At 43.4% G+C, this 877,500-nt stretch overlaps 10 protein-coding genes and 1 long non-coding RNA gene across 15 annotated transcripts; 10 read left to right on the forward strand and 1 right to left on the reverse strand.

Moving 5' to 3' along the window:
* Positions 1–463: 463 nt before the first annotated feature.
* igsf10 (immunoglobulin superfamily, member 10) lies at positions 464–40,216 on the forward strand. Its single transcript, XM_059992720.1, has 8 exons — positions 464–558; positions 647–752; positions 3,072–3,371; positions 3,460–3,589; positions 7,179–7,569; positions 13,299–17,423; positions 21,056–21,959; positions 37,239–40,216. Exons 3-8 carry the CDS (start codon positions 3,160–3,162, stop codon positions 39,145–39,147), a joined length of 7,671 nt encoding a protein of 2,556 aa, XP_059848703.1. The 5' UTR covers positions 464–558; positions 647–752; positions 3,072–3,159; the 3' UTR covers positions 39,148–40,216.
* An 11,255-nt stretch (positions 40,217–51,471) lies between these two features.
* On the reverse strand, positions 51,472–741,462 carry LOC132406765 (mediator of RNA polymerase II transcription subunit 12-like protein). Its single transcript, XM_059992729.1, has 46 exons — positions 741,361–741,462; positions 737,248–737,413; positions 696,090–696,194; positions 678,411–678,602; positions 676,852–677,011; positions 634,301–634,473; positions 611,715–611,825; positions 608,938–609,210; positions 577,267–577,416; positions 575,307–575,406; positions 566,651–566,787; positions 551,391–551,525; positions 545,501–545,627; positions 542,553–542,785; positions 529,778–529,882; positions 524,470–524,652; positions 248,239–248,383; positions 246,071–246,073; positions 245,579–245,697; positions 230,624–230,767; positions 225,345–225,508; positions 222,032–222,163; positions 216,038–216,265; positions 211,103–211,244; positions 206,775–206,895; positions 199,543–199,644; positions 192,403–192,516; positions 189,608–189,825; positions 174,510–174,698; positions 173,703–173,777; positions 170,617–170,792; positions 168,509–168,670; positions 163,763–163,874; positions 162,382–162,471; positions 154,722–154,831; positions 152,412–152,547; positions 128,173–128,334; positions 121,604–121,966; positions 119,299–119,458; positions 113,539–113,759; positions 82,547–82,633; positions 74,829–75,046; positions 72,330–72,483; positions 66,393–66,458; positions 54,492–54,573; positions 51,472–52,445 (listed from the first exon to the last, which is right to left on the reverse strand). The coding sequence occupies exons 1-46, from the start codon at positions 741,390–741,392 to the stop codon at positions 52,393–52,395; spliced, it is 6,630 nt and encodes a 2,209-aa protein (XP_059848712.1). The 5' UTR covers positions 741,393–741,462; the 3' UTR covers positions 51,472–52,392.
* LOC132406814 (P2Y purinoceptor 12-like) lies at positions 261,832–279,494 on the forward strand. Of its 2 annotated transcripts, none has more exons than XM_059992831.1 (2): positions 261,832–261,910; positions 275,720–279,494. In XM_059992831.1, the coding sequence occupies exon 2, from the start codon at positions 275,722–275,724 to the stop codon at positions 276,739–276,741; it is 1,020 nt and encodes a 339-aa protein (XP_059848814.1). In that variant the 5' UTR covers positions 261,832–261,910; positions 275,720–275,721; the 3' UTR covers positions 276,742–279,494. The 2 variants fall into 2 exon arrangements, with proteins under 2 accessions (XP_059848814.1, XP_059848806.1); XM_059992823.1 differs by lacking the exon at positions 261,832–261,910 and adding an exon at positions 268,704–268,799.
* On the forward strand, positions 268,771–306,032 carry LOC132406801 (P2Y purinoceptor 13-like). 3 transcript variants are annotated; one of them, XM_059992808.1, is made up of 2 exons: positions 268,771–268,799; positions 304,675–306,032. In XM_059992808.1, exon 2 carries the CDS (start codon positions 304,682–304,684, stop codon positions 305,711–305,713), a length of 1,032 nt encoding a protein of 343 aa, XP_059848791.1. In that variant the 5' UTR covers positions 268,771–268,799; positions 304,675–304,681; the 3' UTR covers positions 305,714–306,032. The 3 variants fall into 3 exon arrangements, with proteins under 3 accessions (XP_059848791.1, XP_059848782.1, XP_059848799.1); XM_059992799.1 differs by lacking the exon at positions 268,771–268,799 and adding an exon at positions 294,648–294,679; XM_059992816.1 differs by lacking the exon at positions 268,771–268,799 and adding an exon at positions 297,712–297,736.
* LOC132406782 (P2Y purinoceptor 14-like) lies at positions 324,109–341,720 on the forward strand. 2 transcript variants are annotated; one of them, XM_059992759.1, is made up of 3 exons: positions 324,109–324,274; positions 329,735–329,854; positions 339,044–341,720. In XM_059992759.1, the coding sequence occupies exon 3, from the start codon at positions 339,046–339,048 to the stop codon at positions 340,162–340,164; it is 1,119 nt and encodes a 372-aa protein (XP_059848742.1). In that variant the 5' UTR covers positions 324,109–324,274; positions 329,735–329,854; positions 339,044–339,045; the 3' UTR covers positions 340,165–341,720. The 2 variants fall into 2 exon arrangements, with proteins under 2 accessions (XP_059848742.1, XP_059848733.1); XM_059992750.1 differs by lacking the exon at positions 329,735–329,854.
* On the forward strand, positions 345,142–350,849 carry LOC132406774 (P2Y purinoceptor 14-like). The gene is made up of 2 exons (XM_059992737.1): positions 345,142–345,476; positions 348,741–350,849. Exon 2 carries the CDS (start codon positions 348,743–348,745, stop codon positions 349,892–349,894), a length of 1,152 nt encoding a protein of 383 aa, XP_059848720.1. The 5' UTR covers positions 345,142–345,476; positions 348,741–348,742; the 3' UTR covers positions 349,895–350,849.
* On the forward strand, positions 394,113–395,456 carry LOC132406790 (P2Y purinoceptor 14-like). Its single transcript, XM_059992772.1, has one exon. It carries the CDS (start codon positions 394,113–394,115, stop codon positions 395,205–395,207), a length of 1,095 nt encoding a protein of 364 aa, XP_059848755.1. The 3' UTR covers positions 395,208–395,456.
* LOC132406794 (P2Y purinoceptor 14-like) lies at positions 434,045–437,902 on the forward strand. The gene is made up of 2 exons (XM_059992786.1): positions 434,045–434,117; positions 436,789–437,902. The coding sequence occupies exon 2, from the start codon at positions 436,800–436,802 to the stop codon at positions 437,832–437,834; it is 1,035 nt and encodes a 344-aa protein (XP_059848769.1). The 5' UTR covers positions 434,045–434,117; positions 436,789–436,799; the 3' UTR covers positions 437,835–437,902.
* Positions 461,505–467,752, forward strand: LOC132406824 (uncharacterized). Its single transcript, XR_009516260.1, has 3 exons — positions 461,505–461,603; positions 466,202–466,281; positions 467,696–467,752. It is a non-coding gene; the product is annotated as an uncharacterized LOC132406824 (long non-coding RNA).
* On the forward strand, positions 494,376–500,871 carry gpr171 (G protein-coupled receptor 171). The gene is made up of 2 exons (XM_059992845.1): positions 494,376–494,563; positions 499,041–500,871. The coding sequence occupies exon 2, from the start codon at positions 499,082–499,084 to the stop codon at positions 500,063–500,065; it is 984 nt and encodes a 327-aa protein (XP_059848828.1). The 5' UTR covers positions 494,376–494,563; positions 499,041–499,081; the 3' UTR covers positions 500,066–500,871.
* A 53,078-nt stretch (positions 741,463–794,540) lies between the features above and the next one.
* On the forward strand, positions 794,541–841,335 carry clrn1 (clarin 1). The gene is made up of 3 exons (XM_059988537.1): positions 794,541–794,793; positions 832,356–832,535; positions 841,070–841,335. The coding sequence occupies exons 1-3, from the start codon at positions 794,541–794,543 to the stop codon at positions 841,333–841,335; spliced, it is 699 nt and encodes a 232-aa protein (XP_059844520.1).
* Positions 841,336–877,500: the final 36,165 nt, after the last annotated feature.

Genomic DNA, 877,500 nt, shown 5'->3' on the forward strand with positions numbered 1-877,500 from the left:
TGAACCGGTTGAGTGGCTGAAATAGCAAGAGAGATTCGGTGGCCCGCTTTATAAAGCGGGGGCTTTACTGCGTGCTCGCAGGAGCTGGAGAATACCCACCCCTTCTCCCTGTCTCCCTCGCCGCAGACTCTTCGCTGCACTGAGGGAGGGGTTCTGCTGGCTATGGAAGCCTGCGCTGCACCAAACGTCCTGTAATAAAGCACTAAAGGAAGTCTCACCGACCTACTGAAATATGAAAGTACTTTCGACCAACAGGTGCCCGTGGAATCCGCGCTAAACACTGGTCCTTGCGGATCCTGGCTACCAGGAAGCTGTAAGTGCCTTAAACCTTACCTGTTGCCATTATCCCTTCTGCATTTGAGTGCACGTTTATTTTAAGTAGGGAATTAATGCGCAGCCTTCTTCTCGGGAGAAGCTGGAGGCAGTCTGACAACACATCAGCTTGAAGCAATTGACGAAAAGAGCCAAATTAAAAGGCACACACTCGCTTTATGTTAATGAAGAGCTGTCCTCCAAGTACAACGGAAAAATGACTTGGGCTATTGGCGGTAACTGCAGGTTAAAATTGTTTACTGCGCGCAGATCGAATTCTTAGATGTTGGTATACAGTCATGATCTGTAACGCTTTGTAACGAACTGTCCTCAGGAGAGCGCACAACCTCGTCCAGGGAAGACTTCTAGATTGTACCCGGTAATCCACGTGCATCTTGCCGGAACGCTTCACCCAGCGGAGGCACAATTAATGCAACAAGGTAAGTCGCGCTGTCAGCCTTTGTGCGCTGTCTTTCATCGATCCGGTTGTGTTTCTTTTTATTTACTGTGAATGGCCGCAAGGGAACGAATCTCAGGGTAGTATATGGTGGCATACAGTGTACGTAACTTGATAATAAATGATAAGAACTTGATAAGAACTTTTGAACTTCGTAGTCAATAAAATACCGTTGTTTTAAGGGAGTTCTCATTTTGACCATCTAATTTTCCGAGTATCTGTGTAGAGAGCAGAGTTGCATTTGAGGGATGTGCAACTTTCTTTCGTGATAGTGTTTGATTTGTTTAAAGTCATTTTCTCTCAGTTAGAATAGGCAAAGTTTTAATAAGACTTTTCAAAGTTCTGGATGTTTGACGGCAGCCGCGGGATCTCCTCGGCTTGAATAGAGTCGGACGCGGGACCTGGCAGGGACCCGCAAGCGTGGACGTCCAGACCGAGCACCAAGTCGGTAGTTGACAGATTCAGCACCCAGCGCCTTCAGTTATTGGCGGGACGGCTCTGGACTCTGTGTAAAATAACGTCGCGAGCAGTCTTCCTTCTAATTGGGCTGCTGAGCACTTCTAAGCCCAGTCAACCTTAAAGCAGAATTCACAGTGGGGGGGGGGATGTGTCTCATCTACACACTACGTAATGTAAACACATATACATGACTTAGAATACAATGTATAGATTATTGATATATGCTGTGAAACACTGCCATACCTGCCCGATGTAAATAGTTCTATGGACACTATGCATGTCTTTTGATGGAAGATTAAGTGTGCCTGGGCTTTTCTCAACGGAGCGAAGGAGGCTGAGAGGGTTAGGGTTGATAAAGGTGTACAAGATAATACAAGGTACAGATAGCCGAAGACTATTTTCCCAAAGACATTAATGTCTAATGCAAGGGGGTATGATTTTAAGGTGACTGGAGGGAAGTGTAAATGAGATGGTTCTTTACACAGAGAGTGGTGGGTGCGTGGAACTGCCTGCTGCGGGTAGTGATTGAGGCAGGTACATTAAGAGCATTTAAAAATCTCTTATATATGCACATGGGTGATAGAAAATGGAGGGCTATACAGGAGGGAATGGTTAGAAGTTGAAAGTTCAGCACAGCATCATGGGCCAAGGGGTCTTCACTGTGCTAAAATGTTCTAAACTCAGTAGCCACTTTATTAAGTACCTGTGTACATTTGTTTATTCGTTAAGTGCTGTGTGGTATGGCATGGGAACAATGGTCTTTCCATAACCATGAATGATCTTGGCAAATGTTTCTATAGAGGTGGTTTGCCATCGCCTTCTTCTGGGCAGAATATTTATGAGATGAGTGATCCCAGCCATTATCAAAACTCCTCAGAGATTGCCTGGAGTCAGAGATCACATAACCAGGACTTGTGATACAAACCAGCTGCTCATAAATGCCAATATCTAATCAGCCAATCATAAGGTAGCAACTCAATGCATAAAAGCATGTGGACGAGGTCAAGAGGTTTAGTTGTTGTTCGGACCAAACATCTGAATGGGGAAGAAATGTGATCTAAGTGACTTTGATCATGGAATGATTATTGGTGCCAGACAGGGTGGGGGTTTGAGTATCTCAGAAACTGCTGATCTCCGGGGATTTTCGCGCACTACAGTCTCTAAAGCTAACAGAGCGGCGAGAAAAACAAAAAAGCATCCAGTGAGCAGCGGCTCTGAGGGTGAAAACACCTTGTTATTGAGAGAGGTCAGAGGAAAATGGCCGGATTAGCTCAAGCTGACAGGAAGGCAACGGTAAATTAAATAACCACATGTTACGACAGTGACGTGCAGAAGAGCTTCTCTGAATGCTCAACATGTCAATCCTTGAAGTGGATGGACTTCAGCAGCAGAAGATCACAAACATACACTCAGTGGCCACTTTGTTAGGTTCAGGAGGTATATAATACAGTGGCCACTAAGGGTATTAATACAAAATGAGGTCTTCTTGCAATGAACAGAACAACTCTGCAGACAAGAGGGAATGTGAGTATTGGAATGCGGCCCAACAAACAAGATGCTGGAAGAATTTGACATGCTGGTCTCCATCCATGGAGAGGGGACAGCAATGGACAGTCAAGTTCTCTGTTTGAGGCTCTTCATCTGCACTGAAAAATAGAGTGGATGCAGCTCGTATAAAGAGGGACAGGAAGAGCTGGTGAGTGATAGGTGGATCCAGCTGAGGAGGGGGTGATAGGGAGATGGAGGAGGGGAGAGTGGAGGTAGTGATAGATGCTGACAGATGATATATTCAGTAAAACATCTTAGCTGTCAAAAACAAAAATTACATGTTTGCATTTTTCAGATTGCTCTCGGAATCTGGTCCATTGACAGAAAACTTGAGGCATGTAACTGCTTTTTGTAGGGCGATTCTTCCAAGCTGCTGAGAGAGGATGAAGCCAGTCCATGGGCGATGCCTCCTGCCTGCCTCTTGGCATGGGAGACTGCTGGTGATCCTGGCAGCTTTCGCCTGGTGTTGGCGCATCTGCCTGTCTTGTCCTAAGCCATGTGCCTGTTATGTACCCACCGAGATCCACTGTACCTTCAGATATCTCAACGCCATCCCAGCAAACATCCAACCTCAGGTGGAACGCATCAATTTGGGGTTAGTTCCTAGTTCCTATCATGTTGCCTTTGGTAATGTTTGTTTGGATGATGATAGGCGGGCACTAAGATACCTGTTTTTCTCGCAGTTACAATAACCTGGTGAAATTAACAAGTGGCAGCTTCACTGGCTTGAGAAGTCTTGAATTGTTGATGCTTCACAGTAACAAGATTGAAGAGATACCGGACAATACATTCAAAGATCTGCAGTCCCTGCAGGTAGGCTTTCCCAGTGTCAGAAATTTCTTTTCCTTCTTGGCATGTTGGCGAGGCTGACACCCTTCCTAACTTAGCTATAACAAGAGGTTGGACAGACTTTGTCTGTTTTCTCTGGAGTGTGGGAGACTGAGAGAAGATTCATTAAAGACCACGCTTGGAATATTGTGAGCAGTTTTGGGCCCCTTGTCTAAGAAAGGATGTGCTGGCATTGGAGAGGGTCCAGAGGAGGTTTACAAGAATAACCCTGGGAATGAAAGGGTTTACGTATGAGCAGTGTTTGATGGCTCTGGAACTGTGCTGACTGGAGTTTAGAAGAACGAAGGGAGGTCCCAATGAAAACTATCGAATATTGAAAATAATATTGATGTTATCTCTCATGCAAAGTGGACCAGAGGGCACAGCCTCAGATTAACCACTACTGCACTATAAAAACGGTAAATTTTTATTGCATAATTCTTTTTTAAAGTAGAGAAGTGAATTCAGAATCAAAGTCTACTGTTCTGGCAAATTAGATTTTCTTTCCACATGCCACAGTTCTTGTCCATGCTCACTGCCCTCTGTACTTCTCATTGAATCAGTGAAACAGCCAGCAGAATCAAAGACCCCACCAACCCCCAGACATTCTCTTCTCTTTCCCACCCACCCCCCATCACGAGCCACAAGATATTAAAAAAAACCAAAAGAATGTACCTCAGGCTCAGCTACAGCTTCTATCCCGTGGTTATAAGACTATTCAACAGTCCCCTTATATGATAAGGTGGACTTCTGATCTCACAATCTACCTACCACAAGACCTTGCTCCTTACTGTCTACCTGAACTGTACTTGCTCTGTACCTATTGCACTTTATTCTACATTACCATAGCCTTGTTCCTTATTGTCTGCCTGCACCACACTTTCCCTGTAACTATAACACTTTTATTCTGCACTCCGTTATTGTTTTACATAGTTCTTCTTCTTCTTAGGCCCTTAGCTCCCAGTAGAGCATAGGCCATTGTTGACCTCCCATCTCCATTGTCCAAAGTCGGTGGCCTGGTTGCAGTTCATCAATGTTTCTGTAACCCAGTGTATCCACTGTACAGAGGATCAGCCTCTACAGCTTCACCAGCGACCTGTTGTCCAACCTCTCATGATGGGGATATAGGGTTGGACTTTGAGAGGCATTACATAATACCGGATCAATGAATATTAACACTAAGCAAGACAAGTTTTTAATGTACCTTGGTACATGTGATTAAATAATTTACTAATTCATCAACTTGGACTGAAAGGTTTACTGAATTATCAGAGAGCCTGAAGTCAATTATCAGCTCATCTGCATAAGAGTATTGAACACGAGGGGCTAGATAGGAAGCTATGTACTCTGGTATTGTGGTTCTCATTACTGAATCTAGTTTTCATGCAAGATGTACTTAATTAACCACATCTATATTCCACAGCTGATGCTCTAAAATTTGAAGTTTATTTCTTCCGTTATTTGATTCTAGTCTTTGATTCCTAGTCACTATTCCTAGCAAAATGTTTTATCAGTATTCCATAAGAATGATAGATGAAAATTTAGAATTTAGATTTCATAGACATACCTGGACCTCATGGAAACCTAATGAACATTGAAAAGCCTAGACAGAGTGGAAATGGATAGAATGGTTCCTTATAGTGAGTGGGGGAGTCTAGAACCAGAGAGCACAGCTTCAAAATAAAAGGACATCCCTTTAGAACAGAGATGAGAAGGAATTTCTCTAGTCAGAGTTTGGTGAATGTGTGGAATTCATTGCCTTAGGCAGCTGTGGAGGCCAAGTCATTGGGTATTTTTAAAGCAGAAGTTGATAGATTTTTGATGAGAAAGGGCGTCAAGGGTTACGTGGAGAAGGCTGGAGAACAGGGTTGAGAGAAAAAATAAATCAGTCGTGATGGAAGGGTGGAGAAAACATGATGGACCAGCTGGCCAAATTCTGCTCCTATGACTTACGCATTTGGTTCACTGCTTATTTATTACCTGCATACTTTTTACAGACATGAGGTTGACAAATCCATTGCTGGTTGTCATTGATGCACATAACAAGATATGTGAAGAACTTAAAGGGCCAGTTGTAACTGTGATACTCAGGTTGTTTGGGGTCACAGCGCAGAAGCAGGCCCTTTGGCCCAACTGGCCCCTGCTAACCACATTTTCCATCTCAGCCAGACTCATCTGCCGGAAATTGGCCCATGAACCTTTCCTGCCCACGTACCTATTAAAGTACTTTATTAATATTGTAAAAGTATCTACCTAAATCACTCCCTCTGGCAAATATATAACTTCTGAGTGTTGCTATTTAGCAAACAATCATAGGTTAATGCTATTCCTCAGATGGAAACAGAGTAGCTAATTACTCATCAATTCCCTGCAAGTAAGTCACCATTATTTACATCATACCTCCGTCACCCATTCACCCAGCTGTTATATCACCATCATTAACATTATACCTCCGTCACCCATTCACCCAGCTGTTATATCACCATCATTAACATTATACCTCATTCACCCATTCACCCAGCTGTTATAACTTAGCACAGAAACTCAGAATGTCAGAGGCCTTGAAGTATTTTATTGCCCTGTGCTCTCAAGCTATTCCATCTGATTACAATAGGAGGAACAAAAACACAACCACAATGACAGTCCTTGATTGACTAAATAGAGTATATGTCACCACTGCTCTGTCATCAGTAGATACCATAGAACATAGAACAGCACAGTACAGGCTTTTCAGCCCATAATGTTGTCCCAGCCCTTTAACCTACTCCAAGATCAACCTAACCCTACACTCCCGCATAGCCATCCGTTTTCCTTTCATCTAAGAGGTCCTTAAATGTCCCTAATGAGTCTGGTGTCAGCACCACCCATGGCAGCACAGTCCATGCACCCACCACTCTCTGTGTGAAAAAAAACTACATCTGATATCACCCCAATACTTTCCTCCCAACGCCTTATAGTTATCCTTTTTATATCTCCATCCTGGGGGGAAAAGGTCTCTGCTGTCTACTCGCTCTACTCCTCTATCAAGTCACCTCTCATCCTCTCTTGCTCCAAAGAGAAAAGACCTAGCTTACTCAACCTATCCTCACAAGACATGTCTCTAATCCAGCCGGAATCCTGGTGAATTCTAGCCATACAAAAAAGCTGGATGAACTCAGCAGGTCGGGCAGCATCCTAGCACCTGCTCTAAAACTTCCACCTTCTTCCTATAATGAGACAACGCAGAACTAAGCACAATGCTCCAAGTGTGGTCTAACCTGAATTATATAGAGCTGCAACCTTATCTCATGGCTCTTGAACTCAATCCTCTCATTTATTGAAGGCCAACACACCACTCTCCTGTCCAGCTGAAGGGTTTTGGGTCAAAATGTTGACTGTACTCTTTTCCATATATGCTGCTGGCCTGCTGAGTTCCTCCAGCATTTTGTGTGTGTGGCCAACACACCATACGCCTTCTTAACCACCTTATGAACTTGAGCTACAACCTAGAGGGATCTATGCATGTGCACCCCAAGATTGCTCCTCACTGCTAAGAATGACAAGACTATAACAACTTTATCTGTTGCCTTTAAAGGTCCTGAAGATGAGCTACAACAGGGTGAAAGCATTGAATCGTGAGACTTTTCATGGTCTTCGCAATATAGTACGGTTACACATGGACCACAACAAAATTGAATTCATAAACCCTGAGGCATTCTATGGGCTCACTTCATTGAAACTGCTCCAATTGGAAGGAAACATGCTTCAGGAACTGCACCGAGATACATTTGTTACATTTCGCTTCAGCCAGATCTTCAAAGCTTCTTCAATTAAGCACCTTTACCTGTCAGACAACGCGTTAACATCCATTCCAAGTGACCTCCTGTCTTACATCTCAGAAATTGAAAGTATCTACCTAAATGGCAACAAATGGTTTTGTGACTGTAAATTGAAGTGGTTAGCTGAACTCAATGAAAAACAACCAGGTATAGTCATGCATTAATCTAAGCTATTGGTATTTAGTTAAAGATAAGCACTTTGCTGCACTGCATATTCAGGTGATACATAAATCCATATACAAAATGACTCCGGTTTCACTTTTGAAGTGGCCGTGAGTCTATTTTGTTTATCAATAAGAAATAATCAAAATTCACTGAACCGCAACTCCACATTACTTATTTATTTAATCATTCATTTAGTTATTCAGAGATACAGCACAGAGCCTGCTCTCCCAGCTCAATGAGCCAAGCCGCCCAGCAACCCATCTATTTAACACTAGCCTAGTCACAGGACTATTTACAATGACCAATTAATGTACCAACTAGTATGCCTTTGGAAGGTGTGAGGGAACTGGACCACCCAGAGGAAACCCACACAGTTCGTGGGGAGAATGTACTAACTCCTTACAAACAGCACTGGAATTGAACTCCAAACTCTGGGACCATCCAAGCAGTGAAAATGTCACCCTAACCGCTATGCTACCATGGCACCCCAATTTATAGCATCAGAAGCACATGTGACTGATAAGAAAGCTAAAAATAGGGTAAGAGAGCCTTTTGTAGGATCAAATCTTTGCACAGGTATATTTGAATTTAATGATATGGAATTTGTTTGTATGCCCAGAATTCAGACCTTCGTATTCTACTTTGCCTCTAACTTTCACCCTGCCCTCAAATTCACTTGGTCCATCTCGGACACTTCTCTCCCCTTTCTCGATCTCTCGGTCTCCATCTCTGGAGATAGACTGTCCACTGACATCTTCTATAAACCCACTGACTCCCATAACTACCTTGATTATACTTCTTCCCACCCTGCCAAATGCAAACATTCTATTCCCTATTCCCAGTTCCTCCATCTCCATCGCATTTGCTCCAAGGATAAGGTTTTTCGTTCCAGGACATCCCAAATGTCCTCTTTCTTTAAGAATCGTAGTTTCCCTTCTGCCGTCATCAATAATGCCCTCACCCACATCTCCTCCATTTCCCACACTTCAGTCCTCACCCCATCCTCCCGTCACCACAACAGGGACCGTGTCCCCCTTGTCCTCACCTATCACCTCACCAGCCTCCGGATCCAGCATATTATCCTCCGAAACTTCCGCCACCTTCAACAGGACCCCACCACTAAGGACCCTCTCTACCCCTCTCTGCTTTTCGCAGGGATCGTTCCCTCTGTGACTGCCTGGTCCTCACGTCCCTCCCCACAGATCTCCCACCTGGCACTTATCCCTGCAAGCGTAAGTGCTACACCTGTCCCTACACCTCCTCTCAGGGCCCCAAACAGTCCTTCCAGGTGAGGCAACACTTCACTTGTGAGTCTGTTGGGGTAATCTATTGCATCTGGTGCTCCCGGTGCGGCCTCCTCTACATCGGCAAGACCCGACACAGATTGGGGGACTGCTTTGTCGAACACCTACACTCCGTCCGCCACAATAGACAGGATCTCCCGGTTGCTGCTCACTTCAACTCTGCTTCACATTCCCATTCGGCTATGTCCATCCATGGTCTCCTGTACTGCCATGATGAGGCCAAACTCAGGTTGGAGGAACAACATCTCATATACCATCTGGGTAGTCTCCAGCCCCTTGGTATGGACATCAAATTCTCCAACTTCCGGTAATTCCCTCCCTCTCCCCTCCCTATCCCAGCTCTACTCTGTCTCTTCTTCTAGCTGCCTATCACCTCTCATGACTCTGCCTTCTACTACCCAAAGTGCTTTCCCCTTAGATTCCTTCTTCACCTCTCCTGCCTATCACCTCCCTGCTTCCCCTCCCCCACCCCTTGATCTTTCCTCTGATTGGTTTTCCACCCTCCCCCCACCTTCTTTATAGGGCCCCTGCCCCCTCCTTCTTTAGTCCCGATGAAGGGTCTCGACCCGAAACGTTGACTGCTTCGTTCGACGGATGCTGCCCGACCTGCTGAGTTCACCCAGCTTTTTTGTACGTCTTGATTTGACCACAACATCTGCAGTGCACTTTGTGTTTCATATTCTAGGGATAGCTTGTACAATTTTAGACCTTACTTACAAACTGCCCATTACACCGCTGGTGTCTAGGGCAGCAATGAAGGTCCTCCATCTCTGTCTGTATAGAAAAATTCTTCATTGCTGTTTCCGTAACAATTTTTTTGAGCAGTCAGGGTTGTCAGCCCTGAGCTGAACCCCGAAACCTGGAGGACCAGTGGACCACTCTTACTTTAGCCTCTACCCTTTGCCCTGTTTGACATGGATGACCCTTCCAGCCAAAGCACTGGCACTGATTCCAGCCAACATAGCTCTCAGGGTCACTGGGACACACAAGCCTCCAAACTCTATGACAAGGTTGTGGTGCTCTTGGAGGCTATTAGACCTAGTGGAAAGGAATTCAACTTGGAAGCTAGCAACAATGAGAAAGATCAGTTTGACCACTGTCATGCAGCCTACTTAAGACCTATTCCCACCCAGTTAAAATGGAATAATCCTATACCTTACATCTTACATTAGGTCATTCAGAATCAGGTTTAATATCACTGGCGTATGTTGTAAAATTTGTTGTTTCAGATTGTAACTCAGCTAATTCAACAACATTCAACAACTATGATAATATCTTTGATAATACATTTGTTTTTTGATAATAAATTTACTTTGAACTTTTATCTAACCTAATGTTCTGCCCTCTCTCCCACTGTCTTAAGACTTTTTAGACCTTCAAAGTTTAACTGCTATCTATACAGACAAGCTAAAGTTATTTGGATGGTTTCAAAATTAGTTACTTTACAACATGAAATCTCAGGAAAATTGCCCAGAAAACTGTAATATAAGCAATACCCACTGAAAAATTAGTTTAAATTCACCTCTGGAAGTCGGGCTTTCCAGCAATGTCAGGTTGTGATGATGACGCTCTCTTGAACCAGCAACTCAATGCATAAAAGCATGTAGACAGGGTCAAGAGATTCAGTTGCTGTTCAAACTGTACATCAGAATAGGGAAGAAATGTGATCTAAGTGGCTTTGACCATGGAAAGATTACTGGTGCCAGGTGGGGCAGTTTGAGTATCTCAGGAACTGCTGATACCCTAGGATTCTCACATACAGTAATCTGCGTTCACAGAGAATGATGTGAGAAACAAAAAAATCAGTGAGGAACAGTCTTGTAGACAAAAATGCCCTGTTAATGAGAAAGGACAGAGGAGAATGGCCTCTCATTCTGACAGTAACTTAAATAGCCATATGTTATAACAGTAGTGTGCAGAAGAGCATCTCTGAATGCACAGGACGTCAAACTTTGAAGTGGACGGGCTCCTGCAGCAGAAGACCATGAGCATACACTCAGTGGCCAGTTTTTTTTTTAGGTATAGCAGATACCTAATAAAGTGATCACTGAGTGTACAGTGCTTGTTCTGTTGTGGTGCTGGCCAAAAACAAAATGATGTCTCTCTTGTAACAGAGTGGCAGACTGGAAAGTAAAATAAGGACTATCTTTTATAGTTCATAATAATAAGTTGAATTACTACATGTGTTTGGCAATACACCAACAAATAGCTGTCTGGATAGATAGAGTAACTAAAATGTCATTAAGCTCTTAAGTGACAGACAGTGAAATGAACGGAGCAGACAAACAATAATCTGCAATCCACTGGCAGGAAAAGAAGTCAGCAATGACTTCAGGCTTATAGTTCTATGCAAAAGTCTTAGGTGTATACATATATGCATATACACACACATATATATAGATATAGCAAGACTTTTGCACAGTACTGTAGTAATTTTCAGTATTGCACTGTACTGCTGTTGCAAAACAATAAATTTCATGACATGTGAGTGATGATAAACCTGATTCTGATATGGGTCTCCATTGTGGACTGAGAGTGGGAAGGGGGCAGGAAGAGGGGAATCACGATTGGGAAAGGGGGAAGAGAGAGGGGATGGAGCAGGAAGTACCAGAGAGATATTCTGTAATCAATAAACCTATTGCTTAGAATCAGATTACCTCGCTTGATGCCTCAGGGCTGGGTGTGTCTGCACACACAACACCCCATGCTCCTGGCTCACCTTCTGTGCCACCGGTCCCACACTCCTCCTAGAGTGCTGCACCCTTGCAATTCCCAACATCCTTTGCTCCCACCAAACTTGCTCTCTGCTCCTCTTTGACAAATGAGAGAGAGTGTGTGTGTGTAAGACTCAGTACTGTACATCCATGCAAAGAGGGTGAATGAGGTGGAGTTGGAGAGTTGGTGAGAGTTTTGGAGGGGAATTAAACTCTTCCAAACCATAAATAAGCAGAGTGAAATAAGAAGAAAACTAGCTCAGAAATCTGCAACTTGTCACCCCAGATCACAAAGGAATGATGTCAGAGAAGATACAGTCATAAACATATAGGGATTATAAACAGCAACATGTTAAATTGAAGGTATGGCAGTCATTTCAGGACATACCCTTCCTGTAAATGTACATAAAATGGTTACTTTTCATAGTTAGGTCTTGAAGCTTAATTCACCATTAACTGTGTGCAAATATCAAGTGACAATAATTTATGCCTTCCTTTAAAAAGTTGCTTCTTTTCTAAAGCAACATACACAAGATGCTGGAGGAACTCAGCAGGTCAAGCAGCACCAAAGGCCACCCTCAGGAGGGAGGAGCAACACCTTATATTCAGTCTGGATAGCCTCCAACCCGATGACCTGAATGTCAATTTCTGCCTCCAGTAAAAATATCCCCTATTTCTGGTCCCCATTCTGACTTTTTATCTTTTCTTACTGGCTATCACCTCCCCCTGGGTCCTCTCCTACTTCCCTTTCTCCTATAGTCCACTCTCCTCTCCTAAATCCTTCCTCTCCAGCCCTTTACCTTTCCCACCCGTCTGGCTTCACCTATCACCTTCTAGCTATCCTCCTTTCCCTCCCCCCACCTTCTTATTTAGCTGCCTTCCCCCTTCCTTTCCAGTGCTGAACAAGGTTCTCAGCCTGAAATCGTGATTTCCCAAGGCGCTGCCCGACCTGCTGAGTTCCTCCAGAATCATGTGCGTGTTGCTTTGGATTTCCAGCATCTGCAGAATTTCACATGTTTACTAATTCTTTCCTAATTTTGCCTTTGAGTTTTCAGAAAGATGAAAGGACTGCTCAGGTCACATGGGTGTAATCGGGCAGCTGGGGGGGGGGGGGTCATTGGAAGGGAAGGAATTGTCACCGTGCTGTATTTCTAAACAACAAATAAAAAAGTCCACCCTCTGGATACCAATCTAGTAACTTAAAAGCACAATGCTACCATAGCCCCAAAGGATTAATTTCATGGTTAGTTATACTACAATTTCAAATTTTATTATACGTAGTATAAGGGCACACAGAACAAATTTAACTGTAAAAGCAACCAAAATGATATCAAAACTCCTCAGGTTGTGTGAAAGGTTGTAGAATTTCAGATTAAGATGCACCTTACTCATTAAAACAATTGATTAAATAAATTCCTGCAAGGCAATTTTGGCAAACAATAAAGTACTCAAAAATCTTTTGAAAATAGGATGAGAACAATATAAAATTCCCTCCATTGTCATGAATCTCATAAATTTGGTTTCTACATCAGAATACTCGAGAGGCAACATTGAATTATTAATTTTAATTTTGAATTATTTGCTTAACAGCGAAATTGTAAAAAAGCTTATGGCAATGGTTCATTATGAGTTGCTTGTTAAATGTACTAAGCCTAACTTTCCCAGGATAACACTTGGTGGCATCTTTTTGCAGGAATACTTAAGTGCAAACGAGACCGCAACGACCCTAGTGGTCAGATATGTCCCCTGTGTGTGAACCCAAGTATCTTCAAGGGCAAGGATATATTACAGTTGCCATCCTCAGCGTTTGTTTGCACACCCCCAAAGATCCAGTCTCCACTGAAGATCAGAAAGAGCGTCTTGGAAGAAGAGGGGGACTATGCTGTCGTTCATGCTCAGGACTTTGTGGCTCCACTGGGTCAAATGAGTTTGAACATGAGTGACCAGTCGGGGAACGGGTGTGAAATAATTTGCAATGTTCACAGACCTTTAAGAACCCCAGGGGTGACCCTGGATCCAAAAGAAGACCACGTGCTGCTAAACACATCCTTATCAACCTTCCTAGTTTGTTACATTGATTACGAGATGATCCAACGTCTATGGGGCATCCTGGCAATGTATACGGACTCACCACTGAAGCTCGAGAGGGACAGGCTGCTGAGGAAGACACCTTCCATGAGCTACCTTTACAGGCAAGCCTCAGACGTGGATATGCACATTTACACCGGTGTCCAGGCAGAGATCAGAGCTGACCACGCATGGCTATTGCAAAGCGAGATCTCTCTGCAGATGGATAGGAGCAGGACGACTCTCAATGTCTTGCAGGTCAGTTATCAGGCGAGCATCCAGGTGACGTTGCAGGACTTGGAAGCTAAGCCGGGGAAAGGCAGCTGGGTGATGATCAAGAGAGCGAGCAGTGTGAGGACGGAACATTTCATAGTGATGGGTGGGACCGTGGAGTTGGAGTGCCAGGCATTTGGTGAGCCCAAGCCTATCAATGAATGGATACTTCCAGATGGCAGCAAAGTCCGAGCCCCCTACAGCAGTGAGGACAGCCGGATTTCAGTCACTGTGGATGGCCAGTTCAGATTGAGGCTTGCCGACCTCTATGACACCGGCATCTATCACTGCATAGGAACTAATTACCAGGATGCAGACGTGATGAGCTTTAGGGTTACAATTCTGGACCCCAATGTTGCAGAAAAGGACCTAAATGGACCTTCCCTTTCTAAATCCACTGGTGAGTCGATACATTTGCCATGCAAAGCCTCTGGAATCCCAAATGCATCTGTACGATGGGTTCTTCCCGACCACAGAGTTTTAGATCATGCCACTGCGAGTGGGGTGATCATGCCGAATGGGACGCTAAGCTTAAGGAAGGTCAGGGTTAGGGACAGCGGCTTTTACAGGTGTGTGGCTTCAAACCGTTACGGTGTGGATGTTCTAGCACTGCAGATGACGGTAACTGGCCCCTCCATTTCCCCCGGGAAAGAGAGTTCTGGAAGTTATGACTCATTAGAGGAGGGCAGAGGGTCAGGGGAGAGTGAGGAAGAGCTCTTGGGGTCTGAAGAGGTGGACTGGTTAACCACCAAGAGCACGCCAGAGCCCGAACCGGATCACTCTGGCACACCGGAGGCTAGAACACATGCACCAACCACCGTGCCACCAGTCGTCAAACCCAGGAGAAGGATGGGTGGCTTCAGAACTCGCTGGGGGGCGAACCACAGGATCCTGAAGCAGCCCAGAAGGAGGGTGGACCCCCAGCGCTGGGCGGAGTACCTAGCAAAAGTCAGGAAGAGCGTTCTGGCTAAGGCAGTCACGCAAAGATGGATGACCGCTACACCTCGGGGGACTACCCCGGCCACTCGAGAGGAGAGCGGAGCATCGGGAGATGAGGCGGGGACCCCAGAGGAGGAGGAGTTCATAATAGTCAGCACCCTCCGGCCGCGGGAGGCTGTAATCACTGGGGTATCTCCTGGATTAAGAGCAAAGGTTGCCCACACAGACGAAGCTCCAGCGGGTGCACAATCTCCAATGCAGGTTCAACATATCGAGCCGGAAGAAAAGGTTACAATATCCCCTGAGCAAAAGGTTCTTACGGACCCCAGTCTGCATTCCATGGCGATAGATTCACTCTACATAGGAAAACCCACTCAATCAGTCGATGCAGAAGAGCAGCTGACATTTCCAAATGATCTACCGGGCTCCCATATCGTGGCAGCACCAACACCAACTACATTGGTGACTGATGCACCAGAGAAAGTAGACCACAATGTCTTTAACGGCGGGGCTCTGACTACACAAAGTTCTCGTGCTCACACTACGACCATCACCACAGATTCCGATCGATTCCTTCTCAAGAGCACCCAGACGACCACCATCTCTCCAAACCTCCTGCTCCCCTCAATGGTTACACAGAAGATCCACATTCTAAAGGAATCCACCACTGACACCTTAGCTTCCAAACCGAGGAGGATGGGCAGGAGAAGGAAGTTGTCCTTTAGGAGGCGATTCAGCCGACCAGGGGCAAGGAGACACAGAGTGAGACCTGGGCAGCGGGGAACCTCGAATTCTGCACTGACACAGTCACAATGCACATCCTCTGTCACTGAGGCCCCAGAGAGACCCCCGCTTCCATTGCCTGTTCCAACACAGACCAAGGTTGGATTAGCATGGTTTCAACAACCTGGAGATCTGGTGGATCCGCCTTTTGAGAAAAACTCCCAAAAAGTAAGCACTCAGGAAGTGACACTGACCTACAGGGAGGATCGTTGGCTCCAGATGACCAGTCCTGACAGCAGAACAAGAACCCTTGCTTCTAAAATCACAACACAACCCCCTCAGAGCACCCCAAGTGCTAGACTGACTCCAACCATGCTTGTCAGCAAGCGACCGACAGAAAGACCATCCCAAGCTAGCTTCTCTTCAAATGCCCTAGCCACTGTTCATCCCACTAGCAAACGTCCTGTGGTAGTCCATGGGAGATTTCCATGGGGTCAGCTTTTTGGGGCAAACAGGCAAAAGGTCAATCTCGGAAGTCGTGGTAAGGTCTTGCAAAGTGCCTGGAGTACAATTGCTACTCATGGGGCAGTTGCTCTTACAAAGCCCACTCTCTGGAGTGTGGGAACCTCTGTGCCAACAACAGACCCAATTCGACTTCTCCCCTCCACCACACCTGACCCAGTTACTACCACCGAGCCAACCAGGCTGCCCTCCATTACCTCCACAAGTGATGTTGTAAGCCCCACCCTCCCAACCATGGTTGAAACTGTGCCAGTCACGACCCAGACTCTCCCTACCACATCGACCACCACCCAGCCAACTCCAACTACAAGAAGAATTTTCTTCCGACGCAGGAGGCCGGGAAGACCCTTTGGCAGAACAAGGAACCGTGTGAACTCGTCGCGGCCTGGAATGGGTCGGACCCGGACAATGGAGAGCAGGAATAGCCGACCGACACAAAACAGGATGACACTGCCTCCAACCGTCACTGTGACCAGTAAAGTGTCTCTCCCAGTTGCTGTTGAGATGACTGGGAATCCTGTGCCAAGTCCAACTACATCCAGGAGTCAGTATGATTCAAAGCTGTTGGCTCCAGCCAGCAGTAAGTCTCCCAGTCAGCCCACTGCAACCATCCCTGGCACCTTTCCATCACACACCACCACCCCCCAGAGGTTCACAACCACAGTGAGCATACCAGCCACCACCACAAAGGCAATTAGCCTGCCTAGTATCCGAAATAGGAATCCCCCTCTGCTGATGGCAACCACCATCCCTGCCGGCATTTCCACAGCCATCACCCCAAATCCCGAACCAAGCATTCACCCCACAACTGTGATTGTAACCTCTGCGCACTCCCTCACCACCCTCCAACCAACCTCCAGGACTAACCCTAGATTCCAAATCACCTTGCACAAGTTTGAGAGGCAGCGGCCTCCCTCACGCCCCAAGTTCAGGGCGAACGGGCCACGCCGGGAAAAATCCCGCAGCTGGCTCTTTGGGGCGGGTGAAGCGGTCACCCCGCTGAGTTTGACAGAAGCGTCTGTGGAGTACGGAGCCGCCACGCCTAACCCTAAAGCAGAGCTTAAAAACACCATAGAGGACAAAGACAACAGGGAGGATCTGTCCAGCGAATCCGACCCTTCGTCACCCAACTTCATCCCCGTGGACCCGGCGCTTGGAAAGCGGCCCTCAAAACCAAGTATAAGCAGCGAGATGGCAGTCAGTCTCACAGTGTTGGCTGATTCTGAGGCATTCATACGGTGTGAAGCAACTGGAGATCCGCTCCCCACCATCCGATGGACGAAAATCTCCACTGGTAAGCTTTTAAAGGCTTCATGGCATATAGTAGGTTAGAGGTGAATTGTTCTGAGAAGCTTGTATAACATTCTGAGTGATTGAATGAATGAACAGAGAAGCATGTGAATGATGGAAAAAAGACAGTGACTGATTGCTTTTGAATTGTTGGGGTTAGTCCATTGGAAGCATTCAATAGAGGGTGCTGTGGTCGTGGAGCAGTTAGCGCAATGCTACTACAGCTCAGGGCATTTGAGCTCAAAGTTCAATTCCAGCATCGTCTGATAGGAGTTTTTTATGTTCTCCCCATGAATCACGTGAGCTTCCTCCAGGTGCTCCGGTTTCCTCCCACAGTCCAAAGACGAACCAGTTCATAGGTTAATTGGTCATTGTAAATTGCCCCGTGGACATGAGGCCCTCCGTCAGTCGGGGTCAACCATGGATATTGCGTCCTGGCTATCTACGTGATATGCAACCTGGTATGCAAGCCAAAGCAGTACAATATGGAGAGCAAGGTGTTGTCGAGGTGGCAAACTCCCCACTCTCCAAGCTGCTGATGAATCCAAATGGACAGCAGAGACTGAGGCGGTCTGGCACCGGGGGCTTCGCAGGAGTTGCCAGTCAGCATTCAACTCAATGTTGGACTGTCTTAGGGACTCCAGCTCTGGATTTTTCCCTTGGGGTTTATTCCTGAAGCCTGGGTATAGCTGCAAGACAATAGTGGTTTGAGATCAGAGTTTTCTTTCTCCTGAATGAGCTGTCAACCATGGCTGTCAAGCCCCATCTGCCCAAAGCAACAGGTTTAAAGGTGCAGGTAACCTGCCCTTTCCCCTTCTCCTGTCCGTAGAAATGGTTCTATTGGGCTTAGCAGCTAAGTCACATGTGAAGGCCAGGAGCTGGACCTGGTTAGAGGCTACTTGAGGCGTACGTCATTGGGAGCATTTAATAGGTAGTAGGAGCTTATCCCCTCTACCTCCCCCAACCAGAACAACCTTGGGGAACCTGTTCTGTGATTAGGCTTGTGTTAAATTGGTGTGTTACAGGGCAGTGTGGCTCACCGGGCTGTAAGAGCCTGTCCGCACAACATCTCTAAATAAATAAACTTTATGTAGAAGGCACTCACTCAATCAGACTAACTCATTTAATCGACCGCACATTTCCATCATTTGTATCACTCATATCACCTCACTCACTGATTGTTTGATTCACACATTGGTCCAATTGTTCGCCCTTTATTGAGTCACTCACTCATTCATTCTCTTCCTCACTCATTCATATGTTTACTGAGTTATGCATGCATTACCTCACTTATTCATTCACTTCCTAACTCATCCTTCTATTACTGCACTCATTCCTCCATGTCTTCTCTTACTTCTTTCTCATACACTTCCACACTCATTCTTTCACTTGTCCATTCATGTTCTAGAACATAAGACAGTACAACACAGGAACACAATGTTGTACCGCACCAACTAAATCAGTAATTAAATGGCCAACTAACCTAATTATTTCTGTCTGCACAATGTCCTCACTCATTTACTCATCTGTGAACATTCTTTCATCATTGTCTCAGTTCATTCAACCATTTATTCAGCCATTCATTCATGCATTTATTTACACATTCACACCATTTCACTCATTCCATTTACTCACTCACTTATTTGTTTACCTACTGGCTTATTCACTCATATTCACATTTTAATCTATTCAGCCAGTCACAGTCAGATTTTTCAACAAATAGATGTATTCATTCACTCTGAAGCACTTTGTGAAACATCGCTTTGGTTTGAATTCTACTACGCAGAATGACATTGACATTTGTGAGAAGTTATCGAAATGTAACAGATACAAGCAATTCATTCAGAAGTCACTTGAAATCCAATGCTGTGAAATGCCACTCCGGGAAAGCCTTATCATCTTCCCTAGGGCTGGTCTCACATTGCAGACAGCTTTAGTGAATCTGCTGAGCTCAGTTGAAAGGTTCACTATGGTCCCAATGTTTATTCTAATCCACTGAACCTTCCTATGTGCATTGAGACTTTCAATAGTACTTTCTCTTATGATATTAAGACCAGTGGAAGAGTTGATTTACATTAGCCATAGATTTCTTACGCAGAACATAGAAGACTACAGCACACTTCAAGTGCCTCAGCCCTCAATAAGCCTAGTCTGAGATCAATATAACCCTTCCCTTTTGTTAACGTTTCATTTTTAAAAATATCATCCATGTGCCTATCTAAGAGTTTCCTAAATTTCCCAAATGTATCTGCCTCTACCACCACACCTGGCAGGATGTTCCATCCTCTCATCACTCTATGTAAAAGCAAAGTCAACATCTCCCCTATACTTTCCTCCTATTTCTTGTTACCACTGGATTGCAGTCCAGGCCTTCGCTCTCCCAGCTCTGAATTACTTTCTCCATTTATGATAGGTAAGGCATAGGTCATTTACACTGGGGGACTACAAGCTCTCTGTAGCAATGAACTGACTTCCTTTATCAAACTTCTTCACTAATTTCTTTTTGAGGATTATGACTCACAAACAATCTGCTGGAGGAACTCAGTGACTCGAGTGGCATCTGTGGAGGGAAAGTAATAGTTACAGTGTCTGTCAGTCCTGATGCAGGATTTCGACCGAAAACAACAGTTCCTCCCCCAACCCCAGATTTAGTTTATTATTATCTAAAGATCCAGTGCAGAATAGGCCCTTCTGACCCTACAAGCCACACCACCCAGCAGCCCAGCTATTTAATACTAGCCTAATCATGAAACAAGTTACAATGACCAATTAAACTATTAACTGGCATTTGGACTCTGGGGGAAAAACGAAGAACCTATTCTCATGGAAGGACTTGCATACTTCTTACAGACAGCATCAGAATTGAACTCCTAACTCTGATGCATTGAGCTGTAATAACATCGCACTAACTGCTCCACAACTATGGCATCCAGATACTATTTGATCCACTGAGTTCTTCAGGTAGATTGTTTGTTGTTCCAGATTCCACTATCTACAGTCCCCTGTATCTCTAAGACTCACCATATCTAGACTGATTACTTGTAATGAATTCTGTACTCTATCAGAGGTTGCATTTATCAAATAGGGACTTCCCTGAAACTTTAATAGGGACTTCCTTGGAACTTTAATATGTCCTTCCCTGTAACTTTGATAGGTCATTAATTATGGGATTCTTGATTCATTTTGATGTCTAGCAGCTTTTAATGCACACACATTAGTTTTTTTTTACTGTAATATATATTTAAACCTTTGAGTCACTGAACATTTTTCCTGATTACATGCTTTCTACCTATTTGAAAATCACAAGAACACAGATGTTCCCCAAGGGTTCCTGAAACTTATGTTAGTCAAAACACAGTACCCATATAGTGCAGTATGTAGTTACATCATTGTAAAAACTTGCCCATTTTCTATATAGTTATAATTAATACCATTTATAAACATAGTATTACAAAAGTTGGTCCATTAAATAGCACGGGTAATCAGCTGTGCTGTTTTTTTTTATAATGCATTGTAAGATGTACATATTGTATAGTATTAAGTTGTACCATATATGTAACATTACTCAGAATTTATGTAGTGTAAATTTCATGTTGAACATTAATTTGTTTGAAGTACGTCTTTGATTTGTTGTAGGGGCAACTGTCACAGCTGCCACCAAACGAAGCAATAAATTTGAGGTGTTTCCAAACGGTACTCTGTCCATTCGAAAGATCAAAGTTCAGGACCGCGGACAGTACCTCTGCACAGCGGAGAACCAGCATGGCTCTGATCAGCTCTTGGTTACTCTCTCTGTGCTGGCTCACCCATCCAAGATATTAGAGCCTCGGGTAAAGAACATCATGGTCCACTCGGGATACCCGGTGAAGATGAAGTGCAGATCTCAGGGACGCCCCTCTCCAACCATCTCCTGGATTCTGTCCAACAGGACCATGGTGAGAAACAGCAGCCCATTCAACGGGAGAGTCTCGGTGTCAGTGGATGGCACACTCCACATCAAAGCGGTGACCGTGTACGACCGAGGCAACTACAGATGTGTGGCCAGCAACCCAGCCGGGATTGACACGGTCACGGTGCGGATGCAAGTGGTGGCTGAGCCTCCTGCCATCCTGGAGGAGAACTACCAGCATCTGGATGCATACGTGGGGGAAAACATCAGACTGCCTTGCACTGCTTTGGGCACACCTCAGCCCACCGTCCACTGGCTGGTCTTTGATGGTACTGAAATCAAGCCCTTGCAATTTATCAGCACAAAGCTTTTTGTCTTTACCAACGGCACTCTTTATATCAAATCCTTGACCCTGACTGACAGTGGGAATTACGAATGCGTGGCCACCAGCTCCAGTGGCTCGGAGAAGAGGACTGTTAGACTCCTGGTTCAGCGCAAGCAGGAGATGCCAAAGATCATGGCAGCTTCACCCAGTAGGAACAAGCTGAACTACGGAGATAAACTTCGACTCCACTGCTCAGCTACAGGATACCCAAAACCCCAGATCCTCTGGAGGTTACCTTCCAAGATAATAGTGGATCAGTGGCACAGGTAAGGGTCTTGTGTCCTAGAGTCATAGACTACCACAACACTGAATCAGGCCTTGTAGCCCATCTAGTCTGAGGCTAGCCCAACTAACTGCACCCAGACCATCGCCCTCCAAATGTCTCTCAACCGTTGACCTATCCAAACATCTCTTAAATGTTACACTTGAACCAACACTTATCACTTCCGCTTGTCTATCTCTCTGTGGGCTCAGGTCTAGGCAGTTTTGTTGGTGGTATTTTAACCTAATGCACTTGAAAGTTAAAGTTGCCTGCTCAGTTTTTAACTCTCCAGCAGCACTGCACAAAGTTATTGACATTGACATTGGTGTATTATCGTCCTGTGTATTGAGATACAGTGAGAAAATTTTGCTTGCATGCTTTCCAAACAGATCAATTCAAACATAGCAAACACACTGTGGCTGCTTTATGAGATACACCTGTACACCTACTGATCAATGCAACTATCTAATCAGCCCACCATGTGGCAGCAACTCAACGCATAAAGGCATGCAACCATTGCAAGAGGTTAAATTGTTGTTCAGACCAAACATCAGAATAGGAAACAAATGTGTTGTTAGTGACTTTGACCATGGAATGATTGCTGGTGCTGTCAGGGGTGATTTCAGTATCTCAGAAACTGCTGATTTCCTGGGATTTTCACACACAACAGTCTCTAGAGTTTACAGAGAATGGTGCGGTAAACAAAATATATCCAGTGCATGGCAGTTGTGCGCAAAATTGTCTTGTTACTGAGAGAGGGCAGAGGAGAATGGATGGACTGGTTCAAGCTGACAGGACGCCAACAGTAACTCAAGTAACCACACATTACAAAAGTGGAGTGCTGAGGAGCATCTCGAAATGCACTGAACCCTGAAGTGAATGGTAGAAGACCACAAACATACACTCAGTGGCCAGTTTATTCGGCATTAGAGATAAACTATAAAGTGGCCACTTTGTGTAAACGAGGTAGTAAAATAAAAACAAAATGCAGAATATAATGTAGCAATTACAGTAAAACTCCATTGCAGGTAGACAAATAAAATTCAAGGACCACAATAAAGTAGAGTAAAAGATTAAGAATTTACCTTTAGTGTATGAGAAATCAATTTAAAAGTCCAGTAACTGCCAACACAGTACCTGATCCTATTGGTCTCCCAAAGGGTATCAGGGAATCAGAATCAGATTTAACATTACTGGCATATGACATGAAATTCATTGTTCTGCAGCAGCACTACATTGCAATACATAGTAATAAAAGAAAAACTATAAATTACTATAAAAAATTAAAAATGTAGTGCAAAAAGAGAGCTAAAAGAGTGAGGTCGTGTACGTGGGTTTATTGTCCATTGAAGACCAGGTGACAGCCCAAAATTGATGGCCAACAGTGAGCTTCTAACACAAAGGTTAACATGTACCTGGATTGTTTCTCAAGGCCAGAATTTACTGAGTCACAGTGGTTTAGGAATCACGCAGCATAGGAACAGGTCTTTCGGCCGAACTGGTCCACCATGACCAAGATTCCCATCGAAACTAGTCCTTGTTTGGCCCAGGTCCCTGTAAACAGTTCCTATCCTTGTACCTGACAAAGTACCTTATAAATATTGTTAATGTACCTGCCTCTGACTGCATATTCCATATATCAAGCAAAGTTCAAAGTAACTTTTATTATCAACATACATATATGTCACCACATACAACCCTGAGATTCATCTTTCTATGGGCATACTCAGTAAATCCATAGAACACTAACTACAACAGGATCAATGAAAGATCAGACAGACTGCAGAAGACAACAAACTGTGCAAATGCAAATATAAATAAATAGCAATAAATAACAAGAACATGAGATAACAAAATGAAGAGTCCTTAAAGTGAGATCATTGGAAGCAGGAACATCTCAATGGATAGACAAATTGGTGCAGTTATCCCCTTTTGTTCAAGAGCCTGATGATTAAAGGGTAGTAACTGTTCTTGAACCTTGTGGTGCAAGTCCTGAGGCTCTTGTACTTTCTAGCTGATGGCAGCAGTGAGAAAAGAGCATGGCCTGGATATCTCTGATGATGGATACCACCTTTCTACAACAGCATATCATGTAGGTGTGCTCGATGAGTGTAAAGGTTGCCACTCCAACTCCTATTAAGTCTCTTCCCTCTCACCTCAAACATATTAACACCACTCAGAAACTTGAGATTCGTCTGAGTTGGTGATAAAAGTGAGTGATTCAGACAGCACAGGAACAAGCCGTTGACCAACTGGCTCAAGTTCAAGATTATCATCATCTGACTATACATATATCAACCAAGCAAAGTAAAACTACTCTGGACCACAGTGCACCCAGAAAACATATATCACATAGAGCTCATAAAACAGAATATTATCACAAATAAATTAACGAAATATAACACAAAATGCATGTTGGCTAGGCTCAAAGCTGAAAGTAAATTTATTGTCCAGGTATGTCACTATAGACTACCCTGAGATTCATTTTCTTATAGGCATTCACAGTAAGTACACAGAAATACAATGGAATCAATGAAAAACTGCACACAGATAAAAATGGTCAAACAACCAATGATCAAAACATAGAAACATAGAAAGCCAACTGCTCAATACAGGCCCTTCGGCCCACAATGCTGTGCCTCACATGTCCTTACTTTAGAAATTACCAAGGGCTACCCACAGAGGACTGTAATAAGCTCCATGTACCTATCCAGGAGGCTCTAAAAAGACCCTATCGTATCCACCTCCATCACCATCGCTGGCATCTCATTCCATGCACTCACCACTCTCCAAGTTAAAACTTACCCCTGATGTCTCGTCTGTACCTAGTTCCAAGCACCTTAAAACTGAGCCCTCTCGTGTTAGCCATTTCAGCCCTGGGAAAAAGCCTTTGACTATCCACACGATCAATGGTCTCAAAGAAGACCAAATGTGCAGTACCAAAAAACAAATAATTATAATAAATAAATAAGGAATAAATAATATAGTTTTCCATCTAATCTATTCTCATTTGTCCACATTTGACCCATATCTTTCTAATCCTTTCCTATTCATGTATCTGTCCTTTTTAATGTTGTTAAGCATTTCTTGTCTGGCAGCATATTCCATGTACTCACTACCCTCTGGGTGTAAATTTGCCCCTCAGCTTCCTATTAAATCTCTCCCTTCTCAACATAAACCTGGGGCATCTAGTTCTTGATTCTTGAATGCAAGGAAGAAAACTGTGCACATTACTCTGTCTATGTGTCAAATGATTTTTAAAATCTGGCCTATTCTCCTACATTCCAATAAAAATGTTCAAACCAAATCAAGATCTCCAATTGATAAGTCTGGGCATGAAGGGATATGGAGAAATGGATCAGCCTTGATGAAATAGACATTAAGAAAGAGGATGTGCTGGAGCTTTTGAAAAGCATCAAGTTGTATAACTCTCCAGGACCAGGCAAGATATACCCCAGGCTACTGTGGGGAGCAAGAGAAGAGATTGCTGAGCCTCTGGCAATGATCTTTGCATCATCAATGGGGATGGGGGAGGTTCCGGAGGATTGAAGGGTTGCAGATGTTGTTCCGTGATTCAAGGAATGGAGTAGAGGTAGCCCAGGAAATTATAGACCAGTGAATCTTACTTCTGTGGTTGGTAAGTTGATGGAAAAATCCCGAGAGGCAGGATTTCTGAACATTTGGAGAGGCATAATATGATTAGGAATAGTCAGCATGGCTTTGTCAAGGGCAGGTCATGCCTTACGAGCCTGATTGAATTTCTTGAGGATGTGCCTAAATATGTTGATGAAGGTAGAGTAGTAGATGCGGTGTATATGAATTTCAGCAAGGCATTTGATAAGGTACCCCATGCAAAGCTTATTGAGAAAGTAAGGAGGCATGGGATCCAATGGAACATTGCTTTGTGGATCCAGAACTGGCTTGCCCACAGAAGGCAAAGAGTGGTTGTAGACGGGTCATATTCTGCATGGAGATCAGTCCTCAGGGATCTGCTCTGGGACCCCTTCGCTTTGTGATTTTTATAAATGATCTGGATGAGGAAGTGGAGGGAATGTTAGTAAATTTGATGATGACACAAAGCGTGGGTGTGTTGTGGATAGTGTGGAGGGCTGTCAGAGTTTATTGCGGGACATCGATAGGATGCAAAAGTGGGCTGAGAAGTGGCAGATGGAGTTAAACCCAGATAAGTGTGAAGTGGGTCACTTTGGTAGGTTAAATATGATGGCAAAATATAGTATAAATGGTAAGACTCTTGGCAGTGTGGAGGATCAAAGGGATCTTGGGGTCCGAGACCATAGGACACTAAAGACTGCTGCTCAGGTTAACTCTGTGGTTAAGAAGGCATATGGTGCATTGTCCTTCATCGACCATGGGATTGAGTCTATGAGCCGAGAGGTAATGTTGCAGCTATATAGGACTCTAGTCAGACCTCATTTAGAGTGCTGTGCTCAGTTCAGGTCACCTCACTACAGGAAGGATGTGGAAACCATAGAAAGAGTACAAAGGAGATTTACAAGGATGTTTCCTGGATTGGGGGGCATGCCTTATGAGAATAGGTTGAGTGAACTCAGCCTTTTCTCCTTGGAGCGACGGAGGATGAGAGGTGACCTGATAGAGGTGTATAAGATGATGAGAGGCATTGATCATGTGGATAGTCAGAGGCTTTTATCCTGGACTGAAAAGGCTATCACTAGAGGGCACAGTTTTAAGGTGCTTGAAAGTGGGTACAGAAGAGATGTCAGGGGTAAGTTGAGAGTGGTGAGTGCGTGGAATGGGCTGCCAGCAATGGTGGTGGAGGTGGAAACAATAGGGTCTTTTAAGAGACTCTGGGATAGGTACATGGAGCTAAGAAAAATAGAGGGCCATGGTTAACCTCGGTTAATTTCGAAAGTAAGTGCATGTTTGGCACAGTGTTGTGGGCCTAAGAGCTTGCATTGTGCCGTAGGTTTTCTATGTTTCTATGTTTCTAAATTGTGGTGCGGACTCAACGTGTCAAATAGCCTAATTCTGCTCCTATATCTTATGATCTTATGGTCTCATTATTCGTTCCTCGAGCCCCAGAAACATCCCCATAAACCTCTTTTGCATTGCTTCGAGCTTAACATCTTTCCTAAGGGTTTCCAAAACAGAAGAAAGTATCCCAAATGCGGCTTCAACAATGTCTCGCACAGCTGCAACATAACATCCCAGCTTCTGTCTTCATTACCCTGACTGGCAAGAGAAGCTATTTTAGTCTTCAGTGGTGAAGCCTTGTCCAGTGACAGGGCCTCCTGGCAGCAAAGCCGTCAGCGGGAAGCATTAATCTTCCCCAGTCATCTGAAATATACTCAATAGCTAGTCAAACCAGCTGACTAAATCATTCAATATTGCAAACATTAAAAAATATGAAGAAAATAAGAAACTCAGACAGCTGAAATGTCTTGAACTGCTGACTAATTAATTCCCGTCCTTCAGACTTGCTGGGTTCCAACACGCAGATCCATAAGTCATAGGAGCAGAATAAGACCATTTGGCCCATCGAGTCTTCTCCACCATTCCATCATGGCTGATTTATTATGTCTCCTGCCTTGTCCTTATAACTTTTGACACCCTGATGAATCAAAAACCTATTAACCTACGCTTGAAATGTACCCAATGACTTGGCCTCTATAGCCATCTGTGCTAATGAATTCCACAGATTCACCACCCTCTGGCTAAAGAAATCTGCCTTCAACTCTGCTGTAAAGAGATACCATTCTATTGTGAGGCTCTGCCCTCTGGTCCTAGGTTCACTCACTACAGGAAACATCTGCTCCATGTCCACTCTATCAAGGCCATTACGTGATAGGTTTCAATGGGATCTCCAAAGTCCAACAAATACAGGTCCAGAGCCATCAAATGCTTCTCATATGTTAACCCTTTTATTCCCAGGATCATTCTCATAAACTTCCTCTGGACTCTCTCCAATCCCAGCCCATCCTTCATTGGAAAAGGACCCCAAAACTGCACACAATACTCTGAGTGCTATCTGACCAATGCTTTATAAAGTCTCAGCATTGCATCCTTGCTTTTATATTCTAGTCCTCTCGAAATGAACGCTAACATTGCTTTTGCCTTCCTCACCACCAACTCAACATACAAGATTACTTTGAGGGAATCCTGCAAGAGGACACCCAAGTCCCTTTGTACCTCTGATTTCAGAATTTTCTTCCCATTTAGAGAACAGTCTGCACTTTAATTCTTTCTACCAAGGTGCATGACTATACATTTCCCTACATTATATTCCACTGACAACTTCCTTGCCCATTTCCCCAATCTGTCTAAGTCCTTAAAAAGACTGCCTGTTTTCTCAACACCACTCACCTCTCCATATATTGTCCACAAACTTGGCCATGAAGCCATCAACTCTGTCAGAATCAGGTTTAATATCACCGGTATATGTTGTGAAACTTGTAAACCATACAGCAGCAGTACAATGCAATACATGATAAATAACAAAACTGAGTTACATTAAGCGACATTTATTAAATAGTTAGATTAAAATAAGTAGTCCAAAAACAGAAATATAAAAGTAGTGTGGTTGTGTTTATAGGTCCAAAGTTCATTTAGAAATTGGATGGATGAATTCCGTCATCCAAATCATTAACATACAAAGTGAAAAGAAGCGGTCACTATACTGAACCCTGCAGAACATAACTGGTCACCCGCAACCATCCAGGAAAGGTCCCCTTTATTCCTGCACTTTTTTCTCCTGCCAGTCCACCAATCTTCTCTCTATGCTAGTATTGTTCCTGGAATACCATGAGCTTTTATCTTGTTAAGCAGTCTCATGTGTGGCATCTTGTCAAAAGCCTTCTGAAAATCCAAGTAAACAACATCCACTGACTCTCCCTAGTCTATACTGTCTGTTATTTCCTCAATGAATTCTAACAGCATTGTCAGCCAAGATTTTCCCTGAAGGAAACCACGCTGACTTTGGCCCACTTTATCGTGTACTTCCAAATAACCCAGAAACTCATCCTTATTAATGGATTTCAACATCTTACAAACCACTGAAGTCAGGCTAACTCGCCTATAAATTCCTTTCTTCTGCCTCTCTCCATTCTTGACGAGTGAAATGACATTTGCAATTTTCCAGTCCCTCAGAACCATTCCAGAATCCAGTCACTCTTGAAAGGTCATTACGAGTGCCTGCACAATCTCACAAGCTACCCCTTTTGGTGTAGGTTTAATGTACTTGGCAACAAATGATAAAATAGTCTGTAGGTCAGCATGGTTTCCGGAAGGGAAAATCTTCTCTGGAAAAATTTGTTGGAATTCTTTGAAGAAATAACAAGCAGGATAGACAAAGTAGAATCGATGGTTGTTGTGTACTTGTATTTTCAGAAGGCCTTTGACAATGTGCCACATGAGGCTAGTTAAGAGGACAGGAAGAATACTAGCATGGATGAAGCATTAACTGATTGGCGGGAGGACTGGGATATAAAAGCCAGTATGTAATATTGGTGCTATATAAAGTGCTGGTGAGGTGTCACTTGGAATATTGTCAGCAGTTTTGTTTCCCTTATCTAAGAAAGGATGTGCTGATATTGGAGAGGGTTCAAGGGAGGTTTGTGGAAATAATTCCAGGATTGAGAGGTTTGTCATATGAGGAGCGTTTGATGGCTCTGGGCATCTAACTACTGGAATTCAGAAGAATGAGGGGTGACCTCATTGAAATCTATTGAATGTTGAAAGAACTCAATAGAACCGATGGTTCTATGGTGGGGGAGTCTAAGACCAGAGGACACAGCCACAGAATATAGGGGCATCCTTCTAGAATGGAGATGAGGAACAATTTCTTTAGCCAGAAGGTGGTGAATCTGTAGAATTCTTTGCCACAGACAGCTCTGGAGTTCAAGTCAAGACAAAGGGTGATAGATCCTTGATTAGTTAGGGCATGAAGGGTTACGGGGTGAAGGCGGGAGATTTGGACTTAGGGAAAGTGGATCAGCCATGAAGAAATTGCAGAGTAGACACGATGAGCCAAACGGCATAATTCTGCTCCTGTACCTAATGGTCTTATGGTCTCCTTCAGGACCCTGCGGTTTAGTCCATGTGATCCAAGTGACTCATCTACCTTCAGAACTTTCAGCTTCCCAAGCATCTTCTCCTTAGTAATAGAAACTGCACTTACTTCTGCTCCTTGACACTCTCCTATTTCCGGCATACTGCTAGTGTCTTCCACAGTGAGGACTAATGCAAAATATTATTTAGGTTCATCCATCATTTCTCTGTCCAGCAGTCCAATATCCATTCTCACCTCTCTTCTACACATTAAATATCTGAAAAAACAGTTCTGGTATCCTCTTTTATATTAATGGGTAGCTTACGTTCATGTTTCATCTTTTATTTCCTTATTGCTTTTTCAGATTTTTGGTTTTTAAAAGCTTCCCCAATTTCCAACTAATTTTTGCCATATTATATATTGAAAAATAGTCATTCTTTTGAAAAGTATTTTCACTTACAGATTAAAGCAGACATTAATAGAAAATATTTAGGAATAAGAGTTGACACCCTAGCTGACATATTGCAGAATCCTTTGCTCTAAAATGGTCTCATTGAGTCACAGGATCATACAACATGAACACTTTACCCAACTTAGCCATGACAAACAAGATGCCTTCTTCATCTCATCCCATTTGCATCTATATTGCCTATATCCCTTTGAACATTTTCCATCCATGCACCTATGAAAATGTCTTTGAAATGTAATTATACCTGCCTCTACCACTTTATTTGCAGCTATTTCCATATATTTTACATCCTTTGCATGAAAATCCCCAACAAAATCTTTCGCCTTTCCCCTTCAACATACCCTTTAGTTTTATGCTCTCTTGGAAAGACAGTGATAATCCACCGTCTCTATGACCCTTCTCCTGTCTCCAACCCTCCTCGTCTTCTTGGACCCACTCTGCACCAATGACCCTTTCTCCTATCTCCAATCTGCTCCTCTTCTTTGTCAGCCCACTCTGGTTCTCTGCCTGCTCTGCCTGATCTTTTCATCTCTAAATGGTGATGAGACACCTACTGGCTTCACTTCAGCACTCTGCTCTCCTCTTTGAAACTTTCTCCCTCTGAATGGATTGCCCTCCACTCTCTCCACACCGATTCGCAACTCCCCATCAAAACCCGCAGACAAAAGGGATGATGTTGATGGGTGGTGGACTGACCTCTACCTTGCTCACAAATCTCGCACACACTTCATCTTACTGACCACTTGAAAAACACCTCACTAAAGACCATCAGGAAACTGTCTCCAACTCCATCAACTACCTTAACAAATCTGGAGAACTCCCATCCACAACCACCAACCTCATTGTCCCCTTACCCTTCACTGCTCCTTTCTGCCTCCTACCCAAGATCTACAAACCTAATGATGTACCTAATAAGGTGGCTACTGAGAGTATGCATGTGGTCTTCTGCTGCTGTAGTCCATCTGCTTAAAAGAGTCAATGTGTTGTGCATTCAGAGATGCTCTTCTGCACACTACACATGGCTACTTGAGCTACTGTAACCTTCTTGGCAGCTTGAACCCATTTGGTTATTTTCTTCTGATCTCTCTCATTAACAAGGCGTTTTTGCCCACAACACTGCTGCTCACTGGATGTTTCTTGTTTTTTTTTTGCAAACTCCGGAGGTTGTTGAGCACAAAAATAAATCGCAGGAATTCAGCAGTTTCTGAGATACTCAAACAAACCTGACTGCCTCCCACAGTTATTCTGTGGTCAGTCAATTAGATCACATGTCTTCTCCATTCTGATGTTTGGTCTGAAATACAGCTGAAGCTCTTGACCATGTCTGCATGCTTTTATGCATTGAGTTGCTGCCACATGATTGGTATTAGATATCTGCATTGACACACAGGTGTACAGGTGTACCTAATAAACTGGCCACTGAATATATATATATATATATGAAGAAACAGCTCCTTCCCCTGAACAATCCATGCATCCATGAATGCTAACTTGCTATTCCATATTTTGCACTTTGTATTCACACCAGTACAGCACAGTACATGCTCTTCGTAGTTTCTGGAAATGTTATGTCTTTGCTGCCACAAAACAGGTTTTGAGCCATATAAGTCAGTGATAAATCTGGTTCTGACAAACCACAGGCATCCCAACATCAATTCTTCTGGCACACCACTGCTCACAGGCATCGAAATTGAGAAACAACCATCCTACAGCTGCCACTTACCTCCTTCCACCTAGTCACTTTTGTGTCTGCTCTTCTTGGGTTCCATGGATTCTGTACCAGACTGCCACACAGTTTGCAAATGCCCTCCTGAAATTTTTGTTCCTTTGTAAATATCTCTGCCAATAATTATATTAATTTCTTTTATTTTATTATCTCTCTAAAACAACTTATGATGTTGTCATCTGTAATGTGCCCAGGACTTTGCCTTTTTAAGTGAGAATTATTTTACCCTGCTTAAATGTGTAGGCATGTAAAACCCATCTGCAAGACAAACTGCATTTTTTCCTCTATCTTCCTTCTCCTTGGTGCCCTGAAAACCCAAACTAAAATGGAAGGAAGAAGGGAAGATAGAGGGATGAAGGGAGGGAGGAAGGTGAGAGGGGAGAAGAGAAGGAAAGATAGATATTTGAAAAGACAAGAGGAAGAAAACTTGAAGAGTAAAGAGAGAGAAATATGAGAAAGAAAAAGAAGATAAAACAAAAGAAAGAACAGAAAGAGAATGGAAGCAGAAAAGAAAGAAAGAAAGAAAGAAAGAAAGAAAGAAAGAAAGAAAGAAAGAAAGAAAGAAAGAAAGAAAGAAAGAAAGAAAGAAAGAAAGAAGGAAAGAAAGAAAGAAAGAAAGAAAGAAAGAAAGAAAGAAAGAAAGAAAGAAAGAAAGAAAGAAAGAAAGAAAGAAAGAAAGAGAGGGAAGTAAGTAAGAGAAGGCAAAATGTGAATGAAATAAAAAAAAGTGAACAAATTAGAAGAATGTAAGGAAGGAAGGAAGAAATTAAGGGACAGAGAGGCATATTTATACAGTTTTCTTTTTCAGTACATTGGAACCATTCATGGTCTTTATAACCTATGGGGTTCTTTTCAAGTTCTATCAACTTTTTAGCTTGTGTAACATATTATTTTGTGAAAACGTATTCCTGTAAGCACCAATAAGAAATCAATCTATTTTAGTCATGTTGTTTGGGAGTTAAGTATGGGTGAGGAATCTAGGGACAATTCATCTGTTAAGACCATAAGACTATAAAGACTACTCGGCTTATTAAGACAGCTCTGCCATTCCATCATGGCTTATTTATTACTCATCTTATACAGGACTGGTTCTGAAATGGGGAAGGGCACTGCAACTACATACACCTGTGAGCAGGGATGGTGGTGCAGGAGTAACACAGCAGAAAAAGATCTGAAAGGTCTCAGCTTGAAGCATCAACGGTTTAGTCCTTTGAATAGATGCTTCCTGGCCTGCTGAGTTCCTCCATCATTTTATGTTGCCTTGGATTTTCAGCATCAGCAGACTTTCTCTTTTTTGTCACCTTATTACTACTTGCTAATAACTTGCATACTTCACTGAAAACCTGTTTTTTCTTTCAGTTGCAGTTAGAGCTCTAGGGAACTCTTTTCAATACCGTTTATGTGTTCTTAGGCCAGGAAACTTCCTCTTCAGATCCATGGAACTTCCTTATGTCATGTGTGGTAAAGACCTCCCAGAACTAATCATTCATACAGTGAATGTCAAAATGATTGAAGGAGTTAGCTGCAGTGTAAACTTTCAGGCAATTAACTGGTAACAGCAGAAAAGAATTCTTTGTTATATGTATAAGGCTCAGTTAGGCACTTATTGAAATATGCAGAATCCTGAATTAGTCAGCTGGTTAGTTACTAAATAAACAGATTTGGATGACTTGAATTGCCATAAAATGATGTGGATTAAATTTAGCATTTTAGTTTCTCCTGGCAACTGAAAGTCGATCTTGGCAAGCAATTAAAGTTCCCTGACTTCATTTCATCACCATCATCCCCGAGGCTTGACATGGTCATTCTGTCAGAAACCTCAAAGCAGCTGGTCATGGTAGAACTGACAGTTCCTTGGGAAGGCTGGATTCAGAAGGTGTTTGAATGTCAGAAAGCCAAATACCTGGAGCTAGTAGAGCAAAGCCAGAGACAGGGGTGGAGGGCATGATGCAAACCTATAGATGGGCCGCTTGCTGTGTATAACCTACTCTCTTCTTGGCATTATGGGTCGGCAAAGAAAAGGGCCGTCAGGACCATCACTGAGGCTGCTGAGCAAGTCTCCAGACGGCTGTGGCTCAAGAGGTGTGAGCCAGTGCTGCTGGGGCCTGATCATCCCTTGCTGGTAGTGTCTGATGTCGAAAGACCCGAAACAGCCGATGACCCCAGGTCACATCACTGACGATGCATCTCGGCACATCGAAGGACATATCTCAGTATCAAGTCAAGCTGTTGTAGTAGGTTGAGTGCCTTACTGAACGACCGGTGCAGTGGCCCACAGATGCTCAGAGACATGCAGATCTTTGGCATTTGGTGACTTAAATTTGTTAATTTATTACTGACAGCCTGTCGTCAAAACCTCTCTCCTTCACTGCCATCATTTGGGACGATGGTTCCTCACCACCTGGCATATGTCAGTTGAGATACAGACTGCACAGCCAGATTTCAGGCCCTCCGATTCAAAAGAATGAGCATGAAGGTCCCGTAGAGGATAGAGAAACAGCACAGGAGCAGGCCATCTGGCCTACAGTGTTGTGCCAGACCAATTAAATTAATATTCAAACAGTCAACTAAACTAATCTCTTCTACCTGCACAATGTCCATTTCCTTCCATTTCCCTCACGTATAAAAATATCTCTGAAAAATCTCCAATGTATCTGTCTCTACCACCACCACAGGCACCATGGTAGTTGGATCTTTAAAGTCAAGCATCTAAGAGCATCTGTTTTGTTTAAAAAATGAGCCTCAGTTCAGGACACAGTCAAAACTACTGAATTAACATTATAACTCATTTAGTTTATTCAGTTTTCCATATGAAGGAGATAGACTGTCCTTTGTCTAGGCTGTAATCACTTTTGACCCACTGTGTTCAAGTCTTAGCTGCCTTGTTCAAGAACAATATGAACAGTAAGAGGCAGTGATGGGGAACTTATCTGATATGCACGTCAACCGTTTATTCCTCTCCATAGACGCTGCCTGACCTGTTGAGTTCCTTCAGCATTTTGAATGTGTTGCTCTATATTTCCAGCATCTGCAGAATCTCTTGGGTTTTTGATCTTAATTTATAATTTTATTTAAAACACTTCATATTCATAATTATGACATGATCAGTTATTTTAAATAATTAGTTTACTAATACGTATTTGGAGAAACTTCCATGTTGACATATGACCTTCATCACAAGACCATGTGGTCAACCCTAAAATGACCACTCATATTTTGAAGGGAACCAGAATGGGCAATAATAAAGCATTGCTTAGCAATGTCACTACACTGTGAGTGAATAGGTTCTGGATGGTGTCAGTTACTAACTCATCAACCAGGACTTTCATTGTCACATGTTCCAACAGTGTTTCCCTGTGAAATTGTATCAGCCTGACGGAAAGAGGAAGAATACATTTGGCACACTGGCTTTCGTCAGTCAGGGTATAACAACTGGGGTTATGTTGCAGCTGCCCTTCATCAGTCAGGGTATAACAACTGGGGGTTGTGTTATAGTCGGCCTTTGTCGGGGTATAACAACTGGGGGGTTGTTATGTTGTAGTCGACCTTTGTCGGGGTATAACAACTGGGGGTTGTGTTGTAGTCGGCCTTTGTCGGGGTATAACAACTGGGGGGTTGTTATGTTGTAGTCGACCTTTGTCGGGGTATAACAACTGGGGGGTTGTTATGTTGTAGTCGGCCTTTGTCAGTTAGGGGGTTATGTTGCAGTTGTACAAGATGCTGGCAAGAATACACATCGAGTATTGCATATAGCTTTGGTCACTCTGCAATAGGAAGGATATCATTAAACTGGAAAGGATGCGGCAGATTTACAAATATGTTGCAGGAATTCTCAGGACTGAATTACGGGGGAGATAGAACAAGCTCAGTCTTTAATCACTGAAGCTTAGGAGACTGAAAGGAGTTGCTGTAGAGGTGTATAAAATCATGAGGGGTATAAATGGAACATAGAATAGTATAGCAGAATACTGCCCATGATTCTATGTTGACCTATATAAATCTACTACTTGATCAATGTAATCCCTCCCTCCTACACAGCTCATAACCTTACATTTTTCTTACATTTGTAACTGTCTAAGAGTATCTTAAGATTTCTTATTGTATCAACCTGTACTACCACAGTCTATTAAAAAAAAACATACCTTTGACATGTCCCCTAAACTTTCTTGTGTTCACCATTGAAGGATGTCCTCTGGTATCAGCCATAGCTGTAGTAGGACAAAGGTGCTAGTTGTCCATTCAGCCTACACCTCTATGAAGTTCAAAGTAAATTTATTATCAAAGTACATATACGTCACCATACACAACCCTGAGATTCATTTTCTTGAGGGCATACTAAATGAATCCACGATAGAATAATAACCATAACAGAATCAATGTAAGACCGCCATTCTTCTTCTCTGCAAAGAGAAAAGCCCTTTCCTCACCCTTTCCTCATAAGACATGCTCTCTAATCCTGACACCTGAGAGGGTAAATATATCCAACATTTTTCCCAGGGTTGGGGGATCAAGAACTAAAAGGTATAGGTTGAAACTGAGATAGGAGAGATTTAATAGAAACTTGAATGAAGGGTCTTGGCTCGAAGTGTCAACTGTGTTTTCCATCTCCATAGATGCTGCCTTGTCTACGGAGTTCTCCCAGCATTTTGTGTGTGTTGCTTTGGATTTCCAGCATCTGCAGATTTTCTTGTACAGTACTTGAAAGACAATGTTAGTAGACAGAGAGAGTGGTACTTATGTGGAATAAACTGCTGCAAGAAGTGGTTGAGGCAGGTACAATAACAACTTTTAATAAACAGACAGATCTACAGATAGGAAATTTTTAGGTCAGTAAATTGAACTGGCTTGGATGGTCAACTTGGTTTGCATAGACCTCAAAGCTCATTTCTTTGCTGCATGGTTCTATGAAGGTGCTAAGGTGAAGTATCTGGAATTTGTTGAAGATGCAATGTGAGCAGCTATGGGTGTCCAGATATTGGCTGAAATCTGGTTTTCTTACCTCAGTTCTTCCCTGACTTCCATTTCAACCGCTCACAGATGTGTCCTCTACTTTATTTTCCAGGAGGGGAGGCCGTGTGATGGTGTTGCTCAATGGGACCTTATCAATCGACTCCATCACTGAGAATGATGCAGGGAACTACCTCTGCATTGCCCGCAACAAGCTCGGGGATGACCTGATGTCGGTGAAGATTGACGTGTCCATGAAGCCGGCACTGATTGAACACAACCAGTCCATCCACAAGCATGTGTCATATGGGGGAGATCTCCAAGTGGACTGTAAGGCTTCTGGGGCCCCCAAACCCGAGATCTCCTGGAGTTTGCCGGATGGGACCATGATCAACAATGTCCTGCAGGCTGATGACAGTGGTAGGCGGACTCGTAGGTATGTCGTGTTTGGCAACGGGACCCTCTACTATAATAAAGTGGGGATGGCGGAAGAGGGGGATTACACGTGTTATGCACAAAATACTCTTGGCAAGGATGAGATGAAAGTTCACGTGACTGTAGTGCCTGCACCGCCTCAGATTAAGAAGTCCTATAAGCCCCTCCGCAAGGCAAGGTTTGGCGAAGCTGCAATGTTTGACTGCCAGGCAATAGGAAAACCACTGCCAAAGATATTATGGATGTTGCCAACGAACGAAATCATCTCGTTCTCCAAGAACAGATACCAACTACATTCCAATGGCTCCCTGCTCATCAGAAACGTCCGGCTGTCCGATGCTGGGAAGTACTTGTGTATTGCCCGCAACCCCGGTGGTGACGATACTGAACTCATGCATCTCAGTGTGGTCCTAACCCCACCAGTCATCAACGGTTTCCACGGGAACAGGACCGTCGTTAAGGACATTGCGGTGAGGCACTCGAGGAAGCAGATACACTGCAAGGCAGAGGGCTTTCCCCTGCCCCAGGTCACTTGGATCATGCCGGGCAACATTCTGCTGAGTGCTCCTTACTACGGCAGCAGAATTGTCGTCCACTTCAATGGCACCTTGGAAATCCGCAACGTCCGGGCCTCAGACGAAGACCAGTTCACTTGCTTGGCTCGCAATGAAGCGGGCGAGGCCGCATTGGTGGTCCACCTGGACGTCACCCAGATGCTCAGGAGGCCCATGTTCAAGAATCCATTTAACAGGAAGGTCATCGCCAGCACGGAATCCACCGCCGTCCTCAACTGCTCAGCAGATGGCTACCCACCTCCGGAGATTATCTGGATCCTACCCAACGGGACGAGATTCACCAGTAGACACAAGGCTGCCCGCTTCCAGGTGGGGAGCAATGGCACCTTCTTTATTCACAGTCCCACTGCGGCAGACGCGGGCAAATACCGCTGTGCAGCCAGGAATGAGATCGGATACATAGAGAAACTCATTGTCTTTGAGGTTGCCCAGAAACCCACCATCCACACTCAGCCACCAGGATTAATACGAAGCATAAGCGGAGATGCCTTAAGTCTCAATTGTTCTGCAAGTGGGAGTCCAGTACCAACTATTGCATGGACTACACCAAGCGGTCTTGTCCTTAATAGGCCACAGATCAATGCAAAATATATCCTGTTTGAAAATGGGACTTTGACTATTAGGGAGATAAGCACACATGACCGGGGTAATTATATGTGCAAAGCCCGTAATAACGCTGGTGTCTCCTCCTTGGTTACACCTGTCCTGGTCATGGCCTACGCACCTCGGATAACCAACGGTCCCCCCACATCCATCCATCCGAGGGTTGGATCACCCATTCAACTCAACTGCATGGCGATTGGAATTCCCAAGCCCGAAATAGTCTGGGAGTTACCCAATCACATGGTGCTTTCAACGTTCGGTAAGGTGCGCCCCACTGGGAGGGAGTACCTGCATCCACAAGGAACATTAGTGATCCATAGGGTGTCCATTACCGATTCAGGGACTTACAAATGTACAGCCAGAAGTCGTCTCGGCATTGACTCCAGAGTAACGTTCATTCAGGTCGTCTGAAGCGACTGCTCTTCATAAAATGAAGTCTTCCTCCCAGATATTCTTATATTCATTTTTGAATAATGTTTACAGACATTAATATTAACCAGTGCCAAACACACAAACCAATGGACTGGCTCTTTTCAGCCATGGAAGGAATATTTTATTTTCTTATTTTCAAAAAATCTGATTACGTAGGGCGTAATTTCAAACAAACACCACCTGTGACCAGTTTCAGAACAAACAGAATGAAGAGTAATATCAGATGACGATCCACCCAAAAAGGTGCTGTTCCTCTGTGTAGAGTTTGGGTCACCACGGTAGTAAAGTGGTTAGCTGAACGCTATTACAGCTCGCGGCATCAGTGTTCAGAGTTCGGATCTGACACTGCCTGTGAGAAGTTCCTACATCCTTCCCGTGAGTGCCTTTGGTTCCATCTGGGTGCTCCATTTGCTTCCGTGTTCCGAAGGTTAGTTAGTTATTGTAAATCATCCTATGATTAGGCCAGGGTTAAATAGATGGGTTGCTGAACGGCGAGGTTCATTGGGCTGGAACCACCTGTTCCAAACTGTATCTCTAAACAATTATCTCATCAAGACTGCACGGAGAGGCAACTTGTCATATTATCTATCGTCATGAAAACTTTTCTGAAAAATTGGCAGAGCTGCAGGACTAATGGAAGGGAACCTTGAATTACTTTCTCATTCCATTGATGTTACAATCTGTCACAAATAAAAAACAGATTTCTAAATTGTAGAGAATGGTGAAATCACAGACTAGACTCCATTATACGATAATTTATTCTTTGCTTCTTTAACATTTGATGACGTTCTTTCAACATTGTAAAAGATATTGCAATCAAACAGCAGAAATCAACATCATTAGAAATTGAGAAATATTTAGATATACCTTTCATCTTTTACGTGCAAGTCAAAAGAATTCCCAACATGACCACCCATTGCATTACTTACAGCTTTTATTTCTGCATTACACTTGCAATCATTTAACATGTAACAGTATGAATCCAGGTGTAACTAAAAGTCAGGTGTAATATAATTGATCTTTACTTTGGAAAACTCTATAATAAAAGATTTTTATTAAATTGGTGATGAAATATTATCCTGTGTTGTGACTAAATGCATTGCATATCCTGCATTGATTGGGACTATTGTTGATGTAAGACCATAAGAGCACAGACATTCTTCTATTTTGAGATGAAAGACACGTGGATGAGGGTCATTAAATTGTGGGCACCCAGTGCCTTGCAACACTTGCACGTTTGTGACACAAATGACACACTTTGCTGTATGTTTCAATGTTTCAATATTCATGTTCAAAGTTTTTTATTAAGTTGGTGATGAGATATTATCTTGTGTGGAACTTTTACCCAGTGAGAATGTATCCATGGAGTTAAAGAACATGGTCTTTACCTTAAAATATTTAACACAGGCAGCTGGGGAACCAATTAGAAAATGGAACATGTGTCACACCATGGGTTTTGTGGAGGGTCAAATGCCCTTATGAAGTTGTGGACATTAATGATCAGGTGACAGGCTGCGATAGCATATTCAGTGCCAAAGTGTTTGTGTGCCAGAGGTGAAAAAACTTCTAGAAAAAGTGCAAAAATATTTACAGTGCAAAAAAATGGCAAAATAAAAAAGAGAAAATACAGATATATATCATCAGACCTTTAAGACTCCAAAATATCATCCTGAAGCAATACACCTCTCCTTACCACACATTCTCTCCTTTTTCCCTACTTTCAGCAAGCAAGGATCTCCTTACTCGAGGAGAAAAGGGACCAGCCATTCTTTGGAATGCATAGGAGTTGTTAACATGAGCCTGACCAATTACATATAAACCAAAACACATGAATTCCCATCCTTCTTCACAATCGCAAATGTCCACAATTATATTCATCACAATATGATCACAATGGCATCGCTTAGAAAACAATCAATAACTAACCATTTTCCAGGAGGCAGTACTCTTCCCCATTTGCCTAAAATGAACTCCCCCACTGAGCCAGCTCCGAACACGTGCTACCTTAAACAGGCACCTTTTTTAAGACACCCCACCCATCATTCAGGTCCCCTCCCTGAACCAGGAAGCATTAAAGAATGCCACTGCCCTGGAGTGTGCAAACACTCTCATTTATGGCTAACACAAGAGGGCACAGTTTTAAGGTTCTTGGAAGTAGGTACAGAGGAGATGTCAGGGGTGAGTTTTTTACTCAGAGAATGACGAGTGCATGGAATGGGCTGCCAGCAGCAGTGGTGGAAGCAGATACGATAGGGTCTTTTAAGAGACACCTGGACAGGTACATGGAGCTCAGAAAAACAGAGGGCTATGAGTAACCCCAGTTAATTTCTATAGTAAGGGCGTATTTGGCACAGCTTTGTATGTTTCTATGTTTACAAACAAAAGCATCCATGCTGTGCATTAGCCTAGCATGTACATCCTGGCATGTACCCAAGTAGCATAATGTCAGCACTGCCAGACAGGGATAAGGAGAATTACGGGGCTACTGGTGTGGGGGGGGGGGGTGAGGAGTTATTGTGGCAGACCCACTCTGTCACAACTTGGCACACTGCCCTTCATCAACCAGGGCACTGAGTTCAGGAGTTGGTAAGTTATGTCACAGCTTCTATACAAATCTACCCCATCTGGCTAATTTAATTGTCAGCTTTTGCAACAACTGTACAATGAGGTATCCCTTATAACTCAATGATATAAGGGATATCTGGGAATGATATAAGGGAAATTACCACAGAAAGCAAATGCTTTGGAAAACACCATTGCATCTGATCCAGCTAGTCTATTAATGTGGTATAATGGACTACTAATGTTGTTACCATTTAGATAATTATATACAGACTGGTTTATTATAAACAAAACCCAACCAAAGCAACACAGAAAGTCTTCTCAATAATCCTGCAGATTTTTATTTCTAAGCTACTTCTTTTAGAAAGTTATCATAGAACCCACTGCACCTCATAACGTCGGTGCCTCTGTCTCATTGGTTGCTCTGTAAAATGTTTTCTTCTCATTGTCTCATGCTTTCGACAAACATTTTACACCTGTTTCCTCTGTTGAATAGTTCTTGGAAATATGTTATCCGGATTCACATAATCAAAGGCTTTCATGATTTTGAACACTGCTGTCAAACTGGTTGCACAAGTTGATAGGGTGTTTTAAAACAGCATAAGGCATGTTTGCCTTTATTAGCCAAGGCATTAAGATCAAGAAGCAAGAAATAATCTTGTAGCTTTATAAAACTCTGGTTAGGCCACATCTGGAGTTTTGCATTTAATCCTGGTCACCATGATAGTGGGAGGGTGTGGAGCGTAGGCCCTTCTGGCCATTTGAGACACACTGCCCAGCAACCCCTGACTTTACCTGGGCCTAATCATGGGACAATTAACCTATCAGTTGGCAGGTTTTTGGACATGGAGGAAACTTGAGGAAACCCATGGAGTCACGGGGAGAACATACAAAATCCTTACAGGCAGCAGTGGGGATTGAACCCAGGTTGCTGGTATCATAAAGCATTGTGCTAACCGCTACACTATTGTGCCGCCTTAATTGCAGGGAAAATATTAGTGAAAGCTAATAACTAGTAAATAGGGATGTGGGTTGTGCCAATGTGGTAACAGGGAATCACAGAGAAAGCTGGGAAGTAGAGACATGGAATGCAGTTGTGCTGAAACCTAAGTTTCAGGATCTTCATTAATCACGTTATAGTGTGCTCCCATTGTTGTAAGAGAAAATTGGATTTACTGTTAGACCTGTGGATAATCAATTTATAATCAGGGCCTAGTCTGTTGTTTAATTAAGGCTTTCTGTAATTACCATTCTGTTATAAAAATGTACAGTAGTATTATCAAACTGTTACTGTGGCACAGTAGTGCAGCCGTCAGCCCAATCGCCAGTTGGACTTCATTTCCCACTGCCGTCTGTAAGGAGTCTGGGCATTCTCCCCTCGCCTGTGCGAGGTTCCTCTGGGCACAGCAGTTTCCGACCACATTACCAGGACGTACGGGCTAGGGTTAGTAAACTGCTCACATGCTATGTTGGTACTGGAAGCGTGGTGACCCTTGAGGGCTGCCCCTATTCTGCAAGATTGCCTTTGAGTTATAGAACATAGCACAGCACAGGAACAGGCTGCTCAGCCCACACAGTTCCACCAATTAAATTAGTAATCAAGTTGCTAACTAAAGTTTCAATGTGCATATGATAAATAAAGCTGATCTCTGTAGTTAACTGAGAATATTAAATGTGGCCGGCACAATACCTTACAGTACCAATGACCAGGGTTCAATTTCCACAGTTGCCTGAGAGAAATTTATACTTTCTCAGGGTGTTCCAGTTTCCCCCCACAGTCCAAAGATGTTCTGTTTGGTAGGTTAATTGGCTGTTGAAAATTGTTCCATGATTAGGCTGGGTTAAATTGGGGCGGTGGGGGGGGTCTGGGTGGTGCGACTCAAAGGGGTTCCTGGTACACAACTAGTTAAAAAGCAAATCACCATCATTTCAAACAGCAACTGCTTGCGGCTTTTCAGTATGCTCCTTCGGTGCCGAAGAGGTTCCCCAGGATGCTGCCCGGATTAGAGAGCATGTGCCATATACGGAGAGGTTGAACAAACTCGGGTTCTTTTCTCAGGGACTGCAGAGACTGAGGGAAGACCTAACAGAAATTTATAAGGTAGGTATAGCAGCCAGTATCTATCCCCCAGGTTTGAAATGCATAATACCAGAGGGCACGTGTTTAAGGTGAGAAGAGTGTGGTAAGTATTTTTTACATAGGGGTGGCAAGTGCCTGGTAGGTACACAGTGGTGGTGGTGGAGGCAGTTACTGTATGGCAGAGGCATTCAAGGGTCTCATTGATAAGAATCAGAATCATATGTCATGAAACTGCAGTACAGTGCAATACGTAAAATATGCCATATATTATAATAAGAAATGTATTAAAAAGTAAATAAATAGTGCTAATAAAGAACAAAGTAGTGAGGTAGTGTTTATGGGTTCATGGTCCATTCAGAAATCCGATGGTGGAGGGAAAGTAGCTGTTCCTAAAATGTTATGTCTACAGGTTCCTGCAGCTCCTCTCCAATGGTAATAATGAAAAGATGCTATGTCAAGGGTAATACACATGATGGAACTGGCTGAGTTCACAATCCTCTGTCACTTCATCTTCTGGCCAGTATTGAAGACAACAATAGCTGTACTCCCCGAGCAGTCCCATGGCTGATGTTCTGCCTCTGACAGCCCAAGACTGGATGAAGTCATTATTGGCAGGGAGAGCATTTGAAGAAGTCAGTTGCTCTCCCTTCAGTCAGCTCAGTAATGGTGCCTTGTACCCAGTGACCCTCATACCACTGAGGAAAGGAATAAACAGTCAATGTTTTGGGCCAAGACCCTTCATCAGGACTGGGACGGAAGGGGGCGGAGGCCAGAATAAATGTGGGAGGGGAAGGAGTACAAGCTAGAAGGTGACAGGTGAAGCCACATGGGTGTGAGGGGGGGATGGGGAATGAAGTGAGAAGCTAGGAGGTGATAGGTGGAAAGGGTAAACGGGTGAAGAAGAAGGAATCTGATAGGGGAGGAGAGTGAATCATGGGAAAAAGGGAAGAAGCAGAGGCTGCAAGGAGAGGTGATAAGCAGCTGAGGAAAGAAGATTTATGCGGGGCCCCAGAGTGAGGAATGGGAAAAAAAAGAGAAGGGGAAGGGGGAGAAATTATCAAGAGTTACAGAAATCAACGTTCATCCCATCAGGTTGGATGCTTCCCATTTGGAATATGAGGTATTGCTCCTCCAATCTGAGAGTCTCCTCATCAAGGCAGTATAGGAGACCATGATGAAGGGTCTTGGCCCAAAACGTTGACTGTTTATTCTCTTCCGTAGATGTTAACTGACTCCCTGAGTTCCTCCAGCATTTTGTGTGTGTTGCTATATTTGTAAGGCAGGTTGGATGTAAACATGCAAAAGCAAAATTAAACCAAAATATCTGTATATAAGAGTACATCATTACTTTTATAAAGATAAATAAAAAGCTCTTGATTAAATGGGAGTTTGAAACACTAATATTTAACTGTTTTAGAAATCGGTCAAAATCTACTGTAAGGTTGGAGTTCCAATGAATGACCTAGGAGTTTACATTGATTTATTGTGCTGCAACTAAGACTGGGTGGAAAGAGGTTCACTACCCACTGGCGTTCATCACAGTGAGGTGCAGAGCGACTGAGGAATGTGGGGCGTGGGTAACAAGCAGTGCAATGTTATTGTGGCTTCTGTGACAACAGATGCTAAAAATCACTTACAGATCGTTTCAGTGTTGTCTGTAAGATGCAACTTACAGACCCAATTTCGAATGGAATACTAGGCCACTACTGTCAAGCAGGTGATAGCAGCGCCCAATTATACACCAAGTGGCCACTTCATTAGTACACCTGCTCATTAAAGCAAGAATTAAATCAGCCAAACATGTCACAACAACTCGATGCATTAAAGCACGCAGACATGGTCAAGAGGTTCAGTTGTTGTTCGGACCACACATCAGAATGGGGAAGAAATGCGATCTTTGACCATGGAAAGGTTGTTGGTGCCAGACAGGTTGGTTCGAGTATCTCAGAAACTGATGATCTCTTGGGATTTTCATGCACAGCAATTTGCATTTTTGTTTGCAAAGAACTGAAAAAAAACATCCAGTGAGCAGCAGTTCTGTGAGTGAAAATGTGTACTTAATGAGCGAGGTCAGAGGAGAATAGTCAGACTGGTTCAAGCTGACAGTAACTCAAGTAACCCCCCATTACAACAGTGGTGTGCAGAAGAGCATCTCTGAGCGCACAACATGTTGAACATTGAAGTGGTTGGGCTATGGGAGCGAAGACATCAAACATACACTCAGTGGCTACTTTAGTAGCTACAGGAGGTAACAAATAAAATGGTCACTGTGTATTTTCCCATCCACATTCAATCACCCTTCCTTCTTAAGGGAATGCAATGTTACGTCCAAGTTAGAAAAGGAATAAAGGAATTAACCTACACCATGAGCTAAACTGACTCGATCTGAATTCTAACACCTACTGTAGGTATGCAAGTATGATGGAAGAAGTCTCTCTGGATGGATATAAAACACAGTTCAGGACATAAGAGATTCTGTAGATGATGAAAATCTTAATCAACATACATACAAAGGCATTGCAATGTATTCCTACAGCAAACCAACAAATTTCACTAAGTATGCCAGTGATAGTAAACCTGATTCTGATTGAGATTAAGTGCTGGAGGACCCGCCGGGGTCGGTCTTACACGGTGAGTAGTGAGAAGGGAGCTGAGGAGTGCGGTAGAACAGAGGGATCTGGGAATACAGATTCATACTTCCTTGAAAGTGGAGTCATAAAGAAAGCTTTTGGCACATTGGCCCTCATCTATCAATGGTGGGGCCTAATTTGGAGTGTTGTGTCCAGTTCTGGTCACCTACCTTCAGGAAAGATGTGAAGAATGAAAGAGTGCAGAGAAAATTTACAAGGAAGTTGTCAGGATTTGAGGTTCTGAATTACAGGAAAAAGTTGAATAGGTTAGTATTTTAATCCCTAGAATGTAGAGAATGAGGGGAGATTTAGTAGAAGTAAACTAACTTATGAAGGGCATAGATAGGCTAAATGCATGCAGACTTTTTACACTGAGGTTGGGTGGGACTAGAACTAGAGGTCATGGGTTGAGGATGAAAGGTGAGAAGTTTAAGGGGAACATGAGGGGAAATTTCTTCACTCTTAAAGATGGTGAGATTATGGAATGAGCTGCCAGTACAAGTGAAGCATGCAGGGTCGATTACAACAATTAAGGGAAATTTGGATAGGCAAATGGATGGGAGAGGTACGGAGGACTATGGTCTAGATGCAGGTCAATGGCACTAGGAAAATTAATGTTTCAGCATGGACTAGATGGGTCAAAGAGCCTGTCTCTGTGCTGTAGTCTTCTATGACTCTAATAACTGTCCCTGAACTTGGTGTATGGGACATAAGGCTCCTGTATGTCCTTCCTGATAGCCTCCCTGCAATGTTTTTTATACCATTGCTCATGCATAGGTTACCAACAACAGAAATCAAGTTTTTCACTTTTGCAGTAAGTTAATCAAAATTTCCATTTTGTTTTACAAAATTCTGTGTTAAAATTTTCAGTTTAAGTTAATTTACGGTAACATCACCTCATTATGTGGCACTGCATGCCAAGCCTGTTTCACACTGAATTCTTCCTTCCTCCGACCATATGCTCAGCTGCTGGTGTGTGAGGCTGCTCTTCCGTGTATCGAAAACATCTGTGCTGCAAACTGTAGGCAAAGATGCCAAACCAATTCTATTGTTTTACTCCAGTTGCAGAGGGGAGAAGGGAGTTATGTACAAGGAATGGAGAGTGCGATCTTTGTTTAAAAAATAAACGTTAGCTTTATTTGTCAACATGTACATTGAAAGCTTGGAACATGCGTGGAATGCGTCTATGGCCAACACAGTCCAAAGATGTGCTGGAGTGGCCTGCAAGTTTTGCTTCGCTTCTGGCGCCAACGTAACACGCCCGCAACTTCCTACCTTACATCTTTGGAACCTATGTGAGAGAAAACTGTAGAACCCAGAGAAAACGCTCACAGTCACAAGGAGGACGTACAAACTCCTGATAGACAGCAGTGGCAGTTGAACTCCAATTGCTGACACTGTAAAGCGTTATCTAACCGCTGCCCTACTGTGCTGGCCTAGACTGAACAAATGCTATAATATTAAAAGCACGTTTACATGTAAGATTTGCTGTTTTATTTGAAGCATTTACCTGGCTAACCCTGTGGTGCCTAGTTTCCCTTCAGAAGCTCCATGTTTCCTCCCTATTCTAAAGACATGCTAACTGACTGGCTACGGTAACTTGCTCCTAGTGTGAGTGGAGTGAAGAAGGATGAAAGTTGACTTGATAGAGGTGTATAAGATGATTAAGAGGCATAGAAAGAATAGTCAGCCATCACCTATTTTCCCAATACCAGAGGACAGTCTTCAAGGCAGGGGCTCCCAACCTGGGATCCACAGAGTCCTTGGTAGAGATCGTTGCAGCTTTATAAAACTCCAATTAGACTGCACCTGGAGCTTTTCATACAGTTCCGGTCACCTCATTATAGAAAGGATATTGTGACTTTGGGGAGCGTGCAGAAGAGGTTTGCCAGGATGCTACCTAGCATGTGCTATTAGAAGAGTTTGGGCAAACTTGGGTTGTTTTCTGTGGAGTGGCAGAGGCTTAGGGGAGACCTGACAGAGGTTTATAAGATTATGAGAGGCATAGATAGAGTAGACTGACAGTATCTTCTTCCCAGGGTTGAAATGCCTAATACCAGAGGGCATGCATTTAAGGTGAGAGGGGGTAATTTCAAAGGAGGTGTGACGGACACTTTTTTTTTTACATAGGGAGTGGTGGGTGCCAGGAATACCTGCTATGGTGGAGAGGAAAATACATTTGGGACTTTTATGAGATGTTCAGATAGCTACATGAATATGAGGAAACTGGAAGGCTGTGGACATTGTTCTGCACAACATTCTGGGCCGAAGGGCCTGTTCCTGTTCCATGCTGTTGTTCTGTGTTCTAAATCAGCCATGATGGAATAATGAAGCAGGCTTGATGGCCTAATTCTGCTCCTTAAATAAGTCACAGGAAAGATAAATAATGAAGTGGTGTTCACGCGTTCATGCTTTGGCCAATTGTTTGCGATCCCATGAGGATTCCTACAGCATTTCATTGTGCTAACGATGTCATATTGCTTCAAGTTGTTGGAACAGATGTCAAAGAAACCTCTATCACCACCATTTGAAAACATATCTTGACAACACTGGCACTGGATATAAAGGATTGGGAAGTGGCCAAGCTGCGTGGAATGAGATAGGTAAAAAATAGTTGTCTGAAGTTCATCCGGTGAAATGCATTGTTTATGTTGACCAGCACAGTCTGAAGGTTGTGCTGTTCCATGCCACAATCATCGCCAGGCTTCTGGTACCAACGCAGCATGCCCACCACTCAATCACCCTAACTGTGTGCCTTAGGAATGTGGGAAGAAACTGGAGCACCTGGAGGGAAACCATATGGTCATGGGGAGCAGTGGGAATCAAACCCTGATTAGTGAATGCTGGATTGTAACGCATCATAATAGACTAATTTACAACGAATTGGTTATTGTGGTGTATCGGCAAATGCCAATTGTCACATTAAAGATCTATCGCAGGATGTCTAAACATATTCTGAACATCCAGATGGTATTGCGATGTAGTTATAACACTGGATAGTGGCACAGTTTTGTAAAATTTGTCAAAACTCACCTTTGCCATCAGGAAGAAGATACAGGAGCCTCAGGCCTCACACCACCAGGTTCAGGAACAGTTACTACCTCCAACCATCAGGCTCTTGAATGTAAGGGGATAACTTCATTCAACTTCACTTGTCCCATCACTGAAACTTTCCCACAACCAATGGACTCACTTGCAAGGACTCATCTCATTCTTAAAGTATTGTTTGTTTGTTTGTTTATTTATTTTTGTATTTGCACAGTTTGTTGCCTTCTGCACTCTGGTTGAACGCTCAAGTTGGGCAAACTTTCACTGATTTTGTTTTGGTTATTATTCTGAAGATTTATTGAGAATGACCACAAAGAAATGTTTCCCATATGATGACACATATATACTTTGATAATAAATTTACTTTGAACTTTGTTAAAAGAGCATAGACTCATGGAGTACTATGTGCATGCATTTGGAAAGGATCTGTCGTACTGAAGCACAGCCCCGAGTGAGATTTTAACCTGTATTGCAGTTGGCCTATATACGGCAGAAACTGCTAGTCAACTTCAAAGTTCAAAGTAAAAGTACATACATGTCACCACATACAACCGAGATTCTTTTTCCTGCAGGCATACTCAGCAAATCTATAGAATAGTAACCGTAAACAGGATCATTGAAAGAGCAAGAGTATAGAAGGTGACAAACTATGCAAATGCAATTATAAATAACAAGAGCATGAAATAACAAGATGAAGAGTTCTTAAAGTGAGATCTTTGGTTCTGGGAACATCTCAACAGATGGGTGTAGTTCAATCACAAACAAGAGAAAGCCTGCAGTTTCTGGAAGTCTAAGCAACACATCCAAGAGGAGTGGAGTTATTCTCTTTAGTTCAAGAGCCTGATGGTTGAGGGGTAGTATCTGTTCTTGAACCTGGTGGTGAGAGTTCTGAGGCTCTTGTGCCTTTTACCTAATAGCAGCATCAAGAAAAGAGCATGGCCTGGGTGGTGAGGATCTCTGATGAAGGATATAGCTTTCCTATGACAGCTTTTCATGTAGTAGTGCTCAGTGATTGGGAGGGCTTTACCTGCGATGTACTGGGCTGAATCCACTACCGTTTGTACAATTTTACGCTCAAAGGCATTGGTGTTCTCATACCAGGCTATAATGCAGCCACTCCTTAGGAAGACTCCCGAGACTCTGCAGACTCCGAAGGAAGTAGAGGTGCTGTTGTGCTTTCTTTGCAATTACATTTATATGATGGATCCAGAACAGGTACTCTGAGATAGTGACACCCAGGAATTTAAATAGAATTGAGCAGCACAGTAGCCAAGCAGTAAGTGTAACACTTTATAGCATCAACTTTAAGAGGGCTCTATCTCCACCGCCTTCTGTAAGGAGTTTCGTAAATTCACCCTGTGACCTCCGGGTGCTCCAGTTCCTCCCACTTCTAAAGACGTACAAGTTAGGTTAGTAAGTTGTGGGCATGCTATGTTGGCACTGGAAGCACGAGGACACTTGTGGGCTTTCGCCAACACAAGCCTCAGACTGCATGAGTTGTTGTTATAAAACAACGCACTTCCCTGTATGTTTTGATGTACTTGTGGCAAATAAAGCTAATCTTTCTTTCCTTTGAATGCGAGTTCAGGCAACAGCATCTCATCTTCCCTCCAAGCACACTGCAAAGTGCACCACTCAGTACTGAAATCAACAATTTCAGACAGCCCGTCTTTCCAGTTTAACTCTTAGCTGGTCAAATCTGATGAAAAGCCATTAACCTGCAAAGTAAACTTCACTTGACTTTCTCCATGGAAGGTGCCTGAACTGCTAAGTATTTCCAGTACTTTGTTTTATTTTAGGTTTCTACCATCTGCAGGTTTTTTTTGTATCTTACCATAATACTGTAAGACATAGGAACAGAATTAATCTACTCAACCCATTGAGCTTGCTCCATTCTTTGTAGCTTGGCTGATTTATTATTAGCATACCATTGATGCAAACAATACAGTTCACTGTACATTTCAATATACCAGTGACCACTAAAGCAAATCTTCATCTGGGCAAATGTTCTCATGGGAGGCAAATGTTTAATAAGTGATTCACACGTGAACTTGAACTCTTCCAAACTGGACAAGCACACCAAGCACAGAGTCATGACCCATTTTCTCCAGTGTTAGTTGATGGTTTATTAGATTTCAACTTGTAACCAGTACCCATATCCTTCATCATACCCTCTTGACCAGAACGTGACATATAAATTACCAAACTCAACCACACACAACAGAGCTGTTCAGAGATGCTGTACAATAATATCATTACTCTGAGGGAAAAATAGCTTTATTATCTTAACAAACTTCATTTCTTCCTCTTAAAAAGTGCTTTTGTAAAATTATAAATCTAGGCAAAATTAAATAAACAGTTTTGCCACGTCCTTAAGAGGCTCAAGCCACTGACGAGACCATGTCATCTGTGGCCATAATTCTGCAGATGCACCTACCTCGTTACAGTCAAGTTCATTCATATAAACCATTATTGTGTTGCAGTGCATCAGAAGGGAGACTTTGCCAGCAAATAAATAAATTCCATTTATATCTATGTTCTTTTTTCTCTCTTAATGTAGATCTGCTAAAAGCACAAAATGACTTTTAGCAAAAAAAAACAGCTTTCCAGAGGACCTAAATGATCCAAGAAAAACATTTTGCATTGTAAAACTTCAAGTTCCTTTCAAAATAAAATAATCTAATCTCACTTTACATTATTTGTTCACAGCGGCTACGTCACAGGGGTAAATGTCAAAATAATATTTAAAGTGAACTGAAGTAAAACTGAAGATAAAAAAGCAAATCACGATGAACAATCAATGGTGCCGCTGTCTCTACCAACCCAGCAACGATCCCGAGGAGAGTTGGTCGTGTGCGCTAATCTCCAGTATTTTCCAAGACTTTGTGCTTTTCTTTCCGAGGTTCAGTAATGGGGAGGGTGGCTGTACGGGTTCGATGGCTGCTGTGGCTGATTACCTGGCAGAGAACAAACAACGAGCAAGCTTCACAGTTAGGTAACATTTGGAATCCGGCTTAATTCTGAATAAAGAGATTGACTGATAAGGGGGTTACACAAGAGGATGGAAGTGCAAAAATCAACAGCCATAATTGAATAGTGGAGCTGATTCAGTATGCTAAATGGCTGAATAATGCTCTGATATAGAGACATAGAATCACGGAAGAGTACAGCACAGAAGCAGGCCCTTCTGCCATCTAGTCCATGCCGAACCATTTAAACTGCCTAGTCCCATCGACCTGCACCCAGACCATAGCCCTCCCATCCATGTACCTATCCACACATCTCTTAAACATTGAAATCGAGCTCACATGCACCACTTGCACTGGCAGCTTGTTCTGCACTCTCACAACCCTCTGAGGAAAGTGGTATTCACTCAAGTTCCTCTTAAACATTTCACCTTTCACACATGACCTCCAGATGTAGTTCCGCCCAACTTCAGTGGATAAAGATTATTTTTTGTATAACACTATCAAATCTCCCCTCCATCTTATGGTCTTATGGTTCTTGGAAGCAACCTAGGGGTAGTCCATAGGTTAAATATTGGCAACACCCACAGATTGCTGGTGGAACGCAGCAGGCCAGGCAGCATCTATAGAAAGAAGTACAGTCGACGTTTCGGGCTGAGACCCTTTGTCAGGACTAACTGAAAGAAAACACAGTAAGAGATTTGAAAGTGGAAGCAGGAGGGGAAGATCCGAAATGACAGGAGAAGACAGGATGGGGAGGGATAAAGCTAAGAGCTGGAAAGTTGTTTGGCAAAAGGGATACAGAGCTGGAGATGGGGGAGATCATGGGACCCTCCCCCGCCTGTCTTTTTTTTTACAGTCAATCATAAGTGGTTTTCTATAAATCAGAAATGCATAGAGTCACTTGACTCAGAAGCCATACCTCCAGAGCAATTAACTATGTTTATTAACACCAACTAACACAAATATTTATTATTGTCTTCTGCTGTTTAGTTACAATGGATGACGGAGATGACTGGCAAAGAAGACTGTGGGATATAGATCAGTCGTTGACGCGGGTGAAGAAATGGGAGAATGAGTTTAGCCCAGGTAGATGGGAGGTGCTGCATCTTGGTAGGTTAAACGTAAACAGACAGTACACTGTTCAGGGCAAGACCCTTTAAAAGTGTTGATAATAAGAGGAATTTTGGGGTTCAAGTTCATAGCTCCCTGCAAGTGGCTGCATATATTGATGGGGGAGCTGAGAGGGCATATGGCATGCTTACCTTCATTAGCTGAGGCAGGAAGTTATGTTGCAGCTTTATAAAACTCTAGTTAGGCCGCATCTGCAGTATTGCATACAGTTCTGGTCACTCCATTATAGGAAGGATGTCAAGGCTTTGGAGAGGGTGCAGAATGGTAATACCAGCATGCTGCCCAGATTAGAGGGCATATGCTATAATGAGAGGCTGGAAGTAGATCAGGCAGCATCTACGGAAAAGCTAACGTTTCAGGCCAAGCCCCTTCATCAAGACTGCAACCTGGCTGTAGCCAAGTGAAGGAGAAAGTGGGTGGGTAGGTGAGGGGAATGAAGTAAGATATCTGGCAAGTGATAGGTGAAGAAGTAAAAGGCTGAAGAAGAAGGAATCTGATAAGATTGGCCAGTAGATCGTGGAAGAAAGAGAAGGAGGAAAAACACCAGAGGGAAGTGATGGGTGCATGAAGAGAAGATATAACAGGGGAACCAGAATGGAGAATGGAAAAGCAGAGAGTAGGGGGAAGAGGGGAGAAATTACCATTAACTAAAGATATCCGTCAGGTTAGAGTCTACCCAGATGGAATATGAGGTGTCACTCCTCCAATCTAAGAGGGGCCTCATTATGACAGTAGAAGAGGCCATGTTGGAATGGGAGATCAGCATTGATGTCGACAGATATACTGTACACAGTTCTTGTTCCATATTGCTACATTCACTTCGTTATGAAGAAGTGCACGAGTCGGCTTTGTATTAAGCAAAATCATCAAGCATTTAAGTTCAAATCTGAATGCAGTACTTACTGGAGAGTTGCTTCTGCAGCTGTCTAACCAATGCTGCTGTCTGCTGTTGTTGCTGGGTCTGTTGCATGCCCTGTCTTGAAAACTTGGGGGAGAAAGAAACATAATTAATACTTATTGTTCCAGGTACCTGCATTGTTATGTCTTCAGGATGTAAGTTCTGCCTATATATGAGAAAAAGTAAAAAAAGTTCATTGTCCAAAGCAGATAACCCATAATACCATGTTTTTCCCCCTAAAGTTCTTTCATAAAGTAGCACATGACTGTTCTCAGTGACCTCCAGTACCTAATAAAGTGGCAACTGAGTGTATGTCTGTGGTCTTTTGCTGATGTAGCCCATCCACTTCATGGTTCGATGTGCTGTATGTTCAGAGATGCACACCACCATTGTAATATGTGGTTATTTGAGTGACTGTCACCTTCCTGTCAGCTTGAACCGGCCTGCCCATTCTCCCTTGACCTCCTTCATTAACAAGGCATTTTTGCCCACAGAACTGACACTCACTGCATGTTTTATTTGTTGTTTTTCCACAACCATTCACAAAAACTCTAGAGACCATTGTAAATGAAAATCCCAGAAGAGCAGCATTTTTTGAAATACTCGAATCACCCCGTCTGGCACCAACAATCGTTCAACTGTCAAAGTCACTTAGACCACATTTCTTTCCCATTCTGATGTTTGCTCTGAACAACAACTGAACCCTTTGACCATGTCTAAATGCTTTTATGCATTGAGTTGCTGCCACATGATTGTCTGATTAGATACTTGCTTTAATGAGCCGGTGTGCAGGTGTACCTAATAAAGTGGCCACTGAGTGTAGAATCATAGAAATACACAGTATAGAAACAGACCCCTGTGACCAACCTCAACCATGCTGCCCCCTATGCCTATTCCTGTTAATCTCATTTGCCTGTCCATCTCTTTCCTTCTCTTTCCTATCTCAGTATCTGTCCAAAAGGCTGTCAGTGGATCTGCCTCTACCATCTCCCATTGAAGCTTTTTCTAGATATTCACCATCCCCTGTGTGAAACCTTACTCTTCAGATCTTGCCAACTTTCTCCCATCTCACATTAAACTGTGCCCTCCAGTTCTAGAATGTTAATTCATGGGAATACCCTATCCATGCCCTCATAGTATTAAAATCTTTCTAAGACACCCCTCAGCTTTCTCCAGCAAGAATAAACCCAGCCTATTCTTGTTAGTTAGTCCCGATGAAGGGTCTCGGCCCGAAACGTCAACAGCACTTCTCCATATAGATGCTGCCTGACCTGCTGCGGTCCACCAGCATTTTGTGTGTGTTGCTTGAATTTCCAGCATCTGCAGATTTCTTCGTGCCAGCCTATTCAATCTCTCCTCCAATCCTCCATTCAGGGCAACAACCTGGTGAATTCCCTCTTCTTGTTCTTTTTAAACCTGTCACCACTGGGACACAGGCCACCAACAGTAGCTTGCCAGAATCCTCTGGCCTAGGCCAGTCTTTCAAACCAAGGTGTAGCCTATCTATATTGATTCTAGGCAAAGATCTGTCCTTTCCCTGAGATGAGGTCTTTGGATCTTCTTTTGGTGTTTCTTTGGCAGTAGGATTTTACGGGATGGGGTTGCTAGTCCCATGCCCAAACCTCCTATTGCATCTGGCCTTGGGACCATCCATGGTGGAGTTTTAATTTCCTCTATACTCTCATTATTGCTGTGACCTCCTTCTTGTAGGGTGATGACCAGACAGGCCCACAGTAAACCAAGTGTGATTGAACTATGCTATGTAAAACTGCACAATTCTTATGCTCAACATCCTGGCCTATTAACATACTCAATGCCTTTTCCACTACCCTTTCCACCTGCCCTTCCACTTCCAGCAAGTTATGGACATGCATACCAATGTCTCTCTACATATCAATGCTCTTAAGGGCACTGCCATTTACTCTATATGTCCCACCAGAACTAAACTTCCTAAATTGCTTTACCTTATACTAACAATTCTTCCATAAGACTACAGACCATAAGACACAGAACTAGAATTAGGCCATTCAGCCCATTGAGTCTGCATTGCCATTCCATCATGGCTGATTTATTATTCCTCTCAAACCAGTTCTCCTGCCTTCCTGTACCTTTTGATGACCTGACTAATCAAGAATCTATCAGCCTCACTTCAAATATAGCCAATGACTTGTCCTCCACAGTCAGGGTTGGCAATGAACTCCACAGGTTCACTACAATCTGGCTAAAGAAATTAATCCTCATCTCTGCTCTAAAACATTTTCCTTCAAAGACCTTGGGGGAAGTTGGTGTAGAAATAGCAGGGGCTCTGACAGAAGTATTTCAAATGTCATTAGAAATGGGGGTGGTGCCGGAGGATTGGCGTATTGCTCATGTGGTTCCATTGTTTAAAAAGGGTTCTAAGAGTAAACCTAGCAATTATTGGCCCGTAAGTTTGACGTCAGTAGTGGGTAAATTAATGGAAAGTATTCTTAGAGATGGTATATATAATTATCTGGATAGACAAGGTCTGATTAGGAACAGTCAACATGGATTTGTGTGTGGAAGGTCATATTTAACAAATCCTATTGAAATTTTTGAAGAGGTTACTATGAAAGTTAATGAGGGTAAAGCAGTGGATGTTGTCTATATGGACTTCAGTAAGGCCTTTGACAAGGTTCCACATGGAAGGTTAGTGAGGAAGGATCAATCGATAGGTATTAATATTGAAGTAGTAAAATGGATTCAACAGTGGCTGGATCAGAGAGTAGTGGTGGATAACTGTCAGGTTGGAGACTGGTGACTAGTGGTGTGCCTCAGGGATCCGTACTGGGTCCAATGTTGTTTGTCATATACATTAATGGTCTGGATGATGGGCTGGTAAATTGGAGCAGTAAGTATGCAGATGATACTAAGATAGGTGGCGTTGTGGATAATGAAGTAAGTTTTCAAAGCTTGCAGAGAGATTTAGGCCAGTTAGAAGAGTAGGCTGAAAGATGGCAGATGGAGTTTAATGCTGATAAGTGTGAGGTGCTACATTTTAGTAGGAATAATCAAAATAGGACATACATGGTAAATTGTAGGGCATTGAAGAATGCAGTAGAAAAGAGTGATCTAGGAATAATGGTGCATAGTTCCCTGAAGGTGGAATCTCATGCAGATAGGGTGGTGAAGAAAGCTTTTGGTATGCTGGCCTTTATAAATCAGAGCATTGAGTATAGGAGTTGAGATGTAATGTTAAAATTGTACAAGGCATTGATGAGGCCAAATTTGGAGAATTGTGTACTTATAGGAAGGATGTCAACAAAATAGAGAGAGTACAGAGGAGATTTACTAGAATGTTACCTGGGTTTCAGCATCTAGGTTACAGAGAAAGGTTGAACAAGTTAGGACTTTATTCTTTGGAGTGTAGAAGGTTGAGGGGGGACTTGATAGAGGTATTTAAAATTATGAGGGGGATAGATAAAGTTGACATGGATAGGCTTTTTCCATTGAGAATAGGGGAGATTCAAACAAGAGGACCTGAGTTGAGAGTTAAGGAGCAAAAATTTAGGGGTAACATGAGGGGAACTTCTTTACTCAGAGAGTGTTAGCTGTGTGAAATGAGCTTCCAGTAGAAGTGGTAGAGGCAGGTTCGATGTTGTCATTTTAAAAAAAAATTGGATAGGTGTCTGGACAGGAAAGGAATGGAGAGTTATGGGCTGAGTGCAGGTAGGTGGGACTAGGTGAGAGTAAGCGTTTGGCATGGACTAGAAGTGCTGAGATGGCCTGTTTCTGGGCTGTAATTGTTATATGGTTATATTCTGAGTCTATGCCTTCTAACCTGGACTTGTCCACTATAGGAAACATCCTCTCCATCTTGGCTGTTCAATTTCCAATAGGTTTTGATAAGATTCTCACTCATTCTTCTAAACTCCAGTGGCAGATCCATCAAATTCTGCTCATATGTCAACCCTTTCATTCCTGGGATAATTCTTGTGAAACTCCTCTGGACCCTTTCCAATGCCAGCACATACTTTCTTAGATAAGGGGCCCAAAACTACTCACAATACTGACTAATGCCTTATAAAACTATAGCACGACATACTTGTTTTTATATTCTGGTCCTCTGAAAGTGAATACCAACATTATATTTGACTTCCTTAACACCGACTCAACCTGCAAGCTAATCTTTACGGAATCCTGCTCAATGACTCGCCAGATCATCTGTACCTCTGATTTCTGAATTTGCTGTCCATTTAGAAAATAGTCAACAATTTATTCCTTTATCAAAGTGCATGAGCATATACCTCATCACACAGTATTCCATCTGCCACTACTTTGCCCATTTTCCTAATGCATCTAAGTGCTTTTGCGGATTTCCTGGTTCCTCATTACCTGCCCCTCCACCTCTTCTTGTATCATCTGCAAACTTGGCCATGAAACTAATTCCGTCATCCATCTCCACTATATTTGTTTCCATGATGAGGTTTTCCATTCCTGAACATCTAGAACACCTGTCCTCACTCCATCGCTCCAGCATCCACCCCCCCCCCCAACCTGATACAGGGATAATGTTCCTAATGCCCTCACCTAGCGCACCACAAGCCTCCCCATCCAACATATAATTTTCTGCAACTTCAACCCCTCTGAAACGGGATTCAAACACCAGGCACTCTCCTCTCCCATGCGTGCTCTGTAGGGATTGCTCTCTCTGTTAGTCCCTTGTCCTCTTGCTATCCCCACTGATTCCCACCCCTCCACACACTTATCCCTGCACCAGTCTCATATGTTATACATCTCCTGCCTCACTGCAATTCAGTGCCATAAAACCTCCTTGCAGCTGAGAGGCCACTTCGCTTATGAGTCCAGAAGACTATAAGAGCATACGACATAGGAGCAGACTTAGGCCATTTGGCCTATTGAGTTTGATCTGCCATTCTATCATGCCTTATTTATTATCCCTCTCAACCCCATTCCCCTGCTTCTTCCAATAACTTTGACACTCTTATTACTTAATTGATTACAGCTCAGCATTCAACACAATCATATCATCAGTTCTGATCAACAAGCTCTAAAAACTGGGCCTCTGTACCTCCCTCTGCAATTGGATCCTTGACTTCCTCACTGGGAGATCACAGTCTGTGTGGATTGGAAATAACATCTCCTCACTGTCTATAAGCAATGATACACCCCAAGGATGCATGCTGAGTCCACTGCTCTACTCTCCCTATACCCATGACTGCATGGTTAGGCACAGCTCAAATGCCATGTATAAATTTGTTGATGCCCTAACTACTACTGGTAGAATTTCCATTGGAGACAAGGAGTGCATAGGAGCAAGATAGATCAGCCAGGGATCGCCCACATCTACAACCTTGCACTCAACGTCAGTAAGACCATGGAATTTAATTTGGATTTCAGGAAGGGGAAGTTGAGAGAACTCACACCAGTATCCATCAAGGAATCAACAGTGGAAAGGGAGACATGTTTCAAGTTCCTGGGTGTCAACATCTCTAAGGTTCTATCCGGGGCCCAACATATTGATGGGATTACAAAGAAAGCACGACAGGAACTATACTTCATTAGCAAATTGAGGAGAATTGTAATGTCACCAAAGACACTTCCAAATTTTCTACAGATGTACTGTGGACCAGTTGCATCACCTTCTGGAACCCTCTCCAATGCCAGCAAATCCTATCTTAGATAAGTGACCCAAAACTGCTCACAATATTTCAAGTGGGCAATAAAACACCAGCACTGCATCCTTGCATTGTTCTAGTCCTTTCAAAATGAATGGAACTCAGTGCATAAAAGCTTGCAGACATGGTCAAGAGGTTCAGTTGTTGCTTAAACCAGGCATCAGAACGGGGGAGAAATCTATGTCAGCCACTTTGATTATGGAATGATTGGTGCCAGATGGGGTGATTTGAGTAGCTTAGAAACTACTGATCTCCTGGGATTTTCATGCACAAAGGTCTCTAGAGAACTGTGCGAAAAAATATCCAGTTAGCAGCAGTTTGGTGGGTGAAAACACCTTGTTAATGAGAAAGGTCAGAGGAGACTGGCCAGACTGGTTCAAGCTGACAGGGAAGTGACAGTATCTCAAATAACCACTTGTTACAACAGTGGTGTGCAGAACAGCATCTCTAAACACACAACATTCTTAACGTGTTTAGCGTTAGGAGGGATGATGCCGCCTAACGGCGACTCCTTTGCTTGCATCATAGGAAACAACTCTATTTCTACCTTTAATATCTTTATTTTTACCTTTCAGGGTTCTTTTGAAGACCCTGACCTGGAGATAAACACGAACTTCAGTTATTTGCGGGAATGGGGCCCGTTCTCGAGGTTCCATGACTGGGTGCTATTCGATATGCTAAGGGTTTGGCCTGAAAATGTCGATCATGTTCGGAAGCCTCAGATCTCGGGGCTCTGGAGATGGGTGGATCGAGGGTCGGTGTCACGGCAAGAGACCCGTGTCGTCGGGGAGCCTGGAAAACCTTTTGCTTTGGGCTCGAACACCTGAGGTCTTTGCGATCGTTGGACACAGAGTTCAAAAAAAGCGATGAATCGGATTTTTAAGATCATAAAACAGCAGGTTTTTGCTAAGCCTCCCGCTTGCTGTGAAAATGGGGGACATCTCCCTCTGCCTTACCAGTGAGAGAGAGAACCAATGATTTGTCGAATTTCGGATGAAATGTGAAGCTTTTGGGGTAACTTTGGTCTGTGTCTTTGCTATCACTTAGCTTGTGCTTGTGCTCGGTGATGGTACCGATGAGTGTTTTTTTGCTGGTGGGAGGAGGGGGGATCATTGCTTGCTGCAACTTACGCACGGGGGGGAGCTGGGGGGACTTTGGGTTCTCATGTTTAACCGTCATTCATTCTTTGGGGCACTCCTCTGTTTTTGTGGATGTTTGTGAAGAAAAAGCATTTCAGGATGTATATTGTATACATTTCTCTGACATTGAATTTGATCTTTGAACCTTAAAGTGGATGGACTACAGCCATGGAAGACTATGAACATACACTCAGTAGCCACATTATTAGGCACAGTGGGGTACATTCTAAGATATATTGACCACTGACTGTATTTTATTATTTCTGAGAATAATTGACAATATGCAGGGATAAGAACCTGTCTACTCAACTGTGCTCCGTTAAACAGGAAGTTAGTTAGCAATACAAAGACAAAAGCAATATTAACAGAGTTGTGTTGCAGCTGTCAATTCTGGCAGCGAGTTTAATGAGTAACTATATCGCAACCAGGAGTTGTTTTTACAAAATATTGTTTTGTCAAGTTACTGTGTGGTTTGTATTTGCTCAATGTCAACATGTGGATATAAGCTTATCTTTTGTGTCTAATTGCTTGTCTTTGCACTGGCTCTGGTTTTTCACTTTGTGTTGCAAGTGTCTCATTTGGGATCATGGGGATTGTTAAGCTCTCTTTTTGTATTTATCACTTTTATTCAATTTGGAATAATTTAATTGGCATTTTATTTTCAGTGTCTGGAATTCCTATGCACTCGGGGGGCAAGCCAATCTCTTTCTGTGAGGTCGTTGTGGTTCCTCGTCGGGTGAAACTCGTTCAGTGTATCGTCAGTGATTTCTGTTATTAAGATTTTGTAGTTTACCTGGGCTGCTGTTAGTTTCCCTAGTTAATTTACATAATAAATGTTTAGTTTGTTTGAATTGCCAAAGTCTCTGTGATTCCTGCACTGGAGTTTGCTAGTGATTCTCACAAACTAATCCATACATGAAGCAGTGTTCTGAGACACAAGGTGAGGGTGAACATTTGGATTTTATGGAACAGAATCACTGACTTGATATGACATTACTTTGTTGTACTGAACAGTGCAAGGACATTAACTACTATAAAATAAATAAACAGTAGAATGTAAAAAGTCGGGGACCATTCAGAAATCTGGTGCAGGCTGGGAGGAATCTGTTTCTGAATCTTTGAACACAATTCTTCAGGCTCCTGTACCTCCCATGCTGAGGGTGGTAATGCAAATGTCCTGGATGGTGAGGGTCCTTGGTGATGGATGCCACCTTCTCGTGGCATCACCTCTTGAAGATGTCCTCGATGGTGGCGATGTTTGTGCCTGTGATGGAGCTGGCTGAGTCTACAACTCCCTGCAGCCTCTTGAGATCCTGAACACTGGAGTCTCTATACCTGGCTGTGATGCAGCCACTCAGAATGCCCTTCACTGTGCATCTGCAGAAACCTGTAAGAATCCCCTATCAGCTTGCAGTGACTCTAAACACAAAGGCAATCACTGCTTTGCTCCATGGATTTGCAGAATAATAACCGTGGAGGAAGTTAGATTCTGCCAGAAGATTCTGGCTCCACTTTTCCTAACAGAACTTTGTCCAAATGCACAAAATCCACATTACTGTATTAAATATACTATGCTGAAGGGAACATTGATGTCATCAGCAGGATAAGCCCTTACATGCCAAAGGCCAAAAACACTGCACTGCCAAAGAGGATCTGATTGTCGGATATTTCTCGCAACCTCAATCCTTGCTCTGACACTGAACAGCTTGTCAAACTTTTACACTGGAAACCTTGCATGTTACAGATGTCACATGATTGTTTTAGTTCAGGTTAGAGATAACTAAGTACAATTTTGACTCACGTTTACAAACACAAGAGACAGGAATTGGAATTGGAATTGGTTTATCGTTCTCACACGTACCAAGCTCTGTCGTGGACACAACCCTCCCCACCATCCAGGCCGCCTTTAGAGACGATGCCTCAAGAAAAAAAGCATCCATCACAGAGGATCGTCATCAACTGAGACACGCCCTTTTCTTGTACTGCCATCAGGGAGGAGATACAGCATCTTCAGTAATTCAGAAACAGCTCTTTCCCCTTACCATCAGATTTCCCAGCTCATGAAAAATGCTTCATTATTCCTTTGTTTTGAAATGTTTATTTATTCTGTAATTTATAGTCACTTTTAAGTCTTTGCTCTGTACTGCTGCTGTACAACAACAAATATCACAACAGGTAAGACAGGGACAGTAAACTTAATCCTGAGTACTTCAAGATAATAGAATAGAATATAGTGTTGTTGTGACAGAGAAACTACAGGCTGGCAAATAAAACACAAGGGGTCACGATGAGGTAGATTGGGAGATTAAGGGTTCAGAACAGAATCACTATCAGAATCAGGTCTTTTATCACTGACAAATGTCATGAAATTTATTGTTTTGTAGCACCAGTACAGTGCAACAATTTGCAATACAAAATGCATAAGATAAATACATAAGCAGTGCCAAAAAAGGGCAACATAGTGAGCCACACACACAAAATGCCGGATGAGCTCAGCAGGTCAGGCAGCAAATATGAAAATCAATAAATAGTCCAAGTTTTGGGGCAAGACCTGACGAGCTCCCCCAGCATTTGAGTGTGTTGCTTTGGATTTTCGGCATCTGCGGAATCCCTTGTGTTTACAACATAGTGAGGTCATGTTCATGGACCATTCAGAAATTTGAAATCAGTCAAAACTGTTCCTAAAACACTGAGTAAGGGTCTTCAGGCTCCTCAGTGCATTGATATGAGGAAATGATCTGTATGGATAGTGAGCAAAACACAGTTTTTAACTGTACGTTAGTACTTGTGACAATAATAGACCAACTTACCAATCTGTGTGCAGCTGAATGACTCGGCCTCCACAGCCAAATGTGGCAATGAATTCCACAGATTCACCACTCTCTGGCTAAAAATATTCCTCCTCATCTCTGTTCTAATCTGAGTCTGTGCTCTCTGGTGTTAGAGTCTCTCACAAAGGGAAAATTCTTTCCACATCCGTTCTATCTAGGGTTTTCAATGTTCATTCAATTTCAACGAGATTCCCATTCATTCTTCTAAACTCCAGTGGGTACAGGCCCAGAGCCATCAAGTGCTCCTCATAAATAAAATCTTTCATTCCTGGAATCATTCTCGTAAAACTCCACTGGGCCCTCTCCAAAGACAGCATATCCTTTCTTAGATATGGGTCCCAAAACTGCTGACAATCAGAATCAGATTTAATATCACCGGCATATGTCATGAAATTTGCTATATGGTAGCAGTACATTGTAACACATAATAATAAAACTGTGAATTACAGTAAGTAATAAAATATTAATTACAATATTACAATAAACATAAAATTAAACAAGTAGTGAGGTAGTGTTCATGGGTTCAAAGTCTATTCAGAAATTGGATGGCAGAGGGGAAGAAGCTGTTCCTGAATCATTGAGTGTGTGCCGTTAGGCTCTTAAGCTTTCTTCTTGATGGTAGCAATGAGAAGAGGGCATGTCCTGGGTGATGGGGCTCCTTAATGATGGATGCTGCCTTTTTGAGGCATCACTCCTTGAAGATCCTCCAGAAGCAGTCTGACCAATGCCTGATAAACCCTCAGCATGGGAGCACAGTGATTAGTGTAACACATTACATTGCAAGCTATAAGATTGACGTTCAGTTCCTACCACCGTCCACAAGGAGGTTGTATATTGATGAATTTCACTGTATGTTTCCATGTAACAAATAAATATTAATATTAATCTTTAATCTTTAACATTTATATTCTAGTCCTCTAGAAATGATTGCTAACCACCAACTCAGCTTGTATGTTGAAACACTGTATGTTTCAATGTCCATGTAACAAATAGATATTAATATTAATATTATTCTTTAATTTTTAACATTTATATTCTAGTCCTCTAGAAATGAATGCTAACCACCAACTCAGCCTGTGAGTATACAGTAAGTTAATCAACATGATGAGCAGTGAAGGGTGGGGAAACCAGACACAAATTATAAATATTTGTGCCATGTTCCTCAATACCATTGATATTTCACATCACGCTATTAAAGGTAACACCTCATTTGTGTAGAATTTACTGACATACAATAGAATACATTCATCGAGTGCAATTCCCTCAAAGATATTTGCACAGGAAAATGCACAACAGGGAAACAAATATACATTGTGTAGTATTAGCTGTCAATACGATCTCTCACCTTTGTCATAAAAATTTAGTCAGGTCAAGGTTTAGTAAAAAAGACTTAAAGACAGAACACAGAATATTACAGCACAGTACAGGCTCTTTGAACTACGATGTTATGCTGACATGTTAACCTACTCCAAGATTCATCTACCTCTTCCCTCCAACAAAAATCTCCATTTTTCTATTATCCATGCACCTCTCTAAGAGCCTCTTAAATTCCCCTAATTTATCTGCCTCTACCATCACCTCTGCCATGGCATTCCATGCACTCACCACTGTCTGTGTGAAGAACATTCCTCTAACATCTCCCCCTATACTTTCCTTCAATCATCTTAAACTTATGACACCTTGTCTGCCTCTGGCTATCCACAGTCTATGTCTCTTATCATCTTGCACACCTCTGTCAATCTTTCATCCTCCTTTGCTTCAGATAGAAAAGCTCCAGAGCCTCTGCTCACTCAACCAAAACCCATGAGACATGGTGTTTCATACAGACAGAACCCTGGTAAATCTCCTTTGCACCCTCTCTAAAGCTTCTACATCCTTCCTATAGTGAAGTGACCAGAAATGGACACAATATTCCAAGTATGGTCTGTCCAGAGTTTAATTGGAGCTGTAACATTACCTCATAGCTCTTGAACTCAATCACCCAACTAATAAAGGCCAACACACCATGTACCTTGTGATCTACCCTATCAACTTATGAAATCTATGGATGTCGATCCCAAGATCCCTCTGTTCTTCCACACTGCTAAAAATCCTGCATTAACCCTGTATTTTGCATTCAAGTTTGACGTTCCAGCAAATTATAAGCTCCTCCCTCCCAAAAAAGTCTTATTAAAATATTTCTGCCCTCAAATCTGTAAATTGTACTGAAAAGAAGAACTATTTTGAGAACAGGAATTAGAGATTTCTTTGTAGAAATATTTAATTATCTGCTTGCTTACCAGTGCTTGCTGTGTCTGCACGGCTTGTATTCCTAGTGCCTGCTGACTCTGTTGTTGCTGCTGCATCTGTGAAACAGGCATGACCAGTTACTGTTGAATTCCAATGCCAGAGAGTCATAGAAGAACTAAACTCAGTGGTCACTTGATTAGATGTATCTGTACATCTGCTTGTTAATGCAATCTATCTAATCAGTTAATCATGAGGCTGCAACTCCATGCATAAAAGCATTCAGACATGGTCAAGAGGTTCCATTGTCATTTGGAGCAAAATCAGAATGGAGAAAAATGTGATCTAAGCGATTGTGATTGTGGAATATTTGTTGGTGCCAGATGGGGTGGTTTGAGGATCTCAGAAACTATTGATCTCCTGGGATTTTCACGTATAATAGTCTTGGGGGTTTTACAGAGAATGGTGCAAAAAGCAAAAAATATATATTCAGTGAGTGGCAGTTTTCTGTGGATGCCTTGTTATTGAGAGAGGTCAGAGAGAATGACCAAACTGGTTCAAGCTGACAGGAAGGCAACAATAATTCAAATAACCATGTGTTACAACCTTGAAGTGGATGGACTACAGCAGCAGAAGACCATGAATATACACCCAGTGGCCACTTTATAAGTATCATTTGCATTCTGTTCCTTCCTAAAAATGTCTGAAAATATGAGGACCAACATGTCATATTCTGTCTGGGCAGCCTCCAAACATTGATATTTCTACAGTCCAGTAATCTCCCCACTCCCCTCATTGTTTCTTTTCCTTCCTTCTCTCTTTTCCATTCCCCATTGTCTTCCTCTTCTGCATCCTCATTACCTGTCCATCACCTCCCTCTGGTGCTCCTCCTCCTATCCCCTTCTCTCATGCTCCACTGTCTTCAGCCCTTTATCTCTTCCACCTATCACCTTCCAGCTTCTTATGTCATCCCCATCTTCCCACTCACCTGCCAGCTTGTACTCCTCTCCCTTCTTCCCCCTTCATATTCTGGTTTCTGCCCCGTCCTTTCTGGTCCTGATGAAGGGTCTTGGCCCAAAACACGGACTCTTTATTTCTGTCCATACATGTTGCCTGACCTGCTGAGTTCCTCCAGCATTTTGAGTGTGATCTGCATTTTATCATCACTTTTTGCATGTTTTTCCACTAAGTACTTATGTTTTGAAATCATTATCTATGAATGTTCAAAGCTCAAAGTTCAAAATAAATTTATTTTCAAAGTACATATACAGTATGCCACTCTACACAGAATGTCACCATATACCATACATCATATATCTACCCAAGATCCATCTTCTTGCAAGCATTCAAAGTAAAACTATGAACTACATTAGAATCAATGAAAAACTACACACAGCCAAAAACTGACAATTAACCATGGTCCAAAAGAAGGCAAGTTGTACAAATACAAAAAAAAAACAAACATTCGTGGTCTTCTGCTGTGACCAATCAATGAGAGGCAGTGCGTAAATACAGCCACCTTTTCAATCAGCTCTGCAGTCAAAATTTAAAAGGCAGAGCTTCGCCATACTTTCTCAGAGTTAGGCTGTGACCAATCAAAGAGAAGGATTCATTAGAAAGGGCAAATAAAAATAATGTAAATGCAAAGGATTTAGAGTTACTATGGCTCACCAGGCTTTGGCGAGATCAGGTTTGGGTGAGATAAAGTATCCCCTAAGTTGCTTCCTCTTTGTTCATTTCTCATCTGTTAGGGCATACGAGTGTAGTGAGAATGGCTCCAGGTGAAGTGTTTTGTACAGTATGTGGGATATGACCAGAAGTCTATAAGACATAGGAGCAGAATTAGGCCATTTGGCCCATCGAGTCTTCTCCGCTTTTTTATCAAGGCTGATCAATTTTTCCTTTCAGCCCCAGTATCTTGCCCTCTCTCCAGATTCCTCCATATCCTGACCAATCAAATATACACAGAGACTTGGCCTCCATAGCAAAGAATTCCACAGATTCATGACTCTCTGGCTAAATAAATCCTTCCTTATCTCTATTCTAAAAGGATGACCCTCTATTCTGAGGCTGTGTCCCCTCATCTTAGACTCTCCCACCATAGGAAACATCCCCTCACCTTCTACCCTATCAAGGCCTTTTTTCAGAAACCTCCTGTGAACCCTCTACAATGTCAGCACATCCCTTTTAAGATAAGGGACCCAAAACTGCTCAAAATACTCCTGGTGAAGCCTCACCAGTGCTTTATAAAGTCTCAAGTTACATTTTTGCTTTTATATTCTAGTCCTCTTGAAATGAATGCTAAAATCGTATTTACTTTCCTCACCACAGACTTAATCTACAAATGAACCTTTATGGAATCCTGCACAAGCACTCCAAGTTCCATTTGTGGCTCAGATTTTTGTATTTTCTCTTCATTTAGAAAATAATCAACCCTTCATTTCTTCTGCCAAAGAGCATGACCACACACTTCCCGAAACTGTAATCCATCTCCCATTTCTTTGCAGACTCTCCTAATCTATCCAAGTTCTTCTGTAGCCTCTCCACTTCCTCAAAACTTCCTGCCCCTCCACCTATCTTTGTCTTCTCCACACACTTTGCAACAAGCCATCAATCCCATCATTCATATCATTAACATATAATGTAAAAAGAATTGGTCCCAACGCAAAGCCCTGTCGAACCACCACTATTCTCCAGTATCATTTTCCACTGGTCCGATATCTACTCTTTCCTCTCTTTTACACTTTATGTATCTGAAGAAACTTTTGGTAACCTCTTTAATATTATTGGCTAGCTTACTTTTGTATTCCATCTGTACCTTCTGAATTACTTTTTTAGTTGCCCTCTACTAGTTTTTAAAGGCTTCCAAACCTTTAACTTCCCACTAAACATTGCTCTCTCTTTGGGTTTTATGTTGGGATTGACCTCTTGTTAGTCATGGACGTGTCATCTTTCCTCTGTTCCTCTTTAAGAACAGATATGAGGAAGAATTTCTTTAGCAAGAGAGTGTTGAATCTGTGGATTGGAGCAGCAAAATGAATGGGCTAGATAATCCAATTCTGATCCTACTTCTACTGGTCTTATGGTCTTATAATATTGAATAAATAATACTGAGAATATGAGTTGTAGAGTCCCTAAAAGTGAATCCATAAGTTGTGTTCAGTGATCAGTTCAGTGTTGAGGTGAGTGAAATTTACAATGTCTCATTGCATGTAATAATAATAAACCAATATCTATAAAGAAAACACTGTTCTTGTATGTACATTTACCCTTGCTCTGTAATACTAAATGGTCATCATGTCCTTTGGCCATTCCCTATGGCCTTCATTGGCATCTGTCCCTTTTGCTTTAGAGGACTGCACTCTGCAAATCCTCTCTCCTTAAATTTTTCCTTAATGTCATCTTTTTCCAGCTTCATCATTTGTCAAAGTTTTCTGGTCAGTTGATATTTTTATGGCTCTATGTATCATTTTTACTGAGTGGGGGTACATGCAATCCTTGATGGATTGCACCAGTTGGATATCATAGGGACGCTAAGAATTGTAAACTGAAGTGTTCTGCTGGCAAATGAAAATGATGAACGCCCAACATAACTCAATGAATGGCCATCTTCCTCTCACAGAAGAAGTTTGCACACTTGTTGTGCCAGGAAAAGTTGAACTTCAGCAAGAAGAATTCCAAGGAGTTGTTTTTGCAGCAAGTGGAAAAATAAGAGAAATTTACATTGGAACTTTTCCTTTTCCAAATATTATCCCAGAGTAAGAAGGGAAACGTGGAGGTTTAATCCTCTTTGGAATTGGTGAAAGTGCAAGAAATTTGTTATTCCAATCTCACGGACTTCTTTGCTCTTGATTAGGGTAAAAGCTAACTACCAACAGTCACTTCGAAGGCAACTTAGCCCAGCTAATGTGTTAGGTTGTTGGACAGGTTCCTGCTTTAAACCCTTCCTAATTCTGCAATAGTTATGCAATGGGTATAACTAGCAATAGCTTAAAACAAATGGTAAAAATACATCAGCTAGTTGAAGTAAAATCTGAAATATGGGATCCAACAGCAGTAACTCTGGGACTGCCAACCACGCATAGAAACTCACTGAGTATCACATTGTGGAAACTTGTGTGCCAGATCTTCCTGGTTAGCAAAAGTTCCCTGGAATGGAAAGCTTATGGAAAATCAGCATGACTGTACAACTGTCAACTGCCCCAACATGAATATCACATCAGCAATCATGCTCAAGCAACCTTTCACTTTTCTGAATCTGTGATGTTATCAATCACACTTGGTGGTGGGGTGGATATACGTCCCTACCAAAGGAAGTGTAAGGTGCTCCTTCCCTCCGTTAGCCTGCAGGTCACCCTTGGGCAAAGTGTAGAGCCTATTTAGCGACACTTCCCCCATCCCCCATCAATCAGGTTCACGTGACGCTAAGGGAGGAGGTGGTGGACGGTAGTGTGTGGAGCTGGTGCATATCACAAGTCCTGGTTATGCAACCACTGACACCAGAAAATCTCTGAAGAGTATTGATAATGGCTGGGGTCACCCATCTTGTAAAGGCACTGCCCAGAAGAAGGCATAGCAAACCAGTTCTGTAGAAAAATTTCCCCAGAACAATCATGCTCACGGAAAGGCCATGATTGACCATGTCTTTAGACATGGCTCATAATGAATGAAAGAAAGCAGATAATATTAATATTCTTCATAATAGTTATAAACAATCCTAACAACAAACAATTTATGGTTACTTGACTGTTATTTTTAAGAATGCTGTAGAATGTATTCAAATTTCCAATCATATGGAGGAGTCATTATGATATGAATGATCAGTTCAAAGTTTAACCAACAAGAGTGAAATTCCCATTAATCCCCATTTAATTTTTATTTTATTTATTTAGAGATACAGTGTGGAACAGGCACTTCTGACACAAATGAGCCTCATCACCCAGTAACGCACCTATTTAACCCTAGCCTAATGACAGGACAATTTACAATGAGCAACCAGTACATCTCTGGACTGTGGGAGGAAACTGGAGAACCCGGAGGAAAAACACGGGTTCATGGGAAGGATGAACAGACTTCTTACAGAGGAGACTGGAATTGAACTCTGATGCCACAGATGTCATAGCATCTCGCTAACTGCGAGGCTACCATGGCGGTCACCGTGGGAGCACAGTACAGAAATGCTGAAGGCCTGTTTTTATTCACAATGAGGAGCATCTCGTCAATCCACAATGAAATGAAAGGTTTCTCTGTGTGGAATGCAAGCGGGAAATTTTCTATTAAATTTTAGTTGATGCACAGAACAAGCAGACAATGGTGAATATTCACCATTGACTTTTCATGAACATATAGCTTTTTTTCATAATATTAAAGTGTATTCTGCAGGTGGGGGAGTGTGAAAAGGGAAAATATTGCATGTATTTCACGTTTTTAATGCTGTTGTTTAAAATTCAACGAAAAGTGTCATGTGACTAATGAAGGAAAGGGGCGGATGAGTGGTAAATCTGTGGAATTCATGGCCACAGACGGCTGTGGAGGCCAAACCATCGGGTATGTCTGAAATGGAGGTGTTTAGGTACTTGATTAGTCAGGTGTCAAAGGGAGAAGTAGGAGAATAGGGATGAGAGGGAGAAACAAATCAGCTATGATTGAATAGCAGTGCAGGCTTGATAGATTGATTGGCCTAACTCTGCTCCTATGCCTTATAGCCCACTGGGTTTAGTGCAATTTTGTTATTTCAGTTATGTAGAGAGACAAATGTTACAGCTTTGAAGACGTGTTGGGAGCTTTCAGTGAATTTATGGAGGCTATGGTCCAGGTTGATGGGACTGGGCAGAAAAACAGTTCAGTATTGACTGGATGCGCCAAATGGCCTATCTCTATGATGTTCTGTCCTATAACTCTATGACTAAGATTTGTTTTCCAGTTAAAAAATAAAGGGACAGCATTGTTCAACACCACACAATTATGCAGGGTACAATACCAAATCCCACCTGCAGGAGGCGCTGCTGTCGTAGCTGTTGCTGCCTTTGTCGCATCTGTTCTTGAGAGAGTTGCACTGTGCCGAGGTTTGCATGGGGGCCTGATGTCACATGTTCAAGGCCAGCAGCCATCAAAGCGCTCTGCTGCAGTGGTTGATGGGTAAGCCTGTGCCAGAGAACATGGGCAGATATTACTTAATCCAACCAATACACTGGATCACAGAAACACCTAGTAACAGTGCTGAACTGACCAGATATATTATTAGTCACACCCATGATTATTGAAGCTGGTTACCACTTCAGCATAACCTACACCAACGAGATCACTGTAAACTCATTTCTTGGACAAGAAAGGGTGAGAAGAATTCAATCACAAGCAAGAGAAACTCTGCAGATGCTGGAGATCCAAGCAACACATGAAAGCTAGTTTCACTCCCTGCCTGATACCTTTCTTTGCCGATTTCCATGGGAATTATAATCAGATATGTCACAAAACAAAAATTGCACCAAAGTTGATTTGCCAGTGCTTGGACTGGGTGGATTTTTACTGAACTGCCTTTAGCCTGCTGAATAAGTTGAGGTACTGCTGCGCTTCCTTGGCCATGGTGTCAACATGGTTGGACCAGGACAGGCTATTGGTGATGTTCACTCCTAGGAATGTGAAGCTTGATCTCTAACATAAAAGATGATGTGGGGAGAGTGTTTGGGGAAATCCAGAAGACTTGCAGATGCTGGAAATATAGCATGTTCACTTCTACCCTCACTAACTCTTACAGATGCACCATGCAAAACAGCCACTCTGGATGCATCACAGCTCAGTATGGCAACCACTCCGCCCGTGACCGTAAGAAACTACAGGGAGATGTGGGCACATCACAGGAACCAACCTCCTTGCTACGGACTCTGTCTACATTTCTCGTTGCCTCGGTAAAGGAACCAACAGAAATGAAGGAGCCACCTACCCCAGACATTCTCTGTTCTCCCTCCTCCCTTCGGGCAGAAGATACAGAAGCCTGAAAGCCCATACCACCTGACACAGGGTGAGCATCTATCCTACTCCCATAGGATTATTCCAGTCTCCTGGTACAAACAGATGGATTGTTGGTCTCATAATCTTCCTTTTTGTGGCCTTACACTTTGCTGTCTGCATGCACTGCACCTTCTTTGTAACCATAACGCTTTATTTTGCAATCTGCTATTGTTCTGCCTTGTATTGCCTGAACGTACTATTGTTCAAAGTACCGTTCATTTACTATCGAAGTATTTATGGAACATACATCCGAGACTCATCTTCTCCAAATAGTCACAAAACAAAGAAAACCACAGAAGTCATTCAAAGAAAAATATCAACCCCTCCCTGCACAAAAAAACCCACAAATCTCACAAATGGCAACACAATCATGAAGCCCCTATGTGAAAAAAAATCACGTAAATAGCAACAAGAGCATCAACCCCTCCCAACGTAAAAACAAACTGTGCAAACAGCAAGGACGTCAAACCCCCAACCCCCTTGCACAAAAAAAACTAACAAATCACGCCAAACAATCTGAAATTATCTGAATGGATGGCATGCAAACATGTCTTTCACTGTGTCTCTGTACATGTGACAATAATAAACCAATTCCAATTCCTTACACGTACCATTTTATCAGATATAAACGATTATGGAACTGGGATGGTGGAAACGATTGGGTAACAGAGCAGTCACAGAATAGGGAACAGGTCTGTAGCTCAGAATAGCTCCATCCTAACCCTGCTTCTTCTGTGTAGCTTGTTAAAGAAGAGCACTAGCCGAGGACTGGAAGATAGATGTGAAATCTGCTTCATAAAAAAATTGCCAGAGGACAAATTGTTGATTGTAAAATCATGCAGTAATTCTCAATGTACTGGTTCACTTACTCTGGGTGTATGAAGTGTCCAGGTCTGGTGAAGGGGCTTTCTGTGCCCATTCTGGGGCAGCCCGCTCACCTTCGGTCCCCACCGGACGCCCAGCTCTCACTTAGCTCCAAGTACCTGCTTGCATGTGCCAGCAGCCACATTTCCTGGTACACCACTTTGACAGGCAGGCTGTACCATATGAGGGTAGCCAGTGACCTTATACCTGGTGATACAGGGGCACGCCTGTCCTAGCATGCAAAGTCAGCGGACTGGGCAGATGAGACCTACAGTAAGATCCAACGGCCAGGAAGGCGGTACTGCAATGCTCCGTGGAGAGCGAAGGGCATGACGAGGCACAGAAGATGTCACAGTCATCCATTGCAAACCAGGGAAGACCCCAGTTTGTGAAGTTTGTTCGTACCACTGGACTTGGACTTCTGAGGGCGAGAGAGTGGAATTGTCCCAGTGCAACAACTTTTCCACACAGGTTTCCTGCCATCGTCGGTTATGATGGAAAATCGCCTTTAGTTCATTCCAGAAATACATACAGTAGGATGTTTTCCTACCTGTATTGAGGGGTGATAAGATTTACCTAAACCAGTAACGTGAAGCAACAAGCTAGACGGTACTTACCGCTGAGTGCCCTGAGGATTGGCTGGGTAGGGGGAGGCGTGCTGGTGGATGTAGCCACTGGGCTGTTGCTGTATTTGCCTGATGCGATCCATAAGGGCTGGGTTCGAGTGGGCAGCCTGGTACGATCTGGCGCTGTAGCCCGGTGACAGCACGCTGGTGCCAGCCTGCTGCTGCAGCGGCATCGGAGTACTGTAGGCCGTGTATCCATGGGGCAGGGCCTACACAGAAGGAGATGATCAAAATCAGAAACTGACACTAAAAAAAAAGACTCAGCAGACCAGGCGTAGAACACAGAACAGTAGAGGCCCTTCTCCGTGAGATTTTGTGCTGACCTTTTCAGGAGCAGTATAGGCCTCAACCATCAGGCTTTTGAAACAGTGTGGATAACTTCTCTCACCCCCAACACTGAACTGATTCGACAACCTGTGGACTCACTTTCAAGGGTTCTTTAATACATGTTCTAAATAATATTACTTATTTATCTGTTACTACTACTTTGTTTTTTTTATTTTTGTATTGACAATTTGTTGTCTTTTGCTCATTGGTTATTTCTCTGCCTTTACGTGTAATATTGTGTTTTGTATTTATTGTGGATGCCCACAAAAATTAATCTCAGAGAAGTATGTGGTGACATATATGCACTTTGATAATAAATTTACTTTGAACTTTAACCTACTCCAAGATCAATAGACCTATTCCCTCCCACATAACCCTCCGGTTTTCTTTCATCTAGGTGCCTATCAAAGAGTTTCTTAAATGTCTCAACGCATTTGCCTGTGCCTCCGCCCCTGACAGGGTGTCCCACACACCCACCTCTCCCTGTGTGAAATAAATCTATCTCTTGAAAACCTTCCAAGCATCTGTGGGATGAGAAACAGTTAATATTTTGTTTCTGCAACACTTTGGAAGGGAATAACAAAGTCACTTGCGCCAAGCAGAATGCAGAAAACGTTATTTCGAGATAAGGAAGGTCAGTTTCACATCCAGGCAGACTGCTTTTTTTTTAATGCTTCTTTTTTACCCTACCAAATATTTCAGATTTGTTTAATTCCACCTCAGAGACTTTTAATTAGGTACCTCACCAAAATATCCATTTGCATCAATTCAGAAGGTTGAAGAGTCTCAGTCACAGGGTGATAGAGCACAACAGCACAGAAACAGGCTAGTCTAGCTTATGCCAAACTGCTACTCTGCCTAGTCCCATTGATCACCATACACCTGCGAACCCTTTCCATTTATGTGCTTCCCCTAATGTCTCATAAATGTCAAAATCAACTCCGCATCCACCTCTTCCACTGGGAGCTTGTTCCTTACTCATACCATCCTTTGAGTGAAGAAGTTCCCCCTCAGGTTCCCCTCAAATATCTTGCCTTTCAACCCTAACTTAAGACCTCTCATCTCTGCCCTGGTGCTAGTTGTCCTCCCCTTTTTTCCATGGTTCTCCTCCCCTTTCTGATTCCTTCTTCTTCAGCCCTTTACCTTTTCCACTTATCACCTCCCAGTTTCTCACTTCATCTTCCCTCCCCCACATCCCCCCCTCACCTGACTGCACCTATCACCTTCCAGCTTGTATTCCTTCCCTTCCCCTCCCTCCACCTTCTTACTCTGGCTTCTTCCCTTTCCCTTTTCAATCACGATGAAGTTTCTCGCCTGAAATACCGGCTGTTTGTTCCCCTCCACAGATGCTGCCTGACCTGCTGAGTTCCTCCAGCATTTGTGTGTGTTACCCTGGTCCCACCCAACCTCAGTGGAGAAAGTCTACCTGCATTTACCCTATCTATATCCCTCATAATTTTGTATACTATCAAATCTTGCCTCACTTCCTATGCTCCAGGAAATAAAGTGCTAACCTATTCAATATTTTCCTAAGCTGAAGCTTCAGTTAAGACTGCATTCAATTATGTGTTATTCTGGATTTCTAGCATCTGCAGAATCTCTTGTGTTTATTCATTACCCATCCCTGACTGCCTGTGAGAAAATGGAGATGAGTATAAGACAAAAGAGGCAAATTAGCCCTTTTCCTTGCTCATCAGTTCAACAAGATGATGGCTTATTGTTTCTCATGGTCTTCTTCACAACATCATCATCATTATATGCCAAGTTGTTTGAAGTGGGTGATCATGCTCTTTCATCTGTCTTTAATCTGGAAAGTTCTAATCATCTCTTCAAACTCTTGCTCGTCCATCCCTTGATGTAACTCATGAATGTCATGCACTATCAAACACGACTTTTTCTTCCATCAATCTTTCCCGTCACTGAAAGATGTTCGAGCTTCTGTTTCCTCGGTACATATCCCAGCAATTCCAGCTGCCATTTCCTGATGGATGATATCAGCTCTCTTCTTTTTTCTGACTTCTTACAACAGCCACTCATTTGTTACTCTATCCTTCCACAATATTTTTGTCACTCTTCTTAAAAACCACATTTCTGAAGATTCATTTTGCTTTGATATTGTTTAACATTCACTTCCATATGTTAGTGTAGAATGAATGTACCACTGCAACACTCAGTTTCAGAAATTATGCTATTCTTTAGTATCTTGCTCAAATGCTTGAACGTGCCATTTAGTAATCCCAATTTTCAATATCATCCCAACCATCAGCTGTTATCATGCTTCCATGTTTGTTTAATTGTTTTGTTGCCCACTTTCAGTCCACATTTCAATATTTCTTTCTTCTTTATGACAATCATACATTTGGTCTTCTTGTAGTTGATGGTCAATCCTCCCTTGACACTTTTTTCAACGACTTTATCCAGGTTTTCTTGGAACTTTTCTTTAGAAGTAGCTATCAGCACTGTGTCATCTGTGTATTGTAGATTGTTGAAAAAGTATCCACCAATTATCAAGCCTAGAATATTGCTAAGTTCTCCTAGAATCTTCTTGCTATAAAGGTTGATTAGACAGGCTGAGAGAACAGAACTCTGCCTGACTCCCCTCTTAATCTGGATAAGATCACTTGTCTCATTTTCAATTCTTATTCCTGCTCTTTGTTCCCACTGAAACTGGCTCTTTTCAACCCTGAAGAGAGGTGGGGACAACAACAGAAATTTAACTACATATTTAATGGGATTTCAAAAAGAAGGCATCCAGGGGTATGAAAGAAAAGCACAGCAGGAATTCTGTGTAACAGTGGACGTGCATCCCCATCGCTTGCCATATCTTATTGCTATAGTTGGAAAGAATAGCAGGCTCTGTTATCAGGTTCTCCCGTGGTCTTCATTGGGACACTTAAGCATTCCCAAGAGTTTCCACTTCCATTGATTAAAAGTTCGTGCTGAAAGTTACTGTAAAACAATATCCCCAGCAGGACAGGAATCATGATTTGTGTGCGGTCACAGGAATAAAGAAATTTTTAAATTAATTTAAGGTTGATCTGCCGCCACTTTTGTTACGCAGGCTGTGAAATAAAACTTGAGAACGCTTGCTTAATGTGGTTGGTGAGACACCCGAATAATGGTTACTGTACTGTAGTGCTGCTGGAACAAAGAACTTGTCTTTGACAAGTGCACTTTGTCAAAGGCCTTCTAAAAACCCAAGTAAACAACAGTCACTGACTCTCCTTTGTCTATCTTGCCTGTTATTTCCTCAAAATATTTGAGCAGATTTGTCAGGCAAGAAATCCCCTTCAGGAAACCATGCTGACATGTTGACCTATTTTATCAAGTGCCTCCAAATACCCAAAAACCTCATTCTTAATAATGGACTCCAACATCTTCCCATCCACTGATGTCAGGATAACTGGCCATAATTTCTTTTCTTCTGCCTCCCAGCCTTCAAGTGATTCTTGAAAAATCATTACTAATGTGTCCACTATCTTTTCAGCTACCTCTTTCAGAACCCTGGGGTTTAGTCCATCTGGTCCAGATAAATAACCTGCTTTCAGACTTCTCAGCTACCCAAGCACCTTCTCCTTAGTAATGGCAACTCTACCCATTTCAGCCCCCTGATATTCTTGAATTCCTGGGATTCTGCTAGTGTCTTCCACTCTGAAGAATGACACAAAATACTTATTAAGTTCACCTGTTATTTCTTTGTCCCCATTAATATATATTAATAGAGGTAATAACACCCCCATTAATAAAGTTGGTGGCCTGGTAACCTGGTTACGTACATAAATAAAGATGTATATATAGAAGAGATTTAAAAGAGACATGTGCTTTTAAAAGGAATGGATGTTTGTCTCAATTTTCTGCCAGTAATGATTGATCGGGTTTCAGATCCCACTGTTCTCTGTTAAGGAGTTTGTATGATTGTGTGGGTTTCCTCCAGGTGCTCCAGTTTCTTCCCACAGTCCAAAGACTTAGGCTTAGTAGGTTGCGGACATGCTACGCTGGCTGAAAGCATGGCACACTTGCGGGTTGCTCTCAGTACATATTTGGACCGTGTTGGTCATTGACGCAAACAAGGCGTTTCACTGTATGTTTAGCGTGACTACAAGAGATTCTGCAGATGCTGGAAATCCACAGCAATACACAAAGTGCTGGAATAACTCAGCAGATCAGGCAGCCTCTATCGACGAAGAACAGTTGATGATTCAGACCAAGATCTGTTGTCGGGACTGGAAAGGAAGCCATACTAAGAAAATGGCGGAGGGGGAAGGTGGGTGGTGGAGGGGGTTTAAGTGGGAGGTGAAAGTGTTTAGGGTAAAGGAAGCTGATAAGAGAGGAGAGTGATCCCTGGGAGGATGGGAAGGATGAGGGGCACCAGAGTGTGGTGGTGGGCAGGTGAGGAGGAGGGAAAAGGCAACAGTGGAGCCAGAATTGTGAATGGAATAGGAGAGAAGAAGGAGTGGAGAGAAATGAACCGAGAGTCAGAAGCCACCAAATCAGAATCTGAGGTGTTGCTCCTCCAGCCTGAGTGTGGCCTCATTGTGATGGTAGAAGAGGCCATGGACTGACTTGTTGGAATGGGAATGAGAAGTAGAATTAAGATGAATTCTTAATTCATCTGGGAAATCGTGCCTCTTGTCAAGGACAGAGCAAAGGTGCTCTATGAAGCAGTCCCCAGTCTATATCATGACCCACTGTTGTAGAGCAGGCTACATGAAACTAGCCTCTTCATCTTTTGAAGGGTTTCAGGCTTGGTGAATGTGGACCGACGACTTACAACCTTTGAAAGGATGCTTTGCTTTGAATTCACAAACAAGAGGAAATCTGCAGATGCTGGAAATCCAAGCAACACACACAAAATGCTGGAGGAACTCAGCAGGCCAGGCAGCATCTGTGGAAAAGAGTACAGTCCACGTTTCTGCCTGAGACCCTTCAGCAGGATCCCAGCATTTTGTGTAATGCTGCTTTGCTATTTATTGTTTACTTTTGGGATCTGGTTATAATGGGCAGGGCTAGCTTGTACTTGAGAAGCAGTGGTGGCCTGCTCTTCTACACACTACTTTTGAAACACATCTTTATTTGAGTTACTATCTCAAAAAATAATGAGGTGGCCTACAGGGAAGAAGTCATCTCTCTGACACAGTGGTGTCAAGAAAACAACCTCTCCCTCAATGTCACAAAAGCAAAGGCGCTAGTTGTGGATTACAGGAGGAATGGAGTCGGGCTAACCCCTATTGACATCAATGGATCTGGAGTTGAGAGGGTGAACAGCTTTAAGTTCCTCGGCGTCCACATCACCGAGGACCTCACGTGGTCTGTACACTAGAGCTGTGTGGTGCGAAAGGTACAACAGCACCTCTTCCACCTCAGACAGTTGATGAAGTTTGGTATGGGCCCCCAAATCCAAATAACTTTCTACAGGGGCGCAAAAGAGAGCATCCTGACTGGCTGCATCACTGCCTGGTATGGGAACAGTAACTCCCTTACTCGCAGGACTCTGCAGAGAGTGGTGCAGACAGCCCAGCTGATCTGTAGTTGTGTACTTCTCATGATTCAGGAATTGGGGACCCGAGTCACCCCAACCACAATCTATTCCAGCTGCTACCATCCGGGAAACGGTACCGCAACATAAAAGCCAGGATCAACAGGCTCCGGGACAGCTTCTTCCAACAGGCCATCAGACTGATTAACTCACGCTGATTTGAGTATATTTCTATGTTACGTTGACTGCTCTATTTATTATAAATTACTATGATAGCACATTGCACATTTAGACAGATGTAACATAAAGATCTTTACTGCTCGCATATGTGAAGGATATCAGAAATAATGTCAATTCAATTCAATTCTTGTTAGCTTGAACCAGTCCAGCCATTCTCCTCTGTCCTCTCTCATTGAAAAGATATTTTTACCCACAGAACTGCAACTTACTAGATAGTTTTTTTGCAGCATTCTCTGTAAACCCTTGACGCGGGAGTTCCCAACCTGGGATCTACTGACCGCTCAGTTAATGGTAGGGGTCCATAGCTTAAAAAAGGTTGAGAACCCTTACTCTAGAGAATGTTGTGTGTGAAAATCCCAGGAGATCAGCAGTTTCTGAGATACTCAAACCACCCTGTCTGGCACTAACAACTATTCCACGGTCAAAGTCACTTAGTTAACATTTCTTCCCCATTCTGATGCTGGGTCTGAACAACAACTGAATTTCTTGACCATGTCTGCATAATTTTATGCACTGAGTTGCTGCTACATGATTGGCTGATTATACCTTTGCATTAACAAGCAAATGTACTAGTGCACTTTAAAACAAACTGGCCACTGAGTGAATGTGCAAGTCAGGAGGGTATGCAATTTGGAGGGGATCCTTGAGGTGCTAAGTGTCCTGTGCCTTTTATGCCCTTGTTTTTCTGGACGGCAGAGATCATGGTGTTGGGAGATGCTGTCAGTGCAGCCTATGAGAGTAACCATTGTGCGTTGTACAAGTGGCACGTGCCATGGCAATACAGCATTAAAGGCAGGGAGTGAATGTTTAGGATAATAAACCATTTGGCCAACTATGACCTAACTGATAAATGAAAGGCCTTAAATTATTCCAGCAAGTAATATTTTCCCAAAATTATCATATTTAATTTGGGCTAACATTTATCACAAGAGATTGGCAATAAATCCTGGCTTTGCCATATATGAAATATGAATAAATGAGTGATTTATGCTAAAGAATACAGAATTAATCCGACAACAAAGGTAGCCATCAGCTCATTAAATCCATGCCAGCCGTCTGAATGAAAATTATCTAGGTAATCCTATTCCATTCCTAATCCAGATAATCCTAATCCTATTCCATTCCCAACATCCCTGCCAATGCATCCATTTCCAATACTTAACCAATTACATTTAGAAAACATGTGGCTTTTGCTGTCTGATTGACCTCCCTGAAGCTCCCAAGGATGATGTCAATTCCAGCCAGCTTTAGATATCAGCTTTCTTTGCTCAATGTGCACTTTGAGGACTGGCGTTTCTCCGGCAGGGCCAGAATTTCATATCGATCTTCAGCCTGCTCTTCAAAAGTGGTGGTGAGGAGTCTTCCTGAACTGCTGCATTTTTTTTTAGGGTGTCTTCGCTTCAACGATAACTCCAGCCATTTTGGTACTGAAATAGGGTAACAGCGGGTGAAATCCACTAGCCCTTTGGCAAGCTTCAAAGCTCTCCAAATCAGAAGGGCACGGAATCTTTTTCCACTTAGTTTTAATAGAAGGGGTTTTGAAGGGTTTGCATACTGGGCTTTTAGTACTTCAAATAGTTTAGCAAAAGAAATTCAGGAGTAATGATGAGATAGTAATTTGCTAGTTCTACCATTCTACAGGCAACTACTCAAATCAATTGCCTACCTGTGCCTGCTGCATACCAGGGTACTGCGAGAGCTGAACAGATCGAACCTGTTGGGCGTACGATCCGCTTTGATCAACTGCTTGGCCCTGAAAGGAATCAAATCAGAATGCTTTCAGATTTCTTGCACAAATCACGCCACTGTGCCATCTGCTGGCTATTAAGCTGCACAGCTCACAGAGCCAGACAACAGAGAAAGGAAGACACGCAGCTGGAAACCTAACTTACGCCAGTATTTTCACTGAAGCAAGAGATTCTATAGATGCTGGAAATTCAGGGCAACTCAGCAGGTTAGGCAGCATCCGCAGAAAGGAATAAACAGCTGATGTTTCTGGCCAAGATCCTTCATTGGGACTTCATCTAAAGTAAGGCTGTGCATTAATGGACACAGGTTCTGCAACATCACAAGGTTCAATAGATGGAAAAAATGTCCAAATACATAAGCAAAAAAAAAAATACTCCTTTGACCTATTCATCAGCCTGCCAGCTTGGATTCCTTCCCCTCCTTCCACTTTCATATTCTGGCTTCCTCCTACTTCCTTTCCAGTCCTGATGAAGGGCCTCGGCCCAAAACATCAACAGTTTATTCCTCTCCACAGATGCTGCCGGACCTGATGAGTCCCTCCAACATTTTGTGTATGTTACTCAAATAGGATATGTTAGAATGAATCTTTCTTTCTAGTGAATGCAAGCTCAAATAACAGCATCTCACCATCCCTGTAAGCATATTGCCGTGCACACAACTGAATACTGAAATCAGTAATTTCAGATAACCTGGCTTTCCAGTTTATCTCTGAGTTGGTCAAATCTGATGAAATATCGGAACCTGCAAAGTAAACTTTACTTTCTCCATAGAAGTTGCTTGAACTCTTTCCAGAGTATTTCCAGCACTCTATTTTATTTGAGATTTCTAACATCTACAGTATGTTTTTATATCTTATCATAAGACATAGGAGCAGAATTAGAGGGATATGGGAGAAACAGAGGCAAATTGGATGAGCTCACGTGGATAACCTGGTCAGTATGGATCAGTTGTGCCAGATGGCCAGTTTCTGTGCTGTGTAACTCTGTGGCAAATATCTGAAACTTAAGCAGAAAATGCTGGGAAGGAAGCTCATTGAGGCAGTGCCTCGAGAAGGAAGCGCCCATCATTAAGGGCCCTCACTACCCAGGACATTGCTACCATCAGGAAACCCATACTCAGTGATTTAGGAACCGCTTCTTTCCCTCTGCCATTAGATTTCTGAAAAGTCCATGAACCTATAAACACAGATTCCCTATTCCTCGTTTGCGTAACGTACTTTTTAAATTTCTTATTGTAACTAAAAGGAATTTTTAATGTATTGCTCTGCACTGCTGCCATAAAACAAAACATTTCATGACATATGGCAGAGCGAAGTGATGATGGTGCTAAATGGCGACTCCTTCGCTTGCATCTTCCGAAACAGCACTATTTCTATCTTTGATTTCACTTATTTTTTCCTTACCAAGGTTCAAAACCCTTGAACTGGAGTTACTTCTCTGCCTTTGGTTCTTTGAGGGAATGGGGCCCACTCCCAGGGCCTCATGACTGGCCGTTTTTTGATATCTCAAGTACAGCTTGGAAGACTAGCGTGCCTTCAGGGTGCCAGATTTTTGTGGTTCCGGGGACGGGCTGATTCCAAGGCCGGTGCCTCTGACTGAGGTGTCACGGAGAACACAGAACATCGGGACCAGCTGGTTAGCTGCCATGGACCGTGTGTCCAGAGACCTGAGCCTTGGGGCCAACTCCTTTTAACATCATAAGTCAGTGAGTTGCTTGTTATGTCTTCCTTCTTGCTGTGAAATGGGGACACCTCCTTAATGGAGAGGGAGAGAGAGAGAGATATTGTGGTATGTCAGATTGCTAGTTGAATGAGTAGTCTTTGGGGTACTGCAAGTCTGTGTCTTTATCGATGTTTTGCTGCACACTTGAGTGCTCGGTGGGGGGCGTCGATGCTGTTTTGCTGGTGGGGGAAGGGGGGGATTGTTGCTTTGCTGCTTCTTGCGCATGGAAAGGGGGAGATGGGAGGGGCTTTGCGGTTCTAACATTTAACTGTCATTCATTCTTTGGGGCACTTCTCTGTTTTTATGGATGTTTGCGAAGAAAAAGATTTTCAGGATGTATATTGTACACATTTCCCTGACAATAAATGTACCTATTGAAACCTATTGATATGTCAGTAATTATAAACTGATTCTGAATAAAAGACATCACAGCATAGAACAAGCCTTAGAGCCCATGATGTTGCGCTGGCCTTTTAACCTACTCTAAGATCTAAGATCTTCTTCCCAATTCCTTTCTAGTCCTGATGAAAGCTCTTGGCCCAGAACATCAACTGTTTATTCCTCTCCATAGATGCTGCCAAACCTGCTGAGTTCCTCCAGCGTAACGTGTGTGTTATTCTGTATTCCCAGCATTTGCGGAATCTCTGGTGTGTATAAATTCAATCTAACTCTCCTTCCTTCATAGCCCTCCATTTCTGTCAACCATGTGGCTATCTATGAGTCCCTAATGGATCTGCCTCTTCCACCACCTACGGCTGCGTGTTCCATGCACTAACCATGCTCTGTGTAAAACAAAATCTAATTCAGATTCTTTCTCATTTTTGCCTGCAGTTATGAAAATAATATAGCTACTGGCATTGCTCTGGTGTTAATTCACTTGTGTACTTGTTAATACCAAACTAATGATTGTCCCCAACCGTAAGACATAAGAGCAAGGTTATACCATCTGGCCCATTGAGTTTGGTACATCATGCCATTATGGCTGATCTGAGCCTGTACACGTCGGAGTTTAGAAGAATGAAGGGATCTCACTGAAACCTATCGACATTGAAAGACCCCGATAGAGTTGATCTGGACAGAATGTTTCCTATAGGGCACAGCCTCAGAATAGAGGGCCATCCCTTTAGAACAGAGATGGGGAGGAATTTCATTAGGCAGACTGGTGAATCTGCAAAATTCATTACCACAGATGGATGTGCAGGCCAAGTCACTGGGTATATTTAAAGTGGAGGTTAATAGATTTGTGCATAGTAAGGGCATCAAGGGCTATGGGGGGGGGGGGAGGCAGGAGAATGGATTTGAGAGGTATAATAAATCAGCTATGATGAAATGATGGAGCAGACTCAATGGGCCAAATGGCTTAATTTGGCTCCTATGTCTTAAGGTAACTTGAAAACAAGTACAGGATCGACTTCAATGTACAGGATTAGGCAAGATTATAGGTCTACAATCAATACCTGCAGATTGGTATAAATTCAGCTCTTTTCATTCATGTCCAATAAATGGAGTAAAGTAACAACTGACAGATTGGTACAAGAAGAATTTACTCTTTCTACAATGAGTGTGTGATAACTAATGTCCTGGGAATCTTGTGGCTTTTTTTTTGGAATTGATCAGTTGTTATCACAAACAAGCAGCAAGATTAGGCATCAAGAGAAACTTCAAATAAAATTAAAAGTTGCAGTTGTACAATAAGTTAAGACCACAGGCTCCAAGCACATGGCTGGTGATCTGCAGTTTATCTCATGTGGTAGGGTTTAGTCAGAATTGCCTTCTCAAGGAACCTTTATGCTTAAAGCTCGATGCAGCCAGCAGGGAGAAAAAATGGCAATATATGCATGCTTCAAGCAATTATTACATTAAATAATACAACACTGTTTATTATTCTAACTAAGGTTTATTTGCTGTCTTATAACATTGTGGCATTTAAATTAAAGAAAAATTTAAAAAGCAGGCAGGAATTGTAAAACAAAAATCATTAATTTGCTGTTTAAAGAAAAAAAATCACCTGGTTGTGCTGTGAAGTACTACTTTATTTTGGTATTTCTCAGGTGTGACACCATCTATATCGGAGATCAACTGCCGGGAATGCTAATTAATCACTTCATTCAGAAAGGTCACGTGGTTATCAAAGTTAGCTTCAGTTCTATTGTTACTTAACATTTATTCTCAGGATTCCTAAATTCAGAACTGTTTATTGGGTCTTCCCATTTCTTTCAAAACTATTTTTAAATGGCTTAATTAGCTAAGTTTTATTAAATATAACAGATTCAAGCATGAAGTGCTTTTACATAATACCCAAAGGGTAGGTGAGGTGAATTGTACACAACAGCCCAACCAATGAGAAACTAAACAGCCAATGACTTAGTTTTACAATGGACAAAGTGCTTAACAAGACCTCTAGAACAAGAGGGCACAGTCTCAGGACAGAAGGGCGCCCTTTCAAAACAGAGATGCGGAGAAATTTCTTAAGCTAAGGGGTGATGAATTTGTGGAGTTTGTTGCCACATGCAGCTGTGGAGGCCTGGTCGTTGGGTGTATTTAAGGCAGAGGTGGATAGGTTCTTGATTTGACATGGCATCCAAGATTACAGGGAGAAGGCTGGGAACTGGGGTTGAGAAGGAAATAGAGAAAAAAAATGATCAGCCATGGTTGAATGGTGGAGTAGACTCGATGGGCCAGATGGCCTAATTTTGCTCCTATGTCTTTTGGTCCATAGTTTTATAAAATATAGGAGCAGAATTAGGCCATTCAGCCCATCAAACCTGCTCTGCCATTCCATCAAGTCTGACTTATTATCCCTCTCAACCCCATTCTCCTGTCCTCTCCCCATAACCTTTGACACCCTTACTAATTATAAAACTATCAAATACTGTTTTAAGTATACCCAATGACTTGGCCAACACAGCCAACTGTGGCATTGAATTCCACAGATTCACCACCCTAATGCAAAAGAAACTCCTCCCCAGCTCTGTTCTGAAGGGATATCCTTCTATTCTGACCCTGTGCCCTCTGGTCCAAGACTCCCCCACTAAAGGAAACATCCTCTTCACGCCCACTTTATCTAAGCCTTTCAACAGGTTTCAATGAGATCCCCTCTCATTCTTCGATACTCCAGCATGTACAGGCCAAGAGCCATGAGATCTTCTCCTACATTAACCCTGTCATTTCAAGGATTGTTTTCTTTATATCTCATTCTCATCCTTAACTCCTGAAGGACCCTCACTACTCATGACATGCCTTTTTCTAATTACTGCCATCAGGGAGGAGGTGCAGGAGCTGGAAGACCCACATTCAGCAGCTTAGGAACAGCTTCTTCCCCTGCATGATCAGATTTGTTAATGGTTCGTGATTCATGAACACTCTCACTATTTTGCACACTTTTTGCACTAATTATCTTCATATCTCTTACTGAAACTTGCAGCAGTTTTTGAGGTATTGTTCTGTACTGCAGCCACAAAACAACAAATTTTATGACATATGTCAGTCATAATAAACTCGATTCTGATTTGGCATTGAAATTGATTACAGAGTCTGAAAGTGCTGGAAACACTCAGTGCGTCAGGCAGCATCTGAGGGAACAGAGTCATATTGTGTTTCATATTGGGGACCCTTCATCATAACTGTAAAGGGGATGAAAGATCTGCAACCTGGTCGCCTCAATATAGGAAGGATGTCAAGGCTTTGGAGAGGGTGTAGCAGAGGTTTACCAGCATGCTGCCTGGATAAGAAGACATGCTATAACAAGAGGTTGAACAAATTTGGGTTGTTTCTCTGGAGTGGCAGAGGCTGAGGGGAGATCTGATAGAGGTCTGGTCAAATTATGACAGGTACGGATAGGATTGACTGACAGTATCTTTCTCCATGGTTGAAACGTGCAATACCAGAGGGCATGCATTTAAGATGAGAGAGGATAATTTCAAAGGGATGTGAGGGGCAAGTGTTTTACACAGAGAGTGGTGGGTGCCTCAGCATTTTCTAAAAGGTGTTTAGATAGGGACATGGATGTGAAGAAAAGGGAAGGATATGGGCACTGTGTAGGCAGCAGAGATCAGTTTAGTTGACCATCTGATTACTAATTTAATTGATCAGGCCTGTTCCTCCGCTGTACTGTTCTTTGCTGTATGGGGCAATACTGTAACTCTCTCTTTTCACAGAAATATCCTGACACGGTGGATATTACTAGCATGTGGATAAAAGAAACGGTAGATGTCATACACAGGTTGGTGCAGGAGCTTGGCAGATCAGACAGCATCTACTGCAGGGAAACAGACAACTGACTTTTCAGGTTGAGACCCTTCATCTGGACTCGGCCATTTTTTTTATTTTCAACTTCCAGTATCTCCAGGCTTCTTTAAAATGCTGAATATAAACTCCTTTTACCAGCTTTTACAGTCTGATAATGTTCCACATGAACAATTCTTTCCTTTGCAGCATCTTCCAGTTACTAAATCACCTTTATTGATATAGATTTAAATTCTAATATTTACATAAGCAGACTTTAATTCTCACTGTATTGGAAAGGGGTTAAGCTACAATGGTATGACTTATCAAGTCTTCAGGCTAAGCTGGAGCTAAGTTCTCTTTCTTAAAATACACTCAGTGGCCTCTTTATTAGGTACATCTGTTGTCCTGCTCGTTAATTCAAATATCCCATCAGCAAATCAATGCATAAAAGCATGCAATCATAGTCCAGAGGTTCAGTTGTTTTTCAAACCAAACATTAGAATGCGGAGAAATGTGATTCAAGTGACTTTGACCATGGAATGATTATTGGTGCCAGAGAAGGTGGTTTGAGAAACTGCCGATCTCCTGGGATTTTCACACACAATTGTCTCGAGAGTTTACCGAGAATGGTGTGAGAAATAAAACACGTCCAGTCAGTAGAAATTCTGTGGGCAAAAATACTTTGTTTATGAGAGAGTTTAGAGGATAATGGCCAGACTGGTTCAAGCTGACAGTAATGCAAATAATCACTCATTACAACAGTGGTGTGCAGAACAGCATTTCTGAACACACACTGAAATGGATGGGCTATGGCAGCAGACAGCCAAACTGGGTTCCACTCCCGTACCTCATAAATTAGCCACTGAGTGTAGATTTGTTTTCATCCTCCTCGAAACCTGGCTGAAAACTCCATAAAGAATGGATTAAGTTTAAACCTTCGTCAGTGTTTTTTAAGAAAATGGGATCTTTAGTTGCAGCTTTTGGTTTGAAGTTAGAAAAGCAAGAGGCAATTTAAAAATAATGAAGCACAAAGCAGAAAATGGTAGAAGTTGTGAGGTTACCATGATGCTGAAATTGTTGTAGCCATCCTGGAGGGAGACAGCAGGATTACAGGAGTCCTGGAGAGAAAAGGAAAAGGGCAAGAAAACAGCAGAGAGAATCAGTGGGAGGGTTTAACAGAGGGAAATTATTTGTTTATATGACTAGTTAACATCAAACACCTGGTCTTCATTCACACTTACAAATACTGACCAACCTACAGAAGGAGACACAAACATGTTTAACTCATAACCTTTAAAAAGTAGCATGTTAATTTTATTGTGCTGACAATTCTTTAAGAAAATCTCACTTGGACCATTTAATTCTCACTCTTTTGTAACAACTCTAAACTCTCAGAAGAAATTCAACAATCAAATGTAATTAATAAAGTTGTTCCCCTTATTATTCATTCTCTGAATTGAGTTTCTGATGGATACTCGTTCAGAATTGGCAACACAGGAGCTGATCAGTTAGTGTAACATGATTACAACGCCAGGCTGTCATAGCTGGGGGGTGAAGTGGGATTAAGCTCCCAATATCTATTAAATGCTCCCAATGACATGCGACTCAAATAGCTTCTGACAGCAAAGTCCAGCACCTGGCCTTCATGTGTGGCTTAGCTAGTACGCCTGGTGGAACCGTTTCTACTGGCAGAAGAGGCAAAGGTGGGTTACTGGCTCCTTAAAACCAGTCACTTTAGGCAAATGAGGCTTATCAGCTGTGGTTGGCAGTCCATCTAGAGGAAGGAAAACTCTGATCCCATCGTTGAGAACATCTACCATAATCGCTGCCTGGGCAGGGCAAGAAGCGTTATCAAGGATGCATCTCATCCTAACCATGGACTTTTTACTCTCCTCCCTTCCGGTAGGTGCAACAGGAACCTCCGCTCCCACACAACAAGCTTCTTCCCTGAGGCTGCGACCCTGTTGAACCTCACATCACAGCACGAAGCAATATTGCACCATATTTTTCTGTCTCAGTACTTCTATATTTGTGCGCTGTGGCACTTACTTTTTATTCGCAGTTATTTTGTAAATAACACTACTCTTTGCATTTCTGGTTAGATGCGAACTGCATTTCATTTGGCTTTGGATCAGTATTTGGCACAATGACAATAAAGTTGAATCTAATCTAATCTCAAACCTCCACTGCCTTGTGGCTATACCCACTCATGGGGAAGACTTTGGGAGTAAAACCTGAGGAAAAACCCGTAGCTGGAATCTCTAAGGCAGTCCTACATTAAGCTCAACACTGACTGGCAACTTTAGCGATGCTGCTGTTGCCAAACTGTATCGGTCTCTCCTGTTCCTTTGGATTCATCAGCTGTGCGGAGAGGGGAAGCTTCCTGCATGAACAACAGCTTGATCTCCATCCTGGCTTGCATATGGTATCCAGGACGCGACATCCATGGTCAGCCCCGACCAGCAGAGGGCCTCTATTAGAATGCCTGCAATTGTAATCGAAGTTCCAATCCCACCACTGTTTGTAGGGAGTTTGTATCCCTGTGATCGCGTGGGATTCCTCCAGGTGCCCTGGTTTCCTGCAACATTCGAAAGACCTACAGGTTAGAGTTAATGAGTTGTGGGCATCATATGTTGGCGCCGGAAGTGTAGCACCACTTGCAGGCTGCCCCCAGCACATCCTCAGACTGTGGTGGTCTTTGACATAAATGGTGCATTTCACTGTATGTTTCCACCTTTTGATGCACAGTACGAGTGACAAGCGAAGCTAATCTTTAACCTTCCAGTACATTATGTCTATGATAACAGCTGTGTAGTTGTGTGTCTGATTCCAGACAAAAGGCTGACCAGAATTGTATCAATAATGCCACAAATTTACAACGATGTTGAGAATCTAAGTTGGAGGGAAACATTGACTTTACTCACAAAAGTGCAGGAAAGTGAGAAGCGATTTGATAGAGGTACATAAAATTATGAAAGGTATAGATAGGTTAAATTCAAGCAAGCGTTTTCCACTGAGGTTGGGTGATTCTAGAACCGGAGGTCATGGGTTAAAGGTGGCAGGTGAAATGTTTAAGGAGAACACGAGGAGGAGCTTCTTCATTTCAGAGGATGGCCCGAGTGTGGAATGAGATGCCAGCAAAAGTGGCAGATGTGGGTTTGATTTCAATATTTAAGAGAAGTTTGGGTAAGTACATGGATGTGAGGGGAATGGAGGGCTACAGCCTAGGCTCAGGCCAGAGGGACTAGACTAATAGCTTGGCACAGACTAGATGGGCTGAAGGGTCTGTTTCTATGCTGTAGTGCTCTATGACTCTATAACTCACATGTCAGTTAATATAACAGTTTATTTCTGGCAGCAGGAACATTCCCCCTCATCCTCTATCTATTAGTTATGCCTAAGGTGACTTGATGGAGCCTCCACAGTAAATCAGCCTTCAACCTCTGATGTGTATAACTCAATCGCACACTGGTACATTTACCTTCAATATTATTTGAGACCCAATGCCAGCTCGATTTGATCTTGTACAGTTTAGTGGAGCATCCTGAAGCTGTGATCATGACAGTCACAGAATGCAGTAGCGTTCTCATATAAATATTAGTGGGCATTGAAATATCCGAGCCTGTTTTATTGAGTAATTGCTGATGCTCATCCACACTGGATCCCTCCAGTGATACTGCTGGTAGATAAAAATCAATTTACCACTCGTTCACAAACAAGAGAAAATCTGCAGGTGCTGGGAATCCAAGCTACACACACTAAATGCTGAAAGGAAGTCTTCAGGCCAGGCAGCATCTATGGAAAAGTTGACTGTTTACTCTTTTCCATAGATGCTGCTTGGTTTGCTGAGTTCCTCCAGCATTTTGTGTGTGTTATCACACATTCAGTTATTTATTTAGAGATACTACATCAAACAGGCCCTTCTGGCCAAATGAACCCGAAACCCAACTATTTAACCCTAGCCTCATCTCAGGACAATTTACAATGACCAACTGACCTACTAACGTATGACTCGGGATTGTGGGAGGACACGGGAGCACCCGGAGGAAGCCCACGCACTCATGGGAAGTACGTACAAACTTACAGAGTTGAACTCCAAACTCCCACGCCCTAAGCTGTAATAATATCGAGCTAACTGCTATGCTTTTGTGGAGTCCACAGGCTTGAATTTAACCAGGATAGATTTTTTGAGTAAACAGATCAATATTCCTATCACCATATAAATGAAGAAACCTTCCCTGATTACACTCTAGAACAGCCTAGCACATTTTCATTTTAAAGATAAAACTATTAGCTTTATTTGTACATTGAAGCACACAGTGAAATGAGCCATTTGTGTTGCATCAAATGAGGGCGGATTGTGCTGGGGTCAGCTCACGAGTGTAGCCATGCTTCTGGCACCAACATAGCATGCCCGTAACTCAGTAACCCTAACCCGAACCAGACGTCTTTGGAATGCAGGAGGAAACTGGACCGTCCACTGGAAACACACGTGATCACAGGGAGAAGGTACAAGCTCCTTACAGCCAGTGGTGGAACGGAAGCACAATCAGTGATTGCTGGTGATGTAAATCGATTGTGCTAACCGCCACACATTGTTTTGCAGTCCTTCACTACATCACACATTTAATGTATTTGCACTAACAAATTCTTTGATCTCTCTCGGCAATTTAATTAGACCATAGCGTGTTCTTGGAAGGAATACAAATCTATTTTATGGACCCATTAACAAATTTATCTGCTGATTTGTCCATGCATTCTCATGGATTCTTTGTTTCACTCAGCAACTTTTTATAAAATCAAAGTTTATAGTGAGGTCAATTCTAGTAGGTGAAGCAGCCAAGAACAGACTTTCGGAGAGTCCAGCCTGTGTTCACCATTACTTCTGTCTTCCAATTACTTGAATAAGATATTGCATACCTCTGCCTTTCCCCAGTAGGGATCCCAGGTATTTTTCACATCAAATACAGTGCAAAAGATATGCATAAAGGGCAAAAGAAGACAGATCATACACCAGTCACAACCCAAAGGCATGCTCTTGATTGATTGCTTCAGAGAGGCCATTCTGAAAAATGGGAGCTCGGAAGTGTCCCGGCATTCTGACCAACATTCCAACTGATTTCCAAAAATGTAGTCAAGTAGATGGAAAGGAAAGAGTTAATGGGCCGAATGTGCAGAAATAGGGTTTGGTCAATAGACAAGTTGCCAGCATGCACAACTTGGGCCACGGGGCCTTTTTTCCTTCCTGTATGACTCAACCGCACTGTAAGGGTTTGATCATTGTCGGAGACAGACGGCCCCATTTACTGGCTGCTCATGGCTGCTTGGCCAAAAATAATTAAATGGGGATGTGTCGTTAACCATGTAATATTTGAAGTGAAAAAATTAGAACACAGAACACTGCAACAGGAACTTCGGCCCACAATGCTCTGCCAACCTTATAACCTTCTCTAAGATCAATCTAACCCTTCCCTCCTACATAGTCCTCCATTTTCAAGTTCAAGTTCACTTTATTGTCATTCAACCGTACACATGGGTACCACCAAACAAAACAACATTCCTTCAGACCAAGGTGCACAACACAGTACATATAATTCACACATAAAGTAATACTACCACAAACAAATTAACAAATAATGAAATAGATTTACGATACAAATTAAAAGATAAACAATATAATGCTCCTGGTGCTTCATACACGATGAGACCTGGGTGGTGGTAGGGAGTTCAGGTGTCTCACAGTCTAGGGGAAGAGACTGTTTCCCATTCTAACAGTTCATAATCCACTTAATGTATACCTTTTATCATCTCGTACAACTCTTTCAAGTTACCTCTCCTATAGAGGGGCAGTCTGGGACCACAGGGCACGGCCTTAGAATACAAGTACGTCCCTTTAGAACAGAGATGAGCAAGAATTTCTTTAGCCAGATGGTGGTGAACCTTTGGAATTCATTGCCACAGGCAGCTGTGGAGGGCAAGACATTCACCTTCACTACAGAGCAGGTGAGAAGGGCTCTGGGGAAAATCAGACAGAGCAAAGCAGGAAACGGATAGTCCTGAAGGAGTGCGTTGAGCAGTCATGTGGAGTTCTCAAGCACATGGTCAATCACAGTCTCAGCCTGGAAAGGGTCCCGACATTGGGGAAAACATCATGTGAGGTCCCAGTACCCAAGAAGGGCCAACCAAAAGTCTTGAATTACTACCGTCCAGTGGATGTGCCCTCATACATCATGAACACCCTAGAGAGGCTGGCCCTGGCTCACCTCCAAACCCTCGTCAGATCAGCCCTTGATCCCCAGCAGTTTACCTACCAGGAGCATAACTGGCGTCAGAGTGTTAAGCATCTACCTGCTTAACAGAGCCTACTCTCATTTGGATAAGCTGGGCAGCACTGTGAGGATCATGTTTTTTGATTTCTCCAGTGCCTTCAATACGATACAGCCCTCATTGCCTGGGGGAAACGCTCCTGGATAATGGACTCCCTGACTGGCAGACCACAGTTTGTGCAACTTGTGTATCAGACATGGCTATAAGCAGCAGTGGGGACCCACAGGGGACAGTATTGGCTCCCTTCCTGTTTACCATTTATACCTCGGACTTTATATACAACATGGAGACGTGTCATCTGCAGGAATTTTCCAATGACTCAGTAATGATTGGATTTATAAAGGGAGGACAGGAGGATGAGTACAGGGCCCTTAACCAGTCTCCACAGAACACTCCCCTTCACCAACCTCCAGGCAGAAAACATTCCATCTCCTTCCGTGTGCAGGCCAATTCTGAATCTGCACAGCCATGTTTTCCTGGATCCCATGCCTCCTGACTTTCTGAATGAGCTTACGACAGGGAACCTCATTGAATGCCTTATTAAAATCCGTTTAGACAATATATGCTGTTCTACCTTCATTGATCTGGTTTGTCACATCCAGAAAGAATTCAATCAGGCTCGTGAGACATGACCTAGCCCTCCACAAAGCCATGCTGACTATTCCTAATCAAACTATGTTTCTGTAAATGCTTGTAAATCCTGTCTCTAATGATCTTCTCCAATAACTTACATACCACTGAAGAAAGACTCACTGGTCTATAAATCCTAGGCTTATCCCTCCCATCTTTCTTGAACAAAGGAATAACATTTGCCACCCTCCAGTCATTGGTATTACTCCTGTGGCCAGTGAAAATGCAAAGGTCATTTCCAGAGGTACAGCAATCTCCTCCCTCACTTCCTATAGTATTTTTTAAGCTAATGGGTATGGTATTTTCTACACCAGAGAGAGATGCATGCTCAGCTGTTCGGTAAATTCAAGATCAGTAGATTCTTAACACAGAACGGTAGAGCACAGAAACAGCCTTTCAGTCCATAGTATCTACATCAAACATGGTGCAAATTAGGCTAAATTTATCTGCTTGCACTTGATTCATATGCCTACGTATTCAAGTGTAACAGTCTCTTAAACACTATTATTGCATCTGTTTGTACCTTTACCCCTGGCAGTGCCTTCCAAGCACTCACCATTCTGTGTGTACGAAAACTTGCACCACTCCTCTCTTTTCAACTGCTCCCCTCTCACCTTAAATGAATGTCTGGTACTCAACATTTCCACTCAGGGAAAAATATTCTCACTGTCTACCTCACCTATGCCTCCCATTATTTTATAGACTTCTATTGGGTCTCCCCACAGCTTCCAACACCAAGTTTGTTCAGAGCATCACACACACAGAATGCTGGAGGAACTCAGCAGGCTAGGCAGCATCTATGGAAATGAATTTCAGGCCATAACCCTCATTAGGGCAGGATAGGAAGGGGGAAGAAGCCAGAATAAGATGGGGGGGTAGGAAAAGGTGTACAATAGAGAAAGTGACAGGTGAAACCAGGTGATAGTGGAGGGGAGATGAAGTAAGAAGCAGGGAAGTGATAGGTAGAAAAGGTAAAGGTCTGGAGAAGAAGGAATCTGATAAGGGAGAAGACTAGACCATGGAACAAAGGGAATGAGGAGGAGCACCAGAGGGAGGTGATAGGCAAGTGAGGAGAAGAGGACAGGCAAAAGAGGAGCCAGAATGGAAAAGGAAAGTTAGAGAAATCAAGCTCATGCCATCAGGTTGGAGGCTACACTGATGGAACATGAGCTCTTTCTCCTCCAACCTGAAGCAAATTTGTCCAGCCACTCTTTATAGCTCATACTCTCTAATTCAGGCAGCATCCAGGTGAACCTCATCTGCACCCCCTCCAAAGACTCCACCTCCTTCCAGTAGTGGGATGACCAGAATTTTCACACAATATCCAGATGTCTTACAGTATATGCAGACATCAAGAAACATGGTGAAGGCATAAGGAAAGCTTCCCAGGATATGCCACCATCTCATTTGATGGTGAGGTTTGATATTGCTCCTGTTCCTTATATTTTGGGGCTGTAAAGCACTTAAAGGCTGTTAAGACTTGCAGAAATGTTTTATGAAAATGTCCCTAATGGAGTGACCACTGAGTGCACGTTCATGGCCTTCTGCTACTGTAGCCTAGCAATTTCAAGTCTGACATGTTCTGTATCCGTAGATGCTCTTCTGCACACCATTGTTGTAATGCATGGTCATTTGAGTTACTGTCGTCGTCCTGTCAGCTTGAACCTCTCTGGCCATTCTCCTCTGACCTCTCTCGTAAACAAGGTGCTTTCGCTTACAGAACTACCGTTCACTGGATATATTTTGTTTCTCACACTATTCTCTCTGAACTCTAGAGAGTACTGTGTGTGAAAATCCCAGAAGATCCGCAGTTTCTGAAATACTCAAACCACCCCATCTGGTATCAACAATTATTCCACAGTCAAAGTCACTTAGATCACATTTCTTGCCCAATCTGATATTTGGTCTGAACAACAACTGAACTTTTTGATCAGGTCTGCATGCTCTTATGCACTGAGTTTCTGAGACATGATCGGTTAATTAGATATTTGCATTAGTGGGCAGGTGTACGGATGTACCTAATAAAGTGGCCACTGAGCTTATAATGCATGTTGAATATTTGTGTTAAATAGATGGAAGACTTCCTCTGGAGTGTTATAATGTGATATGACTTGGAGAGAATGCTGGCATATTAGCATAATTTCATTACAGAGAGAGGCGTAATTGAAATTAAGGAGCTACTGTATGACACATGTATCTACACCCTGCAGTCTTATTGAGTATTAGTTTTGAAGATGATCCTTTATTGTACGGCTGTCGAAATAATCTGCAGAACTTCGTACATGTTTCCCAGCTTCATTTTTCTAGACTATTTGTTTGATGATGCTCACTTGCTCTAACGAACTTGGATAAATCTTTGGTCTCCTGCTGACATTTGGCCAGAGTTGCTGGCATTGTCTGTGAAAACATACACAGTGTGGGAAGGTTGTTCTGAGTGGGCTCTGCCACGTTGAGTCTGATGTAACTGAGATGACAGGAATTTTGCCAACTCAAATCTAGTACAAATGTAAACTGACGCGGCTGGGTGTGTCACAGTTATTATTAACACGTGACAACTGATGTCCAGCTTTGAACTTGCCACAAACTTTTCTTCAAGTCCCCAAATAGATGGTTCCAATCAAAAGTTCTACAACATGATTGTAGTAGAGTTGCAAAAAAAAAAAGCTTTGCCTGAATGACCCATCTGTTGCTGTTTTTATATCGTGACACGTTGTTTCTGTATTATGGAAAAATCTTTGCAAGCATGCAAAATGCAGTAACATTTCATTGGGCTAGGATGGTGAGGATGAACTTTGTTTAGATGTGCAGGATGATGAGTGGTGCTCCCACCCAGCTTTCCTTTGATGAGTCATTTTATTGATTTTATTTCAAATTAATCCATACTATACGCATTGCCAACACCCATTTTGCACAGACTGCAGTAGCACTGCAGTCTCATTGTCTTGAGCAATGTCAAAAACTTTCCATTCTATTCTGTATTTGCAGACATTTTGCTTTTGTCCCTCTGAGATGGCACGGTAGTGTAGCGGTTAGCACAATGCCTTACAGTGCAGGGGACCCAGGTTCAATTCCCACCGCTGCCTGTAAGGGGTTTGTACATTCTCCATGTGACTACGTTGGTTTCCTCCTGGTGCTCCAGTTTCCTTCCACAGTCCAAAAAGATGTAGTGGTCGGTAGGTTAATTGGTCATTGTGAATTGTCCTGTGATTAGGCTTGGGATAAATCAGGGGTTCTGGATGATGACAAAGAGCCACGGTATCCCAATAAATGAATAGTTAGATTAAACTACAGTCAAAGTTCACCAGATGGAGATGTGATTATGATATGACTTCATACTGGGTGCATCACAGGCTGGTAGGGAGACTCCAATGCAGAGGGTTCTTGACTCAGCCAGTTCCATCCCATCAGAGTGAGTGGCCTCCTGACAGGTTGCATCACTGTCTGGTATAAAGGCTCCATTGCGCAGGATTGAAAGTGGCTGCAGAGGGTTGTAGACCCAAGGCTGATTTGTACTTGTGTGTTGCATCTATGCCGTAGGTATCGCACACCCTACGCCGTAGGGTGATGTGCACCTCCCCAAAAAATTCACTCATGCATTGTGGCGACGCAGATCGCAACAACTGTGATTGGTCCGCTTGGTAGCATCGCATTTCCTCCTTCACACTTCCAGTTGTTTCTTCTCCGTCATGTCTGTAGGCTGTGCGTACACCGATGCGAAACAGATCCAAATCATCAAATCTACCTGCCGACATGCGAAAATGTTTGAAATGCATTTCCTCGTTCATGTCTCTCACGAAGAAACTCAACACAGTGGCATAGAAACCCCGCCGCCAACTAGCATTTTGGCGCACACCAGTGCATGCTCGCTACGGCGCAGAGCATCGCAGAAGTGAAAATCAGGGCTACGGCGTAGTCCATACACACAAGTATAAATCAGCCTGCAGGCAGCTCCATCATGGGCAAATGCCTCACCACCAATGAGGACATCTTCAAGAGGCAGCATCCATCGCTAAGAACCCTCTCCAACTAGAACCTGCCCTCTTCATGTTACTACCATCAGGTTTCAGGGACCTATTAACTCCTTTCACAATTTACTCTTTGTACTTAATCAGAATCAGGTTTATTATCACCGGCATGTGATGTGTAATTAGTTAACTTAGCAGAGCAGTTCAATGGAGTACATAATATAGAAGGAAAAAAACAAAATAAAATAAGAATAATAAATAAATAACTAAATCTATCACAGTATACATATATTGAATAGATTAAACATTATGCAAAAAAACAGAGATACTATATATTAAAAATCTGAGGTAGCGTTCATGGGTTCAATACCCATTTAGGAATTGGATGGCAGAGGGGAAGAAGCTGTTCCTGAATTGCTGAGTGTGTGCCTTCAGGCTTCTGTAGCTCCTAGCCAATGACAACAGCGAGAAAAGGGCATGCCCTGGGTGCTGGAGGTCCTTAATAATGGACTCTGCCTTTCTGAGACAGCTTGAAGATGTCCTGGGTACTTTGTAGGCTAGTATCCAAGATGGAACAGACTAAATTTACAATCCTTTGCGGCTTCTATAGATCCTGTGCAGTAGCCCCCCCTCCCCATACCAGACCACGATGTAGCCTGTCAGAATGCTCTTCATGGTTCAACTATTGAAGTTTTTGAGTGTATTTGTTGACATACCAAATCTCTTCAAACTCCTAATGCAGTTTAGCTACTGTCTTGCTTTCTTTATAACTGCATTGATAGGTTGGGGCCAGGTTAGATCCTTAGAGATCTTGACACCCAGGAACTTGAAGCTGCTCACTCTCTCCACTTCTGATCCCTCTATGAGGATTGGTATGTGTTCCTTCATTTTACCCTTCCTGAAGTCCACAGTCAGCTCTTTCGTCTTACTGACATTGTGTGCCAGGTTGTTGCTGCGTCACTACTCCACTAGTTGGCATATTTCACTCCTGTACACCCTCTCGTCACCACCTGAGATTCTACCAACAATGCTTGTATCATCAGCAAGTTTATAGATGGTATTTTTTTTTAAACTTTTTTTATTGAGTTTTCAAATTATTACAGAAATAAAAGAAAATATATGAATTGAGCTATGCCTAGCCATGCAGTCATGGGTATATTGAGAGTAGAGCAGTGGGCTAAGCACACATCCCTGAGATGCCCCAGTGTTGATCATCAGCGAGGAAGAGATGTTATCGCCAATCCCCGCAGACTGTGGTCTTCCAGTTAAGAAGTGCAGAGGAAGGTACAGAGGACCAGGTTCTGCAACTTCTCAGTCAGGGTTGTGAGAATGACGGTATTAAATGCTGAGCTATACTCGATGAACAGCATCCTGACATTGGTGTTTATCTTGTCCAGGTGGTCTAAAGCCATGTAAAGAGCCATTGAGATTGCACCTGCTGTTGACCTGTTGTGGCGATAGGCAAATTGCAATGGGTCCAGGTCCTTGCTGAGGCAGGAGTTCAGTTTAGTCATAACCAACCTCTCAAAGCATTTCATCACTGTAGATGTGAGTGCTATCGGGTGATAGTCATTAAGGCAGCTCACATTATTCTTCTTAGGCACTGGTATAATTGTTGCCTTTTTGAAGCAAGTGGGAGCTTCTGCCTGTAGCAGTGAGAGGTTGTAAACGTCCTTGAATATTCCCTGTAGTTGGTTGGCACCGGTTTTCAGAGCCTTACCAAGTACTCCATCAGAACCTTCCACCTTGCGAGGTGGTTCACTTTCTTTAAAGACAGTCAAACATCGGTCTCTGAGATGGAGGTCACAGGGTCATCAGGTGCAGCAGGGATCTTCACAGCTGTAGTTGTGTTCTCCCTTTCAAAGTGGGCATGGAAGGTGTTGAATTCACCTGGTAGTGAAGCATCACTGCCATTCACACTATTGGTTTTCGCTCTGTATGAAGTAATGTCTTGCAAACCCTGCCAGAGTTGTCGTGCATCGGATGTAGTTTCCGACCTCCTTCGAAATTATCTCTTCGCTCTTGAAATAGCCCTCTGCAAATCATACCTGGTTTTCTGGTACAGTACTGGGTCGCCAGACTTGAATGCCACAGATCTAGCCCTCAGCAGATGACGTACCTCCTGGTTCATCCACGGCTCTTGGTTTGGGAATGTACAGTAAGTCTTTGTAGGCACACACTCATCCACACAGGTTTTAATGAAGTCAGTAACAACTGCAGCGTACTCATCCAGATTCAAAGATGAATCCCTGAATACAGTCCAGTTCACCGATTCAAAGCAGTCCTGTAGGCGCTCCTGTGCTTCCCTTGTCCATACCTTCTTGGTCCTCACTGCTGGTGCTGCAGACTTCAGTCTCTGCCTGTACTCAGGGAGTAGAAGTACAGCCGGGTGATCAGACTTCCCGAAGTGAGGGCATGGAATAGCACGGTAGGCATTCTTGATGGTGGTGTAACAATGGTCCAGTGTATTGCTTTGTCACAACATCTGTTGATGGTAATTGCTTAGTGATATTTTTCAGACTGGCCTGGTTAAAATCACTCAAAACGATGGTAAAGACATTAGGGTGCACTGTTTCGTGCATGTTGATCCCACTGCTCAGATCATCTAAAGCCTGCATGACATTGGCCTGAGGTGGAAAGTAAACTGCTACCAGGATGACCCCATAGAACTTTCATGGTAGGTAAAAAGGACAGCACTTAACTGCTAGATATTCCCAGTATGGTGAGAAGAATTGGGACTGCACTGATATATTTGTGCACCAAGAAGAGTTGATCATGAGGCATACTCCTCCACCTCTGCTTTTGAGAGACTCTATAGATCTATCCTGACGGTGTATAGTAAACCCGTCAATCTGAATCGTTGTATCCAGTACGGAAGGGGTTAACCAGGATTCCGTGAACCAAAGGACACACGCGGAACTGGTGTCCCTCTGAATCAGCAAGCTGGCTCTGAGATCATCGATTTTATTCACTAGAGACTGCACATTTGTCAACAAAATACTCGGTGTTGGGAGTTTAAATCCCTGTTCCCTTAAATGCACTTGTATCCTTGACCTGCAGCCACGCATCCTCCATGGAATCCGATATAGAGCTTCTGTCCACATTGAGCCTTGTTTCCATCAGTTTTAAGCAGTGTTAGTTCATTTAAATGCAATAAGGCATCTTTGTTGACTGTACTGACCTTGAAAGCCGTTGTGTTTTTTAGCTGTATCAGGCTGAAACGAGAATATTTAATTGTACCCATTGAGAATACTGCTGCTACTTGAGTCGCCCCCAGGCGCCCAGGAAGTATTACTTTAAAGTCATTTAATGTCTCTGCACATTACTGCTCCTGATAAACAAAAAATTCCACATGATAACAAACCTGATGCTGATTTTGACTCACTTGTAAGGCACAATTCTCCAAAGAAATAGACTAAAAATACATGTGTCACTTGCTATATATTTGAGGGGGATACAGGGGTGGAATCCAACAATGAGACAAATTATACCAGACAGGTGCATTAAAAGATCCAATTCATTCTAAGAATGAGAGTAAAAATAGAGCTAGATATACTCAGTGGCCACTTTATTAGGTATACCTGCTCATTAATGCAAAACGTTTACGTGGCAGTAACTCAATACATCAAAGCATGCCGGCATAGTCAAGAGGTTCAGTTGTTGCTCAGACCAAATATTAGAATGGGGAAGAAATGTGATCTAAGTGACTTGGACTGTGGAATGATTGTTGGTACCAGATGGGACGGTTCAAGTATCTTAGAAACTGATCTTCAGGGACTTTCATGAACAACTATCTCTGGAGTTCACATAGAATGGATGTTAACTTTTTATGGCACCATCTTTTGAATACAACCCCAATAATATGAATGGTTGTGCCCGTGATGGAGCTGGCTAAGTCTACAACCTTCTGCATTGGAGCTTCCAACTAGGCAGTGAAGCAACCAGTCAGATGGCTCTCCACCATATGGTTATAGAGTATTTGATGATATACCAAATCTTCTCAAACTTCTAATGAAGTATAGTTGCTGGCCTGCCTTCTTTGTGATTGTATCAATGTGTGGGGCCCAGGATAGATACTCTTTGGGATGCTGGTGCCCAGGAACTTGAAGCTACTCACCCTTCGCATCATTAACCTCTCAATGAAGATTGGTGTGTGTTCTCCTGACTGTTCCTTTCTTGAATTCCCCAATAGACGCCTTGGTCTTGATGACGTTGAGTGTGACACCACTCAACAAGCCGATCTACCTTACTCCAGTGCACCTCCTATTTGTCATCTAAAACTATGTCATTAACAGTGCTGTAACTGGTGAATTTATAAATGGTGTTTGATCTGTGTCTAGCCACACAGTCATGAGTGCAGAGAGAGTAGAGCAGTGGGCTAAGCACACATCCTTGAGGTACATTTGTATTGAATGTACACACAAATGCGCAAGTTAGCAGCAGGAGTAGGTCATTTTATTCCCTCATGCCTGCTTAACCCAATTAGATCATCGCTATTCCAACTGTCACCTCAAATCTCCACTCCTCTCTAAACTTCAGAACTGTCCACCCCATAGTTTATCAAGAAATTATCCATCTTACTCTTAAAAATATTCCCTGGCTCTGTTTCCACCACCCTTTCATGAAGCGAGTTCCAAAGTGTTACATCATTGGGAGAAGAGTTTTGGCATTATTTGTCTTAAATGGGTTGTTCTTTGTTTTTTTTCCTCCAAACAGCAACTCCTAGTTCTAAATACTGTAGGAGAAAGCATCCTCTCAATCCACAAAACGTGAAAATCTATCAAGATGAGAGACCCTTACCCACTCATTCTGCATGGATGCCCGGTGATCTTCTATCTCAAGTCTGTTGCATTGAGCATTAAGTTACAAGCAAAACCTCAAACCGGTGACAGCTCTGCGGAAAATGACTCTTCAATGAGACGAGGACAACTGCGTTGATCATCATTGAACTATCTGCAGCTGTCGCTTGAGTAAACAGCTCATTATAATGAGGTATTTTGGGAAAGTTGTCTCTTGGTTTTATTATAATTGTGAGCATAATGGCATGACATGCACAGACAGATGAGTAACAGTGCTGGTTTTCTTCTTGGACTATTTTGCTTTTGCAATAAGTAGCAGATGCCCTTTATTGTTACTGCATTATAACCTACTGTAAATGTTCAAATGCTATCATATGCTATATCAAGTTTACCATCCCCCTATTGCACTTAAAATTACAAATCAAGTTAATTTTATCAAGTGTGTTTGTGAAAGGGTAATTAAAAGCAGATTGGCTGCTTGTCGGACTTTGCTTCTGTATAGTTTTTGTCATTCTATTGTATTTCCTTTTTTTCTTGTAATTGCCTGCAAGAAAATGAATGTGAGGGTAGTATATGGTACCATATACTTTGATCATAAGTTTACTTTGAACTTTGAATTTTTATCATAATTTATTTAAGATCAGGACCTGACTGGATTCAGATCCTAATCATGAAAATATGCCATTTCATTATTAGGTACATCTGCGCATTAATGCAAATATCTGATCAGGCAGTCATATGGCAAACTCTGCCATGGACAGTCCCAAGCCTGGCTGCAAAAGGAGGAGGGCTGGAAATGGGGCTAGCAACCCCACCCTGTAAAAACCCGGAGCTACAGAAACAGCTGGTCATTGACCTCATCGAAGGTGTTGAGGTTGAGAGGATTGAGAGCTACAAGTTCCTTGGTGTGAACATTACCATTGATCTCTCCTGTTGAAGCAAAGAAAACTCCCTGATGCCTCATTGAGAACATCCTACCCTGATTTATAATGGCTTGGTCTGGCATAAGAAACTGCAGGGACCTGCGGACACATCTTAGCACATCTCCCTCATTAAGAGCTTCAACCTGATTTTTATATTACCTTCATTGCACTTCCTCTGCTTTCTGCATCATTATTGTTTTACTCCATTCTATCTCAATGCACCATGTAATGATTTGATCTTTATGAACAGTATGCAAGACAAGCTTCTCACTGTTTAACAGTGCACTTGGCAAAAAGCAAACCAGCCCTAATTTCTCATTAAAAAGTCGGAACCATAAACCAGCAAAGCATACTGACTTGATGTTTTTGCAAGGGTCTTGTACTGGAAATTATAGTGTATGAGGGCCAAAGGATAATGCCTTACATGCTTAAAATGGAAGGATATCACATAAATCCAGGAATCCCAAGTCTCCAGATGCAGGAAGGGTGTGCTGTGGAGGTAGGTGTCACAGTTAAAAAGGAGTTTCCACAACTTCTCGGTCATTTACCCTGCATTCTTTCAATTGAGATGAAGGGCTTTAACCCAAAATATCAGCTATCCGTTCCTCCTTCCCTTCCCAGTTCCCCCTCCACCCCAGCACAGATGCTGCTCAACCTATTGAGTTTCTCAAGCAGTTTGTTCGTCGTTTCAGATTCCAGGATCTGTAGTTTGTTGTGTCCCCTCTAGTTTGTAGGGAACGAGGAAAATTCAAGAGCTGGGCCAGTGAGGGGGGAGAGTGAAAAGCAATCATAATATTGTTTGACAGGGTTGCATTGGGTTCCTAAAGGTGACCAAAACCCTGCTGGCCTCAGATTCGGATAAGCGAAGCGTCTAATTGAAAAATGTGACTGATAGTCTACCGCAGGCATTGGTGCTAGGACCTTGGCTGATTGTGATATATGCTCAAAGTTCAAAGAATATACAAGTTCAGATTTCTGTCGCAGTTTTACAAAACTCAACAGAGGTTGCCCTCGAAGTTTTGCATGAAGTTCTGGTATAGGAAGAATGGGGTATTTCTGCAGAGGGTTTAAAGGAGGTTCATCAGGATATTGCCCGGATTGGAGGGCTTCGGTGATGGAGGAGGGGGTGGGACTGGCTGGAACAAAAGAGGCTGATGGGTGACTATATAGAGATATAAAATTATAATGGCATAGGTGGTTCTAATCTTTTCTCTCCAGGGCAATGGTGTCAAACTGTCATTAAGATTTATTTACCTATTTATTTATTTAATAATAGAACATGGTAACAGGTCCTTTCGGCTCACCTAGCCCATACTGCCCAATTACAAACATGACTAATGAACCTACCAAGCAGTACATCTTTGGAATGGGGGAGGAAGCCCTTGCAGTGGTGGTGGTGGCATCCGTCGGTCTCGAGAGACCATGGATCCGCGCCTGGAGTTTACTAGTCTGATGCCTTGCCCACTAGGCCACGCGTCATGCGGTCACAGGGAGAATATACCCCTACCGACAGCAGAAGGAATTGGCCCTGAGCTGGGAGGAGGTTTAAAGGGGACTTGAGTGGAATGCTTTTATTTTACACACTGCATGGTTGATATATCACAAATATGTTGTCAGATGAGCTGAGGGAGTCATTGACAACCATTATGTTTAAGAAACATTTAGACAGGCACTTGCATGGGGAAGGCATGGAAGGATTTGGCATTAATGCAAGCAAACTGGATTAATGGGGAAAATGCCAGGACGTACAAGATGGGCCCAATGGCCTGTTTCTGTACTTCATATCTCTGAATCCATGATTGAGCACTCATAGTCTTCACTAGTCAGAAAGTCAGAAGATTTATATGCCCCTGAATGAAGAAATTGCACTTTTTCTTGGTCCAAAGTCTGATAACAAACTAGAATTTGGCCCCTCATTTGCTGAAGTACATGTGCATTACACTCTAGCAGAACAAACTCCATATTCAATCAGAACCAGGTAACTTGCGAGTGACAGGAGAGCAAACCTGGGTATCACCTTTTTACAAGAGCCAAACTAGGATGATAAATCCCAGATGATTCTCAATGAGGAGTTGTCCAGTCCCTTGACATATGTATGGCTGAATATCAAAATCCAAAGGCTTTACAATTATTTCATCCTGAAAATATCCAGTTATTAAACATTTCATGCTGTAATTTCATTAGGGTTTTGAGAAGTGAGTGCATAAATGTGAACACACTGAGGGTGAGCCAGAAATGAAATGCATCGAAGTCACTGACCAAATATTTGTCATGAAAGCCAGTATGCTGTGTACTATTGATTAAAAACAGCAGAGTGGGCAATTAAAATATGTCAGCTAATCATCTACACTACATACACTTCTTCCATAATACAACTTGTTCTGGTAACTATCTCCAGAGATTATTTCACACGTCAGGAAAATGGGATTGTACAGCAAAGGAACAGGCCCTTCGGCCCAAGACGTTGTGTCAAACTCATTATGCTACTGAGACTGAATACCTATGATGACATGGTACGTACCCCTCCATCCTCTGCAAATCCATGAGTCTAAGAGCTTCTGAAATGCCTCTGTAATATCTGCCTCCATCACCATCCCAAGAAGCACATACCAGGCAACCACCACTCGGTGTAAAGAAAGGCCCTGCCCTGCACATCTCATAGAACAGTGCAGGTCCTTCAGACTATGAGGTTATGTGGACCTTAACCTACTCTAAAATCAATTCCTCCATCCCACACAGTCCTTCATTTTCCCTTCATCCATTTGCCTAGTGCGCCTTCAGGGTGCCGGATTTTCATGGCTCTGGAGGCGGGCTGGTACCGCTAACTGATGTGTCGCGGGAGAACAAGGAAGATCGGAAGCATTGGGCTTACTGTTGGCTGTGCACCCAGAGGCAGAGTGCTCAGAAAAAGTGATGCAACAGACTTTTAACACCATAAATCAGCAAGTTGTTTTGTTCTGTCTCCCCTCTCGCTGTGAAACGGGGACGTCTCTTTTTCCCTTATTAGGGAGAGAGAGAGAGAGAGAGAGAGCCTGTGGTATGTCGAATACTGGATGGAGGGTCATTGCCTTGCTGCTTATGCATGGGAGGGGGGAGCTGGGGGAACATTGGGGTTCTAACATTCAACTGTCATTCATTCTTTGGGGCACTCTTCTGCTTTAATGGCTGTGAAGAAAAAGAATTTCAGGAAGTATATTGTATACATTTCTCTGACATTAAATGTACCTATTGGAACCTATCTATAAGTCTCATGAAATTTCCTAAATGTATCTGCCTCTACCACCAGCCTTGCCACCTGCCACACCTCTGACTTCCCCCTGTACTTTCCTCCAATCAGCTTAAAATTTTGAACCCATCCCCTGCACCTCCCCACCACCATATCAGCCATGTCTGCCCTGGAAAAAGGCTCTGGTAATCCACATTACCTGCATCTCTTAACATCTTAAACACATCACCTCTCATTCCCTTACACTGCAAAAAGAAAAACCCCTGTTCGTTCAATCATTGCTCATAACACATCTCATTTGAACTTTTCCCTGTTCACCTTAAATGCGTCCCCCATGGTATTAGACATTTGAAGCCTGGGTAAAAGATATGTGACTCTCTACCCATGGCTCTAGGTTAGGAAGAACAGGAAGATAACACTGCTGGTGTCACAGAAAAGAACAATAACTGAGTAAGCACTCATATCTGATTAATTTTATAAGTCTCATTCAAAAATATTTATCTATATATATATATATAAAACATTTCATTGGGCTGGCCGAATGAAGTCCTAATGAAAGGTGTTGGCCTGTAACATTGACTATTCACTCCTTTCCATAGATGCTGAGTTTGTCCAGCACTTTGTACGTGTTTCATTAAGCTGGCAGCCAGATAGGGGTGCATCCAATAAGGGAAGTAAGCAGTTAGTGCAGGGTTGCTTTATGGCCATTCCCCTCAGCAACAAATAAAGCACCTTTGCATACTGCTGGGGGGATAACCTATTGGGGCAAGGCAGCATCTGACAGGCCAGTGGCCCTGCGGCCAGCCCAGAGGTTCAGTAGGAAAGGGTAAAGTGAAGCAGAGTGGTAATGATAGGAGGCTCGATAGTGAGGGGGACAGACAGCAGATTCAGTGGCCATGAAAGAGAAGTCAAGATGGTGTATTGCCTCCCAGGTGCTAGGGGCCAGGATGTTGCAGAGCAGTTGACGAACATTCTCGAGGGAGAGTGAGCAGCCAGAGGTTGTGGGTGCACATTGGCCCCAATGACAGGGGTAGAGTGGGGTAAGAGGTCCTGCACAGTGAATATAGGGAGCTAGAGAAGATGTTGAAGAGGGGGATCTCCAAAGCAGTAATCCTTGGATTACCCCCAGTACCATATACTAGTTGAGGCTAGAATATGATGATAGTACAGATGAAGGAGTAGCTGAAGAACTGGTACAGGGGGCAGGGTTTCAGATTTCTGGATCATTGGAATCTCTTCTGGGGAAGGTATGACTTGTACAAAAGGGATGGGCTGCACTTGAACCTGAGGGGCACCAATCTCCTGGTGGGAAGGTTTGCTCAAGCTGTTGGGCAGGGCTTAAGCTGTTAGCACGGGGCTGGGAACTGGAGTGATAGGGCTGAGGGTGTGACAATTGGTGCATAACTTGACGCAGTGTGAAGTGAGACTGTGAGGAAGGACAGTTCAGTCTGTGGGATGAGGTGAAGTGTAACATAGGGGCAAAATTGAAAGGAGTGATGAATACAGGACTGAAGTACTATAATTGAATACATGCAGGTAGATGATCTTGTGGTGTAGTTAGAGATTGGCAGGATTAACGTTATGGGCATCCGTGAGTTGCGGCTGAAAGATCATAGTTGGGATCATAGCTTAACATCCAAGGATACCCATTATGTCGAAAGGACAGGCAGGTAGGTAGAGGGAGTGAGGTGGCTCTGTTGGTAAAAAATAAAGTTAAATCCTTAGAAGGAGGTGACATAGGATCAGAAGATGTAGAATCCATGTGGCTAGAGTTAAGAAGCTGCAAGACCCAAATGGTAGTTATACACAGGCCCCTGGACAGTAGCCAGGCTGCTGGATATAAATTACAAAAGGAAATAGAAAAGGTACGTAAAAAGGACAATTTATAATAGTCACGGGTGTGCAGGTAGTTTGAGAAAATCAGGTTGGTGCTGAATCCCAACAAAGAGAATTTGTAGAATGCCTACAAGATGGCTTTTTAGAGGAAGTGGTGGTTGAACCGACTAGGAGAAAGGCAATTCCGGATTGACTGTTGCATAATGAAGCAGATTTGATAAGAGAGCTTAAGGTTAAGTAACTCTTAGGAGGCAATGGAGGACAAGGAAAGGGCGGACAAATTTAATAAATATTTTTCATCATTCTTCACTATGGAAGACACTAGCAGTATGCCAGAAATTCGACAATGTTAGGGGGCAGAAGTGAGTGCAGTTGCTATCATTAAGGAGAAGTCCCTGAAGGTTCATAAAGTCACCTGGATCTGATAAACTACACCTCAGGGTTCAAAGAGAAGTAGCTGAAGAATTTGTGGAGTCATGAGTGATGAGCTTTCAAGGATCATAGATTTTGGATTGGTTCTGGTGGACTAGAAAATAGCAGATTTTCTGAAGAAAGGAGATTATAGGCCAGTTAGTCTGCCTTCAGTGGTTGGAAGATATTGGAGTCCATTATTAAGAATGAGATTTCAGGGTACTTGGAGACACATGATAAAATAGGCCAAAGTCAGCATGATGTCCTTAAGGGGAAATCATGCCTGACTCTTCTGTTGGAATTACTTGAAAAAATAAAAGCAAGCCAAACAAAAGAGAATTTGTGGTGGTTGTGTTCTCAAATTTTCAGAAGGCCTTTGACAAGGTGCCATACATGAACCTGCTTAACAAGATAAAAGTCCATGGTATTACAGGAAAGACACTAGCATAGACAGAAAATCGGCTGATTGGCAGGAGGCAATGAGTTGGAATATCGGGAAACTATTATGGTTTGCTGCTGGTGACTAGTGGTGTTCCACAGGGGTTGGTATTGGGACCACTTCTTTTAACATTATATGCCAATGATTAGGATGATGGAATTAATGGATTTGTGGTGAAATGTGCAGATGATATGAAGCAAGGTGGAGAGGCAGGTAATGCTGAGGCAGCAGGGAGTCTGCAGAAAGACTTGGACAGATTGGAAGTATGGGCAAAGAAGTGGAAGATAGACTATAGTGTAGGGAAGTGTATGATCACCTTTGGAGAAGGAATAAAGGTGTAGTCTGATTTCGAACTGGGAGAAAATTCAAAGATCAGAAGTACAAAGAATCTGTGTGTGACTGTTGGTCCTGTGTTTTGCTACTTGGCTCTACAGTAACGCTGTTTCACTTGGGTGTGTTCATGAGTATTAATATATGGTTGAATGACAAGTAAACTTAAACTGAATTTTATTTATTTATGTATTTATTTTATTTATTGAGATACAGCGTAGAATAGGCCCTTCCAACCCTTTGAGTTTCGGCACCCAGAAATCCGCTGATTTATTCCTAGTCTAATCATGGGCAATTTAAAGGCATGTATTTGGTCTGTGGGAGAAAACTGAAGCACCCAGAGGAAACCCACATGGGGAGAATGTTAAAACTGCTTACAGGCAGCGGCAGGAATTGAACCCGGTTTGCTGGGACTGTAAGGCTTTGTGCTAACCACTACACTACCATACACTATGAATCTGAAAGGCAACGGTTTCACACAGAGAGTGGGGCATAAATGGAAGAAACTGCCAGAGGGACTGGTTGAGGCAGGTACATTAATAACATTTAAAAGACATTCAGACAGATACATGGATAGATAAGGTTTAAAGGGATATGGGTCAAACACAGGTAAACAGAATAAGGTTAGATGAGAAGCCCGGTCTTGACCAGTTCGACAAAATTCAAGATTCAAGATTGGTTACTGTCATTCTTCAGTACACAAGTGTATAGGAGAATGAAATGATTTTTACTTCAGATGCAATGCAGGATTAAAAATCACAATAACATAAAGAACACAATAATAAATAAATGAATATAAATATAAAAGCATCCTATTGAACACAATGTAGGAGTGACTGAGTGTGGCCATATATACAGTAATTAAGATTTGTTTAATACAGAGACTGATTGTATGTGCGTAAAGAGACACTAGGTATAGAACAGCTGATGTGGATGTAGGCTGAATGACTTCCTGATACTAAACTGCACTGTCATGTGGTTACATCTGAAGTTAAACTCTTATCTGTCTGTTGTAATTTTGTCACCATTAAATCCATTAGGCAATAGAAAGACAGCAGCTTCCCTGCTGAAATCAGCAGTGGATCCACCCCACACTAGTGTGGCCACATGAACACAAAATATAGAAGCAGAATCAGGCCATTCAGCCCATCGAGTCTGCTCTGCCATTCCATCATGGCTGATTTATTATCCCTCTTAACCACCTTCTCCTGCTTTCTTCCCATAACCTTTGATGCACTTTGATCAAGAACCTATAAACCTCTGCTTTAAATGTACCCAGTGACTTGACCTCCACAGCAGTCTGTGGCAATGAATTCAATGGATTCCCCACCCTCTGGTTAAAGAAATTCCTTCTCATCTCTATTTTAAATAGACATCTCTCTATTCTGAGGCTGTGCACTCTGGTCCTAGATTCCCCCACTGTGGGAAACACCCTCTCCACATCCACTCTATCTAATCCATTCAATGTTTGATAGGTTTGAATGAGATCTCCCCTCATTCTTCTAAACTTCAGTGACTCAGGCCCAAAACCATCAAATTACCCTTATGTTAACCCTTTCATTCTTGGAATGATACTCATGGACCTTGGCCTCAGCATGGCCTTTCTTTGATAAGGGGCTGAAAAGTGCTCACAATACTCCTGGTGCAGTCTGATCAATGCGTTATAAGGCCACAGCATTACATTTTTGTTTTAATATTCTAGTCCTCTCCACACGAATGCTAACGTTGCTGTTGCCTTCCTACCACAGACTCAATTTGCAAGTTAAACTTTGGGAACCCTGCACGAGGACTCCCAATTCCCTTTGCACCTCTGACTTCTGAATTTTATCCCCATTTAGAAAATAGTCTTGCTCTTGTTTTTTCTACCAAAGTGCACGAGCACCCATTTCACTACATTGTATTCCATCTGCCACTTCTCTGTCCATTCTCCTGATCTGTGTGAAGTGTTCCCTGATGCTGGGCAAGGTCCCCCTTGTGGCGACCATACTGGGAATAGGAACTTGTTTACTGTGTACCCAAAGCAGAAACATTATTGGATTGACACGCCTGGTTGGACCACCCCGGTGGAAACGCACCTGCTGGAAGCTCCTGGACTGTGCCTGTTGCCGGAATAGTCGCTGTTGATGCTGTTGCTGTTGCTGCAGCAGCTTCATCTGTAAAAGCTGCTGCTGGGGAGAGATGCTGGGCACTGAGGGAGGCTGCATCATGGACCCTGAGCGACGCTGAAGCATGTTGGTGAGGGCTTGCTTGGTGCTCGTGGGGTTGAACTGACCCGGAGGGTCCAACCTGGGTCCCCCTGCAAACAAAGAAGCGAACAATCATTCGACCCCAGAGAGGATACTTTCTATAGTGCGGGGGTGGAGGCCTCTGACCACAGCGCACAGCCTCAGAAGGGATAGATGACCCTTTAGAACAGAGACGGAGAGGAATTTCTTTAGCCAGAGGGTGGTAAATCTGTGGAATTCATTCCCTCAGACAGTTGTGGAGGCCAAGTCATTGTGTGTATTTAAAGCAGAGGTTGATAGGCTCCTAATTAGTACGAGTGTCAAAGGTTATGGACAGCAGGGGATTGGGTTTAAGCAGGATAATAAATAAATCAGCCATGATTGAGTAGCAGTGCAGACTTGATGGGCCGAGAGGCCCAATACTGCTTGTATGTCTTATGGTCTATTTACGATTTGCCTATAGGCTCTAGCCTGCAAAATCTGGTAGGCACTGAGTATGGAGAGATTAGGAGAATGGGTATAGCAATGGTAAATGGAGTACAGTGTACAGAGTATATAGTCATGCACTTCATTAGAAGGAATAAAGATGTAGACTATTTTCTAAATAGGGAGCAGATTCAGAAATCAGAGGTGCAAAATGATTTGGCAGACCTTGCTTAGGATTCCCTAAGGGTTAACTTGCAGGTTGAGCTGACAATATTGAAGGTAAATGCAGTATTAGCATTCATTTTGAGAGAATATATTTAATATATGAAAGTAAGAAGAAATGCTGAGGCGTTGGTCACACTACTCGTGGAACATTGTGATTGGTCGGGGACCCCATATCTAAGAAAGGACATGCCAGCACTGGAGAGGGTCCAAAGGGGGTTCACTCGAATCATCCTGGGAATAAAAAAGTTAACATATGAGGACAGTTTTATGGCCTTGAGCCTGTAATTGTAGAAGTTTAGAAGAATGAGGAGGGAACTCATTGAAACTAATCAAATACTGAAAGGCCTAGATAAAGTGGCAGAGGAAAGTATTTTTCCCATAATGGGGAAGCTTGGGCCGGAGGGCACAAAGTCAGAATAGAGAGACATCACTTTAGAACAGAGATGAGGAGGAATTTCTTTAGCTAGGATGTGGTGAATCTGAGGAATTCATTGCCTGAGATGGCTTTGGAAGCCAAGTTATTGGGTATATTTAAAGTAGAGGCTGATAGGTTCTTGTTTAGTAAGGGCATCAAAGGTTACCGGAGATGGCCGGGGAATGGGGTTGAGAGAGGTAAAATGAATCAGCCATAATGGAATGGCAGAACAGACTCAATGGTCTGTACGCCTACTTCTGCTCTTATGTCTTAAGATCTAATAAACCAATTTCAATGCCTTATTCATTGCAATAAATAAAGATTCCAGAAGTGACTAGTATTAAGGGCAGCTCCTGGGAGCCGTCATATGAGGACCAGCAAAGTCTTCAGGACTGAATGGTCTATTCCTGTTCCCGTACAATCTCACTTGCTCTGGGCATAAAATCATATCAAGGTAAGTTCCTGATTTCGAAACCTGCATGGCCACTGAAGGTTAAATTGGTATTTAGAGATTAATTTTCTGATGTCTTTCAGGCCACCTTTCCTGATTTCGATTGTTCTACCAGTGTCATTTAAACGTTCAGCTGGAATTCCCTCACCAAAGCTTCCTTGCCTTGTTTCCATATTTTAAAATCCTCTTTAAAATCTGCGCTCAACATTTTTTATCATTTTATTTCATTTTCATAGAGATGATGAAGTATGGTAACAGGCCCTTCCCGTCTATTGAAACCAGGCCACCCGATTACCCCCATGTGACCAATTAACCTACAAACCTATACGTCTTTGGAGAGCAGGAGGAAACAGGAACACCAGGAATAAACCCAACCATTGACAGCTAATGTAACGTATGGTGCACTGGGAGGAGACCACAAGCGTCACCACGCTTCTGGCAGCAACGTAGCACACCCACAACTCACTAGGCCAAACCAGTGTGCCTTTGGAACGTGGGGAATCTGGGGCTCCCAAAGGAAACCCACGCAGTCATGGGGAGAATGTTTGTACGAGTTCCTGACTGAGAGGAGCAGGACTGAGACTGGGACACTGTCACTGTTACAGTGTTATACTAACCACTACGCTATCACACTGCCCATGTTGAAATCTGTAAGATTATCTAGCTAACCGTCACACTTCATCCCTGTAGCAATCTTATTCTGTTACAGGTGATGAAACAATGGAGCAACAATCTCCAGGCGGAGCTCAGTGGGTCAAGCAGCATCTATGGAGGGCAACAAAGTGTTGATGTTTTGGGCCGAGACCCCTCACCAGGATGAGCCGACTGCTTGGCTTGCTGAGTTCTTCCTACAGATTGCTTTTTGCTCCAGTATTCTCATGTGTGCTCTCTCTACTATAGAACTGGAACTTGTCTTTCTGGCATTAGGGTTTACAGTGCCTTAAATGCAGTCACCAGCATCATCATCATTATATGCCATGTTGTATAAAGTAGGCAAGCACAGGACCATGAGAGTTCTTGGCAAATTTTCCTGCAGAAGTGCTGCTGAGGATGACTAGAAGAATTGGATCAGCTCATTATTGAATGGCGGAGCAGACTCGATGGGCTGAATGGCCTCCTCCTGCTCCTATATCTTATGGACTGGTAGATTTTCTGGATTATTGGATGATACTTCTGTTAACATACTGCCACACCTTTAATTTTAAAATGTTATACAAAGAGTAGCCACTTTATCAGTTATCTCCTGTACCTAATAAAGTGGCCATTGAGTGTGTGTTCATGGTCTTTTGCTGCTGTAGCCCATCCTCTTCAAGGTTCAACGTTTTGTGTATTCAGAAATGCTCTTCTGCACAACTGTTGGTAACATATGGTTATTTGAGTTACTGTCAGCCTGAACTAGTCTCCACTAACCTCTCTCACTAACAGGGTGTTTTTGCACTTTAAAATTTCTGCTCACTGAATGTCTTTTTTGTTTTCAAACCATTCTCTGTAAACTGGTTGTAGATGGGTCATATTCTGCATGGAGGTCGGTGACCAGTGGAGTGCCTCAGGGATCTGTTCTGGGACCCTACTCTGTGATTTTTATAAGTGACCTGGATGAGGAAGTGGAGAGGTGGATTAGTAAATTTGCTGATTACACAAAGGTTGGAGGTGTTCTGGATAGTGTGGAGGGTTGTCAGAGGTTACAGCAGGACATTGATAGGATGCAAAACTGGGCTGAGAAGTGGCAGATGGAGTTCAACCCAGGTAAGTGTGAAGTGGTTCATTTTGGTAGGTCAAATATGATGACAGAATATAGCATTAATGATAAGACTCTTGGCAGTGTGGAGGATCGGAGGGATCTTGGGGTCTGAGTCCATAGGACACTCAAAGCAGCTGTGCAGGTTGACTCTGTGGTTAAGAAGGCATATGGTGTATTGGCCTTCATAGGTTGACTCTGTGGTTAAGAAGGCGTATGGTGTATTGGCCTTCATCAATCATGGAATTGAATTTAGGAGCCAAGAGGTAATGTTGCAGCTATATAGGACCCTGGTCAGACCCCACTTGGAGTACTGTGCTCAGTTCTGGTCGCCTCACTACTGGAAGGAGGTGGAAACCATAGAAAGGTGCAGAGGAGATTTACAAGGATGTTGCCTGGATTGGGGAGCATGCATTATGAGAACAAGTTGAGTGAACTCGGCTTTTTCTCCTTGGAGTGATGGAGGATGAGATGTGACCTGATGGAGGTGTACAAGATGATGAGAGGCAATGATTGTGTGGATAGTCAGAGGCTTTTTCCCAGGGCTGAAATGGCTAGCACAAGAGGGCACAGTTTTAAGGTGCTTAGAAGTAGGTACAGAGGAGATGTCAGGTGTAAATTTTTTACGCAGAGAGTGGTGAGTGCGTGGAATGAGCTGCCACCAACGGTGGTGGAGGTGGATACGATAGGGTCTTTTAAGAGACTCCTGGATAGGTACATGGAGCTTAGAAAAATAGAGGGCTAGGGGTAACCCGAGGTAATTTCTAAGGGAAGGACAGGTTTGGCACAGCTTTGTAGGCCAATGGGCCTGTATTGTGCTGTAGGTTTTCTATGTTTCTATGTAAACTCTAGAGCCTGTTGTGTATGAAAATCCCTGGAGATCAGCAGTTTCTGAGATCATCAATCCATCTTGTCTGGCACCAACAATAATTCCATGGTCACTTAGATCACATTTCTTCTCCATTTTGATGTTTGGTCTGAACAGCAACTGAACCTTTTGAACATGTCTGCATGCTTTTATGCCTTGAGTTGCTGCCATATGATTGGCTGATAAGATACTTGCATTAACAAGTTGTACAGTTGTACCTGTTAAACTGGCTACTAAGTGAATAGTACTACAACAAATTATCCAGTGAACATGGTCGATTTAAAAAGAGCATAGGAAAGACTGCCCCCAAAGAAATCAAGGGGAGCACAAGAAATTTGGCCCCAGTGCCTTTAAAAGACCAGATGAAATGGGATCCAGTGTGATTAAAGAGAGCAAGACAGACCTTGGTGAGTTTCAAGGTAAAGTGGGGACTGGGACCCAGGTTAATGTCAAGGGTATGTGGAGATATCACCCGTGCCAGATACTGAGCCACTGGAATTTCTGAATAGTCAGATAGTGGACTATTGGAGTCTTAGTGCATTTGGTTTGTGACAATTACGTTAATGAGCTCTTCATTTCCCTAACAATAATAATAACAGATTAAACGATCACAATCTTCATGCACTCAACATAATGTACAAACACCAATGTTCTCGGAACAGAATGCTGACATATTGAAACACAAGAAGCTGCAGATGCCGGAATCCTGGAGCAACACACCAAGAGCTGAAGAAACTCAGCAGGTTGAGCAGCATCAATGGAGCAAAATGGACAGTCGACATTGTTTATTGAGACACTTCAACTGGGCTGACATATTGCAGAGTGCTTTTGAGAGAACGTTCCCCTTTCCCAGCTTTCAAATATTTTCCTAGTTTCTGTGCTGTAGTGTTGAATAACTTTCATAATCTAATTCTCTTATTCAAAACGTTCAAAGGTGAGGGGCTATCAACCTGGAAGGAATCACATTGCAAGTTTATTTTTAATATATAATTCATTTCCAAGGTTTCTGTTCAATGCCCATCACTAAATCAGATTTAATGTTTGGGTTTTATCGTCAAGGTACTGTTTTTTCCCCCCTCGGATAGTAAAGTCCAAAACTAAAAGGCATGGGTTTAAGGTCAGAGCAAAAAAAAGATTAAAAGGGACATGGGGGCAACTTTTTCCACACAGAGGGTGGTGGGTGTTCAGAAGGTGTGCTCAGAGGAAGCTGTAGAGGTGGACACAATTACAACAATTAAGAGTTATTTAGCCAGATACATGAGGTATGGGTCAAACGGGATTAGCTTGAATAGATAACTTTGTTGGCATGAACAAGTTGGTCCGAAGAGCCTGCTTCTATGCTGTAGAACTCCATGATTCCAATGCCTATTGCACACGGAAACAAGGCATTATTTCTACAGTACTGCTACTGAACCTATCACCAGGAATAGTCATGCAGTACCTACATAGATTCCAAACACACAACAACGGCTTATCTCTGTACATACCTGGTGGGAGCGGCTGGTTCTGGAAGTAGAAACCAGATTGTTGCAGCTGACCCATAAGGTTGTAACCCCAAGAGGGTGCTGCCTGGGGATGGTGTATCAACTGTGAAGACATTGGCATGTAATTCGGAGGCACTCGGTATACATTGTTTTGTTGGTAGTCCTGCAATGGATACGATGAAGGTTAATGAGAATAACTATTAATATTGGCATGACTTAGCACGTGAATGTTTCCGTATGGTCTATGACGGGGGTCGGCAACCCGCGGCTCCGGAGCCACATGTGGCTCTTTTAGGTCTGTGCTGCGGCTCCCTGTTGCTTTGGGAAATAATTGGTTGTGGCGACCCTTTTCCTGGCACATCCGAACCGACTCACAATAAGATAGCCTACGGGGGTTTGCGAGCACAGAGCTTTGGAGCCTCTGCGCCATGGGGGGGGGGGGGCAGGTTGAGGGAGGCTTAAAAGTGAGGCTGAAGATTTCGAATAAAGTTTTTTTCCTTCGACTGCAGTTACCGACTCCGTGTCGTAATTTTAGCGTGGCGTGTAGCACACCGCTACATGGTCAGTATTTAATTAATATGTATTTTATGTTAGTTTGTTAGTTTTTGAAATGTAAATCTAAATTTGAAGATTATGGTGATCTTGTACAATCTAAATAAGACGTTGTGGCGGGCGACCCATTTCCTGACACATCCGAACCGGCTCACAATTAGCCAGCATTCAGGCTAAGGGAGATAGCCTACGGGGGTTTGTGAGTACGTGTCTTTTGCAGCATCCGCGCCCATGGGGGGCGGGTTGAGGGAGGCTTAAAAGCAAGGCTGTTTAGTTCGAATAAAGCTATCTTTGACTGCAGTTTACTGACTGCGTGTAGCAACCGCTACGACGTGTTTTTATCGCTGGCTGTCCAGAGGGGAGGTGCTGAAACGCTTTGTCGCGCGTCTGGAAGAAGTGAAAACTTTCCTGGGCAGCAAAGGGCTCAACTTTCCTGAGCTGGAACAGCCAGAGTGGCTGGAAAAGCTACACTTCATGGTAGACATGACAGCGCACCTGAACACGCTGAACACAGCTCTTCAACGGGGTAAGGACGTACAGCCCTGCACATGTTGGGGGATGTTTTGCATTCGAGCGCAAGTTGACGTTGCTTGCCAGAGATTTACAGAAAGGCACATTGTCTCACTTCCCCAATTTGAGAGAGTTCAAACAATGTCACGACATGATAAATTCGGAGTATTTACATTCTGCAATCATCGCAATGCAAACATCGTTTGGGAAACGCTTCTGTGAGTTCAGAGAGGAAAAAAACACATTATCCTTCCCGGTCACTCCCCTAAGCATCGATCCATCCCTACTGAATACGACTGCATTGTCAGGTGTGAGTCAACCTGAAGAAGTATGATAAATATTTTAATTGCGTATTATTTTACGTATATTCATATGTTTTCATTGTTCAGTGAAATAGTCCTTTTATTTTTCAGGTTGACAGCTGGCTGACGTTATTTTTGGTTTGCTGCTGGCGGCAAATTTAAGTTTGGCGTTTTTCATAAATACAAGAAGGACTCAAATAGACGTTGAGTATTTTACTTAAAAGTAACCTTCAACCCAACGTCTTTTTTTCGGAGTTCAAAATGTTTTTGTTGCATGCAGAAATGTAATTTCGTTTTCTCTGCAGGAGTTCATCAATTTCATAAATGCAACACATTATAGTTTATTTATACATAGCATAAAGGCAAAACAAAACGTTGTATGCAGTGTTATTTCATTTTAAATGTCAAACGGGTTTTGCGGCTCCCAGTGTTTTCTTTTCTGTGGGAAACGGGTCCAAGTGGCTCTTTCAGTGGTAAAGGTTGCTGACCCCTGGTCTATGAAATGAGAGGGAAAATACAAGAATTGGGGTTAAAAAAAACCTCTGGAGGAGATCAGTTCATTGAGAAGTATCTCAAGAACAAAACTGATGGTTGACATGTTGGGTCAAGACCCTTCATCTGCACTGAAAAATAGAAGCGGGTGGAGACAGCAAGTACCAAGTGCCTTCAGGGGTTAAATTTGTTCTTCCACATTACTCTTGGCCATAATATACGGCAGGAAGGAGATAGAAATGGACATCAAAAACAAAAAGGCCATTTGCGCCCTCTAGATCATGTTTGAAGTCTCCTTAATTTGATTCCTAAACTTTGTCTTGTGAAAATCTATCAACTAATTGACACAACATAAAAAGTATTGGGACACTGAGTTGCAATTCAACTTTAACCATAGGACAAATAGATCATAAAGGTATGGAAATGGCAACATGTTACCAGTTGGTCCTTACATCTATTCTCGACGCTGATGATTTTGGCTTCTTTTTCCTGTTCCTGCTCTTCTTCTCATCATCCTGAGTGCTTTTGTTCTGGTCCGCGACATCCACTGGCTTCTTCTCTAAATCCAGCGATACTGGAGTCGGGGGCTCATCCTCGTCCTCGGGGGGGAGTGGTAAAGGCTCCAGGTAGTAACTCCGTGGCTTTGGCTTGGGGTGAGTGTGATACAGGAGGAGGTGATGCTGATCTTCATACTTGATAACCTTGCGATCGACGCGCACGGTGCCAAACCAAGCCCAGGAGAGTGGAGCTGGATTCTTGTGTCCCTCAAATAAATCCCAAGGGTTAACCTTCTGCTTTGTTGACACTTGTAGACCCTATAGAGGAGAACATGCATCACAAATCAGACTAAAGCATTAAGTCGTAAAACAGCAGAAGCTGTAAATGACCAAAGTGACACTGTGACATTATTTCATTAGGAGTTTGCTGGAGACTTTGGTGACATACCAAATCTCCTCAAATTCCTACAGATGCACCGCGAACAACATTCAGACTGGTTGGATCACCTCCTGGCATGGAGGCACCTATGCAGAGGATCGGAAAACAACTGCAGAGGCTTGTCAACTCAGCCAGCTGTATCATGGTGATGGGTCTGCAGGGCATTTTGAAAAGGTGACGCCTTAAGGAGGAGACATCCACTACGAAGGATGCTTATCATTCGGGACATGACCTGTTCTTATTACCACCGTCAGGGAGGAGATACAGGAACCTGAAGATCCACACTCATTGTTTTAGGAATAGCTTGTTTCCTTCTGCCATCAAATTTCTGAATGGTCCGTGAACCCATGAACACTATCTCGCTATTTTGCTCTGCTTTTGCACTGTTTATTTACTTTGTATATTCCTTATTGTAACTTATAGTATTTTTAATGTATTGCACTGCACTGCTGCCACAAAGCAACAGATTCCACAAAATATGTCAGTGATAATAAATCTTATTCTGATTCTGAATCAACTCGACACTACCTTAGCGTCTGAATCAGAATGTTTCAGGTTATAATTCCACCCGGGATATCTGAATGTAAAAACCTGTGTCACAATGCCTTCATAGGTAGGGGGCTCATAAAGTGAGCTTTTAGCCTTTATAAATCACAGAATTAAGTACAGGAGTTCAGATTTTATGTTGAAGTTGTATAAGATGTTGGTGAGGTTGAATTAGGAGTATTGCGTGCAGTTCTGGTTACCTAGCTACAGGAAGGATATCAATTAGCCTAAAAGAGTGCAGAAAAAAATTACAAGCATTTTTGCTGGGGAAAAAAGGACTTGAATAATAATGAAAGACTGAATAGATCAGGGCTTTATTCCCCAGAGCAGAGGGGAGATCTAATTGGGGTATACAAAATTATGAGGGGCATAGCTAGGATGAATACATGTAGACTTTTCCCTCCTCAGATTGGGTGAGACAACTAGAGGTCATAGGGTGAAAGGTGAAATATTTAAGGGGAATCTGAGGGGGAAATTATTTCGCATAGAAAGCTGTCGCATAGTTGCGGCAAGTATATTATCACCATTTAACATGCATTTAGAAAGTTTAGAGCAGAGGTTCTCAACTTGGTATCTGCAGAACCCTTGCTTAATAGTATTGGTCCATGGCATAAAAAAGGGTTTGGAGCTCCTGGTTTAGAGGCATTTGGGTCAAATACAGGGAACTGGCGCTGGCTTATATGGGAATCATGGTCAGTGTGGGCCAAAGGCCATCACCTTGCCGAGTGACTCTCTGATGCTAACCTGTGCCGCTCAGAAGCTGGAGTGACTGGAATGAGCTGTCAGAGGAAGTGGTTCATGCAAATTCAGTGCTAACATTTAAGTGAAGTTTGGATGGGTTCACGGATGAGAGGGGTATTGAGGACTCTGGGTTGGATGCAGGTGGATGAGACAAGGCACAAGACCAGGGTGGCACGGACTAGATGGGCCAAGGATTTGTTTCTGTGCTACAGTGCCCCATGATACTATTCTAGTACAGTAAAGACCACGTTGTGGATAATGACTTTCACAGATACTAAATCGAGACTCAAAACAGAATTCACAGCTCCAGGGATTCCGCCTTAGTCCTAACCTTCAAGTGCTGCCTGTGTGTCGTTTGCATGGTTTTCCCTGCGGCATTGTGTATTTGCTCTGTTTTGGTCTCATTTTATTGGATTTTATTTTATCGTGCTGCAGCACAGAATAGGCCTTTCTAGCCCTTCGAGTCGTGCCACCCAGTAAACCCCCGACTTAACCCTTGTCCAATCACAGGGCAATTTGCAATGACTAATTAACCTACCAACCAGTGTGTCCTTGGACTGTGGGTGGAAACCATTACACAGAGAGAACGTACAGGCAGTGGCTGCAATTGAACCGGGGCTACTGGTCCTGTAGAGTGTTGTGCTGACCACTATGCTACCATGCCACCTTCAAAGACATGCAATGTGGATTAATTATGCATTGTAAATTGTTGCTGGTCCATAGCGGTGTGGTAGCATCTGGGATGATCTGATTGGAGTATGGCTGCATATAATATTTGGGATTGGAATAGGATTAGAGGCAGTATAGAGTCAATGAGCTGAAAGACCTATTTCAAAGCTAGATTCTTATTCCAAAGAAGTGAAGGGACACTATTACAACTGCCCTGGCCACTAGCACCTTACTAATTTTATTTAAACTGGTCACAATTGCATGACTATTTGTCAGAGCTGTTTAGCAAGCAAACAAGTGGCAAAGCTCTGACACCACTGCAGTAACCGCACTGAAAATTACTTGTACAAAAACGGGCATGCTGAAAATACTCTATTGGTCAGACCACATCTATGGAAAGAGAAAGAGCCCTCAAGTGTCATCTCTGCTTCTCTTCTCATAGATGTGCCGTGACCTGCTGAGTATTTCCTGTATTTTCCCTTTTTGTTTTAGATTTCCAATATCTTTTCTTATTGACTGGTTATAAAGTTCTTTGGGACTTCCTGAAAGAGAAGTGAAAAGTGTTTTCTAATTGGAAATCACTATTTTGAAATGAGGACAAATCTCTTTGATTTAGATTTATGCTCGCAGCCACTGACATGAAGTTCAATCCTGACACTTCATTATCCACACCATTCCTTCCCGCATTTGTAAAGAAATGAAGTATACCAGATATCCCCTCACTCTATGTAGTGCTTGTAATAACAGTTGTGAACAGTGATAGATACTCTAAGCCCATCACCATTTTAAGGATTCTGTCATGTGCTTATTCTGCATTTTTGTTCAAAGCTACAGAGAGTAATTTGTTAAGAACCCTAGCACAAATTTACACACACTTCAAGCGTCTTGTGTCTCCTGTGTATAAAGTTGTATAGTCCAGAAAGGACCGTTTAGGAGATTAGACATGCAGCTGACGCATATAAACTAAAGTGTTTATAGAGGGATAAAAATTTGACTTTTTGTAACACCGAATCAAAATTGAAAAGGATGAAGAATACAAGACTGAAGGTGTTATACATGAATGCACACTGTATACTGAATAAAGAAGATCTTTTCACACAGTTAGAAATTGGCAGGCATGACATAGAGGGCATCACTGAATCATGGCTGAAAGATCACAACAGTTGGGAGCTTAAGATCCAAGGACTCTCACTCTGTTGAAAGGACAGGAAGGTAAGCTGAAGAGTGCGATGGCTCTGATGGCAAAAATAATGAAGTTAATCCTTAGAAAGAGGTGTAGAATCCTTGTATGTAGAGTTAAGAAACTACCAGGATATAAGATCCTGATGGGAGTTCAACATGAACCTCTGAACAGTAGCCAGGAGGTGGAGTACAAATTACAATGGGAGATAGAAAAGGCAATTAAAAACAGCAATGATAGTCATGGGAAAATTCAACATGCAGGTAGATTAGGAAAATCAGGCTGGTGCTGGATCCCAAAAGAAGGAAATTGTAGAACGTCTGTGAGACAGCTTTTTAGAGCAGCTTGTGGTTTAGCCCACTAGATAAAAGGCAATCCTGGACTGGGTAATGTGTGATGAAACAGATTTGATTAATGAGCTTAAGGTAGAGGAACCCTCAGGAGACAGTGATTTAAACATGACAGAATTCACCATGCATTTTGAAAGGAAGAAGCTAAAAATGACACGTCAGTATTACAGTGAAGTAAAGGGAATTGCAGAGGCATGAGAGACGAGCTGCCCAAAGTTGATTGGAAGGATCCTCCAGCAGTAATGACGCCAAAGCAGCAATGCTGATGTTTCTGGGAGCAATTCAAAATGCCGAGGCCACTAATTCTGCTCCTGCATATAGTCTTTACACCAACAAAAAGTGATCTGGAAAAGGTATTTATCTATTTATTAAGTGTGGAATAGGTCCTTCCAGCCCTTTGAGCTGCACCACCCAACATTCCCCGATTTAACCCTAGCCTAATCACAGGACAATTTACATTGACCGATTAACCTACCATCTGCTACATCTTTAGACAGTGCACCCCACTGTTGTAATGTGTGGTTATTTGAGTTACTGTTGCCTTCCTGTCAGCGTGAAGCAGTCTGGCCATTCTCCTCTGACCCCACTCATGAAAAAGGCGTTTTCACCCACAGAACTTCTGCTTACCGGATGATTTTCATTTTTTTCACCATCCTTTGTAAACTCTAGAAACAGTTGTGTGTGAAAATCCTAGATCAGCAGTTACTGAGATACTCAGACTACCCCATCTGGCACCAATGTTCATTCCACAAAGTCACTTAGATGACGGTTCTTCCTTACTCTGAAGTTTGGTCTGAGATAGATAAAACTTTTGGGTCAAAGCAGAGTTTAAAGTCAAGTGACGCAGAAGTCAGGCAGGGGAATGGAGTTGAGATCTGATCAGCTGATTTTATTGACCTTCTCTCTTGTTCTCCTTCCTGTACTTCACTGATACACATCAAGAAAAGCCCAGCCTCGTGGTGAAGGAGTGGATTGTGACATGGGTGTCAGGTGTTGACCTTGTCTAGACGTTTAAGAAAGTTGAATTGTTTAAAAACTTTAACAGAATTGTTTCTATAGACTTTGACTGAAGCATCCTTGAAAATCTAAGAATATCCCATGAATTATGCTGAAGTTGCATACTATATATCTGCGCTTCAGATAACTGTAAGGCAATCGTGATGCTCCTATTGTCAAATAGCCCAAGGTTACAAAGTGTTGATATTAACTAACTTATAATTAACCAGTGACACGCCTATAATTTAAAGAGTGGTTAGTGGAATAACATAAATGCAAAAGATTCCGCAGGTGTTGGAAATCCAGAGTAAAACACAAACTCAACAGCTCAAGCAGCATTTATTCAAGAGAATAAACAGATGATGTTTCTGGCTGAGACCCTTCATCAGCACTGGACAGGGTGGGGGGAGGTGGTTAGAAGCCAGAATAAAAAAGGTGGGTGAGGGGAAGCAGTCAAGCTAGAAGTTGAAAGGTGAATCCAGGGGAGGGAGAAGGCATGTGGGCGGGAGAGGGGGATGAAGTGCGAAGCTAGGAGGTATTAGGTGGAAAAGGTAAAGGGCTGAAGATGAAGGAATATGATACAGAGGAGGGTGGACTGTGGGAGAAAGGGAAGGGGGAAAGGCTCCAGAGGGAGTTGCAGGGCAAGTGCAGGATAGGTGAGCGGAAGAGAAGAGATAAAATTAGAGTCAGAATGGGAAATGGAAAAAGAGAGAAGAGGGAGGGTCAGGAAAATTACTAGAAGTTAGAGAAATTCATGTTCACGCTGTCAGGTTAGAGGGTACCCAAACAGAACATGAAATGTTACACCTCCAATCAGAGAGTGACCTCATTGTGGCAGTAGAGGAGGCAATGGGAGTGCAAACTCAAATGAAAATGGGTACTAGTTTCAGAATGTTATCACCTGACTGAGTAAATAAACCAAGCTAAGGAATAGATTTTCTACTAAATAGCATCTTTCACAAAAACTTTTCATGCTAGATCATAGGTTGTGGGAACAGTCCAGTGATGGGGTGAGTGAAGCTGAGTGAAATTATCGCCTCTAGCTTAAGTGCCTAATAGTTGAGGGGTAATAACTATTCCTGAACCTGTCCTGAGACTCCTGTACCTTCTTCCTGGTGGCATCAGTGAGAAGAGAGCGTGGCCCGGGTGGTGGGGTCCTTGATGATGGATGTTGCTTTTCTGCATCAGAGCTCCATGCTGGACTCAGGACAGATCCATTTTGGATGGAACCATCTTGCTCCCCCAATCTGGGAGACCTCTGAACTCTCTGCTACCTCTCAGGTCTCACTGCCAGTAGCCTTATGATGTTTACTTGTTAAATATGTCATAAATGCACCTTGTTAATTTATTTGTGCTAATATCACTTTATAAGCTATGTGTTAGTTATATGTACTCTGTTCTGCACTTTGATCCACAGGAACATTTGGCAGTATACATGTGTATGGAGGAATGACAATAGACAAACTTAATAACTATCCAAAAAGGAAAGGCTGTTCAAAATAAGATATACTAATAATCTAGTACCTTTTCTTAAATGTTATTAGAAATAAAGATAAAATACGAGTTGAGGGTTACTAACGTGATCTTGTCACACAATACCTGCCTGTTTTTTATCAATGGAGTCAAATCCTGCAATTTTGTTGCCCTTTGTGTCGATCAAAGATCCCATTGGCTCACAGGTAATCACGTCACAGGTTTGCTTTGGCAATGGCAGCAGCTGGCGCACCTTGTCGATGCTTTCTGAGTGTTTGTCGCCTAGCTCTTTCTGGCAGGGAAGGGAAAGTAGAAAAGGACATGTCAAACACTGTAACTGGGACATGGTGTGAAACACAAGAGATTCTGCACATGCTGGAAATCCAAAGCAACACGCAAAATGACAGAGGAACTCAGCCAGTCGGGCAGCATTACGGAGAGGAATAAATAGCTGACTCCTCGGGCCAAGACCCTTCATCAGGACTGGAAAGGAAAGGGTAAGGGATGTGAAAGTTGGGCAACAGAGGAAGTACAACTAGACTGCATGGTCTCCAAACTTTTGCTTGCTCTACTCAGTTGACTCTTCCATTGCAACAGAAGTTTTTAAGCTTCAGGGGTGGCGCAGTAGTGTTGCAGTTCGTGTAACACTATCACAGTCCCAGCAATTCCACCATCTACAAGGAGACAGTACATTTTCACGATGACTGTGTGAGTTTCCTCTGGGTGGCCCCGTTTCCTCCCACATTTCAAAAGCATGTCAGGTTAGTAAGTCAATTGGATAAATGGGCAGCACAGGCTTGTTGGACTGAAATGGTCTTTCCCCTTGCTGCATTTCTAAATAAATAACTGATCTTCCCTGAGAATCTGATCATCTTCAAAACATCAGATCTCCCTAATCTACAACCACCCACCAGTAAAACATGCACAGAAAAGCAGCCCTTTCCTCCAAGTTTCCTAACAGCTAAACAAGGTTTCTCCTTCACTGTTACGGGCTAGAGACTTGGAACTTCCTCCTGTGGAGGGAAAGGGGTGGCAGCTTACCATTTAAAACAACACTTGGGGTGGGTACTACATCCTAGTCATTCAAACCAGGTCCACTGCAGGTTTAGAAATCACCTGCTTTAGATGCGATTTGACTTTCGCAAATCTATGATGGCTTTCCTGGAATGACCCAGGCTTTACCGAGTGGCAGTTTAACTTGTTCCTAACAACAGGTTCTTAGACTTTTCCAGTCCTTGTTAACATGCCTGAATGTCCTCATTTATCAGCCCCTTTACTTCAACAGTGGAATAAAGTCAGCAACCCACCAGCTCTCAGGTGCTTCTGCAGTGAGACCCGAAAGACTGCACCTCAGCCACTTATATCAAGATTCAGATTTATTTATCACATGTAAATTGAAACATACAATGAAATGTGTCATTGGCATTAACCATCAACATGCTCAGTCACATTCTGACGACAACATGGCACAATCACAATGGCCAACAGAACTGCACACAACAAGCAACAAAACAACAACAGTAAAACAAGCCTTATCCCTCCCCCCCACCCACACACGCAGACAGTCCTCCAACCCCAGGGCAGGTTGTTTTCTTCCGCGTCCAGCGGCCTTGGACTCACAGACATTGGGCTTTGAATTCCCCCGCCTGCTTCCAGCGATCCATTGACTCGGGGCTCTGGCCAACTGGTCTTGAATTCTGGACTTACAATTCTACCTTGATCCTTGACATAAGACCATAAGATATAGGAGCGGAAATAGGCCACTTGGCCCATTGAGTATGCTCCATCATTTCATCATGGCTGATCCATTTCCCTCACAGCCCAATCTCCTGCTTTCTCCCTGTATCCCTCCATACCCTGACTATTCAATAATCCTCTGCCTTAAATATACCCAATGACCTGGCCTCCACAGCTACCCGTGGCAATGAATTCCACAGATTCACCAACCTCTGGCTAAAGAAATTCCTCCTCATCTCCATTCTAGAAGGATGACCCTCTATTCTGAGGCTGTGTCCTCTGGTCTTAGATTCCTCTGCCATGGGAAACATTCTCTCCACATCCATGCTATCAAGGCCTTTCAACATTCAATAGGTTTCAATGAGGTCACCTTTCATTCTTCTGAATTCCAGTGAGTAGAGGCCCAGAACCATCAAATGCTCCTTAGATGACAAGCCTTTCAATCCTGGAATTATTTTCCCTCTCCAATGTCAGCACATCCTTCCTTAGATAAGAGCTCCAAAACTGCTCACAATACTCCACGTGAGTCCTCACCAGTGCTTTGTAAAGCCTCAAAATCACATCTCAGCTTTTATTTAACATCAACCCCAAGAACATACTGAACAACAAACACTAGGTTTCGAACTCCAGACTCACCGATGACAGGACCCTGAACACTTCATTCCTTTCAGAAACCTTCATTGGGATCCTTGTGAACTAGTTGGTTCACCAATTTCTGTAAAACCTGTAGTGTCGAATTAACCTTCTCCTTAGCCAGGGGACTACCTGGAGAGACCTAGACAACATGGACTCAAGTTGGACTCAGAAAGAGGATGGACCTGAACAAAGAATCTTTACTTGTGGATAGGTCAGCAGAAAACATTGGCGATGACTTGAGAATCACTACACACAGGGCAGGGAAACTGAAGACTGAGCAAAGACTAACCAAACTGAAGGAACTAAAATAGACAAGCAAAACAAAGGTGGCACAGGTACACTGAAAAATACAACAAGGCACAAATGAAAATAACCAACAAATAATCAGGGAAGGAGTTGCTTAGAGCTCGAAGCCTGGAACACTCCAGCACCTCCAGGTGGTCAGACCAAGGCATAACATCTCCATATTTTTATCCAGTCCATACTTTACCTTTCTTGTTCAACCAACCATGTAGAGATATGACTAATACATGACTGTGTCATTAGTCAAAACAGAACCAGTTCTCTGGATGTGATAAAGGAACGATGTTTCAGTTATCATGTCACTAGGAATGAACAGCAGGTACTGTTGAACTAATGACACACATTCAATTACTTCATTCTTTCTTTGGCTGAAGGTAATTAATGACATCTAACCTACATCATATATTTTTGTAAATCTGACATTTCTTTTTCTTTTTCCATTGAAGCTTAAAATGGGAAACTGACAGCTGAGACTGGGAATTCATAGGATGTAACAGATTAAACAGAAGTACACTTACAGATCAAAATTCATTCATCACACGGAAGACATTAATCACCAGCATTATGCAATGTTTTCCCTTTGTTCCAATGAGTGCAGCTCCAATGACAACCATGAACTCAGCACCATCCAGCAGAACACAGCACCCCATCTACCATCACAGATGTTCATTTCCTTCAGTACAAATGCAGTTGCGCTTCATCTCTATGTTAGAATCTTAGGCAGAGACACTACAGCACAGAAGCAGACCCTTAGGCCCATCTACTCCATGCTGGGCATAGTCACCTCGTCGAGCTGAATCACAGCCTTCCATACCCCTCTCATGCACATATCTATCCAAACTTCTCTGAAATCAAACCCATATCCACTGCTTCCGCTGGCAATTTGTTCCACACTTGCATCTCCCTCTGGGTGAAGTCCCCATAACCCCCCCAACTTCCCCTTAAGCATTTCACCTTTCACCCTTAACCCATGACCTTGTGGTCTAGTCTTGCCCACCCTCAGTGGAAAAACACCTGCTTGAATTTACCCTATCTACATACCTTATAATATTCCATTGCTCTATCAAATCCTCCCTCGTTCTCCTACCTTTATACAAATTTGCACTGGAGGAGCTCTCCCAAACCCATGATGCCTACTACCAACGGTGTCACAGTTCAGGCAATTGCTTCACACTGCTCGCAATCACTGACGATTCCCACCACTGATGAGTTTGCCTGTTCTCCTTGTGATCATTAGGACTTCCTCTGGGCGCTGCAGTTTCCTCCCTCATTCCAAAGGTGTACAGACTAGCGTTAGGGTTAATAAGCTGTGAGACATCCTATTTTGGCGACAGTAGCTGGGCAACACTTGTGGACTTGCCCCAAGCACAATCCTTGCTGATTTGATTGGACATGACACAAACAACACATTTCACTGTATGTTTTAAGTACATGTGACAAATAATACTAATCTTTAAATCTTTCTTTGAATCAAGAACAAGGGCACGAGCAGCACCAGCATTACTCCTTCAACCGGATCTGGAAATACACTCAATGGCCACTTTCTTAGTACACCACAAACCTGCTCGTTAATGCAAATATGTCTAATCAGCCAATCATTTGGCAGCAACTCAATGCATAAAAACATACAGACGTGGCCAACAGGCTCAGTTGGTGTCCAGACCAAACATAAGAATGAGGGGGAAATGTGATCTAAGTGACTTTGACAGTGGAATTTTTGGCACCAGATGGGGTGGTTTGTGTTTATCAAAAATTGCTGATCTCTTGGAATTGTCATTGCACACCAGTCTCTAGAATTTACAGCGAACAGTGCAAAAAATAAAAAAAAATCTAGTGAGAAACAGTTCAGTGGATGAAAACACCTTATGAATGAGAGAGGTCAGAGAAGAATGACCAGACTGTTGAAGCTGACCAGAAGGTGACAGTAGCTCAATAACCAGACCTTACAACAGTGGTGTGCAGAAGAGCAGCTCTGTAGTTTGGCTACAGCAGCAGAAAACCATAAACATACACTCAGTGGGCACTTTATTAAGTACAGTAAGTATATACTGGCCAATATATATAATGGCCAATAAGTGCGTACAGGTGTCCCCCCCCCCCCTTAACAAAGGTAGAGTGTTCCTATGAAACCTTTCTTAAGTCAAAATAGCATAAAGCGAAGAACCGTTCATTTATATGGGAAACATTTTGGTAAAAGTGAAAATCCTCTTTGTAATGTGAAAACAGGTTACTAATGTAGGTCTTTTGTGAAAGTGAAGTGACGTAAAGCGAACATTCATAAAGCGGGGACACCTGTATTGTTATTCCTTTATTGTTACTGGACTGCATTTCTTTGTTCAATGTCAGTGTGGGAATGCTTTCAGCTTAAAAGTGGCAGCAGATCACGAGGATTTTCTCACTACCTGTTTCTCAAGGGCACTAAGGGGTAGGTAATAGATGTTTGACCTTTGACATTAGTTCCCCCCATCCTTAAAGAGAAAATGACAGCAAATGGAAGAGAACAGGGAGTTGTTCAGCAACCATGTGCTTTCTTGTCTTGCCCTTGTTCCCCTATTCCACACTCTACAAAAAGACACTGGCAATAGCTCAGCAACAAATCCATTTCACACTCTCCCAAATGGGAAACAGCACTTTATAACGGAAAGTGAAATCCTGTTCACAAAATGGCACAGTTCCATTACTTAACCACTTAAAATTTCAAATGGAATACGAGTGGCATGTTTGCTTTCAATGTTAAGAGTGTTGAGGACAGAACATAGAACAGTACAGGCTCTTTATTTAACCTAGTCCAAGATCAATTTAATCATGGCAGCATATTGGTAAATTTCCTCAGCAACCTCTCTAAAGTTTCCACATCCTTCCGTTAATGAGGTGGCCATAATTGAACACAATATTCCAAAGGGTGGAGTAGCCAGAGTTTTATAGATCTGCAACATTATCTCAGGACTCTCAATTACCTCAATCCCCTGTTTAATGAAGGCCAACATTACATACACCTTCCCAACCACCCTATCAGCTTACGCAACAACGTTAATGGATCTGTGGATGTGGACTCCAAGTTGCTAAGAATCCTATCATCAGCCTTGTACTCTGCCTGCAAGTGCAATCTTCCAAAGTGTAGCACTTCACTCTTCTCTGGATTGAACTCCATCTGACACTTCTCAGCTCCATTCTGCATTCTATCAGTCCTGTTGCAATCTTCTACACTATCTACAACACCACTACCTCAGGATAAAAGCAAAGAAGTCATACTGCAGTTACACAAAAGTTTAATCCTGGAGTATAGTGTGCAATTTTGGTTGGCCCCTTCTTTGGGAGGATGGGGAGCTACAAAAGAAAAAGTTTATCAGGATGATGCCTGGTTTGGTATGAGTTGCAAGGAAAGGTTAGAAAAACTTGAGTTGTTCTTCCTAGAGTATCAGAGGCTGAGCGGATACCTGAAAAAGATCTCCTGGACCTAATAAAATGGCCTCTGTGTAAATGCTCATGGTCTTCTGCTGCTGAAACCCACCCACTTCAAGATTCGACATGTTGTGCATTCAGAGATCCTCTTCTGCCCACCATTGTTGTAACACATGGCTATTAGAGTTACTGTTGCCTTCCTGTCAGCTTGAACCAGTCTGCCAATTCTCCTCTGACCTCTCTCATAAATAAGGTGTCTTTACCCACAGAGCTGCTGGTCACTGGAAATTTTTTTGCTTTTTGCACCATCCTCTGTAAACTTGAGACTGTTGTATGTGAAAAGTCCCAAGAGATCAGTAGTTTCTAAGATACTCAAACCACCCTATCTGGCATCAATAATTGTTTCATGGTCAAAGTCCCTTATATTTACAGTAATATATTTGGTTATATTTACAGTAAGTCTCTTAGATTCACTGAGATGCTGCCACTTGATTGGCTGATTAGTTATTTGTACTAACGAGCCCATGTAACTAATAAAGTGTCCTGAAATCTACCTGCCTCTCCATCGACAAACTTGACCACAAAACCATCAATTTCATCATCCAAATCACTGACATCCTGTATTTCATGAAAAGAAGAGGTCCCAACTCCAATCCCTGCAGAACAACATTAATCACTGGCAGCCAACCAGAAAAGGCTCCCTTTATCGCCAGTCTTTGCCTCCTGCCAGTCAGTCAATCCTGTGACAACACTAAACTATAAATCAATACCAAGGCCAATAATGTGCACCAAAGAAGGTGAAAAGCTGTCTCTCAAGCTTGGACTAGGCCTCATTCCTTCAGTCTTCCAGCATCTACAGATGTTTTGCTCTCCTCTTTTTTCCTATTTTGATTTTTAACATGTCCATCACAGTCTTTCAAAAACTTTTAAAAAATCACTCAACAACAACTTTTTTTCAAGAGTAAAACCCCCACTTTTTAAACTTCCCTCTCTGTTACAATGTCCCAGCTTTACTTTAGCCATTTGTCAATCTAAATCCTGAAACTCTGGGAGCATCTTCATCAGAAGTATTGCAGAGTTCAGGGCAGAAGCTCACCCCCACCTTAAGAACAACTAGGGAATGTCATGGAGTGCTGGCCTTGGCTTTCACTGAAATCTCCAGTGTCAGATTAGTGTGCAACTTGCCTTGTGATAAGACAAAGGCTATGAAGGTAGCCCTTACTGCATGAGAGAGGCAGAATATGTGCAGATCAGGAGAAGAAAAATTAACTGTCAGATCTTCAGACTGAGTAACAGTGGTTTAAAATGTCAAAAGTTTTATTATTAATACTTGCAGCCATCCAATAAAGAAAGTTTAAAAGTTTCTATGGGAATTAAGAGCTATTAAAACAGAAATGTAAACAATGTTGGTAATATTACACAAATATAATGATATGGGTACAGTATAAATTTGGGTCAGCCAAACATATCAAAATTGTCAGTTCTGCTCATAATTAGCCTGTCACCTGGTAGTTTTATTTACTGCCTTGCTCTTGCTATCTTGGTAGTGATACCCAAGGGGTGTCATACAGAAATTTTTCCTCTGATCAGTACCAGATCTCTACAACTTGGACATACGTAATTCCTTCATTCTCCCTGGAGAGTGAATGTTTGGTGAGGCAGCATTTACTTCACTCTGATGGCACCTCTATAGCTGCAGCCGTCAAAGCAAGCGACGTGCCAAGTCTGAGAGTAGAATCAATTGAACTTCACGTGCACAGGCAGAGAACACATGATCAGCAGCTCAGACAACGAGGCTCTGTGTGTAATATACTTTCCCCGAGAAGGACTTACATTATTTTATTGCTGCTTTGAGATATTACCTGGCAAGATACTTAGCCCAATCCATAGTCCAGAAACCCAATGGTTAGAGGAGACCACACTGGTGGTACCTCTCCAGTGACTGCTGATGATTGTCCAGATTCGAGAAGCATGCAGTAGGGTGAGCATCACAGCTCCTTAACGTACCACAGTGCTGGCTCTGAGATCATGAACATACCACCATTAACTACTCATACTGTAGGTAATCCTGGTTCCAGAGGATGAGAAGAGGTTCACTAGGATGCTGCCTCGATGTACTATAAAGAGAGTTTGGGTTGTTTTTTTTTTCAAGAGCAGTGGAAGCTAAGGGAAGACCTGAGAGGAGTTTATTAAATTGTGAGCGGATACATAAGAAGACAAGATGCAGGAGCAGGAGTAGGCCATCTGGCCCATCGACAGATGCATTGTAGAAAGCATTCTGACTGCAGATGAAGGCTCCAATGTGCAGGATCAAGAAAGGCTGCAGAAGGTTGTAGACTCAACCAACTTCATCACAGGCACAAGCTTCCTCAGTGAAAACATCTTCAAAAGGTGGTACTTAAGAAGGGGACTTCCATCATTAAGGATCCTCACCATCCAGGATATTCCCTCTCTTCATTATTAGCATCAAGGTACCTGTAGAAATCATAAGTTCACTAATGACACAACCGTGCTCTGCCCCATCTACAACAACGATGATAAGACAGCGTACAGACAGGATGTACAGCAGCTTGTAAAATGGTGCAAGCTCAACAACTTAAGTCGCTACATGGACAAGAGCAAAGAGATGATTGCAGACTTTATAACGGGGCAGGCTGACCATTCATCACTGTATGTACACGGCTCCTCCGTGGAGAGAGTTAAGAGCACCAAGTTTCTGGAGTGCCGATCTCTCCTTGCCCATCGACACTTCCTCTTTGGTCAAAAAAGCACAGCAGTGTCTCCACTTTCTGAGGATATTGAGGTGAGTGAGGTTCAACCCCCTCCTCCATTCTAACTAAATTTTACAGGAGTACTGTACCATCAAGAGTGTCCCGACACCATAGACAGTGCATTTGCTATCGAATTGCAAGGCATCTGACTGCAAGACCCCACGAAGAATTGAGAGGACTGTTGAGATGATCATCAGGGTTTCTCTTCCACCCATCCAAGAAATTTATCAGGAGCTCTGTGTACACAGGGCCCTTAGCATTGTCAACGAATTTTCCCATCCATCCAACAATCTCTTTGACCCCTTAACATCGGGGATGAGGTGCTGTAGCATTAAGACAAGGACTGTTTGGATGGGAAACAGCTTCTTTCCCCAGGCTGCAAGTCTACCGAGCTCCCTACCAACACCCAGGTCTCATCACATATGATGTGCCAGGAGACCCGACGTAGATTGGGGGACCACTTCATCGAGCACCTCCGCTCCGTCCGCCGCAACAGACAGGATCTCCCAGTTGCCACCCACTTCAGCTGTGCTTCACATTCCCATTCGGATATGTCCATACATGGCCTCCTCTACTGCCATGATGAGGGCAAACTCAGGTTTGAGGAGCAACACCTCATATACTGTCTAGGTAGTCTCCAGCCCCTTGGCATATAACCGTATAACAATTACAGCACAGAAACAGGCCATCTCGGCCCTTCTAGTACGTGCCGAACGCTTACTCTCACCTAGTCCCACTGGCCTGCACTCAGCCCATAACCCTCCATTCCTTTCCTGTCCATATACCTATCCAATTTTACTTTAAATGACAATATCGAACCTGCCTCTACCACTTCTACTGGAAGCTCATTCCACACAGCTACCACTCTCTGAGTAAAGAAATTCCCCCTCGTGTTACCCTTAAATTTTTGCTCCCTAACTCTCAAATCATGTCCTCGTGTTTGAATCTCCCCGCTCTCAATGGTAAAAGCCTATTCACGTCAACTCTATCTATCCCCCTCATTATTTTAAATACCTCTATCAAGTCCCCCCCTCAACCTTCTATGCTCCAAAGAATAAAGACCTAACTTGTTCAGCCTTTCCCTGTAATTTAGGTGCTGAAACCCAGGTAACATTCTAGTAAATCTTCTACTAGGCATGAGCATCAAATTCTCCAGCTTCCGGTAATTCCTTTCTTCTCCCTTCCCCTATCCCAGATTCACTCTGCTTCCTCTTCCAGCTGCCTATCACCTTCTGCCTTCATGATTCTGCCTTCTACTTCTACCCATAATGCTTTCCCCTTACATTCCTTCTTCACCTCTCCTGCCTATCTCCTCCCTGGTTCCCCTCCCCCACCCCTTGATCTTTCCTCTTACTGGTTTTTCACCTAGAACCTACCAGTCTTCTCCTTCTCATCCTCCCCCCACCTTTTTATAGGGCCCCTGCCCCCTCCCTCCTCAGTGCTGACGAAGGGTCTCGGCCCGAAACGTTGACTGCTCATTTCCACGGATGCTGCCCGACTTGCTGAGTTCCTCCAGCTTGTTCGTACGTGTTGCTTTGACCCCAGCATCTGCAGTGTACTTTGTGTTTAGTGTTTGGTAATACTACTTACTTTCTAACTTTATTTGTGGTAGTATTACTTTATGTGTTATTTGTGTGTATTATATCTACTGTGTAGTGTATCTTGGTCTAGAGAAACATTGCTTTCTTTGGCAGCATACATGCACAGAATTGAATGATAATAAACTTACCTTGAACAGGAGGTCCACGAGCCCGAGAAAACTCACTCAATGTTTTAGCAGCTACTTTTTCCCTCCTACTATCACTTTTCTCAATGGTCCATGAACACCACCTCACTTTTTGCTCTATTTATTTACTTTTTGTATTTCTTATTATAATTTATAGTAACATTTTATGCCTTGCACCGTACCGCTGCCGCAAAATAACACACCATCTGTTATTGATTATAAACCAGATTTTGAGATGTACGAGGAAAATCTTTTACAGAGAACAGTGGGTGCCTGGAATGTGCTCCCGGGGGTGGCTGTGGACACCAATACAGTGAAGGTATTCAAGAGGCTCTTAGAGAGGCACATTAAATTGCAGGAAATGGAAGGATATGGACACTGCGTAGGCATAGAAATTAGGTTGGTTAGATATTTGATTGCTAATTTAATTAATTTGGAATAACATGTGGGCCAAAAGCCTGTCTCTATGTTGTTCTATTCTGTGCTCATAAATAATCTGGGATCCATTTTTGGGTTGATGAGTTTGATATTAAAAACATGTTATTATGTCATACTTCATTACACTACAGGAAACCATCTAGCCCAGTGAGTCAAAGAGAGCAATCTCTTTCTCCAAATTACTTCCCTGTTAATCATTCTCTCACACATGTGCATTGATACACCCCTAACTCCGCTGCTGTCAGAAAGAAGCCTTAGGTCCCACGTAACCATTTTAAGAACATTATCACCCTTCAACCGTCAGGCTCTTGAACCAGAATGGATAACTTCACTCACCTCCACACTGAACTGATTCCGCAAGCTACAGACTCACTTTCAAGGATTCTCCAATGCTTGTTCTCAAGATTATTTATTAATTTTTTTTTTGTTTTTGCACAATTTGTTTCTTTTGCACATTGTCTATTTGTAGTTGTGTGCACTGTGTTTTTTAATTGTTTCTATTTTGTTTGTTCATATCTACTATGAATGCTTGCAAGAAAATGAATCTTAGGGTGGCCTATGGTGACATGTACGTACTTTGATACTAAACTAAACCCGGACTTTGGATGTTGACTCTTTTACCACCCACCAATACTCGAAGCAGTTGATCTAACACCCAGCTTGCCTTTGGATTCAGGAAAGAAGAGGTCCCAGAGGGAACGCACGTTGTCACAGGGAGAACATACAAACTTCTCGTAGAAAGCCCAGTCAGGATTGAACCAGGGTTTCTGGAGCACTAATCAGAATCAAGTTTGTCCTTATGTAATATGAAATCTGTTATTTTACAACAGCAGTACAGTTCAATGACAAAATTACAATAAATTACACAGCAAATAAATAGTGCAAAAAATAACTAATAAGATCGTGTTCATGGACGATTCAGAAATCTGATGGGGAGGGAAAGAAGCATTACCTGAATCATTGAGTACAAGTCTTTGTGCTGTTGTACCTCGTACCTGAAGATACTTGTCACGGATGGTGAGGGTCCTTAGAGATGGATGCCACCATCTTGAAGGCACACAAGAGGCAGTGAGTACAATGAATGATGAAAGGATTGGCTAGGTCAACATGAGTCCCTGGGTATGAGAAGATGGCTCCTGTAGGCCATAAATTATACAGGCGGCTGAATATTCTGTTTGGGGCATGGAAGCAGTGGTTGGAGAGCTGATATACGAGAGGTGATTGATAAGTTCGAGGCTTAAGGTAGAAGGAGTCAATTTTAGAAAACCTAGCACATTTATTTTTCAAAGTCCCCTCCTACATGTACACATTTAATCCAGTGGTTGTGGAGCATATGGATCCCTCCTTTGTAGAAGTGGTCCACTTGAACTGCACTTGCATGTAACGAGAGTGTCCTGGATCTCCAGGTGGTCCACAGCAGGGGTGATTCATAAGTTCATGGCCTAAGGTAGAAGGAGATGAGTGATACAGCTCTCGTTACATGCACGTGCAGTTCAACTCTGAGTAAAAATGCAGGAAGTTTGAAGTTAATAACTCATCTCCTTCTACCTTAGGCCACAAACATATCAATCACCCCTGCTCTGGATCACTTTCCAGAGGTCCAAGACGCCGACTTCTACAAAGAAGGGAATCCGTATGCTCCACGACTGCTAGACTACTTGTGTAAATGTAGGAAAAATAAATGTGCTAGGTTTTCTAAAACTGACTCCTTCTACCTTAGGCCATGAACTTATCAATCACCCCTCATACCTTAATAACCAGGTCACCCCATCTCCAAACACTAGAAACACTAGCCAAAGGCAGCTCAGCTGGGGCTCTGGTGAAAATTAAGAGCCGGGAACTTATATCATAGATCCAACCAATATGTACAAGGCTAAAATGGGAAAAAATAATCAGAAAGGCTGTAAAGTAGAAAATGAAAAGAATAAGTTTTTAATTCTTTTCCCCGGGACATGAATGAGGAGCTACTTCAATCCTCCTGAGAATGTAGAGGGTAGTGATTAACCTTATGGAAGGAACACCCAATCATCAGAAATCTCCTGAGCTTAGGTACGTATCGATTAACACACTTTATTGCAGGACATCAGTTCCTCCGACTTTTAAAAGAGGCAGTGGTAGTTTCCATTTTGAATGCCTCCAGTGAAATGCAAAGCGAGCCTATCACAATAATGCATCAACCACTTAGAATCATAGAACATTACAACACAGAAACAGGCCATTTGGCCCATCTAGTCCATGCCAAACCATCAACCTGCACCAGCACCATACCCTCCATACTTCTTCCATCCATGTATCTACCCAAATTTTTTTAATTGAACCCACATCAATTACTTGTGCTGGCAGCTCATTCCACACTCTCACCACCCTTTAACTAAAAAAGTTTCTCTTTTATGTTCCCCTTAAAAGTTTCAAGCTAACTCGTGACTATAGCAGTAGTCTCACCCAACCTCTCTGGAAAAACCCTGTTTGCGTTTATCTTACCCCGCATAATTTGGTATACTTCTATCAAATCTCCTCTCAGTCTTTTACATTCTAGGGAATAAAGTCTTAACTTATTCAACCTTCCCCTATAACTCAACTCCCAGAAACATCATTGTAAATTTTCTCTGCACACTTTCAATCTTATTTACATCTTTCCAGTAGGTAGGTGACCATAACAGCATACAATACTCTTGATTAGGCCTCAGCAATCTCTTATAAAATTTCAACATAACATCCCACCTTCCTTATTCAATACATGGGAGTATGTTGTATTCTGTGTAGATATCTACCTATGATACCACGTTGAAAGATGATTGGATCTACATTCCCATATCTCTGTTCTACCAGACTTCTCAGTGGCCTACCACACAACATAAAGACCTACCTTGGTTGGTACTCCCAAAGTGCAACATCTCACACTTAAATATGCATTAAATTCCATCTGATATTTATCAGGCCATTTTCCAGCTGATCCAAATCCCAATGCAAGCTTTGATAATTTTCCTCACTGTCCATAACACCCCCAACCTTGGTGTCACCACAAATTTGATGACCCGGTTTACCACATTATCATCTAGATCGTTGATATAGATGACAAACAACAAAGGACCCAGCACCAATCCCAGCAGCACACCAGTAGTCACAGAACCCTGATCAAAGAGACAACCACTCTTTGGCTTCTCCCGTGATGCCAATGTCTGATCCGATTTACCACCTCATCCTGAATGCTGAGCGACTGAACCTTCTTGACCAGCCTCCCATGAGGGACCTTGTCAAAGGCCTTGCTAAAGTCTATGTAGACAACATCAAGGCCTTGCCTTCAACAACTTTCTTGGTAACCACAATAATGAACAATAATGCCTGGCTAGACACAATTTACCATGCAGTTAGCCACGTTGACTATCCTTAATCAGTCCCTGTCTATCCAAATACTTATCTTGTATATCTGGTTCTTTAGAATAGAACCATAGAACAATACAGCACAGTAACAGGCCTTTTGGCCCTTCTTGGCTGTGCTGAACCATTTTTCTGCCTAGTCCCACTGACCTGCACCCAGACCATATCCCTCCATATACCTCTCATCCATGTACCTGTCCAAGTTTTTCTTAAATGTTAAAAGTGAGCCCACCTTTACCACTTCATCCGGCAGGTCATTCCACACTCCCACCACATTCTGTTTGAAGAAGCCCCCCCCCTCAATGTTCCCTTTAAACTTTTCCCCCTTCACCCTTAACCTATGACCTTCGGCTTTTTTCTCCCCTAGCCTCAGTGGAAAAAGCCTGCTTCCATTCACTCTATCTATACCTATCATAATTTTATATACCTCTATCAAGTCTCCCCTCATTCTTCTACGCTCCAGGGAATAAAGTCCTAACCTATTCGACCTTTCTCTGTAACTCAGTTACTCAAGTCCTGGCAACATCCTTGTAAACCTTCTCTGCACTATTTCAACCTTATTAATATCCTTTTGTAACTCAGTGGCCAAAACTGCACACAATACTACAAATTCGGCCTCACCAATGCCTTATACAACCTTACAATAACATTCCCACTCTTATTCTCATTACTGTGATTTATAAAGGCCAATGTACCAAAAGCTCTCTTTACTATATCTATCTGTGAATCCACTTTTAGGGAATTTTGTATCTGTATTCCTAGATCCCTCTGTTCTACTGCACTCCTCAGTGTCCTACCATTTACCTTGTATGTTCTACCTTGGCTTTTACTTCCGAAGTGCAATACCTCACACTCGTCTGCATTAATCTCCATCTGACATTTTTCAGCCCATTTTTCCAGCTGGTCCATATCCCCCTGCAAGCTTTGAAAACCTTCCTCACTGTCCACTACACCTCCAATCTTTGTATCATCAGCAAATTTGCTGATCCAATTTACCACTATATCATCCAGATCATTGATATAGATGACAAATAATAATGGACCCAGCACTGATCCCTGTGGCACACCACTAGTCACAGGCCTCCACTCAGAGTAGCAATCCTCCACTACCACTCTCTGGCTTCTCCCATTGAGCCAATGTCTAATCCAATTTACTACCACACCATGTATACCTAGCGACTGAATCTTCCTAACTAACCTCCCATGCGGGACATTGTCAAAGGTCTTACTGAAGTCCATGTAGACAACATCCACTGCCTTCCCTTCATCCACTTCCCTTGTAACCTCCTCAAAAGACTCTAATAGATTTGTTAAACATGACCTACCACGCACAAAGCAGTGTTGACTCTCCCTAATAAGTCCCTGTCTATCTAAATAGTTGTAGATCCTATCTCTTAGTATTCCTTCCAATAATTTACCTGCCACCGACGTCAAACTTACCAGCCTATAATTTCCTGGCTTAGCTTCCAATACGTTTCAGACTACTTATGTCAGGCTCATCGGCCTATAATTTCCTGGCTTATTCTGAGAGCCTTTCTTAAACATTAGCTAACTTCCAATCCTCTGGCACCCCACCCATGGCTAAGCAGGTTTGAAATATCTCCACTATGGACACTGCAATTTCTGCACTCGCCTCCCACAAGGCCTGAAGGGACACTTGTAGATCTATTACTCATCATTCAGATATAAATCAAAACTAAAGGCTACAAGTCAGTTACTTGAAGGCAAAAAGTAATTCCTTCAAATATTAATTGTCCACCAGATATACAAATTGTGTACAAATGTCAATAACCACACAAATTGTATTGGTCAAATGGCTTTACTGTAACTATTTTCCATTACCACTGACATTAGTCATCAAAAGACGCCCTTCAAATTGTGTTTGGTACTTTGAATCTCTGACCACCTCTCTCTTACGAGAAGAGCCTTTTCAGAATCCTGAAAAGGGCCTAGTTTAGCATCAGTTTAAAATAGGACATATTTGTATGGGAATCACACATGAAAGTGCAGACTCATTATCATTTAATACTTCCCTTCTAAAGATGGGCAACATAGTCATGTGGCAGTTAGCGTAACACTATAAATACTGCACTAGTAATCTGGGTTCAATTCTTGACACTGTCTTAGGGAGTTTGTACATTCTCCCCATGACTCTGTGCAGTTCTAGTACAAGTTCAACCATACAAATGCATACAGCTAAACGAAACAGTATTCTTCTGGGGCCAAGGTGCAAAACACAATACATACAGTCACACACAGCACATATACAGTAGTTACAACAACACAAAAATAACATGAGAACAAATCCCTGAGTGTCATGGCCTGAGCATGACATGCTGTTGTGGAGCCACATTCCTGCAAGAACAAGTACCTAGCAGTTCCTCATCTTGCCTGGTTCAGCCACAGACAAAGGCAATCCAGCTTGTCTTCCTGGGAGCGACACCAGAGGGTAACAGGACCGAGAGAGAGCCAGCCCTCAAATCAGCACAGTTCCCAGCATGCCTGCCGCATCTCTGTTCTCTCCCCTCACTCCTGTGGTGACTCATTCCCTGGGTGGCTGTTACAGGCAATATCACGGCATGAGGACCTAGACTGCACAATGGCGCAAGGCCATGCGACTCCTCCGACGTCAATCTTGTCAATGAACTGGAAATGTGGACACTCCTCCAAGTTGTCTGGCTTCTTCCCACATTCCAAAGATGTCCCAGTTGATAGGTTAATTAGTTACAAAGCTGTAATTTGGGCAGCACAGGCTCATTGGGCCTTAAGGGCCTACAAACTTGAAGTATTTGTGAATTAAAAATAAATAAATTATAAACATCCCTACCTCTCAATGCAGTTTCACCTGCCCACATCCTGACCATATCATACCTCATGACAAAAACACCAGCTGTATCTGGTGTGGGAACGATGAAGTGATGTTACAGAGCCCCACTCAGTGAGTAGGCGGCTTTGCCTCCCTAACAGCTCCCCCATTCATTGACGATAACAACCTTTTCCTCAATGTTAAGAGGACAAAGCTGGTCGGTGGGATGGTGTACTCTCTGCATCACTGGCGCTGAGGTGGAAATAGTTGAGAGGTGCCAGGTTGCTGATGTAAAACTCACCATTAATTTGTCCACTCTGAAGCCAAAAGAAATGATAATTGACTTCAGGAAGGCAAGAGGTCACAAACAAGACCCACTATTCATAAATGGTGAAGTGGTGGAAAGAGTCTCCGGTTTCAAGCTTTTGGTGATGAACATAACCCTTTGGTCCATCAACACAACATCGGCACAACAGCGACTGCACTTCCTGAGGTGCCTAAGGACAGTCAATCTGCCTCAAAAATTGCTGGCCAACTTTTATCGATGTGCAATAGAGAGCATACAGACATATGGAATGTCAGTGCGGCACTCTGGACAGAGCACAAAGCAGTCCATCAGGTGACTAGAATGGTTTAGCACATCACTAGGACTCAACTCCAGACCTGGAGACAATCCACCACTCTCAATGCCTATGACACGCTTGTAACACCATTAAAGACCTATAGCATACCAGACACTACCTGTTCAATTTTTTTCCATCAGGTAAGAGACACGGAAAAGTCTCAGCTAAGACAGTAAAACTGTAAAACAGCTTCTTCCCGAGGGTTGTTGTGCAGCTGAATAATGCTACACGTTGGCTTACCAATGGTCTGTAAGTGATATGGACTATTGAAGTCACTTATTACATGTAAGTGTGGGAATTTTTTTTATAAATCAAGCTGTACTGCATACATTGTAAATACCTGTTTTCGCATGGACTGGAGTAGAACTGTAATCTCATCTTGAGCAATGACAATAAAGTTCTATTTTATTCTATTCTAGACATATTCAAAGTTCAAATTAATTTATTATTAAATTACATCTGTGTCACCATATACTACCTGAGATCCACTTTCTTGCAGATGTCCACAATTGAACAATAGGATCAATGGAAATCTGCACACAAAGACCAACAAATAATCAATGTACAAAAGTAGACAAACTGCAAATACAAAAAATAATAATAAATAAATATAATACTAAGGACATGAGTGGTAGAGTCCTTGAAAGCGAGTCCATACGTTGCAGAATCAATTTATTGCTGAGGTGAGTGACGTGGACACTGGCTAAGAAAGCACCCCAATGTGTCTAATTCCTCTAAAGGCTAAGGGAATTTGCCATGATCCTGATGGACCATACCAATTTTTTATAGTTGCATCATTGGAACTGTACAATACAGACTCATTGTAGTTTGGTATATCAAATCTACTCAAAGCCCCTCAAGTAACTGCAGAGAAGAGAGAACGCAGCCCAGTCCATCATGTAAATCAGCTTTCTGTCCATAGAGCCTGTTAACACTTCTGTTTTCATGGTAAACAAACCAACATAATCAAGGACAGTGTCACCCTGGTCAGTCTCGCTTCTCCTCCCTGGCCTCTCCCATCAGACAGAAAATATACAAACCACCAAGGTCAAAGGCAGCTTCGATACGACTCTTACAGGACTCTTAAACAGACCTCACATACACTAAAAAATGAACTCAATTTCCCAATCAACCATGTTGCAGCCCTTGCACTTTAGGGGTCTACTTGCATTGCATATTCTCTGTACCTGCAACACTTTATAAACGCAAGAGGTTCCACAGTTGCTGGAAATCCTGATGAAGCAGCTTGCACGAAACTTTGGCATTTTATTCCTCTCCGTAGATGCTGCCTGACCTGTTGAGTTCCTCCAGCAATTTTGTGTGATGAAATACTATAATCTGCATTTGTTTTTTTTTGTTTGACTACCTCAATATAATTCTGTATGAATGATCTACTGGGATGGCACGCAAAACAAAATCTTTTCGCTGTATCTCAGTGCATGTGACAATAAGCTGTATCTCAGTTCATGTGATAATGTGGAGCAGCATGGTAGTGAAGTGGTTACCACAACACTTTACAGTACCATTTACCCGGGTTCAGTTTCTGCCACTGTCTGTAAGGAGTTTGTACCACATGAGCTTCTGCCAGATGCTTGTTCCATTATCCTCAAACAGTCCAAAAACACACCTATTGGTAGGCTAATTGGTCATTGAAAATTGCCCTGTGATCAAGCTCGGATTAAGTTGGAGGTTGCTGAGCTCAAGGGGCCGGAAGGGCCTGCTTCACACTGAATTTCACTAAAAATAAAGAAAATAAAAAATAATAATAATAATAAATAAATACACTCAGTAGCCTGTGGTCTGCGGCTGTAGGCCATCCACTACAAGGTTCAAAGTGTTGTGCATTCAGAGATGCTCTTCTGCACACCACTGTTGTAACACATAGTTATTTGAGTTACTGTCACCTTCCTGTCAGTCTGAGTCAGTCTGGCCATTCTCCTCTAACCTCTCTCATTAACAAAGTCTTTTTGCTCACAGAACTGCCACTCACTGGATTTTTTTTTTCTGCTTTTTTGCACAGTTCTCTGTAAGCTCTCGAGACTGCTGTGCATGAAAATCCCAGGAGATCAGCAGTTTCTGAGATACTCAAACCACCCTGTCTAGCACCAATAATCATTCCACGGTCAAGTCACTTGGATCGCATTTTCCCTTTTCTAATGTTTGGTCTGAACAACAATTGAACCTCTTGACCATGTCTGCATGCTTTTATCCATTGCATTGTTGCTACATGATTGGCTGATTTGATATTTGCATTATCGACCAGGTGTACAAGAGCACCTAATAAAATGGCCACTGAGTATATTTCAGACCAAAGATCCACATAGAGTACTTTCATTAACTCTTAATGTAGTTGGCTACCGAATGTTTATCAAAATCAATTTCTAAACAGAAACTCTAAATATCTTGATCTTCTTCCCTTACAGTTGTTCTCCTCAATTCAGATCATCTCCGAGTTTGATTCTATAGGTATAAGTTGGGGATTCCCACCTTTTTTATGTCATAGACTCTACCATTAACTAAGGAGCCCATAAGAATCCCTGCTTTGTGCTGGGAACTGAGGCTATAACCTGCTCTCAAGGGAATTACATGAGGAGATACAGATGAGTACACATGGGGGAAAATTTATTATTGCCACTTTATACAATTAGAGGCCCAAGCAGAAGCCTCACCACTATCGAGGGCATCTTGAAAAGGCAATGTCTCAAGGACCCTCACCACCCAGGACATACCCTCTTCTTATGACTGCCATCAGGGAGGAGGTGCAGAAACTTGAAGACACACACTCAATGCTTTAGGAATAGCTTCTTCTCCACTGCCATCAGATTTCTGAACGGTCCATGAACACATGAACACTACCTTTCTATCTTCATCTCTTTTTGCATGTTTTTTTCCTTTGTATATTTCTTATTCTAACTTAAAGCAAATTTCATGTTTTGCACTGTACTGCTGCCACAAAAACAACACATTTCATGACATATGTCAGCGATCATAAACCAGATTCTGATTCTAACCTCACAAGCCTAGCTAGATTTTCCAGTACCTCCTCTTCACCATTTTATGGTCCATCAGAATCTGGACTAGATTATATCTTGCTGAGATGCCAACAGCATCTTCCTCACTGTGACATACTTAGAGTTGTACAGTATGGAAACAGGTCCTTCAGCCCACCTCTCCTGTGCCAACCAATATGCTCATCCAAGGTGCTCACGTTTGCTCTTGATTGGCCCCTGTGCCTCAAGCCCTCAAAATAAAGCAAAGCTGTAAGCTCAAAACAGCAGGTTGTTGGTCCTCCGTCTCTCTTCCCCTTGTTGGAGGGAGGGAGAGGGGGAGGGGGAGGGGGAGGGAGAGGGAGAGGGAGAGGGGAAGGGGGAGGGGGAGGGGGAGGGGGAGGGAGAGAGAGGGAGAGGGAGAGAGGGGGAGGGGAGGGGGAGAGGGAGGGAGAGGGGGAGGGAGAGGGGGAGGGGGAGGGGGAGGGGAGGGTGAGGGGGAGGGAGAGAGAGAGGGAGGGGGGAGAGAGAGGGAGAGGGAGGGAGAGGGGGAGGGAGGGAGAGGGAGAGAGAGAGAGAGGAGAGAGAGAGAGAGGGAGAGAGAGAGAGGGGGGGAGGGGAGGGGGAGAGGGAGAGGGAGAGGGAGAGGGAGGGAGAGAGAGAAAGAGAGGGGGGAGGGGAGAGGGAGAGAGAGAGGGAGAGGGAGAGGGAGAGGGAGAGGGAGAGGGGGGAGGGGAGGGGAGGGGGAGGGGGAGGGGGAGGGAGAGAGAGAGGGAGAGAGAGGGGGGAGAGAGAGGGAGAGGGAGAGGGGGAGGGAGGGAGAGGGAGAGAGAGAGAGAGAGGGAGAGGGAGAGGGAGAGGGGAGAGGGAGAGGGAGAGGGAGAGAGGGAGAGAGAGGGGGGAGGGGAGAGGGAGAGGGAGAGGAAGAGGGAGAGGGAGGGAGAGGGAGAGGGAGAGGGGAGAGGGAGAGGGAGAGGGGAGAGGGAGAGGGAGAGGGAGGGAGAGAGAGAGAGAGAGAGAGCAAGTGCTAGTGGATGTGAAACTGCAGGGATGAGTGATGGTTTTTGATGGTCTGTAGATCGTGGTCGCTGGAAGCTTGCTGTTGGTTGGTTGGGTTGATGATTTATGCTGGAACAAGTGTGGGGGGGTTGATGCTTTGCTGTTTAATTCACGCTGATGCAGCTGTATTTCTCTGTTATATTGACTGTCCTGTTGTACGTACTATTTATTATAAATTGTACATTACACATTTAGATGGAGACATAATGTAAAGATTTGTACTCCTCATGTACATGAAGGATGTAATAAAGTCAATTCAATTCAATTCGGGGGGGGGGGGGTGCTTTAGGGTTCTGAAGCTTTCCTGTCATTCATTTTTGGGGTTTTTCTTCTGTTTCGTGGATGTCAGTGAACAATAAGAATTTCAGGTTGTATACAGTACATATTCTCTGATACTAAATGGAACCACTGAACCTTCTTAATCCATGTATCTATCAAAGTGCCTTTTAAAGTAACAAGAGTATCTCAGCCAGACCCTCTTCCACCATGATGAAATGTTTTTTTGGATGTCTGATCAGCACCATTTCTTTTCTTACAATCTGTATTTTCATGCAGTGTCATAGAGTTACAAGAGATAGGAACAGGCTTTTCAGCCAAACTCGTTCAGGCCAGCCAAGTTGTCCATTTGAGCTGGTTGCACTTTCACACATTCATCAGAAGAACCGGAATCAGATTTAGTATCACTGACATAAATTGTGAAATTTGTCATCTTGTTGCATCACTATAATGCAGACATAATGAATTACTGCAGGGTACAATGAAAATAAATAAATAAAGCCTCCAAAAGGTGGTGTCCATCATTAAGGAACCCGATCACCTAGGACATGCCTTGTTCTCATTGCTACCATCAGGAAGGAGGTACAGAAATCTGAAGGAACACACTCAGTGATTCAGGAACAGCTTCTTCCCCTCTTCCATCCAAGTTCTGTGGACGCTGAACCCATGAACACTGCCTCACTACTTTATTTCTATTTTTGCACTACTTATATAAATTAACTATTTTAAACACACACACACATTTACTGTAATTCATATATTTATACTATTAGGCATTGCATCGCTGCTGCTGCAAAATCAACAAATTTTATTACAAATGCCGGTGAGATAAGACATGATTCTGATTCTGAAATAAGTGTATAAGAGGAATGGTGAGGTAGTATTCTTGGTGTTATGGACCATTCAGACCTCTGATGGCACAGGGGAAGAAGCTGTACTAAACACTAAGTGTGGTCTTGAGGCTTCTGTACCTCCTCCCTGATGATAATAACGAGAAGAAGACATAGCCCGGATAGTGAGGATCCTTAATAGTGGATGCCACTCATACCCCTCTAAATCTTCCCTATTCATGAATCTGTCTAAATATCTTTTAAGTATTGTAATCATACTCACCTCTACCACTTCCCTTGGCAGCTCATTCCATGTACCCAAAACCTTCTGTGTGAGAAGGTTAATCCTTGGGTCCCTTTTAAATCCTTCCCCTCTCACCTTAAACTTATGTTCTTTAATTTTAGATTCCACTACCCTGGGAAAAAGACTGAGACTACTGAAGAAATGTATATAAAATGCAAACACACAAACATGCATATAGATGTTTATACACATCAGCCATCAAGGCCACTTCAATGAATGTTGTAAAAATCCCTCCAGTTCAACAATGTACTTTAGTAAGGAAATCTGCGATCCTTACTTAGTGCAACATACATGTGACACCAGATCTATGCAATCTGGTTACTAATTACCCTCTGAATGGCCTTGCCAGCCAATCAATTCAATGGTAATTGGGGGAATAGGCAATAAATAACACCACCAGTGACACTTACACTCAGAGGCTGCTTTATTAGGTACTTCCTGTAACTAACGAAGTGGCCACTGAGTGTATGTTTGTGGTCTTCTACTGATGAAGCCCATCCACTTCAAAATTCAATGCGTTGTGCATTCAGAGATGCTCTGTGCACCATTTTGAGTTACTGTCAGCTTAACTATTTTCCTCTGACTTCTCAGATTAACAAGGCGCTTTCAGCCACAGAAAAGCTGCTCACTTAAATGCTTTTTTTTTGTCTTTTGCACCATTCTCTGTAAACTCTAGAGCAGGGGTTCCCAACTTTATTTTATGCCATGGACCACTACCATTAACTGAGGGGTCCGTGGACCCCAAGTTGGTAACATCAGCAATAGAGGCTACTGTGCATGAAAATCCAAGAGATCAGCAGTTTATGAGATACACAAACCACCCCATCTGCCACCAATAATCATTCCACAGTCAAAGTTACTTAGATCACATTTCCTCCCCATTCTGATGTTGGGTCTGAACCACACCAGGTCCCTTGACCACTTCTGCATCCTTTTATGCATTGAGCTGCTGTCACATGATTGGCTGATTAGATATTTGCATTAACAAACAAATGGTGGAGATGTACTTAATAAAGTGGCCATGAGCGTAAATCCTTAATGAAGTCAACCACTTCTCTCATAACACAGCATGCTTGGTGCACCACAGACCTACCTTTAATTTCTTCACGAGGTTCATGTAGGCTCGCTTGTTTTCCTCTGATCCCCCTTGGGAGGCACTTGATAGATCTGATGCCAGGGTCCCATTTATCAACACACCCAACATGTCCAGCACAGTGGTGAAGAGCTCGCTGAGAGAGGCAAAAGAAAGGTCAACTGCACCACATTCAATTGCATTAGGACAAATAGTCAGCAGTTTAGATAGTTCTGAATGAAACACACACACCTAGAAATTGTACCACACTTAATGGAGGCAAAAAAAAACCAAAAGTCAAAAGGTAGCAGTGACAGCTCCTCTTTGCAAAAAAAAAGAGCTGGGTTGGGGTTGGTTTGGAAGAAAATCGATAGAGGGTTCTTCCACCACTGGAAAGGGAGCAGTTATGTGGGTGAAGAGCCCCTCAATTATGGTAGTGGTGCACCAGTTCAGGAGGATTGGTCATATTGGTTTTCAGGAATTTAATAGAACTCTCCTTAAAGCATTGACTATGAATGTTAGAATGAAAAGATATTGCGGAGTTTATTTTTGTTAATTTTTTTATGATGGATACATTTTATTTTGATAAAAAATAGTTACTGCTGGTAACCCCACTGCTGTCTGTAAGGAGTTTGTACATTCTCCCCATGAGCACATGGGTTTTCTCCAGGTGCTCTGGTTGGTAAGTTAATTGGTCATTGTAAATTGTCCCAAGATTAGGCAATTGTTAAATTGGGGGATTGCTGGGCAGTGTGGCTTGAAGGGCCTACTCTGCATTGTATATCAACAAATAAATAAATCATCCCTAATCAGCTTCTTAAGAACAGAATATCTGGCCTGTGAGAATCTGCATTGTACAATTTGCTATATTATAATGTCACCAGAATTTCAGTCTCCACTGCACGTAAAACTGTTTGGCAGATCCTGATAGCTTTTCTCCCACTGTTACATCCTTTGTATGATAAAACGGATACAACCTCATGCTCTATCCCATTGTGACTTTGCATCTTATGTCTATCTGCACTGACTTTCTCTAGTTTACCACCAGGGTCAAGGACACCTTCTACCCTTGTTATGTCTATTGATTGGTTCCTGAGTATAAGATGGGCTATTGACCTCACAATCTATGACATTATGACCTTGCACCTGTCTGTTTACCTGCACTGCATGTTCTATGTAGCTGGTTACACTTTATCCTCTACAATGTAAACAAATGAGATTCTACAGATGCATGCAAATCTTGAGGTGCGCGCACGCACGCACAAAGTGCTGGAGAAACTCAGCAGGTCAGGCAGAAACTATGGAGGGGAATAAACAGTTGATACTTTGGGCTGAGATGAAAGGGGCAGAAACCACAATAAGAAGGTGGCAGGAGGGAAAGGACTTCAAGCTGGCAGGTGATAGGTGAAACCAGGTGAGGGGGAAAGTGGGTGGGCAGGGGTGGGGGAATGAAGTAAGAAGCTGGGAGGTGATAGGTGGAATATGTAAAGAATTGTAGAAAAAACATTCTAATAGAGGACAGTGAACCATGTTAGAAAGGAATTCTGTGCTCTTATTGGTTTACCTTGGGCTATGTCAATGCAGTGTTGTAATGAATTGATCTGTATGGACAGTATGCAAGACAAGTTTTCATTGTACCTTAGTACATGTCATATCTCTCTGAAGACGTACCAAAATACGGCAAAGCTCATTAAATACTTCTGTATTTCAGTCAGTTTTGCAGTCAAGAAATATGACAAGCAATTGACATACTGCAAGCTCCTACAATAGTGACTGTGACAAGACAACCTAGGTTTCAAATGATGTATGGCTCATATCTCACGTAGGAAACCCCAAAGGCTAATTTCTAATGAATCTCAGTGGACCTTTTACAACCATTTCTACTATTTAGAATACAAGCGGCTATTGTACAGCTTCCTATCACATCTCTGGGCCTGAATATTACTGTAAATGTTATGGGGAGATCATGTCCTGAACTAAAGGAGTGGTTGGAATGTGAAGGGGCAGTGTGTGGTGGCGTATTCCCTAGAGGGCTTGTTGTAACCTTGATGAAGGAATTGTAAAAATCTCTGCCTGAAAGCCCATAGTTTTCCACTGATGTAACTGGATCATGAGGGATCAGAAGAATTCTAGACACCACGACTTATCATAGTATAGGAGGCCGAGATCAGGTGTACTCAAATGTACTTGTTACTCTCCAGGAAACTTCTGGACTCAAAAATGTTCCATTTGATCACTAATGCATTCATTCTCCACATTGTAAATTAAATGTAATATCACAATTGTTATACAGCCATTAAACAGCCTCATTTTTCAAAAGAAAATACATACACATTCGTTTGGACATCAACGGTTCCTGAGGTAATTATCTGAAGTAGCAAAAGGGCCCAGTCTGTAGTCCACTGGGTACTGCGCTGGACTGTGTCAAACATTCCACCGACCTGGAAAGACAGATTTAAATGCCAAGTGTTATCCCACAACCACATCATCTGCAAATGATTTCAAGGAATATCAATTCATTTCCCAAATGGGCAAAGAAATTTATGGGTTGCAGCAAAGCATAGGTCAAAATGATGCGCTCAGAGAACAGAGCATAGACTCTCTGTCAGCTTTTCTCTGTGTTGAAGTTCACAAAGGCAACAATCAAAACGGCAAGCTGACAAAGACAGCGTGCATATAATGTGCAGTCACCCAGGCAGAACATGGCCCTTGAAAGCTTAACTCTTGTCCAGTCTTATTTTAAGCCCGGGAACCAATGTCACCAACCATACCAAGATAAGATAAAGATGCAAATGAAGGATTCTGAGACAACACTTACTATTGGACAATTATTTTACTAATCCTCAAGTATTATTGTCCTTTAACACATTGACTTAATGGGTTAATAACACCAGAAAGATGTGTTATGATTGGTACTTAAATATGCAAATAATGGAATTCAGACGTGCACAAAATTTCGATTGGATGAATATTTGTTTACAATTAGTCACTTCCTGTATAAAAATGAAATGTTTTTATTCAAACTTCAGAATGGTTTGGTGACAGGGTTGATGCACCATCAATAACTCACACTAAGACGTAAGGCGGGTTCAGTTGCACGAACCTCCTCCAAGTACGATTGGAAGCATGCAAGCCAGTGTACAAAAGCGAGAGCTGCGTCAGGGTCTTGAGGGTCCAAATCAAACCATTCCGGACGTAAAACGGTTTCCATGTTTTAAAACTTCCAGTCAATAAAATTGATGCACCATCAATAACTCACACTGAGATGTAAGGCGAGATATCGGCTTTTATTGACTGGAAGAAGGAACCAGGAGTGAGTGACCATCATACTACGTCCTGGAGACTGAGGCCGAGCGTCAGGCCTCAGATCGCCTTTATACAGGGGCCTGTGGGAGGAGCCACAGGAGCAGTCAGCAGGGGGCATGTCCAGACAGGCACATAGTTCACCACATTCACCCCCCACTTTGTTTAAAAGAGTCCCTATGTGGCGAAGTTTCTTACAAGTCAAGTCTATCAGGTGGTCGAATCTGTCGCTGCGATCTACATAGCATCGGCTGTGATCGCACGGATGCCGGCGACATTGGTGATTGCACAGGGGACGGAGGTTGTGCTTGTTCCAGCCCACTAGGCGCCGGTGATCCTTCACGCATGTGCGAGGCACCTGGTATAAATGTGTACGAAACGCCCGGTATATAAGTGTCGTGAGGAGTCTGTGTAGGGCCTGGTGACTACGGTGTCACCTCTGGTGCAGGGTTCATAGTTACCGGAGAGTGTTCAGGGTAGTGGTCTGCTGCACCTGCGGGTGCCAGGTCGCGGATGGAGACCGTGTCCTCCCGCCCATCAGGTAAGACCACATAGGCATACTGGGGGTTCGCATGTAGAAGGTGAACCCTCTCGACCAGCGGGGAGTATTTATTGCTCCTCACATGTTTCCGGAGCAGCACTGGCCCCGGGGACGACAGCCAAACTGGTAGGGTGGTCCCAGTGACAGACTTCCTGGGAAAAGAGAATAGGCGTTCGCGAGGGGTGGCATTGGTGGACGTACATAACAGAGAATGGATAGAGTGCAGTGCCTCAGGGAGGACCTCCTGCCATCGAGAGACCGGCAACCCTTTTGACTTAAGGGCTAAAAGTGTGGCCTTCCACACTGTGGCATTCTCCTGCTCCACCTGGCCATTACCCCGGGGATTATAACTCGTGGTCCGACTAGTAGCAATGCCCCTAGCTAGTAGGTACTGGCGCAGCTCGTCACTCATAAAGGAGGACCCTCTATCGCTGTGGATATAGCAGGGATACCCGAACAGAGTGAAGAGCTGGCGCAGGGCTTTTATGACGGACTTGGCAGTGGTGTCGGGGCAGGGGATGGCAAAGGGGAACCGTGAGTACTCATCGATAACACTGAGAAAATAGACATTGCGGTCAGTGGAGGGAAGGGGGCCCTTAAAGTCAACACTCAGTCGTTCAAAAGGGCGGGTGGCCTTGACAAGTTGCGCCGTGTCAGGACGGTAGAAGTGCGGTTTGCACTCAGCGCAAATTTGGCAGTCCCTGGTCATCGTCCTGATGTCCTCCAGGGAGTATGGCAGGTTCCAAGCTTTCACAAAATGGTAAAATCGGGTGACCCCCGGATGGCAAAGTTGTGCATGAAGGGTGTACAGCTGGTCGAGCTGTGTGCTAGCACATGTTCCCCGGGATAGGGCATCAGGGGGCTCACTGAGTCTGCCAGGCCGGTACAGGATATCATAGTTGTAGGTGGAGAGTTCTATTCTTCACCGCAAAATCTTATCATTTTTGATTTTGTCCCGCTGTTGGTTGCTGAACAGGAATGCAACTGAGCACTGGTCGGTCAGCAAGGTGAACCTTTTGCCAGAAAGATAGTGCTTCCAGTGCCTAACAGCTTCCACTATGGCCTGGGCTTCTTTCTCCACCGCGGAGTGCCGAATTTCGGAGCCTTGGAGGGTGTGAGAAAAGAATGCTACGGGTCTGCCTTCCTGATTGAGGGTAGCAGCCAGAGCAAAATCGGAGGCGTCACACTCCACTTGGAAGGGAGCGGTCTCGTCCACCGCATGCATCGTAGCTTTGGCAATGTCCTCTTTAATGCAGCTGAAGGCCGCGCGGGCCTCAGCAGAGATGGGAAACGAGGTAGACTTGACCAGGGGGCGGGCCTTGTCTGCGTAATGGGGGACCCATTGGGCGTAATAGGAAAAAAAACCCAGGCACCGTCTGAGGGCTTTGAGAGTGGTGGGAAGAGGGAGTTCTAACAGGGGGCGCATACGGTCGGGATCAGGGCCAATAACCCCGTTTTCCACGACATACCCAAGTATAGCAAGGCGGGTGGTTCCAAACACACACTTGTCCCTGTTATAAGTAAGGTTCAGAGCTGCGGCCACTTGGAGAAATCGTTGGAGATTGGCGTTGTGATCTGGCCAGTCGTGACCACAGATGGTGATGTTATCCAGATAGGGAAATGTGGCCTGCAGTTGGTACTGGTCCACTATCTGGTCCATTTCCCTCTGGAAGACAGAGACACCATTCGTGACACTGAAAGGGATGCGCAGGAAGTGATAGAGACTGCCGCCTGCCTCGAAGGCGGTGTAGGGGCAGTCCTCTGGGCAGATGGGGAGCTGGTGATAAGCGGATTTCAGATCTATTGTCGAGTCCACCTTGTACCGAGCTATCTGGTTGACCATATCCGCGATGCGGGGTAGGGGGTACGCGTCAAGCTGCGTGAACCTATTGATGGTTTGACTATAGTCCACCACCATCCTATTTTTCTGCCCAGTCTGAACAACAACCACCTGGGCCCTCCAAGGGCTTGAGCTTGGCTCAATGATCCCCTCCCTGAGCAGCCGACTGAATGAAGGCCCTGTCTCCCGCGCTGTACCTCCTGCTATTAGTTGCCACAGGCTTAGTCAGGGGTCAGGTTGGCGAACAGCGGTGGGGGAGGGACCTTGAGGGTGGAGAGGCTGCAAGTGGTGTTGGTAGCGCAGCTGTCGGCATGGTTCTGGATGGGATATGTGTGCCCGTGTGTGTGTGTGTGTGATCAGTAGCGGGGTATGTGAAGAAGTCCCACAAAACTGAGGATTCCTGACAGTGAGTGGTGGGAGGGGCCTGTCATATACCATAGTCACACTTTCGAGATGGCTCTGGAAGTCCAGCCCCAATAGCACAGGTGCGCACAGATTAGGCATGACCAGTAGCGCAAAGTTCCGATATTCTGTGCCTTGCACCACCAATGTCGCTACACAACCCGCCCGGATGTCTGCGGACTGCGACCCAGAAGCCAAGTGGATCCTCCGACTTACCGGCCGCGTTGCGAGTCCGCAGCGTTGCACTGTGTCCGGGTGAATAAAACTCTCAGTGCTGCCCGTGTCAAACAGGCATCTTGTCCAGTGCCCCTCCACCAGGATGTCCATCATGGACCTTGCGAGCGGGTGTGGGGCGCTTTGGTCGAGAGTTACAGTGGCCAGAGTTGAATCACCGTCGGGGTACCCGGGAAGCATCGGAGGGTCGGGGGCGGGGTATGTTGACGTTGACAAAGATGGCCACCCACATCTGGGCATGCAAGATAGCGGCCCCTACGTTTCACCCGCAGCGCTGCACTCCGCTCGAGGTTGAGACTTACAGACCTTGGCGAAATGGCCCCGCTTTCCGCAGCTGGAGCAGGTCGCTTCTCGCGCTGGACAGCGTTGTCTAGGGTGTTTTTTGTGGCCACAAAAATGACAAAGCACGGGCTTCTGACAGGCCGCAGCCGTGGTCAGGGTCGGGGAGCTCATGGAATCGCGACTGGCAGCGGCGTTGGCGAATTCGCTCCCGGGAGCCGGCGGTGGGGTCTGAGGTGTCCATGGAACCGGCGGGGAATCGCGCGACTGGACAGCGTCAGCATTATGCAAAGCAGCTTCCAGAGCGTTGGCCGTCTGGATCGCCGAACGTAAGGTAAGGTCGGCATTTTCCAGCAGCCGCTGGCGCATGTACACTGACCTCAGTCCCGTCACAAAGGCGTCTCGCACCAGCAGCTCCGCATGCTGTTCTGCCGTGAGCGTCTTGCAGTCACAAGGTCGGACGAGTGTCTGTAGAGCTCGGAGAAACTCAGCGCACGATTCGCCAGGCCGGTGTTGCCGGGTAGCTAAACGATGTCTTGCGTAGACGGTGTTCACCGGCCGCAGGTACTGTCTTTTGAGGGCGTCCAGTGCCCCATCGTAGGTCGGCAGGTCCCAGATAATGGAGTAAACTTTTGGGGTGACCCTCGAGAGTAGAATTCTGTGCATAACGGCGGGTTCAGTTGTATGAACCTCCTCCAAGTACGATTGGAAGCATGCAAGGCAGTGTTCAAAAGCGAGAGCTGCTTCAGGGTCTTGAGGGTCCAAATCCAACCGTTCCGGATGCAAAACGGTTTCCATGTTTTAAAACTTCCAGTCAATAAAATTGATGCACCATCAATAACTCACACTGAGACGTAAGGCGAGATATCGGCTTTTATTGACTGGAAGAAGGAACCAGGAGTGAGTGACCATCATACTACGTCCTGGAGACTGAGGCCGAGCGTCAGGCCTCAGATCGCCTTTATACAGGGGCCTGTGGGAGGAGCCACAGGAGCAGTCAGCAGGGGGCGTGTCCAGACAGGGACACGTAGTTCACCACAAGGGTCTGTGTTGTTTTTGTGCACAAGTAAATGAAGTGTGTTTGAGCAACGAGTATAAACTTTCAGAATCCAGTTAATTGGTGACTACACAAGTTAAACCCTGGGCAATGACTCACTGAAACAGTTGATTATAATAAAGCTGATGAACTGACAAGGAGCATGTCTTCCATCGCCATTAAGTCCCTGTGAAATGGAACATTTTTACACCCAGTGATTTCAGTTGCATCCTTGCTGAATCTTTGGTTCCTCTCTAAATATTCCCTTACCCTCTCACTGGTTCCCTGTGACGGCATTACGGAAACATGACAGCAACGTAACAGGACTTCTCCAGCAACACCCCTCAAAACACATCTACTGTCTAGGGCAGGGATTCCCTGCCCTACAATTAACCGAGGGGTCTGTGGACCCCAGGTTTGGAACCATTGGTCTAGGAGGACATGACACCAGGGATATAAGAACAGTCTTTTCCTTCAAATTTCACACCATCATGACTTCTGAATAGAGTGTTGCTGCATCAACATCCTGGAATTCCCTTTTAACATTCTAATTTACCTTCATTATCAGAACTAAAGCAAATCCAAAGGAATCTTGGCATTTACTCCAGGACATTAAAAAAATGGTCAATAAATGCTGGTGGCATTTACTGCACACATCCCATTTAAAAAAAACATTTTTTTGACCACAAAATGCTGGAGCAAATCAGCAGGTTAGGCAGAATCAAAGGAAAAGAATTAAGAGTCAATATTTCTGGCTGACACCCCACACCTGTCCTGATGAAGGGCCTTGGCCTGGTACGTCAACTCTTTATTCCCCTCCATAGATGGTGCTTGACCTGCAGAGTCCCTGCAGCATACGTTGTGTGTTATTCTGGATTTTCAGCATCTGCAGAATCTCTTGTGCTTATAATTCTTCCACCACTTTGTTTAAACCAGTCATTTATCTCTTTGCTCTCCTCTTGCTGCTCCCATCAGGAAGGAGGAACAGAGCCCTTAGGTCCCACATCACCAAGTACAGGAAGAGTTCTTACCCTTCAAACATCAGGGTCTTGAACCAGCGTGGATAACTTCACTCACCACAACTCTGAACTGATTCCACAAGCTATGGACTCACTTTCAAGGTCTCTAGAATGCATTTTTCTCAGTGTAATTTACTTACTAATTTATTTTTTTTATTTGCACAGTTTGTCTTCTTTTGCATATCTGTGGTTAGTTTTTGTGTGTAGTTTTTCAATGATTCTATTGTATTTCTCTGTTATACTGTCACGGTCTCTAAGAAAATAAATCTCAAACTTGTATATGTACTTTGAATATAAAGTGACTTTGAATTTTTAATTTACTATGAACTTCATTCTCAGAACAAAGCACCCTGATGAAATGGAGTGGGAATTAATCCTCCTAGTGTATTAGGTGGTGGGGTGGTGATAAGACCAAAGGAGATGCAAGGCACTCCTTCTCCCACCCACTTCCCCGATCAGGGTCACGTGAAGCCATGGAAGCAGGTGGTGGATGGTTGTTTGATCAGCCGGTGCATATAACAATTGACCACTGACTACAGGCAGACAATCTCTGAAGAGTGTTGATAATGGCTGGGGTCACCCGTTTGTAAAGACACTGCCCAGAAGAAGGCAATGGCAAACCTCTTCTGCAGAATAACTTGCCAAGAACATGAGACCACAATCGCTTTCGACATATGACACGGCTTGTAGTGATGATGATGATGATGATGATGATGATTAAGATGATGATGATGATAATGGTGGTGGTGATGATGATGGTGATGGTGCTGATGATGAGTCTATTGGATTGAGCGTAAACCCGTTACAGCAGGTCATCATCAGATTTTGAAAGTATTAGTTATTGGAAAGATGGTTCAGGTTGTTGCACTCTGCCCCCGGATTGTTAACATCAGCAATTCAGAATTCATGAAGGGAAAAAAAAGCACTTGTTCGCATAATAATATTCATCCTCCACATGAGGACCATTTTTATGAAAAGTGTTGCAAAATTCTTTGCCAGGATGTTTGGAGAACAGAATTAAAATCTCATCCACTTGTTTAATGAAGGAGCTGAGGGGGTGAGGGGTGGGGGTTTTTATTTGTTCAAGCTTGCTTTGCATTCTGAAAAATTGAATACTCCCCACAGTGATAAATATGTTTGCTGATGTCTCATGGCAGATCACTAGGAACCAGGTACTGCTCTTAGGAATGAAGAAGTGTGCTGGGAATGTGACTATTGTGCCCAGATTTTACTGAGCAACACATGCTCAGAGTTAACTATTGCTCTGTGCTCCATCACCATATGACAGTGTTACTTCATGTTTGAAAGGGGAAGATTCTCGAAGGGAGCTAACTCACCAGATTCAGACGCAGCTGGAGCGCTTCGTGCATCATTTGTCGGGCTTTCATATCGTCCTGGTAACGCTCTTCCCTCCAGTTACTCAGAATCTAGGAATATTACATTGAAGTAGGGCCTGAGTTGCCAACAACAATATCCATTCCAATTCACTTCAGTTGTTCATAAATAACTAGCTAACTGACCAAAACTCATTTTCAGGACAGTGTGGAAGCTCTAAGTAGGGTGCAGAGGAGATTTAACAGAGAGGATGAGGGACAACTTGATAGAGGTCTATACAGTAAGATAACAAGAGGCATAGATAGAGTGGCTTTTTCCTACTGCATAATTGTCTAATATGAGTGGGCATAATCAACGAGATTAGATGAAAGTATAGGGACGATGTCAAAGGTAGGTTTTTTTTTAAAACAGAGAGTGCTGGGTGAGTGGAACACACTGAGAGGAGTAGAGGTAGAGACAGATACATTGGAGACATTTGAGGAAACTTTAGACAGGTGTGAGGATGAAAGAAAAATAGAGGACTATGTGGGAGGGAATGGTAAGATTAATTTTGGAGTAGGTTAAAATATTGGCACAACTTTATGGACCAAAGGGAAAGTAGTGGTCTTTGTTTTAAAACTGTTCAGAATATAAACAGTTGAATTGCTGTTAGCTTTGCCTGTTCCATGCAAATTCACAGAGAGGGCAGGCAGATTAAGATTTGAATAATAGGATTGGGATGGAATCAAGACTTGGAATCCAGTGCAGAAAGGGATTCCGACCAGAGGGGAATGAGTGAGTAAGTGAGAGATGGGACTCAGGAATGGGGAACTCTGATCATGAAAAATAAGCCAGTAAATAGAAAAGTAAAAATCAGGTCAGTAGCCTTGAAAGGATAGGTTTCTGAAGGCAAGAAGTAAAGACATAGCAATGAAAGAGAATGGAGCATCTCTGCATTTCTTCTTCACTGTTAAGAAGAGATACTTGGAAAATGGAACTGGAGTTGTGAATCAGGCATGATTTACTGAATTCTCAAATGCTATTTCTGCTCTGATTTCATATATTATTTTCATATGCCATAGTTGATGTGAGGGAGACAAGAAGAGGGGTTGTGGTGAGGGCAGGAGGTAATGATGAACTGCGCAGCTCTTTCAAGGGGCAACAGAAACAGAGGTAGGACAACCCAAAAGTGCTACTAATTCCATGACACAAAAAAAATTAACCAAACACTCCCCATGGTTCATACTTGCTGACACATTTCCAATTCACCAGCTGTCAAAAAATCCACTGTAAATGCAAAAATGCTTGATAATGTGAAAAAGTACTTTCATTCATAAACTAGAAGTTTTTATTGTATAGAACTGCATAGCACATGTACCAGTTTCCATCCTTTGGAACCATTACCTGGTTGATCTGATTCTGCAGGGAGGTCAGCAAGCCCTCTCGTTGCTCATCCTGTCCCTTTAGGCAAGTGAGGACCAAGGACAGAAATGGCTGTTGGCTCAACAATGACATGCTGTGGGTAAAGAAAAAAAAACACACAGAGGTTAACTGCTCACAAGTACATCACATTCCCATTCATCAGCTCAACAAGTATGGGAGGAATTGGACAAGATATCCACATTATGTTCAAGAAAATTGGCATGGGAACACTTATCACCAATTGTACTCATCTCCCACACATCCATCTTCCACCTTCACTCAAGATCGGTGAATTGTTGGCAGGAGCTGAATGTAACTGACTGCTGACAGAGTCACGGAATTACACAGCATGGAACAGGCCCTGCAGCCCAACGCATCCAAGCCAACCAAGTTGTCTACTCAAGCTAGTCTGCAAATGCCTGTATTTGACCCATATCCCTCTAAACCAGGGGTTCCCAACCTTTCTTATGCCATGGACCAATACCATTAAACAAGGGGTCCATGGACCCTAAGTTGCTCTAAGCACTTCCTAATCATTTACCTGCCTAAATACTTTTTAAATATTGTAATTTTACCCACCTTTGTAGCTTCCTCTGTCAGCTTGATACAAATAGCCAAAACATTTGGTGATAGTTGCCTACATGGTCCATTTTAAATCTTTCCCCTCTCACCTTACATTGAGTTTTAGAGTACTCTACCCCAGGTTAAAGACCATGATCATCTGATCTACACTCATCATCTGTTCATAAATCTCTAAAAAGTCAACATTTGTCCCCCTGCACTTCAGGGAAAAAGTCCCAGCTTCTCCTTTCAATTTCAACATTTGAAAGGTTCCAATGAAATCTTCCCCTTCCCTTCTAAATTTCAGTGAGTAAGGTATCAATCACTCCTCATAAGATCAGCCTTTCATTCCTGAAATCATTCTTGTGAAACTCCTCTGAATCCTCTCCAAGGTCAGCACATTATTCTTTCTTGAATAAGGGGCCCAAAACTGCTCACAATACTTCAAGTGAGGCCTCAACAGTGCCTTATAAACATTATGTCCTTTTTTTTATATTCTAGTCCCCTTGAAATGAATGCTAATATTGCATTTGCCTTCTTCACCACCAACTCAACCTGCAAATTAACCTTCATGGAATCCTCTGTGAGGACTCCCAATCACTTTGCACTTCAGATTTTTGAATTTACTCCCTGTTTAAAAAATAACCTACCCTTTAATCCTTCTACCAAAGTGAATGACCAAACAATTCCCGACACTGTATTCCATTTGCCACTTCTTTGACCATTCTCCTCATCTGCCTCAGTCCTTCTGCAGCCTTGCTGGTTTCTCAGCATGAGCTGTCCCTACCACCCATTGTTGTATCGTCCACAAACTTGGCCAGAAAGCTATCAATTCTGTCATCTGAATCACTGACATATAATATGAAAGAAGCAATCCCAACAATAACCCCTGTGGAATACCACTCATCACTGGCAGCCAACCAGAAAAGGCTCTCTTTATTCCCACTCTGCTTCCTGCCAATCAGCTAATGCTCTGTCTAGGTTAGCACCTTTCCTGTAATACCATGTGCTCTTCACTTGCTAAGCAGACTTATGTGTGGCACCTTGTCAAAGATGTTCAAAAAAAAAAATCTAGGTTTTAAATCTAGGTGGAACACAGCGGGCCAGGCATCATCTATAAGGAGAAGCACTGTCGACGTTTCGGGCTGAGACCCTTCGTCAGGACACTAACTAATTTGTGTGTGTTGTTTGAATTTCCAGCATCTGCAGATTTCCTCGTGTTTGCTAGGTTTTAAATAACTTGATCAGACGTCTCGAGTTGACTTCCAGAAATAGCTTGGAACTGCAGATTTCAACATAACTGCTTGAACTGGTTGGCATAATTCCCTTCACCACATCCACTTTCTTTATTCTGGTACCTGAATCAGTATTACATGTCAATTCTTGAGTCACAATCGTCTCCTTTGCAAAATAGTTTTCGAGATCAGCCTTTCATTTTGATTTGCTGCTTCTTTCCATCACCCCTATGGCGTTAAAACTGTTCTCAAATTGGCCACTGGTGTATAGGGGCATGCTCGATGAGGGCTTAAATTTCAATGGTGATCCAGAGATCCAGTTAGTGACTTGGGCATAAACTTGAATCAGAATATTTAAATTCAATTGATTACATAAACCTAGCCAGTGTATGCAATGGTAGCATTAAACCAGGGGTACAGAACCTTTTATAAACGACAGACCCATACCATTAACCAAGGGGTCCATGGACATCAGGTTGTGAACCCCCCGCATTAAACCAGTGGATGGTCAATAATATCCTTTATCAATGTCCTTAAGGAAAGAAGACTTACAAGAGATGAAGAGACCATCAGAGTCTTTTTTTCAACGTAGAAATTTCAAATACTAGAAGAAATGCATCTAAGGTGAGTGGTGAAAACTTAAAATGGATGTGCAGGGCAAACTTTTTCTTACACAGAGTGTGGTAGGTACCTGGGGTAGTGGTAGCAGATACAATAGTGGTGTTGGAAAGGCTTTTAGATATGCACATGGATTTATGCATGGAATGGAGGAATATCGATCATTTGCAGGCAGATGGGTTAAGTTTAATTTGCCATCATGGTCAGCACAGATGTTGTGGCCCATACGTTGAAGTGCTTCACGTTCTAATGAAATCAGTCCTCACGTGACAATCTTGTTCTCACCCAACTACCCAGACCCATGTCCAAACTCCAACATAGTTGTTTAATAATGCTCTGTGTTGTCAGAGACAGAATCAACTTTATTAGACATTATAACATAAGTAAAGAGAAAAAGTAATGGTAAATTGAAGGTAACTGGGCTGAATTCTTGAGCTGGGCATTATATTTTCCCAAATCCACATCATTTTCCAACAACAGCATCAGGAATCACTTTAGGTAGGAAGGCACATGCAATGTGAACATTCATTTTGAGAAGACTAGAATATAAAAATAAGGATGCAATGCTGAAACTTTATAAGACTACCAATGGAGTATTATGAACAGTTTTGGGCTCCTTGTCAAAGAAAGGATGTGCTGGCTTTGGAAAGGATCCAGAGGAGGTTCAGGAGAATGACCCTGGAAATGAAAGAGTTAACATATCAGGAATGTCTGATAGTTTTGGACCTGTACTCATTGGAGTTTAGAAGAATGGGGGGGACAGGTTTCAATGAAAATGAATGAAAATTGAAATGTTTCGATAAAGTAGATGTGAAGATGATGTTTCCTATAGCGGGGGAGTCTAGGACCAGAGGGCACAGATAGAGTGGATGTGGAGAGGATGTTTCCTATAGTGGGGGAGTCTAGGACCAGAGGGCACAGCCCCAGAATAGAGGCACGTCAATTTAGAACAGAGATGAAGAGCAATTTCTTTAGGCAGAGGGTGGTGATCTGTGGAATTCATTGACACAGATGGCTGTGGAGGCCAAGTCATTGGGAATATTTAAAGCGGTGGTTGGTAGGTTCTTGATTAGTAAGGGTATAATGGAAAATGGCTTGAGAGGAATAATAAATCAGCCATGATGGAATGGTGGAGTAAACTCAATTATCCAAATGGCCTAATTCTGGGTCCTCTATCTTAAGGCCTTATGGTTTTATGCGTCAGGAAAATTGGATAGGCAACAATGTATCTGGTAATGTGGAGTAGAGAGTTTTGCAAATGCCAAATACTGAAATAAAAATTCAAGTTTCTAGAAACATTCAACAGTCTGGTGGAACCTGTGGAAAGAGGCAGAGTTGGTGAAGGTCCTTCAACCTGAAACATAGATTCTCTCTTTCCAAGGTGCTGCTTACTGGCTGAATACTTTCAGCATTATTAAAATAGAAATTATTAAAACAGAATATTATTATTAAAACAGAAATGCCAAATGTTTCTAGAATCTTGGGTTTTTATTTCAGTATTTGGCATTTGCAAGTTTACCATCTGTTGTATTTGCTACATCTATGATGTAGAACCATATTCACATTAAACTCCACTGGTTCCAACCCAAACACCCTGCTTTAATCCACAGAACTTGAGGTGTTAACTGCTCTGCCTGTGACCGCAAGAAATTGCAGAGTTGTGGGCACAGCTCTGCACATCACGGAAACCAGCAACCTCCCAGCATCCACCCCCCACCATGCACCCTGTCTGCACTTATCACCATCTCAGGAAAGAAGCCAACATAAGCAAAGTCCCTATCCATCCCAGACATTCGCTCTCCTCTCGTCTTCTATCGGGCAGGAGATATAACAGCCTGAAAGCGAGTATCACCATGCTTAAGGGCAGCTCCTGTCCCGCTGTTATCAGACTCTTGAATGGTCCCCTACTGTGATAAAGATGGACTAATGACCTCATAATCTACCTCATTATGGCCTTGCACCTAATTATCTGCCTGCACTGCACTTTCTGTGCAACTGTAATACTAAATTCTGCATGTTGTTGTTGCTTTCCCCGTGTGCTACAGATACAATGAAATAACCTGCACTGATGGCATGCAAAACAAAGTTTTTCACAGTAAGTATGATAATAATAAACCAATTTACCAAGGCCAAACTTCTAACCATGACTGCCATATTTGAGATTTGCTAATCCAGATTAAAGAACCAAATTTTGATTTTTCCTACTTTGTTACTTTCAATGAGCTGTTTTATTATAAGAGTTTGCTTTACAATGCAGATATCTTATGTGTGCACATTATTTCCTTTATGAATAGCTTGACTTGATCTTTCTTACCTTTTTTGCTTCTGTCTGTCTCTTTCCTTTTTAGACGATGACCCCAAGTGTTGACCCATCTCAAGCTCTTCTCCAGCTGCCTTTAGGACTCGACCCTGAACGGATGTGGGCAGTTTCGCAATCAGCGGAGCGACAAGCCAAACTCCTTTTCTTTCTGAGCAGCTGAATGCAAGCCACACACACAGACACACGCGCACACACACACACACACAGACACACACACACACACATGCACACACACAGATGAACACAGGCACACACACATGCACGCACACACACACACAAAGAAACTCATCAAATAGCCATCGGAGCACTTTCAGATTAACCCACTTTTTCAATTGTCAAAACTATTCAAATATCATTCAGGTTTTAAAACTCATTGCAGGGTCAAATGCTGATGGCCAGAATGGCCAAAGAAGTCTCATGTTGTAGTGTCAACATTCATGATTTATTTATTTACTTTTATTTAGAGATACAGTCTGGAATGAGCCATACTGCCCAGCAACCCAACTACAAACGTCTGTATTTAACACTAGTCTAATTGCAGGACAGTTTGCAATGACTAATAATTAGTCTCGATAGACCATGGATTTGCACCTTGAAAAATTTCCAGTGTGCAAGGTTTTTTTATGGAAGACCGGCAGTTGCCCAAGCTGCAAGTCTCCCCTCTCCACGCCACCAATGTTGTCCAAGGGAAGGGCATTAGGACCCATATAGCTTGGCACTGGTGTCATCACAGAGCAATGTGTAGTTAAGTGTCTTGCTCAAGGACACACACGCAGCCTCAGCCAAGGCTCGAACTAGCGACCTTCAGATCACTAGACGAACGCCTTAACCACTTGGCCACGCACTGGTACATCTTTGGACTTTGGGAGGAAACCCATGTAGTGACAGGTAGAAAGTACAAAGTCCTTACAGACAGGAATTGAACTCCAAACTCTGACACCCAAGCTGTAATAGCTTTTTTGTTCTAGCCACTATGCTACCGTAGGTGTTTAGCAAGTAGAATTTATAGCACGGGGAACTGTGACATCACAGCACTGCCATAAATAGATATTTGGTTCAATAATGCCCTTTGCGGGCAAGGAATCCATTGTCCTTACAAGCTCTGGCTTATGTGTGACTCCAAGCTCACTGCAAGGTGGTTGGCTCCCAACCACATGAAGTGGGCCAACAGGACATTCAGCCACATTCGGACTGTCACACACTGTGAGTACCTTCGCTGCACTCAGTGGTTCAAGCACTGGCTCACACCGTCACGAGGCAATTGGGAACGGGCAATTAAAATGCCAGGGGTTCCTTCCATAAATTATTTTAGAAGCCATGAAAGCTTAAAGAGAAAAGTGTGGGCTGCTGAATAAGAAGGGTTGCAAACGGTTTGAAACTGAAATATAAACTCAAACATTCTGCAATTACACAACGCACTTATTTGCACCTGTAGAAAGAGAAGATGTTAGTTCTCAGGTCAATATAAAAACACTGGGCCTTAGTCTGTGTTCCAAGATTCATTAGGTTGTTTCCTGGGAAGAGTGCTTATCCTATGAGTGACTGATTATTGACCTATAACTCTGTGCAGATTAAAAAAATGAGAGGTGATCCATTCTGAAGGCCTAAAGGAGCAGGGGATGGTATCTCATCTAAAAACAAGTAATACATTTGCAACTGATATGAGTAAAAATTCCATCTTACGAACCTTGGTAACACACTCACAATGCTGGAGGAACTCAGCAGGTCAGAATTAGAATACATATTTTGGGCCAAGACCCTTCATCTGCACTACCAGGGCTTCATCTTATTTCTTTGTATAGACGCTACCTGACTTGCTGAGTACCTCCAGCATTTTGTGAAGTGTTGCTCGATTTCCAGCATCTGCAGAATCACTTGTGTTGATGGTTAACAAGAGCCTTCTGTTTCAGATAATTTGATTCATTTTCCAATATATACTGGAATCAAAACTTAAACCCATTATTATGATGAATGTTTCAAGATGTACCAAGCCAGCCCACTGAAATAAAGGAAAGTAGAACAACTGATATTTTCAACTCCTTGCTAACCACCTAACATCCCCATTCCATGCACCTAGAAATGTAGAGTAAACCTTGCTTTACCTTAGAAATGTCTTTTTGCCATTCTGCCTTGGGCTATTGTTTCCACTCTCATTGAACAGCTCAGCCCCAGTAGAAGGAGCACCACAGTTCAGCTCAGCTGACTGCTGGAAGACCTCAATAGTGGCCTTGGCGATATTTTCCAATAGTGAGTTCATTTCAGCAACTGAAGTTGGCCCCTGGCAAAAATAGGAATGATTGAAAAGTGCAAATTGCATTCAAACCTGTAGATTACACACAAGTCACAATGTCAGGTAGATAGTTCCCTGAAAGTGGAGTCACAAGTAGGCAGAGCAGGAAAGAAGTGCTTTCATCAGTCAGGGTATTGAATACAACAGTTGGGAGATCATGGTGCGGTTGTGCAGGTCACTTGTGAAGCCCACGTTCAAAGATTTAAAGATAAAGATTTGCTTTATTGTTTCACATGTACATTGAAACATAAAGTGAAATGTGTCATTTGAGACAATTCAATGGCGATTGTACGGGAGGAGGCCATAAGTGTAGCCTTGCTTCTGGTGCCAACAAACCATGTCACAACTTACTAACCCTAACCTGTACATCTTTGGAATGTAGGAGGAAACTGGAACACCCAGAGGAAACCCATATGGTCACAGGGTTTCCTAATGTCTGTATGCTCAAGCAATTCAATCCGCTGTAAATCATTCCTATAATCACCAAGATTTTTTTCCTTAGTGAATACTGAAGCAAAGTATTCATTAAGTACCTCAGCTATTTCCTCTGGTTCCATATACACTTTTCCATTGTCACACTTTATTGGTCCTATTCTCTCACATCTTATCTTCTTGTAGTTCACATACTTGGGGCTTTCCTTAATCCTGCTTGCCAAGGCCTTCTCATGGCCCCTTCTGTCTCTCCTATTTTCTTCCTTAAGCTCCTTCCTGCTAGCCTGATAATCTTCCAGATCTCTATCACTACCTAGGTTTTTGAACTTTCGTAAGCTTTTCTTTTCTCCATGACTAGATTTTCAACAGCCTTTGTATACCATAGTTCCTGTACCCTACCATCCTTTCCCTGTCCCATTGGAACGTACCTATGCAGAACGCCACACAAATATCTCCTGAACATTTACCACATTTCTGCTGTACATTTCCCTGAGAATATCTCTTCCCAATTTATGCTTCCAAGTTCCTGCCTGATAGACTCATATTTCTCCTTACTCCAATTAAACGCTTTCCCAACTTGTCTGTTCCTATCCCTCTCAATGTTATGATCACTATCACCAAAATGCTCTCCCACTGAGATACCTGACACCTGATCAGGTTCATTTCCCAATACCAGATCAAGAATAGCCCTTCCTCTTGTAGGCTTATCTCCATATTGTGTCAGAAAACCTTCCTGAACACACCTAACAAACTCCATCCCATCTAAACCCCTTGCTCTAGGGAGATGCCAATCAATATTTAGGAAATTAAAATCTCCTACCACGACAACCTTGTTATTATTACACCTTTCCAGAATCTGTCTCCTGATCTGTTCCTCTATGTCTCTGTTACTATTATGTAGTCTATAAAAAATATCCAGTAGTTATTGACCCCTTCCTGTTCCTAACTTCCACTCAGAGAGACTCGGTAAATAATCCCTCCGTGACTTCCTCCTTTTCTGCAGCCGTGACACTATCTCTGATCAGCAGCGCCACACCCCCATCTCTTTTGCCTCCTTCCCTGTCCTTTCTGAAATATCTAAAGCCTGGCACTCTAAGTTACCATTCCTGCCCCTGAGCCATCCAAGTCTCTGTAATGGCCACAACAGATAGCTCCAAGTACTGATCCACGATTTAAGCTCATCCACTTTGTTCATGATGCTTCTCGCTTTAAAATAGACGTCTCAAACCATCGGACTGAGCACATCCCTTCTCTATCACCCCACACTGTCTCCAAGCTTTCTCTATTTGTGAGCCAACAGCCCCTTCCTCTGCCTCTTCAGTTCAGTTCCCACCCCCCACCAATTCTAGGTTAAGCTCTCCCCAGTAGCCTTAGCAAACCTCCCCACCAGGATATTGGTCCCCCTGGGATTCAAGTGCAACACATCCTTTTTGTACAGGTCACTCCTGCCCCAAAAGAGGTCCCAACGATCCAGAAATATGAATCCCTGCCCCCTGCTCCAATCCCTCAGCCATGCATTTATCTTCCACCTCACTCTATTCCTATTCTCACCGTTGCGGGGCACAGGCAGTAAACCCAAGATTACTACCTTTGAGGTCCTGCTTCTCAACTTCCTTTCTAATTCCCTGTAGTCTCCTCCCTTTTCCTACCCATGTCGTTGGTACCAATATGTACCACAACCTCTGGCTGTTCACCTTCCCACTTCAGGATATCATGTCATCTTCTGCTCATCCTAATATTTAAAAAAATGCTTCTTCTATGTAATATGTGGATGTTGGGCATGGTTACGAAGAAAGCACAGAAGAGCCTCTACTTCTTTAGGAGTGTGGAGTTTCAGTATGACATCTGAAACTTTGAAAAACTTCTATAGATGTGTGGTGGAGAGTATATTGACTGGCTGCATCACAATTTCGCATGGAAACACCTTTTTTTTTCCCTTGAATGGAAAAACCTGTAAAAAGTAGTGGATATAGCCCAGTCCATCACAGGTAAAGCAATCCCCACCATAGAACACATCTGCATGAAATGCTGTTGCAGGAAAGCAGCATTCATCATCAGGGACCACAGCCACCCAGGACATGCACTCTTCTCGCTATTGCCACCAGGAAGAAGAAAGAGGAGTCTCACAACTCATATCACCAGGTTCAGGAACAGTTATTACCCTTAAATAATCAGGCTCTTAAACCAAAGGGGATAACTTCGCTCAACTTCACTTGCCAGGTCATTGAAATGGACTCACTTTCATGTATTTTTGATATTCATTGTTAATTTATGTATTATTATTATTATTATTATTATTATTATTATTATTATTATTATTATTGTTTTTTGTCTTCTGCACTCTGGTTAAGAACCTCAGTCAAGCAACAACTTGTGATATATTGATTCAAGACTCATTGTGGCCCAAATAGAAACATGAATAATATGTTAATATTAAAATATTAATAATAGGAGCTTTCAACTTACAGGCTCTTTCATGCATTGCTTGATCATCAGCTGAAGCTCCAACCAAGACTGTCTCAGGATCCACTGGTCCAAGTTCTACATTGTCAAAGAACAAAAACAACTCCTTGGATCACCTTTTCAATTATTTATTTTAGTAAACTGTCTCAATTATACACCCTCAAGTAATGGAAAAGCAAGCACAGAAATCTATAAAATTAACTTGTGACTAATAACAATATACCACCTTTCTCAATAACAGAATTTGATGTTAAACATGATTTTAGATTAATAGCTGTTACAGGCCTCTGATCCAAAAATCTAGATTAACTATCTTGGAAAAAGATATAGCACATGAGGTGAATAAATAAAATATCAATGACTATATCACACTTAGGTTTCAGAAGGGTACTTGATAAGGCACTAGCTAAAAGCTTATAGGGCAGGATACAAATCTACAGGGTCTTGAACAATATATTGGCATGGACAGGGAAGTGACTAACTAACAGAAATTAGGGCAACTGAGATAAATGGGTCATTTTTGGTTGGGTAAAGAAGATTAGATTTATTTTTTACATGTACATCCTCCTAGCTATATACATGTACATCCTCCTTGATGGTAGCAATGAGACGAGGTCATGTCATGGGTGATAGGGATATGGATCTCCCAGTAATGACTTTTCATTCTGATGATGATCACTTTAATACAACTTAAATGGCAAAACTGCGAATGCCAAAGAGGCTGTGCCTTAAAACATTTAGCTCAATAATTCCATTAATAAATATGATAGACCTAATGGAGAAATTGCGCTTTAAAATTGCTCCAAATACCTGGAGAATGTGCTTGATGTGCTGCCGCTGAGGATTGTCCCCTTCCACACACTCCTTCAGGCCATGTGGATAACAGATCAGCCGCAGCAGTTGCCGTGCTTGCTTGTTGGAGAGAACTGGGTCTAGTATTAGATCCTTGTCTGTGCACAGTCTCTCCGGCTCCTTTAAGCAGTGCTCTCCCACCCATTCCTGCCAAAGGGAAAGTGAAAACATGAGCACATTGAAACCCATGGCCAATGCATAATAAACAAGGGAAATATGACCTGGCCCATTATATAAGAGAACAAGCCATCCTTGTTTTAAAAAAAAAGTCACACCTGGTACGCTGTATTGTCATATTACTTCTACAGATAAGTACCCTCAGAACATTAGTTACTCTGGTAAAAGGAATCATGGAACTGGAATTGGAATTGGTTTAGTATTGTCTCATGTATCGAGATACAGTGAAATGTTTGTCTTGCATACTGTTCATTGAGATCAGATCATTACACAGTGCATTGAGATGCAGTACTATGCAAAAATCTTGGGCACATGTATATAGCTAGGACACCTTAGATTTTTTCAAAATACTGTATTTATCAATGTGGAGTGGAGAGAGAGTTTGTAAGTCTGGTGGAAGCAAACGAAGTTGGGAATGGCGAGGGTGGATGCCGTGGGAGAGGTGGGTGACAGGTGGCAGAGAAAGAGTGCCAGGGGTAGGGGTGGCATGGGTGCAGACATACCCAGCCCTGAGACCACCAGGCAAAGTCATTTGATTGAAAACAATTGGTTTATTTATCATTACAGTATGTCTCTCTGGTGTTTCCCACTCCCCACACTCTCCCTGCCCCCTTCCCACTCTCAGTCTACAATAGAGACTCATATCAGAATCAGGTTTACCATCACTCACATATGTCATGATATTTGCTTAATTTTTTTGCATCAGCAGCAGCTGTAAGTGCAATACGTAAAATCACTACAGTACTGTGCAAAAATCTTGGGCTGCCTAGCCATATATACACACCTCTCCAGTTATACATATGTGCACAGTACTGTCATACAAGGTAAAATAATAACAGAAAGCAGAATGAAGTATAACAGTACAATAAAGTACAATAAAGTGACAGTACAGTGCAGATAAACAATAAGGAACAAGATCATGACGCGGTTGAGAGTCTACCCTATTGTGTGAAGGAACTATTTGATAGTTTTAATAAAGCCGAGTCCTTGAGTTTGTTGGTACGTAATTTGGACTGATGGGAGAGGGGAGAAGAGAGAATGTCTGGGGTAAATGGGATCTTTACTGAGGCAGCGAGAAGTACAGATAAAGTCCATAGAGGGAAGTTTCGTTCCTATGATGTGTGAGCTGTGTCCACATGCTCAGAAGTTCACTGCAACCTAGAAAGCGGCCATTCTTCTCATCAGATCACTGCCAGCTCACAGGTAATGCCATTCGCCCACTGATTAATCCCCTGCAACCTAATCCCTCCACATTCCCATCAGCTCCCCCAGAAGGTGGTGAAGCCGGGGAATTCATTACCACTGGCAGCTGTGGAGGTCAAGTCATTGGGCATACTTAAAGCAGAGGTTGATAGTTTCTTGATTGGTAAGGATGTCAAAGGCTACGGGGGGAAAGGCCGGAGAACGGGGTTGAGAGAGATATATTATCATGCATTGCATTGTACTGCTGCCACAAAGTTAACAGATATCACAACATATGCCCATGATTCTGATTCTGAAATCAGCCACAATGGAATGGTGGAGCAGACTCAATGAGCTAAAAGGTCCGATTCTGCTCCTTTTATGTTGATAGGTTCTGGATTAGTAAGGACATCAAATTGCTCCTGTTGCTTTAGTTGAGTTTGGTAAGGTGCACCTAGAAAATGCATCTCTATGCTGTCAATGAAATTCCTGTCTTGTTGGATTTGGCATATGCTTGTAGTCTCCTGCACCCACTGATGCCCCCAACTATCTTACAGTGAAAGATGGCATTCGATACATGCGAGAAGGCAATACAAGCTGGTTTGGGGATGTGCTTTGAAAACACTTGACAGGCTTTATCAAGCTGTGTTTCATTCTCTATCATTCCAAAGAGATAATTCTTAGCTTGTTCAGCCTTTCCTAATAAGACACATTCTCCAATCCAGACAGCATTCTGGTAAAAAAAAACTCCCTTCATCTTTCATGCTTCAGAATCTAGTAGCTACAGGAATGACCAAATCAGGAATAAAAGCACTTACTTGAGCAACTTAATTTCTACCAACGCCCACCCACTTTGTTCATGGATAATTTGCGTCCCACTCCCATGAGGGAGGAGTCTCTGCAGCATTCAAGCCAGACTCGGTTACATTTCCAAGCTGACAGGTTAACTAACACATCCACCCATCCCACCCACCCCCCACTACTTTATCATTTCCTGTCAGAGTCACCTTATGTACAGACACTCCTGTGTCTAGAGTCACTTTATGGACATCCAGTCAAGGTAGATAAGCTATCTTATGTGTTCATATTTATTGTTTTTTTTATTACTGTGTTCTTTATGAGAGCTGTATCAGATCTGGAGTAACAATTACTTCATTCTCCTTTACATGTTTGTACTGGAAATGACAATAACCAATTTTGAGGCGAGTGGAGTTGAGTTGAGTTGTAAGTATTACAACTTTCTATCAAAATAGTAAGGCCAGCAATACTCAGCATTTCTAAAAAGTTGTTATTTTATTTATTCCACAACCAAATTCCGGTCTACAATGTCATCCAGTTTCATTACTTCCAGTCACAAGATCAGTTTCACATCTGTTAAGGCCGCTTTAATTGCTGAGCTAAGGAATGGACAATCCCTTCTGAATGGATCTACTGCATTGCCAACCTGGATCTATTACACTTGCCAGGAGGCCCCATACCTTGGCTGACCTCTCTCACCAGCTCCATTCCATAGGCAACCGTCATGTTGATGCAGTTTCATTCCGTGTCCAGTTTCTCTCACCATAAAGTGTACAGCACCCTTCCTCAGCCAGCACTATAACCCAAAGTCCACCTCTGCTTGAGAGCCCAGTTCTAAAATTCCTGACAAGCAAAGCGGCTTTTCGTGTAGACCAGTAAACTTTACTCAGCCTTTAAATCTCGACCCAACGCATCAATGTAGATACAATGCAGGCAAGGTAGTGGCTATATTTTTATTTGGAGTTTGAGATTTGCTATGTCACCAAAAACACTCGTAAGTTTCTGCAGATGTACCATGGAGAGCATTCCAACTGGCTGCATCACCGTCTGATATGGGAAGGCTACTGTACAGGATAGAAGTAAGCTGCAGAGAGTTGTAAAATTAGTCAGCTCCATCACGGGCACCAGCCTCTGTAGTATCCAGGACATCTTCAAGGAGCGGTGCCTCGGAAAGGTGGCATCCATCATTAAGGACACCCAACACGCAGGACATGCCCTCTTCTCATTGTTATCATCAGGAAGAAGGTACAGAAGCCTGAAGACACACACTCAGTGATTCAGGAACAGCTTCTTCCCCTCTGCCATCCAATTCCTAAATGAACACTGAACCCATGAACACTACCTCACTACTTTTTTTATTTCCTATTTTTGCACTACTTATTTAACTTAACTATTTGAGATATATATTTATATTTACTCTGATTCACAGATTTTTTTCTATCTATTGACATGCATTGCATTGTACGCTGATGCAAAGCTAAAAATTTTCACAACATATGCTGGTGATATTAAACCTGATTCTTATTTTGATATTCTGCACTCTGCTATTGCTTTCCTTTTCTACTACCTCATTGTACTTAACATTTGGAAGGATCTGTCTGGATGGCATGCAAAGCTGTTGACTCTGTACATTAATAGACATGAAAATAATAAAACAATTACCCCTTTCCATTCAACAACAGAACATTCCAGATTTGATACCTTGCTTCCAAAAGCTAAAGATGAAAGATTAGCTTTATTTGTTACAGGTACATCGAAGCATACCCTGAAATGATTTACGTTAAATCACTCACGTGAAACTTGTGCAAGTATTGCCACATTTCCGGTGCCAACACAGCACACCCACAGCTCACCAACACTAACCATACAACTTTGGGATGTGGGAGGGAACTGGAGCACCCAGAGGAAACCTAAGTGGTCATGGGGAGAATGAGCAAACTGCGGAGAGGCAGTGACGGGAATGGAATCCTAGTCATAGATTGCTGTAATAACATTACACCAACTGCTATGCTGCTGTGCTAAAAGTCTTCCTCTTCATCCTTTCCTACACTCCAACAATTACAAAACGCTTCCTCTGATCATTCTACCATCATTATATTACAGACTTTAGTTTATCTGGATACCATCTACAACATTGAAGGTAAACATGCAAATATCAACAAAAACTCTTACAAGCTACAAGGGAATAAAGTTCCATTAATACTATCCAATGAGATCACTGACTGATGCCCCACGTTAAACAGCTCTGTCCCACAAAAGCAATATTTAATACTATTCAAAAATTATTATTATTTATAATGACATTAAATTCTGTAATTCACCATCTGTGGAGATGTCAAATTGGAATTTAAAATTTCACCGTACACAGGCCATGTTGGAAATACTCAACAGATCAGGCTACACTTCAAAAGATATTTATAGCATTACCGATATTGCCAAGTAATCATTCTCAAGGCATTTTCCACAGTCAGAAAGTTTTCAAATGCCTCTCCTTTCTGAGGAGGCTGAAGAGAGCTGAACTATGCACATTAATAGCATGTCCTCCTACAGGCGTGCAGTAAAGAGCATCCTAATATGCTGCATCACTGCATGATACGGAATCTTCACTGCGGTGGAGAGGAAGGCTCTACAATGGGTAGTCAAAACTGCCCAACAATCAAGGACATATATGCTGAAAGGTGCCTGAAAAAGGCCAGCAATATCATGAAGGATCTCACCCACCCTGTTGTGGGCTGTTCTTCCTATTGCCATCACGAAGGGCACTATGTACCATCTGCACCAGGACCACCAGACTCAAAAACAGTTACTTTCCCCAAGCAACAAGGCAGATCAACACCTCAACCCACTAACCCACCCCTCCACATCCCTCCCCCCAAGACCACTACCTTATTATTACCTGGCAAAGCTACCTTATGTACAGGCACTCCTATGTCCAGACACACAATCAAGCTATGTAGATAAGCTATCAAATATATTTATATTTATTGTAGTTTTTATTATTATGTTCTTTATCTTTTTTTGTCTTATTTCAGATCCGGAGTAACAATTTTTTCATCCTCCTTTACATTTTTGCATAATAAATGACGTTAAATAATCTTGAATCTTTCATCAGAACTGCAGAAAACTCAGATAAGTACATTTTAAGTTCAAAGTATTGGGGGCTTGATTCCAGTGAAAAAGTCTTTTATGGATGGAGATTTAAGACCTTTGGAGCTTCCCATCTCACTGGGCCAGGGGTATCAATCATTGACAACTCTATTGACTGATTGATAGGGCAGCACGAATGGCTGCATCACACATGTCTGCTTTGACTTCTTTATGCACCTTGGGATTCATTTCTGAACAGTAAAATAACTTCAAACAAAAAGAAAAAAACTCATAAAGCTAAACCTTGGAATTTATGTGAGTGGTTATCTACAAGAATTTTAACCCAAATAGAGTCCTTATGAGGAAAAGGAGTCCAAAACACTCTCTTTAATTTAGGAATTGTTTATGTTTGTAAGGATTTAACACCACTGAATCAGGAAAGATATTCAGAAATGGAGTCTGTGGGAAGACAGGAATGGGAACATAAACTAATTCCATCTCCAGCCTGGTTAAAACTGGGCTGGCAAGAGCAGTCTTCTGAAACAAGTTAAAGTGAAAATCCAAACTGTGGGTCAGTGTGCAGGGGAAATCTTGCATGCCTTCTATTTGGAAGGATATATTGGAAAGGTGCGGAAAGTGCTAGCTCAGGTTTAGCGTAAAAGATATAAGCTTTCTGCTTTGTGTCTGACCAGGGTTGGTGCAAGGTATGGAGAAATACTGTATTACCCACTCTATAAAAATATCCAAGCTTCAAATACAAACACATTGGCCTCACACAACACCTCGACAGAGCTGACTTGATGACATGTTGGTGGTGTCTGCACTGGATAAATGCCAAGAACTGGCTCACATCTGGTAAGGTATTTTGCAAGGCAATCTCTGCCAGCTGTTGCCATGACTTGGAGAAGCTCCTCTTATTCTGGCTGAGGGGATGCTTGGTCACAGTCCAATGTCTCAAGGCAATGAATGGTCAACAGCTGTCTCTACGCTAATACAACACAGAACATAACATTACAGGCTGTTCGGTCCATGATATTATGCAACCCTTTAACTTACTTTAAGATTAATCTAACCCTTCCCTCACACATAGCCCTCCATCCTTCTTTCATCCAGGTGCCTGTCTCTTAAATGTCCTTAATGTATCAAGCCCCCTCTCGTCCTCTGATGCACCTCAATAACTCACACTGAGACGTAGGCGAGATATCGGCTTTTATTGACTGGAAGAAGGAACCAGGAGTGAGTGTCTATCATACAAGGTCTTGGAGACTGAGGCCGAGCTTCAGGCTGCAGGTCTCCTTTATACAGGGGCCTGTGGGAGGAGCCACAGGAGCAGTCAGCAGGGGCGTGTCCCGACAGGCACATAGTTCACCACATCCTCCTTTCCTCCAAAGACAGAAGCCCTCGCCTGCTCAACCTGTCATCTTAATACAGGAGCAGAACAATGTTGATGATGCCGCAGGAATCAAACCATCATTTACCATCACCAAGAGGTCTAGAGTCATAATCTGCAGCAAAGCATTTTGGTTAATGTAGTCCAGAATGTACATCATCTTGAACAATTCACAATTTGGGATCTACACCCACAGAAATTCCTAATATTCCCACTAGTATCCCTCTGAACTAGAAAATTTCCATCATTTTTACTGCCAGTTTTTCACTCTCTCAGGGGAAAGGCGGAGAAGAGTGAGAGAGATTGGGGAGGGGGAGGAGAGAGATTGGGGAGGGGGAGGAGGGAGATGGGAGAGTGTGGAAAGAGTGGACAAGTTGGGGAGGGGGAGCAGGGGGAGATGGGGAAAGAGAAGATGGAGAGGGGGAGAGTGGAGATGAGGGAGAGGAGGGGAGAAGAGAGATAAATGAGAGTGAGCAGAGGGAGGAGAGTGGGTAGAGGGGGAAATATGGGGGTGAGTGGGAGAGGAGGGATGGGAAAGAGTGGAAAGAGGAGAAGGAGGAGGGAGGGGAAGAAGGGGAGCAGGAGAAAGGGGGAGGGGGAGCAGAGAGGGGGCAAAGGGGGGGATGAAGGAGTTGGGAAAAAAGGTTGAGAGAGGAGCAGCAGGAGGAGAGGAGTAAGGGGGAAAGGAGGAGTAGAGGGAAGTGAGTGGGTGAAAGGGGTACCTCATACGGTACCTCTCCAGTTGTTCTATTACATAATGTCTCTAATTTCACATCAGGCCTCAAATTACCAACCAGTATTCACAAGAAACCTACTGACTCCCACTGCTACCTAAGTTATACATTGGTAAACTGAATGCATCATTGCCAAGCGTACCAAGGTAGAGGGAAAAACTTGGCCATGCATAGAAAACATTTCATTACAACAGTACATTCAGCTAATACAAGGTAATAAGAGAATGCAGAATACAGAGAAAGTGCAGTGCAGACAGGCAGGAGGACTCTTGATGAGGGATCGTGTTCACTTATTGTACCAGGGACCGTTGAATAGTCTTATAACAACAGGATAGAAGGTATTCCCGAGCCCTGTGGTACAAGGGGCGATTGATATAAGTTCATGGCTTAAGGTGGAAGGAGTCAATTTTAGAAAACCTAGCACATTTATTTTTCCTACATTTACACACTTAGTCCAGCAGTCGTGGAGCATTTGGATCCCTTCTTTGTAGAAGTCGGCATCTTGGACCTCCAGAAGTGGTCCACAGCAGGGCCGATTGATACGTTTGTGGTGTAAAGTAGGAGATGAGTTATTAACTTCATACTTTCTGCATAATCACTCAAAGAGTTGAACTGTACGTGCATGTAACAAGAGCTGTATAACTCATCTCCTACCTTAAGCCACAAACTTATCAATCCCTGCTGTGGACCACCTGGAGGTCTAAGACGCTCTCGTTACATGCACATGCAGTTCATCTCTTTGAGTGATAATGCAGAAAGTTTGAAGTTATTAAGTCATCTCCTTCTACCTTAGGCTACAAACTTATCAATCACCCCTGCTGTGGACTATTTCTTCAAAGAAGGGACCCGTATGCTCCACAACTGCTGGACTAAGTGTGTACATGTAGGAGGGGACTATGTTGAAAAATAAATGTGCTTAAGTTTTCTAAAATTGTCTCCTACCCTAGGCCACAAACTTATCAATCACCCCTCGTATGTGCCTTTGGGGTTCAGTATCTTCTGCCCAAGGGGAGGGGAGAGAAAAAGAATGCACAGGATAGGATAGGATAGGATCTTGCAGAAGGGTCTCGGTCAAGAACGCCGACTATCTCTTCAATTCCATAGATGCTGCCTGACCTGATGAGTTCCTCCAGCATTTTGTGTGTGTTGCTTTGAATTTCCAGATCTGCAGAATTTCTCGTGTTTTTGATCATGTTTGATGCTTTACTGAGGCAGTGGGAAGTATAAACAGAGTTCATGCAGAGGAAGCTGGTTTCTGCGATGTGCTGAGCTGCGTGCACAACTCTCCACAATTTCTTGCGGTCACAGGCAGAGCAGTTGCTTTTTTACAGTGCATATGTAAGAATTGCTGAGGGTTAAAGGGGACGTGCTAAATTTCTTTAGCCTCCTGAGGAAGTAGAGGTGCTGGTGAGCCTTCTTGACCTTGGTGTCAATTTGGTCAGACCAAGACAGCCTACTGGCGATGTTCAGTCCTAGGAACGCGAAGCGTTCAATCCTCTTGACCTCTGCACCACTGATGCAAACTGCAATGTGTACACTTTGAGAAAATCTTCTCACTCCACATTGACAGATACAGTACTGTGCAATAGTCTTGGACACACACTAGCTACATATATGGGTCCTGCAGAAGAGTCTTGGCCCGAAATGTCAACAGTAATTTGCGATGTCTTGTATTTTTCTTGCCCAATGAAGACCCTCCACCTACAACCATGGCTCTTCCACTTTCCATACTTCTGCTGTCAGCCCTCATCCCTTCTGTTCATTCTACCAGCCTTCACTTTCGACATACACCTTTGTAGTGAAGCTTCCCTAAAGCAGCCACCTTTGCACTACCTCTCTGGGCATTTCAGCGCACCAACCTCTGTGGGATTCTCCTGTTTACTTTCAAGTTCAAGTTCAAATTTATTGTCATGTGACCACATATATATAACCAAATGAAACAACGTTCCTTTCGACTATGATGCACCCGCAAAACATCTATCACACAGCGTACTGTAGTAATTTATGTTATTGCACTGTACCATTGCCACAAAAATAACTGATTTCATGACATATGTGAGTGATGATAAACTTGATTCTGATATGGGTCCCTATTGTGGACTGAGAGTAGGAAAGTGGCAGGGAGAGGGGAATGATGAATGGGAAGAAGGAGGGGAGGGAGCAGGAAACACCAGAAGAGAGATTCTGCAATTATCAATAAACCAATTGAATAGAATCAAATAACCTTGCCAGGTGTCTCACAGCAGGGTTTGTCTGCACTTGCACCACCACTCCACGTTCCTGGCACTCCTTCTCTGCCGCCTGTCCCACACTCCTGCTGCAGCGCTCCACCCTCGCCATTCCCAACAACCTTTGCTCCCGTCAAATTTACAAGCTTGCTTTTCGCTCCACATTGACAAATACACAACTGTGTAAAAGTCATGGGCTCACTAGCGATATATATATATATGCCTGAAACTTTTGCACAGTTCTGTAAAACAAAGTACTGACACAAGTAAACTGATAAAATACAATTGAAAATGCATGTCATATGCAGAGCAGGTAAACAGTTAACAGCTCGCTGTCCTAGTGATGACACTCAATGGTGGTAGGGTATTCATTGGTCTCACAGCCTGAGGAAAGAAGCTGTTATCCAGTCTGGTTGTCCCAGTCCTGATGCTCCTGTACCTTCTTCCTGACAGTAGTGAGTCAAACTGATTGTGGGATGGGTGGTAGGGATCCTCAACAATGCTTCTGGCCCTTTGTATACAACGCTCCGGGTAAATGTGACGAATCGGGGGAGGGAGGGAGATCCCAGAGATCCTGTTGGCGGTTTTTACTCTCCTCTACAGGATCTTGCGGTCCGCTGCCTTGCAGCTTCCGTACCACACAACGATGCAGCTGTACAGGATTTTCTCGATGGTGCTGCTCCAGAGATCTGCTAGAATGGGGGCAGGGAGCCTTGGACATCTCAATCTCCTCAGAAAGCGTAGGCATTACTCTGGCCTTCTTGCCAAATGAAATATTGTGGATCCAGGTTAGATCGTCCATTATGTGCACACCACTCTTCGCGTTCTCCATGGCAGAGCTATTGATGTTCAATGGAGAGTGGTGGACCTTTCATCTTCACTATTACCCACTACTCATGCACCTGTATCACTTTCTACAATTGCCATTTTAGTTTCTCTCTCCTCATAAGCCCCAAATATTCACAGATGCAGCCCCACCCTCCCATTTTTCCCGCCTTTTTCTGCTTATTCTTGCTTCTCATTGATACCATCAAGGAGGAGGGCTGAAGCCTGAAAACCCACACTCAACATTTTAGAAACCTTCATTGACAGATCAAGCTTTTAGTATATGGAAAAGGAAAGGTATAAAATGTTTTCGTGATCTTTTTTTTGAAGGTACTTTGATGTCTTTTGATCAACTATCCAACAAATTTGAATTACCTAAATCTAATTTTTTTAGATACTTACAAATTAGAAATTTCTTACATAAAATTCTTCCATCTTTTCCTAATTCAACTCCATCGGATTTTTCAGATTTGATTTTTACTTTTAATCCTTGTCAGAAGGGATTAGTAGCTTTTATTTATAACATGATTATGAAGATACAGCCAGAAATATCGGATAGAATTAGACAAGAATGGGAAAAAGAACTTCGATGTAATATATCAACAGATAAATGGGAAAAAATTTTACAAATGGTTAATTCCTCCTCTATTTGTGCTAAACATGCTTTAATACAATTTAAAATTGTACATAGAGCTTATATGTCTAAAGATAAACTTGCCCGATTTTATTCGCATATCAATCCTCAATGTGACAGATGTCATTTAGAAGTGGCTTCATTGACTCACATGTTTTGGACATGTCCCACTTTACATAACTATTGGAAGGACATTTTTGATGTCATTTCCTCAGTATGGAATATCGATTTACAACCCCATTTTATTACTGCAATTTTCGGTATACCAAATGAAGATGGCAATCAACTTTCCCCTTCAATCAGACGAATGATTGCCTTTGTAACATTAATTGCCAGAAGGTCTATATTACAAAACTGGAAAGAAGTAAATCCTCCTACTACATTTCAGTGGTTCTCCCAAACTATTTCTTATTTGAGTTTGGAAAAAATCAGAAGCACTATCTTTGATTCTTCAATTAAATTTGAAGAAACCTGGGGACCATTTATTCGACACTTTCATATGAATTAATTTGGCTTATTTCAGATCCTTTTCTCTACTTATACTTGTTCAGGTATGGAGTTCTGGAGTTCTTTTCTTGACATCTTTATATATTTATAAAGTGTTATTATTGCCCATGTTAGTGTTAGTTTAGTATTTTTTTTCATTATATATTTTTTCTCATATATAATTTCAATTTTTTTTTTCTCTTTTTTCGACGATTATTTTTGTTTTTCATATATATTTACATAGACTTGATTGATTTATGCACCTTTTGTTGATGGATGTTTTAATAGGATATTATTATCCTATTACTAATGTAATCTCAAGTTTATTGAATCTGTAATCTATTCATTATTTTGTGTTGTTTTTTTTTATATATGAAATTTAATAAAAAGATTGAAAAAGAAAGAAAGAACATTTTAGGAACAGCCTCTATCCCTCAGCCATCAGATTTCTGAACGGATACTGAACCAACAACCCATGAACACCACCTATTTCTGAAAAAACAAGAGAGAATCTGCAGTTGCTAGAAACCTGAGCAACACACACAAAATGCTGGAGGAACTCAGCAGGCCGGGCAGCGTCTATGGATAAAAGCACAGTCGATGCTTTGGGCTGAAACGGTTCGGGAAGACTATTTCTGCACACATTTTGCACTGCTTAATTAATTTAATTTCTATATATATTTCTGATAGGAATTCATATTATTTTTTATGTATTGCACTGTACTATTGTCACTAAACATCAAATTTCACAACATATGTCAGTAATATTAAAACTGATTCTTAAAATATTTTAAGATTTCCAGCATCTTTAATTTATTTGTGTTTCCCAACTCTTCCAACAAATGCTTAGTGTTAGAGATGTACATTTGATCTCTCAATCTACCTTGTCATGGCCCGTGCATCTCATTTGTCTACCTGCACAGCACTTCCTCTGCAACTGTCTAGATTCAAGAGCCAAGATTAGATTTACAACATAGAAGGCTCATTACCAGGCCCTTCAGCCCACAATGTTGTGCTGACCATGTAACTTATTCTAGAAATTGCCTAGAGTTTACCTACCGCATTGCCCTCTATTTTTCTAAGCTCCATGTACCTAACTAAGAGGCTCTTAAAAGACTCTATTCTATCTGCCTCCACCACCGCTGCTGGCAGTGCATTCCACGCACTCACCACCCTCTATGTGAAAACTTACCCCTGACATCCCCTCAGTCCCTACTTCCAAGCACCTTAAGACTATGCCCCCCCCCCCCATGATTGCCATTTCAGGTCTGGGAAAAAGCCTCTGGCTATCCACATGATCAATCCCCCTCATTATCTTACACACCTAATTTATTTATCACGTACATAGAAACATACAGCAAAATACATCGTTTACGTTAACAACCAATACAATCTGATGGTATTCTCAGGACAAGTGGCACAATGCCCCCCGGCAATAAAACACAGCATGTCATACTGTTCTGCCAAAATATGACAAAACATCAGCAAAATATACTCCTTTCTACCCCTGACCTCCTCTTCTATTCAGCCCATTGGGTCTGCTCCACCATTCCATCATAGTTGATTTATTCTCCCCCTCAACCCCATCCTCTTGCCTACTTCCCATACCCTTACTAATCAAGAACCTATGAACCTCTACTTTAAATGTACCTAATTACTTGGCTTCCACGACCATCAGAGGCAATGAAATCCACAAATTCACCACATTCTGGCCAAACAAATTCTTCCTCATCTCTGTTCCCAATAGATGTCCTTGATTTCTCTGGCTATGCCCCCTGACCCTAGACTCCCCCACTATTGGAAACATCTTCTCTATATCCACTCTATCCAGGTACTTCAATATTCTCCAGGTTTCAATGAAATCCTTCCTTATTCTTTTAAACTCCAGTGAGTACAGGCCCAAGGCCATCAAATGAACCTCCCTCTTAAAAAGGGAGGGTGAGCAGCCAGAGGTTGTGGTACAGATTGGCACCAATGGCACAGGTAGAAAAAGGGTGGAGGTCCTGAAAACAGAATACAGGGAGTTAGGAAGGAAGCTGAGAAGCAGGACCTCAAGGATAGTAATCTGGGGACTGCTGCCTGTGCCACATAACAGAGAGGACAGGAATAGAGTGAGGTGGTATATAAATGCATGGCAGAAGATTCGGAGTAGGGGGCAGGGATTTAGATTTCTGGATCATTGGAACTCTGCTGGGGCAGGTGGGACCTGCACAAAAGGGACAGGTTACACTTGAATCTGAGGGGGATCAATATTCCTGTGGGCAGGTTTACTAGGGCTGTTGGGAGTGGTTTAAACTGATATGGCAGGGGGATGCCAACCAGTATGATAGAGCTGAGGATGAGCCAGCAGGTTTACAAGTAGATGATGGATGTAACATGAATGTAAGGGAAGACAAGCCAATGATTGGGTACAAATGCAAGCAGAGCAAAGAGTTAAATTGTACCACAGAGGTAAAATTCATAAGGGTGAAGAATGCAGGACTGAAGGTGCTGTATTTAAATGCACATAGGAATAAGGTGAATGAACTTGTGGCACAATTAGAGATTGGTTGCTATGACACTGTGAGCATCACTGAGTCATGGAGAGGAAGTTTCCTATGGTGGGGCTATCCAGAAATTGAGGGCACAGCCTCAAAATTGAGGGGCAACCTTTTAGAACAGAGGTAAGGAGGAATTTTTTTTAGGGAGTAGTAAATCTGTGGAATGCTCTGTCACAGACAGCAGTGGAGGCCAAGTCCATTGATTGTTTCCTGATTGGTCAGGCATCAAAAGATATGCGAGAAGGCAGGTGTACGGGGTTCAGCAGAATCTGGGTTCAGCCATGATGGAATGGCGGAGCAGACTCAATGGGCTAAATGGCCTAATTGTGCTCCTTTGTCTTATGGTCTTGCATTAACCCTTTCATTCCCAGGAACATTATCGTGATTGTCCTCTAATGCATTTCCAATGCAGCTTCTCCCAAGACCACTTTCTGTAGATGAACCTCTTTTGTCATTACATATCCACCCATTTTCCTTTTGCACTTTTGTCATCTCATCATTGTTATTGATCAAGAGATGCAGCATGAAAACAGGCCCTTTCAGCCCAACAGCCCATGCCACCCAAGTACACCCATGTGACCAACTAACCTAATAACAGAACATCTTTGGAATGTGCAAGGAAACTGTAGCACCTGAAGGAAACCGATGCGGTCACAGGGAGAAGGTACAAACTCCTTACAGACAGCAGCGGGAATGGAACTGGGGTAGCTGCCTGTGTAGTAGTGTTATGCTGACCACTACACTACCACGTCACCCATTTTCTAAGCCATTACTCAGTTTTCCCCTCTCTATCTATTCCTTCTCTCCTGCTTCCTCTGCATCTTTCACTCTTCTCAGTTCTAATGAAAGGCCATCGACCAGGAACACCAAACCATTTTCTCTTTCCACACAGGTGGAATCTGACGTTACTTGCAGCAGGTTCTGCCTTTAACTTGCGTCATAACCTCTTGCTTTTATATCTGTATTTATTCCTACCTGCTGACAGATGGTCCTGAGCACAAACCTGGCGTACTCGCTCAGGTTGGCGGTCTCTATGGAAACGGTGCGCCGGACTGACTTGGCGTTTTTGTCAGAGCTCAGAAGCTCGTCGTCAGTGATGTCATCGTGGATGCTGATGGGGGCCAGAAAACCACTCACACCAAAGTCATCCGTGTTGGAAGAGTTGACACCACTATTGCCCAATTCTGCATCCCCTGGACACAAAAACAAGACAATTTTAGATAATGGAGATCACGCATTGTAACTTCAGGCAGTTTAACCTGTAAAATCCTCAGAGCCAGCAAGGTCACTAGAACCTCATTCAAACAAGCCCGCAAGGGGAGTCAATAACTATTGTAAGACATAAAACGCTGAAGGGACTCAGCAGACCAGGCAGTGTCGATGGAAAGAAATAAACAGCCGACATTTCAGGCTGAGACCCTTCATCAGGACCGAGGGAGGAAGCCAGAATAAGAAGGTGGGAGGAGGGGAAAGGAATACAAGCTGGAAGGTGATAGGTGAAGCTAGGTGAGGGGGAAGGTAAGTGGCTGGGGAAAGGGGAGGTTAAGTGAGAAGCTGGGAACTGATGGGTGGAAAAAGTAAAGTGCTGAAGAAGAAGGAATCTGATAGGATAGGAGAGTGGACCATGGGAGAAAGGGAAGGAGAAGGGGCACCAGAGGAAAGTGGTTGGCATGTGAGGAGAGGATAAGAGGTAAGAGGAGACCCAAAGTTGGGAATGAAAGAAGAGGGAAGGGAAGGGGGTAAAAATACCAGAAGTTAGATAAATCATTGCTCGTGCCATTTGGTTGGAGGCTACCCATACTGACTGACTGACTAATTAACTAACTAACTAAATAAATGAGGTGCTGTTCCTCCAAACTGAGACTGCTCCATCACCTGCAAGTGCCTCACTCTCCCCTTCCTGCTTCGGACTTCTCCAACACCTCATCCTCTAACGGATATTGCCTCTGGGTAGCCTCCAACCTGATGGTTCATCCAGCATTTTGTATGTGTTATTCTGTATTTCCAGCATCTGCAAAATCTCCTGTGTTTACAGTTAATGACTATTGGCAAAATGTTTCAATGTGAGGGAAACGCTGGATCTAATACAATGACTCCAAGAATCCGTCATGCATCATTCCAACTATGTATGGCCAGTAACTTAGAACAAGAATAAATATTTTTCTCAATTTCTTCACCAATGGTCTTAAGCAATGCATTAAATCTGACCCATCCAATGGATGTGCAAAAGGAGGATTGGAACCTAAATGGCCTGCCTCAAGTCCATGCCTTTCGCCAAATAAGAGTCAGGGACAGATAAACCACAGAATCGAGACCTTGAGTCCACACTGATCATCCAGCATCAATCCTACACATAATCTCATTTCATTTTAAGTTATTTTTAGAGTTACAGCACAGAACAGGCCTTTCCAGCACATCGAGCCACATCACCCAGCAACCCACCTATTCAACTCCAGCCAAGTTACAATGACCAATTAACCTGCAAATTGGTATGCCTTTGGACTGTGGGAGGAAACTGCAGCACCTGGAAGAAACCCATGCTTATGGAACGAACGCACAAGCTTTATGCAGAGGATGCCAGAATTGAACTGCAAACTATAACACCCTGAGCTGAAATAGCTTTGCACCACCTGCTACGCTACTGGGTTAGCATAACGCAATTACAACTACCAGTGACCCAGGTCAATTCGCACGGTTGTCTATACAGAGTTGGTACGTTCTCCCCGTGACTGCGTGGGTTTCCTCCGGGTGCACCAGTTTCCTCCCACATTCCAAAGACATCCCAGTTAGTCGGTTAATAGGGCACACAGGTACAATTAGGAGGTGTGGTGCCATTGGGCCAGTAGGGTCTGTTACTGAGCTGTATCTCTAAATTAAATGTGATTCAATTCAGCTACACTCTACGAACAACTTAGAGCAGCCAAATGCCCAACCAACTCAGATACTTCTGGGACATAGGAGTGTTAGAATAAACCCAAAGCAACAAGCCTATAGAGTTGGCACCGGAGGCCAGGATTGAACCCAGGTCACTGAAGCTGTTCGGCAGCAGCTCTATCAACTGCATCACCGAGTTATCTGGCAAGAAAATCAGTTGTAATTGTCTGGAACTTTCTTTGTAACTTTTCAGAAACTGTTTCAGCACAGAAACAGGCCCTTTGGGCAATCTAGTCCATGCTGAACAATGATTCAGCCTAGTCCCAATGACATACACTGGGAGTATACCCAACCCATCAATGTACTGATCCAAATTTCTCTTCACTGTTGAAATCAAACCTGCATCCTTCACTTCTGCTCATTCCACACACTCAACACCCTCGAAGTGAATAAGTTACCCCTCATGTTCCCCTTAAGTATTTCACCTTTCACCCTTAACCCATGACCTCTAGTTCTGGTCTGGTCTCACACAAGCTCTGTGCATTTACCGCACTTATACCTCTCATAATTTGGTATACCGCTGTCAAATCTCCACTCATTCTCCTACGCTTCAGGGAATAAAGTCCTAAACTATTTAATGTTTCCCTCTAACTCAGTTCCTCAAGTCCCTGCAACCTCCTTGTAAGATTTCCTTGCACTCTTTGACTCTCATTGATACTTCCCTCTAGGTAGGTAACCAGAAGTGCACACAATACTCCAAATTAGGCCTCACCAAGGTCTTATACAACCTTAACATAACATCTCAACTTCTGTACTCAATACTTTGATTTATGAAGGCCATTTTGATGAAACGTCTCTTTATGACTCTATCTTCTACAAGCTCTGAAGTGTCTTACCCAACATCAGAATAGCTTTCAGAACTGCAAACACAGCCCCCACTTCTATACTGTTGTGTGCAGCAGCTAAAAGGTGCCGGTCGCAGGATGAGCGGATCCCAGGAGCAGATTTACCTGCAGAACAAAGAAATTTATTAACAGAATTGCAGCAATATTGAAATCACATCAAAATATTGCTGTAAATTTTGCTGGATTTAGAGGAGCAAATTTGAAGAGAGATTACAAGAAACATAAGGTTGTGATATTAGGTGATTTTTTAAAAAAAACTTCTCACATATCGACTGAGACTCCCATACTGCAAAAGGGCTAGACGGGATAGAGCTTGTCAAATGTGTTCAGAAAGTTTCCTTAATCAGTACACAGAAGCCCCAACTAGAGAAAGTATGATACTAGCTTTCTTATTACAGAATGAAATAGGGCAGATGACAGAAGATTCTGTTGGGGGACATTTCGCATTCAGTGATCATAATGCCATTAGTTTCAAGGTGATTATCGAAAGGATGGGTCTAGTTCTCGAGCTGAGATTCTAAATTGGAGAAACACCAATTTTGATGGTATCAGAATGGATCCAGCAAGTGTGGAGTGGGACAGGTTATTTTCTGGCAAAGCTATACATGATAGATAGGAGGCCTTCAAAAGTAAAATGTTTAGAGTACAGAGTTTGTGTGTTCCTTTAGAATAAAAGGTAAAGATAACAGGTGTATGGAACCTTGCTTTTCAAGAGATATTGAGGCCCTGCTTAAGAAACAGGTGCATAGCAGGTATCAGCAGGAAGGAACAAATGAGGCATTTGAAGAGAATAAGAAATGCAAGAGAGTATTTAAGAAAGAAATCAGGAGAGCTAAAAGAAGACATGAAGTTGCATTAGCAGACAAGGTGAAGGAGAATCCAAAGGTTGCTACAGAAATATTAAGAGCATAAGGATAGCAAGGGACAAAATTTGTCCTCTGGAAGATCAGAGTGGTAATGTATGCACAGAGCCAAAAAGAGACTGGGGAGATTTCAATGGATTTTTTGGGGGAGACAGACGTAAAATCTGTAGATGTGAGCAAATGTAGCAGCGAGTTGACGGACTGTCCACAGATTACAGAGGAGGAGATGTTTGCTGCCTTGAGGCAAATCAGGGTAGATAAATCCCCAGAACCTTATAAAGTGTTCCTTTGGACCCTATAGTATGCTAATGCAGATACTTAAAACATCCCTAGCCATGGATAGACGGGAACTGATTAGTGATAGTCAACATGGCTTTGTGTGTGGTAAGTTGTGTCCAACCAACCTTAGAGCTTTTCTAGGAAGTTATCAAAGCCAAAGCAGTGGATGTTGTTGATATGGACTTTAGCAAGGCCTTTGAGAAGGTCCTGCATGGGAGGTTGGTCAAGAAGGTTGCATTGTTTGGCAATTGAGATGAGGTAGTGAATTGGATTAGATATTAGCTTAGCAGAAGAAGCCAATGAGTGGTTGTAGATGGTTGCCTCTCTGACTGGAGGCCAGTGACTACTGGTGTCCCACGGGAATTGTTGCTGGGTCCGTTGTTGTTTGTCGTCTATATCAATGATCTGGATGATAGCGCGGTAAACTGGATCAGCAAATTTGGGGTTTAAAAAAGGTATACAAACTTATGAGGGGTAAAAGTAGGGTAAATACAAGCAGGCTTTTCCCACTGAGATTGAGTGAGACTACAACTAGAGGCCATGACTTAAGGGTAAACAGTTAAATGTTTAACGAGAACATGAGGGGAAACATCTTCACTCAGAAGGTGGTGAGAGTGTGGAGCCAGTGCAAGTGGTGGATATGGATTTGACTTCAACACAAGCAAAATGTGTATAGGTACATGGATGAAGGGTACAGAGGGCTATGATCTGGGTGCAGTCAATAGGACTAGGCAGATTAATGGTTCAGCACAGACTAGACAGGCTGAAAGGTCTGTTTCTGTGCTGTAGTGTTCTTTGACTCTGTGACTCTATGTCTCTGCATGTGACCCTCGTGTTACAAGGGGTGGGTGTTACTTCTAGAAAATGAGCCGTATTCTGAAGTTCTGTAACATAAAGCTGGGTCATTGTTAAGAAAAACAATTTGAAAAAAAATCCTTCATGGTGATTTAGTCTTTTTTTCCTTTATATAAATTCCATGAGAGTAAACTTCTTGAAAGTATCTCAGATGTTTGGGGAGAGCTTATTGAAATCCACGAAAGTACTTTTCAGCTGTACTTGTGGGACTGCCCTGTATTCTAGTGGTTGGGGGAGAAGGCAGGAAAGTGAGGGATAATAAATTTGCATTTTCCTCCAATGCCTCATGCTCTTATAATAACTGGAGGCTGCCTCTGCAAATGTCTTTGGAATAACAATCTGTACAAAGAGGAAAATGTGTTTTACTTTTTGTACAGTACTTTTATAAGTGGCAGCTTAAAGCCAGAGCATTTGAGGACTAAAAAGTTCTGTGGTATTTAGTACCTTCCCCAACAACTCCCAGATGTCTTGCTCACACACTACATTCTTCCTAGATGTGTTCATCATGAACAATGGCTGGAAACCTGCTTCGAAGATCTTTGGCCAGATTTATCCTTCACAGAAGGCCTGAGAAACTGTCTTCTGAAACATGTGGCACTTGGGGAATGATGTTATCCCGTATGTGGAATCGGGTAGAGATTGCATCACCAGGCAAGAGTCAGGCGTTGGATCACATTGTCAGGAAATTAATTGTTATCACGTTTCACTCTAAATCCAGCCAATTTTAGGACAAATATGTTGTGCAATAATATTTTAAGTTCAAAGTGCATTTATTATTAAAGTATGTATGCATGATATAGCCACAAAGAAACCTAAAAGAACCCATTTTAAAGAAAACCATCAAACACCCAACATGCAGAAAAATAAACAAAATGATGCAAACAATAAACACAAGCAAAAAGCGTTCTGAACTGAAGTCCACAAAGAGAGTCCGTCTGCAGGCCCTTTGTTCAGCACAGAGCTGAGTAAACCTCGCGGAGAAGCAAGCTGAACCAGCCTTTCCTTCACCTCCAGCCCCGACACGCCGCCCTCTTCAATCTGGCCTGGCGATTAAATCATTCTCCAAACATTGGACACTGTCGGTTCAATACGCTCTGGGCCCTGAACACCACCGCCTCAATTCAGCCTGTCCCCAGCCTTTGCAATCTGGCTCAGCCCTTAAATCGTCATTCAAGCACCGGACTCTGATGATCAAGGCCATATATATTCATTTTGGAAAGTACTGTCTAAACAGCAGAATGTCAATTCCAGCCAAATGCTGGACCATGACAGTTTTCATAAACCCTCTTTCAATCCTTCATCCATGAGATTGACTACTGATCATAATTGTACTGATCCAGTGCTCTAACGCACAGGATCAAAGAGGCTGCAGAGGGTTGTGGACTCAGACTACTCTATCATGGAGTCTCCCCACACTCTAGGACATCTTCAAGAGGCAGTGCCTCAAGTAGGCTGCCTCCATCATTAACAACCTTCAATCATCTGGGACAAGCCCTTTTCTGATTACTACCATCAGAGAGGAGATACAGGAGTCTGAGGATGCAAACTCAATATTTCAGGAACAGCTTCTTCCCTTCCATCATCAGATTCTTGAATGGTGTATGTCAATGATTTGGACCATGGGATTAATGCATTTGTGGCTAAATTTGCCAATGATACAAAGATAGGTTGAGGAGTGGGTAGTGTTGAGGAAACAGAGAGCCTGCAGAGAGACTTAGATAGTTTAGGGGAATGGGCAAAGAAGTGGCAAATGAAATACAATATTGAAAAGTGTATGGTTATGCACATTGGTGGAGGAAATAAATGGGCAGACTAGTAATTGGATGGGGAGAGAAAATGCAGAGATGTGCAGGATACCCTAAAGGTTAATCTCCAGGTTGTGTTGGTGGTGAAGAAGGCGAATGCAATGTTGGCATTTATTTCTAGATGTATAGAATTAAAGAGCAGGGATGTGATGTTGTTGAGGCTCTATAAGGCACTCATGAGACGACACTTGGAGTACTGCATGCAGTTTTGGGCACCTTATTTTAGAAAGGTTATACTGACATTGGAGGGGTTCAGAGAAGATTCACGATTATTCCAGGAACGAAAGGGATACCATACGTGGAACGTCCATCAGCCTCTTGGACTGTGTTCCCTGGAGTTCAGGGGAATGGAGGGGGATCTTATAGAAACTTCCGAATGTTAAAAGACCTGAACAGCTTAGATATGGCAAAGTTAGTTCCCGTGGTAGGGGAATCTAGGGCAAGAGGGCATGACTTCAGGATTGAAGGACGTCCATTTAGAACAGAGATACGGAGAAATGACTTCACTCAGAGGGTGGTAAATCTGTGAAATTTGCTGCCACAAGTGGCTGTGAAGGCCAAGTTATTGGGTGCATTTAAGACAGAAATAGACAGGCTCTTGATTAGCCAGGGCATCCAAGGGTTTGGGGAGAAGGCAGGGGAGTGGGGATGACTGGAAGAATTGGATCAGCCCATGACTGAATGGCAGAGCAGACTTGAAGGGGCAAATGGCCTATTTCTGCTCCTATATCTTATGGTCTTAACCCATGAACATTACCTCACCCTTCCTCTTCTGCACTACTTACGTCTTGTTGCAACTTATGGTAATTTTTTATGTCTGCCATACAACATATTTCATGACATACATCAGGAACAATAAACCTGAATGATTCTCCCTGCACCAATGGAGAGAGGAAAACTTAAATGAACTCAAACAATCTTTATATAATTCTTACACGGTTGCCAACAAAGGTGATAACAGCCTGCAGATGTCCCTTCATTTTAAGCTGGGAGTATATTCTTCTTCAAGACTGGGTTGAAATCCTGGAACTCTCTTTCCTAAAGATCTTTGGCAGCACCTTCTCAATAAAACTAGTGTCATGGCTCAGGTTTCAGCAACTTTGAGTGAGCAATTAGGGTTGAACGTGAAGTGCTAGTTGTGATAGTAATGCTCACATCACGTTAGACCATCGAACCAGAAGGTATCGGAGCAGTATGAGGACACTCAGCCCATTGGTTCTCCTCCACAGGCTAATCATGAGTGACAGTTTTTTAGATTTAAATTGAGAGTTAATTGTTTATTTATCACATGTACATCAAACATACAGTAAAATGTGCCATTTGCGTTAACAGCCACCGCACTCTGATGATGAGCTGGGGGCAGCTCACAAGTGCTGGCACACATTCTGGCGCCAACGTAGCTTGTCCGTAGGCCCACCATGTTCAGCAGAACAACACTCAACCAACATACAACGAGCAGCAACAGCAAAACAAACTCCTTCCCATTCTCCACCACCCCTAATGCACACACACAGACGGGCTAGCAACCCCAAGACAGGCCAGCTCAGGACATCTGACTTTCATGGCACTGGACACACAGACATAGGGCCTCCAGCTTTCAGCTTTGCCAGCCTGGGGACTTCAACCTCCCAGCTTGCTGGCTTCAGGGCTTTGATCCCAGGACTCGCCAATCATGGGCATCTGATCTCAGAACCTGCTGAATGATCCGCAGCCTCCATTCAACACCATTCTCCCATCTCCTCCCCATAATCCTTAACCCACTTTCCAATCAACAGCCTATTGATCTCTGCCTTAAACATGCCCAGTGGCGTGTCCTGTACAGCTCTCTGTGCCAATAAGCTTCAAATTCACCCTGTCTCTACCTGAAGAAATGTCTCCTCATCTCAGTTTAAGACCATAAGATCAGAAGAAATAGAAGCACAATTATGGCATTCAGTAAATCAAGTCTGATCTGCAAACCGCCGTGGCTGATTTATTATCCCTCTCAACCCCATTCTCCTGCCTTCTTCCCTTAATCTTCTCCCCAAATCAGCCATGATGGAATGGTGGAGCAGACGGGAAGGGCCAATGGCTTAACTCTACTCCTTTGTCTATGGTCTTATCACCTTCATTCTTCTGAACATCATCTAGTACAGGCCCGGAGACATCAGATGTTCCATTAATTAATAATAGATAAAGAAGGAATAAGCTGCTAACCTCTGACAAGGGCAGAGAGTACAGTAAATAATACCCACATTTAATGGAAATGTGTTTGTTTACTCCTTCTCCTACTTGTCCAAAATGGGAAGTGCAAATTCAGGTTACTTTTCAGATCAGTTGAAAACTATTCAATGAAATGCAAATGTGCATACATAACTTCCAGGTGGAAGTTTAATGTTTCACATGTCATTTAATTCTGGAGACTATGCAGCAGTAATATGGTCACACCCTGGAGGTGTAGGAATTAAGTTTTGGGAGGAGGTTCGGGAAGCTTAGGTCCCGCACCACCAGTTTAGGAACAACTATTACCCTTCAGTACCAACAGGTTCCTGAACCAGTGTGGAGAACTCCACTCACCTCAACACTGAACTGATTTCACAACCTATGGACTCACTTTCAGGTGCAAGTTTATCGTCATTCAGCTGTGCACGTGCTACAGCAAAATGAAAGAACGTTCCCCTGGGACCAAGGTGAAAACTGCAGTATGTACATAGGTAATGTAATTGGTGGAAATGTCCATAATTCACAACTGCTGACATTGAGCTGGGGTTCACTTTAAGCGGCTACTCTGACATGATGACGCAATTACGTGAGGTTCGGTTACCGCGATTTGCGTTCAGGTTTTAGAGTACAATATATGAGCTATCACAGTTTTTCTTACACATAAGATGCCTCGCGTTATTTTAGTTGTGGAAATCCACAGATACATCACACACAGCACATAAAATATTAGCACAATAATACTAAAAAAAAATTTTAAATCTGTAGATATATAAGTTGTCATAAAGTGCATATTCAACATATAGTTAAATATACAACAGTACACAATGCACGTTCTCAATATTATTTATTTATCACTATTATTCTTTGCATTTGAGTTTCCACAGCTTGTCTTTTTTTGCAGGTTGGTTGTTTGTCTTTGTTTCGGAGGAGCTTTTCATTGATTATATTATCTTTCTTTCTATCTGCTGCCAATGCTTGCCAAGTAAATGAATTTCAGGGTAGCATATGGTGACATGCATGTACTCTAATGGTGCATTTACTTTGAACTTGAAAGCGGTCATTACAGACAGCACTCTCATCACAACAAAACTTGTAAAGGGGAAGAGGGATGCCAGCCAGAAGCTTACCATTAGCCTGGGGGAAAGGGCTCACTTGTGGTGTGCGAAACAAGTGCAGCAGAAGCCTGCACGTCATCCTGGCGCCTGCTTCAGCATCCGGATCACCGCATGCTGCAGGAAACAGACTTGTCAGTTATAAATATCGTAAATGGAGACTCAATCTGCTTTTAACCTTTAAAAAGAAACAGCAGCCTATTTCCGACCACGCTCCAAAGCGGGAACAAATATTCCTGCAAGTTTCTTAGACTTCGAAGCCCTCTTTGTAGTGTCAAGAAAATTCTGCCCATCAATGTATCTGCTGGGTAGCATTTTAAAAAGACTCAGTTCTACTAAAACGCCTTCATTTTCTCTGCACTTTGACCAATTAAGTGAAAGGTTTGTCCAAAGGTTAACTCTTAGATAAGGTCTTAGATCATGGGGCCAGTCTCTGGTTTGTTGCTAATGTCATCCTTTGATCATGGAATGAAGTGGGCTCAACGTGTCCCTTCCAACATTTCAGCTGGCTTTTTCATGTTTTCATTTATTATGAATATCATTGGCAATGCCTGTGGATTTTTTTTAACCATTGTCCATTGTCTCTGGACTAACAGAGTAGTCAAACACATTGCTGAGACTGAAGCCCCATTTAAACCAGGTCAGGGATAGATGGCACATTTCTTTACCTGAAAAACAGAAATTCCCTTTTATATATATAAAAATAAGATAAATCTGCTTACTTGATTGTTGCCAATCCAGGCTAATTTTAAATTCTAGACTTGTTTATTGGAATATAAATTCCCCAGTTACCATAGTAACACACATGAAATGCTGGAGGAAATCAGCAGGCCAGGAGGCAATAAACAGTTGACACTTCAGACCAGGACTCTTCATCAGAACTCCGTATCACTCTGGATTTGCAGCATCTGCAGAATCTCTTGTGCTTATGATCCCCAGTTACCATGGTGGGACTCCCCATTATGTCTCTGGATCAATTAAGGCAACTCTCTCAACTTGTTGCTTTGGATCTGTAGCACCCGCAGATTTTCTTGTGCTTTGTAATTCTCTCAACTTTCCTCCCTCAAGAACTCCTTGGTGTGTATTTTCCTTTTATTCACATAACAATCAATGATTTCCAAGAAATGCTTTGCCTGGCAAGCCTCAAGATGTTTTAGAGCCAAGTCTGTTACTGTACATGAACTCCAGCTGTTCTATCTGATCTAAATCACTTGCAGGCACCCAAAGATACAACTGGAGTAATGCCTGAGGAAGTTTGGGAGCTCAGCAAGTCAGACAGCATCTATGCAGGTGAACGAACAGTCGATGTTTGAAGCGGAAGCCCTTCATCATCAGGGCTGAAGAAGGGGGAAGAAGCAAGGATAAGAAAGTGTGGGGAGAGGAGGAATACAAGCTGGCAGGTGATAGGTGAGACCAAGTGAGGGGGGAAGGTAGGTGGGGCGGGAGGAGGGGATGAAGCAACAAGCTGGGAGGAACAGGTGGTAGAGGTAAAGAGCTGAAGAAGAAAGAATCTTGTAGGAGAGGATGGTGGACCATGAGAGCAAGGAAAGGAAGAAGGGCGCCAGAGGAAGATGATGGGAAGGTGAAGGGAAGTGAAGAATCCCACCTCCTAGATCTTACTTTCTCTCACTGGGCACAGTTTTCCTCATCTGGAGCGTAACATTGCAATGTGCTTGCTGCATGCAACAGTTTCTCAGAAACTCTTTCAATCTCTTCACAACACCACCAGTGACCATGCGTTAGTACACAGGGAAGTATGTGCATTTCAATTGCCATAGTTCTTACCGTCTCCTTGACTACAATATTCAACCATCTCCTCATTAGTGCTTCCACTACCTAGCATGGGTTATGAACAGGGAACAATATGCATTATTTTTTGTAACGATGAGTATTAGGAATAAAATTCTTAATGGGCGACAGGTAGCACAGGGGCCAGTGTAACACTTTAGAGTACCAGCAACCCAGGTTCAATTCCCGCCCCTGGCTGTAAGGCATTTGTATATTTTCCCGTGACCACATGAGTTTCCTTTAGATTTTCCTGTTTCCTCCCACATCCCAAGGGTATACAGTTAATAGATTACACGGGTATAACTGGCAGCAGAGGCTCATTGGGCCGAAATGGCCTGTACCGTACTGATATTTTAAAAAATAAATGAAATAATCTTGCAGTTCTGCACAATAGTGGGAACCTCCTTTTTCTGCTGCCATTCCTGGGAGATAACTGCAGATTCCCCTCCAAGTTACACACCATTGTGACTAGGAAATGTATAAAATTTGCTTTGGGGATTAGATCTATAAAAAGTTTAAACTGATGACACAATATGTATCAGCTCTCTGGAATCCTGTATGAAGGAAACTTGGATGCATTCGATACAGTTCCTTTCAGACTGCATTCAATGACTTTCAACAATCGGAATATTAGTCACTTTGTTTTGAGAATTTCATATGGTAACTAGGAATGTTGTCTCAATGCACAATGAAGTATTTTTCAAACAAAACACACAAAATGATGGTGGAACACAGCAGGCCAGGCAGCATCTATAAGGAGAAGCACTGTTGACGTTTCGGGCCAAGACCCTTCATCAGGACTAACTGAAAGGAAAGATAGTAAGAGATTTGAAAGTAGTGGGGGGAGGGGGAAATGCAAAATGATAGGAGAAGACCAGAGGGGGTGGGATGAAGCTAAGAGCTGGAAAGGTGATTGGCGAAAGTGATACAGAGCTGGAGAAGGGAAAGGATCATGGGACAGGAGGCCTCGGGGGAAAGAAAGGGGGGGAAGCACCAGAGGGAGATGGAGAACAGGCAAACAACTAAATATGTCTAGGATGGGGTAAGAAGGGGAGGAGGGGCATTAACAGAAATTAGAGAAGTCAATATTCATGCCATCAGGTTGGAGGCTACCCAGCCAGTATATAAGGTGTTGCTCCTCCAACCTGAGTTTGGCTTCATCTTGACAGTAGACCATGGATAGACATATCAGAATGGGAATGGGATGTGGAATTAAAATGTGTGGCCACTGGGAGATCCTGTTTTCTCTGGCGGACCGAGCGTTGGTGTTCAGCAAAACGGTCTCCCATCTGAGTCGGGTCTCATCAATATATAAAAGGCCACACCGGGAGCACCGGACACAGTATACCACACCAGCCGACTCACAGGTGAAGTGTCGCCTCACCTGGAAGGACTGTCTGGGGCCCTGAATGGTGGTGAGGGAGGAAGTGTAAGGGCAGGTGTAGTACTTGTTCTGTTTACAAGGATAAGTGCCAGCAGGGAGATTGGTGGGAAGGGATGGGGGGGACGAGTGGACAAGGGAGACGTGTAGGGAGCAATCCTTGCGGAAAGCAGAAAGGGAGGGGAGGGAAAGATGTGCTTGGTAGTGGGATCCCGTTGGAGGTGGCGGAAGTTACGGAGAATTATACGTTGGACCTGGAGGCTGGTGGGGTGGTAGATGAGGACAAGGGAAACCCTATCCTGAGTGGGGTGGCGGGCGGATGGGGTGAGGGCAGATGTGCGGGAAGTGGGAGAGATGCGTTTGAGAGCAGAGTTGATGATGGAAGAAGGGAAGCCCCTTTGTTTAAAAAAGGAAGACACCTCCTTCGTCCTGGAATCAAAAGCCTCAATGAAATGGAACAAAAGTATTTTTCAGTTTGTTTTAAGATATTCACTTGGAATTTCTCTTGTTGCAAGATATACCACATCACAGAAGTGTTTCCAAGCACAATGGACTCTGGTTAATTGGGACAAGTACATTTTCACCCAATTAAGCAGCTGCCCCAATTAGCAAAAGTTTCATGGAAATCCAGTAGTTAAAATGGTATAAAAAAGACAAACTACCATTTAAGTGAGTCACAAAATGTGTATTTAAATGAAATACAGAACAAGTTAGAACACTACCATTACTACAGTACTGTAAAACTGTGCATTAGTTCCTGATAGTTACCAATGGAGGAATTCATCCAGGGTATGCTGCCATGTTCTTTTGATTGACTGTGACTGAACAGAATCAGTGCAGACACCTAGTACAGTAAATGGACTGCCTTCATTGCCTTGCTGCATGAAGTAGTGTTACTTTAAGTGGTGTGTGTTTGAGGTATATGTACTGTGTTGCGCAGTTTGGTCCAAAGGAACATTGCTTCATTTGGCAACACATGCCCGGTTGAATGAAAATAAATTGAACTTGAACCTGAAATTTTCAACTTAAATAGGGTAACTCTGGAATTAGACATTTTGGCCCGAGGAGAAAGATCCCGCTTTCTACTCTGTCTATGCCTGGCATAATTTTATATGTTTTTATTAGGTCTTCCCTTCATCATCTGCAGCTCCGGAGAAAAGACCCCATGTTTGTCACATGCCTTCTAAACCAGCCAGCATCCAGGTGAACCTCTTTGGCACCCTCTCCAAAGCCTCCACACTTTGAGCATCCTGCCTGTAATGGGGCAGTCAGAAATGAATGTAATCCTCCAGGTGTGGCCATATCAGTTATACACTAGACGGCCATTTTATTAGGTACCTACTGTACCTGTATCTAATAAACTGGCCACTGAGTATACGCTTGTGGTCTTCTGCTGCTGTAGCCCATCCACCTCAAGGTTTGACGTGTTGTGCATTCAGAGATGCTCTTCTGCACACCACTGCTGTAACATGTGGTTGAGTTACTGTTGCTTTCCTGTCAGCTTGAACCAGTCTGACCATTTCTTCTTACCTCTCTCGTTTTCTCTCACAGAACTGCCATTCACCGGATGTCTTATTTGTTCTTTGCACCTTTCTCTGTGAAATGTAGAGACCGCTGAGCACGACAGTCCCCGAAGATCAGCAATTTCTGAAATACTCAAACCACCCTGTCTGGCACCAACAATCATTCCACGATGGAAGTCCTTCAGTTCACATCTCCTCATTCTGATGTTTGGTCAGAACAACAACTGAACTTCTCGACCACGTCTGTATGCATTGAGTTGCTGCCACATGATTGACTGATTAGATATTTGCATTAACAAGCAGGTGTACAGGGTGTACCTAATTAAGTGGCCACTGAGTGGATAATGTTTTGACTGTTGCAAATTATTGAATACAACATAACTTCCCAAACCTTATACTCAATGCCTTGACTAATAAAGGCAGGCAAGCTGTACAATTTCTTAATCACCCTGTCAAATTATGCAGCCATTTTCAGGGAATGGACTTAAACCTCAAGATCCCTCTATAACATCAAGGAGCTTATCATATTATGGATGTGAATGGTATTAAGGGTTATAGTCCAGGTGCAGGTAGATAGGACCAGTAAGTAAACCAGGCTGGCATGGACTAGATGGACCAAAGGACCTATTTCTGTGCTGTGGTGTTCTGTGGCTATTATCCCCAGTCCATTGAAGGCACATCTAAAAGAAAGTGTATTAGTTTCATCAATACTGTCCAGGGGAGAAGGTAAACCATCCCTATCCCCCCCCCCCACCATGGATCAGGCATTCGCTAACGTAGTTGGCTTTCGTTCAATATTTGAGATGGTCACCTGGCTTAAGGTCAATTAGAAATAAGCAATATACTGTACACTCAGTGCCCACTTTATTAGGTACACCTGCTCATTAATGCAAACATCCAATCAGCCAATCATGTGGCAGCAACTCAATACATCAAAGCCTGCTGACATGGTCACGAGGTTCCGTTGTGGTTCAGAACGAACAGCTCAATGGGAAAGAAATGTAATCTCAGTGACTTTGACCATGAAATGATTGCTGGTGCCAGACAGGATGGTTTAAGTATCTCAGAAACTGCTGCTTTCTTGGGATTTTCACACACAACAGTCTCTAGGAAATAGTGTGAAAAACACAAAGAAATCCAGTGAGCAGCAGTTCTGTGGGTGAAAACGCCTTGTTAATGAGAGAGGTCAGAGGAGAATGGCCAGACTGGTTCAAGCTGACAGGAAAGTGACAGTAACTCAAATAACGTTGCATTACACCAGTGCTGTGCAGAAGGGCATCTCTGAACGCACAACACATCCAAGTCTTGAAGCAGAAGCCCAGAAACATACATTCAGTGGCCACTTTATTAGGTATATGAGGTACCTAATAAAGTGGACACTGTGCGTACGTTGGAATTATTTTTAATGCCGCCACTCTGTGAATGAAGGAAAACAGACCAGACCGTGAAAGGGAAGGAGCTTGGGATGTTGTATCTCACCAGTAAGGAGATCGACCTTGCCTGCAGATGTCTTAGCAGGACTAGAATGTAGAGGAAGAAAGAGAATGGGACGCAGGGGCACCGAACACAATGAGAAAAAGAGGAATTCATATAGAGACACCAGATACTGGAATCTGGCACAGAAAATACACTGCTTTTGGAACTCGGTGGGTCAGCCAGTCTATGTGGAGGGCACTGGAATATTGCGAGCAGCTTTGGGCCCCTTATCTTAGAAAGGATATTCTGGCATTGAAGATGGTCCTGAGCAGGCTTTCAAGAATTATCCCAGGGATGAATGGGTTAACGTATGAGAAGCATTTGATGGCTCAGGGCCTATACTCGATGGAGTTTATAAGAATGAGAGGGGGAACCTCATTGAAACCTACTGAATATCGAACTGACTAGATAGAGTAGATGTGGAGAGGATATTTCCTACAAAGGAGGAGTCTCGGAGAGGGCACAGTCCCAAAATAGAAGGATGTCCCTTTGGAATAGAGATGAGGAGGAATTTCTTTAGAGGGTGCTGAACCTGTGGAATTCATTGCTACAGGTGGTTGCAGAGGCCAAGGCTTGGGGTATAATTAAAGCGGAGGTTGATAGATCCTTGATTAGTCAGGGCATCGACGGTTATGGGGAGAAGGCAAGAGGAAGGGGTTGTGAGGGATAATAAATCAGCTATGATGGAATGGTGGAGCAGACTTGATAGATTGAATGGCCGAATTCTGCTCTTATGTCTTCTGGTCTAATGGTCCAGGAATGATCAGGAATCATATGAATTCTTATTATTACAAGAGGTTCTGAAGATGCTGGGAATCCAGAGTAATACAAAAAAGTTCTGGTGGAATTCAACAAGTTAGGCAGTAACCATGGAGAGGAAAATAGTCAGTTTTGGGCTGGAATTCATCAACACCACTCATAGGAATTTTTACTCAAGTTTTGGGGTGAAATAGGAGTTTTATTGTGCAAATCTTATACTTTGCCAAATTGAAGACTTTCCCCACTCTCTGAGCTCTCCTTCACTGTCCTTGCTGAGTATGTGGGATTACGGGAGGAAGCCTGAAAAGGGACACACTCACCAGCTGCCAGGAGAGAAGGAAGTGCCACATGCTGAACCATATCCTCCAGCGGGAAGCACTGGCGAGCGATGAGAATAGCAATGAACGTAGCCAAGGAATCATGGAATGACAAATCGCTGACCTTGGGAAAAATTACAATAAGTAGCAAGTCAGAGATTTGCAAAGGTGATCATTATGTCCTACAGACAGACACAGACCCTTTGGCCTACCACGTGGATGCCAACCACCAAGTACCTAAGGAACTAAATCCCAGCCGCCAGCAGTCTGTCCACATCCTACTAGATTCAAGTGATTAGCCAGATACATCTCAATTATGGGAGATTTTGTCGCCATTACCAGTTCAGACAGTGTAATCCAGATTTTAATGATTCTTTGGGTGAAGTAAAAGCTTTTCCTCAGATCTTCTCTAAGCCTCTTACTCCTCAACTTTAAACTTTGCCCTCTGGTCTAAAACAACTTTGCCACTGTGGAATGGTTTCTCAGTTATCAATAACTCTCATTAATTTTGTCTACCTACATCACTTATTAACAAGCAAAATACTAAACTACAGTAATGCTTCCATTGGATGTCACAAGGGAAAAGAACGGACAAGAAATGAGATTAAAGAGAGACTATTTGTCATATATACTTCAGAATAAATGGTGAAATGCATTGATTGCTTCAAATCAAATCGGTGAGGATTGTTCTGGAGGCAGCCCGCAAGTGTTACTGTGCTTATTAGCCCTTACTGTACATCTTTGGAATGTGAGAAGAAGCCCAAGCACTCACGGGGAGGATGTACAGACACCTTACAGACAGTGGCAGGAATCGAACCCCGATCTTACAGCTGGCATTGTAAAATGCTGTGCTAGCCACTCTGCTGGTGTGTACGTCCCTTCCATCTGCCTTCCCAGTGAAGCATCCTAATTCACAGAGCTCCACCTCATCCATAAGAAGCCATCAGAGATTGGAACCCTCTCCTCACTTGTTGAAAAGACATCTGGCTTCGCCACGCTAAACATACTTTCAACTCACAAAGCCATTGTGGTCCTTTCCTCCACACACTGAATTATGTTACAGTTAATGGAATTCTTATGAAGACCATAAGATATAGGAGAAGAATTAGGTCATTTGGCCCATCAAATCTTCTCCGCCATGGCTGATTATTATCCCTCTCAATCCTATTCTCCTCCCTTCTCCTGTAACCATTGGGATCTTTACAAAACAAGAATCTATCAAGCTCCACGTTAAATATACCCAGTGACTTCACCTCCACAGCCATTTGTGGCAATGAATTCAACAGATTCACCACCCTCTTGCTTAAAATATTCCTCCTCATCTCTGTTCTAAATGGACATACCTCTAATCTGAGGCGGTTTCTTCTGGTGCCAGAACTCCTCCACTATGGGAAATATCTTTTCCATGCCCACTCTGTGTAGGGCTTTCAATATTCGATTTTTTTTTTAAGCATGCCGCACCAGTCAGCCATTCTTTCTGGTGCGTGGTGTCAAGATTGGTTTCCTTTCGGTTTAACTGGGTCATGATATGAACACTTCTAGCTTGATCCTTGTTTTTTTTGTACGAGGCCGAGTGGCTAGCTTGACGCTTAGCCCGCCACGGATGGAAAGCATGCTCGCGGGTGGCCCGACTTGGATTCGAACTCGGGAGCCTTCGCTCCGGAGTCCAGCGCTGATGCCATACTGCCACCAGCCGGCCCAATAATCGATGCATCAATGAGATACCCCCTCATTCTCTAGACTCCAGCAAGCACAGGCCCGGAGCGTTAACCCTGTCACTTAAGGGATCATCTCTGGATGATCTCCAATGCCAGCATATTCTTTCTCAGGTCAGGGGCCCGGAACTGCTCACTATACTCCAGGTGTGGTCTGACCAATGCTTTGTAAAGAGTCAGCATTACATCCCTGCTTCTCTACTCCACTCCTCACTAGTTCTAGTGAAGTACAGTGGCTGTGGTAGCACCAGACAATGCAGTACAGGCAAACAGATAAATTATTGGCCATCAACCCTCCCCACAATCCTCATAGAATTTCTACTTCAGACCATGAATGAAATCTTCCAACGCCCTTCAGAGATGAAAGGATTAATAAGAACATTAGGGGCATCATTTTCTCACAGCAGGTGGTAGACGTATATACCAGAGGAACTGGTTGTGGCAGGTTCACTTGATGCATTTAGGAAGTTGAGGTATCTAAAGTAATGAGAGGCAGAGATAGGGTAGATAGCTAGAATATTTTCCCAGGGTAACAAGTCAAATATTAGAGGGTATAGTTTTAAGTTTATAGTTTAAAAGGGAATGCACAGAGAGCTCTGGGGACTGGAATGCTCTGCCAGGGGTTGAGTGGAAGCAGTTACAATAGTGACATTCGGGATGCAAGGAATGGAGGGATATTGATCACGCGTAGGCAGAAGGGATTACTTCAGTATGACAGCATGTTTGGCATAGACAGAGGCCAAACGGCCCTTTTTCTCCATGCAGTACAGCTCTACATAGGGCCCCAGAGGCAGAGTCACAAGATTAAGGGGTTCTCATTCAAACATGAAATTCTTCCTCACTTCTGTTCTACAGGGATGTCCCTCCATTCTAGGGCTGTGCCATCTGGTCCTGGACTCACCCACTATAGGAAATACCATGTCAAAATCCACTCAATCCAGGCTTTTCAGTATTTGATAGATTTCAATGAGATCTGCCCCCGAATTCTTCTAGATTCTAGAGAGTGCCGGCTCAGAGCAGTCAAATGCTTTCATTCCTTTCATTGCAGGGATAATTCTTGTCAATCTCCTCTGAACCCGCTCCAATGCCAGCACATCCTTTATTAGATGAAGGGCTGCAAACAGCTCACAATACTCTAAGTGTGTCATTTGTGTTAACAACCAACAGAACTTAAGGGTTGTGCTGGCGGCAGTCCAAAAATGTCACCACCCATTCCAGCACCAACATCGCATGCAGACAATTAGCAGTGAAACAATTCTATTCTCTAATTGTGTGGTTCAGAATTGGCTTGCCCATTGAAAGCAGAGGGTAGCAAGAGATGGAGTGTATTCTGCCCGGAAGTCAGTGAAAAACAGCAGTGTTCTGCAGGGATCTGTACTGGGACCCTTGGTCTTTATGACTTTCCCAAATGAATTGGATGAGGAAACGGAAGAGTGAGTTAATAATTTTGCTGATGGCAGGAAGGCTGGTGGAGTTGTGGATAGTGGGGAGGTTTGTTGTAGGTAACAACACGACATTGACAGGACGTGGAACTGGGCTGAGAAATGGCAGAAGGAGTTCAACCCAGAAAATCAAGAAATGATTCATCTTGGAAGGTTGAATTTGAAGGCAGAACACAGGGTTACTAGCAAGATTCCTAACAGTGTGAAGGAACAAAGGGATCTTGGGGTCCATGTACACAGATCACTCAAAGTTGCTGCGCGAGTTGATAAGTGAGTGCATGGAACACCCCACTGGAAGTGATGGTAGAGGCAGATACATTATAAACACAAGAGACTTTTCAGATGCTGGAAACCCAGAGTAACACAAAAAAGCGATGGAAGAACTTAACTCCTATGGCGAGGAAGAAAGAGCTGACATTTCATGCCAAGACCATTCATTAGGGCTGGAAAGGAAGGCAAAGAAGCTAGAATAAGAAGGTGGAGGATGGGAAGGAGTACAAGCGAGAAGATGATAGGTGAAACCAGTTGAGGGGGCAAAGGGGAGGTGAAGTGAGAAACTGGAAGGTTATAGGAGGAAAAGGTCAAGGCCTGAAGAGGATGGAATCTGATAGGAGAATTGATTGGACCATGGGAAAATGGGAAGGAGGACAACAACCAAAAGGAGGTGATGAAAAGGGGAGGAGAAGGGGTGAGAGGGTAACCAAAATGTGGAATGGAAAATGAGAAGGAGAGAGAGGGAAGAAACTACTAGAAGTTAGCAAAATGAATGTTTGTGGCATTGAAAGAATATGAGATGTTGCTCCTCCAACCTGAGAACAGCCCGGTCATGGCAGTAGAGGAGACCATGGACCAACATATCGGAATGGGAACGGGAAATGGAATTAAAATGTTTCGCCAATGGGAAACCCTTCTTGTAACGTGACAATGCTTGACTCGGTCTCATTGGTGTAGAGGTGACTGCACTGGGAGTACTAAATGCCCCAACAGACTCATTAAGCAGATATATTAGGGGCATTTAAGAAATTATTAGATAGACACATGTATGATAGAAAAATAGATTGCTATGTAGAACATATTCTATGTTCTTGATCTAGTCATAACTACTGGACATGGTCATCTTCCCCTCAGGAGAATGCCAGTGGTGAGCAGAGCAATGAGCACACTGTGAGCTTACATCCACACTGCAGAGAAGGTCGTTGAATCCCCAGACATGGTTCGATGAGCAGCAAAGAGCCTTTAGAACACCAAGCCATTCGGAGCTTAGGACAGTGCAGCAAGCTGTCAGCTCTGCACAAAGATTTGCGATGTCATTAATTCTGCAAAACAGCAAAACAGGCCATTAGAGTCATTGAGAGGAGGTATTTTCACTCAGACAACCTGAGATTTATTTCTCCCCTTAAAATACGGAGCTAACCCTCTTTATCTTGCGTTGTTGTTAGTGCCTACCTCAAAAATACTTAATAGACTCACACAAGAAGGTTGCTGATTAATGATGGAGCAAAATGGTAATAGCCTATTGGTCGATATACAAACATATACAAAGACTTTACAGGTGCAAATAGTCTCCTTACAGGAGGAAGGATTTTCAAGCTATGGAGAGAATTCACTACAGGTTCACCAGATAAATCCCAAAATGATGAGATTGATGTTACAGGTCAGATTGGGATTAATTAGGTTCACATTCACTAGTTAATAGGTTAATGGGTGACAATGTTCCTTTTACACTGTTATGTAGTGTCCTCAGTCTGATAGGCTGCCCATTCAAACTAATCTCACCCTAACAGCCTTATCCTATAGCAACACACAAAGAAACTGGAGGAATTCAGCAGGTCAGGTAGAATCTGTGGAGGAAATCGACAGCTGGCTCTTTAGGTCAGGATCCCTCAACTGGAGCTTCATCCTACACGTCCTTCCCATCACCCTCTGTGATTTCAACATTACATTTCAGAATTATATCACCCTCTTCGTAATTCAACATTAAATTTTATTTTGTCTTTCATTCCTGGATTTAAATAATCATTACAGAAATGATTTTGGGATTAAAAGGCTTGTCACATGAGGAGGATTTGATGGCTCAGGGCCTGTACTCACTGGAATTCAGAGGAGTGAGGGCAAGTTCATTGAAACCTAATGAATACTGAAAGGCCTCAATAGAGTGAATGTGGAGAGAGTGTTACCTACAGTGGGGAAGTCTAAAACCACAGGATGCAGTGTCAGAATAGAGGGGACAGCCTTTTAGAACGGAGATGAGGAGGAACTTCTTTCGCCAGCGAGTGGTGAATCTGTGGAGTTTGTTGCCACTGGCACCTGTGGAGGCCAAGTCTTTTGGTATGCTTAAGGCAGAGGATGATATGTTCTTGATTAGTCAGGACATGAAAGGATATGAGAGAAGGCAGGAGATTGGGGTTGCAATCTCAAAATGGATCAGCATGGATGAAATAGTGCAGCAGACCAGATGGGCCAAATGGCCTAATTCTGCTCCTATGTTTTATGGTCTTATAGTCTCTGAACTGAAGCATTAACTTGGTTTCTCATGCCACAGATGTATCTGACATGCTGAGTTTTCCAAGCATTTTCCCTTTTATTTCAGATTCCAGCACCTGCATTTTTTATTCATTATCACAGGTGAGCATGAGCAAAAGCATTAAAACATCCAACAGGTAAACACTTTTCACCTCTTACTACCTATCAGTTAAAAAACACACAGTGGCCACTTTATTCGGTAACCCATTCACCCGCTCGTTAATACAAATATCTAATCAGTCAGTCTTGTGGCAGCAACTCAATGCATAAAAGCATGCAGACCAAACAGAATGGGAAAGAGATCGTAAATGAATATTTAAATAATAAATGGGGCTCTTATCTGAAGATTTTTTGCTGAAGGCTCAGTGGACCCAGAGAGCAGTAAGGCAGGATTTGGGATGTACGTGTCTCAACTTGGAGTTGAGATTGGTCACTGGGTTTCCGATTGTATTTCTGTCTTTGCAGAATTATTAGCAATCCTCTGGGCCTTACGGTAGATAGAAGACTCTCAACCATGCAGGGATATCATCTGTTTGGATTCTGCTGCTGCCTTAGAGGCTAGAAAAGGGAATAAATCAAAAGCTTGTCCTGACATAGTTATTGAGATTTGCTTAGTTTTGTTTAGAGTAGGGAAGATGGGTTGTGAAATTCGATTTACATGGATACCTGGGCATGCTGGGGTGGAGGGAAATGAAATCGTGGATGGCATTGCAAAGTCTTCCTTACAGAGCAGGCAAGTGGAAATTAAAATACCCCTAGGCAGAGCAGAATTGAGAAGTAGGATTAAAAAAAAGGCAGAAAGAAGAAATGGCAAGAGGATTGGAAAAATGAATTAAAGGGAAGGCAATTCTTTTCTAGTCACCCTCTAGTTAAAAAGGTCTCAGACTGTTACTCTTTAAATCATAGAGATATGCTGAAATTAACAAGACTTAGGTTGGGGCATTGTGGATTAACTATTACATAAAGATAATAGGAAGACATCCTACTGGATTATGTGACTGTGGTAGTCCAGAGACAGTTCAGCATGTTTTGCTGAGTTGTAATCGATATAAAATTGAAAGAAGAATATTGTTCAAGAGGCTGTCTGACTTACATGTATTTTGTTTTTCTATTATATCTTTGTTTGGCCACCAAGAGGACCACCATCTGATTGAAACGTTTATTACACTGTTTCTACATGCGACTAGTTTATATTTGAGAATTTCAGTTTCTTGAAATTCGGTAATGAATTGTACATCCTGCGGAAGGCAGTAATACGCCTAGATGTGTCGGAGGAGGAGGGGGAGGGGGAGGGGGAGGGGGAGGAGGAGGAGGAGGAAGAAGGAGGAGGAAGAAGGAAGAGGAAGAAGGAAGAGGAGGAAGGAAGAGGAGGAAGGAAGAGGAGGAAGGAAGAGGAGGAAGGAAGAGGAGGAAGGAAGAGGAGGAAGGAAGAGGAGGAAGGAAGAGGAGGAAGGAAGAGGAGGAAGGAAGAGGAGGAAGGAAGAGGAGGAAGAGGAGGAAGAGGAGGAAGAGGAGGAAGAGGAGGAAGAGGAGGAAGAGGAGGAAGAGGAGGAAGAGGAGGAAGAGGAGGAAGAGGAGGAAGAGGAGGAAGAGGAAGAAGAAGAAGAAGAAGAAGAAGAAGAAGAAGAAGAAGAAGAAGAAGAAGAAGAAGAAGAAGAAGAAGAAGAAGAAGAAGAAGAAGAAGAAGAAGAAGAAGAAGAAGAAGAAGAAGAAGAAGAAGAAGAAGAAGAAGAAGAAGAAGAAGAAGAAGAAGAAGAAGAAGAAGAAGAAGAAGAAGAAGAAGAAGAAGGAAGAAATCTGATCTAAGTGACTTTTACTGTGGAATCATTGTTTGTGTCAGGCAGATGGTTTCTACTACTGATCTCCAGGGATTTTCGTGCAGAGAGTTCTCTAGAGATTACAGGGAATAGTGCGGAAAACAAACAAAAATATTTAGTGAGTGTCAGTATTGTGGGCAAAACAAGCTTGTTAATGAGAGAAGTCAGAAGAGAATGACCAAACTGGTTCAATTGGACAGGTAATAGACAGTAATTTAAATTACTACATGTTACAACAGTGGTGTGCAGAAGAGCATCTCTGAACACACAACACGTTAAGCATTGAGGTGAATAAGCTACAGCAGCAGAAGATTATGAATATGGTGGTATTAATAAAGTGGTCACTGACTGTATTGTGTGATATGAACATTAGAGTATTGGGCAAATTCTCAGAGAAGATGTGATTCCAAAGTTACAGGGTCAAATGAAAATCAAAGAAAAGCTGCAAATGGAAATCTGAAACAAAACATAAGAGGTATAGACAGGCAGGTTTTTTCCCATTGAAGCTGGATGGAACTGGAACTGGAGATCAAAGGTTAAGGGTGAAAGGTGAAATGTCTAAGGAGAACATGAGAGGGAACTTCTTTTCTCAGAGGCTGGTGAGTGTGCGGAATGAGCAGCCAGCAGAAATGGTGGATGCTAGTTTGATTTCAACATTTAGAAGTAATTTTGATAGGTGTGTAAATGGCAAGGATATGGAGGGCTATGGGTTGGGTATAGGACAATGGGACTAGGCAGAATAATGGTTCTGCATGAACTAAATGGGCTGAAGGGCCTGTTTCTGTGCTGTAGTGTTCTATGAGTCTATTGCTCTAGCAGAAAAAGACTCAAGCGCTTGGCAGGACGAGGGTTTCTCTGAAAAGAGAAAGGGTCAGTTTTCAGTAACAGTGAAATTGGTTAGAATAAAGAAAACATCTCTGATTTTGGAGACCAAATAAGTTATATATATTTTCTTTCTTCCTAATGACAATATCTCCTAATGATCTTATAGAAACATAAAATTATGAAAAAGATAGCTAAGATGGAGGCAGGAAAATTGTTTCTACTGGTAGGTGAGACTAGAACGAGGGAGACACAGCTCAAGATTTGGGGAAGTAGATTTAGGACAGAGATGAGGAGCAACTGCTTCTCCCACGGAGTGGCAAATCTGTGGAATACTCTGTCCAATGAAGCAGTGGAGGCTACCTTAGTAAATAATTATAAGACAAGGTTGGATAGATTTTTGTATAGTACAAGAATTAAGGGTTATGGGGAAAAGGCAGGCAGGTGGAGATGAATCTATGGCTAGATCAGCCATGATCTTATTGAATGGCAGAGCAGGCTCAATCAGCCAGATGGCCTATTCCCGTTTCTATTTCTTATGTTGTTATGACACAGCATCTTAGACCTGAATCATTAATTCTGTTTTTTCTCTCCTAAGATTTGGCTGGCTTGCACATTCTGTTGTCATTAGAGTATCAAACGTTCTCCTCAAAAGTGGCCGATATCAAGTCAACCACAGAAGCTTCGGGAACAAGACTAAAGCAATATGGTCCAGCATACATTTTGCAAGGGCTCCCCAGAACTCAATCCTGCTCCCCCACCCACCAATCTCTGTAATAACAATAAGGACTTTTACAGGTGTGGAACACCAAATTCCATGTGTAGCATCTGAATGGCCTTTAACGGAGGGAGAGAGGGGGAGAGGGGGAGGGACAAAATGAACGTGTTCTCCAGTGGTACCATTCACTTTCCTCTTCACAAGATTCAACTGCACTAGGCAATTCTACCTATCTGTGTCCTGGTGTCCCATGCAAACGTTCATCAGAGCATTGCAGACAAAGCTGTAGCGGTTGGCCGCGTTGTCACTCAGAATCTTCCCCAGCATCGAGTAATTGACATTATGGGCAGACGGATTTTCGATGAAATCCAGCATGAAGTCGGGGTCCCAGAGCAGGTTGGAGTTGGAGGGCTGCACGTTGCTGTAAATCGTCTGCTTGACCTTTGAACAGGCGCTACTGAGGATGAGAAAACACATCTCATTACATTCAATCGTGAAAGAGCAAAAACTTCATCTAGTCCGACAGCATGTAAGCAGTATGTTGTAGCCCATGTTATGGCAGTTGGGATAAGGGAAATTTGCCCTGATGGAATTACTGCCAAACTTTAGACAAAGAATAGAAATACACTCTAAACAATTTTGTGTGGGAATGAATGAGCACAAAATGAACAGGGAGAACTGAAACAGTTTACCAGGTACAATAATTATAGGCTGCCAGTTCACAGCAGGAGGCCACTTAAGGGACTGATTTTGGAAAATGATTCAGCAATCCCTAGAAACCCGTACAATTACCAATCAATGTAACATCCACTTCTTAATTAAAACAAGAAGCCCTTCTCTTTTGCCTACAGTTATAATTTCTTTGCGAATAGACCAAGTACAAATTGGGATATTACTGTTGAGAGGAAATCTTCCTGTAACAAATAATTGCCTGTTAAAACAAACAAGAGAAAATCAGCAGGTGCTGGAAATCCAAGCAACACACACTCAAAATGCTTGAGGAGCTCAGCAGGTCAGGAAGCATCTATGGAAAAGAGTACAGTTGATGTTTCATGGGATTCAGTAGTGAAAAGGAAGTTGTATTTTCTAGGAATGCAGCCCTTCCATAATCGATATCTTAGCCTGCTGACCTATTCCATTTCGTCATAGTTATATGGGTAGCACAGTGGTGTCATGGTTAGGGTAACACAATAACAGAGCCAGTGACCCAGGATCAATTCTGCTGCTGTCTGTAAGGAGTTTGTATGGTTTCCCCTTGAGTGTGTGGGTTTCCTCCGGAGGCTTCAATTTCCTCCCACCCTCCAAAGGTGAGTACAGAGGACATGTCAGGGGTAAGTTTTTTTTATGCAGAGTGGTAAGAGTGTGGAATGGGCTGCCAGTGATGGTGGTGGAGGTGGATACGATAGGGTCTTTTAAGAGACTCCTGGAAAGGTACATGGAGCTCAGAAAAATAGAGTGCTATGGGTAACCCTAGGTAATTTCTCAGGTAAGGACATGGCCGGCACAGCTTTGTGGGCCAAAGGATCTATATTGTGCTGCAGATTTTCTATAAATACAGATTAGTAAGTTAATTGTTCACATGGGTAAAATTGGGTGGAACGGGCTTACTAGAGTAGAAGTACCTTTTACTGTGCTGTACCTCTAAATAATAAAGCAAAAAATATAACCAAGGATGTACTGCGTCTATTTACATTAGACGTAAATAGATAAAATTCTGCCATTTTATCCAGAGTTTCAGAGTTGTCCGGCGACTGCTCTGCCAATGAGTTTCCTCAGAACTGGAGCTAAAAGTTTACAACTCTGCAACTGCCTAAAGACCATCAAAGTCCTTCCAACGGGCAACCAAACTATTTCAAGTAAATACTGTTTCCCATTGAGGTTGAAAAGCAGGATTATAATGGTGGAACTAAAATGAACCATTTATAGCTCAGCACTCTTTTTGTAGTTTTTTATGCCCGGGCGCTTCTGCTCTTAATAAGTGCTCAAAAGATTAATCATTGCATGGTAGCATTGTGGTTAGTATCATGATTTGCGGCACTAGCAACCTGGGTTCAATTCCCACTGCTGTCTGTAAGGAGTCTATACGTTCTCCCTGTGAGCACTTGGGTTTCCTCCGGATGCTCTGGTTTCCCCACACATTCCAAAGATGTACAGTGTGATGTGTGCAAGCGATATTGGAGCCGCAGCACGTCCTCAGATTGACTTGGTCTTTGACGCATTTCACAGTATGCTTCGATGTACAGAACTGTGCAAAAGTCTTAGGCACAAGTAAAAAAAATTCTGTAAAGCGAAGATGCTTTCAAAAATAATAAAAACGTTTTTAAACATCAAAAAAGGATGATAAAGAGCAGTGAACAGTAAAAAAAAACTAAATCAAATCAATATTTGGTGGACCACCCTTTGCCTTTAAAACTGCATCAGTACTCTTCACTGTTGTGCAGTTTTATGAGAAAATAAGGTAGGATATTCCAAGCATCTTGGAGAATTTGACATGGTTCATCGGCAGACTTTGGCTGTCTTGCTTGATTCTGTCTCTCCAGGTAATCCCAGACAGCCACAATGATGAAGAGATCAGGGCTCCGTGAAACCATATAAAAAATCCACTGTGCCCAAGGCTTTTATACAGTACTGAACATGTGACAAATGAAGCTGATCTCTTTAAGACAAATAACTTCAATTAGAATCATAGTTACACAATGTGGAAACAAGCCCTGCGGCCCAACTTGTCTATGAAGAGCAAGTTGTTCACCTGAGGTAATCCCATTTGCCCATATCCTTTGAAAACTTTCCTATCCCTGTATCCATACAGATGCTTTTTAAACATTGCAATTGTGCCTGTCTTGACCACTTCCTCTGGCAGCTTATTCCATACACTCACCATCCTCTGTGGAAAAAAAAAATCAGGTTCCCTTAAGTTTCTTCCATGCCTTATTAAACCTGGTTGGCAAAATCTGCTGAATTACCGGGCACTTTAACAAAGTCGATATAATGTCTGTGACAAGGAATAGCACAGTAGAGTAGGGGTTAGCATAACACTATTACAGTGCCAGCAACCCGGGTTCAATTTCTGTTGCTGTCTATAAGGAGTTCGTAAGTTCTCCCCACTGACCGTGCTGGCTTCCTTTGAATGCTCCAGTTTCCTCCCACGCTCCAAACACATAAGGGTTAGTAGGTTAATTGGTCACATGGATATAATTGGGTGTCACAGGATTGTTGGGATGGAAGGGCCTATTACTGTGCTGGATCTCTAAATAAATGCAAATAAATAATTTGTGCCAAGGTTAATATTTTCATTTCAGCAAACGCAGCAATTAGTCCCTGCAGGGAAGGTAACACGATCTGGTTTATTTTACTCCCATTTTCAAATACAGCAGGATCATTTCTCAGGCATTTTTATTTCAAACTGATGGTTGTCAAATGATCGCTCTGGTTGTTTTAGTGACCCCGATGTGGTTGCAGTCCATGTTAGATGATATCAGGTTGGGAGATGTGGTGGGCAAAAAGTGATCCAACTCTCATAGCATCTCAATGAGGAAACACTGCCATTCCTTCATCACTGTGGAACTCAGCAGTTCATGCGGTTGGGTCATTACTGAAACCTTAAGGGCATTAATTAAAAAGGTAGCCAAGTCAGAAAAGGTGTTAATGTTTTAACCCAAACAAGTTACAGGAATAGAAGGTAACCAGATAAGACAGAAGGTCTGGATGGTAAGTGTGGAGGGAGAACAGCTCTCTCCGATTCCTATCTTTGGGAGGCATTTAAACTTTGCATAACGCAAACAAAAGCATCTACACGCTGTCACCAAGCTATCAACCAGAAAGTGAAGCCAATCTAGACCTGGACAGTTCGTAAAAGAACTTCAGAATCAGAAATGAGAACACAGATTTTGTCTACTCATGGTATGAACAGAAATGGTTTATCATTTGCCACAAAGTTCTTTCATGCCTGAACACCAGCTCAAGACCATAAGACCACAGGACATAGGAACAGAACCAGGCAATTCAACCCTTCGGGTCTGTTCTGCCATTCCACCATGGCTGATTATCCCCCTCAACCCCATTCTCCTGCTTTCCCCCTGAAACCTTTGACACCCTTACTAATGAAGAACCTATCAATAAATATACGCGATGACTTGGCCATTACAGCCGTCCATGTCACAGATTCACCACCCTTTGGCTATCGAGATTCCTCATCACCTCTTTCCTAAAGGGACATCCAGCTACTCTGAGGCTGTGCCCTCTGATCCTAGACTCCCCCCACCATAGGAGACATCCTCTCCATGTCCACTCTATCTAGACATTTCAATATTCGACAGGCTTCAGTGAGATTTCTCCTCATTCTTCTAAACTGCAGCAAGTACAGGCCCAGAGCCATTTCATTAATTCCTGTGAACCTCCTCTCGACCCTCTCCAATGCCAGCTCATCCTTTCTTAGATAAAGGGCCCAAAACCTGCTCATGATACTTCCTTAAGAATTGAGATGAGCAGGAATCTATTTTGCCAAAGGCTGGTGAATACTTTCCTTAAATCACCTTGAGGTTATGCCCCCTGGTATTATCATTTTCCTCACTGGGACAGGGTTGAACATTAAATCGGTACCCATACTGACAGGCTGAGAGATTCTAGGCTTTATTTTATTTAGAGATATAATTTGGTAAGCACAATTCAATCAACTGGAATGGTTTGAAAAGAATGGATCAACAACCAAGGATCCTTTTAGAATTACGAGGGATTATATTTAATTGTTTAACTACAAATGGATATCAGTCTTTTGCACAAATAGCAGATAATATAAAGAAAGAATTGCAAAAATATGGTTCAAAAAGACATCCCAGAATGCTTTACTGTCAATTCCTCCCTTCCCATTTAACCACCACTTCTTTAATAGGAAAGTCCAACTTGTGGGGCATAATCTGCTGACTACACTGGGAAACATAGCAGATAGTATACTGCTAGGACAGAAGCAGCAACCCGGGTTCAAATCCCGGTGCTGTCTGTAAGGAGTTTGGATGTTCTCCTGTGGTTGCGTACGTTTCCTTCAGGTGCTCCAGTGTCCTCCCACAGCCCAAAGACACATGGGTTAGTAGGTTCACAATTATGAGAAAATCTACCGATGTTGGAAATCTAAAGCAACACACACACATGTTAGTGGAACTCAGCAGGTTAGGCAGCAACTATGGAAAGGAGTAAACAGTTGACATTTCAGGCCGAGACTGTCATCCGGACTTCCCCTTCCATTCTATCCCTGATGAAAGGTCTTGGTCCAAAATGTTGACTGTTTAGTCTTTTCCATAGATATTGTCTAACTTGCTGAGTTCGTCCAGCGTTTTGTGTGTGTTGGGTTAGTAGGTTAATTGGTCACATGGGTGTAATTGAGTGGCATGGGGTCATTGGGCAGAACGGCCAGTTATCATGCTGAATCTCAAAGTAAACACTTCAGATAATGACTGAAATCTCTCACATCTCTGTCCATTATCACCAAACACAGCTCAGATATCACACAGGTTATTAATATCAATTATATTTCAATAATTTACAACTGGAATCATTTAGAACAAGATTCTTGTTGCAACAGCATCAGAATAAAGAAGTATACTTTAGTAATAAAGTAGACAATGACAATACAATGGTTGTGATTTTTTTCTCTAATTTCCCACACCCCCATTCCCTCTTATTCCATTCCCCACTCTGGCTCCCCTCTTGCCTCTCCTCTTTTCCTCACTTGTCTATCACCGTCTGCTGGTGCCAGTCCTCCTTCCCTTTCCCTCATGGTCCACTCTCCTCTCCTATCAGATTACTACTTCTTTAGCCCTTTGCTTTTTCCACCTATCACCTCCCAGCGCCTTACTTCACTCCCTCTCCCACCCACCTGACTTCATCTATCACCTTTTTACTTGTACCCCTTCCCCTCCTCCAGCTTCTTATTCTGGCTTCTTCTCCCTTCCCTCCCTTCCTGAAGCAGGGTCCCGGGCCGAAGCATTCATTTTTATTCATTTCCTTGAACGCTCCCTGACCTGCTGAGTTCTTCCAGCATTCTGTATGCATAACTCTGTATTTCCAGCATCTGCAGAACGTCTTGTGTTAGTGACTATTTTATTAAGTTCTTTGAACTTGTCATTTTACGTTGACGGTTGGTTAAAAAAAAATTAACCAAAGTAACGCTTCTGCAGCCTTAAAAGAAAAGGGTGCCATTGCCAGGTGTTGAGGAAGTGTAGTTATTCACCTGAAAAGATCACCAAACTTGCTCCTTAGGTGGCTGCAGGATACATAAAGGTCGTACAGGTAGGCCAGGATGCACCTTTCAGGAGAGGAGCACTCTGAAGGATTGACAACGTGCTTTACTACCCCACAGAGTCTGCAAGAGAGAAGACGCAGAAAGGAAATTAGAAGAATCCGTCTGTGACCTGAAAAAAATCAACCTATTCTTGATTCCTCAACTTAATATTTCAGACCTTTTAGTAGTAAGCACTGGCAGGAAGTGTTAGAAATACTTGGCCATTCAGGTAGCGTCCGTGGATTTAGAAAAAAAGGTTAAACATTGGCAAGCTCCATTTGGATCAAGCTCTGAAGCTATGAACCTTTCTGCCTCACCACTCACGCCATTTTTAGTAAGAATTTGCTTGCAGCTGTGCCATCATGATCACTGTTTAAATCTAAAGGTTCAACGAAAAACTTTGTTCTGCAATCTCATCCAGTTCACCACATTGATACAATAGACAGTAGGTGCAGGAGTAGGCCATTCGGCCCTTCTAGCCAGCACCGCCATTCACTGAGATCATGGCTGATCATACACAATCAGTACCCTGTTCCTGCCCTCTCCCCATATCCCTTGACCCCGCTATCTTTAAGAGCTCTATCTAACTCTCTGTTGAAAGCATCCAGAGAATTTAAGTAATACAGGGAAAAGCAATGTAGAATGTAGAATATCGTGTTACTTACAGAGAGAGTGCAGTGCACGTAGACAATGAGGTACAAGGTTGTCTCTTTAGGACAGAGATGAGGAGGAATTTCTTCAGCCTGAGGGTGGTAGGTCTGTGGGTGGTTATGGAGGTCAAGTCATTGGATACACTTAATACAGAGGTTGACAGGTTTTTGATTAGTAAGGGTGTTAAAGGCTACAAGGAGAAAGCAGTACAAAGAGGTTGAGGGGGATGATTGTATGGTGGAGCAGGCTCAGTAGGCTAAATTCTGCCCCCATGTCTTCTGATCTGTTATGCTCTAAGGCCATGATAAGGCCATCTTATTGTTCAAGAGGCCCCTTCAAATGTCTGATAACACAGGGGATAGAAGCTGTTCTTAAGCCTGGTGGAGTGTGCTTTCAGGCTTTTGTATCTACTGCTAATGGAAAGAGGGGAGAACAGGGAATGTCCAGGGTGGGTGGGGGGGGGGGGTGGCTTTGATCACGTTGCCTGCTTAATTAATGCAGTGAGAAGAGTAGACTGAGAAGCCTAGTTTCCATGATGCAGTGAGCTGGGCCCTCAACCCTCTTCAGTTTCTTGTGGTCCTGGGCACAGTAGTTCCCATTCCAAACTACGATGCATCCAGATAGGATGCTTTCTATGGTGCTTCAATAAATATCAACATAGACATGCCAATATTTCTCATCATCCTAAGGAAGTAGTAGTGCTTCCTAATTCTGTTCCTATGCCTTACAGTCTATGGTCTTATGGAAGTAACTGATAGTAGTGGAGACTGACTCCAATCCAAAATCCAAATGCTGCTTAAATAATATCATTCCTCTGCACCTACAGCACATTGAAGATAAGCTTGACTTCTGTTACGAAGTATGAAGTATTAAGCTCTATGAAGCGAGATTTAATGAGAAGGGTATCACACCAAGTGAAAGACTTAGAAACAGACACAGGGGTGGTTATTGAGTCAGTGAGCAGAGGTGAACGCATTCAGTGAGTGGTAAGCCATGATTAACACCTTGATTCCTTTGGGAGAGTGCCAGAGGAAACCAACTTTCGTCAGGATTCTGGGGGACAGAGGGAAGCATGGAAAATGGTGGGTGGGAGGGGTCAAGGGGGGAATATGGTGGACAGACGGTGACAAGAATGGACAGCTGTGACTGAAGAGCAATATCTTTTTCATAAAAGTTGTGGAGTTCAGTCTGTGTGATGGAGACTGATCCAAATCAGTCGGCATGGTAGCGTAGCAGTTAGTGTAACAGTATTGCAAGGCCAGCGACTCAGGTTCAATTTCTGCCGCTGTCAGTAAGGAGTTTGTACATTCTCCCTGGGACGGCGTGAGATTCCACTAGGTGCTCCAGTTTCTGCCCACATTCCCAAGAGGTTTGGGTTACTAGGTTAGTTATTCACATGGGTGGTGGTCTGGAGTTCTGGGTTGGAAGGGCCTGTTACACATGTCTCTAAAACAAATTTAAAAATAAACTTGACAATATTGAACTTTTTTTTCTCACTTCATTAGCCGACTGCTGCAACATTTCTAGCTTTTTACATCGTTAACAACTCTAATTGTTTTCGCAGGAACCTAAGAGACTGAGAGGAGATCGGAGAGGAGCTTAGAAAATTTATGTGAGGCATCAATCTTTTCCAAAAGTTAGAACTGTTGAATTCTGGAGGGCATTGAGTTCTGTAATAGTGCGCAGTTAGTATGATGTTATTACACCTGGGGCGTCAGAGTTTGGAGTTCAGTTCTCACCACTGTCTGTTTGTACATTCTCCCTATGACCGCATAGGTTCCCTCTGGGTACTCCGGTTTCCTCCCACAGTCCAAAGATGTACCAGTTAGCAGGGTAATTGGTCACTGTTAATCATCCTGTGATTAGACTAGGGTTCAATAGGTGGTTTGATGGACGGGGTGGCTCATTGGGCCAGAAAGGCCTGTTCCATGCTGTATCTCTAAAAAAAAGGATAAAGTGAGGAGGGGAGACTTGTTTAAAGGAGATGTATGGGACAAGATTTTGTTTCATACAGAGAATGGGGTGGTGATGGAGGGAGATGTAATAATGGTATTCAAAAAGCTATAAGATAGGCTCATGGACGTTGGGGAATGGAGAAATGTGGATCATGTACAGGTTAGTTAGATCTGGCATCATGGCACAGATATTGTGGGCCGAAGGGCCTGTTCTTATGCTGTAATGTTCTATAACCAACTTTAGACTGCAACCCTGACTGACTTCTGCACACTAAGGAATCTGTAGAAATTTCAGAGATCAGAGAATCATACTCACTACAGTGCAGTTTGGCTCATCTCATCCGTGCTGGCTATTAATCTGCCTAGTCCCATCGACTTGCATCCAGACCATAGCCCGCCATACCCCTCCCATCCAAATTTCTCTTCAATGTTGAAATCGCACCTGCATCCACCATTTCAGCTGGCAGCTCACTTCACACTCTCGACCCCTTCAGGGTGAAAAAGTTCCCCATGTTCCACTTAAACATTTCACCTTTCACCCTCATACCATGACCTCTAGTCCTAGTCTCACCCAACCACGGTGGAAAAAGTCTGCTTGCATTTACCCGATCTGCACCCCTTATACATCATACGGACAACAAAACTGCGAAGCTCACCCTTCAAACACTTGTGCTGTCTGGTCGGGATTGAGCACGAGGCAGGAATGGTAGCGTCGAAGCACAGCCACGATGCACAGACACAGCCCTGTTGTGTAGCTCCCAGCCAGACTTGAAGACTTCAGCAGCAGCTCAGCTTCCACCACACTTAATTCATTCAGCAACTGAGGCATTAAACACACAGGATTAGAGCATGTGATATGCAGTTGATCCAGTTCAAACTTCCAGAGTTCACGGTTCAGACTTCAGCAATAGTATGGAGCCCAGCTGTGGACAGTGCACTTCAGGGTATGAAGGTTTTGCAGGGGAGGAGGGATTGTTGGAATGGGAGAGGGGATGAGGGGTTTCAGTTACATAGAGAGATGGGGGGAGCCATTTTCTGAAAAAAGCAGAGAAATTTCAAGGGAGAGTTATCAGAGATTTTCAAAACTGTGAAGGATTTTGATGGGGACACAATAGACTGCAGATGCTGAAATCTGGAGCAACACACTAAACACTGGAGGAACTCAGTGTGTTGGGCAGCATCTATAGAGGGAAATGGACAGTCAATATTTCAAATGTCCAGATGAAGAAACTCGACAAGGAATATTGACTTGTCCATTTCTCTCCATAGATGCTGTCTAACCTGCCAAGTTCCTGAAGGATTTTGATAGTATAGATAACAAGGCATTTCCAATGCAACATACAAGACACTGGAGGAACTCCAAGACTAACTTGGAGTTAGACCATCTCCAAGTCTAACTCCAACTCCTAGTGTTTATTTAGCCTGTTCCCAATTCCAGGGTCTGCAATCTCCCGTGCTTCTGAAGTACTTCCAATGAGTGGATGGCCAACAACCAGAGAACACAGTTCCGACACTTTGCAGAGGTGAGAGCAAAAGGTTTTTTGTTGTCATACAAATTGGTGGCATAGCTAGCAGAACTGCATCCGCACAGTTCCAGAGATATGGGTTCAATACTGACCTCTGGTTTTGTCTGTGTGGAGTTGGTATGTTCTCCCTGTAAAGGGGGTTTCTTCTTTTTTTCTTTGTTACTGTGTATGTAATCAAAAGGGCTTCTTTTGTTTTGTTAAAAGCAGGAATGTTTCTTTGTTGCGAGAGAGTGCTGGGAGAATTGTATTCCTTTGTAAACCAAATGGAGATTAATGTTCTTTCTTCTGAGTATGTAAGCTTTTGTTGATGGGCTTTTGGGGAGATCGGCGCGAGGGGGTTGAGAGGGAGGACACAATGCTGTAAGCTGGGCGAGGATCGGACCCCAAGCGGGGGTCCGAGGCCGGGAGGTACTCCGAGGAGGGGGGCACGAAGCTAGATGTGCTTGGTTGACCACTCGGAGGGTCCTGAGCTGCGAGTTGAGGAGTTCGGAGGGGATCGAATGGTGGCCAGAAGACTTCAGAAATTGAGCTCCAACGGTTGTGTATGAAGTGGTTTGGACTTTGATAAGTTTGGCGCCTTTTCTTTATTGTTTCTCTTCATATATACTGTATCATTATTAATCACTTAGTTATAGTAACCTTTATAAATTGTACTCATTTAACCGCATATGGTGTACTATCTGTTTTTGGGTGAGGCGGGGACATCACACAGCATCCACACCAGCTGATTACCCAGTTTGGCGGGGCCGAAGGCTGCTCCCCCTAGACGAGAACGAGTGTGAGCGAGCCTGAGGTGACCCAGGGGGTTACATCCCTCTGGCTACAAAGGCTCACCCCAGCTGTTCTCATTTCCTCTCACATTCTAAAGACATGCCGATTGATAAGTCAATTAGCTACTAGACCTAAGCCACATAGAGTCACACAGAAGGGATACATGCCACTCAGCCCAACTGTTCTAGGCTGACCAAGATGCCTCATTCAAGCTAGTCTCATATGGCCAAACTTGACCCATAAACTTCTAATCTTTTCCAATCTGTGTACCTGTTCAAATGTCTTTTAAAAATTGTTATTAACCCTGCTTTGACCACATCCTCTTCCACATAGATAGAAACACTTGTGTAAAAAGGCACCCCTCAAGATCTTCTTAATTGTTTCCCCTCCCATCCTAAACCTTTAGTCCTTGATAGCCCAACTTTGGAAAAAAGACCAAGTGTGTTCACTCCTCCAGTGTCCCTCATGATTTTATGCATTTCTTTAAGATTACATATGAGTCTCCAACACTCCAAAGAATAAAGACTTAATCTGTCCAACTTTTCCCTATAACTCAGTGCCTCAAATCCTGTCAACATGCTTGTAAGTCTTTTCTTCACTTTTTCCAGTTCAATAATATATTTCCCATGGCAGAACAACCAAAACTGAACACAATACTCCACATGTGGCCTCATCAGAGCCCTGTTCAACTAAATAGTGACCTCTCCACGTTTAGACTCAATGTGTGACTTATGAAGGCCAGCATGCTAAAAGCCTTCCTCACCACTCTATCTAGCTGTGACTCCACTTTATGGGAAATACGTACTTGCACTTACATCCTACAACACTCACAAGAGCTTTTGCCATTCACTATGGAAGTTCTACCTGGAGCTGACTTTCCAAAATGCAACAGTTCACACTTATCTAGGTTAAAATCCATTTGCCATTCCTCAGCCTTCTTATCCAGCTGATCAGAACTTCCCTGTAATTTTGATAACCTTCTTCATTGTCCACTATACCACCTATTTCGTGTCATCTGCAAACTTACCAACTGTGCCTCGTACAATCTTATTCAAATTATTAATATCGATTGCAAACTACGGTGGGCCCAGGACCAGCTGCTGAGACACACCACTAGTGACCGGCTTCCAGCAGGGAAATCAATTTCTATCATTGCTCTCTTACTTTCTAGCATCAAGCCAGTGTACCTCTACCACTTTAAGGACCTGCACCCCAGGACAATAAGCTGCCAGTACTGTTCTACTCTTAGCTCTGTTTCCGTAATGGCTATAATTTGCCAGTCCCAGGTCGCTATCCAAGTCCAAAGTTTCTCCACCTTACCTGACAGACATCTTGCATTGAAATGAATGTAATTTAACCCTGTTGGCTTTCCCTGTTCCTGACCTTTCTCCTGCCTGTTAAATCTATTCAACTTGCTATCAGTGAATTCTGCATAAATTTCTAGCCTCTTATTTGCCACTCTGCTGGTTGGGATCCCACCCTGCTGCCAATTTAGTTTAAACCCACACCAGTAACACTACCAAATCTATCTGCCAGGATAACAGCACCACGCGCACCCCCTCCCCCCCTTCATTCAGGTGCAATCTGTCTCTCTTGTACAAATGATCTCTGCCCCAGAAGCAATCTCAATGGTCTAAAAATCTGAATTCCTGCCCCCTACACCAATTTTTCAGCCACACATTCCTTTGCCATGTCCTCCAACTCTTACCCTCACTTGCACTTGGCACCAGAAGTAGTCATAGAAGAGCCATGCAGCACTACAGCACAGAAACAGGCCCTTCACCCATCTAGTCTGTGCTAAGTTCCATCAACCTGCACCTAGTTAATAGCCCTCCATTCCCTTCCTATCTATGTACCTATCTAAACTTGTCTTAAATGCTGAAATCAAGCAGGCGTCCACCACTTCTGCCAGCAGCTCGTTCCACACTCAATCCAGAGATTAATACGCTCAAAATCCTGCTGTTCCTAAATTCTTCCCTGACTCCCAATAATCACTCCACAGGACCTCATCCCTTTTGCTACCCACGTCCTTCATGCCTATGAGCACAATAACTTCTGGATGTTCACCCTCCCTATGAAAGTGGTTTGAAAGGGGGCTTGATACAGAATAACAATTCAGAAACAGCTTCTTCTCCTCCACCGTCATCAGATTTCTGGATGGTCCATGAACCCAGAAACATTATCTTGTTATTTCTATTTTTTTTGCATCTTATCTAACTGAGAGCCTTTTACACACCATGGCCACTTTATTAGGTACACCTGTAATGCTCGATAATGCAACTATTTAATCAGCCAATCATGTGCAGCAACATAAAGCATAAAGCATGCAGACATGGTGGAGGTTCGATTGTTGTTCAGATTAAACATCAGAATGGGGAAGAAATGTAATCAAAGTGACTTTGACCATAATTGTTGCTGCCAGACAGGGTAGATTGAGTATCTCAGAAATTGCTAATCTCCTGGGAGTTTCACACACAAGTTTCTAGTGTTTGCAGAGAAGGGTGCGAGAAACAAAAAGAACATCCACTGACTAGGAGCTCTGTATATGAAATCATCTTATTTATGAGAGAGGTCAGAGGAGAATGGCCTGGCAGGTTCACGCTGACAGGAAGGTGCCAGTAGCTCAAATAACCACACGTTACAACAGTGGTGTGCAGAGGAGCATCTCTGAAAGCACAATGCCTCAATCCTTGAAGTGGATGGACTACAGCAGCAAAAGACCACGAACACACACTCAATGAGGGACCTTATAAAGTGGCCACTAAGTTCATGTCCTTGCATTGCTTTATTCCTGCAAAGCAACAACCTAAGTCATGTAGACTGTGAAAACAAACCTGAATATTTAAAGGCCTAGATAGAGTGGATGTGGAGATGATGTTTCCTACAGTGGTGGAGTCTAGGACCAGAGAGCACAGCCTCAGAATAGAGGGGAGTCCATTCAGAACAGAGATGAAGAGGAATTTCTTTAGCCAGAGGGTGGTGAATCTGGGGATTTCATCGCCACAGAGGGCTGGGGAGGACAAGTCATTGAGTATACTTAAAGTGGAGGTTGATAGGTTCTTGATTAGTCAGGGCATCAGAGGTTAGGGGAGCAGGTAGAAGAATGGGGTTGAGAGGGGTAATAAATGGAACAGTCTCGATGGGCTGAATGGACTAAGTCAGCTCCTATATCTTATGGTATTATCATTTCAGGTCAGAGATGCTCCATAAGAATGCAGATTACCTGTTCTACTCCCTGGAATACAACAGTGAAGCGATTTCCCATGAAATGACAAAGATTCGCCTAGGTTTATTTATCACAGACAATGAAATGCGCTGTTTGCATCAAATTGAATCAGCGAGGATCATGCTGACAGCCTACAACTGTCACAACTCTTCCAGCACCAGCATACCATGCCCATATCTCACTAACCATAACCCGCAGGTCTTTGGACTGTGGGAGGAAACCAGAGCACCCAGAGAAAGCCCAAGCAGTCGCAGGGAGAACATACAAATTCCTTACCGACAGCGGCGAAAATCAAACCCCAGCAATGCGCCAACCACTACTCTACCATGGTGCCCCGAGATTCTTCCAGAGTGAAATCACTCCATCATAAATCCTTGGTTTATCCCCTGAACAATCCAGATTGCAAGCTTACCTGGATAGCAAAGTCTATTAGACCGTTGATGTTAAGGGCACACTCCATCATATCGAAAATAAGCTGGATGTGATGAGCCAAAGGCAGATGGTATGAAGTTCCTGAGGCAAAGCTTGTGATTTGTTCCAGGACATTACTGGAAATCTGTAAGAACATTAGAAATGAATGCAGTGTGGTATCCTAGCAAGAGTTAGGAATTAGAAACAGGAGTTAGAAATTCAGGATATATAGTGCATATGCAGTGCCTCTAGCATTGTCAAAGACCCCTCCCTTCCTTCCCAAAATCTCTTTGACCTCCTACTATCGGGCACACTGTACCGCAGTATAAGAACCAGAACTGTCAGGCTGGGTAACAGCTTCTTCCCCCAATCTGTTAGACTTCTTAACACCCCGCTGCCCCCAGCACCCATACACACCGTCTGAATGCCCTACCCCACCTCCCCAACTCACAGGCTGACCCTCATCCTGCACTGGCCACTTTTCATCTGTTATTGCTGCTGTTTCCTACATTTAAATGACTGCTTGTTTCATTATAATAGTGTCCAGAACATTATACTGTCTTACATAAACACGCACCTCTCACTTTATGTCACCCTGTCAATCTTCAGGCCTTGTGTCTCAGAGGCCTCTGCTAATCATAACTTTGTGACTGTATTTGCTGTATCGTAACTAGATATGCTGTGTTTTACACCTTGACCCAGGAGGAATGATGTTTCGTTTAGCTGTGTACAAGTATATGGCTGAATGACAATAAACTTGAACTTGAATTTCAGCACAAAACAATGTTTTCAGCACTGGTTAATCCAAGTCCGTCAGAATCCTCCCACTATTTAAGACCTCCATCCGGTATCTGCAACGGAATGTGCTGGAACCTTTGCAAAAGCAGGTCGTTCACATTCTTCATGAAAGTTTAACACAAACTGAAGTGAACACTGACAGCAACAGCGGCAGTGAACTCAAGTGCTTTATATGTATCACCCAGACCGAGGTAACCTGAAGCAAGCTGCCGCCTTTCAGTAACCCAATCTCAACAAAATGCACATTATTAAAAACATTCTCTGAATCTTCGAGCTGAGAACTTCTACTCCTAAAGCAAGAGATTTTTACTGTAAAGCACAGAACATACAGACATAAAACAGTACAGTACCTTAAAGTACAGGCCCCCTTAGTCCATCATGTTGTGATAATCTTTTAACCTACTCCAAGATCAATGTACTTAATACTTCAGTAGTATTTGAGTAATATTGTAAATATATTGTTTGAGTAAGCATTCTTGCTCTCTAAATAATTCATTACAGGTGATGTGGATAAATACATGAGTTGCATCACTCTACCATGTAATACATGGGCAACTCACTTAAAACAAAACACAAAGTTAGACTCGCATTCCAGGCTCTCTTGTTTTCCTTTGAATTAGTTTAACATTTTGAAGTCAGGAAACTTAACAATAACCCTTCCCTCGCACAAACAAGCTCTACTGTGGTCGACTGCAGATTTCTGCGGCAGTGGTGGTTTGGGTCTGGACTATCTTATTGTGTGGTTGTACCTTACTTTATGCTCTTGCTATCTTGTACGTGCTATGTGTGCTTTGTGCTGAGTATGACTGTTGGCACTGTGTTCTGCATCTCGGCCCTGGAGTAACACTGTCTTGGTTAGCTGTATTCAATCATGTATGGTTGAATGACAGTTAAACTTGAATTGATATTTTTTCTTTCCTCTGTGTGTCAATCTAAAGCAACAGTTCAATTTTAAAATTCCCTTCACTGTTTTTGAATCATTCCAAGATCTCTCCCCCTCCTTCCTCTTTGTGAACTCCTCTCACTATAAAATCCTCCACTGTGCCAACACTCCTTCAGTTTTGATCGTATGAGTCTCTCTGAATTCAATTGTTCGATTTCTGGCTGCTAGCCCTACGCACGTTAGGTTCCCTGGAACACCCTCCCTAAATCTCTCCTTGCTTCCAACTTTTCTCCTTTAAAACACAGCCCAAGACTTGCTTCACTACAGGAAGGACATGGAAACCATAGAAAGGGTGCAGAGGAGATTAACAAGGATGTTGCCTGGTTTGGGGAGTATGCCTAATGAGGATAGGTTGAGTGAACTCGGCCTTTTCTCCTTGGAGCAACGGAGGATGAGAGGTGACCTGATAGAGATGTATAAGATGATGAGAGGCATTGATCATGTGGATAGTCAGAGGCTTTTTCCCGGGGCTGAAATGGCTAACACAAGAAGGCACAGTCTTAAGGTGCTTGGAAGTAGGTACAGAGGAGACGTCAGGGGTAAGTTTTTTACGCAGAGAGTGGTGAGTGCGTGGAATGGGCTGCAGGCAGTGGCAGTGGAGGTGAAAACAATAGAGTCTTTTTAGAGACTCCTGGATGGCTATGTGGAGCTTAATAAATAGATTATTATTCTATTATTTTAAATAGAAAAATATTAAATAGAAAACTAGAGGGCTATTCATAAAGCCTAGGTAGTTCTAAGGTAGGGACATGTTTGGCACAGCTTTGTGGGCAAAGGGCCTGTATTTTGCTTTAGGTTTTCTATGTTTCTATCTGGTCTAATGTCACCTGTGTGGCTCAGTCTCAAATCTTCAGGAGTATCAAATGACCTTTGGGTACACTATAAATTGTTACGTATATGATAGCTGCTGTTATTTAAACACTTCGTCCCGATGGTGACTGACTGTGTAAGAGAACAAAAGATAATGATAATGTTCAGTTGTTGCCTCATTGTCCATTCAGAAATCTGATGGTAGATCTTCGCACCATTCAGCTGTTTATCACTCATCACTATATTTATTGTTACATTTATCGTCGTAACGTACACTGAGCGAGGTATTTCACTGCAGCCCAGTGTATAGGATAACTAATCTGAACCTAATTCAAATCATTTAACGTGAGTCCTGATTTGCAGTGGTGCCTTCAGTAGTGTACTGATCAGCACGACGTTTTACAGTGCAGACGACAAGAGTTCAAATCCCACTGCTGCCTGTAAGGCGTTTGTATATTCTCCCAGTGACGGCGTGAGTTTCCTCTGGACACCCCAGTTTCCTCCTACAGTGCCAGTTGGTAGGTTAACTGGCTACTATAAATTGTCCCTTAGCCGAGGATTAAAGCAGGAGATTGCTGGGCGACGTGGATCAAGGTGCAGGAGGGCCTAGTCCAGGGGTCGGCAACGTTTACCACTAAAAGAGCCAATATGGACCCATTTCCCACAGAAAAGAAAACACTGGGAGCCACAAAATGAAATAACACTGCATACAACGGGGTTTTTTTTGCCTTTATGCTATGTATAAACAAACTATAATGTGTTGCATTTTTGAAATTGATGAACTCCTGCAGAGAAAACGAAATTACATTTCTGCATGCAACAAAAACATTTTGAACTCCGAAAAAAAGACGTTGGGTTGAAGGTTACTACATAGTTAGCCTACCTTGGATCGAAGAATTAAAAGAAAGCGCGCACTGGCGGGTGTCAGGCATTGGCAGTTGTGATGTATATTAATAGCGATAAAAAACACGTTGTAGCGGTGTAGCGCTACACGCAGCGCTAAAATAAAGACTGCAGTCAAAGGTAACTTTATTCGAACTAAACAGCCTTGCTTTAAAGCCTCCCTCAACCCGTCCCCGTGGGCGCGGATGCTCCAAAAGACACGTACTCACAAACCCCCGTAGGCTATCTCCCTTAGTCGGAACGGTGGCTAATTGTGAGCCGGATCGGATGTGCCAGGAAACGGTGTCTCCGCAAAGTTTTCATATTGTACAAGATCACCATAATCCTCAAATTTCGAATTACATTTCAAAAGCTAACAAACCACGGGGAGCCACATCACAGAGATCAAAGAGCCGCATGTGGCTCTGGAGCCGCAGGTTGCCGACCTCTGGCCTAGTCCATGCTGCAGCTAAATAAATAAATAACATCTCCACAGGAAATGCGATTGCTTAAACAAAAAACATCTGATATTTGATCATTATTCAACTGAGGCGGATTTATTTTTTATAGCAAAGAGTGAGGAGACTGTAATGCAGAAATTGCAGTATAATCCTTCAAGACATAGCTCTGAGCTGCTGCATGATGTGTGATCATCACAAACAGCAGCTGTGGTCACCAGTTTTAATAAAGGAAGTGAAATTGAGTGCATAAGATCCCTCTTATTAAGTTGGAGGATATGAACTGCAGCAAGAAACTGCACAGAGCTCAGCTCATCAAAAAAACAGAGCCTCCCCACTGGATGTATTTCTTGCTGCCTTGGAGAAGCAAGCAGATAGTCAAAGACCCCACCGTAAGACATCTCAGCAGAATTAGGCCATTAGGCCCATCGATTTGTTATATCACTCAGCCACATTCTCCTGGTAACATTTGACACCCTTACTAATCAAAACAACGTCTGTTTTAAATATAACCAATAACTTGGCCTCCGCGGCCATCTCTGGCAATGAGTTCCACAGATTCACCACTCCCTGGTTATAGAAATTCCTCATCATCTCTGTTCTAAAGTGACATTCGTCTATTCAGAGGCTGTGCCCTCTGGTCTCAGAGTCTCCCCATCACAAGCATTCTCTCTACTCACCAAGCTTGGGAATTCCTACCTCCAGGCTTACAGACAACTTCTTTGCCACGGTCACCAAAATCTTGAACTCTTGATTTCCTGATCTACCTATCTTGTCATGCCCCACTGCACCTCATTTGTCCACCTTCGCTGCACTTCCCCATAACTCTTAAGCTATATTCTGTACTTTGTCTACCTATTTACCACGTGTATGTGCTTACATTGTACATGTCTGGCTGGTAGGCAAGCAAAGTAAGCTTTTCACTGTATCTCAGTATACGTGGCCATGATGAAATAATACCAATACCAACAGAGGTTTGCAGAAACATCAAGCTTTATTTTTAGACTATAAGACCTTAAGACACAGGAGCATAATTAGGCCATTGGACCCATCAAATCTGCTCTGCCATTTCTTCGTGGCTGATACAATTACCTCTCAGCACCAATCTCCTGCCATCTCCCGTGGCCCTTCGTACCCTGACGAATCAAGAGATCTATCAAGTTCTGTCTTAAATATACCCATTGACTTGGCCTCCACAGCCACCTGTAGCAGCAAATTCTAATCAGTCAATACTCTCCGACTAAAGAAATTCCGCATTTCCATTCTAAATGGACATCCCTCAATTCTGAGGCAGTGTGCTCGGGATCTAGATTCCCCAACAACAGGAAACATATTATCTGCATCTACTCTGTCGAGCCTCTTAAACATCTGATAGTTTTCAATGAGATCCCCACTTATTCTTCTGAATTTCAGTGAATACAGGCCCAGAGCCATCAAACCCGCCTCATATGATAGGCCTTTCAATCCTGGTATCATTTTCGTGAACCTCCTTTGAACCCTCTCCAGTGTTAGCACATCCTTTCTTAGTTAAGGATTTTGACAGAAGGATTTCAGTGTTGAGCAGCACTATGAGGTGGAAGTCGATAATAATTATATCCTTTATTTATTTATGGAGATTCAGCTCAGAATAGGCCCTTCAAGCCTTTAGAGCTGCCCTGCAACCCCAAAGTAACCCTAGCTCAATCACACGACCATTTACAACAACCAATTAGCCTGCTAGTCCGTATGTCTTTGGACAGCAGGAGGAAACCAGAGCACCTGGAGAAAACCCACACATTCCACAGGATACAGACTCCTTATAGAGGACGCCGGGATTGAACATTGTACTCCGGTGCGCCGAGCTGTAACATACTTGCTTTTGTGGCCCCCCTGTAGTGTTCCAGTCACCCAATGGAACACAGTTACTTGCCCACACCTCTTAATCTCATCAACTCTAACACCAGGGAGGTTGAAGGCAGCTGAAGTTCAAAGTTCAAAATTCAGAGTATATTTATTATCAAAATTCATGTATGTCACTATATACTACTCTGAGCTTCAATTTCTTGCAGGCATTCAGTGTAGAACAAAAAATGCAATAGAATCAATGAAAAGCTACGCACAAAGACTGACTAACAGCCAATATGCAAAAGATGACAAAATGCAAATACAAAAATAAAACAATAGATGAAACAGTAGAGAAATATGTGAATGAATGAATGAATGAATAAATACAGCTGAGAACATGAGTTGTAGAGTCCAGAAAAATGAGTCCATAGATTATGGAAACAGTTGAGAGTTCAGGTGACAGAAGTTCTCCATGCCAGTTCAGAAGCCTGATGGTTGAAGGGCAATAACTGTTCTTGAGCCTGGGAATGGCACCCAAGATTTCGCACCTCCTTCTCAATAGGAGCGGTGAGAAGAGAGAATGGCCTTGATGGTGCGGTTCAGGTGCAGAGTGAAGACTGGGGCAGAGGGACATGCAGAGGAGGAGTGGTGAATGAGTGGTAGGGGTAGGATCCAAGGTCTACCAGCATAAAGAGAATCACTAAAAGCTTCCCATCATAACACCATACGACCAAAAGACATGGGAGTAGTATTCGGGCATTTGACCCATCAAGTCTGCTCCACCATGCTATCAGGGCTGAGTCATTTTTCTCTTCCACAACCCCACTCCCCGGCCTTCTCCCTGTAAGCTTTGATGCCATGTCTAATCAAGAACTTATCAAGCTGTGCCTTAAATACGCCCAATGACCTGGGCTCCACAGCTGCCTGTGGTAACAAGTTCCACACATTCAGCACCATCTGGCTAAAGAAATTTCTCCACATCTCTGTTTTAAATGAACGTCCCTCTATCCTGAGGCTGCACCTTCTTGTCCTAAACGTACCCACCATGGGAAACATCCTTTCCACATCTACTCTGACTAGGCCTTTCAACATTTGAAAGTTTCAATGAGATCCCCTCCTCATCCTTCTAAATTCCAGTGAGTACAGACTCAGAGCCATCAAACGTTCCTCATATGATTCATTCCCAGAATCAGCCTTGTGAATCTCCTCTGAACCCTCTCCAATGCCAGCATATCTTTTTCTCAGATAAGGAGCCCAAAACTGTTCACAATACTCAAGGTGAGACCTCACCAGTGCCTTACGAAGCCTCAGCATCACATCCAGGCTCTTGCATTCTACACATTTTGAAATGAATGCTAACATGCCATTTGCTTTCCTCACCACTGACTCAACCTACAAGTTAACCTTTAGGGTATTTTGCACAAGAACTCCCAAGTCACTTTGCATCACAGATTTTTGCATTTTATCCCCACTTAGAAAATTGTTTGCACATTTATTTCTACTACTAAAGAGCATGGCCATGCATTTTCCAACACTGCATTTCATTTGCCACTTTTTTGCCTATTCTCCAAATCTGAGTCCTTCTGCAGCCTACCAGTTTTCTCAACGCGACATGTCCCTCCACCAATCTTCGTATCATCTGCAAACTTGGCAACAAAGCCATCTATTCCATCATCTAAATCATTGATATACAGCATAAAAAGAGGCGGTCCCAACAGTGATCCCAGCAGAACACCACTAGCCCCTGGCAACCACCCAGAAAGGATTCTTTTATTCCCACTCGCTGCCTCCTATCAATCAGCCAATGTTCTAACCATGTCAAGTAACTTCCCTGTAATACTATGGACTTTTAACTTGGTAAGCAGCCACATGTGTGGTACCTTGACAAAGGCCTTTTAAAAGTCCAAATATACAACATCCACTACATCCTTTATCTATCCACTTGTAATTCCTCAAAGAATTCCAACTGGTTTGTCAGGCAAGATGCTCCCTTTAGAAAACCATGCTGACTTTATCGTTTCTTGTCCTGGGTCACCAAATACACCATAGCCTCTTCCCTAACAACTGACTCCAATGTTTTCCTAAACACTGAGGTTGGGCTAACAGGTCTATAAATTCCTTTCTGTTGTCTCCCTCCTTTCTTAAAGAGTGGAGTGACATTTGCAATTTTCCTGTCCTCCAGAACCTTATCAGAGTCCAATGATTTTTGAAAGATCATTAGTAATGCCTCCACAACCTCTAGCTCTAGCTCTTTCAGAACCTTAGGGTTCATCTGATCTCGGTGCTTATGTACCTTTAGGTCTTTCAGTTTTTTGAGCACCTTCTCCTTTGTAATAGTAACTGCACTCACTTCTCTTCCCTCACATCTTTCAACATCTGGCACACTGCTTATGTTTTTCACAATGACGACTGATGCAAAATACTCATTTAGTTCACCCGCCATCTCCTTGTCCCCCATTATTATTTCTTTGGCTTCATTTTCCAGCGGTACTATATCCAACTGTCATCTCTCTATTATTTTTACATACTTGAAAACGCTTTTACTATCCACTTTGATATTGTTTGTTAGCTTGCTTTCATATTTCGTCTTTTTCCTCCTAATCATTCTTTTAGTTGCTCTCTGTAGGTTCCCAATCCTCTATCTTTCTGCTAGTTTTTGCTTTGTTGTATGCTCTCTCTTTTGTTTTTACAATATCTTTGATTTTCCTTGTCAGCCACAGTTGTACTATTTTGCCATTTAAGTATTTCTTCATTTTTGGAATATAACTATCCTGTACTTCCTCAACTTTCTTCCCAGAAACTCGTGCCATTGCTGCTCTCTTGTCATCCCTGCCAGCATGACTTTCCAATTAACTTTGGCCATCACCTCTCTCATATCACTGTAATTTCCTTTACTCCAGTGAAATACTGCTATGTCAGACTTCCTCCTGATCAAATTTCAAGTTGAACTCAATCATATTGTGCTGTCTCCTCAGGGTTCATTTAGCTTAAGCTCCCTAATCATTTCCAGTTCAATATATATATACATATCACTCAAACCAGTATAGATGAAGAATGCCTAGAATGCTCAACAACAAATTGTCTAAAAACTCATCTCGTGGGCTTTCAACAAATTCACTCCCTTGAGATCCATTACCAAACTGATTTTTCCAATCGTCCTGCATGTTGAAATCTCCCAAGACTATCATAATATTGCCTTTTGACACTCCTTTTCTATTTCCCATCATAATCTGTGGTCCACATCCCAGCAGCTGATGGGAAGCCTGTACACAACTGCCAACAGGGTCCAGTTTCCCTTGAAGTTTATTACCTTAACTCACAAGGATTCAACACCTTCTGATCCTATGTCACTTCCTTCTAATGATTTGAAGCCATTTTTTTTTACCAGCAGAGCCACACCAACCTCTCTGCCGAACTTCCTACCTTTCTGATCGAATGTGTAGCCTTGGACATTCAGCTCCCAGCTACAACCATCCTTCAGCCATGATTCAGTGATGGACACAATACCCAACAACCTGTAAAAGTGCAACTAGATAATCCAGCTTATTTCTTATACTCTGTGCATTGAGATGTAACACTTTGCTACCCTTTTTGATTCTGCATCCCTACTGCACTGATATTCACCCTGCTGGCTACAATTTTGTCCAATCATCTGCCTGCCCTTCCTGACAGTCAGACTGCACTCTATCTTTCTTACCAGCTATTCTATCCCGAGCCCCTGCACTCCGGTTTGCACATCCAACGCCCGCCAAATTAATTTAAAACCGCATCAACAGCTCTAATGCACTTGCCCACAAGAATTTTGGTACCTCTTGGGTTCAGGTGCAACCCATCACTTTTGTACAGGTCATACCTCCCCCAGAAGAGATCCCAATGATCCAAGAGCCTGAAGCCCTGCCCCCTGCACCAGCTTCTCAGTCACACACTTATCTGCCAAATCATCCTGTTTCTACCCTTACTGGTGTGTGACTACTACCCTGGAGGGCTTACTTCTCGGCTTTCTGCCTAGCTCTCCAAATTCTCTCTTCAGGTCCTCATTGCTTTTCCTTCCTAGGTCATTGGTATCAATATGTACCTAGCCATATGGCTGCTCTCCCTCCCTCTCTAAAAGACTGGGGACATGATCCAAGATGTCCCTGACCCTGGCACCTGGGAGACAACAAACCATCTGGGTCTCCTGTTTACATCCACAGAAGCTCCCATCTGTTCCTCTGACTATTGATTCCCCTATCACTTCCGCTCCCCTTTTCTCTCTTTTCCTTGTGCACCACAGACCCGTGCTCAGTTCCAGTAACTTGGTCTCCATGAGGTTCTCCTTATTATTGAGGGGAATGGCAACAGTGGTGCTCTGCGCTAACTGCCTATTCACTTTTCCATTTCTCCTGACAGTCACCCAGCTACTCGCCTTCTGCGACTTCGGGGTGACTTCTTCCCTGTAAATCTGATCGATGAACTCCTCACGCTCCAGTACAAGCCGAAGGTCTTCAGGGAGCTGCAGCTGGATGCACTTCATGCAGATGTAGTTCTCTGGGAGGCCCTGGATCTGCCAGGACTCCAGCATGCAGCATTAAGAACACACAGTGGCCATTTACTACACTAGCTATAGTGAGAAAGAAGGAACTGACCCAGAGCCAACGCCTCTTTCAAGCTGAAGCCTCCTTGGAGCCAAAGCCTGACACTCCCACTGGTCTACTCCCAACAATAGCCACCCCACTTGTCCTTTCTGTATTTTTACTTAATTCCCTGTACTCTGCTCTCACTTCCGGAATGAGCCCAAATGGACGCCTATGAGGCTCTCCTTTTGAACAAATGCTAAACCTCCCGGTATTGGTAGTAAACTTCCTTTTGTTAATAGCAAAGTTGCCTGGTAGTCTTTGGAGCACTGGAGTCAGAGGGGCAACAGTATAAACAAGTACAAAATTATGAGGGATGTAGCTAGAGTGAAAGCACACAGGAATAGAAAACTAGACGGCAAGTTTTGGGAGAGGGGAAAACTTCAAGGGGGACCTGAGGGGCAACTTCTTCATGCAGAGGGTGTTGCAAGGATAGAATTAGCTCTCAGAGCAAGTGGTTGAGGCAAGTCTAGTAACAATATACAGGGGTTTTCTCTTTGGAGTGAAGGAGGATGAGAGAACCAGAGAATCATAGAACATTATAAGTTTTTATAGATAGATAAGTTTTTATCTACAATTTGAGAGGGATAAGGGCAGATCAGAGGTGTCAGTGTTGCAATTAAATAAAGGAGACTACGGAGCCATGAGGGAAGAGCTGGCCAAAGTTAAATGGGCGGATGCCCTGGCAGGAAAGACAGTGGATCAGCAGTGGCAGATATTCTTGGGCATAATACAAAAGATGCAAATGCAGTTCATTCCAATGAGAAGGAAGGATTCAAAGAGGGGGAAGGGGCCACAGTGGTTGACAAAGGAAGTCAGAGATTGTACAGCATTAAAGAAAAAGAAGTATGACAGGGCTAAGATGAGTGGGAATACAGATGATTGGGAAAGTTTTAAGGAGCAGCAGATCTTAACTAAAAAAGCAATACGGAGAGAAAAAATCAGGTATGAGCTCAGTCTAGCCAGGAATATAAAAGGGGATAGCAAAAGCTTTTTTAGCTATGTGAAGAGAAAGAAGATAGTTAAGAACAATGTTGACCCCTTGAAGAATGAATTGGGAGAAATTGTTATGGGAAACAGGGAAATGGCAACAGAATTTAATGCGTACTTTAGATCTGTTTTCACCAGGGAGGACACAAGCAATCTCCCAGATGTATGGATGGGCCAGGGACATAAGATATCAGAGGAATTGAGACAGATTGACATTAGGAAAGAAACTGTGATGAGTAGACTGGTAGGACTGAAGGCTAATAAATCCCCGGGTCCAGATGGTCTGCATCCGAGGGTTCTAAAAGAGGTGGCTCAGGAAATTGCGGATGCATTGGTAATCATTTTCCAATGTTCCTTAGATTCAGGATCAGTTCCTCAAGATTGGAGAGTGGCTAATGTTGTCCCACTTTTCAAGAAGGGAGGGAAGGAGAAAACAGAGAACTATCGCCCTGTTAGCCTAACGTCAGTCGTGGGGAAGATGCTTGAGTCCATTATTAAGGACGAAATAGTGGCACATCTAGATGGCAGAAATAGGATTAGGCCGAGCCAGCATGGATTTACCAAGGGCAAATCATGCTTGACTAATCTGTTGGAGTTTTTTGAGGGTGTAACAAGGACGTTAGACGAGGGTAAGCCAGTAGATGTTGTGTACCTAGATTTTCAGAAGGCATTCGATAAGGTGCCACATAGGAGATTGGTGAGCAAAATCAGAGCTCATGGCATTGGGGGCAGGGTTTCAACATGGATAGAAAACTGGTTGGCAGATAGAAAGCAAAGGGTAGCAGTGAATGGGTGTTTCTCAGACTGGCTGGAGGTGACTAGTGGGGTACCACAGGGCTCTGTATTGGGACCACAGCTCTTTACGATTTATGTCAACGATTTAGATGAGGGCATTGAAAACTATATCAGCAAGTTTGCTGATGATACTAAACTGGGTGGCAGTGTGACATGCGAAGAGGACGTTAGGAGAATACAGGGAGACTTGGATAGGCTGAGTGAGTGGGCAGATACTTGGCAGATGTCATTCAATGTGAATAAATGTGAAGTTATCCACTTTGGAAGCTGGAACAAGAGGGCAGAGTATTGTCTGAACAGTGTCGAGTTACGTAAGGGAGAAATGCAAAGAGACCTAGGAGTCCTAGTTCACCGGTCAATGAAGGTGAATGAGCAAGTGCAACAGGCAGTGAAGAGGGCAAATGGAATGTTGGCCTTTGTTACAAGGGGAATTGAATACAAGAGCAAGGATGTTCTTTTGCATTTGTGCAGGGCCCTGGTGAGACCACACCTGGAATATTGTGTACAGTTTTGGTCTCCAGGTTTAAGGAAGGACATTCTGGCAATTGAGGAAGTGCAGCGTAGATTCACTAGGTTGATTCCTGGGATGGCAGGACTGTCTTACGCAGAGAGATTGGAGAGATTGGGCTTGTACACGCTGGAATTGAGGAGATTGAGAGGGGATCTGATTGAAACGTTTAAGATAATTAAAGGATTTGATAGGATTGAGGCAGGAAATATGTTCCAGATGTTGGGAGAGTCCAGTACCAGAGGGCATGGATTGAGAATAAGAGGTCAGTTATTTAAAACAGGGTTGAGGAAGAGCTTCTTCTCCCAGAGGGTTGTGGAGGTGTGGAATGCACTGCCTCGGAAGACGGTGGAGGCCAATTCTCTGGATGCTTTCAAGAAGGAGCTGGATAGATATCTGATGGATAGGGGAATCAAGGGATATGGGGACAAGGCAGGGACTGGGTATTGATAGTGAATGATCAGCCATGATCTCAGAATGGCGGTGTAGACTCGAGGGGCCGAATGGTCTACTTCTGCACCTATTGTCTATTGTCTATTACAGCACAGAAACAGGCCTTTTGGCCCTTCTTGGCTGTGCCAAACCATTTTTCTGCCTAGTCCCACTGACCTGCACCTGGGCCATATCCCTCCAAACCCCTCTCATCCATATACCTGTCCAAGTTTTTCTTAACTGTCAAAAGTGAGCCCACATTCACCTCCTCATCTGGCAGCTCATTCCACGCTCCCACCACTCTGCATGAAGATGCCCCCCCCCCCAGTGTTCCCTTTAATCTTTTCCCCCTTCACCCTTAACCCATGACCTCTGGTTTTTTTCTCATCTGACCTCAGTGGAAAAAGCCTGCTTGCATTCACTCTATCTATACCCATCATAATTTTATACATCTCTATCAAATCACCCCTCCTTCTCCTACGCTCCAGGGAATAAAGTCCTAACCTATTCAACCTTCCTCTGTAACTCAGTTTCTCAAGTCCCGGCAACATCCTTGTAAACCTTCTCTGCACTCTTTCAACCTTATTAATATCTTTCCTGTAATTAGGTGACCAAAACAGCACACAATACTCCAAATTCGGTCTCACAAATGTCTTATACAACCTCACCATTATATTCCAACTCTTATACTCCATACTTTGATTTATGAATGCCAATGTACCAAAAGCTCTCTTTACGACCCTATCTACAAACGTTTGTTGTTGTGATGCCACTTTTAAGGAATTATGTATCTATACGCCCAGATCCCTCTGTTCTACTGCACTCCTCACTGTCCTACCATTTACCTTGTATGTTCTACCTTGGTTTGACCTTCTGAAGTGTAATATCTCACACTTGTCCACATTAAACTCCATCTGCCATTTTTCAGCCCATTCCTCCAACTGATCCAAATCCCTCTGCAAGCTTTGAAAACCTTCCTCACTGACCACTACACCTCCAATCTTTGTATCATCAGCAAATTTGCTGATCCAATTTGCCACATTATCATCCAGGTCATTGAGGTGACTTGACGGAGGTGTATAAGGTGTACAGATCAAATGGACAGCCAGCACCATTTTCCAAGGGTGGCAGTGGCTAAATGAGAGGACGTAATTTTAAGGTGATTGTAGGAAAGTAGTGGAGGGATGTCAGAGGTAGGTTTTCTTACAGAATGGTGAGTGATTCGAATACAGTGGCAGGGGTCATGGTGCTGGCAGATACATTAAGAACATTTAAGAGACTCTTGGAAAGGTACATGGATGAAAGGTCAGTGGGGGGGCGATGTGGGAGGGAAATATCAGATTGATCTTGGAGCAGGTTAAAAGATCAGCAAAGCATCATGGGCCAAAGGGCCTGTACTTTTCTATGTTCTATGAACAACATTTGGAAGACACATGGCCATCTACATTAACAGGAGAAGTTTGGAGGGTTATGGATCAAACAAGGTCAAATAGGATGAGGCTAGATGGGCATCTTGGTTGGCATGGACCAGTTGGGCAGAAAGCATGACAGCATGGTGGTTAGCGCAACACTTTACAACGCCAGAGATCAGCCAGAGATCGGGGTTCAATTCTCGCTGCTGCTGCATGGAGTCTGTATGCTCTCCCCATGTCCGTGTGGGTTTCCTCCAGGTGCTCCAGTGTCCTCCCACATTCCAAAGGCATGCAGGTTAGGATTAGTAAGTTGTTGACTGCACTGTAAAACCACCATACCTCCTCCTCTTGGGCCCTTAGCTCCCAAAGGAGCAACAGCCATCGATGACCTCTCATCTCCATCATCCTCTGTTCTGAGCCAGAGCATCGTGTAATTAAGACCACAACGGTAATGCTATCTAACAACGGGAGAGAAAGAAACACCTCCACACCTGAGACGTCACCTGATGCTGGTCAAAGTAGGAGAGTTGTTGAAGTTTAGCAAAAATAGTCTCTAGGGTTAGTGGGGTTTCTTGTTTGATCCTCTTCGATTTCTGCCCTTCGTCTCCGGCTGCACAAACAGAAGATGATGAAATGTTAATTAAAAAATATCCAAGGAAAATGTTGGAAGTGATCAGCAGCTCAGACTGTATCTGTGGAGAGAGAAGCAGAGTTAAAGTTTCAGCATCAGGACCCTTCAATTGAACATGGAGTATGAGAAGACAAGCTTACCTTACGTTGTATAGAGGGTATGGGGGGGGGGAATTATTAGGACAAGTGGTGATGATAAGACCATAAAACATACAATAAGTGTAGAATGAGGCCATTCAGCCCATCGAGTCTGCTCAGCCATTCCATCAAGGCTGATTGATTATCTTGTCAACCCCATTCTCCTGCCCTCTTATGTAATTTTCAAGACCTTGACTAATCAAGACCCTGTCAACCTCCTTTTTAAATATACTCAATAACTTGACCTCCACAGCCATCTGCGGCAAAGAATTCCACAGATTCACCGCTCTCTGGCTAAATAAATTCCTCCCCATCTCTATTCTAAATGGATGTCTCTCTATTCTGAGTCTGTGTGCTCTGGTCCTGAGCTCCCCCGCTATAGGAGGCAACTTTAGGTATCGTATTATGGATCATCTTATTGATTGATTGGCTGAGATACAGCACAGAATAGGCTTTTCCAGCCTTTCGAGCTGCACTGGCCAGCAATCCCCTGATTTAATCCTAGATTATTCACTGGAGAATTAACAATGACCGATTAGCCTACCAACCAGTACTTCTTTGGACTGTGGTTGGGGGTGGGGGGGGAACCAGGGGACTCAGAGGAAACGTACGTGGTCACGGGGAGAACCCGCACAAACTCCTTATAGGTAGCGGCCGACATTGAACCCGGGTCGCTGGTACTGTAAAGCATTGTGCTACTGTGCCACCCATCTTTTCCTATACAATTGAGGCTATGGTCACTAATTGTACAAGCTGCTTTATAGAAATAATGGGGGATGTTAGAAAGGGAGAGAACAAATAAAGGTACTTCTTAAATCTTTGAATAATGCAGCTGAGACCAGCTGCTTAACTCAAAACCAAAATGAAAGTAGCGGAGACCCAAATGGACTGCAGACGCTGGAATCTGAAGCAAAAGACAATCCACTGGAGGTTAACAGTGGTCCAGGCAGTATCTGTGGGAGGAGAGGAAAGGTAACTGTTTCAGGTAGAGATCCTGCATCAGTCATAAAATGCTGAAAAAGTCCAGCAAATCAGGCAGTGTCTGTGGAGAGTGAATTGAGTTATTACTGGTGGATCACATACTCCATTATTTCCTCGATACCTTTCTCCATCGACCAGAGAAAATGAGTTTCCTGAAAATGTTGAATTCACAGCAGCCTAGTGGTTAGCATTACACTATTATATCACCAGCAACCCGGGTTCAATTCCACCACAGTCTGTCAGGAGTTTGTACGTGACTGCGTGGGTTTCCTCCGAACACTCCGGTTTCTTCCCATGTTACAAGCATGTGCAGGTTAGAAAGCTAGTGGGTGTAATTGGCGGTGTGGGTCATCGGGTGGAAGGGCTATTACCTCGCTGTGTCTCTATATAAAAATAAGCATCGAGTCCCGAAGGCTTCAGAAGAAAGACAAGATGGTATTCCTCATGCTTGCTTTAGGTTTCATTGGAACGGAAGGCTCAATATAAATAGGGTGGTTCTGTGCAAACCTTCTACAAATGGGCACTGCGATCAATTTGGTCTCTCTAACGTAGCAGATAAAATTGTTGCCACTGAGTACCTGTCACTTTCATTCTCCATCCACTCTTACCTGTCACTTTTTGCTTGGTTACAAAGATGATCACTGTAAGCTGAGGCACTGCACTGTTCCTTCAGTCTGGGCACGTGTCGAATTCAATCCCTTCTGATTAGTTGCAGCTCTGAATGACAGTTTTATGCACCCCTACTTGCTTTCTCTCCTTTCAATTTCCCCTCACTAAATCTATCAGCCAGAAGGCCTTGTGAACAGCAGGATCACTCCACAATCTTGGTCTTACCCTGTCGGAGATATTCCCTTTGTTCTATCCATCCCCTACATGATTGGAAATAAGGACATAAGAATATAAGAAACAGGAGCAGGAGTAGGCCATCCGGCCCATCAACCCTGCTCTGCCATTCAATAAGATCATTGCTGATCTGTCTGTAAGCTCAGCTCCAACTACCCGTCTTTTCCCTATAACCCTTAATTCCCTTACTATGTAAAAACCTATCTAACTGTTCCTTAAATATATTTAGTGAAGAAGCCTCAACTGCTTCCCTGGGCAGAGAATTCCACAGATTCACCACTCTCTGAGAAAAACAGTTTCTCCTCATCTCTGTACTAAATCTTCTCCCCTGAATCTTGAGGCAATGTCCCCCAATTCTAGTCTGTTTCCACAGTTCTGATGAACTGATAATACTAGATCTTCCAGTGATGCTGCCTGACCTGCAAAGTGTTATCGACTTTTTTATTTCAGATTTCCAGCATCAGCAATTTTTTCTGTGGTTTCCATGTACTTCAAATGGTAATTCTTTTCTAGTAGATAAAAATAGCAAGAGTGCAAGCTGCTGCCGTCTCTGACTCACCGGTTTCTGCTGTACTTTTCTTGTTCAGGATTTTCAGGATATCTTTGGTAATCCTCTTCAGCTGGTGCCGGGCTTCATCTCTCTGCTTCCCAACACCATAAAGAAGAATCATTCGCTGGTTACACTCGTGGCTTGAGGTTTCATCCTGCAATTGAAGATAAAGACACATTAACTAAATCCAGAGAACGTTACTCTCTGGTTCAATTGTGTTTTGATCTTTTGATGTACATGCGACAAGTAAAGCCAAGGTTTTAAAAATAATACAAGAGGTTCTGCAGATGCTGGAAATCCAAAGTAATACCCACAAAATGCTGGAGGAACTATGGTCAGGTCAGGTCAGGTCAGGCAGCAACTGTGGAGAGGAATAAAAACTTGATGTTTTGGGACACGATCCTTCATCTGGACTGCTTGAAACATCTTTATTTAATTTCAATTTATCAAAAACTGCTGAGATTCCATCAGATTCCATGAGGAACAGTCCATAAACCCATGAACATTACCTCATTACTTTGCTCTCCTTTTGCATAATTTAAAAAAAAAGTATTTCTTCTGGTAATTTACAGCACTTTTTAAATTATATATTGCACTGTACCACTGCGGTAAAACAACAAATTACACAACAAACGCTTGTGATAATAAATCTAATATTGATTCTATAGAAAAAACATGAAAGACCTCTGTGAGCAATTTTAACGCAAATGAGAACAGCAAACCCACCTGAAAGAGATTAAATCTGATAGGAGAGGAGAGGGACCAAGGGAGAAAGGGTAGGTAATAGGCAGGTGAAGAGAAGAGCTAAGAAGGGACCCAGAGTGGGGAAAGGAAGAGGAAGGGGAGGGGGAAAATTATTGGAAGTTAGAGAAATGGATGTTCATGCCATCAGGTTGGACGGATGGAATATGAGGTATTGCTGCTCTAACCTGAGGGTGGCTGATCAGTGGAAGAGGCCGTGCAGCAACATTTCAGAACAGGAATGGGGACTGACTGAGCTACTACCCCTTCCTTTCCAGTCCTAACGAAGGGTCTCAGCCTGAAATATTGACTGTTTATTCCTATCTATAGATGGTGCCTGAGCTGCTGGGTTCCTCCAGCATTTTTGTGCGTGTTACTCTCAATTTCCAGCAGTTGCAGAAACTTGTGTTTACAATTAACCAGGTGGGTTTGATTTAGCAGTGATGAGAATCTGAATCAAATAGGCTGTCACATTGAAAACATGCACTCCAGTATTGGGGTCTGTCAAGCAATGTAGAACACTGACAGCAATGGTTTGTTCACTGAAAAACAGGGGAGATCCAGTCAACTACTTCCCATCCAACCGATCACATAAGTAATGAGTGGTGTCTATTACTTTAAACACAAGAGTGTTCGACAAACAATTCTGCAGATGCTGGGTATCAAGCCTAACACATACAAAATGCCGGAGCAACTCAGTAGGTCAGGCAGCATCTGTGGAAGTGAATCAAAAGACAACATTTCAGGCAGAGACCACTCATCAGGACTTTGATGGTTGAGAGTTGATCGGTTGAATGAGAAAGATACCAATGGTGGTGAAGAATTAATTATCCCAGTCCCAAGGCATGAGCTTTCAATGCAATGTCCTAAGTTCAAACATCTTCTGCTGTTCTAAACAACACTCCAGCACAAAGCCAGAAATAGGGTGTTCACTGACAATTGCTTAATTACATCCACATTTCCTCAGAGATCAAAGCAGCCAGTGTCTGAACAGCTGGACCTAAAGATTATAAGATCAGCTTTATTGGGTGCCAAGGTGGAAATACAACTCTGCTAAAGGAGGTGTATAAAGCACTCTGTCCCTCTGTTAGCCTGCATATCACCTTTGGGTGCACCATAGAATTGGCTCAGCCCCCTCGATCAGAATCACATGAATCCATGAGAGCAGGTGCTGGATGGTCATATGAGCAGCCCCTGCAAATCACAAGTACTGGTCATGTGACCATTGATGCCAGGCAGGCAACCCCTGAAGAGTATTGATAATGGCTGGGGTCACCTGCCTTAGAGTCATAGAGCAGTACAGCACAGAAACAGGCACCTTCGGCCAATAAACTGGTCTGGTCAAAGAACACTGAGTCTGTCTACAAGAAGGGTCAGAGCCGTCTCTATTTCCTGAGGAGACTGAGGTCTTTTAACATCTGCCGGTCGATGCTGAGGATGTTCTACGAGTCTGTGGTGGCCAGTGCTATCATGTTTGCTGTTGTGTGCTGGGGCAGCAGGCTGAGGGTAGCAGACACCAAAAGAATCAAGAAACTCATTCGTAAGGCCAGTGATGTTGTGGGGGTGGAACTGGACTCTCTGACGGTGGTGTCTGAAAAGAGGATGCTGTCCAAGTTGCATGCCATTTTGGACAATGACTCCCATCCACTCCATAATGTACTGGTTAGGCACAGGAGTACATTCAGCCAGAGACTCATTCCACCGAGATGTAACACTGAGCATCATAGGAAGTCATTCCTACCTGTGGCCATCAAACTTTACAACTCCTCCCTCGGAGTGTCAGACACCCTGAGCCAATAGGCTGGTCCTGGACTTATTTCCACTTTGCATGATTAATTTATTATTATTTAATTATTTATGGTTTCATATTGCTATATTTCTTCACTATTCTTGGTTGGTGCAGCTGTAATGAAACCCAATTTCCCTCGGGATCAATAAAGTATGTCTGTCTGTCTGATCTATGCTGAAACCACTGTAAAGACACTGCCCAGAAGAAGGCAATAGTAAACCACTTCTGTAGAAAAAAATTGTCAAGAACAAGCTCAGCCTGGCGTCAGTGGTTGCATAACCAGGAATTGTGATATACACCACCTGTCCTCATGGCATCATGTGACCCTGATCGGGGGCTAAGCAGGTGCTACACCTTGCCCAAGGGTGATCTGCAGGATAGCAGAGGGAAGGAGCACCTTACACCTCTTTGGTGGAGACGTATCTCCACCCCACCACCCAGGTTAGCAAAACACCATGAGAGCAACTTGAAGTAATCTTCCTCAGGTGATGCTCTGTCTAAGCACCAGTTGGTATTTATGGTCTTAAGCAGACACCTTACAAAGCCACCTCGTAATGCTTCCATTTTCACTCCCGAAAGACCGATCACCACAGAGGGAATTTTGACACCCAGCAAAATTTCACATCTTCTTTTGAAATTAGATGTGCTCAAAACTTGACAAGGGATGTGGGATAGGAGGGGAAGAGAAATACTTCCTTCTGATATGGCCCTTGAATAAAATTAATCATAGCGAGATGAAGCATGGAAACAGGTCAGGTCTGTACCAACTATCTTGCTCTCACTTACGCCAATTCTACATGAATTCCATTTTTTATTCTCCTCAGCTGCTGTAGATTTCACATGCTAAATTGTGGGTCAGCATGGTAGCGTAGTGGTTAACACAATGCTTTACATACCAGTGACCTGGTTTCAATTCCTGCCCCTGCCTGTCAGGAGATTGTATATTCTAACCATGACCTTTGTGGGCTTCTTTCAGGTGCTCCAGTTTCTTCCCACAGTCCACAGACCTACCGGTTGGTAGTTTAACTGGTCATTGTAAATTTTCCTGTGATTATGCTACGGTTAACTCGGGGGCCACAAGGCGACACAGCTTGGAGGGCTGGAAGGGCCTACTCCACACTGTATCTCAATAAAATAAATGGTTTATTATTACCACATGTAACAAGCTACAGTGGAAGATTTGGATTCAAAACTTCTGTTTTGCAACTTAGGGTATCAGAGTTTGGAGTTCAATTCTACCCTGTCTGTAAAAAGTTTGTACGTTCCTCTCATGAGCACATGGACTTCCTCCAGCTGGAAGATTTCCTCCCACATCCCAAAGACCTACCAATTAGTAGGTTAAATGGGACATTGTAAATTATCCCATGATTCATCATCACCATGTGCTGTGTCACATGACATAGGTGATCACAGTCTATGACTTACCAATAACAATGTGCCTTTCCATACCTTCAAAATAAGGGGGGGGGGGGGCACTTTTCAAGCATAGTCTGACCCCAAGCAGCACAGGGAGATGACAGAACAGATAATAAAACCCCACGAGGATTTAGGGAAGGAATTCCAGAGCTCAGGACCTTGGCAAATTGTTGCACGGCTGCCACGATGGGGTGATTAAATGTGCAAATAGTTATGAGCCCAGAAAGCTTGTAGATATCTCAGAGCCCTAATGTGATTGCTGAAGAAATGAGTGAGTTGCAAGACAAAAAAATGAAGTTGGACATCTAAAAATGAGGGTAATTTCACTGAAATAACAGCATTATTTATTCAGGGACCCTTGTTGTCTGGTGAGCAGTATACCATCACTGAACTTATTCATTAGTAATTGCACTTTCTTTTTTTTTCAAACACTTAAAGTAGAAACACCTCCCCTTCATTTCATCCATTCACCAAGCCCCACCTTAGCAATAAAGACCTCAATTTGATCATCCCAACACTATTCAACATACAGCCACGTGGCTAACTACATTTTGAATCCCTAATAAAAATAAGTAGCGTGGACCTTCTTGGATAGATCATCTTTTGACTCATATTCAAACAATGTGCACTTCAATATTTTTGTAAGGATCTATTACAATGTTTTGCCTAATTAAATGAATGCAAGAGCTTTAATTATTTCACTTATTGAATAGTAATAGTTGTAATGTAACTAGTCATAAACAGGGTGTCACTCCCTCCATATATGTGTTTGGGTATCTACTAAATTCAAAGTAAATTTATAATCAATGTACAAACACTCGATGGTCACTTTATTAGGTACACCTGCTCGTTAATGCAAATATTTAATCAGCCGATTATGCGGAAGCAACTCAATGCATAAAAGGGGCAGACATGGTCAAGAGGTTTCAGTTGTTCAGACCAAACATCAAAATGTGGAAGAAATGTGATCTAAGTGTTTTTGTGACTGTGGAAAGACTGCTGGTGCCAGATGAGGTGGGGCTTGACTATCTCAGAAACTACGGACCTCCTCGGATTTTCACACGGTACAGTGTCTAGAGTTTACAGAGGATGGAATGAAAAACTAAAAATAACATCCAGTGAGCAGCAGTTCTGTGGCTGAAAGTATCTTGTTAATGAGAGAGATCACAGGAGAATGGCCAGACTGGTTCAAGTTGACAGGAAGGTGACTGTATCTCAAAAAACCACACATTACAACAGTAGTGTGCAAAAGAGCATCTCTGAATGCACAACACATTGTACCTTGAAGTGGATAGGCTACAGCAGCAGAAGACCATGAACGTACACTACGTGGCCATTTTATGAGGTGCAGGAGATAACTAATAAAGTAGTCACTGAGTGTATATGTAACCACATACTACACTAAGGTTTTGACTTGTGGGCATAAAGAAAGACTCAGCAGCTGAGAGGACTGACACATATTTTTAATTGTTATGCAAGAGAGAAGGCGCCTTCTTGCTCAACGTCCTTACTAACGGAAATCCACATTGAGTACAAACAAGATAAATTTGGTAACAGCCATTCCTCTTTCATGATGAACTAATGTCTGAACTGTACCTATCACTGTCCTGGACATTCTTTCTTCTCTCCTCTTGCAATGGGCAGAAGATTAAAAAAAACCCTGAAGCACATAAAATCAGACTAAAGGACAGCTTCTGTCTAGATGTTATAAGAGGCAACACAAACAAATTGCTGGAGGAACTCAGCAGGTCAGGCAGCATCTATGGAAGTGAATAAACAGTCAATGGCTTGGGCTGAGACCCTTCTTCAAGACTGAGAAGGAAGGGGAAAGATGCCTGAAAATACAGTTCAGGGGGAGGGGAAAGAGGCTAGCTGGAAGATGATAGGTGAAACCATGTGGGTGGTAAAGGTCAAGGGCTGGAGAAATAAGAAACTAATAGAAGAGGTGAATGGGCATAGGAAAAGGGGGATGAGGAACACATTGGCATGTGGCAAAGGTAATGTCGCAGTAGTTATGGGGGATTTCAACAAGCAGGTGAACTGGGAGAATCAGGTTGGTGCTGGACCCCAGGATCTGGAGTTTGTAGAGTGTCTACAGGATGCATCCTTGGAACAGCTTGTACGAGAGCTGACCAGGGACAAGACTATTCTGGATTTAGTGTTATGTAATGAACAGGATTTGATAAGCAATCGTGAAGTAAAGGAGCCATTAGGAGGTAGTGATCATAATATTATAAGTTTTTATCTGCAATTTGAGAAGGATAAGGGCAGCTCGGAGGTGTCAGTGTTACAGTTGAACAGGGGAATCTCTGGAGCCAAGAGGAAGGAGCTAGCCAAAGTTAACTGGATGGATATCCTAGCAGAAAAGACAGTGGAATAGCAATGGCAGGTATTCTTGGGAATAATGCACAAGGTGCAAAATCAATTCATCCACCGGAGAAGGAAGTATTCAAAGGGGAGAAAGGGGCCACAGTGGTTGACAAAGGAAGTCAGAGATTGCATAGCATTAAAAAAAAGGAAGTATGACAGAGCTAAGGTGAGTGGGAGGACAGATAATTGGGAAATTTTTAAGGAACAACAGAACTTAACTGAAAAGGCAATACGGGGAGAAAAAATGAGGTACGAACACAAGCTAGCCAGGAATATAAAAGAGGATAGCAAAAGCTTTTTTAGGTATGTGGAGAGAAAGAAGATAGTTAAGAACAATGTTGGGCCCTTGAAGAATGAATTGGGTGAAATTGTTATGGGAAACAGAGAAATGGCAGAAGAATTTAATAAGTACTTTAGATCTGTCATCACCAAGGAAGACACAAGCAATCTCCCAGATGTATGGATGGACCAAGGACATAGGGTAACAGAGGAAATGAAACAGATTGACATTAGGAAGGAAACGGTGATGAGTAGACTGATGGGACTGAAGGCTGACAAATCCCCAGGTCCAGATGGTCTGCATCCTAGGGTACTAAAGGAGGTGGCCCTGGAAATTGTGGATGCATTGGTAATCATTTTCCAATGTTCCTTAGATTCAGGATCAGTTCCTGAGGATTGGAGAATGGCTAATGTTATCCCACTTTTTAAGAAAGGAGGGAGGGAGAAAATAGAGAAATATTGACCTGTCAGCCTGACATCGGTGGTGGGGAAGATGCTAGAGTCCATTATTAAAGATGAAATAGTGGAATATCTAGATAGCAGTGATAAGATTGAGCTGAGCCAGCATGATTTACCAAGGGTAAATCATGCTTGACTAATCTATTGGAGTTTTTTGAGGATGTAACCAAGAAGTTAGACAAGGGAGATCCAGTGGATGTAGTGTACCTCGATTTTCAGAAGGCATTTGATAAGGTCCCACATAGGAGATTGGTGGGTAAAATCAAAGCTCATGGCATTGGGGGGAAGACATTGACATGGATAGAAAACTGGTTGGCAGATAGAAAGCAAAGGTAGCAGTGAATGGGTGTTTCTCGGAATGGCAGGTGGTGACTAGTGGGGTGCCACAGGGCTCAGTATTGGGACCACAGCTGTTTACAATTTACATCAATGATTTAGATGAAGGCATTGAGAATAACATCAGCAAATTTGCTGATGATACTAAGCTAGGTGGCAGTGTGACATGCGATGAGGATGTTAGGAAAATTCAGAGTGACTAGGATAGGCTGGGTGAGTGGGCAGATACTTGGCAGATGACATTTAATGTGAATAATTGTGAGGTTATCCACTTTGGGAGTAAGAACAGGAAGGCAGATTATTATCTGAACGGTGTAAAGTTAGATAAGGGAGAAATACAAAGAGATCTAGGAGTCCTTGTTCATCAGTCACTGAAGGTGAATGAGCAAGTGCAGCAGGCAGTGAAGAAAGCTAAAGGAATGTTGGCCTTTATTACAAAGGGAATTGAGTACAAGAGCAATGAAATCCTCTTGCATTTGTACAGAGCCCTGGTGAGACCACACCTTGAGTATTGTGTACAGTATTAGTCTCCAGGGTTAAGGAAGGACATCCTGGCTGTAGAGGAAGTGCAACGTAGATTCACGAGGTTAATTCCTGGGATGTCTGGACTGTCTTACGCAGAGAAGTTACAGAGACTGGGTTTGTACACGCTGGAATTAAGGAGATTGAAAGGGGATCCAATTGAGACATGTAAGATTATTAAGGGATTGGACAAGATAGAGACAAGAAATATGTTCCAGATGCTGGGAGAGTCCAGTACCAGAGGGCATGGTTTGAGAATAAGGGGTAGGTCATTTAGGACAGAATTAAGGAAAAACTTCTTCTCCCAGAGAGTTGTGGGGGTCTGGAATGCACTGCCTCAGAAGGCAGTGGAGGCCAATTCTCTGGATGCTTTCAAGAAGGAGCTAGATAGGTATCTTATGGATAGGGGAATCAAGGGATATGGGGACAAGGCAGGAACTGGGTATTGATAGTAGATGATCAGCCATGATCTCAAAATGGTGGTGCAGGCTCGAGGGGCCGAATAGTCTACTTCTGCACCTATTGTCTATTGAAACCCAGCGGGAAGTAATCAGATACATGAATGGACCTCTTGGATGATAAGATGGACTCTTAGCCCACAATCTACCTCTTTATGATCTCGTACTTTATTTTTTTATTTTTCTACATTGCTATTATATCTTTTCCTAGCTTAGTCCACTGTGTACTGATTTGATCTGTATAAACAGTATGCAAGACAGGTTTTCAATGTATCTTGGCATGTATGACAATTATAAACCAATATCAATACCAAACTGACTGAAAACAAATTTTAAATTAATGAACCAAAGTTTAAAATTACGAACCAAGTACAAAAATGTTAATATATACTACATTGACATTCATTTTCTTGGCATGAAAATGAATATCAAACAGCATAGCACAATATACAACACATACAAAATGCTGATAGAACACAGCAGGCTAGGCAGCATCTATAAGGAGAAGCACTGTCGACATTTCGGGCCAAGACCCTTCGTCGGGACTAACCGAAAGGAAAGATAGTAAGAGATTTGAAAGCAGAGGGGGGAGGGGGAAATGCGAAATGATAGAAGAAGACCGGAGGGGGTGGGATGAAGCTAAGAGCTGGAAAGGTGATTGGCGAAAGTGATACAGAGCTGGAGAAGGGAAAGGATCATGGGACGGGAGGCCTCAGGAGAAAGAAAGGAGGGGGGGAGCACCAGAGGGAGATGGAGAACATACAAACAACTAAATATGTCAGGGATGGGGTAAGAAGGGGAGGAGGGACATTAACGGAAGTTAGAGAAGTCAATGTTCATGCCATCAGGTTGGAGACTACCCAGCTGGTATATAAGGTGTTGTTCCTCCAACCTGAGTTTGGATTCATCTTGACAGTAGAGGAGACCATGGATAGACATATCAGAATGGGAATGGGACGTGGAATTAAGATGTGCGGCCACTGGGAGATCCTGCTTTTTCTGGCGGACCGAGCATAGGTGTTCCGCGAAACGGTCTCCCAGTCTGCATCGGGTCTCACCAATATATAAAAGGCCACACCGGGAGCACCGGACACAGTATACCACACCAGCCAACTCACAGGTGAAGTGTCACCTCACCTGGAAGGACTGTCTGGGGCCCTGAATGGTGGTGAGGGAGGAAGTGTAAGGGCAGGTGTAGCACTTGTTCCATTTACAAGGATAAGTGTCAGGAGGGAGATCGGTGGGAAGGGATGGGGGGTATGAGTGGACAAGGGAGTTGCGTAGGGAGCGATCCCTGTGAAAAGCAGAAGGGGGGGGGAGGGAAAAATGTGTTTGGTCGTGGGATCCCGTTGGAGGTAGCGGAAGTTACGGAGAATTATATGTTGGACCTGGAGGCTGGTGGGGTGGTAGGTAAGGACAAGGGGAACTCTATCCCGAGTGGGGTGGCGGGTGGATGAAGTGAGGGCAGACGTGCGGGAAATGGGAGAGATGCGTTTGAGAGCAGAGTCTTTTTAAACAAAGGAAGACATCTTCTTCATCCTGGAAAAAAAAGCCTCATCCTGAGAGCAGATGTACGGAGATGGAGGAATTGTGAGAAGGGGATAGCCTTTCTGCAAGAGACAGTGGGAAGAGGAATAGTCCAGGTAGCTGTGAGAGTCTGTAGGCTTATAGTAGATATCAGTAGATAGGCCATCTCCAGAGATGGAGACAGAAAGATCAAGAAAGGGGAGGGAGGTGTCAGAAATGGACCAGGTAAATTTGAGGGCAGGGTGAAAGTTGGAGACAAAGTTAATGAAGTCGACGAGCTCAGCACACATGCAGGAGGCAGCGCCAATGCAGTCATCGATGTAGCGAAGGAAAAGAGGGGGATGGATACCGGTATAGCCTTGGAACGTGGACTGTTCCACAAAGCCAACAAAAAGGCAGGCATAACTGGGACCCATATGGGCGCCCATGGCTACACCCTTGGTTTGGAGGAAGTGGGAGCAGCCAAAGGAGAAATTATTGAGAGTAAGAACTAATTCCACTAGATGGAGGAGAGTGGTGGTAGAGGGGATTTGGTTAGGCTTGGAATCCAAAAAAAACCGAAGAGCTTCGAGACCATCTCGGTGGGGGATGGAGGTATATAGGGACTGGACGTCCATGGTGAAAATAAGATGGAGGGGGCCAGGGAACATAAAATCATTGAAAAAATTCAAAGCATGAGAAGTGTCACGAACATAGGTGGGAAGAGATTGAACAAGGGGGATAAGACAGTGTCAAGGTATGCAGAAATGAGTTCAGTGGGGCAGGAGCAAGCTGAGACAATAGGTCTACCTGGACAGGCAGGTTTGTGGATCTTGGGTAGGAGGTAGAAACGGGAAGTGTGGGGTGTGGGAACTATGAGGTTTGTGGCAGTGGATGGGAGATCCCCAGAGCTAATAAAGTCAGTGATGGTATAGGAGACAGTGGCCTGGTGCTCCTTAGTGGGGTCATGATCAAGGGGTAAATAAGAGGAGGTATTAGAGAGTTGTTGCTGTGCCTCAGCCAGGTAGGGGTCAGTACGCCAGACAACAACAGCTCCCCCCCTTATCAGTAGGTTTTATAGTGAGGTTGGGATTGGTGCAGAGGGAGCAGAGAGCAGAGCTTTCGGAAGGAGTGAGGTTGGAATTGGAACAGGGTGTGGTGAAGTCCCTCTTTTTCCCTCCCCCCGTTTCTGCTTTTCGCAGGGATCCCTTGCGACTCCCTTGTCCACTCATCCCCACCATCCCTTCCCACCGATCTCCCTCCTGGCACTTATCTTGTAAGCGGAACAAGTGCTACACCTGCCCTTACACTTCCTCCCTCACCACCATTCAGGGCCCCAGACAGTCCTTCCAGGTGAGGCGACACTTCACCTGTAAGTCAGCTGGTGCAGTATACTGCGTCCGGTGCTCCTGGTGTGGCCTTTTATATATTGGTGAGACCCGAAGCAGACTGGGAGACCGTTTCGTGGAACACCTACGCTCGGTCTGCCAGAAAAAGCAGGATCTCCCAGTGGCCACACATTTTAATTCCACGTCCCATTCCCATTCTGATATGTCTATCCATGGCCTCCTCTACTGTCAAGATGAATACAAACTCAGGTTGGAGGAACACCTTATATACCGGCTGGGTAGTCTCCAACCTGATGGCATGAATGTTGACTTCTCTAACTTCCGTTAATGCCCCTCCTCCCCTTCTTACCCCATCCCTGATGTACTTGGTTGTTTGCCGGTTCTCCATCTCCCTCTGGTGCTCCCCCCCCCCTTCTTTCTCCTGAGGCCTCCCGTCCCATGATCTTTCCCTTCTCCAGCTCTGTATCACTTTCACCAATCACCTTTCCAGCTCTTAGCTTCATCCCACCCCCTTCGGTCTTCTCCTATCATTTCACATTTCCCCCTCCCCCCACTACTTTCAAATCTCTTACTATCTTTCCTTTCGGTTAGTCCTGACGATGAGTCTCAGCCAGAAACGTTGACAGTGCTTCGCCCTATAGATGCTGCCTAGCCTGCTGTGTTCTACCAACATTTTGTGTGTGTTGTTGTTTGAATTTCCAGCATCTGTAGATTTCCGCATGATAGCCTCAGCCCACAATGTTGTGCTGACCTTTAACCTATTTTACAATCAGCCTAACTCTTCCCTCCCAGAAACTCCATTTTTCCTTCATTTAATTTTGAAATCCCGATGCAGGATCCAGACACAAAGTGTCAGCCATTTCTTTGACCCTGCAGATGCTACTGTATCTGTTGAGTTCCTCCAGCAGTTTATTCGTAACTTGTGAAAATGTCTCATCTCCCTCATGTTCAGAAAAAAAAACACTGAAAAAATTCATCAAAACATAGCCACAGCATTTTACTAAAAATGGAACATATGCAACAAATTATCAGAGCTTTTTCTGTTAATAACAATGCAGAGGCAAATCCTATACAAATACAACTCATGTCAAAACAATTTATTATCAAAATAATGCACTCAGTGGCCACTTTATTATGTACGCCAGAAGTATCTATTCAGCCAATCGTGTGGCAGTAACTCAATGCATAAAAGCATGCAGACATGGTCAATAGATTCAATTGTTGTTCAGCCCAAACATAAGAATGAGGAAGATATGTGATCTAAGTGACTTCGACCGTGGAATGATTGTTGGTGCTAGATGGGGTGGTTTGAGTATCTTGAAACTGCTGATATCCTGAGAGTTTCTTAGACAACTTTCTCTAGAGTTTACAGAGAATGGTGCATAAGACAAAAAAATCTAGTGAGTGTCAGTTCAGTGGGCGAAATCACCTTGTTAATGAGAGAGGTGAGAAGAGAATGGTTACGTTGGTTCCAGTTGACAGAAATTAACCACATGTTACAACAGTGGTGTGGAGAGGAGCATCTCTGAATGCACAACATAGAATCATAGAGAAGAACCACACAGAAACAGGACCTTTGGACCATCTAGTCCCTGTCAAACAATTTAAACTGCCTAATCCCATTGACTTGCACATGGTCCATACTCTTGCCATCCATGTACCTGAGTAAACTTCTTTTGAACATTGAAATCAAGTTTGCATGCACCTCTTGCACTCTTGAACCTTAAAATGGATGGGCTACAGCAACAAAAGGCCATAAACATACACTCAGTGGCTGCATTATTAGGTACAGCAAGTATGAAATAGAGTGGGCCCCGAACGTTGTTATGACCTAACACATACAGTCACAAAATAAAGTTAACACAATTCCTGAGTAGCAAGACCTGAAGATGGACAGGTTGCCATAAGTTGTAAAGCACTTTATCTACAACAAAATAAAGAAATACAATAGAATTGAATAGAATAAGTAGATGCAAAAAAAAATGTGACCATGAGTCAATAAAATTACAGTATAACCTGCACAGTTCACTTAACATCCTGCAGTACTAACCTAGTTGTGTACATCTTTGCCCAGTTCAGAACCATATCAATGTAGTTGGCTCATAAGTACTAGTCTGAATGAATAAAAAGATAAAGTAACTGACAAAGCCAGCAATCAGCAGATTCCCATCCAAGAGTGGGATTGCAGTGGTTAAGCACTTAGTAGGTAGAAACTTTAGTAAAACTAAACTTTAAGCACAAATCAAATGAGAACTTATATAAAGGTTTTAATTAGATGGCGTGCCTGAGAAAGCTGATTATCAGTGGTCACAAGTTCAAGAACGGAGGGACAAATAAAGTATTTCCTGCAGCACTTCTCTTCTTCTTGAGATCTAATGAAGCTTTTTACAGCCAAGGGAGCTTCTTAGAGGAACTGCCTTTGCAATGAAGAGACTGCAGAAATCCGCTTGTGGATGGTAAGCTCTAAAAAACAGCACTGTGAGGTAGGCCTGATTAGTTGTGTTTTGATGACTGAAGGATAAATATTGCCCAGAATACAGGCAATAATTTCAATTTTCTTCTTCAGAAAGGGAACTTCTGGGTCAGAAATGCAAGAGTTTCTGCACATACTGATGAAGGGTCTTAGCCTGAAAAAAATCGACTCTTATTCCTTTCCATAAATGCTGCCTGACTTGCTGAGTTCCTCCAGCATTTTCTGTGTCAGGCTGAGAAAGACAGGCAGTTAGTTTAAAAGTGTATTGGAAAAAAGACACCTCCAACAATGAGAACAGTTTTCCTTTGAGAACGGGAAGTGAATAAACTCAATGTCTGAGGGAGTGAACAGCAGACTGATCATTTAACCCTGGGACCGGGAACCAGCTAATACTGCTAATTAGCACTGAAAGTGTTTTTGAAAAACTTCGCTTAACTTTAAAACTGCAACTTAGTTGACTGTAACTCTCAACCAGAAGTAGACCGCTGACCGATAGCGGGACATTATATTGGACCTGAATATACTGTTAAAATTTTATAGCAGTCAGCATTCTAAATTGGTCAGGCAGCTGGTATCTTGTGAGAAGGAAGAAGAATCGCATCAATTGTGAATCATTACAAGTTGCTGATGAATTGCTGTGTTCTGAACAATGAATCAGTTCCTTGTGAATTTCGTGGTTGCTGCAGCTGTACATATACACTCAGTGGCCATTTTATTAGGTTCCTCCTGTACTTAACGAATTGGATATTGAGTGTATGTCTGTGGTCTTCTACTGTTGTAGCCCATTCATTGCAAGGTTCGATGTGTTGTGGGTTCAGAGCTGCTATTCTGTACACCGCTGTTGTAACATGTGCTTATTTGAGTTACTGTCGCCTTCCTGTCAGCTTATACCAATCTGGCCATTCTCCTATGACCTCTTGCATTAGCAAGGCATTTTTGCCCACAGATCTGCCACTCATAGATGTCTTTTTTGTTTTCCACACTATTCTCTGAAGGCTCTGGGGATGATTATGCATGAAAATTCCAGAAGATCAGCAGTTTCTGAGATACTCGAACCACCCCATCTGGCACCACCAACAATCATTCCATGGACAGTTACTTAGATCATATGTTTTTCCCATTCTGATGTTTGGTCTGAACAACAACTGAACCTTTTGACCATGTGTTCATGCTTTTATGCATTGAGTTGTTGCCACATTATTGGCTGATTAGATCTTTGCATTAGCAAGCATTAAAGTGTATGGGTTTAGCTAATTATTGTTATTGTTCCTGAGCGCAAATTAAACCAAAGTAAACTGGTGCTAGATTTTATTTTAAATCACACACTGACTTTTTATGTATTCACTCTTTAGGCTGTAGGCCCTGCCAGTGTTTATTGCCAATTCCAAATTTCTAATGTGAAGATGCTGGTGAACCACCTACAAATGACAGGAGCCTTAGGTCCCACACCACCAAGTTCAGGAATAGTTATTACCCTTTGACCATCAGGCTCCTGAACCAGCATGCATAATTTCATTCACTTCAACATTTAAACTGATTCCACAACCTATGGACTCACCTTCAAGGACTCTACAATTGAAACACTCTAAGTTTCATTTTACTATCAAAGTATAAAACTCAGAATTTTTTCAATTCTCCTGTCTCTGCCTGCTTGGAATCCTCTCAGAGACTGCAAAGCACTGGAAAACCTAAAAGATCTCCAAACTTCTGCGCTCGCCTCAACGTTCCAATCAGCCTCACCATTTTAATCGGCGAACAATGGAAGCTATAACTGACAAAGTGGGGTCAAACATCGGCTCGCGTGCCATCCTGCAGCCTAAGTGCCAGGCTGATTTGGAAAGGTCGGGCATGGGCCAGAACATGCCAACAGGGTCCAGGCCCAGAGTATATCGATGTGGCGGGGCCCAGGTCCTGGTGTGGGAGATGCCTGGTGTCTGAACAATTTAAATGCCCGGCCAAATGGACTGAAAAGGCAGGGTATTGGGACCCGAGAAGAGGGTCGGGCCAGTTCTGCTCACTGCCTTGCGACATTTACTCCCCCCACACACACACCCCCCCCCCCCCGATGCTGAGGCTGTGCCCTGCTCTGGGCTTCGCAACAACTTGTGTGATGAACTGAGGCAGAGGGTACGAGCCTGCTACGGGGTTTCGTCTCTATGGACTGACTTTCATCCTGAATGCTGTTGCTTGCTTTTATTGTTTGCATGGTTTGTGTTTTTTCTCTCGCTCTCTCTGCGCATTGGGTGCTGGTCTTTTTTCCAATTGGGTTCTTTCGAGTCTCTTGTTTTGTGGCTGCCTGTAAGCAGACAAATCACAAGGTTGTATAATTTATACATTCTTTGATAACAAATGCGCTTTGAACTTTGAATCTCGATAATGAGCTCACTTCATATGATTAGAGAGGAACTCAAATTGGAATTGCTTTATTATTCTCCAATGTACCAAGATAAAGTGAAAATAATTTATTTGTGTATCATGTTGATAGATAATTCCAACACAAAAACATTAAGGTAGGCATAAGGGAAAACTGACTGTAGGAAGAAAAGCGATACAGCGGCAGAGAAAGGGGAGTTCAGAATCAGGTTTATTATCACTGGCGTGTGACGTGAAATTTGTTGTGACTAAGTTCCTGCAATAGTAATACAGAGGCTTTCACTGATGATCTGGAGACAAGAGCTCCAATCCAAGTTGGGTTATTCAAATTGAATTAATTACATATGTTGGAAATATAAAAACAATTATGCCAAAACTGCCAAATTGTCACAAAGTCCTCATCTAGTTAATGTATGTCCTTCAGAGTAAAGGAATCTGTTGTTCCGGTTCAATCCAGGCACACATCCGTGTTAGATTTTCCTCTGTCCTCTGAATCTCTAGCTCACTCCATTGAAAAAGAATTGGAGATGACAATAAAGATGCCCAAATCATTTAAATGCATCACAAATTCAAAGATTGTGCCACAACAGACTTGGGCATCCAGCTCTCCCTTGAAAACTGTTGCCTCTCAGTTGTTCCTGAATATACAGCATACTCTATTATTGCTTGACATACTCAGTTAAGCAACAAGGGTTCAAGAACAAACAGTGAAAAAATATATAGTTCGCTCTAAAGGCAAGCAAAAACATCTGCAGCATGTTAGAAATTTGAAATAATGCTGGAAATACTCAGCAGGTGAGATGGCATCTCTGGAGACAGAAACAGAGATAACATTTCATATTTTTAATTCAGATTTTATTTATTATTGTTAACCACACTGGATCCCAAAAGAATATTCACTTAAATCTTGTGGTTTTATAATCTAAATAATTTTGGAGTTTATCCTTTATTTTAAATTCTCAAGAGCTTTAGTCATCTCTTGAACATTTTTACCCCCAACTTTCATTGGCCTTGAATTGAGCCGTAAGCCAGTGTGGATAAAGAAAACAGCTTTCTTTCTCAAAAGGAGTTCAGATAACCAGATAGATCTTTCTTAACTACAAGACCAGAAGGCTATAAGGCATCAGAGAAAAATTAGTCTGTTTAGCCCATTGAGTCTGCTCTGCCATTCCTTCATGACTGATTTATCATCTCTCTAAACCCCATTTTCCTGCTCTCTCCCCATAACCTTTGACACCCTTGAAAATCAAGAACCTAACAAACTCCAGATTAAATACATGTATATCCAATGATTTGGCTTCCACTGCTATCTGGGGCAATGAATTCCACAGATTCACCACCCTCTGGCTAAAAGAAGACTTCCTCATTCTGGAGAAATGTCCTTCTATTCTGAAGCTGTGCACTCTCCTCCCTCCCCTTGGAAAATCAGATCACAACCTGGTTCACCTCCTGTCCTTGTATAAACTCAAGGTACAACAACAGCTAGTTACCACTAAGGCAGTAAAGAAGTGGTCTCCAGCGGCCACTGAGGCCTTGAAGGGCTGCTTTGAGGTTACTGACTGGAATGTACTTTGTGAACCACATGCAAAGGACATTACTTGATTTACTGATTATATCACTGGCTGCAGCAACTTATGTGTAGACACTATAATTCCATCAAGGACGGTTCGTTGTTAGTAACTGTTAGTAACAACAAAGCATGGACACCAGTGACCTAAAGACTCTTCTCAACCACAAAAAGAGAGCCTATCGATCAGGAGGTAGGGAGGAATTGAAACGTGCAGAGCGAGCTAAAGGTGAAGATCAAGGTGGCTGAAAAGGAGACAGCTGGAGAACAAGCTTGGGCAGAGTCGCACGCGGGAGCTGTGGGGATGCATGAAAAACATCACTGGCTTCAATCAGTTTAGCTGTAGAGCCTGGAATGGGCTAATGAGTTAAATCAATTCATCACTAGGTTTGACAATTACCCCACCCCCCCAGTTCGCACCCCTTTCAGCAGGCCAGCCCAGATGCTAAGGCACCCAATGCTGCCTCAGCACCAATGCATCTCCTCTTCCCTCCACCAGTTCAACACATGGATGAAAAACACAGGTTATTGAAGTCTATACCCTTTCCTTTCCCCTGCACCTACCATCCACACCTCCACACACCAAATGCTGTTGTCCTGATCTTCACCTCCCCCAGGCTGGCACTTCCATTGTATCCTGGATAAGGGATGACCTAACTGGCAGACCACAGTTTGTGCAGCTTCAGAGCTGTGTATCAGACACGGCTATAAACAGCACTGGGGAGCTCCCTTCCTGTTTACCCTGTACACCTTGGACTTTAGATACAACACTGAGTCATGTCATCTGCAGAAATTTTCTGATGATTCAATAATAGTTGGGTATGTAGAGTGAGGACAGGAGAATGATTGTAGGGCCCTGGTGGAGGACTTTGTCAAATGGTGCAAGCTGAATCATCTGCAGTTCAACATCAGTAAGACAAAGGAGATGGTGACGGACTTTAGGAAGGCTAGCCTGCACTGCTCCCTGTTACTATTGATGGTAAGTACATGCATGTGATGAGGACATACAAGTACCTGGAGATGCACCCAGGTGACAGACTTGAGTAGAGCAAAAAGACAGAGGCTGTGTACAAGAAGGATCACAGCCACCTCTATTTCCTGAGGACTCTGAGGTCCTTTGGAGTACGAAGGCCTCTCCTTCAGATGTTCTACCAGTCTTTTGTCACCAGTACAATCTTCTATGCGGTGGTGTGCCGAGGCAATGGCATCAACATGGGTGATGCCAACAAGCTCAATAAACTGATTAGAAAGACTTGCTCTGTTCAAGGAGTCAAACTGGACACAGTGGAGATTGTGGTTGAACAAAGAACCCTATGGAAAATCCTGGCAATTCTGGACAATGTTTCTCACATTCTGCATGTCACCTTGGCTGAACAGAGGAGCACTTCTAGTGACAGACTAAGACAACTGTGCTGCTCCAAAGGCTCTAAAATGAGTCAACCTATAGCAAGGGAAGTGATGTTGTAATCTTTGATTAGTAAACCGTGTAAATCTTATTTTTAAGGTAACTTAGCTTTATTCTTTCTTACCTATCTTCTGATATTTATATCTGTACGGTTGGAATCCTACTGTGACACTGTAATTTCCTTTGCGATCAATAAAGCATCTATCTATCTGGTCTGAGAATATCCCACTATATGAAACATCCTTTTCAATTCAAGGTCTAATGTGGTCATTCAGAAATGCCCTCCTGCCCACCACTGCTGTTACATATGGTTACTTGAGTTACTGTCACCTTCCTGTCAGCTTGAACTAGTCTTCCCATCCTCCTCTGACCTCTCTCATGAACAAGACAAGTTCACCCACAGAACTGCTGCTCACTGAATGATTTTTGTTTATCACACCACTCTCTGTAAACTCCCAGGAGATCAGCAGTTTCTGAGAAACTCAAAACACCCCGCCTGGCACCAATAAGAATTCCACGGTCAAAGCCACTTAGATCACATTTCTTCCCCATTCTGATGGGGCAACAACTCAACTTCTTGGCCAGAAAGTATCTGCATGTTTTTATGCGTTGAGTTGCTGTCACATGATTGGTAGATTAGATATTTGCACTAACAAGCATGTGTACAGGTGGCCAATGAGTGTATAATCTGTTGGAGGGACTGAGGAAGTTAAACTCCTCCAGCAGATTGTGTTTCCAAATTCCAGCACTACAATCTCTTTAATTACTAAGATCTGAATGTGTTCAACTGCTTTGTGTCCACAGCTTTCTGGATTACAGAATTCTTAACTTCCTTTCTTTCTAATCTCAGTTAACCTGAGTCTACAATACAAAGTCTTTCAGCATCAGGCTCACAGTCAAGTTTATTGTCACCGACATTAGCCGTGAAATTTGCTGTTTGTGGCAGCAGGCATACAGATGACTATAACTTACCATCAATCAATCAATCGATCAATTAACAGTGCAAAAGAGGAACAGCGGGGTGTTTATGGGCCATTCAGAAACCTGATGGCAGAGAGGAGAAGTTATTCCTTCATCAATTTGGATGTTTATAGGCCTTTTTATGGAATGACTTGCTAAGGGTGTACAGTCATGTGTGCCTGCATGGGAAATGAAGACCTCAATATTTTCAACAGATTGGTAGTTAAGGAAATGATCACAAATTTATGTAAAAGGCAAAATCAGTGACTCATCTGACAAATCTCTAACAATTGCCAACACATTAACCAATAACCCAATCTTTCATTCTAAGTCCTTTACATTTATCCACATTACATAGTCAGGCCAAAAAGCAGAACTAGTAACAAAATCGCAACTTGCAAGATGATAGAGTTTCTGTTCTATTGGCATAATATGAATCTCCTCAGAGGGACAGTTTCCTGAGGGCTCCAAGTACCACACAGACACTTGTTCATTCAGACATAGTGTTAGGCAATTTGCTGCCAGTAACAACCCCGTCCAGTGGAAACAACATCAGGAACCAAACAGGTAATGAACTTGAGTCATAGAGTTAATTGGATTAATGGATGGATTTTCAATGTACAAATTGCTGTTTTAATTTCCAGGATTTTTCAGACAGAAACAACACGAAGGAGAGTAAAGCAATAGTAGTTACTATAGCAACGCATTATCGCAACTTCGATTTAGAGAAGATTTTGAAATATTTGCTCTGCTTCTCTTGTTACAAATGTGGTCTGAACTGCAGAGCATTTGCAACATATCCTGTTTTTATCTTAGATTTCTAGTACCCGTGGTTTTTTAAAAAATTCTTTCTCACCATAATTGGATACGCTTAGTGGCCACTTTATTAGGTATATCTATTCATCTGCTCATTAGTGTAAAGATCCAAACAGACAAACATGTGACAACAACTCAATGCATAAGAGCATGCAGACATGTTGTTGACTTTGACTGTGAATGATTGCTGGTGCCAGACTGGGTGGGTCGCGTATTTCAGAAACTGCTGATCTCCTGGGATGTTCCAACATAGCAGTCTCTAGAGTTTACAGAGAATGGTGCAGAAAACAGAAAATACCCAGTGAGTGACAGTTCTGCGGTTGAAAATGCCTTGTTAATGAGATAGGTCAGATGAGAATGACAAGAGTGGTTCAAGCTGAAGGGGGGCAACTGTAACTCAAATAACCATCTGGTACAACCGAGTTGTGCAAAGGAGCATCGCTGAATGCACAAGATGTCAAACATTGAAGTTGGCTAAGCACAGTTCCAATGTCATATTCAGCTATGCTAACTACACCACTGTCTTAGGCCAAATCAAATGTGGTGACAATTGAGAACATGGGAGGGAGATTGAAAATCTGGTTGAGTGGTGCCACAACAGCAACCTCTTACTCAATGTCAGACCAAAAAGACCAAAAAGCTGATTATTGACCAGGAGGAGGAAACCAGATCTCCGTAAGCCAGTTCTCATTGGAGGATCAGAGGCAGAGAGAGCCAGCAACTTTAAATTCCTCAGTGTTATTTCAGAGAAATGGGCCCCGCACGTATGTACAATTATGAAGAAAGCACAGCAGTGCCTCTGTGCCACTTCCTCAGGAGTTTGTGTAGATTCGGCATGACATCTAACACGTTGACGAACTTCTATAGATGTGTGATGGAGAGTATAATGACTGGCTGCATCACAGCCTGGTGTCAGGGTTTCTGTTCAGATCCAGACGCAGGAAATTGAGATTTGCAATAACAGAGTTACACTAAAAGTCCAATGAAACTAATAAACTAAAGCAGAGCTTGAGTAATACAAGGACAAGGAGAACAGAAAACATTGGTCAGAAGCATTCTAAACCACGATCAATGACTGAGCTGTGAGGGGATAGCATTGCCCCTTTAAAAACATGAAAGGATATGAAAGAATTCATGCCCTGCAAACTAACGCCCAAAAACGAGACAGAACAATAAAACCCAATTTTCAAACAAGAGTACAAGTTAACGAAGGCCCAATGCCAGGCAAACGCCCCCAGCTAGATGCAAATTATAAAAAGACATTAGAACATCTTCCAAAGCCAAACAAAGCCACTAAATTTAACACTTTCAAGGTCACGGCAAGCGTTCATAGAGAACAAAATCAGAAACCATTCCTAAAATAGCCACAGCCCGAAGCTAGACAATAACTAATTCTCTAATCAAGAAATAAAAAGCAATGAAACTGAAAAAAAATGAAGCCTCAGAAACCATAATTAACAACCTGAGGTTGTGTCAGCCTGGTATGGAAATACCAATGCCCTTGAATGGAAAATCCTACAAGAAGTAATGGTTACAGCCCTGACTGTCAGGGTAAAGCCCTCCCCACCATTCAGCGCATATACTTGGGAGCGTTGCCGCAGGAAAGCAGAATCCGTCATCGAGGATCTCCACCACCCAGGTCATGTTCTCTTCTCACTGCTGCCATCAGGAAGAAGGTACAGAAGCCTCAGGACCCACACCACCAGGTTAAAAAAACAGTTATCACCATCAAGCTGTTGAGTCAGAAGAGACAACTTTATTTACCCCATCACTGAACTGTTCCCACAAACTATAGATTCACTCTCCAGGACTCTTCGCCTCCTGTTTTTGATATTTATTATTTATTTGATGCAACCAGTCAGGATACTTTCACAGGACATCTAGAAAAATTTGTAAGAGTGTCCGGTAACATGTTAAATCCCCTTAAACTTTTACGATGGAAAGTCCTTTTCCACTGAGGTTGGCTGAGAACTAGAGACCAAAGGTTAAGAGCGAGAAGTGAAATACTTAAGGGGAACCTGACAGGGAACTTCTTCACTCAGAGGAAGGTGTGCGTGAGGAATGAACTGAGTGTGGACGCAGGCTCGATTGCAGCATTTCAGAGAAGTTCAGATTAGTACATGGATGGAAGGTGTATACAGGGCTATGGTCCAGGTGTGGGTCGATGGGACTAGGCAGAATAGCAGTTTGGCATGGACTAGATGGGCTGAAGGGCCTGTTTCTGTGCTGTAGTTCTCAGTGACTCTTTCTATGTGCTGGGCTCAGGACAGGTCATCCAATATGTTAATACTGAGGGATTTAAAACTGCTGACCCCCTCGCTGCAGGTGTCACATCTAATTGTACCCATTGTACAATCAAAATTACTGAAATATGTTATTGATCTTGTTGCTCTATCTGGAAACTCCTGTGCTCAATTGGTTGTGCTTCCTACTGCATACGTTAACTGGACATCAATGGCACTCACGAGCTGTAGACTTCTCTTTGAACAGAAAATCCGACAAAAGGTAGAGGATTCGGCCCAGTACACCACTTCTCAACCTTTGAGGACATCTACATGAAATGCTGTCATAGGAAAGCAGCATCCATCATCAGAGACCCTCACCACCCAAGCCACGCTCTCTTCTTGTTGCTGCCATCGGGCAGAAGGTACAACAGCCTCAGGACTCTCACCACCAGGTTCAAGAACAGTTACGACTCCTCAACCATCAGGCTCTTGTACAAAAGGGAATAGCTACACACACTTGCCCACAACCAATGATCTCACTTTAAGAACTCTTACAGTTATTTCATGTTCTCATTATTCATTGCTATTTATTTATATTTGCATTTATTTACAGTTTGTCATCTTCTGCACACTATTTGATCTTTCATTGATCCTGTTAGTTACTACTCTACAGACTTTCTGAGAATTCCCACAGGAAAATGAATCTCAAGGTTGTATTTGATTACATATATGTACTCTGATAATAAACTTTACATTGAACTTTCAACTACAACATCCTGAACTAAGAACATAGAAACTGCTATATCAAGACAGCCCTAAAATGTGTTTTATTTTCTAAATTACTCTTCAAACACAACTTCCACAATTACAAATACTATTCAGGTTCTGCATTCGATGAACCTTTTATGCTTCTGCATATTCATAGTGTACCATCATTATGACAATAAGAACATGTTGCATTCAATAACACTAGATGTTAGCACTCTCCATAGCATTCACCTCCCCTGCTGCTGTAAAGCACATGACTTAATGGCTTCAGTAAAATAGTTTTAGAATGTTCCTAGGCTCTTCTTTGAAGTGGTCAGAACATTATTTCCAAGAGCAGATGTTGCCCACTATTTATAACCTATCTTTACTTGTCATATACACAGTGCAATGAGACGTTTGCACCAAATCAAATCTGCAAGATTGTACCAGTCAGCCTGTAAATATTGTCAAGCTTCCAGAACCAGTATAGCATGGCTTCATTTATTTATTGAGATAGAGTGTGGAATAGGCTTTTCCACCTCTTTGAGCTGGGCCTCCTAGCATTCCCTGATTTAACCCTAGCCTAATCACAGAACACATTACAATGACCTATTAATCTATCAACCAGTACTGTGGGGGGAAAACTTGACACCCAGAGGAAACCCACGCAGTCATGGGGAGAACAGAGAAACTCCATACAGGCAGCGGCGAGAGTTGAATGCCGATCTTGCAGTAGGTGCTGTGGGAGGGTTATGTTAACTGCTACGTTGCCATGTCACCCCAAACTTATATATCACTCAACAGACAGATGTTGTGACTGTGCAGCTCACCCTCACTAATGCATCACTGTGTCAGTCTGTATCATGAAGGCAGCATAATTCTATTGTGAACATCAACACAACTAGCTGTTGCCATATGTGATAGTGACTGTATCCAATCAACAAAACTAAGCCAAATTATGGCTAAATACGGACATAGAGCAGTCTATCACAGGAACAGGCCCTTCTATGCAGTAGTGCACCTATAGGGTGATGCCAACAGGCTCAATAAACTGATTAGAAAGGCTGGCTCTGTTGTAGGAGTCAAACTGAAAGCTGCGGTAGAACAAATGACCCTACGGAAAATCCTGGCAACACTGGACTATGTTCCTCTCTCCATGCACACCACCTAGGCTGTTCAGAGAAGCACTTTTACTAATAGACTAAGACAACTGCTCTGCTCTAAAGAGCACTATTATATGAGGTCATTCTTACTCTTGGCCATTTGGCTCTATATAGTGAGTCCACCTGTAGCCAGGGAAGTGATGACCCCCTTCAGTTAGACTGTGTGAGGTAACTTTTTTTATTCTTTCTCCTTCTCTTCTAATATTTATACCTGTGCACTTGTATAAATTAATTGACTTTATTTCTTACATCCTTACAGTAAAAGTCTTTACATCTCCCTCTAAATGTGCAATGTGCAATCATAGTAATTTATAATAATTTATAATAAATAGAACAGTCAATGTGACATAGAAATTGACTTAAATCAGAGTGAGTTAATCAGTCTGATGGCCTGGTGGAAGAAGCTGTCCCAGAGCCTGGAGGTCCTGGCTTTTATGCTGCGATGCCGTTTCCATGATGGTAGCAGCTGGAATAGATTGTGGTTGGGGTGACCCGGGTTCCCAATGATCCTTCAGGCCCTTTTTTCGCACTTGTCTTTAAAAATGTCCTGAATGTGTTTGTAAATGTACTGCTGCTGTAGCACTGTAATTTCCTTTGGGATCAATAAAGTATCTTCAGCCCATAATGTCTGTGACAACTATAGCAGAACTTAGAAAAATGAACAATACTGGCCATTCACTCCTTGACGTTGCTCTTTCACCTACTCTATTATCTAAGACTTTCGCTTTTACATAGGCACATAGATGAAAGAAAAGTGGAGGGCAATCTAAGAGTCTCTCAAATATCCTTAACAGATCTGCCTTTACCACCACTCCTGGCAGATTTCATGCACCCACAACTCTCTGTGTAAAAAGCCTATGTTTGACATCCCCCATTATACTTTCCTCCAATTCCCCTTAAAATTAAGCCCCCTGGTATTAGCCATTTCCACCCCAGGAAAGAGTCTCTAGCTGTCCACTCTGTCTATGCCTCTTGTCATCTTGTACACATCTACCAAGTCATCTCTTAATCTCCTTCGCCCAGGCTTCGCTCAAACGTTTCTTATAAGACACATGCTCTAATCCAGGCAGCATCCAGGTAAATCTTCTCCGCATATTCTCCAAAGCCCCCACATCTACAATGCTAAATTAACCAATACAGTCTGCCTAGTAGAGCAGCAGTTTCATTACTCCAGAAAACCAGCTCCAATCCTAAACACTTGTGCTGTCTATGTGGAATACCCATATGGGTTTTCTCTGAATGTTACTGTTTCTTCCTACATCCCAAACTGGTAAACTGGCCAATGTCAAGTATCCCTGGTACATGTTATTTCTGAAGGAATCAATCAGGACATCAGGGGCGCCTAATTATTAAGACTTCCATTTACATTCAATGTCCACTTTATTAGGTTCACTTGTACCCCAGCTCATTAATGCAAATCAGCTAATCATGCGGCAGTAACTCAATGCATAAAAGCATGCAGGCCTGGTCGAGAGGTTCAGTTGTTGTTCAAACCAAATATCAGAATGGGGAAGAAATGTGATCAAAGTGACTTTGACTGCGGTATGATTGTTGGTGCAAGACAGGGTGGTTTGAATATCTCAGAAACTGCTGATCTCCTGGGATATTCATGCACTATTCTCCAGAGTTTACAGAGAATGGTGTGTAAAAGAAAAACAAATCCAGTGAGTGGCTGTTCTGTGGGTAAATATGCCTTGTTCATGTGAGACGTCAGAGGAGAATGGCTAGACTGGGTCAAGCTTTCAGAAAGGTGATAGTGATGTAGAGTAGAGTATCTCTGAATGCACAATACGTTGAACTTGAAGTGGATTGGCTACAATGGCAGAAGACCACATTCATGTACCTAATAAAGTGGCCATTGTATGTGTATATTCTATTCCCCCTTACTGAGCCACAACTCTAGCTATTAAAATACTCTTACAATGCAGATACTGTGGTTCTGCAGGAAGTGTACCATTCAATAAATGCACAGTTAGCTCCCTCAGTTGGCAGCATAATTATTAGCAGACAGACTGTTTGGATGGTGTTTGAATAAATACTGAACAGGACAGTAGGAATTACCCTCAAAACTATAGAATCTTTCGAAGTGACAGATTCAATATCTAAATCACAAGTCAACACTTACAATATGCAGCAGTTCTTTGGTATTGCACTGACGTGTAAATTTAGAAATTAGTGCTCAAGGTCCCAGACTGGGACTTGAACCCACAATTCTCTGAATGAAGTACTTTCGGCATGGTATGTAGTTTCAATAACCGTAAGCATTTAGCTGTTGTTATTCTGAGTGCAAGCTGAATACAACACAATTAGTTTCAATGCTCCTCATATCTGGGATATCAGCCCTCTTCACAGGCAAGAGGTACAGGAGCCCAAAGACACATTTCCCAAAGTTCAATAACAGCTTCTTCCCTACTTCCATCAGGTTCTTGAACCGAACTGAAAAACCATAACACTACTTCAGACAATTTGCATTGTATTGAGATACTATATACATATGTTTCTGACAATAAACTTTAATGTTAATTTGCTTATTTAGAGATGGCTCAGAATGACACAGGAGGAAGTTTCTTCAACTATTCAAACAACACAGCGGAAATCAAGTGCGCACCAGACCGTAGGAACAGCCAAGTGATCTTCTCAGTGCTTTACACTGTTCTCTTCATTGTTGGCCTGTTGATGAGCAGCCTGGCAATTTGGGTGTTCTTCGAAATACCAAGCAAGTCAAACTTCATTGTGTACCTTAAGAACACAGTCGTGGCTGATGTTCTAATGATTGGAACATTCCTGTTCAAAATTATTGTTGAGTCGCAGTTCAGAACACCCAAGCTCCAAGTCTTTGTCTGTCAAGTTAGTTCAGTCATTTTCTACCTTACCATGTACATCAGCATCATTCTTCTAACGCTGATAAGTATTGACCGCTACCAGAAGACAGCAAGGCCATTTGGCCATTCAGGAATCTGCAAACCCAGAACCGCTAAATTTGTCTCAGCAACCATATGGGTGTTCATGTTTCTCCTGGTGTTGCCTAACATGCTGCTGTACAAGGGGAGCACCATGCCTGTAAATGAGCGCAAATGCTCCTTGCTCAAGACCAATCTGGGACTGAAGTGGCACGAGTTGGTGAACTTCATCTGCCAGATCATTTTTTGGGGCAGCTTGGTAATAATCGTTGTGTGCTATGTCCTGATAAGCAGGGAGCTTTATAAATCCTATCTGAAAACCAGAAGCAACTCCACCAAAACAAAGAAAATCAACCTGAATGTTTTTCTTGTGTTGGCTGTGTTCTTTATCTGCTTTGTGCCTTTTCATTTTGCCAGAATCCCATACACCCTCAGCCAGACCCGAGATGCTTTCAGGTGTTCAGTCCAGGTTGCCCTGTACTACATAAAGGAAAGCACATTGAGCATGATAGCATTAAATGCTTGCCTTGATCCATTAATTTACTTCTTTCTTTGTCGATCGTTCAAGAACATGCTGTTCACAAAACTGAGGCTCTGCACAAAGAGACTGGCTAACACAAGTAGCAATGCAAACTCAAGCATGGACACTTCTGTCTAAAGTAGGCCAATGTAACACTGACAAATTCCAAACATTCTCAGTAAGGGATGGCCAACCCAAAGAAACGGCACAGGTGTAGGTTCGATTCTGCCTCAAGATTTAAAGTCAAAGTCAAATTTTTTTTTGTAATTTCCACCTGTTTTCATTGTAAGGAAGCAAGGCTTCAAAGTCAAGTTTTGAACTATGAACTTTGAAGAAAGCAAGACTTGCACTTGCATGAACACTCATCATGACCCAAAGTCAAAGTAAAATTTATTACCAAAGGATGTACATGTTACCTTGGGATTAATTTTCTTGTAGGCATTTACAGGAAAATAAATAATTACAATAGAATTTATGAAAAATTATACATAGACAAACAGACAATCAAAGTGCAAGAGAAATTATGCAAATAAAAAATAACATCAATAACATGAGCTGCATTATAAATGCAAAATGCAAGTAAACAAAAACGGCAAAATTAGACCTAAAGTTGAAAGATTGAATGGATTTATTGAATGATCTGAGTGTAGATGTTGTTCTGCAGAACTGTTCATGTAAAATGTTTCAAGCTGTGATACAGCAAAATGTATCTACTTATACCTTCAAAAATATCTACTTCTATCTTCAATGCAGTGAAAAATCCCAGTGAGATTTAGATGTAAACCCTTCTACAAGAAGTGTTGAACGCCTTCTTTTTTTGACCGGATAAAATGCGTGCAATCCAGAAGTACAGTACTGTGCAAACGTCTTACGCACACATATACAGCTAGGGTGGCGAGGTTTGTAGATCTGTAGTAATTTTACATATTGCATTGTACTGCTACCACAAATAAAAACAGATTTCATGACATCAGTGAGTGATGATAAACCTGATTCTGATATGTATCTCTACCGTGGACTGAGAGAGGGAAATCATGGTTGGGAAAGGGGGAAGGGTAATGATTAATGATTAATAAGCAAACTGTTTGGAATCCAATGACCTTACTTGGTACCTTAGAGATGGGTATGCCTACAGCCACATCAACCTCTGCCCTGGCACTGCTTCTCTACCATACATCCTGCAAAATTTGCACAGTATTGTAGAGTCCTGACTTGAAATATCAACCTGCACTGTACACATTTTGCCTCCAGAGATGCTAGCTGACCCACGTAGTGTTCTGCTTATCATTCCAGATTGGAGTATTTTCACTCTCTTTTAACTTGTCCGTATATCTATGTTCTAGCACAATTCAAATGGAGTCAGTACATGGATCTTGGGTGGTGGCTAAGAGTAGAAATACAGAGCGGAGAGCTGACACACACTGACCTGAAAAGTGCCACAGAATTTGGCAAGGGAAGAGTGCAAAGGGCTTCACAACAAAGATCAGAGTGCCACGGTAGACCAATGCTCCACAAATGAAGGTGATGCTGTTTAGTCAGGAAGGACATTTAAGAAACTAAATATAGAGATTAGGGTTACCAGATGATGAGGTAACTTTAACAAGATGCAGGAAATACCAGTAACAGTCAGAATATGGGTTTGAAATTGGTCAGGAAGTTAAGGATTACACAGAAAGGACTGAACAATGAGGCTGAAGACAAATTAGCTTTGATGGAACTGTGAGCAGACTCAGTGGGCTGAATGGACTAATTATGCTTTTATACAGTATCTTATGGTATTATGAAACTCAGTACAGAAGAGCAATAGAAAGCTGAGTGTGCAAGAATCTTTCAGCTCAGTCTGAGTGAGCAAAAGGGACGAAGCACTGAACAATGCAGTATTTGATGGAAGCTCATAAGGCTGAAGTTGGTCTTTGCCCAAAGGATCCATGATCCATACCCAACTATTGCCCAGATATTTATCTGTCTACCCAAAAACCTTTTAAACACTACCGTCTTAACTACCACCCCGGCACCTACCACTCTTTGTAAAAACACTTGCTCTGCATATCTCCTTTAAACTTTCCTCCTCTCACCTTAAAGCTATGCCTCCTTGTCTTTGACTGTTCTATACTGGGAAAAAACAATTTGGCCATCCGTAAAATTTCACCTTATTGTGTATATTTTGAAAAATGCATCCTATATCCTTCATAGGTCAGATGTTTTCCCATTTCACCATGCATTAGAGTTGGGGGGGAATCTCACTGAAACGTATTGAAAGCCCCAGATCGAATGGACGTGGAGATGATGCTTCCTATAGTGGGTGAATTGATGATCACAGTTCACAGCCTCGGAACAGAGGGCATCCCTTTAGATCAGACATAAGGAAGAATTTTTTTAGCCAGAGGTAAATCTCTGGAATTCTTTGCCACAGACGGCTATAGAAGTCAAGTCATTGGGTATTTTTAAAGTGAAGGGTGATTGATTCTTGGCTAGTCAGAGTGTCAAAGTTTGAGGAGAATAGGGTTGAGAGGGATAATAAATCAGCCATGATGTAATGGTGGAGCAGACTTGATGGGCCAAATGATAGTTCTGCTTCTATGTCTTATGGTACTAATACTGGCCTATGGAAAGTATTACTCTATCTGCCTGGAAAAACAGTGCTCTGCTTTCTATCTTTTGGCTAATCCCCACTAAAAAGTTCTTCTTGCATTTACATATGCCAATTAATACTTGACAAAAAACCCACGTTACAAGAATTGAAACCCACTTCCTAAACTGCAGATGTCAGAACATTCAGTTCCAAAGGAAATAGACCCACGATTATATTAATATCTGCCAAATTTAAGCCAACAGAAAAAATTATAAACTGATTGAGGCACGTGAATGTTGATGTCTACTGTAATTTTTAATTAACCAACATTAATAAATAAAATTAACAAATATTAAATCAAATTTTAAAGAGTTTGTTGAAAGTATTCATTTGTAAAGTGTAAAGTTGTTTCATTTTTGGAAAATACTGTCGGGCAACTCGATGATGACCAACCAACCAACCTTAAATAAACAAAACTGTCTTATGGGTGTCACACAGTTACATAGTGGTTAGTGCAATGCTATAACAGCTTGGAGTGTTCCAGAGTCCAGGATTCAATTCCGGCACCGTCTGTAAAGCGTTTGTATGCTCTCCCCATGACCATGTGGGTTTCTTCCAGGTGCTGCAGTTTCCTCCCACAGTCCAAAAAGTGTATCACTTAGTTGGTTTATTGGTCATTGTAAATTGTCCTGTGATTAGGCTAGGGTTAAATAGGTGTGTTGCTGGCCAATGTGACTCGCTGGGCTGTATCTCTCAATAAATAAATACATTTCCAATCCTTTGGGTAGAAATTAACCCGACTGTGGTTCCTAATAAGAACATAAGAAATAGGAGCAGGAGTAGGTCACCCTGCTGATCAATCCTGCCCCGAAATTCAATAAGATCATGGCTGATCTGCCCGTAAACTCAGCTCCAACTACCTGCCTTTTCCCCATAACCCTTAATTCCCTTACTACGAGGGGTGATTGATATGTTCGTGGCCTAAGGTAGAAGGAGTCAATTTTAGAAAACCTAGCATATTTATTTTTCACCATAGTACCCTCCTACATTTACACACTTAGTCCAGCAGTCGTGGAGCATACGGATCTTGGACCTCCAGGAAGTGTCCACAGCAGGGGTGATTGATAAGTTTGTGGCCTAAGGTAGAAGGAGACGAGTTATACAGCTCTCATTACATGTACATGCAGTTCAACTCTGAATGATTATGCATAAAATTTGAAGTTCATAACTCATCAGGTGATTGATGTTTGTGGCCATATGCTCCACGACTGCTGGACTAAGTGTGTAAATGTAGGAGATGAATTATTAACTTCAAACTTTCTGCATAATCACTAGAGTTGACCTGCACGTGCATGTAGTGAGAGCTGTATAACTCGTCTCCTTCTACCTTAGGCCACAAACTTATCAATCACCCCTGCTGTGGACACTTCCTGGAGGTCCAAGATCCGTATGCTCCACGACTGCTGGACTAAGTGTGTAAATGAAGGAGATGAATTATTAACTTCAAACTTTCTGCATAATCACTAGAGTTGACCTGCACGTGCATGTAGTGAGAGCTGTATAACTCATCGCCTTCTACCTTAGGCCATGAACTTATCAATCACCCTCGCATGTAAAAACCTATCTAATTGCTTCTTAAATATATCTAGTGAAGACGCCCCAACTACTTCCCTGGGCACAGAATTCCTCAGATTCGCCACTCTCTGAGAAAAACAGTTTCTCCTCATCTCCGTCCTAAATCTTCTCCCCTGAATCTTGAGGCAATGGGATACACTGTAAGAACCCAGCCATTCAGAATTAAATAACCCCTTGAGCCATCACACTGTGGTGATGGGGCTCCACTCATTATGCAACTCAAAGAAAGCATCTCACAAAGATATATTAGGAAGAGAAGCAATGGATGAAGTGAATTCACTTCAGGAATGGATGAAGTGGGATTTAAACTCACCATCACACTCACTGTAAGTCTAAGACTCTGTGTTACTGGGTTAGAAATCTATATGCAAACCTCGTGTCCCTAGGCAGTATTCTGATGTTGCAGCCTTGCAAACTACCTGTAGTCCAGTCAAAGGTTAAAATGAAGTTTAATAAAAATATTCCAAATTATGAGGCTTTGACAGACAGGAAGAAACTACTTGCTCAGCCAAGAATGGATAAATAAAAAGATTAGATATAAAGTCAGTGTTAATGAATCAATGCAACATGAAGATGGCTGGACTTTGCTTGGAGAATTTCGTCAAGCAGGAGGCATTTCACGGTCACGAACAAGGCTCTTGTTGCGACTGACAGTGTAGATGCAGAGAGATTTTGCCTCCAGTTATGGCCTGGAATGATGGGTGACAAGAACATCATGAATCAACTATGAGGGACGAGGATGAACTGCCTTATGTAGGTGGTGCCAAATATCCTCAGGCATCTGTGGATACTCCGGCAATAAGTACATTCAAAGTTTATATCAATTGAATTCTGAACACTAAGGAAATCGGAAGCTATGTGTTATGGGTGGAAAGTGTAATTTTCAAAGTTTATTTTTCAGGCTTTTGAAATCACTAGAAAAGCCAAAGTTCATTGCTCACCCCTAATTGGTTTCATAGCAAGCGAAATCTAAAGCTGAAGTGGACAACTTCAGCTTTATTCACAAAAGAGAACCAAGCTTGGTTGCGCATGGTCTATTCCTGCTTCCATTGCTGTGAGAAGGTATCCCCTCGTGTGAAAACACCAGGTTGTAAAACCTTAAAACCTTACTGGAACAGAAGGGGCACTTACAGTGAATCGAATTTTGCATGCAGGAATACTATGTATGAGTGTGAGTGTTTACCTTTGTATATACTTTAATCTCCTGTTCTTCTGCACACCACTGTTTTAGCATGTGGTTATTTGAGTCACCACCACCTCCCTGTCAGCCTGAACCAGTCTGTCCATTCTCCTCTGACCTCTCACATTAACAAGGCGTTTTCACCCACAGAACTGCCTCTCACTGGAATGGTTCTTGTTTTTTGTACCATTCTCTGTAAACTCTAGAAACTGTTGTGCATGAAAATCCCAGGAGATCAGCAGTTTCTGAGATACACCAAAAATCATTCGACAGTTAAAGTCACTTGATTACATTTCTTCCCCATTCAACAACTGAACGTCTTGACCACACCTGCATGCTCTGGTGTATTGAGTTGCTGCCACATGATTGGCTGATTAGATATTTTGCATTATAGACCAGGTGTACTTAATAAAGTGGCCACAGAGTGCATAGTGTGTGATCCTGGTGCCAAACGACATGCATCTCGTGCACATTTCTTTCCAGCATCAATGGCACATGTAAAACCTGAACTGCTGATCAAATTCATGAAATATCAACAGATAAATCTATCAAACAAAATAGCGGTAAAAGAGTTTACACAGAGATCTTGCTTGGGGATTTCTGGCACATGCAGTTAAAAAAGTTCCTGTCATGCCATAGTAACAAACCGCAACTTCCATAATGAAATATTACATAAGGTACCATCAGCCAGTTGGTTCAGTTGCACTGCAGAAGAGAAATTGAAAGTGACTAATTTATCAAAAACAGACACTGCCATATTGTATGCACTAAGTGTGCACTCTATTAGGTACACCTGCACGAGAGTGCAAATATCTAATCAGCCAATCACGTAGCAGCAACTCAATGCATCAAAGTTTCCAGAAATGGTCAAGAGACTCGGCTATTGTTCAGACCAAACATCAGGATGGGGAAGAAATAACAGAAAATATAGGAGAGATTTAGGCCATTCAGCCCATGTCTGCTCTGCCTTTTCATCATGGCTGATTAATTTTCCCTCTCAACTCATGCCTTCTCTCTGTAACCTTTCATGCCTAGAGTAACCAAGAACCTATGAACCTTGCATTACTATCACATGCACACCAGCACATGGAAGATTAAATCTCAGCATCTCTGTACGCTTGGTGGACAGGTTGGACTTAGTGTCAACCAGAGAAAGACTGAGACCATGACCCTCAATGTAGAGTCTCCTCCGCCCATCAAGGCATACGGTGTCAACTTATACAGCACCAGCAGATTCACCTACCTAGGCAGCATCATTCGGCAGGATGGTAGAACCAAGGCTGATATCTAGTGTAGGCTCAGCAAAACTAGAAATGTCTTCAGATCAATGAGCAACATATGGGGATCAGCCAAGTACAGTCTCGACAGCAAGGTGAAGCTGTACTAGAAATGTATCTGTCCGCTCACTTGTACGGGTCAGAAAGCTGGTGCGTAACAGAGAACAACCTTGCCAAGTTGTCGTCGTTTCACACCGTGAGCCTCCAGAAGATCCACCATATTTTCTGGCCAATAGAGAACTCCAACCATGCCCTACTCATTCAATGTCATCAAGAGGACATGGCCACAGCCATCATGAGGAATCATTGCAGAGGACTGGGCATTTGATGGGCAGAGAGGCCAACTCCATCATCAAGGCAGCACTTCACCAGACTCCCGAAGTGTGGAGGAAATGCGGGAGAGAAAAAAACAACTTGACACCATAGCACAGAGGCAGAAATGAGGACCATGAACTGCACCTGGGGAGCAAAATACAGAAGATGCCCAAGGACACACAGAGTTAGAGGACCTTCACTACTGCCCTAGGCACCAGCAGGATAACAGGCAGTAAGTAAGTATCAACCTCCACCTTAAATACACTCAGTTACCTGGCCTCCACAGCTGCCTGTGACAATGATGACAACGAATTCCAGAGATTCTCAACCCTCTTGCTAAAGAAACTTCTCCTCATCTCCATTCTAAATGGATGTCCCTCTATTCTGAGGCTATTCCTTCTGGTCCTAGACTCCCCACTATAGGAATCATCTTCTGTATAGATCAGGGGTTTTTATGCAATACACAATACCATCAAGCAAAGTGTCTTTGGACCCCAAGTTGGGAAACGTTGATCCAGGCCTTTCAACATTCAATAGTTTTCAATTAGATCCCCCTTCATTCTTCTAAGTTCCACCAAGTACAGGCCCAGAGTCATTAAACATTCCTCATACAATAACCCTTTCAGTTCAGGGATCAGTCTTGTAAACCTCCTCTGAACCTACTCCAAACCTTTTCATTTCCAGAATCATTTTTGGGTTCCTCCTCTGAACCCTCTCCAATATCAGCACATCTTTTCTTAGATAAGGGGCCCAAAACTGTTCACAATTCTCCAGTTGACACCTCACCAGTGCCCTATAAAGCCACAGCACAATTTCCTAGCTTTTATATTCTAGTCCTTTTGAAGCTAATGCTAATATTGCATTTGCCTTCCTCTATCCAACCTGCAAATCCTGCACGAGGTCTCCAAAGACCCTCGGCACCTTGGAAAATAGTTTTTGTTGTCGATCCTTCTACCAAAATGTGTAGACACTGTATTCCATCTGCCACTTCTTTTCCCATTCTCCTATTCTAAGTCCATAAGACCATAAGATCTAGGAACAGATTCAGGCCCATCTGGTCCATCAAGTCTGCTCTACCATTCAATCACTGATCCTTTTATTCCCCCCTTCCCAGCACCAGTCCCTGGCATTCTCCCCATATCCTTTGATTCTATGCCCATCAAGAACCTATCAATCTCCGCCTTAAATACACCCAATGACCTGACCACCACAGCTACCTGTGGTAACAATTTCCACAAATTCTCCACCCTTTGGTTAAAAAAATTCTCTTCACCTTGGTTATAAATGGATTTACCCCTATCCTGAGGCTGTGCCCTCTATTACCATGGGAAACATCCTTTTCACATTTACTCTGTCTAGGTCTTCAACATTCAAAAAGTTTCAATGAGATCCATTTGTCCTTCTAAATTTCAGTGAGTACAAGCCCAGAGCCATCAAATGTTCTGGGTATGATAACCCTTTCATTTCCATAATCATTCTTTTGAACCTCCTCTGAACCCTCTCCAATACCAGCACATCTTTTCTCAGATAAGGAGCCCAAAACTGCTCACAATACTCAAGGTGAGGCCTCACCAGTACCTTATAAAGCCTCAGCATCACATCCCTGCTCCTATATTAGAGACCTCTTGAAATGAATGCTAATATTGCACTTGCCTTCCTCACCACCGACTCAATCTGCAAGTTAACCTTTAGGAAATTCTGCACAAGGACTCCCAAAGCCCCTTTGCATCTCAGATTTTAGGATTTCCTTCCCATTTAGAAAGTAGTCTGCACAGTTATTGCTTCTTCTGAAGTGCATGACCATGCATTTTCAAACATTGTATTTCATTTGCCACTCTCTTGCCCATTCTCCTAATCTGTCTAAGTCCTTCTGCAGCCTACCTGTTTCCTCAACACTACCTGCCCCTCCACCAATCTTTGTATCATCTGCTAACTTGGCAACAAAGCCATCTATTCTGCCATCTACATCATTAATATATAGCATAAAAAGAAGCGGTCCCAACACCAACCCCTGTGGAGCACCACTGGTCACTGGCAGCCAACCAGAAAGGGATCATTTTTCCCCCACTCGCTACCTCCTATGAATCAGCCAATGCTTTAACCATGCCAGTAATGTTCCTGTAATACCATGGGCTCTTAACTTGGTAACCAGCCTTTTGTGTGGCCCCTTGTCAAAAGCCTTCTAAAAATCCAAATATACAACATCCACTACACCTCCTTTATCTATTCTACTTGTAATTTCCTCAAAGAATTCCAGCAGGTTTATCAGGCAACATTTTCCTTTAAGGAAGCCACACTGACTTTGCCCTGTGTCACCAAGTACTCCATAACCTCATCCTTAATAACTGACTCCAACATCTTCCCAACCACTGAGGTCAGGCTAACTGGTCTACAATTTCCTTTCTGCTGCCTCCCTCCATCCTTTAACAGCGGAGTGACATTTCCAATTTTCCAGTCCTCTGGAACCATGCCCGAGGCGAATGATTCTTGAAGGATCATTACTAATGCCTCCACAATCTCTACAGTTACCTCTTTCACTACTCTAGGGTGCAGTTCATCTGTTCCAAGTGACATAGGCACCTTTAGGTCTTTCAGCTTCTTGAGCACCTTTTGCTATGTTATAGTAACTGCACATATTTCTCTTCTCTCACACGCTTCAAAACCTGGAAAACTGCTAGTGTCTTCCACAGTGAAGACTAATGCAAAATACTCATTTAGTTCTTCTGCAGTCTCACTGTTTCCTCAACATCACCTCCCTCTCCAGCTAGCTTTTGTTTTGTCTGAAAGCCTGGCCACAAAGCCATCAAGTCCCTCATCCAAATCATTGACATATAATGTGAAAATTAGTGGTTTGAACACAAACCTCAGGAATTCCACTAGTCACCAGCAGCCAATGAGAAAAGATTCCCTTTATTCCATCTCTTTTCCTCCTGCCAGTCAATCTTCTGTCCATAGCAGTATCTTTCCTGTAATATCATAAGCTCTTATCTTGTCAAGCAGCTTCATATGTGGCAACTTGTCATACGCCTTCTGAAATTACAAGTACACAACATCCACTGACTTTCCTTCATCTATCCTGCTTGTTATTTCCACAAAAAAATCACAAGGTTGTCAGGCAAGATTTTCCTTTGAGGAAACCATGCTGACTTGGTCCTATTTATCAGGTGCCTCCAAATTCCCTGACACCACATCCTTAACAATTGACTCCAACATCTTCCCAACCACTAAGGTCAGGCTAACTGGTCTATGATTTCCTTTTTCCTGCCTCCTACTCTTTTTGAAGACTCAAACACTTTTTGAAGTGATATTTGCAGACTCAAACACCCATTCCAGAATCTAGCGATTCTTGAAAGATTATTAATCTCTACAATCTCCCCAGGCTCCTGTTTCAGAACCCTGGGGTGTAGTCCATCTAGTCCAGGTGACTTATCCACCTTCAGAACTTTCAGCTCCTTAAGCACGTTCTTCCTCATAATAGCAACGACACTCACTTCTGTCCCTGACACCCTCGAACCTCTGGCATTCAGCTAGAATCTTCCACATTGAAGACTGATGCAAAATACATAATTAGTTCATCTGCTGTTTCTTGCCCCACCTTCAGCATTATTTTCTAGCAGTCCAGTAAATACTCTCGCCTAAATCACTTCGACTGTAGGATGTTTGTTGGTGCTAGATGGGTGGTTTGACTATGTAGAATTTCTGGGATTTTTATGAAAAGCATTCTCCAGTGTTTACAGAGAATGGTGCAGCAACAAAAATCATCTGGGGAGGAGCAGTTCTGTGGGTGAAGGTATCTTGTTGAGGAGAGAGGTCAGAGGAGACTGGCCTGACTTGTTCAAGCTGACAGAGAGGAGACAGTAACCATGCATAACAACAGAGGTGTAAAGAGGAGCATTCCTGATTGCACAACACGTCAAAGCTTGAAATGAATGGACTACAGCAGCAGAAGACCAAAAACACACATTCAGAGGCCACTTTACTAGGTACAGGAGGTACCTAACATCAACAGGATACTACAATTGCCACAATGCAGATATCACTTCCACATCAGCTTCTCTTCTCATTCTTTGACATGGTGTGGATATCACTTATATCCATCCCCAAGTATCAATGGAAGGAAATGCTGACCCACCGTCCTTGCTGTAGTCTGTCTACACACTGAAGTAGGGGAATCACAAACTGCTGAGAATGAAGAATGGCAAGATGGTTCCAAAAAAAAATACCTTCTTGTATAGCAAGCCACAGGACCTGTTATTTCATCACACACTACCCTTGTCCTTCTTGGTGATAGAGGTATTCAGTTTGGGAGATGTAGGTGGATCGATTTATACAATCAACATCCATCCATGCTGTCAGTGTGGAGTTTGCAAATTCGCACTAAGATCTCTTGGGCTTTCTCCAACATGAGGCTTTGTCAGTTAAGTGGCCACAGCAAATTATCCTCGGGTGTAGCATTCTCCCCGCACTCCTCCGTGAGGAGTTGAGAAGGGTGCGGGGAGAATGGTACGGGATCAGCACAGGATTAGTGTAAATGGTTGCTTAGTAACCAGCAAGGACTTCGTGAGCTGAAAGGGCCTGAGTCTATCAATTACATTTTGTAGACGGGGCACATTTCTTTAGGTGCTGCATGGTAGCATAGCACCATAGCAGTGCCAGTGATCTGGGTTCGATTCCGCCGCTGTCCTTAAGGAATTTATATGTTCTCTCTGTGACTGTGTGGGCTTCATCCAGGCGCTCTGATTTCCCTCTATATTCCAAAGGCAGATGTACGGGTTAGTAGGTTTTAAGGTCACTTGGGTGTAATTAGGCAGTGTAGTCTCTTTGGGCTAGAAGGGCCTGTATCTTGCAATAAATAAATGTCACTGGATCATTTCAGAAGGCAGCGAAGGTAAGTACAGTATAATACACATACAAAACACTGGAGGAGCCCAACAGGTCAGACATCATCTACAGAAAAGAGTAGACAATTGAAGCTTCAGGCCAAAACATCGACTGTTTACTCTTTTCCATAGATGCTGCCTGACCTGCTGAGTTCCTCCAGTATTTTGAGTGTGTTGCTCTAGATGGTGTATGTGATTCTAGAACAGTATAGGAGTTAGGATGTTATGTTAAGTCATATAAGACGTTGGTGAGGCCAAATTTGGAGTATTGTGTGCCCTTCTGGTTTACAGAACTCTTGTTAGGCTGCACCTGGAGTGCTGCATACAGCTCTGGACCCCCATTGTAGGAAGAATGTCAAGGCTGTGGAGAGGGTATAAAAGAGTTTTGCTAGGATATTGCATGGATTAGAGGGCATGTGCTGTAAAGAGATGTTGGACAAACTTGAGTTGTCTTCCCTGGAGTGGTGGAGGTTGAGGAGAGATCTGACAGAGATTTTTAAGATTTTGAAAGGCATAAACAGAGTAGATGGACAGCATCTCTTTACCAGGTTTGAAATGTCTAATACCAGAGGGCATGCATTTTAGGGGATAAATTTAAAAGAGATGTGAGAAGCAAGTTTTTTTTTTACACAAAGAGTGGTGAGTGCTTACAATTCTCTTTCTTTAGTCATGGTAGAAGCAGATACGTTAGGGACTTTGAAGAGAAATTTAGAGATGATGAATGTGAGGGAAATGGAAGGATATGGACATTGTGAAGGCAGAAGGGATTAGTTTAGTTGGCTATTTGATTACTAATTTATTTGGTTTGGCACAACATTGAGGGCCCAAGGGCTTGTTCCTGAGTTGTACTGTTCAATGTTCTAATGTTTAGACTCCTTGCTGACATCAGGGGAATTGAACCTAGACCGCTACTGCTGTAACCCATTACGTTAACTTCTATGTCAGCCTCCCAGATGGAGCAGGAGGCATCTAATGAAGTCCTTAGGACGTACGCTCTGACTGTTTCTGCTCAAGTGAAGATAATGCATAGAAATAGTGGGGAAACTGTTCGACCTTTGCCTCCTCCATTCCGAAAGCAGGATCACCCAAGCCTCATGTTTTTGAGTTGCAGTACAAAAATTATGACCGTGTCTGTGTGCACTCAGAGACCAAGCAACAAATTATGTCAATTTGTTCACCAACACATGAGAAAGAATGGATCTTACATTTAAACCACTTCTTCTGTTAAAATGCCACACAGTGCAGCCTACTGTCAAAGTTTCACAGCCGGCTCCTTGAAAATGGACCATTTCCTATAACCTTCCTACCAGCACCTTCAACATACTAGCAGAGTCTTTGCCATTTCAAAGATTCAAAGTAGATTTAATATAAAGGAATGTATAAATTATACAACCTTGAGCTTTGTCTGCTTTCAGGCAGCCACAAAGCAAGAAATTTGAAAGGACCCAATTTTTAAAAAGACCAACCACTCAGTGCACAGAGAAAGAGAAAAAAAACAAATTACGCAAACAATAGAAGCATGCAACAGCAGCATTCTGAACCAGATTGAGTCCTTAGATCCAAATCCCTGGAGGAGCCCAGAGTAGCCCAAAGCCTCGGTATTCAGTTCATCATATCAGCTGGGAGACTAACTATTAACTCTCTCTGAGTTCAAGTTCAAGTTTATTGTTTTTCATCCATACACATGTATAGGGCTATGCGAAACTACTTTCCTCAGGGATAAAGGAGCAAAACACAACACTTATAATCCAAACAACATAAAATAACATTAACACAATAATATTAACAGATAAAAAAGTATTATGTAGATATATAAATAATATGACATTGATATACAACAGTATACTTCTACTGGCGATGTCATAAGTAATGTGTACTAGGAATGGGGGAAAGTGTGAAGGATGCGTAGGATCCTGGCATGAAATTAGGCATCAGAGATCTCTGGCCTCCTTCAGCACATCTGATTTACTGGCTCTCTAATTAAGCCATGTCCCATTACATTCTTATCCTAATTTTCCTCAGCTCCTGATTGGAAAGCTGAAACAGACAGACATACTTTATTGATCCCGAGGGAAATTGGTTTTCATTACAGCCACATCAAGAATAGTGAAGAAATATAGCAATACAAACCCATAAATAATTAAATAATAATAAGTTAATCATGCCAAGTGGAAATAAGTCCAGGACCAGCCTATTGGCTTAGGGTATCTGACACTCTGAGGGAGGAGTTGTAAAGTTTGATGGCCACAGGTAGGAATGACTTCCTATGCCACTCAGTGTAACATCTCGGTGGAATGAGTCTCTGGCTGAACGTATTCTTGTGCCCAACCAGTAGAAACTGCTGGGCCTGAACACCTCCCTCTGCAACTGGATCCCAGACTTCCTGACTGGGAGACCTCAGTCAGTCCAGATTGGAAGCAGCATCTCCAACACCATCACACTGAGCACGGGGGCCCCCCAGGGTTGTGTGCTCAGTCCACTGCTGTTCACTCTGCTGACCCACGACTGTGCTGCAACACACAGCTCGAACCACATCATCAAGTTCGCCGATGACACCACCGTGGTGGGTCTCTTCAGCAAGAACGACGAGTCAACATACAGAAAAGAGGTGAAGCAGCTAACAGAATGGTGCAGAGCCAACAATCTGTCTCTGAATGTGAACAAAACAAAAGAGATGGTTGTTGACTTCAGGAGGATATGGAGTGACCATTCTCTGCTGCACATTGATGGCTCCTCCATTGAGATTGTAAAGAGCACCAAATTTCTTGGTGTTCACCTGGCAGAGAATCTCACCTGGTCCCTCAACACCAGCTCCATAGCCAAGAAAGCCCAGCAGCGTCTCTACTTTCTGCAAAGGCTGAGAAAAGTCCATCTCCCACCCCCCCCCCCCCCCATCCTCACCACATTCTACAGAGGATGCATTGAGAGCATCCTTACTTTACTTTACTGTCACCAAACAATTGATACTAGAGTGTGCAATCATCACAGTGTTATTTGATTCTACACTTCTCGCTCCCTGAAGTATAAATCGAAGTAAATAAAATAAAAATTTTAATTATAAATCATAATTAGAATAATAAATCATAATCCTGAGCAGCTCCATCACTGTCTGGTTCAGGAATTGCACTGTCTCGGATCGCAAGACCCTGCAACGGATAGTGAGGTCAGCTGAGAAGGTCACTGAGGTCTCTCTTCCCGCTATTACAGACATTTACACCACATGCTGAACCCGCAAAGCTAACAGTAATGTGAAGGACCCCACGCACCCCTCACACAAACTCTTCTCCCTCCTGCCGTCTGGGAAAAGGTACTGAAGCATTCGGGCTCCCATGACAGACTATGCAACAGTTTCTTCCCCCAAGCCATCAGACTCCTCAATACTCAGAGTCTAGACTAACATCTACATCATTTATTATTATATTGTAATTTGTCCTCTACTGTGCCTATAGTCTTGCTTATTCATTATTGTACTGCCCTGCACTGTTTGGTGCACTTTATGTAGTCCTGTGCAGGTCTGTAGTCTAGTGCAGTTTCTATGTTGTTTTACATAGTCTAGTGCAGCCTTGTGCTGTCTCACATAGTCAAGTGTAGTTTTGTGTTGTTTCATGTAGCACCAGGGTCCTGGAGGAACATTGTTTCATTTTTACTGTTTACTGTACCAGCAGTTTATGGTCGAAATGACAATAAACATGACTTGACTTGATTTTCCCTCTGCAGTTTGACCTCTCTGAGTCTGCATGATCTCCTCTGGCTCTACAACCAGCATTTCTGCTCTCTTTCCAAAATTGTGATTTCTACAGATGCTGGAAACCTTGAGCAACACCCACAAAATCCTGGAGGTCTTTAGCAACACACACAAGACACACAAAGTCTTGTGCACCACACACGGAATAGTGGAGCAACCCATCAGGTCAGGTCTATGGAAAAGAAAGGAGCTGACGCTTAAAGGTGGTGAGGAAACATTCCAGCTCATGTTAATCAAATCACAATTTAGAGGCCCACTTGGAAATTAAAGAAATTAATCAAATAAATGTGGAATCAAAAAGCTTCACTAATGATGGCCAAGATACAAACAAATTATTGTAAAATAAAAGATTTTAGGGAGGAAACCCTCTCCAAAGCCTTGACGTCCTTCCTAAGACAGGGTGATTTGAACTGATGTAGCCTAACTAATGTTTTATAAAGCTGCAACATAACTTACTGACTTTTGAAATCAGCATCTTGACTAATAAAGACAAACGTGCCACTAAACCACTTTTTCGGTTAAAATGCCACACAGTGCAGCCCGCTGTCAAAGTTTTACAGCAGGTTCCTTGAAAATGGACCATTTCCCGTAACTTTCCTACCAGCACCTTCAATGTACTAGCAGAGTGTTTGCCATTTCTAAGATTCAAAGTAGCACCCTATCAATCTGTGTAGACACTTTTAAGGAGTCACAAACAAGGACTCCAAGATCCTTCTGCTCATCAGCACTCTTAGAAGTCTTGCCCTTAAGGGTATACTGTCTCTTTATGCTTCACCTACCAAGCTGCAGCACTTGGCATTTGTCTGAGTTGATCTCCATCTGCCATTTCTCAGCCCATATCTGCAAGTCACCTATGCTATCCACAACTCCACCAATCCGGGTGATTTATATACACCACAAGCAGCAGAGGTGCCAGCACAGATCCCCATGGAACACCACTAATCACAGACCTCCAGCTGGAATAAATACCTTCAACCACTACCTTCTATATTTGATGGATAAGCCAGTTCAGAATCCAAATAGCCAATTCGCCTTTGTTCCCAGGCACCTCATTCTGCTGGATGAGCCTCCCATGAGAGACCCTGTCAAATGCCTCACTAAAATCCATGTAGACAACTTTCACAGCTCTTCCTTCATCGATCATCCTTGTCAATTCATCAAAAAAACTCAATAAAGTTATTAATACATGACTTGCACTGTACAAAGCCATGTTAGGTCTTCCTAATTAGGCCATGTTTTCCCAAATACTCATAATCCTACCACTAAGAATTCTCTGCAGTAAATTCCCAAATACTTACGTGAGACTAACTGGTCTATAGTTAGTTTATATGTACTTCTATAATAAATGTACTTTGAACTTTGAAGAATGACATCTTTCTCACTTATACAGCACAACACTCCTCAAGATAATTTCACAAACTTCAGAGTGTTGTTCTCCTCTCACTGAAATCTGACTGAATAACTACTAAATAGTATTTTTCCCATCAAGTTACACAATACACACCAGCCAACTTGTTCTGAGGTTTTTCACAAAGGCAGCAAATACTACTCTGAAGTTCCCATCTCATCTTCCAAGAAATGCACACGTTTTAACAAAATCTTGCAAGCATTTCAAAACTATGAACAAAAAGTAAAAGTAACCTTCCTCGAGTCAGCTGTTTCCCACAAGCAGATTTCCCCCCTTACTTTGCAAAACAATGGTTTTTTAATTCACAACCAAGGCAACGGACATGAGGCATTCAGAATCCATTATTGAAGCAGAAATGGTCAGTGTATCCTGAGGGTGATTTATGCCACAAATTATCCATTTACTTACTTACTTACTTACTTACTTACTTACTTACTTATTTATTTATTGAGAATGAGCTCCTCTGGAACTTCAAACCATGCCAGCAGCCCTCAATTTAACCCTAGCCTATTCATGGGAAAAATTATAATGATCAATTAACCTATTAACCAGTACAACTTTGGACTGTGGGAGGAAACCAGAGCATCTGTAGGAAACCCATGCAGTTCACAGGGAGATCTACCGTGGAGGGAATTGAACCCGGGTTCGCTGGTACCATAAAGTGCTATGTTAACCTTTCTGCTACCATGCCACCTTACTTGCCCATAATGTTTAAAAAGGTACATTGGATGACTGCACAAGTTAGAGAGGAGACAACTTGATCAGAATTCAATGACAAGCACTTCAGTTGCTTGGTAAATCACTTCAACGTTTCAGAAACAGATGTGGGAAGACTTGTAAATCCTGCAAGAAAATATGAAAGCTAAGCACTGCAGTCCACTGTGATGTTATCGTGACAGCCAACAGGAAAATGGGAAACCACAGTATGAAACAAGAACCTACAAACCAATCAGGAGATAACATTGGTGTTAGGGGTGGCGGGGGGGGGGGGTGGGGTGCATTATATTGCCATAGCTCTTAGGTACTCAAGAAATAAGGAACACTCTCGACTCATCACACGAATTGTAAGTACAATTTATTAACATTTATATATTTAATAATGAGGGATCAGAAGAGAAGTAAGGGAAACATCTAATTCTCAAAAAGCAAAACAATTATAACTGTTAAGGGAATGGAAAAATAAACAAGACTTACTCAAATTCTGCATTTAATTGACATTGAAGGAACTCAAATGCAAATATGGCTTATTGGCATTGGAAAATTCTTTATAATGTGTGATAGTCAAGTTCTGATCAGTTTACCACTGAAATGCTGAAGGCTAAAGCTCTATGATTTTTTATCTGATTCACATTAATCACCTCGCGGTAAACAGGATATAATTTCCAAATCTACAGATGGTGCAAGATTAGTTACGAGCAGCCAGCACTGACGGACTGGAAACGTGGGCAGACGAGTCTGGTGACAATTGAGTGCCGAAGATCCAAAATGTGGGATCTCCGTGGAAAGGGTGGAATGTACAATAAGGGGCCAATCAGTACAATTTTAAAAGAAATGCAGGAACAGATAGAGCAGGGGCTATTGCATACAAACTGAGATAGTTCTTATAAACACCTGTGAAATTTGCATGTCCACACTGTGATTTATGGAAGTAAAGTTTTCCCCTTTAGCTCTATTAATAAATTCAAAAAGGGAAATTACACACCCATTAAACACATTATGGGCACAAGAAAAATCAAAATTTGCACATGCTGGAAAATTCCTTTTATTGGGGGAAGGGAAAGGTAGCATAATGTTACTGCAGCTCCAGTGACCTGAGGTCATTCTCTCTGCGTAAGGGGTTTGTATGTTCTTGCCTTAACCCCGTGGATTTCCTCCAGGTGCTCTGGTTTCCTCCCTTATCCAAAAACTGTACAGATTTGGATTAGTAAATTGTAGGCATGTTATGTTGGTGCTGGAAGCATGAGGACACTTGTGGGGCCTGCCCCCAGCACATCCTTGGACAGTGCTCTTCCTTGACGCAAATGGCGTATTTCACTGTTATGCCTCCATGTAAATATGACAATCTATTTTTATTTGAGATTAGAGAGGTTAGAGATTAGTTTAATATTCACACGTATAATGGAGAGAGATTTTATAGAGGTGTACAAAATCGTGAGAGGTACAGATTGGGTAAGTACCTGCAGGCTCTTCCCCCTCTGTTTGTGTGAGCCTAGAACTAGAGGTCATAGGTTAAATGTAAAAGGTGAAATGCTGAAGGGGAACATGAGGGGAACTTCTGCACTCAGAGGGTGGTGAGTCTATGGAATGAGCTGCCAGTGGAAGTGATGGATGTGGGCTCGATTTTAATACTTAAGAGAAGTTTGGAAAAAGTACATTGGTGGTTGGGCTATGGAGGGCCATTTTCCTGCTATGGGTACTTGGGACTAGGCAGAGAAACAGATTGGCAAGGACTAGGTAGGCTTCAAGGATTATTAGTGCTGTAAGGTTCTATGAATTAAACGCTGAAAGTGATTGGAAGTAAATACAAGAAATGTCCTCCTTTACCCACCACACAATGGTCCAAGCTTTGCCCCAAACAGGAGCTAATCAATCATCCAGAAGCATTGTGAAGCCTTATGGGGTTACTGGTGTAAACAGGCTTCAATTCTTTTCAAATGAATTAGTCCAGTTATAGAGTCATAGAACACTGCAGCACAGAAACAGACCCTTCAGCCCATCTAGTCCATGCCAAACTATTGTTCTACCTAGTCCCATTGACCTGTACCTGAATCACAGCCCTCAATACCTATCCCATCCATGTGCCTATCAAAATTTCTCTTAAATTTTGAAATTGAACCCACATCCACCTCTTCCACTGGCAGCTCGTTCCACACTCTCACCACCCTCTGACTGAAGAGATTACCCCTCATGTTCCCTTTAAACATTTCCCCTTTCAACCTTAACCCATGACCTCTAGTTCTAATCTCACCCAACCTCAGTGGAGAAAGCCAGCTTGCATTTACCCTGTCTATACCCCTCATAATTTTGTATACCGCCATCAAATCTCACCTCATTCTTCTATGCTCTACGAAACAAAGTCATAACCCATTCAACCTTTCCATATAACTCAGGTCCTCAAGACCCAGCAATCTTCTTGTAAATTTTCTCCACACTCTTTCAACCTTGTTTACTTCTGTCCTGTAGGTAAGTGACCAAAACTGAACACAATACTACTAATTGGCCTTCACCATTATCTTACAGAATTTCATCATAACATCCCGACTCCCAACTTGATGCTTAGATTTATGAAGGCCAATGTGCCAAAAGCTTTCTTTACAACCATATCTACCTGTGACACCACTTTCAGGGGATTATGAATCGATATTCCCATATCCCTCTGTTCTTCCACACTTCTCAGTGAGTTACCACTTGTCGGGTAATTCCTACCCTGGCTTGTCCTCCCAAAATGCAACATCCCACATCCTCTATCTTCAGTTAGTGAAATAGGAAACAGCAAGCAACTTATTCAAAAGATGGAGCTGTGTTAACAAAAGGAATTGAAAGTTACAGCAATAACAAGCCTGATCTCAACCTGAAAGCATGCAGCAGCTGGCTTACCACTGATGTAAGCTATTAAATAGTTTTCTAGTAGTCTTGGACTCTTGACTTCACAAGCCACCTTGTTATGATCACGTACCCTATTGTCTGTTTGCACTGTAGCTGCTACATTTGATTCTATACTGTTTTGTTTTATCTTATTCTACCTCAGTGCATTGTGTAATGATCTGATCTTTATGAACCATATGCAAGCAAAGTATCCTGGTGCATGTGACAATTCCAATTTCAATTCATCAAATACATTTGACTGGGTGATAGCTCAAATCAATTACAACAGTGATATCCCAACCCAACTCTTTCGGTAAGCAGTTCCGAAGAAGGGTCTCAGCCCTAAACGTCGACGGTTTATTCATTTCCATTTCCATAGGCACAGCCTCACCTGCTGAGTTCCTCCAGCATTTTGTGTGTGTTGCCATGGAAGAATTTGGCATTTTTAAACAAACAGAGAAACACACTATTGTAGCCAAGGAAGTAAAGTATTTCCAGCAAACCAACTACAGAACAAATCATATTTGAATCTGCATGTAAGTAAATACTTGGGATGATGTATTGTCACAACCCATTTAATATTACTCTGGCTAAAGAAATGTCTCTCTAAAGCTAAATGCAGAATCAAAGCTCTCTGCCAACACAAGCATTGGCACATTTGAAAACATAGTTTCTCTAGAAATCTAGCAGAAGCTAATGCATATATGAGGAATGTTTGATACCTGTACTTGATGGAGTTTAGAAGAATAAGGGAGAATGTCATTGAATTTTTTGAATATTGTTTTTGAACATGGTTGAGTGAACTTGGCCTTTTCTCCTTGGAGCGACGGAGGATGAGAGGTGACCCAATAGAGGTGTATAAGATGATGAGAAGCATTGTTCATGTGGATAGTGAGAGGCTTTTTCCCAGGGTTAAAGTGGCTATCATGAGAGGGCAAAGTTTTAAAGTACTTTGAAGTAGGTACAGAAGAGATATCAGGGTGGTGAGTGCATGGAATGGGTTGCCAGTAACGGTGGTGGAGACCGATATGACAGGGTCTTTTAAGAGACTCCTGGATAGGTCCATGGAGTTCAGAAAAATAGAGGGCTGTGGGTAACCCTAGGTAATTTCTAAAATAAGTACCATGTTCGGCACAGCATCATGGGTTGAAGGGCCTGTATTGTGCTGTAGGTTTCTATGTTTCTAATGAAAGGCCTAGATATTGTGGATGTGGAGTGGATGTCTCCTGTAGTTGGCCTGTCCAGGACCAGAGGGCACAACCCTAAAAAAGAAGGCTTTTAGAACAGAAGTGAGGAGGAATTTCTTTTGTCAGGGTGTTCAACGTTCAAAGTAAAATATAGTATCAGAGTACATACATGTCCCCACATACAACCCTGAGATTCTTTTTCTGCTGGCATACTTAGCAAATGTGTAGGACGGTAACTGCAAACAGGATCTGTAAACTGAAAACATACGGAACTGTAAACTGTAATCGAACTGTGCAAATGCAGATAGTTAATAAATAGCAATAAATAACAAGTATGAAATAACAAGATAAAAGGGTCCTTAAATGAGTGGAGTTACCAAATGAATATGGTGTATCTGTGGAATTCATTGCCACAGACAGCTGTGGAGGCCAAGTCACTGGGTGTATTTAAAGCAGAGGTTGATAAGATTTTGATTAGTAAGGCTGTCACAGTTTACTGGAGAAGGCAGGAGAATGAGAGGGAAAGCAAATCAGCCATGGTGCAGCAGATTCAATGGCCAAATGGCCTAATTCTGCTCCTATATTTTATGGTCTTAAGTTGCTGGATAACGATAATAGAACAATGTATTGCTGTATGTACGAAGAAATGAGAAAAGTAGAAACATCTGAACCATCTCACAGGTTTTATTAAACAATTATACCGTCCAGACAATACCTTATAATCAAGGAAGCACCATAGTTATGTAGGATTCAGCACAACTAGGCTGAATGGCCTAATTCTGCTCCTCTGTCTTACCATCTTTCCACTCCATTCTCCTCAGCAGAGACTTACTTTTATAATTCGTAACAGAAATTGGCAACACTGCCATTTCTTTGCCCATAATTTTGCATAAATAAGTGTCCTTTATTTACGGGTGTGGTTACAAAACCTGGGTGTGCCTGCGCTCCATGAGGGAAGACAGAACATGGAACACAGAAGAGTACAGCACAGGAACAAGCCCTTTGCCTATGATGTTGTGCCAGTCAAGTTAAACACCCAACTAATTCCTTCTGCCTACACCCTAGACCATGTCCAAATCCCCATATTCTCTACACACCAAGAGCCCCTTAAATGTTTCTGTCCCGTTTGCCTCCACCACCACTCCTTCTAACACAGACCAGACAATGTCTACTCATTGTAGAAAAACATTCCCCTTTGAACTTCTCCTTTGAACTTAACCCCTCTCACCTTTAACGAATTCTCTCTAGTATTATACATGGTGACTCTGAGTAAAAGATACTGGCTGTTTACTCAATCTCTTCTTCTCACAGCAAACATGAGGAAATCTGCAGATGCTGGAAATTCAAACAACACACACAAAATGCTGGTGGAACACAGCAGGCCAGGCAGCATCTATAAGGAGAAGCACTGTCGACGTTTCAGGCCGAGACCCTTCGTTAGAATGCATAGTCTTATAAACGCTTAGATCTTCCTTCAGCCCCCATCGCTCCAGAGAAAACAACTTATGTTCATACAACCTCTTAACTGGCTGGTGGCGCAGTGGCATCAGCGCCGGACTTCGGAAGCGAAGGCTCCCAAGTTCGAACCCAGTCAGGCCCCCCCCCCACCCCCCGCGCACGCTTTCCATACGTGCCGGGGTTGAGAGTCGAGCTAGCCACTCAGCTTCGTAAAAAAACAAGGGTCGAGTCAGGAATGTTCATACCGTGATCAGGTTAATCCGATAGGAGACCAATCCTGACACTACGTGCCAGACAGGAATGGCTGGCTGACTGTCTGGTGCGACAAACTATGAAAATGAACCCAACCTCTTCTAATAGTGCATGCACTCCAATCCAGGCAGCATCTTGGTAAATCTTTTCTCTACCATCTCCAAATCCTTCACATTCTTCCCATAATGGAATACTCCAGCTGTAGTCTAACCAAAGTTTTATAAAACTGTGACGTAACTTCCTGATGCTTGAACTCAATGCACAACTAATAAGAGCAAGCATACCACATCCTGTCTTTGCCACCCTATCAGCTTATGCGGTTTCTTTCAGGAAATTGTGGGCTTGCACCCAGATCGTTCTCTGTGTCAATACAGTTAATTATGTACTGTGCCTTTATATTTAATCTTCCAAAGTACAGTGTCTCAAACATTTTGGCCGGATTTAAAAGTAAATTGCTAAAAAGTCTGAGGATGTGCTGGGGGCAGTCCACAAGTGAAGTCATTCTTCCAGCACCAACATAGCATACCCATGACATAGTAACCCTAACTTAAGAATGTAAGAACATAAGAAACAGGAGCAGGAGTCGGCCATCCAGCCCATCGAACCTGCCCTGCCATTCAATAAGATCATGGCATGTTCTGTCCGTAAACTCAGCTCCATCTACCTGCCTTTTCCCCATAACCCTTAATTCCCCTACTATGTAAAAATCTGTATCTCAAATATATTTAGTGAAGAAGCCTCAACTGCTTCCCTGGGCGGAGAATTCCACAGATTCGCCACTCTCTCGGAAAAACAGTTTCTCCTCATCTCCATCCTAAATCTTCTCCCCTGAATCTAGAGGCAGTGTCCCTGAGCTCTAGTCTCACCTACCAATGGAAACAACTTTCCTACTTCTATCTTATCTACCCCTTTCAAAATCTTGTATGTTTCTGTAAGATCCCCTCTCATTCTTTTGAACTCCAGAAAGTATAATCCCAGGCGACTCAATCTCTCCTCATAGGTTAACCCCTTCATCCCTGGAATCAACCTGGTGAACCTCCTCTGCACCGCCTCCAAAGCCAGTATATCCTTCCTCAAGTAAGGAGGTCAGAACTGCACACAGTACTCCAGGTGCGGCCTCACCAGTACCCTGTATAGTTGCAGCATAAAGCCCCTGCTCTTGAATTCAATTCCTCTAGCAATGAAGACCAACACTCCGTTTGCCTTCTTAATAACCTGTTGTACCAGCAAGCCAACTTTTTGTGATTCATGCACAAGCACTCCCAAGTCCCTCTGCACAACAGCATGCTGCAATCTTTCACCATTTAAATGATAATCTGCTCTTCAATTATTCCTTCCAAAGTGGATGAACTTGCATTTACCAATGTTGTATTCCATCTGCCAGACCTTGACCCACTCATTTAACCTATCTATATCCCTCTGCAGACTCTCCACATCCTCTGTACAATTTGCTTTTCCACTCAGTTTAGTGTCTTCAGCAAATTTTGCTACACTACACAGTCTCAATCAATCAATGTAATGGTAAACAGCTGTGGACTCAGCACCAACCCCTGCGGCACCCCACTCACCACTGCCTGGCAACCGGAGAAACACCCATTTATACCAACTCTCTGCCTTCTATTGGCTAACGAATCCACTATCCATGCCAATACACTTCCTCTGACTCCACGCATCCGTATCTTATTTATAAATCTCTTGTGCGGCACCTTATCGAATGCCTTCTGGAAATCCAAGTATACGACATCCACTGCACTCATTACGCCCTCAAAGAACTCCAGTAAGTTTGTCAAACAGGACCTGCCCTTTCTGAATCCATGCTGAGTCTGTCTAATGGAACCACTCCTTTCTAAATGTTTTGCTATTTCTTCCTTAATGACAGCTTCAAGTATTTTCTCAACTACAGATGTTAAGCTAACTGGCCTATAGCTGCCCGTCTTTTGCCTACATCCTTTTTCAAAAAGTGGCGTGACATTTGCTGTCTTCCAATCTGCCAGGACCTGCCCAGTCTAGAGAGTTTTGATAAATGATTACCAATGCGTCCACTATAACCTCCGCCAATTCCATCACCACCCTGGGCTGCATCCCATCAAGACCAGGGAACTTATCCACCTTCAGGCCCTCTAGTTTGCTCATTACTATCTCTTTAGTGACAGTAATTTTATCGAGGTCCTCACCTCCCATTTCATCCATAACATCCTTCTTTGGCATATTAGACGTGTCCTCCACTGTGAAGACCAACACAAAATAGTCGTTCAATGCCTCAGTCATTTCCTTATCTCCCAATATCAATTTCCCCTTCTCGTCTTCCAAGGGACCTACGTTGACTTTAGCCACCCTTTTCCACTTCATAAATTGCTAAAAACATTTTCTGTTTTTATATTTTGTGCTAATATGCTTTCATACTCTATCTTCCCTTTCTTTATTTCTTGTTTAGTTGTTCTTTGTTGCTTTTTAAAGTTTTCCCAATCCTCCAGTCTCCCACTACTCTTTGCGACTTTGTATACATGAGCTTTTAATTTCATACTATCTTTTATTTCCTTAATTATCCAAGGCTGGCTCTCCCCACACTTACTGTCCTGGAATATACTATTGTTGAGCACTGTGAAAAATCTCTTTGAAAGTATTCCACTGTTCCTCAACTGTCCTACCAAATAGCCTATGCTCCCAATCCACATTAGCCAAATTTTCCCACATTAACTTGTACGTCTTTGGAATATAAGAGGAAACTGGTGGACAGGTGGCCCTGGGGGAAATCCACAGAGTCATGAGGAGAATGTACAAACTCAGAGACAGGGGGGAATCGAACCCCGATTGCTGGCACTATAAAACATTATGCTAACAACTATACTACTATGCCACCATAACCCCCATCTGCCATATCTGCAACTGATCTAATATTTACCAATATCTAATTTGGTAAACTTCTGCAGCTTCCACAATATCACCAACCTGTGTGGAAACTAGTGAATTGTCAGGGGTATCACTGCATCATATAGACAAATGAAAGAAAACTGCAAGGCCTTCATTGTTATCTTACATTTTAATTTTCTTTGGGTGGCAAGCATTATTCCTGGGAAATCAGGGCAAGTAGCTTCAAAACCTGGTCCACTGTATCTTGCTCTGCAACTGAATTCTCGACTTCCTCTTTGGGAGACCACAGCCTTTGCAGATCAGAAATAACATCTCCTCCTCGCTAACGATCAGCATTGGTGCACCTCAAATGTGCTTAGCTCACTGCTGTATTCTCTCAAAGACCACAAATGCGTGGCTAGGTACAGCTCAAACACCATCTATAAATTTGCCAATGACAGAACTATTGTTGGCAGAATTCCTTATGGTGATGAGGAGGTGTGCAGGAGTGGGCTAGGTCAGCTCGTTGGGTTTAGTGGTGTCGCAACAACAACCTTGCACTCAGCATCAGTAAAACCGAGGAATTCATTATGGACATTAGGGAGGGGGAGTCAGGGGAACCTACACCAGTCCTCATTGAGGGATCAGCAGTGGAAAGAGTGAAGTTTCCACTTCTTGGGTGACTACATATTAATGTAGCTACAAAGAATGCACAACAGTGGCTATGTATCATTAGGAATTTGAGGGGACTTGGTATGTCACTAAATACTCTTGCAAATTTCTACTGATGTACCTTGGAGAACATTCTAACTGGTGCATCAGTGTCTGGTATAGAGGGCCGACTGTACAGGATTGGAAAAGTTATAGGAAGTTGCAGACTCAGTCATCTCCAAAATAGGCATTAGTCTCTCCAGCATCAATGACACTTTCAAAAGGCAAACCCCTCGAAAAGGCCACATTAAGGACCACCGTCACCCAGGACTTCTCATTGCTACCTTTAAGGAGCTGGTATGGGGGCCTGAGGACGCACCGTCAACAATTTAGTACCAGCTTCTTCCCTTCCACTGTCAGATTTTTGATGGACCTTGATGCCATGTACGCTACCTCACTATTTCTTCTTCTTTTGCTCTCCAAGTATATTGGATGGCATGGTGGAGATACGTCTCTACCAAAGGAGGTGTAAGGCACTCCTTCCTTGGGAAAGACACCCGATCAGGGTCACGTGGAGCCATAGGAGCAGCTGGTGGACGGTCGTATGAGCAGCTGGTGCATATCACAAATCCTGGTTATGCGATCGCTGACACTAAGCAGACAATCCCTGAAGGGTATTGACAATGGCTAGGGTCACCTGTCTTGTAAAGGCACTGCTCAGAACAAGCAAATGGCAAGCAACTTCTGTAGAAAAATTTGCCAACAACAATCATGGTTGCCATGGTCATCTATGTTAGATGACACAGTATATAATGATGATGATGTTTTAATTATTCATACATTTTTATTGTAATGTTTTTAAAATTATTATATATTGCAATATTCTGCTGACATATAACAACAAATTTCATGACGTAAGCCAGTGACATTAAAATTAATTCTAATTTTGATTCAAATTTTTTAGCTCCAGGAAGTCCCTGAGCAACAATATCCAAAGTCAATTCACACTGTTTAAAAATGCATTGATGTCACTGTCAAGAACAATAGACAAGTTATTTCTTCTATTTGTTTTGCAGCATAAAAATGTATGCCACTATTGACCCCTTCAACATGAATACCTCCCATTACAACTCCAACCTGAATAAGTCCTCTGCAGGCAAGTGCATACGAAATACACAGATCACCCGGATTGTGTTCCCTGTACTCTACACCATCCTCTTCATCGGCAGTATTGGCCTAAACAGTCTAGCCATCCGAATATTCTTCCAGATACCGAGTAGCTCCACCTTCAACGTTTTCCTGAAAAACATTGTTGCTGCCGACTTTCTCATGACTCTAACACTCCCTTTTAAGATCCTCAGCGACACCCAACTAGCTCCCTGGCAGGTGAGGTGGTTTGTATGTCGCTTTTCATCAGTGATCTTCTACTTCACCATGTATGTTAGCATCATTCTTCTGGGTCTGGTAAGCTTGGATCGCTTCCTCAAGATCACCAAGCCCTTTGGGAGATCTTGCTTGCATAAGACTGGATTCAGCAAGATTCTGTCAGTGGTAATTTGGGCCACCATGTTTCTTTTATCTGTTCCCAATATTATCTTGTCAAATAAGGAGCCAACAGCAAAGTTGGTAAAAAAGTGTGCGGATCTGAAGGGCCCGGCGGGATTAAAGTGGCACAGCATTGTAAATTACATCTGTCAGATCATCTTCTGGGTGGTGTGCATTACTATGGTTGTGCTGTACACCATAATATCCAAGAAAGTCTACAAGTCCTACATAAAGTCCAGAAGCAAAGATGGCCAAACCCAGAGGAAGACAAAAGCCAAGGTGTTACTCATTGTGCAGGTCTTCTTCACTTGTTTTGCACTATTCCATTTTGTCCGACTGCCGTACACATTCAGCCAGATGGGCAAAGTGAGGGACTGTGGGACACAGAACACCCTGTACTACATTAAAGAGACGGGGCTCTGGCTTTGTGCCTCCAACATCTGCCTGGATCCTTTAATTTACATTTTCTTGTGCAAGGCCTTCAGAAGCAAGATATGTAAAAAGCAGGAAAACAACACAGGCATAAGGATGACGTTAAGAATGACCCAAAGCACAGCAAATGAAGATTGAATGCTGTAAGAACATCTTCTAGAATAGAGCTTGAATGAAGATCGAATGGCATAAGAACACCTTCTAAATGGAGTTTAAAAGGATTTTTCTTCACTTATTTTCTACTTAATGTTGGATTTTGATTTAAGATCATAAGAGTTAAGAGCAAAATTAGGCCACTTGGCTGATTAATTCTGCTACTCTATTCCATAATGGTTCCATTTAATAACAGAGAATATCTGATTTATTATCCCTCACAGCCCAATTCTGCTACCTTCTTCTCCTAACCTTTAACACCTTTACTAATCCAGAACCTATCAATCTCTGCTTTAAATATAACCCTGACAGCCACCTGTGGCAATGAATTCCAGAAATTCACCAAGCTCTGACTAAAGAAATTCCTCCTCATCTCTGTTCAAAAGGAATAGCCTTGTACTCTGAAGCTGTGGCCTCTGGTCCTAGACTTCCCTTACTGTGGGAAACATCTTCTCCACATCCCTGCATCCAGACCTTTCAATATCCCTCCCCCAGTCTTTCAAACTCCAGTGAGTACAGGCCTAGAGCCATCAAATACCCATCATGCATTAACCCTTTCATTCCCAGGATCATTCTTTTGAACCTCCTCTAGACTCTGTCCAACGCCAGGACATTCCTTCTTACATAAGGGGCCCAAAACTGCCCACAGTACTCCAAGTGCAGTCTGACACCTTATTCCATCTCAATGGAATCAGTGGAGAACAGCTGTGCAACTGGTGGTTAATCTTCTTGCATTTTTTTAGCACCAGTAATCAGAGAAAAATTTCTCTAACCAGGGTATATTATCTTAATTATTATGCTAAGAAGCCATTGTAACAAGCAATAGTTTGTTACTAACAGGGATTATTCATAATCTCATTCAGTGTGTGATGCTTAAAGTGGATATTTATGCTCAAAACTAATATTTGTTCCCTTACAAGATTTCATTTCTTGTGTACTATGGATAGAGAATTATTGCACTGATCTATGAGCATGTAACTATGACCCTACATTAAAATACTGCTGCTGCATTTGAATTTGAGGTCATACATAAGGGAAATGTGGACCATTAGTCAGATTTGGAATGTGGATCTGATGAGGGGAGAAGTACCACACACAAAATGCAGGAGGAACTCAGCAGTAAGGCAGCATCTATGGAAAAAGGGGTGTCTATGGACTTTTTTCCATAGATGTTGCCTGGGCTGGTGAGTTCCTCCAGCATTTTGGGTGTGTTGCTTGGAGTTCCAGCATCTGCAAATTTTCTCTTGCTTGTCAGGGGAGCAGTACACTCAGTCCACTTCATTAGGTACTGGTGGTCTTCTGCTGTGGCCCATCCACTTCCAGGTTTAATGTGTTGTGTGTTCGGAGATGCTCCTCTCCACATCACTGTTGTAATTTGATGTGACATTTGAGCTACTGCTGTTTTCCTGTTAGTTTGAACCAGTCTAGCCACTCTCCGCTGACCTTTCTCATTAACAAGGTTCTCTTGGCCAATGAAGTTTTTCTTTTGTTTTTTGCACCAGTCTTTGTAAACTCTAGAGATTATTGTGTGTGACAACACCAGAAGATTAGTTTCTGAGATACTCAACCATCCCGTCTGGCAGCATTCCATGGTCAAAGTCACTTAAGTCAAATTTCTACTCATTCTGATGCTTGGTCTGAACAACAACTGAACCTCTTGACCATGATTGCTTGCTTTTATGCATTGAGTTGCTTCCATATGATTGGCTAATTAGGTATGTGCATTAAAAGCAGACGTACCTAATAAAGTGGCTACTGAGTATAAGTCTACGAAGAAAGAAAAGGGGAAGCTAAACAAAATTGTTTGTTCTTTCAAAAAGCTAGTGTAAGTATGATGGGCCAAATGGCCTTGTTCCATGCTATTGTAGCATTTAAGAGGTATTTAGTAAGGTGCTTGAAGATGAGGGATGAGGATCATAAGCTGGCAGATAGACTTAGGTTAACCTGGCATCACAGTCAGACAGACATCATGGGGAGATGGCCTGCGCCTGTTCTATTATTCTGAGAGTTCATTTTAACAACTCTATACTTATGTATCACAAAAGAGCATTAAGTGCTCCATTTGACTAGACACTGTAGGAACAGAGTTAGGTCACTTGGCTCCATCATTCGATCATGGTTGATCTATTTTGCCACTCAACCCCATTTTTCCTGCCTTCTCCCCATAACCTTTGACTATATAACACTTACTAATGAAAAACCTATCAAACTCTATTTGAATACGCCCAAAGACTTGTCCTCCTTGGCCGTCTGTAACAATGAATTCCACAGACCAATGGCTAAAGAAATTCATGCTCTCTGATCCTGGTTAATGTCTTCTGCACCCTCTCTAAAGCTTTGAGATCCTTGCTAAAATGAGGTGAACAGAAATGAACACAATATTCCAAGTATTGTCTCACCAGGGTTTCACAGTGCAGCTTCTGAGTCATGGTGTGCCTTTGCCTTTCCTTATCAATTTGTTAGAGGTCTGATCATGAACGTTGATATGCTGGCATAATATCCTTGAAGAACGTTACATACCAAAGGAGAAACAGCTGGAGAACTGTCCAATGCTAAATGTTCCCAAGTAAAAATGCCAAACCTCTTAATGAATAAAAGATGTATATTGCAGGGAAGTTTGTGGAGGAATATGAGACATATACACATAACCACAAAAATTAAATGTTTACAGTAAATAATTAATCATGTATTTTCAGTTTCTGTGGAGAAACTTTTAATTTAATCCAGTAAACAAACTTGTGGTGGAAAAAAAAATCTCCAAGATATTCTAATCACTAACAAGAGAAAATCTACAGATGGTGGAAATCCAAACAACCCGCACAAAATACTGGAGGAACTCAGCAGGCCAGGCAGCATCTTTGGAAAAGAGTATAGTCGACGTTTCAGCCCAAATGCTGATGAAGGATCTCTGCCCGAAACATCGACCATACTCTTTTCCATAGATGCTGTCTGGTCTGCTGAGTTCCTCCATTTTGTGCGCATTGACTGGACTGAGCATGAATCAGAATCAGATTTAATATGTCATGTATTTTTTTGTTTTCCAGCAGCAGTAGAGTGCAATACATAATTGTTGTATATTTGATATCTGAATAATCTTGTATATATATATATATATATATATATATATATATATATATATATTGTTTGATTAAACATTTTTGTTCATTTATAAAATTCATTACAGTTTATATATATAAATATTGGAAATGCATACATCATCACGCTACCATGTGATTCGTGCATGCCTCACTTAAAGTAAACACGAAGTTAGACTCCCATTTACAGTTCCCATGCCTTCCTTTGATTTAGTTTACTGTTTTAAAACATAATGTGGCAATGATGTATTTTAAAATAAACCTGATACGACTAGTGACCTGTTGAGGCGCAGTGAGGAATGGTGAGTAAAATGAAAAAGCACAGCATATTTTCTTTGGAAGGTAAGACACCATCAAGTTTTTTAAAAATTGTCAGAAAATGGAGGAACTTACAGGTGCCTAAAGAATGAGAAACAGGTTATAATAGTCGTTAAAATAAAATGAAATAGCTGGCTACATCAGAAATATGGATGAGTTTGACTATACCATGGTAACTGGCTCAAGTACACGGAGCTAAATGAACAGTATTTTGAAGCAAATGAAAAGCCAATGAGAAATGAGTGCCAATTTTGCTGAGTGCATTGGTTTTAAAGGCATATACTTTGCTTCAAAGTTTGACTGCTCCAACCTCACCAGCAGAAATGAGTTTTGCTGATATTGTGAAAGTAATACAGAGATACTTAAAACCAAAGCTGTTGTTGATTGCAGGATGCTTTAGGCTTCATAAATGGAATCAAAAAGAAGGGGAATCCATTTTAGCATATGTGGCTGAATTGAAGATATTATCAGAGCATGGTCAATTCAGTGCTGGGCTTAATGATGTTCTGAGAGAGTGTTTAGCTTGTGGAATCTTATAAGAAAGCATTCAAAACTGGTTCCTAACTGAAGCATATCTGACATTTAAAACAAGTTGAAATTGTTCTATCAATGGAAAAACAAACAGAGATCCAATTGAGATGCAGTCAGGAATGAAATTAAACATGAACAAAATCACACCATCTAAACAGAAACCACCATGGTTGAACAAATTCTGTTCCATTGTGGCAGGGGCTCACACAAACCAGACCAATTCCAGCTTAAAGGCAAAATTTCCAGAAAATGCAGCAAAGTAGGGCACATACAAAGAGCATTCTGGCCAGATAAAAATAGATAGTTCTGCACAGCGAAGAGTAAAGGCTAAAACGTCAAGTTGCAGTTTCAAAAGGAGCACTAATCTGCATGCTGGATGAAAAATCTGCTAATGATGAGAGTGGCACAGGACCGTGTAGACTTGAGACTTACAATGTGAATACTAGTAACAGACAACCAATAAAAATTACATCAGAAGTGAATTATAAAAGGATTAAAATGAAATTGAACACTGGTTCAGCTGTTCCTGTCATTCCACAGAATATGTTCGAATAGCATTTCAGGTACTTATCTAAATTCTGCAGACTTTCAACTAAGAGCTTATACTGGAGAAAAGATAAACTCCTGTGGGAATGACGTACAACAACCAACAAGTCACATTGGGCTTGTATCAGGTAATAAAATAGGAGGACCTGTATTGTGGGGTCATGATTGGCTGAGACAACTACAACGTGATTGGAGATCGAGCCACAATTTGCATGTCACCTTCCCTGCAATGAAGCCATCTGAAAGCACACTAAGAAAGGTACAGGATGGTGACACAACTGTCTCTGTACCAAATACCAACAAAGGGCAAACAGATGTTGGTGCCAAACTCTGTACTTCTGTGCATATTGGACCAAGGAAAGACCATGCCACTCAGAGGAACTGGGAAAATGACAAAAGCAGTGGTCTGATTACAACAGTTTTTATAGGCAACATCCAAGAAAGCATCTGATGTGTTAATCAGGCAGTCACTACAGAAATGCGGCTTTGTTTTAAACTGGAAAAGAGTTCAAGAAACTTCAGGAAAGTTGCAAGCATTTGGCTTTTGTGAATATAAAGAACCAGAATCCATTCTAGGTGCATAAAGGTTATTGCACGAACTTCAAGTGGGTGATAAAAACCTTCTTGGTAAGATAGATGCAAAGACCAAAGCCCAGCTGGATGAATGGAAGGCCAAAAAGAAAGGGGAAAATGGAGATACAAAAACAGAGGACTTGTCAGGTGATGTTGTGGGTGAGGAAGCCAAGAGGAGAGATCAGATTGTAAAAGGAGCAAGAGAAGGATTAATTAGCAAATACTCCAGCAAACTAAATGCACCTTCCCAAGATCAAGATGCACAACCCAGAGGGAAACAAAAGGAGAAGAAAGGTGTCCAGAGCTGTCAGAACCTCTTACTGCAGGGTCAGAGTCAACTACTCCCACCATCATGGAGGAGGCCCCAGAAACTACAGCCAGGCAGAATGATGCCCCCTTGTCAGGAAAGACATTATCCCACAAGAGTAAGAAAGCTTCAACAGTGATTAAATCCTTCAGTCTGAATATGCTCTGGATGTCTCAATATGATAGTTGTATTATATAGTATACTCTATACATGGTTGATGTGTTATCTATTTAGTTGAAGTTTATAGGCAAGCAGGGAGAAGTTCTGTGTACCTAATTCATATTCTCTCTCTCTAATTAGTGCGCGCACACACACACACACACACACACACCTGGCCCTAGTGTAACTGGTGGTGGTACGGGGTTCAGCTGAGGGTTAATTTCAGAATATATCTCAGCAAATGGGTGGCAGGGTGCAGATACGTCTCTACCAAAGGAGTTGCAGGTCACCCCTGGGTAAGAAGTAGCACCTGTTTAGCCACTCCCGTCCCCCAATCAAGGTCACAGGAAGCCATGAAAGCAGATTCTGGAGTCTGCAGATGGAAGATCTTGTGATCCTTGCAGGACATGATAAGGTCAAAGAAACGGCGACTGCACGCATGGATCCGACAGAGGATGAAATAACAGACAGGTCCATTGCAAACGGAGAAGAAGGTGTCCCGGAGGTGTGGAAGGGATTGTGATAGGGATGCCAGGTACCTTCTCATGGCAGAGAGTGTCACCCTCAGAGCTCGACAGGAGAAACAACGGGAGGCAGAGTCAATTAAATGTGAGTCCTTGGGTTCCTCAGAAGGTCCAAATTGAGAAGCTCGAAAACAGATCCTGAAGCCAACTGGAGTCAGTTGGCGGCGGAGACACATTCCAAGGAAGGATATATGGCTGTAATAGCGGGTCTGGGTCAAGATATGATTGAAAAGTTGAAGGGCCGAAGGAATTATAGATGGGGAGCAGCGAGAGAGAGTTTCCTGAACTCAGCATTTTGTGTGTGTTAGAGGAAAGAGCCTGCTTGAATTTACCCTATCTATACCCCTCCTAATTTTGTTTACCTTGATCAAATCTCACCTCATTCTTCTACGCTCCAGGGAAAAAGTCCTAATCTATTTAAACTTTCCCTATAACTCAAGCCCAAGTCCCAGCAACATCCTTGTAAATTTTCACTACACTCTTTCAATCTTATTAACATGACTTCTGTAGGTAGGTGACCAAAAGTGCACACAATACTCCAAACAACACACACAAAAAACGCTGGTGGAATGCTGGTGGAGACTCGGCCCGAAACGTCGACAGTGCTTCTCCCTATAGATGCTGCCTGGCCTGCTGTGTTCCACCAGCATTTTGTGTGCGTTCCAGCATCTGCAGATTTCCTCGTGTTTGCTTTTTAAACAATACTCCAAAGTAGGCCTCACCGATGCCTTATACAATTTCAACATATCATCCCAACTCCTGTACTCAATACTTTGACCTATGAAGGCCAACGTGCCGAAAACTTTCTTTGCCACCCCGACTACCTGTGATACCACTTTGAAGGAATTCTGGATCTGTATTCCCAAATCCCTCTTATTAGACTCACGGGTTTTTGATGCCATTCATTACAATATAGGGATAGGATGAATAGGTTACAACTATATATCCTGGAGCATATAGAGGAGGAGAGAATCCCTTATACACATATACAAAATCATGATGAGTATAGATGGTGTCCCCAAACTTTTAAGGTTGAAGCAAGGGTAACCCCAACTCAGCCTCGGTAAGGTGGAAATTGAACGAACAGGCCAGTACTGATACAGCAGCAACTGAACCACACTTGACCTAGTTCACATTTTGATATGCCTGCTTGTGGTCATTCACCAATTGCAGTGAGCATCAATTCTTTATTTAAAGGGCAAATTTCTAGCTTATAACTGACCAGAGCCAGGCATGCTCTCGTGCCTTGGGCTGACCACAATCGTGCCACTGAAGCTGATGACTAAAAAACCCCGTTGGAGAAGAACTGAAACAAGGCAATTATTTCAATGATGTCGATGCATCAACTTTAATCGCCACATAAAGTACTGTGCAAATAGCACATATAAATAGCTAGGGTGGCTGAGACTTTTGCACAGTACTGTAACTGTCAACGTGCAGCAGAGAGCGAGTTTGTAAATCTGGCGGGAGCAAAGGATGTTGGGAATAGCGAGGCTGGAGTGCCGCAGGAGGTGGTGTGGAACAGGTGGCAGAGAAGGAATGCCGGAGACAAGGGGTGACACGAGTATAGCCACACCCGGCCCTGAAACACCAGGCAAGTTCATTTGATTCCAAACAATTGTTGTACAGATCATTTCAGAATGTCTCCCTGGTGCTTCCCACTCCCTCCCCTCTCCCTTCCCCTTTTCCCAATCACGAACCAAGGTACAAGTAAAGACAACTGACAAAAGCAAGGTGCTATACAGGGTCACCCATAGAGACTGCACCAAGAACAACGGCAGCTCAACGCGTTTACGGGAACACAAACTGACGGAGCGAAGGCATGATCCACTGTCACTGATCTCAGTATATGGTGATCGAGAAGGACACCACTTTAACTGGGATAATAGACAATAGACAGTAGGTGCAGGAGTAGGCCATTCAGCCCTTCTAGCCAGCACTACCAATCACTGTGATCATGGCTGATCATACACAATCAGTACCCCGTTCCTGCCCTCTGCAGCCAGAGATGAGTATAGGCCGGGGAAATGGTGTCCCCCACAGCTCAGTTTCCCTTGGGGGTATCCCTTGACCCCGCTATCTATAAGAGCTCTATCTAACTCTCTCTTGAATGCATCCAGAGACTTGGCCTCCACTGCCTTCTGCATTCCACATATCCACCACTCTCGGGGTGAGAAAGTTTATCCGCATATCTGTTCTAAATGGCCTACCTCTTATTCTTAAACTGTGGCCTTTAGTTCTGGACTCACCCATCAGCGGGAACATGCTTCCTGCCTCCAGCGTGTCCAATCCCTTAATAATCTTATATGTTTCAGTCAGATCCCCTCTCATCCTTCTAAATTCCAGTGTATACAAGCCCAGTCGCTCCAATCTTTCAACATATGACAGTCCCGCCATTCCGGGAATTAACGTTGTGAACCTACGCTGCACTCCCTCAATAGCAAGAATGTCCTTCCTCAAATTTGGAGACCAAGACTGCACACAATACTCCAGGTGGGGTCTCACCAGGGCCCTGTACAGCTGCAGGACCTCTTTATTCCTATACTCAATTCCTTTTGTTATAAAGGCCAGCATGCCATTAGCTTTCTTCTCTGCCTGCTGTACCTGCATGCTTGCTTTCATTGACTGATGTACAAGAACACCTAGATCTCGTTGTACTTCCCCTTTTCCTAACTTGACTCCATTTAGATAGTAACCTGTCTTCCTGTTCTTGCCACCAAAGTGGATAACCTCACATTTATCCACATTAAACTGCATCTACCATACATGGGGGTATTAGATAGACAGCGGTGGGGTAGGTAACTAGTATGGTTGATCAGATTAATTCCCAGGGAGGAAACATTTAAGACTTAAGTTTTTAATAGACAGAGGTTCTGACACAGGCAAACACAAAGCAGGCACGAGAATTCTTAGAAGTGTAGTTCTCTTCTGAAAACCCTGTAAACAAATGTATCGAAATTAACACCATCTCTGCACCCTTAAGAGCTAATGAAATGCAAGCCAATAGAACTCAAAGGACAACTGAAGTGGTAGCCAGTCAGGACAGGGGCAAGTGAACAGGGGCCTACCTAAATGTGAGCAGTCCCAGAGGGAAGCACCGACAACTGTGCACTGAGGATGTCACCGCAACTGATGATGAAACGTTTGCAAGTTAATTGCCAAGCTCAGCAAACACCGCAACATCAAATGATTCCCCTCTCCCTCCCCACTCTTAGACCACAATAGAGATCTATATCAGAATCAGTTTTATTATCCCTCACATACGTCATGAAATTTGTTTTAACGTAAAATGACAAAATGTGCAAAAATCTAAATCACCCTAGATCATATATATAAAAGACTTTTTTGCACAGTACTGTATCTTTACATGTATTCGCGACTTACTGTGGTGTGTTGGTAAGGGACATGGCTTGCAACAAATCATCAAATATAAAGAATAAAGAAATGTATATAAATATTTTTTCTTCTTCGGTTGTCCATTGGAATCCGATGACGACGTCCACCCCTTTAATGGTGAGATCCTTGATGACTATACATTTATCCTGGACCCACAAGTTCTATTGCAGGTGGGACATGTAAATGTGGTAGTGATGGTAGTGATAGCAACCATGGCTGCATTTCTCCTGGCCAGCTATAGAATAAAATGTGAATATATAAATACCAACATATATCTACAATGTCAATGTTATAAAAAAGTGGTTTAAGTGTCTATAGTGTAGTACAGCGACAGGGGTATTAGATAGAGGGGGTGGGGTAGCTAACTAGAATGGTTGATCAGATTAATTGGCGGGGGAAGAAACATTTAAAATGGTGTTAAGTTTTTAATAGTCCCATAACACTTTCCAGAAGGGTGCATTTGTACTTTTCTAAAAGTTTAATGTCTAAAGTTTAATGTAAAGGGTTAGTTAGTAATCTTGTTGTGCGAGGCCCCTTGGGTAAGAGTGACCATGATATGATGAAATTCTTCATTAAGATGGAGAGTGACATAGCTAATTCAGAAACAAAGGTTCTGAACTTAAAGAAGGGTAACTTTGAAGGTATGAGACGTGAATTAGCTAAGATAGACTGGCAAATGATACTTAAAGGGTTGACGGTGGATATGCAATGGCAAGCATTTAAAGATTGCATGGATGAACTACAACAATTGTTCAAACCAGTTTGGCAAAAGAATAAACCAGGGGAGGTAGTGCACCCATGGCTGACAAGGGAAATTAGGGATAGTATCAAGTCCAAAGAAGAAACATATAAATTAGCAAAAAAAAAAGTGGCACACCTGAAGACTGGGAGAAATTCAGAGACCAGCAGAGGAGGACAAAGGGCTTAATTAGGAAAGGGAAAAAAGATTATGAGAGAAAGCTGGCAGGGAACATAAAAACTAACTGTAAAAGCTTTTATAGATATGTGAAAAGAAAAAGATTGGTCAAGACAAATGTAGGTCCTTTACAGTCAGAAACAGGTGAGTTGATCATAGGGAACAAAGACATGGCAGACCAATTGAATAACTACTTTGGTTCTGTCTTCACTAAGGAGGACATAAATAATCTTCCGGAAATAGTAAGGGACCGAGGGTCTAGTGAGATGGAGGAACTGAGGGAAATACATGTTTGTCGGGAAGTGGTGTTAGGTAAATTGAAGGGATTAAAGGCAGATAAATCTCCTGGGCCAGATGGTCTGCATCCCAGAGTGCTTAAGGAAGTAGCCCAAGAAATAGTGGATGCATTAGTGATAATTTTTCAAAACTCTTTAGATTCTGGATTAGTTCCTGAGGATTGGAGGGTGGCTAATGTAACCCCACTTTTTAAAAAAGGAGGGAGAGAGGAACTGGGGAATTATAGACCAGTTAGTCTTACATCGGTGGTGGGGAAAATGCTAGAGTCGGTTATCAAAGATGTGATAACAGCACATTTGGAAAGAGGTGAAATCATCTGACAAAGTCAGCATGGATTTGTGAAAGGAAAATCTTGTCTGACGAATCTTATAGAATTTTTTGAAGATGTAACTTGTAGAGTGGATAGGGGAGAGCCAGTGGATGTGGTATATTTAGATTTTCAAAAGGCTTTTGACGAGGTCCCACACAGGAGATTAGTGTGCAAACTTAAAGCACACAGTATTGGGGGTATGGTATTGATGTGGATAGAGAATTGGTTGGCAGACAGGAAGCAAAGAGTGGGAGTAAACGGGACCTTTTTAGAATGGCAGGTAGTGACTCGTGGGGTACCGCAAGGCTCAGTGCTGGGACCCCAGTTGTTTACAATATATAATAATGATTTAGACGAGGGAATTAAATGCAGCATCTCCAAGTTTGGGGATGACACGAAGCTGGGCGGCAGTGTTAGCTGTGAGGAGGTTTACTAAGAGGATGCAGGGTGACTTGGATAGGTTAGGTGAGTGGGCAAATTCATGGCAGATGCAATTTAATGTGGATAAATGTAAGGTTATCCACTTTGGTTGCAAGAACAGGAAAACAGATTATTATCTGAATGGTGGCCGATTAGGAAAAGGGGAGGTGCAACGAGACCTGGGTGTCATTGTACACCAGTCATTGAAGGTGGGCATGCAGGTACAGCAGGCAGTGAAAAAGGCGAATGGTATGTTGGCATTCATAGCAAAAGGATTTGAGTACAGCAGTAGGGAGGTTCTACTGCAGTTGTACAAGGCCTTGGTGAGACTGCACCTAGAATATTGTGTGCAGTTTTGGTCCCCTAATCTGAGGAAAGACATTCTTGCCATAGAGGGAGTACAAAGAAGGTTCACCAGATTGATTCCTGGGATGGCAGGACTTTCATATGAAGAAAGACTGGATCGACTAGATTTATACTCACTGGAATTTAGAAAATTGAGGGGGGATCTTATTGAAACATATAAAATTCTCTAGGGATTGGACAGGCTAGATGCAGGAAGATTGTTTCCAATGTTGGGGAAGTCCAGAACGAGGGGTCACAGTTTAAGGATAAAGGGGAAGCCTTTTAGGACCAAGATGAGGAAAAACTTCTTCACACAGAGACTGGTGAATCTGTGGAATTCTCTGCCACAGGAAACAGTTGAGGCCAGTTCACTGGCTATATTTAAGAGGAAGTTAGATATGGTCCTTGTGGCTAAAGGGATCAGGGGGTATGGAGAGAAAGCAGGTACAGGGTTCTGAGTTGGATGACCAGCCATGATTATACTGAATGGTGGTGCAGGCTCAAAGGGCCGAATGGCCTACTCCTGCACCTATTTTCTATGTTTCAAACATTTCTTCCCCATTCTGATGTTTGGTCTGAACAACAAACAAATTGCTTGAACAAGTCTGTATGCTTTCATGCATGCCACCTGATTGGCTGATTAGATATTTGCATTAATGAGCAGGTGTCCCTAATAAAGTGGCCACTGAGTGCACTTGACACACTTGGACAGATAAAGCCAATGGGCAGATGGAGAATAGTGTTGGGAGATGCATGGTGCTGTGGCAGAAGGAATAAAGGTGTGACAGCATACACAAAATGCTGGAAGAACTCGGCATGTCAGGCAGCATCTATGTAGAGTTGTTTGAGTTGAGACCTTTCGTCATAACTCATTAGGAATTCAGAAATTGGACCTGGAAAGGGACTTGGGAGTCTGAGTACAGGATGCCCTGAAGATTAACTTGCAAGCTGAGTTGGTAGTAAGGAAGACAAATTCATTTATTTCAAGAGGACTAGCATATAAGAGTAAGGATGTAATGCGGAGCTTTTATGAGACTTTGGTCAGACCACATGTAGAGTACTATGAGCAGTTTTAGGTCCCATATCTAAGAAAGGATATACTGGTATTGGAGAAGGTCCAGAGGAAGTCTACGAGAATGATTCATAGAACATAGAATAGTACAGCACAATACAGGTCCTTCGGCCCACAATGTTGTGCCCACCCTTAAACCCTGCCTCCCATATATCCCCCCCCCCACCTTAAATTCCTCCATTCCTGTCTAGTTGTCTCTTAAAATTCACTGGTGTATCTGCCTCCACCACAGACTCAGGCAGTGCATTCCACGCACCAACCATTCTCTGAGTAAAAAACGTTCCTCTAATATCCCCCTTGAACTTCCCACACCTTACCTTAAAGCCATGTCCTCTTGTATTGAGCAGTGGCGCCCTGGGGGACAGGCGCTGACTGTCCACTCTATCTATTCAACACGCACAAACAAGCTGGATGAACTCAGCAGGTCAGGCAGTATCCGTTGAAATGAGCAGTCAACGTTTCGGGCTGAGACCCTTCGTCCTGCTCATTTCATTTCACTTCGTTGACTGCTCATTTCAATGGATGCTCCCCGACCTGCTGAGTTCATCCAGCTTATTTGTATGTGTTGATTTGACCACAGCGTCTGCAGTGTACTTTGTGTTTACCACTCTATCTATTCCTCTTAATTCTTTCTTATTCTGGGAATCAAAGGGGTAATGTTATGAAAAGTGTTTGATAGCCCTGTTCCAATGCATGATGGAGTTTAGGAAAATGAGGGAGGATATAGACAATAGACAATAGGTGCAGAAGTAGACCATTCGGCCCCTCGAGTCTGTACCGCCATTCTGAGATCATGGCTGATCATTCACTATCAATACCCAGTCCCTGCCTTGTCCCCATATCCCTTGATTCCCCTATCCATCAGATATCTATCTAGCTCCTTCTTGAAAGCATCCAGAGAATTGGCCTCCACCGTCTTCCGAGGCAGTGCATTCCACACCTCCACAACTCTCTGGGAGAAGAAGCTCTTCCTCAACTCTGTTTTAAATAACTTATTGAAACCTACTGAAAATTGAAAAGCCTTGATAGAGTGGATGCACAAAGGATGCTTCTAATAGTGGGAGAATGTAGGACCAGGGGGTACAGATTCAGAATACAAGGATGTCCCTTTGGAACAGATATAAGGAGGAATTTTTCTAGCCAGAGGCTGGTGAATCTGTGGAATTAATTGCCACAGGCTGCTGTGGAGGGCAAGTTATTGGATATATTTAAAATGAGGCTTGAAAGGATGTTGATTAGTGTGAAGGGTGCCAAAGATTACAGGAAGAAGGCAGGCCAAGGGGATTAAGAGGGAAAACAAATCAGCCATGATTGAATGGTTGCACAGACTCGATGGGCTGACTGGCCTAACTCTGCTCCTATGACTTATGATCATGCATCCAACACGGACAAGGAAAGCCTCATTTGATTATCACTTACCATCATCCCTCAGCTGGAGAATCAGTGCTCCTCTCTGTCGAAACTCAAAGGCAGCAAGGGCCCAGAATGTCCTCTGGCTGGTGGGGGGAAGGGGCTATCACCAAGAGGAACCTGGCAGCACCACCTCGGATTCAATTGACTAAGCTCTTAAGTCTACAGCTACCCGACTGGAGGAAGTGAACCAACATAGAACTATTACAGAGGCTACTTTGCTGGCAGCTAAATATAATAAAGGTCTCATGCTCAAAATCTTTCCTTTTAAACCTGGAAACCAGTGCAATCTAAATGATGCACTTTAAAGCTACTTTAATGAATTCATTTTCCTATAAACATTAAACAGACCTGACAGATTGGCACAACGTACCATTCAGAAGGTCGGTGAGGATTGTAAATGACATCTGCTCACAGACAATCAATCGGATGATTGCTTAGCCCACTGCTCTACTCTCCATACATGCATGGTTGTGCAGCTAGGCGCAGCTCAAACATCATCTATAAATTTGCCGACAACACAACTATCACTGACAGAATTTCAGATGGTGATGAAGAGGCACGCAGGAGTGAGACAGATCAGCTGATTGAATCGTGACGCAGAAACAACTGTGCAATTGATGTCAGTAAGACCAAGACCATGGGTTGTGGGAACACCAAAAGTAGAATGAGTCTAGTTATCCCCTTTTGTTCAACAGACTGATGGTTCAGGGGTAGCAGCTGTTCCTGAACCTGACGGCAGAAGCGAGGAACGAGCCTGAACTGGGTGGTGAGGATCTTTGATGTTGGATGCTGCCTTCCTACAGCAATGCTTCATCTCAGAATGGAAATGGGAAGTTGAAAGGAATTGGGTGATCACCCGGAAATCGCACATTTTGTAGCAGATGAAGTGAATGTGCCCAACAAAGTGGTTCCCCCAATCGGGTCTAACCGATGTAGAGGATGCCGTGTTGGGAAGCACCGGATGCAATACATGAACCTGATAGATGCACAGGTGAAATGTTGTTAGAACTGGAATGGGGCCCTGAGTGTGTCTAGAGCACAGCCAGAGAGTGAGCACAGCCTTCGTAAATAAACCTGCAAGATATCATTATCTAACTTGCTGAACTAAACTGCAATGCATTGGACAAGTATTGCTGCAAGCAATCCTGCGCTGGCCACACTGAATGGTCTGTGAAATTCCGCAGATTTGCGATTGTGTGCCTGTTAACGGCTCCTGGGGGATCCTCGGCCTCAATAAGAACAAGACCCAGAAAGTGAGAGAGGTTGAAGCATCTGCTACCATGTTCAAACAACCATAAACATTCAGTCCCTACACATCCGGCCACAAAAGTTACAGAGTGTTTTATCTACAAAAAGTACTGTAGTTCTAGAGCACATAGAACATAAACACACTGTACTGGCCTTTATCTCATGATGTTAATGCCAAACCTTTAACCAACTCCAAGATGTACTCCACATAGCCTTCCAATGCTCTATCATCCATTTACCTATCTAAGAGTCTCTGAAATCTCCCTAATTTATTTGCCTCTACTCCCACCTCTGGCAGGGTATTCCATGCAGATACTGCTCTCTGTGCAAAAAATGTTCTTCGCATATACTTTCATCCAATCACCTTAAAAACAAAGATGTTGTGTAACTTGACAGTGTGGTTAAGGAGGCAGATGGAGTTGGCTTTCATTACTTGTGGAACTGAGTTTGAGAGTCGTGAAGTAATATTGCAGCTCTAACCAATCTGTTGTGGAAATTACCAGGTTAGTTGATGAAGGCAATGGCAGTGGATGTTGTCTACATGGACTTTAGCGAGGCCCTTGTCAAGGTCCCACATGGGCGGTTGATCAAAAAGGTTGAATCGCGTAGCATTCAGGATGAGATGATAAATTAAATTAGGCATTGACTTTGTGGGAGATGGTGAAGAGTGATAATAGATGGCTGCTTCTCTAATTGGAGGCCTGGGAACCTGTGGTATACTGCAGGGATTGGTGCTGGGTCCGCTATGATGACAATGTAGTTAACTGGATCAGCAAACTTGCGTATGACACCAAGACTGGGGGTGTAGTGTACAACAAGTTAGACTATCAGAACTTGCACTGGGATCTGGAGCAGCTGAAAAAATGGACTGAAAAATGGCAAGTGGAGTTTAATGCAGACAAGTGTGAGGTTTTGCACTTTAGGGGAGACAAGCCAAAGTAGGACTTACACAGCGAATGGTAGGGCATTGAGGAGTGTGGTTGAACAGAGGGATCTGGGAATATAGTCCATAATTTTATGAATGTGGTGTCATAGGTGGATAGATAGGTGGTAAAGAAAGATTTTGGCACATTGAACTTCATAAATGAAAGTATTGAGTACAGGAGCTGGGAAATTATTGGTACAGATCTGGCAGGACACCCAGATGAAATCAGGGAGAACTAATATTTATTTTTATTTCTTTAGAGATGCAGTGTGAAAGAGGCCCGTCCGGCACCATCCAGTAACCCACCTACTTAATACCAGACTAATCAGAGGACAATTTACAAAGACCTATTAACCTACTAACCAGTACATCTTGGTCTGTAGGAGGAAACCGGAGTACCAGGAGGAAATCAACACAGTTCACGGGAAGAACAAAGGTTCAAAGGTACAATTTAATGTCAAAGAAATGTATATACATCCTGAAATGATTGTTCTTTGTAACCATCCACAAAAACAAAGGAGTGCTCCCAAAGAATGACCGACAGTTAAATGTTAGAATCCCAAGGTCCCCCACAGCTCCCTCTCTCCCGCGTATAAGCGGCAGCGAGCAACACCAGCATTAAAAGGCATCGGCACTGCCACCGAGCACTCATGTGAGCAAAGACACAGAGTTGCAGTTACCCCAAAGTGTTCAGTACTTGACATACCACGGGTTCCCTCTCTCTCTAATAAGGGAGAAAGAGCTGTCTCCGTTTTCCTAGTGAGCAGAGAGACTTAACAAACAACTCATTGGTTTACGATGTTAAAAGTCTGTTACGTCGCTTTTTTCCAGGACCATGCCTGAAGATCACAAAGATCCCGGGTCTCCAGGCACAAAGCCGTAGATATTTCAACTCCCCTGATGACACAGGGGTCACCTGTCGTGACACCGACCCTCCATCTGCCCATCTCCAGAGCCCTGGAATCCTAGGCTCCCGAATCCAAGCCGGACTGTTAGGCCGAGCCTTTGGCATGCGAACAATGGACAGTTGCGGAACCCCGAGAGCTGGTCCGATTCCCACAAAGAACCGTAGTACATGTAGACAACATCCACCGCATTGCCTTCATCAACTATCCTGGTAATTTCCACAGAAAACAAAGTCCTTACAGACAGCACCAGAATTGAAGTTCAAACGCCGGGTAGCCCCAAGTTGAAATAGTGTCATGCCAAGAGCTACTCTACAGTGGCACTCCACGGAGACTTTGTCTAGACAGACCAGAGATCGATTTGCATCTGGGTCACTGGAACTATGACGGATCAGTGCTATTACCTGGGAAACTGTTTTATCACCATTATGTACTGTATCATATGACGTAGGTCACCATGACCATGATTGTTCTTGGCAATTTTTTCTAAGAAGTGGTTTCCCATTGCCTTCTTCTGAGCAGTGTCTTTACAAGACAGGTGACCCCAGCCATTACTTATACTCTTCAGTGGTGTCAGTGGTCTCAAAACCAGGACTTGTCAGCTGCTCATATGGCCATCCACCACATGGCTTCACGTAACCCTCATTGGAGGTGTTGGGGAGCTAAGCAAGTGTTACATCTTGCCTAAGGGTGACCTGCAGGCTACCAGAGGGAAAGAGCACCTTATTTCTCCTTTGGTAGAGATGTATCTCCACCCCATCACTGTTTCACTCCTCTTAAACCTGCCTCACATTTCTTCTTGGGTAGTGTATGCCAAATCATCGCAATGTTGACCTGAAACAGGAGCTCAGCTTAACTCTCTACAGATGCTGCCCGACCTGTTGCATCTTCCTAGCATCATCTGTTTTTTTTTCTGAATTTTTGGCATCTTCTGGCTTTATTTTCTGATTTTGAATTACTTGTGAGCACACACACCCAACCCCAGTGTGCACTGGATGGCAGAATTTGATTGCGTTATACACTGAAGTCAGGAAATTACTAACTTCCTCAAAATCTTCACAACAGCTTGAAAGTAACTAAATTGCTACATATTCTCTCAGTAACTTCTCTGAAGGAGAACAGGCACCTGATATTTTATATGTATCCACTAGCTTTAGGCTGAGTTGCACAGGCTGAGTTGCACAGGCTGGAATTTACACCGCTGGAAAGAAAACTTTGGAAAGCACATCTCAATCCAAGGACTGAAGTAAGTGATGATTTTCAACTGTTTTTATGTTAAAAATTTAAATAAATGTGTTATTATAAAAGGGAAAGTTAAAATCTTTACAACTTGCTGTATCATGTGTGACACAAAGTATAGGGACCGAATATCAGTCCCTTTGTGGAGACGACACTGACAGATGCAATTTTGCAATTCGTCAACTGGAAGTGTGCATCAGAAGGCTTGAAAAACAGAAACTGAAGAAGCCCTCATACCTTGAAAGACATAAAGCAGGAACAAAAAATATAGAATTCAGCAGATTTGGTGGAACAAATTCAAAATGCATAAAGGCATTCATTGATTAGGATATTGGTCTTCCTTGATTCAAGAAGTTGAATAAGATGTTGATGAGGCTGAATTTGGAGTATTGTGTGCAGTTTTGATCATCTACCTACAGGGAAGATGTAAATAAGGTTGAAAGAATACAGAGAAAATTTACAAGGACTTTTCTGGGTCTGGAGACATGAATTATAAATAGGTTAGGACTTTATTCCTTGGAACATAGAAGACTGAGGAGGGATTTGATAGAGGTATACAAAATTAAGAGAGGTTTTAGATAGGGTAAATGCAAGCAGGCTTTTTCCACTGAGGTTGAGTGGGACTGCAACCAAAGGTCATGGGTTAAGGGTGAAAGGTGAAAAGTTTAAAGAAAACATGAGGGGGGAAACTTCTTCATTAAGGGGGTCATGAGAGTGTGGAATGAGCTGCGAGCACAAGTGATGCATGTGAGCTCGAGGTCAATGTTTAAGAAAAGTTTGGATGGGTACATAGATGGGTAGGGGTACAGAGAGCTATGGTCCCAGTGCAGGTTGATGGAGTAGGCAGTTTAAGTGGTTCAGCACAGACTAGACGGACTGAAAGGTCTACTCCTATGCTGTACTACTCTGTGGCTCAAACTGTTTTACTCATGAGGACAGTGTTTAGCCATTGCAGAACTGCTTGCCTGCACACTCTCTGTAACTGTTGTTGAATCAAATGTGATAAGAATAAAACAAAGAAAACAAAGAAGGGAAGTTTCCAGAATAGAGAATCTATGAAAAAAATTATCGCTTGGATCTTAAAAACTATCTCAGTGTAAAGGCTTGTAACTGGGTTGCAGTGAGTTCAGAGCTAGGATGGGGAGGAGAAGGGAGAAGTGAACAATGTCACTACTGCTGAGGGTCAGGAAACTAGTAGACACCACCCTGCAAGAGGAAGGGAGGAGATGGTCCATTTCCGGAAACTATGTGGACTGGTGGAACATCGCGGAGATGAATTTTGATTTGGTTCCATCGGACAAGGTTCTTGGATAATTGGGATCTTTTCTGGGGGAGGTATGACCTGTTCAAAAGTGATGGGTTACACCTGAACCCAAGGGAGACCAATATTTTCGCGGGCAGGTTTGTTAGAGCTGATGGGGAGGGTTTAAACTAACTTGGCAAGGGGGTGGGAACCGGAGTGAAGGGACTCAAGATAGGATGGATGGTAAACAATTAAAGATAGCGTGCAGTCAGATTGTCAGGGAGGGCAAGTAGATGATGGGACTTAGTTGCAGACAACAGGCTGAGTTTCAAATCATTAGGGATACAGAATCAGAAAGTATAGCAAATACAGTACTCAAGGTGTTGCATCTAAATGCATGTACTATAAGAGAAATGAGGTGGATGACCTTGTTGCAATATTACAGATTGTTGGGTATGATGTTGTGGCCATCACTGAATCGTGGCTGAAGGATGGTTGTAGTTGGGAGCTGAATGTCCAAGGTTACACTTACATCGGAGGATAGGGAGGTAGGCAGAGGGGTTGGTGTGGCTCTACTGGTAAAGAATGACATCAAATCAGTAGAAAGATGTGATATAGGATTGGAAGATGTTGAATCCTTGTGGGCTGAGTTAAGAAACTGCAAGGGTAAAAGGATGTTGATAGCAGTTATATACAAACCTTCCAACAGAGGCTGGGAGTGGGCCACAGGTTACAATAGGAAATAGAAAGGGCAATGTTATGGTAGTCATGGGAGATTTTAACATGCAGGTCGATTGGGAAAATCAGGTTGCTAATGGATCTCAAGTGAGTGCATTTGTTGAATGCCTAAGGGATGGCTTTTTAGAACAGTTTGTCGTTGAGCCTACTAGGGGACCAAGGGCTATACTGGACTGGGTGTTATGTAATGAACCCGGGGCAATTAGGGAGCTTAAGGTAAAAAAAAACACTTAGAAACCAGTGATCACAATATGATTGTGTTCAACTTGAAATCTGATTGGGAAAAGTAAAGTCTGATATAATATTATTTCAGTGGAGTAAAGGAAATTACAGTGGTATGAGAGAGGAGATGGCCAAAGTAAATTGGAAGGAGCTGTTGGCAGGGATGTCAGCACAGCAGCAATGGCATGCACTTCCAGAAAAAATGAGGAAGATGCAGGACATATATATTCCAAAAATGAAGAAATACTCAAATGGTAAAATAGTACAACCGTGGCTGACAAGGAAAGTCAAAGCTATTGTAAAAGCAAAAGAAATGGCATACAACAAAGCAATAATTAGCGGGAAGATAGAGGATTGGGAAGTTTTTAATAACCTACAGAGAGTAACTAAAGAAGTCATTAGAAGGGAAAAGATGCAATATGAAAGCAAGGTAGCAAGTAATATAAAAGGTGATAGTAAAAGTTTTCTCAAGTACAGTGTGCTAAAAATAAAAGAGAAATGAGAGTGGATATAGGACCACTAGAAAATAAGGCAGGAGAAATAAAGCAGGGGACAAGGAGATGGCTGATGAATTAAATGTTTATTATGCATCGATCTTCACTGTTTAAGACATTAGCAGTGTGCCTAATGTTGAAGGCTGTGACGGAGGAGAAGTGAGTGCAGTTATTATTACAAGGGAGAAGGTGCTCAAAAAGCTGAAAGACCTAAGTTACCCAGACCAGGTGAACTGCATCCTAGGGTTCTGAAAGAGGTAGTGCTAGAGATTGTGGAGGCATTAGCGATGAGCTTTTAAAAATCATTGAACTTCGGCATGGAGCCAGAGTACTGGGAAATTGCAAATGTCACACCATTCTTTAAGAAAGGAGGAAGGCAGCAGAAAGGGAAGTATAGACCAGTTTGCTTGACCTCAGTAGTTGGAAAGATTTTGGAGTCAATTGCTAAGGATGAGTTTATGGAGTACTTGATGACACAGGACAAGATAGGACAAAGTTAGCATGGTTTCTTTAAAGGAAAGTTTTGCCTAACGAACCTGTTGGAATTCTTTGAGGAGATTTCAAGTAGGATAGATAAAGGGGATGCAGTGGATGGTGCTTGTTTGGACTTACAGAAGGCCTTTGACAAGGTGCCACACGAGGCTGCTTACCAAGTTAAGACCCATAGTATTATTGGAAAGTTACTGGCATGGTTCGAGCATTGGCTGATTGGTAGGAGGCCGCAAGTGGAATTAAAAGGATCCTTTTCTGATTGGCTGCCAGTGACTAGTAATGTTCTGCAGGGGTTGGTGTTGGGACTACTTTTTATGCAGTATATAAATGATTTAGATGATGGAATAGATGGCTTTGTTGCCAAGTTTGTAGGTGATATGAAGATTGGTGGAGGGGGCAGCTAATGTTGAGAAAACTGGTAGGATGCAGAAGGACTTAGATTAGGAGAATGGGCAAGAAAGTGGCAAATGAAATACAATGTTGGGAAAAAGCATTGGTCATGCACTTTGGTAGTAGAAATAAATGTGTGGACTATTTTCTAAAAGGGGATAAAATCCAGGAATCTGAGATGCAGAGGGACTTGGAAGTCCTTGTGCAGAACACCCTGAAGGTTAACTTGCAGGTTGAGTCAGTGGTGAGGAAGGCAAATGTCATGTTAGCATTCATTTCAAGCAGTCTGGAACAAAAGAGCAAGGATGTGATGCTGGGGCTTTAAAAGGCACCTTGAGTATTGTGAACAGCTTTGGGCCCCTCATCTTAGAAAAGATGTACTGGCATTGGTGAGGGTCCAGAGGAGGTTCACAAAGATGATTGCAGGAATGAAAGGATTATCATATGAGGAATGTTTGATGGCTCTGGTCTGTACTTGCTGGAATTCAGAAGGATTCCCCCACCCCCCCCCCCCCACCCCCAGATCTCATTGAAACATTTTGAATGTTGAAAGGCCTATAGATGTGGAAGGGATGTTTCCCATGGTGGGAGAGTCTAGGATGAGAGGGCATAGCCTCAGGATGGAGGGGGCACCCTTTCTTAGCCAAAGGGTAATGAATTTGTGGGAATTGTGGAATTGTGCACAGAGTCTTGCCATCTTCAGAAGTTTTCTGATGACTCTGCCATAGTTGGATACATCAGCAAGGGAGATGAGGCTGAGTACAGGGCTATGGTGGGAAACTTTGTCACATGGTGTGAGCAGAATCATCTGCAGCTTAATGTGAAAAAGACTAAGGAGCTGGTGGTGGACCTGAGGAGGGCTAAGGCTCCGGTGACCCCTGTTTCCATTCAAGGGGTCAGTGTGGACATGGTGGAGGATTACAAATACCTGGGGATACAAATGGACAATAACTGGACTGGTCAAAGAACACTGAGGCTGTCTACAAGAAGGGTCAGAGCCATCTCTATTTCCTGAGGAGACTGAGGTCCTTTAAAATCTGCCGTCCGATGCTGAGGATGTTCTACTAGTCTGTGGTGGCCAGTGCAATCATGTTTGCTGTTGTGTGCTGGGGCAGCAGGCTGAGGGTAGCGGACACCAACAGAATCAACAAACTCATTCGAAAGGCCAGTGATGTTGTGGGGGTGGAACTGGACTCTCTGACGGTGGTGTCTGAAAAGAAGATGCTGTCCAAGTTGCATGCCATCTTAGACAATGACTCCCATCCACTCCATAATGTACTGGTTAGGCACAGGAGTACATTCAGCCAGAGACTCATTCCACCGAGATGCAACACTGAGCGTCATAGGAAGTCATTCCTGCCTGTGACCATCAAACTTTACAACTCCTCCCTTGGAGTGTCAGACACCCTGAGCCAATAGGCTGGTCCTGGACTTGTTTCCACTTGGCATAATTTACTTATTATTATTTCATTATTTTTGGTTTTATATTGCTATATTTCTACACTATTCTTGGTTGGTGTGACTGTAACGAAACCCAGTTTCCCTCGGGATCAATGAAGTATGTCTGTCTGTTTGAATTTGTTGCTACGTGCAGCTGTGGAGGGCAGGTTGTTGGGTGTATTTAAAGCAGAGGTTGACAGGTTTTTGATTGGACATGGCATCAAAGGTTACGGGGAGAAGGCCAGGAACTGGGGTTGAAGAGGAAATTTGAAAAAAGGATCAGCCATGATTGAATGACAAAACAGACTCAATGGGCCAGATGGCCTAGTTCTGCTCCTATGTCTTATGCTCAGTATTGAGAGGCTGTTGCAATATTTATGGAAAGCCCTCATTGGCAACAAAGATGAATCATTCCACTTATTTACATCTCAACATGTTCTGTTTGCAGGTGTTCCAAATGAAAACACTAGAAACATTCAGTTTGGCAGGCAGCAGCTGCGGAAAGTAAATCAGCGTCAAGTAGCTGGAACTCGGAAAGAGTGAAATCTAGTCTGAACTGGATACGAAGGTATATAGGATTCAGAGCGGGGTTCTCCACAGGGATTGCTATGGGGATCTCTGTTGCTTGTGAAATAGATAGCTGGACAAAACATATATGGACTAATCACTTTGTTTGTAGAAGTCGCATATACTGGCAGAGTTGTAGTGAATGAGGAAGGTTAGAGAGCAGTTGGAAATCTGAGCAGAGAAATGGCATGGAGTTGAATCTGGATAGCTGTGAGGTGTGGGAATTTGAGAAGTCCAATGTAAGAGTAAAGTACTTCATAAGTGGCAGCTTCCTTAGGAAACCAGATATATAGAGCAGGGGTTGCAACCTGGAGCCCACAGATCCCTTGTTTACTGGTTTTGTTCCACGGCATAAAAAAAGTTGGAAACCCCTGATATATGGGATCTTTGGGAGGAAATCCAACACTTCCTGAAGGGGGCAACACAGAAAACAGGCTGCTAAAGGCAGCTTATGGCCTGGGTGCCTTTTCCTGTTGGGCCGCTGGGTGGAAATGTTGACTGGTCAGGCTGCAGCCACATAAATCCTTGCTGAGGCCATATCTTCAGAACTGCATTCAGTTCTGCTTTCCACACTGCAGGAAGAATGTGGATGTTTTGTAGGGGTTCCAGAAGAGATTCACCAGCGTGTCGCCTGAATACGAGACTGTTAGCTAAAAGGAAAGATTGGACAGGCTTGCACTGTTTTTACTGGAGGTTCAGACTATCAAGATGCCTATATTATGTGAGCCAGGCATAGTGTAGGGAGCCAGACTATTTTACCCTGAGTGGAAATGTTAAATGCTAAATAGCACAGTCTGAAAGGTCTCAATAGAATAGATGTGGAGAAGATGTTTCCTGTGGTGGGGGAGTCTAAGACCAGAGAACACCACATTAGAATAGAGAGTCATCCTTTTAGAACAGAGATGAGGAAGAGTTTCTTCAGCCAAAGAGTGGTGAAACTGTGGAATTCATTTCCACAGGTGGCAATGTAGGCCAAATCATTGAGTATATTTCAGGCACGGGTTGATATATTTCAGATCATGGAGGTATACCGTAAGACCATAAGATATATGTATAGCATTAGGCCATTTGACCCATCGAGTCTGCTCCACCATTACATCATGGCTGATCAATTCTCTCCTCTCAGCCCCAATCTCCTGCCTCCCCCCCCACCCACCCAACCCTGTATCCCATATCCCTTCATCCCCTGACTTGGCATCCACAGCTGCATATAGTAATGAATTCCACAGATTCACTACTCTCTGGCTAACAAAATGCCACCTCATCTCCATTCCATCACAACCAAGCTTCTATTCTGAGGCTGTGCCCTTTGGTCTTAGACACTCCCACGATTGGAAACATCCTCTCCACATCCAGCTTACACACCATTGGATAGGTTTCAATAAGGTCAACCCTCATTCTTCTGAATTCCAGTGAATTCAGGCATACGGCCATCAAACAGTCTTCATAGGACAAGCCATTTGACCCTGGAATCATTTTTGTGAATCTCCTTTGGACCCTCTCTAGTTTCACCACATCCTGTCTAAGGTAAGGCGCCCAAAACAGCTCACAATACTCTACATAAAGCCTCACCAGTGCCTTATAAAGTCTCAACATTACATCCTTGCTTTTATATTCTAGTTCAGTTAAAATGAATGCTAACATTGCACTTGCCTTCCTCATCACATACTCAACTTGCAAATTAACCTTTACGGAATCCTGCAAAAGGACTCCCAAAGTCAACCCTTTCATTTCTTCTACCAAATGCAAGACCATACACTTTCCAACACTGTATCCCATCTGCCACTCCCTTGCCCATTCGCTTAATCTGTCTAAGTTCTTCTGTAGCCTCTCTTATTTCCTCAAAACTACCTCCCTCCACCTATCTTCCTATCATCTGCAAACTTTACAGCAAATCATCAATTTCATCATCCAAATCATTGACAGAAAACATAAAAAGAATCAGTCCCAACATTGACCTGCAGAACAGCACTACTTACAGGCAGCCAGCCAGAAAAGGCTCCCTTTGCCTCCTGTCAATCAACCACTGCTTTATCCATGTGGGGATCTTTCCTGTAATACCATGGGCATATGGATTGTTAAGCAGCTTTATTGACGATACCTTGGCCTTCAGAAAATACAACATCAACCAAATCTCCCTTGTCTATCCTGCTAATTATTTCTTCAAGGAATCCCAAAAGATTTAGACCGTAAGACAAAAAGACATAGAAGCAGTATTACGCCATTAAGCCCATCAAATGTGCTCCACCATTCCATTATGGCTGATCCCGGATTCCACTCAACCCCATACACCTGCCTTCTCGCCATATCCTTTGAAGCCCTGGCCAATCAAATACACCCTTGGACTTGGCCTCCACCACAGTCTGTGGCAAAGCATTCCACAGATTTATTACTCTGGCTAAAAGAATTCCTCCTTACCACTTTTCTGAAAGGTTGCCTCTCAATTTTGAGGCTGTGCCCTCTTGTTCTGGATACCCCAACATAGGAAACATCCTCTACACATCCACCTAATCTAGTCCTCTCAATATTAAGTATGTTTCAATGAGATCCCCCCACATTCTGCTAAATTCCAGAGAGTACAGGCCCAAAGCTGCCAAATGCTCCTCCAATGTTAACCCCTTCATTCCCAGAATCATCATCATGAACTTCCTCTGGACTCTCTTCAATAACAACACATCTTTTCTGAAATATGGGGCCCAAAACTGTTGACAATATTTCAAGTGCAGCCTGGCTAGTGTCTTATAAAGCCTCAGCACTACCTCCTTGCTTTTATATTCTATTCCACTTGAAATAAATTCCAACATTGTATTTGTGTTCTTTAAAACAGCCTTAAGCTGTAATTTAACCTTCTGGGAATCCTGCAAGAGGACTCCTAAGACCCTCTGCAATTCTGATGTTTGAACTTTCATCCCATTTAGATAATAGTCTGCGCTATTGTTGCTTTTACCAAAATGCATTATCACACTTTCCCAACGCTGTATTCTAGTTGCCACATTTTTGCCCATTCTTCCAATTTGTCAAAGTCCTGCTGAAATCACTTTGCTTCCTCAGCACTACCTACCCCTCTACCTATCTTTGTATCATCCGCAAACTTCCCAACTTGCAATTTTCCAGTCCTCCAGGACCACGCCAAAATCAAGTGATCCTTGAAAGATAATGACCAATGCATCCGTTATCTCTCAGCAGCCTCTTTCAGGACTCTGGGATGTAGTCCATCTGATCCAAGTAAGTTACCCATCTTAGAGGCTTTTGAGTTTGCCCAGCACTTTTTCCTTTGTAATAGCAAAGGCACTTACTCCTGACACACACGCAAATCTGGCACACTGCTAGTGTCCTCCGAAGACAGATACTAAGTACTCATTAAGGTCATCTGCCATTTATTTGTCCCCTATTACTACCTCACCAGCATCATTTTCCAGTGGTCCAATATCAACTCTCACCTTCATTTTGCTCTTTGTATAATGGTAAAAACTTTTAGTATCCCACCCTATATTATTGGCTACTTTGTCTGGATATTTCAACTTTTCCCTTCTCATAGCTTTTTTAGTTGCCTTTTGTTGGATTTTAAAAGCTTCCCAATTATAGAACATTGAATAGTACAGCACACTACAGGCCCTTCGGCCCACAATGTTGTGCTGACCCTTAAACTCTGCCTCCCATATAACCCCCCACCTTAAATTCCTCCATATACCTGTCTAGTAGTCTCTTAAATTTCACTGGTGTATCTGCCTCCACCACTGACTCAGGCAGTGCATTCCACACACCAACCACTCTCTGAGTAAAAAACCTTCCTCTAATATCCCCCTTGAACTTCCCACCCCTAACCTTAAAGCCATATCCTCTTGTACTGAGCTGAGGTGCCCTGGGGAAGAGGCGCTGGCTGTCCACTCTGTCCAATACTCATAATATCTTGTATACCTCTATCATGTCTCTTCTCATCCTCCTTCTCTCCAGAGAGTAAAGCCCTAACTCCCTTAATCTCTGATCATAATGTATACTCTCAAAACCAGGCAGCATCCTGGTAAATCTCTTCTGTACCCTTACTAATGCTTCCACATCCTTCCTATAGTGATGGGACCAGAACTGGAAACAGTACTCCAAGTGTGGCCTAATCAGAGTTTTATAGAGCTGCATCATTACATCATGTCTCTTAAACTCTATCCCTCGACTTATGAAAGCTAACACCCCATAAGCTTTCTTAACTAACCTATCTACCTGTGAGGCAACTTTCAGGGATCTGTGGACATGTACCCCCAGATCCCTCTGCTCCTCCACACTACCAAGTATCCTGCCATTTACTTTATACTCTGCCTTGGAGTTTGTCCTTCCACACTTCACACTTCTCTGAGTTGAACTCCATCTGCCACTTCTCAGCCCACTTCTGCATCCTATCAATGTCTCTCTGCAATTTTGGACAATCTCCTATACTATCCACAACACCACCAACCTTTGTGTCGTCTGCAAACTTGCCAACCTACCTTTCTACCCCCACATCCAGGTCATTAATAAAAATCACGAAAAGTAGAGGTCTTAGAGCTAATCCTTTTGGGACACCACTAGTCACAACCCTCCAATCCAAATGCACTCCCTCCAGCATGACCCTCTGCTTTCTGCAGGCAAGCCAATTCTGAATCCACAGAACCAAACTTTCCTGGATCCCATTCCTTCTAACTTTCTGAATAAGCCTACCGTGTGGAACCTTGTCAAATGCCTTACTAAAATCCCTGTAGATCACATCCACTGCACTACCCTCATCTATATGCCTGGTAACCTCCTCAAAGAACTCTATCAGGCTTGTTAGACATGATCTGCCCTTCACAAAGTCATGCTGATTGTCCCTGATCAGACCATGATTCTCTAAATGCCTATAGATTCTATCTCCAAGAATCTTTTCCAACAGCTTTCCCACCACAGATATAAGGCTCGCTGGTCTATAATTACCCGGACTATCCCTACTATGTTTTTTGAACAAGGGGACAACATTTGCCTCCCTCCAATCCTCCGGTACTATTCCTGTGGACAACGAGGACATAAAGATCCTAGCCAGAGGCTCAGCAATCTCTTCCCTCACCTCGTGGAGCAGTCTGGGGAATATTCCGTCAGGCCCCGGAGACTTATCCATCCTAATGTATTTTAACAACTCCAACACCTCGGGTGTCAATCAATATTAGGGAAGTTAAAGTCACCCATGATAACAACCCTGTTATTTTTGCACCTTTCCAAAATCTGCCTCCAAATCTGCTCCTCTGTATCTCTGCTGCTACCAGGGGGCCTACAGAATACTCCCAATAGAGTAACTGCTCCCTTTCTGTTCCTGACTTCCACCCATACTGACTCAAAAGAGGATCCTGCTACATTACCCACCCTTTCTGTAGCTGTAATAGTATCCCTGACCAGTAATGCCACCCCTCCCCCCCTTTCCCCCCCCCACCTCTGTCCCTTTTAAAGCACTGAAATCCAGGAATATTGAGAATCCATTCCTGCCCTGGTGCCAGCCAAATCTCTGTAATGGCCACTACATCATAATTCCATGTATGTATCCAAGCTCTCAGTTCATCACCTTTGTTCCTGATGCTTCTTGCATTGAAGTACACACACTTTAGCCCTTCTACCTTACTACCTTTACACCCTTTATTCTGCTTCTCTTTCCTCAAAGCCTCTCTATATGTCAGATCTGGCTTTACTCCATGCACTTCTTTCACTGCTCTATCGCTCCGGGTCCCATCCCCCTTGCAAGTTAGTTTAAACCCTCCCAAACCACGCTAGCAAACCTACCAGCAGGGATATTGCTCCCCCTCGAGTTCAGGTGCAACCCATCCAATCTGTACAGGTCCCACCTTCCCCGGAAGAGATCCCAATGGTCCAAAGATCTAAAACCCTGCCCCTCACACCAACTCCTCAGCCACACATTCAACTGCCATCTCCTTCAGTTCTTACCATCACTATCACGTAGTACTGGCAGCAATCCTGAGAACGCCACCCTTGAGGCCCTGTCCTTCAGCCTTCTGCCTAGTTCCCGAAACTCACACTTCAGGACCTCATCCCTCTTCCTGCCTATGTCATTGGTACCAACATGTATCACAACTTCTGGTTGCTTTCCCTCTCGTACCGGGATGTTGTTCACCAGGTCAGAGACATCCCAGTCCCTGGCACCCGGGAGGCAACAAACCATGTGGGTGTCCTTCTCACGTCCACAAAATCTCTTGTCTGCTCCCCTGACTATTGAGTCTCCAATAACGACAGCTCTCCTCTTCTCCGTCCCACCCTTCTGCACCACAGGGTCAGACTCAGTGACAGAGGCCCTGCCACCGTGGCTCACACCTGGTCGTTCATCCCCGCCAACAGTATTCAGAATGGTATATTTGTTATTCAGGGGAAAGGCTACAGGGGTGCTCTGCACTACCTGTCTACTCACCTTCGCTCTCCCCCCTTTGACTGTCACCCAACGACATGCTTCCGGCAGCCTAGGTGTGACTACCTCCCTGTAGCTCTCATCTATGACTGCCTCATTCTCCCTTATGAGTCGAAGGTCATCCAGCTGCTGCTCCAGATTCCTCACATGGTCTTCCATATCGCTTAGCCGATTGCACTTCTGGCAGATGTGACTCTGTGGGAGAGGTGAGATCCCCCAAGACTGCCACATCTCACAGGAGAGGCTCATCACCGTCTCAGGAGACAGTGTAAAGCCTAACTGTGAGCCAGCTCGTCCTCTGCCTCTTCTCGTCAAAGCCTCAAAAGCTCCACTACTTTACTGGCCCACTCACTCACTGGCCGCTCCGCTTGAGCTACCCCTCTATTTATTTGTTTGAGATTTTCAAACTGCTTGGTCACCTGACCTTGATTGCCCAATCAGCTGCTTTCCTATCAATGTCCCGCTGAAACTTCTGACAGCCTTCCACACCACAACACCCCTAACCTTTGTGTCATCAGGAAATTTACTAACCCATCCCTCCACTTCCTCATCCAGGTCATTTATAAAAATCACGAAGAGTATGGGTCCCAGAACAGATCCCTGAGGCACTCCACTGGTCACCAGCCTCCATGCAGAATATGACCTGTCTACAACCACTGCCTTCTGTGGGAAAGCCAATTCTGGATCCACAAAGCAACATCCCCTTGGATCCCATGCCTCCTTACTTTCTCAATAAACCTTGCATGGGGTACCTTATCAAATGCCTTGCTGAAATCCATATACACTACATCTTCGGCTCTACCTTCATCAGTGTGTTTAGTCACATCCTCAAAAAACTCAATCAGGCTCGTAAGACATGGCCTGCCCTTGACAAAGCCATGCTGACTATTCCTAATCATATTATGCCTCTCCAAATGTTCATAAATCCTGCCTCTCAGGATCTTCTTCATCAACTTACATCCACTGAAGTAAGACTCACTAGTCTATAATTTACTGGGCTATCTTTATTCCCTTTCTTGAATAAAGGAACAACATCTGCAACCCTCCAATCTTCCGGAACCTGTCCTGTCCTCATTTATGATACAAAGATCATTGCCAGATGCTCAGCAATCTCCTCCATCGCTTCCCACAGTAACTTGGGGTACATCCCATCCAGTCCCAGTGACATATCCAACTTGATAGCTTTCCTAAAGCTCCAGCACATCCTCTTCCTTAATATCTACATGTTCAAGCTTTTCAGTCCACTGCAAGTCATCCCTACAATCACCAAACTCCATTTTTGTAATGAATATTGAAGCAAAGTATTCATTAAGTACCTCTGCCATCTCCTCCAATTCCATACACACTTTTCCACTGTAACACTTGATTGGTCCTATTCTCTCATGTCTTATCCTCTTGCTCTTCACATACTTGTAGAATGCCTTGGGGTTTTCCTTAATCCTGACAGCCAAGGCCTTCTTATGACCCCTTCTGGTTCTCCTAATTTCATACTTAAGCTTTTTCCTGCTAGCCATATAATCTTCTAGATCTCTATCAACCATGTTGACTATGGCCTATTTTATCATGTGCCTCTAAGTACCCTAAAACCATATCTTTAACAATCAACTCTAACAGCTTCCCAACCACTGTCAGACTAACTGATCTATCATTTACTTTTTTTCTGCCTCCCTCTCTCTCCTTGAAGAGTGGAGTACCGATTGCAATTTTCCAGTGTTCCGGAACCATTTCAGTTCCAGTGTTTCTGAAAGATCAAGGATACAGGGAAGAAGGAAGGAGACTGGGACTGGGAGGGAAAATGGATCAGTCATGATGAAATGGCAGAGCAGACTCAATGGGCCAAATGGCCTAATTCTGCTCCAGCATCTGATAGTCTTTAGGTGAGAATTCAGAGCATTTAAGGAGTTTCACAAACAATCATCTTAATTTACAGAGTGTTGGATGCCTGGAATGCACTACCAGGGAACACACAGGATGCAGGTATGGCAACAGTGTTTAAGAGGCACTTAGTAAGACATATGAACAGGATTAGGATTACTGACTACGTTCTGGCAGATGGGAGTGCTTTACATTGGCAATGTGATTGGCACAGATATCAGGGCGGAAGGGTTTGTCTCTGCTGTTCTGTGCTGTTTTTTAATGTCCAAAGAAAAGAAATCCTGGAAATACTGAACAGATCAAGCCACATAAAATGGGATGAATGTGGATGAAATGGAATTTGGTTGATCAAAGATCAGTGTAGAGTCTCAGAACCAGAATCAAGTTTAATATCTTCGGCATGTGTTGTGAAATTTGTTAACTTGAGCGGCAGCAGTTCAATGCAATACTTGATAATATAGGAAAAAAAACTGGGAATTACATTGTATATAATGATTAAATGAAACAAGTAACGCAAAAATAGAAATATAGAAGTTGTGAGTTAGTATTCATGGCATCAATATCCATTCAGAAATTGGATGGCAGAAGGGAAGAAGCTGTTCCTGAATTGCTGAGTGCATGTCTTCAGGCTTCTGTACCTTTGTCCTTAAGGTAACAATGAAAACAAGGCATGACCTAGGTGATGGGGGTCCTTAACGATGGATGCCGCCTTTCTGAGTCATCACTCCTTGATGATGTCCTGTATACTACGAAGGCTAGAGCTTATGATGGAGTTGTGGGGCAAAGAGCTTGTTTCATTGTTGTAAACCTCGATGACTCCTCCATTCACTGTGATATTCTGAATTTTGGATGGAATTAATCCATTTCCTCCATTTTCATTCCCTTTTTCTTTCATTGATTCAGAAATGAACACCACAGGCTCGTCAAAGAATCTGAGCTGCCGCGATTTGCGTGACCCCACTGTGACCAAAGTGCCCATTCCTCTCTTATACTCCTTGGTCTTCATCGGAGGACTCCTGCTGAACATATTGGCTGCCTGGATCTTCTGCCATGTTCCAAATAAGTCCAGCTTTGTGATTTACCTCAAGAACATTGTGGCAGCTGACCTGCTGTTGATAGTTACACTTCCATTTAAGATCCTCTCTGATACACCTATTGGGACCTGGCAGTTGAAAGCCATTGTGTGTCGTTACACAGCTGTTGTGTTCTACAGCAGCATGTATGTCAGTATAATCTTCCTTGGCCTGATCAGCCTCGACCGGTACCTTAAAATTGTTCAGCCTCAAAAAAATCTCTTCATGCAGAAAGTAACGGTTGCCAAGGTGATCAGTGTGGGCTGCTGGGTTTTTATAATGAGCTTTGCTCTGCCGAGCATCATTTTGACCAACAAGGACCCCACACCCGAAACTGCAGGTGCCTGCATGAAGTTGAAAAGTGATATCGGGCGTAATTGGCACGAGTTTATAATTATCAAATGCCAAGTTATTTTTTGGGCTGTTTTTCTCCTTCTCACTCTGTGTTATTTAGCCATCTTAAAGAAATTATATTGGTCCAAACGGAAATTTCAGAAGGACTCTAGCACCGTGGTAAAGAAAGCAAACCGTAACATTTTCAGTATCCTGGCTGTCTTCTTCATCTGCTTTGTGCCGTACCAATTTATCAGGATCCCGTACGACAAATACCGATTGGCCAACAAAAACTGTGTAACAAGTAACAGTCTGTACTATGCAAAGGAGTTCACACTGCTCCTGTGTGCATTTAACGTTTGCCTCGATCCAGTCATCTACTTCCTCCTGTGCAAGGCCTTCACCAAACAACTGTGCAGAAAGTTGAGAATGAAGAGAAGACTGACAATCAAAATGAGTGAAGGGAGGAACAAGTCACACCCAAGCACCACCTCCAACCAAACCAGTGTCAGCAGGAAAGCGACAACTGAACAGATCAATTCTAATTCTCTCCAGCTCACCTCCGATACAAAGGAATCTATTGAGTTGAACCTACCATGGGACTCATCAGAAATCTGAATGCTACACTTCTCAGGATGAACAAAATGATAGGAACATCAAAATCGTGAAATATCTGTCACTTTGTCAAATACACACTTGGAGAATTTTTCCTCCAAAAATTCCTCTGGCAACAACTCATCATTTATTTCCTGTATTAATTCCTCCCATTTCTCAAATAATGATGGAGAAAGGTACAAGTCAGTGGATCACCATCTACTGTTAAATAAATAACCCCATAAATGGACTCCTGTTTGCCATTGAGAGGAAATTGCCCCCCAACAACTTCACCAACAGGTCTTTACAACAGAAAGCAAAGTGATTTGATAATTTTACACATCATTAATCCAATGTCAGATACCACCAAAAATTCAGGATGAAAAACGAACCAGGAATTTGTCCCATTAGCACTTTCTCATAATTCTCTGATCTGATCTTGGCCTGACCTGAATTTCCAAGTGGTGGTACAATAAGGAATCTGGACCTTCTGCCTGATTGCTCCTTGCTGAACAAGATTTCCATCTCACCTAGTCCCATTTTCCAGTGCTTGGCTCATATGCAAATCTTTCCAATCCACATATCTGTCTAAGTAAATGTCATTAATGTATCTGACTCATTCTATATAACAACCATGCTCTGGTTGAAAAAAATTGCCCTCGTGTTTCTATTAACTCATTGCCCTCTCAACTTAATCTATGCTGTTTAGCTCTTGCTTCCCTAACCCTGAGAAAAACATTGCATGCATTGATCCTCATCTCAATAAGATCACTCCTCATTCACCTGCAGTATTGGAAAAAACTTTCTGGATAGCTCTCTCGAGGCTCGGCACCATCTTCGTAATTACCTTCTACACACTTTCTCGCCTCAAAGCCATCTTTCCATTAAAACAGGGTGACGCGGTGGCGTAGTGGTTAGCATAACAACACGACATTGCCAGCGACCTGGTTTCAATTCCTGTTGCTGTCTGTAAGGAGTTTGTACCATCTCCCTGGGACTGTGTGGGTTTCCTCACGGTGCTCAAATTTCATCCAAAGATGTACAGGTTAGCAAGTTAATTGGCCATGTTGGTGTAATTGAATTATGAGTCAGAGGGATCTGTACTGTGCTGTACCTCTAAAGAAAACTGAACACAATATTTCAAACGTGGCATCACTGGTCTTTTATGTCAGTTTCAAAGTTCAAAGCAAATTTATTATTAAAGTACATACATGTCTCCATATACTAGCCTGAGATTCATTGTCTTGTGGGCATTCTCAGTAGATACAAAGAAACACAGCTGAATCAATGAAAAAGACACACCCAGCAAAGATGGTCAAATGACCAATGCGCAAAAGACAACAAACTGCAAATACAAAGAAGAAAAAAAATCATCATAATAAATAAATAAACAATGAATATTGAGAAAGTGAGTTGAACAGTCCTTGAAAATGGGGTCACAAGTGGTGGGTACAAGTGATGGGACAAGGAAAGTTGAGTGAAGTTATCTCCTCTGGTTTAAGACCCTGATGGTTGAGGGATAATAACCGTTCCTAAATCTAGTGGTGAGAGTTCTGAGGGTCCTGTACTGACTTCCTTATGGCAGCAATAAGAAGAGAGCATGTCCTGCTCCTTGTAGATGTGCTCAAGGGTGGATCTATTGAACCCTCTCTTTTCAGTACAGAAATTTTATTAAATGATCCAAGATAGTGCCTTTGTCTGAGGGGGGAAGGTTGAGAAATTAAGAGATTTTGACATGTGAACTTCAGTGACTCTGAGGTGGAGCTGCAGAGGGCAAGGCACACGTTTCAGCACAATACGAGCTCATTTTGCTTGAAGATCATGAAAACCATGAGAGAAATCATGACTCCGATATTTCAGTGCAAAACAGAGGAAGAGGACTCAGGATGGGAAAACCAAACAACACCAGATACATATGCAGAAGGAGAATAAGTTTGTAAATTTTGATATAACTGCATTAAAGTTGGAAGATTGCAAGAAACCTTTGATATTCAGTTAACACCATCAGAAACTGTACAGAGGTGTTTTTCTCAAAGAAGTAGTTCTTTATGATAACCAAGTATTAAGAAATATATGAACCCAGTTTGCAACTCTAGTTATAGAGAAATGAAAAGAAAATAAGGCCATTTACTTTTATCTTTTTCTTAAATTTAATATTTTTATTGAGTTTAGTTTGTTCCCTCAGCACTATCAGAGTACTCAACTCAGTTCAGCTTGGGCAGTAGCTGGACAGTTCCCATTTTTGGGAATCTCAAGGTCGAAAGTGTCAACTCAGGCAGACCTCTGTTTAGCCAGACCACTGTCAATCAACACTTGGCCCACCAAGTTCATGCCAACCATTAAATACTCAGTTACATTAACCATAACCAAATACCACTTTATTGTTCCCATATTCTCAAAGTTCAAAGTTCAAAGTTCAAAGTACATTTTATCACAGAACTTATGTCACCACATACAACCTTGAGATGCATTTGCTGCAGGCATACTCAGCAAATCTATAGAAAAGTAACTGTAATAGGATCAATGAAAGACCCACCAGAAGACAAACTGTGCAAATGTAAATATAAATAAATAGCAATTTACTTATTTAGAACAAAAATAATAATAGAACAAAAAGAATTTTTTATTCTTTCTTACTTCTCTTCTAATATTTGTATATCTGTGTCCTTATAACGCTACTGTGACACATTAATTTCCTTTGGGATCAATAAAGTATCCATCAATAAATAATGAGAACCTGAACAACATAAAGACTCCTTAAAGTGAGATCATAGGTTGTGGGAACGGGCAAATGATTGCAGTTATCCCCTTTGTCAACAAGCCCGATGGCCAAAGGGTAGTAACTGTTCTTGAACCTGCTACTTCCAGTGCTGAGGCTCTTGTACCTTCTATCTGATGGCAGCAGCGAGGATGGGCTGGGTGGTGCGGGTTTCTGTTGCCTGGTGACGCTTTCCTGTGACAGTGTTTCATGTAGATGTCCTCAGTGGTTGGGAGGGCTTTAGTTGTGATGTAACTGGGCCTAATCCACTACCTTTTGTATGGTTTTCTGTTCAAAGGCATTGGTGTTTCCCTACCAGGCCATGATGCAGCCAGTCAGAACACTCTCCGCTACACATCTAGCAAAGCTTGTCGAAGTTTTAGATGTCATGTCGAATCTTCACAAACTCCTGAGGAAGTAGAGGTGCTGTACTTTCCTTGCTGGGTCCAGGACAGGTCCTCTGAAATAGTAACACTCAGGAATTTTAAGTTGCTAACCCTTTCTACTTCTGATTCTCCAATGAGGACTGGCTTATCAACCTCTGGTTGCCCACTCTTCAAGTCTACAATCAGTTGTCTGGTCTCAACGATACCTGCCGGATTCCACCACTCACCTCATAAAGCAGCTTTCCTCAGACTGCCTTAAATTATTTGAATTCACATTCCCTCTGCAGTAGTTATATTTTCACACACACCTGGATATAGGGACAATTTACAGCGGCTAGTTAACTATCAACCAATCCCACTTTGGGATGCATTAGGAAACCCAGGAGAACACAGGAGTATGAATAAATAGAGTGGACGTGAACAGGATATTTCCTACAGTTGGGTAGTCTAGGACCTGAGGGCAGAGCCTCAGAAAACAAACAAGTCCCTTTAGGACAGAATGAGGAGGAATTTCTTTAGTCAGACGGTGGTGAGTCTGTGGAATTCATTGCCACTGATGGCTGTGGAGGTCTAGTCAGTGGGTATATTTAAAACAGAGGTTGACTGGTTCTTGATTAATAAGGGCATCAAAGATTATGGGGAGAAGGCAGGAGAATGGGGTTGGCAGAGGTAATAATCAGCCATGATCAAGTGGCAGCACAGACTGGATGGGCTGTAAGGCCTAATTCTGCCCCTATGTCTTATGGCATTAACTCTCATGCTCTGTTTGTCTGTTTGTGACATCCAATTAGTGCAAATGGTACATTACAGTGGCACTATTTTTGGCTAAATCTACTTAAAATGCACTAACTTACAGAATGCAGGCAAAGTTCAGGGTTTTATATTCATATAAAATTGCTCACTTGCCAAAATCAACAGCCCCACTTTCACCCGAGAGCTGATGTCAGCCATGATGGAAACCGCAGCGCAACCCCATGACACATGCGCAGGCCAGCCTCGGAAGTGACTCACGATGCTCACAGCAATGACACCAACTGGAGCAACACGGCAGGGCAGCTCTGTTTTGAGCGGTCACACGCTGTTAATCACCATCAGCATGTGCAGGATTGTGACAGATCTAACTGCCACCCAACAATAAGAGATAATTAAATCTTATTGTAATGACATACTTCCAGACACCCATCAAACCCTTTGCTGCAGTCAAAGGACAGCAGTGACTATATCACGTCCATTTAGGAGAGCGCCAACCACATCATCAAGAATAATCAGCATCCTGGAGGCTTTGGTGTTACTGCTTCGTATCTTCTATCCAGCATTAGGGTAAAAAAAAATATGGTCAGTCTAATTATGCCACGTGGAAAGAGAAGGAGAACATTATGGTCAAGAGATGATGCCAAATGAGAGAGAACAAGAATCGGATGAGACCAAGGCCGCATGACTCCAGGATCAAAGAGTCAGGACAAAAAAGATGAGAGAAGAAGAGACAGAGGAGGAGAGGCATGCACGTCTCCAGAATAACAACAACAGGCACAGAAGGAGGAGAGAGGAAGGGACAAAGGAGCTGAGAAGTGCACATTTCCAGGATCAGAGACAAAGAAAAAACAGCAGAAGAGATGAAGAAGCAGGGAATTAAAGGGCTGCACGTCTCCAGAATGACAATGAGAGGCACAAGGATGGCAGATCAACCAGAAATGATGCCATCAAAAGTGTCCCTCGTTAAACGAGGAGGAGCTATATTTGCCTTGCTACACGTCCTTCTTCTTTAATAAGCTGAGGCTTCCTTCTTCAATTTCCAAAGCAAAGCGATACCAATAGCACTTGGGAAAATATAATGTTCATTCTATTCACAGACTGCACTATCTTTCCCTCAAATGGTTCCCTAATGAGTCGTTGCATTGTCTAGTGGTCAAATAAACTTTGTATGGACAACACGAGAAGTCAGGTTTATATCCGGACACCCAGTCACTAGATTGCTGAGTTCGATTTTGCTACACACAATGCTGATATAGTAACAACTTCCCCAAAATCTTCATGACTGCTTGAGAGTGACAAAATTGCCACACATTTTCTGATGTAACTTCTCTAAAGTACTTTCCAGGAGGCCATTAGTGTTAGGAGTAACTTGCATGGGCTAGGATTTATGCCACTGGAAACGGAAACTTCAGAAAGGATACCCTGACACCAGGACTGAAGTAAGTGATGGGCTTTCGATCGTTTCTCATGTAAAAAAAAACAAATTGGTTATCGTCAGAACAAAAGTTAAAAGCACAACAAGGAAACTATAATTTGCTGGCTTACGTGCATGCAAAATAACGGGACAAAATCAAGCCTTTTATGAAGATGACACAATTAGATCTACATTCATAATCAGTAAACTGGAAAAACAGTCGGTTTTAAGTAGAAAAGCAGAAGTTAAAGTAGCATTTTATTACTTTGGAGACACAAAGCTGGACAATAGAAAACGGAATTTAACATATTTGGTAGAACCCTTTCAAGATGCATAACAACATCCAAAAACAGCACATTTAGACACGTAAGGAACCAGTTCAAAAGCTTCCAGCTTGCAAAATCTATGGTTAAAAACTATACTGTACAAGGATCCTGGTTATGCGGATTTAGGTTTGCATATACTGTATTGCAAACTCAGATCTTAAAATACTGTTTAATGCACTTGTTGGTTTATTGAAGCAATTCAGTACAGGGTGCAGTGCTGGCTGTGGTGTGGGACAGGCTCAGGAAAGAGAAGATCATGGAGGTGAATAGAACTTGGGGGTAGAACCTGTGGGTTCTTTATAGTTAACTAATTATTTGATACTTTAAGAATCATTAGATGAAGGTTCCATTTCTGTCCCAAATGCATAATGGTGAACTTTAGTTTTCTTGACTAAAGCATTGCTGGTTATGTCAGACAAGGTTTAAGGTCCAGTCAATGCAGAGCTGCCTACCTGAACTGCACTTTCCCTGCAACTGTAACACTGTATCTGCCATTCTTACAACTTCAAGGTAATTACATTTTGCAAGATGTGTCTGGATGGCACAGGAAGAAAAGGTTTTTCACTCTTTTCTGAGCACATGCGATGTGACAGCTACTGTATAATCCAATAAATGGACCCAAGAAGATCCAGGCTTGTAACTGGGTTACGGTGAAGTCACGGTTGGGACGGAGAGGGTATGTGAAGGAGGAAAAGAGAGAAGTGAGTTGAGTCATGACTGCTGAGGAACTAGAAATCATCCTTCAAACAGAGGTGTGGAGAGAGGGGAGAAAGGTGGATAGTGTAAGAGAATTATGTAGACGAATGAAACATTTGGAAAATGATGAGGAGATGTCTATGCAATTGTTTCTGTTGGTCAATATTGGGAGACTGCTGCCTCACTCAAAACAGACCAGAAAGTAAACTCATTGAACACGGCAGAAAGAATATAGAATTGAACATGGCAGCTGATGGTGGAAGGTGAAGACCAGGAGAATGCCCTTGTTATTCTGTCCAGGGGAGGGGTGAGAGCAGGATCTAGATGAAATGGGCTCAAGAGTTCCATTCACAGTTCAGGAAGAAGAAAGACTTTTCCAGGTCACATGGCCTCAGCCAATATAGTCTGTCTCTCCTTCTTGATTAGCTGAGTTTTTCCAATATTTTCTGCTTTTTTTAATTTCAGAATTCCAGCATCTACAGAATTTTCTTGACTTCCTTGGTTCAGACAGCAAGAAATAGGCCACTTAGCCCATCAAGTTAATGTCAACCATCACGGAGTCATATTTCTATTCACAGAGTCATAGCACGAAAACAGACCACTTCATCTATCTGGTCCATAAGAACTCTATCTTCTGCCTAATTCCGTCATCTACTTCTGGGCCAATTTACTAGAAACCTTAATCAAGCTTCTTTTAAATGTCACAATTGAACCAGCATCTACAACATCCGTTGGCAGCTCATTCCCCACTCTCATCACCTTTAGAGAGAATACATTCTTGATACATTCCGAACACCATTCAGATTCTACCAACTACCCACAAAGCCATGGTAACCTGTGGTAATTAATGCACTCACTGTCCTATTTGTCTTTGGGATATGAGAGGACTCAGATGAAATCCTCCCTTGCACAGGTAGTGCGAGGGAAGGAACCCCTCAGAACTCTTTCAAATCTCTCTCCCCTTATCTTGCAACAGTACACTCTGTTTCTGGATCCCTGATTCCTGAGGATAAAAACCATGCACCTTATCCATAAACTTCTATGAGTTCACCTCTCTTTTTTCTCCATGCTAAGAATGTGCAAATAGATAGAATAGTTTGAGTTGGCATCACGTTCAGCACTGATGTCCTGTGCTGTTTCGTTCTAAGTTCCATGTTTTAAGTCACAAACAAGAGAAAATCTACAGATGCTGGAAATCCGAGCAACAAGTGCCATGCCTGCCTCTACACCTCCATACTCACTACCATTCAGGGCCCCAAACAGTCCTTCCAGGTGAGATGACGCTTCACCTGTGAGACTTTTCAGGTCATATACTGTGTACGGTGCTCCCTGTGTGGCCTCTTGTAAATTGGTGAGACCCGACATAGATTGGGAGACTGCTTCACCGTGCATCTATGCTCCATCTGCCAGAACAAGCAAGATCTCCCAGCGGTCACCCATTTTAATTGCACTTCCCATTCCCATTCCGATATGTCCAGCCATGGCCTCCTCCACTGTTGTGATAAGGCCACACTTAGGCTGGAGGAACGATACCTTATCTTTCGTTTGGGTAGCCTCCAACCTGATGGCATGAACATCGATTTTTCAGTAATGCCTCCCCCCACTTCACCATTTCCCATTCCCTTGTCCCTCTCTCATGTTATCTCCTTGCCTGCTCATCACCTTCTTCTGGTGCTCCACCTCACCCCCCCCCTTTTACTTTCTTCCATAGCCTTCTGTATCTTTCACCAATAAACATCCCAGCTCCTTGCTTCATCCCACCCCCTCCAAGTTTCACCTATCACCTGGTGTTTCTTTCCCCTCCCCTCACAATTCAAATCTACTCCTCAGCATTTTTTCTCCAGTCCTGCCAAAGGGCTTTGGCCCGAAATGTTGACTGTACTTTTTCCTTAGATGCTGCCTGGCCTACTGAGTTCCTCCACATTTTGTGTGTGCTGCTCCATGTTTTAAGTATCATGTTCAGAGTAGGTTCCATGTTCCAAATTTCAGATTCCATGTTCCAGATTCCAAGCTCCATGTTCTAAGCTCTGAGTTCTAAATTGTAAAACTAAAAAAAACAAGCAGAAATGCTGGAAATGCTTAACAGGTCAAGCACATCAAGCCACATGAAATGGAATTAATGTAAGAGAGATGTAAACAGTTCCATGATAGTCAATGTACACTCTATGGATAGAAGTGCCCATCTCCTTTCTGCGTTACTCTTACTTATTCAATTCCATTCTTAAATTCTCTAAAACATCAACCACTTCTATTTTTTCATTGTACAGAAATGGACAACAGCACAGACTCTTCAAGGAATCAGAGCTGCCACAGTTTCCGTGACCCCACTGTCACCACAGTGGTCATTCCTCTCTTATACTCCTTGGTCTTCATCGGAGGATTCGTGCTGAACGTACTAGCTGCCTGGATCTTCTGCCAAATATCAAATCGGTCTAGCTTTGTGATTTACCTCAGGAGTATCGTGGCAACTGACCTGCTTATGGTGGTTGCACTTCCATTTAAAATTCTCTCTGATACACCTACTGGGATCTGGCAGTTGAAAGTTATTGTGTGTCGTTACACAGCTGTTGTGTTCTACAGCAGCATGTATATCAGCATAATCTTCCTCAGCCTGATCAGCCTCGACCGGTACCTGAAGATTACTCAGCCTCAAAAAAAACTCTTCATGCAGAATGCAACGGTTGCCAAGGTGATCAGTGTGGGCTGCTGGGTTTTTGAGGTGAGCTTTGCTCTGCCAAATATAATTTTGACCAACAAGGACCCCACACCCGAAACTGCAGGTGCCTGCATGAAGTTGAAAAGTGATATCGGGCGTAATTGGCATGAATTTATAATTATCAAATGCCAAGTTATTTTTTGGGCTGTTTTTCTCCTTCTCACTCTGTGTTATTTAGCCATCTTAAAGAAATTATATTGGTCCAAACGGAAATTTCAGAAGGACTCTAGCACCGTGGTAAAGAAAGCAAACCGTAACATTTTCAGTATCCTGGCTGTCTTCTTCATCTGCTTTGTGCCGTACCAATTTATCAGGATCCCATACGACAAATACCGATTGGCCAACAAAAACTGTGTAACAAGTAACAGTCTGTACTATGCAAAGGAGTTCACACTGCTCCTGTGTGCATTTAACGTTTGCCTCGATCCAGTCATCTACTTCCTCCTGTGCAAGGCCTTCACCAGACAACTGAAGCTGAAAATGAAAAGAAGCCTGGCCTTCAAACAGCGAAAAATGAGGGGAAACCCTCAGACAAATGAAACAGCCAACCAGACCCCTGTTTACAACAAACTAACATTCAATGAAAATTTATCCACTCTCTCCTCTGACACCACTACCAAAGAGCTTATTCAATTGAATACACCACGGAACTCAGCAGCCGTTTTAACATTACCTTCTCAAGCTGAAGAAAAAAGGGCACAATAGCAGAACTATCTCTCACTTTTTCGAATCACACACCCAAGACAGCCAGTCTTTTATTTTCTCCAAAATTCCTCTGGCAATAAATCATTGTTTAGTTCCAACACTGAATGTGTTTAGTTAATCCATCCAATTTCTCAAATGATGAGGCTCCTGTGTCCATGTTTGGCCCGACCCACCCAAACTTTTCCATGTACCTGTTAAGTGCTTTTAATGTATCTGCCTGAGCCATTTTAACCAGCAGCTCATTAATAATATAGACTGTCCTCCCGGTAAAAAAACTGCCTCTCATGTTCTTATTAATCTCTCATCTAACACCGATGCCCTCCAGTTCTTGTTTCCCCACCTCTGGGAAAAGAATCTACATATTAATCCTATTTATGCCATTGATGAATTAATTTAACTCCATAAGATCACCCATCATTCACATGCATTCTAATGAAAAATATTCCAACCAGCTCACCTCTTTATATGCAGTAACTCAGTCCATTAAATCCCAATGACATCCCTGTACATCTCAGCACTCCTTCCAGCCTCATGGCATCTTTCCTAACAGGAAGACCAAAACTGATCATGGTATTCCAAATGTGGCATTACTAGCCTGTTACGTCTGGTTTGTTTATTCCTCGCTTCCACTTCAGCCCAGGAATTTATGAACTAATCCAAGGCAGCAACTTTGACAGAGCAGGGAAATCAAGAGACTTTGGTATATTTCCAATCAAGATGGCACCTACATAAAATGCTCTCACAGTTGACACCTTCTGCATGGACCGTGAAATTATTTATTTCTCTTCTTTTACGTCAGGATCACTTTGCTGCCGGAGAGGGAAGGCTGTGTGGCCTGCCCCTGTGCCCACAGAACGTTATCCAGGTTTCCTGCATTTTGGATATGGATGTGGACTTGGACTATGGACATTTTTTTTTCAGTTTAAAGTGTTTTTATATTCTGTTTTTTGCTCGATCTTCCTCTTTTTTTGTGCAGTGGGGGATTTGGGGGGGGGGGGGTCAGTGTGCCTGGTTCTTTTTTTGTTTTTTTTTTGTGTGGGGGGATTTGTGGGTTGAGCATTGTGCTGCCGTTCTTTTCTTTCTTGGTTTGTGGCTATTTGAAGAGGGAGAATTTCAGAGTTTTATGCTTTGATAATAAATAGACCTTAGAACCTCGATGACTCTGAGGCTGAGCTGCAGTTGTGCAAGTGTTTCTGGCACAATATGTTAAAATGAGTGGATTCTGTTTCCAGAACAGCGAAGCCATGAAGGAAATCATCATTTGAATGTTACAGACTGTTTCAGTGCAGAGGTGAGGGGTGGCTGCTTGCCTTTTGATCGCTGGTGGGATCACTCTACTGCTGGAGAGGGGGGATAATGTGGCCTGTCCCTGTTCAGGGGGAGAGCACTCAAAATGGGCAGATCCTAGCCACCCTCGATACATTTACACAAAATTACATACAAATGAAAAACAAGAATGTACGTTTCCAATAATAAGGTTGGAACATTGCATACTTTCTATATTAAATTACTGCCATTAGAAATTATACAGAGTTGTCTTCTTCATATTCATCGATAAAGTAGGTTTCTATGAGAAACAGATATTAAAAAGTAACACACACAAAATGCTGGAGTAACTCAGCAGATGAGATGAAATAGATATGAAATAACCAGTAGCAGACAGAAAGGAAATAAAACCTCAATGCTGAAAAGATGAAATACTAAATATAGAAATGCTGATTATACAAAGTTGTTTAACTCAATGCTTGAAGTTATTTAACTTCAATCCCAGGGATTGAAGAGTTAATATACTGAATGAAGAACATTTGATGGCCTTGGGAGTGTACTCACTGTTTAGTGACAGACATGAGGACTGTTTAGAAAAATGAGGTGAAACCTACTGAATAATGAAAAGTCCTAGATAGAGTGGATGTGGACAACCTTTATAATAGAGGAGGGAGAGATTTCTTAAGCCAGAGGGTGCTGCATCTGTAGAATTCATTGCCACAGATAGCTGTGGAGGCCAAGATCAAAGTTCAGAGAAAATGTTATTAACAGAGTACATATATGTCACTACATACAACTTTGAAATTCATTTTGCTGTGGGCATACTCAGCAAATCTATAGACTAGTAACTGCAAGAGGATCAATAAAAGATCAAATAAAACATTGAACCACAGTGGATTTAATTTGGCTATTTTTGATACTTATTTTGTGTCAGAGTAAAAACAGACCTCTACAAAGTAATCGAATTTAATTACAAATTTAAAACAAAAAATTATTGATTGTACAAGATTCACCCCTTAAAGTCAGCATTTAGCAGATGTACCTTTGGCAACAATTACAGCCTTGAGTCAGTGTGGATAGGTCTCTATCAGCTTTGCACATCTGGACACTGCAATTTTTCCCCATTTTTCTTTACAAACCCGCTCAAGCTCTGTCAGATTGCATGGGGTTTGTGAGCGAACAGCCCTTTTCAAATCCAGCCACAGATTTGCAATTCGATTCAGGTCTGGGCTCTGACTTGGCCGCACTAGGACATTAACTTTTTTGTTTTTAAACCATTCCTGTTTGCTTTGGCTTTCTGCTTGGGGTCCTTGTCTTGCTAGAAAACAAATTTTCTCCCAAATCTCAGTTCTCTTGCAGCCTGTAACAGATCCTCCTCCAGGATTTCCCTGTATTTTGCTGAATTCATTTTATCCTCTACCATCACAAGCCTTCCAGGGCCTGTTGCAGTGAAGCATTTCCACAGCATGATACAGTCACCATCGTGCCTCCAGATAGACATGGTGTGCTTTTGATGGTGCATGGCGTTTCCTTTATGCCAGACATAGTGTTTAGTTTGATGGTTTCATCAGACCACAAAACCTTCCTCCAACTGACCTCAGTCTCCCACTTGCCTTCTGCCAAACTCTAGCTGAGTTTCATTTGAACTTTTTTTCAACAGTGGCTTTCCCTCTGCCACACACCCATAAAGCTGTGACTGGTGAAGCACCCAGGCAACAGTTGTTGTATGCGCAGTCTCTCCCATCTTAGCCACTGAAGCTTGTAACTCCTCCAGAGCTGTCGTAGGTCTCTTGGTGGCCTCCCTCACTAGTTCCCTTCATCTATGGTCGCTCAGGTTTTGAGGATGGCCTGCTCTAGGCAGATTTACAGTTGTGCCATATTTTTTCCATTTCTTGATGGTTGACAACTGTACTCCAAGGGATAGTCAGTGACTTAGAAATTTTCTTGTATCCTTCTCCTGACGTGTGTTTTTCAATAACCTATTCGCAGAGTTGCTTGGAGTGTTCTTTTGTCTTCATGTTGTAGTTTTTGCCAGGATACTGACACACCAGATAGAGATGTAATTTTACTACAATCATTTGAAGCATCTTGACTGCACACGGTGATCTCCATTTAATTAATTATGTGACTTCCAAAACCAATTGGCTGCACCATTGATGATTTGGTGTGTCGTATTAAAGGAAAGGAATACTTATGCAATCAAGTATTTTGTGTTTTATATTTGTAATTAATTTAGATCACTTTGTAGAGATCTGTTTTCACCTTGACATGAAAGAGTCATTTACTGTTGATCAGTGTAAAAAAAAATCAAATTAAATCTACTGTGATTCTATGTTGTAAAACAACAAAACATGAAAACTTCCAGGGTGGGAGGATAGTGAATTCTTTTTATAAGCAGGATATGGGGATAGGTTAATTGAGCAGGGGCTTTTCTCTTTGGAGAGGAGGAGGGTCACTTGATAGAGGTGTACAAGATGATATGAGGCACAGATAGCATTTCAGCCAGGATGGACATGGCTAATACAAGAGGGCATTACTGTCAGATGATTAGAGAGAAGTATAGAGGGGATGCCAGAGGTATGTTTTTCACCCATAGAATGGGGTGTACATGGAACACACTGCCAGGGATCTTAGTGTAAGGCAGATGCACTAGGAATATTTAAGAGACACTGGGATAGGCATATGGGTGAAAGAAAAATGGATGGCTAGAGGGTGGAAAGGGGTAGATTAAACTTGAGTAATCTAAAAGGTTGGCACAACAATGTGGGCTGAAGAGCTTGTACTGTGCTCTATTGTTCTTTGTCCTACCGTTTATTATATGTCTCCTAAATTTATCCCTTCACACCTTAAATGCTATCTTCTAGCATTAGACATCTTGACCCTGGTGGGAATATATCAGCTGCCCACTCTATCTATGGCTCTCATAATCTTATAAAACTGTAACAGGTCTCCTTTCAGCCTCCACCACTCCAGCAAAGAAAACAAATCAAGTTTATCCACCCTCTTCTAATCCAGGTTGCATCCTGTTAAATTTCTTCTGCACCCTCTCCAAATCCTCGATATCCTTCCCATAACTGAATGCAGTATTTCAGATGCGGCCTAGCCAGTTTTTTTCAGAACTGGAACATAACTGCTTGACGCTTGAACTCAATGCCTTGACTAATAAAGTCACGCATGCATTACGCCTTTTTTTTTAAAAAACCCTATCAACCTGTGCAGCCCTTTCAGGGACCTCTGGACTTGGGACCCCAATATCCCTCTGCGAATCATTGCTGTCCTGCTTTGAACTTGAACATCAAGAGACAGTGTGGTAGTGTCGAGGTTAGCATGATTGTGTTACTGATGGGACTTTGATTCCTACTGCCCTCTGTTTGGAGTTAGTACATTCTCCCCACGACTGTGTTGGTTTCCTCCCGTATTCTAAGGTAATATGATCAGGGAGTTGCAGACATGCTATTTTGGAGCTAGAAGTGTGTCAACACTTGTGGGCTGCCCCTAACCCTAACACAAACAACACATTTCACTGCAGGCTTCACTATCTGTGTAGTAAATAAAAACTAATCTTTAAAAGATTAATCTTAATCTCATTTTAAAAGGGAACTGATGCAATAGGATCATTGCGAATGTAATGCGGCCATCTTGAATGTCAGCAGAGAAATAGCCAAACTTCAAAATATAAGTTTAGTCACTCTCTCTCTTCTTCTCTCAAGTGCAAACCATAAAAAAATTCTGAGATGCAAACTTATGTTATAACGTTGTTGCACTATGAATGCTTAAGAAAATATCTGCACAATAGAATTTTCAGACCATAACGTTGGAGAGACCCCATGTGCAACCTTCATTTCAGATTAATGATTGTGAAAATGTGCTGTTTACAAAAAAAGAAGCTTGGTTTAACTAAAGAGATTAGGATTGTGCTGATGCAATCCATTAGATCAAATCAGTCTGGTTTCTCAATTTATACACTTATTTTACCGAAAGTTTCAACATAAATTAAAGGTAGAAACAATTCCTTTTTGGTTTTGAAAACAAATGCAATTTGAGATCTCTCTCCTCCCAAAGAGATGAGAAGCAGACTGCACCACTTCTAGAGAAGTTAATGGCTAGCATCAACCAGTGCAGATTCACAGCACTGAAACATAATTAACCTCACTGATTTGGAAACACTTTAGCAAGAAGGTGGTGAATTTGTGGAAGTCATTGCCACAGATGGCTGCAGAATCCATTGAGTTAGAAGGTACTGCAGTAGAAGAACAAGGACTCGCAAACATGAGGAAATCTGCAGATGCTGAAAATTCAAGCAACACCCACAAAATGCTGGTGGAACGCAGCAGGCCAGGCGGCATCTATAGGAAGATGCACAGTCGATGTTTGGCTCGGCCCGAAACGTCGACCGTGCTTCTTCCTATAGATGCTGCCTGGCCTGCTGCATTCCACCAGCATTTTGTGGGTGTTGTAAGAACAAGGACTGGTAGGCCGGGTGACAGCTTCTTCCCCCAGGCTGTGGGACTTCTGAAAACCCTGCTACCATCCAGTACACATTTTTTTATGTTGTATATTTAACTATACGTTATATGTTATCTTTTTGTCAACTTGTACATCACAAGAATATTTTTATTATCTATGAATATTATTGTGTTAATATTATTTTATGTGTTGTATGTGATATATGTACTGTGTTTTGCACCTTGGTCCCAAAGAAACGCTGTTTTGTTTTGCTGTATACATGTGTATGGTTGATTGACCATAAACTTGAAGAAGAATGTGATAACTAAAGAGGTTCTTGATTAGTAAGAACATTAATAAGGAAAGAAGGCAGGAGAATGGGTTTCAGAGTGATAATAAATCAGCCATGATTGAACAGCAGAGCAGACACGAGGGGCTGAATGGCCTAATTCTGCTCCAATGTCTTAAGGTCTTAATGAACAAATCATTCAAAACTGAAGTGAGTACATACAAATTTAGCAAACTGTAACTCCCCACTCTACAACTGGCTGGAGTATATGAACAAATAAAAACTTTGACTTTTAACAGTATTGACAGATCTTGGTAAGGTAAACAAATGTACATTACTTTCTGGTTTATGCAAAGTAATAGCTGCTGTTGGTTACTTTTTCCAAACAACCTCAGAGCCCAAAACTGTTACCTCTTAATCTTGCAAACAGCACTTGAACAAGTTGCATTAAAATTCCTAATTGTGTCATTCACCACTACTTAGAGCCAATTCTTTGAGCTATAGGCTCAAATTCAATGACTCCTTATTACTCATATTCTCAGCATTATTTTTATTTCCAGTTTCATTTCTAATGTAATGGCCTCTCTGTAATGTTTCACTGCTAAAGTAATGGTTTCTCTGTAGCAGCAATGCTTGGGTTATGACTAGAGATAACGGGGATTTGGAACGAAAGGCATGTTGTTTTTTCTTGTGGGTCTGGGAACAGGGATTTTGCAGTCTTTCGTCAGGGAGAGATGAAGAGAGAAGAAGCAATTGGAGAGAGTTGGTAGGCTGCCAGACAGAGAGGACTTAGAGCCAGGGTCCGAGGGTTGGCTACACTCAGAGGTCAACGAGGAACAAATAGACAGAAGAATGAGCTCCGATGTTGTGCATTAGACTGTTTCATTAGAATGGGCCCTTTTCTTTTTTTGTTTCTTTACTAACCATTTAGTCAAATTAAAAATTATAAATCCCAATCATTTAATTGAATATTGTTTACTATTTGTTATTTCATGGTACTGATTTGTAACAGGGGAACTCATCATGCAGCATCCACCCAACAAGATTTCTTAAGTTTGGCCAGGCCGGGGGCTGTCTTCTCCTAGATTAAGCCGCTAGCTGAGCCAAGGGTTACAATTGTGGGAGCTCATCTGGGATTGATTTTGTTGCAAGCTGTGTGATTACCCTGAGAATTGAAGCAGTGGGGTAGATATTCGTACTCCGGATGAATTGTTACTTCATCTGCTAAGTACTGTTGAAGTTGCCATTGTGGGGCAGAGGTTTGATAAGATGGTGGGCACAACTCTCGTTTTAATGCAAACCAGTGTTGACGTAGAGGTAGCTAGGGATGGAGATTTCAAAAACAGGGTTCTAATGTTTCTGAGGAGTGAGGGGAAGGAGTGGTTGGATATGGAATATATTATTAATCCCCATCCCCCAGTGAATGGTGAGAATTCTGAGTTAGTATCCTTACCTCTCTGGCGAATAAATGGAAAAATGCCCAGGTTCAAAGTCCCAGCTGTGATAGGCTCCGCCTATTTTCTGGAATAACACCCATCCCTAAAGGGGAAGAGGAGTATGAGACTTGGGCAGAGCAGACCTCACAGTTGTTAGATGAGTGGCAGTGCTTTGGTGATGTAAAGTGACAGAGATTGGTTGAGAGTTTGAGTGCGCGGGCTACTGACATTGTGAAAGCTGTGAGGTTGTGATATCCCATAGCAACAGCTGTCAATTACATGCGGGCACTGGACAATGCTTTTGGCCTGACAGGAAGCCCAATGGTGCTCATGGCGGGGTTTCAGAACATGCGTCAGGAAAAGGGTGAAAAGCTTTCTTTTATATTTTTCATCTAGAGAGGCAGCTAAATTGCTTGCGGCGCAGAGGGGTCATTCAGGCGGCCGAGGTGGATCAGTTAAGAATGGACCAGATAGCCGAGGTCACCCAGTCCCAGGACCTAATTGCTTGGGGTCTCCGACAGTCTCATAAGACGCAACCCCTCCATCTTTTGTTGAGCTTATCAGGGAGGTACGGGAAGAGGAGAACACATTGGAGGCACGGAAGGCCTCTGTCAACAAGGTACAGTCCTCAGTAGAAGTCCCCTGAGGTGAAGTGACCACAGATAGCCTACCTCGGGGAGCGGTAGAGAAGATTGAGGCAGAGTTGAGACCGGAGGTATCTCAGCTGTAATCAGCAGGTATGACCCTTACCTCCATATGATGGAGCTAATGGTTGGGGGGGGGGGGTTGATCCCCTAAGGGGATGAACAATGTGGAGAGCTGCTGGCAGCAGGTGTCACACGAGAAGAAGAGTGAGCCCTCAGGTACTTAAACAGATAGAGTCATTGGGAAAACATAGTGGAGACCCAATCAGGGAATGGCCTGGTGTCTCTGGAGGAACATGTTCCCAGAAATATACCAAGGAACCCCCAAAAGCGAAGGGCCCTATTTCTGAAGGCTTAGTGTGTTGCTACACATAGGGAGTATTTATGCTAAAGTCATACTCGACACCAGGTCACAGGTCATGTTGTACCATTCGTTTTACAACCAGTGTCTGATGCATTTACCATTGACCCCATTGAATCTAGGGGCTTAGTGCTAGTGATTATCAGTGAAGTTGGAGTTCTCGGAGGCCAACGAGGGAGTGTCTGAAGTCCTTAATACATTACTACTAGTTTGTCTGCACCATGTTGAGAAGGGCAGCGTTTCAATGCTGATGGAGACCAACAACAACCTTGTGAGGAGGCTCATGGGGGCCTTCAAGGAGAAGGCTGGCAAGAACTTGCTGGGAACATTGCCCGTGCACCCGCTGTTTCAAGCTGCTTTTGAGGAAGCGCGTGGCTGCATTGGGCCAAATACCGAATTTAGACAAGGGACTGTGTGGTTCACCCAGTCGAAGCCAATGGAAGTACGGCCCGGGTATAGTAGTGAGAATGATGGGGACTCCCCAAGTATCCTGGAGTGCCTGGGGGGAGGCCCTCTTAGTGGACGCTCTGGAAAACCATGAGGGGGAATTGGGATTTCCTGTTGGGATACTGGTGAGGCCCAAACTGCAGAAGCCCTCGGTTGTACAGGTGAACAGGATGGCTGAGATTGTCAGGAACACTAGGAAGAGGGAGGCCACCTTCAAGCGGGGGGGTGCCCCTGGCTCATCTGTTCCCGATGACGGTAATGTCTAGTGCCCCTGTGAGGCACACCGGGGAGAAACTATTGGAGAAAGGGGGAAAGTTGGCCGCTAAGTCATTCAACTTCCGGGACTCCCCGGTTCCTGCAGGTTGGAAAAGGACGCTGGTAGAGAAGGTGCTGAAACTGGAAGGTGCCTTTTCCACGGACGAGTTTGATGTGAGCTGTCCCAAGAGCACGCGTCACACTATCCGGGTGACTGAGGACACCCCGTTTAGAGAGAGTTTGTGGTGACAGGCCCCAGCAGAGGTGGAAGACGTTCAGCAGCATTTGTGTAAGTTGAGGGAAGCTGGAATCATCACCGAGTCCCAAAACCCTTATGCGTCCCCAGTGGTAGTGGCTCGAAAGAAGAATGGGAAGATATGGATGTGTGTGGACTAAAGGACTCTGAACAGGCACATCGTCCCTGACCAGCATTCGGTCCTGAGGATGAAGACGCGCTGTCCTGTCCGAGTGGTGCAAAGTGGACTTGAGGAATGGATATTACCAGATCCCCATGAGAAAGGCCAACAAAGTGAAGATGGCATTTTTCCAGTTTGAAAGGACGCCCCAGGGCATATCAGTAGCCCCTGCAACCTTCCTGTGGGTCATGGAAAAGACTTGCTTGGGGTTTTGGTGTATCTGGACGACCTCGTGGTATTTGGATCCGCCTTGGAAGAACATGAAGTGAGGCTGCCTGAAAGCTGAAGAGTTAAAGTTTGCCGTGGGCAGGTGCCAGTTCTGCCAAACGTCTGTTAGCTATGTTGGGCACATAGTCTCAATGGATGGAGTAGCTTCGGATCCGGCTAAGATAGAGGCGGTCACCACTTGGCCAAGACCCCAGATTGTGAGCGCTCTGCGCTCGTTCCTTGGGTTCTGTGGTCACCATCAGAGGTTTGTGAAAGGCTGCGTGAAAGTGAGTCACCCATTGAATCAGCTTTTGTGTGGTTACCCTTCCTTGGGGAGGGAAGGGAGGGGGAATAAAGGACAGGAGGGTGGAGCCCTTTGGACAGAGGTGGGATGTAAAAATGTGAGGAGGCTTTTCGGTCGCTGATGGAGCCACTGACCCAGGTGCCAGTGCCTGGCTTTTGCGGACCCTCAATTGCCATATGTACTGCACACGGATGCCAGCCGAGAGGGCTTGAGGGGTGTGTGTATCAGGATCAGGACACTGGGTTGAGACCTGTTGCATTTGTCAGCCGGAGTCTGTCACCCTCTGAGAAAAACTATCCCATGCACAAGTTGGAATTTCTGGGGTTGAAATTGGCAGTGGTAGATAAGCTGAATGAGTACCTTTTCAGTTTGAGGTGAGGACAGACGACAACCCCCTAACTTATATTCTGACCACTGGGAAGTTGGATGCCACAGGCCATCAGTGGTTGCCTATAACTTCAGCCTAAAGTACCAGCAGGGAAGCAGGAACATTGATGCTGATGCTTTGTCCCAATGTGCTCATGAGGGGCTGGACAGGGACAAAGAGTGGGAAAGCATTCCGGCCCCAGGAGTGAAGACCATGTGAAGGCAGAGGGAAAGGAGGAACAGGATCGAGTGGTGGATCAATTGGGAGCTTCTGATGATGCCATACCCCAAGTTTACTGTAACCTGACTGCTCTGAAGACAAATCAGCTGCCAGAGTTGAGTTCTGGGGAAGTGGCTGCTGCTCAGTGAGATGACCTGGGCATCGGTACCATTTGGTCAGCGGTCAAGAAGGGAGACGTGGCTCAGGCAGAGAAGATGGAACACGCGGCAGTGCCTACATTACTGAGAGAATGATCTGGTTGGAGTTGCGGAACCAGATCCTATTCCGGGTCATGTCACCCTGGACCGACCTTGGCGTTCCCAGCTGGTTCTGCCTGAGAAGTATTGGCGGATTGTGCTGAAGTCACTTCATGATGATTCTGGACATTTGCGGGTGGAAAAGACTCAGAGGCCGGTTCTACTGGCCCCGAATGAAGTTGGAGGTCGAAGAATACTGCAAGTCATGCATTCGCTGCATATGACAGAAGACACTGCCTACACAGGCAGCTCACTTGTCCCACTTGCGGAGTGTGGGGCCTCTGGACCTGGTGTGTATGGATTTCCTGTCAACAGAACCCAATACCACTACACCAGAAATGCGCAGGCTTTTCCTACCAAGGACCAGCTAAAGTGTTATGGGAGAAGTATTTCATTTATTATGGCCTCCTCAGGCGGATACATAGCGATCAGGGACGGGATTTCAAGAGCAGGCTCATCCATGGGTTACTGAGCATGCTTGGAGTCGGGAAGTCGAGGGCCACACCCTATCACCTGCAGGGTGATCCCCAGCCAGAGAGGATTAATTGGACCTTGCTAGACATGCTTGGGACCTAGGAGATCAGCAAGAAGAGCAGGTGGAGTTAACATATTGGACATTTAGTTCACTGTTACAACTGTACACAAAATGAAGCTACCGGGAACTCGCCATACTATCTGATGTTTGGGCTGCAGGCGAGGTTGCCCACTGACCTTTGTTCTGGGACTGACACCCTGACTTGCCACCGGAAACTTATCTGAAGTATGTGTCTGACATGTGAAGAGAGCTGAAAAGGGCTTATTAATTGGCTGGGGTCGTGGCTGCCAAGCAGAATCAAGAAAATATGAGGAGGTATGATCAAGAGGTGAGGTTCTCCCAACTCCTGCTGGGAGACCGAGTCCTCATTAGGAATTTGGGGCTAAATGGGAAGCACAAGTTGGCTGACCACTGGGTGGCTGCGCCCTATGTGATGGAGAGTCAGATGCCAAACCTACCAGTTTTCCGGGTGAAACCAGAGGATGGGAATGGGCCTGTCAAGATTCTCCATCGGAACCACCTGCTGCCTCTGGGACAAGAGGTGCAGGTAGACCCAGAGCCCAACCTGGAGCCTACACCTAGTAAGAGTACTCCATGGAAACGCGGGGTGACTGCAGGGCCCACAGCAGGAGAGGTTAGGTTGGCCCCCACCCCTTAGAGAAATACTGATTCTGAAGATGAGGACCTGGATGTGTGGTACATGCTGCCTTTTACTAACTCCCCATTGACTGAAGAAGAGACTTCCACTCCTTCTCCCACTGAAGTGGGGAGGGGGGGCTATCTGTGGACAGCCTGGGTTGCAGCAGGGCTCTAAAGGGGGGAAAGCAGGGCTTGGCCACAGGACGGAGAGGTCTGAGTTGCAGGCGGGCATAAGTGATAGGTCAGGAGGAGGCCTTAGACCAGAATGTAGACCGGAGGTATCCCAGTACTGTCTGAACCTGAAGAGTTAGGAGACCATCAGATAGGCTGATGCGTAGCACCAGGGGAACAGAGTGTGACCCCCCCCCCACTGTTTTGGGGAGCTATGTCACTGTAATTTACACCTGGATTGGGTTTTGTGTTTTGCAGGAAGGGTTGGCGAATTATCTCAACGTCATGAGGACATGGCTAAGTTTGGTGGGGGGGGGGGGTGTAACACACTGTAATGTTTCATTGCTAAGGTAATGGTTTCTCTGAAGCAGCATTATGACTCTAGATAACAGGGCTTTGGAATGTGGGCTAGCCAATGAGAGGCATGTTATTCTTTCCTGTGGGTCTGCGAGCAGGGATTTCATGGTATTTTGTCGGGGAGAGATGAAGAGAGAAGACACGAATGGAGAGAGTTGGTGGACCGCCAGACGGAGTGGACTTGGAGTGAGCGTCCAAGGGTCGGCTACGTCAGCGGAGGTCGATGGGGAACAAATGAGCTCCAACGTTCTGCATTAGACGGTTTCATGAGAATGGGCCCTTTTCTTTTATTGTTTTCTTTACTAACCCTATAGTTAAGTTAAGAATTATAAAGCTCAATCATTTGATTGCATATTGTGAACTGTTTGTCATTTCGTGGCATTGATTTAAAACACCTCAAGCAGCATCCACCCAAACAACATTTCTTAAGTTTGGCCAGGCCGGGGGCTGTCTTCCTCTAGGTTAAGCCACTAGCCGAACAGAGGGTTACACCAGTTTGCCTTCTTCTGCATGCTGGCTGTTTGTCGGTCTCTGAGTCTCAAGGTAGTATATGCTGACATACATTCAGTGGCCACTTTATGAGGTACATCTGTACATTAATGCAAGTATATAATCAGCCAAAGATGTGGCAGCAAATTAATGCATAAAAGCATGCTGGCATGCTCAAGAAGTTCAGCATCAGAATAGGGAAGGAATGTGCTGCATGTGACCTGGACCTTGAAATGATTATTAGTGCCAGAGAGGATAGCTTAAATATCTCAGAAACTGCTGATTTCCTGTGACTTTCACAGACAACATTCTCTAGGGCTTACAGGGAATGGTGTGAAAAGCAAAAAAAAACAGCCAGTGAGCAGCAGTTCTGTGGGAGAAAACTGGTCCTCAGGTGCCTCACCAGTCGTAGTTTTATTGCAGAGGGGTAAAGAGAAAGCCACTGTTGAAAAAAAACTCACCGGAAATCTCAGCTAGAGTTTACCAGAAGAAATTTGGACAACTCTAAAGTTAGCTGGAAGAAGGTTTTGTGGTCTGATGAAACCAAAGTTGAGCCTTTTAGCCATCAGACTAAATGCTATATTTTGCGGAAGCCAAACACCACATCAAATCATCAAAAACAAATCATCCCTACTGTGAAGCATGGCGGTAGCGGCATCATTCTGTGAGGATGCTTCATTGCAGCGGGTGCTGAAAGGCTTGTGAAGGTAGAGCGTAAAATGAATGCCAAGGATCTTTCAAACTCTGTCTTAAATTTACATACAGACTTGGCCTCCACACCTGCCTGTGGCAAAGAATTCCAAAGATTCACCACTCTCTTGCTAAAGAAATTCCTTCTCATCTCTGTACTAAAAGGACACCTTTCTATTCTGAGGCTGTGTCATCCGGTCTTGGACTCTCCCACCAAAGGAAACATCCTCTCCTCATCCACTGTGTCAAGACCTTATGCCATTTTATAGGTTTCAATGAAGTCACCACTCGTTCTTCTGAATTCTAGAGAATACAGACCCAGAGCAGTCAATCACATTCCACATGACAAGCCACTCAATGCTGAAATCACAAGAAGACAAGGTTTTTTCTTTGCCTTTAAACCTAGTAGTTTGCTAAAGGGGCAGTGATGACAGTCAGTGGAGTGACATGTTCTTTCTGTGAGACAAGGGAGATCAGGGATTGTTGAAATGTTTTACATGTCTGCAGGAAATGGATCCAGTTGCAGGTCCTCTCAGACTACATGGACTGTTTGGTATGAAGCTCAAGGGTACAACCCTCCATATCATCAAGCACATCTTCAAGAGAAGGTGCCTTGAAAAGGGAGCAACTATCAGTAGGGACCCTCACCATCCAGAAAGTGCCCTCGTCTCAGTCTTCCAACACAGATGAGGTACACAAGCCTGAAGATGCACGCTCAATTTGGTCCACTTATCTAAGAAACGATGCGCTGGCATTGAAGAGGGTCCAGAGTAGGTTTATAAGAATGATTGCAGAAATTAAAGAGTTAACACATGAGCACTCGATGGCTCCAGGCCTGTACTCGCTAGGGACTAAAAGGGTGAGGGGGGGGATCTTGCTTGAACCTATTGAACCTATTGAAGGGCTAAATGGAGTGGATGTGGAGAGGATGTTTCCTATTGTGGGGGAGTCTAAGGCCAGAGGGCACAGCCTCAGAATGGAAAGATATTCCTTTAGAATAGAGACGAGGAGGAATTTATTTAGCCAGAGGTTGGTGAATCTGTGAAGCTCATTGCAACAGACAGCTTTGAAGGCCAAGACTTTGGGTACATTTAAAGCAGAGCTCGACAGGTTCTTGATTAGCAAGGGCATCAAAAGTTACTTGGAGAAAGGAGAACGGGATCAAGAAAATAAACTAACCATAATGGAATCGTGGCGCAGACTCAGTGGGCTGAATGCCCCAATTCTGCTCCTCTATGGCTTTATGATGAATGATTCAGACACTGTTTGTTCCCCTCCACCAACAGATTTCAGGGACCCATGAGTACCACCTCAATACTCCTATTTTTCTTTGCACTATTTGTTTTGTAACTTATACAAATATTACGTGTTTTCTGTGTTGCTGCTGCAAGACAGCAAATTTTATGTCATATATGAGTGATGGTAAATTTGAATCTGAGCTGGACTCACTGGTAAGCATACAGAGGATGCTATAGCTAGGAGTTTCAGGAAGGTGATCACACCAATGATCCAGTCACAAAATCAGGTACAGTGAGGAGACAATGCAGGAGTCCAGCTGTTCCCTTCTCAAACAAGCATATGCTCTAGGAGTAATGCACAAAATGTTGGAGGAAGTCAGCACGTCAAGTAGCATCTATGGCAGAGAATAGACAGCCAACATTTTGGGCCGAGGTCATTCATCAGGACTTCATGTGTTGCATTTTTTTCCAGCATCTATATAACATCTTATATTTTTACATATTTGAAGACTGCTGTGGAGGTTAGTCCAGGCAGAAGAACCACATGACATTATGTACAGGAACAAAGGGCAAAATCCATTGTCAGGGGCACAGAGACAAACCAGCAAATTACCATCCACAGAACCATGCATCAGAGCTAGGGAAAGTATTAGAGGATATTGTTACAAATAGAATCTACTTGCATGTGGAATAGCATAGACTCATTCGGGGTAGTCACCCTGGCTTTGTGCAGGGGAGGGAGGTCGTCTCTTACAAACTTAACTGAGATTTTTGAGATGCTATCAATGATAGAAACATAGAAAACCTACAGCACAATACAGACCCTTCGGCCCACAAAGCTGTGCCGAACATGTCCCTACCTTACAACTACCTGGGCTTCCCATAGCCCTCTATTTTACTAAGCTCCATGTACCTATCCAGGAGTCTCTTAAGAGACCCCACCACACTGCCAGCAGCCCATTCTACACACTCACCACTCTCTGCATAAAAAAAAACTTACCCCTGACATCTCTTCTGTATCTACTTCCAAGCACCTTAAAACTACGCCCTCTCATGCTAGCCATTTCAACCCTGGGAAAAAGCTTGTGACTATCCACATGATTATTACCTCTCATTATCTTGTACCCCTCTATCAGGTCACCTCTCATCCTCTGGGGAAAAGGCCAAGTTCACTCAACCTATTCTCATAAGGCATGCTCCCCAATCCAGGCAACATCCTTGTAAATCTCCTCTGCACCCTTTCTATGGTTTCTGTGTCCGTCCTGTAGAATGAGGTGACCAGAACTGAGCACAGTACTCCAAGCGGGGTCTGACCAGGGTCCTATATAGCTGCAACATTACTTCTCTGATGACTGATGAGGGTAGGGCAGTGTGTGTTGTATTGACAGACTTTAGTGAAGATTTTGTCAGGGTCCATCAAATTTCTGTGGAGGGAATTCCAACTGGTTGCATCAATGTCTTGAATGGAGGCTCCATTCAAGACACAAAAAACACTGCAGATGATTGTAGACTCAGTCAGCCCCATCATGGTCTCTAGTTTCATCACCATTGACAACATCTTCAAAAGGTGGTGCCCTAAGAAGGTGACATCTGTAATAAAGTACTCTCACCATAAGATATGTAAAGGGGGTTTCTTGTTTTTCTTTGTTACTGCGTATGTTAATCAAAATGGCTTTCCTACTTTAACAAAACAAAGAAGCCATTTTGATTAACATACGCATTAACAAAGAAAAAGAAGAAACCCCTTTCACAGGTATATAAGCAGAATTAGACCATTTGGCCCATTGCATCTGTTCTGCCATTTCATCGTGGCTCATCCAATTTTCCTGTCAGCCCCAATCTCCTGCCTTCTCCCTGTATCCTTTCATGCCCTGACCAATCAAGAATCTATCAACCTCTGCCTTAAATATACCTAAAGACTTGGCTTCTCCAGCTGCCTGGGGCATGATCATCCAGGCCATGCCCTCTTCTCATCACCACTATCAGAGAGGAGGTACAGAAGTCTGAAGACGCACACTCAACATTTTTGGAACGGCTTCTTGCTCTGCCATCATATCTCTGAACCGACAATGAACCCATGAACATTATCATTCTGCACTATTTATTCAGTCAGTATTATATTCCTTATTGTAACATCGCAACTTTTTTTGTATTGCACTACACTGCTTCTGCAAAACAACAGATTTCATGATGTATGTCTGCAAAAAAATCAATCTGTTGCTGATCCTGGTAAACTATTCCAGAGAATCAAGGCACATATGATCCATGGAGACTTGGATACAAAACTGGTTTGACTATGATTCAATAGAGGGTCTATGGAGGGATAAACTTCTGCCGGGAGGTCTGTGATAGTGGTGTTCCATAAAGATCGGTTATATATCATGCAAGTGTGCAGATAACACAAGAATTTATGGAGTTGTGGATAGTGTGGAAGGTTGTCGAATGATTCAGGAAGGATATATAGACCAGTTGGAAATAGAGGCAAATAAATGGCAGATACGAGTTAATTGGACAAGTGTGAGGAGTGCCACTTTAGTAGGTCAAATATAAGGACAGAGTTAATGGCAAAATCCTTAAAAGTAATAATGTACAAAATGATCTTCGGATCAAGTCCTCAGCTTCCTGAAAGCAGCAACACAAGCAGATAAGGTGGCTAAAAGGCACCCGAAATACTCGCCTTTGTTAGTCAGGTGTTGAGTATAGAAGTTGACAGGGTATCATTGGTAAGATCAACATTAACTGCCCTTCCCTCAATGCCCCTGAGAAGGTGATGGTTACTTCCTGAAACACTGCAATCATTCAAAAAGGTTTTCTCAGGGGAAGCAATAGAATTTAGGGCTAGTGGAAACAAAGAAATTTTGATCTGAACGTTGCTCTGTGCAACAACTGCACCTCTTGTACACACTCAAGCGAACACTTTATTAGGTACTCCTTTAGCTAATAAAGTGGCCACTGAGCATAAAGGATGCTTGTGGTCTTCTGCTTTTCTAGCCCTTCCACTTCAAGATTCACCATGTCGTGCGTTCAGAAATGCTCTTCTGCACACCATTGTAGTAATGCACTGCCATTTCAGTTACTGTCACCTACCAGTCAGCTTGAGCAAGTCTGTCCATTCCCCTCTGACTGCTCTCATTAACAGGGCATTTTCGTCAGGCCTCACGAACGTAAAGAATGTTGCATCAGAAGTGCTAGATACAGTAGACGACCCCCAAAAGATTTGCAGGTGAATCGTTACCTCTCCTGGAAGCACTGTTTAGGGCCCTGAATGGAAGTAAGAGAGTAGGTGAATGTGGGGTGGGAGGGGGTGGGTGGGTGTGGAACTTCTGTCACTTCAGATATATGCCAGGCAAGAACTTAGTGGGGATTGTCAAATGGTCAATGGAATCATGAAGGGAGCAATCGCTGTGGCAAGTAGAGATGGGGACGGGGGGTAAAGATGTGTTTGGTTGTAGGATACCGTTGTAGATGGGGAAAGTTGTGGAGAATGGTGTGTTAGATGTGGAGGCTCATGGGATGGTAGATGAGGACAAGGGGATCTCTAGCTCTACTTAGCGGGTGAGATGATGGGTGAGGGTGGATGATAGGAAAAGGAGGCGATGCAGGTGAGAGCTGCATCATTGATGGAGGAAGGGAAAACCCTTCCGTGAAGGAGGAGGACAACTTTGACGCCATGAAAAGACTCATCTTGGGAATAGGATGCAGCATTGATGAAGGAACTGAGAAAAGGAAATGGCATTTTTACAGGAGACAAGGTTGGAAGAGATATGGAAAAGATGGAGGGGTTGTCTACGGAATCTCTGTGGGTGGAAGTTAGGAACAGGAAGGGGTCAATAACTCAACTGGGTGTTTTCTATAGACCACCCAATATAACAGGGGCATTGAGGAACAGATCGGGAGACAGATTCTGGAGTAATAATAACAGGGTTGTTGTGGGGGCAGATTTTAATTTCCCAAATATAGATTGGCATCTCCCTAGAGTGAGAGGTTTAGATGGGGTTGAGTTTGTTTGGTGTGTTCAGGAAGGTTTCTTGATGCAATATATAGATAAGCCTACAAGAGGGGAGGCTGCACTTGATCTGGTATTGGGAAATGAACCTGGTCAGGTGTCAGGTCTCTTAGTTGGAGAGCATGTTGGAGATAGTGATCACAATTCTATCTCCTTTACCATAGCACTGGAGAGGGATAAGAGCAGACAAGTTAGGGAAACACTTAATTGTAGTAAGGGGAAATATGAGGCTATTAGGCAGGAACTTGGAAGCATAAATTGGAAACAGATGTTCTCAGGGAAACTAATGGAAGAAATGTGGCAAATGTTCAGGGGATACTTGCATCCGGCAACTTGCCTGTAAGTTTTCTCTGCACACTGCACCTTACACATGTAACAATATGAAGCCAATAAACAAATTAATTTACCAGATCTGATTTTTTTTTTATCATCACTTCTCTAGAATATTTGCAATGCTGAATTTTCATTTGACAGTGCTCTCAACTCCATCAAAAGCTGGTGGCAAATCCCATTCAAGAAGATCACAGCCAGACAAAACAGCAATACAGTGCTGTGGGAGTGACAGGTTGTTAAACTAAGATTCTGTTTTTCTCTATAGTTAGCTGTAAAAGGATTTCAAGTTAGGTGTAGGATTTTATCTGGGGTTTCCTGGCTGCTAGTTCGCATTTTACAATCAATAAAAATGCTGTCAATTTTACATGGTTATGACAAGAAATGGACATCAGACCACACAACCAACCGCTCAAGTCTATTTTGCCATTCAACAAAGTCATGACTGACGTGGTAGGGTCGCAGCTCCATTTTCCTCTGATCAAAACAGTTAATTCAAGACCAGTCGTCCATTATGGATGTCCTGGGAGGTGGGGGCCCTCCATGATGTTGTTAGCTTGAGGCATCGCTCCTTGAGGATGTCGTAGCATCCAAGACATCTTCGAGGAGCAGTGCCTCAAAAAGGCAGCATCCATCATTAAGGAGCAACATCACCCAGATCGTTGGTCTCATTGCCACCATCAAGAAGGTGGCACAGAAGCATGAAGGGCATTTATACATGCACTGTAATACAGTTTTTTTCCCTCTAATCTATATTATCATGCATTGTACCACAACCGCAAAGTTAACAAATTTCACAACATCTGCCTGAGGTATTAAACCTGACTCTGATTCTGATTGATTCTTCAGTCATTTGTGGGTAGAAAATTGCAATCCTTCTTGTGTAAGTTCTGGGTTTCTTTGTAATGCTCAAATTTCCCATCACAACAAGTAGACAAGCCGGTTGAACAATTGGCTACTGCACATGCTCCTTAGTGTTAGAGTTAATGTCAAGAAAGATCAAGTGGCAGTGGGTGGGTTTCTGTGAAGGGATACAGGGAAGTTTTAAGGGAGGGGGTGCAGTTGGTGAATCTGGCTTGGATGCAATGGACAAATATCCGCAATCTTTGTCATTACAAGGAATGACTGCTATTTATTTATTTTTTTACTTGCTGCCCGTTACACCATTGGCATTTAAGGCAGCAATGAAGGTCCTCCCTCCATCTGTGGCAGTGATCAGGGTTTCCTCCACTGTGTCAGTAGCTTCTTCTCTGTTTTCACGACTCCCAGTCAGGCAAGTCCTGGGTGGAGGCTCAGGAATACAGTCACACTAAGATGTCGGATTCTTCATTGATGTTTCCTTAACAGCTTTGTTTTACAGTCAGAGTTGTTAGCCCTGAGCTGAACCCCCAAACCTGGAGGTTTGTGGACCACTCTTAGACAGTCGTCTGGTAGTGTGTCAGGTCTTTGACCTGGTTGGCATGGGTGACACTATCAAGAGTCAAAACATAAAGCCCTGACACCAGCCAACATAGCTCTCCGGGTCATTGAGGCATGAGGCGACAAGATTGTGGTCATCTGGAATATTTATTTATTTCCATGTGTAGAACAGAGCAGGCTCTTCTGGCTCAATGAGCTGCACAGCCCAGCAACCCACCTATTTAACACCACCCAAATCACAGAGCAATTCACCAACTAACCCATACCTCTTTGGACTGTGGAGGAAACCAAAGCAACAGAGGGAACACATGCAATCACGATGAGAATATAGAAACACCTTACAGACGGTACCAGAATTATTTTACAAGTGCCCAGACTACCAGGTTCAGGATCTGTTACTCTTCAACCAACAGGTTTCTGAACCAGCATGGGTAACTTCACTCACTTCTACTCGTAACCAATTCCACAACCTATGGACTCACTTCCAAGGACTCCACAAGTTTGTTTATTTATTTATTCCAAAATTTGTCTTCTTTTGGGTGTATGTTAGTCTTTGACTTCTATAGTTTCACTTCCACCAATTCTATTGTATTTCTGTTTTTTTTGTGTAAATGCTTGCAAGAAAATGAATTTCAAGGTTGTATATGGTGACGTGTGCATACTGCGATCATAAATTTAACTTTGCATTGACTTAGGGCCATTACTATTAACTGCCTGTAGAGCATGTATTGAAATGTAAAGTCATTAGTAATTCACTCACAAGTGATCCCAAAACTTTAGCCATCACCATCAGTGGATTCCATACTTGAATCTGCTTTATCATAAAGGAATTATCAGCCAGAACTGAAGAGTTGTGCATACATTGGTGTGAAATGAAGGAGGTGTAGTATGGGATGTAGGTTTTTGAAGTTTACCTCACAACTCATATTGTGATTACCAATTTGCTTACTAAAAATGAAAACAGCTTTTGCAAAAAACGAGGCAGGATGTGGCCACATTCAATTCAAGATTGGTCTGATATCAAATATCACTCATCTGCTTGATTTCACTGGTCAGCACAATACACATCACAACCTGCCTGCAAAAAGTCATTCAGCCATCCACCAAATCAGCACCAATCTGCACAAACAACTTCAGCAAGCTGACTGAGCCGAGTTGTGCTGCTGTCAAAATTGTGAAAAGGACCATTTGGAAAGCATAACTTCAGGACGTACAGTAAGTCTTCATTTTCATCCTAGCCAATGCATTAGATTGGAACTTCAGGACGTGGGCAGGAGAAGAAAAGGAACAGAGAAGTACAGATAGTCAAGAGGGTGGCAAAAGTGCCAGTTATTATGGTAGAGAGAAGCCGAGGGGTTGGAGCAGACAGCTTGGGGAGATAATGTCGGCAACAGTATAAATATAAAGTTTAACAAATTGCAGAAGGAATATAGTCTGCTAAAAGACCAAAGGTAATGTTTATGAAAGTCTGTGTATGAAAAAGGACCCTAACTAAGGGAAAAGAAAAAGGTAAACATTAAGAAGAGCTGACATGAAAAAAGAGCAACACATACAAAATGCTGGTGGAACACAGCAGGCCAGGCAGCATCTATGGGGAGAAACACTGTTGATGTTTCAGGCCGAGACCCTTCGTCAGGACTAACTGAAAGGACAGATAGTAAGAGATTTGAAAGTAGGAGGGGGAGGGGAAAATGCAAAATGATAGAAGACCAGAGGGGGTGGGGTGAAGCTGAGAGCCGGAAAGGTGATTGGCAAAAGGGATACAGAGCTGGAGAAGGGAAAGGACCATGAGACGGGAGGCCTTGGGAGAAAGAAAGGGGGAGGGGAGCACCAGAGGGAGATGGAGAACAGGCAGAGTGATGGGCAGAAAGAGAGAAAAAAGGGGGGAAAAGCTAAATAAATCAGGGATGGGGTAAGAAGGGAAGGGGCATTAACTGAAGTTAGAGAAGTCAAAAGAGCACTTAGTTCTGTTTGCCTCATTATAGAAAGGATCTGGAAGCTTTCGAGAGGGTGCAGAAATTTACTAGGATGTTGTCTGGATTAGACAGCATATCTTATAAGGAAAGCTTAAGTGAGTCAAGGCATTTCAGTTTGAAACAAAGGAGGTTGAGAGATGATTTGGCAGAGGTGTATAAAATGACAAGAGGCATTGATTGAGCAGACAGGCAGCGCTTTATTCCCAAGGGAGAAATGGCTAATATGAGAGGGCTGGAGGAAAATATGGGGGCAATGTCAGAGGTCAATTTCTTACACAAAGAGGGGTGCATCAGTGCCCTACCTGGGTAGTCGCAGATACACTGACTACATTTAAGAGACTCTTAGGGACATGGATGAAAGAATAATACAGAGCTATGTGGGAGGCATTGGTTAGTTTGATCTTGGGAGCAGGTTTAAAGGTTGACACAATATCTTGGACAGAAGAGCCTGTACTGTACTGGGCTGTTCTACGCTCTGTATACATCAGTAGTAAAGTTCGACAAAAGGTAACATTGAAATTGGAACGACAAGATACGAAGTATTGTACAAATATAAAAAGGAAAGAGGTGGTAGTCTAGAGATACGTCTCCACCAAAGGCAGTGTAAGGTGCTCCTTCCTTCCACTAGCCTGCAGGTCATCCATGGTACAGTGTAGCATCTGCTTAGACCCCAGCCAGGGTCATGTGAAGGCATGGGAACAAGTGGTGGATGATTGTATGAGCAGCTGATGCCTATCACAAGTCCTGGTTATGCAATCACAGACAACCTCTGAAGAGTATTGATAATGGCTAGGGTCAGCTGTCTTGTAAAGATACTGCCCAGAAGGAGACAACTGCATCAGTGGAAAACTTAGTCAAAGACAATCATAGACAAGACCCTGATCGCTCCACATCACATGACAGCAAGTAATACATGAAAAGAGGAAGATTAGGATAGGAATAGGTCAAATGGAACAGATAAGATAATGAAAATGGAAAAAGTAGCAATGCCAAGTCAAAACAAGAACTAAGAATAGGACTGGAGTTCACAGTTGCACCCAGATACATAAAGAAGAGAGCAGCTACACCATTCCGAGTAAAACACCTCCTCTGCCAAAAGTTTGAACCTGCCTTCCTTTCTGAGAATTACAATATATGACGCAAGCAACTACGAGAAAGGGGAAGAGAAAGAAATAAGTAATGTGATGGTCACAAGTACTCAGCTGCTAGAACAGACTGATGCTCTTGCAGGGTGCAAAGAGAGGAAAGGAAGAATAGACTGCTATTCAAATAAGAGAAAAAGGTCCGTCTAAGCGTCTTTTAAGAGACTCTTAGATAAGTATGGGGAGCTTAGAAAAACAGAGGGCTATGTGGTGGGGTAATTCTAGGCAGTTTCTAGAGTAGATTACATGGTCAGCAAGACATAGTGGGCTGATGGGCCTGTAATGTAGTGTGGATCTCAATGTCCTGTCCACAGGTCTATATTTACAGTATATATGTGTGGTGACAGGAGTTTTGGAAGACAGGGGATAAACATGAACTGTGCAAAATGAATTGAACAACATCTTGATAGGCGTTACTCAATCAAGGTGGTGCAATAAGTGGCAACTCTTTGTGTGCAGGTCTGTTGGGAATCAGCAAATATTCCCCTTTAGGATTACTACAGCTGAAATCCACAGCCGCAGCTATGGGTACTTCAGTAATAACCTTAATGTTTAGCCATTTAAAAATCTATTGATATTCAAACCTAGAGATATCAGTGGACCTCGGAGTGCAGATTCAGGTCACGAGTGCAGTTCCCCTTTAAGAAAACAGAAGCAAGGACGGTACTCTGGTTTACATGTATGATTAAAATGCAGAAGTCTAAGACTCCTTACTCCTAACTATCCTGCTGGCGAATGTTCAATCTCAGGAAAATAAAGTCGAAAACCTTTTCAGAGTAAGACTGCAGCACCGGAGGGACATCAGGGACCGCTGTGTACATTGTTTCACGGAAACACGGTCCGCTTCCACCATTTCAAACGCAGCACTGCAGCTCGATGGCTCTAATGGTTTCGACCATTCTCCACAAAGACAAAACAGCTCAGTCTTTAATCACGAGCAAAAGAAAATCTGCAACACACACTAAATGCTGGAAGAACTCAGCAGACCAGTCCTGCCGAAGAGTCTCGGCCCGAAACGTCGACTGTAATTTTTTTCCATAGATTCTGAGTTCCTGCAGGATTTTGTGTGTGCAGCTCCTTCTTTTAAAGGTTAAGGAGGAAGAATATGCTTTCTGATTAACTCATCATGGTGGTTCTGTCTCAATCCTGCTCAACTGAAGTGAAGCAGCTAGCAATCAAATGTTGTCCATTTCATCTGCCAGGGGAGTTTTCTGCCATGATCCTGGTAGTGATTTACATTTTACCTCAGGCCAGTGTCAGGCAGACGCTGGTTGAGCTGAGTACTGAAATCAGCAGCCATGAAACAGTACACCCTGATGCCTTCCTTATCAGAATCAGCACCAGGTTTATTATCACTGACATGTGTGGTGAAATTTGTTAACTTAGCAGCAGCAGTTCAATGCAATACATAGAATAGAAGAAGAAAAAATAATAAAAAAGTAAATCAATTACAGTATACGTATATTGAATAGATTAAAAATCATGCAAAAAAGCAGAAATAATATATATTTAAAAAGTGAGGTAGTGCTCACGGGTTCAATGTCTATTTAGGAATTGGATGGCAGAGGGGAAGAAGCTGTTCCTGAGTCACTGAGAGTGTACTTTCAGGCTTCTGTACCTCCTACCTAATGGCAATAATGAGAAAAGGGCATGCCCTGGGTGCCAACATCCTTAATAATGGACACTGCCTTTATGAGACACTCCTCCTTGAAGATATCCTGGGCACTTTGTGGACTAGTACTATGAAAACAGATTGAGTAAACTTGGCCTTTTCTCCTTGGAGCGGCGGAGGATGAGAGGTGACCTGATAGATGTTGAGAGGCATCGATTGTGTGGATAGTCAGAGGCTTTTTCCCAGGGCTGAAATGACTAGCACAAGACGGCACAGTTTTAAGGTGCTCAGAAGTAGGTACAGAGGAGATGTCAGGAGTAAGTTTTTTTAAGCAGAGAGGGGTGAATGCGTGAAATGGGCTGCCAGCAACAGTGGTGGAGGCGGAAACGATAGGGTCTTTAGAAGACTCCTGGATGGATACATGGAGCTTAGAAAATCAGAGGGCTATGGGGAAGTCTAGTAATTTCTAAGGTAGGGACATGTTCGGCATATCCTTGTAGGCTGAAGGGCCAGTATTGTGCTGTACGTTTTCTATGTTTCTATGTTTCCATTACTTCCTAAAAGCTAAGACCTAACTACATGAATGGCTCTGATGCTTCACTCCCAGATGAGCTCAAAACTTATCCAAGCTATGAAAGGGAGAATAAAACTATACTTGTGCAAATCCTTGCAGGACACCAGGCCCTGATGGTATACCTGGTAGGGCACCGAAGAAATGTGCAAGCAACTGGCATGAGTGTTCAAGAACATCTTCAATCTCTCACTACTGCTGTCGTAGGTACCCACCGGGACAATCACACCAGTGCCTAAGAAGAGGAGGTGAGCTCTCTCAAAGACTCACATCTGCAGTGATGAAGTGCTTTGAAAGATTGATCTCAAACAGAATAAACTCCTCAATAAACAAGGACCAGGACCTGGACTAGCTACAATTTGCCAATTGCCACATTAGGTCTACAGTGGATGCAACCTCACTGATTCTCCACTCAGCCTTGGATCAGCTGGCCCTCATTGCTATCATGAAGGAAGTATCTTCCTCCTGTAGTCAATAATCAGCTCTTTCATTTTGCTGATGTTGAGTGAGAGATTGTTGTTTTGGCACCATCCAACTAGATTTTCAATCTCCAGGGTTACAGGGAGAAGGCAGGAGAATGGATATGAGAGGGATACTATATCAGCCTGGATGGAATGGCAGAGCAGACTCAAAGGGCCAAATGACCTAATTCTGCTCCTATGTCTTATGGTTTTATGGTCTAAATCATTATTTTGTTTCACTATTTAACAGGGCGGATGGCAGGGTGAAGTTACATCTCGACCAAAGGAGGTGTGAGGCACTCCAATAACCCTTGGGCAAGCTGTAGCACCTGTTTAGCCTCATGATCAGGAAGCCATGGGAACAAATGGCGGATGGTTGTATGAGCGGCTAGTGCATATCACAAGTCCTGGTTATGTGACCACATGGCTGGGGTCACCTGTCTTGTAAAGACACTGCCCAGAAGAAGGCAATGGCAAACCACTTTTGTAGAAAAATTTGCCAAGAACAATCATGATCATCATCTCCCACATCATGATCTGACACAGTACATAATAACAAGGAGATGCAGCAAATGTGTATGACAATGAAGGCTAAAATGAGTTATGAGCAAGTTTATTTAAAGTAAATAAAATACAAATACTTTTTAGGTGAAGCAATCAAAGAACATAGGAACGTTGATAATGATTCCACCCACGCATTGTAACAGACCTATGGGTAAAGATTAGGACTATTGCATGTATTTAATATTTAAGAAAGGTGTAATGCTGGAGGATAAATAATCTAAAGCAAATGTTTAAGAAGGGAGACAGAAAATTATCAACTAGTCATCTAGAAGACATTGGAGAAGGGATTGGACACACTAGAGGCAGGAAACATGTTCCCGATGTTGGGGAAGTCCAGAACTAGAGGCCACTGTTTAAGAATAAGGGGTAGGCCATTTAGAATGGAGTTCAGGAAAACCTTTTTCACCCAGAGAGTTGTGGATCTATGGAATGCTCTGCTACAGAAGGCAGTGGAGGCCAATTCTCTGGATGCTTTCAAGAAAGAGTTAGATAGAGCTCTTAAAGATAGCGGAGTCAAGGGATATGGGGAGAAGGCAGGAACGGGGTACTGATTGTGGATGATCAGCCATGATCACAGTGAATGGCAGTCCTGGCTGGAAGGGCTGAATGGCCTAGTCCTGCACCTATTGTCTGGAACACAACTGGTGAATGGGATACTGGACCAGTAACCAGAGGTCTGCACCACTGATCTAATGAAACAAAGATGAATAATTGAAAACTGAACAAAATAAAAAAATCTAAAAGAACTAAAAACTGTGCTTTGAAGATGTAACCAAGTATGGTATATAGATAAGAACAATGCAGTTCATGTGGTGTAAATAGATTTCACAAGGGCATAAGTTACAAAAATTTTTTTAACTTTGCGGCATCAGTACCAAGCAGTATATGGTAATACAGAGAAAAGACTGAATTACAGTAAGCGTGTGTGTACATATATACATAAAAATAGTTAAATATGTAGTATAAAAAACAGGGGAAAAAAGTAGTGAGTTAGTGTTCATAGGTTCAATGTCCATTAAGAAATCAGATGGCAGATGAGAAGAAGTTATTCCAGAATCTTTTCAGTGTGTGGCTTCAGGCTTCTGTAGCTCCTTCCTGATGGTAACAATGAAAAGAGGGCATGACCTGGGTGATGTAGATCCCTCATTCCCCTTAGACATATGACTTCCAGTTTTTAACATTTTTACTCTAGGGAAAATACTGTCCACCTAATTTATGCCTTTGTCTTATATACTCCACTGGAACAGAGACAACAATCTGAGTTGGTCAACCTCTCCTTATTAACCAATGCATTCCAATCCAGACAACAGTTCAGTAAATAACACATACAAAATGCTGGAAATACACATTAGGTCAGGCAGTATCTATGGAGACAAATGAACCAGTCAGCATTTTGGGCTGAGACCCTTCAAAAGGCCAAGAACATTGACTGTTCATTTCCCCCTTTACATGCTGTGTGATCTGCTGAAATCCTCCAGCATTTTGTGTGTGCTGCTCATGATTTCCAGAATCTGATGTGTCAACTATCTGGTGAACCTCAGGTTGTGGGGAGAAGGCAGGAGATTAGGGTTGAGAGGGCTAATAAATTAGTCATGATGAAATGGCAGAGCAGACGGGATGGGCCAAGTCACCTAATTCTGCTCATACGTCTCGTGGTGTCTTTTGCACTCTCTCCAGAGCCTCCACATCATTCCTATAATATAGTGAGATGAGGTGCACACAATACTCCAAAGTGTGGTGTGTTAAAGGTTACAATTTAGCAGTGGTCCAACTGAATAGTAGAACAGACTAGATGAGTTCAATTCTCTGCTCCTATTTCTAAGTAACATTCTATGTAACATTAAAAAGAAAATCCATGTTGTCCACTCACCTACTCTCAATTTCCTGTATTCAGCCCATATTCTTCCAGCACTCTCCCCTCCATAAACATCTCCAACTACTTCAGAAATTACACCATTGTATCAACCTCAATCACCTTCTAGTCCACATAACCACCACATACCCATTCCATATACTCACTGCATAAAAAAGTTGCCCCTCAAGTCCCTTTTAAGTTTTTCCTTCCATACCCTAAACCTATGCCTCTAGTTTTGGACTCTCCTACCCTGTTACATTCTTTTTATCTATGCCTGTAAAAATTTCGAACACCTCTGTAAAGTAGCAACACACACACACACACACACACACACACACACACACACACACACACACACACACACACACAAAATGCAGGAGGAACTCAGCAGGCCAAGCAGCATCTATGCAAAAGAGTAAACAACAGACCCCATTGACTGTTTACTCGTTTCCATCAACACTGCCTGGCCTGCTGAGTTCCTCCAGCATTTTGTGTGTGTTGCTTGGATTTCCAACATCTGAAGATTTTATCTTGTCTATAAGGTTGCACCTCTTTCTCTTACACTCCATGGAATAAAAGCCTAGCCTGGACAACCTTCCTTTATAATTCAACTCCTCTCATCCTGCAACATCCTTGTAAATCTTTGCAATTTAACCACATCCTTCCTTTCTTTTTTTCTTTCTTTTTAAATCTTTTTATTATTTTTAAACAAACATAAATGAAACATGAATACAAAATGTTTGAGAGTACATAATTAATAGTTTAAATAGACATTCAGATATATAATAATAAAAATATATAACCTCTCAAACTCAGAACATTAATGAACAAAGAAGTAAAAAGAGAAAAAAAGAAAAACCCCCCAAAAAAGAGAAAAAAAAACAAAAAAAAACACTAACCAACATGTGCCAATAACTCCGAACCTCCATCCAATTAATTAAGGATAATATAAGTAAGGTTTAGGAAAAGACAATTCAACTCATGTGAAAATGTTGAATAAAAGGTCTCCAAGTTTCTTCAAATTTAACTGAAGGATCAAAACCCACACTTCTAATTTTTTCTAAACTCAAACAAGAAATAGTTTGAGAAAACCACTGAAATACAGTTGGAGGATTAATTTCTCTCCAATTCAATAAAATAGATCTTCTAGCCATTAATGTAACAAATGCATTCATTCGTTGAGATGAAGCGGATAAACGATTATTATCCGTCATTGGTAAACCGAAAATTGCAGTAAGAGGATGCGGTTGAAAATTAATATTTAAAACTCTTGAAATAATACTGAAAATATCTTTCCAATAATTTTGTAAACAAGGACAAGACCAGAACATATGAGTCAATGAAGCAACATCAGAATGACATCTATCACAGGTTGAGTTAAGATGAGAATAAAATCGAGCCAGTTTATCCTTAGACATATGAGCTCTATGTACAACCTTAAATTGTATTAGGGCATGGTTAGCACAAATAGAGGATGAATTTACCAATAATAAAATGTTTTCCCATTGCTCAGTAGATATAGGACAATGCAACTCTTCTTGCCATTCCTTCTTAATTTTTTCTGATACATCTAACTATAAATTCATGATCATCTTATAAATGATGGCTACTAAACCCTTTTGATAAGGATTAAGGGCTAAAATTCTATCTGTAATGTCCAGTGGACATTCTTTCGAAAAAGACTGTAACTCATTATACAAAAGATTTCTAACTTGCAAATATCTAAAAAAATGGGTTTTAGGTAAATTATATTTATTAGATAGCTGTTCAAAGGACATAATGTTATCATCCAGAAACAGATCATGAAAACATGTTATACCTTTTGTTTTCCATAAAAGAAAAGCTTGATCCATAGATGAAGGTTGAAAAAAATAATTAGATATTATAGGACATGATAAAATAAATTTATTCAAACCAAAAAATTTACGAAATTGAAACCAAATTCGTAATGTATATCTGACTATAGGATTAGTTATCTGTTTATTCAATTTGAATAAAGAAAAAGGAATTGAAGATCCTAAGATTGAAATCAGTGAAAAATCTTGCACAGATTTACATTCCAAATTTACCCATTGTGGGCAAGTAGCTATAGTCCATTCTTGTGTCCAGAATATTAAATACCGTATATTAACTGCCCAATAGTAAAATCTTAAGTTTGGTAAAGCCAAGCCGCCTTCCTTCTTAGGCTTCTGTAAATATTTTTTACCCAATCTAGGATTTTTGTTCTGCCACAAGTAAGAAGATATTTTAGAGTCAATAGTATCAAAAAACGCTTTAGGAATAAAAATTGGTAATGCTTGAAATAAATATAAAAATTTAGGTAGTATCATCATCTTAATAGCATTAACTCTACCAACCAAAGACAAAGATTGTGGAGACCACCTAATAGCAAGTTGCTTAATTTGATCAATTAAAGGTAAAAAGTTAACCTTAGATAAATCTTTATGTTTTTTAGTAATTTTAATACCTAGGTAAGTAAAATAATCTGTAACAATTTTAAATGGTAAATGTTTATAAATTGGAACTTGCATATTTAATGGAAATAGTTCACTCTTGTTAACATTCAATTTATAACCAGAAAAATTACTAAATTGAGCAAGCAAAGACGAAATAGCAGGAATAGATCTTTCAGGGTCAGATATATATAATAACAAAGCATCAGCATATGATGATACTTCATACGTCCTTTCCCCATGGGTAATACCCAGAATATTAGGTGATTCACAAATAGCGATAGCCAACGGTTCTAAAGCAATGTCAAATAGTAAAGGACTTAAAGGGCAACCTTGCCTTGTACCATGAAATAGCTGAAAAAAAGGGGATCTTTGATTATTGGTAAAAACCAAAGCTAAAGGTTTATGGCATATTAATTTAATCCATGATATAAATTTTGAACTAAAATTAAATTGTTGCATTGTAGTAAATAAATATGGCCATTCAACTCTATCAAATGCTTTTTCAGCATCTAAAGAAATAACACATTCTGGTATTTTAGATGAAGAAGTATAAATAATATTAACTAATTTTCTAATGTTAAAAGACGAATAGCGATTTTTAATAAATCCAGTCTGATCTTCAGAAATAATTCGAGGTAATATATTTTCTAATCTAATAGTCAAAATTTTACTGAAAATCTTAAAATCCGTATTTAACAAGGATATAGGCCGATAGGATGCACATTCAGTAGGGTCTTTATCTTTTTTAAGAATTAAAGAAATAGAAGCTTCATAAAAAGATTGTGGTAATTTACCTACACTTAATGCATCTTTAAAAATTTTACAAAGCCAAGGAGAAAGTATAGAAGAAAAAGATTTAAAAAATTCTACGGGAAAACCATCTGGACCAGAAGCTTTACCAGAATTCATTGAAAAAAATAGCCTTTTCTATTTCAGACTCCGTAATAGGTGTATCTAAAATTACGTTATCCTCAACAGTTACTTTTGGAATATTCAATTTCCTTAAAAATTCATTTATTATAGAAGAGTCCTTAGTGAATTCTGATTGATATAAGGAGTTATAAAAATCTTGAAAGGCTCTATTTATCTCTTTGTGGTTGATCATCAGAGTACCATCTTGTTTACGAATCCTAGTAATCTGTCGTTTATCCGAAACAATTTTCAATTGATTAGCCAGTAATTTACCAGACTTATCTCCATGCATATAGAATTGAGTTTTTGATTTAATTAACTTACTTTCAATCGAAGAGGATAATAATAAACTATGTTCCATTTGAAGTTCCACTCTTTCTTTATAAAGTTCTTTACTAGGGGTCATTGAATAAATCTTATCAATTGCTTTGATTTTATCAACTAATGTTAATATTTTAGAACTAGTTCATTTCCTAACTCCATCAGAGTATGAAATAATCTGTCCACAAATATATGCTTTAAAAGTATCCCACAAAATTTCACTAGAGATCTCTGCTGTAAAATTTGTTGAGAAAAACAAATCAATTTGTTGTTTAATAAAGTTAACAAAGTCTAAATCCTGCAATAAAATAGGATTAAACCTCCAAAATTTAGCATTGATATATGAATCTGTTATTTTAATAGATAACTTCAGAGGTGCATGATCAGATATGGTAATACAGTCATATTTACAATCAGTAACGTCTGTGAGTAAATGGTGATCAATGAAAAAGTAATCAATTCTTGAGTAATTATGATAAACATGGGAAAAGTATGCAAACTCTTTGTCATTAGGATGTAGAAAATGCCAAATTTCACAAATAGCTGAATCAATCATAAAAGAGTTAATAAGAGAAGCCGATTTATTCGGAAGAGTTTATCCTTCTTATAACAGGGTGACCAAAATTGGACACAGTTTACCTAGCATATAACCAACAGTTATTACCCATCAACCAGCATGGATAACTTCACTCAACTCAACACAACTTTTTCCACAACCTATAGTCTCACTTTCAAGGATTCTACAACTCAAGTTTGCAATATTATTTATTCTTATGAATAGTTTTTCTTTTGAAAATGTGTCATCTTTTGCATAGTGGTTGCTTCTGGGTGTAGTTTTTCACTCATTCCATTGTGTTTCTCTATATCATGTGAATGCCTGCAAGAAAATGAATCTCAAGGTAGTACTTGGTGACATAACAGTATCGGTATTTGGACAATAAATCTACATTGTAGATGTAGAAATCTACATTTTGGGATGGATATTGTAGACATTTCTCTGACATTAAATGTAGCATTGAACTTATAATCAACCACTTGTAGGACTGTGTCATAATATTCCAAGTCCTATACTCAGTGCCCTGATTAATGAAGGCCACCATGCTAAAAACCATTTCAACCAACCTGTCTGCCTGTGATGCCAGGACATGGTGTTCTACATCCAGGGGATTTAAGGAAAGTGTCTATGGAGATAAGACAGCCTTTGCATGAGGTTTTCAAAACTTACTCAGTTCCAGGAAGGTACCAGCAGACTGGAAAACCACAAATGTAATGCCCTTATTATGAAAGGGACAGAAACTATAGACAATTTAGTTTAAAACCTGTTGTTTGTAGAATGCAGAAGTCCACAATCAAAGAAGAAACCACAAGTCAGTTATCAGACCAAATCATAACAGTTTTCAGAACAGGAAGTCCTGTTTGTAAGAAAAGAGTTCTTCAAAGATGTAAAAAGTAGATTTGAGAGACATGACTTGTGGATATCAAGTCTTGGGAGTTTCATAAGGTAACAAAGAGGGGTCATAAGATCAGAGCTCACGGTATTGGGGAAGTATGTCATCATGGACTGAACGCTGGTCTACACAGAGAAGATAGCGAGTCTAAGTAACTGTATCTTTTTTTCGGACTGGATGGATGTAATTAGAGAAATATCCCAAAGAGCAGCTCTTACTCTTTAATTATTTACTATCTATTTCAGTAATATGGGGGAGATGGAGCCATAGCCTAAGGTTTTGCTGATGACCATAACACAGGAGTTAAATAGATACTCTGGGGATAGAGGTAAGTTCACTAAATCCGGGAAAGCTTGGTAAATAAGAATCTCTTGTGTGAAAGGCTGCGATTGTGTCTGTCAGTATAAGTAACCAGAAAGAAGACCGCCATCTAAATATGACCACAGATGTGTGGCGTTTAGTGAAATCGTACTATTTCTGTGCATAGAACACATTCTTAATAGGTGTAGGAAGTGGTCTGGACATCCAGTTGAGATTTGTAATTCAGAAATAGGGAAGTCATGACACAAATGTCTGGGATGTTGGCAAGTCCACATCTGGACTAACGATTGTGGCTTTGCTCCTCTTCTTTAGGAGAATGTGTACTGCACATCCACACAGAGTGGTGAGTGCCTGGAACACGCTGGAAAGCACGGTGATGGAAGCAGATACAATATTGGCATTTAGGAGGCTTTTAAATGAAAATGCACGGAATGAAGGGACACAGGCTATGTGTAAGCAAAAAGGTTTAGGTCAACTTAGGGTCATGATTGTGCTCTGAAGGACCTGTTCCTATTCTGTATTGTTCTAGCCACCCTATCCAGTCACTTCATCATTTTATATACTTCTATCAATCTTCCCTTACCCTTCTCTAAAGAAAATACTCCCAGCCTCCCCAATCTCTCCTTGTAGCTGTTGTCCTTCATTCCAGGAACCAATCATATAATTCTCTTTTCCCTAATGCCTTCACATCTTTCCTGTAATCAAAATGGAACAAAATGCCGCTATAAAGTTTCTATGTGGCTTCCTTACTTTTATACTCTATGCCTTTTTTGATAAAGTCCAGAATTACTGTAAATATATCTATGCCTTATTAACCATTTTTAACCTTCCCCTTCCCCTTCCCCTTCCACATTCATGTCCTTAGCCCCCATTGCTTTTGAAGACCTTTTAGAACAATGTTCTTCATATTACATCTCCACATATTTTCTTTCAAAATAAGTTGCCTCACATTTATAACATAGAACAGAACAGTACAGCCCAGTACTGGCCCTTCGGACCTTGATAGAAACATAGAAAACCTACAGTACAATACAGGACCTTCAGCGCACAAAGTTATGCTGAACATGGCCCTAACTTGGAAATTACTAGGTTACCCATAGCTCTCCATTTTTCTAAGCTTCATGTACCTATCCAAAGTTTCTTAAAAGACCCTATCGTATCCACCTCCACCGCCTTTGCTGGCAGCCCATTCCACGCACTCACCACTCTCTCAGTAAAAAACTTACCCCTGACACCTCCTCTTTACCTACACCTCAGCACCTTAAACCTGTGTCCTCTTGTGGCAACCACTTCAGCCCTGGGAAAAAGCCTCTGACTATCCACACGATGATGATGTTGTGTTGACCTTTTAACCTACTTCAAGATCAATCTAAACCATCCCTCCATTTTTCTTTCATCCATGTGCCTACCTAACACACTCTTAGAAGTCTCCAATGCCCAGTTTGTAGATTGGACTCTTCACGTTACGGTGAATTCTATTTTCTGGTCGCTCCTTTTTTGTTGCTATTTTTGGGCAATTTTTGAATAGGGCGGCTTGTAGATAATGAACCCCGATCTGAGCTGTTTGATTTGGTGTTTTATATCTTGTGCTTTGCTTGTTTCTTTTTGTTGATATTTGCATGATTTGCTTTTTATTTTGTGCGTGAGGGGGTGGGGTGCTGGTGGTGGGCGATATTTTCCTTTCAACGGGTTCTTTGATTCGGGGTTGTCTCTGTGAAGATGAACCTCAGTGTGGAAAACTGCATACACACTTTGTATCTGCCTCCACCACCACCCCCGGCAGGGCATCCAATGCACATACCACTCTTTGTAGCAAGTGCAAGGAACATCTTCTCCATGGATTGTCACCTTGTCGTAGTGGAGAAGCTTGTGTGGTCCTGAGATCCCGAGAGCGATGCCGTCTGAAGCTATGTTCCTGGTAGGGTCACCCATGGTGGTAAGGTCGAGGGTGAGGTCCCTGACAAAGACCAATCGAACCAAGACCTCAATGTTGGAACAGGTGGTCAAAGTTACTTTGAATTCAACGGCTGTGAAGGCGGATGAAGGCTGCAACAAATCCATCAGCTCCAATCGTCATGGTTTCCATGCCATTGGAATCAGTTGGTTGATTTGTGAAGTATCGTGTGCTTCTTGGAGTGCAACAACAAGTACACATTAAATAAATACATGCACAGGCGTCTTCACTCTGTGGAAACGGAATGAAGACCATCATCCTCAACCTCGAGGGATAGCCACCACGACCTCTGACATTCCCCCCATACTTCTCCCCAATCACCTTAAAAGTACTCCCTCTGGTATTAGTATTGGCACCATGGGGAATAAATATACTTGTCAATGCCTCTTATCGTCTTCTATCCTCTGCCAAGTTAGCTCACAGCTTCCTTCGCTTCAAGGAGAAAAGCCCTAGCTCTGTATTTGTCCATAACATAACCTGCCATGCATCTGTCCAACCAGCAGCCTGTTCGCATCCTGCTGCAACTTCGCATTCATTTTTTCACATTCAAAGCATTGCAAAGTTTCATGTCATCTGCAAGTTTAGAAATTGTGGCTTGCATCTTCAAGTTTAGGTCACTAATATCCACAATTAAAAACAAAACAACACTGACACTGATGGCTGGGAAACACCATTCAAAGTCCAAAGTAAAATTTATTATCAGGGTACATACATGTCACCACATACAACCCTGAGATTCTTTTTCCTACAGCATACTCGGCAAATCTATAGAATAGGAAATGTAAACAGGATTGATGAAAGAGCAAGTGCATAGAAGACAGGAAATGGTTGAAATGCAAATATAAATAGCAATAAATAACAAGATTGTGATGGATAGTGGCAAAGAAATGGTAGGAGGACTATGGTGTCAGGAAGTGGAAAGTTATGCAGTCTGGTAGATGAAATGCAAGGGTTGACTATTTTTTAAATGCAGAGAAAATACAAAACTCTGAGGTGCAAAGGGATTTGTGAGACCTTGTGCAGGATTTCCTAAAGGTTAATTTGCAGATTGAGTCCATGGTGAGGGAGGCAAATGTGATGTTCACATTCAGATCAAGAGGACTAGAATATAAAAGCAAGGATGTAATGTTGAGACTTTATAAAGCACTGGTGAGGCCTCACTTGGAGTATTGTGAGCAGTTTTGGGCCCCTTATCTTACAAAGGATGCGCTGAAACTGGAGCAGGCTCAAAGAAGGTTCACAAAATTGATTCCATAATTGAATAGCTTGTCATGTGAAGAGCATTTGATGGCTCTGGGCCTGTATTCACTAGAATTCAAAAGGCTGAGGGGGTGACCTCTTTGAAACCTATCAAACAGTGAAAGGCCTCGACAGAGTGGATGATGAGAGGATGTTTCCTGTGGTGAGAGGCCAGAGAACACAGCCTCAAAATAGAGTGGCATCCTTTTAGAACGGAGACGACAAGGAATTTCTTTAGCCAGAGAGTGGTGAATCTGTGGAATTCTTTGCCACAGGCAGCTGTGGAGGCCAAGTCTTTATGTATATTTAAGGCAGAGGTTGATAGAATCTTGATTGTTCAGGGCATGGAGTGACATGGGGGAGAAGGCAAGAGATCGGGGTTGAGAGGAAAATTTGATCAGCCGTGATGAAAGGGTGGAGCAAACTCAATGGACGAAATGGTCTAATTCTGCTCATATATATTATGGTCTTACCAATAGACCTTAAAGTGAGATAATTGAAGGTGGGAACATCTCAATAGATGAGTGTAATTACCCGTTTTTGTTCAAGAGCGTGATTGTTGAGGAATAGTAACTGTTCTTGAACCTGGTGGTGCAAATCATGAGGCTCTTGCACCTTCTGCCCAATAGCAGCAGCAAGAAAAGAGCTTTGCCTGGGTGGGAGGATTATTGATGATTGATACACTTTCCTACAACAGTGTTTCATGTGCTCAATTGTTGGGAGGGCTTTGCCCTTTATGTATTGGGCCAAATCCACTACGTTTTGTAGGATTTTCCATTCAAAGGCATTGGTGTTTCTGTAGCAGGCCATAATGCAGCCAGTCAATACAGCTTCCACCACAAATATGGAGGTTCCTGACATCAAGCCAAATCTCAGCAGCCTTCTATGGAAGTAAAAGCTCTGTCATGCTTTCTTTGCAATTACATTTAGCTGATGGGTTCTCCACAGGTTTTCTGAGATAGTGACATCCAGGAAGTTAAAGTTACTGATCACCTTTCTCCAGTCTACTAAGCAACTATTCAGTCTTACCTTGTGTTGATTGTTATTTTGGCAACTTCATACAAAGACTTCTATGTCCCTTTATGCAACAGGCTTCAACTTTGCTGACCAATGTGTTACATGTCACTTTAACATTTAAAGTGTAAAATTGCAAGGAAACAACCACCTATCCTTGATGGAGCTTTTACCATCAAAGCTCCCCACTATCAATGTCTAGGAAGCCAGCAAGCCGGACCGAAATTGTGGCGGCAGGATTAAGTTTGATTACGAGTATCCTGTACTAATCAACTTGCCCACAAACATCTCAGAGCTTCACAAACAAGAGAAAATCAGGTAGTTTGTGTGTTTTGCATCAGAGTTCTTCCACCATCTACAGCACACGTCAAGAGTACTATGCAATGCCTTTAAAACAGCGAAGCTCAACACCACCCAACATGAAGTAACATATAAACACCCAGAGGCTCTGTAGATGCTGGAAATCCAGAGCAAAACACACAAAATGCTGGAGAAATTCCTTAGGTCAGGAAGCACCTAACAGTTAATGACCGAGACCCTTCATCAGGACTGGAAAGGAAGGAGGCACAACCAGAATAAGATGGTGGAGAGAGGGGACAGAATATAAGTTGGCAAGGTGACAAGTGAGACCAGGTGAGTGGGGAGATGAAATAAGCAGCTGGGAGAGCTGATAGGTAGAACATGACTGAAGAATGAATCTGATAGGAAAGGAGAGTAAGGGGAAAAGAAAGGAAGAGGGGCACCAGAGGGAGGTGATGGGCAGTGAGAAGAAGGGAAAGGTTGAGAGAGGAGTCAGAATGGAGAATGGAAAAAAGAGAGAAGAGGCTCAGAAGCAACCCGATTGATTAATATCTCATCCATAATGGGAAATCCTTCTGGTGTTTGTTTGCACACACTGCAGCTAATGTTCAAAAGCTCATCTGGAATACCCCATCACCTGCCAAACTGAGGACCTCTAACAATAAGGGCAGAGGCTTCGGCAAATGAAAGGAAGAGAATGATGAATAGAGAAAACTGAGGGGGAAACAAGTAACCAAGTGAATTTTAAATCAGAATAGCAGTACGAGGCCATTCTTCATTCCTCTAGTGCTTTCACAAAATGAGCTACCATTGGGAAGTAGGTACATGTGACACCCAAAACCTACTATGGGATGATAGGTAATGGTATCAGTATATTATTGTCACAAGTACCGAGATACAACAAAAAACTTGCCTTGCACACTGTACATACAGATCAAATCATTACACAGTGCAGTGAGGTAAAACAATTAGAGTGAAGAAGGTTGCTTATGAAGTTAACCTGTGTTGCAATCATTTCCCCAGGAACCTATTCACACTATTCAAGATAAATAAAATGGGAAGAAAGACCATATGGAAGGCGGTAGGGGATGGTGGGGGGGAGCACCTCATAAGTTTACAGAAAGCACAAAAATTAGTGGAGTCACTGAGAACAAAGTTTGTTGTCCAAGTCTCTAGAGGGACATGGATCAGCTGGAAAGTTGGGCAGAGTGGTGGCGGATGCAGTTTAATCCAGAGAAGTGTACAGTCGGTTCTCCTTATCCGTAGGCGATTGGTTCTGGGATCTGTAGCGGATACCAAAATTTGCTGACGCTCAAGTCCCTTATTCAACTTGTCTCAATCTGGTGGACCTTAGGACCCAGCGGAACCCCAGACCTTATTTAACCTGTCTCATTGCGGTGGACATTAGGACCTGGCGTCAGAGCTCTGAATGCGTAGTGTTTCTGTTCACAAAAATAATCACGATCATGATTGAAAATAAAGTGGAAATAATAAAGCGATCGGAAAGAGGTGAAACGCCATCGGTCATTGGAAAAGCATTAGGCTACAGTCGGTCAACGATCGGAACAATATTAAAGGATAAAGTGAGAAAGGCCCTGCCCTGATGAAAGTTACAATTATTACTAAGCAATGCAGTGGTTTAATTATTGGGTTTTGGGTTTTTGATCCTCCACATCAACCCGGCACGGTGGAGAGCGCACTCGAAAGCGGTCTGTCCCGAGTCCCGAGAATTAACGGAAATTAACGGCCCGAGCCTGGCGCTGAAATATATGTTCTTAAGTGTTTTATATGCATAGAAAGGTAAAATATATACTATATACTAAAACAAACATTTGACTAACTGACGCTAAATAATACCGGATGTACCTGTTCCGACTTACTTAGTAAGAGAACTTCCGATTTTTTTTTATCCCGATGCACGATAACCCACTCACAGCCTCCCGTATACTTTAAATCATCTCTAGATTACTTATAATACCTAATATAATGTAAATGCTATGTAAAATGGTTGTTATACTGCATTGTTCAGGGAATAATGACAAGAAAAAAAGTCTGTATATTCTCGAACAAGTGCTGGAAGAGCACTTCTGGGTTTCCGTGATTCGTGGTTGGTTGAATCCGCACATGCAGAATCCGCAGATAAGGAGGGCCGACTGTAATATAGTGTACTTTAAGAGCTCAAACCCTGTTTGCACATGCGGTGTAAGTGGCAGGGGTACATATCAAGGGAGAACAAGGTAAAAATGATAACAAAGCTCAATAACATATTCATTTATTTAGAGATACAGCAAGGTAACTGGCCCCTTTGGCCCAACGAGCCTGCTCCAATCACGCCACATGAATTAACTAACAACCCGCACATCTTTGGAACGTGGGAGGAAACCGGAGCACCCAGAGGAAACCCACGAGGTTACAGGGAGAAGGCGCACCTTACAGACAGTGGCAGATTTGAACCAGGGTCACTGGCATTGTAGCAGCGTTCAGCTAACTGCTACACTGTGATGCTACCGCATGGCGTGATGCCACGAAGTGTTACAGTTACAGAGCAAGTGCAGTGTAGGTAAGCAAAAAGGTGCAAGATCGTAACAAAGCAGACCGTGAAATCAATGGACAAGCAGTCCATTCAAGAGTCTGATAACAGTGGGATAGACGCTGTCCTTGAGCCCAGTGGTATATGCTTTCAGGCTTTTGTATCTCCTGTCCAATGAGAGAGACGAGCGAATGTCCAGGGTCTTTCAACATGCTGGCCGCTGCACTGAGGCAGCAAATGAACAGGCAGAGTTCATGGATGTGAGGCTGGTTTCCGTGATGTGCTGATGTGTGTCCACATCCCTGCAGATTCTATCTTGTGTAACTGCAAGATAGCTGTCTTCAAACAAGTGGGGAACACGATGAGGCATCGGTACACGTGTCAGTTTTTACCTCCCTCACCCAGTCAATCAGATCAACGATGCAACGATCAGGCGCTTTGGAGATGCTACATCACAGCTCTCCGGAGACAGGGTGAATCCTGACCCGTGGTGCTGTCCGCAAGGAGTTAGCTTGTTCTCCCCGTTCCTGCGTAGCTTTCCTCTGCGTGCCCTAGTTTCCTCCCACATCCCAAAGAAACACTGGTAGGTTCATTGACTGCTGCAAATTACCCCCAGTAAAGATCTGTGGTAAAAAGACCCAAGGAATGTTGAAGTGCTCATGAGTTTTGTTACAGAGAGATGAGGAAAGGGTAATTGCACAGGTGGCATTGCTCCAATGGGAAGAGACATTGAGCTGATGTCTCAGACTCCATCTACTTTTTTCTCCAGTCCTGTTGAAGGGTCATGGCCCAAAACGTCGACTGTACTCTTTTCCATAGATGCTGCCTGGTCCGCTGAGTTCCTCCAGCATTTTGTGTGTGTGTGTTGCTGGATTTCCAGCATCTGCAGATTTTCTCTTGTTTGTGATTGACCTGATGTCTTCTGTGTTGATATCGGTCAAGACTGATAACAACATAGAGAGTTAGACTTTGTCTGTGTTTGATGTCATGGTGTTTGCCAAGCTTGCAGACGTATCATCACCAATCAAGGTGACATCCTTAGTGCACAGTTGTTGGTGTTTCTCTCTGGCAATGCTTGCACTTATATAGGCCCGTGGTCACTTGCCTCAATCCTGATTGGCTACCCCTTCAGTTGACCTCTAAATTCTATTGGCTTGCTTTTCTATAGTTCTTAGGGGTCGGTAGATAGAGTCTATGTTGATGTTTGTTTACGGAGCTATCAACAACCACACACTGAGGATGTCACCTCGAATGGCGATGAAGTGTTACCAAGCTCGGTGAACTCACCCCGAGCACCCAATGCTCATCGCCACCCTAAACATTGTTTATGTGTTGCTTGTCAATGATACCACTGTGAATGCCCTCAAGTATATAGTATATGTTGGCATATATGAATTTTGATAATAATTGTACTTTCAACTTTGAAGGCTGTATTCATTCTTTCCCCTTCAGGGGAAGGGCACAGCTATATTGTGTTTCCTAGTGCTTTGTCAGTTCGCACGCTCAGTCCGACCTTGTCAGTTAACACTTCAGGACTCCCAGCAGGTCTGGATCTCACATTGTTTAACCGATGGTTTACACAAAGGCCGTGAATTTTTACAAGTTACGTCAATGACAGGAGGACAGCGCCCCCTGCAGGTTTCTCAGACACAAGGACCACTGCAAGTGTGCAGGATACTCAAAACAGGTGCAGGTAGGAGAAAACAAGGAAATAGGGTGATAACAGGCCCATTATAAATAAACAGGCAGATCTTCCACAGCACTGAGATCGCTGACTTCCTTTTATTTCAGAAATACATTTTACTCATGAATTTAAAAAATGTATGCAGAGCTGCAAGACCATTTATAATATTCGTGTCATTTGGTCTGTATGCTCAGTAGTGTGACCACATTTTTTTTTTACATGGTACCATTATCACTCATAGGCCCTTTCACCATTTCAGAGGCTTCCCCACCCAACTCCACCCTATGTGTCCATTAACAGAAGGAGCCTAGACTGTAATCATTCCCCATAGAGCATCTATGCACCGGCTGCACCAAATTCCAGTCTGCCCCTCAGCATGTATTCCTGCAGCTTGGAATATTCCTAGCAACCTCATACATCCCCTTTGAACTTGCCTCCTCACCTTAAATGCAACCCTTCTAGTATTAGATCTTTCAGCCCTCGGAAAAGATATTAGCTCTCAATCAACCTCATTCCATATCTACCCTTCAGATTCAATAGGTTTCAATGAGGTCCACCCTCATTCTTCTAAACTCCAGTGAATACAGGCCCAGAGCAATCATTACACCTTATACATTTACTATTTTATTCCCAGGACCTCTTCTGGACCCTATCCAATATCAGCATGTCTGCTTTTTAAGCTGTCAGGCCTAAAACTGCACACAGCACACCCTATTAAGCAGTAGGGAGGGCAAACAGCATATTGGCCTACTTTGCAAAGGGAGGAAAGTTTAAGAAGTGTACAATTGTAACGATTATTTCCAAATTCTGGAATACTCTTGCTTGTTTTGGTTCCTTACTTAGCTTGGGAAAAACCAAAATATTCTGGAATGAGCAACAAGTGAGAGTAATGAAGGTAAAGTGGGTTATGAAGATATTGAATTGGAAAGGCTTCAGCTCCAACCTCTCAATAGGATTCTATACCAGTTTGCAGAATCTGAATTATTACTAATGAACAAGAAATTATTTAAATGCTTTATCTCCACAATAACTAACTTCCTTACTTTTATTTTCTATAAGAAAATAGGGAGATGAACAACAGCACAAGCTTGTCGACAAATCTGAGCTGCAGCGATTTGCGTGACCCCACTGTGACCAAAGTGCCCATTCCTCTCTTATACTCGTTGGTCTTCATTGGAGGACTCCTGCTGAACATATTGGCTGCCTGGATCTTCTGCCATGTTCCAAATAAGTCCAGCTTTGTGATTTACCTCAAGAACATTGTGGCAGCTGACCTGCTGTTGGTAGTTACACTTCCATTTAAGATCCTCTCTGATACACCTATTGGGACCTGGCAGTTGAAAGCCATTGTGTGTCGTTACACAGCTGTTGTGTTCTACAGCAGCATGTTTGTCAGTATAATCTTCCTTGGCCTGATCAGCCTCGACCGGTACCTTAAAATTGTTCAGCCTCAAAAAAATCTCTTCATGCAGAAAGTAACGGTTGCCAAGGTGATCAGTGTGGGCTGCTGGGTTTTTATAATGAGCTTTGCTCTGCCGAGCATCATTTTGACTAACAAGGACCCCACGCCCGAAACTGCAGGTGCCTGCATGAAGTTGAAAAGTGATATCGGGCGTAATTGGCACGAGTTTATAATTATCAAATGCAAAGTTATTTTTTGGGCTGTTTTTCTCCTTCTCACTCTGTGTTATTTAGCCATCTTAAAGAAATTATATTGGTCCAAACAGAAATTTCAGAAGGACTCTAGCACCGTGGTAAAGAAAGCAAACCGTAACATTTTCAGTATCCTGGCTGTCTTCTTCATCTGCTTTGTGCCGTACCAATTTATCAGGATCCCATACGACAAATACCGATCGGCCAACAAAAACTGTGTAACAAGTAACAATCTGCACTATGCAAAGGAGTTCACACTGCTCCTGTGTGCATTTAACGTTTGCCTCGATCCAGTCATCTACTTCCTCCTGTGCAAGGCCTTCACCAAACAACTGTGCAGAAAGTTGAGAGTGAAGAGAAGGCTGACAATCAAAATTTCTGGAGTGAAGAATAAGCCACAGTCAAGTAACACCTCCAACCAATTCTCTGACCTAGGAATGAATGGTACTTTAAAAGAGACTCAAGTATCACAGACACATAGTCTAACAGCAAATGTTTCCTCAGTTCCCTGAATCAAATCATTCGGTTCTAAAGCACCAAGTGCCTGAGTATTGAAAGGACTTACTGAGGATCTATATACATGGCTACCAACAAGCAAAATACATCTCGACATGGACTAAATTGAGTAGCAAACTATTTCCATACCAAACAGCATTTCTTTTTGGAGAGATTGAAGAGGAGAGGTGATTTGATAGAGATGAACAAGATGATACATAGAAACATAGAAAATAGGTGCAAGAGTAGGCCATTCGGCCCTTCGAGTCTGCACCGCCATTCAGTATCATCATGGCTGATCATCCAACTCAGAACCCTGTACCTGCTTTCTCTCCATACCCCCTGATCCCTTCAGCCACAAGAGCCATATCTAACTTCCTCTTAAATATAGCCAATGAACCGGCCTTAACTGTTTCCTGTGGCAGAGAATTCCACAGATTCACCACTCTCTGTGTGAAGATGTTTTTCCTCATCTCGGTCCTAAAAGGCTTCCCCTTTATCCTTAAACTGTGACCCCTCATTCTGGACTTCCCCAACATCGGAAACAATGATAGGAGATATAGATTCAGTGGACAGGCAGAGACTCTTTCCCAGGGCAGAAATGATGAATAGAGGGGCACAACATTAAGGTGTTGGCAGGAAACTACGCGATGGAATGTCAGGGGTAGTTTTTTTTTAAAACACAGAGTGGTGGATGTGAGGAACATGTCGCTGGGGGTGGGGGCTCAAGGTGGTAGAGGCAGATACATTAGGGACACGTAAGAGACTCTCAGGTGAAAGAAAAATGGAGGGCTATGGAGGACAGAAGGGTTAAATTAGAGTCAGATAAATCAGGGCTTGAAAGGTCACTGGGAGAAGGCAGGCAGGAGAATATGGTTAAGAGAGAAATGGATCAGCCATAATCAAATGGCAAAGCAGACTTGATGGATCAAATGGACTAATTCTGCTCCTGTGTCTTATGGCGTAGAGAAGGTTAACGGGTATGCACAACATTGTGGGCTGAAGAGCCTGTACTGTGTTATACTGTTCTATATTCGATGGTGGAGGAACTCAGCAGGTCAGTCAGCATCTGTGGAGACAGAGTGATGGTCAGCTTTTTGGGGTGAGACCCTGCACCCATGCCAACCAAGAAATCATCAAAGTTGGTCTCAATTGCCTGCATTTAACCCATGTCCCTCCAAAATGTTCCCGTCCAAGGGCCCTTCAAATATTGTTAATGTACCTGACTCATACAAAAACTCAGCAGGTCAGGCAGCATCTGTGGAAGGAAATGAAAAGTGGACATTTCGGACCTCGACCCCTCATCAGGAGGAGAGGATGAGAGGAGATCTGATAAAGGTATACAAAATTATGAGGGGCATAGACTGGGTAAACGCAAGCAGGCCTTTTCCATTGAGGTTCGGTGAGACGAGACCTAGAGGTCATGGGTTAAGGGTGAAAGGAGTACATGAGGGGTGGTGAGCGTGTGGAACGACCTGCAGGTAGAAGCGATGGATGCAGGTTCAGTCTCAAAATTTAAGAGAAGTTTGGACAAGTACATGGGTGGGAGGGGTGCAGGTTGATGGGACTATGTCCTGATGAAGGGTCACTGTCCAAAACGTCAGCTTTTCCTCTCCTTACATAGATGCTGCTGAACCTGCTGCGTTCTGCCAGCACTTTTTTGAGGCAGATACATTAACAACGTTTGATTTATAATTCGGCACTGACTGCATGGGCTGAAGAGCTACAGTGCTTGTTGATCGGAAAGGAAGAGGGCAGAAGCCAGAATAAAAGTGTAACATGAGAGAAAAGGGCACAAACAAGCAAATAATAGTGAGACCAGGTGAGAGGGGAAGGGAGGTGGTTAGGAATGAAGAGGAATGGTGTGAGAAGCTGGAAGGGGAGGAGTGGAGGAAGAAAGGATGAAGGAGGAATGAGAACAGTAGGCCAGAAAATAAAGAAGAGTTGGGGAACCAGAAGGAGGCAAAGAGCAGGACATGAGAGTGGGGGAGGAGATGAGAAAGGGTGAAGGGGCCACAGGAATGAGAGAAAACAGAGGGAGTGGTTACTAGAAGTTGCTGCCTTAATGGATGCTGATGCTGTAATATTAAGAAGTTAGCATCTCGTAGGCCGTTTGTGACCCTGGCTATTTTTTAAATGTCATAGCAGCGCTGAGCTTGAGAAAAAGAGTATAAATGCACAAATGCTTTCCCATAAGATAAGCTGAGCGGGTGACAGCATCCTTGGTGTGAGAAACATATTGTGCCTTGTGTTTCTTATGGCACCTGTAAGATAAGCAATTAGAGGGAATGACTATTTACAAGGGCAGCAGACTTTGAGTGGAGGGCCTGTGTCTGTCTGCATCCAGACATAGTAGCAATTAACACTGTTAGACGAACAATTTATGACTGATAAAGTTAACAATACTCATTTGTAGAGAAACTAAGGGGGGGTGAACCCACATGTATCTGTATACGTGACTGCATGATATAAAAAGAACTGTATATGCTTCAGGAGGGAGAGACCCTGGAAGCAGCCTATGAGGAGAGTGCTGATGGAGGGTTCTCTCGAGTAACTTGCTAATAGAGTTAAAGTTACTTTCACCGTAGTGCGTGGTGTCTTTGCATCGGGTAGATCGAAAGAAGTTTATAACAATGCTATCAAGTTGAGGATTACCACAACGAAATATGAGGAGTTGCTCCTCCAACCTGCACCAGGCCTTACTGTGGCAGTACCGGAGGCCATGGTCAGGCACGTCCGTGCAGGAACTCAGAGGAATTGAAACGTGAAGCCACGGAGAGCTCTCGGGGCGGACAGATCGGAGCTGCTCGACAAAGTGGTCCCCCAGTCTGCAGCGGGGGTCACCAATGCAGAGGAGGCAGCACCATTAACTGCGTACTTCCACTCTACATTTGATTTCCCAAAGTGCAACACCTCACACTTGGCTGGATCCCCATAACTGGCTCAGTTACCTCCAACATTCATAATGAGATTGGATGACTCACTGGAAATTATACTTGTGTAAATAAAGTAGTTGATACAGAACAATGGGTGTTGCAATAAAGATCTCACCAAGTATACTCGAAGTCCAAAGTACATTTATTATCAAAGGGTGGATATACTATACGACCTCAAGATCCATTTTCTTGCAGGCAGCCACCAAAAAAAGAAGCAGAATAGAACTTATTTTTAAAAATCCCATACAACAAAGACCATCAGGCATACAATATGTAGAACAAAAGAAGAAATCGTGCGAATAAAAAGGTAAACAAATAACAGAGAGAACATTAACCCCAGAAAAAGGCGTACATAACGCTTAAACTCTGTCAGGTTTCCAGCTAGCTCCACATGTCGATTCTAACCGAAGTTTCAATGACAAACTCCACCATCTTCATCAGGGATGATGCCTAGGCATGTCTAGTCCAGTAGGACCTATACCCCTGTCATTAATCCCTCCTAATTGGTTAGTCCTCATCCAATCAGATCTCCTCTGCCCCACCTTGTTTAAAATTGTATTCCAGTTCTTAGAGCGAGACCTTCATCTCTGTTGAAGTTCTTATTTTCTGGTCTTACTTCAGTGGCTTCCTTCACCAGGCAGTCACAAAAGCCATTGGCACAGCACAGTAGTTTTGTGCGGTCAAGTAAATCCTGTGAGCATTGCATATGCAATGCTTTTCTACCACAGATTTCTCCAGGTAACCCAAACAGATACACCACCTATAATCCTTGACGGGCGTTTCCACCGTGCACCCCACCTGACCCATATACTCTGCTCCGCGTTCACAGGGAATCCTGTAAACGGCAGCTGTCCTGAGTCGCAGGTTATCTTCCACCCACTTAAGCTGGGATTTGAGCTTCCTAGCAGGTTTGTGGATAGAGAAGCCTAACAGTGAGGAGGAACCCATCGCTACCACCTGTTTCCCCCATATTTCCGTTGTTTCTGGGAGGATCATCAGGATCCTGAAGGAATACTGGATAAATACCATCCATTCCAAAATGCTCTTCTGCACACCACTACTGCAATGTGAGGTTATTTAAGATACTGTCACATTCCTGTCAGTTTGAACCAGTCTACCCATTCTCCTTTGACCTCTCTCATTAACAAGGTATTTTCACCCACAGAACTAACTGGATTCTTATTTTTTTGTTTATCCCAGCATTCTCTGTAAACTCCAGAGACTACTGTGCGTGAAAATTCCAGGAAATCAGCAGGTTCTGACTCAAACCACCCCATCTGGCGCCAACAATCATTCCACGGTCAGAGTCACTTTGATCATATTTCTTCCCCATTCTGATGTTTGGTCTGAACAACAAATGAGCTGCATGACCATGACTGCATTGAATTGCTGCCACATGATTGGCTGATTAGATACCTGCATTAAAATTAGATGTACAGGTGTACCTAATAAAGTGGCCACTGAGTGTAACTTCCCAATTCTATACTCAAGGCCCTGACCAGTGAGTCAGCCATTCAATTCAGAGGTGACAACCGGAGGTTAGTGAATCTTTTGAATTCTCCTTCCAAGAGAACCTTGAGCTTTTTCCCTAATCAATGTGCGTTGGAGATCAATAGATTATTGTATATTGATGGAATCCAAGTTGAAAGTAAATTTATTATAAAATTATATAGACACAGTATGCTACCATGTGCTATCCTGAGATTAATTTTCCTGCAAGTATTTCAAGGATAAGAGATATACAATAGGATATAATGAAAAATAAACGGGACTACGAACCCATATGTCTTTAGAAAGTGGGAGGAAACCAATGTGGTCAGGGGAAGAACGTTCAAACTCCTTGAAGACAGTGGCAGGAATTGAACCCAGGTTGCTGGTACCATCAAGTGTTATGCTAACTGCTACACTACTATGCCATCCATTACCATTGAACATCTATATTGTGTCATGCCAAATTCTCTCAGGCCAGACGTAAGGGTTACGTACTTTCCCTCTGAAGTAAACCAAAAAGTAAAAGCTCATTAAACTAGGGGAGAAAATCCCAATTACTTCCCTGATGCTTCTTCCGCTTGATCTTAATGAATCGTGACTCAGCAGATCCATGAACCACACCACAACATTCCACAAGGTGGTGCTGCGGGCAAAACTAAAAGCAGTTGCTACCAGAATGAAGAACATGTCCTGCAAAGACGGGTCACCCACCCGGGCATTTAAATCTCAGTATTCAATCAGAATCAGATTTATTATCACAGACATTTGTTGTTTTGAAGCAGCAGTGCAGTGCAAAGACATAAACTTACCAAACAAAATAACTAATTGCCAACCAAACACCCTGTTTGATAAAGGCGGGTACATTGGGGACATTTATGAGACTCTTAGATCAGCACATGGATGACATTAAAATGGAGGGCTACGTAGCAGGGAAGGGTTCGATTGATCTTGGAGTAGGTTAAACATTTAGTTTAGGGCAGCACGGCGGTGACGCAGATAGCGTAAGCTTATTACAGCACCAGTCACCCAGGCTCAATCCCCGCCACTGCCTGTAAAGAGTCTGTTCATTCTCCCCGTGACCACACAACTTTCCTCCCACAGTCAAAAGACGTAGGGGTTGGTAGGTTAATTGGGGGTTGCGAGCCCATTGAGCTGGAAGGGCCTGTTACCATGCTGTGTTTCTAAAATAAATTGAAGTCCTGAAGAATAAGCTAAAGTCCTGCCTGTCTTGACCTGCCCTACCAATCAATGGATCAGACCCAAACCTCTATACTTCATCCTAACCAACTTCACATTGCACTTAACTTCGTGAGCTTGCAAAAACAAGTATCACCCTCTGCTGAGTAATTCCAGTGATCTATCCACCAGTAGAAACAAAGCAGTAAGAACATCTGAGAATTAACTTGCAACTATGTTCAAAACTCTCAACATCTGCACCACTCTGCTTCATTAGGATCCCAAATGGATTAAAATGAGCATCACATGTCCCTAAACACCAAAGGAATTTTGCTTAAGCTGTTTATGAAAGCATGGCCCTCTTAATCTAAGAATTGGCCCAATACACTCCAATACACTCTTGCTTAAAGAAGGGACCAAAACCACACACTGTAGTCCACATGTGGTCTCACCAACATCCCACACACTTGTAGTAATAATTCCCCATTTCTATATTTCAAATATATATATTTAATTTCATTGAAATGGAAGCAAGAGACGGAGAGGGAAGAGGTGAAAGAAGCTCGGAGAGAAGGTGTTTTTTTTAACTGATCAGGTCAAAGAGGATAGACTGCGCAGGCGCGTGACGAAGGTTTAAAAATAAGACCGCCATATACAGCGGCCATTGTCAGAGTGGACTGAGGCAGAGTGGGACGGCTTTGGCTCAATCAGGCTTCGGCGAGAACAGGCAGAGGCGAGGTTGAACGGGGCATGACTGCGCAAGCGCGTGAGAGTCGGCCCGTGAGGCAGCGGGGGAATTTAAATAGCGAGCAGAGGCTGAGTACGAGCTTCACTCCAGGTGAGGTAAGGCTGGGTAACCTCCTTTAATTAATCTAATTAGCTTAGGAGTAGATAATGGAGGTAGCAGTTAGGGCAGTTAAGTGCTCCGTTTGCAGTTTGTGGGAAGTCAGGGCAAGCACAGCTGTCCCTGATGACTACACCTGCAAAAGGTGCATCCAGCTGCAGCTCCTGACAAACCGTGTGAGGGAACTGGAGCTGGAGCCGGATGAACTTTGGATCATTCGGGAGGCAGAGGCAGAAATAGACAGGAGTTTCAGGGAGATAGTCACCCCTAGGAGTCAGGAGACAGGTAGTTGGGTGACTGTCAGGAGAGGGAAGGGGAATAGACAGAATGAGCAGAACACCCCTGTGGCTGTTCCCATCAACAATAAGTATCCTGTTTTGGATACTGTTGGTGGGGATGACCTATCAGGGACAAGTTGCAGTGGTTGTGTCTCTGGCACCGAGACTGGACCCTCAGCTCAGAAGGGAAGGAGGGAAAAGAGGAGAGCAGTAGTGATAGGGGATTTGATAGTTTGGGGGACAGAGATCGATTCTGTGGGAGATCGAGAATCCCAGATGGCCTGTTGCCTCCCTGGTGCCAAGGTCCACGATAACTTGGATTGAGTTCTCAGTATTCTCAAGAGAGAGGGTGAACAGCCGTATGTCGCGGTCCATGTAGGGACCAAAGACATGGATAGGAAGGGTGAGGAGGTCCTGAAAGGTGAGTTTAGGGAGCTAGGTGTCAAGCTAAAGGACAGGACCTCCAGGATAGCAATCTCAGGATTGCTACCAGGGCCACGTGCAGGTGGGTTTAGAAATAGTAAGATAGTGCAGATCAACATGTGGCTGATGACATGGTGCAGGAGGGAGGGCTTCAGATTTATAGATAATTGGGCAATTTTCCAGGGAAGGTGGGACCTGTTCCGGCGGGACGGTTTACATCTGAACTGGAGGGGGACAAATATTCTTGCAGGTAGGTTTGCTAGAGAGGCTCCAGTGGATTTAAACTAAATACGAGGGGGGAGGGGAACCAGAGTGTAGGAACAGATGTATGGAAGAAGGAAGAAAAAGAAGACAGTACAGTTCTTTGTACTGTTAGAGATAAACAGAGAGGAGGAGGTGGAGAATTTCTTAAATGTATTTATTTTAATGCTAGGAGCATTGTAAGAAAGGTGGATGAGCTTAGAGCATGGAAATATGATGCTGTAGCTATTAGTGAAACATGGTTGCAGCAGGGGTGTGATTGGCAACTAAATATTCCTGGATTTCATTGCTTCAGGTGTGATAGAATTGGAGGGACAAGAGGGGGAGGTGTTGCGTTGCTTGTCAGAGAAAATATTACAGCTGTGCTCTGGCAGGATAGATTAGAGGGCTCATTTAGGGAGACTATTTGGTGAAATTGAGGAATGGGAAAGGTGTAGTAACACTTATAGGGGTGTATTATAGACCACCTAATGGGGAGCGAGAATTGGAGGAGCAAATTTGCAAGGAGATAGCAGATATTTGTAGTAAGTATAGGGTTATGATTGTGGGAGATTTTAATTTTCCACACACAGACTGGGAAGCCCATACTGTAAAAGGGATGGATGGTTTGGAGTTTGTAAAATGTGTGCAGGATAGTTTTTTGCAGCAATACATTGAGGTACCAACTAGAGAAGGGGCAGTGTTGGAGCTTCTGTTAGGGAATGAAATAGGTCAGTTGATGGAGGTATGGGTGGGGAGCACTCGGGTCCCGTGATCACAATACCATTAGTTTTACTATACTATGGAGAAGGATAGGACTGGACCCAGGGTTGAGATTTTTGATTGGAGAAAGGCTAACTTTGAGGAGATGTAAAAAGATTTAGAAGGAGTGGATTGGAATAATTTGTTTTATGGGAAGGATGTAATAGAGAAATGGCAGTCATTTAGAGGTGAAATTTTGAGGGTACAGAATTTTTATGTTCCTGTTAGGTTGAAATCAAAGGTTGAAAGTTTGAGAGAGCCATGGTTTTCAAGGGATATTGGAAACTTGGTTAGGAAAAAGAGAGATATCTACAATAAATATAGGCAGCATGGAGTAAATGAGGTGCTCAAAGAATATAAAGAATGTAAGAAGAATCTTAAGAAAGAAATTAGAAAAGCTAAAAGAAGATATGAGGTTGCTTTGGCAAGTAAGGTGAAAATAAATCTTAAGGGTTTCTACAGTTATATTAATAGCAAAAGGATAATGAGGGATAAAATTGGTCCCTTAGAGAATCAGAGTGGACAGCTATGTGTGGAGCCGAAAGAGATGGGGGAGATTTTGAACAATTTCTTTGGTATTCACTAAGGAGAAGGAAATTGAATTGTGTAAAGTAAGGGAAACAAGTAGGGAAGTTATGGAAACTATAACAATTAAAGAGGAGGAAGTACTGGCGCTTTTAAGGAATATAAAAGTGGATAAATCTACAGATCCTGACAAGATATTCCCTAGGACCTTGATGGAAGTTAGTGTAGAAATAGCAGGGGCTCTGACAGAAATATTTCAAATGTCATTAGAAACAGGGATAGTGCCAGAGGATTGGGTCATGTGGAATGCTCATGTGGTTCCATTGTTTAAAAAGGGTTCTAAGAGTAAATCTAGCAATTATAGGCCTGTCGGTTTGACGTCAGTGGTGGGTAAATTAATGGAAAGTATTCTTAGAGAGGGCATATATAATTATCTGGATAGACAGGGTCTGATTAGGAACAGTCAGCATGGATTTGTACGTGGAAGGTCACGTTTGACAAATCTTATTGAATTTTTTGAAGAGGTTACGAGGAAAGTTGACGAGGGTAAAGCAGTGGATGTTGTCCATATGGACTTCAGTAAGGCCTTTGACAAGGTTCTGCATGGAAAGTTAGTTAGGAAGGTTCAATCATTAGGTATTAATATTAAAGTAGTAAAATAGATTCAACAGTGGCTGGATGGGAGATGCCAGAGAGTAGTAGTGGATAACTGTTTGTCAGGTTGGAGGCCGGTGACTAGTGGTGTGCCTCAGGGATCTGTACTGGGTCCAGTGTTGTTTGTCATTTGCATTAATGATCTGGATGATGGGGTGGTAAATTGGATTAGTAAGTATGCAGATGATACTAAGGTAGGTGGTGTTGTGGATAAAGAAGAGGGTTTTCAAAGCTTGCGGAGAGATTTAGGCCAGTTAGAAGAATGGGCTGAATGATGGCAGATGAAGTTTAATGCTGAAAAGTGTGAGGTGCTACATTTTGGTAGAAATAATCCAAATAGGACATACATGGTAAATGGTAGGACACTGAAGAATGCAGTAGAACAGAGTGATCTAGCAATAATGGTGCATAGTTCCCTGAAGGTGGAATCTCATGTGGATAGGGTGGAGAAGAAAGCTTTTGGTATGTTGGCCTTTATAAATCAGAGCACTGAGTATAGGATTTGGGATGTAATGTTAAAATTGTACAAGACATTGGTAAGGCTGAATTTGGAGTATTGTGTACAGTTCTGGTCATCGAATTATAGGAAAGATATCAACAAAATAGAGAGAGTACAGAGAAGATTTACTAGAATGTTACCTGGGTTTCAGCACTTAAGTTACAGGGAAAGGTTGAACAAGTTAGGTCTTTATTCTTTGGAGCATAGAAGGTTGAAGGGGGACTTGATAGAGGTATTTAAAATTATGAGGGGGATAGATAGAGTTGACGTGGATAGGCTTTTTCCAATGAGAGTAGGGGAGATTCAAACAAGAAGACATGAGTTGAGAGTTGGGGGCAAAAGTTTAAGGGTAACACGAGGGGGAATTTACTCAGAGTGATAGCTGTGTGGATCAAGCTCGTGGTAGAGGCAGGTTCGGTATAGTCAGTTAAAGTAAAATTGGATAGGTATATGGACAGGAAAGGAATGGAGGACTACGGGCTGAGTGCGGGTCAGTGGGACTAGGTGAGAGTAAGTGTTCGGCACGGACTAGAAGGGCCGAGATGGCCTGTTTCCGTGCTGTGATTGTTATATGGTTATCCCATTTCAAAAAAAAGGCCAATATGCCATCTGGCATCCAAATACTTTCTGCACCTATTAACAGTATGTTTCAAGCACAAAACAAGTGGAGCCCTCTGATGGTCAGGGTTGAACATAAATGCTGTACCCTAGCTGTCAAGACAGGACACAAGCCAGAGAACTACAATATGGAGAACAAGCTTTAGCTCTTGCAACAGGCTCCACCGCTCCACACAGTTGATAAATCCAGAGGAACAGCAGAGGCCAATACAGTTTGGCACCAGCAGCATCACAGCAGTTGCCAGTCAGCATTGAACATAATGTAGGGCTGCCTTAAGAACTCCAGGTCTGAATTATTTCCTTGGAGTCTTCTCCCAAGTTTTTGCCCAGTGGCAACAATGTGTACACCAAATAATTTCTTCACTTAAAACGGTATAAATAAGCCGGATTTAAAGTCTTGCGTGCTTCGATGACCCAGAGAGTTGTGTAGACTAGAGTCAGGGGTCTATGCTTTGGCTCTTGGTAGGGTCACTCATGCCAAAAAGGTCAAAGGGCAAAGGCCAGACTGAGAGTGGACCACCTATCCTCCAAGTTCGGACGTTCAGCTCAGGGCTAACAACCCAGACCGGTAAAACAAAATTCTACAGAAACAGCAATGAAGAATCCTTCTACATCTGAGTGTGACACTATTCCTGAGTCTCCACCCACTACACCCAGGACCTGCATGACTGACAACAGTGAAAACTGAGAAGCTACTGACATGATGACGGAAGCCTTGAATACCACCAGAGATAGAAGATCTTCATTGCTGCCCTAAACACCAGCATCATAACAGGCAGTAACTAAGTACAGTATATGCTAAAATAAAATGGAAGGCTGTCAGACAAAATAGTGTTAGCCTGGAGTGGAATTGTTTTGAAAAGTTAAGGGAATACAAGACTACAGCTAAGTATCTGGTACCTGCACCTAAACAGTGACCTCACCTTCCTCACACAAGCATGTTCTTCACCGTTACCCATCCACTGTTATGGCTGTAGACTTGCATTCACAACTTTTTCAAACTATCACTTAATGAGAGCAAAGCCAAAGAGCAGACGGGCCCCTTCCACCACTCACTGTCAGGAATCCTCAGTTTGCTGGGACTTCACCATATACCCCGCTACTGACCACACACACACACCGACCCACACATCCCACCCAGCACCATGCCGACAGCTGCGCTACTGACACCACTTGCAGCCTCTCCACCTTCAAGATCCCTCCCCCACCACTGTTCGCCAACCTGACCCCTGACTGTAAGCCTGTGGCAACTAAAAGCAGGAGGTACAGCGCAGGGGACAGGGCCTTCATTCAGTCAGAGGTGCAGCGGCTGCTCGGGGAGGGGATCATTGAGCCAAGCACAAGCCCTCAGAGGTCCCAGGTGGTTGTTGTTCAGACCGGGCAGGAAAATAGGATGGTCGTGGACTATAGTCAAACCATCAATAGGTTCACGCAGCTTGATGCGTACCCCCTACCCCGCATCGCGGATATGGTCAACCAGATAGCTCAGTACAAGGTGTACTCGACAATAGATCTGAAATCCGCTTATCACCAGCTCCCCGTCCGCCCAGAGGACTGCCCCTATACCGCCTTTGAGGCGGGCGGCAGGCTCTATCACTTCCTATTTGGTGTCAAAAATGGTGTCTCAGTCTTCCAGAGGGAAATGGACAGGATGGTGGACCAGTGCCAACTGAAGACCACATTTCCCTATCTGGATAACATCACCATCTGTGGTCACGACTGGCCGGATCACAACGCCAACCTCCAACGATTTTTCCAAGTGGCCAAAGCCCTGAACCTTACTTATAATAGGGACAAGTGTGTGTTCGGAACCACCCGACTCGCTATCCTTGGGTATGTCATGGAAAACGGGGTGATTGGCCCTGATCCCGACCGTATGCGCCCCTGTTAGAACTCCCTCTTCCCACCACTCTCAAAGCCCTCAGACGGTGCCTGGGCTTCTTTTCCTATTACACCCAATGGGTCCCTCTTTACGCAGACAAGGCCCGCCCCCTGGTCAAGTCTACTACTTTTCCCCTCTCTGCTGAGGCCTGCGTGGCCTTCAACTGCATTAAAGGGGACATTGCCAAAGCAACGAAGCATATGGTGGATGAGACCATTCCCTTCCAAGTAGAGAGTGACAACTCCGATTTCGCGCTTGCTGCTACCCTCAATCAGGCAGGCAGGCCAGTAGCATTCTTTTCTTGTACCCTTCAAGGCCCTGAAATTCGGCACTCCGCGGTGGAGAAAGAAGCCCAGGCCATAGTGGAAGCTATTAGGCACTGGAGGCACTATCTCGCTGGCAAAAGGTTCACCTTGCTGACCGACCAGCGCTCGGTTGCGTTCATGTTCAGCAACCAACAGCGGGGCAAAATCAAAAATGATAAAATTTTGCGGTGGAGAATAGAACTCTCCACCTACAACTATGATATCCTGTACTGGCCTGGAAGGCTCAATGAGCCCCCTGATGCCCTATCCCAGGGAGTGTGTGCTAGCACACAGCTCGACCAGCTATACGCCCTCCATGCACATCATTGCCATCCGGGGGTCACCCGATTTTACCATTTCGTGAAAGCCCGGAACCTGCCGTACTCCCTGGAGGACATCAGGACGATGACCAGGGACTGCCAAGTCTGCGCTGAGTGCAAACCGTACTTCTACCGTCCTGAAACGGCGCAACTTATCAAGGCCACCCGCCCCTTTGAGCAACTGAGTGTTGACCTTAAGGGCCCCCTTCCCTCCACCGACCGCAATGTCTACTTTCTCAACATTATCGACGAGTACTCGTGGTTCCCCTTTGCCATCCCCTGCCCTGACACCACTACCATGTCCGTCATAAAAGCCCTGCGCCGACTCTTCACTCTGTTTGGATATCCCTGCTTTATCCACAGTGATAGAGGGTCCTCCTTTATGAGTGACGAGCTGCACCGGTACCTGCTAGCTAGGGGCATTGCTACTAGTCGGACTACGAGTTATAATCCCCGGGGAAATGGACAGGTGGAGAGGGAGAATGCCACAGTGTGGAAGGCCACACTTTTATCCCTTAAGTCAAAAGGGTTGCCGGTCTCTCGATGGCAGGAGGTCCTCCCCGAGGCACTCCACTCTATCCGCTCCCTGTTATGTACGTCCACCAATGCCACCCCTCACGAGTGTCTATTCTCTTTTCCCAGGAAGTCTGCCACTGGGACCACCCTAACAGCTTGGCTGACGTCCCCAGGGCCAGTGCTGCTCCGGAAACATGAGGAGTAATAAATACTCCCCGCTGGTCGAGAGGGTTCACCTTCTACATGCGAACCCCCCAGTATGCCTACGTGGTCTTACCTGGTGGGCGGGAGGACACGGTCTCCATCCATGACCTGGCGCCCGCAGGAGCAGCAGACCACTACCCCGAACACTCCACGGTAACTATGAACCCTGTACCCAAGGTGACACCGCACACACCAAGCCCTACACAGACTCCTCACGACACTCATATACCGGGAGTCTCGTATGCGTATATTCCAGGCACCTCGCACACGCGTGAGGGATCACTGACGCCTAGTGGGCTGACACCTCCAGTTAGGCCAGAACCAGCACAACCTCCGTCTCTGGTGCAATCACCACCGGCACCTGTGCAATCACAGCCGGAGCTACGTAGATCGCAGCAACTGATTCGACCACCTGATAGACTTAACCTGTAAATATACTTGTAAGAAACTTCGCCCCATGGGGACTCTCTTTTAAAACAAAGGGGGGGTGAATGTGGTGAACTACATATACCTGTCCGGACACGCCCCCTGCTGACTGCTTCTGTGGCTCCTCCCACTGACCCCGGTATAAAGGCGATTGAGGTCTGAGCCCGGCCTGTCTGTCTCCAGGATGTAGTATAGTGGTCAACCACTGCTTGTTCCTTCTTCCAGTCAATAAAAGCCGATAACTCGCCTTTACGTCTCAGAGAGAGTTATTGATGGTGCATCAGGCCCATCATATAAATATAATTGCAAAGAAAGCATGACAGTGCCTGTACTTCCTGTACAGGAGTCTGCAGAGATTGGGCTTGACATTAAAAACTTTGAAAAAATTCTATAGATGTGTGGTGGAAAGTGTATGACAGGCCGCATTATGGCCTGGTATGGGATCACCAATGCCTTTGAGTGGAAAATTCTATGAAAGGTAGTGGATTCGACACAGTAGATCATGGGGAAAACCCTCCCAACGACTGAGCACATCTACATGAAACATGACCATAGGAAGGCAGCATCCAGCATCAAAGATCCTCATCACCCAGGCCATGCTCTTTTCTCACTGCTGCCATCAGTTAGAAGGTACAGGTGCCCAGGACTCACACCACCAGGTTCAAGAACTGTTAACAGCCTTCAACCATCAGAAGACAACTACACTCATTTACAGATGCCTATTTTGCAATTTCATGCTCATTATTTCTTGCTATTTATGTATATCTGCATTTGCACAGTTTGTTGTCCATTGATCCTGTTTACAGTTACCGTTCTATAGATTTGCTGAGTACGGCAACGGGAAAGAGAATCTCAGGGTTGTATGTGATGACATGCATGTACTCTGATAATAAATTTGACTTCCATCTCTAGCTCTGGCAGCCCATTCCAGACACCTACCACTCCATGTGTGAAAAAAACTTACCCTGCACATTTCCTTTAAACTTTCTCCCTCTGACCATCTCACCAGTGGAAAATTGCAAGCATCAGTCCACTCTTTAAGAAGAGAGGGAGGCAGAAGAAAGGAAACTGTAGGCCAGTTAGCCTGACTTCAATGTTTGGGAAGATGTAGCAGTCTGTTATTACCAATCAGCTTTTGGGGTAGTTGGAGGCACATGACAAAGAGGCCAAAGTCAGCATGGTTTCCATAAAAGGAAATCTTGACTGACAAATCTGTTGGAATTCCTCGAGGAAATAATAGCCAGGATAGACGAAGAACATCAGTGGATGTAGTTCACTTGGATCTTCAAAAGGTCTTTGACAAGGTGATGAACATGAGACTGCTAAACAAGATAAGAATGATACTAGCATGGATAAAAGCTTAGTTGACGGGTAGGAGGCAAGGATTGGGAACGAGCTGGTTGGCTGCCGGTAACTAGTGTTACTCAAGGGTCGGTATTGGGACCGCTTCTTTTCACATCAATGATCTGGCTGATTGAATCGATTGCCTTGTGGCCAAGTTTGCGGACAACACGAAGATAGATGGAGGGGAAAGCAGGGTTGAGGAAGCAGGGAGTCTGCAGAAGGACTCAGGCAGATTAGAAGAATGGACAAAGAAGTGGCAGGTGCAATACAGCGAAGGTAAAAGTATATGGTCATGAACTTTGATAGAAGAAATAAAGGTGTAGACTATTTTCGAAATAGGGAGAAAATTCAGAAATCAGAGGTGCAAGGGGGCTTGAGTGTTCTAGAACATAGAAAACCTACAGTACAATACAGGCCCTTCGGCCCACAAAGCTGTGCGGAACATGTCCTTACCCTAAAACTACCTAGGCTTACCCATAGCCCTCTATTTTTCTAAGCTCCATGTACCTATCCAGGAATCTCTTAAAAGACCCTGTCATTTCTGCCTCCACCACCGCCACCAGCAGCCCATTCCACGCACTCACCACTCTCTGCGTAAAAAACGTACCCCTGACACCTCCTCTGTACCTGCTTCCAAGCAACTTAAACCTGTGTCATTGGGTATATTTAAAGTGGACATTGGCAGGTTCTTAATTAGTCACGGCATCAAAGATTTTGGGAAGAAGGCAAGAGAATAGGGTTGAGAGGGATAATAAATTAGCCATGAGGTATAGCAGAACACAATTAACACAACACTCTTATCTTATGGACCTCTAAACACTTTTTTTTGAACCAGAGGTTCAAATCAAATTGCATTTAGAATATTACTTTGTTGTGATCTCTATTCTCACCTCCCTAATCACCACGGTAGATTTAGTTAGTGTAACACTTTGTGCACAGCTGTAAGGTTGGGCTTTGTTTCCCCCTGATGTCTGTAAGGAGTTTGTACGTTACCCTGTGACAATGTGGGTTTTCCTCTGGGTGCCCCAGTTTCATCCCACATTCCAAAGATGTAATGTTAGTGTTAATGAGTTGTGGGCATGCGAGACTGGCGTCCGACGCCTGGGGACACTTACAAGGCCAGCACAATCCTCACTGACTTGACTTGACGCAAATGATATATTTCACTGTATGTTGTGATGAAAGTATGACAAATAAAGTTAATATTTAGATCTTTTAAGATGTTACACATGGCAGAACCTAAAGTTAGCCTTTCCCCAAGAAGGGTCTCCAACATACTTCTCTGAGAAACATTTCCTGATCAATTCCATAAACTACTCACACATGCTTCTCTTGACAGATTGATCAAACTATCCTTTTTGAGGATTAAGAGCACAAAAGAAAATCACAGTTCCTGTCTTGTACACCTCTGATATTTTCCCATTTATGTTCTGGCCCAACAAGCAACAACATGCTGAGGGATCTTCATACGACTGCCACCCACGCCTGAATTCCCTTCCTTGTCACACAAACTGATCCCACATCACATTCTAGTCTATCTATATCACCACCCACCACTACACTGATATTTCCCTCACTTAACCTCCTTTCCCTTTTAGCGTGTTCCTTTGGGACAACAAATAATGTGTAAACACAAAGTACACTGCAGATGCTGGGGTCAAATCAACACTTACAAACAAGCTGGATGAACTCAGCAGGTTGGGCAGCATCCATTGAAACGAGCAGTCAATGTTTTGGGCCGAGACCCTTCGTCAGGGTCTATAATATGGTCAATAATATAATAATATGGAATATTGAGCCTTTAGGGCAATTCTAGTTCATTCATTAGATATTTGTGAAAATAATATGGCCTTTACAAAGTATTAGTCAAAGAGAAAACATTTCATTGGGCTAAAGGCTGAGTCTTAAAATTAAATCCAAAGGCAAATTCAAATAGAAAATCATAAACACGAGGAATCTACAAATGCTGGAAAGCTTGAGCAACACACACACACACACACACAAACACACAAACAAAATGCTGGAGGAACTCAGCAGGTTAGGCAGCATTTATATTGAGCAACAAATACTCTATGTTTCGGCTGAGTCAAAATAGCAGTTTACAGGAAGCAAACTGAGAAAATGCTTTATATTTTGGCCTTTCAGCTTGGCAGACGGAATTTGAAATATCTTTTTCCTCAGCAAATGTACCCTGAAATGCAATGAAAGAGGGGCCACTGATTCTGTCCCCAAGATTAAGTCATAGATGGTAAGGGTTGTATGCAGAGAGTAAGACCTCGCCACGAGAGATATTGTTATTTCCATCTTCACCCACGATGATGCAATTACCCTTATCAATAGTCAATCACAATTACAAGAAAGGCTTGAAGCAAAACCACATTGGCCAAGAACGAAGAGCATTCTTGAACCTTGTGGACAGGTAGGAAGATATCCTTTACTTGAGAAAGGAAATAAAATAGGTCTTGTGTTGAATCATATCGAAAAGAATTAGCTGCCTTATGGATGTAATGCTGAAAATGCTTTTTCTTCAAGGTATTCTCACAGTCAAGAATAAAAGCAAAAACTTTAAAAGTGTACTTTGTTTTTAGCCCCTCTGTCCCTTCAACTTGTTGAAGTGCCAGCTGGTCAAAATTTCTACCACAACCATCCTGTTGGCTACTATTTAGTGTTTACTCTCATCAACAGAGGAGAAACAGGTCTGTATCAATGTCAGTTATACACTTCCTCGCCATCAAAAACTGTTGACATAACCTTTAATTCCTTCCCCCTTTATCTATTATTCTCAAATGCATCAATAATATTAATACCAAAAGACCATTAGACATAGGAGCAGAGTTAGACAATTCCATCCATCATTTCTGCTCCAGCTCCAGCATCCATGATGATTTATTATGCCTCTTGACCCCATTTTTTCTGCCTTCTTCCCATAACGTTTGACACCCTTACTAATCAAGAACCTATCAAATTCTGCACTAAGTATACCTCTTCCAAAGGGATATCCTTTTATTCTGAGGCCATGTCCTCTGGTCTTAGAGTCCCCCTACTACAGGAAACATCCTCTCCACATCCACTCAATCTAGGCCTTTCAATATTCAATAGGTTTGGGTGAGATTTCCCCTTATTCTTCTAAATTGCACTGAGTACAACCAAATGCTCTTTATATATGAGCCCTTCACTCCTGGTATAATTCTTGTAGAGCTTCTCTAGACTATCTCCAATGCCAGCACATCTTTTCTTAGATATGGGGCCCAAAACTGCTCACAATACTTCATGTGTAGCCAGACCAATACTTTATAAAGCCTAACCTTCTTAATTCAACATAACCTTCAGTCCCTTTCATCATCATCAACGTTATGAGCCACGTTGCATGACGTGGGCAATCATGGTCTTATCCATAATCATGATTGTTCTTGGCAAATTTTTCTACAGAAGTGGTTTGCCATTGCCTTCTTCCAGGCAGTGTCTTTACAAGACAGGTGACCCAATCCATTACCGATATATTTTAGGCATTGAATGCTTGGCATCGGTGATCACGTAAACCAAGACTTATGATATGCACCAGCTCCTCATACGGACATCCACCACCTGCTCCCAAGGCTTCACGTGACCCTGATTTGGTGGCGGGGAGGGGGGGGGGGGGTAGAAGGGCTTTGCAAGTGCTACACCCTGCCCAAGGTTGACCTGCAGGCTAGCAAAGCACCTTACACCGCATCTGGTAGAGACGTATCTCCAGCCCACTACCCACAATTCCCTTCCCCGCATCTATTGCTCTCAAATGCATAAATGGTATTATAAATTCATCTCAATTACAGCCTATGGTGACAGGTTCCTAGGAGTTTCATAATCCCCTCATTATTTGTGACAACAATGAAATAAGACTAACTATTCGCAGTTCACAGTAGAAGTCATTCCACTCCTGCGGAAAGGCGGTAGGGTGGCTCAGTAGTGTAGTGATTAGTGTAGTGCTTTACAGTGCCTCCTCTAAGAGTGAGGTTTAATTCCCTTCGCAGTCCGTAAGCTGCTTGTATCGCCTGCCTGTGGTTACATGGGTTTCCTCCAGTTGCTCCAGTTTCCACACACATTCCAAAGTCATAGGGTTAGTAAGACAAAGAGTTGGTATGTTGTGGGCGTGCTACATTGGTGCACTTATGGGCTTCCCCCAGCACAGTCCTCAGACTGTGTATGCGGCTGTTAACCCAAATGCTGCACTTCACTGTACATTTTCATGTACATTTGACAAATAAAGCTAGTCATTAAATCTGTAAAATCTTTGAAAAGCAGGTGCCATTTTCCAGCAAGTGCAAATAAAGGTTTCTATAATTTCTTGAGATTTGGATGAATTGGAATAACCCATTGAACTGGCTTCATGTGCCAAGGAGATTTGACACAGAAAGAAGATAGGAAACGTTTCAGTTAAAACAGGAAGTTGAAGAGCCATGCAAGTGAAATGCAAGTTTTACTTCATGCAGATTAATTTTTGTTTCATTTGAGATGTGCTACCACCATTGAGCTCATCTGTAAGAAACGCTGCCACAGGAAAGCAGAGTCCATCATCAAGGACCCCCAGCCTCCAGGCCATGCTCTCTTCTCACTGCTGCCTTTGGGAAAGAGGTACAGGAGCCTCAGGTCCCACACCACCAGGTTCAGGAACAGTCATTACCACTGAACCATCAGGCTACTGAACTAATTTCACTCACCTTAACACTGAATTCAATCCACAACCTATGGACTCATTTTCAAAGTCACTACAATTCATGTTTCTGGCATTCTTTGTTTGCTCATCTCTTGCATTCTGTTTCCTTTGCACAGCCTGACTTCTATTGCACATTGTTTGTATGTCTATCTTAATGTGTGCATTTCTTTTTCATTGATCCTATTTTATTTCTTTGTTTTACTGTGAGCACCTGCAAGAAACTGAATCTTAATAGAGTACAGTAGCATACCAAAGTTTGGGCACCCCTAATCAAAATTTCTGTTACTGTGAATAGTTAAGTGAACTCATCTCCAAAAGTCATAATGTTAAAGATGAAACATTCTTTTCAACATTTTAAGCAAGATTAGTGTATTATTTCTGTTCTGTACAATTTTAAGAGTGAAAAAAAGGGAAGGAGCACCATGCAGAAGTTTGGGCACCCCAAGAGATTTGAGATCTCAGATAGCTTTTACCAAGGTCTCAGACCTTAATTAGCTTGTTAGAGCTATGGCTTGTTCACAGTCATCATTAGGAAAGGCTAGGTGATGCAAATTTCAAAGCTTTATAAATACCCTGAGTCCTCAAACCTTGTCCCAACAATCAGCAGCCATAGACTCCTCTAAGCAGCTGCCTAGCTCTCTGAAAACGACAATAAATTATGCCCACAAAGCCGGAGAAGGCTATAAGAAGATAGTAAAGCATTTTCAGGTAGTCATTTCCTCAGTTCATAATGTAATTAAGAAATTGCAGTAAACAGGAACAAGACCAAAACTCAACGTCAGAAGCTTGCAAAGGAACACCTAACCAAGCCTGATGCATTTTGGAAACAAGTCCTGTGGACTTATGAAGTTAAAATGGAACTTTTTGGCTGCAATGAGCAAAAGTATGTTTGGAGAAAAAAGAGTGCAAAATTTCATGTAAAGAACACCTCTCCAACTGTTAAGCATTGTGGTGGATCAATCATGCATTGGGCTTGTGTTGCAGCCAATGGCATGGGGAACATTTCACTGGTAGAGGGAAGAATGAATTCAATTAAATACCACCAAATTCTGGAAGCAAACATCACACTGTCTGTAAAACAGCTGAAGGTGAAAAAAGGATGGCTTCTACAACAGGATAATGATCCTAAACACACCTCAAAACTTACAATGGACTACCTCAAGAAGCGCAAGGTGAAAGTTTTGCCATGGCCCTCACAGTACCCCGACCTAAACATCATTGAAAATCTGTGGATAGACCTCAAAAAAGCAGTGCATGCAAGAATCTCAGAGAACTAGAAGCCTTTTGCAAGGAAGAATGGGCAAAAATCCCCCAAACAAGAATTGGAAGACTCTTGGCTTGCTACAGAAAGTGTTTACAAGCTGTGATACTTGCCAAAGGGGGTGTTACTAAGTACTGACCATGCAGGGTGCCCAAACTTTTGCTTTGGGCCCTTTTCCTTTTTTGTTATTTTGAAACTGTAAAAGATGGAAATAAAAAGTAATCATGCTTAAAATATTAAAGGAATGTGTCATCTTTAACTTTATGCCTTTTGGAAATCAAGTCATCTTTAACTCGCTTAGCTTTTCACAGTAACAGAAATTTTGACCAGGGGTGCCAAAACTTTTGCATGCCACTATATATGGTGACGCCCATGTACTCTGACAATCAATTTCGGTTGAACCTTCAACCAGAATTGAAGACCAGTCCAACCTCAACTGTGTTATCATGGTGACTCTTGCATTCACTCAGATTTAGAGGGCAAACCTCAAGGCACCAGTGACACATGAGAAAAAGGAGCCCCACCATCAATGTCCACCAGGGATAGATCATCTACCCTTCTTCCCCTGTTATACAACAACAGGATCAACGTGAGATTCTGGATAATGTGAACAACTCCTTTCATCTTATCAGTGTGGGTAGACAGTATCAGAACCAGAATCTGGTTTATCACCTGTGATTAAAGTCAGGAAATTTGTTGTTTTGTGGCAGCAGGGCAAGGCAATACCTAAAAAACCAAGAGGAAATATTAAAAAGTTGTGTAAAAAGAGAGCAAATAGTTAGTGTTCATAGATTCATGGGCTGGCTGTCTGCCATCTCTTTGACCATCATTACTACCACTCCACAGTCATTTTCCAACGGTCCAGTATCTACTGTAACCTCCCGTTTATACCAGAGTCCATGCAGGGCAGGCTAGATTCTCTGATGTGCGAAACTGCCTCCACAACCCTTTGTAGCTTTTTGGGCTGAGCTTTTGCCATACCAAGCTGTTAAGCATCCAGATAGGATGCTTTCATTTCTTCTATTAGGAGTTATAGTTCATTAGGAGTTTGAGGAGTTTTGGGCTGCCAACTAAAGAATTTGAAAACTTCTACCAATGTACGATGGACAGCACTCTGACTGGCTGCATCACCATCCGGTGTGGGGGGAAAACTACTACACAACAATCAAAGTAAGATGCAGAAACTTGTAAAATTAGTCAGCTCCATCATGGTACTAGGCTCCATAGTATTCAGAACATCTTCAAGAAGTGGTGCCTTGGGAAGGTGGTGTCCGTCATTAAAGATGTCCACCACCCAGCACAAGCCCTCTTCATACTATTACCAACTTATCTTGCCCATAACTCATTAATCCTAACTGTACATCTTTGGAACATGGGAGGAAACCAGAGCACCCACAGTAAGCCCTTGTGGTCATGGGGAAAATGTGCAAACTCCTGACAGAAAATGGCAGGAATCAAACCTGGCTCTGTGATGTGATTACGGTAAATGATGAAGAGTGACGGCCAGAAACGTCGACAGTTTACTCCTTCCCACAGATACCGGCTGGCTTGTGACTTCCTCCAGCATTTTGTGTGGTTTGCAGTAACCACGAAGCAACTAAGTCACCCAAGGTACTCAGACTAAATACTTCCTTAATTTGATTGGTCATTAGCCGATGATCTCCAAGATTGAGCTGATAAAGCATGATAAGACCAGTTTGCTTTCGCAATAGATGACAGAGCATCTTTATAAGATTACCACTTCATAAGAAGTCTCTCTACGCAAGTTCCCAATAGCTGTCACTTCCATGTCTTTTCAAAAATACATCTACACTCTCATTAAAGATCTCCAGTGATCGTGCACCATAGTCATTCAGGTTCACAAATTCCAAATAAAATAAACACGTACAAACAAGCTGGATGAACTCAGCAGGTCAGGCAGCATCCGTTGAAAGGAGCGGTCAACGTTTCGGGTCGAGACCCCTCGTCAGGTCATTTACTTGATTATCTTGGCAGCACTGTTCCAACAGCGTGCGGTGTAAAGTGAGTCCAAGGATGGAAGATTGGTTTGTGTGATGTGCTGGGCTATGTTCACGATCTTCCGCAGCTTCTTCCGGTCTTGGACAGGACAACCTCCTTACCAGGTTGTGATGCACCCTAGAAGAATGCTTTCTACAGTGCATCTCTAAAAATTACTGGGGGTTTTAGGGGACAGGCCAGATTTCTATATTTAGTTGTAGAACTTAGGCTTAAAAAGTTAGAGTCAAAGGTATAACAAGTGTAGGCAGAATACTACTTAAAGCAGTGGAATGCACCTTCTGTGAGACTTGGTATTACCAGGGTACCCAACAGTCTCACTGATGATGACATCTGCATTCAACTTCAGCTCCTGACTGACAAAATCAAGGAGCTGAAGTTGGAGTTGGATATACTCAGGGCCATTCAGCAGGCTGAAACCTCATAGATGAGACTATTAACAAGGTAGTCATACCCAGAGTGCAGGCTTCAGATAGTAGATGGGTGACCACCAGGAGAAGTAAGGGGAGTAAGCAGTTAGCGCAGGGTTCCCCTGTGCTCATTCCCCTCAGCAACAAGTACACCCCTTTGAATACAGCTGGGGGGGTAGTAACCTATCTGGGCACAGCAGTAGCAGCTAGGCAATGGCACCGTGGCTGACTCTGAGGCTCATTAGGGAAGTGTAAAGTCAGGTAGAGTGATAGTGATAGGAGACTCAACAGTTAGGGGTGGGGAGGGGGGGTGGACAGGAGATTCAGCAGCTGTGAAGAAGAGGCCTGGTGGGTGCATTGCCTCCTGAATGCAAGGGTCAAGGATGTCTCGGAGCAGCTGCGGAATGTTCTCAAGAGGGAGCCAAAGGTCATGGTGCACATTGGCATCAATGACATAGGTAGAAAGGGAGAAGCAGCTCAAGAACAGAACCTCCTAGGTAGCAATCTCTTGTTTACACCCAGTACCACATGCTAGTCAGGGCAGGAACGGAATGATAGTACAGATGAATGGGTGGCTGAGGAAATGGTACAGGGGGCAGGGTTTCAGTTGTAGGGATCATTGGGATCTTTTCTGGAGAAGATATCAGAATCAGGTTTAATATCACCAGCAAATGTCGTAAAACTTGTTAACTTTAGAGCAGCAGGACAAAGAAATACATAATTAATATAGAGGGCAAGAAAAGCTGTGCTGGTGTTGCTTTTGTTGATCCTTGTTGTTTGTTTGTTGTCAGTACCATTGAGTCATTGTCGACTCATGGCGACCCTATGGACACTGTTGGTGTCCATTGGTTTTCGTGGACAGTTACGGACTGCCAGGCCCTTCTTCCACACAGATACTGCCGCTACCCAAGTCGGTGAATCTTTGTGGGTTGAGTTAAGAAATTGCAAGGGAAAAGGACATTGATGGCAGTTATATACAGGCCTCCAACCAGTAGCTGAGATGTGGACTAGAGATTACAGCGGGAAAGAAAAAAGGTGTATCTAAAGGACAATATTATGATAGTCTTGGGAGATTTTATCTGGCAGGTAGATTGGGAAAATCAGGTTGGTAATGGATCGCAAGAGAGCGAGTTTGTTGAATGCCTACGAGATGGCTTTTTAGAGCAGTTTGTCAATTAAGCTACTGTGGGATCAGCTATACTAGGATGGGGGCTTCCCTGGCACATCGCAAACAGTGACATAATTGATGCATTTCACAATATGTTTCAACATACATGTGACAAGTAAAACTAATCTTTATCTTGTTTCTCATTAAGAATGACATCTAGGAGATTTGTTTGATGAAGGAATGATGACCTCTTTTAGTCAAATAGTACAGAAATTTAACATACCCAACAAAGATCAGAAACGTTTCTTTCAGATAAGAGATTATATACAGAGAAAAAACATCATTGTTAACTGATTTCTAAAGTTCTGACATAGAAAAGAGGGTGTTTTGTTCTAAGGGTGCAGACTCCATCAGTACTTTTTACAGCATCCTGAGGGAATGTTCTTGTGGAGAGGCTGAGCAGCTGGGAAGGGTCTGGGAGGAAGAGTGGGAGTAGAAATTATAGCTGAAACATGGGAAGACATTTGTGATAATGCAAAGAAGATTTCAGTTTGCAATAGAACTGAAGCATTGCAACTCAAAATTCTGCGTAGAGCCCATCTGACTCCAGATCGTCTCTCAAAATGTAAGACGGTGATTTCTCCAGCGTGTTCTAAATGTAAAGTAAGTTCTGGAACTTTCACCCACTGTTTTTGGACTTGTCCCAAACTTTAGACTGTTATGAAGGATAAACAGCTCTGATGGGCAGAAGGGTGCAGAGTTGCCCATCTACCCCCCCCCCCTTGGGAGAATCACAAATTGTTATTGTTGCTGTGCTGCTAATGAGAGAGAGAGATGTAAGAGAAAACATGCTGGAACTGGAACATTTGCTACAGATACGAGAGAGGTAAAGCAGAGTGAGACTTCCCTGTGTTATAGCAGTGTTATAGACTTCACAGTGTTATAGCAGGGCTGGTGGGGACTTGTGTGTGTGTGTCCACTCATGCCAGAGTGACGAGTCCACCACAGAAGAATGGTCTAGCTGAAGGACAGAGGGGTCATACCTGAATGGCCACAACAGAACGACGGATCAAGAACATAAAGGAAGATTTGCATGCCTGTAGCTGTTACTGCTCGCTCTCTCTCCAATGATTACAACACAACAACCAACATCTACCTCAGCATGTATTTTTTTAGGTTTATTATTACTAATGTGTATTATCTATATATTTGCATTATTGATATTGATTTGTGTATTTTACTAATAAACACTTTTGAATATAGTACCACCAGACTCCAACAGATTCTTCTATCTTTGCTGGTTAGACACTCAGTTACGGGGTACATAACAAATTGGGAGCTCATCTGGGATTTGATTACCAAATTGGGTGGTGCCATAAAGACGGACTTTGCGAAACTTTGGACTTTGGATGTTGCGAAACGTTTAGATCTCTCGGAAGTGAAGTCAACAATGAAAAAGTGGGAGATACAGAGGGCCATAGCCCAGCATTATATAACCGAGGATCTGTTCACACCTGATGCATTGAACCTGTTCCCTGACACGAAACCAGTTGATGGGGCGGCTCAGTTCCAGTTGGCAAAATTACGGTTGGATTATGAGGTCCAGCTAAAGGAGTTGGAGGTGAAAAGGGAAAAGGAAAGGGCTGAGTTGGAGGCACGGAGGGAGAAGGAGAAAGCTGAAAGGGAGATGGAGGAAAGGGAGATGGAGAAACAGAGGCAGCATGCGCTGGAAATGGAGAAGTTAAAGGTACAACAGGGAAGAGACCGGGTGGTAGGCTCAAGTGAGGGGTTCCAGATTGGTCGGGAGATCCAGTTGGTACCTCCATTGGAGGAGACGGATGTCGATAAGTTCTTCCTCCATTTTGAGAAAGTGGCTGTGAACCAGAACTGGCCGGAGGAGAAATGGGCCGTTCTGTTACAGAGCGTACTTAAGGGGAAGGCTCAGCAAGTGTATTCGACATTGTCCATGGAAGAGTCTAAGAATTATGAGGAAGTAAAAAGGGCTGTATTGAGGAGATACGAGTTGGTGCCAGAGGCATACCGGCAGAAGTTCCGGAATTTGAAGAAGCCCTGGAACCACATGTATTTAGAGTTTGCTCGTGAGAGACAGATGTGTTATGAGCGTTGGAGATTATGATAAACTGGTAGAGTTAATGTTGATAGAGCAATTTAAAAGTTGTATCCCTGAAAATATGAAGACATACCTGGATGAAAAGGAGACGGAGACTCTGTCTGCGACTGCCAATTTAGCAGACGAGTACGCCCTAACCCACAAGGCAAAGTTTTCCTCAAATAAGAATTACCAGAAAGACTGTAGGGACGGTAGAGAAAGCCCACCAGCTAAGGTCGAGAATAAGCCGGGAGCTAGTGGTAAAGGTAAGGAGGAGGAAAAGCAGGCTGGCAGGAAGATTCCTAGCCTGACCTGTTATAATTGTGGAAAAGTTGGTCATATTGCATCTAAGTGCTTTGCTCTGAAGAAGGAGACAGGAATAGGGAAAACAGCAATCCCTACAGGTTGTATTGAGTCGGTCAGCAGATTGATGAGGGAGGCCAAGGTAGATAGAGTTCGAGAAGGGCGTGAGAAGTTTATTTCGGAAGGGACGGTGTCTGTGAAAGAAGGAGAAACCCCAGTTCCAGTGAGGATCTGGAGAGATACTGGGGCTGACCAGTCATTGATCCTAAGTGAGGTGCTAGATTTCGGTCCTGAAACTGGAGAGGTGGTATTAAGAGGCATAGAAAAAGGGACAGAAGCTGTACCTTTGCACAGGATCATTTTAAACTGTGACCTGGTATCTGGACCAGTCGAAATAGGGGTGCAGTCAGAATTACCGAGAAACGGTGTGGATGTCCTTCTTGGTAACGATTTAGCAGGTGGTGACGTGTGTTCAGCAGTGAAATTAACAAGTAAGCCCATGAGCGCTGAGGACCCGCCCCTAGATTCTAAGATCTATCCCGCACGCGCAATCACTCGCAGCATGTCGAGAAAGGCGGCTGAGAAAGAAGACAGTTTAAATGAGTCCAGTGTTGATTTGGCTGAGACGTTTTTACCAACTCTGTACCAAGAGGGGTTAGGGGATGGTAAAGCGGAGAATAGGGAGGTGAAAGAAGGTAAAGGAGAGGAGGTAGACCTACCCTTAGCAAGGAGAGAATTTATAAAAGAGCAGGGACGTGACGAGGAGCTTGTAGCCTTGAGAGAGTCAGTTCTTTCTGAGACAGAAATGGATAAAGAACCAGAGGGCTACTACCTGAAGGAGGGAGTGTTGATGAGGAAGTGGAGGCCGACCATGGTGCCAGTCGATGAGGACTGGGCGGTGGTACATCAGGTGGTAGTACTGAAGGTGTATCGGGATGAAATTTTGAACTTAGCTCACAAGGCACCTCTAGGTGGACAGTTGGGAGTAAGGAAGACAGTGGATAGGGTTATGAAAGATTTTTATTGGCCAAATATGAGGAAGGATATTGCCTACTATTGTAAAAGGTGCCATATGTGTCAGGTGGTAGGAAAGATAAACCAGGTTATCCCTAAGGCACCTCTCAGACCGATACCCGCTTTTGAGGAGCCTTTTTCCCGAATCATTGTGGATTTTGTGGGTCCTTTGCCTAGAACTGCGAGTGGGCGGCAGTACATCATGACCATGATGTGTGCTGCTACACAATTTCCAGAGGCTGTGCCCCTGGGGAATATTAGGACTCCTGCGGTGGTAAAGGCACTCATTAAATTCTTCACCACAGTAGGGTTACCTAAAGAAATACAGTCGGATCAGGGGAGTACATTTACATCCCGTGCATTTCAGCAAATGTTGACACAGATGGGAGTTAAACAACTTTTAGCCTCTGCACACCATCCAGAATCTCAAGGAGCGTTGGAAAGATTCCACGCTACTTTAAAGACCATGATTAAAACTTACTGTCAGGAAAACACTCGAGACTGGGATGACGCATTACCACTTCTGTTATTTGCACTGAGGGATACGGTTCAGGAATCTCTGGGGTTCAGTCCATTTGAGCTCGTCTTTGGTCACAGGCCCAGAGGACCTTTAACCTTACTTAAAGAGAAATGGTCTAGCCCAAACGTTCAAGTCAGTGTGATTGACTACGTTTTGAAATTCCGGGAAAGACTCCATAAGGTATGCGACCTGGCAAAGCAAAATCTTAAAGACTCCCAGACTAAAATGAAACAATGGTATGATAAGCAAGCCCGAGAGCAAGAGTTTCACGTGGGCGATAAGGTTTTGATCCTATTTCCTGTAGTCACCAACCCCCTACAGGCAAGGTTTCAAGGACCATATAAAATGATTAAGAAAATAGACTCGCTGAATTATGTGATTGAAACACTTGATAGACAAAAGCTGAGCCAGTTGATTCACGTAAACATGCTGAAAGGTTATCACGAGTCAACCCCCGCGGTAGTTGGTGCAGTCACGAAAACCGATGAGGCAGAAAGGAGTGTTGAGGAGGGACCGGAGCGTTTTGAAAAGATAAGCATAGTAACCACCAGACTAGAGAACTCTGTTATTTTAGCCAACCTTGCTGATAAAGTCAATCACTTCGAGCCTGAACAAAGAGAGCAGCTAAAACAGCTCATTAAACGGCATACAAATTTATGTCCAGATGTTCCAAGGAGGTGTAAAGGAACAGAGCATGATGTCATTGTTACCTCGGCTCAGCCCATTAAACAATCCCCTTATTGGATGAATTTGGAAAAGACCAAGCTAGTGGAAAAAGAAATTGAGCATTTGCTGGCTGCTGGATCACGAATCCTCCTCTGCGTGGGCCTCTCCCTGCGTAGTCGTACCGAAACCAGACGGTACCATAAGATTCTGTACAGACTACAGAAAGGTGAATGCTGTCACGCAGACAGATGCTTACCCTTTCCCTAGGGTGGACGATTGTATTGATAAAATGGGGAAAGCGAGGTACATCACTAAGATTGACTTGTTAAGGGGATACTGGTGCGTTCCTTTAACGAACAGGGCTCGAGAAATTTCAGCCTTTGTCACCCCATCCGGGTTTTATGAATACAATGTCTTGCTGTTCGGAATGAAAAATGCACCAGGGACATTTCAGAGGATGATTGACATAGTGATAAAAGGGTTAACAAATACCAAGGCTTATATTGATGATGTGGTAGTTTGGAGTGACACCTGGGAGGAGCACATTAAGGCTGTAGAAAACCTGTTTAGAAGAATGTCTGCAGCCCACCTTACAGTGAACCTTACAAAGAGTGAATTTTGCCGTGCCACGATCACGTACTTGGGGTATGTGGTAGGACGGGTAGTTGGCTCCAGTGCAGGCAAAAGTACAGGCTATTTCTGAGGTTCCTGTACCTACAAATAAAAGAGCATTGAGAGGGTTTTTGGGCATGGTGGGGTACTATTGAAAATTTTGTAAGAACTTTGCGGATATCGCCCTCCCTCTTACAAAACTCCTACGGAAGGACGAAAAGTTTATGTGGAGCAATTCTTGTGAGGAAGCTTTTGAAAAGTTGAAAACTATACTGTGCCATCACCCTGTTTTAAAAGCACCTGACTTGTTAGAACCTTTCTCCCTGGTGACTGATGCAAGTGATGAGGCTGCAGGGGCAGTCCTATTGCAGAAAGCAGGGGATGGAGTGGAACACCCAGTGGCGTATTTCTCTTGGAAGTTCAATGTGCACCAGAGCAACTACTCTACTGTAGAAAAAGAATTGTTAGCACTTATCTTGGCAATACAGCATTTTGAAGTCTACATCTGTTCAGCACAAAGACCCTTAATTGTTTATACTGATCACAACCCTTTGGATTCTTGGCTAACATGAAAAATAAAAACAGGAGGTTACTAAGTTGGAGTCTGATGCTATAGGAATTTGATATTAAGATACAACACATTAAAGGGAGTGACAATGTAATCGCTGACTGTTTACCTAGATGCTAAGTTGAATGTATATCTGCATTATCTTTGTAGTTATCTTTGTAGTTTGTATTTTGTTAAACTCTGTAATTCTGTAATACGCTGTATTAGTTAATTTTCACCTTGGTGAAAATTTCCAGAAGGATGGGGGTGTTATGAAGGATGAACAGCTCTGATGGGCAGAAGGGTGCAGAATGCCCATGTCCTCCCCCCCCCCAGGAGAATCACAAACCGTTACTGTTGCTATGCTGCTCGTGAGAGAGAGAGATGAAATGAAAACATGTCGGAACATCTGCTACAGATAAGAGAGAGATAAGAAAGGGGAGAGAGACTTGTTGATTCACCATATTATGACTTCTGAGAGGGTTGTTTACCTTATACCATTCTGTTCATTAAAATTCCGCAGTGGACAGCCGGAGTGGGCTGGTTTGATGGACAAAGCCATTCAAAATTGTTTGACAACTGAGACCCCGTGAGTGGGGATAAAAGTGAGGTCTGGGGAGACACCCCTCAGACACACCAGGAGACACACTATTGAGCAATGGTTGAGTGTTGGAACCCACGTGAAGGTGTGGGGCACTGGAGACCGAACAAAGGATCGGTCAGTTTAACTCACAGTGTTACAGCAGGGCCGGTGGGGACTTGTGTGTGTGTCCACTCATGCCAGAGTGACGAGTCCACTACAGAAGAATGGTCTAGCTGAAGGGACAGAGGGGTCATACCTGAATGGCCACAACAGAACGACGGATCAAGAACGTAGAGGAAGGTTTGCCTGCCTGTAGCTGTTACTGCTTGCTCACTCTCTCTCCTACGATTACAACACAACAACCAACATCTACCTCAGCACGTATGAACTGAACTGAACTTTATATTCACATATGACAATTCATTATCCCCCAGACATTGACAGAGCTTGTTTATTATTACTTATTATTATTCCCACATTTTTAGGTTTATTATTACTAATGTATATTATCTATATATTTGCATTATTGATATTGATTTGTGTATTTTACTAATAAACACTTTTGAATATAGTACCACCAGACTCCAACGGATTCTTCTATCTTTGCTGGTTAGACATCCAGTTACGGGGTATGCAACAAGGCATACTGGAGTGATATTGTGGGTGAAATGGTAAAGGTTCTGAAGATGAAGCTTGAACTGGATCCAGTGTCTTTTCTCTTAGCAGTCGTATGATTAATGCACATCAGAAAAAAACTTTTTAACATCCTGACTTTTTGTTCGAGGAAAAACATTTTACTTTTTTGGATATCTGATAAGGCCCCTGGACTTTCTGGCTGGCGTAAATCAATCATGGAATACAATCCTTTGACCTTTTTGACATGTAATGTACACTCAAAAGCAAATAGTTTTCATAAAACATGGCAACCTTTTCTGCAGTATGTAGACGTAAACCTGTCTGCTATACCAATAAGGACCTTTGTACAGGATGTTGTGGTGAAGTCTGTATTTTGATGGAAGTGTTCCGATAGCTAATATCTGTGAGGGGAAGAAATGAAAATGTATCTGGAAATTAAAAGTTTTGTTATGCTGAGCAAGAAACAATTTTAAAAAAATAAAATTAAAAAAAAAGAATGACACTGATGGCCAAGAGCACAGAGAGGTCCATTGTAGACTGCAGAATGCAAGCTTCACTGTATAAACTACACACTCATCAACTTAACAACTAGCTCCTGCCCCATCCTGTCCAAACAAATGAGGAATATCCCTTGTCCCTAATGTATGGACCTGCACACAAATGAGGTCAGAGGGATGAGGAGGGATTGAAACCTACTGGGTACCAAAAGACCTGGAGGAAAGGTGGACATGGAGAGGATGCTTCCATTATTAGGAGAGTCCAGGGTCTCAGGTCATAGCCTCAGAAATGGAAGTGCATAACTCCACCATGGACGGTCTCAAACCCGGCTGCGAGAGGAGGAGGATTGGGCATGGGTCTAGCATCGCCATCCCACAAAAAATACAGTGCTACAGAAATGCCAACTGAAACCCTAAAGACCACATCTCTGGGAGTGGAAGGATCTCTGATGGGCTACACCTGGGAACGAATTGAAAGACAGGCCCAGGACAGAGGACTCTGGCGAAATGCTGTTGGCAGACTATGCCCCAACAGAGACGGTGGACTTAAGAAAGCATGAAAGTGTGTGGTGGCATATTTTGTGAGTGGAATAAAAATTATATGAGCACAGGATTAGTGTAAAAGAGTGATTAATGGAGAGTGTGAACTCAATGGGTTGAATAAACTGTCTCCACGTTATGAAAATAGAAATCTACTTTGGTCGGGCAATTTGCTGTTTCATAAAATGTACTTTGGTCACAGAATTAATTAGAACTGTGGTTGGCTGATTATTGCAAACAACTAAGGGCCCCACCATGGGAAACTTTTATTCTCTTGGTAGAGAAGTACAAAGTTGAGATACTGAGAACAGACAGCCAGGAAGTGGTTTAAGCACAAAATACTTCATTGACCAGAAGTGAGCTTGATGGTTAGATTGGCCCCAGCTTAAAAGGAAACAAAACCTTGCCGACTGTGCTATCCATCTGGTGCATTGATCAAATAGACATTAAAGTTACAAGTGAAGGACACTCTCCGGCTAAGCTGCTTCTTCTAACGGTGCAAAGATTTCTCCAAACGTCCCCAAGTTAAAGTAGAAGATGAATACAATTTTCCATTGTACCAACAGGTTCGCCTCATCCTCTTGGAGTGCAGGTGTGTTTTCTGCTTAATACTTGTCAGTAATCATTAACAAAGCGATTTATACAGTACATAGATAAGATTCAGAATAGGGGAATGCCCCTTCAGAACTGAAATGAGGAGGAACTTCTTTAACCAGAGTGCAGTATGTCAGCAGAATTCATTGCCACAGAGGGCTGTGAAAGACAAGTATCTGGGTATATTTAAAGAAGAGGATGATAGATTATTGATTGGTAAAGGTGTCAATGGTTACAGGGAGAAGGCAAGAGAATGGGGTTGGGAGTGAAAATAAATCCCGATATCCCTATGGATCCCAATTGCCTAATTATACCCCTATGTCTTCTGGTCTTGGAAGTAAGGGATAGTTGCCTGAGAAGTATTTAATATTAAGTTCAAGATCACAAAATCAAGGTCTTGTGCATTTACAACAGAATTGACTATTAGGTATGGGAAAATAGTTTTGCTAACTGCCGCGTGCCAGTGAGGTTAGCAGCAGGATGATTTGACAGATAAAGGTGTGGCTGAGAAGCTGGTGCGGGGGCAGGGGTTCAGGTTCTTGGACCGTTGGGATCTCTTCTTGGGGAGGCATAACATGTACAAATGAGGAAGGTTGCACCTGGATTCAAGGGGGACCAATATTCCAGTGGGCAGTTCTGTTGGAGCTGTTGGGAAGGGTTTAAATTAATTTGGCAGGGGGATGGAAACTGGAGTTAGGGGATTAAAGATAGGGATAAGACAGATGGTAAAATAAAACAAAGATAGTGTGCAATCAGGCTGTCAGGAAGGGCAGATATATAATAGGATACAACTGCAGCCAGCGGGGTGAGTATCAGTGCATTAGGAATGTAGAATCAAAAGGGTAGCAAGCAAATACAGTATTCAAAATGTTATATCTCAATGCACAGAGTATTAAAAAATACGTTGGATGATTTCTTCTTGTACTTTCACTGATTGTCGGGTATGATGTTGTGGCCATCACTCAATCATGGCTCATGGATGGCTGTAGTTGGGAGCTGAATGTCCAAGGTTAGGGATAGGAATGTAGGCAGAAGGGGTGGTGTGGCTCTACTTGTAAAGAATGGCATCAAATCATTAGAAAGATGTGACACAGGATCAGAAGATGTTGAATCCTTGTGGACTGAGTTAAGAAACTGCAAAGGAAAAAGGACCCTGATGACAGTTACAGTATGTACAGGCCTCCCAAAATTGGCTGGGAGGTGGACTGCTGATAGCAATGGAAAATCAAAAAAGACATCAAAAGGGCAAAGATATGATAATCATGGGAGATTTTAACATGCATGTAGATTGGGAAAATCAGGTTGGTAATGGATCTCAAGAGAGTGAGTTTGTTGCATGCCTTACGAAATGGCTTTTTTGGGCAGTTTGTCATTGCCCCTACTAGGGGGATCAGTTATACTGTATTGGGTATTATATAATGAACCAGGGGCAATTAGGGAGCTTAACATAAAGGAACCATTAGGAAGCAGTGATCACCATATGGTTGCATTCAACTTGAAATTTAAAGTCCGACATAGCAGTATTTCATTGTAGTAAGGGAAATTGCAGTGGTATGAGAGAGGAATTGGCCAGAGTAAATTGAAAGGAGATGCTGGCAGGGATGGCAGAAGAGCAACAATGCCTTGAGCTTCTGGGAAAAATGAGGAAGGTTCGGGACAGATGTGGATAGGAAAAGCTTTTTCAAGTATGTAAAAAATAAAAGAGAGATTACAGTGGATCTAGGACTGCTAGAAAATGAGGCCGGAGAAATAATAATGGGGGACAGGGAGATGGCAGATGAACTAAATGAACCTTTTACATCAGATTTCACCATGAAAGGCAAAAGCAGTTTGCCAGGTTTCGAAAGGTGTGAGGGAAGAGAAGTGAGTGCAGTTACTATTACATGGCAGAAGGTGCGCACAAAGCTCAAAGACCTAAAGGTGCATAAGTCACCCAGACCAGATGATCTGCACCCTAGGGTTCTGAAAGAGGTGGCCTAAGAGATTATGCAAATGTGACTCCACTCTTTAAGAACAGAGGGAGGCAGCAGAAAGGAAATTATACACCGGTTAGCCTGACCTCAGTGGTTGGAAAGATGCTGGAATCAATTGTTAAGGATGAGGCTATGGAGTACTTGGTGACAGAGGACAAGATAGGACAAAGTCAACAAGGTTTCCTTAAGGGAAAATCCTGCCTGACAAACCTGATGGAATTCTTTGAGGAGATTACAAGTCGGATTGATAAAAGAGATGCAGTGGATGTTATACATTTGGATTTTCAGAAGGCATTTGACAAGGTGCAAAGCATGAAGCTGCTTATCAAATTAAAAGCCCATGGTATTACAAGAAAGTTACTAGCATGGTTAGAGCATGGCTGATTGGTAGGAGGCAGTGAGTGGGAATAAAAGGATCCTTATCTGGTGGGCTGCAGTGACTAATGGTGTCCAGCAGGGTCAGTGTAAGTACTGCTTCTTTTATGCTGTATATCAATGATTTAGAACATAGAGCATAGAATAGTACAGCACATTACAGGCCCTTCGGCCCACAATGTTGTGCCAACCCTCAAACCCTGCCTCCCATATAACCCCCCACCTTAAATTCCTCCATATACCTGTCTAGTAGTCTCTTAAATTTCATTTAGATGACAGAATAGATGGCTTTGTTACTAAATTTGCAGATGGTACAAAGATTAGTGGAGGAGTAGGCATTGATGAGCAAACAAAAAGGCTGCAGAAGGTCTCAGATTAGGAGATTGAGAGAGAAAGTGACAAATTAAATACAATGTTGAGAAATGCATGGTCGTGCACTTTAGTAGAAATAAATATGCAGACTACTTTCTAAACAGGGATAAAATCCAGAGATCTGAGATGCAAAGTGACTTGGGAATCCTTGTGCAGAACACCCTGAAGGTTAACTTGCTGGTTGAGTCAGTGGTGTGGAAGGCAAATGCCATGTTAGCATTCATTTCATGAGGTCCAGAATACAAGAGTACGGATGTGATGCTGAGGCTTTATAAGGCACCGGTGAGGCCTCACCTTGAGTATTGTGAACAGTTTTGGACTCCTAACCTAAGAGAAGGTGTGCTGGCATTGGAGAGGGTTCAGAGGAGGTTCACAAGGATGATCCCATGAATGAAAAGGTTATCAGACGTGGAATGTTTGTTGGCTCTGGATCTGTACTCGCTGGAAGTGAGAAGCTGAGGAGGGATCTCACTGAAACCTTTCGAATGTAGAAAGGCTGAGACAGAGTGAATGTGGAAAGAAAGTTTCCCATGGTGGTGTAGACTAAGACAGGAGGCCACAGCCTCTGGATTCAGGGGCATCCATTTAAAACAAGATGCGGAGATATTTCTTTAGCCAGAGGGTGGTAAAGTTGTGAAATTTGTTATCACAGACGGCTGTGGAGGCCAGGTCATTGGGTGTATTTAAGCTGGAGATTGAGAGGTTCTTGATTGGACATGGCATCAAAGATTATGGGGAGAAGGTCGGAGAGTGGGGCTGAGGAGGGGAAAGAAGGATCAGCCATGATTGAATGGAGGAGCAGACTTGATGGGCCAAATAGCCTAATTCTGCTCCTGTGCCGTATGGTCTTAAAACAAATCTCAGGATAGTATATGGTGACATGCAAGTATTTTGATGATAAATTTACTTTGAACTAGTTTATCCTCCTTCATGGATGCTGCCTGACTTGATGTTTTTCTCCAACAGAGTGTGTGTGCCGCACTCAATACTCTTTACACCAATGTCTTGTAGAGCTGTAACATGACATCCTAACTATTGTACTCAGTGCCCTCATTTCAATGAAGCCAAGTGTGCCATACCAACTGTATTGCCAGGTTTTAAACTTGGGGAAGTTAAAGCCTACAACTTCAAAATAGTCGCCAATTCTTTTTCATTAATAAATATGAGGGCGCGACAGTAACGTAGAGTGCAGCACAACGCCATTACAGCTCAGGGCGTCTAAGTTCAGAGTTCAGTTTGGGCACAGTCTATAAGGAGTCTGTATGTTCTCTCCGTGACCATGTGGGCTTCCTTCAGGTGCACCTGTTTCCTCCCAATGACCAGTTAACCTGGTAACCAATTCGTACTAACGATGTACCAGATCGTAGGTAAATTATCCTGTGATTAGGCTAGGGTTAAATGGGTGGGCTGCTGGGTAGCAGGGCTCATTGGGCCAGAAGGGTTTGTTCTGTGATGTGATAAATCTCTAAATAAAAAGTTAAATATCAAAAAGAAATCATGGCAAAAGAAAGCAACTACTGGAATTCCCTTCCTGCAATTGAAAATGGACACAAGGAGCTTGTGATCTGTCACTAGCATAAACATTTGTCCGTAGAGGTAGTGGTGGAGCTTCTTTATTCCCCATACTAGACTAGGGGCCTCTCAGTTGATCTGTGCAGAGTTGTGTTCTGCGCTCGTCAGTGATCCTGAAGCAAATGCAATCAGGCGTTCAGATCAATCTTACATAGTGTGTGACAAAACTGCTGCAAAGCCATATGTATGCCAGTCTGATGGGCAGGAAACGGTCGTAATGAGTGAGCAGTTCATCGGATGTTATTAGCCTCTTTATTTCCTTGAATGCTTTTTCCACATTTTTCTGACTATTCCCACTTTGCTCCTGTCTGTAACAGTTCACTCACTGGATGCAGCACTGTAGCAATATTTGGGAGAAACCGTGGTAGTAGTTTACAAGGCCCAAGTATGACCTGAATTGTGACACATTTTCTGGTTTGGGTGCCTGTAGCACTGATTCAGTCTTCTCTTGTGACTTACATAAGCCATGTTTGTCAATGACACGTCCACAATAGGAGATTTCATTCTTGAAAAGCTCATATTTCTCTCTCTTTGCATGCAGATTATATTCTCTCAGCCTGGTAAGCACTTTACCAAGGCTCTGGAGGTGCTCTTCATCGTTTTTGCCAAACACAATGCTGTCATCAAGGTAACATTATGTTCCTTGGAGCACTTGGCCCATTACTCTTTGCCAAATTGCTGGAACTGATGCCTTACCAAAGACGAGATGATTATACTGGAATGGTCCCTTGTGACTGTTGATTGTGAGGAATTTCTTGCTCGACCCCTCAAGCTCCATTTGCAGACAAGCTTGTGAAAAGTCAATCTTTGAGAACCTCTTCCTGCATGCCAAAGATGCAAAAATGTCTTCCATCCATGGCAGGGGGTACTGCACAGTACACAGCACCGGGTTGATGTTCACCTTGAAATCCCCCCATCACAAACGGCTCCAGCCTTCCCTTCCTTGATCACCAGGACAACAGCGTAGCCCAATCACTCCACTCAACCTTGGAGAGAATTCCAGCCACCTCCCAGCTCTGCAGTTCAGCATCCACTTTGGACATAGTGTGCAAGGCACTGGACGCGCTTTGTGGAATCATAGAGTGAGTGCTTCATTCAATTCCATTCTGGCCTTCATACCTTTGAGTTTACTGAACCTCTTCTCAAACACCTTCTCATCAGCATTAAGCAGCTGTGCCAGGTTCTGGTTGGTGCTACCATCTGGGCTGCCTTTACCTGTTGGTGCCACACCGAGAGCTCTGATTGAGTGCCAGTCCAGTTGGAGTTTTCTCAACCACTCACCTCCGCAAAATGCTATCCCTCCACTTTTCAATACATAAAGCTCTGACTGTTGTGTCTGGGCTCCATACGTCACATTTACTTTGTTTGCCTTTGGGAGACACTTTTCAGCAGGCGTAAATCTTTAGCATCACTGAAGTCGTCTCTAACTGTATCTTAGAAAACAGTCTGTTGTAGGTAGCCTCTGGAATTATGGACAAAGCTGACCCTGTATCCAGCTCCACTTTCAGTTTTACACCAGACACATCTATTGTGGTCCAAATGATTTTGTGTTCTGCTTCAGTTATACTGTGCAGTTCTCGGCATGACAGTTCACCTTTGTCAGACTCTATGTTGTCTGATTCTGTTTTACATTCGGTAACTTTATGCATTGTTTAGTTTTGTGTTTGGGACTTTTCACTCAGTTGTGCTTTTTGTCTGCCTTTCATATTCTCTCTACGTGACCTTGTCTGTGACAATTCCTGCAGACTTTTTCTTTGAACGAACAGTCAGTTACATCATAGGAAGATTTACCAAATCGATTGCATTTTTGGGTTTCTGCACCGTTCAGGGACACTTTGTGCATTTCACATTCTAACCTTTTTTCCTGTAGTTCTGCAGTCTCTAACGATATTGCCACAGTCTAAGGTTAGGTCTCTTTCTGTCAGCAGACATTTTTGAGTGCTTTGATTATGCATGCCACATACAAGCCTGTTCCTTAATGCATCAGAAAGTCCATCTCTAAAGTCATAGAAATGGGAAAGTTTGTGTTTTTCTACAATGTATTCAGAAATGCTTTCATCCTTTGACTGGCTCCTTTTGTATAGTCTAAATCTCTCAGCTGTTGCAGTGGTTTAGGGCACAAGTGATTTTGTAAAACTGTGACAGTTTCATTAAACGTCTTTGCTTGCTAGCTTTGCAGGGGTTACTAGGTTGCATAAGAGACTGCATGTTCTTAGGCCCGTTGAGCTAAAAAGCATAAGGACTTTCTTTTTCTCTTCCACACTGTCCACCCTCTCGATATATGACTCCCAGCCTTCATTAGTGCTATCAAAGAACAAAGACCAAGGAACAATGCAGCACAGTACAGGCCATTCGGCCCACAATGTTGTGCCGACCCTTAAACCCTGCCTCCCATATAACCCCCCACCTTAAATTCCTGCATATACCTGTCCAGTCATCTCTTAAATTGCACTAGTGTATCTGCCTCCACCACTGACTCGGGCAGTGCATTCCACACATCAACCACTCTCTGAGTGAAAAACCTTCCTCTAATATCTCCCTTGAACTTCTCTCCCCTTACCTTAAAGCCATGTCCTCTTGTACTGAGCAGTGGTGCCCTGGGAGAGAGGCGCTGATTGTCCACTCTATCTATTCCTCTTAATATCTTGTACACCTCTATCATGTCTCCTCTCATCCTCCTTCTCTCCAGAGAGTAAAGCCCTAGCTCCCTTAAATTTGTTAACTTTCTTGACTGAAGCCATCACCATGTTATTTTCACTTTAAATTCAGCACGTCTTTCACTGTTACCATGCACGGTACTCTCACATTTGTTAGCGTTTGGGATGCCCTTCTTACACTGTTTAACTCTCACTGTTTCGTCCTGCAATTGTCCGTGCAGTTTGTGATATTTTCTGACATTCAGGCTTGTCCTTGACACCAAATTGTGTCTGCGCAAAACTATATATCAATTCAATAAAAGGACGCACACAGGAGATGGCTTTAACTGGTATATTCACATAGGGGAGGGAGAGAGAGGGAGAGGAGAGGGGAGAGAGAGGGGGAGAGAGAGAGGGGAGAGAGGGGGGACAGAGGGGGGAGAGAGAGGGGAGAGAGAGGGGAGTGAGAGGGGGAGGGGGAGAGGGGGAGAGAGGGGGAGAGAGGGGGAGAGAGGGGGAGGGGAGGGGAGAGAGTGGGGGAGAGAGAGGGGGAGAGAGGGGAGAGAGAGGGGGAGAGAGAGCGGGGAGAGAGGGGGGAGAGAGGGAGAGAGAGGGGGGAGAGAGGGGGAGGGGGAGGGGAGAGAGAGAGGGGAGAGAGAGGGGGAGAGAGAGGGGGAGAGAGAGGGGAGAGAGAGGGGGAGAGAGAGGGGGGAGAGAGAGGGGGGAGAGAGAGGGGGGAGAGAGAACAAACAATGTGCATGCATAGACAACATCGCATGCTCAGACAACAGATCAGTATGTAGTGCTGAGAGGTGGGGGTCATTGCTCTAAAAGAAATAGATCCATACATTACACAAGGCCAAGAAGGTGGGTGTCCTTAATAATGATTAATTGGCCGCTGTAAATTATTCTTGGTGACTCACTGAAGAATCAGAGGGGAGGGGGAGATGATAAGCATTTGTGAGAACGGGCTACTGGGAAATTAGTTGGGGGGAAATGCGACTGATTGTGTTGCTGAAAGTTTGCATAATTTCTAAGTAAGATATTACAGTAAGCAGTGATGATCACTGTCTCAACAAAGTCTTAAACTAACCTGTTTCATCATCAATTTATACAGTAGGTGCACCCATGGAGTTTTTGAAACAAGTCGACCCAGCTCCGAACGGGACCACAGCGGAGAACGGCACTACCAACTGCAACTTTACTTCGCAAAGTTTTGTGACATTTCAGATGATAGCCTATATAATTATTTGTGTAATCGGAATCTTTCTCAATGGCCTCGCGTTCTACGTGTACTTCTGTCACATTCCCAGTACCAAGAACATCATCATCTACCTGAAGAACCTGGTCATAGCTGACAGCTTGCTGGTTCTCTCACTGCCCATAAAGATCCTCAGAGCCAGCAAGCCGTCTCTGCACCTGAGCAGAATTTACTGCGGCTTTACAGCATCCTTTTTCTATTTGAACGTGTACTCCAGCGTTTTATTTCTGGGTTTCATCGCAGCCACCAGATACCTGAAGATTGTCAGACCCCTCAGCAGCCACGCTTTTCAAAACCTGAGGACTGCTAAGCGCCTCTCTCTGGTAACCTGGGGCATTCTCCTCCTCGTTGGATTGCTGTTTGTGATTCTGATAAACAAGGGGAACAATCAACAAAGAAGTGACCCTCAAATTTGTCTGAAAGTCGGAAAGGAGCAGAACGCCATTTACTTGTTTGCCCACTTAGCAGGTTTAGTGACCTTCTTCCTTGTGCTGGCCGGAGTTGGTTACTGCTACTCACAGATCTCCAATCAGCTTCACACGTCGACTTTCTTGCACTCAGTGAAGACACAAGCCAAGGCAAAGAACAACATTCTAATTCTGCTGGCTGTGTTCTTTATTTGTTTTGTGCCATACCACATTGTAAAACTTCCTTACTTGTTAAGCCAGACCGATTTCATTACAGACTGCTACTGGCAAAAGTTTTTGTTCAATGCTAATGAATTTTGCCTCTTGCTGTCAACACTTAATGCATGCTTCGATCCGGTCATCTATTTCCTATTTTGCAAGGCATTTAGGGCAAAGTTAGGTCTGGACACAAAGGTTCAGGAGCCCAATGAAATTAGTGCACCTGATAATGCCTCACATCAACAGCAAGAGGCTATGCATTCTGTCCCAATTTAGGAAGGTACAGAATGTGTATAATTCTGGCCTCGCAGTCTTTGATGGTGTTTAAACATAAGACCGTAAGACATAGGAGCAGAATTAGTTCATTATGCCCATCGAGTCTGATCTGTCATTCCATCATGGCTGATTTATTATCCTTTTCAACACAATTCTCCTCCTCTTTTCCCATAACCTTTGACACCCTTACAAATCAAAAACCTATCAACTTCTGCTTTAAATATACATAATGATTTGGCCTCCACTGCTGTCTGAGGTGATGAATTCCACAGATTCACCGTGACCTAAAGAAATTCCTCCTCATCTTTATTCTAATTCCCCCTCATATCTCTAAGATGTGCAGGTTGATAGTTAAGATTGATTCGCTTTATGTGTCACATGTACCTCAAAACATCAAAACAGTGAAGTGTGCCATTTGCATCAATGACCAAGACGGCATCACCACTGAAAGGCTTGTCTCGCATACTGTTCATACAGATCAAGTCATTGTGCAGTGCAGTGAGGTAAAACAATTATGGAGGGTTCCTTCTGAAGATAATCCATGTTGCAGTCATTTCCCCAGGAACCTGCTCACAGTATCGAAAATAAATTGGGAAGAGAGGCCACATGTGGTGGGCAGTAGGGGGTAACAACTAGCAAATTTACAGACAGCAACAAAATTGATGTTGCAGCCAAGAGCGAAGGTCGTTGCCCAAGTCTTTAGAGGGGCAGGGGTCAGCTGGAAAGTTGGGCAGAGCGGTGGCAGATGGAGTTTAAAACAGGCAAGTGTGCACTTTGGGTACTCAAATCCTGTCAGGGCATATGGAATAAAATGCCAGAGGCCTTAGGAGCATCAATATACAGAGACACTGTGAGGTGCAGATACGCAAGCACTCTGAAAGTAGAAACACAGGGGACAGGGTCATGAAAAGTCATTTGACATGCTTGCATTCTAAGGCCGAGCTACTGACGATAAGAGTAGGTGTCATGCTGTAGTTGTTAGAAGTGTTTGTTAGACCACACTCAGAGTGTTTTGTAGAGTTCTGGTCCCCACACTACAGGCAGCATGGGGGTCTCAATACCGAGGTTGCAGAAGAGGTTGACCAAGATGTTGCCTAAAAGGAAAGCCTGTAGTTAAAAAGAGAAGTCAGATAAGGTAGGCTGATTCTCACAGGAATGGGGGAGGCTAAGGTTGGCCTTATAGAGGCTGATACAATAATGAGTGGCAGCAGTTAGAATGTTTTGTCCCCAAGCCAGAGTAGTCTGGATCTAGAAGGCATAGGTTCAAGGTGAAAGGGGAGAAAATTAACATAACATTTAAACAGTGAATGCATACAATGACCTGCCAGAGCAGGTGGTGGAGGAGGCAAGTACTATTACAGCAGGTTAAAGGCATTTGGACAGGTATCTGGATAAGAAAGGTACAGAGCAAGGTTCTCAAGATTGGGCTCCACAGACTCCTCAATTAATGATAAAGATCCACAGCATAAAAACAGGTTGTGAACCCTTGGCTTAGAGGGATAAAGACTTAATATGGGCAAATAACGCAACAAATAAGGACCATGGCCAGTAGGCTGTAAGTGCCTGTTTCTGTGACATACAACCCTTTACACTTATTTTACGCTGTTATCTCAGCTATTGCTCACAAACTTGAGTGTAAGTGAATCGTTAAAATTTACAAATGAGATACTAATTACATGAGACTTCTAAAAGCTCAATGACAAGAAAAGTAAGTTTATGGTTTCCCTGACATTTAACTAGAATTTATTGGAGTCAGTCAAAAGCTACAGGAATGTTGTTGTCAGTCTGCATGTTGGTTTCAGCAAGTGTTTTGATGGTGCATGATTAAAACTGTGGTATTACATATATGTAAAACACCACATTTCCTCTTGCTCAACTGTGAGTCACATTGTGAACTTTGAAAGTAGTAACGAACAACCAATCTTTCAAAGTTTACAAGAGAACAGAAGTGTGTTGACAATGGCCTAAAAGTCCTGTGGAACACAAGGAAATAAATGACAAGTATTATTTGCGAAGAAGTTGGAGCTTTGAAATTAGTAAATTTTGTTCCAATTAGGCAGGAAATTGGTGAGGCCATGTTTGGAATACTTTGTAGAGTTCTGGTTTCCTTACCCAAAAAAAGGACACAAGAGCACATGGGACAGTGCAAAGGAGATTAACCAAGATAATTCCTGCGGTGAGAAGATTGTACTATTGAGAGAGGCTAAACATGTTACATCTCTATTCTCAGGAATTGAGACAAATGGAGATTTTATTGTAACCTTCCTTAAGATCTTACTGATTTTAAATATTATTTACTATTTATTTTGTAACTTACAATAATTTTAATGTCTTGCAAAGTACTGCCACACCAGAACAATAAATTTCATGAGGTATGTCAGTGATAATAAACCTGATTCTGATTCACAACATCTTACAGCTTGACAGCGTTGAGATATAGTTTATTGATTTACAGATAAGCATGCTATCAGACCAATGAGCCTGCTCCGACCAAACACATCCATGTGACCTAATAATCTTTAGCCAATTGGAATTAAGGAGAAAACCGGGGCAATCAGAGGAAATCTACATGGCAGCAGAGGGAACGTACTAATTCCTTACAGATACGGTACAATTGAACTCATGTCTCTGGCACTGTGCTAGCGTTATGTAGCTGCTAAGTTACTGAGAAACTGACAATCAAGACATTTTCAATTGTGGCTGAATGTCAAACAGGAAGGCACACTTTCAACAGGGGCAGTTGTTAAAATCAAGGCAGGACAGCTCGAGGGGCTGAGTGGCCTACTCATGCTCCTATCCTGTCTTTTTGTCTTCCATGTGGACAATGTGCTCAACCAGATACATCATAATCCATTACCTGCATGACCACAGATATCTGATTGATTAGTTATAGAGCAGGACAAAACACAAATAGGCCCTTCGGCCCAATTAGTCTATACTGAACTATTATTCTGCCTGGTCCCATTGGCCTGGATGTGGACAAGAGTCCTCCATACCTCTCCCGTGTACACTCAGTGGCCACATTATTATCTACACCTGCTCTTAATGCAAATGTCTAATCAGCCAATCGTGTGGCAGCAACTCAATGCATAAAAGCGTGCAGACATGGTTTAAAGAAACAGAAAAAAATTCCCCAGAGAATGTCGGTACTCTGGGCAAAAATGCCTTTTTAATGAGAGGCTTGAGGAGAATAGCCAAACTGGACAGTGCCAGCAACTCAAAGAACCACAAATTACAACAGTGGTGTGAAGAAGACTTCTCTGAGTCCACAACACATCAGACCTTCAAGTATATGGGCTACAGCAGCAGAAGACCATGAACATACACTCAGTGACCTAATACACAGGTTCTACCTGTCGCCCTGGCTACAAAGGATGGGTCTGGCCCCCTTACCGTGCAACACCCCTGTCAGCTAGTCGTTGCTGCCATACCTGTCCTTCGTAGAGAAGTTCTGCCAGGTCAACACCTTTGACCACAGGGCAATCAGGCAGTGGTCAGCTCGTAAGGCCCTGCAGGCACTGCAGGAGAAGGATGTGATGGACACAGTGGGGTGGTTCCCTGAGCAGATCGTCCAGTTCATCTGGCAAAATGCCTCATCGCCAGACCTCACCAACAGGCACCAAGACCTCGCCTGGCTGGCGGTGAGAGGGGCCCTCCCAGTCCGATCCCTCCTGTACGCCCGGAACGTCGCCTCCACACCCCTCTGCCCACGGGAGGACTGCAGTGAGGAGGAGTCGGTGACCCACCTCCTTGCACACTGTGGGTTCGCGGAGAAGGTGTGGAGGAGGATGGAAGGGGCAGTGTCGAGGTTCATCCCCAGCAGCTGAGTAACAGAGGACTCTCTGATCTACGGGCTGTTCCTGGGGACGCACATGGAGACCAACATCCAGCACTGCTGGCAGATCATCAACCCGGTGAAAGACGCTCTTTGGTCGGCCCGAAACTTGATGGTCTACCAGCACACGGAGATGTCCGTGGGGGAATGCTGCCGAATGGCACATTCTCAGCTGCAGGAGTACGTGCTGAGGGACGCACTCAAACTTGGTGTCGCCACTGCAAGGGCCCGGTGGGGAAGGACCACGGTCTAGGGTTCTTCTCCCGCGGGAGTTGAGGGGTAGGGGGGTGTGGTGAACTACATATACCTGTCTGGACACGCCCCCTGCTGACTGCTCCTGTGGCTCCTCCCACAGACCCCAGTATAAAGGCGATTGCGGCCTGAGCCCGGCCCTCAGTCTCCAGGATGTAGTATGGTGTTCAACTACTGCTTGTTCTTTCTTCCCGTCAATAAAAGCCGATATCTCGCCTTCACGTCTCAGAGAGAGTTATTGATGGTGCATTAGGGGGTGGGGTGTATACCCCTCAACAAGGGAATATAAATGCGGAATAACAGAGTGCCACGTGGGTAGCGAAAAGTGTGAAAATGTAAAGACAGCAATGGAAACAGCAGTAAAGGATTGAAAGTCATTGAATGGTTTATTGTATATAATTTTATTTTTGAATAAAGTATATTTTGTTTAATTAAAAAAATACACAGGAAACTTACATTTATACCTAATAGAGTGGCCGCTGACTGATCTATTCATCCAATTTTCTCTCAAATGTTGAAATTAAAACCATATCCACCATTTCTGCTGGCAGCTCGTTCCACACTCTCACACCGCGTGAGTGAAGAGGATCCCCTCCTCAGGCTTGCCTTAAAGATTTCACCTTTCACCCTTAACCCATGACCCCGAGTTGTAGTCTCTTCCAACTTATTGCAGAAAGTTTCTTTTGCATTTATCATTTCTATACCCCTCATAATTTTGTATATTCTACCAAATCTCCTGTCATTCTCCTACATTCCAGGGATTAAAGTCAGAACCTCCTCCTTTTAGTTTCTCCGAATGAATCCTTATTGCATATAAATCATACCTCAATTTGCAAAACTCTCCCTCCCAAGACATTTGCTCATGGAGTCAAGTCCCAGCCCAGAGGAAGAGGATGAACAGTCCTGTCTGCAAATCTGATACTGCACTGTGAGCTCCGCCATCTTGTGGACTTTGAATTAAACTGCAACCATGTCTGCGATGCCCTGATACCATTTGAAAGATCGGCAGGAAGCAGTGTACTACAAGTTATTAATTTATTTATTTATTGATATTCAGAATAGGCCCTTCTGGCCCTTCGAGCCATGCTGCCCAACAATCTTCAATCTAACCTCTGCCTAATCATGGGACAACTTACAATGACCAATTAACCAAGTAAACCAGTACATCTTTGGACTCTGAGAGAAAACCCATGTGGTCACAGGGAGAATGTAAAAACTCTCCTCACAGACAGCAGTGGGAATCTTGAGACAGTAGGGAACAGATTCTTCTAGTCCAATCAGCTGCAATATCCAGCAGCCTAAATGCAGGAAGGACAATGTACAATGACTAATTAACCTTCTAACCAGCATTCAAGATGAAACCAGAGCACCCAGAGGAAAGCCACGCAGATCATGGGGAGAATATACAAGCTTCTTACAGACGGCACCCAGAATTGAACTCCGAAATCCAGATCGCCCAAACTATAATAGTGTTGCACCAACCACTACAGGACCATGGTGACCCTGGCTAACACTATTGTTCATTACCAAGGTGACCCTGGCCAACACTGTTGTTCATTACCATGGTGACCCTGGCCAACACTGTTGTTCATTACCAAGGTGACCCTGGCTAACACTATTGTTCATTACTAAGGTGACCCTGGCCAACACTGTTGTTCATTACCAAGGTGACCCTGGCTAACACTATTGTTCATTACCAAGGTGACCCTGGCTAACACTATTGTTCATTACTAAGGTGACCCTGGCTAACACTGTTGTTCATTGCCAAGGTGACCCTGGCTAACACTGTTGTTCATTGCCATGGTGACCCTGGCCAATATTGTACATTACCATCGTGACCCTGGCCAACACTGTTGTTCATTGCCATGGTGACCCTGGCCAATATTGTTGTACATTACCATGGTGACCCTGGCCAATACTGATATTCAATACCATGCTGTTGCGTGGTGGAAGTTTGCCATGCCCAGATTGGCTACCACCTTTCTAAAAGGACATCAGTAACTACACTTCAAATGATGACTTTCAGCTGCAAAAAGCACTGTGAAATTAATGACCTTGAGAAAACTAATCTTTAAATGCACATTATTAATAGATTTTCTTTCCTCTGGGCAGTCTAGAGGAAAGAATGTCTCCATTTCATGATGTGCAATTCTGTACAATTACTCTGTCTGAGTGGCTACCATACTGTTGACACAAACATGGATTTTCCAAACCTCTAGTAATTTCTGCCCTCCATTCCTCCTTTCTTTTTCCATTCCCCATTCTGCCGCTCCTATTACCCCTGCTTTTCTCTTCACCTACCCATAACCTCCCTCTAATGCCCCTTCTCCTTCCCTTTCTCCCATGGTCCACTGCCCTCTCCTTTCAGATTCCATCTTCTTCAGTCCTTTACTTCTACCACCTATCACCACTCATCTTTTTACTTCACCTCCATTCCCCACGCACCCACCTACCCCCTCCTCTGGCCTCACATATCACATCCTTCCCCTCCCCACACCTTCCAGCTTCTGTCCCTTTCCTTTCCACTCCTGATGAAGAGCCTTGGCCCAAAACGTTAACTGTGTGTTTCTCTCCGTAAGCGCTGCTTGATCTTTTGAGTCCCTCCAGTATTTTGTGCCTGGTTCTCAGTTTCTCCCCTCTATCTGCCAAATTTCCTCATGCACATCAGCTCATTACCTTCCACCTAATGTACTGCAAGAAAATGTACATCCCCTTTCCAATACTTTAACACCTCCAGTAAGTTTCCTTGCCAGAAAAATCCAAGGCATTATACCACATCTCCAGTCCAGTCCCAATATCATTTGGAGTAACACTTTCTGGAGAAAAACCAGCATGACAAACAGCAATATTTCTGCATGTTTCAGGTGCTGCTGACTATTGTATTAAATTTCAGAATCCTGAAGGTGTAACAAGGTCTGTCAGATCTGGACATATTGTCCAGAAGGATCTACGGAAGTCAAGAATGAGGCAAAAATCTTGCAGTTACAGATATTTCCAAAGTTTTAACAAACTTATTTTTTATTATCAAACTATGTATACAGAACATAACACTGAGATTCATCCTCCCACAGGCAGTCACAAAACAAAGAAACACCACGGAACCTGTTCAAGAAAACATCAAACACCCAAAACGTGAAAAAAAGAACAAATCGTGCAAACAGCAGAAAGTGAGGGAACAGCAAGAGGAACATCAAACATGAAACCGGGGGTCCAGTAGCATTCAGTTTAGTTCAGTTCAGCGTCACACCGCTACCCAATGCAGGCTGCAGGACCATTCTTCGCCAGTCCGCACTCATCATCCCGATCAAACCGCTCATTAGCAGCAAAATAAAGGAGTAAATAGAATCCAAGACACAGGCAACATGATCCTCAAAGAACTAACAGTAAAGCACAGAAGCAGGCAATGAACCAACTGTATCTACCTCACTCTAACAGAGAAACTTTCCAGTTGTATACTGTATACATTCTGATATTAAGTGGAACCATTGAAACCTACCTTGTGGATTTTTTTCATAATGAAAACTAGTCTAAACTGAACAGTTAAGGGAATCGTTTCTGATGGAGTATCCTGTATTGACAATCTTGATTTATGCTGCCATGACACAGGCTGATAGACAAAGAAACCACAGAGGCACAGAACCAGCTCTACTACAAATTACTTAAAATCTACTGAATGTTTAACAGGCAAATACAGGATGCCTGAGCTGCAATCAACTGTATCTACAACTTGTGTGATGCATATATTGCACATTCAATTCAAACTACTGTTTAGGAATATCCTCCCGCATATCAGAAGTTAATTATTCACCCCACTGACCGTACACCAGCTTTGTTTGAAATTAAATTTCTAAATATTCTCACTACTCTGACCCTTCCCCTAAAATCCACACTAGTGTTTATTTAGATTATAGGAGCAGAGTTAGGACATTCAGCTCATTGAGTCCGCTCCACCATTTCATCAGGACTGAATTTTTAAACGCCATTCTTACACTTTCTGCCTGTAACCATTAGCAACCAAGAACCTACCAATCTCTGCAAGACCCAGGAATTGGAATGTAGTCCAGGTACTTCAGCCCACAGTGATGCACCAACAATTCAGCAATCAATCCAATTCTTCCCTCCAACATAGCCCGACATTTTTCTATTACTGATTGCGGACTTCAGGAAGGGGAAGTCACACCAGTCTTTATTTATTTAGAGGTACAATAAGAGACTGAACCTTGTGGTTCACCAAGCCATTCCACACAAAAACCACCGGTTTTGAGGGGCCAGCGATGGAACGGTTGAGCAGCTTCAAGTTCCTGGAGATCAACATCTCAGAAGATCTACCCTGTCCCAGCACAATCATACAATCATGAAGGTGGCACACCAGCGGCTCTACTCCAATAGGTGACAATATATGTCACCAAAGACTATCGAGCTTCTGCAGATGTGGAGACCTCCAGGAGAGCCACTACCTTGTCATAGTTTGGAGGCTTGTGTACATCAGAGACCTGGAGAGCAATGTTGGCTGGAGACAGGGCTTTATGCTTTGGCTCTTGGTAGGGTCGCCCATGCCAAACAGGTCGAAGGGTAGAAGCCAGACCAAAAGCGGTCCACCAGTCCACCAGGTTCAGGGGTTCAGCTTAGGGCTAACAGCTCTGACTGGGTAAACAAAATTGCTACGGAAACACCAATGAAGAACCCTATATCAGAGAGTGACAGTGTCCCTGAGTCTCTACTGTTTCACTGACAGCAGTGAAAACTGTGAGGAAGCTCAGAACACCAGCAGAGATGGAGGACTGTCACCGCTGCCCTAAGCGCCAGCGGTGGAACGGTGAGTAAGCATGGTAGAGAACCCAAGAACACCATCATTTTATTTGCCCATTGCACAGCTTGTTTATTTTTGCAACTCAAAGCAAACTTGTGTCTTCCACTCTATACGCTGGCAGGAAGCTACAAGTGATAATAAACCTGATTTCTGATTCTGATTCACCCCTCATCCTAAACTCCAGTGAGTACAGGTCCAGAGGCATCAAGCACTCCTCATACGTTAAGCCTTCCATTCCCGGGATCATTCCCGTGACCCTCTCAAGGCATCATCCCTTTCCTAGATACCAATCACAAACTTCCTCGCTATATTCCAAATCCAGTCTGCCCAATGTCTTATAAAGGTTTCTTGCAGTCCATCTTGCTTTTATGTTCTGCTCCATAAGACCATCAGGTACATGGGCCCAATTAGGCCATTGGGCCCATCGAGTCTACTCCACCATTCCATCATGGCTGATCCATTTCCCTCTCAGCCCCAGTCACCTGTCTTCTTCCTATATCCCCTCACATCCTGACCAATCAGGAATCCAGCAGCCTCTGCCTGAAATATACAATGACTTGGCCTCCACCACCACGCGTGGCAATGAATTCCACAGTTCACCACTCTCTGGCTAAAGCAATTCGTCCTCATCTCTGTTCTGAATGGACACCCCTTGACTCTGAGGCAATGCCCTCTGACCCTAGACTCCCCAACCACAGGAAACATCCACTCTATTGAGACCTTTCAACATTCGATAGGTTTCAAGGAGATCACTCCTCATTCTTCTAAACGCCCGTGATTAGAGGCCCAGAGCCATCAATCACTCCTTATATGATAAGCATTCCCCGAATCATTCTCGTGTACCTCCTCTGAACTCCCCAATATCAGCACATCCTTTCATGGATCAGGTGCCCAAAATTCATAAATCCTCACCATTACATCATCGCTTTTATATTTTGATCCTCGTCAAATGAACCAAGAACTTATCAATCACTGAAATCAAGGAATTAGAACAATGAACACAGAACATCAACAGCACAGTACAGGTACTTTGGTCCACAATGTTGTGCCTTCTCTATATGTTGTGCATTCTATATTCTATACAGTAAACACTTAACGTATGAGGAGTGCTTGATGCCTCTGGACCTGTACTCACTGGAGTTTAGGATGAGGGGTGAATGAGAGCCTGAAATCAGGTTTATTATCACTTCTGCTTGTCATTTCTCAGCAGCGTACAGTGCAAGAGATATGCCTGCTGTACTACAAACCTTCACGTTAACCTTGAGGAAGTTCTGAACGAGGACTTCCAAAACCCTTTGCACCTCTGATTTCTCAATTCTCTCCCCATTTCAAAGACAATGCTCATCTTTATCCTTCCTCCCAAGTGCATATCTTCACACACTTTGCTACGCCCTAATCTATCTGCCACATCTTTACCCTCTCTCCCAACCTGACTAAGTCCTTCTGCACATTTCCTGCTTCCACAGCACTAACTGTTCTTCCACCTAACTTGATACCATCTGTAAAAGAGACTGCAATGCTATCAATTCCTTCACCAAATCATTAATGTACGAAGTGGGAGGTTGTGCTTGTGACACTGCAGAACACCACACATCACTGGCAGCCACCTTAAAAAGGACCTCTTTATCCCCAATCTTTATCCTGCACCAATCAGCCAATGTTCCATTCATGCTAGTATCATGACTCTAACTCCTCGGACTTGGCCTTTGTCTTTGTCTTTTTTGCACCTTCTGAATAACATTCATCAACTATCCTTGCCTAACCTACTTGTTACCTCCTCAAAGGACTCTAATAAATTAGTAAAGCAAGATCTCCCTTCATGAAACAAAGCTAACTTTGTCCTATTTTGTCATATGCTTCCAAAATTTCATCTATAATAATGGACTATAAAATCCTGCCAGCCATTGAGATCAGGCTAATTGGCCTGTCTAATTTCTTCTCATTTGCCTTGCCCCCTTGTTAAATAGTAATGTCAATTTTATGATTTTTCAGTCATAAGGCAATAAGATTAGGAGCAAAATTAGGCCATTCAGCCCACTGAGTCTATTCTGACATTCAATCATGGCCAATTTTCCTACCTTCTCCCCGTAACTTTTGACAGCTTCACTAATCAAGAACCCATCAATGTCTGCTTTAAATAAAGCAATGAGAATCCTCAGGGACCCACCTTGACTCCAGTGATTCTTGAATGATCACCACTAATGCCCCACAATCTCTTCAGAACCTTATAGTGTAGTTTGTCTGATGGAGGCTAAGCAGCATCCCTTGCACTCTCTCCTTGTAATCACAAAGTCATAGGAATGTACAGCAGACGAACAGGCCTTTTTATCCGTCTGGTCCATACCAGCACCATTTAAACTGCCTACTCGCACGGCCTGCACCAGGACCATAGTACTCCATACCTCTACCAGTCATATACTTATCCAAGCTTCTCTTAAACGGGAAAATCAAGCTCACATGCACCATTTATACTAGCAGTTCATTCCACACTCTCAGGAACTTTTGACTGAATAAGTTTTCCCTCATGTTCCCCTTAAACTTTTCACCTTTCTCCCTTAACACATAACCTCGATTTGTAGTCTCTCCCAACTTCAGTGGAAAAAGACTGCTTGCATTTACCTTGTCTATACCCCTCATAATTCTGTATACTCTATTAAATCTCCTCTCAATCTTCTACATTCTAAGGAATAAAATCCTAACCCATTCAATCCTTCCTGATCACTCAAGTCCTCCAGACCCAGCAACATCTTTATATACACGAGGAAATCTGCAGATGCTGGAAATTCAAACAACACACACAAAATGCTGGTGGAACACAGCAGGCCAGGCAGCATCTGTAGGGAGAAGCACTGTCGACGTTTCGGGCCGAGACTCTTCCTCAGGACTAACTTAAAGGAAAGGTACTAAGAGATTTGAAAGTGGGGGGGAGGGGGAAATGCGAAACGATAGGAGAAGATCAGAGGGGGTGGGATGAAGCTAAGAGCTGGAAAGGTGATTGGGAAAAGTGATGCAGAGCTGGAGAAGGGCAAGGATCATGGGACGGGAGGCCTCGGGAGAAAGAAGGGGGAGGGGGGCACCAGAGGGAGATGGAGAACAGGCACAGTGACGCGCAGAGAGAGAGAAAAAAACAAACAACTAAATATGTCGGGTGTGGGGTAAGAAGGGGAGGAGGGGCATTAATGGAAGTTAGAGAAGTCAATGTTCATGCCATCAGGTTGGAGGCTACCCAGCCGGTATATAAGGTGTTGTTCCTCCAACCTGAGTGTGACTTCATCTTGACAGTAGAGGAGGCCATGGATAGACATATCAGAATGGGAATGGGATGTGGAATTAAAATGTGTGGCCACTGGGAGATCCTGCTTTCTCTGGTGGACCGAGCGTAGGTGTTCAGCGAAACGGTCTCCCAGTCTGAGTTGGGTCTCACCAATATATAAAAGGCCACACCGGGAGCACCGGATGCAGTATACCACACCAGCCGACTCACAGGTGAAGTGTCGCCTCACCTGGAAGGACTGTCTGGGGCCCTGAATGGTGGTGAGGGAGGAAGTGTAGGGGCAGGTGTAGCACTTGTTCCACTTGCAAGGATAAGTAACAGGAGGGAGATGGGTGGGAAGGGATGGGGGGTCGAGTGGACAAGGGAGTCACGTAGGGAGCGATCCCTGCGGAAAGCAGAAAGAGGGGGAGGGAAAAACCTGCTTGGTAGAGGACCTCCAACAGGATCCCACTACCAAGCACATTTTCCCTCCCCCCCGTCTGCATTCCACAGGGATCGCTCCCTAAGAAACCATCTGCATGTGGTGCCACTTTCTGCATTCCCAGATCCCTCTGTTCCACCACATTCCTCAGATGCTGCCATTCGTAAGGCCTATCCTGTTTCGCCCTACTGAAGTGCAACAGTTTGCACTTGTCTGGATGAAATTCCACCTGCCTTTTCATTTTCCAGCTGATCCAGATGCCTCTGCAAGCCATGGTAGACCTCCTCACTGTCCACTACACCCCCAATCTTGGTATCATCCGCAAATTTGCTGATCCAGGTTATCATCTACATCACTACTAAAGATGACAAACAACAATGGATCCAACACCAGTCCCTGTGGCATACCATTAGTCATAGGCCTCCAGTCTACTATCACTCTCTGGCTTCTCCCACAAAGCAAATATCCAATCCGATTAACCACCTCATCCTGAAGGCTGAGTGACTGAACATTCTTGACCAACCTCCCCCATGCAGGACCTTGTCAAATGCCTTGCTAATGTCCATGTAAACAACATTCACTGTCTTGTCTTCATCCATGTTCCTGGCAATTTTCTTGAAAAACTCTTTTAAGATTGGTTGCACATCACCTATCACACACAAAGCCATGCTGACTATCTTGAAACGAGTCCTGTCCATCCAAATACTTATATATCCAGTCCCATAGAGTATCTTCCAATAACTTTCCCACAACCGATGTCAGACTCACCGGCCTATAATCTCCTGGTTTTGTTTAGAGCCTTTTTCAAACAGCAGACAAGATTGTCTATCCTCCAATCTTCTGAGACCTCACCTGTCGCTAAGGATGATTGAAATATCTCTGCTAGGGCCCAGGCAAGTTCTGCACTTGCCCTCCTTAGAGTCTGAGGGAACACCTTATCAGGGCCTGGGAATTATCCATCTGATTTGTCTCAGGTTGGCAAAACCTCCTCCTCTGGTATCAGTATAGGGTCATAGAAACATAGAAAACCTACAGCACAATACAGGCCCTTCGGCCCACAAAGCTGAGTCGAACATGTCCTTACCTTGGAAATTACCTAGGGTCACCCATTACCCCCTATTTTTCAGAGCTCCATGTACCTATCCAGGAGTCTCTTAAAAGACCCTATTGTATCTGCCTCCACCACCATTGCCAGCAGCCCATTCCACACACTCATCACTCTCTGCATAAAAAACTTACCGCTGACTTCTCCTCTGTAACTGCTTCCAAGCACTTTAAAACTGTGCCCTCTCATGCTAGTCATTTCAGCCCTGGGAAAAAGCCTCTGACTATCCACATGATCAATGCCTCTCATCATCTTATACACCTCTATCAGGTTACCTCTCATCCTCCATTGCACCAAGGAAAAGAGGCCGACTTCACTCAACCTATTCTCATAAGTCATGATGCCCAATCCAGGCAACATCTTCGTAAATCTCCTCTGCACCCTTTCTATGGTTTCCACATCCTCCCTGTAGTGAGGCGACCAGAACTGAGCACAGTACTCCAAGTGGGGTCTGACCAGGGTCCTATATAGCTGCAACATTACCTCTCGGCTCCTAAACTCAATCCCACGATTGATGAAGGCCAATGCACTGTCTGCTTTCTTAACCACAGAGTCAACCTGCGCAACAGCTTTGAGTGTCCTATGGACTCGGACCTCAAGATCCCTCTGATCCTCCACACTGCCAAGAGTCTTACCATTAATACTATATTCTGCCATCACATTTGACCACCTCAGACCCAGAACTCCATCTGCCACTTCTCAGCCCAATTTTGCATCCTATCAATGTCCCACTGTAACCTTTGACATCCCTCGACGCTATCCACAACACCCTCAAACTTCATGTCATCAGCAAGTTTACTAACCCATCCCTCCACTTCCTCATCCAGGTCATTTATAAAAATCACAAAGAGTAGGGGTCCCAGAACAGACCCCTGGTGTACACCACTGGTCACCGACCTCCATGTAGAGTATGACCCATCTACAACCACTCTTTGCCTTCTGTGGGCAAACCAGTTCTGGATCCAAAAAGCAATGTCCCCTTGGATCCCATGCCTCCTCACTTTCTCTATAAGCCTTGCATGAGGTACTTTGTTAAATGCCTTCCTGAAATCCACATACACTTGATCTACTGTTCTACCAGAAGGTCCTTGAAGTTGATACCACTTTGCCTCACTTCTATGGAGTCTGCCTCCATCTCCCAAGTAAGTTCAGTTGCAAAAAATGTACTTAAGAACTTCACCCTTTCTTTTGGCTCTGCACATGCATTAACATTCTGATCTTCCAAAGGACCTATTTTGTCCCTTACAATCCTTTTGCTCTTAACATCTCTTAGAATCTCTTAGGTTTCTCCTTCACCATGTCTGCTAGAGCAACTTCATGTCTTCTTTTGGCCATCCCAGTTTTTTCCTAAGTGTTCTCTTGCATTTCTTGTACTCCACAAGCACTTCATTTGTTCCTACTTGCCCATACCTGCTATGTATCTCCTTTCTTTCTTAACTGAGACCTCAATATCTTTTGAAAACTAAGGTTCCCTACACTTGTTATCTTTACCTTTTATTCTGACAGGCACATACAAGCTTTGTACTCAAAATTTCACATTTACCACTTACCAAGTACACCTTTGCCAGAAAACAGCCTGCCCCAATCTACACTTGCCAGATCCTTTCTGATACTATCAAAATGGCCTTTCTCCAATTTAGAATCTCAAGCCGTGGACTAGACCCATCTTCTTCCAATGGCCACTACACACACCTCTTGTTTACTCCCTTTTACAAAACGTAAATTCAGTCTTCCATCCAACACCCTTTTGGGTGCTAACTTCAAGAACTGTAAAGCATAGCCTTACTAAAAACATCATCTCTTCTCATTTCTGACCAATTACAATGAATCCGTAATTTTAAACATAAGCCATTCCGCCACTTCAAAAAATCTTCCCCATCTGTTCCCCAACAGTTATCAGTAGATAACAGTTTGTCAGGTTGGAGGCCAGTGACTAGCGGTGTGCCTCAGGGGTTTGTACTGGATCCAGTGTTGTTTGTCATTTACATTAATGATCTGGATGATGGGGTGGTAAATTGGATTAGTAAGTATGCAGATGATACTAAGGTAGGTGGTGCTGTGGATAATGAAGTAGGTTTTTAAAGTTTGCAGGGAGGGTTATGGGCTGAGTGCGGGTCAGTGGGACTAGGTGAGTAAGCATTCGGCACGGACTAGAAGGGCCGAGAAAGCCGGTTTCCATGCTGTAATTGTTATATGGTTATTATATGGTTATCTATGTGGGCTGTAAATGGGTGAATGCAAGTAGCTTCTTCCCCTCAGGTTGGGTGAGAGGTCACAGCTTTAGCGTGAAAGGAGAAATATTTAAGGGGGACGTCGAGGGAGGGGCTTCTTCTCTCAGAGGATGGTGCAAGTGTGGAATGAGCTGCCACAGAAGTGATGGATGTAATGATTAATTGTACCATTTAAGAGAAGTTTGGATAGGTACGTGGATTAGAGAGGCTTGAAGGAATATAGCCCAGGTACAGTTGGATAGGACTTGGCAGAAGACCAGGTTGGCTTAGACTGGGCAGGCTTTTCCTTTGCTACAGTGCTCCATCACTCTATTCCATCAAATCTTTTCACAACAGCAAATGTATTCAAATTATTTCCTGTCAATTTTCCAAGCACTTAGAGAAATCACTCTAAAATTATAATAATTTTTTGATTGTTTTAACACACTTTTTCACCTTCCAGCACAGGCTATTAAGTTGTATGGTTCTGGGAAAATTAAAAATAAACATGCGATTGCACACAAAATGCTGGAGGAACTTGGAATTTTCTGAGTTCTCAGTTCTGAGATCATTTTTGGTGTTACTCAAGATTTCCAGCGCTTGCAGAACCTCTCATGCTTAAACTTCCAATTCAGATTTGTTTTTGAAATGCAATTGCATCTACTCATCTCATTTCACTTCCATTTGTGAAAGCTGAAGGCAAGACTGTTCCTGTATGTATTTAGCCCAACAATTTCCCCCACTTTATAGGTTGGCGCCTTACTTACTTCCTAATCTGTTAATCTTTTAATCTTTGCTTCCTTATTTTTTATGCCTTTCTCTGATATTATTAATCAATTTTATTTTCCACTTCTCTGTTCACTTGAAACCAACTGGTGAGAAGATACAGCAACATTAGGCTCCACACCACCAGGTTCAGGAACAGATTTTACCCGAAAACCATCGAGCTCCTGGACCAGTGTAGATAACTTCATTCACCACAACCTAGGTAATTCCACAACCTACAGACAGTCCTTCAAAGACTCTACAAAGCATGATCGCAGCATTGTTTACTTATTATTATGTTTGCACAATTTGTCTTCTTTGATTTGTCTGTCTTTGGATGTTTTATATAAGCTCTATTGTATTTCTTTATTTTCCTGTAAATGTCTGCAAGAAAATGAAGACAGGTACATACTCTGATAATAAATTTACTTTGACCAATCAGAAGTTGTCACATTTAGTTCGGTGTTGGGCAGGGTGAAACAATCCACGCTGGCTCAGGAGCCTGACTGTTTAATGGTCTCTCATTTGATACCCTGGATTAAACTGAAACCCTTCAAAGATAAATCTGAACCATGGATATCAATTAACGAACAGGCAAAAATTCACTCCAAGCTCTCCGAACTTCACTCAGAATGAATTAATTTCAGTGAGAGTTGAAACAGATCAGCTCCTGCCCAAAAAGCAACTTGAATCTGCTCCAATTTGCCTACCGGAGCAACAGGTCCACAGCAGATGCCACCTCATTGGCTCTTGACGCAATCCTGGACAGGAAAGATCCATATGCCAGGATGCTCTTTATCAACAACAGCCCTACAGTCCATACCATTATCAGCTCAAAACGAATCAATAAGCTCCAAGACCTCAGCCTCAATGTCTCCTTGTGCAACTGGATTTTCAATCTCCTCACTTGCAGACCCAAGTCAGTTCAGATTGGCAACAACATGTCCTCCACATCTCCATCAGAATAGGTGCACCACAAGGCTGCGTGCTTAGCCCCCGCTCTACTCGCTTTACACTTATGACTGTGTGGCTAAGGACAGCTCCAATGCCGTATTTAAGTTTGCCGATGACCCCACTGTTGTAGGCTGAATCAAAAGTGGTGGTGAATCAGTATATGGGGAGAGGGGACTGAAAATCTGGCTGACTGGTCCCAAACAACAAACTTCCACTCAATGCCAGCTAAACATTGACTTCAGGAGGAGGAAAGCTGAGTCTGAGTGCTCATCAGAGAATCAGGGGTGGAGAGGGCCAGCAAAGTTAAATTCCTTATTTCAGAGGACCTGTCCTGGGCCCAGTACATAAATGCCATTATGTAGAAAGCACAGCAGTGCTTCAACTTCCTTAGGAGTTTCAAAGATTCATCATGACATCTAAAACTTTGACAAATTTCTATAAATGTGTAGAGAGTATACTGACTGGCTGCATCACAGCCTGGTATGGAAACACCGATGCCTTTGAATGGAAAATACTACAATAAGTAATGGATATGGCCTACTCCATCAACAGGTAAAGCCCTCTCCACCATTGAGCATATCTAAATGAAACGTTGTCACAGGAAAACTGCATCCATTATCAGACACTCCACCTGAAGGTGCAGGAGACTCAGGACTCACACCAACAGGAACAGGAACAGATATTACTCCTCAACCATCAGGCTCTTGAACCAAAGTGGATAACCTCACTTGCGCCATTTCTGACCTGTTCCCATAACCTGTGGACTCACTTTCAAGGACTCTTCATTTCACGTTCTCAATATTTATTTCTTATTTATTATTATTCCTTTCTTTTTGTATTTGCACAGTCTGTGCTCTTTTGCACCCTGGTTGGATGCCCAAGCTGGAGCAGTCTTACATTGATTCTGATATGGCAATTATTCTATAATGGATTTACTAAGGATGCATGCATGAAACTGAATCCCAGGGTTGTATACGGTGATATATATGACCTCTGATAATACATTTACCTTGAACTTTGACTTAGTTGTGTTTTTAGGTTTGTAGGGATGGCCTTGAGGACAAAGAGGAAGGTTAGGGGTCAGTACAGTGTTTCTCGACAGGGACCTGGAGGTGTTCTTAGATCAGGTCAGAGTCAAGACATCCACACCACTCCAAGTTCTGTGTTCGATGGCCAGCAATGTGGATGAGTGATAAACGTCGGTGGTCAGATGTCGGGGCAGCATACGGGCGAGGACCTGAGTCAAAGCAAAGTCAGCGGGTTCCAGGAATTCTGACCTCAGTAGGCACATCAGCAAGACCAGAGATAAAGGTCTAGTGTTTGCGGTTCTCATCCAACGTCCTTATTCATCAGCACTGGCATGTCCTGGGCCATTCAATATCTGCACTGGAGTCGGGAAACACCTATCCTGGGGGTGGGAAGGGAGAGTGGGGGGGGGGAGAGAGGGGGCGAGGGAGAGGGAGGGAGAGGAGAGGGGAGAGAGGGGAGAGGAGAAGGGAGAAGGGGGAGGGGAAGAGAGGGGAGAGGGAGGGGAGGAGAGAGAGAGGGGAGGATAGCGGAGGGAGAGGAGAGGGGAGAGAGGGGAGAGAGGACTGGAGAGATGAGAGTGGAGAGAGGGTAGAGGGAGGAGAGGGTAGAGGGGGTAGATAGAGGGAGGAGAGGGTAGAGGGGAGAAGAGAAGAGAGGGGAGAGAGTGGTGAGAGGAGAGGGTAGAGGGGAGGAGAGGGTAGAGGGGAGGGGGCAGAGGCGGAGAGAGGAGAGAGGGGAGGGGAGAGAGGGAGGTGAGGGGAAGGGGAGAGGGGAGAGGAGAGAGGGGGAAAGGAGAGAAGGGGAGGGGAGAGGGGAGGGAGAGGGAATGGGAGGGAGAGGAGAAGAGAGAGAGGAGTGGGTAGAGAGGGGAGGGGAGAGGAGAGAGAGGGGAGGGGAGAGAGACGAGAGTGGAGAGAGTGTAGAGAGGGGAGGGGAGAGAGGAGAGGGGAGAGAGGGGGAGAGGGGGAGAGAAGGGGGGAGAGAAGGGGGAGAGAAGGGGGAGAGAGGGGGAGAGAGGGGTTGAGAGGGGGAGAGAGGGGACAGAGGGGAGGAGAGGGGGAGGAAGAGGGGAGGAAGAGGGGAGGAAGAGGGGAGGAAGAGGGGAGGAAGAGGGGAGGAAGAGGGGAGGAAGAGGGGAGGGAGAGGGGAGGGAGAGGGGAGGGAGAGGAGAGGGTAGAGAGGGGAGGGGAAGAGGGGAGGGGGAGAGGGGAGAGAGGGAAGAGGGAAGGAGAGGGAGAGGGGGAGAGGGAGAGGGGAGGGGAGGAGAGAGGCGAGAGAGGGAGAGAGGGGGGGAGAAAGGGGAGAGGAGAGAGGGGGAAAGGGGAGTGGGGGGGAGAGGGGAGAGAAGGGTGAGATGGAGAGAGGGGAGGAGGGAGAGAGGCAAGAGAGGGGAGAGAGGGAAGGGGAGAAAGGGAAGGGGAGGGGGAGAGAGAGGGGAGAGAGAGAGGGGGAAGGGGAGGGGAGAGAGGGGGAGAGAGGGGGAGAGAGGGGAGAGAGGGGGAGAGAGGGGAGAGGGGGAGAGAGGGGAGAGGGGAGAGGGGAGAGGGGGGGAAGGGAAGAGGGGGAGTGAGGGGAGAGGAAGAGGGGAAAGGGGAGAGGGGGTGGGGAGAGAGGGGGCAGGGGTGAGCGATGAGAGTGGAGAGAGGGTAGAGGGAGGAGAGGGTAGAGTGGTAGAGTGGGGAGAGTGGGGAGAGGGGGGAGAGCGGGGAGGGGAGGAGTGAGGGGAGAGGAGAGAGAGGAAAGGAGAGAGAGGGGAGAGAGGGGAGGGGGAGAGTGGGAATGGGAGAGCGGAGTGGGGAGTGAGGGGAGAGGGGGAGAGAGGGGAGGGGGAGAGAGGGGAGAGGAGAGAAGAGAGTGGAGAGAAAAGAGAGGGGAGAGAGGGAAGGAGGGGGAGGGAGAGGAGAAGGATAAGAGAGGAAAGGGAGAGGAGAGAGGGGAGGAGAGGGGAGGGGAGAGGGTAGAGAGAGGAGAGGGTAGGGGGGTAGAGTGGGGAGGGGAGATGGGAGAGGAGAAAGAGGGGAGAGGAGAATGAGGGGAGAGGGGAGAGAGGACTGGGGTGTGCGGGGAGAGGTGGAGAGGGGGGAAGGGGAGAGGAGAGAAGAGAGAGGAGAGGGGAGGGGAGGGGAGAGGGGAGAGGGGAGGGGAGGAGAGAGGGGAGAGAGGGGAGGGGAGAGAGGAGGGGAGAGGGAGGGGGAGGGGGAGAGGGGAGATGGGAGAGGGGAGGGAGGAGAAGAGGGGAGAGAGGGGAGGAGGGAGAGAGGCGAGAGGGGAGGGGAGAGAGATGAGAGTGGAGAGAGGGTAGAGAGAGGATAGAGAGAGGAGAGAGTAGAAGGGAGAGAGGGGATGGGAGAGGGGGATAGTGGAGAGAGGGGAGAGGGAGAGTGGAGAGAGGGGAGAGGGAGAGTGGAGAGAGGGTAGAGGGAGGAGAGGGTAGAGTGGGGAGAGGGGAGGGGGATGGGGAGGAGAGAGGAGAGAGGGGAGAGGAGAGGGGAGAGGAGAGAGGAGAGAGGGTAGAGAGGACTGGGGAGAGAGGGGAGTGAGGGGAGTGAGGGGAGAGAGGGGAGAGATGAGAGTGGGGAGAGGGGGGAGGGGAGAGGAGAGAGGTGAGAGGGGAGAGAGGGGAGAGGGGAGAGAGGAGAGATAGTGGAGAGGGGAGAGAGGACTGGGGAGTGAGGGGAGAGGGGGAGAAAGGAGAAGGGGAGAGGGGAGGGGGAGAGAGGGTGTGTGTGTGTGTGTGTGTGTGTGTGTGTGTGTGTGTGTGTGTGTGTGTGTGTGTGTGTGTGTGTGTGTGTGTGTGTGTGTGTGTGTGTGTTAACACTTCTGTTTCCAGGTGAGGAGTGGAAGCCTCACTCTCAGCTTTGACTCCCAATCACTCTGCTCTCTCAGGAGGTCATATTAGTCGCATTCATAAACCCAGATTCCCTTAGAAGATACTCTCGTCCTGCAATGGCAAAAGATAAACAGAGGAAGTAGTGACTAAATTATACAGTAACGTAGCCTACACCCGTGACTGTTCAATATGGAGAAAGAGTCCAGAGCACTCTCAGAAACCCAGAGTGTGTACATTCATGAGTGAGTGGGTGGGAGGGATTAACTACCCTTAACCAATTCCTGCCTTTTTCAAATTAACATATATCCTGTCCATGTGAATTTTCTGTCATAACTTCCCCACCAATGATCAGCTTGTCGTAACCTGGCCTATCCCTGCTGCATGTCTCATTGACCTGTCCAGGTGCAGGCTGTTGGAGCCTGGGAGTTTAAATGGATCAGCATGGACTGGGTGGGCCAAAGGGCCTGTTTCTGTGCTGTAATTTTCTATGACTCGATATGACTCTAAATGGAACAACGTTAACTGTCCTGCAGTCTTCTGGTACCTCAGCTGCAGCTGGTGAAGACAAAATCTCTGAGTGGGCCTCATTGTTTCCTCTTGCATTCTGGGATAGGTTGCTTCCTGACGCTTTAGTACACAGTCCAACACATCCACCTTATCCAAGTTCAAAGTAAATCTATTATCAAAATAGATATCAGTCACCATATACTACCTGGAGATTCATTTTCTTGTGGGCATTCACAGTAAATACAAAAACAATGGACTCAATGAAAACCACACACAAAAAAACAGACTATCAACCAATGTGCAAAAAGCAGATAACAAATTGTGCAAATACAAAAAGATAAACAAAATTATTGATAAATAAGTAATAAATAATATTAAGAATAGGACTTGTAGAGTCCTTGAAAGTGAGCCCACAGGCTGTGGAATCAGTTCAGTGTCGAGGTGAGTGAAGTTATCCACTCTGGTTCAGGAGCCTGATCACTGAGGAGTAATATTTGTTCCTGAACCTAGTGACGTACTTCCTTCCAAATGTCTGCGGCAAAAACCTGGATGGTGGGGGTCCTTGATGATGGATGCTGCTTTTCTACAACAGTACTCAACGGTGGGGTGGGTTTATGCGGTAATGGACTGGGCTGTGTCCAGTGTCTTTTGTGGCTTTTCCCATTAAAGGGCATTGTGTGCCCATACCAGGCATGCATGCTGTCAATACACTCTCCACTGTGCATCTGCAGAAGCTTGTCAAAACTTTAGATGACATGCCTTCTAGAGGTGCTACCATTTTTTTTTGTAATGGCATTTATGTGAAATGATAATGCTGAGGGATTTAATGTTGCTGACCCTCTTCATCTCTCATCCCCTGATGAGGACTGGCTCCTAGACCTCTAGTTTCCTCATTCTCACACCGTCAATAACCAGCCCTTTGGTTTTGCTGACATTGTGTGAGAGGGTTTTGTAGATTCAGCCAAGTTTTCAGTATCCCTCCATATGCTGAGTTCTGACCACCTTTAACTCACATATCCATAACCAATATATGGAGCTGTACTTATCCTCAGTCATAAGCATACAGCGAGTAAAGCAGGAAGCCAAGCACACAGCTTTATCGTAAGCTTGTGTTGAAGGTGATTGTGTTGTAAGCTTGTGTTGAAGGTGACTGTTGCTAATCTGAGTCATCTGCGGTCTGCAAGTAAGAAAATAGAGGATCCAGTTGCACAAGGACATATTGCAGCCTAGGTCTTGGAGCTTAATGATTAGTTATGAGGGGATGATGGGTGTTGAATGCAGTCAATGAAGAGCATCCTGTTGTATTCACTGTGCAGCTGTCCCCAGGTGAATGAAGAGCCAGTGAGATGGCATCTGCCTGTTGTGATGGTAGTCAAATTGCAGTGGATCCAAGTCACTCCTTAGGCAGAAGTTGTACCCTACAGTATGCAGTCTAATAAAATTTGAAGTGGTTAAAATCCAGGAATGATCCTGACAGCACAGAGACCTTTAAGATGATTGGTTTTCTTCTCTGAATGCCTTAAGTCATAACGCTGTAATGAATTAGAGCTCAGCTAAACTAAACTGCTGCATTTGACTATTTAGTTCCCTTTCTGCTCCATCTGGTTTAAGGAAGTGCTGAACAGACAAGAAATTAGTGATATTCATCATAAGAACTCAAAAAGCCTCGGATTGCACAAATAAATTCAGTTCAGCGTTGCTGCTCGATGCCTCTGAGCACAGACTCAGTCTAATCAACCTGTTTGAAAATGTGACCATGGCAAGAACTCTCAGTCAGGTGAGTGACTTTCTTCTCCTATGTTGAATAATATATAAGGATGATAGTGAGACAAAAAGCATTCTCAAGCAGGAGGATCAACGAGGTCTCTCTTCCAACCACCCGAGATATTTATCAGGAGCTCTGCATACACAGAGCCCTTCACATTGCTAAGAATTCCTCCCATCCATCCCACAATTTCTTTAGCCCCCCCTACCATCAGGCAGGAGGTCCTGTAGCATTAGCACAAGGACTGTTCAGATGGGGATGGCTTCTTCGCCCAGGCTGTGGGTCTGCTGAAATGCCTGCCACTGCCCAGGTCTCATCACGTATGAAGTGCCGGCAGCATTATACTTTTACTTTTTAACTTGTGTTGTAAATGTCAATCTTCTGGAATATATTTTATTATTTGTTAATTTATTTGGGGTATTATCTACTTAATGTGTTGTGTGTGAGTTATCAGCACTATGTTGTGGACATTTGTCCAGAGTAGACATGCCCAACCTGGGGATCATGGACTCCTTGCTTAATGGTATGGTCCAGGACATAACAAAGAGAGGTTGGAATCCCTGGCCCAGAGGAACATTGTTTCATTTGATGGCATACATGTAAATGATTGAATGTCAATTAATTTGAACTTGAACTTGTATCAAGCTGAGACAGTAAGAGCTCTGCCGGTGCTTCTCTAGAATGGCAGAGGAAATCATATTCACAAGAAATTAGTTTGAGAAAGCTGCAGTATGGAATTGAGACAATAGATGTAAGTGGACAAAGACAAAATAAACACCTGTGGAATCGGGACAATAGATATAAGTGACCATGCACCTATATATTTATCTGTTGATTTTGACCTACAATTTGGAAACTAAATTCAAGTCTACTCAATGATCCGTACTTTAAGGAACAAACTAAAAAAGAAATTGGTCTCTACTTGGAATTTAATGATAATGGAGAGGTTTCACCTCCCATTTTATGGGATACTCTGAAGGCAGTCTTAAGAGGGAAAATTATAGCGATATCTTCATAAAAGAAAAAAATAAGGAATTAAACATTAGAGGAATTACAAAATAGGCTGAAGGAACTAGAGAAAAAACACAAATTGAATTTGGCACAGGATACATTAGGGGAAATTAAAAGAATTAGTAATGAAATAAATAATTTGGCTACACAAGAAATCAGGAAAAACTTAATGTTTCTGAAACAGAGACATTATGAAAGTGGATCGAAATCTATGAAAATACTGGCGTGGAAACTGAAAAAACAGATAGCTGAAAATACAATTCATAGGATTAGGGACCCAAGAACGAAAATGATAAAAAATAAGCTAAGTGAAATTCAAGAAGCTTTTGAAGTGTTTTACAAAATGCTATATTCCAAAGTTCCAGGGGGAAGCATAACCCAAATTGACACCTTCTTGAATTCTCTAGAGTTACTCACTTTAAGCGAAGAACAAAATAGAAAGATGACTGCTGACATAACTGAAGCTGAATTAAAAGCTGCAATTAGTAGGCTTAAATTAAGCAAGTCACCAGGATCAGATGGATATATGGCAGAGTAGTACAAAGAATTTAAAAATGAATTAATTCCTGTTTTACTCCCCACACTGAACTGGGCTCTAAAAAAGGCACAAATGCCACCCACTTGGAAGGAAGCAATAATCTCAGCTATACCGAAAAAAGGCAAGGATAAAATGGAATGCGGGTCATTTAGACCAATATCCGTTCTTAATGTAGATTATAGGTTATTTACCTCCATCATGGCCAAATGATTAGAGGAGTTTCTACCCATACTGATACGTAATGATCAGAGAGGTTTTATACGACAACGCCAGACTCAACAATATACGAAGGACACTTCACATTATGGATCATATACAAAAAAAAATCGAAGCAATAGTGATAAGCGTGGTCGCTGAAAAAGCATTTGATTCGTTTAATTGGAATTTTCTTTACAGAGTTTTACATAGATTTGTTTTCCAAGACACAATTATTAAAACTATATGGACACTATATGACAATCCTACTGCTAGGGTTAAAATCAATGGATATTTATCAAATAGTCTTACCCTAGAAAGGGGCACGAGACAGGGCTGTGCATGGTCACCACTGCTCTTCGCGTTATATCTGGAACCATTAGCTCAATACATCAGACAAAATGAAACTATCAGGGGAATTACTATTAAAGAGACGGAGCATAAATTGGCTTGTTATGCGGATGACATTTTGATCTATCCAGGGCAACCAACATACTCTTTACCTAAATTGATGCAATCCTTTGAACAATATGGTCAATTATCAGGATACAAGATCAACACAGATAAAACCCAATTATTTTCATATTACTATAGCCCACCAAGAGAAATTGAAAGTTGATACCCCTGGGCATGGCACACAGAGTCTTTCAAATATTTGGGCATCATTATGCCAAAAGATTTGGCAAAATTATCAGAATGTAATTATCAGCCTCCATATAAAAAAAATTAAGGAAGATGTGGGAAGATGGAGCCTGATTTCTTTTTTCAGTCTCAGTTCAAGGATTGAGACTATTAAAATGAATATACCACCCAGACTGTTATATCTCTTTCAGACCCTACCAATAGAGATTAATCAAAATCAATTCAATGAATGGAACAAGATGCTATCAAGGTATACTTGGCAGGGTACAAGGCCTAGAGTTCGTCTCAAAACTTTGCAATTAGCAAAGGAAAAGGGGGGGATGGGGCCTACCTTCTCTTAGAGATTATTATTCTGCAGCACAGTTGAGAGCTGTGATATGTTGGTGCAACCCATCATATGACACTCAATGGAAAAACATTGAGGAGCGGGTACTTCCCATCCCCATATAAGCAATTTTGGCTGATGACAACCTGCAAAGGTACATAGATACTATTGATAACCCAAGGGTGAAATTGACTCTTAAAATCTGGAAAACCACTATAAAAGAATATAATCTAGAGGGAGATATTGCAATTCTTAAATGGTGTTGCATATGACTCTGATTTTACACCAAATAGATTGGATGCTAGATTTAAGGACTGGACAGCTAAAGGAATAACAGTTCTTTGCAACATAATGAAAGAAGGAACACTGTTCAGTTTTGAAATGCTTAAAGAGAAACACTTATTAGATAAACAAGATTTTTATCGGTATTTACAGATGTGACAATATGTTAATAAGATGCTTAAAAATGTAACCAAGGCAAATACATGCTTGATAGAGCTCTTTAGAAAAGCATATAATTCAGATAATGGTAGTAGAATCATTTCAAGCATGTACAAGGGGTTGTCAAATTTTAAAACACATTCGACTTCATACATTAAAAAAAAATGGGAGAAGGAAGGAGGGATAATTATATCTGAGGAAGAATGAACAACAATATGGAGATATCAATGGAAGTGTACCAATTCACAGAAATAGAGGGAGTTTGGATAGAAAAACTTGACAAGATCTTTTATTACACCCTCTCAGAAATCCCATTATGATAATAACCTCCCTGTTTGCTGCAGAAATTGTGGAAATCAAAATGCAAATCATTATCGTATTTTTTGGGACTGCCCTGTTATCAAAAACTATTGGAGGGGGATACACAATGCCCTACAAGACATCTTTAAATGTGAAATACCCTTGGAGAGTAAGACCATATATTTTGGATATATACGTCAAGAATAGTTGAAAAGAGATAAATATTTAATGAATATCCTGTTGGTGGCTGGTAAAAAGACTCTTACTAGGAAATGGTTATCACAGGAGAGCCCAACTTTAAATACATGGATGGAAATTACAATGGACATTTACAAAATCGAAAAGATAACAGCATCTGTTAATCATAAGCTGGAACAATTTGATTCATACTGGGAAAAATGGTTTAACTACATAATGCCTCATAGGCCTGATTTTATTGTCATAAATTAATGAATCTGGTGTAAAAAAATCACTCCCTACTTGTACATAGTTCTTTCCTTTTGCTTGTTTTTTTCTTTCTACTCTTTTCTATAAGTGTATACCTCAGATAAATACTTTGTGGAGATTTTGTGATATATATGTACAATGTCTGAAATACATCTTATGGAAATGTTTGTTTGATGAACTTCAATAAAAAAATAAATCACATACAGAGAAAGCTGCAGTAGCTAAAATAAATTTAATATCAAAGTACATATGTCCCCTACCTACAGGTACAGTTTCTGTAATAAATTATCATTATTTTTGTCTGTTACTTTTTGGGGAACAGCCTGTTGTTGGCTAAGTATCATAAAAAAATCAATGCTAAATTCCAGGACTTGGATTTCACCCAAAAAGTGGCATAAAAATGAATGCTGAATTCCGGGACCTGGAGTTAACCCCAGCCACAGATGCTCTGTGTTTGATTTTTGTATGTCTTCCACATAACGGCATTCATTTCCACCAGGCGATCTGGGTTCCCAGACACCCCAAAGATGTGCTGATGGTTTGTTTGCCTTTGTGAATTACCCCTGGTTTCAGTAGGTAGTAACAGAAATCGAAGAAGCACTAATGAATCAGCACAAGTACTTGATACACAGGGACAAGTGGGAGAAATTGAGAGTTTAGAAGAGACTATTAAAACCTAAACCTTAAAATTCCCTACTTTTCTTTCTTAAGATGTGAATCTGATATTAATGCTACAATCAAGCACTTACAGTATAAACATTCAGAAAGACGGGAGCAGTCACAAAGACTGGGTAAGCGGAGTTTGAAATTAGCACTTTTGTGTCAACACCCTACCTGAATTTGAGGATAGACATAAAGTTAATGAAGAGAAATGGGGGAGAGGAACAATTAGATAAGGTATTCTATTGTCAGCATTTCATCTGTTTTATGTTTTGACATTATATCACACAAAGTCTGAATTTTATTTAAACCAAGAAGATAGTAGGAAGTTCAGTTAACAATCAACAGCAACGTTTAAGAGGAGTTGGGTGAGATACATGAATAGGAGGGTTTTGGAGGGATGGGCAGGTAGACGGGTCTAGGCCGAAGATCAGGTCAGCATTGCCTAGGTGGCCTGAAGGACCTGTTTCAACGACTCTAATCTAACACCCACAAAGTACTGAGAAAGCACGAGTAATCCTTGAGCAATTTATGGCAAACTTGGACCACTCCAATTAGCACAATAGCCAACCCAATGAGTAAATCCATCACAGTAGATCTTGGGCATTCAACATGGCCTGTGCTGAACAAATCACTAACCATGCAACCGTGCTCTTTTGTTCCTTATACAGTAAGAGTCATTAGACTTCTAGAATATTCCATTAGCTATGAAGTGCTGTGAAGGCCTAAGATATTAATTATAAAATATAAGTGGATGTTTATTCTTTCTTAGAAGATGAGTTAAAATTGCTTAATCTACAATTAATCATGACAGGCAGAATTTATTATCCTTCCCCAGGTTAGCTTGTGCATGGACCCTGGATCTATAGAATTGCCCTCTCAAATACTCCAGCAAGCTGCACAGGGCATCATTAAGTAAAACAACAAATAATCTGCTGGAGCAATTCAGCAGGTCAAGCAACATCGGGGGAAGGAGCTGTCGATGTTTCAGGTCAGAAACCTGCCTCCTGCCTAAAACATTGACAACTCCTTTCCTCCCACAAATGCAGCTCAACAATTGTTGCTCCAAATTCCAGCCTCTGCAGCCTCTTGTGTCTCCCGGGAGATGGAGCGGTGGGCAGTACAGGCCAGTCTCACCAGTAACACCTATGTATTCAAAGGGCCGTGTATCCATAGTCTGTGACTATGACAAAAGACAATAGGGTTCACCAGGTAAAAGTGGCCATACCACCGCTGTCTGTAAAGAGTTTGCATGTTCTCCCCGTGACTACATAGGTCTCCGCCAAATGCTCTGGTTTCCTCCCATATTCCAAAGACATACAGGTTGGTAGGTTGTCCCATGATTAGGCTAATGTTAAATCAGGGGCTGCTGGGCAGGGCAGATTGAAGGACCTCAGTGAGCCTACTCAATAAATAAATAAATAAGTTAAATGGCAAACTGAACAAGAGTCTAGAATTAGAGTGATTCAGATAACCTGGATGGTTCTAGGATTATAGCGATGGAGGAGACATCTTTCAACTAACATATTCTGTTTTGATACTTAGATGTGCTAATGGCTGACCCTACAGCAAGCATCGAGATTACTGCACAGACAAACTTCTCTCATGGCAACTCCACATGCCAGCTGCCGTACACGATGTTCCCAGTGTTTAGTCTGTGTGCATATTCAATCATTTGTATAGTTGGAGCCATTCTTAACTGCCTGGCTTTCTATGTGTACTTCTGTCACATTCCCAGCAGTAACAGCATCATTGTTTATTTGAAGAACTTGGTCATAGCTGATTTCTTGCTGCTCCTGTCGCTGCCAATAAGAATCATTGAATTGAATGTACTGTTCCCCGACAAACTAAGAAAATTCTACTGCACTTTCGTAGTATCCCTCTTCTATTTGAATATGTACTCAAGCATTCTCTTCCTGGGATTCATTGCAGCCAACAGATATCTGAAGATTGTGAAGCCACTTAATACGTACACATTCCAAAAAGTCAAAACCGCAAAAATTCTCTCTGTCGGAATCTGGTGTTCACTCTTTGCCCTTGGGTTGTCTTACACATTCCTGAAGGGACAAGGCCCATCACAGACCAAAGCAACAATGTCTTGCCTAGAACTAAGAAGTGGTTTTGGAGTTCACTGGCACCTGACCCTCCACACTGGGGGCACAGTCTTGTTCTTACTCGTGCTAACAGCCCTTTGCTTCTTCTACTTCCAAACTATGAGACGACTGGACAAATGCCCAACTCCAAGCTCAAGCAAGAAGCAAGTCAAGGCAAAGAACAACATTCTGATTCTGCTTGTCGTATTTCTAATATGCTTTGTTCCTTATCACATCTTCAGGATTCCCTACATATTGTCACAGGTAAACATCATTTCTAACTGCTATTGGAAAAAGATGTTATTGATCATCAAGGAACCAACTATAATCCTGGCAACACTTAATTCATGCTTGGATCCAGTGATCTACTTTCTTTCTTGCAAAGCATTCAGGTCAAAGTTAGGTCTGGATAAAAATGCAGATGATGACAGTGATCCACAAAGAGACCGGTCCTCGCGTGCTAACATCTCACAGACTGTGCTAGACTCTGCCGGAAACAGCCAGGGCAACGGCATGAATGACTGCAATATAAACCTCGAAAACCTAAAATAAGTTTCACTTTCAGCCATTCGACATTACCGTGGAGAGCTTAGCAACTCACTTTAAGAAAAGTTAGGAAGATAGGCTGCAGTTACGCCCTTTGTCTTCGGAATTGTCCACAGTACTTCAGATCCGCTGACTGATTTTGAAATGCAAACCGATTTCCTCATCTGGTGAAAGTGTGACAATGTCTCAAAAAACTGGAATAAAAACTGGAATAAAATCATCTGATGTCGCCTGAGAGCCAAACAAAAGGAAGATGTGATAATTTTGACAACTATAATCTCTGGCAGCAACACGCTTTTTGAAGACATCTATTTACTCAACAAATTATTTAATCTCCATACATGTATATAAAGGGTTAATCTTTGTGCTTGTCAAATGTCTCTCACCAGCTTGGCCTTGATCAAGCTTGGCCTTGATTGTAACAGGACTGGCTGCAGGAGTTTTGAATGCTGCTCTGGGAATACTGTGGCGACAACCATGGAAACGTGAGTGTCAGTTGAACACAACTACAGTAGAACTCATGTAGAGCGCTGACAAGTGAAGATTGGTTCTGATTCAGCGGCTTGAGATGGCGCTATTTCTTTATTGATCCACTTGCGGCAGTATTTCACATCAGTGGAAAGAATATAAAGTCGGGAGCTTGGGGGTAGTTATTCAGGGCCTCACCCATCGATGGGCTGGTCATGAACAGTGCCATGGATTGAGATGGAGGTGTGTCGCAATGAGAGAGACCTGTGTACACCTAGGATAGTATTTCAATGCTTGCTCTGCTCTGTCCTAGTAAAGCTGATTTTAAGTAGATAAATGGAATTTGTGTCTTTCTGCCCATAACTGGATCTGAGATCCAGTTCTCAGATCTCAGAACTGGATCTGAGAACCTTGAAAGGTTCACTTGTTATCAAAGTATGTATGCAGTATACAACTCTGAGGTTCATCTTCTCTAGACATCCATGAAACCAATGGAAGTCCACTCAAAGAGAAACAGAAAACCCACTCCTCCCCACACAAAAAAAGAACAGCAACGCAGTCATCAACACCCCCAACGTCCCCCCCGCACAGTGCAACAAGATCATTGTCCCCCAAGTTGCCCTCCCCACACAAAAAAAACTAACAAAAACACAAGAACATTGACCCCTCCCCCACACCTATTAGTGTAACGAAACAATACACATCATACTTTTGACCTAAATTTCATAGTAATAAGGATGGTCTGAGCTGCCATTAGATATAAAAGAAACTTTAAAATAACAACTTTTATTAATAACCTCTGCTCTTTTTTGTAAATCAGCAACTTCAAGCTGGAATGACAGAGCAGATTCAGTGAATCAAATGGCTTCATTCTGTTCCTATGCCTTATGGTCTAAAGCCAAGATAAAATTTATATTCACTATTCTATGTACTGTGCTATAAATTATTAATCTATCAATTATGTCAATACCCATGTGCAATTCAAATAACAATGTTTAATACTTTGCATTATTTTGTATGTCATTTCAGAGGTTACCTTTATGAAGTAATTCATTCAGAAAAATTTTTGGTCTCTTATTCTAGTCACAGAATCATTTTATTTTACAAAAATCTAATAGTAAGAAATTATTGAAGATAAACTGTGGAAAAAAGCAAGGATAGCCATTTACGTAATCACTTTGCAAAATATCTTCATGTACTGAATATTTGATCTCAAGTTTAATTGAAAAAGGAAATAAAATCTGTGTATAGCATTTTTGTAAATCTCATCTTTTCGCTTTATTTATTAACTTGAATTGACTGTAATCTTCTAAGTGTTTGGACATCGTTGTACTCCCAAATAATTACGTTGTTGTGTGTAGGGAGACTGGATTTGGAGAAGATGTCTTCTATAGTGGGGGACTCCGGGATCAGAAGGGCAGTTTCAGATCAGAAGGATGATCCTTTAGAACAGGGATGAGAAGGAATTCCTTTAGTCAGAGGGTGGTGAATCTGTGGAATTCTTTCCCTGACACAGACTGCTGTGGAGGGCCAAGTCATTGGGTATATTTAAAGCAAAGGTTGATAGTTTCTAATTAGTAAGGGTGTCAAAGTTTACGGTGAGTAGGCAGGAGAATTGGGTTGGGTGTAGTTTATATTACATTGACTGTTCTATTTATTATAAATTATTATAAATTACTATGTTTGCACATTTAGATGGAGACATAACGTAAATATTTTTACTCATATATGTGAAGGATGTAAGAAATAAAGTCAATTCAATTCAATTGAGAGGGGAATAAATCAGCCGTGGAGAAGCAGACTCGATGGGCTGAATGGCCTAATCCTGCTCCTATTTCTTATGGTCAATGATCTAACTGATGCAATATCAGAGGCAAACTAACTTCAGTTTCAGTCTTTACATTAACACCTGGGAAATGAAAATGTTTATTACGGGTTAATGTTTTAAATAGCAGAAAACGGGAAGGGTGGAATAGTAGCTAACAAGCAGCTAACAAAGAATTTTATCTGCTTTGCTTGCTTGCTGATTTGGTCATATTACCACAACCACAGCAGTGCACTTGCATCAAAATTAAAGATAGTTGTGAATGCAAATGAGATCTTCTTTGTTTTAAAAGAAGGCCAGGGCCTCACAAAGTGTCTGAATTGAAATGCAAAGTGCTCCTTTTGCCACAGATACACCAAGGGGAAAGCGGTGAACTAGATTCTACACAATAAATACCTTGACATTCAGTGTTAAAACAAAAACTGAATTGCTCTTAAGACTGTGCAAGAGTTGTGTAATTATATTAAGTGGGAAATACTTAAGATTCACTTTTTCACAGTTCTTTTTCTCCCCCAGTTTCACCACTTATTCTGAAAAGCCCCTCTCACAGGTATTTCCCTGCAAACCAACACCAAGTAGATAAAATGCAGTCACACCAATATGTGCAGTGTTGTAGTAAGACTCCCCAACCTTAACATGTTATCTTCAATGCAATACAGACCCAGAGAATGCAATAATTCTCCTGCCTAATGTTTTCTGCATTGTTCATTTCCTGTTAGCAAATTGTAGCTGGTCCATAATCAGATAAACCTGCAGCATCATTGCCCTACATGCTTGCAGACATGATGCCCGTCGGTACAGCAGCGTTCTATTATCCCACTCGATCTAAAGGACATTTTGCAGACCACTCCTTCCTATCAAAGGCATTGTCTCACATTTCCCAGTGTTATGCTCCATCTGCCAAAGCTTTACCTGGACCGGGGGTCGGCAACCCGCGGCTCCGGAGCCACATGTGGCTCTTTTACGTCTGTGCTGCGGCTCCCTGTTGCTTTGAGAAATAATTGGTTGTGGCAACCCTTTTCCTGGCACATCCGAACCGACTCACAATAAGATAGCCTACGGGGGTTTGCGAGCACAGAGCTTTGGAGCCTCTGCGCCATGGGGGGGGGGGGCAGGTTGAGGGAGGCTTAAAAGTGAGGCTGAAGATTTTGAATAAAGTTTTTTTCCTTCGACTGCAGTTACCGACTCCGTGTCGTAATTTTAGCGCTGCGTGTAGCACACCGCTACATGGTCAGTATTTAATTAATATGTATTTTATGTTAGTTTGTTAGTTTTTGAAATGTAAATCTAAATTTGAAGATTATGGTGATCTTGTACAATCTAAATAAGACGTTGTGGCGACCCATTTCCTGACACATCCGAACCGGCTCACAATTAGCCAGCGTTCAGGCTAAGGGAGATAGCCTACGGGGGTTTGTGAGTACGTGTCTTTTGCAGCATCCGCGCCCATGGGGGGCGGGTTGAGGGAGGCTTAAAAGCAAGGCTGTTTAGTTCGAATAAAGCTATCTTTGACTGCAGTTTACTGACTGCGTGTAGCAACCGCTACGTGTTTTTATCGCTGGCTGTCCAGAGGGGAGGTGCTGAAACGCTTTGTCGCGCGTCTGGAAGAAGTGAAAACTTTCCTGGGCAGCAAAGGGCTCAACTTTCCTGAGCTGGAACAGCCAGAGTGGCTGGAAAAGCTACACTTCATGGTAGACATGACAGCGCACCTGAACACGCTAAACACAGCTCTTCAACGGGGTAAGGACGTACAGCCCTGCACATGTTGGAGGATGTTTTGCATTCGAGCGCAAGTTGACGTTGCTTGCCAGAGATTTACAGAAAGGCACATTGTCTCACTTCCCCAATTTGAGAGAGTTCAAACAATGTCACGACATGATAAATTCGGAGTATTTACATTCTGCAATCATCGCAATGCAAACATCGTTTGGGAAACGCTTCTGTGAGTTCAGAGAGGATAAAAACACATTATCCTTCCCGGTCACTCCCCTAAGCATCGATCCATCCCTACTGAATACAACTGCATTGTCAGGTGTGAGTCAACCTGAAGAAGTATGATAAATATTTTAATTGCGTATTATTTTACGTATATTCATATGTTTTCATTGTTCAGTGAAATAGTCCTTTTATTTTTCAGGTTGACAGCTGGCTGACGTTATTTTTGGTTTGCTGCTGGCGGCAAATTTAAGTTTGGCGTTTTTCATAAATACAAGAAGGACTCAAATAGACGTTGAGTATTTTACTTAAAAGTAACCTTCAACCCAACGTCTTTTTTTCGGAGTTCAAAATGTTTTTGTTGCATGCAGAAATGTAATTTCGTTTTCTCTGCAGGAGTTCATCAATTTCATAAATGCAACACATTATAGTTTGTTTATACAAAGCATAAAGGCAAAACAAAACGTTGTATGCAGTGTTATTTCATTTTAAATGTCAAACGGGTTTTGCGGCTCCCAGTGTTTTCTTTTCTGTGGGAAACGGGTCCAAGTGGCTCTTTCAGTGGTAAAGGTTGCTGACCCCTGACCTGGACCCACACAGACTCCACACCCTCCTCACGTACGCAAAATCCTCTGCAGGTGCTGGAAATCTTCAGCAACATACACACACACACACACACACACACACACACACACACACACACACAAATGCAGCAGGGCGGGCAGCATCTCCGGAAAGGAATAAACAGTCGGCATCTCAGGCTTCATTAGGACTGGATAGGAAGGGAGAAGAGGCCAGAGGATGGAAGTTAGGGGAGGGAGGGGGAAACGTTCAAAGTAGAGGGTGATAGATTAAGCCAAATGGGTGGAGGAAGGGGGATGAAGCGAGAAGCTGGGAGATGATGGGTGGTAAATGTATAGAGCTGAAGGAGGCAGAAATTGATAAGAAGGGAGTGGAGAATGGCAGAAAGGAAAGGAAGAGGGGCACCACAGGGAGGTGATAGGCCAGTGATGAGAAGAGGAGGGGTAAGAAGGGAGCCAGAATGGGAAATGGAAGAAAAGGGAAAGGGAGGGGGAGAAATTGTTAGAGAAATCAATGTTCATGCCGTCCGAGTTGGAGGCTACCCAGAGGGAACCCAAGGATGGCTTCGTCGTGGTAGTACAGAAAGCCATGGACCAAAATGTTGGAATGGGAATGGAGATTGGAATTAAAATGGAGGCTTCCAGAAAATCCAGCTTGTTGCGGATGGAGCAAATGTGCCAAACTACATCGGGTATCACCGGTATAGAAGGGGCCACATTGGGAGTATAGTTAGATTCTCTATTTCTTCAGTTCTTTTTTCAGTTTCACCACTAGTGCACATATTCTGAAAAGTCTCCCTCACAGGTATTTCCCAAGTGGAGGAGAAATCAATGTTCATGCTGTCAGATCGGAGGCTACTGATGCACCATCAATAACTCACTCTGAGACGTAAAGGCGAGATATCGGCTTTTATTGACTGGAAGAAGGAACAAGCAGTGGTTGACCACCATACTACATCCTGGAGACAGAGAGGCCGGGCTCAGACCTCAATCGCCTTTATACCGGGGTCTGTGGGAGGAGCAACAGGAGCAGTCAGCAGGGGGCATGTCCAGACAGGTATATGTAGTTCACCACAGCTACCCAAACGGAACATGAGGTGTTACCCCTCCAAACTGAATGTGGCCGCATCGTGGCAGTAGAGGAGGCCATGCATCAACATGTCAGAACAGGAGTAGGGATTAGAAAGAAAATGGTGACCACTGGGAAACCCAAACTGCTCGGCAAAGTGGCCCGCCAGTCTACATCAGCGCATCTTCAGACTGTGTTGGTCGTTGATGCAATATAATACACTTCACTGTATGTTTCAATATACGTGGGGCAGCTAAAGCTAATCTTTAGCACCAGCTGTGCAAAAGCCCTTTAAGTATACAGAACGGTACAGCACTGGGAGGCCATTCGGCCCACAGTGCTGTGCCAAACTTGCTGCTGATTTATTTTAAGTGTCCTCCGGATCTCTCCATATGCATGAGTCTGTGCACTATTAGCCCTGGTAAACCATTTTAGCCACCTACCACACTTTGGGTAAAAAAAAATCCAGCCCCTCACACCACCTTTAATGTAAGGCCATAAGACATAAGAGCAGAATTAGACCATTCAGCCCATCGAGTCTGGGTCACAATTTCATCATGGCTGATCCATTTCCCTCTCAACCCCATTCTCCAGCCTTCTCCCCATTACTTTTCCTGTCCTGATTAATCAATAACTTGTCAACCTATGTTCACCCTTTAATCTTAAAAGCACGTCTGGAGTTTCACATTTCTACCAAGTTCTGACTGGGCATTTTCAATGAGTGGTAGTAAACAAATTCTGTAGTGGAGTAAGGTTGAGAGATTACAGCAATTTAAATGTAGACACTGAGATCTCCTTTCTAGCATTCTACCTCTCATTACTATGAGCTAACCCTTGTGTTATACTCCCGACCATCCCACAGACAATCTGCCAGCTATCCCATGAAAAACAGCTTCCCCAGAATCAGCAGTTCACCTGCAGCTGAAAGATCGCACATTTAAGATGGAACTCCATTGCCAAAATCAACAGAAAACATTGCACTCTTCCGCTTGATCCTGCACATTTTTCATGCTCCCCCTCAACCTTACGGCCTCAGCTTCCTTTCTGCCTTAGTGTTACTAAAAATATTATAATATCACAATTTCATGTTGCATCCCAGCTGATCAAATATTATTTCACTGGTTATAAGCATTATGTTACTTCAATGTGCGGTGTCTAAAAGTGTTAGCCATATTTCTCTGGGTCTGGAACTGTATGCACCAGACCACACAAGTAAAGCTAATTTCCTTCCCTAACAAGAGAAAATCTGCACAGCAACACACACAAGAACTACTAGAGCAGGGGTCCCCCATTATTAAGGACTCACATCACCTAAGACACGCCCTCTTTTATTGCTACCATCAAGAAAGCGGTATAGGACCCCGAAGGCACATACTTAACATTCTAGAAACAGCTTCTTCCCCTCTGCCACCTGATTTCTGAATGGACAGTTAAACCATGTACACTAGGCAACACGAGTGAATTTGCAGATGCTGGAAATAAATAAAAACACAAAATGCTGGCAGAACTCAGCAGGCCAGACAGCATCTATGAGAGGAGGCAGTGACGACGTTTCAGGCCGAAACCCTTCATCAGGAGGGTTTCACTACCATGTACACTACCTCAGTCTTTCTTTTTACTCTCTGTTTGCACTATTATTTAATTCAATTCTATATAAATTTATTGTGATTTATCATTTTATTTTGTTAAACCTGATTCTGATTCTGAGCATTACATCCTTGCTTTTATATTCTAGTCTGCTTGAAATCAATCATTTGCCTTCTGTACCACTGACTCAACCTTTAGCGAATCCTACACAATGACTGCCAAGTCACTTTGCATGTCTGATTTTTGAATTTTCTCCCCATTTAGAAAATACTATGCACTTTATTTCTTCTACCAATGTGACGACCACACACTTCCCACACTTTATTCCATCTGCCACTTCTTTTCTCATTCTCCCAATCTGTCCAGGTGCTTCTGCAGACAGAGTTGGTTCAGATTGGTGCATCAGTGTTATACCGGTGCAGTGAGCAGCAAAAAGATTTAAGGATATTGAAGATTAGCTTTATTTGTTACACGCACATTGAAGCAACAAGATATGCAGTGAGATGCACCATTTGTGCCCAACAATCACAAAGTCTGAGGATGTGTTTGGAGGCAGCCCACAAGAGTCGCCTCGTTTCCACTGCCAACACAGGTCGCACACAACTTACTAACCCTAACCTTTGGAATGTGGAAGGAAAGAGGAACATACAGGAGAATGTACAGGCTCAATACAGGAAAGTGGCGGGAACTGAACGTCAATTGCTAATCTCTGGCTCTGTCGCAGAAAAGTAGTAAATCCACCATGAGGGAACCCCATGACCAGGTAATGCTCTCTTCTCACTGCAGCCATCAGGAAGAAGGTACAGGAGCCTCGGGACTCACACCACCAGGTTCAGGAAGAGTTATTACCTCCAACCATCATACCCATGAACCAAAAGGGACAACTTCACTCATCTTCACTTGCTCCATCATTGAAATGTTCCCACAACCAATGGACTCACTTTCGACGACAGTTCATCTCATGTTCTTGATACTTTTTGCTTATTTATTAATTATTATTATTATTTCCTTTTTTTTTGCTTTTGCCCAGTTTGTTGTCTTCTGCACCCTGGTTGAACATCCAAGTTGGTGCGGCCTTTCATTGATTCTGTTATGGTTATTATTCTGTAGAGTTATTGAAGTTGCCTGCAAGAGAATAATTCTCAGGGTTGTATATGGTGACATATATAAACATTGACAATAAAGATTGCTTTTAACTTTGTCAAGTGTTATGCAACCACTGCACTGAAGATTTGCAGGACTAAGTAGTTGACATTGTGAATCAACGAGTAAAAGCCATGAGAAGCAGCTCACAGGGATGGGGGGGGGGGGAGCTGTGAAGTGAACTCACCCTACAAAGGAATCAAAAAGCATTCCAATACCCCCACATCCAGCTGCCGTGTTGCCACAGGCATTTACAACCCATCTTGTATCCACATCAATTTCCTGTATTTGCAGCATTTCTGTCGCCACAGCAGCATACAATCTGATGATTCGAGTTCATTGTATACACAAGATCAGCGCTTATTCACTGAAGGAAGTGCTACCATGTTTATTCTGAACCTTCACTCTAATGGCTCGATTAAACAACAATACAGCTGGCTAGAAAGAATCTGGTGGAGGAACTTAGGTTGAGCAGCGTCAGTGGGGGGAAGGAACTGACGTCTTTTCATACTCTAACCCTGCATCAGGACCAGATCATGTCTCAGCTTCTTAATGCAGGATAGTATATGAAAGGACAACAATTTTCCACCAGGCAGGTGTTACTCGGTCCACTGTGTTCCTTCAAAGTAACACACAAAATGCCAGATAAACTCAGCAGGTCAGGCAGCATCTATGGAGAGGAAGCAAAACTCTGCCTAGTTATTCCTCTTCACAGACACTGCCTGATCTGCTGAATTCATCTGTGTGCATGTGTGTTCGTGTTGCTCCGGATTTCCAGCATCTGCAGGACCTCTTGTACTGAGTTCCTTCGGATTCCAGCATCTGCAGTCTCTTGCCAATCAGTTCTACTGGCCCAAGGCTCCAGAGGAGCGTTGTACTTGCACCAAGAAGAGGCCCTTATCTCTCCTAATCACAGTATCATGTTTAATATCACTGGCAAGTGCCATGAAATTTGTTATTTTGTGACAGCAGTACATTACAATAGATAATAATAAAAACTATAAATCAGAAAAGCATTGAAAGAAAAACATTTAATTAAATAAGTGGGAAAAAAACTGATGTGACAGTGCTCATGGATTCATTGTCCATTCAAGAATCTGATGGCAGAGGGGAAGAAACTGTTAATAAAATATTGAGTGTGTGTCTACAATCTCCTATACCTCCTTCTTGATGGCAGCAGTGAGAAGAGGGCATGTCCAACATGATGGGGGTCTTTAATGAGGAATGCTGCCTTTTTGAGGCATCAGTTCATGGCCTGCTCAGAAATCTGATGGTGGAGGGGAAGGAGCTGTTCATAAAACTGTAAAGACCAGCACTTGCCACCATTGGTAGGGTGAGGAAGTGAGAGGCAGGCGTGTGAGGACAACAGTTATTTCAGTAATAGCTAGCAACTGGCCCGATACACAATGGATATTGTTTTTTTTAAAGTGAGTTATTTTGTGGCTGCCTGCAAGGAGACGAGTCTCAGGGCTGCATTATTTATACATACCTTGATAATAATTGAACTTCGAACTTTTGAACATCATCTCCACTGACGTCAAGCACACAGCCCACCACCCCGACACTCACCACAAGCCTGTGATGCATTTGGCCACGAAAGGAAAGCACGTCAGTGAGTGTCATACTTCCTGCTTAGAGCACTGTGGCTCACAATGACTGATTGTCTGACAGGCGTTAAAGTTCAGAAGTGTGGGTCGGAGACTTTCAGCATTGCTAAGTACAGGTGGGTGGAATGAAGCACTCGAATGTTAGGCTCAAGTAATGAATTGCAGAGATTATCAGGGAAGTGAAGCTAAAGGTTCTATCATTTAGGCTTCAACTTTTGAAGGGACATTCACTGCTTCTGAGCATAGAGGCAAAGTCACTGAGTTTACAGCACAATATAACCAAGCCCTCATGAAAGAAATCATGTAGGGACCTCTACAGCCAACTATTCTCACAGCCTTCCAGGTTTATAGCTAGAATGCTGCCTGTAGACACAGGACATTGCTTCCACAGTGCACCATTACCATAAGACCGTAAGATATAGGAGCAGAATTGGGCCATTTGGCCCATTGGGTCTGCTCTACCACTTCATCGTGGCTGATCCATTTTTCCTCTTGGTCCCAATTTCCTGCCTTCTCCTTGTACCCCTTCATGCCCTGTCTAATCAAGAATCTATCCACCTCTGCCTTTAACATACCCAATGACTTGGCCTCCACAGTCACCTGTGGCAATGAATTCCACAGATTCACCATTCTCTGACCAAAGAAATTCCTCCTCATCTCCATTCTAAAAGGATGCACCCTCTATTCTAAGGTGTGTCCTCTGGTCTTAGACTTTCTATCATAGGAAACATGCTCTCCACATCTAGTCTATAGAGGCTTTTCAACATTTAATAGGTTTCAATGAGGTCACCTCACATTCTTTCGAAGTCCAGTGAGTAGAGGCCCAGAGCAATCAAATCTGCCTCGTTGACAAGTCTTTCAATCCCAGAATCATTTCCTTTGAAGCCCTCTCCAATGTCAGCACATCTTTTCATTGATAAGGGACCCAAAACTGCTCAGCCTAAAAGCCTTTCGAAAGCCTCTATCCACCACTACTCCAAGTAGCCAGGTACCTAAAAGAAGACATACCCTGTACATCTCCAGCTGAGAAACCAGAACATTTGTAAACATCTTTGATGCTATTAGAAAACAGGAAGCAGAGCATTTTGCCTGTAATATGTTGAACCATGGGACAAAGTCAGCAAGCCAGTGGAGAGAGGAGAAAAAAAGGAAGCAAAGATCACAGAAATTATCAGTTCTCACTGAGCAAGCAAGTTATCGTCAAAGCAATAAATTCATGAGAGCTCAAATATCCAAGGTATCCCGGTGGAAGGATGAGGTATAACATAGGCACAAAGATCTGCATCGATAGAGGGGAATGAACAGTCTACATTGCAGCTCAAAGCCCTTCATCAGTACTGGAAAGGAAAGGAGAAGGAGCCATATAAGGGGAGGAGGGGTAGGAGTACAAGCTGGCAGGCTGATCTAGTCAACCAGGTGAGGGGGCAGGTTGATGGGACATGGAAGGAGGAGGGGAAGTGATGGGCAGGTAAGGAGAAGGAATGAGAGGGGAACCAGATTGGGAAAGGAAAACCAGCAAAAAAGGTGTGGGAGGGTGAGGTAGAAGATAGTAGAAATTTGTGCCATCAACTTGGAGGGTAACCAGGCAGAATATGAAGAGGTATATTTATAGAGCTTGCATTGGGTTTCACTTTAACAGTGCAAAACTACTGTAAGTTACTGGCTGTCAACATTCTCATGCTATACCAAATCCAAAAAATACCAGTATGAAATGAAGTGGGAAGATTTTAGAGGAACTGAGCCATCACAATGATCTCAGTGGTCTAGTTTTTGCTCTCAACTAGCAAACAGGAAACCTATGCTGTTCAGTGTGAGAAGGTTCTCATCAAAATGAACAGTAGAATTCACTTTTTCTTCCCCCCATCTCTCCTGATTAACAAGACTATTCAATTCTGGAGCTACATTAAACACAGTGTGACTCAAATGTTCCATTCTGTCTGGTATGGAAGCTCCAATGCACAGGATCAGAAAAAGCAGCAGAGAGCTGTAAAGTCAGTGGCAGCTTCAGCATAGACAGTAGTCTCCCCAGCATTGAGAACCCTAAGCCTCAGATAGGGGCAATCATCATTCAGCCTTTTGTTTCTCTTAGATGTTTCTATAGTGATCACAAGACCCTGCTGGACATTGGAAATGTAGTTCTACTGCCAGTCATGTTCGCTGGTTCGTTGGTGAAACCGGCTGCAGGGGAACTGCGTTACCTTGCTTGTGGTGAGGACTAAGCCCTCGGAACATAGAGTCGTCTGTTGCAGCTGCCTGGGAGAGGAGACACCGAGGTAGTGTGTGAGAGAGCAGAGGCCTTTGTGGACGTGCCGGAATCTGTACCGGGTTGGGCACAGGCCCTGCCCGGCGGTGCTGCCCGCAGCCTTCTGCGTGTTCTGTTTCGGCGTGTGTTCAGTACTGCCCTTTAGTGTTCACACGAACGAACAGCAAGCTAGGCCCCAACAACATGCCATCAATCTACACGCCATTGCCACTCAGGGACATGGGCTGTATGTTTTTCTTTGAGACTGTGTATTTTTCTGCTTTCATAACCATATGAGCTATTTATGAAATGTGCTATGTGCAGTGCGCTGTATGCTGTTGGTAATGCGTTTTGCACCTTGGACCCAGAGGAGTGCTGTTTCGTTCTGCCATATTCATGTATGCTTACATTGCCTCCCTCCTTAAAGAGTGGACTGATATTTGCAATTTTCCAGTTTTCCGGAACCATTCCCGAATCTAGTGTGTGTGGCCTCCGTCGGTCGTGGTGGACCATGGGTACTGCGCCTCTGGTAGTCTCAGGCTTGTTGAGCAATGCCAACTGTGGCTACTGAGGCCGATCCTGGGACGGCAGGCTCTGCCACTGTTGCTGCATGTGTAGGGCATCGTCGAATTGTTGTCTGTTGTAAGCTGTGCTCTGCGTTTAGCTCTCTGCTCCTCAATCTGACTCAGGGTCACTCTTTCTATTTGCTCTAGGTGTTGCTGAAGAGTGCCTCGCCATTTGTTCTGGTCATCTGCTGTATCCTCCCAGCACTCTGTGTTGATTTTTAAGGCTTTCATGTCGCGCTTGCAGAGGTCCTCGAAGTGAAGCTGGGGTCTACCAACGTTCCTCTTGCCTGTTGCTAGTTCTCCGTAGAGGATGTCCTTTGGCAGTCTACCATCCTTCATACGACGGACGTGGCCCAGCCAGCGCAGTCTGTGTTTTCTACAATTCTGTGGATTCCACAGAATCAAAATCAGGTTTAAATTAAAATATGCAAAAAGAGAGAGAAAAATAAATACTAAGGTAGTATTCATGGGTTCAATGTCCATTCAGAAATCTGATGGTCGAGGGGAAAAAGCTGTTCCTGAAACATTGAATGCGCATCCTCAGGCTCTTGCACCTCCTTCTTGATGGTAGCAATGAGAAGAGGGCATGTCCTAGGTGATGGGGATTACTTATTGATGGATGCTACCTTTTGAAGGTGTCCTGAATGCTGAGGGGAGGGAAGGACTTGTGTCCATAATGGAGCTGACTGACTTTATAACTTCTGCAGCTTATCTCAACCCTGTGCAGTGGTCCCACCACACCAGATGGTGATACAGCCAGTCAGAACACTGTGCACTTACCATACCAAACTATGATGCAGCCAAATAGAATGCTTTCTATTGTGTATTGGTAAAAATTGGTCGACAGGACTCACCATATTTCTTTAGCCTCCTGAGGAAGCGAGCTTTCTTGGCTATAACATCTACAGGGCTGGACCTGGACAAGCAATTAAAACTTGAGGCTCCCAACCCTCTCAAACCCAGCACCATTGATACAGACAGGAGCGTGAGCACTGCCGACTTCTTGAAGACAGTGACCAGCTCTTATAACCATATAACAATTACAGCACGGAAACAGGCCATCTCGGACCTTCTAGTCCATGCCGAACGTTTACTCTCACCTAGTCCCACTGACCCGCACTCAGCCCATAACCCTCCACTCCTTTCCTGTCCATATACCTATCCAATTTTGCTTTAAGTGACAATACCGAACCTGCCTCTACCACTTCTACTGGAAGCTCATTCCACACAGCTACCACTCTCTGAGTAAAGAAATTCCCCCTCGTGTTACCCTTAAACTTTTGCCCCCTCTCAACTCATGTCCTCTTGTTTGAATTCCCTTACTCTCAATGGAAAATGCCTATCCACGTCAAATCTATCCCCCTCATAATTTTAAATACCTCTATCAAGTCCCCCCTCAACCTTCTACGCTCCAAAGAATAAAGACCTAACCTGTTCAACCTTTCCCTGTAACTTAGGTGCTGAAACCCTGGTAACATTCTAGTAAATCTTCTCTGTACTCTCTCTTCTTTTGCTGACATGAAGAAAAACATTGCTGTCATGACACCATGTTACTTAAACTCTATAGTTCCTTCCTGGAACCTGACTCATCATTAACAATCTCCTCAAACTCTTAATAAAGTACAGCACCTGGTGTGCCTTCTTTATGATTCCATCAACAATATGTGTCGAGGTCAATATCGATTCTCTGACCAGGTGCCCTCTGCTTTAAAGTGACTTTAGATTACCTTACAAGTGCCAGTTCACATTATCCTCTGCACTGCACTCCCTTGTAAATTAAAACCAATTCAGTGCTCCTGGATGATAATGAAACAAAGCTGAAGTCAGCTATTTTCATAACTTTTAAGGAAATCATGTGCTGAATATCAACAATAAATATTTTAAGTTGGGAAGGGGAGTGGATAGAAGTAGTGGCTGAAAATGAGTCATGACATTAAAATAGATCTGGGGAGTCCAGTAGAAATGCACAATATGCACAATACTGGCAGGAGGCAAGGAGAGGAAGACGTGGTTTGCTGGCTGATATCAAACGACCGTAAGATGGTTTCTAACCATACAGCATATTAATACAACATATTCCATATTCCCTCATTTATGAGTCACTCGATCACAGTAGTCGGATTGTTTGTGCATTTGTATTTACAGTTTCCACACAGCAAATTCAAATTAGCACATCGCAGGTCAAATTAGAGATTTATGTGTGCAATCAGAGCAGAAACAGGAGGACCACTGTATGTCAAACAGTTGGATTTTCTGAAGGTACTTATTAGAGGGCTACACAGAAAAACCTACTATATAAAGTGCTCACACATTAACATGCACAAAGGGACTATTTGCAGATCAATTTGTCTAGTTTTCCTTTATTAAATTCTAAAATTAACTCAAGCTCTTGTTTACAGTTCTGGTGCCCAGGGGAGGATACCTAGATTGGGATTAATCTTGCTGGGAGACATCGGTCATTCTCTCTCGTCTTCTCCCAGAAGATAAACAGGGAAAAATACATAAAGCAATTAAAACATGTTCCTAACATTAAACAGCAGTCTGAACATTTTACAGCAAGGACAGAAAACACCAAGAGGGATGAAAGAGAGGAATTTAGTGAGAAAAAGTGGGCAGAGGGGAGAAGCAAAATGTGTGTGTGTGTGTGTGTGTGTGTGTGTTTTTGTTTGTTTGTTTGTTTTTCAGGCTGAAAGATACAACTGTGTTCAATTTCAGAATTAGAATCAGGTTTAATATCACCAGCGTATGCCATGGACTTTGTTAACTTTGTGGCAACAGTACAATGCAGTACATAATAATAGAAAAATTTGTGAATTGTATATATAATAAATAGGTAGTGAGGTAGTGTTCATGGGTCCAATGTCCATTCAGAAACCTGATGGCAGAGGGGAAGAAGCTGAGCTTTCAGGCTCCTGTCCCTCTCATTGGTACCAAAGAGAACAAGGCGTGATTTGGGTGGAGGGGGTCCTTAATGAAGGATACTGTCTTTTTGATGCATCACTCCTTGAAGATGTCCTGTATGCTACAGAAGATAGTTGTCATGATCGAGAGTTTACAACTCTCATCAGCTAACTTCGATCCTGTGTAGTAGCAACCTCATTGCAGATGGTGATGCAGCCCGTCGGAATGCTCTCCACAGTACATCTGTAAACATTTGCACCTGCTTTTGGTAACATACCGAATCTTCCCAAATGCCTAATGAAATATAGCCGCTGTTGTGACTTCTTTGTAGCTGCATCGAGTTTCTTAAGCCAGCATTTCATAATTAGACAACAAAATGTAACTTTTAGGTGTGACTGACTCAGCAAAATGCGCTTGGGTTATAAAACAGAACATTTGGCATTGATAACACCATTATAAATGTTAATTTAACCAGTTTACATATCACTAAAATAAAAAAAATAAAACAGCCAGGAACCCTCAGCGGGTCAACCTGCATCTGTAGTGTGAAAAGCTATGAATCCGTAGGCCACAGAGCTGAAATGCAAAACCTGCTTTCCCTCAAAACAGATGTTTCCTGACCAGCTGAATATTTTCAACGTCAATCATTTGCTTGCCAGAAGACCTAAGTGATGCTTCAATATGTGTGGTAGAACCTAGCAGCAGTCAGTTGCACCGTAGCACAGCCACAAGACAATTTGCATTTTGTTATAATGTTGTGCGTACACCACAAACAAGACAACACAGCTCGATTTTATTTTACAAAGACTTTGATGTTAAGTAAACAAAATATTGTCCGAAACCTAAAGGATATCCACAACCACAATGGTCTTTCACCCCATAGGTATGCTAGTGTGAAAGTCCAGAGTTCAAGGCCTGGAGTTCAGGGTCCCATCATTAGCGAGTCTGGAATTCAAGGCCTGGTGTCCAGTTCCTGTCATTGACGAGTCCTACTGTCGATACCAAAGATCGAGGAAAGGTCATCCAGAACCCTGGAAGTTAAGGTCTGATGGTCTTTTATTTAACTCTTTTAGAGATACAGCACAGAACAGGCCCTTCAATCCACAGCACCTGGCAAACCACCAATTTAATCCTAGCCTAATCACGGGACAATTTACAAAGACCAATTAACCTACCAACCGAATTGTCTTTGGACTGCAGAAGGAAAACGTAGTTTACTAACCAAGTCCTCCCCAGGTCAGCGAGTCCCAGGATCGGTCGTCCGTGCAGGCAGGAGGCACAAACCCCATAGGTATACTAGTCTGCAAGTCTAGAGTTGAAAGCCTGGAGTCCAGGGTCCCATCACTGACGGGTCCTACTGTTGATACCAAAGATGGACTGGAGGGAAGGTCAGTTGGAAGTCTGGAAGTTGCGGTCTGATGGCCGAAGCTCTGGGTCTGCAAGTCCATCGGGGCAGTTGGACAACTGACGCCTGCAAGTCTGCGGGAGGCTGTAGGCCCCGAGGTAGCCTGTCCTGGGGGACAGAGGACTGTCCACATGTGCAAGTGGGTGGGTGAGTGATAGGGAGGAAATGGCTTCTTTGCAGTTGTTGTCGCTTCTGTTGTTCTGCTGACCATTCTGGGTATGCTATGCCGGAGTTGGCATGTGGGGCAACGCTTGCGGGCTGCCCCCAGCACATCCTTGGCTTGTGTTGGCTGTTAACACAAATGACGCATCCCATTGTTGGTCTGGTGTTCATGCAATAAATAATTGAATCTGGATCTAATTCGCTAGAAAGCGCAGAAGCTCCAAGGTTAATGGCAATTCTACTTAAAAACAAAATAAACTACAAAATGAACCAGTCCTGATGAAGGGCCTTGGCACAAAACATCAATTGTTTATTTCTCTCTAGAGATGCTGCCTGACCTGCTGAGTTCCTCCAGCATTTTGTGTGTGTGTTAGCAGAAGAGATTAGTTTATTTGGTCATTTGACTGCTAATTTAGTTGTGGGCCAGATGGTCTGGTGCTGTGCTGTACTGCTCCACATTCTCTGGCCTAAAAAGGGGCAGCGTGCCACAGGCCACACCGAGTATTCGCATAACCCATGAATGAGATAACACGAGGAAAGCTGCAGATGCTGGGAATTCAAACAACAGACACAAAGTGCTGGTGGAACACAGCAGGCCAGGCCTTTTCCGTATAGACGCTGCCTGGCCTGCTGTGTTCCATGAATGAGATGAAGGTTTTGCAGATCTACCCACGAATGGCGGTGCATCACCACATACCTTATCAGAGGAGGTGCGTCTGGCGTTATCTACGACGTCATTGATGGAGGAGCTCAGCTCCTGTGCAGTGAAAGAGTCTGAAATATTTGCAGCCATCTTAAGCAGCAAATGTTTAGTGGTTGATCCATCCCTGCTACCTCCTGAAATCCCCACTGTAGAATGCAGTGTTCGGCCATTTTAGCTCATGCAACTAGATACAAAGGAATGGTTGCCAGCACCGGATGCAGCAAAGGCCAAGGAAGAGGCCAACTTCCCAGTGCATTAAGACCCCTCTTAATAAGCTTCCCTGATAACAATTTAAGGATATGAAATGCATCAAGAAAGTGCAGACTGCTGTGGACCCAGCTCACACATTACAAAACAAAAACAATCTCGCCGCCATTTCTCACTGCCTTGGAAAAGCAGCCAAAAGGTAGCCAAAAATCAATCACTCAACCCCACCTCCCTCCTCCCATTAGGCAGAAAACACAGAATGCTTACCACCAAGCTTACAGTGAGCTTCTATCCCGCTGTTATCAGCACCTTGAACAGACCTCTCCTATGCTAAAAAAATGAGAGAGTTTGATGGTTCTGGGCCTGTACTCACTGGAAGTTAGAAGAAGTGGGGAAGGTGGTATCTCACTGAAACCTATCGAGTAAAAGACCTCAATAGAGTGGACAAGCAGAGGATGCTTCCTATAGTGGGGGGAGTCTAGAACCAGAGGGGCACAGCCTCAGAATAAAGGGATATCTCTTTAGAATAGAGGAGAGGGTTTTTATTTTTATTTAGCCAGAGGGTGGTGAGTCTGTGTAATTCATTGCCACACACGGCTGTGGACACCAAGTGATTGAGTATACTTCAAGCTGAGGCTAATAGGTTCTTGATTTGTAAGGGCATCTAAGTTTATGGGAAGAAGGCAGGACAATTAGATTGAGAGGGGCAATAAATCAGCCACGGTGGAATGGTGGAGCAGACTCAATGGGCCAAAAGGCCTAATTCTGTTCCTTCTGTCTCATGATCCAATGATCTGTAAATTGCAGTTCATCCAAATCGTATGATGTTTTTATTGTGACATATTTCACTGTATGTTTCAAAGTACATGTAATAAATAAAGAAAGCTAATCTAAATCTATTTTGAGGGATGTGAAGTTTCAAGATCATACAACATAGAACAGTACAGCAAAGGAACAGGCCCATAATGTTGTGCCAAACCAACTAAATTGGTAATCAATTGATCAAATAAACTACCACTTTCGGCCTACACAATGCCCATATCCTTTCATTTCTGTTACATTCATCTAAACATCTCTTAAAGTCTCTAATGTTTCTGTCTCTACCACCATCAGGCAATGCGGTCCAGGCACTCACCACTGTGTGTAAAAACCCTGAAACTGCGTACAAAAGGTTGCCACCCTTTAACTCATTGGCATGTTACAGTAAACATACTTCACGATCGTACACAATCCCATTTCCTTTTCCAGTTTCTGATTTTTTTTTTAAACTGGCGTTTTTATTGAAGAAATCATTCAGTGCACTCATGTTGTTGTCACTGAGCAAAGAATTGCACAGCACCAGAATTTTCCGCACACCGGTCATTGCAAATTACAGGGATCATTGTTGTCCAGCTTCTGCTCTCTAATCCAAGCTGTGTCCTGGTAATCCTCTTCTGCACCCTTTCCAAAGTCTCAAAATTGCTTGTTTTTTTTCCTGGAGCCAAGCAAAACTGGTTCATTTGACAACGCAAAATTTGTGAACAAATATTCAGTTTTAGAGTTGTAGCTGACTGGAATGCATAGATTAGAAATGAAGAGCAGCTTTCCTCGATTATACAAGTTTGAACAACTGCATTAGACATCCTCAGGCCAGAATCGCCATTGGTGCCATGAACCATACATCACTAGTCTGTTATCCTTTTGCAATACTTACCTAATTTTTGAAATACAGCAGATTCCGGTTAATTGTGACACAGCAGCACCAGTACATTTTGGCCCAGTAAAGCAGCTGTCACAATTAGCCAAAGCTTCATGGAAATAGTTAAAGAGGTATAAAAGAGACAAACTACCATTTAACTGAGTAACACATTATGTATTTAAATGAAATACAGAACAAATTAGAACACTACCAACACTACTAAACTGTGTATTAGTCATTAATTGTTATCGATAGAGGTAGTCATCCAGTGTACACTGCCATGTTCTTTTGACTGACTGTAAATGAACAAAACCAATGCAGACACCTAGTGCAGATAATGGACTGTCTTCATTAGCTGCATCCTGCAAGCCTTTGTTTTCATTGTAACATTCTATACCTTCAAATTTTTCATAGTTCCTAACTTACTGAAATGGCGTAATTGCTTCATTTTCACTCCTAGCTGTTTCTGGCATCTCCAAGCTTGAATGCTTGAAACCACAGTGAGCAAGACAGTTCTGAATTGTCTTAGTGCTTTTTACTTGCTAACTATCAGTAACAAAAATCACTACTTTATGAACACAAACACAAGCAACTAAACCTATTTAACAACTAATAAGTTGATGTACACCATAGAGTCTGACCACCACACAACTGCACGGGACTGATGGAGTTAGAAACTGTTCAGCAACAGGCTTTTGTCCTAATTAAGTGCCATGGTATCCTAAATAAACAAAGGGAATCTCAACTATTTTCTCAGTTTTTGTTCTTTTGTCCCTAATAAAGGCCTGCCTCGATTTACTAATGGCCAAATTAACCAGAATCTACTGTATATATTTCTTTCAGTAATTTATAGCATATTTACTTCAAAGTAAATTTATTATCAATGTACGTATACAGTACATCATCACATACAACCCTGCAATTCATTTTCGTGGGCATACACAATAAGCCCAAGAAACACATTAGAATTAATGAAAGACTGTGCCCAGAATAGACAAAAGATAAAAAAAATAAACAAACAAACAATAAACATTGAGGACATGAGAGCAAGAGTCTTTGAGAAGTGAGTCAATAAGCTGTAGGAACAGTTCTGTGATTGGCAGCGTGAAGTTATCCACTCTGGTACAGGAGCCTGATTGGGTAATATCTGTTGGGTAATAACTGTTCCTAAACAAGTGGTGTGGCTTCTAAAACTCCTGTACCTCCTTCACGATGGCAACAGTGAGAAGAGAGCATGGCTTGGATGGTGGGAGTCCTTGATGATGGATGCTGCTTTCCAGAGACAGCACTCTTAATCCATGTGCTCAATGGAGGGTCTATTGAACTCACTCTCTTGCTACAATGAAGAAACATATTATATGATCCAAGCTGTCACCTTCAACGGACTGGGGAGTTGAAAAATCAAGAAACTTTGCACATGAAGTTCGGTGTCTGAGAGATAGAGCTACAGCATCTTTCTGGTTTATGGACCATAGTCTCCGCCCGTGAGGTCTTTCTGACATTGCGTGAGAGGTTAATGTGGCACCACTTTACCAGGTTTTCATTCTTCCTCTGGTATGTTGATCTGTCACCACCTTTGATTTGGCCAACCACAGAGGCGTCGTCAACAAACTTGAATACAGCACTGGAGCTATGCTTTGGCGCACAGTCATAAGTGTGAAGTGAGTGGAGAAGGCACACAGCTTTGTGGTGTGCCTATACTGATGAAGATTATGGGAGAGATGTTCTGCCAGTCCAACTGGCAACAACGTTGTTGGGGTCTGCAAGTGAAGAAATCCAAGATCTAATTGCACTAGGAGTTATTTAGGCCAAAATCTAGGAGCTAATTGATTTGTTTTGAGGGAATGATGGAATTGAATGCTGAGCAGTAGTCAATAAAGAGAATTCTGTTGTATGCACTTTAACTGTCTGGATGTTGCAGCGTTGAGTGAAGAGCCAATGAAACATCATTTGCTGTGGACCTGTTTCGCTGGTAGGCAAATTAGAGTGGATCTAAGTCACATCTCAGTCAGGAGTTGATATGTTTCATCACAGTAGATCACGATAGTCATTGAGGCAGGTTATCACATTCTTCTTAGGCATCAATATAACTGAAGTCTGCTTGAAGCACGTGGGCACTACAAACTGCTGAAGCGAGAGGTTAAAGATATCAGTGAACCCACCGACCACTTGAGCAGCACGGGACTTCAGTACTCGGCTAGGTAACCCTGTCTGGGCTCGATGCTTTCCATGGGTTCACCCTTGTGAAGGATGCTCTCATGCCAACCTCAGGGACAGAAATCACAGAGTCATCGGGGGTTGTGGGTGTCTGTGAAGTTTCCTCCATGTTTTGACAGTTAAAGCGATGTGTTGAGCTCATCTGGGAGCGAAGCCTTGTTGTCACCTATGCCACTGGGTTTCACGTTATAAGAGGTGATAGCATTCAAGCCCCGTCACAGCTGTCGAATAGCCTTGGTCTGGAATTGCCACCTCACAAGTGAGATGGCTTTCTGGAGATCATACCTGGACCTCTTGTATCTTACTTAGTCTCCAAACCTAAATGACTCAGATATGGCCCTTTGCAGATTGTCGTTCTCGTGATTCATCCAGGGCCTCTGGTTGGGAAGACTGAAGCGTTTTGCTGTTTATGTATTGCACTGTACTGCTGCTGCAAATCAACAAACTTTGCAATGTACACCCAGTGGCCCCATTTTTCGATGTCTTCTGTACCTAGTCTCCTGCTGGTGGAGCCCATCCACTTCACTGTTCAATGTGTTGTACTCTCAGAGATGCCCTACAGTGTACACTAAGGTTCAAAGTAAATTTATTATTAAAATACACAAATTGCAACACATACAAACTTGAAATTCATTTTCCTGTGGGCATACTCTGTGCTGTTGTAACGCTTGATTATTTGAGTTACTGTCATCTTCCTGTCAGCTTGAACTATTCTGGCCGTTCCCCTCTGACTTCTCTCATTAACAATGTGGTTTCGCCCACAGAACTGCTACTCACTGGATTTTTTTTTGTTTCTTGTACCATTCTCTGTAAACTCTAGAGACTGTTATACATGGAGATCAGCAGTTTCTGAGATACTCAAATCACTCCATCTGGCAACGACAATCATTCCACGGTCTGAATCACCTCCGTCGCATTTCTTCCCCATTCTGATGTTTGGTCTGAACAACAATTGAACTTTTTGACCATGTCTGCATGCTTTTATGCAATGGGTTACTGACACATGATTGGCTGATTAGATACTTTCATTAACCAGCAGGTGTACCAGTGTACCTAATAAAGTGGCCATTGAGTGTATATCCATGAATGAGAGTTGTCGCCACATAATTGGCTGATTGGATACATATATACATAAATATATATCTTTCTCATCTTTTGTTATACATTAAATAAATACCCTGTAGTAACTTCGAGGTGTTTTTTCTCCGTCATTGATTCAAGTTCTCAAAACCTGCTTATTTCCTGTTACAGGAAGGTTGCTGCACCAGGTATTACCAAGTCATACTTCAAGGAGGAGCCGGAGGTGAGAGGAGCATTCTATCACCTGGAATAAGTGAGTTCTTCAAAGGAAAATTAAACTAGTGCAGGATATTGCAGTAATGTTATATATAAAATAATTAGACCCAAAGTCTGTCCGATCATCAAAAAAAGAGAAAAGCTTCCTACAGAAATACAATTCAGATGCCACCAAAATTTTTCGGAATAAAAATAGTTTAATGTTCATTCTAAATCTGTCTCAGGCACTTTTAGAGGAAGAGAGTTATGTGATGCCTTCAAATTCGTGTCGGCTTCATCATTTGAATTCTGGTTTCATCGACGTCAATCGACTAATTTTCAAATGAAACCACACATCCCACAACAACCCAGACTCAGCAGGAAAACATGCACAAGGCTATTCGACTGCTACATGCTGTCATGAAGAGTGCACCACACAAAGTACCAGCAGTTTCTCATGCAGCTACGAGATCCAGCTAAATGAAGCAGTTCAAAAGCCAATTAGTCTGTTTCCAGTATCAGGTATGGTGGTCATTTGTAATGTTGTATCAAAGGCATCAAACTATATTTGACTGTAACTTACCTAGGTGTCAGAATAGTTATTTCATAGGCTACCTTCTCAATGTTTAGCAAGGGGAAAAAGCCATCTAAAATTGTATAAAATACTTGAATATCCCAAGTGAGACCTGACACCCAAAATGTTGACTCTTTATTCCGATACTGCACGACTTGCAGAGTTCCTCCAGCTTTTCGTGTTTGTTACTCTAGATTTCCAGTATCTGCAGAATCTCCCGGCATCCATTTGATTCCGTCTATCGTACATTGTTTTCAGCCAATGGTTAAAGAAAATTTTCCCTGTTTACACCAAAGCAAAAACATCATTTTCTTCAAAAATGTAAAGCAAATACAGTCAGTAAAGAGAGAAAAAATACTGCTGCATTAAATTTCAAATGTTGTCTCATTTTCATTCTTATGGCAAAAACACAAAAGAGCTAAAAGATCATCAGTCTTCCTGTGATAGATCCGAAACACAGTCTTGCAGACTGCAAGTGCTGTTGAAAAATTCCATGTTTACCTAGTTGAGTAATTTTTTCTCTTACAAGTATTTAAATACAAATGTTTACAGTATTGTGGCAATGCCGAGTCCTGATGAAGGGTCTCGGCCCGAAACGACGACTGTTTATTCTCATTCATAGATGCTGCCCGACCTTCTGAGCTCCTCCAGCACATTGTGTGTGTTACTGTAATGCTGAGCTCCTGCAGAATTCTGTATGTCTTAATGTATTACTACATGAAGAGAAGTGTTTCATTGTTGGAAACAGTTCTGGCTGATGTGTAGAAACTGAAGAAAATTGATAAGCAAGAAGTACAAAGATAGCCATGGCCTGAATCGCTCATTTGAGAAAACTTGTTTTAAAGGAAATCCTGTTCTTATCAGAACAGAAATTTATCAGTGCTTGAAGGATCACATTTCAAAAATGTATGTTTCTTTATGAGGCAGGAAAATTATGCAAGCCTGTCATTGCATAATTTGCAAAGCTGTGACTCCCAATGACAGGTGCAAACAACAACTGGACACTGGCAAATTCCTTTTGTTTTGCATGCAGTTCCATTTTTTACTTCATTTTTACTAACACTATTCTACTTCCAAAAGCCTAGCTTCACCCACAAGATGATGGACAAAATGGTTGGCACGATACTATTGGGGCAAAGTGCTGTGACCCCAAACCACCCTTCAAGAGCATTAGCTCTTGCCACACCATTTACTCCATGATCATGAAACATTTCAACAAGCCATTTTCTCTTCCACACTTCTGCTGCAACCACAAAATCTTCCTGCTTCCACACTTCTGCTGCAACCACAGAATATTTATTTGAAGCCTGCTCTGCTTCACTTGTACCCTCAGTATCGGAAGAGCTGTGATCTCATTGTTGATTTCTGATTCACTGACTTCCTTTTATAGAAGTGAACGTTTAAAGGTCTCTCAGTGCACCTTCGGCATTGGAGAGGAAAGAGAGCTCCTGAAAGCCAGCTCGAAACAGTCAGAGTCTGACTGCACTGCGGAGCATTCTCTGACACAGAAGAAGAGTGCAGTGATCCACGTGCCCGAGATTACAATGACGGCTTCAGGCATGAACACCGACTTGCAACGTTGAAGGCTCTGCTTGTACAGACGAGCTTCCTGACAATCGCGTGCGGAAGGTAAGTTAAGTTTGCCCTTCAGAGGCGTTAAACTTTGGAAAGAAAATCTCTGTAACTCATGTTTCTGGTAAACTGAAACAAGACAACCGATAATAAAGACAGTGAGTAATGGGGGAATTTCAAGGGAGATTGAAAACAGGAAATGTAGTGTGCTTTGCTTGGCAATGAAATTTTAAAATTTTAAATGATTCAGATTTAAGATTGCTTAATGTCATTTTCGGTATACAAGTGTAAAGAAGGAAATAATTGTTACTCCAAAGCTGATCAGACACTAAGAAAAATCACAATAAGATAAAAAACACAATAACTTTTTTGAAACAATAAATATAAATACATAAAATAACTTATATACATAGATGATTGTATGTCCATAAAGAAACGCTAAGCACAGGAATGTCTGTGATGGGAAATAATAAAGTAGTAATGGTTGGAGGTGTGAAGGGGTGGGTTAGTGGATGGAGTCTTACTGCTTGGGGAAAGTAACTGTTTTGTGTCTGATGGCCCAGGCATGGATCCTATGTAGCTTCGTCCCTGATGGATGGGACAAACAGTCTACGAGCAGGGAGGGTGGGTTCCTTCATGATGTTACTGGCCCTTTTCCGGCACCTTTCTGAATATATATCCTTGACGGCTGGTAGGCTAATGCCAGTAAACTGTCGGGCAGTTTTGACAATCGGGTGTAGACCCTCCTGTCCACCTCAGCGCAGTTTCCATACCGCGCAGCGATGCAGCTTGTTAGGATCCTCTCTACTGCGCACATACAGAATGATGTGAGAATAGATGTGCACAGTCCAACTCTCTTCAGCCTCCTTAGGAAGGAGAGGCATTGGTGAGCTTTCCTGATTGTGTGAAAATGTTAATAACATAGCACTGAATTGCAGGAGATCCATTTATTTGACCTTTACAACCTGTTTCTACTTAATAAATAAATATTAAATACTCTATTTTGATTATTTTTTAAAGAGTGACTAATCCTGGTGTAAATTAAGCAGCTTCAAAATCCTAGCACATTGCTCTGTTGAACTGGTCATTTATTCAGAAGTGGGTCTGAATGCTAAGAAAGAAAGAAAAGATGTCCAAAAGGGAAACTATGGACCACTTAGGATGAGATTGGTAAAAAAAAAAAGAGGAAATTACTCATTAAGGAAGTGGTAACACTCTTCTTAAAAAATAAAAACAGGAATGTGCAGCAGTAACATGGATACGTGTAAAGGAGACCCTCTTTGACAGTTGTTTGAGAGCTTTTTGAGGTTTACACCAGCAGAACAGATAAAGGTAAATAGCTGATGAGGTGTAAGTGAATGGACAAGTATAATAAACCATCAATGAAGGAAGTTAACAAATTTCCATAAGTTAACCAATTTCACGACACATGCGGGTGATAATAACCCTGATTCTAAAAGGCAGAGCAGAATCGATGGGCTGAATGGCTTAATTCTGCTTCTCTGTCTTATGGACATGAGCGGACAACGAGAGCAAAGTCAACCGCACCCCCCCACCCCCACCACTCTCAGGGTAGTGGTGAATCTTTGGAATTCATCGAGCAATAATGCTCTGGAGGCTTCAAAGTTTAAAGTACATTTACTATCAAAGTATGTGCACAGTACACAATGTTGAAATTCATCTTCCCCACAGACGATCACGAAACAAAGAAGAACCATGGAACCAACCCGTTCAAAGAAAAACAACCAAATCCCCTCCACTCCCCCACGCACAAAAAATTGCTCTAATGACAACGAAAGAAATGAGTGAAAACACATAATATTAAACACAAAAGGCATATGTCAGTACAGTTTAACCCAGAGTTCATTATCTGCAGGCTGTTCTGATTCAAAAATCCCCAAAAAAGAGGCTTAGTTACTCCTTATATTTAAGGCAGAGAGGGACAGATATTTAGATAGTATGAAGTGGCAGGATATGAAGGCAGGAAAGTACCGTGCATTTAAAAGATAAAGCCAAACTTACTGAATGGCAAAATCAGGCACAAGGAGCTGATTCCTGATTCTACTATAAATATAGCAAGCATGACATGATGAAGCTTAAGAAGGCATTGGCCTGACCACACTTGGGAGTATTGTGAGAAATTTCGGGTCCCTTATCTAAGAAAGGATGAGGGGGTTTTGGAGAACGACCAGAGGAGGTTCACGAGAACGATCCCAGGAATGAAAGGGTTTACGCATGAAGAAGGGTTGATGGCTCTGGGCCTGGGCTCACTGGAATTTAGAAGAATGAAGGGGGAATTAGAAGTACAGAGATGAGGAGGAATTTCTTAAGCCAGAGGGTGTTGCATCTGTGGAATTTATTGCCACAGACGGCTGTGAAGGGCAATTCATTGGGTATCTTTAAAAGGAGGTTGATAGGTTCTTGACTAGAAAGGGTGTCAAAGGATCTGAGGGAGAAGGCAGGAGAATGGGGTTGAGAGGGATAAAAAAATCAGCCATGAGCAGATATGATGGGCTGAATGGTCTAATTCTGCTCTTGTGTCTTATGGTCTTACGGTCTAGTGGAAGGGGGAAGCGTACAGTTAATGGCAGGACCCTTAACAGCACTAAGAAATCTTAGTGTCCAAATCTATAAGCCATTGAAACTGGTCATGCACATAAAGAAAGTTGTAAAGGTGTGTGCCATGCCTTCCTACACTTGTGGCACCAAGCATAAGAGTAAGCAAGTCTATTTGCAGTTACTGAAAATGTGGTTCTCCTTGCACTTGGGAGTTATGTGCAATTCTGGTTGCCCAATTACAGCAAGAATGTGGAGGCTTCGGAATGAGTGTGGAGGCAGTTCAGCAGGATGGTGCCAGGATTAGAGTACAGGGACTGTAAAAGGGGGTTGAACAAACTGATGTTATTATACCTGGAGCATCGCAGACGCAGGGGAGACCTGATGAAAGTGTACAAGTTATGGGAGGCACAGATTGGGTAGACAGTCAGAATCCTCCCCAGGATAACCTCCGGACGACAAGCATTTAAGGTGACAGAGGGAAAGTTTAAAGGAGATGTGCAGGCTAAGTGCTTTTTTAAATGGGCTGCCAAGGGTAACAGTGAGAGCTGATGTGAATGAGCCTGTTGGATATGCACATGAATATGAAGGGAATGAATGGATTGGGATTGCATTCAGGTAGAAGACCATGAGACCATAAGATTTAGGAGCACACAATTAGGCCATTTGGCCTATCGAATCTGCTCTGCCATTCCATCATGCTTGATCTAAGTTTCCTCTCGGCCTCAGTCTCCTGCCTTCTCCCTGTATCCCTTCATGCCCTGAACAATCAAGAATATACCAACCTCTGCCTTAACTACACATAAAGACAGCCTGCACAGCTGCCTGTGGCAAAGAATTCCACAGATTCACCACTCTCTAGCTAAAGAAATTTCTCCTTATCTCCGTTCTAAAAGGACACCTCTCTATTCTGAGGCTATGCCCTCTAGTCCGAGGCTTCCCGACCACAGGAAACATCCTCTCCACATTCAATCTATCAAGGCCTTTCACCATTCAATTGGCTTCAATGAGGTCACCCCCTCATTCTTCTGAATTCTAGTGAAGTGCTCTTCATATGGTACACCATCAATCCAGGAATCATTTTTGTGAACCTCCTCTGAACCTCTGCCAGTTTCAGTGCATTGTTTCGAAGATAAGGCGCCCAAAACTGCTCACAATACTCCAAGTGATGCCTCGCCAGTGCTTTATAAAGTTACATCCTTGCTTTCATATTCTAGTCCTCTTCAAATGAATGCTAACATCACACTCGCCTTGTTCAGTGCAGACTCAACCTGTAAATTAACTTTTAGGGAATCCTGCATAGGAACTCCCAAGTCACTTGGCAACTCAGTTTTTTTTTCTGTATTTTCTCTCCATTAGTCAACCCTTTCATTTTTTCCTTCATAGCGCATGACCATACACTTCCTGAGCACTGCAAGCCAACTCCCATTTCTTAGCCCATTCTCTTCAACTGCAGCCTCTCTACTTCCTCAAAACTACCTGCCCCTCCACCTATCTTCATGTCGTCTGCAAACTTTGCAACAAAGCCATCAAATCTGTCATGCAAATCATTGACATATAACGTAAAAAGAATTGGTCCCAAGGCATTTAGTTTAATTTGACACTGCATTTGCCACTGACCTTGCAGGCCAACAGCCTAAGCTCTTTTTCAGTTATAACCACTACTGCACCCCAAGGCAAGGGTTGCAACTCCAAACCAGCAAGGGGCTGCCCCATCCAGGTAATAGCTTAGAAACTGGTTTAGAAACGTCTATATTTTTTTCTTTACAAGTTCCCAAATTAAATCAAAAATGTAATAGTTGCCCTTAATGCTTCTTCAGAATCATTCACATCATAATTCTCAAGGTTCACTCCCACCTTTGGGTTTTGGACCTCATGAGATCTCTCCTGCACAGATCTCCTGATCAGATGCCAACATCTTTGACTTGAATAAAGGAATACAAGAAAATAATTTCCGGTGTTTCTTTTCTTGTTTCAGATCTAAAGCTGGGCTTCACTTTTCTGTTTGAAAAGTATACAATGAGTACTAAATCATCGAATGCCTCTGCTACCCAATGCACAGTGAACCACAACATGGAACCGTTCACTTATTTCTATTACTTAATTTTCCTGATTGGCATTATTGGGAGTTGCATAGCACTTTGGGCTTTTATCAAACAGAGGCAATCCAAAAAAACCCTTAATATCTACCTCATTAACCTTCTGACTGCCGATTTTCTGTTAAGTTTGGCTCTCCCTTTCAAAATAGCTGTCGACTTAGGCATTGCTCCATGGGGTATGAAGATCTTCCACTGCCAGGTAACGGCATGTCTCATGTACATTAATATGTACGCATCAATTATATTTCTTGGTTTTGTGAGCATAGATCGGTATGTTCATCTCTCCGGTAGCATAAGATTCCAGCAGATACAGAAACCAGGTTTTGCAAAAATGATATCTGTAGTTATATGGACAATGGTGTTGTTATTGATGATACCAAACATGGCAATCCCTATCAAACGCATACCTCCGAAGCCTAGACTGAAGTGCGCGGAGATCAAACAGATAATGGGACTAAACTGGCACGTCTTCACCAACTTTATCTGCATTGCCATATTCATGAATGTTTCTGCTGTGCTCTTGACCTCAAACTTTCTCCTGGTGAAAAAGCTCCACCGGATCAAGGACAAAGAAGCACAGAATGACGTGAAGCAAACACTGAGGCACATTTTGATACTGACTGGCATCTACATCATTTGTTTCGTGCCGTATCACATTATTCGGACTCCGTACACTCTCAGTCAGTACAAGCCAAAAGAAGACTGCAGTCTACAAAGATCACTGTTCCTGGCCAAGGAAGCAACCTTTCTTTTGGCAGTTCTCAACCTTTGCTTTGATCCCATTTTGTACTTCTGCCTCTGTAAATCATTCCGATTAAAAATCACAGAAACTTTTGGAAGAGAAGAGACGAGGTGCAAGGCAAAACGTGAGGCTGAAGGGAGGACTGCGGAGAACTCAGTTTAGCTAAACCAGATGTTACCAGCTATATATCTGACTATTTTGATTTGAATGCTTCAAAGTGCGTAAATACATTGGATCTATGAGGGAATTGTAAACTGTGATAAGAGATAAAAAAATTTCGTCATTAAGGAAGTCTAGTTCATGCACATACACTCAGAGGCCACTTTATTTTTAGGTACACCTGCTCATTAGTGTAAATACCTAATCAGCCAATCACTGGCAGCAACTCAATGCATAAAAGCATGCAGCCATGGTCAAGGGGTTCAGTTGTTGTTCAGACCAAACATCGGAATGGGGAAGAAATGTGAGCTAAGGGACTGACTGTGAAATGATTGCTCATGCCAGATGGGGTGGTTTGAGTATCTCACAAACTGCTGATCTCCTGGGATTCTCATCCACAACAGAGTTTACAGAGAATGGTGCAAAAAAACACAACAAATCAGGGGGAAAATACCCCATGAACCATGGCTCTGTAGGTGAAAATACATGGTTAATGAGAGAAATCAGACGAGAATGGCCAGACTGGTTCAAGTTGACAGAAAGGCGACAGTAACTCAAATAACTTCACGAAACAACAGTGATGTTCAGAAGAGCATCTCTGAACACACACTTTTCAAATCTTGAACTGGATGGGCTACAGCAGGAGACGAGCACAATCATACCTTCTATCAAGTACAGTAGGGACCTTGTGTAATAATGTGGCCACAGGGTATATGTAGCAAAGTGTTTTTGCATTTATGTGTATATAGTGCTGAAATTATATTGCATATTTTATATTATTTAATTAAACTAGCATTTTATCTCAATTAGAAAAATGATTATAAACAAAGCCTTGTTTTATTTTCTACATAAATTGATATTCTCCCCTTTGATATTATCTAAAGAGCATCTGTCATACTTTACTGCAGTATCTCACATACTCCTAATGTCCTAGGCCATTCAGCCCATTAAACCTATGCTGGCTAGAAGCAAAGCAAGTTAACTAGTCAAATTGCCCCTTGTACTTTTCCCCTGTTGGTCTGCAATATGCTCCCTCACACACAACCATTAACTTCAAAGGGCAAATGCACATTAGTCAGTTAAACTGAAAGTGCTTCTTGAGAAGTGGGAGGCAATCCGCAGAGAAAACTTCCAAACTTCACAGAGACAGCACCCAAGGTCAGAAACGAACCCAGTTCCATGGACCTGTGAGGCAGCAGCACTTGCTGCTTTATCATTCTGTTCTTCAATATGCAGGTTATTAGCATATCATGAATGCTTTAGCAAGACTCTTGACCTTCAACTTCCTTGTACAGAGACACGAATGGGTAGATGGCACTAGTGATTGGAAATAAGTGGTCAAAGTACAAAATACCTCAGTCAAAAGACTCTCCTTGAGAGAGTAAAAAAATTGTCACTGAACCATTGCCTCTGGGGCACATATCTAAAGGAATCAATGGGCACTTTACTTGAAGTGACACATTAGGGAGTTTTCCATGGTCTGGTCTCACGATCGACACCCCAAAGATACTGAGGCCTTGGTTCTACTGATAATCTCACAAGTGTAGCAGCCTGATCTCAAGTGCAAACAGATGTCCACACAGCCTGTCCTGACCTCATGCACACACACAGTCACAGCCTGTTTCACTCTCCTTAGCAACGTCTGATTAACAAGCTGCTAAGAGCAAGATTCAAGGTTGCTTAACATCATTTCCATTACTCAAGTGTTAAGGAAGAATGAAGAAATTGCTACTCTAGATCCAATGCAGCAGAAAAATACACAATAAGATAAAGAACACAATAATGACGGAAACACAAAAAAATACAAATGCATATCCGTAGAGTGACGCAAGGCACAGGAGTCTCTGTACATAAGGTGACTGAGGCAGGAGCTGATAAAGTAGTGGTGGGTGGGGGTATGGTGGGATGAGCTAATGAATGGCGATGCTGGTCAGCCTTACGGCTTGGGGTAAGCAACTGTCTGTGACTCTGCGATCTTGACACGGATGCTACGTCCCTAACAGTCCATGGGCAGGGTGGTTGGGATCCTTCATGATGTTTCTGGCCCTTTGCCGACACCTTTCTATATGTATGTCCATGATGACGGGGAGGCTGGTGCCACTGACGTGTTGGACAATTTTGACTACCTGTTACAGAGCCTTCCTGCCTGCCGCAGTCCAGTTTCTGTGATGCAGTATGTTAGGATGCTCTCTACTGCACATCTACTGCACATTTACACCAGGAAGTAGAAATTTATCTTCCAAGCTCTGGAGGACAATCGAATTAGGTCATTCAGCCCATTGACTCAGCCCTGCCATCTAATCATGGTTTATTTATTGTCCTTCTCAACCCTGTTCCCTTGCCTTCTCCCCGTAACCTTTGATACCCCTACTTAATCAAGACCCTATCAATCTCTGCTTTAAATATAGCCAATGAATTGGCCCCGGCAGCATCTGTATCCCCCTCAACTCTGTTCTAAAGGAACGCCCTTCTATTCTGAGGCTATGTCCTCTGGTCCTAGACGCTCACACTATTGGAAATATCCTCCCCACATCCTCTCTATGTAGGTCTTTCAAAATCAGTGAGATTATTAATTGTTAAATTACGGTAATCCATCTATGTAAAAGCACTTGCTTCAAGAAAACACGCTGGTGAAATTAACTAAAATGCCTGGATAAAGAAATTCAGTTGCAAAAAAGGTCAAATGAGAGGGGTTGTGCTCCAGGTAATAGCTATAATCGGTACATTGTGACCCCTGGTTATGAACATGCCTGTGTGAATGTTCTTCAGGAGTGTTCTCTGTATACGGAATGTGCAGGAGAAAATATACTTCGCTGCATATTTATCACTGCCCACAGTGAATCACTAGGAATAAAGAACACAATTTAAAAAGTATAACTAAACACAAAAATGAAAAGGTGGTAATCTTTGAAGTAGAAATTAGATACTTAATTTTGGGCCTGCAGCTTTTAAGCTTCACAATCCCTTGTGCTTTGGGTTCCGACAAGTGATCACTTATATTGGCCTTTACAAACAATCTTTGATATTGCCAATTACTTCTCCTCTCCTCTCATGCCCAGTAATCGTTAGTTCCAGCTATACAGGATGTTCCCAGATAAAGAAATGGTCAAAGAGTTACAGAGGCCCATCAGTCATTATTGTCCCTAGGTCAATAATCACACAACCTAGTTCCTCGCCTCCGCATTATTGCAGTGCATCTTGCACGTTGTTGCTTGTGAGTCTTTATGAGCAGATTTTTAGTCACTGTATTGTGTTGCTTTGTATTTACTATCAACTGCCACAAGAAAATGAATCTGAGTGACACATATGCACTTTTAACTTTAAGCTTTTTTAATGATCATCATCAAAAACAAGTAAGAATGACAAGAAAAAATAACTACAGAAAGTGGAGAGGAAAAGAGGAAACTAACACTGTCGTTTTTAGAAATGTGCGTATGTAGACTTGTAATATTATGGGAGTTCACTTTTATGTAATAAATGGAGGAGGTCTTTCTGGAGTGAGTGAGTGAGTGAGTGAGTGAGTGTGTGTGTGTGTGTGTGTGAGAGAGAGAGAGGGGGGGCAGTGTGTGTGAGAGAGAGAGTGTGATGCACCATCAATAACTCACTCTGAGACGTAAAGGCGAGATATCGGCTTTTATTGACTAGAAGAAGGAACAAGCAGTGAGTGACCACCACACTACATCCTGGAGACGGTGAGGCCGGGCTCAGGCCTTGATCGCCTTTATACAGGGGTCTGTGGGAGGAGCCACAGGAGCAGTCAGCAGGGGGCTTGTCCAGACAGGTATATGTAGTTCACCACAGAGTGGGAGCATGTGTGTGTTTGAGAGAGAGTGGGATTGTGTGTGTGTGTGTGTGTGTGTGTGTGTGTGTGTGTGTGTGTGTGTGTGTGTGTGTGTGTGTGTGTGTGTGTGTGTGGGTGTGAGAGAGTGGGAGTGTGTGTATGTCAGAGAGTTGGAGTGTGTGCGTGTGTGTGAGAGAGAGTGAGAGTGTGTGTGTGTGTGTGTGTGTGTGTGAGAGAGAGAGAGTGGGAGTGTGTGTGTGTGTCAGAGAGTGGGAGTGTGTGTGTGTCAGAGAGAGTGGGAGCATGTGTATGAGAGAGAGAGTATATGTGTGAGAGAGAGAGAGAGTATATGTGTGAGAGAGAGAGAGAGAGAGTATATGTGAGAGAGAGAGAGAGAGAGTGTGTGTGTCAGAGAGAGTGGGAGCATGTGTGTGTGTGAGAGAGAGTGGGCGTGTGTATGAGAGAGAGAGTATATGTGTGAGAGAGAGAGAGAGTATATGTGTGAGAGAGAGAGAGAGAGAGACAGAGAGAGAGAGAGAGAGAGAGAGTATGTATGAGAGAGTGAATATGTGTGTGTGTGAGAGAGAGTGTGAGTGTGTGTGTGAGAGAGTGCGGGAGTGTGTGTGAGTGTGAGAGAGAGAGAGACTGTGTTTGTGTGTGAGTGTGAGAGAGAGAGAGACTGTGTTTGTGTGTGTGTGTGTGAGAGAGAGAGATAGAGTGGGTGCATTGAGAAGGTGAGGGAGAGGGATTTGTTTTTCTGTTGTTTGGATTTATTGTTGAGTTGATCACAATGCTCAGCTCCCCCAGTTTCTGGATGACATTGGCCAGAGGTGGAACGCACACAGCTACCAGGATAAAGGCAGAGATCTCCCTCAGCAGGTAAGACTGATGACGCTTGGCTGCTGGATGTTGCAGGTCAGGTGAACAACACTGAGTCACACTGCCAAGTCTGGGCAGCATTATGAGTTTATCATTAAGCATACTCCACCTCCTCTACCTTCAGATGTCTTGTCTTTGCAGTGAATTTTGAAACCCTCAGTCTGTGGCTCTGCGCGTGAAGTAGAGCATGTTTCCGTAAAGCAGAGTAGACAGCAGTCCCTTATGTCCCTCTGGTACAGTGATCTCACTCTGTCTTCAATGTTATTTTCCAAGATCTGTATATTCAGCAGCAGGATAGTCGGGGTGGAGGTGTAAGGCCTCTGAGTTTCAGTTGTACTGTGCACTGCTGCATTCTCTCTGGAGTGAATTGACGACGGTGATGAAAAGGCATACAGGAGTGAGATGTCGGCCCACTGAGTTGAATTACAACAGCAAGCTTGCATTCAATGTCAATAATATCAAGGAACTCAGTGTGGACTTCAGAAAGGGGAAGTAGAGGTAGCACATAGCAGTCCTCGAGGGATCAGAAGGGGAAATGATGAGCAGTTTCAGGCTCCTGACTGTCAACAGCTCTGAAAATCTATCCTCGCCCCCAACATACTAATGCAATTACAACGAAAACACTGGCTATATTTCATTATGAACGTTAGTAAACTTGGTATGTCACCAAATGCTCCCACAAATTTCTACCAATGCACCGTGGAGAGCTTTCTAGCTAGTTCCTTCACCATCTAATATGGAGGGGGTGACTGCACAGGATCGAAACAAGCTGCAGGAAGTCACAAACTTCGCCAGCTCCATCATGGGCACCAGCCTCCCCAGCACTGAGGACATCCTCAAAAGGTGATGCCTCAAAAAGGTGGCATCCGCCATTAAGGACGCCCATCACCCACGACATATCCTATTTTTATTGCCACCATCAAGGAGGTGGCACAGGAGCCTGAAGACACACACTCATTCTGAAGTTTTTGTTGCGTGTGTGTGTTTGGGGCGGGGGGGGAGTGGAATAGCACGTTCCAGGGGATACAAAGGCCGTCACAAGTGTTCAGTTCTGGTAACCTCATTATTAGAAAGATGTGAAAACTTCAGAGAGGATGGAGAGGAGATTTACGAAGATGCTGACTGGATTAGAGAGCAGGTCCTCTGAGGGTTAAGATAGATTAAGTAAACTATGGCTTTTCTCTTTAGGCTAGAGCGAAGAAGGATGAGAGGAGACTTGATAGAGGTGTACAAGAGCATAGATTGAATGGACAGCAGAGACTTTTTTCCCAGGGCAGAAAAAGCAGAAACAGGGGTGCATAATTTTAAGGTGATTGGAGGAAAGAATTGGAGGTATCAGAGATAGATTTTGCTTTACACACAGCACAGTGAGTGCACAGAACGCCATGCCAGGGCTGGTGGTAGAGACCACTACGTTAAGGGCATTTAAGAAACTCTTAGATAGGCAAATGGTTCAAGCTGACAGGGAGGCAACCCCAACTCAAGTAACCACAGCTCACAACATTAGTGTGCAGAAAAATATCTGTAAGCCTAACATGCCAAACATTGAAGTGGACGGGCTACAGCAGCAAATGAATATACAGAAATATGTTTGGTGGACACTTTAATAGGAACCTCCTGTACATAATAAAGTGGCCATTGAGGGTATATTTCTTATTGTAATGTATAGTATTTCTATATATTGCACTGTACTGCTGCCACAAAACAGTTTTCATGACATACTGTATGCTAGCGGTAATAAGCCTGATTCTGAAAAAATACAAAGTTTGCAAATTAGTGTGTAATCTGCACAAACCTTTAGATCTCTTAATACCTCAGCTAATTCAACAAATCACTGTATTTTCTAAAAGTGTGGATATTAACATAATTCTCTGCAATTGTTTTCTTCAACCCAAATAAGCAATCACCTTCTTGCACTTAATAAACATTTCGGAACGCAAAAATGGCACGAACTTAATCAACACATCTTCAATGGGCAGTTACTGGATTTGATATGTTTCAGTTACAAATGACCACAAAGAACATGGGGCAGGATGTGGATTCAAGCATTTGATGCACTGATATGACAGACTAAGATCTCAATACGCACATAAGATTGAGATGGCTATGGTGTTAGATCAGCTCTTCCCTTCTTTGGTAATACTCAAACCAACAATACAACTTGCTATTTGGAAATGTGAGGGTGCATCCTCAGAAGAAATACCCACGAAATGTGACCTTCATAAAATAAGTCGTGTGATATTATTGCAAATTGTGCAGTTACACAATGCAACAAGGACATCTGCCCCCAGATCACCCCGTCCCTCGCACACAATGCAACAAGGACATTGGCCCCCAGATCACCCCGCCCTGCACACAATGCAACAAGGACATCTGCCCCCAGATCACCCCGCCCTGCACACAATGCAACAAGGACATCTGCCCCCAGATCACCCCGCCCCTCGCACACAATGCAACAAGGGCATCTGTCCCCAGATCCTCCCTCCCTCAAGAAATGAAACAAGAATATCAGCCCCCAAATTCCCCTCTCCCTGCACAAAAAAATGAGAAAGAAGAGGCAAAAAAATATAAAAACTATATGACTTAAAAGAGTCCATAATCCATAGTCCAAATCCGCAAACACAGAAAACCTCAGTAACATCCTCCAACGTCATTGAAAGAGAGAGACCCAGAGGCATACCCTCCGGTCCACTGTCCATCTCCAAGTGATATTCTGACTTGGTTAGCGTTGTTCGATAATTGCTCATGAACTTACTGTGCAAGAACTCAACAACATGCAGACCACATAAACCAATCCCAAAAACTCAATCCGTGTGGACAAACAGAGAGATCTTGGGGTCCACATCCTTAGTTCCCTGAAAGTTGCCGTGCAGGTTGAGTGGGTAGTTAAGAAGGTGTATGTCAAGTCAAGTCAAATTTATTTATATAGCACATTTAAAAACAAGCCAGGTTGACCAAATTGCTGTCCAGATCAGAGACGGTGTGCCGGCTTTCATTAGTCAGAGGACTCAGTTGCCAGCAGGTAATGCTGCAGCTCTAAAGGCCTCTGATTAGAGTACACTTAGTGTGTTCAGTTCTGGTCACCTCATTATAGCAAGGATGTGGAAACTTTAGAGAAGGTGAACATAGAACATACATAGACATCTACAGCACATTACAGGCCCTTCGGCCCACAATACTCTGCCAACCATGCAACTTACTGTAGAAACTACCTAGAATTTCCCTACTGCACAGTCCTCTATTTCTCTAAGCTTCATGTACCTACCTGAGAGTTTCTTAAAAACTCTATTGTATCTGCCTCCACCACCATCGCCAGCAGTGTATTCCACACACCCACCACTCTATGTGTGAAAAATTTGCCCCTGACATCCCCACTGTACCTACTTCCAAGCACCTTAAAACCATGACCCCTCATGTTAGCCACTTCACCCCCTGGGAAAGTCTCTGGCTATCTGCACAATTAATGCCTCTCATCGTCTTATACACCTCTATCAGCTCACCTCTCACCTTCCATCATTCCAAAGAGAAAAGGCCAAGTTCACTCAACCTATTCTCATAAGGCATGCTCCCCAATCCAGGTAACATCCTCATAAATCTCCTCTACACTCTTTCTATAGTATCCACATCCTTCCTGTAGTGGGGTGACCAGAACTGAACACAGCTCTTGAAATCAATCCCCATTTGAGTAGGATACTGCCTGGATTAGAGAACGTGCTTTGTGGGTGAACCAGGACCTTTCTTTTTGGAGTGAAGGAGAATGAGAGGTGACTCGACAGAGGTCGAGAAGGTAGAGTAGATAATTGGTGTCTTTCTCTTAGCGCAGCAACAGGTAACATGACAGGGTATAATTTTTAAGGTGATTGGATGAAAGTACAGAGGTTGATGTCAGGGGCATTTTTTTTTAAACACAGCATGTGGCAGGTGCATGTAACACCCTGCCAGGTGGTGTTGGAGGCTGATATATGAGGGACTTTTAGGAGACTCTTGGATGAAAGAAAAATGGTAGGTGATGTGGGAGGGAAACATTAGGTTGATTTTGGAGTAGGTTAAAAGGTTGGCACAACAATGTGATTCAAAGGGCCTGTATTGTGCTGTATCATTCTACGTTGGTGCCCAGTAGGAGATTATTTTGTAATCAAGCAGCGGCAGGTGCAAGCACCCAACTTGCAGAGCTGCCTCAGACAGCTGACCTCTGCTGAGGCTGGAACTAATCAACGTGTGTTTCACCGTGACCACATATACACAAACGCTTGGAGCTCAGGTATCCAGTGAACGGCTAACCGAATTGCAACATCAACTCCTCAGCTCATCGTCAATGGGATACCGCGAGCTTCTGCGACGGGCAAGCGGTTTTCTGCGAGTCAGGATCACATGCAAACAGCAAGTCTCCTGTTGGAGGAATACAGTGGCTCAAGCAACACCCGTGGGAGGAAAGGAACCGGTGATGTCCGAGAGCCTGGAAGTGAAGAGGTGAAGTGGCAGGTGAAGAGGAGACGGAGAGTGGTCAAGCAGGAGTCTGAGGTGACCGGTTGGCTGACGAAGGGTATAAGATGACAGCCAGGTTGTGTCAGATGGGATGGAGACAGCAGACAGTGTCAGGTGAATGACAGAAAGGAAGAGAAAAATTGACATGGTCTGACAGATGGAGCAAGGTGGGGGGAGGGAATTGTGACGATTGGTGGGAACACAGAGGGCTGCCAGTGCACAATTCCAGATTCTGGCATCTGCAATCTCTTATGTGTCCATTACATAGCTGGTTGTCACAAGGCAGCAGTTGGAACCCTCAGGGGGCACAAGGCAGCAAACTGGGAATTGGAACTCTCAAGAAGCAGTCAGAAAATGCACAACATTTTACCAACCCATTCATTCACAAAAAAGCTTGGAAAGGAGAGGCTCTACTCTCTATAAACACATGACTGTGTGGCTAGGCATAGCTCAAAGACCATCTGTAAATTTGCTGACGATACAACCATTGTTGGTAGAATCTCAGGTGGTGATGAGAGGGCGTACAGGACTGAGATATGCCAACTGGTGGAATGGTGCCGCAGCAACAACCTGGCACTCAATGTCAGTAAGACGAAAGAGCTGATTGTGGACTTCAGGAAGGGTAAGATGAAGGAACACATACCAATCCTCATAGAGGGAACAGAAGTGGAGAGAGTGAGCAGCTTCAAGTTCCTGAGTGTCAAGATCCCTGAGGATCTAACCTGGTCCCAGCATTTTGATGCAGTTATAAAGAAGGCAAGACAGTGGCCATACTTCATTAGGAGTTTGAAGAGATTTGGCATGTCAACAACTACACTCAAAAACTTCTATAGTTGTACCGTGGAGAGCATTCTGACAAGCTGCATCACTGTCTGGTATGGAGGGGCTACTGCACAGGACCAAAAGAAGCTGCAGAAGGTTGTAAATCTAGTCAGCTCCATCTTGGGTACTGGCCTACGAAGAAAGCCAGTGTCCATTATTAAGGACCTCCAGCACCCAGACCCTTTTCTCACTGTTACCATCAGGTAGGAGGTATAGAAGCCTGAAGGCAAACACTCAGTGATTCAGGAACAGCTTCTTCCCCTCTGCCATCCGATTCCTAAATGGATATTACCTCACTTTTTTTTAATATACAGTATTTCTGTTTTTGCACGTTTGTAATCTATTCAAAATACATATATGATTTACTTGTTTTTTTATTATTATTTTTTCTCTCCGCTAGATTATGTATTGCATTGAAGTACTGCTGCTGCTAAGTTAACAAATTTCATAGAAACATAGAAAATAGGTGCAGGAAAAGGCCATTCGGCCCTTCAAGCCTGCACCGCCATTCAGTATGATCATGGCTGATCATCCAACTCAGAACCCTGTACCTGCTTTCTCTCCATACCCCCTGATCCCTTCAGCCACAAGAGCCATATCTAACTTCCTCTTAAATATATCCAATGAACCAGCCTCAACTGTTTCCTGTGGCAGAGAATTCCACAGATTCACCACTCTCTGTGTGAAGAAGTTTTTTCCTCATCTCGGTCCTAAAAGGCTTCCCCATTATCCTTAAACTGTGACCCCTCGTTCTGAACTTCCCCAACATCGGGAACAATCTTCCTGCATCTAGCCTGTCCAATCCCTTTAGAATTTTATAAGTTTAAATAAGATTCCCCCTCAATCTTCTCAATTCCAGTGAGTATAAGCCTAGTCGATCCAGTCTTTCTTCATATGAAAGTCCTGTCATCCTAGGAATCAATCTGGTGAACCTTCTTTGTGCTCCCTCTATGGCAAGAATGTCTTTCCTCAGATTAGGGGACCAAAACTGCACATAATACTCCAGGTGCGGTCTCACCAAGGCCTTGTACAACTGCAGTAGAACCTCCCTGCTCCTGTACTCAAATCCTTTTGCTATGAATCCCAACATACCATTCGCCTTTTTCACTGCCTGCTGTACCTGCATGCCCACCTTCAATGACTGGTGTACAATGACACCCAGGTCTCGTTGCACCTCCCCTTTTCTTAATCAGCCACCATTCAGATAATAATGCTTTCCTGTTCTTGCCACCAAAGTGGATAACCTCACATTTATCCACATTAAGTTGCATCTGCCATGAACTTGCCCACTCACCTAACCTATCCAAGTCACCCTGCATCCTCTTAGCATCCTCCTCACAGCTAACACCGCCGCCCAGCTTCGTGTCATCCACAAACTTGGAGATGCTGCATTTAATTCCTTCATCTAAATCATTAAATATATTGTAAACAACTGGGGTCCCAGCACTGAGCCTTGCGGTACCCCACTAGTCACTGCCTGCCATTCTGAAAAGGTCCCGTTTACTCCCACTCTTTGCTTCCTGTCTGCCAACCAATTCTCTATCCACATCAATACCATACCCCCAATACTGTGTGCTTTAAGTTTGCACACTAATCTCCTGTGTGGGACCTTGTCAAAAACCTTTTGAAAATCCAAATATACCACATCCACTGGCTCTCCCCTATCCACTCTACTAGTTACATCCTGAAAAAATTCTGTAAGATTCGTCAGACATGATTTTCCTTTCACAAATCCATGCTGACTTTGTCCAATAATTTCACCACTTTCCAAATGTATTGTTATCACATCTTTGATAACCGACTCTGGCATTTTCCCCACCACTGACGTCAGGCTAACCGGTCTATAATTCCCTGGTTTCTCTTTCCCTCCTTTTTTAAAAAGTGGGGTTACATTAGCCACCCTCCAATCCTCAGGAACTAATCCAGAATCTAAAGAGTTTTGAAAAATTATCACTAATGCATCCACTATTTCTTGGGCTACTTCCTTACGCACTCTGGGATGCAGACCATCTGGCCCTGGGGATTTATCTGCCTTTAATCCCTTCAATTTACCTAACACCACTTCCCTACTAACATGATTTTCCCTCAGTTCCTCCATCTCACTGGATCATTGGTCCCTTACTATTTCCAGAAGATTATTTATGTCCTCCTTAGTGAAGACAGAACCAAAGTAGTTATTCAATTGGTCTGCCATGTCTTTGTTCCCTATGATCAATCCACCTGTTTCTGACTGTAAAGGACCTACATTTGTCTTGACCAATCTTTTTCTTTTTACATATCTATAAAAGCTTTTACAGTCAGTTTTTATGTTCCCTGCCAGCTTTCTCTCATAATCTTTTTTCCCTTTCCTAATTAAGCCCTTTGTCCTCCTCTGCTGGTCTCTGAATTTCTCCCAGTCCTTGGGTGTGCCGCTTTTTCTGGCTAATTTGTATGTTTCTTCTTTGGACTTGATACTATCCCTAATTTCCCTTGTCAGCCATGGGTGCACTACCTTCCCTGGTTTATTCTTTTGCCAAACTGGGATGAACAATTGTTGTAGTTCATCCATGCGATCTTTAAATGCTTGCCATTGCATATCCACCATCAACCCTTTAAGTATCATTTGCCAGCCTATCTTAGCTAAAACACATCTCATACCTTCAAAGTTAACCTTCTTTAAGTTCAGGACCTTTGTTTCTGAATTAACTATGTCACTCTCCATCTTAATGAAGAATTCCACCATATTATGGTCACTCTTACCCAAGGGGCCTCGCACAACAAGATTGCTAACTAACTCTTCCTCATTGCTCAATACCCAGTCTAGAATGGCCTGCTCTCTAGTTGGTTCCTCGACATGTTGGTTCAGAAAACCATCCTGCATACATTCCAAGAAATCCTCTTCCTCAGCACCCTTACCAATTTGGTTCACCCAGTCTATATGTAGATTGAAGTCACCCATTATTACTGCCGTTCCTTTACTGCATGCATTTCTAATTTCCTGTTTAATGCCATCCCCAACCTCACTACTACTGTTAGGTGGCCTGTACACAACTCCCACCAGCGTTTTCTGCCCCTTAGTGTTATGCAGCTCTACCCATACCAATTCCACATCCTCCGTCTAATATCCTTCCTTTCTATTGCGTTAATCTCCTCTCTGACCAGCAAGGCTACCCCACCTCCTTTCCTTTCCTGTCTATCCCTCCCGAATATTGAATATCCCTGGATGTTGAGCTCCCATCCTTGGTCACCCTGGAACCATGTCTCTGTGATCCCAACTATATCATATTCATTAATAACTATCTGCACATTCAATTCATCCACCTTGTTACAAATACTCCTCGCATTGACACACAAAGCCTTCAGGCTTGTTTTTACAACACTCTTAGCCCTTATACAATTATGTTGAAAAGTGGCTCTTTTTGCTTTTTGCCCTGGATTTGCCTGCCTGCCACTTTTACTTTTCACCTTACTACTTTTTGCTTCTACCCTCATTTTACACCCCTGTCTCTCTGCACTTGTTTCTATCCCCCTGCCACATTAGTTTAAATCCGCCTGAACAGCACGACTTCCTTGACTTATTTCTATTTTCCTCTTCCTCGACCCTAACACCCTGGTTTCTTTCCCCTTGCCAACTCAGTTTAAACCCTCCCCAACAGCTATATTAAACAATCCCGCCAGGCTATTAGTACCCTTTGAGTTCAGGTGTAACCCATCGTTTCTGTATAAGTCATGCCTCCCCCAAAATAGATCCTAGTGATCTAAGAATTTTGAAGCCCTGCCCCCTGCACCAGTTACTTAGCCACACATTCATCTGCTTAATTTTGCTATTCTTACAATCATTAGCATGTGGCTCAGGCAGTAATCCTGAGATTATTACTCTGGAGGTCCGGCTTTTTAATTTTCTTCCTAGCTCCCAGTAATCTTCCTTCAGGACATCCTCTCTTTTTCTATCTATGCCATTGGTACCAACATGTACCAAGACTTCTGATTGCTCGTCCTCTCTCCTGAGAATACTCTGGACCCGATCCGAGATATCCCGCACTCTAGCACCAGGGAAGCAACACACCATCCGGGTATCCTTGTCCGGCTCGCAGAATCTCTTGTCTATCCCCTCATGATGGAATCCCCTATAACGACTGCATTTCTCCTTGCTCGCTTGATCACGGCACTGGGCAGAGAGTCAGAGTCCCGTTCGTTGTGCTCTTCCTCTGTCTGGTAAACCTCTCCAACAGTATCTAAAACTATATATCGATTCCTGAGGGGGACTGTCACGGAGGTGCTGTCCACTATTTCACTATAGGTACTATCGATCACCTCCGCACTTTCTCTAATAAGCTGAAGATCATCAAGTTGCTCCTCCAGATCCCTCACACGATCCCTAAGGAGCTTCATCTCATTGCATCTGGAGCAGATGTATTCCTGGGGGAGGCTGGGAGTCTCCCAAGGTCCCCACATCTGGCACTCCAGGCACAACACTAATCCTAAATGCATACCCCTAATGCTACTGTTAGCTCTAAATAAATAAACCTGTATCCTACCACTTAACTGTAAGACTCAACGGTCGCAGGAAGCCTCTTCCTGTTTCCGCCTAAGCCCGTTGAGCCAAAGCCCTATCACTCTGTACCCGTTCACTCCGCTGCCCGCTGGATATGGCGGTTTTCTTTTTAAATCTTCCGCACGCTGAGGTCACATTCCTGCACAGTCGTGCCTCTTCTATCCCAAGTAGTTTGAAAGAAAAATCTTAACTTTTTCCCGAAAAACCGGCGACTTACTCTTCTGCCTGCTTGCTGTGATTCACATGACATGCCAGTGATAATAATCTTGATTCTAACCCTGATTCTGAATCCGTCAGGGAATTCTGATCTACAGTTTGATGCACCATCAATAACTCTCTCTGAGGCGTGAAGGCGAGATATCAGCTTTTATTGACTGGAAGAAAGAACAAGCAGCAATTGACCACCACACTACATCCTGGAGACTGAGGCCGGGGCTCAGGCCCCAATCACCTTTATACAGGGGTCTGTGGGAGAAGCCACAGGAGCAGTCAGCATCAACGGAAAAGAGTACAGTCGATGTTTCGGAAGAGACCCTTGATCAGGACTGTCCTGCTGAGCTCCTCCTGCACTTTGTGTGTTACTTTGATCACTAATTTATTTGGTTCAGCATAACACTGTGGGCTGAAAGGTCTGTTCCTATGCTGTACTGTTCTATTTTTTACGTTCAATATTCTCAGCTCAGAACCCTGATCCCAAAGCAGCAACAGATAGAACATGGAACACTACAGCACAGTGTATGCCCTTCAGCCCAAGATGTTGTGCTGACCCACATCTAACCTTCCCTGCTCATATAGCCCATCAACCTCCATTCTTCTTTCATCCATGTGCCTATCTAAGAGCATCTTAAATGTCCCCAACGTATCAGCCTCAAACACCACCCGCAGCAAATCATTCCAGACACCCACCACTCTGTGTAAAAACAAAACCTACCTCTGACATCTCCCCTCACTTTGAAAGGATGTTCGCTGGCGTTGGCCTTTGCTGCCCTGAAGAAAAGGCATCAGCTGTCCAGTCTATCTATGCCTCTCTTAATCCTATACATCACTATCAAATCACCTCTCATCCTCCTCACAAACCAATGGTGGTGTCCCACGATGTGGTAGACCATTTCTTGGAGGCGACTGAAGTCCCAGTTTGGGAAGGTGTGATTTAGAGACTGTGTCAATGCACAAATAGTATTTATTGTCTCTGATCTGATCTGATGGGAAAAATTATCCATCAACCACGTTAAGGTAAATCTGAGTAGAGTATAATACTAACTGTGTGCCCAATCTTGCCAGTTTCCATAAGACTATGCAATATAGGAGCAGGATTAGGCCATTCAGACCATCAAATCTGCTCTGCCATACAATCACGACTGACTTATTACTCCTCTCAATTTTAATCCCATATCTTCGCCCAATAACCTGTGACATCCTTACTAATCAAGAAGCTATCAACCATCACTTTAAATATACCCAATGGCTTCGCCTCCACAGCCATCTGTGGATATGAATTTCACAGGTTCACCACCTTATGCCTTAAGAAATTCCTCTTCATCTCTGTTCTAAAGGGATGTTCTTCAGTGGCCGTGCCTTCTGGTCCTAGATTCCAACACTACAGGAAACATTCTCCCCATGTCCACTCTATCTCGGCCTTTCAATATTCAATAGCTTTCAATAAAATACCTCCTTGCTCTCCTAAACTCCAGGTAGACAGCAAACCATCAAAACTCCTCACGTGTTAACCCTTTCGTTCCCAGGATCGTTCTCATGAACTTCCTCTGTACCCACTGCAATGCCAGCACACTGTTTCTTAGATAAAGGGCCCAAAAGGCTGCATTCGTCCTTGGCAACAACCCAGACTCTTTTGAGTTTGTGGTGGAGAGGAGGTCACTAAACAAACTGTTATCCACTGTGGGCAATCAGGCGCATTCTCGCCATGGCCTACTGAATAGCAAGGAAGCACTCTTTCGAACAGGTTCATTCAGCTCCACCACCACAAGGATCATGACAGAAAATCTTTCCTACCAAATGCAATAAGCAGATACAACAGTTCATCTCTGTGAGACAGGGGAACACACGTTTCAGTACAATAGTCTCTGTTTTACTATTTCATACATTATTATTGCACAATATTGCACATTGGTGAATTACTGTGTATATTATTATTCTGCTCTTTATTATTAGTTAATATTATTATACTTATTATTATTGCTAAGTGTGATTTTAAATGTTGCTGCTGTAACAAAATAATTTCTCACTTGGGATCAATAAAGTACTTATTATTAAAACTGCTCACAATACTCTGATCAATGCCTGATAAAGCCTCAGCATTACATCTTGATATTCTAGTCCTCATAAAGAATGCTCACATTGCATTTGCCTCCCTTACCACCAACTCAACTTGCAAGTTTCCAATTAAGTGAGTCAGTTTAAAATGATCCACAATTTCACTAACATCTTTAGATACAGATTACTATTAATCTAAAGATAAATTTCACACTGGGAGCCGAATAATCCAAGGACCATTCTCAATCAATACCCATAAATTAGAATTACTCTTTTTAACTATACATATAAGCTGTTGACCTCGGGACTCTTTAATTTCACTATGAAATAAATCTCATTGTTCTATTAAATCCTAATTTGCCATTATAGAACATCTACTACAAAATTAGAGTCACAGGGATTCAGAATTATACAGCGCAGTAAAGATCTTCTGGCCCAAAAGGTTTGATGACTCCCATCAGAGCTGTACACAATAAAGTTGCCACTTATTGGCAGCATCTTGAGAAACATCTCCTTCTCGCTGACAATCAACAGTGCTCAAGGATATGTACTTAGCCCACTACTCTACCCTCCCTGCATCCACAAATGTGTGGCTGGGCACAGCTCAAATGGCATCTATAAATTTGTCAATGACAACAACTATTGTTAGCAGACTTTCAGATGGTGACAGAAGACATACAGCAACAAGACAGATCAGCTAGTTGAGTCGTGTTCAAACAACAACCCTGCACTCAGCATGAGTGAGACCAAGGAGTTGACTGTGAACTTCAGGACGGGGAAATCAAGGGAACATGCACCAATCCTCATCGGGGGGGTCAGCAGTAGAAAGAGTGAGTAGCTTGATGTTCCTTTTAAGATTTATCTTGGGCCCAGATATTGATATTACAAAGAACGCACAACAGCAGCTACATTTCAACAGGAGCATGAGGAAACTTGGTATGTCACCAAAGACTCCCATAAATTTCTGCAGATGTATTATGGAAAGCATCATCATCTGGTATAGAGGAGACACTGCACAGTATTGGGGAAAAAAGAATAATTAGGGAATCACTAGAGATGGAGCATGTGGGGGACCTAAATATAGATTCTAATATGGTAGAGATAGCTCCAGTCTGGCACCACACATTCCTAAAGATGGTTTGCCATTAAAAAAAAGTCGATCAATCAGAACAAGGCCATTTCAAACTAACCAATCGGGAATAGGCAACTCAGATCCAGCCACTTAGAATCGAGCTTTAAGCTCTAAGCATCTCTAGGCGGATTTGTCATTTGACTAACTTGCACCTGAGGAAGACAGTTGGGTTTTCTCTTGATTATTATGTATTGCGATGTATTGCTGCTGCAAAACAACAAATCTCACATCATATGCCCATGATATTAAACCTGACTCTGATTCTGAAGGCTCATGCTGACCAACATGTCTACCCACACTAATCCCATTTGTCTGGATTTGATGCATATCTCTCAAAACATTTCTATCTACAGATGTGGCCAAATGTCCTTTCAATCCCAAAGGCTCAAGGATCCAGTTTTCACTTGTTGGGAAACCTCCACATGAGGATTGTTCATTAGTCCAGAATGTGAGCTCGATGCCCAGAGAGCAAGTGGGATGCACAGCCAGAGCTGAAGTCCAAAACCAGCTTCTGGACTCTGTCAACATTTCAGGTCAAACCCCTGTCCCAGGACTACAACTCTGCATCAGAGATACCATGACCTTATTAATTATCAACAGACACCTCAAGCGTTTCACCTGCACTGTCTGCTCAAAATCTTTCAAGTCCACAAATTAAATACCAGGCAGAAAGAAACAATGATTTAAGGATGTGCTTAGAGTTGGGGTTCCCAACCATTTTTATGCGATAGAGCCTTAGCATTAACCAAAGGGTCTGTGGACCCCAGCTTGGGTACCCTTGGCTTAAAGGTTCCTTTGTGACAGGGGTCACCAAACTTTTTTGCACCACGGACCGGTTTAATATTAACAATATTCTCGCGGATTGGTCGATGGGGGGTGGGGCGGAGTTGTTAATCATGACCGGAATATAGGTGATAAGTCAACTAGAAGTCACGTATAAGTCAATAGCATCATAATGTTTTAAATGTTGTTTGGATATTAAACACACAATGCATATCTTCCTCATATGAACATATAAAATCATTGCAACACACCAATATCGCTGAATCAGTGGGAGCCCTGTGCAAGATGGTCCTATCAAGCGGTGATAGGAGACAGTGATACTCGAAGGGGGTTCCTTACGCTGAGTCTATTCCGCAATTTAGTTTTCATTGCATTCATTGCAGAAAATCCCACTTCGCAGAGATAGGATGTTGGAAATGGAAGCAACGTTTTCAGTGCTTTCGTGGCTATCTCAGGATATTCAGCCTTGACTTCGATCCAGAATGCTGGCAGAGATGTTATGTCAAACATACTTCTCAGCCCACCGTCATTTGCTCACAATGTCACTCAATATGCTGTTAAGATCAGGTGACATTTTTCAGCTAGCCAACATTTCCCTGTATATGACACAGTGTGTAGACTGGCATTCAGGAGCAACCTCTTTGACACGGGTAGTGAAACCAGACAGCCGTTCAATTATAGCCCCATCTGTACATATTACAACACAGAATGACCAGTCCAGTTTGCCTGACATGTAGTCATTCAAAGACTTGAATAGTTCTGTCCCAGTTGTGTTAGTTGGCAGCGGCAATGCACACAACATATCCTCATGCATATCGTCTTGAAATATATATCGCACGTGAACCAGCAGAATTGCCTTGTTGTTGACATCGATAGACTCATCAACCTGGATAGCCTACCATGGTGATTCGTTCAGCCGTTCCAACAGCTCTGCTATGATGTACTCCACTATGTCATCGATTCTTCTTGAAACTGTGGTAGCTGAAAGAGAAACCTGTGCCATCTTGTTAGCTGCAGCTTCTCCCAAAAGTTCACAGTACATATCCTTGGCAGTAGGCAAATCAAATCTTCACCAACAGTGAAAGACCTCTTAGCCTTAGCAATATGGCTGGCCACTATGTACGACGCTCTCAGAGCAGCAGCATTTGTGGAGCTGGTGGCTCTCAGCACTTGCTTCTGTCCCGCTTGCTCACGTTTTTTTCTGCTCAAAAAAACTCAACGGGTTTATCTTTAAGTTCAGGGTGCTTGGACTCAAGGTGCTGAAACAGTTTTGAGGGCCTCATTGCCTCATTAAACAGCTTGTCTCCTCATATCACACACAGGGGACTTGGAGCATGCGAGTCACCGGTCACACTAAAGCCATATTTTATGTATGACTCATCGTATTTTCTGTTGAAGGAAGCCTCAGCTGTCTCTGCGTTATTATCATCGTTAGGCCTTTTATGTCCCTACCACCTCTTCCAAAGAAACTCTCAAGCGACGTTTGTGTTTTTACTCATCGAGTAGTTGTAGGTTAATGACCAACTGATGACCTTGCAGATAATGACCTCACGTGCATTCCAGTTCAACAGTGGGTGTGACAGGGAATGTGGAAAGGTGCAACTGACTCATATAATTTCATATCAACAAATCATATTGTTTCCTCGCAGCCTGGTAGCACTTGCTTTGCGGCCTGGTGGTTGGGGACCACTGCTTTATGAAATGCACTATGCCCATTGACTCTTGGGAACCTTTGGCCCAAAACTGCTCAAAGTAGAGAAAGAACACTCAGAATGATTGTGAAAACCTCAAGTCCACACTCCAGGAAGAGAAAATAGCCCTTTCAGGCACCTCTACAAATGAGCCTGTGGTCCCTACATTGGCCTCATCAGTCACCTCAGGACTATCAAACTAAAGTGAAACTCATCCTCAGTCCCAAGGGACTTGAGGGTGAGAAGAAGAGCATTCCTCTAAAATCTTAGAGCAAGTGATACACAAATACTATGGACTTTCAGTTACTGATCGGTAAATAAACCATCTCGCACAAAAAAAAGATGTCAAACAGTCCTTCAGATATTCATCATTCCATCAAATATTCACAGGGCACAGGCCAGTCAGTTACAAAACCTGTGTTTTTCCAAAAAACAAACACATCTCTTCTTAAAATCACTGGTAATGATAAGGTCTGTGGTTATTTCCACCTACTAAGTCTATTCTGCCAGTAAAACAGAAATCATCCCTAAAATATCAGTAGATCTGCACACAAGACATTAGTAGACCAATCCCAAGCATGAAGATAATTATGAGACTATGGGTAACCAAAATCTGCAAACAAGTAATTACCAAAGCAACAAACACAAAATGCTGAAGGAACTCAGCAGGTCAGGTAGCATCTATGGAAATGAAGAGATAACATTTTGGGCTGAGACCCTTTTTCAGGACTGAGAAGGAGGGGGAAGACAGCAGAATAAAAAGGTGGGGAGAGGGGAAGGAGGATTGCTAGAAGGTGATAGGTGAAGTCAAGTGGGAGGAAAATGTCAAGATTCAAGATTCAAAAACTTTACTGTCATTCTAACCGTACATCAGCTCTGCAGGGCAGAATGAGACAACATTTCCCAGGAGCAGTACAATCATAACATAACAAACCCAACACTAAATAATAAACTTAACAATAAATAGTAAAACACAACAGCCACGTCAGTTAAAAACAAGTTCTAAGTGTCCAGTGTAAGTTAAAAGTGTCCAAAGCAGAGTCAGGTAGAGCAGCTATTTAGCAGTCTGACTGCCTGTGGGAGGAAGCTGTTCAGTAGCCTTGTGGTTTTAGTTTTGATGCTCCTGTAATGTTTACCTGATGGCAGAAGAACAAACAGTTCATGGAGAGGGTGTGAGGGGTCTTTAATGATGTACTGTGTCTTCTGGAGGCATCGACTCTGAAAGAGGTCTTGGACAGAAGGTAGGGAGACCCCAATAACCTTCTCTGCTCCCCTAACCGCCCTCTGCAAGGCTTTTTTATCGGCAGCACTGCTGCTGGCTACCAGGTTGTGATGCAAAAGGTCAGCACACTCTCAACCACGCCTCTGTAGAATGTAGTTAAAATGTTAGTGGGGAGTGATGCTTGTTTAAGCTTCCTCAGAAAATGCAATCTCTGCTGGGATCGTTTCACAATCCCAGTGGTGTTCCTGGACCAGGTGAGATTGTCCGAGATCTGCACCCCAAGGAACTTGATGTTTTCCACTCTCTCCACTGGGGAGCCGCTGATGCTGAGGGGTGTGTGCTCAGGCTGAGACCGTCTGAAATTGACGATCATCTCCTTGGTTTTGGTGACATTAAGCATCAAATTGTTGTCACTGCACCAGCTCTCTAGGTGTTTGACCTCCTCCCTGTACATTGTTTCATCATTTTTGCTGATGAGCCCCACCACTGTGGTATCATCAGCGAATTTAATGATCAGGTTCTTCTTGAATTTGGCTGCACAGTCATGTGTTGGGGCCAGAGAAGAGCATGCGACTATACTAAAAAAAGTGTAACCTCTTTATACTTTGGGATGGTTGATGTTTCAGGTCAGGACCTTGCATCAGGACAGAGTGAAGATAGCCAGGATTAAAGTGGTGATAAGGGAAGGGTAGGGCTAGGTGGGCAGCTGATAAGTGGAACCAGATAAGGTGGGAGATGAAGCCAGGTGGAGAAGGGGGATAAGGGAGACAAAGGCTGCAACCAGGTAAGGATAAAAAGACAAAAAAAAAACAGATGGAGGTGGAATGAGGGGCGGGGTAAAGGTGTGACTGTAAAGTCAGGTTCAGAAAAATAAAACATTCACTTTAATTATACAAAGTAGACCATCACTTTGCATAACGAACACAAGCGATTCTGCACATGCTGGAAATCCAAAGCAACACAACACAAACTGCTGGAGGTCCGGCAGCATCTATGGACCTGTGGAATCCCAGCATCGAAGTTTCGGGCTAAGATCCTCTTCAGGATTGAAAAGGACAGGGCAGGGACCAGAATGAAAAGGTGGGCCTTGGGATGGAGACTAGATGGAAGGTGTAAGTGAAACCAGGTGGGTGGGAAAGGTAAAGGGTTGGAGAAGAAGGAACCTGATAGGAGAGGAGAGTGGACTATAGGAGAAAGGGAAGGAGAAGGGGCACCAGGGGGAGATGACAAGCAGGTGAGAAGAGGTAAGAAGCCAGACTGGGGAATAAAAGGAGAGAGGAGGGGGCGGGAAATAGTTTTCTTTAACCAGAAGGAGAAGTTGATATTCATGCCATCAGGCTGGAGGCTACACAGACGGAATATAAAGTGTTGTTCCTCCACCATGAGGGTGTCCTCATCATGGCACAAGGAAACCATGGACTGATACGGAATGAACAGGAATGGGAATTGGAATTAAGCATTGTATAATTCCCTTTTCTACCAGCATTATGCCTCAAGTGAAAACAGAAAATACTTCAAAATTGGATTTTAAAACATCAGCTATGCATTTGAATGGATTTTCCCAATAACTCCTCACAACTGTGACATCAAAACTCCATCAATAATATTGTTAGCCAATTTCCAGGAGATCTACAACATTCCCCTCATGGCCATAGTCATTATCAATACTGATTGAAGCATTTTGTCAATGTGTGTTTTAAAGCACAACGAACTTTTCATTCAAAACATTAATTCAAACATCAGTGTTGCCACCATTAGCTGTAAGCCATGGATTTTGGGGATGTTTCTACAGACGTTATTGTCTATTCAAAGCAAATGAGATTTGAATCCTTTACACACCCCTTATTGAGAGACGTGCTTTTTTTTATATAAACAAATCATTCATTCAGCAGTGAGTAATCGTTTGAGTTGCTTTAGTTGTGATCTCAAGATACTGTTAGCGTGGAGTGCTGCGTGTCTAATTCATTGACGTACTGGCGGATGGTGAGGAGCTGCATGGCCTCGGTCATAGCAAGGACTAGGGCTCAAGCCATGGTGCTGCCTGTTTACAGCCAGCCAGGGGAGAGGCGTCGGAGTCAGTGTGCTCCACCAAAGGCAGTGTAGCCCGATGTCCAAGCTGGATTTGGCGCTGCCCCACCACTGTTCGCTTGGAAGACAAGCTATATTGTCTGCAACATTCATGGACTTAAGGTGTAGGACTGTATATTTTTGTGTGAATGCATTTGTCTGATATATTTTATATGCACCTTGTGCTGTATGCGACTGTTGGTACTGAGTTTTGCACCTTGGTCGCAGAATAACGCTGCTTCTTTTGGCTGTATTCATGCATGGTTGAATGGCAATTAAACCTAAACTTAACAAACTTAACTTTGACATCTCGTTCAAGACAGTCTAATTACAATATCAGCGTTGCCTCCGTTAGCTCTGAGCCACAGATCTTGGGGATGTTTCCACACAGTCTGCTGCTATTTCAAAGCAAATGAGTCTCGAATCCTTTCCACACCCCATATTGAAAGACAGGCTCGATGTAAAGGAATCATTCATTATATTAAAAAAAACACAACTGCTTGTAAGATGAACACAAATGAAATGCAGCTTTACATCAGCTTTCAAGAGATTAAATAGATTTTTTTTCACCTTACTGGAACTTGAACCTAACACAATGAAATTCATCAGGACGGTCACACTAATTCTTCAAAGCAATATACTGTGTCAAAGGCTCAGGTGACACATAGCTTACCATCCACAGATGCAAACATCACTCCGACTTATCGTTTTCCTTTCTTGTTTTAACAGTCACTCCTTACCTGGGGGATGGGGAAGTGGGTGGCGTATTGCAGGTGTCGAGGGTGCTCGTACGTGCATGGGAAGATCAGCTCTCTCTGCTTCTCTTTCCTGATTGGCTTTTCACATTTTGTGGCACTTTGTTCCAAAGAAAGGTTTGCATTGTGCTCGGAAGTCAAAGAGTCCCCAGCCATCGGAGAGAAAATCTGCAGACGAAACAGTTGAAAAAGGAAATTGTGGATTTTTATATTATAACCATCCTACATAATTAAATACAAAACACCATGTTAAATTTCACAGACATTCATCAACTATAATCAAACTTGATGCCTGTTGTTCAATGACAGACTGAGAAAAAATTGGAAGGTGCTCTGAACACAGAAGAATCCTGATGGAATAATTATCTTACCTTTAAATTTTTATTCATTTTAGGCACAATTACACTGGGTGGCCACTTTAGCAGGTACCTCATGTACCAAATAAAAGTGGCCACTGAAAATATGTTTGACGTGTTCTGCTACTGTAGCCCATCCACTTCAAGATTTGATGTGTTGTGCATTCAGAGATACTCTTCCACACATCACTGTTATAACATGTGGTTATTTAAATTACTGTCACCTTCCTATCAGCTTGATCACATTTCTTCCCTGTTTGGTCTAACCTACAAATGAACTTCTTGAGCATGTCTGCATGCTTTTATATACATGGAGTTGCTGCCACATGATCAGCTGAACCCAATGAAGTGGCCACTGTGTGTAATTTTTTTTTTTTGCAAGTGTGTTTGTTTTTATACAGATATAATGGCACTGCACCATTCCAGTTTTGATCTCCTGAAGACCTACTGCAGAACAGAACTTCAAGAAGATGCTAACAATTCAGCCGTGTCTTGTTCAGTGTGATCAATCTCCCACAGGCAAGTTCTGGTGATGGACATCCCTTAGGACATCTGAGGACAAGTGCAAGTGTATCAGAGACATGACATCCTTCACACAGTAGAACAGTAGGGCGCAGGAACAGTCTCCACAATGTTTGCACCCAACACGATGCTGAATTAAACTAAGAACATAAGAACGTACGAAATAGGAGCAGGAGTAGGAGTGGCCTGCTCTGCCATTCAATAAGGTCATGGCTGATGTGGCCATGGACTCATCTCCACCGACCTGCCTTTTCCCCATAACCCTTAATCCCCCTACTCTGCAAAAATCTATCCAACCTTGACTTAAATATGTTTACTGAGGTAGCCTCCACTATTTCATTGGGCAGAGAATTCCACAGATTCACCACTCTCTGGGAAAAGCAGTTCCTTCTCATCTCCATCTTAAATCTACTCCCCCAAATCTTGAGGGTAGGACCCTAGTTCTAGTTTCACCTACCAGTGGAAACAACTTTCCTGCCTCTACCTTAACTATCCCTTTCATAATTTTATATGTTTCTACAAGATCTCCTCTCATTCTTCTGAATTCCAGTGAGTACAGTCCCAGTTGACTCAATCTCTCCTCATTGTCTAACCCCCTTATCTCTGGAATCAACCTGGTGAACCTTCTCTGCACTGCCTCCAAAGTCAGTATATCCTTCCTCAAGTTTGGAGACCAGAACCGCACACAGTACTCCAGGTGTGATCTCACCTGTATCCTGTACAGTTGCAGCATAACCTCCCTGCTCTTAAATTCAATCCCTTTAGCAATGAAGGCCAACATCCAATTTGCCTTCTTGACAGCCTGCTGCACCTGCAAACCGACCTTTTGTGATTCACGCACAAGCAGTCCCAAGTCCCTCTGCACAGCAGCATGCAGCAATTTTTACTATTTAAATAATAATCTGCTCTTTCATTTTTCCTTGTAAAGTGGATGACTTTGCACTCACCAACATTGTACTCCATCTGCCAGACCCTTGCCCACTCACTTAACCTTATCTACATCTCTCTGCAGACTCCCCATATCCTCTGCACAATTTGCTTTTCCACTCAATTTAGTATCATCAGCAAACTTTGATACACTACACTCGGTCCCTTCTTCCAGATTGCTAGTGTGTATCATGAGCAGTTGTGGGTCCAGCACCGACCGCTGTGGCACACTGTTCATCACTGATTGCCAACTAGAGTAACACCCATGTATCCCAACTCTCTGCTTTCTAATAGTTAACCAATCCTCTATCCATGCTAATACTTTACCCCCAACTCTATGCATCCTTATCATATGGATAAGCCTTTTATGTGGCACCTTATCGAACATCTTCTGGAAATCCAAGTAAATAAGGTCCGTCTGTTCCCCTTGTTCCATTGTGCTCGTTATATCCTCAAAGAACTCCAGTAAGTTTGTCAAACAAGACCTGCCTTTGCTGAATCCATGCTGCGTCTGCCTGATAGATCTATTTCTTTCCGGATGCCTCGCTATTTCTTCTTTAATGATAGCTTCAAACATTTTCCCAACTGCAGGTGTTAAGCTAATTGGCCTATAGTTACCCGCCTTTTGTCTGTACTCTTTTTTGAACAGTGGTGTAACATTCACCATCTTTCAATCTGCTGGGATTTGCCCAGAGTCCAGAGAATTTTGGTAAATCATCACCAAGGCCTCTACTATAACTTCTGCCATTTCTTTCAGTACCCTGGGATGCATTCCATCAGGATCAGGGAACTTATCTAACATCAAGCCCACAAGTTTACTCAGCACTACCTCTTTAGTCATCCCTTTTGTATCGAGGTGCTTACCTCCCATTGCATCCATAACATCTCATTTTGGCATGTTAGATGTGTCCTCCACTGTGAAGGCCAACACAAAAGTCATTCAAAGCCTTGGCCATTTCTCATTACCCAATTATCAGTTCCCCCTTCTCATCCTCCAAGGGACCTACATTCACTTGAGCCACCCTTTTCCACTTTATATAATTATAAAAAATTTTGCTATCCAGTTTTTATATTTTGTGCTGGTTTATTTTCATAACCTAGCTTCCCTTTTTATTGCTCACTTAGTTGGACTTTGTTGCCGATCTTCCAGTGTCCCACCACTCTTGGCGACTTTGTATGCAGAGTTTTTAGTTTGATGCCTTCTTTTATTTGCTTACTTACCAAGGCTGGCTCTGCCCACCCCTGCTGTCCTTGCTTTTACCTGGAATATATTTTTGTTGAGCACCGTGAAAAATCTCTTTGAAAGTCTTCCACTATTCTTCAACTAAATCAACAGATTTAGTCCCTCAACTAAATCTCTCCTGCTGGCACACACCCTATATCCCCTCCATTCTCTGCATATCCATGTGCCTATCTATGTATCTCAAAAAGGCGGCATCCAACATTAAGTAACCCCCATCACCCAGGACATGCCCTCCTCTCATTGCTATCATCAAGAACGAGGTAAAGGAGCCTGAAAGCACATCCTCCTCTCACCTTAAATCCATATCCTGTAGTGCTGGACATTTCTACCCTGGAGAAAGATTCTGCTTCTCATAGCTTTATGAACGTCTATCAGTTTTTTTTTTAATGGATCTTTAAATGGATTTTTTAAATCTAAGAGAAAGTTAGAGTCATAGAGAAGTACAGCACAGAAACAGGCCACTTAGCCCATCCAGTCCAGGCCAAACCATTTAAGCTGCTTATTCCCTTCAACCTTCTCCGGGACTATAACCCTCCATATCCCTAACATCCACGTACCTATCCAAATTTTTCTTAAATGTTGAAATCAAGCTCGCATGCACCACTTGTGCTGACAGATCATTCCACATTCTCACAACCCTCTTAGTGAAGAAGTTTACCCTCATGTTCCCCTTAAACTTTTCATTTCACCCCTAATCATGACCTCTGGCTGTAGTCCCACCAAACCTCGATGGAAAAAAGCCTGCTTGCATTTACCCTATCTATACCACTCATAATTTTATGTATCTCCATCAAATCTCCTCTCAATCTTCTATATTCCAAGGAATAAATTTCTAACCTATTCAATCGTTCCTTATAAGTCAGGTCCTCCGCATTTGTAAATTTTCCAAAATCCTTGTAAATTTTCCCTGTATTTTTCCAACATTATTTGCATCTTTCCTGCAGGTGGGTGACCGAGACTGCACACAATACTCCAAGCTGGGCTTATACAATTTCAACACAAAATCCCATCTCGTGTACTCAGTACAGAAGTTCCAATGTTATGTTGAAGTTGTACAAGATGTTGGTGAGGCCTATTTTGGAGTATTGAGTGCACTTCTGTTACCCACCTACAAGAACAATATGAATAAAATTGAAAGATGGCACTGTGCAGAGAGTTGCCAGGACTTGAGGACCTGAGTTATTGGGAAAGGTTGAATAGGTTAGGACTTTATTCCTGGAGCATCGGAGAAAGAGGGGATAGAGGTATACAAAATTATGAGGGGTATGAATAGGGTAAATGTAAGCAGACTTTTTTTTCACTGAGGTTGGATGAGACTAATACTAGAGGTCATGGGTAAAATGTGAAAGGTGAAATGTTCAAGGGGATCAAAAGGGGGGACTTCTCTGCTCCAAGAGTGGTGAGAGTGTGAAATGAGCTGCCAGCAGACGTGGTGGGTGTGGGTTTAATTTCAACATTTAAGAGAAATTTGGATAGGTACTTGCATGGCTGGAGTATGGAGGACTATGATCTGGGTGCAGGTCATTGGGACTACGCAGATTAAGAACTGGTGTAGATATACCAAAGGGCCGATTTCTTCGCTGTCATGTTCTATGACTCTATCTGACCTTTCAGTTCATACACTTAAATATTCTTGCTCCACTTCACTCTCCATTGTTGCTGCCCGACTTGCTAAGCATTACAGCATCCTAAGACTTCTCATTAAAAACAGAGGATCAACAAAAACTCTTGCTATCTGAGTAACATCGTTCGTGACAATTTCTCGACAGACCATCTGTCCACATCCTAGTAGGTCTGAGGGACTGATGCCAAGACGGGGTGGGGTTCATCTTCCTTGGATTGGTACAGGACTGCATAATTCTCCTTCTGGCAAGTTTCACAACTTCAGGATATCCCAGAACAACCTGTAGCCAATTAAGACCTTTTGCTCTATGGGCCAGATGAAATTTCGAGACTCAATTTCCCCACAGCAAGCTCCCACTAATAGCAATATAACAAGAAATATTAAATCACAGAGTCATCACAAACCTCATCTTTGACTGGAATTACTCACTGGAGAGAATGGACAGTTTAGTATTTTGTCCATTAGTCTTTCATGTTCATTCCTGACACCTTCAGAACCACCCAAAGTTTTGGAATGCATACCAGTTAATTCACACCGACTGTGATTAGTCTCGCATCATGATTGTCTGCTTCAAGTTAAGAAGAACGGCAAGAAATTTCGGAAAGAGAGTTTTCAACTTACTGCGAACTCGGGTCCAAAATCTGCTTTGAAATCGTTTGTGTCCACTTCATCAAATAGATTTGCGGGTCCTGTGTTGATATCCATCTGTTCTCCAAGCCCCTGGTCCTATAAATGGAAAATTATATTTGCTGAAGCTCATTTGTCAATACAGAAATACGAGGGGTGATTGATAAGTTCATGGCCTGAGGTAAAGAGAGTCAATTTTAGGAAACCTAGCACATTTATTTATCAACATAGTCCCCTCCTACATTTACATACTTAGTCCAGCAGTCATGGAGCATACAGATCTTGGACCTCCAGAAAGTGTCCACAGATGGGTGATTGATAAGTTTGTGGCCTAAGTTAGATGAGTTATACAGCTCTCGTTACATGCACATGCAGTTCAACTCTTTGAGTGATTATATAGAAATTTTGAAGTTAATAGCTCATCTCCTTCTACCTTAGGCCACGAACTTATCAATCACCCCAATGAGTTATTAACTTCAAATTTTCTGCATAATCACTCAAAGGGTTGATCTGCATGTGCATGTAACGAGAGCTGGAAAACTCATCTCCTTCCATCTTAGGCCACGAACTTATCCATCACCCATCTGTGGACACTTTCTGGAGGTTCAAGATCCGTATGCTCCACGACCGCTGGACTAAGTGTGTAAATACAGGAGAAGACTATGTTGAAAAATAAATGTGCTAGGCTTTCTAAAATTGACTCCTTCTACCTTGGGCCACGAACTTATCAATCACCCCTTGTACAGGAAATTGAAAGAGTAGGCTTTCTATTTCAAGCCTGTTCCACTCTGTGTGGCTGAACTGACATTGGTCTCAACAGCTTGCCTTTCATTCCCCCACTTTGCCTAAAAATATTGGTTAACCTTGAATAATTTCAATTCAAATAGTATGTATGCTCCTGGTAGGTCTCTCCTGGGTCCTCTCTTTTCTGCCCACATTTCTAAAAGACATATCTTTAGAGTTATGGGCGTGCTATGTTGGCACCAGAAGCACAGCAATAATTGCAGTCTGCCCTTAGTATAATCTTCAGACTGCATTGGTCATTGATGGAAAGTGACACAGTTCACGTAAGTTTCCACGTACACATGATAAACAAAGCTAATCATTCAATCTTTATCTTTAAAAGAAACTCCTCCTAAATGCCTCAACCGGGCAATTCTGTGCTCTGAAGCAGCATCCTTTCTTTCGAGATTCCTCGAGATGCAGGACATCTTCTCACAATTTACTTTATCAAGTCCCTACCTTGCCAAGTCCCCTCAATATCCTATAGGTTTCAATAAGATCACCTCTCATCCCAATTGATTACAGGTCCAACCCACTCAAGTAATTCTCAGAAAACAACCCTGTGATCAGCCTGGTGAATGGCACAACTCTAAAGCTCCACACACACACTAATCACGATTTTAATGTGGGGACATGAGAGGTTGAAGATGCAGGAATCTGGAACAAACTTAGGGGGAACACAGCAGGGTTGAATCTTAATTAAATTCAGAGATGTGTTGGTGCATGGCCCAAGTGGTTATCTGTGGTCTAGTGATCTGAAGGTTGCTAGTTCAAGCCTCAGCTAAGACAGCGTGTTGTTTCTTTGAGCAAATCACTTAACCACACATCGCTCTGCAACGACTCCTGCGGCAAGGGATATCCCTTGCCCTTCCCTTGGACAACATCGGTGGCATGGAGAGGGGAGACTTGCATCATGGGCATCTGCTGGTCTCCCATACAACCCTGCCCAGGCCTGCACCCTGAAAACTTTCTAAACCACAAATCTATGATCTCTCAAGTCTAACGGATGCCTATTAAATTCAGAGATACAACACAGTAACAAGCCCAAAGAGGCCACTACGCCCAATTACATCCTGTGACCAATTAACCCACCAACCCACAAACAAGAGAAAATCTGCAGATGCTGGTGATCTGAGCAAAATGCACAAAGTGCTGGAGGAGCTCAGCAGGCCAGACAGCATCTATGGAAAAATGTACAGACGACATTTCTGGCTGAAACTCATCGGCAGGACTGGAGAAAAAGAAACTGAGGAGCAGATTTGAAAGGTGGGGGGAAGATGAAAGAGAAACGCCAGGTGATAGGTGAAACTTGGAGGGAGAGGGATGAAGCAAATAGCTGGGAACTTGATTGGTGAAAGAGTCAGAAGGCTAAGGAAGAAAGAAAAAGGGGGCTGGGGGTGGGAGGATCACCAGGGGGAGGGGATGCGCAGATAAGGAGAAAGCAAGAGAGAGGGACAAGGGGATGGGAAATGGTGAAGGGATGAGGCATTACTGGGAGGCTACCCAAATGGAATATAAGGTGTTGTTCCTCCAAACTATCCCAACAGTGGAGGAGGCCATGGATGGACACATCAGAATGGGAATGGGAAGTGGAATTAAAATGGGTGGCTGCTGGGAGATCTTGCTTGTCTGGCGGATGGAGCGTAGATGCTTGGTGAAGATTGGGAAGGCATCCAACACAGATTGGGAGACCACTGGAACCTATTGAATATTGGAAGGGTTAGATAGAGTGGATATTGAAATGGTGTTTTATTTTATTGGCTGATTAATTGATTGATTGTGTTACAGTGTGGAATAGGTTCTTCTGCCCCTTCAAGCCCTGTTGCCCAGCAACCCCCGACTTAACCCTAGTTTAATCACAGGACAATTTACAATGACCAATTAACCTACCGAATGGTACATCCTTGGACTGTGGGAGGAAACCAGAGCACCCAGAGGAAACCCACACAGTCACAGGGAGAATGTACAAACTCCTTACAGGCAGCAGTGGGAATTAAACCCGCATCAATTCGGACGAAGAAGGCAGTGGGAGAGCACCTAAGGGTTTCCAGCGGGAAGACATTTTGAGTTCTCGGCGGAAGAGAGGTGCGCAGGTGCGTGACGTCAGCCAGTTGAGCACAAACGGTTTAAAAAGAAGGCAGCCATATCCAGCGGGCAGCGTTGGGAGTGAGAGGCAGCAGAGTGAAAGGGCTTTGGCTCCACGGACTTCGGTGGTAACAGGACGAGGTGAGGCAGTTGTTGACTGCTAAAGGAGGTAGTATGTGTGTGAGGCCAGTTTTCTGTGGTCGGTGTCGGATGTGGGAGGTCCTGGAGTCTCCTGGCATCCCGGACAGCCACATCTGCACTCGGTGCATCGAGAGGCAACTCCTAAGGGACCGCGTTAGGGAACTGGAGCTGCAGCTCGATGACCTTCATCTGGTCAGGGAGAGTGAGGAGATGATAGAGAGGAGTTACAGGCAGGTGGTCACTCCAGGGTCACGGGGGACAGACAAGTGGGTCACAGTCAGGAGAGGGAAGGGGAAGATTCAGGTACTAGAGAGTACCCCTGTGGCTGTACCCCTTGACAATAAGTACTCCAGTTTGAGTACTGTTGGGAGGGACGGCCTTCCTGGGGGAAGCAAGAGTGGCCGTGCCTCTGGCACAGAATCTGGCCCTGTGGCTCAGAAGGGTAGAGAAAGGAAGAGGAAGGCAGTAGTAATAGGGGACTCTATAGTCAGGGTTTCAGACAGGCGATTCTGTGGACACAGGATAGAAACTCGGATGGTAGTTTGCCTCCCAGGTGCCAGGGTCCGGGATGTTTCAGATAGTGCCCAAGATATCCTGCGGTGGGAGGGAGAACAGCCGGAGGTCGTGGTACAGATTGGTACCAATGACATAGGTAGGAAAAGGGAAGAGGTCCTGAAAGCAGACTACAGGGTTAGGAAGGAAGTTGAAAAGCAGAACCTCAAAGGTAGTAATCTCGGGATTACTGCCTGTGCCATGCGTCAGTGAGAACAGGAATAGAATGAGATGGAGGATAAATGTGTGGCTAAGGGATTGGAGCAGGGGCAGGGATTCAGATTTCTGGATCATTGGGACCTCTTTTGGGGCGGGTGTGACCTGTACAAATAGGACGGGTTGCACTTGAATCCCAGGGGGACCAATATCTTGGCGGGCAGGTTTGATAGAGCTGTTGGGGAGGGTTTAAACTAGTTTGGCGGGGGGGTGGGAATCAGAATGTGAGCTCAGGGATTAAGGGAGAAGGACAAGGGCATGATGCTAAGAGTTCTGAGTTGATGAGGAAGGACAGGCAGGGGATGAAACATAATTGTAGCCAGTTAAAGGGGTTGAAATGTGCCTACTTCAGTGCTAGGAGTATTAGGAACAAGGAGGTTGAACTTAGAGCATGGATTAGTATGTGGAACTATGATGTTGTGGTCATTACTGAAACTTGGTTGGAGGAAGGGCAGGATTGGATGATGCAGGTCCCGGGGTTCCGGTGTTTTAAAAGGAATAGGATGGGAGGTAGAAAAGGGGGCGGGGGGGAGTGGTATAGCCGGTCAGGGATAGTATCACGGCTACAGAAAGGGAGGATGCTGCAGAAGGAGTGTCCACGGAGTCAGTCTGGGTGGAAGTCAGAAATAGGAAGGGATCAATCACTGTGCTGGGAGTAGTCTATAGGCCCCCAAATAGCCCTCAGGACACCGAGGAGCAGATAAGCAGGTGATTTTAGAATGGAGCAGGAAATACAGGGTAGTAGTTATGGGTGATTTCAACTTCCCTCATATTGACTGACACCTCCTGAGTGCAAGCGGGATAGATGGGGCTGAATTTGTCAGGTGTGTTCAAGAAGGATTCCTGACACAGTATGTGGACCGGCCGATGAGAGGAGAGGCCATACTGAATCTAGTTCTGGGTAATGAACCTGGCCAGGTGACAGACCTCTCGGTGGGGGAACATTTTGGTGAGAGTGACCACAACTCCCTTAGCTTCAGCATAGCTATGGAAAAGGATAAAATCAGACGAAATGGTAAAGTGCTTAACTGGGGAAGGGCTAACTTTGAAGGGATGGGGCAGGAACTAGCGAGAGTAAATTGTAAACAGATGTTCAAAGGGGAAAGCACAGAAGTAATGTGGGAGAAGTTTAGGGACCACTTGTGCTGGGTTCAGGATAGGTTTGTCCCACTAAGGCAAGGAAAAAATGGTAGGAAAAGGGCACCGTGACTGACAAAACATATGAGATAACTCGTCAAGAGGAAAAAGGAAGCATATGTTAGATATAAGCAGGAAAGTAGGAGGGGCTTATGAGAAATATAGGGTGGCCAGGAAGGAGCTAAAGAAAGGACTTAGGAGAACTCGAAGGGGGAATGAGAAGGCCTTGGCATGTAGAATTAGGAAGAACCCCTAGTCGTTCTATGCGTATGTGAAGAATAGGAAGATGACGAGAACGAAGGTGAGACTGCTGAAGGATAAAGAGGGCAACATGTGTCTGGAGGCAGAGGAGGTCCTAAATGAAATACCTTGCTTCAGTATTCACAAGTGAAAAGGATCTTGATCAGGATGAGGTCGAAGTAAAGCAGGCCTGTGTGCTGGACAATGTGGAGATTAAGGAAGAAGAAGTGCTGGATCTTCTTAAAAACATTAAGATTGATAAATCCCCAGGACCAGATATGATACACCTCAGGTTGTTGTGGGAATTGAGAGAAGAGATCACAGGAGCATTAGCTATGATCCTTGAATCCTCTTTGGCTGCAGGGGGATGTGCCGGAGGACTGGAGAATGGCAAATGTAGTTCCCTTGTTTAAAAAAGGTAATAGGGAGAAACCTGGGAACTATAGACCGGTGGCTCTTACGTCAGTAGTCTGCAAACTACTAGAAAGGATTCTTAAGGATAGGATCTACGAGCATTTGGAGAAGTACAGTCTACTCATGGATAGTCAACATGGTTTTGTGAAGGGAAGATCGTGCCTCACAAGCCTGATGGAGTTTTTTGAAGAGGTAACAAAAGAAATTGATGAGGGTAGGGCAGTGGATGTGGTCTACATGGACTTTAGCAAAGCATTTGACAAGGTCCCTCATGAGAGACTCATCCAGAAAGTCATGAGGCATGGGATAAGTGGAACCTTGGCTGTTTGGATAAAAAATTGGCTTAAAGGAAGAAAGCAGAGGGTAGTTGTGGAAGGAAAGTATTCTGCCTGGGGGTTGTTGACTAATGGAGTGCTGCAGGAATCTGTCCTGGGACCCCTGCTATTTGTGATTTTTATAAATGACCTGGATGTAGAGGCTGAAGGATGGGTGAGTAAGTTTGCGGATGACACGAAGATTGGAGGAGTTGTGGATGGAGCTGTAGGTGGTCGAAGGTTAGAAGAGGATATAGATAGGCTGCAGAGTTGGGCAGAAAAATGGCAGAGGGGAAGAATGAGAGGGAACTTGATAGAGGCTACCAGATTATGAGAGGCATAGATAGGGTGGATAGCCAGTACCTGTTTCCCAGGGCACCAATAGCAAACACCAGAGGGCATAGGTACAAAATTAAGGAATGGAAGTTTGGGGGGGACATCAGGAGTAAATTTTTTTACACAGAGGGTTGTGAGTGCCTGGAATAACTTGCCAGGGATGGTGGTGGAGGCTAAAACATTAGGGGTATTTAAGAGTCTCTTGGACAGGCACATGGATGAAAGAAAAATGGAGGGTTATGGGATAGTGTGGGTTTAGTATTTTTTTAAGGATTATATGGGTCGGCACAACATGGAGGGCTGAAGGGCCTGTACTGTGTCATAGTGTTCTATTGTTCTATGGGTCGCCTGTACTGTAGAGCATTGTGCTAACCACTACATTACCATACCACCCAACTACGTTTCTGATCGAGGGGGAGTCTAGGACCAGAGGGCACAGCCTCAGAATACAAGGACATAAATGCCAGGACCTACAGGACCGCTGATGTACAGAGGGATATCGACGTGCAAGTCCACAGCTCCTGTACCATGGCAACACAAGATTAAGTGAGATTAGTTGACATCGAAGCATCCAGTGAAATGCATCATTCGTGTTAGCAACCTAAAGATGTGTTGGGGGCAGCCCGTAAAGGGAAGGTTAAGAAGGTATATACAGTATCCTTGTCTTCATCAGTCAGGGCATCAATTATAACGTTGACAGGTCATACAGCAGCTTAATAACTCGTTAGCTAGGCCACGCTTGGAGCACCGTGCACAGTTCTAGTTGCCACACTGCAGGATGTTTGTGAAGGCTTCAGAGCAGAGGTTCCCAACATGGGGTCCACAGACCCCATTGACTAATAGGATTGGCCTTTGGCATATAAAAAAAATTGGGAACCCCTACCTTAGAGAGTATGGAGAAGAGATTACAAGGGTGTTACGAACAAGAGAAAATCTGCAGATGCTGGAAATCCAAAGCAACACACACAAAATGCTGGAGGAACTCAACAAGTCAGGCAGCTTCTATGGAAAAGAGTAAACTGTCAATGTTTCGGGCTGAGACCCATCATCAGGGTTTTGCTTGGCGAGTATTAACTATAGCAAGTGTTTGGACTAAGATGTATACTTTTCTCTGGAGCATTCAAGGCTGAGGTGGCAACCTAACAGAGATACAGTATGTAGGCAGCCCCCATTCCTGAGAACTGTCCGTACACTCATTTCCCCATAATCCAGAAATGTCTGCTTTCTTTTGTGTTCATTTGCACATACTTAACTCTTATTCTGCTGTTTTATTGAATATTCACCCTCATGCTGCCCAGAATTAAATCAATGTAACAAATACAGTTCCCAGCAGTTGATGACCAGGGGCAGCGCAGTATCACAGCAGTTAGCCAAAAGCTTTACAGTGCAGGCAGCCTGGGTTCAATTCCTACCACTGCCTGTAAGGAGTTTGTACGTTCCCCTCACGACCGTGTGAGTTTCCTCCGAGTGCTCCAATTTCCTCCTGGTTGGTAGGTTAATTGGTCATTGTAAATTGTCCCGTGATTAGGGTCACATGGGATCAGATGATGGATGGTGTATGAGCGGCTAGTGCACATCACAAGTCCTGGTGATGCGACCACTGACGCCAGGCAGGCATTTCTGAAGAGTATTGATAATTTCTGATTATCAATTACCATGATTAGGATGGGATTAAACCTGGGGAATTGCTGGGTGGCATGGTTCGAAGGATTGAAGGGCCTACTCCACACTGTGCCATGGAATACTCTTTAAAAATCTATCCTCTGGGGTTCTGTTGAAGAGAATATGGGGAGGATAAAAAAAAGGTTAGTTTGAATTTGTTCATTATATGCTATGTCATATGACATGGGCCATCATGGTCTTTCCATGACCATGGCTGTTCTTGGCAAATTTTTCCACAGAAGTGATTTACTGCCTTCTGGGCAGTGTCATTACAAGATGGGTGACCCCAGAAATTATCAATACTCTTCAGAAATGCCTGCCTGGCATCAGTGGTCGCATCAACAGGACTTGTGATATGCACCAGCTGCTCATACACCATCCATCACCTGATCCCATGTCCTCACATGAACCTGACCGGGGGTGGGGGGCTAAGCTGGCCCTACACCTTGCCCAAGGATGACCTGCAGCCTAGTGGAGAAAAGGAGCCCCTTACCCCTCTTTGGTAGAGACGTATCACTACCCTGCCACATCAAGTAACACACACAAAATGCTGGAGGAACTCAGCAGGTCAGACAGCATCTAGAGAGAGTAACAAACGGCCTATGTTTTCTGATGAAGGCCCATAACATCAACTCTTCATTCCATTCCACAGATACTGCCTGACCTGCTGAGCTCCTCCAGCATCTTGTTTTTGTTACTCTGGATTTCCAGCATTGGCAGAATGTCAAGTCAAGTCAACTTTTATTGTCATTTCGACCATAACTGCTGGTACAGTGCATTGCAAAAATGAGACGTTTTTCAGGACCATGGTTTACATGACACAGTACAAAAACTAGACTGAACTACGTAATAAAAAAAAACACAGAGAAAGCTAAACTAGACTACAGACCTACATTGGACTGCATAAAGTGCACAAAAACAGTGCAGGCATTACAATAAATAATAAACAGGACAGTAGGGCAAGGTGTCAGTCCAGGCTTCGGGTATTGAGGAGTCTGATAGCTTGGGGGAAGAAACTGTTATATAGTCTGGTCATAAGAGCCCGAATGCTTCGGAGCCTTTTCCCAAACGGCAGGAGGGAGAAGAGTTTGTATGAGGGGTACATGGGATCCTTGATAATGCTGTTTCCTTTGCGGATGCAGCATGTAGTGTAATTGTCCATGATGGCGGGAAGAGAGACCCCAATGATCTTCTCAGCTGACTTCACTACCCGCTGCAGGGTCTTGCGATCCGAGATGGTACAATTTCGGAACCAGGCAGTGATGCAGTTGCTCAGGATGCTCTCAATACAACCCCTGTAGAATGTAATGAGGATGGGGGGTGGGAGATCGACTTTCCTCAGCCTTTACACAAAGTAGAGACACTGCTGGGCTTTCTTTGCTCTGGAACTGGTGTTGAGGGACCAGGTGAGATTCTCCGTCAGGTGAACACCAAGAAATTTGGTGCTCTTTACGATCTCTACCGAGGAGCTGTCGATGTTCAGCGGGGAGTGGTCGCTCCATGCCCTCCTGAAGTCAACAACCATCTCTTTTGTTTTGTTCACATTAAGAGACAGGTTGTTGGCTCTGCACCAGTCTGTTAGCCCCTGCACCTCCTCTCTGTAAGCTGACTCGTCGTTCTTGCTGATGAGACCCACCACGGTCGTATCATCGGCAAACCTGATGATGTGGTTCAAGCTGTGTGTTGCAGCACAGTCATGGGTCAGCAGAGTGAACAGCAGTGGACTGAGCACACAGCCCTGGGGGGCCCCCGTGCTCAGTGTGATGGTGTTGGAGATGTTGCTCCCGATCCAGACTGACTGAGATCTCCCAGTCAGGAAGTTTAGGATCCAGTTGCAGAGGGAGGTGTTCAGGCCCAGTAGGCTCGGCTTTCCAATCAGTTTCTGAGGGATGATTGTGTTGAATGCTGTGAAGTCTATGAACAGCATTTGAACGTACGTGTCTTTTTTGTCCAGGTGGGTTAGGGCCAGGTGGAGGGTGATGGCAATGGTGTCATCTGTTGGGCGGTTGGGACGGTATGCAAACTGCAGGGGGTCCAGTGAAGGGGGCAGCAGGGTCTTGATATGCCTCATGACGAGCCTCTTGAAACACTTCATGATGATGGATGTAAGTGCAACGGGATGGTAGTCATTTGGTCAGGACGCTGAAGACTTCTTCGGCACGGGGACAATGGTGGCGGCCTTGAAGCACGTTGAAACGGTGGCACTGCTCAGGGAGATGTTGAAGATGTCAGTGAGAACATCTGCTAGATGGTCTGCACATCCTCTGAGCACTCTACCAGGAATGTTGTCTGGTCCAGCAGCCTTCCGTGGGTTAACCCTGCACAGGGTTCTTCTCACGTCCGCCACAGAGAAACCTGGTCATTTGCAGGAGGGGTGGACTTCCTCGCTGCCACGTCATTTTCCGCCTCAAACCAGGCGTAGAAGTTATTCAGCGCATTCGGGAGGGAGGCATCACCTGCACTGTTAGGTGATGTTGTTTTGTAATTGGTAATGTCCTGGATGCCCTTCCACATGCACCGCGTGTCACAGCTGTCCTGGAAGTAACTGTGGATTAGCTGGGCATGTGCACGCTTTGCCCGTCTGATGGCTCGGGACAGTTTGGCCCTTGCTGTTGTTAAAGCTGCATTGTCGCTTGCTTTGAAGGCGGAGTCGGGGGACCTCAGCAGTGCACGCACCTCTGCGGTCATCCATGGCTTCTGGTTGGCGCGTATAGTGATGGTCTTGGACAGAGTAACATCATCAATGCACTGGCTGATGTAGCTGGTCACTGATGCTGTGTACTCCTCTAAGTTGGTAGAGTTGCCATCGGTTGCAGCCTCCATGAACATGTGCCAGTCAGTGTGATCAAAGCAGTCTTGAAGAGCAGAGATGGCTCCTGCTGGCCAGGTTTTCACCTGCTTCTGAACTGGTCTGGAGCGCCTGACCAGCGGTCTGTATGCTGCAATTAGCATAAGAGAGATGTGGTCTGAGTATCCAAGGTGGGGGCGGGGCTCTGCCCGGTACGCATCGGGAATGTTTGTGTAAACCAGATCCAATGCGTTCTCCCCCCTCGTTGCAAAGTCCACATACTGATGGAACTTGGAGACACCGACTTAGGGTTCGCGTGGTTAAAATCACCAGCGACAATAAACAGACCATCAGGGTATGCGTTCTGCAGTTCGCTAATAGCCCTGTACAGTTCACAGAGTGCCTCCTTAGCATTAGCGCTGGGGGGAATGTAGACACCAAATATAAGGACAGAGGTGAATTCCTGTGGCAAATAAAATGGTCTGCATCGAACTGCCACAAACTCCACTAACGACGAGCAGTGTCTGGAAACCAGCACAGAGCTCTTACACCATTCCGTGTCGATATAAACACAGACTCCGCCACTGCAAGTCTTACCGGAGACAGCTGCATCTCTGTCCGAACGAAACAAAGCTAGCCCGTCTAGCTGGATGGCAGCGTCCGAAATCCCATCAGTGAGCCATGTCTCTGTGAAGACAAACGCGGAGCAAACTCTGTACTCCCACCGAGTATTACGTTGGAGTCGGATGTAATCCATTTTATTGTCCAGGGAGCAGACATTGGAGAGCAGAATGGATGGGAGAGCTGGCTGGCTAGGGTTTGCTTTTAGCCTGGCACGGACCCCTGCCCGTTTGCCTCACTTCTACTTCCTCGCACATCGCTTTCAATGTCTCCATCTCCGGCTCCCAGCATCAGGCAAGCCCGAGGATTGTAGGCCCGTTCCCCTCAGCAAGCCGACATCGCATAATTCAGCCAGCAGATCTTTGTGAAGGTTTGTTTTTGGGCGATCTCTGTACTGTAGTAGTATCTGACGATGGTAGATAGCCGCTCTGTTATTCATGTGCCCTAATCGAAAGTTGTGGATCAAACTTAAAATAGAAAATTAAATTAAAGTAACACCAGGTCTGAAAGGCCGCTGCTGCCATGCCTTTGTCTGATTGGATTAAATGGTTGATGCATATGTAGGCCAAACAGTCTGTGTGTCTGGTTATCTCTCAAACTATGACGGAGAAAAAATACAAACTGTTGGAGGGACTCAGCAGGTCAAGGAGAGTGAAGCAGAAAGCCAACAGTCCACCTCCCTCCGCAGAGGTTAAATACAAGAGATTCTGCAGGTGCTGGAAATCCAGAGCAAAACACACAAAATTGCAGGGGAACTCAGCAGGTCAGATGGCGTCTATGAGAGGAATAAACAGCTGATGCTTGAAGCTGAATGATAAGGGGTCTCAGCTTGAAATGTCATAAGACCAGAAGAGATAGGAGCAGAATTAAACCATTTGGCTGACTGAGTTTTGCCTGCCTTCTCTCCATAACCTTTGATGCCCTTACAAATCAGGACTCTATCAACCTCCAGTTTAAATGTGTCCAATGAATTGGTCTCCACAGCTGTCTGTGGCAATAAATTCCAGAGATTTACTACCCTCCGGCTGAAGAAATTCCTCCTCATCTCTGTTCTAGAGGGACATCCTTCTATTCTGAAGCAGTACTGTCTGGTCCTAGACACCCCCACCATATGAAGCATCCTCTCCACATCCATTGGCTTTTCAATGTTTGATAGGTTTCACTGAAATCCCCCCTCATTCTTCTACACTCCGGACGGTGCATGCACAGAGCCATTAAAGGCTCAAGTGCCATCTGCTTATCCCCCTCCACAGATGCTGCTGGACTCGCTGAGTTTCCATCAACATTTTGTGCTCTTCCACAGATCCGCCAAGCTCCTCCAGCAGGTTTTCAGTCTGGATTCTAGCATCTGCACTGTCGTCACTGACAGACTGAATTAAGCAAAAGGAAATGACAAACTTGAAGCAACCGAGTGATGTGAAAACAAAACAGATTTGTTTAAATCAATGCCCATCACTGGCCCTCTCAATAGCTGCCTCACCTCCAGTTTAGCCCCGAGATGTCTCCCATCGTGTTCCTTTGCATACTGTTCTTCCGAGTTGTCTGCAGTGGGTGATCGCGGTCTTGCTGCAGCACTGACAGAGGTGAGGTCCCCACGGGATATAAGCGTGCACATGTACGCATCGTGCGAGAAGACATCGTGGCGAATGAATTCGCAGAACAGCAGCACCAGATTTACAAATTCTGCCTTCTCGTTTTCGTTACTGAGGTCAGCTGGTGAACATATAATGGATAAAAACAGAGTGAGGACCAGAATTCATCATACGATGGTCAAGAGCACATCCTCAGCAAGGTGTAAAAATGCAACATAACCAAGTGTAGCATCATGACAGTCACAAACTGTTACAACATTGTCTTTCATTCCAATTCCAATTCTGGAGATCTGATCAGATACACAGCAAACTACCTCTAAAGAGTCAGTTCCCATAATGCCTCTGGGAAATGAGGACCTGAGTTATAGGGAAAGATTGAATAGGTTAGGACTTGGTGTCCTTTACCATAGGAGAATCAGGGGAGATTTGATAGAGGTGTACAAAATTATGAGGGTTATAGATAGAATAAATACAAGCAGACTTTTTCCGCTGAGGTTGCGTAAGAATAGAAAAAGAGGCCACAGATTAAGAGCGAAAGGTGAACTAATTATGGGAACGTAAGGGGAAACCTCTTCACTCATAGGGTGGTGAGAGGGCGGAACGAGCTGCCAGCAGAAGTGGTTGATGTGGGTTCGATTTCAGCATGCAAGAGAAATTTAGGTAGGTAAATGGATGTGCAGCATATGAGGGCTTATGGTCTGGGTGCAGGTCAATGGGACTGGGCAGAATAATTGCTGGCCGAAGGACCTGTTTCTGTGCTGTAGTGTTCCATGGCTATATGAATCTAAATGGAAGATATTCAACAGGGAAATAGCGAGACTTTATGGTCAGTATGTTCTCATAAGGGTAAAAATTCAAAGACCCTGGAAAATCAGGAACAGCAAAGCTGGATAAGCAAAGGAAAGAATGATGTGTTGGGTAGAGGGGAATGAAAATATCGGAAGTCCTTCAAGTGAAGTGGGTGCACTTAAAGAAACTTGGAGGACAAAGAGAGCTTGAAATACCATTGGAAGGCATGACTTGATGGCTCTGGGTCTGTAATCACTCGAGTTTAGAAGAACAAGAGGGGGTATGACACGGCAGCACAGTGGTTAGCACAACACTTTTATAATGCCAGTGACGTGGGTTCAATTCCCACGGCTGCCTGTAAGGAAATTGTACGTTCTGCCTCCAGTGCTCCAGTCTCCTCCCATAGTCCAAAGACGTACTGGTTGGTAGGTTAATTTGTCATTGTAAGGTTTTCTCATTATTAGCCTAGGACTAAATCAGGTTGCTGGGCTGGGCAGCACAGCTCGAAGGGCCGGAAGGGCCTATTCTGTGCAGTATCTCAATAAGTAAAAATTTAAAAATCAGTTCCATTTAATATCGGAGAAACATATACAACATAGAACCTGAAATCCTTATTCTTCGCAGACATCCACACAAACAGAACAGTGCCCCAAAGAATGAGTGGCAGCAAAAACGTTAGAACCACAAAGCCTCCTACTTCCCACTCCCACGCACAGAAACCCAGAGAACACCTAAAAACAGCAGACACGGGAGGATATTTCCAATAGTGGGGCAGTCCAGCACCAGAGAGCACAGTCTCAGAATAGAAAGACAGCCCTCTAGAACAGAGATGTGGAGGAATTTTGTTTCACCACAGGTCGGTGAATCTGTGAATTCACCAGAGGTTGATAGGTACTTGATTAGCGTGGGCACCAAAGGTTACAGGGAGAAGGCAGGATAATGGGGTTGAGAGGGATATCAAATCAGCCATGATGGAAGAGCAGAGCTGAATGGCAGAATTCTGCTCCTATATCTCATGGAGAAATCTGAAGTGCATTTAAAGAGTTAAATTTGCTCATACAACTGAACTAGTTCACTGGAAAGTGATACTTGCATGGAACACAGGAGACAGTGAAGGTCATTGATAATTTCTTTCCAAGCTGAAATCCTAATGTCACCATAACAACCGATGACTGTAGGAAAGGTCAAAAAACCTAAAATCCTAACACTCTCACTGTTGCATTATTAAAAACAATAGGTACAGTAGATGGTTAGGTTAATGTGGAAAGATACAATAGCAATACATTTACACTCAGTGGCCACTTTATTAGGTACACCTGCTCATTAATGCAAATATCTAATCAGCCAGTCATGTGGCAGCAACTCAAAGCATAAAAGCATGCAAACATGGTCAAAAGGTTCAGTTGTTGTTTAGACCAAACATCAGAATGGGGAAGAAATGTGATCTAAGAGACTTTGACCATGGAATGATTGTTGGTGCCAGATGGGGTGGTTTGAGTATTTCAGAAACTGCTGATCTCCTGGGATTTTCAAACACAACAGTCCCTAGAGTTTACAAAGACTGGTGCAAAAAAACAAAAAAACATACGGTGAGTGACAACTCTGAGGGCAAAAAAAACTTGTAAAGGAGAAGGGTCAGAGGAGAATGGCCAGACTGGGTCAAGCTGACAGGAAGGTGACAGCATGATGTGTTACAAAAGTGGTGTGTGGAAGAGCCTCTCTGAATGCACAACACGTCGAACCTTGAAGTGGATGAGCTACAGCAGCAGAAGACCATGAATGTACACTCAGTGGCTACTTATTATGTACCTAAAAAAGTGGCCACCGAGTTAATGTTCATCCTTTTATCTAATTCTTTTTCCATCGAGTTTCTGCCAATAACTTGTCTGAAAACTATGGAGAATTTGTCGATGTGGGTACAAGTGTCAACCTAGAACAGTTCTCTTCTCTCAGTGCTCTTCCTCAGAACTATTTTGGTACATTAGAAATACAGACCTTGCAGGCAGGTCAAAAGGAACAAGAGCACAAATGGAAGGCGAATACTTACTTAATACAGGAGCTTGGGTATCAAGGAATCTAAGCAGGATGTTCTGGAAAACAGGAAGGCTTGAGCTAGAAAGTGACACGGAGGAAATAGACTCTTTCTCATCCAAGACTTCAGACTCTCCACACCGCTGAAAAGACAATACATGAATCAGAAGGGTTTGAGCAGAGCCTCTCAACTTGCTCAAAACAACTCCTTCTTCAGCAACATCACCTCTGCTCCACTAGCCAACTCATTAAAATGCTACAAAACTCACCTCTAGCATTTTTAGTCAAAAGTCGTGGGGTTACAAGAGCCAGTGGACAACCATTGTGGCAAGCGAGACAGAAAACCAGTGTTTCTATCTTCAACGCCAGGGTTATAAATAGTGGTGTACATCTGGTTTATAAAAGTTTGCCTTTAACTTTCCTATGTTGGAAGTGATCAATAATCCATGATTAATGCTTGACATAGAATGTTCAGATTGTAGCCAAAATCTTGTTCCACATATCAGTGTGCACCACCCTTGAAAGTTAGCTCAGGAGAACAAAACACTGCAGTTTCAGACCATATCCGCCTTTGAAACTAGGTTAATGAATCAGTCGAGGACATACAAAGTGGTAATATACACTCAGCATATTTATTAGGTACACCTGTACATTAATGCAAAAATCTAATTAGCCAATCATGTGGGAGCAACTCAAAGCATAAAATCATGAAGACATGGTCAAGAAGTTCAGTTGTTGTTCAGACAAAACATCAGGATGGGGAAATAAATGTGATCTAAATGACTACGACTATGGAATAATTATCGGTGCCAGACAGGGTGCTTTGAGTATCTCAGAAACTGCTATTCTCCTGGGATGCTCACATTCAACAGTCTCTAGAGTCTACAGAGAATAGTGCAAGAATGGTGAGCAGCAGTTCTGTTGGTGAAATTGTCTTGATAATGAGAGGTCAGAGGAGAATAGCCAGACTCATTCAAGCTGACAGGAAGGAAACAGTACAGAGCCTATAAAAAGTTTTCACTTCCCCCTTGGAAGTTCTCATATTTTATTGTTTTACAACATTAAATCACAGCAGATTTAATTTGGTTTTTTTGACACCAATCAACAGAAAAGGTCTTTTGTGTCAAAGTGAAAACAAATTTCTACAAATTTATTACAGTAATTAAGCACAAAATAATTGATCGCATAATTACTCAGCCCCTTCAAGTCAGTATTTAGTAGATGCACCTTTGGCAGCGATTATAGCCTTGATTCTGTGTGGATAGGTCCCCATCAGCTTTGCACACCTGCACACTGCAATTTTTCCACATTCTTCTTTACAAAACTGCACAAGCTCTGTTGGATTGCAAGGGGACCATGAGTGAACTGTCCTTTTCAAGTCCAGCCACAAATTCTCAATTGGACTGAGATCTGAACTCTGACTTGGTGACTCCAGAACATTAATTTTGTTGTTTTTAAGCCATTCCTTTGTAGCTTTGGCTTTATGCTTGGGGTAATTGTCTTGCGGAAAACAAATCTTCTCTCAAGTCACAGTTCTCTTGCAGACTGCATTAGGTTTTCCTCTAGAATTTCCCTGTCTTTTGCTTGATTCATTTTACCCTCTACTATCACAAGCCTTCCAGGGCCTGCTGCTGTGAAGCATCCTCACAGAAAAAGGCATGCTTCACAATAGGGATGATGTGTTTTTCATGTTGTGTGGTTTTTGGCTTACGTCAAACAGCATTTAGTCCAATGGCCAAAAGGCTCCAGTTTAGTTTCATCAGACCATAGAACCTTCTTCCAGCTGACTTCAGAGTCTCCCACATGCCTTCTGACAAACTCCGGTTGAGATCTCATAGAAACATAGAAAATAGGTACAGGAGTAGGCCATTTGGCCCTTCGAGCCTGCACCGCCATTCAGTATGATCATGGCTGATCATCCAATTCAGAACCCTGTACCTGCTTTCTCTCCATACCCCCGATCCCTTTAGCCACAAGAGCTTCCTCTTAAATATAGCCAATGAAACCGGCCTCAACTGTTTCCTGTGGCAGAGAATTCCACAGATTCACCACTCTCTGTGTGAAGAAGATTTTCCTCATCTCGGTCCTAAAAGGCTTCCCCTTTATCCTTAAACTGTGACCCCTCGTTCTGGACTTCCCCAACATCGGGAACAATCTTCCTGCATCTAGCCTGTCCAATCCCTTTAGAATTTTATAAGTTTCAATAAGATCCCCCATCAATCTTCTAAACTCCAGTGAGTATAAGCCTAGTCGATCCAGTCTTTCTTCATATGAAAGTCCTGCCATCCCAGGAATCAATCTGGTGAACCTTCTTTATACTCCCTCTATGGCAAGAATGTCTTTCCTCAGATTAGGGGACCAAAACTGCACACAATACTCCAGGTGCGGTCTCACCAAGGCCTTGTACAACTGCAGTAGAACCTCCCTGCTCCTGTACTCAAATCCTTTTGCTATGAATGTCAACATACCATTTGCCTTTTTCACCGCCTGCTGTATCTGCATGCCCACCTTCAATGACTGGTGTACAATGACACCCAGGTCTCGTTGCACCTCCCCTTTTCTTAATCGGTCACCATTCAGATAATAATCTGTTTTCCTGTTCTTGCAACCAAAGTGGATAACCTCATATTTATCCACATTAAATTGCATCTGCCATGAATTTGCCCACTCACCTTACCTATCCAAGTCACCCTGCATCCTCTTAGCATCCTCCTCACAGCTAACACCGCCACCCAGCTTCGTGTCATCCGCAAACTTGGAGATGCTGCATTTAATTCCCTCGTCTACATCATTAATATATATTGTAAACAACTGGGGTCCCAGCACTGAGCCTTGCTGTACCCCACTAGTCACTGCCTGCCATTCTGAAAAGGTCCCATTTATTCCCACTCTTTGCTTCTTGTCTGCCAACAAATTCTCTATCCACATCAATACCATACCCCCAATACTGTGTGCTTTAAGTTTGCACAATAATGTCCTGTGTGGGACCTTGTCAAAAGCCTTTTGAAAATCCGAATATACCACATCCACTGGCTCTCCCCTATCCACTCTACTAGTTACATTTTCAAAAAATTCTATAAGATTTGTCTGACATGATTTTCCTTTCACAAATCCATGCTGACTTTGTCTGATGATTTCACCTCTTTCCAAATGTGCTGTTATCATATCTTTGATAACCGACTCTAACATTTCCCCCACCACCGATGTCAGACTCACCGGTCTATAATTCCCCGGTTTTTCTCTCTCTCCTTTTTTAAAAAGTGGGGTTACATTAGCCACCCTCCAATCCTCAGGAACTAATCCAGAATCTAAGGAGTTTTGAAAAATTATCACTAATGCATCCATTATTTCTTGGGCTACTTCCTTAAGCACTCTGGGATGCAGACCATCTGGCCCAGGAGATTTATCTGCCTTTGATCCCTTCAATTTACCTAACACCACTTCCCTACTAACATGTATTTCCCTCAATTCCTCCATCTCACTAGTCCAGTACTATTTCCGGAAGATTATTTATGTCCTCCTCAGTGAAGACAGAACCAAAGTAGTTATTCAATTGGTCTGCCATGTCTTTGTTCCCTATGATCAATTCACTTGTTTCTGACTGTCAGGAACCTACATTTGGCTTTATCAATCTTTTTCTTTTCACATATCTATAAAAGCATTTACAGTCAGTTTTTATGTTCCCTGCCAGCTTTCTCTCATAATCTGTTTTTCCCTTTCCTAATTAAGCCCTTTGTCCTCCTCTGCTGGTCTCTGAATTTCTCCCAGTCTTCAGGTGTACCGCTTTTTTTTGCTAATTTGTATGTTTCTTCTTTGGACTTGATACTATCCCTAATTTCCCTTGTCAGCCACGGGTGCACTACCTTCTCTGGTTTATTCTTTTGCCAAACGGGGATGAACAATTGTTGTAGTTCATCCATGCGATCTTTAAATGCTTGCCATCGCATATCCACCGTCAACCCTTTAAGTATCATTTGCCAGTCTATCTTAGCTAATTCACGTCTCATACCTTCAAAGTTACCCTTCTTTAAGTTCAGAAACTTTGTTTCTGAATTAACTATGTCACTCTCCATCTTAATGAAGAATTGCACCATATTATGGTCACTCTTACCCAAGGGGCCTCGCACGACAAGATTGCTAACAAACCCTTCCTCATTGCTCAATACCCAATCTAGAATGGCCTGCTCTCTAGTTGGTTCCTCAACATGTTGGTTCAGAAAACCATCCCGCATACATTCCAAGAAATCCTCTTCCTCAGCACCCTTACCAATTTGGTTCACCCAGTCTATATGTAGATTGAAGTCACCCATTATAATTACTGTTCCTTTACTGCATGCATTTCTAATTTCCTGTTTAATGCCATCCCCAACCTCACTACTACTGTTAGGTGGCCTGTACACAACTCCCACCAGCGTTTTCTGCCCCTTAGTGTTATGCAGCTCTACCCATATCAATTCCACATTTTCCAGGATAATGTCCTTCCTTTCTATTGCGTTAATCTCCTCTCTAACCAGCAATGCTACCCCACCTCCTTTTCTTTCCTGTCTATCCCTCCTGAATATTGAATATCCCTGGATGTTGAGCTCCCATCCTTGGTCACCCTGGAGCCATGTCTCTGTGATCCCAACTATATCATATTCATTAATAACTATCTGCACATTCAATTCATCCATCTTGTTACGAATGCTCCTCGCATTGACACACAAAGCCTTCAGGCTTGTTTTTACAACACTCTTAGCCCTTATACAATTATGTTGAAAAGTGGCCCTTTTTGCTTTTTTGACCTGGATTTGCCTGCCTGCCACTTTTACTTTTCACCTTACTACTTTTTGCTTCTACCCTCATTTTACACCCCCCTGTCTCTCTGCACTTGTTCCCATCCCCCATCTCATGTGAGTTTTTTTTAACAGTGTCTTTCTCTTTGCCACTCTCCCATAAAGCTGTGACTGGTGAAGCACCTGGTCAACAGTTTTATACGTGCAGTCTCTCCCACCTCAGCTAATGAAATTTGTAACTCCTCCAGAATTGTCATAGGTCTCTTGGTGGCCTCCCCCACTAGTCCCTTTCTTGCATGGCCACTCCGTTTTTGAGGACAGCCTGCTCTAGGCAAATTTACAAGCTGTGCCATCTTTCCATTTCTTGACTGAACTCTACTCCAAGGTGACTTGGAAATTTTCTTATATTCATCTCCTGACTTGTGCTTTTCAATAACCTTTTCACAAAGTTGCTTGGAGTGTTCTTTTGTCTTCATGGTGTAGTTTTTGCCAGGATACTGACTCACCAACAGCTGGGCCTTCCAGAGAGGTGTATTTTTACTACAATCAATTGAAACACTGCACACAGGTGATCTCCAATTAACTAATTATGTGACTTCTAAAACCAATTGGCTGCACCAGTGATGATTTGGTGTGTCATATTAAAATGTGTGAATACTTATGCAATCAATTATTTTTTGTTTTATATTTGTAACCGCTTTATAAAGATCTGCTGTCACTTTGACATGAAAGTATCTTTTTCTGTTGATCAATGTCAAAATACCCCAAATTAAATCCACTGTGATTCAATGTTGTAAAACAATAAAACGTGAGAACTTCCAAGTTCCAAGCTGAATACCTTTTATAGGCACTGCAACTCAAATAACCACATGTTAAAACAGTGGTGTGCAGAAGAGCAGCTCTGAATGCTCAACATATTAAACCTCGATACGAAGGGGCTGCAGCAGCAGAATGCCTTGAACTTACATTCATGTGCAATTATACTGTATGGTTTGTATATTATTAATTTAATTCACACATAATTCACCTGCTTATATCAGCAGTGCAGAAAGAATCTCCTGAATTGAACTTTCCTGACACTTGGATGCTGGTGTCCAGAATTTCATTGTGATACTTGGTGTGATTACTCACCTCTGCTTCAATCTCAGCCTGCCTCTTCTCCAGCAGCTTTGCAACCGTCATAGCTCGGTGCTTCCCACACCGTTTGCAGCTCACCGCCCACTCACACAGTAAAGTCACAACAGCCTCGTCGTTAGGTGCAATTTGCTGCGGGGTCCAGAAAGGAGAAAGGGGTTACAGAGAACTGCACGGGCAGCTGGCGATTTCCGCAAGGGGAGGAGAGGACAGTGCCGGTGAAAAGGGGCATGCAGGGGGAAGAGGAAAGGGGGTATATGCGGGGGCTGATGAGCAGGCATTGGGTGAAAAAGGTGGGTGTTGGGGGAGGGAAAGGAGGGCAAGAAGGGGGGAGGAAGGAGGGCGGAAAGGGGTGAGGAAGATGGGTGGAGTATGGTGAGGAAGGCGGACAGGGAGGGGGTGAAGGCGGGCAGGGAGGGGGTGAAGGTGAGCAGGGGGGAGTCAAAATCAAGTGGAGAAGTGGGAAGTGGGTAGGGTTTAGGGGAAGCAGGTGGGCTACGGATATGGTTGAAAAATGAAAGACCATAAGGGAGGCAGAAATAATGATGACCAGGTATAGTTATTATTTTTACCTTAAGCACTGAGCATTACATGGCACAAGTAAGAACTAAACTTCTCAATCCTAAAACTCCATTACATGCAGTTGAACAACAGAACGTCACCACCTGCAGATTCCCCTTGAAACTATATAACATTCCAGACTCAGATATATCATTCCCCTTTGTCATTTCCTGATGTAAGCCCTGGAATTCCATATCTAATACTACAATGAAAGGGTTGCAGAGACTGCTGTCATTGTAGAGCTATGTTCCCTCAATGCTGCCCCGCAAAACTCACTTCAGGAAGGGGAAGTCGAGGGCCACACCAGAGGGATCAGCAGTGGAAAGGGTGAGCAGTTTCGACATATTGATGCAATCAGTTAAGAGGACACGCCAGCGCTTTACTTCATTAGGGATTTGAGGAGATTTGGGATGTCACCAAAGAGTCAAGCAAATTTCTACATATGTACCATGGAGAGAATTCTAACAGGTTGCATCACCACCTGGTACAGAAGCTCCAATTCACAGAATGATAAAAAGCTACCGAGGGCCGTAAACGTAGCCTGCTCCTTCACGGGCACTACCTTCCCCACCATCAAGGACACTTTCAATAAGTGATACCTTAAGAAGGTGGATTCTATCATTAAGGACCTTAACCACCCAGGACATGCCCTCTTCTCATTGTACAATCAGAGAGGAGGCACAAGAGCCCGAAGACAAATCTTTTAGGAACAGCTTCCTCCCTTACACCATCCAATTTCTGAACACTTTTGCATGTTCTCCTCTCCTTTGCGCTACATTTATTCTTTTATTTTATATTCATTGCAGCAACTTATGGTAATTTATGTGTTGCACCGTACTGCTGCCACAAAACAAATTTCACAGCATATGTCAGTGGTAATAACCCAATTCTGATTCTCAGCAGCAGTTCTGCCACCATCGATGAATAATACTGCCTCTCCAGCAACACGCGCCCCCAGGCTACGACAGGATTTCGCCCCACGGTAACGCGGCTGAGAACCGAGTTCCCACCCGGCAGAAGATGAATTCAGTCCCAAGCAGTTGGAAGAACTGTCCCCAGGTCTACAGAACGCTCATTAATACATACAGATGTACAAAAGTCCAGTGCGTTAACACGGGGAAAGCTGCAATTGCAAGGCAGTGAGCTAATCAGTTCTGCCCTGGGTGAAATAGACAATGAAAACCGTCGCTGAACCACAGTGATTACAGCAGTGTGATAGGCATGGCAGCAGAAACGAAATATAACAGTTTAATTTCATCCATTGACTATACACTTTACTGGGTACAGCAGTGTGCCTAATAAAGTGACCACAGGAGGGGAACCGAAGGGATCTTCTGCTGCTGTAGCCCATCCACTTTAATCAAGGTCCGACGTGTTGTGCATCCAGAGATGCCTCTCTCCACACCACTGCTGCAACCTGTGGTTAATTGAGTGTAACTCACAGTTCCCTACATCACATTTCTCCTTATCCCGGTGTTTGGTCAGAACAACAACTGAACCTTTTGACCATGTCTGCATGCTTTTATGTACCAAGTTGCTGCCACATGATTGGCTGACGAGATATTTGCACTAATGAAGAGGTGTGCCTAATTAACTGGCCACTGAGCATAAAAGCAAGTAATTCAGTGAATTGGCATTAATTCATAACAGTAATCATGAAACTAAGACATTGCTAAACAAACACATTTAGACACACAGATGCTGCAGAAGCTGGAATGTGTAGCGACAATCTGCTGGAGGAACTCAGCCAGTCGAGCAGCGTCTGTGGGAGAAAGGAGTGAGCAGCAGGATGCGTTATGGCCCTATATGCCCCTTGTGGCTAAGGGGATCTGGGGTATGGATAGAAAGTAGATACAGGGTTCTGAGTTGGATGATCAGCCATGATCATACTGAATGGCGGTGCAGGCTCGAAGGGCCGAACGGCCTACTCCTGCACCTATTTTCTATGTTTCTATGTTATCAGTGCATCAGGGACGCAGAATCAAAAAGGGTGGCAAATACAGTATTCAAAGTGGTCTATCTCAATGCACAGAGTATAAAAAATAAGGTGGGTGATCTTGCTGCACTTTTACAAACTGTCAGGTATGATGTGACCATCACTGAATCGTGGCTAAGGTATGGTTGTTGTTGAGAGCTGAATGTCCATGGTTACACAACGTACCAGAGGGACAGGAAGGTAGGCAGAGGGGTTGGCGTGGCTCTGCTGGTAAAGAATGGCATGAAATCACACAGGATCGGAAGATGCTGAATCCCTGTGGGTTGAGTTAAAAAACTACAAAGGTAAAAGGACCCTGATGCAACTATGTACAGGCCTCCAGATTTCAGATTACAATGGGATATAGAAAAGGCAGCATTATGATAGTCATGGGAAATTTTAACATGTAGGTAGATTGTGAAAATCAGATCAGTAATGGATCTCAAGAGAGTGAGTTTGAATGCCTATGAGACGGATTTTTAGAGCAGTTTGTCATTGAGCCTATTAGGGGATCAGTTATACTGGATTGGGTGATATGTAATGAACTGGAGCAATTAGGGAGATTAAGGAAAGTCAAAGCTTATTTTAAAGCAAAAGAGAGGGCATACAACAAAGCAAAAATTAGCAGGAAGATAGAGGCTTCGGAAGCTTTTAAAAACCTACAGTAAACAACTAAAAGAATCATTAGGACGGAAAAGTTGAAATACAAAAGGAACCTAGCAAACAATATCAAGGTAGATTACAAGAAAGCATTTTCAAAATGAGAGTGGATATAGGACTGCTAGAAAATGAGGCCACACAAATAATAACAGAGAACAAGGAGATGGCAGATGAACTAAATGAGTATTTTGCATCAGCCTTCACTGTGGAAGACACTAACAGTGTCCAAAGTTTTGAAGGGTGTAGGGGAAGAGAACAGTTACTATAACAAGGCAAAAGGTGCTCAAGAAGCTGAAAGACCTAAAGGTGCCTATGTCACTTGGACCAGATGAACCTCACCCTAGGGTTGTGAAAGAGGTAACAGTAGAGATTGTGGGGGCATTAGTAATGATCTTTCAAGAATCTGGCATGGTTCCGGAGGACTGGAAAATTAGAAGCATCACTCCACTCTTTAAGGAAAGAAGGAGGCAGCAGAAAGGAAATTATAGACCAGTTAGCCTGACCTCAGTGGTTGGGAAGATGTTGGAGTCAACTGTTAAGGATGAGGCTATGGAGTACTTGGTGACACAGGACAAGATAGGACAAAGTCAGCATGGTTTCCTGAAGTGAAAAGCTTGCCTGACAAACCTGTTGGAATTCTTTGAGGAGATTACAAGTGGGTAGGTAAAGTGGATGCACTGGATGTTGCATCTTTGGGTTTTCAGAAGGCCTTTCACAAGGTGCCACACATGAGGCTGCTTACCAAGATAAGAACCCATAGTATTACAGGAAAGTTACTGGCATGGTTAGACCATCGGCTGATTGGTAGGAGGCAGTGAGTGGAAATAAAAGGATCTTTTTCTGGTTGACTGCCAGTGACTAGTGGTGTTCCGCTGGGGTCGGTGTTGCGACTGCTTCTTTTTATGCTGTATATCAATGACTTAGATGATGGAATAGGTAGTTTTGTTGGCAAGTTTGCAGATGACACAAAGATTGGTGGAGGGACAGGTAATGCTGAAGAAACAGGAAGGCTGCTGAAGGACTTTGACAGATTAGCAGAATGGGCAAGAAAGTGGCAAATGAAATACAATGTTGGAAAACGTATGGTCATGCACGTTGGTAGTAGAAATAAATGTGCAGACTATTTTGTAAGCGGAGAGAAAATCCAAAAATCTGAGATGCAAAGGGACTTGGGAGTCCTTGTGCAGAACACCCTAAAAGTTACCTTGCAGGCTAAGTCGGTGGCGAGGAAGGCAAATGCAATGTTAACATTCATTTCAAGAGGTCTAGAATACAAGAGCAAGGATGTGATGCTGAGGCTTTATAAGGCACTGCTGAGGCCTCACCTTGAGTATTGTGAACAGTTTTGGGCTCCTTATCTGAAAAAAAGATGTGCTGGCTTTGGAGAGAGTTCAGAGGAGCTTCACAAGGAAGATTCTGGGAATGAAAGGGTTATCATATGAGGAATGTTTGATGGCTCTGGGTCTGTACTCACTGGAATTCAAAAGGATGAGGAAGATTCTCAATGAAACTTTTCAAATATCGAAAAGATTAGACAGAGTAGATGGGGAAAGGACCTTTCCCATGATGGAAGAGTCCAGGACAACAGGGCACAGCCTCAGGTTAGGGGGCATCCATTTAAAACAGAGATGTGGAGAAATTTCTTTAGCCAGAGGGCGGTGAATTTGTAGAATTTGTTACCACAGGCAGCTGTGGAGGCCAGGTCATTGGGTGAATTTAAAGCAGAGATTGATAGGTTCTTGACTGGACACGGTATCAGAGTTTACAGGGAGAAGACCAGGGAGAGGGTCTGAGGAGGGGAAAAAAGGATCAGCCACTATTCAATGGGCAAATGGCCTAATTCTACACCTATGCCTTATGGTGCTAGTGATGTTTTGGTTTGAAACCTTTAATCAGGTCTCCTGGTTCTGACCTGAATCATCAACAATTCCTTCACTCCACCCCACAGATGCTGCTCAACCCACCATAGACTGTGTTTGGTTATAAATTCCTTAAGCCAATAAATGTTGAACTGCTCAAACAACCTTTCAAAGACTCCTCATCACATGATCTTGATATTTATTATTATCATTTGTTCCTTTTAGTATTTGCACAATCTGTTGTCTTTTGCACACTGGTTGAACACCACAGTCGGATGGTTTTCCACTGATTCTGTTACAGCTATTACTCTATAAATTTATTGAGAATGACCATAAGAAAATGAATCTCAAGAGTTGTAAATGGTGACATGTATGTACTTTGAACATAAATTTACTTTGAACATAGAACCAGAATTAGGTTGGCCTTTAGAATCTGTTCCAACATTTTATCATGGCGGCACACACAAAACGCTGGTGGAATCCAGCCGGCTAAATTTTTCAGGACAAAGCCCTTCATCGGGACTGTGATGAAGGATCTTGCCTCTTCACTCGTTTCCACAGACGCTGCTTGGCCTGCTGAGTTCCTCCAGCATTTCACTTGTGATGCTCGGATTTCCAGCATTTGCAGATTTGCTCATCCTCTATCATGTTAATTTATTTTCACTCTCAACCCACTCCCCTTCATTCACCCTGTCAACTTTGACGCCCTTACCAAAAAAAGAATTCATCAACCTCCTTTTTAAATAAGCCCAATAACTTGGCCTCTGTGGCAATGAATTCTACAGACTCACCAGCCTCTGGCTAAAGAAATGCCACTGCATCGCTGTTCCCAAGGGACATCCTTAGATTCTGAAGTTGTACCCTCTGGAACTAGACTCCCCCCACTCTAAGAAACATCCTCCGCACATCCATTCTAGCTAGGCTTTTTAATATTCAATATGTTTCAATCAGATCTCCCTTTATTCTTCTAAAGTCCAGCAAGAACGGGCCATCAAGCACTCATATGTTAACCCTTTCATTCCCGGGATCCTTCTCATGAAACTCCTCTGGACCCTCTCCAATACCAGCACAACATTTCTAAGACAAGGGGCCCAAACTCTTCACAATACTCCAAATATGTTTTAACCAGTGCCTTCTAAAGCCTCAGCTTGACATCTTTAACAATCAATTCAACAATAACCTGCATGGAAGGAAATATGCCATTTTGTTTTCGAGTTGGATGTAACTTATTAATAACACATGTACTGAAATGTAGTGAAAAGCTGCATCTGTTACTCGGTCTACGGTAGCTGGGACTCTAGAACCCACCAAAGTGATTAATTCTGCACATCATTAATGAAGATGGAGGGGGAGGGCTTAACTGGGATGCTAATTGTAGTTCACCAGTTGTCTGCCATAAAGCTAATGTTCAGTGAACTATAGTTGAGAGCACATTATCACCCAGTTGTGGGCTGCTTGAGCACTGCGGCGGGGAAAAGGTAACAATACATTATTTGCAGCAACGTCTTTTCACTTTCACTTTCGCAGCTCCACGCACCATGCCCACTGTGGAGGCTTCAGCTCCCTCCCCATTTGTGATTCGCTGTCCCCGGCTCCTACTTTCTGCCAACTTTCACTGCCTACTTGCATTTAGTCTTGAAAACTAATGAACCTTTATTTAGGCAACATGCACAAAATGCTGTGTGAGCACGGCAAGCGAGCTGAGGTACAGCACAGAATGGGTCCTTCCGGCCCTTCGCATTCCCCCAGTATAATTTGAGCACAACCACAATGACAATTTACAACAACCTACTAACCGTACATCTTTGGGCTGTGGGAGGAAACTTAAGCACCCAGAGTGTTATGAAGGACATTAACATTAATTTCATTAACATTCCTCAGTGGACAGCCAGAGTGGGCTGGTTGGATGGACACAGTCATTCAAAATTGATTGATAGCTGAGACCCCGTGAGTAGGGATAAAAGACAGGTCTGGAGAGACACCCTTCAGACACACCAGGAGGCAAACTAGTGGACACTGATTGAGTGTTGGAACCCACGGGAAGTTGTGGGGCTTCGGAGACTGAACCAGGAGGTCGGTCAGTAAAACTCACAGTGTTATAGCAGGGCCGGTGGGGACTTGTGTGTGTGTCCACTCATGCCAGAGTGACGAGTCCACCACAGAAGAACAGTCTAGCTGAAGGACAGAGGGGTCATAACTGAATGGCCACAATAACACAATGGATCAAGAAATCAAAGGAAGGTTTGACTGACTGTAGCTGTAACTTCTCACTCATTCTCTCTCTCTCTCTCTCTCACGATTACAACACAACAACCAGTATCTACCTCAACACGCATGAACTGAACTGAACTTTATAATTTTCTATGACAATTCATTTACCCCTAGACATTGATAGAGCTTGTTTATTATTGTTTATTATTATTCCTACACTTTTAGGTTTATTATTGCTAATGTGTGTTATCTATATATTTGCATTATTGGTATTGATTTGCTTATTTTGCTAATAAACACTTTTGAATATAGTACCACCAGACACCAACGGATTCTCCTTTCTCTGCTGGTCAGACACCCAGTTACGGGGTACGTAACAAGGGAAAACCCACACAGTCATGGGAGAACATCCTTACAGGCAGCACCGGGAATTGAACACAGCTCACCTACGCTGTAAAGTGTCATGCCAACCACCGTGCTACCACGTCACCAAAGTTACAGTACTTCAAGTTCAAGTTTATTGTAATTCATTTATACCACCAAACAAAACAGCATTCCTCCAAATCAAGGTACACAATACAGTACATATAACTCACATATAACACAGTAGAGCTAATAGGATTTGATGCTTCAATCCCTATGATAAGTCGGCACTCTCGATGTTGGTAGTGGGCTTGTAGTGACAAGGAGGATAGGTACCTCATCAGGGTCATCGCGTGGGCATCCTCCATCTTTGCTGTTTTGTGGACAAGCCCACGACACTTCCAGAGGGCTCAACAGTGCTACCTGGCATCCCAGATACACCCCCTCAGTTCCATACCCTCCTGTCTTCATCTTGCAGCCCAGTTGTTATCTTTCCTTTTAATCCAAGTCCAATTACTGCTTTCTTCTGCTGCATTTGACAAGGACTTGATTGCTTGTTGGAGTGAATAACCCCTCACCCCCACCTTCTTCAATAGACTGGTCATAGATGTAGCCACGAATCCCCCGTGTCCCACTTCTACAGGGAAAATCTTGATCTTCTAGCCGTTCTGGGCAGCTTCAGTTGCCAGTTCAGAGTACCTGGTCTTTTTCCTCTCATAAGCTTCTTCAACACTATCTTCCCATGGTATTGTCAATTCCACAATATATGCCAGCTTTGCTGTTGTGGACCACGGGACCATGTCTGGCTGGAGTATTGTAGCTGTAGTGTCTGGGGGAAACACTAGCTTTTTTCCAAGTCCACGTCTATTTTCCAATCCCGAGCAACCTGCAGAATGCTTACCTCTTTTGATGTTATATGGTGCTCCGGAGTTTGGCCTGCTGTTACAAATCATGTGATGTGAACATTTTCTTGCCGAGGTTTGTGGGAGAACATTTGTGGTGATTTGCCTCTGTTCCAAGATTGATGCCAGCTGTCTGAGAACTTGGTTATGTTGCCAAGTGTACTGCCCCTGGCTGAGGCTCGTGGTGCATCCTGTTAAAATGTGCCTTAGTGATCCCGGGGCTTGACAAAGAGAGCAAGTGGGGCTTCTCCCCACCACTGGTTCAGGTTCTGGGGTGTGGGTGGGAGGTCATAAGTGGCTCTGACGACTAAACTTAGCCGAGATCCCTCCATCTCGCAGATGTCACGTCAGCTGAGCTTCCGCTTTTCCAGGCTCTCCCAATTTATGTTGAATTTATGAAAAATGTTGAATTTCCCCTTGCTGGTTAAATAAAGTATCTATCTATCTATCTATCTATTAGTCCATTGGCCCTACTTGGCCATTGAGACGGCCCGGGCGTGTCGCTCTGCCTCCTCCTGTCTCCTCACCTCCTCCACCACGAGCCGTCTCTTCTGCACTGATGTTGCCTTGTGCCATTGAGGAGCCTTTGGGACGAGCCCGAGCCCGGCTCTCCCAAGTTGGACCTAGCCTGAAGCGAAGAGCAGACCTAGCACTCTGAACAGCTTCAGATGGGGTCCACTTCCTCCCCGTTGCCACACGGGGGGCCGCTGTTTGAGTAACAGTATCTTCAGATTCAGTGAGGATCATGACCAACCTTGCTTTGGTGCATTTAAATTCTTCCACAAGACTTGCAACTGGTTATTCTAGTTTGCCGTTCCCGTACAGTCCAACAGGACTTAGGCATCGTGGAAGTCCAAGCCACTGTTTCACATGTGTGCTGATCACTCTTTCGAGCTTTTCCACCTTGTTGATGGGTATTTCATACACTGTTAAAGGCCACATGAGCCTAGAGAGTATGCCCAACTGGAAGCACCACAGCTTGAGTTTTCCTGGCAGCCAGGTCTTGCTGATGTGAGCTATGTACATGATGGCATCCTTTTTGAGTTGTTTAAACTGCTCGGTGTCCTTGAGCTTAGTATCATACCATCGGCCCAAGCTCTTCACTGGCATTTCTGACACAGTTGGGACAGGTGTCCCATCAATATGAAATCTTTGATCTGTGACTTGACCTTTGACAATGGAGATGCTTCTGCACTTGCTGGGCTTGATCCTCATCCTCGCCCATGTGATGTTTTGATGAAGCTTTTCCAGAAGTCTCTTGGTGCAGGGGCAGTTGTCGTCAGTATTGTTATATGGTCCATATAGGCTCGCATCAGTGGTAACCTTTAACCAAACTGTAGCCGTTTTCCTCCTGCAACCCGTTTTGAGGCTCTGATAATGAGCTCCATCGCCATAGTGAAGGCCAATGGGGAGATGGTGCACCCCGCCATGATGCCTACTTCCAATGGTTGCCAAGCTGTGGTGAAGTCTGATGTGAGACAAACCTGCAGATCCTAGAAGTAGTGTTTTACCAGATTTGTTATTGTTGCAGGCACCTGAAAGAATTCAAAAGCAGTCCACAGTAGGGAATGAGGAATTGATCCATAGGCATTGGCCAGATTGAGGAACAAGACATGCAGATCCTTTCCTTCTTTCTTTGCCATCTCGATTTGATGCCACGTGACGCTGGTATGTTCAAGGCATCCCGAGAAGCCTGCTATTCCAGCCTTTGAATTGACGTGTCAAGGAAATGGTTTTGTTTCAGATACTTTGTAAGTCTTTGCGCCAACACGCTGAAAAAGACCTTGCCTCCTATGTTCAGAAGGTTTATTTGGCGAAACTGTTCAATGGTGGACAAATTCTTTTCTTTTGGGATCAGAACTCCTTTTGCTCTTCTCCAGGCTTTGACAATCACTTGCTTTTCCCATGCAACCCTCATGTTTCTCCAGAGAAATTTCAGAACATCCGGGGCATACTTGTAGACACAATATGGAACACCGTTAGGGCCTGGCACTGATGCCAATCTTGCCTTCTTCACTGCCTCTTTCACCTCACTTAGCTTGGGAGGGCTGATGTTAAATTGATGTTGTGAGGGTGAGATTGGTGGAATGTCAGCTGGGACAAGTATCGGTTCATCCTTTAGCTCATCAGTGTGGATGGTTCTGAGATGTCTTTCAAGGATCCACTTTTCTCTTTTGTGAAAATGCCTTTCACATATTTAAAGGGATCTTTGTAGAAGTTTAGTCTTGCTTTTTCCTTCTTTTTGCATCATTTTCTTAAATTCTTTGCTCTACGCAGCTTCGAGAGCCTCTGTTTTAGGTCCTCTTGAAGGAGGTTGATGCCCCCCCTTTCTTCTGCTGTTGCTTTTTTCCCATAACTTCCTTGGGCCTCTTCTTTCTTTAACAAGTTGTTGGATTTCCTGGCGAAGACAGGATTTGGGGGGAGGAGGCATTTCTTTCCTGCTGACTTGTTCCTTCACTCTAAATTTCTCCTTTCCGTAGTAAATCAGGTCGCTTATCTTCTCCAACTTCTTTTCTGCTGATCCCGATGCCACTTAAGGTCAGGCTCACGTCTGCATTGATGGCTTCCCACTCCTTGCTGTTAAACTTTGGCCATTTCATCAACAGCTTACATCCTTGCATGTTCTCCACTTTACAATGTGCCTGGCCGTGTCTTGGACTGCTGAAACTTCTTCCACATCCTGTAGGGTGCTGACACTCTGCGGACTGTGGGTTTCTTCCTGCCGCTGAGTATCATCCGACTGATTTGACCTTCCTCTGAACAGAATCTGGTCAATGCGGGGCCCTGGGTTGGAGATTTTCAAGCATTTCTTCCGTCCTTGATGAATTTTAAAACCACGAGTTGATGTTACTTTAGTCCAGCCGCACCCACAGGTCTGAAGAACATGTCCAGCTGCTGGTTTCTCAAGAGTATTGCCACTTCCTTGTTTCATTGTGGGGTAGGTGTAGCACTTGCTCCACTTGCAAGGATAAGTGCCAGGAGGGAGATCAGTGGGGAAGGACGAATGGACAAGGGATCCTTGTGGAAAGCAGAAAGTGGGGACACTCAACTGTGTCTGGTGCTCCCATATATCAGTAAGACCCGACATAGATTGGGAAACCACTTCATCGAGCACCTGCACCATGTCTACCAGAAGAAGTGGGATATCCCAGTATCCACCCATTTTAATTGCACTTCCCATTCCCATTCTGATATGTCAATCCATGGCCTCCTCTACTGCCAGGATGAGGCCACACTCAGGTTGAAGGAACAATACCTTATATTCTGTCTGGGTAGTTGCCAACCTGATGCCATGAACATCATTTTTCAAACTTCTGGTAATGCAACACCCCCGCACTTTCACCATACCCCATCCCCTTTTCTCGCTCTCACCTCACCTTCCTGGCTGCCCGTCACCTCCGTCTGGTGCCCCTTCCCCCTTTTCCTTTCTTTCATGGCCTTCTGTCCTCTCCTATTAGATTCCCCCCTCTCCAACCCTGTATCTCTCTCACCAATCAACTTCCCAGCTCTTTACTTCACCCCTCCCCCTCCCAGTTTCACCTATCACCTTGTGTTTCTCCTTCCACTCCAACCCACCCCCCCACCCCCCGCCTTTCAAATCTATTCCTCATCTTTTTATCTCCAGTCTAGCTGAAAGGTCTTGGCCCGAAACATCAGCTGTACTCTTTTCCCTAGCTGCTGCCTGGCCTGCTGAGTTTGTGTGTCTAACATTAAATGATACACGATGCAAAGCTGTAGGATGTATCTAGCAGGTCAAATCATGCTAATGCAGAAACAAAAAAACCTGAGCCAACATCACAGATTATCAAATCACAGAAGAAAAGCAGAATCGTGGAGTTATACAACACCAAACCAGGCCTTTCAGCCCAACTCATCCATGCCAACCAAGTTGTCAACCTGAGTCTATCTAAATCTTTCCCAACCATGTCTAAATGTCTATTAACATTCTGACTTTACAACTTTTTGAGTAGCTCACGTGGTCAGAACAGGCTGAAGGGCCTGTAATGTGCTGTAGATTTTCTACGTTCTATGTTCCTCTGGCAGTTCATTCCAGGAGGAGAAGAGGTAAAGGCCAGTTGTGGCCATGCAATGCTGTCGCCAGGGTACTGGGGGGGTTGACACTTGCACGCAACCCACAACAACCCCTCCTGATTTGGTTTGATGCATTTCACTGTACGTTTATATGTATATCTGACAAATAAAGCTAATTTTTAAATTGTTAAATCAATTACTCTACACTAAATCATAAGTATCTGACAGACTACAAAAGTTTTGTTGATGGTCCAAAAAGGCCACAGAATATATTACCTTCATTTAGTGCAGCAGTGTGTACTATCTACAAGATGCACTGCAACAACGCACTGAAGTTCCTGAGGCAGCACCTTCCAGACCTACGACCGCTACCATCTAGAAGGACGAGAGCAGCAGACACCTAGGAAATCCCCCTCCCAGTCACTCACCATCCTGACTTGGAAACATACCATTGTTCCTTCATTGTCGCTGGGTCAAAATCATGGAATTCCCTCCCTAAAGGCACCGTGGGTGTACCTGCACCTCGGGGACTGCAGCGGTTCAAGAAGGCAGCTCATCACCACCTTCTCAAGGGCAACTAGGGATGGGCAATAAATGCTGGCTTTGCTGGCGATGCCCACGTCCCAGAAATGAATAAATTAAAAAAATAGCTCAGGTACATAATTTCTTCTTCAGTCAAGAGCCCTGGCAAAACTTCCCCTGTAACGTTTGTATCCCTAGATGTTTGTGTGACTAAAAAGCATTGCGGCTCAGCAGAAACACAAGTGGAAAATCCCCTGAATAGCCTACAGTGACCTGAAGAATGAGAAACAACTACAGCAACTGTCTGGTTGTTCTTTGTGATGAGAAACATCAGTCGGCCTTGCCGTGGGCATCATCAGCCCACAGGGACACTGACCCTTAGGAGAGTCTGCTTAAGCTTAAGGTAAGATTTCAAAGCAGTAAACCATAGCAAATCAATTCCAGTGCCAGAAGGCTCAGTGACCACACAGTGCAGACACAGGAAACTGGCAAAACACAAGCAGAAAGGATGAAAAGGTCAACGCCTCCCCCAAGCTCCTGACAGAATTGATCAGGAATACGATGGCCATAATGGATTCATAATTGCTTACAAATAGGGATATTTGTAAAGAAAGCATCAACATGCTCTTGGGGAAAAGCGAGACCTTGTGGTAAAATGGTCGAAGAGATGACCAAGGACTCTGGGCTATACGGCTTCCAGTGCGCTCCAGATACCTAACTCCCAACTCCGCAAACAGATCCTTGACTCCCAGTTGAAGGAACATCAGTGAGCCCCTGATGGGCAAAAGAAAAGCTTCAAGTATAACATCAAAATTAGCCTGACAAAATCCAACATTACATCTAACAACTGGAAAGATATTGCATTCAGTAAAAAAAATAAAACAAAACATTTTACAAACTCAAACCCGTCTAGACCTTTAACAGTATGGGAGACCCAATCAATATGTGCAATTGTGTGCTATCTCTCTGCAGATTTGCTCCTCCAATTCTTGCTGACTATTGGGTTGTCTATAATATAACCACATTAATGTGGTTATACCTTTCCTGTTTCTCAGCTCCACCCATTTGGCCTCAGTAGACAAGCCCTCTAATCAGTCCTGCTTGAGCACTGCTGTAGCATTTTCCCTGACTAGCAATGCCACCCAACCCCCCCCCCCCCCCAACCCTTCATCCCTCTGCCTCTATCACATCTGAAACATCGGAACCCTGGAACATTGAGCTGCCAGTCCTGCCCCTCCTGTAGCCAAGTTTCACTAATGGCTGCAATGTCATAATTCCACGTGTCAATCCACGCCCTCAGCTCGTCAGCCTTCCCCACAATACTCCTCACATTGAAATAGACACACCTCAGAAGATTATTATCACCACACACAAACCTTCTATTTGTGACTTTGCATGAACTTTAACATCATTTATTTTCAATCCCATTCCACTACCTGCACTGGATCTCTGGTTCCCATCCCCCTGCAAATCTAGGTTAAACTCCTCCCAATAGCACAAACAAACCTCCCTGCAAGGTTCAGGTGTAACCCATCCCTCTTGTACGGGTCCCACCTACCCCAGAAGAGGTCCCAATGATCCTGAAATCTGAAGCCCTGCCCCCTACACCAGTTCCTCAGCCACGTGTTCATCCTCCAGAGCATCCTGTTCTTACCCTCACTGGCACGTGGCACAGGTAGCACTCCTGAGATTACCACCCTCGAGGTCCTGCTTTTTAACTTCCTACCAAGCTCTCTATGCTCACTCTTCAGGACCTCCTCACTCTTTCTTCCTGCGTCATTTTTCACACTATTCTCTGTAAACTCTGTTGTACTTATCCCTTTGGCTAAATCAGCAGACCATATCAACCTTTAAAAAAATACCCAATGACTTGGCCTCCACAGCCATCCATAGCAATGAATTCCACTGATTCACCACCATCTAGCTAAAGAAGTTTCTCCTTATCTCTGTTATAAAGGGACATCCTTCTATACTGAGGCTGTGCCTGGCTGGTCCTAAACTTCCCCACTATAGAAAACATCTTCTCCACGTTCTCTCAATCAGGGCCTTTCATCATTCGATAGGTTTCAATTAGGTCACCCCTCATTCTTCTGAATTCTAGTGAATATTTCATGTCAAGTTCCATGGCATATTTCCCTGGTAACGAACACAAAAGGTACTACAACCACTCACCTCTTGGCTCTCCTTGCCCTGACTTGAACTAAATATCTTGTGATCAAGGCTATCCAGGGAGTTACTGGAATCAGATCTGTCAAAGCAATGGCGATCTAGGACTTCCAATGTGTGCAAGACTTTACTGATTGTAAAACCTGTAAGAAAGATAAAATGGAAGCAGCAAGAAAAAGCACGTTATTAAATAGAACCTGTTTTCTTTTTTTGCACTACTTCTTTAATTTAACCTTTTTATCAAACATACTTACTTTAATGCACAGTTTTTATTATGTATTACAAAGTACTACTATTGCATATTAAAAAATTTTGTGACATATGCCAATGATAGTAACTGGTTCTGATTCTGAAATCTTCAGCCACATAAACTAGAAGCATGGGTGGCGAACCTATGGCACATGAGCCTAAGATGGCACACACAAAAATTTTGTCAGCACGGTTTAACATGCACTGTCACCTTTGATTCTTTAAACCCCATCCATTTTTAAAAAGGTTATCTTTCCTGCCAAATAAAGAGGCAGATTTTTTTTTCAACCCAAAAGCAAAGAGGTGTCTTATGATGGCTTGGTGGCAGCCAGACAGTTGCGATAACACATGTTATTGGATGATTTGCATTGGAAAATCCTCATAGAGATGGTGTATGCATCAGTATTTGGATAGCTACAATACAATTTTAGTTATTTTTCAATTTTCTTCTTAAAAGAGTAATATTAATAATTTTGAACAGATTTTTGAAAACACTTCATTTATTTCCCTTTGACTCTGTTACACTTTTATTAATAGTGAAGCCATAAATAGATATAAGTAACATGACTCATCCATCTTCCTTAAAATAGCCCAGAATTATTGTTAATAATTCATTAATCAATGATAATCTCTGCTCAAAATTACAGTGGCATATGAGCAAATTTGCAGAAGATTATTTCCCTACATGAAAAGTCTTGGGTTAATTATTCAATTCTGAAGAATTACAACTCTATACTCTTTCTGCCCACATTCTGAATCCCAGCAACAATAGGGTTTGTACATTGCGTGCCACATCTTTCAGTGACCACGATTGTTCCTGGCAAATTTTTTCTACCGAAGTGGCTTGCCATTGCCTTTCTTCTGGGCAGTGTCTTTACAAGATGGGTGAGCCCAGCCATTATCAATACTCTTCAGAGATTGTCTGCCTGATGTCAACGATCGCATAACCAGGAATCGTGATATGCACCAGTTCCTCATACAACCATCACACGTGCTCCAGTAGCTTTGCGTGACCCTGATCGGGGGGCTAAGCAGGTGCTGCACCTTGCTGAAGGGTGCCTTGCAGGCTAGCAGAGGGAAGTAGTGCTATTCACCTCCTCTGATAGAGAGGCATCCCCACCCTGCCATTGAAACAACAGGATGATAGGCTGAAAATTGAACTGAACACCAAGAACATTACTTGGATATTCCTTGTAGTGGAGGGGGGAAGCAAGACAGGTCTAACCACGATGAGATTCTCCTGAAATATCAGTGGATTACCCTGCAGGGAGATATTAAGGAGACTATTCTCCAGAGTCTGAAAGAGAGGTGATTTCATTGCAACATACACAATTCCAGCAGGATCGGATTGGGAGAGATAGAGGTGATGCCTTCACTAGGTTGTGGGGTCAGTAGCAAGGCAGGTAGGTGGTAGTCTCACAATAAATCAACCATTTCCAACAGAAACCAGAAATTTCTTCACCCAGATGGTAGAGTAACTTGGGAATTTGTTTACCTAAGAGGGCTGAGGAGGATCAGACTTTCAGTAGATTCAAGAGAGGAATTGATTGTGAGATAATGAATCCTGATCTCGGTACATGAAGACCAAGCAGGACACCACTTTAGTTGGTTCACCACAGAGGTTCTGACGCAGGCAAACACGAAGCAGGCACGAGAATTTTTAAGAAGCATAGTTCTCTTCTGATAACTCCATTAACAAATTTATCAAAATAGACACCACCTACAAACCCTTAAGAGGCAAAGAAACTCAAGCTAATAGAACTCAAAGGTCAACTGAAGGGGTAGGCAATCAGGACCGAGGCAAGTGACCACGGGCCTATATAAATGCAAGCACCCCCAGACAGAAACACCAACAACTGCGCACTGAGGACGTCACCTTGACTGGTGATGAAACGTCTGCAAGGTAATTGCCAAGCTCAGCCAACACCGCAACATCAAACATAATGAATCCTAACGTTTCCAACTGTGCAAAATAAGACAGGGAGAAAGCAAGAGAATGGGTCTGAGAAGGATAATGATCATAAAGCCATAATCAAATGCTCAGACAGACCCAATAGGACAAATGACCATATTCTGCTCCTATGTTTTATGGAAGTTATCTGCACTGCACTGTTTTGGTAGCATGTACACGCTATTCTGCATTGTTACTATTTTACCTTATTCTAGCTCAATGGTTTGTAATGGTTTGATCTGTATAAACAGTATGCAAGACAAGCAGTATCTTGGTACTTGATACAATAAACCAATACCAACGATAAAAAAGTCTTTTCTTCACTGTCCTGTACAATCTATATCCTGTATAAATTACGTGCCTGTGTCATGCTACAAGTAACTTTCCCATTGTGCCTGTGCCTCACAGTGCTCCTACATATGACAACAGTAACCCTGTACGGCAACCTTGCACTCATCAGCAGTAAGACCAAGGAATTCGTTGTGGACTTCAGAAAGGGGAAGTCGAGGGAACACACCAGTCCTCACTGAGGGATCAGAAGTGGAAAGTGTGAGCAGTTTCAAGTTCCTGGGTGTCAACATCTCTGGAGTTCTATCCTGGGTCCAACGTATCAAAGCAGTTACGTAAAAAAGGCAATACAGTGGCCATAATTCATCAGGGTTTTGAAGAGATGTGGTACGCCAGCAAAGACTCCAGCAAATTTCTATAGTTGTACCATGGACAGCGCTCTAATTGGCTGCGTCACCATCTGTTATGGGGGTGGGGGGGGGGGAGCCACTGCAAATTCAACCAGCTCCTTCATTTATGCCTGTCCGGCACCGAGGCCATCTTCAAAGGAGATGCCTTAAAAAGGCAGCATACATCATTAAGGGCCCCTATCCCCCATGACGCACCCTCTTCCACCATTAAGGATGAGGTACAGGAGCATGAAGTCACACACTCAGCATTTTGGGAACAGCTTCTACCAACAAGAACGCCTGCTGTGGCATCCCACACTTTGTCAAGTCTGATCACCTGGCTGTATTTCTACTCCCAGCATATATGCAAAGACTAAAGATTGCAGCACTAATGGTGAGGTCCAAGACAGTATGCTCAAGGGAGGTGGCCGTTACCTCCTACAAGGTAAACCCTGACATCATGAATGACTGTGACGCACCACACCCAGATGAACTCAATGTCATTTTTGTATGCTTTGAAAGGGAGAATGAAACTACACCTGTGCAAATCCCTAAAGCCCTGTGAACTCTGGTCTTGGTGGCCGACGTCAGAACATCTTCCAAGAAGGTGAAAGGCATCAGACCCTAATGGTGTACCTGGTAGGGATGTGCCAACCAAAAGCATCTTCAATCTCCCACTTCTGCAATCAGAGGACCCCACCTCCTTCAACAGACTGCTCTTATAGAACTACTAAAATTAAATACCTACAGCATAGCAGTAAAAATCTTAACCAGGGCTTTACATGTTAATATACTCAGTGGCTTCTTTATTAGGTACCCTCTATACCTAATAAAGTGACCACTGAGTGTATGCCCATGGCTTTTCCTGCTGTGGCCCATCCACTTCAAGGATTAATGTTGATCATTCAGAGATGCTCTTCTGCACACCACTGTTCTAATGCATGTTTATTTGAGTTACTGTCGCCTTCCTGTCAGCTTGAACCAGTCTATCTAGCCATTCTCCTCTGATCTCTCTCATTCGCAAGGTGTTTTCGCCCACAGAACTTCCGCTCACTAAATTTCTTTTGTTTTGTATCTGAACCATTCTCTGTAAGCTCTAAAGACCGTTGTGCATGAAAATCCCAGGAGATCCAGCAGTTTCTGTGATTCTCAAACCACCCCATCCGGCACCAACAATCATTCCACAGTCCAAGTCACTTAAATCAAATTTCATCCCCATTCTGATTTCTGATCTAAACCACCACTGAACCTCTTGACCATGTCTGCATGCATTATCCACTGAGCTGCTGCCACGTGATTGGCTGATGAGATATTTGCATTAACGCGTAGGTGTGCAAGTGTAAATGGCCACTGTGTGTATTTATAGAGCAACAAAACACCTAGTGAAAGAGCTCAGGGGAAAAGAGTTGTCAATGCTTCAGGTCAAATGCAGGACTTTGATTCAAATGTTAACAATCCCTTTCCTCCCCCAGATGCTGCTCGACCCTCTGAGTTCCCTCAGTAGCATCGTTTGCTTCAGTGGATTCCAGAGAGGGCCTCGGGCTAGAGAATGAGTAATTGCAGAGCTTTGTTAAATAGCCACCCCAGGGAACCATATGTAAACAGCCTACTCATGGGCTGTAAGATTTAATAAGCAGTCTTCAATGTCAGTCGCCCACAAAACGAGAAGTCTGCCAGCAGCAGCCAGGAATGTGCTCGAGGGCTCCACCTAATGGCAAAGAAGTATTGTACAGCCTTCTGAACTCGAACGGTAGACCCATATATCCCTGCAGGACCACTTCGTCAAGCAACGAGCAGGAATTCCCAGTGGCCACTATTTTAATTCTGATCTCCATTCTCATACTGACACGGTGATCCATGTCCTCTTCTACTGCCATGATGAGGCCACTGTCAGGTTGGAAGACCAACACCTCCAACGTGGACATCGATTTCTCTAACTTCCGGTAATTTCCCCCTCCTCCTCATCTCTCTTTTTCCATTAATCATTCTGGCTCCCCTCTTACCCCTTCCTCCTCTCCTCACCCACCCATTACCTACCTCTGGTGCCCCTCCTCCTTCCCTTTCTCCTTTGGTCAACTCTCCTCTCCGATTAGATTCCTTCCACTTCAGCCCTTTAACTTTTCCACCTATCACCTCCCAGCTCCTCACTCCATCGCACTTTCCTACCCACCTAACTTTCCTCCTCAACTGGTTTCACTTACCAGCTTCTAGCTTACAACCCTTCTGCTCTTCCCCGACCCCGACAGCCACCACTTTATTCTAACATCTTTCCCTTCCTTTTCAGTCCTGATGAAGAGTCTTACTCACTCTCCGTTCCTCTCTGTGATGTTTTATTTACCGTTCCTAGCACTGATGAATGCCATACAACATTTAATCATTAATACTATCTTTAAAAGCTCTTTACAGGCCATAGATTGAACCGCTGGGGTCCAGGTGAAGAGAATATACAGAGAATTTTTAAAATGTATTAGAAACATAGAAAATCTACAGCACAACACAGGCCCTTCAGCCCAGCAAGCTGTGCCGAACATGTCCCTACCTTAGAACTACCTAGGCTTTACCCATAGCCCTCTATATTTTTCTAAGTTCCATGTAGCCATCCAGGAGTCTCTTAAAAGACCCTACCTTTTCTGCCTCCACCACCGTCGCCAGCAGCCCATTCCACACACTCACCACTCTCTGCGTAAAAAACTTACCCCTGACATCTCTTCTCTACCTGCTTCCAAGCACCTTAAAACTACACCCTCTCATGCTAGGCAATTCAGCCCTGGGGAAAAGCCTGTGACTATCCACACGATCGATGCCTCTCATCATCTTAAACACCTCTATCAGGTTACCTCTCATCCTCATTGTTCCAAGGAGAAATGGCTGAGTTCACTCAACCTATTCTCATAAGGCATGCTCCCCAATCCAGGCAACATCCTTGTAAATCTACTCTGCAGCATTTCTATGGTTTCCATGTCCTTCCTGTAGTGAGGTGACCAGAATTGAGCACAGTACTCCAAGTGGGGTCTGACCAGGGTCCTATATAGCTGCAACATTACCTCTCAGGTCCAAAATTCAATTCCATGATTGATGAAAGCCGCATGCTTTCTTATCCACAGAGTCAACATGCGTAGCAGCTTTGAGTGTCCTTTTAGCAGCTTTTAGTTTAAATAGCACACATAAAATGTTCAAAGGATTCAGCAGATAAGGCAGCAATTATGGAAAGGAATAGAGTTGATATTCCCTGATAAACAGTGTCGTCCAAAATGTCGACCCTTTATTCCTTTCTATAGATGCTGCATGACCTGCTGACTTCCTCCAGCATTCTGTAGGTGTCAGCCTGAAGACTTGTTTACTGCTCAGAAACATTGAACATGCCGTACAGAAGAAGATCAGTGGATTGGCATATCAAAAAACGTCCGCAGAAAACAAACCCAATAATACGACCTCTTTTATATAAAAATACACTCATTGTCCACTTCATTAGGTCCACCTGTACACCTGCTCATTAATGCAAGTATCTAATCAGCCAATCATTTGGCAACAGTAAGCACGGTAAGCATGTAGACATGGTCAAGAGGTTCAGTCGCTGTTCAGACCAAATGTCAGTCTGGGGAAGAAATGAGATCTAAGCAACTTTGACTGTGGAATAATTGTTGGTGCCAGATGGGGTGGTTTGAGTATCTCAGAAATTACTGATCTCTTGGGACTTACACACACAACCATCTCTAGAGTAGGGGTTCCCAATGTTTTTTGTGCCATGAACCTCTACCATTAACTGAGGGGTCCGCGGACCCCGGGTTATGAACCCCTGCTGGATATTTTACAGAGAATGATGCACAAAACAGCCAGTGAGCAGCAGTTCTTTGGGCAAAAGCACCTTGTTAATGAGAGAGGTCAGAGGAGAATGGCCAGACCGTTCCAGTTGATAGGAAAGTGACAGTAATTCAAATAGCCAAGCACTACAACAGCGGTGTATAAAAAAGCATCTCTGAACACACGACGAATTGAACGTTGAACACACACTCAGTGGCCTTTTTATTAGGCACCAGCTGTACCTCAAAGTGGCCACTGTCAGTGATAACAAAACTGATTCTCATTATGATTTATAAGGAGAAAGGGGACACTGGAAAACTAGTTTTCAAAGGATCAAAGGTTTTCTGTTCACTAATGGGGAGTCACTCCTTTGTTGGACATCCGACCACGTAGAGCTATTGGCCCATCAGACAGCTGATCCTCATCAGGATATGTGTCAACTTTACGGGGCAGGTGCCATTAACAAAGAACAAAGACTAAAGTGGGCCTTTGCCCACATGATACCCTTAGCTTCTCTAGAAGGTTTTATCTTCGATCGGACTGCTGTTCAATGGCTGGTACTATTTATTTATTTAAAAATGCAGCACAGACCAGGTCCTTCCAGCCTATCAAGCCACACTGCCCTGTGAGCCACCCATTTACCACTAGACTGAGCATGGGACAACTTACAATGAGTAATTAACCTTCCAACCAGTATGCTTTTGCACTGTGGAAGGAAACCAGAGCACCCAGAGGAAATAGAGAGAACGTACAAAGTCCTTCCAGAGGGCACTAGAAATTGAATTCTGATCTCTGAACTCTGGAATGCCCTGAGCTAAAACAGCATCACAATAACCACTATGCTGCAGAGGCATCCTACCTCAGAATTATGTGGGAGCTGGATGAGGAGGGAGGGACTGAAGAGACCCCAAAGCCTCACAATTCTGTTACTCAGATCTAGTTTCAAAATTAGAAGGAGCTTTTCTTCTATGACAGACTTCTTGTTGAAGACCTAGCTATCAAGGAACTCAAAGGTGAAAAATTTACGAGAGAAGAGTCAATTTACTTGTGGTGGCAATGAAGGAGATCACTTGAGACCTGGGTCAAAGACCATTTTGATTTGAAACCCTTCCAAATGAAATGACTTGACCTGAAATGTTAATTATCTATTCCCTGCCCTCCTTCCACACAGAAGCTACCTGATGCACTGAGCTCCTCCAACAGTAGTTCCTGTTCCTCCGGATTTGAGCACCTCCAAAGTTTTGTGTCCCTGTCACCAAAAGCTCTGGCAAATTTCTAAAGATGAATTGTGGAGGGTATTTTGACTGGTTGCATTACAGTGCACAGGATCAAAAGAGGCTTAGATTCCTGCAGCTTCATCACAGACACAAGACTCCCCACCATCAAAGACACTTAGAGAAGGCAGTGCCTCTGCAAGGCAACACTCAGTATTAAGGACCCCCACATGCCCTCATCTTATTACTACGATCAGGGAGGAGATACTGGAGCCTGAAGGCTCACGCTCAGTGTTTTAGAAACAGCTCTTTCCCTGTGCCATCAGATTTTGGAACGGTCTATGAATACCTCACTCTCTTGCACTATTTATTTTATTTTGTGCTGTAACTTATAATAGTTCTTAAATCTTGTACTGCCCACATACAAGCTGGAGAAGGTAATCAGGGCTGACAAATACCAATACTGAATCAACCCAGATAAACAGTTTTCCACAGTACTGTGCTCCCTCTCCTCCTACTTTCACTATATACCACTGACCGTCTCCAGTGATCCATCAGTCAAAGCAGATGACACCACTGTCATCACCAGAGGTGATCAAGTCTAAGCACGACCAGGATGTGAACAAGTTACTGCCCTGGTGCAATCACAACAACTTGTAACAATCAAGTTTACTGGGGTGACTGGGGGTATTGTAGATAAAGGGCTTTGTCACACAAGGGATGGGATGGGGTTGATCTGCAGTACTTTGTGACGGTGGAAACTATTTTACCTGCAGTGGACTCCTGACATTTGTCAAAGGACCACCGGACTTCCACGGCTCGGCCTCGTTGCTTGATCTGCTTCTCCACTTCATAAATTTTGGCTCGGACCTAAAGCATCGAGATAACGTTTAGTATTCACCAAAAGGGAATAAACTTGCAATGCAGAGCGCAAGATAAAGTGCATGTCCACAGCATCTGTGTCCATGAGTCTGAACACAATCTTATGACCTCCTGAGCTATAGTCATAAAAGTCTCAATGTATTAAATTTCTCCCGAGGCCTCCCGTCCCATGATCCTTTCCCTTCTCCAGCTCTGTATCATTTTCGCCAATCACCTTTCCAGCTCTTAGCTTCATCCCACCCCCTCCGGCCTTCTCCTATCATTTCCCCCTCCCCCCACTACTTTCAAATCTCTTACTATCTTTCCTTTCGGTTAGTCCTGACGAAGGGTCTCGGCCCGAAATGTCGACAGTGCTTCTCCCTATAGATGCTGCCTGGCCTGCTGCGTTCCACCAGCATTTTGTGTGTGTGTTGTTTGAATTTCCAGCATCTGCAGATTTCCTTGTGTTTAATGTATTAAAAACTTTATTTATGTATGCACTTCCTGCAAATGTGACATTTGCTTCTATTAACAATAGAATGTGGTATGATAACATCAATGCCCAAGAATAGAAAAGCCTTCAAAAATGGTGGAAGCATAAGAACATAAGAAATAGGAGCAGGAGTAGGCCATCCGGCCCATTAAGCCTGCTCTGCCATTCAATAAGATCATGGCTGATCTGGCCATGGACTCATCTCCACCTACCTGCCTTTTCTCCATAACCCTTAATTCCCCTACTATACAAAAATCTATCCAACTTTGTCTTAAATATATTTACCGATAGCCTCCACTGCTTCTTTGGGCAGAGAATTCCACAGTTTCACCACTCTCTGGGAAAAACAGTTCCTCCTCATCTCCACCCTAAATCTACTCCCCTGAATCTTGAGGCTATGCCCCTTAGTTACAGTCTCACCTACCTATGGAAACAACTTTCCTGCCTCTATCTTATCTATCCCTTTCATAATTGTGTATGTTCCTATAAGATCTCCTCTCACTCTTCTGAATTCCAGCGAGTACAGGCCCAAGTGACTCAATCTCTCAAGCAGCCCAATGTCTCACAGGCAAAGCCCTCCCCCACCATTGAGCACATTTACAAGAAGCGTTACTACAAAAAAAATGCAGTATCCATTGCCAAGGACCCCCACCATCCAGCCCAAGCTCTCTTCTTGTTGCCATCATTGGGGAGGAGGGACAGGAGCCTTAGGTCCCACACCACCAGATTCAGAAATAGTTATCATGCTTCAACCATCATGCTTCTGAACCGGCATGGATAACTTCACTCACTTCAACACTATTCACAGAACACAACCTATGGACTCACTTTCAAGGACTCCACAACTCATGTTCTCAGTAATACTTATTTACTTATTTATTATTATTATTATTATTATTTGTTTTTCTTCGTATCTGCACAGTTTGTCTTCCTTTGCACCTTGGAGCTTGTCGGCCTTTGTTCCTGTGCAGTTTTTCATGGATTCTACTGTATTTCTTTGTTCGACTTTGAATGCGTGCGAAAAAATGAACCTCAAGGTAGTATATAGAGACATATACATACTTTGAAAATAAATTTACTTTGAACTTTGTAACGAAAAGTTTTGACTTAAAGCATTTCCCTCCACAGACGCTGTTTGGCCTCACACATCCTCTTTGTGTCTACCTGCTTTTTACAGTCCAGCCCTTCCAAAGTGTTTTTCATGGACATCAAGACCAAGTGTGGAGACTGAGTGACCACTGACACAAAGTGACCAGGTGACAACACACTTCATCCTACATTTCCAGTTTGCGTTAATCCCGAAGCATCCACCATTCCAGCTGAGTAACACCAAATACACTTGGGAGAACACGCCACACCAGTGCATCCACCTGTACCTGTTTATTGAAGGTGGAATTCCCTCCTGGCATAGGCAAACACGATGGGGCCACCTGGAGAAGATCAAGCGGTGATCCAGGATTGCTGCTCTTGTTCTCATTCGTGGAATAATTCCACACCAAGGCACTGGGGCAACACACAGTTATTGTCTGTAGAAATAACAAAAATCGAGCTTTGCAGTCAATTGATACAGATATTTAAATCATTAAAATCTACTGTGCAATTAAAACAGCAACAACAACAAAGTGGGCAGCCTGGTAGCATAGCAGATAGTGCATTAATTCACACTGCCAGCGATCACCAATCCTCCCATCAGGGAGGAGGCTATGTAGCGTCCACACCATGACTAACTGACTCAAAAACAATTACTATCCCCCGATCAACACCTCCCCCACAACTTTATCATTTCTTGTTGGAGTCATCTTATGTACAGACCTCCTGCGCCTAGCATCTCTTTATAGATATACAATATACACACACACACACACACATATATATGTACATCAAAAATAAATATAATTTATTTGAATTATTGCCATCTACATCTTATTGTGTTTTTAATACTTCATTGGATCCAGAGTAACAACTAGTTCATTTTTCTTTACATTTGTGTAAACAAACAATCTTGAACCCCGCCACACCTGTGAGGTGTTTGCACATTTTCCCCATGACAGCGAGGGCTTCCTCCAGTTGCTCCAGGTTACTCTCACATTCCAAAGATGTACGGGTTCGGGTTAGTGAGCTGTGGGCATGCAACACCAGTGCCAGAAATGCGCACAATCCTCGCTGATTTGACTTGGCATAAGCAACGCATTTCACTGTATGTTTCAATGTTTTGACGTACATGTAACAAATAAAGCTAATCTTATCTTACAAAACATAGTTACAGAGATCTAAATGATTAATTTAGCCACTAGATAAGGAGTCCTGATGAAGGATCTCAGCCTGAAACGTCTTGACTTTTGACTCTTTTTCATAGATGCTGCCTGGCCTGCTGAGTTCCACCAGCATTTTGTGTGTGTTGTATTACTATAGCTATTAGCCAAGAATACATAGCAGGATGTGTTTATTTACAAAAGCAGGATAATATCTAACTTAAAGGCAACATGAATGAATCTGCAGATGCTGAAAATAAATAAAAACACAAAATGTTGGCAGAACTCAGCAGGCCAGACAGCATCTACGGGAGGAGGTAGAGACGACGTTTCGGGCCGAGGGATTTCGGCCCAAAACATCGTTACTACCTCCTCCCAAAGATGCTGTCTGGCCTGCTTTCTGCCAGCATTTTGTGTTTTTATTAATATCTAACTTACTTATTTACTGCCCATTATGCCACTGGCAATGTCTATCTCTGTCTGTCCTTGGCCATCTTCTCTATTGTGCCCCAGGTGTGGTTCAGGGTACACCATCACCAACAGATATAGAAGGATTCTTCATTGCCATTTCTGCAATAATTTCTTTGACCAATCAGGGCTGTTAGCCCTGAGCTGAACCCCTGAAACTGGGGGACCAGTGGACTACTTTTGGTCTGACCTCTACTCTTTGACCTGTTTGGCAGAGGTGACCCTAAAGAGCCAAAGCACAAGGCTCTGACTCCAACCAACACAGCCTGCCAATTGAGTGAGCAAGCTTCCACAGCCCATGACAAGGTTGTCGTCTCCTTGGAGGTTTAACGTCTAAGCTTTGTTTAAACAGAACCCACGACAGTTCAGCAAACAAGAAGAGATAGGAGAATATAAATGAGTGCAAGTCAGAAACAGTTTTCGAAAGCTAGTAAACGATTTCTGTTACACGACAACATGCCCTTCATCACCAGCAACGCACCATGCACAAAGATACTGGTTTCAACAGAAAATGAATGGAATCTCCAGGAAAGGCCAAATATTATAGACATAGAGCATTGAAATAGGTCCATTAGTTCAACGGTCCAGGACAAGATGCCCTGTCCAAGCTAGTCCTATTTCCTAGTGTTTTGACTCATAAACTTCCAATTCATGCATCTGTACAAATGTCTCCTCAAAGTTGCTACTGCACCTTCCACCACCACTTCCTCTGGCAGTTCTTTCCACATAAACTCAGTACCTCCCGAACCTAAATCGAGTGGTTACAGAGTGTACGCCTGTGGTCTTCCGCTGCTGCCACTCATGTATTTCAACGTTCAAAGTGTTGTGCATACAGAGGTGCTCTTCTGCACACCACCGTTGTAATGCATGGTTATTTGAGTTGCTGTCACCTTCCTGTGAACTTGAACCAGCTTGGCCATTCGCCTCTGATAGATCTGTGGCTTTCAAGATCGGAGAGTCATACCTACAAGAAGTCCAGGTATGGTATAAGGAAGGCAATTGTGAGAGCAAAAAGGCAATTCCATTTGAAATTGGAGACACTATACAATTGAATGCACAGCAGCTCTGGCAGGGTTCATATGTCATTACTTCCTTTAAAGCAAAACCTAACAGCACAAATGGCTGAGTTGCTTCATTCCTAGTTAATCTCAACGCCTTTTATGCACACTTTGAAAAGGAGAATAAAACTACACCTTTGTGAATTCCCACAGCATCTGGTGACCCTGTGATCTCTGTCTCAGAGGCAATCATCAGAAATTCTTTCAAAAGGGTGAATTCTTACAAGGTGTGTACCTGATCGGGTACTGAAGACTCGTGCCAACCCACTGGCAGGAGTGTTCATGACATCGTCACCCTCTCACTGATAGAGTCATACATTCCCACCTGCTTCAGAAGGGTGACAATCATACCGGTGCCCAAGAAGAGCAGGGTGAGCTGCCTCAACAACTATTGCCCAGTTGCACTCACATCTAGCACAATGAAGTACTTGATGAAGTTGGTTACAGCTCGAATTAACTTCTGCCTGTGCAAAGACCTGTACCCACTGCAATTCAACTACCCCCACAACAGGTTTACCACAGACACGATCTCACTGGCTCCCCCCTTTGCTTTGAAGCACCTAGACAACAGCAAAGTACAAATGGCTCCTGTTTAATGAGCCCAGCATTCGATACCATCATCCCCTTAGTATTAATTTCTAAGCTTCTAATGCTGGGCCGCTGTACCTCCCCTCTGACAATGGATCCTTGGCTTCATCATCAAAAGACCACAGTCAGAATAGATTGGTAATAACATCTCCTCCTCTCTGACATTCAACATGGTCTCACTTCAAGGATGCACGCTTAGCCGCTGTCCTATTGCCTCTACACTTGTGACCGCATAGAGCTCAAATGCCATCTACAACTTCACAGTTGTAGGTAAAATATCAGCAGTTGACAAGCAGTGGGATAGGTTGGCTGATTGAATGGTGTTATAGCAACAAACTTGCAGTAACTCTGAACACCCTGCTAACACACAGTGTATTACTGATGACAGTGTCAGTAGCATTATAGATTTAATGATACTGTATGTTGCTTTGTGTTGTATAGTTAACTATATGTTGTAAATAGTTTGACAAGGTGCTGCACATGAGGTTGCTTAACAAGAGCCTATGGTATTAGAGGAAAGGTATTAGCATGGCCAGCTGGCAGGAGGCAAAGATTTGGAATAAAGGGGGCTTTTCTGGTTGACTGCTGGTGACAAGTGCTGTTCCTCAGGGTTGGTATTGGGACCACATCTTTTAATTGATGGTTTTGATGGCAAAGTGCATCTGGTCATGCACATTGGTAGAAGAAATAAAGGTGCAGACTATTTTCTAAATGGGGAGAAAACTCAAAAATTGGAGGTGCAAAGGGCCTTGGGTGTCCTTGTGCAGGATTCCCTGAAGGTTATCGTGCAGATTGAGTTGGTGGTAAGGAAGCCAAATGCAATGTTCACATTCATTTCGAGGGGACAAGAATGTAGGAGCAAGGATATGATGCTGAGGCATTAAAAGGCATTGGTCAGACCTCACTCAGAGTATTGTGAGCAGTTTGGGGTCTCTTATCTAAGAAAATATGTGCTGGCATTGGCGAGATTCTAGAGGAAGTTCACAAGAATTATTCTGGGAATAAAAGGGTTAATGTATCAGGATTGTTTGATGGCTCTGGGCTTGCACTCCCTGGAGTTTAAAAGAATGAGGGGGGAGGATCTCATTGAAGCCTGTCAACAGTGAAAGAACTAGACAGGGTGGATGTGGAGGGGATGTTTCCTGTAGTTGGCGAGTCTAGGACCAGAGGGCATGGCCTCAAAATAGAGAGACATCCATTTAGAACAGAGATGTGAAGGAATTTATTTGGCTAGAGGGTGGTGAATCTGTGGAATTCATTACCACAGACAGCTACAGATGTCAAGTCATTGAGTATATTCAAAGCTGAGATTGATAGGTTCTTGATTAGGCAGAGTGTCAAGGTTACAGGGAAAAGGCAGGAGAATGGGGCTGAGACAGATCATAAATCAGCGCTGATGAATGGGTCTAATTCTGTTCCTCTGTCTTACGGTCTTATTTGCATTTTACATCTTGTACATTTATAGAATTTTTGTCTGTTAATATTATTTTATGTACTTTATGTGATACACATACTGCGTTTTATACTCTGGTCCCAGAAAAATGTTGTTTCATTTCGCTGTGTACGTGTGTATGATTGAATAATGGTAAACTCAAACTTGAACTTGAAAAGCAAGGAATTGATTGTGGAAGGAGAAATTATAGTTGGTCAAGAGTTTGGAAAATTTATACAAATGCAGTCCCAAGACACTCCACTTCAACTATGTAATTACATTTCAAGCCCAAGAACATTATTACCATTGAGACCATTCATGTTGACTCAAATTATTTTTTCCATCAACTAAATTTATCTTTCCTTGCAATTTCGGCACAAGTCAAAGGCCAAACAGCAGCCCTGCCACCTCCAACATGTCTGCTGAAAAACTGAGTGAACTTACTAACCTGGGAAGTAAGATCGAAACAGAAAAGAGAGATGTAGAGAGCTCAAGCTGAGAAACATTTGGATACCAAAGGAAGTGGTAATGGAGATAAAGCCAAGAAACTTCAACTGCAATTCCCTCCATGTGATGTCATTTTATTTATTTTAGTTAGAGATACAGTGCAGAACTGGCTCTTCTGGTCCAATGAATTGCACCACCCAGAAACCCACTTATTTATCCATAGCCTATTTACTGGACAATTTACAAGTACCAATTAGCCTACTAACTGATACGGCTCTGGACTGTGGGAGGAAACCAGAGCATCCAGAGGAAACCGATGCCTTGATGGGGAGGGACATACAAATTCCTTACAGACCGCCCCGGAACTGAACTGCAAACTCCTACGCTATCATAGCCTCGTACTAACTGCTATGCTACCGTCGCTTCCTCATTATGTTGTGTGGCTCAGAACGGTGGAAAACTACAATAAGAACAGTTTGCAAGCAAGAGATTTTGTCAAGAAGATCCTCAGAATTTTCTAAACAACAGTTTTACGAATATAATCCTTGTGCCCGCGTGCTGAAAAGGAAGTAGAGGTGGCTTGCAAGGTTATCAAATGCAACCAAATGGACTGCCGGAGGAGCCCTCAGCTGGATAAATGGTGGGAAGTGTAGATGGAATCATCCTGGGGAGACTTGCGGAATGAGAGAGAAAGAGATGATGACCACTGCTTGATAACAAAATATCACAGGGCAGGACCAAGTCCAACCACATTCATAACCTCTGATGGAAATCCGGTGTACCAGGGACACAAAGCAGATTATGATCTTTGGAAATTTTTGTCACAAATCTGCTTCATTGGCTCAGCTAGAGTGGAAATACTAGCATAATCTGAGAGGGGTAAAAAGTCACTTCCACATTCTTCAAATTATCTTTTCTTTTATATCTACTTAACTGGTAATCCTGGGCCCAAGATAATGAAATTTAACTGTATCTATAAGTTTGAAGGAGATGTGGTACATCACCAAAGATGGACGAATTTCTACAGAAGTGCCACGGGGAGCAGTCTGCCAGGTTGTGTCACCACCTGCAATGGAGGCTCCAATGTGCCGGAGTGGACAATGCCACAGGTTTGTAAACTCAGCCAGCTCCATAATGGGCACTAGCCTCCCCACTATCAATGGCATAGTCAAAAGGCAATGCCTCAAGAAGGCAGTGTCCATCATTATGGGCCCTCACCATCTAGGGCACAGCCTCCTATTATTACTATCAGGAAGAAGGCACAGGAGCCTGAAGAAACACATTCAACATTTTAGGAAGAGCATCTTCCCCTCTGCCATCAGACTTCTGAACAGTCCATGAGCCTCACTATTTTGCTCCCGTTTGGTACTACTCATTTATTTTTAATATTTTTATTGTAATGTACAGTAGAGTATTACTGTAACAAAAAAAATCGATAATATGTGTCAGTGATAATAGACCTGATTCTGAATTTCTCTACTGTTGTCACAAGTACCAAGATACAGTGAATAACTTTGCATTCTCTCCAAACAGATTCCTCCACACACAAGCTCAGAGGTGGTACGAAAGGAAAAATGATAACAGAATGCAGAATATAGTGTTACAGTTACATAGAAAGTGCAGTGCACGGAGTTAAATAAAGTGCAAGAGCCAATGGAAGGTCGATGGAAAGATCACGAGTCCATTATTGTACTAGAGATCCATTCAGGAAAAGTATAATAACAGGACAGAATTCCAATGTTCGCATTAAATTTATTAATGTACGTGTCACCATATACTACTGAGAGATCATTTTCTTGCGAGCATTCACAGTAGAACAAATAAATACAATAGAGTCAATGAAAAACTACACACAATCAAACCCACCTGCAAAAGAAGATAAACTGCGCAAATATAAAAAAACTAAGTCAGTATAACAGATCATAAGTTGTACAGTCATTGAAAGTGAGCCAATAGGTTGTCTTCGGTGTGCCAAGCTGAGTGAAGTTATCCTCACTGGCCGGGAGCCTGGTGGTTGTAGGGTATAACTATTCCTAAACCTGGTGTGAAACCTAAGGCTCCTGTACGTCCTTCCTGAAGGTAGCAGTAGGAAGAGAGCATGGTCTGGACAGTGGTGTTCCTTGATGATTTAGCCAATTGATGGATTAATGATAGTTGTCTGATAGTACGTGTCCTCGAGCTTTTTTATCTTCCACCCAACGGAAGAAAGGAAGAAGAGAAAATGACTGGGGTGGCAAGGGATCTTTGATTATGTTATCTGCTTCCTTGAGCCAGTAGGAAATACAGGTGGAATCCATAGAAGGGTGGATAGTTTCCATGACGGGCAGGACAGTGTTCACAACTTTCTGCAATGCCTTGCAGTCTTATTTCTTTATCTACCAGTTCACAAGATGTTGACATTGGTGGCATCAAAACCATCTCTTCCCACTCTGTGCTCCACCCGCTGCCCCCCCCCCCACCAGTTAAAAGTCAACGGTGGGTCTGGTATCATACAGGCTAATGTGGCCCCCATTAGCACCTATCCTTTGAATGACATCATGAATCAGATGTGAGATTCTCTTGGAGCTAATTTATGAAAGGATCGTTTGTCTTCTAATTCCAGATTAACTTATGCTGAACTATGGGATTCTCTTGCAGACTTCAGTTCAAAACACTATTTGCTTGCAGGATCTTTTCTCCTCCCTCTGCACGTTGAGTGTTCAACAGTTTTCTTTTTATACACGGTTTTTTTTTTATTTTTATAGGTTTTTTTTTATGGACATGATGTGTGTTTTATCCCCCTCTTGCACAATGGGTGTACAAAAGTCTTTTTTTATGTGGATTCTTTTGGGTTTCTTTGTTTCGTGGCTGCTTGCTACAAGACAAATCTCAAGGTTGAAAATTTGGAGCCCTTATTTACAAAAGACAGGATTAAATATATAGATGCTTTGAAGATGAAACAATTGGTTATTAGGGGAAAGAAATAAATATACATATTAAAATTATTACGAATTCCATGGAGCATGTGGAGATCTTCCAACCACCAGGCATTCTTTCTTTCTTTCTTTCTTTCTTTTTTTTATAGGGCAGTTAGGGGGGAGGGGTTAAGGGGAGGGGGTATGGGTTATATACATTGTTTTTTTCATACTTTGTAATCATTTAAAAATGCAATAAAAAAAGTTTAAAAAAAAGGTTGTATAACGTATACGTATTTTCATAATAAACGTACTTTGAACTTAGAACTAATTTCTTGCATTTATATTCCTGCCATGGTGGGATTCGAACCCACCATTACAGGATTGTTCATCCAGAGGTCTGGTTATTTGAAAACATAATGCGAATATTGACAGTACTGTACAGTGTAATAGTAAAGAAAAACTATAGATTAGTAAAGGCTGGAAATACTCAACAGGACTGACTGTACCTGATGTAAAATGATAACCTGGTTCCTCCCTCCACAGATACTGCCTGACATGCTGAGCCTTTCCAGCTTTTTCTAATTTGACTAGAAGATTGAATGGTCTCCTTTAACATTTCCAAACTCAAGGCAACACACGGGGTTTAATCTTTCCAGTTTGTATGGACTGATAATGAACATTATTATTGGTTTATTGTCATGTGTGGATGTACAGCGAAAAACTTTGTTTTACTTACCATCCTTATAGGTCATTTCAGCACATCAGTGTATTGAGATAGTACAAGGCAGAACAGAATAAACTAGTACAGATACAGAGAAAGCGCAGTACAGGTAGAAAATGATTTTCAAAGCCATAATGAGATAGACTGTGAAGCCAGGAGTCCCCCTTATCATAATAGAGAACCACTAAATAGTATGGTAGAAGCTGTCCTTAACCTGGTAGTACCTGCTTTCTGACTTTTCTGCCTAGTAGGAGGAGGGAGAAGGAAGACTGTCTGAGGTGAGACGGGTCTTTGATTAGGCTATAAAACCATAAGGTAGAGAAGAAGAATTGGGCCATTCAGCCTACTGAGGCTCCTCTGTCACTACTGATTAATTTTCCCTCCCCACCCCATTTTCCTGCCTTCTCACCAACCTTTGACACCTTTACTAATCAAGAACATATCACACTCCTCCATAGCCATCTGTACAGTGATTTCCACATATTCCCCATCCTCTGGCTCAAGAAATTCTTCCTCATTTCTGTCCTAAAGGGACATCCTTCTATTCTGAGGCTTCACCCACTGGTCTTGGATTCTCTCACTATTGAAAACATCCTCTCCATGTCCACTCTATCTTGACTTTTCAATACTGACTGCTTCAGCAAGAAGTACAGACAGAGACCATGGGGGGGTGGGGGGAGAGGCTGCTTTCTGTAGCAAGCTGAGCTGCGTCCACAACTCTCTACAGTTTCTTACGTTTTCGGGCAGAGCAGTTGCCACTCTAAGCCAAGGTGCATCTAAGTAAAAGGCATCGATAAAGGTTGGTGAGGGTCAAAGGAGGCCTGCAGTATTTTCATAGCTTCCAGTGAAAGTAGAGGCAATGGTGCATTTTTGGCTGTGGCAAATGCATTGGGATAACCTATCTCACAAAGGCAAGGTGAACTCTGCATTTACAAATTTAGCACAGAAATATGCTGTAGCTTTACTAAAATGCAAGTGGTTGTATCTTAGCAGATTATACCATCAACGTCCCAGCCCTATCATCTCAATCCACATAACATATATTAAAGTTAAATAATGTGAAAACGGAGAGACCTCTTTCTCCCTTATTAGGGAAAGAGAGAGCCTGTGGTATGTCGAATACTGGGTGAAACACAGTCTTTGGGGTAATGACAAGTCTGTGTCTTTGCTGTTGTTTTGCTCATGCTTGAGTGTTCGGTGGCAGGTGCCGATGCTTTTTTTGCTGGTGAGGGGGGAGTTGTTGCTTGCTGCCGCATACACTCGGGAGGGGGGAGCTGCAGGGGGGGCACTTTGGGGTTCTAATATTTAACTGTCGTTCATCCTTTGGGGCACTCCTCTGTTTTTGTGGATGGTTGTGAAGAAAAAGCGTTTCAGGGTGTATATTGTATACATTTCTCTGACATAAAATGTACCTTTGAAAGTGCTCAGCATTGAAACGGGCTCTTCATGATGTCTGTGCCAAACATGAACATTAAGTATACAGAACATTACAGAACAAAACAAGCCCATCTGCCCGTGATGTACCGACTTTTAACCTACTCCAAGAACCCTCCCTCCTACCTAACCTTCCATTTTTCTATCATCCATGTACCCACCTTAGGGATTCTTAAATGCACCTAATGTATCTGATTCTACCACCAACCTGGCACAGTGTTCCATGCATCTACTACTCTCTGTGTAAAGAAATTACCTTTGACATTCCCCTCATCAAACATTCCTCCAATCACCTTAAAATAATTGATTCCTTGTATTAGCCATTTCCACCCTGGGGAAAAATCTTACTCTATCCACTCTATCTATGTCCCCTATCATCCACAGATATACGGAATATCTTTTAATCCCCAGGTAAGGTAATAATGCTTTACTGGCCTCCATCATATCACCTCTCATCCTCCTTCACTCCAAAGAGAAAGGCCTTAGGACATTAAATCTATGTTCATAGATCTTGCCCTCTAGTCCAGGCATATTCCTAGTTAATCTCCACTAGACCCACACTAAAGCTTCCACATCCTTCCTATAAAGAGGCAAGCAGAAATGAATATAATGTTCCAAGCATGGTCTAACCAGGGATTTATGGAGCAGTAACACCACCTCTTGGGAGTTTATCAGTTCTCAATTAAGCAGCAGGTCACAGGTTAAAGGCAACAAATTGAACAGCATTATCAAGTGGCTGGTTTATCTCACTACAATGCATCATTGCCTTCCCTAGAGGTCTACAATATATTGTGCAGCATATTCCCAAAATAGAAATGTTGGAAATCATGTTCTAGCTCCCAAGTGGTAGTTCTGCAGCTGTGCGAGAAACCGATGGCGATTTAAAGATATGCCTTAAACCTACGGATGCAGCCTAAAAGAAAAAAGCAGACTGAAATCTCTCTGATTCTGATCCTTATCTAAATTAGGCAGGTCAGATCAATCATTACAGCAAAGGCACCATTAAGCCATTCGGCACTATTAAGATTTGGACTCAGAAACTTGTGAAATACCATTACAGAGAATGGAATCATCATCAGCTTCATTTTAGCTGCACAAAGGATACAGAGAGTGCATTAATTTGCATAACATCTATCACCAGCTACATAGAACTCTAAGCACTTAACGGCTAAAGAAAATAGATAAATAAATAAATAGATTTATGGGATTCTCTTGTGGACCAGTTCAGAACGCTATTGTATACATACACACATATACAGTCTTATGCACATACAATATATACTGTATTGCTAGGGAGCCTTAGACTTTTGCAGAGTACTGTAGTAACTTTATGTACTGCACTGTACCGCTGCCACAAAATAAAACAAATCTGATGAGTGATGATAAACCTGATTCTGATATGGGTCTCTATTGTGGACTGGGAGTGGGAAGGGGGGAAGGAGAGGGGAATCACGGTTGGGAAAAAGTGAAGGGAGAGGGAGGGACGGGAAGCATCAGAGAGACATTCCGTAATGATCAATAAACCTTGCCTGGTGTCTCGGGGCTGGATGTACCATGCCATGCCCCGCCACCTGCCTCACGCCCTCACACAGCACTCCAACCTCAAAATTCCCATCGCCCTTTGCTCCTGCCAGATTTACAAACTCACTCTCCACTCCACATTGGCAAATACAGTACTCTGCAAAATTCTTCGGCACTCTGGCTAAATATATGCATCTAAGACTTTTGCATAGTACTTTACATAGTTTATTTTCAAACACACACACACTTTACTTTATATACTTTTTCCATTGGTCATTCTGTGATAGATGCTATGCAAATTAATCTATCTATATAGATAGATTTCTTACTGTATTTTTACAGAATTTTTATGTATTACAATGTACAGCTGCCACAAAAGACAAATTTTATGACATATACCAGTGATAGTAAACCTGATTCTGATTCTGAAGTACACTCATAGTTGTAATTCAGAATAACATCACAGCTTATTCATAGGCAGCAAAATTTAGAATTGAAAGCATAAAAATGACAATTGGGAAATGCATTTTGGCAGCCTAGCAGTTAGCACAAAGCTTTACAGTGCTACCTATAAGACTGGGTTCAATTCTCACTGCTGCCCTGTACAGGGTTTGTACATTCTCCCTGTGATTGTGTGGGTCTCGTCCGAATGCTCCAGTTTCCGCCCACATTCCAATGACACTCAGATTAAGGTCTGTTAGTTGTGGGCACGCTAAGTTGGCATCAGTCCTCACTAATCTGATTTAAAACATAACTACACATTCCACTGAAAGGTTTTGAAGGTTCAAAGGCTCTTTTATTGTCAAATTACGTATGCAGAATACAATGCTGAGATTTGTCTTCTCCAGATAGCCATAAAATACAGAAAGACATCAATCCCCCAGCTCAAAAGAAACAAAATCTTGCAAACCTTAACCCCACTCTTGCATGAAAACTAACAGATTACTCAAACCCAAACCAGACCACATGTACCTTCAATGTACATGTGACAAATAAAGCTAATCTTTTAAAAAATCACTGGAAGCTTCCTACTTGATTGCAGATGCTCATCTTCAAAAAGACGTAGAGAATAGCAACAATAACGAGGATTTAGAACCAACAAGTCCTCTTACATTACGGTGAATACAACATACAACATATTGAGGTCTGCAGTAAAATCCATTTTAAATATAGATTTGGGTAATTCAATGCACAGCAAATATGTTCACCAGTATATAGTGACAAGAGCAACACATCAACAAAAACAGAAGTTTACTCAAACCACTTGCAGCTTTTTATTCCATTTTCTTGAAACAAGGAACCATCCTGATTGCTGCTTCCATGACCCAAAAAATCTCAATTCCTTCAACCTGACAAAATGTCTGCTTCTCTTTCTGTAGATGCTGCTTGGCCAGCTGTGCTGTTTTTTTTTCACCTCAGCCTTTTCTGTTCTTATTCCAGATTTCCAGTTCTGTTTCGTATTTTCTAAGACCTCTTGACATTGGCGCAAGCCTTTTCTGTCTATATTAGCCCAACTTGTAAAGCCAGATCTTGGACACTAGAGTAAAACACAAAAAGTTGGAGGAACTTAGCAGGTCAGGCAGCATCTATGGGAAAGAATAAGCAGTTGACGTTTCAGGCCAAGCTCTTCATCAGGGTCAAAAAAAGGCCCTGGCCCAAAAAGTTGACTGTTTATTCTTCTGCATTGATGCTGCCATACTTGCTGAGTTCCTCCAGCATTTTGTATACTTTACCCTGCAGAATATTTTGTGTTTAGATCTTGGGCACCACCTGATCTTCTGATCCACAGAAGGCTTCTAAAGTTGCAAATACAGGTCCACAATCCCTTATCCGAAATCCTTGGGGCCAGTTGCATTTCGGAATTCAGAATCCCTCCTCATTGGTTCCAGGACTCCCCGTGGATACCAAAAAACATGTAGGCTCAAGCCTCTTATTTAACCTGTCTCAGTGCGGGTGGACTAGGACCCGGCGGAGCTCCAGACCTACACAGATCCTCCCGTATACTTTAAATCATCTCGAGATTACTCATAATACCTAATATAATGTAAATGCTATGCAAATAGTTGTTATACTGCATTATTTAGGGAATAATGACAAGAAAAAAATGTATTTCCAACAAAAACATTCAATAAAACATAAAAATATAGAGCTTCAAACGAACCGAATCAAACACACGGTAAATGACTAACTGGAATAAATGTAGAACTTCACTGTCACTATAAAACTTCAGTAACCTGGCTTTCTGTTTCTTTAAATCATATACAGTGGTAATTCCGACAACGTATTCTTCGGTAAGACGCCGCACAGACACACCACGATCACGCTTCTGCAATAACTCCACTTTCAACGCTATTGATAATGATAGATGCTTTCTTCTCTTCTTCTCATTGTTACCCATAGGGGTATCTGCAGCCCTTTTTGACATTTTCACAGTGAAATTAAACAGTGAAAGTCAACAGCAAACAGCAAATGCACGTGTAAATAGTACGAGCACTGAGCCACAACTGACGCCTGGCGGCCTCTGCTAGTGCTGCCAAGTCACACCTGAGTGACGTCAGCTGTTGGCACAAAAAACTTCGGTTTTTGGAGCTTTTTGGATTTCAGTATTTCGGATAAGGGTTTGTGGACCTGTATTTCAATTTAGCACAGTGTATAAAGACTGAAAGTTTTTGTTCCAACTAATTAAGAAGTTATTTTACTCAATCTAAATATCTCACTCTACAAATTACTAAAAAAAAAAGAGAAAAAGAATCCCCAAACCAAAAAATACTACTGAATCATTCCACTTGACTCAACTTCCAGACTTCTGAGAAGACAGCTCCCTGCTGCTCTTTGAATGGCCCATCGTGGACAGGAACTTCCAGTATCTTTGCAGAACTTAAAGCAGCTCAAGGCACTGCCAAAGCGCTTCCTCTTTTCACAGATGCTGCCTTATCTATGAGCTGTTCCAATGTTTTCAGAATTAGAGTCTGAATCGGACTTCTTATCATTGACGTATGCTGCGAAATGTGTTGCTTCGCCTCAGTACTACAGGGCAAGGCATTGAAATCACCATAAATTACAGTAAGAATATGTAATAACTAAATAATGCAGAAAGACTGCATGGATAGCGGGTTCATGGACTATTCAGAAATCCGATGACAAAGGGGAAGAAGATGTTCCTATTACATTGATCATGTGCCCTCACACTTCTGTACCTCCTCCCTGTATTGAGAAGAGGGCATGTCCTGGATGGTAAGAGTACTTCATGATGGATGACACATTCTTGCAGCATCGCCTTTTGAAGACATCCTCGATGATGGGACAGCTAGCACCCACGATGGATCTGGCTCAGTTACCACCCTCTGTCGCATTTTCCGATCCTGCACACTGGCACCTCCATACCAGACGGTGAGGCAACCAGCCACAATGCTCTCCACAGTACAGTTGTTAGAAATTTGCTGAAGTCTTCTTTTTATTTTCATGTCAAAACAGTTTACGAGGAACAGTGCCAAAAGATTAAATTCAGTGGTGCTGGTGGCAGCAGTTTATGAAGTGCTGCAGTCTCTGTTATAATCATATAAAAGTCAATCCTGACACTTCTACCATTCTGTGTGCTTGGGGAAAGAGACAGTGACATCTGTTCAATTATAACCGACAACAGACAATTATTTGGTAGTTGTACATTCAAAGAAACAATACTGATGAAACAAGTGGCTACTCTGCAGAGATGACAAAGCACAACAAATGCCGATGTTTATCAAGCAGGTGTCTACTACCCAGAGCACAACTGAAAGCTGGATCTAGATATTGATAAAGATCTTGCTGGTGTATAGCTTGTTGAATGATTGGAACTTAAACTACAATGACAAGACTTCTAGGGCTTTCATGGAATCTGCCTTATAAATCCCAAAAGTCTTCCTTCAGCAAGATATTAAAGCTATCTATAATGTCATTCATTCTTCCAGTCATGGCATCCTCTAAGCTTGAATAAACCCTAACAGAATTACAAGCAACTCATTTAGTCACAGGAATAGCTGTGGAGATCTGTTGGTCTGGATTTAATAGGGTACTGTCAACAGTCCTGTGAGGAATGCATACATTGCTCAACACAAGTGCCAGTAGCTCACAAGGTCTACCAACTCAGAGGTCCCAAACTCACTCCACCAGCCATTTCTCCATGGAGGACAATGAGCGAGCAGAATCTTTCAGAGATTCTGCTGGAAATTATCGGCTTTTATTATGGGAGACAGCATGGCTACAGGCCCCTCTGGTTCAATAGGCCCAAGCTGCCCAATTATATCCATGCAGCCAATTAACCTACCAAACATGTGCATCGTTGGGATGTGGGAAGAAACCCATGCAGTCAAAGGGAGAACATACAAACACCTTACAGACAGTGGGGGGCAATTGAACCCTGATCACTGGTGTTGTAAAGGGGCTATGCTAATTGCTTTGCTGATATGCTGCTCTAGAATCACATGCTAGATTAATTCTGGCACTATATACACAGCCCCATCTCATTGGAGGATTTGGAAGAAAGAATAAGGCACTTTCATCAGTCTATTTATTTTGTTTACGTTCCTAATTGCTTAAAAGCATGAGTATGTTTACTTAGCGCCCTTCACAAACTGCTCATTCCATTTTCAGGGCTTCTTGAATGAGTCATGGAGTCATAGAAAAGTAAAGCACAGAAACAGGCCTTTCGGCCCACCTAATCTATGCTTAACCATTTAAACTGCCTACTCTTATCAACTTGCTCTAGGACCACAGCCCTCCACATCCCAAATATCCATGCACCTATCCAAACTTGTCTTAAACAATGAAATCAAGTTTGCATGGACTACTTGTGGTTGCAATTCATTCCACACTCTCACGACCCTCTGAGTGAAGAAGTTTCCCCTCATGTTCCCATTAAACTTTTCACCTTTCACCATTAATCCATGACCTCTGTTTGCAGTGCCACCCAATCTCCATGGAAAAAGCCTGCTTGCATTTAACCTACACAGTCGGCCCTCCTTGGCTGTGGGTTCCTCATGCATGGATTCAACCAACTGCAGATCAGGAAAACACGGAAGTTCTCTCTCCAGCACTTGTTGTTTGAGCATGTACAGAGTTTTTTTCTTGTCATTATTCTCTAAACAATACAGTATAACAACTATTTACATAGCATTTACATTGTATTAGGTATTATAAGCAATCTAGAGATGATTTAAAGTACACGGGAGGATGTGCACAGGTTACCATGGATCAGGAATCGGAAAAAAAGAACAGAAGTACCCTCTAAGTCGAAACAGGTACTTCCGGTATTATTTAGTGTCAGTTAGTCAAACGTTAGTCTTCGTATATATTTTACCTTTCTATGCATATAAAACACTTAAGAAACGTATGTATTTCAATAATTAAACCACTGCATTGCTTAGTAATAATTGTAGCTTTCATTGGGGCAGGGCCTTCACATGCTCCATTATTCTCAGTTTATCATTTAAAATTGTTTTGATCATTGACCGACTGTAGCTTAACCTTTTTCCAATGACGTTTCACCTCTTTCCTGTTGCTTTATTTTCAATCATGATTATTTTCCGGAACAGAAACTCTGTGGGCAGCGGGTCCCAAGCTCCGCCGGGTCCTAAAGCCCACCGCACTGAGACAGGTTAAATAAACTCCAGAGCTCTGCCGGGTCCTAAAGCCCACCGCACTGAGACAGGTTAAATAAACTCCAGAGCTCCGCCGGGTCCTAAAGCCCACCGCACTGAGACAGGTTAAATAAACTCCAGAGCTCCGCCGGGTCCTAAAGCCCACCGCACTGAGACAGGTTAAATAAACTCCAGAGCTCCGCCGGGTCCTAAAGCCCACCGCACTGAGACAGGTTAAATAAACTCCAGAGCTCTGCCGGGTCCTAAAGCCCACCGCACTGAGACAGGTTAAATAAACTCCAGAGCTCCGCCGGGTCCTAAAGCCCACCGCACTGAGACAGGCTAAATAAACTCCAGAGCTCCGCCAGGTCCTGACGTCCACCGACTTGAGCATCTGTGTTTTTTGGTATCCGCGGGGAGTCACGGAACCAACCCCTCACGGATAAGAAGGGCCAACTGTATAAAATGCTCATAATTTTGTATACCTCTATCAAATTTCATCTAAGACATCTATATTCCAAGGAATAAAGTCCTAATCTATTCAGCCTTTCCCTATAACACAGATCTACCAGACTGGGCAACATCTTTGTAAATTTTCTTGGTACTCTGTACTCAGAATGCTTCTGACGGCCACAGAAAAAGCCTTATTAGATTTGACTACACAGACAAAATGCTGGAGGAAAGCAGCAAATCAGTACCATCTATGGGAACGGGCCCTTCTGGTCAAACGAGCCCAGGCCACCCAATTACATTGATGTGAGCAATTAACCTACGAACTTCCAAGTCTTCAGAATGTGGTAGGAAACCAGAACACCTAGAAGTAAAAGAGAAAGCATACAAAATCCTTACAGGCAGCGGCGGGAATTGAACCCAGTCGCTGGTGCTGTAGAGCTCTATGCTACCATGCCCACTTCAGTCCAAGGCAACTGAAACAATCAAAATAGCAATTTGCACAAAGCAAGTTCCAAATTTTAGAGATGTCGACACAGGACCAAGACACCAGAGAGCATCCGTGTGCTCTTTCAAACACTGCCTTTCCAAAGTTTAGACACACTTGATAAAATGTCCCCAATAACAAGCAATATGTAAGAAGAACTCAACTGGTCGAGCAGTGTCTGTGGGGGAACGTTATGGGTAATCTCAACAATTGCTTCCCCTTACGACCATCCACCACCTACTCCCATGGCTTCATCTGACCCTAATTAGGGTCTAAGCAGGCGCTACACCTCGCCCAAGGGTGACCTGCAAGCTAGCAGAGGGAAGGAGTGCCCTATACCTCCTTTGGTAGAGACATATTTCTACCCTGCTACCTCCTGTACCTAACAAAGTAGCCAAGTGGTATGCTCATGGTCTTCTGCTGCTACAGCCCATCCACTTCAAGGTTTGACATGTTATGCTTTCAGAGATGCTCTTCTGCACACCACTGTTGTAACAGTTTGAGTTACTGTCACCTTCCTGTCAGCTTGAACCAGTCTGGCCATTCTCCTCTGACCTCTCTCATTAACAAAGCATTTTTGCCCACAGAACTGCCGCTCACTGGATTTTTTTTTGTTTGTTTGTTTATTCTCTACAAACTCTGGAGAAAGTAGTGTGTGAAAATCCCAGGAGATCAGCAGTTTCTGAGCCACTCAAACCACCCCATCTGGCACCTACAATCATTTCACGGTCAAAGTCACTTCAATCACATTACTTCCCTGTTTGGTCTGAACAACAACTAAATAGCTTGATCATGTCTATATGCTGGACACCAGGTTATTGTTACTGCAATCTACAGATGGGCAGCCAGTGTGATACCATAAGGTTACAATATTTTCTTGGGAGTCATTCTGATAATTTTAAATGAAACAGGAGCAGATAATTTATCATCTACGTTTCTCCCTACTGGGCACCAACGTCATTCGTTTCTCATCAGCAGGCTGTGAGACATTGATAAAGCATCAGGAGGGCTGTCCCTCCAGTTACCCTCAACAGCCCTGATCATGCATGAAGAAACAAGCATCCATTTAAAGCCTCAGCAATTCAACTCAGTGCTTCATTAGTTAGCAAACCACTGATATGTTTAAACTCCAGTCTCTCATATGACCCGAAACTCAAGTGTAATAGTGATCACAATTCTATCTCCTTTACCATAGCATTGGAGAGGGACAGGAACAGACAAGTTAGGAAAGTGTTTAATTGAAGGAAGGGGAAATATGAAGCTATCAGGCAAGAACTTGGAAGCATAAATTGGGAACAGGTGTTCTCAGGGAAATGTATAGAAGAAATGTGGCAAATGTTCAGGGAATATTTGCATGAAGTTCTGCATAGGTACATTCTACATTCCAATGAGACAAGGAAAGGATGGTAAAGTACAGGAATGGTGGTGTACAAAAGCTGTTGTAAATCTAGTCAAGAAGAAAAGAAAAGCTTACGAAAGGTTCAAAAAACTAGGTAACGATAGAGATCTAGATTATTAGGCTAGCAGGAAGGAGCTCAAGAATGAAATTAGGGGCCATGAGAAAGCCTTGTTGGACAGGATTAAGGAAAACCCCAAGGCATTCTACAAGTATGTGAAGAGCAAGAGGGTAAGACGTGAGAGAATAGGACCAATCAAGTGTGTCAGTGGAAAAGTGTGTGTGGAACCAGAGGAGGTAGCAGAGGTTCTTAATGAATACTTTCCTTCTGTATTCACTACAGAAATAGATCTTGGTGATTGTAGGGATGACTTACAACAGACTGAGAAGCTTGAGCATATAGATATTAAGAAAGAAGATGTGCTGGAACTTTTGGAAAGCCTCAAGTTGGATCAGTCACCAGGACCAGATGAGATGTACCCCAGGCTACTGTGGGAGAAAAGGGAGGAAATTGCTGAGCCTCTGATGATGATCTTTGGGGACTACATCATCATCAATGGGGACGGGAGAGGCTGCGGAGGACTGCGAATGTTGTTCTCTTATTCAAGAAAGGGAGTAGAGATAGCCCAGGAAATTACAGACTAGTAAGTCTTACTTCAGTGGTTGGTAAGTTGATGGAGAAGATCCTGAGAGGCAGGATTTATGAACATTAGGAGAGGTATAATATGATTAGGAATAGTCAGCAAGGCTTTGTCAAAGGCAGGCCGTGCTTTACGAGCCTGATTGAATTTTTTGAGGATGTGCCTAAACATATTGATGGAGGTAGAGCAGTAGACGTAATGTATATGGATTTCAGCAAGGCATTTGACAAGGTACCCCATGCAAGGCTTATTGAGAAAGTAAGGAAGCATGGGATCCAAGGGGACATTGCTTTGTGGATCCAGAATTGGCTTGCCCACAGAAGGGTTTTAGATGGGTCATATTCTGCATAGAGGTTAGTGACCAGTGATTTGCCTCAGGGATCTGTTCTGGAATCCCTACTCTTTAGGATGGGTTAGTAAATTTGCTGATGACGACACAAGGGTTGGGGGGGGGGTGTTGTGAATAGTGTGGAGGATTTTCAGAGGTTACAGCAGGACATTGATAAGATGCAAAACTGGGCTGAGAAGTGGCAGATGGAATTCAACCCAGATAAGTGTGAGGTGGTTCATTTTGGTAGGTCAAATATGACTCTTGGCAGTGTGGAGGATCTGACAGATCTTGGGGTCCAAGTCCATAGGGCACTCAAAGCTGCTGCACAGGCTGACTCTGTAGTTAAGAAGGCATACGGTGCATTGGCCTTCATTAATCATGGGATTGAGTTTAGGAGATGAGATGTTACAGCTATACAGGACCCTGGTCAGACCCCACTTGGAGTACTGTGCTCAGTTCTGGTCGCCTCACTACAGGGAGGATATGGAAGCCATAGAAAGGGTGCAGAGGAGATTTACAAGGAAGTTGCCTGGACTGGAGGGCATGCCCTATGAGAATAGGTTGAGTGAACTTGACCTTTTCTCCTTGGAGCAACGGAGGATGAGAGGTGACTTGATAGAGGTGTATAAGATTATGAGAGATATTGAACATGCGGATAGACAGAGGCTTTTTCCCAGGGCTGAATTGGCCAACACTAGAGGGCACGGCGTTAAGGTGCTTGGAAGGAGGTACAGAGGAGACGTCAAGGGTAGGTCTTTTTTAAGCAGAGAGTGGTGAGTGCATGGAATGGGCTGCCGGCGATGCTGGTGGAGGTGGATACAATAGGGTCTTTTAAGAGACTCCTGGATAGGTACATGGAGCTCAGAAAAATAGAGGGCTATGAGTAACCCGAGGTAATTTTTAGTGTAAGGACCTGTTCCGCACAGCTTTGTGGGCCAAAGGGACTGTATTGTGCTGTAGGTTTTCTGTGTTTCTATGTAAATTGTATGCCAGCATTGTGTCCATGTCTACCCATCTGCCTGCTTGGCAATGGGTAGGCAGAAGAATGCATCTCCACCACCTTTTACAATAAAGATCTTAATAAAGCACATTTGGAAATCACAAGAGCAGTGAACAGTTAAACTGGCACATTTTTTAAACCCATACCAGATCACACCTAGTCCAGCGCCAGCCATGTCAAACTGTCATTGAAGAAAATTATTGACATAAACTAGAAAAAGGCCCCACCTGACTTGGATGCCACACATTTCGAAATTCATAGTTTAAAGTAATTTTATTATTGAATAGGTATATGTCTCTGTATACCACCCTGAGATTCATTTCTTTGTCAGCATTCACAGTAAAACAAAAACACAATCGAATCAATAAAAAACTACACACAAAGCTGCCAGTGTGTGAAGGACAAATTCTGCAAGTACAAAAAAAAATCATATTGATAAACAAAAAAACTGAAAATATGAGCTGTAGAGTCCTTGAAATGGAGTCCACAGGATATATTGAGTGATCAATTCAATGTTGAGGTGAGTGATGTTACCCACACCCATTCAGGAGCCTGACGGTTGAAGGGTGATAACTGTTCCTGAACCCACTGGTGTAGGATCCAAGCTGCTGTACCTCCTTCCTGATGGTAGCAGCAAGAGGAGAGCAAAAAGAGGGAGAAGGCAAAAAGTGGAAAGGACTGACAGGCAGTCAGTGTTTAATTTAGAGTTTGCGTTGTGTGCATTTTTGTTTCCCCGACTCCGCAGAGATTCTGAAATGTTTCCATTTCAGAGTGGGAAGAGTGGAAAGTTACAAATGTCACTCCACTGTTTAAGAAGTGAGGGTGAAAGGAGAAAGGAAATTATAGGCCCGTTATCCTGACTTCAGTGGTCAGGCAGATGTTGGAGACCATTGTCGAGGATGAGGTTTTAGAGTACTTGCAGGGACACGACAAATTAGACTATAGTCAGCATGGTTTCCTTAAGGGGAAATCTTGCCTGACAAATTTGTTGGAATTCTTTGAAGAAATAACAAGCAGGAGAGACAAAGGAGACTTGGAGACATTGTTCAATTGGATTTTCAGAAAGCCTTTGGCAAGATGCCACACATAAGGCTGCTTAATAAGATAACCTATGATATTACAGGAATGATACAGGTACGGGTAGAACATCGGCAGGAGACAAAGAGTGGGGATAAAGGGGATTTTCTGGTTGTCTGCCTGAGATTAGTGGTCTACAGGGGTGCATATTGGGACCGATTTGTTTCACATTTTATGTCAGCGATTTGGACGATGGCTTTGTTGTAAGTTTGCAGACAATATGAAGATAGGTGGAGGGGCAGGTAGTGTTGAGGAAGCAGGAAGTCTGCAGAAAGACTTGGACAGATTTGAAGAGTTGATTGATGGGCTCGGTAGTGTAGTGGTTAGCACAACGTTTTACAGTACAGACAACCCAGGTTCAATTCCCACTGCTGCCTCTAAGGAGCTTGTATGTTCTCCCCATGACCCCGTGGGTTTCCTCTGGGTGCTCCGGTTTCCTCTAAGACATATCAGTTGGTAGGTTAATTGGTCATTGTAAATTTTCCCGTGATTAGACCACAATTAAATTGTGGGATTGTTAGGTGACATTGCTCGAAGGGCTTATTCCACGGTGTATGCCAATGAATACATAAATAAATACATGCATACATCAGCCATGAAGGAATAGAGGAGCCATTCAATGGGCCGAATGGTCCAATTCTGTGATATCTTATGGTCTTAGGCTGAAATTTATTTTGTGTCTATAGTACAGTGCAATACTTTAAAAATACTCTGTTACAATAAAAATATAAAAATTAATGGTGAAGAAGGAATAGCGAAGCAATGTTCTTGGGTTTGTGAACCGCTCTAATCAAATGGCAGAGGGGACATAGATGTTTCTAAAAAGTTGAGTCCTCAGGTTCCTGCCCTTCTGCCCTGCTCGTAGTAATGAGAAGCTGGCATCTCCCAGATGGTGAGGGGATTTAATGACAGATGCTGCCTTTTTGAGGCATCACCTTTTGAAGGTGTCCTCGATAGTGAGGAAGCTTGTGCCCATGATGGAGCTGGCTCAGTTTAAAACTCGCTACAGTCTATTTCTATCCTGCGCATTGGAGCCTCCATACCAAGCAGTGACGCAACCAGTCAGATCACTCATTGTGGTACATGTCCAGAAATCTGCAAAGAGGCCAACTTCCCACAAACTCCTAATCTGTGTCAGTCTCACTGCTGTGCTCAAGTTTCTGGAATAGGAGACTCGGAACAACAATACCACAGTCTGTTCAATCAACAAGTTCAGAACTCCAGCCACCTTGTAGACCACTGCACAAACTTTGGGTAGTGTAAGCAACACACACAAAATGCTGGAGAAACTCAGCGGGTCAGGCAGCATCCATGGAAAAGAATACAGTCGACCCTTCATAATGCCTTTCCTATTAATATTGCCACAAATACAGATTATTGTTCTGGTCACCTACCTACAGGAAAGATTGGAAGACTACAGAGAAAATTTACAAGGGTGTTGCCAGGATTTGAGAATCTGACTAACAGGAAAAGGCTGAGCAGGTTAGGACTTTATTTTCTGAAGCATAGGATTACGAGGAGAGATCTGATAGAGGTATACAAAATGATGTGGTTTGGATAGAGTAAATGCAAGCAGGTTTCCTTTCCCCCCACCGGGGTTGGATGAGACTAGAACTAGAGGTCATGGGTTAAGGGTGAAATGTGAAATGTTTGAAGGGAACATGACGAGGAACTTCTTCAGTCAGTGGGTGGTGAGGCAGTGGAACGAGCTGCCAGAGGAAGTGGTGAATGAGAGTGAAATTTTAACACTTAGGAGAAATTTGGGTAAGTACATGGATGGGAGGGGTATTGAGGATATAGGTAATGTATGCGGGTTATGACCAAAGGGAAAATGGCTGGAGTTGCTTAGCACTTGAGTGCAAGGATGTTTATTAGGTGTGTGTCAAAAAATCAAACCTACAAAAAACTAGTAAAAATTGTGAAATCTGCCAAAATTTACAGAAAGATATCTACCAAAAAAACACAAAAATAGCTCCATACCTTGTCCAGTATGAACTCCTGGCAGCCCACTATGTCTCTCTCCCTGAGAGCAAAGACCCCTGCTTATTAGGCACCAGGTTATCTTCAATAACCCACAAAGTTAACTCAAAATTACATATCAATCAGAATATGATGCATCCCATAATCATATTACAAAATAAACAGAAGGACCTATCTTAAACACAGAATGCAAACAACATATACACGTTTATACATCTCCATTACCAAAGAAATGGAACATTCCACCATGCATGGCAGGAAAGGCCCCAGAAAGCCAACTTGAGTGCATCAGCTCAGTGCAAAACCCATTCTGAGCATAAATCAAGGTAAGATAATAAAATGTTTACACTCAGAATGACAAGAGATTTGTGTGTGTGTGTGTGTGTGTGTGTGTGCGCGCGCACGCGCGCGCAAATGCACGTGTGTAAGGAGTGCATTTACCGAGTGTTCTCTGTCACATTACCACCCTCCTCTCCTGCGGCAACAGCGTTCGGCAGCCAAGACGGGTAGTCTGCAGCAGCAGCTCCTTCCCCTGCTTTACGGCGGACACAGAGCTTGAAGGGTTGGAGCTCCAGCTGCTGCTGTCTCACTCCAGCATCGCAGTCCTTCACCGCCTGAATCCATGTCAACGCTCTGTGGTCTGGATAAAGGTCAAAGTCCCTGCCAGGCAGACAACACCAGGGGCTGCCAACGGCCGGCTTAAAGGCCAGACAATGCTTTTCAATGGTGGAATGCCTGGTCTCCCTTGGGAGGAGTTTTTGGCTCAGGGTAAAGGACAGGTGGTTCTCGTCCAGGTTCTCCCTGTACCGGTACTGCTCCAGTGCCTAATCCTGAGGCATCCCCCCCGGACAAGGAGCAGGTTGTCAAAGTCTGGTCTCTGAAGGACTGGTGAGCTTTCAGGCTTGCAGAGCATTTTCATACGGTACTTACTTCTCTACATCATCGGGTTGCTTACAAGCTTTGCAGTACGATTAGTCAGAGGTGTGGCCAGAATGGGGAATTGGGAAATGAACCTGCAATACCATCCTACCAGACCCAGGAAGAACTTCATTTCCTTCTTAGTGTGAGGTCGAGGACGGCGTCCACTGGTGCTTGAACCTCTCCACACCCCAGCTGTTAGCCAAGGTATCCGGTTTCCCTTTTTGCCCAGTCACATTTTTGTGAATTCTGAGCGAGACTGTGAAGATGGTCCAGGTGCTCTGACCACATCTAGTTGTAGACAACCATATCATCTAGGTAGGATGCACTGCAGTCTTCACAGCCTTGGGGCACCTCAAAGGTTGCTGATGCATCAAGACCAAAGGGCAGCAGGGTGAATTGAAACAGATTCAGGGGTGTGCGGGGGGGGGGGGGGGGGGGAGGGTTTAATTAGTCATCCGGGGAACCTGTCTGTAGCCTTTGCAAAGGTTCAGTGTAATAATGTAGTTTGCACATAGAATCCTTTTGCAGAGGTCATCAATATGGGGCATAGGATAGGCATCAAATAAAGAAATGGCATTCAATTTTCAGAAATCAATGCCTACCTTCAGGGTGCCATCCCTCTTAGAAATGATCACAATAGGACTTTTCCTCTCACTATTTGAAGGCTTGATGACTCCCAGCTCCAGCATGGTCCAAATCGCATCCTTCAGGGCCCCACCAACTCGCTCTGGCCCTCTACGGCAGTGTTGGTGCACTGAACCCAGGTCAGGTGGAAAGTTTTAGACCTCTGTCAGCCTTGGTGTTGGCTGGAACAGCTGTGGAAAGTCTGCAGCTCCACTGGCTCGCCAACCTTACCAAGCTCCACAACCCCTTCCGAATCGTCGGCTGTACAATTGTCAACAGAGGCAGGAGAGCTGGCACATTTCTCACAGCATCACCTGATGGCATAACTTCCCAAGCCTTTTGGTTCTTCCCTCTCACAGACTAGCTTCCAAGTTGTAGCCCGGCCAGTTGCTTTGGTTTTAGCATGAAGCATGACAAAATAAGAAACAGCACTCTCTACCCCTGGATTAACAGATGGAATTCTGTTATTTCCCTTCCTCAGTAACCCATGTAACACAGGCAATTCTCTCCCCAAAATCATAGTTACTCCAACAACCCCACTTTCACCAAGTATCTGCGGTCATCCAGCTCAAAAGTGAGTTCTGCCAGCGGCTCAGACTCCCATTCACCATGGATACATTGCACAGTTAACCATCGCCAACACTGATGGCACGGGCGAGACTTTTCTTAATAATTGATATTGAGCTAAATATCTAACAAAACTTTAACAGTTTTTCCATTAATTTTGACTATTATAAACACGGGCTCTTTCTCCTCACATTCTGTTTCTTCCCATTACCACAATCACAATCATTACAGTCATTAGCATCATCACCTTCTCTCTCTCTTGATACATTACACACGCCTGACAATTTGGGCTTCTTGAGAGGATGCACAGAGGACTTATGACCTGACACTGGTAGCAAATAAAAGTTTTATTAAAAAAAAACTACCAGAGGTTCTTTGCCCTCGTTTCTCCCACTACCTAATTCCGTAAAAATTACCCGTAAAAATTGGAGGGTTAGAGGCCCTGTTACTTTGGGGAAATGGTTGTGATGGCGCCCCTTGTGGGCACTGGAGAACTGCAGGGCAAGTGAGTCGATCTGGGAGCTCGTACTTATGAGCTCATGTTCTCGTGTCTGGAGGAAGAACCTTCCTCCACATTGTCCTCTTCTTGGATTTCTGCTCTGGTTGAATTCACTGCCGGTAGAGACCCCCTTGAGTGATGGTACGTCTCAATGGGTGACTCCCCTGGTGGTAGAGTACTGGAATGGAAGCTTTCGTGATCGGTTTCTGCCAAGATATCAAATTTAGCCAGCAGCGCCTCCTTCAGGTCAGGGTAATTGTTGACCTCTCTTCATCCATTGCAGTGTAGGCTTCAAGACCTGTCAGTTGGTGCACCAGCTGGCAGTCTCACTCTTCCTCTGGTCAATGCCATTTCCAGTCCGCTCTCTCGAACCTGACGAGATAGCTCCCAATAACCTTGTTGATTGACAGGCATTTTGAGATCCTTCCAAGGACTTTGGAGTTCTTTCCTAAAAGCATCACTTCTCCTCTCCTGGGCAGACAAAAAAAGAGTCTGAACATATTTTCCAGGCAGGGTTCAGAGGTTATGCCACTCTACTTCATTATTACCCACAGGGGGTTTCCTCAAACCCACTCTTCTCCGAGTTAAACGCACCCATTTGCACTTGGCCATCCCACCACTACCATCATACATGAGTCATGACCAAAGGAAAAACAGCTGTAGTCACTCAACACTTCAGTTCATGGGTGTTTATTCGGTGTGTCAAAAAAACAAACTTTACAAAAAATAACCAAAACTGGCAATATTTACAAAATGGTATCTAGCACAGTAACAGCTCCATATTTTGCCCATTGTGAACTCCTGGCAGCCCTGATCTCTCTCCCCCCTCACACCCAAGAGCGAAGAGTCCGTTTTATTCAGCATGAGGACATACTACCTTTAATTACCCTCAAAATTAACTTAAGACTACACTTAAATTAGAATATTATGCACCCCATAATGTAGTTTCAATCATATTAAATACAGTATACAAACAATATATACACATTTACACATCCCTATTACTAAAGAAATGGGATATTCTGCCATGTAAGGTGGGAAAGGTGCCACAAAGCCAACCCAAGCACATCAGCTCAGTTTAGGACCCAATATACTGGGGAAGAACATTGAAGTGCATACACTCAGCATATCGACAGCAGAAAGACAAGGCAATGTCTGTGTGTGTGAATGTGCACGTGTAGGGAGTGCGTTTACAGAGCAAGCTCCATCACAGAGGGATACAATCCAGGTGAAGTCGATGGGGCCAAGTATGGACTAGATGGGCTGAAGGGCCTGTTTCTGTGCAGCAGTACATTATGACTTTATTTCCTGCAATTAAGTATTTTCCATCCACATCCATTATCACAGAGAAGATGATAGATCTCTCTCTCCTGTCCTCATTACGTGGGAGAACACAATGAATGTCATCCAAATGCCATGGGCCTGTTAATATGTTTGTGGTCACAAAAGTAATGTCAAATCAGCTATATTGCTATTTTGTATTGGATTACACCTCCTGAGCAAGAGCCTTCTCACAAAGTGAAGAGGGAACTGTTTCTAGATTTGAAGCCTGCATTAAGTCCAAGATGAGGGCTATCATGAGTCAGTTATAAAGCACAACCTGACAGATGTCTTCTGCATTACATTTTGATTGACAATGACAGCTTAAGAGCCTCTTGAGTAGGATTGCCAGTGTAAGCGGCTCAATTACAAGTGTTTTGTGCACTTCTCTCTCTTCAGAAGTGATCTGCAATTGCCTGGAACAGGAGGAGGAGAGGAGAACTTATATGCAGTGACAGGTCAGGGGAAGGGATGTTTAAGGGAAGGAGAGAATAAGAAGGATATGAGCACTTGCTACACTGGAGAGGGTGGAAGTTTTCGAATCTCCTTCAAAGGACACACTAGCGTTCTCCACCACATCCTCCATCCATTGGCAGAAAAGGCAATCCAATTTCGGACAAACAAACCCAACGCTGGACCAGATCCTGTGAGTGAGGCACATCAACCACATGCCCGACACTAGACTAACAAAGCAATTACTCAACTTGGAGCTCAGAAAGAGATCACCAACGAAACAAAGATAGCATTACAATAACATTCTTGAAATATCCTCATAAAATCCAACATCTTCTCTGAGCCAAGAAAATTCTTGGAAGAGTGTTCAGAAGTTTTCAAGCTTTTTGTGATATGGAAACTAAATAAAAATAGCAGAAGGAATGTATTGCCCACCAAGCATCCGGTAACTTGTGATGGGAGTCAGTAGATCACACAAAGGAGTCCTCACCCACTTCAGGAGTCACAGATCTGAAATGGAAGCAATCTGAGGGACTCTTACACAATCATACTTGATATGAACCCATCTCCCATGTTGTCACTCCCTCCCCAACACCCACTCCACACCCTACCCTCACTGTCGTTGGTCTGTTCAGGGAATGGATCTTACGGAGGCCTACTCGTGAGCTTTGCAATCGGCCAACAATGAAAAAGATCCATTACTCTGAGAATGAACACAGGAGAATGCTCAAAAACATCTCCTTACTAGTTTCAAAAAGGGGTTTCACTGTCAACATCGCAAGTAATCAACCTCCACCTTAAATATACCCAATAATTTGGCCTCCACAGCTGTCTGTAGCAATGAATTCCACAGATTCACCACCCTCTGACTAAAGAAATTCCTCATTTCGGCCCTAAAGGGGTGTCCTCCTATTCTGAGGCAGTACCCTCTGGTTCTAGACTCCCCACTTAGGAAACCTCCTCTCCACATCCACTCTGTCTAGGCCTTTCAATGATAGAGGTTCTCAACCTGAAACATCGACTGTTCATTTTCCCCTTGGCGCCGCCTGATTTGCTGAGTTCCTCCAGCATTTTGTGTGGGCTGATCAAGATTTCCAGCATCTGCAAAATCTCATGTCTCTGGTACTTGCTAGGGAAATAATGCCTAGTCTAACTGACACACAACTTGTGTCTCTCAGTGTGCGATTGATTTGAGGCCCTGTTAATTCTTCTCAAGTTCTCTCTCCACAAGTACATAATGTATATCATCAATTATTGTTACCAGAACAGAAAATCAGATATTTCCTTGAATTTCCCAAAAACCTCTAGGACAGGCTTTTTCCACTGAGGTTGGGTGGAACTACAAACAAAGGTCATGGGTAAAGGATGAAATGTGAAAAGTTTAAGGGGAACATGAGGGAAAATTTTTTTATGCAGAGGGTGCTGAGTGTGTGGAATGAGCTGCCAGGGGAAGTGGTGCATGTGACAGGGGAAGTGGTGCAGGTCAAAGTGAGTAAGCAGTTTAAATGGTTCGGCACAAACTAGAGGGGCCGAAGAGCCTGTTTCAGTGCTGTACTTTTCTATGACTATGATTCTCCTTAAACTTCAATCTCTCACATGTGCACTTTCAACATAAACTTTGTTGAAAATATTACCCTACCTGAAAGAAAGATCCCCTATAAGCAAGTGGAGCTGCTTTCTGTAAACCAATATAGCCATTTGAACTCGAGAGTTGCTGCAAATGCCCTTTCCTCATTCGTATCTTCAGGCAGGAGGCACACTCAATATCTCAAGAACAGCTACTTTCCTTCCACCATCAGATCTCTGACCAGACCATGAACACTGTCTCACAATTGCTGCTCTCTTTTTGCACTATATATATTTTTATATTGTAATTTATAACACAGTTTACACATGGCACTGCACTACTGCCACAAAACAACAAACTTCACGACATATGTCAGTGAAAATAAACCTGACTCCGATGCCGTAAATCTACAACAGCGCACACAAAATGGTGGAAGAACTCAGGAAATTAGGCAGTATCTACGGAGGGGAATGAACAGTTGACATTTTGAGCCAAAACCTTTCTTCATCTGTTACTGATATTTAACATATACAAAATATGTTTATCACAGCATGTCATATTCCAGCATAAGGTTGCATCATATTTAATGTTATAATTTAATATTAAATTAATTAGATTACGTTTTATAATACTGTTAGACACTATGTAATAAAACTAAAATTTAACCATAAAAAGCAAAAAATTACAAATGCTAGTAACCTAAAATAAAGCAGAAAATGCCCTAAATCAAGGGACCCCAACCTGGAGTCCACAGACCCCTGATTAACAGTGGGGTCCATGGCATAAATAGGTTGGCAACCCTGCTCTAAATACTCAACAGGTAAAGCAGCATCTATGGAGAGAGAAGCTGTGGTAACATTTCAGTTTAACAACCTATCTGTTGACATCTTCCTGCCATTTTCCATCTTCATGGCTTCACAAGATATTAGCTCCATCATGGGCTCTAGCCTCTGTAGTATCCAGGACATCTTCAAGGAGCAATGCCTCAAAAAGGCAGCATCCATCATTAAGGACCCCCATCTCCCAGGACATGCCCTCTTCTCAGTGCTACCATTAGGAAGGAGGTACAGAACCCTGAAGGCACACACTCAGTGATTCAGGAAGAGCTTCTTTCCCTCTGCCAGTGGGAAAGAACGCAGTTAACTTAACGATACACACTTACTGTAATTCACACTTTTTACTATTATCTCTTGCAATGTATTGCTGCCACATAGCAATTAATCTCACAGCTGGTAATGTCACAGAGCTGCAGAAACCTCAGAGTTACAAATGCTGAGACCATGTTTCGAGGAGGCACTCACCTGCAACATGCAACTGAGACCGTAAACTAAAGGACGATGCTGTGGGCACGAATGGAAATCAGGGAGGGCCGGCTGCACTGGGCTCATGACGGCAGTGGGAGTAGCAGGACTGGGGGCTGCCAGTGCAGGGTTACTTGGTCCAATAATCACATGAGGCGAATGTGCAGGAACAAGGTTTGAAGAGCTTTCGCTCAACAGTGCAGAAAGCCTTCTGGCACAGAAATAAGCAAGGCGACGGGACAAGTAGGCCGATTGGACAAACTCTTCTGAATACTGAAAGGAAGGGAGAAATCAGTTAGTCAGTGCTAGATCACATTTTGTAAAGACCATAAGACATAGGAGCAGAATTGGGCCACTTGGCCCATTGAGTCGGCTCCAGCATTTCATCATGGCTGATCCATTTCTCTCTCAACGTCATTCTCCTGCCTTCTCCCCATAACTTTTCTTGCCCTGAGAAATCAAGAACCTATCAACCTCCACCAACAGTCTGGCCTCCATGGCTACCCGTGGCGAAGAATTCCACCAGATTCGCCAGCCCATGGATAAAGAAATTCTTTCTTATCTCCATTTTAAATGGACATCACTCTGTTTTGAGACTTGGTCCTCTGGTCCTAGAGACCCCCTCCAAAGGAAGCATCCTCTTCCTATCCACTCTATCTAGGACTTTCAACACTTGGTGGGTTTCAATGAGATCACCCTTCATTCTTCTAAATTCCAGTGAGTGCAGGCCCAGAGCCTGCTCAAATGATAACCCTTTCATTCCTGGGATCATTCTCTTGAATCGCCTCTGAACCCTCTCCAACATCAGCACATCCTTGCTTAAATAAGGGGCACAAACCTATTCACAATACTCCAAGTGAACCCTCACCAGTGCCTTATACAGACTTCACATTAAAACCTTCCTTTTAAAGTTACAGTGGCCAATCTTTCTGCATTATTCTACCTTCTTCCAGGGCCAAATATGGCATTACAGAGCCATAGAGTTGAGTCAGCTCCATCATGGGCACAACATCCCCACCGTCAAAGGCATCTTCAAGTGGCAGTGCCCCAAGAAAGTGGCACCCTCCATTAAGGACCACCAGCAGTTCAGGAGAAGCCCCCTTCTCATTACTATGATGATGAAGGAGATACAGGAGCCTGAAGACCCAACCTCAATGTTTTTAGAAACAGTTTCTTCCCCTCAGCCATCAGATTTCTGAACAGTCCATGAACACTATCTCACTATTCCTCTCTACACTACTTTTGTTGCCACAAAACAAATTTCACAACCTATGTGTCTGTGATAATAAACCTGATTTTGATTCTGAAAAGGCTCTTCAGTCCACACGTGCCGAAGATTAACGATTTTAATGATCAGCTTTATTTGTGACACATACATGAAAACATACAGTGAAATGCATCATTTGTGATGTGCTGCAGGCGTTTTTCCAGGACTAACATAGCATGCCTACATCTTACTCACCGTAACTCGTACACCTTTTTGGAATGCGGGAGGAAACTGGAGTACCCGCAGGAAACACACGCGGGCACGGTGAAAACGCACAGACAGCGGCGGGAACTGAACCCTAATCTTCCAATTGCTGGCACCGTGAAGTGTTAGCTACCATGCCATCCAAGCCGACCAAAATGTTCGGTCAACGTAATCTAGGAGTCTCAGTTCAGAGGGAACAACTTCAGAATACAAGGACATCCCTTTAAAATGGAGATGAGGAGGAATTTCTTTAACCAGAGGGTGGTAAATCTGTGGAATTCATTGCAATGGACGGCTGTGGGGGCCAAATCATTGGATATATTTAAGGTGGCGGTTGATGGGTTCCTGAATAGTACGGGCACCAAAGGTTACGGGGAGAAGGCAGAAGACTGGGTTTGAGAGGGATAATATATCAGACATGATGGGATGGCAGAGCAGGCACAATGCCTAATGCTGCTCCTGTGTCATATGGTCTTCCTGCAAGAGGACTACAAACTTGTTGTGTTTGGAGGCTTGCGTACCTCAGTGACCCGGAGAACTATGGTGGCTAGAGCCAGATCATCATGCTTTGGCCCTTGTCTGGGTTACCCATGCCAAACAGGTCAAATGGCAGAGGTCATACTAAGGGTGTTCCACCAGTCCTCCAGATTCAAGTGTTTAGCTCAGATCTAACAACCCTGAATGGTTAAACAAAATTGTTATGGAAACAGCAATGAAGAATTCTTCTACATCTGAGAGCAATGGCATTCCTGAGTGTCTACCCAGGCCTTGTATGAATGACAGTAGTGACAACCGAGAGGAAGCTATTGATACGATGAAGGAAGCCTGAACACCACCAGAGATGGAGGACCTTCACTGCTGCCCTAAACGCCAGCGGCATAATGGGCTGTAAAATAATTGTCTTCTGGTTTTATAATCTTAATCCAATTTCCTACCAGTTAGCCCATAGCTCTTTAAACTCCTGTCATCAATACACCTGAATGTATACTTCTTAAATGCATCTAATGCTCTGGCCTCAATCATTTGGTCTAGCTATTGCCTCTATATATCTACATCTGCTGTGTAAAAATTAAACTTAACACTGCCATATTGCTGTATATCAAGCAGAAAATTTGCTTCAATTCTACTCCCAAGGGCTACTTGAACTGAAGACACAAGAGAGTGTAGATGTTGGAATGTAGAGTGACAAATTATCCTAATCAGAGTTCAATGGAGCTTTGTAAATAAACTGGTGCCAAGAACACCAGCATTATTCATTCTGCTTCCTTACCAAAGGAATAGGTTCATCAAGGGAATCCTTGTTTACCTGCAGCATAAGAGGCAACAGCAGCTTAAGAAGCTCATCGTCTGCTGGTTTGACTTTCTCCAACACCTCCAGGATCCAGGTCAAGTATTCATGTCTTTCCAACATACCATCCTGCAACAAAACAGGGCTGCAAATTAAAATGGGCTCACCTTTGATCAGTTGTGGTCATTTTTCAAGCAAGCAACTTAAGATCCCAACAATTCAATAAACGTCCTTCACAGAATATTTGCACTCGTAGCAGCAGTGAGAATAGGGATGGAAGATGGCCAGCTTTCTCTCGTGATGCAAGCACAAGGGGAAAGAGAGTAAATAATACTGTAGAAATTATGACAATTATCAAAATTAAACCTTGCATAAAAGTGACATTTATCAAGATTAGCTTTAGCTGTCAAATGTACGTCAGAACATTCACTGAAATGGGTCATCTGTATCCAAGGACATGCTGGGGGCAGCCTGGTGCCAACAACTAACTAACATTAACCCTTATGTCTTTGGAATGTGGGAGGAAACTGGAGCCCTCGGAGAGTGCCTTTATTTATTAGTTATTTACTGGCATACAGCACAGAATAAACCCTTCTAGCCCTTCAAACCCTGCTGCCCCGTAACCCCCAACTTAATCCTAGCCTAATCATGGGGCAATATACAATGGCCAATTAACCTACTAACTGGTACACCTTTGGAATGTTGGGGGGGGGGAACTGGAGGACCCAGAGGAGACCCAAGCAGTAACAGGGAGAACATACAAACTCCTTACAGGCAATGGCAGGAATTGAACCCAGGTCACTGGAACTGTAAAACACTGCGCCAACTGCTATGCTACTGTGCCACTCCAACTTTAACAATGTTAGTTATCCATAAGGTGCTAAAATTACACAGGTCTTAAAGTAAAATGCTATCCATCCAAAGGACTAATCAGGTTTGTCTTTTTGTAGATGCTGCCTGACCTGTTGCATATTTCCGGCATTCTGTTTATTTCAGATTTACAGCTGCAGCAGTATTTTGCTTCAATTCTACTCTAAGGGCTATATGAACTGATGGGACCAGATAGTGTAGATGCTGGAATTTGGAGACACAAATAATGTACTGGAAAAGTCCAGCAGGTCAAGCAGCATATGTGGGCATGGAGGTGGGCCAAGGAAATGTCAGCATTTCAGGTTGAATCTCTGCATCAGAACTATTTGAATAGATGCTTTTCCTATGGAGTGTTTGCTCTTGCAACATGGGCCATTCAGCAGCGAGATTACCTGACCCAAGTTACCAAAGAAAAATCACAGAACGGTGGCAGAATAGGAAATACAACAACTACTTCACACTCAATGATATCAGCTCCAAGGAAATTATAGTGAACTTCAGGAATGTGAAGTTGGCAGAAAACACATTGAGGGATTCAGCAGTGGAAAGGGTGACTAGCTTCATGCTCCATGGTGTCAGCCTCTCAAAGGATGCAACTTGGGCCCAACACATTGAAGTAGTCATGAAGAAGGTACACTGGTGGCTCTACTTCATTAGTTGCAGGAGACTTAATATGTCATCAAAGATTCTCGTAAATTTCTATAGGTACATGAGGAGACCATTCTGACTAGTTGCATCTCAGCTTGATGTGCATTGTCCAGTGCACACGATCAACAGAAACTGCAGAGTGTTGTAGAAAACTTCAGCTCCATCACATACACAAGCCTCAAGAAGGCAGCATTGATCATCAAGGACAGTCACCATCTGAGACACGCCTTCTTCTCATTATCATCCTGGAGGGTGCACAGAAGCCTGAAGACCCACATTCAGTGTGTCAGAAACAGCTTCTTCCCCCCCGCCATCAGATTTCCTGAATGAACACTCGTTATTCCATTTTTTGCACTATTTATTTTGTAATATTATGTGAATGGCGTTATTATTTAGAAGATACGTCTGGGGACCGGCACGCAAGTGCCACTACAAAGAAGGCACAGCAATGCCTTTACTTTCTTAGAAAGTTTGCGCAGGTTCAGCACGTCTACTAAAACTTCAAAAAACTTCTATAGATGCACAGTGGAGATTATCCTGACTGGCTGCATCATGGCCTGGAATGGAAACACCAATGCCCATGAAAGGAAAATCCTATAAAAGTAGTTAATACACTCAGCTCAACACACAAAAAGCCCTCCCCACAATTGAGCCCTAACACAAGGAAGTGGTATCAAGGACCCTACCATCTAAACTATGCTCTTTTCTCACTGTTGCCATCATAAAGGAGGTACAGGGACGTTAGATCCCATCCACCAAGTTCAGGTACAGTTATTATCTTTCAACCAGCATACTCCTGAACCAGAATGAATAACTTAATTCACCTCAACTCTGAGCTGACTCCACAACCAATTGACTCACTTTCAAGTTCTCAACAACTCATATTCTCAGCATTATTTACTAATTTATTATTTCTGCGTGGATTGAGTTCAAGAGCCGAGAGGTAATGTTACAGCTATATAGGACCCTGGTCAGACCCCAGTTGGAGTACTGTGCTCAGTTCTGGTTGCCTCACTACAAGAAGGATGTGGAAACTATAGAAAGGGTGCAAGGATGTTGCCTAGATTGAGGAGCACGGCTTATGAGAATAGGTTGACTGTACTCAACCATTTCTCCTGGAGCGACTGAGGACGAGAGGTGACCTGATAGAGGTGTATAAGATGATGAGAGGCATTGATCATGTGGATAGTCAGAGGCTATTTGAAATGGCCAACACTAGAGGGCACTGTTTTAAGGTGCTTGGAAGTAGGTACAGAGGAGATGTCAGGAGTACAGAGATGTGAGAGCTAAGTTTTTATTTTACACAGAGAGTGGTGAGTGTGTGGAATGGGCTGCCAGTGGCGGTGGTGGAGGCGGATGCAATAGGATCTTATTAGATCCTCTGAATGGGCAATGAACCAACACATGAACACTACCTCCTTACTTTTTGCACTATATTTTTCCCCACCCCTTATGGGTGGTGTGATTGTATATTTTTCCTTCAATCTCAGGTCCTCTACAAGAGGCCTGGGAGCTTGAGGGTTTGGCGCAGTATCCTTGCTGTTCCTCGTAGCACACTCTTCTGGACCGAGATCTCAGGCGTTGTTCCTGGGATTTGTTGGAGCCACTCTCCCAGTCCAGGTGTCACAGCTCCAAGTGCTTCCATCAACACCAGGATTACTCTGGCTTTAACTTTCCACATCCTTTCTTATCTGCTCTTTCAAGCCCTGGTATTTCTCCAGCTTCTCATATTCTTTCTTCCTGATGTTGCTGTCATTCGGGATTGCCATTTCTATTACTATGGCTTTCTTCTGTTCCTTCTCCAGTATTACTATGTCTGGTTGGTTGGCCAGTACCTACTTAACAGTCTGTATTTGGAAGTCACACGGGTTTTTAGCTCAGTCATTCTCCACTATGTTCTTGGCTGTTTCCCATTTGGACTTAGGAATATCCAATCCACAAAGCACAAATGTTCCTGCACACAATTCCTGTAGCTTAGTTGTGCCGTTCAGTGTTTGCCGTCCCTGTCTGCATCTTGCACCCTACTACTATAAGCTGGATCGTATCAATGGATTTCTTGCACAGTCTGCATCTTAGGTTTTATCTGGTGTGACCCCTGCTTCTACTGTTCTTGTGCTCAGGTTCTGTTCATGTGCAGCAATGAGCAGTGTCTCTGTGCTGTCCCTCAGCCCTGCCTTTTCCAGCCATTGGTAGGACTTTCTTATCTCAGCCACCTCTGATATCTGGTGATGGTACATCCCGTGCACTGGCTTGTCCTGCCATGGCCTCTGGTCCTCTGGCTCTGCTTCACCCACTTCCATTTCCATATCCCCTGCCTGCACTCTGAGGTATTCTCCTAGCAGGTTGCCCTTAGGGGGCATCTTCCTCACATACTTGTGCACGTTTCACATTTCTTGCAGGACTGTGGCCTTGACTATTCCAAGTCTCTGTCCTCCTTCATTCCGTGGGTGTACTGTTGCTCAATGTTGAACTTTGGATGGAATCATGGATGTATTGTTAGTAGTTCCAGGTCTTGATGTCAGCAGCTTCCAGTTCATTCATTGGCCAGCAGACTATTGTGGCTGGGTATCTGATGACTGGTAGGTGAATTTGTTGATGGTTCCTATCTTGTTCTTCCCATTCAGCTGGCTTCTTAGGACCTGCCTCATTCTTTTGAGGTACTTGTATGTTGCAACCTTCCTTGTCCTCATCATGGCTTCCATGCACGTGCAGGATCCTCAGGTATTTGTAGCTGTCCTGTACATTTGATATGTGGTCTTCAGGTAACTCGGCTCTTTCAGTCCTTTCTCTACCATCAAGCCGCACATACAGTGACACTATAAAGTTTGTGAACCCTATAGAATTTTCTCTATATCTGCATAAATATGACCTAAAATGTGATCAGATCTTCAGGTAAATCTTAAAACTAGATACAGAGAACTCAGTTAAATAAATAATTCAAAACCATTACACTTGTTCATTTATTTATTGAGAAAAATGATCCTATACTACATGTATTTGTTGAAAAATGTATGAGAACCTTTGCTTTCAACAACTGGTGTGACCTCCTTGTACAGCAATAACTTCAACCAAATATTTCTGGTAACTCGAGTGAATCTGCAGATGCTGGAAATAAATAAATAAAAACACAAATGCTGCAGAATTCAGCAGGCCAGACAGCATCTATGGGAGGAGGTAGTGACAACGTTTCGGGCCGAAACCCTTCATCTGGAGTGAAATAACATGGGATGGTCGAGGGGGGGGGTGGGGGGAGGGATGAAGTTGGGTTTCGGCACTACGTCGTCACTACCTCCTCCCATAGATGCTGTCTGGCCTACTGAGTTCTGCCAGCATTGGGTGTTTTTATTTCTGGCAACTATTGATCACATTGGCTAGGAGGAATTTTAGGCCATTCCTCCTTACAAAACTGCTTCAATTCTGAGATGTTGCTGAACTGCTTCAACTCTGGGATGTTGGTGGACTGCTTGTTTCAGGTCTTTCTACATTTCTATAAGATTAAAGTCAGGACTTTGTCTCGTCACAACAAACCACGAACTTTCTTTTTTTAAAAGCCATTCTGTTGTTGATTTACTCTCGTTGCATGATTCAACTTCTATTAAGCTTCAAGTGACAGACTGCTACCCTAACATTCTCCTATAAAATGTCTTGATACAATGTTGAATTCATTGTTCCCTCAACAATTGTAAGCTGTCCAGGCCCCGAGGCAGCAAAGCAGCCCCAAATTATGATGCTCCTTCCACCGTACTTCACAGCTGGGATGTGGTTTTGGTGTTGTTGTGCAGTGCCCTTTTCCCTCTAAATACAGCAATGTGTATTATAAGTTCAACTTCTGTCTCATCTGTCCACAGGGCATTGTCCCAGAAGAGTTGTAGAGCATCCAGATGTTTTTTTTTTGCGAACTTGAGAAGTACAGCAATGTTTTTGTTTGGAGAGCACTGGTTTCTACTGTGGTGATCTTCCATGAACCCCATTCTTGTTCAGTCTTTTTCTTAAAATGGACACATGAACAGAGACTTTAGCAAGTTCTAGAGATCGCTGCACATCTTTTGCTGTACCCTTGGGTTCTTTTTCACTTCCTTCAGCATTACACATTGTGCTCTCTGCAGGGAGAGTATTCCTGGGGAGAGTAGCAATAGTACTGAGTTTCCTCCATTTGTAGACAATTTCTCTTACTATGGACTGATGAACAGTCAGGTCTTTAGAAATGCTTGCGTAGCCTTTTCCAGCTAGATGCATCTCTACAATTCCTCTTCTAAGGTCCTCTGAAAGTTGTTTCTTAAGAAAAGCAAGCTAGGGCAGGACACATCTACAACCCACACCTCCAATCTCATCTCATTGACTGGAATACCTGACTCCAAATAGCTTTTGTAGAAGGCATTACCCTAGAGGTTCACATAATTTTTCCAACAAATACATGTAATATTGGATATTTTTTCTCAATAAATAAATGAACAAGAATAATGCTTTTTGGTGTTATTTATGTAATCAGGTTCTCTTTACCTAGTTTTAGGGCTTACATGAAGATCTGATTACATTTTAGGTCACATTAAATAGAGAAAATTCTACAGGGTTCACAAATTTTCTAGCACCACTGTAGATATGTTGTTGTTGAGTGCTGCCGAGTCTTCATTGTCTCATGGTGACCATATGGATAGTGTAGTTGGCCATAGGGCTTTTGTGGCGAGATACGGACCTAGCTGGATTCAAACTCAGGACCATCTGCCTCGAAGTCCAGTGCTGATGCCACTACGCCACCAGCTGGTCCATATAAACATATATTTCTTACTGTCATTTATAGTTTTGCTATGTATTGCACTGTGCTGCTGATACAACACATTTCACATCATATGTCAGGAATAGCAAACCTGATACTGGGGAGTCAATGCACCTTTCCAGCCATTCTCCATACCCATAGCATGGAGCTTTGGATGTGGATGGAGCTGACAAGAGTATTGAAAGTTCATCATTATTTTCCTTAAGAGTGAGGCAGTTTCTGGGATGCAAAACCTACAAAGAAACTGGAATGATTAAGAGCAAGATGTGAAGCCAGACTTTAAGGCAAATATACCTGATTGCGCAAATTCTGTCATGTTAATAGTCCCATCCACATTACCCCACAAATAGACTGTCAGACTTCAGTCCATAATTAGAGTTGAAATGCATGCATTCTGTTGGAATAGCACAATTTAATACCAACAGTAATTTTGTGCACATCAAAATGTCTATCAGTGAATATAACTGGATTTAAGCAGAAAGTATTCAGTAAGCCAGGCATCAAATAGAGGAAGAAAGGGTTAATGCTTCAGGCTGACAGCCCCTCAGAGGAATAAAACTTTCAAAACTCCAGGGAACCAGTGACCATTCCTTGGGCTTTTTAAACATGTAGACGTTCTGCATGGCTCATCATGCAAAGGGGTTGTCCGTTAATTCCCTGATTTTCACTTCACAAAGCAAGAATATTATTGACGAAACCTCTAAAGCAGAATTAGGCCACGTTTAATGCTGGCATGGTCACATTGTGTCTTCGGTTGACTCATAGCCAAGGGTTGCATAGAGGGGTGGATGGATTGAAAAAGGTTTTTTTCTCCCTGTTTGTTGGCTCAGAGGCAAATTTAAAAATTTTACTTATTCAAGTGAGAACAATGAGGGATTGTGGTTGTAATCCAGGAACCTTTAAAATCTATGGAAATTGAATCTATACCTGCATAATATTACAAACCAACCCATTTCAATACTCAATGTAAAACAGACAAGTTTCTGAAGCAGACAGAATGGAGACTATAGATGCTGGAGATCTGGAAACTACACACACACACACAAAAACACTGGAGAAACTCAGCAGGTCAGGCAGCATCTATAGATCGAGTGGAGGTAGAGAGGATGTTTCCTATGGTGGGGGAGTCTAGAAGCAGAGGGTACAGCCTCAGAATAGAGGGATGTCAATTTAGAACTGAAATAAGGAGGGATTTATTTAGCCAGGGACTTATGAATCTGTGGAATTCATTGCCTCAGACAGCTGTGGAGGCAATGTCATTGGGTATATTTAAAGTGGAGGTTGATAAGTTCTTGTTTAGTAAGGTGTGAAAGGTTACAGGGAGAATGGGGTTGGGAGGGATAATCAGCTATGATGGAGCAGACTCAATGGGCCGATTGGCTTACTTCTGCTCCTATATCTTACGGTCTTACCTATGGAGGGCAACAAACAATTATAGTTTCTGGTCAGGACACTTCATCAGTTTCTTATGCAAACTTTGATGCACGTGCCACTAACATCCTGAAGCTCAACATAAATACAAAAATAAAATCAATATTACTTTCAAATTCCACTGGGCTTATTTTATATCATCAATGTTTGTGTTTAAGAAGGTCAGATGGTGCAGGACAAGATGTAAAAATAGAGTATTTTACAACACGCATCATTGAAGGAACCATATGTAATGCAGGAAAGTGAGAACCAATGAAAGAGCTGAGGGCTTTTCCTTGAGAATAGAGCTTGCAATTCAGAATCTATCCAATGAATCACTCCACCACCATCACAACAACTCCACAAAGTACTGTTCAAACAAATATATCTTGGCAAAAGTAAACCCAACCGAAAAAGAGAAACAGATTGGGCGTTAATAATAATTCTTTGTTAACGGATCAGTTCTGAAAAGGGGAAGTGAAGCCAACACTCCTCCGTTAAGCCCCATTTACTTGACAGCTGTGAATTTCCAATGACATCCCCTTTTACGCTGCAGAATCTGCTCTCATGTGACAAGGGCTCCTGCTGAAATTTAATCTACACCATTCACATTGCCGGGAAAAATTCCCCAGCACTAGTGAGGGAAAAAAAAAACCTGCATAAAAAGCCAAAAGTGTAACTTCGATTTTTGGCACCATTGGTGGAGGGAGACAGTTTTTGGCAACAGGCACTCTGTGACAGCAGAAAGGTAACAGTGTGATCATTTTTCATTGCCATTCAAAGGGTAATACACCATCTCTGAGCCCTAAACTTCAAGGTCCAAGTCTCATCTCAAAACTTGAGTACAAAATATTATAGGAGCACATTAATGCTGTAACCTAAGGAGACTCCATAAGTCTTTGAGGGATAGTAGGAGAATCAGGCCATTCGACCTATCGAGTCTACTCCAGCATTCCATCATGGCTGATTTATTATCCCTCTCAACCCCATTCTCCTGCCTTTACCCCATAACCCTTGATGCTCTTTCTAATCAAGAACCTATCAATCCCCACTTTAAATATATCCAATGACTTGCCCTCCAGAGCCATCGGAACCTGTGCCAGGGGCACTGGCATAGAGATGGGATTTTAAACAAGGACTGCACGGGCAGTCTTTGAAATCTAAGGAAGGAGAACGATGCATTGTCTTCCCGATGAATGGAATTAAAATGCAGATAGAAAGCGAAGTATAGTATCTGGAACTGCTCCCACCATTTCTCCGGGAGTCGCTACGCAGTAAAGATCCTGCCCACTGCGCTAACTAGATGGACAAAATCAATACTACAAGTGGGGAACATGGCTCTGGCCACCATGAAGAAACGGACTTTCCCCGAGGTAGACCCAGGATAGGAGTAGTCAGCTGTAGGATCACTTAAATTCCCTGCATACACTCAGTGGCTACTTTATAAAGTGCCTCATGTACCTAAAAAAATGGCTTCTGACTGCATGTCTCTGATCTTCTGCTGATGTAGTCCATCCACTTCAAGGTTCAATGTGTTGTATGTTCAGAGATGCTCTTCTGCATATCACTATTGCAACACATGGTTATTTGAGTTACTGTCACCTTCCTGTCAACTTGAACCAGTCTGGCCATTCTCCTCTGACCTCCATCACTAACAAGGCGTTTTCACCTACAGAATTGCCACTCACCGGATGTTTTGTTTCATTTTTCACGCCATTCTCTCCAAACTCTAGAAAATATTGTGTGTCACAATCCCAGAAGATTAGCAGTTTCTGAAATACTCAAACCACCCGATCTGACACCAACAATCATTCCACACTCAAAGTCACTTAGATCACATTTCCCCCCCTAGTCTGATGTTTGGTCTGAACAACAACTGAACCTCCTGACCATGAATGCATGCTTTTATGCATTGAGTTGCTTCCATATGATTGGCTGATTTACAGTGGCATCTGAGAGTGTATTCCTCTGCCTGTATATACACAATGAGAATGTGGATTCATGGCTGAAGATCCTCACCACTACGTTTAGGGCTTTAGTGGGGATATTTGGAAAGTACGTGCTTTGACCTCAGTGATGGTCCTGCCAACATTGTCATTGTCAAAAAGTTGCTGAATTTCATGTGCTCTCACCGTCCACCATCTGTTCTTTCAATCATGGGCAGCTCTGCAGGACCTTTCTCTTCTAGAGCCTACAAAATTCCAGGGAACTGAGGTCCTTGTGATTCATCAGTTCCTCAGTCATTCTCAAATCAGTCCTGGTTCCTCTTGGTTGAGAAGCTACAAGTCTTCTCATAGCTGTCAGTGGTGGTACACCTCAGGACAGAACGTGTGCTAATGATACCTTGTAGCTCGAGTGTACCAAAGTATGACAGTCGTTTCTGAGGTACTTTATGGGGTCTTTAGCAGCTTGGACTTTGCTTCTATTTCAGACTTCCAATAATTTCCCCCACTTCTCTATTTTTCCATTCCCCATTCTGATTCACCTCTCACCCCAACTTTTCCTCTCACCTGTCCATCACCCTCTGGTTCCTCTCCTCCTTCCTCGAGTGGGCCACTGTCTTCTCCTATCTGATTCTTCCTTCTTCAGCCCTTTACCTTTTCTGCTTATCCCTTCCCCACTTCCCCTCACCTGATTTCACTTAACACCTGCCAACTTGTACTCATTCCCCTCCTCCACTCCCCCACACCTTCTTATTCTGGCTCCTGTCCTTTCCTTTCCTGTCCTGATGAAGGGTCTTGGCCTGAAACGTTGAATATTTATTTCTCTCCATAGGTGCAGCCCTGACCTGTTGAGTACCTCCAGCATTTTGTGAGTATCCATATACTATGTCCACTCAGACCTTCCAGGTTTGGGGCACACCCGCTGATGACCATAAGAAGGAGATAAAAGAGACTGCAGTGGCTGGGATCTGGAGCAAAATCTAGGCGCATGAACCAACTCAGCAGGCTGGACAGCATTTGTGGAGCAAAGAGATGGTTGAAGTTTGGGATCGAGACTCTGCATCATGACTGAGAGGGTACAGGGAGATGGGTAGCACAAAGAACAGGAGGGGTTATGCAGGGGCAGGCAGATAATTAGTGGAACAAAGTGAGGAGGGAGATGATGAGCAGATGAAGGCAAAGTCCTTAGGAGTTTGTGGAGATACTGCATGACTCTAAAACTTTGACAAATTTCTATAGATGTGTAGTGCAGAGTATATTAACTGACTGCATCACAGGCCGGTGTGGAAACACCAATGCCCTTGAATGAAAAATCCTACAAAAAGTAACGTTTACAATCCAGTGCATCATGGGTAAAGCCCTCCCCAGCACTGAACATATCTATAAGGAAAACAGTATCTATCATCAGGAACCCCCACCACCCAGGACATCTCTCTTCTTGCTACTACCATCAGGAAGAAGGTACAAGAGCCTCAAGAGTCACACCATCAGGTTCAGGAACAGTTATTACCCCTCAACCATCAGGCTCTTGAATCAAAGTGAATAACTTCACTCAATTTCACTTGCCTCACCATTGAAATGTTTTCACAATCAATGGATTCACTTATAAGGACTCTTCGTCTCACGTTCTCAATATTTATTGCTTATTTATTATCATTTCCTCTTTCTGTATTTGCACAGTTTATTGTCTTTCACACGCTGGTTGAACATCCTAACAGGGTGATGTTTCATTGATTTTATTATGATTACTGCTCTATAGATTTATTGAGAATGTCCACAAGAAAATGAACCTCAGGGTTCCATATGGTGACGCATAGGTACTTCAATAATAAATAAATTTACTTTGAACTTAATTTTTGAGAGATAGAAGGTAGATGACTGTGATGTGCTTATGCTCCTTATAGTCAACTGTTCACCTCTTCCACAGCGGAAATTGCTGACAACAGACCAGTTCAGGCTTAATGAAGCGAATGCAGAGTTCCCCGTCCAGTTTGTCTTGCCAGTAAAAGATGCCCCCAGCACCTTGCATATTAAACTGGCCATCTCCTGCCCATCAGATCGCCAGGATAATGATGCCACGGTACTTGCACATCCCAAAAGGTAGCATTTAAGTCCATCGGTGTTGGGATGATCCACAAGGCTCCCAAAATTATGGCTTTCCATATTGTGAGAGTTATCCATGCGTGGATTCCTTTAGTATGAAATAGTTATTTCAAACCAGTTTATCATACAGGTTTTCCATCATCTGCAATATCACATTAAATACGACCCGCAGCCAAGGTTTGTAAGGGTTGCATTAAGTCAGCAGCAGACATTTTGAATGAACCCCAGTCTATTTTCCGGAACAAAACTTCCATCACCGAGTCTCCTCAGCAAAACAGGGGCATCATTGCAAGATGATTGGAGGGAAGTATATGGTAGGATATTATAGAGAGAGCAGACTGTGTGTGTGTGGACAGCCTTGACAGAACCATTACGGGCATTCAAGAGACACTTAGATAGGCACATGGATGATGGAAAAATGGAGGGCTATGTGGGAAGCATTAAGTTGGTTTTAGAGCAGGTTAAAAGGCTGAAGGGCCTGTACTGTGCATAATGTTATACATTCTATGATTCTGCTTCTGTTCCTGTGGACGCAGCCTGACTGCTGAGTACTGCCATCCGTTCTTATTTTGTTTTAGGCTTCCAGCATCCCCACTTTTTGTTTTGAACATTCATCGTGGAGCAGACATACGGCCTTTCCGTCTCCAGCCGACTCAAGCGATCTACAAAGCTTTGCACCCAGAAGTTCAGAGGAGAGAATCAACTCAGACTCCAGAGATTACAGGGGAACACAGAAAATAAATTAGCACCTCACAATATGCAAGAATTTAATTAGGATATTCATAAGGTTAAGTCCCAGGTGACCAAAGAAAATTTCCATTACTCAAGCCTAATTTTAATAGCAGATACACATTTAATCTTAAAACTATCCTTAACAATCTTAATACATCTATCATACAAAATTTTGAATCATAGAACAGTTAATATTTTTTAAAAAGGGGAAGGAAGATAAATGAAGTGAACGGGCAACATGGTAGAGTAGCGGTTAGTATAATGCTATTACAGCATCCGCAACCCAGGTTCATTTCGCTCCGCTGACTGCTAGGAGTTTGTACGCTCTCCCTGAGGCAGCGTGGGTTTCCTCCAGGGGCTCCAGTTTCCTCCCACATTCCAAAGACACAGAGGTTAGTAGGTTAATTGGTCACATGGGTGTAACTGAGCACCACAGGCTCATTGGGCCAGAAGGCCCTGTTACTGTGCTGCATCCCTAAATAATAACAATATCAAACCAAGGGGTGACAAAGCCAGTTGGTTTAACTTCAGTGGTGAGCAAGTTATTGGAAGAAAGCGCAAGAGGAAGTACAAATTTTCAATTAGAAATGTCCAGACTAACGACGGACAGTCAGAAAAGATTTGAAAGAAGAACGCGTCTGATCAAGTCAAGTCGCTTTTTATTGTCGTTTCAACCATAACTGCTGGTACAGCACACAGTAAAAACGAGACGTTTTTCAAGACCATGGTGCTACATGAACAATACAAAAACTACACTGAACTACATAAACCAACACAAAAACTACACTAGACTACAGACCTACCCATAAAGAACACAGAACAGTGTAGGCATTACAATAAATAATAAACAAGACAATAGGCACAGCAGAGGTCAGTAGATTGGTAGTTCGATGGCTTGGGGGAAAACCTGTTACATAAATAGAATGGCGGCATCTGGGATTCCACCCATTTCTGTACTCCCGCCGAGTATTTCATTGCCACAGATGTAGTCAATTTAATGTCCACTGGAGAGCAGAATGGACGGGAGAGCCGGCCAGCGTGGGCTTGCTTTTTTCCTGGCACAGACTCCTGCCCGCTCGCCTCGCTTCCGTTTCCTCACACACCGCTTATGCTGTCCCCACCTCCGGCCACCGGCATGAGGCGACTCAAAGGACTGCAGGCCTGATTCCCTCAGCAAGTGGGCACTGGAGATCAGAATGGACGGGAGGGCCAGCCGGCCAGGGCTTACTGTTTCCGGCCACGGACTCCTGCCTGCTCGCCTCGCTTCCGATGAGATTGAAGTTGTTAAAGGACTAACAAGGATCATCGTTGTGTTTCATGTAACCTATGTGGACTGTAACGAGACTTTTGACACAAGGTAGGATCAAAGAAAATGTCTCAAATATTAAAAAAGTGGATGAATGCACTCAGCCTTCTTCCCTCTAGTTCTGGAGAACCAAGAACCCAAAGTGTAGGTTTAAGGAGAGAGGAGAAAGATTTAATGGGAACTTAGAAACATAGAAATCTACAGCATATTACAGGCCTTTCAGCCCACAATGTTGTGCCGACCATGTAACCTACTCCAGAAACTGCCTCGAATTTCACTACCAAACAGCTCTATTTTTCAAAGCTCCATATACCTATCTAAGAGTCTCTTAAAAAAACTTGAGAAGCAACTTTTTTTTTCTTTTAACACATACAAAGTATAGTATACATGTGCAATGAAATGTCAGAGAAACTGGTTGAGGCAGGTACACCAACAACATGTAAAAGGCTGTTGGAGAGATACATGGATTGGAAGGGCTTAGGGCAGGAGTTCCCAAAATGTTTCATGCCATGGACCATGGACCAATACCATTAAGCAAGGGATCTGTAGACATTTTAGTTGGCATGGACCAGTTTCCATGCTGTCGGGAAGACACAAAGACACAGCTAACAGACCCACTGCTTCACAGCTCCATCAACTCCACCACAATCCCGATCTCCCAACTTCATATGCTCTCATTGGGACCATGTGGATTGTCTCTGGGAGCTTTGGTTTCCTCCCACATTCCGAGACCGGTGGGTGATTAGTCAACTGGCTAATGCAAGTTGCACCAAGCCTGGAGATGAACAATAGATTCTGGGGACGGTGGGGGTAGAGGTTGGAATTAAAGAGAATGAGTGAAAAGTAAGTGGACGAGTGAACATCGGTGCTTGCGATTGGTAAGGTCCGAGGGCCCTGCATCCGTTTTGTGGCTCTACAGGCCATGGTGTTTTGGATCCTAAACCGGCTCATTGGCAGGTGGCAGAGGGTATGATTGACAAGACTTTCCATCGTGATGCTGCCCGATGGGGGTTTTGGGTGGTTAAAGATTGTGAACACAATTAAACAGTTACACAGATTTCCTGTGAAGAGACATTCTGCACTAAAAGCTGCAGTAATAAGACCATTAGACATAGGAGCAGAATTAGACCATTCAACCCCATTGAGTCTGCCCTACCATTCCATCATGTCTGACTTACTATCCCACTCAACCCCATTCTCCTAACTTCTCCCCATAATCTCTGATGTCCTGACTATTCAAGAAACCTATCGACCTCTGCTTTAAATATTCCCAATGACTTGACCTCCGGAGCCATCCGTGGCAACAAATTCCACAGATTCACCACTTCTGATGACACAAATTCCTCCCCATCTCTGTTTTTAAGGGACATCCTTGTATTCTGAGGCTGTGTCCTCCAATGCTAGACTCCCCCACTGTAGGATACCAAGGGTTCCAGCTGCCAGGGACACCTACTGTTCATTACTGACACCCTTTCAGGGCAACGCTTCCTTGACACAGGTGCTCAAGTGAGTGTGCTGCCAGCGTTGCCAACTGATGGAAGACAAAGCGCGATGAAACCTTGCTGGAGGTCGCCAATGGCAGCAGGATCCAGACTTACGAGACCTGACGGGTGACAGTCTGCTTCAGTAGGCGACGTTACACGTGAGACTTTGCCCTATCTAAAGTGCCAAGACCTCTGCTCAGTTCAGATCTCCCGTGTGCCCAATTAGTTCATCTTAAGAACTTTCAGCTTGTGGATGTCAAGGACTTTGGGTCGTTACGCAGTAATTTCCCCACAACGACTCTGTCAAGTGCATGCACCACCTCATATGAGTGTTCTGGACTGCTGGGTGAATTCCCAAACCACACCAAGCCCACATTCTCCACTACAGTCACAAAACATGGCCCTCATTTCCACAGCTGGCATTCCAGTCCATGCCCATGAGGGCAGATTGACCCTGAAGGCTGAGTTGGCCAACGTGGAAAGACATGGCATTGTATACAGGTCAAATAGCCCCTGTATAGTGTGCTTAAAGGCACTGCCCCGAATCACATACTTGACTGGTCAGCAGACACGACCAGGGCACAAGCGTTTTCCAAGGTGACCCTCCTGGCTCACGTGCTCCTCAACACACCCATAGCCATTACCACTGATGCTTCAGACTATGCTGTGGGTGCTGCGCGCAAACAGTTGGTCGGAGGTGTGTGGCAGTCGTTCACCTTATTCAGCCAGCCATACCGTCCCCCTGAAAGGAGGTATAGCATGTTTGATCGTGAGCTCCTCAGCTTCTATCTGGCGGTCAGCCAATTTTGTTTTCTTCTGTAACCCCCTGGGTCGCCTCAGGCTCGCTCAGCTCGTTCACAGTGATTAATAACGATACAGTATATATATGAAGAAAAAAATAAAGAAAAGGCGCCAAACTTATCAAAGTCCAAACCACTTCATGCACAACCGTTGGAGCTCAATTACTGAAGTCTTCTGGCCACCATTCGATCCCCTCCGAACTCCTCGACTCGCAGCTTAGGACCATCCGAAGTGGTCAACCAAGCACATCTGGCTGCATCTCCTCTCCTCGGGGTACCTCCTGGCCTCGGACCCCCGCTTGAGGTCCATTCCTCACCCAGTTTATAGCATCGCGTCCTCTCTCTCTCAACTCCTCACGCCGATCTCCCCAGCAATAGCTTACAGACTCAGAAGAAAGAACAGCAAAAATCCCAATTGGTTTACAAAGGTATACAATTCTCGTTATCAGTAAATTTTAACCCAAACAAGCTTCCAGCACTCTCTCACAACAAAGCATTCCTACTTTTAACAAAACAAAGAAGCCATTTTGATTACATACACAGTAACAAAGAGAAAAGAAGAAACCCCCCTTTACACTCTCTCCCCACCAAATAAAAGTCATGTTCTCATGACTATTAAATAAACCGCCACCTTTCCTTCCAACACACCGTAACCCAAGCACAAGCAGTGACATCTCCTCCCCACACAGTAAACCTCACGCCCTGTTCCTCAGGCGCTACATAGGCCAACTATCTGGGAGTTCCCTAACCCTTCTGAGGCCTCCGTACCCCCTCACCTAAACCCTTCAGGTTAAGACACAACTGGAGATACCTCAGGCCCACTACCAACTCCTCTCTCAACCTCTCACTCATGCCCCCCACTGCACACAGCTAACCCTCCCCACTGCACCTGACTCAGTGGGAGAAGGGCCAAAGGTCTCTTCCTCAATCGAGGGAAAGTCAGCAAAAGGCAGCATGTACCACACATCCAGCACATTATCCATCAAATCTGTATTCTTCCTCATTTCTGCGATCGGTAGCTGCTGTTTGATCTTCTCCAAATGGAAACACGTGGCCTGCACTGCTCTGCAGTCTCTTCAGTCTTCTGTTCAGTATTCACAGCACTTCTCTCCAGCTTTTTCTTCCTCATGACTTCTTCCAGATCAACTTTCTCCAGTCTCTCCGTCTTCATTTCAAACTTGATTCTGTAGAGACAGTCACTCACGAGCTGCGACCTTCGCCAGCCCTGGCACGTGTCCAGAAAACACTTTAACTCTGTAGTTCTCAGCCGCTCCTGCAATGACCTCACTTCATATTCTCCTGAGGCAAATCCAAATACCAGGAGATCATCCACATACAACTCCAAACGCCTCCACATCACCCATGATCTTCCACATGCCCCGCGGGAAGGTTGCAAGGGCTCCAGATATGCCCTGTGGCATCTTTTTGGACCGGAAGACTCCTAGGGAATTTATAACGGTCGTCTTCTCCTTGCCGGCCCCACTCATTGGGATCTGGCAACATCCACTCCTCAGATCCAGCAACTTAAACCACTTCGCACCACTCAGACAGGCCATCGCCTCTTCGGCCCTCAGGGCCATATTCTGGTCACTGACAGTGCGCCTCTTCAGCGCAATATAATCCACACACACACTGCCTACATCTTCCATGGCTTCAGGGGCCAGTCGCCGCAACCTCTCTCTCTCTCTCTCTCTCTGAGGTGTCTTCAGTGGTCAACTCCCCTCCATCGTGGTATTTTGCAGCGTCCACTAAGAGAGTCTCACCCTCAGATACTTCCTCCAGGCCGTACCACCACCGGCTCTTGTTTGAGTTCAGTATCGGCCCAATGCTGCTACACACGTCTGCACAAGCAGCTTGAAACTCTGGGTGCATCGACAATGCCTCCAAACAGCACTCACCCGCCTCCTCCGGGCAGGCCCCCAAGTGCACCAGCAGGATATTGGTTCTCTCTAGAACAGAAATGCTGCCCGTCTCAACAGTGTCCGGACACATTAGCATTAACAATTCATGAACCACAGGCACCTCCACTTTTGCCTCCAAGAACTCCATTTTCACTAACCAACAACCGTCATCTGGATAATCACCGGCACTGGTACCCCGAATCTCCAGTGTCCTCAATGTCGTCAAGGGTAAATGCTTCCAATAACAGTTATAAAACAAACTGTACAGCAACTTAACCGGCGCCCCGGTGCCGAGGATGGCTTTAACTTGACTTCCATCCATCCGTAACAACACCTGTGCGCTTGGTCCGTCTAAGCCTTAAGGAATAGGGTCTGTTCCTTTCGGGAGTTCCTTGGTACATTGCTGGGAATGTGCTCCCCCAGAGGCCCCAAGCCGTTCCCCCACTGGGCCTCCTCTAAGTTTCCCGACACCTCTCGGATCAACGGAACAACTGATCCCCTTGTCAAATCCCCTTGGCACCACAAGCAATTTATCTGCTCCCCTAGCCAAAAGGGATACCCTAAAAACTTTCCACCAATCTCCTGCCACGGATATGATAAGCCCCCCAGCTGCGGCATTTGACTTACAGTCGAACCGCACGCATTTTCCCACACTTTCCCAGAACTGGCAGCTGTCACTTCGAGGTAATTGCACCCGACAGTTCTAACAATGTCACCAGCCCGCCTACTCAAACTTTCAACCAGTCCCTGTCACTTTCCCTCAGCCAAGCACTGCCACTCACCCAACAACTGAGAGGTCCGCTCCCCCACGCCTCCGCCCCTTTAGGGCTGGACATTATTCCAACAACCGGGTGGAGCCTACCACTGCTGAAACATCCCACAAAGGCACACCAGCTTTTCGCCGCAGACATAATTTAAAGAGGGTGATCACACAGCTTCAACAGAAATCAATCCCGGATGAGCCCCCACAATGTAACCCCCTGGGTCGCCTCAGGCTCGCTCAGCTCATTCCCGTCTAGGGGGACCAGCCTTCGGCCCCGCCAAACTGGGTAATCAGCTGGTGTGGATGCTGTGTGATGTCCCCGCCTTGCCCAAAACCAGACAGTACACCATATGCGATTAAATGAGTACAATTTATAAAGGTTACTATAACTAAGTGATTAATAACGATACAGTATATATGAAGAAAAAAATAAAGAAAAGTCGCCAAACTTATCAAAGTTCAAACCACTTCATGCACAACCGTTGGAGCTCAATTACTGAAGTCTTCTGGCCACCAATCGATCCCCTCCGAATTCCTCAACTCGCAGCTCAGGACCATCCAAAGTGGTCAACCAAGCACATCTAGCTTCATCTCCTCTCCTCGGAGTACCTCCTGGCCTCGGACCCCCGCTTGGGGTCCGTTCCTCACCCAGTTTATAGCATCGCATCCTCTCTCTCTCACCCCCTTGTGCCGATCTGCCCAAAAGCCTGCCAACAATAGCTTACGGACTCAGAAGAAAGAACAACATTAATCCCAATTGGTTTACAAAGGAATACAATTCTTGTTATCAGCAAATTTTAACCCAAACAAGCTTCCAGCACTCTCTCGCAACAAAGAAACATTCCTGCTTTTAACAAAACAAAGAAGCCATTTTGATTACATACACAGTAACAAAGAAAAAAGAAGAAACCCCCTTTACACTTCTAGAGGGTCACTATTTCACAGCGTTCATTGACCACAAACTGCTCGTATACACGATAGCCAAAATATTAGGGACACTTGGTCTGCAGAGCAGCAACACCAACTAGCCTACATATCAGAGATCAGAAATAGTATACAATATAACAAAGGGAAAAATAATGCTGTGACTGATTGCCTCTCACAGCCAGTCGTTGAGGCCGTACACATAGGGGTTGACTATGCCAGCGTGGCAGCCAACTAAGCTACTGACCCAGAGGTCCAGGCTTACTGAACAGCAGTCACGGACCTGCGGTTGGCTAATATTAAGTGCGGGGAAGGTAAGGTTTCTCTCCTGTGCAATGTCTCAACTGGTCATCCTCGCCCCATAGTGCCCGCAAACTGGATGCAGACTGTACATGCCCACTCACATTCGGGGTGGAAAGTCTCGAAGAAACTGGTTGCACTAAAGTCTGGGTGGCACAGCCTTAGAAAGGATGTGCGTAATTGTATTGCAGCCTGTGTGGAGTGCCATCAGGCAAAATTTAACCATCATGTTCAGGCGCCATTGGCACCTTTTGAGGTCCCTGAGCGATGGCTTGACCACGTCAATGAGGACCTTGTTGGCCCTCTTCCCTCCTCCAGCAGTTTCAGGCACCTCCTTTCTATAGTAGACTATAAAACCAGGTGTCAGATATTGTCCCTCTAGCATCAACAACAGTCGCAGATGTAGCTCAGGCTTTCATCAGTACCTGGGTTGCTTGGCTTGGCACCTTATTGGATATTTCCTCTGACAACGGTCCCCAATTCATTTCAGATCTCTGGGCTGAGATGGCACAGAACTTTGGTGTTAGGCTACATCACACCAAGGCCTATCACCCACAGCCCAATGGTCTATGTAAGCAGCTTCACTGCTCCTTAAAAGCCACTCTGCAGGCTTCCCTGACCGATAAGCGTTGGCATGATTGTCTCCCATGGGTCCTGCTGAGGATCAGAACAGCTCCAAAAGAGGGCCCGCAGCATGAGTTGGCATACGGGCAGCTGTTACGAGTGCCAGGTGATTTTATTCCTGATACCACAACTGCCCGGCCAAGCCTCTCAACAGCATTCACCCTTCTCAGTAAATTCAATACCTTTGCACATATTCCTATGCCCAACACAGCATACAGCACTCTTAGGTCCCTGTTGACCTACATTCCGCCTCGTTTGTTTTCATCCGCCATGATGCATACCAAGGTACCCTTAGGCCCCCTTACCATGGCCCATTCCGCACTTTGGAACAGAGAGAAAAGACTTTTACCATTGATAAAAGGCTGAATGTCTTGCGGTAAATTGCCTTAAACCAGCCCAGCAAGATTTGGAGGATTCTGCAACCATGCCCCTGCTGTCACAACATGACCATGTCAACACACCTCCGGGAGAGCCAGAGGCCTCTGCTGTATCTCCATCCACGGAACGTAGGACGCGAGCTGGGCGGCTCATCCTAGGTCCGGACAGGCTCCCAATGCCGGCCTCAGTGAATTCTGGGAAGGGGTGGGGCTGTGTAGGCTAATGTAATTGGTGGAAACGTGTATAATTCATAGACACTGACATTGGACTGGGGTTCCCTTTAAGAGGCTGCTCTGGCGTGATAACATAATTACATAAAGTTGCTTTTTACCACGCTTTGTGTTCAGGTTTTGGGACTCAAAAATGAGTTGTTAAGGTTTTTCCTGAAACATAAAATGTCTCTGCTATTTTTATTTGTGAAAACCTACAACTCTATCTAGGCCTTTCAATGGGTCAAAGATTTCAAAGAGATCCGCTCTCATCTCATTCCTCTGAAATGGATTCACCACCCTGTCCGCTGGTCATAGAAGGACATAAAAGTTGATTAAATTCCACACACTAAATAACAATTAATTTCCAAATGTTGACAGCCCTGCGTACTTAAAATCTAAAAAAGGTAATGGGATGCAGAAGTTTTTGAAATGCTAAGTTTTCACCAGCTGATCTTTACGATGGATTAAGTTTATATATGTAATCCATGATGTTTCCTATGGTGGGAGAGTCTAAGACCAGAGGACACAGCCTCAGAATAGAGGGGTGTCTTTTAAAATGGAGATTAGGAGCAATTTCTTCAGACAGAGAATACTGAATCGGTGGAATTCATTGCCAAGGGCAGCTGTGGAGGCTAGTTCATTATGTATATTAAAGGCAGAGGTTGATGGATTCTTGATTGGTCAGGGTACGAAGGGATACAGAGAGAAGGCAGGAGATTGGGGCTGAAAGGATAATTGGATCAGTCAGAATGAAATGGTGGAGCAGGCTCGATGGGCCAAATGGCCTAATTCTGCTCCAATATATTGTGGTAATATTGTCCCCTGAACAAGAAAGGGGGGCATAAAGACAGCCTGAGATAATTTTAAGAGATTTACAAAGGAAACATTCAATCACATCATTAGCACTCCCAACCCAAAGTCAAGCAGGTTCTAATCCCATGTAAAGAGGGTTAAAAAAGGCAGACACTCCAGTGAAATACTGAGGGGATGTGACACGACCAGAAATCTCGTCTGCTCTCTTAGGGTGTTGTGAAGCATCCCACAAGCAAGAGCAGGGTGGTCATTCCTGGTTTCCTGACCAATATTTATCCCTCACAAATAAACTGTTTTCTATCAGTTCAGTCTCTCCTGTACTATATCGAACAACCACAAACTACACAAAAATAGTTATTTCAAGTATATTCTGCTCCAGACATTGCTGCTTTTTGGATCTTGCTCTGCACCTTTTGGCTCACCTACCTATCCTGGCAGAGAAACTAATCTCCTGAATTCTGATACAGGTAACACAGCCCAAACATTGCAGGCATAAATGAATTTGAATAGTTTTATTTTAAGTATTAAATACAATGGCAAGCACTACTGTGTGGAAGGGTAAAGTGATCTGGAGACATGTGGGGATGTTGCACCACCTCCAGAGACACGTCCGACCCACCTGGAATGCGTAAAATGCCAGCTTCTCGTTGTATTCCCATTGCTTTATTGCTTGTTCCACATCAGGAGGCACTGGCGCTGTAGGCGGAGGACCTTGACCAGCAGGACCATGGTAATATTCAGCAATTTTGGCCAACTGCTCTCGGAGGTACCTTGTCAAAATCTGTGTCCATTCTGTGAAAGGAAGGGAGGGAAAAGAGGAACGAAATTACTCAAGGCAAGAGAAATACTTCAACTCAAAAGGCCCAATCCCATTTTATTTATGGTATCTGTTCTTGTTGTGTGGACATCACCAACTCATCTAGAATTCATTGCCTATCCAAGATGCTCCTGAATGGAGTAAATGATCATCAAAGAGTCTTTCAAGATAAGAGCTCACTACATTAATGGCTCGGAGCAACAAAGGAGACAGGCTGGGCAAGGATGGCAGATTTTTTTAAAAATTTATTTATTTATTGAGGTACAGGCCAGAAAAGGTCCTTCCAGCCCTTCGAGCCGGGCTGCCCAGCAATCCCCTGATTTAATTCTAACCTAATCATGGGACAACTTACAAAATTTACAATAACCAATTAACCTACCAACTGGTTCGTCTTTGGACTGTGGGAGGAAACTGCAGCACCCGGAGGAAAACCACATAGTCACGGGGACCACGTAAAAACTCCTTACAGGCAGCGGCAGGAATTGAACCCAGGTCACCGGCACTGTAAATCGTTGTGCTAGCCACTGAGCTACCGTGCCACCCTTCCTCATACGGCAATCCAATCAGGAGTTGGCCATTTGGCCCGTCGAGCCTGCTCTGCCATTCAATAAGATCACAGCTGATCTGACCATGGACTCAGCTTCACTTACTTGCCTTTCCTCAATAATCCTCAATTCCTCTATTAAGGCATAATCTACAGTATCTAACCATGGCTTTAATATATTCAATGAGGTAGCCTCTACTCTCTCTGCACAGATAATTCCAAAGTCACTACTCTCTGGGAAAAGGAATTACCCCTCATCTCCATCTTAAATCTACTCCCCCTAATCTTGATGTTATTTCCCCTACCAGCGGAAACAACTTTCTTGCCTCCATCTTATCCATTCTTTTCATAACTTTATATGTTTATGCAAGATCTCTCTTTCATTTTTCTGAAGTCCAGTAAGCATAGTCTCAGATGACTCAATCTCTCTTCATAGGCTAACACCCTTGCTTTTAAGTGCATGTGAACAAACTGTACTTAAAAAAGAAGTAAAATTATACTATTATGTGAAGAAATGGGATCAGTAATCAGGAGACTTTGTAAGATTGCTGTATTAAGTGGATTAACAGAACACATTACTTTGATGGATGCAAAAATGTATTATGAATGAAGAAACTGTCTGCAGTACTAATTCTGATGAGGTTTTCAGAAAGGGAAAACTCCAGCGATGAGGCACTTTATACATCCATTTGATTAAATCATGCAAAGTGTTACTTAAATCAGTACCATCAGCAAGATTTGCATTGAATGCAAAAAAACAGCAAAAACATCTCATCGGCCAGGCTTGCATCATCAGTCAACCGACCAAAGAGAGGCAACCATGAGGCAACATTTGTTTAGCACCTCAGGATACACCAAATAGTTTGCCTCCACTGAACAATTTCTGAAGTCTCTTTGTTGTTGTGATGTGAGCAACGTACCTAATAGGGCAGCAAGCAACCATCGTGGCGAGTGTAAAACTATGACTACCACGGCAACCAGGGCTCAATTCCCAATGGATAAGCATGGGAATCAGTAGTATAGCTTTTTAACTTTTGCCCAAGGACCTCATGTATCCATCTGAAGAAGCACCAAATGCCTCCGTTTACACCTTTGAAATGAGGGAGGAAACTGAAGGGGATCCACGTGGAATAAAAGTGTATTTTCTCGAAGAGAAGAAAATTCAAAAATCTGAGGTGCAAAGAGACTTGGGAGTCCTTGTGCAGGATTCCCTGAAGATTAACTTGCAGGTTGATTTGGTAGCGAGGAAGGCACTCATTTCGAGAGGATTAGAATATAAAAGCAAAGATGCAGTGCTAAAGCTTTATAACACATTAGTCAGACTGCACTTGGAGTATTGTGACCCGTTTGGGCCCCTTATCTATAAAGAGATGTGCTGTCATTGGAGAGGGTCCAGATAAGATTCATGAGAATGAAATGGTTCATGTATGAGGAGCATTTGATGGTTCTGGGCCTGTATTCGCTGTAGTATAGAATGAGGGAGGATCTAATTGAAGAACTAGACAGAGTGGATGTGGAGAGTATGTTTCCTACAGTGGGGAAAAGTCTAGGATGAGATGGCACAACCTCAGAATAGAGAGATTTCCATTTAGAACTGAAATGAGAAGAAATTTCTTTAGCCAGGGGGTGGTGAATCTGAGGGATTAATTGCCACAGACGTCTGTGGCTGCCAAGTCATTGAGTATATTTAAAATGGAGGTTGATAAGTTCTTGATTTGTAAGGGTGTCAAAGGTTATGGGGAGATTGCAGGAGAATGAGCTTGAGAGGGATAATAAATCAGCCATGATGGAATGGTGGAGCGGGCTCCATGAGCTCAGTGGCCTATTTCTGCTGCTCTGTCTTATGTATTATTATATGGCAGAAAAGGGTTAAGGGGCCAAGTGGCCCGCTCCAATTGCACACATGCATAGTAACCCAACAGCGTTGAATCAGCTGATATTCAAAACACAAGCAATATGCTGAGAAAAATAGAGCACTGTATCATACAATGATGCCAGACCTGAACAGAATAGTAAGCCAAATTCCATTTTCACCTTTCAAAGTTCAATAAATTTTATTATCAAAGAACATACATTATATGTTACCATATACAACCCTGAGATTAATTTTCTTGTGGGCCCATCGAGTCTCCTCCACTATTCCATTGTGGCTGATCCATTTCGCTCACAACCCCATTCTCCTGCTTTCTCGCCATAACTGTTCATGCCTGACTAATAAGAAGCTGACAAACATTGCCTTAAATACACCCAACGGCCTAGCCCCCAAAGCCACCTCTGTCAACAAATCCACATTCACCACTCTCTGGCTAAAGGAATTCCTCCTCATCTCCATTCTAAATGGACACTCCTCTATTTTGAGGCTGTACCAGATCAACTTGATCTAAGCCTTTCAACATTTGATAGGTTTCAATGAGATCCCTTCCTCCCCCATTCTTCCAAAATACAGCAAGTACAAACACAAGGCCTTCAATCACTGCTCATATGATAACCCTTTCATTTCTTGTGAACCTCCTCTGAACTCTCACCAATGTTAGCAAATCCTTTCTGACATAAGGGGGCCAACCATTTACCCATTCAGGAACAAGCATCCATACCCTTTCAACTACTTGCATTATGATTGGTCAGTGGAAGGGTAGATTTGGTATCCAACTGATTATACACATTATGTGCTCCAATCTGCTGTAGTAAAGATCCTACATTGCTTCTGGATTAGAACAAGTCACTGAATCCCAAGACAGAGGCCCCAAGAGAAATTTAAAATTACTTCCCACAGAGATCCTCACTATCAGACACAGAGGTAGAATTAGACTATTTGGCCCATTCAGCCTGCTCCACCATTTAATCACGGCCGATCCTTTATTTCCCTCCTCAGACCCACCCCTGGCCTTCTCCCCATAACTTCTGATGCCATAGCCAATCAAGAATTAATCAAGCTTTGCCTTAAATACACCCAATGACCTGACCTCCACAACTGCTTGTGATAATAGATTCCACAAATTCACCGCCTTCTGACTAAAGAAATTTCTCTGCATCTGTTTTAAATGGACACCCCTCAATCCTGAGGCTGTGCCCTCTTGTCCTAGACTCTCCCACCATGTGAAACATCCTTTCCACATCTACACTTTCTAGGCCTTTCAACATTTGAAAGGTTTCAATGAGATCCCCCTTATCCTCCTAAATTCCAGCAAGTACAGACCCAAGGCTACCATACGTTCCTCATATGATAAAGCTTTCATTCCCGGACTCATCCCTGTGAACCTCCTCTGAACCCTCCGCAATGCCAGCACATCTTTTCTTAAATGTGGAGTCCAAAACTGATCACAATACTCAAGGTGAGGCCTCACTAGTGCCTTATAAAGCCTCAGCATCACATCCTTGTTCTTGTATTCTCGACCTCTTGAAATGAATGCTAACATGGCATTTGTCTTCCTCACCACTGACTCTACCTGCAAGTTAACCTTTCGGATATTCCACACAAGGACTGCCAAGTCCCTTTGCATCTCAGATTTTTGAACTTCCTTCCCATCTTGAAAATATTTCTTCTACAGAAGTGTAAGACTATGCATTTTCCAATATTGTATTTCATTTGCCACTCTCTTGCCTATTCTCCTAATCTGTCTAAGTCCTTCTGCAGCCTACCTGTTTCCTCAATACTACCTGCCCCTCCACCAATCTTCATATCATCTGCAACCTTGGCAACAAAGCCATCTATTCCATCATCTATATCACTGATATACAGCATAAAAAGAAGTGGTCCCCACACCAACCCCTGCAGAGCAACACTAGTCACTGGCAGCCAACCAGAAAAGGATCCTTTTATTTCCACCTGCTGTCTCCTACCAATCAGCCAATGCTCTAACCATGCCAGTAACCTTCCAGTAATACCATGGGCTCTTAACATGGTAAGCAGCCTCACGTGTGGCACATTGTGAAAGGCCTCATGAAAGTCCAAATATGCAACACTCACTACATCCCCTTTATCTATCCTACTTGCAATCTCCTCAAAGAATTCCAACAGGTTTGCCAGATAAGACTTTCCTTTAAAGAAACCATGCTGACAAGATAATATCCTATCTTGCCCTGTGTCACGAAGTACTCTATAACCTGATCCTTAACAATCAACTCCAACATCTTCCCAACAACTAAGGTCAGGCTAGCTGGTCTATAATTTCCTTTCTGCTGCCTTCCGCCTTTATCATTGAAAATAGAGGAATATTCAAAATACAAGTAAATGCAATGCTGACAGGTAAGCATAGTGCTTCACAGACTCAGCAATCAAGGTACACTTCCTGCCTTTTGTCTGTAAGGAGTTTGTCCAGTTTCACTTGATCTTGTGGTGAAATTGACCACTTGATCTCCTAGTGCTTTGATTTCCTCCCTCATTCTGGGTTAGGTTCAGTAAATTGTGGGCATGCTACGTTGGCATCAGAAGCACGTGACCCCCGCTTCCCCCAGCAAAATCCTCAGACTGTGTTGGTCATTGACGTAAATGATGCGACTCACTGCAGGTCTCGGTGTACTGTACATGTGACATAAAGTTGATCTTTATCAAGTTTTGGAAAAGGTGAACTTCAGTGGGTTTAATAGGACAGAAATTATTTTTTGACTCCAGCACTAAATACAGCCTTTAGCAAATGCCACCAGCTGTACAACCTCTATGTTTCTTGTTCTACTAGCATGTGGAATTAGCACGTTGCAGGCAGGTGAAACTCTTGCACTAACTTAGCACTAGCAACGAAAGATAGGATACTTCCGTAATTTTTTTCCTCCTATTTCTGCTCTAATGTGCCATAATTGAGTCACTTGGTTACTTTGGATAAATGATTGACCAGCTTTCCAAGCCAATTTTTAAAATTCATATCTCCCTCTTCTCCCTCCCAACACATACACACACACTTGCAACCGTGGTTTTAATTCTTCACACAGGCTACACTTAATTACACAGAGATTACCAATTCCCTCTGTGACATTAATAAATCAACCAATCACTAAAGGCCAGCTCAGAACTAAAACCTAAATAAAGATACCCCCTAGGGTAAAATACGTGATTTTGCAAAATGCTTACAGCTCATCGGCGGTGGGGGAGGGGTTTTAATTCTCAACTAATCAAAAAATACATCAAATAATCCATTCCACTGTTTCATTGCAAAATAATTAATGTTCGGAAGGTTTAATTTTTAAATTTGTATCATGAATTTGCCGGTTACTGCCAAAAATTCATGGAACAGTGACCAATGACAGTAACCTTGACATCACACATATATAAATAGCAAGTTTCAAGATGAAGATTTTCAAACCAATTAGACACCCTGAGACCACCTTCTGGCCAACCCTATGCACCTGTTAACTTACTGTTCTAAATCCATTCTCCCTGTGGAAAACTATTAGTTTCATGAATTATTGATATCATCATAAGTGCCATTTCAGAAAGGGCAAAGGAAGTGGATTAAACAGTAGATCCTTTGCCTGCTTATTTAATCCATTTTTACAAAACTCTTTCTCTCACTCAGTATTTAGTCAGCTTCCTCCAAATGCAAGCAGCTCTATTCATTGCAATCACACCTCACAACAGGAGTTTTACATTCTCTCAACTCTCTGGAGAAACAATTTTCTTCCAAACTAACTGCTGGAGTTATTCATGTGTGTCTTGCATTTTGTCCACCTCCCCATGTCGTCTGTACACTTTTACTAGTTCAATCCCTTTACAATTCAACATTAACTCTTCACGTTCCTTTCAGCAATACCGGCTCCTTCAATCTTATTTAGAGCAAATGAAAATTGAACAAAAATAAAATCTCCAAATGCTGGACATTAAATTTTAAAAAAGAAAATGCTAGAAACACTCACAACACAGATGCAATCATAAGGAAAGCGTCTTTACTTTCTTAGATGGTCAGGAAGCTCGTCCCCGAACACTAACAGACTTCTAGAGAAAGAATCCAAGTATCCTAACCAGTTGCATCGTGGTCCTGTACAGCAAACTGAATGGGCAAGAAATGTGAAAAAACTGAAGGAAGCAGTGGACCTGGTCCACAACGTCATAGGTAACCCCCCCCCCACCCCACCCCCGGTCCTATCTACAGGAAGCACAGCCTCAAGAAAGTAACATCCATCACCAAACATCCCCATTATCCAGGTCAAGCTATTTTCGGTCAGGTGGTACAGAAGTCTGAAGCCCCACAACACCATTTGATTCTTCAGCCAACTGGCAAAACCATAATTACAAGTTTATTTTACCACAGTCCACTAAAATGGACCTTTTTCTTTGTGTTGCAAAGTATTCTTTCTCATAGAATTGTGCAGAATTTAAGTTATGCCAATATGATGCTAGGAGTTTGTGATGCTGCTGAAGATTCTTCACTGCATACAGGTACTTAGGCGGGTGATAATAAACCCGACTAACTTTGAGAGATCCTGGCTCATTAGGTCATTATGTACCAAGTCATATTTACATGGGCAATTATGGTCTTTCCAGGACCATGATTGTCCTTGGGAAATTTTTCTACAGAAGTGGTTTGCCATCGTCTTCTTCTGGGCAGTGTCTTTACAAGGCAGGTGAACCCAGCCATATCGATACTCTTCATTTCAATACTCTCCTGGTGTCTGTGGTCGGACAACCAGCACTTGTGATCTGCACCGACTGCTGATACGACCATCCACCACCAGTTCCTATGGCTTCATGCGACGCTGATCGGGGTGGGGGGGGGGAGGTGTTGAGTAGGTGCCGCACCTGGTTCAAGGGTGCCTGCAGACTAGCGGAGTGAAGGAGCATCTTACACCTCCTCTGGTAGAGACGCATCTCCACCCTGCCACCCTTATACAACCACACTGGTAAAAAAAAAGGTGTCAATTTCATCTCTCTTTGATTTTGAAAGAATTTTTTTTTATAGATACAATACCATGCGAAAGTCTTTGGCACATATAGATAGCTAGGGTGCCTAAGACTTTTGCACAGGACTGTTTTTGTCAACATGGAGCTGAGAGCAAGGTTTTAACCCGGTGGGAGCAATGGATATCTGGAACGGTGAGGGTGCAGCACCGCAGGAAGGCGGCAGAGAAGGAGTTCTGGGGCAGGAGATAGCGTGGGTGGAGACACACTCAGCCCTGACACATTAGGCAAGGTCATTTGATTCCAAACAGTTGGCTTATTAATAACTCAAGAGGATCTTTCTGCTGCTTCCTGCTTCTTTCCCTCTCACTTCCTATTCTATCTACCATGATTCCCCTCTTCCTGCCCTCTTCTTCTCTCTCAGTCCACAGGAGAGACTCATATCAAAATCAGGTTTATCATCACTCACATGCATCAGGAAACTTGTTTTTTTTGTGTCAGCAGTATAGTTAAAACACAGTACTGCGTAAAGGTCTTTAGGCACCTTACCTATAGAAATGTTCCTAAGATATTTGCACAGTACTGCATTTGTCAACATGAAGTAGAGAGTGAGGTTGTAAATCTGTATATTGCAATTTATTATTGTAATTTTTATTTATCATATTTTTATTATTTCAATGTACTGATGCCTCAAAACAACAAATTTCATGACTATGTGAGCGACATTAAACCTGATTTGGATTCCAGCATTAGTATCCCCAACAAGGACCGTCAATATTTACTCTATCTAACTTCCATCTCTCATTGTCTTCAACCAATAAAAGCTCAGCCTGCTCGCTTGCTTTCTCTCTTGTGGAAAAAAAACTCAGTATAATTTGTGATTAATTTATATATTTCTCTTGCAAATGTTGCATGGTATCTGCCTGTGATGCAGCATGCAGCAAGAACATTTTCATTACACCAGTGCCTTCATGTTCTGTATTTGTACATATGACAATAAACTCAGCTTTGACTATGAAATCAGACCACATCTATGGGAAGGGAAACAGAGTTACCATTTCAGGTTGATGACCCACCTCAGTGCTCTTGTCTCTCTGCAACAACACTGACTTACTCTATTTCATGGTCCACTAGTGCACTTTATTCTTTATCACATTCGGTGCTGCAATACATGACCTTTCTTCTTGCATAATAAGGCCATAACTTATAGGAGAAGAATTAAGCCAATCAGCCTATCTGGTCTGCTCTGCCTTTCCATCATGTCTGGTTTATTATCTCCATCAACTCCATTCTCCTGCCTGCTCCCCGTAACCTAAGCCACCCTTACAGATCAAGAAACTATCGACCTCTGCTTTAAGTGTATCAAATGAGTTGGCCTCCACAGCCATCTGTGGTAACGAAGTCTACGGATTCACCACCCTCCGGCTAAAGAAGTTCCTCCTCATCTCTGTTCTAAAGGGACCACCTTGTAATCTGAAGCTACCCTCTGGTGCTAGACTCTTCCTTTACAGGAAACATCCTCTCTCTGCCTCTTCTATTTAGGCCTTTCAATATTTGATAGGTTTCAATGAGATCCCCCTCGTCACCCTTCTAAACTCCAATGAGCACAGGCCCAGAGCCATCAAGCACTCCTCATATGTTAACCCTTTAATTCCTTGGATTATTCTCATGAACCTCTCTCGACCCTCTCCAATGCTAGAAACATCCTTTCTTCGACAAGTGACACAATACTGCTCACCATATTCCAAATGTTTTCCGACCAATGCCTTATGAAGCCTCAACATTATATCCTTGTTTTTATATTCTTCAAATGTCAAAGATCATACACTCCCAACAGTTTTTGCTTTCCAATATCCCTCCAGATCTCTGTCCCTTGCAACATTCTCAAGATCCCTTTCATCCTCCCCACCCCCCCCCCCCTTGACTCAGAGAGCTTCCCCAATCTTCCCTTCTCTGATCTAAAGCCAAAGGTCCTCAGCAGAGGCCATGTGCTTGCTCCTCTAGATCCCGGATGCAACAAATTCCAAGCTTGACACAATGTTGAACTCTTCCTCACTGTGCCTTTGACCATTTCATTGGACAGAAGCCTTCGCTCCAAACTGTGGAGTTACTCACCCATCTTCAGCACTGCTAAGCACCATAGGCACCTCCCTCTTGCTAATTACCCTCTCTAGATCTAATCATTGCTAGTTCCCGACCATCTTAACTTTTCCACTCCACTCTCATGTTCTATTTACGGCATTTATTTACTTTAGAGATACAGCACAGTAACAGGTCCTCTAGGGCCAATGAACCTGCAGCAGCCAAGTGACCAACTAAATAATCTGTGCATCTTTGGACTGTAGGAGGAAACCAGAACACAGGGAGGAAACCCACATGGTCACAGAGTACAAACTCCTCACAGACAGTGGCAGTAAATGAACCGGGGTTGTTGACACTTTAATAATGTTTTGCTAACCGCTATGCTACCATGTCAACCCAAACTCTAACCCTAACTCTAACTCTGTGAAAGTGAATTCCAATGAAGGGGCTTCAATCTAAGATGTCAGCTCCGTTTCTCTGCCCACAGATGCAGCCTGACCTGCTGAGTATTTCCAGCACTACTGCACTCAATTTATAAGCAGACACGTTGAAGGCAAAACCAGAAGGGCAACGCTATCTGGCTCGGCGAGCTAAACTTTAACAAAATGGTAACTTACAGAAAGAGCATCTTAAACAAATGAGTTCAGCTAATAATTCCAGAACTCAGTTCCAAAACATTAACAGAAGTAGTCCATTTGGCTCACTGGCCCTGTCATACATTATCATCATGGTTGATCCCGTCAAAGTGCAAAGCAAATTTATTATCGATGCATGAATATGTCACCATATACTACCCTGAGATTCATTTTCTTGCCTGTATTTACAGGAAAATAAAGAAATACAATACAATTTTAAATGTTTAAAAAAACCAAAGTAAAATTATTATTGAAGAATGATTATGGTGCCATATACTACCCTGAGATTCACTTTCTTGCAGGCATTCAAAGTAGAACAAGGAAATACAACAGAACCAGTGAAAAGTAACACACAAGACTGACAAGCAACCAGAACAAACTGTGCAAATTCAAAAAATAATAAATATAGCACATAAAATAAGCAAAATGATAGGGCTGAGTGCAGGTTGGTGGGACTAGGTGAGAGTAAGCGTTCGGCACGGACTAGAAGGGCCGAGATGGCCTGTTTCCGTGCTGTAACTGTTATATGGTTATATACAAATAAACAAAGACTGGCAAACAACTAACGTGCAAATGAAGACAAATAATAAATAAAAATATAATAAATAAATAGAATGAATAAAATTATAAAGAAATAAATAAAAATAAAAAGACAAATAAATAATAATAAGACAAATAATAATAATGTGCAAATAATAAAAAAAATACTGAGAACCCATGAGTTGTAGAGTCCCTGAAAGTGAGCTTGTGGCGTCAGTTCAGCATTGAGATGAATGAAGTTATCCACTCTGGTTCAAGAGCCTGATGGTAGAAGGTTAATAATTGTTCCTGAACCTGGTGGTGTAGGACCCAAGGCTTCTGTATCCCCTGCCTGATGGTAGTACTGAGAAGAGAGCATGGCCTGGATGGTAGGGGTCCTTGATGATGAATGCTGCTTTCTTCTGGCAGCGCTCCTTGTAAATGTGCTCAGTGGTGGGGAGTGCCTTGCCTGTGATGGACTAGACTTCATCCACCTCTTCCTGTGAACTCTTGCCTCAAGCCCATTGTTCCACCTAATTCCCAAATCTCATGGCAAATGGAGACAATGGAAACCTGTTCATGGGATAAAGCAAAGGTGCTCGATAAAGGATAAAGGAGCACAATGTGAACTTGTATTCAATAAATCAAAGTGCAGAAGAACATTTCACTCAGACAGCAAGGGTCAATTAAATACTGACACGCCGTGTCTGGTAAAACGGATGCCCCTTGACAAGGCGAATGGCCATTTGCTGAACAGACACATTTGATAAAAGCGCACTAGCGGGAAGGTCAATGTGTGGAAAAACAACAAGCCACATAAGTAACTTAAAGCAAAAGATTCTACAGACGCCGGAAATCCAAAGCAACACACACAAAATACAGGAGGAACTCAGCAGGTCAGGGAGCATCGATGGAAAGGAATAAACAGTTGCGTTTCAGACTGAGACCCTTCATCAGGACACAAGTAATTTCATCATTAACTTAAAGCTGGTCAGTGATCAGTAATTAAAAGCATTGAAACATGAAATGGGGAGAAGGTTCAGAATTCTGTTTCAAAGGACAGGTTTTCTGAGCAATTCAGCCATGCTCAGTCTCATGAGACACCTCCAAGGAAGGCGGCAAATTGCTCTTCATACCAAAAAAAACCCCCCACAGAAACGGACTGTTGCCAGTCATGTGAAATAGATGAACTCCCAAGGAACTGCTCTGCCCTGTATCACTGTAATACATCTGCTCCTGTGGCGGTTTAGGGAAAAAAAACAAGATATTTATAGGCTGTCAAAAAGGGTGTGTAAAATGAGGCACAGGGGGAGGTGCTAGATTATCATGCTGGGCTGCACTGGGAATGAGGTCCAACAGAAAGAAAGACTAGCTTCTGTACAGCGTCTGTCAGGACAGTGGAGAGTATGAAGCTCCACTCGAAGTGCAGCCTGCTGGAGGAAATCTGCAGATGCTGGAAATACCAGCAACACACACAAAATGCTGGTGGAACACAGCAGGCCAGGCAGCATCTATAGGGAGAAGTACTGTCGACATCTCGGGCCAAGGGTCTCGACCCGAAACGTTGACAGTGCTTCTTCCTATAGATGCTGCCTGGCCTGCTGCGTTCCACTAGCATTTTGTGTGTGTTGCAGTCTGCTGTTGGGTGAAGCAAGTAAGAGCTATGTGTAGAGCAGGCTCCCAACAAGAAGATAAATGTTTTCTTTTAAAATCATCAGGTTAGCTGAGAATATGGGGGTAGGGTGAGCAAGCAGAATAGGAATTAAAGAGCAACAATGATTTTCTTTAAAAAGATAGAAATCAAATGCTTCTAAATGTAGTCAACCTGTGTTTCTTACTCATCTCTGATGCTCTCTGTCCCCCAGACATTCAGCCGTCCAACAAGTTTTCTTTTCCCTCTCCCATGCCCCACCTGGTTCTGTCTTTACAATATCCCCTCCCCATCAATCTCCACACATCATGGGTCTCCATCTACCATTTACCAGCCTCTCTCCCACTCCAAATCCCTCCACCACCTGATTCAATCTGCCCATTGTCCCCTTTCTATCAGGCTTCATCTATCATGTACCAGTCTTCTCTCCCACCCAAAATCCCTCTGCCATCTGGCTCCATCTGTCTCCACATACCACGTACCAGGCTCTCTCCCATGCCAAAGCCCTCCACCACTGGTTCCACCTGCCCATCATCCCTCCTCATGGCTCCATCAATCACAACAGCCTCCTCTCAACCTAAGCCCCTCCACCACCTAGTTCTGTCTGCTGATCACCCCCTCCATCTGGCTCCACCTCGCTGTCTCAGACATTCAACCCGCTTCATACTCCAATTCCCTCCCAACCCTGATGAGGGGCCGCAATCTGAAACGTTGACTGGTTTCTCTTTCCATAAATGCTGCTCGACTTGCTGAGATCTTCCAGCCTTGCCTGAAATAAATAGGACTGGTATAGATCAGTACTTCATGGCTGTCGTGTATGTGGTGGGTTAGAGGAAGCAAAACCGGTGCAGCTGAAAAATCTTACCCAGTCAAACAGCATCTCTGGAAAGAAAAACCTAACCAAAACTTCAATTCCAGGACCCCTTCTGAGAACCACATCAGCGACTCTTTCCAAGAACCCCATCGGGTACCCTTCCTCAGAACCTAGTCAGGAACCTTTTCTCAGAGCCACGTTAGGGACCCTTTCTGAGAGAGGGCCTTTGACCCAGATCTTCACTCGGTTCATGTTTCTACAAATACTGCTGCCAGCCTGAATTCTTCCAGGATTTTCAATTGAAGTTCTCCTAGTTTGTCATTCGAGGGCTGAAGGGCCTGTTTCTGTGCTGAGTGACTACAACGCTACAACATGCACCAATCAATTCACCATCAATCATGCCCTCCCTCTGCTCCAAATTGCTTTCTGTTCTACTGTGCTAGGACACAATCAAAGTTTTGAGTACGGAAGTTGGGAGGTTATGGTAAAGTTATACAAGACTTTGGTGAGGCTGAATTTGGAGTATTGTGTGCAGTTATGGTCACTTACCTACAGGAAGGGCAACAGTAAAATTAAAACACTTAAGAGAAATTTGGCTAGCTACTTGGATGGGAGAGGTATGGAGGGTGATGGACTAAGTGCAGGTTAATAGCACTAGGCAGAATAATAGTTTGGCATGAACTAGATGGGCTGAAGGGCCTACTTTTGTACTGTAGGATTTTATAACATCATGGAGAAATCCATTCATTTTAGCAGAGCACACAAAAAATTCCATTTGACCATCTCATTCAACAGACAATATATGTGGTACTGCACTGGAATGTCAGCTGATATTTTGTGCTGGAGTCTGTGGAATGTGGGGCACATGCCGGTGTTTGACATCATTTCACCGAATCAACTCCTATTATGCGCTGATTAAGGCAATGAGGGAGATTGAGGCAAATGTGAAAAGTGAGCGCCAGATGCCTGGCTTTTGACCACTCTGCTGTCGGAGAGGGAAGAGCCTGCCGTTATGCCCGGAGAATGTTACCCAGGTTTTCTGAGTTTTGGATACGGCCTTGGACTACAGGCTTTTCTCAGTCTGATAGTTTTTTTCATATATTCTATGTTTTTCGTCCAGTCTTTCTCAGTGTCTTTTTTGTGTGGGGAGGAGGAATTTGTGAGTCGATGTGCCTGTTCTGTTTGTTCACTTTTTTTGTGTGGGGAGGAGGGATCTGGGAGTGAACGTGCCTGTTCCGTTTTGGTTTGATTGTTTTTTTTTACGTGGGGAAAGAGGATTTGGGGGTCAGTGATCGTGCTGCCTTTCTTTTCTTTCTCGGTTTCATGGCTACCCGGAGAACAAGAATTTCAGAGTTGCATATTTGGCTAATAAATGAACCTTTGAACCCATAATCACCCCAATTAGAAGGCAGCACTAGACAATGAGCAACAGCTGATGTGGATGAAGACAACAGAACAACCAAACAGGATCCAAACTCAAAGGTGGAATAATACTGTAGATGTATCATATTCGAGCAGGGGTTCCCAACCTGGGGTCCACGGACTACTAGGTTAATGGTAGGAGTCCAAAGCATTAAAAAAGAGTTTGGGTTCTCCTGTACTACAGACTCAATATCAGTGAATAACTGGACTTGAACAAGTTGACAACTGCAACAGACAAAGTTAAAACTTTCCAAGATCATGGAGAAACTCTTATGACAAACTATCTGGCTACCCCATACTCCTGTCGTATGATTGAAGCAGGGAAATAGCAAAGGCCAGGAACTTCTCTCAATAGTATGATATAAATTCTCATCTCAACATACGCACATTTTATTTTAACTCTAGAGGGAAGCTTCACTAAAGCAAAAAATTGGCACAATCAGTTACGGTTTTTCGTTTCCCAACACATTTATTCCATGCCTCAAGATGTGCTGTGTGACTACCTCCTTGAAAATAAAACTAACTCTCAACATTGTTTCAGTTTCAGGAACATTAGTCAACCACAACCACAAGTTATCTGTAGCTTAGGATCTGAAAGACCACGTTAGTTATTTTTGTTTATCTTCTCCCCCAAGGTCTATCGTGTTCCTTTTCATTTCTGTTTCATCATGGAGGTCAAGGTCACAAGCCCTTCCACCCTCCTATTGCACTTTTCTTAGTCCAAGGTCAACTCAAGATCTTCTCTCATTCATATGGACCACTAATATTTAGCATGTTAACAATAGTAACGTGTGCCATGGTTGATAGCGATTGGCACAACTCTATTAAAGCTCGGGGCATTCCTGAGTTTGGTGTTCCATTCCAGTGTCATCTGTAAGGGGTTTGTTCGCTCTCCCCATCACCATGTGGGTTTCCCCACAATCCAAAGATGCATCAGTTAGGTTAATTGGTCATTGTAATCCAGTGATTAGGCTAAAGTATTAAATAGATGCTTTCTGGTGGTAGAAGAGCTTGCTGGTGCACACTCTCTCTAAATGAACAAATATACGTAAATAAAACCATCAAACAATTAAAACAGAAACAGCTGGTACTTAAAAGAAAGTTCTTTCTCTGTAAGGATTCACATCAGAACTGCAATTACTCTGTAATAAAAGCAAAATAAAAGGTGTGATAAGATGCAGGTAAGGCAGCAAGCATGGAGGGTGCTTTTCCAGATTGGAGGCCTGCGCCCAGCGTGTGCCACTGGAACTGGCGCTAGGTTCCTCGCTGCCTGTCACATACATCAACCAGTTGAAGCAGAATGAAGGTAGCATGATTAGTATTTTTTACAGATGTCACCACAGTGGAAAAAGGTTGTCTTAAGTTACAATGGAAAAAGTGGGCAAAGAAATGGCAGATGGAATTTAGTTTGGACAAGTGTAAAGTAATGCGTTTTAGAAAGTTAAACTAAGACAATGAATGGCAGGATCTGGGGAATGGTGTATAATTGAGATCTTGGAGTACAAGCATATACACTCAGTGGCTACTTTAAACTTAATAAAGTGGCCACTGTGCGTATGTTTGTGATCTTCTGGTACTGCAGCCATATCCACCCCATGGTTCAATGTGTTGTGCGTGGTTCTAACATGTTCTAACACATGGTTATTTGAGTTCCTGTTGTCCTCCTGTCAGCTTGAACCAATCTGACCATTCTTCCCTCTCTCAGTAACAAGGCATCTTTGTCCACTGAATCTATTTAATGGATTTTGTTTTTTTGGTTTTTTGTGACAACTCCAGAGACTGCTGTCCATGAAAATCACAGGAGATCAGCAGTTTCTGAGATGCTCATACCACCCCGCTTGGCACCAGCAATCATTCCATAGGCAAAGTCACTTGGATAACATTCCTTCCCCATTCAGATGTTTGGTCTGAACAGCAGCTGAACCTCTTGACCATGTCTGCTTTAAGTGACTGCAATATGATTGCCAGACTAGGTACTAGGATTGAAAAGCAGGACCCACTGCCATTTGCCCATACCCAGAATAGGTCTACAGCAGACACGATCTCACTGGCTCTCCAAGTGGCCTTGGTTCACCTGGACAATATAAATACCTATGTCAGGATGCTGTATATTGACTACAGCTCAGCATTTAACACCATCATTCCTACAGTTCTGATCAAAATAGCTCCAGGATCTAGGCCTCTATAGTTCCCTCTGAAACTAGATCCTTGATGTCCTAACCCAAAGACCACAATCATTACGGATTAGAAATAACATCCCCACTTCACTGACGATCAACGCTGGCGCACCTCAGGGATGTGTGCTTAGCCCACTGCTCTACTCTCACTACACCCATAACTATGTGGCAAAACACAGCTCAATTGCCATCTATAAATTTGCTGTCTATACAACCATTGTTGGCAGAATCTCAGATAGTGACGAGATGGTGTACAGGAGCAAGATACAAAGGGTGATTGATAAGTTTGTGGCCTAAGGTAGAAGGAGTCAATTTTAGAAAACCTAGCGCATTTATTTTTCAACATAGTCCCCTCCTACATTTACACACTTAGTCCAGCGGTCGTGGAGCATATGGATCTTGGACCTCCAGAAAGTGTCCACAGTCGGGGTGATTGATAAGTTTGTGGCCTAAGGTATAAGATGAGTTATACAGCTCTCATTACATGCACCTGCAGTTCAATTATTTGAGTGATTATGCAGGAAGTTTTAAGCTAATAACTCATCAGGGGTGATTGATAAGTTCAGGGCCTAAGATAGAAGATGATTTATTATTGGAGGAACTGGGAATAGGGAATAGCATTTTTGCATGTGGCAGGCTGGGAAGAGGTATAGTCAAGGTATAGAAGAGGTATAGGATGCCTCTTTCCACCCTGCCACATAAAAAATGCTATTCCCTATTCCTTCGTCTCCACCGCATCTGCTCCCAGGACGAGGCTTTCCATTCCAGGACATTTCAAATGTCCTCTTTCTTTAAGGATCGTGGTTTCCCTTCTGCCGTCATCAATGATGCCTTCACCCACATCTCCTCCATTTCCCACACTCCGGCCCTCACCCTATCCTCTCGTCACCACAACAGGGACAGAGTTCCCCTTGTTTTCACTGACCACCCCACCAGCCTCCGGATCTAGCACATTATCCTCCGCAACTTCCGCCACCTTCAACAGGACCCCACCACTGAGCACATCTTTCCCTCTCTACCCCTCTCTGCTTTCCGCAGGGATCATTTCCTCTGCGACTCCCAGGTCCACACGTCCCTCCCCACAGATCTCCCCTCCCACCTGGCACTTATCCCTGCAAGCGTAAGGGCTACACCTGTCCCTAGACCTCCTCTCTTACCACCATTCAGGGCCCAAAACAGTCCTTCCAGGTGAGGCAACTCTTCACTTGTGAGTCTGCTGGGGTCATCTATTGCATCCGGTGCTCCCGGTGCGGCCTCCTCTACATCAGCGAGACCCAACACAGATTGAGGGAACCACTTTATCAAGCACCTCCGCTCCATCCGCCACAACAGACAGGATCTCCCGGTTGCCACCCACTTCAACTCTGCTTCACATTCCCATTGGGGTTTGTCCATACATGGCCTCCTGTACTGCCATGATGAGGCCAAACTCAGGTTGGGGGAGCAACACCTCATATACCGTCTGGGTAGTCTCCAGCCCATAGAAATTACAGCACAGAAACAGGCCTTTTGGCCCTTCTTGGCTGTGCCAAACCATTTTTCTGCCTAGTCCCACTGACCTGCACCTTGGCCATATCCCTCCAAACCCCTCTCATCCGTGTACCTGTCCAAGTTTTTCTTAAATGTTAAAAGTGAGCCCGCATTTACCACTTCATCTGGCAGCTCATTCCACACTCCCACCACTCTCTGTGTGAAGAAGCCCCCCCCCCATGTTCCCTTTAAACTTTTCCCCCTTCACCCTTAACCCATGTCCTCTGGTTTTTTTCTCCCCTAGCCTCAGTGGAAAAAGCCTGCTTGTATTCACCCTATCTATACCCATAATAATTTTATATACCTCTATCAAATCTCCCTTCATTTTTCTACGCTCCAGGGAATAAAATCCTAACCTATTCAACCTTTCTCTATAACTCAGTTTCTCAAGTCTCAGCAACATCCTTGTAAACTTCCTCTGCACTCTTCAACCTTATTAATATCCTTAATAGCCCCTTGGCATGAACATTGAATTCTCCAACTTCCTGTAATTTCTTCCCCCATCCCAGTTTCACTCTGCCTCCTCTTCCAGATGCCCATCGCCTCCTTCATGGCTCCACCTCCTTCTACTACCTATAGTGCTTTCCCCTTACATTCCTTCTTCACCTTTCCTGCCTATCCCCTTCCCCACTCCTTGATCTTTCCCCTTACTGGTTTTTCACCTGGCACCTACCAGCCTTCTCCTTCCCACGCTCCCCCCACCTTCTTTATAGGGCCCCTGCCCCCTCCCTCCTCAGTCCTGACGAAAGGTCTCAGCCCGAAACGTTGACTGTTCGTTTCCACGGATGCTGCCCGACCTGCTGAGTTCCTCTAGCATGATGAATGATTTCTTTCCCCTTCTCAGCCCCATTCTCCTGCCTTCATCCCATAAACTTTGATGCCCTTACATTCTCCACTTTAAATATACCAGAAGATTTGGTCTCCACAGCCCCTCCTTGTCTCTTTTCTAAAGGCATGTCCTTCAAATCGGAGGCTGTGCCTCCTGATCCTGGCCTCCCTCCACTATCGGAAACATCCTCTTCACATCCATTCTAGCAAGGCCTTTCAATATTCAGTAGGTTTCTATGAGCACCCCCTCTCCCCCACCGCTCACAAATTCTTCTAAACACGAGTGAGTACAGGCCCAGAGCCATCAAACACTCCTCATACATTAACTCTTTCATTCCCTGGATCACTTGGAGCATTGTCCTAGTTACCACACTTTAGAAAGAACATACTTTAAGCTAAGAAGTGTGCAGAACTGATTCACAAGGATGTGGCCTGGACTGGAATGTTCGAGTTATGAGGAAAATTTGGGCTAATTCTGTTTTCCCAGGAGCAAAAGAGACAGAGAGATGACACGACAGAAATGTATAAAACTATGAGAGACACAGACGGGGTGGACACAAGACGTACACAGATGCTGGAAACCTAGAGCAGAACACCAATGTGCTAGAGGAGCTCAGCAGATCAGGCAGCATCTATGGACGGGAATAAACAGTCGGCGTTTCAGGCCAAGACTCTTGTGCAAGGCAGGCGTGGTAAAAACTAGAGGGCATTTGTTTAAAAGTGAGATGGAGTAAGTTTAAAGGGGATCGGAGGAATAATTCCCCCAATCACACTTCCCCGCCCCCCCGCCCCCCCAACACAAAGCTATCATCGATACTCAGAATGAGATGCAAGTGGAGACAGGGTCAGTAATGAGAGTTAAGAGGCATCTGGACAAGAACTTAATTCAGTGGAGAATGAGGAACATTGATGTGGTGAACTGCCTGTCTGGACAAGCCCCCTGCTGACTGCTCCTGTGGTTCCTCCCACAGGCCCCTGTATAAAGGCGATCTGAGGCCTGACGCTCGGCCTCAGTCTCCAGGACGTAGTATGATGGACACTCACTCCTGGTTCCTTCTTCCAGTCAATAAAAGCCGATATCTCGCCTTACGTCTCAGTGTGAGTTATTGATGGTGCATCAATTGAATTAATGCAGGGAAAAGGAACTAGTATAGATAGGCGCGACGGTCTGCAGGGACACAGTAAGGCCGAAGGATCTGTTTTCATGCTGTACCAGTCTGATCCAGAAGCACAACGGCCAAGTTTCTGCCTCACCTGGAAGAAGTGTTTGAATCCATGCTGTGATAGTGTCCAAATGGAGCGGATCCAAGAGGACAAAAAAAACCCAAGTCACAAGTCATTGAAAGTGGATCAGAGATTCACATGACTATTAAAAACTGCCAGCATTGGACATTATTCTGAAGAATTGTTGAAGACAGAAGTTAAATCAAAACACAGAATGAAAATGTTTAAAATTAAGCCCATTTATCTTACCTTCTTAACGATAAGATTATCTACAATCAGAATCAGGTTTAATATCAACGGTATATGTCATGAAAATTTAAAAACACAAAATGCTGGCAGAACTCAGCAGGCCAGACCCCTACTCCTGATGAAGGGTTTCGGCCCGAAACGGTGTCACTACCTCCGCCCATAGATGCTGTCTGGCCTGCTGAATTCTGCCAGCATTTTGTGTTCTTATTTATTTCCAGCCTCTGCAGATTCACTCGTGTTGTCATGAAAATTTGTTGTTTTGTGGTAGCAAAAAATTATAAAATTAAAAGAATTGTAATATACATGTGCACAAATAAACAATAAAAACATCTGTGGAGAAAGAAAGTGAATAAGGCCATAAGACATAAGAGCAAAATCAGGCCATTCAGCCCATTGAGTCTGCTCCATCATTCCATCTTGGCTGATTTATTAATGCTTCACATCTGATTAAAGAAAACAGACCTGAACATTTTCTCTCCCCATGGATGGTGTACGAGTTATGGACTATTTCCTTGGTTCAGTCCCTTCCCACCTACAGTACATCCACAACATTTCTCACACCCTCCATCTCCTCAGTAACTTCCAATTCCAGGCCCTGAATGCCTCATCTCCTCCATGGATATTCAGTCCTTATGCACTTCCAGCCCCCCATCAGAAAGGCCTCAATGATCTCTGCTTCTTTCTTGACGCAAGAACCAACCAATCCCCCTCAACCACCACTCTCCTCCAAACTCTTTATTCTGGCATTTTCCCCTTTCCCCCTCAGTCCTGAAGAAGGGTCTAGGCCCAAAATGTCAACTGTTCACTCTTTTCCATGGATGCCGCCTGACCCGCTGAGTCCCTCCAGCATTTTGTGCGCGTGTTGCTTCGAATTTCCAGCATCCACAGAACTTCTTGTTTTTGTATTTCCAACATTTTTTAATTAACATTTCCAGCAAATACAATATCATCTTTTGATTTCATAAATCTTATTTGCTCAAGTTGACATTGAATAGACAAGGGTAATGCAGGAGATGTAATTAATCTGAATTTCCCCAAAGGTCGTCATTAAGGTATGTTGTATCAGACAAATGAATGAGGTTGGAGCACTCGGAATCAGGGGACAAGTAGCATAACAGATAACCTTCTGCATACAAGAGAGAAAGCAGAGTGCAGCTGTCAAGTGAGGCAGAAACTGAAAAATAGGTCAGAGAAGTGGGACTACTTCACAATTTATACCCAAGACCTAGACCTTGAAATCAGTCAAGTTCAAATTTGCAATCTTCCCTCTAGAATTTCCAAATTGGAATTCAGTCGACTACAACTAATTATAAGACACCATTAATACATTTGCAGATTAGGCATGTTTGACACAGTCATTTCATTTCAGCCTGACAAGCAAGAAAGTCACATATCATTTGCTAAATACAATTCTAAATACTGTGGAAGAACAAAGGATTACAGAATGCAAAAACATAAGTTACCAAAAACAAAGTAGCAGAGGTTAGCACAGCTGGGAAATAATCACACGAAGAGTTAGAACGCAATGGGAGGAAGTAGGTTGGGGTGGAGAATGCTGGGACAGGAAGAGAAACATAGAACAGTACAGCATGGGAACAGGAAATTCAGCCCACAATGTTATGCTGAACCAATTAAATTTGTAATCAAAAGACCAACTAAACTACAAACACGAGGAAATCTGCAGATGCTGGAAATTCAAACAACACACACAAAATGCTGGTGGAACACAGCAGGCCAGGCAGCATCTATAAGAAGCGCTATCGACGTTTCGGGCCGAGACCCTTCGTCAGAACTAACCGAAAGGAAAGATAGTAAGAGATTTGAAAGTAGTGGGGGGAGGGGGAAATGCGAAATGATAGGATACCAGCATTATGTGTGTTGACCAACTAAACTAATTCCTTCTGCCTACGCAATGTCCAGATCTTTCCATTATCCTCACATACATGTGCCTATCTAAACATCTCTTAAAAGCCCCTCAAGTTTCTGCCTCTGACATAACTACAAGCAGTGCATTTCAGGCATCCACAACTCTGTAGAAAAACAACCTGCCTCTCACATCTCCTTTAAAATTACTTTAAATGCGTCCACTTCATTAAGTACAGGAGCATGCCTAATAAAGAGGCCACAGGAGTGAAACCTGGCATGCTCTTCTGCTGCTGTAGCCCATTTGGCTACCAGTAATAGATGATTGAAACCAGGACCTACACTTACAGTTGTTATTAAGTGTAACTATATAAGTATACACTAACAAGGGCTGAAGCCCTGGGTCAGCTGATCTGGAGGTCAAAGGCCCACAGTCTGAGAGACCCACAGGGACAACCTGTCCTCTGGATGGTGTGAGTGAGTGAGCGAGCTCGGGTGTGACACAGACAGGGTCAGGGGGACAGGGGATTGTTTTGCTGTTGGTGTGTGTGGCCATGCCACGTTGGTGCCAGAACGTGGGGCTACACTCATGGGCCGCTCCCAGTATATCCTCAGGAGCGGTGGTTGTTAACACAAATGACACATTTCACTGCATGTCACAAATAAATCTGAATCTAAATCAGGTAAGGGGTTGACAAAGTTAACCTGGATGTCAGAGTTTTAACTTGCAGGTTAACAGCAAAACTAGAGGCTGTGAGTAAATTACTATGAAATGTTGAAGCTGTATGAGACGTTGGTGAGGCAGAATTTAGAGTATCGCGTGTAGTTCTGTTCACCTACCTACAGGAAAGATATCAGTAAGATTGAGGGAGTGCAGAGAATATTTACAAAGATACCATCAGGACTTGAGGACTCAAGTTATAGGGAAAGGTTGAATAGATTAGTATTTTATTCCCTAGAGCATATAAAATCGCGGGGAAATTTGACAGAGGTATACAAAATTATGAGTGGCATAGATAGTGCGAAAACAAGCAGGCTTTTTCCACTGAGGTTGGGTTAACTCAGAGGGGACTTCTTCACTGAGAGGGTGGTGACTGTGCCGGCGGAAGTGGTGGATGCGCGTCTGATTCAACATTTAAAAATCTGGATAGGTACACAATGGGAGAGGGATGGAGAGAAATGGTCCGGGCGCAGGTCAATGGGACTAGGCAGATTAATAGTTCAGCACGGACTAGATGGGTCAAAGGATTTTTTTCTGAGCTGTAGTGTTCTGATGCTATGGCTATAACTCAATTTAAAATGGAACGGAACTCCCTTCACCCAGTGGGAGGGGAATGTGTCGAAATCACCACCACAATGAGCAAGTGTAATCACCCAAGCAAATCCACCTCAATCCAAGCATCGGAGGTAGAAGGGAATTGAAAACAGGCAGAGGATTAGGAGAAGGCCAAGTGGAATATAACACTGGGCTGAACTAACTGGACCATGTGGTCAATGTTAAATAATTCCATGTTCATTGTTTCCAGTTCCAGTTAAGGTAACTAGAGATAATATATAGAGATAGTGGAAGTGGGGCCTGATAGCATAGTGATTATCGTAACGCTTTCCATCACCAGCAATCAGGGTTCAATTCCTTTCACTGTCTGTACATTCACCTCATGACCCCAGGGGACTCCTCTCACATTCCATGCCATCAGGTTGGAGGACCAACACCTCAAGCTCCACCCAGGTAGTCTTCAACCTGATGGCAGGAATAATGATTTCTCTAAAGTCCAGTAATTTCGCCCCGCCTCCCCCTTTGGATTCCTTAACAGGCTGCCCTGTACTTGAAGATTAAAGATTAGCTTTATTTGCCACATGTAGATCAAAACATTGAAGCTTACAGTGAAATCCGTTGCTTACCTCAAAGACCAACACAGGTCAAGGAAGTTCTGGTGGCAGCCCCAATATAGAAGTCCAGTAATTTCTCCCCCCACTCTCCACGACCCACCTTCCATTCCTCATTCGAGCTCTGTCCTTGCCCTTCTCTTCTCCTTCTTGACCCATCAGCTCCCTCTGCTGCCCATCTGCTGCCCCTTTCTCCCACTCCACTCTCCTATCAGATTCCTTCTGCTTCAGCCCTTCAACGCCAAGCTTCTCACTTTGTCCTGCTTCCCCTGTCCACCCACCACCTTCCTCACCTATCACCTTCCAGCTTATACTCCTCTCATTCCCTCCACTTCCTTCTGCTGCCCTCTCACCCCTTTCCGTTACAGTCTTGATGAAGGGACTCAGCCTGAAACACTGACTTTTTATTCCTCTCCATAGATACTGCCTGACCCGCAGAGTTCCTGCAGTGATTTGTGTACAATGTTCTGGATTTCCAGCATCTCGAGAATCTCCTGATTATATTACTCATTTCTCATTAAGTCAGAATTGTGTGGCTTGCCAGGCTAGTAGATAATTGACCACAGAGATGGAAGGGATGGAGTCACCTACGGGCTAGACTGCTCATGAATGGTAAAGTGTTTTCCCCAAATGGGATGGGCCTGTAAGACAACCTGCAATCTCTGATGCCTATGGCATGCTCATATCATTATGAAAGACACATCCGATCCTGGACACTGTCTGTTCAATCTCCTGCCATCTGGTTGGAGATGCAGAGATACCTTAGCCAAGAAAAGATAACTGAGAGACAGCTTCCTCCCTAGGGCTGTTATGCCTCTGAATAATGCTACACCCCGGCTTGCCAATGGGCTTTGAGTCAAAGTCACTTCTTGCATGTAAATATATTTTTTTTCAAATTTTTTGAAATCAAATTACAATGCCCATTTTGCATGGACTGGACTATCACTGCAATCTCATTGTGTTGAGCAATGACAATAATACCATAAGATATAGGAGCAGTATTAGGCCATTTGGCCCATCAAGTCTGCTCCAACATTTCATCACTCTCAGCCCCAGACTCCTGCCTTCTCCCTGTATCCCTTCATGCCCTGACTAGTCAATAATCTATTAACCTTTGCCTTAAATATACCCTATCACTTGGCCTCCACTGCCACCTACAGCAAAGAATTCCATAGATTCACCACTCACCGGTGAGAGAAATTCCTCATCTTCATTCTGTAGATATGTCCATCTATTCTGAGGCTGTTGCCTCTGCTTCTAGACTCTCCTATTATTGGAAACCTCCTCTCCCCATCCACTCCATCAAGGCCTTTCTCCACTCAATGTTTCAATGAGGTCATCCCTCATTCTTCTGAAATCTAGTGAATGCAGGCCCGAGCCATCAAACACTCTTCATATGACAAGCCATTCGATCCCAGAATCATTTTCATGAACCTCCTTTGAACCAGTTCCAACATCAGCACATCCTCTCCGAGATAAAGTTCTCTTCTACTCTAGTGATTGTCTTATGATCATCATTACTGCTACAACCTCTTCAATTATGAAATTTGTTACATAATGGGACCCAAACCCCTGATACACTATCCAACCTCTGAGACGCTAGTCCTGGACATTGGGATTGGAAAAGGTTTATTATTGTCATTGTACCAAGACAGATCGGATAAACTTTCCTTGCAGAATGTTCATATGGATCAAAATCATACCACAGGGCAACGAGGTAAAACAGGAACAGAAGGCAAAATAAAGATCTGCTTAAGGGGCAAACTAGAGAAACAAAAACATGGAGTGATAGGCAGGTGAGGAGAAGGGAGGTCAGAGGGGAGTTTCCTCCTCCTTCCTTTCCAGTCCAGTGTTTATTGTTTTATAAAGATACAGCATGGAGTAGGCCCTTCTGGCCCTTTAAGCTGCACTGCCCAGCAAACTCTCCTAATCACGGGGCAATTTACAAAGGCCAATTAACCTACCAACCGGTCGGTCTTTGGACTGTCGGAAGAAACTGGAAAGCCCAGTGGATCCCCACACGGTCACAAGGAGAATGCACAAATTCCAGACAGGCAGTGGGGGGGAGTTGAAGCCGGGTCACCTGTACCGTAAAGCACTGTGCTAACCACTACACTACCATGCCGCCCCTGATCGAGGGCCTTGGCCCGAAATATCGACTCTTTACTCATTTCCATAGATGCTACCTGACCTGCTGTGTTCCCCCAGCATTTTGTGTTTGTTGTTCTGGACTTTCAGCATCTGCAGAATCCCTTGTGGTTAGTAACAGACAAAAATACGTTGTAAGGGCAAGATGAAATGGGGTGGCAGAAAGCTCAAAGTATGGGCTAGATGGGCCAAATGGACTTCCTGCACGAAACGCCTCACCTGTAATTAATCTGGGAAAACAAAATGCTTCATATTGTCAGTAAATGTTAAAAATATACTGCTCCCTCTCTTCAATCTTCAGAAAAGATCCAAACACTTCTCTGAGACATTATTAACTAGGATAAAACCACTGTATGCCTTTGATCCTAAGTTAATTAAATGAAAAAGCCCTTAAAGGGATTCTTGTACATAATAGGCTGATTCCACTTCATGGAGAAACCAGCTGTACATCCCACTTACTCCAAGGTGTCAGACAAAGAGATCAAGCCCGGCCAGTTAAAAATTAAGTGTTTCTGAGTCTGCCTGCTGATAACATCTTCAAAGGAATCATGTACAATGTCCTTTAAAGCCACAGAGACTCACAGGGTCTTCACTTTACAATCACTAAGTCAAGGAAATATCAGGATTTACATTAGATGGGAAGTTAGAAAGAGCATTAGCAGATGGAATTTAAGTCCCACAAGAGCGAGCCAATGCACTTTGGGAAATCATGCAGGAGGAGGTCATACACACTCAGTGACCACTTTATTAGGTACCTCCTGCGTACAATAAAGAGGCCCACTGAACTCGTGGCCTTCAGCCGCCACTTCAAGTCGGCACGTTGTGCTTTCTGCACACCACAGTTCTGGTATGTGATTATTTGAGTTACTGTTGTTTTCCCATCAACTTGAACGATTTGGCCATTTTCCTCTGTACTCACACATTAACAAGTAGATTTTGCCTACAGAAGGGCCATTCATTGGATTTTTTTTTGTTACTCGCACCATTCTCTTTAAACTCTAGAGACTGTTGTGTGAGAAAATCGGAAGAGACCGGCAGTTTCTGAGATACTCAAACCACCCTGTCTGGCACCAACAATCACTCCATGATCAAAGTCACTTAGATCACATTTCTTCTGCATTCTGAGACTTTGTCTGAACAACAACTGAAAGTCTTGGCCATGCCTGCACGTGTGTATGCACTGCTGGGCAGATTAAATATTTGCATTAACAAACAGGTGTACCTAATAAAGTGTCACTGAGTGTATACAGTAGACACTTAATTATAAAATAATGTTGATGAACACAGGGACCTAGAGACTGAAATCCTGAGACCCCTGAAAACAGCAACACAGATCAATAGGATGATGAGGTCAGCATGTGGCAGGATTGTCTTCAGTCGGTCGGGGCAAAGTACATACGAGTTCAGGTGGCATATTGCAACCTTACAAAACGCTGCCTACACTGCCTACATATTGTGTGCAGCATTGGTTAAGTCATACAGCACAGAAACATGCATGATAGCATATTGGTTAGTACAATGCTTTACAGCACCAGTGACCCAGGTTCAATTCCTGCTGCTGCCCACAAGGGGTTTATATCTTCTCCTCGTAACTGCATGGGTTTCCTCCAAGCATTCTGGCTTCCTCCACAGTCCAAAGACCTACCGATTGGCAGGTTAATCGGTCACTATAAATTGCCCCGTGATTAGGCTGAAATTAAATTGGGGGATTGCAGTGCCGTGTGGCTCAAATGGCCAGAAGGACCTACCTCTGTATCTCAGTAAGTAAATAAATAAAATCTGACAGATCCATACTCACAAAAACAGACATCTAAGCTGGTCCCATACCCCTCCAAACCAGTGGCTCCCAAGACCACATCCCCAGCACTCCCTCTACCATTACATAAAAAACTGTAAGGAATATAGGATTTACAACGAAAAGTGAAAGAAAATAGGAACTGCAAGTTCAAAGCAGTTGCAAATAATAGCAAAAATTACTCAAATTTATTTAAAGCTAAAAATAAAAATATTTTTATTCAATTACAATAAAAATGTCCAAACATTTTGGAGTGCAAAATTGTTTTAAGCTCTAGAACAATTTAAAGTGGCTGATTTTTTTTTTCAGTAGTCTATTCACTATTTCATTGCTTTTTCACCTTTCAATGAGATTGAATGGGCTTGGTGCAGCGATATCAGCTTTTCACCATCAGGCTGAATGTCCCTCAGGAGTCTCATATCCCCAGGTTCAGTAATTTACAGTCCGTCTTATTGCTTTGAAAGAAGTTGGGCAACTACACGAAAACCGCTAAAACGATCATCTTGACCTTTTTCCCTCCACAGTACAGGATAGCATTCAGAGGTTTCTTTCTGCAGCCAAAAGTCCTGATAGGATTTTTTGAACCTCAGCTTCGGCTCAAAGTCATTTTGCAGCGAGATCAGTTCTTCCTCCATCCTTTCTATCAATTCATCATTAAAAGTGTTCAGGAACCTATTTACCAATCAGCACTTTGCTTCTGGAGAAGATCCCAAAATCTCTTGGACATGCCTTGAGGCAAGCTCATCCTGGTGTAACTGAAGATCAACAACTAGTATTCTTTCTTTCTCTTCCAACTCAGAGAGGCTTAGAAATGGGAAAAGGGCACGACAGCCAATGTTGCACTTAAATAGGGTTAACTTGGACGGCAATGTGGAGATGACTGATTTGACTTTGAAAAGATCATTTCCTTGCAGTGGAAAATTTATTTCATTAAACTTGGCAAATATTTCTGACAATTAGGCAGTGGCATGCCTAATATTCTTGAATTTATTCATGAATGAGGTATTTGAGTCTTCAAACAATATTGTAGCTTCAAAAAGTGCATAAAAGCATCTCAGACAGTGTCCTTTTAAGTGTCATCTGACTTCTGTGTGCAATCACAAGCCTTCAAATTGTTCATCACTCAATACAGACCTCTCAAAATAGTCAAGAATTGAGAGCATTGGACTTGATTTTATTTACCACTATGATAAAATATTTAATGATATGTGCAGTCAATTACTTAGGTTTTTTTTGAAATGACAAGAGGTTGTCTGTAAATTACTCAGTGAATAGTAAGTATGTTAGATACAGCTTTCTCAAGAAAGTAATAACCCTACTGTGGCTTCCTGTCACTGATGGCACCCCATCTGTTGCACAAGAATGTTGGTGAGCAGAATGTTCTTTACTTTGAAAATTTGCTCAACAACCCAAAATATTGGCCTCCCCCTTTGTATGTTTCTCATCCCCTTGCAAATAACAACTCTTGAACCATGCTTTCATGTTTTACGAAGAAAACGTAACTGAGAAGCAAAGATCTGCTGCCTGTTGAATCATCGAACTGCAGAGCAAATTCGGTTATCCTGTACTATACAATGCTTCTTCCACGTTCTCAAACATTTCATCGAGTCAGCTTTAAAGGGAATTGTCACTGAGCAGAATCACTTTACTTATATGGTCTGGCGACTTGCACAAAACTATACTCAGAATCTCCTCTTATTGCTGGCAGGATCAGTACTTCTCCAATTTTATGGGGCTTTCCAGATTTAACATTGAGCGATTAAATGTTTCATTCAGCATGCCAACCATCACGGTTTTCCTGTGAAGTGCTGTCAAACACGTTTTAAAGTGTTTTCTGTTTCTGAAAGTTTTCACTCAGTGACTGAAAATAAGCCAACTTCAGAGTGTATTCTCTTCAAATCTTCAAGGAACCTGGAGAGTTTCATTGCTTCATTTGAAAAAAAAAACACTTTTTCAAACAACATGAGTGCTGTTGGTTGCTTGGTGTTAGTACAAATCCATATTTCAGATATTCCACACTATGCCGTCTCTACTTTTTCATTTGGTCAGCTTCTGCTCTTTTCATTCTGGATCAACGGCCATGGTCAATAAAGGGGAAAGTTCTGATGTTATCATAACTCAAACAAACCCTGGCTCTATGCCTGAAGGTACATAAAGCGGGGCAGGAATATCTCGGATGGGCCATGGGCTAAAGAAATGTGGTCAAGACCATTCAAAAAGGCAGATTCTGAACTTTACCCTATTGCGCACCTTACCCAAATTCACTGGAAGTGCATCACTGAGTAGAGTACAGCAATCGTACTGGCTAGCACTGTGCTGCAGAAGTGAACAGCAATGACGTGTGGGCTGGGCCTGGAAATATTGTAATTGCTACAGTCCACAGTCCTCATTGTATGCCATTTATATAAATGTCACATTAGTTTTCAATGACTATAACACGCTTCGAGCAAAGTCAAAGAGAATGATTGGTTAGCAAGAGATGAGGTGATTACGTGAACATTGTTATCAATTATGAGGCACTGAGGATCAAATGCTTCTAATAAGTAATTCACTTCTTAAGTCAAGCCTGTAATCCCTCAGCTGGCCCCCTTGCTACCAAGTGTCCCCTACTGCCTCCTTTATCTTTATTACCCCTTAGAAACTCCTACAGCCCCTGGGGGTGGGGTGATATTGCCCACCTTAGACACCACTGCTCTAAACCTGTCCTTTCCATCTACCTGTCCAGGTGTCTTCTAAAGGTTTTGAATGTCAACCACTTCATATATGGACACCCTCTGGGTGAAAAGGGAGTCCCTCAGGTTTCCTTAAATCACTCTCCTCTCACCCTAAACCTGTGCCCTCTAGTTATGATTGCCCCAACTTGGAAAAAAAAACTTATGCATTCTCTTTATACGCTTTTAAAAGATCACCTACATTCCAATGGAGTCCTCAAACTGTTCAGCCTCTCTCTATATCTCAATCCCTCGAGTCCTACCTACAAGCATTGGGTAAACAGACCTCAATTCTGGCTGAGGGACTGGAGAGGCTGGGCTTGTTCTCACTGAGGGAGAAACAGGTTAAGGGATAGGTAACATGAGAGGTAACATAAGATTATGGCAAGCATAGGTGTGGGAGATTTCCACAATCTTTTACCCCAAAGTAGGGGCATCAAAAACAAGAGGGCGCAACATTAAGGTGAGCTACACAACGAAAGGTCTGGGAAGAAATCTATTTCCTTTCATAGATGCTGCCTGACCTGGTGAGTTCCTGCAGCATCTGCAGGAACTCTTGTGTCTCTAAATTGAGATGAAGGAGTTTTAAGGGGAATCTGACAGGCAAGTGCATCTTCTAAACAGAGAGTGGCTGACATCAGGAAAGTGCTGCAAGAGGAGGTGGTGGTATTAAATACAATTATTATGTTTAAGAAGCATTAAGACATACTTAAATAGCAAGGTATCGAATGAGCTGGTCCTAATACAGACAACTGCGATGATCAAAAAATGGAATGGATGTGACAGTTTGAAGGGTGGATTTCTGCACTATCTGACCATGACTCGAAATTACTTCACCACTAGTCCAATCTGTATAAAAACACTATTCTTTTTATTTCTGGTTAGATGCTAACCGCATTTCATTTTCTTTGTATCTGTACTCCGCACAATGACAATAAAGTTGAATCTAATCTAACCTAAATCTTGTTCCTACAAATTTAACTCAGAAGTATCCTGGCACATAGTTGCTTCCACATCAGTAGGTGCTATGGGAATGTAATGATTGGTGTGACACTATTACAACTCAGGGCATTGAAGTTCAGAGTTCAAACCTAGCATCCTCTGTAAGGAGTCTCCATAGTCCACCCCGTGAACTGTGGGAGTTTTCCTTAGGTCCTCGGGTTTCCTCCCACAGTTATTTGTAAATTATCCTGTTGTCAGATTACAGTTAAATCGGAGCTGTTGTGGGTTGCTGAGGAGTGCGGTTCAAAGAGCTGCAGGGGCCTATTCTGCTCTGGATCTCGAAATAACGTGGTCCTCTAATTTGTTAGTAAACACCTGGAACACCAAAATAGCAAATTATGTATCAGACACTGAGTGCTCAAAGAACTCAGCAAGTCCAGCAGCATTAATGGTGGGGAATAAACAGTTGACATTTCAGGCCGAGAACCTTCATCCAGACCAAAACGGAGAAGTCAGAATGAAATGGTGGAGGGAAGAAAAAGAGTTCTGGATGGCAGGTGATAGGTGGTAGGGTCGGGGAAGAAGAGGGTGAAGAGGCTGTGATATGATAGGTGGGAAAATTAAAGGGCTGAAGATGAAGGAATATAATAGGAGAGGACAGTGGATTATGGAAGAAAGAAATGTAGGAGGGGAACCAGAGTAAGGTAATGGACAGATGAGGAGAATATGAGAGAGGAAAATAGACTGGCAGAGAAAGGAGGAAGAGGGGGGAGAAATTAAAGTTAGGAAATCTATATTCATGCCATCAGGTTGGCGTCCGTCCAGACAGAACATGAGGTGTTACCCCTCCAACCCAACTCATCATAACAGTGTAGGAGGCTCCAACCCTCCAGCAAGTTTTTTTTTGTGTTCCTCAAGAATTCCAGCATCTGCAGAGCCTCTAAGTCATGCATTTGGTTTGGAAACCACGGTTTAGCTCGAGTCCAAGTACAAAGTCCTATTTTGAGTAATACACTTTTGAAAGGAGTTGGTGAGGATGCCAATAAAATCTACCAGAAGTTTGATGGAATTCAGTCAAGTAGAAAGAGAATAGAAATGAGAGAACAATTCCAATTAAAACAAAGTCATTAAAATGCAGGTGTTTTCAATTATAATCAGACCTTCAGAGGATGAGAGAGAAGCCATTCCCACTATGCATCTGTAACTGAGCCAATGTGAGAAGAAATGTTTTTGCAGCATCAAATTTTTAATGAAACACTGTTTGAATGGGTAGTGCAGCAGAATTAAAGGGGCATTAGACATAGAAACGTAGAAAACCTACAGCACAATACAGGCCCTTCAGCCCAAAGTTGTGCCAAACATGTCCCTACCTTAGAAATTACTAGGCTTACCCATAGCCTTCTATTTTTCTAAGCTTCACGTACCTATGCAAAAGTCTCTTAAAAGACCCTATCGTACCCGCCTCCACCACCATTGCCAGCAGCCCATTCCACACACTCACCACTCCCCAAGTAAAAAACTTACCCTGACATCTCCTCTGTACCTAGTCCCCAGCACCTTAAACCTGTGCCCTCTTGTGGCAACCATTTCAGCCCTGCGAGAAAGCCTCTGACTATCTACACGATCAATGCCTCTCATCATCTTGTACACCTCTAATAGGTCACCTCCGCCGCTCCAAGGAGAAAAGGCCGAGTTCACTCAACCTATTCTCATAAGGCATGCTCCCCGATTCAGGCAACATCCTTGTAAATCTCCTCTGCACCCTTTCTACGGTTTCCACATCCTTCCTGTAGTGAGGTGACCTAAACTGCACACAGTACTCCAAGTAGGATCTGACCAGGGTCCTATATAGCTGCAACATTACCTCTCGGCTCCTAAATTCAATTCTACAATTGATGAAGGCCAATACACCGTATGTCTTCCTAACCACAGAGTCAACCTGTGCAGCTGCTTTGAGAATCCTATGGACTTGAACCCCAAGATCCCTCTGATCCTCCACACTGCCAAGAGTCTTACCATTAATACTATATTCTGCCCTCATATTTTACCTACCAAAATGAACTACCTCACACTTACCTGCATTGAACTCCATCTGCCACTTCTCAGCCCAGTTTTGCATCCTATCAATGTCCCACTGTAACCTCTGACAGCCCCTACACACTATCCACAACACCTCCAACCTTTGTGTCATCCGCAAACTTACTAACCCATCCCTCCACTTCCTCATCCAGGTCATTTATAAACATCACAAGGAGTAAGGGTCCCAGAACAGATCCCTGAGCCACTCCACTGGTGACTGACCTCCATGCAGAATATGACCTGTCTACAATCGCTCTTAGCCTTCTGTGGGCGAGCCAGTTCTGGATCCACAAAGCAATGTCCCCTTGGATCCCATGGCTCCTTACTTTCTCATTAAGCCTTGCGTGGGGTACCTTATCAAATGCCTTGCTGAAATCCATATACACTACATCAACTGCTCTGCCTTCATCAATGTGTTTAATCACATCCTCAAAAAATTCAATCAGACTCGTAAGGTATGACTTGCCCCTGACAAAGCTATGCTGACTATTCCTAATCATATTATACCTCTCCAAATGTTCATAAATCCTGCCTCTCAGGATCATCTCCATCAACTTACCAATCACTGAAGTAAAACTCACTGGTCTATAATTTCCTGGGCCACCTCTACTCCCTTTCTTGAATCAGGGAACAACATCCGCAACCCTCCAATCCTCCGGAACCTCTCCCATCCCCATTGATGATGCAAAGATCATCAGAGGCTCAACAGTCTCCTCCCTCACCTCCCACAGTAGCCTGGGGTACATCTCATCCAGTCCTGGTGATTTATCCAACTTGATGCTTTTCAAAAGCTCCAGCACACCTTCTTTCCTAAAATCTACATGCTCATGCTTTTTAGTCCACTGCAAGTCATCACTACAATCAGCAAGATCCTTTTCCACAGTGAATACCAAAGTATTCATTAAGTACCTTTATTTCTTCCAGTTCCATACACATTTTCCCACTGTCACACTTGATTGGTCCTATTCTCTCACATCTTATCCTCTTGCTCTTCACATACTTGTAGAATGCCTTGGGGTTTTCCTTAATCCTGCCCACCAAGGCCTTCTCATGGCCCCTTCTGCCTCTCCTAATTTTTTTCGTAAGCTCCTTCCTGTTAGCCTTATCTTCTAGATCTCTAACATTACCTAGCTCTCTGAATCTTTCGTAAGCTTTTCTTTTCTTCTTGACTAGACTTGCTACAGCCATTATATACCACGGTTCCTGTACCCGACCATAACTTCCCTGTCTCATTGGAACGTACTTATGCAGAACTCCACACAAATATCCCCTGAAATTTGCCACATTTCTTCCGTACCTTTCCCTGAGAACATCTGTTCCCAATTTAAGCTTCCAAGTTCCTGCCTGATAGTCTCATATTTCCCCTTACTCCGATTAAACGCTTTTCTAATTTGTCTGTTTCTATCTCACTCCAATGCTATTGTAAAGGAGATAGAATTATGATTACTATCTCCAAAATGCTCTCCCACTAAGAGATCTGACACCTGATCAGGTTCATTTCCCAATACCAGATCAAGTAACATTCTCTCCTCTTGTAGGCTTATCTACATATTGTGTCCTGTTCCTAACCTCCACCCACAGAGACTCCATAGACAATCCCTCCATGACATCCACCTTTTCTGCAGCTGTGACACTATCTCTGATCAACAGTGCCATGCCCCCACCTCTTTTGCTTCCCTCCCTGTCCTTTCTGAAACATCTAAAACCCGGCACTTGAAGTAACCATTCCTGTCCCTGAGCCATCCAAGTCTCTGTAATGGCCACCACATCATAGCTCCAAGTACTGATCCACGCTCTAAGCTCATCCACTTTGTTCACAATACTCCTTGCACTAAAATAAGACACATCTCAAACCATCGGTCTGAGCGTGTCTCTCACGTGCCTATCCTCCCTCACACACTGTCTCCAAGCTTTCTCCTTTTGTGAGCCAAAAGCCTCTTCCCCAGTCTCTTCAGTTTGGTTCCCACTCTCCAATAATTCTAGTTTAAACTCTCCCCAGTAGCCTTAGCAAACCTCCCCGCCAGGATATTGGTCCCCCTGGGATTAAAGTGCAACCCGTCCTTTTTGTACAGGTCACACCTGCCCCAAAAGAGGTTCCAATGATCCAGAAATCTGAATCCCTGCCCCCTGCTCCAATCCCTCAGCCACGCATTTATAACTTCACCTCATTCAATTCCTATACTCACTGTCACGTGGCACAGGCAGTAATCCTGACATTACTACCTCTGCAATCCTGCTTCTCAACTTCCTTCCTAACTCCCTGGGTCTGTTTTCAGGACCCCTTCCCTTTTCCTACCTATGTCATTGGTACCAACATGTACCACGACCTCTGGCTGTTCACCTTCCCACCTCAGGATATCTTGGACGCGATCTTAAACATCCCAGACCCTGGCACCTGGGAGGCAAACTACCATCCGAGTTTCTTTCCTGCATCCACAGAATCGCTTGTCTGAACCCCTGACTATAGAGCCCCCTATCACTGCTGCCATTCTCTTCCTTTCGTTATCCTTCTGAGCCACAGGGCCGGACTCTGTGCCAGAGACACATCCACTGTTGCTTCCCCCAGGTAGGCTGCTCCCCCCAACAGTACTCAAACAGGAGTACCTATTGTTCAGGGGTACAGCCACAGGGATACTTTCTAGTACCTGAATTTTCCCCTTCCCCCTCCTGACTGTGACCCACTTATCTGTCTCCTGTGGCCCCAGTCTGACTACCTGCCCATAACTCCTTTCTATCACCTCCTCGCTCTCCCTGACTAGACGAAGATCATCGAGCTGCATCTCCAGTTCCCTAACGCGGTCCCTTAGGAGCTGCAGCTCAACACACCTGATGTAGCTATGGCCGTCCGGGAGGCTGAGAGACTCCAGGACCTCACACATCTGACACCGAGCACAAAACACCAGCCTCACACACATACTCCCTTTCCGCAATTAACACAGGTAGACCTACCTTGCCTCGTCCCGTCCAGCCAAAGCCCTCTCATTCTGATGCCATGGATATGGCAGTCTTCTTTCTACACTCTTCCTGCTCTACCAGCTGACATCACATGCCTGCGCAGTCTTGCCTCCCTTTACCCCGAATAGTAAAATGCCTTCGCTCTGAAAATCCTTAGCTGTTCCACTCACAGCCTTCTTGCTTCGAATGGGAATCAATCGAGTCTGCTCTGCCACTCTACCATGGCTGACTTATTATGCCTTTCAATCCATTTTCCTGCCCTCACCCCTCAACTTTTGACACCCTAACTGATCAAGAACCTATCAACCTCCACTTCAAATCTACCCAATGACTTGGCCTCCACAGCTATCCAGGGGAACGAATTCTACAGATCTGCCATGACCTGAAGAAATTCCTTCTCATCTCTGTTCTAAAGGGATGTCCTTGTACTCTGAGGCTCTGCAATCTGGTCCTAAACCGCAGCACTATAGGGAACATCTTCTCCATGTCCAATCTATCTAGTTTTCACTGAAACCTCTCGTATTCTTCTAAGCTTCAGCAAGTACAGGCAAGAGCCAGAGCAATCAACCGTTCTTCCATTTTCAGAATCATTCCCATAAACCTCCTGTGGAGCTTCCCCAATGGCAGCACATCTCTTCTTGGAATACTTAGAGTAGTTTTGGGCTCCTTTTCTAAGTGTGATCTGACCCAAAGCCTTATAAAGCCTCAGCATTACATCCTAGCCTTTTTTTTTAAATCAAGACCACAAAGGAAAGTACAGTTAAGAAAATTGTTTCTTGATGCTGCAAAGCAACTTAAATTCTCTGAACGGGCTAGTTCAATTAACCCATGTGACTTAAACTGGTCGATAAATGAAAAAGTTTATTATTTCAATAATAACTAGACAAATTATTAAACACCGTGATCCCACTTAAGGTTAAAAAGAAGTCATTTGGTAAATGTCATCATGGTTAAACAAGTCTGTCCACAAACTCAAGAGATCATACGGAGTACTTGAGAGAAAATGGAGAAAATTGGACTCGAAAATTTTCAAGGAAAAAGTTGGCTCTTTTAACTTTGCTATACACTCTGGAAGAAGAGCCCATTTTTCCAAGAATATTACAGAGAACAGCAGCAATTCAAGAATATTATTCTCAACTCTAACTGACTATTGAACCTTGCCTCAACCTATAATGGCCTCAGTCAAGTATCTGCCACAAAATGGGAGGAATTTGCAGCATTTTTTAACAAAAAAAAATAATAGAGTATAGCTATACATACTGGTAACCTCTACAGACAACCTCTTAAAAAGTTGGCAACCACGTAAAACTTGATGATTCGGAACTCTAAGATTGTAACAAAGAGTAAAACAGCTACTTCTGCCTTGATCCTGTCCCCATCACACTTTTAAAGACTGTTTTAATAGTGTTTTCAGTTCTGTGAGGGAATTTATTAACACATCCCTTGAAAATAGAACTTTTCCAGATGCCGGCAAAACTGCAGTTGTCAAGTCCCTACTTAAAAAGCCGAACCTTGATCGTGATGTACCTGCAGGTCTATATCAAATCTTCCCTTTCTTGGAAATTTTCTTGAAAAAGTCATTTTCAACCAACTCAACAACTTTCTGAATGAGAACAATCAGAAGTAACTAGTCTTGGGTGTTTTAAGACCATAAGATTAAGGAACAGAAGTAGGCCATTCAGCTTATCAAGTCTGCTCCGCCTTTCAATCATAGGCTGATACAAGTCTTCCAGTCAACCCCACTCCCCTGCCTTCTCCCTATACCCTACGATACCCTGGCTGATCAAGAACCTATCTCTCTCTGCCTTAGATACACCCAATGACTTGGCCTCCACAGTCACTCGTGGTAACAAATTCCACAGATTTACCACCTTCTGACTAAAGTAATTTCTCCGCATCTCAGTTCTAAATCCTTCAATCCTGAAGTTGTACCCTCTTGTCCTAGAGTCCCCTACCATAGGAAATAACTTTGCCATATCTAATCTGTTCAGGCTTTTTAACATTTGTAATGTTTCTATGAGACCCCCCCCCCCCACCTCATTCTCCTGAACTCCAGGGAATACAGCCTAAGAGCTGCCAGGCGTTCCTCATACGGTAACCCTTTCAATCCTGGAATCATTCTTCTGAATCTTCTCTGAACCCTCTCCTTCAGTTACCCTTGATTCAGATTCAAATTTTAAATCTCACATAAAGAGAGAGACCCGAGCAGCATTTCTACACTTAAGAAATACTACAAAGGTAAGCTGAGTACATACACCTACTGATGCCTCTGGACACATCTTCAGTGATGTTCCTGGAATCATTGGGTGTTTCGGGTCTTTCAACATCATACACCCTCCTGCAGGTGACCCAGCCGGGGCTGATCAGACCCCAGCTTGTGTCCAGATGGCTAGCTACACATGACTCCATGGCTCCCCTCTTTGGAGCCACAGCCATCTTGAGGCCCTCTCTGCCACATCGGTGGTACTACGGATGGCTCTCCTCTTCCTCCCTCCCTCGATGCCCAAATTGCTGAAGGCTCTAGCTAAGGAATGGGATGTGAATCCCCTACAACCAACCTCCACTGGGAGGCACCTCGCTCTCCATCCAGCCTGCTGACAGTTGCTGACCAGTCCTGTGTACTTGGAGAGTTTCCTTTCAAAGGCCTCTTCCAAGTGATCTTCCCATGGGACTGTCAGCTCCAGCCTCACCACCTGCTTCGTAGACTCAGACACAAGGTCAATGTCTGGTCGCAAGGTGGTGGCTGTGATATGGTTGGGGAACTTCAGCTGCTGTTCAAGGTCCACCAACAGCTGTCAGCCTCTTGCAGAGGTCAGGATGCCTGCAGATGTTCTTTTGGTGGGTATTGGCTGCTCCTCAGCTCTGACAAAGGCAATGGCCTGCTTTGTTTCTGTCATGTAAGGATACTGAAAAGCTAATTCAAGCCTTTATATCGAATGGACTAGATCACTGCAGTGTATTTTTTACTGGCCTTCCAAAGCAACCAATTGACACACTTCAACTCATTCAGAATGCCACTGCAAGACTTTTAACCAAAACCAGGATGAGGGAGCATATCACTCCCATACGGGCTACTCTACGTTGGCTTCCTGTATCTTTAAGAATTGATTTTAAAGTTCTCTTGCTTGTTTTTAAAGTTCCCAATGGTCTGGGACCAGAATAAATCACAGAACTGTTTCTGTTTAATTATCCTGCACAGTCTCTGAGATCTTCTTTTGGTCTCTTAAATCTAAAAACAAATTTCCCTCAAAAGATAATTGGCAGGTCAGCATTTTTGAAGTACGCTCCTAAACTGTAGAATTCAATACTGAAAACAATCAAGGATGCAGACTCAGCTGATACTTTTAAATGCCACCTCCAAACCCAGTTATTTAACCTCTTTTTTAAACCACCATCCTTTTGTATTTTATTTTGTTTTTATATTTTACTTTATTTTCATGTTTATACTTTAACCTCATTGTAAAGCACTTTGAACTATATCTGTATGAAAAGTGCTCCATAAATAAAGTTATTCTTCTTGTTCTTTTGAAATTATTGATAATATTGCATTTGCCTATCAACTCAACCGGCAAGTTGACCTTAAGAATATTCTGCACGAGGACATCCAAGTCTTTTTCATTCATTCATTATGTACCATGTCATATGACATGGGCGATCATGTTCTTGACCGTGACCATGATTGTTCTTGGCATTTTGCTTTCCAGAAGTGGTTTGCCACTGCCTTCTTCTGGGCAGTGTCTTTACAAGACAGGTCACCCCAGACATTATCAATACTCTTCAGAGATTGTCTGCCTGGTGTCAGTGGTCGCATATCCAGGATTTGTGATGTGCATCAGAAGTTCATTCGACCACCCACCAGCTGCTCCCATGGCTTCACGTGACCCTGACCAGGGGCCAAGCTACACCTCGCTCAAGGATCTGCAGGCTAGCAGAGGGAAGGAGTGCCTTACACCTCCTTTGGTCATGCACAGTCGGTGCGAACGGCGTGAGAGTTAAATTGTAAAGTGAGCTTTTTTGACTAGATCCCCTAAATTGATTTGACTGAGTCTGTCTTTAAAAATATTAATGACAGAAATACTGCGCAGGTCTGGGGGCAGAAGATTCCACTTTCTTGCTGATCTTGGGTAGAGGGAGAACTGGTAGCAAATCTTGTTGAATGAAGGGGTTTCCAGTGTGTAAGGTCCAGTTTGCCGTTGAGTTGAACTGACCCTGTGACAAATTTGGATGTTTGATGGAGTGATGTGAATTTCTTTGAAAATGGAGATGACCCGTAGTTTAGTACGTCAGTTTTCAAGTGGTTCCCACTGAAGGTTAGAGAGCATGTTGGTGACACTGGATTTCCTGCTGTAATCGTTTAGCACAAAGCGAGCAGAACGGCGTTGGATTTTTTCGATGAACTTCTCATTGTTGGTTTGATGGGGTCCCGCACAATCCTCGAGCTTTGGACGGACGAGTGTGTTGTATGCCGTGACCTTGACGGATTCACTACATGAGTGGAGTTTTCCTCACACAATACCCAGCAATTTGTTTGCTTTGGCTGTAAGCTGATTGATGAGGCATGACCAACTAAGATCCTTGCTAATTTCAACACCTAGATATGGGTGGTGGGTAACTGGTTCAAGAATCTTTCCTTTCTTGTTACATGTCGTGCTGATTGGTTTAACTTTTGTGACTGACGTACATAGCATAACATTTGGATGAGTTGAAGGACATTTGCCATTGAGACTCCCATTGACATAATGAATCAATATTGTTTTGCAGCAGCTGAGCATCTTTGTCATTTTTTTATCTCACGGTAGATTATGCGGTCATCTGCAAAGAGTCTGACCTTGGACTTCACTATATTTTGAAAGTCGTTGATGTAAATGAGAAAAAGTAAGGGTCCCAACACGGCCCCCTGGGGCACTCCGGATGTTACTGGAGATTCAGGGGACTCTGCCCCTTCGAGAAGCACACGTTGCTGTCTGTTTGTAAGGAACATGTTCAACCAATGTAGAAAGCTGTCGTTAAGGCCCACATGTTCAAGCTTACGCAGTAATCTCTGGTGGACGCATCCCCACCCTGCCACCCAGTCCCTTTGCACCCGATTTCTGAATTTGCTCCCCATTTTAAAATAGTCTGCGTCGTTATTCCTTTTACCAAATGCTTCCCAACACAATTTTCCATTCTGCAAGCCTTCAAAAAAAAAACCTAGGTACATGCTTTAAAAGAACTGGGAAGTGGGTTTGAGCAAAGAAATGGGAACAACAAGAGGACTTTCTAGGAAACAGAGTAGACACGAATGATTGAATTGCCTTGTCAGTGCTGTCTCAACATACTCTTCAATTCATCAGGAATTCCAGCTCTGACCAGTACAGCCATTTGTCCATGGAACTATAACATCCCACTTTTCTCACAAATTTACTTAACTACAAAAGTGTTCAACTATTAATCAAATGAAAGGAATAACACAGGTTTTAACTTCATTACCTAGGTTGGGATCCGTGGCTTGTCTCTTCTTAATCTTGGCTTCAGACACCGCAGCATAATAAGCACAGGTCATCTTCATGAGCCATGCACCCCTCAACAATGGCACAGAATACTTGGCCAAATAAGCGAAGATTTCTTCCTTCTTGCTAAGGATTGGGACCTGTGGCAGAAGAGCATAATGTGTTTTGAATGTAATTCCACTGGTCAGCGTGTCCCAGCAATGCAGCACCGGAAAAGTCAGCTTGTTATTTAAAGTCAGAAGAATTGGACCAACCCTTGCATGGAGTCCAGGAAAGGTCAGGGAAAGGGAGATTGCAAATAGGTTGGTAGAAATCTGAGATTGCTGGGTTGTGCAGCTCAAAGCACTGTATCTCAATAGATAAATAAACCTCAGGTTATTGTATGGCAACATATGTACTTCGATAATAAATTTACTCTGAACAGAGTCATAAAGAAAACTGGAACAGATAATCAAAAGTCAACTTTCTTATGGAGGAAAAGTTGAAAGAGCATCTCAGAAGCAGAATCAAGTGGTTTTGGAAGGGATTTCTTGTCTCAAGGTCTTGGAAGCCACAAACACAGTTTTCATTGATGCAGGGAGCAAAATGAGAATACATTGAAGTAGAGGTCAGGACACAGCTACGGATAATGAGATCTCTGGGTCTCTGGGTCAATTGTGAAATTTAAAAAAACCATTAGGAGAGCTCAGCAAGTCAGGCAGCATCCAAAGAGGGAAATAAACATTCGATGTTTCAGGTCGAGAACTTTCCTCTGGACTGAAAGAATAGAGGGGAGATAGCAGGTATACAGGTGAAAGGTAGAGGTAGATCAAGGTTAGGCACAACACATTGGCAGATAGGTAAATGGTGAAATGGCGAAGCCAAGGAGGCACTTTTGATGGTTTCAACATCATAAGTGCAGGGTCAAGGAACAACAGGCCAACACAGACCCGAGGAAGATGCTGCGGAAAATTTAGAAGCTCATCCTGAGGTCAACTACAAGAGTCTCATCACCTTCAGCATGGTAACAATGGGAGCAGAAGTGTGAGGGGAGGAAAATTGCAAAGGAAAAGGGGAGAAATGGAGAATTGTGAATTGAGAAGGTATCCAAGGTCAATTGTTACGCTTAACAATTACAGGAATTTATGAATGACAAAATCATATAAAATTTATACAAGTAAAAGATAGACAAGGTAAATATAAGCAGACAGTTCTTCCCCATTGAGGTTAGTTGAGGCTACAACTAGAGATTATGGGATAAGGGTGAAATGTTTAAGGGGAACATTAGGGGGAACTTGTTCACTCAGAGGGTGGTGAGAGTGTGGAACAAGCTGCCAGTGAAAGTGGCAGGTGCAACAGTTGAGAATCATTTGGATAAGTATATAGATGGAAGGGGTATGGAGGGCCAAGGTACAATTGCAGGTCACTGGGACTAGGTAGCATAAAGGTTCTCATGGCTAGATGGGCCAAATGCTCTGTTTCTGTGTTGTTGTGTTCTATGTCTGTACAGTCAAGGAACAAAGAGCTGTCCTGTGATTTACATACACACTGCAATCTTACCTTTTTGGCTAAAACTGTCAGTGGTTTGTTCCCTGCGAGGTCCATGAACCAACTGTGGATTGCACTCTGGGAGCGGGCAGTCACCAGCCAGTAGTTATCTTTGGCATTCACCTGAGGTTTCTTTTTCCCTGTGTCTTGAAAAGTGTTAAGCTTAAGTTTCTCTGCCAAGATGCTGCTGAAATAGGCACCGATCTGTTACAAGACAAAGAGAAGAAAATTAGACTCTGGCAGTGTGTGAGATTCTGCAGTCTCTACATTAGCTGGCAATATTCTACTTTACAAATAAAAATGCCTTTGGGGTTGTTGTCAGAGTGGGAAGAAACAACTCATCTTACCTCATATGGTAGGGATAGAGTGAGGAGTGAAATAAACACATTTATTTATATCACTTACTGACTGCCCATTACACCACTGACGTTTCGGGCAGCAATGAAGGTCTTCCATCTCTGGCGGTGTTCAGGGCTTCCTCCATCACATCAGTAGCTTTCTCTCCATTTTCACCACAATCAGCCATGGGTGGAACTCAGGAACATCATTGAACTCAGATGTAAAAGGATTCTTCACTGCTGTTTCTGTAACAATTTTGTTTTACCAATCAAGGATGAGCCAAATCCATGAACCTGGAGGACCAGTGAACTGCTCTTCATCTGGCTTCTGTCCTTTGACCTGTTTGGTATGGATAACCCTACCAAGAGCGAAAGCATAAAGCCCCGACTCCAGCCAACACAGCTCTCCAGATCACTGAGGCACAGAAGCCTCCAAACCCAGCAACAAATGGCTGGTCCTCACAGAGGCCCCTCATCTCATTCTACTGTTAAGTCCTAAATCAAGAGCAATCATGATATACAGTCCTGATGAAGGGTCTCAGCCCGTAGTATCAATACTTCATTCCTTTCCAATGACACTGCCTGATCTGCTGAGTTCCTCCAGCATTTTATGGATTTCAGAATCTCTTTGGGTTTAATATATTTGCATAATCCTCATGGTAAAACATAAAACAGTACAGCTCAGGAACATGGCTCATGATGTTGTGCCAAACCAAATAAATTAGTAATCAAACGGCCAACTAAACTAATCCCTTCTGTCTACACAATGTCCACATCCTTGCATTTTCCTCACATTTACATGCCAATCTAAACTCATCTTAACAGTCCATAACGAAAATGCCTCTACCACTAACCTAGGCAATGCATTCCGGGCACCCACCACTGTCCGCTAAAAAAAACTTGCCCCTCACATCTCCTTTCAAATTACCCCCTCTTATCTCAGTTGCATGCCCTCTGGTATTAAACATTTCAACCCTGGGAAAAAGATACTGTCTGTCTATTCTATCTATGCCTCTCATAGACCTCTCTTCAGCCTCTGCCATTCCCCAGAAAACAACCCAAGCCTAACCAGCCTCTCGTTATAGCACACACATCCTCTAATCTAAGCAATATCACAATAAATCTCTTCTGCACCCTCTCCGAAGCCTCAGCGTCTTCTCTATGATGGGGCAACCGGAACTGTATACAATACTCCAGATACAGCCCAAGAGTTTTTATAGAGTCTCAACATAATTTCCTGACATTATGGACTAAAAATAAGCACAGCAGTATTCCTCCATTTCCTATAGACCAAGATTAACACACGAATGTGAAATATACCGGTGGAGTATCATTGTAGCTAGGTTGCACCAAAGGAGGTGTAAGGCAGCCCTTCCCTCCGCTAGCCTGCAAGTCACCCTTGGGCAAGATGCAGCACCTGCTTAGCCCCCAATCGGGGTCACACGAAGCCATGGGAGTAGCTGGTGGATGGTCGTATGAGCAGCTGGTGCATACATACTTTGATAACAAAATGAACCTTTCATGGCCCTGGGCCTCTACTCAGTGGAGTCTAGAAGAATGTTGGGTGGGATCTCATTGAAACCTACTGAATATTGAAAGGCCTAGATATGACTGATATGCAAAGGGGGTTTCCAATAGTGGGGGGAGTCTAGGATCAAAGGAAGCAGCATCAGAACAGAAGGATGTCCTTTTAGACCAGAAATGATGAAGAATTTCTTAAGCGAGAATGTGGTGAATCTATGGAATTAATTGTCAGGGCTGGCTGTGGAGTCGAGTCTTCATGCATATTTAAAGCAGCAATTTATATATTCTTGATTGGTCAGGACATGAAGGGATACAGGGAGAAGGCAGGAGACTGGGGCTGTGAGGGAAAATGGATCAGCCATGATGAAATGACAGTGCAGACTCGATGGGCCAAATGGCCTAATCCTGCTACCATACCTTACACCTTGTAACTTGCTCTAATATCACTGCTATTGACCATTGGTGTCACTTATTCATTAAAGAAAATTGAATCCTAGCAATAAGGGATCTCAACAAACTGCTTCTACTCCTAATTCTTACTGAATACCACTTTCCTACATTGGCAGCCGTTTTACCACAAAATCTCTGCCACATTGTAGAGGGGACAGCTTCATGGAGAGAGGGAAAAGGGCTTAAAGGACATGGCAGGGTGAGGTTTCTTCCCCCATAACCACAGAGAGGTGGGTGCCTGAAATGCACTGCTAGGAGTGCTGGTATAAGTAGGTATGATAGTTGCTTTCAAGAGGTTTTATTTTGAATAGGCTGGGAGTGGAGGGTTGTGAATCACATTCAGGCAGAAAGAATTAGTTTAATCTGCCATAGAATGTGACACAATCATCACTGGTATCGGTTCATTATTGTCACATGTACGAAGATAGTGAAAATCTTGTCATGCATATTGTTCACACAAATCAAATTATTTCACAGTGCATCGAGATAGAACAAAGTAACACAATAACAATGCAGAATAAAGTGTAAAGGCTAGAGAGAAAAGTGCAGAGCAGGTAAACGATAAAAAGCAAGATAATTACAAGTGACTTCATTGTACCATACAAGAATTCCATTCAAGAGTCTGATAACGGTAGACAGAAGGTGTCCTTGAGCCTAGCTTTAAGTGCTTTCAGGCTTTTTTTAAAATCTTCTGCACAGTTGGTGAGGGGAGAATAGAAAATGTCTGGGTTGGGTAGGGACTTGGTCTTGGTCTCACTGCCTCAGTATAGCAACCAGCATAATCAGAGTCCATAGAGGGGAGGCCGATTCCTGTGAAGTGCCGAGTTGTGTCCACAACTCTCAGCAGCTTCTTACGGTCACATGTGAGCATTTGCCATACCCAGCAGTTATGCTTCCAGACAGATTGGTGCTTTGAGAACTTGTTCCTGTGCTGTACTTTGCCATGTTCTATGTTCTTTCAACTGATCCTAACATAATGGAATCCAAGGAAAAGGAATGTCCATTCTGCTAAAACAGTGAAGTTCCATCGGGCCAAGCCCACGTGGCTCTGGGTCACTACAAGTGTCCTGTATTCTTGTCTTCTCCATACTGCACCCACCGCCGCCACTGGGTGATGAACATGCAGGAGCAGTGTGTGGTAAACTGCCTTGCTCAAGGACACACTCGCTGCCTCGGCTGAGGCTCGAACTAACGACCTTCAGATCGCCAGCCCAAAGCCTTAACCACTTGGCCACGCGCCAACACTCTTCAATAGCACTGGACTACTGAGCATATCTACATGAAACACCGTCGCAGGAAAACAGCATCCATCATGAGGGACCCCCACCACACAGGACACATCATTAGGAAGGTGGTACAGGAAACTCGGGACTCACACCACCTGTTTCAGGAACAGTTTCTACTCTCAACCAACAAGCACTTGAACCAAAGAGGATAACTTCATTCAACTTCACTGCCCCATCACTGAAACGTCATCTTCCGCACTCTGGTTGAATGCCCATGGTGGGCAGCCTTTCACTGATGGTTATTAGTCCGTATATTTATTGAGTATGCCCACAAGAAAATGAATCTCAGGGTTGTATATGGTGACGTATATGTACTTTGATAATACATTTACTTTGAACTTTGACATGCAGCATGCAAAGTCCCTTTGGGTCAGGAGTAGAAAAAAAAATCAGACGCCAACTTCTACGTGCATGGATGTCAGCCTCCTCGTTTCAAGTGCAAATGGCAGACTGCTGGAGGAAGGCCAGTCAGCATTTGTAGAGGCAGAGGGATGGTTAACATTTCAAATTGAGAAGAGGGCATGGCCTGGATGGTGGGGGCCTCGATGATAGATGCCGCTTTCTGGTGGCAGCTCATCAATGACAGTATGGGTTTCCTCCGATGCGAATTGAACCCTCGATCTTCCGATATGTACGCTAACTGCTGAACTACCTCAAACCCCTTTTTTTTACGGGGCATCTCTAGAGACGGTGTTCGTTAGTCCCCCCTGCTATCAGCCACCTGACTCAGCGGGGAGAAAAACCACCTTTCACAGACTCTGTGTATCCAGGGTCGGTATGACTTGGGCTCCACCAAACCTGGGAGGTTGGAATGTCGCACCCACCCAAACCCCAATCTGTGTGAATACAGTGTAACTACTGCCCCCGTGCAATTGCCTGTCGGCAAGAAATAACAGACTGTACATTGCATACAACTAGAAAGCAAGTATACTTACAAATGGCAGCTTTATTGAACAGTGAGTAGAAAAACGAAAAGAAAAAGAAACAAAAAGGGCCCATTACAGTTAGCTCAGTCCAAATGTGCGTGAAGTTGGAGCTCATCTTGAAGTTACCTTTAACTCACGCACCAGACCCGCGGTCTGTGTGAAAACATGCACCAGCTACCAAATGTCGCTGGAATTCCACCTCGGACAAACGGGCTCCCCCGCAGGAGTATTGGGCCTTCCTCCTTGAAGTCACTCATCTGCACCAAGCTTCCTGTGCAACAGGGAGGGCATTCTCAGCTGTCTTCCCCCCATCTTCTCCCAGCAAAAAGACCTCGACCAACACCAGCGTCCGTCACAAAAACCTCTCCATTCAGCATTCTCTAGAACCTTCTCCCAACTCCACCATCCTGACCGGCTGACACAAAAAGAGCAAGGAGGACTTGAGATTCGATCAATTTAAGCATCACGCCAAAGTCAGGATCAAGGCTGCAAGGTTTGGGCACCAGAACGTACCGATTTAACTGACCTCGACGTATGGACAGAGACTTCAGTGTTGTGCTGAATCTGAAGTGTCCATTACAGGCTGAATTGAATCAGTAGGGTCCAAGCCCCAGAGAGCAGAGGCATTTGAATCTGATGCTTGGACAATGACTTAGGTGCCGAGCCAGGCTGAAAAGGTCAGGGTGTTGAGGCATGAGGCAAGGAACGGACCAGTTCAGCTCACTGCTCCACAGGGTTTATATGACTCTGATCACACAAGACAAAGGAGCAGAAGTAGGCCATTCGGCCCATCGAGTCTGCTCCGCCACTCCACCATGAGCTAAACTATTCTCCCATCTAGTTCTAATTTCCGGCTGCAATGAGTTATGCTGAACTCTAGGACTCCCTTACAGACCTCAGTTCAGAACTCTAATTGCTTGGAGGGGCTCCCCCCCACACACATTGGGAATTAGACTGTCTTTTTTTTTAAATATGGGTTCTTTTATTTTTTTCCAAAAGTTCTTTTATGGACATGTGTTTTTTTTCTCTTTGCACATTGGGTCTTTTTTTTAATATATATATATATTAAAAAGCTCTTTAGGGTTTCTTTGTTTCATAGCTGCCTGTTAGGAGACGAATCTCAAGGTTGTATAATGTATACATACTTCGACAGTAAATGTATTTTGAATGTTAATTACATGCCTGATAAAGTGTCTCAGCCCAAAATATCGGCTCTTTATTCCTTTCCATAGATGCTGCCTGACTCTCTGTGTTACTTAGCGTCTACAGAATCTCTTTGTTTAATTATATGACCTCTTTATTTCAGTCAAAGCATGTCCTCTTCAATCCACCTTTTTTTTGACACTTGACTACACTTACATAAAATACGCAATAACCTGGGCATCAATGCACAGAGGTGCAAATGCACTTAAACCAACACACTCTGACGCTGCCACACACGAAGATTAATACCCATTAAGTCATAGTTCAACCATGTCTAACAGCAGGCGAGTGATTTGGGTGAAATCAGCTTTAAGTAGATGCTGTGCAAGTAAGACGCACTTGTCAGAAAGTCTGGTTTTAAACTGAATTTACAGGGCTAATTATGGATTACAGAGATTGAAATGTGCCTGGAGGTGACACAGCAGACATCTGTAGAGTTGGCATTCGCGCAGTAATTGGAAGCAATTTTTCTGAGGTGGTGCTGGAAGCCAAGGAGCCCCCACAACCTCTGACCATGTGGTTCAGCCTGGCTCCCCTACAACAGGATGCTTTTCCAAAGGAGGAAAAGGTAAGCACTATACCTCCTGCCCAAGGGTAGAAGTGAGAAGCTGGTGGCTTGGTGGAGGGGGGTGGGGGGTATTTGAAGTGCTGCCACACTAAAGCAACATCAATAAATCCAAGACCCCCACCATCCAAGCCGTGCCCTTTTCTCACTACCACCATCAGACAGGAGCTAGACAGAAGTCTTAGGTCCCACACAAAGTTCAAAGTAAATTTATTATCAAAGTACATATAATTAACCATATACTCTCCTGAGATTCATTTTCTTGCAAACATTAACAGAAAATACAAGGAAACACAATAGAATCAATGAAAAGCAAGACAGATGAACAAATAGCCAATCTGCAAAAGAGTGCACGAACAAAACTAATAAGTAATCATTAAATATCAAGAACTCAAGTTGCAGAGTCCATACATCGTGGAATTTGTTTAGTGCCGGGATGAGTCAAGTTACCCATCCGGTCCAAGAACCTGATGGTTAAGGAGTAATTGTTCCTGAGCCTGGTGGTCTGGGACTTGGGTATATCCAAACCAGAAAGCCTGGATCAACAGTTCCATGCACACTGCACTCATGGCGCGAGACAGAGCTTTCGCCACCAGTAACCACCAGGAACTCAGGAAATGCAGCAATGATCTACGTGAAGTCATCCAAGCAGCAAAATGACAATACAGGGACAAGATCCAGACACAACTCTCCAACAATCAACACACACAGCAAGGTCTGCACACCATCATAGACTTCAAAGCTAAACGCAGACGTGCTGCCAACATCACTGCCTGGCTCCCAAATGAGCTAGTTGTTTTTTTTTAAATGTTTGGTTCGATGTCGCCAACACTGAGCCCCCGAGGAGAGCCGCTGAGGTGACCTGCATCTTGGTCATCTCTGAGGCTGAAGTACGCGGGTGTTTCCAATGTGTGGACAGCCAGAAGGCTGCGGGACCAGACGGCATCTCAGGGCGGTTACCCAGAGTGTGCACAGCACAACTGGCTGGTGTACTTGCAAACCTTTTTAATTTCTCCTTCTCCCAGTGTAGAGTGACCTCCTGCTTCAAAACATCCATCATTGTCCCAGTACCTAATTAGACCAAGGTAACATGTCTGAACGACTGGCATCCATCCTCTCACGTTCACCTCAATAATAAGCAATTGCTTTGAAAGGCTGGTCAAGGACTACATCTACAGTATGCTGCCACCCACACTGGACCCCCTACAATTCGCCTAACAACACAATCTATCGACGGACCGTGCAATATCCACAGCTCTACACACCACCCTTACACATATGGAGAAGAAGTTTGCTTATGTGAGGATGCTGTTCTTGGACTACAGTTCAGCATTCAACACCGTAATTCCCTCCAGACTCAACAAGAAGCTCAGAGACCTCGGCCTTGAGCCTGCCTTTGCAGCTGGATCCTGGACTTCCTGTCGGATTGCCGGCAGTTTGTAAGAGTGGGCTCCCTCACCTCCAGCCCTCGGACTCTCAGGGCTGTGTCCGAAGCACCCTCCTTTACTCTCTGTACACCCATGACTGCTGCCACCCACAGCTCCAATCTGCTAGTTCAATTTGCAGCTAATAATACATTGATTGGCCTTATCTCAATTAATAATGAGGCAGCCTCAGAGAAGTCATCACCTTGACACAGTGGTGTCAAGAAAACAACCTCTCCCTCAATGTCACAAAAACAAAGGAGCTGGTTGCGGACTACAGGAGGAACAGAGACAGGCTCACCCCTATTGACATCAATGGATCTGGGACTGAGAGGACGAACAGCTTCAAGTTCCTCAGCATACACATCACCGAGGACCTCACGTGGTCCGTACACAACAGCTGTGTGGTGAAAAAGGCACAACAGCGCCTCTTTCACCTCAGACGGTTGAAAAAGTTCAGCATGAGTCCCCAAATCTTAAAGACTTTCTACAGGGCACAATTGAGAGCATACTGACTGGCTGCATCACTGCCGGGTATGGGAACTGTGCTTCCCTCAATCACAGGACTCTGCAGAGAGTGATGCAGACAGCCCAGCGCATCTGTAGATGTGAACTTCCCACTATTCAGGACATTTACAAAGACAAGTGTGTAAAAAGGGCCTGAAGGATCATTGGGGACCCAAACCATCCCAACCACAATCTATTCCAGCTGCTACCATTCAGGAAACAGTACCACAACATAAAAGCCAGGAGCAACAGGCTCCAGGACAGCTTCTTCCACAAGGCCATCAGATCGATTAACTCACACTGACACAATTGTATTTCTAAGCTATATTGATCGTTCTGCTGTAAATCTTACTGTACATACTACTTATTACGAATTACTATAATTTGCACATTGGACAATCAGAAGAGACATAATGGAAAGATTTTTACTCCTGTATGTGAAGGATGTAAGAAATAAATTCAATTCAATTCTTGAAAGTGCATTCTCAGTGCTGATAATCAAAATATTTAAAAGTTAATTTACTACCATTGTAGCACTTACAAAAATTCAAGTTGTTCCAAGATGCTTGGGTATATAACATTTATAGGCTCATTACATGTCAAAGAGAACTGGACATCTTAAACAAATTGCAATGTGTTAAGGATAAAGTGTTGTACGGGGCACAAAGCTTTCTAATTCGCAACAGAAACCAGCCCTCGGTGACATGGGAGATATTAAGGACAAATTGATCAAAAAGCCTTGAATTTCTCCAAGCACCTTTCGTCCATTATTCAGGATGTTCTGACAAATGTCAGAGCCAACAAAATACTTAAAAGGTACAGTTGTTCTGGGTATGAGGAAAACTCAAGGTGAATTGTGCAGACAAGCTGGCTCAGACAGAATCAGAATTATATCACTGGCACACGTCATTAAGTTTGTTGCTTTGTTCCTCCACCCCCTTCCCCAGGACAAGGGGCAGAGGATAATCCGTCTGTATGGGATGACTTCCGTCAGATGAGAGAGTAGGCAGAACTTTGGTGAACTCCCACCCTCAATTTCTGTGGTTGGTTTGATGGAGATATTTGCTGTGTTGTTGGGCAGCGGGCTTCTGGATTCAGATCCGACAATGAAGGAATAACGATAGTGTCCGACTTGGCGGGAATCACCAAGAGAGAATGGTGATGTCGGACAACAATTAGAACCATAGAACAATAGAACATTACAGCACAGAAACAGGCCTTTTGGCCCTTCTTGGCTGTGCCGAACCATTTTTCTGCCTAATCCCACTGATCTGCACCTGGCCCATATTCCTCCATACACCTCTCTCATCCATGTACCTGTCCAAGTCTTTCTTAAATGCTAAAAGCGAGCCTGCATTTACCACTTCAGCTGGCAGCTCATTCCACACTCCCACCACTCTCTGTGTGAAGAAGCCCCCCATAATGATCCCTTTAAACTTTTCCCCCTTCACCCATAATCCATGACCTCTGGTTTTTTTCTCCCTTCACCTCAGTGGAAAAAGACTTCTTGCATTCACTCTATCTATACCCATCATAATTTTATATACCTCTATCAAATCTCCCCTCATTCTTCTACACTCCAGGTAATAAAGTCCTATTCTACACCAATATTGTCCATTCTGATAGTTGGGTGTGTAATTATGGGGCAGAACAGTTAGTGTAATACTTTACAGCACCAGTGACCTGGGTTCAATTCCCACTGCCATCTGCAAATATATTCCCCACCCGTGACTGCGTGTGGGGGTTTCCACTGGGTCTCCCCCCCCCCACAACATTCCATAGACATAGGGGTTGATAAGTTATTTAATCACATGGGTGTAATTGGGTGGTGTGAGAAACACTGGGCCAAAGGGCCTGTTCGTGTGCTGGGTCTCCAATTAAATAAAAACATTTCTGACCAGAGCAATGACGGCACGTAACGTCTGAGGCTCTCAAAGGCCAGAGCGCACAGCGGCAACAATGTGCTGACATAGAGGGGCTGAATGCTTTGAGTTGTCAATCATTTAAACAAACTGCTCCAACCTTGCTGGTGTCAAGCTTCCTGACGGTATTGGTGCTGCACTCACCCAGGCAAGTGGGGAGCATCCCATAACATTTCAGACTTCTACATGCAGATGGTGGAAAAGTTGTGGGGAGTCAAAAAGGCAAGTCACTTACCACTTACTGTTGTGCATTTAATATTTCAGTAACATTGAAAATGTAGTGTTTGATTCAGCATCCATAATGCACTGAGGGTTACACGTAAAAGTATGTAACCGGCAACATAATTGTGTGGTCACATCGTACGGATGTGCCTTGTTTAAAATAAAACAAGTTTAGACTAGCTTTCCTGGTTCCCTCGTTTTCCTTTCAATTAGTTCTTATGTTTTGAAGTTCTAAAATATTACAGTGGCGTCAAGGAAGTTTTAAACGAACCTGAGACACCTACAATACTGTTGAAGCACAGCGAAACATCAGAACTTTTTTTAAAAGCGCAGCGAGAAACAGACAGACAGACATACTTTATTGATCCCGAGGGAAATTGGGTTTCGTTACAGCCACACCAACCAAGAATAGTGAAGAAATATAGCAATCTAAAACCATAAATAATTAAATAGTAAGTTAATCATGCCAAGTGGAAATAAGTCCAGGACCAGCCTATTGGCTCAGAGTGTCTGACACTCCGAGGGAGGAGTTGTAAAGTTTGATGGCCACAGGTAGGAATGACTTCCTATGACGCTCAGTGTTACATCTCGGTGGAATGAGTCTCTGGCTGAATGTACTCCTGTGCCTAACCAGTATGTTATGAAGTGGATGGGAGACATTGTCCAAGATGGCATGCAACTTGGACAGCATCCTGTTTTCAGACACCACCGTCAGAGAGTCCAGTTCCACCCCCATAACATCACTGGCCTTACGAATGAGTTTGTTGACTCTGTTGGTGTCTGCTACCCTCAGCCTACTGCCCCAGCACACAGCAGCAAACATGATAGCACTGGCCACCACACCCTCATAGAGCATCCTCAGCATCGTCCGGCAGATGTTAAGGGACCTCAGTCTCCTCAGGAAATAGAGACTGCTCTGACCCTTCTTGTAGACAGTCTCAGTGTTCTTTGACCAGTCCAGTTTATTGTCCATTCGTATCCCCAGGTATATGTAATCCTCCACCATGTCCACACTGACCCCTTGGAGGAAACAGGGGTCACCGGTGCCTTAGCCCTCCTCAGGTCCACCACCAGCTCCTTAGTCTTTTGAAACAGTTGAGTTAAAAGAAAAGCGCAGCACATGCTTCTTTGGAAAAGGACAAATGATCGAATTTTTTTAAAAAGGCATAAAATTGACTTATTCACAGATTCATGAACAATGAGTACCAGGTAATAATAATTATAAATTTGGGAAAAAACAGAAATGACTGTCTACATTGGAAAGATAAACACATTCAATTGCACAAAAGGTAACTCGAACATGTACACTAAGCCATTCAAAAATGTTTCTTTATGCTTTTAAAGCAAATGAAATAGCCAATGAGAAACACATACCAGTTTTGCTGAGTGTAATAAGTGAGAAACCATACAGTTTACTTATAAGTTTGACTGCTCCAACCAAACTAGATGAAATGAGCTTTGCTTATATCATGAACGTTATGCAGAAACATTAGGAACTGAAACCATAGTTGATTATAGAATGCTTTAGGTTGTATAAGTGGAAAAAAGGAAGGGGAGTCCATTTCAGCATACATGGCTGAAATTGAAAAGAAAAGATAATTCCCATAGGAATGATATTCATAATAGGGAAATACAAAACTAACAAGCCACATCAGGGTTGTATGTGGCAAAAACAGGAGCACCAGCATTGTGGGGATATCATTGGCTTAGTCAACTACAACTTGGAGATCCATCTACTATTTGGACACCACATCCCCTGTAACAGAATCAACGGAAAGCAAATTAAGAAAGATATGGGATGATGCCACAGCCAATGTTCAAGGAAAACACTGGAAAACTCAAGCATATCAAGGGTAAAACAGCGTTAAATAAAACTGCCACACCCAAGTTTTGCAAAGCCCATCTGGTTCCTTATACCATCCATGATAAAGTAGTCAGTGAGGTAGATCACATGGAGGCTGAAAGAATACTTTCCAAGGTTGAATAGAGCCCAGGGGCAACGTCAGTGGTCCCTGTAGGCAAGAATGGATCTGTCAGGATCTGCGGTGATTTTAAGGTCACCATTAACCCACTACTGAAAGTAAATCCATACCCTCTGCCCAGGTTAGAGGACATCCTTGCAAACCTTTCAGGAGGAAAGCACTTCAACAAAGTGGACTTAGTTGAGGTCTACCTACAGGTGGAGATGGAAGAAGAGTTCAAACTGCATCTCACTCAGAAAGGGTTTTATCACTATAACAGGCTTATTTTTTGAGCTACACTCTGGCAGAAAGCTGAAGCCCAGGTGCTGTCCAGGCACTCAGTGTAACTGTTATTGGTAAAGATGACAAGAAACATCTCTAAAATCTCAGGACAATGTTAAAATGATTACAAGATGCGTCAAGTGTGAATTCTTTAAACCAAGTATCCTTCGCTGTGGTCACACTATCGATGCACAAGGATTACATAAGTGTGCTGAGAAAATTCAAGCGGTGGTGGATACCCCAAGGCCAAGGATGTGTCACACTTGCAGTCCTTTTCATGATTTGTCTATCATTATAATAATAGATTCCTGCCAAACCTGACTACTCTAATCCAGCACTTGAACTCATTACTACAGATCGGCAAGAAATGGCAACAGACCAAGCAATGTGAGGTAGCTTTCATAACGTAAAGGAAACGATGACGTCAGACACTGTACCCACACACAATGATCCACAGTGAAGCTTGCCTGTGACACCTCACATTATGATACAGGTACAGTCATGTCACGTGTTATGAGTGATGAAAGTGAAAGCCCCACAGCCTTTGTATTGTGTCCCCTTACCGCTGCAAAGAAAAATTGCACACAGATTGACAGAGAGAACTGGAGTCTGGTTGGGGGTGTAAAACGTTTTAACCAGTACCTATCTGGGAGAGGGTTGTACCATTGTTGCTGAACATCAGCCACTAGTGTGCATTTTCAATTCGCAGAAGACTGTCAAATATTAGCAGCAGCATGAACGCAGAGATGGGTTCTGCTTCTTGGAGAACACAATTACAAAAATGAATTTAAGAGGGAGAATAATCATGGACATGCTGATAGATTGTCCCCTTTACCCTTGGAGAAGGAAATAACCTGAAAAATTTACAAAAAAGGGATAGTCCTCTTGACGCATTCTCACAAATGCAAATTGAAGGTTTCCCTATTATGGCAGAAATTATCCAAAAGGAAACCAGAAAAGACACATATTTCCTCATGTCTACCTGGCCACCCAAAATGGCTGGAATGTGCAGCAGAAACTCCAGATCCCCCATTTTTTTATTTATATATTTTTTAAACAGAACAAGGATGAACTTGCCCTTGAAGGAGGTTCCCTTATGTGTGGTTGAGAATTGTTGTACCATCCAAGCTAAGAGCTCAGGTGTTGGAGGAGCTATATGCCAGTCATCTAGGTGCAGTCAAGATGAAAGCATTGGCTCAAAGCTTTGTCAGGTGGCCTGGGATAGATCAGCAGCTCCAACAATTCATGATGAACTGGTCATGATGACAACACATCCAAAAGATGCCAACAGCAGCACCTCTCCATCCCTGGGAATGGCCTGCAGAGGATTCATTTAGATTTTGCCTGACAATTCATGGACACAAACTCCTTGCTAGTAGTGGATGCAGATTCCCGATAGCCTCCACTACAGCCTCACACACTGCGGAGAAGCCCCTTCTCAAGGGGTGGTGTTCCAGAACACCTAGTCAGTGACAATGGAGCACAACTTGTTGTGGAACAGTTTCGGTCATTCCTGAAATGAATAGAATAAGACATTTTACAACCGCATCGTACCACCCAACTACAAATAGCTTGGTGGAAAGGCTTGTCCAGAACCTAAAAAACAAACTGTGAGCAATGCCAGTAGAATACACTGAAACTGAATCAGAAACTCGCCAATTTCCTCCTTGCACATCACAATGCACCACACTCCACAACCAACAACTCACCAGCTATGCCGTTTCTGGGTCGTTCCTTGCACTTATGCATGGACCTCCTCAAACCCAATCTCAGAAGGACAGCCAGCTGAGACAAATTGAAGGCTCCTCAAATGAGGAGGTTTGATGTTTCACTCCTGGACAAGCAGTCCTGGTGAGGGACTACAGAGGTGATCAGAAGTGGTCACTCAGGAAGATTAAGGACAAAACTGGACCACTCTCCCACACAGTGAAGATTGCCTCTGATATCATGAGAAACAACACATTGATCTCCGATCGGAGGAGATCAGAGTCAATTGTTAGAGAAGAAAGCTGGCCAGAGGTGGCCACACACAATACAATGACTACGTACACAGTATATGTACACGTACACAAGTTGAGATGCATTCTTTATTGAGTTGGAGTGTTCTATTTAATATCTGAGTTAATGCAAACATATTGTTTGATTATGCATTCTTTGTTGTTCACAATGCATTGTGGATTATATGCAAAATATGTAAATGGCATATATCATGTACATTTAAATATAAAGTAATGGTGTCTATCATTATGCCGCAATGTCATACATACATGCCTCGTTTAAAGTAAAAATGAAGTTATGCTTGCATTCCCAGCTCCCTTGTTTTCCTTTCCATTAGCTTATACGTTTTGGAATTACAAAACATAACACTTATCTCCATTAAACTGGGAATAAAATTCTTTTAAAATGAAAGGCTGTTTAAAAATATCAAAGCAACATCAATATACCAAACAAGAGGAAATCTGCAGATGCTGGAAATTCAAACAACAACACACACAAAATGCTGGTGGAACACAGCAGGCCAGGCAGCATCTATAGGGAGAAGCGATGTCGATGTTTCGGGCCGAGACCCTTCGTCAGGACTAACCGAAAGATAGTAAGAGATTTGAAAGTAGTGGGGGGAGGGGGAAATGCGAAATGATAGGAGTAGACCGGAGGGGGTGGGATGAAGCTAAGAGCTGGAAAGGTAATTGGCGAAAGTGATACAGAGCTGGAGAAGGGAAAGGATCATGGGACGGGAGGCCTCAGGAGAAAAAAGTGGGGGGGGGGGAGCACCAGAGGGAGATGGAGAACAGGCAAACAACTAAATATGTCAGGGATGGGGTAAGAAGGGGAGGAGGGGCATTAACGGAAGTTAGAGAAGTCAACGTTCATGCCATCAGGTTAGAGGCTACCCAGCCGGTGTATAAGGTGTTGTTCCTCCAACCCGAGTTTGGATTCCTGTTGACAGTAGAGGAGGCCATGGATAGACATATCAGAATGGGAATGGGACGTGAAATTAAAACGTGTGGCCACTGGAAGATCCTGCTTTCTCTGGCGGACCGAGCGTAGGTGTTCCACGAAACGGTCTCCCAGTCTGCGTCGGGTCTCGCCGATATATAAAAGGCCACACCGGGAGCACAGGACGCAGTATACCACACCAACAGACTCACAGGTGAAGTGTCGCCTCACCTGGAAGGACTGTCTGGGGCCCTGAATGGTGGTGTGGGAGGAAGTGTAAGGGCAGGTGTAGCACTTGTTCCGTTTACAAGGATAAGTGCCAGGAGGGAGATCGGTGGGAAGGGATGGGGGAGACGAGTGGACAAGGGAGTTGCGTAGGGAGCGATCCCTGCGAAAAGCAGAAGGGGGGCGGGGGAGGAGGGAAAATACACCAAGCCATCTCAAAGAGAAGCCTAGGGCTTTTCTCTGCGGAGCGAACGAGGATGAGGGGCGTACAAGATGATACGAGGCATAGATTGAGTGAATAACCAGAAATTTCTTCTCATGGAGGAAACGGATAACACAAGGGGTGTAATTGTAGAGTAATTGGAGGAAGGTATGGGGGGGCACATTGTTAGGAGGTCAGTTGTTTACTTGTACTACACAGGTATTAGATGCAGGTACATTTGGGAAATGTAAAACACTCTCAGATAGGCATATGGATGATAGAAAAATGGAGGCCTGTGTAGGAGAGAAGCATTAGATTGATCTTAGGGTAGGATGAAAGGCCAGCACAGCTTTGTGGGCCAAAGGGACACAAGTTTTGTGTGCTATAACATTCTATATTTTATGTTCTATAAATCTTTACACAAAGAGTGAAGAGAACAAAAGTGCAAACACACTCTGTGCCGAGATCATAAGCCACATTTGTTTCATGGCAACAAGGATACAGAGTGCTCATACAAGACTGAAAATGTTGAAAAACCCAGCTCGTAAAAGACATCCTATTAAACTCAAATACCTGAACTAACAATTGGCGCAGGATTTCAATTAGACTAAGCCAAGAGGGAACTAAAGCAGCTCCTTTCAAACAACAGTCAAAGACAGCAAGAAAAAAAATGTCAGATCAGTCATTTTCCTGCATTATTCCAATAGGTAGGTTTACTATTTAAACAGATTCCTCAACCCCAAAAAGCACAAATTTACACCCTAGATGACAAGAACATTTGATTTGCTCCTGTAAAGAAATCGGCTTGATTGACTGAAGTATGCAGCAATTACCATATGCATAATTCATAAGGAAGTCAATAGCTCATTGACACTGTATCCAGCATATTCATAAATTATATTGCCTCCAAACCTTTGGAATACCTTGTCGTTCCTCTCCGCGCCTTGTGGAGAATCAGGCAGCAACCTTGCCATCTCTTTAACATTTCTCTATTTTTTTCCATAAGGCTGAGTTGCTAGCTCGACGTTCAACCCAGCACAGGTGGAAGACGTGTAAGGAGCTGGCCAGATTCAAACCCGGGACCATTTGGTTCAAAGTCTGGTGCTGATGCCACTACACCACCGGGCAACATTTGAAATACCTGGAGGTTCTCAATTGTTCAGCCTGTTTATCCAATGAGCAGCTTTGGCAAGTGTCCATCAATAATTAAACAGCTCATCTTCGAGTCATAGAGTTCTTCAGTACAGAAAAAAGGCCCTACGAACCACCTAATCCATGTCAAACTGTTAATCAACCACCTCCTGGGCCATAGTCCTCCATACCCCTCCTATCCATGAACCAATTCAAATTCCTCTTAATTATTGAAATTGAACTTGCATCCAGCAATTCCACTGGGATATCATTCCACACTTTACCACCCTCTGAGTGAAATAGTTCCCCTTCATGTTCTCCTTAAATATTTCACCTTTCATCTTTAACCTGGGACCTCTAGCTCCAGTCTCACCCAACCTCAGTGAAAAATTTCCCTTACTTAAAATGAGTAGGTGCCTAATGGTTCAAATTCTCTTCTGAAAAGTCAGTGGTTTAAAGGTGTTAGAAATAAAGTACAAGCAGAAGGAAGTTTATATAAAAAAATACTGTACATTCTTAATCCACTCATCCCAGCCAACATTCGCAAGCTGTCAGATCAATCTGATTTAACCATAGGAATCCTTACCTTTGCTGGATTGATGACGATGTTCCGGGCTGAGCCATGTTCATCCCCGGAGAAGGCAGGCTGATTACTGAAACCCTGCTTCACATTCACTGCCGTCAACTCATCCTGCACAACAAGAGACAACAGGTCAGATCCATCATCTTGAAACTGTAACACACCACACTGTCTATCGCATAGGAGCCCCTCTTGTCCAACTCCCAGTCAGGCATCCTATTCAAAGTTCAAAGTAAATTTATCAAAGTGCGCATATCAAGTTCAAGTTTATGGTCATCTGGATGCACATACACGCACCCAAGCTCCTCCAAACCACGGTGCACCCATATAACACATCGCACACAGCACGTAAACCAAGTTATTATACTATTCAAAATGCACAGCACAGGTAAACAGTACAATAATAGCTCACTGTCCTAACAAGACGTGGAGAACTTCTTCAGCCTGAAGGCAATGAACCCATGGAATTTGTTGCCACGGGCAGTTGGAGGCCAAGTCTTTGGAGGTATTTAAGGCGGAGGTTAATAGGTTCTTGATTAGCCAGGACATGAAAGGTTATGGAGAGAAAGCAGGAGAATGGGGTTGAAAGGGAAATGAATCAAACGTGATGAAACAGCAGAGCAGACGCGATGGGATGAATGGCCTAACTCTGCTCCTATGCCTCGTGGTCTTGTGAAGAAGACCTCAGTGGTGGCAGGGTCTTCATTGTCTCACAGCCTAGGGGAAGAAGCTGTTACCCACTCTGGCAGTCCTAGTCCCGATACTTCCGTACCTCCTTCCCCACGGTAGTTTCTCAAAGAAAATGTGGAATGGGTGGTAGGGTGTCTCAATAATGCTCTGGGCCCTTTGTCTGTAATGCTTCAGGCAAATGTCACAAATGGGGGAATGGGGGGGGGGGGGGAAGTAGAGGAAGACACTATAATCTCAGCAGTTTTTACTGTACTGTGTAGGAGTTTGCAGTCTGATATCTTGCAGCTTCTTTACCATACAACGATGAGGCCAGACAGGACACTCTCAATGGTACTCCTCTCAAGAGTTGTTAGAAAGGGGGCAGGGAGCCTCACTCACTTTAGTCTCCTCAGAAAGTGTGGATACTGCTGTGACTTCTTGACTAGTGAGGTATTGTGAGTCCAGATTAGATGATCTGTTATGTGCACACAAAGGAACTTCGTGTTTTTCACCCTCTCCAGGGCACAGCCATTGATCTGCAATGGAGAGTGGTCAACCCGTGCCTTCCTGAAGCCCACGATCGTCTCTCTTATCTTGTCCACGTTGAGACTCAGGTGTTTGTTTTCACGCCATTTGACAACCCTCTCCACCTCCTTTCTGTATGCTGATTATTGCTGATGAGGCCAGCCACTGTTGAATCATCAGCAAACATGATGACGTGGCTTGAACTGAATCTGCCAGTGCAGTCGTGAGTCAGCAGCATGAACAGCAGCGGACTGAGCACACAGCCCTGGGGGCCACCAGTGCTTAGCCTAATGGAGCTTGAGATGTAGGGGTTGATTCCAAATGAGGATAGTTTCCCCAATAGCCTCTGAAGGATAATCATGTTAAACACTCAATAGAAGTTGATGAACAACATCCTGGCAGATGAGATATTGTTTTCTAGGTGGGACAGGATGGAGTGAGGACCAAGGCTATGACACCACCAGTGAGCTGTTTTGAGTGGTAGGTGAACTAGAAAGGGTTCAGTGCCGCTGGAAGCTGAGATCTTATACAATCCATTACCAGCTACTCAAAGTTGATTTTTGAAGTCAAGTCTGGGTGGTAAACATTTAGGCCAGTTACCATGCCTCCCTTGGGTACCAGAATGATGGTGGCTGCCTCGAGGCCTGCAGGGACAGTGCATCATATGTCACCCTCGATTTGTTTCTCTTGCAGGCATTCACAGTAGAACAAAGCAATAAAATAGAATCCATGAAAATTTACACACAGACTGACAAACAACTAATGTACAAAACACGAACTGTGCAAATACAATAATAAATAAATACTGAGAACATAGGTTGTGGAATCAGTTCAGAGTTGAGACGAGTATAGTTATCCACTCTAGTTCAGAGGCCCGATTGTTGAGGGGTAATAACTGTTACTGAACCTGATGGTGCAGGATACGGTTCTAAGGTTTCTGTACCACCTTCTCAATGGCAGCAGCATGGCCTGAATGCTGGATGCCTGTACATTTGGTGCGAATACATGAGGGCAATGCAGAAAGTAATTGATTTCTTTAGCAAAGACTGGTGCAAAGTCCAAAATAAATTCATTATCAAAGTGAGACACATACCACCACATACTAGTGCAAGGTTCATTTTCCTGCAGGCACTCGTGATAAATGCAGAGAAGTACAACAGAATCAATTGAAAACTACACACAAATACAAACAACCAATGTGGAAAAGACAACAAACTGTGCAAATATACACAAAGAAAAACAAAGTGATTATAATAGATAATATTGATTTGCAGAGTCCTTGAAAGCGAGTCCTTAAGTTATGGAATCAACTGGGACCTCAGTGTTAGGGTGAGTGACATTATCCACTCTGGTTCAAGAGCCTGATGGTTGAGGGGTAATAACAGTTCCTGAAACACAATGTGTGGGATCTGAGACTCCTGTACCACCTTCCTAATAGTAGCACCCAAGGACCTAGATGGTGGGTGCCCTTGATGATGGGTACTGCTTTCTAACGCCAACACTCCTTGAGATGCGCTCAATGGCAGAGGGTTTTGCCTGCGATGGACTGGGCTGTATCCACTACCTTTTCTGGGCTTTTCCATTCAAGTGCATTGGTGTTTCCATACCAATCAAAATAACACAAGGATGTAAAAAGAAACATCCTTGCCGGTGTAATAAAAAGATGCTGAATTTCCACGCATATTAAAAATCCAATTCGTTTGTTGTCACTTTACGAGGTCCCATATGGCCCAAAAGCTGAAAAGTACCAGTTCACCGCACGCACAATAAACACTAAACTTCACCCTTTGGTTCCAAAACTTGCTGAGAAAACAAGGTACACCACAGATCAGAGCCATAGCAGCATGCTCTTTGTTCCAAACTGATAGTGAAATTTGCAATGTTGCTTTGTGTTTCCATCCAAGGCCCTTTGCCAGATACATCAGCGGAAAATGTTGATCTAAAAACTCATGATTAAAGTGGCTCACAATGACATCAGTGGTTGTGAAGCTCCAGCAGTGCTGAATTATTTCAGCCACACAAGAACAGCTGCAGCTCCATTTAACAGAAGGGTATGCACCACACCTGGGCCTCAACTTACCAAACACAACCACAGCTTGAAATACATGCAAATGGATCAGTAAGATAAGCAACTGCACTCCACAGAGCTGTACTTCTCAATGTTAAAATCTCACAATAATCAATCTCAAACATTGCCTGCTACACAGCTCCTGATTCATAAGTGCTTTCCATAAAGTCATAAACCATCCCAATCCCAAACACTTCATTACAGGATGTCCCTGCGTTATGAACATCTTACTGATGGACAGCCCTACATATGAATAAGCTCCCACCATATTATTACATTCAGGAGTGACATATGCACCTGTACACACTTTCTTTCCTAAAAGCAGCAGAATCAGGTTTATCATTGACATATATAGTGAAATTTGTTTTTGTGGCAGCAAAACAGTGAAAGACTTAATATTATTTTACATTAAAATTAGGAATAAAGTAAATAAATAGTGGAAAATAAGAAAAGTGAGGTAGTGTTCGTGGCCCGAGTATGGGAAGAAACTGCTCCTTAAACGCTGAGAGTGGGTCTTTGTGGTCCTCTACTACCTCGGAGATTGGAATGAGAAGAGGACACAGCCTGCATGGTGAGGGTCCTTTATGTCTTCTTGAAGCACTGCCTTTCTCCTTGATGTTGGATGCCATCTTCTTGAAGGTAGTGGGGAGGGTTGTGACCATGACGGGGCTGGCCGAGTACGACCTCTTTCAATCCTAGGCATTGGAGCCTCTACACCAGGTGTTAATGCAACCAGTCAGAAAACTCTCCATAGTCTATGTGTAGAAACTTGATAGAGTCTCTGGTGACATATCAAATCTCAAACTCTGAATGAACAGAGCCACTTAAGTAAATTGGCTGTGCTCCAGAGAACTGTCTTTTTCGCCAGTAAAATCTCACAACACTCAACCTCAAAGGTCACCCTTTCGGCAGGTTTTCATTAATAAACAGATTCCCTAGAATCGCAAACCGTCCCTCTCCAAACACTTCATTACATCCTTGGGATAAGAACATTTTGGAACACTCCTACAAGCTCACAACATATTATTTTGCCCAGTTCTGCTCCTATATTTTATCTTATAATCTTTCTCAACACTGTTGAGGTTGTATCAGACATTGGTAAGGCCAAATTTGGAGTATTGTGTACAGTTCTGGTCACCTAACTACAGGAAGGATATCAGTAAAATATCAGAAAAGATTTACTAGGATGTCGCTAGGAGTTTAGTTACAAGGAAAGATTGAACAGGTCAGCACTTCATTCCTTGGAGCACAGAAGAATGAGGGGGGATTTGATAGAGGTTTACAAAATTATGAGGGGTATAGACAGAGTAAATACAAGTAGACTCTTTCCACTTCGATTAGGAGAGAAAAACACGAGAGGAAATGGCTTTAGGGTGAAAGTGGAAAGGTTTGGGGGAACTTCTTCTCTCAAAGAGTGGTAGGAGTATGGATCGAGCCGCCGTCTAACAAGGTAAAAGTGGGCTCATTCTTAAGTTTTAAGAATAAATTGGATAGATACATGGATGGGAGAGTTCTGGAGGGTGATGGACTGGGTGCAGGTCAATGGGACTAGCGGAATAAAGTTTCAGTACAGACTAGAAGGGCTGAATGGCCTGTTTTCTGTGCTGTAGTGTTCTATGGTTCGACTAGCCTAATCGTTGGACAATTTACAATGACCAATTAACCCACTAACTAGTACGCCTTTGGACCGTGTTAGGAAACCAGAGCGCACAGAGGAAACCCAGACGTTCACGGGGAAGAACGCACAAATTCATTAGACGAAATTGAACTCAGGAACACCCTGAGATGTAATAGCATCTCACTTAGCACTACGCTACTGTGGATTTGAAAGAAGAATTAGTAAAGCAAAGAGCTTATGAGAAAGCACCAGCAGATGATTTTTAAGATAAAAATCTGAATGGTGTAAGAGCATAAAGAGCAAGAAGAGAGAGGGCCTCTTAAAGATCAAAAGGTAATCTCTGCCTGCTGGCTATATTTGTAGGCAAGATTTTTAATGAATGCTCTGTAGGCATTTTCACAAAACATAAGAATGCAACATTTAGAAGGATGAAAATACTGAATGGAATAAACATGTGAACAAATAACAAGAAATGGGATTAAAATTTTTAAAAATGATTGTACATGGTAGCTTGGTCAGAATATTAAGATCCCATTGGTTCCGCGAGATTGGTTTTAAAATTGGCTCAGAGTGAGATGCAAAAGCAACTGCTGATGACAACTAGAATTCTGTAATTTATGGGCTCAGTACTTGAGCATTTTTCATTCTGTAATCAATGCAAATTTGAATGGGGGAGTAATGATAAAGAAGTTTTAGATATAAAAATTTGCCAAGTGGTTTGCATGAAGGAGAAAAACTGTAGACTGCAAGGTGGTATAGAAGTGTGTAGGCAAATGAGGGGAGATTTGATAGATGTAAACAAAATTATGAGGGGTAGAGATAGGGCAAGTGCAAGGTCTTGATGGAGTCAAGTAATTATTGATACTTCCAACTGAGGTAAGGTTTGTTTGGCGAAACCCAGCCCGATTTTCTCCAAGGTTCGAAAAGCTTTGCTGCTCCCAGAACTTGTCCAAGTTGCAGATGTCATGCTGAGTCTTCACAAGCTCTGAAGGAGAGACGCTGCTATGCTCTCTTTGTAACTGCACTTACGTGCTGGGTAATTTAAAGTTGCTGACCATATCCACCTCCGATCTCCCAATGAGGACTTGGTGATGGACCTCTAGTTCCCTCCTTCTGAAGTTAATCTTCATCTCCTTGGTCTTGCTGACATTGAGTGAGAGAATGTCATTGAGGCATCACTCAGCCAAAGTTTCAGTCTCCCTCCTATTCATCACCATCTTTATTTCGGCTTACGACAGTGATCTCGTCAGCAAATGTGTATGAGGCGTTGAAGCTGTGCTAAGCCACACAGTCTCCTGGGCAAGATGGTCACAGGATGAGAACTTAGTGGTTCAGCTCCTCGCCCCTGGTTGGAGGGGAAGATTGTTGGGGAGGCAAACTTCTGTGCCCCTACATCAACGTCAGCAGTGACAGGACGTGTGTGGAAATTAGGCAGAAGCCCAAATCAGCCAATCCTCTGTACGGGCTCCTTCTCAACTACCGAACACCTAGGTGGGCATACAGGTATAAACTTGACAGATTACATGCTTTGGGAAAGAGCTTAAGTTTTGATTTGTCAAAGACAATATCACCGAAGGTTTGGGTCAGCTGAAAGGTTTACTTGTCACGCGTACTTAAAATATACAGTGAAATGCATCATTTGTGTTAACAACCAACACAGTCGGAGGACTGCACTGGGGGGAGCCACTAAGTGCCCACAACTTGCTAACCCTAACCCGTACATCTCTGGAATGTGGCAGGAAACCAGAACATCAGAGGAAGCTCGGGGGGGGGGGGGTCACAGGGAGAATATACAGTCCTTACTGACAGTGGCAAGATTTGCAGTCAATCATGGTGCTGTAAAGCATTACACTGGCTGCTTCGCTACTAAGCCACTCAAAGAGCCTGCTTTCAGTAAAATGGCTGCTCACCCTGACGCAGCAGCCTCTATGAGGCCAACCAATGATATTATTGTCTGTTTTATAATTGCAAGACACTGCTGGACAGGTAGAATTTGAAGTATTGCAAGTCAACCCCATCAGCGAGATGTTCATTGGCTGAGGAGCTAGACCGTACTGTTGCCCGCTACAGAGGGTCGGCGCGTGAAGTCAGTGTGCAGTCTAGCAGCGAGTGGCTGCCTTGATCGTTTTTCTCCTGGTCGCAAGACACTGCTGCACATTGGTAATGTGGAAAGCTGCAAACCTGGTCCACAGGTTTACTGGCGGGGTGGGGGGGGGGGGAGTGAAGTTTCCCCTCATGTTCCCCATAAACTTAACCAATGAGCTCTGGTTGCAGTCCCACCCAACCTGAATGGAAAAGGCCTGCTTGCATTTACCCAGTCTATAGCCCTCATAATTCTGTATACCTCTGTCAAATCTCCCCTCAATCTTCTAAGTTTCAAGGAATAAAGTTCTAATCTTTCCTTCTAACTCAGGATCTCCAGACCCAGCAGCATCCTTGTAAATTTTTGCTATAGTCTTTCAAGTTTGTTTACTTCTTTCTTATGTTTAGATTCTGTAGTGTATGGAGTTTTTGCAGTTGGCTGCACTTCAGTGACCAACGCTGACAAATTCATGTGCAGCTGTTGGATTGGGCACAGTTTAAAGTCAGACTGAGCAGAGAGGTTTGGCCAGTCAACCTTTTCTTTTGTGCCCCAGATAACAAAGCCAATATAGTTCTGGTGCCCCAGAGGAAACAGATTTAAGAAGCCCACAAGCCCAGGTGCTGGGGTAAGAACCGGAGCTGCAAATTTCTGAAACATGCTCATTTGATCCGAGATCACCTATGCTTAGAAATCAGAAAGTTTATCAAATTGGCTTATCTCATGCCAATCCAAAGAAACTTCAAGTTTTAAAATACATTTTCACATCAGTTCATCAAATACAAGATGCTTGACTGTAAGCAATTCATTGGTCGCTGATGTTGGAGAGGGATGGAGAAAGAGGAATGACAGTTAATCAGAATCACTGACAGGTTTTGAAATTTGTTGTTTTCTGACAGCAGTACAGCATGAGATACAAAAATTATAAATGCCATGTTAGCATAAAAGCAAGGATGTAACATTGAAGCTTTATAAAGCACCAGTGAGGTCTCACTTGGAGTATTTTGAGCAGTTTATCTGAGCAGTTTATCCTTATCTAAGAAAGGATTTGCTGACAATGGAGAGAGTTCAAAGGAGGTTCATGAAAATGGTTCCAGGATTGAATGGCTTGTCATATAAGAATGTTTGATGGATTTAGGCTTGTAGTCACCAGAATTTAGAAGAATGAGGGGTGACCTCATTGAAACCTATCAAATGGTGAAAGGCCTTGATAGGGTGGGTGTGGAGAGGATGTTTCTAATGGTGGGAGAGTCTAAGACCAGAGGTGACAGCCTCAATAGAGGGGTGTCCTTTAAAATGGAGATGAGGAGGAATTGGTTTATTCAGAGTAGTGAATCTGTGGAATTCTTCGCCATTGTAAATACAATATATACTTAAGGCAGAGGTTGATAGATCCTTGATTGGTCAGGGCATGAGGGGATACGAGGAGAAAGCAGGAGACTGGGGGTGGAGAAGGAAAATGAATCAGCCATGATGGGTCAGAGTCAATGGGCCAAATAGCCTAATTCAGTTCCTATATCATATTGTCTTACAATAAATAACTAATTAATGCAAAAGAGAAATGTCAAGGTAATGTTTGTAGGTATACCTAACACACAACTACAGCATGTACTAGACAAGCTCCACTTAAATTCAGAGAAGGCAGGCTTGTAATTATACAGCATCTTTCATGCATTTCAGGGAATTGAATCTCTTTGGAATGTGATCCCTGCAATAAAACGGGAAATAGAGCAGCCAATTTCCATACAGCGATGTTATCATTACCAAATCTCCTACTTTATGCTTCTGATTGAAGGATAAATATTGGCTAGAATGCTGCAGCATAACCTTTCAAGGTAAATCCATGGGGGTTTATGAGAGTGAACCTAACCTTGCCCTAATCTGAAAGACAATACCCAAACAATCCAGCACACTCTCCTTCTGCCCAATGAATGAGAACAGGGCAATACCAGGCAAGACCAATATATTATATAGCTGAATTTAGTTGGAATATTCACAACACAGCAGTCTCCTAACTCCGCAAATTCACAGTTATGCATCAAGCCAATTGGGCAAACTCTCATTACATTCTGATGTCTTGAGTACGTGAGAGTATTTCCTCTTGACAAGAGGTTATGTGCAACAATTTGATGGCACTTTGATGCTCAAATTTCAATCCAAGGAAATCTGAAATCAATTTGTTTGATGTCCATGAGATAATGGAGTAGAATTAGGGCATTCAGCCCACTGAGTTTGTATTGCTACTCTATCAGGGCTGATTTGTTTTCCCTCTGAACCCCATTCTTCTGCCTTCTCCCCATAACCTTTGATGCCCTTAGTAATCACGAATCTATCACCCTCCGTTCTAAATATATCCAATGACTTGGCCTCCCATATCTTCTGTGGCAATGAATTCCATGGATTCAGCATCCTCTGGAAAAGAAATTCCTTATCTCTGTTCTAAAGGGATGTCCTTCTATTCTGAGGCTGTGCTTCTGGTCCTAGACTCTCCCACTACTGGAAGCATCTTCTCCATGTCCACTCTATCTAAGCCTTTCAATATTCGAGCAGTTTCAATGACATCCTTCCAAATTCTTCTAAACTTCAGTGAGGACAGGCCTAGACCCATCAAACACTCCTCATACATTAACCATTTCATTTCCAGAATCATTCTCACAAACCTCCTCTGGACCCTCTCTAGTGCCAGCACATTTCAGTGGAATAAAGGAAATTACAATGGCATGAGAGGGGAACTGGCCAAAGTTGACAGGAAAGGGACACTAGCAGGAAGGACGGCAGGATATCAATGACTGGAGTTTCTGTGAAAAATGAGGGAAGTGCAAGACAGATATATTCCAAATAAGAAGAAATTTTCAAATGGAAGGAGGGCACTACTGTGGCTGACAAGTGAAGTCAGAGCCAAAGTAAAAGCAAAAGAAAGGGCATACAAGGAAGCCAACACTAGTGGGAAAATAGAGGATTAGAAAGCTTTTAAAAACTTGCAGAAGGAAACTAAGAAGGACATTAAGAAGGAAAAGATGAATTATGAAATGACTAATGGTGACTAATATCAAAGGTGATACTAAAAGCTTTTTTAAGTATATAAAGGGTAAAAGAGTTGAGGGTAGATATAGGAACAATAGAAAATTACGCTGGAGATATTGTAATGAGAGATGCAGAGATGGCAGAGGAACTGAATGCATATTTTGCATCAGTCTTCACAGTGGAAGACATCTGCAGTATACCAGACATTCAAGAGTGTCAGGAAAGTGAAGTATGTGCAGTCAAAATTACGACTGAGAAGTTGCTCAGGAAGCTTAATGGTCTGAGGGTGGATAAATCTCTTGGACCTGATGGAATGCACCCTCGGGTTCTAAAGTAGCTGGAGAGATTATGGAGGCAATTACAATGATCTTTCAAGAATTGACAGATTCTGGCATTATACCAGATAACTGGAAAATTGTAAATGTTACTCTGCAACGATGACGGGTGGGAAGAAAGGAAACTACAGACCCGTTAGCTTGACATCAGTGGTTGGGAAGTTGTTGGAATCGATCATTAGGGATGAGATTATGGAGTTCCTGGAGACACATGACAAGATAGGCCAAAGCCAGCACGGTTTCCTGTAAGGAAATTCCTGCCTGACTAACCTACTGTAATTTTTTTGAGGAAATTACAAACAGGGTAGACAAAGGAGATGCAATGGATATGATGTACTTGGATTTTTAGAAGGCTTTGGGCAAGGTGCCGCACATGAGGCTGCTTAGCAAGATAAGAGCCCATGGAATTACAGGGCAGTTATTCGTATGGCTGGAGCATTGGCTGATTGGCAGAAAACAGAGTGGGAATAAAGGGATCCTATTCTGGTTGGCTGCTGGTTACCAGTGGAATTCCACAGTTTGGACTATGGAATTAATAGAACTGTGGCTAAATTTGCCGATGTTACAAAAATAGGTAGCGTTGAGGAAACAGCCTACAGACAGACTTAGATAGTTTAGGGGAATGGGCAAATAAATGGCAAATGATATACAATGTTGGAAAGTGCTTAGACATGCACTTTAGAAGAAGAAGTAAATGGGCAGATTAATATTTAGATGGGGAGAGAATTCAAAATGCAGAGATGCAAAGGGACTTGGGAGTCCTTGTACAAGATATCCTAAAGGTTAACCTCCAGGTTGAGTCAGTTGTGAAGAAGGCAAATGCAATGTTGGCATTTATTTCTAGAGGTATAGAATACAAGAGCAAGGATGTGATGTTGAGGCTCTATAAGGCACTCGTGAGACCACACTTGGAGTATCGTGTGCAGTTTTGGGCTCCTTATTTTAGAAAGGATGTACTGATATTGCAGAGGGTTCAGAGAAGATTCACAAGAATGATTCCAGAAGTGAAAGGGTTACTGTATGAGGAACATCCGGCAACACTTGGGCTGTATGCCCTGGAGTTCAGGAGAATAAGGGGGATCTCATAAAAACATTTCGAATGTTAAAAGGCCTGAAGAGATTATATGTGGCAAAGTTATTTCCCATGGCAGGGGAGTCTAGGACAAGAGGGCACAACTTCAGGTTTGAAAGACATCCATTTAGAACAAAGGTGTGGAGAAATTACTTTAGTCAGAGGGTGGTAAATCTGTGGAATTTGTTGCCACGAATAGCTGTGGAGGCCAAATCACTGGGTGTATTTAAGGCAGAGATAGATAGGTTCTTGATCAGCCAGGGCATCAAAGGGTATGGGGAGAAGGCAGGGGAATGGGGATGACTGGAAGAATTGGATCAGCTCATGACTGAATGGTGGAGCAGCCTCATTTGGCCAAATGGCCTACTTCTGTTCCTATACCTTATGGTCTTATGATGTTAAGAAGCATTGATAGAGTAGACAGCCAGTGCTTTATTTCCCCCCAGAGCAGCAATGTCTAATACCAGAGAATAACCTTTTAAGATGAGTGGAGGAAAGTTTAGGGGGAATATTAGAGCTAGGTTAGCTTTTATTTGCTAGAGAGTAGTAGGTGCATGGAACGCACTGCCGGGAGCGGAGGTAGATGCTGATTCAGTCGGGATATTTAAGAGACTCATAGATAGGCACATGGATGAACGAAAAATAGAGGATTGTGGGCTGTGTAGGAAAGAAGGGTTAGATTGATTTTGGAGTAGGTTCAAATGTCAGCACAACATTGTGGGCCAAAGAGGCCCATACTGCCCTATGTCTATTTCCAATACAAAAGATTTCTAATTGTTTTTTTTTAAATACATGTAAATCAAAGTCATGCTGTTAGAAAACACAACAATATTCCCATTTGCACAAACTGCAAAATGCTCCATATAGAAATGATGCAAAGAGTTTAAAAACAATTTGTGCAATTAGATTGAGTTATAAAGCTAATGATAAGACCACAATACATAGGATCAGAAATTAAGTCATTTTGCCCATCAAGTCTGCTCTGCCATTCAATTATGGCTGATCCTTTTTTCCCCCTCCTCAGTCCCACCCCCAGCCTTCTCCCTGTGATCTTTGATGCCATGGCCAATCAAGAACCTTTCAAGCTCTGCCTTAAATACACCCACCACAGCTGCCTGTGGTAATAAATTCTACAACTTCACCACCCTCTGCTAAAGAAATTTCTCTGCATCACTGTTTTAAATGGACGCCCCTCTATCCTGAGGCTTGGAAAATAAATTATATTTATTTCCATCACAGCTGATGATGTACATGGACATTAAAAACCATTTAGTTGTGCTGCTTACAATTTGGGAAGCTTTGCTGATCTCCTAAGCAACATTTCCATCTCAATCAGCTGTCTCAAAGCAAAATGCAGTCATTTATTTTCATTGCTCATTACAGGAATTCTTCTGGAGAGTTGGAGGTGGCTGCCTATGTGCTCTGATAACAGGAGTGCAGAAAGTGACTCAGATAAATGGGGACCTTTGCAAATTTCATTAGAAGTACTAAAAGGGTTGGAAATTTGCTTCATCCATCCCAACAGCATCACATTTGTCTTACCCTGTCCTCTTGAAAACATCAGGATCGGTCAGCACCACTCTCGTTCTCGATGAGCTATACTGACACCAAGCCTGCCGTCCACTCGTTTCCTGTTCAACAGCCTTCAAACCTCCTCCTGCCCAAAATCCTTCAAGGTCTACGTTCCTCTGGGTCTTGTTATCAAAGCATGAGTGTCCAAGTCTTCAATTGTCTCTATTCCATGCACTAGATTTCCATCCTAAACCCTTCCAACTCCTCCTTCACTTGAACGTCTTAAACCCTCTTTCTACTCCAGGGAGACCCAGCCTTTTTTTTAAAAAATACCACTGACCAATACCATTAAGCAAGGAGTCTGTGGACCCCAGATTGGGAACCCCCGGTCCAGCGGCACCTTTTATTAAGCCCTCCTAGCAGTTTGTCCTTCATCTGACAATTAGATAGGAGGTTTTTTCTATATTTTAAGATTGATGGGGATTAAACATTAGCTTTACTTGTCACAGGCACAACAAAACATACATTGAAATACACTGTTTTTGCACCAATGTTCACAGTCCAAGATCTGTGCTGGGGACAGCCCACAAGTGTCACCACACTTAGCACTTCCACAACTCACTAACCCCAAATGTACGTCTGGGAAAAGGGAGGAAACCCACACTGTCATGGGGGGAACATGCAAACGCCACATAGACAGCGGTGGCTGGCACAGGTTAGATGCCAGTACCAATAATATTGGCCATGAAACTGCAGAAATGTCATTAAAACAAATGCCTGGTGCACTAGTATCCTTCAGGATAGCTATTTGCTATTGTCACCCAGTGACCCCAGCGTCACCCGAGAGTGTTAACTGCCCTCGGAAAAGGATCCAAGATGATTTTCTGTTCATGTGCTACTTAACACTGGGCAGTCAAAGCATGGGACTAGTGTAGATCGTCTTAAAGTAAATTCAAAGCTCAAAGTAAATTTCAAAGGTAAAATACATGTCATCATATACAATCCCGAGATTCCTGCGAGCATACTCAATAAACCCACAGTAGAGTAACAGCCATGAAATAAACAATGAAAGACCACACCAACTTTGGTGTTGAACCAGTGTGCAAAAGACAACAAATTGTTCAAATAAAAAAAGGAAGAAATAACAATATATAAATAAATAAGTGATATTGAGAATATGAGATACGAGTCTTTTAAAGTGAGTCCATATAGGTTGTGGGAAACTTCAGTGAAGGGACAAGTGAAGTTGAGTGGGGTTATCCCATTTGGTTCAGGAGCCTGGTGGTTAAAGAATAAATGAATCTGGTGGTATGAGTACTAAGGCTCCTGTACCACCTTCCTGGCAGCAGCAGCAAAAAGAGAGCATCTCTTGGGTGCTGGGGGTCCTTGATGACGGATGCTGCCAAATGAACAGTTTCCAGGATGCCAATTCAATGTAACGTCACGGGAACCAGTCTCCCTCCATGCACGCTGCCTCGGTAAAGCAAACCAGCGTAACCCACACCTGACATTCACTCTTTCACCTCTCCCATGAAGCAAAAGATACAAAAAGTCTGAAAAGAAGTACCATCAGACTCAAGGACATCCTCTATCCTGTCCAAATGTCCCAAGATGTACATTCAGTAGCCACTATAACTTTACTGGGTACACCTATACACCTGCTTGTTAATGCAATTTTCAACAGACCCCTTTGCATGGCAAGATGGACTCTTAGCCTCACGATCTACTTCTCTAGGATCTTGTATTTTATCATTTACCAGCACTGCATTTTTCTGTGGCTTTTACACTTCATTGTTTATAAAGTGGCATCTACAGTGACAGCTTTTACAGCACCTTTTTCCATTTGCTAATACGGGAGGGCAGAATTTTAAGGAAGAAAGCATGTGGGGGGGGGGTTGGAAGATGACAGTAGTAGGACTTCTTTTGAATATAAAATGAGTGTTGGGTGCTCGGAATACACTACCAGGGTGCTGGTAAAGTCAGATAAGTTTGGGACATTTAGGAAACTCTTAGATTAGCACATGGATGAAGGGAAAAAAATGGAGGGCTATGTGGGAGAGAAGGGTTACATTGATCTTGGAGCAAGTTAAAAGACTGGCACAACATCATGGGGCAAAGGCTCAATATTTCATTCTGTAGTTATTGGTTTAACTTGGCACACTTCAATGCACTGTGCAATAATCTGATGTGTGTGAACAGTATGAAAGACAAGCTTTTCACTGTATCTTAGTACATGTGACAGTAATAAACCCATTCCAAATAACATGCAAAATAAGCTGAAAGGACAACTCCTTATATGAATGATGCCAAATAGTCCGGCATCAGAACTTTTCCATGACAATCTCTTCACTCAAGATCATAAGAGGTGATTTCCTTTTGACAAAGAGTTAAAAGGCATCAATACATTGAAGGCAGAGGTAGATAAGGGAACACAGACGCGCGCACACACACACACTCGCGCACAGTCTGGCATCTACAGAGAAGATTAAAGAGCCAATGTTCCAGACAAAGACCCTTCATCAGGACCAGAAACAAAGGGGGAAGATGCCAGAATAAGAAGGCGAGTGAGAGGAAAAGAGTAGCTAGAAGGTGATAGGTCAGACTAAAAGAGCAGGAAAGTATGTGGGTGAGGAGGAGGGAACGAAGTGAGAAGCTGGGAGGTAATAAGTGGAAATGGTAAAGAGCTGAAGTAGACAGGAGTGCAGAAGGGAGGTTACAGCAAGTGCAACAAAAACGTAACTAAATGATGAAGACGACCTGAGGACCAAGTGCCCAACACTGCCCACATCTAATTTGCAGACACATTCATTATGCTCCCAATATACACTCAATGCCCACCTTATTAGGACCTCCTGTACCTAATACAGCAGCCACTGAATAATGTTCATGATTTTCTGCTGCTATAGCCCATCCACTTCAAGGTTCAGTGTGTCGTGCAATCAGAAATGCTCTTCTGCACTCCACTTTTGTAGCACGTGGTTATTTGAGTTACTGTAACCGTGAACCAGACTGGCCATTCTCCTCCGAGCTCTCCCATTAACAAGGCGTTTTTGCCCACAGAATTACCACTCACCGGATTTTTTTTTGTTTTTCCACACCATTCCTGAATATGCCAGGAGATCAGCAGTTTCTGAGATAGTCAAACCACCCCATCTGGCACCAACAATCATTCCACAGTCAAAGCCACTTAGGTCACATTTCTTCCCCATTCTGATGTCTGGTCTGAACAACAAGTGACCCTCTTGACCATATCTGCATGCTTTTATACATTGAGTTTCTGCCACATGATTGGACGATTAGAAATTTGCATTAACAAGCAGGTGTATAGGTGTACATAATAAAGTTAAAGTGGCACTGAGTGTACATCTTGGGACATTTACCAGGATATAGATGGTACCATGTGGAAGGGTGGGGGGCAGGGTGAAAAAGTCTTGAACTGGTTAACTAAACACTACACTCCAGCCAATCTGTGCACAGTAGACCCACAAAAACCGTAGTGCTGCAGGGACACCACCTCATTATTCTTCTTTTGGACTCTCTAATTTTTATTTCAACTTATAATAATTTTTATATTTTTCATATACTGCTACCACAAAAACAAATTTCACAGCATATATCAGTGATAATAAATCTGATTCTGAATCTGTACTGGCGATTGCTGGGCAACATGGACAAATTGTAATGCAGAACATTCTCCAACCCAAGGGCACCAGGGAGACCTTAATCTAACATCCTGTCTGAAAGATAACACCTCCAACAATGCATCATTCTCTCAGCAACAGGGACACAAGGGACTGTAGATGACAGAATATGGAGCAACAAACAAATATAGCTGGAGGAATTCAACAGGTCAGCCAACAGTATGGACAGTCAACATACCAGCTCAAGACCCTTCATTTGGACTGAATGGTAGAGGGGAGCTCACCAGTACAGGGATGTGGAGCAGGAGCTGGCAGGTGATAGGCATATCCTGTCCCAGTGGTCTCCAATTTCCAGTAAACTGCTTCCTTCACTTTCCACTCCTTCCCTCTTCCCGTTCAGCGTCTGCAGGACTATGCTGCAGATGTTCTGCGACTCAGTGGTGGCCAGCGTTCAATTCTACGCTGTCGTCTGCTGGGGCAGCAGGCTGAGAGCAGCTGACGCCACGAAGATCGTCAGCAAGGCTGGTTCTGTTCTGGGGGTGGAACTGGATTCCCTGGTGGTGGTGTCTGAGAGGAGGATGCCGCAGAAGCTACGGAGCATTATGGACAATCCCTCGCACCCCCTCCATGACACACTGGACAAACAGAGGAGCACCCTTCCTAACAGACTGATTCCACCGAGGTGCACCATCAAATGCCACAGATCTTTTCTCCCTGTAGCTTTAAGACTCTACAACTCCTCCTCCTTAAGTATATGGTTTAATTGCACATCTGTATTCTGCACTATTACTTTTTAACTGCGCATTTTGTATCTTTTCATGCCTCAATGCTTACATTTTATATTTTAAAGTATATACTTCTGACTGAGCAACCTTGCAACAATAATTTCCTTCGGGATAAATAAAATTTTATCTACCTAGCACCTTCACCCTGTCTCTTTCTCTTCCTCCACCCACTCCATCTACCCCTTACCCACTCACTCTTCCCACCGTAGCTCTTCACCTCCTACTTCCATCAGCCCTCTCCACCTCTTATCCTGTCAGATTCCATTATCTTCAGCCCTTTTTCACTTCCCAGCCTCCGGCATAATTCTTAAATCTCCCCTTCTCCATCTGACTCTCGTGCTTTCTGACCTGGTTCCACCATTCTGATGGCAGCAGCAAGAAGACAGCATGTCAGCTCCACCTATATGACATAGGGGCAGCATTAGGCCATTCACCCTGCTGAGTCTGCTCTGCCATTCCATCGTGATGATTTATTATCCTTCTCAACGCCATTCCTGAAACTACAAATCCAAGGCTATGCATCGAACAAACTGGACAAACTCAAACTAAGTTCTGATGTCTTGGGCACGTGGAAGTATTTCCTCTTGACAAAAGGAGGTTATGTGCAACAATACGATGCCAATTGGATGCTGAAATTTCAATTCAAGGAAATCAGAAACCAAATTTGTTGATGTCCATAAGACATACAAAATTAGGCCATTCAACCCATTAAGTCTGCTCTGCAAGTCCATCACAGTTGATTTATCATCCCTCTCAAACCCAGTCTCCTGCCCTCGCCCCATAACCTTGGCCACCATGACTAGTCAAGAACCTATCAACCTCAGCTTTAAAAACATCCAATGAATTAACCTGCACAGCCATCTGTGCCAATAAATTCCACAGATTCACAACCCCCGGCCAAAGAAATTCCTCCTCATCTCGGTTCTAAATTGGCATCACTCTATTCTGAGGCTGTGCTGCCTGGTCCTAGACTCCCCTACTACAAGGACATCCTCTCCATGTCCACTCTATCTAGCCTTTCAATATTCGATAGATTTCAATGAGATTCCCCCACCTTATTCTTCTAGAGCCATCAAATGCTCCTTATACATTAACTCTTTAATTCCCAAAATCATTTTCATGAACCCCCTCGGTGCTTGCTCCAATAGCAACATATCCTTTTCAAATAAGATACCCAAAAAAAAAAACTGTTCACAATATTCCTAGTGTGGTCTGATCAATACCTTGCAACCTTAGCATTACATCCTCCTTTTTATATTCTCTTCATTTCGCAATGAAGACTAATATTAAATTTGCTTCCTTACCACTGACTCACCCCTTCATAATGTTCATCTCCCCCCTACCCTCCAGTCCAGATGAAAGGTCCAAGCACAAAATGATGACACTCCAGTTCTCTCCACAGGAGCAGCCCAATGTGCCGAGCTGCCCCGTGTTTTTGTGCAATTCTCTGAACAATGTTCTGCTGTCTGAGCCTGGAGTTCTGTGCTCAGGCACTTTGTTGTGGGGCTCAAACTCATCATCTTCCAACTCCGAAGTGACAACGTGGCCAAAACCTCTTCCAACAGCTTACCCTGGAGGTGAGCAAAACTCTATAGGGTCACAGAGCACCTCAGCACACAAACAGTCCCTTTGGCCTATCTAGTCCCATGGACCTCAGTCCTCCATGCCCCTCCTATCCATGTTCTTATCAAATTTCTCTTCAAATCCACATCCTTCAATTCCACTGGGAGCTCATCTCACACTCTCATCACCATCTGAGTGAAGAAACTCTCCCTCGAGTTCCCTCATAAACATTTCACCTTTCACCCTTAACACATGACCTCTAATTCCAGTCTCATCCAACTTCAATGGAAAAAGCCTGCTGGAATTTACCCTCTCAATAATCCCCATAATTTTGAATATACCCCTCACAAATCTCCCCTCATTCGCCTACCCTCCAGGAAAAAAACTCCTACTGTATTCAACTTTTCCCTATAATTCAGGTCTTTAATTGAGCAATCTACACAAAATGTTGTCACGGGAAATCAGAACCCATCATCAGGGACCCCCACCACTAAAGACATGTTCTCTTCTTGCTGCTGCCATCAGAACAGTGTACAGGAGCCTCAGGCCTCACACCACTAGGTTCAGGAATAGTCACCATGCCTCAACCATCAGGCTCTTAAACCAAAAGGGATTAACTTTACTCCACTTCAGTTGCCCCATCACTAAAATGTTCCTACAATCTACGGGCTTACTTTCAAGGACTCTTCATCTCATCTCATCTTCATCTTCATCTTCATCTCATTTCACGGAGTCCGTGGAAGCAGAGTCCTGGGCTTTGGCTAAGTGGGCTTCGGCGTAAGGGGACTTCAGTAAGGCTGTGTGATTGCTCGCTGAGGGGAAGAAGGTAAGGTCGCTAGGTGCTTTTTAGACATTCTATTAATTCAGTTCAGGTATGGGGGAGACAGTCAGAGCAGTGGTGTGCTCCGTATGCAGTATGTGGGAAGTCAGGGTCAACACAGTTGTCCCTGATGACCACACCTGTAAGAGGTGCGTCCAGCTGCAGCTCCTATCAGCCCGAGTTAGGGAGTTGGAGCTGGAGCTGGATGAACTACGGATCATTCGGGAGGCAGAGGCAGAGATAGATAGGAGTTATCAGGAGGTAGTCACACCAAAGAACCAAGATTTAGGCAGATGGGTGACGGTCCAGAGAGGCAGGGGGAGCAGGCAGAGAGAGCAGAGCACCCCTGCGGCCATTCCCATTAACAATAAGTATACCGTACTGGATACTGTTGATGGGGATGACCTGCCAGGAATGAGTTGCAGTGGTCCTGCCTCTGGCACAGAGGTTGAACCCTCAACTAGAAAGGGGAGGAGGGAAGAGAAGAGAGCAATAGTTTTAGGGGATTCTATAGTTAGGGGGGCAGATAGGAGATTTTGTGGGGCAGATCAGGAGTCTCGGATGGTATGTTGCCTCCCTGGTGCCAGGGTCCGGGACATCTCAGATCGGGTGCAGGCTATTCTTGAGAACGAGGGCATGAACCCAGATGTAGTGGTCCATGTAGGGACCAACGATGTAGGTAAGGTGAGTGAGGGGGTCCTGCTTAGAGAGTTCAGGGAGTTAGGAGTGAAGCTGAAAGGCAGGACCTCCAGGGTGACAATCTCGGGATTGCTACCTGTGCCACGTGCGAGTGAGGCGAAGAATAGAATGATTATGCACATTAATACGAGGCTGAGAGCATGGTGCAGGAAGGAAGGGTTCAGGTTTTTGGATAATTGGTCTTTGTTCCAGGGACATTGGGATCTGTTTCGAAGGGACGGTCTACATCTGAACCGGAGGGGTACTAGCATTCTTGCAGGAGTGTTTGCCAGTGCTGCTCGGGGGGGGTTTAAACTAGATGTGCAGGGGGCAGGGGGCAGGGATCCAGATCCAGAGGGTTGGTCAGAAGGTGCATGGGGTTAAATGTGTAGAAGGTTTGGGTAATCTTGAGAAGGTCATCAAAATTCAGGGTGCAGTTTGCCCGATGGAAGTTCAAGGAGCTGGGTTAGGTACAGTAGACAGTCTTTTAAGCAAAGAGAGGAGGAATGGGCTAAGAATTCTATACTTGAATGCACATAGTGTCAGAAATAAGGCAGATGAGCTTGAAGCTCAGATGAAAATGGGGAACTACGATATTGTTGGGATAACGGAGACATGGCTGCAAGGGGATCAGGCCTGGGAATTGAGTGTACCAGGGTATACGTGCTATTGTAGAGACAGAAATATGGGAAGAGGGGGTGGGGTGGCCCTGTTGGTAAGGAATGAGATTCAGTCCTTAGCAAGAGGTGACTTGGGAACAGGGGAAGTAGAGTCTGTGTGGATTGAGCTGAGGAACAGCAAGGGTAAAAAGACCCTAATGGGTGTTGTGTACAGGCCCTCAAACAGTAGCGTGGATATTGGGTACAAGTTGATTAGGGAGTTAACATTGGCATGTGCTAAAGGTAATGTAGTCGTTATGGGAGATTTCAACATGCAGGTGAACTGGGAGAATCAGGTAGGTGCTGGACCCCAGGATAGGGAGTTTGTGGAGTGTCTAAGGGATGTATTTTTGGAACAGCTTGTGCTTGAGCCAACCAGGAACGAGGCTATTTTGGACTTGTGTAATGAACAGGAATTGATAAGTGATATTGAAATAAAGGAGCCATTAGGAAGTAGTGATCATAACATGATAAGTTTTTATCTACAATTTGAGAGGGATAAGGGCAGATCAGAGGTGTCAGTGTTGCAATTAAATAAAGGAGACTACGGAGCCATGAGGGAAGAGCTGGCCAAAGTTAAATGGGCGGATGCCCTGGCAGGAAAGACAGTGGATCAGCAGTGGCAGATATTCTTGGGCATAATACAAAAGATGCAAAAGCAGTTCATTCCAATGAGAAGGAAGGATTCAAAGAGGGGGAAGGGGCCACAGTGGTTGACAAAGGAAGTCAGAGATTGTATAGCATTAAAGAAAAAGAAGTATGACAGGGCTAAGATGAGTGGGAATACAGATGATTGGGAAAGTTTTAAGGAGCAGCAGATCTTAACTAAAAAAGCAATACGGAGAGAAAAAATCAGGTATGAGCTCAGTCTAGCCAGGAATATAAAAGGGGATAGCAAAAACTTTTTTAGCTATGTGAAGAGAAAGAAGATAGTTAAGAACAATGTTGGCCCCTTGAAGAATGAATTGGGAGAAATTGTTATGGGAAACAGGGAAATGGCAACAGAATTTAATGCGTACTTTAGATCTGTCTTCACCAGGGAGGACACAAGCAATCTCCCAGATGTATGGATGGGCCAGGGTCATAAGATATCAGAGGAATTGAGACAGATTGACATTAGGAAAGAAACTGTGATGAGTAGACTGGTAGGACTGAAGGCTAATAAATCCCCGGGTCCAGATGGTCTGCATCCGAGGGTTCTAAAAGAGGTGGCTCAGGAAATTGCGGATGCATTGGTAATCATTTTCCAATGTTCCTTAGATTCAGGATCAGTTCCTGAAGATTGGAGAGTGGCTAATGTTGTCCCACTTTTCAAGAAGGGAGGGAAGGAGAAAACGGAGAACTATCGCCCTGTTAGCCTAACGTCAGTCGTGGGGAAGATGCTTGAGTCCATTATTAAGGACGAAATAGTGGCACATCTAGATGGCAGAAATAGGATTAGGCCGAGCCAGCATGGATTTACCAAGCTTGACTAATCATGCTTGACTAATCTGTTGGAGTTTTTTGAGGGTGTAACAAGGATGTTAGACGAGGGTAAGCCAGTGGATGTTGTATACCTAGATTTTCAGAAGGCATTCGATAAGGTGCCACATAGGAGATTGGTGAGTAAAATCAGAGCTCATGGCATTGGGGGCAGGATTTCAACAAGGATAGAAAACTGGTTGGCAGATAGAAAGCAAAGGGTAGCAGTGAATGGGTGTTTCTCAGACTGGCTGGAGGTGACTAGTGGGGTACCACAGGGCTCTGTATTGGGACCACAGCTCTTTATGATTTATGTCAATGATTTAGATGAGGGCTTTGAAAACTATATCAGCAAGTTTGCTGACGATACTAAACTGGGTGGCAGTGTGACATGCGAAGAGAACGTTAGGAGAATACAGGGAGACTTGGATAGGCTGGGTGAGTGGGCAGATACTTGGCAGATGTCATTCAATGTGAATAAATGTGAAGTTATCCACTTTGGAAGCAGGAACAAGAGGGCAGAGTATTGTCTGAACGGAGTAGAGTTAGGTAAGGGAGAAATGCAAAGAGACCTAAGAGTCCTAGTTCACCGGTCAATGAAGGTGAATGAGCAAGTGCAACAGGCAGTGAAGAGGGCAAATGGAATGTTGGCCTTTGTTACAAGGGGAATTGAATACAAGAGCAAGGATGTCCTTTTGCATTTGTACAGGGCCCTGGTGAGACCACACCTGGAATATTGTGTACAGTTTTGGTCTCCAGGTTTAAGGAAGGACATTCTGGCAGTTGAGGAAGTGCAGCGTAGATTCACTAGGTTGATTCCTGGGATGGCAGGGCTGTCTAACACAGAGAGATTGGAGAGATTGGGCTTGTACACGCTGGAATTGAGGAGATTGAGAGGGGATCTGATTGAAACGTTTAAGATAATTAAAGGATTTGATAGGATTGAGGCAGGAAATATGTTCCAGATGTTGGGAGAGTCCAGTACCAGAGGGCATGGATTGAGAATAAGAGGTCAGTTATTTAAAACAGAGTTGAGGAAGAGCTTCTTCTCCCAGAGAGTTGTGCAGGTGTGGAATGCACTACCTCGGAAGACGGTGGAGGCCAATTCTCTGGATGCTTTCAAGAAGGAGCTAGATAGATATCTGATGGATAGGGGAATCAAGGGATATGGGGACAAGGCAGGGACTGGGTATTGATAGTGAATGATCAGCCATGATCTCAGAATGGCGGTGCAGACTCGAGGGGCCGAATGGTCTACTTCTGCACCTATTGTCTATCTCATGTTCTCAATATTTATTGTTTACTTATTTATTATTAATATTATTTCTTTCTTTTTGTATTTGCACAGATTGTTGTTTTTTTGCACACTGGTTGAACACCCGAGTTGGTACGGTCTTTCATTGATTCTGCTGTGGTCATTATTCTATTATGGATTTATTGAGTATGCCCACAAGAAAATGAAACTCAGGGTTGCATATGGTGACATATTGGTACTTTGATAATAAACTTCCTTTGAACTCAAGACCCAGGAACATACTTGTAATTTTCTTCCTGTACTTTTCCAAACTTATCGATTCCCCTTTTGATCTTATTAATATTTTTCTAGGAGATGCTCATTGATATTTTTCCTGTAGGTAGGTGACCTGAACTGCACACAAAACTCTAAATTAAGCCTCACCAACATATACAACTTTACATAACACCCCAACTGCTGTGCTCTGTATTTTGATTTATGAAGGCCAAGTTCTCTTTATGACCTTATCTACCTGAGACACCACTTCCAAGGAATTATGGATCTGTATTCCCAGATCCCTCTGTTCTACGGCACTGCTCAACACCCCACCTTTCACTGTGCAGGTCCGACCCTGTAAAGTTACTTAAGCAGTCTGTCTGAACCAACTATTCTGTATTCCAGGAGCTAGAGGTGAAAAATAGCAGATGACTGCTCAAAATCAGGATGATTCAGTGTGTGTCATAAAAAAGCTGACCTACTTTCCCTTCATTTAGCACAAGTACAAATGAAGTGCTTTAATCGGTGTTTTACTGGCATTATTACGGCTGAGGAACATCGGTTTGGGGATCAGAACCAGATTTAATATCACTGGCATACTGTGTGTCATGAAATTTGAGAAGGCACGCCCTGGGTGATGGGGTCCTTTTTGAGGCATTGTTTTGTTGTTTCTACTGCCCCTTTGCAAAACATTTGGTGAATAATTTTAATGGCTCACATCAAGGGTGGGGGGGGGGTAGAAAAAATGATTTTATATTTACAAGGATGTTGCTAGATCAGGAGGACCAGAGTTAGAATCAGAATCGGGTTTATTATCACCGGCATGTGACGTGAGATTGGTTAACTTAGCAGCAGCAGTTCAATGCAATACACAATATAGAAGAATATATGGAAAGATTAAAAAGGTTAGGACTTTATTCCTTGGAGCATAGAAGAATAAGATAAGAGTTCACAGAGGTATATAAAATGTTGAAGGGTACAGAATGGGTAAATGCAAGCAGGCTTTTTCCTCCGAGATTTGGTGGGACTACAACTAGGGGTCATGGGTTAAGGGTGAAAGGTGAAAGTTTAAAGGGAACAAGAGGGAGAACTTTTTCCACTCAGAGGGCGATGACAGTGTGGAATGAACTGCAGCACAAGTGGTGCATGTGAGCTCAATTTCAACATTTAAGGAAGTTTGGATAGGTACCCGGATAGTAGGGATATGGAAGGTTATGGTCACAGTGCAGATGAATGGAAGTAGACAGTTTAAATCAAGTCAAGTTTATACACTATATATTTTTATATATATATATAAATAATACAACATTTCTCCAAACCAGGGTATAAAGCACATTGGTACACTTAACACAGAAAAACTTATGAAGGCAAGGATAAGATCTACAGATGAATTGCACATAAATAACAAAGTAAAGTGCATTGATACTAAATATTGTAAGGTATGGAACAGATTAACCGGTAACACTTTGAATAAAATGTGGCAGGGAGTTCAGAAGCCTTGTGGCCTGGGGAAGAAACAAAAAACGTTCTCATCCTGACCGTTCTATACTCTCCTGCCTGACAGTAGAAAGCCAAACAGGATGCTAAGTGGATCGGTGGGATCCTTAATAATATTAAGCGCCCTGTGTACGCAGTGCTCTTGATAAGTGACCCCAATGGATGGTAGAGAGACCCCTATGATCCTGTTAAATGTTCTCTTAGTCCTTTGTGGGAACTTCTGGTCTGATGTTTGACTGCTCCCATACCAGATGGAGATGCAACTTATCAGGATGGTCTGAATGGTGCTGCTGTAAAACACAGGAGCACTATTGTTCAGAATGGACTAGATGGGCCAAAGGACCTGTTTCTGTGCTGTACTTTGACTATTTCCAACAAGTGAGAAGAGAGCTGGATGAGAATTCGATGAAAGAAATAAAACAACCTACTGTCTTCCAACTTTAAACTAATTACCAGCTCAACTCCATTCCTTTTATTGCTCTGCAAAAGGCTATTAAAATCAATGAGGGCAGAGGACAAAAGGATTGCAAGGTCCTGAAGGCAGTTATTAAGAATGGAATCTTTGACCAATAAAAAGCTACACATTTACTGAGTGTAGCACCTTTCAAACCATTGGATCTCTGTAAAAATCACTGAAGTGACTTGCTCATTGGGAGACCACAATCAGTTCAAATGCGTAATATCAATCAACATCGGCGCACCGCAAGGATGTGATCTTAGCACACTTCTCTGCTCCCACTGCAGTCATGACCACATGGCTGGGCACAATTCAGACACCAAGGACCCTGGCAAGTTTCTAAGACTGCGCAGTGGAGAGCTTTCTGGCGAGTTGCATCACGGCCCGGTACAAAGGCTACCATGACCAGGATCACAAGGGGCTGCAGAGTCCATCATGGTCACAACCCTCCCCACCACAGACATCTTCAAAATGTGTCACTTCAAAAAGGTGGCATCCATCATTAAGGACCCTTGCCATCCACAACATGCCCTCTTCACATTATTACCACTGGGAAAGGTATAGCAGCCTGAACACCCAATATGTCAATAGCAGCTTCTTCCCCTCAGCCTTCAGATTTCTGAGTGAACACTCCTTTGTTATTCATCTGTTGCACTACTTTACAACTGGTTGTAATGTTTACATCTTGCAGGGTACTGCTGTCTCAAAACAAAGTTCACATTACGCACACGATTCTGATTGTGTGCAACGTTGAAGATGAGGCAGGCAATTTGCGTAAGAGTAAGCACCCACAAATAGCATCCTTCACGTATTAGGTGCGATTGCTTCGGGGCCAAACATCAATCAAGATATCAAAATATGCCTGGGATCTTTAATATCATCTACTCTTGATATAAATGCCTCATCAGTGCTCCCTCAGAACCCACAGTGTATTCAGTAGCACACAGTGATGGGAGCAGTTTCCACTATCACAGATTTACACAGAACCGTTTATGCTCGTCCTATGCAATTCAAACAAGAGATCAGCCCACAAGCTCATTAGGCTCCACTGGTGCATTTGGGACTTCTCAAACCATATCCCTAACAGTCGTCCGAAAAGTTTGTGACAGAAAATGGTTCTCTCTCACTCAAGCTGGAAAAAGTATTATTGGCCAACACTATTTAAAAGCACCTACAATTGGTCCATCATGAACAGACATTGATAGCAATCACAGCAAATAGCACAGTCAGATGATCATGAACAAACCAATAGAGAAACTTGGCCAGCAGAGCAGCACGTTACTCATTATTCAAGTGAATATCTTTAAGGTACTGTGAAGTTCAGCCACTTAAGCACAAGACCATAAGACATAGGAGCTGAATTAGGCCATTCAACACATCATTTTTTAATCCCTCTCCACCCCTTTCTCCTGCCTTCTCCCCATAACCTTTGACGCCCTTGCTAATCAAGAATCTATCAATCTCTGCTTTAAACATATGACTTGGCCTCCACAGCCACCTGTGGCAATGAATTCAACAGATTTACCACCCTCTAGCTAAGTAAATTCCTCATCATCTCTGTTCTAAAGGGAAACCCCTCTATTCTGAGGCTCTGCTCTCTGGTCCTAGACTTCCCCACTATATGAAACATCCATTCTGTCTAGGTCTTTCAATATTTGATAGTTTTCAATAATACCTCCCCTCGTTGTTCGAAACCCAGCATGAACATGCCTCAGAGCCATCAAACGCTCCTCATATATTAATTCTTTCATGCAGAGTCATTCTAGTGACCCTCTGCTGGACCATCTTCAATGCCAGCACATCTTTTCTTAGATAATGGGCCCAAAACAACTCATAGTATTCCACGTGCAGTCTGACCAATGCCTTCTTTTATATTCTAGTCCTCTCAAAAATGAAAGCCAACATTGTATTTGCCTCCCTACCACAGACTTAACCTGCTTCAGGAGCAACTTCCACCCTCATAGTACATTACATACCATTTAGAATTTACTGGTGCTCAGCTGGTAACCTCATGCACCCACTCATTCCACCAATAATCATCAAAGCCACGAAGTTCAGAATTCACCCAACCTCCCCCTTCCCATTTCTCCTCATTAAGGCCCTTCAGAGTTTCTAGTCAGCCCCAGTAGGACTTATCATTACCTGCCACCTTGTTTCCTCCTGGAAACATCTTAGAACAGTTCTTTGTCAAAATTACCAGACAAACTCACACAATACTGATTACTTGGCCAATTATTGTGACGTCTTACTTTAAGTCCCATTCGTTCTCCTGCATGAACATCAAGCAAGAGTTGAAGTTATTTATATTTTCATAGCAGCCAAGGACAGCTTTTACAGCCCACCCCCAACTGCCCTAGTAGTGAACTCCCTTTAGTCACCATAGTGCTTCTGCAGAGCTGTTTGGTAGGGGTGTGCCAGGATTTGGATCCAGCAGCAATGAAAGACCGGTGAAGTACAGTAATATCATGTGTTCCAGTACCCTGATATCTTTGTCCGTGGTGGTCCAAGCCACTAGTGAGAGATGTGCTGCAGTATGGGAGCATAGCGGCTAGCACAATACTTTACAACACTAGCAATCAGGGTTCAAATCCTGCCGCTGTTTGTAATGAGTTAGTACGTTCTCCCCACAACTGTGTGGATTTCCTCTGGCTGCTCCGTTTACTTTCCCATATTCCCGAGGCGTACGGATTAGTAAGTTTTGGATACGCTATGTTGCGGCGGAAGCCTGGCAATGCTTGCGGGCTGCCCCCAGCACACCTTCAGATAGTGCTGCTCCTTGGCGCAAATAATACATTTCACTTTATCTCAGCAATGTTTCAGCATACGTGAGACAAACACAGCTAATCTTTACCTCTGCATGCTATCGGTGTAACCACCGTACTTGGTGCAGATGGTGCACACTGATGCCACAGTGTGCTGGCGGTGGAGAAGCTGAATGGTTACGTTTGCAACTTCATTATGGTATGCATTTCTCCGAGGATCGTCACCTGGTCGTGGTGGAGAGGCTCGAGACTTCCCGCGAACCTGTGAATAATGCCGTCTGGAGTTTAGCTCTTGGTGGGGACACCCATTGGTAAGGTCAGGGGGGAGGTTCCAGACAAAGAGCGATCCAACCAAGACCTCAACGGAGGAGCTGGTGAAAGACGTTGACACACCACAGCGGCAGTGTCATCTTGCATTCCGTGCCACTGGACCCTGACCCTGATCTATCAAGGACTGAGTGGTCGCTGCCTGTGATCAAACCTCCCCACATTAAACCAAGTCATGCACAAGCATTTCCATTAAGGGAATGAGCCCTTGATGGAAAGAACATAATGCTCAACTCGAGAGATCACACTACTACTCTTATCATGCAAATCAGTACCAAATGTCCATTTGGCACCTCAAAACAAATCTGCCGCTAATTGCTAAGATCAATTTGAATCCAATTAACCCGAACTCTACACTTCCATTTACCCACACCAACATTTCAAACCTTCATCGAAAGCACATCTCCCCTAGCTAAAAAAGATCAAAGATTCTTTTTCCATTATTCCTGGAGGAATAAAGTTTCTCCTTGCAAGAAAGATTCATCTCATTTATGTCCTAAATGGAGAATCACTTATGTTTTTAACGTTGAATCCTAGTTCTAGATTCTCACACGTCTACTCCATCAATAACTCTCAGGCCATGGTTCATTTCAGTCAAGACATAGTTTATTCTTCCAAAATAGCAATCTAGCCTTTCCAAGCTTTGCTTATTGGAAACCTACCTATTCCAGTTAATAGTCTAATAAATATCTTCCGAATTGCTTCGGTGACACATACTCAGCAGGTACAGCAGCATCTGCAGAAATGAACAAACTGTTGACAGGTCAGCCCAAGGCCCTGCGTCAGGACTGGAAACGAAAGAGGAAGAAGCCAGAATAAGGTGGGGGGGGGGGGGGGAGTACAAGCCAGAGGTGATAACTGAAGCTAAGTAGCTGGGAGATTGCGGAGGTAGTAAGACATTGGGAGTCATAGGCGGAAAAGGTGAAGGGCTGAAAGGAGGAATCTGATAGGAGAGGACAGTGGATTATGGGAGAAAGAGAAGGAGGAAAGTCACCAGAGGCAGGTAAGGAGGAGAGCCAGAATGAAAAATATAAGAACAGGGAAGGGGGAGGGAGAAAAATTACCAGAAGTTAGAGAATGCTGCCTGGCCTGCTGAACTCCTCCAGTATTTTGCGTGTGCTACTCTGGATTTCCAGCATCTGCAGAATCTTGTGTTTCTGAATTGCTTGAAATACTTTTACATCCTTCCATGGACAAGGAAACCGATACTGTACACAACACTTTAGATCCCAACAACACTTACATAGCCAAAGCAAAACTTCCCTACTATGTATTTAACTCCTCAGTCATGGACGACAATATCCTGTCAGCTTTCCAAATCACTGAATGGACCTGCATACTAACATTCTGCATTTGAAGCACTTCGGTTATTGAGCTCTGAATGCCGTTATTTTTTTAAAAAGACATTTTGCTGACAAAATGAAAAACCATCTTTTTCCCCCCCGCAGTGCATTCCATTTGTCCTCTTTCCAATTTATGTTCCCATCCATCTTTAGCAAACATACTGTGTGCAAACACTTTAGTAATCATACACTAAATATGAAGCAAACTGTGAGACTTCATCCAAGACATTTATATAAGCATTAAAAGTTGATTCTCAAGCACCAAGTCCTGGAAAGGAGATGATGGGAGGGGGGGGGAAGCCGGAATAAGAGGCAGATGGAGGAGGGGAAGTAGTACAAGCTGGAAGATGATTGGTGAAGCCATGCAAGGGGGAAGGTGGCTTGGTAGTGGAGAGGGGGTGAAGTGAGAAGTTGGGAGGTGATTGGTGGAAAAGGCAAAGGGCTAAAGAAAGGGGGCCATTGAAAAAAAAGGAGGAGCACCAGAGGGAGGCGATAGGCAAGTAAGCACAGGTGTGAGTGGAGCTGGAACAGGGAATGGAAGAGAAAAGGTGCAGCGGAACTACCAAAAGTTAGAGAAGTCAATGTTCATGCCATCAGGTTGGAGGCTACCCAAACAGAGTATGAGGTGTTGCTCCTCCAACCCAAGAGTGGTCTCATCTGTGGTATACAACCCTTTATATCACAACAAGAAAAAGAATTTATGCCTACTCTGTTCCCTGTTAGCCAGCCAATCTTCTACCCACGACAATATGTTACCTCCTGCACCGCAATACTTTATTTTTTTGCAATCATCTTTGGTGCCTCACCTTATGAAAGACCTTCTGAAAATCTTAGCACAACCACCTGTTCCCTTTGGAAAAGCATGCACAACTTCTCCAAAAATTCCAATAAATCGACCAATGATTTCCTTTCCCATAAACCAGGATAATTCTATTTTCATTTTTCTTTCCATACCTTTTAAAATATTTCCAACATTTTCCTGTGACTGACATCAAGCCACTACAATTAGTTTCTTCCCTTCTGTTTCCCTTTTTATAATAAGTGCTTTAATAAAGAATTTTGAACTACCTTTCCCTGCCATTTTCATTAAAGACACTATAAGGAGATGACCAAAACGGAACGCAATATTCCAAGTGTTGTCTAACCAGAGTTTTACAGAGATACATTTCCCCAAGGCTCTTAAACTCAGTCCTGGCCAATATTCCACATCACTTAACAAATGCCCATTTTGGAATTGAACTAGACTAGCTTGGTTAGTATTGAAGCATGGATCAAAGTCAAAGTGTATGTCATCATACACTATCTTGAGATTCATTTTCTGACAGGTGTTTATAGGAAAATAAAGAAATACAATAAAACAACCAATGAGCAGAAGAAAAATCATACACAGAAATAAATAATAATGAGAACATGAGTTGCAGAGTCCTTGAAAATGAGCCTGCAGGTTTTGAAATCAGTTTAGACCTGAAGTGAATGAAATTATCAACACTGATTCAGGAGCTTGATGGACGAGGGTAATAACTGTTCCTGGACATGGTGGTGTGGAACCCAAGGTTCCTTCACCTTCAAGGATGTAATGTTGAGACTTCATAAAGCACTGGTGAGGCCTCACTTGGAATATTGTCAGCAGCTTTGGGTGCCTTACCTTAGAAAGGATATATTGACATTGCAGAGGGTTCAAAGGAGGTTCACAAAAACGACTCCAGGATTGAATGGATTGTCATATGAAGAGCGTTTGATGGCTCTGGGCCCGTGTTCACTGGAGTTCAGAAGAATGAGGGGTGACCTCATTGAAACGTATCCATTAGTGAAAGGGCTTGATCGAGTGGAAGCAGAGAGGTTGTTTACTATGGTGAAAGTTTCTAAGCCCAGAGGACACAGCCTCAGAATAGAGGGGCGTCCTTTTACAACGGAGATGAGGAGTAACTTCTTTAGCCAGAGAATGGTGAATCTGTGGAGTCTGTTGCTACAGGGAGCTGTAGAGGCCAAGTCTTTATGTATACTTAAGGCAGAGGTAATTGATTCTTGATTGGTCAGGGCATGAAGGGATACGGCAGAAGACTGGGGCTGAGAGGAAAATTGGATAAACCATGATAAAATGAAAAACCAGACAAGATGGGCCAAATGGACCAACTCTGCTCCTTTTTTTATGGTCTCCTTCTCGATGATGGTAGTGAGAAGACAGCATGGCCTGGATGGTGGGTTCCTTGATGAGGAGTCTTCAATACTACAGCCTGGATACAGAGTTTGAACAGGAAAGGCTAAGATGCAGGTAAAGTGTTTTACTCAGATCGTAGTGCAGTGAAAGTGTCTATGCAAGTGCTTCATTGGTTGGTGTTGAGATAAGAGTAAGGATATATATTAAATAGTTAAATTAAATAAGTAGGCAAAGACAGAAATAAAAAAGTAGTGAGGTAGTGTTCATGGGTTCAATATCCATTCAAAATCAGATAGCAGAGGAGAAGAAGCTGTTCCTGAATCACTGACTGTGTGCCTTAAGGCTTCTGCACCTCCTACCTGATGGTAACAATGAGAAGAGGGCAGGTCCTGGGTGGAAGGGGTCTTTAATGTTGGACACCACCTTTTTGAGGCACAACTCCTTGAAGATATTTTGGATACTACAGAGGCTAGTGCCATGATTTAGCTGACTAATTTTACAACACCCTGCAGCTTACTTCGATCCTGTGCAGTAGCCCCCTTTCCCAAACCAGACGGTGATGCAGCCAGTCAGAATGCTCTCCACAGTACACCTGTAGAAATTTGTGGGTGTTTTAGGTAACATACTAAATCTCCTCAAACTCCTAATGGAATAGAACCACACTCTTGGCTTCCTTATAGCTGCATTGATATGTTAGGACCAGGTTAGGTCCTCAGAAATATTAAATATCAGGAACTTGAAATCACTCACCTTTTCCACTTCTATGTTGGAAAACCCTCTATTTTCCACAATCCTCTATGAGGATTGGTGTGTGTTCCCTCGTCTTGCCCTTTCTGAAGCCCACAATCAGCTTTTTGGTCTTACTGATGTTGACAGCATGAATGTTGCTGCGACACCGCTCAACTAACCGGTATATCTCACTCCTGCACACCCTCGTCTCCTTCTGAGATTCTGCCAACAATGGTTGTATCATCAACAAACTTATAGATGGCTGTAGAGAGATGGCTGTAGATCCACAACCATGGATGTAGAGAGAATGGAGCAGTGGGCTAAACGCACCACCATCCCGGAGGTGTGGCAGTGCTGAGTGTCAGCAAGCTGGAGATGTTATTTCCAATCTGCACAGATTGTGGTCTTCCAGTTAGGAAGATGAGGATCCATTTACAGAGGCCCAGGTTCTGTAGCTTTCTGATCAGTACTGTAGGAATGATGGTGTTAAATGCTGAGCTGTAGGCAATAAGCAGCATCCTGACATAGACCTTTAAGGTTAGAAGGGGATATTGAAAAGTGATGTGGGGAGCAAGAACTTTTTAAATATGCAGAGTGATGCATGTCTGGAGGGGGTTACCAGGGGAAAGCAGTAGAAGCAGGCAGCTTGGTGTGCAAGTAGCAAATATGAAGAGAATGGGGTAGGGGAAAAAGTATGGATGATATATTTAGTATAAATAAGCATCAAGATTGGCACAACCACATGGGTCAAAAGACCTGTCCAACACTGTACTGTTCTCTGTTCTGTGACCACAGACGACATAATGCAAGTTTTCAGGACTAGTGTAGATTTGGTAGGAGGGTGACCTCAAGTAATTCTGAGCTGCTGAAACTCTCCAACACCAATAATGTCCACAAAGATTCTAAGTTTAAAGTATGCATGCAGCTTGCAACTCCAAAATTTGTATTCCCCACAGAGAGCCACAAGACAAAGAACAACAGAACCAAACCATTCAAAGAAAAACATCACACCAGATTGTGTTAATTTCATCTTCACTGCTCAGGTAGTAACAAACAGAACATTTATCCTCTTAAAACACTGCCACCAACCAACTCCAAACTACCACTGCCAGCTCCAATTCCAAAAAGTATATCAATTGAATACTTTTCTCTTGGCGGCAAAGATGAAATTCTAACCCAAGGAATAGCAGACATTCAAATTTACTTGACCGATACAAAATACATAACACCTTCTGGCATTACTGCCATGTAGTTACAACCAAACATCTGTTATTGTCTGTATCACAATAACTTCAGAGCAGCGAATCATATTATCAAGAGCACCATTATAATGAAGGAAGAATGCCGCCCATTGTATGTCTGCTTGGAATAGATTTCAGTGGCTTTGCCACAAGATTGTCAGGCACTTTGAATGTATATCAGCATTGGTTTATTAGTTGTTCATAGTCCAAGTGATTAGTTAAGGTACAAAGCATACACTGTGCAGAAGCATACTCACTTCATAGGAGATGGACACTAGTCCAGATCATGCAACCAAAAGGTGGGACTGTCCCACCCTAAACAGAGATATTTCACAATCAGTGCAGAAATAATCTTCCACTAAACCAGAAGCTGCAAATCCAATTCAGATTCAGAAGTTGTCTGCACTACATCCGAATTTCTTCTTTCTTACAATGGCCAAGGGTTACGGTGACGGAGAAAGCCAAAAGAATGAAGAGACCTTTGGTACTGTTCTGTTAAGGTTATGTATTTTTATTAATGGCTCATTGGCTTAACATTTAGCAGCCCCCTGTTTTCGGTGCATTTGCTTGTTAATGCAAATATCTAATCAGCCAATCATGTGGTAGCAACTTAATGCATAAAAACAAGAGTCTATTGTTCAGACCAAACATCAGAATGGGGGGGAAGTGGGGGGTAATTGGGGGGGTTGAAAATGACCTTAGCCATGGAATAATTGTTAGTGCCAGACAGGGTGGTTTCAGTGTCTCAGAAACTGATCTCCTGAGATTTTCACACAAAACAATTCAGTGATTCGATCTCTAAATCATTTAGTGAGTAGCAATTTGGTGGGTGAAAATGCCTTGTTATTGAGATCAGAGGAGAACGGCCGGACTGGTTCGAGATGGCAGGAAGGTGACGCAACTCAAATCTCCGAATATTACAACAGCAGTGTGCAGAAGATGATTTCTCTGAAGATTGAACCTCGGTGTGGATGGGTTACAGCAGCAGAAGGCCATGGATATACACACAGCGGTCACTGCATTAGGTACAGAGGGTACCTAGTAAAGTGGCTACTCAGTGTATGTTTGGTGTGGAAACAAATTAGAAAGAAAGCAAATGACTTTATGCTGTCAAAGCTGGAAAGATTGACACAATGAAGTCTTGATACAATGACATTGAGGCAAAAAAGATAATTACTTCACTGGAACACATCAAAAAGGAACTGCATTTCCCAACAAGCCAAAATAGGACTAGCATGCTGAAGAATAATTTGGTATTGATGTGTTATCACATTCCAAAATCTGTCTTGAAGCCAATAATCAACTAGTATCTGAAATTTATCTTCATCAGAAATTCCCACTAAATTTTTCAAATATAAAAACTTTTGCACCACCCTTTAATAGATACTGTACAGAAAAATTTATTTCCAAAGCTGCAGCTCGAAGAAAATAAGAAAGGAATTTGGGCCACCTGCAAATAAAAGGGAAGTTCACTGTAGATTTCCTATTTCTCCTCCAAATCACCTGTAAGTGCTTCTTTTTCCCCCTCCTAATCTATTTTGCTGAGAGCCCCCTCCAAATTTCTCATTAGCCTTCAGGTGAAAAAGCAAAGACAATCTTGAACGATTTGACCTACATTCCCCTATGGCTCATGATATTAGAATTTCACAATGTATCTCAGTTAAAATTAACCCACCAAGTTGATGTAGACATATATATGACAGACAGACATCTACATCCATCTGTCTTGTTCAGCAGACAGATGCAGACACCATGCTATCCAACTAACCTAGTCACATCCCATAACATGCAAAGCCGAGATCACTGTCTCCGCTAAAATTAAAGCAAATTTTAATCTGAGCCTACAAAATTACAATTATCATTCTAAATAAAGTCACAGGAAGGTGTTTTAATGAACTGCTAGGTATAATAAGAACATTCAAACAAGCTGTTTGAATTTAGGACAAAGGCATCTGTCATCCATTTCACAAAATATAATTTCAAGGCCATTTAATGAGCTAAGCCTTGAATGCATGTTCTGATAGGCGCCACATGTAAATTGTCGTAATTATGATTAAAGTACAACTGTAACTTTTGTAGATCATTCGCTATATATAAAGTAATCAGGCGACTGATCTGTAATCCACATTGAATGAACAGCAGGAAGAACTGAATCGCATAACGGTAACAAGAAAGTGTGCGTTAAAAAAAAAATCAGTCAGGAGGACAAATCAATCAATGATACTTCCAGAATCATGTGTTCGTGTAGGGGGTGTAGAGGGCAGTGAGGAAGGCTATCAAGGCTTGCAGTGGGATCTGGACCAGCTGGAAAAATGGGCTGAAAAATGGCAGATGGAATTTAATGCAGACAAGTGCAGGGTGTTACACTTCAGTAGGACCAACCAGGCTAGGTCTTACACAGGGAATGACAGGGCACTGAGGAGTGCAGTAGAACAAGGGCCGTGAATACAGGTCCATAACTCATAGTAAGTGCCATCATCAGTAGAAAGGGTGGTAAAGAAAGCTTTTGGCACATGGGCCTTCATAAATCAATGTATTGAGCACGGGAGATGGGATGTTACGTTGAAGTTGTATAAGGCATTGGTGAGGCCTAATTTGGAGTATTGTGTGCAACTTTGGTCACCTACCCACAGGAAAGATGTAAACATAGTTGAAAGAGTGCAGAGAAAATTTACAAGGATGTTGCTGGGTCTGGAGGACCTGCGTTATAAGGAAAGATTGAATAGGTTGGGACTTTATTCCTTGGAATGTAGAAAATTGAGAGGATATTTGATAGAGGTATACAAAGTTATGAGGAGTACAGATAGGGTAAATGTAAGTAGGCTTTTTCCCCACTGAGGTTGGTCAGGACTACATGGGTTAAGGGTGAAAGGAGAAAAGTTTTAGGGGAAGGTAAGGGGAAACTTCTTCACTCAGAGGTTTGTGAGAGTGTGGAATGTGCTGCCAGGACAAGCAGTGCATGCAAGCTTGATTTCAACGTTCAAGAGAAGATTGGATAGGTAGATGGATGGTGAAGGTGTGGTTGATGGGAGTAGCAGTTGAAATGGTTCACCATGGACTAGATGGGCCAAATAGCCTGTTTCTGCGCTATACCCTTCTATGACTCTGACTCTGTAACACCACCCTTTTCCATCCCTACCACCCTCTTACCCTACAACCATAAGACTCCTGAATCAGTGTGGATAACTTCACTCACCTCAACACTGAACTGATTCCACAACCTACAGACTCATTATCAAAGACTCTACAATTCGTATACTTAGTATTTATTTATACAATTGTTCTTCTTTTCCACATTGTTTGCCAGTCTTTGTATAATTTTTCATAAATTCTATTGTATTTCTTTATTTTGCTGGAAATACCCGAATGAAAATGAACCTCAAGGTAGTACATGGTGACATGCTTCAATTATAAATCTACTTTAAATCTATCTCACCAATCTAACCCCTCAATGAAATAGAGTGGATTCTGGTTAATTAAGCTATCAGTCAATCAGGGCAGTCACTTATTAGGGACAACTCTTAAAGAACAAAAACTAATCATAAAAATAGCCATGATTCCTTTATTTTATATGGGACAACATGCCATTTAATTGGGGCAGGAGACTTTTGCCAGTTTCTAACTGGCTTTGCACACATACCCTTGTGTGGCCATTATACACTATACCGTGCTTAGTTTTTATTTAACAGTTTTTAAAATAGCGGTTGTGTGTGTTTGTGTTCAAAAAAAGCAGTAGATTTTTGTCACCAATAGTTGGCAAGAAATAAGCAGTAAGACAATTCAGAGCTGTTTTGCTCACTCCAGGCTTGGAGATGCCAGAAACAGCCAAGAGTGAAAATGAAACGATTTCACTACTTCAACAAGTTAGGAACTAGGGTCCGACGATCTTGAATGTGACAATGAAAATTAAAATTTGGAGAATGCAATCATCAAAAGCATTTTATGAAGGCAGCATATTATCTGCTCTGATTTTGTTTATCAAAAGAAGGCAGCACACACTGGTAAATATTAGGAACTAATAAATGGATTTATAGGACTGTTAGTACTGTTCCAATTTGTTCTGTGTTTCATTTAAATGCATAATTTGTTACACAGTTAAACTGTAGTTTGTGTTTTTTTTTAATATATTTTAACTATTTCCATGAAACTTTGGCTAACTTGGGCAGCTGCTTAATTGGGCCAATATATGTACTGGTCCCAATGTGTCCCAATTAGCCAGGATCCACTGCACATTCCTCCTGCCTCCACCAGCTAAATGGGGCACTGCTGGATATCAGTACACACAAATATCAGATGGGCAGAAGAAAAGGCAACTATTCCAGCTCGTCACAGCAACACTACAGTTGCCAACCACCTGTTTAGGTTGCAATTCAGTCACTGTTTGAATATTCAAGTTAAGCCAACATTTACACTGTTCGAACCAACAAAATTCAGCATTTAATACCAAATATGTAGCAAAGTTCTACATCATTATGCACAAAACTTATTTTTCAATGGACAGAAATTATTTCACGAGGCAGATATTCAATTTAAAATGTTTATTTCCCTAACTTTAATTTTTAAAAAAAAAATCATCTTGCACTTTGCATCCCCATCAAACTAATAGTTATTTGGAATATAAAGTCAGTGCCTATGATGTCCTCTGTTAGTCGGGGCTGACCATGGATGTTGCACCCTAGTTGTCTACATGATACACAGGGCAGTACAATATGGAGAGCAAGCTGTTACCCATGCAACGGGCTTGCCCTCTCCATGCTCCTGATGAATCCAAAGGAACAGCAGAGATTGATAGAGTTTGGCACCAGTGGAATGACAGAAGTTGCCAGGCAGTGTTGAAGTCAATATAGGCCAGCCTCAGGACTCCAGCTCTGAATTTTTCAGTCAGGGTTTGTTCCTGAATCCTTTGCCATGAGTTGGTATAGCCATAAGGATCAGAGATTTTCTTCTCAGAGACGAGTTGTCCAACTGGGTTATCAAAATAACAGTGGGCTTTGAGAGGCAGTAAAGTGCACTTTGATAGTTTAGGACTGGGGTTCCCAAACTCCTTTTATGCCATTGACCCTATCGTTAACTGAGGGGCCCGTGGGCACCAGGTTGACAACCCCTGGCTTAAGGAGAGTTGCAAATGCATCAAAATAAAATGTGTAATCATGGCATTTTTCATACAGTATGTGCATCGGTACAGTGAATAAATTCTTGTACCTACACTGCTTCCTTCACATCACTACAAGCACCCCGTGGCCAGTTAAGTATTTCTGAAGTGTGAGATGGGAAATCCAGCAGCCAATCTATGCACAGCAAACTCCCACACACACAATTCAGTACCAGCTGCATAAAGTGTTTTTGTCATTGAGTCACAGAACTATACAGCACGGACAGAGGCCATTCAGCCTATCCAGACCATGCCAACCACTCGGCTCATATCCCTAGGAGCCTCAACACTCCATGTACCCGTACAAGGGCTTTCATGTTGTATGAGGGTTAAGTTTTGGCCAGAACACTTTCCTATTATTCCTCAGAATGGTACCAAGGGGATCTATCATAACCTGGGACAGTAGAACACAGGAACAGAGCCTCCAGCTCATGATGTCTGCACTGAACTTGATGCCAAATATAACTAGATCTCTTCAGCCTGTACATGGTTCAATGCCTTCCACGCCCTGAATATTGCTGTATTCATCTAACTGCCTCTTGAACACCACAATGATATTTGCTCCCACCATTACTCCTGGCAGTCCATTCAGAGCTCCTACCAGTCTGTGTTAAAAAAAATTGCACCACACATCTCCTTTAAATGTTCCCCCTCTCAACCTAGAAACTCTGAGAAAAGGGTTCTATTTTATATATTCCCCTCCCAACTTTTTATAAACTTCCTTTCCAGTTCTGATGAAGTGTCTCAGCCCAAGTCATTGGCTCTTTATTCCCCCCCCCCAAAAGATGCTGCCTGACCTGCTGAGTTCCTCCAGCACTGTGTGTGTGTGTGTGTGTGTGTGTGTGTGTGTGTGTGTGTGTGTGTTGCTCAATACTTCCAGCATCAGCAGAATCCCCTGTATTATACTTCATCCTTGTCCTCAGACACTGCAGAGAAAACTAGCCAAATCTGTCCAACCTCTCCTTTTTGCTCACAGCCTCCTGTCCAGACTGCATCCTGGTAGCCCTCTCCAAAGCCTCCACATCCTGTACCAGGGCAAGAGGAATCTGACATCCTTCTGACACAGGAGGTGAGGAGAGGTTCCGAGTCTGATGGAGGACATCCCCTCAGACCAGCAGCAGTCCAGATGCCAAGTTCCCAGAGCCGGCCAACCCAGGCAACCCTGAAAGGCTCCGGTGAAAGAGATGGGGGGGTGGGTGGGCTACAAGGTAACGCGTCTTGCACCACTCCTTCACCTTAGGTACCATCAAGTGAGGATACCGTCGGAAACTCTGCAGTAGTACTGAATAGCAGATGCTATTGCAGGGGTTCATCTTAGGAAGTTACTGCGCTGAAATATGATTGCCCTGAAACGTCAGGGGGCAGTTCGCCGGTAGTTAAGGGAGGGGGAGGTGGGATGGGGGGGGGGTGGTGGAAGAGACAGACAGGGGGGTCCCGGGCTTCTCCTTCAGCCGTGAGCAGGCAGTTAACGCCCTTACCTCTTTCTGCTTGGGGTCCTGCGGGTAGACATCGGGAGGTCCGAGCCTGGGCCGTTTGAGCGGTCTCTGCTCGTAGCTCAGAAAGCCGAAAGCCGCCATCCTACATCCCAGCAACAGAAACAGAGTTTGGAGAAGCGCTTCCCACAATCCTCCGGCCCGCTCCCAGCTCATTAAAGAAAGAAAGGGACACATTTTAAACAAAAATAGACTATAATAACGGGAAACTCAAATGCCGACTGCATTGCACCAAAAGGGAGATTACGGTGCAAAAATTAAAACGGGGGGAAAAAAAGCTCCCACAGAGTTACTTGTATAGAAAGGCACTCAATACCGACGTCGCTGAAAAAATGCACATCTAACAACATAGTCATGCAAATATTAATATATTCTATGATACCGCTTCACGGATATATAGATTATGTATTGCAAATGTCTAATACTGTCTTTATGGCATAGATGTGAAGAATGTATATTATATATCAGCGATAATTGTCTATTATGTAGATATATCGGAGATATAAAATTGTCCATTACATAGTTACTTAATAAGGAATCTATTTAAATTAAATATATACTCCTATGGGGATAATTTTCATACTCATTTCCAATATTCTGACAGTCTTTCCGTACATTATATAGGAATCTCTCTACAGATGTACTGGCAACAGTTTATACAGTGACTGCTTTTTGGGGAGAAAAGATGAGCGTCCGGGAAAATTTGCCGTGTTACGTTATAGACATTTTAATCTATTCGCCACTGTGATCGGCACCTCTTAAAAAAAGGTGGCTATTGATAACTATTGTTATCAATTATACATTTTTTGTCTCTCGCTGTCTATTAATTATTTAATATCCTCAATCTGTCAGCCAATGGAGAAAAATTAAGAGAATATTAGAAAACTATGCGTGGCAGGACTGACAGAGGAATAACCGTACTTCTGGCAAACATTCATTTTTTTTGCCAAATGATTTTGGCTTTTTTTTAAACTGTCAGATTCCACATTAGTGTCGGAAAATGAAACGAGTTGAGAGATTTTTTTTTGTGTTCTTGCTTTCATGTTCAGTTTGCACCCTAAAACAGCGAAATAAATAGAGCAGAGCCGCCGATGCCCGCGCAGGTTGTTCAGTACCGTTCTTACCTTTGTAGAGGGTTATTCTGCGCGCAGGAAACTAGTCAATGATGCATTGATAATCATGATCCACCGCGGTGACAGAACCATCACATGCAAGCCCCACTGTCCTCGTAATTAATGGGATAATTTGTCTCCCCTTTGTACAAAATCGCTTCGCGTTTGCCCTTTTCCCTCAGCGCAGGTCTACCCTCTGTACTGACCCAGCCCCGACACCGGTACAAAACAGCTCACTCGGCAAGCCCCCATTTAAAGGGAAAGAGATGAAAACACATTAGGTCGGCCGAAAAATATTTCGCGAAGCTTGTGGCTGTGAAATAAAAGGGGCTGGTTAAGGGAGCGTCTCCAAACAAAAAAATTCTGACGCTTCCTTCATATCTCTACGCAGATATGTCGATATGTGTACCACATAACTCTGACAGGCGCTGCCCCTCGTCTCTCAGATCGTGGCCTTGATGGAACCAAGTCACACTCCAAGGAATAGAAAACAAACTGCTGGAGGAACTAGAGACGGCGGGTGCTGGAATCTGGAGCCGGGGCAATCTGCTGGAGAACTGAAAGGGTCGGCCTTCATCTGTGGAAGGGAAATAATCTGCCCACCTTTCGGGTCGAAAGTCTTCATGTGGACTTGTGGAGAAAATATACATATAATCCAGTGAGTGAGAGAGAGAGAGAGAGAATCAAATCTTGTGATTTATAGTTTTGTAGTATTTTATTAGTTTTTACATGGTACTGCTGCCACAAAAAAAACAAATTTCACCACATATGTGATACTAAACCTCATTCTGTTTCTGAAACTCTGATGATTTTTAATGCTTGAGGAACGCCACGGGTCAGGCAGCATTTGTGGAGGCAAAGGGTGGGTGGGTTGACTTTATGTTTAGAATGAGCCCGTCAGACCCTTCATGCCACTCCAACCAGCAATCAGCCAGTTTAATCCTAGCCTAATCATGGGACAATTACAATGACCAATTAAGCTACCAACTGGAGCACCCGGAGGAAACCCACACAGTCACGGGAAGAACGTACAAATTCCCTACAGGCAGCGGTTACAGATCAAGACACTGCATCAGATGCTGACCGACCAGCTGAGCTCCTCTAGCATTTTGCTCATTGCTCTAGATTGTAGCCTCTTGTCTCCGTACTCCAAAGACTTGACCACACAATGTAAAGCTGACATGGAGGGCCACCATGTGTAGGTGCTGCCTTTTGGGTCAATTTGTTGCAAAAATATAAGAAAAATCACATGTGGGTGATTACTTTTGAAAAAAAGAGTTATTTGATGTGATGAAATGATGATCTTTGCAGCAGCATCTCAACTATAACGCTGTTTGTGCTAGCTATGCCTGTGCACATTGGCATTCAGGTAGGTATTTCCTGAAACAAAATCCAAATTACTTAGTTGCCTGTAAAGGTGCTGAGAGATACTTTGAAGGAGGTACAAAAGAAGTGTTACGGACGCAAGATATTCTGCAGGTGCTGGAAACATTGACTGTTTACCCCCTTGCAAAGGTGCTGCCTGACTTGCTGAGATTTTTTCCCCACTATTTTATGTGTATGGCTAAAGAAGTGTTTGTGTGTGAATATGAAATAAAGCTTCCTTTGCCCACAGTGTATAAAGGAAATGAAAACCAATGCAGGGACCTCCCCTCAGACTAATAACCGGCACCCTAAGTACACTCAGTTGGTAAGTCACATCACTTGATTGCCTGATACTAAACTCCAGGGTCACAGAGTTAGTCCTTTTTGCCTGTCTCCCTGAAGGTCCGTCTCTCCCGAAACCTTTCCTATCTGCATACCTATCCAATTGTCTTTTAGGTGTTGTTATTAAACTTGCCTCAATTAGTTCCTTTGGCAGCTCATTCTATACAGTATGTCCACCACTCTCTGTGTGAGGAGTTGCCCCTCGGTTCTCTTTTAAGTCTTTCCCCTTTCATCCTAAGTCTAAGCCGTCTGGTGTAAGGGTTCCCAACATTTATTATGCCATGGAGCGTTACCATTAACCAAAGGGCCCATGGAGCCTTACCATTAACCAAGGGGCCATGGAGCCTTACCATTAACCAAAGGGCCCATGGAGCCTTACCATTAACCAAGGGGCCATGGAGCCTTACATTAACCAAGGGGCCATGGAGCCTTACCATTAACCAAAGGGCCCATGGAGCCTTACCATTAACCAAAGGGCCCATGGAGCCTTACCATTAACCAAGGGGCCATGGAGCCTTACCATTAACCAAAGGGCCATGGAGCCTTACCATTAACCAAAGGGCCCATGGAGCCTTACCATTAACCAAGGGGCCCATGGAGCCTTACCATTAACCAAGGGGCCATGGAGCCTTACCATTAACCAAAGGGCCCATGGAGCCTTACCATTAACCAAGGGGCCATGGAGCCTTACATTAACCAAGGGGCCATGGAGCCTTACCATTAACCAAAGGGCCCATGGAGCCTTACCATTAACCAAAGGGCCCATGGAGCCTTACCATTAACCAAGGGGCCATGGAGCCTTACCATTAACCAAAGGGCCCATGGAGCCTTACCATTAACCAAGGGGCCATGGAGCCTTACCATTAACCAAGGGGCCCATGGATCCCAGGTTGGGAACTCCTGCTGTAGTGTTCGGCCTGGGAAAAGACTGAGTACATTCATCCCATCTCTACCCCTCATAATGTTATACACATCTTTAATGTCACCAGTCAGTCTCCTACATACCAAGTGATAAAGTCCGAGACTGTTCAACCCCTCCCTATAATTCAGTCTCTCAAGTCCCAGCAATGTTCTGAGATTGATACTCAACTCTGAGCTCTGTCCAAGGCAGTCCAGAGGAAAAGACCGAAGGATGTACTCAAAGTCTCCCTGAAGCATTGCAGAGTGCCACTGACCCTTGAGAAACTCTGGCTGTTCAAAGTGGAGAGGCAATGTTTGGAAGGATATTGAGAATGCTGTCGTCCGTGCATTTTGGAGAAGCAGTGGAGAAGTGCAGTACCTCACAAACTTGCACCACCTCGGAAGCTTCATTTCCACTTGTGGAGGAGACAGTGGCTCCAACAGAACCCTCAACAGCCTCAGAGCCCATAAAGCAAGTGGAAGCAAGTCATCCTGAAACCTCAAAGGACTTCCTAAGGAGAAATAGAAGATATAGCAAATTAAAAATAAATATACTGATGAAAAAAATCACTTGCTGCAGGATGTAGAGCCAACACATCACTCCAAGCACATCAGAAGAACCAGCCTCCCCTCCGTGGACCCTGCCTACTCTTCTCGCTGCCTCAGTAAAGCAGCCAGCATAAACAAATACCCTACCTATCCTGGACGTTCTCGCTTCTCTGCCCTCCCGTCGGGCAAAAGATGCAAAAGCCTGACAGCGTGTACCATCAGGGTCAAGGATAGCTTCCATCCCACTGTTATCAGACTCTAGAACAGAACTCTTATATGATAAGAAGGATTCTTGACCTGACCTTGTCATGATCTTGCACTTTGGAGTTTGCCTGCACTTCATTTTTTTTTCAGTAGCTGTTACACTTTATTCTGCTTTGTTGCTGTTTTACCTAATCCCAGCTCAACGCACTGAGTAACGATTTGATCCGTATGAACGGTATGCAAGACGAGCTTTTCACTGTACATGTGACAATAATAAACCAATGCCAATACCAAAGTGAGGGTGGGATTAGGCTCGTCTGTGCTAATGGAGTCAAGCAACCTGCTGTTGAAAACCTTCCCAAAGGATATAAAACTGCGAGATGTAATTCAGCAAGTTCTCCTGACAAAAATAGTGTGGGAGTAATTTCACAGCGATTGCAGTGATTCTAGGCAGTGACTCACCTCCATCTCCTCAGTTAAGCACAGGGCAGCATGGTAGTGTAGTGATTAGCACACCATTTTCCAACACAAGTGAGCCAGGTTCAATTCCTGCTGCTGTCTGTTAGGAATTTGTACATTCTCCACAGATTTCCTCCGGGGGCTCCGGTTTCCTCCCGCATTCCAAACGGGATGGTGGCTTAATTGGTCATATGGGTGTAACTGGGCAGTGTGAGTCATTGGGCCTGTTACCGTGCTGTATCTTTAAATCTAAGTCACAATCATTTATTCCCAGGAGAGCAATGCCTACATCTATTATTTAATTTAACAAAATAAATTAACGGGCCAAACTGAAATTGGGCATATTCCATGATTGGCACTTACAGTATATTTGACACTTTGATCTTAAATGTAATTCAAGATTAACAGGCACCCATGTTACACCAGGCAACATTTCAAAGGACTGGTGGTGGTCATGGATGGAAGGTTACAGAGATGAATTAAATCCTTTTCTCAGTTCAAAACTGAGTCAAAGCCCTTTACCTCCCATCACAGTCATCGCACTTTCCCACCTACTTTGTCCTGCAAGACAATTGTCCTGTCCTGGCAGGACAATTCTGCCATCTTGTTATACAAATTCCACCAGGGCTTTGGACCACTTTTGTCTGAAAGAATTTCAAGAGGGCACGCTCCCTCTGCTGTAACATTCTGGAACTGCAGCTCCTCCATCGGAGGGTAATCAGATTCTGCCTTGGGTTTATCGTTGCCATATGTACTAAGATAGAGTGATAAGCTTATCTTGCAGATTGTTCATACAGATCATTGCATAGTGCATTGTAGAATTAAGTGTAAAAGTGTAAAATATTCAAGTTTATTGTCATTTATATAACCAAACAAAACAATATTCATCTGCAGCACAGTGCAACCGGAGCACATATAACAACACACAATATAAAATACTGCCACAAATAGTTAATAGAATGTAATCCAAAATATGTGTGGCACAGGTAAACAGTAATCAGTTCACTGTCCGCGTGACAAGACCTCGGTGGTGGGAGGGAACTCACTGGTCTCACGGGCTGGAGGAAGAAGATTTTACCCAGTCTGGCAGTCCTAGTCCGGATGCTCCTGTACCACTTTCCTGACTGTAGTGGGTCAAAGGGTATATGGGCGGTGGGTGGTGGAGATCCCAAACAACTATTTTGGGCATTGCCTTGCTCTGGGATTTCCCAGATCATCTCGTCCAACTCCCCCCTCACTCCCTTCAGAAATCACTTTTTTGAAAAAAAAACCTCTGTGCATAATTTTATTTTCTCCATCTTCCTCGCCTCTACAAAGGTTTTCTGTTGTGTCCTTGACTTTCAAGCTTTAAGAGGATTTTCTTAATATGAAATGTGTTCTATTAATTCAGCCTTTTGCTTATAATGATTCTCACCCATTTCCTGTGGAAATCACAGGCAAATCCGTATTTCCATCCGTTACTCTTATAAATTATTATACTTTTGGATCTATATAATTATTTGATGAGACATTAATATGAAAATATTTCCTAACATTTCCCGTCAAGCAGCCAACCAGAAAAAAAGTATCTTCATTTTAAGCAGGCAATATAACTATTGTAGATGATTGAAATCGGTTATTGGAATACAAAGCACTCAAAATGCTCAGCACAAAAGCTTGTGTCTGAGGAGAGGGAAGCAAAATTAATGCTTTAGAATCATAGGATCATAGGGCACACAAAGACAGCCTGCCAGCCACCTCATCCATGCCTATCAACACTCGTTCCACTTGCCCGTATTGATTAAATAGCCCTCTATGTCGTTCCTATCCAAGCACCTATCCAAATGCTTTTTAAATTCTGTTATTATATCTGCAAGGATGAAGGCTACCAGCAAGTTGTCAATGGGTTCCAGAGTTGAAATTCCATGCAGACAGCAGTAATGAGTCTGATGGTGCTTAGAATTTGTGAGCCAGTGACACCAGAGTTTGAGACCTAATGTTTGAGGTCCTGCAGTCGCCAAGTCTGCAGTTCAAGGCCTAGTGTTCACTGGTCAGCAGGTCCTGGGGTTGATGCCAAGGATCAAGGACCAAGAATCAAATGGGAAGTCCAGAAGTTGAAGCCCATTGGATGGTGTCCCGATTCATTGAATTTCTGCAAGTCCACTGGGGTAATCAAGGGATATGGAGACAAGGCAGGGACTGGGTATTGATAGTGAATGATCAGCCATGATCTCAGAGTGGCGGTGCAGACTCGAGGGGCCGAATGGTCTACTTCTGCACCTATTGTCTATTGTCTATTGTAATCGAAGGCCCAACGTCTGCATGTCCGAATCTGACTCCAAGTCAACTGGAAGCTGAAGGCTGAAGAAGGATCGGGTCTTGTTTTGCTTTTGTTGTGTGGTTGCTTGTAGTGTTCTCTATTGTTCTGCTGAATATCGTGGTTATGTTGGCACCAGACTGTGTGGCAACACTGATGAAGTGTCTCGGCCCAAAAAGCCAACTGTTCATTCGCCTTCATAGACGCTGCCCGACCGGCTCAATTCCTCCAACTCTTTTTTTTGTGTAGCTCCAGGTTTCCAGCATCTGCAGAATCTCTTGAGAAGTAAGTTAGTTCGGGTTTTCAGATTAATGGATCTTGCCTAACCCCAACTAGGCTTCAGCAGTAGATATTGAGCCAGCGTCCTGAATCCCCACATCACATGTGGAGCGCAGAATTTAATCCTGAACAGAAATGTGTCGGCAGTGTGGCTCCCAAAAGTCTTCATTCAATCTGCACTGCATCTGGCCTACAGGAAATTTACTGCTGCAGTGCTTAACTGTGGTCACTAATTGATTTATTTGTCCATACATTTGTGCAATATATCTTATAAACATTTGCTTTAATCTTCTTCTTGAATGTGTCTAAACTTGAGTGTTGAGGCATGGAACATGTTCTAGAGGTTCTGTTCTGAGTGGTGTTACTGTTTGGCAGGATCACTTGTACTGGAGGTGTAGCAGCACAGACCACTGCTTTGAGCGGTGGTTCCGTTTTACACACACTGCTTAAGGTGGTAGTAATGTTCTGCCAGCACTAGTTTGAGTGGTGCCACAGTTGATTGGGTGGTGCTGTTCTACTGGTACTGAGTGGTTTTAGACCATAGGACCATACAATATAGGAGCAGTATCTGGCCATTTGGCCCATCGAGTCTGCTCCACCGTTTCATCATGGCTGATCCATTTTTCCTCTCAGCCCCAGTCTCCTGCCTCCTCCCCATATCCCTTCATGCCCTGACCAATCAAGAATCTATCAGCCTCTGCCATGAATATACATAAAGGCTTGGCCTCCACAGCTGCCTGTGGCAAAGACTTACACTGATTCACCACTCTCTAGCTGAAGAAATTCCTCCTCACCTCTGCCCTAAAAGGACACCCCTCTATTCTGAGGCTGTGCCCTCTGGTCCTAGACTCTCCCACCACAGGAAATGTCCTCTCCACACATCCAGTCTATCAAGGCCTTCCACCATTTCATAGGTTTCAATGAGGTCACCCCTCATTCTTCTGGATTCCGGAGAATTACAGGCCCAGAGCCACCACACGACAACCCAACCAATCCTGGAATCATCTTCGTGAACCTCCTTTGAGCCCTCTCCAATGTCAGCACATCCTCTCTAAGATAAGGGGCGTCTAGAATCAATGTTCTGAAGACTCCATTAGTAACCACTGCAAAGATACAGCATTAGATAACAGCTCCAATTAGATTGCACTTTGCTAATGATACATTTGGGCACAACCCAGGTACTGATGACTTGGAATGGCAAATGGCTCACAAACGTTTCTCCTGACGTTTGTCAGGAGATAATATGAATGCTTTATCAGAGCTTGGCTACTACTCGGGTGAAGCAAGTCAATTAGGGGGGAATGAAATGTATCTAACCATCCCTGAAATCAGGGTGAGCAAGTGTGTGTGAGCGTGCTAACAAGACCTTCACGAGGGGTATAGACAGGGTAAATTGGGCCGCCGTGGTAATGCAGTGGTTAACACGACTCTATCGCAGCTCGGGACATTCCAGATTTTGGAGTTCAATTACACTGCTATCTGAAAGGAGTTTGTGACTGTGTGGGTTTCCTCCAGGAGCTCTGGTTTCCTCCCACAGTCCAAAGATGTATTGGTTAGTAGGTTAACTGGTCATGTGTAAATTGTTTTGGGATTAGGCTAGTGTTAAATCAGGGGATTGCTGGGCAGCATGGCTCAAGGGGCCAGAATGGCCTATTCTGCACCGTATTGCAATAAGTAACAAATAGGAAGATAATTAGATAGGTGGGTTGCTGAGCGATGCATCTATTTGGACCAGAAAGCATCTCTAAATAGGCAGCAAACAAACAAATAAATAAATAAATAAATGCAAGCTGACCTCTTCCATTGAAGCTGGGTGTGACTACAACCAGAGGTCATGGGTTCAGGGTGAAAGGTGAAACGTTTAAGTGGACGTGAGGAGGAACTTCTTCACTCAGAGGGAGATGTGAGTGTGGAACGAGCTGCCAGTGCGTGTGGTGGACGTGGGTTCGACCACAACATTTAAGAGAAGTTTGGATAGGTACGTGGATGGGAGGGGCATGGAGGACTATGGCCCAGGTGCAGGTTGATGGGACTAGGCAGAATAATAGTTCGGCATGGACTAGATGGGCTGAAGGTCGGGTTTTGTCTGTGGTAGTGTTCTATAACACTATGACGCTGTGATTAGGCTAGTGTTAAATTGAGGGATTGCTGGGCAGTCTAGAAGGGCAGAAGGGCCTGTTTCTTTTCTATAGTGTTCGATGACCTTGTGTATAATCTGTAGAGATTGTCAAGCCATTACCAGGCATTTCAACCCTGATTAGTTCTAAATTGGTTTTGAGATAGTTTAAATTATTTGTTCTCCTTCTGGTGTGGCATGATGGCTTAGATCAAGCCTAATTTAGTCTTCATGTCTGATGTGTCAGAGAAAATAGAATAAGGTGCTGTAGAGTGTGGAGTTGTGTGAATACATGTTTGTCTGAGAGCTTGTGAGGCAAGGTCTGTTTCTTCAACCACAGTTTCGTGACAGTCATACTACTGTGTCATTTTCAACCAGACAGAGTTGACATTGCCGGCTACATTCCAAGATAATGAAAGCAAGGATGTGATGCTGAGGCTTTATAAGGGCATTGGTCAGACCACACTTGGAGTACGGTGAGCAGTTTTGTGCCCCTTATCTAAGAAACAATGTGCTGGCATTGAATAGGGTCCAGAGGAGGTTCATGAGAATCATCCCAGGAATGATAGAGTTAACATATGAGGAACACTCACACACGAGGAAATATGGAAATTCAAGGAACACACACAAAATGCTGGTGGAACGCAGCAGGCCAGGCAGCATCTGTAGGAAGAAGCACAGCCGACGTTTCGGGCCGAGACCCTTCGTCAGGACTCAAAGTTGAAGGGCTGAAGGAATTATAGATGGGGAGCAGTGAGAGGGTTTCACTGAACTCCCGTCGAAGAGAAGATTTAAACTTCTTCAGTGTAAGCATCACTGGCAGAGGCTTCACAGTAGTGAATTTAAAGACGCAAACACGAGGAAGCCTGCAGATGCTGGAAATTCAAGCAACACACACAAAATGCTGGTGGAACGCAGCAGGCCAGGCAGCATCTATAGGAAGAAGTACAGCTGACAGTCGGACAGTCCTGACAAAGGGTCTCGGCCTGAAACGTTGACTGTGCTTCTTCCTATAGATGCTGCCTGGCCTGTTGTGTTCCACCGGCATTTTGTGTGTGTTGTATGAGGAACACCTGATGGTCCTGAGTCTGGACTCACTGGAACTTAGAATAATGAGGAGGGATCTCGTTAAAACCTGTCAAATATTGAAAGCCCCAGAGAGAGTAGACATTGCGGAGTCTATGACAAGAGTGCCCAGTTTCAGAATAGAAGGATGACCCTTTGGAACAGAGATGAGGAGGTGATGAGTCTGTGAAATTCTTTGCTGGGGACAGTTGGGGAGGCCAAGTCTTTGTGTATATTTAAAGCGGAGGTTGATAGGTTCATGATTTGTAAGGATGTCAAAGGTTATGGGGAGAAGACAGGAGAATGGTATTGAGAGGGATAATAAGTCAGCCATGATGGAATGGCAGAGCAAATTCAATGGGCCAAATGGCCTAATTCTGCCCCTGTGTATTATGGTTTAAAGTTCACTCCTTGCAGCTTTAATCTTCATATTTATTTTATTCATCCAGTTATTGTTCTTCTTTCATTGTACCTGAACTCAGAAGAACTAATAAGTCCAATGCATCAAAATGCAGAGATATTAAGGACAGGTTCACACTGAGGACCATGAGGCTCCTATCTCCTGTGACGTCACCGGCCTCATCATTTCATCTGCTTTCTAAATTGTCTAACCACACTCTTCCCAAATGTCTGTTTGTTTCCACCTCCTAATCTACATCCACAAACCTAACTGCCCAGTAGACTGGTTTTTTGCATGTTCCTGCCCCACTGAATTCATGTCCTCGTATCGCAACTCCACTTCGTCCCCATCAGTTCAATCCCTTTCCACCTACAGTACATCCAAGACACTTCAGATGCTCTCCACCTCTTCAAGAACTTCTGGTTCCCTACAACCTCGTTTTCACCATAGGACATCCAGTTCCCCTGCACTGCATCCCCCATCAGGAAGGTCTTGGGGTTCTCTGTTTCTTTTTTGACAACAAACACAACTTTAACCCTCCATCACATTCTCCTCCATCTGGTGGAACTGGCTCTCACCCTTAACAATTTCTCTTTTGGCTCCTCCAGCTTTCTCCAAACCCAAAGTGTAGCCACGGGCACCTGCAGGGCTCCCAGCTATGCCAGCCTATTCATTCGAAATATGGAACAGTCTATGTCCCAAGCTTACACCAGTAAACATCCCCAATTTTTTTTCCATTACGTCAGGAGTCCTCAACCTTTTCTCATGCCATAGACCAATACCATTAAGCAAGGGGGTCTGTGAACCCTAGGTTAGGAACCCCTGTATTACATCAATGAATGCATTGGTGCTACTTCCTGCACCCTTGCAGAGGGCATCAGTTTTATCAACTTCACCACCAGCTTCCACCCTCCACCCCCCCCAAAAATTATTTGGTCCATCTCTGAGACTTCTCTCCCCTTTCTTGATCTCTCTATCTCCATCTCCAGAGAGAGAATATCTACTGACATCTTTTACAAACCCATTGACTCCCACAGTTATCTTGACTCCACCTCTTCCCACCCTGTCACCTACAAAAATGCTATACTTTCTTTCAGTTCCTCCATTTCTGCTGCATCACGATGAGGCTTTCCTTTCTATGATATCTGATATGTCCTCTTTCTTTTTCAGGGAACAGGGTTAACACTACAAGCAATGTGGCCCTTACCCAAATCTCCTCCATTTCCTACAAATCTGCCTTCATCCTATCCCTCCCTCCACCCACCGAACATAAAAGGGATAGTGTTCCTCATTTCCTCAACCTTTATCCCACAAACCTTCACTTCCAACATATTGCTCTCTGCAATTTCCACTATCCCTAGTGGGACTCCATCCAGCAGGCATATCTTCCCCTCCCTTTCCTGTTTTCCATAGGGATCACTCTCACACCCTACTGACTCCTATCCCCGCACCCGTCCCTCCAGCTTCTCCCATTGCACCATTAAGGGTCCAGAATCATGTGAAGCAGTGCTTCAGATGTGAATCCATTACTGTCATTTATTGCATCTGGTGCTTCCATTGCATCCTCCTCCACACTGACTGCAGGATTAACTTTGCTCTGTCTATCATAACAGCCAGGATCTCCTGGTGGGCAGCCTATTTAATTCCACTTCCCTTTCCCACGCAGACATCTCTGTCCATGGCCTCCTCGATTGCCAGCAACATCTCACATTCCAAAGCTGAAAGTTCAACGTGTTTTATTATCAAAGTCCATATATGGTATGTAACCGTGTATAACTCCGAGATTCATTTACTTGTGGGCGTACTCAATCAATCCAATAACCATAACAGAATCAAAAAAAGACTGCCCCAACATCTTGAGCTGTGAAAAAAAACACAATGAATGAATGAATTAATAGGTAAATGAACAAAGAATAAATATCAAGAACATGAGATGAAAAGTCCTTGAAAGTAAGTTCATAGGTTGTGGGAGCAGTTCAGTGATGGGGCAGGTAACGTTAAGTGAAATTATCCCCCTTGGTTCAAGAGCCTGATGGTTGAGGGGTAATAACCATTCCTGAACCTGGTAGTGTGATTTCTGAGGTTCCTGTACCTTCTTCCTGATGGCAGCAGCGAGAAGAGAGCATGACGTGTGGTGGGGGTCCCTGATGATAAATTGCATCTTGGTAGACCCCAGTGTCAGCATCAACATTGATTTCTCTGACTTCCTATAACCACTCCCCTCTGTTCCTCCCCCACCCACTTTGTTTTCCCTCCCTCTGGTCTCCCTTACCTCTTCTCTTTCCCCTCTCCTAACCTCACAACCTGCCCAGCACCCATGCCCCCCTCGCTCTGATTCCCCACCTCCTTCCCTTTATTTTATGGCCCACTATCTTCTCCTGTTAGATTCCTTCTTCTTCAGCCCTTTGCCTCTTCCAGCTATCACCTCCCAGCTTCTGACATCAATCTCACTTCACCTGTCTCCTACTTGCCTACAGTACCTTCCTCCCCCTCACCTGGATTCACCAGCCAGCTCATGCCCCTTACCTCCCCCTCTCTTTTATTCTGGCTTCTACCCTCTTTCTTTCCAGTGCTACTAATGAGTCTCGGCCCAAAAGATGGACTCTTCATTTTCTTTCATTGATGCTGCCTGACCTGCTGAGCTCCTCCTGCATTATGTGTGCTGCTCTGGATTTCCAGCATCTACAGAATCCCTTGTGTAAAGATTGATTTTGGATTAGGTTAAAAGGTTGGCACAACTTTGTGGGCCTGAGGGCCTTAACTGTACTACTTTACTACTGCTCTATGGTCTATGTTCTAAGTATTTAAACAGATAATATAAAATAATAAAAAAGTCTTTCTCATTTTAAAGGGTGGTTTGCCACTTTTACTTTGTCCCCTATAATTATTTAAAATGCTAGTTTAGAACTCTGTGATATGAAAAGCCTTCAATATGATTAGCTGTTAAGATAAATTGAACTGAAATGAAGCTAAACTGAATGTTCCTAGACTGTGGTTTGATGTTTTATATTCTGTGTGTTTTTCACTTCTTCTGTGCAATTTGTTTTTTTTTTTGCCCGTTAGGTGTTTAATGGTTTCTTTGAACGGGTACCATAGATTTCTTTGTTTCAGGGCTGTCTGTGGGAAGACAAATCTCAGGGTTGCATACGGCACACATACATTGATAATTCATGTACTTTGAACCCTTGCTGAGCCTGTCCAGTGACATCATGGTTACTGGATGCCATGATGCTTTGTAACCGACACCTAACAGCACCAATGAGGAGGAGAATCGAGGGAAGAGGGCGTGGGTGGTGGGCAAGATGTGAGGGTAGGGGAAGGGAAAGAAAGGGGTAATGGTGGCCAGAAGGATAAGGGAAAGCAAAGGGGAGGGGGTAGCAGAGGGGAGTGCTTACAGTCAGAGAGATCCATGTGGATGCCGTCACTGGAGAAAAGCACTTGCTATGCACATTAACGCACATCATTTTACCATAGTCAAGAGAAAATCTGCAGATGCTGGAAATCCAGGCAGCACACACAAAATGCTGGAGGAGCTCCACAGATGCTGCCTGGCCTGCTGAGTTCCTCCAGCATTTTGTGTGTGTTGCTCACTTTACCAGAGTCACAAGCTACGTGTGAATATTTATACAGTGGCAAGGAAGCATAGCGGTTAGTGTAGCACTCCAGAGCAGCACAAAAGGAAGATCAGTGTGCGATTTCTGCCACTGGCTGTAAAGTGCGTATATATCCTTGCTCTGACCAGTGGGTTGCCTCCAGGTTCTCCAGTTTCCTTCCATATTCCAAAGGATGTACAAGTTAGTAAGGGTCAGTTAATTATGAGAATGTTATGTTGGCACCAGAAGCATTGCAACACTTGCAGGCTACCACCAGCACATCCATGACTGTGTTGGTTGTTAACGCAAGCAATGCATTAAGGTGAGGGTTACTGCAGGTCTTCATATTTCAATGTACCCATGAAAAATAAATCTGATCTTTCATCCTAATCTTAATCTGAATCTGAATCTATCGACAATCATAAAGGAATGTCCAGCAGTGTGGCTAGTAGAGTTGCATCTTCCCAACCCAGTGACACGAGCTCACTGCTAAACTTCAGTGTTTTCCGTGTGGAGTTTGCACATTATCCAGATTCCTCCCAAATCACAAAGAGATGCGCTTTGGCCGCAGAAAATTGCCCGTGGGGTGTAAAGGGGAATGGGGGGGGGGGGTGGGTAAAGAAACAGGATTGATGTTGGATTGTTGTAAATGAATGCTTGATCATCAACACAGACTCAGTGGGGTGAATGGCTTCTTCCATGTTGTTCTATTAGAGAGATATATATATATGTTCAGCACCTCCTTTTGCAACTGTATCCCTTACCTTTCTGAAAGCGACCAATCAATAAGGATAGGCAGTGAAATATCTGCTACGATTATTCCCAGCACTCGTGTACAACAAGATTATGCTCTCAGCCCCCCACTCTACACCCTATACACGTAGACAGTGTGGCCAGACCCTGTGCTAAATCCTTCCTCAAAACCAGATGACCATGACACATAGAAGCAGAATTTGTCCATTTGGCCCTTCGAGTCCACTCCGCCACTCCATCATGGCTGATTTATTATCCCACTCAATTCCATTCTCCTGCCTTCTCCCTGTAACATTTGCTGGTGTAACTAATCAAGAACCTTCCAACTTCTGCTTTAAAGGTGCTCAATAACTTGGCCTCTACAGCCATCCATGGCAAAAAATTCCACCACCCTCTGGCTAAAGAAATTCCTCCTCATTTCTATTCAAAATATACTTCTCCCTATTCTGAGGTGGTGTTCTCACCCACTATAGATTCTCCACATCCACTCTATCTAGGCCTTTCAATATACATTATGATAGGTTTCAATGAGATCCCCCCTCACTCATTATTCTAAACTCCAATGAGTACAGCCCCAGAGCCATCAAACGCTCCTCATGTATTATCCCTTTCAGTTCTGAAATTATTCTCATGAACCTCCTCTGGGCCCTCTCTGATGCCAGCACGTCTTTTTTAACATGATTCCCAAAGCTGATCACAATACTCCAAATATGATCAGACCAATGCCTTATAAAACCTCAGCATATCATACTCGCTCTTATACTCTTGCCCTCTCAAAATGAATGCTAAAGTTGCATTTGCCTTCCTTACCACTAACTTAACCTATAACTTAACCTATAGGCAGTCCAGCACAAGGAATCCCAAGTCCCTTTGCACTTCTGATTTTTGATTTTTCTCCTCATTTAGAAAATAATCTATGTCTTTATTCCTTCTGCCAAAATTCATAACCATATAACTTTCCTACACTATATTCCAGCTGCCACTTCTTTGCCCATTCTCCAAATCTGTCCAAGTACTTACGCAGAATTCATGCTTCCCCAATACTATCTGTCCCTCCACCTATCTTCATATCATCAGCAAACTTCGTCATAAAACCATCGATTTCAACATCTAAATTATTGATATATAATGGGAAAAGAAGCGATCCCAATACTGAGCCCTGGAGACCACCACTATTAACTGGCAGCCAACCAGTAAAGGCCTGCTTTATTCCCACTATTTGCCTCCTGCCAGGCAGCAGATCTTCTAACCATGCTACTATTTTTCTTGTAATACCATAGGCTCTTATCTCATGTGTGGCACCTTGTCACAGGCCTTCTGAATATCCAGGTAAATGACATCCACTGACTTTCCTTTCTCTATCTCGGCAGTTGTTTCCTCAAAGAATTACAAGATTTGTCAGGCAAGATTTCCCTTTAAGGAATCCATGCTGACTTGGCCCATTTTATCAAGTGCCTGCAAGTACCCCAAAACCTCCTTCTTCATAATCGACTCCAATGTTTTTCCCACCACTCAATTCAGACTAACTGACCTATCATTTTCCTTCTTCTGCTTCTCTCCCATCCTAAAGAGAGGAGTAACATTTGCAATTTTCCAGATCTTCGGAACCATTCCAGAATTTAGTGATTCTTGAAAGATTGTTACTAATGCCTCCACAATCTCCTCAGCTAACTCTTTCTCTAACTCTGGAGTGTAGTCCGTTTGGTTCAAGTGACTTATCTACCTTCAGACCTTTCAGCTTCCCAAGCCACCTCCTCCTTAGTAATAGCAACTACACTCACTTCTTCCCCCTACATTCCCAAAACTTCCAATATGCTAATCGTGTCTTCCACAGTGAAGACTGACACAAAATACATTAAATTCATCCGCCATTTCTTTGTCCCCATTACTACCTCTTTAGCGTCATTTTTCAGCAGTCCAATATCCACTCCTGCCATTCTTTTACACTTCAAACATCTGAAAAATCTTTTAGTATCCTCTTTTATATTATTGGTTAACTTACCTTCATATTTCAACTTTTCTCTCTTTTTGGCTTTTTAACAGCCTTCTGTTGATTTTCAAAAGCTTCCCAATCCTCTAAATTCCCAATAATTTTTGCTCTATTCTATTCCCTGTATTTTGCTTTTGTGCTGTCTTTGACTTCTTTTGTAAGCCACAGTTGCTTCATCCTCCTATTGGAATACTTCTTAGTCTTTGGGACGTATCTGTCCTTCGCCTTCTGAATTGCCCCCAGCAACTCCAGTCATTGGAGTTCTGCTGTCATCCCTAATAGTGTCCCCATCCAATGCATTTTGACCAGCTCCTCTCTCATGCCTCTGTAATTTCCTTTACTCCATTGTAATACTGATACATTTGATGCTACCTTCTCCCTTTCAAACTGCAGTGTGAACTCTATCATATTATGATCCCTGTTTCCTAAGGGTTCTTTTACTCCCTAATCAAACCTGGTTCATTACACTACACCTAATCCAGAATAGCTGATCCCCTTATGGACTCAATCATAAGCTGCTCTAAAAAGCCATTTCATAGGCACTCTACAAATTCTCTCTTGGGATCCCAATCCACCCTCATATTGACATCCTTATGACTATCGTAACATTGCCTTTCTTAGATGCCTTTTCTATCTCTCATTGTAATTTGTACCCACATCCTGGCTATTGTTCAGAGGCCAATATTTAACTCCCATCAGTGTCTCTTTATCTTTGCAGTTTCTTAACTCTACTCACAAGTATTCTTCATCTTCCAATCCTATGTCACCACTTTCTAAGGATTTGATTTAATTTTTTACCAACAGAGCCATCCATCCCCATGGCCTACCTGCCTGTCCTTCTGATACCATATGTATCCTTGGATGTTAAGCTCCCAACTATGATCTTCTTTCAGCCACAACTTAGTAATGCCCACAACATCATACCTGCCTATTTCTAACTGTGCTGCAAGATTATCTACCTTATTCTGTGTACTGTATGTTTTCAAATATAACACCTTCAGTCCTGTATTCATCATCCTTTTCAATTTTCCCCCATGTTACACTACAATTCATCTTTGACTGTAATTTTACCCTATCATCTACTTGTATTGTAATTGCCCCATCTTCAGCCCTATTACTCCAGTTCCCATCCCCCTAGCAACTTAGTTTAAATCTTCCCCAACAGCTCTAGCAAGCCTGCCCACAAGGGAATTGGCCCCCTCAGGTTCAGATGTAACCCATTCTTTTTGTACAAGTCATACCTTCCCCAGAAGAGATTCCATTGATCCAGAAATCTGAAACCCTGCCCCCTGCACCAGTTCCTCAGCTACTCCTTCATCTGTCCAATCGTCCTATCCCAACCCTGACTAGCACATGGTACTGGGTGCAATCCAGGGATGACTGCCTATTCCCTAACTCCTATCAGTCACTGCACAGGACCTTGTCCTCTTTTCTACCCATGTCATTGGTGCCAATGTGACCAAACCACTGCTGCTCGCCCTCCCTCTTGAGAATATTCTGCAGCCGCTCTGAGACATTCTTGACCCTAGCACCTGGGAGGCAACAAACCACCCTGGCATCTTTTTTGCAGCCACAGAATCTCCTGTCTTCCCCCCTAACTATCGAGTCTCCCATTAGTATCAAACTACCTGACCTTACCCTCTCGAGCTGGCCACAGGACCACTGGCCTGGCTGCTGCTGCTGTGCCCAAAAGGTCATCCTCCCAGCAGTATCCAAAGTTTGCAGATGATACCACTGAGGTGACCTGTACCTCTAATAACACTGAGTCAGAGTAAAGGAGTGAAAAAGAGAGCCCGGTCACATGGTGCCATGACAACGACCTTTCCTTTAATGTCTGTAAAACAAAAGAGCTACTCACTGAAGGGGGTGTTGCACACGCTTGTAGCCAAAGGGGGTCTTGTTTACACCAATAGTGCTGAGGAAAAGAGGGCTGAGAGTTCCAAGAACATCACCAACAGCCTCAGAATCAGGTTAAGTGTGTGTCTTCTGGCTCCCCTACCCCATGCTGATGGTAGCAATGAGAAGGGAGCATGTCCTTGGTGATGGGGGTCCTTAATGATGGATTCCACCTTTACAAATCATTGCCTTTTGAAGGTGTCCTCAGTGCTGGGAGGCCAGTGCCCATGATGGAGTTGGCTGAGATTACAACATCCTGCAGCTTTTTCCGATCCTGTGCAGTGGCTTGTCCATGCCAGATGGTGATGCAGCCAGTCAGAATGCTCTCCTCAGTACATCTGTAGAAATTTTGAAGAGTCTTTGGTGACATATCAAGTCTCCTCAAACTCCCAATGAAATATAGCCACTGCCATGCCTTCTTTGTAATTGATCTTCAACAATATTGACACCCAGGGAGTTGCAACTGCTGATCCCACGATGAGATGTGTTCTTCTGACTTCCCCTTCCTGAATTACTGCCCGTTAAGCCGCTGGCATTTACGGCAGTGATGAAGGTCCTCCCTTGCTGCCTGTTCTTGGCCATCTTCTCTATTGTGCCCCCAGGTGTGGTTCAGGGTCCTCCTTTCTGCCTCTACAGTATGACGTCAAGTTGTCTTTGGTCCTCTCAGTTTTCACTACCATTAGTCATGCAAATTCCAGGTGGAGGCTCAGGAATACCATCACTCCCAGATATAGGACTCTTCATTGCTGTGTCCATAACAATCTTTTTACCACTATTAGTCGGGCCCCTAACCTTTGACCTGTTTGGCATGAGTGACTGAGTGACTCTACTAAGAATCAAAGCACAAAGCCCTGACTCCAGCCAACATAGCTCTCTGGGCCATTGAGGCGAGCAAACCCCCAAACCCTATGACAAGATTGTAATCCTCTTGGAGGATTCCCCTTCTTAAAGTCCACATTCAATCCCTTGGTCTTAGTGACACTAAGTGTTGTGAAATGGCTCAAACAGCTGATCTATCTCAGTCACGAATGCTCCTCATCATCATCCCTAATTCTGCCAACAATAGTTGTGTCATTGGCAAATGTATAGACGGCATTTGAGCTGTGCCTAGCCTGTCGTGGGTGTAGAGAGTAGAGCAGTGGGCTAAGCACATTCCTCGAGGTACATCGGTGTTGAATGTCACACTTCTGAAGCTGTCCTAGCCCAACCACGTAGGTGCCACAGCCAAGAAATCTCACCTGTTCCTTTACCTCCTGAAAAGGCTGAAGGAATTTGGCATGTTCCCTTTGACACTCACCATGCATCATAGAGATCATCCTATGCAGATGCTTCGTGGTTGCCTTGGCAACAGCTCTGCACATGACCACAAAATCTGCAGACAGTTGTAGACACAGCTCAGCATGCGACACAAGCTACCCTTCCTTCCACGGACTCCCGTTATACGTCGTGCTGCCCTCGGTAAAGCAGCCAAAATAATTGAAGACCCCGCCCACCCCGGACCGTCACTTTTCTCCCTTCTCCCGTTGGGCAGAAGACACAAAAGCCTGAAAGGCAAAACAAAAGAGCTGCTCATTGAAGTGGATGGACAGCTTCAGGTTCAAGGATCGCTTCTACACTGCTTCTCTAGGACTATTGAATGGTACCCTAGTGCAACAAGATGGACTGTTGACTTCACAATCTATGTCCTTATGACCTTACATCAAATTACAGTGCCTATAAAAAGTATTCACCCCCTCCCCCTTGGAAGTTTTCATGTTTTATTGTTTTACCACATTGAATCACAGTGGATTTAATTTGGCTTCTTTTGACACCGATCAACAGAAAAAGACTTTTCCGTGTCAAACTGAAAAAAATTTCTACAAAGTGATCAAAATTAATTACATATATGAAACACAAAATAATTGACTGCATTTTAAGTATTCATCTCCTTCAAGTCTGTATTTAGTAGATGCGCCTTTGTCAGTAACTACAGCCTTGAGTCTGTGTGGATAGGTCTCTGCCAGCTTTGCACATCTGGACACTGCAATTTTCCCCCATTCTTTTTTACAAAACTGCACAATCTCTGTTAGATTACATGGGGATCCTGAGTGAACAGCCCTTTTCAAGTCCAGCCACAAATTCTCAATTGGACTGAGGTCTGGACTCTGACTTGACCATTCCAGAACCTTAACTTGGTTGTTTTTAAGCCATCCCTGTGTAGCTTTGGCTTTAGGCTTGGGATCATTGTCTTGCTAGAAAACAAAACTCCCAAGTCGCAGCTGTCTTGCAGACTGCATCAGGTTTTCTCTGTACTGTACTTTTGCTGCATCCATTTCACCCTCCACCTTCACAAGTTTTCCAGGGCATGCTGCAGTGAGGCATCCCCACAGCAAAATGCATGCTTCACGATGAGATAATGTGCCTTTGATGTTGTGTGGTGATTGGCTTATGCCAAACATAGCGTTTAGTCTGATAGCTCAATTATAGTTTCATCAGACCATAGAACCTTATTCCAGCTAACTTCAGAGTCTCCCAGATGCCTTCTGGCAAACTCTAGCCAAGAATTCATGTGAGTTTTTTCAACAGTGGCTTCCTCTTTGCCACCCTCCCATAGAGCTGAACTGGTGAGGCACCCGGGCAACAGTTGTTGTATGCACAGTCTCTCCTATCTCAGCCACTGAAGCTTGTAACTCCTTCAGAGTTGTCATCGGTCTCTTGGTGGCCTCTCTCACTAGTCCCCTTCTTGCACGGTCACTCAGTTTTTGAGGACAGCCTGCTCTAGGCAGATTTACAGCTGTGCCATATTCTTTCCATTTCTTGATGATTGGCCAGGGATATTCAGCGGCTTGGAAATTTTCTTCAATTCCATCTCCTGACTTGTACTTTTCAATAATCTTTTTGCAGAGTTGCTTGGAGTATGCTTTAGTTTTCGTGGTGTAGTTTTTGCCAGGATACTGACTGGCTAGCAGTTGAACCTTCCAGATACAGGTATAACACCTCGACTGCATAGGGTTATCTCTATTTAACTAACTAGGTGACTTCTAACACCATTGGCTGCACCAGTGAGGATTTGGTGCGTCATATTAAAGGGGGAGAATACTTATGCAATCAATTACTTTGTATTTTATATTTGTAATTAATCTAGATCACTTTGTAGAGATCTGTTTTCACTTTGACACGAAACAACCTTTCTGCTCATCAGTGTCAAAAAAAAGCCAAATTATATCCACTGTGATTCGGTATTCTAAAACAATAAAACTTGAAAACTCCCAAGGTGTGTGAATACACTGTATAGGCCGGGGGTCGGCAACCTGCGGCTCCCGAGCCATTTGTGGCTCTTTCACCTCTGTGCTGCGGCTCCCTGTGGCTTTGGGAAATAATTGGTCAGTATTTAATTAAAATGTATTTTATGTTAGTTTGTTAGCTTTTGAAATGTAATTCTAAATTTGAAGATTATGGTGATCTTGTACAATCTAAGTGTGGCTGGCACATCCGAAACGGCTCACAATTAGCCAGCATTCCGGCTAAGGGAGATAGCCTACGGGGGTTTGTGAGTACGCGTCTTTTGCAGCATCTGCGTCCATGGGGGCTGGGTTGAGGGAGGCTTAAAAGCAAGGCTGTTTAGTTCGAATAAAGCTATCTTTGACTGCAGTTTACTGACACCGCTACAACGTGTTTTTATCGCTGGCTGTCCAGACGGAAGGTGCTGAAACGCTTTGTCGCGTGTCTGGAAGAAGTGAAAACTTTCCTGGGCAGCAAAGGGCTCACCTTTCCTGAGCTGGAACAGCCAGAGTGGCTGGAAAAGCTACACTTCATGGTAGACATGACAGCGCACCTGAACACGCTGAACACAGCTCTTCAGGGGAAAGGACGCACAGCCCTGCACATGTTGGAGGATGTTTTGGCATTCGAGCGCAAGTTGACATTGCTTGCCAGAGATTTACAGAAAGGCACTTTGTCTCACTTCCCCAATTTGAGAGAGTTCAAACAAGGTCACGACATGATAATTTCGGAGTATTTACATTCTGCAATCATCGCAATGCAAACATCGTTTGGGAAACGCTTCTGTGAGTTCAGAGAGGAAAAAAACACATTATCCTTCCCGGTCACTCCCTTAAGCATCGATCCTTCCCTACTGAATACGACTGCATTGGCAGGTGTGAGTCAACCTGATCTTGAGATGGAACTGGCCGACATAGCCGACAAAGACATATGGGTGTCCAAGTTTAGACGCTTGACAGCAGACCTTGAAGATGTTGCCCGTCAGAAGGCCGTTCTTGCTCAGAAACACAAATGGAGTGATATTGAAAACCTTCCAAAACCGGACAAACTTGTGTTCGAAACATGGAATGCTATGCCCGACATTTATGTAAACATTAAAAAGTATGCGCTTTGAGTCCTGTCGATCTTTGGATCCACATATGTAAGTGAGCAGGTGTTCTCCAACATGAACTTTATTAAAAACAAACATCGCGCACGCCTCACAGATGACAGCTTGCGATCCTGTGTAAAGATGAAGGTGACGTCATACAGCCCTGATGTGCAGACGCTGTGCGCTGAGGTCCAGGAGCAGAAATCCCATTAACCAAGTATGATAAATATTTTAATTGCCTATTATTTTATGTATATTCATATTTTTTCATTGTTCAGTGAAATAGTCCTTTTATTTTTCAGGCTGACAGCTGGCTGATGTTATTTTTGGTTTGCTGCTGGCGGAAAATTTAAGTTCGGCGTTTTTCATAAATACAAGAAGGACTCAAATAGACATTGAGTATTTTACTTAAAAGTAACTTTCAACCCAACTTCTTTTTTTCGGAGTTCAAAATGTTTTTGTTGCATGCAGAAATGTAATTTCGTTTTCTCTGCAGGAGTTCATCAATTTCATAAATGCAACACATTATAGTTTGTTTATACATAGCATAAAGGCAAAAAAAAACGTTGTATGCAGTGTTATTTCATTTTAAATATCAAACGGGTTTTGCGGCTCCCAGTGTTTTCTTTTCTGTGGGAAACGGGTCCAAGTGGCTCTTTCAGTGGTAAAGGTTGCTGACCCCTGGTATAGGCGCTATACCTGCATACACTCACTCTGCAATTATAACACTTAATTCTGCACTCTGTTATTTCTTTTCTCTGTACTACCTCAATTGGTTACTGAAAAGAGCAATATGCAAGACAAGTTTTTCACTGTACCTTATCACAAGTGACAAATTACCAAATTACTGTCAGTGAACCAGATCTTCTAAGAAAATAGACAGCTCAATGACTAGTGATCTCAGCAGGGTGAGAAAGCTAACTAACTCTGCCTTCACCTACTTTTGCTTTTAATAATTTCAGTGAACAATCTTTGTGCTTCTGGCTCTATGCAAACTTTAAAAGCAGATTGATTACTTATTCTCGGTATTTCAAATGCTAATGTTTTCATTGTTCGGCTAGGTGAGTCAGTGCAAAGCCTTTCTATTTACTTATCAGAGTTTAGCCCGTATAATCTCTGTACTCTTTTACTGATGGCACACCTAATACCATTAATAATACCATGTAGGAGTAGTAGTTAGATTATAGAATCTGTGATAATGTGTTAATGTAAATGTGACAGCAACTCAATGCATAAAAGCATCCAGACATGGTCAAGAGGTTCAGTTGTTGCTCAGGTCAAACATTAGAATGGGAAAGAAGTGTGATCTAAGTGACTTTGACCACTGAATGTTGGTGCCAGACGGGGTGGCTTGAGTATCTCAGAAACTGCTGATCTCTGATTGGTAGTGAAGGAGGAGATGTGACCCTTGTTCGACTTGCAAGGGTAAGTGCCAGGAGGGAGACAGCTTGGCAGAGCACCTACGCTCAGTCCGGCAGAAGAAGCAGGATCTCCCAGTAGCCACCTAGTTCAATTCCACTTCCCATTCCCTTTCTGACAAGTCAGTCCATGGCCTTGTCTACTGCTGTGATGAGGCCACACTCAAGTTGGAGGAGCACCATGTTGTGTTCCCTCTGTGTAGCCTCCAACCTGATGGTATGAATATTGATTTCTTGAACTTCCAGAAACCGCATCCCCTTCACCATTCCCCATTCCCATTTCCCACTCTCCTATCTCCTTAACTGCCCATCACATCCCTCTGGTGTTCCTCCCCCTTCCATTTCCTCGATGGTCTTCTGCCCTCTCAGATTCCCCCCTCCTGGAGCCTTTTATCTCTTCACCAATCAGCTTCCCAGCACGTTACTTCAGCCCCTCCCCACTCGCTCGGTTCCACCTATCAACTATCGCCCTGAGCTTCTTCCTCCCCTCCCCTCACCTTCTTGCTCGGACTTCTCATCTTTTCTTCCAAGCCTGAAGAAGGCTCTCAGCCTGAAACATGGACTGTGTATTCATTTCCTTAGATGCTGCCTGACCCGCTGAGTTCCTCCAGCATTTTGTACATGTTGCTTTGGATTTCCAGCATCTGCAGATTTCCCCATGTTTGTGGTATATCCTGGATCAGACAATGTAACTATTTTAAATTTATTTTTATTTAGAGATACAGTAAGGAAGCAGGCCCTTCCGGCTCAATGAGCCCGTGCTGCTTAATTCAGAATCAGAAACAGGTTTACTATCACCAGCACGTGACGTGAAATTTGTTAACTTAGCAGCAGCAGTTCAATGCAATACATAATCTAGCAGAGAGAGAAAAATAATAATAGTAATAGTAATAAATAGATCTTATTCAGTATGCTTTATGTAGCATACATATATTGAATAGATTTAAATCGTACAAAAAAAATAGAAATGCTATATATTTAGGGAAAAAGTGAGGTAGAGTCCAAGGGTTCAATGTTCATTTAGGAATCGGATGGCAGAGGGGAAGAAGCTGTTCCTGAATCGCTGAGTGTGTGTCTTCAGGCTTCTGTACCTCCTTCTTGATGATAACAGCGAGAAAAGGGCATGTCCTGGGTGCTGGGGGTCCTTATTAATGGACGTTGCCTTTCTGAGACACCGCTCCCTGAAGATGTCCTGGGTACCTTGTAGGCCAGTACCCAAGATGGAGCTGACGAGATTTACAACCTTCTGCAGCTTCTTTTGGTCCTGTGCAGTAGCCCCTCCATACCAGACAGTGATGTAGCTTGTCAGAATGCTGTCCACGGTACAACTATAGAAGTTTTTGAGTGTAGTTGTTGACATGCCAAATCTCTTCAAACTCCTAATGAAGTATGGCCACTGTCTTGCCTTCTTTATAACTGCATCAATATGTTGGGACCAGGTTAGATCCTCAGAGATCTTGACACTCAGGAACTTGAAGCTGCTCACTCTGATCCCTCTATGAGGATTGGTATGTGTTCCTTCGTCTTACCCTTCCTGAAGTCCACAATCAGCTCTTCCGTCTTACTGATGTTGAGTGCCAGGTTGTTGCAGTGGCACCACTCCACCAGTTGGCATATCTCAGTTCTGTACGCCCTCTCGTCACCACCTGAGATTCTACCAACAATGGTTGTATCGTTAGCAAATTTACAGATGGTCTTTGAGCTTTGCCTAGCCACACAGTCATGTGTTTATAGAGAGTAGAGCCTCTCCTTTCCAAGCTTTTTTGTGAATGAATGGGTTGGTAAAATGTTGTGCATTTTCTGACTGCTTCTTGAGAGTTCCAATTCCCAGTTTGCTGCCTTGTGCCCCCTGAGGGTTCCAACTGCTGCCTTGTGACAACCAGCTATGTAATGGACACATAAGAGATTGCAGATGCCAGAATCTGGAATTGTGCACTGGCAGCCCTCTGTGTTCCCACCAATCGTCACAATTCCCTCCCCCCACCTTGCTCCATCTGTCAGACCATGTCAATTTTTCTCTTCCTTTCTGTCATTCACCTGACACTGTCTGCTGTCTCCATCCCATGTGACACAACCTGGCTGCCATCTTATACCCTTCGTCAGCCAACCGGTCACCTCAGACTCCTGCTTGACCACTCTCCGTCTCCTCTTCACCTGCCACTTCACCTCTTCACTTCCAGGCTCTCGGACATCACCGGTTCCTTTCCTCCCACGGGTGTTGCTTGAGCCGCTGTATTCCTCCAACAGGAGACTTGCTGTTTGCATGTGATCCTGACTCGCAGAAAACCGCTTGCCTGTCGCAGAAGCTCGCGGTATCCCATTGATGATGAGCTGAGGAGTTGACGTTGCAATTCGGTTAGCAGTTCACTGGATACCTGAGCTCCAAGCGTTTGTGTATATGTGGTCACGGTGAAACACACGTTGATTAGTTCCAGCCTCAGCAGAGGTCACCTGTCTGAGGCAGCTCTGCAAGTTGGGTGCTTGCACCTGCCGCTGCTTGATTGCAAAATAATCTCCTACTGGGCACCAACGTAGAATGATACTGCACAATACAGGCCCTTTGAATCACATTGTTGTGCCAACCTTTTAACCTACTCCAAAATCAACCTAATGTTTCCCTCCCACATCACCTACCATTTTTATTTCATCCAAGAGTCTCCGAAAAGTCCCTCATATATCAGCCTCCAACACCACCTGGCAGGGTGTTACATGCACCTGCCACATGCTGTGTTTAAAAAAAAATGCCCCTGACATCAACCTCTGTACTTTCATCCAATCACCTTAAAAATTATACCCTGTCATGTTACCTGTTGCTGCGCTAAGAGAAAGACACCAATTATCTACTCTACCTTCTCGACCTCTGTCGAGTCACCTCTCATTCTCCTTCACTCCTAAAAGAAAGGTCCTGGTTCACCCACAAAGCACGTTCTCTAATCCAGGCAGTATCCTACTCAAATGGGGATTGATTTCAAGAGCTGTGTTCAGTTCTGGTCACCCCACTACAGGAAGGATGTGGATACTATAGAAAGAGTGCAGAGGAGATTTACGAGGATGTTACCTGGATTGGAGAGCATGCCTTATGAGAATAGGTTGAGTGAACTTGGCCTTTTCTCTTTGGAATGATGGAAGGTGAGAGATGAGCTGATAGAGGTGTATAAGATGATGAGAGGCATTAATTGTGCAGATAGCCAGAGACTTTCCCAGGGGGTGAAGTGGCTAACATGAGGGGTCATGGTTTTAAGGCGCTTGGAAGTAGGTACAGTGGGGATGTCAGGGGTAAATTTTTCACACACAGAGTGGTGGGTGTGTGGAATACACTGCTGGTGATGGTGGTGGAGGCAGATACAATAGAGTTTTTAAGAAACTCTCAGGTAGGTACATGAAGCTTAGAGAAATAGAGGACTATGCAGTAGGGAAATTCTAGGTAGTTTCTACAGTAAGTTGCATGGTTGGCAGAGTATTGTGGGCCGAAGGGCCTGTAATGTGCTGTAGATGTCTATGTATGTTCTATGTTCACCTTCTCTAAAGTTTCCACATCCTTGCTATAATGAGGTGACCAGAACTGAACACACTAAGTGTACTCTAATCAGAGGCCTTTAGAGCTGCAGCATTACCTGCTGGCAACTGAGTCCTCTGACTAATGAAAGCCGGCACACCGTCTCTGATCTGGACAGCACTTTGGTCAACCTGGCTTGTTTTTAAATGTGCTATATAAATAAATTTGACTTGACTTGACATTCACCTTCTTAACTACCCACTCAACCTGCACGGCAACATTCAGGGAACTAAGGATGTGGACCCCAAGATCTCTCTGTTTGTCCACACGGATTGAGTTTTTGGGATTGGTTTATGTGGTCTGCATGTTGTTGAGTTCTTGCACAGTAAGTTCATGAGCAATTATCGAACAACGCTAACCAAGTCAGAATATCACTTGGAGATGGACAGTGGACCGGAGGGTATGCCTCTGGGTCTCTCTCTTTCAATGACGTTGGAGGATGTTACTGAGGTTTTCTGTGTTTGCGGATTTGGACTATGGATTATGGACTCTTTTCAGTCATATAGTTATTATATTTTAAGTTTTTGCCTCTTCTTTCTCTTTTTTTGTGCAGGGAGAGGGGAATTTGGGGGCTGATATTCTTGTTTCATTTCTTGAGGGAGGGAGGATCTGGGGGCAGATGTCCTTGTTGCATTGTGTGCGAGGGGTGGGGTGATCTGGGGACAGATGTCATTGTTGCATTATGTGCAAGGGGTGGGGTGATCTGGGGGCAGATGTCCTTGTTGCATTGTGTGCGAGGGGCGGGGTGATCTGGGGGCAGATGTCCTTGTTGCATTGTGTGCGAGGGGCGGGGTGATCTGGGGGCCGATGTCCTTGTTGCATTGTGTGCGGGGGCGGGGTGATCTGGGGGCCGATGTCCTTGATGGACATCGAAGGACATCCAAGATGGAGCTGACTAAATTTACAACTCTCTGCAGCTTTTTTCAATCCTAATTACACCCATGTGACCAATTAATCTCCTAAATCATCCGTCTTTGGAATGTGGGAGGAATCCAGAGAGCCTGGAGGAAGCATGATGACAGGGAAGGTACGAACTCCTTACACAAGGTCAATTCAATGATACCTGTGTTGCGGTTTCTTTGCAGTGTCTATGTCAAAGCCCCGCTATAAAAAGTCAAGTTCTTTAGATCTTTGAATTTCCATCCTGTTTTTAATAAAACCAGAGATTCTGAAGAAAATAAAACTGCATTGATAATCTTTGATGGAGCAGATGCTGTGAGCTTATGTGTGAAAGCTGATTGGCAGCACCCAAGCAAGAAAAATTTTCACAGCAGGTTGTTCCTGATTGTTCCAGAAATGAAATCGTGTGGAAAATGCTTCACTAAGGTGACATCACCCTTCAAGTGCAATTCTGGCTGCATTAAATTTTATATCTTAATCATCAGACATCCAATTTTGCACTTGTATATCTCCAAATTCTAATAGCACTCTTCTGACCTCAAATCCGTCAAGGTTGTGGGATCAGGAGAGGTACTGGGAGATATCTGACTCCATTGGAACAATGACCTCCTGGCGACCCTTAAGTGAGACCAGAAAGACCAATGGCATCAGATGATGAGGTTCAAGGGGATTTGGGAGTCCTAGTGCCGGATTCCCTGAAGGTTAACTTGCAGGTGGTGTTGATGGTAAAAAATGAAAATGCAATGTTAGCATTCATTTTGAGAGGAGCAGTATATAAAAGCAAGGATGTAACGTTGAGGCTTTATAAGGCATTGGTCAGACTGCACTTGGAGTATGTGAGCAGTTTTGGGATCCCTTTATCTGAGAAAGCATATTGGCGAGGGTCCAGAGGAGGTTCATGAGCATGATCCCAGGAACAAAGCGTTAACATAGAAGGATCATTTGATAGCTCTGCCACTGTACTCACTGGAGTTTGGAAAAATAGAAACATAGAAAACCTACAGCACAATACAGGCCCTTCAGCCCACAAAGCTGTGCCAAACATGTCCCTACCTCAGAAATTACTAGGCTTACCCATAACCCTCCATTTTACTAAGTTCCAAGTACCTATCCAAAAGCCTCTTAAAAGACCCTATCGTATCCACCTCCACCACCATTGCCGGCAGCCCATTACACACACTCACTACTCTCTTGAGTAAAAAACTTACCCCTGACATCTCCTCTGTACCTACTCCCCAGCACCTTAAACCTGTGTCCTCTTGTGACAACCATTTCAGCCCTGGAAAAAAGCCTCTAACTATCCACACAATCAATGCCTCTCATCATCTTGTACACCTCTATCAGGTCACCTCTCATCCTCCTTTGCTCCAAGGAGAAAAGGCCGAGTTCACTCAACCTATTCTCATAAGGCATGCTCCCCAATCCAGGCAACATCCTTGTAAATCTCCTCTGGACCCTTTCTATGGCTTCCATATCCTTCCTGTAGTGAGGCGACCAGAACTGAGCACAGTACTCCAAGTGGGTTCTGACCAGGGTCCTATATAGCTGCAACATTACCTCTCGGCTCCTAAATTCAATTCCACAATTGATGAAGGCCAATACACCATACAACTTCTTAACCACAGAGTCAACCTGCGCAGCTGCTTTGAGCATCCTATGGACTCGTACCCAAAGATCCCTCTGACCCTCCACACTGCCAAGAGTCTCACCATTAATACTATATTTTGCCATCATATTTGACCTGCCAAATGGACCACTTCACACTTATCTGGGTTGAACTCCATCTGCCACTTCTCAGCCCAGTTTTGCATCCTATCAATGTCCCACAGTAACCTCTGACAGCCCCTACATACTATCCACAACACCTCCAACCTTTGAGTCATCAGCAAACTTGCTAACCCATCCCTCTACTTCCTCATCCAGGTCATTTATAAAAATCACTAAGAGTAAGGGTCCCAGATCAGATCCCTGAGGCGCTCCACTGGCCTCCATGCAGAATATGACCTGTCTGCAACCACTCTTTGCCTTCTGTGGGAAAGCCATTTCTGGATCCACAAAGCAATGTCCCCTTGGATCCCATGCCTCCTTACTTTCTCATTGAAGGGATTTCACTGAAAACTATTGAATATCGAAAGGCCAGGGGAAACTAATTGTGGAGAGAATGTTTCCTGGAGTAGGGGTGTCAAAGGTTACAGGGAGAAGGTGGAAGAATGGGGGTTGAGAATGATGATAAATCAGTCATGATGGGATGGTGGGGCAGATTCGATGGACTAAATAGTCTAATTCTGCTCCTATGTTTTATGGTCTTATGATGCATGTGCCATTCCTGGTAGGAAAGTCTTCATTCTCCCTCTTTCTGTCATTGTGCACTGCCAATCAAGAGATCTCTGTACCTGTTGGCAAAGCCTCAAGACGTAGAAGTTGAAGGAGCCGATATTGTTGGCAGCCGCTGGTTACAAAGGCATGCAGTCCTAGCTGAGAACATGTCTTCCACCATCAGACAGTAAATGTCTGCCTCTGGATGATGCAGGGACACCTCGGAGATACTCTGTCATTGCAATGTGATGACTTTAATTGTGGAACTCATTGGTACAGATGGCTGTGAAGGCCAAGTTATTTAGTGTTTTATTTATTGAGATAATACATAGAATAGGCCCTTCTGGCCCTTCAAGCCCCACCGCCCAGCTGTCCCTGATTTAACCCTAGCCTAATCATTGGACAATGTACAATGACCAATTAACCTACCAACTGGCACGTCTTTGGACTGCAGGAAGAAACTGGAGCACCCAGAGGGAAACCATGCGGTCAGGGGGAGAACATACAAACTCCTTAGAGACAGCAACGGGAATTGAATCCAGGTTGCTTGTACTGTAAAACGTTGTGCTAACGACTACACTACCATTTAAAGTGGAGGTTGATAGGTTCTTATTTAGTAAGGGTATCAAAGGTTACAGGGGGAATGCAAGAGAAAGGAGTTGAAAAGGATAATATATTAGCCCTGGTAGAATTCGATAGGCCATGTGGCCTAATTCTGCTTATATGTCTTGTGGTTTTATGGTCTTATAAATCAGTACCAATAACAAAGGAGGTAAATTGACCTATTATTCTCCTGTGCAAGACAGTAAATGTGATAGATTCACTTTTAGGCTGTAATATAGGTGCACATTAGGAGCACAATAGGAGCTGACCGAGATTTTGTCTCAGAAAACCCACAAATTGATGACTTTAGAATAGCTTCCCACATTTAAGATAAGACAAGGCACGATAAGATTATCTTTATTTGTCACTTGTACATTGAAACATACAGCAAAAATGCATCCAAATTGAGGCGGCAGGGTCCAGGTCCAGGAGCGGATCGAAGCAACAGAACCCAATGTGTGTATGACAATTTAAACACGGGGCCAAATTGAAAAGGTCAGGGTGTCGGGGACTGAGGCAAGGGACAGTCTGGTTCAGCTAACTGCCCCATGACGTTTGCTCAGCTCTGCGCTGAACGGAGGACCTCAGGGCGGACTCTCTTTCCCGGAATTCAGTTCTCAATGGTATTTGCTTACTTGCATTGTTTACATGCATTCTCTCTCTCTCTGCAGATTGAGTGTTTGACAGTCTTCTTTCTTTTGAATGGTTTCTTTTGGATTTCCTTGCTTTGTGGCTGCCTGCAAGAATATGAATCCCAAGGCTGTATAATGTATACATGCTTAGATAATAAATGTACTTTAACTTGGAAGTGTCTGGGTCAGACGGCCGGGGGGAGGTGGGAGAGGATATTACATTACAACATTTAAGAAACAGGCACATGAATGTAAGAAAGCTCTATAGGGCTATTAAATCAAAAACATCATGCCATCCTCAAAGTTTCTTCCCCTACGCAGTTAATCTGATCAATCATTCGAGTTAGCTAGCCCACCCCCACTTATCCATTACCCCAGTCATTGCACTGCGCTGTAAATACTTTAAATCACACTTTATAATTCTGTTTACATTGTAAATACATGCTGGAATTTATGGATTTATGCACATTTTATTCCATATCTGCAGTTTAACCTCCATGTTTCTTTTGGGGTAATCCTTTATTCTCGTAACTGTTAAGTGCTGTTGTTCTTGTTTCATGCCGCGCTAACACGCCACAGCAAATTCTAATACATGTAAATATATAAATGGCAAATGGAGTGGATCCTTGACAAATGGAGAGTTATGAGCTGTGTAGAAGGGTAAGGTTAGATTGACCGTGGAGTGGGTTAAAAGCTCGGCACAACAGTGCAGCACAGTTCTGTGTCCTGTGATTGTTCTATAGGAAAGTAATATTTGATTTGACTGCTGGGTTATTTCTTAAATTTTATCAGGCATCTTTTGCCAGCTTGGCTGACTTTTAGTTGTCTTGGAATTGGGAAACACTAAAGGGAAGCTTTGCCTTCAATAAAGTAGTGCAGGAATTTTGGCTCCTTGCTGTTGTCACCGAAGGCTATACTTTATTACTTTTTCTCTCTCACTTACTCTTCACATTCCTTTTTTTCAATCTCTCAGTGTATCAGTTGGCTACGGCAGATTCTGAATCAATGCTTCCAAAATGCTAATTCTCCTTTAAGTAGCACATGGCAAAATGCTACATGATTGTGCAAGAAAAATTAATCAGATTTAGAACCATTAGCACTGACTTGCAGTGCCTATAAAAGGTATTCACGCACCTTGGAAGTTTCTATGTTTTATTGTTTTACAACATTGAACCACAGTGGGTTTAATTTAGCTTTTTTCAACAGAAAAAGACACTTTTTGTCAAAGTGAAAACAGATCTCTACAAAGTAATCTAAATTAGTTACAAATATAAAACAATTACAAAATAATTGATTGCCTAAGTGAACCTTCACCAGAAGGAATGTAGTGGGTGAAGAAGATGGCTCACTACTCCCTACCCAAAGTAATACTCACTTTGCTCTGTCCACCACTGGTACAGCACTGGTTTTAGACTTCACATAATTAGTTAAATGGAGGTCTGTTTTTGGAGACCTGTGTGCAGTCAAGGTGTTTCTATTGATTGTAATAAAAATACACCTGTATCTGAAAAGTCCAACTGCTGGCGAGTCAGTATCCTGGCAAAAACTACAACGTGAAGACAAAAGAACACTCCAAGCAACTCTGCTACAAAGTTATTGAAAAGCAGAAGTCAGGAGAAAATCTTCAAGTCACTGAATATCCCTTGGAATAGAATTGTCAATCATCAAGAAATGGAAAGAATATGGCACAGGAGTAAATCTGCCTAGAGCAGGCTGTCCTCAAAAACTGAGTAAGCGTGCAAGAAGGGGACTAGTGAAGGAGGACAGCAAGACAACTATGACAACTCCAGAGGAGTTACAAGCTTCAGTGGCTGAGATGGGAGAGACTGCACAAACAACAAGATATAACGAGCACAGTGGATAGAAGGGAATAGATGGACGTTATTTTCATGGATTTCCAGAAGGTGTTTGATAAGGCACCACATAAAAGACATGCATAGAGTTAGGGGTGATGTTTTGGATGGATAGAGGATTGGGTAACTAATAGAAAGCAGAGAATTGGGATACATTGTGTGTTACTCTGTTTGACAATCAGTGGTGAGTGGTGTGCCACAGGGATCAGTGCTGGGGCCGCAACTGTCCATGATATACATTAACGATCTGGAAGAGGGGACCGAGGGTAGTATATCTAAGTTTGCTGATGATACTAAATTGAGTGGAAAAGCAAACTGTGCAGAAGATACAGAGAGTGTGCAGAGAGATATAGATAGTTTAAGAGAGTGGGCAAGGGTCTGGCAGATGGAATACAATGTTGGAAATCCGCGGTCATCCATTTTGGAAGGAAAAATGAAGGAACAGACTGTTATTTAAATGGTAAAAAACTGCAGCATCTGCTGTGCAGAGGGACTTGGGAGCGCTTGTGCATGAATACACAAAAGGTTGGTTTGCAGGTGCAGCAGGCTATCGAGAAGGGAAATGGAATATTGGCCTTCATTGCTAGAGGGATTGAATTTGAGAGCAGGGAGGTTATGCTGAAACTGTACAGGGTACTGGTGAGGCTGCACCTGGAGTACTGTGTGCAGTTCTGGTCTCCTTACTTGAGGAAGGATATACTGGCTTTGGAGGCAGTGCAGAGGAGGTTCACCAGGTTGATTCCAGAAATGAGGAGGTTAGACTATGAGGAGAGATTGAGTTGCCTGGGACTGTGTTCGCTGGAATTCAGAAAAATGAGAGGACATATTATAGAAACATATAACATTATGAAATGATGGATAACAAAGAGGCAGGAAAGTTGTTTCCACTGTTAGGTAAGACTAGTACTAGGGGACATAGTCTCAAGATTCAAGGGAGTAGATTTAGGACAGAGATGAGGAGGAACTGCTTTTCCCAGAAAGTGGTGAATCTGTGGAATTCTCTGCCCAATGAAGCATGGGAGGCTACCTCAGTAAATATATTTAAGAAAAGGTTGGATAGATTTTTGCAGAGTGGAGTAATTGAAGAGTTAGGTGGAGATAAGTCCATGGCAGATCAGCCATGATCTTATTGAATAATGGAGCAGGCTCGATGGGCCAGATGGCCTACTCCTGCTCCTAATGTTCTTATGTACAATAACTGTTGCCCAGGTGCTTCACCAGTCGCAATTTTATGGGAGAGTGGCAAAGAGAAAGCCACTGTTGAAAAAAACTCACATGAAATCTTGGCTAGAGTTTGACAGAAGGCATGTGGGAGACTCTGAAGTCAGCTGGAAGAAGGTTCTATGGTCTGATGAAACCAAAATTGAGCTTTTTGGCCATCAGACTAAACGCTATGTTTGCATAAGCCAAACACCACACATCATTATTAACACACCATCCCTACTGTGAAACATGGTGGTGATTGCATCATGCTGTGGGGATGCTACACTGCAGCAGGCCCTGGAAGGCTTGTGAAGGAAGAGGATAAAATGAATGCAGCAAAATACAGGGAAATCTTGGAGGAAAACCTGATGCAGTCTGGTGAGAACTGCGACTTGGGAGAAGATTTGCTCTCCAGCAAGACAATGCTCCCAAGCATAAAGCCAAAGCTACACAGGAATGGCTTAAAAACAACAAAGTTAATGTTCTGGAGTAGCCAAGTCACAGTCCAGACTTCAATCCAATTGAGAATTTGTGGCTGGATTTGAAAAGGGCTGTCACTCACAATCCTCATGCAATCTGACAAAGTTTGAGAAGTTGAGTAAAGAAGAATGGGAAGAAATTGCAGTGTCAAGAGTGCAAAGCTGATAGAAACCTATCCACACAGACTCGAGGCTGTAATTTCTGGCAAAGGTACATCTACTAAATACTGACTTGAAGGGGGTGAATACTTATGCAATCAATTATTTCGTGTTTCATATTTGTAATTAATTTAGATCACTTTGTAGAGATCTGTTTTCACTTTGACACAGAAGAGTCTTTGTTAGTCAGCGTCAAAAAAGGCCAATTTAAATCCATTGTGATTCAATGTTGTAAAACAATAAAATATGAGAACTTCCAAGGGGAGGGTGGTGGTGAATGCATTTCATAGGCTATGTATATGTCATGAAATTTGTTGTTTTGTGGCTTAAGTGCAGTGCATAGACATAAAATACTTTGATGCGAGGCCAAGCTGAGAATGGTAAGGACCCAAATTTTGGGATATCTGAGACTAGACTCGAGACACGATGTCAAGTTTGAGACGAGAACAGAGTTCTTCACTAGATACTGCATGAAAATCCAAGCAAGACAGAAATCCAAAACGCAATAGCAGACTGAACTAAAGTTGAGCTAATGACTGAGCACTGAGTTCAGGCGCTCCTCAAATGTTAAAATCCTGGTGCTAAAACCTGGCTGCTGGTTAGCGGAGCAGGCATGAACCTTTAAAGGGGCAGCACCAGCTATCCATATTCCAAATGTCTAAATCCCAGAAGCTGGCAAGGTCAGTTGGGTACCGTTACAAATACTATGAATTTGTATGAGTGGTGCGTGGCCAAGTGGTTAAGGCATCGGTCTAGTGATCTGAGGCAGCGTGTTGTGTCCTTGAGCAAGGCACTTAACCACACATTGCTCTGTGACGACACCGGTGCCAAGCTGTATCGGCCTTAGTGCCCCTTCCTTGGACAACATCGGTGGTGTGGAGAGGGGAGACTTGCAGCATGGGCAACTGCCGGTCTTCCATACAACCTTACCTAGGCCTGCGCCCTGGAAACTTTCCAAGGCGCAAATCCACGGTCTCTAACGGATGCCTATTTATGTATATTATGAACTTGAAATGAGTTAGTTCACCATTAGTGGTCACCAACCTTTTGAAGCCCAAGATCCCCTACCTCGGCCTTAGTGAAAGGCAAGATCGACCCCAGATTGATTAGTTACACGCATGTGCACCAGGGAGGAAAAGATTGGAAGTAAAACCCCGCAACCCGGAAGTAGAAATAATGTATAAACACCAGGGGTCACCATCCTTCTTTTGCACCACAGACCAGTTTAATATTGACAATATTAAAGCAGACCTTGGGGGGGGGGGGGGCGAGGTGTTAAACACAACCGGATACAGCGATACTCGAAGCAGGTTCCTTATGTCCAATCTTTTCCGCAATTTAGTTTTCGTGGCTCTCAGCACTTACCTGCTGTCCTGCTTGCTCACTTTTTTAACGCGGAAAAAAACTCAACGGGTTAATCTTTAAGTTCAGGGTGCTTGGACTCAGGGTACCGAAGCAGTTTTGAGGGCTTCATTGCTTCATTAGGCAGCCTCCCGTCCACCCACCACCTTGGCCAGGTGCATCTGTTCCTGTACAGGGCCGCGGCAGTCGCAGTTCGAAGAGAACAACCAACCAACCGAGCGAGGAGTGCAACAGGGTGCACGCCCGCCCCTCTTATAGGATCTATCGGCCGATAAGAGTTTGTTTCGGTAGGTCGCAGCGAGGTAGCTGCTCTGCTAATTACAAAACACTGAGCCCGAAGTAATTCGTCTGCAAATGTTTTAGCACCGAGTTCCCATGAACATTCGGTGTGATAAACAGTTTCAGAGGCGGCGCCCATCTGTCAGCGCTCCAGGCTGGTAGCAACGGCACTCCCCACCGGCCGCATGAAGCGACCGGTTACCCAAGGCCAACCAGAGATCCCTGGCGCTCGTGGGTAATGATCTCGTGTGTATTAAAGTTCAACAGTGGGCGTGACAGGGAATGAGGAAAGGTGCAGTTGACTCATATTGTTTCCTTGCAGCCCGGTGATTAGGGACCAGCACGTGGCGGGGGAGCTACACGCATGTGCACTGGGCAGAAAGAATGGAACTAAAACCCAGAAACAATCTCTCAACAGTATTTGTGCATTTATTTTTCTTTTTTTTTGGGATCTACTGGGAAAGTCTCAAAGATCGACCAGTCAATTGCGATCGACGTGTTGGTGACCACTAAGTTACATTATGATATGGTTATTATAATTAAAGAACAATAAATATCTACAATACATACTTCATCGTTTTGAAACAAATGATGGGGTTTACTCTGCCTGAGAAGGTGATGGAAAGATTTAATGGTTCAATTAATCCATTTAACATCAGAGAATGTGTACAGTATACAGCCTGAAATTCTTACTCTTCACTGACATCCACGAATCAGAAGAAAACCCCCAAAGAATGAATGACAGACAAATGTTAGAACCCCAAGGCCCCCCCACCTCCCTCCCATGCACAAGTGGCAGCAATGCTCCAACCCCTCCCCCCCACTTATTCTAGCAGGAAGCAACAGCCCTCTCACCATGTAAGCAAAGGCCCCAAAGAGACCATGATCCGCAGTCCGTCAGGAACAACGGTTCATCCCAATAGTTTGACACCCCACAGGCTCTCTCTCTCCTGCCACAGTGAGAGGGAAGACCAACCGCTCGCTGTTTCGATTTACAGTCCGCAGCGTCATAATTTCGAGTTCCCCAGATTCGAGAATGATCAGTGAACATATTGATCACGTAGATCAATTTAGCATCGTAAAGAGCCATGAACTCAAGAACATTGCCTCTTTATTTGTCGTTTGCACTATTTAATTAACTTTGTAACTTATAGTAATATTATGCCTTGCAATGTATTTTTGCCAAAAACAACAAATTTTATGACATGTATTCCCTCTGAAATGCAAAGCACTCAAATAATACTGGCATTTCCCAATTGGCCATGTTCCATGAATAGATAAACCACCCTAAACATTTATTCCCTCACCATAAATGCTCCATGACTACAGTGCATACCGTCTACAAAATACACTTATCTTGGGCCATCAATAGGAGTTCCCAAATCTGTGATTTCTACCACCAAAAGTTTCAGGTATTTGGTAGTATCACCAACTTCAGCTCCCCCTTCAAACCATCCTCCATGAAAATGCATCACTTTTTCTACCCCAGGGTTGGGTCTATGTCCTGGGACATCCTACCCAACAGCAACATAAGAGATACTGCAGATGCTGGAAATCTGGAGCAACACACATAAAACACCGGAGGATCTCAGCAGATCAGAGAGCATCTATGGGGGGAAATGAACAGTCGATGTTTCAGACTGAGACCCTTCATCAAGATGAAGGTCTCATGAAAGGTCTCTGCCTGAAATGTTGACTGTTCAATTCTCTCCATAGATCCTGCCTGACCTGCTGAGCTCCTCCAGTGTTTTGTGCTTGTTGCCACCCAGCAGCACTGTGGTTGAACCTTCACCAAGAGGAATGTAGCAACTGAAGAAGAGAGAGTGGTGAGTGCATGGAATGGGCTGCCGGCGACGGTGGTGGAGGCAGATATGATAGGGTCTTTTAAGAGACTGCTGGACAGGTACATGGAGCTCAGAAAAATATAGGGCTATGTGTAATACTAGGTAATTTCTAAGGTAGGGACATGTTCGGCACAGCTTTGTGAGCCGAAGGGCCTGTATTGTGCGGTAGGTTTTCTATGTTCTATGTTTCTAAGATGGCTCACTACAACCCACTGAAAGGCAATAAATACTGACTTTGCTCTATCTGCCGCAGAAGGCAGGATCACCTGGTGGCCACCCAGTTCAACCTGACTTCCTATTCCCATCCTGACATGTTTGTCCTGACATGTTCCTCTATTGCCATGATGAGGCCACATTGATGTTGGAGTAGTTCAAGTTCAAATCCAAACTGAAGTTCATTGTACCTATTCAGTACATGACCACACAATTCCTCCAGACCACGGTGCACTCACAAAACATATCACACACAGAACATGAAACAAAATATTACTATAAATAAGTTAATAAAATATAATTCAAAATGCATGTAGTGCGCAGCAGAGGTAGACTAAACAGCTTGCTGTCCAAGTGACGAGAACTTGGTGGTGGCAGGATACTCATTATTCACAGAAGCTGTAACCCAAAAGCAACACCATATATTCCATCAGGGCAGCTTCCAACCTGACAGCATGAACACTGATTTCTCAAACTTGTGGTAATTTCTCCCGCCTTCCTTTTTCTCTTTATCTCTTCCCCATTTGGGTTCCCCTTTCATCCCTTCTCTTCTCAAGAGCTCATCACCTCCCTCTGCTACCCCCCCCCCCTTCCTTCCCTTTCTTCCATGCACCACTGTCCTCTCCTACCCTTCTTCAGCCCTTGGCTTCTTCCACCTATCACATCGCAACTTCGTACTTCACCCCCTCCCCCACCAACCCACCTTCCCCTTCATTTGGTCTCACCTATCATCTATCAACTTGTCCTGCTTCCTCCTCCCCCATTCCATCATCTAATTCTGGCTTCTGTCCCTTTCCTTTCCAATTCTGATGAAGAGTCTCAACCTGAAACGTCAACTTATTCCTCTCCATAGATGATGCCTGACTTGCTGTCCTCTAGCACTTCATTTGTGTTGCTCAATAAATGCTCACCAGCTCAGATCCAGAAAAAAAAATAAAATATGAAAGCTTCAGGATGTTAGAATAAAGATTGAAGTAATTCATTTTGTCACGAATAAAGAAACTATTCAAATGTCCAAAAGTAAGAGAATAAATGCTGGAGCATTTAAGAATTCAATAAAACTGAGAGTGAGGTTCAAAAATAATTGAAAAGATTTTGATATAAAAAATAGATTCTATAACACACAGTTACTAAATGCTGGGTAAAGTTATTCTGGACTTGATAACATTATAGAGACTTGCAGAGAAATTGCCTCCAAGACACGGTTGAGCAAAATCATGAGTGGTCGCCAGAAAGCCTTCAAAAAATCCAACCGATTATGTGGAGGAATCATTAAGTGGAATAAGCACCATGTTAAGTTGTAGAAAAGATGAACATCCAAAGGTAATTTTTTTGTACTTACAACATTATTGGAAAGAACAAAATGACAATAAATCATTTTCCATAAATTCTATTTTGGTGCAAGAATCCTCAGCTTTCTCCTTCCTACTCAGTCTATGAAATAAATGAATGGAATCAACGGGGGTGCAGGCATTGCATCACAACTGGATTGTCCATAGATGCACTGGGGAAGTGAAATTCATCAGGGTGGCTCCCTTTAAAAATACTCATGAATGTCACGTTTGCACGAATAGCAGTTTGGGCCTAGTTGACCAATTCTGACAATAACCTCTTGATGATCTCACGCCCATACTTTGGAAGTCCAATCACCTAGCTGTATTTCTATTCCTGAGGTTCAGGCAGAAACTAAAGACAAAAACACCAGTGGTGAGAAACAAGAAGATATGGTCAAGAGAGGTGGAGGAGCACTTATTGGACTACTTTGAGATGGTTGAGAAGACAATATTCAGGATTCATCTTCAAATCTGAATGAATATGCCACAGTTGTCACAGACTTCATCAAGGCCTGTGTGGATAGGTGTGTGGCTTCAAGTACACACCCGATATACCCAAACCAAAAGGTATAGATGAACCAGAAGATTAATAGTCAGCTGAGAATCTGGTAGGGCACTGTGCCAACCTTGAAAACTTGTGCCAACCAACTGGCAGAACCAAATTCAGTCTCTCATTGTTGCAGTCAGAGGTACTAACCTGCTTCAAAAAGGCATGTTGCTAAAAAGAGCAGGGTGAGTTGTCTCAATGACTATCACCCAGTGGCACTCACATCTACTGTGATGAAGTGCTTTGAGAGATTGGTCATGGCCAGAATCAGCCCCTGCCTGGATCTGCTGCAATTTGCCTATTGCCACAGTAAGTCTACAGCAGATGCAACCTCACTGACTCTCCACTTGGCCTTGTATCACCTGAACAATAGCAAAATCTACGTCAGTGCTAATCAACTGACTGGAGTGTTCACTGAGATCCTTAACCTCTCACTTTGGCAGTCTGAGGTACCCACCTGCTGCACACAGGTTTCAATTATACCAGTTCTGAAGAAGAATGGGCTAACCTGCTTCAATGACTATCATCCAGTAGCACTCACATCCACAGTGATTTGAGAGGCCGGTGATGAAACATAACAACTCCTGCCTGAGAAGCGACTTGGATCTGCTCCAATCTGCCTACTGAAGCAACAGGTCCACAACAGATGTCATCTCATTGGCTCTTCACTCAGATCTGGAGCATCTGGACAGCAAAGCTGCTTACAACAGATGTTCTTTGTCGACTATGGTATTGCATTCAATACCATTATCCCCTCAAAACTAATCAATAAGCTCCAAGACCTTGGTCTCAATATCTCGTTGTGCAACTGGATCCTCAATTTCTTCACTTGCAGACCCCAGTCAGTTCAGATTGGTAACAACATCCCCTCCATGATCTTTATGAGCACAGGCGCACCACAAGGCTGTGTGCTCAGCCCACTGCTCTACTCACTTTACACTAATGACTGTGACTAAGCATTGCACCAATGCCATATTCAAATTTATTGAAGACACTATTGTCATACACCAAATCAAAGATGGTGATGAATCAGCATATAGGAGGGAGATTGAAAACCTGACTGAGCGGTGCCATAACAACAACCTCTCACTCAATGTCAGCAAGATCAAGGAGCTGATTATTGACTTCAGGATAGGAAACAAGAGGTCCATGAGCCAGTCTTCATCAGGGAATCAGAGGTGGAGAGGGTCAGAAACTTTAAATTCCTTGGTGTTATTATTTTGAAGGACATGTCTTGAGCACAGCACGTAATTTGAATTATGAAGAAATCTTTGGAGTTTACTTCCTTAACTTTCCTCTACTTCCTTTGGAGTTTGCGTAGTTTTGGCATGATTTCTAAAACTTTGCCCAAACTTCTTTCAACGTGTGTTGGAGAGTATTCTTGAGTCCTGACCAAGGGTCTCAGCCCAAAACGTCAACAGTGCTTCTCCTTATAGATGCTGCCTGGCCTGCTGCGTTCCACCAGCATTTTGTGTGTTTTGCTTGAATTTCCAGCATCTGCAGATTTCCTCGTGTTTGCTGGAGAGTATATTGACTGGCTGCAATAGAGCCTGGTATGGAAACACCAATGCCCTTGAATGGAAAATCCTACAAAAAGTAATGAATAAGGCCCGGTCCATCACGGGTAAAGCTCACTCCACCACTGAGCCCCTCCACATGAAAAGTTGTTGTCGCAGGAAAGCAGCATCCATCATCAGGGACCGCACCACCCAGGACACACTCTCTTCTCACTGCTGCCATCAGGAAGAAAATACAGGAGCCTCAGGACTTACACCACCAGGTTCAGGAACACTTGTTACCCCTCAACCATCAGGCTCTTGAATCAAAGGGCATAGCTTCACTTGTCCCATCATTGAAATATTCCCACAACCTACTGACTCGCTTTCAAGGACTCTTCACCTCCTGTTCTCGATACTTATTGCTTGTTTATTTATTATTATTATTTCATTTTTTTCCATCTGCACAATTTGTTGTCTTTTGCATGCTGATTGAATGCCCAATTTCTGTGGCCTTTCATTGATTCTCTCATGGCTGTTATTCTATTATGGATTTATTGAGTATGACTGCAAGAAAATAAATCACACAGTTGTATATGATAACATATATGTCCTTTGATAATAAATTTACTTTTACTTCAATGTTTATTGACTACTGCTCAGTGTTCAATACAATCATGCCCTCAGTTCTAATCAACAAGCTCCAAAACCTGGGTCTATGTACCTTCCTCTGCCACTGGATCCTTGACTTCCTATCAAGTGTCAGTGCAGATCAGAAATAACATCCCTAGTTCGTTGATAAACAGCACCGGTGCACCTCAAGGATGTGTACTCTATCCTCTGTATACCCACGACAGTTTGCCTGAGCACCACTCAAACACCATCTATAAACTTGCTGATGACACAACCATTGTTGGCAGAATTTCAGGTGCACAGGAGGTGCACAGGAGTGAGATAGAATGGCTGACTGAATGGGTTCACAACAACAACCTTGCACTCAATGTCCATTAGACCAGGGAATTGATTGTGGACTTCAGGAAGGGAGAGCACACAATAGTTCTCGTTGAGGGCTCAGCGGTGGAAGGGTGAATGGCTTCAAGTTCCTGGGCATCAGCATCGCAGAGGATCTAATCCTGGGCCCAACACTGATGCAATCACGAAGAAGGCACATCAGTGGCTCTACTTCATTAGGAGTCACCAAGGACGCCAGCAAACTTCTACAGAAGTACCCTGGAGAGCATTCTGAGTGGTTGCATCACTGCCTGGTATGGAAGCTCCAGTGCATAGGATCGAAAGAGGTTATAGAGGGTTGAGAACTCAGCCAGCTCCCTCACAGGCATGACCCCCTCCACCATTGAAGACATCTTCAAAAGCTGGTATTTCAGGAAGATGGCATCCAACATGAAGGATCCTCATCATCTGGATCTTGCCCTGTTGTTAACTACAATCAGGGAGGAGGGAAAGGAGCCTGATAACTCACACGCAGTGTTTTTAAAAAACAGCTACTGCTCTCCAGCCTCCCACCATCAGATCTCTGAATGGCCTATCAAATCTTTAAATTCTCATGATTTTATTCATTTCTTTAACTATTTATTTATTAATGTAAAGTAAATTTCTTATCTTGCACTGTGCCACTGCCACAAAATAACATATTTTACAACATATGTCAGGGGTGATAAATCTAATTCTGATTCTGGGTTTCTGTAAATGATTGGTTGACTGCAGGTGCGAACTCGCTGGGCCAAAGGGCCACACTGAATGGTCAAAAGGAAACTTCCACGAGATTACCCTCATTACCTGCAAGCGGAGAGGACATGAAAGCAAATTCAATAATAATGTTAAAAAGGCAAATTGTGATTTACCCAGAAAGGATCATTGAGTGCTTTGAAGGTAAAATTTCTTTGACTTTGACTTTTTGAAGGTTCTGCACACAATCAAAGTGAAGGTGGGGAGCAGAAATCATCGAAGCACCTGTGGAAGAGTATTGAACACTAAGGTACGGTCGTGTTGTGACGGCAGATGACCATGATCACTCATAGAAATTTGAAAATGAAATTCTTGAAGTACTTAGCAGGTCAGGCAGCATCTACAGGAAGAGAAGCAGATTTAATGTTATCATTGGTAGAGATAACAATTTAAGTTGGTAATCCTTTGTCAGGGCTGAGAAATGGAAAAGAAGCAAAAGAGGATGAAAAAGACAAGAGAGAGAGGGAGAGAGAGAAAGAGAGAGAGAATCCCTGTTCTACATAGAACACAGAACAGTGCACGCATTTCAACCCACAACGCTATGTCGTCTTTTTAACCTATAAGTTCAATCTAACCCTTCCCTCCTACACAGCCCTCCATTTTTCTATCATCCATGTGTCCATCTAAGAGATCCTTAAATATGGCTAATGTATCTGCCTTTACCATATCTCCTGGCAACGTGTCCATGCGCCCACTACTCTCTGTGTAAAAAAACCTACCTCTAACATTTTTCCTTCAATCACCTTTAATTTATGCCCCCGCTATTAGCCATTGCAGCATTGGGAAAAGGTCACTGGCTGTCCATTCCATCTAAGCCTTTTATCATCTGTACACCTCTGTCACGTCACTTCACAACATCCTTCGCTCCAATGAGAAAAATCTTAGCTCATTCAAGCTATCCTCATAAGGCCCAATCTCTAATCAAGGCCTCATCTGGGTAAGTGTCCTCTACACCCTCTCTAAAGCTTCCAAATCTTCCCTAAAATGAGGCAAACAGAACTGAACACAAGTTTGCAAGTGTGATCTAACCAGGGTTTCATCGAGCTGCAACAGTAATGTGTGGTTCTAGAACTTAATCCCTTAACTAACAAAGGCCAACACACCATACACCTTCTTAACCAACCACTCAACTTGCATGGCATCTTCAAGCAATCCATGGACATGGACCCCAAAATCACTCTGTTCCTCCACACTTCTAACAATCCTGCTATTAACTCTCTATATTGCTTTCAAATTCGACCTTCCGAAGTGAATCACTTCACACTTTTCTGGGTTGAAATCCATCTGCCTCTTCTCAGCCCAGCTATGCATCCTGTCAATGTCCCATTGTAACCTACAACAACCTTCTACACCAAGGGTTCCCAGCCTGGGGTCCATGGACCCCCTACTTAATGGTATTGGTTCATGGCATTAAAAAAGTTGGGAACATCCTGTGATTATTCATCCTAAAATGTTAACTGTTTCTCACCCCATAAACTTTCCATTTCCGATGAAGGGTCTTTAACATGGAATATTCAGCCCCATTTTAACTCTTTATCTCATTGGCAAGGTTAATGGGAGAAAATCAATGACATGAAAAAGAAATTGTGACAAGAGACCTAGGTGAGGATGGTTAGGACCCAAGTGCAGAAGTAGAATCGTGGCACGGTACGAGACTGAGACAAGGACAGGGTTCCAAACTAGACGCCTGATGAGAATCCAAAGCTGAGCTGATGATTGAGCACTGAACCTCAGTTCAGTGTCATAACAGGACCCCCTCCACTACAGCTGACTCCTGCCAGCTCTAGCTCCTCGGAGAGACGATGATGGTAGTCATGAATGAGAGCTGGATCCAAGATCTCCCTTTCAAGTGCCCAGCACTGCTCCTCAGGTCCGAATCCTTCCCAGTCCATAAGGATCTGCCAAACACCCCAAGCAGGTCGTGAATCCAAAATTGTTCTCATGGTGAAGACCTGTTCCCCATTGACAAACCTGGGTGGTGTCATGACCCATGAAGGTGGGGCTAGAGGGCTGATGTTCACAGATTTTATTCTGGAAATGCGGAAAGTGGGATTGATCATGAGAGTTTTAGGGAGCTGCAACGTGTAAGCCCCCAGGTTTACTTTCCTGAGAATATCGAAAGGCCCAATGAATTTGGGCACCAACTTCCTAAACACCACTGGTGGGGCAAATCCTGAGTCAACAACAAGACCTGTTGCCCAGGCTGCAAAACTAGTTCCTGTCTTCTCCTGCTATTAGACTTTATTTCACCCTTCCAGGTAGAAGCTAACAAAATCTCTCTTGCCCTAGTCCGGGGGTCAGCAACCTTTACCACTGAAAGAGCCACTTGGACCCGTTTCCCACAGAAAAGAAAACACTGGGAGCCGCAAAACCCGTTTGACATTTAAAATGAAATAACACTGCATACAACGTTTTTTTTTGCCTTTATGCTATGTATAAACAAACTATAATGTGTTGCATTTATGAAATTGATGAACTCCTGCAGAGAAAACGAAATTACATTTCTGCATGCAACAAAAACATTTTGAACTCCGAAAAAAAGACGTTGGGTTGAAAGTTACTTTTAAGTAAAATATTCAATGTCTATTTGAGTCCTTCTTGTATTTATGAAAAACGCCGAACTTAAATTTTCCGCCAGCAGCAAACCAAAAATAACATCAGCCAGCTGTCAGCCTGAAAAATAAAAGGACTATTTCACTGAACAATGAAAAAATATGAATATAAGTAAAATAATAGGCAATTAAAATATTTATCATACTTGGTTAATGGGATTTCTGCTCCTGGACCTCAGCGCACAGCGTCTGCACATCAGGGCTGTATGACGTCACCTTCATCTTTACACAGGATCGCAAGCTGTCATCTGTGAGGTTTTCAATATCACTCCATTTGTGTTTCTGAGCAAGAACGGCCTTCTGACGGGCAACATCTTCAAGGTCTGCTGTCAAGCGTCTAAACTTGGACACCCATATGTCTTTGTCGGCTATGTCGGCCAGTTCCATCTCAAGATCAGGTTGACTCACACCTGCCAATGCAGTCGTATTCAGTAGGGAAGGATCGATGCTTAAGGGAGTGACCGGGAAGGATAATGTGTTTTTTTCCTCTCTGAACTCACAGAAGCGTTTCCCAAACGATGTTTGCATTGCGATGATTGCAGAATGTAAATACTCCGAAATTATCATGTCGTGACCTTGTTTGAACTCTCTCAAATTGGGGAAGTGAGACAAAGTGCCTTTCTGTAAATCTCTGGCAAGCACTGTCAACTTGCGCTCGAATGCCAAAACATCCTCCAACATGTGCAGGGCTGTACGTCCTTTCCCCTGAAGAGCTGTGTTCAGCGTGTTCAGGTGCGCTGTCATGTCTACCATGAAGTGTAGCTTTTCCAGCCACTCTGGCTGTTCCAGCTCAGGAAAGGTGAGCCCTTTGCTGCCCAGGAAAGTTTTCACTTCTTCCAGACACGCGACAAAGCGTTTCAGCACCTTCCGTCTGGACAGCCAGCGATAAAAACACGTTGTAGCGGTGTCAGTAAACTGCAGTCAAAGATAGCTTTATTCGAACTAAACAGCCTTGCTTTTAAGCCTCCCTCAACCCAGCCCCCCATGGACGCAGATGCTGCAAAAGACGCGTACTCACAAACCCCCGTAGGCTATCTCCCTTAGCCGGAATGCTGGCTAATTGTGAGCCGTTTCGGATGTGGCAGGAAATGTGTCGCTACACTTAGGTTGTACAAGATCACCATAATTACATTTCAAAAGCTAACAAACTAACATAAAATACATTTTAATTAAATACTGACCAATTATTTCCCAAAGCCACAGGGAGCCGCAGCACAGAGGTGAAAGAGCCACAAATGGCTCGGGAGCCGCAGGTTGCCGACCCCCGCCCTAGTCCAACCCCAACTTTGGTCTCCTGCTCAGGGAAGAGTGGCAGAGAATACCTAAGTTGGCATTCAAAAGGGGACATCCAATTCACTGACCACCATACAGTGCTGTGGGCGGTCTCTGCCCACATCAAATGATTGCACCACTCATCTGGTCTTTCAGAGGCCAGGCATCTTAAGGTTTACTCCAAATCTTGGTTCACATGCTCAATCTGGCCATTGGACTGCAGTTGAAACCCACAGGAAAGAATCACTGTTACCCCAATCAGCTCACAGAACACCTCCAAAAATGTGACGCGAATTGTGGACCACAATCCAACGAGAAGTCCTTTGGAAAACTGTGGATCCTGAAGACGTCATGCAGGATGATTTCAGTTGTCTCCACCATGGAGGGTAGTCTGTCAAAGGTGAGGAATTTGAAGGCATTTGAAAGATGATCCACAATTACCATGATAACAGTCTTCCCCTTGGAAGGAGGAAGACCAGTGACAAAGTCCATGGAGATGTGAGCCCATGGTCTTCCCGGAATAGGCAGAGGGTGAAGGAGCCCTTGAGGTTGGGTGTGGGGCTCTTTATTCCGGGAGCACACCTCACATGCCTACGCATCTTGATGGACCTCCTTCACCATTCCAGGCCACCAATGTCTTCTCTCAATGAACTCGGTGGGTCCTGGCAATCCTTGGGTGAGCTGTCATTGTTAATACATGTCGCCACTTGTGGTAAACCATGTACATCTGTCTGGACACGCCCCTCTGCTGACCGCTCCTGTGGCTCCTCCCACAGACCCCTGGATAAAGGTGATTGTGTCACTGCTCCTCCCACTGTCCAGGGCAGTCATCCAGCATGGACGTGCTGCATTTTACTGCTAATAAAAGCCTTCCAGTATTTACTCTACTTCCAGTCTTTTGGAGTTATTGATAGTGCATCACCACTGAAGTAATTGATACTGAATGGGATTAGAAATGAACAGCTGACCCAGGGAGCCATTCTGAGGAATCTTCCCTTGAGCCTGGGCCTTGAGAACAAGTGTGCTGATCCCCCAACAGATTAGCGCCATCACCCTGGCTTGGGGCAAAGTGGAGGCAGGCTGCTTCCCTCATTCGGGTTCCTCGAACTGACTGGACAAGGCGTCTGGTTCTGGTCAATAGGTCGAGACAAAATTAAAGCAGTTAAAGCAAAGAGACCACCTGCCTGCCTGGAACTCAGTCTCTTGGCCTCCTGAGTATAACAGGGTTCTTGTGGTCTATCCATACAATAAAATGGTTCTTGGCCCCCTCAAGCCGGTGCCGAGTCGAGCCAAGTACAAATCTTCATTTCAAATGCAATTCTTATCGTCAGCAGAGAGATGAAATTTATATCCCACTGACTTGTAGCCAGAATCAAATGCAGGTTCCAGAGATATACACCGCTGGTTAGTCACATGCAGTGCTTGTGTGGCTCCTCAAAATGCAGATGTTCACGATGAGAGGGTTAGTGGAACTCCAAAAGAGACAAAATTGACTTTTTAAAACATCTAATCACGGAACTTGAAAAGATGAGCAGGACTTCTGCAGGGAGGAGTAATTATCAGAATAATCTCAGTGAAGTGCATTCAGCCCTGCCCAGTAATTGAAGCTCCGGTAGTCAAATGATACAGACACAGCCAAGGAAGTCAGTGGAAGTGTCTACTCTTGTGCCATATTTAGCCACACAGAGATTTGACTTTTAACAGCTCAATCTCAGCTTTGAAGACAAAGAAAATCTATGAAACCATTCCTATGCTCTGCTATTGCCGTCCCCCACTCCTCCTCTCCCCCTTTCTCCCTCTCTCCCTGGCCTTTAGGCGCAGCATCCAGGCAGATCATTTGTGATGGTCAAGTTGGGTCCGTCCCCCTCTCAGCTAGCACCAGCACCATTTGTGTCATTCTGTCTCGAACCAGAATCAGGACCGGGTTTAATATCACTGGCACACAGGATGCCATGAAATTTAAAGAGCAAACACGAGGAAATCTGCAGATGCTGGGAATTCAAGCAACACATACAAAATGCTGGTGGGACACAGCAGGCCAGGCAGCATCTGTAAGGAGAAGCACTGTCGGCGTTTCAGGCAGAGACCCTTCGTCACGTCGACAGTGCATCTCCTTATAGATGCTGCCTGGCCTGCTGTGTTCCACCAGCATTTTGTGTGTGTTGCCATGAAATTTGTTGTTTTGTAGCAGCAGTATATAGCAATACATAATAATAAAAAATGATCAATTTAAAAAGACACTTAATTTTTAATAATTAGATTAAATAAATCATGCAAAAAGAGAGAAAAAAAATTAAGGTAGTGTTCATTGTCCATTCAGAAATCTGACAATGGAGGCAAAGAAGCTGTTCCTGAAATGTTGAGTCTATGACAAGGTCGTGTTGCAACACCTCTCAACCAGCTGATCTATCTCACTCCTGTACACCTCCTCGTCACCGTCTGAAATTCCACCAACAATATTGCGTCAATGTCAAATTTATAGCTGATGTTAGAGCTGTGCCTAGCCAGACAGTCGTGGGTGTAGATGGGCTAAGCACACATCGTTAGGTATGCCAGTGTTGATTGTAAGCGAGAAGATGTTACTCCTGATCAGCACTGACCGGGGTCTCCCGAGAAAGAAGTCACAGATTCACCTGCTGAAGGACGTACAGTGGCACAGCCTCTGTAATAACACGGTAACACTACAAGATATTTTTGTTTGTTTTGTGCAGAGTTTAAATGCCTCCCCAGGATAGAAATCAGAGAGATCTGTTTCCTCTCCACACTTTCCATCCAGGCTTTCTGTCTTATCTGCTTACCTCCTATTCCTGTGAAATGTTTGTTTAGACATTGACCCCTCTTCTGACTTGATGGAGCTGGCTGAGTTTACAACTTTCCGCAGCTTCTTTCAATCCTGTGCAGTGGCTCTTCCATACCGGACAATGTTGCAACCAATTAGTACACAGTACATCTGTAGAAAGTTGATTTGGTGAGAATCTTTGGTGACACACCAATTCTCCTCAATCACCTAATGAAGTATAGCTACTGTTGTGCCTTCCTAATAATTGCATCAATATGTTGGGCCCGGGATAGATTCTCGGAGATGTTGACACCCAGGAACTTCAAGGTTCAGAGTAAATTTATTATTAAAGTACATATTTGCCACCACGTAGAACCCTGAGATTCATTTTCTGTAGGCATACTCAACAAGTCCATAATAGAATAATAACTACCATAGAATCAATAAAAGACCACATCAACATGAGAGTTCAGCTAAAGACTAGTTAGCTGAGCAAATACAAAGACCTTCTGAAGGCTGCTCACTTCAGCCTCAGAGACTGAGATCTCAGGATCGTAGAGAGCTTTGGGAGTCTGTGATGGTCCCTCCAAGTTTTTACGGTCAAAGCAAGCATAGAAGGCGTTGAACTTATCTGGAAGCAAAGCCCTGTTGTCACCTATGTCTCTTGATTTAACTTTATAAGAGTATTTGAGCCCTGCCACAAATATTGAGCAACCTTCATTGATTCAAGTTTAGTCTGGAATTGTCACTTCGCCTGTGAGATGGCTTTCCGTAGATCGTAGCTGGACCTCTTGCAACTTTCTTGGTCACCAGTCTTGAATGCCTCTGATCTGGCCCTCAGCAGATTGCGAATCTTATTGTTTATCCAGGGCTTCTGCTTGGGACAACTTGGAACTGCTCACCCTTTCCACTGCTGATCCCTCGATGAAAACTGGTGTGTTTTCCTCAACTTCCCCTTCCTCAACAGTCAATCCCTTGGTCTTATTGACGTTGAGTGCGAGGCTGTTGTGGCATCATTCAACCAGCTGATCTATCCCACTCTTGTATGCCTCCTCATCATCATCTGAGGTTCTGCCAGCAGTAGTGACGGCATTTGCAAATTTATAGATGGTATTTCAGCTGTTTCTGGCCACACAGTAAATGAGTGTAGAGAGAGTAGAGCAATGGCCTGAGAATGCATCTTTGAGGTGCAATAGTTTTGATTTCCAGTGAGGGGGAGATGTTATTATTGATCCACTGTTAATCCAATTTTTTCACAGAGAAATTTTTAAAGTATTGTACATAGCCCTCAAAATAGCACTGTGGTTCTCTGCTGCCATCTTGCAAAACTCATCAGGAACCCCCGCTACCTAAGCTATGCTCTCCTTTCACTGCTGAGGCTCACACTACCAGGTTCAGGAACAGTTATTGCCCCTCAACCATCAAGGTCTTGAACCAAAGGGGTTTACTTCACTCAACTTCACTTGCCCCATCGTTGAAATGTTTCCACAACCTATACGGACTCACTTTCAAGAACTCTTCATTTCATGTTATTATCATTATTTCTTTTTGTATTTGCACAGTTTGTGTCTTTTGCACACTGGTTGAATGCCTGAGTTGGTGCAGTCTTTCATTGATTATGGTTATGGTTATTGTTCTGCTACAGATTGATTGAGCGTGCCCACAAGAAAATGAATCTCGGGCTGGTATATGGTGAGATAATGTACTTTGATAGTAAATGTACTTTGAACTTTGATTTATTACCTATATGTTGATTCTACTTTGTATTTTTCCCACACAATTCCCCCCAGATTCCACTGCTCACCTTCACCTCAAGGGCAGTTTACTGTGGCCAGTTAACTCAGTCTTTTGGTTGTGAGTGGAAACTGAAGAAACCCGTATGGTTATAGGAAGAACTCCACACAGATACCACCTCAGGTTCAGGAATGACCACCGTAAGGTGTTGATCACCATATGGCATAGGAGAGGAATTAAACCATTTTTCTTATTGTGACAACTCCACCATTCAACCACGATCGATTTATTTGCATTCTTGGATATACTAAAATGGGGGCTGATAGGTTCTTGATTAGTAAGGGAATGAAAGGTTACGAGGAAAAGGCAGGAGAATAGGGTTGAGAAAGTTAATAAATCAACCATGATGGATTAACCGAGAAGACTCGATGTGCTGAATGGCCTAATTCTACACCTACTATATGTCTTATGGTCTAATGGTCTTAGGGTTGTTTTTCATTGACTTCACCATGGAGTTTAACACAACCGTCCATCAGAATAAAAGGATGTCCCTTTAGAACAGAGATGAGATGAAATTTCTTCAGCCAGAGGGTGTCACGAGTTGGGGACAAGGGTGCTGGGAGAGGACCCACACGCAGGACACAAACACGTCTTTCTTAGGTTCAATAAAATAACATTTATTACTCGCTACACAGAAAATCAGGAAATCGAGGAGGACAAAGAGGAACACGAACCTCGGACTAGGGGACTAGGGACTTGGATTGCCACAGACCTGGGTCTTGGAAGCAGGGAACTGGGATCACCGCAGCCATGACTTGGACAGTGGGAACATGGGCAGCCGCAGCCATGACTTGGACAGTGGGAACATGGGCAGCCGGGGACCTTGGACTTGGACGGGGGAACATGGACAGCCACGGCCATGACTGGGACCCTGGGGACTGGGACCGCCACGGTCCTTGGACTTGGAGACTGGGATCCATGGATCGCCTCAGCCAGGAACGTGGAACCTGGATTGTCGCGGACCCTGGACTAGGAGACTAGGACCTTGATTCACTGCAGCCAGAAACGTGGACACCAAAACACAGGACAGGAACATTGAGCCAGGACTCCTCCTTCAGATCAGGTATCGGGCCGGGACTCTTCTTCAAGGGCTAGACACGGACAAGGGGCATGAACGTCGAGCCGGACTCTGCCTTCCACTCACCCCTGGCAGATTGACCTTGCCCAGACCCACTCTGGCGATGGAAGGCAAATTGCTGGTACTCTGATACGGGCTGGATCACTCTGGCGATGGAAGGTGAATTGCTGGTACTCCGATGCGGGCTGGATCATTCTGGTGACGGAAGGTGAATTGCTGGTACTCCGATGCGGGCTGGATCACTCTGGTGACGGAAGGTGAATTGCTGGTACTCCAATGCGGGCTGGGTCACTCTGGCGATGGAAGGTGAATTGCTGGTACTCCGATGCGGGCTGGGTCACTCTGGTGACGGAAGGTGAATTGCTGGTACTCCGATGCGGGCTGGGTCACTCTGGCGATGGAAGGTGAATTGCTGGTACTCCGATGCGGGCTGGGTCACTCTGGCGATGGAAGGTGAATTGCTGGTACTCCGATGCGGGCTGGATCACTCTGGCTTGTGGTAGTGACGGCGACTTGCTAAGGCTTCTTAACACTCTCGCCCAAAACGGCTAAAGCCAGGGGCTTATAAGCTGCCGGTTCGGGTCGAGGGTAGATTACCTTGATTGCCAAGCTCAAGGGACACGTGAAATGGAATTAGAAGGGAACAAAGAGTCAATGATCCGGATCGCAACCTAACTAAATTTAAAGGGGAACCGATCCGGACCATGACAGAGGGTGGTGAATCTGTGGAATTCATTGTCACGGACTGAAGGCCGAGACATTGGGTATATTTAAAATGGTGGAAGATAGGTACTGGAATAGTAAGAGTGTTAATAGGTTAATAGAGTGTTAATAGGAGAAGGCAGGAGAATGGGATTGAGAGGGATAATAAATTAGCCATGATGGAATGGCAGAGCAGACTCAATGGATGAAATGGCTTAATTCTGCTCCTATGTCTTACGGTTTTATGGTCTGTGGTCTATGGTCTCTTAACGCAATTTTCCTGCCTGCTCTCTCCATAATCTTTGATGTTGTTACTAATTTAGAGCCTAGAAACAGTTAAACTAGGCGATTTAGTTTAACTTTACTCAGTGCAACCTGGCAGCATGGTAGCATGAGGGTTAGTATAACACTTTACAACGCAGTTTGAACCAGTCCGGCCTTTCTCCTCTGACCTCTCTCATTAACAAGGTGGTTCCACCAAAAGAAGTGTCACTCTCTGGATTTTTTTATTGTTTTTTTACACCATTCCTTATAAATTCTGAAGTCGGTAGTGCATGAAAGTCCCTGCAGTTTCTTATGTATTCAAACCACCCTATCTGGCACCGATAATCATTCCACAATCAAAGTCACTTAGATCACATCTCTCCACCCCACCCCACCCCCACCACCGCCATCAATGTTTGGTCTGAACAGCAACTGAACCTCCTGACCATGTCTGCATGCTTTTATGTATTTTGAGTTGCTGCCACATGGCTGGCTGATTGGATATTGTTCTGCATTCTGTTATTGTTTTCCCTTGCACAACCTCAATGTACTGATGTGATGAAATGGTCTGTGTGGACATCATGCAAAGCTTTCACTGTATTTGGTTCACATGACAATAATGACGCCAAGTAAACCAGTAACTGCAGAAATAATAGTACTGATCTATTTTGGAAATGAGATTCTAAATAAGACTTTTTTTTTAAACAAGCAACTCTTGCAACCGGGTCTCCCTCTTTGCAGGATATAGATTAAATTCAGAAGGACTCTAGTGGGAATGAGGAAAGCTCTTTATTCTGGGTCATTGGTCCAATCACATTAAAAACGAACTAGGACAGGCAGGGGGCAGGACTGAAGAGATATTATCACATTACACGAGAGAGGTTTCTCGATGAAAGCTGAAACCCTTTTGTTGTTCCCCTGTGACCGTCGCAATTTCTTGTGGGCAATTAGCGACTGCAACTGCTTTTGGAAGCTTTTATCCAGGCACAGGAACAACAGTTTTGCTCTATTCATCTGGAGTGTTTAATTGGTTAACCATTCTCTCTCCCTTTCCAAAGTGACTGGAAATACCGTGTCCCAAAAATGCACTTCCAGAGACAGAAGGGGACTGGAAGCCACGGTTTAGTGTGAGACAACAAGTCGGGAAGTTTTCAAACGAGGGGAAGGATGGCCAACAGTCAAAAGAGGGTGATTTTCTGCGGGGGGGCTCTGTTGAGCTTTGCCTCTGCTTTGACTGCACTAGTGGCGCTTGGGACTCACTTCTGGGTCGAAGGCTCCCTGCTGTGCAGGACCGGAGTGCAACTGGTCAATGCCTCGGGAGCAGAACTGCACAAATTCATCGGGGCCATCCGGTATGGGATTTTCCACGGACAGAGACTCCGACAATGTGGCCTCGGCGGAAGAAGCTTCCAAATCACCTGTGAGTATATACGGCAGCAATCGCCCTGGCAACGGGGCAAATTCCATCCTCTATCTTATTTGACAATTGTCTTAGCACAGAAGTGTCTTAGTATATATATCAAAAATTGAACATCCGTGGATCTTTTAATGTTACTATTTAGAGAAAATATTTCTCTGCAGTTTTCAATGGGGGAAAGCGCTGCAATTCCCATTATTTATATATAAAATAGTTCAAAGTAAATTATACTAGCAGAATATATATGTCACCATTTCCAGCCCTGAGATTCATTTTCCTGTGGGCATACTCAGCAAATCTATATAATAGTAACTATAACAGGATCAATGAAAGATCAACCCGAATGCAGGGGACAACTAACAGTGCAAATGCAAATATAAATACATAACAATGAATAGCAAAATGAGATAAAGAATATACATTTATTGTAATTTGTAAGTTTTTTATAATGTGTTGCACTGTAGTGCTGACGAAAACAATTAGTTTTACCACATATGCCAGAAATATTAAATTTGATTCTGATTCTGAAAATATTAAAAATACTCAACTCTTATTAAGTGTAATGATCAGTCTTGGAATATCTTTCGTCAAGAAGGGTGCAGACACAAAATGTAATTTCTTTTGGGATGAATATAAAAGATCTGTTTAAATGCCTAACTCCAAAGGGTGTGCATTTAAAGTGAAGGTGATATAAGTTCGAAGGAGGTATGTGAGCAAGTTTTTTTACACAGCGTGATGGGTGCATGAACATGCTGCCACACGTGGTAGTGGAGGTGGAAGGATCAAAGGTGCTTAAGAGGCTCTTAAGTGAGTGTACAAACATGCAGAGGAGGGAGGGATATGGACCTTGCGGAGTCAGAAGGAATTAGTCAGGCATTTAATTACTCACTTAAAAAGAATGAAGGAAGATCTCTGAGATCTCTTGTATATTGGAAGGCTGAGATAGAGTGGACCTGGAGGGGATGTTTCCTATCGTGAGGGAGTCCGGGCCCAGAGGGCACAGCCTCAGAATGAAAGAACATCTCTTTTTTCAGAAATGAGGAAGGATTATTTTTAGCCAGACGGTGGTGAATCTGTGGAATTGATTGCCACAGATGCGCCAAGTCTTTGGGTACTTTTAAAGCAGAGGTTGATCGGTTCTTAATTTGTCAAGGTGTCAAAGGCTATGGGAAGAAGGCAAATGAATAGGGTTGAGAGGGAAAATAAATCAGCCATGAGCTATGATCGCAAGCCAGAATAGACAATAGGTCAAATAGCCTAATTCTGCTCCTGCAGTAGAATTCTGGTCTTAAACCGACCGGAACAACCCTAACTCGACCCCATCAATGTAATACCATGCATTATCTCTCGCACTACCATTGACCTGTCTCTGATTGTGTCTTCTTTCATACTAAGGTCTTGTTTGTGCACAACCCTTTTTTCACTCTCTTCACTGCATTTCAAATGTAGGTATACTTTATATTCCATGTGAATGCTGCTGCAGATTTTACTTGGTTTGTACACTCTCCTTGTGCACGTGACCTACCTTAAACTGGATTGGAGGTAACAGTAAACACAAGAGATTCTGGAGATGCTGGAAATTCAGAGCAACGTGCACAAAATGCTGGAGGTTCTCAACAGGTCAGGCAGCATCAATGGAGAGGAATAAACAGTCGGCAGTTTACACTGAGACGTTTCACCAGGATTGGAAAGGTCCTGCTGTGTACTTTGTTTTATGGAAACATGGCTATCCCCGCCGTTTCGGACACAGCTGCAGTCCGATGGCTCCACCATTCACAGCTCAGTCTTTTAAAGTCAGAACGGGTGGGGTATGCTTTATAATTAACTCATTGTGGGACGCAGATGTGGTGATTCTGTCTCAGTCCTGCTCACTTGACCTGGCACACCTAGCAGTCAGATGCTGCCATTTTTATCTGCTGAGGGAGTTTTCCGCCATCATCCTGCAGTGTGCTTTCCACTTCAGGCCAACGTCAGGCAGGCACTGAGGAGCTCAGCTCCATAACCTGCAAGCATTAAGTAGCGTACCCTAATGCCTTCCCTGGGATTTCAACCAGGCCGGCTTGAAGAAGTCTCTGAGCAATTACCACCAGCATATCACCTGTGGAGCTGGAGGAACCAACGCACTTGACTTCTGTTACATCACCATCAAGAACGCTTACCGTGCCAACTCACGCCCAAAGTCCGATCTTCTGGCTGGACTTCTCCCGGCAGATAGGCAAAGACTAGACCACCAAAGACAAAGACAGCACCAGTGGAGATGACCAAGAAGATTTGGACAAGAGAGGTGGAGGGGTGATTTCAGTACTGCTTTGAGTGACTGGAGTGGGCAATATTCATGGAATCACCTTTGAATCTGAACAAATACACCGCAGTTGTCACTGACTTCACCAGACCTGTGTGTATGAATGTGTACCTTCAAGAAGACTACAGACAAATCAAAAGATGGGCCAAGAAATTAGTAGTCTGCTGAGTGTTAGGTATATGGGATTCAAGTCCGGCGATCCAGAATTGTACAAGATGTCCAGGTACAACCAATGGAAGGCTACCTTAAGTGCAAAAAGACAATTCCGATTGAGGTTGGGGTTGGAATCAGATTAACGTCAGCTCTGGCAGGGTTTGCAGACGATTACGTCCTGCAAAGGAAAACCTAACGATCCAAATTCGAAATCTGTCACTGCTGCAGCTGGAGGTTGCTACCTGCTTCAAAAGGGCGACGATCATATAGGGGCCCTAGAGGAGCAGGCTGAGCTGCCTCACAACTATCGCCAAGTAGCACTCACATGGATTTGTGCATGGAAGGTCACGTTTGACAAATCTTATTGAATTTTTTGAGGAGGTTACTAGGGAAGTTGACGGGGGTAAAGCAGTGGATGTTGTCTATGTGGACTTTAGTAAGGCCTTTGACAAGGTTCCGCATGGAAGGTTAGTTAGGAAGGTTCAATCATTAGGTATTAATATTGAAGTAGTAAAATAGATTCAACAGTGGCTGGATGGGAGATGCCAGAGAGTAGTGGTGGATAACTGTTTGTCAGGTTGGAAGCCGGTGACTAGTGGTATGCCTCATCGATCTGTATTAGGTCCAATGTTGTTTGTCATTTACATTAATGATCTGGATGATGGGGTGGTAAATTGGATTAGAAAGTACAAACTTGTAGATTGTTTGCAGATGATACTAAGATAGGTGGCGTTGTGGATAATGAAGTAGGTTTTCAAAGCTTGCAGAGAGATTTAGGCCAGTTAGAAGAGTGGGCTGAAAGATGGCAGATGGAGTTTAATGCTGATAAGTGTGAGGTGCTACATTTGGGTGGACTAATCAAAATAGGATATACATGGTGAATGGTAGGGCATTGAGGAATGCAGTAGAACAGAGTGATCTAGGAATAATGGTGCATAATTCCCTGAAGGTGGAATCTCATGTGGATATGGTGGTGAAGAAAGCTTTTGGTGTGCTGGCCTTTATAAATCAGATCGTTGAGTATAGGAGTTGAGATGTAATGTTAAAATTGTACAAGGCGTTGGTGAGGCCAAATTTGGAGTATTGTGTACAGTTCCGGTCACCAAATTATATGAAGGATATCAACAAAATAGAGAGTACAGAGAAGATTTACTAGCATGTTACCTGGGTTTCAGCACCCAAGTTACAGAGAAAGGTTGAACAAGTCAGGTCTTTATTCTTTGGAGCGCAGAAGGTTGAGGGGGGACTTGATAGAGGTATTTAAAATTATGAGGGGGATAGATAGAGTTGATATGGATAGGCTTTTTCCATTTAGGGGAGATTCAAACAAGAGGACATGAGTTGAGAGTTAGGGGGCAAAAGTTTAGGGGTAACACAAGGGGGAACTTCTTTACTCAGAGGGTGGTAGCTGTGTGGAACGAGCTTCCAGTAGAAGTGGTAGAGGCAGGTTCGATATTGTCATTTAAAGTAAAATTGGATAGGTATATGGACAGGAAAGGAATGGAAGGTTATGGGCTGAGTGCAAGTCGGTGGGACTAGGTGAGAGTAAGCGTTCGGCACGGACTGGAAGGGCCGAGATGGCCTGTTTCTGTGCTGTAATTGTCATATGATTATATGTTAAATGGTTATATCTACTGTGATAAAGACCTTTGAGAGTTTTGTCATGACTAGAATCCACTTGCTGTCTAAGCAAGGCCCTGGACCCACTGCCTATTGGGCGCAAACTCACTGGCTCTTCACTCTGCCTTGGATCACCTGGACATTAGAAATACTTATGTTAGACTGCTGTTTATTGATTGCAGCTCAGCGTTCAACACTATCATATGCTCAATTCTAATCAAAAAGCTCCAGAAATAACATCTCCTTGCTAACGATCAACACTGGCCCACTGCTCTACTCTCTCTGCATCCACCACTTTGAGGTTAGGCACAGCTCAAAAACTGTCCATAAATTTGCCAATAACACAATATTGTTGGCAGAATTTCAGACGGTGATGAGGAGGCATACAGGAGTGAGATAGATCAGCTGGTTGAGTGGTGTTTCAGTAACAACCTTGCACTCAACATCAGTAAGACGAAGGAATTGATTGTCAACTTCAGGACGGGAAAGTCAAGGGAATGTACCAGTGTTCAGCAGGGGATCAGAAGTAGAAAGTGAGCATTTCAAGCTCCTGGATGCCAGCATCTGTGAAGATATATGCTGGGCCCAACATATTGATGCAATTACAAAGAAAGCACGAGAGGGTCTATATTTCATTAGGAGACTGAGAAGAATTAGTAGGTCACCAAAGGCACTCGCAAATTTGTACAGATGTACCATGGAGAGCATTCTAAACAGTTGTGTCACCATCTGGTACGGAGGGTTACTGCACAGGATCGGAAAAAGCTGCAGAAAGTTGTAAACACGGCCATTTTCATCATGGGTACTAGCCTCCCCCACATTCAGGATATCTTCGAAAAACAATGATTCAATAAAGTGACATCTGTCTCTAAAGGCACTCGACACCCAGGACATGCTCTCTTCACATCAAGGAGGAGATGCAGGAACCTGAAGAGACACCCTCAGTGTTTCAGGAAAGGCTTGTTCCCCTCCGCCATCAGATTTCTGAATGGACAATGAACCCATGAACGCTTTCTCAGCATTTATTTTCCCTCTCTTTTTGCACTAATTTATTTTTAATATATGCTTCTTATTGTAATTTATAGCTTTGATGACTATGCATTGCATTATACTGCTGCCAGAAAACAATGTATGCTGGCGATATTAAACCTGATTCTGATTAGTCAGAGCATCAAAGGTTATGGAGAGAAGGCAGGAGAACGGGTTTGAGAGAGATAATGAATCAGACATGGTGGAATGGCAGAGCTGACTCGATGGGCTGAATGGCCTAATTCTGCTCCTATGTCTTATGATCTTGTGGTATGATTAGTGAGGCAAAACATTGTGGGCCTACTTCTATATCATAGTTTTCTAAACTCTATGTTTAAATAAAGACACAGGTTGCTGAATCTGGAGCAACAAAAAACCTGCCGGAGGAACTCAGTGGGCTGAGCAGCAACTGTGGAGAGAAAGCCATTCGTCTCTCCCCAGCCCCCCTCCCCCGTGGAGGCTGGTGAGTTCCTCCTTCAGATTATTGCTTAAATTAAATGAAGATCATTTCATTACTGTGCTGGTGGGTTTGAAGTTAGCGCGAGCATCCTAATTTTTGCCCGCTGAGAACTGAAATCTGTTGCCTGAATGAAAGCAGTTGGTTACCAGTGGAACCTGCGTACAACATTAACAGGGCAAGGAAGAGGAGGAAGGTCTAACTTCACCTGAGTTGAATTCGGGCAAGGTTCTTACCAGAGGGAATAGAAAGCAAACCGAAGGCTCTTTGGCTTTTGAATTCTCCTGCAGTGTTTTGTGTAATTTATGTTTAATTTGTGTTTTAGCTGTTGTGAATGTTGTGCATCTGATTCTTTGTGCCTGTGATGCTGCTACAAGTTAGATTTTCATTGCACTTACGCATCCCAGAAAGACTCGCACCACCAGGTTCAGGACCAGTTATTACCCGTTAACCACCTGGCTCCTGACCCAGCATGGATAACTGTACTCACCTCAGCATTGAACAGATTCCACAATCTATTGACTCACTTTCACAGACCCTACAACTCATGTTCTCAATATTATTTATTTATTTATTTATTATTTGCACAATTATCTTCTTTGCACTTTAGATGTTTGTCAGTCTTTGCTTATATATAGTTTTTACATGTTCTATTTCTTTATTTTCCTGCAAATGCCTACAAGAAAATGAATCTCAACGTGGCGTATGGTGATATATACATACTTAAATAATAATTTACTTTGAACTTTAAACAATATAACAATAACTTTATAACAATAAACAACTTCAATGTTCACCTCCGAGGGAACTTGTGACTACTAGAGCCAGTGCGTCATCAAGAAGTTTTTCAAACTGGGATGGAAAGGATGGGACAGTGATAACCTGAGTGCTTTAACTGCAGCCAAAGTTCTGTTCCAGAGAACTGTTCCTAACCCAAATCGTCCACAAGTCTGAAATGAACAGAAATAGTGTGTGGGAGGGTATCGCACAAAACAGCAGTGACAGGAGAGCGAGCAGGCACAGGAAGAGTGGCTGCTAGCTGGCCTTGCTGATTTGACGTGTGACAGTGGGTGCTCTGTACTCCCAACTCTACTCAGCCCCAGGTTGTTACATTTCAGGGATAGGGTGGGGAGAAAAGGCAGTGAAATGTCCCATCGCCACACGGCAAAGGATGCCAGCAGCAGCTGGTAAGTACATCCCGCTGTTCTCCAAAACACCTTGTCCATGTGTACAAGGTACATAAGTCAGGTATTCATAATCCGGAGAGATACAGATCAGTTTTATTTATCACTTGTACTCAATGAAAGGTGTCGTTTGTGTTAACAACAAGCACATCTAAGGAATGTGTCGTGGAGCATTCTGACACCAACATAGCATGCCCACAATGTTCAGCAAAACAATACTGGTAGTCTAATTTGGAGTATTCTGTGGAGTTTTGATCACCTACCTACAGGAACGATCAAGCAGATTGAAGAAGGTCAGAGAAATTTGCAAGGATGTTGCCAGAACTGGAGGAACTGAGTTATGAGGAAAGATTGAGTAGCTTAGGAGCTTATCCCCTAGAATAGTGGTCGCCAAACCGTCGATCGTGATCGACTAGACAATCTTGGAGACTTTCCTAGTAGATCCTGAAAAAAGAGAAAAATAAATACACAAATACTGTTGAGAGATTGTTTCCGGGTTGCGGGGTTTTAGTTCCGTTCTTTCTGCTCAGTGTGCATGTGTGTAGCTCCCCCTCCCCCCATATTACACAGTGTGCTTCAGTGGTCCCCAACCACCAGGCCGGAGGAAACGATATGAGTCAGCTGCACCTTTCCTCATTCCCTGTCACGCCCACTGCTGAACTTGAATACACGCGAGGTCATTACCCATGTGTGCCAGGGATCACTGGTTGGCCTCGAGTAACCGGCCGGCGGGAAGTGCCGATGCTACCGGCCCAGAGCGCGGATAGATGGGTGCTGCCTCTGAACCTGTTTAGCACCCGAATGTTCGTGGGGAACCCGGTGTTAAAATATTCACAGACCTCATTCGGGCTCAGGGTTTCATAAGTATCAGAGCAACTACCTCGCTGCGATCTACTGAATCAAACATCTGTCGGCCGATAGATCCTACGGGGGGGGGGGGGGCGGGCGCGTGTCCTGTCGCTCGGTCGCTCGTTCTCTCTCCGGACTGTGACCGCCACGGCCCCGGTACGGGAACAGATGCACCTGGCCAAGGCGTCTGGTGGCGGGCCGGGAGGCTGTCTAATGAGGCAATGAAGCCCTTAAAACTGCTTCAGTACCTTGAGTCCAAGCACCCTGCACTGACAGACAAACCCGTTGAGTTCTTTTCCAGCAGAAAAAACATGAGCAAGCGCGACAGCAGCTGAGAGCCACGTCAACTAAATTGCAGAATAGAGTGGACATAAGGAACCTGCTTAGAGTATCATTGTATCCCTGTCACGTTTAACACCCACACCGCACCCCAGTCAGCCGGTCCGCAAGAATATTGTCAATATTAAACTGGTCTGCGGTGCGAAAAAAAGGGTGGTGACACCTGGTGTTTATACGTTATTTCTACTTCCGGGTTACGGGGTTTTACTTCTGGTCTTTTCTGCCCCAGTGCACACGCGTGTAACTAATAAATTTGAAGTCGGTCTTGCCTTTCATTAAAGCTGAGCTAGGGGATCTTGGGCTTAAAAAGGTTGGTGACCACCACCCTAGAACATAGAAGATGAAGGGGAGATTTAATAGAGTTATACAAAATTATGAGGGGTATAGATAGGGTAAATGCAAGCTGGCTTTTTCCACTGATGTTGGGTAAGACTAGAACTAGAGGTTATGGGTTAAAGGAGAAGTGTATTGGCATTAAGAAAGAGGATGGGCTGGAGCTTATGAAAGATATTAAATTAGATAAGTCACTGGAAATGGCCAAGATGTACCCCAGGCTACTCTGGGAAGCAAGGGAGGAGATTGCTGAGCCTCTGGCGATGATCTTTGCATCATCAATATGGACGGGAGAAGTACCAGAGGATTGGAAAGTTGCAAATGTTGTTCTGCTGTTCAAGAAAAGGAGTAGAGATAACATTATAGACATAGAAATTATCGACCTGTGAGTCTTACTTCAGTGGTGGGCAAGTTGTTGGAGAAGATCCTGAGAAGTGGGATTTATGAACATTTGGAGGGACATAATCTGATTAGGGATAGTCAGCATGGCTTTGTCAAGGGCAGGTCATGGCTTATGAACCTGATTGAATTCTTTGAGAATGTAACAAAACACATTGATGAAGGTAGAGCAGTAAATTTAGTGTATATGGATTTCAGTAAAGTATTTGACAAGCCCCATGCAAAGCTCATTCAGAAGGTAAAGAGGCATGGGATCCAAGGGGACATTGCTTTGTGGATCTACAATTGGCTTGCCCACAGAAAGCAAAGAGTGGTTGTAGATGGTTCATATTCTGCATGGAGGTTGGTGACCAATGGTGTTCTGCAAGGATCTGTTTTGGGACCCCTCCTCTTTGTGATTTTTATACATGATCTGGATGAGGAAATAGAAAGGTGGGTTAGTAAGTCTACTGATGACACTAAGGTTGGAGATGTTGTGGATAGTCTAGAGGGTTGTCAGAATTTACAGCGGGACATCGATAGTATGCAGAACTGGGCTGAGAAGTGGCAGATGGAGTTCAACGCAGGCAAGTGTGAAGTGGTTCATTTTGGTAGGTCAAATTTGAAGACAATTTAATATTAATGGTAAGACTCTTGGCAGTGTGGAGAATCAGTGAGATCTTGGGGTCCGTGTCCATAGGACACTCAGCTGCTGTGCAGGTTGACAGTGTTGTTAAGAAGGTGTATGGTGTGATGGCCTTCCTCAACTGTGGGATTGAATCCGAGAGTTGTGAGGTAATGTTACAGCTATCAAAGACCTTTGTTAGAACCCTCTTGGAGTACTGTGTTCAGTTCTGGTCACCTCACTACAGGAAGTATGTGGATACTATAGAGAGAGTACAAAGGATATTTACAAGGATGTGAACTTGGCCTTTTCTCCTTGGAGCAACAGAGAATGAGAGGTGATCTGGCAGATGATGAGAGGTATTGATCATGTGGATAGCCAGAGGCTCGTCCTGGGGCTGAATTGGCTAGCATGGGAGGGCATAGTTTTAAGGTACTTGGAAGTAGGTACAGAGGGGATGTCAGGGGTAAGTTTTTCACACGGAGTGGTGGATGTGTGGAATGCACTGTCAGCGACAGTGGTGGAGGTGGATACAATAGGGTCTTTTAAGAGACTCTTAGAGAAATGGAGGGCTATGCAGTAGGGAAATTCTAGGCAGTTTCTGGAGCAGGTTACATGGTTGGCACAACATTGTGGGCCAAAGGGCCTGTGATTGTGTTGTAGGTTTCTATGTTTTCTATGAAATGTTTAAGGGGAACATGAGGGGAAACTTCCTCACTCAGGGGGTGGTGACAGTGTGGAACAAGCTGCCAGCTCAAGTGGTGGATGTGATTACAATCTCAACATTTAAGAGGGGTTTGGATAGGTACTTGGTTGAGAGAGGTATGGAGGGCTGTAGTCTGGGTGCAGGTCAATGGGACTAGTCAGATTAAATGGTTCAGATGGGCTGGATGGGCCAAAGGGCCTGTTTCTATGACTAACAACAGGACAAAACAGGTTAACAACACCAAATCAATCCCCTTCCCTGCCCACACACACACACACCAACCAGAGTGTGAATGCTGTTCTTTCTTCTGTAAAGTCAACCCACCAGGAGACAATTCATATTAAAATATCATTGTGCTAGAATCACCATACAAATAGTGTCCAAGACTGATATCCAACTCCAATCAAGTTGTATTGCCCACACAGACTTCAGCTTAATGAGAATACAGATGATGCCTCTGCACAAAATCAGCTTTTTCATGGTCTATTGTTAAGAGACCATAAGCTGTCACAAGGGGACAGCAGACTGGACCCAAGAGCAGGACACAGGCTGTAGTACTGAAGTACTAGGGGCAGGACAGGAATAACTAAAGGATAGAACCAGATGGGGAGACCAGGGTGTGCAAAAGAGACAGGGCAAGCTAGGTAATCCTGGGTTTCAGAGAGAGTTCATGGCTAGGCTGAGTCCCAGAGTCCATGGCTAGCCAGGAGAGCCCCTGGGCAGCCGCATAACTCCTAGGCAGGGCTGCCTCCCAGGCAGGAACACAGAGGCCCAGGCAAGATGCAGAACACCTGGGCAGGTGCAGGCATAACCCATAGGGAGCAAGAGGTAGGAAGGGGCAGAGACCTCAGGGTGGGCCACATACTCCTGGGCAGAGCCGCCTCCCAGGCAGGAACACGGAGGCCCGGGCAAGACACAGGACACCTGGGTAGGTAGCGGGCACAACCCATCAGAGGTGAGGGGTAGGAAGGGGACAGAGTCCCCCCTCCAGGCAATAGTAGTTCAGCCTGCTACCCAATAGAGGCAAGGGATCAGGAGGGAACTTGGTCCAGGGTGACTCCAAGGCTGACTCATAGAACTTGGGGAGAAAGCCATGGGCCTCCAAGCCAGAACAAACAGAGCCAATCAGACAAAACACCTCAGAACATGGCAAACAGGTTCAGAGCAGGACAACCCCCAAACTAGGCTCAGTCCCAGAGTCCCTGATATCCACCTGCCAGCTGATAGGCAACCGGTGCACCTTCTTAAGCCAAGATGATCCTACTTGACTTAAGGGTGACGGAAGGGATGGCTGCAAGACCCGGAGTCAGGAGTATGCGGACCGGATCAAGACCCGGAATGCGGTCTACGGACCGGACCATAACATAACATAAGCTTGTGTTGTAGATACCTTACTTATGCTGGTTGCTATGTTGTGTACTTAATAGTTCAGTAATATTTGTGTAATCTTGTATAATCATTCTTATTCATTTAAATTATTTGTTATGGGTTATATGTGAAAATACGTGGATTACATGTCATCACGTTACCACATGATATGTGTGCTCCTCACTTAAAGAACAAACTTAGACTCACATTTCATCTTTTCCTTTTAACTAGTTTAATGTTTTGAAGTTACAAAACATAACGGCCAGGATTTGCATCCCTAACTCCTGAACCTACAGCAGGCTCTGATTCCATCAACTACAGTAGCATCCACTTCCCCCATCGTATGACCACGTGGCGCACAGACCTATCTTCCTTTGCTCTTTCTAATCCTGGCAGGCAACTCAGCACTGACTTACAAGCAGATTGTTATGTAGACAAAGCCATGACACCAATTAGATGTCCAGCAGACATCAGGTACAGAATTCACACGTGGATCCGCACAATACAGAAGATAGAACATAGAGCAGTACAGCACAGGAACAGCCACCTTGTCCCCCACAACGTTGTGCCGAAACAGCTTAAAAACAAATAAAAAACACCCAAACACTAATCCCTCCTACCTACACAATGTCCAGCTCCCTCCACCTTCCTCACATCCATGTGCCCATCAAACATCTCTTAAAGCCTCTAATGTATTTGCCTCTGTCACCACACCAGGCAGTGCATTCCAGGCATCTACGACTCTTGAGTAAAAAAATCTTACCCGTCTCGTACCCTCTCACCTTCAACGCATGCCCTGTAGTATTAGACATTTTGACCCTGGGAAACAGAAACTCTCTGTCCATTCTGTCTGCGCCTCTCATAATCTTATAAACCTCTGTCAGATCTCCCCTCGGCCTCTGCCACTCCAGAGAAAACAGCCCAAGTTTGTCCAGATGTAATTTTCCTTGTTTTTGGTTGGTGTTTACAGGAGTTACAGTCGACATGGGTGAGGTGGTCCAAAAGGTACCACTTCTGTGTTGTTAATTTCTATGAATATAACTGTATTCGCTTTAACATAAATGCAAGAACTTCTTCAGCTGCTGGAAATCCAGAGTCACACACACACACAATGCTGGAGAAACTCAGCAGGTCAGGCAGCATCCACGATCCATACTCCTCTCCTATCAGATTCCTTCTTCTTTAGCCCTTTACCTTTTTCACCTATCACTCCTCAGCTTCTCACTTCATCCCCTCCCCCACCCACCCACCTTCCCCCCTCACCTGGTCTCACCTATCACCTTCCATCTTGTACCCCTTCCCCCCTCCCCACCTTCTCATTCTGGCTTCTTCCCCCTTCCTTTCCAGTCCCGATGAAGGGTCGTGGCCTGAAATGTCAACTCTTTATTCCTTTCCAGAGATGCTGCCTAACGTGCTTACTTCAACAATTCAAATTTGCAATTCCTCAATCAATAAGGACAATTCCTTTGAATAAAAACAGCTTTCAATAAAAGTCCCATTGACAGCTGCTATATTGCATCATTAAGTTAGAAGAATAATTGAGGAAAGGGGTGGTTTACAAAGTACAAACTTCCATGAATTGAAGCAGCCAAATGGGTTTTTGAATTACATTGAACATGCCAAGCAAACGTTCATGGGTCATTAAAATTCCTATCACCCGGGATAGTTATTCCCTTTGGAGCGATGTAGTGCTACAGGCAATAAAGGGTAAGAGAAACGAGATGCAGAATTTACAGCCCACAGTCATGTCCCTAGGGTAAGCTCTATGGCTTACAATCAACAAGAAGCTTCACTCAAAATTTATGAATTGGTTAACTGCAGTCCCAGAGGAAATCAGTGGGGTCATGTAGGGCACGTGCATGCAGTCCAGATTAGTCCAATCATTCTGAGCTAGTGCAGACTGAATGTTTTGAATTATTTCATCCAGAACGAAACATAGACATCAAGAACAACACATTTTAACCAAAAAATGACTCTTTTTATAAACTTCAGTTGTAAAGATGCATTTCTAGAAGAGATTTTCAAATGATAATACTATCGCATTTACACTCAGTGGCAACTTTATTTGGTACCCCTTTCCAGTACTTGGCCCCAGAACAGCCTGAATTCTTTGCGACTTGGATTTATCAAGGCGTTGGAAATATTCCTTAGTGATTCTAGTCCGTGATCACTTGATAGCATCATTCATTACACCACCAACACCAATATGAACGATTGACACAAGGCACAAGGCAGGGTGGATACATAGATTCATCTTTACAGCAAATTCTGACCATACCAGCTGCATGTCACAGCTTTAAAAATTACATCCATCAGACCAGGCAATATCTTTCACACCCTCATCAGTCCTGTTTTGATGAGCCTGTGCTCACTGTAGCTGATAGGATAGGATCTCAGCGTGGTCTTCTGCTGCTGTAGCCCATTCACTTCAAGGTTCAACGTGATGTGCATTCAGAGATGCTCTTTTGCACACCACTGTTGTAACGTGGGTAGTTAAGTTATTGTTGCTTTCCTGTCAGATTGAACCAGTTTGGCCATTCCCCTGTGACCTCTCTCGTTAACAAGATGCTGACACACACTGGATGATTTTTGTTTCTCGCACCATTCTCTGTAAACTCTGTAGGGGTTCCCAACCTTTTTTATACCATGAATCCCTACCATTAACCAAGGGGTCTATGAACACCAGGTTGGGAACCGTTGTGTGTGGAAAACCCCAGGAGATCAGCACTTTCTGAGATACTCAAACCACCCCGTCTGGCACCAACAATCATTCCACAGCCAAAGTTACTTAGATCACGTTGCTTCCCCATATGGATGTTTGTTCTGAACAACGACTGAACCTCTTGACCATGTCTGCATGCTTTTATGTACTGAGTCATTGCCACATGATAGGCTGATTAGATATTTGCATTAACGAGCAGGTGTACAAGTGTACCTAATAAACTGGTGGCTGATTGTACATAGCACTGCATTAGGTCCTCAGATGCCTTTGAATAATAGTCAGTTAAGTAAAAGATATTCCTTATTTTACACACTGGACTGTTTCCAAAATAGCAACTGATGACTAACAGTAAATCTTTTCCCACAGCGGCTTCCAGGAACATTGAGATCCACTTGAAACAACCGTAAATGTAAAAGCAGTATTATCTTTTATTGTAACCACAGACTTGACTTGGATTTAATTAAATTCTTATTCTAAGTGTGTTTGAAACCTGGTTAGAAGACACTTGGAATATCCGGTCCACTTCTGGTCATCTCAATATTGGAAGGATGTGGAAGTTTGAGAGAAGGTACCAAGATGCTGCTCAGACTAGAGGGTGATATTACCAATATTAAACTTGATTTTGATGTCTTATGCGGATAGATTAGGCAAGCAAGGGCCTTTCTCTTTGGAGCAAAGAAGGATGAGAGGTGACTTGATAGAGGTGTATAAAATGATAAGAGGCACGGATAGAGTGGACAGCCCAAAACTTTTTCCCAGGATGGAAATGGCTGTGCAGTACATGGGGATATTTTAAGGTGAATGGAGGAATGTATAGGGGAGAAGTCTGAAGTAACTCCTTTATACAGGGAGTAGTGGATGTGTGGAACACCCCACCAGGTGTAGTGGTAAAGGCAGATACATTAAGGGTATTTAAGAAAATCTTAGATAGGCACATGGATAATTTAAAAATGGAGGGCTATGGGGGGAGGGAAATGTTAGAAGGTCAGCACAACATTATGGGCCAAAAGACCTGCACTGTGTTGTAATGGTCTGTGTTTATAAAGTCTGTGACAGTGCTGTTCCTCTCCAATCAATAGACAATAGACGATAGGTGCAGGGGTAGGCCATTCGGCCCTTCAAGCCAGCACCACCATTCGATGTGATCATGGCTGATCATCCACAATCAGTACCCCATTCCTGCCTTCTCCCCATATCCCTTGACTCTGCTATCTTTAAGAGCTCTATCTAACTCTTTCTTGAAAGCATCCAGAAAATTGGCCTCCACTGCCTTCTGAGGCAGAGCATTCCATAGATCCACAACTCTCTGGGTAAAAAAGTTTTTCCTGATCTCCATTCTAAATAGCCTACCCCTTATTCTTAAACTGGGGCCTCTGGTTCTGGACTCCCCCAACATCGGGAACATGTTTCCTGCCTCAAGCATGTCCAATCCATTAATAATCTTATATGCTTCTATCAGATCCCCTCTCATCCTTCTAAATTTCAGTGTATACAAGCCCAGTCGCTCCAATCTTTCAACATGACAGTCCTGCCATCCCAGGAATTAACCTTGTGAACCTACGCTGCACTCCCTGAATAGCAAGAATGTCCTTCCTCAAATTTGGAGACCAAAACTGAACACAATACTCCAGGTGGGGTCTCACCAGGGCCCTGTACAACTGCAGAAGGACCTCTTTTCTCCTACATTCAAAGAGTTGAACTGCACATGCATGTAATGAGAGCTGTATAATTCATCTCCTTCTACCTTAGACTACAAACTTATCAAACACCCCTGCTGTGAACCACCTGGAGGTCCAAGACGCTCTTGTTACATGTACGTGCAGTTCAACTCTTTGAGTGATAATGCAGGAAGTTTGAAGTTAATAACTCACCTCCTTCTACCTTCACCCACGAGCTTATCAATCACCTGTGCTGTGGACCACTTCTACAAAGAAGGGACCCATATGCTTCACGATCGCTGGACTAAGTGTGTACATGTAGGAGGGGACTATGTTGAAAAATAAATGTGCTAGGTTTTCGAAAATGGATTCCTTCTACCTTAGGTTATGAACTTATCAATCACTCCTCGTATTTATTACTCAGGTATTGCACAGGACAAAATGTCTTATGCCCCAACTCAAAGGCAGGAGAATGCCAAGTAAATCAAGCTGCCTTTATTCCTAAATAATGCCATTTCCCATTTCCAACAAGATTCTGGACATCCCTGGCATTTGTAACTCTCCCATCTAACATGACAGAATACCTCAGCTATTTAGAAACACCTCTAACGCATCTTTTTTATGTTGAATTGAGACCAATTTAAATTTACACCAAATTGGCTCCATCATTTTATCTCAAAAGCAGATGAAGCAAAGCAGATTAACATGGTCTTGTACATCTTCCCGCCCTCCTTCATCTTCCACAGCAGAGACATTTCACATTGGGATATGTGATTTCCTGGCTTTAAAATGACCATTTTTTAAGGTAATACATGCATGTTAATTCAGAATTAGAGAATTCAGAATTAATGTTTCATTGTGCTCTCATTCTAAGCTGGAAGCCAGGCCTGGCATCATCAGAGGCACAAGCTCTGAATATCCACCAGTATCCAGGGATCTACACTATGCAGTCACAGATGCACTGGAGGGCAGATGCTGAGCTGTTATCGCACAATAACTGCTACATAAAACTTGTTTATAAGGGGACGCCCATGGTGGTGTAGTGGTTAGCACAATCGCTTTACAGCAATAACTGATCAGGGTTCAATTCCTGGCATTCTCTGAGAGGAGTTTGTATGTGCTCCCTGTGACTGTGTGGGTTTCCTCCAGATCCCAAAGGCGTACGGGTTAGGGTTAGTAAGTTGTGGGCATGCTGTGTTGATTCTGGGGGCGTTGCAACTCTTGCTGGGCTGCCCCCAGCGCGGTCTTTACTGATCTGATTTGGCTCAAACGACGCATGTTTCGAAGTACATATGACAACGAAAGCTAATCTTTATCTTCATCCGTAATCTCTTGTGGCTGCATAAAAAGATTTTGCGGTTATTGTTTCAACTAAAGCTGGTTTCGTTACAAATGATAGGATTCATAAGATGGAAAGTTTCAGCAGCAAACATTAATAATATGTTAATAAGACATTTATTATACATTTACATGTATTTACATTAGATAGCTTGTGGGTGTTTCACTTATAAAGAACGGGAAGATCGCCATCTCCCTTATTTGTTCTGTAATCTATTAACATTCTCAGTTTATACACAATGCTAGTTCAATTGGATTCTCAAAATATTTCTCTCAAACAGATTTCACATAAGCCGTTTAGGAAACAGTACATCTTTATTGCAGATATGCAGAGAACAACATACATGTGATCAACAGCTAGACCTGTCCTCCTTTAATCTCCATTGCTCTGCTTGATTTGCTATTCATAGTGTGTGTTCATCCGCAGATTGAAATACAGCCCAGATACTCACCATCTGCATAATGGCATTCGGTGAGACTGACATGACTTGTGAATAAGGTTGAGTTCATTAAAATAATTAATGGGGAGGCTCAGTTGGATTTTTGACAAGTAGATTTCTCCGAGACAACTACAAACAGATGAAGTGTAGGTATTGACTGTCTCAAAATAGGTATCTCAAGACTGGTATTGAGATTTCAGCTTTCGCATCCCTCCCAGAACATCCCAAAGGTATTTACAGTCTGTGAGTTCTGAAGCAGAGTTGCCTCACTAATGTTTTGAGCCGGCCAATTTGGACACAGAGAGCTTCCACAACGTGTATTGTCAAGTCATTGGGCAGATTTAAAGTGGAATGGCAGCACAGACCCGATGGACCAAATTCTCTTCCTGAGTTTGTTAAGACATAGAAGCAGAATTAGACTATTCAGCCCATTCCGTCATGGCAGATTTATGATCCCCACAACCCCATTCCCCTGCCTTCTCCCTGCAACCTTTGGTACACTGACTGATCAAGAAAATGTCAATCTCCACTGGCCTCCACAGCCATCTGTGGCAATGAATTCAGGAGCAGCATCAGGTTTATTATCACCAGCATGTGTCATGAAATTTGTTAACTTAGCAGCAGCAGTTCAATGCAATACATAATCTAGCAGAAGAAGAAAAAATTATAATAATAAATAGGTAAATCAATTTCAGTATACGTATATAGAGTAGATTAAAAATCGTGCAAGAAACAGAAATAATATCTATTTAAAAAGTGAGTTAGTGTCCAGGGGTTCAATGTCCATTTAGGAATCGGATGGCAGAGGGGAAGAAGTTGTTCTGAATCACTGAGTGTGTGCCTTCAGGCTTCTGTACCTCCAACCCAATGGTAACAGTGAGAAAATGGCATGCCCTGGGTGCTGGTGGTCCTTAATAATGGATGCTACATTTCTAAGACACCGCTCCTTGAGATGACCTGGCTACATTGTAGGCTAGTGCCCAAGATGGATCCGACTAAATTTGCGACCCTCTGCAGTTTCTTTTGGTCCTGTGCAGTAGCCCCCCCCCCCACCCATACCAGATAGTGATGCAGCCTGTCAGAATGCTCTCCACTGTACATCTATAGAAGTTTTTGAGTATATTTGTTAACATACCAAATCTCTTCAAACTCCTAATGAAGTACAGTTGGCCCTCTGTATCCGCAGATTCAACCAACCGCGGATTGACAGTATTCGGAAAAAAATTCCAGGAAGTTCCAAAAAGCAAAACTTGAATTTGCCACACGCCGAGCACTATGCTGAATCCACACGGATGAAGTGATGTGTAGGCATACCCTGCTGTAGCCTCCCGCCATTTCACAGATCCTCAGTCTCTCTCCAGCAATCGCTGTTTGAGCATTGTTCACCTCGTGTCTCGTTCGTTCGCTACTTGTGAGTGAGAGGAAGGAGTTTCAGGCTAGTAAGGGATGGCTGGCTAGCTCTGTAAAGCACTACAGCCTCAAGAACTTAAAGATCACGGGAGAATCGGCATCGGCTGATGCCGAGGCAGCATCAGCGTTCCCAGAAGAGTTACGACGGTTGCGTCTGTACCGAACATTGTACAGACGTTTTTTTTCTTGTCATTATTCCCTAAATGATACAGTATAGCAACTATTTACATAGCATTTACATTGTATTAGGTATTATAAGTAATCTAGAGATGATTTAAAGTATACGGGAGGATGTGCGTAGGTTATATGCAAATACTACGCCATTTTATATAAGGGACTTGAGCATCCACGGAGTTTAGTATCCGCAGGGGGTCCTGGAACCAATCCCCCGCGGATATCAAGGAACGACTGTATAGTCGCTGCCTTCAACTCACACAGATTCTCCGTCCCCAGATAAAGAATTTCCTCCTCATCTTCGTTCTAACTGGATGACACTCTATTCTGTGACTGTCCCATTTGATTCTAGACTCCTCCACTATTAAAAACATCCTCACCACATCCACTCTCTCAGGGCCCTTCAATGTTCGACGGGTTTCAATGAGATCACCCCTCATATGGTCTTCTGGTCGGTGTATTGCAATGATAGTGGCACATTCTGTATTCGGAATTCTAAAACACAATCCTGCAGATCTTGGAAATCTAAAATTCAACAGTATCAGCAAATCGTGCAACATCTGTGTAGAGAGAAACAGAATTCATGCCGTTAGTGAAAAGGTCATCGTCCTGAAGTTTAATGGAATTTGACTTCAGAGACCTGCTGAGTATTTCAATCAATTTTTATTTGCTTTTATTGATTTTTTTCAGAGCAATAAATTCTAGCCAGGATTTGCTTTATTTGTCACATGTACTTTGAAATGTAAAGTGAAACGTGTCATTTGCATCAAGTCAAATCAGTGAGGATTGTACTGGGCAGCCCACAAGTGTCCCTATGCTTCTGGTGCCAACGTACCGTGGCCACAACTGTTACACTGCCATAACATCACGTAGGAGAGCGACAAACAATGGGCTGGAGTCAAACAGCATCTGTTGTGGGAAAATGAATTGTTGGTGTATTCGGCTGAAATCCTGTAGCAGTACAAGTGGGGAGATTGGGAAATCTCCTTGCCCTTCCTTAGAGACTGTCCTGGGATCTTTTACAGCCATTTCAGAGTGCAAGCACCTCACATGAAAGATGGCTTCTCCAATGCAGCAGAACTCCCTTACAATGGCAACAAGCTTTATGCTTTGGTTTACAAAGTAGGACAAAGCAGGATTTCCTACCTCAGTAGCAGATCTACTATCAGCTCAGGCAGCGATGACACAAAGAAAGCACAAAAGATGTGTTAAAAAGAAATGGAAGCCAATATTGTCATGAAATTAAGATAGAAACATGTTAGAACTGACAGTTCCTTGAGGAGACCAGATTGAAGAGGTGTTTTAATGTAAGAAAGCCAAATACCAGGAGTTGGTAGAGCAGTGCCAGAGACAGGAGAGGAGGGCATCATGCAAGCCTTTAGAAGTGGGGTGTAGAGGTTTTGCTGGCTACTCGCTGTGCAGAACCTACTCCTTGGCATTATGCAGGCTGCAAAGATTAGAGCCATCAGGGTCACCAGAGAGGCTGCTGAGTGAGTCTCCAGGTGGCAATGGATCAAGAGGTGTGACCCGTGGACCAGTGCTGCTGGGACACAAGCCGGGGCCTGATCAGCCCTGGCTGGGTCACCGGAGCGAGAGTGTCTGATGTTAAAAGACCCGTAACACCTGATGACTCCAGCTTACATCACTGATGATACATCCTAGATGTACTGTATCTGAGGATCTGAAGTTTTAAGGAAACATTTTCCAGTTTACATTAACCCTTTGATACAATCATTTCAATTAGATGTACACACATAAATTCTACTGTGTCCACATAGATGGCGGCACAACGCAGCTTGCAGCAGCTGCTCCGGAGCTGATATGTTATTTGTTAAACGGGGGTGCCGTGCGCAATCCTAATCTAATGAAAAACGGATGTGGGAGCACGGAGCACGGAGGAACATCTGGAAATCTCCAGGAAGGCCCTCTTCATTGCTGCTGCTGCTGTGAGGTCTGGGTCTCTGCTGAGAAGAACAGGCCCTCAGTCCTCAGGGTCACGTTGCCGATGGCCATTGGCGGGGGCATCTTAATGCGCTCGGCAGAGGATGGTGCTCGGAGAAGCTGTGTTGGAGGGGATGGTCATAGGCTCAGAGGCTCGACAGATTCGGAGTCCACAGCGGTCAGGTCACTTTCAGTGTGTGCAGCATCTGCCAGGCTGAGTCGGGTGACGCCGTGGAAGTCCATAGCGGGGGTATTCCCTTCTGCTGCCGGTGTGGAAGGATGAATCAATCGGGACGCTGAGGACTTGTGGAAACTGTGTGGTGGTTTCTTTCGAACTTACAGTCTTTTAACATCTTTGGACTATTTTTACCATGCCCATGGTCTGTTTTTTATCAAATTATGGTATTGTTTGCACTGTTGTAACTATGTGGCTTTGTGCAGGTTGTGTAGCTTTAGATTTTGGTCTTGTTTTGTCTGGTCGATTTGGAGCTCCTTTCCGGGGAACGCGCTAAGACTGTAGCATGATATTAATACGCAGTAGCCTCTCCGGACTCTGGATTGGGGATTGCCAAATGTTATGTGGATTTTCTGGTGTAGTCTGTTTCATCATTTGCTTTTGTGATATCATTCTGGGGGAACGTTGTCTCATTTTTTAACTGCATTGCATTTGTGGTTTCTAAATGACAGTAAACCGAATCTGAATCTGAATCTGAATAGTTATGAAAGTGCATAGGAAATAATTTTAACTTTGAGCAACACACAGAATAGGAAATGTCAAACATTCCGCCATAGACTTCGTTTGTGAGATAGAACAGAGGCAAGCCTAGTCTCGGGAAGCAAACATCTTGATTCGCAGTAACTACTAGACTCAACGTCCTCATTGAGCTGACTGCAGTGGAATGGAACATATAGTTTAGAATTATTCTTGTCCCTGGTTCCTCTGAGCTCTGTCCTTTTAAGAAGACACATTATTTTTGTTCAGCCGTTCACTATTATAGTTTTGGGTTTAAAAATGTACTTGCACTGGGTTTGCAGAGTGAACATGAGGTATCATACAGCATGATAACATGGGGGCATAGTACCGTAGGGGTTAGCATAACACTATCACAGCACCAGCAACCCAGGTTCAATCCCACCGCTGTCCGTGGGGAGTTTTACGTTCCCCTCCCTCCCCCCCCCCCCCCCCGTGGGTTTCCTGCAGATGCTCCAGTTTTCTCCCACTTTCCAAAGACGTGCAGATTCGTAGGTTAATTGGTCACAAGGGTGTAATTGGGTGGTGCGGGTCCATTGAGGCGGAAAGTGCTGTTATCTCTAAATAAGATAAAGTCTCCCCGCGGAAAGGCAGTGGTAAATACCCCTGATCAAGTGCTAGTGCGTGGAGACGCAAGAGACTCTGCGGATGTTGGAACCTGGAACAAGAAAAGAACAAACCGGCGAAGGAACTCAGAATCAGGATCAGCTCTAAATTGTTGCACAGCAGCAGTACATAATAATGAAAATGGTGACTTGCTGTAAGAAGTATATAGTTAAATAATTAGTGCAAAAATGTAGTGCAGTAGCCCCATACCCCCATTGTACCAGACACAGCCAGTTAGAATGCTCTCCACTGTACATCTGTAGAAGTTTGCAAGTGTCTTTGGTGACGTACCGACTCTCCTCAAACTCCTAGTGAAATATAGCCGCCCTCGTGTCTTCATTGTAACTTGAACACCCAGGAATTTGAATTGAACTCAGCAGTTCAAGCAGTATCTGAGGGTTCGGTTGGGAAAGGAATTCTCTGTGTTTTGCGTCTCGAACCAAAGTATCAACAGTTCCGATCCAGTCTCAGAAGCTGCTCGACCCACTGAGTTCCTCCAGTAGTTTGGTTTTTGCTAGTAAATGGGTGTTAGCACGTATGGGTATTTGTTGATCAACATTGTGGGTTGAATGGCCTGTTACTGTACTGGGTAACTCTGACCACTCAGAGCCAATATGATGGGTTTATGCTGCAACTTTGCAGGCAGTAATTCCTGATCTTTATTGGCTTAATGAAGAAACCAACATAAAACAGAGGAGAGCACAGCAAGCTCAGGCGTTTTGGCCCACAATGTTGTACCAACCTTTTGACCTACTCCAAGTTCAATCCAACACTTACCTATTGCATAGCTCTCCATTTTTCTTTCAACCATGTGCCTATCTAAAGGTCTTTTAAATACACCTAATATATCTGCCACCCCCGGCAATGAATTCCACAAACTTACCACTCTCTGCATAAAGTAAAGCATCTGATAACTCCGAATACTTACTTCAAATCACCTTAAAATTGCACCCTCTCAAATTAGCCATTTCTGCCCTTGGGGGAAAAAGGTTCTGGCTAACCACACTACCAAAGCTTCTTACAATCTTGTACACCTCTATCAAGTCACCTCTCATCCTCCTTCACTGCAAAGAAAATAAGCCGTATCTCACTCAACCAATCATCGTGCTCTCTAGTCCTGTCAGCGTCCAGGTAAATCTCTGCTGCACCCAGCAAAAAGCAAATTGAACATGGAGCTGAGTTCACTCACTGGGCAAGGGGAAGTCAGTCAAGTTCCACTGTCAACTTTAATGCACCAGCCACCAAGTTCTGCCCTCCTCTGAAAAATTGGAAGGTTAACTCACTGGATAAGATGGTAGTCTGTCTACAATACTCTTCCATTTTAAAAAGAACCATATGTCATGGTTAATTAAGGGTGATGGTATATGCTGCTGCTCTGGGTCACTGGTTCATCTCCAAAGGGCACCTGCTCTTAAGGGGAAGGATTGTAATTATCTTTAAATGCATAGATTGGCAAAGGACGAACGAGTTGAGAGCGATCAATGACAATCCACTTCCTGTGGGTGAGTGGGCTGGTAGCTATTCCTTGTCCTTAGCAAATGTTCAGAAATTATTGATGATTCATAGGTGTGTGGAGCCTGTTAGTTCCTGTGTAGCTTCTGGCAGCTTACATTGAACGTTGAAGAGTACAGAACAGTACAAGCCCTTCAGCCTTTTAACTTACCCGAAGCTCAATCTCACCCTTCCCTCCTGCAGGGTGACCTACAGGCTAGCAGAGGGGAGGAGTACCTTGTATCTCCTTTGGAAGAGGCATATATCTATCCAGCCACCCATGCCTACCTAAGCGACTCGTAAGTGTCCCTAATGCATCTGCCTCTACCACCACCTCTGGCATTGCGATCTAGGCACTGACCACTCTGTTTTTTAAAAAAAAAACTACCTCTAACATCCCGCCTATACTTAACTCGAATCACCTTAAAATTATTGCACCCTCCTATTAGGCATTTCCACCTCGGGGGGGAAAAGGAGCTAGCTTCCTACTCTTCCTATGCCTCAACATCTTGTATACCTGTATCAAGTCTCCATTCATCCTCCGCTCCAAAGAGCAAAGCCATAGCTCATTCAACCTTCCCTCGTAAGTCATGCTCTCTAATCCAGGCATGAAATCTCCTCTAAAGCTTCCACAGCCTTTTTATAATGAAGTGGTGACCAGAACTGGGCACGATACTCAAAATGTGGTCTAGCCATAGTTTCATAGAGCAGCAACATTACTTTGTGGCTCTTGTGACCATTCAGGACTATAATTGCAGTTGAACAAGACATTGTTCAGGTTTGATTGGCACGCTGCGCAGAGATTGGGGTGGTGGGGCACAAACTATGACAGGAAACAATAGACTGAAGTACTGGTTCAAGCCTCCCACACAGTTTTCACCCACCAGCATAGCCCCACTGTGGATATGATGTGGCTGGGTGAGCTAATCATCTGTACCTGGAGGTCCTAGGACTTAGTACTTCGTTGCATAGCTGGATTCTCAATTTCCTCACTTACAGACCCTAGTCAATTCGGATTGGCAACAACATCTCCTCCACAATCTCCATCTGAATAGGTGCACCACAAGGCCGTGTGCTTAGCCCTCTGCTCTACCTGCTTTATCCTTATGACTGTGAGACTAAGCACAGTTCCAATGCCATATTTCAGTTTGTCGGCAACACCACTGCCATTGGCAGAAACAAGGCTGATGAGGAATCAATATCTTAGAGGGAGGTTGAAAATCTGGCTGAGTGGGACCACCACGACAACCTCTCAGTCAATGTCAGCAAGACCAAGGAGACGCATTTTGACTTCAGGAGGAGGAAATTGGAAGTCCAGTTATCCTCATTGGAGGATCAGAGGCAGAGAGGACCAGCAACTTTAAATTCCTCGGTGTTATCATTTCAGAGGAACTGTCTGGGTCCAGCATGTATGTGCCATTATGAAGAGAGTATGGCAGTGCCTCTACTTTCATAGAAGTTTGCAAAGATGCAGCATGCCATCTAAAACATCGACGTGTGGTGGAGAGTATGTTGACTGGGCGCATCTCAGCCTGGAATGAAAACACCAATGCCCTTGAACAGAAAAGCCTACAAAAAGTAGTGGATACAGCCCAGTTCGTCACAGGTAAGGCCTTCCCGACTGTTTAGCACATCTCCATGGAGAACTGTCGCAGGAAAACAGCATCCATCATCGTGAACCCCCACCATCCAGGCCGCGCTCTCTTCTCACTGCTGCCTTGGGGAGGAAGGTCCAGGACCCTCAGGACTCACACCACCAGGTTCAGGAACAGTTATTACCCCTAAACCATCAGGTTCTTGATTCAAAGGGGATAACTTCACTTGCCCCTCACTGAACTGTTCCCACAACCTAGGGACTCACTGTCTAGGACCCGTCATCCCATCTTCTCGATATTTATTGCTTATTTATTACTACTGTTGTTCCTCTCTGCACCTCATGGCGCATCAGGCAGCAATGCCATTTCTTTAGCATTTGACTGTTTCTCTCGAGGCTGAGTTGCTAGCTTGATGCTCAATCCAGCACAGATGGAAAGCATGCAAGGAAAGAATTCAACCCAGATAAGTGTGAAGTGGTCCATTTTGGTGGGTTAAATATGATGGCAGAATATAGGATTAATGGTAAGACTCTTGGCAGTGTGGAGGATCAGAGGGATCTTGGGGTCCAAGTCCATAGGACACTCAAAGCAGCTGCGCAAGTTGACTCTGTGGTTAAGAAGGCGTATGGTGTATTGGCCTTCATCAATTGTGGAGTTGAATTTAGGAGCCAAGAGGTAATGTTGCAGCTATATAGGATGCTGGTCAGAACCCACTTGGAGTACTGTGCTCAGTTCTGGTCACCTCACTACAGGAAGGATGTGGAAGCCATAGAAAGGGTGCAGAGGAGATTTACAAGGATGTTGCCTGGACATGCCTTATGAGAATAGGTTGAGTGAGCTCGGTTTTTCTCTTGGAGCGACAGAGGATGTGTTGTGACCTGATAGAGGTGTATAAGATGATGAGAGGCATTGATCGTGTGGATAGTCAGAGGCTTTTTCCCAGGGCTGAGATGGTTGCTATAAGAGGACACAGGTTTAAGGTGCTGGGGGGGTAGGTACAGAGGAGATGTCAGTGGTATTTTGTTTTACGCAGAGTGGTGACTGCGTGGAATAGTCTGCTAACAATGCTGGTGGAGGCAGATATGATAGGTCTTTTAAGAGACTTTTGCATAGGTACATGGAGCTTAGTAAAATAAAGGGCCTAGGTAAGCCTAGTAATTTCCAAGGTAGGGACATGTTGGGCACAACTTTGTGGGTCGAAAGGCCTGTATTGTGCTGTAGGTTTTCTGTGTTTCTATGTAGGAGCTGGCTGATTTGAATCCAGAACCACTCACCTCGAAGTCTGTACAGATGCCACTATACCACCGGCAGGCAGATTTAATATTATTATTTCTCTTCTTTTTGCACATAGGCTGTTGTCTTGCCTGTTGGATGTAGTTTTATTCTGTTTCTTGTATTTACCACAAGGAAATTAATCTCTGGGCTGTATATGGTAACATTATGTACTTTGATAATAAATTTACTTTGATTTTTGTGCTCTCTGGTTGAGATTCTCGTACCGTTGAAAACATCCTCTGCACCTCCACTCTGTCTAGGCCTTTCACTACTGGGTAAGTCTGAACTCACAACATGTTGACCCAGACTGGTCACAGCAGCAGAAGACCGTGAACACACACTCAATGGACACTTTATTAGCTGCAGGAGGTACATGAGTGTAGTTAAAAGGTAAGGTGCTCGCCATTCAACAGATAGGTGTGTAAAAGCTGCTTCTTCCAGCGGATGGTAAATTGCAGGAGGCTTCTACACCCGTGTGCTGCGGAGGCCAATTCATCAGAAGTGTTTAAAGTGGTGGTCGGCAACTTTTGGGAAGATCGAGGAACCGAGGAATATGGTGAACTGATGTAGGATCTCAGCTCTTCCACAGAAGCTGTCTGGCTTACTGCATACCAATCAACACAACTGAAGCAACCGTTAGTGAGTCCAAATCAGGCTATACGCCTGTCCTACAGAGCACCCTGCACTCCTCCCTCCCACAAACTCCCAAGTAGCAAGCCTTCCTCACCCCAAGAAGCTCTAGACGACCTTGTGTTATCATGATCGGGAGGCCAGCCAAAGATGAAGACACGATACTTGGGTCTTGACCGGCTGCTCATCCATGGATGGATTAATTGATTTGTCCGATGGTACAACTAGTTTTATTGTTTCTTTTTGCCCTCAGAAAATTTAATGCTCTTTGTAATTGCAAGCATCAAATCCTGTACCTTAGCTTTGACTGCGAGAGTTTCCTCCAGATGCTCTGGTTTTCTCCCACAGTCCACAGATGTACCGGTTAGTAGATTAATTGTCCTGAGATAAGGCTAAGGTTAGTGGCGTGTTGCTGGACAGCATGGCTCAGTAGGCTGGAAGGGCCTGTCCTATACTGTATCAATCAATCAAAAAATAAATGGAACAACGGAGCAGCCTTGATGGGCTGAATGGCCTGACTCAGCTCCAGTGTCTTATGGTCTTGCAGAAAAATTGAACGACTTGCAACTATACGGCACTGTGACATAGCGGCAATTGGCTTCAATTCCGGCCGCTGTCCGCAAGGAGTTTTACGTGCCACCTGCGATCACGAGTTTCCTCCTGGTCCTCCAGTTGCCTCTTTCATTCCGAAGACAACTGGGTAGAAAGCTGTGGGCATGCTGTGGTGGCACCAGAAGCATGGCGACATTTGCCGGGCGTCTCCCAGCACACTCTTGGTTGTTGACGCTAATGGCACAGGTCACTGTCTGCTTTGATGTACATATTTCAAATAAAGATCATCTTTAATCTTTATAAAGGAATGAACACTGAATTACATTTAGTTAGTGGCTTTCATGATCTCAAATCCATACAAAGTGGTTTATGGTCAGTAAAGGAAAGTTATTTTAGTCCAAGTTCATTAACGCCTTTGCTGGCAAATATATAGTGTCTTAGTTTTGCTCAATTGTTTAACACCATTTTCCAATATTATTATAGTCTCATACCAACTTGGATTAAGTAGCAGGTTCCAGGAATGGAGCTGGGATGCAAAATTCATGAACACCACACTCAGTGGTCACTTCAGAGATAAAGGGAGCTAGGGCTTTACTCTTTGGAGAGAAGGAGGATAAGATGAGACATGATAGAGGTATACAAATATTAAGAGGAATAGACAGAGTGGACAGCCAGCGCCTCTTCCCCAGGGCACCACTGCTCAATACAAGAGGACATGGCTTTAAGTTAAGGGGAGGGAAGTTCAAGGGGGATATTAGAGGAAGGTTTTTCACTCAGAGAGTGGTTGGTGCGTGGAATGCACTGCCTGAATCAGTGGTGGAGGCAGATACGCTGGTGAAGTTTAAGAGACTACTAGACAGGTATATGGAGGAATTTAAGGTGGGGGGTTATATGGGAGGCAGGGTTTGAGGGTCGGCACAACATTGTGGGCTGAAGGGCCTGTAATGTGCTGTACTATTCTATGTTCTATGTTTATTGAGTACCTCCTAGTGCCTAATTAAATTGCCTCTGAGTGCATGCTCGTGCTCTTCTGCTGCTATTGTAGCTCATCCACTTCAATGTTCAACGTGTTGTGCATTCAAAGATGCTCCTCTGCACACCACTGCTGTAACGTGGTTATTTGAGTTGTTGCCGCCTTCCCATCAGCTTGAACCATTCTGGCCATTCTCCTTCGAACGCTCTCATTAACAAGGCATTTTCAGCCACAGCACCACAGCTCACTGCATGTTTTTCTGCTTCTCGCACAGTTCTCTCTAAACTCTAGAGACAGTTGTACGTGAATATCCCAGGAGATTCTCAGCAGTTTCTGCGATACCCAAACCAACCCGTCAACCGCCAACAATCATTCCGCGGTCAAACTCACTTCGATCACACTTTTTCCCCGTTCTGTTGTTTGGTCTGAATAGCAACCAAACCTCTTGACCAAGTCTGCATGCTTTTATGCATTGAGTTGCTGCCACAAGATTTGCTTTAATTTGCTTTATCAAGCATGTGTAGCTAATAAAGTGGCCACTGAGATTCTGCTTTCCCCTATCTCCCTCACCTGATGTATTCCCAAATTGTATGAATTTACCAAATACATACACTTTAGCTAACCAACGCTTACACGGAGACCTTGTAATCTAACTGCAGTTATAGCTTATTGGTTTGGGACTGCACATGTCACGCATTCAGTAGCCATGGAGGAAGCTGATTGAGCTTGACAGATGCTCTGCAGATAGGAGACATGCATCACGTTCCTCGTGGTGCAGGGTAACAAACTGTGAGTTGCTAAACGGTGGCTGTAAATTGAAGCAAATTGCTTCTTCTGTTTAATGTTGCTAACACCATACCGACTCCCACCAAGCTGTGAATCAGCAGTAACCTTTGTATAAAATTTCACAGACAGAATCTGCCGTGCTGGGAGCATATACAGTGGATTGGGACCCATCAGGAGAAGTACAATTTGGCCCCATTAAGTGATTGCAACAATTTGCCAGTTTCATTGAAATAGTTAAAAAGATATAAAAAAGACAAGCTACAATCTGAGTAAGAAATTATATATTAAATTAAATACAGGACAAATTAAAACTTCCAATAGTACTACAGTACTATAAAATTGTGTATTTGTTCCTAATAGTTATCGACAGAGGAACTAATTCAATGTATACTGCCATGTTCTTTTGAATAAAATCAGTGCAGATATCTAGAGTAGATAATGGGCTGTCTTTCCTACAGTGCGTTCTCCAAATCTTCATTTTCATTGTTACATTCAAGATGATTGTCGATACCTTCACATTCTTCATAATTGCTATCTTGTGGAGGTAGTGAAATCGTTTCTTTTTCATCCCTAAGCCTGAATGCTTGAAACTACAATGAGCAAAACAATGCTGATTTGTCTTGCTGCTTACTTCTCGCCAACTATTAGTGACAAAAAGCAGTGCTTTTTAACACAAACACACCCAACTGACACTATTTTAAAACTGTTCACTCTAAGCGTGGTGTAGCGCCTAATGGCCGCACAGCACACACCTCTGACACTGGTTGGAAACTTCAGCAACAGCCTCCTGTTCCAATTAAGCAGTATGATATCCCAAATAAATGAATGAAATACCAGCTACCTTTCCAATCAGTTTTTGTTCTTTAAGAGTTGTCCAAAGTGGCAGTTGCCCCGATTAACCAATGACCAAATTATCTGGAATCCACTGTACTTAGGAAAATTGTTTAGTAAGTTGACTTTACAGGTTTTTTTAAAAGGTAAGATTAAGAATTAAGTTTAGCTTTAGTTGTACATCGGAACATGCAAGCATACAGTGCAATGAGTCATTTGCGTCAAATCCAATCGAAGATTGAGATGGGGCAACCGGCAAGTGTTACCATGCTTCCAGTGCCAAATAGCAGGTCTATAACTCACAAACCCGAGAATCCACGTCTTTGGAGCGTGAGGGGAAACTGGAACACACAGAGGAAGCCCACACCATCACAGGGAGACCTCAACCAGTGCTTGTTGGTGCTGAGAAGTGTGCAAACCGCTACGTTGCTGTGCTAGGAAAGAAATTAATTATGCTGTGGTTAATTAGTTGTGTCATCATCTTGAAAATATTCCGATAAAGACCCTTTGCTCAAAAGCTATAGCTTGATTGCATACTGAACCATTTTGCAATGTGACAACTTGAATCCCTAACTGACGCCAAGGCGCTTTCAGAGGTGTATACGGTGACTATCCATCTTGTGGATTCGATGTGCCATTCTTCATCGCTCTGTCACTTGTTGTGCACCAGGCCAGTGATGACTCAGAGGGGAAATAGTCCTGATGACAAGACGGCCTTCAGTGACGAGGTCCAGCACCTGGTTGCGTGGTGTGCCGACAACAACCTGGCCCTTAACACCCAGAAGACCAAGGAGATCATTGTAGACTTCAGGCATGCTGGGAGCCACGCTCACATCCCCATCTACATCAACGGAGCTGTAGTGGAGCGTGTGTCAAGCTCCAAATTCCTTGGTGTCCACGATCTCACCTGATCCCTGAACTCCTCCATCCTGATCAAAAAGGCTCAACAGCGCCTTTATTTCCTGCGGAGCATCAGGAAAGCTCACCTCTGTCCCAGGATACTGACGGACTTTTACCGCTGTACCACTGAGAGCAGACTCACTGACTGCATCTCAGTGTGGTATGGCAATTGTCTCATATCGGACCGCAAAGCACTCCAGTGTGTGGTGAAAACTGCCCAGCGGATTATCGGCACCCAATTGCCCACCATTGAGAACATCTACCAGAAACACTGTCTGGGCAGGGCAAGAAGCATTATCAAGGATGCATCTCATCCTAACCATGGACTTTTTACTTTCCTCCCATCCGGTAGGTGCAACAGGAGCCTCCGCTCCCGCACCAACAGGCTCAGGAAGAGCTTCTTCCCTGAGGCTGTGACCCTGCTGAACCTCACATCACAGCGCTAAGCAGTATTGCACCCGTATTGTACTGTCTCAGTACTTCCATATTTGTGTGCTGTAGCACTTACTTTTTATTCACAGTTATTTGTAAATAACACTATTCTTTGCATTTCTGGTTAGATGCTAACTGCATTTCATTGGCTTTGTATCTGTACTCGGCACAAAGACAATAAAGTTGAATCTAATCTAATCTATTTTAATCTAAATGTTCCTTGCACTTTTGAAAGAAAGGTAGGAAGAGATCTAATTCCAGATCTATGAAATGTTCCTCACTCGAGATATCAATCTGATTGAAAGGTTGGGCTCCCTTCCGAGCTGGTTGTTTTTTTCCCCTGAAGGCAAACATCCTGCTGCTGGAGTTGAGAGATTCTAAAGGTAAGGCTTGTACAGAGCATGTCTGATGTCAGAAATGACTGCAGAAGTCTGAAGACAATAGGACATAATCTGATCAAGATGGTGTTGAGCTACAGTCTCTGTCAAGATCGCGGCACAGATTTAGTTGACTTTTAAGGTTGAAAGGGATGGTTTTGGGTACAGAGAGGGGAGTTAGGGGTCAGGTTAGGGCTTAGAGGCAGGGGCTGGGGGACTCTAAGCCATAAGTTCAAGGCAAGCGACCTAGATGTGGGACATCCGTGGTTGGATGTTAGGCTGCCAGACCATCGTGCATGTGAGTTGGTGCCCTCCTCATGGTCAGTGAGTTTTCAGAAGGTTCCAGAACTGGAGCTCTGGGCAGACAGGAGGAACAAGGGTTTGTGGCCCCCTAGTTACACAAATTGGCAAGACCAGAGTTCAAGGCCCAGTGTTGGGGTCCCATCATCGGCAAGTCCAGAGTTCAAGTTCCCATTTGACATCAACAACGAGTTCTGGGTCAATACTGAAGATCAAAGCCCAAAGGTCAATCGAAGTCCGAAAGTTGAGGCCCGATACACCAGAATCTCTAAGAGTCCACTGGAGGTGTTGAAGGCCCAATGTCTACAAGTCTGAGCTCCGTGGTCGGAGGACTGTGTGGGGGTGGGTAGGTGGGGGAGGATGGGGCATAGAACACTACTGCCCAGAAACGGGCCTTTTGGCCCATTTAGTCTGTGCTGAACAAGTGCTTTTTGGTTGAACTTGTTGCAGCAGGTGTACCATACAGTAGGTCAATATGCCCTCAACTGCACACCAGCGGCCTTGGGGCGGACTTGCTCTCTTTAAGCTCCCATGATAGTATAGACGTTGCGGAGCCTTCCCTACTATCAAGGAGGTGCTGGTGGTTGAAGAGAGCTCCTAAAAGAATTAAAGCTGGAGACCTTTTCCACTGTATCACTGTTTATGAGCAGTGGGGCTTGTTCTTAACTTCTTGATTTCCTGAAATCGGTAATCATTTCCTTGTTTTTTTTTGATGATGAGCGAGAGGTTCTGGTTATTGCACCATTCAGACGGTTTCTGCACCTCCTCTCTCTGTGCTGCTTCGTTGTTATTTGTAATTAATCCAGTCACTGTGGTCTCATCTGCAGATTTGACAGTGGAGGTGGTGGCATAGGCAGGGGCACGATCATGGGTAGAGGAGTGGGCTCAGTACACATCCCTGCGGGGCACCGGTGATCAGGGGCAGGGGGATTGAAGTGTTCTTGTCTAGACTGACTGGGAGCGATTGGTAAGAAGGTCCAGTTGATATATTGAGTCCCAGAATGTGTAGATTAACAGTTGGCTTCCATGATGTGCTGAGCCATGTCTATGAGTGTCAGCAGTTTCCTGTCGTCATGAGAAACTTACACTTAATCCATTTATCTGTGCTTATTAAATCTGATGTGGGCCTTCACTTTCTGATTTAATTTGAAAATCATGAGCAGGTCCTGGTGTAGTCAGGCCATGTTACCTACAGTGTGAGTACAGGCAGCTCCGTTATCACCCATGGTATAGGGCCCCATAGTAGTGCACCAGTTAGTGTGACTCTATTAAGCTCGGGGCATCAGAGTCCAATTCTGCCACTGTCTGCCAGGAGATGTTAAGTTCTCCCCGTGACCAAGTGGGTTTCCTCCAGGTGCTCTGGTTTCCTCCCACAGTCCAAAACCGTACCGGTTAATTGGTCATTGTAAATTGTCCTGTGATTAGGCTAGGGTTAAATAGGTGGATTGCTGGATAGTACAGCTTGGTGGGCCAGAAGGGCCTGTTACACACGGCTTCTCTGAATGAATAAATGAACTCATGCTTCCTAGCAGGGGCAAATCTGGTGTAATCAGGCTGTGTTGCCTGAAGAGAAGGCAGGAGAGTGGGGTTGAGAGGGATAATGAATCAGCCATGATGGAATGGCAGAGCTGACTTAATGGGCTGAATGGTCCAATGCTCTTCCAACGACTTATGGTCTCAGGCACACCAGTTGCTAATCCAAGCCCTAATGGATCAGGATAGAATGCTTTCATTAGAGTGTATCAATAAAAATTGCTGAGCGTCAGAGAGAACCAAATTTCTTTAGCTTCCTGAGAAAAGTCAAGGCACTGGTAAGATGTGGAAACCATAGAAGGGGTGCAGAGGAGATTTACAAGGATGTTGCCTGGATTGGGGAGCATGCCTTATGAAAACAGGTTGAGAGAACTCAGCCTTTTCGCCTTGGAGCGACGGAGGATGAGAGGTGACCTGATAGAGGTGTATAAGATGATGAGAGGCATTGATCATGTGGATAGTCAGAGGCTTTTTCCCAGGGCTGAAATGGTTGCCACAAGAGGACACAGGTTTAAGGTGCTGGGGAGTAGGTACAGAGGAGATGTCAGGGGTAAGTTTTTTATGCAGAGAGTGGTGAGTGTGTGAAATGGGCTGCTGGCAACGGTGGTGGAGGTGGATGTGATAGGATCTTTTAAGAGACGGTACATGGAACTCAGAAAAATAGAGGACTATGGGTAACCCTAGGTAATTTCTAAGGTAAGGACATGTTCAGCACAGCTTTGTGGGCTGAAGGGCCTGTATTATGCTGTAGGATGTCTATGATTCTAAGTGTGAGTGGGTAACTTTGACATTGTGCAACTGATATGTAAATGGAGTAATAAGGGGACGTATTGTTTACATTTCTTCAACATTTTTCTTCAGGGCCGATGGAAAAACTCTCTGGAAAAGATTTAAACAGATGGCTAATTTGATATCACCCAAAATTGCATCCATTGGTAAAGTCACAATTGCAGTGCCTTCTTTAAACCGTTCACAGGTGTTGCTATAGCTACTGTGTAATTATGCTGATTAGTTCCCGTCTTTGGAAAGATCATAAGTTGCTGAGCTGTCTCAGGGGACAGGCGAGAGCCACCGCCTTCTGTGCATCTGTAGTCACGCTTAGGGCAAGACCAGAGAGGAATTTCTTTAGCCAGAGGGTAATGAGTTTTATGGAATTTATTGTTCTTGATTAGTAAGGGTCTCAAAGAGGCAGGAGTTGAGAGGGATAATAAATCAGCTATGATGGAATGGCGGAGCAGACTTGATGGGCCCAATGGCCTGATTCTGTTCCTATGTCTTATGGTAAGAGAAGCAGTTAACATTTCAGATTGAGGACCCTTCATCAGCATTAGAACAAAGGTTCTGTTTGTCTCTCCATCCTCCGTTTCACTTGTTGCCTTTGATTTTCCCAGTCTTGACAAAGGATTATCAACCTGAATTTCTATCTCTACTAATGGCAACAGTAAGTCTGTTTCTCTTCCCATTGATGCTGCCTGACCTGCCGAAAACCTCCAGGATCAGCCATAATAGAATAGAGGAGCAGAGCTGACGAGCCGAAAGGCCTGATTCTGCCCCTGCAGCACTGTGCAGAAGCCTTAGGCACGTATATATTGCTGGAATGCCCAAGACCTTTGCACAGTACTGTATTCGTGGAGTGGAAAGCGAGTTTGTAAACCCGGTGGGTATAAAGGATGTTGGGAATGGTGAGGGTGAAGTGCCACGGAAGGGGTGCAGGACAGGTGGCAGAGAAGCAGTGACTGGGGCGGGAGGTGATGGGGGTGCAGACACAACCAGCTCTGAGACATCCGGCAAAGTCATTTGATTCCAATTATGGATCGTTACAGAGTGTCTCTCTGGTGCTTCCTGCTCCTCCCCTCTCCCTCCCCAACTTTCCCAACCATGATTCCCCTCTCCTTGCACCCTTTCCACTCTCAGTACACAATGGAGACTCATATCAGAATCAGGTTTACCATCGCTCACGTGTGTCATGAAATTTTTTTATTGCGGTAGCAATATAGTGCAATACATAAACCACTTCTGCACAAATGTCTAAGGCACCCTAGCTATATACTGTATATGTGCCTAAGACTCTTGCACAGTAATGTCTATCATCTGATCTTATGGCAGACATACTTCAGAAGGACATGAGTGGACCTGGTGGATTTTTAACCACAACCTAGTCATTTCATAGCCAATAATGATTCCAGATTTATTTGTTTCTCAGAATTCCTGTTTCTTCACAGTTGTTGCCATTTGGGTTTGAACTCATCTTCAGGACATCAGACTGTGCTTCCCCATTCCAGCGTAGATTTATATAAGAGCGGTTGGGTCTTGACTTTGTGGTGGCTTTCATCTCATTGTAATGTGGCAGAGCAAGTGCAATTGCGTCACTGAGACAGTTTCACCTTTGGCATCTTGTTTTCATGGCTGCCGACTCTCTGATCCACGAGAGACCCTTCCCTTGCTTTCTCTGTGGATTTTCCAAATGATGTATTGGTGCTTATTCAATTGAATCATAAGACATTGGAGCAGAATTTGGCCATTTGGCCCATCGGTTCTGCTCTGCCATTTCATCATGGCTGATCCAATTTTCCTCTCAGTCCCAATTTCCTGCCTTCTCCCCATATCCCTTCATGCCCTGACTAATCAAGAATCAATCACCCTCTGCTTTAAACATACCCAATGACTTGACCTCCACACCCACCTGTGGTGACGAATTCCTCAGATTCATCACTCTCTGGCTAAAGAAATCCCTCCTCATCGCCATTCTAAAAGGATGCCCCACTATTCTGATAATACAATCCATGTCCTCTGGTCTTAGACTTTCCCACCATAGGAAACATCACATCATCTCTTTCGAGGCCTTTCACCATTCAATAGGTTTCAATGTCACCCCTCATTCTTCTGAATTCTAGTGAGGAGAGGCCCAGAGCCATCAAATGCTCTTCATATGGCAAACCATTCACCATGGAATCACTTTCAACTTCTTCTCCACAAGCAATGAATTCCTCTGAGTCACCATCCTCTGGCTAAAGAAATTCTTCCTCATCTCTGTTTTTAAAAGACATACTTCTATTCTGAGGCTGTGCCCTCTGGTCCTAGGCTCTCCCACTTTTGGAAACGTCCTCTCCATGTCCATTCTATTTAGGCCTTGCAATATTTGGTGGGTTTCAATGAGATCCCCACTCAGTCTTGCAAACTCTAGCAGGTCTGATCAGAAACATCATTTGAGCCTCATATGTTAACCCTTTCTTTCCTTGGATAATTGTGTGAACCTCATCTGGACCCACTCCAACACCAGTATCTCCTCTCGTGAATAGGAGGCCCAAAACTGCTCACAATGCCCCAAATATGGTCTGACCAATGCCTCAGCATGACATCCTTGCTTGCATATTCAAAATTCTATATAGTCTTTAATACTGTTCTTCAGGTGTTGGGGCAAAAATTGAATTTGGAGAATGTGTGTTAACACCATTGGTAAGCAATATAACAAGACAACTGGCTCAACAACTGCTGCTTCTTTTCCAGTTTTCCCAACCCTATTGGATGCCATACCTGCAAGCCTTCACGTCATGGTTCTACTGTTTTCTGTAGCGACCATTGTATTTGCTCTGGTGGCAACCGGATTCTTCATGTTCAACGCTTTTGGAAGACCTTACGAGACCCTCCATGGTCCTATGGGCTTGTACCTTTGGAATACCATTGCATGTGAGTATCTTTGGGATCGACATAATGCCTTGCTGATGACACAATGATCGGTGGTGTTGGGAATAGTGAAGAATGTGTGGCAGGTTACAATGCACAATGACATGATGCAATGCTGGACTGAGAAGAGATAGGTGGAGTTCAACCCAGAAAAGTATGAAGTGATACACCTGGGTCAAACTTGTAGGCAGACAACAGGGTTAATGGCAGGATTCTTAGCAGTGTAAAGGAATAGAGGGATTTTGGGATCCATGTTCATAGATCCCCCAAAATTGCTCGCAAGTTGGCAGGGTGTTTGAGAAGGCACATGGTGTGTGGGCTTCATTAGTAGAGGGATAGAGTTCAAGAGCCCTGTGGTAATGGATGGTTATGAGGGAGGGAAGGATTAGGTTAATCTTAGTTTAAAATGTTGGCACATCATGGGCTGAAGATCCTGTATTGGTCTATGTTCTATTTCTATTCCAGGACTTAGCAGATGGAAGAGTGGACATGGGATATTGTCAGGACTTCTGCTAGACCACTTTAATGTTGATGTATTAATCAGTGTTGGATTGGACTGTATTATTGTTATCTTCCTTGTAGTTTAACTTTCTTATGTTGGTCTGCTTTTTGTATTTTATATAATTACCTATGACGTGCTTTTTAGTGGTTGCATTTGCAGGTATCACATTACTTGTATAGGGGCTATCTATTGGTTAATTCAAGCAATGAAATATCTGCTGTCAACAATTTAGTATAAAAGGACCATGTCTCTGTCTTTCTCTCTTACTCCCCTCCCTCTCCTTTCTCCCTCCCCCTCTCTCTCCCTCTCTCCCTCTCTCTCATTCTCTCTCCCCCTTCCTTTTTTCTCTCTCTGTCTCTCTCCCTCTCTCCTTCCTCTCTTCTTCATCTCTCTCTCCCCTCTCTTTCATGCTTCATCTTCTTTCCCCTTGTTTCATTCTAGTAACACTTAACAAACAATCGCAATCAACAAATTTTATGTCTCATTCTTGACTTCTGAAGAATCTTTGATCACAAGAACATCAGGAACCAACATCAGCCTTTACTGTACAGAGAAATCCTTTATGCAACTCATTGGTCCCATCTGGACTGCAATTGTTATGATCCCCATTGATAGATGCATTTGAATCAGAGATTGTTCACCTTCTCTGAATTTTATCCAATTCACCTTCAATAAACAAAGAAGTAGGCCCTTTGGCCCAGGATGACCATGATATCTCAACTAGTTCCAATTTCTTGTATTTGGTCCATGACAATTTGGTTCCTTTTCACACCCTGTGCATTAGGCGGCATTTTTAGCCATTTCTGTGGCAATTAACTATTTTTAACAAGGCCGAGTTGCTACCTGTATACTCAGTTAGCATGCAAAGAGCCGGCCAGATTTGAACTTGGGACAATTCACCTCAAAAGTCCAGTTTTGATGCCACTACACCATCAGCAAACTAGTCTAGACCTTTTCTATCCATGTATCTCTCAAATGTAATTATACCCAGCTCTGCAGCTCATTCCATACACCTATCGCCTCTATGTGTGGGAAAAAGTTAAAAATTGGGTTCCTTTTAAATCTTTCTCCATTCAACTTAAATCTCCATCCTCTAGTTTTAGATTGCCCTATACTGGGAACAAGGTTATGACCATCCACTTGATCTTTGCCCTTTCTGATTTTATAAATCTTTATAAGGTCGTCCCTCAGCCTCCCATGCTTCAGGGACAAAGTCTCAGCCTGTCCTCATCTGTGCTCTGTGCCCCCCCCACCCCGGTTTTCACCTGAAGAAACTAATTCTTCTTATTTCTTCACCATTATGTGCCTAATCATATAACATGGGTGATCATGCTCTTTGACTGACTGTTCTTGGCAAACTCTTCTATAGAAGTGGTTTGCCATTGCCTTCTTCTTTCAAAATCAGAAAGGGTTTGATAGAGGTTGTGGAGAAACTGTTGCCAGTAGTGGAAGAATCAGTGACCTGAAGATTTAACTTGAAATAGAACCAGATTGGAGGAGAAGACATCCTTGGGTGGGCTGGTCGTTTACACAAGTGATACATTTCACTGTATGTTCTGATCTACCTTTTGTAAGTACATCTGAATCTGAAGATTACAGTTGGATACGGGAATGTGCAAATGTGGAAGAGGGAGTTGGCCACTCTGCCCCACTAATCATCTCCTGCAGGCCACATGACAAACTACTGCATATCATGGATCCACTAAACTCTCAAATAAATTCTGTATCCACCACCCTTTGAAGGACATTGCAAGGACCTAAATATAATTTGCACGCTCAGATTCAGATTCATAAGACCATTAGTCATAGGAGCAGAAAGGCCATTTGGATTATCGTGTCTGCTCCACCATTCTAGAAAAAGAATCTCAGGGACATATGTGCTCCGATAATAAATTTTACTCTGAACTTTGATCATGGGTGATTTACTTTCCCTCTCAACCCCATTCTCCTTCCTTTTCCCCATGACCATTGAGACCCTGACTGATAAAGAACCTATTAATCTCCACTGTAAATATATCCAAGAACTTTGCCTCCTCAGCACAGTTGTCTGTGCCAATGAATTCCCCAGATTCACCACCCTGTGGCTAAAGAAATTGCTCCTCATTTCTAAAGGGACATCCTTTTTATTCCGAGGCTGTGTCCTCTGGTCCTAGACTCCCCGTTATAGGAAACATCCTCTCCACATCCACTCTATCTAGGCTTTTCAACATTCAATATGCTTCAATTACCTCATTCTTCTAAACTTCATTGAGCTTAAAAGATTTGCAGACTTTCAAGTATTGGGCTTCCAACCTCTGGACAAGCTGACAGTGGGGCTTCAGCGTTTAGTTCCCTACCGCTGATCTCTATAACTTTGATCTTCAGCCTTCAGTCCTCCACCTCTGATCTCAATGAAAACACAAAATGCTGGCAGAACTCAGCAGGCCAGATGGCATCTATGGGAGGAGGTAGTGACGACGTTTTGGGCTGGGTTTCGGCCCGAAACGTCGTCACTACTTCCACCCATAGATGCTGTCTGGCCTGCTGAGTTCTACCAGCATTTTGTGTTTTTTATTTATTTCCAGTATCTGCAGATTCACTCGTGTTGCCTCTGATCTCAATGACTTTGGTCTTCAACCTTCAAGACTCACCTCCAGACTCACCAAGCTCTGGACTTTGACTTTTGGCTTTACCCTCTGGACTTGGGTATTGACCTCAGGACACTCCAATCATAGGTTTAACCTTCAAGCCTCAGCCCCAGGACTTGCTGATCATGGGTTCGACCTTCAGGCCTCGACTTCCAGACTCACACAGACCTCTGACCCCAATGACTCTCATGGCTCTTGCCTGTATTGCCCTCTAATCCGGGGCTCACCAACCTGGAGATCGCTGGTCTCCTCAGCACCTGCCAACTTGAGCTTTGCTCACCTGCGAACTTCAGAGCACTCCAATCTGGACTCCAAACACTGGCTCCCGTCCCTGACTCTTCACTTACCGCCCCTTACCTCTAGCTGTCTCTCATTCCTGTCCCTAAGCCCTAACTTCTAAATGCCCACTCTGTTCCCAAAAGCATCCCTATGAACCTAAAACATGGCCTAGTCTGAGCCATGACATAAAGGTACATTGCACCTCTGTGCCGTCTGGAATATTTCAGCAACTTCCAGAAGTATTGTAGTTACTTGGACTAGAATAAGATTTGAAGAAGAAATTCGCAGTGATGTTGCTAGGGTTTAAAAGATTGGAATATGGCAACAGGTGGGACAAACCGGTCTTTATTCCTTTGGAGTGTAGGAAACTTGGGGGTTAATCTTAGAAAGGTGTACACAGTTAGGGCATGGATAGGGTGAATGCTCACAGCCTTTTTCCCAGGGTTGGGCAGGTACAATCTAAGCCTAGGTTTAAGGTGAAAGGGGAAAGGTTTAGTAGGAACTCAAGGGATGACTTTTTCTCACAGCTTTTCCTGGATTCCATGGGAATTAACTTTCCAGACCCACTTACTATGCAGGACCTTGCTGAAGACTTTGCTAAACTGCAAACAGGTAACATCTGCTGATCATCCAGGATGTTAGGATAGATTCCCTTAATGCAGAAAACCTGTGCATAGGGAGGCTGGTGCACGGGCAGTCACTACACGGTCCTTGACAGATCGGGGTCAGGGTCCAGCCAATCGGAGTGCAAGACAACTGGGGACCATTCACTGCTGCAGCCTTCACCGCCGTTCTGATGTGTCATCATCTTTCTCCAGTTCCACCGCTGAGGTCTTGTGGTTGAATCATTCTTTGTCCAGAAAATCCCCCTTGACGTTATCGTCATGGGTGACCCTACCAGGAGCTAAGATCCAGATTGTTAAACTACAGGCGGCGTCACTCTTTGGGTCTCAGGAACTCACAAACCCCTCCATCACGACGAAGTGATGGACCTTAGAGAGAGCCATTTATGTAAGACAGGAGCATGTCTTATCTTAAGTGTATGCCCTCTAATTTTGGACATTTGAACCCCAGGAAGATACTAGCTGTTTATTTATGTCTCTCATAATCTTATAAACTTCTATCTGACCTCAGCCTAGAGAATACAACCCTGTGTCCCCTCCTAAGGTAGGGACATGTTTGGCACAACCTTGTGGGCTGAAGGCCCTGTAGTGCTGTAGGTTTTCTATGTTTCCTCCTTCCCTTTTTCCTACATCCTATGGTCCACTCTCCTTTCCTTTTTAGATTCCTTCCTCACCAGCCCTTTATCTTTCCTACTTTCACCTATCACCCTCTAGCTATCCTCCTTCCCCACCCTCCGCCTTTTAATTCTGACATCTTCACCTTCCTCTTCAGTACTGATGAAGGCCCTCGGCCTAAAACGTCGACTGTTTACTCATTTCCATAGATGCCGCCTGACCTGCTGAATTCCTCCAGCAGCTTGTGTGTGTGAATCAATAGATGAGTCCTGATTGAATTGAATTAACTTTATTTCTTACATCCTTCACATACATGAGAAGTTAAAAATCTTTTCGTTACGTCTCCATTTAAATATGCAATGTGCAATCATAGTAATTTATAATAAATAGAACAGTCAATGTAATACGGAGTACACTCAAATCAGTGTGAGTTCATCAGTCTGATGGCCTGTTGGAAGAAGCTGTCCCGGAGCCTGTTGGCCCTGGCTTTTATGCTATGGTACCACATCCCGGATGGTAGCAGCTGGGATAGATTATGGGTGGGGTGACTCGGGTCCCCAATGATCCTACGGGCTCTTTTTACATATCTGTCCTCGTAAATGTCCTGAATCATGGAGAATTCACAACTACAGATGCGCTGTCCCCTCTCTGCAGAGTCCTGTGATTAAGGGAGGTACAGTTCCCATACCAGGCAGTGACGCAGCCAGTCAGGATGCTCTCAAGTGTACCCCTGTAGAAAGTTCTTAGAATTGGGGGCTCATACCAAAATTCCTCAACCGTCTGAGGGGAGAGAGACCGTGTTGTGCCTTTTTTCACCACACAGCTGGTGTGTACAGACCACGTGAGGTCCTCGGTGATGTGGATGCCGAGGAACTTGAAGCTGTTTACCCTCTCAACCCCAGATCCATTGATGTCAATAGGGGTTAGCCCGTCTCCATTCCTACTGTAATCCACAACCAGCTCCTTTGTTTTTGTGGCATTGAACGAGAGGTTGTTTTCTTGACACCACTGTCTCAGAGAGATGACTTCTTCCCTGTAGGCCACCTCATTATTGAGCTCATCTGGGAGAGAGGCCGCGATGTTGGCGGCACCACAACGTTTGGCTTTGACGTCTGCGATGGTATGCAGCCCTCGCCACAAGTCACGTGTGCTATTCGTTGTGAATCTTGTCTCAATCTTGTCCCTATATGGTTGTTTCGCAGCCTCGACAGCTTTGCACAGATCGTAGCTGGTTTTCTTGAGCTCTAGTTGATCTCCAGCGATGTAGCTCAATGTCTCTCAGTAAGTGCTGCTCGCAAGGAGCTATTGATCCAGATTTTCTGGTTCAGGAAGACTCTTGCTGTTGTTCTGGGGGACAACATCATCGATGCATTTCCGGATGAAGCTCGTGACTCCATCAGTGAACTCGGAGATATCCTCATCATGGAAGACATTCCAGTTGACGTCATCGAAGCAGTCCTGCAGCACGGAGGCCGATTGGTCGGACCAACAGTGGACGGTTTTACTACACCTTCAGCTTCTGCCTGTTTGTCAGCAAAAGCAGGATTGAAGAGTGATCTGATTTTCCAAAAGCTGGGCAAAGGAGAGCTCTGTGAGATTGCGGAAGCCAGTGTTGCAGTGGTCGAGTGTGTTATCTCCACGAGTACTCAGCTGGATGTGCTGACAGAAATTGGAAGAGACTTCCATCAGTGATGCTCAATTAAGGTCAGCAGCGATGATGAATGCAGCCTCTGGGTGTGCAGTCTCCAGCGTATTGATGGTCTCATTCAGTTCCTTGAGAGCCAGGTCAGTATCACCCTGCTGCAGAATGTACACCGCTGTGATAATAACAGCCATGAACTCCCTAGGCAGCCAGTAGAGTCTGCACAGCAGCACCTGGTATTCCAGGTCTGGGGAACAAAAGGATTTGAGTGCATGCACATTCCGGGGGCCACACCAAGCATTTTTGACCATGAAGCATACCCCACCTCCTTTACACTTTCCAGAGAGGTTTTCTGACCTGTCCGCCCAGAACAGGGAGAACCCAGAGGGCTCAATCCGGTATCTCCTCCGTCAGCCGGGTCTCCACGAAGCACTAAACATTGCATTCCTTTCTTTCCTGCTGATAGAATATGCTGACTCTCAGTTCACAAAGCTTGTTATCCAGGGACTGAACGTTTGCCAAGAGTATGCTAGGGAGTGGCGGTCGATTTTCACGGCATCTCATCCTCACCAGGACACCATACGTTGTGCCATCTTGGACGAACAACACAGAGAACAATATAGATGAAGGCTCTCGACCTGAAATGTTGACTGTTTCTTCCCATCCATGGATGCTGCCTCAGCTGCTGAGTTCTTCCAGCACGTCGTGTGTGTTGCTCTGAATTTCCAGCATCTGCAGACTTCCTCATGTTCCGAGTTTGTCCAAACTCTCCTTATAGTACACAGCTTCTGATACAGGCAGCATCCTTGTGGAATAGAATAGAATAGAACCTTATTATCATTGCTCAAGACAACAAGATTGGAAACGTCCTCTGCTCCTTCTCCGATGCCTCCACGTACTTCCTATAATGAATGCAACCAGAACGGAATGCAATATTCCAGATGTGGCCTAGTTAGAGCTTTATAAAGCTGCAGCATAACTACCCAACTGTTGAACTCAGTGTCTCAACTAATAAAGATAAGCATGCCTTAGAACAAACACAAAATGCTGAAGGAACTCAGCAAGTCAGGCAGCATCTACAGTAAGGAATAAACAGTCCACTTGCCATACACTTTCTTCACACAGAGTGCTGCAGCTGCTAGAGAAACTGGTTATATAGGTACATTAATAATATGCAGAGGGCACTAAGACAGGTATAAGACTAAGAAGGGTTTAGATATATCTGGACCAAACACATGCAAATGGTACTAGTTTAAATGGGCACTTCGGCCAGCGCTGATGAGTTAAGCCTTATTCTGTGCTCTAAGATTGTCTGAAGAAGGTTCTTCCACATATCACAGCTAGACTTCTTCCCACTGACTCTGAACCTACTCCTCAACCTTACATTCATAAGCGATGAAAAGTTCCCCACAGATTATCGTATCTATACTTAGAATTTTATATGCCTCAATCATGTCCCCTCTTAAACCCTCAGCTCCAGAGGACTCGACCCTACCTTTTTCAATCTCTCCTTATAACTGAACTGCTTCATTCTAGGCAACAGCCTGGTGAATCTCATCTGTTCCTGACACTGCGCTGTCTGGGATAATGCTGAAGATGTCTTGGTGAAGTTTTAGAAAGCATTGCTCAGACCTCATTTGGAGTATTCTGAGCAATTTTGGATTCCATATCTAAGAAAGCATGTGCTAGCTTTGGGGAGAATCCAGAGGAGGTTCACGAAAATGGACCTGGAATGAACGTGATGTATGATGAGTGTTTGATGGCTCTGGGCCTTTTTTGCTGGACTTCTAGAGCGAAGGGAACCTCATTGAAAACGAATATTGAAATGTCTAGATAGAGTAGATGTGGAGAGGATGTTTCCAATATTGGGAGAGCCTAGAACCAGAGGCCATGCTTTCAGACTACAAGGATGTCCGTTAGAACAGAGATGAGGAGGAATTTCTTTAGCCAGAAGGTGGTGAATCTGCAGTATTAATTGTGGAAGCCAAGTCATTTGGTATATTTAAAGCAGAGGTTGATAGGTTTTTGATTAGAAAGAGCGAGAAAGATTACAGAAAGAAGGCAGGAGAATGAGATTGAAAGGGATAATATATCAGCTATGATGGAATGGTAGAGAAGACTTGATGGCCATAATGGCCTACGTCTTATGGTCTATTATTATGCAGTAACAGAACTAGCAAAGGAGGCAAACTCCCTTGTTGTGTCAAATATTCTTCTAACACTGTCCTGGTTCTCTCTGTACATTTTAGGTTCCTGTGGTTTCATGGTGATGATACTGTTTACCTCGGAAGTGAAGATTCATCATCTGTCTGAGAAAATTGCAAATTACAGAGAGGGAAGCTTTGTCTTCGAGACGTACACTGAGACGTTTGGGTACCCCTTCTGGCTTATCTTCGGGTGTTCATTGGTTCACTGCAGTAATATACTACTCATCAGGTTCATGGGAATCCAAATTCCTTTCCCACTGTCAAAAAGTACCAATTCAAGTGATGGAGGAGTTGACCTGATGTACTGACCTCTCTACCCACAACTTACAAGTCGAATTTCAGCAAGAATTCACTGAAAGTCAGCACAGAGCTTCCTAAAACCTGGAGTTCATGGGTTCAGGATGTTAGGAGAGCATCTTACACCAACTCATCGGTGCTGTGTATGAATGTGTGCTCTGGGTAACGTGGCATACAAATATACTCAGTGGCTTCTTTATTAGGTACGTCAGGGTTTAACATGTGCATTCAGAGATGCTCTTCTGCACGCTACTCATTGCAATGAGTGGTTATTTGAGTTACTGTCACCTTCCTGTCGGTTTGAACCAGTCTGGCCATTCTCCTCTGACCGCTCGCATTGACAAGATATTTTCACCCACACAACTGCCGCTCACTGGATCTTTTTTTTGTTTCTTTTTTGCACTGTTCTCTGTAAATCAGAGTCTGTCACGCATGAACATCCCAGGAGATGAGCAGATTCTGAGGTACTCAAACCACCCTGTCTGGCACCAAAAGTCATTCCACAGCCATAATCACTTAGATCACATTTCTCACTCATTCCTGTGTTTGGTCTGAACAACAACAGAACCACTTGACCATGTCAACATGGTTTTATACATTGAGTTGCTGCCACGTGATTGGCTGATTATATATTTGCATAAACGAGCGGGTGTACAGGCATACCTAATAAATTGGCCACTGAGTATGTATGGGAAATTTCATAGTGCTGAAATAAACGACACGAAACACTGTGTACATCCAGAAACCTGATTACTGAGCATCAGTACCTCTGAAACTACTACATCAATATAAAATGGCATCAAACCTACCAGCATATCCAGATGAACATCGTCTACCATCATTTTAATCAAAGCAGTAATGATGGTCAAAGACTTCTTTCTTCTATGGTGTGACAGCTGACAAGGAATTGATTAAGAATACTTATATCAGAACACGAGGAAACCTGTCAGAGTGATACTTTTAGTAGGTTATTTCTTCAATTCTGTGTCATTGGTTCTGATTGCTTCAGGTCACTCCAACTAATTCTTTCAGTTTATCTCGAAATTTAAACAGTCCAGATACTTCCATGCACCCATTAAGCCAGCCTTTGTGTGGAAAGCTTTTTTGCCTTTCCCCTCTTAATTTTAAGGTTAAATCTTCTTCACCCTCCTGATTTCCTCAACAAAAGAAATGCAAGTCAGTATTAATATCAACAGAGCAGTTTCAGTTTCAGTAACTTCAATCTAAATTGTCAGTTGTAAGTAGGTCACTATCATGGTATCAAGGTATTAAATGCTGCAATAATTCTATCTAGGATAGACAAATATATGACAGGATTCTGTTTCTAATCTATGGGTTTACACTGGTCATTCTGTGATTATTAATATTAATTAGGACTGCTGATCGATGTAATAGAACTGGCAGTGAGATTCAAGATTATTTTTTGTCATTCATCAATTCACAAGTGTAAAGGAGAAGGAAATGATTGTTACTCTGCATCCGATGCAGCATAAAAAATATAATAGGCATGAAGAACACAAAAACACAATAAATATAAATACATAAGATTAGCTTATATACAGTATATATAGAACAGATTGTATGTAAAGCATTTGTTTTAAATGGATGTCCTTCTATACTGAAGCTGTGTCTTCTTGTCCTAGACTCACTACCATGGGAAACATCCTTTCCACATCTACTTTTTCTAGGCCTTTCATAGAAACATAGAAAATAGGTGCAGGAGTAGGCCATTCGGCCCTTCGAGCCTGCACCGCCATTCAGTATGATCATGGCTGATCATCCAACTCAGAACCCTGTACCTGCTTTCTCTCCATACCCCTTGATCCCTTTAGCCACAAGGGCCATATCTAACTTCCTCTTAAATATAGCCAATGAACCGGCCTCAACTGTTTCCTGTGGCAGAGAGTTCCACAGATTCACCACTCTCTGTGTGAGGAAGATTTTCCTCATCTCGGTCCTAAAAGGCTTCCCCTTTATCCTTAAACTGTGACCCCTCGTTCTGGACTTCCCCAACATCGGAAACAATCTTCCTGCATCTAGCCTGACCAATCCCTTTAGAATTTTATATGTTTCAATAAGATCCCCCCACAATCTTCTAAATTCCAGTGAGTATAAGCCTAGTCGATCCAGTCTTTCTTCATATGAAAGTCCTGCCATCCCAGGAATCAATCTGGTGAACCTTCTCTGTACTCCCTCTATGGCAAGAATATCTTTCCTCAGATTAGGGGACCAAAACTGCACACAATACTCTAGGTGCGGTCTCACCAAGGCCTTGTGCAACTGCAGTAGAACCTCCCTGCTCCTGTACTCAAATCCTTTTGCTATGAATGCCAACATACCATTTGCCTTTTTCACTGCCTGCTGTACCCGCATGCCCACCTTCAATGACTGGTGTACAATGACACCCAGGTCTCGTTGCACCTCCCCTTTTCCTAATCGGCCACCATTCAGATAATAATCTGTTTTCCTGTTCTTGCAACCAAAGTGGATAACCTCACATTTATCCACATTAAATTGCATCTGCCATGAATTTGCCCACTCACCTAACCTATCCAAGTCACCCTGCATCCTCTTAGCATCCTCCTCACAGCTAACACCACCACCCAGCTTCGTGTCATCTGCAGACTTTGAGATGCTGCATTTAATTCCCTCGTCTAAATCATTAATATATATTGTAAACAACTGGGGTCCCAGCACTGAGCCTTGCGGTACACCACTAGTCACTGCCTGCCATTCTGAAAAGGTCCCATTTACTCTCACTCTTTGCTTCCTGGCTGCCAACCAATTCTCTATCCACATCAATACCATACCCCCAATACCATGTGCTTTAAGTTTGCACACTAATCTCCTGTTTGGGACCTTGTCAAAAGCCTTTTGAAAATCTAAATATACCACATCCACTGGCTCTCCCCTATCCACTCTACTAGTTACATCTTCAAAAAATTCTATAAGATTTGTCAGACATGATTTTCCTTTCACAAATCCATGCTGACTTTGTCCGATGATTTCACCTCTTTCCAAATGTGCTGTTATCACATCTTTGATAACCGACTCTAGCATTTTCCCCACCACCGATGTCAGACTAACCGGTCTATAATTCCCCGGTTTCTCTCTTCCTCCTTTTTTAAAAAGTGGGGTTACATTAGCCACTCTCCAATCCTCAGGAACTAATCCAGAATCTAAGGAGTTTTGAAAAATTATCACTAGTGCATCCACTATTTCTTGGGCTACTTCCTTAAGCCCTCTGGGACGCTGACCATCTGGCCCTGGGGATTTATCTGCCTTTAATCCCTTCAATTTACCTAACACCACTTCCCTACTAACATGTATTTCCCTCAGTTCCTCCATCTCACTAGACCCTCGGTCCCTTACTATTTCCGGAATATTATTTATGTCCTCCTTAGTGAAGACAGAACCAAAGTAGTTATTCAATTGGTCTGCCATGTCTTTGTTCCCTATGATCAATTCACCTGTTTCTGACTGTAAAGGAGCTATATTTGTCTTGGGCAATCTTTTTCTTTTCACGTATCTATAAAAGCTTTTACAGTCAGTTTTTATGTTCCCTGCCAGCTTTCTCTCATAATCTTTTTTTCCCTTTCCTAATTAAGCCCTTTGTCCTCCTCTGCTGGTCTCTGAATTTCTCCCAGTCCTCAGGTGTACCGCTTTTTTTTGCTAATTTATGTTTCTTCTTTGGACTTGATACTATCCCTAATTTCCCTTGTCAGCCACGGGTGCACTACCTTCCCTGGTTTATTCTTTTGCCAAAGTGGAATGAACCATTATTGTAGTTCATCCATGTGATCTTTAAATGCTTGCCATTGCATATCCACATTCAACCCTTTAAGTATCATTTGCCAGTCTATTTAGCTAATTCACGTCTCAAACCTTCAAAGTTGCCCTTCTTTAAGTTCAGAACCTTTGTTTCTGAACTAACTATGTCACTCTCCATCTTAATGAAGAATTCCACCATATTATGGTCACTCTTACCCAAGGGGCCTCGCACGACAAGATTGCTAACTAACCCTTCCTCATTGGTCAATACCCAATCTAGAATGGTTGGTTCTAGTTGGTTCCTTGACATGTTGGTTCAGAAAACCATCCCGCATACATTCCAAGAAATCCTCTTCCTCAGCACCCTTACCAATTTGGTTCACCCAGTCTATATGTAGATTGAAGTCACCCATTATAACTACTGTTCCTTTTTTGCACGCATTTCTAATTTCCTGTTTAATGCCATCCCCAACCTCACTACTACTGTTAGGTGGCTTATACACAACTCCCACCAGCGTTTTCTGCCCCTTAGTGTTATGCAGCTCTACCCATATCGATTCCACATCCTCCAGGCTAATGTCCTTCCTTTCTATTGTGTTAATCTCCTCTCTAACCAGCAATGCTAACCCACCTCCTTTTCTTTCCTGTCTATCCCTCCTGAATATTGAATATCCCTGGATGTTGAGCTCCCATCCTTGGTCACCCTGGAGTCATGTCTCTGTGATCCCAACTATATCATATTCATTAATAACTATCTGCACATTCAATTCATCCACCTTGTTACGAATGCTCCTCGCATTGACACACAAAGCCTTCAGGCTTGTTTTTACAACACTCTTAGCCCTCATACAATTATGTTGAAAAGTGGCTCTTTTTGCTTTTTGCCCTGGATTTGCCTGCCTGCCACTTTTACTTTTCACCTTACTACTTTTTGCTTCTACCCTCATATTACACCCCTCTGTCTCTCTGCACTTGTTCCCATCCCCCTGCCACATTAGTTTAAAGCCTCCTGAACAGCAGTAGCAAACGCTCCCCCTAGGACATTGGTTCCAGTCCAGCCCAGGTGCAGACTGTCCTGTTTATACCAGTCCCATCTCCTCCAGAACTAGTTCCAATGTCCCAGAAATTTGAATCCCTCCACCTTGCACCATTTTTCAAGCCAGATATCTGAAATATCCTCTTATTTCTACTTTGACTAGCATGTGGCATTGGTAGTAATCCAGAGATTATTACCTTTGTGGTCCTACTTTTTAGCTAATCTCCTAACTCCCTAAATTCACCTTGTAGGACCTCATCCCATTTTTTATCTATATCGTTGGTACCTATGTGCACCACGACCACTAGCTGTTCACCCTCCCATTCCAGAATGTCCTGCAGCCGCTCAGAGACATCCTTGACCCTTGCACCAGGGAGGCAACATACCATCCTGGAGTCTCGTTTGCGGCCGCAGAAACGTCTATCTATTCCCCTTACAATCGAATCCCCTATCACTATAGCTCTCCAACTCCTTTTCCTTCCCCCCTGTGCCGCAGAGCCACCCATGGTGCAATGAACTCGGCTGCTGCTGCCTTCCTCTGATGAGACATCTCCCCCCCAACAGTATCCAAAACAGTATATCTGTTTAGGAGGGAGATGACCTCAGGGGACCCCTGCACTACTTGCCTACTGCTACGCTGTCTAGTGGCCACCCCTTCCCTTTCTGCCTGTGTAGCCTTTACCTGCGGTGTGGCCAACTCACTGAACGTGCTATTCACGACTTTCTCAGCATTGTGGATGCTCCAGTATGAATCCAATCGCAGCTCCAGACGCTCAATGCGGTCTGCCAGAAGCTGCAGCTGGACACACTTCCTGCACACATAGTCGTCAGGGACACTGGAAGTATCCCTGATTTCCCACATGCTGCAGGATGAACAAACCACGGGGCCGATCTCAGCTGCCTTGACCTACCCAATACTTGCCTCAACTTTGGAAATTTCCTCCTTTCTCCTTTTTCAACTTTCCAACGGTTTCAATGAGATCCCCCTTCATCCTTCTAAATTCCAGAGAGTACAGACCCAGAGCCATCAAATGTTCCTCATATGATAACACTTTCATTCCTGGGATCATCCTTGTGAACCTCCTTTGAACTTTCTCCAATGCCAGCACATCTTTTCTTAGACAATGAGCCCAAAACTCCTCTCCAGTGCCTTATAAAGTCTCAGCATCATATATCTGCTCTTGTATTCTGGACCTCTTGAAATGAATGCTAACATTACATTTGCCTTCCTCACCACTGACTCAACCTGCAAGTTAGCCTTTAGAATATTCTACACAAGGACTCCCAAGTCCGTTTGCATTAAGGTCTAAAAAGCCATCTCATGGGCATTCAATGAATTAGCTCTTTTGAGAACTGTTTCCAACCTGATTTTCCCAATCTACCTAGATGGTAAAATCTCCCATGACTATCATAGGATTGCCCTTATGACACACCTTTTCTATTTCCTTTTCTAATCTGTGGTCCACATTCCAGCTACTGTTGGCAGGCCTGTATATAACTGCCAACAGGGTCCTTTTTCCTTTGCAGTTTCTTAACTCAACCACAAGGATTCAACATCTTCTGATCCAATGTCACATCTTTCTCCAGATTTGATGCCATTCTTTACCAGCAGATCCACACCACCCCCTCCGCCTACCTTCCTATCCCTCCGATACATCACGTAACCTTGGACATTCAGCTCCCAACTATAACCACCCTTCAGCTATGATTCAGTGATGGCCACAACATCATACCTGACAATTAGCAATAGTGCAACAAGATCATCAACCATATTTCTTACACTCTGTGCATTGAGGTATAACACTTTGAGTACTGCATTTGCTATTCTTTTTGATTCTGCATCCCTAATGCACTGATATTCACCTTGCTGGCTGCAATTTTGTCCTATCATCTGCCTGCCCTTCCTGACAGTCTGACTGCACGCTATCTTTGCTTGTTTACCCTCCGTCCTATCCCGAGTCCCTTCACTCTGGTTCCCAACCCCCTACCAAATTAGTTTAAACCCTCCCCAACAGCTCTAGCAAACCCTCGGGTTTGAATATTGAATCCCCCTCGGCTTCGGGTGCAACCCGTCCCTTTTGTACAGGTCACACCTCCCCCAGAAGAGATCCCAATAAATAAAGAACTTGAAGCCCTGCCCCCTGCACCAGCTTCTCAGACATGCATTAATCTGCCAGATCATCCTGTTTCTACCCTCACTGGCTCGTGGCACAGGTAGCAATCCAGAAATAACTCCCCTTCTCAGCTTTCTGCCTGTCTCTCTAAGATCCCTCATCAGGACCTCCTTGCTTTTCCTTCCTATATCATTGGTACCACTATGTGCCAAGACATGTCGCTGCTCTCCCTCCCCCTCCAAAAAAGTGAAGGGGAAGGGAGAGATTGAACCATTTCCCGAGTTCCGGGAGACTTGACCACAGACAAAAAGTTCAAAATTCAAAGTGAATTTATTATCAGAGTACATTAATGTCACCATATACAATCCTGAGATTCATTTTCTTGTGGGCATTCACAGTAAATACGAGGAAATGCAATAGAGCCAATGAAAAACCGCTCGCCATAAAGCCGTTTAAACAATCAATGTGCGAAAGACAACAAACTGTGCAAATGCAAAAATGAAAGCAAAGAGAAAGTGATAATAATAAATAAGCAATAAATATCGAGAACACGAGTGGTTGAGTGAGTTGGTTTGGTGCTGGGGTGAGTGAAGTTGTCGACTCTGATTCAAGAGCCTGGTTCTTAAGGACGGTGTTGCAAGTCTGAGTACGGCTGTTTTCCTACCCTTGTGACATCGCCAGCAACAAGGATAGGTCCCGACTCTGAGCAGAATTGTTTCAAGAATGTCCCGGTGGCAAATGTAATAAATATAAATTAGCAATATGTAATTAAACCATAGCGGCAGAAACCTGCAACAGTATAAATCGCCACTTGCATTTAATCAACCCACACAAAGTGCTGGAGAAACTCAGCAGGTCAGGCAGTATCTGTAGAGGGGAACAAACAGTCGTCATTTCAGGCCAAGAACTTCTTCAAAGGAAGGGGGCAGAAGACAGAGTAAAATGGTGCAGGGGAGGAGGAGTAGAAGTTGACAGATGATAGGAGAGACCAGATGAGAGGGAAGGTGTATGGATGGGGAGGTGTCTCTTCCCACCTCCGTCTGGTTCCCCTCCTCCTTTCCTTTGTTCCACGGGCGACTGTTCTGTTCACTTCCTTTCTCTTCAGCTTCTTCCACCTATCTCCTACAAATTCTTACTTCATTCCTCTCCCCCATCCACCAACTCCTTCACCTGATCTCAACTATCACCAGCCAGCTTCCACTCCTCCCCCTCCCACACCCTCTGATTCCAGCTTTTGCCTCCTTCCTTTCCAGTCCTGAGGAAAAACCTCGGCCTGAAGCCCTGACTGGTTATTCCCCTCCATGGATGCTGTCTGAGTTGCCGATTTCCTCCAACGTGTTGTGTGCGTTGCTCAATCTCTCCAGCATCTGCTAACTCTCTTCAGTTTATGATTTGGATTTTAGCAAATGGTTTTTGCGTCAGTAATAAAAAGTAGTTCTGCTGAAGTGTCAGGGAAGCTCTATTTTGCTCCGCAGGTGCTGTCTGACCTGCTGAGGGATTCTGGTACTTTTTTTTAATATATTTCATTTGCCAGCATCTGCAGTTTCTTGCCTCTATCCTTCAATTTAGTGTTGTTTATAGATGAAAATGATGAACTTGCTGTTAGATTCTTATAGACAGGCTGTGCCTGTCTATAAGAATCTGTTAAAAGCAAGTGAAAAGATGTGAAATGTTGAACGAGACAGAAAGTACCATAAATTTCAGAAAGAGCCTATTTGGTTCACACCTGTGGGCTCAAAGTATTACAATGTTGAAGCAAGTCCTTTGGCCCATCTAATCCATGCCTGCCTGATCTTCTGCCTATTCCCATCCACCTGTACCTGGAGCATATCCCTCCAAACACCTCCCACCCATGTACCTATCCTAATTTCTCTTAAATGTTAGGATTATCTGCCTACATTGCAGTTTTGTGGAAATTGTGGTTCTGTGATTTTTTTAATATTTTATTGAGACACAGTGACATAGAGACATAGGCCCTTCCAGCCCTTTGAGCCACGCTGCTCAATAATCCCCCAATTTAACCCTAGCCTAATCACAGGACAGTTCACAATGACCAATTAACCTACCAACTGGTACGTCTTTGGACTGTGGGAGGAAACCCAAGCGGTCACGGGGAGAACGTACAAACTCCTTACAGGCAGCAGCAGGAATTGAACCTGGATTGCCTTTACTGTAAAGTGTAGTGCTAACCGCTATACTACTGTGTCGCCTGCACAAAGAATACTTAGTTTCTGCCACAATATTCTAAAGAATACTAACAAATGGGACTTCCGCCAATGACTCCCTCACACACCGAGCCTCTGTGTATTGGATGTCTGCTCTGCAATGGAGAGAGACAAAGGTGGAGACACAGCGATGGTGGTGCTATGGGCAACGTTTGCAGAGGAATCAGTGTTTTGGAATCCGGGTCATGGGATTGGAGTCAGATTCATTTATTTACCACATGTACATTAAAACCTCCTGTGAGATACAGTATGTCGTTTGTGTTAACAACCTCCACAACCAGGAGGTGGCCAGCAAGTGTCACCGTGCTTCCGGTGCAAACATGGCATGCCCACGGTACTTGCCAGAACAACACAAAATGCAACACAACGAGGAACAAATCAATAATGTAAACCAAGCCTCCTTCCTCCCTCCCTTCTGTACACACACACACAAACACACTCACTCACACTCACACACACACACACACAAACACACACTCACACTCACAATCACACACACTCACACTCACACACACACTCACACTCACACACACAAACACACTCACAATCACACACACACACTCACACTCACACTCTCACACACACACACACACACACACACACACACTCACACTCTCTCACACACACACACACACACACACTCCTCCGTTCCCAGGACAGTGTCCAGTGACCCTCAGAGAAAAGACGCCTTAAATCATCGGTGGTGGTTTTGAGAAGTTAAATCACCTACCAATGAAGGGCAAACTCATGGATTCTTTGTGCAGGAAGGAACACCCCCCAACTCCTGGATCATCACGGCCAAGTGCCGCCCTCCACCACTTCCCAGAACTTGCGGAGGAAACTGTCCTCATGGGCTATGGCAAAGCCACAAGATAACACTGTTATTAATCCATACAAAACATCTCCAAAGCATAAATCAACCCCCCCCCCCCCCCACCATACAAATTTACTCAGTCGACACTTTATCAGGTACTGGTGTGACCACTGAGTGTATTTCTGTAAGTCCGTAGTCTTCTGCTGCTGTAGCCCATTCAACATGTTGAGCCTTCAGAGATGCTGCTCTGCACACCGTTGTTGTAACATGTGGTTATTTGAGTCACTGTCAGCTTGAACCAGTCTGGCCATTCTCCTCTGACCTCTCTCATTAACCAGGCATTTCACCAACAGAACTTTTCAGGGGCCTTTCACACTATTCTCTATAAACTCTAGAGAACGTTATGTGTGAAAGTCCCAGGAAATCAGCAGTTTCTGAGGCAATCAAATAATGGCGCCAACAATCACTCCACGGTCAAAGTCACTCAGATCACATTTTTTCCCCATTCTGATGTTTGGTCTTAACAACAACCGAACCTCTTTTCCATGTTGCTTTTATGCATTGAGTGTCTGCCACATGATTGGCTGATGAGATATTTACATTAAGGAACAAAAGTACTGTACCGGTGTACCTAATAAAGTGGCTACTGAGTGTATGTTCTTACCATCAGTAATGAAAGATCAATATTACTTTTCTACGTGCCTTTTGCCTAAAACCCATTTGGAGTTATTTTCTGATGTTCAAAGATAAAAAGATTGAAGATTTGTTTTATTTGTACATTGGAACATACTTTGGAATTTGTCATTGGCATCAATGACCAACGCAGCCCGAGGATATGCTGGGGGCACCCCACAAGCGTCAGCTCGCTCCCAGCACCAAAAGGATGCCCACAACCTACTAATCCTAACCCTTTGGAATGTGAGGAAACCAGAACATAGACATTACAGCACAGGACAGGCCCTTCAGCCCATAATGCTGTGCTGACCTTTTAACCTCCTCTAAGATCAATCTAACTCTTCTCCCTCACATAGCCCTCCATCTTTCTATCATCCATGTGCCTAATTGTGATTCTTAAATGCTCCTAATGTAATTACCAATCTATCCCCTTCACAGGGAGAACGTACAAACTCCTTACAGACAGTGGCGGGAATTGAACACTGATCGTACAGCTGGCTCATCAAGTTACGGAAAATCAAGTTTTCAATCTAATTTTACTTCAAAAATATTGAAAATCTTACAGTGCAGAAGTTGGTTATTTGGCCCATCACCTTATGCTAGCCCTTTGAAAGCACTGTCCAGTGAGATAAATGATCTAATTGATCACCATCCTCCAATCCCTCACCCTCTTTCCCAACAGCTCTGCAACAATACCAAAGGCAGCAATATTGACAAAGCTATATAAGCCTTATAAGATTTGTTATAAACTATAATTTGCATCCGTCATAACAAGATATCTTTTCAGGCTAAAATATAGCGGCCTTTCCAGTACTTCCAGGGATAGAATAAAGAAATAAATTTCCTAAGTTGCAATATTCAAACGAATTACCATAATAGCCATCATTCACATTTCGGACTCCCATGTCTTCCTTTCAATTAGTTTAATGTTTTGAAGTTACAAAACATAACCCAGGACCTGCCCTCTTCTCATTGTTACCATCAGGAAGGAGGTACAGGAGCCAGAAGGCACACACTCAGCGATTCAGGAATAGCTTCTTCCCCTCTGCCATCAGATGAACCTTGAACCCATGAACACTACCTCACTACTGTTTTTTTTTTCTCCTTTTGCACTACTTATTTAATTTAACATTTTCGGGACAGGTGGGGCTCGTACATCCTGGTCGACTGCCCACCTAGGAGAAGGAAAACTCGGATTTTAAAACCTCAGCTGCCTTGCGGCCACATACAATCATGAGAAAGGCTGTGGGAGTAAACCCTGAGAGGAAATCCGGAGCCGGAGTCCCGTAGGCGGTCAGTAGGGAGGACTTCATCAATCTATTGTCCGGCAACTCCTGCAGCCGAAGAGGCCACCATGTGTAACGATCTTCGTGCCAGTGGATCCCGACCTCCGAGGCCGAGAGAGTGGGACTGTCTCCGTCCTAAGGCTTTTTCACTATAATATCTTACACGCATAGGTCCTTGTGCTGTGCATCTTCATCTTCTTTCTCTCTTCAAAAGTCCTACGGCGATGGGAGAGCAGCGAACCAACAGGTGGAGGTGACCACTGAGTTGCCGTTGCAAACCTGCACGTAGGCAGCCCTTGGACAGTGCCCACAGATGTTAACTGCGCAACACATTCATCTTCACACCGTGATTCACGATTTTTATTGTTACGTATTGCAATGTACTGCCACCACATAACAACAAATTTCATGACATATGCCAGTGATATTAAACCTGATTCTGAATTAACACAACGGTCCAACAGTCGTAAACTTAGCGATGATTCAACTTCTGGTTTATGCACGAGATCAGCTCTCACTCTCTCTCTCTCGCCGTCCCAATAATCCTCCAGCTCAGTGTCATCTCTCACGTGTCCCCTCGTCTTTTCTGCCAAAGACCTTATTAAACATTGAACCCTTTCAGCACAGTTTATGGGGCTGTCCCACTTCAGTCTGCCTTGACCTCAATGTACCGATGAAATGATCTGTGTGGGTAGCCTGCAAGGCAATCCTTTTCGTAGATCAGTTTATTACTGTCACATCTGCTGAGATTCAGTGAGAAGCTTGTCTCACGTACTGTTCACACAGATCAAATCATTACATGGTATATTGAGGTAGAACAAGGGAAAACAGCGGCAGTGCAGAACTAACACAATGCTACACAAGCCGAGTTTAAAGATGAGTGACGTAGAATTCCAGAGGGAGGGAATTCTGTAGCTGAGATGAAGGCATCATTTACTTTTCCAACAGTATGAGGAAAAGCAGAGGGCCCATTAAGGGGGAAGGGGAGGCAGAATGAAATCCACATGTGATTTTGAAAGTAGGTCCTAAAATCTGCGAACATCGATGTGATCACAGGTCTAAGTTTGAGGTAATGAGTGAATTAAAACCTACAAAGGAAGGCATGGAGGAACGTAGAGTACTTGGTTATATTCCACTGTGGTACAATATCTTGATGCACAGAAATGCCATACCACCTCGACCTACCTCGAACTTGATGTACTGATGGGTTGAAGGGATCTGTATGGATAGCATGCAAAACAGTTTTCTGATTTGCTTTATTATCGTCATAGGTAGCAAGAGACATTGAAAATCTTACAGTACGGGTGGAGAGGAAGAGGGCAGACTACTAAGATGGGAGGAGATGAAGGAGTACAAGATGGCAAGTGATAGGTCAGACCAGGTGAGCGGAAAGGTGGTTGGGTGGGAGATGAGGGGATGAACTAAGAAGCTGGGAGGTGATAGGTGGAGGAGATAAAGGGCTGAAGAAGAAGGAATCTGATAGGAGAGGAGACTGAACCACAGAATTGTATTATCAGGAACATTCAAAGACAGCTGAAACTGACTTAAATTATTTTCAATAAACATTGATATATACACTTAACTACTTAACTAATTATAAACAGAAATATAAAGAGAAGTAAAAATAAACAAAAGAGATTTGCTAATATCAACTTTCAATTTAGGTCATGGAACTCATCCAAATGACTGGGGTTGCCCAATCTTGGCTGGTCACCAGCTTTTAATAACAGACCAGCAGGATCGTGATCAGCATTGCTGCTTTTAGATACTTTCTGTTGTAAAACTTGCATGTTTTAATTCACTTTATTTAATTTCCCTTCATGAAGGAGGAGGAGGCTCAACTTTATTCACCGTACACATTTACATGTATTAGGAAATTGCTGTGGTCTGTTAGTGTGACATGCAACAAAAAGAACAACACTAAACATTTATAAGAATAAAAATGATTTTCCCACCACTTTGGTAGGACATGAACTGTAAGCAGAACCTCCCAGTGGCCAAACATTTTAGTTCTAATTCCCATTCCTGTTCTGACATGTCACTCCATAGCCATGGCCTCTTGTGCCAAGATGAGGCCACCCTCTAGGTCAGGGGTCAGCAACCTTTACCACTGAAAGAGCCACTTGGACCCGTTTCCCACAGAAAAGAAAACACTGGGAGCCGCAAAACCCGTTTGACATTTAAAATGAAATAACACTGCATACAACGTTTTTTTTGCCTTTATGCTATGTATAAACAAACTATAATGTGTTGCATTTATGAAATTGATGAACTCCTGCAGAGAAAACGAAATTACATTTCTGCATGCAACAAAAACATTTTGAACTCCGAAAAAAAGACGTTGGGTTGAAAGTTACTTTTAAGTAAAATACTCAATGTCTATTTGAGTCCTTCTTGTATTTATGAAAAACGCCGAACTTAAATTTTCCGCCAGCAGCAAACCAAAAATAACATCAGCCAGCTGTCAGCCTGAAAAATAAAAGGACTATTTCACTGAACAATGAAAAAATATGAATATACATAAAATAATAGGCAATTAAAATATTTATCATACTTGGTTAATGGGATTTCTGCTCCTGGACCTCAGCGCACAGCGTCTGCACATCAGGGCTGTATGACGTCACCTTCATCTTTACACAGGATCGCAAGCTGTCATCTGTGAGGCGTGCGCGATGTTTGTTTTTAATAAAGTTCATGTTGGAGAACACCTGCTCACATACATATGTGGATCCAAAGATCGACAGGACTCCAAGCGCATACTTTTTCATGTTTACATAAATGTCGGGCACAGCATTCCATGTTTCAAACACAAGTTGGTCCAGATTTGGAAGGTTTTCAATATCACTCCATTTGTGATTCTGAGCAAGAACGGCCTTCTGACGGGCAACATCTTCAAGGTCTGCTGTCAAGCGTCTAAACTTGGACACCCATATGTCTTTGTCGGCTATGTCGGCCAGTTCCATCTCAAGATCAGGTTGACTCACACCTGCCAATGCAGTCGTATTCAGTAGGGAAGGATCGATGCTTAAGGGAGTGACCGGGAAGGATAATGTGTTTTTTTCCTCTCTGAACTCACAGAAGCGTTTCCCAAACGATGTTTGCATTGCGATGATTGCAGAATGTAAATACTCCGAAATTATCATGTCGTGACCTTGTTTGAACTCTCTCAAATTGGGGAAGTGAGACAAAGTGCCTTTCTGTAAATCTCTGGCAAGCACTGTCAACTTGCGCTCGAATGCCAAGACATCCTCCAACATGTGCAGGGCTGTGCGTCCTTTCCCCTGAAGAGCTGTGTTCAGCGTGTTCAGGTGCGCTGTCATGTCTACCATGAAGTGTAGCTTTTCCAGCCACTCTGGCTGTTCCAGCTCAGGAAAGTTGAGCCCTTTGCTGCCCAGGAAAGTTTTCACTTCTTCCAGACACGCGACAAAGCGTTTCAGCACCTCCCCTTTGGACAGCCACCGGACTTTGTTGTGCAGCAGGAGATCAGAATATGCGCTTTCCATCTCGTCCAGTAACAAACGGAATTGACGGTGATTTAAACTTTTTGCCATTATTTTATTGACAATCTGAATGACAACATCCATTACTTCTGTGCATTCCGGAGGAAATGTTTGAGCGCACAGTGCCTCTTGGTGCAAGATGCAGTGAAAAGTCAGCAGCTTTCTGTCCAGCGACTTCTGCAGTAAAGCCACAAATCCCTTGTGCGTTCCCGTCATATTCGGAGCCCCATCAGTAGCTACTGACACCAGATGGGTGGTCTTTATTCCTTTGGCTCTTAAACAATTCAAGACAGCCTCACAGATGTCCTCCCCCCGTGTTTGGTCTTTTAGAGGTATCAACTCAATCAGTTCTTCCTGTGGCCCGGCAGAGTTTACATACCGGCAGAACAACGCTATTTGTTCAATATCGCCTTTGTCTTTAGACTCGTCACAGGCAATCGAGTAGGCCACAGCTGAATTGATGTCTTTAATTTGCTGTCTTGTGATGTCTTCTGCCATTTTTATGGTTCTGTCTTTGACAGTCTTTGCAGAGAGGGGCATATCCCTGATTTTCTGCACAATTTCACTCTTGTTTTTAAAGTCCGTGAATAGATGTTCTGAAATCTTAATGAAAGATTCTTTTATATATTCACCATCTGTAAACTGCTTCCCGTGCCTGACTATTTCCTGAGCGGCAATATAACTGGCGTATGTCGTTGATTTTCCTGACTTCATCCATTTCTGGAAATGATTTTTGCTCAGATCAACCTTCCGCATCAGTTCCGAAACGGCTTTTTTTCTCTCATCTCCATCCGGATATTTTTGAGCAAAGGCTGCGTGTTTATTCTGGAAATGCCTTGCGACATTTGACTTTTTGTTGTTTGCTAGTTTCTCATTGCATATTAAGCATACCGGTAAACCAGTCTCGTCAACAGTGAAAGCAAATGAATCTGTCCACGTATCATTAAACGTTCTGTTTTCTTCAGTCACTTTTCTTTTTTTAGAATTCTCCATAGTTGGCTTACCTTGGATCGAAAAATTAAAGAAATCGCGCACTGGCGGGTGTCAGGTATTGGCAGTGGTGACGTATATTAATAGCGATAAAAACACGTTGCAGCGGTGTGTTCAGGCAGTCAGTAAACTGCAGTCGAATAACTTTATTCGAACTAAACAGCCTTGCTTCTAAGCCTCCCTCAACCCAGCCCCCATGGACGCAGATGCTGCAAAAGACACGTACTCACAAACCCCCGTAGGCAATCTCCCTTAGCCGGAATGCTGGCTAATTGAGAGCCGTTTCGGATGTGTCGGAAAATGTGTCGCCACACTTACATTGTACAAGATCACCATAATCTTCAAATTTAGAATTACATTTCAAAAGCTAACAAACTAACATAAAATACATTTTAATTAAATACTGACCAATTATTTCCCAAAGCCACAGGGAGCCGCAGCACAGAGGTGAAAGAGCCACAAATGGCTCGGGAGCCGCAGGTTGCCGACCCCCGCTCTAGGTAGAGGAGCAACACCTTCAATTCCATCCAGGTAGCCTCCAATCTGATGGTTTGAACATCAAATTCTCCTTCCAATATAAAAAATTCCCTCACCCCTCCCCTCTCCTGCTCCTCGCTCTGTCCTTCTATCTCTTCTCACCTGCCTATCACCACCCCCCCCCCCGGGTCCCCTTCTCCTTCCCTTTTTCCTACAGTCCACTCTCCTCTCCAATCAGATTCCATCCTCTCCAACCCTTTACCTTTCCCACACACCTGGCTTCACCTATCACCTCTAGCTACCCTCCTTCCCCTCCCTCCACCTTTTTATTCTGGCATATTCCCCCTTCCTTTTCAGTCCTGAAGAAGGGGCTTCGTCCGAAACGTCGACTTTTTAATATTCACTTCCATAGGAGCTGACTGGCTTGCTGAGCTCCTCCAGCAATTCATGAGTGTTGGTTTGAACTGTTGCAGCCGTGCTTGCCCGCACCATTGTACACCATCAGTGTAAGCAGCTTCTCAGGTCAGAAAGGTAAATGCATCCATATTTTGCCTCTGGCATATTGGGGGCTACACGGTAGCAATAGTTAACGTAATGATTTACAGCACCAGCGTCCAGGATTCGATTCCTGCCGCTGTCCACAAAGAGCTTGTACGTTCTCCCTGTGACTGCATGGGTTTCCTCCCACATTCCAGAAACACACAGAAGATTAATTGATCACATGGGTGCAATTGGCTTGTTGATTCATTGTGCCATGCTGTATCTGTAAACAAGTAAGAATAAATATTCTTTCTTTACAACACCTAGCTCACCGTCAATGTGGCCTTGCCACTTAGCTCAGATCAATGCCTTTTCCATAGAAGTTGTGATGAAATATTAATGCTCTCTCTTTCTCTCCTGCTGCCAATTTTTTAGAAAATTTCCAGCATATTCTGTTTTAGTTTCAGAAAGTATGACGGTTATATTTTAGATCCGCTTTCCTGCTCCGGGCTCCAGCCTTCGGGCCTGCTCTATAGGCAGAGCAAATGAAACTTGGTTGGTCATCTGGCCAAAATTGTCAGATCACAGTTTAGAAGAACTCAGAAGTTGTCTGCATCCAAAGGAATGATTTTACCCTCAGTTCTACCTATAGCAGAAAATTACTTAAATTGTGTTTGAATAAACATATGAAAAGAACATTTTATCATTTAATTAATTAGAAGGAGAATTATGCAGAGAAGTAAAAAGAAACAAAAATGATTTGCTAATTTACCCTTTCAATTTAGATCATAGACCTCATCCAAATGAATGGGATTGCCTGAGATTTGCCTGACACTGGCTGGTCACCAGCTTTTAATAACAGATCAGAGAGCAGTGAATCTGTGAAATGCTCTGCCACAGACTGTGGGAGAGACCAAGTCCGTAGATAGATTTAAGGCAGTTGATCTTTTCCTAATCCATCAGGGCATCAAAGGATATGGCGAGAAGGTAGGTGTATGGGGTTGAGTGAAATCTGGGATCAGCCATGATGGAATGGCGGAGCAAACTTGATGGGCTGAATGGCCTAATTCTGCTCCTCTCTTATGGTCTGATCAATAGTATCATGATAAACCTTGCTGCTTTTAGATTTTTTTTTGTTGTAATATCTGAATTTTTTTGTTGTAAAAGTCAATTCTAGAACAGTACAGTACAAGAAAAGGTTCTTCAGTTCCCAACATCCATGCTGACAATAATGCCAATCTAAACGAATACAGTCCAAAGACGTATTGGTTAATAGGTTAATTGGTCATTGTAAATTGTTCAGTGATTCGGCCAGGGTTAAATCAGCGGGTTGCTGGGCCGGCAAGGCCTGGTGGTCCAGAAGGGCAGGTCTGCGGTGTAATTAAATAAATTAAATTAAATTAATTTGCCTATCTAAATGCCTCTTAAACTTTGCTTTTGTATGGCTTCCACGATTACCCCTCATGTTCCAGACACCCGCCATTCTTTGAGTAAAAAAATATCGCCACAGAATATTCCTTTAAAATTTCCCTCTCTGTGTAAACCTCTGGTCTTTGCCATTTCCACCCTGGGAATTTCCACACCTTCTCTATGCCTCTCAGAACTGCAATGATGATCACGGACTACTGACTGGTTATTAAAACACTGACTGTTTTACTTCTCTTCCTCTTGTGGGCACCTGACAATCAGACAATGCAGTTTAAAGTCTGGTTTAAGATGGCGTTGACGATGCTCAGTGACTAGTTACTAGCAGCAAAGTACAAGACCAGGAAAGCTACTAAACACCTTATTAATAATGCTTTGTGAATAACGATCACTGGTAACAATGGAGAGCCGTGCAGAGGCGAGGCTGGGTGAGCCGAGAAGGAGGCGGAGACGTGGTGGAGGCAAGCGGAGGCAGCAGCAAGGGAAGTCCTGATGCCTGATAGATTTAAATGCCGGGCTGAGTTGGAAACATTGGGTACTGGCCGAATTGTGGTGTTGACGTCCAGGCCCCAGAGCTGTCCGTGAATGAGGAACAGCCGAGTGTTTGCACAATTTAAGTGCCAGGCCAGATTGAAAAGGTCAGGGTGTCAGGACCGGAGGCAAGGGGTGGGCCTGGTCAACTCATGCTCGCTGCTTCATGATGTTTACTCATCTCTGCACTGAACTGAGCCTGTGGCCTGCTCCAGCCACAGCGGTATGGTGGAGCAGACTCGATGGGCCAAATGGCCTAATTCTGCTACTATATCAGGCATGGGCAAACTACGGCCCGCGGGCCATATGCAGCCCGTTAAGCTTTTTAATCCGGCCCGCAGAACTTGATGAAATTATATTAATAAACCTTGTTAACGTTTTTTCCCCGCAATTCTGGCGTTTTCCCAATAGATGACGCACTCTATATACATTTGTGGCGACCCATTTCCTGGCACATCCGAACCGGGTCACAATTAGCCAGCGTTCCGGCTAAGGGAGGTAGCCTGCGGGGATTTGCGAGCACAGAGCTTTGGAGCCTCTGTGCCACGGGGGGCAGGTTGAGGGAGGCTTAAAAGTGAGGCTGGGGATTTTGAATAAAGTTTTTTTCTTCGACTGCAGTTACCGACTCCGTGTCGTAATTTTAGCGCTGCATGTAGCACACCGCTACACATTGATCTTTGTTGAGGTGCAGCGTATTACTCCACATTTGCGCTTTACTCTTTGTTCGGCTGGACCTATTTGTGTGAACAGGCGTTCAGCGTCATGAACATCAACAAAGCCAGCCACAGATCCAAGTTAACTGACTAACACCTCAGATCCATCCTGAGAATCGCCACAACAAAACTAAATCCAGACTTTGATGCGCTGGCTAAAAAGGGAGACCAACAACACTGTTCCCACTGAAATTAAAAATAAGTTTCTTCATTGTGTTATGTAAAAAATGCATTTGAAAATATTTTTTTCAATAAGCCTTACATGTTACATGTCACTTCTGTTAAGTGATGGACATGAGTAGTGCGCAGGTGCACGTACGTTCTCAAAATAAAAAATGCACTCCAGATCAAATAACGCACTCCGCATACTGGCGCGCTGCACTGTCCTGTCTTTGTGCTGGTCATTGTTGAGTTTTGGCACAGGGGACAATTGAATAAGAAGGAGCAGGACAAGTAGACCTGCATCTCCTACCGTTTTTGAAATAAAGACAGTCAGGAGGAGAGTGATGATGATAATATCTTGAAGGATAACAGAATTTTCAGTGCTTTAAAATAATAACTGTTACTATTTAAAAAAGCTGTATTTTATTTATTTAATTTTCAGTGTTTTAAAAGTCACTTCAATAAACAGCTAAATACCATGGGACTTCAAAGACAGATATTTTGTTGTAATGCATTTGTTCATTTTCAATTGAAATTAAAGCACATGTTTTCTACATATCCTATGATATTTTATTTTCTCTTATGAGGTGTATTACCAAAACACTCCGTCCATCTGCTCCTGGTCTGGCCCCCCTGTCAAATTTTAGAACCCTTTGTGGCCCACAAGTCAAAAAGTTTGCCCACCCCTGTACTATATCTTATGGTTTTATGCCTGGCTTCACATCTGTGCTCCCATGACATTAACTCAGCTCGTGATGAACTGATCCTGTGGCCTGCAGCAGCTACAGTGTTGCCTGGCTTCATGTCTTTTGTAAAACTTCAGTTCTGAAGCTATTTGATTACTTCTTCTGTTTGTACGATTCTTTTTCTCTCTATGCATTGGGTGTCTGACAGTCTTTCAGAGTCGATGCCTCCAGAAGACACGGTACATCATTAAAGGCCCCTCACACCCTCTCCATGAACTGTTTGTTCTTCTGCCATCAGGTAAACATTACAGGAGCATCAAAACTAAAACCACAAGGCTACTAAACAGCTTCCTCCCACAGGCAGTCAGACTGCGAAATAGCTGCTCTACCTGACTCTGCTTTGGACACTTTTAACTTGCACTGGACACTTATAATTTGTTTTTAACTGACATGTGGCTGTGTGTTTTACTATTTATTGTTGTGTTTGTTACTTAGTGTTGCGTTTGTTATGTTATGATTGCACTGCTCCTGGGAAACGCTGTCTCATTCTGCCCTGCAGAGCTGATGTACGGTTAGAATGACAATAAAGTTTTTGAATCTTGAACCTTGAATCTTTTGGGGTTTCTTTGTTTCGTGGCTGCCTGTAACACATATCTCAAGGTTGTATAAAGTATATATACTTTGACAATAAATGTATGTTGAAATTGAACTGTAAAATTTATGTCTTTATTCCGAGCTCCAAATGCAAAGAGCAGTAGGAAGTCTGGAAAGGGATTGATTTACAGACAAGCTGCCCAGAATGAGACAGAGAGAGTGAAGTGGGGTTTATAGATCTGCCAGCTCATTATCTTGTCTTGTCCTTACTGCACCAACGACCGCCACTGGGCTATAAACGTGCAGGAGCAGTGTGTGGTAAACTGCCTTGCTCAAGGACACAAACACTGCCTCGGCTGAGGCTCGAACTAACGACCTTCAGATCACTAGCCCAAAGCCTTAACCACTTGGCCACGTGCCATTAGATCATTAGATAGATACACTCAGCAAGGATAAATGTACCCAACCATAGAAACACACACAAAATGCTGTAAGAACTCAGCAGGTCAAGCAGTATCTGTGGAGGGCAATAAACAGTCAACAGTTTGGTCTGAGACCCTTCTTCAAGACTGGAAAGGAAGAGAGAAGAACCCAGAAAGGGTTAGAAAGGGGGAGAAGGGGAATGAGTACAAGCTAGAAGGTGATAGGTGATGCCAGGTGAGGGGGGTGGGAATGAAAGGTGGGGGGGTTGGAGTGAGAAGCTTCGAGGTGAGAAAGGGAAGGAAGAGGGGCACCAGAGGGAGGTAATGGGCAGGTGAGGAGAAGAGAAGGGGTAAGAGGGTAAGCAGAATAGGGAATGGAAAAAGTGGGAAGGAAGGCAGAGAAATCGTGCCGTCAGGTTGGAGACTACCCAAATGGAATATGAGGTGTTGCTGCACAGCAGCAGAGGAGGCCATGGACAGACATGTCAGAACAGAAATGGGGATCAAAATTAAAATAGTTGGCCATCAGGAAAACCTGCTTCTTGTGGATGAAACAAAGGTGCTTGACAAAGCATTCCCCCAATCTACTTCGTCTCTCCAATGTAGAGGAGACAGCACCAAGAGCACCGGATACAGTAGATAATCCCCAACAGACCTGCAGGTCTGCATCCTCATCTAGAATGACTGGAGAAATAATTTTTTTATTGGAAGAAGATGTCAATATTCATGTTATCAGGATGACATCTACCAAGAGGGAATATAAGAGGGTGGCCTCCTCTTGGCACTAGAGGAGACATGTCATATACCTGTAGGGTTCTCAGTAATATTAACTGTAATGTTAACTGTTAACTGCTAATTATAAAACGGCTTCTCTGTAATGTTAACTATGAGGTAATGTTTTCTGTAGCTGAAACGTTTGGGTTATAACTACTGATAACAGGGGGACTAACCAATGGGAGTCTTGTTATTCTATCTGTATGTGTGGGAACCGGGGTTGGTGCGTGGGAAATTTGGCGAGGAGAAGCGAAGAGGGAGGACGTGCGGGAAGCACTCTGGTCAACCACCGTGGTTGGTCCCAGTCCGGGGGGGTTGTGGAGTTTGGAGGAAATTGAATGGTAGATCGAGGATACTGCGTGAGCTCCAATGTGTGCACAAACTGTGTAATCTCTATTCTTGGCACCTTTTTATTTTATATTTTTGTTTCTCTATTAACCCCATAGTCACAGTAAAATTTATAAAGTGTAATCATTTAAACGTACATTGTGTACTGACTGATATTTTACGTTGTGGGTTTGTTCCGGGGTGCACACACAGCATCTACACAAACGTGAGACACAGTTTGGTGGGCAGCCGACGGTTTCCCCTAGACGAACGTGGGTTGATAGAGCTGAGTCTTACATACCATTCTATCCATTTGTCACTTTCAGGGAGCTAAGAACATATACCCCAAGATCCCTCTGCAGCACAAGGCTTCTCGGGGTCCTGCCATTTACTACTTATCTTCCTCTTGCTTTTGACTTCCCAATGTGCAACACCGCACACTCATCGGGATTAAACTCCATCCACCGTTTCTCCACCCAGCAGAAGGAGAGGGAAGCAAAGGGTGGGGTTTCCAGATCATCAGACTTTGACAACCAAAGGCATGGGTGACTGCGGTGGACACATTACTTGGAGGAACTGAAGGGAATGTGGGTTAGAATTGGTGGAAACCAAGTATCTCGGAGGGGTTAAGTGGGCTGGAGGATATCATAAAAATAGAAGAAGCTACAAAATAGGACGAGGACAAGACTTGGTTTTAAGGTGAATGGGGAAAGACTTGTCACACGGACCTGAGTGACAGCTTCCTCACACAGAGGCAAGTGCATTAATGGAAAAAGCTGCCAGAAAAAGTCATGAAGATGACAATAACCATAAAGCGTAAAGAAGAAATAGGCATCAAGTCTGCTCTACCATTCTACAATTGCGGATTTATTACTCCCCTTCAACTCCACTTCCTTGTCTTCTCCTCAATTAACAACATTTAAAAGATAGTTGACGGACACAGGATTGTGGAGAGATCCTGGGACATACATATTATGGTGCTCAGGGAGCATGGTCGGCCCCACACCACAGCATTCCGAGTGGCCAGCACTATTTATTGTTCTTGTGTTAAACCGGGTTTGTGGGATTATGGTGGGATATTCCAGTTCATTTATTGTTATATTTTAGCTTGGGTTATACAGTTATTTGCTTGTGGGTCCGGGGTGTGTAATAATCACCTCCCCCGTCAGTATGTAGACATCCCACCTCTCCCGGAAGATCCGGGAGTCTCCCACATATTGACAGCGGCTCCCTGATGCCCGCAAGATATATACAATATCCCGGAAGTCAATTTTTCTGAGAGGGAGAGGCGGAGGGAGGTAGAGAGAAAGAAGGAGAGGTAGAGGGAGAGAAAGAGGAAGAGCAAGAGGGAGCATCCTGATTGGTCTCTCTTCGTGCTAAGTAGACCAATCAGTTTTCTCTGTGGGCGGGCTTTACAGTCAACCTCTCTCTCTCTTTCATTGTCCGTCAGTTCAGTTTAGTGTCCTGCTGCACCATGGCAGAGTGTTCCAAAAAAAGAAAATATAAAACGTACTTCACCCCAGACTACACTAAAGTGTACCCCTGCCTAATAGGGGTAAAAAATCATGACAGTGTTGCCTGCTGCACTGTTCGCAACAGTGACTTTTCTATTGCCCATGGTGGGTTAAATGACTGTAAAAGACATGTTGAGGTGAGTTTAACAGGTGCCATTCGTTCATTAGCATAGCTAACATTTATTTAAACAGCTGGCTCACTGCTAAGGAGCTACTCTATTGATGTCCTACGTGATGAGGCCAAACTCCCTGGAGACTTGCTTAAAGTTGTAACAGAATAAAAAAATGACTCCATGATACTATGATATAAGCACATATTTTAATGTCACATTTTCTGCATATACCCAACTTGGTTTACAGATTAGACAAAATCACTAAACGAAGTATTACATACACCCTTGGATGCCGACTGGTGGGGGGGGGGGTGCTACCTCCCTGAAATGAGTTTTTGCAGGGTGGGATGTTTGTGTATGTGACTGGGTGGGTCCACTCCCTGGGTCACAGTGCCCGGTCTGTTTTTGTGCTTGCCACAATAAAACCTGTGGATGAGCTAAAAGAGCTTCCCTAGTCTGTCATCATGGACTGAATGCCCGTCGCATTGGTGTCAGGAGTGGGATTAGGAATTGGCGGTAAGATTGAAGAGCTATGATGTCGGGTGGAGCACCTTAAAACGCGGAGGGACCAAGCAATACGCCTCCCTTGCTCCTCCGGGCCGGGCTCCTGAAGATGGGATGCCCACCTGGAGGGGGAGCCTGAGAACTGAGTATCGTGCCTTCCCAGGAAACCACGATGGAGTAAGCGTACCCAGTCCCCCAACCCGGGGGGAAAGAGCAAGGTGCATCACTCGCCTCCCTCATGGCCTGCACCGGGGAACCCAAGACGTCACAGACATGGGAGGACGGACATTAAGGTGGGCATCGCCAATGTTACCAGGGCAAGAGGAAGACCAACAGGCCTCAGCAATTTGTGCTACAAGGTCCACCTGATACAATGGCACTGGCCATCTGGGGCCTCGCTTGGCACAATTCAAACCTGCCGCATGGCAAAACATTGGTGCACCTTGCCCTGGCGCTGGAGGGGGATGCCCTGTGGGCCCCATTCGAGCTAATGTCGGCTCAGCAGTATGACTCCAGAGGCCTCGTAGCAGCACCGGAACAGCGAGGAAGCAATGAGCTGGGCAGCTGTGTGGTAGAAAGCCTGGAGACGTTCACAGCAGATTTACACGACTGTGCTCAGCATGGCTACCCCCTGCCACCCCACCCCCCCGTTCCCTCCCGGGGCCCAGGAAGAGCCTGGCCCACACCTTTGTAAAGGCGCTGAGGCAGGAGCACCTTCGGCAGCATGTCCACCCAATATCACCCGCATTGCTGGACGAGGCACTGGCAGAGGCGGAGAGGGCAGAAGCAACTTTACCCTCCAGCATTGCCTGGCGACTGAGGTGGAGGAGGACACCGACGAGGAGGAGCCCGTGAGACGGGTCCGACCAGGGCCGCACCGACCCTGCCACGTGCCACGCAGCGTTCCCTGCACCGCTGTGGTGAGGCAGGCCATTCGGCCCGGGACTGCCCTGAACCAGCACCACACCAGAGCCCAGCACGGCCATCGGGAAACGTCAAGTGGGAGGCCCTCCCGGAGACCTCCACTGTCACCTCTCTGGGCAGGCCGTCTGGGTGACGAGCAAGGTTTATACGTTGACTGCGTGGTGAAGGACATTAGAAACCGTGTGGATGGTCAACTACCACCATTGTCTAACCCGGTGTCCTCCCCAGCACGGGCCAGCCATCCCCGTCTGGAAGGACAACGACGCTGGTCCTGCTGGCTATGGTCACTGGACACTGTGCGGCGATGCGAGGGAAGAGGAGGCTGTGCATCGTAGTGGGGGAAAACACGGTGGAGCACTAGGTGCGGATTGCCAACATCATGGAGTCCTGCGTCATTGGCCTGGACCTGCTGGGGGGCCCGTGTGGACGTGCCGGGGGGCAACACTCGACCTCGGTGGTGAAGCTGTGGCTCTCCGGCAGGGCAGCTCCAGGAAGCAGATCTGGCTTCCCCCCCCCCCCCCCGTCTCACAGCGGCCCGCCGCGGCCCAGTGCAACACAGCGGAACCGGGGCAAGCCTCGGCGACACCTCAGGAGGCAGCTGGAGGCGCGGTAGGCCTCCCCACAATTGACCGGCAGCTGGGCAGCGAGCAGTTGAGCGATCCCGTGCTGGGCGTTCCCGGGTGAGGGAACGGCAGCGTAGGACGGCTGACGGAGTGGGCAGAGGATCCAGGGGACCAAAGCCCTACACTCTCAGTCGGGAACACTGGGGATGCGCGACAGGCTGCTGTTCCAGCAGCGGCCATTTTCCCGACGATGACAGACACCCCCGGGGGGCTCCGTGCCACAGTGCTGCCATCGGCGCACGAGCTGGTGGGGGCCTGCCATTTCAGGGTCACAAGGACGTTGGGCAAGCTACATGAACACTACTGGCCAATGTCAAACAGGCTCGGAACAATTTGAACAATGCACACCCTAACGCCTCTACCGTCAGTTTAGGCGATTTTAACCAGGCCAGCTTGTAAAAGTCACAAAACAATTATCATCAACAAGTCACCTGTAATACCAGAGGAAGCAACACACTGGACCACTGTTACACTGAGGTCAAGGGTGGTTACTGTGCTGTCTCACCCCACATTTTGGAAATTCCGATTCTGGCTGTACATCTGCCCCCTGAGTACTGCAGCACCAGCGGTGAGAACCCAGAAGGTATGGACAAGGGAAGCACAGGAGCACCTACAGGACTGCTTTGAGTCGGTACTCAGGGAATCACCTTCGAATCGGGATGAGAACGCCACCAGAGAATTTAACTACAGCTGTGAAGATCCCTGCTGCATCCAGTGGCGCTGTGATCTCTGCCTCGGAGGCCAGGAGGGTGAACCCTTGCAAGGCAGCAGGTCCTGATGGAGTACCTGGTCGGGTTCTGAAAACTTGTGCCAACCAACTGACGGGAGTACTCAAGGACATTTCCAACCTCTCACTGCTACGGGCAGAAGTTCCCACCTGCTTTGAAAAGGCAACAATTGTACCAATGCCTAAGGAGAGTAGTGTGAGCTGCCTTAATGACTATCACCCAACAGCACTCATATCTATGGTTGTGAGATGCTTTGAGAGATCGGTGATGGCTAGAATGAATGCCTGCCTCACTGCAATTTTCCTATTGCCACAATAGGTCTACGACTCACACAATCTCTACGGTTCTTCACAAGTCTTAGATTATCAGGACAATAGCTCAGCACTTAACACCATCATTCCCACAATAAGCAACAGATCCTGGGCCTCTGTATCTCACTCTGCAATTGGATCCTCAACTTCCTAACCAGAAGACCACAAACTGTGCAGATTAGTGATAATATTTCCTCCTTGCTGACAATCAACACTGGTACACCTCAGTAGTGTGAGCTTAACCCATTGATCTACTCCCTCTATACCCATGTGATCAAATGTCATCTATAAATTTGAATTGAATTGACTTCATTACTTACATCCTTCATATACATGAGGAGTAAAAATCTTTACGTTACGTCTCTGTTTGAATATGCAATGTTCAATTATAGTAATTTATAGTAAATATTATGTACAACAGGATAGTCAATATAACATAGAAATACAGTTGTGTCAGCATGAATTAATCAGTCTGATGGCCTGGTGGAAGAAGCTGTCCCAGAGCCTGTTGGTCCTGGCTTTAATGCTGTGGTACCATTTCCCGATGGTAGCAGCTGGAACAGTTTTGTGGTTGAGCTGCCTGTTCCACTCTCTGCAAAGTCCTGCGATTGAGGGAAGTAGAGAAGTACAGTTCCCATACCAGGCAGAGATGCAGTCAGTCAGAATGCTCTCAATTGTGCCCCTATAGAAAGTTTTTAGGATTTGGGGGCCCATACCAAACTTCAACTGTCTGAGGTGAAAGAGGCGTTCTTGTGCCTTGTTCTCCACACAGCCGGTATGTACAGACCACGTGATGTTTATGCCAGGAAATTTAAAGGTGTTCACCCTCTCAACCTCAGATCCATTGATGTCAATAGGGGTTAGCCTGTCTCCATTCCTCCACAACCAGCTCCTTTGTTTTTGCGATGTTGCTGAAGATACAACCTTGTTGGTAGACCTTGTTGCCTTAATGACTATCACCCAACAGCACTCATATCTATGGTGGTGAGATGCTTTGAGAGATCGGTGATGGCTAGAATGAATGCCTGCCTCACTGCAGTTTTCCTATCACCACATCTGAGAGGCATCACCTCTCAGATGGAGGTGAGAGGGTGTACAGGAGCGAGATATACCAGCTAGTTAAGTTGTGTCACAGCAACAGCCTTTCACTCAACATCAGTAAGAGCTGATTGTGGACTTCAGGAATGGTAAGAAAAGGGAACTCAAACCAAATCTCATAGAGGGATCAGAAGTGAAGAGAGTGAGCAGTTACAAATTCCTAGGTGTCAAGATCTCCGATGATCTAACCTGGTCCCAACATATCGATGCAGCTAAAAAAGAAGGCAAGACAGCGGCTACATTTCATTCGAAGTTTGAAGAGATTTGGTTTGTCACCTAAAACACTCAAAAAATTCTATAGGCGTACCATGACGAGCGTTCTGACAGGCCACTGCACAGGACTGAAAAAAAGCACAGAGAATTGTATAATTAGTCACCTCCATCCTGGTCCCCACAGTGTCCAAGACATGGTCAAGGAGCCATGTCTCAGAAAGGTGACATTCATCATTCACCCAGAATCCCCTCCCCCTTTCTCACTGTTACCATCAGGGAGGAGGTACAGGAGCCTGAAGGCACACACTCAGCGATTCAAGAGCAGCTTCTTCCCCTCTGCCACACCATTCTTAAATGGACATTGAACCCTTGAACTCCACCTCACTTTTTTAATATATATTGTTTCTGCTTTTGCACGGTTTTTAATCTATTTACTATACATATACACTTACTGTAATTGATTTACTGATTTATTTATTTTTTCTTTCTAAATCATCATGTGTTGCATTGTACTGCTGCTGCGAAGTTAACGGATTTCACGACACATGCTGGTGATAATAAACCTGATTCTGATTCTGACTTCAAAGTGGCAATTTTGAAAAATAACCTGTAATTTATAAACAGACCACATGGTGGTGACTGGGAGTCAAAGTTAGCGCACCGACATGAGAGATTATTGGGTAACATACACAAAATGTTGGAGGAACTCAGCAAGTCTGGCAGTATCTATCAATGTTGAAAGTAAATGTAACATTTATATACCACCATATACAACCTAGGGATTCATTTTCTTGCAGGCATTCACAGTACAGAAGAAACAATGAAAACCTACACACAAAGACTGGCAAACAACTAATGTGTAAAACAAGACAGACTGTGAAAGTAATAAATGTAAGTAAATAGAGTTTCTGCCGAAGAGTCTCGGCCCGAAATGTCGACTGTACTCTTTTCCATAGATGCTGTCTGGCCTGCTGAGTTCCTCCAGCATTTTGTGTGTATGTTGCAGAGGTATATCATGCCTTCTTTGCATGCTGGTCCCAGACAGATCCCCTGAAACGATTACACCGAGGAGTCACCTTCTCCCCTGCCAACCCCCTAATGCGAGGCTGGCTCACGGACCTCTGGTTTCCTTCTGTCGTCACTAATCAGCTCATTGGTTTCGCTGACACTGAGTGAGAGGTTGTTGGTGTGGCATCATTCAACCAGATTTTTCAATCTCCCTCTCGTATGCTGATCCATCACCATCTTTGATTCGGCCTAAGACTGTGGTGTCATCAGCAAACTTCAATATGGCATTGGAGCTGTGCTTAGCCACGCGGTCATAAGTGTAAAGTGAACAGAGCAGGGGGCTAAGCACACAACCTTGACGTTTCAGGCCAAGACTATGAGAGATCATTAATGATTCAAGACATATGTTTATACTCCACATTACCATATTTAAATTTCTGATGTGTATTTGTTGATTTGGGAATTAACTTTTCCACAATCAGATTCTCCTGATAATTCTCATATCAGGTTTACATACAGGGTACAGCAGGCAATGAGGAAGGAAGTGTTACAAACACAAAAGGCTGTGTCACTTTCTCATATTTTTATAGACAGATAAAAGTTATGAGTCCCTGTTTGGGAATTCAGCCAATCAGCCCATCAAGTCTGTTCTGCCATTCTATCATGGCTGAATTATTATCCCTCTCAACACACTTTCCTGCCTTTGAATCCCTGACTAATCAAGAACCAATCAACCTCCGCTTTAAATATACTTAATGACCTGGCATCCACAGCCATCTGTGGCAACGAATTCCACAGATTCACCACCCTCTGGCTAAAGAAGCTCCTCATCTCATGGTGAGAGTGTAGAACGAGCTGCCAGCGGAGGAGGTGACTGTGTGTTTGATTTCAAAAGTTGATTGCACGAGCCAATCAGGCCAAATTAATAGCTTGGCATGGTCTAGATGGGCTGAAGGGCCTGATTTGGGCAGTTGAATTCTACGACTTTATGGCTCTGTCCTAAAGGGATGTCCTTCTATTCTGAGGCTGTGCCTTCTGGTCGTAGACTCTCCTGCTATGGGATCAATGAGTTCCCCTCATCATTCTTCTAAACCCTAGTGGCCTAGAACCTACAAATGCCCTCATATGTTAACCCTTTCATTCCCAGCATCATTTCATTGTTTCATCACAGTGATTCTCACATCACTTGTAGGGAAATCGCTGGAGAAAATCCTTGGGGATAGGATATACGAGCATTTGGAAACCCATGGCCTAATTAGGGAGAGCCTGCATGGCCTTGTGCATGGCAGGTTGTGCCTGACCAACTTGATGGTGTTTTTTGACAAGGTGATGAAAGAGATTGATGAGGATAGGGCGGAGGATGTTGTCTACATGGATTTTGGTAAGTCATTCAACAAAGTTCCCCATGGGAGGCTAACCTGGAAGATTAAGATGCATGGGGTCTGCTGCAAATAATCTGTTTGGATTCAGATCTGTCTTGTGCATTGAAGACAGAGGGTGGTGGTTAAAGGGACTTATTTGAGCTGCAGGTCTGTAACTAGCCGAGTGCCGCAGGGATCTGTGCTGGGACCTCTGCTGTTTTTAATGTATATAAATGACCTGGATGAAAATGTAGATGGGTGGGTTAGTGAATTTGTGGATGTTACCAAGGCTGGTGGAGTTGCGGATAATGCAGAAGACTGGCAAAGAGTACAGCACAATATAGATCAGTAGCAGATATGGGCAGAGAAGTGGCAGATGGAGTTTAACCAGATAAATGTGAGGTGTTGCTCCCCAGTAAGGCAAATGCAAGGAGACAGTACACTGTTAGGGGAAAGGTCTTTAACAGCATTGCTGAGCAGAGAGATCTTGGAATCCAAGTTCACAGCTCCTTGACAGCAGCTACATGGGTTGATAAGGTGGTTCAGAAGGCTTATGGAATGCTTGCTTATATTAGTCAAGGTACTGAGTTCAAAAAGCAGGAGGTTATGTTGCAACTTCATGAAGCTCTAGTTAGTCCACATCTGGAGTATTACGTACGGTTCTGGTTGCCCCACTATAGGAAGGATGTTGAGGTCTTGGAGAGGGTGAGGAAGACGTTTACTACGGTGTTACCTGGTTTAGAGGGCATGTGCAGAAACTTGGGTAGACCTGGACTGTTTTCTCTGGAGGCTGAGGGGAGATCTGATAGAGGCTCCCAAGACTAGGAGTTGCAGAGGTTGGGTGCACAGGGAGTGTCTGTTTGCAGGGTTGGAATGTCTAATAACAGAGGGCATGCATTGAAGGTTCACGGGGGGGTGTGAGGAGTAACTTGTTTACTCAGAGAATGGTGGATGCCTGGAATACACTACCTGGTATGGCGATGGAGGCTTTTAAGAGAAAATTGGATAAGCACATGGATGTAAAGAAGATGGAAGGATATGGACCGGGTGTAGGGAGGAGGAGGAGTTAGTGCTTGGTTGTCTTAGATTTGCTTTTTAGCTGATTTAGCATGACATTGTGGGCTGAATGGCCTGGTCCTGTGTTCTACTGTTCTATGTTCTATCAGTCCTGTGCAGTCCGTATATGGATACATGCAGACACAATCAAGTTTTGTTAAACCAGAAAATGGAAGAATTTGTGGGTTCATAACAAGTGAGTACCAGCTGATAATAATAAAAACAAATCAAAAATGGCTGGCTACATCAGAAAGTTAGACATGTTTGATTACACAACAGACAACTAGATTTTATACCGAGAAAATTAAAGAGTGTTTTGAAGCAAATGAAATAGCCAGTGAAGAGCAGCTTGCTTCAAAGTTTGATTGCTCCAATCAAGCCAGCAGAAATTAACTTTACTGACACTGTCAAAGCAATGCAGGAACATTTAGAACCAAAGCTATTGTTGATTGCAGAATGCTTTATGTTTCATAAGCAGAATCAAAATGAAAGGGAATCCATTTCAGCTTATGTGGCGGAATTGAAGCAGTTGGCGAAGATTTGTGAGTTCAGTAATGGGCTTAGTGATGCAGTGAGAGATAATTTAGTTTGTGGAATGAATGGCTCCTAACTGAAGCACAGCTTACACTAGTTGAAATTGCTGTTTCAATGGAAACTGCAGATAGAGACACAATGATTTGAAATCGGGAATGTAAGTGAATATGAACTAAGTTGCAACATCCAAACAGAAACAGCCTTGGGCAAACAAATTATGTTATTGTTTTAGCAGGGGCTCATACACACCAGAACCCTGCAGGCTTAAGGGAGAAACTAGCAGAAAATGCAACAAATTAGGATGCATGCAAAGAGCACGTTGGGCAAACAAGGATAAATAAATTGCACAGGGAAGGGAAAAAGCTGAAATGTCAAGTTGCAGTTTCAAAGAAAGCACTGATCTGCATGCTGTTGATGGATAGCCTGATAATGACGAGAGTGGCAGAGGACTGTGTAGCCTTGAGATTTAAAATGTGAAAATTAACAATAGACGAGCAATATGGCTTATACAAAAAGCGAACGGCAAATTAATTAAAATAGAATTGGTCATTGGCTCAGCTGTTTTAATCATGCCACAAAATGAGTTTGAAGAGCATTTCAAAGATACTGAACTGATTCCTGCATATATCCAACTAAGAACTTATATTGGAAAGAAAGATAACTTCTGTGGGAATGCCTTTTGTAACTTTGAAATATAACGACCAACAAGCCACATTGAACTTGGATGTGGTAAAAGCAGAAGGACCAGCATTGTGGGGATGTGATTGGCTGAAACAACTGCAACTTGATTGGAGATCAATTCACAATTTGCATGTCACATTTCCTGCAATGAAGCCATCTGAAAGCTACAACTGTCTCCATGCCAAACACACAGAGGGCAAACAGGTATTGGTGCCAACCTCTGTGCCTGTGGTTGGAAAGAACATTGGATCAAGGAAGAACCATGTTGCTCAGAGGAACAGCGGAAGTGACAAAAGCAGAGGTCTGACTACAACAGCTTTTGTAGGCAACATAGCTGAGAAACATTCTGATATGTTAATCAGCCAGTTACTTGCGAAACGTGGCTCGGTTTTGGAAAAGAGTTGAAGAGTTGCATATATTGTTTGATTAAGCATTCTCATTCATTTAAATAATTCATTACAAGCTATATATAAAAATGCATGAATTGCACGTGGCATCACGCTACCATATGCTATGTGCACGCCTGACTTAAAGTAGACTGAAAGTGACGCTCAGATTCCCCGACTCTCATGTCTTCCTTTGAATTAGTTTAATGTTTAGAAGTTGCAACACAAAACAGAACAGTTTGCACCTCTGACTTTGGGAATTGCTCACCGTTTAGAAAATATTCCACACCTTTATTCCTTCGACTAAAGTGCGGGACCATACACTTCCCTACACTACATTGCATTTGCCACTTCTTTGCCCATTATCTCAATCTGCCTAAGCCCTTCTGCAGACTCCCTGCTTCCTCAACACTACTTGCTCCTCCACCTATGTTTGTATCATTTGCAAACTTTGCCACAAAGCCATCAATTCCATCATTTACATGTAACGTGAAATGAAGCAATCTCAACAACCCCCACTGCGACCCCTAGTTACTGGTAGACAATCAGAAAAGGCTCCCTTTATTCCCACTCTTTGCCTCCTGCCAGTCAGCAAATCTTCAATCCATATTTCCTGTAATACCATCTTGTTAAACAGGCTCATGTGGGCACCTTGTCTAAAGCCTTCTGACAATCCAAGTGCACAACATCCATTGACTCTCATTTATGTATCTTGCCTGTTACTTCATCAAAGATTTCAAAAAAAAACCAATTGTCAGGAAAGATTTCCCACCATGCTGACTGGCCTTTCTTTATCAGGTGCTTCCAAGTACCCTAAAGCCTCATCCTTAATAATGGACTCCATCATCTTCCCAACCACTGAAGTTAGGTTAACTGGTCCTTCCCTTCTTAAAGAGTGGAGCGACATTTGCAATTTTCCAGTCCTCAGGAACCATTCTAAAATCTAGTGATTCTTGAAATATCATTACTAATGCCTCCACAGTCTCTCCAGCCACCTCTTTCAGAACCGTGGGATGTAGTCCATCTGGTCCAGGTGACTTATGTACCTTCAGACCTATCAGCTTCCCAAGCACTTTCTGCCTATTAATAGCAATTGCGATCACTTCTGCCCCCTTGACACTCTTGAATTTCTGGCATACTGCTTGTGTCTTCCATAGTGAAAACTAACACAAATTACTTAGTAAGTTCCTCTGCCATTTCTTTGTCCCCCATTACTGCATCTCCAATGTCATTTTCCAGTGGTTTGATATCCACTCTCACCTCTCTTTTTATATATTTAAAAAAATCTTTTAGGATCAGCTTTTATATGATTGGCTAGCCTCCCTTCATATTTCATCTTTTCTTTCCTTATGGCTCTCCTTATGGTTAGTAGGTTAATTGGTCATTGTAAATTGTCCTGTGATTAGGCTAGTGTTAAACAGGTGGGTTGCTAGGCTGTGAGGCTCATTGGGCTGCAAGGGCAGTTCCACACTGCATCTCTAAATTAATTAATTCAATTAAATACAGTACTTTGCAAAAGTCTTAGACACTTATATATAGCTAGGAGGCATAAGACTTCTGCACAAAACTGTATTTGTCAATGTGGAGCGGGCAGTGAGTTTGAACATCTGGTGGGAGCAAAGGAGGTTAGGGGATAGTGAGGGTGGTGCGCCGTGGAGGGGCATGGTACAGGTGTCAGAGAAGGAGTGCTGGGGCAGGAGGTGGTGTGGGTGCAGACACACCCAGGCAAGGTCATGTGATTCCGAACAATTGGTTTATTGATCACTACAGAATGTCTGTCTGGTGCTTCCCACTCCCTCCCCCTTCCTTCCCCTTTTCCCAACCACGATTCTCCTCTCCTTGCCCAGTTCTCACTGTCAGTCCAGAATAGGAACCCATACCAGTACCGTGCAATGCATAAAATTACTACAATATTGTGCAAAGAAGGAAGAAGAAAGCCTTTAACTCCCAGTGGAGTCATTGGGATGACGTCGTGACAGCGTTTTTTTTTAGCAGGCTTTATTGTTTTTGTGAGGCCAAGTTACTAGCTCGACGCTCAACCCAGCACGGATAGAAAGCATGCAAGGGAGCCGGCTGGATTCGAACTCGGGAGCCTACGCTCCGAAGTCTGGTGCCGATGC

The sequence above is a fragment of the Hypanus sabinus genome, chromosome 2 (genome assembly GCF_030144855.1).
Source record: "Hypanus sabinus isolate sHypSab1 chromosome 2, sHypSab1.hap1, whole genome shotgun sequence".
In the NCBI taxonomy this organism is placed as follows: Eukaryota; Metazoa; Chordata; class Chondrichthyes; order Myliobatiformes; family Dasyatidae; genus Hypanus; species Hypanus sabinus.

Bases quoted from the DNA above. Each gene is read 5' to 3' on its own strand.
- igsf10 (XM_059992720.1), top strand. From the start codon at position 3,160: ATGAAGCCAGTCCATGGGCGATGCCTCCTGCCTGCCTCTTGGCATGGG. The intron at 3,590-7,178 runs GTAGGCTTTCCC...TTGCCTTTAAAG, and splicing joins AAGATCTGCAGTCCCTGCAG to GTCCTGAAGATGAGCTACAA. The intron at 21,960-37,238 runs GTAAGGGTCTTG...TTTATTTTCCAG, and splicing joins ATAGTGGATCAGTGGCACAG to GAGGGGAGGCCGTGTGATGG.
- LOC132406814 (XM_059992831.1), top strand. From the start codon at position 275,722: ATGGCTCAGAATGACACAGGAGGAAGTTTCTTCAACTATTCAAACAAC.
- LOC132406801 (XM_059992808.1), top strand. From the start codon at position 304,682: ATGTATGCCACTATTGACCCCTTCAACATGAATACCTCCCATTACAAC.
- LOC132406782 (XM_059992759.1), top strand. From the start codon at position 339,046: ATGAACACCACAGGCTCGTCAAAGAATCTGAGCTGCCGCGATTTGCGT.
- LOC132406774 (XM_059992737.1), top strand. From the start codon at position 348,743: ATGGACAACAGCACAGACTCTTCAAGGAATCAGAGCTGCCACAGTTTC.
- LOC132406790 (XM_059992772.1), top strand. From the start codon at position 394,113: ATGAACAACAGCACAAGCTTGTCGACAAATCTGAGCTGCAGCGATTTG.
- LOC132406794 (XM_059992786.1), top strand. From the start codon at position 436,800: ATGGAGTTTTTGAAACAAGTCGACCCAGCTCCGAACGGGACCACAGCG.
- gpr171 (XM_059992845.1), top strand. From the start codon at position 499,082: ATGAGTACTAAATCATCGAATGCCTCTGCTACCCAATGCACAGTGAAC.
- LOC132406765 (XM_059992729.1), bottom strand. From the start codon at position 741,392: ATGAAGCTTCCGAGGTGGTGCAAGTTTGTGAG. The intron at 216,266-222,031 runs GTGAATAACTAC...TCTCATCCTCAG, and splicing joins AAGTTTGGTGATCTTTTCAG to TAGCGCCTGTTCAAAGGTCA. The intron at 66,459-72,329 runs GTGGGATTTGGT...CCTGTTTCACAG, and splicing joins GACAGCAGCGCCTCCTGCAG to ATGCAGCAGCAACAACAGAG.
- clrn1 (XM_059988537.1), top strand. From the start codon at position 794,541: ATGGCCAACAGTCAAAAGAGGGTGATTTTCTGCGGGGGGGCTCTGTTG. The intron at 794,794-832,355 runs GTGAGTATATAC...CTTCTTTTCCAG, and splicing joins AAGAAGCTTCCAAATCACCT to TTTTCCCAACCCTATTGGAT. The intron at 832,536-841,069 runs GTGAGTATCTTT...TGTACATTTTAG, and splicing joins CCTTTGGAATACCATTGCAT to GTTCCTGTGGTTTCATGGTG.